This window comes from Papio anubis, chromosome 13 (assembly GCF_008728515.1).
Source record: "Papio anubis isolate 15944 chromosome 13, Panubis1.0, whole genome shotgun sequence".
NCBI classification, from domain to species: Eukaryota; Metazoa; Chordata; class Mammalia; order Primates; family Cercopithecidae; genus Papio; species Papio anubis.
Window position 1 is genome coordinate 32,530,755 of NC_044988.1, and position 912,646 is coordinate 33,443,400.

The window sequence follows — 912,646 nt, forward strand, 5'->3', positions numbered from 1 at the left end:
CTTGTTCTTTACTGTCCTTCAATTGTCCACGTGACCTCATTCTTCTTGGACACCAGACAAGAGCTCAGGACCCACTGATTGTAGGTACCCAGAAAGGCTGTCACACTAGCCCTTTGCCCTCACCAGCAGAGGGAAGCCACCCCCTGTGGTAAAGCGAGGGGTCAACTGATCTGCTAGCATGCTGCTGTCCATGGACAGTGGAACTAAAGGACCACTGTAACACCCCCTCTGGAGCTTCGTGGTCGTGGGCACCCTCACCTGGGCACCACCACGTTCCCCTTGAGGTGACACACCAGACATAGCCCATATCTGGCCATGGGCCCCACATGGAGCTTGCTCCTGTGTCAGCGCCTGGAAAGGCTGACAGGATTCTGCACACACTCACTCACTCACGTGCTTCCTCCCACAAGGGGCTAAGCATGGCAGATTGAGTAGATGGGCTACCCCTTCCACAAGTCCAGTGAAGGAGCCAAGAAAAATCCTGTGTCACCAGGCTCATGATGCTTTTTTATATTTTTAAATATTTCTAAAAATCAACATCAGATATGTTATTATTTTTAATCATATCTGTTATTTTGGCAAAAATGTTAACTGTATAATAATATACTTACAAAATTAGAGATAAAAGTATAACACAGAAGGAAGGTGAGACAACAAACTCAGAGTTCAATATAGTACGTCCCAGATAACCTTCAGTTTAAGAATGGAAAAAAGTTTATCTGTTTCCTCATTCATCCACTGAACCAATTAAAGTTATTAGGTAAAGTACACAAAAAGAAAATGAATGTCTAGGAGTTGAATTGCTAGGTCATGTGCTAACTTCGTTTAATCATTTGAGGAACTGCCAGACTGTTTTCCAACATGATGCACCATTTTATATTTATCAATTATTATAAGCCAAAGTATTTTCCACCTTAGTCCCAGAAGGTTTTTCCTATGGTCTACATATTCTTCCAGATACAGATTAGTCATCTCTCTTAGATGGTTCTGTGCAGAGTCCTCACCAAGGGAAAGACTAGGGAGCCTCAGAATAATTTGGTTGGTTCCCAAGACTTTATACAAATGGTAAGAATGAATCAGCCATATTAGTTCTTCTTAGAGCCCAAGGCTCTTGGAGCATTTCCATCACTATTCCTGTCCACCCACTTAAGGCATGTATTCATTGGCCCAACCCCCTCAGGAATCACTACATCAAAGGTAGGAACTTTTCTGATTGATATTTCTCTCCGAGACCTTCTCAAAGGATGAGAGCCTAATTCTTATCTGCTTAATTGTTTTGTGTTGTGTAGGAAGCCAAATTTTAACTAAAACCAGAAATTATACAAATTGCCGTCCGGTAAAAGATTGTTTTGTTTGCTTTTTTTTTTTTTTTCCTAAAGAAAATCATGCATCCTCAATTTGATAAACAGGTAATACATGCCTTTCTTGATTCCTCTCTAAGGCTAGATCATCCCAACATTTATAAGAAAATTTGCCGTATAGTATGGTTGAACATAATATTCCATCCCAAGTTTCTCAGCAGTAATTCTCATCTGCCAAAAGGAAGCATACATTTCTTAAAAACCTTTTCTGGTACAAAAATTTTAATGGAGAAATTATAACTTATACAAGTAGCATGTATATTAAGGAGCTCAATAATCACAACGTCTTTAACAGTTTCACAGAAAATGCAGAAGCGTTCTCAAGTGAGGTTTCTTAATCAACTCTAAATAAAGCCAAATGAATAACATCAAAATATATTTTTCTGTGAAGCTCTTTTACGAGGAGGTTCAAATTCTGTTCAAGAGTGATGTAGCTACATTTCATGTGATTTTGAACTTCACTAGTTTTAAGTGTTGTGGTATAAAACATTATTACACTATCTATATATTTTAAAATAATTGATTTCCCCTTTACGAAATTGTTCAAGGATTATATAATATAAAGCTGAGTAGCTGAATAAATTATAAGCTGTGTTTTTGCTATTTCTATTAAGAGGTGGCAATACTAATGGCAAATTGATGTATCATCCTTTGTCAGATCTATTGTAACTGAGTTTTGAACTGTACAGTTTAGAAGTAAGTGAAGTTTTCAGGAATGTATCATTCACAATAATGCAACAGCCCTGTATCTAGCTTTCTGTTGCTCTGTCTTCATAGGAGAAAAAAATTCTTAAACTCTGACATGTGGGTATGTTATATACTATATAACATAATAAAAACACAATCACATAATATGTAAATGTGCACATATTATCACATTAATATGTTGCATATTACATATTTCTTGCCCAACAGTATTTAAATTCCTGGATGAATATTAGAGTCACCTGGACAGTTAGTTAAAAGCCATATTTTGTCATAAGTATAATAGAGATTATATTTTATTTAGTAATTTTTGAATATATAAATTTTTTAATTGGCTTAAATTTGAAAAGGTACAGTTTATGCTGGGAAAAATCTGTCTCCCACTCCTATCTGCCAACACCTAGTTATTCCCTTCAGAGGCAAAACCAATATTATCAACCACTTGAGTAATCTTCCAGAAATATTTCATGCATATATAAGCAAATATGTATGTTCATCCTTCTTTTTCAACAGCACTTGTAAAGTATAATACCTCTTGCATTTTTCGCTTAATAAATGTCTTGAAGATTGGCCTCTATCCATACGTATCCAAAGAGAAGTTCCTCATTCCTTTCTGCATACGTATGTATGGATGTTTATATTGTATGGATGCATCCTATATTGTTTAGTTTACCTGAAAAGTTTTTAAAAATACATGTCCCTGGGACCTCTCACAGACCTACGGAATCAAAATCTATGGGTCACAGTCTGGGCATATGAATTTTTAACAAGTTCCCAGGTGACTGTTATCCAGCCAGTTCTGCATCTTCCAGCAGATTGGTTTTGGGGACTCACCTTTCTAGCTTATCTATTCTGAATATCACTATTTTCAGCTGAGTGGTTCAGAAGCTAGAAAGCACACAGGTTACATTTTCTGGGAGGAACCTGACTCATTAGTACATATTTCTGACTGAGAAGGGCATAATCTTTATTGTTTGATTTATAGAACTTTTTTAAGAGAAAAATAATAATTCTTCCTGTAGCTTGCTGCCACTGTAGTTAAGCAATGTATTGATTTACCCTGAATCACACTCAGCTGAAATGATTCTCAGCAAGCCTCAACCTCTGCCTTACAGAACTCCCCCAAGCAGCCTCATCTCCCCTGACACTTGGCAGTTCTCAAAGTGGTACCGGAGCATGGGAATAATAATGGCTGAACTTTCTGTAATATGGAAAGGCCACCGTGGAGATTCTGATCAGATCCTCATTGGAAGTGCACCCACACAACCTTTGGAGAAAAACTGATTTTGATTCTCCAAGAAGGCTGTGAAAATCTCCTAGGTCATCAGTATATTCATTCAGTCAAGAGAAAAAATGACTTATTTTTATCAAATGGAAGAATCAAAAGTCAAATGCTGATACAGCTGTATCTTCTCTCACTTTTGCTTTTACCAGTATATAACATTTTTCCCCCTCCTAGAAGATTGTGGTATAGGACAGAGATTATCTCATGCAGTTTTCTTTAAAGGCCCTAACCTTTGAATTTAGTAATAATGACAGTGTATTTTTGGTCAGTATTTTGAGTAGATATGGATTTGGGACTATGCACGTTGCCTAAGAAAATGTAAAAATAGTTAAAACAAAAATATATACATATGGGCATTTTGATTTGGGGTAAGTTTAAAATGTGATTCTGATTACATAACCCCCTCTTCTTCCTATCTAACCCTAAACTGAAACATTTATTCTTTAATTTGCTTCCTTTCTGATTTTATCAGGCAAATTATCAACGAAAAGGTTAAAGTAAAATGATTCAAAAGCTGAATTTTCCTGAAAACCTTGCAAAAAGATTTAGAGCTCTGCTCTAACTGATACACTGTTTTTGAGCAATTTGAAAAAATAGATCAAATGCTTAAAACAACTGCAATAAAAGATGTGGTGTTCCTCGTTGCTTTGGATGCTAATGGCCCCGGATTCTCAGCATCTTAGCCAATGATAGTGACCTTTGAGATGGATCTTATGGAAGCAGGAAAGGAACTAACGTGTATTGATTACATTCTACATAAATTACTTAGACTAATTATGTAAGATGTAATTGTATGTCTCCATTTTAAAGATGAAGGGATTGAGGCAAAATAACCGTAAGATGAAATTAACTTATCGAAATCACACATTTGGTGAATGGCATAGCTAGGGCTGGAAACTAGTTCTAATTCTAAATACTGTGCTTCTTCCACTAAGTCATGTTCACCATCTAGACAAATTATATGATTCAGAGGCATATTTACAAGAGAAAATAGTCAACATATTTAAACAAAAACTTTTCAATATTTTATTATGAATCCCCAAACTAGGTAATTGAGGTGATTCAGTTTCCTGGGGAAGTATTTCCATGGCTGAATGGGTAATTATGAAACCAATTGTGCTCTCAGATCATTCAAGTCACATGTAATTGAGGAGAGGGGCTATTCTGGTATAGTAATGTACATAAATTGTGCATCATTGAGTTTAATTTTTGAATAGTTTGAGTTATAACCGAGTATTACAGCCTCTTGAAGGAGATTCCAAATGAAAAAGGGATTTATACTTTTGTTGCTGTTAATATGTAATTAGTCCTGTAGTACATTTAATCAAGCATTTATAAGTGTATAGATTTAAATCTTAGGTTAAAATATAGGTCACTGACATACCATACAGTGCTATGGTGCTTCTATAACAACACTGTACAGAAAGAAATCAGCTTCAATAAAATTCCATTTTTTTTAAGAAGACTACTTACCTGTATTGGACCTCTCCAAGTTTTGGAAAGTCAATGGAGAGTTTACCCGGGTTAGGTGTCTATACCAAACCAAACATTAGACTTTTATAAAAACAAGAAAGGAAATTGTTTTTGAAGGATTGAAGTCACATTATTTAATGAGAGTAATCTATGTTTTACCTTAGTTACAAATGTATTTATACACTTACATGTACATATGCATGCATATATATGTATATATACATGTATTACACTATAGGTATTGATATCATCTTCCAGCTCTTAGTTAGGCCAATGAAACATCTATGCTGTGGTCTGCTCTGGATTATTCTTCTATATTTTGCCTACCCTTTTTTTTAATATCTCACCTTCTTGTCTTAACTGGATGAGATGTCAGGGTCCTTATTTGTATTACCTACTAATGCATTTATAAAAAGTTCCCTCTGAATACAGTGTTTTTTTGGGAATATTTTAATATACTTAAATTTATAGAGTCTAATATAAACACTCATGTATCTAACTTATGGCTTCCTCAAATTGAATATTTTGCTTCATTTTCTTTCATTTTAAAATTACACATTACAGATATATTTGATGTTGCAGCTCCCTTAACCCCCATCAATCCCATTCTCCTTCCTCTTCCTGCATATGACAGCCACGATCCTGAATTTGGTGTCTCTCATTATCAAACATGTTTTAATTTGCGTACTTAAAATGTTTATAGACAATATATAGGGCTCCAGATAAACATGTCAGGTTGAACACATGCACTTATTTTCAACTTCTTCTGAAACTTGATGTAAAATGCTATATGGGCATAATCACACAGAGAAACAAAACAATTCATGCTTTGTGCTCACTTGAAGGTGGGAGTATGTGGCGGGGAGGTTAATATTCTATCAAGATAGGAAAAAGGAGGCTAATATATCCCTTTAATCAAGAATGCAAAAACTTTCCCAAATTTCCAGCTGACTTTTGCCTTTGTGTTATTGGCGAAAGCTCAGCCACATGACCACCACAAGCTGCAACAGTACTAGGATAGTAAGTATTTTGCCTTTCCACCTTCAAAGCAGAGTGAGTGAGGGAGACAGGGGTTGTGCCTATGTGTTGATGAGCCAAACAGTTGGGTTTTCTATAAGGCCCGAACATCCTGTTTGGCTGGGAGGAGGGATTGGAAATATCAATTGGGTTTTAGCAGAGCTACCTTAGGTAAGTTACATAAAGTGCAATGTGCCTGGTTTGCTTTTTAACATCATCTTTAGTTCAGATTTCCCCAAAGTGTTCTGCTTAGAATAAGGATTCAGTGGGATGTTTTTATTTGACCACAGCATAATATGGTCAAATAAGCTTGAAAAATTAGAGTTCACTTACTACACTGTTAAAATATAATTATACAATATTAAGCTATATATAAATTCTCTCTGTCTCAAAATTCCAGCTTCCAGTGTATTCCTTGGCAGACAGTTATGGCTCCTTATTGATTTTTTTTCTGTTTTTTACAGTTAGTGAATGTTAAATTAAATTTTATATGAAATTATAGTATTCAGGCCTCTAAACCCCAATTTCTGTCCTTTTATTCCAATTCCTTCCAGTAATATACATATAAAATATGATTTTATTATTTGAGATTAAAATTATAGGACAGTTTCATCTTCTTTTCTTTCAGCTATTTTTTATTTATTTTTGACATTTAAATTTTATTTTTAATTTATCAAAGTAATACATGCACTTAGTTTATGAAATCAAATAGTCCTAAAATGTTTACAACAAAACCAATAACTCTGTGGCTCTCATTATCAAACATTATCCCCCACCTCCAGGAGCACTATTCCCATGTTTATTCATCTCTCTATTGATCAATGATAGGTGTAGGGGCCAACTGAAAACTTCCATTCACCCTTTAAAGGCTTGCTGAAATATCAGCTTGAAAAGGCAGATTAATCAGAGAAAAGGCATACAAATCTATTTAATGTATATACATGAGAGCCTTCAGAATGAAGACCCAAAAATAAAGGAGGAAATTGTCCATTTTATACTTAGGTTCAATAAAGTATGGACAGTGTTTAGAAATATGATTGTACAAAAAGGGTGTGATCTAATGCAAATAAGCTAAGTGGAGAAACCCAGCAAGGCCTGTTCATCTAGGTTCTTCTCTGCCTCTCTGAGCATGTGTTCCTTTTCTGGGTACAGGGCAGGACCCTCTCTGGAATAGGGATCTTATGACCTACAGTCAAACAAGGCAGGTTAGATAATTTCTTTATGGCCAGTTTTTACACAGAAAGGCAGAGGGAAAGTTCAAGTAATATTTTTAAATTTTATGGCTGGCTTTGGTGAAGAGGGATTCTGGTTTCTATGACCACCTTGGGTAAGAAGGATTCTAGCTTCCATAGCTAGCCTCAGGGGAGAGTGGGGCAGAGAGACAGGAGGGTAGGAGGTTAGAGAAAAACTTTTGCTTCTGAGGCTGCTTTTGAAGCCTTCATTTTGGCGTATTGTTTTCTGAGCCCCACCATTGGCATGTATCATTATCTTTTCCCCTTCTTTTCTTAAAAGCTTATCTTTATCTTATATTTCAGAAAGTTTAAACATTTATAGCAGTAACAGAAATAATAAAATTAACCCTCATGCACTTGTCACCAAAATTTCACAATTACTAACACTTGGCCAATTTTGTTGCATTGACATCCTCACCCATTTTCTCCTCTTCAGGCTTATTTATTTTTCCACTTTAAAAAATGTAATTAAAGTAGAATATACATAAGGAAATGTGCACATGTCAAAGTGTACTGCTCACTGAACTTTCATAGAGAGAACACAACTGTGAAATCAGTCCCTAGATCAAGAACTGGAACATTAGGGGCCGCTGAGTCCTCACTCATGACCCATTCCAGTCACTCTCCCTCCAAAAGGAACCACTTTCCTGACTTCTAATAGCATAGATTAATTCCCTCTGGTTGTGTATATTATATAAATGGAATTAAACAGTTAGTACTTTTTTGGTCCAAATTCTTTCATTCTGTATTATTTTCTTTTCTCTTCTTTTCTTTTTTTTTTTTTTTTTTGAGACGGACTTTCATTCTTGTTGCTCAGGCTGGAGTGCAATAGCATGAACTCAGCTCACTGCAACCTCTGCCTCCCGGGTTCAAGCGATTCTCCTGCCTTAGCCTCCCAAGTAGCTGGGATTACAGGCACATGCCACCATGCCCAGCTAATCTTGTATTTTTAGAGAGACCGGTTTCTCCATGTTGGTCAGGCTGATCTTGAACTCCCGACCTCAGGTGATCCGCCAGTCTTGGCCTCCCAAAGTGCTGGGATTACAGGCACGAGTCACTGTACCTGGCCTCTATTTCTTAATATCTATATTGAATGTAAATTTTCTATAAATATTCAGTCTTTTGGTTGTCTGCTGGAAGTTGTTCTTTCTCATTACTGTTTAGTATTGCATTATGTAAATACACCACTATTTATTTACTCATTCTACTGTTGGGCATTTCAATAAGGTCCACTTTGTAGCTATTTCAAATTGCATGGCTATGAACAAGGTAAAACATGTTTTTGGTGATCATATGTTTACATTTCTAATGGGTATATCCCTATAAGGGAAATTGCTGGGTCATAAAGTATGTATACGTTCAGCTACAGTACATACTTCCAAAACATTTTCTAAAGTTGGTTGTCTAAATATATATTTCCACCAGTGGTATACAGAAGTTCAACATTCTGGTATTTTCTTCCGTCCATTTTAGCTACTGTGATAGGATTGCAGTTTATCTTATGGTTTTAATTTGAAATTTGTAAACTAATGAAGTCGAACACCTTTTCATGTTGTGTATGGGCCATTTGGATACTTATTTTTTTTGTTAAATTTCTGGTAAAGTCTTTTGTCAAGATTCCATTGTCTTCTAGATATTCGTTAATTACTGTGAATATGAGTTCATTTTGAGATATATGTATTGCAAATATCTACCCCCAAAGTGTAGGTTGCCTTTTTATCGCCATAATGATAGCTTTTGATGAACAGAAGTTTAAAATTTTAAAACAGTACCATTATTCATTTTTTAAAAATTGGCGAGTGTTTTCCATATGCTGTTTAAGAAATCTTTGCCTACTTTAGTGTCATCCATGTGATCCACTATGTTTTATTCTAAACTGTTTATTGTTTTACCTTTCACATTTAGAACTTCAGTCTATCCAGAATTGAGTTTTGTTCATGGTGTGTGCCAGGTACGTGTGAAGATTCACTTTTTTCATATATATATCAAAGGGATCCAGCATTATTTATTGAAAAATTTTATCTCTCTACTCTATTATTAAGAATCACCTTTGTCATAAGCCAGCTGACTATATGTATATGTGTTTCTTTCTGAAATTGTCTCTTTTCTGTTGGTTCGTTCTTATTCAAATACCACAGTCTTAGTCACTGTGGCTTTATATAGGTATCTGGAATTGTAAGCCCTCCAGCTTTCTCCTTTTTAAAGATTGCCTTAGCTTTTTTGGTTCAAAGCATTTTCATATTAACTTTATAATTAGCTTTCAGTTGTCTAAAAATAATAATAATAACCTATTGAAATTTTGATTAGGATTGAATTGAGTATATAATTTGGAAAGAATAGACCTCTTTACAAGATTGAGTCTTCTGCTCTATGAACATCTGTATCACTGTTTAAGTCATTTTTTAACATACTAAAATGTGACAGTGTTCTTACCCTTTATGGCAGGAGCTTTTTGAGCCCTGTTTTAGAAGTCTTTCACTACCTTTAAATCATGAAGATATATCTTTCTTAAAGCTTAACTGTTTTGCCTCTCATATTTTGTTTTAGAGAACACCTGAAATTGACTTTTGTGAACAGTGTGAGATTTGGGGCTATGGGTTTTTTCATTAATTTTGTTGGACACTCAAATGTGGGATATGCTTTTATAGTGTTTCTTTTATCATGCATTTCCCCTTGTTTCCTTTGCTACTGAGAACTCCTATTAATTGAATGTTGGATCTCCTAAACGAATCCACTAATTTGCTTATTCCTTTTAATATTCTCTGTCTTGGTGGTTTTTTTTGGATTATTTTTATGTATTTTTTTCTTTTTTCTAACTTTGTATATATTTTTTTAACTTTTATTTTAGGTTCAAGGGCACATGTGAAGGTTTGTTATACAGGTAAATTGTGTGTAACCAGGGTTTGGTGTGCAGAATATTTTGTCACCCAGGTAATAAGCATAATACCCTATAGGTAGTTTTCTGTTCCTCTCCCTCCTCCCAAACTCCACGATCAAGAAGGCCCTAGGGTCTATTGTTCCCTTCTTTGTGTCCATGTGTACTTACTGTTTATCTCCTGCTTATAAATGAGAACATGTGGTATTTGGTTTTCTGTTCCTGAGTTCTCTCTCATAGGATAATGACCTGCAGCTCCATCCATGTTTCCGCAAAAGACACGATCTTGTTCTTTTTAACAGTTGTGTAATATTCCATGGTGTATATGTACCACATTTTCTTTATCCAATCTATTATTGATGGGCATTTAGGTTCATTCCATGATTTTGCTGTTGTGAATAGTGTTGCGATGACCATACATGTGCATGTGTTTTTACAGTAGAACGATTTACATTCCTTTGAGTATATACCCAATAATAGTATTGCTGGGTTAAATGGTACTTCTGTTTTTACTTCTTTGAGAAACCACCACACTGCTTTCCACAATGGCTTCATTAATTTACATTTCTACCAGCAGGGTATAAGTGTTCCTTTTTTCTGCAAACTCACCTGCATATGTTATTTTTTGACATTTTAATAATAGCAATTCTGACCAGTGTGACATGGTAATCTCATTGTGGTTTCAATTTACATTTCTCTTATGATTAGTGATGCACATTTTTTCATATGCTTGTTGGCAACATGTATGCCTTCTTTTGTAAAGTATCTGTTCATATCCCTTGCCCACTTTTTAATGTAGTTGTTTGTTGTTTGCTTGTTAGTTTGTTTAAGTTCCTTGTAGATTCTGGGTATTAGCTCTTTGTCAAATACATAGTTTGCAAATATTTTCTCCCATTCTGCAGGTTGTCTGTTTACTCTGTCGACAGTTTCTTTTGCTGTATAGAAATTCTTTAGTTTAATTAGGACCCATTTGTCAACCTTCGTTTTTGTTGCAATTGCTTTTGGCATCTTCATCATAAAATGTTTTCCAGGGCCTGTGTCCAGAATGGTATATTCCCTAGGTTATCTTCCACAGTTTCTATAGTTGTAGGTTTTACATTTAAGTCTTTAATCCATCTTGAGTTGATTTTTGTGTATGGCGGAAGGAAAGGGTCCAGCTTCAATCTTCTGTATATGATAAACCAATTATCCCGTGACCATTTACTGAGTAGGGAGTCCTTTCCCCGTTGCTTGTTTTTGTTGACTTTGTCAAAGATCAAATTTCTGGGCTCTCTATTCTGTTCCATTCAGCTTTGTTCTTTTTCTTAGCATTACCTTGGCTATTAGAGCTCCTTTTTGTTTCCATCTGAATTTTAAGTAGATTTTTCTAATTCTGTGAAGAATGTCATTGGTAGTTTAATAGGAATAGCAGTGAATCTGCAAATTGCTTCAGACAGTATGGCCATTTTAATAATACTGCTTATTCGTATCCATGAGCGTGGAATGTTTTTTCATTTGTTTCTGTCATCTCTGATTTCTTTAAGCAGTGTGTTGTACTTCTCATAGAAATCTTTCGCCTCCCTCATTAGCTATATTTCTAGGTATTTTTTTCTCTTTTTTTGGTGGCTATTGTGAATGAGATTACATTCTTGATTTGGCTATCAGCTTGGACATTGTTGGTATATGAAAAGGTTACTAATTTTTGTATACTGATTTTGTATCCTTGAAGCTTTGCTGACGTTGTTTATCAGATCTAGGAGCTTTTGGGCAAAGACTATGGGGTTTTCTAGGTATAGAATGGTGTTATCTATAAATGGATAACTTGGCTTCCTCTCTTCCTATTTGTCCTTTTCTTTCTTTCTCTTGCCTGATTGCTCTGGCTAGGACTTCCAGTAGTATGTTGAAAAGGAGTAGTGAGAGTGAACATCCTTGCCTTATTCTGGTTTTCAAGTGGAATGCTTCCAGCTTTTGCCTATTCAGTATGAAGTTTGCTGTTGGTGTGTCATAGATGGCTCTTATTATTTTGAAGTGTGTTCCTTCAATGACTAGTTTGCTGAAGGTTTTTAACATGAAAGAATGTTGAATTTTATCAAAAACCATTTCTGCATCTATTGAGATGATCGTATGGTTTTTGTTTTTAATTCTGTTTATGTGATGAATCACATTTATTGATTGATGTATGTTGGATCAACCTTGCATCCCAGGGATAAGGCCTACTTGATATGGTGGATTAGTTTTTTGATGTGCTGCTGGATTCAGTTTTCTTGTATTCTGTTGAAGATTTTTGCATCTATGTTCATCAAGGATATTGGCTTGAGTTTTCTTTGTGTTTTTGTTTACTTTATGGGATATATATCAACTTTGTCTTCCAATCCTTCTACTAAATTTTAAAAATTCTCTACCATATCTTTAACTCCAAAAGTTCTTTTTTTGGTTCCCAAATGTTTCTTTCTTTATAGCCTCCTATTCTTGTTTCATTTATGTCCTATATTTTCTTAAGCCTATGAAGCTATTTACAATAGTCATTTAAAAAATAATTTATTTTAATTGACAAATACAAATTATATATATTTATCATACACAATATGTTGTTTTGAAATATGTATGCATTATGGAATGGCTAAATTGAGCTAATTAACATTATTTAGTTTTTTTAGAAATATTTTTGCAGATTTTTTGGTCAATGTTGTATACTTCTTGATTAGACTTATTCCTAGATTTGACATTTTTCATACTGTTGTAAATTATATATTTTAAAAAGATTTATTTTCTCTCTTTATGTTGCTGGCATACAGAATTACAATTGGAATTTGTATATTGACCTTGAATTCAGCAATCTTGCTAAATTTACTAATCATTTAGATTTTTCTAGATGTTTTAGGTACACAATTATAGTATCTGCAAATAATAACAGATTTTTTTCTTTCTTTCCAATTTCTTTACATTTTCCCTACTCCCCCCAGTTTTACTGTCTAGGACTCCAGTATAGTGCTGAACAGAAATTGTGATAATAGGTATCCTTGTCTTTTTTCCAACTTCATAGAAAAAATTTTCAATATTTCATGATGAGTACTAGTTATAAATTTTGTAGATTTTTAAAGTCACATTAAAGAAGTTACTTCTATTTTCAGTTTACTAAGATTTACTTTTAAACCACGTATCACAAATATATCTATTCAGATCATGAGTCAGCAAACTACAGCACATGAGCTGGTTGCCTCTTTTTGTAACTAAAGTTTTATTGGAACACAGCTATGTCTATTCATTTGTGTATTATCTATGACTGCTTTTGCAATACAATGGCAGAATTGAGTAGGTATAACAGAGATCCATGTGTCCTTCAAGCCTAAAATATTAACATCCAATTCTTTAATAAGAGCTTGATAAGTGCTAATCTAGATGATCATGTAATTTTTCTCCTTTCTCTATTAATGGTAAATCTATTAATTAATTTGAGTGATAAACCAATCTTGCATATCTTAAATGAACTCTGGTCATTTTTATTTCTTTTATATTTTTCTGGATTAGATTTACTACTTTTTACATATTTATATTTCCCTCTTTATCTCAGATGTAAATTTTATAGAGTGAAATGCAGCTTTCTTAAGCAGACATTTTGGTGAACTTTGACAAATACATACACACGTGTAATCTACACACTTAACAAGATATAAAATATTTCCATTATCCTAAAGTATTCCCTCATGCAACTCCCCAGTTTTTACTTTCCTCACAGTTCTGCCAGATGCAGGCTATACTCTGAATTATTTTATTTTATTTTTTCACTATTTTATTTTTTTTTTTTTATTTTTTAAATTACTATTATTATACTTTACGTTCCAGGGTACATGTGCACAATGTGCGAGTTTGTTACGTATGTACACATGTGCCGTGTTGGTGTGCTGAACCCATTAACTCATCATTTACATTGGGTATATCTCCTAATGCTATCCCTACCCTCTCCCCTGACCGCACAACAGGCCCTGGTATGTGATGTTCCCCAACCTGTGTCCAAGTGTTTTCATTGTTCGATTCCCACCTATGAGTGAGAACATGTGGTGTCTGGTTTTCTGTCCTTGCAATAGTTTGCTCAGAATGATGGTTTCCAGCTTCATCCACGTCCCTACAAAGGACATGGACTCATCCTTTTTTATGGCTGCATAGTATTCCATGGTGTATATGTGCCACATTTTCTTAATCCAGTCTATCACTGATGGACATTTGGGTTGGTTCCAAGTCTGCTATTGTGAATAGTGCTGCAATAGACATGCATGTGCATGTGTCTTTATAGCAGCATGATTTATAATCCTCTGGGTATATACCCAGTAATGGGATGGCTGGGTCAAATGGTATTTCTAGTGATAGATCCTTGAAGAATCACCACAGTGTCTTCCACAATGGTTGAACTAGTTTACACTCCCACCAACAGTGTAAAAGTGTTCCTTTTTCTTCACATCCTCTCCAGCACCTGTTGTTTCCTGACTTTTTAATGATCGCCATTCTAACAGATGTGAGATAATATCTGATTGTGGTTTTGATTTGCATTTCTCTGATGGCGAGTGATGATGAGCATATTTTCATGTGTCTGTTGGCTGTATAAATGTCTTCTTTTGAGAAGTGTCTGTTCATATCTTTTGCCCACTTTTTGATGGGGTTGGTTTTTTCTTGTAAATTTGATTGAGTTCTTTGTAGGTTCTGGATATTAGCCCTTTGTCAGATGAGTAGATTGCAAAAATTTTCTCCCATTCTGTAGGTTGCCTGTTCATTCTGATGGTAGTTTCTTTTGCCGTGCAGAATCTCTTTAGTTTAATTAGATCCCATTTGTCTATTTTGACTTTTGTTGCCATTGCTTTTGGTGTTTTAGTCATGAAGTCCTTGCCCATGCCTATGGCCTGAATGGTATTGCATAGGTTTCCTTCTAGGGTTTTTATGGTTTTAGGTCTAACATTTAAGTCTTTAGTCTATCTTGAATTAATTTTTGTATAGGTGTAAGGAAGGGATCCAGTTTCAGCTTTCTACATATGACTAGCCAGTTTTCCCAGCACCATTTATTAAATAAGGAATCCTTTCCCCATTTCTTGTTTTTGTCAGGTTTGTCAAAGATCAGATGGTTGTAGATGTGTGGTATTATTTCCAGGGGCTGTATTCTGTTCCAATAGTCTGTATCTCTGTTTTGGTACCAGTCCATGCTGTTTTGGTTACTGTAGCCTTGTAGTATATCTTGAAGTCAGGTAGCGTGATACCTCCAGCTTTGTTCTTTTGGCTTAGGATTCTCTTGGGAATGCAGGCTCTTTTTTGGTTCCATATGAACTTTAAAGTAGTTTTTTCCAATAATGTGAAGAAAGTCATTGGTAGCTTGATGGGGAAGGCATTGAATCTATAAATTACCTTGGGCAGTATGGCCATTTTTACAATATTGATTCTTCCTATTCATGAGCATGGAATGTTCTTCTGTATGTTTGTGTCCTTTTTATTTCATTGAGCAGTGGTTTGTAGTTCTCCTTGAAGAGGTCCTTCACACCCCTTGTAAGTTGGATTCCTAGGTATTTTATTCTCTTTGAAACAATTGTGAATGGGAGTTCACTCATGATTTGGCTCTCTGTTTGTCTGTTATTGGTGTATAGGAATGTGATTTTTGCACATTGATTTTGTATCCTGAGACTTTGCTGAAGTTGCTTATCAGCTTAAGGATCTTTTGGGCTAAGATGATGGGATTTTCTAAATATACAATCATGTCATCTGCAAACAGGGACAATTTGACTTCCTCTTTTCCTAATTGAATATCCTTTATTTCTTTCTCTTGCCTGATTGCCCTAGGAAGAACTTCCAACACTATGTTGAATAGGATTGGTGAGAGAGGGCATCCCTGTCTTGTGCCAGTTTTCAAAGGGAATGCTTCCACCTTTTGCCCATTCAGGATGATATTGACTGTGGGTTTGTCATGAATAGCTCTTATTATTTTGAGATACATCCCATCAATACCTAGTTTATTGAGAATTTTTAGCATGAAGGGCTGGTTGAATTTTGTCAAAGGGCTTTTCTGCATCTATTGAGATAATCATGTGGTTTTTGTCTTTGGTTCTGTTTATTCAATGCTGGATTACATTTATTGATTTGCATATGTTGAACCAGACTTGCATCTCACGGATGAAGCCAACTTATCATGGTGGATAAGGTTTTTGATGTCCAGCTGGATTCAGTTTGCCAGTATTTTACTGAGGATTTTTGCATTGATGTTCATCAGGGATATTTATCTAAAATTCTCTTTTTTTGTTGTGTCTCTGCTAGGCTTTGGTATCCGCATGATGTTGGCCTCATAAAATGAATTAGGGGGGTTTCCTTCTTTTTCTATTGATTGGAAAAGTTTCAGAAGGAATGATATCAGCTCCTCTTTGTACCTCTGGTAGAATTTGGCTGTGAATCCGTCTGGTCCTGGACTTTTTTTGGTTGGTAGCCTATTAATTACTGCCTCAATTTCAGCACCTGTTATTGGTCTATTCAGAGATTCAACTTCTTCCTGGTTTAGTCTTGGGAGGGTGTATGTGTCCAGGAATTTATCATTTCTTCTAGATTTTCTAGTTTATTTGTTTAGAGGTGTTTATAGTATTCTCTGATGGTGGTTTGTATTTCTGTGGGATCGGTGTTGATATCCCCTTTATCATTTTTATCCATCTATCTGATTCTTCTCTTGTCTTCTTTATCAGTCTTGCTAGTGGTCTATCAATTTTGTTGATCTTTTCAAAAAACCAGCTCCTGGATTCATTGATTTTTTGAAGGAGTTTTTGTGTCTCTATCTCCTTCAGTTCTGCTCTGATCTTAGTTATTTCTTGCCTTCTGCTAGATTTTGAATGTGTTTGCTCTTGTTTCTCTAGTTCTTTTCATTGTGATGTTAGAGTGTCAATTTTAGATCATTTTTTCTCTCTCTTGTGGGCATTTAGTGCTATGATTTCCCTCTACACACCGCTTTCAATGTGTCCCAGAAATTCTGGTATGTTGTGTCTTTGTTCTCATTGGTTTCAAAGAACATCTTTATTTCTGCCTTCATTTCGTCATGTACCCAGTAGTCATTCAGGAGAAGATCGTTCAGTTTCCATGTAGTTGAGCAGTTTTGAGTGAGTTTCTTAATCCTGAGTCCTAATTTGATTGCACTGTGGTCTGAGAGACAGTTTGTTACAAATTCTGTTCTTTTACATTTGCTGAGGACCACATATTTACTTCCAAATATGTGGTCAGTTTTGGAATAAGTATGATGTGGTGCTGAGAAGAATGTATATTCTGTTGATTTGGGGTGGAGAGTTCTGTAGATGTCTATTAGGTCCACTTGGTTCAGAGCTGAGTTCAATTCCTGTTTATCCTTGTTAACTTTCTGTCTCGTTGATCTGTCTAATGTTGACAGTGGGGTGTTAAAGTCTCCCATTATTATTGTATGGGAGTCTAAGTCTCTTTGTAGATCTCTAAGGACTTGCTTTATGAATCTGGGTTCTCCTGTATTGGGTGCACATATATTTAGGATAGTTAGCTCTTCTTGTTGAATTGATCCCTTTACCATTATGTAATGGCCTTCTCTGTCTCTTTTGATCTTTGTTGGTTTAAAGTCTGTTTTATCAGAGACTGGGATTGCAACCCCTGCTTTTTCTTTTGTTTTCCATTTGCTTGGTAAATCTTCCTCTGTACCTTTATTTTGAGCCTATGTGTCTCTCTGCATGTGAGATGGGTCTCCTGAATACAGCAAACTGATGGGTCTTGACTCTTTATCCAATTTGCCAGTCTGTGTCTTTTAATTGGAGCATAGTTGATGCAGTTTCTTCCTAGCATCGATGGTCTTTACAATTTGCCATGTTTTTGCAGTGGCTGGTACTGCTTGTTCCTTTCCATGTTTAGTGCTTCCTTCAGGAGCTCTTGTAAGGCAGTCCTGGTGGTGACAAAATCTCTCAGCGTTTGTCTGTAAAGGATTTTATTTCTCCTTCACTTATGAAGCTTGGTTTGGCTGGATATGAAATTCTGGGTTGAAAATTATTTTCTTTAAGCATGTTGAATATTGGCCCCCACTCTCTTCTGGCTTGTAGAGTTTCTGCCGAAAGATCTGCTGTTAGTCTGATGGATTTCCCTTTGTGGGTAACCCCATCTTTCTTCTGGCTGTCCTTAACACTTTTTCATTCATTTCAACTTTGGTGATACTGATAATTATGTATCTTGGAGTTTCTCTTCTCAAGGATTATCTTTGTGGCATTCTCTGTATTTCCTGAATTTGAATGCTGGCTTGCCTTGCTAGGTTGGGGAAGTTCTCCTGGATAATATCCTGAAGAGTGTTTTTCAACTTGGTTCCATTCTCCCTGTCACTTTCAGGTATACCAATCAGGCATAGATTTGGTCTTTTCACATAGTCCCATATTTCTTGGAGGCTTTGTTCGTTTCTTTTTACTCTTTTTTCTCTAAACTTCTCGCTTCATTTCATTCATTTGGTCTTCAGTCACTGATACCCTTTGTTCCACTGATCAAATCGGCTACTGATGCTTCTGCATGCATCATGTCGTTCTTGTGCCATGGTTTTCAGCTTCTTCAGGTCATTTAAGGACATTTCTACACTGTTTATTCTAGTTAGTCATTCGTCTAATCTTTCAAGGTTTTTAGCTTCTTTGTGATGAGTTCGAACATCCTCCTTTAGCTCAGAGAAGTTTGTTAATATCGTTCATCTGAAGCCTTCTTCTCTCAACTCATCAAAGTCATTCTCCATCCAGCTTTGTTCCATTGCTGGCAAGGAGCTGCATTCCCTTAGAGAAGAGGCACTCTGATTTTTAGGATTTTCAGCTTTTCTGCTCTGGTTTCTCCCCATCTTTGTGGTTTTATCTACCTTTGGTCTTTGATGATGGTGACGTACAGATGGGGTTTTGGTGTGGATGTCTTTTCTGTTTGTTAGTTTTTCTTTTAACAGTCAGGACCCTCAACTGGAGGTCTTTTGGAGTTTGCTGGAGGTCCACTCCAGACCCTGTTTGTCTGGGTATCACCAGCAGAGGCTGCAGAACAGCAAATATTGCAGAACAGCAAATGTTGCTGCCTGAATCTTCCTCTGGAAGCTTCGTCTCAGAGGGGCACCTGGCTGTATGAGGTGTCAGTTGGCCCCTACTGGGAGGTGTCTCCCAGTTAGGCTACTCTGAGGTCAGGGACCCACTTGAGGAGGCAGTCTGTCTATTCTCAGCTCTCAAACTCCGTGCTGGGAGAAGCACTACTCTCTTCGAAGCTGTCATACAGGGACGTTTAAGTCTGCAGAAGTTTCTGCTGCCTTTTGTTCAGCTATGCCCTGCCCCCAGAGGTGGAGTCTACAGAGGCTAGCAGGCCTCTTTGAGCTGTGGTGGGCTCCACCCAGTTCTAGCTTCCTTACTGCTTTGTTTACCTACTCAACCCTCAGCAATGGCAGATGCCCCTCCCCCAGCCTTGCTGCCACCTTGCAGTTCGATCTCAGACTGCTGTGCTAGGAATGAGCGAGGCTCCGTGGGTGTGATACCCTCTGAGTCAGGTGTGGGATATAATCTCCTGGTGTGCCGTTTGCTAAAGCTGTTGGAAAAGTGCCGTATTAAGGTGGGAGTATCCCTATTTTCCAGGTACTGTCTGTCATGGCTTCCCTTTGCTAGGAAAGGGAACTCTCCGACCCCTTGCGCTTCCCAGGTGAGGTGATGCCCTGCCCTGCTCCATGGGCTCCACCCACTGTCTGACAAACCCCAGTGAGATGAACCCGGTACATCAGTTGGAAATGCAGAAATCACCTGTCTTCTGCGTCGCTCATGCTGGGAGCTGCAGACTGGAGCTGTTCCTATTTGGCCATCTTGGAACCTCCCCATACTCTGAATTCTTTTACCATGAATTAGTTTTGTATATCTGAGGGCTTCATTATCAATGGTATCACTCAATATGTATTCATTTGAGTCTTATTTCACTCATCGTATTTTTTTGTGGTTCATCCATGTTATTGTGTCTAAAAGTAATTCATTGTTTTTATTGTTAAGTTGTATTCCACTGAGTAAATATAGTACTATACTTAAAAATTGTATTTTTGGTTGACAAATAATAATTGTATATATTTATGTGGTACAATGTGATGTTTTGATATGTTTACAATATAGAGTGATTAAATTAGGCTAATTAACAAATTTTTGCCTTGCATACTTTTTTTTTTTTTTTTTGGTGAAAACATTTAAAATAGGCTCTTCTAGTAATTTTGAATAAATAATTATTTATTATAGTCACCATTCTGTGCAATAGATAACTAAAGTTTATTCCTTCTGTCTAACTGAAATTTTGTAGTCTTTGATCAACATCTCCTCTTTTCCCATCTACCCCAACCTAGCATCTGATAACCATTTTTCTATTCTCCACTTCTGTAAGTTCAACTTTTTCAGATTCCACATATAAGTGAGATAATGCAGCATTTGTCTTTCTGTGCTTTGCTTATTTTGTTTAATATATATAATGTCCTTCAAGTTTATTCATGTTGTCTATTGCATATATATACTACATTTTCATTCTCCACTCGTCTGATGATGGACACTTAGGTTGTTTCCATATTTCAGCTTTTGTAAATAATTCTGCAATGAACATGGGAGTGCAGATATTTTATTGACATAATGATTTCAACTCCTTTGGATATATACCCAGAGGTGTGATTACTGGATCATATGGTAATTGAATGTTTAGTTTTGTGAGGAAACTCCAGACTGTTTTCCATAATGGCTGTATTAATATACATTTCTGCCAACATTGCACAAGAGTTCTCTTTTCTCCACACCCCCATCCACACTTCTTATCTTTCATGTTTTAATAATAGCTATTCTAGCAAGTGTGAGTTGATATCTCATTAGGGCTTTAATTTATATTTCCTTGATGGTGAGTGGTGATGAGCAGTTTTTCATATATCTGTTGGCAATTGGTATGTCTTCTTTGAGAAGTGTCTGTTTAGATCCTTGGCCCATTTTTTGATTGGGCTATTTGTCATCTATCTGAGTTCCTTATATATTTGGATATCAATCTCTTATCAGATGTATGGTTTCTAAATATTTTCTCCCAATTCAAAGTTGTCTCTTCATTCTATTAATTGTTTCCTTTGCTGTGTACAAGCTTTTTAGTTGGTGCAACCCCATTTGTTTGTTTATTTATTTATTTATTTATTTTTGCTTGTGCTATGAGGGTTATAGCCAAGAAATCTTTCTTTTTTTTTTTTTTATTTTTTATTTTTTTGAAATCTTTCCCAGACCAATGCTATGGACTATTTTTGCTGTTTTCTTCTAGTATTTTTATAAATCAGGTCTTCTGTTTAAGTCTGAAATCCATTTTGAGTTGATTTTTGTATGTGATGTGAGATAAGGATCAAATTTCATTTTTCTTCAGGTAGATATCCAGTTTTCACAATGCCAAATATTAAAGAAATTATTCTTTCTTCATTATGTTTCCTTTGAAATGTTTTCAAGTATCAATTGACCATAAATGCATGAATTTATTTCTGGGCTTTCTAGTCTGTCCCATTGGTTAATAATGTGTCTGTTTTTATGCCACTATCATACTATACCTTTTGATTTTGATGTTTTGATTTTTGATTACTATAGCTTTATAATACATTTTGAAGTCAGATAGTATGATGCCTCCAGCTTTGTTCTTTCTGCTCAAGATTGCTTTGGCTATTTGAGGCCTTTTGGGGCTCTATGCAAATTTTAGGATTTTTTTTTTCTATTTCCATAAAAAAATGACATTGGAATTTTGATAGGATTTTATTGAATCTGTAGACCTCTTTGATCTTTAAATATGGAAATTTTAAATAATATTAATCCTTCTAATCCATGAACAAAAGATACATTTCCATTTATTTGTGTCATCTACAATTTCTTTTGTCAATATTTTGTAGCATTTATTGTACATATCTTTCACCTCCTTGATTAAATTTACTTCAAATTATTTTTGTGATATTGTGAATGATATTTCTTTTTTTAGATAGATTCTTTTTTAGATAGAACCTAAAAATTAACGGATTTTTTAAGATAGCTTGTTAGTGTAAAGAAATGCTACTGATTTTTGTGTGTTGGTTGTTTTACTCTGTAACTTTACTGAATTCATTTATCAGCTCAAGTAGGTTTTTGGTGGATTCTTAGGCTTTTCTCTAGGTAAGATTATATCATTAGCAAACAGGGACAGTTTCACTTCTTCCTTTCCTATTTGTATGTCTCGTATTTTTTTTCCTTATCTAATTGCAGTGGCTAGAACTCCCACTATTATGTTGAATAGATACGGTGAGAGTGGGCATCTTTGTCTTGTTCCTGACCTTAGAGAAAAAACTTTCAATTTTTCACAGTTGAGTATGATGTTAGCTGTGGGCTTTTGATATATGGCCTTTATTGTGTTGAGATACATTCTTTATATGCCTAATTTCTTGAGTTTTTTTAATCATGAAAAGATGTTGAATTTTTTCAAATGCTTTTTCTGCTCCTATTGACATTGTCACATAATTGTATTAGTCCATTTTCATGTTCCTGGTAAAGACATACCTGAGACTGGTAATTTATAAAGAAGAAAAAAAGGTTTAATGGACTCACATTTCCATGTGGCTTGAAAGGCCTCACAATCATGGCAGAAGGTGAAAGGCATGTCTTATGCAGTGGCAGACAAGAGAGAATGAGAGCCAAGTGAAAGGGGAAACCACTTATAAAACCATCAGATCTTGTGAGACTTATTCACTACCATGAGAACAGTATGGGAGAAATCACCCTTATGATTCAATTATCTCCCACTGGGTCCCTCCCACAACACATAGGAATTATGGGAGCTACAATTCAAGATGAGGTTTGGGTGAGGACACAGCCAAACCATATCAATGATTTTGTCCTTCATTCTATTAATATGGTGTTTTGCATTTACTGATTTCATGTATTGAAACATCCTTGCATCCCAGGGTTAAATCCTATTTGATTCTTTTAATGTGTTGGCAAATTCTTTGCTAGCATATTTTGAGGATCTGTGTATGTTTCTTTTAATGTGTTGGCAAATTCTTTGCTAACATATTTTGAGGATCTTTGGGACAATGTTCATCAAGAATATTGTCCTGTAATTTTCTTGTCCTTGTCTGGCTTTGGTAGCAGAGTAATGCTGGCTTTGTAAAACAAATTCAGAAGTATGCCCTCCACTTTGATTTTTTGGAATAGTTTGAGAAAAATTAATATTAGTTATTCCTCAAATGTTTAATAAGATTCCACCATAAAGCCATCTGGTTCTGAGCTTTTCTTTGATGAGAGATTTTTAAACTATTGATTCAAATTCCTTACTCATGATTGGTTGGTTCAGATTTCCTATTCTTGTTTCAGCCTCGGTAAGTTAGATGTTTCTAGGAATTTACATGTCTCCCAGGTTACCAATTTGTTGGTGTATAATTATTCATAATAATCTCTTATGATCCTTTGTATTTCCGTGAGTTGTAATTTATCCTCTTTTATTTCTTATTGAAGTCTTTTGTCTATTTTTCTTACTCTGAAGGTTTATCAATTTTATGTCTTCAAAAACCAACTTTTAGTTTCATTGATCTTTTCTATTCTGTATTTTATTTATTTCTGCTCTGATCTTTATTATTTCCTTCCTTCTACTAATTTTGGAAGTCATTTGTTCTTTTTTCTAGTTCCTTGAGGCATAATGTTGTCTATTTGAATTATTTCTTCTTTTTTGATGTAGGCATTTATTGTCACAAATGTTCTTCTTAAAACTGCTTCGACTGCATCTCATAAGTTTTTGTATGTTATGCCTTCATTTTTATTTATCTCAAGGTAATTTAAATTTTTTAGATTTAGTTTTTGAACCATTGGTCATTCAAGAACATACCATTAAGTTTAAAAGTTTAATGCATTTGTGAATTTTTCAAAATTCCTCCTATTTTTGATTTCTAGTTTCATTCCATTATGATTAGAAAAGATCATTGATATTATTTCAGGTTTCTTAAATTTGTTAAGACTTATTTTGTGACCAAAAATATGATCCATCCTGGAGAATGTTCCATATGCACTTTGGAAGAATATATATTCTGCTGCCATTGGATGGAATGTTCTATATATGTGGGTTAGGTCCATTTGGTCTAAAGTGTTGTTCAAGTAAATTATTTCCCTATTGATTTTATGTCTGGATGACCTGTACATTGTTGAAAGTTGAATATTGAAATTCCCAGAATTATTGAATTACAGTCTGTCTCAACCTTTAGATCTACTAATATTTGCTTTATAAATGTAGGTGCTCCAATGTTGTATGTGTATATATTTAAATTTGCTATATCCTATTGATGAATTGACTCCTTTATCATAATATAGTGACATTCTTTGTTTCTTTTTACTATTTTGACTTAAAGTCTATTTTGTCTGATGTAATTATAGCCACCCCTGCTTTCTTTTGGTTACCATTTTCCTGGATTTATCCATCCCTTCATTCTCATTCTGTATGTGTACTGAAGGCTAAAGTGAGTCTCTTGTAGGCAGCACATTGTTGGATCTTGTTTCTTTGTCAATTCAACTGCTATGTGTCTTTTGAATGGAGAATTAATCCATTTAATTTAAAGTAATTATTGATAAGTAAGGACTTACAACTGGCATTTTGTCAATTTTTTAAATGATTGTTTTGTATTACCTTTGTTCCTTTCTTTCAATCTTACTGTCTTTCTTTGTGATTTATTGTATTACTATAGTGGTATGCTTTGATTCTTTTCCTTTTTCTTTTGTGTATCTACTAGAGGTTTTATCTTTGTAGTTACAATGAAGCTTATGTAAAACATCTTAAAGTTATAATATCCTAATTTAAACTGATAGTACCTTAACCTCAATCACATACAAAGATTACAATTTTACTTCTACTTCCCACATATTATGCTATTGATGTCATAATTTATATCTATTTATATTGTATGTCTGTCAGCCAATTTTTTTCAACCAGTTGGTTTTCAATACATTTGTCTCTCAACTCTTATACTAGAATTAAGAGTAATTTACATACCACCTTTAAAATATTAGATTATTCTGAATTTGACTACATGTTTACATTTACCAGTGAGTTTTATAGTTTCATATATGTTCATATTGTTGCTTATCATCCTTTTGTTTCAACTTGAAGAACTAGTTTTAGCATTCTTGTAAACCTAGTCCCTTACAAGATGATTAACTCCTTCAGCTTTTGTTTGTCTTGGAATGTCTTTGTCTCTCCCTCATTTCTGAAAAACAACTTTGAAGATTATAATATTCTTGGTTGACATTTTTTTTCTTTTAATACTTTGAATATATCATCCCTCTTCTTCCTGGCTTGTAAGGTTTCTGTTGAGAGGTCTGCTGATAACTTTATGAGAGATCCTTTATATGTGACAAGTTTCTTCTTTCTTGCTGCTTTCAAGATTCTCTCGTTGAATTTTAATAATTTGGTTATAATATGTCTTAGAATATTCTTTATTATTTATTTATTATTTGATGGAATCTAGCTCTGTCACCCAGGCTGGAGTGCAATGGTGCGATCTTGGTTCACAGCAACCTCTGCCTCCCAGGTTCAAGTGATTCTCCTGCCACAGCCTCCTGAGTAGCTGGGATTACAGGCATGCACCACCACACCTGGCTAATTTTTCTATTTTTAGTAGAGATGGGGTTTCTCCATGTTGGTCAGGCTGGTCTCGAACTCCCGACCTCAAGTGATCTGCCCACCTCCGTCTCCCAAAGTGCTGGGATTACAGGTGTAAGCCACCACGCCTGGCCATGTAGTCTTTTTTGAATTGATCTTACTTGAGGTTCATTGAGACTATTCCTCTGAAGATTTGGAAAACCTTCAAACAGTATATATATATATATGTGTGTGTGTGTGTGTGTGTGTATATATAAATGTGTATATATGTATATATAAATGTGTATGTATACATAAAATAAAAACAAAACATATATATGTTTTGCTTTCGTTTTTGTTTTTGTTTTGAGACAGAGTCTCACTTTGTCACCCAGACTGGAGTGCAGTGGTGTGATCATGGCTCACTGCAGCCTTGACATCCCAGGCATAATTGATCCACTGGCCTCAACCTCCCAAGTAGCTGGGAATACAGGTATGTGCCACCACACTCAGCTAATTTTTGTGTTTTTTGCGGAGACAGGATCTCACTATATTGCCCAGGCTGGTCTTGAACTCCTAGACTGAAGCAGTCTGCCCACATTGACCTCCTAAAGTGCTAGGATTACAGATGTAAGCCACTGCACCTGGCCAGTATTTCTTTAAATAAGGTTTCTACCCCATTGTCATTCTCTATTCTTTGGGTACTCTCATAATTTATATATTTGTGTGCTTAATGGTTGATTTCTTATGTTTTGTTCACTTTCTTTCATTGTTTTTATTTTTGGTCCTCTATTGGCTAATTTCAAATAACCTGTCTTTGAATTCACAAATTCTTTCTTCTGCCTGATTGACTCTACTGTTAAAACTCTTTTATATATTTCATTTCTATCACTGGATTTTTCAACTTCAGGATATCTCTTTTATTCTTTTTAAAAAATTCTATTTCTTTATTAAACCTCTAGTTTTCCTAATTTTATTTAGTTGTCTATCTATATTTCCTTGCATCTTTGCATCTCATTGAACTTCTTCTTTTAGAGATGGGTTATCACTCTGTTACAAAGGCTGCAGAGAAGTGGCACAATCATAACTCACTGCAGTCTTGACCTCCTGGTCCCAAGTGAGTCTATTTAGTAGCTGGGACTACAAGTGCATACCACCACACCCAGCAAATTTTTATATGTTTTGTAGAGATGGGTTCTCACTATGTTTCCCAGCCTGGTCTCAAACTCCTGGCCTCAAGCAATTCTCCAACTTCAGCCTCCCATAGTGCCAGGATTACAGGCATGAGCCACCATGCCCAGCTTCATTGAGTTTCTTTAAAATGATTATTTTTAATTCTTTTTAAGCAATCTATATATCTCCACTTCTTTGGTGTTGGTTATCGGAACTTTATGAGTTTTCTTTGGTGGTGTCATGTTTGCCTGATTCTTTGTTCTCCATGTAGCCTTGCATTAGCATTTGTGCATTTGAAGGAAGAAACCCCTCTTTCAGTTTATATTATGGTTCTGACACATAAAAGTATTTTCCTGTTAGGTCTCTGGGCTGATGGGATTACCTCTGGGATTATAGTTGAGCAGGGTTGGATCTGGGTCATGTAGTTGATGCTGGGTGCTCGATGGAAACCACAGTTAGCATGCCTATCCTCAAGGGCTCTAGATGCTGTGGGTTCTATCTAGTTACTTAGTAGACTGAACTGTCTCCATAATCTTGTTTTACGGGGCTGGCACTGGGATCAGAGTCTGTTTCTGTAGCCTTGTTACCAGGTATGCTATTGAATGTGACTTTCTCCAGGTCTCTAGGTGGGCTCCTGTTGGATTACTGGATGGGTCCCTTGGTTGGCTGGCTGTACTGCCCTAGTCTGTGAGTGAGATGAGCTGGTCCTGAGACAAGGACTCTTTTTAGGTCTGCAACTGAGACCAAGATCTTTAGGCCTCTCTTCAGGGTCATGAATAGTCATGTCTCTTGGTGGCTTCCTTTGTGAGCAGGTCTTCTCTCAGATTGAAGTTGAGAAGCATTGAAGCCAATCTATAGTGTTGTTTCAAAATCCACAGTGTGACAGAAGTCATATTGTCAGACTTCAAGGGCACTATTGGATGTCCCTCCATCCAAGTCCCCAGAAGGCAGAACTGCTCTTAGTTGGCCAAGAAGAGGGTCTAGGACTGACTGCAGGTACATTTGAGGATCCACTGAGGGACAGAGATTGGCAGGCCTCCCACAGGGGTTCAGATGGTGCATCTTCACAGGACCCTGGCTGGCTCTCAGACTACATCTGGGAAGAGCTGAAGTGAAGCTTCAGAGATAATTCAGAGTATGCTATAGGACTGATATTAGCAAGCCCAACCCAGTGACGCAGGTGGGCAAGTCTCCATGAAGTTCTCAATCTGGCAGGATTGCTTGTAGACCACAGCTGAGAGGAGCTGGAGTTGACATTTAGGGCCCTTTCTGGAACTGTTATGGGACAGAGGCTGGCAAGACTGTACAAAAGCATCTCCTAAAGGTTTCATGCACAGGCAAGATAACTCTGGGACTGCAGTAGAGACGGGCTGGAACCCTTCAGAACCTGCTGTGGAAAGGAGTCTGGCATGCTTGTCCAGTTGGCACAGATTGGCACATCTCCTAGTTGTTTCCTGTACAGAAGGGATAGCTACTGAGCTACTGAGAGGGGCTGGAGCTAAGACAGAGTCCCTGCAGGATCTGTTATGAGGTGGAAGTCAGCAAGCCTGTCCCACTGGTTGAGACAGACAAATCTGTCAGCAGATCTCTATGTCTTTGGGATAGCTCCCTGACTGCACTGAGAGGGGCTTGATCTGATACTGTGCCCTGAGATGAAGGCTGGAAAGCTTCTCATAAAGGCTGAGATGGGCAAGTCTTCCAGAATTTCTATGTATGGACCAGATAACTCCCAGGCTGCAACAGAGAAGGGCTGGAGTCAAGACTGGGCCCCTTCAGAATCTACTGTGGGACACAGTCCAGCAAGCTGGTCCCAGTGGCACAGACGGGTGAGTTTCTTTCAGGGTCCTCATGTGAGCAGTAGTAATCTAGGACCACAGCTGAAGGGGACTGGAGCTGAGTTACAGGGTAACTTTTGGATTCACTGACAAGACCAATGTTGGCAGGCTAATAAGCCTGTCTGCCAAAGAATAGTGTGTGTGATTCCTCCTGGGTCCCTCAGCAGATGGCTTTGGTAGCAGGCTCAAGGCCAAATGGGATTGTAACAAAGCCATTTGGGTAATGAGACCATTTCTGGGTTTGAACCTGGGAGCACAATCAGTGGGTCTTCCACCTGGGTGCAAATCTGCACTCTCAGAACAATTCTCCTAGGTCTTGAGCACCACTGCGGTTTCATGATCACATGAATTACAAAGCTCTCATAGAGACTTTTGTCTGTGGATGGGTGCGGAATTCTTGTTGTGAAGGGCTATGAGTAGATGACCTCCTTTTTTTTTCTTCATTTCTTCTAAAAGAAAAAAAAATACTGGGATATATGTGCAGAACATGCAGGTTTGTTACATAGATACACGTGTGCCATTGTGGTTTGCTGCACTTATTGACCCATTCTCTTAAGTCCCCTCCCCTCATCTTCCACCCTCCAACAGGCCCTGGTGTGTGTTGTTCCCCTCTCTGTGTCCATGTGTGGCCTTTTATTTTGATATCCTGTTGATGTCACCTCCTAGCACTCTTTTTGTTATCCAGTCTTCTGTTGACAAGTATTTGATTATCATGAATAAATCTGTTCTAAACATTCTCATGTGTCTTTTTGTATACACACAGTTTCATTACTTTTCAGTAAATACTAAAACACGTACTTGTTGTTTCATAGTGTTGCTGTGTGCTTAACTTCATGAGAAACTGCCAGAATAATTTCAAAAATGATCATACAATGTTTTACTCCCACCAACAAAAAATAATTCAGTTTAGTTCACATACTCACCAACAATGGGAACAGTCAGTTTATTTAATTTTAGCCATTTTATTGTGATGGTTAATTTTATATGCCAATTTGACTAGGCCATGGAGTGCCCAGATATTTGGTTAATGTTATTTTTATGTATGTCTGTGAGGGTATTTCTAGATGAGATTAACATTTGAATTGGTGGACTGAGTAAGAGATTTCCGTCCCTCAAAAAGACCCCAATGGGTCTTTATATGATTTGAATATCCTGTCCAAATATTATGTTGAATTATAATTCCCAATGTTGGAGGAAGGGCCTGGTGGGAAGTGTTTGGATCATGGGGGCAAATCTGTCATGAATGACTTGAGCCATTCATCCCTTTGATGATAAGTGAGCTCCCACTCTAAGTTCACAAAAGATCTGGTTGTTTAAATGTGTGTGACACTCACCCACCCCAACTCTCACTCTCCCTGTCTTGCTTCTACTCCCACCATGTGAGATACCTGTTCCCTTTATGTCTTCTGCCATGACTGTAAGTTTCCTGAGGTCTCCCCAGAAGCCAATGCTGGTTATGTGCTTCCTGTACAGCCTATAGAACCATGAGCCAATTAAACCTCTTCTCTTATAAATTACCCAGTCCTAGGTATTTCTTTATGGCAATGCAAAAATGGCTAATACAGAAAATTGGTACTGGGAGTGGGCCATTGATATAAAGAAACCTAAAAATTCAGAAGCAGTTTTGGAACTACATAATGGGAAGAGGTTGGAAGAGTTTGAAAGACTCAGAAGAAGAAAGGAGGATAAGGGAATGCTTGCAACTTCTTAGAGACTGGTTAAATCATTGTGACCAAAATGCTAATAATAGAACAGCTAATGAAGGATAGGCTGACAAGGTCTCCAATGGAAATCAGGAACTTACTGAAAATGCAAGCAAAGGTCACACATGTTATGCCTTAGCAAAGAGCTTGGCTGAATTGTGTCCATGCCCTAGGTATATATGGAAGTTTGAACTACAGAGTAATGACCTAGGGTATCTGATGAAAGAAATTACTAAGCAGCAAAGTGTTCAAGATGTGGCATGGCTGCTTCTAACAGCCTACACCCAGATGGGGGAGCAAAGAAATCATTTGGAACTTATATTTACAAGTGAAGCAGAGTGTAAAAATTTGGAATATTTGCAGCCTGGTCATGTGGAAGTAAAGAAAAGCCCATTTTCAGGAGAAGAAATTCAAGTAGGCTGCTGAGCAGCCCCTTGCTAAAGTAATTTGAATAAATAAAAAGGAAGCAAATGCTGATAGCCACGACAATGGAAAAAAGAGCCTCAAAGGCATTTCACAGTTCTAAAAGGCAGCCCCTCCCATCACAGGAGCTGAAGCCTAGGAGGACAGAATGGTTTTGTGGGCCAGGTCCAGGCCGCACTGCCCTTAGCAGCCTTGGGACACTGCTCCTTACATCTAGGACCCTGCCCCCTACATTTTGGCAACTCCAGTTCCAGCCATGACAAAAAGGGGCCCAGGTACTGCTTAGCTATCATTTTGGAGAATGTAAGCTGTAAGTCTTGATGGCTTTCATGTGGTGTTGAGCCTTTGGGTGTGCAAAGTGAAAGAATTAAGGAGGCTTGGCCTCTACCTAGATTTCAGAAGATGAACAAGAAAGCCTGGGTATCCAGGCAGAAGCCTGCTGCAGAAGCAGTGCTCCTGCAGAGAACCCCTACCAGAGCAGTGCAGTTGAGAAATGTGAGGTTGGAGCCTCTACACTGAGTCCCCACTGGGGGACTGTAAGTGGACCTGTGAGAAGGGGGCCATCATCTTCCAAATTCAAGAATGATAGTTTTACCAGCAGCTTGCACCCTGGTCCTGAAAAAGCCCCAGGCACTGAACTCCAGCCAATGAGAGCAGCTGTGGGAGCTATACCCTGCAAAGCCACAGAAGCAGAGCTGCTCAAGGCCTTGGGAGCTCACCCCTTGTTCCAGTGGTGCCCTGAATGTGGGACGTTGAGTCAAAGGATATTATTTTGAGCTTTAAAATTTTTAATGACTGCCCTGCTGGGTTTTGAACTTGCATGAGGCCTGTAGCCCCTTTCTTTTGGCTGATTTCTCCCTTTGGGAATGAAAATATTTACCCAATGCCTATATCCCCATTATATCTTGGAAGTAATTAATTTGTTTTTATCTTACAAGCTTATAGGTGGAAAGGACATGCCTTGTCTCAGAGGTGACTTTGTACATTGGATTTTTGAGTTAATGCTGGAATGAGTTAAGACTTTGGAGGACTGTGGGGAAGGCATGATTTATAGCTATGGTCTTTCTTAGTAACCATTCTGCTCTATCCCATAGGTTTCAGTATGTGATGTTTTCATATAAAATTGTTTCAGGAAAAATTTAAACTTTCTTCTTAATTTCTTCATTGACCCACTGGTCATTCAGGAGTATATTGCTTACTTTCCATGTGTTTCCATAATTTCCAAAATTCCTTTTTTTATTGATTTCTAGTTTTCTTCCATTGTGATCAGAGAAGATGCTTGATATTATTTCCATTTTTCTGAACTTATTAAGACTTGTTTTGTGTCCTAACATTGGTCTCTCTTTGATAAATGTGTGTATTATGCAGCTGTTGGATGAAATGTTCTGTAAATATCTATGAGATCCATTTGGTCTCTAGTGCTGATTAACTCAGATGTTTCTTTTCTGTCTGGATGATCTATCCAATACTGAAAATGGAATGTTGAAGTCTCCAACTATTTTATTGTATTGGAGTCTATTTCTCTCCTTATTTCTAATAATATTTGCTTTTTATATCTGCTGTGCTCCCATGTTGTGTGCATATTTAACTGTTATATCCTCTTGTTGAATTGACCCATTTATCATTATGTAATGAAATTATTTTGTCTCTTTTTGTAGTTCTTGTTTTGAAATCTATTTTGCCTAATATAAGTATAGCTACTCCTGCTCTTTTTTGGTTTCCATTGGCATAACGTATCTTTTTTCATCCCTTTATTTTTAATCTATGTAAGTCTTTATAGATGAAATGGGTTTCCTGTGGGCAACAGATTGTTAGGTCTTATTTTTGATTAGAGAGTTTAGTACATTTACATTAATGTTATTGATAAATAAGGACTCACTCCTGCCATTTTTTTACTTGTTTTATGGTTGTTTTGTGGTCTTCTCCTCCTTCTTTCCTTTCTTTCTGTCTTCTTTTTACTGAAGATAATTTTCTCTGGTGGTATGTTTTTATTTTTTGCTTCTTTGGTGTGTGTATCTGTGTATCTGTTGTATTTTTTTATTTGACGTTACCATGAGGATTGCAAGTAATATCTTATAACCCATTATTTTAAACTGATTGCATAAACAAACCAACAAGCAGAGATAAAATGAATAACAACTCTGCATTTTAATTCCATTCCCTCACTTTTTAACTTTTTGTTTCTATATATATCTTATTATACTGTCTATGTCTTGAACAGTTACTTGTAGTTATTATTTTTTCATGTATTTTTATTTTTATTCTTTTAGGTAGGGTCTCGCTTTGTCATCCAAACTGGAGTGCAGGGGCATGAACATGGCTCACTGCAACCTTAACCTCCCAGGCTCAAGTGATCCTCCTGCCTCAGCTTCCTGAGTAGCTAGGACCACAGGTGTCCACCACCTTGCCTGGCTAATTTTTGTATTTTCTGTAGAAACAGGGTTTCACCATATTGCCCATGCTGGTTTTGACCTCCTGAGCTCAAGTGATCCACCAGCCTCAGCTTCCCACAGTGCTGCCTGGGATTACAGGCATGAGCCACCACTCCTAGCCTGTAGTTGCTCTTTTGGTTAAGTGTATCTTTTTGTCTTTCTATTCAAGATATGTATAATTATACCCCACAATTATAGTGTTATAATATTCTGTGATTTTCTGTGTGCTCACTATTACCACTGAGTTTTCTACCTTCAGATGATTTCATATTGCTCATTAGCACCCTAACACCCTTTTCTTTAGGATTGAAAAACTCCCTTTAGAATTTCTTGTAGGACAGGTATGGTGTTGGTGAAATCCCTCAGCTTTTGTTTGTCTGGGAAAGTCTTTTTTTCTCCTTCATATTTGATGGATATTTTCACTGGCTGTACTGTTCTAGGTTAAAAGGTTTTTTTCCTGCAGCACTTTAAATATGTCATGCCACTCTCTCCTAGACTGTAAGGTTTCCAGTAAGAAGTCTGCTGCTAGATGCATTGGAGATGTATTGTATGTTATTTATTTCTTTTCTCTTGCTGCTTTTAGAATCCTTCCTTTATCCTTGATGTTTGAGAGTTTGATTATGAAATGTCTTGAAGTAGTCTTATTTTGTTAAATCTGCTTTGTGCTCTATAACCTTCTTGTACTTGAATATTGATATCTTTCTCTAGATTTAGGAAATTCTCTGTTTATATCCCTTTGAATAAACTTTCTGCCCTGACCTCCCTCTCTACCTTTGCTTTAAGGGCAATAGCTTTTAGATTTCCCCTTTTGGGGCTATTTTCTAGATCTTGTCAGTGTGCTTCATTGTTTCTTATTTTTGTTTCTTTTTTCTCCTCTGACCATGTATTTTCAAATAGCCTGTCTTCAAGCTCACTAATTCTTTCTTCTGCTTGATCAATTCTGCTGTCAGAAGACACTGATGCATTCTTCATTATGTGAATTGCATTTTAAAGTCCTGAATTTCTGCTTATTTCATTTGAATTATTTCAATCTCTTTGTCAAATTTAGCTGATAGGATTCTGAATTCCTTCTCTGTGTTATCTTGAATTTAATTGAACTTCCTCAAAACAGCTATTTTGAATGATTTGTCTGAAAGGTCATGTATCTCTGTCTCCCTGAGGTTGGTCCCTGGTCCCTTATTTTATGCATTTGGTGAGGTCATATTTTCCTGTATAGGCCTGATGCTTGTGAACATTCATCAGTGTCTGGGCATTGAAGAGTTAGGTATTTATTGTAGTCTTCACGGTCTAGGCTTGTTTGTACTCATTCTTCTTGGAAAGGTTTTTCAGGTATTTGAAGGGACTTAGGTGTTGTGATTTAAATATTTGGTCACTGAAGCTACATCTGCTTTAGGGGCACCCCAAGCCCAGTAATGCTGTGGCTCTTGCAGACTCATAGAGGTACCCACTTCTTGGTCTTGTGTAAGATCTTAGAAAATTCCCTAGACCAGAACAGAGACTTGTTCTCTTCCCTTACTTTCCCCCAAACAAATGGGATTTCTTCCTCTCCCTCTCTTTCTCCCAAGGGCTCTGTAATCAGTAGGTGGTAAATCAAGTCAAACTTGTGTCCTTCCCTTCAGGAAAATGGGATCCCCTCAGCCCCACATGGCTCTGAAGATGCCATCCAGGAGCCAGGGCCTGGAGTCCAGAACCTCAGGAATATATTTGGAGTTATATTCTACTGTGACTGAGCTGGTACCAAAGCCACAAATCAAAGTCCTTCTCATTCTTCTCTTCCCTTTCCTCAAGCAGAGGAGTCTTTCTCCATGACCACCACCACCATAAGCCTGTGGCAGTACTGTCTGGCTATCACTGATGTTCACTGAAGGCCCAAGGACTCTTCAATCACCTTGTAGTGAATGCTATCAATGCCTAGCTCTCCCTTCAGGAAAGCGGGTTCCCCTCTGGCCCAGGGCAGCCCCAGAAATACCACCCAAAAGCCAAGGCCTGGAATCAGGGACCCGAGTAACCCACTTGATGTTCTACTCCATTGTGGCTGACCTGGTACCTAAGTGGCAAGAGAAAGTCTCCTTTACTCTTCCCTCTCCTTTCCTCATTCAGAAGGATTCTTGCTCTGCAGCCACCACAGCTGGGAATGTGCTGGGTTACACTTGAAGCCAGCATGGCTCTGAGGCTCAGAGTGAGTATTGCCTGGCTACTAGTACTAATTATTAAGGGCTTAACAGCTCTTTAATTAGCAGGTGATGATTTCTTTCAGGAATGGGTCTTTCCCTTCAAGCCAGCAGGTTTCATTTTGGCCTAGGGTGTGTTTAGAAATGTTCAGGAGCTAGGACTCAGAATGTGAGCCACAGGATTCTTCTTTTTCTTCTATTCTACTGTGACTGTGCTGGTATCCAAGTTGCAAGAGACAATCCTTTATACTCTCCCCTTTCCTCTCCTCAAGCAGAAGGAAGGGGTTTCTCCTGGAGCTGCAAACTATGCTTCCTGGGATTGGGGAAGGGGTGATATAAGTGTTCCTTTGGCTTCCCCAGCTAGTGTCTCACTAGGTCACATTCACCCCAAGTCCACGGTCTCCAAGCCCAGCCCAGCAATAAGACTTGCCCAGGAGTTGCAGTTCTTATGGCCTAGACCACCATTCAAGTTTATTTAGGACCCCAGAGTGCTTTAGTTCATGATGGTAGCACTTGTTGGAACTCAAGCTCTGACTGCTGGGATAGATGATTCAGCTCTGGCTAGGACTGGTCTAAATGCTCCCTCCATGGGTACGGCTGAGATCAGCCTTGTGTTGCTTTCTTCTGTCACAGGGCAGCACTGAGTTCCAATGCAAAGTTCCACAGTCACTGCACTTTCCCTCCCTCAAGTGCGCTGATTCTCTTTCCATGCCATGTAGCCACTGCCACAAGATGGGGGAAGGGTGGGGTAGGTAATTCAAGACTGTCGTTCCTACCATTTTAGAGCCTCTTTCTTTAATATGTTGTTAAAACCAGGTACTGTTGTCACTCACCTGATTTTTCATTTTTATGAAGGTATTCTTTTGTGTGGATAGTTGTTCAATTTGGTGTTCCTGTGTGTGTGTGGGGCGGGGGGCGGGGGGTGGTTTGCTGGAGGCTTTTATTTGGCCATATTACTCTGCCTTCTCTGTAAACCTTTCCTGGGCTGTATTTTTGGTTGAGTTAGAGGAATTATTTTTATATTCTACATACATGTTCTTTGTTAGAAGTTATATCTTGCCAGTTAATTTATTTTTTCTTCAACTTTTATTTTAAACTCAGGGATACATATACAGGATGTGCAGGTTTGTTACATAGGTAAACCTGCACCATGGTGGTTTGCTGTACAGATCAACCCATCACCTAGGTATTAAACCCAGCAACCATTAACTATACTTCCTGATGCTTTCCCTCCCCCGACCATTCCCCTCTGACAGGCCCTAGTGTGTGTTGTTCCCCTGCTGTGCCATGTGTTCTCATCATTCAGCTCCCACTTGTGAGAACATGTGGTTTTTGGTTTTCTGTTCCTGCTTTGGTTTACTGAGGACAATGGCTTCCCATTCCATCCATGTCCCTGTTAAAGGACATGATCTCATTCCTTTTTATGGATGCATAGTATTCCATGGTGTATACATACCACATTTTCCTTATCCAGTCTACCACTGATGGGCATTTAGGTTGACTATGTGACTTTGTTATTGTGAATAGTTCTTTAATAATGAACATACATATGCATGTATCTTCATAACAGAATGATTCATATTCCTTTGGATAGATATATACCCAGTAGTGGAGTTGCTGGGTCAAATGTAATTTCTGCCTTTAGCTCTTTGAGGAATTGCCACACTGACTTTTACAGTGGTTGAACTAATTTATACTCCCACCAACAGTGTAAAAGCGATTCCTTTCTCCACAATGTCACTAGCATCTGTTGTTTTTTGACCTTTTAATAATAGCCATTCTGACTGGCATGAGATGGTATCTCATTGTGGTTTTGGTTTACATTTCTCTAATAATCAGTGATGTTGAGCTTTTTCTTATGTATATCTATTGACAGCATATATGTTTTCTTTTGAGGAGTGTCTGTTTATGTCCTTTGCCCACTTTTTAATGGAGTTGTTTGTCTTTTTTCTTGTAAATTTGTTTAAGCTCCTTGTGTGCTCTGGATATTAGATCTTTGTCAGATGAATAGATTGCATAAATTTTCTCCCATTTTATAGGTTGTCTGTTCACTCTGATGATAGTTTCTTTTGCTATGCAGAACCTCTTTAGTTTAATTAGAACCCATTTGTTAATTTTTGCTTTTGTTACAATTGCTTTTAGCATTTTCATCATGAAATTTTTGCCCGTGCCTATGGCCTGAATGGTATTGCCTAGATTTCCTTCTAAAGTTTTTATAGTTTTGGGTTTTACATTTAAGTCTTTAATTAATCTTGAGTTAATTTTTTATATGGTATAAGTAACGGGTCCAGTTTTAATATTTTGCATATGGCTAGCCAGTTCTCACAGCACCATTTATTATATAGGGAATCCTTTCCCCATTGTTTGTTTTTGTCAGGTTTGTTGAATGTCAGATGGTTGGAGGTGTGTGGTCTTATTTCTGAGTCCTCTATTCTGTTCCTTTGGTCTATGTGTACAAGTACAATGCTGTTTTGGTTTCTGTAGCCTTGTAGTATAGTTTGAAATTGGGTAGTGCAATGACTCCAGCTTTGTTCTTTTTGCTTAGGATTGTCTTGGCTATTTGGGCTCTTTTTTGATTCCATATGAATTCTAAAATAGTTTTATTTTTCTAAGTCTGTGAAGAATTTCAACGGTTGCTAAATGGGAATAGCATTGAATATATAAATTACTTTGGGCAGTATGGCCATTTTCATGCTTATTGATTCTTTCTACCCACAAGCATGGAATGTTTTCCCATTTGTTTGTGTCCTCTCTAATTTCTTTGTGTAGTGGTTGGTAGTTCTCCTTGAAGAGGTCCTTCACTTCCCTTATTACCTGTATTCAGATGTATTTTATTCTCTTTGTAGCAATTGTGAATGGGAGTTCATTCATGATTTGGCTCTCTGATTGCCTGTTGTTGGTGTATAGGAATGCTAGCCAATTTTGCACATTGATTTTGTATCCTGAGACTACTGAAGTTGCTTATTAGCTTAAGAAACTTTTGGGCTGAGATGATGAGGTTTTCTAGATATAGAATCAAGTCATCTGTGAAAAAAGAAAATTTGACTTCCTCTCTTCCTATTTGAATACAGCATATTTCTTTCTCTTGCCTTATTGCCCCAGCCAGAATTTTCAATACTATGTTGAATATGAGTGGTGAGACAGGGCATTCTTGTCTTGTGCCAGTTTTCAAGGGGAATGCTTCCAGCTTTTGCCCACTCACTATGATACTAGCTGTGAGTTTGTCATGTATGACTCTTATTATTTTGAGGTATGTTCTTTCAATACCTAGTTTATTGAAAGTTTTTAACATGAAGGGATGTTGAACGTTATCAAAGACCTTTTCTGCATCTTTTGAGAGAATCATCTGGTTTTTGTCTTTAGTTCTGTTTATGTGATGAATCACATTTATTGGTTTGCATATGTTGAACCAACATTGCATCCCAAGGATGAAACCAACTTGATCATGTTGGATAAACTTTTGATATGCTGCTGGATTCAGTTTGACAGTATTTTGTTGAGGATTATTGCATCTATGTTCATCAAAGATATTGGCTTGAAGTTGTTGTATTTCTGCCAGGTTTTGGTATAAGGATGATGCTGGCCTCATAGAATGAGTTAAGGAGGAGTTCCTCCTTTTTCTTTTTTAATTTTGTTTATTATTATTATACTTTAAGTTGTAGGGTACATGTGCATAGCGATGCAGGTTTGTTACATATGTATGCTTGTGCCATGTTGGTCTGCTGCACCCATCAACTTCGTCATTTTACATCAGTGTAACTCCCAATGCAATCCCTCCCCCCTCCCCCTCCCCCATGATAGGCCCGATTGTGTGTGATGTTCCACGTTCCTGGAGTCCAGTAGAATCTCATTGTTCAGTTCCCACCTATGATTGAGAACATCACGGTGTTTGGTTTCTGTTCTTGTGATGGTTGCTAAGAATGATGGTTTCCAGCTGCATCCATGTCCCTACAAAGGGCCTTAAAACTCATCCCCTTTTTATGGCTGCATAGTATTCATGGTGTATGTGCCACATTTTCTAATCCAATCTGTCACTGATGGACATTTGGGTTGATTCCAAGTCTTTGTATTGTGAATAGTGCTGCAATAAACATGCGTGTGCATGTGTCTTTTATAGCAGCATAATTTATAATCCTTTGGGTATATCCCCAGTAATGGGATGGCTGGGTCATATGGTTGCATCTAGTTCTAGATCATGAGGAATGCATACATACTGTTTTTCCATAATGGTTGAACTAGTTTACAATCCGCAACAGTGTAAAGTGTTCCTATTTCTCCACATCCTCTCCAGCACCTGTTGTTTCCTGACCTTTTTAATGGTAAGCCATTCTAACTGGTGTGAGATGGTATCTCATTGGTGGTTTCCAGTTGCATTTCTCTGATGGCCAGTGATGATGAGCATTTTTCATATGTCTGTTGGCTGTATGAATGTCTTCTTTTGAGAAATGTCTGTTCATATCCTTTTGCCCACTTTTGATGGGGCTGTTTGTTTTTTTTCTTGTAAATTTGTTTGAGTTCTTTGTAGGTTCTGGATATTAGCCCTTTGTCAGATGAGTAGATTGCAAAATTTTCTCCCATTCTGTAGGTTTCCTGTTCACTCTGATGAGTGAACAACATTGCAGAAGCTCTTTAGTTTAATGAGATCCCATTTGTCAATTTTAGCTTTGCTGCGTTGCTTTTGGTGTTTTTAGACGCCAAAGTCTTTGCCCATGCCTATGTGTCCTGAATGGTACCTACCTGGGTTTCCTCTAGGATTTTTTATGGTATTAGGTCTAACATTTAAGTCTCTAATCCATCTTGAATTAATAATTTCATTATAAGGAGTAAGGAAAGGATCCAGTTTCAGCTTTTTCTACTTATGGCTAGCCAATTTTCCCAGCACCATTTATTGAAATAGGGAATCCTTTCCCCATTTCTTGCTTATTTTTTTCTCAGGTTTGTCAAGACCAGTTGGCTGTAGATGTGTGGTATTATTTCTGAGGACTCTGTTCTGTTCCATTGGTCTATATCTCTGTTTGGTACCAGTACCATGCTGTTTTGGTTACTGCTTAGCCTTGGTGGTATAGTTTGAAGTCAGGTGGCGTGATGCGCCAGCTTTGTTCTTTTGACTTAGGATTGTCTTGGAGATCTGAGGGCTCTTTTTGGTTTCCATATATGAACTTTAAAGCAGTTTTTCCAATTCATGAAGAAACTCATTGAGTAGCTTGATGGGATGGCCTTGAATCTATAAATTACCTTGGGCAGTATGGCCATTTTCCGCGATATTGATTCTTCCTATCCATGAGCATGGTATGTTCTTCCATTTGTTTGTGTCTCTTTTATTTCACTTTTGGGCATTAGTTTGTGATTCTCCTTGAAGAGGTCCTTCACATCCCTTGTAAGTTGGATTCCTCCTTTTCAATTGTTTGATATAGTTTCAGTAGAAATGTTATCAGTTCTTCTTTGTACTGTGGTAGAATTCAGCTGTATATTCATCTGGTGCTGGGCTTCTTTTGGTTGGTAGGCTATTTATTACTGCCTCTAATTCAGAACTCATTATTGGTCTATTCAGGGATTCAGTTTCTTCCTAGTTCAGTCTTGGGAGAGTGTAGCGGTCCAGGAATTTATCCATTTCTTCTAGATTTTCTAGTTTATGTGCATAGAGGTGTTTATAATATTCTCTGATGGTTGTTTGCATTTCCATGGGGTCAGTGGTGATGTCCTTCTTATTTCTGATTGTGTTTCTTTTAATTAGTCTAGCTAGTGGTCTATCTATTTTATTATTTTTTTCAAAAAACTATCTTCTGGATTTGTTAGTTTTTTGAAGGGTTTTTCATGTCATCTCTTTCAGTTCAGCTCTGATCTTGGTAATTTCTTGTCTACTGTTAGCTTTGGGATTTGTTTCCTCTCGGTTCTCTGGTTCTGTTAGTTGTGATGTTAAGTTGTCAACTTGAGATCTTTCTATCTTTTCAATGTGGGCATTTAGTGCTATAAATTTTCCTCTTAATGCTGCTTTAGCTGCATTCCAAGAATTCTAGTATGTTGTCTCTTGGTTCTCATTGGTTTCAAAGAACTTCTTGATTTCTGCCTTAATTTCATTATTTACCCAAGAGTCATTCTAGAGCAGGTTGTTCAATTTCCATGTAGTTGTGTGATTTTGAGTGAATTTCTTTCTTTTTTTTTTTTTTTTTTTTTGAGATGAACTCTCACTCTGTCATCTAGGCCGGAGTGTGGTGGTGTGATCTTGGCTCACTGCAACCTCCACCTCCCAGGTTCAAGCGATTTTCCTGCCTCAGCCTCCTGAGTAGCTGGGACTACAGGCATATGCCACCACGCCCAGGTAATTTTTTGTGTTTTACTAGTAGAGACGGGGTTTCACCATATTGACCAGGCTGGTCTCGAACTCCTGACCTCGTGATCTGCCTGCCTTGGTTTCCCAAAGTGCTGGAATTACAGGCGTGAGCCACTGTGCCCAGCCAGTTTTGAGTGAATTTCTTAATCTTGAGTTCTAATTTGTTTGTGCTGTGGTCTGAACGACTGTTATGATTTCAGTTATTTCTTTTACACTTGCTGAAAAGAGTTTTACTTCAAATTATGTTATCAATTTTAGAATAAGTGCTGCATGGCAATGAGAAAAATGTATAGTCTGTTGTTTTGGAGTAGACAGTTCTGTAGGTATCTACTAGGTGCATTTGGTCCAGATCTGAATTCAGGCCCTGTATATTTTTGTTAATTTTCTGTCTTGATAGTCTAATATTGTTAATGGGGTGCTAAAGTCTCCCACAATTATTGTGTGAGAGTCTAAGTCTCTTTATAGGTCTCTAACAGCTTGCTTTATGAATATGGGTGCTCTTGTATTGGGGGCATTTATATTTAGGATAGTTAGCTCTACCAGTTGAATTGAGCCCTTAACCATTATGTAATATCCTTCTTTGTTTTTTTTAAAAAAATCTGTGTTGGTTTAAAGTCTGCTTTGTCAGAAACTAGGATTGCAACATCTGCTTTTTTCTGTTTTTCATTTGCTTGGTAAATTTTCCTCTATTCCTTTATTTTGATCCTAATGTTTGTCTTTGCATGTTAGATGGATCTCTTGAAGACAGCACAGCAACGGGTCTTCACTCTTTATCCAGCTTTCCATTCTGTATCTTTTATTTGGGGCATTTAGCTCATTTACATTTAAGGTTACTGTATATATATATATATATATACTTTAAGTTCTGGAATACATGAGCTGAACATGCAGGTTTGTTACATAGGTATACATGTGCCATGATGGTTTGCTACACCCATCAACCTGTCATCTACTAGGTATTTCTCCTAATGCTATCCCTCCTCTTGCCCCTGACCCCCTGAAAGGCCCTGGTGAGGGATGTTGCCCTCCCTGTGCCCATATATTTTCATTGTTCATCTCCCACTGATGAGTGAGAACATGCGGTGTTTGGTTTTCTGTTCCTGTGTTAGTTTGCTGAGAATGATGGTTTTCAGCTTCATCCATGTCCCTGTAAAGGAGATGAACTCATTCATTTTTATGACTGCATACTATTCCATGGTATATATGTGCCACATTTTCTTTATCCAGTCTAACATTAATGGGCATTTGGGTTGGTTCCAAGTCTTTGCTATTGTGCATAGTGCGGCAATAAACATATGTGTGCATGTGTCTTTATAGTAGAATGATTTATAATCCTTTGGGTATATACCTAGTAATGGGATGACTGGATCAAATGGTATTTCTAGTTCTAGGTCCTTGAAGAATTGCCACATTGTCTTTCACAATGGTTGAACTAATTTACATTCCCACCAACGGTGTAAAAGTGTTCCTATTTCTCCACATCCTCTCCAGCATCTGTTGTTTCCTGACTTGTTAATGATCACCATTCTAACAGATGTGAGATAATATCTGATTGTGATTTTGGTTTACATTTCTCTAATGATCGGTGATGATGAGCTTTTTTTCATATGTATGTTGCCGGCATATGGTGGCATAAATATCTTTTGAGAAGTGTCTGTTCATATCCTTTGCCCACTTTTTGATGTTTTTTGTTTTTGTTTTTTTTTTTTCCTTGTAAATTTGTTGAAGTTCCCTGTGGATTCTGGATATTAGGCCTTTATCAGATGGATAGATTGCAAAAATTTTCTCCCATTCTGTAGGTTGCCTATTCATTCTGGTGATAGTTTCTTTTGCTGTGCAGAAGCTCTTTAGTTTACTCAGTTCCCATTTGTAAATTTTGACTTTTGTTACCATTGTTTTTGATATTTTGGTCGTGAAGTCTTTGCCCATGCCTGCATCCTGATTGATATTGGCTAGATTTTCTTCTAAGATTTTTATGGTTTTAGGTCTTATGTTTAAATCTTTAATCCACCTTGAGTTAATTTTCGTATAAGGTGTAAGGAAGGGATTCATTTTCAGTTTTCTGCATATGGCTAGCCAGTTTTCTCAACACCACTTATTAGATAGGGAATCCTATCCCCATGGCTTGTTTCTGTTAGGTTTATCAAAGATCAGATTGTTGTGGATGTGTGGTGTTATTTGTGAGGCCTCTGTTCTGTTGCATTGGTCTATATATCTGTTTAGGTACAAATACCATGCTGTTTTGGTGAGATGAAGCCAAGTTGATCTTGGTGGATAAGCTTTTTGATGTATTGCTGGATTTGGTTTACCAGTATTTTTTTGAGGATATTCACATCAATGTTCACCAGGGATATTGACCTGAAATTTTCTTTTTTGTTGTGTCTCTGTCAGGTTTTGGTATCAGGATGATGCTGGCCTTATAAAAGGAGTTAGGGAGGAGTCCCTCTATGTCTAATGTTTGGAATAGTTTCAGAAGGAATGGCACCAGCTCCTGTTTGTATCTCTGGTAGAATTTGGCTGTGAATCTGTCTGGTCCTGGGCTTTTTTTGGTTGGTAAGCTATCCTGCCTCAATTTCAGATCTTGTTATTGGTCTATTCAGGGATTTTACTTTTTCCTGGTTTAGTCTTGGGAGGGTGTATGTGTCTGGGAATTTATCCATTTCTTCAAGATTTCCTTGCTTATTTGCATAGAGGTGTTTATAGTATTATCTGATGGTCGTTTGTTTTTCTGTGGGATCAGTGGTGATCTCCCCTTTATCATTTTTTATTGCATCTATTTGATTCTTCTCTCTTTTCTTCTTTGTTAGTCTGGTTAGTGGTCTATCTATTTTGTTAACCTTTTCAAAAAAAACAGTTCCTGAATTCATTGATTTTTTTGAAGGGTTTTTTGTGTTTCTACCTCCTTCAGTTCTGCTCTGATCTTAGTTATTTCTTGTCTTCTGCTACCTTTTGAATTTGTTTGCCTTTGCTTCTCTTGTTCTTTTAATTGTGATGTTAGGGGGTTGATTTTAGATCTTTCCTGCTTTCTCCTGTGGGCATCTAGTGCTATAAATTTCCTTCTAAACACTGCTTTGGCTGTGTCCCAGAGATTCTGGTATGTTATGTCTTTGTTCTCATTGGTTTCAAAGAACTTATTTATTTCTGCCTTAATTTCATTATTTACCCAGTAGTCATTCAGGAGCAGGTTGTTTGGTTTCCATGTAGTTGTGCAGTTTAGAGTGAGTTTCTTAATCCTGAGTTCTAATTTGGTTACACTGTGGTCTGAGAGACTGTTATGATTTCCATTCTTTTGCATTTGGTGAGGAGTGTTTTACTTCCAATTATGTGGTTGATTTTAGAATAAGTGGTATTTGCTGCTGAGAAGAATGTATATTCTGTTGATTTGGAGCAGGGAGTTCTGTCGATGTCTATTAGGTCCACTTGGTCCAGGGCTGAGTTCAAGTCCTGAATATCCTTATTAATTTTCTGTCTCTTTGATCTGTCTAATATTGACACTTGGGTGGTAAAGTCTCCCACTATTATTGTGTGGGAGTCTAAGTCTCTTTGTAGGTCTCTAAGAACTTGGTTTATGAATCTGGGTGCTCCTGTATTGGGTGCATATATATTTAGGATAGTTACCACTTCTTGTTGCATTGATCCCTTTACCATTATGTAATGCCCTTCTTTGTCTTTTTTGACCTTTGTTGGTTTAAATTCTGTTTTATCAGAGGCTAGGATTGCAATCCCTGTTTCTTTTCGCTTTCTATTTGTTTGGTAAACATTCCTCTGTCCTTTATTTTGAGCCTGTGTGTCTTTGCACGTCAGATGGATGGGTCTCCTGAATACAGCACACCTATAGGTCTTGACTCTTAATCCAATTTGCCAGTCTCTGTCTTTTAATTGGGGGATTTAGCCCATTTACATATAAGGGTAATACTGTTATGTGTGAATCTGATCCCGTCATTATGATGCTAGTGCATTATTTTACCCATGAGTTGTTGCAGTTTCTTCATAGTGTTGATGTTCTTTACATTTTGGTTTGTTTTTTCAGTGGCTAGTACTGGTTTTTCCTTTCCATATTTAATGCTTCCTTCAGGAGCTCTTGTAAGCCAAGCCTGGTGGTGACAAAATTCCTCAGCATTCTGGAAAGGATTTTATTTCTCCTACACTTATGAAGCTACGTTTGGCTAGGTATGAAATTCTGGGTTGAAAATTCTTTTCTTTAAGAATGTTGAATATTGTCCCCCGCTCTCTTCTGGCTTAGGGTTTTGGCAGAGAGATCCGCTGTTAGTCTGATGGGCTTCCTTTTGTGGGTAACCTACCCTTTCTCTCTGGCTGCTCTTAACATTTTTTCCTTCATTTCAACCTTGGTGAATCTGATGATTATGTGTCTTGGGGTTGCTCTTCTTGAGGAGTATCTCTGTGGTATTCTCTGTATTTCTTGCATTTGAATGTTGGCCTTTCTTGCTAGGTTGGGGAAGTTCTCCTGGATAATATGGTGAAGTGTCTTTTCCAATAGGGTTCCATTCTCACCATCACTTTCAGTTATACCAATCAAATGTAGGTTTGGTCTTTTCAGATAGTCCCATATTTCTTGGAGACTGTGTTCATTCCTTTTTATTCTTTTTTCTCTAATCTTATCTCCATGCTGTATTTCATTAAGTTGATCTTCAATCTCTGATATCATTTCTTCCACTTGATCAATTCAGCTATTGATAATCATGTATGCTTCACAAAGTTCTCATGCTGTGTTTTTCAGCTCCATCAGGTCATTTATGTTCTTCTCTAAACGGTTATTCTAGTTAGCAGTTCCTCTAACCTTTTATCAAAGTTCTTAGCTTCCTTGCATTGTGTTAGAACATGCTCCTTTAGCTTGGAGGAGTTTGTTATTGAGCACCTTCTGAAGCCTACTTCTGTCAATTCATCAAACTCATTCTTCATCCAGTTTTGTACCCTTGCTGGTGAGGAGTTGTGATCCTTTGGAGGAGTAGAAGCATTCTGTTTTTTGGAACTTTCGGCCTGTTTGCGCTGGCTGTTCCTAATCTTCTTCAATTGATCTATCTTTGGTCTTTGCTTTTGGTGACCTTCAGATGGAGTTTTTGCGTGGTCATCCTTTTTGTTGATGTTGATGTTATTTCTTTCTGTTTGCTAGTTTTTCTTCTAACAGTCAGGCCCCTCTTCTGCAGGTCTGCTGGAGTTTTCTGGGGGTCGACTTCAGATTCTGTTAGCCTGGGTATCACCAGCAGAGACTGCAGAACAGCAAAGATTCCTGCCTGCTCCTTCTTCTGGAAGCTTTGTTCCAGAGGGACACCTGCTAGATGCCAGCTGGATCTCTCCTGTATGAGGTGTCTGTTGACCCCTGCTGGGAGGTGTCTCCTTGTCAGGAGGTACTGGGGTCAGGGACTTTCTTGAGGAGGCATTCTGTTCCTTAGCAGTGCTCAAGCGCTGTCCTGGGCTATCCATTGCTCTCTTCAGAGTTGGCAGGCAGGAATGTTTAAGTCTGCTGAAGCTGCACCCATAGCTGCCCCTTCCCCCAGGTGCTCTGTCTCAGGGAGGTGATAGTTTTGTCTATAAGCCCCTGACAGGGGCTGCTGCCTTTCTTTCAGAGATGCCGGATCCAGAGAGGAGGAATCTAGAGAGGCAGTCTGGCTATAGTGGCTTTGCTGAACTACGGTGGGCTCTGCCTAGTCCAAACTTCCAGGTGGCTTTGTTTACACTGTGAGGGGAAGACCACCTACTCAAGCCTCAGTAATGGCAGATGCCCTTACCCCCACCAAACTTGAGCATCCCAGGTCCACTTCAGATTGCTGTGCTGGCAGCAAGAATTTCAAGCCAGTGGATTTTAGCTTGCTGGGCTCCATGGCAGTGGGATCTGCTGAGCAAGACCACTTGGCTCCCTGGCTTCAGCCCCCTTTGCACAGGAGTGAACGGGTCTATCTCGCTGGTGTTCCAGGAGCCATTGGAATATGAAAAACAAAAACAAAAAAAACTCCTGCAGCTAGCTCTGTGTCTGCCCAAATAGCCACCCAGTTTTATGCTTGAAACCAGGGCCCTCATGGTGTAGGCACCTGAAGGAATCTCCTGGTCTGCAGGTTGTGAAGACTGTGGGAAAAGTGTAGTATCTGGGCTGGATAGCACCATCCCTGACAGCACAGTTCCTCACGGCTTCCCTTGGCGAGGGGTGGGATTTCCCTGACTTCTTGCACTTCCTGGGTGAGGCGACACCCCACCTTGCTTCTCCCCCACTTTGTGGGCTGTACTCACTGTCTAACCAGCCCCAATTAGATGAACCAGTTTCCTCAGTTGGAAATGCAGAAATCACCTGCCTTCTGCATTGGTCTCACTGGGAGCTGCAGACTGGAGCTGTTGCTATTAGGCCATCTTGTCCAGGAAACCAAGGTTAGTATTGTTATGTGTGAATTTGATCCTTTCATCATGGTGTTAGCTGGTTATTTTGCACACTTGCTAATGTAGGTGCTTCATAGTGTCACCGGTCTGTGTACTTCCAGTGTGTTTTTATAGTGGCGGGTAACAGGTTTTCCTTTTCATATTTTGTGCTTCCTCCAGGAGCTCTTGCAAGGCAGGACTGTTGGTGACAAATTCCTTCAGCATTTGCTTGTCTGAAAAGGATCTTATTTCTTTGCTTAGGAGGCTTAGTTTGGCTAGATATAAAATTCTGGGTTGAAAATTACTTTCTTTAAGAGTATTTGAATATTGGCTCCTAATCTCTTCTGGCTTGTAGGGTTTCCACTGAGACATCTGCTGTTAGTCTGATGGACTTCCCTTTGTAGGTGATCTGGCCTTTCTCTCTGGCTGCCCTTAGCATTTTTTCTTTTATTTCGACCTTAGAGAATCTAATGATTATGTGTCTTGGGGTTGATCTTTTTGTGGAGTATCTTACTGGGGTTCTCTGCATTTCTTGTATTTGAATGTTGGCCTGTCTTGCTAGGTTGGGGAAGTTCTCCTGGATAATATCCTGAGGTAACTTGGTTCCATTCTCCCCATCTGTTTCAGGTACCCCAATCAGTTGTAGGTTCATTCTCTTCACATAATCCCATATTTCTTGCAGGTTTTGTTCATTCCTTTTCATTCATTTTTCCCCATTCTTGTCTGCCTGTCTTATTTCAGAAAGGTAGACTTCCAGCTCTGATGTTCTTTCCTCTGCTTAGTCTGTTCTGCTATTGATACTTGTGACTGCATTGTACTCATGTTAAGTTTTTCAGCTCCATCAAATTGGTTACATTCCTCTCTAAACCAGCTATTCCGGGTATTTGTTCATGTATTGCTTTATCATGATTCTTGGCTTCTTTGCATTGGGTTAGAACACGCTCCTTTAGCTCTCAGTGAAGTTCATTATTACTCATCGTCTGAGGCTTACTTCTGTCAATTCAGCCATCTCAGCCTCAGCCCAGTTCTGTGCCCTTGTTGGGAAGGTGTTGTGGTCATTTAGATGAGAAGAGGAACTCTGGTTTTTTGAGTTTTCAGCATTTTTTGATTGATTCTCATCTTTGTGGGCTTATCTACTTTTGATATTTGAGGTTGCTGACCTTTGAATGGCATTTTGTGGGATCTTTTTTTGTGGGTATTGTTGGTTTTTTTTGTTTGTTTTTCTTTTAATAGTCAGGCCACTCTTCCATAGGGCTGCTGTGGTTTGCTGGCAGTCTGCTCCAGGCCCTAGTTGCCTTGGTTTTTCCCATACCTGGAGGTATTACCAGTGAAGGCTATGAAACTGCAAAGATGGCAGCCTGCTGCTTCCTCTGGAAGCTCTGTCCCAGGGGGTATTGACCTGTTGCTGGTTTGAGCAGGCTTCTGTAGTAGGTGGCTGGAGACACCTACTGGGAGGTCTCACCCTGTCAGGAGGAACAGGATCAGGAACATGCTTAAAGAATCAGTCTGGCTGCTTTTTGGTAGAGCAGGTGTGCTGCATTGAGGGGGACCCTTACTCATCCAGACCATTTGGGTTCTCCACAGCTAGCAGGCTGGAACTGCTGAGTCTACCAAACTGCAGAGATGGCAGCTGCCCCCTACCCCATGATCTCCATCCCAAGGAGTGATCAGAGCTGTCTGTATAACCCTGGTGAAGTGGCTGAAGCCCTGGCAGGGAGGTCCCTCCAAGTGAGGAGGAATGGATCGGGGTCCTGCTTAAAGAAGCAGTCTGGCTAACAGCTGACAAGGCAGTTATGCTGTGTTGTGGGGGACCCTTCCGTGTCTGGACAGCTAGTATTCTCCAGTGCTGGCAGGCTGAAACGACTGAGTCTACTCACCTACAGAGATGGCAGTCCCTCCCCTGGGAACTTGATCCTGCCTCAAGCAGACTCCAGCCTGTTGCCATTGGCTGGCTGGAATTCCAAGCCAGTGGGTCTTAATTTGTGAGGTGCTGTGAAAGTGGGACCCACAGAACAATACTGCTTGGCTCCCTGGATTCAGCCCTCTTCCTAGGGATATGAAAAGACCGATCTCCCATCTTGCTGGGGATCCTGGGGCCGAAATATGTAAAATTCCTGGGTTTCTGTGTGTGCCTGAACAGCTGCTCTGCCAGACTCCATACAACTCTGTGTATCCGATCCAAGGCCCTGAGGGCATGGGCTCATGAGGGGATTTCCTGATCCACAGGTTGCAAGGATCCATGGGAGAAGAATGGTTTCCTGGGCAGGGTCACACAATCACTCACTGCTTTCCCTGGCTGGGGGTGGGGGTTCCTTTGCCCCTATGCTGCTCCCAAGTAGGCTGTCTGTCGCCCCACTCTGCTTTTCTTCATTCTTCGTGGGTTGTTTGCCTAGTCAGTCCTAATGCAAGAAACTGGGTATTTCAGTTGAAGGTGCTGAATGAATTCATTTGCTCCTTTCATTCCTCTCTGTAAGTGCCTTGGACCACAGTGGCATCTAATCCGCCATCTTGGCCCTGACCCACTAATTTTCTTAGTGTGTTTTTTGTTGAACAGAGATTTTTATTTTGATGAAGTCCAGCTTATCAGGTTTTATGTTTTTGTTTGTTTGTTTCTTGGCTAGTTCTTTTTCTGTCCTGTAAAAAATCTTGGCCTATCTCGAGGTTAAACTTATTTTTTTCCTATCTTCTTCTAGTCTCATAACTTACATTTCAGATTATTATCTATTTTGATCTTTTTCTTGTAAAAAGGAAAAAATATGGATGAAGGTTCAATTTTTTTTTTTCCATAGAGGTATTCAATTGCTTTAGCACTGTTTGTTGAAAAGACTATTCTTTCCCTTATTGAATTGCTTTGCTACCCTTGGAGAAAATCAGTTAACTCTTTCAGTGTGGATCTACATCTTAGCTCTATTCTCTTATGCATTAAACCATTTGCTATGTTCCACAAGTTTCTGAACTTCTATTTATTTTTCAGCAATTGTCTTTGTGTCTTTTCTTCAGACTGGACATTTTAAAATTAATCTGTCTTAAAGTCCCATAATATTTTCTTCTTTGGTGTCTAGTCTGCTTTCAAGTGCATCCAGTGAATTTTTAATTTCAGATACTGTATTTTTCCATTCCAAAGTCTTCATTTGTTTGTTCTAAATAGTTTCAATTTCTCTATTGAGATTTCCTAGTGGTTCCTTTCATTATGTTTATGTTTTACTTTGTATTCTTAAAGATATATGCCTTAACACTCCATTCTAATACATACTTTCTGTGATTTGTAAGTCTCATTATTATGGATAGATTTTCCTCTCAATTGTAGGCCACCTTTTCCTGCTTATTTATATATGTAGTAATTTTTTATTGAATGCTGTCAATTTTGTTCTCTTTTGTAAAGAGGATTGAACTTTGTTATGGCAGGTAGCTAATTTACTTGTGCATCAGCTTAATCCTTTAGAGTACTATTTATAAGCTTTAATATGGCAGGTCTAGTCGGTGACTGGAATAGCCTACTCATTAGATTTGGCCTTTCTTGTGTGTCAATTGAATGTCTGCGGGTTTATTTAAGTGTCTCACTTGAGTTAGGCAGAAACCCAACATCTCCAAGCCCTGTGCAAGCTCTGGAATCCCCTTTCAACTCATAGCTTTTCTTGGCCTTCCAGTGCCTTATTTTGTGCTTGCATTGCTTAATTTTTGGCCAAAGACTCAAGGGAACCAAATTCAGATTTCTAGATTTTCTTCTTTTTACAGTTCTTTCCTTTTCCCCATGCTTCATATTTCAGCCACTTCAGCAGCTATTATTTTTCTCTTTATTTTATTTTGTCTTATAATAAAATTGTGTGGAATCTATTATGATCCTTCTCCATTGCTTAATTTAAGTAAAAATATTTTTTCTATATATTCTGAATGTAGGAATGGATTAGGTTAACTTTTTTGCTGGTGTGATCTAGGGCTCTATTTGCTATTTTTTTTGGAAGTGATAAAATATATATTCTCTTACTTTTCAAAGTCTGCTGCCTCTTGTCCTCCTTCCCATTTTATCCAGACCTTCTCTTTTCCCCACCCCTTACTGTCCCTGTCTTGCCCAATGTGGGTTCTATTCCAAGCAGTTTCTCCTAAGTGTGATCTTGTCCCAATAGGAGCCTTAGATGTCTTAGTTTTTAAAGTCCTTATGGCCATACAATCCTAACATTTCAGAACTTACAAAAACTGTCTTATCCTGTCCCTGTGAATTGGACTCTAAAAGTGTATGTTTTAGATTCTGTTCTCAGATTGTCCCCTGGCAATTTCCAGTGAGTACCTGTTGGTGATTTTGAGGTTCTTCTGTTCTCAGGGACATCCTGTTGCCTTTCCTCGGCTTTTGGCCACACAGACACTGACGGATCTTATAAATGTGGATTATTTATCACCACTTGTTAATATTTTAGGTTCTTCAGAATATTTTATTACCTAGTTTAGTTGTAGATATTGTGCTTGAGTTTTTGCTTTTACTATCCTACTTGTTCTTTCTGTTTTATTAATGATTCAGGGAGATTCACTGCTAATACTCCCAGCCTAAAATATTCCTTTATTTCTTACTAAAAGTTACATAATCTTTGTCATGAAGAAGTGGAAGATATACTTCATGCATTTCTTAAGCTTTAAAAATCACTAATGTAGCATTGATTGATTTAAAAATTCTACACAGGATTAGGGAGAAAAATTGTTTACTTAGAGTGCTGACGAAAAATAATAAATGCACATTCTGTAAAAGGACTTGGATTTGTATAGTGAAGAAAGGACCTGGGTTTGTATAGTGAAGAAGTAACTTTACCCAAAGAGAGCTCTGGCTTTTGCTTTTGGCTACTGGGAGGAGATCTCTAGGCCCCAGGAATGTCCTGCTTGATGTGAATGTTTTTGTTTGCCTGGGAGCTTTTACCAGTGAACAGTCCAATGGTGTGATTTATGATGAAGATTTTGGAACATACTACTTCAGCCCTAACACCCAGAGGAACTAGAGGCTAAAGGCATTAGCCCAAGCCTCCAGGATGGGCTGGAGCCTAAAGATCAGCCTCATGAGCAGTACATGCTCAAGCTCCAGTAAAACTCTGGACACCGAAGGCTCAAATGAGATTTCCTGATGACAATACTCTGTGTATTGTCAGGTATCAATTGGCTGCGAGGGTAATGCATCCCTGAAGATGATGGAAGTTGTGTGTTTGGATCCTTTCAGACCTTGCTCTGTGTGACTCTATATGACTCTCCCTTTGGCTGGTTCTGATGTGTATCTTTTGGCTATAACAAAATTGTCCTCACAAGTATAGCGCCTTCTGGAGTTCTATGAGTTTTTCTAGTGAACTATCAAAACTGAAGGGGTAGTGGGAAACCCTGACTTTGTAGCCAGCTGATCAGAAGTAAAGGAGGCTTGGTGCTATGGTTTGAATGTGTCCCCTCCAAAACTCAGATGTTGGCAATGTGATGTGGTAGTATTAATAGGTAATAGTGTAATCGTATTAATAGGTAGAGTCTTTAAGAGGTGATTAGGCCACGAAGACTCCTCCCTTGTGAATGGGATTAAGGCCCCTATAAAAGCAGCTTCACTCATTGTTCAGTTGGTTTGCCTGTTCACCTCTGCCATGTGAGGACGGTGTTTCTCCTTTCCACAGGATGTAGCAATGAGGCGCCATCTTGAAAGCAGAAGAGTAACCCATACCAGACAACTAAAACAGCCCAAACCTTGAGGTTGAACTTCCCAGAGCCCAGTGAAAATAAATTTCTATTTTTTATAAACTACCTAGTCTCAGATATTTTGTTAGAGCAGCACAGAATGGACTACAACAATTGGGGACCAGACTTGTGGCTGGTGTATAAAGTGAAGGCATGCTTGTGGAGGACTGTGCCCTTTACCTATGAAGTTTGGCCCAACTCTCCCAGGCAGGAGGAATCATGGCATTTCATGAAACGGCTGGGTATCAATATACTATATAAATAAGCACAGATTTATTACAGAGCAACACAACTGATTAAGAAAGTGCACATTAAAATGATATAGTATGATTGGGAATAGAAATATGCAAGAATGAGAGAGAATTAAAAACACATAGGAATTGAGGTAGGATTTATTGCTAGTTTGATGACATTGGTGCTATGACACTAGACTGTTCAAATTCTTCCCTGCCACTTATTCCAGCAGGATTCATTGTATCTCTAACAATAAGGAACAGTAGAAAATGCGGAATCAAATAATAATCAACTGCTACCCTAATGCAGATCTGAGGTAAATAAGAGGGTCATTAGGTCACCAAGTACATAGCTACCTAGAAACAGGATGAGAGGGGAGGAGGCAGGTCTTGTTTACTCTATTTAGCATGTGGAAAAAAGAAAGAAGAAAGTACAATAGTAAAAGGAGAGCCTGGGCACACTGATGTGTGCCTGTAATCCCAGCTACTTGGGAGGTTGAGGTGGGAAGATTGTTTGAGCCCAGGAATTGGGGTCCAGCCTGGTCAACATAATGAGACCCCATCTCTCAAAAAAAGTGAAGAGATACAATTGGATTCAAGAGAAGGGCTTACATTTCATCACAGAGGTGGGTGATTATTGTTCTATTTCCTATTAAACTGAACAAAGGAAAAAAATTCTCCCCTTTGTGCTGGCAGATATCTAGCAGATAACAATTTTATGACAGGCAGTGAAGCAAAGCTGAGACATAGAAAGAACCTGAATCCTTGGTGACATGATTGAGTTGCTGACTCAACCAGTTCTGAAGCCCATTCGTCTCTGGACTTCTTGTTATGTGAATTAAGAAATGTTCTGTTGTTTACAATCAAAGTCCAGGAATATATATCCTGTACCCATGCATTTTAAGTTATTACTAACCCACCCCCTAGTAATCATAGCCAGTCTTTTTCTTGGTCCACTGAGTTATGTTATCTTCTAGAGTTCTTTTTTCCCTCTTTGGCAAGGTGGCAGGTCACAGCCAGACCTACTGTACTAAAAACTCAAGTAGACCCAATGATATAATAAGAGCTAGGATATGGAAGCATATATGCTGTGGCACAGCACAGATTTTCTTTTTCTTTTTTCTTTCTTTCTTTTTTTTCTTTTTTTTTTGAGACAGAGTCTCACTCTGTTGCCCAGGCTGGAGTGCAGTGGTGCGATCTCAGCTTACTGCAACCTCCACTTCCCAGGATCAAGCAGTTCTCCTGCCTCAGCCTCCCAAGTAGCTGGGACTACAGGGGCGTGCCACCATGCCCAGCTAATTTTTTTGTATTTTTAGTAAAGACGGGGTTTCACCATGTTGGCTAGGCTGGTCTCAAACTCCTGACCTCAGCTGATCCACCCACCTTGGCCTCCCAAAGCACAAATTTTCCCATTTGAAAATAATGTGCCTGTTAACCAGCCCAAGTAGCATAAAAGATACCAACTGGTGGGTCCATGTCTACCAGCCTGGAAGATTTTATTTCATTTGGAGTCACACTCATCACTAAACTTCAGGTGTACTGCCATAAAACAAAAGATACCAACTGATGGGTCCACATCTACCAGCCTGGAAGATTTTATTTCATTTGGAGCCACACTCGTCACTAAACTTCAGGTGTACTGCCATAAAAAATATTAGGAGGTACGAGAGAGGCATCTACTAACTTGCATTCTTCATCTCATATAATTTTGCTGGTTTGGTAATTTACAAAGTGAAAGTCACTTTGGACTAAATCCAAGTTGTCATTCTTATCAATATTTGAACTTGGAACATGTGTTCTGGTTTAGAGCTTTGTTGTTTTACTAATGAAGTTAGTGGCTGTGGGTGTGGAAGATGGCTGCATGATTCTCAAGGCAGGTATTCTTTTTGCTTTGATATACTTCAGAAGACACATGGCTTATCTTTGTACCATATCCAACACTGTTTTAGTCTTCAGTTTTAGGATTGGTTATATTCTACCTAAAGGAATGGGACTGAGCACAAGGATAGAAATAAAAGAAATAGGAAGCAGGGATGAGCAGTAAGAGATGTTCCAATGGTGTACTTCTTTACCAGAACTCTTCTAATATTTTGTTGAATATGCTATACCAGGATTCAATCCACCTAACTGGGGGATGTAAACTGTTCCTGGGTGGAGGAAAAAAGCTGAAGTCCATAATTCAATGACTAGTCCTAAAACCTTTAATTCCCTCACAGAGAATCAGACCCATATTTACTTCTCCATTTCCTCCAGAAGGTATTTCTATTGATCCCAATATGAAGATTGCAAAGGTAAGGACCCTCATTCAGTTTGCATCTCTTGGACTTTGGCTACATTACTGAGATTTATTGGGATTTTTTTTTTTTACTTACTAGTATGCTTTCTGAAGGTTTATAAGATCAGGCACTGTTTCTGTTGACTTTTCCATTCTCCTGCAGATCTTTGTATTTTCTCATAATTCTAACATTTCAATTAAGGAGGATGGACTTAAAGACCAATAACCATGACAGGTTCAGCCTCCGATATTTCTAGAGGCAAATATTTCCTTATTACTTTGTGAGGAAAAACCTTTCATTAATGGGTGTCTTTAATTATAAGAAACTTACTCCCTGTGTTGCGTTAATAGTTGCCTTCCCAAAACTTCCCTCTGGAACAATGCATAATAAACCTACTTCCTTTTCCAGAGGACTAGATTTAAATGTATAAAGAATTATGTATTCTTCTTTCTGGGAATTATGAACATATCTAGTAACTTTATGTGTTCCTTTGAATACTTCTAGGATTTAAAAGTTTATAGACATCATCTAGATAACTTCATAATCATACAAGGAGGTAAGTGAGGCTCAAAACAGTTGATGAGGGAAAGCTCTACTTTAAATGCCAATTAATTAATGTGGGAGAAATGACAGAATTAGGACAATAACATTTCACAAATTCTAGTTAGCTTATTGATTCAGACAAGATTTATCAAGGTTAAAATCCTTAGGTAACTGGATGTTGGGACACTGGACCTTCATTTTGTGCCAAGCTGACATTACACAGAATAATTTTTAATCGCAAGAGATAAAATAAAATTGCACAATAGCAATTAGATTGTCGTTACTCCAGAGAATGTCAATCTTATCAAATTAATGGTAAATGTACTAGAAGTTCTGTGTCTTCTGATGTGATAAAACATGAAGTACACCATATTATCTATGATATTTTTTTCACAGTGTTTCACCTGAATCCATCAAGACTTTAAAATCACTTCCACAGGAGATGAAGTAAGAGGATACAATTGTACAAATTCTTAAAAGATAGAATATTCCAGGGACCAACTGGTCTTTGATTTTCAAAAGTCATTTTTTGAAAAAGTCTATTCCAGATTAAACAACATAGGCGTACACACACACAATTCAAAAGATATGCACTAAGGTGTTAACAATGGCAATCTCTGGATGTTGGTATGTGACATTCTTTTTTTCTTTTTTCTATATTTTTTATTTTTCTACAATGCACATGTATTGTTTATCTAAATATCATTAAGAAAATTAATAGTCAACCTGGCAGAATAATTTGCCCAATCTGTATGAGATGTTTTTCAGACTCCCGCCATATTTGATGTGTTCTCATGGTTGAACTCTTGTTTGCTATTGTCCTCCCTGAATTGTTAAGCCTACTATTTGGCAGTATGCTTCAGATATAATCTTACTTGCCTGAGGTAAAATTTCTGACCTGACCATTTTAAAGATTCTTAATAATGTTCAATTATGGATATTAGCCCTTTGCCAGATGAGTAGATTGCAAAAATGTTCTCCCATTCTGTAGGTTGCCTGTTCACTCTGATGGTAGTTTCTTTTGCTGTGCAGAAGCTCTTTAGTTTAATTAGATCCCATTTGTCAATTTTGGCTTTTGCTGCCATTGCTTTTGGTGTTTTAGGATATTAAGGCCTCTTGCCTGTGCCTATGTCCTGAATGGTACTACCTAGGCTTCCTCTAGGATTTTATGGTATTAGGGTCTAACATTTAAGTCTCTAATCCATCTTGAATACCTCGTATAAGGAGGGCGGAAAGGATCCAGTTTCTAGCTTCTACTATGGCCAGCCAATTCTCAGCACCATTTATTAAATAGGGAATCCTTTCCCCATTCCCTTTGCAGTTCTCCTAGGCTTTGTCAAAGAATGGGATGGCTGTAGATGTGGTATTATTTCTGAGGACTTCTGTTCCTGCCCCATTGGTCTGTATCTCTGCTCGGGTACAGCACCATGTTGTCGTATACGCAGCCCTGCAGTATAGCCTGGTCAGGTAAGTGATGCTTCCAGCTTTGTTCTTTGACTCTAGGGATTGTCCGAGATGCGGCTCTTTTGGTTCCATGATCCTTTAAAGCAGCTTTTTCCCAATTCTGTGAAGAAACTCAATAGCTTGATGGGATGCATTGAATCTATAACCTAGTATGGCCATTTCTACCAAGGCCATTCTTTCCATCCATGAGTATATGGTATGTTCTTCCATTTCCAGACTGGCTCAACTGATGGAACCGATCAAACCGGATCAGACTCGATCGTCCAGATGGGATGATCAAACTAATCAGACTGATCAAACTGATCAAACCAGATGGAACTGATCAAACCCGATGGAACGGATCGGAAACCGATCAATCGCTAAACTGGATCAACTGGATCAACCGGATGGGAATCTGGACCAAATCGATCAACCGGCTCCAACCAGCTCAAACTGATCAGATCACCGAACCGATAACCATCGCACGGCCCAAACCGTTCAAACCGGATCAAACCAGATGGAACCGGATCAAACCGGATGCAAACGGACCAGACCGGCTCAAACCGCATGGAATCAGATCAAACCGGGTGGAAACGGATCAGACCGGATCAAACCGGATCAGACCGGCTCAAACCGGATGGAACCGGCTCAAACCGGATGGAACTGGTTCAAACCGGATGGAAACGGATCAGACCGGCTCAAACCGGATGGGACCGGATCAAACCGGATGGGACCAGATCAGACCGGATCAAACCAGATGGAACCGGATCAGACCGGCTCAAAACGGTTCAAAACGGATCGAACTGGTTCGAACCGGATCATACCGGTTGAAACCGGATGGAAACGGATCAGACCGGATCAAACCGGATCAGACCGGCTCAAACCGGATGGAACCGGCTCAAACCGGGAGGAACCAGATCAAACCGGATCAGACCGGTTCAAACTGGCTGAAACCGGTTCGAACCGGATCAGACCGGTTCAAACTGGATGGAAACGGATCAGACCGGCTCAAACCGGATGGAACCGGATCAAACCGGATCAAACCGGATGGGACCGGATCAAACCGGATCAGACCGGATCAAACCGGATCGGACCGGAGCGAACCAGTACAAACCGGATCAAACTGGATCGGACCGGCTCAAACCGGATGGAACCGGCTCAAACCGGATCAAACTGAATGAGACCGGCTCCAACCGGATGGAACCGGCTCAAACCAGATGGCACTGGATCAAATCGGATCAGACCGGATCAAACCGGATCGGACCGGCTCAAACAGGATGGAACCGGATTAAACCGGATCAGACCGACTCAAACCGGATGGAACCGGCTCAAACCGGATGGAACCGGCTCAAACCAGATGGCACCGGATCAAACCGGATCAGACCGGATCAAACCGGATCGGACCGGCTCAAACCGGATGGAACCGGATCAAACCGGATCAAACCGGATCAGACCGACTCAAACCGGATGGAACCGGATCAAACCGGATCAGACCGGCTCAAACCGGATCAGACCGGACCAAACCGGATGGGACCGGATCAAACCAGATCAAGCCGGATCAGAGCTGCTGAAACCGGATGGAACCGGGTCAAACCAGATGGAACCGGATGAAACCGGATTACACTGGATGAGACCGGCTCAAACCGGATGGAACCGGATCAAACCGGATCAGACCGGATCAGACCGGCCCAAACCGGATCAGACCGGATCAAACCGGTTCGAACTGGATCAGACCGGCTCAAACCGGTTCGAACGGGATCATACCGGTTCAAACCGGATGGAACCGGATCAGACCGGATCAGACCGGATCAAACCGGATCGGACCGGCGCGAACCAGTTCAAACCGGGTCAAACTGGATCGGACCGGCTCAAACCGGATGGAACCGGCTCAAACCGGAAGGAACGGGATCAAACCGGATCAAACCGGATGAGACCGGCTCCAACCGGATGGAACCGGCTCAAACCAGATGGCACCGGATCGGACCAGATCAAACCGGATCGGACCGGCTCAAACTGGATGGAACCAGATCAAACTGGATCAAACCGGATCAGACCGGATCAGACCGGATGAAACCATATAAGACCGGATCAGACCGGATCAAACCGGATCAGACCGGCTCAAACCGGCTGGAACCGGCTCAAATAGGATGGAACCGGATCAAACCGGATCAGACCGGCTCCAACCGGATGGAACCGGCTCAAACCGGATGGAACCGAATCAAACCGGATCAAACTGGCTCAAACCAGTTCAAATCGGATCAGACCGGTTCAAACCGGATGGAACCATATCAGACCGGAACAGAGCGGATCAAACCGGATCGGACCGGCTCGAACCCGTTCAATCCGGATCAAACTGGATCGGACCGGCTCAAATCGGATCAGACCGACTCAAACTGGATGGGACCGGATCAAACCTGATCAGACCGGATCAAACCGGATCAGACCGGATGAAACCAGTTCGAACCGGATCACACCGGTTCAAACCGGATGGAACCGGATCAGACCGGATCAAACCGGATCATACCGGCTCAAACCAGATCAGAACGGATCAAACCGGTTCGAACAGGATCAGACCGGTTCCAAACGGATGGGACCGGATGGAACCGGATCGGACCGGTGCGAACCAGTTCAAACCGGATCAAGCTTCATCGGACCGGCTAAAACCGGATCAGACCGGCTGAAACCGGATGGAACCGGATCAAACCGGATCAGACCGGCTCAAACCGGATGGAACCGATCAAACCGATCAGACTGATCAAACCGATCAGACCGACTAAATCGAGGAACTGGCTCGAACCGATGGAACTCTACTCAAACCAGATGGAACGGGATCGTCCGATCAAACCGATCAGATCGTCAAATCCATGTTCCACCAAACCAGTTGGCAACGGATCGTCCACCAAACTGATGGAATCGATCAAACCGATCAGACCGGCTCAAACCGGTTCAACTGATCATACCGTTCAAACCGATGGAACCGGATCAGACCGATCAGACTGGATCAAACTGATCGGACCGTCATAACCAGTTCAAACCGATCAAACTGGATCGGACTGCTCAAACCGGATGGAACCGATCAAATCCGATCAACCGATCAGACCGATCAGACCGATGAATCATAATACCCGACCAGACCAGATCAAACCGATCAGATCATCGAAACTGCTGGAATCGTTCCGATGGAATCGATCAAACCGATCGACGTCAACGATGGAATCGATGGAATCGCTCAAACCATATAATCGATCAAACCGATCAAACCGATGGAATCGATCAAACCGAATCAGATCATCGAATCGTCAACTGATCATACCGTTCGAACGATGGAACCGATCAGACCGATTCGACCGGATCAAACCGATTGGACCGAATCCAGTTCAAACCGATCAACTGGATCGACCGTCGAAACCGATGTTCCGATCAAACCGATCAACCGATCAGACCGATCAGATCGATGAAACCATATAACACCGACCAGACCAGATCAAACCGATCAGACTGGCTCAAATGTCTGAACCGGCTCAAACCGATGGAACCGATCAAACCGATCAGACTGCCCAACCGGATGGAACCGCTCAAACCAGATGGAACCGATCAACTGATCAGACCGCTCCAACCAGATGGAACTGCTCAAACCGAATGGAACCGAATCAAACCGATCATCTGATCACAAACCAGTTCATCGATCAGACCGTTCAAACTCGATGGAACTAATGTGGACCGAACAGATCCGCCAGGATCAAACCAGATCAGACTGGCTCAACCAGTTCAATCCGGATCAACTGGATCGAACGGCTCAAATCGATCAGACCACTAAACCGGACATCAAATCGATGAAAACGGTTCTAACTGATTGACCGATGAAACCGGTTCGGACCGGATCAGACCAACAAACCGATGGAACCGACTGTACCAGATCAAACCGATCACAGCAGCTCAAACCAGATCAGACCGGGATCAACCGTTCAACCCAGATCAGACTGGTTCAAACCGATGGACCGATGGAATCGATCGACCGGTGCTTAACCAGTTCAAACCGACTTTCTCCGGACCGTCAAACCGATCAGACCGCTCAACCGATGGTCCGATCAAACCGATCAGACCGCTCAACCGATGACTGGATCAAGTTTCTTCGATCGCTCAAACCGATCGACCGCTCAAACCGATGGAACCGATCAAAACTGATCAGACCGCTCAAACCGATGGAACCGATCAAACCGATCAGACCGATCAAACCGGATCAGACCGCTTCAAACGGAATGGAACCGATCAAACCGATCAGACCGATCAAACTGATAACCGATTAGACCGATCAACCGATCAGACCCCGAGCTAACCAGTTCAAACCGATCAAACCGATCGGACCGGTGCAATCCAGTTCAAACCGATGAACTGATCAACCGATCGTGACCGATGAAACCGAGTCAGACCGATCAAACCGATCAGACCGAGCCAACCAGTTCAAACCGATCAAACCGATCGACCGGAAGTAAATCCAGTTCAAACCGGATGGAACCGGATCAAACCGGATCAGACCGGCTCAAACCGGATGGAACCGGATCAAACCGGATCAAACCGGATCAGACCGGAGCGAACCAGTTCAAACCGGATCAAACTGGATCGGACCGGCTCAAACTGGAAGGAACCGGCTCCAACCGGATGGAACGGGATCAAACCGGATCAAACTGAATGAGACTGGCTCCAACGGGATGGAACCGGCTCCAACCGCATGCAACCGGCTCAAACCGGATGGAACCGGATCAAACCGGATCAGACCGGATCAAACCGGATCGGACCGGCTCCAACCAGTTCAAACCGGATCAAACTGGATTGGCCAGGATCAAACCGGATAAGACCGGTTCAGACCGGATCAAACCAGATCGGACCGGTGCGAACCAGTTCAAACCGGATCAAGCTTCATCGGACCGGCTCAAACCGGATCAGACCGATCAGACCGGCTCAACCCGGATGGGACCGGATCAAACCGGATCAAACCGGATCTGACCGGATCAAACCGGATGGAACCAGCTCAAACTGGATGGAACCGGATCAAACCGGATCAGACCGGATCAAACTGGATCAAACCGGTTTGAACCGGATCAGACTGGTACCAACCGGATCAGACCGGATCAGACCGGATCAAACTGGCTCAAACCGGTTCGAATCGGATCTAACTGGCTCAAGCCGAATCAGACCAGCTCAAACCTGATAGGACCGGATCAAACCGGATCGGACCGGCGCGAACCAGTTCAAACTGGGTCAAACTGGATCGGACAGGATCAAACCAGATCAGACCGGCTCAAACCGGATGGAACCGGCCCAAACCAGATGGCACCGGATCAAACCAGATCGGACCGGCTCAAACCGGATGGAACCGGATCACACCGGATCAAACCGGATCAGACCGTCAACCAGATCATCGGACCGATGAAACCGTCAACTGGATCAGACCGGTTCAACCGATGGAACCGATCGACACCGATCAAACCGATCAGACCGGCTCAACCAGATCAGATCGATGAAACCGCCTCGAACCGATCAGACCGCTTTAAACCAGATGGAACCGATGAGACCGATCAAACCGATTACACCGCTCAAACCAGACAGACCGGATCAAACCGGATTACACTGGCTCAAACCAGATCAGACCGATCAACCGGATGTTCGCTCAAACCAGATCAGACCGATCAAACCGATCGACCGCACGATCAAACCGGATCGGACCGCCCAGGAATCCAGTTCAAACCGGATCAAATCCGATCGGATGATCAAACCGGTCAGACCGCCTAAAGTGCGGATGGAATCGATCAAACCGATCAGACCGATCAAACCGATCGACCGGTGCGTAACCAGTTCAAACTGGATCAAGTTGATCGACCGCTCAAACCGATCAGATTCGCTCAAACCAGATGGGACCGATCAACCGATCGAATCGATTCGACCGCTCAAACCGATGGACCGACCAACCGATCAAACCGCTCAAACCGATGGAAATCCATCAAACCGATGGAACCGATCAAACCGGATGAAACCAGCTCAAACCGATGGAACCGATCAAACCGATCAAACTGGTCAAAACCGGTTCGAACCGATCGTATTGCGTTCCATCGATGGAATCGATCAGACCGATCAGACCGATCAAACTGGCTCAAACCGGTTCGAATCGATCGCACTGGTTTAAACCGATGAGATCGTCAACCGATGGAACCGCTCAAACCAGATGGCACCGATCAAACCGGATCAGACCGGTTCAAACCGGATCGGACCGGTCAAACCGATGGAACCTGATCAAACGACGAAAATCCACTAAACCGGATGGAACCGCTCAAACCGATGGAACGGATCAACCGATCAAACTGCATGAGACCGCCAAACCGATGGAACCGTCAACCAGCGGCACCGCGATCAAACCGATGAGACTGCTCAAACCGATGGAACTGCTCAAACCAGATGGTAGAGACCGCGATCAAAACGGACTTGTTCCGATCAAATCGACCTAACCGGGCCGAAACCGATTCAGACCGACTTCCAAACCGATGGAACCGGGCTCGCAAACCAGATGGAACCGGATCAAACCGATCAGATCGATCAGATCGATCAAACCGTTCGAACCGATCGACCAGTTCAATCGGATGGAATCAAGTTAACCGGTCAGGACCGATCGACCGAATCGTCGGAACCGATCAACAGTTCAAATCGGATGGAACCGGCTCAAACCGGGTCAGACCGGATCAAACCGGTTCGAACCGGATCAGACCGGTTCAAACCGGATGGAACCGGATCAGACCGGTTTGGAACCGGATCAGACCGGATCAAACCGGATGGGACGGGATCAAACCGGATCAGACCGGCTCAAACCGGATCAGACCGGTTCCAACCGGATGGAACCGGATCAGACCGGATCAAACCGGATCCGACCGGCTCGAACCAGTTCAAACTGGATCAAACTGGATTGGACCAGCTCAAACAAGATCAGATCGGCTCAAACCAGATGGGACCGGATCAAACCGGATCAGATCGGCTCAAACCAGATGGGACCGGATCAAACCGGATCAAAACCGGATCAAACCGGATCAGACCGGCTCAAATCGGATGGAACCGGCTCATACCGGATGGAACCGGATCAAACCGGATCAGACCGGATCAAACTGGATCGAACTGGATCAGACCGGTTCAAACCGGAAGGAACCGGATCAGACCGAATCAAACCTTATCAGACCGGCCCCAAACGAATGGAACCGGCTCAAACCGGATGGAACCGGATCAAACCGGATCAGACCGGATCAAACCAGATCAGACCGGATCAAACTGCCTCAAACTGGTTCGAACCGGATCAGACCGTTTCAAACCGGATGGAACCAGATCAGACCGGATCAGACCGGATCAAACCAGATCAGACCGGCGCGAACCAGTTCAAACCGGATCAAACTGGTTCGGACCGGCTCAAACCGGATGGAACCGGCTCAAACCGGATGGAACGGGACCAAACCGGATCAAACCGGATGAGACCGGCTCAAACCGGATGGAACCGGCTCAAACCAGATGGCACCGCATCAAACCGGATCAGACCGGATCAAACCGGATCGGACCGGCTCAAACCGGATGGAACCGGATCAAACCGGATCAAACCGGATCAGACCGACTCAAACCGGATGGAACCGGATCAGACCGGATCAGACCGGATCAAACCGATTCGAACCAGATCAGACCGGCTCAAACTGGATCAGACCGGCTCAAACTGGTTCAAACCGGATGAAACCGGATCAGACCAGATCAAACCGGATCGGACCGGCTCGAACCCGTTCAAACCGGATCAAACTGGATCGGACCGGCTCAAACCGGATGGAACCGGATCAAACCGGATCGGACCGGATTAAACCGGATCAGACTGGCTCAAAGCGGATCAGACCGGCTCGAACCGATTCAAACCGGATCAAACTGGCTCCAACCGGCTCAAACCGGTTCGAACCAGATCAGACCGGATGGAACTGGATCAAACCGGATCGAACCGGATGGGACCGGATCGAACCGGATGGGACCGGATTAAACCGGACCGAACCGGCTCTAAGCGGTTCGAACTGGATCAGACCGGTTCAAACTGGATCAGATCGGATCAAATGGGATCTACAAAGAACTCAAACAAATTTACAGGAAAAAAACAAACAACCCCATCAAAAAGTGGGCAAAGGATATGAACAGACATTTCTCAAAAGAAGACATTCATACAGCCAACAGACACATGAAAATATGCTCATCGTCACTCACCATCAGAGAAATGCAAATCAAAACCACAATGAGATACCACCACCAGGTAGAATGGCTATCATTAAGTCAGGAACAACAGGTGCTGGAGAGAATGTGGGAGAAATAGCAACACTTTTACACTGGTGGGATTGTAAACTAGTTCAACCATTATGGAAAAACAGTACATTTCTCAAGGATCTAAACTAGATGTACCGATGGCGACCCAGCCATCCCTACTACTTGGCATGTTCCTGGGTAAAGGATTATAACCATGCTGCTATAAAGACACATGCACACGATGTTATTGTGGCACTATTCACTAGCAAAATGAATCAACCCAAATGTCCATCAGTGACAGACTGATTAAGAAAATGTGGCACATATACAATTCATGGAATACTATGCAGCCATAAAAGGATGAGTTTGTGTCCTTTGTAGGGACATGGATGCAGCTGGAAACCATCACCTGGCAAACCATCACAAGAACAGAAAACCAAACACCGTGATGTTCTCACTCATAGGTGGGAACTGAACAATGAGATCACTTGGACTCGGGAGTGAACATCACAACACCAGGGCCTAATGGGGGAGGCGGGGGGGAGGGGAGGATCATTGGGAGTTATACCTGATGTAAATGACGAGTTGATGGGTGCTGGATTTGAAGTTGATGGGTGCAGCACACCAACATGGCACAAGTATACATATGTAACAAACCTGCACGTTATCCACATGTACCCTAGAACTTAAAGTATAATAATAATAATAAATTAATTAATTTAAAAAAATGTTCAATTATGAAGGCAATTAAAGACTACACTGCCTTTTTGGAAGTTCAATAACATTGTTAGCTGTTTAGAATATAGTCTATTGACTATTTAGAAAAGACGTTAAGAACATGGGCTCTAGAGATCTTAGGAAAATTGCTGAAACTTATTTAAGCCTTAATTTTCCTATCTGCAAAGTGAAGAAAATACCAGAACCTATTTCAAAGGGTTGTTGTAAAGGTTGCATGAGATAACACAGCAAAATACTTGAGTATAATGCTTAACTCACAGTATATAAAAATAAATTTGAGCAATTATAATAATTATTATCATGTTCATATAAAATATAAAAATAAACATTGCATCATTCATACTCCCTTCAATACCTCAAAATTAATTTGAGCAAAAGTGGTGTATTTAGCCAGCTTCTTGGTGAAAATATCTTTTAATCAAAAGAATAGGACTAAATAAGTAATTTTCTTAATCTGGTAACTATACCACTGTATCTCTTTTTTAATTCTGTAATGAATTATTTAAGGAATTCATTCACATTAGATCTTTCAAGTGTTTAGGACATGTGGGGTCCCAAAAAGCACCCACTTAAGTGGAATAACCCCAAGAATTCAGGATAAAGTTTCTGGAATTTTCACAGTACACTGACGTTCCTTGAGAATATACAACATTTCTTGAGGTGCCTGAATAACTAAAGGTCCCGAGGAGCTAATCAGAACCACACAATTTACTCTGTGTAGGGTGAATGTGTTCCCTACTAGCTAGTGGAATCATGGTCCTCAAATTCAGAAGGCAATAATATCAGAATTTTATGAGAACATCCATTAAACTGAACACATAGATAGTTATCTATGTGAGAAGTAAAGTGATGGAGACTAAGTTTAAAATATTTGATGTCCCTCCACATCCCCCATTAGCCCAAGAACTGAAAAATAGAAGCTGAATAACTTTAGGGGCCTATATGCTTCTGCTGTGCCACTCTGCAGCAGAACTTTAAAGCAAAACATTTCTTAGAGTTTTACACTGGATATATTAATGAAATCACTAATTTTGCTGCATACTAAACAAGATTCCTTCCACTGCAAGTACAGAAACTCAAGAAATTTAAACAATAATGAAATGTATTGACTCGACACTGAGTCTAGAAGTATAACAGATTTCAGAGTTGGCCTAGTCTGGCAAGCACTAGCTTTCTTCCCCAAAGCTGGTTCTTAGGTTCTGTTCTCCTCTGTTGGCTTCACAAAACGGCAGTCCCAGCTTCACTAGTGCATAACTTCTTCCAACAGCTCTCACTTAAAGGTAAAGAAACATTTTCCAGAAACTCTCAACAAGTTCTCTTTGACCTTACTAGCCAGTACTATGTCTTATCCCTCTTTCCTGAACCAATCATTAGCAAAGGAATAAGATTATTCCTAAGACACATTGCTTCTAGTAAGGGAGCTGTGGATGTATAAATGAAAATTGGGGTGCTCTTGGGAAGAGAGAAATAAATATTGGGTGGGTAATCAACAAGGCATCATCAAAAAACTTCCTGGGGGTTGAATGGAGCAGGAAATTTTTTTTTTTCAGAAAATTAGTTTTTCATAAAATACTTGGCTTTTAAACAGTTAAGACATAAAATAATCCACATCTTTTCTCATTTGATTTTCCCCTTGCTGAAATTGCAATAAAAAAAACATATATATATATATATATATATATATATATATATATATATATATATACACACACACTTTTTTTTTTTTTTTTTTTTTGAGATGGAGTCTCTGTCACCCAGGCTGGAGTGCAGTGGCACAATCTCGGCTCACCGCAACCTCTGCCTCCAGAGTTCAAGCAATTCTCCTGCCTCAACCTCCCCAGTAGTTGGGATTACAAGCACCTGCCATCATGCCTGGCTAACTTTTGTATTTTTAGTACAGATGGGGTTTCACCATATTGTCCAGGTTGGTCTCAAACTCCTGACCTCAGGCTATCTGCCCACCTTGGCCTCCCAAAATGCTGGGATTACAGGTGTGAGCCACTGCACCCAGCCTACAGTAATAATTTTGAGTGAGAATAACAGTGTTTTGTGTATACTATCTCCAGCCAGGTTGTATAATTCTCAAACAGCTCTGAACACTTTCAGGTTGTTTGGAATTTGGAAAAACCTAAGTGGTGATTTTCCCTGAATTTTTAGGATGTGAAAATTTTTTTTAAGTGGAAATGTAATCTGTATATAATTACCTAGACTTCAAAATGTTATTATGTAACAGCTGTTTGATGTTTGACAAGTTTTTGACACTCTTTAATTAGTCGGTTTACATGTTTAATCTTATAAATAAATTTACCAAGTACGAATCTGAGCACTAAGTATGGTAAGTTTGGCATTTTATCCTTAAAGGAGAGGAATGGCATCTAAATTCCGAAAACCACTTAATTTTCTTAAAGTGAAAACATTTCCACACACCTTAGTGATTTCAGTCTCAGTATTTTTCCTTTGACTTTCATTGTTTTTTTTTAAAAACCAATTTAACAACCATTTTTTTTCCTATTATTAGGGATTTCTAAGTTATTGTTTATAGAGAAATGACTTGAGCTCAGGAGAGCTGGATACAAGTCTTAAGCTAGTGATGAGGTCTTAGGAAAGCCACTTTGCCTCTCCAAATTATAGTTTTCTTTTCTGCTTGTTAGACTCAATGTATCATTTATTCGTTCATTTAATGAACATCTACTGATTGCCTATTGTGGTTTGGAGAATTAAATAATAATAATAACACGTTGTCCTTGCTTTCAAGGAGTTCATAGTAAAGTGACACAGGTGGTACATATAGCACAAGGGATTTTTCTGAGTTAAGTAGAGCGATGGAAATGTGAATGGGGTCTTTTGGAAATATCTAGAAGGGATATTTAAGTCAACTTCAGGTTGGAGATGAATGAAGGGAAAGTTTCCCTAGAGATCATGATATTTCAGCTGAGGAGCTGAGGATGAATAGGCATTAGCTAGAGAAAGGCTGGTTGGGGAGGAGTTAAAAAACTTAACAAAGGGAAGATAGTATGAACAAAGGTATGAAGACACAGCCTGGTATAAAGGGATATTGTAAACAATTCATGTTATTGAAGAAAAAATTGTGAAGCAGAGAGTCGGAAAGAAGAATGTTGGAGAGGGTGCAGGAACCAGAAGGCTTTGTGAGACTTTTTTTCTCAGTAGGTAATAATTCAATAAAAGATGTTACTTAAGGGTCAGAGGGAAACACATCAACTTTTCCTGACATCTCATTCTAGGCTTCTTTAATTTTACTTATTTTATCTTTAGCATTTAAAACAATATGAAGGAAGTGGTCTATAGGGTTTATCCTATAATATTCTAGCTTGCCAACCTCACTACCACAAAATCATTTTTAGTATGGTGCTAGGATATTTATTGAATCTGGGCTTTTTTTTTCTTTACTTAACTGAATCAAAAAGAGTCGTGAAGCTTTTTTTGTTTCAAGGAAACCCAATATGTTTGAATTAGTAAAGTGTTTGTCAAAGGAGTTCAGCAAAGCCCCACTATTACTCTGGAGTATGTAACTCTCAGTATAGTTTTCTTTCTATTTTCATAAGGTTAACTGTTTCTCCATATAAAACAAACTTAATAACTAGCAGGGTGATCCTTTGCCTTTGCATCCTCTGTCTATTACATATAACACTTTTGATATTAAAAATGATTTTTCTCCTCCATCATTTCCTTCTCCTCCTTCCCTTCCTCCCTTTCTTCGTTCTTTCACTTATAAAAGTCTCCTCTTAAGATAAAAATTCTAGAAATGAGATTCATTAAGCTATTGCTAGATAATGGGAGCATAAGTTATCTGACTATTAGATGCCCATTGAAAAGGGAAATGTGCTTATAGTCCAAGGTCAAGTGACCAGAGGTGGAGAAGGGTCTGGATGTCTGAGAAGGAAGGGCCAAATACACAATCTGCCTCTCCACTGGAGAGAGCCACTTTCAACCAGTATGGTTTTTTTCTGGTAAAGTAAGCCAATGTTCAGAAGTACATAATGCTTAACGAAATAATTGAATGGTCTATTATTCAAAAGGCAGAAAGACTAAAGTCACTAAATAGAAGAACATTTCCTCAATATGACTGCAGGCAATATTCTCCTAGAAAATAATGAAATATTTGTCTTGGTGATATGCTTACCTTTCTTAAGTGAACAGGAAAAGTATTTTGCATCTCTCTGTGGTGGGGAAACTGACCTGAAATTGAAGCATCCATAGTCATCTTCATCCTTGATTATGGGATGAGTGTCCACATCCCAACTCTTTCTCTCTTTTTCTTGAATGAACAGATAAGAGATTCCATAAGTCCTGGCAAAGAGGGGAACATATCTCTCTCAGAACTCCCCAGGAGGGGAGGTGGAGTCACTGAGGAACTTGAAGGTTTGAGTATGGAGGTTTGAACAAAGAGAGAGACGGGTGAGGGCTGTTTATAAGGTAGTGAGGGAGAAATCATACGTTAGGAGCATCTTTCTTATGAGGCTTAAGTCTGGAAGTGCTTTCCCAGGTGCTCTATAAATGAATGGTGAAGTCACAGAGAATTACTTTAACTTCTATTCCTCCTCATACCCTACAAGGCTGGCTTCATGGATGTGCAACCTATAAAGTTGCACAGAACACATTATCAGAAAGGTCCTGCACTTGGTTTAATACTCTACTCTTACCGTCTTGAAATTGTTACTTTTTTCTTTGAGTTTATGTTTTTTAAGTGAAATGCAACAGGATGATGGAGCCTGAACACAGGATACGGCAATAAGCATCTGTGCTGCCATTATTTGCCACCCCACTCACACATAATGTTCAGTATGCCCCATAAGCACATAATTTCTCTGACCCCATGATGAGTGGGAATTCAGTCAGACTCAAAGTAAGTACAAGGTAAGTCTGTTACATCTATGTCTGACTAAGCAGAAGCTGACAGCTGCAAGAGGCCAGGCTTTCTGTTTGAACTAGAACATACTTTGAATGCAGAAAGAAGGCAGTGGTAAAGAGACAACCTACGGAATAGGAAAAAGTATTTGCAAACCATACAATTGATAAGGGATTAATATCAAAAATATATAAGGAACTCAAACAATTCAATAGCAAAATACAAATAACCCAATTTAAAAATGGGGAAAGGATCTGAATAAACATTTTTAAAAACCATACATATGGCCAACAGGTATATGCAAAAAGCTCAATGTCACTAATCGTCAGAGAAATGCAAATTAAAATCACAATGAGATATCCCCTCATACCTATTAGAACAGCTGCTATCAAAAAGATGAAAGACAAATGTTGGTAAGGATGTGCAGAAAAGGGAACCTTTGTACACTGTTGGGAATGTAAGTTAGTACAGTCGTTATGGAAAACAGTCTAGAAATCTCTTAAAAAATTATAAATAGAATTGCCTAAACCCACTACTGGATATACATCCAAAAATTGAAATCAGTATATTGAAGAGATGTCTACATGCCCATGTGCATTGCAGCTTTATTCACAATAGCCAATATGTGGAATCAACCTAAGTGTCCATCAACAGATAAATGGATAAAGAAAACCTGGCATATATACACAATGGAATACTATTCAGCCCTTAAAAAGAAGGAAATCCTGCCATTTGTGACAACATGGATGAATCTGAAGGACATTATGTTAAGTAAAAAAAGCCAGGCACAGAAAGACCAATACTGCATGATCTCACACGTGGAATACAAAAACGTCAAACTCATAGAAGCAGAGAGTAGAAAGGTGGTTACCAGGTGCTAGGAGTATGGGGGATGGTGTGAGATGTTGGTCAAAGAATATACCCATTTCAGTTAGACAGGAGGAATAAGTTCAATACATCTATTGCACAACATGGTGACTATAGTTAATAACAACATATTGTATATTTCAAAATTGCTAATACAGCAGATCTTAAGTGTTCTCACCATTAATAACTAGTAACTATTTTATATGTTTGTTGGCTGCATAAATGTCTTCTTTTGAGAAGTGTCTGTTCATATCCTTTGCCCACTTTTTGATGGGGTTGTTTTTTTCTTGTTAATTTGTCGAAGTTCCTCCTAGATTCTGGATATTAGCCCTTTGTCAGATGGATAGATTGCAAAAATTCTCTCACATTCTGTAGGTTGCCTGTTCACTCTGATTATAGTTTCTTTTGCTTCACAGAAGTTCTTTAGTTTAATTAGATCCCATTTGTCAATTTTGGCTTTTTTTGCAATTGCTATTGGTGTTTTAGTCATGAAGTCGTTGCCCATGCCTATGTCCTGAATTGTATTGCCTATGTTTTCTTCTACGGTTTTTATGGTTTTAGGTTTTACATTTAAGTCTTTAATCCATCTTGAGTTAATTTTTGTATAAGGTGTAAGAAAGGGGTCCAGTTTTAGTTTCCTGCATATGGCTAGTCTGTTTCCCAGCACTGTTTATTAAATAGGGAATCCTTTCCCCATTGCTTGTTTTTGTCAGGTGTGTTGAAGATCAGATAGTTGCAAATGTGTGATGTTTTTCCTGAGGTCTCCATTCTGTTCCATTGGTGTATATATCTATTTTGGTACCAGTACCATGCTGTTTTGGTTACTGTAACCTTGTAGTATAGTTTGAAGTCAGGTAGCATGATGCCTCCAGCTTTGTTGTTTTTGCTTGTGATTATCTAGGCTATATGGACTCTTTTTTGGTTCCATATGAAATTTAAAGTAGTTTTTTCTAATTCTGCAAAGAAAGTCAGCAGTAGCTTCATGGGTATAGCATTGAATCTATAAATTACTTTGGGCAGTATGGCCATTTTCACAATATTGATTCTTCCTATCCATGAGGATGGAATGTTTTTCCATTTGTTTGTGTCCTTTCTTATTTCCTTAGCAGTGGTTTGTAGTTCTCCTTGAAGAGGTCCTCATCACTGGTCATTAGAGAAATGCAAATCAAAACCACAGTGAGACACCATCTCATGCCATTTAGAATGGTGATTATTAAAAAGTCTGGAAACAACAGATGCTGGCGAGGCTACCAAGAAATAGGAATGCTTTTACACTGTTGGTGGGAGTGTAAATTAGTTTAACCATTGTGGAAGACAGTGTGGCGATTCCTCAAGGATTAGAACCAGAGATACCATTTGACCCAACAATCCTATTACTGGATCTGTACTCAAAGGATTATAAATTATTCTACTATAAAGACACATGCACACTTATGTTTATTGCAATACTATTTACAATAGTCAAGAATTGGAACCAACTCAATGCCCATCAATGATAGACTGGGTACTGGAAACCATCATTCTCAGCAAACTGCAAACTAACACAGGAACAGAAAACTAGACACCGCATGTTCTCACTCATAAGTGGGAGTTGAATAATGAGTACACCTGGACACAGGGAGGGGAACATCACTCACCAGGGCCTGTTGGGGGGTGTGGGGCAATGGGAGGGAGAGTATTAGGATAAATACCTAATGCATGTGGGGCTTAAAACCTAGATAATGGGTTGATAGGTGCAGTAAACCACCATAGCACATGTGTACTTATGTAACAAACCTGCACGTTCTGCACAGGTACCCCAGAACTTGAAATTAAACAAAAAAAAAGGCCAGGCATGGTGGCTCACGCCTGTAATCCCAGCACTTTGGGAGGCTGAGGTGGGCAGATCATAAGGTCAGGAGATCAAGACCATCCTGGCCAACATGGTGAAAACCCGTTTCTACTAAAAAATACAAAAATAAGCTGGGCATGGTGGCACACACCTGTGGTCCCAGCTACTCGAGAGGCTGAGGCAGGAGAATCACTTGAAACTGGGAGGCAGAAGTTGTAGTGAGTGCCACTGCACTCCAGCCTGGCAACAGAGCGAGACTCCATCTCAAAAAAAAAAAAAAAAAAAAAAAAAAAATTAAACTAAATTAAATAAAAATAAGAAAATAAATAAATAGTAACTATTTTAGGTAATACATTTGTTAATTAACTTGATTTAGTCATTCTACAATGTATACACATTTCAAAACATGCTGTTGCACACTACAAATACATACAATTTGTCAATAAAATAAAATAAATGAATAAAAGAAAAAAATGCTAATCAGAGAAAATAATTTTTTTTTTAAAGATGGCATTGGTGTTGAGAAACATGAACAACTCAAGTACACTTTCACATCCTTTCTTACTCATATTATTTCCGTGTACTAGCTAACAACTTACACTAAAACAATGATAATAAGTCCTTCCTTACTCATCAGCAACTTTAAGGTAGAGAAGGTTGATAGAATGTGTGCAGATCAAGAAGTAAAATAAAAACAGTTGAGTTAATTTTATGTAGTTATTCTGCCATTCTGGCCAGAACAATATACACATGTAGGTATGAGCTATGAAGTATGAATTATGGAATTTCAATGATTCCACATACAAGGTCAATGATCTTATATTTGCATTTAAAACTGCCATTGCACAATATAAAGATGAATGGTAAAATTCATGCTAAAAATTTTAAACTAATTTTTTTTACTTAGAACAATATTAAATAGCAATGAAAGTGCACCACGACAATTTGAGAGAGCCACTACCAAAAAAAGAAAAGAGGCTTTATGTTTTAATAGCTTTAATGTCACCCTTTTCCTGCTTTTTGAACAAGGGGCCCATATTTTCTTTTTTTTTATGGGTTAACTAATATTATTATTATTACTTTTTAAAATTATACTTTAAGTTCTGGGGTACATGTGTAGAACGTGCAGATTTGTTACATAAGTATACATGTGCCATGGTGGTTTGCTGCACCCATCGACCTGTCATCTACATTAGGTATTTCTCCTAATGTAGGGGCCCCATATTTTCATTTTGCATTGGACTCCACAAATTATGTAGCTCTCCCAAAATATGCCCTACCTCTTGAAACCTATCTGAATGTTCAATAATAATTGTCCTATCTTTATGTCTTAACAGAACATGTTTGGTATAGTGGGGTCTTTCTTTCCAGCTTGGCTCACCTCACCCATCCCAGTCATCAGAAATAGACTACGGAATAAAGAAGAATAAAATCATGTTTGGCCGGGCTCAAGCCTGTAATCCCAGCACTTTGGGAGGCCGAGGTGGGTGGATCACGAGGCCAGGAGATCGAGACCATCCTGACCAATATGGTGAAACCCCATCTCTACTAAAAATAAAAAAATTAGCCAGGCATGGTAGTGGGCGCCTGTAGTCCCAGCTACTCGGGAGGCTGAGGCAGGAGAATGGAATGAACCCAGGAGGCGGAGCTTGCAGTGAGCAGAGATCACACCACTGCACTCCAGCCTGGGCAACAGCAAGACTCCGAGACTCCATCTCAAAAAAAACAAAAAACAAACAAAAAAAAATCATGTTCTTCACAGCTACCTGGATAAAACTGGAGGCCATTATTCTGAGTAACTCTGAAACAGAAAAATGAAATACTGCATGTTCTCACTTATAAGTGGGAGCTAAACAGTGAGTATACATAGACAGAAAGATGGAAAAAATAGGCACTAGGGACTCTAAAAGGAGATAGGGTAAGAAGAAGGTGAGGGTTGAAAAATTACCTGTTGGGTACAGTGTTAACTATTTGGGCAATGAGTCCACTAGAAGCCCAAACCTCACCATTACACAATATATGCTTGTACCAAATCTGCTCATATATCCCCTGAATATAAAATAAAACAAAATAAAATAACAACAAAAGAACTAGGGCAGGGAGAACATTACACTTCAACTCCAATTTATAGGCATTATTAAGTTAAGCTTCTTCTCATATTAATAAAACTATAGGAAGTCCATTTGACTTGAGAGACAATAAATTGAATTTATTTATGGCCTCTATACATAAATCTAGCACTGTGCCTGAAACATAATATAGGAGGTAATCAATGAAAGTTGCTCAATTGGTTCATAAATTGTGATCATCTATATTTATATAATTTCCTAATTCTTCTAATATGTACTAATTTTCATTGGTAACCCAAGAGCAGATAACAAAATATAATTAATATGTGATTTTTTTGTTTGTTTGTTTTTGTTTGTTTGTTTGTTTTAGAAATGGAGTCTCGCTCTGTCGCCCAGGTTGGAGTGCAGTGAGGCAATCTTGGCTCACTGCAACCTCCGCCTCCTGGGTTCTAGCAATTCTCCTGCCTCAGCCTCCTGAGTAGCGGGGACTACAGGCACTCGCTGCTACGCCTGGCTAATTTTTTGTATTTTAGTAGAGACAGGGTTTCATCGTGTTGCCCAGGCTGGTCTTGAACTCCTGAGCTCAGGCAATCCACCTGCCTTGGCCTCCCAAAGTGCTGGGATTACAGGCATGAGCCACTGCGCCAGGTCAAAATATTTTTTAAAATAATCACAGTCTATGTTTTCTGTCTTAGAAACTAAATTTATTTTCTGATGTCAGATGATGTGCTTAAAGTATATTATATCTTAAAATGATAGACACACGAGTGTACATAGATAATCTTTTGAGGTGCTTTTTAGAAGACTGATTTCTAAATTATATCCACAAAGATTTGAATTCAGAAAGTCTGGGGTTGGGCTCGGTAATCTGAGAGAGAGAGAGAGAGAGTTGAGGGAAACTGAGATGCCAACCAAGGCTGACTTCCAAGTCTCTTGACTGTAGGAAAGACTATAGGAAAAGGAAAAAGAACATACCTCGGTAAATACAATTGGGAACTTATTCCATTTGAAGTGCCTAAGGAATATCTTGAGTGGCAATCAGCTATGTGGGCCTATGGTTCTAATACTCAACACAGAGAGAGAGAGAGAGTGGATGACTGCTGCCTGTTAATCTTAGGATCATCTCACATCAGAATGTTCCAGTAAAAACCTTTCTGATAAAGTGTGTCTAATAATGAATCAATACAAATGTGAAACTGATCTTTTATTTTGGTATTGTGGCTTAATTCCAAATAATTTGCTTCATGCTCCATCTTCACAAAAGGGTTTAGTCTAAATACTTGGAGGATTATTCGTAACAGTTCTAGTTTCAGGCTCCTCTGTTTGGCATTGGTTGGTAGTCCAGTTTCTTCCATCTGACCAAGATGTTACAGCCTACTCCAAAAACTATGCCAGGGAGTGTTCTGAGACATAATTCCTATTCTGAGATTGAGATGGGCCTGTTTGGATGGGGTGCTAAAATGAAGAAATCCCAAATGCACAGTAAATTCATTTTTCCTGTACCCTAGTTATTGCATTTGCAGAAACTCTTGATTTTGCAGTTTTAAAGAGTGGAATGTTTTTAAAGCAACAGTAAGATCTAGAAGTCCCTTTACGGAGAGGCCAAATACATTACAGTGGGAAACAGTGTGCCATGCCTGTGAAGCTTGCAATTATACTTGGCTTTGCCTGGTGTTGAAAGTGACCAAAACTAATCAGGTCCAGAAGAGCATTCGGTAAAGCTGCTTTTCTGACTCTCTGCCTCTGCCCTTCCTGCTTCTGCTGCTGAGCAGATTGCAAGAGACTGGTGCCAACTCTACATTGCTTAATAATAATTCTCATTAGCATGCTGCCTTGGATGTGTACTGCAGAGCAAAATTTAGCTTCTCCTTGGTGTGAATCAAGAGAAGAGCATGAAATTCTCAGAATGTGCAAAAGGTTTGAAGATCTTAGTATAGGGAACACCTTTGAATGTGCTTAGCACTCTCTTTTTTCTCTTCAACCAGGGTAGGATACACAAAGAGGAATTTTAATACCAAATGGAGAACTTTGCGTTCTTTCTGCTTCTCCACGTGCAGCCCCTGAGATTTCAATTCTTTGTGCCTTATTGAACACTCTGATACATTCCAAATGTCCATGGCCTGTCCAAGCTCAGGGCCCCTGTGGAGTGAATGCTACTAGCTTTGGTCTGTGCATTTGACCACAGGGCAACAGGCCGCATGTACCTGCAGCTCCATGACTTTCCTGAGGTTGTTCACATTAGCTTTTGTTATGAAAGTGAATGAGATGCTGTTTACTCTCCTGCAGATGCCAGGGTGACTGAATGGCACTCTAAGGAGACATGCACAACCTTGCACATTCACAGCCTATTTAACAGGGGCCATATTTCCCACAACGGCTTTCACATGCCATCTGCTGTCACATGATACCACGTGCCAGGTCCTTATAAGAAATGTATTCGATCACCCAGTTTCTCACTACTCCTTTAGAAATGGCAAATTGAACAAGACAGTAAGTAGGTTTCACACTAAAGGAATTATGTGCATATCAAATGTAGTGAATTAAAAGGGTATTTTTATTGTCATTGCTGCCTGCAAAATGGCAATCACACACTCTCATGAAAAATTTAGAGAAGTTATCAGACTTAGTGGTTAACGGGAAAGATACTTAAATTTTTCGTGAATTTACTTGCCAACAGAATAACTACAAAACAAAATTTGAAGAGGAGTCCAAGGCATTTTCTGGTTCCATACTTTTTTCATTCTCCTGTTGGATACCATTTCTCCTGACTGATCCAATGCTGAGTTCAGTGGTAATGAAGTGCCACATTGTGAAAGGGTGAGAGAACTGGTACAAAGTGTACCAGGGAACAAATGAATTAGTACACCTGTCACGTCTCACTCTTGAAGGATGGCACCTTCTTTGTTAATTGAAAAGAAATATAAAATGGGAGAAATAGCAAAAAATAAAATAAAATAAAAATTAAATTAAATAAAAGATTTCTGGCTCTTCTTTCCTTCTTCTCCTTTATGACCTACGACAGCATACTGTAATGTCTCCGAGTCTTGCATTTTCATGTATTATTCTGATACTGTCTGTAGGGAGCCTAGAACAGGGCTGCCAGAGAGACAGTCTGTAATTGGAAATTCTTTCAAGAGAAGGACTTCTATCAGGACTGCCGAGGGAATAGGAGCTCCACCTGCTGACTTTTTTATGTTTGCCGACTCTGAAAGAATGCAAAACATGAAGAAATTGAATGGTGGTTTTTTTTTTATATATAATTTCTCAGTGGAAATATAGTTTTCAAAATTATTGATAAGATGTACCAGTCTAATCAGGGCTTTCAAGAAGAAAATGCAATCTATAGCTTGTTTTAAGAGTGGGGATTATGTTGTCTTCCCTGGGCCAGTCTAAATAATTACTTTAATCTGGAGCAACATATAAATTCATAAATTGTTGCCACCATGGCTCTTAGGGAATCCTCAACTTTTTAAACATTGCCTCTCTCAGCCATAAATTTACAGTACACTACTCGCCCATGTGTGTTTTGTTTTAAAAAGCTGTAGTCTTTTGTTACATGTAGTTTGGAAGAAATGCTAGATGTTTTTGATCTAAAGAAGAAAGATCAAATCCTAGTCAAACATCAGTATTGTAAAGAGCATAGACATTATTTGAGTATTTGTCCTCTGCATTTCACAAAGAAGCTATGCGGTTTTGTATAAAAGCCACATAAAACCATAAACTTGTCGTTTGTCTTTTCCTTGATGGAATTTGCCACGAGGAAGTGTGGAATACATTATCAACATGCTTGATTGCTTAACTCCTGGGCCAATGGGATCATGAGGGCAGGTACACCTCCTTGCTCCTTACAACCTCAGTATTGTGGGTTTCATTTCTTATCTAGATTTTGTTCACTGACAACTGATAAGCTACATGACTGGCTGGATTCTACTGAAAAAAAAAAAAGAGGGAACCTTTATTTATGGCTTGGGTTTTATGCTTAGAAAGACTCCTTTCCATTGTTTTATATATTAGCATTGTAAGTCGTTTTCTGTATTCATGTAAACCACTAGAATTGGATACAGAAATCTCCTTTCAGGCCCTATGACAGAACTGACCGTACCCAGATAATTCTTGTGGAGGGATTCGTTAGTTAGTTAGCCAGCTAGTTTTTCGGAATTCCTAACAAGCTTCCCCCAGATCTTTCTTCTGGTGACACACTATGTACTCCAGGAGCTGCCCCCTACTCATTCTTCAGGAGTGGTGACATGACCCAGAACTGTACCTGTACTCCTGGTCCAATCAGAGTTCTTCCCTGGGATCCATATATGCACAGTGAGAAAAAGATGCCATCTCCTTCCTCAAATGTTGTTAAACTGCAGCTGCTTGTGGCCATGTTCTCTGCCACGTGGTGATAACCTGGCTGGAGTAGGAGAAACAAGCTAGTGCTCAAAGCAAAGTGAAAGACTGACAGAGATGAGAGCTGCAGTAGGAGAGAAAAAGGCAAGGCAGTGTTGACTCTCTTATTCCAGAGCCCAAGGCCCTGCTTCTTACAGCCCCTCCTTTGTTTCTGTGGGTTACCCTCATTCTCTCCCCATTTCTGGATTACACAAGTCTGTGATGGATTTCTGCTATTCACAACCTAAAGAGGCCTTACTATCATTGCCTCGTAAAACAGAAGTGAGAGTGATGCAACCGACAATTAAATACTTACAGGTAAGGGAAGAGGCCTCATTTTCTCTATTGAGACTAGAATTATAAAGGATGGAGAAATAGAAACAGAAAACAATTCTCAAGAGTATTAGAATACAACAAAAACTAGCATCTGTGTAGTGCTCTACAGTTTTAAAAGTGATTCCATAATCATTTCTTTCATTTGACCCTCACAATAATTCTGCAAAGTGGAGAGAGTACAGTGTATAATTATCCACATGTTGCCAACATAACAGAATGGTGAGTGGAAGTGTTTTCTGTGGTTCTGGAATTATAGTGAAAGTTCATGGCTGACGACGAAGGATTCTGCAGTGTTTTACATTTTGAGTCCAAGGGACCCCCAATTTGGGGGCCTAGCCACTTTCTCTACAGTTTTACTGGGAAGGGCCAGTTCAGAGAATCCACGCAATAAACTCCAAACCCAAAGGGAGTCAAGAAAATCTCATGTGAATATTGGGGCATCTACAAGAAGTGGAAGCTGGCATATCGTTGCCCAGCTGGACATTAGTTTCACCAGCAGACCTGCCTTCTTGACTCTAAGCAGTCAGAGTACAGGAAAGGAAAATGGAGAGAGAGAATGTGGAGTGGGAAACTAATGCTCAGAGAGGTTACTTTTTCAGGGCCACAAATAGAGTTAGCAGCTGATCTGAGGTTTGAAAATAACCACTGATGCTCACACAGCATGTGTCAGATCCATGGGGTAGCAGTCGGCCAGAGACTTGGTAACAGACAGATTGCTGGATCCCACCCCTAGACTCTCTGATTCAGTTAGTTTGGGGTAAGGCACAAGACTGAATTTTTCACAAGTTTCCAAGTGGTGCTGATACTTCTGGTCCAGGAACTTACTGGGAGAGAATGACTAATCTAGACCATTTCACTTCAAATTCTGAACTTCTTGTATGCTACCACACTGCATCCTTTTAACAATGCATTCCCTGTCCTATTGCAATGCTGACATCTCATCAATATTTTAAAACGTGTGTTTGCAGAAATAATATTTTATATCAAATACTCACTTTTAGTAATATTTCTGCAATTTTGCGCTATGGATCTGAAATGTAACAAATACTATTCTGGACATGGGCTACAACAGTTGAGGCTGGAAGTAAAATTTTAAACCCTACTGACCATGCTATTTTAAAGTGTATTTTAATTAAGAATAATATGGCTTAGGAGCAGGACTAAACAGTAGCAGTATACATGGGGAATGATAACTTTCGTTTTGCACATAAAATGTACATCAAGGGAAAAAATAAAGCAGAAAATAAACAAGATGAACTGAAAATACTGTAACAAATGTTGGGCTGAAATACTGCCAGGTGTGGAGGTGTAGGAAAATGAACACACATTTTGGTGGCAAGGCACAAAACTGTTTAAATCCTTTTGCAGAAGTTTCTGAAAACTATAATTTTGGCATGGATCTATGAGCAGAGTTATTGGACTTATAATGTAGGCAAACCAACAATATCTGTAAGAATTTCTTTGTCCAGCCTTGGATGTTGCATAACTCCTCTAAAATATCACCTTCACATATGCCAAAGAATGGAACACAGTGACATAAATTCAGAAATTTTCTCTATACAATAAAGAGATACCAGAAGGTGTGAATTCTCAATAAATGATAGCTGGCTTATGCTCTCTTAAAAAAGTAATATTCCCACAAAGAACTAAGATTGATGTATTTGGGTATATATATTATTTTTTATTAAAATATTTTATTAAGTTTAGTTTACTATAAAATCTAAAACTGATAACTTCTGCTCAGTGTTGATGACAGAGTAGGTTTGGAGTGTGAGAAGCTAGGGTGCCCATGTCTGGTAGTGACAAGCAATTTTAAAATAATGACAACCAAAATCTGAAACTTATTACTTAAAGGGCAGGGGTGCAGGCAAGGGCCCCAAATACAGTTGTCCTGCAAAGAAATTAATGAAGTGATTGCTACACTGGAGAATGTTCATATCAGCTTCACACTTCTGATGATAGCACTGACGGATGATCAGGGTGAGGGAGTGCTGAGGGCTGTGCTCTCCCCAACACATACTTCATGCCTGCTACCTGAAATGGTTTGACTCTGTGAACCCACCCAATTCTCATTTCGTGTCAAGGGAGGGAACAGGTGGGAGGTGACTGGATCATGAGGGCAGTTTCCCCCCTGCTGTTCTCATGATAGTGAGGGAATTCTCATGAGACATGATGGTTTTATTTTTTATTTTTTTATTTTTTACTTATTTTTATTATACTTTAAGTTCTAGGGTACATGTGCACAACATGCAGGTTTGTTACACATGTATACATGTGCCATGTTGGTGTGTTGCACCCATTAACTTGTCATTTACATTAGGTATATCTCCTAATGCTATCCCTCCCCCCTGCCCCCTCCCCACAATAGGCCCTGGTGTGTGATGTTCCCCTTCCTGTGTCCAAGTGATCTCATTGTTCAATTCCCACCTATGAGTGAGAACATGCGGCGTTTGGTTTTCTGTTCTTGTGATAGTTTGCTGAGAATGATGGTTTCCAGCTGCATCCATGTCCCTACAAAGGACATGAACTCATCCTGTTTTATGGCTGCATAGTATTCCATGGTGTATATGTGCCACATTTTCTTAATCCAGTCTGTCACTGATGGACATTTGGGTTGATTCCAAGTCTTTGCTATTGTGAATAGTGCCACAATAAACATATGTGTGCATGTGTCCTTAGAGTAGCATGATTTATAATCCTTTGGGTATATACCCAGTAATGGGATGGCTGGGTCAAATGGTATTTCTAGTTCTAGATCCTTAAGGAATCACCACACTGTTTTCCACAATGGTTGAACTAGTTTACACTCCCACCAACAGTGTAAAAGTGTTCCTATTTCTCCACATCCTCTCTAGCACCTGTTGTTTCCTGACTTTTTAATGATCGCCATTCTAACTGGTGTGAGATGGTATCTCATTGTGGTTTTGATTTGCATTTCTCTGATGGTGAGTGACGATGAGCATATTTTCATGTGTCTGTTGGCTGTATAAATGTCTTCTTTTGAGAAGTGTCTGTTCATATCCTTTGCCCACTTTTTGATGGGGTTGTTTTTTTCTTGTAAATTTGTTTGAGCTCTTTGTAGGTTCTGGATATTAGCCCTTTGTCAGATGAGTAGATTGCAAAAATTTTCTCCCATTCTGTAGGTTGCCCGTTCACTCTGATGGTAGTTTCTTTTGCTGTGCAGAAGCTCTTTAGTTTAATGAGATCCCATTTGTCAATTTTGCCTTTGGTTGCTGTTGCTTTTGGTGTTTTAGACATGAAGTCCTTGCCCATGCCTATGTCGTGAATTGTATTACCTAGGTTTTCTTCTAGGGTTTTTATGGTTTTAGGTCTAACATTTAAGTCTCTAATCCATCTTGAATTAATTTTCATATAAGGAGTAAGGAAAGGATCCAGTTTCAGCTTTCTACTTATGGCTAGCCAATTTTCCCAGCACCATTTATTAAATAGGGAATCCTTTCCCCATTTCTTGTTTTTGTCAGGTTTGTCAAAGATCAGATGGCTGTAGATGTGTGGTGTTATTTCTGAGGGCTCTGTTCTGTTCCATTGGTCTATATCTCTGTTTTGGTACCAGTACCATGCTGTTTTGGTTACTATAGCCTGGTAGTACAGTTTGAAGTCAGGTAGCGTGATGCCTCCAGCTTTGTTCTTTTGGCTTAGGATTGTCTTGGCAATGTGGGCTCTTTTTTGGTTCCATATGAACTTTAAAGCAGTTTTTTCCAATTCTGTGAAGAAACTCATTGGTAGCTTAATGGGGATGGCATTGAATCTATCAATTACCTTGGGCAGTATGGCCATTTTCATGATACTGATTCTTCCTATCCATGAGCATAGTATTTCTTCCATTTGTTTGTGTCCTCTTTTATTTCACTGAGCAGTGGTTTGTAGTTCTCCTTGAAGAGGTCCTTCACATCCCTTGTAAGTTGGATTCCTAGGTATTTTATTCTCTTTGAAGCAATTGTGAATGGGAGTTCATTCATGATATGGCTCTCTGTCTGTTACTGGTGTATAAGAATGCTTGTGATTTTTGCACATTGATTTTGAATCCTGAGACTTTGCTGAAGTTGGTTATCAGCTTAAGGAGATTTTGGGCTGAGACGGTGGGGTTTTCTTTTTTTTTTTTCTTTTTTTTTTTTTTGAGACGGAGTCTCACTCTGTTGCCCAGGCTGGAGTGCAGTGACTGGATCTCAGCTCACTGCAAGCTCTGCTTCCCAGGTTTACACCATTCTCCTGCCTCAGCCTCCCGAGTAGCTGGAACTACAGGCGCCCACCACCTCGCCTGGCTAGTTTTTTGTATTTTTTAGTAGAGACGAGGTTTCACCGGGTTAGCCAGGATGGTCTTGATCTCCTGACCTCGTGATCCGCCCATCTCGGTCTCCCAAAGTGCTGGGATTACAGGCTTGAGCCACCGTGCCAGCCGGGGTTTTCTAAATATACAATCATGTCATCTGCAAACAGGGACAATTTGACTTCTTTTCCTAATTGAATACCCTTTATTTCTTTCTCCTGCCTGATTGCCCTGGCCAGAACTTCCAACACTATGTTGAATAGGAGTGGTGACAGAGGGCATCCCTGTCTTGTGCCAGTTTTCAAAGGGAATGCTTCCAGTTTTTGCCCATTCAGTATGATATTGGCTGTGGGTTTGTCTTAGATAGCTCTTATTATTTTGAGGTACGTTCCATCAATACCGAATTTATTGAGCGTTTTTAGCATGAAGGGCTGTTGAATTTTGTCAAAAGCCTTTTCTGCATCTATTGAGATAATCATGTGGTTTTTGTCTTTGGTACTGTTTATATGCTGGATTACATTTATTGATTTGCATATGTTGAACCAGCCTTGCATCCCAGGGATGAAGCCCACTTGATCATGGTGGATAAGCTTTTTTATGTCCTGCTGGATTCAGTTTGCCAGGATTTTATTAAGGATTTTTGCATCAATGTTTATCAGGGAGACCCATAGGCTCAAAACAAAGGCATAGTGGAAGATCTACCAAGCAATGGAAAACAAAAAAAGGCAGGGGTTGCAATTCTAGTCTCTGATAAAACAGACTATAAACCAACAAAGATCAAAAGAGACAGAGAAGGCCATTACATAATGGTAAAGGGATCAATTCAACAAGAAGAGCTAACTACCCTAAATATATATGCACCCAATACAGGAGCACCCAGATTCATAAAGCAAGTCCTTAGAGACTTACAAAGAGACTTAGACTCCCATACAATAATAATGGGAGACTTTAGCACCGCACTGTCAACATTAGACAGATCAAGGAGACAGAAGGTTAACAAGGATATCCAGGAATTGAACTCAACTCTGCACCAAGCAGACCTAATAGACATCTACAGAACTCTCCACCCCAAATCAACAGAATATACATCCTTCTCAGCACCACATCGCACTTATTCCAAAACTGACCACATAGTTGGAAGTAAAGCACTCCTCAGCAAATGTAAAAGAACAGAAATTGTAACAAACTGTCTCTCAGACCACAGTGCAATCAAACTAGAACTAAGGACTAAGAAACTCAATCAAAACCGCTCAACTACATGGAAACTGAGCAACCTGCTCCTGAATGACTACTGGGTACATAACGAAATGAAGGCAGAAATAAAGACGTTCTTTGAAACCAATGAGAACAAAGATACAACATACCAGAATCTCTGGGACACATTTAAAGCAGTGTGTAGAGGGAAATTTGTAGCACTAAATGCCCACAAGAGAAAGCAGGAAAGATCTAAAATTGATACCCTAACATCACAATGAAAAAGAACTAGAGAAGCAAGAGCAAACACATTCAAAATCTAGCAGAAGGCAAGAAATAACTAAGATCAGAGCAGAACTGAAGGAGACAGAGGCATAAAAAACCCTTCAAAAAATCACTGAATCCAGGAGCTGATTTTTTGAAAAGATCAACAAAATTGATAGACCACTAGCAAGACTAATAAAGAAGAAAAGAGAGAAGAATGAAATAGATGCAATAAAAAAATGATAAAGGGGATATCACCAGGGACCCCACAGAAATACAAATTATCATCAAAGAATACTATAAACACCTCTACGCAAATAAACTAGAAAACCTAGAAGAAATGGATAAATTCCTGGACACTTACACTCTCCCAAGACTAAACCAGGAAGAAGTTGAATCCCTGAATAGACCAATAGCAAGCTCTGACATTGAGGCAATAATTAATAGCCTACCAACCAAAAAATGTCCAGTACCAGACAGATTCACAGCCGAGTTCTACCAGAGGTACAAGGAGGAGCTGGTACTATTCCTTCTGAAACTATTCCAATCAATAGAAAAAGAGTGAATCCTCCCTAACTCATTTTATGAGGCCAACATCATCCTGATACCAAAGCCTGGCAGAGACACAACAAAAAAAGACCTGATGGTTTTAAAGTGGCAGTTTCCCCGGCTCACTCTGTCTTCTGCCACCTTGTGATAAAGGCTTCGCCTTTCACAATGATTGTAAGTTTCCTGAAACCTCCCAACTATGCAGAATTGTAAGTCAATTAAACCTCTGTCCTTTCTAAATTACCCCATCTCAGGCAGTTCTTTATAGCAGTGTGAAAATGGACTAATACACTACCTTTCTGACTGTAGGGCCAAGACCCAGCTTTACACGGAAGTGGAGAAGAAAGCCCCCTAACCCAGTGACAGATCTTTTCGTCTCTAAACCCTATCTGCAAAGTGAATTTCATAAGGTAGAATTTCTAAACATTGAGTCATTTTTGGGGAGAAAAATAGAAAAAGAAATATAAGATTGTAGGAAAAGAAAATGAAGAAAGAAAGTATGTGAAAGTTGTGTACTGGTGACAGAATTTAAGTAATGCCTTTGATTCTCCAAAGTTTTCTCCTTTATCTGTGCCTAAGATGGAATATATATATTTCTTAATAACTTTTAATCATCTCTATAGTGCCAATAAATAGGTGTTATCATAATCTGATAGATGAGAAATTTTAAGGGTAGGGGCTCGCACACAATTAATAAATGAACGAGCTTGGATTTAAAACCAGCTCTCTCAGATTCCAGAGCACTTGATGTTTCTACTGTACCATATTGCTTTTATGTATTGGGGAATTTTATTCTTTTATTTATACATAATATTTTACATATTTATGGGGCACATGTGAGTATTTCTTACATGTATAGAATGTGTAATGATCAAGTCAGGGTGTTTAGAGTATCCACCACCTTGAGTATTTATCATTTCTATGTGTTGGTATCCTTTCAAGTCCTCTCAGTTACTCTGAAACATACAAAACAGTGTTGCTAAGTACAGTCACCCTTGTTGGCTATCAGACATTAGAACTTTTTTTTTCTTCTGTGTAACTATATGTTTGTACCCATTAATCAACCTCTCTTTATTCTCCCTCTCATCCACCCACTCTTCCCAGTCTCTGGTATCTATCATTCTATTCTCTGTGTCCATGAAATAAAAATTTTTTAACTTTCATAAATGAGTGAGAATGTGGGGTATTTGTCTTCCTGTGCCTTAGCTATTTCACTCAAAATAATGACCTCCAGTTCTATTCGTGCTGGTGCAAATGACATGATTTTATTCTTTTTAATGGCCAAATAGTATTCCATTATGTATACACACATTTTTAAAATTCACTTGTCCATTGTTGGACTTGTAGATTGATTCCATATCTTTACTGTGTGAATAGTGCTGTGATAAATGTACGAGTATAGGTATCCCTTTGATATGCTGACTTCTTTCCCTGTGGATAAATAGTAATGGGATTGGTGGGTCATATGGTAGTTCTATTTCCAGTTGTTGTTTTTTTTTAATCTCCTTACTTCTTTCCATAGAAGTTGTACTAATTTACATTCCAGCCAACAGTGTAGAAGAATTCCTTTTATTCCACATCCTCATCAGTGTCTCTTGTTTTTTGTCTTTTTAATAATAGCCATTCTAACTGCAGTGTAATGATGTCTCATTGTGGTTTTGATTTGCATTTCCCTGATAATTAGTGATGTTGAACATTTTGTCATATACCTGGTGGCCACATATGTGTCTTATTTTGAGAAATGTCTATTTTTGTCCTTTTCCCATTTTTAGTTGGATTATTTATTGTCATGTTTTTTGTTTTGTTTTGTTTTGTTTATTTTTTTTTTTACTGTTGAGTTTCTTGTATGTTCTGAATATTAGTTACATAAAGGAGTTTACAAACATTTTCTCCCTTTCAAGATATTCTCTCCTCACTCTATTGACTGTTTCTTTTGCTGTGCAGAAGCTTTTTAGTGTAATATATTCCCATTTGTCTATTTTTGTTTTTGCTGCCTATGCTTTTGAGTTCTAGCCATAAAATCATTGCCTAGACTCATGTACTGAACAGCCCTATGTTTTCTTCTAGTAGTTTTACAGGTTCAGGTCTTACAGTTCAATCTTTAATCAATCTTGAGTTGACTTTTGTATATGGTGAGAGATAGATGTCCAGTTTCATCTTTCTGCATAAGATTATCCGGTTTTCCCAGCACCATTTATTGAAGAGAATGTCTTTTCCTTAATGTATATTCTTAATGGCTTTGTCAAAGATCAGTTGGCTATAAATATGTGGATTTATTTGAGTTCTCTATTCTGTCTCATTGGTTTATGTGTCTATTTTTACACCAATACTATGCTGTTTTGGTTACTGTAGCCTTGTGATATGTTTTCAGGTAACATGATACTTCCAGGTTCTTTCTTTCTTTCTTTCTTTTTTTAACTCAGGATTGCTTTTGTATTTGCTCTTTTTTTGGTTCCGTGTAAATTTTAGAATTTTTTTTTCTATTTCTGTGAAAAATTTAGTTGGTACTTTGATAGGGATTGCATAGAATCTGTAGATTGTTTTTTGGCAGTGTTTATCATATTAATGATAATTATTCTTCTGATTCATAAACATGGAATGTCTTTCCATTGCTTGTCTCTTTGGTTTTTTTAATCAGTGTTTTGTAGTTTTCCTTGTAGATATATTTTATGTCCTTGGTTAAATTTATTCCTAGGTATTTCATTTTATTTTATTTTTGTAGTTATTGTAAATATGATTGCCTTTTAAATTTCTTTTTTGGCTCTTTCATTATTGGTGCATAGATACACTACTGATTGTTATGTGTTGATTTTGTATCCTACAACTTTACCAAATTTCTCAGTTCTAAGAGGCTTTTGCTGGAAACTTTTGTTTTTTCTAAATATAAGCTCATGTCATCTGCAAAGAAGAACAATTTGCCTTTTTCTTTTCCAATTTGGATGCCTTTTGTTTCTTTTTATTGACTGATTACTCTGGCTAGAACTTCCAGTACTATGTTAAACACAAGTGGTGAAAGTCTGCATCTTTGACTTGTTCTAATTCTTAGAGCAGAGGCTTTCAACTTTTCCTCATTCAGTATGTTGTTAGCTTCATGTTTGTCATATATGGCCTTTATTATTTTGAGTTATGTTCATTCTATGCCTAGTTTGTTGACAGTTTTTATAATGAAGGGGTATTGAATTTTATCAGATCCTTTTTCTGTGTGTATTGAGATGATCGTATGGTTTTTGTCCTTCATTCTGTTGCTGTGATATATCATGTTTATTGATTTGTATATGTTGAACCATCCTTGCATCCTTGATATGCACTTGATTATGGTATATAATCTTTTTGATGTGCTGTTGGGTTCAGTTTGCTAGTATTTTCTTGAGGACTTTTGCATCTATATTCATCAGGGATATTGGCCTATAGTTTTCTCTATCGTGTTCTTGTCTAGTTTTGATATCAGGATGATGCTGGCATTGTCAAATGACTTAGGGCGAATTCTCCCCTCTTCAATGTTTTAGAATAGTTTCAGGAGGATTGGTATTAATTCTTCTTTATATATTTGGTGGAATTATGCAGTGAATCCATCCAGTCTTGGGCTTTTCTTTTTTGGGAGACTATTAATGCTGCAATCTCACCACTCATTAGTCTGTTCAGATTTCCTAGTTTCTAGGAATTTATCTATTTTCTCTAGGTTTTCCAGTTTGTTAGTATTCACAATAGTCTCTGATGATCTTTTTCATTTCTGTGATATCAACTTTAATGTCTCTTTTCTCATTTCTGATTTTGTTTATTTGGGTCTTGGTTAGTCTACCTAGTGGTTTATCAATTTTGCTTACCTTTTCAAAGAACCAATTTTTCACTTACTTCATCATTCTTTTTAGCCTCTATTTGGTTTAGTTCTGCTCTGATCTTTACTATTTTTATTCTTTTGCTAATTTTGAGTTAGGTTTCTTCTGGTTTTTCTCATTCCTTGAGGTGCATTGTTAGATAATTTGAAATATTTACCTTTTTTTTTTTTTTTTTGGATGTAGGTATTTGTTGCTGTAAAATTTTGTCTTAGTGCTGCTTTTACTGTATCACGCAGGTTTTAGTATGGCGTGTTATGTTTCTATTGTCATTTGTTTCAAGAGATTTTTAAATTACTTTAATTTCTTTATTGAACCAATAGCCATTTAGAAGCATGTTCTTTAATTTTTATGTATTTGTATAGTTTCCAAAGTTTCTCTTGGTATTGATATCTAATTTTATTCCACTAGGGTCTAAGAAGATACTTGACATGATCTAAATTTAGTAAAATTTGTTGAAACTTGTTTTGTCACCAACATTGGGTTTATTTTGAAGAATGTTTTATGCACTGATGAGAAGAATTGTATTCTGCTGCTGTTGAATAAAATGTCTGTAAGTCCATGTGGTCTAAGGTTCAATTTCAATCCCAAATGTCCTTATGGATTTTCTCTCTAGATAATCTGTCTAATGCTGAGAGTGGGGTGTTAAGATCCCCCACTATCATTGTGCTGGAGTCTGTCTCTCTCTTTAGATCTAATGATATTTGATATATAAATCTGGGCACTCCAGTGTATTGGGAGCATACATATTTAGAACATTATACCCTCTTGCTGGATTGATCCCTTTAGCATTATATAATGATATTCTTTGTCTTTTTTTTTTTCTTTTTTTACTGTTTTTGACTTAAAATATCTTTATCTGATATAAGTATAGCTACCCCTGCTTGCTTTTGGTTTCTATGTGGAATAGCTTTTTCCATCCCTTTATTTTCAGTGTATACGTGTCTTTACAGGTAAAGTGTATTTCTTGAAGGCAGCACATAGTTAAATCATGTTTTTTTATCCATCCAATTAGCCTACATCTTTTAAGTGGCAAATTTAATCCATGTACATTCAAAATTATTGTCAATGTGTAAAGTTTTGTTCCTGTCATATTGTCAATTGTTTTCTGGTTGTTAGTATGTTGTTTGTTCTTTTCTTTTTCTCTTATTGTTTGTCCTTGTGGTTTGGTGATTTCTGTAGTGGTATCATTTGAGTCTTTTCTCTTCCTCATATATACGTTTGCTTTACCAGTGCATTTTAGACTTTTGTGTGTTTTTGTGATGGTAACTTTCATCTTTTCAATTCTAGATTTAGGACTCTTTTCAGCATTTCTCATAGGGCTAGTTTAGTGGTAATGAATTCCCTCAGCATTTACTTGTCTGGGAAAGACTTTATTTCTCATTAATTTATGCATAATTTTTCTGTCCATAGTATCCTTGGGTGGCAGTTTTCTTCTTTCAGCACTTTGAATCTATCATCCCATTCTTTTGGCCTGTAAAGTTATTACAGAAAAGTCTACTGTTAGTCTGATGGGAGTTCGTTTATAGGTGATCTTTGTAATCTTTGTAGATGTTTTCATTTGCTGTTTGTAGAATGCTCTCCTTTTTTTGTTTGTTTGTTTTTGACAAAGTCTCACTCTTGTTGCCCAGGCTGGAGTGCAATGGCGCAATATCAGCTCACCACAACTTCCGCCTCCCAGGTTCAAGCAATTCGCCTGCCTCAGCCTCCCGACCAGCTAGGATTGCAGGTATGTACCACCATGCCCAGCTAATTGCTTTGACTTTAGACAATTTGACTATAATGTGCTCTGGAGAAGACCTTTTATATTGTATTTGTTTGGGGATTGCTTGGTGTCTTGTATCTAAAAATCAATTTCTGTTGCTAGACTTGGGAAGTTTTCATCTGTTATTTTGTTAAATAGGATTTTGAACCCTTTTGTTCTCTTTTCGCCTTCTGGAATATTGGTAATTCATATATTTGGTAGCTTTACAGTGTTCCATATTTCCATATATCATGAAAGCTTTATTTATTACCTTTTCTTTATTTTTGTCTGACTGAGTTATTTCAAAAGACCTGTCTTCAAGTTCTGAGATTCTTTCTTTTGCTTGATCTAGTGTATTGTGTAAGTTTTCAAATATATTTTGTATTTCATTTAATGAGTTCTTCAGTTTTAGAATTTCTATTTAGTTCTTTTTAATGATATCTATTTATTTCATAAATTTCATATTCATATCCTGAATTGTTTTTCTGATTTCTTTGTATTGTTCTTTGGAATTCTCTTATATCTCACTGAGCTTCCTTACTGTCAAAATTTTGAATTCCTTTTCTGGGATTTTGTGAATTTTTTTTTGATTGATATCTGTTACTGGAGAATTACTGGATTCCTTTAGAGGTGTCATATTTACTTGCTTTTACAAGTTTCCTATGTCCTTACATTGATACCTTCATATTTGCCATTATTGTCACTTCTTCCAATTTTTTATATTTGCTTTCATAGGGGAGAAATTTTTCTGAAGATGTTTTAATGGTGTTGGTCAGGTATGGCCCTTTCGCTTTTATTTTAGGTACACACTATAGTGTAGTCTCTCTGTACAATTTATTTGACTGTAAACAACATCAGTGGTATTCATGATTTCCTTCATGGCTTAGGGTATGATTATTGGTGGACGCTCTGGTGAACTTTTGCTAGAAACAGAGATGCCAGATGGGCCAGTCTTCAGCCTCCAGTGGTGGCAGTGGAGGGCCAAGCATCCTTGTTCTTGGACCCCAGGATGGTATACACTGTCACCAGTGTCAGCAGGTCCAGGCAGACTGATTCTTGGGCTTCCAGGGTGGCTTGTTCAGATGCTAGTAGTGGCAGCAGTAGGTTGGGCAGGTTCTTCAGTCCCTGGGAAGAAAGTATGGTGTTTGTGATGGCAGTAGTAGTGGCAGATGACCCTCTGAGTCCTGAGAGGTGTATATTTGTATTGGTGATGGCTTGATGGGCTGGGCAGGACAGGCCCCAGGCTTCTAGGTAGTGCATGTGGGTGGGTGCTGGCAGTGGTGTTGGTGGCAGGCTGGGTGGGCCCATCTTCAGGTTGGGCCCACAACCTGAAGGGACTACACAGATGCCAGAGGTGGTAGAATGGGTATAGTGATCCCCAGGTCCTAAGGCACCATGCTTGGGCTCTGGGGACTAGGGTAGGAGGAAGTGCCAGGCTAGATGGGTCTGACCTCAGGCCTCAGATGGTGTGTAGGGGTATAGGATATAGTAGGCAGGGTGGGGAGATCTGCTGTGGTGGGTCTGGGTAACCTGACCTCAGGGCTCATGCTAGAGCACAGTGGTCCTGCTGTTGGTATGGGTGAGGTCGCTATTAGCAATCTCCTGCAGGCAGCTCTAAGGCTCTTGGGAGTGTACACTTCATCTCTGGCAGCAGCAGTGGCTGCATTGGTGTGTAGGGGCAGCCTGTATTTAGAACATGCACTAGAGCCCAGAGGCCTTGCTCCTAGTGTGGGCAGAATTAGCATCCACACCCCTAAATAGGGAGCTCTCAGGTTCTGGGTAGCATTTGCTTTGGCTCCTGGCTATAGCAGTAACTGCAGTGTTGAGTGGAGTTGGGGAGGGACCACAGCCTCTCTGTGTGGGCCTGAGCCCAGAGACCTTGCTGCCAGCAGGGTTGGGGTTGCCACTCACAGCCCCAGACATGCAGCTCTCAGGTTTGCCTGCTCTTGGCAGCAGCAGTGAAGATAGAGCCATCCAGAGAGGGGAAGGGATTCCTCCTTCCATATGTGAGCCTGAGAGTTGAGGCCATACCACTAGTGAGGGGTGCAGTAGCCACTCACAGCCTCAGACAAGCAACCCACTGACTTGCCTGTCTCAGTTCCCAGTGGCAGCAACAGCACCTGTGGCTGCAGTGATGTGCAGAGAAAGGGTCTCACTCTCTGTGTACAAGCCTGAGTACAGAGGCCACTCTGCCAGTTGTGGGAGAATTGCGGCCCCCAGTCCCAGACAGTCTGCTCTCAGGCTTGCCTACCTGGGTTTGGTGGCAGCAACTGCTGGGGCAGCATGCAGAGTCAGAGAAGGGATTACACTCTCCAAATTTTGTCCTCACAGCCCCATGCAGGAAGCTCTCAGGGTCTGGAAAGTGCATACTCTGGTTTCCTTTGTTCCAGGTTCATCTCCTTGGTTTGCTATATTGTCCTTTTCCTGGGGAGTAGTATTCCATGTGGGATAGAGTACTGGAAACCCTGCAATACCTTTGGGTCAGCAAGCACTGTGCCACAGCAGTCCTCTGGGTGGATACTGGGGGATGTCAACTGGGGGTCCCAAAATGTGGAAATATGGGGGCTGTGGTCCTCAAGGCAGGATGCAGTCCAGTGACAGAGTGTTTTCACAATGGTGCCATGGTGTAGCTACTTAGGTCGCGGGGTTGTGAGTGACCCAGCATGAGTCTGGTGCTGTGCCCTTGCAAGGGTGCAAATCTACTGCCCACACTTGTCTCCAAGTTCATATGGGTGGAGGAGCTCTCCCATGGTTTAGAAGTGCAGCAATCTATGGTGGAGATATGGACTGCTGAGGATCTCTTACTTACCCTTTCGCCACAATAGGGAGCTCCTTCCATCTCCCAGGTGATCTCAGCAGGCCTGACTGCTTGCTTCCTAATCCTTCAGTGTCTTAGGCGTTTCCTGTGACTTCTCTGTCAAATGCCAGTGTTCTCTTTTAGATGTTATATTTGAAGTGTGATTATCTAGTCACAATTTTGGTTCTTGTTTCTGGAAGGGCCTGTGTCCAGTGTCTCTAAACAGCCTTCTTGAAACTCTATTCCTATTTGGGGAAATTTAATGAGACCTTAAAAGTGAAGAAAATTCTTGGTGGTTAACATCTTGCGATGGATTTAGTGATAATTACCGGACAGTTGGGAAATAGCACAAATCTGGGATAAGAGAAGGAGAGAAAGTTGAGGGAATTCTTAACAATGACTAGAGATGACCCTCTTGAGAATATGGAACTAGTAAAATGTTATTAGCTTTTCAACTTGGTCTAGGACCATCCCTGGCTATACTGTCCAGGACATATAGTAATTAATCAATTCAGCACCTACTTATTGAGTGCTTGTTAAACATTAAGCACCATATGTGGGTCATAAGATATAGTCCCTGCTTTTTTGGTGCTTATGCAGCGATTCTCAAGCTATTATGATTAGAATATTCTAAGAACTTAAAAGTTCTAATGCCAGAGCACGTTTCCCCTACCCCCACCGCCACCAGCAAAGCTGTTTGGATTCACTTGCTCTGGGGCAAAGCCTAAGTATTATTTCTTTTAAAAAAAACTCTCCAGGTGATTCTAATGTAGTCAGAAATATTAACCTGCCTAATGGGTGAGATTGCTTCCCAATGATAGGATGGGAATGAGTTTTACAGGTACACTGGGATTATGTGCCCCTTAGCCTTTGCCATGACTATACAAATATTATCAATGTCTGTGTCTACTGTGATATACAAAAGGTTGAGAAACACTGACAAATACTTAGCATTTTAGCAAAATAGGTCATTTTGCTAATTTTGATGTGGCATACTTTACAGCTTATGGGTGGGGGTATATGTGCCTGGTGTGTGCGTGTGTGGGCACATACGCACATGCATGCACACATGTGTCTCTATAGAGGGGCAGTGGTGAACAATCTGACCTACAGTCTTAGGCAAGTGCTCTAGGCAGTCTTTTGCAGATCTCCCTTAGTAAGGCAAAACAAATAAAATCAGAAAACCAAGAGGATTTTAGAAGTGATCTTCTAGCCCAACCCCTTTGTCTCAGAGATAAGGAAGCTACTTTAAATCACAGAGCAAGTCACAGTTGGAGCTCAGCCATGGACTTCATTCTTTCAAACCCTGTACAAATAGCTTAATGTTAAATCTAACCCCTGTATAAGATGCAGTGGTTAATTGCATAAAGTGGAAAATTAAATGCCTTGGCTAACTCATTTATAATGAGGCATCAGCCTATGAAGGACTTCTATTCTGCCTTTGTTCCATACACTGCATACCAAGTAAAATGACAGTCCAAGAGATAGACACTCAAGTAAAAGATCTCCAGAGAGGCTGATTATTTCCTTATGCCTCACAAGAAAAAGAAAAAAAATGACACAAAACTTTTTCCCCAGGTAGGTAAAATGCCAAGTTCCTGCCAAGCCTACTTTCCTCTCTCCGGGTTGCCTCTCCAGTCCTCTGCCTGCCGCTGTTTTCATTGCTATCATTATTTCTATTTCTCTGAAGGTAGAGAATGCTGCCAACCTGCTCTGTCCTCCTCAGACTCTCTTGTCTGACTGTTCTCTAAAGGCCTCTCCACCCAGCCTCTAGCCCATTTCTTTCTCTGGCTTTTGCAGGATTCCTCATTCTCCCTGAGGTCTTAACTATCACATCATGCACATTCTGCAACTGCTGTTATCACTTGCGGCTGCTGCTGTCAGCTGGCTTTGTGACTTTCAGCACCCCCATTTCCAGCAGAAATTCTAGCTGCCCTGATAGTGAGAGTCTGAACACCGGTCTTCCATCCCTGATGATGTTTGGTAGATCTCTGCTCAAATGGGTTCAGAAAACACACAGGGTGGAAACACTCTTGTCCTCTGCCAAAGGTGTGCCTGCTTCCACCAGTCCTAGGGGTTCTGTTCTCAAGACTACACCCTGGCACTCTGACCCTTGTCTTCCTTTTAATTCTTTTCCTCACAGTATCTTCTTCCACGTCTGACATTCTTAGCTCTTTAGAGTCCCCAAAACTATCTGATTGTTACCATATTACATTATTGTTGACTCTAAAGATTTTGGCATCAAACACCCTGCATTTGAATGCCAGCTGTGTCACACATCAGATGCTTGACTTTGACAAATCATAGAACTTTCTGTCAATAGAGATAATAATTGTATATTATCCCTATATTGAAATGTTGTGAGTATTACTGGGATAATAAAATACATAGCACAGTATTTGGCACATAGTAATTGCTCAACAATACCAACTGTTATTATTATTAGACTGTGCCCTCTAAATTATTTGTCTACAGATTATGATCTGTATAAATGACTTATCAATTAAGAACATCACAGGTATGCAGAGTCTCATTGCTCATACAAGACTGATGTCAATTAACTAAGAGAAGTTTTGGCACTAACCAGGAGTTTCACATCATAGTTCCACACTTTGCTTCTACTCCCAATGTGGCTTGGTGACTCTTCACTCTCTTTACCCTGTTTTCTTTGTATGGTTCCCAGGGCTGTCACTTTTCTTTATTTTGGTTAACACATATAGCTGTACACTGACCCAGATCTCCATGAAAAATACTGTCATATACTCCCTTCTTTCCCTCTTTCCCTAATATCATCATCTCATAGAGATCAAACTCACATTTTCTGGCACTATGATTCTTTTTATAAAATACTTTACTTTTAAATTTTTACCCAACTACGTCTATGTTATTTTAGCTAGCAAAGCTGCTGTAACAAAGAGATCTAAATACAGTGGCTTAAATATAACAGAAGCATATTTTTCTCTCATGTAACAGCTAGAGGAATGTGTGTAGTCCAGAGCATACAAACCACAAGTCATTCATGACCCAGAATTCTTTCTGTCTTGTTATTCTGTCATCTCCTAGGGTGTTTATCTGCATAACTGAAGCTGTTTCTTCTTGATGTCTCAATTCCAGAAGGTGGGAAAAGGGAAAGTCCAGGTTAAATGGTTTTATTCTTAAAGAAGGGACCTGAAGGAAGTTTCATTAATAATCACACCCTTTGGCCAAACTGAGCCGCTACCTAGCTGGCCACACCTTTCCAAAAGCCTAGAAAACAGAGTCTGTAGCTGCATTGCGCTCTATGACTAAAAGGAAAAGGGGAGAATAGGTACTGGGGATATTCAGTGACCTCCACCACACATACGGCATGATTGAACGTTCAACTAGGACATGGGGTGTATCATGGAAATGACAGTCATCTGCTATAACCTTTCTCACACTCTATACTGATCCCTATAGGAAACCACTAGTAGAATCCAAATCTCCTTCTTTCTTTTTTTTCTTTTTTTTTTTTGAGACAGAGTCTCGCTCTGTCGCCAGGCTGGAGTGCAGCGGCGCGATCTCGGCTCACTGCAGTCTCCGCTCCTGGGTTCAAGTGATTCTCCTGCCTCAGCTTCCCGAATAGCTGGGATTACAAGTGTACCACCATACCTGGATAATTTTTGTATTTTTAGTAGAGATGGGGTTTCACCGTGTTGGCCAGGATAGTCTTGATCTCCCGATCTCGTGATCAGCCACCTCAGCCCCCCAAAGTGCTGGGATTATAGGCGTGAGCCACTGCATCTGGCCATCTCTTTCTTTTTAGCTATTTTGATGATTACCTATTTATATAATAATACATATATTATTTTAAATTATATCTTAGAGACTCTAAATAGCCTATCTAAATTATGTATCTTGACATAATATCTTATTGCTTTCTACCTCCTATAAGGCTAACATGGTATTTTGGATCAATCCCCTTGCTGAGGACAACCAAAAAGGTTGGATGAAGTACAAACAGCACTTACTTTAAAGCATCAAAGACTTCCAAGATAGTGAGGAAGTTTAAAGTCAAGATCTAGGAAAAGACAAGAAACTAGAGAAATAAACCCAGCCGTTAAAATCACTTTTTTCCCCCTGAGGGCTTCTGCCAAGTCTGGGGAAGCAGCTGCAAAGCAAAACCATATTTCTGATGATTTCTCAGAGCCGGACAAACAGAAATCAGAAACTAAAACCTGCCAGGAATAGGGATTCAGGAATACGGATTTAATAACTCAAGCCCCCTTTGAGCTGAGAATCTGAAAGGCCACACTCTCAATATGAGGAGTAGCTGCTAGGAAACCAGCCCTTGCATAGAATTGCAGTCAGTTTTGCATCATTTAATGGTACAAGTAAACTTCAACTCTGACATTATATTAAGATATTTCTGGAATGATAACACACACTGCTATTTGCAGGAGCAAATGAATATCCTCTCAAGAGAAAGACATCATCATAACAAGCCTCAACACTTCCTCCATATGATTTATAAAATATAATTTCCATCATAAAATGAAAAATAAGGATTTACAAGGCAACAAGATCACTGAATGAGTAACAGAAGACAGAGAAGCAACAAAAAAGCCTCCAATACATGAATTATTGAAATGATCAGATACGGTTCACAAAGAACTATGCTTTTTACATTTATGAAATAAATTCCAGGCTTTAAAACATCGGTGAAATGGAAACTGTAAAATTTAATGTGACATATTAAGAAAAAAATCCAAAATACAATACGCAAAATGAAGATGGGCTTAAGAGCAAATGAAATGTAGCTAAATAAAAATAATTTTAAATGGAAGACAAGAAGAAAACATCCTCCAGAATGCAGCACACATAAATAAAAGGGAGGAATTGGAAAAGAGTGGATAAGAGGCGTAAGTGGTCAGTGACAAGTTCTAGCCCAGAAAGTGTGAAGGGAATGGGACAGATGTAAAATTGGAAGAAATAACAGCTCTGAATTTTTCAAAAGTAAAAACGATATCAATCCACAACTTTAAGAATCTCCATATATCCTAAGCAAAATAAATTATAAGAAACCCACGCCCAGGCCGGGCGCGGTGGCTCAAGCCTGTAATCCCAGCACTTTGGGAGGCCGAGACGGGAGGATCGAGACCATCCTGGCTAACAGGGTGAAACCCCGTCTCTACTAAAAAATACAAAAAACTAGCCGGGCGAGGTGGCCGGCGCCTGTAGTCCCAGCTATTCTGGAGGCTGAGTCAGGAGAAGGGCGTAAACCCGGGAGGCAGAGCTTGCAGTGAGCTGAGATCCAGCCACTGGGCGACGGAGCGAGACTTCGTCTTGAAAAAAAAAAAAAAGAAACTCACGCCCAGACATTGTAGTAAAACTTCAGACAACAATAGACAGAGACAAAAATCTTAAAGCATCAGAAAAGAAGCAAGTTACTTTCAAAGGAAGAACAGTTAGACTAAGAACTGACTTCTCAATAGTAACAAAGGAAGCCAGCGAGCAATGGAAGGGTTTTCAATTAACACCGAAGTTTGATATGGCAAAAACAAAAAAAAACAAAAAAAAAACCAAACAAACAAACAAACAAACAAAAAAAATGTTATTACTTGCAGTTAAATTACTTTAAAAATTGAAAAATTACAACTGTGAAGATAGTACAGACAAAAATTGGAATGATAAAAAAATCCAAATAGAACAACTGGAATAAGTAGCACAAAATAAGATGATAAATTTAACTCAAATGTATCGGTAATTACATTGAATATAAAAGGATCAAAAACTCAATTTGAAAGCAAAAAGTGCAAATTGGATTGAAAACAAAAGAAAACACAATTATGTACTGTTTATAAAAACTTATCTAAAATATAAGGATATAGAAAATTTGAGAGTAAAAAGAAAAAAATAATCCTTTAAACACCAATCCAAAGAAATCAGCTATAGCTATACTAATACACTCTTTTTATATAATAAATATAGTATAATAAGCTCTATAGATATGCATCTCTACATAACGATAAAATGTCCTATTTACCATGAGGAAATAACAGTTTAAAATTTTCACACACCTAATAACAGGGCCTCAAAATATGTGAGGGAAACATTGACATAATTAAATGAAAAATAGACAAATCCACAATCATAGTGAGATATTTTTATTATGACTGAGTAATTTATAGAAAAATAAAACAAAAAAGAAGGAACATACAAGATTTAAATAACATGATTAACAAAATTGACCTAATAGAGACAGCTGCAGAAAACTTACTCTTTTCAAGCTTGCACAGTCACAAAGTTCTCAGTAGAATATGTTTTCTAATCCAATGAAGTTATACTAGATATTAATACAAATTAATCTAGAAATGAAGAAATTTACTTCTAAATAACTAATGGGTAAAATAAATCACAATGGAGATTAGAAATAATTTGAACTAAATGGTGATAAAAATACAACAAATCAAAGCTTGTGGACAGCAGCTAATGCAGTACTGTACTTAATTATGTTAGAGAGAAGAAAGGCTAAAAAAAAATCAATGATCTAAGCATCCTTGTAGAGATATTATTAAAGAACAGCAAACCAAACCCAGAGAAATTAGAAATAAAAATGAATAATGATTTGGGCAGACATTAAAAAATTTAAATAAACATACAATAGAGAGGATCAACAAAGCCAAAAGTTAGTTCCTTGGAAAAGTTGATAGAAGAGATAAAGCCTTAGCAGAATTGATCCAGAAAAGGAGAAAGAAGGCCCATTAATCAATATCAAGAATGAAAAAACAGATATTGCTACAGATTCTACAGATATTAAAAAGACATGAAAAGAGGATGCGATGAGTGAATTTATGTCAACAAATTTAAACATTTAGATGAAATGGAGAAATTCTTAGGCAAATTAACTTATTTAAGAAATGGAGACTGTGAACAGGCCCATAAAATTGACTCGATGATTGAAATCCTCTCCACAAATAGAACTCTAAACCCACCCAGATGGTTTCAATGGTAAGTTCTATCACCTTTAAGGAAGAAATTATTACAGGTTTAAAAACTTTAAAAAACGGGGTGCAGTCCTAAAATCACTTTGTAAGACTAGCATAATCTTGATAAGAAATGCTAACAAATGCAATAACAGAAGGAAAAGCTACCAGTCACTTTCATTCATGAATATAGATGTAAAAGTTTTAAATAAAATATAAGAAAGCATTATGACCAGGTTATATCTTCCCGGGAATATAAGGTACAATATCATCAAATTTAAATGAGCCTCTGATTGGTTACTATTCATAATAAAAATTTGTAAAAAAAAAAAAAAAAAGAAGCAGAAAGAAAAGAAATCCTTATAACATCCTTAGAATAAACAATTGAAAGTGTGTCCTCTATGATCAACAAGAGGGCAAACATACTCTCTTTTCAACATTATGCTTTTTAACATAACTTGCTGGTGTAGCAAAGCAACAAAGAAAATAAAGGATTGGATAAGTGCCCATCAACTAATGAGTGGGTAAAGAAAATGTGGTATATATACACCATGGAATACTACTCAGCAATAAAAAGGAATAAAATGTCTTTTGCAGCAACTTGGGTAGAGTTGGAGGCTATTATCATAAGTGAAGTAACTCAGGAATGGAAAACAAAGATGGTATGTTCTCACTTATAAATGGGAACTAAGTTAAGAGAACACAAAGGCATAAGAATGATGCAATGGACTTTGAGGCCTTGGGGGTGAAGGTTGGGAGAGGGGTGAGGGATAAAAAAAACTATATATTGGGTAACTGGAGAGGTATCTTATGAACATATATATTGGAAACTGAAAATGTAATTATTCAAATTATAATTCTTTCAAAATTTATATATAGATTCAATGGAATCTCAGTGAAAATCTCAACAGATTGGTTAATAGAACTAGATAAGCTGATTCTAAAATTTTATTTTTAAATATAAAAGGCTAAAAATGGCCAAGATTTTCTTAAAGATGCATAACAAAGTCAGGGGACTCATTCTACATGATATCCAATGAGTATGGCATTGGCATAAGTCTAGACAAACAGACTGAGGGCAGGACAGAGGGAGTCAATGAACAGACACACATATATTTGGACACTTGAATTTGGATAAAAGAGGCAATGTAGGAAGGAAGGGAAAAGATAGTCTTTTCAATAGAAGGAACTGGATCAAAGAGATATTCAATGGAAAAAAAGAATAAAATTTTACCTCTTCCTTACAACATAAGTAAGTTAATTATTATAGACAAATTATAGACCTAAATGTCAAAGGCAAGACAACATTGTTTCCAGATAATAATATAGGAGATTGTCCTCATGACTTTGCATTAGTGGAAATGTTATAAACCTACACCCAGATGCCTGTGCTGATACCAACATGACTTTAATTGTGTGGGAATTTGCCCAGTCTGCACTCAATGCCTGTCTCATCCAACCATCTTTAATAATTACTTACCATGTGGCTACCTTTAAGGAGCAACCAGAACCACTAAGACCAAAAGAGAATCCTGACATCTGGTGAAGTGAAGAAGGAGGGCCCTAGTACCTTTATTTGTGGGTAGAACTGGGCTTCTGTGGCCTGAAAATCTAAGGACCAAACATCAACTTTACAATAAAGAACCTGAGCTCTGGTAGAAGGGAGACAATGGTTACTTCTTTTCATGGATTCTAAATTCTGTCTGCCAGTCACTTTTCGTGTGTGCATTCATTGGTGTACAGAATGGAATTACAGAGGCAGAAGAAAATGAGGTGTCTGCCAAATTGATAGTTTAAAAAACATTTTAGTGGCCTACTTAACTGTAATTTGTTTCCGTTTTAAACAAGAAAAACCTCAGCATGTAAGCAAAGCAGACTGGACTTGAACAGATATGGAATGCAAAGCACACAGGAGAGTCATGGGGGTCCTGAAGAGGGATTAGAAGTTGTTATGCGATGAACAACATTGCATTGGTAAGATATAAGAGCATCATAATATATTCCTTTCCCTTTCTTCTTCCCCCACCTCCCATCCCTAAAATTTCCTAGACCTTTTCCCTGATGTTTGAAATTCCATCTTGGAGGAGTCTCTGTAGCCAAAGGTTTGATTCCTTTTATAAATGTGAGGCAAAGCAATGTCATTGTGTGCATTTTGACATAAATAACTTAATATGGAAAATAAGGTCTGATGGGAAGAAAGCATGAAGCACTAACAGGAGTGAAGGAATGGTTTCCATGGGGCAAAAGGGCAGGAAAAGGGGCAAGGAGCAGGACCTGAAGGACAGGTGCTTCGACAAAAAGTGGGGCAGATACATCTCGCCTTGGAATTATGCAGACAGATGTGGTTTAGGATTGTGGGTGTCTTGGGGTAGTAACCAATCAGAGGCTCATTTTTCTCACCTGTAAAATGGGAATATATACTACCTGCCTTTGCTTAAGGACTAAATAAAATAATTATGTTACAGCACTTGATGGAATGTTAGGCCCAGAGTAGGAGTTAATTAGGCATTAGCTCCTATATAGCCCAATTGTTTTGTTTTCTTTTTTAACCAAGACCAGTCTCTTTCTGAGTCAATTCCTTTGCCAATATCTTACATCTATCTATGCACTTAAATGCTTTCATTGATCTACAGCTATTGGATGACTTAGAAAAATTTCTTTTTTCTTTTTTTTTGAGACAGAGTCTTACTCTGTCTCCCATGCTGGAGTGCAGTGGCGCGATCTCGGCTCACTGCAAACCTCCACCTCTTGGGTTCAAACAGTTCTCTCCCTCAGCCTCCAGAGTAGCTGTGATTACAGGTGCACCACATCTGGCTAATTTTTGTATTTTTAGTACAGATGGGGTTTCACCATCTTGACCAGGCTGGTCTTGAACTGACCTCATGATCCACCCGGCTCAGTCTCCCAAAATGCTGGAATTACAGGTGTGAGCCACTGCGCCCGGCAGAAAACATTCTTTAGAAAAAAGCAGAGTGAGTTTATCTGGTATTTCCTGTCTCATAATATTTTTTTGTTACTATCTTTCGGAGTAGCTATCAGGAATCTGAAGAAAATAAAAATATCCTTTTACATTTTTTCTTACTTCAACTTGATAATATTTCGTATATATTTTCCTGATGAAATATGTGGAAATATTGACAAAAGTACATCATGATCTGAAATAATGTGAATCGTTTGGAGATGACTCAAGGACAAGAATCTTGAGATAGAAGTCTACATCCCCTAAAAGCAATGACACCATGTCTTTGAACAAGGCCAAGAGAGATTCTAATTTATTGAAAACGAACATAGCTATTTCTTTCCCTTTTGAACAGTGGCTTTTAAATATTTTTTTTTCCTTACAACCCACAGTAAGAAATAACTTTTACATTGTGACCTGATACACACACATGCATGGTATGTGTGTGTATCTGAAATAATAGTTTCATGGAATAAAGCTTACCCTTATTCGATTTGATGCACTCTGAAATGTTCCATTCTACTCTATTTAACTTTTTAAAACGCTGTTTGAGACCATTATATTGATTTTATGTTCCACACTTCAAACATCACTGCTTTAGGGTTTTACTTATTTTGCTTTTCTGAATGACAAGCCTTCTCAAGACGGTCTTAAATGCACTTAATTTCGTCCTGTTTTCTTTTCTGGGATATTCTGTATCTCTAAATACAAATATGAAAAGGAGTTTATTAGCTACAATGGAAGGATATTGAGAAAAATCAATTTATAATTGCCCCACAATTTAAGGAAATTTTACCATCTTTTACATTTCTGGCCCATTCAAATTCTTTCATTCCTCTCTGTTCCTTTCATATTTTTACCAAAGACTGATTTCCAGTTGTTATTAGGCACAACAGGCTTATTAAAGGGAAGGGAGGAGACTGACATTTAATAAGCACAAATTATATACAAGGTACTTTGCATACATTATTTCTTCCTAATAACTAATCATTGTATTTTTTTATTCGTACTTTTATTGCCTATATTATTTCTTACCAATAACTACTCATGGTATTTTTTAATTCACACTTTTAAGCTTACAAGAAAACAGGGATTTAGAGAGATAAAATAACTTACCCAGGGTCAAAAAGTTCAAAAAGCTGGTTTGTGGTAGAGCTGGCCCCCAAACTGAGGCCTGCGTAGCACCAAAATCACTGCAATGTATTTTCCTGATGTCAACATAAAAACCACACAAAAGAAAAAAAAAAAAAAGAACAATTAGATCTTATGTTTTTAATCTGCTAACTTTAGGAAGGCATGTATATATGTTTTTCTTTGAATTGTTGTTGCTGTTGTTGTTGTTGTTAGAGTCTTATATATTTACCAATCATTATACAGAACATATGTGAACTTCCCGACATGTATTATGTGTATACAGTCTCCCCAGCACACTATTTATTCATTTAGAGTACTCCAGAGCTCATAACCTACTTGTGTAATTTTCCCCACAAGGATTCCATGTTTTCTGTTGGCTTTACAAAGACACTCAGGATTCTAATTTATTTGCATCACAACATTTACCTTTATTAGCCCCCTCAATATTGAAGAGAAAATCAAAATAAAATGCTTTCCTTTGTAACCTTTAGTTCTAAGCAGGGCCCATTAGGGACTTTAAAATATTCACTTTTGGAGCTGATTCCTGCATTGGTAAACACTTTGCATGGCATTAAATAAGCTTTGCCTGTTCTAGGAGACAGAATGGATTAAATTAAACAGTAGTGCATATCACTTGGCTGAAGTGACAGGAGTAAAGAACAGAATGCATCCACTCCTCCAGTCTCATTAAGCTACCTCTTTCTCCTGAAATTGGATTGGGATTCCAGGACACCTCTCAACCTACAGGAAACACTGGATCTAAAGCTGAAACAGGTACCCAGTGCCTTTTGAAAAATTAACTGCTCTATTGAAATATAATTTACATATCATAACCCAGTACAGTTTCCACCCACAACAAAATCCCTGATTCTGGAACTTAAAAGGAAAAAAATAATAAACATAAATTTCATGCTTTCACCAGTTTGCACTCAATCCGTCTCGCTCATAATTTTGCTCTCTCCCTCTTTCCCATTCCCCCCTCCCACCCCACTGCCCTTCTACCAGGTGCTCCTCATATACTATATCAATACGTCTACTCTGCTATTTCCACTTACCGGCTTTCAAGAATTCCTTACTGATTATGTTTTATTTCAAGGTAGGGGCAACTGTAAAATAGCATCATTATGCTTGAACACACAGCTATCCCTGTGTTAGGACAGAATTAGAGGTACATCTGGTGCTTTCTCTCCAGAGGAAAGCAAAGTGGTAAGAAGAATTAAATTTCAGGTACAGTCTTGCACATCGCCATTAACAGTGAATATCAAGTGTTTCCTCATAAAGTTTTGAATGGTCATGTGGATGGAGATGAACTCCAGTGCAGTGACTAGGTGAAAGGTGAGATTACCAATGTACACAGGATGCCACAATGTCACCGTGGAATCATCAGTGTTATTTTCTGAGTAATGTCTTCAATGGTGGTGATGTCTTTCTTAAGTTTCGATAGTCCTTCCACTACCTCTCTAGCTCATCCCAGGCTGGCAGACATATAAACACAGTTTAGGATCCAAAAGATCCTGTGAAAAATAAGAACAGTTTAACTGTGGTTTCCTCACATTAATTGTGAGCCTATGTGATTCTCAGGTTAGAGTGGGAGATCACATATAATAGAATGCTCTCCTAGAGATGAACTGATTTGTGTTTTTGACTCTATATGAGAAGGGACATGCCAGATAACCAACTTTGGAACTCATATTTGGGAAGAAGGGAGAAGAAGAAGTCCTGGCACCATTGAAGTGAACTCTACTTCCAGATGTAGGTGCAGGACACGGTAATGGTAAGATGGAAGCCAGTGTACCTAGCGATTACGGAGGACAGGTGACATAGAAGCTGCCTCTTGAAACAAGTTGTCTTTCACCCTGAAAAGGAGGTATCATCAGGCAGCTTATATTTTAGATTAGAAAAGTGAAAGTTACATAAATCGTGACTAGATTCCTGAAAGGAAGAGAGGCCGCTGGAAAATCTGAGAAAGAAAAACTGTAGGGAACTTTTGGCTGAGATTAAAATGGAAGGAGCTATATCTCTGAAAGGACTGCAGAGGCCTGAATGGGAATCTGGATAGTGAGGCAGTATTTCAGAGTGACCAAGAATCTTCCATGGGACCGCAAAGGGCATATTCACAGTAGCAACATGGGAGGAGCGTGAAAAACATCTTAGATGTTTAAGTTGTACTGATGTTTTTGGACTACATAAGACCCAGGATTTGGGGGATAATTTATGGAGACAAGGTATATCTGTTTTCTCTTGCTGCTTTGATTACCACAAACTTAGTGGCTTAAAACAATACAAATTTATTATCTTACAGTTCTGTAGGTTTGAAGATTGAACTGGGTCTCACAGGGCAAAAATAGAGGTGTAGTTAGGGCCACATCCCTCTGGAGACTCTAGAGGCGAATCTGTTTCTTTCCCTTTCCAGCAACTGAGGACTGCCCACATATTTTGGCTCACAATCCCTTCCTTCAGCAGTGAGGCTGAGTCCTTCTTACACTGCTGCCTCTCCAGTTCTTTTTCTTCTGCCTCTCTCTTCCACTCATAAGAACCCTTGTGATTATATTGAGCTCACTTGGATATTTCTCCCATTTTTAGGTCAGCTGGTTACCAACCTTAAAGCCATGTGCAACCTTAATTCACCTTTGCCATGAAACCTAACATTCACAGGTTCCAGGGATTAGGAAACACATCTACTGGGAGGGCCTCTATTCTGCCTACCACACAAAGGAATCCAAACAGGGAGATACTGAATTTCCTGATAATACTGTAGGTAGGTAAGAGTGCAAGCAGGCTAAGGGATGGATTCAGCCCTGGTTCCCAACACTGGCTGCAAATATAATCATGTGAAAGCCTTAAAAATGCAAATGACCAGATTACACCTGCAGACATCCTAATGTAATAGATTTGGTATGGGTTCCAGACATTGTAATATTGGGATACATAGATCTGGATAAGCCAGGTGATTTTTATGTGCAGGCAGGATAGAGAATCACTAATTTAGGATGAGAAAGTCTATACCTTAACTCTAGAAGGTGAGAACAGAAATCCAGAGCATGTCCTAGAATTCTGTTCTTTTCTAATTTCCATCAGGTATTTTAGTTACATATCCTGTCCTACTTCTTTAATTTACCTCTAGCTATCAAATTTAATATATGAGCTTTAAGTATTCTTAGAAGTAAAGAAATAAATGCTTAGAAAAAATATTATTCTTAATTACACTTTATACATTTTAATTTACTCTTCCGATCTGTAAACTTGTTTTCCAAAAATTATTTTAACTAAAAAACTATATCATTAAGAGTTCATCAATAATAGTTTATTTCATAATATATACCTCACTCACTTGTAATAAAGAGTTAAACTATGTTTCATTTACCTTAATGAAATCTATTTTCATGCAGCTTCACTCTACAGTGTTTACTTCATAAACACTTCATGGTATTTGAATTGGTTTATGCATTTTCTATTTTGTTACTTTTCTTATTTTATTTCGTTCTTGCATATAAAATTGTTGGTAGTTGCCATGGCAATTCTAATTGATTTCTTTCTGCTGTTTTGTAGGCTTTTAAAAAGATTTGCACAATACATCCTTCATATTGTTATTTTTATCTCTGTAAGTTTGTAATGGCCTCTAAAAAAAAAAAGCTGTGTAACAAGAGCATCAGATGTTACTTTGCTCACTGTTGAAGGCTGTGAAGAACAGAAGAAAACTAGGAAGAAAACCAAGCTGGGAAGGGCAATGAAGGAATGAGTTAGAGTTCAAAAGTAAAAGTATGTTCCATATAAAAGAAAGAGTTCAGGTACGTGAGTCAGTGGCAATGCAAGGGTGAGAGATGTGCTTTTAGAAAGAATTGAACTTGTCAATATGACTCAGCTCTGGAAGACCAAAAAATTATGGAGGGAGAGGCAGGAGAGGGAAGCCAGGTGAAATGTCACCATTTTCTTTGTTTATCTCCTGGTAGATCTCAAAATCTTCTGTTATTCACACACACACACACACACATACACACACACGCACACATACACGAGCATGCACTCATGGAATGTGTCAGTATATCTATTGTCAAAATCAGTTCACTTCAGTAAAACAGAGTTGTGATCCCTCACAAGATGCTGTGTTGCTGATTAGCTGCCTTCTTCTAGGAGATGAGGTACAGTGTCATTTTCAGTCCTAGAGATCATGAGAAAAAGAAGAAAGTCTCTTGTGGATCTGAAATGAATTAGATTTGGTTTTACATTTACTGTAAAACTCCAGAAAATTTACATTTGTTTTACTTACACCATATATTTTTTCCAAAAGCTAATTGCTATGGACTGCAAACAAACACATTAAGGTAAAATAACAACTCTTCTAGAGTAGAATATGGGTAAATTTTAGACACAGACATGTGCGCTAAGATGTCTGCACAATGATTAAAGCTGAGTTGTGAGTTTGCCTCTGAGACTCCCACTGGCCAACGTGAAGAGAAAAGCATGATCAGAATCAAGACTCAAAGTGCCTGGAAGGAAGCATTTATCAGGTATGCTGGGAAAACACAATATTTCCAAGAATTGAGATGGAAAAAATTTCTCCAAGGAGGGGATATTTTAATATAATAGACAATGGCCTCAATAATATCCCTGCAATATGAAACAGTATGTTTCACACAGCCACTTCTAAATATTTTTCATCAAGTGAAGTGAAGGGCATAATGTTGGCACACAACTGAGAAACAGCTATTAAATGAGGGTGAAAAGTTCTGAAGACGAAATATTCTACTCTTGGATTACCTTGGTGATCAGAAAGTGACTCTATGTGGACAGGACTAGGTAGACAGCATACCTATTTTATAGAACACTTGTGCCCCATCCTATTGCATGGCAAAATCAAGAGATTTGATGATGACGTGCCCTATAAACCATTTCAGATCCTCAACTTTACAACAAAGAAACATCACCTCATCCTCATTCACTCAGATGAAAAAAGATCTTGGTGATAGTAAAAATGATTTATCTGAGGAACCATTATAAAAATTACATTACACAGGCTTATGTGAAATATGCAAAAGCTTTGAAAAATAAATGCCTAAATAATCTCCCATAAAACTTTTAGATAGATTATTATGACCCTATTCTTCTGGTACAAACATAAATGTGTTTCCGATAAATGTATTTTATTATGTTTTGCTTCGTATGACCACCCTATTATAAATTCAGGATGGTTAAAAGCAAACTTTAAGACCCCTCTCTTCCTCTTGCAGTCAGGACAAGGTTTTTTAAACCAAAAACATACGTTTACATTTAGCTCCACATGTGCCAGCTAGCTATTGACTGAACACTGACATGTGTTTGAGCTTTAGGGATCTCAAATCTCTCTGCTTCTCTCCTCAGTTGTCTTACGCCACACATTTCTCTATCTCTCTCTCTCTCTCTCTCTCTCTCTCTCTCTCTCTCTCTCTCTCACACACACACACACACACACACACACCACATATTGGGAATTCAGAAATTTAGCAGGTAATAGGGACCTAGTATTCAGAGCAAACACTGTCCTTGTTAAAAAAAAAACAGTATGGAATACTGTATGCCGCACTTTACCTGTGGGGGCACTAATGAATGATTCTTGGCAAATTCTGAATACCCCTTGAGCTTGTCTTGTTCATTAGCAAATTATTTTCCTTTGACTGTTTCTCAGTTATGTACATGACATACTAAAAATGGTGAATTTCTCAATCAGTTGCTTCCTAGGTAAGTAAACATTCCACTGGTGGAGTACTGTTAGCAAATTACAGTGGAAATACAGCTTTGAAAACAATCTAGCTTTGTTTCTCTTGGTTACTAAATCCTGGGTCAGGTGGCCTTGGTAATGTGCTTTGCAGGCCCCAATGACAGGGAGCTATTTGACAAAGGGTCCCAGCTGGGACATTCTGAAATTCAACCCCACACCTGTGAGTTGTGCCTGGACACACTTCCCAGGGTTATTCCAGCCATTGGCTTCATGGGGCAGGGATACTGAGGCAGGCCCATTCCTGGGAGATATAGGACTCCCTGACAGTCTTGCTACCTAGATGTTTCTACTCAACCTGTCCTTTTTCTTTCCCCTACACTCAGTGCCACACTTGCATATGGTCTCCCATTTTCTCTCACACAGACGGTTCTGCCAATAAAACCTTTGCTTGTTTACGTGTGTCTTAGCAGCTATGTCCTGAAGGACCAAGAGTGACATAATACACTCTGCTTAGTTTTAAAGGTAAATTGTTTACCTACACTTAAGGAACTACATCTCCACACACTCAATATGGTTCTAAATTAGTCTCCTGCTGAAAATGCCTAACATTGCCACTCAGATTTGGACTCTAGATTGCGACAGATTAAAATTTCTTATAAATGATTTTTTTTTCAAAATAAATTCCTAACTCATTCTCTTCTTCAAGAAGCCACAGTGCTTCCTCTAATCCTGAAGTCATCAATAGACAATCTATCCTTCCCAATAATGCTGAGATTTTGTTTTCTAGAACCCTACAGTCAGATAAATTATACCTATAAATTGTACCAATTAGAATACATTTTGTGGCCTAAACCTCAACCTTTCACTTGATTGGCAATACTGGCAATATATAGCCTTATCTTGTTGCCTAAGTGAGAGATCCATCCTGAACTAATGTGGACATATCAGTATAAGTTGAAGACCACTCAAGGAAATGCAGCCTTTTTGGGCTTTCTGAAGTAAGTAGTAGTCAAACTCTTTTCTCTCTCCTAATTTGGAACCACCTAAAAACAGACAACTGAGTCAGATAGAGGCCAAAAGATCAGCTTTTACATATTCACTAGACCTTGCATCTAGGCCATGGGTAACTATTTACCCATCCAATACAAAGCAGTGCAAACAGAAGACCTCTGGCCTAGAGCGCTAGGCCAGAGCATGGCGGAGAATGGTCTATGCATGGAGAGAATGCTATATGTGTTTAATGGCCAAATTCCAGAGAAAAGGGCAAGTACCATATGAGAACAGAACAGCTTAAAAATGAAAGCACAGAAAAGGTTTCATTTGTTCTTGACCTCACAACTGAGATGTTACTATTCCTTTATTGGGAAGCAAGAGAGAGGCAGAAAGATGCTTCTTAATTCTTTTAAAACCACAGCAATTTTATTTTGTGGGCCACGGTGAAAAGTCAGAGAGAGGGAAATAGCTTATCCTACAAAACCTCAAGCCCTGATCTACCCATGGGGAAGTCAGTGGCATTAACATTTCATGTAAAGGACAGAACATCACCAGGCCACGTTAACCATGGGGACAGTCAGGATCGTCATTGCACAGAAAACAAAGTGAATTCTCTTCTTTCCTTCATTTTATTACTATTCACATGTTTCAGAACAATTCATTCAAGATTCACATAAAGTTAGCTATGGGCTTTTCTAAATAGAGCTCTTACATCTTAAAAATAAATCCAAGGCTTTTAAAGCTCTGTAATTATCTTGTCTATTATCTCATCTGCTGCTTCATCTTTCATTCCCTCCCTTGATCTTTTTTATCTGTATGGGGTGTTACCATTTTTGCATAGCTTTTAAAGCAAATTCTGGATATTTTCAGAGATGGGGGGAGGGGTAGGAGAATAGATATGTCACAATTCATGCTACTTACTCATTTTTCTGGAAATTAACTCCTCAAGCACCTGATGAGTTATAGGCATCTGGGCATTAGATTTGGAATAAGAATTTTAATTGTATTATTTCATCACTGTGATCATACTTAACAATGAAAATTCTTATAGTTCCCTGAACTATGCTATTTATGCCTTCACTTAAAAAACATTTTAAAACTGCATAATCTTAGGGAGTCCATCCTTAATGATTTTTATAACTATCTTAGAGTTTAGTGACCTCTGTAAAGTAAATGTACTTTTCTGATGGGGGAAAATGTATTAAAAAAGTGGCATGTCTCTGAAAGGAAATCATTTTTGACTAAAATACTATTTAAGTAGATGTAAATTTATGCATAGTTTTCTGATTTAAAAAGTATTATATACTTATGCAAAATTTAGAAATTACAAAAAATATAAGATAGAAGAAAAATATAAAGTAGAGTAAGAACAGTCTTTAAAATAATCATTTGAGGCAAGCATTATTAATATTTTGGTATATTTCTAGTATTTTACACCCCCTACACACATACAACATTTATAAATTTTGAATCATATTAAACAGTTTTATTTTTTTCTCACAATGTTATGTTGTGAGCATTTTTCTATGTCATTATGTAGACATTAAAATATGTTTTTAATGACAGCATATATAAGAATGAGTCAAGTGTTTTACTAAACCACTCTTAGATATATAACATTTGTTATTCCAAAAATTTTGCCATTATAAATGATGCTGTTATAAACATTTTTATGCAAATTGTTTTTTTTTACCGTATTATTAGTGTCATAGGAAATAAAATTACTGTGTTAAAAGGAATAAATATTTTAAAAGCAAAGATCATATGACCAATTATTAACTTACGTTGGGGGACAGTCACACTTCCTTTCTGGTTTCAGAATACTTGGGAAGCCAAATTAGTAGCCAGAAGGTTCCTTAGGGGAACATAGAATCAGGGAAGAAGTGGCAGGCAGTCTTGAAGGATCTTTCATCCTAGTCATGGTGAGGCCTGATAGCTATGACTTCTTCAGTTAAACTGATGTCTTCATACTAAAACATTTTGTCATCATCAACCTATTTATATTGCAATCTAGATAGCTGTTGACTTGCAATATTTACCATATTATGAAGCACGTGAAAACTCTGCATGTGCCCAGATGACTCTGCACAATCCGCAAAGGCCTTCATTTGTCCCAGCTTCAGTGCCAGCAAAAGGGTCACTGCTTGGCCTTAGGCTTTCAGGAAGAGAGCACACTGCCATAAACCACTAAGAGAGGTGATCTAGAGCAAGGTACATGGGAGAATTAAGTGTTCATTTGGGAGAACTGAGCATCTAGCCTTCAAGGAGACAGGTTCCCGTGACAAAAATTGAAGATGAGGAGATAGTGATTGCTTAGATGTAGTTATGATAGCTATCTCTATTGGTTTAAGATAGTTATTTTTATTTTTCCACATGTGACATACATAAATGATTTAATATATACTCTTGACTATTCTTCTTCTGACAGTTTCAGTATGTTTTCATCTCTCTTGGGAGTTGGGGGAGTAGATGTGTATTTCTCACTCTATCTTTGACTCCAACCCTCACCTAAAGAATCAGATGTGAAACCCAATTCAGATTTATGTGGAGATTGAACAAGAAACTAGCAGGGAAGAGAGTCTAGAGCTGTTGAGATATGAGACCTTCACTACTGTCTTTATAGTCACATGGATATGTTTGCCTGTCTAAAACGGACACGAAAAAGTCAGGCACCCTGATGTGCAGCTCTTTGGAGGCTAAATTAGATTAATTGGCTCCTTCAGTCATTGCCTTCTGGGAGTTTACAGACTGTGGGAGTATCATTCAACTAGACAGATCTAAAAAATGCAGACAATGAAACAAAATAGTCCACAAATTCCAAAGGGAGCAGATACTTGATGAAGTGAAGACCGTTCAAAATTCACTCAGTTGAAAACTGGGTGACTCATTCCTTCAGAAAATATTGGTTGAACATCTAATATATGGTCATAGTAAACTAGACACTCTGAATATTGGGATGAATAACACAGATAGAACCCCTTGTTCTATTCCTTGTTCTTACATTATGATAGGGAGGATAGAAAATAAGCATATAAAAAGGCAGTACAATTTGGAGGAATCATAAGTGCTAGAGGGAAAAATGAAGCCTTGTAAAAGAGTTGAGAGTGATGGGGGTGCTATAATAACTGGGGAGTCAGAACTGAAGGAAGTGATACAGCAAAGCCATTAGGGGGCCCAGAGAAGAGTTTTCCAGGTGGAGGGGACCTCAAGGTCAAAGGTTCCAAGACAGGAAGAAGCTTGGTATGTTTGAGTTGCAGCACAAAGGCCATGTGCATGGACAGAGCAGAGAGAGCAAGGAGAGAATGATTAGAAATTAGATCAAAGACATGGAGGAAAACAGGGCCTTCCAAGTGACGGGAGGAAGTCTAGATTTTATCCTCATTGCCCTATGGGATGTCTCTGGAGGGTGTGATCTGAAGAGTAACATAATCTGATACACAATTGGAAAGTATTACTCTGGCTGCTCTGTGGAGGAACAGGAATAGACACAGGAAGACCACTGGTACTCCTAGTAAGGATGGAGGGTGACCAGGACTGTAGGGATGCAAGGAGAGATGGAGAGTAGTCAGGTAGATGATAGGTTTTGAGGCAGTCAATTAAAGTTGCTTAAGATTGGATATGGGTTGTGAAGAAAAGTGAGAACTAACAGGATGACACGTAGTATTTGAACTAGCAACTGAGAATGGGGGCACTAGGGAAGAAAAAGTAAAGGATGGAGGGAAAATAAAAGTTCTGTTTTAGACGTGTTAAAGTTTAGATCCCTGTTAGATATACAAGTGGAACTCTCCAATAGGCAGAATAAGTCTGGAGTTTAGAGAAGAGATCATAGACGAAGGCACAAATTCATGAATTATTAGAATACAGATGGTGCCCAAAGCCACAGGACTGGGTGCGATAACTTACAGAGAGAGTGTGGTAGACAAGAGAGGAGAGGAGAGAAGAGAGCTGAGTTGGAAGCCTGGCAGTATGCCAACATTTAAAGGTCCACAAGGACTTCAGGGAGATTAAGAAAGAGAAGTACAGAGAAGTGACAGTCTGATTTGCAAGATGGAGGTCATTGGTTGGATGATTTATTATCCACGTAATTTATACTCCAACCCATGGTTTTTTAAGAGTAAGAGAAAAGTTATTAATAATTTTGCCAAGACAATAGGTGTAAGCTGGGACTGTCGTGGGCAAACAAGAACATATGGTCACCTTAGGCTTTGGCGACCTTGTTAAGACTGGTTTCAGCAGAGCTGTCATGATGGCAATCTAATTTGTGTGGGCTGAGAAGAGAATAAAAGGTGAAGAAAACAGGAAGCACAGATGACCTTTTGGAAGGAATTTCACAAAAGAAGGGAGCAGAAAAATAAGACATGACTGGAGAGGATATGAAATAAAAGTTTGTTTTTAAATGGGAGAGATAAGCTCTATGTATGCTAATATGAAGGGTCCAGTAGAGATAAAAAATTTGATAGTGCAGGGGAAAAGGAATAGCTACAGAAGGAGAGCTGGGGAATAAGAAAGGGATTCTGCACACAAGTGGAATGGCTGACATTAGATGTGAGTGGATTCAGCCTGTCCATTGTAACGAGGGGAGGCAGAATATGTGGATACAAGTGTACATCGTTGCTAAGTTTGGCAGTGGGAAATGAGCTGACATCTTAGCCAAAGCAAGAGACATTCCACTTTTTGTGAAATCCTCCTTTCCTTCCTATAAGAAGTCACAGTCTACCATCTGGGGGCAATTTTCTTCATAGGCATTAAGAAGAGATATGTGAGCTATTTCTTCTCTCAGGAAAATGCCCCAATATGGAGCCTTTAATAGTTTACCAGCAAATGTGGAAATTCTCCCAGGTCCAATTTAGATCTGGCAGAGAAGATGAATATTACTAGTCAGTCAGTAACTGCCTGTAACAGATGTTTTTGTTGAATGTTAACATGAACAGTTCTATTTGGCCTTTTCAGAACTGGAATTAAGAAATAAAAAAAATAGCTAAGGGTACATTGAAACCCAGTTGGGAAAAATCCTTTGACCGAAGCCACAAAATAGAACATCTACTAAAAGCTTTAGCACCCAAGAACTGTGTGACCCTGGGGAAATTACTGTGCCTTAATTGTTTGATCTGTAAGAGGGAGAAAAAGAGTGAATATCAAGCAGAGGGCAGGTGTTTGTGGATATATGGACTTTCTGACAAACTATTAATAGGTATTTTAGGAAAATGTAAGCTTTTTGTGGGGACAGCATAAAACAAACCAAGCAAATGAGTATTTCCAACGATTTGATGCCTAAGATTAACTTAGTTCAGATAACTTAGAAAAGAAAACCAGAATTAAATGATTCAAAATACAAATTACATTTTTTTACAGAGTCAAACCCCCTTGAAAGCAAAGCCTATTTTCTCTCTTTGAATTAAACTTCCATTTCCCTAGTCAGCCAGTACAATTGCTTAAAGAAAATTTACTCATCTGAAAAATGGTATATAAATAGCTATTTCCAGAAGTGACTTTAGTTACTACAGACAAAGGCTCACTGCAGTGGAATTACAGTGCAGGTCACCTTTGGTGTTCTCCAGTGTAACAATCACACCTGCTGAGGTTCCGTAGGTAGGACCCAGGCCTTCGCCAATGAGACACTGCTGCTCCCGGCACTTCATGCCACCTATACATGCCACTGTCACAGTGAGAATTCAACTGGACTTGAACAAGATCAGTGCTCTGTAAATTGATTGTTTGCATTGTTTAAGACAAAGTCCCTAGGAACAGGCTTTTCAAAATGGCACAGGAGCAGCAATTTGTGGATGCTACACAACAAGACAGTTTAAAGAACTGGTTAATGTTCTTAGTTATTGATCTTATGGACAATTCTGATAGTCAGTGACTAAGCTCAGCCTAGGTATACCTCCCATCCATTGTATCCAAATCCAGTTTCCCCATTCTTGGCAGGGTAAAAGCAAAGGATGCATTGCATAAGCACTTGTAGATAAATTCAGCTCATCCTCTTGTGCTGAAAATGCCAATTACTGAGAAACATTTACTATGTGATTATTTACCATCAATAGCATTTGTTTGCTTGTTTACATTGAAACATACTTTTTTTTTTTTTTTTTTTTTTTTTTTGAGACAGAGTCTCCCTCTGTCACCCAGGCTGGAGTGCAGTGGCGTGAGCTTGGCTCACTGCAACCTCCACTTCCCAGGTTCGATCGATTCTCCTGCCCCAGCCTCTCGAGTAGCTGGGACTACAAGCACATGCCACCATTCCCGGCTAATTTTTGTGTTTTCAGTAGAGACAGGGTTTCGCCATGTTGGCCAGGCTGGTCTTGAACTCCTGACCTCAAGTGATCTGCCCACCTCGGCCTCTTAGAGTGCTGGGGTTACAGGCATGAGCCACTGTGCCCAGCCTGAAACATACACTTTAAACTTTGCTTTCTAAAATTAACACAATATAAACTTTGAAAAAATAGAACGAGGAATACAGTATTTCATTTTACATTCTCATTTAGGGTTCAGGTTAAGATGCTTAGAAAACAGTATAGACAATTGGAGCCATTTCCTATGGACATCGACCCACCATTCAGAATCCACCTGTGAGGTACAGAGATAATGATCATTGTGATAAGAACCATCATGGAGTGTAGACAAGGTTGTTTTGATAGTTCATAGGCTCTATGAACTCTCACTTTTGGAGACTTTCTTATCTTTTATTACACATATTAAAATGCTCTCATTCCACATTAAATGTAATATATACATGGGCTGAGTGGAGTTGCCCTCAACTAGTTTCCCTAGTGTCATAATCCAGAGACATTTAATTTAACACTTGTTAATTTCAATGTTGCTGTCTCCCTTGCAATATTGTGTGGCCAATAAAATATTTTTAATGTTTCAAACATTTCCGTGGAGGTTGAATCAAACACTTGTTCATTTCAACTTTGCAATTTTCTTTTCCTGTTTTTTTGGAGTCAATGATTATTTTTTTGTTTGTAATGTCTTAAACACTTTTATGGGTCCATGAAAAACTTACGGAACTATGTATGGCATGGTGCCTTAGGGCTTAAAAGACAAAATGGCCCTAGATGTTGATAAGGACCTTGGCCTTGAACAATGCCTGAAGCTTTAGCTATGTCATATTTCAGAACAAATTGTACTGTGATGTAAATATTTCTTATGGCATTCCACCTTCTCTTTACCAAATCCAATGAAATAATTCTTCATAACTTTTCATCCAGATTTTGCTTTTGCTTTCTTCTTCCACCACCTTTTTATAGACCCTTATCACGTCAGACACAAGCTATTACAATAGACTTTTACTTTGTCTCCCTGCCTGAAGTTCTTTCGTCCTTCAATAGAGGGTGAACAGATTAGCCTTGCCAAATAATTAAGTATATTTAATTAACCAACTAATTAAATTGACATGTCTATTTTGTAGTAATTTACTATGAATTTTTGCAGTTTAAACATAAATGTTTGGCTTTATCTAAAATAGCTTCTACATTTCCAGCAAATCTTTTCTACTTACTTTTCTGTGACTATATTTATCACTTTTTCACCCGTTTGTCCGTTAATCCAGGCATTCAACAAATATTGTTAAGCACCTACTGAGTCTCAGACATCATACTAGTCACCAAGGATTCCATGATGAATAAGAGCAATACTTGGGTTTTTTATTTATTTATTTTAAATTTAATCTTATTTTATTTTAAGTTCCAGGATACAGGTGCAGGACGTGTAGGTTTGTTACAGAGGTAAACGTGTGCCATGGTGATTTGCTGCACCTATCAACCTATCACCTAGGTATTAAGCCCCACATGCATTAGCTCTTTATCCTGATGCTCTCTCTCCTCCATCCCCAACCCCTGTGACAGGCCCCAGTGTGTGTTGTTCCCCTCCCTGGGTCCATGTGTTCTCACTGTTCAGTTCCCACTTATAAGTTAGAACATGTGGTGTTTGGTTTTCTATTCTTTTGTCAGTTTGCTGAGGATAATGGCTTCCAGCTCCATCCATGTCCCTGCAAAGGACATAATCTCATTCCTTTTTATGCCTGCATAGTATATAAGCAGGTGTATATAAGGTAGTCCTATTTTAGAAAAGGCAAATAATAAAATATATATGTTTGAAATGCCACTGGTTCTTTGATAGAGGTAAGTACAGACTACAGTGAAAACCACAAGGGAAAATGGTCTATTCTGCCTGATTTGGGGAATAAAGGGTAAGGGAGGGTGGTTCAGGAAAAGCTTATTTCTGGAAAATGTATAATCATCTGCCTGATGTACATTTGGGCAAGGGCACTCCAGGCAGAAGTAGTACTATGAGCAAAGGCATCAAGACAAGAAAGACATTTAAAAAATATTGTTGGCTGGGCACAGTGGCTCACACCTGTAATCCTTGCACTTTGGGAGGCCAAGGCGGGCAGATCACGAGGTCAGGAGTTTGAGACCAACCTGACCAACATGGTGAAACCCCATCTCTACTAAAAATACGAAAATTAGTCTGGCGTGGTGGCACCCACCTGTAATCCCAGCTACTCGGGAGGCTGAGGCAGGAGAATCGCTTGAACCCAGGAGGCAGAAGTTGCAGTGAGTCAAGATTGCACCACTGCACTCCAGCCTGGGTGTCAAAGCAAGACTCTGTCTCAAAAAAAAAAAAAAATGTTGAATTGATGGCTTTCTTTTTATTAAAACCAAAGCATTAAAATTACAATAATGTTTTTGATTAAAAATAGAATGTTTGGATAAAATAATGTTGAGTTCTAATACACTTATTTTTCAACTTTTCAATATTTTTTCAGTTACTTTAATATTCTGGAAAACAACCATTTTAAAAACAGATAAAAACATGGCTCTAGGAACATACATTTTTGCTTTTGTCTCAGGCTCCAGTATGGCTTGGCACAGCACTGTCAGATCTTATTTTTATTTAAAATTTTGACATTTTCATCATGGATCTTTTGCATTAATTTTGATTTTTTAAAAATGTTTCATTAAAAAGTTAGTCATCTTGATTACCAAGTTTTCTAAGGCCACTTAATTTTATACTCAAGGCAAGTGCTTCCTTTGTTTTCCCCTAATCCCAGGCCTGGAAAAAGCCATCAGATCAATATTTTAAAGATTACTTTCTTATAGTGATGAGTATGGGTTGCTAAAGACTTTTGTAGTTAAAACCTGAGAAACTGAGGCAAATTCAACATCTATCAAAATAGTTTAGGTGGAAAATCACAGAGGCTTGAACTAAGGCAAGAAAGGAGACCAAAAGTAAGTAGGGGTAAGAGAGGTGCCAGGGATGAGAGTCAGGGAGAACTTGATAAGAATTGGATGCATGGGAATGTTCTCTCTCCTGAGATTCATGCTCCAAATTCTGATTACTAAAGCCCAACAGAGTCACCCTCCTTCAGGATTTCTTTTTAGGTCATTTCATACCTTTGTGGCAAATTCTTCCTTCTTCCTGTTTTATCTCTTCAACTCCCTTATAATCTCTTTGCCGTGAAAGACCATATCTCATTCTCTTACTATGTTATAAACACAGTAGATGCTCAATAAATACCTGTTGAAAGAATTGCATCATCAGTGTTTTTTTAACATCGCTCCAAGGCAGTGCCTATAATAATTAAGCCAGCAGAAGAAGAGTTTGAAACTTCTTCCTTGGATATATTTTTAAGGTTAGAATACTCATTTATCTACCCAAGATGGCATAAATGACTTCTTGGGGCCCTTTCCAATGACATGATTAACAGCCCTTTTCTGAGAAGAGTTTTATATATGTTACTGCTAATAGCAAGAGAACTTCTCCTGGGGACATTTTCCCTTTTATGTGATTACATTGATATTTTAGAGAAAATGAAATTACTGCATCCCAGCTGGGCAGTTCTTTTTGAATTTATAAAATGCAGAAATTGCTATAAGACCATAAAGTTGAATCAGGTCTCTTATCCAATCATCAATAGATAATTTTGGTTTTTATAACCCATCTTATAAAAGTTCTACTGTGGTTACCAAAGTCAAGAATTTGACATTAGTGTTGCCCTTGGCAACAGAATACAGAGATTTCTCTGGAAATTATTCCAGTTACAGTAAAAAGATAATTAACATTTAGTTACAGAAAAATCTGAACTTAATGTATCTGAGTGTAGCTTTATCAGATTTCCTCTTACGGTGATATCTTGATACATTTTACCAGAAATTACAATTTTTATTATTCATTATTATCACTATTATTTTGGATGAGGGGCTTTCAGTAATGCTCCTACAGGGACTAGGTCAGTTCGCGTGTACCCCTCGTAGTCTGCCTTTCACCTTCTGAACGATGGACATAATACTGGAGATGGAGCAAGCGCTTGGCGCAGCGGTGAAGTGCTGCACCATCGTGGATGATCTGAATCTAGGCTTCTGATTTTGTGAAAAAAACAAAATCATTAATATGTTCAAACTACTGTTTTTCCATTTTCTACCTTTCAGAGCCAAATATAATGTGAAACTGATAACAAAATTTGATATCTAGAAATGGGATGCTTTCAGTAATCCTAAAATGTGAAACTAAAATTGTGGGAGAAGTAGAAATGGGGCTTTGGGTAATAAGCACCTAGAGACTTTAAGTCAGAAAGCTGGTGATACTTGTTAGGTAGTGGCAGAACTTTTGATTTAATTGTTGCCTGCTTTACTGGCAATGCACCTAATCGGCTAAATGAGGCTATATGATAAGGAGAAATGATGGCAAAGATTTTTATATGGACATGTAGTAGCTCTACCACCTTCAGCCAGATCTGACTGAAGAGATGACACCAGACTAGAACTGCTTGAGCTGCAAGCAGAGAAGAAACACCCTTGTCTTTATTTTTATTTATTTATTTATTTTTGAGATGGAATCTCACTCTCTCTCCCAGACTGGAGTGCAGTGGCATGATCTCGGCTCACTGCAACCTCTGCCTCGCGGGTTCCAGCAATTCTCCTGCTTCAGCCTCCCAAGTAGCTGGGATTACAGGCACCCGCCACCATGCCCGAGCTAATTTTTGTATTTGTAGTAGAGACAGGGTTTCATCATGTTGTTCAGGCTAGTCTCGAACTCCTGACCTCAAGTGATCCGCCTCCCTCAGCCTCCCAAAGTGCTGGGATTACAGGCGTGAGCCACCGTGCCCAGCAGAAACACCTTTATCTTCTAAGGAATCTTTTTCCCTGACTTTGGTCTACAAGTTACAGTGAAAAGAGTCCTGAAGGCAATTGGTTCCATCCTTCAAACGTGAAGCAATTATAAACAGTGATTGACAAACAGTCTACATACTGGTGCTCCACTGGAAGAAGGCACAAAGCCTGCCAGTAGTGATGGGATCTGGGATGTTGTTTCCCCACCACCACCCCCAACCCGGGAACTGACTGTTTCTAACTAATTCTAGACAACAGCCATTGAATCCAGGGCAAGAAAGAAGGGCAGAGCACGGAGTCGTGAACATGAAAGAAAGAGGAGGTTCCTCAGGCTTGAAATCCACATCTGGATAACATTTTTGACTGTTATTATTTACTGTTTGAGTTTTTTTTTTTTTTTTTTTTTTTTTTTTTGAGATGGAGTTCCGCTCTTGTTGCCCAGGCTGGAGTGCAGTGGTGCAGTCTCTGCTCATTGTAACCTCCACCGCCCGGGTTCAAGTGATTCTCCTGCCTCAGCCTCCCAAGTAGCTGGGATTATTACAGACGCCCACCACCATGCCTGGCTAATTTTGGTATTTTTAGTAGAGATGGGGTTTCACCATGTTGACAAGGCTGATCTCGAACTCCTGACCTCAAATGATCCACCTGCCTTGGCTTCCCAAAGTGCTGGGATTACCGGCATGAGCCACTGTGCCTAGCCAACTGTTATTTTTAAATGCGGACTTTACTAGGAGCAAATAAAACAAAACTGTTCTAAGTTTAAAGGGAACTGTATTTGCAAGGAACTTTCTTCCTAAGACTGGCCCCAGATTCTCTATGATTAGTAAACCCCTAAAATAGTCCCTGGTTACTAAAAGTACACCAATAGCAAGTTGGCTTTGAATGCTCTATAGCCCTAGGGAGAGCATCTTTACCAAGCCACATCGGAGGGGAGAGTCAGAAGGGGAGGCGAAAAGCGACTCTGGTAAATCCTTCCAGAGAGAATAAGCAAATTCAGCCAGATCGGCCAACCAAGGAACTTACCCATGGCAAGACAGGAAATCTTTGCTACTCTTGTCAAGCAGAATTGCCTAATTTCTATGATGACTGTGTGCTTTAATAACTGATGACTGTGCACTTTCCAGCCTCTCTTTTCCAAATGGGCGCTTATTTTGGTAGTCTTGCTTCTCCACTACTGTACATGGAGGGCAGACCAATTGTCCTTTGGTTTATAGGCTAGCAGACCCATAACAAACCAAACAAACAAACAACTTTCCATTTGTATCTGACAGAAAGACTGTATATCTCCCACAGCACCTACATTTTAAGCTGGATGCAAGAAATGCAAAGAGCCTTTGAGGTTATCTCACTTGGAATGTTCTTTGGAAAGAAACTTGGGCTCTGATAAATGTCAACAACCAGCTGAGATAGGATTGTGTATATCACACACACACACACACACACACACACACGCTATATATTATAAATTTTACTGATATAAAGGATATGTATCTCATAACTTACAAATAATAATAGCAATATATACAATACTCTTTATTGTAAACTCCTTATGACCAATTGATTCTTACAGAATGTGTTTTTTGACAAAACAATTGCAAATAAGCCTAATTCCCACATGAATGATGGTTGATATGTTTATGTTTTTGTATTTTTAGTAGAGTCGGGATTTTACCATGTTGGCCAGGCTGGTCTCGAACTCCTGACCTCAGGTGATTCACCCACCTCGGCCTCCCAAAGTGCTGCGATTACAGGCATGAGCCACCGCGCCTGGCCCACATGACATTTTAAAGAAAGGAACAGGAGAAACAAAAGATTATTTGAGGACATAAACATTTTTTTCCCCCCAGAGAAACTAAGCTTTGCCTCAAGGGACAATTTAAATTTTGGGGTTGAACTAAATTTAATCTAGATCAAATTATTTAGTTAATTTATCTTCCTACTAACCAACAAATTTATATTCATCTTTAGGAGAAGTATGAAGTCTGACTACATAACTATACACAAATTAAAAGAACTAGCTATTTTCAGAGGTGGTGTTCATTAAATTTTGTGACCTCACCACAGAATATTTCTGCTGTCAGCCTCTCTCAATAAGCATATTTTGCAAGGTAGGCTGCTGATGCCATGAGGGTATCAAATAAGCAGATTTGCTCCCAGTGTAGGGACTGGTAAGTCACTGGCAGATGTGTTCTGTTGTTCCTCATACATAGGTTCAGTACCATCTCTCCATTCATTCACTCAAATTATCTGGTGAATTACCTGGGATACACCAGTAAACAGGTACAGTTTTGCCTTCAAGTAGTAAATAGTATAGGAACTCTTCCTACTCCGAACACACCTGTATTCAGTGTCTCTGTGTGTTTGTGTGTGTGTGAATGCGTGCGTGTGTGCATGTATGTGTAGGACTGGCTGCATCATTCTCAGGGCCTAGTGCAAAATAAAAATGCAGGATTCCTTGTTCAAAAATTATAAAGAATTTCAAGACGGCTACAGCAGAGCTTTAAACTATGTTTGGGGGTCCTTCTAAGTGCAGGACCCTGTGAGACTGCACAGACCTATGAAGTCAGCCCTATATGTGCATTTGTGAGTTTGTATGTGTGTGTTGTTGAGGACATGTGTGATTCTTCTTGGAGGACTGCATAGTGTAAATATACCATTGTCTTTTATTCTTCCACCTCATTTTTAGAGTCTAGATAAATCTGCATATGAGGGCCTGACTCCTTTTTAGTAGTTTTCAGCCTTGGATAGTGGTGGAAAACATGTGAATCATAGTTCAAATTTCCTCTCACTCTTTGTAGGGCTGTGAGCCCATTACATATGTTTTCTGTGCCTCATCTTTTCAACTCAAAAATGGGGACATAAGGTACACTTAGTCATGGAGTTATTAAGGAGATTAAAATAAATCCATTAATATTAGTGAAGTGTCTGGAGTAAGTCTTGCCATAGCTCTAGGTAAGCAGCTGTTAAAGTAAAAATTTTGAAGCCTTTATTATGTGAGAACTTAAACCTAAATCCCATCCTGTGTTAAGTAAGGACTACGGAACTATTAACCTTCCCCCTAAGAGAACCATTTATGACCACAGCCCTATCTGGGTCAGGAAGGGCATGTTGATTTGAAAGTCCTGTAAGGTGTTAATGGATGCTAACAAAAGACTTCCTATTCAGGAAGCAAAGGACACCTGGGGCTGACCACCCTCGCTCTTCACTGATGTTTCCTGCTTTTGTTAAATATAAAGTAAATAAATCAAAATAAACAAAAAGAAAACCAATAACAACCACCACCAAACATCAGTATATCCTTTTAGTTGCTATGGCTCCTTAAACAACTGGAGAATTGTCTGGAAGCAAAATCAGTTGACTCCTAAACTCTTAAGAGATTTTATTGCTATCATGGTGCAGAAGAAGGGCTAAAGAGCCATACCGCCTAGCTCAACAGCGTGGAAATTGGAAACACTGTCTTGTAATGTCTGGATAGGGAAGACAAGAGTCTATGACCTGAAAGAGAGGGGGACAAAGAATATCTTACCATTTGCCAATTATACACACACGTCCAGTGCAGGTGACTGCCTTTATGTTTTCTAATTTGGACTATCAAACATCCTTTCATTCCACATAGTCGTCCTCAGATTAGCATCTGGTGTCCTTGTTTTGTGTCCTCTCTTCACCTTGCCTTGAGTCTTCAAAGCCAACTTTAAGTGGACTGTTTTTCCTGAGCCTTCCCCTTAATCATAATAATTTAAAAGTCCATGAAATTATGGTTTTGATAACTTTTTTCTAAAAATCATACTAAAACAAATATATAACTATTTAATTTTTTAAAAGTGTGTCCTCATCTCTCCTAAAATCTCTTGAACTACCAGGGTTCTGATCTAAGAGAAGCTAGAATCTGCAGATGTTAACACAACTCCATGGAGGCCTGAAGCAAGAAGCTTCATAAGGTGTGAAGGGGCAGGTGGGCCAGGCAGCAGGTGAAGGCCATGCTCTAGAAGTGAGATGCTGGGCAGATCTCTCCTTTCTCCATGCATAAAGCAGATGGGCAAATGAAGGGGTGCGAATTCACTTAGGGCTATGAATTGCTGGGAGGTGTTTTGGGTAGCAATGAAAAACAAGTAATAGCAACAAAGAAGGCTGGACAAAATCATGTATACTATTGAACTGAAATCTCCGCAGTAATAACTTGAGGACCTGGGAAACTGTCAAGTCCTCAAAAGCCTTGACTTTCAGAGCCCTTGCCGGAGTAGCAATAGGAGTGGTGGGAAATCAAGAAAGTCAGACATTTCAGAGTGTCCTAAAAAGAGTGTCATCAAAAACATCTGAGCATGGGATCCATGCTGGGCAAAAGGACTATGGAATCCACAAGGAGCTGAGGGACAGGAGAAGCAGGAGGACGTAGTGATCAGTATGGGCTGAGGAAGGTGTTCAGTGAGTACAGGTGTGTGAGAAGATCAGATAGACAAAGTAACACACACACATGCCCACATACAGCCATACAGAGACACACACCTTTCTTTCCATCTAAGATTTTTTTTTAAGTCTATAGACCTTTGAATTGATTTGAAATCCCCTATTTAAATAAGAGGGGGCATTCCATCTTTTGATATAAGCTCTGAAATGCATAAGAAATTCCTTGTAAAATTTATAGTCTTTTTGAATGGATGTTGTTTAATATTTTCAATTACAGATTTATGGCAGAATTTTTCATAGGCCTGAATTGTCTGTTTAATATTAAAATGATTTTTGTAGGGAGCCATCTGTTATATGATCAGGCATGGAAATTCTTTACAGGGCTTTACATCAGCACTCCTCCAAAGTTTGTCATGCTTCAAATATCCCCAGGCACTTGTGTTTCCATTTAGAGGAGCAAGGTGAAGGACTCAGAGGCAGGACATGATGTCTCCTCGATTGTTCAGCGGCTGTTACTGAAAACACTGTTTCAGCATATGGTTTTTCCCTAACCTAGCCTCAATGTTTTCCTTTACTATGACAGAACAATATCCTGAGTAAAAGGACAGTTTATGAATCTTTGAATCTCCTATCAGAACAAACTTTGCTCATTGGCTCATTGCATTAATCGACTCACGTTTTTCTTCAAAGCTGTTTTATCCTTTAAAAATGGTAAAACTATGGCTCATTTTCCCTATGAGTACTATTCCCCTGAGTGCAATTTCATTGAAGCTAACTCTATTTTACCAAGTAGATTTCATCTCAAGTGCTCCCTTTGAATCACTGGGCTGGGAGCTACCTGAAAAAGAATGTGGGAAGGATTTCGAGGCTGTGTTCAGGGTCAGTGGGGAGTACTACAATTGATTACTTATGTCTGCTTTGGGTGTAGAAGTAGTGAGCATGGGACACATGTGCCCTTTATTTGCTGTCTGTGGCCTTTACTTTTTCTGTGTCCCTCACTTACTGTGCTCATTAATAAGCTTGTGAAGCGGCTGGCCTTGAGGCAAACATACACAGAAAAATCAACTTCTCTATCTGGGAAACAAGCTTGACCCTGACCTCACAATAATGTTAACAACAACAATAATAACAGCCACATTTGTTGATCATTTGCTGTAAGCCCCACTGTAGGTAATTTACAAACATTAAACCATTTCATGTATTCCCCACAAACTACCACAATATACATATTATTCACCCAGCTTTTTGACTAAGGCTCAAAAAATGAAGTAACTTTACTGAGTTCACCCTTTTGTTCAAAGCATCCACATAAATTCATATTGTTCTGGATACCTAGAACCATGACTCCCTTCCATACCCACTCAGTCATTTTCATCTTTACATTCAAATCCTAGCAGTCTCTCCCTCTATCCACAGCTCCTCGTCCTGGGAGACTCCTTGATAAAGCAGAGAGAAAGGCTGGCCTCAGATCAGCTAAGTTGGACATTCTCTGAGCCATGACGAATTCTTCTCTGTGGCTATGATATATTATTTCACATGACCCATTCTTAATAATTCAGCCTAACCATCCGTTTGTTCAATTCCATTTAAGAATTTTTCTTTGTAATGGTTTTGTCAATTGTCTGCATTTTTAATTTAATTAAATTGTTATATATCTCAATTAAGTAGTCAATTCAAAACACTTAGTGGATACAATCTGAGCTTTTCAATAGCTGGTCAAAATACATAATCAGTGCCATCTACCTAATGGTCCTTCCATGAAAATTAGCTGTGACCTTAGTGATAAAAATATGATAAAGTGATTTACGGTCATATCCCTCTATTTAAGAGAGAAGTAGACAATCATAATTTTTAAACGGTGTCTGTGTCCAGTTCCCTGGTGTACTTCTTAATGCCAAGAGAGTCAAAAGCCCCCTGTTGATCATGACTTTAAAATTCTAGTGTGAGTTAGCCAATCATATCGTCCCATCTCATTTGCCTGGTGATGTATAGACTTGACTTTAGTTCCCATTTACACCTTGCAGAAGCCAATAATAGTTCTCTTCCTCTTGAAAAAAAATAAACAGAAATATCAAAAGGAAATACCTTTATAGGGTGGAGACAGGATTGGATAAGTTGTGTATCATTGTTTACATCCAAATCAAATAACAGGAAAGAAAACAATTAGTCAAGTTCATACTCTAGGTTCTGTTTAATGTGTCTGTTTTCAAGCCTGTTCATGCTATTTTGCCTAAGCAAAGCTTTTGTTTGCCTTGTTAAGGTTTACTTTGTTTTGAAACCTTAACACATGAAAGGGTTTGGCAAACTTTCTCTGAGGCAAAACTTGAAAAGTGAGACATTCAAACACTTGTAAAATGTGAAGATTTTTGCTTTTACCAAAGTCCATTCCAGGTCTAATCTAGGTTCACTCTCTTTTACCCAACAGTTCCCCAGACAGAAATGTGATCCTAGCCCATTCACAATCTGTCTCTTCCATTTCCCAGGATAGATATTATCTAATGTTTGAGCTTCAATGCTGATTTACCATTACCAGTAAGAAGATCAGTTTTCTATCATCACCTTTTTTGTGAAAAGAAGGAAATTAACGTAAAGAGGTTTGCATTAATGCTTTTCTCTATTTCTCTGTTTTCCTCAGGATAATATATTTTATCCTGTGGATATAATATTTTTTGGTCTATCACTTTAGTGGTGAGTTCAAACTTTACTATCACAATGACTTGGACTACTTGGACTTGAAATCTCCAGCTCTGACTGAACAGCATCTTTTCTTAACTTCCCATTATTTAGCTTAGCATAATTTTAAAGCCCTTCCTATTTCTTATCATGCCAGTTCAAAGAATACATAATTCTCCTTCCAGGTCCAAAACAGAGATGCTTACCACTTTCTTTTACCTTTCTGTTGATATATCACATATTTAGATCCTTAGCAAGTATGGGTCTTATTTTTGGATCCAACTAAGATGCCCTTTTCCTCTCTGCTCTGCCCACAGACTCATTTTCTACTTATCAATGAGCAGGTTCAAGTCTTTTCACCTCTTCTGCTCACATTCTGCTTCTATGTCCTGTACACTCAAAGTATGTTAAAACAAGATTTCCCATCTTTCCTGCCACTTGGATTGTGTCATCATTCTTTTAAGATATTGGTGATGTCACCAATTGTTTCCACATGAAAGTCAAACTCGCCACTTCAAAGTTCTCAATATTACCTCTTTCCCCTCCATGTGCCATTCCAAGTCCCTCTGCCTGCTTTCATTTCTATTTGAATTCCATAACCACACTGTTTTGCTGCACAGGGAGGAGGGCATCATTGCCTCAAAATCACCTTGACCTCTTCTGGTAGTCACTACCCCAAAACAGACTTAAAATCCTTTACCTTATTTTTATCCCTAATTATTTTCCATTCAAACCACTGTATAATGTATTAGTATACTTATTACATTCTCTTTATTTAGGAACTAATTATAAAAGTCAGAAATCAGTTTTGGGTTATGCTGCTTATGTCTGGTGGTATATAGCCATAGGGGGACAATATGTCCTTGAATGAAGGAAGAGTCTAATTTTTTTGTGTCCTCTACATTATGCACCTGAAAGAGACATATACACAAAAGTGGAGCTCTCCGTAGTTCCACAGAGGAATGTACCCTGTGTAATTAGTTCACATTCGTGGCCTTTAAATTAGAGAACAAAATATTAGTCCAGTGTCTACTTTTTGCTTCCTCCCTGATCACCACAATTGAAATCAGAATTATTTCAAAGCTTCCAATTCAGTTTATATTCTGTCTAATCAACTTGATAACTCTCCTTGCTAATGCTGATAAAATATCTTTCTTAACTTATCTTCAGTAATTTTTCCTGTGGAAGGGTAGAGTCCAAGAGAAGGGATTTAAAAAATACTTTTGAATGTGATTTTTTTAAGCAGCTTTAGGAAAAGGTTTGGTGATCCCAGTTTCACTCAAAAAAATTATCTATGTGCAAAACATTTCCCTACTGGCTGTTTTCAGCTAATCCATTTAAGCTTTGTATGGACATTTATCTATAGATTTTTTAAAATCTCTTGTTTATCTGTATTTTCAGAGACATTAGTTAGATAGCAAGACACCCTTTTTATTTCAAAGTAAGTTACCTTCTAAGAGTAAAATTAGAGTCAAATAATGTGAAATAATATTTCAAGGCACAGTTTGCTATTCATTCTATATTCAGTGAAAAATGTTATAAAGCAACTTGTATGGAACAATCTCATTTTCAATCTATCTCTCTATTATCTATCTATCTGTCTATCTATCCATCTATCTATAGAGAAAGCTATGTAAGGCAATATGCCAACATCTTAGTAAGAAGTAGGATTATTATGGCTGATCTTCAGTTTTTTTTCTAAAGATTCATTTGCAGAAAGGATGTACTGTTGTTATTAAAAGTATTTTTAAAGTAAATGGTATGTTTATGCTCCTTAATAGCTTGCTGTGGATGTGTCTAGCAAAAAGATATTAGGAAGCTTCCACTGCTAATGACTTTGAACTATTACAACAATCCTTCATTGTCTCCATTTTTTTTTAAATTTTAACTGGTAGTTTACCAAAATCAACAAGAAACATAGGCTAACAGAAGGAGAAGAGAGTCATTTCACTTTTCAAACAATTTGAGAACACATAGCTCTCTGCCAGCTGTCTGCTCTGGCAAGTGGTAGAGAGATCGCTGTTCTGTTTCTGACATGAAGAGAAGGTACATTAGGGTTGGAAAGGACTTAGAAGCCTCGTCCTCCATTATTCTGGAGTCCCTGCCCCAGAAATTCAATAACATGCTAACACTTATTGAGCTTGCTATGTGTATGCACTGTTCTAATAACTTTTTATATGTTAACTCATTTAATCCTCCCCAAACCTTATATGGTGGTATTACTACCCCCATTTTACAGATAAGGAAACTGAGGCACAAAGACATAATAATTTGCCCAGCCTCTCATCCGGTAAGCAGCAAACCTGAGGTTTGAATCAGCCACTATGGCTCCAGAGCTTGCTCCCATAAAGGTTGCTCCTTATTGTCTCTCATTTGTTCTTGCTGAAATGTGGTCCTGTTGCTATTTCAACGTCTCTAATAATAATAAATGCCTCACCTTCAGTGACAGCCAATTCCCCTTGAGACTCTGTCCTACTTAGAGTTGTATCAAGATATATGGATGCCCGGGCAATGGAATAAGTAGAAAGGTGGCTCTATTGAAATCCGCCCCCCTTTCCCAAAGGAGATCCTGGTTGGAGGACTTTGGTGTAGGTACTTTATTTGCAGGTGATCTTGGAAAGCAGGAGTGAGGGAGAGGGGAAAGTGAGACAAGAAGGGAGAAAAAAACAATAAAAGGAGTATTGAGTTTCTTGTGGGCAACTGCAACTTGATCATCTGAAGTATTACAAAGAAAACAGCCTCAGAACTGTTCTACTCAGGGGTAGGGAAGCTTGGGTATTTATCCACCAACAGCCATCCCTTGTTAGTGGAGGGTTTTCATTGGAAGCCACCAATCCCTAGCCCTTCCAGGCTGCCATACAGGCAGGCTGAGCAAGATGCCCTGGTGCTAGAGAAAGCCCTCAGGCAGAGAAATAGAGAAACTCATGGACTTGGGTGGGAATCTGTCAGCATGTGTAGAAACTGTCCACTGGAGCTACAGGAGAACTCACAGGTGATCCAAAAGTTATGGGGTAGAGCCTCAATATCTCCTACAGTGGCCCTTCAAATCAGGGTTGGCAAAATATTTCTCTAATGCGTTGTTAGAGGAAAGTCAGAGGATTTCAAAGAGTGGTCCCTGGACCAGCAGCCTCAGCACTACTTGGGAGTTTGTTAGAAATGCATATTCTCAGGCCCTCCCCAGAATTCCTGAATCAGAAACTCAGAGAGTGTTGCCCAAAAATCTGTGTTTTAAAAAGCCCTCAAGATGATTGTGATACAGATGAAAACTCTGCAAACAACAGAGTTTTAAAGATAGCAAGGGCCCCATCCACAAATCAATTTATCTTCCCAGGGAAGACTGAGATAGAACTTTTCCAATGTCAGATATATAGAACCCAGATCTCCAAACCCTAAATCCCCAAGGCAATGATTCAGACATTTCCCCACAGTAGGTTTGGGCAAATGCTAAGATGCTGTGACAAAAAGAACCCAAAAGATAGTCACTTGAATGAGAGACAGTTATTTCTCACTCAAGTAACAGTCTAGGCAATATAGGCTGGTGGGGACAACTCTGCTCTACAAAATCATTCAGGGACCCATGTTTTTTTCATATTGGGCTTCTGCCTTCTCCTGAGTTGTGTCTTCACCTGTGTAGCCAAAACTAGGGTGATGTCATATCAAAATGCTGACCATGGGATGTGAGGGATAGAGACAAAGTCCAAAACCAGAATCTTATCTGAATTTGCAAGTGACACGGTATTTGAGCACATCATATACTCTAATAGTCTATTGTTCCCAACTTAATCATATGACCACATGTAACTGCAAGAAAGGCTGAGAAATATCATCTTGGCAACTTTGTGCCCAGAAAAAAAGTCTCTAGAACACAACCAACAAATAGTTGTAGCATGTACCACAATATCAGATTTTCCTAATGCGATAAGCATTATCGCTGTTGTTATTTTTTGATTTGCTTTGTTTTATATTTACTCACATCATACCTTGTTCCAGCAAGGTATTAAGGCACCTTCAGTATGTGAGTCAGAAGATCTCAGTCAAGTGGCTTATTAAGATGCACATGTTACCTCGAGTGGGAGAAGTATAATCTACTAGTATCTTTTAAAGAAATCCATGCTCAGGTTTAACAGACCAGACACATGAAATCCAGCAAAAAGTAAGTTACGGTGAGAATGGGATATAGATCAGAGCTTTTCGGAAAGAAATAAAGGTGGACAACATCAACAAAATTTCTAGATACATGTGGGAAGGAAAGAGGCAAAGAAAGGATAAACCCAAAAGGAGATGATAGTAGAAGCCAACCCTGTTCCAATCGCATATTTTTCCAGGCTTGGTAGAATCAAGGGATAGATATGTCTGCCTTTCGTCGAGGGGTTCCAAATATACCCAGCCAAGGCACTTGCCCAGCAGATTAATTCCAAGGTTTGGCTCTCAAGCAGGTAAAATCGAGTGATCAAGTTATGCAATCCACGGCAAGATCAGGAGGAGACACTGGGTCAACACTGAATTGCTACAGGACTCCAAGGGTCCTTGGACAAAAAATGTTAAAGAAGTGCAAGTCCAAAGAGTAGAAATTCAGATAAAAACAAGACAGGCAAAAACCAAGTAAAAGTCTAGGTGGAAATGGAGCAGAATAAAATAAGGTGGAAAGTAAAGTGAGATGGGTGATTTCTGAGAACAGAGCTGAATGAACACCTTTCCTGATTAATGCACAAGTCCTGTTGGTGGCTTGAAATATCAAAATAAGTCAGGGTTGGTGCAGGAAAAGAAAGCATATAAACAATGTTTTTCTGAACAGTGTAACTTTCAGAGCTAAAGGCAGAGAACCAAATCCCTATTATTTCTCAAGTAATACATTACCTCAACACAATCTCTGGGCATTGATTTAAAATAACAATTTAGAATAAAATCATAATTAGGAAGCTAATTAACTGAGGCAATGCACAATAAAAGACAGAGGCTCTGAATTGTGCCCCAGAAGCCAGCTGACTTGTGCTTTTGTATTTCTTTCTTCTAGGAGGAGGAGCTATAGATTATATCTAAATATATCTCAGTAAACCTGCAAATAAGCATGAGCATAATTAATCCACTCTACATAAAGCAAAAATCCTCACCAATGTCAGCAAGCAGCAGTGTCCTCTTAAATTTAAAGCTTCTATAAAGCCTAAAAGGAAATACCAATCAGCAACCCTTTATCCTTTTAATGAGGGCCAGCAGCTCTCATATTTTTATCTCTTTGCTTTACAGTACACTGAAATAGCCTCTGAGTATGTTGTTTTCTCTCTGCTCAGAATTAGCAGAAAATTGTATAGCCAAAACTATTACTCTCTATTTCTTAGTCTTTTCTTTCAATAGATGAGAAATCTTCATCACTATTTAATTGTGCTCACCTGCAGAGCCATGACACATTGGATTTCAGATATGCAAAGAAATAGACTTCTGTAGATATTTTAAAGTTCCTAGCACATTTTCATGTTATACTACTATGCATAGTTTTGGCAAAAAAAGCAAGCAAGATAGAGGTCATCTTTTGTACCTCTCCTCTTCTTCCATGTTCTCTGCGTTTTCCACCTTCTGCCCAAGTTCTCCATGCTTTCTGATGATGTATGATGTATGTGATCTAGAAGCTTAGACTCCAGAACTACACTGCCTTGAGGTCACACTGTAGCTCTGCCACTAATAAATTGGGTTGAGCAAGGTACGTAAGCTTTCTGAATTCCAGTTTCTTCATCTATAAAATGAGCACAAACCTTTATAGATTTGTTGTGAAGTTTACATCAGTTAATATTGCAAAGCTCTTTAGAATAGTACCTGGCACATAGGAGGTACTCAGTGTGTAAGATGTGTTTCATCAATACCTCTCATTACGCAATACATACACCATGGCACCCCAACCTTGCCTGAACCATGAGAGAAGTACTTCAAGCTTTCACATTATCCTGCCTAACTTAAGTCTTAAGGCTCAACTTCCTTTAATGTTTTTCTCTCAACCAGCGGACAGGGAGAACAGGTTGAGCATGGATCGGAGCAAGACTTCTGAAATTTGACTGTCCAGGTAAATCATGCAGAATCCTTATTAAAATGCAGGTCTGGATTCAGTAGGTCTAGAGTAGAGCCTGAAGCTGTGCTACTGTTGCTGGTCTGTGGACTACACTTTGAAAAGCAAGAGGTTGGCATCTTCTAAGTCTAGGTTCTAATGCACTCAAGAGCTCTCAGACCTTGGGCAAGTTTCTCAACTTCTTCCAGTCTATTTAAGCTACAAAGGTACCTGAGTGGATTAATGTGAAGATTCAGCGAATGAATGGACACAAAATGTTCACGAAAGTGGCTGACATATACCAGGAAATTTCCAATAATCAGTAGCTCTTAACTTGTTAGAAGGTTACTAGTCATTAATTCCCAAGGATTTTGCATTTTAAAAGAAGTGAGTTGGGCCAGGAGTGGTGGCTCATGTCTGTAATCCCTGCATTTTGGGAGGCCGGAGCAGGTGGATCACTTGAGGTCAAGAGTTCGAATCCAGCGTGGCCAACATGGTAAAACCCCATCTCTCCTAAAAATACAAAAAAATTAGCCAAGCATGGTGGCTGGCGCCTGCTACTTGGGAAGCTGAGGCAGGAGAATCGCTTGAACCTGAGAGCCGAGATCATGCCACTGCATTCCAGCCTGGGTGACAGAAGGAGACTCCATCTCAAATAAATAAATAAATAAATAAATAAATAAATAAATAAATAAGTGACTTGTATCAACTGAGTTTAACCACTGTAATTTATAGTTGTAATATCAAATAAGGAAACCATAAGGTACCCCTGGCCACTGGTGTAACTTCAAGCATCTTCCAGGCCAAAGGCAAAAATATTCAAAGCAAGCTCTGTGATTTCTAAACAAAATTTCAGCTTTGCTACCAATAGCACAGAATCTATAACGTTTGAATCTCCTTTCAGCCAGCACTTTAAAACTTCACCAGGGATTGCTGCTTCTGGCCGAAATGAAGTAACCCAGACAATTATTTTCCAACTGAAACATTCAAACAAACAAAAAGACAAAATATATAAAACAATAAGACACTAGCCTCAGGCAACGAAAGACAGTGATTCTTGAGAGAAGGGAAACAAAGGTGAGACCTATGATTGCTGAGCTTACTGATTGCCTTGAGAAAATTTTAAGGCCACAGTGCAAGAAGCAAAAATCCAGGTGGAGCCCAGGAAACTTCCTCTTTAAGTTGAGAAGACAGAGCTAAGGATCCGGGGAGACCTTAGTGGCTAGAGATTTCAGAACAGAGGACCATAGAGGAGAGAGCTGCACAAAAACATTCTCTGGAAATCTGTAAAAAGTCCCTCGGGAGGCCAGGCACAGTGGCTCACACCTGTAATGCCAGCACTTTTGGAGGCCAAGGAGGGTGGATCACCTGAGGTCAGGAGCTTGAGACCAGCCTGGCCAACATGGTGAAACCCTGCCTCTACTAAAAATACAAAAATTAGCTGGGCGTGGTGGCATGTGCCTGTAATCCCGACTACCCAGGAGGCTGAGGCAGGAGAATTGCTGGAACCTGGGAGGCAGAGGCTGCAGTGAGCTGAGATTGCGCCATTACACTCAAGCCTGGGCAACAGAGGAAGAATTAGTCTCAAAAAAAAAAAAAAAAAAAAGTACCTCTGGGGAATTCAGTGAATTCAGTGGAATACTGATTGGTGCATGTTGTTCATAAGGAAACTACCCAATACTGGGAAAATAACCAAATAAGAGGATTGAGCTGTGCATGGTGGCATACACCTGTAGCTCCAGCTACTTGGGAGGCTGAAGAGGAGAAATCTCTTGATCCTAAGAATTCAAGGCTGCAATGAGCTATGATTATGTCACTGCACTTCAGCCTGGGTGACAGAGTGAGACCCTGTCTCAAAAAACAAAACGAGTTGGAGGGCACAAGGCTGGTACTGTTACAGGATCAGGAATAGTGACTATTCTCACAAGCCCGACAACTTATGAGGCATTGGGCAGAATGCCCAGAAGGTCTTGCCTCAGTAGTGGAGAACAATGGTCCCTGAACTAAATACTGCTTTAGTCTCACTAACACATCTTAAAAAGCAAATCTCCAGAGGATCAAACTGTTTCCAAGTAACTTGACTGTAACACAGGTCAAAAATATCCAGTAACCAACAAGGTAGAAATTACATCTGGCATAGAATCAGAAAATATGAAGCAAGAAAATATGACCTGTAATAGGGAAAAATTAATCAATCAAAACCAATTTAAAACTGACATAAATATTAGAATTAAAAGAGAAGAACAGTTATTATAATTGTATACTAGATGTTCTAAAATTTAACTACATAGAAGATATAAAAAGACCCAAAGTGAACTTCTAGAGATGAAAACTATAAATATCTCAGATGAAAACTATACTGAATAGAATTAAGAGCAAATTAGACTTTACAAAAAAGAGATAAGAAAACCTAGCCTATCGATAGAAACTTTTCACTTTAAACACAAAGAAAAAAAGAATTTTAAAAAATGAATATAGCATAAGTAAATTGTAATACATTTTCAAGTGGCTGAATAAATGTATAACTGGAGTTTAGATCACACAAATGAATGAAGAACACCAAATATGGAAACAATATGGGTAATTATCAAAGATACTTTCTTCTCTTTTCTGTTTCCTTCTTTCTTTTTCTTTCTTTTTTTTTTTTTTTTTTCTTTTGAGACAGGGTCTCGGTCTCACTCTGTCGCCCAGGCTGGAGAGCAATGGCATATTACAGCTCACACAGCCTAGACCTCCAGGGCTCATGTGATTCTCCGACCTCAGCCTCCCGAGTAGCTAGGACTACTGGCATGTGCCACCATGCCCAGCCAATTTTTTTTATTTTTTGTAGAGGCAAGATTTTGCCATGTTTCCCAGGCTCGTCTTGAACACCTAGGCTCAAGTGATCCACCTGCCTTGGTCTCCCAAAGTGCTGGGATTTCAGGTGTGTGCCATCACACACATAGCCAAGATACTTTCTTACTATTTAAATCTTTTTAAAAGATAATTGACTATAAAAGCAAAATAATAATAATGTGTTGTGGAGTCATAATGTGTACAAATAAATTATGACAGCAATTTAGGTCTGGAAGGCAGAATGAAAATATATTGTAAAGTTTTTTGGTTTTTTGTTTGTTTGTTTTTGAAACAGAATCTCACTCTGTCACCCAAGGTGGAGTGCAGTGGCACAATCTTGGCTCACTGCAACCTCTGCCTCCTAGGCTCAAGTGATCCTCCTGCCTCAGCCTCCTAGGTAGCTGGGTCTACATGTGTGCATCATCATGCCTGGCTAATTTTTGTATTTTTTGTAGAGACAGCTTTTCGCAGTGTCACTCGGGGTGGTCTAGAACTCCTGAACTCAAGAGATCTGTCTGCCTTGGCCTCCCAAAGTGCTGGGATTACTGGCGTGAGCCACCATGCCCAGCCTATTATAAGGTTTTTATATGTAAATGATATAACATAACTGGAACATAGACTATAACAACTTAAAAACATATATTGTAAGCCCTAAAGCAATCACTAAAATCATCAGTGTTATAGCTAATAAGCCACAAAGGAGATCAAATGGAATGATGAAAAATATTTAATTACTCCAAAAGAAGCCAGAAAAAGAAGAATCAATAACAGACGGGACAACTAGAAGACACATAGCAAGATGATAGACTTAAATCTAAACATATTGAAAATTCCACAAATGTAAATGGGCTAAACCCTGCAAATAAAATGTAGAGATTATCAAATTGGATAAGAAGCAGAACTCAACAAGAAATCAAAGGGAAATTAGAAACTATTTTTAACTGAGTGAAAATAAAAATGCAGCATTACAAAATGCACAGCTGTCACTAAATCAGAAGTTAGAATAAATATTATAGAATTTAACACCTACAATAGGAAAGAAGGTTCTCCCTTAAGCCTAGAAAAAGTAGAACAAATTAAACCCAAATAAATTAGAAAAAAGAAAATAATAAGTACCAATATGGTAATCAATGAAATAGAAAACAGAAAAGTAATGAAGAAAATCCATGAAAAAAACACTAATTATTTGAAAAGATCTATAAAATCAATAAACCTTGTCAGGTTGACGAGAGAGAGACAAACGGAGAGAGAGAGAGAGAGAGAGAGAGAGAGAGAAACAGAATGACAAGATGAAGTCAGGGATACAAACTACTATTACTAAGAATAAAACAGGGTACATTACTACTAAGCTACTAAACTCATATTAAAATTATTAAAAGATACCTAGGAAGTAAGAAGGGAGTATGATGAACAACTTTATGCTACGAAATTTGACAACATGAGTCAAATGGACACATTTTTAAAAAGATACACTACCAAAGCTCATTCAAGAAAAGTAGGTAATTAGAATTGCCCTGTGTTTATTATAAAAAATTGAATTTATAGTTAAAGATCTTCTCACAGAAAAGAACTCTAGATGGGTTAAGTAAATTCTATCAAAAATTTAAGGAAGAAATAGTACTAATTCTACACAAATACCCAGAAGCTAACATGAGCGGGAACAATTCACAACTCATTTTATGAGTTCAGCATTACCTTGATACCAAAATCAAAGTAAGACATTATAAAAGAAGAAAACTACAGATTAATATTTATCATGAATATGGATGCAAAAAATCAATAGTTTACCAAATCAAATTCAATAATGTACAAAAGGAACAATACATCATGACCAAATGAGGTTTAGCTCATGAATGTAGAATTTCAAATGGTTTAACATTTTAAAATCAAGAAATGTGACTCACTATATTAGCAAACTAAAAAGGAAAACCTATATAATCATCTCAATAAACATAGAAAAGCATTCTTGAACATTCCTGAACATGAATTGAACATTCATTCCTGATTAGAAAAAGAAAACTCCCAGCAAAATTGAAACAGAAGTGAACGTTCTCAACCAGTTAAAGAGCATCTATGAAAAACCTACTAACATCATACTTGATGGGAAAGCCTGCACACATTCCCTCTAACTTTTAGGATCATGACATAGATATCTTCTCTCACCTTTTCTTTTCAACAATGTACTGGAGGTTCTAACCAAAGCAATAAGGCAATGAAAATAAATGCAAGGCATCTAGAGTGGTAATAAAGAAGTAAAACTCTCATTTATAAGTGGGAGCTGAACAATGAGAACACATGGACACAGGGAGTGGAGCAAAACACACAGGGCCCTGTCAGGGGAGGATAGTGGAAAGAACATTAGGAAAAAGAGCTAATGCATGCCGGGCTTAGTACCTAGGTGATGGGTTGACCGGTGCAGCAAACCACTATGGCATATATTTACCTATGTTACAAACCTGCACATCCCACACATGTACCCCAGAACTTAAAAAATAAAATAATAAAAAAGAAAGAAGTAAAACTATCTTTATTCACAGAAGCAATGACAGTCCATAAAATTATAAGGATTCTACAAAAAAAAATTACTAGAACTACTGAGCTTAACACAGTTGTAGGTACCTGAAAAATATAATTGATTATATGTTAGCAATAAGTAATCAGAAATGGAAATTTAGAAACAAAAGCATCAACAAATACAAGATACTTGGGGATAAATCTAAAAAATAATAGGTAAGTTCTGTACACTGAAACTATAAAACATTGCTAAAAGATATTAAAGACCTAAATAATTATTTATTGGTTAAAATTTAATATTAAGATATCAATCCTCTACAAATTGTTTTGTAACTTAAATGCAATTCTTGAGCAGGCAAAGCAAGATGGTAGAATCAAAGTCTACATTGTACACCCCCTTAGCTCCCCAACTGGAACACCAAATTTTAACTACTATCTGCACACAGCAAAGCACTGTCTCAAGAACAATCAGGTGAGCAATCACAGTACCTGGTTTTAACTTCATATTGTGGAAAGTGGCATTGAGGAGGGCAGGAGAGGCAGTCTTGAATCACCAACACCATCCCTTCCCCATCCCCTGGCAGTGGCCATGCTGCAAGGAGAGAGAATCTATGCACTTTGGGGTGGAAGAGTGCAGTGACTGGGGGACTTTACATTGAGCACAGTGCTGTTCTGTCACAGTGGAAAATAAAGCTGTGCTGGGCTCAGCCAGCTCCAGCACACAGAGGGAGCATTTGGACCAACCCTAGCCAGACGAGGGTCATCCATCCTATCAATCAGAACTTGAGTTTCTTGGCAAGCCTCACCACTGCAAGCCAAAGTGCTCTGGGGTCCCAGGTAAACTTTAAAGACAGTCTAGGACACAAGGACTACAATTCCTGGGCAGCCCCTAGTGGTAGGCTGGGCTTAGAGCCAGTGAACTAGTGTGGCACATGACCTAGGGAGACATCAGCTGATGGCTAAGCCATCCCTCCCCCCACCTCAGGCAGTGCAGCTCATAGCAAGGAAGAAAGTCATAGTTGTAGAAGGAAGATGTCATAGAAGGAAGACGTGATGTCTTCCTTCTGCTTAAGGAGAGGAGCATGAAGAATAAAGAGGGCTTTGTCTTTCATCTTGGATACCAGCTCAGCCACAGTAAGATAGGACACTGGGCAGTACACAGTACATTCAACAATGTACTGGAGGTTCTAACCAAAGCAATAAGGCAATGAAAATAAATACAAGGCATCTAGAGTGGTAACAAAGAAGTAAAACTCTCACTTATAAGTGGGAGCTGAACAATGAGAACATATGGACACAAGGAGGGAAGCAAAACACACAGGGGCCTGTCAGGGGAGGATAGTGGAAAGAACATTAAGAAAAAGAGCTAATGCATGCTGGGCTTAGTACCTAGGTGATGGGTTGACAAGGCTCACATTTCAGGCCTTAGCTCCTGGATGATATTTCTAGACACACCTTGGGCCAAAAGGGAACCTGCTGCCTTGAAGGGAAGGATCAAGTCTTGGCAGGATTCATCATCTGCTGACTAAAGAGCCTTGGGCCCTGAATAACCATCAGTAATAACCAGAAACTACACCCTGGACCTTGGGCTCTGAAACATGCTGACTTCAGGAGAGACCCAGCACATTCCTAGCTATAGTGGCTATAGTGAAAGACTCCTGTTTGAGAAAAGCAGAGGTAAAAGTAAAGGGGACTTTGTCTTGCACCCTACATACCAGCTTGGCTACAGTAAGGTAGAGCAATAAGAAAGCTCTTGAGGTCCCCAAGTCCAGGCCTAGGCTCTTGAACAGCATTTCCGGACCTGCCCTAGGCCAGAGGGGAGCCCACTGCCCTGAAGGGTGAGTCCCAAGCCTGGCAGCATTCACCAAAACCTGACATAAGAGTCCTTGGGCTTTAAGCAAACATCAGTGGTGGCCTGGCAGAACTCATGGTAGATTACTGCTGGTGGTGGCCACAGGAAAAGGGTTCTCTGTGGTAAGAGTAGAGAAGAGTGAAAATGTCTTTGTATGGTGGTTTGAGTGTCAGCCACAGTAGAATAGAACATCAGGTAAATTGCTAAGGTTTTTGACTCCAATCCCTTGTTCCCAGGCAGCATCTCTGGACATACCTGGGGCCTGGGGGAACTCACCACGCTAAAAAGAAGGGCCTTTGGCAAGACCCAGTACTAGGCCGGCTTCAGGTCTGACCCAGCACAGTCCCAGAGGTGGTGGCAAGAGGAGTGCTTGCATCACCACACCCCCAGTTCCAGGTAGTTCAGCACTGAGAGAGAGAGACTCTGTATATTTGGCAGTAAGTAAGGAAAAAGAACAAGAGTCTTTGCCTAGTAATTCAGAGAATTTTTCAGGATCTTATCCAAGACCACCAATGTGGTACTTCCATGAGTCCGCAAAAACCACAGTATTATTGGGCTTGGGGCCCAAGTCCCTTTGGATCTAGAAAGCCTTCCCAAGAACAGACACAAACATGCCCAGACTGTGAAGATTACAATAAATGCCAAACTCTTAAATGCCCAGACACCAAAGAATATCTACAAGCATTAACACCATCCAGAAAAACATGACCTCACCAAATGAACTTAGTAAGGCACCAGGGACCAATCATGGAGACACAGAGATATATGACCTTTCAGACACAGAATTAAAAATAGCTGTAGGAACTCAAAGAAATTCAGGATAACGCAGAGAAGGAATTCAGAATTCTATCAGATAAATTTAACAAAGAGATTGAAATAAAAAGAATCAAGCAGAAATTCTAGAGTTGAAAAATGCAATTGACATGCTGAAGACTGCATCAGATTATCTTCATAGCAGAATTAATCAGAATTAGTGAGCTTGGAGACAGGATATTTAAAAATATACAGTCAGAGGAGACAAAAGAAAAAAAATAAAAAACAATGAAGCATGTGTATGGATCTAGACAACAGCCTCAAAAGGACAAATCTAAGAGTTTTTGACCTTAAAGAGGAGATAAAGATGATAGACATAGAGATAGAGATAAAGATAGATATAGGGGTAGAAAGTTTATTTAAAGGGATAATATCAGAGAACTTCCCAAACCTAGAGAAAAATATCAACATTCAAGTACAAGAAGGTTATAGAACACCAAGCAGATTTAACCCAAATAAGACAACCTCAAGGCATTCAATCTCCAAACTCCCAAATGTCAAGGATAAATAAAAGGATCCTAAAAGCAGCAAGAGAAAAAAATAACAAATAACATACAATGGAGCTCCAATACATCTGGCAGACTTTTCGGTGGAAACATTACAGGCCAGGAGAGAGTAGTGTGACATATTTAGAGTGCTGAAGGGGAAAAACCTTTTAATCTAAAATAGTATATCTGGTAAAAATACCCTTTCAGCATGAAGGAGAAATAAAGACCTTCCCAGCTAAACAAAAGCTGAGCGATTTCATCACCACCAAACCTGTCCTACAGAAATGCTAAAGGGAGTTCTTCAATCTGAAAGAAAAGGATGTTCATGAGCAAGAAGAAATAATCTAAAGGTACAAACCTCACTGGTAATAGCACACAGAAAAGCACAGATTAGTATAACACTGTAATTGCAGTGTATAAACATCTCTTGACTTAAGTAGAAAGACTAAATGATGAACCGATAAAAAATAACTATAACAAATTTTGAAGACATAGTACAATAAGGCATAAGGAGAAATAGCAAAAGGTTACAAAGCAGCGGGATGAAGTGAAAGTGTAGTTTTTAATCAGTTTTATTTTTGCATGTTTGTTTGTTTATGCAGTCAGCGTTAAGTTGTCATCAGTTTAAAATAATGAGTTATAAAGTACTACTTGCAAGTCTCATGGTAACGTCAAATAAAAAGACATAAAACAGGTACACAAAAAAATAAACAGCAAGAAGTTAAAGCATACCACCAGAGAAAATTACCTTCATTAAAAGAACACAGGAAAGAAGGAAAGAAGGATAGATAACAAGACCACAAAGCAACCAGAAAACAAGTAACAAAATGGCAGGAGTAAGTCCCTACTTATCATTAACATTAACATTGATTGTAAATTGACCAAACTCTCCAATCAAAAGTCACAGAGTGGCTGAATGGTTGAAAAAACAAAATCCAATCATTTGCCTACAAGAAACACACTTCACCTGTAAAGGTACATGTAGACTAAAAATAAAGGGATGGCAAAAGATATTCCATGCCAATGGAAACCCGAAAAAAGAGAAGGAATAGCTATACTTAAATCAGAAAAAGTAGAGTTCAAGACAAAAATCATAAGAACAAAGAAGGTCATTATGTAATGATACAGAGGTCAATTCAGCAAGAGGATATTATGATTGTAAATATAGATACACCTAACACTGAAACATTCAGCTATATAAAACAAATATCATTAGAGCTAAAGAGAGAAATAGACCCCAATACAATAATAGCTAGAGATTTCAACATCTCTCTTTCAGCACTGGACAGATCTCCCAGACAGAAAATCAACAAATATTGGACATAATCTGCATTATCGAACAAATAGAGATTTACAGGATCTAATAGATATTTACAGAACATTTCACCCAACAGCTACAGAATACACATTTTTCTCCTCAGCACATGGATTTTTCTCTAGAATAGACCATATGTTAGGTCACAGAACAAGTCTTAAAAGATTCGAAAAAATTGAAATAACACCAAGCATGTTCTCTGACCAGAATGGAATAAAACTAGTATGTCAACAACAAAAGGAATTTGGGAAACCATACAAACACAGGGAAATTAAACAATGTGCTCCTGAATTACCAGTGGATCAAGGAAGAAATTAAGAAGGAAATTGAAACCTTTCTTGAAAGAAAAGATAATGGAAACACAACATACTAAAACCTATGGGCACAGTGAAAACAGTACTAAGAGGGAAATTTATACCTATGTTTGTCTACTTCAAAAAGAAGAAAAACTTTAAAGAAATAACACAATGATGTATCTTAAAGAACTAGAAAAGCAAGAGAAAACTGAACCCCAAATTAGTAGAAGAAAAAAATAATAAAGAAATAATAAAGATCAGAGCAGAAATAAATGAATTTGAAATGAAAAAATAAAAAATATCAGTGGAAACAAAAAGTTTTTATTTTGTGTGTGTGAAAAGATGAACAAATTTGACAAAGCTTTAGCTGGATTTACTAAGGAAAAAAAGAGAGAAATCTCAAATAAATAAAATCAGAGATGAAAAAGGAGACATTACAACTGATACTGCAAAAATTTAAAGGCTTATTAGAGGCTACTATGGGCCACTATATGCCAATGAATTGGAAAATCTAGAAGAAATGGATAAATTCCTAGACACTTAAAACCTACCAAGATTGAACCATGAAGAAATACAAAACCTGAACAGATCAGTAATGAATAACAAGATCGAAGCCATAATAAAAAGTCTCCCAGTAAAGTCAAGTCCATGATCTGATAACTTCATGGCTGAATTCTACCAAACATTTAAAGAACTAATATCAATCCTAATAAAACTGCTTCAAAAATTAAAGGAAGAGGGAATACTTTCAAACTCATTCTATGAGGCCAGTGCTACCCTGATACCAAAACCAGACAAAGACACATTTAAAAAAAAAAAAAAGAAAGAAAACTACAGGCTAATATCACTGATGAATATTGATGTAAAAATCCTCAACAAAATACTAGCAAACCAAATCCATCATGACCAAGTGGGATTTATCCCAGGGATGACAGGATGGTTCAACATATGCAAATCAATCATCAGATTGATACATCATATCAACAGAATGAGGAACAAAAAAACATATTATCATTTTAATTGATGCTAAAAAAGCATTTGATAAAGTTCAACATCCCTTCCTCAAAAACCTGGGTAGAGAGGGAACATACCTGAACATAATAAAAGCCATATGTGACAGACCCACAGGTAGTATTGTACTGAATGGGAGAAACTGACAGCCTTTCCTCTAAGATGTAAAACAAGACATCACTGTTATTCAACGTAGTACTGAAAGTCGTAACTAAAGCAATCAGACAAGAGAAAGAAAGAAAGCGCATCCAAATTGGAAAGTAAGAAGTTGCATTATCCTGGTTTGCAGATGATATGCTCTTATATTTGGAAAAAACTGAAGAGCCCCCCCTAAAAACTATGAGAACTGATAAGCAAATTCAGGAAAATTGCAGGATATAAAATCAACATACAGAAATCAGTAGCATTTCCATATGCTAGCAAAAACAAGAAAGGAATCAGAAAATGAAATTGAGAAAGTAATCCCATGTACAACAGCTAAAATTAAAATAAGATACCTACGAATAAACTTAACCAAAGAAATGAAAGATGTCTGCAATGAAATCTTTAAAAAGCTAATGAAATAAATTGAAGAGGACACCAAAAATATGAAAAGATATTCTATGTTCATGGATTAGAAGAATCAATATCCAAAAAATGCCCCTACTGCCCAAAGCAACCTACAGATTTAATGTAATCCCTGTCAACATACCAATGACATTCTTCATGGAAATAGGACAACTAATCATAAAATTTATATGGAAACATAAAAGACCCAGAATAGTCAAAGTTATCCTAAGCCAAAAGAACAAAACTTGAGAAATCACATTACCTGACTTCAGATAATACCACAGATTATACTACAGATAATACTTCAGATAATACTACAGAGCTGTGGTAACCAAAACAGCATGGTTTTTGCCATAAAAGCGGACACACAGACCGATGGAACAGTATAGAGAACTCAGAAAGAAATTCACACACCTACAGTGAACTCATTTTCAACAAAGGTACCAAGGACATATATTGGGTAAAGGACAGTATCTTCAATAAATTGGGCTAGGAAAACTGGATATCCATATGCAGAAGAATAAAGATAGACCCCAATGTCTCACCATATACAAAAGTAAAATCAAAATGGATCAAAGACTTAAATCTAAGACCTCAAACTATGAAACTACCACAAGAAAACATGGGGGAAACTCTCCAGGACGTTGGTTTGAGCAAAAAATTTCTTGAGTAATACCCCACAGGCACAGGCAACCAAAGCAAAAATGGACATTTGGGATTACATCAAGTTAAAAAGCTTCTGCACAGCAAAGGATACTGTCAACAAAGTGAAGGGACAACCCACAGAATGAGAGAAAATATTTGCAAACTATCCATCTGACAATGGATTAATAACTATAGGTAAAATCTAGTAATCTGATCAAGAAATGGGCAAAAGATTTGAACATTTCTCAAAAGAAGACACACATATGGCAAAGAGGCATATGAAAAAGTGGTCCACATCATTGATCCTCAGAGAAATGCAAATCAAAACTACAATGAGATATTATCTTACCCCAGTTACAATGGCTTCTATCCAAAAGTCAGACAACAACAAATGCTGGAGAGGATGTGGAGAAAAAAGAACCCTCGTACACTGTTGTTAGGAATGTAAATTAGTGCAACCACTATGGAGGAGAGTTGTAGACTCTACTGTCCTGACCCGGAATCCCAGTTTCTTCTAATTGCTTTTCTTGTAGTTCCAGGATGCTGCCAAGATCATTCAGAGGTGGGATGACCACACAGCCTGGACATGAGTCACTGCTTCCCCCTATTCGCTAAGTTCTATTCTTGAGTCAAACCTTTGACTTTATCACTTGAAAGTAACTTTATAATTACAATTTCACTTTATGTCTTCGTCTTTAACAAGAAGGATGTCTAGCATTTTTAAAGTAACTATCAATGAAGAACCCCCATGGAGCCCTGAAAGTGGCCCTGGTTCTGGTAAAAAAAAAAAAAAAATCTGGCATCCCAGCAAGGCCAGACTGTCTAAATGGTTTTAAACAAAATTTGTATTGATATGCCATATAGCCACGCAGTATAGCCAAGTCCTGGAATTTCTTCTGGACTCTTGGGTCCTTGTAAGTACTCATTCCACTCATGCTCCCATCAGCCCTAAAGATACTTCCCATTATATTGTTCCCTGAATTCCACAGAAAGCCATACAAGATAACTCACTCCATAGTAATTCACAAGGTCATTTACATGTTGGATAAAGCTTACGTTTAGATGAAAAAGTAAACATCTTGATATTTGATATTGAGAATTAGGGAGCTAAATTTTTTTCTTTTTTTTTTTTTTGCTTCTTCTTACTGCAAGCATCTGATCCAGTTACATTTATTTTTATATTCCACCGTTTTCACCCTGATCCAAGCAACCATCACCATTCACCTGATTACCGCAGTAGCTTCTTAACTAGTCTCCCTGCTTCTACCTTGCTCCCCTTCAGTCTATTCACAACACAGCTGTCAGAGCCCTCTTTTAAAAATGTAAGTCAGAGCATGTCATTCCTCTCTATTCATGCTCCTTGGATCCTATTTAACTTTAGGGTAAAATCCAAATTCTTCAGTGATTTCAAGGCCCTTCATGACCTGGTCATCATTACTTCTGACCTTATGTCTTACCATTTTCCTCAATCTCACTCTTAGTTCTGCCAGCCTGTGCTCCATTCCTGGGACTTACTAGGCACATAGCTGCCATAGGGTCTTTGCATTTTCTATTCTTTCTGCCTGTAAAGCTCTTCCTGCAATCAGTAGCACAGCTGACTCCATCGCCCTCTTTAAGTGTTTGCTTAAATGGCTCAGTCTCAGCGAGGTCCATCTTTACTGTCCTATTTTAAATTGCAAACCATGCTCCATTTAGCTTATTATTTATTTATTTATTATCTGTCCATAAGGACAGGAATTTTAGTGTGTTTTGTTCTCTGATATATCTCAAACTCCGTGAAAAGTGCCTGGCATATAGTAGAAGCTTGATAAATATCTGTTGAAAGAGTGACTACTTATGTATTCCTTGTTTTAGATGTAAATTGAAACTTGGATGACCTTGGCCTGCCTATATGTAAATAGACCAAGGTGATCTTTCACTAGAATGAAAGAATCTGAATTCTGATTTTAGGAAGGTTAGAGTGAGTTTAGGTCACCTCTGGCCATATTTCTAGCAAGTTGGGGCAGTCCAGCTCTTAGTATTTAAACCATTCTCCTTGAATTGTTTTTACAGTTTTATTATTATGGCAATATTGCTTGTTCTGAGAGAGGCCCATCTGTCTCATATCTCTTCCCCACTCCATCTGTCTTCTCATTGTTTGCTCTCTCTCCCACTTTCTCTCTCTTAGACCTTATGATTTGAATAAGTGCAAAATGTCTTTGGCACTATCCAGAGTGAATTAAAAGCTGAAGGCTCTCTCTGTTGGTACAACAAAGGGAAGCCAAGTAAATCAATTAGAGGAATGGGGTGGAAGGAAGTATGGGGTGAGAAGTTTGCTTGCTTGTTTACTTATGTGTATGTTTGTTTAAACTTCACTTCATTTTCAAAAAAGAATTTAAGCTGAGCCAAAGACAAGGTTTGTTTTTTTCTTCTTACTTCAGTGTAAGGAAGGGAACTAACATTTTTAAACCCCTACTATTTGTGATAGATATTCTGTGCACATACAGCTTAAAATATATGTTGCATATAGAATATAAATTTAAAAATATTTTTAAACTCAAAATTTTTACATTATTAAAAATCTCAAATGTACAGAAAAGTAGAAGAAATAGTAAAATGAAAACCCATACTTGCAATTTTTAACAATTGGCCATATTTGTTTTATCTATCTAGATAGCTTTTTGTTGAGCTATTTAAAATAAGTTATCGACATCATGACACATCATTCATAAACGATTTAACATCCATTTTTAAAAATTAAAGGTATTCTCCCACAAAACCACAATACTATTATCACACTTAAACATAATTCCCTAATATCCAATCCATATTTAAATTTCCCTAAAAGACCCCAAAATGTATCAAACCAAGATCTAACCAGGAATTATACATTTATTTAATTATTGTATGTCTTATATCTCTTATCATATCAGAATACTTCCTTCAATTTTTTTCCTTATGACATTAGCTCTTTAAAGAATTCAGACCAGCTCTCTTGCAGAATTGTTCCCATGTAAGTTGTTAAACATTTTCCTGCAACTCTTGTATTCTCTGTATACCAGAATTTGGATCTAAAGGCTTGATTGGATTCAGATAGAACATGCGGGCAAGATTTCCTGAAAGTTACTCTATATTATATCCCACCAGGAAGCACATACTACCTAGTTGTCCCGTTTTCAGTGATGCTGTGTTTGATTAGTGGATTAAGGTGGTAACAGCCAAATCTCTCCATCGTAAAGATATGGTCCTCCCTTTGCAACTGGCTAGCAAATATCCACTTTTCTATAAACCTTTTAGTTAATGGTTTTGTAATAATTGATGACTTTTATGTAAACCAATTATTGTATTAGGGTTGCAAAAATGATATTTTGTCTAATGCTATCATTCTTTCTACATTTATCAGCTGGCATGTGTGTGTCTGTGTGTGTGTGTGTGTGTGTAAAGAAGCAATTACTCTCATCAAGAGCAGGATAAATGGTTAATTCTCTCTCTTTAATAACCAATTTTCAAATTAAGGAGTGGTATAATAGTCATCCCAGGGGTGTCAAATGAAGTTCATTACTCTTTTTTTTCTCTGTTTGAATATCACATAGACTCATAAGGTTTTACATATTCACTGTGCTTCACTTGGTTATAGTAATTATTCTTTTTGATGTTCAGGTTGTCCCAAATTTGGCCTGTGGGAGCCCCTTAAGTCTGTCTACTTTTATCATTCTCCCACTAATCTTTAAATACTTCTTAGCTTTCTGACCCCAAAAATGTCCTTGCTCACCTTGTACAACTGCTGCCTCAGACCAAAAATCACATATTCACATATTATTCCCCCCCGTTTTTTGAGACGGTCTCATTCTGTCCCCCAAGCTGGAGTGCAGTGGCATGATATCAGCTCATTGCAGCCTCTGCCTCCTGGGTTCAAGCATTTCTCCTGCATCGGCTTCCCAAGTAGCTGGGATTACAAGTGCACGCCAACATGCCCATCTAATTGTTGTATCTTTAGTAGAGATGGGGGTTCACCATGTTGTCCAGACTGTTCTCAAACTCCTGACCTCAAGTGATCCACCAATCTTGGCCTCCCAAAGTGCTGGGATTACAGGCATGAGCCACCATGCCTAGCCAAATCACATATTTCTTAAAGGAGCTCTGAGTCCTTTTAGTAGGAAATAGTATTTAGAAACCAAAATCAAGGAACCAGGAATGTTTATTACTACCGTGATGTCATTGTTCTAGGTCCTTTCAGTGGGCAGATCTAGGAAATGTATTTTTTAATAGCAGAAATTAATAATAATATTTTCAATTCTCATTTGACAGTCTAGAGTTTTTGCTGAACTTATTTGGTTTTATATCTGTTTTCTTGTATCTAGAATATCTTGATTTCTAATAACTGACTTGCCATATTTTATAATATTCATAACATGGTTTCAAACTAGTATTGCCAATATTACTATGAACAATGAAATTACTGAATAAAGCTGAAGATTTACTAGCAGTATTTTTATGGTCTGTAGAGATGAGAATACAGTATAGCAGGAAATTAAGTAATTTGCTGAGACATTAATCAAAGTGGCAGAGTTGATTTATTTGGCTACAACTCTTTCATCTCTGTCCACTCTACCAAACTATAGGCAGAGCTGGAGGGAAATAGAATGACAACAGGAGTCAACAAAAAAAGCCAGAAAGGGACTTAGAATGTACAAAAATCTATAGCATTTATATACATCAATAATATGCAAGCTGAGAACCAAATCAAGAACACAATCTTATTTACAATAGCACAAAAAGAATAAAATACCTAAGAATAAAGCTAACCAGGGAGGTGAAGATTTCTACAATGAGAATTGCAGAGCACTGCTCAAAGAAATCAGAAATGACACAAACGAATGGAAAAATAGTCAATGCTCGTGGATAAGAAGACTCAATATTGTTAAAATGGCCATACTCCCCAAAGCAATTTACAGATTCAAAGCTATTCCTATCAAACTACCAATAATATTTTTCACAGAACTGGAAAAAACTATTATAAAATTTATATGGAACCAAAAGAGAGCCCAAACAACCAAAGCAATAGTAAGCAAAAAGAACAAAGCCAGAGGCATTACGTTACCCAACTTCAAACTATACTACACGGCCACATTAACCAAAACAGCATGGTACTGATAAAAAAACAGACATATTGACCAATGGAACAGGTTAAAGAACCCAGAAATGAAACTACATACCTACAACCATCTGATCTTTGACAAAGTCAACAATAACGAATAATGGAGAAAGGACTCCCTATTCAATAAATGCTGCTGGGATAACTGGCTAGCCATATGCAAAATATTTAAACCGGATCCCTTCCTTTCACCATATACAAAAAAGGTGAAAGACATTTTTGTATTAAAGACTTAGATGTAAAATCCAAAACTATAAAAACCTTAGAAGAAAACCCAGGAAATACCATTCTGGACACAGGCCCTGGCAAAGATTTCGTGATGAAAACTCCAAAAACAATAGCAACAAAAACAAAAATTGACAAATTAACAAGCAAAAAAAAAAAAGAACCATTACAAAATGGGCAAAGGACATGAACAGATTCTTCTCAAAAGAAGACATACATGTGGCCAAGAAGCATACGAGAAAGATGTTCAACATCACTATCATTAGAGAAATGCAAATCAAAACCACACTGAGATGTCATGTCATACCAGTCAGGATGGCTATTATTGAAAAGTCAAAAAAATAACAGATGCTGGCAAGGTAGCATAGAAAAGGCAATGCTTATGCACTGCTGGTGGGAATGTAAATTAGTTTAGTCACTGGAAAGCCATTTGGAGATTTCTCAAAGAGCTTAAAACAGGACTACCATTTGACCTAGCAGTCCCATTACTGGGTACATACCCAAAGGAATATAAATTGTTCCACCATAAAGATACATGCATGTGTATGTTTATTGCAGCACTATTCAAAGCAAAGACATAGAAGCAACCTAGATGCCTATCAGTGGTGAATTGGATAAAGAAAATGTAGTGCATATACACTATGGAATACTATGCAGCCATAAAAGAACAAAATCATGTCCTTTGCTGCAATATGGATGTAGCTGGAGGCCTTGTCCTAAGTGAATTAATGCAGAAACAGAAAACCAAATACCACACGTTCTCATGTAAGTGGGAACTAAACATTGAGTACACCTGGACACTAAGAAGGGGACAATAGACAATGGAGCCAACTTGAGGGTGAGGATGGGAGGAGGGTGAGAATTGAAAAACTACCCATCAGGGTAGTATGTTTATAACCTGGGTGACAAAATAATTGGTACACCAAACCCCCAAAGTACACAATTTACCCATGTAACAAATCTGCACATATACCAGTGAACCTAAAATACAAATTGGAAGGAAATAAGATAAATTTTGTGTTTGTTTCAAAGGAAAAAAAGTTTGGTGACAGTTGGTAAATTTGAAAAAGTCCTGTGAATTACATGCCCATCCCTTAGGCTTTCCTTTCCTCCTATGCCTACATCTCCCAAAGTGTGGTCCCAGATCAGCAGAATCAGCATTGCCCAGCAACTTGTTAGAAATGTAAATTCTCGGGCATATCCCAGACTTACTGAATAGGAAACTCTGGCAGGGGACCCAGTAATCTGTGTTTTCAGAAACCCTCAGGAGCTTCTGATTCATGCTCAAGTTTGACAACCAGTTCTCTACACCTGAAGATGCCTTCACTGGAAAGTAGAATTTCCAAAAGCCTCCTAGGAGACAGAAGAGAGGTTTTAATATTCTTGTTCCTCTACCCTACACACATATAAACTTACCCATAAATAACACATAGATTTTTCTACAAGTATATTATAAATTCCACACATTCATTCTGCGCCTTTTTTCACTCTATATTACATACAATATATATGAGAGTATGTGCCTATTGTGGCAATAAAAAGAATTAGAAATGGAGAATGAGATATGAAGAACAGAAAAATAAAAGAGTAACTTGCATGGATCAATAATGACCACATGCAACGAATTAAGAAAGATGATCATTCTAAAGCATCTAGTTATATTTCAGTTTTTAAAGTTCAGCTGCACAGAAGTTTCCTTTCAATATCATGATCAGGTCATGATGCCTCCAACTCAATTTTTATGTCTGTAAAATGGGAATAAATACAACCTATCTTATGAAGTTACTGAGAAAATCTGATGAGTGTTTTACGAGCTGCAAAGAGCTATACAATTATAAAGTATTATAAGGTATAACCATTTAAAAACAATTGTTGTGAAGTGAAAGCTGTGAGACACATCATTAAAAGTCAGTTTCCATGCAATATCAGAATCAAGAGACAACAACAAAAAAAGCTTTCTCCTAATGAAGAAGCATTTCCCTAATTTGAAGTATGTCAATGATCAGGTTAGAATTACACTAAGGGGCACTATGGTGAAATCTTAGCATGCTTACATTGCCCTTTTAGAGCACTCATATTTTGTTAAAATAAGAAGGTTATTGATTAAGTTGTCTCAGCTTATACATATGTATGTTGCCTTGCCCTGTGTTCTGATTTTCCTGCACACAACATCCACTGGTACCCAAAATAGCATGACAAGCAAGAAAGGAAGACACTCTGCAACTCTCAAGGATTATCAGACAAAAGGTCAGATTGCTGCTAAAAATTGGTGGTCACCAATTTTCTGCCCTCAGCACTCTTCTTCCTCTACACTTGCATGGTGTCAATGATCACCTCTATGGTGATGATTCACAAAATTTGTATCTCTCTTCTATTCCTCTTTCTTGGACCTCAGACCCACACATCTACTGGGTCGGTAGACATTTTTTAATCCCAAGATCCATCCAGCTCAACATATCCAACACACACATTACCTGCCTTCCAGACCACCCAATCCTCTGGTTTCATTGTTTTTATACCACCACTCTTTTATATGGCAAGGCTAAATTGCTCTAGGATCACCAATTGGTGGTCAAGTTACCTCCATTCTACCTTTAAAATGTCATTTGAATATAATCTTTTCCTTTTCATGCCTACAACCTCTGTCTAGATTTAGAAATTTGTTATCTTTTATCTGAACTATTGCTATAGCTTATATTTTTTTCTTGACTTCAATCTCTTCCCACATTATTTCTTCTTCCAGAAAATATCTGACTATAATAACAAAAATGCATGAGTTACTCACTATGTACAAACCACTATTCCAAGCACTTTCTATACATTAGCTCATTTAATCCTTATTCAACACAGGTATTTATAGCTCATTTAACTCCTCTGCTCTAAAACCTTCAACAGCTCCTCACTGCTTTTCCCATAAAATCCAAGGCTTTCATAGTACTTGCAATGCAGATCTTCAGACAAATCTCTTAACATCCCTTCCTATATTCAGTATGTTCTAACCAACTGGATTGCTTTTCATTTCCCCAACACATCATGTTTTTATGATTCTGCTTTTACCAGCACTACTGCTCAATCTTTGCAATCTTTTCCACTGCTCAGTGGTAAATATTTTAAACCTCAACTTAAATATTGTCTCCTCCACCAAGTATTTACTGTTTATCCATTACAATAACTCTCTCATCATTGTCCTTTGTTACTTATTCAATAAATGTTTATTTTATTCATTATTCTTTCAACAAAACTTTTACCGTTAGGCTCACATGCTCCTACAGCACTTCATATCTTCAGGACAAGCCTTGGAAATCTGTCTTTGAGTGAAGATTGGATTAAGATGTTCATTTCCTATCTGTGATTATAACCTTCTTTAGGTTAAAGGCCATGTCTTCATTGTTGTAGCTCAACCTACCACCTCTTCGACGCAATGCTTAGAATTTATGCCTGTGTCTATTCATTCATTCAAAAATGGTGCTTAAAGACTATGTTCCAGGAATTGGGGAAGAATGACGAATAACACAGTCATTGCTCTTTGGAGTTTATAGTCTGGATGGTTAAAATACTTGCTTACAAATAATTAGAATACAATGTGACACATGCAGGGAAAACAGCAATTAATTGTGCCTACTCATGGCAAAGGCAGGTGACAAAAGGCATTTGAACCAGGTCTTTAAGAGTGAGTAGGAATTCACTAGGGGAGGAAGACAATCCAGAAAAAAAGAAACAGTATGTCAAGGAGTAGAGGCATGGAACAGCATAATGTTTTCAAACAAAGGTTAAAAATTCTGAATTACTGTAACTCAAGAAGCCAGTGAAAGGAGATCAAGCAGACAGATAGATCACAAATCATTAAAGGCCTTAGATGCCATGAGGCATCATTGCAGGAAATTTAAGGTAACATAGAATAAATAATTGTTGGATTGAATAACACTTTTCTAGATAGCTGAAAAATATTTTCTTTCATTTGTGCAGTTCTAGAACCTTATGCCACATCATAAATCGATTCCTTTTTATCTACTTGCCCTTGTGGCTAAATACAAATTTTGCAACTGCTTTTCTGGCTCCATACTTGTTTACATGTACAACTCACATCCATTAATAAATACTGTTGTGAAATTAAACAGTCATTCTAAGAGGGAAAGGGACATGTGACATGTATGAAATCAGAAAAATTGTCTTCCTGGCTGGGAGTGGTGGCTTACGCCCGTAATCCAAGCACTTTGGGAGGCCAAGTGGGTGGATCACCTGAGTTCAGGAGTTCAAGACCAGCCTGAGCAGCATGATGAAACTCTGTCTCTACCAAAAATACAAAAATTAGCCAGGCATGGTGGTGCATGATGGTAGTCCCAGCTAGTCGGGAGGCTGAGGTGGGAGAATGGCTTGAGTCCGGGAGGTGGAGGTTGCAGTGAGTTGAGATCAGGCCACTGCACTCCAGTCTGGGTGACAAAGCAAGACCCTGTCGCAAAATAAAGAAAAAAGAAAAGAAAAGAAAAGAAAAAGTGACTTCCTCTCAACCAGGCTGGAGTGCAGTGGCAGGATCTCCGCTTGCAATGTTCACCTCCTGGGTTCAAGTGACTCTCCCACCTCAGCCCTCCAGGTAGCTGTGATTACAGGTGCACGCCACCACACCCTGCTAATTTCTGTATTTTTAGTAGAGACAGGGTTTCACCGTGTTGGCCAGGCTGGTCTCAAACTCCTGACTTCAAGTAATCCACCTGCCTCGGCCTCCCACAGTGCTTGGATTACAGGCATGAGCCACCACACCTGGCCATCAACCTGGGAGATTGTAACGCCATCCTCTAGGACAGATTGTACTATGGTGAACAGCGTAAATCGTATCACTTTTCTACATTTAAGGTTTTTTATTTGTTTTGCTTTTGTTTTCAATGCAGGAAGAGCTTGTTCTTCAAAATTGTTTGAATTGTCAGTAAAATTATTAATTTTCCTTAGCAGCACGATGTGCAAGAAATCTAAACTTCAAGTGAAACTGCTCATGCTTGCATTATTTTTTGCAATTAATTGCTTGAGTCTGAACCTGCCATTTAAAGAAGAAAATCTAGGATACATCATTTGATACATACCTACTCCCCTCCTCTGCCACACACCCGTGCACAAAAAGTCAAACCACCTATATTTAGATGAAGAAGAAGCTTGATAGTTCTTCAGTTTATAGGTGCCAAACTTCAGCCAGAGCTGTGGCCATTGAACACTGGTCTTGCCCAGTCCAGGGGATGCTTGATTACTCCTGTGGAGATATTCTTGTGTGGATGTTATAGCAGGCTCTACAATCAGTCTAGCTCATACTACTCCTGTGCTATGGCTCCCCAAATTACTACCCTACAACCAGGTCCAGAAGAACTTCAGGTTGCAGCCACGTATGTCAGAGTTAATTTTCCTTAACCTCCATTATTGAGTTCATTCATTAAGAAAGGCTAAAGAATTTGCCCAAAGTTACACAGCTATAGAGGGTAGAGATGGGTTGCAAAGTCAAGTCTTCAGATTCCCAGTGCTTTTTCCATTAAACCTTGCTACTTTTCCATTAAATTTGTTGGTTTCTACAGATTCAAAACTGGGAAACAAACCTTGATCAGGTTACTAAGAACCTCATATCATGCCCAGCTGATCTTTTGAAAGGAAAGATTCATTGAACAGTCCCATATTGTATTTGGTGGCTTAGAGCACATGACTTTTAGTTTGAAGGCATTTGGACATATCTTCCAACACTTTATACACAGATACTTTTCTGCCTCAGTGACCTACTGGAGAGCCTTTTATTTTCTTTTAGAGACAGTCTCACTGTTGCTTAGGCCAGAATGCTGTGGTATAATTATGGCTCACTGTAACCTTGAACTCCTGGGCTCAAGAAATTCTCTGTCTCAGCCTCCTGAGTATCTAGGACTACAGGTGCATGCCACCATATCTGGCTAATTTTTAAATTTTTTGTAGAGATGGGGTCTTGCTCTGTTACACAGGGTGGTCTTGAACACTGGCTTCAAGCAATCTTCCTGCCTCAAACTCCAAAAGCACTGGGATTGCGGACGTGACCACTGCACCCAGCCCCAAGAGCCTTTTTAGTGCTATACTTACTCAAATGTGCTATGTACTTCATATAGAAATGAAAGATGAGCGAACTTCAAACGTGAGATAAAGATTTCAAAATGCATCATATCCGGGTTAAAAGTCTCAGAAAATACTTGTAGCAATGAGACACACCGTGCATAAATTCTTAGTAATTTGTTTGTCCTTCAACCACATGGTGGGACACATACCTAATCACACCAATAATAGTCTCATGACATACTTTTCACACTATAATGTGCTATATATAATGCTATAACTTGTCATTAAAACATGCAATGAAGTAATAAACATAAATGGATTTTGTGGTTAAAATCAAAACTACTTTTTCTAATTTGAAAAAGAAATTGAAAATTATATAAATGTTCCTCCAAATCGAGTTGTTTCTTAAATTCATATTAATGTTTCATTATATCCCCTCTTCACCTCATTTTTTTATTTAACAATTTACTCAGTACTCCCAAGGATGGCATGACTGTCCTCTATAAAGACACAGAATGTTCAACATGCCCCAAGGAAGGCAGAGTGATGGAAAGGACAGACAGCTACACTGGGAAGAAGATCTCTGTGTTTAGTTGTGCTGTATTAGAAACATCACCCAATTCTAGGTTTCAGTTTTCTCATGTTCAAACTAATTGGAGGAACTAAACTAAACAATTTCTAAGATTCTTTCCACCTTTGAAATTTTAGACCTCTGGCTTTTGATTAAATTTCCTGAATGCCAACCTCCTCATCCAGAAGAATATGCTGAAGGTCACAAAAGAAAGTGATGACTTATGTTTACTTGAGCCCCTGTAATCCCAGTGGAGAGACTGAGATGCCTATCCATGAAGCTGAAGCACATATTTGGAATATGTAATGCTTTGTATTTAAAAAAAATTTAACTTAGTTCATTTTTAAAGAGATTTTATTAGTCCATTTATCTGCTGTTTTAACATAATATCACAGGCTGGGTAATTCATTTAAAAAAAGAAGTTGACTTGGCTCTGGAGGCTAGAAAGTCCAGTAGCATGGCCCCAGCATCTGGTGAGGGCCTTCCCGTGCGTCATCCATGGCAGAAGGCCTCAAGTGGTGAGCAAGTGCATGAGGCAGAGAGAAAATAGGGGCCAAACTTACCCTTTGATCAGGACCCCACTTCTGAGATAACTAACCCACTCCTGTAATAGCCATTCACCAGGCAGAGCCCTCATGACCGCATCACTTCTCAAAGGCCCTACTCCCCAATACCATTTTATTGGAAATTAAGTGTCATCATGGGTTTTGGAGGGAACATTCAAACCATAGCAGAGAAAAAGGGCATTCCTTAGTCTGTGGTGATTAAAAAGGGTGAAGGGAGAGGGAATAAATTTAACAATTCAGCACCCTGTGTGCACCAATCTGAGAGATATAAAAAATAATTCCTGTTCAGGCAACAAAAACTTAAAAACCAATAGTTATGGTATGCAAATGACTAATAAACTAAACTGTATTAACAGTATAAACTGTTTCGTATTCCATTCTATATAACTCTATCAGGTAGGTTCCATTCTGGATTATCACAAATAGGGATTTGGCATTTCTTTTATAATTGGATGCCTGGGGTGTACAATAAAAATATTTCATTCTCTGCACCTCCCCTCTCTGCTTCCTTCTTTTACAATGGCAAATTTCCCTTCTCTTCTACAAGCTGACAAAATACAGCCTGCTTTCTGGCTCGCATGTACCACATGCTGGTCACATACAGCTGTTTATAAAAATGCAGACTTTTGCTGCCTAGAAGAGTATTTTACCTGGTACTCAGCAGTTATAGACAAGTGATTACCTTTAAACTCTGATCTTAAATTTGAGTTATGTAAGATGGTTGATTTATTCTTCATAATTATTCCATAAAAATACTAAATATATACCTAATCTGAAAGAAAGTTACAGATCTTGCTTTATGGAGGTCACTGAATTCTTCAGTGTTCCGTGAATAACAATGTTCGGGTCTAAGAGGTCACAGCACAAAGAGAAAATAGTGTTGGATACACATTTCTTAGTCTCTACCAACAGAGATCACCAACATGAGAATTGTTCAGAAGGATAAAGATGCCTCAAGTATGTAAGGTATGTCTGTAATACAAATGAAACAGGCACTTGGGGGAGAAAAAACCTTTTGCCTTACTTGAGAGAGGAGCCATTTCGGAGGCTTGCCTGCAAGGGAAGTCTGTGGCTCTAGCTGCATTTCAATGCAGTGCTTAGTTTATTCACCAGGGGTCATCAAAGGTCTGGATTTTCTTTGTCTACTTGTTGACTCATATGTACACTGTATACTCAAGAACCACTGGATTCTTTAGAATTGTGCATCAGGAGATGTGGCTTGCTTTCCTTCTCCCCACCACTCCAGGCCCACCCCCAGCACTTACTCTTTATAGATTTCTACCAGTACACTGCAGCAAACAAGTCCATTAGATGCATCACAGAAATGCCTTTTCTAACTAAACTAACTTATTTTAAAAAGGAGGGACTGGAAACATGGTATCTAATGAAGTTTTTAAAAAATAATCATTTTTCAAAGTTAGAAAGTGAAAGACTTTTCACACTATTGTTTTCTAGATTCATGAACCAAATTGCATGCTTGGAAAGCAAATGGGTCATGGTTCACTTTTGTTAGATTTCACTTAGTAACTGGGGTCACAGAGGGTCAGATCAGGTCACCAGATGAACCAGTTAACACTAGGCTGGGACTTTTTAGTGCCTGTTGAACAAGTAAATAATGAAAGTTTTCAATGAAGATTTTGTCTCTGGCATGGGTAGGATCTCATGGGCCTTGGTGATCCTGATGTCTGGATTGAATACCACCTTTTGTGCAGCTCACAGTACCTATCTCAGTTTTCTGTGAAGCACCCTTAAATATCTTTAGTACAAAGCTATTGCAAGTAGTTTGATACTTTCTTACCTCTACCTTCTGAATAAACCAGATTGAATCCTTCAAAAGCTCAAAAGTGAGACACACTTCAGCCACAATGAGGAGTGGATTCAGCTTATAGCTTCTTCCCAGGGTGACATAGCTTGTATTCATGAATCAGTGGTATCTCCCCATACCCTTCTTCCTTCCCCAAAGTTGGCAGAAAAACAGCCCTGTTATTCAGGTGGAAACCTTGGATCTACATTCCTTTTAGACTCTATTTTAAAATGCACGATTAGAGCCCCAAAGTCACCTGGTCAGAGAATGTGAGAGCTAGAAGTGGCCTCAACATTCAGTTGAACCCTCTTATTTTATATGTTTGGAAACTGAGCACTAGAAAGGTAAGTACTGCTTCAAGTTCATTGCTGACAAAATGGATGTAGTCTCTTTATTTCTATTGTACCCTGCCAGTTTCCAAATAAGATGTGGAGAAATCTTAACAATACAAAATACATAAGGTAATATTATAGAAAAAGGCAAATAAGATTATGGAATGAGGAGGGAGTCAGCTATGACAGATGGCACAGCTGATAAATTTAGCTCTGAGCATTCTTGAGATAACCCAGGGCACATGGTAGCACTTAGGACTCCTCTCTCCAAAGATTACTGGTCATTTTCTTATAGGCTTGTTAGGGATGCTATAAAAATACCACGGGACACATGGGGACCATGGTTGTGTTAACAAAAGAAGAGATTTACTAAGGCTTTTTTCTTTTTTTTTTTTTTCTGAGATGGAGTTTCGTTCTTGTTGCCCAGGCCAGAGTGTGCGATCTCAGCTCACTGCAACCTCCACCTCCTGGGTTCAAGCGATTCTCCTGCCTCAGCCTCCAGAGTAGATGGAATTACAGGCGTGCACCAACATGCCCGGCTAATTTTGTATTTTTAGTAGAGACGGGGTTTCACCATATTGGTCAGGTTGGTCTCGAACTCCTGACCTCAGGTGATCCACCCACCTTGGTCTCCCAAAGTGCTGGGATTACAGGCATGAGCCACCGTGCCTGGCCAAGGCTTGTTATTAAGAGAGGGTTGTGAGAGCTGATAGAAGGTGGGGGAACAGTTAGGCAAGGCCTTCTAAGAATCATGAAGCATCAGAAATCTCCACTCCACACCAGTATGGAACAAACATTTTGGCAAAATGTACAACAGTGGAGGACACTAATTTTTAGTTAAAAAAAATCCCACTACCTATGACCTGTTAGTCTCCTGACATAATATGGATGTTATAATCATGAAAAAAGGAGGGGTGGCCCAAGGTAGGGTCAGTTACTTTTTATTTTCTCTTGGCATAAAATCTTTCTTAAAAGGTGAACTAGAAAACCCTTGAAAAGCAGAACTTGCCCACTGACCACGTTCTGTTTTATGTGAAATAATATAACCCAACATCAACTTCTGCAAAAGCACTACTTTTTCAAGCATCCTCAAAGCAAGTCACAGGGACAGTTATTTCAAAGTGACATTTACATTGTCAATGGGGAACTGAATAGCTGAAGGGTGAGATAGTGATCAAGAGAAGATTTAATCCCAGGACCAAGAGGAGGCAGATGTCTGTGAGAGAGATAAGAGAGCCTGGAGCTGCTCATAGCTTCGTATATTTAGATGATTGGGAAACACCACAAGTTGCAAAAGGCTTTACTAGTTGCTGCTGGTGTGTGTGTGCATGTGTGCGTGTGTGCGTGTGTGTGTGTATGTTCAGTAGAAACTATTGGGAACATGATCTATTTGCATATGTCTTAATTCATTTTAATTTGGGGGGCTTACATACTTTGGAATATATTTCAAAATTCTGTTCTCTCTACTAACTTATCGTGTGTTTGCTTGTTTGTTTTTATATTGGAGGGTGTTTCTGCACCTCCTATTTGAAAGAGATTAAATGTTTTTTAAGGGGCTTTAAGGAACTATAAGGAAAATACGTAAGTTTCTGTTTTGTGAGAAGAACAGAAGGTTGCAGAGGGCAGAGATCATAGCCATCGACTATAAAAGTGTAATGATAGCAGATGATGTGCCTCTGCTTTCTGTGAGACACAGAATAACAAAATTTATTTTAGCCAAGAAGACTGTTGACAATCTAAAATGTGTCAACGAGCAATAGAGAGATCTAGGAACTACCTGAAAAGAAGAATAATTGAAAGAACTGGGAGTGGTTAGCCTAAAGCTGAGAAGACGTTAAGGCAACATACTATTATAGCTTTCTTAAATAGCCACAGGAGCTATTGAGAGGAAGTTCTGCTCTGCAGAACCATAACCTGGTGGATGGAAGTTTTGAATAGGCAGGTGCAGCATCAGCACAAGGAAGTCCTTCCTATCAATGGATTGGGTGTCTTAGACCTTAAATATTTTCTTACCAATGTCGTTTAGCAGAGGGTGGATAGCGCAACAGGGATGTTGTAGAGAAGATTCCTGAAGTAGACAGATATTGCCTTGGATAATCACAAAGGCTCTTCTAACTTGATCAAACATTGTGGACTACAGATAACAAAATTGGCCGGGCGTGGTGGCTCAAGCCTGTAATCCCAGCACTTTGGGAGGCCGAGACGGGTGGATCACGAGGTCAGGAGATCGAGACCATCCTGGATAACATGGTGAAACCCCGTCTTTACTAAAAAATACAAAAAACTAGCGGGGTGTGGTGGCAGGCGCCTGTAGTCCCAGCTACTCGGGAGGCTGAGGCAGAATGGCGTGAACCAGGGAGGCGGAGCTTGCAGTAAGCTGAGATCCGGCCACTGCACTCCAGCCTGGGCGACAGAGTGAGACTCCGTCTCAAAATAAATAAATAAATAAATAAAGATAACAAAATAAGATGCAAATAATCTACAAAAGCAACCTATTGAGTACATTTATACTCAAAGCTAAATCAGGTGACTAAATATGACTGCCTTGCTTTTTGCAAGTCTACTTAGAATCAAACCTGAGACTTTTCCTTCCCCACCCCCACACATCGTTACTCCACTTCCCCTACCCTAATAGTCCAAAGCAATGTGTGAACATGCACTTCAAAAATTAGTAATATATTTTCAGCACAACGTAAAGGGTATGTGAGATAGAATTGTGCTGTATATACCAGAAAGCCCCCACATATCAGGAGTTTGATAGAATAATTATTTGTTATATAACAAAATCCAAAAGTAGGTATTTGGGGACTGGTATGAAAGCTCCATGGTGATTTCAAGGTTACAGATGTTTACTTTTCCTTTTCACCATCCTCAGTATGTGGTTTTCCCATCATGGTCCAAGATGACTGCTGGAGCTCCTGCCTACTCCAGGATGGCAGGAAGAAGGATGGAAAAAAAAAGGCACACCTTCCCACTTTTAAGTAGCTTTACTAGAATTCTCAGAAAACAGTTTTATTACATCTCATCAGACTATAAATTCAAAGAAGACCAGAAAATTTAGCCATTATCCTGGACAACACTGGCCCAGCTAAAACTCAGCTTTCTGTTACTATTGGAGAAGAAAAGACTAGATATTGGGAGGTAACTGGAAGTTTCTCCTGAACAGGATTTAGGTATTATACAAAACAACAAACATAATGCTACTCTCTTGATATCTGTTTCCCTCAATATTTTAAAGCAAACCTACTTAAAGCAGAGACCAAGTTTTTATAGTAAATGGTAAGGGGGAAGTTTTGAGTGGAATTTTACCATGAAAAATGATACTAAAATTGTGGAAGCATATTTTATTTTATATTTAATATAATTTAGGTTTTAATATCAATTATTTATTAGGTTTTTGGGCCAAGAATGAGTTAAGTGCTGATTATTTAATTTGATGACATTGAAATGAGAATATAATATGATTTAATAATAGGACATTCTTTGTTTCTATTTGTCTTTGGCTATGTGATCATGGAGAGGTTCTTTGAAAATATGCATCACTTTTACTAAGAGCTTCTCTTAGGCCTTTGGTATCCACATCATTCTCTTAAAGACCTGATCCTAGCATCAAAATTCCAGATGTTTCACTTCAAAATTTTCACTGGTCTACTTCTGCCAGACCCTCATTTGTCAGGGACATTGAGTGTGATATGATTAATTTTCTGACAGCACTTTAATTAACCTCATGAAATCTTGTACCAAGTGCAAGATTTGCAACCTCAATTTGCAATCAAGTTCACTACCAGATGTTTACATTTTACTATCTATAGAGACTCATCTAGAAATATTATGACAGATGTATAGAAATAGATACTACTTTTTAAGAGGGAAGGATGTTTAAATGGGTACTAATAAGTGGGCAATTCATTAATAAATATTTTTGCATTAGGAAGACTCTTGTTTCCATATAAAACCTTTTAAGTACAGGATTTTAGATAACAAAGTTTCAGATAATGAGGATTTTTACCCTATATGTTATCTTTCAGTTAGGAAGTTAGAAAAATAAATGAAAATGGGATATGTGTACTGAGCACCTACCCTATATCAGGTGCTATGTTAGAAGCATTTTGCATGCTATTTCATTTGATCCCCCCCTCTCCCCGCCAGTAGGTCTATAGAACAAGTTCTTAATTTTCATGTATAAATAGAAAACCTGGACAATCCAAGTAATTTACAAGTAAAGTCAGCATTGTAGAGCTCTCATTTAAGTCCAAGACTGACTCCAACTCCTGTGTTCTTTACTCTAGAAATATGTTATGTTTCAAGGTTTTGATCAATGTGTTTTCACGGAGTGTCATCATTAATGGAAAGGAAAGGCAGGATAGAATGTTTCTTCCTGGTTAGCTTAACATAAATCAGCCTTGAAACATCCCAGAAGGCAGTAGGCTTTTACATCTTTATGTGTTTCACAGCACCTAGGCATATAAATTAGCATGCTTTCAGCTGCAAGTAATTGAAACTTGACTCAATTGACTTGTGGACCAGTGATTATCAAAGTATAACCCCTGGACCAGCAACATTGGCATCACCTGAGACCTTGTTAGAAATGCAAATTCTCCACTCCTACCCTGGATCTACTGAATCAGAAACTCCGGAGGTGTAGCCCAGTGCTCTGTGGTTTAACCAGCCCTCCAGGTGATTCTAATGAATGCTAAACTTTGAAAACCAGTGATTCAGACAATAAGGAAATTCACTTTCTCACTAAGCAGGAAGTATAAAGACAGGGTATTTCTGGGTACAGCAGGATCAGGGCCGAGTTCTGTTCCCCATAACTCTCTTACTCTGTTCTTCTCCACATGTTCACTTTTCCTTGGACTGACTCTCCTTGTAGTCCCACACCCAGAAGCAGAAAATGAGCCATCTCTTTGTCTTTTTCAAAGATTGGAGATACCTTTCCCAGAAATCCTCCCAACAGCCTTGCCCTCATGTTTCAAAGGCCAGAATCCTGTTACCTGATCAGGTCTTCAGCCAGTTACTGCCAAGTTGGATAAGATTGATGTGATTAGCTGACACTAATCAAGACCTACCCACTGCCATATGGCCATACCCAGGAGGAAGCACACCTGAATAAAAACAATATTCTTTTTGGAAGAAGAAAGCAGAGAAAGGAGGTGGTATTGGGGTATAGGTATTGCATAGGCTACCAGCAGTACCACCTACAAACATGAAGATGGTGGATCCATGCTGCAGCAAAATCTTTGCCCCATAAGGACTTCAACTTGAAGTCTGTAAATTTGTTTCAATAATCTTATCATTCTCACTTCCTAGCCTTTTAAAATTTCAGGTCAAAGGCAGCCTAAAGATCACCACATTTTAAAGTTTTGGCGATTATTGTCTGACATTTAAAACCAGCTAGACATAATATATTAAATTACAGAGTTTTTAGTAGCATCATTTAGATCTGTTCATCTATTTTAGTGAAACATTCTATCTTTTCATACCAGAGCTCTGAGATAATTATAATTAAAAGGACACAAAACTATGACTAAAAATATGTATTTTCCTTCTACGGTCTTTGTGCTTCTTCAAATGACAGGTGCTTCTTAAGAAAGGAAATTCTATTCATTGCTATCTTTGCTATCTTTTCTATAGCAAAAAAATAAATTTTAAATAATGACTTTTTAAAAGAGAAAATCTGAAATGATGAACAGATTGCTTTGATCACTGCTTTGCTGAACAACTCAGACAGTTGTTTGGAGACGGGTAGGAATACAGCAAATATTTAATTTTTGCTTGATTCACACATGAAGGTATTAGTTAGGAAGATTAGTAATTACCAAATCCTCTACTAGTCAGACATAGATGCCACATAACTCTGCAATTGTTTAGCTGTAATATGAACCAATCTCGGCAGAGGTAGTAAACTGTAGTTCCTAGCCATAACAGCTTGAAAAATATTCATGCAGCCTGCATTTCATTGTTGTTCTGTATCAGAGGACTCCTCAGCCTTCCCACTTCTTGAGTTTTTCAATTACGTGCTTGCCTCATTTATATTCTACATCTGATCAAATACCAAAGAATGTGGATTAGTCACATTCCTACATAAATTTAAACATTATGTAACAAGTGTCCCAGCGGTTTGAGAATGAACTTCAACATCGCATATTGGGAAGAGCCCTAGGTTGGAATATAGACACTCTCTCTGGCTTCTAACCCTATCTCTGCCTCCCATCTGCCTGGTAATTTGGAGTAATTCACTTTACACATCTAGGCCTTAGATTTCGGTGTCCAAAATTAGGAGATTGGCATTTGTCTCTGAATTCTCCGCCAAATCTAGTGTCCTGATCAAAGAAAGATCAGAGGAGAGGCGGCTCAGCATAGTGTGAAAAACCTTTAGATTCACATCTCAGGTCAGCTACTTATTAACCGTATGACCTTGGGCGAATTATTTAAAATATCTGAGACAGTTTTCTCATGGGTAGAATAGAGATAATATCAACCTCCCTCTCAGGTTGTTATGAGACTTGGAGAAAAATATACTGGAAGTAGCTAGCATTGTTAATGTTATAGTTGTTCTACAATAATTAAATGGAGAGGAAGAATTCCACCTTATGTTTTTCCATACTCTTCACTACTACAGTTCTTGGGGCAAGGGGAAGGAAAAAAAAATGGTTAAAAGGTTGTGTCAATATCTCATGTCTCCACTTTTCTGTCACCTATTTATTCATTAACTCCCTTACTGCCAAGATGACAGTTGACGACAGACATTTTTCTACTCTGCACCTGTCCAGTGGTTCTCAAACTTAATGTGCTTCAGAGTCATCTGCAGGGCTTGTTAAAACACAGATTGCTGGTCCCCAGTCCCACAGCTTCTGCTGCAGTAGGTCTGAGAGCCTGGATTTCCTAAATGCACACAGGAGCTGCCGCTGGTGGTCTAAGGACCACACTTGGTTGATGAGTAGAATTTCTTTGAGAAGTTTATAAAAGAATACAAGTTTCTAGACCTACTCTTGGAGGTTATGATTCAGTAAGGCTGGCTGGGTGCTAGGAATCTCTATTTTTAAAGCTCCCCAGGTGATCCTCATGTTTAGCCGGTTTGGGAACAGCAACTCTATTTCTAATTCCACTGGTGAATGTGTTCCCAAAGCCTCCTGGTGGTTTTGTTGATGCAGCAATTTCCTCCTGTAATTCTTAATCCTTCTGGGTCTCTCCTCCAATTCCACTTTCAAATACCATCATTCAGAGTCACCTCAACTTTTCTTTATTTCTAGATAAATGAGATTTCTTCCTGTTTTTGATCCTTGCTATTAGCAGAAGCTGGAAGTCCTAATGCCTTATAAATATTGTGTTTCTGCCTCTCAAGACATTTATCTTTCTGTATGTTTTATTTGTGTTGTTCATTCTTCCTCACCTCAACTCTTCTCCCCAGCACTACTAATAAGGCCCTTCAGGGCAAAGACTGGATTCTATTCAAAGAATGCCCTAGTACAGAGACTTGTAAATAGTAGGTGATCAAAACAAAGATGTTGAAACTAAATTTGATCACACAAGAAAGCTATTTATCACCATGTCTGCCACCATTGTCATAGACCTATGTCTTTTCTCAAAGGTTTTGGTAGTAATAGATAACACTTATTAAGCTAACTTTATGGACGTTTTGCATGTGAGGCACTATTCCAAGCATTTAGCCTATATCAACTAGTGTAATGTCAACTAGTGTAATTCATGTAATTAGCTTAAGGCATCTTGCAATCAAGTCATTTTTCCTCCTTAACCGCTGTAAACTCAGAGCAGCCCCAACCATTTCCAGCAGGTAAGCAAAAACGAAGAGACCAGATGAAGAAAAGCCAGAAGTCATAGCTGGACAGAGAACTACATCCCTGCTCTGTGAGTCAGCAAACCCTAACCTCTGCAGTGCTGACTCTGCAGCCCTTAATATAGTCCCTCAACACCGTTTGAAAAGACTCCCACACTGATGGAAACAGGCCTTCTTCTTCTTCTTTTTCTAAATAACCTTTATTTTTCAGAGGAGTTTTAGGTTCACAGCAAAATTGAGAGGAAGGTACAGAGATTTCCCATATCTCCCCTGCTCCCACAAAACCACAGCCTCCCCAGTTATTAACATCCCTCACCAGAGTGGTACATTTGCTACAATTGATGAACCTACATTGATGCATCATAACCAACCCAAATCCATAGTTTACATTAGGATTGATTCTTGGCATTCTTACCTTCTATGGGTTTGGAAAATGTATAATGACATGTATCCATTATTACAGTATCATACAGAGTAGTTTTACTGCCCTAAACATCCTCTGTTCTCCACCTACTCATTTCTTCCTCCCCCAACCTTCATGTTCACATAAAACGTGAGCATGAGGGCAAATCCTAAATCAAGTACAATATATATGGGTCAACACTATTGTTTACAATATGTGGGGAGCCATTTAACCTCTGTGAGCCTCTATCCTTATTGACAAAAGTTGAAAATAATTGTATCTCTCATTGTGATGATCCAATGAGACAATATCACTTAAGAGGGAGCCATTTTAGAAACTGACCATACAAAATTTGACGATTTCAACCTGTGCAGCACTGATACGGATGGTTACAATGCTGATATAGTTTGGCTCTGTGTCCCAAACCAAATATCACCTTGAATTGTAATAATCTCCATGTTTCATGGGAGGGACCTGGTGGGAGGAAATTGAATCATGGGGGTAGGTTTTTCCCATGATCATGCTGTTCTTGTAATGGTGAATACATCTCATGAGATCCAATGGTTTTATAAAGGGGAGTTCCCCTCTATATACTCTCTTGCCTGCTGCCATGTAAGACTTGCCATTGCTTCTCCTTTGCCTTCCACCATGATTTTGAGGTCTCCCCAGCCATGTGGAATCGTAAGTCCATTAAACCTCTTTCCTTTATAAATTACCCAGTCTAAGGTATGTCCTTATTAGCAGAGTGAGAACAGACTAATACAAATGCTTTTGGACACCCATGGTTTAGGGAGCATTCCATTGGTGGGGATAAGAGGTGCTCTACACCTTGCAAGGGGCAGACAATCCTGTATGATGAAGAATTGTCCTGCCTCAAGTGAATTTTCTAAAGTCAAGGATATTTCAATTTGAGAAGCTAGGCATTCTGATAAGTGAAGAACTTGTTTCTAATAATCCAAGCATAGACTATTACTTGGTTTAACATATAAACAGCAAATAGTTTTGCATGACTGTAACATGCACTGAGTTTTCCAGATGAAAATTCCCATGTAAATTGAAAGAATACAGAATTTAGTTTTGTTCAGAACTTTTCCAAGGATTATTTGTCATTTTGTAATTTACATCATTGATGCTTCTTGTGGTATCTGAGTCACAAATGTAACACACCTGTTTCAATTTTTGTTTGTAACTAGTATTCACAGTGATTTATGAACTTGTTTATTTATATATAAACATACACATATTCATATCTACACATATCTATGTATTTACATACATGCATAAATACACACATATATGTATTTATATTACCCTTATTTTAAGCACATGAAAAATTTAAATAGAGTGATACTGGTTGAATATTACCTTAATTTCAAACTTTACAAATTTTAAGTACATGTAAGCATTTGACTACTTTATTATTCTCTTTAGTGTAGTTGTACCTACATACATATTGAAACACGTTATTTGATTATAGATCACCTTTCTCTTCATTGTCTTTATAGTACATTTAAAGCATTATATGGGTGTTTTTGAACTTATGCTTATAGATAAACTATTTTATCTATGAAGTAAATTTCAGAGTAGTGAAAGGGCCAACACAAAATATATACTCTCTGGAGGGAGAGCTCGGACTGAGAATGTTGAGAACTACTACACTACAGAAATGTGAGTAATTGCTATTTGTCCTCAGTTTTGTGCAGGAGATTGACTGAAAATTAGTCAGGGAGAGATGGCTCTCTGCTCTTTGTGATGCGAAGGCCATTATATTAAGCATCTGCCTATTTCCTTCTTTTGTCCTCTAGTGCATGTTCATTAGTTATGGTTTGCTAGGGTAATCTATGGACAGATCATAGACAGTTTTCTGAAAGATATGTCAGCCATGGACATGAGAGCTACTCCTAAAAAACAATGACCGCTGGCACAACTGGACCCTTAATTTGATATCCATATGTGCATTCATGCCTGAGGGCTTAATGAGAATGCCGCAGTGTCTTTCCTCAGCATCTCTGCTAAGTGCCAATTACACCATTTATTTCTAATGTGATTATATCCTGGGTTGTGTTTAAAATATTATTCTACTCTTAACCACTTACTGAGAAAGCTTTTTCCCTCAAATGTGTCAAAAACCATGTTGAAATGTGTCTGAACATTTAAGGAGAACAGAGAGGACTTAAGCAAAAGTTGAGAACAAGACTCATTCCCCCAACCTTGCCGCATGGATGAGGCACTTCTACAAACAATAACTTGTTTACTGTTAACAATCCCTTTATGAGCTGTGTAGCATCACCTCTATTTACACTTGAGGAAATAGAAATAAAAAGTAAAAGCACTTTTAAAGCTCATAGATATATGCAAAATTTGGGAATTAGACCCACATCATCTGATTCCAAAGTCAATGCTCTCTGCAAGATATTCCCCCACTTTCTGTCCCCAGTTTATACAAATCTGTTTGTTTATCCAAATAGTCTTTGAGACCCTACTGTTGGCAGGACACTGCAAAGGATACGACTTTGACTTTGCCTTTTGAGAAGCTCACAGAATGATAGTGTAGGCTGACAAATAATAAGAGAATATTAGGAACAAGAGTATCACAGAGACACAAAAGAAGTTGTAGTGGGCTGTCAGCAAAGATGGCCACTAACAATTTATTTTTCCCCATCTGGGCATGGCACTCCTTCCATCAAGATGTCATATCCATTTCTCCTCTCTTTGAATCTAGGCTGCCCATGTGACTTGTTTTGGCCCATAGGATGCCATGGAAGTGCCACCATGTCAGTTCAGTACCTACTTCTTAAGAGACCTAAGAACTTCCAGTTTTACTCTGTTGGGGTCTTGAGTTACTCTCAAAAGAAGTTGAACTACCCTTCTAGAAAGTGATTCTTTGCCATCCTCCAAAGATCACAGCCTCTCCAGCTGAGGCACCAGACATAGGATCAACTAAAAATGCAAATAATTAGCCGGATGTGGTGGCGGGCGCCTGTAGTCCCAGCTACTCGGGAGACTGAGGCAGGAGAATGGCCTGGACCCAGGAGGCAGAGATTGCAGTGAGCCAAGATCACGTCACTGCACTCCAGCCTGGGTGACAGAGCAAGATTCCGTCACAAAAAAAAAAAAAAAAAAAAAGATATCTTGGATCCTCCAATCCCAGTGGAGCCACTCCCACCCGTTACCTTGCAGAGCAGAAATAAGCCGTCCCTGCTGAGCCCTGCTTAAATTCCTGACACACAGAATAATGAGCAAGAAAATGTTTTTCCTTTAAGCCATCAACTTGGGGATGGCTATTGTATGACAATAAACATCAGAGATTTAAAAAAACACCATGGGAATACCTGTAGGAAAGAGAGACTTTTTGGAGTAATCTGAGAGATATTCAAAAAATAAGTAGAATTTGAGATGAACCTTAAAGAGATGAGTGAACCCTGAGGAAAAAGTTTCCATAATCCTGCCTCTACCCCTACTGGGAACACATGTCCTATCTTAGAAGCAAAACACAACAGACAATAAGTTATCAAAATTATGAGAAAACAGATCAATGACCAGAATTGTTGCCTTTGAGATGAGGAAGAATGCCTTCATTCTGCAGCACCCTGAAAGAGACCAGTGAGGAGCAAACATCCTTATTCCATCTCCATGTTCTTTTTTAATTAATTAGTTAATCTATTTATTTGAGATGGAATCTCACTTTGTTGCCCAGGCTGGAGTGCAATGGCACCATCTCGGCTCACTGCAACCTCTGCCTCCTGGGTTCAAATGATTCTCCCACCTCTAATGTTGCCCTCATATTATTAATTACCAGAGAGGTAGGACTTATCAAAAACATTTTCAACCGTGTGCAGTGTGCAGTTTCCCAGCCTCCCAAGTAGCTGGGACTACAGGCGCACACCACCACAACCAGCTAAATTTTGTATCTTTTTAGTAGAGACGGGTTTTACCATGTTGGCCAGACTGGTCTTGAACTCCTGACCTCAGGTGATCCACTTCCCTCGGCCTCCCAAAGTGCTGGGATTACAGGCCAGGTATGAGCCATCACACCCAGCCCTCCATCTCCATGTTCTAAGAAGTACCTGCCATTCTTCACTCCCCAGCTCAATGTTCATTTGCAAGATTTCCTCTACATGGAAGTCTGTCCCTTATTTTTCTTCAAAGGTCTCCCTCATTCTTACCAAATTCCTGTATTTGTAGCCATAAAAATCTGCTAAGATTTTCCCCCTAGTTTCTTAATTTTTATGACTTCCAAAGGAAGCACTTCCCTTTGCCTTTTTCCTAGTAGGTGCTCTTAAAACGGGTGTGGAATTGTATGGCACCCAGCATGCAAATTAATGTGTTATAAAGAAAAAAAACTTTTCTGCAAAGGAAGCAATAAAAGCCAATGACTTTTGCTAAATTTCTTCTCACAATTTCTAATGAGTCAACATGTGCTGAGAAGAAGAAATTAGTCAGAGAAGAATGTGTCCTATTATACAGTTCTACTTTTGTGAGGATGAGTCAGACATTCCCATGTTGTGGTGTTCTGGCACCTGGCTAAGATGAGTAGGGCTGGGGGTGAAAGAGAACCTCTTTCTTGAAAACTTAAAAAAGGAAACACTAGCAGAGAATCTTTCAAACAGAGTCCAATTGAGAAAAATTATGGCCAGACCAGCTTTATTACTAGGAGAAAATGTATGACATTGTTTTACCCTACCCGGTAAATCATCTCAACTTCTAATGGGTCTGGGCAAAGCTACTGCCCCACTACACCAGGCAAACAGAAGCAAGAAGCATTCAGCATGAAGCTGTCATAGCAGACCAGACCAGATAAACAATTGTTTTTCCAGTCTATTCCCCCACGTGCTTTGTCTGAGTAACTCCCATGCAAAACACTTAACTGGAGTAAGGGACCCCAAAATGAGCAGAGCTCAGCCTTCCATCTAGGGGATTCATAGGTCAATGTAGGGGACAAACATACAGATAATACAATAATGGGAAAGAGGATAGGGTGGGAGGTGGCATGAATTCATGGAATGCAGTCTGAGGATTGAATTTGTCAGGCTCAAAATACTTTCAAATTGGAATGAGACGTGTTTTGTTGGAGATGCCTTTAGAATGTAACTTGAGGGCCAGAAAAAAGAATGCAAGCTACCTTATATTTGGACACCTACATTTATACCAAGCATATTTCCAGAATCAAAAATGGGAACCCATTATCTAACATAATATGACAAGAAGACAAAATCTTTGAAGTATGAGACTGACAGAGGATTGCAGAAGCCCCAGCACAATGAGGCTGCAAAGCGTGTTCACTGCAAGGCTAAGTTAAGGACCCTTGCCAGTCTATGTGCCACTGCACATGGTTGAAAATGCTTTTGATAAATCCTACCTTTCTGATAATTAATAACATTAGGGCAAGAATGACAATGTGTTTGAATGGTGCTTTTATTTTTCAAAATCTTAATTATTTTTTCAAAAAATTGCATTAGGAACTAGAAGGAGACCATATGGGAGGGCACAGAAGTGGTAAGCAATTATTTTTAAGTTGGAGCTATTCAAGCCTCACTTCGGCAAGGACCCAACCAGTAAATATCACTGTGGGAATGCTAACATGGAAACTGGTTTCATCTTTGTTTATTTTGTATTTGATAAACATTTATGGGGAAACTGTGTACAGGGTATTGTGCCTCCTACAGACCTGCTCATCCATCTGCCTGGTCAGCCTTTCCACAGAGATAGATTTCCAGGGCTACAAACTCAGCAAACAAAACTCATCTGGCCCCCAAACCTGTTCCTCTGCCTGTGTTTCTTATCTCAGAAAATTACATCATCATCCTCCCTAATGTTCCGGCCTTCACCCTTGAAATCATCTTAAGCCTTCTTGTCCTTTCTCATGGCTCCCCACATATCACATCAATTGTCAAATCTGATCATATTTGCTATTCATCCCCTTCTTTTCATTTAATTTTTCTAGCACCTTCTTGCCCCATCTGTTTAATCACCTCCTAAATGATCTCCCCATTGTAAAGGGGCAACTCTTGTTTGGCAGCCCATCTTCTAAGTATTTACACTCTGGTAAACCAGTAGCAGTTTAGCTGTTTGGAAAAGAAACTCTTTCTTTTCTCAAGGATTCAAAGATAAGAGGATGGAAGATCTAGAGTTAATACAGGAGTCTTACAACTGGAGAGCCATGTCTGAAAATGGAGCCAGCACAGACAAAGTACACTTGATCCTAATCCCCTAGTAGAAACTCACATATAGTAGGATTCCTTTTATCTTTTCCCCTTCCAAGCTACTATATATATGATGACTTATTACTCTGTCATAAAGTTCTAGGCTACTTCTCTGATTAAAACCTCTAGCGAGGCCAGGTGCAATAGCTCGCGCCTGTAATCCCAGCATTTTGGGAGGCCGAGGTGAGTGGATCACCTAAGGTCAGGAGTTTGAGATCAGCCCAGCCAAAATGGTGAAACCCCATCTCTACTAAAAATACAAAAATTAACTGGGCGTGGTAGTGCACCTCTGTAGTCCCAGCTACTTGGGAAACTGAGGCACAAGAATGTCTTGAACCCGGGAGGCAGAGGTTGCAGTTAGCTGGGATGGTGCCACTGCACTCCAGCCTGAAGGACAGAGTGAGACACCTTCAAAAAACCCCCCTAAAACAAAAAACAAACAAACAAACAACAACAAAACCACCTCTAGCAACTCCCTATCAGGTAAAGAATAACTTACAAACTTTTTAACATTACACAGAATCCCTTTACAATCTAAACTTAGTCTAATTTTCTTCCACTTTCTAATTCTTTTATTTTTATTTTTTTAAGACAGTGTCTTGCTATGTTGCCCAGGATGGACTTGAACTCCTGGGTTCAGGGGATCCTCCTGCCTCTGCCTCTGGAGTAGCTGGGACTATAGGCATGTGCTGTGGTGCCTCGCTTCTAACTTTTAAAAAAGATAGGCTCTTTACTATCATGCCTCTGTAGTTTTGTCCTCAGGCTTTTACTGCATTTTAGAATGTTCTTTCCCCCATATTTCTATTTGCTGAATTCCTATTCAAACTGTGAAGACCATCTCAGTTGCTATAACTAATATAAAGTCTTCTTTGTTCCAACTCCTTGTTCCCAAGCTTCAATAATAGTTTTCCCTTCCATGTATATAAAACTATTATAGTACCATTTTGAGTTTGTTGGTACTTGTTTGAATATCTTCCTGTCCCCCTAAATTATGAGACTTCCGAGGGGCAAACTACATCTCTTATCAATTTCATACCCCATAGTTCTTTAATATTTGTTAATTAATAAATGAATGAATGAATAAATAACCACTTTTTCCTTCCAATACATCAGCATACTATTCTTTAGCAACACCTGATCCTAGACATTCTTTTGCTTTTACCATAATAATAACAATGACAAAGACATATATAGTACTCATTATGTGCCAAGCATTGTTCTAAATGTTTTAGGTTTCTTAAATCACTTAATCTTTACAATAACTCTATGAGGTTTGGCATTATTATTATCCAATTTGACAGATGTGAGAAATGAAACACAAAGAGGTTAGGTAACTTACCTGTGGTCAGACAGCTAAGCAGTAAACTGGGATTTCAACTCAAACAGACTAAATCAAAGACAACTCTCCTACCACTACACTACCCTCTACTTGTGAGATTGTGAGGAAAGTATTCTAACTCACTTTCATTTCATGCCAATCAGATGGTTACAAATGTAGGAATCATATGATACTATTAAAAATAATACAACTATTTCAAGTATTGGTGAGGATATGCAATGATGGGAATACGCATTTGCTGCTGGTGGTAGTGTTAATTGGAACAACTGCTTTGGAAAACACTGGCATCACATGGTAAGGTTAAATATATGTAAAACTTATGATCCATTGATTCCATTCTTGGCCATAGATACCTTAGATAAATTTGTGTCCATGGGCATCAAGATAAAATGTATAAGACTGTTTGTACCAGCATTGTTTATAACAGCCTAAATACCCCAGATAACATTCAGTAGTAGAATAGATGAACAGATTGTGTTAGACTCATTCAATAGAATACTACTTAGCAATGAAAATAAATGAACTGTGGGTTTACCCAACCACACAGATAAAATTCGCAAATAAAGGCTGAGTGAAAGAAGCCAGACACAAAAGAATACACAGTGTCTGATTTCATTCCAAATTTGACAAAACTAAACCATACTGTTTGTGGATTCATATTTGGATGATAAAATTAAAAGTCAGCAAGAGAGTGATTACTACACATCAGATTAATGGTTACCCTGGGGAAGGAGGACATTGCAGACTGGAAGGGGTATAACATGAACCTCTGGGGGCTGGCAAAGCATTATTTCTTGACTGGGATAGTGGTTATATGTGTGTTTGCTTTAAAATATTTGGTTAAACTTAAAAAAATTTTTTTTGAGACAGTCTCACTGTCGCTCAGGTTGAGTGCAGTGGCGTGATCATGGCAGCCTTGACCTCCCCAGGTTCAGGTGATCCTCCCACCTCAGCCTCCCTAGTAGCTGGGACCACAGGAGCATGCCATCACGCTTGGCTAATTTTTGCATTTTTTTGTAGAGATGGGGTTTCATCATGTTGCCCAGGCTGGTCTCGAACTCCTGGGCTCAAGTGATCCACCCACCTTGGCCTACCAAAGTGTTGGGATTACAGGCATGAGCCGCTGTGCCTGGTCAGGTTAAACTTTAAATATAGCACTTCTCTGCATGTCAATGAATGTTCACTATAAGTAATGAATTTTTTAAAAAGTCCAATGAAAGAGGACCCAGACAGAGAGAGAGACAGAATGAAAAGAGAGGAATTGGGGACAATTGTCTTTGGGTCACACTCAAGATACAACGTCCCAGGAGACAGCATCCTACTGGGGGAGACTACTCCATGTGCCTATAACTGTACCAGTGCAGAGAGAGGGAGGATATTAACCATAGTTTGGGGCCTCCCAGAGGCAGACCAAGTAAAAGGAAGGGGGATCTGGATGCCAGAAGGGCCCAAGCAACAATATCCTATAGAAGTTCTAGAACCTCCAGGGTTTTTTTCACCTGTTAAATGAAGGGTAGCAACATTCATGTCCTCATTATCTCATCTTAGTGAGACAGAAGACCTAAAATTTCTCTGAAAATCAGAAAACTCTGCATAAAACACGGAAGGCTTCATTCATAACAGCAACCCAGAGAGGCCAGCCAAAGATGTGCTACGTTCTATTTTATGGTAAGCCCTTGAGAGAGCTAACCCCATTTCTAGAAACAAGGGTATGTTGTGGCCAAGTTGGAAGAACACACTGACTGGAAAATAACTGTGAAAACAAGCAAGGGGATTTCAAAAAGCTCACTTCATTCTTTCAGTCCCTCCTTAGCACAGAACAATGAAGCCACAGGCTGGTGAGTTTTGGCAACTTCGCCACAGACCAAACCGCAGGAGCACACTGCCTTACGGTGGTGGTTGTTTTGAAAGTTGGAACCTGTTCCAATATTCATTTCAAAGAGATTTTAGGGCTTTTGCTTGTTTTGCTCTCTCTTTCAACAAGAAAATCAGGGAACAACAAAATTCCACAAATTCTTTCATATAAATTAGTTACCAGCTTCTAGGGTAACCTTTGTTATGCTACAGCCATCTAGTACAAATGCACTTCCTGGAAGCAAAAGAGAAAAAAATTGAATTCCTATAGTCACAACTTTGGTATAGGCATGGTCCTGTAGGTAGGGGGAGAGTGGAGGCTTCTCTTTCCATGTATTCTGTTAAAAGGCAAAGGATAACACTGATTCGGTAGCCCTCAAATGAGATCAAGATTTGTCTGTAACATTTAAAAAGTTTTTACTTGCTTTAAATTTTCTTTATTTCCACTTTACTCTTTTTGTTCTCTTGTCTTGGGTAAATTACTCATCCTGGCAGTATGAAAGAACTAGCACCAAGACAAGGTCACTACTCCATGCAGAAGAAATGCAATAAGGAAAAACATAAAAAGTTGGCAGTTTATGAGGCTTATGTTTTTCAGATTGTATCACAGTATACATAAAACAATTTTCCAACAAATAATATTCCCCATTGAGCAAACAGATGCAGTTTAAGCATAGAATAATATAATAACCTTTAAATGATGGCAAGTATTAAGTTGGTACAAAAGTAATTGTGGTTTTTGCCTTCCTTTCAATGGCAAAAACCGCAATTACTTTTGCACTGTCCTAACAATACAGGAAAAATATAGATGTGCTGCAGTGCTGTGGGTTAGTTAGTTTTTAAATTTTTAAAACAATTTTTTGCTTGTATTATAAAATGTATGCACATTGAGGAATCTCAAAAAAAAAAACACATAGGAAAAGAGAAAAGCACATATGACAAAAAGTCACTCCTAATCTTAGTATCCAGATAACCACTTAATACTATCGTGTACTTTGCCTCCATAATATTTATTATTTTCTATTTCAAATTATGGTCATTTATTTTATTCAACATATTTCACTAAAAGTCTCAAAATACACCTAAATAAAGCACATTAAATTTGGACACATTAACTCATCCCATTATAAAATTCACAGAGTCCTATAAATAAAGTCTTCAGTCTAGTTTACATCAATAACAAATCAATCAGACTGTACTCCTCCTCCTCCTCAATTTCTCATTGTAGTCAGTCTCAGCTAGTGAGTTCTCCTTTTTGGCCCAGTAGGATCAGATCTTCATCAGACAGTATCCTAGTATGTCTCTGTCTTCCACTGGAAAAGGCAAAGCTCTCTAGTACCTCCCAATTTTCAAGGTCTCTGGATTCATGTGCTCAGAAAATGAAGGCCAATCCCCAGTCATTCCAGCAATTAACCAAAACAAACAGCCTCCCACACCAGCATCCCTGTTGTCAGTCTGAATTCTAGCAGATACTTCATGCCATCTGGGGATACGAAGGTAGAGCGGTTGCAATTATTTCCCCCCATTATACTGTGTGCCTTTTAATCTGGTTAATATTATTGGTGGAAGCAGAGAGTTTTTGTTTGTTTGTTTTTAAGGTATATATAGATATTTTCCTCTGTGATTTATTCATTGCTTAAGGTTTTTCTTATTTAACGTTTGCATAAGTTAGAAAACGCACGTCAGAGGTGTTGCTAACCATAACCCAGCCCAGTTCTTTCCAGCTACTCAATTTGGCATGCTCATCACCACCAATGTAGGAATTCAGTCCTCCCAAGCCCTCACACACAATTTCTGAGCTGAAAAGTATCTTGGATATTGTAGACGGGGGTGTCATATCAAGCACTGGGACAGGAACAGGCACAACTCCCGATGGTCAGATAACTGGGGAGGTTCCGAGCAACCAGCTTCCCACCCAGAGAATCTGCTAGCATGAGGCCCCTTGTTTTGGTAACAGAAGATGCCACTCTATGGGTCTGGGCACTTTGTTGGGAAATACTGGGCTCTCATAGACATTTGAATAGTGTTCCTGTGAGTGGCCATTCTCCAGGTCCACTTGGCTTCTCCCATTTTTGGGGCTGCCTTCCCAGGATCAACTCCCAGAGTCATGGGAATCTGTCAAGGACTTTCCTGCTTGCTCCTTCTTACCTGGTCCCTCATTTCCAAATTCTCATCTCACATTTGGAGCATTATTCACTACACTCATTATTCACTATGCTCATATGCCGATTATTTCACTATGATTGTAGCAGAATCGCTAGCAATAAGAAAACCCTAGGGCTTCATCTTTATCCTCCTTTGCGGGAAGGCATTTGTAGGCCAGCCTCTGGGGTGTGCTATTCCTGCCTCTCAATTTTAGCCTTCAAATGTTACAAATTAGAAAAAAGAAGAAGAAAAGCAAAGTAGGTTTTTTTTTTTTTTTTTTTCCACATTAAAATACATTTTTTGTTGTTGTTGTTTTGTTTTGTTTTTGTTTTTCTTTTGAGACAGAGCCTTGCTCTTTGCCCAGGCTGGAGTAAAGTGACTTGATCTCAGCTCACTGCAACCTCTGCCTCCTGGGTTCAAGTGATTCTCCTACCTCAGCTTCCTGAGTAGCTGGGATTACAGACATGCACCACCATGATCAGCTAACTTTTGTATTTTTAGTAGAGATGGGGTTTCACCATGTTGTCCAGGCTGGTCTCGAACTCCTGACCTCATTTGATCCAACTGCCTCAACCTCCCAAGGTGCTGGGATAACAGGCATGAGAGACTGTGCTCAGCCTAAAATAATTGTTTTTTAAAAAAGCAAGAAAACTCACCTATACAGTGGAGCTGCATATATGTAGGATTTGTTTCTAAAGTCAACTCACAAAATATTTTAAATCACCCATAGTAAATTAAACATTAATCACACCAGAATTTGAAATTCATTTTGCAGAATAAATGAAGGAATTTAAGAATAACCCATATGCAGTTGTCTAGTCGCTCCAACTATTCTGCCTTTAAAATAACAATGAAATCCCTAGCAATAAATTGAGGAAGGAGTAGAAAATTCTAAGTGTTTTCTGCTTCCCTTCAGAGTTCATTCTACTCTATTTTCGTGCTTGTTGCTCCAAAAATTAAATGAGATAGTGGAGTCGTCATTTACCAGGAGTTAAATTATCAAATAAACAAGTAAACGAAATATATATGTCTCAATACATAGATAGACACAGTCTACTGTAATTCTACTAACAGAATATAACCACTGTTAATATATTGATGTTTCTCTTCTACATTTTTATACATACATGCACATATCTATGTCTATACCTAGAAATACACACACACATTGTATATATTGCAATGAACCTCTTATAGCTAAATACTTTCACACTTCTGAATTAGTTTTTAGATTCTTTGTATTTGGAATATGTATGATCTCTTTGGACAAACCAACAAATTAATTTTTTGTGTGATAAAACTTTAAAAAATTTTAATTTATGGCATTTTATTTTGAGCACTGTTTTAAAAAATACTTTTTGAACTCCAAAATAAATATTAACCTGTACTCTTTTATTAATTTATTGTGTCATGTGTTTTTTAAAATCCATAACCCTGATAAGATATTGTGATATAAGGTATGTAATAGGGAACCAAACTTTCCCCCCCAAAATGTTACATGGTTTTGTCATACTAATCTGTTTTTTCTCCATTATTTGAAATGCTTCTTATGTTATAAATTAAATTCTTATTCTATTCTTAGAGGTTTGTGACATTCCAATTATCTGTTGATTCCTGCACCAGGATCATATTGCTTCAACTGTTAGGGTTTTGAAAAATATTTTATTATCTAGAAACTCTATTATTTCCCATGTAAATATTTTTCTCTAGTTGTAAACATCTTAACAACAGAACTTGTGTCATTTAAATATTATATTTATTGATTCTGTACATGGGCCTGACACAATATTAGCCAATAAAAATACATTTATACGTGTAGCATTTTCTTTTTCAAAGCTTTCTTTATGTACTTTTTTAATGAGTTCTTCACATCCCAATTCCATTACCAGTGTAATACAGGTTAGGCTAACTGGTCAAAAGCTCCTTTACGCCTCAGTTGCCAACACATAGTAGGTCCTCAGATAATTCTCATTGGTTGGTTCACATTGCCTTTTGTCCTAAAGTAGGACAAGCTGAAAAACGATGAGAACCACTATTTATAGCCAGTGATTGAACATTTTGATGAAGGGAAGTGTAAAATAAAGTTCCACTTTAAGCCTTCACAAAATTTGAAACGTCCTCATTAAGACAGCTAGGTGTGTTATCTTGAACTATGACTGCCTGAACAAATGCACACTGAGTATGATGTCTATGAAGTAACACCAAAGTAATGTGGTGAGTGTATTAGCTTCCTATAGCCACTGTAACAAATTAGTGATGACTACCAATTGTGGCTTAAAACAACACACATTTATTCTCTTACAGCTCTGGAGATCAGAAGCTCAGGGCCACGCACACTGCTGAGGCTCTAGGGGAAAATCCATTTCCTTCTCTTCCTTCCGTTCTCTAGAGCTGCATTCTTTGCATTTCTTAGCACCTGGCCTCTTCCTCCATCCTCAAAGCCGGCGATGTAGCATCTTGCTTCCGTCATCACATTGGCTTCTTCTTTTATAGTCAAATCTCCTACTTCCCCCTTGTAAGAACACTTGTGATTTCATTTAGAGTCCACCCCAGATAATCTAGCATAATCTCCTTATCTCAAAAATCTTTAATTTACATCTGCAAAGTCCTTTTTGCCTATAAGGTAACATTCACATTTTCCAGAGTTTGGAACCTGGATACCTTGAGGGGCCATCATTTGGTCTATCAGAGTGAATAATCCCAAACTCTCTGAGCCATGGTGTCAATTAATGAGCCGGGAGAATGTGTTTCTCTCCCATGGAGACATCTCCATCTAGGGAGATGCTGCTTCTTCATTCACTCATAGAATAGGATATGAGTAGGTACTGAGGTTACAAAAATTGGTATACTCTCTGCCTTCAAGTGGCTCCACAGTTTTTGCTGTTGTTATTTAAAAGTAAACTATATATCAGAGGCAGTGGAATCCATTGGTGTTTTATTAATACAGATATTCCAAGTCTTTCAGCCTTGAAGACTTGTTCTTTCCTATTATTCTTATCTATCTAAGCCCTGCCTTCTTAATCCATTCTAGTTGTTGGAGAATAATAACACACAAACATATATATACACACACACACACCCTTAACCAAATAAATATACACATAAAATATTTATTAACAAGAACTAATTTTTAAGTATGATAAGGGAAATGGAAAGTAGCAGAGCAGAGATAGTGATACTATTTCATATAGGGTGGTCAGACAAGGCCTCACTGATCAGATTGCATTTCAACAGGCCAGGCCAGGCGCAGTGGCACACATCTGTAATCCCAGCACTTTGGGAGGCTGAGGTGGGCAGATCACTTCAGGTCAGGAGTTTGAGACCAGCCTGGCTAACACGGTGAAACCCTGTCTCTACTGAAAATACAAAAATTATCCAGATGTGGTAGCGGGCGCTTGTAATCCCAGCTACTTGGGAGGTTGAGGCATGAGAATTACTTGAACCCAGGCGGTGGAGGTTGCAATGAGCCAAGATCATGCCATTGCACTCCAGCCTGGGCAACAGAGTAAGAATGTGATTCAGGAAAAAAAAAAAAAAAAAGATTGCATCTAATTTCAACAAAGGCCAGAAGGAAATATAAAGGAGCAAGTCAGATGGCCAGCTAAAGAAGGAGCATTCTAGGCCAGGGAATTAGCTTATGCAAAGGCCCTGGCACTTCAATGTCTTCCTGTGTTTAAGGAATAGTATAGAGGTCAATGCAGCTTCACCCTTCCAAATATCCAACAACAATTTTTTCTTCCAGGTTCTCTTCCTCTACCTTCATGTTCCAGTCACTTAAGTCATTTATACGTGAAAGGGACCAGGATATAATACCCCCAAATATGCAACTTTGGCATATTGATTATTTTTACTCTAGACAATTAGAATAAACACATAAAGGAAAAGTTTTCTTCCTAGAAGCAAGGCCTAATTTTCCCATTGTGAAGATAGCATGAATACTCCTGATTTTTCTGTACCACAATGAGGAAAATGACCCTCGTCACCAGAGGTGGAAAGTCAGCACTGAGAAGAGTGTCCATTAATAGATCTTCCTAAAATAACCCTTACCTTTTGTCACTCCTCCCAATATATTTCCTAGTCACTTTCCCACAATTTATTGGCCCTAGAAGCCCAACCCCTTTTCCTTTGTCTAGTTACTTTTCCACAATTTATCACCCTTTGTAAAAATGGTATAGAAACCCCTAAGTCAAACCACTTCTTTGGATTTTTACTTCTGTTCTATGAAGCCTCTGTTTATGCAAACATATTAACATCAATAAAGAGTGTAGGTCTTTTCTCCTATTATTCTGTCTTTTGTCAGTTTACTTCACAGACCTTAGGAACTGAACCTAAGAGAGTGACAGAAAAGTATTTTTTCTCCTCTACACATGCCATTGTTATTACTTTTTGAGTTATTTCCTATTAATTACCTGTTGTTCATAAAGTAACATAACCACAGTAATAAATCTAATTCCCTTCAACAAATGGGTGAACTGAAGCAGGAAGAGGTTAAAGCAAGGCTGAGCTGAGATTTGAATTCAGGTAGCTTGCTTCTGGAGCCTGTCCACACTACATCTTTGCCTGTCATTTCCCCTGTTATTAGAGCTTTTGTCTTTCCCTAGAATGTTCTCCTCTACCCATAGGGCTATCCTTAAGATGCAGTTTGTATTGTTCCTCTAAATTACTCTCTTGAGATTTTCTCCCAACTCCCACCTCTGCTTTCTCTGCAGTCTCATGGCATTCAGTTTTGTTCATTATATTTGGGCGGCTATTTGTCTTTTAGGTCCATGTGTGATAGTCTTATCTCCTCATACTTTCCCTGACACCAGGGCCATGTCTCATATTTCCACTGTAGCATCCAAGGGGCAGGCACACAAACTGCTCAGGAAATAATTGTAGACTAATTACGACTTTTCTTCAATTCAAAGATACACACTTTGTTACATTCAACAGTGAAATCAGTCATTCAATTGATGGGGCATCAGAATTAATTGGCAGTTTTTTTTCTTGTTTAGCAGCCTCATAGATAAAATATAGTAATTAACAATCTTGATCCTGAGCCTTCATTTGCTGAGTCGGTGTTATGAGAATTTACTCAGCATGGTGGAGTGGAGAGGAAGTTATCTAGCTCTCTCCTGACCATACTGGTGTTGCAGCAGAAAGCAGTACTACTCAACATATACCCAGTAAAATTCCATTTATTAGATTATTTCTTTCACTTCTGAAATAAAGGAAGAAAAATCACTTATAGAAACTGGTGGTGAGAAACTCAGGACTTTTTTAAACATTCAAAACCTACATTACAGACTGTAAAAAGAGGAGCTCACTGCCCAACGGAGAATGTTTTTGAAGTCCACAGATAATATTGTCTACAATTTATTTTCTCTGCTGAAAAAAGAAACTCATGCAGGAAACATTTTAAAACCAAGTAAATAAAACAGAGATGCCCGCAATTTCCTGCAAGTCTGACTAAAAATAGGAAACTCTGCAATCATGAAAGTCGCTCATCTGGCAGCTGCAAGACCATACCTTGGGAAGCTGAAATCACTGGCAGCTGCAGAAAGCAGCGTGTGACAGGTGTTCATCCATGCCCTTTTGGGGAAAAAAGGCTACATTTCAGAGGCATATATGAACAAACATATAAGTGGCTTCTTAATAATAAAAGTTAGATGTCAAACATTATTTACTTTCTCTTCTTCTCATTTCTATCCCCACCCTAGTCTTCCAGTTCTGCCCAATCCACGCTCTCCAAAGTAAATTCTAATTCCTTTCACCCAAGAGATACACTGATATTCTCCCCAAAAAGGGGGCTGCAAAAAAACCTCAGAGTTTTACTCTCCTATTTTTTCCATCCCCAAAATACCACAAACCAGTGCAGATGTTAGCTCTGTTGCAAATATTTATGGCTGTCTTTTTTTTTTCTCCCCTCCTGAATTATGGGCACATGAATTGGATCTTCAAAGCAATGTACAGAGTTTAAGCTGAGCAGTTCTCATCCAAGTCTATGGGAGGTACACAGCAAGAACCCTGTAATATCTCAGAGGTTTCTTTCCTTTTTAAGTTCTTTTATAAGAAGACTTTGCTAAGGGATTTACAAGAACTAAAGATTATTTAGTGATAATGGATGAGAAATGTTGCTGGAAGAGTAAAAGGCAGCTACATTCCCACCAAAAGAATTTCTTATAAATAATGTCATTATGGCGCAAAGAATACCAAATGAATTTAATCATTAGCTTCTAATTGAAGAGCTCTGCCAAATTTGCTTCTCCTTGCTACTTTAGCTATTTTCTGTTCAGTGGGACTCTGTCAAATGCAAACAAAGGGTAGGTGAAGGAGCATGATTAATCACAAAGCTTGTGAGACAAGCCTGGGCCGGCGAATTGGTGGTGGGAACTGGATATTGCATCCTTTATTTTCCTTTTGCCCCCACACTTGCCCCATTAACTCCCAGAGGGGCCTCTAATCAATGGATTTTGGCCAGTGGAAGTCAAATGCGGGTTTATTGAGGGATGCCAAGGCAGGATTCTCTCAAACAAAGCAAGGGCTAAATAATGTTTCCAGATTAAAACACGGCACTATCTTTGAATGAATGTTTTCGCTGAAAAAAAAAAAAAAAAGTAACTTAATTATATACCATATTTTTAGGGCAAGGTCTTTATAGTCAAATAAATGTTTCTAGGAATTCTTAAAGAGGGCATGTATGTACACAGCTTTATGTATAAATCCTCATTAAATCTTAATTACTCAGAAAGTTTGTGGCCCAAATCAACTGAATTGGATAATTAATTAAACATTAACCCCCAATTTTCTCATTTAAACCACTATCACTGAATAGTTTTTATAAATGCATTAACCATCTTTCATGTCTTACTCAGTAGAGTAGTAGAATGACCACATTTGAAGTCTTTCTTTTGATCACTGGGAATCCTCTAGTTAGTTAGGTTTATCTTTTTGAACATCAGGCTCAAAAGATCTATTTCTGAGATAGAGATCTAGAAGGTAAACTGATCCCAAGAAATACTCGGGAAATTGTTTAAAGTTCTTCGATACGAGTTCTTAAAATTTTGCTCCCTCTCCTAAAGGAGGGAAGTTCCTGTTGGTTGAAGGCCCTCGTTAAAACTGATGGTGAATGCTTGAAATTCCACTCTCTTCCACTCACCCAATTCTCGTCCACCCAAAATGACAGTAGAAAATTTTACTTCAGAAAAATAGAATAGACTGAATTCCTATAATCACGAAAATGTGGCTGGGCCCGGGGGTGCATGGCTGTAATCTCAGTACTTTGGGAGGCCAAGGCAGGCAGATTACTTGAGGTCAGGAGTTCAAGACCAGCCTGGCCAACAGGGTAAAACCCCTGTCTCTACTAAAAATCCAAAAAAAAAAAAAAAATTAACCAGGCATGGTGGTGGGTGCCTGTAGTCCCAGCTACTCAGGAAGCTGAGGCAAGAGAATAACTTGAACCCAGGAGGGAGAGGTTGCAGTGAGCCAAGGTGGCACCACTGCACTCCAGCCTGGGCAACAGAGTCAGACTCTGTCTCAAAAAAAAAAAAAAAGGTTACTTGAAAACAAAATCACTCAAATCAACTTATAGGAAAATACAGCACCTCCTAGGTGATCACTATTATGTGAAAGGAAAAATGCTTTCTGTTTTTTTCACAACTGAAGCCAATGCTGAATGAAGACCCTCAGTTGTTCCACATCTTGCAAGGACTGGAATGTTGGTGTAATCGAGACAAGATGGCTGGTTCACTGACGGTTTAGGTGAGAGAAATGCGCACCAAAGCCATCTGTTTTGTTACCTCGCCACAAGGAGAAGGGACACACTCTTATGAGGAATACTCACCGCTTGATATACCTTAACATGAATACAAATCTTTTAAGGGCTTCATGCAGAATTAGACAATAGACCTCACTGTGTTACCTGGCAATCAAGAATTACTCACTTTCAGAGTGAATTCACTCCGGCCTATGCATAAATAGGCTTCTCAGGGCAAACAACAACAACGAACAATCAAACATGCAGAGGAAGATGTGAAAGACCAATATTTCTAATGGAATTATCGTCAAGCTCGTCAGTATGCAGGAAAAATATATATAATACTTTATTCTAGACATTTCCATTTGAAGCCACAGCTCTGAGTTCCCCGCCACTCCTGCATAGTCTGACCTTGCTAAGGAAGACTGAGAATCTGTAGAGCTGGTCCAGAAAAAGGATGGGCAGGGGCGGATAAGCAGCCCTGCTATTCCTACTTTTTCCTTTTACTAAGAACACAGGATGGGTGAATGCAAGGCCCCTTTTTATTCTGAAGACTGAAAAAGTTCAGGGCTTTCCCAGGCGATTTCACCCACACTACCTATCTCATTTGGTTTTATCTGTGTTTGGCTCTAGATTCACTAAAGATAGAAAAGTCGCATATAACCTTTATCTCTTCCTTTTGTGTGGTACAGTGATGTAAAATCACCCTATGGGATCCTAAAGAATTTGGAATTCAAATGGAGTTGTTTTCAGAGAGAGAAGAGGCAGAGAAAAGGATATCAGAATGTAAGCAGATCTTGTGAAATTATTCACATTTATGTTGAACTTTCTGTTTTCAGAGTGAACAAGAGTTCAAATGTGTAGAGTGCATACGGAAAGTGAGTCACCAAAGGGGCAGATTTTTCCATTGATCAATTTAGTATCATGTCTCTTCTTCAAATCTAGGCCTCTGTGAAACTGGAGCTTACCCTTTCTATAAATATTTTTTCCTTTGCTAGATGGCAAAATGTTTTTTGTTTGTGTGCGTGTGTGTTTTTTTTTAATTATTAGGTGAAACTTAACCTAAAGTTTACTATTTTAAAATATGAAATTCTGCAACTTATTCAGTATATTCACAAAGTTGTGTAACCATTATCACTATCTAATTCCATAACATTTCCATCACCCAATAGAAACCCCGTAACTGTTCACAATTACTCCCAATTGCCCCCTCCTTCACCTATCCCCTGGCAACCACTAGTCTACTTTCTGTCTGTGTAGATTTGACTCTTCATACAATATGTCACCTTTTGTTGTATCTGGCTTCTTTCACTTTGTAAAATGTTTTCAAGGTTTATCCATGCTGTAGCAAATATTAGTACTTCATTCCTTTTCTTGGCTGAATAATATTCCATGGTATGGATGTGCCATATTTTGTCTATCTATATTTTTAATTATTCAGTTGATGGACATTTGGGTTGTTTCTACTTTTTGGCTATTATAGATAATAATGCTATGAAGATTCATGCACATGTTTTGGTGTCAATGTTTGTTTTCAGTTATCTTGGGTATATAACCTGGAGAGGAATTTCTGGGTCATATAGTAATTCTATGTTTAACTTTTTGAGAAACTGTCAAACTGTTTTCTATAAGCAGTTACACCATTTCATATTCCCGCCAGCAATGTATGAGGGCTCATGTTTTAGTCAGTTTGGCCTGTTATAACAAGTTACTATAAACTGAGTGGCTTAAATAATAAATATTTATAGCAGTTCTGGAGGCTGCAAGCCCAAGGTCAGAGTGCCAACATGGTGGAGTTCTGGTGAGGGCCCTCTCCCAGACTGCAAACTGCTGACTTCTCCTTATATACTCACGTGGCAGAAAGAGAGAAGTACAGAGAGATCCATACGTATTTGGGTCAAATGTTGAACTTTCTATTCCATTCTACTGACTATAGTATTTGTCTATTCATGTCCCAGTACCACACTATTTTAATTACAGGAGCTTTATATTATGTTTTCATGTCTGTTAGTGCTAATCCCCCCTTGTAGGTGTTCTTTTTCAATGTTTCCTAGTGATTCTTGCATGTTTGTTTTGCCGTATGACCTTTAGTACAACTTGTCTATAAAATAGCTTGATATTTTTATTGGAATTGCATTGCATTTAGAAATTAACTTAGGGAGAACTGATATCTCTTAATCTTGTTATCCTAGCCAAGAACAGGAAATGAATTTCCAGTTGTTCAAGTCTGCTTTTGTGTCTTTCATGAGTGCTTACAAATTGTCCAGATATAGGTTTTGCCCATTTCTGGTTAAATGTATTCCTAAGCACTTAATCTCCTTTGCTGCTAATATAAATGGGCATTCCTTACTTTTACTCCTTCTAACTGTTGTTTTATATATGAAGTCTACTGATTTGGTATGTTAATTTTATAACCTACTACTTCACTGAATTACTTTATTGAGTTGGTTTTATTATTGATTCTCTGGTTTTTTCAAAGTATACTATTGTATCACCTACAAATACAAGCAGTTTTACTACTTCTTTTCCCATTCTTATGCCTCTAATTGATCTCTCATCTAAGTGCATTGGCCAACACATTCAGTACAATGTTTAAATCCTGCATGTTGCTGATTACAATAAAAATACCTCTAGTGTTTCCTCATTAAATAAAATACTAACTTTAGGACTGAGATATACATACTTTATAATGTTGAGGAAGTAGCCCTCAATTCCTATTTCCTTGAGGGTTTTTATTATGAATGGGTAATGAATTTTGTCAAAGGCATTCTCAGGATCTATAGAAATAGACATATACATTTTCCTTAGATTTATCAATATAGTGTATTTTATAAATAGATTTCCTAATATTGAGCCAACTTGTATTCTTTAAATATATGCTATTTGGTCATGTATTATTATTATTATTATTATTATTTTGAGGCAGAATCTCACTCTGTTGCCAGGCTGGAGTATAGTGGTGCCATCTCGGGTCACTGCAATCTCTGCTTCCCGGGTTCAAGTGATTCCCTAGCATCAGCCTCCCGAGTAGCTGGGACTACAGTCGCGCACCACCACGCCCAGCTAATATTTTTTTTGTATTTTAGTAGAGACGGGGTTTCACCCTGTTGGCCAGGATGGTCTCGATTTCCTGACTTCATGATCCGCTCGCCTCAGCCTCCCAAAGTACTGGGATTACAGGCATGAGCCACCTCATCGGGCCTGTATTATTCTTTTTAATGTGGTAATGGATTCTATTTCCTAATATTTTGTTTGTTGATTCCCTTAACTTTTGCCATACATTTAAAAAGACTCCATTCCAATTTTTTTTTTTTTTCAAAATCCCAACTGGGTTGGGAATTTTTCATTCAGAATTTTTACAAGAATGTTCACAAATGATATTTTTCTGTAGTTTTCTTTCTTGATACTTTTTATCTAATATATGTATCAGTTTTATGCTTGCTCATAAAGGAATTATGAATTTTTTCTTTCTTTTCAATGTTTTAAAACAATTACTAGAACAATCTGGTCTTTGAAGATTTGGTAGAAATCACTCATGAAATCAAGAGGGCATGGTAACGTTTTTGGTGTAGGCTACTTCCTTATTAATTTTACATGTTTTAGAAATTAGTCTGTTTAAGCTTTTACTCTAATGGTGTCAAATTTGGTAATCTTCATTTACCCAAGAAATTATCCACCTTATCTAGGCTTTCAAATTTTTTGCCTTAGAAACCTGTGAAGTGGCTTTTTATTATATTTTAAATTTATTCTGCTTTTATAGTTTTATCTCCCTTGCCACTTCTTAGTTGATATGTTTGTGCCTACTCCTTGTTTTCTTGATCAAGCTAACTAGTAGTTTGTCTATTTTGTTAACTTTTAAAATTATGATTTTTCTTTTTAATTAGATCTGTCATTTTCCTTTTCTTTGGGCAATCTTTCTGAGTTTTAGGGGGTATATGTGATCTTTGTACATGCTATCCTTATATTCTTTTGAATTCTCTTTACTAGCCAATTCTTCGTTACCACAATCTCTTTTTATAGATAATTATATTAAACTTTTCCATTCAAATTACTATGTGGCTTCTGTCTCCTGATGAGACCCTGGCTGTCACTTGGATTTGTTGTTGCATTTGACATCTCTTGGATTTTTTCCCTTCTTTCCACCTGCTTAGCTACCAGCTTCCTCCAACTGACATCATATCCATCATATCGGGTTTGGACTGCTACAATATTCTTGTAACATCTTGTTGGTCTCCAAGTGTCCAGTTACAGTTCTCCTTTAATATAACCTTCATAATAACCTCAGATTACTCTATCTCAAATCCTATCAATACCATCATGCCACTTTCCAATGGAAATGCCCTCAGTTGATACACTAACCTAAATAAGAAGTCTAAACTCCTAAGCATCAAATATAAGACCTGTTATGCTCTGGTCCTTTCTTAATTCTGCAATCAAATCTCTTATTTTGTCCCCTTCTTCTCTCTTCTGTTTGCACCTTAGGAGCAATAGTAGATATTCTGAAGTACCTTGAACAAATTGGGTCATTTCAATCTCTTTATTCCATCATTGTTAAACTGCTCCCTCCCTTGGGAATTTCATAGAATTCTGTCTCTGATCCTATCTATCTGATGATTACCTACCTAATCCTCAAGACTCAATTCAAGGATACCTCCCCATTTTTTAGATCAACTTCCATATTTTAGAATGGAAAAGTTCCTCAAAGACAGGAGCCATGTCTTGTCTTACATCTCCAAATTCTGCCCCAAGGTAGGCACTACATAAATGTTATGTTGGATGTTAGATGAATGGATGAATTTTTACAAATGTATTCGGTCTTGGTACAACCACATAAGGGTGAGACCCTTTCAATGATATAAGAAATGGGTGTGTTCTATAGGACACAGAGAGCATTGTAATCTGGAGACAATTTCTATTGTCCATAAAGTGACATGTTGAGGGTATTGAGTTTGAAGTCTTGAGGTCAGTTCCTGTATTTTCTATATTCTAAGTTGGATGTTCTTGTGCAAGACATTCTGAGCATGACACTTTAACTACAAAACAGATATAATGTTATAATTATCTATAGGATTTAGGATCCCAACAAAAAACAGAAGCTGTACTCAGCTTGGATATTGAAAAAAATTAATTACTGGGGAGTCTTTATACAGGTATGGGAAAGATTTAAGAAACCAACAAAAAATGTCAGGGAATTTAGTGGCTTTCAACAGAGAGAAGCCATTACCCCCTAGCCCTAAAGGAGCAAGTGAGAAAAGTGTTTCTGGAGCCTGATGAGAATTGAGGCTGTAAAGAGAGGGTTCCTTAGAGAAGGTATAGACTTACAGATGCAGTTACTGCCAGAACAAAGAGCAGAGCAGCAAGGCAGTAAAGGAAAAAATACCCTGACTCTTCTCTCTTGCCCTATAATCTCTTGCTGGTGCTTTCCTTTGGCTGAGAACAACCGGAAGCTAGGGCTTAGGGAGCCTGGGAGATACAGTCTGGAGAGTCCACTCCATCCTTCTCTAAGCACAGAGTAGGATGCAGAGGGGCAGAGAGCAGATGGGAGGCTGCAAGTGAAAAACAACCAGCAATCCACCCCGTTTATTTTTGTGGGGCATAAAATGCATAGAAGAGTAATATAAAATATGTAAGTTATAACTTTTATACCCCCCAAAAATTCCCATATTCAACATCAGGAGAAAACACCAAATATTCAATATTTGGCTTTTTTTTTTTTTTTTTCAAAAAGGGACACTGTGACAAACCTGGAACTCTGATTATTTGTCTCCAGTCTGTGGGTGGGTAGCTCTTTTGGTCAGAGCCTGGAGGGTGATGAGGACAAATTAGGAGGTTCAGGCACATGGGCACCAGAGTTATATGGGCACAGACTACATAGTCCAGGCTTTGGTGTCCTGCCATTATTACAAGGAGGCCTGAGCACATCCATTGCCACTGCCCCCAAAATAATTTTGCAGTGTGTGTACTAGGTATATGTTAGAGGCGAGATACTCAGGCATTCGAATATATCTTTCCACAAGTTGTTTTAAAGCCTTATAAGTCATTCCTAGTAATTATTCAATAATTATCCAACCACCAATTTCTATACTTCCTAGAATAAGCAATGCTTCATAGAGGGTGTGGGAGTACAATGTCAGGGTATGATTTGAAGAACACCCATCTGAGAATTACCTCTCCCAAAAGGATTTGCCCTACTCATTGCCCCACAATTCTAATATGAGAATTCTCACAATTCTCACATTAGTGATCCTCCTTTGGGTTATTTGCCAGTGTCAGTAGTCTCATCCTAAAACATACCCAAGGTGCTTAGAGTTAATAAGAAATTTGCATGCTGTTCCATCATTTCTCTTATTAGGTCAGATTACTTGTTCACTCACTCAACAAATATTTACCAAGAACCTACTCCGTGCCAGGCACTATGCTTTTTGCATTTATACAAACCAAGAATGGCACAGTGGCATCAGCTACTTGGAGGTGGGGGAAGGGTGAAGACTGCTCATAAAATGCAGCACTAGGAGCCTGATCAGAGAGGACACAGCATTGGGTTCCCTGTTAATCTAATGAGGGAGTGAAGGGAGAAAGCTATGGGTCTGGGGCAGAGAGAAATACTGTGAGCGCACTTTAGTTTGGCAAAGAGGCATGTCTGAGGATATTGAGTAAATAATAATATTCATAATTATGCGATCACTTAATATGTGCCTAATAGACTGTTTATCTATTCTTTATCTCGATGTCTTCCCTTACATAGCCAATACTGTGATGGTCATTCTTTTGACGAGAAAATTAAAGTTCAGAAAGGATGTGATTCACTCATATCCAAGCAGCTGATGATGGCAGATTCAGGAATCAGATCCAATTCTGCCTTCAGAGTATGAACTCCTTCCTCTTGGAAACATCATCCTTCTGTGGGATTGAGTTAGTAAAACATCTTCCTCACCTGAAATTTAGCTGTTCTTAAAAATTGCTCAGATTTTAGTGAAACTGATTTTCTCTTTCTTGAAAAGAAAAAATATCGAAGGGGATCTCTCATCTTTACCAAAGGTTTATCATGGTTTTGCCCACATCAGTTTTGTTTTCTGAGGAAAAACCAAGAAGACTCACTAACAGATTACTCAACAAATGTTTGGTGAATGAATGGCTCCATAATTAAGCAGTTAGAAGTCACGCAACCCTTTGTAACATGTAAAACACAAGAAGATGTCTCAGTTCCTCCCTGAGAGTCATTTCCCATTAAATCCCAATTTTCCACTTGATGAACTGCAGGCCCTCCCAATATCAACAAAGATTAGGCAGTATTTCCTTGCCAGGCTGAGGCTGTTCCTTGCTTGCTGTTGAGAAGCAAACTATAACAAATTGGGGCTGGACCAAATAAAGAACCCATAAATGAGTAACTTTGCTCAATGACCTTCTAGCTCTCTTGGCTTGGCACATCCCATGGAGAAATAAAACAAGGCAGAGAAGATGACCAAAGAGTTTCAGGAAGTTCTGTCTCCTTTCTTGGAATTTGTCGATGGGGTTATTTCCCATGGATGGCCTGTCTTTTAATTACACTTTGGCAGGCTCAGAACTATGAAGTTATAGGGATGGGTGGGCCTATAGCCAAATGCTGATCTCCTCAGCTGGCTTAATGAAAATTACCAGGACTTTGTCCACAATGGGCGAGAAACAAAAGGCCTAGGTCAGCTGCTTCGGGAGATGTGGTTGTTCCCAACTACCCTGCATGTTTCCAGGACATGGCTGATATAACTCAGTAGCAAGTGTTTGCTCGGTGTGAAAGCGATAGAAAAGAAAAGAGAACACAGTTTTCCCAAACAAAAACTAGCAAAGACTGAAGAAGCCTCCAAATCATGGAGAAAGACCTTGTACTTCTCTGACCTGGTTGAAACATCATTTCCACTTCAACTCTGAAATGCAGCAAATAGATCAAGGGCCATCAAAAAAATCCCACCTGTGAATTTCTACCAAAGACATATCATGGTGAACATGTCTTGGTTCTTGTTTGCCCAAAGATAGCAGGGGAAGAGAAGCCACCCAAGATACTTCCCTTACCTGCCTTCTGTCTGCATCTACATGGTCTCCAGTGGTGGCTGAGTGTTCTTCTTATCTCTGATTCTCCAGTATCACCACTCCCTCCTTTTGCCCTTGCAGTCCCAGGAGTGGTAGGTAGGTGCTTCCTATTGTTGCTAATCTCAGGGTTGTCTCACCACCTCATTTGGTTTCTCAGCTCCTCTATCATTTGTGTAAACAATTCTCTGAATAAATCTACTCTGGTTCAACCCTTGAAGTGGTTTCTGTTACCTGATTAGACTTTGACTGATACATATGTATTCTTCCCTTTATTGTAATGTTGCTACTCAGGAAGGCAAGACATCAAACACAATCACAACTCATCTAGCTGAAAAGTCAATACTTTTCCTGCTCTATCTGGCTACCTCCTGGACTACAGGATCACATCAAGTGTGCGAGAAATGGCAATGACACTTAGAGGGCTCTCAAAGAATATCTTTTGGACACATGAGTTTCTCTGGCATGTTGTGACATCCTAGGTTTCATGTGCCCTTGTAGCCAACTTTTATACAAGAAGGAGGTGATACCATCCAGGGATGAGGGAGGGTGGCTCCACCCACCTCTATGACCTGGAGCAATGGAAAAGCTTGGTAAAGTATATGATACTTTATATATAAAAGTAACTTTAGAATACATGTTAATCAGGACAATGTTGCAACAAATGATAGAAACTGAATCAAATAAATTTAAGCAAAAAAAAAAAAAAATGTGTTGACTTACATTATTGAAAAACCCAGAGATAGCACAAACTTTCCACATGGGCGGGTCTGAGAGTTTAAACAATGCCGTCAGGAATCTGCCACATCTCTCTCCACCATTCTGATTTGCTCTCTTTTATGTTGGTGTCAATCTCAGACAAATGCGTACCTGTGATTGCAACAGAGCCTACAACAGCTCCAGGTTACCCTCAGTCTCAGAAGGACATCTTCTCCCTCCCTGGACCAATCACTGTGTCTTTGCTGATTGGGATCAGAGGCTCTGGGAGGTCAGCCTGAGTGAAGTTCATGACTCCTCAGCCTCCTGTGGTAGGGGAAACAGAGTTCTTGACTGAGAAAAAGGGAATTCTGGGCAAGTGACAACAGATATAAAATACCACGAGGCAGCCAGGTACCAAAGGAAAAGTATTGGCTTTGAATTAGAAGAGATGAAATTGAATTCTAACTCTATTATCAGTTTGCTGTGAAAGTCCAGGCAAAGTATTTCACCTCTCTCAGCCTTGGTTTCCTCATTTGTAAAACATGTGGATTGGGCTTGGGATAGTAATTTGTAAGCATTTTTAACTACAAAACTCTCTATTCAAGTAAACTCTTATGCAAAACAGACAAAACCTCGCCAAATTTGCTTAGGGGGTGATGAGGGTACTGGAGCCCTATCTCTCTGATGGGGCTACTTGAAACTCCTTTAGTTCCTTGGAACACAATTTGAGAAACCTTGAAGTAGCTGATCTCAAGGGCCTCTTCCAGCTTGAACTTTGGGGAATGTTATGTAGATTGTCCAACCCTCTTTAATCTAATTTTTCTCACTTTCCCTCTATTTATTTTTTGGCTAACATCATGAACTTTGGCTATGTGTGAGAGGCCACTTAGGAAAAATAATCATTTATTCAAATGCTCAGCCAATTTACTTTGGCCTATTTGGAGCTTGTTTTTCCTGACGGAGAGGGAATAAATTTATAAAACACACTTTCAAGTTGGGGCTAGAAAAGGTGAGTGTACAAGTGAGGAAAAGTAGACAACAGAAGTTGCCAAAGCTGAGCTGAGCTGGAAGCTGTGAATTCAGGAAACCTCCTTCTCCCCATTGCTGCACTCCCTTGGCATCCGGGGCCAAGTGTACGCTCTGGAACGGATGGCAGAGGAGGATGTTGTGGGTTTTGGCTTCACTACTTGTGAAAACTTGCTCTTGGGAAGCCACCTCCAGCTCCAATACGAGTGTCTGATTGAAATCGAGCATCAGGGAAGATGGGGAAAGCGGTGGGGGATTTGGTCTTCCGATAGCCAGAAGACAAGGTGAAAGGACGGACACTTTGACTCAGAAAGTGCCAAGAGCGAGAAATTTGTGCTGAGGTGACTTCAAATGAGGCCAGGACCTTTGCTTCTCTTTTTCATGTAATTGTTTATTCAGATATATGAATAAAGAGAGGCTAATAGGTGGCAGACACTCCTTGGGGGTGCAGAGATAAATAAGTGGTGTTCTCTAGCCTGTGAGACCTTGGAATGAAACAGGCGAGGCAGGCAGATCAATGCAAAATGCTGTGTGGGAAGGCTGATGTTTCTCTGGTGCACACAGGCTGGTGATGGCGGATGTCTGCTCTGACTGGCTGGTGTCTGGGCTATACCAACCGTTAAATATTTTAATATCATCCCTGCTCTGTGATGTGTAGGAAGTATAACCAGATAGATGTGTACACTCCACAGTACTAGTACAGAGAAGGAAAAATAACTGGTGGAGTTAAAGAGTGTTTGTAGAGGTGGTAGCATTTGGTCCGTGTACTAAAGGAAGAGTAGGACATCATTCGGAGGTGGAAGAGGAGACAGGAAGGGGGCATTCTAGAGGACAGAGGGAGTGGGACCATGTTCTGCAGTCTGAATATGTATGCAGAGGCTGGGAAGACAAACAAGTTGTTTGGTGTGAATTGAGCATAAGTTGTTAGGGAGTTCATCAAAAAGTGTGAGCTCACTATCTTCAAAATATCCAGAATTCAACCACTTCTTTCCCTTTACTACTGCCAGCCTGGCCCAGCCCATTCTATTCTCTCCCCTATTCCAGTCACAGCCTTGGAAGAGGCATCTGCTTCTCTCCTGCCCCCTACAGACTATTCTCTACACAGAAGCCTGGAAGATCCCTTTACAAACCAGGTCGAATCTCCTAATGGCTTTGCTCAAAATAGTGCAATGACTCCCCACATCACTAAAGTTGACGTTCTTACATTTGACTTCACTGAGCAAGCTAATTCCACATCTACAGTATTTCATGACCTCCTCTTTTACTCCTCTCCACACTATTGACTTTGATCTGGCCACACTGGCCTCCTACTTCATCCTCAAACTTGGCAGACACACTCATCCCTCAAGACCTTTGCTCCAGCTGTTCCCAGTGCCTGGAGCTTCCACTCTTTTTCCAAGTATCCCTCGTCTACGTTTCTCATCTACAGATCTTTGCTCTTGAAGGTTGTGTTGACTGCCCTATTTCATTTCACAACCTGGTGACCCATCAACCTGTGAATCTACCCTCCTTGGCCTATTCTGTTTTTTTCTTAGCAATTTTCACTTTTTAATATAGTATATTTTTCTTATTAATTATGTTTATTGTTTGTCTTTTCTTGCTAGAATGTAAGTTCCATGAGGGTGACTATCCTTGTCTGTTGCTTTGAAAAAAATTCCAAGTGGTCAGATCAGTGCTGGGTATAGATGAGGTGCTTGATAACTACTTATCAAGTGGTAGGGAGTGAGGATTTGGTAGACTATCCAAATACATGGTAAAGCCAGCATTTGGACTCAAGTTTGCCCAGTGGCTCGTGCCATCACTCCTGAGTGGGAAAGGAAAACCAGTTGAAGTATTGATGCTGGTAGCACTGGTGGTGGGATTTTTATACCACTCATGCTGATACTGGACAGCATAGACAATGCTGCAGTGAAGGAGAGAGCAAGCTATCCTTGCTCAATTTGTTGTTGCAGACTCTTTTCTTCTTTTAAATAATAAAATTCATGACTGAAAAGACATCCTGTATGCGTGCGTGTGTGCATGTGTATGTAGATGCATTGGCCTCCATCCTAGAGCCTTACCTCATTTGGCAGGCATTTAACAAAGGCAGGATTATTGAATACCAGTGAATTATCTGGCAACAGAGGAAGAGACCAAGAGATGCATCGGTATGGAGCGCACCTGATAGGATGAAATGTTGGTCATTCACAGATGTCTTTCAGAAGGAGTCACCAACAAGTGCTGCATTATGTTTGTCTTGAAGAAACTATTTCCTATAAGGTTTCTGACCTTGAGAGGCAAGGCTGACATTGCAGACAAGAACCTCAAGATTAGGCAGTTCTGCCTGGACTTCTCTGGAATTGCTGCTCAGGACCTGTGCCTGCTGCTACCACCTGCCATTGGGATTTGGCGCAGGGATCCAGTTAGCTGTTTCTTCATGCTCCAGGCTTCCACTGGTTAATGCTGAGGACTGCCAGCTAGTATTGAGAGATTGCCACTACCACAGAAACACTGTCTAGAAAGAAGGCTGGGTTGCGAGGAGATGGGACAAACACAGAAAAGTCAAGACCAGGCCTCATCCTGGCCGGTAGTTAGATTTTTTACTTAAATTTAGGCTTACTCTACATGTTAAGACTCCAAAGAATACTAGGGAAAGAATGCTTTCCTAAAATGCATGGGCTCCACTGAATGCCGTATTTAGAAAGGAATCATTCCTTCTAGTTGTGCTGATGTGTTAAATGAGTAAGGCCACCAAGCACTCTTAATGACCAAAAGGGATAAAAAGTTTCCTCCTGGTTTTCTTCAAATCACAGGCATCACTATAAGGGAGGAGGCTATTGGATAAGCTCCTGCTTATCCAAAAGAAACTAAATTTATTTTGCACAGAAATCAAATTATTAACCCCCAAGCTTTCAAAGTTGCTAGATTGACAACCACCTAAGATGATACCAAAATGTGGTTGTCTGGGAAATTTATTTTCGTATTACATACAATGCTACAATGGTATCTTCCACAGAAGGAACATTTAAGTCCCGCACTCCAACCCTCATTACCACACACACAATACACACACCTTTTATTTTTACCCCCAGTTCACCTGTATTGGTGTTTAGAATAGCACAAGGGTCTATTAAATCTGAAAGCTGTTTTGGTCTCCAGACTTGCCAAGTGTCATATTTGACCTACTTCACCATTTGAAATTCCCATCCTCCATCAAAAAACATTTCTAACAAGATACCACCCTGGTCTTACTATGGCTTTTTCCAATTTCTTCATTATAAATGCCAATCATGCCTGCCCCATAGTATACAATGATTTTGGACACCCTCTATGCCACCTGTCCTCAAGCTTCAGTTAGTGTCTGAATCTCCTAAAGGGCTGGTTAAAGTACAGATCACTCTGCCACCCCCAGAGTTTCTAATTCAAGAAGACTGGGGTAGGGCTGGAAAGTTTGCATTCCTGACAAGTTCCCAGGTAAAGCTGACACTGCTGGCTCTGGGATCTTACTTTGAGAATGTCTGTTCTATGCTTTCAATTTTGATTGCTCCTTGAAGAAAAAGAAAACCAAAACCAGTTGATTTAGAACTGAACTGGGTAGAATTAGCAAAGTCAACAGCTATGAAATTAAACAGCAGCAGAAGAATGAGCTGGTATCAAGTGAGGTCTGGGTGTGGAGGAGAATGTGCTATAGTTCATGTTCCTTAGGGTTCCTTAAAAGATCTTTCTTCATCAAGAAAGAACCCAAAGAGTGAAATGATCAATATCAAAATTCTTTCAGTTGCAAGTGATAAAAATAATAATACAAATAAATATCAACTCAAACAGGCCAATTCAAAGAGGATATTTATTGGCTCATATCAATGAAAAGTATAAGGATGGTCTAACTTCAGGCATGGTATGAACCAGAAGCTCAAAAAAGTTTCTTTCTATAACTCTGGCCTCTGTATCCTCTCTATTTGAACCATTCTGAAACAGATTCTTAGATCCTGGTGGCAAAATAAACAAGAACCACTTTCTCTCACTGGCCAAAGTCTTTAGAAAGCATGCTGTTATAGTTTCTCAAAGAACACAGTCTGCGGGGGTCACCTACTGTGATCCAGAATAGAGAAGAAAAAGGGCAAGAAGAGGACCGATTGATAGTATATTAACCATAATGGCCATTATTCCTTGGACACTGAGGCAAGTTTGTGACAGTATAAAAATAACACGGAAGTATGTTTATGATCATAGCTTCCCATTACCCAACTAAGAAAATGCCACTAAGACAATTTACCTTGGGGATTGTCACACAACTTTTTATCTCTTTTGTCACCATTAAATGTGATGTTTTTACTGGTGAGCTTCATGGCAGAGCCTGTCATTGTAGTGAGATAATTTGCTACAGAGAGTGGTGTAGGCAAAGGGAAATGGTAGCTACCTGTTTCCCCAGATCCACAGTAACTTTTTAAAAGTCTTTCTTTCTGCTGAAAAATGCCTGCCTGGCTACAGAGTCGAATAGGAGACTCTGAAGGGACAAGATGTTATTTTAAGTGCGATTTTCAGTCTTATAGAGTTTTCATTTAGTTCTTCATGTAATAGGCACATGTACAAAAGCAATTAAGCTAGAACAAAGCAGAAAATAACAGCAGGCAACTCGCTGCCTTCGGTTACAGTGCTCCCAATCTGGAACACTGTCAGTCATTGGTGGGGCTTGCAGAATTAAACTAGCTGGGAGAAAGAAAAAAATATTTTTTTTTGGCTGAGTCAGCATCCAAATATAGGAATCCTTCTGAAGGATTGCAGGTTTCTCAGAGGGCTATGCTAGAGGCAAGGAGTAGGTTGATTTTTTAAAGTCCATACAGGAAGAAAGAATTATTGCAAAATGTGTGTGTTTCCTGAGTTGTGGTCTGGAAAAACCATATCTGGGCCTAGGACACTCGCCTCCCTCTTTGAGACCCTGGAATGAATCTTTATTTCATTGTGCTTAACCATCACAGCAATTATGTTCCTAGAATGATATCAGCTAAAGGATGTGTTGGGGTTTTATTTTAGTTAAGTTAGATTGTAATTAGCAGGAAGTCACGTATTAAAGGGATATATGAGAAACGGAGTGGAGGCTAATGGAATTAAAGGGAGGGAAATGTCTGGGCTTTAGGGCTTTGCCACTGCCAAGGCCCACTCACTCACATTCATTCCCTCCATCCATCTCACCCTATCTCCATTCTTCATTGTCTTCTGCTAAACACAGATTTTTAAATATGGCAGAAGATGGCCACCAGCAGCTCCCGATTCATGCCCTTCAATTTCTATGACTCAAAAGGCAACATACTCTGTCCTTCTCCAGTTGAGGAAAAACCCCAGGGAAAGAGGACTGCATAAATGAGATGAGAGAAGAGTGATCTGGAAGTAGGAGAGGGAGGGCTATGGCCACAGAAACCAGAGAAGGATGGAATTTCAAGGAAAAGACAATGGTCAATGGACACTACAGAAGGATGAAGTAGAGTGTGATGGAAGCATTCCTGACAAGGTTTGCAACACACAAAAAGTTAATGTCACATTTATCAGCTCACATAGTGTGTGGATATTAAACAAGCATATCACAGTGCTTTTCTTGAATATTAGTGTCCTAATGCCGTCACTGGACACATCAATTTGGGCAACTGCCCATAAATTTATGGTTCCTTGTAAAGCTGCTTTTACGTAGTTAAAAAGTATTAATTAACATAAAAACAAGCTTTGATAAAAGACTGCCGAACAACAATGAAATAAACCCAGAAGGGCAGTGGTGGGCCTAGCCTGGGTATTGTGCTCATAATCCCCACTTGCTTTGTCACTGGGGAAGGAGGACAAGGTACAACAGTTGGCCAGGTTGAGTCACATCATGGCTATTCCTGTGGGGAGGGACCAAGTACTATGAATGACTGACAGCCCCACCAAGATTACACAACTAGAGGCAGGGAGAAACTATTTCCCAAAGAGGAGGAGGGAGAAAGGTACATACTTTTCTGTGTACAACTAGCAAAATGGTTACAGGAGTCCAGCCAAGTGTAAAAGTATCCCCAGTCCTCCAGTAGCACCAATTATTAGTTATTCCTATCAACATATATTTTGTACCTACTACATGTCATATCTGTGTTAGATCTTGGATATACAAAGATAAATGGGACAAGATCCCAGCCTTTCAGAGTTTGAGTTATTGCTAAATAGACATGCAAAAATAAACTGGGTGTTATGGAACAAGAATTGTAGTAGAATTTGAAAAGTAGTATGGGAGAAGGAGAGGGAAAAGGATGCATTCTGTTGGGAAGGAGGGATGAGAGTAAGATTCATAGGAATCAAGGTTCAGAGGAGGGCTTTAAAGGAGGAATAGGAGGTTTCCAAGTAGACAACGCAGATTTCCAGAGATTTCCCAATTTATATACTCACTTAGCTTAGTTGTATTAGAGAATATTATAGGTTTGTATCACATAGGGCAGCACTTAGGAAATACAGATCTCAAGCTAATTTTAAACATAGAAATTAAAGTTTACAGAAGTTAGATTTGATCAAAGTAATATAGCTAGAGAGTGGCAGGGCTACCATAAGAAGTCAGACTTCTTCATCACCAGAATAGTGCTCTTTTAATTTCCCCACATAAAATCCTGAGGCTCAAGGGTCAAAGAGAAACAGTGAGCCTTGTCCTGGTTTTTAGTAGGTACTATCTAGAGTCATGAATCTAACTATAACTATTATGTGACCAGGACATTACCAACTCATTAGCCTTGAAGAATGGTGAGTAGCAAGTGTTCACAGTGAATTTTACATTCATGTACAAATTATTGGGAAAAATCTGTTTCAGAAAAACACAACTGGCCACCATAGATAGCCCCCATATGTTACATCCAATAATTAATGGACCTTTAATTACATTTTAATAAATTGATGAGGACTGAGTTTTAAGACAGGTTATTTCCTTACTGGAGCTATGACTCATAAGGAGAGGACAGCCCCCCGGTTTTTATCAGAAAATAAAGAAGTTAAGGGGAGAAGCCCTCTGTTTTACTCACACGGACTGGTAGGGCAGATGTGCATAGCTGACAGATACCCAAGATCTAGAAAAACAATTGCTTGGAAGTCACTGGGCTGAGACAGCCGGAATGGTTAGTTTTTTTCCTATGGGCTTCTGAGCTAAAGGCTCTTTCAAATTCCTGAGCAGAGGCACGGAAGGCCCTGTGCAAAGCCAGCACAGGAAGGGCTAGTCTGGGTTGGTCTGGTGGGTTAGGTGGGCAAGAGTCATGGTCTAAAAGGCAGTGGGAGCTGGAGAGGGCAGCAGCACAAGCCATTCAGAGTAGAACAGCTGCGGAAGTCACTGTCCCTTTGTATACTGCTTTCTTGGTACAGGCAGCCCTGGTTCCACAGCTATAATTATAATGATTGACAAGAAACTGACAGAGGGCCCTATTTTTGAGAGGAGCAAAGGTATGGCCTTGTGTGTGGGAATGTAGTCTGAGCAGGAGAGTCAGGAATTGCATAGCCGTCATCTTCCAAAATGAAGAGGCTATTAGAGAAATACAGACAAGCATTGTGCATTTGTGGATGGCTAGCGCAAAAGAACACATCATCTCCCAATCTCAGTATAATATCCATCACTCCGGAGAAAAGGTCAATATCAGCAATTATCAAAAATGGGGGAAAAACTGCCAAAAGGACTGTAAGCCAGCCATGTTAAACATGAAATGAATTACCACTCCCTCCAGTGGGATAAAATTTCTAAATCGTCAACACAATAGAAAATAAACACAAAGTCTACACATTTCCTTGTAGGCTTTCCGCCAGCCTCTTAGAGAGACCAAGCTCACTCAAGAGTCAAGTTCAAGGTTTCTGCCTGCCTCTCCTTCTTGTCTGTTTTGACTATATATATATATGCTACAACTATGTTATTGGTATACAAGAGGTTGGAGAACTCAAGGCCATTTCCTGTAAGGGACTGGGTTATCCGTAACACTTGCTTGGTTATCTTTTATGATTTAATAGGGAGACTTTCCATAGCATGAAATCTGGCTCTGCCATTTATAGGCTGTGAGACCTTGGGCAAGTTACTTAACCTCTGTGAAACACAACTCAGGAGTCTTGGAAAACGATGATTGTATGAGACAATATCTATAAATAGATATAGAGCACAGCACTGGAACATGTCATGTTCTTAAAATGGTAGCTACTCAAATTGTTATTATTATTAAATCACTGTGCCTGCCTTTGAAGAGCTCACAGTCTAATGCGAAAACCAGACATGGGTATGATTCATGCAGATAGAACAATATGGGTTGTGGTTACAAGTATGGGTTGTGGTTATTTTCATGTTTAAGATTGCCTTTGTATAGTCTGTTTCCTCTGGTGGTTTCTGTCCAGATAGTGACACTATTTGCATAAATTCTAGGGAAAAATCACAGTCTCTCATCAGGCTAGAAGTATTCTGGATTCTAGAACATTATCAAGATCCTCACCTAATACGAAAAGGCAGAAAAGACCTATGGATGCTAACATCTTCAGGCATCTTGAATCTCAACGTTGGCTGCACTAGGAGAGCTTTTAAAATTCCAGTGCCCATTCAACAAAGATGACAAGACGATTTAATGAAAAGACAATCTTTTCAACAAATGGTTCTGGAACAAGTATCCATATGCAAAACCTCACAAGACACACAAAAATGAAAGTGGATTATAGATATCAAAATAATAGCTAAAACTATAACACTTCTGGAAGAAAGCATAGGAGAAAGCCTTCATGACGTTGGTTGACCAAAGAGTTTTTAGATATAATAGAAAAGCACAATCCATAAAATGAAAAATAAATATTTTATACTTCACAATTTAAAATGTTTGTATTTTTCAAAAAATAAGAAAACGAAAAGTTCAGTCACAGACTGGAGAAAATATTTGCTAGTCATATATCTAATAAAGTACTTGTTAATATATAAAATAACTCTTACATCTCAGTAATAAGAAGACAATTCAATTTTAAAAGGGGCAAAAGATTTGAATAGAAGTTTCGCCAAAGAAGATATACAAATGGCTAATACGCACTTGAAAAAATATTCAGTGTAATGAGGAATCCAAAGAATATAAGGAATACAAATTAACACTACAATTACATATAACTACACAGTCATTAGAATGGCCAAAATTAGAAATCCAAACAACACCAAGTGTGGTAAGGGTATAGAGAAAATGGAACCATCAATCATTGCTGGTGGGAATGTAAAATGGGAAAAGTCAGTTTTTTAAAATAAGTCAGTCGAAAGCTTACTATACAACCCAGCAATTCTGCTCCTAGAAATATACGCAAGAGAAATTTAAACATATTTCCATACAAAAGCATGTTGTGCTAATGTTCATAGCAGCATTTTTCACAATTGCACCAAACTGGAAACAACCCAGATGCCCACCAACTGCTGAAAAGTCAAACAAAATGTAATATGTTCGTACCATGAAATAGTGTTCAACCATAAAAAGGAGCATGCTACAGCATAGATACACCTCAACAATATTATGAGACATGAAAGGAACCAGATGCAAAAGACAACATATGTTATGATTTTATTTATGTGAGTGTCCACACAAGAGAAATTGACAGCGATAGAAAGCAGATCAGTGGCAGTCTGAGGCCACAGGTAGGAGCAGGGATTGACCGCAAACTGGCAAGAGGGAACTTTTTTGGGTGATGGAAATGTTCTAATACTAGATTGTGTGGATATCTGCACTCCCATGTTCATTGCAGCACTATTCACAATAACCAAAATGTGGATGCTGTGGATCTACGTCCATCAACAGATGAACAGGTAAAGAAAATGTGTGTGTACACAACAGAATGCTATTCAGTTGTAACAGGAACGAAATCCTGTCATTTGCAGCAATATGGATGGAACTGGAGGTCATTATGTTAAGTGAAATAAGCCAGGCACAAAAGAACAAATACTGCGTGTTTGCACTTATGTGTGGGAGCTAAAAAAGTGGCCTTCATGGAGATAAAAAGTTGGTGGTTACCAGAGGCAGAAAACGAAAGGGGGAAGGAAGATAAGAGTGAGGTCAGTTAATGGTTACAAAATGTAATTAGATAGAAGGAATAAGATCTAGTGTTTGATAATACAGTAGATTATTATAGTTAACAATAATGTATTTTATGTCGTTCAAAATAGCTAGTAGAGAAGAATTAAAATGTTCCCAACATAAAGAAGAGATAAATGTTTGAGGCGATATGTATCCCAGTTACACTAATTTGATCATTACACATGGTGTGCATGTATCAAAATATCAAATGTGCCCCCAAAATATGTGCAACTATTATGTACCAATAAAAAAACACTAGATTGTGGTGATGCCTGCACAATTCTTTAAATATATATATTTTAAATAATATAATTTACCATTATAATGGGTGAATTTTATACTGTGTAAAGTAGACCTCAATAAAGCTGTTTAAGAAATCCTGTTGTCCAGGCTTCCCTCCAGACCCATAACATTGGAATCTTTGGGGCTGGGACCCGGGCATCAGCATCTTGTAAAGCTTCTCCAGCTATTTTAATGGGCAGCCCATGAGAACCAAGGTAGAGAAAAACCTGTGGATTTGAACTGCATCTCCACAACTCACCAGCTGTGTTACTTAGAAGTATTATTTAATCTCTCTGAACATTATTTTCCATGTCTATAAGAAAATATAATACCTACCTCATCAGCTTGTTTTGAGGCTAAAAAAAGATGAATGTAGAAGAATGCTGAATAACGTCAAGCTGAACAATTGTCTAGAAACTAGAATAGCGATAACAGTCATATAATGTGTGTTCAAGACCTGAAAGTCAGCCACAGTTTTGTCAAGAGACCCCGAGCACAAGACATTCTTATACCAGACAGCCCTATCAGTCTAAATTCCAGAGTATGTAAGATTACTTTGATCTCTGTCAGTTTGGGACAATTTAATAATCTCCCAAAGAGCACTTCAATGAGATCAGGCTTCCAACAACAACAGACTGAACTATCCAAAAGCTTCCTTTAGATTAAAAATACCTTAATGTCAGCCAGGCATGGTGACAATACTTTGGGAGGCCAAGGCAGGCAGATCACTTGAGGCCAGGAGTTTGAGACCAGCCTGGCCAACGTGGCAAATCCCTGTTTCTACTAAAAATACAGAAATTAGCCAGGCATGGTGGTGGGTGCCTGTAATCCCAGCTACTCAGGAGGCTGAGGTGAAAGAATCACTTGAACCCAGAAGGTCAAGGTTGCAGTGAGCCATGATCCAGCCATTGCACTCCAGCCTGGGTGACACAGCAAGATCCCCCACCTCAAAATAAATAAATAAATAAATAAAATACAAATATTTTTATATTATCAGTAATTTGTGGTTGTTTTGCAGTTGGAGTTAGGGTCAGACAGTAGAGGGGTTTTTTTTCTTCTTTTTGAGATGGAGTCTCGCTGATCACCTGGGCTGGAGAGCAGTGGCAGGATCTCGGCTCACTGCAAGCTCCATCTTCTGGGTTCACACCATTCTCCTGCCTCAGCCTCCCAAGTAGCTGGGACTACAGGCACTCGCCACCATGCCTGGCTAATTTTTTGTATTTTTAGTAGAGACGGGGTTCCACCGGGTTAGCCAGGATGGTCTCGATCTCCTGACCTCATGATTCACCCGCCTTGGCCTCACAAAGCGCTGGGATTACAGGCGTGAGCCACTGCGCCCGGCCAAGGTTTTAAAACCTCTAAACCCAGCCTCTTTCAGCTACTATAAAGATATAAAAAATGTCTTGTACCAATTAAAGTGTGTTCAGCTGGAAGTAGCAAAGTACCTGATTTTTAATGTCTTAAGTTGCAATTATTTTAAATTTTAACAGATGATCTGGAAGTAGGCATTCCAAGTTTGCTTTGGAAATTCTGTGATATTATAAAATATCCAGACTCTTTAGAATCTTGAGCTTTGTCAAAGGCAGCATCTCTCCTCATGATCAGAAAACAGCTGCCAGATTTTCAAGAAACTCAATCGCATATGACAGCATCTCAAATAGAAAGCTGGAGGCAGCTACAAAGAAAGGCTTTTTCTTCACATGCCTCTTTGTTATTAGGAAGGAATGAAAACTTTTCCCCAGAAGTCCCAAGAAGACTTTTCCCTTTATCACCTTAGATGAATTGGGTCAAATACTTACCCTGTTAGCAAGGAGGGAGGAGGAATGGTCGTCAGGAAAGCATCCAAAAGCATCTGCCACATTGCTTATTTTCATACAGTGTTTTGCAGCTATGCATATGCAGCAGTGTTCTTCATTATAGGCAACAGAAAATGTCCCTGTCTAATTTAACCAGAAAATGACTTTATTCACAGATTTTGAGTACTTCAGAGCTGTCAGGATTTCTGAAGAGTGAAACTTGAGGTTAAGCTGCAGAAACGATGCCCAAAACCATGCTTGAAAACTGTTCTAATGAAGAAGCCCCTACTTCTGTCAGTTACCACACACTCCATGGACAGTTTGCACCATTGCTGTTCTCCTGATGAGAACTTGATCTTGCTTTCACCATTACTGCCAAGGCTGCCAAAGAGAGAGGGTGAGTGTGCTCCTTGACCCTTGGTTGTTGCATAGCTAGCTTCCAAATCTAAGTGTGCTGTGAGCGCATCTGATTGGTGGAGCCTTGGTCATGTGAGCTTTCCCAGCTGCAAGGGAGTCTGGGAAGGGGAGTAGCTGGTATTTTTGGTACTTCTGAAGACTCATAAGAGAATAATTCTCAACTTAGGTAGAGGTTTAGATACTGAAAAACTAGAGTGAATGACACAGTCACTACAATGTTAATTATCTCATTTAATTCTCACAACCTTTTGCAAGTTATCCTCATTTTATGGAAAAGGAAACTGAGGCTCAGAGATACTTTACCATGTCCAAAAATCTAAGCTCTACAGACAAGTAAGCAAAACTAGATGTCCAGGGATGTATATTGTGCATTATTATAGGAAATTAATTGAAGACATACCAGATATTCATCATTAGGAATTTGTTAAATAAATTATGCTATATTTATACAATGGAACACTGCATAACCTTTTACAAACCTTGAGCTAGATTTATATGTTCTGATAGGAAAATATGTTTAGAATATATTGAGTGAGAAAAACACAAGTTCCAAAATGGTATAGATAGTACAACTTCAAAACAGTTTTAAGAGACTCCAATTTTATATAGATAGAGATATATTATATATATTGTATATACAGGTAGTCCTATGATTAGTAAGATTTAACTTAGGATTTTTCAATTTTATGATGGTTCCCATACAACCATTTTGACTTTCACTTTCAGTACAGTATTCAATAAATTGCATGAGCTATTCAACACTTTAATATACAATAGGCTTTGTTTTAGATGATTTTGCCCAACTGTGGGATAATGCAAATATTCTGAGCACATTTAAGGTAGACTAGGCTAAGCTGTAATGTTTGATAGTTTAGGTGTATTGAATGTATTTTCAACTTATGATATTTTCAACTTATGATGGGCTTATCTGGCTGTAACTCCATTGTAAGTTGAGAACATTTATATATTTTACACACACACACACAGAGCCATGTATAGCAAACTGTTAACAGTAGTTGTCTCATGTGGATGTTAATAAGAATTCTCACATTTTTCTGTTATATATACTTGCAATTTTTGAATTTTCTACAGTAAGTATGTAGTGTTTTATAAGCAGCAAAACACCCAATAAATCCAATTTTAATTGAACCAGATTAATCATCCATAAAGATAAGGTTCCTGTTGTTTAGAGAATGGAAATGGGGGAGGCGGGCCTGTCCAACTTGAGGGCATTTTTGCCTCTAGGACTTAGATATTGAAATAAACATTAATGAGTCACTCAAAAATACGGGATCAATGGGAGAGAAAAAAGGCAGGGAGCTTGACTCCCCTTCAGAGGCAGGGCTAGCAGCAACTGGGGCAACAAGGGTCACTTTATGTTTAAGTTGAGGGAGGATAAAATAATAAGAGAGTTCCAGAGAGTAGGAGAGTCAAGAACAAATGCTTCATCCCAGATTAGGAAAGGATCCAGTAGCCTGAGATATGGATGGGTGGAGAAAGCAAGACCAGTGAAATGGGTCAAAGAGATTAAACCCTAGTTGGAAATTGAGCAAGAAAAGCCTGGGAGGCTGAAACAGGCCAGGCCTGAGGCAGTGCCAGGCTTTGTTCTCAGGCCTAACTGCTAGGATAGGAAGCTGTAAGTTACACTGTGGAATGCTTTAGTGTTTTGTTTTTTATTTTTTTAATAGTAAATTTTTCTGACACAGCTTATTGATGAAAACTGTTTTTAGCTATAGGAATCCTATATTCCAATACCACAGAGGGTACAATTAAATATACAAATGCTGAAAGAGAGGCAGTATAGCTTAGTGGAGAAGAGCATAGACTTCGACTTGGTGACTCAGGTGGTATAGACAGAGAGATGACTGTGGATGCCACCAGAGAAGAGTCACTAATCCAATAGTTTGGGTTTTGGCCAGTCACCATAGGAGAAGTGACTTTAGTATTGATGGGGACATCCCAACCCAGGCTTTACTCTGATTTGTGGATGACCTGGGCTTCAGTTGTGGGACTTGTGGTGGTGGGAATCCACATGCTCTAACTTTGAAATTCTCAGCCTTTTGCTATAACATAACAAAGAAAGAATGGCTACAATGAGCCAGACTCTAGTTGGTGCTGAAAGTCCTGTTGATGTGCCTGAATGGAGAAACTAAAAGTCACCAACACGGCTCATTAGTGAACCTCTGACTCATACTGAACATGGGAGGACAATTAAGGAAGAAGACCCTAGTAGAAGGATCCCCACCAAATTGTCGTCTTTCCCTTTTATGTGACGAGGTTTGATGTTGGCAGTTCATTCTTTGCACTCCCTGCTGCATATTTGATGCCTGTCAATGCAGGTATCACAAATAACTGGAGAGGCATTGGAATTACACATGCAGAGGTCTAGAAAGACCATTTGAGCCAATTAAGCAGGAGTGTTTCTTCTGGAACAATCTTTCAACATCCATGTGTATATTTGACTAAATCTTTTTGGTTGGTTCCCATGCTGAAGACATTACTTTGGTGCACAGCTTGCAGAACAACCTAGCACATGCCACATGTGTTTTGTTTTGTTTTGTTTCTTTGCCATTTTGTTCTGCTTTGCTTTTCAATATCAAAGCAACTCTAAGCCACTAGACATAGCTTCTCCAAAGACTTCAGATCAATGATTTCCAGATGTGCTATTTGTAGTCATTCATAGAGCCAAGATATAAATGTCATCAATCCCTGGACGCATTGTAGTGTAACACTCTAGAATGCAAGTTTACGAGCCAGATTACGTGGGAGTGAATCTTGTCTCCACCACTGGGGCAAGCTATTTAACTTCTTTGTGCCTCAGTTTTGTCATCTGTAGAATGGTAATAATTATAGTACCTATCTCACACTGGTGTTGTGGGAATAAATTAATTTTCTTTTTTTATAAAAGGGTGTGTAGAATAGTGCCTGGTATATAAGCGATAAATGATAAGTGTTGTTACTATTCTAGAATCCTGTCAGCCACTCCTGTAGGACTTCAGATGGTGGAAGTGGATGAAGTCATCATGACCCTTGAGCATCCTGGTAAGATACACAGCTTTGTAGTTTTAAAAATGTGATGTACTCAGTGCATGAATAGCTAAATGAGTTCAAGAGACTACTCCATACAGACCAAGCTCAGAAACTGACAGAAGAGTTAATTGTGCCTATGCCAATTTTTTTAATTTATAGTAAGATTAGAACAGGCAAAGGGGCACCAGATATTCGTGTTAGCATGTCAGTGTATCCTTCCCTAGTATGCAAACCTACATCAGATGTCAAGTTTCCATTTGAAAATTATTTGGTGAGCATAGTAGTAGAGCTGGTATCCTCATGTTACCTGGTTACCACATATGAGAGAGGTAAGCAGAAAAATAAACTTGTTGGATGCAGATGTTTGAGATTATTTGTCATGGTGGGCAGTGGGGATATGAAGTCAAAATATCTATTTAGAATGTGCAATCTTCAGTGAAGCCTGACCTCCAATCATAAAATGTGTCAGATGACCCTGGAAAGGGACAAAGAAATTGATGTCTGCTGAGGCATGCCAAAGCCTACACAGATGAGAGGACTGCCATCAATCTAGGCTCTACATGGAAGAAGCAATGGGGTTTAAATTTCTCCTTTCCTTGAAGCTTCCTCAGAAGTCCTCTCTTTTGGTTTTGTTTTGCTTTTCCTTCCCTCCTGCCCTGGTTCATTTTCTGATGCTATAGCAGAATACCATAGAGTGGGACACTCATAAAGAAAAGAGATGGCCGGGCGCGGTGGCTCAAGCCTGTAATCCCAGCACTTTGGGAGGCCGAGACGGGTGGATCACGAGGTCAGGAGATCGAGACCATCCTGGCTAATACGGTGAAACCCCGTCTCTACTAAAAAATACAAAAAACTAGCCGGGCACGGTGGCGGGCGCCTGTAGTCCCAGCTACTCGGGAGGCTGAGGCAGGAGAATGGCGGGAACCCGGGAGGCGGAGCTTGCAGTGAGCTGAGATCCGGCCACTGCACTCCAGCCTGGGCGACAGAGCGAGACTCCGTCTCAAAAAAAAAAAAAAGAAAAGAGATTTACTTGGCTCACATTTCTTTTTTTCTTTTTGAGACGGACTCTCGCTGTGTCGCCCAGGCTGGAGTGCAGTGGCGCAATCTTGGCTCATGGCAAACTCCGCCTCCCGGGTTGACGCCATTCTCCTGCCTTAGCCTCCCGAGTAGCTAGGACTACAGGCGCCCGGCTCACCACGCCCGGCTAGTAGAGACGGGGTTTCACCGTGTTAGCCAGGATGGTGTTGATCTCCTGACCTCATGATCCACCTGCCTCGGCCTCCCAAAGAGCTGGGATTACAGGTGTGAGCCACCACGCCTGGCTGGCTCACATTTCTATAGGCTTGGAAATCCAGGACCGAGGGGCCTCACCTGTTGTGAGATGTACTGCTGCATCCTAACATGGAGGATGCCTTATGTGGTGAGGAGGGTGAGAGCAGGTGAGTGCATATGAGACAGAGAAAAAGGGGGTCCAACTCCTGAGATAACGAGCCCATTCCCTTGAAAACAACCTTAATCCATTATGAGGACAGAGCCTTCATGACCTAATAACCTCTTAAAGACCCCACCTCTTAATACCATCACAATGGCATTAAATTTCAACATGACTGTTGGAAGGGACACTTAAATCATAGCACCTGCCATCCTTCCCTCTATATTTCCTCCTTCCTTCCATCCCCTCCTGTCTCCTTCCCTTTCTTTTTCTTCTATTCCGATTCCTTTTTTTAAATTTCCCTTTCTCTTCCCTTTCTAGTTTCCCTTCTCCATTTCTACTTTCCCTTTGCTCCCCTCCCCTCCATCCCCTCCCCTCCATCCCCTCCCCTCTCCTCCATCCCCTTCCCTCCATCTCCTCCCCTCCTCTCTCCTTCTCTCCCCTCCTCTTCCCTCCCCTCCCCTCCCCTTCCTTCCCCTCTTCTTCCTTCTCCTCCCCTTCCTTTCCATTCCCTTCTTTCCTATTTGGTTGGTGCAATAGGTGGACTGAATGTCTCCTCTAATCTGGGTAGGTGTCTCTCCTTATCCCTTTCTGGGAAGAACAGATGAAACTAAAGTGGACTCCAAGAGAAAAATCATGGAGCTCACTGTTTATGCCTGCTTCTGGTCTAAATATTTAGCTAGAGGGACAGAAGGAGTCCTTGAGCTCCCGTGTGTTTTATTTTCTAAGGGAAAAAATTTATAGAGGATTCATTCACCTGTCAGGCTTTCTGATGTTATATATTTCCCCTGGGAGCTAGGTAAAAATGATGATGAAATAAAAATTGTTTGGAGATTCAGTGGTTTAGAGTTTTAGCACACTTTCCTTTTCTATCCTTAATAGCTCTGTGAACACAAACATCTCTGGAGCTACAATTTCTCCAAAAACGACACTTTTCTGTTGGAAGTTACATATGATAGTGTACTAGTCTGTTCTCATGCTGCTACTAAAGACATACCCGAGACTGGGTAACTTATAAAGGAAAGAGGTTTAATTGGCTCACAGTTCAGCATGGCTGGGGAGGCCTCAGAAAACTTATACTCATGGCGGAAGGGGAGGAAAGCATGTCCTTTTCACATGGTGGCAGGAAGGAGAAGAATGAGAGCCAAGTGAAGGGGGAAGCCCCTTGTGAAATGATCAGATCTCATGAGAACTTACTCACTTATCACAAGGATAGCATGGGGAGACTGCCCCCATGACTCATTTGCCACCCACCAGGTCCCTCCTACCACATGTGGAGATTATGGGAACTACAATTCAAGATGAGATTTTGGTGGAGACACAGCCAAACCATACCATTCTGACCCTGGCCCTTCTCAAATCTTATGTCCTCACATTTCAAAACCAATCATGCCTTCCCAACAGTTCCCCCAAAGTCTTAATTCATTTCAGCATTAACTCAAAAGTCCAGTCCAAAGTCTCATCTGAGACAAGGCAAGTCCCTTCCACATATGATCCTGTAAAGTCAGAAGCAAGTTAGTTACTTCCTAGATACAATGGCAGTGCAGGCATTGGGTAAATACGCCCATTCCAAATGGGAGAATTTGGCCAAAACAAAGGGGCTACAGGCCCCATGCAAGTCCAGAATCGAAAAGGGAAGTCATTAAACCTTAAAGTTCTAAGATGATCTCCTTTGACTTCATGTCTCACATCGAGGTCACGCTAATGCAAGAGGTGGGCTCCCACGAACTTGGACAGCTCCACCCCTGTGGCTTTGCAAGGTATAGCTCTCCTCCTGGCTGCTTTCACAGGCTGGCATTGAGTGTCTGTGACTTTTCCAGGTGTGCAGTGCAAGCTGTCTGTGGATCTACCATTTTGGGGACTGGAGGATGGTGACCCTCTTCTCACAGCTCCACTAGGCAGTGCCCCGGTGGGGACTCTGCATAGGGGCTCTGACCCCACATTTTCCTACTGCAGTGCCCTAACAGAGGTTCTCCAGGAGGGATCCACCTCTGCAGCAGACTTCTGCCTTGACATCCAGGCATTTCCATACGTTCTCTGAAATATAGGTGGAGGTTCCCAAACCTCAATTCTTGTCTTCTGTGCATTCGTAGGACCAACACTGCATGAAAGCTTCCAAAGCTGGGTGCTTGCATGCTCTGAAGCAACGTCCTGAAATGTACCTTGGCCTCTTCTAGCCATGGCTGGGACACAGTTCCGGCCAAGCACCAGTGCAGGAAACATTTTTCCCTCCTAGGCCTCTGGGCCTGTGATGGGAGACTCTGTGAAGGTTTCTGACATGCCTTGGAGACATTTTCCCTGTTGTCTTTGTGAATAACGTTTGGCTTCTCATTACTTATGCAAATTTCTGTAGCCAGCTTGAAAGTTTGAATTCCTCCCCAGAAAATGGGTTTTTCTTTTATATCACATCTTCAGGCTACAAATTTTCCAAATTTTTATGCTCTGCTTCCTCTTGAACCCTTTGCCGCTTAGAAATTTCTTCCTGCAGATACCATATATCATCTCTTTCAAGGTCAAAGAACCACAGATTTCTAGGGTGGGGGCAAAAGGCCACCAGTCTTTTTGCTAAAGCACAGCAAGAGTCCCCTTTGCTCCATGATATGGTTCGGCTGTGTCCCCACCCAAATCTCATCTTGAATTCCCATGTGTTGTGGGAGGGACTCAGTGGGAGGTAATTGAATCATAGGGGCAGGTCTTTCTCATGCTGTTCTCATGATAGTGAATAATTCTCTTGAAATCTGATGGTTATATAAGGAAAAGTTTCCCTGCCCAAGGTCTCTCTTTACCTGTTGCCATCCATGTAAGACATGACTTGCTCCTCCTTACCTCCTACCATGATTGTGAAGCCTCCCCAGTCACATGGAACTGTAAGTCCATTAAACGTCTTTCCTATATAAATTATTCAGTCTCAGGTATGTCTTCATCAGCAGTGTGAGCACAGACTAATACAGTAAATTGGAACAAGAAGTGGGGCACTGCTGAAAAGATACCTGAAAATGTGGAAGCAACTTTGGAACTGGGTAACAGGCAGAAGTTGGAATAGTTTGGTGGGCTCAGAAGAAGACAGGAAAATGTGGGAAAGTTTGGAACTCCCTAGAAACTTGTTGAATGGGTTTGGCCAAAATGCTGATAATGATATAGACAATTAAACCCAGGCTGAGGTGGTCTCAGATGGAGATGAGGAACTTGTTGGGAACTGAAGCAAGGGTAACTCTTGTTATGTTTTAGCAAAGATACTGGTGGCATTTTACCCCTGTCCTAGAGATTTGTGGAACTTCAAACTTGAGACAGACGATTTAGAGTATCTGGCAGAAGAAATTTTAAGCAGCAAAGCATTCAAGAGGTGACTTGGGTGCTGTTAAAAGCATTCAATTTTAAAAGGGTAACAGAGCATAAAAGTTCAGAAAATTTGCAGCTTGACAATGTGATAGAAAAGAAAATCCTATTTTCTGAGGAGAAATTCAAGCCAGCTGCAGAAAATTGCATAAGTAATGAGGAGCTGAATGCTAATCATCAAGACAATGGGGAAAATGTCTCCAGGGTATGTCAGAGGTCTTCACTGCAGGCCCTCCTATCACAGGCACAGAGGCCTAGGAGGAAAATATGGTTACATAGGCTGGGCCCAGGGCCCCCATGCTGTGTTCAGCCCGGGGACTTGGTGCCCTGTGATCCAGCTGCTCCAACCATGGCTGAAAGGGGCCAACATAGAGCTTGGGCTGTGGCTTCAGAGGGTGCAAGCCCCAGGCCTTGGCAGCTTCCATGTGGTGTTGAGCCTGCAGGTACACAGAAGTCAAGAATTGGGGTTTGGGAACCTCTGCCTAGATTTCAAAGGATGTATGGAAATGCCTGGATGCCCAGGCAGAAGTTTGCTTTAGGGGCAGAATCCTCATGGACAACCTCTGCTAGAGCACTGCAGAAGGGAAATCTGGGGTGGGAGCCCTGACACAGAGTCCCTACTGGGGCACTGCCTAGTGGAGCTGTGAGAAGAGGGCCACCGTCCTCCAGACTCCAGAATGGTAGATCCACTGACATCTTACACCATGTGCCTGGAAAAGCCACAGACACTCAACGCCAGCCCATGATAGCAGCCAGGAGGGAGGCTATACCCTATAAAGCCACAGGGGTGGAGTTGCGTAAGACCATGGGAACCTACCTCTTACATCAGCATTACCTGGACGTGAGACATGGAATCAAAGGATATCATTTTGGAGCTTTACGATTTGACTGCCCCACTAGATATTGGACTTCCACGGGGCCTCTAGTCCCTTTATTTTGGCCATTTTCTCCCATTTGGAACTGCTGTATTTACCCAATGCCTGTACCCCCATTGTATCTGGGAAGTAACTAACTTGTTTTTGATGTTACAGGCTCATAGGCAGAAGGGACTTGCCTTATCTCAGATGAGACTTTGCACTGTGGACTTCTGAATTAATGCTGAAATGAGTTAAAATTTTGGGGGACTTTTGGGAAGGCATGATTGTTTTTGAAAAGTGAGGACATGAGATTTGGGAGGGGCCATGGGCAGAATGATATGGTTTGGCTGCGTCCCCACCCAAACCTCATCTTGAATTCCCACATGTGGTGGGAGAGACCCAGTGGGACATAACTGAATCATGGGAACAGGTCTTTCCCATGCTGCTCTTGTGATCATGAATAAGTCTCATGAGATCTGATGGTTATAGAAGGAGGAGTTTTCCTGCACAAGCTCTCTCTTTGCCTGCTGTCATCCATGTAAGATGCGACTTACTCTTCCTTGCCTTCCACCATCATTGCAAGGCCTCCCTAGCCACGTGGAACTGTAAGTCTGTTAAACCTACTCTTCTATAAATTACCCAGTCTTGGGTATATCTTTGTTAGCATTATGAAAACGAATTAATACACTCTAGTTCCCAAGAAGTTCCTCATGTCTATTTGAGACCACCTCAGCCTGGACTTTATTGTCCATATCCCTATCAGCATTTTGGTCAAAGCCATTGAACAAGTCTCTAGGAAGTTCCAAACTTTCTCTCACATCTTCTTGTCTTCTGAGCCCTCCAAGCCTCTAGGAAGTTCCAAACTGTCTCACATTTTTCTGTGATCTTCTGAGCCCTCCAAACTTTTCTAACTTCTTCCTGTTACCCAGTTCCAAAGTTGCTTCCACATTTTCAGGTATTTTTACAGCAGCACCCCACTACCTGGTACCAATTTACTCTATTAGTCTGTTCTCACACTGTTAATAAAAACATACCCAAGACTGGGTAATTTATAAAGGAAAGAGGTTTAATTGACTTAGTTCAGCATGACTGGGGAGGCCTCAGGAAACTTACAATCATGGCAGAAGGAGAAGCAAACACATCCTTATTCACATGGTGGCAGGAAGAAGATGATTGAGAGCTGAGTGAAGGGGGAAACCCTCTATAAAACCATCAGATCTTGTGAGAACTCATTCACTATCATGAGAATAGCATGGAGGCAGCCACCCCCATGATTCAATTACCTCTCACCAGGTCTCTCCCACCACACGTGAGGATTATGGGAACTACAATTCAAGATGAGATTTGGGTGGGCACATAGCCAAATAATATCAGATAGTTATGTATACCTTTAATTTCTAGATCATTTCTCTGCCAACCATCCTTCTTCAACAGGAATAAGGCCACCATGCTACTTCAATTCTTTTTGATTTTTCCATAATCCCAATGTCTCTCTCTCTCTGTCTGTTGATATCTACAGTGGATATTTATTGTTTGTGGGCAAAGAATGATCTAAACACCTATCCTATTTCAGAGAAATCCCAGCAAAGCCCCGCAACCCCCAGTAAAAAGACCCCAGCAAGTAGCACTCTTCCTGGGCCCTTAGCAGGAAAAGAATTATGCAAAGCTGCAGAGAAGACAGGGCTAAGCTGCGATGTCTTTTCTGACTGTTCCTGTGACTGGGCATGCCTGCAGTGCCAATTGCCTAGCTTCTCTGGAATACTGCCTATTTTTTAAATCCTCATTCCCACTCTTCCCAATAATTTTGTGAGCTAAACTAATAGCTTCCCATAAATTCCTTTTTTAATTAATTAATTAATTTGTATGGAAGTTAATTAGAATTGGTTTCTGTGTTTGCAGCCAAGAACATTGAATGATATTCTCATTTTCTCTGCGATTTAAAAGAAATCTGCTCTCTTTCTCTCTGCCTGTCTTTCAGAGTTATTTACACAAACACACAATCTCAATAAGGAATAAGTGAGAAAATCATCACAAAGGGTAGGAAGTGTAGGATAAAACCAGAGCTGGGTTTAGTATGTAAAATTCATACCAATTTAATAAATAAAATACATTTCCATGGCTTTTGTTACAGGTGTGTAACTAATCTGTATTGAAGCTTTCTAGTAGCCAAAGCAATGATCAGTACACAATTTGTTACACAATTCTGCACCTACAAGAATTAAAATAAACCAGTAGTTCCAGGAAGGCATAGCTGATGCTGCACCAAAGAACTATTTCTTCCATGGGTACTTCTAAAGAGGGCACAATATGAGAAAGTAAACAACATTCTGAAAAATATCTACACAGCAAATACAATACGGTTTCATAAATCCACAGATGAGTAAGACTAAAGCTAAGTGCAACTCTTTTACCAAGGCAGGATGCAGATCACTTGTATGAAGACTTAATCAATAGCTGCCAGTTACTGAGCTCCATGGTTGTCTGGCTTAATTTAGGACTAAATTGGAAAGAGTAAACCTTCAAGCAGCTCTCATTTAATAAGGTGTGTGTTTCTCAACAAGTCTTTTGAAGGGTACTGAGGTGCATTAAATTTCGGATTATACTCTCTGACAAGTACCTGGTGTGCAGCTATTAGGTTTTTTTTTTTCTTAATTGCAAATTCATATGCTTTAACAGCTGACTGAGCTAGGGTTAGGACTGACATTTTTGTAAGATGTTAAGAACCTGAGGAGGCAATCTGCTTGAAGAGAAAACCAACCCAGCAATTATCAGATATGAATCAAGAGAGCACCTATGAACTGAAACAAATACTTTTCCTTAAAAGATAAAATTCGGGTTACTACCATGTTCATAATGGCATTATCACAATAGCCAAAATGTAGAAGCAGTCCAAGTGTCTATTGAAAGATAAATGGATAAAAACACTGTGGTATACACACATGGAGAATGAAATATTATTCAGCCTTAAAAAGGAAGGAAATTTTGACACATGCCTCATCACGGATAAACCTTGAAGACATTAAGTGAAATTAGCCAGTCGTCCCACCTGTCCCCTATTCACCCCCCCCCAGAAAAAAACACAAATATTGTGTGATTCCTCTTATATGAGGTTCCTAGAGTAGTCAAATTCACAGAGACAGAAAGTAGAATGGGGGTGACCATGGGCTGGCAGGAGTGGGGAGTGGAGAATTCATGTTTAATGGATACAGAGTTTCAGCTGGGGAAGATAAAATGCTTCTGGAGGTGGATGGTGGTGATGGTTGCACAACAATGTGAGTGGACTTAATGCCACTGGCTGTGCACTTAAAAATGACTAAAATGGTACATTTTATGCTATGTATGTTTTATCACAATTTACAAAATGAGAAAAGTACATTAAGAACATTCCAAAAAAGGATGATTGGCTCCAAAATTTGATGCCATTAATGCTTACCCACAATAATTTTAATTTGAAAACCTTTAAAAGTAGGCATTGCCAAACACCCACCTTGGCCATAAAAAAACCCCAATAAATCTCCCAGGTTTAGAACGTTTAATTTTCAGCAGTGCAGTTTCCTGGTGAACCCTCCAAGATAAACTGACTCTAAAGCACATGTTTGGGTAAATGAATGTATTAGCCTGTTGCCTCATGTTGTTCAGAAATGCCAGTTGGGGCCATCGTCTTATTAATCCCTACAATAATCCAGGATGATTCGGGCCCATTTTGCAGATGAGCAAACCAAGACTCAGAAAGATCAAATAGCTTTCTTAAGTTTGCATAGCTAGTGAGCAGAGGATCTTGGATTTGAACCAACCCTCCCCAATACATGTTCCCATAGGCTATAGGGGGGCCTCTCTCCTTTATCTTCTATTGCACCTCACGAATCCTCAAGCAATGAAAACATCACTCTGGTTTCCCTTTGCTGGGTTTTACAGTCTATGTGGAACTAGTACAAAACAACTAGAAAGGCTTTATTTTTAACTAAAGGCCGCCTGCCCTACCTCTGCCAAAACCTTCACAACTTGTACAGAGGGTGAGTTTAGGGACAGGAAATGTGTGCATCTCCTTTATCACTTCATTTCATTACATGTCCTCATTGGTAAATATTACTGAAAATCTGCCATCAGACTGGCCTGAGAATTGGGGGCTTAAAACAATTAACAGAGAAAATATTTAGTAAACTTGGGTAAGAACATCACCTTTGATTTTCCAGTATCTATCCTCAAGCTTGTGAGCACACAGCCCAAGGCCGGCTCAGTTCAGAAAAGCCCTAAGCAGTCCACCTCCCACAATTCTTAGGGGAAGTGTAACGGGATCAGCCAGTTATACATCCTATCCCTGCTCCTCTCTAGTCCTCGCTAATTGCTCCTAATTATATACTTCAAGAATTCCTTTCTGTCTGGGATGTGTGTTCAGAAAACACATTGTGTTTTGTCTTCTCATGGGCTCATTAGCATTTGCTGAAGGAAGCAGCAGAGCTTGGAGCCCTCTGATCTCCTAGAAAGGCCCGGCCCTCATTTGTTTGCCTCACCGAATTTCCTCTACTCTGTTTGCTTTCTCTGTTTGGACACCTTAACTTCATCAGGAGCTAGGGGCAGCCATCCTAGGGTTGGATAAAAAGTATTTCTTTTCTCTTTGTTCAGGTACCTTGTACTTTGGCAGCCTGAAAGAGTGCTTGCTGAGTGTGCTAAAAGCTCAATTTATGTTGCTTTTTCCTTTTTGCATTGCTTCAGTGCAAGCTGTATTTTATGACGTTTCAGTGGCATTTTCCAAAGTAGAAAGTAAGCGCTCTCCCTGTATTCTTTATATATGTAATCCAAGCACCTCTGAATTTTTAACACAGTCTTCTGCCCCATTGGTGCATGCAATATTTATTAACCAACTGCAAGTTTCTATTTCACCAACTTTTTGATTGATTTCTTGATGGTCACTAGAGACATAAATAACTATGTGATTCAAGTTTTTTGTGTGTCCATATCTTTTTTCTTAGACATGTCTTTTTGTTTTTGCCCTGCTGCTCTTTCTGCAACAATACCGTACAGCTCAGTGCTGTTAAGAGTTGCTGGGCTGGATCACATTTGAGGGGAGGGTACTGCCCCCAGGAATGTTTCAGAGACCTTTGGAAAAACAGTATGGTGTGTTGGCAAGAATAATAATGAGCAGAAAGTCAGGAACCCAAGGTGCATGCATGATTCCCCCATCAGTATCCTTGGGGAGGTTACTTCCCTTCTCTGCCTCTCAGTTGTGCCAGCTCTAAAATGAAAATATTTTACCAGATCACATCCTGTAATTCTTTCCTCATTTTGTCTCATCAACTGTTTGTTGGTTTGGAGCTACAGAGATGGGATGAATTTTGTTGATATACAAATTGAAGAAAGCTGGATTTGATCTTCATTTACCCTTGCTCTCCTCCCGCCACCCCCAACAAATGGTTGCCTGGAACCACCTCCTCCAACTCAGCCAACATTTTTATTGACCACAAATGAAAAGTCCTTTGAGCTCCACCTGGATTTGTGACTTCCCCTCTCCACCCTCCACCTCCTAGACGCTCCTGGCTCTGGATCACTGCCCTTTCTCTTGTAAGACATATCCTCTGCTTTTCCTCCTGTGGAAATTAGTCTTACTCCTTCTGCAGTGTTAATTTTACCCTATTCAATAGCAAAAATCTTACCCATGTTTCTCTGAAAAATCTTTACAATTCAGAGAGTAGGATATAAAGATAAAACTTAAAGTAAATTCTCATGAGCATATGATATCAGTCACGTGACTCCAGAAATAGACTCTCTTTTTAGAGAAAAGTGGACCTGCCATAATTGCACCACTTGCCTTGGCTTGGAGGTTGCCATTTTGGACAGCAATGTGAGTTTCCTTTCTTCTTTTTTCCGCCTATGTGAATAAGGAAATGCCAGAGACCTTCCCACCCCCTCAGTCAACCTAGTACTCCCTGTTCAGGTGCTTCTGCCAACTAATTAACACCTCCTTTGCAAGCTGTAAATTGGACGGCAGATGCGCATAAGTGCAGAGCCCAGTGGGGAGTCTCATGCTTTCTATATACATATATTTCACGAAAGGCAGGAAATGAAATCAAGTAGGCTGATGGGAAATGCATTTTGCCAAAATGGCCACCCCCATATTCTTACATATATTTATGTTATTTTAACACAAAATAAATTTCTCATGTCTTTGGAGGAGAGGCCCATTTTTTGTTGTTTTCAGACATAATCCAATAGGCTCTCAAAACTCTGGGAAAATGAACATCTTTGGGTAGCACTAGGATGGTACTAGAGATGCAGGCACATTTGCATGTTTACCCCAGGTCTATTAAACATTATCCTTCCAACCCTCCAAGGACCAGGGTCTTGATTATTAAATCCCTGCCTCTAGTCTCAATCTGCTCCAACTATCCTTAATTTTACTGCCAGTGTTCTGTCTATAAACAAAATAGCATCAAGCTGCTTACACTTTAAATTTATGCTTCTCCAGATCGCATAGGATATATTCAAAATAATTTAGTGGGGGTCCATAGCCCCCGAGGCTCCACTTCCTACCTACCTTTCTCTCCTCCCACCCACGCACATCGTTCATACCAGCAAGACTGAATAACTTGACATTCCCTGCACAGGTGATCTTTCATAGCTCTACATTCTAGATCTGATCCTGCCCCATTCTCACTTTAGAAGCTACAATTCTTATTTTCTACAAAGAACTTGAAAACAGTTTTTTCTTTAACCTGCAATTCAATTCATTTAATTCAATTTAACAAAGTCTACCGAGTACCTTTTCTGTGCCAAACACTGCTATGCTCAGGAGATATGATGATAAATAAGTCATAAAGTCTCTCTCTGAGGAGTTCACAACATAGTGGAGTAGGGGAGACATCAGTAAATAACTACAATAAATTTCAGCAGGTTCTCCCCGAGGACATGCTTGAAGACCTGTGGCAGCAAAAAGTAACTTATTCTTTAGGAACGGTGGCTGGGGTTGGGGAAGGCAAAGGTGCCAGGGAAAGCTTTCAGAGGGGAGACGCACACTGGAATGAGTCTACTGATCTATTTGCTTTGGTTTCATGCTTCCTGGTGTCTGGTAGGCATCTCTGCCTAAAACAGAAGGAAAACAACACAGAGCTGGATAAACCAAGTCACATAGGATGGACCCTGAACGCAGAGGATATTAAGTATCATGAATATTTAAAGATATGAAAAAATAATCTCCATATTATGTCAAAAATTGGTCAACTTTAGTACTCGTCTTCCTCTCTGAGGGGGCAATGTGGGGGGATTTTTGTACATACCCACAGCAATAGCTATAGTAAATTGTTCAACATGGCCTGTTGTGTGTGTAAGCAAAAGTGTAGAGATTTGAAACCCATTGATGAAAGAATTTTAGCCAAAATTTCAGAAAATTTTGGACTTCTAAGTAGTATGTGAATGATAGAATAGGTAGGGGACAGCAAGTCTAAAGGGGGGTACGTTTAAGTCTACTTTCTTGTTACTCAGAAGCAAGTGATGAGCTTAACCGCAGTGTCCAAGGGAATCGCCTCTCTGTGGTGTGCTCAGTATCTCTGTAGTGTAGGCGGGTTGGTTACTGCTGTGATGTCCACTTATTGACTCAGGTGCTGGTCTTTTTCTCTACATGTCATCCCCAATGGTTCCAGATCAGCAGTGTCAGCATGGCCTGGGAGCTTGTTAGAAATGCAGAACCTCAGGTCCCACCCCAGACCTACCGAATTGGAATGTGTGTTTTATTAGGATCCTTCTCTAATTCAATGCACATTAAAGTTTGATAATCACTGTGTTAACCGCATTCAAACTTCACAACATCCCTATGGGATTCTCAAGTCTTAACCTCAGGTTTCAAGTACATAAGAAATGCCTGATAAAATCTCTTGCAGTGTGCATATTCATGTGTGTAAAGCATGATAGTTAAAAGAGGTGCCCCAGATTGTATTCACTGGCATTCCCTCCCCATCACGTATGTGTAATGCACACACTTCGAGAAGTAAATCAATAAAAAACATTTTCCCCATGAAAACTTCTTCCCTTCTTTTCTGATTCTTCCCCAACACGCACACGAGCACACGCATGTGAGCGCATGCACACACACACGCACAACTTATTGCCAGCTTTTAAATGACAATTATTAAGTCAGTGGCAGGGAAAGGGACATCTGTCAAAAGGGTCCAGGATTTGTCTTGGAGAAATAAAGAAAAATTAAATTACTGTACATGAGTTACACTGAGTAAAGAAGCCTAGTTAGCCCTCACTCTTTTATTGTTACTTCTTTTTTCTTTTAAATGTTACCTGACCAACAGGATGAAATTGCAAGGCTACTGCTTACTACACTGATCAAAGCAAGCAGTGACCAGGACAGGAGCAGTAGCCACCAAATACTTCTTCCTTAAGTCCAGTGATACTTGGATTCTAAACTCTATTTAGATAGAAAAGGTAATACAGTATATATAGAATGTAAACAGCCTAACCCATTAGCAGCAAATGTTATTCCTTCTCTGTCTCAAAATCTCTCTCCCTGTCTTTAATTCTTAAAGCACTTTATTTTTCATTCATTCATTCATTCATTCCTTTTGAAGGGGAGAACTAAATACTGGGGAACTACTGGGAGAAGGAAGACTATAATCTGTGCTTAGGAAAGTGAAAAGTGCCTGTTCTATAGATACTCAGTAAGTGTTAAATTTTGAATGAAATAATTAAACAGCAATACCCTGGAAGGTTGCCTAAGCAGTACTGACTCTACCCCAATCAATGACAGTCCTCAGATCAGATTGTTCTTCAAGGAATGTTGACCTCACAAAGGGATTTTCGTTGACCACCAAAAGAACACAGACCTGCAGTGTTCAGGGTAGAGTTAGATTACTGCAGTACAACTTGAACAAAGCCAAAACTTTCAGAGCTATTTGAGGGAATTAGAAGCTTCCATAAAGATCTTCAGATAAAGACTGAGATCTTTAAAAATTTATTTAAAAAAATTCAGAGACAACAGTCAATACCTGAATCAAGAAGTAGACACCACAGTACAAACCAAACGGCATGATGACAAAGATATTGACCACATTGACAGCAAGTCTGTTTCCTTACCTCCCTGGTGACAGTCATCAGTTGCTTCTTAGTAGGGGGAAAGACTTAACTGTATCTCCCTTTCTATTGGTTGCCACCTGTGCATACCAATATATGACAAATTGCATAGAATTATTATCATAGGTTGTAGGCTCACTGTTTCTTAAAATGTCTGCTTTCTCATTTGTCATAAAGTCCCGAGTCAAAAAACCCTGTCGGGTATTGTGTAGAGAAATTCAGCCTGTGTGGACCCTGTGTGAGTTACACTTCTGAGACCCACAATGTGTCAAAGAGGCATCCAGTCTTTCACTACCTGTAAGTATCTGTCCTGAAGAAACCTATTTTTGTTTGGCCATGCTACCTGTTAACTAAATATAGACAGTCTTTGAATTGAACTTTTCCCAGATGCAAAATTCCATTTTTGATTAAAATCAGCTAAGGAAAAATACATTGAAAAAAACAGAAAGAATTCTGTCATAGGCAAATTTGAGAATAACCCATTGACAATTGTAGGGATAAAAGATACAGGAAATGGAAAGTAAACCACAAAGGCTAAAACACATATACATATTTTATAATGATATAACAAGACCTTGCCCATTATTCAATATATTTTGCAGCCTCTTCTGTGTACCTCCCCAAGGTACCCACAAGCCCCCATATTCTTCCCATTCTCCCCAAGGTACCCACAAGCCTTTCATGAGTATTATCCCTTTGCTTTCCCTATCCCTTTACCACATTTGTATCCTCAAATAGGATTGTATTAAAAAGACAGTCCCCAACTTACAATAGTTCAACTTGGGAATTTTCAACTTCATGAAGGTGCTTTCTGCTGTGTATATTAATCATGAGTACCCATACAATCATTCTGTTTTTCACTTTCAGCACAGCGTTTAATATGTTACATGAATATTTAACACTTTGTCATAAAATAGGCCTAGTGTTAGATGACTTTGCTCAACTATAGGCTAATGTAAGTGTTCTGAGTGTGTTTAAGGCAGGCTAGGCTAAGCTAAGATGTTTGGTAGGTTAGGTGTACTAAATGAATTTTTGATTTATATTTTCAGCTTACAATGGATTTATCAGAGTGTAATCCTATCATAAGCTGAGGAGCATTTCTATATTCATTGTGATTGACTTGGTTTTTCAATAAAGTGTATTCCTGAGGCCAACTTCTGTTGTGTGCAATCATAACTCATCCCTTGATGCTACATAATATTCCTTTATATGAATATTTTCCAATGAATGTACAGGTTGAACACTTCTAATATGAAATCCAAAGTTTGAAATGCACCAAATTCCAAAACATTTTGAGCACAATACAATGATACAAGTGGAAAATTCCACATATGACCTCATGTGATTGGCCACAGCCTTTATCCAGGTGCACAAAACACAATTTATTCCACATTCCTAAGGGAATAAAGATTCTCCCTTCCTATTTCAGCTGCAAAATATCTTTTCTGCACATGCCCAGATTCCCCTATGTGAGCACACTCACAAAGGCTAATAAAATGGCACATACACATATGCAGGTGGGACATGCCGATGCTAGGTTCCACATGATGCCCTATATGGGGCCAAGAACTATGTGCATTACTCACTTTTTTGTTGTTGTTGTTGTTGTTGTTATTGTTTTTGCTTATTTTCTGCTCTCTGTTGTAAAGATGTTGTGGAAAATGTCAAAAATATCTGCAGATATCCCTGTGGGTAACAGTGATAAGAAAAAGAGAAAGTGTTTATGTTTATCTACAGCACAGAAAGTCAAGTTGCTGGAGAAAATATGCAGCAGTGTAAGCCTGAAACATCTTACAGAAGAGTATGGTTTTGGAATGACCACTATATATGATCTGAAGAAACAGAAGAATAAACTGTTGAAGTTCTATGCTGAAAGTGACATATGAAGGTCAGTGAAAAATAAATACTGCATAAAGCTGAAACTGAAGATCTTGGTCATATATTAAAATAATGGATCAGTGTCACAATGAACATATGCCATTTAATAGTATGTTGATTATGAAGTAAGCATATATCTATCACAATGAACTGAAAATTGAAGGGAACTGTGAGTATTCAACAGGCTGGTTGCAGAAATTTAAGAAAAGACATAGCATTAAATCTGTAAAGACTTGTGATGAAGCAACTGCTGATCACAAAGTGGACAAATTCATTGATGGGTTTGTCAAGATTGTCGTTGATGAAAATGATGCCAGAACAAGTACATAATGTGAATGAAACATCGCTCTGTTGTTGCAACTGCCCCAGAAAGGCATGGACTATATCTGATGAGACAGCCCCTACATGAATTAATGATACCAAAGATAGAATGATTGTGCTGGGGTGTGCTAATGCTACAGGCACACCTAAGTGTAAACTTGCTGTGACAGGCAAAAGCTTGCATCCTCACTGTTTTCAAAGAGTGAATTTCATACCAGTTCATTATTGTATTATGCTAACAAAAAGGCATATACCTCCAAGAACATCGTTTCTGTTTGGTTTCACAAACATTTTGTACCATTGGCTCATGTTCACTGCAGGGAAGCCAGACTAGATGACAACTGCAAGCTTTTGTTATTACTGGACAACCATTCTGTTCATCCTTCAGCTGAAATTCTCATCAAAAATAATGTTAATGCCATGTACTTTCGCTCAAATATGATTTCATTAATTCAGCCATGTGTCCAGGTTCTCTTAGATCAATGAAGTAAATATAAAAACACTTTCCTCAACAGTATGCTAACAGCAGTGAACAGAGAAACATGGGTGTGAAAGTTTTTCAATAGGAGTTTGACATGAAGGATGCTTTATATGCTGTTGTCAGGGCCTGGAACACAGTGATTAAAGACACAGTTGGACATGCCTGGCACAAGTTCTGGCCTGGAACCATATTCAGTGATGATGATCAAGATGGTAACTTTGAAGGATTTCATATGTCAAGTGAGAAAAAAAATGATGTGTGACTTCCTTGCATATGCAAAAAAAAAAAAAAAAATACCTTCAGAGTTCATCAGTAAACTGGGAGAAGGAAATATTGGGGAAGTGTTTAATATCAACAATGAAGCTCCAGTTGTTCATTGACCAATGGTGAAAGAGCTGAAATGGTTCTGAATCAAGGAGATTGTGGTAATAGTGATGATGTGATGATAAAGACTACATTGTCAGCAGTAAAAGTGCCTGTAGATGACATGGTGAAAATGTGTGATGGGGCTTTTGAAGGACTAGGGCAGAATGCACTCATAACAAAACAAGAAATCATGTCAGTTTATAAAATCTAAGAAAAAACTTCTAAGATAAAGCCTTGTTAATGAGGCAGGTGACTTTGGAGGAAATTGTTTAAAAAGCCATTTGCTGGAATGCCTTGTCATCCCTAGGTATTTATTTCCTGGTCCCTCAACTGCTTCTGATGTTTTTTTCTCACCTAAAAAAAAATAAAATACAATGTACAATAACCTTATATTCAAAACACAGCATCATAGGTGGAGACTGAAAGCCTGTCACTGTTGTTAGCATTGTTTAGCAGTTCATACAGGTATTCTGGTGATGTTTCTAGGCTGCTTAGTTACCCTGAACACATTATTTTTTCACTGTATTAATGGCATGTCATACCTTTGCTGTTAAATACTTATGCGTGAAGAAGTATGAAAAATGATCACTTATTGGTAGCATATAAATGGAGAGTCAGCCATGATGGAGATGTGAGATATTGACACTATGATTTCTGATGGTCCAATATACACAAGCTTTGTAATATGCACAAAATTATTTAAGATATTTTATAAAATTACCTTCAGGTTATGTGTATAAGGAGTATGTGAAACATAAATGAATTTTGTGTTTAAATTTGGATCTAATTTCCAAACTATCTTGTTATGTATATGCAAATATTCTAAAATCTGAAAAGAATCTGAAATCTAAAACACATCTGGTTCCAAGCATTTCAGATAAAGAATACTCAACCTGTATCAGTTTTGATTGTGATGATCAGATGGTTTGTTTCTGAGTCTTTTATTATTACAAAAATATTGCTCTGAGTATTCTTTATCTCTTGGCCATATGTGAAAGAGTTTCTCTAGGACATAAAATGAGTAGAATTGCTGGGTAATGTTGTGTGTGCATATTTAATTTTACTAGGCACTGCCAATTGTACCTATTTACACTGCTACCAGCAAAGTATAAGTGTTCTGGTTGCTTCATATTTTCACCAACATGATATTACAGTTGATCCTCTGTATCCATGGGTTCTGTATTTATGGATTCAACCAACCATGGATTCAGAAAAAATAACAATATAGTAATAAAAATAATACAAAGTAAAAACAATATGATACAGCAACAAGTTACATAGCATTTACATAGTCTTAGATATTATAAGTAATCTAGAAATGATTTAAAGTGTACAGGAGAGGACGGGTGCACTGACTCACATCTGTAATCCCAGCACTTTGGGAGGCCGAGGTGGGTGGATCACCTGAGGTCAGGAGTTCGAGAGCAGCCTGGCCAACATGGTGAAACCCCATCTCCATTGTGGTAGTATGTGCCTGTGGTCCCAGGTACTCAGGAGGCTAAGGCAGGAGAATTACTTGAACCTGGGAGGCAGAGGTTGCAGTGAGCTGAGGCAGTGCCACTGCACTCCAGCCTGGGTGACAGAGCAAGACTCCATCTCAAAAACTAAACTAAACTAAAATACAAACGTATACAAGAGGATGTGCATAGGTTATAAACAAATACTATGGCAGTTTATAGAAGGAACTTGAGCATCCTCAGATTTTGGTATCTGTGGTGGGTCCTGGAACCAGTTTCTTGCAGATACTAAGGGATAACTGTAGTACATATACATTTTTTAAATCAATCTGACATCTGTGAAATATCCTGGTTTTGATTAATTTACTTGAATATAACACATTGTTTACTGAAACACTTTGTTCTGAACACTTTGATTTATTTTTAGATGGGCTGATATATGGTTTATTTGAATCATTTGTTTTAAATACCATGTTGATTCATGCTTTCTCTGTGAGCTGGAAATATACATAGTATTAAATTGAATGAAGTCAGATTTATCTTCTTTATGGTTTGTACTATTTCATTTTGTTTAAGAAACTCTTAAATATCTTAATGTCACAAAGACACTCCCCTTTATTTAAGGATTTGCCCTTCACACTTAAAAGACTTGTTGGCATTTTAAAATTCAGATTGTGTTAAATATATAGATCAATTTAGTAATAACAGGCAGCTTTTTTTTTTTTTTTTTTTTGAGACGTGAATTTCTCTGCTGCCCAGGCTGGAGTGCAGTACGATCTCAGCCTCCCGGTTTACGCCCATTCTCCTGCCTCAGCCTCCCCGGTAGCTGGGACTACAGGCTCTCATCAGTCACCTCGCTAGTTTTTTTGTATTTTTTAGTAGAGACGAGGCCACCGTTAGCCAGGATGGTCTCGATCTTCGACCTCAGGACTACCTGCCTCGCCTCCCAAAGTGCTGGGATTACAGGCTTGAGCCACCGCGCCCGGCCATAACAGGCAGCTTTATGATTTTGAGTGCTCCAATAAAATTAGCATTTTTCTTCATTAAAATCTTTTCCATATTCGGTTAGATTTATTTTTAGGCCCTTAAAGTTTTTTAAACATATCGTTGCAAACAATCTTTTATAAAATTACATTTTCTAACTAATCATGCCAGTTAGTACAAATGCAACAAATTTATTTACATTGATTTTGAATCCAAGAACACTGATATACTTATTAATTTTAAAAATTTCTATGTATGTTCTTTTAGGTTTTCTAGGAATATTATAATGTCATCTGAAAATAATGAAGTCGATTTATTCTTTTCTAAGCTGAACCCTATGCCTTAAAACAACAACAACAGCAATTCAGCATCAGAGGGTAGAGTTAATCATGCTCTTCTGTTCATAGCATGCTACTATCATTGGTCTCACAAAGCCCTTCTGTTATTTATTGACTTATTTATTCTCTTTATCTTTATCCCATACTCTACTGCTATTTGCCTTTTCCCTATAGATACCATTTAAAATATTTTTAAATATGTATGTATTTTCAATATATGCATGAATTTTATATTTATGTAAATAATATTGTGTTTTGTAGCTTATTTTCTTTGTTTTCTAATTTTTTTAGTCAGAGCTGTTTCTTAAGGTTTCTCAATATTGCTACATGCATATTTAAATCTTGTAGATTTTCACCTTCATTAAAATTGCCCCTAGTAGACATTGCTGTTGTCACTCATATCTAGTTTCCATTTCTTCCAGGATATAGGAGAATTCTATTTTCCTGCCTCTTGAAGTTAAGCATAACCTTGTTAATTTCCTTAGCCAATATATGTAAGTGAAGGGATGTGTGTCATTTCCAGATGAAAGCATGTAAAAGCCCAAGTGCAATTTCCACACTCTTTCCTCAGTCATGGCAGTTGTGAAAAAAAGTGTTAATGTAAAGGTTTCATAATACTGAAGCAGCCTTGAAATGCCAAGCCAATTTGGCATCATAAAGGTTTATTTTTGTAAAATTCTTCTGTATAAACTCAAAGAATTCTATGGATTTTATGTTTGTGTGTTGCATAATTCTTTACATATCTTTGATAAATCTACATATGTTTCTTTGGTTGATCTATAAATTTCAGTTTCTGAAAGTGGTGGGTTAAAATTGGTAACTTACATTACTTCACTTATCTCTCTTTGGTTTTGTTAGTTGTTACTTGGTATGTTTTGAGTCTGTATAATTAGGTGTGTATATGTATATAATAAATATGTCTTTTTATTACTTCCTTTTATTTGTATATGAGATCTTTTTTGTTTTTTTAAGACATATTTTTCTTAAATAATCTGATCAAATATTAGGATTGTTACTGCAGCCTTTCTGCGGCTAATATTTTCTTGTTATATATTTCCATCTATTTAAGTCTTTTTGTATCTTTTTGTTTTCAGTGAGCTCCTCTAGTAACTATATTTGAAGCCTCTTTTATTAATCAAATTTGAGAATCTGTGTCTTTTAAATGGTGAGTTTAATACATTTATATTTATTATTATTATTGTTATGTTAGAACATATTTTTGTCATCTTTCTTAATATTTTCCAGCCATTATACTTACTTTGGCTTTTTCTCTTTATTCTTCCTCCTTTCCTTTATTACTTTAAAAGTGCTATGCCATTTTGCTGTTATCTTCTTGCATTCAGTGTTGCTGTTGAGAAGTCTGATGTTATTTTGATGTTTATTCTTCTGTGGTTGAGCTGTTCTTTCTAAAAGTATTGGTAATTGTTCTTGCTTTTGATGTCTTTAAATTTTACTACATTTAGGTGTCAATTTTTCCTAATCTCTTATATTTGACAATGTATGGGCTATTTTAATCTATGTCATTTGTATTAAATTCTGAGAAATATATCTTCATTTTTTTCTCCAAGTATTTTTCTTCATTTTTATTTTCCTCTCCTTCTAGAGTTTCTAGCTTCTGGGTGTTGGCATCTTGACTTATACTATCCATTTATTTTAGCTTTTATTTCATATTTTCTTTCTTTTATTCATCATCTTTTATGAAACCTCAATATGATCTTATATTTTATTAATTCATTTTTAGCCACATCTATCATACTGTATTCTTTTTTCCAACCATTCTATTTGTTATAGCTAATACTTCCACTTGATTATTTTCATTATTATTTTGGTTCTTATTTCATATTGGTAATATTTTTTCTCATTTCCTTAAATATCTTAGCAGGCTTTACTGAAAGCTTTGTCCTCTGTTCTAATAGGTCTGCTTTGAATGATATATGTTGCAGTCTGTGGTATTAAACAGGAGTCTGTTTATTTTAGCCCGTGAGCTCATGACCCATTCAGTGGTCATGGACTCTGTCAGGTGGTATGTACTTAAAAAGGTCTATTCACAGTCCTCGTCTTTGTCAGTGCTGGAAACTTTAAGAAAGAGAGTGGGTTTAGTTCCAAGGTACAGTGTCACAGAAACAACCATAGCACCACTGCTGACTATTAATATTTCTTTGCCACTCTACCGGGCAACTATCCACAGGGTTTTGACTTTAGACCATTAGGCCAAAACAGTATTTGGAGAAAGTAGTTATCTCCTAAGTCTGTACTAAAAAGTTTTAGGCGTAGTGAGGTAAAAGCGAACAGATAAATGAAAGTTTAGGGAGGCTGGTCTCTCCCTATCAGTTTTCATTAATTTCTTATCTTAAAAGAACTTTCCTATTACTCTCATACTCCCTGGCATTGGTGTACTGGGTTGTGTCAGCTGATTTCTAAGTGAAAAGGCAGCCAATGTAGGGTCTAAGGCAATTCAAGGGAGAGGCAAGAATGCAACCTGGAATCTTAATTGCCTTCTTACCATCTCTGGTCATCCTTTCTCAGGGCTTTAGTTACCTTCCTCCCACATTGTTCCACACTCCACCTCTCACTCTAGTTTAACACTGACTTCAGCATCCTCAGGAGTTTCTCAGTATTCCAGATTTTGTTGCTGTTTCTGTAATCCAAATTTTCCTCTCACTTTTATGGTTCCCATGGATTTGATTTTGAAGAGTGAAGCAGCAGCCCATAGTCGTTCACCATCATCACAGGAATAGAAGCCTTTAGTTCTTTTTCCTGACCTTACTGTGCTGAACAGAATCTCCAGCACAGTATCAACTGCATTGATAGTGGGTACTCTTCTTGTTCCCACTGTGACAGAGGATGCTAAGACATTGCCCCCAGTTCATTATGAAAACGTTTTCTAAAGTGATTTTGGATTTTCAGAAAGAACTATTAATGATTAGAGGGACAATGTTGTCTTTGATTTAACTCAACAACTTGGGAGATCATAGAGATAAACTTCAGAAGGACATCAGATCTTCCTAGAAATCAAGTGCAGAAGTTCAGTGGAATGCTGTTGGACATAGTAGGCACAATGGATGAGAATGAAAAAGGTCAATGAAGAATGTATGTTAAATTCTTGATATGTTAATAAGTAGTTCTTTGTTTAAGGTGGTGCTGAGGTAGTTACATGGTTAAGAAGTGTTTAGTAAAGAGTTTTTTTTTACTTTAAGTTCTGGGGTACATGTGCGGAACATGTAGGTTTGTTACATATGTGCCATGGTGTTTTTCTTCACCCATTAACCCATCATCTAGGTTTTAAGCCTCGCATGCATTAGGTATTTGTCCTAATGCTCTCCATTCCCATAAAGGATTTTTAAATTGGAAGTTTTAGATAGAGAAAAGTATACACAAATGGCAATCTGTTGCTCCTACTTTTGACACCCAAAGTATTTTAAGCTCCTCCTTTCAGTGCTCCTCAGAATAATGATTCTTCGGAAAGAATGCAGCTTCTAGAGAGAGTACAAGTCACACAGGGTGCTCAGGTTAGGGAGAGAGGGTGAGCTGTGGCACTGTGTAGACAGTCTTTTGTGGCAGCTCACAAAAGATGAAGACCTAAGTCTGAATTACTGACAGTCTGAACTCAGAGTAAATGCTGCAGCAAAAATTCATGATAATAAGGGCCCAGAAGCAGGTGTCCATGATGATAGCTTAATCAAGGCAGGCTTTCCTGTTGGCTAAGGTTCACTATTTATTCACTATTGGTATGTGGCAATCCTGTAACTATTGGGCTCCCTTTGACTGTTAGAATCATGATTCTAGCCCTCATAGTGGCCCAACTCATTAGGTTGCTGTGAACACCTTTTGAATCATATGCCAGGCTCACCTACTTCTTGCCCCCTCAGTCATTGTGGGGATTCTTGTTAATAAATATGCCAAATGTTGGAGGTTATTGATCAGAAGAGGGGTGAGTACCTGAACCAAGATGGATGCCTCAGAACCTCCTCTTTGTGGATTTGAAATCCAGATTGATATGTATCCATATTTATGTCTACGTCTGTATCTACATCTACACCTGCCTATTTATCCATGCATATGGAGAGACTGGCTGACTTATTCCCTTTTCCCTCCTCAGGATGGTGAAGTGTAAACCTGAGAATGTGAGATAGGCATCATTTGTACTTACGTGAATCAGAAAAGAAGAGGAGGCAGGTCTGCAGAGGGAGGAGAATAGAACAACCAGGTCAAAATAAGTAAAGACGAAAGATGAAGAGAGAGGGAGCTGGATTAACATTTCAGTTCCATTCTGATGTCTCATTGCATTTGTACCCTATGTTTTTCAAGATCTTTCCCTTCTCAACTGAAGCAAACGCAGATTGGTTTTTGTTATTTGTAAACAAAAGAGTTGCTGGCTTTCAGTCTGGTGGTATAGAATTTCTCTTTCACTCTCTGATAGCTTAGCATTACCCCTTAGTACCCTGCTCTATGCACCAGTCCTGAGGTTGAAGCCCAGGGGAAGTAATACTAAGAGATGAAGACTTGGCATTGCTCTGTGCAGCTGCAGCCTCCTTGAATGGAGCTTCCCCTGCGTGCGTGATCACTGTGGTTCCTATGCCTCAGGATGGCATGCCCATTGACTTCTAAGCCCTACTGGAACCTCTCTCAAACCACACAGAAAGTATTCTTGTCATAAGTCACTTCCTGGATCCATCTTCTTGGTGAATCATTAATAGCGCCAACTGCCAGGTGGACTAGCCCAGGCTGCAAACTTTTCAATGAACACAGCTGGGTTGAGGAGGAAAATGGCCCAAGAGGAGAATATATCATGGATCCTGGAGAAAATTTTGGAATATGAAGCCAAGGGACATCATAAAGGCATGTCAGAGCTGTATAGATCAACTGATTCAACTCCTTGAATTTTAAAAGTGAAGGGGAATCAATATTTATTAATGACCAGCTTTGTTTTAAACACATGAATCCCCCAAGAACTTTGTAACTCAGGTATGATTCTTGTTGAATAGATGAAGAAACTGAGGTTCAGAGTGGTCAGGTAATTTGCTTATGTGGTGGAGATGGAGTGGATTCTGAAGGCTCCTCACTTCAGAGCACAAGCTCTAGTCAGAATTGACTTGGCTTAGTCACCAAATTAGAGCCTGGTCTCTAGATTCCCAGATCAGTACTCACTGTATCTTGCCATACTGCCTCTGTCATGATACAGCTTGTATGCCTGGAGCAGCACTAATCCTAGGCCAGCTGGCCAGAGCACAACCAGCATCTTGGTATCTACAGCAAAGGCTAAAATGGATCAAGAGCCCAGGATTTCCCATGGCAGCTTTGCCTCCACTGAGGGTTATGAGTAAGTATGCCTATTAATAGTTCAGCACAGCCAGGTCAAGTTTTAATACAAGCTAAGGTCCTAGAACAGGCAGGGTTAAAGGAAGTAATCACAGAGCAAAAACAAGAACCCAGGCTTCTTTTCCTGGTTGTCTCATTTGCTAGCTCTTCCCCTGAATAAGCCACTACCTTAGCATCTCAGTTACTGTGCAGTATCAAAGGAGGCACCTGGACTGGATAGCATTTTCTGACTGGGCTCTGAATTTCCTTGGTAGTCAGGGGAGGCTGGGGCACAAATAGGCCGCTTCCACCATGGGCCCTTGGCCTCACACATAAACCCTTTCTGTGGACAGGAATTTGGCCTTTTAAAAATCTAGGCAGAAGAGAGTACTGGCTACATGCAGGGGGGAGAGAGATGATTTGGAGTTGATGGTGAAAGACGCAGCTGTGTGGTTGGGCAATACAGCTATGCCCAACAGTACCCCAAGGAGACTGTTAGCTTAATGTGCCTTACAGATTTCCAGTAGGGGAAAGGGGGTCATTCCATAAAGCCACTCTTCAGTATAATGGGTCATGCTGTATAGATGGGCAACACAAAGGACTGTGTTGTACAGATGGTCCATATACGGGGACATGGTCTACAGATGTTCACTGTTGGCTATAGAGCACAGCCAAGTCAGGAAGCACTTGGATTAGAAATAAAAATGCTTTATTTTGTTTTAAAATGTATTAGACTACAACAAATGTTTGCATGGTGCACCATTTGCTGTCTGGCAACTGTCAAGGTATTCATTGAGTCCCGATGCACTAATACTCCTTAATGATTTCTCATGGATTTTAGAATCTGCACTGCACATCTTCTCTCCTGGTATTTGAGGTCTACTGACTCTAAGGCTGTGAGTATTCTCCCAGGCCTGCCTCTAGTATTTACAGAGCCTGGGGCAAGATTGCAAATGGAGACCAATAAACGCATAGATCTAAATATTTAAAAATTCCAAAGCTAGCTAACAAAACCTGTTAAATAAAAATGTGTTTTCATCTCTTGTCTTAACAAATATACTATCACAGCAACCTGGAAGGCCAGGTTTGATTTAAAATGATCAGAGACTCCTTGAATATCTCGGCTAGAATGTGCTGGCACAAGGAGAGCAGTCCTTAGCCTCCTGCCTGTGACCCAATCCCCTTCTCTTCAAACCCCTGTTCCACCTTCAACCATGAGCATCTCCACATCTAGCTTCATCCACAGTTCCACAAATAGCCACCCCATGGCCACTCCTCAAGCCTCAGGATGCACACACTGGAGACTTGATCCACTCTTGGGGGGACAATCCCAAATCCATTTGAGAAAGAAGTCCATGCTGGCCCCAGAAGTAGCACAGCCCATTTGGACAGGGAGTTCTGGGGTTCCAGATACCTGGAGTGAATCCACAAGGAGAAGAAGAGTGGGTTTTTGATGGTGACATCACTTCGGCCACATGGACTAACCACTGTGTGGGGTTGGGCATGGCTGGAGAATGGTCAGAGTGGAGCCCTTTGAAACACGGGGCCCAGTACAAGAGGTCCTCTTGTTGCTTCTAAAAGTGGTACCACCTTTTTGATGGCTCCAGGAAGGTACCAAAGAGACATCTGTGTGAACCATAGGTTGCACTGAGTTTAAGATAAAGACAGACTCTTTAGGCAATATCGTTGGATGATTTTACAACTTGGGTGCATGCTGAGCTAGTGCATTTCCTTTGTGCCTCTGTACACTAATCTCAGAACTATGGTCCTTGCTATGGTCTTCTCACAATTATTCCACACAGGGTGCAGTATCAGTGCTTTTTAAAAGATGCCAGTGACCCTTTAGTGAGTACTTAACATACACCTGGAACTGTGCCACATCATCTGTGCCTTTATCTCGTTGCATATGAGATGAGATGCCTGCTGCAAGATGAAGAAATGGGCTCAGAGCAGTGGAGTTTAGGGACTTGCTTTGGGGACTCCAAAGTACAAAGTAGAGAACAAGGTCTGCCTGATGCTAAAGCTTGTGCCCTTTCTTGGTGCCTCCTGGGAGAAAAGAAAAAGCAACAGGTCACCACCCTTCACTAAAACACACAAACACACACACCACTATTCTCCAAGGAGGAATAGTACTCTAGATCTGAGAAAGAACAGTCTTGAGAGGTTTTGAAATCCCAGTGACTGTGTGTGTGTGTGTGTGTGTGTGTGTGTGTGTGTGAGAGAGAGAGAGAGAGAGAGAGATAAAGCCAACAGGAGAAGAGCTGAGGCAGAAATCCACTTTCAAAAGTGTATGTGCCCAATTCATGCTTTATTACAAACTGGGAAATAATGATAGGGGACCTATGGTTTCCCCCAATGTCTTGTGCAGACACAGAGCTCTGCTGCTCAGATCTCCAGCTACATGGATTGTGGTTCATTGATGGTGTTAATTCTTTCAGGGTCCACCTCAGCTTTCCAGCTCCCGGGAAGGACCCTACTCAATGAATGAGCAAGACAGTGATAGCAAAGACACACTCCTCTCAGGGTGGGCTTCTGCAGGGAGTGGTATGACAGCCTAGCTGTTTCTACCCAGCATGGAACTCTTCTACTGCGTGACAGCAATGTTTGCTCTACAGCATCCCAGTGGGCTGGCCTCTGTTTGGATGGCATCACAGTCTGATAGCGCCCTCTGCCTAATCCAGCTTTTGCTCTGTTCTTTTTGGTGGTGTAACTCTCCAATGAACCTTTTACACTCCCAACTCTGTCTCAGCATCTGCTTTCTGGCTAACCCAACCTTCTGCAGAGTCTTGTACTTCACAGATAACCAAAATAAAACACTAATGCCAAGCCACTAGAATATAATATGTATGGGTTTTTTTCTGAATAGTCTCCAGCACCTAGAATGGTCATTGACACATGTTGGGTATGGAGTTCACTAAACAATTGTCAAATGAATGAATGAAATCCAAACAAATGTTGGCATTTGCTCATGTTGGGATCAGCTGAGTCTAAATAGTTCTTCTTCCATCACCCTCTATTTCATTACCACCTTCTCCTGTCACACCAACATCCAGTCCCCTTTTTATCCTCTTTCCTTTCTTTCCCTTCCTCAATTCCTGAGAATTTATATCAGGCACAGTGCTACGTGCTCAGAACACCTTCTGCAGTTCTTCCAAACCACCATCTCATCTCCTTTTCAGCTTCTCTTTTTTCTTTTTCTCAGGAAGCGAGGGGCCATTTACAGCCACCATTTCCACCCATCAGGAGCAAATACTGACTCATCCTCTACTCCCATCCTTTTCAGAGTAGGAGATGGGCTCTACTCCCATCCTCCTGGGAGTAGGGGAAGTTCCCAAAGAGCATCCTAAGTAATTCTAAAGAGCACTGCTGGCCTAACAAGGTGCTTTAAACCTTTAAAATTGTCTGCTAGGTATCAGGCATCCTATTAGGTACTCTGCCCACATTCTCTTTTTAAAAAATTGCAGTAAAATAAACATACCATAACATTTACCATTTTAACCATTTTGAATAGCACAATTCAGTGCTTCTACGTATATTCATAATTTTGTGCACATATCGCTACTATCCATCTCCAGAACTTTTTCATCTTCTCACACACTGTGTTTATTTTCAATAACAACTTTCTATTCCTCTTTCCCCACAGCCCCTGCTAATCACTGTTCTTCTTTCTGTCTCTATGTACTTGACTATCCTAGTTACCTCATATAAGAGGAATCATGCTCTGTCCTTTTGAATATCTCTTTTGTGTCTGACTTATTTCAGCACAATATCTTTGAGGTTTATCCATGTGTTAGCATGTGTCAGAATTTCCCTCTTTTTAAAGGCTGAATACTATTCCATTTTATGTATATATCCTATTTTTTTATGCGCTCATCTGTTCCTTGGCATTTAGGTTATTTCCACTTTTTGGATATTGTGAATAATGCTCCTATGAACACTGATGTACTTGTATCTGAGTCCTTCCTTTCAATTCTTTAGAATTAAGAGTAGAATTGCTGAATCATATTGTAATTATGTTTAACTATTTTTAGGAATTGCTCAACTCTTTCCATGTTACTAACAAGGTGCTTTTTGGAAATAGGGCTCCCTGGTCAACACACAGCATCCTCTGATTCCCTCTTGGAGAGTTACAATGCACATTGGCACAGTAAAGGATATGAGAGGTCCTGAAGCAAAGACACCTATGTAACTTTAACCGGCCATTTCCCAAATTAATGTGATTGTGAAACCCTTTGTGCAGAGTAACTGGTAATATACAAGTCCCTGCTGGTTTGGGAAACAATGCTTTAAGCTCAGCAGGCCTACATAGGAAGGACTGTGACCTAGGGCCAGTGGGTCGTGGAAATATTACTCAGAGGAGACAGAGATGGGATTACCTCCAACCCTCCAACTAGCCTGCTGGGTGGCTTTCCTTCTCTTGGCAGCTCTGCACATGCTGTGTTCTCTACCTGTTCTACCTTTCCTCTGCTTCTTTGCTTCTTGAAGTTCCACTTACGTTTCAGGACAAGCTCAGGCATTCTTGCTCCCCTTCCTTCAGGGAACTCTGACCCTGCTCTCCTATCTCCCCAGACAGGAATTAGGAGCTCCTCTTCTACTGAACCCTTATTATACAGTGTGGCCCTGTTAAATTGCCTGCTTCTTCTGCTGTATCAAATGTGGTCAGCCTCAGTTTGCAACTTTAGTTCGTATAAATAATCACCTGGAGAGTTTATTAAAAATGCAGATGACTCCATTTCACTGAAATTCCAACTCAGTATCTTGGTGGTGCGCATTCAGTAGCAGCTCCAGAATGTGCATTTTTAACAAGCCTCAGGCAATATTCTCAGGCGGATGATTCTTGTGATCCCCTTTAGCTCTGTGAGGATAACAGTCAATTCTCCCCTGTTTGTCTGACACATAGTAGGCATGAAACAATGGTGAATGAGTGAGCAAAGGAACAAATGAATGATGAGTGAATGAATGAAATAATCTATTTCCTCCTCTGAAAAATGATGAGCTTGGACCAGATGTCCTCCAAGCTTTTATTGGCTTAAACTTCATGTGATTTAGGTTATTTTTACCAAAAATTCTACACTCTTGGCAGCTTTAATAACAGAACCATATACAATACACAAACTCAAGCACATGAAACAACCAGGGAGACATGCTGAAGAGGATTTAGTCTAAGCTAATATCCAATCAATGACCCAGGACTCATGAATAACCATTATTTTTGAAACTAGTAATGTCATCACAGGCTAGAGACACAAAGAGGGGCATACACTCGTGCCATGTGAATTCAGTCTCATTCTCTCCTGTGTGAGTAGCCAACGGGCATGCCATCAGGGATGAAAAATCCCTAGGTTTGGGAATTAGAGAGCTATGCATTATGGGAAACCAGGGTCCAGGGAGCGGTTTAGGGTGTTTAACTGCCTTCCTGTGGCTTGGAGGGGACACACTGTTAGCACCGTCAGGGCCCCCTGACTCTTCTATGGTCACTTGTCAGTGGAGTCATTGAATATAAAACCCTTGACTCTTTTCCGTGAGAACCCTGCAGGTTTTGAGAGGCAGCTTTGGCTTCTCACAAGAGCTGTGGCCCAAGAAAAATGAAGTCTCCCATTACTTACAACCTCTCAGCATTTCTGAGGAAAAAGGTTGGCGGTGGCTGCCAAGATCCAGCAAATATTTGGTTAGCTTGGAAAGAATGGGTGCTCATTTTCCAATTCTCACAGATTTCTTTATGCCCAGTTCTTTTTATTAAAAACTTTAAATCCAGAGATAAAGTCGAATGGCACTGCAGGCTCTAAGCATTCATCTGTATCCCAGGGAGCAGAACCCAGGATCTAAACAAAGAAAAGTTTAATCAATAGAATTCATGAATTCCCTCTAGGAATAGGACCCAACGTAGCAGAAGAATAAGCACAGGGGCTCCTATCCATGGTTTTCTATTAGTGGATATTTCTGGGAAGGACTTTGGAGAATACCCTTTCAACTGACCAGGGTCAGCAAACTATGGCCCATGGGCCAAATCCTGCCTGCTGCCTTTTTAGTTTTGTATTTTTGTACAGCCTGTTGAGAATTTTTTTTTCACTTTTGTATAGAGTTGAAAAAAATCAAAAGAGTATTTCACAAATATCTGAAAATTAGATGAAATTCAAATTTGTGTTTGTAAATAAAGTTTTATTGGAACACAGCCACATCCATTTGTTTGCATAATATATACGGCTGTTCTTGAACTACAGTGGCAGAGTTGAGTAGCTGAGACACGAGACCACATAGCCCTCAAAGCCTAAAATGTGTGCTATCTGGCCCTTTGTAGAAAAAGTTTGCAGAGCCCTCGAATAGGAAATGTAAGAGTTGCCTCTCACTATTATTTGAACTAAAAACTGTAAGATATATATGCACAGTTAACTAATCATAAATCAAACACTTGTATAAACTCACACTTGAGTCAAGAAATAAAACATTGTCCATCAATCAGCACCCAGAAGTCTTCCATGTGTTCTTTCTCCTCCACTAGAGCTATGAGCCTTTGTGACATTTTCCTTGCTGTTCTTTGTACTTCTACCACCTAAACTCTGTGAGTTTTGCCTGTTTTCAAACTGTATATAAACAGAATAACACTGTATATTTGCCTTTGCATCTGTTTCTTTCTCTCAAATTTGTGAGACTCGACTCTGAGTTGTGTGTGGCTATCGTCCTGTCATTTCCTCTGTTGTCACTTCCATGGCATTTCACTATGTTACTTAGGCAAGTTTCGTTTGTTCATTTTACTGTTAGTGGACAGTTGGATCATTTCTTGTTTGGGGCTATGGTGAATAACACTGCCATAAACATCTCGTACTTGGGCCATCATTGATTTAAGAGTCTTTCAAAAGTAGTGGAATTGCGGGGCTGTAGGCTATGCAGACTTTCAACTCTACCACTTAATGCCAAATTTTTCTTGGAAGAGGCTGAACAAAATCACATTCCCACCAGCCACCTCCTTTTAGGAAGCTGAGGAGCTCTTTGTATGTTATCAGCACTATTTCTACCTCCACAACCCTGGACCTAATGGTGCCTGCTCTCTGACCTTCAGGGACCAGACATGACCTTCGTCCCTTCCACTTTGTATCTTCTCTTAAAATAATTCTGAAGTCTTAAAAAAAAAAAGTAGCAAGGAAACAGTCACCTTTCTAAGATTGGTCCTTGAAATGTGATCTCTTCTGGATTCACATGCTTGGCTAGCAGGTAAACCAGGTGTGAGAAAATTCTGACACCATCCCCCGACAGATGGGAGCTGAGAAAGCTAGCTCATCACAGTCAATGGGGCAGGTGGTATTATAAAGCATGCACAGTGGACAGGATGAGGAAACCAAGGAAATGGTACCTGCCCCTTTCTCCAGGGAATCAGATTATATGATCAGGGTATCAGATCATGGGAAGCTGATGCTTGTGTCTTTCTCTGAACGGTTTTGGGAAAACAGGGCTGAAAAGACCCCCTCCTCCAAATGTCAGTTTGCTGAAACCCCAGCACTGGGAGTACCAAGCACTAGAGGCATTTCTGAAGCATGATGTAGCGCTACTTTGAAAAGGCACAAATAAACCCCAAATCCTAGCACACATTTATCCAGTTTGTGAAGCGGATTAATAGAATAACCAATAAAACATGTATAAAAGCTTTAATTAAATCTGATGAAATAAAACTTCATGTTTTATTTATGGACACTCCCAACATGTAAAGGATTCAGGGAGACATTCATTTTTACTGCCATTTCGTCCTCATATCTATAATTAAATCCAGGCTGCAGCTCTGGCCCAAAGCAATGCGGCATTTTAAAGCTGGACTTGAACATTCCCTCCCCCATCATCTGCCTTTAATTTTAATTACCATTCCCAGTATGTAGGAGGCTGATGGTAAAACAAAACAAAATAATCAAACAAACAAACAAACAATGATGGTTGCCATCGTGTTTTAAAGCGACAGGCTGAAGGAGGCTTTTAGGCAGGAGGGTGTCTCCTCTATTTCCAGTTTTATTCTGTACCAAGTGCACAATCCCTTCATTTTACTTTTGACATAAAAAAAGGACTTCATGAACAAGACAAAATAACTTATGATTATATGAAACATAACTGTGACAAATCACAAAACTATACATATTAATAGAAAAAAGTGTACCTAATTCTTTAAAAGATTTATGACAATAAGCACCAGATGTGCCTCTAGAGTAAAATCGGCCCCATATCCAGTATGATATATGCAGTTCATTTCTCTACGTGAGTGTATATAACCATGTACAAGAGTCTGTGTGATTTATGGAAAACAGATTTCCACTTTTTTCCCCCAAAGTGCTTTATGTCAGCAACATTACACAGGATACTTTGCTGTCTGTACAAAATAAATCTCTTCTTTTTTACACTCACTATTTCTCCAATGAGTTTTTTTTTTTTTTTTTTTTTTGCTTCATCTGTTGCACAAAAAAAAAAAAAAGTTACCGCAGAAATTCCATACCACTAACAAAAAGTGCTATTTAAAAATGCTTCTATAAAATGACATGGCCAACAGAGTCAAATAAAATACCGAATAATTAAACTGAACATGTACAGTCGCTATTCCCAATACTTCAAGGCAACCGGAAAGTCAGGGTTCTCGGATGAGGGAGTTGAATTTATCCTTGCTCAAAATTGGTTTTAGGGTGCTACTGTGCTTGATGGCTGGTAATTTAGAAACAACTGAACAAAGCCAACACTCTGTTATCAGTGGTAACTCTGCTGTGATCTACTAAAGACCTTATTTTTTTCTACTTTATTATTGCTTATGTAATTTGAGGGAGACGTGGGTACTGGGAGATACCCCACAGGACCAGTAAATATTTAAATAATATTTAACAGCTGATCAGAGGCTAAATTATAACTGACACTTTGATGCAGTTTCGTTAGGGAATTAAGACAATGCAGCCAGTGAACTATCTCTAGGCAGACTGATTTTTTTTAATGCAATAGGATAATTGTCTTTGTGCTGTGTGTTTTCACAAGCACTAGTTTTTTGTTTTGTTTCTGTTTTTAAGGGGAATGACAATCTCTGTTTGGATGTTTATGAAAATGGCTGCATATCAAGACTTAAAAAACCAGGACATGAAAGGGAATGATTTTTTCTAAGCTTCCACTTGTACTACTGCAAAAATACTGATGAAAGTATATATAAATCTTCTGCAGTGTGAAAGTAAGCAAGGGACAAATTTTAAGGTCAGGAAAGACTCTAGAATCTAAGCATAGTGTGTAGTCTGGAAGGCATCTGAACGTGTCCTATCCTGAGGCCACAATCTCAAGCCTGCAACTATCAGGAAAGACCCACGGTGCAGGAAGCAGGGCTGCACTGGGTCCTGCTGCCTGCACGCTCTCTCTGAGATGCAAATGTCCCTCAGGGGCTCCACAATGATTTCCTGCTGAGGAAGGAGGGCTGCAGGTGCCTCTACTGCTTAGGCCCTCTATAGAGTCCCTCTAGCCCCCGTGAGGTAAGAAAGGGGCAGGGCTACTGTGAGAGGCCACCGGAAGACTGGAGCCTGGTTCACAAGCAGCTCCTCTTAAAGAGGGAGGTAATGTCCATGGTTTCTAAAGTTCAGTTTCTGTTTTGTCCTCCTTCCCCCTTTCTACTTTAAATTACATAAAGCCAAAAGGCAGGACTGACAATGTCAACTGCAATAACAACCTTGCCTTTTCATCTTTTTTCTCATTGTACAAATGAAATGAAATGTATTTTGCGTTCCTTGTAAAGGCTTCCCTATTTAAGTATGAATAGATGGTCTCTCTGAAGATAGCAGAGTTTTTCTTTCTTTCCAGAGTATGACAAAGGACGCATGAGGGATGCTACCAGCTGTGAGCATGCATACGTTAGGCCACTTGCTTAGGCCAAGTGACACGACCCACAAAGCTGCAAGAAGGGTGGTACTTTACAAGCAGCCTTGGAGTTCACTTGTAAAGGAAGCCTGATGTGCATCTTTTGTAAAGCAGAGCTGGTTTTTCTAAAGTGGCTAACTCACCTCTTTTGCAGACTTTGACGTCTACATGAAAGCTTTTCTTAGAATATAGTCCACTACTCAGAGAAACTAGATTGACCAAGTGCACTGTGAAAACGAAACCCATATTTGGTTCCTCATTCACCTCATTCTACTACATGCTGGAATGAACTCTGGAATCAGGTAGAATACTTCTGATTGTGGGACTGTGGAGGGAGACTGGAAGGACCTGTCAATATACAAACTGTCACAGAATCCCATCTAACATCAAGCTGTTTTAGTTGTCTTGTTGAAGATTGTAATGATCTCAGTTTGACAAATGGCATTGTTTCACTTTTGTTCAGAAAAACATTTTTAAAAAGTGAGAAAAAATACTTGAAATATGATTGTACCAGAATGTTAGAACTTACTGTATCTTTGGGACTGGCCAATTTTTATAGCTGATGCCCTAGGACTTGGGATCTGCAAGAGGTGTCACAGAAAATGACTTCCTATTTAGGCTTGATATTTTCGACCAAATGCTCTGGGAAAGTTCCAGGCCTTCAAACCTGGAACTCAGAAAAAGAATTGCTTCTTTCTGTAGACTTTTTGAGAACTGTCACCTCTTCCTTCCCAAGATGATCAGACAATGGCGGCTGGGAGGGGTACCTGAATGACAGTCAGGAAGAGGGTAAGAGGGATGCAAAAGGAGGGTGGAGAGAAGTATAGGGAAGAGACAGACAGATGAGTGGATATCCTGAAAAACGTTAGTAAAATCTGTGCACTGGAAGTCAAGCATCACTAGGTTTGGTTTTCCAAGGGAAGCCGGCACACGACTCAGTCTGTCCCGGTTCTCACATCTGGCACTTCTCTGGGCACAGCACCAGAGTGGAGGCAATGGGTAAACCAGTCAAACAGTGTTTTTCTTTGAACAAAGTCTTTGAGGTGGAGTCACTAAACAGTCAACCCAGGAAGGTTCCAGCTACAGGACTGTTGGTGCAGGAGGTGCCCACTCCATTTCCCTCAGGTAGCCTTTGCTAACTGCAAAACTAACATGCCAGAGGTGGGGCCAGGCGGAACCACAGGTGTGCAAAATGTCTATAGCTGGGGTGATTACAATAATAATGATTTCCATCCAAAGAACAGACATTTACATATTTTTTTTCATTTTAAAGTATGTATAAATAACAAGTCTTTAAAATGCAAAAACAAAGATAGGCTGCTGGCATATAAAACCTTACTCTGCTACTGAAGAAACACCGAGAAGCAACTGGTTAGCATGCGGCTAAGAGAAAAGGGAAACCCAGGGAGTTTCTAAGAGTTGAGACCACACTATGCTTTGGACATGGATTTCCCTTGTTGTGCCTGGCTTTGCATCAGGAGCAGTGAGGGCGAGGATTAGGTGAGGCAGGTCACTATGCCTCTGGTAATTGAGGTCTTTTTCCCTGTTTGGAGTTTTCAGACAGGGTCATCCCCATACTACATTTTCACATGCACATCATTTCATTGGTGTCCTTTAAGTGTTGACAGCCAGGAAGTAACAGGTATCCAGTAGAGTGAGGCTCTAAATTCCCTTTGAAAAGATAGTCCTGCTGGTCACCTAGTCCAGGAAACCCAGAGAGAAAAAGGAGCAACTGCAATGATTCCTGCAAAGCTAACTCTGCCATTCAGTCCTGCCTTCCGAAAGAACATCAGTAACTCTGCAGGTCCCGCTGATTGGGCTGACATCCTTCCTCATGCAGTCTGTGAGAGTACGAAAACAAAAGGTAGCAAGCAACATCAAGGTCCTGGGTGTGCAGGAGTGGCCAAGAGAGCTTTTAGCCTTCGGTGTAGACAGAGGAGAGCTGGCTGGGACAGCGGTCCACAGCGCTGATCTGCAAGAAGGTGGCGTCTTCAGCCCCACCGCGGAGAGACTCCCCAAAAAGGCTCGAGGAACTCGAAGGTAAATCATACACTGGAAGAGAAAGAACACAGTAAGTCAGCAACTCCTGCCCCATGCCACACCCACTGGAAGTGCATTCCAGTAATGCAGCTCAGCAAGTGAGGACTGGGAGCTAAGGAGGCAACCACGCCACCCTGGGCCCTACAGTGAGTCTCTGTTTTCCACGACCTTAGTGAGGGAGGAGGCCGACTTGCAGGCAGCTGGCTAAAATATGACCACACAAAAGACAGGCTGAGAAGAAGTAAAAGAAAAGTGTTCCAGGGAAGGCTGGGGGTGGCCTCAGAAAAGAGATGGTGTTAAAGTTGAGTCATAAAGAGAATGGAATTCTCACAGATGAAGAAATATGGAAAGAACATTCCAGAAGGAGGAAACAAAGAGCAAAGACAGAGAGGGAGAGGCATGTGGGGTCAAGGGTGCTGGCAAAGCTCAGGTGAAGAGTATGTAGGGAAAAATGTGTGTGGGCAGGTGTGGAGAGCTGGATCAGGCCTAACTCATGGGGGCTTTGAATGCAATGCTGGAGAATCGAATTTATTCTCTAGGCAATTGGAAACTATTTAATATATTTGAGCAGAAAAGAGGCATATTTTATCCTTCATTTTGGGGAGGCAATGTTCATAGTAGTAGGGAGGGAAGAATGGTAAAGATAAGGAATCAGGTCAGGGAGACTTACTAGAAGGTTATGGCCATAGTCTGGGAGAGACATGATGGCTCCTGCACCAGGGCGGTGGAAGAAGAGGGGCTGAAGGAGGGCTGAAGAGGAAGGTGAAGATATGAGACATTTCAGGGGTCATTCAACAGGATTTGATGCAGTCACGTGCTTGGTCAAGTCCAGCCCAGGTCAGTCACAGGCAGCCCACCTGGTCTCTCCTGTCAGTTCACAGGATTTTCTAAGTCACAGACAACCAACACACCTGTAATGCCCGAGTGAGTCGAGAAGGCTCTGTGGAAAACATCAAAACCGGACTGGCCCATGGATGTAGGGACCAGGCAGTCCTCAAAGGAAGGCACCACACTGCAGGAGCTGACAGGCGGCACAGTTCTCTGGGAATCGGGATAATGTGGGGGGCAGAACGTCTGCAGCTGCCCATAAAATCCTGAAATACAAGCATGGCATTGAGCTCCTATAGGCACAAGTTCCACAGATCATTCCAACCCAGCTAGAACCTCACTCAGCCTGGCTTCATATGACAAATGCCTTTAACTCTTAAGGCCACTTGTAAAATCTTCCAAGCAAACATTTGGAATGCACTGTTGGGCTGAAGCTCTTCTACCTTAGAGGGATTTCCAAGCTGGTTAGTGTGTAACATTTTTATTATGTGCTTTAGTATCTGAAGTGGGAAGCCTTCTTACCTTCCCTAGACTCTCTGAAGAGTCCTGGACATTGAAGGCCTGACCTTCAGGGGAGGTTTCTACCCCAGATTCTCCCACTGACATTTAAATGCATCTTCTTTAACTTCCTTTATCCTATATTTTCTTCTGTTTACACACTGGTTAAAATCTTGCAGAATGCTCTTAAAAAGACCCACTTAAAAATGCATCCATCTATCTGTCTTTCCAATAGAGAAATACATGCACATTTAGATCTTATTATCCTGGCTAGGTAGACAGTATTCCATAGTTGGATGTACTTAACTATTACTATTGTTGATCTTTGCAGTAAATGGAAAAACTGGAAGTGAATAATGTTATGAAAATGTTAGAAAATAAAAATGAAATACAAATAAAACTCCAAAAAAGGAAAAATATGAGAAAAGAGTAATATTTGAAAATAATCATCAACCTTTTGATAATTTTATTTCATCTATTCCTTTCAATTTTTTTCCATTCAATGTAGTTTTCCTTGGGGTCCTATGTGGTTCTTTTCTATGATCCTCCATTCCTTTCATGATGGCTGGCTTACTTTTTTCTTCTTTCTCCTTGCCTCATAATACATTTAAGTCAACAGATTATTTTCTTGGAGCGTAATATGCTTTTGAAAATATAATAATGAAATCCTAGTTCCATACTTTATTGGAGGGAGAGTTGTGGCTCTGCTGTTAACTCTCTACATTTCATTGTGTCTGTCTCCTCAACTGTAAAATGTGAATGTCATTGTCTACTTCAGCAGGCTATTGTGAAGATTAAGTGAGTCATTGGATAAGGAAGTCCATCTGTAACATTTTAAAGTACTTTATAAATGTCAGTTATTATTGATATCACTATTCTGGTTTTGATGAAAAAAAGGGATTAATAGAGAAAGTACCCCGGGATTTTTTCCACAAACACTAAATAATGGAGAACGCAGAACAAACCCATGGACTTTGGACCCTTAATCCTGTGTGCCTTCCTCTACTAGAACTGCTTCTTCTTGAGACTGGAAAGCTTCATCCCTTATTAAAGAAATGAACCACCTATCAAAAGAGAGGGGAGGTGCTATTTGAGTTTCTTCTTAGCTCTCTTTAAGTAAAACCAGGGTGAACTGATACATCCAACGTACTATGCTCTCAACCCTTCTCATTTCCCATTAGGACCCACAATGTAGACTGTGTAACTGCTCAGATCACCCTTGCTGGGACGCTGGGAGGCCTATTCTATGGTTGTTATGAATATTGCCAAAGAATGTGTGCTTAACCGTCCATAAAGACACATACTGGCCTTCTAGGAGTCTGTGATCCAAGATAGATCAAATGCAGATTTATGGATAGGGCACATTCATAGTGGAAAACAAAATGATAATATCCTTTATAAGCAGACTAGAGTGCACTTTATATAGAATCAACAGAAAAATCCACATAAGGTTTGGAAGAAGATTAAATGCTTGTTGTTAGTATAGACAAGGAAAATACCTAAGGAAATTCCACATCAGGCCAGAAGAAGAAAGAATGGAAAACTATTGTCTCTTTTCCTTTTGATCCCCAAAGGCATGGTTTCAATAGACAGGCAGGCAAAGGACCCAAACAGACCACTCATAAATACTCATATAATTGATCATCCAACATGAGCAAACTGTAAACTCTCAAGCCCACAAAGAAACACAAATGAAAACAATGATAAAATGTCACATTCTACCTATCACATTGGCAAAGATTTCTAAAAATCATTCTCAATGCTGAAGTGTCAATGAAGAAGGCATTTCTATGTAGTGTTGTTGACACTGCAAGAGTGTACAAGCCTTTTGGAAAACAGTTTGACAACCTGTATTTAGAACCCTAAAAGTGTTCAGGCTATTAGATTAAGGAAATTCACTTCTGATAAAGTATCCTGAAAATATATTCTGAAGAACATTAAGAAATTCTGCACAGGGACAGTGGTTGCAGTGCTAGTGATCAAAATAGAAAACTGAAGAGTCAAAATGGCCAACCACAAGGCAATGTCTAAGCAAACAGTGGTACATTTATGTGATGGGAATTTTAAATAGGTATTAAAACAATATTTATAATGAGCTTTTAACAACATGGAAAGACCATTATAAGGTTTATGTTTCAAAAAGCAAGATACAAAATTGAATATGAAGCCTAGGATCAGTTGTATGGATGCCTATGTTACAGAATAAAGATGGCAAGTTACCATATCTATAGTTGTCTTTGGGTACTTTTTTTTTTTTGGCCTTTATATTTTTTCTGAATTTTAGCAATAGTGAAGAGCAAGTACTCTGGATCCTGGGGTTCAAATCCTAGCTCAACTAGTTACCAACTGTGTAGTCTTGGCAAATTACTTAGCTTCTCGGTGCCTCAGTTTTCCAATTTATAAAATGAGGTTAATGATAGTAATTACATCATACTGAGTTATAAAGATTAAATGAGTTAATATTTACATATTATGTAATATAATTTTATAATTAACATTTATGTAATATATAATTTAATAATATAAATTACATAGTATATATGTTCGCTAAATAAAAAATAAAATTATTTTATAATGACAATGTAGTTCTTAAAAATAAAAGTTTATTGAGGGAAATAAAATTTCCAAAAATAACAAGGAAGTTATTTAACAATAACCAATCTAAGAAAGGACAAAGCAGCAGGTATGTGGCACACCCCCTGTTTCCAGGGGGAATCTTGAACAGTTTTGGCCTTTTGAACACCTAAGCTGTATACCTCTTCTTGCTCATGGCTCCTCAATCCTGTGCTAATTGACACACAGACTAATTTCTTCATTCACCCTACTGGGGGCTCCAAACAGCAACATGTCTGAGTGGTTTGAGGGAACTTGGAATGTGGAGATGTATGGTTTCGGTAGTTCCTTGGCCTGATCTTGACTTTGGTACCTGGAGGCCAGGTAACGGCAAATATGGCATACCCATGAGGAGGAAAACGTTATCATAAACCACCATGGCTGGTCTACTAGAATGTAATGTCTCCTGAGCAAAAGAGACAATATTTGCTATCTATACCCTTATGCAAGCTCTCCTCATATTTGTCACCCATAAATTTCCTGATAGCCCTCCTCAGTATAATATCACCCTTCCAAGAAAAGAAGATATTTTTTCACTAAACTCCCACAACTTCACAAATAGGGACATTAATCATTCAGGGACAATGATAGAGACTTTCACTGACCTTTTGTGAAAACCAATTTATTCTCCCTTTCCTATCTTCTCTCCTATTTCTAAGAGGGAACAGAAGTGTCACATGCTTCAGTCTATATTCAAGTGTTGTGATATATATGAGTATAAAAGGTTTGTGATGTGGCAAAATACACCTGGGAAAGTTAAGTATCAAATCCAACATTCTGGGCTTCATCTCCTAGTCTGGATCTGAGTGAGGAGGGCAGAGTAGACTCTCATTCCTGCCTGTGGGTGTCTTGGCTGACACAGGAAACTGTCAAAACCAGAATGGCCCCACAAGCATGTTTTATCACTCTAACAGCCAACTCAAGAAAAGAAAATCCTCTTTATTAAATCTCTCCCTCCAAGTAGCCAGTTACTAGAGATGCCAAATACACTGGTGTGGATGGTTGCGGTCACTCAAAGAGTTTTCACATATTCTCTTCCCAGTGCTATTTTCACAAAACTAACAATTTTTTTTTTTTTTTTTAATTCCGTTAGGGTCTTACCACACACACAAACCCAGAGAAGGCCTAACTCATTTTCTGATGAATGGCTCTTGTATTCCAGTGGTTGGATTTCATGTAGCATATTTGGAAAGAACACTACTTCTCGGACCCAAAGCAAAATGAGGCAAGATGTTAACACATTTTGTGGGCATAAAACCCGAGAGTGGTGGCAAGGTCAGCCAATCTGTCCGTCAGTCAAAAGTGGCTATCAAGTGCTGGTTAGGGTGCTATTGCTGAAACCAAAGAAATAGAAGACAACATCCTTGTCTTTGAGGACTGATAATATAGTTGGAGTGAGAACACATGCATTTGTAATAGCATAAGAACATATACATAAATATAAGTTGGCAATAAATATTAGTTTTTATTATACATTTAATTACAGAATCACCCCTCTACTTTAAAAGTTATTTTGCCTTCATGGAGGAGGGGAGGAACTTGCAGATAAATGTATTCTACCTAAACTGCAGTTTCCAAAGGTCAAGGAGAATCATTCTTCCTCCTCTAAGTTTTGGGAAGTTTTTTTTTTCCCCCTTCTAAAAACAAACTTTTTTTTAAATTATAAGAATATTTGAGGCTAATTATAAAGTAGAACGTGCAGACTAGTATAAACAAAGAAGGCAAAAATTATTTTTTATTTCCATGATTCAGAATATACACACAAAACTGAAATGTTCTATATATTTATCTTCTGTTTTTGCCTCTAATATCATGTATGAATTTCTTCACATGCATTCATTCTTAGAAAGCTTTTTCTTTTTCTTTTAGTCACGGAGTAACCAGTGTCTCTGTGATGATAGGTTAAAGAGTTCACAGTCCCTTTTGCTAATGATGATAAAGCAGCCCCATGAAGCTTTGGATTTCCTTCCCAAAGTAGAAAGGGAGTGGGGAAGTTAGAGGAGAAAGGCATTACATGACTAAATATGATAATAGAAGGATACCCTCTAGGGCCATGCTGTCCAAGAGAACTTTCCATGATGATGAAAATGCTCTTTATCTGTGCTGTCCAGTGCAGTAGCTACATGTGGTTATCACATCACATTTCAGCCACTTGAAATGTGGCTAGTGTGACTGAAGAACTGACTTTAAAATTTTATTGAATTTTAATTAATTCAAATTTAAATAGCCACTCATGGCTACTGTACCTGACAGCACAGCTCTAGGGCAATCTGAATTCCCAGGTCTAGCCAACTTTGTTTCAAGAGTAATTCTGATTAAATTCTTGAAAGAAAAACACATGACCCACCCCAAGTTTAAATAAAGCAACATAACTAATCTTAGGCTCCTGGCCTTCAAGATAGAAAGTATATTAGATTTTTTAATACATCTATCTCTTCCTTGCAAATTTGTCACTTCAATCTTTGTGGAAGGAACCAGAATATAAATACATTAATAAGTAAAGAATGGTCCCTCAACTCTCAACCCCTCAAGAAGCTGAGGAATGTTTTAGGCTAAACTGCGAGGGCACTCCAACCCTCCTAGAGGTACTGTGTTCCCTTCTGGAAGCAGCAGGAGGAGAAAGAAATGTGTCACCCACTTTCTTCACTTCAGATTGCAGGCCTAGCTCTCCATGCGCACCAGGGTGGCGATGTGCCCTTGTGGTCTCCATTTTCCTACCATCTGATGGTGGAGTATCAACACAGAAGGCTCTACCCAACTGTTGAGGAACATGGATGGTGATTAATACCATCAGCGTACACCTCGTCAAGGGGATAAGTCATGATCTGTGTACTTAGTGGGTTTGTCTATGCAGCAGATGGCCTTGCAAAACAAAATGCTTGTTTTCCTTTACAGTGAGGCTGGGGAACCACCACCAAACTGTGGGCACTAGGAAAAGTGCTACATGGATAACACTCAGAATCGAGACGGCCCCTTCCCTGCTGTAGGCTCAGCCTGGACCATGATGACAACTCATAGGTCCAAAAGGTCCACATACGACAACAGGAACCCCTCAAAAACATCAGGAAGGTTCCCCAGAACTTCCCCCGCCAGAGTGTGACCTAATCAGTCTTGGCAGGATCCTCTAGGAGACTCCTTGGAAACAATGCTGGGGGGTTCCAAGACCCCTTGATATGTCAGTTGGGAAAACCCTTTAACTCCATGTGATGCAGACTGTATCAATTCAGGGATCCAGGCCATGCTATAGTTTTTCAGCCACTACCCAAATCTCAGGAGTCATCTATTCCTTTGACTTTTCAGAAGAAACAGTGACTAATGTGTGTGCTTGCCTTTGCTGCAATCATTGTAATTTTGCAAAATGAGGGTGTTAACAGTATCTACTTGCAAGGTAACCACAAAGACTACAGAGGATTAACATAGACCATCCAGTGTAAAGTGCTGGGCATGTGCCTGACACATAGTTCACATTCTATAACTGTTACTTTTACTTTTTGCTTTTTCTGTTCTAATAACATAAGCATTTCAATTTCTACGTATTCATTTACTTGACAACTATTTACCAAGCACTTATTCAAGTGTTGGGGATATAGTGGTACATAAACCACATTCCATGCCTTTTTGGAGCCTGCATTTTAATGAGAAAGAAAGAAAAACATATAAATGAGAAATCAGGTAACATAATTTCATACTACATATGACAACAAAAAGAAAATTTTCTTTAATGGATACATAGAGATGCAATTCTCTTTTCCAGAATGCATTCAAGATAGGAAGAATGAAACGGAACAAATAAGGAAGTTTTGACTGTGGTTCCCTTTGTTTGGCCCTGTCTGTTGATGGCAGGTATAGTCAGGAGGTCACCCCACAGCTCTGCTGAGAACCAGCCCTGGCAGAGCAGATTTCCTGCCATTGGTGCTAAGCAGTTTGTGCCTGGGTAGAAGAATAAGCAGATATCAGTGGCAGAGGCAGAGTTGGCAGTCCCTCAGTTTCTTGGTCGTATGGCTGTTTGCTAGCCAAGTGGAAGGAAGGATGTATATTTATGAGCTTTACAGCTCTAATTATTTTTCCGCACAGACTATAATTTTGTGGGTTACTACTTTAGGAAGTGTAGCGATTTTGGCCCCAGTCATATGGTGGCTGCATATGCAAGGACATGGAGAAGTGTAAGTGATAAATAGGTGGGCTCAAACCAGGACCCCAAGGACAGGGACACAGAAGATGCATGACCTCACTCTCCTTGGCCTCCAGATTTCTTCTTTTCCAGCACTCTTTGTGGATTCTCCTACTCTTTTGGGGCCCTTGGCCTACTACCTTTGAATAATTCCTATAAACCAAGTCCAGGGAAAGAAGAGAGGAAAAGATAGTACATAATCAGTGAAGCCCCTAGGACAACTCATTCCTTGGTTTAGGGACAGTGGTGACATCCCCTAAGACCCAGCAAGACAAGAGCCATATGCTGATGGCCACACCAGGGTTGCTGTTTCCCCCAAATACTAGTGGCTCCACACTTCTACAACCAACTGCCAACATCTCACCACTGCTCATCACCATCCGCTTCCATACTTCTGCTGTTCCTCTTCTTCTTCCTCTCTGTGACCCTATGTTAAAGGACCATCTCAGCATTCTGCTTGTTAGTTAAGCCAGAGCAAATGAAGGACAACAAATCTGGATCTGGAGGACCCCAGCCTAATGTGCAAGTCTAGAAGTTCTGGTCACCTGGAAAAGAATTCACCCTATGCCTCTGGGCTGCTTTACAAGTTGGAATATTTGCACAGAAGAAGGATATTGTTGCTCAATTCACTTCAGGGTCACCAAGTCTCATATGTCACATCCACTGTAACCAAAGGCACTGACCTATGACAGGTCTGAAAAGGTGGCCATTTTCAAGAAGCACTGACTTACACTATAAGGCCCTTCACACTACTAAGAGGAATTGGACCATCTTTGGTTACACACCTATTGTAATGGTGAAAACTGAAAGTGGTAACACCAAATGCTGGCAAGGATGTGGAGCAATGGGAACTCTTTTGCTGCAAAATGGTACAACCACTTTAGAAGACAGGTTCGCAGTATCTTGCAAACCTAACCATATGCTTACCATAGGATTCAGCAATTGTGTCCTCTTGTATTTACCCAAAGGTTTTGAAAACTTATGTCCATACAAAACCCTCTGTATGGACGTTTATAGTAGCATTATTCATCACTGCCAAAACTTGGAAGCAACCGAGATTTCCTTCAGTAGGCAAAATGAATGAATAAACTGTAGTACATGCAGGCAATGGAATATTATTCGGCACTAAAAAGAAATGACCTATTAAGCCATGAAAAGACAAGGGGGAATTTAAATTTAAATGCATATTGCTAAGTGAAAGAAGCCAATCTGAAAAGGCTACATACTGCATGACTCCAACTATACAACATTCTGGAAAAGGCGAAACTATAGAGACAGTGTAAGTCCATGGTTTCCACAGTTTGTGGGGAGGGAGGGATGAGCACAGAGGTAGCGAAACTATTCTGTATGATGCTATCATGGTGGATAGATGCCATTATACATTTGTTAAAACTCATAGGCTGGTGGAGCTTGCAGTGAGCTGAGATCCAGCCACTGCACTCCAGCCTGGGCGACAGAGCGGGACTCTGTCTCAAAAAAAAGAAAAAAAAAAAAAACAACTCATAGGCTGTACAATACTAAGACTGACCCCTAATATAAGCTATGGACTTTGAGTGAAACTGATGTGTCACTGTAGGTTTATTGATTGTAACAAATGCACCACTCTGGTGTGGGATGTTGGTAGTGGCAGAGGTTGTGTGTGGAGGGGGCGGGGGGAGGAGTGTATATGGGAACTCCCTGTACGTTCCACTACATTTTGCTGTGAACCCAAAACTGCTCTAAAATAGTCTATTAAATAAGTGAGTGGGCATGTATCCCTTTATATTATGTATCTCTGTATTAGATGCTTTCCCCACCAAAATATGTATTCTATGAAGGCAGACACCTTGTCCAGTTTGTTAATTATTGTATCCATGGCACTGAGACTGGTACCTGGCATGTAGTAAGCATTCAATATATATTTGTTGACTGAATAAATGTAATTAAATCTTAGTTACTTTAATAAGAATTAAAATACAGGTGTTTTACTGATATGATATCTTTCTTCTTTCCATACACCCTAGTACTTAAGAGAGACCTACAGTTCTCAGCTCTCTGTGGAGCTGGCTCATCCCTGGCCAACCCACACTTTCTTCCTGCTGAGAAGATTCTTTGGTTTCACTCAGCCTTGGAGTGCAAAGTCAGAGGGTAGAATAAAGGAAGGTTTGCTGAATCCAGGGATTCTGCTTCCTGGTGAATGGAATGGGCATGGGAAAGCAGATGACAAAGACAACAGAAAGTATAAGAAGAACCCCTGCTAAAAATACACTTCCACACAGCCTAGGAGTGGGAGATTTACTTGGGTCAGTTAGGTGTTTCCCAGGGATTCAATGCTCCCTGTCCAGGTTAAAGCTCTCAATCACTCAATCATGGCAGTTATAAATTCCCCCAACCAACCACACTAAACAGTCTCTGAAAATACAAATTTTGATAGGAAAGAAAAAGATAAGGGACAGAGGATAAAGAAGATAAATGTCCTCACTCCCCTTGGCTCCCTTCATTTCTTCTCCAATGCTCGGGATGTTTGTGGAGCCCTTGCTCTCTGCGGACCCTTGACCTGATGCCTTGGAAAACCTTCTTTAATCCACGACAGAGCCAATGAGAAAAAAAGAACACATAGGTAAGTTTCTGAAAAAGCTCCTAGAGGCCATAAGAATACAGTCTTTGTGGTCGCATCTGCTCAGCCTAATTCTATACATTCAACCTTTGAATTCAGAGAAAGGCCCAGGGAATCATACACTCACTACCTACATGGTACCTTAATATTAGACTACCTTAAAAATTTCTTCTTAAGTAGCCTCCTGACATTTCTGTCCTGTAAGCAGGTACTTCAAACAAATGTTCCCATTTTAGACAATGAGATGGAAGCAGAGGAAATATTGAGTACCTTGCCTTTATAACCAATACTTTGTTTATATGATATCATGTCAAAAGGTGCAAAATTCATCCAATTATTCTAATATTTCTAAATATACAGATATTTGGAATTATTTGTGGATATAGCCTTTGTATTAAAACAAATGGGCAGCAGAATGAAAACAGCAATCATACAGTCTCCTACTAAGTCCAGAGCTTTCTCACTGGCAGGTTCCTTGCTTTGGCATTTTGGAAAAATATTTTGGTCACTGTTACACCAACCACTCAGAATTCTGTCATAAGGAAGGAAAGAAATTAATATTTATTTACTCAGAGACAAGCATTGCCCCAGGTGTTTTACATAGAAAATCTTCATCATTAAAACAACTTTTTGGTTAAGTAATATAGCCAAAAAAAAAAAAGAGGGAGAAGTTAAAATAACTAAATTTATCCAAATCCTCATAGCTATGACGTTTCAGAACCAGGACTCAAATCTGTATCTATTCAGGGACATAGTTCATGTCAGATTACTGGGGCTCAGGCTTCTGACCAAATCAATTTAAATACAATCTTGCCACTTTTGTTGAGGTGTCTCACTGCCAGATTGCAGGCAAAGTTACCCAGACTGCATCAACATTTTGGAAAGTACAAATATTCTCATTAGGAAGAAAAGTATTTAATTAATTAGTAAAACTGATCAAATCACCTAATAACTGAAAAATTCTACAAACCCTCGAGTGTAGAAACAGAGACATTTCAGAAGTTTCTCAAGGCCGATTTTCTGATTTAGCCCCTATTTTATTTCCATCCATTGCATGAACAACTTGGATTTGGGTCTGAATCCCAGATGACTTATTAACCAATTGTGCGTCTTTGGATGAATGATTTTTTCTTGAGCCCCATTTTCTTTGAAATTTTATAGGGTTGTGGAAAATATTATGTACAATAGTGTTTATAAAAGCATTTAATGCATTCTCTGGCACATAGTAGGCCTTCAGTTCAATTATGTAACCATGAAACAAGCTTAGAAATATGTAGAGGTTCTGTGTAACACATAAGTAGTTCTTAAGCAATTTTTATCACACAACCTACTACCATTAAGTATAAAATCATGCTGCTCTTAAAAGCGAAATTGCCACAATTTGGTTATCATTTTTGCCTTGGCTGCTTGTCTTGGCCATCAGTACCATCCAGGTCTTCATCTGAGGTAGGACTCTACTAAGCATCCTCCTGGAAGAGGTATAAAAACTGACTCTTCATTTTAATACAGAATCTATAAATGGGGAAGCTGCAGGAACAGCTCACAGACTGCGTTAGGAAGACAGATTTTTCTTCAGGCTGAGAACTGAACCAGCTTGCAAAGCACTCGAGCTATTTACGACTGACATTTAAGCAACTACTCTACTAAGAAAGAGGAAGACAATGGATATAATAACCCTGAAAATTCCATTTAGGCACATTTCTTTTGAAGGAACCCATGACAGTGGTTCAAAAGTTGACCACTGGAGCAACTGCCTGGTCCCTTTGTCCTTGGAGAGAGAGATAGGTTGTAGCATGAAGCCTTCTAATTAGAAAAGTCCACGTGGTCCAAGAAGCAAGGCCATTTTCACCTATAGCTCTTGCTGCCAACTTGCAGGCCACTGTGAGATGCACTTTGAACATGCTGGGTACTTTCTCCACTTGTGCCCCTCACAGCACCTCATCTGGTCTGTAGCAAGCTGGGAACAGCATTTATCACTGCGAACACATTTTGGCCCTTAGGCTTATATACTCATTTCCAGGGACTAGGTAGCAGAGAAGGAGGAGGTTCTGCTACTCACATCTGCAAAAGGTTCAAACAAGGGGATGGGAATGGGCAGAGCAGGTGGCTAAAAGGGACAATAGGGAAATAGGGGGAAAAAACAGAGTGAGAAGGCAGCATGCTTAAAACACTCTTGATTAAAAGATGTAATCAATTTTCATTTAAATATCCCCAAACCACCCAAAACCCTAGCGCGTGGTGGCCTATGGCTTCCAAATTCTCAAAATGATAAGCTGCCAAAATAAACTAATTGCAATGTGTCTCAGTAATTGCCATGTGTGGATATATGCAGTTATAGCAAAATGGTTCAGTGAGTCCTGATGGTGATAACGCACATTCGGAAATTACATAAAATAGAGATTCTCAAAACCAAGAAATCCTGAGGGATCCAAGATGGATCTGAAAGCCACCTCTGCCATGTACTAGCTGTGTGACTTTGAGGGAACTCTAGCCTCTCTGAGCCTATGATCCTTATTTATAAAAATAGATAATAACACTCATGTGGCATCAGAATCCTCAACGTGGGAAGGAGAAGCAGCACAGGGAACAAAGGATTCAGTGCCCAGTTGCCCATGAGTAGCCACCCACACTTCATCACCTGCCAACTACTCCCTATAACTCAAAAATCCTGGATACAAGTAAGGATCAAAATGAAGGGTGGAGGATTTGGATATTCTGTATCTGATGCAGTGTGGAGCTAACACTTCGCCAAGGTTAATAAGGAGTTGGGAATTTTTCTATGAGGGGGACTGCTCGCTGCTAGTATACATGTATCCCTACTGGGTGGCTGCAAGGATCAACTGAAATAATAAACATGAAATTATTTTGCCAACAGTAAAACCCACTAAAAATTCTAGCTCCTACTGTCTCATTATAAGCCTGGTGTGACCTGTCATCCTCCCTTCTCTGAGTAGAAAGGTAAATCTGCCCATGGTTGCATTAGTCATTTTCCCATAAACGCACAAGCAATCTTTTGACCAGGGCTACCTGGACCCAAAACAGAAAAAGGGAAGTATGGTGAAGAATGAAGATTTAATTTTAAATGCCCTTGTCTTTCCAACTAAGCTTTGCTGTAAGAAAGGTCTGGCAGAGAAGAAGATTCCAAACAGAGATTTCATGGATTACTAAAAGGAAGTGCTGCTGCATCTCAATTCCCTTCGGCCTCCCCTGAAATCTATGTGAGCCAGCCTGGTTCTCCACAGCTTTTTAAAAGACTTCCCCAGCCAGGCATGGTGGCTCACATCTGTAATCCCAGCACGTTGGGAGGCCGAGGTGGGTGGATCACGAGGTCATGAGTTTGAGACCAGCCTGGTCAAGATGGTGAAACCTTGTCTCTACTAAAACTACAAAAATTAATCTGGCATGGTGGCGGGTGCCTGTAATCCCAGCTACTTAGCAGACTGAGGCAGGAGACTTGCTTGAACCTGGGAGGTGGAGGTTGCAGTGAGCCAAGATCACGCCACTGCAGTCTAGCCTGGGGTACAAAGCAAGACTCTGTCTCAAAAAAAAAAAAAAAAAAAGGCGTCCCCAAGAGATAAAGGGAGGAGGAAGCGGGAGAGTTCTAACCTCTTGAGTCACAGGCAGATTGTTTCCTTTGGGTTATCTCTGACTGGGAAGCCACGGTGAGAGGGCATTGAGCCCTACAGTTGGTGTCTAGGCCAGTGATTCTTACCAGGGTTGGGGCATCAGCTCCACCTTAGCATGTGTGTTGAACATGCACATTCCTGAGCTCGATGGCCGACTCTGGAAGAAGGGTCTGGAATTCTGTATATTTAATAAGGTATTTCTTAAAGTTCGAGAGGCTCTAAGAGAACATATTTAGATGATTTACAAGCATTTGAAAGATTTCCAAGTGAAATACCAATTTAAAACAACAACAGAACGGCTCTAATTTCATTTGAAATGGAAAGAAGGAGTTCTTCCCATGGGCATCTCTTCCCCTTCGGCAGGCTCCCAGCCCTTTCCGCTGGTAGACGAGGCTCTTGGGGATAAGGTGGTGATGATTGCTCCTAAAGGGCTTTGAATTACACTCTCAGCAGATATAGATCCAGATGACTTGCCTGGCTCTTTCTCTCAATGCCTGTCTCTCACATGTCAGTTCTTGGTCAAGGTGCAATCATGGGACCTAATTTGAATGACTCAGAAGTCTTGGTCTCACTGTTGGTCCCATACTGATCTTGTGGCTTAGACTTCTGTTGTCCAGCTGTAACCAAACTCCCACGTTACATCCGCTTTACTAACTAGGTGATTTTTTGCTTCTTCGAATCCAAGTCTGTTATTACACAAATTTCCAGCACTCTAATCTAAAAGTGGGTCCCTACCTCATCCTTGCCAGTGATCCAATGACTCAATTATTTTTCCCTCCGAACCTCTGCTTCATAACTGAGTCTCTGTTATACATGGTTAGGCTTCCCCAAAACCTATTCCCTAGAACATTATGTTAAGATTACATTTGGGCTCAAAGTAAGAGTACAGAAACCTATATAAGTGACTTTGAGATAGGAGAGTGGATGTTGTATTTGGGAAACCTGACATACATCACTGGATCCCGGGATCTCTGTTACCTCCATCTGGCTACCAGGAAGCTTGCCTTTGTATCTTGTCAGGCACTCATCCAACAAGTATTTATTGGGCAATTTCTATATAACCATAGTTACTAGGCACTGATAAAAATTATGTATGTAAGAGTGATTTATAAAACATATATTGATATATGAATGTAGGTACTGCCCCGGACCTCACTGGTATTGACAAAAATACCGCATCAGCCCAGATCCACAGATGCAAAGAACCTTGGGTAATTATTTGGCTAATTCAGATTCCCTGAATGATTTTGCTACAATGGCAAGGAAATTTAAGAACTTGTTTTGGGATGTGTGAGATGAGGTTGGGTTTGGTGATGAACATAAGAAGGGAGGGTTTGGTAGTTATACTTAAGTGATCTGGAAAAATACCAGAATGTTTTTATTTCAATAGACTTACATCTTGTAAGGTATAGTTCTCAAAGACCTCACAAAAGAATGAAATAAAGAGTTTAGTCTGAACAATCTGGTTAGAGAGGGGAAATTCCTGTAATCAGAAAGAGCACTCACAATTCTAAGTAAACCAACAAGAAATTCTAAGGGAATTGGGATTGTTTTGTAACATGTTGCTGAGCTCAGTGGATGTGAATGGGGACAGATCAAGCCAGTTCCAGTATTCTGTTGTTTTGGTTGTTCTGTTTTATGAAGACAGTGGCCTCGCTACCAGCAACCCAGATGTTTACTGATGTATTTTAAGGAAGCTCCACCTACAACTGTTACCTTTTTTTTCTTCTTCTAAACCATCAATTGTTTACCATATTTATAAGGGTATTCCAGTTTAAAATACAGGAATTATAAGACATAGATTGCCATTGACATGTTTAGCCCTGAAGAGTCCAACAGAGGAACACCTAGAATGGTGTTATCAGAAAAATAATTAATTCATATTAAGAGTGCCTTCATTAGAGGCCAACTTCATGAGTTTTAGATATAAGAACATTTGCTTCTAGAAAGATGTCATTCTTTCCCCCAAAGAAAGAAAAAGTGCTAAATCTATAATAATATTAATTAAATACTGTCTATAGGCATTTTTAAGTTGACTGACGAAGTCATGATGGTCAATGAGGTAGAGATTTTTCTGGATATTTCTTCCTCATCAACAAATTTCTGAGTTCCAGTCAGGAAAACAAACTGTCTTGCTGCAAATGACACAGCTTGACCGACAGGGTGAAAGATACTTAAATAATGTAAAACACCCCGGTCGTAGCTCTTGTTATTTAATCCCTGTTACTATTAATACTGTCTTTAAGTGTTCAATGAAAATATGAAAAGATGCTCAATTACATTACTAGCTAAAGGAAAAATTAAAATAAGTCACCAATCTTAGCTTTACAAATCGGCAAAAATTAAAATACTAACATCCAGTGTGAGGAAATGGGGGCCCTGTAATGTGCTGCTGATGAGAGTCTAAATTAGTATAGCCTTTCTAAAAGAATATATGTCAGCACCTATCCGACTTTACAATGTGCATACTCAGTAATCCAGCATTTTCTCTTTTACAAATATTTCCTAAGAAACTGTGCAAAGATATATATATACACACACACACACACATATACACATATACATATGTGTGTGTGTGTGTATAGGAGTGTTTGTATAAATATGTATATATGAAGAGATTTAACATAGCATTGCTAGAAAATGTAAAAAATGAAAAAAGTGTTCATCAATAGGGGAATGATTTAAAAAATGATGACCTATTCTTATGAGAGTTATACAATTAAGAAGACTCTATATGCAATGACCTGGAAAGAAAAAGCATATATTTTGCTAAGTTTTAAAAAAAATCAAGTCATAAAACAAAATGTAGAATGTGAGGTGCAGAACGTGAGGCCATTTTTATAACAGGGCATATGGGCATATACATAGACACAGATATGTCTCCTTCTATGAGCATTTAAAAAGGTCTAAAAGAATACTTGCTTATCTTTTAATAGTCGTTACCTTTGGGCAGCGGAATTGGGACAAACATAAGGCTGGGAGGGGACTTAAACTCTCTATAATATAGTTTCAGTACTGTAAGGACTTTAAAAAAATGGACAGGTAAAATTTTTCTTTTATAATATAAGAAGTCAGTAAGAATTTGTAAATTGTATGTAAGGACTGTACTAAAAGCCCAGGAACCCACGTATGTTGATTTATTATAGTAATTAGGCTACCAAAGTTTCCCCCAGCATACCTGTACTTGAGCAAGCACAGTGCATAAGGGCATGTACACATACACACATGCGCACGTGCACACGCGCGCGCACACACACACACAGTGGGGTAATCCCAATGGGAGCCGTTAGATAGGGAGCTCTCCGCTCCTAACAGGGACAACCCCCAATCAAAGGCTTAATAGCAGCATCACGGAATGGCTAAAAGCACAGATCTGGAGTCAGATGGTCCTGGGCGCAATATCCAGCTCCACTGTTTTAAGATTTAAACACTCTGGGCACTACAGTGATTCAGATTCCCCACCTGTAAAATGGGAGTAAACAATGCCTTCTTCACATATACACCATGGAATACTATGCAGCCATAAAAAAGGATGAGTTTGTGTCCTTTGTAGGGACATGGATGCAGCTGGAAACCATCATTCTTAGCAAACTATCACAAGAACAGAAAACCAAACACCTCATGTTCTCACTCATAGGTGGGAACTGAACAATGAGATCACTTGGACTCGGGAAGGGGAACATCACACACCGGGGCCTATCATGGGGAGGGGGGAGTGGGGAGGGATTGCATTGGGAGTTATACCTGATGTAAATGACGAGTTGATGGGTGCTGACGAGTTGATGGGTGCAGCACAGCAACATGGCACAAGTATACATATGTAACAAACCTGCACGTTATACACATGTACCCTAGAACTTAAAAGTATAATAATAAAAAATAATTTAAAAAAAACAAAAAAAAACAATGCCTTCTTTACAGTGTTGTTATGAGGACTAGTGAGCAAGGGCATGACAGGCATTCACTACACTGCCTCACCCAGAAAAAAGTGATTTTTCAGCTATCGGTGTCCAAAGACATGCAGTCAAGCAGTTGGTGGGAAATTACTTTATCTTGCAAATCACAGCACCTCTATTGACAGCAGAATGTTAACCCTATAAGGAACCGCATATTTATGGTTCCATACTTAACCTTCATGCAAAAACAATTCCCAAGTAACTAAAACTTTCCATAATACTGTTTTTCTTTTCAACAGGCACCATCACAAAGTATGACTGTGGGCTTTAGGGTCAGACTGGGTTTATAAAACCACCTCTGATACTCAGTAGGTATATGAATTAGGGCATGGTGCTTAAGCTCTTCCATAGTCTCACCTGGGAGGTTGCTCTGGACTTGCTTAGAGCACCAAGTATCTGATACACAGTAGAAAAATAACAATAACAGCTGCAATGAAGTGAGCATCTACTGTAGTCCAGGCATTCTCTCATTCTTGTGCCAACTCTGAAACAGGGGTGTCAGTATCATCTACTAAACTTGAGAACCTCAGAATCAGGGCATTGCATGACCTGCTCATAGGATTCCAGTTAGTAACTGCCATCTTCCTGCCTCCAAACTGAAAATGCTTTCTTAAGCAAAGGACTGGTATCTATGGGCACTGTGAATTCCTCACAATTCCTCTTCCACAGGGCTGCCATGGCCCAGTGCTTCACTACTACACACTCAGTACCAGCTGTGTCTCAGTATCCTCTTTTATTATTCAGATACTCACAAGAAGCAGTAATATATTAAATTTACCTCAACGTGTAAGTGAATCATTCATCCTATTTCCTCTGGGAAGAGGTCTCAGGCAGTTGGTCAGCACTGGGTGTTTAAAGATGGGGGCAGGGCCTGGTGAGGTGGCTCATGGCTGTAATCCCAGCACTTTAGGAGGCCGAGGTGGGTGGATCACCTGAAGTCAGGAGCTCAAGACCAGTCTGGCCAACATGGCAAAACCCTGTCTCTACTGAAAATACAAAAATTAGCCAGGCGCGGTGGCAAGTGCCTGTAATCTCAGGTACTTGGAAGGCTGAGGCAGGAGAATCGCTTGAGCCCGGGAGGCAGAGGTTGCAGTGAGCCAAGGTCGTGTCTGCACTCCAGCCTGGGCGACAGAACGAGACTCTGTTTCAGAAAAAATAAAAATAAATAAATAAGTAAGTAAATAAAAATAAAATAAAATAAAAAGAGGGGCAGAGAAACAGGCAGGAAGTGCCCAGAGAAAAGAGGGGCCCAAATAAACTTGACTGTAAGTCACAATTTTGCCAATGGCTGACTCTGCCAATCAGTCTAAGATGCCATGCGCAAAAATCCCTTTATTCTTGTCTTTTCTTTCTGTTCATTAATATTATTTAATGAGCAGTTATTAAGCACTTGCAGTGTGCAAATATTGTGGGACAATGCAGTCCCTGTCCTGAGACAATTTAGCGAGAGTTGATTCAATCATTTAATACTCCTAATGATCAAACATAGCACATTAACATAGTGAGTTTAATCTGTGTGGGTGCACACGCTCTCATGCTTGCGTGTGCAGATGCTTAGTTATATATGTAGATTATTCACAGTTCAGTCATTTCCATAATCCATCATTCCAACATCTTTTCTGGTTCAGATGACCATCTCACACCCCTCCCACAAAACTCAGCATGTTGAAATGCTCACTGCACTCGGCGTATACACCTAAAATTAACTTTTGTTTTTTAGAATTAGAACACAGTCAGATTTTCCCAAGTATTACTTATGTAAAACTGTTCTTGGGGTAATTTTGTAGTAATTAAGTATATGAGAGTAATTAAGGACTTCTCCGAATCTAATCATCAATCCCTGTTACTATGTAAGCATTAATAACATCATGGCTGATATGGAAAATTATTCCTGATTATGACTGCTGATTATAACATCGGAATAACATTAAGTGCACTCATCGGCTCATTTCTTTTGTGAATATGTCACAACTTTCTCCATGAAATCTATTACACTGTTGATTTATAATCAATTATATTTGTCTTTCTGGGATTTCAAGACGTAACACAATGCTTAAGTTCTAAGCAATGCAATTTCTTGACTTACTGCTTTATTATTTCATAACCTCATATATGTAGTTGTGATGAAATTTTCTGTGGGAGTATGTTTATTGTCTTTAAAATCAGCCTTTAAAAATAACCTTTAAGCAGGGCACGGTGGCTCACGCCTGTAATCCCAGCACTTTGGGAGGCCAAGGCAAGTGGATCACCTGAGGTCGGGAGTTCGAGAGCAGCCTGGCCAACGTGGTTAAACCCCGTCTCTACTAAAGATACAAAAAATTAGCTGGGTGTGGTGGCGCATGCCTGTAATCCCAGCTACTCTGGAGGCTGAGGCAGGGGCATCTCTTGAACCCTGGAGGCGGAGGTTGCAGTGAGCTGAGATCGCACCACTGCACTCCAGCCTGGGCGACAAGAGCGAAACTTTGTCTCAAAAAATAAATAAATAAAATTAAAATTAAAATAACCTTTAAATATTTAACACAATAAATCGGCAGTGATGAAATCAGTCTTGGCTACAGCCCATTGGAATCTTGTTGGAAAGTACCATTGCACAATCACCGTGAGTAAACAGCCAACTGAGGAAGAAGTTAGCTAAACTTGTATTTGCCACCTCACTGCCATTTAAATATCAATGCTCTGATATTTCTACAGTTTGAAAGATGCTTTGGCTCCTTGGTGGGACAAGCCGTTTACAATATGTTTTGTTCTTGGAGTCCTGTTGGTGTCTGGAAACCCTTTGTTTCTTGTTGCACTCAATTTGAACTGGACTGACAAGCTTACAGCTCCATACTGAGGTAAGAAAATGCCACCATTGTCTGGGAGCTGACTGGCCTGCTTTAGGGAGCCTACAGGCAGGGCATGCTTTAAATCATGGGAAAGATAGCTCAGGAACCATAGAAGCCATGACCAACAGGGAGGGCGCCCCCTTCCCACTGCTGCTGCATTGATTTCAAACAGCCCAGGCTGAGGAGGTAGCTTCAAGGTGTTTTCCTAACGAAATCTAATAAATGGTACGTGGATGACAGAAATCTCTGTGTTGGCGACTGGAAACTCCAGAGGGATGCAAAATAAGAGCACACAGTGGAAAGTATGGAAACCTAAGAGAATGGAAGAGATGGGAAAACATAGGGTAGAACCCTCAGAAAGAGGCCTGTGAGCTCCACCCTGACTTCCAAGGGAGGATATGAATGAATCTGTCTGTGAGACAGGTCATATTAGTCCCATTTTACAGATTAGAAAACAATCCTAGAGTGTGTTTGGCAGCCCCTTCAGTGTGTCTATCCAGTAAACACTGTTAATGGAATCTCCGTTTTGTTAACTATGGCAATGCACTAAAATATCCATCTTCCCAGACCCCCTTGCTGTGTGACTAAGGGTACACAATGTAGAATATCAGCATTCATGCTGTGATCAGGAGGATGGAAGCCACCTGTTAACAATGAGAAAGCACAAAGTTGGGAGGAGGCATGGGCACTGTGGACTCTGTGAGGCTCCTTCTCCACCTTGCACTGTTTCCTATTAGACATCTTGTCATGAGAGAAGGCTGAGGGCGGTGGCTCATGCCTGTAATCCCAGCACTTTGGGAGGCTGAGAAGGGTGGATCACTTGAGGTCAGGAGTTCAAGAGCAGCCTGGCCCACATGGTGAAACCCCGTCTCTACTAAAAATACAAAAAATTAGCCAGGCATGGTGGTGTGCATCTATAGTCCCAGCTACTCAGGAGGCTGAGGCAGGAGAATAGCTGCAACCCAGGAGGCAGAGGTTGCAGTGAACATAGATCGTTCAGGGTGAGACTCCATCTCAAAAAAAAAAAAGACATCTTGTCATGAGAGAAGAGTAAATTGGACACTGGGGTTGTTGGTGTTGTTGCTATAATATGATAAATAAACCCTGAAAAATCTTGTCCTCTGCACAAATGTGTATTAAAAATAAGGTCTTTGAGAAATCTACAATTGGGTCAGACCACTGAAAATCTTCGATACCTTCTAATTACTGCAGTAACAAAATAGTCAAGAGGAAATTTAGATGGGCAGTTCAGTGTGGCTATAGGCTCCTGGGTGGTTATTAAAAATCACATAAAATAGACTGGAAAGGCTGGCTGACAGGTACTGAGACAACAACTGATAGCAGGGCCCAGTGCACAGGAAGGTGTGTGGTCTGCCATGAGCTGAGGACCATGCAAGGCTGGATGTGCACCTATCTGGGAGGGAGCCCCCCGGGATTGTGCTCATTTCAAATGTTATTAAAATAGAGCTGAAAGGGCTCCTGTCTGGACAGCAGCTAGGCAGAGGACGTTTTTGTTCTCTTCTCTTACTATTCCAGCTTTTGTCTAGGAAAGACTGTGTGTGAACTAACACAATTACACATTAATCTGACATCATTCCCCTATTTACCAGTTGCATCTGAGTGAACGGAACTCTTTAATAAGTCACTGTTGTTTGGGTGTTCTGTACATGTGGCCCAACATAATCCCAACAGTTAGAGCTTAATGCTCCTACCTCTCTCATTCCAGTCTCTACACAGCACTCTACTTGATTGTCCTAAAATACTGGGCTGACTTCTTCATTCGGTAGGTTACATTTAGCATGGCACAAAACCCTTCATGAGCTGGCCTTGTGAGTTCTCCATCCTCTTCCTCCTCTACTCCATGGCTTAACCTGTGTACTCTAGCCATCCCGTTGGCTCTTCCCTCTGTGCACACACACACCACACTGTCATTTGTGTTCTCACCTGTGCTCTTTGCTTCCCCTCTGCCTGGAATGCCTGCCCAATAAGGTATTTATCTCCAAAACCCTCTTCAAGCATCACCTCTACAGACCCTTCTTTGACATCTTCTTCTGAATAAATCAGGTGCCTTTTGTACCTTCTCTTATTGCATATGTCACAGTGTATTGATTAAATGACATTCATGTTTGCCTGGCACATAGTGGGTGACCAATGAACACTTGCTGAACTGAACTTGGTGCCTCCTTGATGGGCCCAGAAGCAGGAAGATTGGGAAAATGCTGTTGTAGGAATTCTCATGGCATGCTAATAATCCTGGAGTGATTAGGGCATTTAGAAAGAAATGATCCATTAGTCCAATAACAAAACGTACAAATATCAACTCTCGGGCAACTAATCCAGGCAACATTCTGAAGCTTGTCTGGGCAAGAGAAGTGTCCTAAGGAAAAAGAAAAGACCAAAGAACAAGTTTACATGATTGCAGAGTGTCCTTATGTTTACATCTAAAATAAAGGACTAAAGTGTACTAAGAAGTTGTCTTGGAGATCTCACCCGAACAGAGACCCATAAATGCTACCAAGATTCAAACATTAAAGGAAATGATACCTCATTCCCTGTACTAATGAAAGCAAAATGAATGAATGAGATGGATGCAGAGTCAACAAACCTGAGCAATGGTCCTGGGTCATTCACTAGGTGAGAAAACTTGAAAAAGCAGTGCTAGTAATCTTTCAAAGTATGTCTTTTACAAAATGCCTCAATAAAAATATAGAGAGAGCACACAATGTCTAGGCTCAGTATCATTTAGTATTACAGCATGATTAACAAAACCCGATGGGCCTCATCTTCATTTGGAAGACCAAAGCCCGTCTGACTTGTAACCTTTCACAGCTCTCTGTAATGCAACAACATCTACACCCAGGAGTCTACATTTCCCCACGGAAAAATATAAATGTATATTATAATATTAATAAGTCACTGTTGTTTGGGGGTTCTGTACATGTGGCCCAACATAATCCCAACAGTTAGAGCTTAATGTTCCTACCTCTCTCATTCCAGTGTGCCTTTGTATATTTATTTCAGTGTGCCTTTGACTTAGAAACATGTTGTTGATTAAGAATACGGCTTGGGGCCGGGAGTGGTGGCTCACGCCTGTAATCCCAGCACTTTGGGAGGCCAAAGTGGGTGGACTGCCTGAGGTCAGGAGTTTGAGAGCAGTCTAGCCAACTTGGTGAAACCCCATCTCTACTAAAAACACAAAAAAATAAGCCGGATGTGGGGGCGTGCGCCTGTAATCCCAGTTACTCAGGAGACTGAGGCAGGGGAATTGCTTGAACCAGGGAGGGGGAGGTTGCAGTGAGCCAAGATTGTGCCACTGTACTCCAGTCTCAGTGACAGAGTGAGACTACGTTCCAAACAAACAAACAAACAAACAAACAAAGAATATGGCTTGGAAATTTAGACCTCTTGATAAAAGCACCTGCATAGTTTGCTAAGGCAGCAATGCCTAGACATTTTATAATCTTATTTGTCTCAGTTGTTGTCTCTAAAAATACAGTGATGGTATTTCTCCCTGACCTCTACCTACTGCAAGGAGTACAGAAGAAATGGGGGTGACTACACTCATTAAAACCACGAACTTTTTGAAAGAGAGAACAAACACTCACTTGAACTATTGCATTAGCAACCCTGACACTGCTTTGGGCTTTAAAAATCAAGTTTTATTAGGGGACGGTGTTCCCTGTTACCAAGATGCTATATAACTCCCGCAAACTCATCCAACAAAAGCTGAAATGCAAGACCAATAAATGCAACTCATTAAGAAGGTCTCATTTTTACTCTTAGCATTGTACTGCCCACTTGAAAAACAGTAAGATACATTTTGTCCTTACTATAAAGAGTAGTTGATGAGAACTGCTAGAAATGTTGCCTAGAAAGTTCCAGAAAAACAAATTCAGAAAGTGCTTGGAGAATGAAGTAAGGCTACATCTGGATACCTACCAATTAACTACTAGCAGTGGACCAATGGCTAATACAGGGGCATGCCCTTTGCAACCTCATCGCAACAGTCACTTGCCCATCTTCCTGGAGAAAGTCATGATTTCTCAATTTGCCTAACCACATTTTAAACTTATTTTTAGGGCTGATATTAGTTTTTCTCATTGGCCATGGGAACTTTTTTAACAATTAGAATGTGAAAGTTTGGGCCTAGCACAGGTGACTGACACCTATAATCCCAACACTTTGAAAGGCTGAGGCAGGAGGATCACTTGAGCCCAAGAGTTCAAGACCAGCCTGGGCAACATAGTGAGACCCCATTTCTACAAAAACAATAAACGAAATTAGCCAGGTGTGGTGGTGTGTGCCTGCAGTCTCAGCAGCTCGGGAGGCTAAAATAAGACTGTCTCAACCCAGGAGTTTGAGGCTGCAGTGAGCTATGATTGTGCCACTGCACTCCAGCCTTGGGGACAGAGTGAGACCCTGTCTCTAAAAATAAATTGTTTTTAATGTGAAAGTTAAAAAAATCCCAACAATTTCAAGCTGACAATATATTCATTATTTAACTAAAAAAAAAAAAAGAAAATAAAAGAAATGTGGAAGAAGAGTATTTTGTCAAGAGGTGCAGGAAAATAATAGGGTAGATCCCATTTTCTGTCTCCTCTTGTTCATTATTCACTTGTTGAATGAGGGAGTGTCAATCACTTAGTCAGTAAATATTTACTAAATGCTTACTTTGCACCAAGTATTATGCCTGCCCTAGGGCTACAAACATTATCCCTATTCTCAAAGAGTCTAATTTTAAAAATAGAAGGGGATAGAAGGAAGAGCATTAAATTAATTAAGCTCCTACTCTGTGCCAGGTGCTTTTCCTGTCAAATCTTCCTAACAACCGAAGAGAGAAGATAGATGAAATGCCCCCAACTTAACGAATGTGAACTAAGACTCCATAATTTGCCCAGAGTCACACAGTTCAGGGTAGACTAGTGTTTGCATTCAAATTGGTCTAATTTCAAAACCCTTTTTGAAGATTTCTTTAGAGAAAAAAGAAGAAATCACCGATTATCCTACCATCCTGATATAAAACCGTCAATATTTTAGAGAACTTCCTTCCAATTTTTCTTCTACACATAGGTCAATTTTTAAATTTTTAAAAATGTGTTTCACAGTTGTAATCAAAATGTGTTACACTGCATTTTCTTGGAACTTTGATACCATCAATTGTGAAATGCTCCATTACTCTAGATAGCACCAGAAAGAAAAATCACTGCCAATTACATGGTACCACCATGAGCTATGTCCAGATTTCAGTGATGTTAAAATGTGAAGGTGAAAAATTTGTGTCTTGGAATCAATGGCCTACTCTACATTTCACACAGCCCACACTCAGGCTGTGCACCTCCTGCCTGGAGTGGTGAGGACGGCTTCATGGCGCAGGGGACCCGGGTCTCTTTCGCAGTAGATAAACTCCTTGACTGGACTGGCAGGCCCTCCTCAGAGGGAAGAGGGCTCAATTTGCCTGTCTTTTGCATGCCTTGATGCCTTGCCTTGTACACAGTAGATACTCAAGAAGTATTTCTTGGTTGAATAAATACATAACTAAAGCTTGAGAAACAATGTATAGCCAGCAGAAGGTAAAAATGACCATAGGCCTACAGAATGGTACAAATGCAAATTTTGATGGGGGTTTGTGTGGCTACACCGGGCAAGTGGGGAGATGAGATGGATAGAACTTTGAGGCAGAACCAATAGCTCTGGTGTTTTAAGGTCTCTTCCTTCCTACAGCTGGCTGCTGTTTTTGTATCACCTCCTCTTTGCTGTTCAGGCCTTTACTTTGATGTTCTTGTCCAAGTCTAGCTCCATACTGCTGGTTGATTTTGCCATCTTGGAAAATTGTTCACGCTCAGTTTGCATATTGATTTAGATTTGTTTGGGAACATCACCTATTAATTTCAAGTAATAACTCATATGGAGAAAATTCAGGCATCAGCAAGAGGCAGGTAGAGGAGAGTTGTATTTTTTAGTAATTGAAACATTCAGCCTAAAAGGACAGTATCTCTTCTGCTTATACAAATCTGACTGCCCTAGGAAGTAAAAGCCTGTGACAGTTCAAATCTATATGATTTGGCAATTCAGCTTTCTATGGATGCTCATTAAGATAGGTGCCTGAAATGGCAAAATGAGTTTAAATAAAGAAAAGAAACTAAGACTTAGTTCTCTATGCATATTCCCCATTAAACACAAGATCTGCACATTTAGAAAATCATTATGATTTCTCTTGCTTTCCTTTTTCTCCGTTTCATCCTCCATTCACCTAACAAGTATCCGTCTCTTTGACACTTGTAAAGAGCTGTGTTAAGTTTCTTAAAAGATACAGTTTTCTGATGGGTCAGTCAATGCTCACAGAGAAGTTTGCACATTCATAGTGAAAGCATGTTTTATTCACAGATAAGTAAATCACAAGGTGGAGGAAGCATAAATACTACCAGAGAAAGGCGAAACAGAATCAGAGTTTAGAGCCTGGAGAGATGACGTTGGCTGGGAGATCGGGAAAGGCTTCAGAGAGGAGGTGTCATTCCGCCTGCGCCTTGAAGGTTAGCGAGGATGTGAACCTATGAGAACGAGAGCAAAAACCTAGCACAGCAGAAGCACGCCTGGGCACAAGAACTCCTGTCATGTCTTTCTCCATGGGCTGTCTATTGTTTAGAAACAGGATGCTATTGCTGGTGTTAGAGCCCTGGTCAATGAAAAAACCAACAACTTGAGCTGACCAGTGTGAGGTATAATAAATTATATCATCATCAGGCCAAAGTCAGGAAAATACCATAGGATTTCATGCCTACCAAGTGTGAAAGTTTAGAGGCAAATGAAAGCCTAAGCCTCGTGCAGAACAGAACATCTGAAATCCACGACAGGTAACTAAGATGAAAAGCAACAGCACAATGTCACTTTTCAAAACTCAAGGGACTGCCAGCTTCTTGCTTACCATGGACATGGATACCATTTGGTTGAAAAGAAGAGTTTGTTTCTGGCTGATAGGACTTCAGGTGTGAACCCGATGGCTGCTGGGTATGGGGAGGCTGGGTTCTTTGCAGTATTGAAGAAGGAGCCGGAACTCTCCGGGGGCTGATATGGTGAGGAGATGGAGCAGAAGGTGCAAACCTGAGAAAACAATTATAAAAGGAAACATGAGGGACATAAAACAGCAGGAACAAAGACAAACTCTCCAAAGCCAAATTCTCACCTCCCATTCTGGCTAAACAAGAGCGTGACAACAAGCTTTTTAAAAAAAAATCCTTCAGGATTTTTCTCTACCCTCTCCCTCCCCACTGCCATTTCCCATTTAACCACTGAATTCTCAACTGAGATACAGAGGGAATAAACAAGAACAATAAAGGGAAAACCTACTCACAGTTTGGGTTTCTCAAGATTTCTAAGCTGCATTTCAAGTACACTATGTTTGGTGAAATTCAAAGTACATCTTTTGCCAAGCCCTTTTTCTGCTAATTTTTTAAAATTCATTTGCATTTTAGGGGGAAATTTGATCCATATGTTTCTGAATCATTTACACTTAGCTCATAAACATTTTGTTTTGTAAGATATATCTGAGGTCCAAGAAGTGTTGTTACAAGTCTTTATTACGAGCCTCTCTAATCCTATTCTCTTTAAACAATGCATTTTCTTTTGCCAAGAATGAATTAACTTAAACTTCAAAGGTCAAGTGTGGCTTGAAATCCAGAACCCACGAGATCTGCGTGGGCTCCGTGCCTGGCAAAGAGTATTCTTAAGGGTGTGATAGGAACATGATGTAGGAGTCACATACGCCAATCACAGTAAGACTATTGGTGGTTTCTGGGGTGGGGGACATATTGGTGTTTAAATAAGGTGATGTTGTCAAGAAACCTGGGATATGAAATGGATGATTGTACATTGATCTTCCAATTGTAAAGGAAAATTGGAAAGACCTGACTCACTATGTTTAAAATGACAGTTTATGCTTTCTACCATTGAAGGCAAGATGGAATTGTGAGAACAATGTTACAGTTTGGCAATGTCTATCAAATATCAAAATGATCTTCCGGGTGCCAGTTCAGTAGGGGACTGGCACAAGTGTAAGGGAGAAAGGAGCAAGGAGTCTGTCAGTGCAGTAAAATGAAGCAGCAAAATAACTTTGGGGAAAACTACATTAGCAATGAATTGTTTAGTTTCCTCAAAAAGTCCCAGTAAGCTGAAAACTTTTAATCAGCTGTTCCTTACAGTGTGTAGAAAGACAGGCTTTGTTTTGCACTAACACGTATAGGTCACCATCTGCTTACATTGCTTATTTCACAGGAACAAATCACTTTAACTTTGCTGGGCTTTCGTGGAGGGCCATAGATGATAAAAAGGGAAGATGAACCAGTCAAGTTTATAAAGTGATTGGAAACATTCTGAACCAGAATGTTTAATAAGGGCAGAGTTTCTATGTTTGTACTATAGCAGTAAGAAAGCATGGGACAAAAATCTCATGTTCCTTTTGCTTTTCCCATGTGAGGTGTGATAAGACTATAGAAGGTGAATCTAAGAACCAAGAAAGGAAGAGTTGGACTTGCTAACCTCTAGGGAAAAGAGGTCAAGGCGAGGAGCTTAAACAAACCAGCTGGGCTGGGATGCCTGTTTAATTGATCATTTACATCTTCATTCCACTGAAAGAGAATAGTAACTGACTGTCCCATGCTGGGTAAGTACACATTGTCTGAGCATATCATCTTAATTGGGATGACCCTGAAAAGATGTGCTGAATAGCTGGAGAGAAAACACAGCAAGCAAACCCTGGCACTGCCCTGAGAACATCTAGTAAAACTCATTTGCCAGGATTCCTCATATGGAGGCTATTTTCTGGGGGAACATGTCTTTAACGTTTCTCGCAAGTTGCTCTGAGGTTGTGGGAGAGGGATGAGGAATTGTGAGATCACAGACTTTAGGGGTAGAAGGAATCCAGGTTACCACCTAATCCTGAATCCCCTGGTACTTAAAGATCCCCAGGGTTGGAGGGAGGAAGGATCTGAATTTCAAGGCAACCTATGGTGCTATTTAACAGTCATTGCTGGTGTCCCAATTTTGGTTTTTTTTTTTTTTTTTTTGGGCAAAGGAGTAAGATCCTTTGATTGGCTCCCTAATTCTGTTTCCTCAGTTGTAAAGAAAAGATGCAACTTGCTCTAGATGGTTTTACAGTCACTTCTTCTGGAATGTCTGTTATCCTCTTTCTGTTGAGGACTGATGGGACACACAGCTGTGTGAATGGGCAAGTCAGCAAGTAGATCTATATCTAGATCCTACATATATATGATTCTATATAATTATATGCTAATTAAATCATTCTTATGTACTCATTCAGGGAAGCTCCAAACCAGGGCCATGCTCTCTTGGCTATCAAATATTACCCAGTATAATAACATCATTGAATAAAGAAAAAAATATGATAGGTACAAATCATGGTTTTAGCACTGCTATCTCAATGACATGCAGGAATAAAATATTATGGCTTCAATTGACTCAAGATTTTGCTTTTTCCTAATTCAGGCTGAATTTTCCTCTATGTTATTCAAATAAATAAATTTATATAATATAAAGTTAATATAATTTCAAAACACAGTATGCCACCCCATATAAAGTATTAATGAAAATTTAAATATAAACTATTCTAAGTAAAATACACATTTAAAGTAGCCTTGATTTGAAAAGGAAAGAAATAATACAGAAATGTTAACTTTTAAACATGTAGAGCAAAAAAAAAAAGGACAAAAAGTGATCACAATTATCCAGACAATTACTAGGAACAAGGAAGTAGATAGGAAGCCACCATTAAAAAGTCCAGCATAAGAAGTGAGTGTATATATAGGATTGATTTTCAAGTACAGCAGACAGAATCAATTTTGTTGCTGTATAAAAACACCACATAGTACCATACTTAAAATATTTCAAAATTTATTAATTTAAATTTAATGTTTATAAAGTTAGTTACTTGCTAACTAGCTCATAGTAGAGTAGAAATAGTAAAGTAAAATCAGGGGTGAGAGGGCAGGAGAGGCGTGGGGAAGATGAAGAGAGAGTCTACCTGTTCGAGGTAAAGTCCCTGGGAATGTCAAAACACAAAAATGGACAACTCTTCCCTTAGCAAGAGAGATGCCAGGAGAGTGATTCAACAAGCTAACAAGTAGTCTGAGGTTATTTGGTGCAAAAGCAAACAACAAACAAACAGAAAACACACATGCTTAGATGCTCACTAAGCAAAAATAAACTGTTTTCACTATTGCTGAAGGCAAGGTACGGGCCTCAGAATCCCATCTTCTAGGTGTCTGCACCTACTTTACCCTGTTTCTTCAAAGCGCGCGCACACACACACACACACACACATCAAAATGAATATGCCCTGAATATTCTGCCCCCAAAAGTTAAGTGAGACTTTATTTTAAATCAAATGAAGGTGAATTAAAATTTTTTGATGCTAAAATAAAACATGGTGATGCCGAGGATAAATTGTAGTTTTTCACCATTTTCCCTCTTACGGAGTATCTTATTCCCCAATTATGTCAGACCAAGATGACATCACTCTCATTCATCTTGAGTTACAGTGTGTCCAAGAGCCAGAAGAGACACCTTCTGACATCTTTTCTAGGTCCAACCCTGTTCTCTGGTTGCTGATCTGCAGTTGACATTTCAGAGCTTTCATTGGACATGGCTTACTAGTCTCTTCTTTAGCGTTTTAAACTTCTTTGAAACAATAGATGATTGTTCTGTAAATGGGCTCATAACAGCCTAAAAAAAAAATTACTGCTTAACAGAAACAGATCGCACAAAAGCTAACCAAAGAACTGAGTCAAACATTTCCACTCATTTGGTAGAGGAGTTTGTATAACCCTACCAAGAGCAATGGTATGCAAAAGAAAAAAAGAAAGGGAAGGGGAAGGATTTTAAAACCTCATAAAAAATCCTCTGTGGGGAGCCGGGCACGGTGGCTCAAGCCAGTAATCCCAGCACTTTGGGAGGCCGAGGTGGGCGGATCCTGAGGTCAGGAGATCGAGACTATCCTGGCTAACACAGTGAAACCCCATCTCTACTCAAAGTACAAAAAATTAGCCAGGTGTGGTGGCGGGCGCCTGTAGTCCCAGCTATTCGGGAGGCTGAGGCAGGAGAATGGCATGAACCCAGGAGGCGGAGCTTGCAGTGAGCCGAGATTATACCACTGCATTCCAGCCTGGGTGACAGAGCAAGACTCCGTCAAAAAAAAAAAAAAAAAAAAAAATCCTCTGGGGGTTGAGGAAACATTTAAAACATTTCTGCAAATACGTATCTCTACCTATCTCAAAGAATGTCTGATTATTTGTGGGTATTTACTTGGCCACTCTCTTTCCCTTCTACGCCCTTCTCCTCTGCTTTCTCAGCCACAACCCCCTGTTATCATTGAGCTCCCCAGCCATGCAGCGGCGTGGCCCAACAGCATTCAATCTTAGACTGTTTCTCAGATCAGTTGCTCCCAACTGAGATGCGTAGACACTGAGACACTGAGACACTGAGAACTGTTTAGGTTCATGTGCAGAAAAAGTGGGAATGGCAGGAAGCAGATGGACAAAGGAGAAGACAGACAGGCCAGAAGTCACACCCACCTAGGCTTGGATCCTGGGTCTGTCTGTTACTAGCTGGGTAAACAAGTAAATTCCCCACTTTCTCCCAGGATCAATTTTAAGCATAAAACAAAGGTAATCTCAACTTTCACTGAAGGTTGTAAAGTCCGTGGTGACATTTATTCATTCAAGGGGTCTGTGTTGAACACTACATGTGTGGCATTGTTCTATGCACTAGGGATAGAGCAACAAAAGACACATATCTCTGTCTTTGTGGAACTTACATTTTAGTAAGGGGAGGCAGGCAGTGAAGAAATTTAAGTAAGCAACATATCTACTGGGCTAGAGAAAATGAGTGCTATGGAGAAACTCATGGAGACAGCAAAGGGTAGGGTGGATTAGGAATAATTTTAAATTGGGAAGTCAGGAATATCAAAGTACTTAATACAATAAATGTCTGATGCCTTCTGGGTGGCCAATACATGTTTATGGAATGACTGATTGAATGTACATTTAAGGCATCCCTGACATTAACATGTACCCCAGTGTTTGAGAGCTGTGTAAGACTGTGGTCCCAGCAATGTATTAGAACATCTATAGAGTTCTTAGAAAATCTTAAGACTCTTTCCTTTTTTGACTATTCAGATATAAACACTAAGGCTCAAAAGAAAGTGAGGCATACTGTTGGTGGGAATGTAAATTAGTTCAAACATTGTGGAAGCCAGTGTGATGATTCCTCAAAGACCTAGAACCAGAAATAGCATTTGACCCAGAAATCCCATTATATACCCAAATCCCATTACTTTGGGTATATAATCATATAGAGATACATGCACATGTATGTTCACTGCAGCACTATTCACAATAGCAAAAACATGGAATCAACCCAAATGCCCATCAATGATAGACTGGATAAAGAATATGTTGTACATATACACCATGGAATACTATGCGCCCATAAAAATGAATGAGGTCATGTCATTTGCAGGGACATGGATGGAGCTGGAAGCCATTATCCTCAGCAAACTAATGCAGGAACATAAAACCAAACACCGAATGTTCTCACTTATAAGTGGGAGCTGAACAATGAGAACACATGGACACAGGGAGGGGAACATCACACACTGAGGCCTGTTAGGGGGTGTGGGGGAGGGAGAGTATCAGGAAAAATAGCTAATGCATGCGGAGTTTAATACTTAGGTGATGGGTTGATAGGTGCAGCAAACCACCATGGCACAAATTTACCTCTGTAACAAACATGCACATCCTGCAAATGTATCCCAGAGCTTAAAATAAAATTAAATTGAATTAAAAAAAAGAAAGTGGAGCATTTACTCATGGGGCTGATTTTCTGGTTCTAGAAGTAGTTAATCTTGGTCTTGTGTGTAGGTCTCTTGTGTTGGTGCTGAGTTTCCCAATGGAATATCCTGAGTCCATATATTTATACAATTATAGAATGTTTTAGCTGGAAAGGGCACTGGAGCACCATCTTATTTGGACGAAATAAAAAATGCCCAACGAGGTAAAATACTTTGCTTAAAGTCACAAAGGTGAGAAAGACTTCTCTAGTGGAGATATAAAGCAAGCAAGAGTGGTGGGGTGAGGGAGGAACGAGGAAGATTCCTGAGGGCATCTGAAATGTTCATCTTTATCACGGGCTGGTGGGAGGGCGTGTCAGCATCATACTACCTTTAAAAAATCGAGCAATGGCAAGTGTAGCTCAGTGTGCTTTGGTGAACTTGCTCAGTCCCGAACTGGAGTTCTTCATGCACAACATAGAATATACCTTTAGTCTTTCTAACTAGGTAATTCCTTTCAGGTAGGGCTCTTTCCCCTGTGTATAAGTTCAAAGTAATTCTTTGTCAATGTCCACATTTATTTCTTTAACAAAATTTACTAATAGATTGTGTTGCAAGTCAAGCATGTCATAAATATTTCTTATTTTTCTTCATTTATGCTGTACCCACAAGCAGTTCTAGCCAGCAACATAGGACTGTGTGTTTTACCACTGCTTTGGGGGTTAACACTTTGAAAAGAAGGAATTTATGTGTTTACATGATCAACTAGATTAAAAGTTGGTATGTGTTCTGGATAGTTTCTTTCCCCCCGTCTCTTCCACGGCAGCTACAGACCTCCTAAAGAAGGAAGGATTCATTAGAACAGCTTGTTTCATTGTATTCACACGAAAAATATTATTGACTTGCTGCCAGGGAGTAGAAATAATGGATATAAACTAGTCTACGATGGATTTGGGGAGGTATTTTTTATTTCCCCAAAGAATTGCAGGGTATCATCTGTGGTGGTTTTAAAATTCATCTGTGAAAACCAATCAATGAAAAATGGCTGTAGCAGTTGGCCAACTGCAGAGGGGGAAGAAAGGAATCCTTTTCAAAAGTTAAAAAGAAAAGCCCAGTTTTAAGGATTTCACATCTGATTTAACATCTAAAAAAACCCCGCAATGATAATACCCCACTTTGTATAGCCAGACAGCACTCCATTTTAGTAGACTTTAGTGGTCTTTATAACGATTTATGAATCACTTCATGAATTCCTGGCTGACTCATCTGGGTGACTATAGTATCTACTTATACTTCCCTTCTGTCTCACAAAAGAGACACTTGGACTCAGTTCAATCCAGATTTGTCCCCAAATGAATCACAGCACGTTACTGGGGGAACTGCAAATTGAATTCGGCTTCTGAGACAATCAAGACCAGCTTTCAGTAAAGAAGGAACAGCCGCTGGGAAGTGTGGGTAATTGCAACACTGTCCACTGGGGCAGGACCGGGGCAGGGCAAGAGCTGTGTGTCCGTCTGAGGACTCTGTCCCCAAATAGTCCAAGAACTGAATCCGTCCCCTGGAAGAGCTTGGTGCTCCTTATGAGAGGCTGGGTCAATATTAACTGCAAATAATTCATTCGGTTGGAAAAGACCAGGACTCAAAAATGATTGCCTGAACCTACATTGAGCATGACAAAATGAAGTCTGTGAAGTTGGTTGTAGGTGAAATGATCACAAATGCTTTTTGAATTTATATATCATGAGTGAGTGAGTGTGAGAAACAGAAAGGACAGAGTGTTCTAGAGGAAAGTTTCTCCTCTTGGGTATAGGGAGCAAGCTGTAAGTCAAAAAACAAAGTAATCAATGCCCAAGGCAGATAAATGTTATTTTTTTTTCTTTGAAATGCTGAAATAGGACCCAGAGCATTGCAATGTTTCTCCTCTGTGGAAAAAAAAGGGAGGAGGGGAGAACGTCTCGAGTATGTCAGAAAAATGAATTATGCAGGACCAAGAGAGGAGTTTTCTGGAATATCCTGACTGCAGAATTGGCTGTGACTCAGTTGTTTGTCTATTTCAGAATCTGACATGGGGAGAGAGGGAAGAAAGGCTGATTCTGCCAAATCCTCTCTTTAAAAAAGCACCAAACTGAAGAAAATGTATCCAGTGTGGTCCTAGACATTTGATGTAAAAAATTCTACTATGAAAAAAAAAATCTGCAATGATATCATCTCTTGGGTTTCTCTGAGTAGGTCAGAGCAAGGGGATTAACTCATAGTCCTGTAGCAAAGGCAAGAATCTTTCTCTTGTTCAGCATGGTGTCACACATAGCGTTCAATCTACTTTACAATAGAATGCATTAGATGAAAGAAAAACATTCAGAAGAGAGTGTAATGAGAATGTCAGATGAGAAATAAGACAAAAAATCAGTGTTATTTTTGTCTAAGCATGAGAAAGGGAGGCATAAGCTTACAAAAAATGGACTATCCAGTATCCTTCTCATGGTTTCAAAATGCAAACATGAGTCTTTTGAACACAACAGAAGAACTTCAAGAACCAACTTTAAATGCAGTACTCCTGCCAAGTGTGGTCAGGTGCCTTTGGAAGCCACAACCATAGAAGACTTCAAAAGTCAATGTAATCCATACATTTGAAAAGAAACTGGCTGGGTGATGCTTCAGTCATTAATAACATGTGCTGTTTATATGTGCTTTTTTTTCCCCCCATATATTGAATGTCAGGTGCAGGAATTTTCTGCACCTTCTCTTAAAGATAAGACTCAACATTTGACTAGAGAAATGAATGGAAGGAAACAGCATATATTTTTTAAATTCACAATTAGTGAAGGGCTTTTGGCTCTTATAGATGGAAAAAGAATAAACCCTCAGCTACTTGCTACTAATGTGTATCTCCAACAATCTTACCTAGTTCTCTAAGAAGGTAAGTATTTAACAAATGTAGGTCATTGCAGATGAAGAATTACTCTGCTGAACATGGTTCCACAGACCTGGTTCTCAACTTGGTGCCAATTCTTGTGCCCAGGTAGATGATACATTTGCCCAACTGGTGCAAATGTCCAGCTGGATATTATATTTGCCCAGCCTCTGGCTCTGAGGGGAGAATATCTATTCAAGAGAATGAGCCTAATCATTTTCTCTGAGGGGAAGGATGAGTAAAACAGATTTTTTCTCCTTCTAACTAAACAGAAAAGCAACCAAAGACTATTTCTCCAAAAAGGACACAAACACAAAAGGCTCATCCAATGAACTTTGCCTCTTGGTTTCTGCTCACCTCAACACTCTCCTGACCACCAATCAACACAGTTCTTCACTTGCACAAAGATAATCTCTTAGCAGCTAGGTCTCCTGACTGTCGCTACTTAGGAAAGGAAAAAACCATGAAGATTTCTGGAGCATACCTTTAAAAGATTAAGTAGAGGCAATCCTTTGACCAGCCTATTCTATGTCAGAGAGGAAGCACTTTGGAATATGTGGATGTCTTGACTCAGGCTAGAATGGCTTATGGGCTTTTGCTTTGAGAATTCTGACTACATATGACATGCTGTTTCAGAAACAGCAGATAACAAGAACACACTAACAAGCTGGAATAACACCATGAGTTAGTGTGACCTCCCTTGTTGCTTCATGCTAATGCAATGAAGTAGAGGTTGCAAGAAGAGAAATTTTATTTCACCTAAGCCTTTCTTGTTACTGTCATGACTCACTTTCCTGACTGAAAATCCAAGGGGACTAAGAAAACATCATCTTGTGCTTAACATGAGGTGGATTTGTTTGGAATATGGAAACAAAATAAAGATGGTTGATTTGGCTTTTGGAGGTCAAATGACTTCCTTGGCACTTCAAAAATGGTTTCTTTTACAGGCATCCTAATAGTTGGTTTTTGATATGTGATTATAATTAATCTAAAATGAAGAACTAGTGCATTTCAAAATAAAACATACATGGATCAGAATCTGATATAACAAACGCTGAAACCACAAGTGGAGCTGTTTGCTTGGGAGACTGTCCCACAGAGGCTCCCGTCAGTGTCTCCTGTCTTCCCAGGAAGTGGCCTGGAGGAGAGTGTGGAGGTGGAAGAACAACAATCCCCTGCTCTGGGATACTGTAACCACTCTCAGAAATAACAAAGGAATGAGAGTAGTATTCTTGTTTCCATCCACATTCATTCATTTTACAAAACTCCTTAGGTTTCTCCTATCAGCACTGAGCGGTAAGCATTCTGCACAAGGTAGCCGTCAACCTGACATAGTCTCTGTGCTCAGGGAGACTGGGACCCCTGTAGGGTAATAGAAGCAATTGGTAAGCAAATAGTGCAACTTCAGGGAGCGAGAAGTCAATGAAGGAAAATTAAAGCAGAGTTAAAGAGGAAAGGGAGGTGGGAAAGGAAAGTTTTAGATAGTCAGGAAGGGCCTTTCTGAGGAGGTACTATTTGAGCAGACACCAGAAAGGAAGGCACAAGTCATGTGAGGTTCTGATGAGAGTGGCTTTCAGGTCTCAGGAACAGCAAGTGCAAAGTCCCCAAGGCAAGATTAGTGAGTGTTTTTTAGAAACTCCAACAAGGCCAGTGTGGCTGGAACAGATTAAACAAGGGAATTGACAATGTGTGAATTTAGCAGAGGCCAGACCACAGAGGGTCATGTACACTACAAAATGGAGTTTGAATTTTATTCCAAGTATTAGCCAGGGAGAGGTGTGAACAGAAAAGAGATTATTCCATTTACATTTTAAAGGGCAACTCTCGTGGTATAGAGCGATGTCATGTGTGTGCTGGTGGGATGAGGGTAGATGATCATATGTAGGCAAGATTTGATGCAGAGAGACCAGTTAGAGGTATTTTGCTTAAGATGGGAGGGGACAGTGGCTTGAACTAGGGTGGAGGAGTGGAGTTGATTAGTCTTGAAATGTATTTTGAAGATAGAGCCAACAGGACCTACAGATGAATTAGATATGAGAGTGTTTGGGCAAAGGGAGGAATCCGAGTTGACTCCTGGGTTTTTTAGGTTGTTAACAGTAAGTTGAAGATAACTATATAGACTTAGCTCTTGATTTTCCTCCATTATCGAGAAACACATTGGACTGAAAATTATGTTCATAGAAGTTTTGAGGAACACATGGACATTTAAATCAGAGATAGGTCAGAGAAGACTGGGGAAGCCAGTTCAGCTATGTTTTTTTGTTGTTGTTGTTGCTGTTGTTATTTTATCTTTTTCTTTTCCTCTGGAGCCATTCACAATCACTAGACTGGTAAAAAGAAAGTAACCAATGTGATCTATTTCCTTGTAAGTGTATGTGTGACTTCCAGGAGTATATCAGGGGAGTGTATTTAAGAAGTTATTAGTAAGAGAAGAAAGTTCATTCAAAAGACCAAAGACCTAACTGATATTTGCCACAGAGGATGAAGCATGGCTTTGGCCATAGATCCTCAATAGTTAGGAAGCTTAAAGACTGGCTGGCCATTCTACACTGGAAGAAACATTGAGAAGTACCAGGAACTTTCCATAGATTTAAAGAAAACAAAATAGGGACAGGCCACCAACATTTTCTAGTCTAAAACCCAAAGCTCTCATCTCCATTTTCAAAAATAGGATATCAGAATTTTCTGCCTCTGTACTGCTCACAACATTGAGATCAGGAGCAACTTTTATTACATTCAACAATTCTTGTGTGTGCGTGGGCATGTGCATGCAAATGTGTTGGGTAGGGAATGGATTTTGGACCCCACCTCTCTTAATCTTGAATATCTGTGGAAGTTACCTTTCTGTAGAGAGAAACTGGTCCCCTCATGCGATGCTAAATGAGGATAACAGCTTGACTTCTACATAAAAGTGCTGTGGCCCAAAGAGAAAGAATGATGTTCATGATGACATGGCACAAGGTGAGCCCCAGAGTGACAGACTCTACCAGAGGATGATGTATGTGGATGTCAACATGCAGGTTGACAAAAATGGTTATTTGAGGCTTATATTTGTCTTTTAACTATGACTTTTCTCAACTATTCCAATGATCAAGATTGTCAAACTTAATTGCCTATGTTTATCTGTTACCCTCTAAGTTAGATGTGTTTCTATATGTGTCAGAAAGTCTCTGTGATACGCATCAATGACCACAGAGCAGTGCTCACTGGACAAATTGCAACTATAAGATGACACACAGTCATGCAGTGAACTCTTAGTCATATCCAAGTTTTCTCAGATATAATGGAGACAAGTGGGACAAAATTACTGCTGGATTAGATCTCTAATTTTCAAATGTTCATCACTTTGCCTTTAAAATGGAAGTAATTTTTTTTGTGACACTCAGTGACTCTTCAAAACCCTGGTAGTTCATGACTACATAAAATACAAGCTTCAAATTGCAAGAGACAAAACTGTCTTTACAAATGGTATTAAAAAGGAAAATAACACAATCCCTACTGTGCTGCTTCACTAGTCCAGGTGGTGCAAAACAATGCCTTTGGCTATTTGAGAACAAGATGAACCATTTTTCAATTCCTTGTCCTTTTTCTTCTATCAGGCAGAGAATGCATTCTGAACTCTTTGTGGGTGGGTAATAGACAAGGGAGGAATTTGGAATGTATGCAAGAGCCACTACATCCCCCTTATTGACCCAACACACAACTTCTTGTCCTCAAGTTAAAGCCCAAACCTCTAAATGTGGCTGATAAGGTTACTCCCTAATTTCTACACTACATTCCACCCTTGCTGGCTCTCTTCCTCCTTAGCTTTTGTATACAACACTTGTTGTACATAGTCTTCTTGCCTGTAGGTTATCAGCTCTCAGGAAAAAATTTCTTTCTCTAGTCCTTTCTCCCCAATTTTGGGTTATGTGCTCTTTCTGTATGCATCCACAGGCCCCTATATCACCCCTTCATAATACTCTAAACTATGATTGCCTATTGGCTTGGTGTCTTCCATTAGACTGGATACTCTGAGAGGGCAGGGCTTCTGACAATGACCTCTTGCTTCGTAGGCATTCCCCTCATTGGTCTTTTTCCTTTCTCAAACCTTCCTTGGACCCTGTCACTGTATTACTCAGTACATGGCAGTATAGAGGTCACTAGGAAACTTAAGGTTCCTGTTCACCAAGTTAACAATTCGGTTAGCATGGTGACATCTGGTAAATAGTACATACACGAAACAGATGATAAGATCCAAGGGATTCATCAGGGGAACTTGATTTTGTGAACTGTGAGAGGCAGAGGAGAGGTTTCCTGCATTAAGAACTAAAACTGAGCACCAAAGGATGAGTAACACTTAGTTAAGGATAGGAAGAAAAAGGAAGTTTTTATATAGAAACAAAGCCCAAATTGAGACACAGAAAAAAGGAAACTAAGTCAGAAGTCAGACTGGTTTGAGTAGAGCTAAAGAACTTTACAGAATTGCGAAGCCATTGACTTCAAAACAGTTGCTGTCTTTGACTCTTTAGCACCCAGGCAATCAACATTACATTCCCCATGATTAATTAGAAAATGATACCTGTGAGACTACAAAATGAGTCTCAACAAATTTTTAAAATTGTAACCATATCAAGTATCTTCTCAGGCTATGATAGAATAAAACAAGAATTCAATACCAGAAAGAACTTTGGAAACCAAGCAAATACATGGAAATTAAACAGCGTGCTCCTGGATGACCATTGGGCCAAAGAGAAAGTTAAGATGAAAATTAAAAAATGTCTTGAAACAAATGAAAATGAAAATACAACATCCCTATATTAGTCCGTTTTCATGCTGCTGTTAAAGACATACCTGAGACTGGGCAATTTACAAAAGAAAGAGGTTTAATTGTACTTACAGTTCTATGTGGCTGGGGAAGCCTCACAATCATGGCGGAAGGTAAGGAGGAACAAGTCCCATCTTACATGGATGGCAGAAGGCAAAGAGAGAATGAGGAAGATGCAAAAGCAGAAACCTGATAAAACCATCAGGTCTCGTGAGACTTATTCACTACCATGAGAACAGTATGACGGGAAACTACCCCCATGATTCAGTTATCTCCCAACAGGTCCCTCCCACAACACGTGGGAATTATGGGAATACAATTCAAGATGAGATTTGGGTGAGGACACAAAGCCAAACCATATCATTCCACCCCTGGCCCCTGCCAAATCTCATCTCCTCACATTTCAAAACCAATCATGCTTTCCTATCGTTCCCCAAAGTCTTAACTCATTTCAGCATTAACTCAAAAGTCCACCGTCCAAAGTCTCATCTGAGATAAGGCAGGTCCCTCCCACCTATGAGCCTATAAAATCAAAACAAAGCTACTTATTTCCTGGATACAATGGGGATACAGACACTGGGTAAATACAACCATTCAAAATAGGAGGAATTGGCCAAAACAAAGAGGCTACAGGGCACACGCAATTTCCCCAGTTGGGCAGTCAAATCTTAAAGCTCCAAAATGATCTCCTTGGACTCCATGTCTCATATCTGGGTCATGCTGATGCAAGAGGTGGGTTCCCATGGTCTTGGGTAGCTCTGCTCCTGTGACTTTGCAGGGTGCAGCCTCCCTCCTGGCTGCTTTCACGGGCTGGCATTGAGCATCTGTGGCTTTTCCAGGCGCACAGTGCAAGCTATCGGTGGATCTACCATTCTGGGGTCTGGACCCTCTTCTCACAGCTCCACTAGACAGCATCCCAGTAGAGATTCTGTGTGGGCTCTCCGACCCCACATTTCCCTTTTGCATTGCTCTAGCAGAGGTTCTCCATGAGAGTCACGCCCCTGCAGCAAACTTCTGCCTGGGCATCCAGGCATTTCCACACATCTTCTGAAATCTAGGCAGACGTTTCCAAACCTCAATTCTTGACTTCTGTGTACCTGCAGGCTCAACACGACGTGGAAGGTGCCAAGGCTTAGGGCTTGCACCATCTGAAGCCACGGTCAGAACTTCAGGCCCCTTTCAGGCATTGCTTGAGCGGCTGGGATGCAGGACACCAAGTCCCTAGGCTGCACACAGCACAGGGACCCTGGGCCAGGCCCTGGAGACCACTTTTTCCTTCTAGGCCTTAGGGCCTCTGACTGGAGGGGCTGCTGTGAAGACCCCTGGCATGCCCTGGAGACATTTTCCCCATTGTCTTGGGAATTAACATTTGGCTCCTCGTTACTTATGCAAATTTCTGCAGCCAGCTTGAATTTCTCCCCAGAAAATGGGATTTTCTCTTCTAATGCATTGCCAGGCTATAAATTTTTCAAACTTTTATGCTGTTTCCCTTTCAAAACTGAATGCTTTTAACAGCACCCAAGTCACTTCCTGAATGCTTTGCTGCTTTGAAATTTCTTCTGCTAGATACCCTGAATCATCACTCTCAAGTTCAAAGTTCCACAAATCTCTAGAGCAGAGGCAAAATGCCACCACTCCCTTTGCTAAAACATAACAAGAGTCACCTTTGTTCCAGTTCCCAACGAGTTCCTCATTTCCATCTGAGACCACCTCAGCCTTGACTTTACTGTCCATATTGCTATCAGCATTTTGGGCAAAGCCATTCAACAAGTCTCTAGGAAATTCCAAATGTTTCCACATTTTCCTATCTTCTTCTGAAACCTCCAAACTGTTCCAACCCCTGTCTGTTACCCAGTCCCAAAGTTGCTTCCACATTTTCAGGTATCTACAGCAGCACCCGACTCTACTGGTACCGATTTACTGTTATTAGTCTGTTTTCATGCTGCTGTTAAAGACATACCCAAGACTGGGCAATTTATAAAAGAAAGAGGTTTAATTGGACTTACAGTTCCACGTGGCTGGGGAAGCCTTATAATCATGGCGGAATGTAAGGAGGAGCAACTCCCATTTTACATGGATGGCAGCAGGCAAAGAGAATGAAGAAGATGCAAAAGTGGAAACCCCTGATAAAACCCTCAGATATCATGAGACTTATTCACTACCAAAAGAACAGTATGGCAGAAACCATCCCCATGATTCAATTATCTCCCAACAGGTCCCTCCTACAACACATGGGAATTATGGGAATACAATTCAAGATGAGATTTGGGTGGGGACACAGAGCCAAACTATTATCAGTCCCCAAACCTGTGGAATACAGCAAAAGCAGTGCTAAAAGGGAAGTTTGTAGCAATAAATGCTTATATCAAAAAAGTAGAAAGATTACAAATAAACAATCTAAAAACATACCTCAAATTGGAACTAGAAAAGGAGGAACAAACCAAACCCCAGATTAGCAGAAAAAAACAAGTAATAAAGATATGAGCAGAATAATATGAAATAGAAACTAAAAAATATACAAAGAAGCAACAAAACAAAAGCTGGTTATTTGAACATATAAATAAAATTGATAAACATACAATCTACCAAGACTGAATAAGGAAGATATAAAACACCTGAACAGACCAATAATGCATAATGAGATGGAATCAGTATTAGGAAGTCTCCCCAGAAGAAAAGCCCAGGAGCAGATAGATTCACAGCAAAATTCTACCAAATGTACAGAGAACTAATACCGATCCTCTGGAAACTATTCCAAAAAATTAAAGAGGGAATTCTCCCACAGGCATTCCATGAGGCCAGCATCACCCTGATACCCACACCAGACAAAGTCACAACAACAACAACAACAACAAAAATAAAACTGCAGGCCAATATCCCTGATGAACACAGACACAAAAATCCTCAATAAAATGCCAGCAAACCAAATTCAACAGCACAAGTGCGATTTATACTAGGGAAGCAAGGAAGGTTCAACATATACAAATCAATAAATGGGATATATAACATCAAGAGAATGGGGGCAAAAAACCATATGATCATCAGTTAAAAAGAAGGAATAAATTCAATGCCTGGTAACAGAATAAGGTGACTATAGTTAAACCAAAAACATATTGTACTTGGGTGTTGGACATCCTAAATTACCTTAACTTGATCACTATGCATTATATACATGTAACAAAATTTCGCATCATATGGCCATAAATTTGCATAAAAATAAACTAAAATAAAGATAAAAAATAAAGAAAGTAAAGTAAAAAAAAACAAAAGAAATGTCAAAGTTACTCATGCAAATTACTGAAAGGCCTAGAAAGATTATACATGTATAAAAGTACCTAGAATTCCAGCAATGCCATATCTGAAATACTACATTATGGGTGAAAAGAATAAGCCTTTCCAATACTCCACAGAGACTAAAAAAAATTGTCATTCCTTATTTGGTAAAGGTGCTTTGACTACTTCTCAAAAATAATTATTCCTCACATTTGCTGCTGCTGATTGAATACTCTCTGAAGGGACTACACATCCCTTCTTTCTGTGATATTATGAAATATATATTTGGTTTTCGTCCTCATTCCTGGCATACAACTTCTAAAATTCTTGGAATCTTCGAAATGATAGTGTCTTTTTGTATGCTAATTAGTTGACTGATGGCTGGCAGCCTCTGGCTGCCTGAAAGAATGACACTGGCCACTGGAGAGACCAAGACAGGATTAGAGTGTTGACTTTCAGCCTCAACCCCCAACCTCTGAGGGAAGAGGGGCCAAAGAGTAAACTGATTACCAATGGCCAATGATTTAATCAATCATGCCTATGTAATGAAGTCTCCATAAAAATCCAAAAGGACTGGGTTCAGAGAACTTCTGGATAGCTGAACACATGGAGGTTCCTAGAGGGAGGCAGGCCTGGAGAGGGAATGGAGGTTCTGTGCCCCTTCCCATATGCCTTGACCTATACATATTTTCATTGGTATCCTTTATAATGTCCTTTATAATAAACCAGTAAATGTAAGTGTTTCCCTAAGTTCTGTGAACTGCTCCAGCAAACTAATAGAACCCGAGGAAGGGGCTGTGGAAACCCTGATTTATAGTCAGTCAGTCAGATGTACAGGCAAAATAACCCAGGTCTTGCAACTGGCATCAGAAGTAGGGGGCAGTCTTGTGGAACTGTGTCCTCAACCTGTGGAATCTGACACTCTCTCCAAGTAGAGACTGTCAGGATAGATTGCAATGAGAGGACACCAGCTGGTGTCTACTGCAGAACTGACTGCATGCTCAGTGGGTTCGGGAAAAACCCCCATACATTTGGTCACAGAAGCATTTTGTGTTGATTATTGTTAAGTGAGAGAACAGAAAAAACACTTTGGTTTTTTTCCTTATATTTACACTTTCTTTTCAGTCTTTTCTGGCTCAGCCATGGGCTCATAGGAAGCTCTTCATAAGCCTCTCCACTGTGGTCAATCCACAGGCCTCCTTCAGCTCTATTACACGACAAAGCACACCATGTTTGTGGCCGTCTTCAGAATGAAGAGAGGCAGCTGACATTTTCTTGTAAAAGATGAGCAACACAAACTCAGAGGATTTATTCTTGGAATTGTAAGATTTCTGCATTTCAAAAAGAAGCTCCCATCAATATTTTTGTTTTCTCTGGTCTAACAGACATACTATGAAACTCAATGAATTAACATTTCCAAAGATGCTGAGTTCCTCTCATGGGAAGCCACTGTCATAAAGTACCACTGGCTCATTCAACATGACATAGTAAAACACCACTTCCTGTAATAAGTTAAATCAACATTAGGTGATGTGGTGTGTAGCTTAAATCACTGAAATAATGTGTCATTCAGATAATATTTCAAAATAAAAATGGAACCTTGTCAGATTGAGAGAACTTGCATTAATTTTATTTTATGATGGTAAGGATCAAAGAACTCGATGCTAACTGGGTAGATTTGGTGGACCTTTCCTGACTTCTGACAGTGACTCAGCCCATTTTTTTTACCATGTTAAAGCTAAGTAAATGATGAATCAATGCCCGCAAAGCAGGAAAAGATGCCAGTTTCCCACTAAAAATCGCAGAGTGTGATAAACCTATTTCCGTTAAGAAAACTGCTGGAGTTTTTACTGGGGGATTTCCCAGGCAAACAGAGGCAAAGATATACAAACCAAAAGCGGAAGGTAAGCACATTTCCTCTTAGTGTTTTTATGCTGGACACTAATGCAAACCTGGTGAATAAGTCAGGGCTGTTTCATGTCATCCTCCTTTCCAAAGCTGATCGGAAGAAAGAACCTGTCACACTCACACTTGCCCACTCCAGCTGGGAAGGCAAGGGATGGGGCACACATCCAAGTACGGGAGAATACAGCAGCAAGGCAAAGCCACAAAGTGCAAATGTCCATTTCATTCTCCCATCATATAAAGTACCTCCTTCCTCTTCATTTCCCCTTTCATGATTATTTACATTATCAAACCCTATGATCATTTAACAACATCCTCTGACTTCCAAACTGAATCACTCAGCTATGCCAAAGCTGCCCGTCTTTATGTTAGTACCCACAGCTATGAAAGCCTGCTTCATGCCATATAACTTGCGAGGCACTTTATCTACTTTGGTTTATTTAATCCTAATTCTCCATAAGGTGCAATCTAAATCTCAAAAACGCTAAGAAACACCACATCATCTATGTGGTATTCCCGCCAAAAATATTTACAATGAATCTGCTTAGGGATAAAACAGTTACACAAATCCACACCATGGAACACTGTGTAAAATAAATGTCCCAAGTTCTTCAAAAATTGTCAATGTCCTGAAAGACAATAATAATAACAACAAAAAGCTGGAGAACTTCATTAGATTCAAGAAGGTGAAAAAGAAATAAAAATTAAATGCACTGGGAGATCCTTATTAGATCCCCGAATCACAAAAAGGAAAACAAACAAAAATCTCCAGCTATAGAAAACATTATTCACACAATTGGGGAAATCTGAATAGCGAGTAACTATTAGAGAATAGTATTATATCAGTGTTAAATTTCCTGAGTATGATTATTATATTGGGTTTATGTAGGAGAATGTCCTTCTTAGGAGATTGCTACTGAAGTAATTAGGGGTAATTAGGGTTGCTCAGTTATCTGCAACCATCTGTCAAATGGTTCTGCAACAATAGGCAAGAAAACAAAGAATTCTCAAAGTCAGAGAGAGAAGGAGAGAGAGAGAGAGAAAGAGAGAAAGAGACAAAGAGAGAAAGAAAGAGAAAGAGAGAGAGAAAGAAAGAAAAAGAAAGAAAAGAAAGAAAGAAAGAAAAGAAAAGAAAAAAGAAAGGAAGGAAGGATGGGAGGGAGGGAAAGAAGAAAGAAAAAAGAAAGAAAGAAAAAGAGAGAGAGAGAAAGAAAGAGAAAGAAAGAAAGAAAGAGAAAAAAAGAGGGGGGAGGGAGGGAAGGAAGGAAGAGAAAGAAAGGAAAGAAAGAAAGAAAAGAAAGAAAGAAAGAAAAAGGAAGGCAGGCAAAAATATTGACAATGGGTGAATATGAATGCAGGGTATATGCATGGGTATTCATTGTACTATTCTTGCCATTTTTTAAAATATGTTACACACTTTCAAAAGGAGCAATAAAAAATACAAAATAAAATATTTAAAAAAGACAAACACACAAACTCAAGCAGCAGGAGCAGCTAAGGAACTTGCCCACAGCCAGTTAGCAACTGTCAGAACTGGGATGCAAACTTCAGGCATTTGGGTTGTGATAGTCGTTGTCTTTGACTCTGATAATAGTTAAAATCTTTTTTCTACATGTATTCTTTTAAAGGCTGTGTACAAAAAGGAGACTCAAAGATTGTTTCTGTCTTATATTCTCGTTAAAAGTCCTTATGACTATAGATAAGGAGGTGCAGCGAATGGAGGTCCCGTCTGATCATTCCTGAGCATCTCGATGCTGTGGTGTAAGAATCTCAGCCAGGCAGAATGAAATGAGACGATGAAAAGTCTATGGTTAATATCATTTAGAACCCAACAGAAAACTACAGCAAATGTGTTTTTTTTTTTAAAAATCTTAATTTATAGGAATATATCAGATAAATGAAAGGAAAGATTTCCTGTCTCCAATGTCTGTGAACTTAATGGATGGTTATCATTTGCGCTGCTTTGCTGATAGATCCTGTGGGAGGAGGCTAATGATTTGTTTACACTTTACTTTGTGCATAGAACTGTTTTACAAAAGTCCAACATCTTCTGATTCATATTTCTAACTGCCAATCAGACATATACACATGGATCTTTTATAAATCACCTAGAATTCAAACTCCTAAAGTCAGTTTCTTATTCCCTCTTCTTCCCATTCTCCTCCACTGAATATTGTTTTATCCTCCACACTACCACACTCTTTTTGTATTTTTCAGTTTCTATTAATGACACAATCTTGGTGTCTGGGGGTAAAACTCATAAATGAATTTTGGTCCCTCCTCTTTGCTCCACATATATATTAATGATTGGTAATTCTGCCTCCTAAATAATTGCTCTTGAATAAATTCTCCATACTCACTGCTTTGCCTTCCTTCAAGTAACCATATTGCTTACAAGGACTCCTGCAATATTCTTCTCCTTGTTTTTCCTGTCTCTCCTTCCAAGTTCAGTTACTCAACTATCTTGTCACCTGAATTCTTTTGCTGTAATGTCAATCTGATTGTGTTTCTCTCTTAACAACGAAGCTATAATGGTTCTTCACTCCTAGCAGGATAAGAGACAAATTCCTTAGCATCAAATACACAATTCCACATGAGCCAACCTACTATTATCTGACTTCATCAGCCATGTACGCCTGGATGCTGTCATCCCAAGCTACTGAGACCTTCCCTGACGGTGTCCTCTCTGTTCCCTCTGTTCCTCACATCCTGCATACATTCTTCTTGCTGCCTGGGATGCTGTGCCCTATTGAGGCATCCAGAAAAGACTTAGTCTTCCTTCAATGCCTACATCACTGTGTCTTTCTCTCCCTCGCTCCCTGAGACAGATTTAGAGATATCCTCTTTAGGCTCCTGTGGTATCTCTATTACATCATTTAACCAAACAGCCTTATGATACTTCATTTGAATGCCTGTCCTCACCATTCAAACCTGTAAAGACAGGAGCATGTTTTAATAACTTTTTGGACTCCAACATCCAACACAGAGTCTGACACATAGAAGGTATTCAACAGACGTTCATTAAACAAAATAATATTAATAAAGGGAGAAAGGCATAAACAATAAAATATATGGTTTATCAGTATTAAAACCACAGATTACCAAACTCATAGGTCAGGTCAACAATGATGGAACCAGAGATTGCTGGTGAAATGAAAGATTCAAAACTTTTATTCCTGCTGCCTACTCAACCCATTATTTTGTTCAACAATTGCCCACTACTCCAAGCTTGCACAGAGTTCCTACAAGAACTTCTTTTTCCTCTGGATGTCTGGGAGTAACCAGGTAGGTTAACTCAAGCCAGACGACAAGTGGAGAGAGGTGACAAGAGGTGTGTTGGGCACCTCGGAGAGGACTGAAGCGTCCAACCTTCTTCCAAAGCTACCTGTACTGATGCAGCTGTACACTTGCCCTTGAGCAAAAGAAGTTCATTAGAGCCTGGTCCACAAAAGGGGAAGGAGATGGAGAAGCGAGAGATGCAGACTCTTGTTTTGGTTTGTGGTCCACAGAAACACACAACAGATTGGGAAACAGAAGTATGAAGGGCTTTGAAAGGTCTCTGGGGCCAATAAAGCATTCAGGAGTAAAAATATCATGAAGATGATGGTTGTTTAAAAATTTTCTCCCAGAAGTCCTTTATGAGACTGATATTAACACTAAGTATTCAATGAGCAGCCTATATAAAATCCTGTGCCCTAACAATACTGATTTATGTGGCAAGGGCACCATCTGATATCGGGAAGTGTTTCGTCCTGCACATACATTACCTTAAAACTGGGTTTCTGAAACAGACCGAGGAAAGGTAGAAAGGGAAATTCTGGTGTGTTTCCAGCATCTGAAACTTCGGCGGGCTATTGCCAATATCATTTCATTTGTTTTCCCATAGAAAAATGAAACAGATAATGAGATATTTGGTCCACGTGCTTTGTGTATGTACTTTTAAAATGTCACCTTTGGGTAACTCAACCCACCAACAGATTATTAATAAAATTCAGCAACTGTCAAAGCACTTCTCTGTGGAGGGAGGTTTGGCGGCGACACCTATTAGGAGAGAGAGACAGATGGCCTTACCTCTCAGCTCCTGCGTCCACAGCTGTGAGTGGAGGTAACTGGGAGGAGGGGTTGTGGGGGCTCCCCTGTACACTATGTCCTGGAGAAGGGTGACTGACAGGATGTGGGGGTGGCACGGCCCCAGCAGCTGTTCCACTTCGGCTTGAATAATTGCTGGAGAAAATGGGAGCTGAAATCAAGGGAGAACAAACATGAGACCGTGCCCCGAAGGAAGCCCACATTTTTTAAATACCAAAGGCTGACAGCAAGCATATTTGAGGGGCTTGTTTGTTTTTCTCTCTGTGGTTTTCAGGGAACAGTTCTCCCCTTCTTGGGTACACACAGCTTTTATTTTCGTGATGGAACAGGTTCCTCCAGAGCTCACGTTTGACTCACTTCAGGCTGACGTTCACGGCCTGTCTCCTAAGTGTTGCCATGCCCTGCCAGTTCCCTGTCTGGACACTGTATAATTAGTCAATCTTGTACTGTTTGCATCTGTGCCAAGGTCTCTGTATTAGCACTTTTCAGTCACAGGGGATGAGAGTCAGGTAACAGAGTATTTGGTCAGCTCACCGAGAAGGGCACAGCACAGGCCTTCTTCCTCTTCTCACTGCTGCAGTGAGCCACAGTGGGTCAGCTGGGGTTCCTCTCTGTCACTGCTAAATCAATGTAATGAGAACTGGAGCTTCCCTGATCCTAGTGTGAACATAGGATCCTACACCCTTTTAACTTAAGAAAGCAACTAACCCAGGGAATTTTCCTGATGGTGTGATGAATATACTTGGCCTTCATCAAAGAGGAGTCTCTCAAACTACGAAAAAACAGCTCTGGGATCTTCCCCCACTGTTGCCCGTTATGACACAGAGAGTGAGTTACAGCCCCATTCACAGGGGCAGCCTACCTTTCGAGAACTGTATTCGACCTCAAATGTGAATATGTGCCCATTTAGATCAGCTAATTGGTACGATGTCACAGAAGAAACTGGGGCTTGTCACTTTCAGAGTCTATCAGAAAGGTTCCCTCAGTGTCTGGGACCTACTCCGTAGACATCTCATTATGCTGCAATCATGGCAGCAGCATTAGGCTGATTCTCTTCAACTTCCTTCTTTGTACAAAGTTATGCTGAGCTCCATACCCATTTCTGTTCTTTTTGAACTTACTCTACTAATATCAAAGAATAAATGGATTTTTTAAAAAAAATAAATCAGGTTCAGGATTAAGAAAGAGAAGCCACATTATCAAAAAGATTTGAGGGTTTAAAAGTTCAGGGAGTTGTATTTTTATACCAGTACCACTTTTCCCCAACCTCTCCAGGATAGAATGAGTACCCCAGATGACCTAGCCCCCAAAAGCTTAATCCAAAGGAACAAGAGTTCAAGTATTTCAAGGAACATGTAAAGAGGCAGAATTACCATCTTCCCGCTCAAAAAGCTACTGACAAGGGTGTGATCTGATTTGAAGGGTTTATTTCTGGTAAATCAGCATTCTGTCAGGTTAACTCTTGTCCTCAGAAGCCTGTACCCACCACAGTCCTCCAAAGAGGTGGTGAGGCCTGAAAATGCTTACCAGCTCAGAAAGGCAAGGCTGAGCTTCTGTTGTGTGCGTCAGCTTCCGTACAAGTTGCATATTTGCAAACTCGCTAGAGTCACCTTATGAATCACTAACCTCATTTATGCTCAGCTAGCTCAGGGAACCACAATTCTGCTTGTATTCCAAATAATAATTTTACCCAGGGGAGAAGGCTGTTTGGATTGACTGTGGCAATAGTTTCAAAACTGGTGTTTGTCAGCATGGAGCTCGGTGTTTTATATACTATTCCAAAATCTGATGGAATAATAAAGGTCACAGAGATACTGTGAAAACACAGCTAACTTCTTTTTTCTGCTTCAGTGTAGAAATGTGAGCTCTCCTATTTATTTTGTTGTAGCTGCTGAATGCACCCGGTATTTATTTTTCCCCGGAGGTTTTTTTGTATGTATGTGCCTGTGTTTATCACAAGGGAAGCCTTGCCCCTGCTGTTTACAACCCAATGGGCAACAAGGAAACTTGGTGTGCACACTCTGTGCTCTACTCTACGGTCCAACAGAAAGTGTGCTGCTTCTCAGAGGTCTATATTAGTTACACTTGGCATTAGCTACAATGACACAGGCTGGGAAATTGGGGATTGTTTGTAGCCTGCCACTTGCTCAGAGTTAAGCCTGGTTTAGGACCTCTCTTTCATCCCATTTAACAGCCAGGAACAACCATCCATCATCTGCCTGTCCATCATCCATCTGTTCACCCATCTATCATTCAGCCATTATTTTAATATTCAATATTGATTAAGTGTCTATTACGTGCTTGATACTCTACTATATGTGGGTCCCTGTCCTTGTAATTTAGTGAAGCGAGTAGACCTCCCTATATCGGTTTTACTAAAATACCAAGACCTATTAGTGTAAATCATTGGACAATGTTAAAAGCACTTTAACGCACTGTCTTATTTGTGACCCCACAATGTATCTGGCCAAACCAGACAACTGACCACACTCATGTATTATGACAATTTATACTACTGAGCTTTTTTCTGTGATGCCCTCTACCTTTTTCTACTCACTTTATTATGTTTGCTCTATATACAGAGTTAACAGTGTTCTTTTTATTCTTCTCTTAGCAGGCAATTATTCCACAAATATGTATGGGGTACCTATCGTGTGGCAGACATGAAGCTGGGTCCTGGGACAGGAAACAAGACATCCTTGGTGCCTAGTATCTCCAAACAGCATCAGTTCATGTTCATTGAGTAAACAATGATGAAAAGATATAAATGCCAATGGAATGTTGGGGCTCAGTGACTAGGACAGGGACAGAAAGGAACATTTATCCACCAACTCCTATTCCTCATCTGTCGACAGTTGCCCCATCGGTCAAGATTAATTTGCTCACACTTTCAGGGGCACATGTACCAGAGTGGCTAAATGTTCTCACAGACGCCCGACATCAGGGTATCAGAGAAGCCTCAGGGCAGAAATCCAGAGGGACATGGTGCAATTGAGGAAAGGTGCTACCAAGCTATGGCTGGTGCATCAGCTGGCTGCCTTAACAAAGGCCACTAGAAACAGGTGGTGAAGGGGATGCTAGGTGGGGCACACAAGGTGTCTGGTATAGGGCTGAAGGCTCCAGAATGTGCCTTCCAGCTGTGCTGGTGTTGACTGACTGCCAATCAAGCCCACGTCAACTGGTGTTGACTGACCAGCAGTCAAGCCCACATCCATAGCCCTTCCCTTGAATGCTATGGCTGGTGAAGGGGACAGAAAAGGGCAGTGGTCCTCTTTTAGGGCCCCATGAGAATAAGAAAGGGAGGGCTTTAGGGTTCGATTTAAAATCTCGATTTGGAAAATGTACTGAATAGTTTCTTATCTAGGGTGTAGGGAATCACTTCTCTGGAAAACAAGGTCTATGCCTTGCCTTTGTTTTCTATATTATAGGAAAATCTTACTTCTGGTGAGATTACAACCTAGTAGAAGCCTGTACGTCAGTGTCTACTTGAGAGCACTTTGCATGCCAAGTTCATGCCATGACTGCTCATTGTAGACATCGCTTGTGACCAAGATGATGACCAGAAATTTGGAGGAAGTAACAACAGACACAAGCATGCTTTCCAACATTTATCCAATCCCCATCTCACATACCCTTCAAAAAAAAATGGACAACACTCTGGAGTCAGAGAGCTGTGGCTTCAACAGAATTGTCCTTTGTCTCTGCCAATGATCCACTGTGGCACAGGAAATGCCTCTTTTACTTACCCTGACTAATAGGAATTTCTGACCATATCACAGTCACGCATCCAGAATTCAATCTTTATTACTACAGTGTAGGAATATTCTTTTATTCATTCATCCTTTCAAACACAATTTTTCAGCACCTACTCCGCACCAGGCAGGTGCTAATGTCTATTAATGTTCTAAGTCTGAATACCTGCCGACTTCATACAGACTTTCCCACCACAACATATGGTTCCAGACAAATGTTCAGGTTTTGCCAAGTGATTTTTAACCTCAGGAAGAAAATCTCCACCTTAGAGTAAAACTGCAATGCCATTTGCAAAAGGAAAAACCTCCTTCCATACACATTCAAAATAATTTTCCAAACTCAACCAATAGAGCACACAATGTGGCCTATCGACCAAAACATAAGGAAGAGAGCTGATCCCTCCAGAATACCGGGCAATATTAACAAAACTGTTGTGATCAAATCAGTTGACACACACAGGCTGCCCCGCAGGAGCAGCCTTCATTGTCTGTGTCAACTCAGGGGTCATTACTGCTTTTAAGGCTGGAAGAGGGCTTGTAAGTGAACTTCCAGACATAGCTGATGACTGGCAGCTGGAACAACTGATTAAGCACAGCAGAGGAACATATTGGAAATTCTTATTGCTTTTGTGATTAAGAGATGGTAGTCTCCCTAAGGAAATAAAAGCCTGTTCTTGAGATGAATATGTGAGACCTGTCTTCATCAGACGGCCAGGAATTGGCCTCCCTGCTGCCATGGGCTTTCTCTCTCTTAGTGACCTGGCTCACTGCAGTCTCTCATCCATCTACAGTAGAGGTAGGTGGAAGTAACTCAGTTGAGCTTTATAATTTTAACAAAGCAGCATCTGTTGATCTATGTGGTTCTCAGGTGTCATCTCATCAGCTACCAGGGCATTCTAGGTGGCACCTATAGCTCAGGTTAATTTGGTTAGTATGCAGTTCTCTCTTTGTCCAAATGAAAACTACTAATCTGTATTTCTAATGGATACAAACAGGGCATCCTTGGGGTTACTTCAGCTGTAATATATTTATTGTGTGGATGGATGGAGGCCAAGAGTGTTAGTAGCATCCCCAAATAAAGATTACTTGTCTCAGGCCATCGCCAGAGCGGAGGAAGGCTACCATAGGCATTGCTTGGTAACAGTGTTTTCATCATTTTAGAGGGAAAAGGTGAAGACCTGGGCTAAGGCATATTAAAAACAGCCAATATGAATTCTTGTTTAAAACTATGTGAGCAGCAACAGTCCTGCTTCTCAAGCTTTAATGTGCAAATAAATCATCAAGGTAAAATATAGATTCTGACTCACTAAGTCTTGGGGGTGCTGACATTCTGAACTTCTAACAAACTATCAAAGTCCCTGGTGGTGCTGAGGCTGCTGGTATGGAAACTACACTTTGAGTAGTAGGTGCTGGGGATCCTGTCTCAGCTTCATTTCATCTTCTTGCTGCCCCTTGATACCTTGGAATCAATAGTTAAGATTTATTGAGCATTTATAATGTGCAAAGTTCTTTATAAACATTTTCCTAGTTTACTGATGAGGAACTTGAGGCCTATTCTGGTTCCTGGTTAAGTTACCTGGCCTAGGTCACATGGCGGGCAAATAGTGGAGCTGGAATTCAAACCCGGGAAGCCTGATTTTATTAATAGATCCCATGACCCTGCCCACCACCCTACATTGCCTCCCAAAGGCAAGAAAGATTCAAGAAAAGGCATAGAAGTATTGTATCAGGGCCCCTGAACACTCTGTTTGCAAAGGCTGCTTGTTGCCAATGGCCACTAATCCCCCACCACAAACAACACATGAGTAGCTTTAGCCATCAAACTGTGGGTTAGAATGCAAAAAGGATATTCCCATTTCTGTTTCCGCCCATCCTGAAAGCAATTTAACATTGAAGAGAGAAGTTTTCCAGCTCCTAAAATTATTTCAGGCAAGAAATTAACTGAATTATTTGGTTTAGAAAACAAACAGCTGGTAGGAAATGTGCTTTTTCCCAAATAAAGATTTCAGATACTTGCCAGAGGCATATTGATCCACTGTTGGGAAAAGAAGAAAGGCAGGGAAGGGTTATTCATGAGCAATTAGTTATATGCATCCTTTACCACAAGCAAGAATGATGTTCTGGGCTGAAAGGCCACCAATTGTCAATAATGCACCAAGGGGAGGTTTACTGTGCGGATCTGCAACCACTGAGCTGCTTTGTAAATCTGCACTGGAGTCACTCATGGTTGCATTATGGCCATGGTGCTGCTCCTCATGAAGGCTTGCTCTCATAGAAAAGGGGGAACTGGTATTATCCACAGACTGTGAATTCACATGTAAGTAGTGACAGAGTAATGTTGAGATCCTGACAAATGACATTAGTTGCTTGGTGGCTGGAACATGGGAAGAGGTACTGGCTCACCATTCATCTCTTGGGCAGTATTTCCAGGGTCAAGGCACAGAAGATAAGCTAATCAATGACATCAGGGTAAATGAGTGTTCACAGAGGCACTAAAATGAACGGGAAGCCCCATGTGAATGGTGAGGTGAATCTTGTCTCTTTGTCTCTCTCCCTGGAGAATTTGAGAGCTGGGAAAAGTTCAGGAACAACTGGACAATAGAAATTCTGATTCCCCCTGCCTCATCCGAAATCAGGCACTCTATAGAGATAGTGTCAGCATGGTTATTAACAGAACAAAGCATACACAATGTGAGACAGACCTGAATTTGAATCCTAGCCTTAGCAATGTGTCCTAGGCAAATCACTTAGCCTAAGGTTTCAATTTCTTCATCTTAAATAAGGATAATACCTCACTGGACTGTGAGGAGGATTATAGCAGGAGCAGAAAACACTTAGCATACACCTGAACGCCAGTCAAGTGCTCAAGAAACCATTGTTGCTATTATTTGGCTACTTATATTATTGTAATTATTACCATTATTAATAGAACTAGGGAAAGATAAGGGTACCTGTTGCTCCCAAATGGTAAATCTTGAATAAAGTATGACCTCCTATATAAACTACAGATGGAAGAATTCACACAAATATAAACTGTGGTGTTATTTTAAAAATGCAGAAGACTTTACACATCATACTCAAATAAGCTTTTTGTTGTTCCATTTTTTTTTATACGAGTTGCTATAAAGTGGGGCCTATGAAAGAATCCTCAAGGGTTAAAATGTACTTTATTTTGCAGGAGTAGAGTAGTACACACCTTTGAGTTACAACCCATAATGCATTTCAGTTTAAAAGATAACAAGTCATTTTCATGCATGACTGTACTTCGTTAAGGAGTGAAAATGGGCTGTTACTAAAATGTCAACACAATTGTCCCTCTTGAAGCTTAGTTTATCTTGAAGTATTTTTACACTTTCAGCACTTCTTTTTGTTTGTTTCTCCAAGAGCATAAAGATTCAGAATTTTCAGGATTCAAGAAAGACTTTCCCTTCAGGCATTCTGAAGAAAATTACCAATACTGGGGGTGACTCAGGTTTTGGCCCCCAATAGTGAAAATATAGGGTCTGATATCTTCTGTTTTCTTTTTTTTTTTTTCATTTCACCTTGGAGCAATTTAATTGTGTTGTCCTTCAATGAAAAATGCTCTCTGAACCTAAATTCACAAACCAGAAGCAGATTTCTAGCAAGGAAAATAAACTGTCAGGGTCACTTGGAAGGCTGCATTTGGTATTGAAGTTAATTGGAGAACAGGAGAGAGGCCTCAGCTAATCTTAGCCTTGCTGACAATGAGTAGAAGGAACTAGTTTTCTTTTTTCTTTCTTCTTAATGTCTGAGCATTTCCCCCCTTCCCCTGCCTCTGCATCAGGAAGGGCATCATTCCATATTCTACCTGTATTAGGAAAAAGTAGCTTCTTAAGGGTTTGCACAGTCATCTCTCTAATCTTTCCCTTCTCCTTCTGGCATGAATACTTTCAATATTGCCAATCCCTAAAAATCTATTATTTCTGCCTGTCTTTTTTTTCCTTCCCACTTTGCGGGATAGAGTATCATTATCCAGCAGCCCTGATAAGAGGATAATGAAACAATCCCTTCTCAACTGGATCGGGCGACTGTCAGACTAAAATGACACCACCCGTACATCCTTGACATGCTACCCTAAGCTAATTGATGGCAAACATTGGCAACTGTCTCCGGTACACGAAGACAAAGAAAACATACTCATGTCACCTGATGGGAGAGCTACCTGGCAACGGATAAACAAGTGTGTTAGGGAGGCATTCTATTAAGGTAAGTGAGGGCACGGCTCTGTAGAACATGCCTATTAACTTTGAGCTTAAGCGTGCTGCTATTCTCTAGGGAACAGAAATAAATAAAGCAAAATGAGAATTTATTGATGTCTGGACAGCTACATGAATATTCAGGTTCTCTTACAAATAGATATTCCCCCATGAGCCCCAAACTTCTGTGTAGGCTGCCCAATTACATTTCCACATCATGCAGCTGGATTTATAGCCAGGGAAGGGGTGTTAGTGTTTGGAAGAGGATACAGGCTTATATGCTTTTCTGGAGTTCCCTACAATACAACTAGAAGATAATGGCTGATGCCATCCACATAAATGTCAAAAGGTACCATCAAGCATTCCTAAATACCAGGTCTAATTAACTTCATGTTAGGAAAAGCTCTGGAAACATCTGCATTTCAGAACAAAGACATTTTGTTACCAGTAGAATGGCATCATCTGGCAGCTCTATCAACTTCTCTGGGACGAACCTTTCATACAGCCCTCTTAGATCTTTCCAAACAATGCATGACACAGCTAACCTCAAATCTCCTACCTTTTCTGTCTTTTCTCCACCTCCCAACCTACCAGCTACTCACCCTCAAAGGATTCATTACACAGAAAGTCAATAAAACAACTAGAACGAGCACACGATTCAGACTACCCTGTGGGAAATCTGTCATTTCTTCCTGGTCTGTGTGTTATGTTAACTCTCATTAGGGTAGAGTGGGAAGGCAGAAAAAAAGGAGAAAGATGGGGCAGACATGGCCAATCACTCCTGGAAGTTCTCACAGAAAGATCCCTCACCTTTTTTTGGAAATAAAAGTTTTACTTGGCCACAAAAAACAAAGTTGCAGTACAAAATACTGGGTTTCCAATCTCCTCATTACTCATCCCTCAGCTATCTCCTACCTGTACCATGTTAACCACAAAAGATATTTCCTCCCTTTCAGAGCGTGCTGGGACAATCCCACCCACTCTACTTTCACGTGACTTCTAAAATCACTTCACAGTGAAGGCTTCTTGGAAATAGATTTTTAGCATAGACAGCCAATCTGATTTTTAATGCACTATTATTCTAGCCAAAGTCAAGGGTTGACCTACCAACTCTGAACTCTCTCAGAGAGCCTCTCCCTTTCCTAGATGTGTAAAATGAAGTGACAACAGCCCTTCTGGAGAATTATGGTATAGTGAGGAACTCACAGCTTTGATTATCATGAGCCCTGGGGGAAATGGCATCTATAAGCTGGTTTTATTATGACTCTAGAGAACCCCCTTTCCTCCTTTTTTCACACTCTGACCACATTTCCATTTGGCCATCAGGTACTTCATGTCACCTCCTAGCTTACTTTACTCTGAAGATAGATGCTAGAAGGCACTTACATGCTGTCATGAATTTATGCCCATATACAACATTTTTTTCAAATCATTTTTATTTAAAGGCTTTTATCTGTATCTGGAATGGAGGGTTCAGCCTCCAGTTATATCTATTTCAAACATCCTTGTTGCTGGTAGAAAATATATTTTGAGGAAGCAAGCGATATCCCTGTTAGAATGTGACTAGCTGGGTCCCTAAAGTTCAATATTTCAATTACTTGCTTTACTTCAGGATTTAATTTATATGTCTAGGAGAGGCTTAGATTTTTGAAAACATAATCCTTGATATTCAAGAATTTGAGATACTTTCCTTTCTAGGAAAAAAATCTTGGGCAGAATAAAACCAGGACTGCTCCTGCCTCTGATCTCTCTGCCAGCCTTTAGCACCTCGTAACTAGAATGGAGCCCCACCCATCCTGCGGCAGCTTCTTCCTAAGTGAGAGCCACATTAGTCAGTGCTGCCACAATGGCCCAGGCTGCTTCTGCAGGTGTCTCCTTGCAATTTGTTGACTTTAACCAGTAATAGTTCCATTTGAGGGCCACTACTTTTGCGGTTCCATACAGTGCCCTGGGAGAACTACGAGTATTGGGTGGTACATGTGTTCTGGATGCCTTCAATGGAAACAGCTCTGCCATTATCTGTTTTAAATATTGGGCCTTAAAAAGTCTCCAAAAACGCCGGGCGCGGTGGCTCAAGCCTGTAATCCCAGCACTTTGGGAGGCCGAGACGGGCGGATCACGAGGTCAGAGATCGGTGACCTCATCCCATAACACTGTGAAACCCTGTCTCTACTGGGGGTGGCCGCCAAAAAACTAGCCGGGCGAGGTGGCGGGCGCTCTGTAGTCCCAGCTACTCTGGGAGGCTGAGGCAGGAGAATGGCACAAACCCGGGAGGCGAGCCAGCAGCCGGAGATCCCGGGTCAGTGCACTCCAGCCTGGCTACAGCCAGCGACTCGTCCCCAAAAAAAAAAAAAAAAAAGTCTCCAAAAACCCATGGACTAGAAGACTACTGAAGTATTTGCTAAATCTAAAATATTATGGGGATCAATAAAATGATAAAACCTGCATGTATTACATGATCCTAAACTGTCTTATAATACATTCTCCTCTTTAATTCATTCAATTAATCAACTTGATGCCTTGATTTCACTCAGTCATTCTGATGAATGTCTCAGATGTAAGTATAAAACAGGACTTGGCAAACCTTTGTTTTAAAGGAGCAGACAGTAAATATTTTAGGCTTTGCAGGCAAGAGGCAATGTTCATATTCTTCAGGCAACCGTTCTCACCTAAAGGCTAATAACTTAAAAAAATTTTTTACATTAAAAACTCCTAAAACCATCCTTAGTTCTCAGGTCATGCAAAAACATGGGGCAGGCCAGATTTGGCCTGTGGGCCATAGTTTGCTGATTCTCAGTGTAATAACTGTTGCATGCTAACTACTAAGAACCATCATGAAAAGACTAGGGAACTGTTTTTGAAATATGAAAACTAAATTTGAGGTAAGCAACAGTCAAGAACAGCTTTTTTAGACACCTTAGAGTATATTTTGAGATAAATGACATGGACTGGAAGAGCCTATTTACAAAATGACCTCAGGACAGGGGCCACACCCCAGCAATACCAAAACAAGGAGTGTGTAAAGTTGCACTGGCCAAGGCCATCAATCCCATTTCTCCTTTTCTCCACCTGCCTAACTGTCACAAATTCACTGTTCATTAAATTCATTTTTCAAGCAGGCAATGGCACTCTGTACAACCAGTATAAGCATACTTCTACTCTTCATGGCAACAAAAAAAAAAGTCTCATTTGCAGATCAGAAAATGGGCCTTAGAATACAGAGGCGCCAGTCCTCACCTTGACTTAAATTCTTCTTGGAAGGAACACTTTATGTCAGCACATCTGTTACTGACTACCAAGTAGTAGCACCCAGCATAAAAGACACGGATAGAAGGGGTTCTATTCACTGCCACAGACATTGACTTGGTTCACAAGTAATTATCTAAGATTTTAAGCAAAGGGGAAAGAAAAAAAGAGAAAAGAACATGAGCATCTGCCAACTGCCGGGCAGTGTCCTAAACTCTTTTACGCTATCTCATTTAGTTCTCGTAACAGTCCTATGAAGTCAGTATTATTATCATTATAGAAAAGGAAACATAACCTCCCCAAACTGAATATCTAGGGACTGGAGATCCGGAATTGGAGTTTAGATTTAGCTCCATGTTCTTTCTGGCATAGCATGCTGTCTCTAATAAAACAAACCAACAAAACAAAACAAAACAACAACAACAACAACACTATTTTTGAATGACCAAACCCTAGTAACCATCAATATACAATTTTGACATTGTGAGTATGGAGGCATTGCCACCCCAGTGATGGGTTTGTAATCCCAATTTGTTTTTCTTTAGAGAGCTGCAGTAGATTTCTTTAATTAAAAAATGCCATGTGAACTACTGGCAAAGTAGTGGAATACGAAATGTAAAGAAACATATTACAGTTTTCTTTTATTCTACTGAATGATGTTGATTATATTCCCAAAATTTTAGGCTTCCACTTTTCCAGAAGAAGAAGGAGGAGGAGGAGGAAGGAGGAAAAAAGAAGGAAGAAGGAAGAAGGAGGAAGAAGGAGAAGAAGAAGAAAGTAGAAGGAGGAGGAAGAAGAGGAGGACAAGAAGGTAGGTAATCGGTAATCTGTGGCACCTGTTCTCTAATTTTCAGAACTATAGCATGTATTTTTATAGTATTTAGATAAAAGCAACAATAATTACAACTACTAGACGCTGAACACTTACTATGTTTCAAGAACTCTTTATGTAATTTAATCCAGCAATTGATCGCACTAAGAGGAAAAGTTAGGTTACAGGAAGAAGTATCATTTCCATTTATAAATGTTACATTTGAGCATAGATTGGCTAAACCTATGATCACAGGGATTGTACAAAACATAGTCAGTAATGCAATTTAAGAAAAAAAAAGCCGCTGCCATGGTGCATGCTTGTAATCTCAGAACTTTGGGAGACCAAGGCAGGAAGATAACTTGAGGCCAGAAGTTTGACATAAGCCTGGGTAAGACCTTGTCTCTACACAAAATAATTTTTAAAATAAATTAGCCAGGTGGGGTGGCACACACCTGAAGTCTCAGCTACTCAGAAGGTTGAGGCAGGAGGATCACTTGAGCCCAGGGGTTCAAGGTTACAGTGAGCTATGATCATACCACTGCACTCTAGCCTGAGTGGCAAAGTGAGATCCTGTCTCAAAAGAAAAGACACAAAATACTGTCCATTCTTGCTTTTTGTACAGCTATGACTCTGAACCGCGTTAGTCCTCCAGAACTATGAATCCTAGATCATTACTTTCCCAACTGCAAAATCTTCTAGGGTAGCTGATGCGTCGCATCTTTCATGAAGTACATCCACTTCTCAGAAACGTTTGATAGGTATCCCTGTTAACCAGCTTGAGGAGCAAATTCCTATGCGCGTTGATGAGGCTACATCCCATTTTCTTCTTAATCATGAAGAGTTCCCTTTTCTGAAGCCACTCACTCCTAGAAGGTAGAAATAAGGACTTTCTCTTTGTCCCCACGGAAAAGGTTCCAGTGAAGCTTACAGACCCTTCACTTCCTAAGGTGGGGCTAGGTGTTAGTAGAAACTCCAGGGTAAGACTCAACTCTGAAATCCAGAGCTGATGGGTAGTGAGTGTAGAAGCAGGACATGAGCAGCTAAGTTCACTAGAGAGAACAGGACTGGAGTCTCAGGAGCAAACCCAGGTCACAGCTAGAACCAGGGAGTTCTGGAAGCAAAGCAAAAGCAGCGTGGAAATTTAGGTAGAAAAACTAAGACTCCAAGAAGGCAGCTGCAACTTCTGATGAATCAATGCCTGCTGTGAAGGCAGCGTTAATGGTTTGAGTCATGGCCAGGGCACCTGAGCAGGGCAGATCAGCCCATGACAATATTGAGGAAGATACCATAAAAGCCAGTCTTCTGGGACAGTGCTGATAGCTGTGTGGAATGAATAAATTCCACAATACTGTCTCTATTCAGTGCCTGCAATATTCTCTCTTATTACTGTAAAATATGGCAAGTAATATCCAAGTTATAATTCATTAATGTCCCTTAATTTAGAGTCTTTGCTATTCTTAACATTGTCAGTACCCATGCAAGTATAAAAAAGATGAAATTTCACTGTGGCTACAAACACCCTGAATATGAACAGTTTTTTTTTTTCTTTACTCTTCACATGAAAGAGACATAACCATCTATGTTTTTCTTTCCTTGGAAGGTAAATTCAGTTGAAGCAGAAAGTCAGAACTTTAGACTCAGCAGTCTGGTCTATAACTTCTTAACCATAAAAAGTATTAGCTTCTCATTTCAGAAATTCTATCCTGAATTCTCTGTTTTGCCACCCTTAAGACCTGCTTCAGGAACACCTCAAAGTATAATAGACCCAACCTTCTCTTCTCATATTCCAGTTGATTACTGGTGAAATTATACTCACTTAACTTTTATTTTAAGTTCAAGGGTACATGTGCAGGTTTGTTATATAGATAAGTTTGTGTCATGGGGGTTTGCTGTACAGATTATTTCATTGCCCAGGTATTAAGTCTAGTTGTTTTTCCTGATCCTCTCCCTCCTCTCACCCTCCACCTTCCGATAGAAATAATAATATAAAAATAATCAATACTTTTCCCAATAAGGATAAAGCTACAATTGCCCAGCCTCACTACTTGCCTCTCCTCCTCAGTGAGGTATGGAATTGTTTTTGCTCACCCACAAAAATATTTTTACAGCAAAACTTGCACATATTGTAAAACTGGGTAATTCAGCTTAATCTTGCATGAAAAACTAACATGAATACAAGGGAATAAGTGGGTATGAAAAATTGAAGCACCAAATTAAGCAGCCTGCAAACATATAAAGGCATTAACATTAGCTGCATACATGCAAATGTGCCCTGTGCTGGCTGGGAATCAGAATCTTCATTGTCTTCAGCTGAGTGGTTATGAGATCTCATTCTTAATCAAAATATGAGCAGTGCCATTATAACGCTGCTGTGGGGTGACAAGCAAAATATCCACCTATAGGTTTTATGTAGTGAGAAACAGAAATAGACACTACAGTGCAATTCTAATTCTAACTCCTCCCAGTCAAGATTCAGGTCATGTTTTCCCAGAAGTCATATGCCTACATTTTATGATCCAGAGCAATGGCTTTCAAAGGGTGAAAAACATTTGACCAGCAGCAGCACCTGGACCAGCAACACCTGGTGGTGTCACCTGGGAACTTGTTAGAAATGTCTGGCAGAAATTCAGATTCTTGGGACTCACTCAGACCTTCTGAATCAGAAACGCTGGGGGTGGGGCCCAGCAAACTGTATTTTCACAAGATTTCCAGGCGATTTGATGCATACTGAAGGACTGGCTCAGGACTGGGGGGGGGGGCACAATTAACAGGTTAAAACAACCAGTGCCTACAACAGAGAAGTATGAGGCTTGCTCCTGACCTCAGCATTCTCCAATCTTGCTCAGTGGACCATCCACAGATGCAAGAGAGGTTACAAAAACTGCAAGGTTTTGATAGCAGTTCAAAGGAATGCTTCACACAGACTTTGCCAAATGTTTACCTTTAAATCCCTTTTGTGCCCCAAGTTTCCACCTCCTTCTGACCAATTCCAAAACTGTTCTGCTGCTTTTTCACCTTTGTAAATTCCAAGCAAAGCAGTGCTTTTGAAGTTAATGCAAGTAATAACTATGCATTTTTATAATGCTCTATGTCTTTTTAAAGACTTTTACATAGTTATGTTGTTTAATCTTCACAACTCTCCTATAAAGTTTAACCTACTGGGAAATGTGTGTGGTAGTTTAGAACCCTCTAATAAATCTCTAACTTAATAACCATTTTTTGAGAACAGACTATATGAGGCACTTTTACAGAAAATTATTTCTAACACAACTCTGCAAGCCGTCCCATGACAGCAAATATACCCAATTTAAGAATGTAGAAAACGTACTAAAACATATACCATAAAATTACATTAAAATGAAATATTAACTATTTCACAAATTTATGTTAAATCCTGTATAGATTTTTATATGGTGCTATTTATTATAAAAAGTAATAATATTGTAAGAGAGAAGCCATGACCTCCCAGTCAGGAGGGTAGAGGGAAGAGAACAACACGTGACTTCAAATAATCCTCCTCCCAAAAAAGTCTTTTTCCTTCTACATTTCCCTATATTATCTGAAAAAAAACACCTATTTTTTTTCCGGAAAAATCTAAGGTTACATTCAAAATTTGGATAATTCAACAGGACTTGTAAGCTCTAAACATAACAATTGTTTTATAACCCAATACAATTGGAATTAATAAAATTCCCTTCTTCTTGTAGATTTCTCTTGTTCCAGCTGTGTTAGCTCATCCTTGATGAGTAGTTTCTGTGGGACTCAAACATCTCAACCACACTGGCCTCTATGATGTCTTCATGGCTTAGGTCATCTGCTAAGGTCATGTTTTACTGAATCTGTAGTACAGCTTCTGTTTGAAAGGAGCCATAATTTTTGTGATCACTCATGGGACAGATGATCTTCCATACAGCATTCACTGTTAATAAATGGACTCCCTGCCAAGACCAGGCACTGGTCCACACTGTCCATGATATCTCAGACTCACCAAGTGTGGGCTTCTAGATACCATTAGTTCATCACAGGTGTTCACAAGAAGATCTATACAAGTACTAAGCCTTGAAAGTGGCATTCACACTTCGATCTACAGGCTATGAAATAGTCCCTCTTAGATTATCAGATAAATCACCTAAATTTACAGGCCTGGCCTGGGGCATTATTATATGGAACACAGAACCTTTGAACGAAAGGGCAAAGAAATATAAATGAGCCATCCTTGAGGCCTGCTCTTTGCTGCCTTGGCCTTCCTGTTAGGTTACAACATTGCTCTCAGGTTAGCTCAGCAGCAGGCGTGGAGAGCCCTGGGATTTTCAGAATAGTAGACAAGTAAACACTTTAATTTTATTAAAGTCATCCTCAGCATGGCCTCAAGTGATATTTGGCTACTTTAACCTGGGACACTATTATCTTTCACAGAAATAAAAGTATTTTCAGGCAATCCTTTCCAATCAAGCTCTGTATTTTGAACCTGACAAATTTGTTTCAATGAGGGAAGGCAACACTTCAGGAGATGTGCAAGACTGGTATCTTCCAGAACTGCTATCTTCCCTGTTCATCTTCATGCTATGCAAACTCTCCTTCTCTTAGAATGTTATCAAGCATCATATACTTGACAAGAATTTCCATTGCAAAACCATGACTTCTTCACATCACAAGTCCTCAATCAGTGTGGCTTCTGAAAGATTATGGTGTTCAAAGGCAAATTTTACTGCCTCCTATTCTATGCCCATACATACTCAATGGGTTTCCATCAAAATATTTTTGTGATAAATTAATTTACTAGCACTTAAAGGTAGAAGTGACTGACAATCATTAAACAAATGTTTTCTTGATTTTGTATAATAGAACATAAAAGGGAATAACTCCAAGTACTTTTGCTATTTAGCCAAGTCTTAATCTTCATCAAATTGTCTTAACACTTCAGACTTTACATTTAACTAACTGATGAAGTTTCCTTTTGCACCTTTGGCATTTTCATGGTTTGGCTTCTTTCCATAGATCTAGGGCAAAGATTTGCAGCGGATGTTAATATGTACTCCCGACAAGCACATTTCTAGAACTTTAAAAGAAAGGCTTACAAATTTTGTTTTGTAATATTTTCCCCTGCCTGGTTCTGCCTCTTGGTTTGTTGACTGCTCTCCAAAACAAAAGGCATAATTCATTTTTTTAAAAGGAAGAAAGTGAGAAAGCAAAATCATACCTGAGGGAAGGAGGAATAGGGAAAGAAGTAGGGCTCGGGCGCGGTGGCTCATGCCTGTAATCCTAGCACTTTGGGAGGCCGAGGTGGGTGGATCACCTGAGGTCAGGAGTTCGAGATCAGCCTGGCCAACATGGTGAAACCAAGTGTCTACTGAAAAAATACAAAAAATTACCCAGGTGTGGTGGTTGCACATCTGTAATCCCAGCTACTAGGCAGGCTGAGGCAGGAGAATTGCTTGAACCTGGGAGGTAGAGGTTGCAGTGAGCTGAGATCATGCCACTGCACTCCAGCCTGGTTGACAGAGCGAGACTCCATCTCAATTAAAAAAAAAAAGGAAAGAAGTAGAGAGGGGTAAACTTTCACAGTGATAAGCTACCTGGAGAAGTAAAATTCTGGGAACAAAGTTGAGCAAGATGGTCATCTGAGTGTTTCAAGTGCTCTCAGAGTTACAGAAAATGTGGGTCAACCTGAAGACGCTCCACTGATGGCTGGAGCAACTTAGGTATCCTTGCCCCTTAGGAGGCAAACCTACCACAGCCGGAGGCTCAAATTCCAGAGCTCAACATCTTTTTGAGGACCAAATATAGAAAAGAGTCATGGACAAAAAGTGGACATTTGCTTGGAATGACAAAAACATTTCAAGCTGAACCTTAAAATATTTAAAACTCTAAAACTTTAAAAACACTACCAGACATATAAAAACAGACACCAAGACAAATGTGACGGTTTGGAAAATGAGCCATATGCTGTATGCTACATACAACAAAGGTGCTAATGTTTTCCATAGATATGGATAGCATTGCTTCCCAAACCCATTGCCGAGAGGTTTCAATATAGCCAGACCAGCCCATCACTAGAAACCGTTTATATTGGATGTTAGACCATTTTTCAGTCATTTCTGGTTAGCGTTGACTGTTGACTACTGGGTTCCAGGTCTTAGTAAGATCATAGATTTATGAACTAAAGTAGTAGGGGAATGCTTTACAGGCTGCTTAAAATTGTTTGTTAATTTAATGTGCTGAAATAAATGTTTATATATCAAATATTGAACAAATCAGACATACAAAAACAAAAGCTAGTCATGCTTTTTCATATACATATATATCTAATACAAAATATTTATGTATGTGTTGGTAACACTGCACATTGATATATTTGATGTGTGTATATGCACCCGTACCTGAAACCTCTGTAAGACTGGTCAACGCTTCTTAATCTCATCTCCCTGTGTCTCAAAAAGCAGAGGCTATGTTGTCCCTAACAGTAAGTGCTTAAAGCAACTGATAAAGGTCCAATGGGCCATTATTAAGGCCCAGTTTTGATGACTGATGCTCTCGAAATATTTGCTTACTGCCTTTTCTCCTTGCATCTGAATCAACTGGGAACTGTCAAGTTTAAAACATTATACAAGGATGTCTTTCTCCCATTCCACTGCAATGCATCTGTAAATTTTAAATTATAATGGCTTATTCATACTTTTCAAAAGAAAAAAACAGTCTGCTGCCAAACCTGGCTCTGGAATCAGATGGGGGTGGGGGTGGTATCTGCAACCCACAGAAAATAGAAAATTCTCATTGTCTGGAATGTGAAGCTGGTAAATCTTGTTTTTCATCTTCATAGCATGACTGTAAGAGCGTTCCATATGTAAGGACAATCACTAATTATGTTTGCATAAGTATATCACCATTACAGAGAGTAGAAAATGCATAAAAATCCAGGCTGACTAAAAGAAAAATAACTTCCTTATGGCATATTAATCTCTTCTTCTTTTTTTTTTTTTTTTTTTTTTTTACTACATACATGTAATTTTCCAAATATAGTCACCTATTATTCAAACCTAGGCAGATGGAAGCTGGTCTGGGAGTGTCATCCCATCTCCTTTCCCACAACGGTTGGCAAACATAAATGAACATTCTTACAAGTTGGTCTGCTGTTGTGAAAATTTCCTTAGAGACCTGGGGCTTCCTTTTAAAACATAAAGATGACAACTGTTTCATTAAGAAATCCACATGCAGCCTGCTACCTGCTTAAGGAGGAAACATTTCCTTCGACTCTAAATCAAGTGAGTAAATTTAACATACCTGTGAGGGTTGGGTGCACTGAATTTCTGGCAGAAGTCCACAACTAAAAGAGGTAATGCATTATTTTATTTTATTTCTTTATGAGAAAAAACAATCTGCTGCCACACCTAGCTCAGGAATCAGAAGGGGTGGAGAGCAATTTGCAGCCCATTGATAAAGAACAACACAGATGATCTTAGGAAAATTTTTTCTCACGGGAGCATTCCTTTCAACCAGAATAAAAGGCCTAAAGAAGGGTAGCTGTGGTTGGCTCTGCCTTTGCTGTCTTTACCTGAATAGAGGTCAGGCCCAGGTCCTGGGGAGCGTCCCACGGTCCCTTCAGCAGTAGCATCTCTAGGGGAAGTGGCCGGCTGCAGGGGCTGCACGCTGAGGCAATCCGTGAGCAGGTCTGGATGGAGCTCTGTGCTGGACCGCAACTAAGAGGAGAAAACGGAAGAGACATTGATAAGGAAAGCTAGTCCTTGGAATATTTTCCTGGGAAGGCATCATGCTCTATCAGTGGAACTCAACCCACAAAAATTTATCAAGTAGCAACTACGGGTAAGGCACAGAGTCTTAACAGAGTGTCAATAAAAGGGTCAGTTCTCCAATCCTAACACCTGGCAAGAGCTTCTGGAAAAATGTGGCTAGAGGCGGATTTGACTTCAGTCCTTGATATTTCCACTTACGGGAACTCAACTTCCTATTATACTTCCTTTTATTTGTTCTATATCTTATCAGAACTTGTAGCGATAACAACAACAAACTCAAGTAGACTTAATTCATCTTGGAAAGTGCTTTTAAAATAGAAACACTGTCATGAAAACATCCTGGAGATGATTAAGAAATGCCCATCGAGATTTAACTCCTATAGATTTTCCATGAAGGGAAAATACTCGGGTTAAATTTTAAAATATTATGGAACATGATTCAAAGATAAAACAGTGTGATTAACAGCAACAAAACTCCAACAGTAAGTTACATAAAAATAGAACAATTTAAGTCTTAGATATTAAAGAGTTACATGTAAAAAAAGTCAAACAATAAAAAATGCTAAAATAAACTGTAGGTGAAAAGTTGTCTGATCTTTTAATGAATAAGAATTTTTTAAGTGTAATTGAAATGGAAAAAAAACACAATGTAAGATTTAGTGACATAAAAATATTAACGTCCTGCTTGTACAAAAACATAATACCTTAAAAGCAATCTAGAAATATATTTGTTACAAATATTGCAAATGGTAATCATCTTTGGTATTTAAAGAGTGCGTGTATAAATTGATTTTATAAAAAGACTAAACCTTTAGATACAGAGCTAGAGTATGCTTATGCAGTCAACAAACATTTATTGAGTGTTTGCTACATACTTCTCTAGACCCTAGGAATGCTGACTGCTTTTGTCAAAGTTAGACTCTAGATGGGGAAGCAGATGATGAACAAATAAAATATATACAACCTCAGATGGTGATAAATGCTATGGAGAAAAGTGATGCAGAGAAGTGAGACAGTGAGTAGGAGTAAGGGATGGTGACTTTAGATAGGGGATATAGGAAAGCCTCTTAGAGATGGCATTCATAAAAAGCTTTGAAAGAAGTGAGGATAAGCTGTGCAGACCTATGGGGGAAGACCCTGCCTACCCTGCGGTGTGTCTGGATGTTGTGCGGAGAAGTAAGAGTCAAGTAGGGTGAGCGTGGGGCCTGGGGCCTGGGGAAGAGAAATAGATGAAACCAGGGATGAAAGGTGGGGAGGTGGAAATGGGAAGGAGACGTTGGATAAAGCTTTGACATGAACAGAAACGGTTAAAAAAGAAAAAAAGGAGAAACAGAAATGACAATAAATGTGAAAAATGTTTGGCACACTTGCAAAGAAGTGCAATGTTAAAATGTCTTTTTACTTGCTGAATTATCAAAAACATCAAAAAAAAAAAAACAGTAGTAGTGAAGGTACAGTGAGAGAGGCATTGTTCACACTGTTCATAGGAGTGAATATTGCTACAGTCTAGATGGTATGTGGGAATATGTTTTTCAAGGTCCAGAATTGAAATAATTTGATTCTAGAACTTGTCTTAAGGAAATAGCCAGAAATTTTAAAGAAGATTTTTACCCCCCCCCAAAATACACACATATATATAATAATAAATAGCATTATATATAGCAATACCTAATCAGAAAATGTAACTTAAAATGTCTTAAATGTCTACAAGTAGGGCTAATCAATTATTTTACCTCAATTTGATGGAATATTATGTAACCGTTAAAATGATATTTATGAACATAAAAGCAAAACTCAAAGTTTTATATATATATACACAAAATGATAATTACATAAAAATATGTAGATAAAATATCAGAAAGTAATGTAATTGAACATTAAAACTGAGTTTTGCTTTCAGTAGCACTATTACAAACTTATTTCCTTCCCTTTTTTAAAATCCTTTCTTCTGCCTTCTGTAAGGTCCTCTGAATGGGCTACACCATGGTGGAGCCATTGTGACCCCTGTGACCCACATGTACAGGCCTCCTGGAGTCACAAAGGCTGGAGCAACAGGAGAACCACTAAAGAAGAAGAAACAGCTAGTTCCTGCCTTCACTGATTAACAGACCCTGCAACATTCCACCATTCAGATATGTTCCCGCCCTACCCTAAAGAATCAATCGACCTTTGATACTATGCCTTGCGACCTCCCTCCACCTCGTGACTATGCACCTTGTGACATTCTTCCCCTGCCTGAAAAAACTGCCCCTAACTGTAACTTTCCACTACCTATCCCAAACCTATAAAACCAGTTCCACTCCCACTACCCCTCGCTGACTCCCTTTACAGACAGCCCGCTCGCACCCGAGTGAAGAAACAGCCTTACTGCTCACACTTAGCCTGATTGGGTAGTCTCTTCAATTAGGCACGCGCATAACACTTTCCAAATTTTCTATATTCCAATGATGTACCAAAGCTGGCTTGCACCAATCTGAGGTGTTAATTTTGTGCATCTTTTCCAAACCTTCCATGCAATGATGACAGACTGACAGCTTGAAATCAGTCATAGTGAAAGTATTTATACCATGGAAATTGGTAATTCTACAAATAGGCTTTTTCATCTAAAGAGCTGGTTGCTAAACATTACCAGCACACCGCTGGCAATGACAATGACCAAATTCTGATCAGAAAGAAAGACAAACACACACATACACCAGTAAGTTACTGTTTAGAAAGAAGTATTTCCTGGGTCTCAGAAAGCTTCATAAAGAGACAAACACATGCCCAGATCTTAGCCCAAGAATATGAAAGTGGCACAGTGACCCTAAACGTAAGGAAGGGACATTTAACACAGGTAGTGACTGAGACATAACTTTGTTGTAACTTCCTCAGCTGTGGCACATTGCAATCTCTGACCAGGACTGTCTGTATTAGTGCCTAACTCTTTCAGGACCTTTGGAAGGTATGTTTGTTATTTTGGTACTAACCTAACACATGGCATGTAAGAAAAACTGGAAAAATAATTTCAAGGTTTGGAATGAGTTCTGGTGATCACTTTTAATTTATCTTCCATCATTAAAATATGATCTGGGGTCCATATGTTTTACTAAGGGCAGACATGGATGCTTCTCTGCTTTCTATTACCAACTACTCTAGGGTTTTACAGTTATCAGTACCAATGAGGTCTTTGCAAGGAATTTCACGGCTAGGGTTACTCCTGGCATCAAAGGCAGGCAATTCTTTCTTAGCTTCACTAAATATTCATGTTTTCCAACAGTGTGAGTCCATACAACTTTGTGATGAGAGTTAATTTGGTTTTCTCTGGGATTAGGCATGGTTCTAGAAAGTACTTCTCAAATTGAACAAGCTTAGGAACCTTAAGTTAAATTTCCAAAGGACAGCCATATGCATAGAAATGCAGTCATGATATGGAAGTGTAGTATCCCTCCCAGATCTTCAGACCAGGAAAGGGGCTTTCAGATCCCTTAAGATTTTTAAGCATTCTCTAGTACAGGAATGATCTAAAGGGTGAGGCAGGAGGCACACAGCAGAATCTCTTGGGAGGGGTGTCTTTCAATGTAACATAGTTTTATATTTGGAATAAGAAGCCCAACTATTTATTTAAAAAAAAAATTGCATAATGTATATTTTACCAACATCTTTTTTTTTTTTTTTTTTTTGAGACAGAGTCTTGCTCTGTTGCCACCAACATCTTCTTAGCTGTTAGGAATAAAGAAGATAGAGGGAAATTTTTCAAGGACAGGAGGGAGGGTCTTCACCTGTGGTTCCCAATCTTGGGGATGTATCAGAATCACCTGCAGTGTCCCAACCCAGAGCTGCTGATTCAGTAGGTCTGCGATGCAGTTCTAAGTTCCCAGGTGATGATGCTTCTATTGGTCTGGGAATTACAATTTTGGAGCCACTAGTCTCTAAGAAATTTTATGAGGAGAAAGTAAGATTTTTCTGGTTATGGAAAGAGGAAATGAACTGTGGAAACAGCGAATTATAAAAACCTAGCATTTTTTAATGTACGAACAGAAACCTTGTTATCTCATCTTCCTTGATTAGCTGTGACTAATAAAGATCTTTCTGAAGTAGTGACTTTGGGCCTCTATAGTTAGCAGATACTAGGAAAAGTCACGGGAGGAGAGGATACCTACAAATCCTAGGAATGTCTGCAAGTCATTGGACTTGGAGATACTGGGAAGGTAAGTTCCAACTTATGCATGGATGAATGTGTCATGTTTTGTAGCTTGTTATCATCATAAAATATCTTGGCAATTTTCTAAGATGCCTCCTTGGGACATCTGGACCTTAAAAGTTTAGTGTTATCTCCTGTGAGAAGTAACCATTAAGCCTAGGGCCATACACACAAAAAAACTATTAAATTTCCTATATAACACATCTGACTTTCTTCAGACTTCATAATAAAAAATGGTTAAATGAGGCTCATTTCTTAACAACTTGGATTGTATTTTCTTTCACAGGCATAAAAAAGGTTAAAAAATTGCAATCTAGTTTATTACCTGCTCTTAGCAGAGAGCAGAGGACTTGCCCTTTACAAAGTCTTGACTGCTCTTTGGAGAAAAAAATGGAATTTGAAACCACTGATTGTCAATTCACCTATTTCAAAGGACTGCTGTGTTGCATGACACCAAGGACCTTTGTTCACATCGTAATCTATGTGAACGGCATTCCTGGAATCATTTAGCTCAGCTGCCCTAACCACACTCCATTGGTTCCAAAGCAGCTCTGCCCTGATTTATCCTTCTCATTCATTTGTCGAACAAATATTTCTTGGGCCTCAACCATATGCCAGGCACTGTTCTAGGAGCCGGAAATACAACAGCAATCAAAACAAAGACTCATTCAGAGACGTTTACATTCTAGAGAAGTCAGATAATAAGCAGTAAATTAAGTAAATTGTAGAGAAGGTGGCAAGTGCTATGGAAAAAACAAAAAGAAGATAAAGGTAGATGAGATTGGGAGTGATGGGGAGAATTTTGACCTTTTTGAGAAGAGATATTTGAGGAAAGACTTGAGGAGTTGGAGAAATTAGCTAAGGATGAAGAGGAAGAGAGTTCCAGAAGGAGGGAATTTCAAGGAGGTCAGCATGGCCGGGTGGTGTACAACACTGAGACAGAAGTAAGAAATGAGGTCTGAGGTCACCCTGCAGCCCCCAGTAAGGCTCTTGGTCTTGGTGCAATAGGAAACTCTTACAGGGGCTCCACCATAAATGCCCACAGTCTCATAGGCACTTCGTCTCCCCTTCTTTGAGAGCCCATATGAGCTGTGAGGTGTGACTACTGTGATGGTTGGTTTTAGGTGTGAACGTGCTAGACTTTAGTATCCAGTTATTCAATCACTCATCTAGGTGTGTGACTGCTGTACTGTGAAGGAATTCTGTTGATGGGCTTAACATCTACAGTCAGTTGACTTCAAAAACAGAAGATTATCCCCTACAATCTGGGCAGGCTTCATCCAATCAGTGAAAGGCCTGAAGAGCAAAAGAAACTAAAGTTTCACTTAAAAAAAGAATAAATTCTGCCTCTGGAATGCAGCATCAGTTCCTGCCCAAGAGTTTTTGGCCTGCCCTACAAATTTCTGACTTGTCAGCCCCCATAATCTCAGAAGCCAATTTCTTGAAATTATTCTCTCCCCACTCCCACACACATAATATATAGATATTTATCTTGGTGAGTCTCTTTTTCTGGAGAACCCCGACTGATACAGATACTATTACAATGCACTTTAAAACCACTACCATATGATGGTTTGTTTCAGGTCAGGAAGGAGAGAGCATCGTGCAGCTGAATCCCACAGAAAAGGGCTGGATGTGCACAGTCAACAGGAAACACTTTTAAAGACTGCATTTCAATTAAATAAATATACACCAATTTCTACAGTGTGTTGGATACTGTGTACCTCACAACTCTGTAGGGTACATACTATTGTGACTTCCATTGTAGAGATGAGAAATCTAAAATAAATTACACAGCTACTAAATGTCAGGCTTGGATTTCAGTGTGTTAGAATCCCAAATCATGCTCTCAGATATTACATTACACTGGCTCATAAAATAGCCCATCCTCAACTTTTTCCTTGTGTCCACACCACACTACACTGCACAGGCTAACACACTTCTCTCCGTCTTATGACTTTTTTTTTTTTTTTTTTGAGATGGAGTCTTGCTCTGTCTCCCAGGCTAGAGTGCAGTGATGCGATCTTGGCTCACTGCAAGCGCCACCTCCTGGGTTCACGCCATTCTCCTGCCTCAGCCTCCTGAGTAGCTGGGACTACAGACGCCCACCACCACACCCGCCTAATTTTTTTTTTTTTTTTTTTTTTTTTTTACTTTTAGTAGAGACAGGGTTTCACCGTGTTAGCTAGGACAGTCTCGATCTCCTGACCTCGTGATCCACCCGCCTTGGCCTCCCAAAGTGCTGGGATTACAGACGTGAGCCACCGTGCCTGGCCTGACTCTTTTATATTCTAGCCCGAAGCCTGTCATTCAGAGCTTGTTGTAGGAGGGAAAGAACCTGGGTAGCCAAGTTCTCTGGAAAAGTCTCTAGCATACCTTGTCACCACTGTGTATATTCTGACACCACGCCCTTTAGGGAAAGTGGTCTTTGTTGGAGTAGAGATTGAAGCAATAAAACGGAATGGACCACTTCTGTTTGGTTTTCACTGTCCCCTCCCCTGCAGGTTTGTCACCTGGTTCCATCCTGGCCTAGTAACATGAATGTCTGCAGTTGACAAAAATAAAGCATGGTGCTCATCATTCTTCACCATCTGCATCCTAAGCACACACACAGTGGTCCCAGGGCCCTGTCTCCATTCCCTTGATGATCACCACTGGTTCTCAGAATGGGGGCACTGTCATGGTAACTTTCTGATCCTGAATGAGATGATCTTGACCCAGGGAGTCCCTGAACTCAGTATCCCTTGCTAAGAGAGGATACCTCCCTTTGCTCTTTCTCCTGATTCTGACTTCCTTCCCTGGTTTCTCTTCCTCTTCCCATTCTTCCACTGTCATTTTTTCGGTCCTCACTCTTTCCAGAGAGTTCAGTCAGACTCTGTAGGAATGATGCACACCTCTATCTACATGCTCCCCACATGCTATTTTAGATGTGGAGGTCAGGGAAGGCCTCTGTAGACTGGACATTCTGGGCTGAAACCTGAATGAAGTGATGGAGCAAGATATGCAGAAAGACATGAAATCTACCAAGGAAACAAACTGATGGGTTCTGAAAATAGTCATTGGAGAGGAGTAAGCAAGGGAGCAAGAGGAAGGGTACGGGATGTGGGGCTGGAGAAACTGCCAGAGGTCAGGCCGTGTGAGGCCTTCAAGCACATGAAGATTCCGGATTTGCTTTTCTCGCAATGGTGAACCACTGGAAGTGTGTGAGCAGGAAAGCAAGTGGTTTATCTTATAAAAGATTCACTCTGATTACTGTGCAGAAAACAGGAGGAGGACAGATGTGTCTGGTTAGGGGCTATTACAACAATCTGGATGAGAGATGCCAACGGCTTAGGGGAAACAGAGGGGGTGAGATGTGGTCAGTTTCTCTTTTGAAGGTCAAGCTGAATTCACTGTGTAATATGAGAGAAACACAGGAGCCAAACATGGCCTTAAGTTTTGGCCCAAGGAACAGCAAAGGAGAACAGAAAAGGAGCAGGTTGGAGGTAAATCAGCAATTTGGTTTTGAATGTGTTAACACTGAGATGACTCCTAGACTTCCAGGTGGAGAAAACCTGCAGGCACCTGCACACAGAGGGTGGGTTCACAGAGCACGATGGGGCCGGACCACGAATACCAACTCCTTGCTGCATTTCTGCCTCAGGCTCTTCTCTCACCAGTTCATCCTGTGATATCAAATGGACTCTCCTAAAATTAAGTTTATCATGCTATACCCAAGGTACAAATATCCTCATGTATTGCTTAGCACACAAGTCTCAAAAGGCTAAGACATTAAGCACCTCCATACTGTGACCGCACCATGTCCCACGAATGCATATTTCCCCGGGTCCTGAGAAGAGCCTATCCTCACTGTCTGCAAACATCCCACGTAGTATGCTGCTCATTCGTCCTGCCCGGAACGGACTCCCTCCTCCTAATGTAACTCCTCCAAGATCCTGTTTATGACTCACCTCCTGAGTGAAGCCTCCCCTGACCAAACCCGTCCACGCTGGGCCTCTCAGGGTACAGGAAGAACTGCAGAATCCACTTTCAACACTCCTGTGATTGGACACATGCACTGGGACTTTGTTTCTTGTTATAAATTTAATCTGTACAACTATGTTGGTCAGTCCACAAGGACCAGGCTGACTGCCTCTTAAGCTTTTAAAACTCCACAGCAGCCAGCGGTATGGGACCAGCATCATGGTAAATCATTTAATCACTAACTGCCAATTGGATTTGTAAGAAGGAGTCACAGTTCTTTATGGAAAGGAAGCTACAATCTCTTGGTGAGTGAATATGTCTAAAATAGACAACATGGTCCTTTCGTAATTTACCTTCCTAATAGAGAATTTTCAAAGATTACAGGTGATATAGATGTGGCAGAAATTACTGATGCCCTGCCCAGCACCCCTCTGATCCCTTCGACTGGCAATGTGCTGCCACGCCTCAGCTTTGGTGTGTCCAAGCCCCATATTCTGTGTACTTCAGAGTCAATGGCTAGCATCCCCCACCCCCACAACACACACACACACACACACACACACACACACACACACACCCCAATTACTAAACAGTGCTCCTTTGCCTCAAAGTGAGACAAATGCTGAGATGTTATGTTCCACAGCTCCTTGTGGGATTGGGCTAGGCTAAGACCACCTGAATTGGCACCCGTGCCTTGCTTTTTCCTCTTTCCCCATCCTCTCCTGAGTTCTCTTGCAAGTGCTTGCTTCATAAATCACATGCCCCTGAATCCTGGGCTCACAGTGGGCTTGTGGGGCAGCCAACTTGGCAAACATTCTAAACTCACTTTGATTTGGTTCAAGAATGTCGAGAAGCAATCAGTAGCACTTAAAAGGATGCTCTCATCACATTCATTCATTTCTCTTCTGTACCTGCTTTGCCAGCTTTGTACACCAGGAGTGTGGAAACTAGATGTTTAATGAAAGTGGGGTGAACCATCCTGGATAATACCAAAAGCCTTATTGGGGAGACCAAATTAAAAATAAGACCTTCATTTGCCAGACAATAAGGAGTGAAAGGGGTTTCAGATGTCACTGTGTCCAAACCTCCACCTTACGCCCAACTTCCCTGACAGCAACCTGTAAGTGGCTTGTCAGTCTTTGCTGCTTGATACTGTATAGTAAGGGGCAACGCCCTCATCTCAGTTGTTAGCCTCAACTTTAGACAGTTCCAATTGTCAAAAAGACTTTTTTGTATATTGAGTCCTAATCTGACCCTCAGAAACTTAGAATTGCTTGAATCCTTTTATTCATACACCTGCAGGAAGGCTCATGGACATAGACTTGTGACAACTCTGAGTCTCGGAAAACAATTTGTGAGCCTCTGAGTGTTGGTGATTCTGATCTTCAAAGAACTATTTTAGGGCTTAATTGCCCAACCTATCCAGGTGCAAGTAAACAAATTGGCTCCTTCGTTTTTACACAATCTCCCATTATGAAATATTTGTTTAAAATGAAAGTTTTTCAACCTTAATAGTGAAATCACCTATCAAGGTTTGACAAGGTTCCTGCATGCTGAAATTTGAGCTGCTTCCCTAACAATGCGGGGATTTTCTTCTAATATATGAAAAAAGGCACCATCAATTGTGATTTGTATTTGTTTTTTTTTTTTTTTTTGTACAGGATTATTCTGTTGATGTTTATAAGCTCTTGTAACAAGAGACGGAAATTTTACTCCCATCATTTTCTCATTTCAGATATGATTGAATAATCGTTCAAGATTAAGTGAGTCAAGTGGAAATAATTAGGAAAGGGAAAAAGGCCCAGATTCTTCAATTTTCAGTTCCATTACATTTTATTCTAGGAGCAAAGGAATTCTGTTAGTCTGAAGCAAGCCATACTTCCAAAGAAAAACGAGGCACAATCAAAGACCTTTTGTTTTCCCTTTCTCCAATGAGCACAGTCCATCTGGGTCATGCATGTTTATGCATCACCTTGTAGGGATCCCTTTGTTCTCCAGAAATCAAATGCCACCAAAATATGTTTCTGAAGAAATGAAGCCAGAAGGAAAGAGAGTAGGATTTTTTTTCCCAGAGGGTTAAGGTTTATTACTAGAACATTCTCATCAAGTGTTCTCTGTGACACTTCAAGCAATGTGGATCTTGGGGAATTAACTCGTTGCCAAAAGGCTTAAAAATAATTACAATGAATTAACCTATTATATTAATTACAATTAATTTTCAGTTGAATCTAAGAATTCCATCTTTAGGGGATTCCATAGCACTGGCATGTAGGAAGTGGCTTTGGCATATGATAGGTAATTAATCTCTAACAATCTGCTATCAAATTCATTTCCTTTAGGAATGACCAATTTGCAAAGAGGACCAATTTGCAAAGAGAAATGAGAGTAAAGACTTAGAGAAATGGCATTGGAAGAATCTCTTTGGGAACATAAGTGTCCAGTTGGGTGTTCTGAACATCTGTATAGGGGATACCTATTTGGTTAGCAGTGACTCCAAAGGCCCCAAATTTTATCCATAGGTGATTAATGAACATTCCAAAATATGTGAATGGGTACATATGCTGGGGCATATCTCAATAAGATCATGAAAAATCAGTGTCAGTATGGACACAACAAAACTAATGATTATTTAGTAAAAAATGATGATTTATGGAAATTGTTCAAGGAAACATAGAATTTCAGAGCAAAAAGGAACTAAGGTCCAAAAGCCTCTCCTGCCAACTCTGTAGCAACACTATCCAGCTGAAATTTCTGTGATGATGGAAAGGTTCTTCACTGCACTAATTGGTAGCCACTAGCCACATGTGATTAATGAGCATTTGAAATGTGGCTAATGCAACTGAGGAACTTTTAATTTTATTTAATTTTAATTAATTTTAATTTAAACTTATAGTAATGAAGTGCACAGCACTACTACATACGATGGTAGCAGTCCAGCCTTTGTCTAAATCCTCTTGATGACAGAGAACTTCCTTCCTTACCATTAAGCACCCTCCATTGCTAAACAGAGTTCATCATATAAAAAGTTTTGCCTGAAGTTGAACTATAATCTGTCAACTATAGATCCATCCTCCTGGGGTTTATTCCTCCCCTCCTCCCCCAGACCACACAGAATAACTGCTCACAGTCTTTTACTGTTTTTCAGTATTTGAGAAGCTTCAAAATGCTGTAGTATTATAGAATTTCAGCCATGGAAGGGGCATGGTTTAGCTTCTTTGTTGACCCTCCCCCCTTAGCAGGTTTTTCTTCAGGCTGAAAAAATTTTGTTTTGTTATTTATTTATTTATTTTGAGATGGTCTTGTTCTGTCACCCAGGAAGGCGTGCTGTGGCATGAACATGACTCACTGCAGCCTCAACTTCCTGGGTTCAAGAAATCCTCTTGCTTCAGCCTCCTAAGTAGCTGAGACCACAGGCATGGGCCACCACATCCAGCTAATTTTCAATAATTTTTTTAGAGACAGGGTCTCACCATGTTGCCCAGGCTAATCTTGAATTCCGGGGCTCAATCAATCTTCCCACTTTGGCTTCCCAAGGTGCTGAGATTACAGGCAGGCCAAGTTTTTTACACAGATAAGAGGACACTTAGGTAGAAAGAGCTTGAGGCTTTTAGTTCAACTACTGTGTGATACTGGGCAAGTATATTCACTTTCCTGAGCAGCGTTTTCCCTTCTGTAAAATAAGGATAAAATACCATTTAGTGATCTTGGCTGCTTTGAGAACTAAATCAGATAAGATAGAGAACACATCTACCACTATGCTTGGACACAGAAGTCACTTACTAAAATGTCAGTCCCTGCTCTCTCATATAACACGTTATTCCATTCAGCACCTTAATTACTCTCAATACTGAAGCTCAATGGCCTACGCGTAAATGACATCCAAATATTAATACAGTTAACCAGCTGTCTGACCAGGACAGGATAAATACAACAGAACAAACATACCCTTTATTCTAGGCTTTCTGTCTCTATTCATACAACCTAAATAGTCAATAGCTTTTTAAAATTCATGTTTCTTCCTTCCTTCATTCATTCAGCACATATTTCTTGGTTCTGTACCATGTACCCCAAACTATGCTACGCCTAGGAGATAAAGTGGTGCATAAGACAACTGAAGTTCCCTGCTCTAACATAGTTTACAGTGTGGCATGAATAAAGGTCATCATCAAGTAAAATCCTTAGATCTTTTTCCATATGTTATGCTCTTTGTTTCTGATGGCACTGTATCCTGGGAGGCTACCTTTGTTTTTTTTTTGTTTTTTGTTTTTTGTTTTTACACAGATTCTCACTCTGTTGCCCAGGCTGGAATGCAGTGGCCAGATCTCGGCTCACTACAACCTTCGCCTCCCGGGTTCAAGTGATTCTCCTGCCTCAACTTCCTGAGTAGCTGGGATTACAGGCATGCGTCACCATGCCCGGCTAATTTTTGTATTTTTAGTAGAGATGGGGTTTCACCATGTTGGTCAGGCTGGTCTCGAACTCCTGACCTTGTGATCTGCCCGTCTCTGCCTCCCAAAGTGCTGGGAATACAGTTGTGAGTTATTGCACCCGGCCAGGAGGCTACCTTTCTAAAGCTGCATTGCTGTTGAGTGGTACAGAACCTCTTCTTGGCTACGTATCATTCAACTCAAGCACTCAGCTGGCTACCGTGTACCCTTCTTCAGTGCCTTGTGAAAATTTGATTAAAACATTCTCTGGCATTAAGACCGATGTTAAATGGCCACCCCAAAGTGAGTTATCTACAAAAATTGTCTCTACCCTATGAATTACACTACAACATTAGTAACCACTTACAATAGCCTCTCCACAATATGGATCATAAAATATAAGACCCAGACTACATGGAGTTGAATTTTTATATCCTTACTAATGAAATGTTAGACAACTACAAGAAAGTTGTTTAACATTTCTTTACCTTAGTCTTCTTTGTAATATGTGGATAATAATGGCACCTAATTTATAAGGCTGTTGTTAGGGATAACATGAGATAAGAAAGCATTTCACCAATACATGGTATATAATCAATGTGAAACACGTGCTGCCATTTCTATTATTATTTTTATTAATATTCAGTGTAGAAGCACTGTTACCACTCCATAACATGCACTCCTGTTTTCCTTTTTCTCCCACCCATTTTTGGGGACATATTTTCTCTTTCTTTATCAGCTTCTTCCTTTTGTGTACCACAGTGTGGCAACATGGCAAGGGGAAAAGGATGGAGACTTTGGGGTCAAATAGACACAGGTTCATATCTCAGCTCTGCCCCTACTGCTATGTGGCCTTTGGCAAGATAACCTCTCAAGACTTCAGAACCTTCCTCTGTACAATGGAGTGATAACATTAACTCCGTAGGCTTATAACATAATTACATCAGGTGACCTAAGGATAATGGCTCTTGTTGCATACAATTGATTTTCTTTTTTACTCAAGAAGAGGCTATTGTGTACGTTAAGAGTGAGACCTTTGTTAGTAACACACTGGGGTCTTGCTTATTAGCCTAAGAACTAGCGTCCTGGGCCAGTGTCCTAATCAAGATATGAGCACAGTTTTCAAGGATGCATAGCGCCCTGGAATTATTCTATCTCAGGAGAATGTAGCCAGTGTTCACCCTCTTGGAAGAGATTAAAACATATTAGAAACCAGAACCAACAACAAAACATTTTTAGAGCACTCTGAGAATGTTAACACTTCATTTAGATGTCCTTTTACCAAAATCTGTCCCACTATCTAGCTATGCTGGACAGAGCTGGGGAGCTGAGGTTCAAAAGGATGTTGAAATCAGAAAGGCATGCAACTTGTAATTTTTGTATTGTTACATTTGTAAAAACATAATTTCCTTCCTAAGTCAATATTTTTCTAAAACTGACACTGAGAATCTTACATTTTTTTCTAACTGGAAAATGATACACAAATGACACAGTCAAAGGTGAATTCAAGCTTCATTCAGAAGTACATCTTAAAAGCAGAAGACTAAACTGAAGAATGTATTCTTCTTTTTTTATAAAAACAGAGAAATGTTAATATGGAATTTCACTTTGCCATGAAAAACATCCCCCTTCACCCTTTGGGGCCTGGTTATCGGGTTGTGAAGACTCAAAGCAAAATGAAGGGTTTACTTTTATCACAGCTTCATAAATTCCTCTGACACTGGTTCATTGCACTAATGTGACCACACACATTCCATCCCATCCATTCAAGTGTAGCATTTTTCTTTCTATTCAAGTATTCTCAAGGTTTAATTAAAGCAGCCAGCTATCTAGTAATTACTTCCCCCGTCCATCTTACCAGCTCCGTATTGTCTTCCCTTGAATTGATTTCTGACTACAGTCCCTGCCTATGTTACAGCTTAGGAAGTGTGGGGAGGGACTCAATGTAAAAGTCAGTGGATCTCATTTTCTTTTGCCTTTCATTTCATTAAAACAGATTGAGTGAAGAAGATTTAAGGCTGATTTTCATGTGCTTGAGTGTTTGGACAATTTTAAAAATACCTACTTCTAAAAGTTGAAGGCTGTCGTTTCAGTGGAGAGCACTTGCTTTTTGCTCTCCCATCCATTCTATACTCAACAGTCAGTTTAGCTTTTCTCCTCGTTCAAAGCCCTTTAGTGACTCTCCCCTAAACATTACCTATAGCCCAAATTCATGGGCTTTAACACACTGGCTCTCACCTAGCTTCGTGTCCCATGATTGAGGTCATGCAGAGTCAGGACATTCCTGTAATCTTTGTTTATTCCCATTGATGTCTAATGCTGTACTTCTGGCCACAAACCTCCCTCATCTAGAGTCCCCTTTTCTCTGGACTCTACATATCTACAATAAATTCTGCACATTCTCCAGGGTCCAATTCAATGTCACTTGTCCCTTGAAGTTTTCCCAGGCCTTTCCATTCCAAAATAATTTTATTCTTTTTCATATTCTAAGAACAATTTCTCTTCTTCTTGCTGTTGGCACTCATGGTTTTGTACATTTTATAATAGCTATTTAGAAATTGTATCAATATGTGTGCACATCGTAAAAGACAAAAAAAGGCTTTATAAACAACCCTTGAGTGTTTGATCATGCCACCTAAAATAGTCCTTCTTTTTACATGAAAGGTACTCTATAAATGTTTAGGGAATGTGTGAACAAGTAAATGAATGAATGACAAATGAGTCAATGGCTGCTGAGTATTTATTAATCCATGCTTAACCTTTGGGTTAGGTCCCAAAGACAAATGAAATCATCACATGCAACATCAGGGGAAGAAAAGAATGGGGCAGTTTAAATATGCCTAATTAAATGGTAAACAGCTAGGTGAAATTGAACAGAAGTTTTTTAAAAAGACACTTGGGCAGTTTCTTTCTTTCCTTCTTTTTTCTTTCTTTCTTTCTTTTTCTCTCTTTCTCTCTCTCTCTCTCTTTCTCTCTTTCTTTCTTTCTTTCTTTCCTTCTTTCTCTTTTTTTAGAGATAGTGTGTTTGCTTTGTCACCCAGGCTGGAATGCAATGGTGTGATCATAACTCACTGTATCCTTGAATTCCCGGGCCCAAGCTATCCTCCTGCCTCAGCCTCCTGAGTAGCTGGGACTACAACTGTACACCACCAAATCTGGCTAAGTTTTTTTTTTTTTTTTTTTTTTTTTTTTTAACGGAGAGACAAGGTCTCACTATGCTGCTCAGGCTGGTCTCGAACTCCTGGGCTCAAGTGATCTTCTGGCCTCAGCCTCCCAAAGTGCTGGGATTATAGGCATGAGCCTCTGCGCCCAGCCAAAGTTTATTTCTTTATAATATTCAGCCCACATTCATGCCAAATTTCACTATATAACACTATCCACATTTATACGTTGCCTCTTGGAATATGCAAATGAGCAATCCTTCCAACAGGAAATGCTAATTCACTACATTATACTTCATATCTCTCATTCATCTGGAAGGGCTGGGAACAAATCCAATTTTCCACCTTTCTTCTAAAGATTCAATGTCTAGTGTAAATTTGATAAGTAGAAAACAGATATTTCAAGCTGATTGGGTCCCAAATTATACATCCCAGCCCCCTGTTTGACGGACTACACAGCCAAGATGAGAACCTTCATCTTCTGACCAGGGATTGAGTAAGTGATCAGCTGGTAAACCTGATCACACTGGCCCTGCTCCACATCCAGTCTTTAACACTGCCCCAAAGCCTTTTTCCCCTGATGTAATGCCACCAAAGTAAGAGCTTGCCTGTGGTGTTATTTTCGTCAATGCACAGAATTACTGTCAGTAATTTCCCTCTTCTTGTCTGAGGACTGTGTGTCTTAGAGCAATGCATGAATCACATGACCTTTTGATGCTTTGGTGAAATAAAGCTCCTCTCCTTGGTCATCAGAAAGGAGGCCTGGCTTGGAGAAGTGCCTCAGGGTGAAGCCCAAGACAGGGACTAGACTCTCCTACAGCCTTCCTGTAGCCTGTGTAGACTCTGCCAAAGTCATCTTCATGTTCATCATCTACCATTCCTCCTTTAGGTACTGACACCATTCTGTCTTTCTTCTTATCATCCACCCCCTCCAATTATCCCAATCCCCTCTCAAAAAAAAACAAAATTCCATACCAGAAATTCAGACTAGAAAGTCAAAAATCTAAGAAAAGTGTGGTAAGGGTGAAGAGGACTGCTAGTGGCTGCTCACGGTATACAGATCTCCGAAGCACTGTCCAGGATCGTATTAGTCTTGCTGGTTCTGACAGAATGGGGAGTAACAAGACCGGGTCAAGACGAGGAATCAGGAACAGGTATTATCAACCTTGCACGTTGTCCTCTAAGCTAGAGGACAGGATAGTATTTTTCTTGTCCAGATGCCCTGTTGTCTGCAGGTTTTAGCTTGTAAACTTTTGCTCTCGAGGTCTACAAGAAACTCCAAACTCAGCGGTCTGCTATGTCTAACTCCATTTGCAAATGCTCCAGCTTTCATGATGTTACCTGTCTGTCATAATTATCAGCAGCCCCCTGGAAAGATGCTATTACTGGAAGTAATTTCACATTCTGACATGGCAGGAAGCTAGTACAAGTTGTAGGTACCTCAGATCTCTGCAAAGAGCCATGTATGCTGGTAACTTTTAGTTCACTAAAAATAAATTTATCAAAGAAATACTCTCACATATATATGCTGAAGGAAGGAAAAATGCCATTAAAAGGCATATCTCTCTTTCTTCCCCAACCATCCTCCAAAGAACTAGGGAAGACAAGTCAGTGTGGGGGCCATATTTTTTTTATCTGACTTAAAAGAAAGAAAATCAGATTTTTTAAAAATCAGAAATTAACAAGTAGAACAAGTCTTCTAGTCCATGTAGAAGAAAATCTTAGAAACAAAGAGTAGAAACGTTAAGAAATAATCAGTCCTTCTGAGAATGCTGTTTTACTGTCCACAGAAACTAAAGCCTGTGCTTTTTAGCAGAAACCCAAGAGTCTATTGACAATAGAAAGCACAAGCCTTTGTGAAACTCCTATAGTAATCGAACATCAAGGAAAGGTAGTATGTGAAATACGGGCGACTTAATTTTTCCCTGGCATCACGAAGATCAAAAGAATATCTCTATTCTACCAAGGAGACACCCCAAGTCTTCTACCTCCCCACTGGGGGACCAAGCAAATTCCTTGATTTCTCATGTCATTACCACAGCCTGAAATGATGTAACAATAACAGCAAACAGGGGTGTCCCCCTGCGCCAACTCTCTAATCAGGTTCAAAGTATGTTTTGTTGGTTCTCATTGACGCCACTCAAAGGAACTGGTCACTCGTGGTCTCCAAAGTTTTACAACAAATTGTGTGATTAAATTCCTTAAACACGTCTGTCCATTGCTAATCCTCTTTTGCCAACATCCCTTTCAGAGAAAAATTGCAGCGCTGCATGGTGCCTGATTTATATTTCATTTTGAGAACAGGAAGTAAAAGGATTAAAGTTAAGGATTAAAACACTTACTCTTTACTGCATTTTTTTTTTCTCCTCCCGAATGGCTTCCTGGTTGCCATGGCTACTGTTCAGTGGTCCTTAGCCCTGAATGCACATCTCTTTGCATTAATAAAATATTTTAAATGAGACTTCACGGAAAACAATAGGAAAAGTAGCTTTAAGTTCAATTGCTGTTGAAAAAAGCAGCTAAAATCTTTTTAAAATCCTTTTTCTTTGTCCTTTTATTAGTATATTCAAGAGGGAAACTTGAACTAAAAGACAGCACGGGGACTCTAAAGACGTACAATGCAAAATCAGAATTATTCAGCAAGGGCACAAAGAGATAACTCTGAGATAGTGAGCTGGTACCTTAGCTTACAAACCAGGGTTTGTAGGAAGATTAAGGGTCCCTGGGAATTTCTCAAATGTTGCAATACCACAGAACATTTAAAAGGCAAAAATGCATGTAAATTCAGTGTTGCAATTCCAAATTGGAATTAGTAGCCAGGAAATGAAAAACTGAGGTTTTCACTACCACAAAGTTAACTTAACCATAACAATGTTTTGTATCCAAGTTGCTAGTGTTCCTGGTACCAGCATGTCATAGGAGTGTGGCCAAAGGGGCAATACCATGAACAGCATGTGCTGTCAGAGCTGAAGATGTTTGCATGAACAGTGCACTCAGCTGAGGCTGAGTTAGGCACCCAGAAGAAAGGGTGACATTGACAAGTGAGCAAACACAACTCCATTTGAATTGTTCCTCTAAAAGCACTCCATTGAAATTCATTTTAGAATATACTGCCTACATTCCTTTAAAAAGCCAAGGAAAACTGAGGAGATGGAATATAATAAAACTCCTTTTTAACTTCTATTCTTAAAGCCCAATAGCAGGATGAGCTCCAGTATAAATTGCGAAGTGACTTCTAAATCACTACTCTATCTTTTTTTTTTTTTTTCAATGCTTTCTACTTCCGAGTTTTTCACTGCCTTGTCATCTACTGGTTTCAAGTTATTCCTTTATTCTCTGGGGCCCCACACTGAAATGACCTCACCCAGGTCCAAGTATACTCTATTTCCGACTTCTTTCAAACCCATATCCCTATTGAAACCATCGTTCCTGTATAGTAGCCATAGAAAATAGACATAGTTGCTCCTTGAAAATTGGTAATTGAACCCACATTGAGATATTAATGGGAGCGAAGGGACTGTTGCACTGCCTTTGCTATACAATGAAAAAATAACTAATAGGGATCTTCTGGAGATAATCCTATAACTGAAAAAGAATGATTGTAATGGCGGTAATTTTATGCTTTGTAGAAGGCTAGTGGTAAGAATAATTTCAGGTGGGGGCAGTGAGGAACATCTATCAACTCATGAGATAACTGATGGCATTCACGGGCAGGACTGTAGAATCTCAAACGAATGTGGATGAAAATGTTTAGGGCTAAATGTAGACTGGCAAGAGAGAGAGTCATGTCTTTCAAATATCCATGTTCCCTCCTTCCTGGTTTCAGTCTTTTCTTTTGGAAACTACTTTTATTTCAGGACTATCCTGAATATTTAGGGTCATTTGAGGGCAGGCTGGGATTACTGTTTGGCTGTCCTTGCACATTTGCAATTAAGAAGGACCAACAGGAACTTCACATTGAGAGGTAATTCTCCATGATGTGTCTTGTGAGCAGGGAGGGACACTGGCAATCTTTCTGAACTATCTTTGCAAAGATGCTTTGAAAAACCATGACAGTGCCTCCCTCCTGATCAAAAGGCAAGCATGTTTATGTCCATTATAAAAGATTCAAATTCCCTAAACTCAGAATTTCCCTCTTATAATACAACTTAGTGCCTGGCCCTCTTCATGGTACCTTATGGGAACTAGGACTTAAAAAACTGGCATAAGAAAATGATGATACTCTAGCTACCACTATTACTATAAATAATACACTGTCCTTTGAGACTCTGACCCAGGAGTCTCATGTCTTCTGCCAGTATCCATGAAACTGTGGCAGGCTAACTTGCTAGCGTGTAACCTAGGGTAAAATCTCAGACTCTTTGCAATTCTTGCCCTCTAAAGGGCCACCCCTAGGATACACATGGCATTGAAAACAAAAAACAAAAACTGTGGGGTTCTTATCCATATCATCAATTTGAGTCACTCCCAATCAGTATGCCAGAACCACTGTAGAGGTCCAATTTTCAACCAATTCAGCTAAAGAAATGCCTCAATGACCAATGTTCACCAACCAACACCTTGGAATTAGGGTCTGCCTACAAGACCCCAGGAGGACCCCATAGGTGTGAGTTCTAGAGCTCCTTGGGGTACTTAGCTGACCCTACATATAGGGAAGAGGGTGGGAAAGTGCCCTGAAGGATGGAATGGGGGCCAGTGATCACGTGGATCTCACTGTAGGATCAGGTTGCCCCACCTGGATGGTACTGCTGACCTAGCCACCAAGAGGAGAGCTTACACAATTTTGAATTAGGTACTCCAAAGCATGGGGAAAATCTACCACCATCTCTAACAGAGGCCACAATAGAATTCATGCCAAGAACTAGTTGGTAAGTTATAAAATCTTCAATGTTGGGAAATCAGAGAGTCATAGTCAGAATGGTAAAGCCAAAAGAGCACTGGATGTTGAGTTAGAAAAATGTAGCCTGAGTACAGTTCTACTGCTTACTGAATGTGCTTTGTAAGTCATTTAACTTCTCTGAACCTGAGGTCTTTCATCTCTAAAATGAAATGAAATAGGATCAGGATACCCCAACTGGATGGTACTATTGGCCCAGTTACCAAGAAAGGGGCTTGAAGAATTTCGGAAAAGATACTTCAAAGCATGGAGGCTCTACCATCTCTAACAGAAGGCCACAAGAATAACTGTAATACTCGCCTGGTAGAATTGTTTTGAAGACTGAAAAAGTAAACACACATGAAAATACCCTGCAAACTGGTATTTGGTGATTATTATTGTTGGCCTTCCCATTTCTTTTAAACTATTATTTCGTAAGTAAAGAGAATAAAAATAGCTAATGGCATCCATTATGTTATTACTGACTGTTTTAAATATCAAATCACCCTTTCTTGCTTTCGCTGATGGTTGAAGAGATAAAAGTGGTACTGAGTTTGTGAGTGTTTTTGCTACGTTAAAAGTCTCTAATCAATTTCATGCTTAACATTCTATGGGGAAGGGAAATCATCATGAGGGTAGAGATGGGAGATGGGTAAAATATTATGAAGCATCAGGTTCCTCAGTTCATTTATGCTATGATTTAGGGCTCCCTATGTGTCTGAGTCTTTGTGACTCAGAAATTCAGGAACTTACTCTTGACATATTTTTGAATATAAAAGAAGAGGATTTTTTTTTTTTTTTTTTTTTTTTTAAAGAAGAGGTGGGGGATCATCTTTGGATCCTTGGTTGCTATTTTGAGTACACAGAAATGAAATCCAATTTCTGTATTTGCTTATGTACACATGAGGAAATGAAATGTCAAGGATGTCCTTTGCACTATTATCTCAAAATACAGTTTCTATTCAAAGGCTATGATGGGTAAACATTATCTAAATTCCTATAGCCTAGCTGGTGACTGTGTGCTAGGCTAGCCCAAAGCACTATTGTGAAACAGAGCTTCTTGTCTTCTTGCCCTGCCAGCTCTCTACCTATATTTTTCCTTTTGAGTCTCCTTTTTCAAAGCTCCGTGATGTCCTTAGAGATTTGAAATGAGGAAAACTTCTCATTACAGTAATTTATCTTTTTTACCACCAAACTTAATGATCCTGCATCACAACCCTACAGGACTTTGCAGTATCGTTGTTACTGAATCTGAACGCAAATTGGAACTAAAGTTTTGATTATGCACAGTGGTGTCGTGCATTATTCCTTCAAGACAAGGTGTACAGTTCAACAGCTGCCTGCAATGTGTATCTCAAAATGAGGACAGTTAAAATTGTATTCAGATTACCCACAAGAAACCCTTCTCATTTAACTAAGTTGTGTCCAGGAGAAAAGAAAAAAGCTATGTGCGGAGCACTCCTATATTCTGCAGTTTGGGTTTTTCACTAAGTCCATCCACATGCACGGTCTTATTTGAAGCACACAATCACCCTGTGGAGGTAGGTTGTTTTAGCATGGGAACCTGAAGCTCAGAGAAGGTAAGTAATTTCTCCCAGAGTCAGAGCTAAGATTCACACTCAGTCAGGCACAGTTCCAAAGCCTTACTTGTTCTTTACAAAAAACAAGAACTACCCCATCAGAAGAGCAGTTTCACTAAAATGGGAGAAAGCTGGAGTTTAAAGAAATAGCGGAATAATGAGTTGGCCTTTGTAAAAGTGACATCAAAACAGAAACCTTTAGATGGGGGAGAAAAATCAAAAAATATATAAAAATATACCTATAGTAGATTTTCTATGATTAAAAAATTCTTTACACAGCAAATCAAGTTTCACAAATGGCAAACTACTAAAATATTTGCAATATATATGACAATTAACTAGTTAATATCTGTTATATGTAGTTGCTTCAAATCAATATAAAAATTATCCATAAAATGAGAAAAGACAACAGATAATATAACATTGAAATATAAATGGTTAATAAATTTTGAAGAAATCAAATCTACCAGCAATCTAAGAATGTATATCAATAGTTCATCTATTATTCAACCATCATACTGTGTACACACACACACACACACACTCTCTCTCTCTCTCTCACGTCACATTGGTAAAGTGTAAGAAAAAAGTTGGTTTTATATAGTCCTAACAGAAATTCAAATAAACTGTTACAAATTTTGGGGAAGTCATTTTGGCAATATGTTGTAAGGAATTTATTTGAAGCACTTTAGGATGTGTACTAAGATCTATATACTAGCATATGTGCTATAGAATTGTTCATGATAGTACAATCTTTAAAATAATCTAATTGTCTGAAAACAGAAAATTGGTTAAGTGACATGCAGTGTATCTTTAAAATGCAGCCATTAAAAATACAGTTACTGTCAAGGCAATATATTCTCTATATACCGCTTAGAAGAATCAAAACAGAGGGACCTATAATATGATTGCATATGATAGGAGAAAATATATAGAAAGATAGGCACCAAAGTTAAGCCACTGTGATTCATTGATTGGAAAATACATTTTAACATCTCTGAAATCAAGACAAGTCTCACAATCAATGGTGTCTTGGTTTCAATGAAAGTTTGCATATGTCCTCATTTTTTTTTTTTTTAACACAGATAGGCATCACTTATGTAATTTTAAAAAGAAGAATGGACTCTGAGCATGATATCACAACACTGCTACTACCTGGCTTATGTGTACTTTTTCCACAGGAGGGAGTGGTGAAGGGGAAATGTGCAAAAATAATTACTGGGGGTAAGGTGGGGAAGGATAGGAAAGAAGTTAACAAGAGAGCTCATCTAGTTAGTCAGGGAATTCAAGGTTCTAAGTCTTCACAAACTGCTACTAAAAACACTTGTAAATGTGATTATAAAATTATGCTTTGAAAAAATACAGAGAGATAAAGCCAAAAAATGGAGAAAGAGATGCATATCCCAAATTTCAATGAGGTAAAAAAGATAGAGGCTAAAAATGTATCTAATGACCAGAAAGCTTCAACTTTATGGTTGGAAAGATTCTAGGAAGAATAATGGGTTGCCAAGCAGTAAAGAAGGAAGGAAGTCAGTTGGAGTTAGGATGGGGTTATTGGGAACAACGAGGGAATCCTCCTTTCCTTTTTAGATACCATTAGCGGAAAGCCACTCCTAGAATTCCAAGATAATTAGCAGTCTCTCATGACAGCATTTTGAAAAAGACTGAGAAACCTAGAACTGATGACACCATGGCTGGGTACAGTCATAGGTGGATGAGCCACTGTATCCAAAGACTCTTGATTAATGGAAATATGCCAACTAAACTAATTGCCTTGTCTCCTTTCACTGTAAATACCTAATTCATTTCCCACATTACCACTATAATTATCTTTCTAAATCACAGATCTGACCACTGTATATGTTTAACACCTTAGCAGGGCATATAAGGCCCTTTAGCACTGGTTCCTTTGTCGACCTTTTTACCTCAATGCCTATCTCAATAGACAATAAATGACACTGCAAGCCTCATGTGACCCTTGCTGACACTGTACTCTACACCATGAATGAAATATAGAGCATAGAGACGAATGTAATCCATATGCCAAAAAATCTGGAACCTGGGTAATACGAAAAAATTGTGGGAAACTAGAGATACTAAGGGAGAATTTCACAGACATCAGCAAAGTCACCATGGAAAAGCAGCAGCACATTTGGAAGACAGAAGTAAAGCCCATGTGCAGGTGTTTCAGAAGCATGTTGTGTTTTTTCTTTATAGCACAAGGATGTTTGAACATATTAGAGTTGCTAAATAACAGGAATACCCAAAAAGACTGTCACAAAAGTCAGAAAGTTTAAGATGACATGAAGAAGCTTTATGAGTATCTTTTGGGACTTCCTAAATGTGACTCCCATACTAGGCTGCAGGATGGATGAGGTGACATTTAAGGATGCATATAGTGCTGATGGGCTATAGCCTAGACCTCATGTAGTGGCAGTGTGGCAAGTAACCATCCTAAAAGCCATGCCTTTCTATTATAGTTAAAAGAATAGCCGTGGGCCAGGTGCAGTGGCTCATGTCCATAATCCCATCACTTTGGGAGGCCAAGGCAGGTGGATCACTTGAGGTCAGTAAAATCTATGGAGCCTCTCCTCAGAAAAATACATTTTGCATATAATTTCTGGGAGTTCGTGAGCTTCCTGAAACACAGCCATCCATGGGCCTTTGCCCATGGTCTATGAGCCCCAAGTCAAAAACCCCTGAATATAATTAGATTTCACAGGTTCAAATTTGATTTAAATTCCCTCTAGTTTGGATTCCAGCTTGCTTTCCTTTGTCTGGATCTTCTGTTGTGCTATCGTCTGAGTATCTATATGACCCAGAAAGGCTGGCTCTAGTAATCACTGAAAGAATATTCAGTTCTTAGGAAGGAAAATATTTCCAAGGATACTACTGGTCTGTTGTCAGTCACAGTAGACTGCCATGGATTTGCAGGTATGTGGCATAACAATGCTTTCTACTGAACTAGCTCCCCTTTCACTTCTGGGGCCCCATGTTGCCTTTTAAGCTAGTTGCAAAGAAGGGAAAACGGAAAAACCAGGGGAATGTAACTTAAGCTAAGTCCTGAAGCAATTCATGGCACTGCTTAAAAGAAGTCCACACCTTCTGATGTCCAATCCAAACACCACTCTAAGACAAGGCCATCTGCCTGGTATGCACCATGAAAAATTTTCGTATTAGGCTTATCCACGCCCTTGTGTGAAGTCACCCTGAAAACAAATCTTCACAGATCAGAGAGCCAGGATACAAACAAATGGGAAGATACTGCCCATGGATATCAATGACACAGCTCAACTGAAGCTGAAAAGGAAAGACAAGAGAGAATTACCAGAGGGAGCAGTACTTGCACAAGGGACACGAATACTTTGATGGGGATGGAGAGGGAGTGCCTGAGAAGGGCAATAGTGAGCTGTGTTATGAGATTTTAGGACACTATATTTAGGTAGCAGAGAGCCTGAGCTAAATTAGTTTTTATTCCAAAATGATTTTCATCAAGAATGCATAAAATTTAATAAGAGACAGGGAATAAGAAGCTTAGAAGGCTTCTGTCAGTCAGTCAATCAGAAAAACAATTATCTAGGAACTCTTTCCATAAGATAGCTGTGCTAGGCACTGTACAGCCTGAATAGCTCATTAAAGCACCTGTCAGAGGGTTCTCATTCCTTACATAGTTGGCCAGAACTGTGCCCCAAAAACCTATTTTTGGTCCCAATTACCCATTTTCAGGGGGAATAGAAATAAAACTACTTTGTTATATTTGACAAAATATTGTAATGTAATAAAGAATAATATTGATCTCCTTATTGCTTTCGGACAGTAAATACAAGACTACTCCTTAACAATCTCTATCGTTTGCCAAGGAACTCCCAAGTACCATGTTCCAGAAGCTCTCTCTGTGTGACTTTATCATAGCATTTCCCCCAGTGTACTGAAAGCAGGCATCTACTGGTGTCTCTTGGTAGAATGTAATCTTCAGGAGGGCAGGGCCAGGTCTTGTTTCTAAATCCTCAGAGCTGGCATGGGGCCTTGCCTGTACTGAGTACAGCAGGTCCTGGAATAACGTGGTGTCTTTATAGTGCTGATGAGAAAAAAAATTGATTCCTGACTGGAGCCGCTGTCTGTGTGAAGTGTTCTCCCCATGTCTATATGGGTTTTCTCCAGGTACTCTGGTTTCCTCCCATGTACCAAAGATGTTACCATTAGGTGAAAGGATGTGTCTACATGGTCCGTGCGTGTGCACGCACTGTGATAAGATGGAATCCTCTCCAGGCTTTGAGCTGTTGGGGTAGGATCCAGCCACCCTCAACCTTGAACTTAAACAATTGGGAAACTAATTTTGGTATTTGCTTTTAATAATCTTTCTTAAATGTACATAAGCTCACATTCACTTCAATGTTTAATGTTAAAAGTGTTTGAGATCTTTATTTGGAAGTTTGATGATGTTTTTCTGACCAGAAATATGCCCTAGGAACTTAATTCTTGTTTTATCAATTAGCCTTTGGTAAAATTGGTTTTGTTATACATCATGTCGCTTAGAGTTGCAGTTTCCAAGAACCTATCAAGGCCATTAAGTGAGGACAGAGTGTACTCAGAGAATCACAAATGCTGACCATCTGAGTCATTTTCTTAGACGGGAGCACTAAGCTATGCTTTTTACTGTCTAGCATGCAGTCCTTCAATTGAGTGCCATCTCATTTAAGAAAGACAGGCTGCAGAAAGGTGCAATTAAAACAAATTAAGATGATCCTAACATCTATTGCTGTAGTGTTAGTAGTATCAGGTTCTTTTTTTTAAAGCTCAAACAGGAAGGTACAGTGTTGTGACTAAAGCAGTGTTTTTTGTTTTGTTTTGTTTTGTTTTTTTACAGAGTCTCGCTCTGTAGCCCAGGCTGGAATGCACTGGCACAATCTCTGCTCACTGCAAGCTCCGCCTCTCGGGTTCATGCCATTCTCCTGCCTCAGACTCCTGAGTAGCTGGGACTACAGGCACTTGCCACCATGCCCGGCTAATTTTTTTATTTTTAGTAGAGACGGGGTTTCACCATGTTAGCCAGGATAGTCTCGATCTCCTGACCTCGTGATCCGCCCATCTCAGTCTCCCAAAGGGCTGGGATTACAGGCATGAGCCACCGTGCCCAGCCCGCAATGCTTTTTAAAAATTTGCAACCAATCTGTATTTTTTTCATTTATTTCTTCCTTTCCTCCCTTCCTTCCTTTCTCTCTCTCTCTCTCTCTCTTTCTTTTTTTTTTCTCACTCTGTCACAAAGGCTGGAATGTAGTGGCGTGACTACAGTTCAGGTCACTGCAACCTCTGCCTCCCAGGTTCAAGGATTTATCCTGCCTCAGCCTTCCAAGTAGCTGGGATTACAGGTGCACATCACCATGCCTGGCTAATTTTTTTGTATTTTTACTAGAAAAGGGGATTCATCATGTTGGCCAGGCTGGTCTTGAGCTCCTGGCCTCAAGTGATCCACCCACCTCGACCTCCCAAAGTGCTGGGATTACAGGTGTGAGCCACTGAGGGACTGGCCTTGTTTCTAAATTCGTCATTTGAATGTGTTCCCACTAAAAATATGCTCAGCTCCTCAGAGAGGCCTTTCCTGCCCATCTCACCTCAATAGGCCACCCTCTGTTAATATCCATATCAGTACCCTAATTGTTTCCCTGTCTGTATTTATGTTGCTGATTTTCCGTTTATTTTTTTACTGTTGTTGGACTTTCATCAAGAGAATGTAAATCTATGAGGGCACAGAACATGTCTGTCTTATACACATTTGTATCTCTGGATCTAACCTAGCGCCTGACACACAATAAGTACTCAATAAATATCTGTTGAGTAGAATAAATGGAATTCTTTGAGATTGTACTTCGCAAATAATTTAGTAGAAGAGTAGTTTGTTGAGATCCTACAGAAAAACAAAGATGGTTTAGTTGGCCAAGTAATTTTGAGCAACGCCTAACACTATCTTCCTTCTGGAATACTTGTATATCCAAGGCTCTAAGAACTCTTGCAAGAAAGAAACCATTGAATAGTACTTAGCTTAGTGTGTCCTAAACTTATATGACCAAAAAATCTTTTTAAAAGAAATATCTAATAACATTCTGTGGAATGTATTCTAAAGAGCACACCTTGGGAAAAAGCTTTAAGCACGAAATAAGATCCTGGACCATTACCCCAGAGATGGTGGTAGACATCTTTTGATATTTTTCTATATTTACTGAAAGGCCAAAGACAGCTTCTCTGATCACTCAAGAAAGGAAGAGAAGCTTATTCTCACTAAGTGGTCACTTTCATTCACAACCTCTCCCAATTCCTACAAATTATGGATTCTTACCTCTTGTTAAATAGCTCCCATCACCATGTAGCATCAAAATGCTCTGGAAAGCATAGCTGGCATCATATTGGGTCTACTTAAAAGGGAAGCCTCCAAGCAACTGGTTTCAACTTCAAATCAGTCCTATTGGCACAGCGTTAAATTTAAGATGGCTTATTTTTTCATTTGAGTTTAATTATTAATTAGCATAAAAATTTCTAACCAAAAGCACCTGTTTTACAAAAGCATCTCCCAGAGCCTTTATTGAAGTAAGTTACTTTCAAATGAGAGCATCAGGATATTCAGGTATGTTTCACCATCATTTTGAGGTGTGAGGTAAGTAATGCATCATCAACAATTATTAAAGTACAGAAGTTTGTGACTCGCTTTTAAAAATCAGTGCTATTTGAATGTCATCCCTATAACAGCATCACTCTCCCTCACCTGCATTCCAATATAGTTTCTAAAATGTGAGAGGAAGAGGTGGACTAGTTCATCTTGAGATGATATGTCTGTGATATGTGCCTATTACTAATATTCTATTAATAGTATAACTGATTTTTAATTTATTCCTGAGCAGAAACAAGAAAGGAAAAAAATGAAAAGGGATTACAAAATCTGGGGCGGCCCCTGGTCATGTATCCTACTTGTGCATAAACCATCTGCTGTCTAGACCATGACTGAAAGCAACTGACAGAAAAAGTGAGCCTTATTAGTCCACTTAATATATGCTTCAATTTAAAGGAAAATATATATTTTCACATAGCTCTTAAAGATCCAAAGAACTGTACAAAGCAAAGTGAGCTTATGTGGTACTTAATGAAAATTTTCTGGTTTTGAGTATATAGCGGGGAGAGGTGGTGGTGGCTCTGAACCGATTCCCAAAAGTTACCAGTTCTCTATTAAGAGTTACAGTAAATAGACTGCCCTAATTTTGCCAGAAAGCAATACAGAGCTGTTCTCTATGTAGGAAATATAAATGTGTGTTGCATTTGCACCCATTTCAAATGCTATGCTTGGTTTATAACAGCCTGTTTTGAGGTCACAAAAGTGAAAGCCATCAACCACAGCGGATCATAGGTCAATGTTTAACAAACATTTAACAAATCACAAATAAAGTTTGAATCTTTGTGGAAGTGTGAAATGGATGAAAGATTCATGTAACCTCTAACTTCTGGTCAGGCATTCTTTGCATGCACTTTTAAAAAGTCCATTTCAATATCAGGCTAGAGTTAAAGGAAACCCTCCCGCTTATGGCACTTCCAAGGTGAAAATGAAACATTCTGATAAAGCTCATAGCCTTGAGGAAAATTTCAAGTGGCTTATTGCCTTAGTTTTCTCTTATTTCACTTACTCATTATCAGACGGAGTTGAAGGACAGATTCTGCCTTTTGCTCTATAGGCTAACTTCTTCTATTCTCTGTGGAGACCATAGTTGGTGACTTGAGTATTTTGCTACCCATTTTTCTGTGTAACCCTTGATTTAATGGACTCGAGATCTGCAAAGCACATTCCATGAAAGAAGTCTGTACATCGGATGATGGGATGTGTGGGTGTGCACGAATTATGCAAAGAGAAAAGTTACTCTTCTGCATGCAATGAACCAAATTATCCCCATTCCTTTGCAGAAGAGTTTTTTTTTTCTTCTTCTTCTTTTTCTTTCTCTTCACAGCTTGAATAATGTTTAGTTGGGATTTCAGGTTTTTCTGGTTTTCAGTAGGATCTGACAGGTGTGGGAAAGGGCCATATGCCCACAGTCAGGGCATCACTTATGAGATCCCTGCCTCTCCTCACATGCATTTATCTATGGCTATGGGTGTCTTGTCACTGGCCCTGATTCCACAGTAGGACTCATAAAACTGGCAACGTTAAGACCAAAATAATGTCATTTAGTGTCTAGGGGGAGGTTACAAAGAGGATTAGAGGCAGGCAGGCAAGCAGGGTATATTAAATAAGTCCATGACTAACAGAGTGTGACAGAAAAGGGTTTTATTCTTTTCAACAAAACAATTCCCTAGGACTAGGACCATTACTCCACTGTGCCTTTATCACCTTGGAATTTTTATGGTTATTTTTGATTAATTCACATTTTTGTAAAGGCTTTTTTGAAATGATGCCAGTTTTCAATTTTTAATTAAAGTCGTAAATAATCTTAATTCTGCCTTAAAAGGTTTATTGTTTCTTTTTTTTTATTGCTGCCAGGAAATATTTCAAATACCAAGTCCTGATGTGAGTGAGCAATTAGAATCTCTCCAAGGTCTAGTAACAACATTGTACCATGTAAATATTACACACTGGTATATCAGCACAAGATTTGGAAATATGGATTGACTAGTTTCAGGTTTATTAGCAACTGCTTCTCCTGGGAGTGACATTTCCTTTTTTTGTTGGATGGAGCAACTTTCATCATTTCAATTTCCACAAATTAATCCACCATGGATTCATAAAGAATTTTTAAAATCTTTGGATAAAAAGGCAGGCTAAAATCGGAAAGTAAACACTGCAAACTTATCACTAAGGGCTGCGCATTGCAAGTCAACAAGTCAATGAAATCCAATTCAACCACTTGCAGAAAACAGTGAACATCAAAAGCTAAGCCATTTGAGAGACAGGGCCTTCTTTTACGTAAGACAAAATTAAGATAACACTGCAATATTTGACATGAGATTACAATACTGCTCCTTGAAAGTACACCCTTGTTTATTTAGATTGCTTGTTAAATGGTGCCTGCAAATTGTCAGTAAAATAATATTTTGTAGTCTCAAGATCTGGTTTTCTTTTTTCATTTAGTGCTTCAACAATCTCTCACACAATCGAAACTACTCTTTCTTTATACAGAGGCTGAAACACATCAAGTTTGAACAGGAGAAACCATTAATAATTCCTGAAAATATCCCGTTACATTTCCAAATCTGTCAACCTAGGTTACCTTCTTAACTTGAACATTACAGTGTTGCTTATTTGTCTAGATAGGGGACCGATACTCTTTCATGTCCATGACAATTGTTAATCTCTACAAGGGTACTTTCCGATGTTAATGATAGATTCACTATTACAATAAAACCTTACACATTTGGACAACTTGGAGGCAGAAAATGATCAGATTCAGGGGGAAGAAAACCCCCTCATCTAGAAGGTGTGTGTGTTTTTTTTTTTTTTTTTTTTTTTTTTTTTACTAATTCAAATTTATAAGGTATATATAGATGATAACAAAACAATGGACAGTGGTCCTGCTGAAAGTAGTTAATACCATGCAAAAAGGGTGTGTTATTTTAAGAAGATTAAGCACATGCTTTCTCACTTTATTTACATTCTTAATTAACTTAGCAGTTCCTTTGCTTTTCTGAAACACAAGAGCAAATCCAGTGTCTGTCTAATGATCACAGATATCAATTTACTGGGATTCCAATTAAAGAAATTTAACTATATTTCTAGGGGAAAATGATTTTAACAATTAACTTACAAGAGTGGGTTTGTATGCAATTAAGACTATCTATCAAATCCCCCTGACTGAGCATTTTTCTAACTCACAGGGAAAAGGTCAAATTCTTTCCATATACGCACCCTTGGCTGGCACTGTGCTAACACTTCTCAAGGAAGAAAAAAAAATCTCAAGTAACAAGAAGACTACAGAGCATTTCCCAACATAAAAGTGTTAAATCCCTATAAACCATGAAAGAATGCAAAATTTCTCAGTAGAAGCCACGGTGACCTGAAAACCCTTGCCATGGGGTTCAATCACTTGAAATACATTGAGTCTTAAACTGCCCTTAAATTTGTTATAAAGGGCCCTTAAATGAATCAAGAACCCATCTCAATACCAATGAAACACTCGAAAAGCCAAGGTCAGCTCAACATGTTTTCTGCCATGAATAGAAGATACTCATTGATCCAAAAATGTAAAAACTTAGTTACTAGGAAATGCCTTGAAAGGTAGTAAGCTCTCTGTCTCTGGAGGGGTTGAAGCAAAGTACAGTCAACCACTTGCTAGACATCTTATGGAGTTAGGAGAGCAAGCCAGGTGGACTGGCTGGTTGGTCTCTAACATTTCTTCCAAATCTGAGATATTACGATTTTTATGAACTTTGAAAATGCATTAACCCCTCATTAATGTCAAAGTGATTTTAAGTTCAATTCCTTTTTCAGATTTTCATACAAATTCAGAAATCTGCTTTTTCTCTAAGCGTAAAGAATGCTCTCTACTTGTCCTACAGACTTACTTATCTTCTTCATTAGAGCTTCACGATTTTGGCTAATTGATATTTTATGAAAAAGCATTTCTTTCCAGAAAGATTTCTGTGGTGGTGGTTTCCCCAATTCAATTATCTTTAGCTATATGAACTTAACTTCCACAAAAGCTTTTTGTTGCTTTCCAGTTTAATGGACCTTCCTTACTTTTCTCTGATTCCTATTATACAAGCCTTCCCCAGAAATTTGCATAGCTATATCAGCTATGCAAACCATAGCCTCGCTGTTACTTCATGGGAGACTTACCTCCTCAAACGGTCTAGAGCAGGTTACACTATGAGAAGTATAAGAATTTCAAGTGCCCTGCAGAAGTTTCGTGTACTACAAGAATAATTTGAACATGCTTTTCCCGACTGGAAGATTCTCTTTTAAAATTACCTTTTTCCTTGCTTGTTGATCTTTGGAAGAATGTGCCTTCACATGCTTTCTTAGGGAACTTGGGTCTGTGTAGCGTTTGGTACATCCTGGAATTTGACAAGCATAAGGTTTCTAAATGAGAAAGAAAGAAAGAAACAGCTGTGGTTAAATCATAAAGGTAACGGGGGAATGTTTCACTCAAAGACTATTGACTTCAGAGCATGAACTGTTACCAATTGACTGATGTGAAATGCTAGCTAATACTCATGTATTTTAATTACAAAGTCTAGTAACTTCGCATGATGGTTAAGATAAGGGTAAACTTTCAAGAAACAAAGAGATGCCCTATCCTTGATGATTTCTAAGAGATTGCTTTAGTGTACACTCTAACCACAAAACCACTTGTGGCACTTTTTAATGTGGAAATTATTAGTAAGCATCTCTAGTCATACTTACAGTTATGTTTCCCTGAGAATAATCTTTGGTACTGTCAGAAACTAGTAAACACATATTCTTTAAGGGTTCAGGTAAAGAAGCTGTAGTAAAGTCCAGAAAAAAACTGGGTATTTTTCAGAAGAAACCTGATTCAGAAGAGAAAGGGAGAGAATTAAGAAGAGAAAATTAGTGTAAAGTGAGTAAGAGACAGTAGGTTTCAAACAGACATGTGAAAAATCATCCAGAGAAGCATTAATAATATTAGTTGCAGAGGTGTCCTAGTGTTGAGCCTGAGTTAAGTGAATAAGCTCTTGGCTGAGTGCAATCAGAACACACATTTTGGCTATTTCAATTCCCCCATGCTCCTAGAAGATGTGAGGTATGGTGCTTAAGGCTGAGTCTAGGCTTTTATATATATATATATATGTGTGTGTGTGTGTGTGTGTGTGTGTGTGTGTGTGTGTGTGTGTGTGTGTTGTTTTGTTCTTGTCGCTCAGGCTGGAGTACAGTGATGAAATCTCGGGTCACTGCAACCTCTGCCTCCTGGGTTCAAGTGATTCCCCTGCCTCAGCCTCCTGAGTAGCAGGGATTAAAGGTGTGCACCACCATGCCTGGCATTTTTTAATTTTTGTACCCCTCGTGCTTGGTACATAATAGGAATGAATGAATAACAGCAGCTCACATCCATTCACATTTTAGCACTTATTCCTACTGTTATGACCCTTAAACTTACCAAAGGTTGGAGGCTATGACTCTTCAGTTGTGAGATAAATCAAAATCTTCTGCTTTTTCAAGAAATGAATAATTTAAAAATCACAGGATTAACTGTGTTTATAACATATATTAATAGTAACTGATCTGCTTACAGTCTCATCAAGTAAGGTATTAGAGCTGTGCTTGTATGATGTGAAATGTAAGGACCAGACCTGAAACCCTGTCTTGGGATTCTTGCTCTAGTAACTTGTTATAGTAAAATAATAATCATCATCATCATCATCTGACTAATCTGATTTTATTGTTGCTTCTGTTTTTATGTGCATGTGTGTCATTCTGTGAGCCAACAAATAAGTGGATTACAGTATTTGACCTGCTAGAAGCCATATTTATGGTTCACTCCTTTTTTGTGTGTCATTTTTGATTCCAAGAACAAGGTTAAATCATGAATATATAATTTAATTTGACATACCAAACTTGAATTCTATGTTTGATATCTGCTGTGTTCATTGACTGACTGACTGTTTGTCTGGTTGGTTGAATCACTCAAAAGTATGCTTCTGGGATGTGCTCGGCACTGTGTTTCAGATTAGGGATCTAAAAGTGAACAACAGATGAACCAGGTTCTCGATACCTCATGGTTTCTACAAAACAGTGAGATTATTGGCTAAAGTCACTTGCCAGTTAGTTTCTACTGAGTAAGCAAAGATTTTCTTTAACCTGGGAATCTTTTCTGAATTCGCATAGCCTTCTTGCACTAGCCTTCCCCACCCTGCCCTGGCTTCAGGAGCGCAACTAGCTAAGATCTTTACTGGCAATCCCATTGTAAAAGCTTATGCTTTGAGCATTAGAGGAGATGTTACATGTACAAAAGGCTTGATGACTATTAACAAATTATATACATTGATGCCATTATTATTACCACGGTCACTACAATTTAGGTTGGTAATGTCATTTTCTATTTGATTTTTTTTTTTTTTTTTTTTTTGAGACAAAGTCTCACTCTGTCGTCTAGGCTGGAGTGCAATGGCACGATCTCAGCTCACTGCAACCTCCACCTCCCGGGTTCAAGAGATTCTCCTGCCTCAGCCTCCCAGGTAGCTGGGATTACAGGCATGCGCCACCATGCCTAGCTAATTTTGTGTTTTTAGTAGAGATGGGGTTTCGCCATGTTGGCCAGGCTGGTCTTGAACTCCTGACCTCAGGTGATCCACCCACGTCGGCCTTCCAAAGTGCTGGGATTATAGACGTGAGCCACCGTGCCCGGCTTTCTATTTGATTTTGAGATGTTCTTGGAGAAAGCTTGACTACACACTCACTGTTCCTCTCAGCTGACCTTCACTTTCTTCTCTTGTTGTCAGCCACCAGGGAGGGACTGGTATGCCAAAATAGCAATGTCAGGGACTGATCTAAGTAGTACTGCTGCACCCGTCATTTTATCTCACGTTACCTAAGCTTTAACTAGCATGCTACACTTCATCTAACTATGTATTTTGTTATTTTCCACCTGTACTGTACAATTACTTTCCCTGTCTAGATATTAAGATGCTAATAGAGAAATTAATTAATACAACTATTAAGGGTTAGAATTAGGAACTCAGTAATCTTTATGGGAAAACCATTTTTTCTACAAATAAGGAATCCACTTAGTTGAAGAAAGATACTTTATCCAAAATTCTGACAGTATTAGCATAAGGAGTGCTTAATGAAAGGGAACAAGGACCTAAATTTAAATAATAAATTCGTCAAGCAAGTGCAGTTTGTTTTTAAAATCAAGTGTGTGGTTTCTATAGGATTTTAAAAGAGCTTACTAATTTGTTAAATGTAGTAAAAGTTTAAACAGGAGCTAGTTTGGAGCTTAAAGGAAAAAATGATGCTTTAAAAATATTTAATAGAGAAATAATTTTTCCGAAAAAACAAAAATAGCTGAGTTTTAAAAGCTATTGCATTAACAAAAATTGGGAAATCACTGTATTAGGTAGTTTTCCTCAAATGTTTTTTAAAAAGATATATATTTTTATTCCAAAATGATTTCTGAAAATGCTCTTAGTTTGGTTAGCTAAAATTAGCTCCAAGCAAAGGAGGCCAGTGCGAAACCGTTAACACTTAGCCTCACAATAGTTCTTTCTAACTACCGATAACTAGGTGGAGTAGAAGCAATTTCTCAAGACAATCTTGTCTCATAAATGTTCATTCTTCCATGATAAAGATTAATGACAAATTGGAAAATTTGTTTGATCCCACCAAGAGCATTTTAGGCACAACAAAATAGGGCATTTTAACACAATTTATTCTTTTTTTTTTTTCTTTTTCTACTTAGAAAAATCCCACTATTCACCACATTTATTCATAGTATTCTATTTATTGGCCCTAAAATCACTGAATTCAGGTAGAGTAGAAACTGGGTCCATCCTACACCCATGCTGCTCTAACTATATTTGAGATATTTACTAGGCAAACCATCACATTTATGCATATTCGGGGATAATTCTGTTTAGAAAGGTTATGTGACATATAGCTAAAATGACTTCTATGAATATGACTAATAGAGACTAATATAAAATTTAATAAATATGTCAACTATAACATCAGAAGGATCTTAAATATGTATGAGAAGGTGTGTAGAAATAACAGTATCTTTTCAAAATTCAAACTCTAGTGTAGTTTAATAATAGACATCAGAATGTTAACACCGAAAAAGTACTGTCATGAATACATTATTTGCAAGAATGTGGGATAAGAGATCTATGATGTGTATAATACACTTATCCTGATGGCTTTGTTAAGCAAAGTGAAATTACATAGAGTCTATCTGGCCTAGTGTAAGGAAAATGGCATCAAAACCTGGGAAATGCAAAGGAGGGCTATCAACGTAATTGAGAAAATAAAAGACAAGAATCATAGAAAAGGCATTTGGGAACGAGCAAAATGTTGTAGCATTAAGGGAGTTAAGCATGTAATAATGAAAATCAATTGTTCTCATAGGGTTGATGTCAAAGAATATGCGGCTGTTAACAGATAGAAAGCATGAGGAAACTGAACTCTTGGGAAAGATTTGCTGTTTCTTCTTAGATCAGTTGAAGGTGAAAATACCAGGTGGTTTCTAAAGCAAAGGGCCAAATTCACTCTTGAAAATCATTCCAGCCGCAAAGTTCTATGTCAAGAGGAAAAGAACCAGGGTAGAAAAAAAACAAAGAAAAACAAACAAAAACTGCTTGATATTCCTAGCAATAGCATACATTACCAACTTGATATCTGAATACTGATTTTAATGCCGTCTCTACTGATCACTCTCTGTACTAAAATCCACTACAGGACAGCCCCTAAACTGCTTTTGCTTTGTACACAGCGGTGACCAAGTCACCCTTTTGTCCCAGGAGGTTGTAATATTTAGAATAACCTGCTACTACAGAAAACTGAAACAGCCAAATAGGGCCCCATCTGGCCTTTTACCAGGCTCCACTGCTGCCCTTGGCATTGTCCCTGTAACCTGCAGACCATAAAGCAAACACTTCACCAGCCTACTATCAAGCAGGCACTTCCTCACACCAGGTTCTGGGTTGGAAACTAGAAAGCTCCTGCCATTCTTACAGTGTCCAGATGCGTCCGCTGGTGTTTGGCGCGGTCGCTGGAGTTACTGAAGGCCTTCTGACAACCCGGATGCTGGCACAAATACGGCTTCTCGCCTGTGTGGCTCCGCAAGTGGATCTTGAGATTTTCAAGCCTTGAAAAGGCCTTCTTGCAACCTTCAAACTGCAAAAAGAAAACAATTTTTGGTTGTTGAGAAGAGCCCTGGATGTTTGAGTCTGGGGGACAGGAAAAAGAAAATGTCCTTAGTTTGTACTTTGCTGAAAATGATAAAATAAAATCAAATCCAAACATTAATAAATATTGCTCCTAAAAATATCCAAATGTTTACGTGAACTGCATTTTTCCACTGAATATACATGCCACTTTCTGTACCAGATTTGGGTCCCAAACCGATTTCTGTGATTACTTATGTCAGAGAAAATTCACTGTGAGCCATCTGGCTCTGTTAATAAAAATACAGTAATGTGTGTCTTAAAGATTTATTAAAAATTAACACACTTTTCCATTTCCAAATTGGTCTAAATTGAAGGAACTGGAAAAGAAGAAACTTTCTGACAACTAATAAACTAATAAGAAAAAAACATCAGAGTGATATATGAGAAAAAGGAGAATTGAAGATCTGAGAGCCCAGGATGAAAAAGACATGCATCCACTAGATCAATATGATCACACATTTCCTTAACTAAATTTGTAAGTTTTTCCAACCCTCAAAAGAGTGACCATGTTAATGTATATGGTAATGACAAGGCTAATGAGATAAAGTTTTTAACACACTTTTATAAAGGAAGCTAAAAGACAATTCATTTAGTGCGAAATCATTTTCCAAATAAAGTACTGTAATACTTTAATCTTTTTTTACTTTTTAGACATTTTGTTATCTAATTCATGAGGAAAAGAAGAGAAAAGACTTAAGATTTCAATAAATGTGTCACTGGTTTGTCAATAGTATTTATTGACAGTAATATTTACTCAATGTCTTCTGAGGGCAAAATATCAGCTACTATTAATAGGGTTAAAGTGATTCCAATCCTTGAAGTAACAATCTAATAAAGAAAATGTGTTAGAGAAAGCCTATAAATGAAGCATAAAGGTAAGATGGGGATTTATCTTTTAACTCTCCCTTTGGTCCTAAGCCCCAGAATATTTATGTTACTTAGACAGTTTTAATCCCATTTGAGTTCTCACTGGAAGGGAAATGGAGAAATATGGAAAACCGACTGGAACGAAGCAAAATACATTTAAAGCAATTAAGAAGCCTCACTTCTTACAGAGAAATGCAGTGGGGTGAGGGTGTGTACAAAAGGAAGGTAAGTTCCAGATGGTTCCCATTCAAAATTAGCAGGTATAACTTAACCTTGCTGCAAGAAATTTTATAAAACTCTTTGGCTCTCTTACTTACTATAATAGATGGTAGAGGACATTGTTCACAACAGAATGATCTAGAGCCAGCCAGGTTTTGGTTATTGGAATTTTCATCTTTAAGTAAAGGATGAACTAAGTAAAAAAAAAAAATTAAACATGTCATAACTCCATCTATTTAAGTTGTCCAGATTTTGCATGCTGGAGTATTTTAAGAAATTTATGAAAGTTGTACTTATTTTTGATTGAGAGTTATACATGTTTCACAGACATATGTTGGTTTATTTCAATTTTGATATTTTGCTTAAAATAATTTTGGTGTTTTCCTGATTTCTATTTCACATAAAAATAAATTTAGCCTGAGCAGAAGATGAATGCTGACGAAGCCAACTACTTTCTCAGCAGAGTGAAAGGAAACGTCACTAGAGGGAGAGAGGAGTTAAGGGGCTCATTTCTGCAGCTTTTCAAGTGACTCTCAAATTTAAGAATAAAGGGGCTCAAAATTAAACCCCAACTCATAGCTAAGAGGCCTCTGCTGACCAAACCTCTGTTTTTAGGGTTCTCTTTGAATGACGACTCAGAGAAAACTCTTGGAGCTCAGTTTATTTGACTTGGAATCACCTGGTGGACCACACTTAGGTCTGAAATGAGCTTGTGGTTTTAGACACACCAAGTCTGTAGCCTAGTACCTAGCAAGGCTCTTTTGTAGGGTGGATTCCATTTTGGGGCCAGCTCCAGGGGCACATACCCAAACCTGAGTAGGCCCCATATCCACTCTGTTCCACAGTCGCCTCAGATCTTGGTCTGAGAGAAAGCTGCATTGTTTCAGCACCAGGATGAGAGTGGAGAACTACTTTAGAATAAGATTAATGAGGTTTCTGTGAGTACAGGATAAAACAACATTGCTAGTTCTACCATAGAGGGATTAGAAGGATCCAAGACATGTCCCTGACTAATTCAAACTGTTCACTTGATAAGACATAAACTATATGTAAGAATACCATTTCCAAGTCTTTCCAGTTAAATGTCCACTTAAATATTCAGTTAAAACTCAATTAATTGCTGTTATTACTCTTAACAGAAGCAATAATCAAAGACCAAAGGGCTTACTGGATTCCAAACAAATCAGTGCAAAATGAACAGTATCTCAGAATATCCTGACCATTTTCAAACAGCAAGGACAGAGGAAAATATAGGCACCCAGACTGAAAATGACAACAAAAAGATTATCTGTAAAATAATCAAAATCCAGTTGATATCAGATGATGTTTCCTCTGTAACAAGAAAGGGCAGAAGACAATGGAATAGCATTACAGTATTCTCAAGGGAAAAGTTTATGAATGAAGGGTTTGACCTCATTATGTTGTATGAATAAAGGCAGAAGAAGAAAGGCAATTTCATGTAGTCAGGGGCTCATAACATACACCTGTAACTCACTCTTGTTGAAGAATTCACTTGCAGGAACCATAGAACCCAAGACCAGTAAAATCACGCACTAAAGGATTAATAAATGCCTTGGTGAGGCACAAAATATCCAGCTCCTCACAGGAGTGTGCAGGGCACCACACCTGAATGAACTTGTCACATTGACAATTCTGCCAAAAGAGAAAGGAGGTGCTATTCATTTCTCTAATGGCATCTGGATGAAACTTGAAAGCAAACAATTTTATCCTGAATCATTATCATTTATTATGGGAACAACCCTGTAATTCATCACAAGAATTTCCCCTCCCTCAGGCAGTTTTACCCCTAGATTTGTAAGTTCAAGTAAATGCAAATGCATTAAAAATAAAACAACATTTAGGTAGGCTTATAAAAGACGGTTTATAAAATATACCAAAATTAGATTCTTTGACTGTTTGGGCAAATGGATGCCTTTTATCCTTCTTATTTTTTTCATGTTTTCCACATCTTTAATGAGGAAGCAAGTCTCACCTTATAAACTGACATCTACACTTAGGGAAGCACGGAACATTAGGAGTGTTTCCCTGGGTCTGGCCAGATGCTTTCTCTTCGAGGTTCCTAAAGTTCAAGCCCTTCCTGAGATCCAAGGTCCAAATTGTTAACTGACTGCTTGTGTCACTGCCACTGGACAGCTCCTACCCAAATTGAACAATATCCTATTTTCAGATCTTCTGCTTCCTGGACTAACTGTAGAACCATGAGCCCAGGACTCAGTGACACATGACTGAATGATCAGGCCAGAGTTTGCCCGAGGTTCAAAAACAGACTACGAACAGGAAAACAAGAGAAACACTAACCAACAAGCAAACTCTCAGAATCCAAGGGGGAAACAAAAGGTGACTGAATAGAGCACAAGGAAGACAAATGCAGGGTGACAGTGTGGGGAGCAGCAGTGGTGGAAAAGAGGCCTGGTGTCCATTCGGCATACCAAGCTCCTTGCTAGAAAATCTCCCCTATGTTAGTAATTTTATCTAAATAGCATTATTTTTTCCCAGCAAATACTGAGTAAGCCCTATGTGCATGAAAGCAAGGTCAATGTGTACGACTGGGCAGGTTACATACTGATGCACCCCTGAGGAGTGTTTCTAAGACGGGGTCCCTAGACCAGCAACACTGGCAGCGCCTGGGAACCTGTCAGATATACACATTCTCTGACCCCAGACCTAGAGAATCAGAATGCTGGGAGTGAGGTCCAGCCATCTGACTGTTAACAAGCCCTCCAGAAGATTCTGATATTCTGATGAACACTACTACACTGTGAGCAGGTGAGTCAGGGAATGCCATTCATACTGTGATCACTGTCCATTTATTGATGAAAATCTTGTGATAAAAGTAAAGCATTTTGCAGAATTTACCCATTTCTAATTCAGACAAGGGTCATAGGGACTAGTGTAGTAGCGACCATCCTAGGATGGAAAAGGCATCTCCATTCCAGAGCGGGGCAAAAAGGACAAAATCTCAGAATCTCCATCTCTTACTGGAGACTCTTTAAATTCCCAACTTTTTAATTTGCCACTAGGCAGATACCTGGTTCTGAAATAGGTGTGCCCACTAGTTCCCTCGGTGGCCTCCTGACCAATAAAACATCCCATACTTCTGCCCATTACATTCTCTTGTTGAGAAAAAGCACAGAAGGAGAGCCATCATTTTCTGTTTGCACATTTCAGTGGCTTTGCGGACACATATGGGAACGGTGCATGAAACTGTTAAGTGATAGAACTTACACTCATGGGTCTTGAAAATACTGCATTGCATGAAGCCTCACTCTGAGAAGGATTTCTTTAACTCTGAGGCTGTTTTCAAGCAACAAACTTTAATTAGAAAGTTTAAGTTATTGCAAACCTAAAGAACCTTAGCTTGTATCACTTTGCTAATTTAGATTATTTTATATTTAAAGAATTGTAACTGGACTGTAATCACCATCTATATATATTGGCTTGATTACGGATTGTTGACATTAAGTGGCATTAAGATGACCTTTGAAATATTACTTTCCCTTTCTATTAGAGGCTTTTGTGTAAGGTTCTAAAAATGAAAGGCTCATTAGACACCATTAAAATAGGATTTATTCCATATGTGTAACCAATAATTAAGTAGAATATTACTCCCTCCCCTAATCAGCTACTTAGAGTGCTGAGAAGCATAAGTTCATATTCAAAGCAGTAATAACAGCAAACCTTTCCTGATCAGGTTTCCATACCATTGCTAATGTCAACTAAACCCAAACAGAAAGGAGTCTATGATGCCGGACATGCTTTTTAAAATATACATTTGATTTGAATTAAGGCTTAGTGTTTATGACCCTGGGAGGTACACACTTTCACAATTCCGTCAATTAAGACCAATTAATCCAATTAGTGATGGCTGATGCTAAGATACACAGCAAGAATTGACTGATGAAGTATATGCCAGTTCACATCTCCACATACAGCCCAAAGATAACAGAGAAGAAAGGCATGGGCAGGAGGATCAGCAAATATTTCTAATCCTGCAGGTACTGTCAAAGTGACTTCCACAATAAGTCCAAGAGTTCAAGTCCACTTGAATCAAGCATGTACCTTCAAAAGCTGTAAATGAAAGATGACTTCTGTGACTCAGACAAAGATGGTCAAAGGGCCACCTTACACACTTGAGGAGAGGTGAGAAATTTGACGCATAAATTCAGCTGGGATTTAGTTCTGGAAGCTTCTTTCTAGACCACTGCTTCCCAGCTTCACCTGGGAGACTTGTTAAAACACAGACTCTGCCTCACTAGGGCTAGGTCAGACCTGAGATCCTGCATTTCTAACAATCTCCCAGGTGATACTTCTAAATGGTGAATGTTTGAAGGTTACACTTTGAGGAGCAACATTCTAGGGATCATTAGGTCACTCTAATCTCAAAAAGGCACAGTTTGGTGGGATTTTAAAAAGAAGAAGTAAAATAAACAAAAGAACTAGAAAATAAATAAAAGAAGAAAAGAAAGAACCAAACAGTGGCAGTTTCACACCTTAGGTTGTGAAACAGTTAAATCTAATTTTAAAATTTAAGTGGGAAGATAACAGGGAAAAAAAAAACGTAGAAGAAAAGTCAGAAAAGAAGGACCAAGAATCACAAGAAAGACTGCAGAAGCACACTGGGGCCATCGGATTTTGTTTCTCCTTCCACGGACTTCACATTTGGACATACAGGTCACCTCATGCCACTCTGGTTTCTGTTTCCGGTGCATTCTTAATAGTACTAGATGCTCTAGCAAATCTTAATATTTACATCAGTTTGTAGAAAGTGCTACATAAGGGAGAAAAAGAAAATCATTCAAATGTTTTGAGACTTTTAAAAAGTATCTAATTCATGAATCGATTTTGTGGAATAATAGGGAATTCCTCCTGCTCCTTGTTTTGTTCAGACTAATAACTCCACAATGGGGACAGAGAACATGTCTCTATATATTCTTGCTTTGTGATTTTACTCATGTTGCAGTCAAATCACCCTCTTGCTCTGAACAGAGCATTGTACTCAGGAGTTACTGGGTTTCCCTTTGGTTTGGTAAAAGGTAATACCTGATTTTATAACATTTCAAAGATTCTACCCAGAGTAATAACAGCCTCACTGGAAATTTATTTAAAGTTGTGATAAGGTTGTCCCTGGTTAATTTGAGAGTCCTCTTAACTTCAGGGGAATCAGTGTAACCCAAACTGAGTTTCCAAAGTTTCCAAGTATCTAAACAGATTTGCACTTGCATTTCCTACAACAATCTTCAAAGTTTCCCTGACCCTGGGTTTGGCTAGGGCAGAAGGAGGGGAGAAAAGGCTGCGACACTTTGTCTCAATGAGTCAATCACTCACTGAGTGCATGCCAGTCATCTGGCATCTGGCATTCTGAAGTGGCCTACAGTCCTCATTTACCCAGATTATCTGGAATTATTAAAATTTTTGTAGAATTAATATCAAACTCTTTCTGTAGTGTTTTCCTAAACTGTAATAAAGAGATTCAAATTACTACATTTTTCCTTATTATTCTGGTGTACAAAATGGGCCTATTAACTAGCTCATAAATGTAACTTCCTGGCTTCTTGTGCTGCTTATTTTTGATGAAGAAATCTGTATAAAACAAGGTTTACTGAAATGGACAGTACATACACGTTTCTTATTGGTTTAAAGGAATATGTGGTTTTTTAACATTTGGGTCATGAGTAAGCAGCTGATTCCTAAAAGGGTCTTTGAAATGAGGTAGCAAATTTAATGAGAGTTCAACTTAAAAAACGAAAATGAAAAAAACATTTCAAGAAGCCACAAGACACAAGACAATGTAGAGAGAAATATGTTATTTCTGTTGCAACATTTGAACCATATTAAATTTTTATGGAAATTATCAAGTGTCTGGTTTGTAACAATTGAAAGGATCTGAGCACAAATGGAACCTCATCGTGGGTATTATACCATGACTGGAAAAAGAATATTCACAGTGCAACATTGATACTTAAGATATATCATATGGCCCTCTCTAGCTATTCTACACATATAAGGTATCATATATTATTGACGTTATACCAATACAATGCCAGAAAACTACAATTTCAAGTGAATAATTATTTCTGTGAGTGGGTAAATAATGAAAACTGGTTGTCTGGAGGTTATGTAAACACAACAATAAGTTTTTATTGCTGCTGTTGTTTATTAGCATTGATTTCATTCAATCTGTGAATACATATCCACAAGAGCACGTATACTTCAGGGGTTGACAGACAACAAAAAATTCATTTGATAACATGCCAGTAGAGCAAATGTTTTATGGCTATGTAATTAGCTCTGCTAAACATACCTGTCTTAGTCCATCTTCTGTTGCTAGAACTGAATACCACAGACTAGGTAATTTATAAAAAATAGAGGTTTATTTAACTCACAGTTCAGAAGACTGAGAAGTCCAAGGGCATGGCAGCAGCATTTGCTGAGGGCTTTCATACTGTGTCATATCATGGCAGAGAAGCCAAAGGGGAAGCTGGCATGTGGGAAAAGGGGGCGAAACACAAGAGGTGACCTCACTTTACAACAGCCTGCTTTGGAGACAACTAATGCAGTCCTACTAGAGTGAGAACTCACTCACTCCTGTGACAATTAGCCCAGGCTCACGGGAGCAGCATTAATTCCTCTTAACAATCCAACCACTTTTTAAGGCCCACCTCTCAGCACTGACACATAGAGGGGACCAAATTTTCAACATATGAACTCCAGGTATCATACTCAAACCGTAGAAACAGCTAAAAGCAACCAAAGTATTTAATTTTCTGTGTACCTGTGTTTCTGATCACCATGTAGCCACGTATAATCCATGTACATGTATCTATAATATATAAGCATAATACTTCTATGAAGTATAAAGCATACAAATAAAAGCAGTGCTCAGCTGTTTTACTACTCTATATTAAAGAAAAGAATTACTTCAAACTCTAAGTACAGCAGTATACCAAGTGACCTCCTCCATGAAGACCATGCACATATTGAGTTTCTCGCACAATGAGTATTTCATTAGGCTCTGCAAAAGTAACATTGGTTTTCATCTTACCTTTCCTGCGCTCATAATGTGTTGCAGGAGATAGACATACACGCAGAATAAATTTGGAATCTGACCCTGCTTGCTCCAATACCCCCATATTATTTTATATATATGTAAAAATGAGATGACTATTGCAGAGGTGAGGAAACCAAGAGAAGTTTGGATAATTCATCCTTTCAATTTTAGGCAATATTTTTGTATTAAAAAAAAGTCAGAAACATTCTCTGTAACTTCAGTTTCTCCAAATCATCTGCCTCAAAAATATACTTTCAACTTTCAGAAGTCAGATAGGGAAAGATGAAGTAAAAGACAACTAATTAAGCAAAATGAAATAAGAAGTATAAAAACAAAAAACAGAGAGAAAGAGACACTACAGGTCAAAGAAGGGAAGGGGGAGGAAGAAAGTATGAGACCTATGGCTTAGCATATATGTGATCAGGCCTGTCCCCTCTTACCTATCCCCCTACATCTCCTACCTGGGCTCCAGGCCAGCCAAGCTGCAGTTCCCTAATTAAGCAGCATGTTGCTCTTTGCCTCTTACCTTTGCATATACTACTTCCTGTGCCTGGTAACATCCTACTGACCCTTTAGCTTGGTGCCACCTCCTCTGGGAAGCCTTCCTTTAGGCTTCTGCCAAGGCACAACAGATCAGTGCGCACACATACCCACCATGCTTTGCCTACTGCCTTGCTAACACTTGGAAATATAGTAATTGGATTGTTTGTTTCCCCAACTAGGCTGTGAGCTTTATAAGGACAAGGTACTGAGTCTTATTAATACTTTCATTGCCAGCACTAGGTACAGGGCTTGGCATATACTTGGCAAGTGATTATAGATTATTTGCTAAATAAATGCTAAGGAAAATGGAGAGAATGAACTCTTTGTAAGAAAGCATATTGATTTCCTAGACTTCCTGTGCAGTAAGCTCATTAAGGCCTTTTAATTAGGTAGGGTTAGTTACTGCTCATGATGACATCAAATGGTCAACACTGCAAAAGCTTTTATAAAATGTATTTATAGGTTTTAGATGCTGAATTTTAATGTCCTATAGAACTACTGTAAAATGTATCTTTAATTATTTTAATATTTAACCATGTGAGGAAAAATACTAATAACAACATATGGTTGTGTTTTTTGTGAATGTGAAGCATTTACTTCTTTATTGATATTCTGAGAAATTTGCAGCAACACTGGTGAAGTAAGTGAGCTGTTTTCCTACCACTCCCTTTTCCAAATCTGAGCTAAACACACAGATCTATTGGGAACATGTTATTAGCAATAATTCAAGGCACACAAATGTGTGCCTTCTTCATACATAAAGGAAAAGAAACTGTTTTAAATTGCCCTTTAAAAGCTGAGCTAATATGCTGTCAAATATGCCAGGAAAGAGCCTCTCATCAGAGTTTCTCATGCAAAGAAAAAAGATCTTTTGACCTTGCCCTGAATTACCCTGAGTCAAGTGTCCCCACACAGCAGGTCAAGCAGTTTCCCATGATGCCATGCCTCTGTCAACCATCCTATAGCCAACCTCTCAGAATGGGAGGCAGAGACTCCAATCCTGTGTCCCAGGTTATAACTATGCTTGGCTACAGGGTTTGTGTTCAAAGCACATGGGCTGAAGCAAAGCCTTGGCTCTGTCTTCCCTGTTGGCAATGGACTTGGCTGCCCAGTAATTAATTGTCTTTGACTGCAAAGATGAGAATTGCCACTGCTTGCCTTCAGTTTTATTAAGAATTGGCATGCTTGGTTTAACAGAACTAAGCAATATATTTATTTACTATGGTGTTTCCCAAAATGATTGCTGAATTCTGTCATCTCTTGACTGAGAAACTGTTTGCGGGTTGCAACAGAATGTATGCTAACATACATACAGCAACACAAACCTCCAAGACAAACTGTTTAAGTCAATTTGCTTATCATATAGGCATATAGGTGCAAATATGTGCATATGCATTTGTGGGTACAGCCATGGGCACACACTTTAACACTTGCACACATATCCCACACAGATTCTGTAATAAATGTGTGTGTTTAAGATCTGTGTGCAGGGGTGTAGAAGCAAGTATGAATTTGCCAAGAGAGAAAAGGAAATTCACACACGAAGAGAATAATTTACCATAAATTGGCCCACACTGAGTTTATTCCAAAAAACGGAGTGCAAGATGCCAAATTTTTAATGGCTCTTGCTATTCCAGATCTGGCCCTGACAAGCTTTGGAAGAGATGCAAGTGGGCAGGAAAGATGGGATTAAAAAATTATATCTTAAGCCTTTTCACTTTCAAATGTAAAATTTCCACCACTGTGACAGGGGGAAAGAGAGTGGCAGGGATATTTTCCTGACACCGTGCTTTTCTCAACAAAAAGCCATCGATTTCCACTATGCACTTCTTAAATATAAATCCTGTACTTCTTGTTAAAAATCATCTGTGACTGGCTGCCTAAAAAGAAAGAGATATGAAAATAATGGAACTCAAAACCTTGCATTAGCCCTGGCAGCCATTACAAAGGGGTGATCTCAGAGTGATGCCTTCACTGCAGCTCCATCGTCCTAGGATTGACAATCTTTTGTGACAACCCACACTGGTTCATCAAAACCACTCACTTGCTTCTAAAATGCATCACCTCCAGTTTCTTTTCTTTCAAGGTGCAACTTTTCTGCATAGCTTTCCCATCACAAGCCTAGCTGGCACACAGCAGGGACTCAGAAAACCCTTCATTCTTTCCACTTGCTCTTCTCTTTTCTTGTCCTGATTTTAAACTACTCTATCCCATTTCTGAATGTCTTTCTCTTTTGGTTGATGAGGAAATCTCTCTCACATTTTACCCCTTCTTCCTACATGCCCTTCATCCTATATGTTCACTCATGGTTAAGAAACTGTCATTAAATCCATTAACTCTTTCTATTGATGACCTTTTAAGTCTTAAGACCCACACTCACAGTTATTCAATCACTGTTATGCATGCACTGCACTTTGATCCCTGTAATTCTTACGAAAAATACCTTGGCTCAGAATTGTAACCTCAATCCCCCTGACTGTTCTACTTAATACACCTTCCATCCCCTCTCTCTGGAACTTGACTCCAATGATCACAAGAATAACAGGTCTATGAAAAATTCTGCTTAAAATTATAAAGTCTAGGGTAGATGAAAACATTTCATCTCAGTTTAAATTTGATGAGAATATGGGTCTAATTATTTAGAGCAGTTGGCCTTTGCATTGAATTTAAAGTACTATTGTTTATTATTTCCATAAAAAGTAAAAGAATTAGTAAAATGAGTTGTTTCCATGATACGTTTCTTCCTTTATTTCATCTCTTCGCCATCTTACAGAGCCAACAATTTTGGCTGGAAAGTATTTAGCACATAGTAAATTCTCAATAAATGTGAGCCATTATCATCAACATCCATATGTATTCAAATTATCTACTATTTTATTGTTCCCATTTTACAAGTGAAGGAAATTGAGACATAGAGAGGTTAAGTGACTTGCCAAAGTCACACAGCTAGTAAGTGAAGAGCCTCAACTAGGGTCATGGCCTTTTGGCTCAGTTATTTAACCAAGTATTCCCTTCGTGTAATTCCAAAGGAATGTTATTTTTCAAGAGGTCAAGGAGATAAGAAAAGAAACATGTCTTAGAAGGAATCCAGTTGCTCTCTTTTTTTCTCTTACAAAGTAAAATATATTAATAATTTAAATTCACAAAGACCAACTATCCTAAATTACACTAATCATTCTCATCAAAATCTGAGCACAGAGTTAAACCATTAGCAATGACGAGAAAGTACTGTGAGGCTTATGTTCTTGGCACAATCTTCCTTTTTAACTAACTATACTTCTCAAATAAAAACAAATGTGGTATGCATCTGTGAGCCACTCAGAAGCCTGGGCTGCTGAGAAAAAAATGCAAAGTGATACCTGGCATAAAAGAGTCAACATGGCAATTCTAGAAGAACCTACAAGATTGTACATTCAGCCAAACAATGAAATATCTTACAGAAAGATCCCTTTTCATTTTATCAAATACAGGATCCTAAGAATTACTACCAATTTACCAACAGCAACAAAACTTGGCCCTTCTTAGGTGTATATTTAGCTTAGTTTTTCTTCAAAGTAACTTTACTGATGGAAAAAAGAAAGATGTTTTAGAAGTTCCCATAATCTAACAGGTGCCTAATACATATTAGGTGCTCAACAAACTGTCTTTTCCTGGAAAAATGATAAATCAATGGAATATTTGCCTAAATATTTGTTGTAGCACTTTCAATTCTCTTTGAGGCAAAATTCCTCGAGAAAGAGAAAAATAGTTCATTTTGCTATTTTCCATTGGTGGATATAAGAATCCAATCTGCATCATATCAGAAGACACATGGCTATTGACTGTTCCATTGTTAAACTTGGCCTAGACCTCTCCTCTGAACCCCAAGCCTTACTGCCTATTCAATATCTCTATACTGAGGGCTCGCAGGCATCTCAAAGGTACATATTCCAACACTTAACAATGACCTTTTCCCCCAGAGTCTTCACTGCCTGCTCTTTATTCACCCAGCAGTTCAGCCCCAAAGCCTACAAGTCATTCTTTACACTTCCCTCTCCCACATACCTGCCTCTAATCTCCAAGTCTGCAACCATCTCTCAAACATGAATACTTCTCTCCATCAATATCTGACTTTCCCCAGGCTAAGCCACTATGGCATCCCACCTGGTCTACTTCAATGATCTCCTAATAGGTCTCCCCCATCCACTCTTGTCCTTACCCACCATCTAGTGTCACACTGAAGCTGGAGTCACTTTCGAAAACTAGAAATCTAATAATGTTCCTCTTTTGTGCAGAATTCTTCAAAGATTTCCCACTGGTTTTCAGATAAAGTCCAAAGCCTCGCCATGCTTCATAAGTCTTGCTTGATGTGGCCCCGCCTACTTCTCCAACCTCATCCTCACCTCTCCTCCCTTTCCCTTTGCTCCCTCAGCTCAGTTTCTCAAGGGTGCCATGCCCCTTCTCACCTCAGGGCATTTGCACATGCTATTTCCTTTGCCTAGAAAAATATTTTCCTCTTATTTGCCTGGTTAAATCCTAGGCATAATTTACAGCTTAGTTGAAATATTTCTTTTTCAGAAAAGCATTCTCTGTCCCAGTGGTTATATTCGGTATCTCACATATACACCCTTAAAGCATCCTCATGGGACGTGAGTCCATTACGACAGGAACCAGGCTTGTCCCTTTTCATGATGCAGCAGCTTGTGCAGTAAGCATCCAATGCAGATGTGTTGACTAATGGACAAGTCACTTGTCCATTAAAATGCAAGTTATTCGTATTAAAATGCTTTCTTCTTTACTTCTCCCTTCCTCTCTTTCTTTCTCTTTTTGAAACTATGCTTCTAGGGCTTAAAATCTGCTCAGAATAACCATAAATTCATAGGAACAGTGCTTGGTCTAACAATGGGGAATAATAAAAGATGAGACAAACTTACAGAACAGACCCTCAGGTCTGGAGACAAAAAAAAAAAAAAATGTTTGTGAAGCCCTCTATAATTTCTAAGTTCTACACGAAATGCATGTTTTCTAGATTCTAACTGCACACACAGAAATATCTCAACTCATTTTGACAGAGTTATCCACCAGGGAGATGAATAAATAGCTTCACTAAATACATATGGTGCAATTACACCCAGCAATAAGTGACAATAGGTCTTGCTTTATAGTAATCTAAAAATTCAAAGCCCAATTATTTCAGCTTCTCAGTAAATAATACTGAAAAGACGTGGTAGTAAAGCAACTTAAGAACATACTGTATTAGTAAACGCTAACGATCTCTTTATGATCCACAGAGCCACTTCTTTTTCTTCTGAAGGAAAGAAAGCTTTTTGTAAATTAAGAAAGCAAAAAAAAAAAGCAAGCCATCCATGAGCTACAGCCAAGAACAAAATGAAAGCAGGGAGTACTCCTTTTGATCTTTCAAGAGTAGTATTTAGTTAAAGAATGTATGCTGGACTACAGAAAAACATGACCAGAAACATGAGCATTTGAGACCTGAAAAATAGACCACTGGCAGCTGGTCTTTTGAAAAATATATTTATAAGAAAAAATAAAAAATAAAAAAAGGGACCTGTACTCTATAGTTCTAAATTTCAGGGTGAGCTGACACTGACTTTAATAAGAGGGGTCAGTTTCAGACTTCTTTTTGGAATGCAGAAGCACTGCAAGTAATTGGCATAATTAGCAGTTTAGAAATGCAAATCAAATTCGAACTTGAAATGACTGAGATGGAAAAGCAACCTCAACAGGGAAAAGAGGAGAGAGAGAAAGAGAGGAAGAAGCATGAACACACACACACGCACGCATGCACACACACACTGGCCTTTCTGGATGATCTGAGGTTAGCTGAAGACACAGTAAAGACAGATCTGGGATCCAGCTGATCACTGGCACACTGACTGAACTTTTAGACAACCGTGGTGAGAGAGAGAGGGGAAACCAGAAACTGCCTAGCCACAGGTTCCCCCAGGCCAAGATAATTTGAAGAATGACAATTCACAAGGCAGATCTGGGAAAAAAATGCCTATTTACGCTTCTGTTTGCATACTCCCTGGACTTCTGGTGTTTGTTATTTTTCTAATTTGAGCAAACCATGTAAGCTTTTGATATCTCAAAAATAAAATCATATGGCTAATAAAGTATTTGTTGAGGGAGAAAAAAGTTAGTTCACTGACATAGGTTTACTTTTTGGTCACCTTACTACTGGGAAATCGTAATCCACCTCTCTGCTCTTCTGCTTACTTGTGACCCATTTGAACCAGAAGCCGCCCAGAGGCACCACCACCCAGGGGAACCCTGGCACTCTCTGATGCTCCAGACTGGACCTGACCAGGCTCACTCAATTTGCACCTTCTTTGCACACTGTATTTTTCCTTTCTAATTCTTTACCTATCTGCCATTAAGTACAAATTTCAGTAATCATCTGCTTAACAGCACTCCTGAGTTCTGCATCTATTTTGTTCATCTATTTCCAGAGCCTGTCGCAGTGCCTGGAACTTGCCAGGTGCTCAATGCACGAAAATCACAAATTCTGGGATTGGTGAGTAATAATGGGTCAGATTATCCAAATGTCAAAGCTACCCTTTGGATCTTCACTTATTCAATGATCAAAAGTCAATTACTGAGACTTTATCAGGTAAATTTTGTCTGGAAACAACACATAACATCTGAAACAATAAGATACCAAATGGTATCCTAGCGCAGTGCTTCTTGGACTTTAATCTCCTTGGGAGTTCCTTATAAAGCAGACTCCGATTCAGTACGTCTGGGATGGGGTCTGGATGCTACATGTCTAAAAACACTCCCAACCGATGCTGATGCAGCTGGTCTTCAGGCCACACTTTGTTTGGCAAGACCCTGGGGAAGCTAATTGACAACCCCAACCCAGCTTTCCCCTTATGCAAATCTTATTTATTTTTCATTAAAAAAAATCATATTGTGATTGCAACCTAGGCAGTTCCTGGTTCAGATATTCATAAAGATGTATTCTTGAGCTGTTGAAGAGCCAAGTCACCACTTCTTGTTTTTTTCTGAGATTTGAGGGATCTGCACTACACATATTGTCTGATAAATTCTGCCTCTCACCAGAAAATTTAGCCATATCTTTAGTACCCCAATGAAAGATTCACTTCTATCAAGGGAATCAGGCGCGGAAAAAAAATGAACTTGGATTTTCCATAGGGTATTCTTTTTATGGTAGAATCTTTTGAGAATATTTGCCTTGTTTTGTTGGCTTTTTGAGAAATTGTTACATATGCAGCACTTAAGTATTTATAATGTACAGAAGGTCTCCTTTATCTCTTAGGATTTCTTTCCACTTATGTGATCAATATTGTACAGATCATTCTTTCCAACAGTTTCTAAGCTATTGTGGATAGACTAAAATGGGCGATGGATATCAATATTTTGATCTTTACACTGACTTCCATATCTCTTAATATTCAATGATTCCCCCTTGTAAAGTGAGGGTTTGAGTTGTTTCTTCAAACAATGACACAGTAATATAGATGTTTTCTGCAGGCAATATCTGAATATTTCTTTGTACAAATGGTCTTGCCTCATATCACAATGCAAAGAGCTGATAATGTAGGTTTAATGACTTTTCAATGGATTAAAAGTAAGTCGTTGAAAACATATTTTTGATAACAATTCTTTTGTTAGTACTTGTTGTTGGCTCTCCTGGAGGAATATTGCCAATGATAATTAGATTTGCGCGCTCTCTCTCTCTCTCTCTCTCTCTCTCTATATATATATATATATAAAAATATATCTTCTCCATCTCACATACACACAGACACAGACACACACACAAACGCACACACACACATGCATTTGCTAAAAAAGTAAACATGTGGCTTTATGTCTGTAGTATACCAATCAACATATCAAAATCCAAATTTAGAATCCTAATTCACAATACCACTTTTTTTTCCCTTTTTTCTCCCCCTCACTTGGAGTAAATTAAATTCAGCCTTTGTTGGAAGGAAATGTAAAATGTGTTTCACACATATATTTAACACTAATCTGTTCTCCCTACCTTAATTATGCTTTGAATTTCTGTGGGATCTTATATTCCAGGGTCTCAATTTACTTTTATAAATATTCATTGATTTTTTCCATCTCTATTAATGGTGCTAAAAATTACCTTTCTTTTTGCATTTGGAGAAACTGAGGCACCAGGGAGAAATCTATGGTTTGTCACTTAACACAACTGTAGAGCTGCAAATGTGACCTAGAAGCTCCTCGATAAAGAGGCAACCCTCCTACCAAAGCTTAGAAATAATGGTACAATGTTCACTGGAGGATTAAATCAGAGCCAGTCTGCTCACATTCTAGGCACAGCTACATTCTCTATGTTGTCTTTTCCTTAGTACAAAGTGCAGTAACAGAATAGCTGCCCCGTGGTTAAAGAGAAATGATTACAGAAAAGAACAGTTGGAGAAAACAAGGCAAAAGTACTTGGATTTTACTCAGTGGGAGTCCATCACAGTAACTAATGGGCTGAGAATGTTTCTATTTTTTCACCAAGTAATCCATATGCAAATTTCCTGCAGTATTCAATATGCACTTCCAAGCTCAGTAAATGTTTTCTATTCTTTTCTGCTTAGCTCTCTCAGCTTTTTCCAATTAGGCCCTGTTTATTTAGAAAAAAAGAAAATGTCTAAAGGAAGGATTAAGCTCTGTATCTTATGGAGAAAGAACGAATATTAGAAATTCTTTCAGGATCTAGAGGATGCATTCTTTACTCATCCTCCCCGCTGGGATGGGTAATGAGAATAAAGTAAAAGAGGATGAAGCTTTTTACTTCATTTGGTTTGTTCAGCTGAAAACATGCCTTTGACGATCTGGAATTAAATCCAAAATGCGTGACAATTCAGACAATGGTGCACATGGAATAAGCTGGTGGGTAAAAATAAATAAATAAAAGAGAGATGCGAAAGCTCAAAAGGCCCCACCTGGTGAGCAGAAGTTCTGCAAAAGCAAGGGAATTCACGACGTAGAGAGGACAAGGGGACAGGCTGCGGAGAGACAGCACAGGCTGGAGTTAGTGGCTGTGCCAAATGAAGACAACCTGGGGAACAGAGCTGTAAATCAGAGAGATGTTGCAAACGCATGGCCTCCCAGAGTAGTAGTCAGGGAAGACGGCCAGCATGAGTCAGGCCTTCCCATCTTTAGTCACTGCACCCGTGAAGACACGTGGTGTTCTGCCTATCTCTGTTAGGTTTTAAATTGAAAGTTGAAGGTCAAATTGTGCTTAAAGTAAGACAGTTTCTCAACTCAGCTTCAGATCTTTTCTATCTATTTGTTTATTTATTGAAAGAGAGAAAGAGAAATAAAAGATCCCTGAACTTGAGTTCCTTGGCAGACAGGATGGAGGTGTCATGGTGCCTGAGAAGGAATTTCTGACCCTGAGGATGGCCTGCTTCAAGAGGCTGCTGTGACACCACAAGAGATATTATAGATGATATTTTACAAACCTAAAAACATCATACCGATGAAAAAGGGGTCAGGAGCAGTAGTTATGGTTGGCGTTGGATTAAAGAACAGGAAATAGCCAAGATGCTTCCAGGATCTTGGAACAGATTCTTACCAAACAGGGTTGTAAAGAACTAAGCATGACAAGTAGCAAAATGTCAGATAAATTTTCTCTCCTAAATTAATTAATTTAGGGATTCAAAAGCCATAGAGAGTAATAATTGAGAAATTATAGTTAAGAATAGACTGTTCACCTAGTGACTGAATAACACAAAAAGCTCTTCAGAAATCTTCATGATAAGTTGACTTGCCTAAAAGACCATAAATAGGAAAAATCTGGGGAAAAAAGTGTCAGTATAATCAGCAATGAGAAGTCTCCCTTTAATGACAGCTATGGGGAAAGATGGGCACCTGAAAGAAGTAGTATATACATACAAGTGATTGACTAGGATCATACCATAGGCTGCTCCCATAAGTATTTCCTACCACAATTGACATTCTCCAGATTCAGAAAAAAAAAAAAGAAAAGAGAAGAAAAACGAAAAGAATTCTTCATCTGTGGTCAAACTACCTGCTTACATTGTCCATGAGAAAAAACTGTTGTGGCTACTACATTACCTACTGGTCATTTATAAAAGCTGACTTTCATTCTTTAGCGTACCAGTTGAAAGAAAAAAAAAATCACCTCCAATAGGTTTTATATTTTCAGTTCCAAGACACGGCAATGCTCTCAAATTTCAGTTTCTCAAGTCTCAAGCTTCGAGAAAAATAAACTAAACAAAAGCCTGCCAAAAACCCAGACTGGCTATTAAAATGTTACAACCAACCGCCATGAGTTTGAGACTATAGATGGTATCCAAATTAACAGAAATGTCCTGGACAGAAGCCTTCAGATCACCATGCAACGGGCTTTGATGCTCTTTGTCTAATTCTGTGGAGACCCAATCCTCAAGCAGAATATTTTTGGCCCATCAAATAAAGGCCTTTCCCAGGAAGCCAAAGGGCTTGGAGACATCGCTCTGATTCTCAGCCCATTCTTAAGTAACTCAACACACTGGATCTAACCCCTAGCTTTAGAGTACACCAAAAGACATTGCATGGAGGGTTGTTTTTTTTTGTTTTTTTTTTTTTGTTTGTTTGTTTTCCGTTTTGATCTCACAGACCAGTTGTATTTTCTTCCTCCTTTCATTACTGAAGTAACTCCTTCCATGTGCCAACTTTGAATAATCCTCAAACAGTAATTTCATTACAGAAACGATCTCAGTTGATCAGGCTGTAATGACTTTGGATGTTTTGTCTTTATCTGGCTTTTTTCTTTTGCAGCTTCACTGACATGATGAGAGCTCCCCAAAAAGGGCAGGCTTCTGCCTCAACTCTCAGGCACATCAATAATAAGAACAATCTACACTTGCAGTCACAAGCTGATTAAGCCCCCGTATCTTCCCTGGCAAATCGTCTAAGAGCTCCATCCTTGAGAACTTGCCCTGGAACTCACAGCATGGCATAAGCAGTTGGAACTAAAACCTGAAAAATCTCTACTAGGCCTCTAAGCCACCTGCCTCCCACAGTGCGGCGGAATGGGAAGAAAATCTCAAAGTGGCTCCCTATCTACAGTATATATCTGTTATTTCTTTGAAGGTGTGGCCTAGGGGTCTCAAATGGAAAAGCAGGATAAAATAATCACCAAGCAGTGGGTTTGGAGCCCTTTCCTGAGAGTGTTTTACACTGCCTACACATTAAACCTGTTCTTGTTTATGCAGTAATCAATGTATTTGGATTGAATAACACTTCCCCAGTTTGGCTGCCTAGCCAATTAATGTCTTTGCTTTCACCTTTATAATTAGCACATTTAAAAGAAGATTTAAAAAGTTGCTATTGAGGTGGCAGTGAGGAGAAGGCACTGAGCCTGCGTGTGCAGGAGGAACAAAGACTCAAACTACAGGGAGTTGCAAGACGAACCACGAGATGGGATTTGCATATTGCAGACTTGTCAACCAAGGGACTTATCAAGCAGCCCTAAGGATATACCACCAGGGCAGTACTGACATAGAAAATTAGATCCTCACCCCAGAGGCAACACTAGAGAATAGCGATTTTAAATAGAAGCCACATTTAAAACCTTGCTATTAGGCACATACGTATACCATGACTCTGGAAAACAGACAAAGAAATGTTAGCATCAACAGACTTCTTGGTGAGGTTTCTTTCATTGTCATTCCCAGTCCATCTCAGATGCACAAAGGAAAGGGCCTTTTCATGTTTTTCCTTTTGTCTGAAAAAATTAGGCATTTATATCACCTGCTCAGATTCACACAAAGACACACACCATAGATATTGCAAGGCTGTGCAAAATGCTCTGCCTGAAATGCCCATGTTGCAAATCAGAGAGCTTCGTGGGACTGGCAAACAAGACCCCAAACAAAGAGATTATCATGGTTAATAAATCACATCTTCAGTGAGGGAATTTAGCGGCAGCAAACGTCACACTCTTAAAGTTCTTTAGGAAAAGCTGATTGGTAATGGAAAGCTGCGGCTCCTTTGGTAATCCTAACCCCTGATTGACTTTCCACCAGAATGTTCCAACATTGCCTTCCACTCTCTCAGTTCCCTGGAAACATATTTTGGAGGTAAATGTCTGCCATATATGACTACCAAGCCCTTAAGTGAACAACTGCACAATTCAGAGTTTTCATGAGTATTCAGGAGCTTTTCCTCCCACATGTATAATAACAATAAGGCTTTTTGAAGATGAGAGGAAGAGAAAAATGCACAATTTTTTATTGAGCGTCTAGTGTGCATGTGCTATGCCGTGGGCCAGACACTTTCATAAAAGTTTCCTAAGTCAATTCTTTTTCCAAAAAAAGTCATGAATCATTAGAGTTATTTTACTAATAAAGAGATCAAGACTCAAAGAAGTTAAGCAATAATGCCCACAAGTAATGCTAGTTGAGGTTGGAGTCAGACTGATGTACCTATAAATCTCCTCATTCTCCCCACTCTATTCTGCTATTCCAAGATTCTTAATAGGCTTCTCTTTTTAAGTGCAGGGCCCTGTCTTATACTTCATTTAATAAACAGGTGTTGGGCTTCTACTCTGGGCTGGACGCTGTGTAGGATCTCAGCACACGAAGATAAATGGGATAGAGTCTTTGCTCTCAGGAAACTCGCCCAGTATTTGGCCAGATGGCCATGTAAACAAACAAATGCAATAGAATGAGATATAATAAAAGACACAAGTAAATAGAAAGAGACCATGTAAATCTGGGATACTATACAGGTGGGTGTCAAAGTATAAACAGGAGTTCAATGTGCAGAGTGGGTGCTTAGAGAAACACAGACAGAAGAAATAATACTGGCTAAAGCTCAGAGGTGGAAAAATAGACAACATGCTGTTGGAAGAAGCCATAAGAGAATAGCAAGAACTTCTTGCTGGTTAAATATGAGGTGAGAAGTCTGAGTTAGTCTTCAATAAAGACTATAGGAAAGCCTTGGGATCTACTCTGTACTTGCCACATTGCTTTGTGTTCAGTAGGCACTCTATGAATATGCGCTTTTGCTGTGGTCTGAATGTTTGCATCCCTACAAAATGCATATGTTGAAACCCCATCCTCTAAGGTGATGGTATTAGGAAGTGGGTCCTTTGGGAGGCCACAAGGGCATTCTGCAAGGATTAATGGGCAGAGCCCTCTTGAATGGGATTAATGCCCTTATAAAAAGAGACTCCAGAAAGCTAGCTAGCTAGCTCCTTCTACCACGTGAGGACACAGGGAGTGGGTGCTGTCCATCAGCCAGGAAGTAGGCTCTCACCAGACACTGCAATTGCTGGCACCTTGATCTTAGATTTCCCAGCCTCCAAAACTGTAAGAAATACATTTCTGTTGTTATAAGCCCCCCAGTCTATGATATTTTTGTTATAGCAGCCTGAGAGGACTAAGACAGCTTTAAAATGACAATCAGAAAATGTAACTCCTCTGACTAGAATGCTCCACTGGCTTCCTACAGTACTCACAAGAAACCCCAAATTCCTCTTTGCAGTTGCCCAGCAAGGCCCATGTGATCTGGTTTCTGCCACATCTGTGAGAAAATCCCTTCCCTCATCCTCGCAAGCCCTGTAACTTCTCTTCCTAAAAGGCATAAAGCCCTTCCCTCCTCAGGGCCTTTCACATGCCATTCCCTGCCCCAACACTTTACCTCTGACTCTTCTCAGGAGTATTTCTTCTCCTAGAGTCTCAACTTTATTATCACTGCCTCCCAAATAGAGTATAGTGACTATTTGGAGATAGGGTCTTTCCAGAGGTAACCAAATTAAAATGAGGTCATTAGGGTGGATCCTAATCCAATATGTGTGGTCTCCTTACAGAAAGAGGACATTTGGGCCAGGAGCCTTGGCTCAAGCCTGTGATCCTGGGACTTTGGGAGCCCGAGGCAGGCGGATCACCTGAGGTCAGGAGTTCGAGACCAACCTGGTCAACATGGTGAAACCTCGTCTCTACTAAAAATACAAAAATTAGCCGGGCATGGTGGCGTGTGCCTATAATCTCAGTTGCAGGAAAATTGCTTGAACCCAGGGGGCAGAGGTTGCAGTGAGCCGAGATGGAGCCACTGCGCTCTAGCCTGGGCGATAGAGCAAGACTCCACCTAAAAAAAAGAAAGGAAATTTGAACACAGTGACAAACACAGAGGGAAGATGACGTGAAAATACAGGGAGAACACTGTGTGAATACAAAGATGGCCATCTACAAGCCAAAGAGAGAAGAGCCTGGAGAAGATCCTCTTCTCACAGCCCTCAGAAGAATCCCACCCTGCCGACTTTCAGTCTCCAGAACTGTGAGACAATAAATTTCTGTTACTTAAGGCACCCAGTTTGTGGTAGTTTGTTATGGCAGCCCCAGCAACCTAATTCATCTGCCACATTTTCCATTTATTTCTTCTACAGCATTTGCCACCATCTGGAATTGTCTGGTTTATTTATTACTTGTCTCTTACTATACCTATCCATTAGAGTGCTGTCTCCATGCAGGCAGGGGTCTTCTCTTGCTTTGTTCATCATTCTCTGACACTCACGATGATCCCGGCACATAGTGGGTCCACAGTATGTCGAATAAATTAATGAAAAGACTGTGTTTTGGTGGACCAATAATTGGTAGTTATTTATTTGTCATGTACTCTAATGAACCTACACTTGGTCACAGGGCCTACCCACCCTGGGCAGATGAGAGAAAACTAGCACTTGGTGAATCAACAGAATTCACCCGTAGTGAGGTCAGCACTACCCACTGGTGCCTTACAAAAATGTAGCTCTTTGCCCAAGTTCTTCATATGAACATAGTTTGAAAGATCCAGTTGTTTCTTTCAATATCCTGATGTTCTGCCCAACCAAATTCAATTGATTGAAATATAGCCTGCTGATGCTTTCGTAAGGCTAAAGAAGTGGATGGCAACCTTCCACCTCTTTGCTGAATGGTGTAATTGGCCTGCCATAAAGAATTGGGGAATTTTAACACATTCCTCATTTGGCTGAGCTCACTAATTATTCCCCAGTTGCTATCAGAGCCACAGACTTTTCTTCTTTGGGGTCATTAAGCTTGTCAAAACTAATCTGTCACCACAACTGCTGACCCTCATTGCTCTGACAGCAGCACAAGGATCACCCTGAATAGGCTCTTGCATTATAAGAAAGTAAATGGCTCATCAGAACCCACTGTGCTCTTGCTGTTGCCTTAGAATGGCCTTCTGACCCCAGAAGACGTGGAAACAGTATCCCATAAGTGACACAGGTCACAAAACCCCTTCACTAATCATTGTGGTGTTATTAAAAATAAACAAACAGGTAGAATGAATAAATGCTTGGAATACAGGCTTGAATCTGATATGTGACAAAAATATACTATTCTCCAGCTTTGACAAAATTCGAATATATTACATGTTCTCTCCATGCAACCATCCAATGGAAGTCAGGTGGAATTAAACATGCCATAAATCATGGGTCTCTAATAAACCAGTCAGAATAACATTCTTTGAAAGTTTCTTGATTGTAAATGCAAAAATATTCCAAAATCAAGGTTGCCAACATTCAATAGGAAGAAGGAAACTTGCTGTGAGGAAATAGCATCCCGTTTTGAAACAGTACTTTGTGGGCTCTCCCATATTGAGAATAGTTACACACCATTTGCTAAAGTTGGCAGGTTTAGTGAGTCTACACACAAGTCTCTGCACAATTAGACAAAGGTAAGAACAAATCTATTATAAATTTCAAAAAGATGAGGGGATCTTCAGTGACTGCCAATCAAGCATCATGAAAAGTTGCATTAACTCTTTTCAGACTGAAGGGTACCATTTAATATAAAAACTAATGAAACCTTCAAGAAAATTAGTTATGATCTCAAAGTATCTTGATATAAACATGGAATATGAAAACAGCATTTACTGGTCCAGTATGGTGGCTCATGCCTGTGATCCTAGCACTTTGGGAGGCCGAGGCAGGAGGATTGCTTGGGGTCAGGAGTTTGAAACCATCCTGGGCAAAATAGTGAGATCCTGTCTCTACAAATAATAATAATAATAATAATAATAATTTTAAAAATTAGTCAAGTGTGGTGGTGCATACCTGTAGTCCTAGCTACCTGGGAGGCTAAGGTAGGAGGATGTCTTGAGCCCAGGAGTTTGAGGCTGCAGTGAACCATGCTGGTGTCACTGCACCTCAGCCTGGGAAACAGAGAGAGCTTTGTTTTGAAAAAAAAAGAAGAAGAAGAAGAAGAAGAAAGAGGAAAATAGCAGTATCAAAGAACTTTTGTTCTTTTCTTCTTAAAAAGATGCAACCCTAAATAGAACTGAGTTTAGAATAATTGGCTGCAACTAAATTTTCTTGGTGGCAGTATAGATTAGACACAATAATACTTTCTTTAAATAATAAAGAGAGGCTAGAAATACCTGGTGCCCACACTCATGCCTCACTAGTTTCTTCCCCAGCAATCTTAATTTTCTCTTTTTAAAGGGGATACCAGTTCCCTAATGAAAATTAACACTGTAAGTGTATAACTGGCAAAAGGATTAAATCTCTTGACAAAAAGCCAAGTCTTTGGTTGTTTACTTATATTTATTCAAACAAATCTGTAGGCTCATAGTTTGTCACTGATGTCATGCCTTTGAGCAGTTTTTTGTTTGCTTTTTGTTTGAGAAGAGATTACAGGATGGGTTGAGGAGCAGCAAATAGGGAGAAACAAGAGAAAGGGGGGAATGTGAAGGCCAGAATTCCATGGGAGTCACAGATTCAGCTGAGTGCTAATGATGTCATTTGGTCTTCACTCTAGCAACAGGGATCCCACACCCCCACACCCTGCACTTTCAGGAGGAGTAAGCTAAAAACTTGGCAAATGGCATAGTAACAAAGTCCTGAATTGGCAGCCAAGATCTGGATGTGAATTTTAAGTTGTTTTCTCCCCAAATGTCCAACAAGATCTGCTGTGATTTAAGAAGGGGGGAAAGAGATTTATTGAGGTATAAAAAGCCACATTTCAGAGTTGCCAGTGCTAATCAATAACTGGAATTTGACAAAAGACCATGTTAAGCTCAATAATGAAAAGGACACACATATAAAGGCAAGTATAATTACATGGTATAAATAAGGGAGAGGTTGCCAAAGACTGCATGTTGCCAAGTGCCTCAAATATTCATGTTCTTTGAAAGACTTATTTTTGTGTCTACAGAGGATGAATAAACCTCACTTAAAAAAATAAGGCTCTTCCCAAACCTTTGCTCATTTCTGGAATTGAACCCTTTTGCAGGTTCTGAAATGTTTAACTTTGTTTTTCATTAATTCGACATGTTCACACATCCCCTGCACTTCTGGAGCTCTGAACAAAACTGGCAGCGAGAGTATGCTGGAATACTGAAGTGAGGACTGCTCCCCCAGTATCACTGGCCCTGCTGGAGATGTGCCGCTTGTTCTCATAAGACGTTAGGGCAAACCCTGCACCCTTCTGAAGTCTGAGTTATCACAGGAAACTGAAAACCTCTGGTGCTTAGCCAAGTGGCTTCCCATCTCCAAACTGTTAGTGACTCAGCCAGAGTAAAAGTCAGCTCTATGTACACTGGGACCATCCTCTAACGCAGAGACCAAACGAGAGGAAAACTAATTGCTGAATGATAGAAGTTTCCTCTTTGACTCTCCAAGCAGGGGGGTCATTTAAGAGTTAACTTCTGCTTTGTTCTTCAGCTTTAGAAATGCAGGTAAAGCACAGATTGGGTTCATTGCCAATTCAGATTGATAATCTGATTGTGAGGCTGAAGTGGCATCAGGCCTCACTGAGACACCAAGGATGATGGTCCCTGGTACGGAAACTGTAAAAGAACTAGCCCTTCGGAGACAGTGCTTGGAAGGGCTTTCCATATGACTTGAGTCGGTTTCATGTTTCCTTTCTGAATCTAATTGCCATGAAACTATAATGAACCAAACGCTATATTCCACTGGTTGAACTGGACACTTTTTCCAATCTGTGATGGTGCATGCACTGCTTCAGGCTGCCATGCATGTTCCAAGTAAACAACTGCATCAGCACACTAACTGACAGAAGCTCCTGGTAGCTAGAGGTATTTTCCAAGCAGACACCGAGAGAGTGCTGGGCAGCAAAGTATCAGCTGGCCCAAGCCATTAGCTTCAGGGAAAGGATGTATTATGTTTACCACAGATTGATGGGACTAATTTACAGAATCATCAGTAAATGTTATGTATCTCCTCAGTCTCTCACATAGCCTTTTGTAGACAGAAAGATAAATCTGAAGCTCAGAGCAAGCTCATTTAATTTTCTCCTGACAGCTAGTAATAACAGAAGCATCTTATAAAGGTTATGTTTCAATGAAAAAATCTATTACTGGGTGTACAAAACACACTTGCATTAATTACATTTTCTTTGCACTGCATTTGACAAAAGGTCAAGAAGTTACCCCCCAAAAAAGGAACAAATGAAGAGAATTCTACCTATCTGAAATTTTATTTTTCTAATTTTCTAGGAATTCAATCACACACTCTCTCCTTTAATTAGTTACTACATTTAATTAAATCTGATGTTCTGAAGATGACTAGCCAGAAATATGATCAGACATGTAACAAGGATCAATTATTCTCCAGCAGATAATGTTTCTGTATTTCTAAAGTTGCCTGTGTCTAGAACATATCTTGCCTGTCATGCTGGAATATTGGAAAAGAACAAGACACAGGGATAGAGTTTTTTCATATTTTGTCTTCACAATAGGTATCAGGTGAAATGATTTATAATAGCAAAAGTCAACACCTTTTATTTTCAGTGTTTCTGGGCAGTAGTAGGACATGAGTGTGAGGCAACGCTTTTTAAGGATATTATGGTGCTCAAAAGTTGTAAATAGTGAAGGTTATCTTAAAGAGAAAAGAAATGTTCCTGAACTAAGAAAATCTCTAGCAGGATATAGAGCTAAGGGTATTGTTGCCTGTTTGAAGTCAGATACAAATAATTCTATTCTAAACTTAGTTAACTACCAATTGTGTGATCTTGGACAAACAAAAAGAAAATTAGCAAAATGAGATAAAATACTCTGAGGGTCACAGTTTCACAACTGTAATGCTTGAAAATGAAAATAATAAATCTCTCCTAAGGTTTCTGTGGTGCTTAAATGCACACAGTAGGCTGTCAAACAATAGGAATTTCCTTCACCCTGCCTCTTTCCTATTTCTATTTTCTTTTCTTTTTTTTTTTTTTTTTTTTTTTTTTTTTTGAGACAAAGTCTTGCTCAGTGCCCAGGCTGGAGTGCAGTGGTGCTATCTTGGCTCACTGCAACCTTTGCTTCCCAGGTTCAAGCAATTCTCCTGCCTCAGCCTCCCGCGTAGCTGGGACTACAGGCGTGAGCCACCACTCCTGGCTAATTTTTGTATTTTTAGTAGAGAGGGGGTTTCACTATGTTAGTCAGGCTGATATCGAACTCTTGACCTCAGGTGATCCGCCTGCCTCAGCCTCCCAAAGTGCTGGGATTACAGATGTGAGCCACTGCGCCCGATCTCTCTTTCCTAATTCTATCACTCTAATCCACTGGTTCATAACTTTGAATCAAATCCTATGTCTTTATCATCAACAGTCTAAAGAAGAGTTGTAAAAGATTTGTAGGAAGATTTAAACACTCTAACCTCCTGAAGAAACATGTGCATGGGGAAGGCCAGTGCAGCAGAAGGATTGGAAGGCATGCTTCCAAACCCAGCTATGTTCCTAGTATTTGCAGCAGGCAGTGATCTCTCATTCAGCAAAGACAAGCTGCAGATGTACCAGGTGATGACCCAGAGCTACTTACTTACCAACTCCTCTCTCATTCTGTGCTGCTTATTTGGACCCCAGGAAATGAAGAGAGTTGGAGAAAACAAAAGGTAAGAGATACACTACAACCTCACATAACTAAAACCACTATGTATGCACATGTCATTGCATGTTAAAACCTTGTTCTTCACTGTGTGGCCTTCAAATCAGCTTCAGCACCAGTGTCACCTGAAGCTTGGCAGAATTTCAGAATTCCAGACCCAATTCCTAAAGAATGATAATTTTCATTTCAACAGAAAAGTCCAGTTTAAAATGTGAAATTATGGTCTTTTGTTCATTCTTAAACTTTAAGCTACAGTATAAGCTCCAAGAGGGAAGATATCTTCACCTTATTGGAAACTGGTATGTTCCTAATGACTAGAACACATGCCTGGCACATACTGAAGGCTCACTATATAACTGTTGAATGAATGACTGAATGGGACTGATGAAATCCATGACTGTTGCAACAAAATCCTGGCTTCTTTGGATGCCATTATGGGACATGACTATTGTAATCAGCAGGAGCACTAAAGTGTATCCTATTAAATGCAGAAAATATTTATTGAGCAAATTCTAAGAATTATGACACTGTAATAAATCAAACAGGTGTTGATAGGTTAAACTTGACTTCAATGATGCAAAGCTTTTTTTTTTCAGATAATGCTAATTGATGATATAAAAAAATATGTCACATGAACTGCTTTAAAATTTTACCTCTTTAGGCCAGGCACGGTGACTGACACCTGTAATCCCAGCACTCTGGGAGGCTGAGGCAGGCCAATCGCCTGAGGTCAGGAGTTTGAGACCAGCCTGGCCAACATGGTGAAACCCTGTCTCTACTAAAACTACAAAATTAGCCAGGCATGGTGGCGCACGCCTGTAATCCCAGCTACTCAGGAGGCTGAGGCAGGAGAATCACTTAGAACCTGGGAGGTGGAGTGAGCTGAGATGGCACCACTGCACTCCAGCCTGGGCGACAGAAAAAAATAAATAAATAACCTCTTTAAACAACTTTTTTAAGGTGTAAATTAAATACCACAAAATTCACCCAATATAAAAGTGAAATTCAATGATATTTTCAGTAAATTTACTAAGGTCTGCAACTCTCATCACAATCCAGTTTTAGAACATTCTCATCACCCCAGTGAGATTCCTCACATCCATTTACAGTTAATCCTTATTCCCATCCTCAACTCCAGACAACTTCTTCCTGGGGAAAAAAAAAAACAAAAAACGACACTTTGAGGATTTCTCAATCAGGTACATGATTGATACAGTACATGCAATTCTTCTTGGGCATTTAGTAAAGAAGTCCAGCAAGGATCTCTATCTGCCAACACCTGGCCAATTCATTTTCAGTTACTGTGTACCTGAAAATCATTTTGAAATCAATTTTTCTTTAAAAATTATCTATCCTGATGGGCGTGGTGGCTCATGACTGTAATCCTAGCACTTTAGGAGACTGAGGTGGACGAATCACCTAAGGTCAGGAGTTCAAGACCAGCCTGACTAACATGGTAAAAACCCTGTCTCTACTAAAAATAGAAATTAGCCAGGTGTGGTTGCACGCGCCTGTAGTCCCAGCTACTCAGGAGGCTGAGGCAGGAGAATCACTTGAATCCAGGAGGCAGAGGTTGTAGTGAGCCAAGATGGTGCCACTGCACTCCAGCCTGGGCAACAGAGCTGGACCCCACCTCAAAAAAAAAAAAAAAAAAAAAGAAAGAAAGAAAGGTATTAGTATATGAGGATAAGTATACCAGCATATTTACTGCTTAATTTGTTATAGGGGCAGAAACAGGACACATGCCTGAATCCTTGGGTTACAATACATCAATACTACGGACTGTGATGCAGCTATTAAGAGGAATGTGTTAGAGTTACATGAAGTGACCTGGAGAGAGATCCATATTATGATGCTAAGAGACAAATGCAATGTCATGAGAAAGATGCATAATATGATCCCATTTTCTGTAAGGAAAATCATGTATGTGTGTATATTTGTATATTTCTACAACCATAAAGAATGTGCAGAAGGACAGACACCAAGCTCTTCACACTTACTATTTTAAGCGGGAGAGTGATGGAGGCTCAGGAGGTGAGGAAAATACTTTGTGCATTGTTGTGAGCAAATAATGCTTTGTTGTTTGAAAAGAAAGACCCCATAAATCATATCCTCAAAAACTGTAATTACACTTTCCATTAACTCAGGTTAACTTTCTCATCCCTTCCTTTTTGCCATAAATCTAAATTCACACAATCTGTCCTAAGGTGTGGGCTAAAATATGATGTGGATTCTTGAGATCTCTGGGTTATAATTTTAGAGTTTTCAAAACTGGATTTTAAATTTATTGTCACTAGTATAAGAGGGTGAAGACTTCGGCAGCATGATTTTATCATGTAGCAGGAGCACCATCATTGTCAGCAGGAAGCCTCGCCTTTAATGGCTTTCAAAGTTCTTCTAACTGAATGGGACAGTGGAGATACGGTTCATGCTTACACTCCCAGTGCTGATCATAGGGAGTTTAACAGCACTTGTCTCAATACTCATGGTAGCCTAATTAAATCATACAGAAAGCATATCAGTTAAGCAACAAACAAAAATTTTTTTACAGGAGGTAGCATTTTCAGTATCACCAAATGAAATGCTGACTATATGCATACAAAAAATACATATTTGTATGATAATCCACCTATACAAATGCTTAATAGCGACATATTAAGGAAAATGTTTAATTAAATTATACAAATTATATCAGAAAGCTAACTAAGGTACTGTATTTTTATTTCTTCCATAGGTAAGGTTTTTTTCACCTTTATAATGTTATTCTTGTCAATTTCATCATTTTTAACAGTAAATCTTTTAATTTAAAGTATTATATCCAGGAAGCTACATAAATGATAGTGTACAATTCAGTTAATTGTTATAAATTGAAGAACTCATGTAACCACCATAGATCAAGAAATAGCACATTTCATTATTACTCCTAAAGGAAATTCAATCTTTAATTCCAGGAAAGAAAGTCTAAATTACCAAATACATTTGGTACATTGAGGTAGTTACTCCATCCACTGGGGTTTAGACTGGACTGTCTGGGTAAAAATCTAAATATAAGTGAGTGAGCAAATTTAAATATGACTCTACAGAGTCTAGGACAAAACATCCTTTGGAAAAGGCTGCATCAACAAGGCTTGGCATTTTTTTTTCCATTGTGTCACAGGAGCAATTGTCAGGACCAATGACTTGTCCATGTTTGAATCACAGAGAGCTAAAGCCAAACCCTTGACTCATCTCTAGGTTCATTTTTACCCTTGTTTCCTTTGTCACCAAGGTGTAGTGTAATGAAATGCATATGACCTGGCAAACAGAACAATGAGCCTCACTGTTCGAAGAAGGTAAAACAGACGATTAATTTGTCAGCACAAAGTGAAGATTCAGAAGGCTGAAATATCAATCTCTTTTTCAGTCTATTATTCTTTCTTTGAATAAAAGGTTGCTTATAATTCACATTAGGTTAGAAATGCAGAAGTTCAAAAGCGAGCAAATCTTGTGCTATATACTCCCTACACCTCGCATGAAATATCTCCAGAGAAGAAGAGGTCTGCAGAAAGGATTTATTAAAGCCCAGTGTTTCCACCCAAAGTAGACCTTCTTTTGGTCTTGCACATATCAGATACATAGCTATTTGCTGACTTGATCAGAACTGATATAAGGTAATCAAGATCAATTTCATGAAAGCACAGATCTCAGGAATATGGACCATGAAGTGATTGCTGCTTACGGTACACAGCACTTTTAGCTGGGCTCAAGCTTCCAAAAGCCCAGGATAGCTCTTTGATTCTTCCGGAGATCTTTTTTTCCCAACCAAATAGAGCCACTGTGAAGAACTCAGCTTGCTGTGTATGAAGAAACCAAAATAACTTGGGTCCCTTGTTTCTGAGTTCCATGCCCAGTTTGTCAGAAGCCCCAGAGGGTTGCTTTCAGACATTCCTAATGGCAGGAAAGCTAGGCAATCCAGCATCTCTGTCCAGAAACTGAGTAAAATTCAAAAAGTGGCATTTTTACAGTATACTTTCAGGCAAGGAAGCTAGGTGAGGGGCTTTAGATCAATTCTGTTATTTCCTGTTTCAGGGGCCAATCTTGCAACTTGGTGGACAAATGCTACCTATGTTAAAATATTTTATTTAGAATTGTACAGTCATTTCATGTTCCAAGTGAATAACTTTACTGCATTCACACACAACCAGGAAGTCAGTAATTCAGTGTTAGCTTTCGTCTCTGCCTAAATGCAAAAATCTGGCACATAAGGTAATTTGAAAACAATTATTAAGGGTGGTTTTCAGAGCTGGTACACACATATAACCACCAAATATCTGGCACAGATCCTTCTACTTTAGCTCAGAGATTTCCTAAAGAGGAGAGTAAACAAGATCCTCTCTGTTTCACTGATGCTAGTAAAGGGATTAAAATAGTCATAAACAAGATTTTTTAATGGTGGAAAAACTCAAAAGCAATGTAATCTTACAGTCCTTATATTATAAGAAGATGAATCATGTTGATTCTTTTTTGACAGAAAACTCCTGGTATCATGGAACAGGAAGTCCAAAATGCAATTTCTTTCCTAGACAATCTGGGCAAACAAATGCGTTACTTGTAGAAGAAATTTGTATTTTTATCAACCTAAAACTTTGCCATAGACATCTTCTTTAAAAATACAGAAATAAGAGACAATGAGTGTTACCTTGCCCCGAATGAGGCCCAGGATGCTGCTAAACCATCCTGCAATGCACAGGACAGCCCTCACAACAAAGGACTATCTGGCTGAAAATATTAGTAATGTAGAGGTTGAGAAGCCCTGTCCTATAGCATGGAGTTGCAGGATTACTCAGGGGAGCAGAAACTGAGATCAAGTTGATCATACACACAAACCTCTCACTCAACCAATTCAGTTTCTTCTAAACTTTGGAGAACAATTTACCAAGTAAATATCCTAGTGTGAAGTTGGCAATTGAAGAGAGAAGGATGAGAAGACTAGTTTTCCCAAAGTTAAACAATGAATTCAAAGCAGGTTCAGAGGCACAACATTGACTGTATTTGTCCTGCTATATGACTTTAGTCTTCTGTGGGGAAATAAAAAAAAAGGATGGGGAAGAAGAAAGGGAAGGGAGGGAGGGAGAAAGGGATGGAATGGAGAAAGGGAGGGAGAGAGGGAGAGAAGGAAGGAAAGAAGGAAGGAAGGAAGGAAGGAAGGAAGGAAGGAAGGAAGGAAGGAAGGAAGGAAGGAAGGAAGGAAGGAAGGAGGGAGGGAAGGAGGGAAGGAGGGAGGGAGGGAGGGAAGGGAGGGAAGGAGGTGGGGGAGGGGAGGGAGCCTTACGGTTTCCATCACCATCAAAGAATAGAGCAATGGCAAGATAGCCATGTCACCCACCCCTCTCAAAGTGGAGAACATCTGGAGCTCATTCCAGATTTCCTGTCCACATGAAGACACTGCACACTTTCTGGCTATGTCACATCAGAAGGAGCTTGAGGCTGAATTCTATTTTATGTTTTAATGGTGTCACTGGCACAAAGCAGCCCTTACTGGGTTGAGGGAAAAGTAACCCAGCCTTAAAAGAAAAAGTCATTATCTGATCCCTATGCAGTCATCCCCTACACCTAAAAATGGTATTTTTCAGAAATAAGAAAATTCTAAATAAGCCATTGGGGGAAACTAACAACAGGTTTGTGAGAAGAAGAGAGAAAGGGAAATGAAAAGAGATCTATTGCACAACAAAGACACAGACACAACTGACATGCAAGGGCTCTGTTGGCACATGACTGCCAGGATGCAAAGCTGGGTCTAAGCACAACAAACTAATCCATGGTACACCCAGTAGCATGACAGGCCTATCTGATTGGCACACCGTAACTGCTCTATTTCACGTATTTACACTTAAGCCTTTAATAATAGTTCTTTGACAAGCATTGTCATGTATTTAACTGATGATTGGCTCCAGCAATTAAATCCTACTACACTTTAGAATGCTGGACTATTCTGCTGCTTCCCAGAGTTAGAAAGAAAGGAGCTGACCCACATCTCACCCATCTCACTCCAGGTCAGCAATGGCACTGGAGGCAGTGCTGGGGATACTGAGGATATTGCTGTTTTGAGTGCCATGTGTTTGCTATGGAGAAAACAGTGAGTAACAGGCAAGATCCTGCTATTTGTGGTCCAAGATGGGGCTTTTGTTTAGAAAGGTGTTTTGGGACACTTTATTGTTCACATAACACACTAGTGTGTTAGCATTTCATATCTCTACTAGTTTTTTTTTTGTTTGTTTGTTTGTTTTTTTTTTTTTTTTTGAGACGGAGTCTTGCTCTATCCCCCCAGGCTGGAGTGCAGTGGCGCGATCTTGGCTCACTGCAAGCTTCGCCTCCTGGGTTTACGCCATTCTCCTGCCTCAGCCTCCCAAGTAGCTGGGACTACAGGCGCCCGCCACCTCGCCTGGCTAGTTTTTTGTTTTTTTTAGTAGAGACGGGGTTTCACCGTGTTAGCCAGGATGGTCTCCATCTCCTGCCCTTGTGATCCGCCCGCCTCGGCCTCCCAAAATGCTGGGATTACAGGCTTGAGCCACGGCGCCTGGCCATCTCTACTAGTTTTTATGTCTAGATCAGAATGCCATATAAGGGTATGCTTTCCTATGGAAGAGTAAAAGTCTATGTTGTTTACAAAAAACTGCTTTGATGAGTACTGCTTGATTTGGGGAAGATGAAACTGATATAGGTCTTTTTTTCCCCCTCCAGTAAGGCTTAAGATGGTTCTTCTCTTTTTAGGATGACATCTGTGCATATGACAAATCATCCCAGTTCTTTATTCCTCTACCTAATGTAACTTCAGACTTCTCTCATTCTATACTCTGATTATTGGTTACCTCTGGATCCTATAAATGGGAAGGGAGAGTATGATCACTGCTTAGTTTTGGAGGGCATGTTAGCCTTTTCCAGCTGCAAAGGCCCTGTGTTACAAATAATGGGGTCCTGAAGGGGAGCCTCCCAAAGGAAGCCTGAGCTTCTCCTTTAGTATTTGGGCTGGCAAGTTTCCACCCTATTTCTGGTTTCTTGACTGTAGTTTCAAAAGGCTTTTTTTTTTTTTTTTTTGGTTTGGTTTCTGATAGATTATCATAGGGTCACATTTCAGATAAACTGTCTTTAAGCACTTTTCTCCTTGTAAAATACCACTATGAAGTGTAGTGGGCACAAAAGCTTTGGGACTTGAGGTTATAGTGCTATTTGAAAACTCTTTCTACCTGCGTGTTTAGTTTATATATTTACTTTCCTGGTATTAGTAAGTATATATGTTTTAATTTATTCCTCAAATTGTTTTAAAAATGACTTAAAAGAGACTTCACTTACAGAAAAGCATATGTTGATCTTTGCATTGTAATACTTCTCCCCAAAACACATGTTAGAATGAGTCACGGTAGTTCTAGTGAATCTCTCTTCTGACGCTGATTACAAGAGTTAAGCAAACTGCAAAGTTTGAGGGCATATTCCTCCACATTTCTGACACCACCTGTAAGTCTGTGGTGGGGGGTGTCCTCAAAATACCTTCAGATGCAATAATTCATGAGAAGGACGCACAGAACGCACTGAAGTTATCATATTCATGGCTATGGTTTATTACAGAGAAAAGATACATATTAAAATCAACCAAAGAAAGAGATGCGTAGGACAAGTCTGGGGTTCCAAATGCAAATGCTGCCATTGTTCTCAGAGTGTGTTATCCTCCTGGGATCAACATATGACAATATACACGGAGTACTGCCATCCAGGGAAGGTCACCTGAGCTTTCGTGTCTAGAGTTTTTACTAGGGCTCCATTGCATCATTGTTCAATTGCTCATGTGGTAGATCTCAGTCTCCAAGTTGACTGATATTGTGTGTCCCAAAGCCTCCACTCTAAATTACCCTGTTGGTCTTCCTGGCATGGCCTGTCCCACCTTAACACTGTTGGGTGTGGCTGGTCCAACCTAATATCTGGTGTGGCCAGCTCCCAAATTAAACAAAGACACTCCTATCAGATATGAATATGAATTACCTCCCAGAAGTTGAGGGCAAGGAGAACTGTCTTTGGGCAAGGTCAAGTTCTTTATTACACAAAAAATATACCTGTTATTACTAATCATGCTAATCCTAGCTTATTCCTAACTATGATACTTTACTATAAAAATCATTTTCACACAAAATTGTTGGGAAATTCTTAAATGAGAAGCAAATTAAATCTAAGAATAAATATCTCTAATAACATAAAATTAAGACTATCAAAACCAGAAGGCAACATCCAAATAGTAGTTAAAAATAAAATGAGAGCTTGAAAAATATACACCACTTCAAACCACAAAAGTAAGAAGGGAAACCATTAAAATTTTCAACATTTTATTTTTGTAAAACTTTTACATGTTTACTAAATGTTGCTGCTGAAAGCTAACCAAATTTTGTATTGTAATCTCAAGCCTCACAGATCTATGTTAGATTTCTTAAAAGAAAATTCTTATAAAAATCAAACATTTATGAGCTCAGATCACTTATGATTCCTGTAAGTACAAAAAATAAATGGACATATGGTACAAATTCTCACTCATTTCTACTTTATTTTGCAACTGAGATGTGTAAAGCTCTTCAAGACCTTCCCTACCATACATGAAAACAGAGGAAAGAGTTCGGGATTTACACCTTTTTTTTTCCTTTCCCAACATGAAATTTTATGAATTACATACAGTGACAGGTCAAGAACTGAGTTTGAATAAATTAATGAATGGTTTCTACTGCAATCAACAAATTCAGTGAATACAAAGAGACTAGGGTTTAGTTTTTACCTTTTTCCTTCTTTTCTAATTAAATTCTAGATACAGAGCCTCCCTCGAATGAAGTTAACAGTGGGGTTGTGCTTCTGATCAACCGAAGCTGCTGCATTACCTTGTCCACACATATAAAAAAGTAGTAAGTTCCATAAAGAATCTCTGTCCCTATTTGAAATCTCTATTGCTTAGTGCTTTTAATGCAATCGAGGCACTGACTGGGAGCAGAAAACTATCCCATTGACAGACATATGGGGCCTCTGCTATTTTCTAAAAGTCAATCAGCACCATTTGTGCCCGCAGAAAAACCAATTGCTCCCTAATGCAGAGGACAGAGAGTACATGGGGAATTTACAATGAAACTATTACAAGTTTAAAAGAACAGCATTCATGTTTTTTTCCACCTAGGAAGTGTTAAAGACTATGAATTGCAGCTGAGGGAGAATTAAAGTCTCTATTTACACATTTCACTGTGCCTGCAACGCTGCAAAAGAAATGAACTCAGTTGCAAAAGTATGCAGTTCGCTCAGGCAATTTCATTGTCTTAGTGTACGAGAAAATGTCCTTTGATGTCATTGGCTAGGAAAAGGTGAATATTCAGGAATCAAAAAGCACCAGAAATGTTAACATTAGAAAGAAAAAGAAAGGCGATAGGACTAAAAACGTGATAAGGCACATGGAGATGTGTGGGATTTGGAGGAAGAGGCATGCGGAGAAGGGAGAGAAGCCTCCTAAATCAGGGATTTGCAGCTGGGATGGGAAAAGATTAGAATTTCCTGGGGTTGCAGTGTAGTTTGTAAAAGGACATTAAACAATATAATCTTATATTGTGAAATACAGAAAAATACCTTTCAGTTTTGTAACACAAACCTTGGTTGAGTCTAGCCCTATGAAATCTTCTTGGCTGATGGAGATAAGCCCATTCTAAACTAGCAGCCAAGAAGATTCTCAACAGGAGAGGGAGTGGGCAGTTGGAAGAGTACTGTACAAAACAAGTATACCCCCAGGGGGGCACAGGAATAGGCAAAGGACTGAGATTTGGTTTGTGCTTATCGGAAGAGGGCATAGTGTTTTAAAAGATTGAATAACACTGTCCAAAGTCATCCTAAAAGTATTACTAACACCTTCAGAACCATGTTTAGTAAGAGCCATTACTGCTGTATCTGTCAAAGTAACCTTGGGCCATTTGACTTTTTGGAATACAACCTCTGGCACTTTTCTGGAACCTAGCTGACCTCTGGATAGGGTGCTTTATTGTGTTTCTGCATTTGCATAGCATCTTTTTTTTTTTTTTTTTTGAGAAGCACAAAGTACCTTATAGGTGCTAACTTTTAAATAAAAAAAAATGTCTAAAATAGGCTAGAAACCAGTAACATGCCTCAAGGTTTTACTTGCATTCTTCCAAATAAACATATTTGGCTCTTTTTTATGTCACTGGTTTTTGTCCATCTTGACAAGTCTCACAGATTCATTAGGGGGAAAAAATATCAAGCTATCATCATATAAAGACCCCACAGAAAACATCAAGAAATTCAAAACCTCTCTCTGCTTCCACAGCCCTCATTAAAAAATTGCACCTGTCAATAAAACACAGATAAATTAGGTGACTGTAAGTGAAAACTGCTAAGGTAAATCAGTAATTAAAAAAACTAAACCCCACGTAGGTGAAACACCATAAATCTGTCACTGTCTCATCAGATCAGGAGCCAATCAGGTCCTGGCGGGCCATATGTGTATTTATAAATATATCTGCTAATGTAAAGGTCGCACTGCTCACTGCTCAGGGAAATCAGGCACATTTGGAACCATCCCTAGAAGATTTTGGTTTCTTTAAAAAAATATTTTGACAATTTGTGACAAATGCAATCCTGCCCCCATATGTTTTGTACTATTTAAAGGAAAATGACACCCAGTTGCCTACACATCAACACGTGAATTTTTTTTTCTTTTAATAATGAAGTTAGAAGATGAGAGAGGAGGCTGGTTATCTTCCATACATTGTTAAAAGATGTAAATATCTTTCCAAACTTCATATTTCCACACTTGTCCAAGAGGACAGAGCTTCCAAAATCTGTGTTACTGCTCATGACATAGGAAATCACAGAAATGTTTCTTCCAAATTGGAGGCTGAAGTGGAAAAATAACTGGAATGACAAGAAAGTGATGGCAGATTCTTGCCGCCAAATGCAGTCTTCTGCCCCACTGCCTTTTTTTTTTTTCTGCTCAGTAACTCCTTCCCCTTTCTAAATATGGGAAGGAAAAGGACTCTTTTGAAATGCTCCCCTCTGACGCCTTCTGAAGAAACCTCTAATTGATTAATTTAGAACATCTGGATGAATTCAGAACCTCTTAATCAGGACCAAGAGTAACATCATCATGAGGCTGCAAGAGCCAGAAGTGAAGAATAAGCTTCAAACACGACACACCCATTTACTTGCATCTCACCCCATTCCTTAGTGCCAACACAGTGACAAGGTTTCTCTGTGGCATGTGAGACAGAAATCCTCCCCCGCCAAAAAAAAAAAAAAAAAATCCCACAATTGGATGACATCTTTGGTGGAAAAAAAAAGCTTCTGACAAGACAGAAAGGTATGAAAATATTTTGAGAGAACTTGTTTAATCGCCCAGCAATGCCTTCCGTTCAATTTAGCCCTTGAATCAGAATAATCATGACAGATGGCTCCTGCTAGTTAAAAAAAAATTAGCTAAAATTTCAGATAACGCAGCCTTCTGTCATGTTCTCCTACTCTGAGGTTTATGCAGTTTGTTTAGCAGGCTCTGAACCGCATACTGCTAGTTGATGACCAGTTTTCATTTAGGATCTGGAGAATTCACACCACTTGATACCGTATGCTCAGAACTCCAAGTGGGGAGAAATATTATCAGTGCAGATGACAAAAGACCTTGCTAGGCCACCCCTCCTCCACCCAGATATTAGATCTACATTTTATACACCAAGCAATGTTTAAAATGTAAGGACCGAGAGGAAAGCTCTTGGCTCTATCAGCCTTGCCATCTCTTTGTAGCAGAATAAACTCATATCTGATGCTATAATTACAACCCTAATGGACACACTTAATTTATTTTGGAGAACTGAGGTTGATATCCACTAGTGCTATTATTAAAAAGACTAATGAGAGCTGTTCGGTAAGAAAAGAAAAGATTTATTGAATTCCTTTTGGCACCCGGCACAGCTTAGCAATTTTGAGAGCCCATCAAAACAGCAGATATATACCCTGCTCCGATGTGCTGTATGGGATGTGAGCTGGGTTTCAGATTTTCAATAACAAATCTGTCACTCCGATTTTAATTAGACGGCTTAAAGCAGCCACATCAATAATGGCAGAATGACGGCTTAGTTCAAAGATCATAGAGATGTTACTTTACTTTAATAGTTCTTTTATACAAGTACATATTTCAGAAGTTTGCAAGGCATTCATCCTGACTACCCCTTTCACCAAAGAGGAGAAAAAAATATTCTTAATTGAATTGAACCAGGAACACTAGCAGTCATCACCGTTTCTACAGCAGGCTGTTGTATCCAGCTGGTGAGGAGGTCTAATTTCACACCACGCAGCAATGAAGTGCTGCTAACTTTTATTTGTGAGTGTGAAACGGTAATATTTCATGACAACGAAAGGCCAGTTGACACCGCTGGGTGCACCCTCCGCTGCTCCAAACCTGAGAGACAAATGAGAGGTCTTGGTTGAGTACTGACAAACAAACGGATCTTTCTCATTAAAAGCTCCCAGAGAATGAAGGGAGGACTCAATTTGGGATGAAGGGTGAAGCCCCCTAGAGAAGTTCCCATTTAACTGTGAACACGCCTCCGCTCAGATGGTACAGGAAAGTGGATGGTAATCTCAGAGTGAAAAACTGGCCAAAGTCCAACCTTTTTTTTTTTTTTAATCTGGGTGGGGATAATGAAGAGTTGTCATTTTACTTCTTTCCATTGTCTCTTGTTACGTGAATAAAAACACTGGCTGAATAAATATTACATAAATAAACACTATTAGTATAGAGAAGCTATTACTATATTGGTATACATCTTCCACACTTTGATGGGAATATGTATGTACACTTTTCTTTAAAAAATAAAACCATTCTATACATACTGTAAAGATTTCTGCTTAATATTTCTGCTTAATAATATGGTTATTATTTTCCAAGTCAATAAATATATATCAATGTCATCATTTTAACAATTATATACTATTCCATTGTACAAATAATCCATACATTATTTAATCAATCCCCTCTTGCTGAACATTTAGATGACCTCAAATTATTTTGCAATGGCATGTGTATATGTGTATATATATAAATACTAATATAGAGTACATGAACATGTACTCTCTATATGTGAATGTGTATTATGCACACACATTATATAATTTGATTATTATATTAGAATAAATTATCTTAGGATAAATTATTAGAGCTGGCACTCCCAGGTCGAAGTATCTGCATTTTTATAGAAGATTTCATATGCGGTCCGCCCTCTATATCCTTGAGTTCCACATGTGCACAAAATCAACCAACCTCAGAATAAAAATATCTTTTAAAAATACAACAATAAAAATAATACAAATAAAAAATACAGTAGAGCAACTATTTACATTATATTAGGTATTATAAATAATCTAGAGATTGTATAATGTATACAGGATGTGTGTGGTTGTATGCAAATCCTATACCATTTTATATCATGCATTTGAGCACCCATGGATTTTGGTATCCTCATGGGACCCTGGAACCTATTTTGCATGGATACTGAGGGAAAACCATATATTATTTCACTATTTTAATGGGCACAGAATGTGTTTTTTAGAAGCATCTTCTCCTGGATCAGATCCTGAAAAAACACTCTAAACCTGTTACTATCACTTTCACAGCATCATTCAAATCCACAATTCTATCTCCACTTCCTCTGCAATGCTATTCATCACTCCCCAGAATAATCTGAACATTCTCCGGACCCAGTCCCTGCAAGTCTCCCTCACTGTTCTGGTCAACCTTCAATGGTGTAGCCAAAGTTGTACTGACTCCTCATAGACATGACTAACATTCTTCATGTTGTCTTAACACTGACTTCTGCAATATCTAAATAGCACACGCTTCGAGTGAAGACCACAGCCCATGTGCCAATGCCATTTCATTGCTCTGCAACAGCTCTGCCTTGTTTCAGGCTATGTGACTTTGGAACAGTGACATCCTCTCTGTACCTCAGTTTCTTAACTGTTCTGAGTACTTCCTTTTGGGAAGCCTTCTTGGACCTCTTATGTCTAGGTTAGGGCCTTTCTCTGTGTCCCCATGACACTCCATACTTCACCCAGCACAACACTTACCACACAGTTTTATGGATGCCTGGTACCTGTTTTCCCCAACACTAGACTAACACAGTAGGATCCACAGGCATCAATCTTGGTCACTACTTATGTGCCATTCACTGAAAAAGATAATTATTGAGTACCTACTTTAAAAAGATAATTATTAAGTTCCAGATGGTATCTCTGGAGGAACTAGGGATACAACAGAGAACACAACAGATAAAAGTCCCCACTCTCATGTGGCATATATTCCAGTGGGGAGGAGCAGACCGACAGCAGAATAGGTCAATGTAAGGAACGGCAGATAATGGTAACTACCATGGAGGCAGGCAAAAGAGAGGGTGGAGCGGACTTGCTGTTTAAGAGTGTGGGGTCAGAGGTCTCCCCCAAAAAATGACCTCAGGAGAAAGACCTGTTGGTAGGTCTAGAGTTGGGAGAGACCAGTTTCCTTTGAGCAGCTGACTTCTTCCTGTTGGTTTCAGAAACGCAAGCCCTATATCATATTTTGTTTAATATAAGAGGTCTGCTGCTTAAAAAGAAAAAAAAAAAAAATCCAAACGTAGCCTCTAGCGTAAATGGCTTTGTGTTAGGCACTATATAGTGTGACTTTAAAGCTGGCATAATTCCCCAAACAATGAAAGCTTCTGGTGAGAAGCACGTAAGTGTTGACAGAACTGATACACTGAGAGGAGGCCCAAGTTCACACTAGACGTAAGTGGCAGAGCTGGGATTAAACTCCTTGTCTGCTACCTCCAGAGTCCACATCTCTCTCCTCTACCCTGAAATGTAAGCCAGCCAGACCAGCAGGCTGCCAAGTCATTTTAATTCAAATTTGATGGAGCTGCTACAGCACTGGTATTGCTTTGTTCGAGTTTGCTTCCCAGATGACCTTGCTGTGTGTTTAGACACCTTTGACAGTCCATATTGAACATACCTAAAATGGTCTTCACCGTAAGAGTTCATTGATTGTGCCTCTGTATGTTCAGAGTAGTAATGTTTTTTAATCAGAAGGCATTTTATTTGGAATTTCATTTCAAAAAATGCAGGTAGTTCTAAACAGTAAATATAAGGTAAAGGTTTTTTAAGAATGTGCCTAGAAAGTATTGCTCTTGGCCCAATTTCTACATCAGATCACTGTCCAGTTCTGCCTTCTGCTTCTCACCGACTTTTTTCTTCTTCTTTTCTGCTTGCTTCCCTACTTCCAGCTGCCAGCAAGTCAGATAATTAAATGCCAAAGTAGTGACACTTGGCATTTCAATGAGCGCTCTGTATTTACTACACGGTCTCTCTCGACAGCCCTCCTGCTCAGCATGCGTGCAAGCTCTATGCTGCTCTGTTGAACTGCAGCGCTCCTTTGTTGCAGGGCTGGAGAAACTGAAGAAAGATGAACTCGGGCAGCAGCCCTGACCTGAGAGGAGGGAGTCAGCAGATTCCTAACTTCTCTCCTCACCACCTCTTGGAAAACAGACACCTCACCAAAGATATACGGATGGCAAATAAGCATATGAAAAGATGCTCCATGTCATATGATATCAAAAAATGCAAATTAAAACAACAATAAGACACTGCTACACACACCTATTAGAATGACCAAAATCCAGAACACTGACAACACCAAATGCAGGTGAAGCGGTAGAACAACAAAAGCTCACTTTCTCATTTCAATTAAACAAGGATTTGTTAAAACCTTAGCCTTCTGTGCTCAGCCCTCTACTGGGACATTTTAAAAATGAATTTTGTATTAAAGGGGATAGGACTTTAGGTCTTTTCACTTCAACCAGGTACTGCCAGAATATTGCACTACACATGAATTAGAAAGTGAGTTCACCTTGATAAGCTTACCCAATTTTATACAAAAGCTATTTGTCAGACAGAAGTAGACACTGGATGCAAAAGTCTGACTCCAGCTTCCAAGGCTGTAATTTAGACCTTGGAAGAACTGTCTAATTCAAAATGTGCCTCTTCACCATAAGGATGATGTGTTCAGGCTGCAGCTTAGCCATCACCTCCTCCTGGAAGCCCTTCCTGACCCCAATGAGTCCGCGTTAAGTGCCCTCCTAGGTGGTTCTGATGCAGCCAGTCCTAGACCATAAACGTAGAGGACAGTAACCCTGTCTTACTCACTGAGACTGTCCCATGCCAAACACAGTACCTGAAACATATCGGGGTGTGATACATAGTTCCAATTAAACTGCTTTGCAGTGAGATGATAAAGCCTTTTCAAATTCCTTTAAGCCACACTGAGCTACATATGGTCTTAAAATCAATATGATTATTAAATTCATAGGTAACATTTTATTAATTCATCCATTCAAATAACACATATTTACTGAGTACCTAGTGTTTTACCAGGCATTGTCCAAAGGACCCACTATTCAAATATTCTCTTTCTTCCTCCCATAAGAGTCTTTACTTTCTCCAATCAAAAAAGCAACCCATGGGCTACATGCAAGAAATTGGGTTATGAGTGCTTTGGGGTAAATTTCCAATCAATGACCACATCATGGCTAGTCTGAGGCAGGAACCATCACATCACAGAGCTGCCAATGCCTCACAGAGTATATGGCATCTAGTAGACATTCAATCAGTATTTGTGAAAATGTGAATAAGCAAGCAACTCAGTTTCACTATTCTGCCCATGCTAAGGCACTACTGCATTTTACGGAGAAAAAAAAGGAAAGAAAAGAGTACTAACCATGAAAATAATTTACTATGGGAATTTTATCTGGAGTGAAATCAATAACTAACATGCAAGGACGCTGCATGTTCCTGAGTGGGATGCTACCTCCTCCGTATGCCTCCTCGCTTCCCATTAATATACAAATTGCTTCCATCCAAGATGGTCACAGGGACTGGATTTACTTTTTGATCTAAAATGCACACACATACACACACAATCCAAAATAGATAAAACAACGTTTTTCAAAACACTAGACACTGGTCAATGAAAGAAAGTGATTCCCAAAAGAAAAATAATAATTTTTAAAAAATGAAATGAGACCCACTATTCCCATGGTTTACTTTCTGAGAAAGTTTCCATGCAGCAGCACAAGGAAGAAGGAGCCAGGCAGAATGCAGCACATCCCCTAAGCTGAGGAAGAAGAGCAAGGGGATGTGTCAAGGAAACTAGAGCTCACAGGACAGAAGAACAAAACTGAGATCCCCCCAGAGAGAGAAGATTTACAGAGGATCCCCCTCAAGTATTCAGCAGAGAACTGGTAGGTATGTGCATGTGAGTAAAATGAGTGTGAAGAACAAACTAAGCAATTGGAGGGAAAAATGCTGGACACTCAGACAGGGTCCCTGTTACTCCTACCAGCCAGACTGGAAACACTTAATTCACAGGGATTGACTAGAGTTCACAGGACAGTCTTGCCTCAGGAGGGAATAATTAGCCTTAGAATGATTACTGCCCCAGAGCTGCCTAACAAATCATAAAAACAAGACGTTGAAAGGATCAAACTAGTTTCACATAACTTACCTCATGCCAGAGCAAAGTCCAAGAGTATTTATAGGAATGTCCCTAACAATATCAAGTACCCAAAAAGATAAAATTCACATTGTCTGGCATTCAATCAAAAGCTACCAAGCAACAGACACCTCACCAAAGATATACAGATGGCAAATAAGCATATGAAAAGATGCTCCATGTCATATGATTTCAAAAAAATACAAATTAAAACAACAATAAGACACCGCTACACACACCTATTAGAATGACCAAAACCCAGAACACTGACAGCACCAAATGCGGGTGAAGCTGTAGAACAATGGAAACTCACTTTCTGCTGATGGGAAGGCAAAGTGGTACAACCACTTTGGAAGGCAATTTAACAGTTTCTAATAAAACTAAACATACTTACTAACTCTCAAACACATTCATACTACAAAACTAAACATATAATCTAGTAATCGTGCTCCTTGGTTTTTACCCAAAGGAGTTGAAAATGTATGTCCACACAAAAACCTGCACAGGGATGTTTATTACAGTTTTATTCATAACTGCCCAAACTTGGAAGCAACCAAGATGTCTTTCAGTAGGTAAATGGATAAATTGTGGTATATTGAGGCAATGAAATATTATTTGATGCTAAAAAGGAATAAACTATCAGGCCATGAAAGGGCACGGAGGAACCTCAGATGCATAGTGCTAACTTAAAAAGTCATTTTGAAAAGGCTTCTTGGCCAGGCATGGTGGTTCACGCCTGTAATCCCAGCACTTTGGAAAACCGAGGCAGGTGGATCATGAGGTCAGGAAATCGAGACCATCCTGGCTAACACAGTGAAACCTTGTCTCTACCAAAAATACAAAAAATTAGCTGGGTGTGGTGGCGGGCTCCTGCAATCCCAGCTACTCGGGAGGCTGAGGAAGGAGAATGGCATGAACCTGGGAAACGGAGCTTGCAGTGAGCCAAGATCACGCCACTGCACTCTGGCCTGGGCAACAGAGCAAGACTCCGTCTCAAAAAAAAAAAAAAAAAAAAAAAAAAAGAAAGAAAGAAAAGGTTTCTTTTATTCATAACTGTCCAAGCTCGGAAGCAACCAAGATGTCTTTCAGTGGGTAAATGGATAAATTGTGGTATATCTAGGCAATGAAATATTATTTGATGCTAAAAAGGAATAAACTATCAAGCCATGAAAAGGCGTGGAGGAACCTCAACCTCAGATTCATAGTGCTAACTTGAATCAGTTTGAAAAGGCTACAAACTGTAAAATTCCAACCATATAGCATTCTGGAAAAGGCAAAACTATGGAGATGGTGACAATATCAGTGGTTGCCAGGGTTTTGGGGAGGGAGAGATAAACAAATGGAGCACAGAGGATTTTTAGGCAGTAAATGACTCTGTATGGGACTATAATGATGGATACATGTCATTATATATTTGTCTAAACTCACAGAATGTTCACCATCAAGAGTGAACTCTAACATATGCTGTGGACTATTCTGGGCAATTACGATGTGTCAGTGTATGTTCATCAATTGTGACAAGTGTACCTCTCTGATGGGGGATGGTGATAATAAAGAAGGCTCCACATGCGTGGGAGCAGGGAGACATGGGAAATATCTGTACCTTCCTCTCAATTTTGCTGTGAACCTAAAACTGCTCTAAAAATCTAAAATCTTTTTTTTTTTTTTTTTTTTTGGAGACGGAGTCTCGCTCAGCCGTGGCGCGATCTCGGCTCACTGCAAGCACCTCCTCCCGGGTTCGCGTCATTCTCCTGCCTCAGCCTCCCAAGTAGCTGGGACTACAGGCGCCCACCACTACGTCCGGCTAATTTGTTTGTATTTTTAGTAGAGACAGGGTTTCACCATGTTAGCCAGGATGGTCTCTATCTCCTGACCTTGTGATCCACTCGTCTTGGCCTCCCAAAGTGCTAGGATTACAGGCGTGAGCCACCTCGCCCAGCCAAAAAACTAAAATCTTTAAAAATAATTTTAAAATCTCAGAAACGAACAGGCATGGAATGCAGCAGGAAAAAATGACCCCCAATGTGAAGAACCAAACCAGCTTTGGTGGATGTGATGACTGACACAGATGTTACAGTGAGCAGACAATGCCATTAAATTAGTTGTTATAACTGTATTCCTTATATATTCAAACAGTTAATAAGAGACATAACAGATATATTTCAAAAAATCAAACTTGTCGAGATGAAAATCGCAATGTCTGATAGGAAAATTACACTGGAAGACATTATCAGCAGAGCTGACACTGAAGAAGCAAAGATTAGTCACATTGAAGACAAAGCAATAGGAAATACTAAAAATGAAACATAAAGAGAAGAGAGAAATTTTAAAGAGAATTGTGTTTTAAAAAGAAACACAAAGAGAAAAGAGAATTTTATGATCAGAGCATCTGCGAGCCAGCCCGGTTATGTGTGGCTTCAAAGCTTGTGTTCTTCCTACCCTGGCATGCTACTTCAGCTCCATGGTGGTTAATCCACGCCTTCACTGCCACCATCTGACTGCCTCGTTGAGGTGGCTACTTTGGGTGATGTTTACTGTGGAGCCCTAAACAGGGAGGGGAGTGTGTGTGTGTGTGTGTGTGTGTGTGTGTGTGTGTGTGTGAGAGAGAGAGAGAGAGAAAGAAGTCTATATTGACGATATAAATATCGGATCTGGGCTGAAATACATGACTAGATGTGGGGTTGTGTCCTGAGTACAAAACTCAGTCCCCAGCATGTTGGCTGTGGTTAAAGTGATCAGGCATTAGGAAAAATTATAGGGGAGCAAGGAGCTGCTCTTATACAAAAAATCCTTGTAAAAACCCAGTAAGTTCTGAATTTACTCTTGACAGATTAGTATGACCCAAAGCATCTGAAAAACCAGCATCTAATTAAAGATAAAAATAAAATTTCTACTATGGCCCACTATCACAACGCATATAATTCTTTCTCCAAGAATAATGAAAATAGCTTACATTAATATGGCAATTAGCTCAAGTTTTTTTTTTTTCTAAGGAAAATAGGCTTTGCTTCCTATCTCCTTCCAAGACCATGTGGTGGCGTCTTGGGGCCCTGGGTCTGGATGCAGCAACAGTTCCAGTTGCTGGCACCAGACTTCTGGTATAGACTCAATCACTATTGATTCATTCAATTTTTCAATCAAGAGATGGCATCAAATCACCAAGTCAAAATTTCCATGGCTGGAAGAGACAGCAACAGACCATCAGTCCATTTATCATTTTTAGCTGCCCAACATTCGTTCTGCCTTACTAATTTACCACAATTTCTTTTGGGAGAATTAGCTCTTCTCCAGTAAGTACAGTATGAGTCCAAGGATAAATCCAGGAGCTGGTCACTCTCTATAGCAACCAAAGAGACAAGTTCAGCCAGGGGTTGGACATAATATCTATTAAAAGTTGGGCCACTGTAGGATGGATAATTTCCCCTGGGCACTGCATTTTGAATAAGTAATTCAACTGTTAATGAATCGGTTGGAGGTTGTTCATCATAGGGAAGGTGTGCTGAACACCTTCACAGACCCATTCACAAACTCTGCAAACTGCCTTGGGTTCCACTCAATCCCACGCATGGTCCTCAAGACCCCCATTGATCCTGTCACCCCACCACCCTTTAGTCACTTCACCTTTGAACTAGGGTTAATAATAGTTCCTACCTCAGAAGGACATTATGAAGGAGAGTTAATACCTGGAAAATGCTCGGGGCAGTGCTTGGCAAATGGCAAATAATAAATGTTAACAACAATATATAATAATGAGTGTAATACTATTATTATTACCATTATTATGTTGTATCATTTCACATCTATTAAATGGGAGAAATGCATGTACCATACGAATACATTCGTGATCAAATGCTATACTGTATGTCAAAGGGATCATTACAATGTAGTGCTATACAAATTTAGGTGGTATTGATTATAAGTTTGAAAACTCTAGCTTAGAGAGCCTGATTCTTATACTCCATAGATGGCATTCAGAAAATCCATAGACCCTCTGAAATAGCATGCAAACTGTGTGAATGTAGGTGTGTGCATGATTCTCTATATATGGGGCTGGGGCAGGAGGAGCGGTCCAGAGTCTGTCTTGGATTCACAAAGCCATCCATCCCCCGCAAAAGATGCAGATGCATGCCACTGCTCTAGATCTTGCAGGGAAAGATGTCAAGTTGTTTTCAACCTTATCTAGTGCTCTTCTAAGATTCTGGGACAGCACTTAAAATGGAAATAGCCCCCAGGGCAGCTGCAGCTCACAGCAATTCCTTGAGCTTGCCCACATCTGAAGAACTTTCGGGATCACAAGGTCAACCTGGTAGCCAGCCTAGTGAGCTGGTGGCTCAACCAAAGGCTTACTGTACAAGAAGGAAGCAGTCTGCTTACAGGCTGCACCATCAGCCATGAAGGAGAGGGGACCACACAGGTTTGTCCTCTCTGTCTGTTCAACTGGAAGTGATGACTTAAGGTTGTCTTTGAAGACAAAAAACAGAAAAGTCTGCATTTCCAGTATACTGAAGGTTCCAAGAGTATGTGTGGCTTGATTAAAGCTCCACTGGCACATAAGGATAACTGCACAGTTAGAATAATGTGAGATGGGAGAGGGGTGAGAAAATGATGGAAAAGAAAGCCTTGCTTACATCAGCACAGGGTTCAACATGAGAACAATTTAGGACTTAACAAAAAGGTATTTCCTTTGTACATAGTATTATGGGGTCTGAGGCTAGAGGTCCAGAACTTGGCTACTCTCAAGCATTCTTCCATCCTCTGTACTTCTGTTTCTTCATCTGTCAGCTAAGGTATCAGTGAAGAAGGCTTATGTTCCTTCAGCTCTACCATTCTGAAAATTACTGGAAAAAATGACAATTTTATATATTAAAGGCCAAACATTCTACTCAAAGTCAGTTACACTTGCCAGGCCCAAATTATCACAAATCTAAAGCAATGTAATTCAAGTTAATGAGTTTTTACAGCACGAAAATCTTCAGCATTGGCCACAGTTCTAATGATTGAGCAGAATGTTGTTAGCCCTTGCCAAGGGACACTAAAGTAGAAGTTAAAAAAAAAATGACAGAGAAAATGAAAATGGAGATCATGTGATAGATTTTAGATGATCATTAAATACAGAATAGAAAAGCTGAGAAAATTAAATTTTCACTTGTAAATAAAATGGAGCTATTTCATTATGAAAATAATGCTTGCAAATTTTAAAGTAATTTATTATGAAACTCATTTTTCTTCTTAATTAAAAATGCAAACAACGTCACATATAACTTTCAAAGGCCAAGTGGATGGACAATGTGAGAGAAAAAAGAGAACAGATCCTCTTTTTGAGTAATGTCTGGTAATGCAACTTATGTCCCCTGAAGTTGGGACATGTCTGCACTCTTGTCTGAGCACTCCAGTACTTCATACCTCATGCTAAGCCTTGAAACTGCCTAAGACCTGAGCCACATATGAAGTCCAAATATTTTTTTCCAAGTCCTCCCTGTAGAAATCTCCCCTTTTGAGAGGTCTGGGAACCAATCTTTGGCTCTATGTCCAACCCATTGATTGCATCTGCTGTTCTGTACTTAAAACTCATACAAAACCTTCTGGTCATTCTGCAGCACACACACCCACAACTACACTCCCAATTTGGATGAACTCTAAATGCATAAATAGTAAACCATGATAAAAGTTTCATTATAAAGAGCTCCCTTGACTAAATCAATCAGTAAAATATTTTAAGCTTCTACTGTTGCTATGACAGAGTGAATTAGTTAGAGGCCACAAGACATATAAAATACGCACATAAAACACAGTCTCTACCTTTAAGGAGTTTATAATCCAACAGCGAAGGTAAGACAGAAGTAATTCATGGACTGTGCCAATCACCTATGAAGGACAGAGGGGTTGAGAAGAGAGATTGGTTCTTAGTGAAGTAATACCTATGTGAAGTATCACCTATGTGAAGTATCTAGGAGCAGAAAGAGTTCAGATTTGGTGACTAACTGATGATACACAAGGAGGAAGAGGAGACAGAGGAGGAGTCAGGACTTTCATGTTCTCTAGTTTTAGTAACTAAGAAAAGGGTGTTGGTCATTATGAAGGCAAGGAGAAAAAGGAGAAGGACAGTAATATGGTTTGGCTGTGTCCCCACCCAAATCTCACTTTGAATTGTAGCTCCCATAATTCCCACATGTTGTGAGAAGGAGCTGGTGGGAGACAACTGAATCATGGAGACAGTTTTCCCCATACTGTTCTCATGGTAGTGAATAAGTCTCATGAGATCTGATGGTTTTATATGGGGAAACCCCTTTCACTTGGCTGTCATTCTCTCTCTTGCCTGCTGCCATGTAAGATGTGCCTTTCACCTTCCACCATGATTGTGAAACTTCCCCAGCCACATGGAACTGTGAGTTCATTAAACCTCTTTTTCTTTATAAATTATCAAGTCTCAAGTATGCCTTTATCAGCAGTGTGAAAACAGACTAATACAGAGAGAGATGCAATGATGACACAGAAGGTTCTGTCTGAGACTTTCTCTTTTTTATATTCCTGTGGAGAAACAAAGAAATGTTTCCATTGGGCAGTGGGTGTAAGGGCAAAGAGGTTGAGCTCTAGGTTCTGACACCCAATCTTGAAGCAAATACTCTTAAGAAAGGTATTTTGTAGATTAGAACATTGAGGTCTAAAAGCCTAAATAATTTACCTAAGAGAAGATAATTTACCTAAGAGAAGATCTGAGATAACTTACCTAAGCTGCATAACCAAGGCTGCATAAGCGAGGCTGGATTTTGTTGATCTTTTCTTCATAGTCTTCATTTTTATATTCTGATTGAGGTTTCATTATGTTAATAATATCACTCTCCTGCAGCACAATATATCTCAACTCTTTTTTTATGTGAACATTTCTGGATAAATTATCTAGCCTCTTAAGACCTCAATGTTCTCATCTACAAAATGGAGAGCACATGAATACTTATATTATAGGGTCATTTTGTGGTAAGGATTCAATTAGATAATACCAGTAGGGTGCTTATGCTTAGCACAGTGCCAGTTGTCTAATAAACCTTAAACAACTTCTCTCATTGTCAGTCTTGGAACTCAAAAGAAAAATCTCCAGATCCCAGGTACCCAGGTCTAAAAGGGCATGAAAGTCATAGCTGGTTACATCTCTTGCAATAATTCTCCCTATCTGGCCTCCTACAATGGACGTGCCATGCCTTCCTAGAGCATTTGTTTCCTCTTCTGAAGAAGGTTCTGACCAAGACCTCTCCTAAGCGGTTCTTCCCTCTGTTCCCGCCTCCATTCTCCACTACCACAAAGGCCTTAGGTTTTTAGCACCTCCTACCTTACCCTCATCATAACTCTTACTGTAAGTTTTTTTCACTTGCCACCACACTTCTCTGAAAAACTAATGGGATTCTATCATTTGGCTGCTGAAAAAGGTTGCATGCATCTTCATTGCTTCCAGGAGAAAGTCTTGAGGCCAGCATAGGAAGGTGTCAAATACCAACACTCAACCTCTTCTTGCCATGATCTTACCTGTAGGCACCCCTAGCTATAAGATGTTTCCTATATATGTTGTACCCATGTGCTTTAGTACACAGTGCTCCCCTGTAAAGGACACTCTTCTGTCCACCTCTGTGCTCTGAGCATAACCTTCATATCCTCAAAATGCAGCTCAAATGTCACCTCCGTAGAGAAGCTTCCCCTGACCCACCAAGGCAGTCCCACCCTCCTAATTCCAGGTCTCACAATGGTTATGATTCAAAGTTCTATTCAATTGTGCTGGATCCAGGTTTCAGACACTCGACAAAGAAAGCCCAAAGAAAGCTCCATTCCTTTGAACAGAAGATCTGAGATGGCTTAAAGCACAGCTGTATGAATATAGTTTCCTCTCTACACAGATCAAACTGGGATTGGGCTTATAGATGGGCTATAAGCTACTTGTGATTTTTTCATAAACAACATTATATGATTTCTTATTCTGAGCTCTCCTATATGTCATTGTGCACAAAGTCTAGTCACCTTAATTACTAGTGAGAGCTAATTCAACTTAGTCCATGGTGGAGCCTTTTTGGGTGGATTCCTAAGCCACGGTAGCTGTGTAACCAAGGCTGGTTTTTTGTTGATCTTTTCTTCATAGTCTTCAAATTTATATTCTGTTTGAGGTTTCATTTTGTGAATAATGTAATTCTCCTGCAACATAATATGTCTCAACTATTTTTATGTGCACATTTCTGTAACATGAAGCACTCCAATAACATTAAGCATCACTGCACTCCTCAAAATTAGACTCAATACACTATCATGCAGCAAAAATTCTAACAATCTACCCTTGGAGGTGTATTCAGAGTTCAAAAAATTGAATGTCATCATCACCATTCAAAAAACAAATGAGACCATAGAATTAAGCCTCTTGATCAGTTACCAACATCTAGTTCCAAGGTCTAGAGGTTTACATATGATACCAGTTGTCCAAATAAGTACCTCTGGACTCTAGGGAATCAGAACTCCTATTGTCTTTTGACTCGCTCAGGACAATTGTGCTAACAATATGCTACAGGCAGATTAACTCCCAGCATTCCCTGCTATGCTGAAACGGAGACCACAGAATGTCTGGCTTCAATGTCACCACAGCCTTCAACAAGCATGAGATGCGTCTAGGGAGCAGGCTGTGTTAAAGATGCTGTTTGACAAGTTGACGTAAAAGGGGCTATAAATATGCCATTGGTTCCTGATGCTGGAAAATTCTTCCTGACATGAGAATGGTGCTTCTCCCTGACACTGAGAAAAAACATTTCAGATTAGTTTCAGGCCAGCTGAATCTTGATGGATCTCTCAGTGAAACTCTGGTAGAAGCCTCCCTCCCTTTATATGGCTTCAAAGCACCCTGTTATTTTTCATTTGTGGCTCTTAACCCATCATAAGCAAATAATTCTGTACTATCAGTCTTTCTCACAAGGCAGCAAGCACCATGAGGACAGAGACCTTGTTTTTGTTGTGTATAGCTGTATTCTCAGGTGAAGTAAATAATTCTGTACTATCAATCTTTCTCATAGGGTAGCAAGTGACATGAAGGCAGAGATCTTGTTTATGTTGTTCATAGCTGTACTCTCAGGTTACTAGAAGTTTCTGACACATGGGAGGCAATAACTATCTATATAATGAAAAAATTTGCAAAATACCTTTGCTTTCCTCACCCCAAACTTCTTCCACTGCCTCTATCCCCATCTCCTCTCTAGCTACCTCATGGATGGAATATAATTAGCTCCAGACACCTACGGCTGTATCTGAAGTTGAGAAATGCAATTAGGACACTCACCTTGATGGCATTTTAAATACAAAATCATCAGAATTAGTGACACAGAGATACCAGACCCTAAATATTTGTTTTCATATAGGAAATATAGGAAGAGTATAGGAAGAGTAATGGAAGAGTTTTTTTCTGTTTTGGCGAGAAAAGTTTTGATGAAGAAAAGAGTTTGAAACTATCTGTTGGCTAAAATCAAGTGAGCAGACATGTAGTATCTTTGCTAGACTTGGCCCTTCTAACTGGCCAGAAACAGAAAGGATCTTATAAATTGTATTAGTTTTCACTTATTTCGATATTAAATATATAGCAAATTTTTTCCTGCATTCATGAAGTGATCCAGCTTTTGTCAACAAGAAAAAAAGAAGTTTCTCCTTTGTTTTCTGTCATGGGCTACTTGTTAAAGAGGAATGCAGTCATTCATATAAACACTGTAGTATGTAGCAAAACATTTGATCTTTACAATTCCAGATGACTAGAGTTGTAATAAGCTGTGCACAGCCTCGTGAGAGTAAGTAGGACTGTACTGGGGTAGGAGAAATGTGGGAGAGATAGGGTCTTCCTGCCAAGATTGCCTTGGATAGGAGCTATGTTTAATACAAAGGAGTGAATAAAGAGACGACAAGAGGCAGTGTAGTCAGATGATCTCTTTTTAAAATTTATGTAGCTATGTAGGAAAAAAATTAAAACACACAGAGGTAAAGATACCTCATGCTGGTAGAGGAAGGGCAAATCATGGGAAAGAATACATTTTAGAATGTCATGTTCTTTTCTGTTCTCTGCATTATCAAGTAAATACAATAGCACTATGCAGAAACAGCAAAGGAATTAAAATGTGCCATTCTTTAAAGGTATAATAAAATTAGGCCAATCCAGCACTTTTTTTTTAAGTGTAAGCAATTACTTTGCAGGTGGAATAAGATTAAAACTGTTAACATGACTCCCTCTCTCCCTCCCTCCCTCTGTGGTAGATATTACACTGGAGCTCAGAGCCTGCCAAAGCTCTCCAGAAACTTTTGAAATAGCTCTCAGGGTTTGGAATGTCCTGTGAAAGCAATTTGCCAGAAAGTGGCTAGGCATCCACCTGGGGAGGTTCTAGTCTTCTGGATATGCTTGGCAAGGTTATATGATACAAGAGGTCTCATGAAAAGTATTAGCTATGATGTCTTCCAAAGCCCCAGAAAACCAGCCACATCATAGCCCCAACTTAGTCAGAGTTCTTAGGTTGGATTTAGATTTATCATAAACTATGGAGTCTAAACTTAGTCAAAAAACTAAGATTCTTTTGTGGAGTCTCTAGTGAGATAACTTTCAAGAAATGTGGATATGTTAGCACAAAGGATGAATATACTAGCTTCGATCTGTCTACTTATCCATCCATCCATGCAATGGGCTTTGAATTTTTTATTTGTTCAGAGTGTTGAGAGATGTACCAGCTTTATTAAGTCATCAAGGGGCCACAGACCGCCTTGTATTTTAGTGTGTTTTGTCACCTCTGTTGCAGTGCTGTGTTAATAACCCAAGAAAGAGTTAACTCCCTCCCTCCCACAAAAAGTGTCCCACATAACTATTTATTAATAAGACATATTTTTAAGAGAGTATGGAAAAGTTAGCTTCTAAGTGCTTCTTGATTTCCAGAATAACAGATACCATGGTAAACTGACAACATTATGAGTAATGTGGCTGTAAACCAGCCCTCAAATGAATAAACAACTTCTTCACACATCGTGGGAAGCAGGGCTGCACCCAGGTTAACAGGATAAAAGTCCCCCTGGCTTCACTCTGTTGAAGGGAGCCTGGGAAAAATATCAAGCCTTCAGAGTGTGACTAGTGGATTCCTGATGCCTTTTTGTTGCGTTTTACCTCAGAGATTGAATTTTGGTGCCTGCTGTTGCTCCTTCTCTCTTCTTAGCCAATGCCTTTCAGTTTTATTTGCGCCTTGCCAGTTCCCTGACTCTGACATCAGCCCTTGGGCCTCCTTGACTGCTGAACATTTAGTATGCATAGGTTTCCATATCTCGCCTCCTACTTCTTGCATTTTAATCTTATTCTTTCAAGTACGGATGAAAGTCAAGGCCTAGGGGACACTGGGAGGGGGATTTCTTCAAGAAATGATTCCACAGTGGGCCAACTTTCCCTGCTGAGCCTAGAAGTTTCCCATGGTCTGTGGATAGGAATTTCTGCTCTCTATATTCAACCCATGTCTTCCTATCCCTTCTTAGCAGCCAGGCCTCTCCCCTGTACCCCAGCCCCTCCCATACAGTTCCAAGTGCCTCCCCCACCTTTCCCAGGGTCTCCTTCTCAATGAAGGTGAACTTTATCCTTTATCCTAACAGACTGTTTAAGGCTTCCTCAGTCTTAACTCCCCCATGATCCTTCTGATCCTCCTGACTTGTGAACTCCCTTCTCTCAATTTTCACTGCCTTCACCTTAATCTCCCAAAACTCTTAACATTGAATTATTCTCTCTGTGTTTCTTATGCTCTCAATGTCTCCTCAACAACAATGGTAAGCTGTTTCGAAGAAAGGAATGAGGTTCTTCTTGTTTTCTTCATTTTTTTAGCTGAAAAAATTGTGCCTATTTGTCATGTACAACATGTTTTTTCTTAACATGTATGCATTGTGGAATGGTTAAATCAAGCCTGTTAATGTGACGGTATTCTTCAGGATGACTCACAGTGGTAGCACAACTTTGCCCAGCAGTCAGGTATCCAACTTGATGAGCACTGACCGTACCTGTGGGGAGACCCGGTTCTCCAAAAAGCCTGTGATGAGGGACCACGAACAAACATGTTAATTTGGCCCCATCTCCCTAATCTCTGTGGAGACCTGTTTTAGACTATTTTGTGATGCTGTCACAACCTTCCTGAAACTGGGTAATTTATAAAGAACAGAAATTTATTCTTCACAAGCTGGGAAAGTCCAAGATCAAGGCACCCACAGGTTTGGTGTCTGGTGAGGGCTCTGTCTCTGCCTCCAAGATGGCACCTTGAATGCTACATCCTCCTGAGGGGAAGAGTGCTGTGTCCTCACATGACGGAAGTGCAGAAGAAAGTGAGACCACTCTCTTCAGGCCTGTAATTCGAGCACTGTGGGAGACTGAAGCAGGTGGATCAGTTCGAGAACAGCCTGGCCAACATGGTGAAATCCCAAGTCTGCTTTAAAAAATACAAAAATTAGCCAGGTGTAGTGGTGCACACCTGTAGTCCCAGCTACTTGGGAGGCTGAGGCAAGAGAATTGCTTGTACCTGGGAGACAGAGGCTGAATCTAGATAAGATCCCACCACTGCACTCCAGCCTGGGCGACAGAGCAAGACTCAGTCTCAACAAAAAAAAAAAAAAGAAAGAAAGAAAGTGAACCCACTATCACAAGCCCTTGATAGCATTAATCCAGTCCTGAGGGCTCCCCACCTTTCATTAGCTCCCATCTCCCAACACTGTTGCATTGAAGGTTTAGTTTCAACAGGAATTTTGGAGGGGACAAAAACATTCAGACCATAGCAAGTCCTGGGAAAGAAATAAGAAAAATTTGTTTAAAGTAGCAAGGAAGAAAAAAATTCCTGGATCCTGCTTGAAATTTGAGATTGGGATTAGTGATGGACTTGTACTTTACTCATCTGAATCAATTTTGAGCCCTTTAAATCATGAAAATGTAAAATACCCTTAAGCCAGGCAAATTTTAATAAGATACACCCAGACCAATAATTGTTATCTCTTATATCTCTGTTTCCTTGAGATGTTCCTTTTTGCTACATCATTTAAGTACTTTCCATGTGTGACCATATCAACTGATTATAATTTTTCAGGTTCATCTTTCTTATTAAGCTGTAAATTCTCTAAGAGTAATGACCATGCCTCTAATACTACTCATTACTTTTCCTATATATGAAGAGTAGACCCCATCTCTCCCACATTTCTCCTACCCCAGTACAGTCCTGCCTCTCACCAGGCCAATGCACAGCTTATTACAGCCTAGTCATCTGGAATTGTAAAGATCAAATGTTTTGCTACATGCCACAGTGTTTATATGAATGGCTGTTCCTCTTTAACAAGTAGCCCATGACCAGAAAACAAAGGAGAAACTTTGACAAAGGCTGGATCCTTTGGTGGGAAAAATTTTGCTATATATTTGGCTTCATGAGCCGGTGGGGCTGCCAGGTCACTTCCTGTTCTGCGGCCGATTCAGTTAGCGATCAGCAAAGAACCACTACGTATATTCCTTGGGTTACCATCCAACAGACTCAGTTTCAATTCTTCTTCATCCGAAACACCATGAAGTAACGTTGGCTAACATCTCAACCTATTTTCCTCTCATCTATGGAAGGCTTCGACGACTACCAGAGAGGGTAGGGATGATTGAGGACTAAATTACCGCCGGAGGTCGCTGAATATAGCACAAATGAACCAACCCTTAGTATTCCTAAATTGAAGAAACTGGTGAAAATCAATTAGAAGACATTGACTGGTCTCTGGCCAGGCTTTTAACATTCTCTTGCACTTGGTATATTTCCTGTACATTGGAGCTTGATCCATGGTTTGGCTGTCACCATAAAAATCTCATCTTGAATAACTCCCACAACTCCAAGTAATCATGGGAAGAACCAGGTGGTGAAACTGGTCGCGGGGAATCTTTCCTGTGCTGTTCTCTTGATAGTGAATGAGTCTCACAAGATCCGATGATTTTAAAACAGAGTTTCCCTGCAAAAGCCCTCTCTTTGCTGCTGCCATCCATGTAAGACATGACTTGCTCTTCCTTGCCTTCTGCCATGTTTGTGAGGCCTCCCAGCCATGTGGAATTGTAGGTCCATTAAACCTCTTCTGTAAATTGCCCAGTCTCAGATATGTCTTTATCAGCACCATGTACAGTAAATTGGTACCAGTAGAGGGGGCGCTTCTGTACATACTTGAAAATGTGGAAGCAGCTCTGAGACTGGTTAACAGGCAGGGATTGGAACAGTTTGGAGGGCTCAGAAGAAGACAAAAAACTGTGGGAAATTTTGAAACTTCCTAAAAACTTGTTGAATGGCTTTAACAAAAATGCTGAGAGTGGCGTGGACAATAAAGTCCAGGCTGAGGTGGTCTCAGATGGAAATGAGAAACTTGTTGGGAACTGGAACAAAGGTGACACTTGTTATGTTTTAGCAAAGAGAGTGGTGGCATTTTTCCCCTGCCATAGAGATGTGTGGAACTTTGAACTTGAGGGAGATGATTTAGGGTATCTGGCAAATGAAATTTCTAAGCAACAAAGCATTCAAGAGGTGACTTGGGTACTGTTAAGGGCATTCAGTTTTCTAAGGGAAGCAAAGCATAAAAGTTTGGAAAATTTGCAGCCTGACAATGAGATAGAAAAGAAAATCCCATTTTCTAAGGAGAAATTCAAGCTGGCTGAAGAAATTTTCATAAGTAATGTAGATTCAAATGTTAACCCCCAAGACAACGGGGAAAATGTCTCCAGGTCATGTCAGAGGTCTTCAAGGCAGCTTCTCCCATCACAGGCCCCATGGCCTGTGTGGAAAAAGTGGTTTTATGGGTTGGGCCCAGGATCCCCATGCTGTGTGCAGCCTAGGGACTGCTATGACAGTGCAGAAGGGAAATGTGAGGTTGGAGCCCCCACACAGAGTGCCTCCTAGGGCACCACTTAGTGGATCTGTGATAAGATGGTCATCATTCTCCAGACCCCGGAACGGTAAATCCACTGACAGCTTGCACTGTGCACCTAGAAAAGTCGCAGACACTCAACGTCAGCCTATGAAGGCTGCCGGGAGGGAGGCTATACCTTGCAAAGCCACAGGGGCGGAGCTGTCCAAGACCATGGGAACCCACCTCTTGCATCAACATGACCTAGAGGTGAGACATGGAATGAAAAGGGATCATTTTGGAGCTTTAAGATTTGACTGTCCCGCTGGATTTTGGACTTGCATGGGCCCTGTAGCCCCTTTGTTTCAGCCAATTTCTCCCATTTGGAATGGCTGTATTTACCCAATTCCTGTACCCCTATTGTATCTAGGAAGTAAGTAACTTGCTTTTGATTTTACACGCTCACAGGTGGAAGGGACTTGCCTTGTCTCAGATGAGACTTTGGACTGTAGATTTTTGAGTTAATGCTGAAATGAGTTAAGACTTGGGGGGACTCTTGGGAAGGCATGATTGATTTTGAAATGTGAAGACATAAAATTTTGGAGGGGCCAGGGACAGAATGATATGGTTTGGTTGTGTCTCCACCCAAATCTCATCTTGCATTGTAACTCCCACAATTCCCACATGTTGTAGGAGGAACCCAGTGGGAAGTGACTGAATTGTGGGGGGTGTGTTTCCTGCATTGTTCTCGTAATAGTGAATGAGTCTCACGAGATCTGATGGTTTTCAAAATGGGAGTTTCTCTGCACAAGATCTCTTTGCCTGTTGCCATCCATGTAAGATGTGACTTGCTCCTCCTTGCCTTCTGCCATGATTGTGAGGTCTCCCCAGCCATGTGGAACTGTAAGTCCATTAAACCTCTTTCTTTCGTAAATTGTCCAGTCTCAGGTATGTCTTCATCAGCAGTGTAAGAACAGACTAGTACAGAGCTTAATTCACAAAAAAGAAAAAAAATGATTTCCTCACCATTTTAGTCAAAATTATTATTATTATTAATTATTACTGAGACAGGGTCTTGCTCTGTTGTCCAGGCTGGAGTGCAGTGAAGATCTTGTCTCACTGCAACCTCCATCTCCAAGTCTCAAGCAATCCTCCCATCTCAGTCTCCTGAATAGCTAGAACCACAGGTGTGTGCTACCACACCTGGCTAATTGTTTTTTGTATTTTTTTGTAGAGACAGGGTTTCACCATGTTGCCCAGGCTGGTCTCAAACTCCCCAGCTCAGGCAATCTGCCTGCCTCAGCCTCCCAAGGTGCTGGGATTACAGGTGTGAGCCACTGCACCCAGCCCCAGTCAAAATTAAAGTATCCTGTCAGAATGAAACTTCTACAGTTTGAGGAATCATTAATTACAAAGCATTGCTTCTTCATACATGAATATTTGGGACCAGAAGGCAGATGTATGCTCCTCTCTAGAATGCCATCTTCTACCACAGATTGTGTGGATATACAACAGCTACTACTAGATTCACTATTTTCTAAGAAACAATGTCGATTAGTAATAGGAAGAGATTTTTCAATAAAAAATTTTAGCAAAGGAAGCAAAGTTTTAGCTCATGTGAGAAATCTAAGATAGGGAAAGAAACGTTTTCCTCACATGCAACATTCAACAGAAGCAGAGGTCATCCGTGTTAGGAGCATTTTGTACAAACTCAAACAATTTCATGACAGAACAACCTACTTTTGTAAAAGTTATTTTCCCTCTAGTTCCTGCCATTCTCAGTTAAAATGAAAACTTTATGATATTGCTAAACTATAAACTATGTAGTTTGTTCTACCCACATCAATTATAAATTCATTTGTGGAGAAAAAGAAAAGAAATAAATCAGCCATGCTAATTAAAAAGAAAATTAAGCAAGAAACAGTCAAGAAGGAATTTCCTGAAGAAAAAGGAAGTCTTCTTTAGTTAAATTATAGAATAATTTACAGAAAATTAAAACTACAAAATGCATTTTCAATATCTTAGAGCCACTGGGTTTGGTGAACAATGGTGTTTTGCACATCTACATTGCAGGCACGCACTTCCTTCAACAAGATACCCTCTGTCTTCTGCTAATACCTCTCAGGAGCAGAGCAGATGTAAATGTGTTCACTCAGCAGTTTAGGAGCCCATCATAACTAAAAAATAAAGGTACGGATACAACTGTAGATAATTTTGCTTGGCTTTGATGATCACTATGAATTAAATTCTAAATACGGACTGAAGCTTCCTTGTGTCATAGTAATTCACAGAATTCCACTCCCTTCTCACCACCCTCATTGTGATCTCTCAAGCAGATTTATGAAAACTGTGTACAATTAGGAATACTTTTCTATCACCATTAATTCTGTCCTCTGATCTTTCTTCCCCAGTTCCATTGGTACCAATGAGTTCCCAATTCATATAAGCTATTCTCCAGAGGCACAAGACTGTTCTCCTAATTAAATGTTAAATGTCTTGAGAGCAGGTCCAATGTTGAGTAATACGTGATAACTGGCCAACAAAATAATGGCACTTGCATAGACCAGGAAGAAGCTTCATATTAGTGGGATTTTTGCTGATATGAGGCCATCCACATGGAAGGGCCATGAGCCTCATGCCAGCTGCACTGTGGCCTAGGAAATGGGGGAATGGAGGAAATGGAAGGTTATAGGGACAAGCAAACAGGACCAGATCCAATAACACACACACACACGATCAAAAGCACAGGGGCTGACTTCACAGATGATTACAAATCAACCTGGATAAGATCCTGTAGGCCTAATGCCACTTAAACCAATATGCCACTGACTTTAATGGAACTTTTGCCTCAATAGGGGAGGATGGAATGAGGCTCACAAATGTATCAATAATTGTGACATAAATACTTATAATAAAGGTACAAAAAAGAAAAACCTTTAAGAAAGCGACTACATGCTTTTAAGCAGATACTCAGGGTGGGCAAGTGGAACCAGCGATAAGGACCCAGACACAGCAAGTCTTCCAATCAGGGATCCTTTCACCCCTGGAGCCGGATGCTCTCCTCCCCTACTGGGGGCACTGGCAGGGAAATCTCACCACACGCCTCCTCCACTGAAAGTCATCTGGTGGCCTGACTGTGAAGCCCTTTTGCCCTCTCAGGCGGTACCAGTAGGGACCAGTGGAAGGCCCAGCAGCATCCAATAAACTGAGCCAACCAAAAATAGCAAATGCTTTGAAAATCACTGCCCTTGGAAGCACAGCCCACTAAAATAGGCAAAGACCCATGTGCTAAACTTAACAGGGTGTCTGCCTGTTAAAGTAAGTTTGGAATGCAACCCAGAGTTTCCAAACATATGAAATGTGCAGGATATAATTTAAAATCACCCATCAACTAAGAACCAAAAACTCACAACTTGAGTAAAAAAAGACAATCAACTAATGCCAATACCAAAATGGATCAGATGAATTAGATCTTGAAATGATCTGAAAAGGATTTTAAAGCAGCTGTCATAAAAACGCTTCAATGACAAATTATAAATTCTTTTGAAACAAAGGGAAAAAATTAGAAAATTCCAGAAAAGAAATGGAAGCTATAAAAAAATGAAAAGCATAAACTATAATAATAAAATAATAGTAACAGAGATTGTAAAACTTGCTGGAAGGGCTCAACAGTAGAGGTGAGAGAGGACAAAATTAGTGGACTTGAGGGCAGGACAATAAAATTTATCCAATTTCAATAAAAAAGGGAAACATATTGAGAAAAAAATTAACAGCACCTCAGGGACTTGTGGGACACTAGCAAAAGACCCACCATTTGTATCATCAGAGTTCCAGAAGAGAAGAAAGAGAGTAGAACCAAAAGAGTATATAAAGAAATAATGGGCTGGGTACAGTGACTCACGCCTTTAATCCTAACACTTTGGGAGGTCGAGGTGGGTGGATCACCTGAGGTCAGGAGTTCGAGACCAGCCTGGCCAACACGGTGAAACCCTGTCTCTATTAAAAATACAAAAATTAGCTGGGCGTTGTGGTGGGCCCCTGTAATCCCAGCTACTCAGGAGGCTAAGGCAGGCACTTGAACCCAGGAGGCAAAGGTTGTAGTGAGCCAACATAGCACCATTGCACTGCAGTCTGGGCGACAGGAGTGAAACAACAACTAAAAAAGAAAAGAAAATAAATAATGGCTGAAAACTCCCCAGATTTGGCCAAAAAAACACATAAACCTACAGATTCAGAAAACAGTAAATCCAAACCAGATAAACTCAGGAAAATATACACTAAAACACATCATAATTAAAAATTTTAAATCTAAAGAGAAAGAAAATCTTGAAATAATCCAGAGAAAAAGGATAAATGAACATCAATTCAAACGACAGCACATTTTCCCTCCAGGTTTACTGAGGTATAGTGACGATTAAAATTGTATACATTTAAGGTCTACAACTTGATCATTTGGTATATATATACACTATGAAATATTCACCACAATCAAGCTAATGACTGGGCTTTTTAATATGTAACCATGTAGTCCAGAATCAAGTGCTTTCAAGTGGGGAAACGAGAGACTTGTCAACTGTGAAGTTTATATTCAGAGAAACTATCCTTCAGAAATGAAAAAAAAAAAAAAAATTCTCAATGAAGAAAAAGACTCTGTCACTAGCAGACTCACCCTTAATGACTGACTAAAGAAAGATCTTCCAACACAAAGGAAATGATAAAAGAAGGAATCCTGGTGCACCAAGAAGGAAGAAGATTCAATGAATAAAGCAAACTTACTGTTATGTTGATGACTGAAATAAAAATTGTAATACCCCTTGATACTCAAGATGATGACAATTAAAAATGGGAAAGGTAAAGAAACCTAAATGGAAGTGAGGTTCCCATAATTCACTCAAAATTTATATGAAAAGGCACAGCCCTATATTAATGTATAGCTATAGTAAGCAAGACAATGTGGTATTGATGAATGAATACATAGATCGATTGAACAGAATAGACAACCCAGACAGGTCCACATAAATATGCTCAACTTGTATTTGACAAAGATGCATAATCAATTCAGTGAAGGAAGAATAGTCTTTACAACAATTGGTGCTGGAGCCATCAAGCATGCATAGACAAAAAGAAAAGAAAAGAAAAGAAAAAGAATCTTGACCTAAACCTCATACCTTATACGAAGATGAACTTTAAATGGAATATAGACCTAAATGTAAAAAATAGCACCATACAACTTTTAGGAAAAAAAAAAAACAGAAACACATTTGTTGGGATTTAGAGTTAGGCAAAGACTTCTTGGACTTGATATCAAAAGCATGATCCATAATATTTATAAATTTTTTCTCATCAAAATTAAAAAACTTTTGTTTGGTGAAACCTCATGGGAAGAAGATGAAAATACAAAGAGACAGGAGAAAACATTTGCAAACCACATAGCCAGCTAAGGACCAGTAAATAAAGTATATTATTAAAAAATCTCAAAATTCAATAGTAATAAAACAAGCAATCCAAATAGAAAATGGGAAAAGACATTTTACTAAAGAGGATATACAGATGGTAAATAAGCATATGAGAAGATGTTCAACATCACTAACCATCAGGAGAAGGCAAATTAAAACTACAATGAAATATTACTACATGCCTATCAGAATGGCTAAAAATTAAAAAGAGTGACAATACCAAATACTGGCAAACATGTGAAGAAACTGGATCACTCATACATTGCTGATAGAAATGTAAAAAGGTACAGGCATTCTGGAAAACAGTTTTCTTATAAAACTAATCATAAAATTACCACATGACCCAGCAATTGTAGTGGTGGGTAATTATCCAGAGAAATGAAAATTTGTGTTATGACAAAAAACTGTTTGCAAATATTCATAGCAGCTTTATTTGTAATAGCTTAAACTACAATCAGCCCAGATGTCTCTCACCAGGTAGACAGTTAACCAAAATGTCAACTACTGTGGAATAAACATATACCATGGAATATTACTCAGCAATAAAAAGGAATACAATACATGGAAACTTGGATGAATTGCCAATGAATTCAGTTGAGTGAAAAAGCCAATCCAAAGAAGTTACATACTGTATAATTCCATGTATGCAACAGTTCTTAAATGAAAAAAATTAGTACTAGAGGACAGATGAGTGGTTGCCAGGAAGGTTAGGGATGGCGTGGATAGGCAGTAAGTGGATGTAGTTATGACAGGGAAATAGGATAGATATTAGTGGTGTTGGAAATGCTTACTGTCTCAACTGTGATGGTGAACACAAGAAATTGCACTAGCAACACACTGTATAGAACTTACACACACACACACACACACACACACACACACACACAAGTACAAAAGTGAGGAAGCCTGACTAGGTCATGATTTGTATCAAGCTCAATATTCAGGCTAATATCATACCGTAGAGTTTTGCAAAATACTAACACTGGGGGAAACTAGGCAATGTGTCCAAGGGCTCTCTCTGTATTACTTTTCACAAGTGCATGTGAATATACAATTATCTCAACAAACACTTGAAGGCTATCACAATGTGAATGATGAAACCAGGATATATTTCTACCATGAAGTTCATTTTCAAATATGGCATGTGACCACCAAGGCCTGCTGTACAATGTGGGAAGAGCCATGGGCAAACTGCTTTTTAGCATAATTCTTCATCATTCTGTTAATCATCACCAAAAAGCCACCATTTCCTAAGAGCAAGGGGAGGGAATGTTACATTAACATAATACTAGAATCATTCCAGAGGAAGGTAGATGCTAGCAAACATCTTACCAATCAATTGGCAATTACTGATACCAACAGGTCTTAAGTTCCACACGGCAGTGGCACATCTGTTTGCTTCACCAAAGATAGTTCTGCACCTGGCATAGTCCTTGGCTCATGATGGAAAGAAACCCAGGAGTGTTGATCAGTGAATGAGGAACAAACTCATACCTCATTCATCCATAACCTTTCTGACAATCTAATCTGTGGCATGCGAAAGACGTTTCCATTAAGTAGGAGTTTACAATATTCTGGTTCTGTAGGATGAACAGAAATTTTATGGCACCCTGAGGATTGTCTGAATCTCTACTTCTTAAAGGTTCCCTCCAAAATAGCACTTGTCTTCTACTATACAAAAGAGGGAAGGAGTATCTGACACTAGACAGCCGAGGTGTAACTAACCTGAAACTGTGCAGCCATAACATTGAAATTAGTTTTCAAATAGCCAAATGTATGCATGTTTATTTTAGTATTTAAAAATGTTAAATTTTCTACAAATTAAATTTCATGCAAATTTAATGACAGAACTTTCTCCTTCTCTTCCAAAGTATACAGGATCATCCCTGGCATCAAGCATGTCCTCAATTTTCAAAAACAGGCCTAACCAACCAAGGGGTTCTTTGAAATATGGAATGTCAAAGTGAAGCAGTTTTGTTTAGCCAGGAGTCAGATTGATGTTTCTGATGTCAAAAATTAGGGCTAAGGAACTTGACAAGCACCTTAGAGTCTCTTTATCCCTACTAGTTCTCAAGCAAAAGGTTGCTCTCAGCATAGCAGCAGAAACACCCAGCTCCTGAAACCACTTGTAGGGAGAGAATGTTAGGTAAAAAGGAGTCATCTCAGACATATTGTAGGAGGAAGCTGTGTTTGCATTTAAAATGGGAAGGCATTTTATTGAGATGTCTTGGAGATGAGTGTACAAATGGGTACACCAGTAGCCATCACTAAGACAAATGTCCATTTTGACTTTGACTTTGACTTTCCCCTCAAAGCCTCTTTAATTAAGATGAAAAAAAACAAACAAAAAAAAAAAAAAAAACAAGGTTCAGCAGATGTCATTGGGTGCAAGTCTGAAGAGACAGTAGTTAAGTACAGCAGACAGCAGAAATAAAACAAAATGAATCAATTAAAAAACCTGGACATAACAGCTGAAGTTGTGACTTCATTTGGAGGTTTAATATGCTGGGAAACTCAGAAAAATTAAACACGTCTTGGAGTCTTAACTTCCTATATCTTAACTTGCCATACTTCACATGGTGATCAATGGAACTACTGATATTTTCATTTTTGTTTTAATTATACTTTCGTATTTTAACTGTTGCTTATCTTGGGGTTACCGTTATATTATGTAGTTCAAAATTTCATTAAGTAGGCTGAAATTTTAAATGAGACACTGTATCTTAAGGCTAACTACTTTTAGACAATTTGAAGTCAGATTTTATAATATACAGTAAATAAGAAAATAAGATTTCCCATTTAAAACTCTGCTTTGGGGCAGCTCTGTCTGTTCATGTCACAGTCACAATGAATGTTAGAATGTAACATTTGGAGGACAGGAGTAGTGGCATTTATTTTCACGTTATATGGTACCTAGACCAATGCTTAGTGTAAAAAAATATGTTTTCCAGAAGTAATTTTTTGGGGAAAAAGTGATTCATTTCAGTTATACGAAACGTGAAAGAAAACTAACGAAAGCAAATACAAGGAAATAATAAAAATGAGTTGTCTATGTAATGATAGTTGCTTCTCTTAGGAATGAGGGAAATAAAGGTGTTTGCTTGTTAAAGGTTCTGCTGAGAAGAGTTCAAAAAAACTGCATTTCTCTCCTTCCTCATGGGTAAACAGTGAATGCACAGAGGTACTAAACCAAATCCTTCTCAGTGTAAAGTAGGAGATGGTTGTTTATGGGATAGAGTTGGTACAGCTATTCCCAGAAACTCGATATGAACAACTGTATTTATTTCCATTATTAAGGAGTAAACAGTGTTAAAGCTAGATGATGGACATATCCCACATAACTGTTTTTTCAACTTTTGACCATTTTTTGTATATTTTCATTGTAAAAGTAAAAACAAAAAATGAACAGTGTCTTCACTACCTTTGTAAAGGTATTCCTCTCTCAATATTTCTCCAGTTTTAATCTGGCTGGTGGAACACAAAAGATCAGACAGTGTGACCTCTAATAATCTCTACCATGACCAATTCTGATAAGGTCAAACACTTTTATCCCCCAGGAGGTGTCACACAAAATTTTCTTTAGTTTAGTTTGAGGTGTATGAAGTTTTTCCACCTGTGAATAAAATCCTCAGCAAATCCTTGTCGAGTGTTTTCCTTGTGTGACATGGAGCCAACCAGCTAAGGCTCTCAGTAAGGCTGGCTGCCAGGGTAAATCATATCTTTCCTGGCTTTACACGTGAGCCAGATGTTGGGGATTTTCTGAGCTACAGGATCGTGGGGAAAAAGGTTTTTGCATTTCCTGTGTTCTCACTCCAGCTCTCAAGCTTTCAAGATTCATGGCCAGTCAACAGTGTCATGAACTGGCCTGAAAATATCCCAGATTAAAACCCACTGACAACACACCTGACTCTGCCATCGCCTCATACCATTTGTCAGATCAGGATCTCTTTGTACTGCTGCTTCCCCTGACAGTTCTGAGGGAAGCCAGAGAGGCAGGTGTAATCTTTAATCTTCTGAAGCCTGAAATTCAGTGGAATTCAACTACCACTGTAAAAGTAGCTTATTTTCTTGTTAATATTAGTAGCATTTTAAAATACTATGAATACTAAGTCAAATATGACAAACTTTTTTATCATATAGACAATTTAGAAATATGTAAAAATATGAATGTATGTGTACATTTCAGGTATATGTAAAAATCCACAATAAACCCACTGTCTGAGGAAAACTAACATACATCATTTTCCTATATTTCCAAGGACAAGTAAGGAATTTCCTAGGGTCCTAATGAATGTCCATATATGCCTATATATGCCACCAGAGGCATGTTTGTTTATTTGTATATATCAACATTCATTTAAACATTCTATCATAAGTATTTTCCTCATTACTAAATACTATTAAATAACTTTTATGATTGCATGATTTCAGCAAATGACTATACCATAATTCATTTAATATTGGCCTACTGCTGGATTACTATTGGCCTACTGTTGTATTACTGCTAGTGTCACAAAAATTGTCATTTTTTCTCTGTTATAAACAATTTGCACCCTGCATTTTAAAAGTATTTTGACAAAGGAAATATTGCCTTATCTTTTCTGAACACTCACTTCCTTTCTGTTCTAACGCAGCCTTCCTAGGAGCAGTTGTTTCTAAACTCTAATATGCATCAGAATCATCCAGAGGGCTTGTTAAAACACAGATTTCTGGGTCCCACCCTCAGAGTTTGTTGACTGAGAAGGTCTGGGTTGGACCCAAGAATTTGCATTTTTAAAAAGTTCCATGGTCTAGGACCACACTTTGAGAACCACTGTTCCAAAGAATCACCTGCTTTATACTCTGGTTTCTCTTCAGATCATACAAATCTGCCTTTTAAAAAAGCACCCGTTGGATCTATGAAACTGATGCAGCCAGCAGTTTCTCATTATGGTCTCATTTTCCTTTACATTGAAAAATAAAAAGCTACTTCAATTGCCATTTCACAGTACAGCCCATGGCCTGGAATGGGCACAGGTGCCCTCTTTAGGTTGAAAATATTTGGCAAATAAGGAATGCTGGCAAGAGAGATGCAGTTTTGACACCTACACCTTGATTTGGGATTCATTTTTCTCACTCAGGGTTTGGCAAGTCTATGTCTTCTTTAAAGTGAGGCTGAAAATAGCTCTGACTCACAAACCTAGCTTAAAACACCACAAGGAGTAAACAACTATTTCCGTAGCTAATAATTATTAAAATATATTTTTGAGCTTTTACACAATTTGCCTGTATAATGAGATCTAAGTATTTACATGGAATTTCTACATTATTGTGTGAATAAATTATCGTAACTAAAACCTGTCTCCTGACCTCCAGCCTCCCCCTGATGTCAGCCTGTGCTCAACTCTGCCACCAACATTGTCTTTTTAAAAATCAAAACTTATTCCTTATTTACTTCTGTCCCCTGCAATATGGCAAACGAAACATTCAGAGAAACCACTTCTGACACAGCACGTCTAAAAATGGCAGCTAAAGTGTTTAAAAGAATATCTTTTTTAATGCATGGCTGACCTAGAGATAAAGTGAGGGAATGCCTCAGAGGCCAGAAACAAGCAAACAAACAAAAAAGCCCAGCAATCAGGAGTAGAGAGCAAGAGTTGGAGCTATTCTAACAATTCCAGGTACCCGAGAGCTTGGCTTCTAAGGGTCCAGTTGAGAAGAAGAATCAAAGCATGGGTCTAGAATTGGATCTGAGTTTAAACAGACACCCACATTCACAAAGCAAGAACTTCTACATGGCAACACAGTCAGCAAATAAACTGGGAGAAACAAAACAAAACCTGACCTACAGAGTGAGGCAGTTGGCAAAGACATCTTGGCTGTTGGTGGAGAAGGGAAAAATTAGTCTCTTAAGATTTTTTCACCACAAAACCTGGGTTTGAATCCTGAATTCTGTTTTTTATCATGTGCTCCCAAACACTCAAAAGCTGACATTTTAGTATAAGTTTATATAGCATTAATATAGTCTCTGTGCTTCAGGTAGCAACAATGACAACTACTCCGTGGAAGCATGCATCTAAACCTAGGTCTCAAGGAATTCCCACAGATAAAGTTCTAAAGAATGGCAGCTTATACTAATAACTACCACCGTGAATAATAGCAGAAACAGCCAGTAGAAAACACAGTATAGAAAATAACTGAAAAGATGATCAACTATGTAAGTACGGAATTATCAGATACATAAGTATAAATAAATTTTTTAAAAAAAGAAAAAGGAAAAATGAATATATAACAAAGAAACAAGAAGCTGTAAAAATTGACCAAGAAGTTTTAAAAAATAAAATCTACTTCTAAAAATAAAAACGTAATTATTTTTAAAAAGCTTAATTTATGAATTAAACAGTGGAGAAGACACAGCTAAAGAGAGACTTAACAACTTTGAAAATGGTTGTGTGTAAATTAAACACTAAACCTCAGTGTTTTCATCTAGTGCATGGAGACGACAGTGCTCCGTTCATAAGATTGGTCTGAATACTTAATGCATATAAAGGGCTAGGTGGGCCGGGCGCGGTGGCTCACGCCTGTAATCCCAGCACTTTGGGAGGCCGAGGCGGGCAGATCACTTGAGATCGGGAGTTCAAGAGCAGCCTGACCAACATGGAAAAACCCCATCTCTACTAAATATACAAAATTAGCTGGGTGTGGTGGTGCATGCCTGTAATCCCAGCTACTCGGGAGACTGAGGTCGGAGAATCGCTGGAACCCAGGAGGCGGAGGTTGAGGTGAGCCGAGATCGCTGCATTGCACCCCAGCCTGGGCGAGAAGAGCAAAACTCAAAATTCTATCTCAAGAAAAAAAGAAAAAAAAAGAAAAGAAAAGTTGAGCTGTAACATTCAATAAACAGAAAAGCTCAAATTTACATAAAATCTATCAGAAAATAGAAATGGGACAAGAAATGAACATTTTATGTGATCCCCATTCATGACCATACTGCCAAAATCTTAAGAAAAATATTGGCAAATTAACTCATTCAATATATATGCTAAAAATATATACATCATGACCAAGGTGAATGTTTTTCTAGGCAAGTAAGGTTCATTGATCATGCCACTGAGAAATCAGGGAGAAAATCATATTACTATCTCTACAGGGGGAAAAAAAAAAAAGCTTAATAAAATGCAGCAAGTATTCAGGGTAAAAACTCACAGCAAACTAAGCATATAAAGGAACTTGTTAACCTGTTAAAAATATGTAACAAACATCAAAGTTAGTGGGGAAATATTTCTTTAAATGTCTTTAAAGGAAATAGGAATAAGAAAAAGTTATGCTATGAGTATTTCTATTCAGCATCACCTTGGGAAGTTCTACTTTATATAATAAGATAAGGAAAAGAAATAAAATATATCAGGATTAGAAAAAAGCCATAAAAATAAATGTATATAGATTATATAATTTTATACATAAACCCCTACAGAAAATGCAAATTATCAGAATTAAGAGTTCGAAGAAGCTTCATTCATTTTTATCATTATGTGATAATCCATTATTGTCACTGTTCTTTTTGGTGCTTAAATTACCTAACATGCCTGTGGAAATCCCTTTAGGCCAGCTCAAGCATCTTTATGACATGGTTCCCATCACTCTTTGAGCATCTCCTTGCTTTTTGGTCCAAAAAGATGATCCAGACTCATCTTAGTCTTTCCTTAATCCAGATCTGGAATCAGCCATTTCTATTAAAAGTACTGTTTCTTTTGGGTAGAAAATGGTACTTAGAAATCAAGACATTAGTGCTGAATGTGTATATTGCTAATGAGGTGTCATTCTCCAGGCACCTTCAATGCACAGAGCTGGGAAATACATTATTTAAAATCATCAATTCATTTAATAGAGTCAATTCAAATACATCACAGAGTTTTTCTTACCTTTATATTTATATCTCTTTTGTAGTAAAAACTGTGGTTTAGAATTACATTAATGTACTTACCTACTTTATACTACTGTATATATTTTTAGTAATTACAATATAAATACTAACACTAACAATAAACCCAGTAAGTAAGAGTTTAAGATTTCTTTGCAGATTTTTTGTCATTAAAATTTGTCCCATAAAAATATATATTCAGAGCACTATGCTTAAAAATAGTGTGAATTAATTAATTACTCTGTGGCTATGTAATCTATTTGGTATATAGTTAGAATTATTTTCTTTCTTTTCCATTCAGTTTTAAAGTTTACTAATTTTTATCCTTTATAGTTTTAATTTTATTTTTATTAGAAATAATATTAAATATTAATATTTTGTTAATAGAAAAGTATTTTATTAAAATATGTATTGGTTCAAAAGTCAAAACTATATAAGTAGGTATTCTGCAATCATTATCACTTCCAATACAATTACCACTGACACCATCTAGTCCACCTTTTTATTATGTTTTGGCTTATCTATCCTGTACTTCTTTTTGCAAAATTAAGCAAATAAATACCAGGACATACACACACGCATATGTAGAGTTACTTCCCTTTCTTTCTTTAAAAAAAAAAAAAGTGATATAAAATACATTCTCTTTTGTACCTTGCTTATTTCCATTTAACAATTATCCTAGATATCACACCATATCAGCTTATAGAAATATTCCTCATAATTTTACAGCTTCATAGTATTCAACTGTATGGCTATGCTATGGTTATTGAACCTATCTCTATAATTGCAGATTTGGGTTTCAATATGTTGCTATTACAAAGACTACTACAACAAATAACTGATACTGCTGTTGTTTCACATTTGTAGAGGTGTTTCATCACGGTAAACCTTTAAAAGTGAAATTGTTAGCTGGAAAGACGTAGATTTGTATGCAATTCCCCTCCATGGAGGTTGTAATTATTTTGCATTCTCACTAACAATGAGTCTGAATGCTTGTTTTTCTAGAGTCTCCAAAAGTTTTTTTTTTTTTTAAAGGAAAGGGTGCATTTCTATGCACCAGCAATGAAGAGTTTAATATTTAATTTTTTAATATTACCATGTACAAAAAAATAATGAAAATTTATAATATACCATGGGGGGAAAACTAACAAAAATTGTATGAGATTTTTAAATAATAAATGTATAAATGTTTATTGAAAGAAATTAACAAAGATAACAATTAAGAGACGAAGCATATTCACGGACAGCATATTCAATAGGAAGAGTCACTACTGTAAACATGTCAATGATTCTATAATTGATCTACATATTTAATAAATTCTAGCCAAAATCTTAACAGGATTTTTCAAGTACCTTAATGAACTTATCCTGAAATGAATCTGGAAGAATTAACAGCTAAGAACAGCCAAGTCAGGTTTAAAGAAGAACAGGGTGGGGAACTTGCCCCATCAAATAATAAAACATAGTCATTACACAATGCAATATTTAAGTGTGGCAATAGAAAAACAGAGAAATGGAAAAGAATAGGGGGTCCCATAAACAGGACTATTAACATATGAAAAAGGTACAAAAGCGTGATTTCTCTCCAAGGGAAACTCTTGTACATATGCTTCCTGTAAACAAGTTTAGAAATGATCAGAGCAATGTTACTCAGAGTAAGAAAAAACTTGAAAAAATCCAAAGATCAATGATAGTTAAATGAATAATAAAATCTGGTATAATTACTTGATAAATAGTCCATAGGTATAAAAAAATCAATGATCCATAGATTCACACATCAACATGGGTAACTCTTGAAAACAATGCTGAGTGATGAAAGGAAATCACAGAAGAAATATATTTAGTAGGATCCTATTATATACACTTGAAAAGCAGGCAAAACCAAACAATGTATTTTTAAGGATGCCTATATATGTGGTAAAACTTTAAGGAAAAGTAAGAAAATTGTTAATACAAAATGAAAATTAAAGTAGTAATGTCTTCTGATGAGAGGAGGGAGAGGATTTGCAAAAGAGACACAGAGATTCTAAGAGATCAAGAATCATCTGTCTCTGAAGTTGGATGTTGGATTCATCAGTGTTATTTTATTTATTATTCTTACTTAAAATATACATATGTTATATTCACTCTGGTAGGTAAAATACATTTATCTACCAGAGGGTAGAAAATGTATCTACACCCAAAGTTTGTTTAAAGAAAAAGAAAACGTTATTTTCTCAGTCCTCTGCCTAAAAGCTTCCAGTGGCCCCCTGCTGCTTACAGGACAAAATCTAACTTCTAGCAAGGCAAACTAGAATCTTCCCCATCAGCCCTCCAGTTACCTTTGCAGCTTCCTCCCTGCCACTCACCTGCATTCTAGTGACACGCCGAATTATCAGATGCCCAAGCCCGTAGCTGAGCTATATACCTGCAGCTCCCTCTGCCAGGCATGTGCTCCTCATGTCTCAATCTGGCCAGTTCCTACACTTCCAAAATCAGCAAATGCCAGCTCCTCAGTGGAGTCTTCCCTGATCATTCTGATGGTCACTCTGTCCTCCGTACTTTCACAAAGCTATATGTCAAGTTTTTCTGTTTATATGTCTCTCCTCCTTTGCCTGTGACATTTTTGTAGCCAAGAGCTGTGTTTTTAGCTCAGTTAAGCCAACATTTTCTGTGTGTTAATTTTATGTCATGCACTGTGGCAAGCACTGAATTTATCACAAGTAAGCCCTACTTCCTAGCCTCAGACAGCTTGCAATCTAGTCATAGTCATGTCAGTGTTCTTCATGCTGATTACAATCCCTGGCATGTTGCATATCCTTAAATTATGTCTGACGAATAAATGAACAAATTAAGAGAGAAAGAATAATTACCCCTTTCTTATTCAAAAAAAATCTTTTGGCAATGAATCACGCTTTCAATGGCATTTATCCATTATTTTTTAAGGCTGTAAATTGTATATGCCTGTCAAAGACTAAAGTTTACCTAAGGAAAAAACACCAAATGTTTATCTTAATGGGTGTATTTTAATTATTCTCATAGAAATTCCAGAAACAAATAAATTTAGCCAACCAATTAAAACTCAGATTCATTATAGCACACAATACCAAACAATAACACAAGACAAGTTGTATGAATGGAAAATGTTAATGAAAGTATTCCGTTTTGGTCTCTCCCACGTAAAGCTGTGTTTGTAAACATGTTTACTTACTGTTCATTTTCTTTAAAAGGAAAAAAATTCCCAAGGAAAATTTCAAATTAAGCCTTCTCTTAAAATTTTTAATTTCTAAATAGCTTCAGTCATCTAAGTAAGCAGTCATCATATCTACCATTTATGAATATTACATGCCAAGGAATACTTTCAATGATGCATTTTGCAGATACCAGCTTTCAATAAACCAAATACAGGAAAGCAAGTAATGATCATCTGTATAATGTGGTTATGCCATCTGGATACATCTTCATTCTTCCCAAACTGGTTTCTATTCTTTGGCGAGACAAATGTATTAATACATCATTCTGCCATATACATCCTATTCTGGCCTGCCTGGGTGGTTCTTACTAGTCCCACTGTGATACTATAAACAGTGGTCCCTCTAATAATGTCCACTTCCTATCCCCAGACTCTGTGAATATGTTGCATTACATGGTAAAAAGGACTTGGCAGCTGTGATTAAACTAAGGATTTCTGATATGGACAGATTATCATTATCCCGGATCATTTGGGTGAGCCCAATGCAACACAAGGGTCTTTATAAGAGGAAGATAGGAAGATCAGTGAGTAGTAGTAGATGTGACAATGGAAGCAAGAGGATGGAGTGACATGAGTAAGAGGTCACAAGCCAAGGAATGCAGGTGGCCTCTAGAAGCTGAAAAAGTCAAGGAAACAGATTCTTCCTTCAGAGCGTCCAGAAGGAAACAGCCCTTCCGACTTTCATCCAGTAAGTCCAGTAAAATTCATTTCAGACTCCTGATCTCCAGACATGTGAAGACAATAAATTTGTGTTATTTGAAGCAACTAAATGTGTGATAAGCTGTTACAACAGCAATAGAAAACTAATTCACCCACTGAGTAGGCTTCACCCCTGCTTGCATTATCTTGCCCCAGCATTGTTCTGGGCCCTACATAATACTCAGTTCTCTCATATTTGAAACTGTTTTCATGCCTCATTGGTAATCTTTTATACTCTGATTTGTATTAACCTGATACTTGTTTTTCACCTGTGACAGAGGCTATTGATTGGTCACCTGACGTCACTCCCCACTCATTCTCTCTTGCTGCCTCATTCTGCAGTGGCTGGAAAGGCAAACACTCTTTCCAATCCCTCCTTGCAACTGGGGATGGCAATATGACCCAGTTCTGGAAAAGCGAGGCATATATGGATGTCTGCTGGGAGAAAGAAAATGTCTAAGGAGAACTTTTGTTTCCCTGGTAAAAGGGAAGATATTACCAATGTTACCATTTATCTGTCTTCCTGCCTTAAATGCCAGCGTGCTGGTTGGAACTGCAATAGCTGTCACAACCATGAGCCAAAGGTCAAGAGATCCACAATGACATGGCTCTGATTTTGCTAAGTCACTGAGCTAAAGCCATAGTTGCATACTTCTGGAAACATCTGGTTTTGTGAGAACAATATTTGTTTAATCCACTTTAGTATGGTTTGGTGTTACCTGAAGCTGAAAGTATTTCTAATTTAATATACTACTTTAAAAAAAGTTTTACATATAGGCTGATCAAGTGGCTCATGCCTGTAATCCCAGTACTTTAGGAGACTGGGGCAGGAGGATCACTTGGGCCCAGGAGTTTGAGACCAGCCTGGGCAACAGAGCAAGACTCCATCTCTATTTACAGAGCAAGACACCATCTCTATTTTAAAAATTTAGCATACTATCTTTCTCTGGTAGCCCCCATTATACTACAAGAAACTGGACCATTGAGGCTTAGGAAAGTATATAACAGATTTCTCTGTAGCACATAGTTATAAATATTGCTATATATATTTTTAAAAGAGAAAGAGGACAGAGATAGAGGTAGGAGACAGAATAGGGAGAGAAGGAAGGAAAAAAATTAAACCTGAACTTGAGTCACTGCTACCAAACCACAAATTGAAAAAGAAATCCTTAAGAATAGAGTGGCATCCCCCTTAATTGTCTCAATCTCACAGAATTGCATGCTATAAATACACACTGAAGAACCATGATGAGAATCAGGTTGAGAGTTCCAAACTTCCAACGATCCCTTCTAACATCTTGTTCAATGTACTGAGTGTCTCTAAGTCTCTTCATCACCATTCTGCACATTTGAATACCAAAGTAACTCAAAGAATTGCTAAAAGGAGTTTCATTCACTGGTTCCAAATAAGGTGCTCCAGAGAGCTGGAGAATAATAAAGTTCCAAGGACAGTCATCTGGATGATGGTGAGCTGTCTCATGGAAATTAGTGTCTATGAAGACAGATGCTTACTCTTGCAACTTTTGAAAATTCTCTCTTTGATGCTTGTATCATGGATTACCCTATGAGATTTGAGATTTGTTAAAGGTATTCGGTAAATCTTACGTGGTTAAGGCAGAGATCTTAAAAGGGCTTTGTCATTAGTACATTCCACTTATGATAACTATTATTATGATGCCCCAGTGCACCAAAACATTCAGAAGCTGAAATAAACAACCTGTATCAAGTACTTACTCCATGTCAGGTAAAGTGTTAGAAACTGGGGCAAAAGGAAACCACAGTTCTTGTCCTTGTGAATTTCAGATTCTTATTGAAGTAACAGACATGAACAAATAAATATGATATGTTAAAGGTTATGAAAAAGGAACTGCAAGTTATTTTGGAGGAACAAGGGAATAAATTAAAAATATGAGGAAAACAACTCCTTTTTATCAATTGACCAATTGATGACCAGACCAAGGGAGGTAAACAAGAAAAAGACTCCTTGATATTTGGTAGGTCAATAGAGAAGGACTGTTCTGAGTAAAGAAAATAACAGACTGGATGGAAGTGATGGGGCCAGGGAAGGACTTTAATACATGAATCACCTAAATCCCTCTACAAATACCAAAAAAAAATGTTTTTGATGATGAGGCTGGGGCATGAGTTAACAGCTAGCAGCAAAGTCATCCAAAAGGTGAAGGGATGAAAGGAGGATCCAGCCACTGTTGTGTGAAGTCAACTCAAACAGCTGGCAAGCGACTGGGAATGTTGATCTACAAGAAAAAAGAAAAGGGCAACTTGGAGAAGTTTGGCATCACTGAGCATCTCTACGGCATATCCAGGAGAAGGCCACTGAGCAGTTCTCTTGGTTTAGGGGACACAATGGAAATGGGGGTACCGCCTATTAGCCCCGAAGTTTCATAGAACACTGAAACAGATGGACACTAACATTTACTGAGAAGATATACTGTGTGGTCCTTACAGAAGTTAACCTATTTAATCCTTTCAATGACCCTGTGAGATACTTATTAGTGACCGCGATTTAGTAGACTCTAGAATATGGACTTTTAAATATACTTATATTTGAATCTTGGCTCTTTCATATATTGTTTTAACAATGACATACACTTAAAAATGTAATTGAATAAAGAAGTAACCTTCCCAGTGAAGCATAGCAAAGCCAAAGTAGGATTAAATTCTACAGCTCCTCAATTCACAGGCAGGAATCTAGGCCCCTGAGTCCTGATGCCCCCAGTGGTGAATTCTCCACTCTGTTCTGAAACTGTCATCAAAAACATTCAAACTACAGCTCCTACTTTCACATGTTTGTGTCATTTCTGCGTTTGGTATTCTTTGTGGCACCCAAAATGTCTTGAAATAACTGTTGTAAGAGAGTAAGTTGGTGCATTCTGTTTTGGAGGGTGGGGTAGGGCAGGCAATTTGGCAATGCTTACCAAAATTTCAAATGTGCATACTCTAACAATCCCACTGTTATAAACTTAACCTGTTATTAGACAATAAGAGCATGTCCTGCCATTCATTCATTCATTCATTCATGTGTGCATGGATGCATATACACAGATATGTTTATATATATACATCATGCATACATCCACAGATACATACATATTCATACTCACAAGAGGCTAATAGGAGGCAGAGTAGCACACAGCTAAGAACATGGCCCTAGGAGCTAAACTGCATGAGTTCAGATTCTGATTCTACCACTTTCTAATTGTGACCTTGGGCCTCTTGGACCTCTAGTCTCAGTCTGATCATCAACAAAGTGGGGATAAGAATAGTACTTACTTCATAAGTTTGTTGAAAGGACCAAATTAATTGTACATGTAAAGGAGTTGGGCCAACCACTATTAAGTACTATACACATGGTAGCTGTTGTCGTGAATATCAAACATTGTAATAGCAAAAGAATCTGAAAATAACCTAAACATCTGCCAAGAATAGAATGAATTCATGATGGTATATCCATATAAAAGAAAATGATAATGCCATCAAAGATACTTAAATTATCTACATGAGTGGCTTGCCCAGAAGAGAATAAAAAAACATTTTTTAGGCAAATAATTCTATTCTGGGGTTCTCTAGAGATTTTCTTCCCTTCAGTTGTCTGCTAGTCATTTGTTGAATTAGTATAGTACTACTGTAGTCTGAAGTGGTTCAGCATGGACAGAAATGTGAGTGTATTTGCACATGGACATAACATCTTTACAGACCCACACAGGTCCTTCCTACCTGCTGTTTCACTCTGAAATTCATAGCTACTATGGGAAGAAAACTTGTGAACCACTTTCCTCTCTCCTCCACTTTCAACGGACTTTCCACAAAGGCTGCCAAAATAATTTGGTAGAATGCATGTTTTCCTGCCTGGATCTATAATGTTAGGCCCTTTGCTGTAAATTCTCTTTTTCACACTCCTTGCCTGACAGGTAAACAGCATGAGAGCTCCTTTTACAGATTATTCTGAACACTGCTTTTAACTAAAGTTACTCATATGTCTCAAAAAAAAAAAAAAAAAAAACTGGAGTATTTCTAAATCGCAAACAGCCATACATATGAAATTTTAAAAAATAAAGTAAATGGGTAAACCAGTCAATAATATAATTTAGCTGCAGGCCAGATTATAAAAACATGCCATTATTTAATTGAAGTTGTGCCCTGAGCACATCACTGAGATGAGGAACATTTGAGGACCTAGGAAGGTTTGCTGGTGAGGGGTGCAGGAAAGGACAGGGAACGCAGGTATGTTCCTTGACGACCAAACACCCAGCCATTTATTTATTTTTTTCTTTTTCTTTTTTCTTTTTCTTTTTTCTTTTTTTGAGACAGAGTATCGCTGTGTCGCCCAGGCTGGAGTGCAGTGGCGTGATCTCGGCTCACTGCAAGCTCCTCCTCCCGAGTTCCCGCCATTCTCCTGCCTCAGCCTCCCGAGTAGCCTGGACTACAGGTGCCCGCCACCACACCCAGCTAATTTTTTTTTTTTTTTTTTTTTTTTGTATTTTCAGTAGAGACAGGGTTTCACCACGTTAGCCAGAATGGTCTCGATCTCCTGACCTCATGATCCGCTCATCTCGGCCTCCCAAAGTGCTGGGATTACAGGCGTGAGCCACCGCACCTGACACACCTAGCCCTTTATATGCATTAAGTACTCAGACCAATCTTATGAATGGAGCATTGTCATCTCCATGCACTAGATGAAAACACTGAGGTTTAGTGGTCTTAAACACTTGCCTATGTTTATTGAACACGAAATGGATACAGCTTGGATTTAAAATCCAAGCTGGCTTGTTCTAAAACTACCCTGCTCTTTCTTCTAAAGACCAATATGTCCAGGTAAGAGTTTATTATTAGATTTCCATAATGGTAAAAGTTAAAGGTAAGGATGAAGGAACAGTTCTATCAAAAACTCCTATGGTGCTGCTGTACTCAGCAATGCTACAAGGTAACAGATGTTTCATAAAGTCCTGGATGCAAGCTGTCTAGGAAAGAAGCAAAGGTTATAGCCAAGGCCCAATGTCATTGAGTTATTTTACTGTTGGCCAAAATGAAGTGATGATATATTGGTGATCTAAGCATTACTGAAACTGACACAGAAATTCTTGTTTACAAGGAATAAGCCTTGAGACCAAGAATCCAATTCATCTTTCTAGAGGAAAAGACTAATAGGAGAGAAGCCCAGGATACCCACTGCACATCCAAACACCCAACAGGGTCACAGTGCTTGGTTCAGCCCTGCTTGAGCCTTCTTGGTGCTGCCTGGCCTCAGAAGCCCCTAAAATAGGGGGGACATCAGGATTAGGAACAGTAGCAAAAAGCCCTAGCTGCCTTCCTTCTGATTGGACAGTAGAGATCTGAGCTTTTACCCCATCTTTCTCTGCCCCCTGACCTCAGGCTGAAGAGGGAAGTGAAGTCCAAAGCCCTCTTTATCCCTCTCCCTCTTCCTGATTCAAGGTCCCCTTCCTTACCCTGGTACCAGATATATCCTTCTTTCTGAATGTCTTTCTCTCCATTTTCTGCCACGGGGAAGAGATGTATCAATCTTTGCTAAAATGTCAGCTAAAAAAGAAATATGGTACTAACAGTCTCAGGGATAGCTGGAATTTCAGTGGGGATTCATCAACAACTTGAGAAAAAAGCCTAAAGACACTAAAATAATGCATATCTGATGGTAGAATTTCAGATACTCTGAAAAAGAAACATGAAATATATAAATTTTTGTAGGCACACATGGGCACACATACACACATGAGAAATACGTAAAAGAAAGATAACACACACAAATGTAATTATAAAAGAAAGTGTATCTGGAGCACATAAATCAAGAAGTACATATGTGCTCTCCTGCTTTGTAAGGATCAGGACTTGGGTAGCAACCACAGACATACTTAAGGCTATTGCTTACCTCCAAATACCCATGGCAGGTGCAGAGGGCAGGGGTCACTCCAGCCTCTGTCACTCCAGATAGCTTGCACCCTTAAGCCCAAAGACCAGTCTTCTGTCAGTGTGCTTCTCTGTGTACACCAGGGTTGCATATCCACACTCCCTCTGCACCTAAGATCCCCCTGGCTTGAAGAAAGGCCTTAATTCCACAGTTTCTTAGATTCTATCTAAACTTATCTAACAAATGCTCCCAGTACCTGAAATGTTTGTTGACCATAAAAGGCCTGAGAGTGGCTGAGAGAGGGCTTGGCCTAGTTTTTACACAGCTCAGAAGGATGCTATAAGATCCCTGAGGTTCATTTCCACAGGCCCAGCAATGCATCCTGCTTAGCTCAGAGTAGGCCCTAAAATTATATTTGTTTAGTGGCCCTGAACCGCTTGGCCATGACAAGTCTAGCATCTTAAGCAGGCTCAGAAATATCCATCAGCCCCCAATAAGAACACTGGTCCCAGAGTGGCCAGTGCCATTCCCTGCCCTCATTCTGCACCAAGGTGAAGAGGGGGACAGAATGTGTTTGTTCAAAATGTTCCCCGTGTACATTCAAAATCCAGCCCCTACTAAGACCCCTAGATAAAAGAAGTGGGGCTTGTAGAATTCTCTGTAGGTGACATACCTCCAGGTGTTCCCTTATCCTTAGCTTGACATCTTTTAACAGAGGGGCAAGAGTTGATTTCTGTGGCCAGCTGGTGACTCTCAGAAGACTCTGTATTCTTCTCCCCACCTAGACTGTGAGCAATTCACAAAGTACATGCTCCGTGTGCTTGATTATGTGAATTCTGTGACATAAAAAGAGCCACGGGCTGGGAATCTGGAGGCTTCTGACCCTGATCTAAATGCCACCAACTGAACTCTAAAGCCAGTGACATTTAGAATTGAAAGAAATTTTAGAGATGACTCGGTTCCAACATCCACTTTTTATAGGTGAGGAAATGGAGATGAGGAGAAATGAGGTAATTTAACATGGTCATGCACTTGACCCAGCAGAGTCAGAAGTAAAATTCAGGTCCCCTAACTCACAGCCTAGGACTCTTTCCACTATAGCATCTGTTCTTCACAGGTTGGCATTCTGCAGTGCATGAGATAGATACGTTCCTGAACTGGAGTTACACATGCAACTCGTTCACTTGACCCTCCGATATTCCTTCTCTTCTCTTACTCACAAGAAAATGATGAATTTATAGATTAATGTCATAGAATCTAAGTTCAAACACTGAGTCAGTCTTGCTCGCTTTCTCTCTCCTTCCACAGCCGTTCCAGAACACCATGTGCAAGAGAAAACAACAGAATGAAAATTGCTCACATGGAGCATGAGGAGGCTGCCCACCTCCCTCGCACAGCCCGTGTGCAAAGACAGCCCCTCAGCTGTGCTGCAGACACAAGGTGGTTCATGCTTATTGTTTATTGTGACAGCTGACAAGCCAGCTGGCACAGATCACTCCTCATTTCCAACAGAGACACCACCAAGACACGTGTGACAGGCACCAGCTGCCACTCAAGAAGATGGGCGGCATCCCTGCTGGCCATCAAGGTACAGCCATGGCCCCAGCCCTGAGACCTGCAGCCCTCCACATAACTTCCCACCAGAGAGCAGAATTCGGACCAGCTTTGTACTGGGGACTGGGGGAAGGAGGCAGCAGCACACTCCTGCTGGCCAGGTGGTTGGGGCAATGGTTAGAGCCAAAGGTTGTTCTAATGCTCCCCAAGGCTCTGTGTTACATTTGGCAGAAGAATGGCAGTTCCAGAAGAGCAAAGAGGAGAAATAAGAGGCAAAGAGTTGAATCTGAAACACACGTCAGGCACCACCAGAGCAGTGGGCTGAACATTCAGGGATCTGACAGCCTCAGGTGCAGGAGGAGCCTCCTGCCCTCCAACCTGGACAGGTACACCTGGATTCACCAACATGGAGAAGTGGCCCCTTGCGCAGCTAGAGGTGGGGTCTGAGGAGGGGTCTGGCCGCCCTGGTCATAGGACACAAAGGAGGCTCTCAAGTAGTAGGGGCTTTCAGTAGCCCCTGCTGCTCCCAAGTTTTCCTCTGCCAAACTGCTCAGCAGAGCGTGCAGCATGGGGTCTCTATGTCAGCACTGCTGACATTTTGGGTTAAATAATTATTCATTGTGGTGAGGGGCCAATATCCCTGGCCTCTCCCCACTAGACTCCGAAGCACCCTCCAAGTTGTGGCAATCAAAAATACCTCCAGGGATCCCCCCTGGGGTGGGATGAGGGCAGGGGTAACAAGATGGATAGAATAGCTGTCAATGGAAAGCCACAGGTATAGAGGTCAAGAGCACAGGCTTGGGTCCCAGATGGCATGGACTCTTAATCCCAACTCTGCCACTTACTAGACATATAACCTCCACCAAGTTCTTCAATCTGATGTGCTTCAGTGTTTTCAGTTATAATATGGGAAGATGATAACATCAATCACTTTATAGGACAGTTGCAAATATTAATTTATTTCCTGCAGGCAAAGCCCTCAGACTGGCCCAGAGTTAGCATTCCTCTCCCCTTTAGAAGCTCAGGAATACTTCATTTCTCCAAGTCCCTTACCGCAGGGCTCCAGGTTACGGTCTACCACTGAGAGGCGTCTGTGTACAACTTGGAAAGCAGAAGTGAAGAAGCAGCCACAATTCCTCTCCAGTAATAGCAGGCAGGACCGTGTGAAAGAACAGACAATAATTTGCCTCAGCTTCCAGACTTTCTCGTGAAAATCACCTGCTTTGGTGTCATAAGTGACTGAGATCATCTGTGGCTCTTTCCTTTGATTTCTGTAGCCTCCTAATCTTCAGAAAGCCAGATACAGTTTTCCCTGTCCTCCTCCACCAGCCCTTCTAATAGTTCTGTAAGGCATAATTTTACTAAATCTCTTCATGCATCAAATTTTACTAAATCTCTTCATACCTACAGTGGGTCCCGTGTTCTAGACCAAACTCTGACTTGTGAACCCATTAACTTGATGGAGGTTCCAAAGTCCTACCATTAGGAAAATGTTCCTGGGAGTAATCATGCACTGGTATGTACGCAGATATGCATGCATGTGTATGGATGTACTTAGAGTAGAACCTTTATTTTTAAAAAATCACAAAATAGAAAATAGGTCAACGCTGAGCTACTCAAGATGGATAGGAGCCCAGTGGGGAGTGGAGGTAGATGGACTGACCACAAACTTACATTTTATTCCCCACATCTGTAGAATGCCAAGGTTCTGAAACACCCTATTTGCAAATCCCTTTAGCAAGAGCAGGGTCCAAAATGCATGCCAGTTTTATGCATAGGAAGCGCTACAAAAGTTCAAATAAATAAAGCATGCCCAGAGCACAAAGAGGGTGGCAAGGAGCTGCTGAGGTGTGGCACTGTAGAATCAGGTTTGTAAGAGTGCTCTGCCCAGCCCTGGGAAGAGAACAGGGTGAGTAAGAAGCACAGTCTCTGTCCTCAAGGAGTGTGTGGTCAAATGGCAGATGAAAACAGAAGCAAATGACCAGAAAACAAAGAGAATATAGAAATGTGTTTTGTTATGAGGCACTCGGCATTCAGTGGCCTAAGTGTCTTAGGTCCTATTAGCAAGGCCTTGGGGAACAGATGTTGGGCTGTGTGGTGTGCATGGTACTCTCATTGATTCACAGAGATGTACGGGCAGCCCATTCACAAAGGGTCTAGAATACAAAGCTGCCCAAGCTAAGACCTGGTAGCCCATCTACCTGCTGAATAGTGGCTGAACTGCCCTGGACCCTCCATCTCTAGTCCAGCTGACCTCACTGAATAGGAGGGAGTTGCCCTATGATCTTTATTTTCTAACTGATTTTTGGTAAATTACTTTCATCTGGCCAGTTTGCTTTGGGTAGGCCAGACACCTTACTCTCACACTTCATTTTCATTTGCTTGTACCTTTCCTGAAATTCTAGGTATTCATGGGAAACTGGGCATATCTTCTCTTCACACTTTTTTTTTTTTATTGTTTTGACATACCCGCCAAGAGATTGGTCTCTCTTTCCAGCACTGCTTTCAAAAGTCAGATTTTTATGGTTGAGAATTCTCATTAAAAATGATTACTTTTGGCAGCAGAAGTCAGAAAGGTGACAGGGGAGGGGGAGGTATTAGAGGCTCTGAGATCTTTCTTCCATTTGCAGAAAGCCTTCCTGTAAAACAAACATCATGGGAAGAAAGACAAAAATGTAAAACATACAAAACTCCTCCTAACTTTTCTATGTGCTATTCAGAGAAATTTTTTAAGTATAGGGACTAAACCACCATCCCATTACCTCTTCATACCTACTCATTAGGCTGCAAACACTGCAAGTATGGGGCAGTGTTTTCCATAGCTCAGATGTCTCTACAGCAGGCACCAAAATGCCTGGCATGAGCAACATCGATAAATGCCTGGTGAATAAACAAACCAATGAATTTCTATTAGGTATTAGAAGAGTGTGGTTAAAAGTAGTCAATGTATATTTTGAAGAACCAATATAGAACATCTAGCAAATCAAATTCTTTTTAGTGATGGTTATATGTCTTCTTTTACTTGTATCGGGGTGGGGGGGAAACACACACACGCACACACACACATACCCACACAAAAAAACAGTCAACGATCATTTCTAACTTCCTTCCAATAATTCTCTAAAGGACATTGGGCACATAAACTTTTCTTGGTGCTTTTTAGATATTCAAGCAATTTCTTGAGGACACTGTGATTCATGTTTCTGTTGGACTAGTGTGTAAAAATATTCTTCCATACATTTTTGTGAAAACCACTATGTTCTTTTAAGAGTTACCAGGAAGTGGGGGTGGGGGGGTGCTGGTGGAGCCTAGTCACCATCTCTCCTGATCTTTGTCTTCTATTTGTTCACATCTTAGATCTTCACATATCTCCTGTTTCTTTTTTCTTTTCTTTTTTTTTTAGACAGTGTTTTGCTCTTATTATTCAGGCTGGAGTGCAATGGCACAATCTCAGCTCACTGTAACCTCAACCTCCTTGGTTCAAGCAATTCTCCTTCCTCAGCCTCCAGAGTAGCTGGGATTACAGGCACCTACCACCACACCCAGCTATTTTTCATATTTTAAGTAGAGACAGGGTTTTGCCATGTTGGCCAGGCTGGTCTCGAACTCCTGACCTCATGTGATCCTCCCACCTCAGCCTCCCAAAGTGCTGGGATTACAGGTGCCTCTGGTTTTTTATATGGAAATAGGGCAAAAATTTGGTGTCCTTTGGGCATCTTGAGCTCTCTATGACAGTGTCGTTGTTGGTGACGCCTGTAAGTAAATTTGGGTTCTCTGGTGGCCTGTGACATCCCACATCCCCAACCTCCCAAAAACCAGTGCATGCACTTCCCAGAGGAAGAGCCACTACAGACTTTAAGCAGCTTAAAGACTTACATGACAGACTTTTAGACAGCCTATGAGCTTAAATACTGCTTCCATAGCAAACTCTCTTCCTTGTATATTTTCTTTTTTAAAGGTTGTTGCGACTTTTATTCCCAATATCCAAGGAAGCTGTAATAATTATGTGAAGATTCAAGGTATACTCTCTTATGATATAATCAATTGTCTGTCCTTGGAGATTCATTGTTTCATTCTATACGACTGTAGCATTTAAATAAGTTAATATGAATAAAAGACTAATTTGTGTACACATCTATACATTTATAGCCTGCATACAGGGCCTGGCACAGAGCAGGACTTCAGTAAGTGTTCATCTGGCTTCTCTATCAAATGCAGAACACAGGAGGGCTCAAGAACTACTATTATTGGCTTAAGTTATTCTCCGGGTAGAAAGTACTAGGCCACCTTTTCTTCACTTTTCCAGTCAGTGCTTGATCTTTCAGTGGCAAGAGGAAGTCTTGAGTCAAAAGAGTCTGAGGGCCAGAACTCCTCCATGAATTAGTATTGTCACAGGCAGGCTAGGTAGGAGATAAAATCTGGATGACCTAACTGTGAAGGGACAAGGCAAAGCACATGAACATTAAGTCCAGGTAGCGCTTGTTAAGAATTTAGAGAGGCTAGTGCCTTTATGTACAATTGGGCAGGTTGTATTCAGCACAAGAATGCTCAAATCACAAAGACAGGGGAGTGCCTTTTACTTCTTCATGTAATGGTACTATCTGGCTCACCGTGATTCTGAGAGAGCCTTGAAAGACAAAACACAGACAAATTGTGGAAAAGGTTTCACATGTGGCCCAGGAATCAAGAAGACCCCCATGAACTCAACATTTTCTCCCAGCCAGTAAGCTTTGATACGTGCCTTTCTGGTGGCAAAACCAATGCCTGGATTTGGCCTCAATGAAACCTATGAGGTTTCTAAAACCAGTGTGGAGAGAATGGGGCCTTGAATATTGGAGAAAATAACTGTAGAAGGCTAAGTCACAGAATCAGAAAACTGAGAAGTGACCTTAGAAATTGTACTGGGTTAAATGGTGCCCACCCCCTCTCCACCACTACAAAGTGCATGTCTACCAGGGACATCAGAATTTGACCCTATTTAGAAATAGAGTCTCTGCAGATGTAATTAGTTAAGATGAGGTCATATTAAAGTAGCGAGGGCCCTTAATGCAAAATGAATGGTGTTTTTATAAGAAGAGGAGAGACACAAAGACACACAGAGGAAAGATAGCCTTGTGAAAATGGAGGCAGAAATTGGAATGATGTAGCTACAAGCCAAGAAATGCCAAGAATTGCCAGCAATGATTAGAAGCTAGGAAGAGGCAAGGAAAGATTTTTCCTTAGAGCCATCAATGTAAGCATGGCCCTGTCCATGAACTTGATTGAAAACTTTTAGCCTGTAGAACTGAAAGAGAATAGATTTGTTTTAAGCCACCTAATTTGGGGTACTTTGTTAGGGCAGCCACAGGAAACTAATACAGAAATCACCTCGTCCAATGCCTTCAAAGTGCAGATGTACACACTCAGACCTGGAGAGACTTGAATGGCTTACGCAATGTCACAGGGCTGAATGCTGGCAAAGCTAGGACGATTCAACCATTCACTCACTGGTTCTTTCATTACTTTCGACATTCACTGAGCTCTTTCTGAGATCACCGTGCCAGACTCTGGGAATGATTAAAGAACACTAAGACCCTTCCCTTCATGGAACTTTCATTCTAAAAGAATTGATAGATAATAAACCAATATTTACACAATCAAATATTTAATTGCCAGTTAAGTGAAAGCTATAGAGAAAACCTAGTTCCAATAAGAGCACATGGCGATTTGACCTAACCTGGGGATTAGATAAAGTGTCCACGAGAGGCTGGACACGGTGGCTCACGCCTGTAATCCCAGTACTTTGGGAGGCCGAGGCAGGCAGATCACAAGGTCAGGAGATTGAGACCATCCTGGCTAACACAGTGAAACCCCGTCTCTACTAAAAAAAATAGAAAAAATTAGCTGGGCGTGGTGGCAGGCACCTGTAGTCCCAGCTGCTCGCAAGGCTGAGCCAGGAGAATGGCGTGAACCCAGGAGGAGGAGCTTGTAGTGAGCCAAGATCGTGCCACTGCACTCCAGCCTGGGCGACAGAGCGAGACTCCGTCTCAAAAAAAAAAAAAAAAAAAAAGTATCCACGAGAAAGTGACATATGAAAAGAAATCTAAAAGATATATTAGAATTAGCTGACCATGGCATGGAAGGCTATGTGTGCAGGCATGTGAGGAAGGAGGTTTCTGAGGGGGTAGATAGGTAGTATTAGAGAACAGCCCAGGTAAAGAGTCTAACCTTCCCCTCAATCTTCTTTCTTCTACACTGCCTTTCCTGGAAACTCATACCAAAGTAAGGTAATGTCATTGTTCTTTCAAAAAATGTTAATGAGATGTTAACTATAAAATATTTACAACCTAAAAAAGACAGAGGAAACTCTTATTTGCAGAATGCACTGAACTATGTCTACCCTAGAAATATCATAACATGCTATCTGAAAATTTTCACCTTTTGCAAAGCTGAGAACACCCTCTCCCATCCTCCCATACCATATATGAAGTTAAATCTATCCTGTCTGCAAAAGAAGTTCAACAACAATAATAAGGATTTTCCAGCCAAGCGTGGTGGCTCACGCCTGTAATCCCAGCACTTTGGGAGGCTGTGGCAGGTGGATCACCTGAGGTCAGGAGTCTGAGACCAGCCTGGCCAACATGGTGAAACCCCATCTCTACTAAAAATACAAATTATTAGTCGGGAGTGGTGGCGGGTGCCTGTAATCCCAGCTACTTGAGAGGCTGAAGCAGGAGAACTGCTTGAACCCAGGAGACAGAGGTTGCAGTGAGTCGAGATTATGCCATTGCACTCCAGCCTGGGCAACAGAGCAAGACTCTGTCTCAAAAAAAAAAAAAAAGATTTTCCTCCACAATGACCGTCATAAACCAACCTGGCCGTCATAAATAGGAATTTGGTAAATACTGTATAGCTAATAAATCATCGCAATTACACATGACTGTGGAATTCAAAGGTTGTTTGTGGAAGGCTATTAAATGTATGGTACTATTACAACTGTCCTACACACAGAATTTTTTCTCTGAATAAGTCACCAAATGGTAATTCAAAATGGGTCATGTTTTCCACTTCAAGTTCATTACATTCAAAGTAAACTGAGTGAGTGAATGACTGGCTAACCCCAAACACTCCTCACCCAGAAAGTCAATGGCCACACAGCACTGTCATCTCATAAAAATCCTTGCATATCTGAAGCTCTTTTATATGGAATCTAATCAAGAAGTCAGGAAGACTCAAAAACTACTGAAATTCCCTTTGTTTCTTAAATGAGCTCCTGGCCAAGCTGTCTTTTCTTTCTATAGTGGGACCTTAAGTTTTGTGATTCCTTTACTTTCTCATTTCTATTCTACATTAAGTAAATAAGAAGAATTATACATTCCTAAACAGAACAAAGAGACTGGATGAGCTCAACATAATACATCAGTTCAGAAATGCCAAAGGGGCATTTCAGAAGATTTCATGTGAAGTGACAGAGAGGTTCCCCAATGCTGAAAAACAATGCAACTCCTCTGTCTTGAGATTTCTGAGCTTGTTTGCAATAATTGCCTTTGCCCACCCAACCCATCTCGTTCAGGGAAGGCTCTGATGTCTTTCCACAATTGCTCTGCTCTGATGTGGACTTGAAAAAAATTCCTCCACATGGATGCACTCAATCACCCAGCATTAAATGAGACATCTAAGGATTCTGCCACTCACCATATCTGTCAGGTTTTCTCAGCCCTTTTAGGACTCCATTGTGCAAAGTCACTACAATCCCATTACTAGCTGGCATATGATCAGATGATAACTAAAGTGAACACAAACACTTAAACGGCACAAGGAACTGCTGAGGTCTCACTCTTGGGTAACGCAGCCCAAGAGATTTTCTGACACCCGATCCACAAGCCGAACAATCACATTGCAAAATGCTTTCAATGTCCAGGAACAACCATTCAATTGGCCATCATGTGCCTGTCATCTGGTCCTGAGTGCTTCTGAGAAGGGCAGTTTGCCCTTTATTCTCTGCAAACCTTTCTCTTTCAGAAACCACTACGTTTTTCTAGACTTCTTCCCACAACACTGCCACCCAGATATCTGCAAAAGTCAGTTCTTACTACAGACTGGCTTTGTATATGACTCTGTACATTAGCTGGGCATTTTCTTAGGTGAAGAGAGATGCCGGTTTAGTTCTAGAGAAATAACTATAATTAGTCAGAGTGGTTTAACTGTTCATTGACTGGTCTACACTCTGCAGCAGGAATAGCAAGCAGCATGTCCTTCTTCAACCAACACAAGATGTAATTTGGGTGCTGAATGCCAAAGATACAAAGTAGACAAAAGATACACTGTCCAAGAAGTTGGCAATCTATTTGTGGAAGCTTGCACACGCACACGTGCACACACCCACACACACACACACAGGTAATACAAGGCAGTATACAAATGTCACGTGAGGGACAGAAAGCAGGGAAACATAAGCAGTTGGAGAAGGGAGACAACTCTCTTTGAGCAGAAGTAGTCTTAGAAGTCTTCCCAGAGTAGAGATGATCAGAGAGAGGCTGTGAAAGGTGGCGAGGGTTTAGATACACAGTTAAGTTTGGGATTCTCAGGAGGGGAAGAGTCACAGACAAAGATAGAACCCAGGATGCATAGCCTGATATCACAGTGCTGGTAGAGAAACCCAAGAATGTGCAGGGGAAATATCCCTCCTAAAAATACATGTTTCCAAAGTGGTAGTTTTTCAACAATATTGAAGGATGGGCAGTAAGTCGCTGATGAAAAGAATTCAGCAGAAGCTGTGTGATTGCAAAGGTCAGTCAGTTCAGTATGTAATTGGAACATGGGCAGTAGGACTGTGAGATGAATTGACCATGCTGAATGAAACTAATGTCTTTTTAACCTGGCAGCTTCCCCACCAGCCAAGGGGGCAGGCCTTGTACCAAGGCCCAGCCCCATACTGGGGAACCTACTTCTAATAAAACACAACCACATCTCAGTGCTGTGATAATCCTCATAAACATGTGCATTTTTGAATCTTGGATTGAAAGAGAGACAAAACTCTTCTGATAAAGGAATCACAATTATAAAGTACATCCCAAGAGGAAGACAGGAAGAAAGGAAAGGAGGTAGGAAAACTGAAATCAACTTGACTGCTTGCTAGGACTTTGTCACATCCTCATAGGAGGAAGACTGAATATAAAATGAGCAATTAGGATGAGGTTTAGAAATAACTTCTAGGCTCTGCTTCTTTATCTAAACTCTCTCCTTGGTTACATGGAGCTGGCTCTGGCAGCCCTGGGGCAGGGATGCACATATTTGTCCCCAGAACCCACAGCTGAAAGAGAAGTCACTGAGGAAGGAAGCAAGATGAATTACTTCTCTTGCTGGTTGTTTCCCATAAACTAAAGGAACACTTGGGGTGTATTTTTCAAGTCATTGTTTATCATCTTTGAATTAAATTAGGCCTGTTAAACAGAAGAAAATATAAGGGGCTTCACAGGTTCTTAGCTATCATTGGGATCTTGACTGGGGTTAGTGGGTTTCAAGAAGGGAAAAGCTGAGGAAGATGACAGAGAGTAGTTTCCAAATCAAAGATGCAATGGCTCTCAACTGTTCTACCTAAACTCTGGGATTGGACAGTCCCTTGGGAACAACTTTGTCAGTGACACCCAATCCCCTGGGAGGCAGGTATACACACGTGGAAAAAGAAAGTTTCCCCAGAGATGCTGATCCATGCCCCTTGGGAATCACTGCAATGGAGGGAAAGAATATAAATGGGGACAAGCTAATGAGACCAGTTTTCCCTGACTAGAAAAGAAAGACCCTGTGTTCTCACTTAGAAAAGCAAGTGTGAATAATCTTTGAATGTGACAGTCTGAGGTTCAAATTCCAGGAGTTTTACTTACTGAGTGTGCCCCCTCTGGGTCTCGAATTCCTATTAAAGAACGAGGTAATAGCAGTTACTTCACACAGGGGTGGTGAGGGGCAAGGAGGTGATGTGAGTCAAGCACCCGGCACAGTGTCATTGAGCAGGCAGTTGATGAACACTAGGTGAATCCATTTGATGCAGGATGAAGGATGGGGTTAGGAATTAGATGAAAATATAAAGGATGTTCACTCTTTGGAACATTAAAGCTTGATAACAAAAGATGGAAGTTCTTATGGAATGGTGTTTAAAGTTTAAATGGTGCTCTCATCTTTGTGACTCCTTTGTCCCTCACAATCATCCTCGAGGATCATTAGAAGGTAATGGTGGCCCAGAAGGTTGTCATTTGCCTGACATCACAAAGCCAGCAAAGAAATACAGAGGTAGGAATAGACGCCACATGCAGATCTCTGCTTATATCACACAGCCTCACTGTCTGGCAGCTGTACCACCTACTATGTATATTTTTTCAGCACTCACACCATAAATATGCTCACTTAGCAAATATGTATTGAGTGCCTACTATGTGCCACATGCATCTGTCAGTGAACAATGCAGCAAAGACCTCTCCTCTCAGAGACAGTGGTGGAGAGGAAAGGCGGGGGAAATCAACAACAGGCGGGAGACATAGTAAGTAAGTAAAGTCGATAGCATGCTACACATTGCTAAGTGCTATGGAGGAAAAGAAAAGAAAAATTAGAGTAAGGGAGATCGACAACGTGAGGGTCAAGGGAAGGTGCCAGCTGCAATTTTATTTTTATTTATTTACTTTTAGAGACAGGGTCTCACTCTGTCGCCCAGGCTAGAGTGCAGTGGGGCAATCACAGCTCACTGTAACCTCAAAATCCTGGGTTCAAGCAATCCTCCACCTCAGGCCACCACTAGTCGCTCACAAGTAGCAAGGACTACAGATGCACGCCACTTAAAAAATTAGCATCTGGCTAATTTTTAAAAGTTTTTGTAGAGATGCGGTTTTGTTATACTGCCCAGGCTGGTCCTGAACTCCTGGCCTCAAGTGATCCACCTCCTCCCAAAGCACTGGGATTACAGGCATGAACCACTGCACCTAGCCTACAATTTTAAATACAATAGTAACAGTAGACCTTACGGAGAAGGTGATGTCTGAGCAAAGCCTTGAAGGAGGTGAGAGAGTTAGAAAGCGGGTAACAGGAGAAGAGAGTACAAAGCAAAGGGAACAGCCCATGCAAGGATGCTAAGTCAGGGGCATTCCTCCTGGTGTGCAGCAGGAAGAGCTGCCCTTGTGGTAGGAATGGCTGTAAAAGGGGAGGGTAACTTAACGGAAAGTTCTGGTTTTTGTTGTTGTTGTTGTTGTTGTTTTGTTTTTTGTTTTTCTTAAGACTGGTGCAAAAAAGGCTTGGGTGCTATGGGCACACTGCCATTCTTTCTGGCAGAGATTTGGGTTGTCAAGACCCTTCTCAAACCAAGCATGCTGTTCATTGAGTGCTTACGTTTACATCATACCCAAACACCTGGTCAATTTGAAGAAATTTCACCAACCCTTTTGTTTAGTATAAGAGCATAGTGTGTTTTTCATGCTTGAAACCAATTAGGTTGGCTTTATGTGCAATCTAAGAGTCACAAACCACATTCTTATGCAGTGACATGGATTCTGTCACCAGGCTTTTCACCTTTGTTCTAATCTTAAGATGTAATAGATTTTGCAGTAAAAGCCTGAGCTTCCAGCTATGAGATGCATTTTAGGCTTCTCCCAATTATTTACATAGTGTCAGATTATAAATGTCTCATATTATAAGAATTAGTATCGAGCTGCAAGAACAAAGCAAATAATTACCAGCACCACACATGGAGGGCTGTGTTTCAAATTCTCTCTTGCTGCCACACCGATGTAAGCAAATGATACTAGTCGTGTATCTCCTGATCACAGCCACAGTAACACTCACCACAAATCAACTTCCACCTGCTCGCAGTTCCAAAAATAGAGCAGCACAGAGATTTCTGTGTGCTAGAGAAAGCAGTCAGTCTTAGGGATTGAAAAAGACACAGTTCAGATGCAGGACTTGTTAAAGAGTAACAGGAACTGAGCATCTGCAGTTCTGGGACAAGTCCCCAAAAGAGCTCACAAAGTCTCTGAGACTGTCACCTTAGCATTTTACTACATCATACAAAGTGCATATACTATAGTATGCTATAATATCTGTACATGTATATGTATATGTGTATACACACTATATGACACTACATTAGAGATAAAAACCAACTTTGGAGGATGGTTCAAACTACATAATGTGGGCTATCAAAGAACAAACCTGAATCAATAATTCATATTCATTTTTAAATGATTTATAACATTTTATATGTGGTTTTGATACAACTGAATAAGAGATTTCTCATGGTCCTTTGCAAAAACTATCCTAACCAAACTACCAAACTTAGCTAACTCATGTTTAGTTTAATAAGTTAATGCCACCATCAGGTAGAGACAAGATGGTATCCTATACACGGCAAATCATCACAGAATATGGCAATCTGTAGCTTCATATCTGCTTGATATGTGGTGACTTCAAGGCTTGGGTAAATTCTCATTCTTTATTTTATGCTTTAAAATGTAAGCATCCACTGTACATTAGTCAGATTTCCTGTTCAACAGTTGAACACTGGTAGAATCTCATTCTCAATTAATATAGCATTGCACTTAGCAATATGAGGTTATTGCCACATTCCTTCTGGGATACCTTAGGGCTTAGAGACTTTCCTCGAGCTAGCTCTAAGAAGTCTCCAGGTATTCTGTCAGAAACAAGCTGCAAAACACTTGCCAACCTTTCTGAACTTTTTCCAGCATGTGACCAGCTGGGCTTCACCTGGGTAATTCACAAAGCAATAGTTTTTTCAGTTTATCAGGAACAACATATCTAAAATTTGAAGCTCCCACAGCAGTTATTTGGGTGCCCTCCTTAGCCAAAGAGTAGAAACCAGATACATACAGTCACAAAGAAAACATATTAAATAGTGGCTTGGTTATTGTGTTTGTTTGTTTTGTTTTTAGTCTCCAAAGCACTTAAGCACTTCTCAGATGACAGGTGGTGACAACTTAATGTCTGAAGACTTGCTATGCCTAGGCACTGTGTTAGGACCATTAGATAGAATTTCTCATTTAATTCTTACAGCAGCCTGCTCAAATGTCAGTCCACTAATATCATCCCTATTTCACAGATAAGCAAAAAGAGGCCTTAGAGAGATTAAGCAGCTGATGCACATTGCATGGCTAGGAAATGCTACAGCTTACATCTCAGGTCCTGTGCTTGGTTTGATACCTCGATGATTATAATTCACTCCATTCATATCTTAGGCTTCTCCCCTTTTTGAGAGCATATTTTATAAGAGCACATTTTCAGCATGCATTTTTAGGAAAAAATCCTTATCCATTCCCCAAACTGGTTCTATCCATTTATGCAAAAAAATTAAACTTTCTAAACTGCAAATACGTATGCACTGCTTGGTGGCTGGATTTAGCAAAAATGCCCTGTCCTGATTCCTTAAAAAGTTAAACGCATGCCTACCCTATGACCCAGCCATCTCATTCTTAGTAATTTGCCCAAAAGAAATGCAAACATCTGTCCACAATGCGACCTGTAAACAAGTGTTCATCGACTCCTTATTCACAATAGCCAAAAACTGGAAATGGTCCCATAAGGAAGTGGGTAAACAAAATATGATATGTATCCACCCAGTGAAATAGTATTCCACAAGGTAAAGAAATAAGCTACTGATACAGGCAACAATATGGATGAATATCTCAAGGTGATTACAGTAGTGAAAGAAACCAGACACAAGAAAGTATACACTATATGATACCATTTATTCTAGAAAATGCAAACTAATCTACAGTGACAAAACCCAGATCAGTGGCTGTCTGGGGCCAGGGGCTGAAAGAAGAAGGGATAAAAAAGAGACATGAGGCAACTTTGGAGGTGATAAAAATGCTCTCTCTATTGTCTTGTTTATGGTGGTGATTTCATGGAGGTACACAGCCGCAAACCCCATTGCATTCTCTCTCTAAAAGAATGTAATGTATTATACACAGATAAAACTCCAAATATTTGAAAACAAATTATATAGGTTTGTAAAGGAAAGCATTTATATATTGAACTCCAGTGATCAAATCTTTTTTTAAAACATACTTAAATATTTTTTTAAAGTGCCCAGTCCTTATCCAGTGCTACACATGGTTTGAGCTATCTGCATTATTTGTTTTAGATTCTAAGTTCCTGGTACTTAAGAACAAATTTTCCTTTTTAGTTTAAGTCCTGTGCAGTACCCAACATAGCATTAGGCAGGGAAAGTATTCAGAAAATTTAAACAAAACTCCATCCTGCTATTTTTTATTGTTTTCCAAAGAAATCCTGGGAACAGAACCTAGAGTGAGCTGCCAGTTTGGCCAACAGACCCTTAAAAAGTGTCATCAAGGAAATGTTTGCTTTTGTTCCTAAACATATAAAGATTGCCAAAAACTCCAGACGGTGGGTGAAAAATCACCTGCAAGAAAGTCTCAGAACTTTTCCAAAATCCTTTTTATGTTAAGAGACATGTTAGATTTTGTGGCCCACAGAGCGAGCATTGCCCCTGAAAGCCAAGTGCAATCTCGTGTGCTTGAACTTTCAGGTTTTCTATACGACAAAGGATAAGGGGAAGGAAGGTGACAATACAGAGCTCATCCCACAAGAGGTCAGAGACCAGAAAGTATTCGCAGCTCTGGGTTTGCTCCCATCTCCTCTCCTTCCTGTTGTAATGAGACAGAAGCCTTTATCCATGTGACTGAAGGTGCTGGTTCACAAACTTTGTTACTGACCCTCAATTAGGTAAGTACAGAAACTGAGAGAGTGTTTAGAAACTCATACAGCATTTTGACTTTGCTGTGATCAGTGGCCTCAATGCTCATTAAACAGGGTATAGGCTGGATCCAGTGTTGTCAAACAAGGGTGGTGAATCTAGTCATGAAGAGTAAGGCCATGTTTCATTCATAGAGGATAAAATTAAGAAGGAAAAAAAAAAAAGTGGTCCTCCTCCAAAGATGGTTTGAGAGGCAGAGTTGCATAGTGCTGCTTAGTCCATGAAAGTTAATTTTTCCCAAAGTGATGATGGCAAGAGGCAGAGAGAGGCAATTCTCTAATAGCCAGTCAAATCCATGCAACCCCCAGTCTGTCTGCAGGTGTTCAGATTGAGACTGTACAGTGAATTAAATAAACCTTCTCAAAAAGGAAGTTTATCCAAAGTGCTATGTTTCCATTCTAATTAGCATCACGGCTGTACAAGCTGCAAATACGGTTGTCATCACATCAAGAATCAAAATGAAGGTCATGATAATGACTGTGTGGATAGAATTAATTAATTTTTTTGCATCCCTGTAGGAACACACTTATTCTTGAATCAGCCCCATTAGTTTTTGGAGCAGCCAACTTAGCAGACACAGATGGGGCTACTCCATGTGGCCACTGCTTAAACCTAATTAGGGCAGAACTAAATGAAGCCCAGGAAACTCGGTCTCTTCATTCCTCCTGTTTTCCACAATGATTTACTGGTGGGGAGCTCAGAGTGTATGACAGATAGGTTGTCTCGCATAACACAGGGAGTGCATGGGAGGAGGTCTGCTCTTCCTAATTGCTGATAAAACGGCACCGATTCACATGGACAAAGATAGAGGCCAGGACTTTTAAGATTACAGGCAAGATTTACTTAATTCTTCAACTTTTGTATCTCAGCTCAATTGTCACAGTCTTTCCCAAGTTCACAGATTAGACTGCTTCCTCCTGTTTATCACAGATATATCAATTTAGTTCTGTGATTCTTAGATTGGTATCCATCTCCCCTACAGTTCAGTAATCTCCACAGGGCAGTAATCATGCCTGTCCTGTTCATCGCTCGATCCCTAGCGCTTAAGCACAGTGATGAGTAATAGAACATACTTAAGTCCGGGTGCGGTGGCTCATGCCTGTAATACCAGCACTTTGGGAGGCCGAAGCAGGCGGATCACCTTGAGGTCAGGAGTTTGAGACCAGCCTGGCCAAAATGGCAAAACCCCGTCTCCACTAAAAATACAAAAAATTAGCGAGCATGGTGGTGCACACCTGTAATCCTTGTTACTCGGGAGGCTGAGGCAGGAGAATCACTTGAATCCAGGAGGCAGAGGTTGCACTGAGCCAAGATGGTGCCACCGCACTCCAGCCTGGGCAACAGAGTGAGACTCCATCTCAAAAAAAAAAAAAAAAAGAAAGAAAGAAAAGAAAAGAAAGGACTCAAATAAACATGTGCTGAAATAAAGGATGAGTAAATGGATGGATGGAAAAATAAAGCCTCTAGATATCAGACCATATATACAACACTTTGACCCTTGGTTGTTTTTCTGTTTGTTTGTTTTTTGAGACTGAGTCTCGCTCTGTGGCCAGGCTGGAGTGCAGTGGCACAATCTCGGCTCACTGCAACCTCCAACTCCCTGGTTCAAGTGATTCTCCTGCCTCAGCCTCCCAAGTAGCTGGGATTACAGGCACCCACCACCACGCCTGGCTAATTTTTGTATTTTTAGTAGAGGTGGGGTTTCACCATGTTGGCCAGGAGGGTTTCGATCTCCTTGTGATCCGCCTGCCTGGGCCTCCCAAATTGCTGGGATTACAGATGTGAGCCACTGTGCCCAGCCTGGTAAATGTTTTAGATCAAATGATAGAACTAATCATGAGTCTCACATAATTATTAAAATTTTTAAGAAGAGAGAATAGGCCACAGAGGTCTTATTATCAACTCAAAAGAAAATATTCCTAAGAATTCAGGGGTAAGAAATATACTAAGAGTATTTAAATCGTGGTTCTTGCCCATGGGGAGTTTTATAAATGAAATAGCTCTCTTTTCTGGAATAATCAATAGATTACTGAGAAATAATAAAGAGACCTGGATTATTCTGTATTACAATTAGGACAAAATGCCACAGGTAATGTTTAAAAGTAAAAGTCATGATAGAGAACAACAAATTTGCCAACATAATCTATGCTTTGAGTCTAATCATAATCCCTAGAACATTAACATTATCAATTACAAATAATAAAAACCTGCGACTATATGACTTGTCTACAAAGGCTTTCTTCCAACATCAAGATTATAAATGCACAGGTATTTTACCAAATAGGCCCTCAACACTCCAGTGGCTATCTCAATTTTAGTTGAAGAGAGTGGATTTACCCACTTAGTATTTACTGAGAAATAGTGTCATTAGATAGACTACAGACCAGACTAATTATCAAGTTACATAAACATAAATCCATTAATTTTTTCCTAGCAAACACAAATTATTTTTATCATTGTACTATCTGAATAATAATGCTTTTCTGTTATTATGAAGCAACAATGCCTACAATGAGTTTCATTAACATGCACTGAAGTATGAAAGCTCAACAAAAGCATAAAAATCTATGTACTTTAAATTTTATTGTTCTCCATTTTCCAAAAAGCATTTGAGATGACCCAAAAAGAGGAAAAAGTCTGTCTATCTATCTATCTATCTATCTATCTATCTATCTATCTATCTATCTATAGATATATGAGACAGAAGGAAAAAAAATTCATCTGCATACATAATATAGTTTAAAATAAAGCAATTCAATAAAGATCATTTTGTGATAAATAATATGCTTCTAAACCTAACTAGTAGATATTTTGACATTTCTTTTCTTTAAGCATATTTATTGGACTATTTTTAAGATATGCATTAAAGCACTTTTACCAATATCATTTTGTCCACTCAAATTATCAGGAGGAAAGGAGGTAAAAGTGATGAAATTAACTTTTATGGGCCAAACACTGTAAATATGATCCATTTAATCCTCACACTATCCTTTCAAGAAGGTCGTGTTACTCTCTTATAGATGAAAAGAGAGAAACAAAGATAAAACTTATAAAGCTGAGAAGAGGTGGGGCTGGAGTCAAACCTAGGACTGTCTGACACTGAATTCCATGGAGTCTCACGATTTAAAGGCACATGTGGGAGAGGGAGAGGGAGATAGCAATGGGGATTCTTTACATTTCAACCCTGCCCCATCTTTCTCTCAGCAATAAATGTGAGCCAAACCTTTGGACACAAACACAACCTGACTGACTGCACTGTAATCAGTTCCACTCACACAGTAGTTAACAATCCACTGGGATGCAATGTTAGTAACCTGGTTAAAAGTATACACTTATTTAACTGAACAATGCTTAGCCATTTCAGAGTCACTACAATGATTCCAGAAGATTTTGAAAGATCCATCCAACCAGGTCTTTAAGCCACAAGAAGACAATGTAATTCACAAACATTGTAATTTAGCAGTTACTCACAGCAGGAGTTTTGCTAAAACAGTTCACAATCGGATACGCTAGGATGCTTTTCTCATTCCCAGATTTGGTAAAGGACAACCAGTTCATTTGAGGATTGAAACATTTTCAAAGTGCACTGTAAAATTAGACATATTCCCCCCCTCACCCCAAAAGGTTTGAGGCTCTTTTTTTCTCCCAAATCTATTGTTCAGTTAATCTGCGCATGCATTCCAGAATATTCTAATTTAAATCTGAGCCTGGAACATGCTATATTTTGTTTCTAGCTGCAAGAGTGTGAATGCCATAAATAACATGTACTGTGCTTGTTCTCTGTTCCTAAACAGTCTGATAAGCTCATATTGAAATCATTTCAGCAATCACATTTGACAGCTCTCTAGAATCCTGTTCTCTCCAGCCTCCTAACCAGTCCATTATTTCTGCCAGTTTCTAGGCAGATGAGGCATTCAGACACCTGTCTCTAAATGAGAACAGACAGCCCTGGCAGAACCCTCGTAGGAGAGGTATGCTCCAACTAATAGGCCATCAATCTGTCAGTGGCTCTTAAGCCCCCTTAGTCTTGTCCAACTGAAGGCCAGCTCAGAGCCTTGATCAAGGGAGAACACAGTGGGTGAGAGTCCTGTCAAGTCCATTCCAAGGGACCTGTATGCAAGGATGTATGCCAGACCAAATCAGCGCAACCCGGATCCACTACAGTGGCAGCATAGTACTTATCTTCCTGTAACTCATTCATCCTTTAAATAAATAGTAATTAAACATCAACCAGGTCACAAAGACACCATGTGTCATAGAGAATTTTGAAGCTAGAAAATTTCTAGGGTTCATTCCTGACTCCAATGCACATATAGGAGCCTAAGTATCTTAAATTTTCTGGGCCTCAGTTTCTCCATCTGCACCATGGTAATAACATACATCACTTCACAGGATTTCTGTGAAGATCAAATGAGATCATTCATTTTGTAAGACATCTAGCATAATGCATTACTTCATAAAGAGCTACTTAATAAAACACCAATCCTCTTGTTTCCTTCTCTTCTTGGGACCAAAGGATTTCCCATTTTCTCAAATCATGCAGCCTTTATATTAAAATCAAGAGCATATAGGACACTGAGAAGGAAACAGGGCTTTTCTCTTTTTATTTTTCAGTAAAATGGTTATTGACGTATAACATTCATATAGAAAAGAGTATAAATCATCAAGGTAAAGCTCACTGAATTTTCACAAAGTGACATACCTGTGTAGCCTAGATCAAAATTGGGCACAGGGGGCAGCCTTCCAGGAGCCCCCTGTGCCCAATTCCAGCCATTTTTTTCCAACCCTAATTCCTTAAATGAATCCCAACACTATAGATCACTTTTGCCTGCTTTTGAGTTAAGTAAGATTTTAATTAGATCTGCTCATACAAATGGCAAATGGAAACACAGAACATTTTATATGAATTTGCAGCTAATTAGCTAAGTCAAAGACATAATAAATTATAGAAAGAAATATATACATTGATAGCAAAGAAGATAATAAAGGTAATAAATATTGCCAGGACTGTTAGGTTCCCTCCTTTCTCTTACTCCTTATGTAAACACTGTCGAACAAGCAGAGAAATCTTACACATTCAGATGGTAAGATGCATCATATGTGCTGTCTGTGTGGTCCTTGATTGAGAAGTAGACATATTACTCCAAGATGATGATGAAGAAGGAAGTGTATTTTGTAGAAAAAAGAAAAAAAGATCTCATTCTAAAAGTAGTTTCCATTGCCCAAGCTTAAAATACAAACCAGTAATTTCCCCCCAAATACATCTAAGTCTTAAACCTCACTGATAGCCTCCTCAATAACTTAAAAACTACCTTTGAAACCCTTGGAACCCTTAGAAAACTAACTTTGGAAATTCTCATCTAGTCAAATGTAACAATATTTGCCCTTCAGGATTAGAAATTCCATCAGACCTTTTCCTCCCCCTAGACAAAAATGGGTGCTCCCCACTATTTTTTAAACATTTTTGTGGGTTCATGGTAGGTGTATATATTTATGGGGTACATGAGGTGCATTGATACAGGGATGTAATATGAAACAAGCACATCATGGAGAATGTGTTATCCAACCCCTTGAGCATTTATCTTCCAGCTAGAAATAATCCAATTAAACTTTAAGTTATTTAAAAATGTACAATTAAGTTATTATTGACTATGGTGACACCGTGGTGCCATCGAATAGTAGGTCTTATGCATTCTTTCTATTTTTTTGTACCCATTAACCATCCCTGCCTGTCCCCCTCCCAAGCCCCCAACCACCCTTCTCAGCCTATGGTAACCATCCTTCTGTTCTCCGTTTCCATGGGCTCAATTGTATTGATTTTTAGATCCTACAAATAAGTGAGAACATGTGGTGTTTGTCTTTCTGTGCCTGGCTTATTTCACTTAGCATAATGGTCTCCAGTTCCATCTATGGTGATGCAAATGACTGGATCTCATTCTTTTTTATGGCTGAATAGTATCCCATTGTGTATATACACCACATTTTCTTTACCCATTCATCTACTGATGGACACTTAGGTTGCTTCCAAATCTTAGCTGTTGTAAACAGTGCTGCAACAAACATAGCAGTGCAGGTATCTCTTCAATATACTGATTTCCTTTCTTTTGGGTATATCCAGCAGTGGCATTGATAGCTGGATCTTGCAGTGGCTCAATTTTTGTTTTTTTGAGGAATCTCCAAACTGTTCTCCATAGCGGCTGTACTAATTTACATTTCCACCGACAGTGTATGATGGGTCCTTTTTCTCCACATCCTCACCAGAATTTGTTATTGCCTGTCTTTTGGATATAAGCCATTTTAACTAGGGTGAGATGATATCTCATTGTAGTTTTCATTTGCATTTCTCTGCTGATCAATGATGTTGAGTACCTTTTCATATGCCTGTTTGCCATTTGTATGTCTTCTTTTGAGAACTGTCTATTCAAATCTTTTGCCCATTTTTTGACTGGATTATTATATTTTTTTCCTAGAGAGTTATTTGAGTTCCTTATATATTCTGGTAGTTAATCCCTTGTCAGATGGGTAGTTTAAAATATTTTCTCCCATTCTGTGAGTTGTCTCTTCACTTGTTGGTTGCTGTACAGAAGCTTTTTAACTTGATATGATCTCATTTGTCCATCTTTGCTTCGGTTGCCTGTGTTTTGTGGGGTACTGCTCAAGAAATCTCTGCCCAGACCAGTGTCCTGGAGATTTTCCCCCATGTTTTCTTGTAGTGGTTTCATAGTTTAAGGTCTTAGATTTAAGTCGTTAAGCCATTTTGATTTGAATTTCATACATGGTGAGAGATAAGGGTCAAGTTTCATTCTTCTGCATATGGGTATCCAGTTTTCCCAGCACCATTTATTGAAGAGACTGTCTGTTCCCCAGTGTGTTCTTGGCACCTTTGACCCCATCATTCTTGATGGCATGACTGCAACTTCACATTACTCGCTGAGAGGTCAACAAAGAGTACAGGACACTAAGATGAAGACAGAAATGCTGAGTTGTCTGCTTTTCAAATATTCTACAATGTAATGAATCTTAGTCACTGACATCATAGCATCATGTGCTGACATTATCAAAAGCTGCTCAAAAAGATGCTCAGCATCATTAGTCATTAGGGAAATCCAAAGCGAAACCACAATAGATAACACAACCACCAGGAGGACTACCAAAAAATTGGAAAATAACAAGTGTTGGCCAGGAAATAGAGAAATTTGAACATTAGTGCACTGCTGGTAGGAATGTAAAATGGTGCGGCTACTATGGAAAACATTTTGGAAGTTCTTCAAAAAGTTAAATAGAATTACTATATGACCCAACAATTCTGCTCCTAGATATTACACCCAAAAGAAGTGAAAATGGTACTCAAACAAATACTTTACAGAAGTACTATTTACAATAGTCAAAATGTGGAAATAACCCAAATTTCTATCAACAGATTAATGAATAGGTAAACAAAATGTGATATGTACATGCAATGGAATATTATTCAGTTATAAAAAAGGAATGAGGCACTGATACATACTGCAATGTGGATGAACCTTGAATACATGCTAAGTGGAAGAAGCCAGACACAAAAGGTTACATAATACATGATTCCATTTATATGAAATGCCCATAATATGCAAGTACATAGAGACAAAAAGCAGATTGGTGGTTGCCTGGGGGCTGAGAGGCGGTAAGAAGGGAGAACTACTGATTGATGGTAGATTTATTTTAGGGTGATTATAATGTTTTAAAACATGATATAAGTGACGGTTGCACAACATTGCAAATGTACTGAATGCCACCAAACTACAGACTTAAAAACGATTAATTTTATGCCATGTGCATTTCACTTCCATTCTTAAAATGTCAAGAAAGATAAATAAAAACCAAAAAGATGGGGAAAAAGACACTGCTTATAGGTACCAAGGGAAAAATATACTCCTAAAAGTATAAAGGTGATGACAGAACAGTCAAGCAATGCAACTGAGAGGTCAATTAGAAATTGTTCCAATGGTTCCAGTCCCTCTCTCTTTGGCAATACGATAAGGGTTCTTTTAAACCCTTGTCTTTAAATCATTCTTTTCAAACCCTCATTTTTTCATGCCAATATATACAGGTCAAGGAGCCTAGACTCTGGCTAGCCAGGAAAAACCTAGCAGATAGCAAGAGTCTAGACAGATAGGAGGTTAGGCTGAGCAAAATCAAAGGCGCCCAGGAGGTCCTTTTAGCCTAGGCAGGTAGGGTACAGGGATCAGGAGGTCAGACAAAGGCAGCCTGAGCAGCCCTGCACAACAAGGGACACCAGGTGAGACACACCGTCCGGCAGATCTAAGTGCCTTCAGTCCTGTGCAGCCTGCCTGATGTATGGATGTGAAAACCCTGAAACCACAGAAGAACGTTCACTACACACAGGAGGAGGTTTCAAAAATGCAGGTGAACACTTAAGGCAAAGCAAGAGGGGCTGGTTTCAGCAGAAGACCCTTCACTCCTTCCCAAGTTTCTTAGAATTGGCTCTAAAATCTGCATTTCAGCTAGGAACTTCGGTCCTTAGCAGTGTAATCACCAAGAACCAACTTTCACACAAGTCTACAAAAATTACAAAATGCAAAAGCGTATCATCTCACTTTCTTCTTCATAGAATGCTTTTTTCAAAATTTTATATTGTTTTATGTATTTTTTTAAATATTATTTTTAAAAGAAGCTGTCAGCTGACGAATATATTTAGAAATGGCAGAATGGCTAATAAAACAAACTGAAAGTGTAGAGCTGTATATCATGTAGCAGCCTAACAAATTTGAGTATTTTTAATGTGCATCAAGGAAAATATATGCAAAGTGTCAAGTGACAAAGGAATACAAGATTTCACTCAGACATGCTTCAACATTTTCAAGACAGTGGCGCGATCTAGGCTCACTGCAAGCTCTGCCTCCTGGGTTCACGCTATTCTCCTGCCTCAGCCTCCCAAATAGCTGGGACTACAGGTGCCCGCCACCACGCCTGGCTAATTTTTTTTGTTTTTTAGTAGAGATGGGGTTTCACCAGGTTAGCCAGGATGGTCTCAATCTCCTGACCTCGTGATCCGCCCGCCTCAGCCTCCCAAAGTACTGGGATTACAGGTGTGAGCCACCGTGCCCAGCCGGAATTGAGAATTCTTGAACTTCTGAGTTCTGCACCAGAATGGCACAGTGCTGGGAAACCTTCCCATACCTGACTTGACCCTTTCTCTTTCCACCCTAAAATCTATCTTATAGCATGAAGGGTGTTGCTTCGTCACCCAAAACAGCTGTCCCTTGGTCATCCCTTAAGGCTGCGGCGCACCCACTTCAGGAAGATGGAACTAAAGAAAAAGCCAGAGAAGACCCTAGAAGAAGGCTCCAGGCCATTTGGGCAGAGAATTTTAAGGCCCCAAATATCCACAGAAAGGTCTAGAAGGAGGAAGCACAGGCTGAAGGAGCCACACCTCCTTGGACTTGCAGACTCCTGGTCTCATGGGAAAAGGAGAATAGGGCCCTTCAAAGCTATGCTCCTTAAAGTGTTTTCCAAATAGGAACATGGACTCCCCCTTGGGAGCTTCCTGGAAATGGAGAATCCCAGGCTCCACCCTGGACCTATTCAATCAAAATCTCTAGGTGATTCCTATGCACATTCAAGTTCAAGGGCAGGTACTAAAATAGGCATCCATTTTGTCCAAATCAAAGGGTGACACTGTATCCAGAGACTACTAACTCCTTAAATGAATGTCAGCTATTTAAGATGAACTAAAATCCCACTCATGCACATGGCAACACAAGGATTTGTTAAAGTGCCCCAAAAACATAGGCGAAGGATAAAAAAAAACTAGAATGAGATAGGTCCTATCTGCATTTCTGGGTTCAGATTAAGCCATAAGGTTTTTAAAAACTGTAATACTATAATTCTAGCACTTTGGGAGGCTGAGGCAGGACGATTCCTTGAGCTCAGAAATTCAAGAACAGCCTAGGCAACATTGTGAGACCACATCTCTATTAGAAAAAAAAAGTAAAAAAGTTGCCTGGACATGGTGCTGCATGTCTGCAGTCCCAATTATTCAGGAGGTTGATGTAAGAGGATTGCTTGAGCCCAGGAGGTCAAGTCTTAGTGAGCTGTGATCACACCAGTTGTGCTCCAACCTAGGCAACAGAGTAGCACCTTGTCTCAAAAAAAGTCGTAACAGATCCCCAGAAACTTTATTAATTCTATCAAAGCATAATACCAACAGAAAACAAGTTAGAAACAGAAAAAAAAAGTCTGTTTCTATAATCAAAAGCAGGATTCCATAACCTAATTATTATATTTTCAATTAAACCAGAGCTCTTGGTATGTTTTCCCCCTTGTTTCTTGAATTAGCAGAGACCTGTAAGCATGTTCAGAGAAGGGACATGTTAACTAAGGAGAGAATTTCCCAATAAGAAGCTCAGCCCACAACATCTGATAATTAGGAATGTTATAACAATTCACTGACCCTTCAGGGACCCTTTTGTGTTGGCTGTCCTCGGGGATTCACAGAAAGCGGTATCACAATTTTTCCCAGTTGTCACTTTTACTGCTGCTTTTGCAGACTGTCACATTTACAAGTCTTCAAGAAATTGTTTGGGGAGCCACATGACGCCAGGATCATAGGAACTCTCTTTTTCTACAGTATCTGCCTTTCTGCCCTTAGGAGTCCTTTAACCTCAACCTGAGCACTTCTTGGGGGAAGAGTTCAACAGCACAATTCCTCACATTCTAGAGTATGGAATCTTGCCTTCAGAACTTGAATGTCACTTGGTGTCTTAGAATTACCTTCCTCTTCAGAGGGTGAGTGGTGAGGGGAACCAAAACACAAGTGTGTGTGTGTGTGTGTGTGTGTGTGTGTGTGTGTGTGTGTGTGGCGGGGGGAATCTTCGTTACTTCACCTACTCTTGTAGTAGCAAGAGGGTGCCTGACTTCACCACGCTATGTGTACTATTATTGCTAGGTGAGCCAGGACATGGAGTTTCTGAATATGTTTGCTCCTGATAGAAGAATTGCAGATGAGACAATAAAGCAGAAACACGAAAAGAAGCAGCAACACTAGCCTAAAAGTACTAGGAGTAGAAATAATCTCAACAAGACCACTTACCACAGCTGTACAGAGTGCTAAGCAGTTTCCAAACGTGCACGTTTTCATTTCATCTCCACTATAACATTTATGGCAGATGTTATCTCCATTTTATAGGTGAAAGCATTAAGACTTGGATTACTTGTTAGAAGATCCTACAGAGAGTGAGCCATGACTCAAAACCAGGTCTAGTTAACTAAAGTAAAACTCTTGACCAGTGTATGATACTGCAGCAAAAACAGAAGGCTCTGGAAGGTCCAACTGGATCCCTGCATGTTTGACAACCCCATAATATTCCAAAGCTACCTCTTACCTATCTTCTATTCCACCTTCTATCTGTCTCCTACTTAAATTTCCACATCTGGCCAAATTCTTTAACTTTAGCTCCCATGGATTCTCCATTTTCTGCTTTCCCTTCCCCCTGCCAGTAGCCTAGTTGAGGCTCTAGCCACTTCTCTTCTCTGTTACTGCAGCAGTGCCCTAACTCATCTCCTCCATATAACTCTCGTTTCTGTTATACATCCTCCACCTGGTGCCAGAATAAGCTTCCGAAAGCACAGGTCAGGGATGGCCCCTCCTCAGAAACTATCCAGCTTTCTAGAAGGCACAGACTCATACTAACCTTCCTTCCTGTCTTGCCTTCCACCACATCGGTCTTCCTGTACTTGACCCAAATGATTGGATCCCTGCCCCACGCAAATGCAAGCCCACAACTTTGACCATTGCTCCTTCATCTCCTGGGACTGGAATGCTCACGTCTTCACTCTTTCAGTCAAAATCTATCCATTCACTCCAGGCTCACTCAGGTGGAACCTCTTGCTGCCTGCCCAGATCCCTCTGTCAGAATGAATCCTTCTTTCCTACATGCTCCTATATCAGCTGATTTGGCCTTGAGCTGCCTGGAGTTTATTCTACAGGTTTCAATTTGCCTGATTCCTTGCTACGCTGAAAGATTCAAGGTCATCTTTAAGACCTCAGTGCTTTTCACAGGGAATTACCATCTGAAAAAAGTCCCAAGTGAGGATTTTCCTTCAGAGTTTGAAGACTTTTTTAACTCCTCAGCGGCAACAAAAATTCTGGGCTGCACTGCATTTTACATTTGGTTTTTGTTGTTTCTTTGTTTTGTTTTTTCTGGCTAAGAAAACAGAAATCAAATCTTTTTTTTTTTTCTCTCAGGCCTTGCCCTACTCTAATTTCAATCCTCTCTAATCTTTATTTTCTACTTTATACTTGTAGTTTCACTTTTCTCTGCTTCCCTTAATTTCTGTAGAACAAGATAGGATATGAATAAACAGATGTATAAATAAAGAGTGGGTTTTTGAAAAATGATTGACAACTTGAATTGAAAGCAAGACTCCTGTTGGGAAAGAAGTAGAGAACTCAGCCCAAATTGGTAACAGTTTCTATCAATAGCCAAAATGGGAGGATATAAGACTCAAACCAGAAAACAGTTTGCTCCCTGAGACTCCAAGAGTGCTAGAGGAAACCAGAGAGGCTACTGTGAAGACCTGCAGCCTTAAGCACTGAGACTCACATACTAAATAGGCGCCCAGCAAACGGCGCATTACCTGAGAATTTTTTCCTTGAACTTTGACTCCCAAATTCATTCCCACCATAGTGATTACTAGTTGTTCATAGGACAGAGGTGGGAGAAAAAACTGTGGGTGATCTACCAGGAGGAACTTCAGGAAAGCCGGTGTTTGGAGGACTCATTGATACCAAAATCCCTCCCTACTCCTTGCGTTTGAGTATAACTACTGATCTCCAGGAGAAATAAAGACCAGTAGAGGGTCTAAAAACAAAAGGGGCAGACTGCAGAGGATTCTTAGTCCTATCAAAGTTACTACCCCACTGCAGCTATGGCAAAAAGAGAGCCAGAGCTGAAGACAGGGGTGTCCATGTTCTAACCTTTGCCGTATAATTTACAAGGGAAGGTGACTTGAGCAAAATCACCCCACTCTCTGAGCACCAGTTTTCCCCATCTGAAAATGGGAATAGCTTTACCTTCCTTACTGAATACTATGAAGACTAAATGAAATGACATGTGAACTTGCTTTATAAACTCTTCATAGACAAAGCTGTTAACTTCATTTCAAGAAAGATTTCTTGAGAGAGGCATCATAGCACAGGAGCCTAGATCACGGATACCTAAACCAAAGCTTAGGACTTGCATTCTAATTCTGTCACTTCCTAGCTTTGTGACCACAGGCAAGTTACTAACCCCTCCGTGACTCAGTTTTCTCATCTGTAAAATAGGATGGTAAAAGTGAATATCTGATAGGTTATCATGAGATTAAATTAGCTACGTTTTTACCTGAACAAGGATTGGCATATAATAAACATTATACACATGTTTTATAAATACATCAGTTGAGAATACCCCACAAGCCAAGTTCCATGCTGAGTGCTGCAGTGGGCACACGTGTGTGCACACCACACACACACACACACACACACACACACAGAATAAATCCTGGGGGAACTTTCACAGGCCCAGGCATCATTTTAATCCATGATCTAAGCACTAGGAGATAAACTTCTCAGGAACAGAAAAATAGATACTAACCTTGCCAACAGACTCGTAGTCACAATTCTCTTGAATTTCAAACCTCAGATTGTCATCGTGCCCTTATGGTCACTTCATTAATTTGCAGTATCTCTCCAAGAGTTACTTATGAAATGTTCAAGTGTTTTTTTTAATACACCATTTTATTTAATGAACTATTATTATGACAGCTGTGGAGAAATTTCACTTTGGTGTTTTCCTGAAGGAATATTTTATACACACTTTTCAGCTGCCCACATTCAGGGGAGATACAAAATCCAGGAAGGGCAAAAAAAAAAAAAAAAAAAAAAAAAGTCACTTCATTGGATAAAATGTTTTACAAGATAGCCCATCTGTCTTTGTGAGTTCAGAGTGTTTTTGTTTTTATTTATTTAAGTGGAACTTTAATGAGGAAGAATAACATCTTTCCCCTCTTCCTGTTCACCTGGCTTGGAGGAAGCAACCTGGTAAAACTTCAGTGAGGCCCAAGTAAATTTTGTCACTCTTGGATTAATTTGTTTGTAATTAATCAAGGGTTTTATTCGTGGATGATTAGCAGCCAGCCATATTCCAGTTTTGACATTCTAAAAATATTATCCCATGATTGACTACTTCTTTTGAAGTGTGGTAGGAAAGTTGTCCAACTTGTTACCAGGTTCCAAAAATCCTCTCTGTTGACACAGAGGGAAACCTCTAATTATATGAGTCACTGTAGTTTTACAACTGAATAAACTGTTAACGAAACTGGAAAAATTGTCATCAAGATGATAAAGGCCGTTCTGGAACTCAATGCCAAATAGTCCCAGCTTGTACCTTTCAGAGAAATGACCACTTGTAAAGAGACTGACGTATGGGAGATCAAAGGTGAAATCCAATACACTTTCCCAGGCCTCAACAGGCCGCTTTATCCTGATTAAAAGGAAAAGGAATTTCCTGGGCATGTCTCTTTAATGTTTTTATCCTGAAAGTGGGCATGAGAATACATTCTGCAAACCACCATGCTAGCATGTTATAAAAGATGATGACCGGCCCTTTGGTGAGTGACATAGTTTGGCCACATGCATTCAATTCTCCAGTATTCTTTCTTCATTGTTTTCTTCAAAGTTTACAACTGTGCAGCTTCTTTAATCCTGATTTCTTAAATGTGTGAATCCAGCCTTTAAATGCATTCAACACTATGCATTCAAGTATCTCTGTCTGCAGAAACATCATGAAGATCACAGACTGGGCTCCTCATAACTCTGATCACCTTTGCCCCCAGTGACCTCCAAGGAAGCCTAATTTCCCCAACTGAGGAACTGCCTGCCCACTCCATGTCTTCTTTCACTGTGAACCATAGGGTAAAGCTGAACAGCTTGCCACAACAATAGGAATCATCCATCTCTTACAAACTTGAGGAGGGAGAATAAAAAAAGAAAACCAATGTAATAAGCTTGGGCACCATACGTTGCTATAAGCCTGCCCTTTGGGAACACTTTAAGGACTCTTTTCATACCTAGGGTGGTTCCACACTCTACCCACTTCATATGGAATTTAATAGGACATCTGGTTATTCTCTGGAGAGGGTCCCACATATTTATTCATAAAGGTATGTCTGCATATATTACGTAATTGGTGCCGAGGACCAAAATTTGAAGACTTCACTGAAAAAAAATTATTCTTCCCTGCTGCCCAATGTAGTATTATCTAGCCACTGAAGAGCAAAACAGAGAAGCCACCAAACATTCTCTATAGGTATCCAAGCACCTCTCTCTCTCTCTTCCAGACAATGTATTCCCTGTGAGCTATGTGGAAAAGGCCTGTGCTTCTCAGAAACAGGATGCTCTGGTGGGTCTCCAGCCCACAAAATACAAAACTTCACAGCCACAGGATGGCAGCCTCAAAAAGGAGCTTACAGACCACCTCGTCTAACTCCCTCAATTTTCTAGGCCAGAAAAATAGAGGCCAGGTGAGAGAAGTGACTTGTCCAAGGAAGCACCACTATTTAGTGCCAGAGCCTGACCCAGAGCCTGCCTGGCTCCCAGCCCAGTGCTCTTTCCCATGATATTTTCTAAGATCCATGTGTTTTCCTTTACAATCTGTCCAGATTCTGTTAGGGTCATAGAAATGTCTGGGAGATGTTGAGTGTTTTTCAGTGACTACTATAATATAATGTCACAATGGTCAAGTATTACAGGAGTTAGGGCACTCAAGTTAGGAGCAGATGGAGCAAAAGTATCATTTTAGAATTTAAGTGCACAGTATAAATTGGAGGATCGACAAGGCTAATGGGTGAATGCCAAGCCCAGGGCCAGTGCATCACAAATGTGGAGGCCAAAACTGGAAGATTTGAGTCTTAAAAGGAGAGCCAAGGGAAGCCCTGCTTCAGTGGATTCCAAACAGAGGGTAACTGAGACCTACCGTTTAATGAAATTCCATCTTCTGCTCATCTGCAGGAAAGCCTCCTACATAGTCCTGGTACTTAACTGGCCAAATATTTACCCATTAAGACCCTGATTTATGGAGGGGTGGTGATTTTAATAGAAATATAAATGGGGACATGTGAATCACAGCCTTGGTCTTCAAAGGGTTTTGCAAACGTCAAAGGGTTTTAAATAATATGTCTAAATTACAAAACATTTTACCTCACAAGGTTAAAAAAAAAAAAAAAACCTGCTACATTGTCCCCTAGTTACAAAGGTTTTCTGTCAAAAATTATTAATTCATTGCTTGAAAATGGTTGTTAGGTTTTTAAATGAACTCCCAAAGTCTATTTCAATAACAAACTATTACAGCATGCTACATTTACAATAGAAAAGGAAGAAATCCTCACTGATGGTATATCACCAAATAAGGACAATCTGAACAACAAAACCAGATTTTAGATCTTTCCCTAAAATATTTAATGCTAGCAAATGAAGAAAAATATTCAATCAATAAGGACATGGAAGGAATGGAAAAAATCTGAACAGGAACCCCCAGCACTTTGGAGAACGATTAAAGTGGACGATAAAGACAGAGTTCCTTCAGTGGAACTAAGTGGGCAGTGAGTTACAAAAGATGGAGAAAAGGAGAAAACACTCCAAAAAGATGAAAACAGGCGACGGAAAGAGGTGTTCAGTAGATCGTTCTACCACAGTCTTTGAGTGGTGCTGTCAACTGGGTCAATTGGGTCATTGTTCTTTAGGTAAGAGTTGAAGTGAAGGTCATCAACAGTGGTTCTCAAAGGTGGTCTCCTGGTCCAGCAGCATCAGCACCGCTTGGAAACTTTTTGGAAATGCAAAACGTCAGGACCCACCCCAAACCTAGTGAATGAGAAAGATTTCTTTCTCAGCATTCTAACCCTGCCCCACCCCATGATTCTGATGCATGCTAAACTTTAAAAGTGACAGATAGTTATGTGGAGTGAGTACCATCAAGAAGCTGTTCATTACACAGGACATCTGCAAGGCAGGTATTTTGGCCATGTCCAGTAGTGACTGTACTTCTTTAAAACACTGTTTCTCAAATATGACTGCACATGGGAATCCCTGGGAAGCTCATTAAAAGCCCCGGGGGATGTCTAGCAATGACTGGGGATATCTTTGGTTGTTAAAACAAGGGGGTGTGAGTGGGAGTTTGCTACTGGCCTCTAGTTCCCTCTACCAACTAGAGATAACGGAAACTGCCAAACGTCCTGCAGTGCACAGAACAGCCGCTGCTTCAAAGAACTATCTTGCCCCCAGTGTTACTAATGCTGCTTTTGAGAAACCTTGCTTTAGGCAAATCAACTATCTCAATTTGTTTTAGTTTTTGCACCTTAGACTTGGTGGAAAAAAGCTTGGGTTAACTTCATGGGCACCACCAATGAGACTCAATTCTGCCTCACTGGAGCTCCCTTTTTAGTGTGTGTGTGTCTCCGTGATGTTACCATATGCCTGCTCAATGGTGCTTCGTTTCCTAGTCAGTACGGTTCTTGTTTGCCTATGCTCTTGTGAGACAAAGTAACAAATGTAAGATGCCATGTTTCATTTCTGCTCCTCTGGAACCTAATGTCACAAAGTCCCTGACTCTCTGACAATGTGAAGCTCTCCAGAAAGATGTTCTGAGGACAAAACCAGATAGAGCACATAACCCCCCATGTCTCTTGCTTGAGTCACTATTTCCTTAAAACATAAATGACCCTAGTCCTTGCCTTTTTCTACACATAAGATAATATCTGACAGTCTTAGTGATTATGCTTCTGTAATCTATATCTAGGTATACTCTTATGCCCAAACCTTGATATGACTCTGCTTTAGCGTAATTCTGGGCAAGTTTGATGTGATTTTGCACGTCCTGAACCTCCACCACCTGTATATATGCAGTGGGCTGAAACTGTGCTGACAGAACCTCTCAAGAGAGCTATTCTCAAGGTACAGGCCTCATCTACAATCCTCAATAAGACTTCTGAATAGAACTAATGTTAGTCATTTCAAAAGCTTTTTTTTTTTTTCTTTAGTCAACATTCTCTTGGTCAGGAGATTCCTGAAGGAAAGAAGGATGAGTGGAGAGATTTGGATACCAAAATTTCACTCTGACACCCTAGTCATTCCCACGGCCAGCCTTGATTCTTCATTTGCAAGTATACAAGATATAAATATTATGAAGCCCAAGGGTCAGCAGAATAGAGAGGTGAAATGGGAACAGGGTTAACTGTCAGCCAAACATAGACTAAACCTAAACTATCTTCATTAAAATGGATTCTGAGAACTGCTTCCGGTTAACCCATGAGTATATAAAACACGCCTATTGCTGCTGGTAATCAACTGTCCCAAAGAGGCTGACACTTACTCGTCTGTTTTTATTTTGCCTAAAGAATGAGTAGAGCATAAAACCCCTCACCATCTAGTACCTGTTTTACCCCAAATCTTCTACATCCACTGTTCCAAAGATTTCCACACTGATTCTGAGCAATTTATGTAAGCCCAGGTGTTCAAAGTTCCAGGTTGAAACATTTGGTTAATTAACATCATGCTGCAAACACTCAAAATCACTTCAGCTGCCACTAGAACAAAACAAAACTCCCAAAAACAAAAACTGTGGGGAAATATAAACAAATGGCGGTATTCTTTGGAAAACAATATATGATTTTAGTGACAATAAAAGCAGCAAGGGCTTTCTTGATTTAATACTGTGTTTCTCAAAAACGTTTTTCTAAAGGAAATTATATTGAGTTTGAGTAAAAACTTGAAAGTACACATTATTATGAGCAGAATGCAGCTATGTGTCAGGACGCCAAGTCATTAGGGCTTACTTGAAAAGAAAAAAAAAAAGGTACAGTGAAAAACAGCGCAAACCCCAAGAGTGGCAATCTTGGAAATATCAAAAGAAATGGCTATTCTTCTACTAAGAACCCAAAATGGTTTTTCTTCCCCGGAGCCACAATGCTCTCAGCTGCGGTTCTCTCTGCATTCACAGCTTCCCAGCCCCTCCCCTTCCCATAGCCCCACTCAAGGTCCCAATTTAACTTCTGCATTTTAATCCTTTTAAACATTCATTTGTTCCTTTCCTCCCAATCACTTTCAGTGAGACTTTACGTCTTTGGAAAGGGGCCAGGGGTGGTTCTGTCAGAATTAATTTTTTTTCAAGTATGAACTGTAGAGTGTTGAGCAAGAAATCCAGTTTTCTTAGTTTTGAGGTGGGAGATTAGGGTGAGGTACACTGAGTTTTTTATGTATTTTCTAAGAATTAAGGCAGGTGGGGTGAGGGTGGGGAGCAGTTCTGGCTTGAGTTGTGGTTGAATTCCCAGGAGATACTCAGGTACAGCTGGTTTGGGGTGACTGGCAGGCTCAAGGCTCCATCAGTCAGTCTGCAGGAAGGGCTGGGAAGGGGCCTTTAAATCATATCCTAAAGAAGGAGAAGGTCAGCACCACGAGTTTGGTCCCAAACAATGCCTCAGTTATTGGAGGGCTGGGGAGGTGGCTTTGAGTACACTATTCTATTGCTGAGTTTGCTCCCAGGAAAACCTTCTTCTCTACAAGTCCCAAAAGTCATGGACATGTGAATAAGCCTGAAAACATAACAGAAATATCTGTTTTCACACCATCTTTGAGCTGGTGGGAACTGACCCAGTACCTCTTCGGAATAATGTGACAGAGTAACACAAAAGAGAGAAATTATTTCCTATGAAGACAAGAACAGGATGCATCTTCAGTTCACTTGTAGTTCTGGAGAACACAATGCAAGCTGTGGGTTGGGGGCTCCCAGATATATCAGCTGCCAGAGCAGCAGACCCTGATACCTGGAGCACTGACCAGCACCCACAGTCGGGTGTTGTCACCAACAATGGAAGGCAATATGATGGGCCTTGTCAAGAGCACAGGTAAGGGCCAAGAGGGCAGAGCACGCAAACATCACCAACAGGGTCCGGTACAGAAGAGAAAAACTGGCAGACACCTTCAGTGTCCCAGAGAAGCTGAGCAACCTTCTGAGGATGCCCAAGAGAAAGGACATGGGGGAGGGAGTCTGTTCAAGAGGAGAATGAAGTTCTTACAACAAAAGAAAGATCAAAGTCTTAGGAACAGTGTGTGGCTCTTAACTCTACCTGCGAAACCAGACACCCTCCATCTCCTAGTGCCAAGGTCGACTAAACAGGCATAAAGCATTTATGCATATGATTATACAGATCTGTACCAAGACTGTAGGAGATATTAAGAAATTTCCCAAAGCCCCTTAGAATATCAACATTTGTTTTCCTGATTGTTCCTTTCCTTTAGGAAAATAACACATAGTCTCTCTCCAGTCTCTCATAGTCTCTCATTTCTCTCTCATTTTCTGTTCCTGCTACCCCATGCCTGGTCCTATTCCCGGTTTTCAGTGAAAATCATTCACAGAGAAGGAATCCAATGGGTGCATCTTATCCTATGTGGGAAAGAGCTTTTTGCTGGCCAGCACATGCATTGATTGTCTTTGGGTCAGGCGCACATCTGCAGTCCAGGTTGGGTACAGTAGACCTGGTGGTCTACAAGGTGAACCATTACCTCAGAAAGAGGTCGTGGGTGTGACTGAGGGTGACTGCTCACAGTACTGTCACAGAGTTAGAGACACTAGCAAGCTTTCTCATATTTCTTTGAAAAGAAAAGCAAAAACCTGGGACTAACATAGACTCTTCACTTTCTTTCTATCTTTGGGCAGATCCATTCCTAAATTTTTCCAGACACCATCTTAAAAGTCCCCCAGAATAACAGAATGAGTAAGAAACAGACTACAAAATGCAACGGGTGAGGAAATATTTTTGATCAAGCCAAAAGCAAGGGTAGATGTAAATTCTGAGGAAGCAAAGACTCAGAAAGCCGTTTGGTAGTGCAGGAATAAAAAACAAGGCAGAGAACAGAGCAGAGTCTGTTTTTAGCATAGGACTAGGGTGGAAGTCACTGAACGGTGGCCAACAGTGTGGCCAGATAACCTTGCACCTAGAGTTGCCTTAGATCTTCGAATTCCAAGTCCTGACATTTATTGATTCAATTTTGTGTTTCCAAGTGGCCATTTTGGCCATATTGATACTGCATCCTTATCGTAAGCTCTGTTACTTGAAGAAGGTCCCCTTGCAAATGAAGGAAACTGATGCATACACTGGACCTTGTGGATTTCACATAACTAGAAAGCTGCAGGAAGATGAAGTGTTCTGAACTTTTTGCTATAAAAATGATTTTTTTTTTTTTTTTTGAGCCGGAGTCTCAATCTGTCACCCAGGTTAGAGTGCAGTGGTGCAATCTTGACTGCATCCTCCACCTCCCAGGTTCAAGCAATTCTCCTACCTCAGCCTCCCGAGTAGCTGGGATTACAGGCACACACCACCACGCCTGGCTAATTTTTGTATTTTTTTTTTTAAGTAGAGATGGGGTTTCACCACATTGGCCAGGCTGATCTTGAACTCCTGACCTCGTGATCCTCCCGCCTCAGCCTCCCAAAGTGCTGAGATTACAGGGTGAGCCACCGCACCAGGCTGAATTTTTTCTTTTGTACATGCAATGTAACAACTTGGAAAAAGAAGTCCTGGCCCAAACAGCAGATGCCTGGAAAGAATCAGACAATAGGCTGAAGGTGAAATTAAACAGTCTTGCAATCACAGCTCTAGATATTATGAGTCCTTGCAACAGAGATCACTAATGTTCCGCCTTGTCAGAAATCTTCGAGTAATCTTGGAAAATGAAGGATGTGCCAAAAGCTGGAGGACTGGCAAATGTCATTCATATTTTTAAACTGAAGAAGAAAGATTCTAAAAATCATATAGAGGTCACCTTGGGAGATCTGGAGGGAAGTCATAAATGGTTTATTAGGATGCTCATGACAAGACAGAAAAAAAAGTGCAATTGCCAGGAGGCAGCAAAATTTTAATTTTACTCAGAATTGGCCACATCAGCCTAAGCTCATTCTTCCCTTCATTTATATTGCTGTACCAAAATATGGACTTCAACAATGTGTTTTATAAGGTCTCTTATGGTAGTCTTATAAATTATGGAGGGGGTATAAAACTTGTTATAAACTGTTTTCACAGTTGATACTCACCTTAAGAGAGGATTCTAGTAGCTTACCACAGGGCTCTATTCTTGACCTGCCCAGTTGAACATTTTCATCATGCACCTATTTGAAGACAGTAACGGCAACCCTACCAAATCTTCAGAGGCACAGTGCTGAGAAAAATAGTAAAGACCCTGAACGGTACAGTATGGATCCACAGAGAGGTTTGGCAGGCATGAGAGATGGGTTGGATCTAGCAGGAGATAACATTTTGGGGCCCAAATAAACAACCATATAAGTAGGGGCTGAGAGATACATGACTTAAGCAGCAGCATAAAGAAATGCTATGTTTTCATCAACAGAAAGCTGAACATGAGTCAAAGGTGGGGCCAGGCAATCAATGAAGCTAATAAGATAAGTTGTACCTAATGCACACGTGATTTTTAGAATTAAGTAGGTAATAAATCTTTTCTACTCTGTGCCATACTTGAAATATCATCTTCACTTCTAGCGTTACATTTTTTGAGGGATGTACATTCACTGGAATATATTTAGAGTTCCCCTACCAGGATAATGCAGGAACTCTAAATTGTATTATATGAAGAATGGCTGAATGAACTAGGTATGTTTACTTGGTAAGTATGGGTTGGGGGACATGGCAATTCTTCTTTAAATACATGAAAAGTGAAGAGAGGCAATACTTCATCTAGGTATTGCCAGAGGGCACAATTAGGAATGAAAGTTGTAAAGGATATTTTGCCTCAGTGTGAAAACAGTGTAAGCCCTGGCAGATGCTCAAAGGCCCAACAACCACTAATGGGAAAGTTGTCAGAGTAGACTTTAAAATGGGTTGCTGAATTGGTGATATTCTTTGGCTCTGTGTCCCCACCCAAGGATCACCTAGAACTGTAATCCCCATGTGTTGAGGGAGAAACCTGCTGGGAGGTGACTGGATCATGGGGGCTGTTTCCCCATGCTGTTCTTGTGATAGTGAGTGAGTTCTCATGAGAGCTGATGGTTTTATAAGGGGCTCTTCCCCCTTTGCTCTGTCTCTCACCTGCCACCACCTAAGACGTGACTACTTTCCCTTCTGCCATGATTGTAAGTTTCCTGAGGCCACCCCACCCATGCAGAACGTGAGTCAATTAAATCTCTTTCCTTTATAAATTACCCAGTCTCAGGTAGTATCTTAATAGTAGTGTGAAAATGGACTAATATAATTGGGTAATCTTTTAAGGTCCTTTTAAATCTTAAGAGTCTTTATTTTTATATTACTTTTTAAGACTAGTTCTGATCATTTCACTAATCTCAGAAACCTGTTACTGCTCCAAATTACGAACAAACTTAAATCCACACCTTGTGACCTACCCTTTCTGGTTCATTTACTTTGCATTTTAGCTTCACATATAATAAAGTACCTATTAGGCCAGGAGTCAGAGATACGTAAATGACTTACACATGGTTCCTAACCTCAAGATGCTCACAGTCTAGGGAAAGAAAAAAATCGTAATATAACGATGTCAGTATGAAAAGAGGTGGGAGTTGGCTCAGTGCTACCCCATGCCAGCACAGAAAAGGGGACCCTAGTTGATTCAGGAATGTTCTGGAAAACACATGAACCTGGGTGTTATGGCTCCAGAGCCAGCGTTCCTGACCTCTCTGTCTGCTTTTCCGGTTACACAGAAAAATAATTCCAATTAGTGTAGGCAAGGCCAGTGAACTTCTGTGAGATGAACTCTGTTGGGACAGCAGAAATCTACTTCACTAGCTGGTAGGCCCAAGGAGGTCTTTGATCTCTGGTTCTAACTTTTCCAACAATCTCTGGGTAAGAAGTGGGGACAAGACTCAGGACTCAGGCAGTGAGGAAAGGGGCCTCACTGTGTTCTCCAATTGAACCCATGATTGGAGAGCCCTAAATAAAACTGGTACTTTGCCCCCATTTACTGCAGTTCTGTGTGTTCACACTGAATTTATCCAGTCCCCGAAGAAGAGTGAGGGGTAACAACCTTTCAGAAAATTCTATTATGTAGGGCTGGCTAGAGTTAAACATAATGCAACATTTAAATGAAACAAAGGAAAGTAAACGGTATTTTTAGATTCAGAATGATATGCGTGAGGATCAAGAGAAGAAAACATGTTTAGCAGAAGATGGAAGGGTAAAAATCAAGCTGTTAGATGGTTCATGCTCTGTAAGGGATCCTGCTGGAAACTTATTACCATGTGGATCTTTCTAAATAGTCCACCTTAAATGCTGATATTATATGGGGCTATCATATAGCCATGCCATGGCTCAGTATGTGCATAATATAATATAAGCCGTTCTCATAAATAGAAAAAAAAAGTAACTAGCACAGTCAGAAACAGCTGGCTTAAACACATTACGGTATTCAACTGTGTGCTTATTTTTAAATTGCTTCAAATCGCTCTGAAGCCAATGACCTAATGAAGAGAGACGCATCTCTTTAAAGAGAGCACAAAAGCATCTTTTAAGACCATGATCAATAGATGGCAGTGTCTCTTCCAGCACTGAAGTCCTCTCTGTGGGGCTCAGATGAAGCAAACTTTCTCAGTAATTTCACCCCTCTCAAGGGTTGTCTTTCCAGCCACCAATGAGGTGACTAGGCCTACCCTGTGTACCTGTTAGGATTCCTGCACAAATATGTGACCAACAACTTTGTCACTTCCAACATTTGAACCCTTTTCTGGAAACAGGCAATGTAGACCTCCTAACCACCATCTCTGGAATGCCAGTGACCCTACTGCATGCTTTCACTTTGAAATAGTCACCAACATGTGGCAGGACAGGAAATTATTTGGGGATCCAACCAAGTCAGCAGACTTCAATCTGCACTGAACACCATGGGCATACAGAGAAGGCTAAGAACAAATGTTGGGGTTCTAACCAAATAGCAGTTCAGATACACACCAATGATGTCTGAGCAAACTCTCACACAAGCACACAATGCAACAAACACACACACATCTAGATAACAACAACAGCTGCACCTTGATAGGAACTACTCCAGAAGTCTAGGATACAGAGAGATTTCCAGAGCTTCAGCCAGTGTACTGCTTGTCAAAATACTCAAATACAACCATACTGGTTGGTAAATAACCTCTGTCTTAATACCTAAGATCCCCCTGCTACTGACCTGGCCATCTGGACTCTTTCTGCAGGGCCCCTTCCTCACCTCCCTACAACATGACTGCTAAAAGATAAAAGCCTAGCATGAAATGGGCCATCCAGGACCTTGCTCCATTAGTTGATGCCCATTCCAATTGGTCAGTGCTGATGCCAGGCTGGCTGTTAAAGGCTGCAACTACTGCCAATGCCCACAGCCCACAGATGCTGGCAAGAGTGTCCTGTACTGAGCTATTCATAGTCTGATTCTTTCTTCATTCTCTTTCATACATACATCCCCACCTCCAACACACTTGCACACACATAGGAATAAACTTCCTGCATTAAGAATCTTACGAGGAGCAACCATCAGAGTGAACAGGCAACCTACAGAATGGGAGAAAATTTTTGCAATCTACCCATCTGACAAAGGGCTAATATCCAGAATCTACAAAGAACTCAAAGAAATTTACAAGGAAAAAACAACCCTATCAAAAAGTGGGTGAAGGATATGAGCAGACACTTCTCAAAAGAAGACATTTATGCAGCCAACAGATACATGAAAAAATGTTCATCATCACTGATCATCAGATAAATACAAATCAAAACCACAACTAGATACCATCTCATGCCAGTTAGAATGGCGATCATTAAAAAGTCAGGAAACAACAGATGCTGGAGAGGACGTGGAGAAATAGGAATGCTTTTACACTGTTGGTGGGACTGTAAACTAGTTCAACCATTGTGGAAGGCAGTGTGGTGATTCCTCAAGGATCTAGAACTAGAAATACCATTTGACCCAGCCATCCCATTACTGGGTACATACCAAAGGATTATAAATCATGCTACTATAAAGACACATGCATATGTATGTTTATTGCCGCACTATTCACAATAGCAAAGACTTGGAACCAACCCAAATGTCCATCAATGATAGACTAGATTAAGAAAATGTGGCATATACACCCCATGGAATACTATGCAGCCATAGAAAAGGATGAGTTCATGTCCTTTGCAGGGACATGGTTGAAGCTGGAAATCATCATTCTCAGCAAACTATCACAAGGACAGAAAACCAAACACTGCATGTTCTCACTCATATATGGGAACTGAACAATGAGAACACTTGGACACAGGGTGGTGAACATCACATATCAGGGCCTGACGGGGGATGGGGGAAGGGGGGAGGGATAGCATTAGGAGAAATACCTAATGTACATGACGATTTGATGGTATACATGTGCCATGGTATACATGTGCCTAGGTATACATGTGCCATGTTGGTTTGCTGCACCTATCAAATCGTCATGTACCCTAGAACTTAAAGTATAATAATAAAAATAAAAATAAATTTAAAAAAGAATCTTCCAAGGATGTCTCAAGAATGTGGAGTATATATATCTATACAGAACACGCTATGTCATGTTAGGGGCCTTTATTGTTTTTATACCTTTCCTGTGGGATTCTGATATTTCAGTGCTAACTTTTTAAAGCCTTCAAACACTGGAGTCCACTGAAAGTCACTGGCATCACTTTTACAAGACTGGTTAGGCTCTAACCCCTCCCCATCAGAGATGGGCCTCCATGTAAGAGGAGATAAAAACTGTAAGCCTTCACACCTGCAGCTGAAATCCTAAACCTGATAGTCAGGGTCCTTGCAGTTGGGGGAAGCTGAAGGTTTCACAATAAACTACAAAGATTTATTTTTCCTCCTGTTAGAGAACAATAAACTCCTTCTGAAGAATGTAGGATCCTAGGCAAATAATTACCACTAAGGCACATGTTTCAGAGGACTGTCTGAAAGCATCCATTGATAAACTCCCGTGATGCCTAAAATTGCCCTTGTTCTCCCAGCCCCTAAAGAAACTGGGTCAAAATGGAAGCAGACAATGAGCCTCAAACAAACAGCAGACTGAGCCTCTCTTCTCTCACGTGTGTGTTTATCAGGAAATTCAAACATGGCTTAAACAAGACATAGAATTATTTATTTCTAATGTGGAATGTGGTAGAAAAGTATCTGAAGGAAAAAGAAAGGTGTGTGCAGCAGGGGTGGGGATCGGGGGTTACCACTTACAAGTGGTTAGGTAGACAGAAGCTATCGGGATCATTCTGGACTGCTGGAAATGGCTATAGTCTCAACATTTTCTAGGACAGTCTGGTATAGAGCTTTGTATCTAAGCCTAAATACATCAAAATCTACCCCTTGAAAAATGTAGCCAAACATATCTCCACCTCCTAATAACTATGTGGATCAGAGGAACTGGAAGAAAAAAACAAAAAGGTCAAAGAGGCCTAACTAGTATTTTATTCATGTAATTCAAAGAAAGAACAGGGTCATAAAGACTTGACAAACTAAATGTGTATTATTTGAAAACTGAGTTTTGTTTGCTTGTTTTTAAAAGAGAACATAGCATTAATTTTTACCAGAAGTTTGAAAACTCTTCAGATGTCATCAAACACGTTTCTAGGCTGCAGGATTTTCACCAATTTCTCCCATATGTCAGATGCATGACACACCAAACTCCATTAACAAATAGGGCACAACTGCTGTGGCTAATATTTTAATGTTCAGTCAAAGATGGACTTTTTGCCATTTGTATTTATTTTAGGTGCTGGACCAGCGGAAGGTACTAATGTTTATAGATGATACATACAAGTCGAATGTATATGTATCACGCATATATACAGGGGCTGAATCTGTCTCATTGCTCATTTGTAGAACACAATTACAGATTAGAGTGCACTAGGAGAGGCCCAGGTATAAAACACATCCTGTTCACTTCTAAATAATTTTGGGCTTAAAAGAATCATTGGAGAGATGTGCACACCTGAATATTTGCGTACCTGTGTTTAGGTTCACTTACATTTTGATAAGTCCATGAAAGCCTTCTTTCAGAGGGATTGGCCTAAATAAATACCAAATAAAACTTTCTCCCCATCCTCCTGAAATAAAAAACTAAGACAGATAGGTATGTTTCATTTGCAGGATATTTTTCAAGTACATATAAATGTCGCTTCATAAAGACTGGTGTCAAACATCACAACTGGGTTTAATTTTTTTTAGCTGTGGTAAAATTCACGTTAACATTTACCATTTTAGCCATTTAAAAGTATATACTTTATATTAAATGCATTCATAATGGTGTACAACTCTCACCACCATCTAGTTCCAGAACATTTTCATTACCCTGAAAGAAAGTCCTATAGCCATTTAGCCATTCCTAATTCCCACCCACACCCTGGCCCCTAGTCAACCACTAGTTGGATTTCTGTCTCTATAGATTTACCTGTTCTGGACATGTCATAGAAACTGAATGATACAATATGTGGCCTTTTGTGTCTACATTTTTCACTTTGTACAGTGTTTTCAAGGTTCATCAATGTTGCAGCATGTATCAGAACTTCATTCTAAAATTTCATTGTATGGATATGCCACATTTTGTTTATCCATTCATCCACTGATGGACATTTGAGTTGTTTCCATCTTTTGCCTATTATGAGTAGTGCTACTAAAAACATCATGTACACGTTTTTGCTTAAATGTCTGTTTTTAATTATTTTAGGTGTATAGACCTAGGAGTAGAATTGCTGGGTCACATAGTAATTCAGTTTAACCTATGGAGGAACTGCCAAATGGTGTTTCACAGCATTTATGCCATTTTGCATTCATGTTTAACTTAATTATTTTTTAATTTTTATTTTTTTGAAAGAGTCTCACTCTGTTGCCCAGCCTTAAGTGCAGTGGCACTATCTCAGCTCACGGCAATCTCTGCCTCCTAAGTTCAAACAATTCTCCTGCCTCAGCTTCCTGAGTAGGTGGGATCACAGGCACACACCCCCACATCCAGCTAATTTTTGTATATTTTGGTAGAGACAGTATTTCGCCATGTTGGCCCAGCTGGTCTCGAACCCTTGGCCTCAAGCAATCCACTTGTCTTGGCCTTCTAAAGTGCTAGGATTACAGGCGTGGTTCACAGCGCCTGGCCTCATGTTTAATTTTATAACTGGTATTAACTACCATGAGGGGCCATTGTGGGATCAAACAATAGCTTCTCCTTATCATCCAGGCCCAGCTCACCAAACACCTCCTGAGACAGAACCTTTTGGTCAAGCAAGTTACAAAGCTCCTCCTCCCCACCCCAGGCACTTTGCTGACATCATTGGTTCAATCTCTTCACAGCACTTTCAGATTCCCCCAAATCATTTATTTATTCACTAGTTAACTGTCTACCTCTCTTACTTTCCAGACTTAAACTCCATGAGGGCAGAACTCTTCCTGTCTTGTTCGACACAGTATCTCCCAAGCCTAAAACAGTCCCAGGCACATAGCAGTTCTTTCTCTAGTGGATAAATGTCTCAATGGTGCTCAAGGCTAAAACAAACAAACAAACAAAAAATCTACAAGACAGAGGAAGAGCCAGACTCAGTGCCTATTTGTTTTCTTTCTTCATTTGAAAAAAGAAAAAAACAATTCTGGATAGCAACTGGCAGCAAAGCCCCATGAAGAGAAAGGAATATGGCCCCAGAGGCCACCCAATTAGTGACACAACTGGCAAACTGTAGACTGCTGATATCTCCAATGTTCTTCTAAAGTTCTGCCTTTCTTTACGTTGCACAGACCATCAAACATGGCAATCTGTTGTTTTTGTTCCTGAGGTAAAGACAGTTTGCTTCAGGCTTTGAGATTTTGTTTTGTTCTGTTTTGTTTATCAAATAAAAGCCTCCAATATCTTACTTCAAGGTCAAAACGAAAAGTCAGGTTACTCTTTGAATAGCTTCTTGCTATTTGAATGAGAAAGGAGAACAAAGAAAAAACGTATGAGTTAAACACAAAGCCTTCAAAAGGTCTAACTTCTTCAAAGATGAAGAGCTGAAGATGAAGACACAATAGCTTGGAGAGGCTAAAAACCCACCCAAAGTCACAGGGCTCTCTGGTGGCACAGCAGGAAGCCTGTTCACACTCACCAGCAGAACATCAGCTCTGTGAGGGCAGAGACCTCACCCTTCATGGTCACTGCTCTATTCTCAGCACAGACCAGAGCCTGCAAACAACGTACTCTATAGATGTTTCCTACAACTCCACAAGACTTCCACCTTTCCGAGCTCTCAAAGGCACAGATCAATAACACATATTTTCCCAAGCTCGGAGGAACCACCTGAATTAAACGGTTGGTTATAAACATGTTGGCGAGAGTCACAGGAGGATGTGCTCTGGAGTGAATTCTTCAGTCAGGGCCTATGGGTTCTGCAGGTACAGAAATAGCAGTCTACAGAGAAGGAGGCGAACATAGGTCTCATCAGAGACCACTGGTCACACTGGTCACAAAGTTTCCTCCATGACAATTCAGAGCTTAAAGATCTAATTGTCATTCTTCCTGAAATTTGACTTATTTAATTATTTCCCCTATAAAACTGTGCTGTTTCTCAACAACAAAAAAAAGTAACAGCACATTGCAGTTGGTCAAACTAGAACGTTTTGAAGCCGGAGTGGATTTTTTTTTTGTTATGTCTTGTTTGATGGTCTCTCTCTGTGTGTGCATGTGTGTTCTTGAGCAAAACATTTGAGAAACTGTCAGTTTTCCACATTTTGCCCCTTGATATGCTTGACCACAATGGGTTTTCAGGGCTCAGAAGATTCCATTTGTTAAAATGAAGATATTGGTCCAAATAATGGTCTCCCAAGTCTTGCCACAGGAGCTACAAATGAGCCTTCCTGGGATTTAACAAGGATCTGGCTAATGTTGATATCTACAGTTTTTAAAAAATCATGATTATGGTACTTGATTTTTAAAACTGTATTTTCCTCTTTTTGTGGTCCAGTGAGTAAGGGGAGAATGAGAGAAGGCAAGGCCTTTTTCATCTTTCTCCTTTCCATTACTTCTGCATCCTGAACCAAGAATGAACAGTACAACTGGGGCTCCTTGCTTCTCAGCATATGGAGTTGTCATTCTTGACATCAATAGAGTTGGCAAGAGCCTCTGTTTTCTCTTTCCTGGGCTATTCTGAGAAATGTAGCTACAGATGTCGAGTCTGACTAAGCAGAATCTGGCCTCAGATTACTCTAAATTCCAGGTGCAACTAAATCAAGGGTGCCTCTGTGCATCCCTGTTCCTGATCCTATTTTTTCTATGTCCCTCAGCATCACTGGCAAGCCCCTTTACTGAGCTCTTTCCATATGCCAAGTTCAGGGCCTGACCATGGGAGTTCCAAGATGATCAACACTGAGTAAGTTCTCAGGAGCTTGCAATCTTGAGATGTATAAAAGCTTAAAATATATCATTACACTATAGAGAATCTGTGACATTAAACCTCGTAAGAAGGCTTACAGGACCTTCCTACGGAAGGTTCAACTTGAAATGTGAAGCAAATATGTTGCTCTGCTGCATGTTCAAAGGCCTGCAGAGGAAACAAGGAATGGTGGTGTTATCACTTTCAAAGGCAGGCCTCTGTGATCAGATCCAAAACAAAACACACAAAGGCTTTTGTTTTCCATGGATCAACCACAGCAAGCTGGCTCAAGTTCAACAACAGCCAACTTCCAGCTTCACTGGAGGGATGTAAAGGAGCCCTATCAATGGTCTGCCTTTCAGAACAGGACTTCTCTTCCTTTCTTAGAACATTTCTTTTGCAGGTAAAATTGGGTTGAATGAACATTGATGGCAGCGACAGAGGAAGGAAGGAAGTCTATATTCTGAACAGGGTAAGCAGGCAAAGGAAACTCTCTTCCTCCTTTGCCAAAGTGATGGGGAGAATGGTGAAAGGTCGATAGGATGATCATGTGCAATTAATACTAGACCCTGTTTAGTTCCACACATCAGCTACGTCTGTCCCTATTGTAGGCATCATCCAGCCCCCATTTGGCCCTGATTATATGGAGCCTAGATACGATTCATCCTAGCGTATAAGAATAGCACCAAACAGGGTTTGCAATAGCAATTCTAATAGCAGGGTGTCCTGCAAAGTAGAATTTCTAATTTATCTCTAACATCCCTTCCAGCTCACAGAGCCTACATTTGAGGACCAACCTTGAAGACATGGGAATAAAACTGTCCTCTTGGGGATTTTATTCTTATTTCACTGTCATAATGTAAACTCTCTGTGGATGCAGCCTCAAATACAAGACTCCTTTTTAAGCTACTAGTTTTAAGAGTGGCTGAGATGGGCACCATCTGCTCACAGGGTTTCCTTTAAGTTGTTAAAATCTTCCTTTTCCTATTTAGAATTCAGAATTTCAAATGGAATACCCTTGGGAGAGGTAACAAATGAAATGAAATTCAACCTAAGATTCAAATGCCAGTTTTGCAGGAGACTTTCTACGAAGCCAGACTTTGGGAAGAAAGTAAAGGTTGAAGAGAGAAGAGAGGAAAAAGCAAAGGGAAGAAAACAGAGAGGAGGTGAGAGACAGGATATGAAAGAAAGGAGAAAAGAGAGACAAATCCAGACAAACACACACGTGTGCATATATACACACAGTGACGCACACATCCCCACCATGCACACACAAACTGTGAGGTCAAATGGCACTTAGTAAAAAAGTGGAATCGATCTATAAGGAAAAGAGAAAATATTAATGCATAGGGAAAAGAGTTGGCAAAAGCAGCCGACTAATTGCCCAAATAAGATCATCTTTGGGTAATAGAAAAAGCTGCTCCTCTTCAAGACACATTTTTTGCCATCTGTCAGGGAAAAAAGCCACAATAATCATCTAAATTTATGATGACTAAGAATGTGAATCGTGCTCCCTGGAATTATCCAGTGCATTATCTGCATGGCTGTACATACTGGCCATGCATCCCCCACTACAACTAGGCTCCTAAATTTCATCTCATTCAAGACCATGATTCTAGAACACCTGGATGCGCAGGTTCATGAAGAGTCAACAGTGCCCTAAGGAACCAGAAGTAGAGATAATACTCATTCCAGGGTTGGCTTCATGGGCATCAAAGGCTGTGCAATCCCATCAGCCCCTACCCTTAGAAAGGCTCCTCACTAGGTCTAATGCTCTGCTGTCATCATTTTAAAATTCTTAATCATTTCTCAACAAGGGGACCCACATTTTCATTTTGCATTTGATCCTGAAATTATGAAACTCATTCTCCCTTATTTAGGACTAAATTCTCTCTGGTTGGATCTATCCCTAAAAAACATTTCTAATAAAGATATCAAAACATTTTTATGCTAAAGAGCTTGATAGGAAAGCACAAAAACAGGTAACAATGCACAATTTTTAAATGGATAATCACAGAAAAATTAAAAGCAGTACTTTTTTCATTTCCTGGAAAAAGCTTGAGTTCAGCAAGCATTTGGGGTTTGTTTCAGAATCATTATTTGTCCTTGAATAAAAAGCACAATGTAAAGTCACATTTTGTGTGAACCAGTTTACTCCTCTTCAAATGAAAAAAATTGAAAAAGAAATAAAAAAGAAAGAAAGGTCAAATCGACTTCCTAGGAAACAGAAGAATGCAACTAGAAAAAAAAAATAGTTTACTCAACTTTTTCAATGGTACCAAAAGGAACCTTTGACACTTCTTGGCAAAGACATGATAATACTTTTAATGCTAAAAGAGAAAAAGGATCTTCACTGAGAAAACTTCAGAAAAGAGGCCTTGATGATGGGCTTATGCAAAATGTACACGGCTTTGCTATGAACCTTGATCTTTTTCACAGGTAAAAAAACAAAAAGCCCACACTGTAAAGAAAATACAATATTCTAAAAATACGTATAGGTGTTTATCTTTATTCTGGGTTTTGGAACTCAAACATTTTCTTCCAGCACACCTGGTCTTTTGAATGAGTGACCTCTCCAAACAAAGCTAAGAACAAAAGACAAAGAGAACATCCCCTGATGCACGGATTGTACTGAATCACAAATGTACCTATATCACAAGCCTTGTTTCTAGAGAAAAGGAAAAGGAAGTAAATCCAGGATTTAGCTATGAGCCTAGCTTCTTGGGTCACTGATTTCTCCAGCCAGTGATTGTCTGCAGGCCTTGTATTTTTTCCTTGTTTTGTTTTGGCTTTGCTTTTTATTTGCTTGTCTAAAATTAACAACTATGAGCCACACATACACAATAGGGCATAAAAAAAGCATGGCAGACAGTAAGAAGATACTGCCCTGGGTTCAGAAATCATAGCTCTATTCAACAGTATCTTTCTTTGCCTACTGATCTCTTTGACTTTCCAGACTCCCAAGACATATTTTCTTTCCCATATTTATAGTTCCCATCTCTTTGCTCAAATTTCCCATCTATTCTTGCATTTTATCTATTTTTTCCAATAGATCCTGGAATGTACTTAGCATAATAATTTTAAACTCTCCCTAATAATTCCAAAATTGGGCCATCTCTGTGTCTTCTTCTATTGACTATTTCCTCTCTTGGCCAAGAGCGACATTTGCTTGCTCCTTCTTATGTCTTATAACTGCCTTTGTGCCAAACATTTTGTGTAAAAGAACCACAGAGATTAAGTTAACATTTATTTACAGAAAAGGCCTCACACCTTCTTCTATCAAGCCACTAGTTGAGGAAGGGGGCCCTAAGTCATCTAATCTACAGTTGATCTAGGTCTGAGTGTTATTGCAGCTTTAATTAGATTCAAATCACCACTTGCTTAAATATTTTGAGGGTGGGATCAGGCCTTGACCTTTTGGCAGCTCTTGAGACCTGAGCACAGACAAGATTTCAGAGATTTTTTCTCTATGCTTTATGGCTAAGCTGTCAGTTTTCCAAACTAGGGAATATTTATCTCAGCTTTAAAGTGCAGGAGGCTGCTTTTTAAGTCATTAAAAAATTATCTTCATTCTCCATTACACTCCTGACTTTCTGCACCTCTGGAGATCTCTGCACTGCTGCTCTGCCTTCATCCTTCAGATAGTGACTACAGAAAACTGCCAGAGTGCCATGATGGGATTTCTCTCAGCTCTCCTGCCCTGTTCTCAGCCTATACCAGGCCATTGCCTTGCTTTGTGGAAAAACCACACATACCTTACAGAGAAGTTCTATTGGCTTTTCTAGCCTATTCTTGGCCTTCTGCCTACCACCCTTCTGCACTTGAACATCCATGGGAATAACTTGGAGAATGATGCAGGGATTGCTCTGTGGTTGGAGATCCTTAGGATTCTAAACAGCCAACATGTGGCCATTCAAAATTAGTTAAGTTGGGCTACTTTCTTCTTACCCTGAAAATGACAGATTCCTCCTCTTGCCAGTACTTTGCCAGGGATGAAAGCAGGCCTCAGCTCGTTCTCTCCTCAAAGGGTTTGTCACTTTCTCAAATTTATTTGTGTGTGTGTGCGTGCGTGTGTGTGTGTGTGTGTGTGTGAGAGAGAGAGAGAGAGAGAGAGAGAGAGACAGAGAGAGAGACTGGCTCTCCTACTAGCTCAAAAAAAATCAAAAATCTATGATTTTGTTGTTTACTCTCACTTTTAAGGCAGGTGTGAAAGTTCCTTGCAACTTTCTACACATGTTGAATCAGAACCTTACCCCTACTTTTAAGACATGTTGAATTCTGAATACATCCTTCCTCCTGGAACCCAAGGTTCCTGGCCAAACTGGTCAACTCATGTGAGCCCATTTGGTAGCCCTGGTAGCACATATCAGGCATTTTACTGAAAGATGTCTCAGCCAAGCTATGAGTTTGGACATCCCAACCTACTCTGAACCTCTCAATGGAATTCCCATATCTTACTTAATACTACTCTCAGTTATCCAAGACTAATGGCCTATTTAATTGACTAACCCTCCCATTTATGTCTTTACTTCAACTTTCCAATTCAACAAACATCGTCTTTTGAACCTCAAATCTGGTTTCTGATTCTCCTCCTAGCCGGCCTGTTTCTCATCATCTTCAGTGGTCATGCCTCTCAACTGAACCTAACTTTGCTCCTTCCCAGCTCACTAATAGGTGGTGCTATGATTTAATATCTGTCCCCATGTTGAAACTTAATCCCCAGTGTGGCAGTATTAAGAGGTAGAGCCTTAAGAGATGACTGCGTCATGACAGCTCTGCCCTCATGAATGATGGGTTAATGTATTAATGGATGATTATGAGAGTGGAACTTTTAGATTTATGAAAAGAGAAGAAAGACCTGAGTTAGTTCGTTCAGACCCCTGGCCAGGTGATATCCTGTGTGCCTCAGAACTCTTTAGGGAGTCCCCACCAACAAGAAGGCCTTCACTGGATGCAGCCTCTCAACCTTGAATTCCTCAGCTTCCACAAGTGTAAGACAGAATTTCCTTTTCTTGTTAAATTACCCAGTTTTGGGGGTTATTTTAATAAACAACAGAAGAATGGACTAAGACATGTGACATATTAATTTATTCTTCTCTGTAGGTCATGCAGCCTCTGCCCAGGAATCAAAATTCTCAATTCTGCTCACAGGTACCATTTGAATGTGCCACCTCTCCCACTTTGCCCATGGATTTTCTAGACTAAGAACCTACCTGCTAGTTCCTACTTTCTGGCCTATCTCTTGCATGCTTCCGATACCCCGTTCTTCTGGTTCAGTTACACTTACACATCCTCTGCCCATTCTTCTTGTTCAGTTACACTTGCACAACCTCTGCCTCATAATGGCTGCTGATCAATTGTTAGCATTACATCACAACATAAGAAGAGAATAAAAAGAAGGACTTTCCATTCTAGACTTGGAACCTCACGTAAATAGCCATAGAATGGTTTAATTGGACACTTATAAAGACTGAACTACAAAGGATATATATTAACAAGTTTAGTGTAAAAATGAGATGTTGATACTTTTTTAGAGTCTCGGGTATACATGAAAGTTCAGCAAGATATTTGAATTATCAAAAGCTTCATGATGGCCAACAACATGATGCCCTGAAATGTTTCTAAAGAAAAAAAGCAGTATGATATCCTTTCTGCAAGCTTGTACTGCACATAGTCCATGAAGAATTATGCTAGAATGTCACAAGTGAGAAATAAGAACTGTCAATGCACATGTTACTCTGCTCCTCCTGGTTTATCAGTGTTCAGGGTGTCCTGAGACAGCTTCCTCTGCCTAGGAGATCTGAGCTTCTTTAAGTCACGTGGCAAAAGGGAGCATGAAAAATGGGGAAGGTGGCAGGACTCCTCATCCTCCTTGTCCTCACTTCATTTACCCAAGGTTTCAGGCTGTCCCAACATCTTTTCTGGACGTAATTTCATTACCACAGTAGGAAGATTGAATTACTTTCTTGCCAATCACACGAAGTACATAGGTTGTGAAAGTTAATGTCTGCAAAGGGCTGTGTGTTCTTTGATGCAAAGGAGCTCAACGAATGCAGAATCATATTAAAATGATACATTACCCCTGTGCCTTAGTGACTAATTCAGGAGAGAAAGGCATTTCATAATGAAAATCTTCATGATGTTGTATAAGGTGTTCCCTGAGGACTGACTGCCAATTTCTCATATTGAAAATACTAGTGGAATTGGGAGAGAGAAGGAAGGAAAAGAAAGAAAGGGTTCTAAACTTGTTTTGCTTCTGTGCCAGTTTCGGCTACATATAAGGCCTAGCTGTAATCATACAAAATATCCAAGGCAGAGATAGAATGAATACTGGTTTAGGATTTCGAGGCTGAGGGACTACTGTCAACTATATCACATATTTGCTGTTTGATCTAGGTTAAGGCACTTACTTTCCCTAAGCCTCAGTTTCATACCTATAAAATTGGGGTTATAACTCTTCTGCCTACCCCATCATTGCTGTGAAGATGAAATAGCATATGTAAGAATGTGAAGTACACAGGAAGTGCTGTATGCAAATGATACAAATTCTTATTGCTGTTATATGAACCAAACACTTTGGAATAAACTCTCTTGACTCTTTATCTCACCAGACTAATATACAGATGGCAAACTGGGTTCCATTTCTGCAAAAAAAACAATGCACAAAGAAAAATATATATCTGAGTCAACACCACCTTATGTCTGCCTAGGGATTTGATTTGCACATTTCACAATATTCCAGAAGCAAAATGTATGAGATGTGTCCTTTCTTACCTATTACTCATATATGTTTTTATCCCTCACTTAAGTGAAATTTAACTTTTATAAAACATGTAATATGATGGATAACTCAATATAGAAGAGACTTTCATGGGCATGTAACAAACTATACTGGAAAGGGGATGATATGCTTGGCCTGCCGGTTCAGGAAAGCATAACATGATTGAAACCACATCCTACCACCAAGAGTGGCTTACCCCAGGAATGAATGATGATTAAACATCTGAAAAATTTATTCATGTAATTTAGCACATTAAAAGAATAAGAAAACCAACCAGGTGATTGTCTCAATAGAGCTTTTAAAAGCTCTTGGTAAAAGCCATGCAAGTTCATGATTAAAAAAAAAAAAAATGGTGTTGTATTAAAAGCATATTCACTAAAATCAGAAGTACTGCATATTCACTATTAACTCACTACTAGAACTCAATAATGTATAAAAGGTCCTGAATAAGACAAACAAGAAAACGAATGAGACATAAATATTAGAAAGAATTACCTAGAACATTTTAGAAAATACATTGAGAAAAATTAAAGCAAACGAGAGTTCAGTAGGTTAGTCAGACACAAAATCATCATAGAAAAATAACTCCTTCACACTCCCAACTAATTAAAAAGTGAAGGTATAATGGGATCTCATCTCAGTGTACGTGTGTGAGTTCCCAATATTCAATAATACACGTACTGAAAAAAGTGAAATACATAAGTAAAGAAGAACAAATCGCAAAATTTCCTGTTTAGTGAAACAGAAAAGGTCCTGTTTCAGATGTCAAATATATTTTAAAGACCTTTTTTTTCCAACTCTGAAATGTAGAAGCTCAATAATTGACAACTAGACCACTGAAATAGAGGAAAGAATCAAGTTATAGAATAAGGCAACATTAAAATATAGTTTATGCTAAAGGTATCATATTGTCTCAATAGGAAAATGATAGACCTTATTTAATTATGCTGAGAAAACCTATTTACTGAGAAAAAAACTAGATTCATACCTTGTATTATACAGTACATAAATTCTACAAGGAATAAAGAGAGATGAAGAAAAGTTATAAAAGTATTAGAAAACACAGATTTTTTTAAAATAGTAGGCTAAAGAAAACCTTCTTAAATAAGATAAAAATACACAAATCATAGAAGTTATTGATAGCTATGACTACCAAAAATTTAAAGCTTTTATACAACAAAGCACAGAAATGACACTTACATAAAATGCATGCATTAGTTCAAGATTTTCATTGATTGTCTGATTTTCTATGGGGTTCTGAAATTTTCATTTCAGAAAATATACCTACTGGATTTATAATAATGGTTATGCAAGATTCACATCCTAAGGCCGAGGCAGGCGGATCACTTGTGGTCAGGAGCTCGAGACCAGCCTGGCCAACATGGTGAACCCTTGTCTCTACTAAAAATACAAAACAAAAAAAACAAACAAAAAAACGCCTGGTGTGGTGGCGCACGCCTGTAATCCCAGTTACTTGGAAGGCTGAGGCAGGAGAATCACTTGAAGCTGGGAGGTGGAGGTTGAAATGAGCTGAGACTGTGCCAGTCAGAGAGCAAACTACTTAAATCCTATTTCATTTCCATTTTCTCATATAGGGAAGTAGGCTTCAAACTGAAATTGAGGACTAATTCAGAAGGAAAAAAATAGCAAGAGAGCATGTTAACTAGGTCCCAATGTCCTGATACAGAGGGATCCTGAATCCCCAGGGAGCTGTGAGGATTTGTAGATGTGACTGGAGCACCACCATTCATCCTCTGGGGGCAAGGCAAAGAGGTTTGAAGATTAAAGCTGGCACTGTTACTAATTTTTTAGAAAAGGGAAAATGTTGGATTCTAGAAACTACAAAAGGTCAATGACTAGTCCCATTCCCAGTCAAGAGTATAAAGCTGGCTATTTTTTCTTCTGTAGGCCTAGATTTCTGATTTTTCCCAGAACTCTCCCATTCTGTAGAGTTTACAAACCAGCCCTTCCTAGGGGCAAAAACACCTCTGGGAGCCCCTTCTCAGGCTTTCCCGAACTCACAGCCACCCTCCACAGAGTTCTGCTGTGGTAGCAACACAGCCCAAGGCAGAAAAAGGAGCATTCGAGAATCTGAACAAAGGATGATTCAAGAGCAAGAGGAATGAGTTATTTTTTAAGTACTACAATATTTGTTTTATTTTCACACACTGTATAAAGCCCTTTGCTTTTTATTTTACCTCTTTTTAGTCTTCTCATACTAATGCTGTAAAACAGCCAAAGTGAGAAATTTTCTGTCATTATTCAAAATTTAATATCAAATTTGCTTGTTTTATACAAATTCCCAACTCTTCTGCCTTAATGTATTAAGTAACACAAATGTCATGTTTTACCAATTAGCAAACAGGCTTATGAAAACAGAACTCTATGTATTAACTGTGTAAGTTTCCTTTGGGCCAGAAAAAAAATTAAGTAGCAAGTTCCAAATGTTTCTAAATCCATAAAGCAGTGTGATATTAATTAACTAAACTGACAAGCATAGAATGTTCCAGGTGAAGAGGTCTAAGATGCCAGTGTTTGGCTACACTTTTATGGATGTATAGATGACATCCATAAAAATTATGAATTACAGCATACAGTATAATTTTAAGCGCAGTTATCCATGTAGTTCTTTAATTAGAAAGGACAAAGGAAATACAGGCTAAGAAGACTGTAATTTTAAATATAAGATTAAAACAAGGATAGGAAAATACATTTTTGGCACATAAAAAATATGAGACTTCCTGTGAGTGAAAGATTGGGTATAACTATACATATATCAATATAAGCTATCTCATTAGAATGACCCAAAGAATATTAAAAAAAAAAAAAAAAAAAATTAGTTCTCATTAAAATCCTTTAATGTAGATTTGTAAAGGGAAAAAGAATGCATTTTCCAAAATTTCAGGCTTTTTTTTTTTTTTTTCAAGGCAGTCTTGCTCTGGCACTGGGCGAGTGCAGTGACCTGATCTGGCTCCTACAAGCTCAGCCCAATTCATGCCATTCTCCTGCCTCAGCCTCCCGGTAGCTTTCCTGGGTTGGCCATGCCACCCCAGCTAGTTTTGGTTTTGGAGGTTTTGTATTTTTTAGTGAGATGGGGTTCCTGGTGGTAGATCAGGATGGTCTCAATCTCCCTGGCCCGTGATCCGCCAGCCTCGGCCCTCCTAAAGTGCTGGGATTACAAGAGCAGGCCACATTTACGGCCGACATTTCTAATTCAATAAAGAGCAAATAGTACTTGTTTGTAGGTAGGGCTAACCCTATCCACAATGCCCGGCACAGGGGCCAAGGGCTCAGCAGATCATTGCCTCAAGTGCAGATGGGGGGCCTATCACAGAACCTCACTGAGTGTTCCACAAGCATCAGGCAGGGCACCCTGCGTGGGAAATCCTCTGGAGTGCATATTCCTGTCTTTGATGCTGATAGGTACACCTTCTGCAGAGCACATGCATTTTTTCAAGCCACTCACCGTTTGCTTTGAGAACAAGATTGTAGAAACCAACACCAGCCCAGAGGTGAAGCTCCCTACCACTGCTGCTGCAACCCCACTTCTCTCCCTACTACTCTAGGCTGCTGGATTTCTGACTGGGTAATGTAAAGCGGCATAAAATGCCATGTAAATGCAGGCCTTAGGAGCCATCTGTATTAGGTTGTCAAATTGTGGCTAAATAGGTTTCAATTCCACCTTAACATGTATCTTATACTACAGCTGGACCCTGTAACATTTATCAGCACCCGGCTGGGAGAGCATCAGGCTTTGCCAATAAAGGAAGCTAGAGGGACACTGCAAGGTGAAGTGGAAGAAGGGATTCTCATCCTTGTTCTAATGTGCTTTTCTGCTTGTTTTCATTGCACTGCAGCAGCAGCGTATGGGGCCTTGATGGTACTTACTCTGCGGCAAAGATTTCTCCAGTACCCAGTGGTATGCTCCGCGGATCGGCCCCAGCCCACTGGCACTGGGCAGGGAGCTTCATTCAGCCAGCTCTGGCCCCGCAGCAACTCACAAACCTGTCCACCACACAGTGACATGCAGCCAGACCCTCCCCAATGGGATCTAATTCTCAACTTTGTTTGAACACAGGAAGTTATCCTTCTTCCAAATTCCCAGTTCCTTCCTTACACAGTCCCCTTCTGCCCTGGAGAAAAAACTGCTCCCTGCATTTGCCATTCATGTAGACTTAGAATCTTCTTTTATTTTTTTAATACTTAACACCTTTGACTGGCTAATACGTTATATTAAAATTCTTTATATTGCTTTAAAGTATAATATAAAGTATCATAATACTTTAAAGAATCATTTTATATTAAAATTCTTTAATATAAAGTATTATATTCCTTATAATTCTTAATAATACTTTATTTTAAAATTATTCTCTCCAAATGACTGATGAAGTTTGTCTCCTGATTGGAACCTGACTGATACACTGTCTTAACACTTAATTTTGCATAAGCAGAGAAGCTCCTTTATAGGAGTGAACAAGGAGAGAAAGAGCACAGAACATACAAAAAGATGCTGTACATCAAAAGAATGCAACAGCCATGAAGAATTATTGTAAAAACATCCCTATGAAATAATTCTACTGCAAAAAAAAGGAGAATATTTTTTAGAATTTCCAATTTATCTCCTCAAATTCAGTAAGATTCAAGCAGGCACTTTATGTATGAAACTAGAGCAAACACTCACAAAGGGGGAACTCCCAAAGACAGTATAGAGATGAAAAACAGATTTGCCAAATTTAAAACACGATAAAGACATGAATTGCAGATTAGATTATAGGAGAGACAACAAATTAATAATATCTCATTTCAAGAAAAAAAACCATAAACATTAGAGCAAGAAAAAAAATATGGTTACCAGCAAAGAATAGATTGAACCTAGACTTCTCCTCCATAACAATAATAGTTAGAAATAGAAATGAGGCAATAACCACTGACCTGTAAAATAAAAAGATTATGATGCAATTATTCAATATCCAGTACTGCCATCATTCTTGGGTAAAGATAATAGAAAAAGTCCTCAGAATATATGAAGTCAAAGAGCATTATGCTATGTACCTTTCCTGAAAAAAATCCTCAAAAACCCTGCAACTAGTAGAGAAAAGACTCAAAATTAAGAGCTTAGAAAATGGAGAAGTGTTACTATAAAAAGGCTGGTAGTAAGCCTGAATTTAAATGTTCTAATTAAAATTTAATGTCATTTGCAAGACTGTAAAAACTTAAGGCAAATTTTAAAAACCGTTTTTTAATTTAAAATGCAAAATGTAATAAAAACAATAATTTTTAAATCATTGTAATAATCAAATCCTAAAGCTTCAGTGCAAGAAAGTTATAGAAAAGATGCTACATTTCTTATCTTACAGAGAATCAATCGTATTTTATTCATGATTTTGAAAACTAGAGAAAAATAAGCAAAATATTTAATTAGAAAATTAATCTGAACCAAAAAACAAGATTTATAACTTTCAAGTTGCAAAAGGCAAAAAGGGCAAAGAAATATTTTATGTAGGCAAAGGAAAAAGGCTAATGATATTTTTAAAATGTGTTTCAGCAGTGAATTTATATCCTTTATAGCTATTTTCTATTTTGTTTACAATGACCAAGTATAACCTGTATAATCAGAAACCAAAAATAAATATTAGAGAAAATCCTGGGGCTCAAAGAGCAAGAATTTCAGAAGAGACATTCCCATTTGTCATCTACTTGCAAAGTCAGTCAGTCAACATGTACCTACAAATGGCCTCAGAAGACCAAGTAAGGAGACAGAGCCTAATCACACAGTGAAAACCTTGAAAAAGAGTGCTGTCAAGGGATTTTTTTCTTTCTTGACTACAGGTTTTTGTTATTTTGTGTGTGTGTGTGTGTGTGTGTGTGTGTGTGTGTGTAGTATGTCTATTCAATTTCTCGCAATGCACACTTGGGTAATAAATCGTGGTCTGTCCACTGATTAAAGGGTCTCACAAAAATAAGGGATTTAAAAAATCAACCATAATGTAACCCCCTTGCCCTACCCATGGAGAACTAAGGCCCAGAAAAGTAAGTGGCTTGTTCATGTCAGGCCAATAGAGTTAGTTCCAATAAATGTATGGGATTAGCAGGAATACTATAAAACTCATAGTTTTATGAAGCCTTGAGGGCCTTGGATAAGGCTCAATAAAAATGCCCTGTTGAATATGTAGGAACCTGCTGAGCAGAGATTTCTAAGATACTGGCCAGCTCTAAAACTTTATGGTTGGGGGAATTAATTGGCTACTTTGTCTTCCAGATTTTGAGACTTACAGGTTGCTCTTCTGGGTCTCCTTCAGATTCTGGCCTGAAACCATTGGAAAGCCTGCCTGGCTGGCAGCTGAGCTATTGGATTGGCTTCTCAGCCATTCCAAACCTCAGGCTCAGAAATCTTCCAGTTGCTATCTCCAGGAGAGAGCAAGATTGGAAATAAGATATCTATACATAAAATCATTTCTATATTTAAAATGTACATGAGCCTCAACACACACTAAAAGACCGGTCCCCAAGTCTGAAACAGCTAGCAGTGACTTTCACAGATTCTTATTATCTGTGAAACTAAGGTTTCTTTTTAACCTGTCAAATACTAGCTTGTTGTTGTTTTTTTCAAGAATATAAAACAGCTTCTTTTTTTCAACTGCATACCTATCTCCAGATTGAGGTGAGAAGTGCCTTGAAATGAAAGTAAATGTGGAGAGGTGCTTTTTTGGTCTACAGTGCATACTTACAGGGAAATTAAGCCATTAAATTTAGTCAAGAGCCTTTTACAGCTGTTTTGCTATTTTGCCAAAGCTCTTTTATGAAAGATTTGGGAATCATTCTAAGATACCATGGTGGATTTTAGAAGAAAAACTAACTCCAAGGACACTATGCCTTCTCCAGCTTGAGGTGTAACTCTGAGGATTTCCATCTGCAAGTGGAAGCCTGCAGATGTCAGGAAGAGAAGCTTTGGACATTCTCCAGCTGTCCTTGACATGACTGTCAGAGGCCAGGAGAGACCCAGGGAACATGGTCTACGGTATCAAGGCACGGGGCAGCCATTTCAGCCACAGTTCATTTGGTCCAGCTCACTTTTATCTGTAATTAAAATACTCAAGTGATTCTGACTATATATATATAGTTTATGTGTATACATATATAGTTTAAATATATAGTCTGATATATATACTATATATATATGTAATATGACTCTTCCATATTGGATCTTAATTCTGTTCTCACTACCTCTGCTTAAGTTGAGATTTTGTGGTTGAGTCAGCTTTATAGAATAGTATTTCTGATTCTTCAATTAGTTCACCCCCTCCTTATCAGAAAGTTCCATACAGATCCATTCTGAGCTGAATTCCCCTCTCTTGGGGATAATGATTTAATGGATAACGACTTAGGGTAAGTTCAGGTTTGCACCAAGGAAAACTAGTAAGCAACCTGACAAAGACTGCTTACTAGGAAGTTTTGTTTGTTAAAGAAGGTATCTCAGACATCTGAGACTATGTCCCTAGACACAGTATTGTCTCTCTATACGCTGTGACCAAAAAGTCTCCAAAGGAAGTGGTGGTTACTCTGTGTGTGTACGTGTGCATGTTTGTGTGTGTGTGAGAGAGAGATGGAGAGCAAGTGAGAGAGAAAGGAGGGTGTATATGTGGGTAGTGGGTATGTGTGTGTGTGTGTACATGTAAGCTGTACATAATTCTCTCTCTTACATATCCAGGTGAAAGACTTTGTGTTATTATTCTGTTATTACTCTGCCCCAAATATTCAAATTGTTATATCCCAAAGCAAGTAATCAGCACTCAAATATTTAAATAATTATACAATCAACTAATCAATTAAGACATCTGTTGCCAGCAAGTCTCCAATTATTTACAAGAATGCTTTTTACAGTTCTTTTATGGGCTAGGTACAAGACCCTAGGTAAGATAAAAAAGAGCTTCTCAACACAGTAGCAAAATTAAAGCACCCTGCTTTATGTACCTGTATGTTAGCACTCAGAAATATGCACTCATAGGAACAGCTCTGTCATTACTTTTTCCTTTCACCACTGAAGTCTTTTTTCTTCCTTTAAAACTTGTTTATGATGCTTTGACCAATGTTATGCAAAGAGGTCTGTAAGATCTTTCGGTTTGAACTAATACACTAGAAGTTACCACTCAGGAATTAGCAATTGTCACAAAGTAGTCCTTGAATTTAAATAAGGAGACAATGCAATGTTGGGAGGTATGGGCTTCAAATGCCTATAGAAACGTTTCAGAGGTACAATGTATGGGAAATGTTCCCAGCAGATAACTGTTATGTAACCATTGGGCCAATGTGAATAAGGAAATAACTCATAAGTAGATGTCCTTAATCAAAACCTTGCAGTTTCTCTCTCTCTCTCTCTCTCTCTCTCTCACATGCTCTCTCTCTCTCTCCCGCCCCCCGACTTTTCAAGGTACAGAGGAACACTTTCCACAATCCAAAATGATCCTAGAGAAACAGAAAATACTATCAATTAACTCTCCTGAAGCCAAACTAAACACTAACTTTGCCAATGAGATACAATGGGGTTAGATTAGAATAAGGATTTGAAATAAACTAATTTCTGATTCATCCATGACCTTGAAAACTCCATCAATGTTTATTTTTCTATCCTGGATATCAGATTTTGAGTTTTAAAAGGAGTGCATGAATATCTGCTACATGCTAAGGAAAAGAATACTATGCAAAAGCTTAAATGGTAGCTGCCAATATTGGTACCCTTTAGGAGATCTTACTATTATATGCCTGTTCCCAGAACTGCTAAAATCAGAGGAAAGAAGGACAAAATTCACTTTTCCATTTGCCATCTTCCTTGAAACCCACAATTTCTAATTTGCCATTTTTGTTCTTTGGGAGAAAAATTATTAAGGTGGTTTTATAATTTTAAAGTATTTTCCTAATATATCTTTTTAAAAGTCACCCTGAGAATTTCAAAAGAGCCACAAGAATGTATCCATAACAATGCAAAAGATAAACAATAGAATACCAAGAAACACACCAGAAGATGCAAAGCAATAGGTAACACTGACCTACATTTGTAGCACCCACTTTGGCCAGAGAATGAAGCAGACAGACAGCTCTGTACAACATAAAGGATTCAGCTCAACATATGCTAGGTCTTCCTGTTGTCTTAGCCACTGAAGAAGTCCAGGCAAAGCTGTGCAGGGATGTCTTCTTAAATCATGAAAATCAACCCCTCATCCTTTACTTCCAGTTCTGTATTTTGTCTTAGGGGTCTTTCCTTTATGGGATGGACTGCTTTCAAATTACTCATCTCCTTTCTTAGAGGTCACCTTGATAATATTATTTAGGCTTGACCATTTTCTAAGTATAGGCTCACATACAACTCAAACCCATCGAAGATGGGCTCTCTATGCCATTCACAATCATTGCAGTTTGAAATATTGTGAAAATATTCAAACTATGAAGCCCTTGGTTGACAAGTACAGAGTATACAATGTTCCCATGTGGTGGGTGGGTACAGTCTCACGGCAGGTCAACTCTCCCATGACAATGGAATCAGAATATCTTTAATCTATCCATAACACTTGGGCAGTAATGGGTTATTATTTTTTTTTTTTTGAGGAGGGTGTTTCTTTAAAACTTCCAGTGACATTTAAAAATAGTCATTATTGAGCTATCAGGATTTGATTCCCATGTATAAAATGCATTCACTGTAAATAAAATATGACATTTTTCCTCTTTATAATTCACTGAAAAGTTTAGCCAAGCATGAACTTTTTTTTAATGACATCCTGCTTATTACCAAGATTTCTGCACATGACAGAGTATTGGCTTTCTAAAGAGAACTGTGGTTTTTTTGTTATTGTTATATCACTGTGCTGCTGTTGTTGTTTAGTTTCTTCTATATAAGTAGAATGAATTAAAAAGAGAACCTTGTAATACACATGAACAGCCTAACCAAGTCATACTTATCATTTCATAGTTCATGTGCAGCCCCAAATAGAACTGAAAGCCCAAATTAAGAGTAAAGCAACTCTTAAATAAAAGCATACGCTTTAACCATACAACATGATGTTTGTATTTATAACTCTTTTTCACTTTGGGTTTACTGCTTTGTTTTTTAAAAAATATATTGGTCCCTTAAGTAATTATACACCCCTTTTCGGTAAAAAATGGCTCTCTATCTCAAATTGGAAAGCAGGTTTATAACCTTTCAACCATTTGAGTTGCACACCTGTTCCTCAAACACTCACCAACTGAAATCTATAACAGAGTAGAGACAGAGATACATTCGTCTGCCACAATTTACAAACGTGATCACTACAGCTGGGCCAGCACAGAGCACTGACGGCAACATTCATCTAAATACAGGATGCTTCAAGTAATGCATCTCAAACCTCAGTGCACAATCAAATCACCTGGGGATTTGTTGTAGCTTCCAATCACCAGGTCTCACAGCATACCTTTTGGACTCAGAAGAAAATCTTGGATGGGGCCTAGAATTTTGAATGAACACCCAGGTCATTCTAAAGCAATCATGGGCTCCCACATTCTGAGTCACTCATAAGTGGATCCTGCATCTCCACGCCCAGGCTTACAGAGCTGGTAGACAGACACTCGGAGTGAGACACATAGGCAAAGCTAGCTAAGAAATACAACGCACAGCTGCAAAGCAGAAACTCAGGATTGCCCCTACTGGTGGTTCATGAAAGGGTGGATGTTGCTGTCATATCACATTTCTCTCCCTCGAAGCACTCCTCCCTAACCCTGACCAGGACATACCACCTCTGCAGCAGTCGGATTACCTGAATTCACATCCTCACTCCCCAAATAGCTTAACTTCTCTCTGCCTCTGTTTCTTCACCTCTCATATGGGCATAATAATGAGTTATTAGAAATTGTTTAAATAAATTATTTAAGTGAAATAGCGCATGAAAGTGTATATAGAGCAGCACCTGACATACAGGAGGTGCTCAGTAATTGTTCTGCGTGTGTCTGATGTGTGTAAGTACACAAACTCCTGCTTACAATGCAGAATAGAAAAGAGTAACTGAAGAAGTAAGCTGTAGAACGCCATCATACGAACTGAGAGCCAAGGTGCAAGTCTGAAGTTTTATTCATTCAAATTTGTACAAGGCATGCACTCCAAGCATTTCCTCCCACTCTCTGGTATTTCTATTTCTCAAGGTCCCTTCCACCTGGCTGGTTCCTCATCCCAATCCAAGTCACAAGTTAGTCTTCTTGCTAATTTATTGTCGAGCTAGCTGTAGTCTAGGGATGGTCAATATCATGAACCAGGGGTTTCAGGGGAGCAGGGTCATTTCAGTGTGGGTCCCCAAACCACAGTTTGGGTTCAGGTTGAAACAGCACCCCACCTAAGCCATGACTTGGTGTCCTCATCATGTGGGCTTTGTCAGAGAAATTCTAGGAATTTAGTTCTCCTCTTTTCTGATTACTTGTTTTGTATGCCCTTTGTGGCTCACATATCTGTAAACACACTCACTTACTCCTCCTGTTAGTAATTTATGGAAGGATGATGTCATCAAGCCCCACAGTCTTGAGAGATTCAGACAAATTTCCATCCCGGTTCTCCATCTCTTCTGTGGTCAATGTCCTAAGCTGGTTTCCTCCCTTGTCAGATACAAAGATTCTACCCAATTGTATTATATTTTCTTATGGCTCTATATTTTATAACTGAATCATCTACTGTATCATAGGAGACGTGCTTTCCCTATTCCAGTGATTTGGAAACTCCATCACATTGAAGCCAAGTTTGGGGCCCCACCCCTCTACCCGAAACTTTTCTGGATAACATTAGCTTAAAGCAACATCATAGGACTTAATTTCATTTCAGCCTCCTGGTCTCAGCCATCTCTGTCACTTCCAAAGCCACCATGATCTTGGTAACAAGATCTTGCCTCCATTTGGTCACTAGGCATTTTTAGCAAACTATAGAATTTTAGAGCCTGATGCCAATTCAAGAGGATCATCTACCATGACCTTCTTTATTCTCCAAATACAGAAACCGAAGTTCTCCTTTAAGAGACTTGCTCACCGTCACGTAGTTAGGGAGTAGCATATAGTTTTCTGACCTCATGATGAAGATAACAGATGTACTCATCAAATAAGTAGCCATAGGAAGAAAAGGATGAGAAAATTATTCAGTAATAGAATTCAGCCTTTAAAAGACTGAGATGAACAACAACAACAACAACAACAACAACGGAAATTTTGGGAGGAGATGAATATGTTTAGTACATTTACTGTGGTGATGGTATCACGAGTGTATGCATATGTCCAAATTCATCAAAATGTATACATTAAACATGTGCAACTTTTATCAATTAGATGTCAGTAAGACTTATTGAAAACTTAAAAAGATATTCAAGTCAGGCACAATGGCTCATGCCTGAAATCCCAACACTGGGAGGCTGAGTGGAGTGGATCAGCGAGTCAGGAATCAAGACCATCCTGGCTATGCAGTGAAACCCCTGTCACTACTAAAAATACAAAAAAAAAAAAAAAAAAACTCAATAAATTTGCAGGGCATAGTGGCGAGAGCCTGTAGTCCCAGCAGCTACTACAGGAGGCTGAGGCAGTGAATGCCATGAAACCAGGAGGTAGAGCTTGCAGTGAGCCAAGATTGTGCCACTGCACTCTAGCATGGGTGACAGAACAAGACTCCATCTCAAAAAATAAATATATATATATTCAATAGGGGTCAATATATAGCCTAGATATAGGTGCTAAAAATAGTTTCTAGGATATTTGCAAAAGATTTATTCAAAATAGCTCAAAACTAGAAACAACCCAAGTGCCCACCAAGAAGTGTATCCACAGGCAAACTGTGACACAGTCACACAACGGAACACTAATCATCAATGAAAGGGAGCTACTTAACCGTGCAGCAACAGATGAATCTCAAGAACACTGTACTGAGGAAAAGAAGCGAGAAACAAAAGTGTACACACAGGATTATTCCATTTATGTACAATTCTTTGAAAGGCAAATCTAATCTATAGGAATATAAAGCAGAGAAGTGGCTGCTTAGACCCAGAGCCAACAGAAGGATCGACTGCAAAGGGGCACAAGGGTACTTTGTGAGGTGATGGAAACGTTCCATGCATTGACTGTGGTGGTGGTTTCACAAGTGTACACATTGGTCAAATTTCATGGAACTTTATATTTAAAATGTAAAATATTTACATTCTATTTAATGTAAATTATAGCCCCATAAGTTGATTAAATAATACATTTTAAATCTGTAGAGGGTAGGAAGACTTCATTAATGAGTTCCATCTACTATCCCATAAGAACTATAATCTCCATGTGAAAAAATATATTAAATTTTAAACGATTATAAATTTACCAGGGAGCAATATAATTGCAAAAGAAAAAGAAAGAAAGAGAAAGAATGCCATCTTAGGTTGTCTTACTAGAACTATGTTTCTCAGATGAAGGGAAACTGTGATCCTATTATACTATGCATTCATCAACGCATACCTATAGTGTTATCTCCTATGACAGATTCCTATGCTCCTATACCTAAAGTTTTGTATTGAGTACCACATTAATTTTTCTTTCTTACAAAAGGAAAATGTACTATTATTAGTATATTTCAATGAACTGTAAATTGTAAACTATGTTTAAATAGTTTAAAATACAAATAAGTAGAAAAAAAAGAACACTGACCACTACCTCTCTACCTCAAAATAGCCACCAATCATACGTTGGATATTTATCTGTAGTACATATCCTCCAGTCTTCCTTTAAAAATGTGAATTTAAATATGTAAAAAAAAAAAAAGAATGTTTCTGTGATGCCACTTCATAGCCTGTCTTATTTTTCTTAAAAATATAACGTGACTTTCTTTTCATAATGTTAAATTTTTTGGCTGGGCACAGTGGCTTATGCCTGCAATCTCAGCATTTTGGGAGGTCAAAGCGAGGGAACGGCTTGAACCTAGCAGTTTGAGACGAGCTTGGGCAACATGGCAAAAACCCTGTCTCTACCAAGGAAATGCAAAAATTAGCCAGGCATGGAAGCACATGCCTGTAGTCCCAGCTACTTGGGAGGCTGAGGTGGGAGGATGGCTTGAGCCAGGGAGGTGGAGGTTGCAGTGAGCTGAGATCACGTCACTGCACTCCAGCCTGGGTGACAGACCGAGACCTTGTCTAAAAAAACAATAACTACAATGATGTTCAATTTTCTTATTTGTCATTGATATCTGCTGAGTACTCCAAAGTCTAAAGCAATCCCCTATTATTGAACATTTATTATTTCTCCATGTTTTTTAAAAAAAAAAAATCAGCAACTTTGAAATTAATAACCTTATAGCTTAATTTCTAGGCAGACAAAAATTTATAAGGATAAATTCCTAGAAGTGTAATTGTTAATACAGAAAGTATGCACATTCTTAAGGCTTTCAATTGGCACTGACAAATTGAGACCCACATTTAAAAGAGATGTTGACAAATTGGCATGTACCCAAAGGATGGCAACCAAAACATCCATGCAGCATGTTTTTGAGACATGAGAGGGACTGGGCATAGTTGTCCTGGAGAAAAGAAAACTTAAAAAGGAAAGATACTTTTCCTCAAAAAAAGGAAAGAGATTTTGTTTTTCTGTCGGCTTCTTTGTTTCTCATTTAAAGCTGATTCAACAACAGAACAGGAAACATAATTGGCTGGGTTGGCTGTCAAGCTATTGGCTGTTAAGCTATTGCATCTCAGCTTAAAAAATATCCTTCTATGTTGTTCTTTGTGACACTGGAAATCTACAATATTTCTCCTTTGCCAGGGGATTCCCTGTCGGCCTCTACCAACAGGGGGAGCTGGGGGGTAACTGAAGGAAGGAGAAAGGGCTGACTCATCCTGTTCTCTTGTCAGCATCCCTCCACTAATGGTTCTTCATCTTGGCCGCAGCAGTGGATTCCAGTTTGTCATTTTTCCAACACTTCCGGAACCAGCCTCCTTAGCAGTCTCTTCCTCAGAAATCTGGTTCCCAGCTCCACACCTTCCTCTGAGCTAAGGTTTAATAATTCCAACCTCTTTCCTTTGTTTCTATCTCAAGAGGGAACAGCTACTTTATGCAGCACTTTCTTCCCTTTTTTACTGTCCCAGTTTTCTGATACCTAGTTCACAATTCTTTATAGTATAGTGAGTTCTCTGTTAAAATGACTGGTGTGATTCCAGTCTCTTCATTGGACCCTGAATGATATGGTCCCCCATTGCGGGAGCTAAGTAAATTAAGAATGAATTACCTCTGGCCTAAGAATTTGTAAAAGAAATTCCTGGACCAAAAGTAAGTTGCACCAGACCAGTGGTTTTAAAATCATTTTTTTCAATACAATCATTTTTGCAAATATAATATTACGTCAAACCCTATATGTATAAAAGCAGCGGTGCTTTGACTAAAATGAAGATAAGGAATATCCTGCCCCTACCTGCCTGCCCCATTACACCAGATGCTTCTGCAAAGTCCTGCTCCTGCCCCATTCTTCTGGGAAACCCTGGATTCAGTAGGGGTTTGTCTGACAATTTCTGATCTCGACAACTCAAGTACACTTCCAAATCTTCTGATTCTGTAACAATGTAATTCTTCTTGCATGGCCTCAAGGCTCTCTGGAGATCTATGTGGCCCCTTAACAGCTCAAGCAAAACACAGGAACTGCCACAGGCTGCCTGGTATTCACCAGCTGTCCCATCTACAGATCAGGCCACAAAAGGAAGCCAAGAGATCTTTGCCAGTCAGGCAGGGTAACGCAGTGGAGAAACCATTACAGTTGTGGTGCTGCCATTCCTGCTGTTAGGTTAAGGACAGGTCAGCATTTTTCACTATAATCCCCCTTCTTTCAGAGGTTTCTAACATGGCTATAGAAATCTGCCCTAGCTTAAAGTTTGGCATGAAAGTTTTGGCTCCAGGCTGTCCTTTCTTTTAGTGAAGCTACTAAGAATGTGTTTAGCTACTTTAGAACTCAGAGAGGGCACTGGAAGATCAGAATAAGAGAAATCTATGCTTTGAAATACCTCCCCTCTGCACGCCCCCCACCCCCAACATCAGAAAAATGATTAAGCTACCTTTCTTAAAAACAAATGTTTTCCAGGTCTTTGGCTGAAAATATAGCCTTTCTTCTTTAGGAAATTGCTACATAGAACCAAACTCTTCCAAGGTAAAACATCTTAATGCAAACAAGGTATTTCATATTAAAGGTCGGTTTCCTGCATTTACGTTCTACTGTGGTTTGGTTTCAGCTTATATCACCATTACTTTCTCTGATTCCCTGAAATAGGGTCCCATTGCTTTTGGAGTAAATTCTAAACATTTAAATTTTGCACAGATTACATTTATGCCTTGCAAATACTAAACAATAGTCAAAAGGTATTAGAATTATTCCCTCTTTGCAAACTAAACGATTGAAGCCCAAAGAGTCTGACTGGCTTAAGATCCTAGTCAAAGGCAAACTAGGAAAAAGACTGCCTTGTACTTCCTCTGAGAGGTATGCTGCTCCTTAAACTCCTGCAGTTGCAAGCTATAGTGAAGAAAGCAAAAAGGGAGCCCACCACCTGAAAGCTTCTGCAAGTCTGGAGCAGTTCATCCCACTGATAAGATTCTCATCTGCCTGTCCAGGAATGTTCCTGTAATCAGCGGAGGTCACGGCAGTTTCAAAGTCCGCATTCTGTTCCTCTGCCTTTGGGACACCGTTAAAGTCACAATAAGAGGAATGCCTTTATCCCCAAGCATGTCCTCAGCGCTGGGAAGAGCATGGCTATGGAGCCAGAGAAACCTGGCTTAAAATTCTAGCTTTAAATTCACTCAAAATAAGGAAAGTCCTCCTTTTCTACCTTTGAAAGATGGATGTGAAAAAAAAAAAAAGAAAAGAAAACCTACCTGAAACAGGTTGCTGTAATCATTCAAAGCACCCAACACCCAACATGTAAGAGAAATTCAATGAATCGGAGCTACTGATAAGCAAATATCAACATTGCTCTCCGAAAATAAAAAAAAAAAAAGGAAGAAAATAGAAGAAATAAGAAAAAGGTAGTTATTTAACAGATACTTGTTGAAAACAGAAAGGACACTCTGAATACTCTCTTCCTTAAGGATGGAAAATATGCACAATGATTTAAGAAGGTGACACACAGGATCCATTCGTAAAAGTGTGCAGCAATCTGCCTGCTTGTCAAATTCAATGACTGACTATATTGGAGCCCCCCCTGCAGCCAGGCTTCATGATTGGGTTGAAAATTGTGTGCTGTGGTTCCTATACTATCCTTGCTTCCAATTCCAAGACACCTCATATATTAGTTTTCCCATTTATTTTTCCAGCATTCTTGCATTTGTAAGCAAGAATTTCCTGAGCACCCACCATGTCTCAGGCATTGTACTAGGCACTAGAGACACAGAGTTAAGTGCCAGAGCTCAGATTAGGGTGAGGCATGATGTATTCCCCATAGGTGAATCACTTAAGGGGGCTCAAAAAACTCAGTTATCAGGATAAAAAACAGTTTGATGCAATATTTAAAATAATCAACATTAGTACAAAAAAATACATGATGAACAAAATATCAAAATTTTAAATAAAGACAAGATGATTTAATACTGCTCTGTTGAGCCATACTGGAGTTGAGCGAAAGGACAAATCACTAATGTGTAGTCTATCCTATTTAAAATGTTGATATTTTGTTCACCGTGGATTTTAAAAATTAATACTGATTAAATATTACATTAAAATATTATTTATCTTCATTATTGAGCTTTTGGCGCCCCCTTAGATTTCTGACACTAACCCTGGCCCTGAATAGGACATATTTTGTAGTTGGCTGAAACCTGAAATACTAACGTCAACAAAAGAGAGAAGTCTAGGGGCATTAAAATACATTACATATATCAAAGAAAGATAAAGTGAGGGGGCAGATATCACAAGGCTCTTCAGTGGCAATACTTGCAGCCAGGCCTTCCACTGGATCATCCTGACCCCTGGGCATACATCATACAACCTTCTCACCCCCTCCACCTCTCAAGGAAACGGTGTTTGAGGTGGGTCTGCTCACCACAGTTCTTGTACACTTGCAGCAACACAGGGCAACTGATTTTCATGAGCAGGGTTTCTACCCCACAGGGCGTTTTTCCAGTCTTGCCTGGCTGGTCCTTGATTACAGCAGTAGAGGGTAGAATCTGCTCCAGAACTGTTTGGCATTCGCTATTCCTAGGTTACACAATGAGCTTCATATTCAATGCAGGCCAGGCACTCAATTTCTTGCACATCACTGAGGAATACTGTGCTAGAGGGGAGCATGACTACCAGACATAGCTGGTACAAAAATGACCCACTTACCTTCTACACAAAGTATTCTTAAGCATCTGGACCCTCCCAGCCAGGCCTCTGCAGTCCTTTGTCTTTACCACATTAACCCTTTTTATCCTGTTGCATATAATTACTGCAATGGCAGAGGCTGTCAGCTGTGTAGTAAATTAGACTACATTTCCCAGCCTCCCTTGCACCTATACTTGGCCATGTACCTGGGTTTTGGCCAATGGGATGTGAGGAGAGCGACTTACCCATTGTCAGTCCTCTCATGAGGAATCCTCATTTTCTTTGCTCTTTATCTGGCTAAATGGAGAAAACACTGTGGATCCCCATGATAGCAGAATCTAAGGTGGATGGAGCCTTGGTTCCTAGATAAACACGTGTAAAGCCCTCCCAACTGGTTGGAAATATACTTTGATTGTGCTAAGCCACTGTGATTTGGGGGGGACTGTAATAGCAACCAGCCTATCGTGACTAATACATTTCCCCAACTAGACTATAAACTCCTCACTGCCAGACTCTGAATCGGATGCATCTCTGTTTTCTCAACAGTGAGCTGCATTGCAGTACAATTCTATCATAAATTAGCCACCATAATTTCCCTCCAGAAGCTCTTATATACAAGCACCTCTATCACCATTACCAAGAAAATGACTAATAATAAATTGTTCTCCTTTTTGTACTCTCAAACTTGAAAATGAAGGCAAAATATTCCTAGAAGCCACTGTTAATTATGATCACTAAATAGAAAAATTCATGCTTCTTAAATGCTACTTGATATGCATAATCAGCTAATAATCTAAACATAAACAAACATCCAAAGACAGAGGATGGAATCAGAATGGGAGCCCCCCAGACACATAACTTGAGTTTTCCTCTGGAAAGATTTCTAAATGCACCATGGTGTCTTAGGATATGTTTGTGCTCTGTGCATATCACAGTTGACATCTTGTCAAAACCAAGGGAAATAATTGCATCTCCGAGTAAGAGTTTCATGCAGGCAGCAATTTAAATGTGGCACTGCTTATCAGCACCAATTTACTAACATCTTACTGTATATAACTACGTGTGGTAGAAGAAAAACTTCTACATCCTTACCAAGATTCAGGCATAAAAACAAAATCTGTTACACTTCCAGTTCAAAAGAAGATAGAACAAAGGAAAGGGAAATAAAATAAGAAGCTGTGTTTCTTCCCCTTAGAAATAAACTTTTAAAGAAATTTAAGTCCTAAACATTACATCTTCATTTGAAATGAGGTGGGCAAGATATAAGCCATTTTGCTCAGGTCTTGAGGGAGAAGAAAAACAACCTATCTTATGAGACTATTAAGCTAACACCTCAGCAAGCTGCAGGCACGCTTCTCATTTATTACACGAAGCTGAAATCTTCTGACAGTCCATAATTATGTGCTGAGAACTCTAATGAATAACTCTGCATCAGAAGGATTCACGAAACTTTGATCAGTGTCCCGGGAGGCAGTGGGTCAAGATGAACCCTGAAATCTGATTAACTTCACCATCTCATCTAACATTCTACAAACACTGTTTTGTAACTCTCCACTCTTTATTTGGATATTCTGGAAGCACAATTTTGTCAGACATACTAAAGCAGTTCTAAAAACTGTTCATATTCACTTTCGAAAAAGACTTAAGATGGAGTTTGTATCATTTCCCATACGTATTTTTTGACACTTCCTTTTGTTCCAAGGCCCATGGTCATAAAAAAAGTTATGTTTTGGGGTTCAATGCTATTTTAGATGGGTAACTAGCTGTAATTTAGTACCTTGTTCTCTGCAAGTGCCAAAGATTTTAGAAGACCTAGGTCTGAAGTAGTGATGTGTTTAAACTGAGTTATCCACAAACCCTTTTCTCTGTTTAGGTTTAAGATATATAAATAAGGGAACAGAAATTTGATTTAATTGAAGCTGAATCATCTGAAAATGGAATAGAACTCATGCCTGTGGTTTCATCCACAATTTGGTTCAAGTGGTGGGTGTGTTTATGTGTGTTTAATGAAAATACAATTGTCTTATGGACCCTCTTACTAGCATTTGGGCAGGAATAGAGCACAAAACATGTGCCACTACTCCTCCTCGTTGCACCAAAGCAGACATCACTAATCAATACCCTACTCTTTCAACTGAGCCTGGCAGTCCATAATCCTTACTATAGCCCTCTAGGTAGCTGCTACTAGACACATGGAATTCAAATACTAGGTGAAATGCAGTTCCCAGCCTTGAATTTGTCCTGTTACTAATGAATGTTTGAAATGGAGAAGATGTTGGCATTTATGTTGTTCACTCCCATTCTATGGGCAAAAAAACCTGAGAAATTTAGACATTAATTTACTTTCCATAGATCATACAGTCAATCTGTAGGGACTTTTTCGTTAAACTCTTTGAGTCATTTTTTTATGTTCCTTCTTGGTATGATTTATACCACTGAAGATGTGTAGGACAAAGTTTGAGAGTAAGTAATGAGGTCAAGAAAAATATCTCAGGTGTGTTTTATAAACCAAGCCAAAAACACAAGAAAAAATCCACTGCAGAAAGTGCAAGGAGAGCTATAAAATTACCCTCTACCTTGGAATCTATGCAAAATGGCCAGCAAAGCTTACAGTTCTTGCCCTATGTACCATTTGCTTACATCAATAATTTCTGATTTCACTTGTTACATCACGCCAGAATAAAAGCCAACACATGTAGAAATCACCTCTAGAGAAAGAAACTGCCTCTGTTTAACTACTCTGGGTTCATCACCATTTACACTATTGCAGATGACTTCCTGCCTCTCTCCAGTACTTCAGATGGAGCTGCTCAAGGCTCCGTTACCATTCAGAGTCTGAGGTCAGAATTTTTAGAACAAAACACAGCAACGTTTCCAGGTCTGTTTTTAAAAATCCCATTATGTGTTTTTGGCTTGGTAGCATTAAAAAGACAGCAAGAACTCCTTTGGGAGGGGAGAAAAAGACTACGAAGCCCTCAAACCAACAGCAGAGTGATATGATGCCAGCAATGTGTAATCTTTCTCTCCTTCCTTCCTCTCTCTCTCTCTCAAACACACACACACACACACACACACACACACCCTCTATTCCTACTCTCCCCTTAAACTTAGAGGGGCCTGTGGGATATCTCTTATCTTGTCGTTCTCTACATTTGAAGAACCTTTGGTAGAAATGCATGTGCAAGGACAGGAAAAAATAATGGCAAATTGCTAATGCTATCAAGCCAAGAGCCTCCAGCAGGTTCGCGTGGTGGAGAAGAAACAGCCACGGGAAAGGACTTCACACAAGGAGACGAGGAGGAGCAGCTGGGGAGGAGGTGGAAGTGGGTGACGGAGACATGGAGCCAGAAACAGAGCTGTGAGGAAGAAGGGGAAAAAAGGCTGAGCAGCCGAAGGATGGTGGTTAAAATAACTTGTGGTAACAGAGTGTTCTTTGTTACCACACACTGCTCTTTGTTATCACACATTACAGAAAGTTATAAACAACAGAAGCATGCTGTACAGTAAAGCTGCGCTTCAAGCTCCGGGCTCTGGTGACCTAACAAACTCCTTGGCTTCCTTCTCGTGTGGACTGACGCTGTTTCTAGAACATCACGTTAGGATTGTGGCCATTAATCTGTACATCTCAATCCATGCACAGGAATCTTCCAAAATGCTTGGCACCGTGTTCTTAAAGAAGCCTCTTGCATTCACATTGATGCAGGTCAAAAAGACGCAGATAAGAGTGACTCCATCCTGGATGAAAAGTGACTATCAAGTTTTACAAACAAAGCAATGCAAAAACTTTTTGGGGGAATAAAAAAAAAGGACATAGAAAATGATCTTGTTCGTGTTTATACATAAAATTATATACTCAACAGAAACAACAAAACAGCTTGCAAATGAAGGAATGGATAAATAAAAAGCTCTCTCTCAATCTTGTAAATTCAAGTTAAGTAAAGCAATGGTCAGACACTAAGGAACACTCCTTGCTCAAACCCCCACCACTGTGCTATTCTCTACTATCATTCTGCCTTTATAATCAATCGGTTTGCCTCTATCACGGATGGCTTTTTTTATCTTTCCTCCATTTAAACAGTGATATTTTCTCAGGGTTCTTTTTTCTCCTCATTTCTTTTTTTTTTTTTTTTTTTTTGAGACGGAGTCTCGCTCTGTCGCCCAGGCTGGAGTGCAGTGGCCGGATCTCAGCTCACTGCAAGCTCCGCCTCCCGGGTTCCCGCCATTCTCCTGCCTCAGCCTCCCGAGTAGCTGGGACTACAGGCGCCCACAACCGCGCCCGGCTAATTTTTTGTATTTTTAGTAGAGACGAGGTTTCACCATGGTCTCGATCTCCTGACCTTGTGATCCGCCCGCCTCGGCCTCCCAAAGTGCTGGGATTACAGGCGTGAGCCACCGCGCCCGGCCTTTTCTCCTCATTTCTTACTCTGCATTTTGAAGGTGCTTTGTTTCTCTCCAGTTTGCTGGTATCTTCCTGTACCAGCAGAGCTCACCACTTCTCCTTCTGTAGTCTCTCTCGGACCTCACTTTTCTTCACAGCCACTGCCACCTTCTCATTTTATCCTGTCCACGTGATAGCCAGAGATAAAATCCCCACTGATCTCTACACTGACCCTTTCTCCCCTGCCCATTCTATCCTTCTGAGAACCATCATAATTACTGATATATTATAAATATTTGTCCCTGCCCAAATATCATGTTGAAGTGTAATCCCCAGTGTTCGAGGTGGGGCCTGGTGGGAGGTGACTGGCTTTATCATGGGGGTGGATTTCTCATGAATGGTTTAGCGCCATCCCCTTGGTGCTGTCCTCACAATAGTGAGTGAATTCTCATGAGATCTGGTTGTTTAAAAATGGTGGCACCTCACTCTCTTGCTCCTACTTTTGCTAAGTGATGTTCATGTTGCCTGCTTCCCCTTCACCTTCTGCCATGAGTAGAAGCTTCCTGAGGCCTCCCCAGAAGCACATGCCACTATGCTTCCTGTAAAGCCTGCAGAACTGTGAACCAATTAAACCTCTTCTCTCATAAATTTCCCAGTCTTGGGTATTTCTTTATAGCAATGCAAGAATTGCATTTATCTAATACAATTATCCTTCTAAAAGACAGCTATGCTCAAGTGCCTCCCATGTGCACATGCTTTTAACCATTTCTTTGTCCTTACACGAGTTGTCCAAACTTCACAGGATCAGAAATTCAGTATCTCTGACAATCTGACCTCAATCACTGGATGTAACTACCACTGCACATATCCTACTCAGACAGGTATTTTCAGTATTCTATTTCTTTGAACATATCACTCTTTTGGCCTAGAATTTACTTGTCTCCACCTCAGTCTAGTGAAATCCTCATCCCCCAAGTCCCAACTGAAGAATCATGACCTCTGTGAAACTTCCCCAACCCCACCCTGGGGCAATGAGTCATTCATTCCCTCCTCTGAGTTATCACAGCACTTCCCCATATCTCCATCATATCACTGAACATGTCATATTCCAAGCTATATCTTTATGTGTATCATACTGTTAGCTCTCAGAGACCAGAATCCTAACACAGCACCTGGCACATATGCAGAATGTTTATTACGTTGGGTTGAATTCAATAAAATTGAAAAAGGATCTTCCAGAAAACAAATCTTTAACAATCAGTCAGACACAGGAAATTGTGAAAAGAGTGTGTCTCCAGAGAGGAAGGATGACGGAATGTGTTAGGAGACTGACTTTCCACTGTATGTCCTTTTGGAGAGTTTTAGATTTTTTTTACCATGTAAGTGTACCACTTGTCAAAACAGTGCTGAGGAGGCTCTACAGCATGTGCCTGGCACTGTGCACAGGGGGGACTTTCGGTGTCATGAACAACTTCACTAACTAGAGAGATCCGTGAACCTGAATAACCCCTGTGGAGATTAATCTCTTTTTCGCCTCAAGTCCCACAGAGTCTCGCTGTTCTTGAGTTGTAGCATTCTCCACAGTCTAACTGATAACGGCATGATTTAGAGACATGTCCTCCACATTGGACCTTGAACCAACCCCTAGACGGCAGAGGCTCCCTACTCTTCACCTCTGCATCCTCTGCAAAATCCTAGTTTAGTGCTATGTGTACATGTGGCAGTCAGCTTGTAATTGTTTAGCTGAGTTGGACTGGCCCTGAAAAAATGGCAAAGTCTGAAATGAAAATAGAAAGAATAACTATACTTGCTTGCAGCCAATAAATCATGTTAAGTGGAGGCAAAGAAGATAAAACCTAAAATATTACTAATAATTAATAATAATAAATACTAGGTTTACTATGGTCAGATGAGTACAGAGGTAGAATAGCTATAAAAATGTATCAGCTATTTTTTCATCCCTTATTTAGGTCATGGATAAATATTTATTATTTCTTCTCCACTTGTGGTGGCAAAACATACTTTCAAGTGAGAGCCTTAAATATATGCACGTCCAAAACAATACAGAACCACTATTGAGTGAAGATGAAAAAAGTTTTGAAATGAAAGAAGAAAAGGAAAATGGATTCTGAAATGATAGCCTCATAAACAAAGCAGGAAAACAATCAGCAATTTCCAGATAGATCTAAGGCCTCCCTCCTCCAGTGAAAATATCCCAACTAAATTCTTTAGTGCCAGGGAACAGTTTGAAAGTCCCATGATATGGAGAAAAGCAAAACATACAGGATGTGGGCTCTGTCCTCATTGAGCTTAAAATAGAGTTGTATTAACATCCACATGAAAAGTTAAAAAACAACAGATTTAAGGGGGAAAGGTACATCATCATAGAATTCATATAGGTAAAAAAAACATTCATTGAGTACCTAATACTGAAATTTTTAGTATTTATATTCCTATATGAACTAAGGGTGAGGTACCAATCCTGCTACAGTCCAGGCCTGACCGCTTCCTCCATGAAGCCTTCAGTTTCTTCCCATCCACACCCACAAGGAACTATTCTCTTTGGCCCCTCAACACAAGAATTTATCCATACCTTGGTTACCTTACTTACTATTGTCCATCTTGCTTTATGGCTAGTTATGTACATGGACTGGCCCCCAAATGAACTTTAGACTGCCCTAGACAGACTCCACATGTCATTCATGCACTAACAACTCCTCAATGCCTTTGACACAGTCGAACTCAGCTCACTGGCTAGACAAGGTGTGAGCACAGCCACGGCAGATCAGGATTTGTCTTCAACCCCAACATAACATACAAGAATTCAGCTTCCAAAAGGGAGAAAGAATAAAGAAGAAGGGAAAGAAAGGAGATGAAAAAAGAGAGGTTAGTATCATGTACATCAATCCTTCTATCGGGGCACCTGCCACACTTAATTTAATTTACTGACCTGCCTCCTTTTGGGAGAAGGCGTTGGTTTTTATTTACCTTTGCAGTCCTGTGGGTCTAGCCCAATCCTTGGCATAAAACATATGCTTAGGCTAATGATTAGTTGGTGAAACAAATAATTAAAGAAGAGAGAAGGTAGGAAAAATAAATGTTCTCATTTATTAGTGCCCACTGAAAGGAGAGATGAATGATAGTCAAAAGAAGTACAATCCTCCCTTATTTTCCTTATCCTAAGTTGGTCCTAAGTGATTTGCTCTTGTGCCTGTCCTTTAAACCAACTTTGAAAGATTACAAGTCAAAATTCACAGCAAAATTATCTTATTTCTTAAAACTGGCTATTCCCCGTTGCAGATGGAATTCGCTTCAATAAATATTTACAGAGCACCAACTATATATAGGATATATTCCTAATGCCAGAGAGTAAAGCAATAAATGTGACCTTGTCCCTTCTCCTCAAGGATCCTACAGTCTAGCGTGGCATTCCTTGTGAATTTTAGTGCCTCTTACTATGACAGAAATAAAATCATGTAGTTTCACATTTATGAAGTCCCACATTTTAAAGCCAAGGCCAAAATGGATATTTCTTTTCAAAGGTTGAGACACTTCACAGCCAAAATTCTACATGGCAGGTTGCCAGTCCAAAGGGCTTCACCCCAAAAGGCCTGTCTCCATTCCTCGAGAAGAAAATGAAATAACTCCTCAAATGGAGTTACCAGTGACTTAATTTTGACAGAAACATCTATATCCACGAGCTGTGTTAAAACAAAGCTGGTAGAAAGACTTTCCCCAACAACTTGCTTTAAAACAAACTGTAAATGTTTGATTTACTTTTATTTTTTATGAATTAGTCCCAAATATTTTGATCTGGCCTAGTTTTTTATGTTTCCTAATAATCCAAATATTCATGTCCGTCTCAACTGCAGTGTGGAAGTTTAAACTCAGGTTTTGTGGGGATGCATTGATCCACTGTATAAATGGAACAGTACTAACAAGACACATACCACCTCTGAAAATTGCTGTTTAATGCTGGTGTATCTCAAAAATGAAAAATGAAGATGTCTAAACAGTCTAATCTTGAAGAGTGGATACTTTTTTTTCCTTCACAAACATTTTAAGAGAAAAATGTACATGTGTGTGCATAAGTTAATAAAAAACTGTGTCTTTACATACACGACCTTACAAATTCAATCAACATAAATATGAAAAAGGGAAAACATTATAATAAAATTTCTGAGGAATTATTAATGAAGAACATTGCAAAAATGTTAAAAACATAAAAAACTGGCCATGTGTGGTGGCTCACACCTGTAATCCCAGCACTCTTGAGGCCAGGAACTTGAAACCAACCTGGGCAAACCCCATCTCAACAATTTTTGTTTTTTAATTAGCCAGGCATGGTGGTGTACACTTGTAGTCTCAGCTACTTGGGAGGCTGAGGTGGGAGGATCGCTTGAGTCCAGGAGTTCGAGGTTATGGTGAGCTACGATCATGCCACTTCTAGCCTGGGCAACAAACAAGACCCTGACAAAAACAAACAAACAAACAAACAAAAAACATAAACATTGAATTCTCAGGTGTCTCCACTAATTAGTCAGTGACGAGGGGAAAAATCCACATTTCCGGGTGATCATAAAGAGGAGTATTTATTTTTGTTCAGACAAAATGGTGCCTCCCGCTGTGTGCCATGCCCTCAGCAGAGGGGTGCAATGTCCAAGAACTCTGCTCTTTGCTTGCTCCCTTCTCCCCTGTGTCAGTGGGTTGTCCTGCCTGGGCTCACAGGGACTGCAGGGGGTATGATTCCTATTCCCATACCAGCTTTGTCGAAGCACTTGTCCCAGAAGTGGATCCCATCCCTAAAACCCATTTTAGGCAGAGCTGTGACACAGGTGACTGGCATTGCCCCTTCCCTTCTACACAGGCCCACTGTCCTCATTATCTTTTGGGAAACACTAGACTTCTCCTTAGTGCTGCCTTCCTGCCTACAGCCCCGACAGATTCAAACTGTGGTCCTGGCTCAATAAATATTTGATTTCAGTTTAAGAAAAGCCCTTGAATTCATTCACCTAGAGGATCTAAAAGTGATTCACACTCAATAAGAACAAAATAAGACTTGGTTACAGTACCCAGGATGTGACACAGAATTTGTAGTTTGCCTTCCTTGGGACTTAAAGTTTAAAAAAAAATTAATGAGGCTCTCCAGGCAGAATCAAGTGAGACAAAGCTAAGGGCGGAAAGAAAAGGGAAAGCCTCCAAGTCCATTGAACATGTAGCAGTTGGACCACCTGGTCCAAGACACAGAATCCCAACTGGAAGCACTCAGGGTGTATTCAGGGCAATGACACTGGAATCAGACAGGTTTAGACTCAAATTATGGCTCCACCACTTGGCGGCCAAGGCATCCAGTGTTCCTCAGTTTCCCCCAATAGTAGCTCCCTCATAAGGCCCTGGGAAGAAGAGATGAGCTGAGGCATGTGAAGTGGTGAACATAGCACAAAACACACCCTCTATTAACTGCTACTGCTGAGGCTGCGACTATTAATATTGCTGGTATGCTGGAGTCACTAGACAGCACATTCTGCAAGAGAAGTTTCATGCATAGCACAGTGGTTACAACTGCATGTTCTAGAATCTGACTGAAAACCCCAGCTCAGCCATTTTCTAACTTAGGTAAGTTCCTTGAGCAATTTATTTAGCCTCTTTGTGCCTTAGTGTCCATATATAAAAAAGGGGATGATCCATTAAGTTGTTGCAAGCAAAGTTAGTATGTATAAAATGTTTGAGGCTGGGCATGGTGGCTCACGCCTGTAATCCCAACACTTTGGGAGGCTCAGGTGGGAAGATCGCTTGAGTCCAGGAGGTGACCAGCCTGGTAAGTATAGTGAGATCCCATCTCTACAAAAATAATTTTTAAAATGTTAAACATTAGCCAGATGTGGTGGTGTACATCTGTAGTCCCAGCTACTTGGGGGGCTGAGGTGGGAGGATCTCTTGAGCCTGGGAGTTCGAGGCTGAAGTGGGCGATGATCAGACCATCACACTCCAGCCTGGGCAACAGAGTGAAACCCTGTCTCAAAAAAATTAAGTTAAAAAAATAATTAAACATTTGTAAGATCAGTACACAGTAAACATTTTTCCATTTATCCTTAGTGGAAATAAAAATACAAAAAATAATAACAAACACAGATCACTTACTATAAGCCAGGCACTTCATTAGACTACACGCATGCACACACACACACATACACACAACATAAGTATGAATGTGCAGTCATGTGTCACTTAATGACAGGGATATGTTCTGAGAAACGTGTTAGGTGATTTTGTTGTATAAACAGCAAGTGAACTTATGGCTTATGGCAAACATCCCCCTTCGCTCAACTCTCACTTCTCCTTCCTGCCACCATGTGAAGAAGGATGTGTTTGCTTTCCCTTCCGCCATGATTGTAAGTTTCCCAAGGCTTCCCCAGCCCTGCAGAATCTCTTTTCTTTATAAATTACCCAGTCTTGGGCAGTGTCTTTATAGCAGCATGAGAACAGCATAATACAGTAAGTATCTGTGTATCTAAACGTATCCAAACATACTATGGTATGGTATCCAAACATAGAAAAGGTACAGTAAAAATACCATATAAAAGATAAAAAATGGTACACTTGTATAGAGCACTTACCAGGAATGGAGTCTGTGGGACTGAAAGTTGCTCTGGGTGAGCAAGTGCTAAGAAAAGTGAGACCCTAGGATATTCCTGTACACAACTGTAGGCTTTACAAACACTGTACACTTAGGCTACTCTAAATCTATTAAAAAATTTTTTTCTTTAATAATAAATTTATCTTACTGTAACTTTTTTACTTTATAATTTTTTTTTTTTTTTTTTTTTTTGAGTCTCGCCCTGTCACCCAGGCTGGAGTGCAGAGGCACGGTCTCAGCTCACTGCAAGCCTTGCCTCCTGGGTTCATGCCATTCTCCTGCCTCAGCCTCCCGAGTAGCTGGGACTACAGGTGCCTACCACCATGCCCGGCTAATTTTTTTGCATTTTTTGTAGAAACGGGGTTTTACCGTGTTAACCAGGATGGTCTCGATCTCCTGACCTCATGATCCATCTGCCTCAGCCTCCCAATAAACTTTATTTTTTGTTTGATTCTTTTGTAAAAGCACTCAGTTTACAACACAAACACACTGTGCAGCTGCGCCACAATATTTCCTTTATTTCCTTATTGCATAAGCTTTTTTCTTTAATTTGTTTAAACTTTTTAAATTTTTTGTTGAAAAGACATGAACACACACATTATCCTAGGCCTACACAGGGTCATGATCATCAATATCACCATCTTCCTCACATCTTGTCCACTGGAGGTCTTCAGGACAATGCTTACTGGGCTATGTCTCCTATAATAACTTTCATCACTTTCTTGCGATACCTCCTGAAGGGAAGGCGACCTGGATGTTTTATTAGCTTTCTTTTCCCAGCAAATAGAGGAAAGCACTCTAAAATAATAACAAAACGTATAGTATAGTATAGTATAGTATAGTATAGTATAGTATAGTATAGTAAATACATAAACCAGTAACACAGAATTTTATTATCAAGTATTATGTGCTGTGCATAACTATATGTGCTTTATTTTCATACAACTGGCAGTGAAATAGGTTTGTTCACATCAGAATCACCCCCATGCACGTGAATAATGAATTGCTCCATGATGTGACATTAGCAATGACGTCAGTAGGTGACAGGAATTTTTCAGCTCCTTTATAATCTTGTGGAGCCACTGTTGTATGTGTACATAGCCACTCTTTGACCAACATGTTGTTATGTGGCACATGCCTGCATGTATATTAAATTATCCTCATTTACAGATGAGAAAAATGAGGCACTAAGTGGAAAAGTAACATGCTGGCCTCACAGCCTGTAAGTGGCAGAGTCATGATTTAAATCCAGGCAGTCTGGCTCCAGAGTCCATGCTCTTAATCACTATGCTATGCTGTCTGGGAAAAAAAAAAAAAAAAGTTAATATAATGAATGAATGTTCCTGCTGGAAAAATACTGAAAAGAGCCAGTCACTTTGCCTCCAAAGTTTTCACTGAGTAAGGCCAGCTTTTGCCAAGCGTGCATAAGGGAAGAACCAAGGCATGTGGAGGACAGAGGACAGCAGACTCAAGAGACTCGGTGCTTCCTCCCTAGGGTGGCAGGGGCTATTCAGCCAAAGCCTGAAGAGAAGGGTAGCCTGGAGGCTTAAAAATAACTCAGGGTGCTGGCCCTAAATCCAAAGTCACTTGGTTTTCTAGCATGTTTTAAACTGGCAAGGATCAAATGAGTATTATGGGCTTAGCCTTCTAGTGGTATGATAAGGGGCTATAAATACTCAGAAGACTGGATACTGGTCTTGAGGAAGCTTATCACAGGACAAGATACCTTCAGCTTCCTTGCTAACCCACTGGCTGTGTTTGATTTGTATGTCTGCAACTCTTCTAGATTGCAGCTATGTGTGTTGGGTTTCACGCTGCTTAATATATATATTTTTAAATTTTAGGCCATTTAAGGCCAAACATGTATTCTTTGGTTATGACAAGACAAGTTGACCAGAAGTCCTTATCAATACTTCAGAAACCCTGAGATCTCACCTTATAATATTGCATCTCAGAAACTGTGGAATTTTAGGTCAACTGTGTACTGAATCAATAGTTTGCTGCTGACTAGTTCTTAAGAGTGATTCATTTTTTTTTTCATCCTCGTTGAATTCAGTTTCCTGCAAATATCTGAACTCTGGGTTCTTCCAGATCATCTGTTCAGTGGATGTTTCCCAATAAATGGCTTTAAGCAATTGAAAATCTCAACCAAAAATACCTGAGATAGACAGAAAGAGATGGGAATGGAACATGGAACAGAAGAGGAAAGGAGGAACAAGAAGAACCGAGGAACACAAGCTGGGTCATCAAATTATTAAAAAGACAAACATTTCTTACCTACCAGATTAGTAAATATCAGAATCTTGCTAATATACTTTGTTGGTGAGACGTAGGAGAAATTGATACGCTCATATATGGCTAGTGAGAGTGCAAATCAGTACAATATCCTTTGTAAGTGAAATCTGCCAACATCTACTCCATTTTAATTTTTATTTTTTTACTCTAAATAAAATATTCTTACTAGTTCCTATTTCTAGAGACAGGTTACATGCCAGCGCTATAAAGGTCAAAGTGGGATAGTATGATCCTGAACAATTTAGATTAGTAACATTTTACAATCCTCAGCCTATAACAGGAATGTTCCATTACTACCATGGCAAATACAATTGAACATTCATAAATAACTGAATGAAAGTCATAAAACCTATAAGGGTATTTATGTGCACATATCAAAATCCAAATACTCTAATTTCTCAACTAGCCAGTGTTAAAGGACCATGCCTGTACATTTCTTCTATTCTAAAGGCAATATGTTCTCATTTAACATTCCTAAAATTAGGAGGTCTTAAAATTAATGATCTTAGATCTGATGGCTTATTTTAATGTAGCCACTTGAAGTTATTTTGCTCACAAACTAAGACAAAATTTTAAAATCACAGTGCAAAGATATTTTCTACATATCAAATGAAGTATTTTTAATTGCTTAATTTTATTTTTATTTAACATAGTAATTGTACATATTCATGGAGCACATAGTGATGTTCCAATACATGTAATACATAGTGATGAGATCACAGTAATTAGCATATCCATCATTTCAAACATTCATCATTTCTTCGTGTTGGGAACATTCAATATCCTCCTTTTAGCTATTTGAAACTATACACTATGTTATTATTAACTATTGCCATCCTGCAGATGAATGAAACACTAGAACTTATTCCTCCTATCTAGCCGTAATTTTGTATCCTTTAACAAATGTCTCCCTATCTCCGCCTTTCCCCTACCCTTCCTAGCCTCTAGTATTCTCTGTTCTATGTACACATCCTTTGAACTAGCTTTTTTTTTTGAGACGGAGGCTTGCTCTGTGCCCGAGGCTGCAGTGCAGTGGCGCCATCTTGGCTCACTGCAAGCTCCGCCTCCCGGGTTCACGCCATTCTCCTGCCTCAGCCTCCCGAGTAGCTGGGACTACAGGCGCCCGCCACTGCACCCGATTAATTTTTTGTATTTTTAGTAGAGACGGGGTTTCACCGTGTTAGCCAGGATGGTCTCGATCTCCTGACCTCGTGATCCTCTCGTCTCGGCCTCCCAAAGTGCTGGGATTACAGGCGTGAGCCACTGCACCTGGCCATGGACATAAATGTTTTAACTGGGTGTCAACTCATGCTATACTAAAAAGCTATCCAAATTCTGAGTATTTCTAAATTTCAGGAGAGAGAGTAATGAAGGGGTTTCATAACAACCACAGGACCTACAAATTATATGTACTATAACTTTGCCTTCACTAGCAAATAGATGGAGATTGTAGTTGCTCATAACTCTAAATCTTTTGGTGAGACTAGATTGGGAGGTTTGCCGAAGCGGCTGCTATGTTTTATAGAATTCATCAGTAAGGATTACTGAGTGATGGGTCAAGCTATATTAGAAGAGGAAGAGTCTGGGCCTAAGAAAGGGACATAGGAGTTCTACTGTTTCCTCTACCAACAATTCTTTCCTCTTGAACAAGACACCACTACTCATCCGTGAATGATGAAAGTAAATGAGCTATAAATTTGCTTCATGTTTAAGGACCCATCTATACTACAGCTAAACTGAGTTAAACCCACACAAAAGGAAAAAGGAATTAACATGTAAGAAGTGAGTTCCTACTAATTGTTTGCCATTGTAGTTCTCCATTATGTCTCTTAACCCTGCCAACAACTCCACAAGGTAAGTATGATTATCCTCTTTTTACAGGCTAGGAAACAGACATTCAGAGAAGTCACTGTCCTGGTTTCAAAGCCAACAAGTTACAGAGCAAGGAATCAAACCTAAATGGTTCTGCCTACAAAAATGGGCTCCTTGCTCTTTGGTGTATTTTCTTTACACCCAGTAACCTATACAAAAAACAAAAGTCTCTATCACATATTTTGTCACAATAAAAACACATCTAAATGCAAAGAAGAGAGATATATTTTTAAAGGAAAATAAGGAGAAAAAACAAAGATAAATTCATTAACCAAAGGATTAAACAATTCACATTAAAAAAAAAAAAAAAAAAAAAAAACAAAAAAAAAAACACCAAACCTCTGAATCACCAAAAGTGACTTAAAATCTATGTTTCTACATAGTGTTAAAATAACCAGACGATGTGCGGTTAGTTAACTCTGTTTAGACTAAGGTAAATTTGGGTGTTTGGTTCTTTTTTCCTACCACTTGTGTTACAAGGACATACAGTGAATCACTCCTACATAGTCCAGGAATAGTTTTCAACTGAAAGGTCATTTGTATTGTTAACTCATACAAAAAACAAAAGTAACACATTCATCCTGCAAATAACTCCAGAACTCTAAGTTCTCAATGGCCCTTTCTTTAATTCAGTAATCATTTATAATTTCTAAAGGTGGGGTTGGAGCTGGGGGTGGTGGAGTACTTATTGAATTTACTTAAAGTTAGTGACTGAAGGACTAAATTACAATTACGTTTAATCTGAATTTACTCCTAGTGTGGACGATTCCCTCCCTGAGTTCAGGAGAGTTATCTGTGATGTGATCCAGTGTTCTAAACAAGGCTGGAGGGAGAGGAGAAGGGAGAGGCAGAAATGAAGGGGGCGGAGAACAGCTTATAAACTAAAAGAGGTTGGCCAGACGTGGTGGCTCACGCCTGTAATCCCAACACTTTGGGAGGCCAAGGCAGGTGGATTGTTTGAACCCTGGAGTTCAAGACCAGCCTGGGCAACAGGGCAAAACTCCGTCGCTACTAAAAATACAGGAATTAGCCAGCCACGGTGGCGGGCACCTGTAATTCCAGCTACTCAGGAGACTGAGGCAGGAGAATCTCTTGGACCCAGGAGGCAGAGGTGGTGGTGAGCCAAGATCATGCCACTGCACTCCAGCCTGGGTAAGAGAGCACAACTGTGTCTCAAATAAATAAATAAATAAATAAATAAATAAATAAATAAAGGAGGAAAGGAAACAAAGGGTGAGATATGCTGGACGCAAGTCACTCCTCACTCCATGGGGAGGGCTTCTGTTTGCAGACATCTTCCTCCCATTAGGGCCCTAAAGGTTTGGCGAGCTGCAAATCTCCAACTTGTAGGGGCAGGACCATCCTTTCTTCCATCTGCCTGTCACCTGAAGCCACAGAGAACTGATATTGCCTCTACCATAAATTAAGAGTCAAAAGGAAAATATTCTTCCAGGATTCAAAGTAAAAGAAAGTATGAGTGAGTCTCTGCTTGAGTGAAGGTCTATAACATAATGGGATGTCTACCCTAGAAGAAGGAATAGGGAAACACGCAGGCCCAGATGAAATCCTGGGCCTCAGTGCCCACCTGGGCAAGAAAGGGTGGGCTCAGCTGATGGTCTTGTCACTCTCTCCTAGAAGTCACCAGCACACCCTTCAGTGAGAAGGCACAGGAAGGGAGGAGGCATCTCCTAGGACAACCTCCGCCAGCTTCCTCCCTCTTTTTTGATTAAAGACCTCAGGAATTTATGGGTAATTCAATGCAAAATGCCAGAGATTTTACCAGCTTCACATACTGACCAAAATATTTTGCCAGGATAAAATATTTTAGAATAAAAACAACCATCGGTATGTGCAGTGCTATTGCTGTTGAATGTGAAGCACACTGAATTGCTCAGTATCAAAAATATCTCCTGGTTAAATCCTGACTCTGATAAACAGAGGCAGTTTACTGAGATCATATCCTAAGAACCCCATTGGTGCCAGATTTGCATCATCCACAAAAGCAGTGGGAAGGCCCACTAACCAATTAAGACACACACAAAAAAACCCCACAAAACAAAAAAGTCTGAATTCTAAAATATTAAGTTTCAATTTATTTTGTGGGCCATTTCTGGGTTCCATTCTGTTCCATCAGTCTATTTTGGTATTTGTCATATTACTCTTACAGCTTTATGTATATCAGAAATAGTTCATAACTTTTTAAAATCAGGGTCTCAGCATCACACTGAAAGGCCCATAGAGTCTTCCACACGGCAGGGCACTGGATGATTAAAGAAAGAAGAGCTGGTGCAGTTGAGACATATGAAAATAAAAACGAATTTCCATCTCTCAGGATCTCACTGAAGCTACGGAAGAATTCACTTTCAAAACTTTGTAACACTTTCTGACTTAAATGCTAATTCCCTTTTGTGATTCTGAGTAATGACTGCTTTTTAAAAAAATCTTGCAGCAACACAACTCCATGTCATTCACTGACCTTGGTATATTCCTAATGAGATGTCCCTCTGTGACACAAGAATTACTAATGGGGGGCTGGAAATAATGAATGGAGGAGTGAAAGATGAATGACATAGAAGGGGCGCCACTAACATTTTCCATGAGCAAGATCCATATGCTGTGTAACAGAAACATAATAAACGGCTACATAACAAACGGCTTCATCAACTAACCCTCACCCCTGAAGAAAGCAACCCATAGGTTTGGCAGCAGAATCCAGTAAACATATTACCCTGAGAGATTAACTGGATGTGAACTAAGGCCTCTGCAGCATTTCTTTCTCCCAACCATGTATCCAACAACTGTGCCTTAAAACCATCAGTGTAGTTCTAAAAACGTAATCTCAAATTGATCGAAATATTCTGCCTCATCCTTTGCTGTAATGTCATACTTCTTTACCTTTTTACTTTCTGTTTATAGTACAAAGTTATGATCAAAATGGAGATGTAAAATTCCAAGGATCATGATTTAAATAAAAATATACTCTTGAATTAATTTTCCCTAGAAACTTACTCATTTGTTCACCCCAAATTAGTTCTCACGTACTGCCAACAGACAAAAACCTGCATGCAGAGCTCAAAGTAAGAGATACTCACATCCAGGTCTCAATGTGTTGATCCCAAAATTCCCAGTAGTCAGCTTCAGAAAACACATACTACAAGTAAGTCTGAAGCCCTGATGCATAACAGACCAGAATGTGTCCCGAACACACATCTGGTTGACCCTTCCCACTGCCCGCAAGACAAAGTGCAATGTCCCACAGCATGGCTTACTGCAGTCATGACGGCAAGAAGGAATAAGAGGCGGGGGCACCTGCATCAGCCTGCAGGTGGCCGGCACAGAGGGAAGTCTGAATTAGATTCCTAGGGCTGCGGTGACAAAGCATCATAACCTTAAAATAACAGAAATGTGTCGTCTTTAATGGGTAGCTTAAAATAACAGAAATGTATCATCTCACAGGTCTGGAGGCTCGAAGTCTGAAATCAAGGTGTGGGTCTGAAGACTCTGAAGGAAAATCGGTTCTATGCCTCTCTGCTAGCTTCTGGTGGTTTGCTGGCAATCTTTGGCTTGTAGATGCCTCACTCCAATCCTTGCCTTCACCTTCACTTGGAGTTGTCCCCCACGCCTCTGTTTTTTCACATCACCTTCCCCCAATGCACACCTGTCTTTGTGTCCAACTTTCTCCTTTTTATAAGAATACCAGTTGCACTGAACTAGGGCCTACCCTAATGCACGCATTTCAACTTGATTCCCTCTGTAAAGACCGTGTTTTCACATAAAATCACATTCTGAGGTACTGGGGCGATGACTTCAACATACCTCTTTTAGGGGAATGTAATTCAACCCATAACAAAGTCCTCCTCCAAAATGGGGTTTGATTCTAAGTCCCTTCCAAACCTAATTTCTATTGGTTTCTGTTTTGCAGGATACAATAAGTTGCATATTAAGTAGGAAGAGAAATATCATATTTTAAAATGTCTGCATCGTACTCATACCTCACCTCATTCCACAGAGAATTGAAATTGATTAAGATTTGTTTTCACCTTCAAATTCCTAATATTATTTTGGGTGAAAATGAAAAGATTTACATCATAACATAAAGATTTTGTCATCTGTTTAATAATTTTTTAACTTGGGCAATTCTCTCACATAATTTCTCTAACTCTGAGTTTCCCAGCCTGTAAACTGGAAACAATTAGACCACCCATTCCGCCTCCCATACTGGATTTTGTAAGAATAAAATGACACATACTATAGAAGAATGTTTTGAAACGTAAAATTGTGTAACAATAAAAGGTCATGGTATTCTCAATCTGACATAGTTTTCTTTCTGTTATATATTGGTAAAAGAGTTCCTAGAACAGAAACCAGAACAGGTGGTGTAGTATGCAGGTACTAGGTTTACACTGGGAAGTCATTTCCCTTCCATCTTAATTGGCCCTGCTCCCTGCCAGGGCTGAACTGTTAAGCCACACACTATCCTAGTCATTAACCTTATACCCTTTCATGCATTTTAGTCCCAAGGAAAGAAGACAAATAACTTCTGGAAACATGAGAGAGAGTATTTGTATTTTTTAAATGGGGGTGTACAATAACATAGGATAAAAGACACCTGGATAATCAGGGAAAACAAAGGGGAAAAAAGCTCACTTCTCATAATCCTTGAAAATATGATTGAGAGATGTACAGTTTCTTGTATTAAGTAAAACTATACATTTTCTAGAATAACTGAATTCAAAAGGACGAAATTACATAATCTTAAACAGGATCAAACGATTCTGTGTCAAATTCTGAGGCCTTTTTTTAACCAAAGGAATAAACCAGTGGTATCCCTTTCTTTTTAATTTAGCAGGACTCAGTTGGCTGTTTTTACAAGTAGTATTATAGAATTATTTAGTGTTCTAAGTGGTATAATATTGAGGTGGGGGACAAAGGAGAAAAACTAATTCTTGTAAGTCTCCCAAGCATAGAAGCCATTTTACTCATCTGTGCTACCACTCTACAGTTTTAACTAACACTGGGGTAGAAACTGCCCCCACAGATGGGATTCTATGTAATCTATGTGCATGGCATCCCTCCTGGAATATTGTACAATATCAGGGAACACACAAAATAAATGGCACCACTGGAGTTATGTAATGTAATAGCCAACCCTGGTGGGAATGGAGGAAGGAACTGGGATGGGGGGCCCTGGAAAACAGCAGAGTATCAAATGAAGGAAACATAAATCACAGCAACTTCATGGAAGGCTGTGGTGGAACAGAAAAAAGTACTGGCCAAGGAACCCAACAACCCTGCGTCCTGGTTCACAACCCAGTACGTACTGGTGTGTAACCTTACATAAAATCACTTGAGCTGTTTCCTCGCCTTAAAATGGAAATAAAAATTGCAACTATCTTTTCTACTGCAAAGGATTACTGTGAGAGTCCAGTGAGATTATGTATGGGACAGTGCTTTGTAAACTTGACTTCAATGGAAGATGTTACTATCTGGGGTATAGTACAGCTTCCCAACAGTCTGTCTCAAACTACGAAACTCTTTTCTCTCTGGGGTCCAAAAGTAAATGTCGAAATGCAGCTGCTCTTACTTAATTTTTGTTCTTTCATGAGCATAGTGGGATATTTGTTATTCTGTATAAACCATATAAAGCTGTTATCATTTGTCAGTGTCGATTATTGCTACTAGTTGTTCTAAACAAAATATCCCCAAACTCAGTCTAGATCCAAGCCTCCTGGGTGGAACACGTTAGCTAAACAATCTTATAATTTAGAAATTATTTTTCTAGGGTAATACATGTAACTACCAATAATTATACCTACTATTTTCCCGATTAAGTTTCCAATTAGCTGGTTTCAAAAAAAAACTTTAATCTTATAAGCACTGCCGGCTTGACACAGTTGTAGATCTCAAGCTTCTTTTTGGCTTTTCTTATCAAAGTTGGGTCATGATGGAAAGATAACTCTTTCCTGTTAATGAGTCACTATATCTCATGCCATCTTGCACCAAAAGCGCACCCTTTCCACAACTTATTCCAATCAGAAGAATGAACTGGGTTTCACTTCTAGAACAAAGTGGCAGAGCATCCAAGGACACAGATGCTGTAAAACTGCAAACTTAGACCACGAATTTTCTGTATATTTTCAGTATATTACTGTTTTAATATCAATGTTGAAATGGATGAGCAATTGATCATTTATAAGGATTATTCTCCATCTAAGCCTAGAAATCTGGCTTAAAATACTGCACTATTTCCGCCCCAGGGTTTCTCCACCAGAAGAAGATAAATTCTAGACACAACAATTATTCTAAGACAATTCTCCATTTATATCAGTATTTCTATAAGAAAACCTCAGTGTCAACTAAGTACTTGGAACAGTTCACATTCCTTCCTACTACAATTCTGGAAGCATAAAAGATTACTTCCCCCATCAACTGGTCATCAGAAGCTGCAGAGGTCATAACCAGGGTCCCTGTGAGGCTAGGGAAGTGGCTAAGCGAAGTTGTTTCTTAAGCCAAGTATCTGTATTTCAGGCACTGATTGAAATCTCAGAATAACGGCCCTGTCTCTACAATAAATAAGGCTTATAAATTCTCATTCCTGTCACCCAGTGGTTCTCAACCAGGGGCAGTTTTTCTCCATAGGAGACATATAGCAATGCCTGAAGACATGTTTGTTACTACTGAGGGTACAGAAGTAGTGGCATCTGGTAGTTAGAGGCCCGGGATGCAGCTAAACAACTGACAATACCCAACATAGCCCTTCATCAACAAAAACCCAGTCCAAATGTCCAAAATGTCAATAGTGTTGAGCTTACAAAGCACTGCCCTAACTAGTAGGATAGTATATCTTACTAGAGAATATAAGACAGTCCTCAAATAAATCTCTAGTCCCTCAGATATAGTCTTAAATACTAAATGTCACTGTTTTTAAGCACTGAATATGCTTTTTTTCATAGTCACTGGATGGAAAACACACACAAACAAACACACACACATAAGCCTTTCAAGCACTGTTGCAACCTCCATTTTCTTTTCTATGTCATCCTTAAGAGCTTTACATAGAAGGAAAAGACAGAGGAATAAGGAGATGTTGGAAAGACAGGACACAATAGAAAGGACAAATACATGTAAAATGAAAAAAAAATCCCTATCCTTTCTCTGTGTTTGGACATGACATAACACTCCGGTCAAATAAAAGAGGCATCCCGCTGGAGCCAATGAAGTTTTATTGCCATAGACATGAACATCATAAAATTTTCCAAAAGCTAAAACACAAAGTTTTGTTCCCTAGCTATCATAATCACAGTAAACAAATTCAACACATAGTACACAAAAGGTTTTTCATTTAGCTGTTTCTATAGTAAGAAGAAATATAATTGTGTGATCTTGAAATTAAAATTATTTTTACAGACTCATTAGGCTTCACTGGTCAAGAACAGCACATGAGCCTTGAACATTTAGAATGTGAACCTGAGTACAACCCATAAGACCTTTCAGCCAGTAGCCATTTCATATTGTTTCTCATCAACACCATGGAGACATTACCAGAGCAGGCACTCTAAGGAGAAGTCAGCCAGGCAACTAAGAAGATGCATTCAGGGAATGCAAGATACCACCAAATTCACTGACAGATTAACTTATTAAAAGATATAATCTTAGAATCTCACTGTTGGAAAAACAGAAAAAAACTACCAATTGCTGTTTGAATCCTCTCAACACACACTGACCAAAAAGTCTTCCAGTCTGTTCCTGGACTCTGTCATCATCATGTCACCTGCACGGTAGAACTAACATAATACCGTTTCTCAGAGTGTCTGCTTACACACTGTTGAGGTCTGTAGGAACTAAGATGTATGGATACTGTTGTTAATGCTCACCAATTTTAAGAGCATAAGACCATGAGGGTGGAAATCAACATATTCTCTTGGAAGAGGTCCCCCTTGTTTTTTGTTTGCCTATATTCTGGCTTGGAAGCATAAACACAGGGATTTCAATGGCAGGCTAACTTGGAACAACCGCTTCCATTCCACCTTGTTGCTTTCAATGGCCCCTTGCAATTCTCCTTGATACACCCAAGGTGGGGTCAGGGCAACACAACAATGCAGGACGAAGGAGATACATGGTGTTTGGGTGTTTGGTAAAGAGAAATTCACTCGTTCTTCTACTCCTCTCACCTTCCACCAACCTGCCCCTCAACCATGGAATACAAGGTAGGCACCAATGTTGTCATGACTCTACTTCTCATCTCACTTTATATTAGGTAAGTCAGTCTCATAATTTTAAATGTTATCTAGAAATAGGTGGTCCCAAAAATGGCATCGGTCTAGACTTCTCATCTGATCTCCAGATTCACCATTTGAATGTCTAAAAGGCTCCTCAAACTTAACAAGTACAAAATCACCCTATCTGCTTCCTCCCTAAATCCCCTACGATCATCCCTATCTCAGTTAAAGATAACCCGCCTCCTTCCAGGTGCATGAACCAGACCTTAAAGTCACCTCTAACACTTCTGTCTCTACACCTCATATGCAATTCAGGTCTAGCTACATATGTTTATATAGCTAAAATCCAACCAGCTATTCCAACTTCTACCACCGGATATTAAGAAGAAAGACCAGACAGAAGGCTACCACAGTGCTCCCAATCCTAAGAGGTTTGGTCTTCCAACTTCTACTCCTTGTTCCCCGTCAATCTATTCTCCACACAGCATTTAGGGATTCTATTAAAACGTAAGTCAGACCCTATCACTCCTCTACTCAAAAGCATCGTTTCAGTGGGCTCCAAGGTCCTAAACAATCTAGCCCCCATGTTTCCGTCACCGTCACCGTCTCTTCTCTTCTTCCCCTTCACTCCTCTCCATCCACCCTGGACTCCTTGATGTTTCTAGAACACAATTGGCCAACACTCCTGCCTTGAGGAGTTTGTACTTGCTATTCTCTCTGCCTGGAACTTTCTTCCCCCAGGTATCTGCATTATTTATTATCTTCCCCCTCCAGAGTGTAAGCTCCAGGAGGATGGGAGTTAGGGGTCTGATCTGTTCCCTGCTGTATCCTCAGAGCTTAGAAGAGAGACTGGCATGAAATAGTTGCTTAATAAATAGTTAAATGAGTGAAATAGAGATAGTTGTCAGAGGACTTGCTGTTTTGCACCTGAAAGTCACATCTGGAGACCAAGAGAAAATGCACACCTATAATTAGAGGAACAACTCAGTATTAAAATGTAAGCCAAATATTTAAAGATCTAAAATATCTATAAATGAAACAATTATGTTAATAACCTTAGAATTTTTCCATGTAAAGACAATTTTCTTTTATTTCCTTTCCTCTTTTAAATTTTGTATCATTCCTATCTGAGTGAAAATGAAGGCAGAGACAAAACAAAGTGATTTAGAGATGGTCAGTAGAATGGTTTTTAGAAATGCATGAATTCTGTACTTAAGAATTTGAAATTGTCCCCCATTGCAGACACCTTCAATTAAGCCTATTCTAATCTTGGCTAAGTGAGAATCCAACTTCATAATTTCACTCCCAGGCACAGCTGTTTGACAAGTGCAGCAGGAGCCTGTCAAAGACACTTGGCAGCATCATTCCTTTGGAACACAATGGACTTTTTTTTTCCTTTTTGGCAACCCCTATTACTCACTGATGGTAATTAGCAAACCATCTTTGGAGGAAATGTATAATCAGGCAACTAAAAATGCCTTTTATGAAACTCCTCCTTGAAAATAAATCATTGACACTGCAAATGGTCAATATGTGCTCTTAATTTTAAACTAAATTGCCCATTGATTTACCAAGATCTATTTTCCTGACTCTGTGGTCTAGTGACATTCATTTTTTCCAAGGTTCTGAATTCATGAAAAGTGACAGTGACACAGTTGTTTATTTTGATTTACTATCTCAATAGAGTAAGCAATTAGAGTGATTTCTCCCTTATTCAGATTATATAGCTCTTTTCTTGACTGGTTCCATCATAAAGCCTCATTCTACGGGCACAGCACAAAACCAGAGTCACAATCTAAAGCTGGTCTTCCCAGGACACACAAGAGAACAGGATCGGGGTGATCCAAGCCATAAGAAGCTGGAGTCCTCACCAGCAGTGGGTCAATGCACTAGGCTGCCGGGGGAAATACTTGCTACAGGGAGGGACAACTAGAGATAATTACAATAAACTCAATCCACGCCTCAAGAACCTGAATTCTTCCCACCTCAATGTATGATGCAGTTTGGGACTTTCAGAAACAAACGGCACCTGTCCCACTGTCACACCTTTATAACAACTTGTATCCCAGCACACCTTCCACCAACACCTTAGACAAGTTTCGACAAGTGCTGCTGAATCACTTGAGATGGGCCAAAAGGTCAGGGCCCTGAAACTTTGTCAGCGTGATTATCTAAAGCCACTGGAAAGCACTCCATGTGTTTCAGGGAACAGGTAGACTTTTCATTACACAAAAGCAGCTTTGTTTCTGTATACGTGACGCCTCCTAATTAGAATCAATGATTTTTTTTATTGTCGCTCCCGATAAGCTTGTTTGCCTAGCTTCATTTTCCTAAAACACTTTAAACGTTTCTAAGAAGGGCGAATGTCGGTAGAACACTGAGACAGGCCTTGACCCAGGGCTGTGGTATTGCATGATGTTTACAATTTGTCATCCTTGGGGGTAATTTTGCAAGCTTAAACACACTAAAGGACATATTATAAAGAGCCAGGCAATTTCATTTTGTTTGAATATATTTATGGAAATGGACCAAAAGTGTCCATAGAGGCACATTGTCATTTTTTCCTTGAGTGTGTGCCAGTTCATGACCAAAAGCAAGCATTCAGAGAATAGAAGAGCATTTATGACCACATTGTGTGTATCAAATAAGCTACTTTATGAACAGATGGGGAGTATTGTGTTTCAGGGTCTTAGTAAAACAGCCCTTCACACCAAATTTCTGTGCACAATGGTAGAACTCTCAGTGATTCATTTATAACCTTGCCCTTGATAATGAGCAGATCTCCCTTGAGGGTAAGTGCCTGTGGGACAAGAAGACATCACACATACTCATGGCTTAGAAAGATGACGAGCAGGGGGGAACTGTGCCCCCAAAAACATGTAATTTGGACAAGGTGGGAAAATCTGAGTAATCCACTTGAGATAAGGAGCATTTCCCCAGCAGTGGTGATTGTATGGCAATGGACTCCTTGGAGAGTCAATAAGAAAAAAAAATGGTTGGGCTGGGAAAGATTTAATAAGTTGAAAAGCAAGTTATAGGAGCCAGCACTGGAAAGAAAAAAAAAATAAATGGTCTTTAAAGCTCTTTGATGAGACCAGGTCGCCACTCACAGAAAGCTCCAAGATCAAGATTGAAATGTGTTTTCTTTTCAAGGAGATACAGAAAACAGGGGTAAGTCAGAGAAGAAGCAGGGGGCACTTCTAGTTCCTTGTGTTAGATACTATACTCTGTGTTCACCAATACTCTGTGTTTAAGTGTCCTCCTAGACACACAGGAAGACCACTCTTTCCAACTGTGTTTGCAGTTAGCTGAGGTCATGTGACTGAGTGCTACCGAATGGGATAAGAAAAGTCAAGCCTGTCACTTCCATGCCTGGCTCCTAAAACCTCTCCACAATCCTCAACAACATCTCTTTCACCCTAGACTCAGATTGCAGAGCCATTAGATTGAAGGATCCTGAGTCACTATACAATCATAAAGAGTTAGCCATATTAGAACAAAAACAAGAAATAAACTCCTATCATAGCAAGCCACTGAGATTTGGGTTAAATTATTTTAATGTATTCCAATAGTACTCCCTTCTTATCATTTGCCTTTTTAAATATCATATTACTGCCCAAGAGTATCTTTCATCTCATTCCTAAGCAGAGTGATCTCAGAGACCATCAAGAGCAATGGAAAAATTAATTTGTTTTCAGATCATAAGAACACAGGTTACCTAAAGAAAACACGTGGCCGGCATCATTTTCTGAGGAGCCAGAGAGAATAAACTGTTCTTTTCTTTCCTATGAATTCACACAAAATCATTTTATTTCTTTATTTTTAAATTTTTTATGGGAAATTTCAAATCTTCACACAGTGCAAATAACAGAATAATAAACCTCTATGTATCCATCACCTAGCTTCAAGTGTGTGTGTGTGTGTGTGTGTGTGCATGCATGTGTGCACATTTGAGGTCTACAGTAGGTTAATCATTGGGCCACGTGCTGTGGGTAGGATTCAAAGGTGAATAATTAATGATCTTTGAATATGTAGTAGGAAGAAGAGAGTCTGAATCTCAAATCCCAGAAATTACTTAGCTCTGAGGGTGATAGTGCGAATTAAAGTAACATAGTAGCTCAGAATTCGTGTAACATAGTCATTTTCTTTCACCTCCATTTCTCTGAACAAGTCTTTGGTCTAAGGAAGAGGTTTAATACTTTGCTTCTCGTTAAAATGTAGATACCCTTGGGAGAGCCAGCACACTGAATCTTTTCTCAGCTGTTCACCATTATATGTATGAATTTCTCTTTCCTGCAGTTCTTTCCCAAAAGCAAGCCTAAATTCTATGGAGAGGAAAAATAAGGAGCAAGGCATGGGGCCTGTGAAGCAGCATGGAAACTCTGAGGGAAGAAGGCAGTAGGGTTCACCACAAATGAGATGAAAGACAAATTTCTATTTCAGAATTTTCTTTAAGGCCAAGTCCTCCATTTTTGCTTCATTACAACTGTTCTCCCAACCCCAAATCCATTCTCTTGGCTAATAAATCACCATTTGCTCTTCGGGGCAATTTTCATACTAGACACTGGGACTAGGGATGGGGAAAGACAGTGACAAAAGAGAGTCAGTAGTAACAATATGTCTCGGCCGGGCGCGGTGGCTCAAGCCTGTAATCCCAGCACTTTGGGAGGCCGAGATGGGCGGATCACGAGGTCAGGAGATCGAGACCATCCTGGCTAACACGGTGAAACCCCGACTCTACTAAAAATACAAAAAACTAGCCGGGCAAGGTGGCAGGCGCCTGTAGTCCCAGCTACTTGGGAGGCTGAGGCAGGAGAATGGCGTGAACCCGGGAGGCAGAGCTTGCAGTGAGCTGAGATCCGGCCACTGTACTCCAGCCTGGGCGGCAGAGCAAGACTCCGTCTCAAAAAAAAAAAAAAAAAAAAAAAAAAAACAATATGTCTCATCAAAAATACATGCAACAGGCCCAATACCCAGGCCCCTATTTAAAAATGAAAGCACTTTCAAACAAACATTCTAAAACACAGAAAAGAAAACTGTCTGGTGAGAGAAGCCTGAGAATCTGCCTCATCAATTTTAAAAGCAAGGATCCAGGACCAATCAGATGCCCTCTCTAGAACATTCTGAATGCCTGAGTCCACTGACCTGGGCCTTTGGCTGTGCTCTCCGGTCAACAGGCAAATGACTCTACAAACTTGGGTGGCTCAAACCCAGGGGAGGGCTCGTGCTGCCAGAGAAAGAAGCTCAAGTAACAAAAGGCAAGTCTTCCTTTCAAGCTGCCTTCCCCAGTCTAGAGAGACATGGGGTTCTATGGTGTTCAGGACTGAGTCACTGGGAACGGGTGCCATTTTGATGGGAATTGATTTAATTTGTTCTCCTCTAAACAGCTCAAGCATTTCACTCTGTTCTGTATTAATTCAGTCTGAGCAGAAAAAAAAATTCCAAAGTAAATCTCAGCAGTGAAGGAAAAAAATCTTGAAAAGGCTGACAAACTCAGCATAATGAGCACCAGTCCAAACCTTTGTTTAACAGTACAATACTTCACTCTCTTTACAGATTATAAAAGGAAATATTTAACTAATGGAAAGCTACTCATACTTAGGATAATGCATGCAGCCTCTGTCCACATCTTAATCATTCTACATAATTGATCAAATAACTCTGGTCTCTAGTCTTCCCCAGATTTTTAATTGTTTTCTTTAAAGTCCACAACAGAAAATGCTTTCATGCTAGACTGCATTGACGTGTTTCCCTAGCTGATCACTTGGCGTAAGATAAACGTGTGTTTCATATGATAGCTGCCAAGGGATATGTTTTAATGAGGAATTAAACTATAAACTTTAAGAGATAATGGAGAAGGCCTGGGGAAGTCAAAGTTTCATTTCGCATCCACTGAAACACAGTGCTTGCTACCTAAGTGATGCTACCCTCCTAAGATATTTTTTATTGACTACATTTGCATTTATATTAACTAGGTTTCCAATTCTTAAAAATGATCCCTATTTGGTAGTATAAGTCCTTCATGACTTCTTCCAGCCTCACTTCCACTACTACCTAGTCTTGGACCATCAAACTACTTGAGAATTGTTTCTCCCTCTGTGCTCTTTCATACTCCTGTGCTATTTCATATGGTGATGTGCAGGCTTAAATGGCCTCCTTTCCTTTCTCTGTAAGAATTACTGTCTTCTTTCAGGATGCAGTTACCTCCTCTAACAAGCCTGCCCAATCTCTACAGGCATACTTGGGAGCTTCTTCCCCTAGTTTTCCCATTAAAAGTTTGCATAGCCATATATCACAGCCCTTGTTTTACTGTTTACACAATTGTCACCCCAATAGATTGTCAGCTCCCAAAGAGAATGTCTCATTTATTTCTGTACCCCCCAGATAAGGTACATGGTTTGCACTCAGTGATCAAATGAATGAATGAACACACAATGAGTGAACACATCAGGACACATACTATTTGGGTAAGGTAACTATACACCCTAATTTTTTTCAGGACAATCCTGATTTAGACTGACGTTCTAGTGAGACAAACCCACTTTCACTCTCAAAAGTGTGCTGATTTGAAAAATAAAGTATATGCTCACCCTAATTTTACAGCATTAGGGTATATATTTACCCAAGCATATTGCTCCTGCCTGCCCAGAAGCTGGTCATATCATGTTCCAATTTCTCAACAACTTTTTAAACTAATCATTTAAAAAATTATTCAAAATTCTCCTTCTAACAAATTAAGCATTCTCCCTACTCAAGCTCTGTACCTGTGGCCCAAGAAAAGGAAAATAAATACTGTGTTGTAAAATGAAAACACACAGGTTTCATTCTACTTTCTCACCAAGTTCCTATCTACACCAACCTCCTATATGAGCGATGACACCTATTGGACAGATTGGTCTCCCCTCTGGATGAAGGACACAGGCTTCCCAGAGTTAGAGCAGACGTAAAATCAAGCCTTCCCTACGCAGGCTCTGGGTTAACCAACCACAGATCCACCGTCCAGGGTTACAACAAGCATTGTTGTATTGACAGCTTAGAAGCCCTGACTCAGCAATTACAGTAGAAACTAATAAATTTGCCTGGAAAAAAAAAAAAAAAAAAAAAACATCTCTTTTCCAAATCATTCTACCCAGAACTTGAAGAAAACATTTCTGAAAGATCAAAGAGAATCAGATGACCTCTTCTTTTTGGAAAAATAAATGTGTTTGGTCTTTCACTCTACACATTCAAATTCCATCTGGACCCAAAAATGACAACACGACCAATCAAAGAAAAGGCAATCAAGAAATACTCCAAAGGTCACAAAGGGTGTTTCTAATATATTGCCAAACTAATTTTCCACACTGGTGCAGTCTGAAAGAACCGAGAAAAACACATTTTAGAATCTATATATGAACAAATCTCCAAAGGTTTGAGATACATTCCCTTAATCAGATCATTTATGAAAAGATTTACATAATTCTTTCTAATTTTAAAGACATTATTTCAAGGCATGAAATTAGAGAAAAACCACAAAACAAATATGAACTAAAAGGAATATTAACCATCATGTAGTTAATGATTTTGTTTAATGAGGATAAAGCCTCAAATATTTAACCTCTTAGGGTTGCTCTCATTATCTATTGTTTTTCATTAATCCTAGAATCACAGGGCAAAGAAACATAAACCACGATTAGCTTTGAAATGTTTGCCCAAATCTGCTATGAATTTATTTTCAGGACAAAGTTCATGAAAGGTCAGTTCCCCAGGTAAACTGAATTAAATGCTTTCTAAAGGGAAACCAAATTAAACCTTTAACCAAATGGCAGGTTTCTAAACTGTGTTTTGGGATATGAAATCCAGTTTGACAGATGCCTTATAGACTGTGGTCAATGCCCCATCTAATGAGGATTTCTGTGGTTTCGTTTTTACCTATACTAAGGGATTTGTAATTTATGGTGACATATATGTGTCTACAGTATGTTGAACATGTGCTTACATAGATAAATATGTTTGTATCTCTTACATAAAATTGCTGGGAAAGAAATCTTAAGATTTGGTTTTATTTTTTAAATCATGGAGTTTGCTTTTAATATCTGACAGACCGATGCCTTGTGGGATATGACTTGGAAGCTACACTCACTCTGATCTTTACCAGATGTTCACTGGTGGTGTTTCAGCCTCAAGAGACAAAGAGGATATTAATGTTAATTTTATTTATTTAATCACATCAGGCAGATTTGATAAAAGAGAAAATTCAATATTTTGGTAATTTACCAACTCTTCAGAAATGTCCATAGTAGCAAAAGTGTTTTGAAGATCATTTTCTATTAAAAGCTGAAAGTCTGCATTGTGTTTGGAAGAGAGAACACTCTATCTTACCTTTAAAAATGGGAACAGTGTGACAAATTTTCCAGCTCCACTGCTAAATGAAGGAGGCAAGGAGGTGGTGACAACGTATACATGGTTCAGTGCAAGACTCCTCCCAAACTTTGACTAATAATTGTAAAGAAAGAGACTCTGAACGTGAAATGGACACTCAGTTGAAAGCCTTCTGACACTACCAATCACTCTAATATCTTATCTTGTCTCTGAATTTTATTACAAGAGAACATTAAACTACCCTAATCACTGTCAGGCCATTGCTAATAATGTAGAGATTACTGTCAGGCCATTGAGAATAAGTAGACACATACTCTCTACTAAACACTGCATCCCTGCATCTTAACAGAAGTAACCGGGTAGGCTTTTATTTATCTAGCACTAATGTCAAAACTGGAAAACTTTTGCAATACTGGTTATCAACCTTGAGTGCTCATTAGAATCACCTTGGAAGCTGCATCCCAGGTCAATTACATCACAAATTTTGAAGATGGGACCCAGGTAGGGGTACTTTGTAAAACTCCCCAGATGATTCCAGTGTTAGCCAGGGTTAAGAACTGCAGCCTCAGAAGCTCTAAGTATGGAACAGCTAAATAACTTAACAGTCTTGGAAAAATCAATTTCTCTGGGCTTTGTTCTCATCTAAAAAAAATGATATGGGTGGAAAGAAATTGGAATGTGATAGTAATTGGCTTTCATTTATTTTTAGATAAAAATATATCCTTATAGCTATGAAATATTTCAAATAGGCAGTAAAGCATACCAAATATTACAACAGACACCTATGACACCTATATTACCACCATCAAGTTAAAATAACAGTATTTTGCCATATCTGTTTCAATTCTCTCTCTGGAAAAAAAGAAAGTAAAATCCTCACATCCCATCTCTTTCTATTTCTTTCCTTTTAAGAGGTATCCACTATCCTAAAGTTACTAATTACCCTGCCCACATGATTTTACTGTTTAATCACATAATTATTTATCTATTGTATAATATTGCCCGGTTTGTGTTTAAATATACATAAATTGTATTAATACCATATACACCCTTGTGCACATATTTTTTTCACTCAACATTGTTCTTTGAAATGTATCCATGTTAATAGATATATATGTAATATATGTATGCATATTTTAATTTTAAACTCCTTTATAATATTTCATTAGGAATAAGCCACAGTTTATTGACTTATCTATGGACAGTTATGTTATTTACACTTTTTTGAGAAACAAAAGCAATAAACACCTTTTTTCATGTCTCCCTGCCACCATATACAAAAGCTTCTCTAGGGTAGGCACCTTGACACAGTTTTATTGGATAGACTCATCTTCAACGTGACTAGGTATTACCAAATTGATCTCCAAAGTGGTTACACCAATTTACTCTCTCCAACAATGTTAAAGTATATCCACTTCTCCATACCCTTATTGATACTTGGTATTATGATAATTTATCCATTGTTGCCAATATGAGGATTATGAAGTGGCGATTAAGAATTATGCTTAGATGATATCTTCCTAAGGTCCTTCTGGTCATAGACCACATCAACACCAAGTCTTATCAAAATAAAAGTGAACGTGAAAAAGCTCTTCCACAGCTTACAATGAATTTACATTTCCTCAAGACATGTCTTAGGAGGCCAAAGCTGGCCTGTGAAGCCATACATCAGGCCATAAAAGAGGAATGGGGACATGGTTCCAGCTCTGTATTTATTTTCTTGAAATCATAATCCAATGTTACTTAAAAAGCACCACTGCCCAATATTCAAGCCAAAGCAAATACTCTGGATTTTGCCAGGCAAAATGCCTGTGGAGAAATGAGTCAATTCATACAAAATTCAAAACTGGTCTTTGGTCAGTGACATTTTCATGAAAATCCGTGGGTGGGTAAAAGTTTTGAAAAATTCCTTTTTGCCATTGGATAAAATTCATCCAGGAAAAATAAAATTTAAGTGGAGACCCACATTCCCCCTAATTCCCTTATCAGCACTTCCTAACCTGCTAGCACAACTGCTTTCAATCACATGTGAAGGCAAGTCATCCGTGTTTCTGATCCTAGCAACAGAACCCTGTGTCCCTCTACTCACTCTGCCCCAGATAGGCAGACAGGCTTTCTCATGAGAAGGACCAACAGACAGAGCATGCCTAAGCTCATTCAGAACACACTCACTGGGCATGTTACCCAGCCACCTCATGCTCTTCAACTTAATAGCAAAAAGATCTACAGTAAAAACATTCTCAGGGTGCACTCTGTTGGAACCATTTACTATGGATACTGTTAGGGATGATTAGTGTACATTTATGGTTTGGGGTTACACTTCATGTTGTCCTTTTAGGAACATGAAACAGGGATTTGGGAAAGGGACAAATTCAGAGACTCCATGACTTGTTCTGACCTGTGACCTTACCATCTCAGAAAAACTTAATAGAATTCCACAGTTATAGCTAACAATGCTCAAATAATTTGATAATTCTGAGATATACCAAGGTTGCAGTTGGTCTAAGCTCAGGAAGATCCAAATAGAGAGATTTAGCACCTAGAAATTACTATAGTTAATAGCAGTGAATGGAGTCAGGTATTTTTAAATGTAATATTGGCATATCCTGGTTTCTGACTAGCTGAGGTCTGCCTGCCTGTCTACAGAGGCCTTTACTTCTCAAGCCCTTTGCCACTGGATAGGAATGTCTCTGCAATCAAGACCAAGCCTGGAAAGAGAGCAGCTGGTTGGGTTTTCCACCGAAGCAGTAAGAAAGAGATCTATAGAAGGGTGGAGTTGGGGGGGAAAAGGAAAAGAACCCATTCTCTTCTTCCAGTAAGTTAACCAAATAATAAATTCACAGCCCTCCCCCAGTTCTGCCACCCAGAATCCTGAATGATGTGAATCCCAGGGTTCTGATAAGTCCAGGGAGTCATGGTCAGAGATTCTGAGAATGCGTTCTCTCATGCATGACATGGAATTTGGCATGAGGGAGGATACCAGTGGCAGCCGCTTACTGTAAGCAAGCTGTCACTGAGTTAGCCCTCTCACACACCCCTATTTTACCATAACTTCCAGAAGCTCTTTGTGCTGCTTGTAGTCATGGTCACCAAACACAATGTGGTCATCATTTCTTTCTTGGGTCAATAAGCTAAGCAAGTGAAAATGACTAACTCTAACTATAATACACAGAAAATAGCAGTTAAATATACGTAAAACAAAAAATGGCCTGGGTCTTACAATTTAGACTGCTCCGAGCCCTGCACTGTATGACAAGCCACAAAAACCAAAGATCACTTCGCATTTCCAAAAGAAGAATGTGGCCATTTTACTTGGCCAAGATCTTGAGCTTTGAGTCAACTACCATCAGATTTTAAATCAGTAGGAGATGAAACATTTTAGTTGTAACAGTTGTATGTGTCTGGACTCCAAGACTATAAATATGCATTTTGCAAAAGGCAGAAAAATACATTTTTTCCAGGTGTATATCTACTTTAAAAACCAGGGTATTCTATCCTTGGATTACAACTTAAAAAGACTGCTAAACTTTCACAGCAAAATTAATTACTGCCAGTTGGCTATCACCCTACAAATCAAGTAGATGACATGTAGCAACATAACAGTTTTCAGAAGACATACTGCCCATAATATGTATGTTTTAGAAGAAAATGAAGGCTTCCTGCTAAAAATATATAGCCCCAGAACTAGAATTGCAGCATTAGTCAGCTCCTAAGAAACCCTGTTTATTATCTGCACTATTACATGTGTAAATAAATGCTTTGTGGTCCTAGATTCGATACACTGTTAAATCACCAATCTGAATTTTATAAAGATTCCATCTAGAAGTGGGGAGTGGGCAGATCAGAGGGAGAGAAATTATCTCCCATACATCCTTAACAATACAATGAGAAGCTATGCATAAGCCTGCAAACATTAACCTATCAGCTTATTATTTCACTGAACTATTTCTATTTTTGATATTCATCATGCACTTCAGCAAAAGTCAACTTTATAAAGTTATATGTCTTTGCAAAGCCTGGGAACAGTAGGAAAATGGGGAAATCCTATTGCACAAAAATTAATTTTGCAATGCAAAAAATATTTTTCTGGATAATTCGAGCCTTTATGTTTATTTCAGTAAAGCCAAATCCAGTAAACTATTTTCAGCCAGGATTAGTCAGAACTAAAAGGTTGGACTGTTTTCCTTCAGAGGCTGAATGTCTTTCCTGCCTGCAATAGGCCGGTGTGTTCCAGAGTAAATGGATTCGCCTTCAATTGCTTGTCTCTTTCTGGCATTTTTAATGCAGAACCCTAGTGACAGAGCAAGGTTTTGCTGTCTGGAAAGTAATTATTCTTTTCACTCATATAACCTGGCATTCTCGCAAGGTATCAGCTTCAGGTTTTCCTTGAGAAAAATCACAATGTGGTGCATAATGTAGTGACAAGAAATGCAATTCCATTCCACAAGAAATTCTTAAAACTCTTTCAAAAATACCTACTGGGCAGTGAAAAAGTGCTTTGAATACTTGCATTATAGCTATCACCTGTTTGGTTTGCTTTTACATGAATCAGAAACCTTGGCCAATCTATAATCAAACATACACATAGTCCAGATTCTTTTTCATCACTGACATACTACAGAAAGAAGGAACTCGGGCTGGGGAACCACAGTACAAATAAATTTCTGTTCAAATTGATTTATATATTTCACATATTTAGTGACCTGCACCATATTCAATATCCAGGGAATACATAGAAATCTTAGACTTCAACTCTAAATGAAATATTTCTGTCCATCTAAACTAATATAAAACATATGTTCTTCTTTTTCCAAGACTTAAGTGAGCTGTCTGAGATTGTGCAAAGCCATCTCATGATCCCAAGGGTGATGCCCTGCTTATAAACCCTGAGGGTTTCTGTGAGGTGTGAAATTGTTGTGAAATCATTTAAGAATCATATTATTCAAAAATAGTACATTTTGCCAAGAAACAGAGAGAGTTCCAGGATGGATGTTGTGAAAGGCAGAGGCGAGGAAGAAAGAGACATCAGGCCCACTTCCCTCAGCACCAAAGGCTTCCCTGCTCTTTCTCCTCATACCGCTCTACAAAATTGCCTCTTAAAATTAGTCAAGATCCTGCGAGATTCTGCTCCTGTGTATCCCCTGGGTGATTTTATGCTGACTATAAATCATTAGCTAGTCTCTCAACCCTGGAAGGTACAGAGTGCAGGCATGTGGATGCATGCCGGAACACTTTTACTAGCCAAGTTGCTAAATGGTGAGTTCCTTTTCAAATACCAAAACCACTCTTCTCCCCATCCCAGTTCTAGCCGGTTATTGGAGGGAAGGAAAAGTCACTGAATATTTGCTTTGGAAAAGAACTAAAGCTTGCTGACGTGCAATCTGTGTCCTTCTGCTCTTGCACATCCATTCACATTAAGGAAATTCATAGTTGGTACCTGGCTGGCATCTCCTTTCCAAGATCACCTGCTGGGATGGATCATGTACCTTTGCAGGAGGAAATATAGAAATGGAGAGCCACTAATCATGGAATAAACCTTCCCCTTCCTCAAGCTGAAGAGGAACCCCATCTCATGGATACCTAGACCACCACGCATGCAAACTCCATACAAGAAGAAAAGGTCCTCTTGTCCCATGGGCCGAGTTGGGAAAAAACACACGTATGCAAAGTAAGCCGGGCCTTCAAGAAAGGCCACCCCTTGCACTTCGGAAACTCACCGTACACTTGTTGGGCTTCTCCCCGGAGTGGACTCTCATGTGGATCAGCAGTTTATAGCGGGCGTTGAAGGGCTTGTATCTTCGAGGGCAACCAGCCCAGAAGCAAGTGAAGTCCTCCCCTTTGCGCTGGTCGATGTGGACCTTCTCGATGTGCCGCACGAGCTCCTCCTGCTGGTCGTACAGGGCGCTGCAGTCGATCCACCGGCAGCAATGCTTGCCCCCGACGTCGTCCATCTCCCCGTCGTCGTCCAGGGCGGCCTGGGGCAAGGCCAGCTGCTGGGCGTGGGGCCCGAGCTCCGGGTGGTGAAGGTGCGGGTGGGCATGGTAAGGGGGTGGAGGACCTTGGGGCGGCGGCAGAGGACGGAGAGGAGGCGCGGGGGGCAGGTCTAGGGCGCTGCCCGGGAACTCCTCTAGGCGTTCGGTCTTGAACAGGCCGGCCGGCTGGCTGTCGGGACCCGGCAGGCCGTGCTGCACCACCATGTTGTTGACCAGGCCTGGCTGGAGGCCGCCGTGCTCCAGCTGTTGCATGCGCTCGTACTCCAGGGCCCCGTCCTCGCCGTAGGCCGGCAGCGCCAGGCCTCCAGGGGTCACCAGCACGCCCTTCTGGCTGCTGGGCACCGGGCACGGCTGGGGAATGCAGCTGCCGCGCACGCCCAGGAAATGCCCGTAGACCTCTGGCTGCGGGGACATGTTGGCCGGGGAAGCCCTCGACCCGTTGATGTAGGCCACCAAGGACGTGGGCGACGTGCGGATGATGGTATTGAAATCTATCCCGATGCCATCCGACAGCGGGGACAGGGACAGTGCTCTCTTCTTAGAGCGGGCCGAGTGGGACCTGGTGGATGAGTGCCGAGGACTAGGGTAAGGAGAGTGGCTATTTTCCATGCCAAAAAGGTAGGATGGCAATGAGTTAGAGACACTATTGCTGGACATGGATGTCCCGGGAGGAAGGCTAAGGAGGTCCCCTAGATCAATGCCATTCTGAGAGCTGTGGTTGGCGGAAAGCGAAGGGAGGGCCCTGTAGCCGTGAGACCACTCCTGCTTCACGCTCGAGGCCGACTGACTTTCCGTCAGACTCAAAGTCGTGGACGCCAAAGACTCACGCGAAATAAGGGACCTGGAACAGCAGCCAGAAAGGAAGGGAAAAAAAAAGATAAACATTTTAGCAGGATATGGATTGCTTAAGAGCTAAAAGAACACTGCATTGACAATCCCTTAAGTATTTCCCCTAATTACGTTCTGTGCTAAACACACATTCTTGGGCTAAGATAAAATCCAAGGCTTCTAGTTCCAGGTAAATAACATCTTACCAAGAAGAACAATAAAACCTAATGCTCACTGAAATAATGTAACAAAAGATCTATTGTTATAAATAATCTTAATACTTTAGTAATAAATAGTCCTTGCTTTATTTTTAAATAACTTTTTCAATATGGGGGAAAAATTAGAGACCAGGGAAAAATTACTGATACCTGTTAAAGCCAACCAAATAAGTACTTGTTAAGCACCTACTGTGTGCAGCACGTTATGACAGGCTTTTCGGGCAATACAAATCTAAATAGAATCCCAGCCTTCAAGTAAAATCTATTTGGGAAAGTAACATATAAACTCATGCTTTATTTGAAAAAAAGTAAACCCTCAAAGTCAAAGGGTTGTCCAGGGGACTTAATAATTTCACAATTTAGTTTCACTGATATTAAGGAATTATCCGGATTTTTTTAAAGATAGTAATTCACATTGCCAGTACTTAGTCACATCAAATCACCCCAAGAAAGGAAAAAAATATAAAAAGCAGCTATAATATATAAAGGAGTAACAAACTGATAACAAGTCATATCTGGAATTAATGCATTGGAGCCATGCAAGATTTAATCACATTTGCTAGCTGGGTTTTTTGTGAACTCTCGTCCTTAAATCCAAGCAGCTTTGGGCCAAGAGCAGATCATTCACTTTCTGTAGTTCACTTTTGCAACAATTCCTCTCCTATTCTTCTTACCCTTTAAAAAACACACCCTATGTCTCACAATATATTATCTGCATATCAAAATGGTTCATAATGTAGCTCTGGTCACTTTAAAATTCATTTTGTTTTACTGTGACATTGTTGCCTTGAAAATAAAAATCACTTCTCAATCTTTTGGCTAATATCAAGTGTGAAAATAATTGAGGAGAAAAGATATGTCCCTTGGATGAAAACTTGCCACAGAGGCAAGACATAACACACTGTATTTCTTGACCGAGACATGTTGTATATCAGAAGAACCTGGCTTATTATATGTACCTGCCTTGACTCTCTACTGAGATCTTTTTTTCTAACAAAAAAGTTAATCACAACAAAACGTTATATAAAACGTGTGTCTTCTCAAAATGAACACATTATTTCCAGCTCTTAAACATCAACCTGTCGCAAAGGAACTGAGGGAAAAGAGAAGCATTTTCATCCCACCTGTTCATCTTACTCCGTTTCACAAAATGGAAGCCACAAACACCATTTCCTACAAGCATGTGATATAGCAAGAAAAACATCTCAGCTCCAAAATGCACAGTACAAGGTGATAACACCATGATCAACGAGATGTTACCATCAAGTGAAGTGATGTTTACCAATGACAAACACAGCAGGAATTTACATCCAGTTGCCCTTGACATAGATTTTCCTCTTGGTCCACATCCTTAAATTCAGGTTGTAGTCTTTTTGCAAGCCCCAAAGTGGTTTGGGAATCATCTAGTTTTTAATTCCCCAAGGACACTTTTCAATTATTTTCCCAGCATACTTAGCAGCATGTGGCTCTTCCTGCAGAGCTCAGCTGAAGGATCCTGGTGATTGGATGTCAAGGGCCTTTTGGTCTCTTCCCCAGCAAGATCCAGGAATTGCTTTCGGACCCAAACTAAATTAGTAGTCCTGCCATATATAAGGCAGAGACAACTGACTGCTTCACACCCGGAGGTTGAGAAGGTTCATAGAACATAAAGAACCAGAGCTTTGGCAGAGCTACATGCCTGAATGGATGCACATTCTCAGGTGCTACAATTGCCTGTCACTGTCATACTGGAGCATATTAGATTGTTAAGTCATGACTAACAGAGAGAAGTATGTTATCCACCTATATATACTTTGCTTATAAAATTGTATTATTTGGTTTCAGGGTAGCCTATAGTGAAACGTTCATTTGCTCCATTGTTGAGAGATGATTCTCATTTCTCTCAAATTATACCTAAATATGGCTCAATTTAAATCTGAGCATAAAGCCATGCAGGCACATTCTATAACTTCTTGGACATCTGAGTTTTCTAAGACAATTATCATATATTTTTCAGAAAGCAAATTCTATATTCTATTCATTAAAGTATTAATATGAACAGAGAACTCTCTCCTATCTCAAACACCTAATAAGAACAAAACTTCCCCAAATGGCCTTTGCCTAGCAGCCAGTCTCCCTCCTGTGTGATTACTCACATCTTTTAATCTTTCAAAGCTCTAATCCTTGACATCTCTCCCCAATACACTAGCTCCCAGTGAGAGTTCTCTTCCCAAAGAAGTTATATACTGTCTGCAACATGTCTTAAATGTAGCTAACTTCAGGCATCTGTGGGTGTTATATTCTTCAATAAATTTCAAAGTCTTTTAACAGAAGGGATCGTTTTTATCTTCCCAGTGCCTACTAGAATGTTAAGTACTCAAAAAACTGTTGATTAGGAAAGTAAATAAATAATCAATATAATGACAATGGAACATTATTTATAGCACTCACAAAGCGTTTTCGCTATATATGATCTCATTTGATACAACCTGTCAGGTAAGTAAACTGGATTTTAAAAATAACTTCTATTTTACGAAGAATAAAACAGGGTTTGGGAAATTTCTCCCAGTAACACACACACACATACATACATACATACATACATACATACACCCCAAAGTTCTTAGAGAAATACAAGTGAAGCTGTGCTTGATAGGCAGTGACCTACTGGATGATACATATTCTCTGTTGTTTTCTTTACACTGTATCCCACATGTGACCCACAGTGCTCTGCTTAATTGAAAGACCTGGTATAACAGGCTTAAAGTCACACAAGCTACGATGGGCACCCAAGTTTTCTGTTCTTTCTGCAATAATATGTTGAATGAATGTGAATGGTTCCAAAGGGTTCTCGCCTATAACTCCTGCTGCTACCCACACCAGGCCCATGGCAAAGAAAGTGACAGCTGTATCATCATTTGAGAGCAATCTCCATTTCCATATGCTCATCTGATCCTAATGATATTACTTCTGGTGATTGGTTAATTTGGAACTATATGTAAAAGGAAAGAAGATATATCTTGAACAAAATAAAACTAATAGGAGAACTCAGAAACCATCAGCAAAAATGATTAGGGTGGCTGGTCAAGCAAGAACTCAGTAACTTGTATGGGGCCATAAGAGCATGAGAGGCCTGATGACCATGTTAGATGTTTGCTTCAATGCCAAGCTCAAAATAAGTTCTAATAGATCACATGGAGAATTCCTCAAAAGAAAAGATGTATTTCCTATATATGTAGATCATGAAAAAGATGGCCAGTCGTAGTCTATCTGGAAATTCATGTCTATGTGCCTCAGCAAATTCCCCAAAAGAATTAGTACTGTATTTAAAGACAGGATGGCTTTATAAACTGTTACGATTTACAGAGAGCCTGGAGTGCATCCTCAGCCCCCTTAGCCTTCTCTCACCTTTGTGGATATACTCTCAAAGGAAACCATCCCCAAGAATTTCTGATTTAGGAAATAAAAATCTAAATACAGTGCCCTTTTGGATCTGGAATGACATTCTGTGATGGCTGAACTTTGTCACTGACAAGCTAAGCACCTGGACTTTCTGTGTCCTGGTTCCATTGGGTCTTAAACAGAAATATTTGCAGGTAGTTTATGAATATTTAATCATAAAATGCAGGATTACGATGCATGTGAAAACACTAGAAAAGCTAAGTATGCTACAAAACCCATGCAGGTAGCATCTGATCTCTTCTACTACTCAATGTTTGTTAAGACTGCTCTATGAAACTGCTGTATGATGTCATTGTACCAGCACCTCAGCCTTGTCATTTTAGGGGAAATATATACAATGACCTCCGTATTCAAGTTTTGGCGATGCCTAAATCAAGAATGTCTCCTGGATCTTCAAGATGTTAAGATATAGTTTGCATTTATCATTAAGCACAGGTAATCAGAAATGGTTAGGAGATTAATCTAGGCAAATATACAGCATTAAGGCATGATTCTTATCATTGGATTAAATAGAATCCAACAAAGCTAAGGAAAAAGAGCTTTTCCCAAGATGAGCACACCCAAAAAACATACCCAAAGGAGGTCAAAAGAAAAAATACAAACAGCCAATAAATCTATGAAACTTCATAGATTTATTTATGAAAACTTCAATATTGTCAATAATTAAGACTGCAAATTAAGATAAAATAACATTTTACAGATCAAACTGGCAAAGTTTCTAAACTAGCAAAAGTCCTAAAAATAATAATACCTACTAATGAATGGTGTCTTAGAAAACAGGCACTCTCTTATACTGCTGGTTAGTTTATAAATTGCTAGTGAGTTCCCACAGTACAATTTGATAATATGTATAAAAAGCCTCAAAACTCTTTTAACACATTTTACTTTTAAGAATTTATTCTAATAATCAGAATTGTGCACAGAAGATGTACAGAGCTGATCCACTAAAGCATTATTTATAATATTTAAAGAATGGGAAACAAGTAAGTGCCAACTAACAAAAGACTGATTTTTTAAATTATAATTTTATTTATAAACTTTCTTTATAAAGTGGAATCCGGGACAGGAAGAAGCCATTATATGATGCTGAAAGAGGATTTTATTATAAAAGCTTATAATTGTTAACTAGAAAAAGGTAATTAAAAACTATGTAGATTACTATATCAATTTAGTGGAAAGGAAAGCCTATGTTTATTGTATATGTTTGAATATAGCTAGAAGGATGTATATCAAAATTCCACCCATGGTTGTCTCTGCGGATAGAATTCAGGATGACTGTCATTCAGTGCTTGGTACTTTTCCATGTTTTCTGCATTTTCTGCAGTGAATAAGAATTATATAATCAGGAAAAACAATACATTTTGCAGCTTTTCATAGGGCAGCATCTCTCAAACTGGACAGTTCATGCTTCCTTTTCCACTTCCATCCACTCCCAGCGTGCCCCCAATGTATAAAACACTAAGCTGATTCTCTCTCCATCTTCTCTTTATCTCCAGTAAAATGTTGAACTTTGCCTCTTATTGAACTGTTGCCCCTTATTCTTTCTCTCCATTGATGAAATACACAAACCAAGGCTCACAAATAAATGCAACCATTCCAAATTGCTAAAAGTAAGTTCCATATTTCACCAAGCCAATTCCCAATTCCTGTTTCTTTGCTCATCCTGAAAAAAAAAAAAATTCCATAGAAGGACTCAAATAATAAATATATAGTCAAAAACACTTATCAGTGAACCATTAAGGTGCTGTCTTTTAAGGTTATAAAATTATGCTGAGGAATCAAATATGCCAGAAAACAATGAGATAATGACCCCTCTCTGGCTGACCCATAAAAGGGACTGCATAAGATACATGGCTTAAGCAGTCTGTGCCCTGACTACTGTCAGTTTCACCATTAATTATGACTTCTGCCTTCAAGGCATGGGCTGGACTTGCCACAAAAAGGAAGCTGAAGGCTTCCCAATGACACCCACTGCATGAGCACAGTTCATTTTACATGCAGCACTCAGCAAGTCTGAGGAGTCCCTTAAGGCATAATCATCAATGGGAAAATGACAGCAGCTTCCCATCATAAAAAGTCTCAGGTGAAAAACAAGTTTCTATCTCATGAAAAAATAGGCATAAATAAATGATTCAGGAACTATGATTTCAGAGTCTCAAATAGTGACTAGGAGGGACAGCACAGAGATACAAGAGGGGAGAACGGGGTTGGAAGGAAGGAAAGGAAGAAAACACAAGATCCCAGAACCACAAGGCACATAGCAGGTTACCGATCCCAAAGAAGAGGAAGCAGGGGCTTAGAGAGTAAAATTCCTTTGCAAGACCATAGTTATGGCAGAACCAGAACTAAGAAGCAGAAACTATAGATTGTGTTTTTCCAAGAAAATAACTTCCAGACGATAAAATAATTTATTTCAAACATAAAAATAGACCTTAAACACTGCACAGTATTTTAGTTTTATGCCCCTCCCACCTAATATCAACCTTGAGAGCGGTAAAACTTTGTCTGAGGGGTGATTTCCCTTTTCTATTCAATTCCCTCCTTTGGAGATAGATACATGGCATTTATAGTACCTACTTACTCTGGAACCTAATCGACATTGTGTTGAAATGTTATGTAACTCAAACACGAAAGTATGCCTTTCCAGACACATCAGAAAGTCTTAAAATGTATGCTTTGTATCATTACTCTCTCTACTAGGCCCCTAAACTTCAACTATTATATTACACAGACAGTAGGTACTTAACAAATATTTAAGTAGATGGGTAGCTAGATGGATGCACAGGTGGACAAAACAGATTGTAGAGCTCCCTGGAAACTATGCATCATATTCATAGAAAACCTGGCAGGTAAGATAGGTGTACATGGACCATGCAAATTTGCTAGGCCATGATATGACTGCTTCACCAGAAACTGACAAATTTACACACCGTGTTTCAGTCACTGAGGCCCCACAATCTCAAATTAGGTATTCATTTCACTCACACCACAAGACAGTAGGTATTAAACCATTCCTCCCAATTAAGATGATATGATGGCACATTCTTAGTTTTAGACATATTCCCCTACAAACCTCAAATAGAGAGAGTTGCTTGAGTGTGTAAGTGTATGAGTGTGTGTATTTGTGTGTGCGTTTTTGTGTGTGTGCATTTGTGTGTGTGTGTGTGTGTGTGTGTGTGTTCAGAAAGAGAGGGAAAACACTCATGGGGTGTGTTTATACCATAAAGAAAGGGGAAAAAAAAGTTAACTTGAGACCTGGTATCTGAAGGAGGTATATTCAGGTTGGCTGCATTCATTGCCCTCTGTAAGCTAGGACTGATCTGGTTGCATGCTGTAGAGACCTGGCTTGCTGGAGGTGAAATGGGTCCCAGTCGCTGAACCATCATGGGACTGCTGGTGACCACTAGATTGTTGCAGCTGCCTTTTCCAATGGACTTGCACTGAGGCCCAAAGCCAAGAGCCCCTAAAAACAAATGAATCAGGTTAGCTTTCATGTCCCTTACATCAGAAATCAGTAAACACAGACATGTGCATGCTTATATCAGGACCCATCTTTAGAGACAGTCCTCAGATCATTTCTTTATTTTTTTTTAATATTGGTGATAGCAAAAAGCTTTCTCCAATTCTAATGACAAAGCCATAATGCTATAAGAGAAAACTTCCCATAATCAGCACTCATACAAAATGTGCTTAAATTTTACTCCTTCTATGTATAAGTGTCCAGTTATACTAAAAATCATATTTTATAATATCCTTCCCTAAAGGATTAAGGTGGTAAGTAGATGGGATTGCCTGTATCAAACCAAGTTTTTTCCTAGAATAGCTAATATCTTGAATCACCCAGCAAGGAAAGTTGACACTACTGGAAAAAACCTGTTTAACTGGTTTACTTCATTCCAAATCTGTACTTCGAAAAAGTCTCTTTACAAGGATGTAGTCTGGCTGTGTCTCTCTGCTCTTGACTTTTTCTCCTCATCTCAACACATTGTCATTGGACATCTACCCAATTTTTAAAAAAATCAGGATGACAGAATTGTAAACAAAATGCTCATTTGAAAAACAGCATGGTAACCAAATTGGACATAGATTTTTCATTTTCATTAGTAACAATCAGTGTAGTAAAAGCTGATACATACCCAAAGGGGAAAGAAAAAAAGGAACCCACAAGAGTCTCTGTCGTTATGGAAAAGTGAAAAGCAAAGACTTTGAGAAAGGCAAACACTGCCATGACTCATTTATTAAAAAATCATAATGAGTTGAATCATTCTAGACATTCTTTTTACATGGATGCATTTTTTCAAACTTTTTTTTGTCAACTACCTGGTCAAGTCTCAGTAACTATACAGTCTGTTTTCATCTCTAGCAAACAAAAATATATACGATCTCAGTCTTTAACAAATTAAGCTTTACATTTTTCTCAGCATATTTCCCATCTTTTTCACTGATATATTTGGGATCGAAGTAGGAAGAAAAGTGTCACTGTCACTTTTCTTAGCTGTAGGGGTTCATAATTTCCTGTTTTGTTTTCCCCAAAATTAAATCTATTGATTTAGTGCCTTTACTTGTCATCTTTTGTAACATTCTTCCCAAGAGCCCTCCAAACAACAGAACAAACAAGACATTGGAGCAATCACTGTTTCCATCAATGCAGCCCTATCTCAGAAATGCTGGGGAGTCACAGCATTATTAGCTGCCAGGAATCCTGGTCTAGTGCAGACTTATGGGACACTAAAATCCAAGTGGCAATTGACCTGCACAAAATCACACAGGGATTCAGAGAACAGAAACTGATTCTACTAGAGTGTATTTTGCTGACACCTGTGTGCTTAAATTTAGGCTCTGATATGCCTAGTTTCTTCCTTGTACACTTTCCAAGATTATTTTCTCCAAAAGAAATTTCTCTGATTTTCTTTCCCAGATACATAAACCAGAACCTCTCCTTTACCCCTCCCATTGCAGTTTATATCTGATCCATCTTCTGTGCCTTAAAAGATGAGTTACAGATATTCCGTTTTCATAAGTCATAAAGCACTGTTTTATCAGGGCTTCATCTTGACACCAAGAATAGTAGGTACGCTTTTATGTAATGCATCATAAATTCAATATCTTTAAAAATCTCAATAAGCTACATGCATTAGCTTTTCAAACTCCCTTTTTACCTTGAAAAAAAAGGCAATGTGATGGTTCATAGCCTAGTCCAGTATATAAGACTGAATGAATGAATTCTCTATATGAATTCTCTCCCCGGGTCCCATTGCTACTAGCCACTACTATTAAAAGCAACATCAAATATCAAGTATTCTGTCAAATTTCATGTCACATGTTTATCTAAGGAATTCAGTCGTTCCATGCCTATTTCCTCTTCAGTTAAAAGGTATTAATACCTATCTACCTCTAAAACAAAGACATAGCAGCTGGAACAGCATCCAAGAAATACTACTTGATGGCAAAACATACTAATAGATAATTTCATAAAACTAAAATGGCACATATTGTAAGGTGTACCATTACTTTATGTACCAGTAAGAACATGAACTGCCAGTCCAACTAGTGCATGATGTCCAGATTTCAGAGATGTTGTAATGTAAAAACATGCACACCTTAGAGCCAATACAAACTAATGTGATCGCTGAAACATTTATTTTAACCCTTATCTTGTTCATGCTCTTCTGTCTACCTGGAATGCCCTTACCCTAACTTATCCACCTAGTGAGCACCTCTGCATCTTTAAGGTCTCAATTCAAGGGTCACCTCCTATATGACCTCCTCCTCCACTACCTGATAGGCAGATCTGACCACTGCTTCTTTCATTTGTCCACATCTGCCATCACACATGTGCCTCAGCACCCACAGCACTTCAGGGAACTGGACTCTGTATGTGCCTGCCATCCTCTCATTTTTATACTTCACTGCTGTTTAAAGACAAAGTCCTTGTTTGAGGCATCTCTACTTCCTTAGCACCTAACCTAGGGTCTAACGCACATTACATAATAAAGTCTATCCAGTGAAATTAGAATGAATGAATGAAAATAAAAGATCCATATAAGTGAATATTAAATACTGACAAGTTATTCTACTGAAACTCTCCTGGTTATCTTTTTTGATACACAGTGCCATTTTTCAAAAAGCAAAAACAAAAAAACTCCAAGTCAATCCTTTGATGCCTCACCACAGAATTGCTAACTAGATCTGAATGGAATATGAAGTCAGTGGGGGTAGTAATTATAAATCTATCTTTCTGGGCCAGAATTTTACACTGGTCAAGGCTGCCTCTGTAACTCTCTACTCTGGATTCATACATTCACATTGTTTCTTGCTTTGTAGTGAAGAAATGCTAATTATCTCCCTAATATCTCCACATTCTTACTATACCATCTCCTACTCCCAAATTCAGTGGTTAGCTTTACACTTGATCTTAGCCAAAAGGCCAAGAAGCAATCACTGGTCAACTTTAACCCCATCTAAGCACAAATGGTATCACAAATGGTATCCTTGAAGCATGAAAATTAATGGTGAACTTCTTGGGAACACATAAATGTTTGTGGTACAACTATGAGGATGTTCTGGTAAATGGAAAATAGCATCATCTGTCTCACACATGCAGGCAAACAAGTGTGACCAAGAGCCACTGTGCTCAATACAGCCATCTAAATTTTTTCATAATGCCAGAAGCAAATGAACACCTATACCTCCAGACTACTCAGAATTGTGCAGTGTCTTGGAGTGTGGGCTCTGGAGACAGCTTGCCCGGGATCTGCTATTTGGGGATTTAGGCAAATTACTTAACATTTTTGTGCTATATTTCTCCATGTCTATGTCTTCTCATCTGCAAAACAGGAATAAAGTTAACCCTCCCTCTGATACAGTTTGGATCTGTGTCCCCACCCAAAACTCACATTCAACTGTAATGCCCAGTTTTGGAGGTGGGGTCTGGTAGAAGGTGATTGGATCATGGGGGTGGATCCTTCAGAAATGGTTTAGCACCATCCCTTTGGTGCTGTTTTCATGATAGAGTTCTCATGAGATCTGGATGTTTCAAAGTGTGTGGCACCTCCCCCTCTCTCTCTTCCTCCTGCTCCAGCCATGTAACACATGCCTGTTTCCCCTTCGCCTTCCACTATGATTGAAAGTTTCCTGAGGACTCCCAGAAGCTTCTATGCTTCCTGTTAGGCCTTAAGAACCATAAGCCAATTAAACCACTTTTCTTTATAAATTAGCCAGGCTCGGGTATTTTTTTATAGCAATGCGAGAACATACTAATACCAAGGAGTGGGGCATTGCCATGATACCTGAAAATGTGGAAGAAGTTTTGGAACTGGGTAATGAACAGAAGTTGAAAGAGTGTGGAGGACTCAGAAGAAGACAGGAAGATGTGGAAAATATTGGAACTTCCTAGAGACTGCCTGAATTGTGACCAAAATGCTGATAATGATACAGACAGTGAAGTCCAGGCTGAGGAGGTCTCAGATGGAGATGAGGAACTTGCTGGGAACTGGAGCAAAGGTCACTTTTGTTATGCATTAGCAATGAGGTTGTAGGCATTGTGCCCTTGCTCTAGTGATCTATGGAACTTTGAATTTGAGAGTGATTTAGTGTATCTGAAGGAAGAAATTTCTAAGCAGCAAAGAGTTCAAGATGTGGCCTGGCTGTTTCTAACAACCTGTGTTTATATATGTGAGCAAAGAAATGAACTGAAACTGGAAATTATATTTAAAAGGGAAGCAGAGTGTAAAAGTTTGGAAAATTTACAGCCTGGCCATGTGGTAGAAAAGAAAAAAGCATTTTCAGGAGAGGAATTCAAGCAGGCTGCAGAAATTTGCATAAGCAAAGACAAGGCAAGTACTGACAGCCAAGACAATGGGGGAAGGCCCCAAAAGCATTTCAGAGAACTTTCTGGCAGCACCTCTCATCACAGGCCCAAAGGCCTAGGGAGGCAAGAATGATTTTATGGTCCAGGCCCTGCTGCACTGCACAGCCTCTGAAGAGTGCTCCCTGCATCCCAGCTGCTCTAGCTCCAGTCTTGGCTCAAAGGGGCCCAGGTACAGCTCAAGCCTCTGCTTCAGAGGGTGCAAACCATAGACCTGGTGGCTTCCACATGGTGTTAAGCCTGTAGGTGCACAAAATGCAAGAGTTGAGGCTTGGGAGCTTCTGCCTAGATTTCAGAGGATGTATGGGAAAGCCTGGATGTCCAGGCATAAGCCTGCTGCAGGGGTAGAGGCCACATGGAGAACCTCTACTAGGGAGGTGTGGAGGTGAAATGTGGGGTTGGAGCCTCCGCACAGAGTCCCCACTGCAGTACTGCATAATAGAGCTGTGACAAGAGAGCCACCATCTTCCAGACCCCAAAATGGTAGATGCACTGTCAGCTTGCACCCTGCACCTGGAAAAGCCACAGGTACTTAATGCCAGCCCATGAAAACAGCTGCCAGGGCTGCACCCTGCAAAGCCTCAGAAGCAGAGCTGCCCAAGGCCTTAGGAGCCCACCTCTTGCACCAGTGTGGCCTGGATGTGAAACAAGGAATTAAAGGGGATTAGTTGGGAGTTTTAAGATTTAATGACTGCCCTATGGGGTTTGAGGCTTGCATAGGACCTATAGTCCCTTTATTTTGGCCAATTTCTCCCTTTTGGAATGGGAATGTTTACCCAATGCCTGTACCTCCATTGTATCTTAGCAGTAACTAACTTGCTTTTTGATTTTACAGGCTCATAGGTGGAAGAACTAGCCTTGTCTCAGATCTGAGTCTTTGGACTTTGGACTTTTGAGTTAATGCTGTAATGAGTTAAGACTTTGGGGACTGTTGAGAAGGGATGATTGTATTTTGCAATGTGAGGACATGAGATTTGGGAGGGGTCAGGGTATGATAATATGCTTTGGATCTGTGTCCCCACCCAAATCTCATGTTCCATTGTAATGCCCAATTTTGGAGGTGGGGCCTGGTGGGAGGTGATTGGATCATCGAGATAGAGCCTTCATGAATGGTTTTGCACTGTCCCTTTGGTACTATTCTCGTGTTAAGAGTTCCCATGAGGGCCGGGCGCGGTGGCTCAAGCTTGTAATCCCAGCACTTTGGGAGGCCGAGACGGGCGGATCACGAGGTCAGGCGATCGAGACCATCCTGGCTAACACGATGAAACCCCGTCTCTACTAAAAGATACAAAAAACTAGCCGGGCGTGGTGGCAGGCGCCTGTAGTCCCAGCTACTCCGGAGGCTGAGGCAGGAGAATGGCGTGAACCCGGGAGGCGGAGCTTGCAGTGAGCCGAGATCGGGCCACTGCAATCCAGCCTGGGCGACAGAGCGAGACTCCATCTCAAAAAAAAAAAAAAAAGAGTTCCCATGAGATCTGGTTGTATAAAAGTGCATGGCACTGCCCACGGCTCTCCCTTCCTCCTGCTCCGGCCATGTAAGATGTGACTGCTTCACCTTCACCTTCTGCCATCACTGAAAGTTTCCTGAGGCCACCCCAAATGCTGTTATGCTTCCTGTTAAGCCTGCAGAACTGTGAGCCAATTAAACCTCTTTTCTTTATAAATTACCCTGTGTCGGGTATTTCTTTACAGCAATGTGAGAGCAGACTAATACAACTTCATAAGGTTGTTATGCCTCTAGTATTAACAACATACATAGAGGACTCAGCACACTATCAAGCACATAGTAGGTACTTAATGGATGTTAACTACTATTGTTATTATTGATACTATGATTGTTACATGCCTGTCATTGCTTTTTTGCTCCATTCTCTTTCTAAAGAAAACATTCCTTTACAATTCCTTGCACAAAACAAGATAGTAAATGATGCTGTTTAATTCTCTTCTCATTTCCAATATTCTTTCTGTTTTAAGTCTACAGCCAATTTTTTTAAAAAACACCACGTGTCATCACAGAAGAAAAGTTTTCAATTGGCCAAGTTTGAATGTTCCTTAGCTTGTTATTCCTGAAAACAAACCATACAACTTTTCTGACTACCAGATGTGCCAACGACTTGTGCACTGGTTTTCATTTTGAAACACTGCTTATTTTTAGAGACTACACGATGTATTTTAAAACTGTGTTTACTGCTCAAATGAGGGCCTAAGTGGATGGCATTCTGAGTACCACATACATTCTAGCCAAAATCAGTGTATGCTAGTAGGGAATGCAAACGTTTTGCATTTTCAAATTTCTGAACCTACAGTTCATCTTAGCAGGGCATGTTTTTAATTAATGTCTTCATTAGTTAAAAGGGTTCTCTTGAAGTCAAATGGCTGATTATGTCACAATTATCACTACTGAGGCTGCATCATTCAGAATTATTTATGTGTATCCACTGGTTCTAAAAATGACATGGATACAGGGGGAACAAAAATGAAATATATTTGGGAAGAGCACAGAGAAGTAACCAACAGTAACATTGTTATTGTTCATTTATCTGACTCTTATCAAATGCCAACCACTAGCCAGGCAGTCCACAGAGAAAATGGTGAGCAAGATTAACCCAGTCCCCCATGGAGCCCACAGTCTAGCCATGAAGATGCACACCAAACCAACCATTCATTATAAAAGAGGTGATCCCTGCTACTAGGCTGGGTCATATAAAAAGATATTCTTAATAGGTCTAAAATGATCATATAAGAGCAATTTCTATATGGTTCAACCTAACACACACGCAAGGTGTTACAGAAACAGAAATATATGTATTAGGGTTTGAGTCCTGCCTCCCACCCTTACTGGCTGGAAGGTCCTTAAGGTCTTTAAGGTCTCTGTGCCTCAGCGTACTGTTCTAAAATGGGGACAGTAATAATACCTAACTCATAAGGTTGTTCTGAGGACTAAAAGGGTTAGTAAATATTAATATATGCCCCACTGCCTCTAAGCAGCAGGGTTTGCTTTTCTTCCCTAACTTTTCCTTGAAAATATTTTTAAAGCTACAGAAAAGTCACAAGAATAGTAAGATGAGCTTCAATTTATCTAATGTTCTATCTATCCATCTCTCTATATAAACTTATTTTGTATTAGGAGTATTAATTTTTGAAACATTTAAGAATAAGTTGCAGATTTCATGTCTTTCATTGCTAAATATATACCCATAATACAATCATTGAATTCAAGACACTTAGTAATGATACAGTAGTAGTAATATACCATCTATACTCAAATGTTACTTATAGAACAATTGTTTTCCAATTCAGGATCATGCATTGGAAACACAGGTTTTGAGACTCACATTCAGGTGGGCATTCAAGAATGGGATATCACCAACTAGGGTTGGGATATCACTCGACACTTGGGCACTAAAAGCAGACAGAAAAGTGGAAAAGATGGTGGAAGGAAAGAAGTGAGAGGTTAACAGTACATAGCGCAGTAGTTAAGAGCCATAGATTTCCATCCTGGCTCCACCACTGCCTAGCTGTGTGACCTTAGACAAGTTACTTAAGCTCTCTGTGCCTCAGTGTCCTGATCTCTCAATGAGATTAACACTAGCAGTTACCTCAGTTTAGAGGATTAAAAAGTCTAATATATGTAATAGTGCCTGGCACTTAATAAATTCACTGTTAGTTCTATTTATATTTTATTAAAGAACTTGTCTCTCGTATGGTACCTTTCTGATATTGTTTCTAGCATCTCTTCTCCTGAGTGCCCAGAAACAGCATGCTGATGCCTTCCAGCCCAAGACCTTCTACACACACATACACACACAGACACACACACACACACACATACACACACATACAGCGCACATCTGTCCTCGCCTGAATGGGCTCCAGACTTTATTTAGGCCATTCTTGTTCCTCATATCCATTTTCTCTTTTTTCTCAGCTATTTTAGAAAAGAATGATTACTTCAAACTAAGGTGGCAGTGACTAGCAAAATACCTCAAGAACATTTTACTACAAAACAATAATACAATAGAAAATAAGTAAAATTTCAAAACGTGGCAAGAAAGACTGAAAGGAATATTTTTTAAAACCTTTCAACCATACCCTTTTACTGTGCAAACCTGTTTTATATAAGCCTGGCCCTTTTATTTCCTAGCAAGCACAAATTCAACATACAGTTGAAGTAGAGTTGAAAGCCAATTTAGATTATTTGCAAATGAAGTTTTTGCAACTTTGAGGCTCAAAGTTTCCCATTATTTCCAGTTCTAAGCACCTAACTATCCCTAACTGGCAAGGCTTCCTTTAATAATGAAATTAATGCCTAATACAAAATAATGAGTCTTACACCTCCTTCAAAAGCAAGTAAGTCCCAGATGCTATTGGAAAATATTTTGATTTTGCATGGGAAATGGGGGCTGGCCTCCACAGCCAGCTTGTGGATGTAACTTTGGTCATTTAGCAGAGTAATTTTACCTCTTAGTCTTAGTTTCTTCCATCTCTAAAAGACAAATAATACTATACACCCTACATGGTTGCTTCAAGGATTAGTGAGACCCAACATATATGATGTGCCTGCTCAGTAAAGAGTAGTTATAATTTTTGTTAATGTTATTGTCATTATTACATTATGGAATGATATTTTTAGTAATGCAAATTGAGCCATAATGGGGAGAATGAATACCTAACTTAGGTGTGCAAAATGGTGGGAACACTTCTTTCTAGCCATCTTTTAAGAAAGGAATTGTCTCTCGGTACGCCCTAGCTCTTCTCTGCCAACGTAGAAAGACTAAGTGGGGATGAGTAGTTCAGAGAACCCTTCTTGTTTTCCTCTGGGGACTAAGCTTACCTACCATGAAGCTTACCTACCACATGGTATATGCCTTACCTAGGAGGCTTGTCCTGAAAGAGCTGCCCTGGACTAGGGAGATAAGATGGCCTAATCCTACGGTCCAGTCAGCAGGTCCACTGGACTCTCACACAAAGTTATGCCCTCCAACACATCCTCTATCAGAAAAAAAGAGAGATTCTGGTGGGAAAGAAATGTATTATTTATTGTGGGTCTCCTCATAGACCCCAAATTATGTGAGGAATTATGGCATACACATTTCATCCCTGAGGTTTATGAGCTTAGCACATGTCAAAGCATTGTCTAGAATTGTCTATTTAGATAGCATTATCTCTCTTGTATTTGGGATTACCTTTATTGCTATTTTAAATTTAAAAATAATATGTATTTGTATATGTGTGCATGTGCTTTAAAAGGCAAATAATGCAAAGTTATAAAAAGAAAAAGCTCATATTCCACCCCCCCCCCCCACATATATCATTCCCTTAAGGTAATGAACTCTAACAGCCGAATGTGTATCCTCCCACGTTCTTCTCTAAATTCATTCAAATATGAGTATGTATGTTCTAATTCTAAAGGCAATGTGAGTTAGGCACACATTGACCCCTATATTCTTGAGAGAAGTCATCAAACTATGACGGTTTTAACAAAGAATAATGTCTCTAAACTAATACTGAAATAACATATCTAATTTCTTTTTATAAGAATTCTATTATAATACATATATAAAGAATATACATTCTTATAACACATTTATTCTTATAATGAAACATAGGTGCCCACCAATAAAGAAAGAATAGAATCTTAGGCAAGGCATAGTATCAATCCAAGACTTTCCTCTTTTCTCAAATGGGAGAAACATCAAGTACATGAAAGAACTTTGAAAAGTATATTCTTTCACCACAGAAAGAAACAGGTACCCTTCTCTCCCATCTGCTATGCAAAAACAGGTCAGTGAAGGTAAGCACAGGTCATCAAATTCCCTCACCTTTCATGAATACTCCTCCCTAGAGCTAGAAACATCCTGCATACAAACACCCTGGGCTTGTTATGTAGTGTTTTGTCAAATTCGTAATATTTCACTGCTGAGATACATCAGTAACAATTTAATGAATATATGTGAATGTGTGGTGTATTACTCTGAAATACAGTAAGGCATGGCTAAATGGCTGTGAACACCAAAGGATGACATTTAGAATGAAATAACAGGCTCCTACATTCAGGGACAAAGCAATCCAATTTGGCAATTGTGACAAATGCTCAAAACTGTGCAAAACCTATGGGAGGTAAGGAATGCTGGATATAACATCCTGCCTCCATGGCGTTCACAGTCTCTGAAGAGATAAGATACGCTCGCCTAGGAACAATTGGATAATGTCGCTAGACTGTACAGAATTAAGCATGAAGCTAAATCACAGAGACAGGAGCTCAGAGGAGCAGGCCAATTCCTTTGTACTAGGTAATTTATGAAAGAAGAAGAGTATGAACTACAAACACATTTCCCAAAGTCCTTCAGGATGTCCAAAGACGTTAAATGACTATTAAGGCAGCCTCATGGAGATGTCCAGGGTCCAGTAACTTTGGGAACCCCTAATACAACAAAGTTAAACTTTTTACTGTAAGTCTTCTCAGAGCCTTTACAAATGTAAATGTATGTGATAAATCTCCCAGAAGACCAAATAATATTTAAAGTACATTTGTTTAGGGAGGTTCTCCCAAGAGACTCACCTAAGACTGGCATTCTAAGGAATACCCTTTAGAAAACAATAAGCTAAAACATGAAGGAAGAATGAGCACACAAATGAGAAGGAAGTAGTAGGGTGTAGACACAGAAATGAAAGGGAGGAGGCACAATGCATCCTGGAGAAATAAAGATGAGCTAGGGCTGCCTACAAGAGGAGAAAGGGAGGAGACAGAGCTTAGAGGGTTGGTTCAGTCACCCCTGAAGAACTGATTTAAAAACTGGACATTACTTATCCAACAGTGGTTCAAACCTGGCTACATATTAGCATCACCAGGGAAGCTTCTCAAATGCAAATCCCTAAGCTCCACTGCAAACCAACTAAAGCAAATGATGCTGATATAACTAGTCAGCTGATGTGCATCTGGGACCTTGTGCTGTAGGTAGAGGCGCATCCCATTAGAAGCAGAGTTCACCCAAGATTAATCTGGAAGAGATGGGGAGAAAGGCTGGAGGAGCACATGAACCAGCTGCACAGCCAGCAGAGCAGCCACAGAGTGGTAAATGACAAAATAAGAAAGCAATGGTTATGAAGCAAGTTAGAGTAAGGATCTTATAACTAGTTGCTAAAGATTTAGGTGAGCACATTTAAATGGGAGAGGGGGGTCTATTTGGTGACGTCATTACAAAGACAGCCAATAAATAGGTCAAGTCTGAACCCAGGGAGATTCACATGAATCATGCAATCTCCCACCACCTTGTCTGCAGGAGTTCAGCTTGAATCTTCCATGTTTATCCCACAAAGAATGTAACTTTCATACCAGCATTCTTCCAACCTTAGTCAGCATTCAGGAATGCTGTCCACCAAGTATGGAATCACCAGCATTACTCACTGCAATTTATCCCTGTATTAAATGGAATCACATTTATACCCCAGAGATTAAAATGTATCATATTCCTTTCTGTACCACTTAGTGCCCTGGAGTCCTGTGCATGAAGCCTCAATCTTGCTCCCCACCACTGGGCACTCCCAATAAGATGATATTAAGAACCCACAGTTCTGAGCCACTTCATAAGGATGCAAAGATAAATTAAGCAATATTCCCAGAGTTTATATTCTAAAGTCCCATCCGTCAGCTATTGTACATCAATTATCAACTAATTAGTAGAGAGTGCTTATGCTGACCCTTCTGTTCTCTCTTGTAATGATTTGCCAAGTTAACTGAAAGCTGCTCTGCTCCATAGAGACTCTTAGTATATAGCAAGAGTGTTAAATAAAGTTCACCAACAATTAGCCTGGAAAACCAAAGAGGAAATGTAAGCACATTTTACTGCTTCACCCTGGACAAATTTTCTAGCAATCCCAGGGGAAGAAAGCAGATACATTTGTTAACTAAGCAAACAAATACTCTGAAAAACTGAAACACCAGCAGAGGCACAACTTAGTAATCTATTGCTCACAGATCAGGTATTTGTTTACTGTGTCCCTGCTCTGTGCTACACTATATACTCTAGGGACTGTGGACATACAGATGGGTCAAATCATTCTTGTCTACCATCTAATTGAATAGGCTTAGATCAAGCCTCATCTGGTGGACTCATCTGTGAAAATACATAAAAGTGGAATTACTTTACTTACTGTGGAAAAAGAGGACTTCCACAAATATAAGGAAGAATGAATGGAAGGAAGGGAGAATGCATATTGTCATGGGAGAAAATTGCCTCAGTTTCCCAAAGACATATTTACTGGGTGTTAGGCTTGGCCCTAGGCCATACAGCTAGCCCTTGGTCAAAGATCTTCCAACCAACTGGAGAGTGTTAACTAACACAGGAAACAACTGGGAAACAACTAATCTTAAACTGAGTTACTTCGCGGCTGAGTACAAAAAGAGCTCAAATGATTGAATAAACTGGAGGAGGCTTAGTAGAGGAGTGAGACTTCATCTGAGCCTTTCAACAGCAGGAGAACAGGGGGCAATATGAAGAGTTGGACAGCCAAAATGAAGGGAGGGGCATGTGCTGAGAAAGTATTACGGAGATAGCATGGGGAAAGCAGGAAAGAAAGAGACACTAGGGCCAGAAAAGCATCACTTAGCAGCTGTGTGACCTTGGGCAAATGCCTTAAGCTCTCTGTGCCTCTATTTCCTTGTCTGGGAAATGGGAACGATAATTGCTCCCACCTTCATAAGGCCATTTGGAGTACTAAATAAGTCATGTATGTAGACCACTTAGAACAGTTTCCAGCACACAGTAAGTACTGTATCAGCTGTAGGAATGCATATTCTTACTAAGGTGTTATCAGATTGCACACAGCCTCCAAAATCAGGCACCCCAAAGAGCTACAGTAGGTTTGTAAGCATGGGTATGTTGTGAGGAGGAAGAAAGAAAAGAACAGTCTAACTATTACCAGTACATTTGGAAGCAGAGCAAAGGCTGAAGGTAGGAAACCAAGCTGGGAAGATGTTGCCATAATCTCAGGATGAGACCAGGCCGGGAGGAGCAAACAGAGCAAACAGGGTAAGCCCAACTTATCTCATTAAGCAAACAAGTAAGATGGTTGCTGAAGTGCCTTTAAGAAGTACCAGATTTAGAATCTTTCTTCCATGAATCAAGGTTGTATATTTCCCAACCTGCTTTTCCCTGCCCCAAGCCAAACAAAAGCAGAGGTTGGGTGAGAAATGGCAAAGCTGCTTCTGGGTGAGACGCCCTCACTGTCTGGAGCAATGACTGGGTATCCCCCAGACAGCAAGTGCTCACTGAATATCTGTTGGATTAATAGGCAATGAATACAACTTTTAAGAACAATTCATAAGTCAAGTATAGTTAAAGGCCATGAATCAAATTGAGCAGTTCCTCTGAAATGTGAGTCATGATACTGAAGAACACTGAGGTCCCTGATGGACACAACTGTTTATATGTCTCTAAATTACTGAACAGCCAGAAATATTACTCGTTCGCCTCCTCTGTCCATATTCCCTCCTGTTACATACAGATACACACGAACACATTCAGTGTGAAGAGAGGGTAGTCTAAGCCAGCAGTCCCCAGTCTTTTTGGCACCAGGGACTGGTTTCATGGTTCATGGTTTCATGGAAAGCATGGAAGGGATAAAGAGGGTTGGGTAGGGTTCAGGATGAAACTATTCCACCTCAGATCATCAGGCATTATTAGTTAGATTCTCGTAAGGAGCACGCCACCTAGATCCCTCACTTGCGTAGTTCACTATGGGGTTTCTGCCTCTATGAGAATCTAATCCCACTGCTGATCTGACAGGAGGCAAAGCTTGGGCTGTAATGCCTGCTGCTCACCTGCTGCTGTGTGGCTTGTTTCCTAACAGGCCACTGACCCATACAGGTCCACAGCCCGGCAGTTGGGGACCCCTGGTCTAAGCCACTCGATATAAATCAATGGGACTTTTTTTTCAGTATGTAAGAGCTGGTTCAGAGGCAAAACCCCAACCAATTCTTCATATTAGATGTAACTTAGTCTGTAAAAGGTGCATCTTACATAGTCGCAATAGCCGCCAGACCAGGCAGATCGCTTGAGCTCTGGAGTCTGAGACCAGCCTGGACAACATGGTGAAACGCTGTCTCCACAAAAAATACAAAAATTAGCCAGGCATGGTGGCATGTGCCTATAATCCCAGCTACTTGTGGGGCTAAGGTGGGAGAATTGCTTGAACCTGGGAGGTCAAGGCTGCAGTGAGCCAGGATGGCACCACTGCACTCCAGCCTGGGTGACAAAGTGAGACCCTGTCCCAAAAAAACAAAAACAGAACAAAAAAGCCACCAGACTACCTTTGTTTTTCCCTGAGCAGTAATTTCCCATTACTGTCCAAAAAGACACATTCTCTATCATAAATCGTTTCTGTTCCATCTTCTGCATGGGCTTGCAAGTCCAAATGGGATGCCCAGAAGCCTCAGACCCAGAAGGAAGGAAAATAGTAATGAAGATTACATTATTTTGCATTAAAATTAAGTCACCCATATTTCCAAGAAATGGAAAGTACCCAGCTTCCTCCCAGAAGTCCCCCAGAACTGCTCAACTATCTCATAGGCCAGATACCCTTTCCTCCTCTAGACTGTAATTCTTAACTCCGAGCTCCAAAGCCCATTCAGCAGCTCATGCTTATAGCAAGAAAATTCAGTGAGCTATTATTTGTATTTTGTGCTCCTTTGTCTCAAGAGAGATTATTATAAAAGAGCCAAGAGTAGACACTGCTTGAATTCTTTTTTTTTTTTTTTTTTTTTGGCAGAGTTTTGCTCTTGTTGCCCAGGCTGGAGTGCAGTGGTGCAATCTCAGCTCACTGCAACCTCTGCCTCCCGGGTTCAAGTGATTCTCCTGCCTCAGCCTCCTGAGTAGCTGGGATTATTGGCGTGTGCCACCACGCTCGGCTAATTTTTTGTATTTTTAGTAGAGACAGGGTTTCAACATGTTGGCCAGGCTGGTCTCAAACTCCTGACCTCAGGTGATGCACCCTCCTTGGCCTCCCAAAGTTCAGAGATTAGAGGCATGAGCCAGCGCACCTGGGCAAGTTCATCCTCTCTTACAGTCTTGTGTAGAATTCTAAATTCACTGAGATTATTCCAGGTGTTCTGAAGGTGGCAGAGCCGTCTGAAAGAGGAGAGTGCCTCTAGGAGGGAGACAGGAGAAGGAAAGAGAGAGATGGGATTGCCCAAAGTCTGGGAAGAACAACAGTTTGATGGTCCCTGAGTAGCAAGGTAGCTCCCAAGGAAGGCAGTGGGGGTAAAAGGTATGGCTGCATGACCAAAATACAAAGGCCAGACCCAGCAAAACTTCCTGTGTCCAAGCAATGCACAGAGCAGCAGACTGCTAGAGGCCATGGGGGGCTTGGTCAAAGGGCATCTCAGCAGTAACCTGAAGAAGCAAGAACAGAAAAGCTCCTGGAATATTCTGCTCTCTACAAATACCCTGGGATTCTGTGTCACCTTGGTAGCGTATCAGGCCACCCCAACTAGCAATGACTGAGATTAAATTTCCCACTAATAAGTAAGATGAGATCTTGGCATCTGATTTATTGTGATTTAAAGAAAATAATTTAAAGAACCACTTCTTGTATACATAAATTGGTAGAATAAGTCATACTCACTACAGATTCGCTGAAAATTGGAGAGGTAGGAAGGCTGAAATATCTACCTTTTGGCTCAGAAAACTTGTCATTGTATAAAATCACATAACTTTAACTAAAATAACAAAATATAAAAATAAAATTTTAACATCACAAATCTCAACACACAGGCAATCTGGCTGAGGCCTACATAATGTAATTCCCTTCTGTTTCTTTTATTTAATGCTATTTTTTAACTTATAAGAGAACTAGAGTAATGTTTCTGTAAACATGATTGGAACATGAGTTAGTATCAAAGTAAATGTGACATTTTATCTCTGCACCTTGTAGATGCGAATCCAGATACTGTACCACCAATAACTCCCAACTAATCATATCTGAAATTAGGTCAAAAAATGAGGAAGAACAGAGTAGGTGCTCACTTCCAACCTAAATTCTTTCCCATCAAAATGAAAAAGCAACCATAATACATATTGATGCCAGTATGAAAAAAATCTAAATTAAGAGTTGTGCTTATGTTCTCCCTAAAATAATACGATTTTAAAAGTAGTGGTAGTTATTTATCTGAATTTGAATGCTAAAGCTGAGAATAAACATGAATAAAAGTTAAATGCTAATCAAGTTGATAGCTTATACCCTGAATAATATACAAAGTCTTAGAAGAGAGTAAATAACACATAATAAACAACATAAGATCCTATGGTTTTCAATGTTAATGAGAAGAGAAACAAAATCCTTTCCTAATTATCAAAGGGTCAATTAAGTAGAGGCCTTAGCTTGGGGGTTAGAGTGACTCCTCATTCAACTGTTCCAGGTGAATCAAATTATAAACTCTGCCAGGATGTGGTCTCCTGTGTTCTAAACATTCCATAGCAAAACAAAAATAACAAAACTACAGGCAGAAATCTCACTTTGATCTTCCTGTACAATGAGTGGAATACAAACCTTGAAACAAATCCACAGTTTGAAATAAAATATTATAATAAATCCCCAAAAGTCATTGGGTAATATTAGCACCTTACAATGGGCAGAAAAATTATGAAGAGATCTCCAAAATATTTCCAAGAAGGAAGACTGTCAGACATTAATCTCAGCAAGCTAGTACTAACTCTAAATTCTCAAAATGGAATCAATACAATTTCCTTCCAAACCTAACCCATCTAAGTGTAAGAAATTTTCACACTTAAGGATATGCATGTTTCAGAGAAATTTTGAGAAATCAAATTATGTTTTAAGGCTGAAAGATCAGTGAGGAAATAAATCATTTTGGCAAAAATTCACAGGTATCCACTTCCCTTTCTTCTCTCTTATAGCTATTGAGTACTAGTTAGCCAAACCTACTCTCTGACATACTCACCTTGTAAAATATCCAGAAAAAAAGAATAAAGATATGTTTCTATTTTCAGCTTTACTGGCGCATAAATGACAAGCAGAAACTGTGTAAATGTAAGATGTATAATGTGATGATTTGACATATGTGCACATTGTGAAACAATTACCACAATCCATAGTTTACATACCCATAACCTTACATGGTTACCTTTGCGTGTGCACGTGTATTTGTGTGTGTGTGTGTGTGTGTGTGTGTGTGTGTGTGTGTGTGTGTCTCTCTAGTGAGAAGTTAAGATCTACTCTCTTAGGTGGGCACAGTGGCTCACACCGGTAATCCCAGCACTTTGGGAGGCCGAGGTGAGCAGATCACCTGAGATCAGGAGTGCGAGACCAGCTTGCCCAACATGGTGAAACCCTGTCTCTACTAAAAATACAAAAATTAGCTGGGCATGGTGGCGGGTGCCTGCAACCCCAGCTATTCAGGAAGCTGAGGCAAGAGAATTGCTTGAACTGAGGAGGTCGAGGTTGCAGTGAGCCGAGATTGCACCACTGCACTCCAGCCTGGGTGACAGAGCAAGACTCTGTCTCAAAAAAAAAAATAAAATAAAAATCTACTCTCTTAATAAATTTCAGGTAAACAATACAGTACTGTCAACTATGGTCACCACATTGTGCATGAGCAATCTCCAGAACTTATTCATCTTTCATACACTGAAACTTTGTACTCTTTGACCAATAGCTCCCATTTCACCCACCTCCCAACCTCTGACAACCACTATTCTACCCTCTGCTGCTATGAGTTTCCAGTATTTTGGATTCTACACCTAAGTGAGATCAGCCAGTATTTGTCTTTCTGTAGTATCTTTTGTCTTTTTCTATCAAGCACACTGAACTATCTATGGTGAAACCATCTAAATGTTCGAAAGAAATTTTCCACCATCTTCAGAATTCTAGGATCAAGCCAGTGAGAAAGAAAAGAGAATAGACGACTTCTCCCTTCCTGTTTAAACATAGTGAGCACCTTTGTATGGAAAGATTTTCCCATTATCTTCTTTCAAAAATGTGTCAGCATGGTTTGGGGGATGGTGGGATGACAGGGCAAGTGGGAGAGTTGTTATTGGACCTCAGGGGAGAAGGCAAGGGAACAAAGATTGAGAAACCTTGCCCCATAAATGTTGTCCTGTCATCTGACACCACAACACAAAGAATGCGAGTAACACCTCGGTCCAAAGGAGGAAAGAATAGAGTCTGAAAGAAATCTGAAAGGAAGGCGGATAATTCAGCTCAACTGACTTGTTTTTTGACACGTAGCCTTGAAAAGAACAGTTTTACCTCAGAAACTTGGCGAATGCAAAGTGATATTTTTTGATAGGTTATAACACGCATTTTACTAAATGCATGAAGAGAGAGTGAGGGAGAAAAAGGCCAGGTATCTGAAGACAGGAAAGTTGTCAGGTTTCTCGTTTCTGTGTCATTTTTGTTTAGTCGGTCAAATGAAAATTCAAAACCATATAATTAGATGGTTGTTTATACATGATTAAGCATGAGCTCATTGGACTCTACATGCCAAAAAGTCAGAGATGTGGTTAAGGGCAAGAAGGAACTATTAATAAAAGGAAATAAAGCTGTAATACATTTTTCACTTATGAATAAAAATAATTCAAAGGTCTCTAGATGGAAAAAGAGAAACAAAATCAACCATGAGTAGGGGCAAGAAATCAGATAATTTTATAAATGGTTAGAATTCAAAAAAACATAAGCCACTGGTATGAAAAGACTTTTTTTCCTCCTCTATGATTCTAATCCTATTTTTTTGCTTCTCGTAAACATAACTCACAATGAGAACATAACAAAACTTACCTGTATTATATTTCTTTAGAATTGTTCTGGGAAATATTTAAGCAAGAACATGTTGTTCATTTACAAGAGTTACTTGTTCTTCATAACTGTCTTCACCAGTAATCCTCTCTGGAAAAACCAATAGCTGTCAGCTCCCTTTGAAAAGGCAGTGTCCTTTCGTTTTTAACAACTACAGAATTTTCTTCCAATAGTGAAGTGAGCCCATTGAAAGCAAGATTTAACTGACCATAACCTTCATAAAGGTAAGGCAGATGTTCCCAGATCCCCCACAGAATCTGTGATTTTAGACTTGAGCTCTGAAAACTGGTGAATCAACTGCTCATAGACCAAACACCACGCTATGGATGAGGTCAGTGGGCAAGTCTTTTGGATGACAGAGAAAATAAACTGATCCAGGATCAGCCTACTTACTCCTTGTTAGGTAAGGTTTTGAAGCCAATACTACAACCTCCCACTATTGGGAAAATACACCAATGCAGGGTACCTCTGGAGAACACCCTGGCATATGAAAAACTACACCCAAAGGTGGTTCAATTGTGTGTGTTATTTTCTGTAACCAAACATACCTTTAGGTTGCCAAGGCTAGCACCTTCGCACACAACTGCTGTGATACATAGTACAGCCAATTGATTGGAACACGATTTAAAACTAAAAAGGACCAAAGCCCATAGGATATCCAACACGCAGTTCTTAAGAATTAGGCTAAAATGAATCTAAGAACATTCAAAAAGCCCATAATGCCTAAGAAGCATGAACACTGACTTTTACAGCCTGACTCTGAGAGCAGTCTCCAAGTCACATCAGTTCCCTCAGTCAGAGGGATCTAACATCTCAAACTTCCCTCTCTTTCCTCTCCCTTCCTCCTCTTCTCTTCCTGCCAGCTTCCCTCCTCCCTTTTGCCCCCCTCCCTCCCTTTCTCCTTCTCTCTCCATCTCTCTCCTTTAGTATCAGCCAGTTCTGACTCCCAGAGAGAGTAATCTTCTCTGGAAAGTGCATACCCGCTCAGTAGAATTTAAACAACATACTTCATTTAAGCCTGTATGGCAAAATACAAAATATAGAAATTCCTAAAAAGGTCATTTCCAAGAAACTAACATGACTATAAAGTACAAATCTGAAAAGGCATGGAGAATTGAGACAAAGCACAACATTCATAACTAATTTGGCAATTTTGACCTACAAAACCTATATATTATCTACATGTCTTACATGAGATAGGTACTTTGCTCTAAGACACTTTTTAAATTATTGACCTGATTTTGTCCAATTCAGTTCTTAACATATTCATTTAGCGCAAGAAGCTACCCAAAGCTGGGAAGAAAGTGCACTTTCATGAAACAAAGTATTTATGCACCAGAACTTGACGGATTTGTGTTTTTAATGTTGAAGGAAGGGGCAACATCTTACTAAATTAATAAATATAGATTATTTGAAACAGTTGAATATCTACTATAGTTCTAGATAAGAAATTTGATAATTTATTCCTAAACAATGTGTGGCATGTAACTCAAAACTATTTTTCATCAATAATTAGTATTAATAATTAACAAGGGTAAACAACAAAAATACCTTTTGGAAATATTTCAACCTGGCCCTTTCCTCATTCCACAGGCCGCCTGTTGCCAGTCTTTACCCTCAATTTAGGGTTAATGACTAAACTGTCCTCATCTCTGACATGCAACACTACCCAGCAGCAATCTTCCCAAGAATGTGTTCACCAATACATAAGATTGAAAAGAATAAAAGTCTTATCAAAGTCACTGGAATCTGGCGAACTGACTTTTAAATTAGCAACTGCAGTTACGATCCACTCCATGGTGAATTAGATTTTTCAGCAGTATGGATAGAACCCTGAATAATCTTCATCTCAAATGCCTATTCTCCTACCTAAATACGCAATTTCTTATGTCTTTAATGCAAGAATTAGCCTACTAATAAAAATTAAACAGTTCTCTAGATAAACACAGCAAAGAGGGAGGATGCTACAAGAGCTACTCATTTAAAACAGGCCAGAAGCAATGTATCAGGATTTTATTTGGCACTCATTCTGAAAAGCACTACATTCGACTTTTAAAAACTATCTTGCTATTGTTTCTCAATTCGATTGTCCCAAAGCATCTTTAGAATCAAATGCACTAGATCTTATACCAAATTAAAGGCATTTCACCATATGCCTCTAATTTTCTAGCCACCCTGCCATAGCACCTGACATTTAGAATTTTAAGCCTACTGCAATTAATCTCCTCTGGCCATTCATTTCTTCCCCAAATTGAACATTATGCAAGCAATATCCTAAGAAGTTCTGAAAGTTGAATGTCATACTATATTTTAATTTCTTACAGCAAATACAAATTCTACAATTCCTAGTCCTCTTCCTTCACATACCTCCATTCCATACATTACTATTATTCTTCCTGAATAATGATCAAAATCATCAGCAAATGCATCTCATGCTTAAATTATTCATGTTCCCGGGATGCTTGGCCACTGACATTTTAAAGTGTTAGAAGTAAGAAGTCCTTGCACTGCGGGGCTTCCATATGCAGTGTCTGCTTGTGTACCTGTGTGGGTATAGAGTTGTTTACATCTTGCCCTTTGCTGGAGGCCTCAGACAGCTGTGCAGAGTACTGTGCATACATTTCCAGGGCTACTTGCTCTGTGGTTTTATAAAATGCAGGCAGCAGGAACATTCAGGGACTGCTAGGACATTCAGCAAAGGCTAGTGTGCAGAGAGGAAAGCATCTGACAAATGCAGAGTAAGAAACAATGACTCCCTTCAAATGGAACTGCTGGTGAAGTCAGCCAGTGCTGGCCAGCGCGAACAATACTTGGGCAGGTCATTAACTTGCCTGGGTCAGAGCAGGTGGGTGAGCTCACCCACCCACCTTTCTGGAAGCAAAATTTCACTTGCTGAGTTTATACCAAAAAAAAAAAAAAACTATAATATTCTAATGGCTAAACTAGGAATGTGTCTGAAAATAGCTAACTCTCTGCAAACCCTGCATAAGACATCCAGGGAATTCACAAAGGTAAGTCAACTTACTGTCTGCTGTTTCAGTTTGCACACATCTCTATAATAGCTACATATGTATTATATTGAAAATAAGCAACCACATATGCAAACCAGGATTTTGTGAAGTGAGGTGGTTACCACTGTATTACGTTTCTCCCTCTCCTTTTTTTCTTTTGCATAGGAAAGAGTAAGTTACTGGTTAACTACACAAAGGAGTTAACATTTAACTTGAACACTGGGAATGCTTGAGCTCTTAATCCCTCCCCCCTTTTTTCTTATTATAGCAAAAATAGCTTCAGGAAAACTCTTACTAATTATTACTGATTCTAGATGAGATCTGGCTACATCAGTTTCCTTGCTGCACTCACAGGAGGTTAGATTTCAGCCTGAATTCACCACTACCGTTCTTTTAGTCATAGTCCACTCCAGGCAGCCTGAAATCCCTGGTCACCATACCCCACGTCCCCATATTCCCCATATTTCCATTCTCAAAAGATCAGTTCAAATGCTGCCTCCTTGAAACAAACCTTCCAGATTCCTTCCTCTGATGCCAGGTTTACAGCGCTCTATCCCTCCTCTAAACTCCCACATAGTTATTTGTTTGTCTTTTATGCTGTGGATCAATTCTACCTTGTTTATCTATATCTCACCTTTCTCCCTAAATTGGCAGGTCCATGAGGACAGGGACTATATCTTACCCACCTGGACCCCTCCCCATCACCCCCAGAATATCAGGCCTCAGCTTCCTGCAGAGGCCAGACACTCACTAAATGCCTATGAACAGGTAATGCCCACACCATACCTGTAGCAAGTTTTAGTAAAGAACTTCTTTCCACAGGTAAGTGGAGAGAGGGCTACAAGGAGGATGGGATTGTATAATTCAAAATAGGGGGAAAAATAAAAATAAAATAAACAGAGAAATTGCTGAGAAGCCTGGAGTGGGGGTAATGTGGCCAGAGCTGCCACTTTGTTGTCCTGGCCATTCCTAACCCATTCTCCTCTCTCCTCCCCAGGCTGACTCCACACCTCATTGCACACAAAGCTCCTCCCTATCAACACAGCCTTTTCCAAACTGTTTGACTTGTCACCTTTCCCGTGAAGCCCTCCGTGGAAACAAGATTATAACAAACCTCTGTCTCCTCTCCCCTTTCTTAGCTATTCATAAATACTACAAAGGAGGTGCAGAGTTTACCTAGTTATCAACGTGGTGATCATACTTCCTCAACAAGAACTTGTATTATTACAGCTGCTGCTACTACTACTACTACTAACAATAATAATGATAGTGACTCATCTATACATTTAAAATGAAGTGGAAGTTAAAGTAAGCTTAATGGAAGGCTTACTTGGTGCCAGAGGAGGATGCCTGGCTGTATTCCTGGATTAACTCATTTAGCTCCCACAACAACCTTGATTATTACCATCCCATTTCACAGGGGAGGAAAACTAAGGTTCAAAGACAATATTAACTTGCTAAGAGTCAGTATTCAAATACCAGCTAGCCCAACTCAAAACACACACACAGGTGGCTATGAGTTCATTCATATTCCCTTAACCATCACCTTCCACATAACTGGACAAATACTCCTAGATGGAGAGAACACAGGACAATTGCCATTCTTCTCCCAAAGCTGGAACTCACACTCACCCAGAGCCTCCAACCTCTTGGTTTCCATATATAAGCAATAGTCAGGCATGACACTTTAATTTATTCTGTGTAGGTACCATAAATGGTGTCAGGCATGCAAGTATAAATAGATGACACTAGTCTAACCTTTAAAGTAGTGGTTAAGTGTCTATTATATAACCCTTCTTACTTTCAGGAATTTTTGATGCATAACATGAAATTCATTTGTTCTTTCACTCATTCAGGAGTTAAAAACTGCATGGTAAGAGCAGGTGAAACAGAGATCAAGAGAATCACAGCACAAAATAATGTCTGGTGAAATAAGGTAGGATAAAAAAGCTACTGAGACACAGAGAAGGAGATGATGATGATGATAATAATGATGGTGATATTTAGAAACAAGATATGAAATATCTTATCTGTACTTGCATATATCTTACTACAAAAGGGATTTACTAACTTTTTATTCAAGAATAGTCTTGAGTGCGCACAGTTCATACGGATATATGTTAGAGTTATAAGAACATGCACATGCGGGTGCACGCATGCACACATAAACACAAACACACACACACACACACACTTAGATGAGCACAAAGACAATTTCACAATGAATCTGGTACAATAAAAGGTAAACAGGAGGTTCCCCAGAGAAGCAACCTCCCATACAGACCCAAAACTTTTATAGGACCCCCTTCTACTAGAAACCAACCTACCTTAAAAACAATATAAATAAAGTTGAAAGGGGGTCTTTTCTAAAATTCTGCCTCAGTAGCCCAAATTTTGATCTTATAAAACTGAACTGACCTAAAAGCAGAGTCCAACCAGCCACTGACTGTCCTCCGCTTTCATTAACCAATAAAAATATTCATATAAGGAGGAGGAAAACATAAATATGTAGGTAGATGGGGCCAGCTATATGGAAGCAAGAGAAATCTATGCCAGGGCAAAGTCGCAGGCCAGAAGGCCAAGTTCAGTCTGTGGCAGAGTCAGCCAAATCACGACATTCAGCCTCGTAAATGCACATACTATGGCACAAACCAGATGCTCAGTAAATATCGATTCCTCTTCCCATCTGCAAATCACATCAGAAAACCTTTACTCTCTCCTATCTTAAAAGACTATCTTTAAATCAGAATAGATGATGAAACAATTTCAAGGGTTTCCGTCATAAGAAAAAGATGTATCTCTGCCCCCACCATGCTTTGAATTCATAGATTTAGAGGCCAAGAAAGAAGATTAGCAATCATGTGTCCAACCTCCTTATTGTATAAATTGTAAAATTCAAGTCCAGAGATGTAAAGTGACTTTCACCCAGTAACAAAGCTAGTTAATGGCAGCATCAGGACAAAAATCCAAGTACTTGGGCACCCAACTAAACCCACTTTCTAACGTATCCTACTACTTTTTGGGGGCTGTCAGTTATAAATGGTGCTTAATGATGCAAATACCTCTGAGGCAGTTAAAAATGTCTTTTGCCTTCAAAATAGAGTGAAGATGGCAGATGATCGACTCCTACACAATGAGCATTGGGTTGGGGACAGGAGCGTCCATAAAGAGATAAAGAGTTGAAGGGAAAAAGGGGTAAGCACAGAGGAGGAGATCAGGATGAAAAGTGACACAGAGATGCCTATTTAACAACTGTGCCTAGAGATCTACTCTGTTTCAGTCCACAAGTTGAATCTGAAAACCCCGCCAGAGACTTCTGTCTTCCATGTGTCTTTGATACAAAAGCCTGCACTCTCCCAGATCAGACAAAATGTACCATTCTTCAGGAGAAAAAAGAAATGAGATTGTTACATTTTTAAAAAGAGGTTCAGTCTCAGTTTGCCTCTATCTCCTTAAACCATAGGTTTAAGTAGAAGCACAGCTAAACCACAGGTTCTATTAGAACTGGTGCCTGCTTATTCATCCACCAAATGTGAATTTGCCACTGGACCAACATTCAGACTGCTCAGGGAGAGCAAGCACCTTGCTTAGAAAGGGGGAAAGTCTAATTTAAGCATATGGAACTTGACAGCATAATTTTTTCAAAGATTCTCATCTCAAAGAAAGTCTACCAGCAGCAAGTGAGGCTCTAAGGCTATTATTTCCTGGCAAAATAATTGCAGAACAATTGTCCAGTTCACAGTTGTGCACTGAGGGGATTTCTTTGGATTGTGGACTTACTTTCTTCATCTTTGTTCTAAAGAAAAATTCTGCCTTCAGGAGTCCTGAACAATGAAAGGGCTCTTCATTATGTCTATGAGTTTGGATAAAGTCCTGTGGCACAGAGACCATGCCTGGTAATGAAGCATAATAATCATCTGTTCCTTCCACAGCAGGAGAGAACCTTTCGAAGGTGACAGAATGAGGGGCATTTGAGGTTAAGACCCTCAGTCTTCCTTGGGCTCAACTCTTACCCAAAGGACTCTCTTAAAAAAGAATAAGAAGACATACAAACATCATGTAAAATTCAATGTTATTCAACAAATATTTATAGCATCTCCAGTTTGCGCAGGTCTTGTATGAAGAAACCAGAACCTCAAACCCTCCCAGTCTCATATCTCACCTAGACAACCAACAAGTAACACAATATTTTTCTACGGCCACTCAAATCTCTATTAGTTGCCACTTCAGCAGCTGATGAAAGCTCTGCTTCCTCCAACACCATTTAACCATAAAGGATGTGTGAGCCTCAGGAAGGAACCAAAGGAAGAACTTTCTAGAAATCAGAAGTGACCGGGAACCTTTGTGAGGCAGAGTTCTTGTCCAAGGAAGAATACAGGGCGGGGTTGCCAGGATATTGTAGAGAATGTAGGGGGAGGGGAATGGAAGAGAAAAATCCCTAAGGCCATTCCCAACTCTATAACATCTCAAAGGCTTTAAACACAATGCCAAGGTTTGTGCTACTTTCCATTCTAGGATCATACACAAATTATGTGACATGAAGCAGAGTATTTAACTTCTCTAGGCCTCAGATTTATCACCACTAAAATTCAGGCAAGGAATTAAGTAATCTCTCAAATCCTTTCCAACCCATTTTCTAAGTAAACAGATTCACTCTCTCCCCTTTTCACCAAGTTAAATTTCAGAAATTCTTTCTACCTCTAGAATTCAACAGAATCCACGAAAAATTGCTATAAACGAAAATTCAATAAGGTGACAAGACACAATGTAAATTTTACAAAGGCAATAGGTTTCTTATATACCATCAATTATGAATTTTAAAATATAATGGAAAAAAAGAATTAAAAATTCTTAAGAATGGCATATAATATGAAGAAAACTACCTGCTTCTGAAGACCTAAATAAACATAGATATGTAAATGTTTCTGGCCAAGAAAGCTATATATAATATGTTCATGCTTCCAAACTTTTTTATAAGTTGAATGCAACGCTTCTTAGTCTCTGCATTACTGGCATTTTGTGTTCCATAGTCTTTTGTTGCAAGAACAGGGGTGTTCTGTGCATTGTAGGACGTTGAGCAGCATCTCTAGCCTCTACCCACTAGATGCCAGTAGCACCCCTAGTGGTGACAACCAAAATTAAACTCTGTCTAGACATTGCCAAATGTCCCCAAGGAGCAATATCATGCAGAGAGAAAACCACTGAATTAATGCAAAGTCCTAATGGGCCTTTCCTTATTCGCTACCTTGACAATGGGATTCTAACTTGGAAGAATAAAATAGTACTAATAGTCAAAAATATGAAAATAAAAATTGTGAGTTGTGCACGGTGGCTCACACCTGCAATTCCAGTACTTGGGAAGGCTGAGGCAGGCAGATCATTTGAGGTCAGGAGTTCGAGACCAGCCTGGTCAACATGCTGAAACCCTGTCTCTACTAAAAATACAAAAATTAGCCGAGTGTGGTAGTGCACTCCTGTAATCACAGCTACTCAGGAGGCTGAGGAAGGAGAATCACTTGAGCCCAGGAGGCGGAGGTTGCAGTGAGCTCAGATCATGCCACTACACTCCAGCCTGGGCAACACAGTGAGACTCTGTCTCAAAAGATATATATATTTTGTGGAACACAGAAGGAAGACTAATTAAACAAAGAAAGAATAGAAGCATAAAATAATGACCCCAAATATATAGTAAAGTTTGCATATTATTGCATTACAAATGAGTGGGGAAAAGGAGATCAACAAATGGTAGTGGGTCAAGAGTTTACTATAGTTTGGAAGGAAAAATCAAAGCTAGATGCTTACTCACATTACTTGTATAGATGTTCTGATTATCTACTGCTACATAGCAAACCACTTGATAACTCAGCATCCTTAAAACAACAATTTATTATCTCTTGTGGTTCTAGGGGTTGACTGGGCTCATCAGGATGCTTCTCATTTGGGCTCTCTCATGCACTGCAGTCAGATGGCACCTAGGACAGCAGTCATTTGAAGGGTGGGCTGGATGGACATCTAAGTGGCACACTACCATGCTGCCAGGTGATGCTGGCTATCAGCTAGGAGCTACACTGGGGCTGTCAATAAGAACACCAACACATGGCCTCTGCACATGACTTGAGCTTCCCGCAGCATGGTGGCTGATTTCCCAGAGGCAGAAAGAGGGGGCTTTCGGGCCATGTAGAAACATGCCTCCAACAGATGCAGCATCACTTCTTCTGTATATCATTGGCCCAAACAGCCTTGGGGCCCATGCAAATTCAAGGGGGTAGAGAAATGAGAAATAGACTCCATCTGTTGACATGAGAGTGGCAGTGTCATACCACAGAAGAGAATATAGAATGGGAGCTATGGCTTCAGTCATCATTGGAAAATACAATCAGCCAAAATATGTCATAAGAAATTCCAGGGAAATAAAGAGCTAAATATTAAAATAAAATGTAAAACAACTTAAAGCAAATGTATTTGAATTTTTTACTTCATTTTAGGATGCAGAAGGCAAAGATAAACAGATATAACTACAAAAATACTTTAGCTCAAAAAGCACCACAAACAAAATGAAAAAGCAAACAGAAGACCAGGAAATATATTAGCATTCTATATCACAAAGAGTTAAAGACTTAAATGAAGAGTCCTTATGAATCAATGATCAAGATAAACATTCACGTAGGGGGAAAAACAAAGGGCCTAACCAGTTCACAAAATAATCTAGTAGATGAGACATAAAATGGACACAATATTCTGCCAGTAGATTGAGTTGAGAGTGTAATATGTTATATAAACCTTTGGGAAAGGAACTTGCTAACACAGTCAGAGGCATTTAAAATGTTCATTTGACCAAATAATCTACCATATGAAAATATTTAGACTTTAGACCATCATTTTTAAAGATATTTGTTACAATATAATTTTAATAAAAAAGAAAGCAAACTTGATTAAACAAATTATAGTACACTTTCTGTATACATAAAAAATTTCTGCTGCACTTAAAAATTATATTTTCAAAGAATACTGAACTACATGGGGAAAGACTGTAACACAATGTGGAAAAAAGAACATGAAACTTTAGAATAAAGGCACAAGATACACACATGTCTTTGCTTACTAAAATATTAACAATTGATATCTGCATCTACAAAGTACTTGTAGACAACTTTATTTTATTCTTTTTTTCAGTATTTAAAAAATGTTCTGCAGTAAATATACATGATTTTTCTACACTGAAAAAAATGTTATTTAAAGAAAAAAATACTAGTGTTAATGGGTAAAATACTAAAAAGGTCATGTTACTGGATCACTGCCAAAAGACTTTTAAAAAGCAAGTTAAAAAGCAGGAGAATAAGCATGATTGTGCAGCAAATGACATCAGCAGTGGATTACACCTGGAACCACTGACCCATTACATGGCGCATTTTGTCCATAATCAAGTAACTTTCCCAAGCTCGTGACCTGGCCATGGCGTAGATTCTTAGGCAGCTGTGCGTTGTGACTGCTTCCTAAACTTTTCTCTTACCCCTTTCAATATTTGGCATATTTGTTTTCTTTGCTAAACTCAAAACGCTTCTGTCTTCATAGGCCTTTTAAATGATGAAATATTTAGCAATAATTTGTACTCACACATAGGACACTAGTCACCAGTTATCTTTTAACCAAAAGCCCTCCTGAATTTCAGAGGGTCTGAGTCAGGTACAGTCTCTACTTCTCCTTCAAATTAAGTCGAGCAACTCCCCAGGCCCACAGCTTTCCAACTTAAGTGTGCATCAGAATTTCACGGAGGGCTGTACAAGCATAGTTGCTAGGCCCACCCCAGAGTTTCTGATTCAGTGGGTGTAGGGTGGGACCTGAGATTTTGCATTTCTAACAAGTTCCCGGGTGATGCTGATGCTGATGCTGCAGGTCCCCTGCTGTGGGAACCACTGCTCAAGAAGATCATAGGAACAGCTAAGCATCTTCCCACTACATGCTACTGTGATTCATTTATCCCCTATTATTCACATTAACAGTATATTATTTGGTATCTGTTAACACATTCAATCATCCATAACCCAAATAAATCCCTGAACTCCTCATACCAGTTTCGGGTATGGAAGTACATTCAAACCCCAACTCCAGCAATGGATTAAAAAAAAAAAATCACCTCCTGTGTGGCCATTCCTCTTGATTGACAACTCTTATACCCTTGAGCAACCCTGAAGCCTTCCTTCACTCTTCCATTCTCTCACATGACAAAACAAACTCTCCTCACATTCACATAGAAATAAGGTTATTCCCTCCCTTCTTCCTCCATTATCTTCATTCTTCCTTTAATGCAGTCTCTGCCCTTTCCTACACAAATTTCTCTACTTCCTTTCCTCTCCTTCCCTTACTAATTAGCTGATTAAACCTCAGGAGAGAAGCACTAAATCACACAAGTTTTTGTCCCCGTACGCATTCATCCATTCATCCTCCCCATCCACCCAATACACACTTAGCAGGTGCCAGCTGTAAACAATTCCTGTGTTAAGCACTACAGACAGAATGTGGAAGCAAAGGTGGGATCATCTAGAGGTAACTAGGCACACAGATGCTTCATGGTCAAAGCGTATTTGGTCTGAATGGTGGGTTCAGGCCTAAATTTTATGTTTCCCAAAACACTTCAACCCACTGGAAGATAAAACATCTTCTTCAGAGTTTCATTCCTTTGATTTCACCCCATTAAAATTTACATATCCTTGTGAAGGGTAGCCCTTTAAGGGTCATTATGCTTACGTGTCAGTAAGTTTCATACCCTTATCTGATGAGGAGGACCCTGGATATCCTGAAGAACAGAAACAACCCTTAGGGAACAAAAGGGTATATGATAAGAGTGTCCCTGAAAAAAAAAATGCCCTCTCCTAGCTTGGCTTGCAGTGGTTCTCAAAGTGTGGTGCCTGGACCAACAGCATCAGCATCATCCTGGAGCTTGTCAGAAATGCAAAGTTTCTGTCCTCACTCCATATCTACTGAATCAGAAACCTGGGAGTAGGGTCACCCCATTGGCATTTTCAACACTTAAGTTTAAAAAGCACTGCTCTAACATCTGTCACAGTCCCTGTATCTCTTCCATTAACATATATGATTACTACAGGTCCTAATAATTTGTCAAACTCCTTCATTAGTGTATGAATATTATTTTCAGAAAGGTGCATGCAGTAATTATAAGCTATTTGTTAAGAGCTAGGCTCTGTGGCAATGGGGTAGAGGTAGGTGCCTGTGGCTAAGAATAAGGAGACACCAGATGAAAGGAAGATGGCCATTGATAAAGGTGAACATTAACAGTTTTGTTAGGGTTAGTCATCTGCCTCCCAAATTGGTGTGACTTACAGTGAACACCAAAGCAGGACTGATTTTGCCTGCTTTTGAAAATTCTCAGAGCTGTCAACAGGGCACGACTTTGCATGTAGTTGAAAAAGGCCCATATGAATCCCTGTTGCAGAATGAAATGTTCATCTCATGTTATTTAGCATCCTTGGTCTCTCTTTGGGGTGGGGAGCAGAGAGGAGGGAGGAAGATGCATATTTTTAGTCACAGGGAACGATTTATCATTCAGTGAAACAGCATACATAGAGCCTTAAATCAAGTATGTGGAAATAATATGTTATTATTACTAGTCCTAACTCTGCTAAATTATAACCTATAAACCCTCAGTGCTTGACTTAAATATTCAATCCATATTTGCAGGAAATCTAAATGGTTATTTCCTCCTTTAGTGCATGCATTACAGGAGGATTTACTAGTGCTTCCACAAAGCATATATGAGGAGCGTGTTATCCAAGATGTCACTGTAACCAGGCACAATTGATAAGCACACAGCCCACATCACGTATGCATTCTGGGAGGCTTTATGTGTAGTTAATTAGTTTAGCTATTGCTTTCATGGTTCATTTAGAAACTTCATGCTTCATTAAATATCAATAAATTTTATCCTCAAAAAACCTTTTCAGTAAAAATATGATTGTCTCTTCAACTGATAATCTTGTTAATGGATGTATATATTGCAAGCATGCCTATCAGGACCGACAAAACTCTGAATTGCCATGGTTGCAGCACCCTGAAGTAACATGCAAATTTTATTCTGTAGTTTAACACACATGCCTCATCCACACATATTTTCTTACAGTAGAGGGGAAAAAAATCTTTTTTTTTCCTTTCCAAAATGATGCCTCTTTTAAGCTTCTATTTTTATTCTGTCGAGAATTCCTACTTATGTTTCATAAGCTCCTTTCTCCATTACATCAATTCTGAGTTTCTCTTTATTGGAAAGACGCGCTTTTAGCAACTTTCTGTAGCAAGAAAGAGACGTTTTCAGTAAACACATGTTTGCCATATCCCTGATACATGTGTCCAAAGAGGGCAGAGGTCACAGTTACTGGACTGTTACTATCCCCTCTGTCAGGGAATTATCTGGGTTGTTCACTGAATACCAGGATGAAGTGAGTCAGGCAGGAAGGGTCAAGATCAAGAAAGAAGAGCTGCATTTACCTAAGCAGAAGAGTGCCTTCTGCTATACTGCCTCCTGTATTCCAGATCCAGCTCACATGTCTTTTCTGTAGAGATGTCCCCAACATGCTCAGACACAGAAGTTGTCACACTTTTCTTCATTTTCCTATAGCACTTTGTTAAGGTTTTTCACTACTAAATGTATTATATGAGAGCATTCATTTGCATTCATTCATGTGTTCATCCAGTAATTCAATAAAACATATTAACCAAGGATACAATGGTAAGTAAGACAAGTAACATTCCCCCATTTTCATAAAGTGCACATTGTAGTGGTGAGAGAATACACAGCAATATGAGTGAATGAATAAGTGAACAGGATAATTTCAAACAAGGATAAGTGCCATGAAAGACATAAAATAGATAGATGGGATGGAGGGCTACTCTGAACTGAGTGGCAGAAAAGGCCTGTGGAAGAGGTGGCTCATAAGCTGGGATGCAAATAGTGAGAAGAAACCAGCCATGCAACAATATGGGGTGGAGTCCCAGGCAGAAAAAAATGGCAAGTACAAAGACCTGAAGGCCGAACCAGCTTGGTATGCTAGAGAAAGGAAAAAAACAAAACAAAACAAAACAACAAAAAAAAGCCAGGCTAGCTGGAATGTACTCGGCAAGGGAGAGTGTGGTACCAGATAAATTTGCAGATGGCTCACCAGTCTCCACTTTAGACTACAAGCTCCTAGAGAACAGGGGCTGTATATTACTTGAATTTGCATCACTAGTCCCCATCCCATATATGGCTCTCATGGTTAACAAATGTGGGTGGAATGAATGAACCAGATGAACCATGTCCAGGTCATATGTGAAATACTGGAGAGTTTTCTAGCATTTTGTACAATCTCTGCCTTGTCTTGGCCCCTTCTTTCATCACAGATGATCATGTTCTACCCTTTCTGTGCAAATAGACCATAGGTTCCCAATGCTAGAGAAGGTACTTAATAGTTATTTTTCCATAAGAGACAATAAATCTGTGGCCAGGAGCAGTGGCTCACGCCTGTAATCCCACCACTTTAGGAGCCCGAGGCGGGTGGATCACTTGAGGTCAGGAGCTCGAGACAAGACTGGCCAACATGGTGAAACCCCATCTCCATTAAAAATACAAAAACTAACGAGGCGTGGTGGCACATGCCTGTAATTCCAGCTACTGGGGAGACCGAGGCAAGGGAATCGCTTGAACCCGGGAGGCAGAGGTTGCAGCAAGCCGAGACTGTGCCATTGCACTCCAGCCTGGGTGAAGAAGTGAGACTCCATCTCAAAAAAAAAAAAGAAAAAAGAAAAGAGATAATAAATCTGTGCTTGGGGGTTGGCCCACGTAGTTCCACAGATGTCTCTTGTGACCAACAATGAAATACATTCAGGAGACAAGAGCCAGGAGTTAAGACGGCAAGCCAATAAGGTTTCCAAAGTAGCTCAGAAGAGTTCAGACTCATGTCCTCAGACTTGTTTATTTATACAGTATTTCAAATCAGCCAGTAACAGACAACCAAGAATGAATGTTAGTATTAGTATCATCATTGTGATCATCATCACCATTATTATCTCTTTGAACACAAAATAATGCAAACGAACTTTTCCAGTGAACTTTATTATCATAAAGGATGAGGAGAAAGAGGAAAAAGAGACAGCCTGCTAGAAATGCTTTCCACTCCACAAAATATTTTCAGTCCTTCCAAAATTGGTCTATCTATTTTGCCTCCGCTATTTCTTCCTCACTACAGGCATAGTAGGTGGGAGACAAATTTTAAATAATGGATGAACGAATACCTGGTTTCATTTCTTCAGAATAACCTCCAGTGGTGATAAGGAACTGACCACGCTGGCACTGACAGGCTTCAAGACCACCATAAATCCGCAATGCCAAGTGTGACTGCATTGGATATGTGTGGGAAATAGAAACTCGCCGGGTTTATGCAAACCAGTAAAAATTCCAATAGGGTCTGATGCCAGGAAAATGCCTTATTTTGTCAGAAAGTACATCTCCCGCACAGCGGCAGGCCTGGCATAGCTTGAACCACATGTTAAAAACAAAGCAAAGTGACATGCGATACAGGCCTTACTGCCTGATGACAGAATTCACGAGCTGTCTTCACTCTGAGCTTTTCTGGAACCAACTGAGTCCACATTAACCCCAGCTTGTTTGACAGTTTTGTCTTATCATGTGATTTTCTTCAAAGTCCTTGTATTTTAGGTAAGACTTATTTTCTCATTAGAACTTCAAGATTTATCCCAGATTACAAATAATAATGTAATTCTAACAAACTCTGTACTTTCCAACCTATTCTATAGCCAAGTTAGGGTTTCAGATATATTCTTTTTTAACTTCTGGAGGCATGTAGATGACTTCAAAAGAATATTTAAATCAGCTGGTAAACCAGGTAGTGGCACCTGTCTCAATACTCATTGTGCGTGCAACACTTCCATATCTGTATTGGTAATCACTGAAGTCTAGAGGATATTACTTTTATGAAAGTCAAATTTTAAAAAGTAATGTTGGCTGGGCGTGGTGGTTCATGGCTATAATCCCAGCACTTAAGAAGGCCAAGGTGGAAGGATTGCTTGAACCCAGGAGTTCAAGATCAGCCTGGGAAATGTAGTGAGACCCCATCTCTTAAAAAATAAAAAACGAAAAAAAATTTTTTAATTGGTCAGGCATGGTGGTAGTCCCAGCTACTCAGGAGACAGAGGCAGGAAGATTGCTTAATCCCAGGAGACCAAGGCTGCAGTGAGCCATGATCATGTTACTGCACTCCAGCCTGGGAAACAAAGCAAGAGACCCTGTCTCAAAAATAAATAAACAAATAAGAATTTTAAAAATTTTAATAATAATATTAGCCTCAAATTTTAATCAATTTGAAAATTTCTGTTTTAGCATTGCCACAACACCTGTTCTGATCATGGTCAATAAGAATAAAAAGAATGCTTATACACATGGGGAAGAGGAGCCCCATGACAAATAAAGGGTTTCAAAAACACCTCTTCTTGGATGCATTGGACTTGCTTTTCCCCTTTAGTCAGTGTCTACTTGTCTCTCTCCAACTCATCTAGCCCCAGTTATTATGGTGAAAAGCAGATACTTCATTGCTGTGTTAGTTTTCTAGGGCTGCCATAAGAAAAGTACAACAAACTGAATGGCTTGAAACAAAAGGATTTTCTTCTCTAAGTTCTGGATGCTAGAAGTCTTTTTTTTTCTTTTTTTTTTTTTTTTTTTTTTTTTTTTTTTGAGACAGAGTTTTGCTCTGTCGCCCAGGCTGGAGGGCAGTGGTGCGATTCTTGGCCCACTGTAGCCTCTGCCTCCCAGGTTCAAGCAATTCTCCCCACTCAGCCTCCCAAGTAGCTGGGATTACAGGTGCATGCCACGCCTGGCTAATTTTTGTTTTTTTAGTAGAGATGATGGTTTCACCATGTTGGTTCTGCTGGTCTCAAACTCCTGACCTCAAGTGATCCACCTGCCTCGGCCTCCCAAAGTGCTGGGATTACAGGCGTGAGCCACTGCACCCAGGCTGAGGCTAGAAGTCTGAAATCAAGGTGTTGGCAAGCCCAAGCTCTCTCTGAAGCCTCTAGGAAAGGATCCTTCCTTGCTCCTTCCCAGCTTTTGGTGGTTGCCAGCAACTCTGAGCATCCCTCAGTTTATAGACATGCGATCTCCCATCCCCTCCTCTGTCATCACGTGGTGTTCTCCCTGTGTGTCTTCTGTGTTCACCCTGCATTCTCGTCTCTGTGTCCAAATTTCCTTCTTTTTATAAGAACATCAATTATTGGACTAGGTCCCACTCTAATCCAGTATAACCTCATTTTTTTTCACTTGATTACATCTACAAAAGCTCTATTTCCAAAAAAACAAAAGTCATATTCTGAGGTTCCAGGTGGGCATTAATTTGGGGGCATATTTTTCAAGCGAGTGTGATTTGCAGCCAGTATCCTTTCAATTATCACTTGGTCCAAGGAATTTGAAGAACATTTGCAGACAAAGTAATTACCCAAGCAAGAACAATGGAAGGAAGGTGATACAATTCAATGAAGAAGTCTATCAGGAAAACCTGCCAGAAGCTTGATGGTTTCAGAATGGAAGATTCTCATCTGTAAGATCAACCACCGGCCAGGCGCGGTGGCTCACGCCTGTAATCCCAGCACTTTGGGAGGCTGAGGCAGGCAGATCACGAGGTCAGGAGATCGAGACCATCCTGGCTAACATGGTAAAATCCCATCTCTACTAAAAATACAAAAAAGCAGCTGGGCGTGGTGGCACGCACCTGTAATCCCAGCTACTCTGGAGGCTGAGGTAGGAGAATGGCCTACACCCAGGAGGCAGAGCTTGCAGTGAGCCAAGATTGCACCGCTGCACTCCAGCCTGGGCGACAGAGCAAACTCTGTCTAAAAAATAAAAAAAAAAAAAAAATGAAAAAATCAATCACCAACAGATACATCGATGCAAAAATACCTACACAGCCACCTCTTCAAGAAAATGTTCTTTTTAACTGAACTAATCTCTTCTCTGGACCCAGTTCTCTAAGTAGGGTACTTTCTACCCTCTCATCATCCACATGAGGATAGAGAAGGGAAGTAGCAACAATGCCTGGGCATCATGCTAGGGACTCTACACATATAATACATCACCTCCACTAGGAAAGAAAGAAACTCAAGTTCAAAGAGATAAAGCAATCAGCTCTAAGTCATACAGGAGAGTTAGGGTCTGAACACAGATCTGCCTGGGTCCATAGCTGCTGCCTCATTTTTTATGTCTGAGCATGCACGTGCATGTGCACACGCACACACACACACATACACACGTGCACACACACGCACACACACATGCATACACACACACACCGTTTCTCAAACATGCCCCTTTAATTTACCTATGTCTGAAATTCATCATTTTCACAATCCATGGAATATTAAGAGCTGAAGAATACATCATTCAACATAACAATTTCATCTTACAGATGAACAAGAAATGATAAGCAAGTGATTTGTCCAAGACCATGGGAATAATTTGTGACCAAACTGAGAATAAGTCCTCAGACTTTCTGGCTTCTAGTCCAGCCTGACCACACACAGCCTCTCAAGTGGTATTTCTGCCCACGCAGTAAGACCACATTTCACAGACAGGACAGCATGGCAATTTGGAGTGTGAACACTGAAATTAGACTGCACAGATTCACATCTAGGCCCATTGCTTATATATGTGTCATTGTCATATGACATATATGTGTCATATATCAGTCATTGAGTAGCTGCACTTCAGTATTCTGAAATATTAAATGGAGGTAATAAAAGCATCAACCACATAGTATTTAGTGTCTCATAGGATTGTTGAGAAAATTAGATGTGCTCAGAATAGTGCTTAGTGTACAGTAAACGCTCAGTATGTTAGTTGGTGGTGGTGGTTTTCTTGTGCTTATTACACTATTATTACTGTTAATAATAACAACATACAATGAAAAGGCTACAAATGAGAGAGGCCAGTGCTTTTCATCACCATGCATTTCTAGCAGCCACACTGGCTATAAGCCCTCATTCATGGATACCATGGTACAGTTATTTCCTGGTCCTTCATGAGAATTAACTTTAACCTTATTTCATAATCTACTTTATGCCCATCCAATTATCACTTCGGAATTCCTCTAAACACAAAATATGCAAAGGTCTATATGCTGGTTTTAATTTCCCGGATGGTATGAGTCCACATTTAATTGCCTCCTTCAAATGACAGTGGGTCATTTAGTGTCCTTAAAAGCCAACAATGTTATTACATCCTGACTCTGACAAATCCTTGCTCTTGTCTCTCTCGGCTTATCTCTGTCTCAGGAAGGCAAACCCTGGGAAAATTATACAAACAGCCCCAAATATTTGAAATCAGCATTGTCCTCCCGTACTTACGCCTCTCTGAAAGCTTAGAGGACTTCGCTTTCAGTTTGATTCTTTCATTAGCCCAAGGCTTGCTAATTAATTGGAATTTTCCAGAGCTTTTGTTGTTGTGACAAAGAAGAACAATGCAAAAGCTCATTTCTTCATGTTAAAGAGGGTCTGTCCACCCTCCAGAGAGTAGCATGGTGACGACAGGGATAAGAGGCAGGATTAACTCGACTTTGAAAGGGTCAGACTTCGTGAGTTCCTGCTCCTCTCGCTTCTCCCCACAGCTGCCTTCATCTTCACCAAAACTGATTTATGGGAAGTGACATCTTAACCATGGCTTTTATCCCTCCAAACGAAAGGCTGCTTAGAGGGCATTGTGTATGATCTAAAATTAGATGGCAAAGGACATCCCATAAGCATGGAACAAACAATATTGGAAAGCAAAAGATATTGTATAAAGTGAGAGGCTTACTGAAGAACGAAAATGAATAGATCAGGGAGGAAGGCAGTAAAACTCAGATGAACACTCCCAACCAAAGCAAAGACCAGACTTAAAAGAAACAAAAAGATGCTTAATCTTGACAAAAATAGCAATGTTTAAACCAAAGATAGCAGAGCAGCTGGAGTCTAGGGGAAGTGAAGGGAAGTGAAGATAGATTGATTCTGAATTTTGTTCTTGGTTTCCTTTTTAAGGTATCATGCTTTGCTTTGTACACTGGGTTACTGGGACTTGTGGAAACCCACGTATGCTGTGTTTCATCCACACTGTGAGAGGCTCTAACATACTTTGAGGGTCCACAGACGCAGGAGAACAGAGGCTGGAGGGGCCCTCAAACATGGCAAATAGACCATTCCCAACATCATCTCTGCAGAGATGATATGAACACCTCCTTGACTACCCAAGGCAAAAAACAAATCAGCCTATTCTTTTTAAAACTACATTCCTAGCCGAGCGCAGTGGCTCACACCTGTAAACCCAGCACTTTGGGAGGCTGAGATGGGCGGATCACCTAAGGTCAGGAGTTCAAGACCAGCCTGGCCAATATGGTGAAACCCCATCTGTCCTAAAAATACAAAAATTAGCCAGGTGTGGTGGCACATGCCTGTAATCCCAGCTACTCGGGAGGCTAAGGCAGGAGAATCGCTTGAGCCCAGGAGGCGGAGGTTGCAGTGAGCTGAGACCATGCCACTGCACTCCAGCCTGGGCAACAGGAGCAAAACTTCGTCTCAAAAACAAAACAAAACAAAATCCTACGTTATTTTCCAGAGGGGGAAAAAAGATCTTCTAAGTTATTTGTTTATAGATAAATGCTTATGAAAAATAGTTTCTACTATCCAGACCCATACAGTCTGAAATAAAGCTACACTCCGAGTTTCACTGCAGCAGAATCAGGAAGGTTTCCAAAATTCCTGCTCCGGGCTGATGCCTGATGGGTGTCACTCCAGTCACCTACGATGCCACGTGGTTTTGACAAAGTTTAGTATGATGTGCCTATGCAGATATCCAGATAGAACTACAAATATAGAGTTGGAAAGGAGAGCCTGGAAATGGGGCTAGAACCAGTTTCTGGAGATAACGTAAGATAGAGTCTTCAACGTGGGTGAGATGGCTCAGGCATCATGCATACAGGGGATGAAGAACAGGGACAAGGATAGAACTCTGGAAATCTCCAATGTTTGGGGAGGCAGGAAAAAAGGAATCTGCAAACAAGGGAGAGAAAGTCTGTTGTGCTTGGGGACGGGGAGTAGGAGGGAGCTGGGTGGAAGGGGAACAGAGCACAATATTTAACAGCGCAGGTTCTGAGGTGAGACCAGGTGCCTTCAAAGCCTGGGCTACTGCTTACTAGACTTGGAACCTCAGGCAAAGTGGGGGAACTTCTCTGTACCTCAATTACTCCCTCTGGCAAATGTAGAAAACAATAGCACATCACACAATTGTTCTGAGGGAAAGTACTTGACACAGTGTCAGGCTCATATTAAGCATCCAAAAACTGTTTATTAAGAGGCAAATAGGAACTGAAGAGATCTATAGGGTTAACAGTGACTAGGAGCAACTCAGATCCTTTCCCAGGATACATTTTGATACAGTGAAGGGTGGAAAGGAAAGCTGCAGCCCAGGAGACAAGGGCAAGAACCTGTAAGGACAAGAAAAACCACAGAACAAGGCAGATGGGGGCCTCGGGCTAATCTTTACTATAAAAAGAGGCACATGGTATTTGATCACTTAAGGGGTGATGGGAAGAATAAACCAAAAAAATAACCATTCTTACAGCAAAGTGCAGAGTGAAAGAGAACCGCACTAATGATATAAGTTCAAGTGCTGGCCTGAGTACTAACCAACTGCCCAATCTTGGAAAGGCCCCTTCTCCTTCCAGGAGTTCAGTTTTATGTATTCCCAAATGGCCACTAAAGTCCCTTCCAGTTCGCACCATTTATGATTTTTGGTGTTCTATAACTTCACTTAAGGATTCTGTGGCTACACATGAAAGCAGTTACTCTGATGAAGACATAAGGGAACAGAAGGTCTTCAGCCGCATGTGTTCTCAGCATGAAACAGAGGACTCAAGAATCACCTAAGGGTAATTAAGAGGGCAGATGGTAAGATGTAGAGACAGCCAAGTCTTCCTCCTCTTTCCTCTTCCATTTGCCCCAAAACCAGACATGAGAGGAAGGGGATAAAAGCAGCTAAATCAAGGTTGAAAACAAAAAGTCATGTGTGTTCCTGTTTGCCAACAATTCCAAAACGCTTTTTGAGTGTGAGGGCCAGGAGAAGGTGGATATAAGAACGACAGACAAGTGAACAAAACACTGATGCAAGTGGAGAATCAAAAGTAAAATCAGCTCATTTGGATTCGAAGGGATAAAGATAATGCCTAATTAATCCCAAACCCTCATTGTACCATTGACAGAAATGACGTCCAAAGAGGATAAGGGAATTGCCCAAGAGCAAAGCTGCAACAGGAGCTCCTGTTTGCTGACTCAGTCCAGTACAGATTCCATAGAAGTATGTATCTCATTGGTCAAATTCCAAATTATGACAATTCCTGCTAAGAGATCCTGTGTGGGAGGTAACTCACTGAAATTGCTAAATTCCTGGGAATTTTTTTTATTTCCCCATGTTCATGAAAGGCTCAGAGGACAAACAGGAAAGAAAAATAAATGTATTAAGCCACTACTATGTGCCAAATATTATGCTAGGTGATTTCACATATATCCTCACATAAGCTTGCTACTCTGTGAGTCTAGCAGGCTCTGAGCCACTTGAAGAGAGGGAAGTGTCATACCCATCAATACATTCTCCATGCCTGACAGAGTGCTGGTACACAATAGGTGCCCCATATATGCTTGCTGAATGAATGTAAAATTTTCCTGGTGCATAAAGGGAGGATTAGAGAGATTAAAAAACTTATTCAAGGTGTACATGTTGGTAGCACAAGTGGCAGTATCAAGATTGGAATTTGGGATTGCCTGATACCACCGCTCATTCATGTTCCTTTCACTGAACAGGCTGCCTTTCATATACTTTTCTGCAAATCCAACAGTAATACTTATTTTCTAACAGATGGACTGATGGGTTTCCAAGGCACCTATGGCTTCCAGGTCCTCTTCGTGAGTGTTTCCTCTTTCAAAGTGTTTGTTTCAAGGTGCCACTTTTGGTCTGGCTACTCCTCTACACTGGCCAAGCCTGATCAGAATCTCCAAAGGCTCTGACCAGGACGCATTCTAAGCGCCAGCAGCAAGGAGGCAAGGAACCACAGGAGGAGCACCCTGGCCTAGGGCTTTAGTTGGAGTCTGTTCCTATCAAGTGGAGATAACATACCTGGCCTGGTTAAATGCAATCTTTTCCTCACCTCCTTGACAGCAAAGGCTTTCAACTGAAAACTCAGCAAGCAAATGAGACCAGTTGTTGCCTTTCTTATCTTCTCTCTCTTCTCTCTCTCTCTCTCTCTCTCACACACACACACACACACACACACACACACACACACAGGAAAGCTTCGGATTATCTCTCTGTCGTAAATCAGTCTAAAGTATATTCAAAAATAAGGGTTTTTTTTTTTTCCTAATTATACATTTAAGACAAGTCATGTCTTTAAGATATTTTTGACTTGAGACTGTTAACGGGACTCTATTTGTTCCATCCAAGAAAGCCCAAAGAAATGGATAATGATCCAAAGCAGACTACATCTGAGTGGTTCTGTATATTATATGCAAAGAAATGTTCCCACAACAAAGTCACTAAATGAACGTCACTATGCTTGAATAGAAGAATGAAATTGAATTGTGATAAAAGCAAGTTGTTTAAAGACTCTTTAGCTCATGTCTACTAAATTATCCTGAACATTATGTGCTAAACAAAGGCTCTGATACTCGTATTATTAAGTAATAAAAACACTTTGAGAAATAAGCCAACATTTTTACTTTAAAAAAGATTTATTTATCATTTTCTGGTTTTATGAGTGCTGTAATTGTCCTCCAAAAAACCTTTCAACAATGCCAAATACTTTTCCAGTCGAACATTCTGCTATAGTATTTTCTCTTTAACGCTGAAGGCCACAATGGGATGCCTATGGTGAATTAAACAACAGACTCTATAAAAATAGACAGAAGCCTTGGTCCCTCGTTAGGCCTAATTGTCGAAACATCAATCTGTTTACTCTAGATTCTGTAACTGTTAGATAACGAGAAAATTTCGTTATGCAAATCGTGGCAGCAATGTAGAAAAAATATGAGTTATTTAATTTATAAGTGACGAGCTTTTAAAACTAAGTCTCAGGTAGTATTTTGACATTTTTTCCTATGGGTCACAGATCATCACCACCACCTTTAATGAGGAAGATAGGAGAGCTGATGGTCCTGTCTCTACATTTTAGAAGTCTCCAACCCTAGTTAATTGTTGGTCAAGCTTTCTGCAGCTGTCCAACTATCAACTGGTACTCCTCTGACTTTTTATCTCATAAATGAGACCTCTACTGCTTGGCAGACACAAAGAAAGCATGAGGAAAGTCATCAGGATTTCTACTTTGTATTCACTGACCTTTAAAAAAAAATAACATCATTACTAGCCTCAGATTCTGGAAGTTACTAATCAGTTTGAACACCCTAAGAAGTTTACCAAAGCTTTCAGATAACTCCAGGGTGTTGTCAGAGGTGAGGTCGACAGATGTCATTTTAATTTAATGAGGCAGAAAGAACACAGGAGAATGAGTTGGAAGATCTGGGTGCCAGTCTCACAGCTACCACTTAATGTGCCGTGTGGCTTTAAACACTGTGCTTGTGATCCAGTATTTTCTTTTGCTACAAAGGACACTGGGAAAATTGGTGAAATCACCAGGGTCTATACAGACCTTGTGTATAGACAAGGTATATTAGGTAATAGTATTTATCAATGTTAGTTTCCAGATTTTGACAATTGTACTGTAGTTAAGAGAATAACTTGCATAAGAAAATGTGTATGTTTGTAGAAACTGCACAGTAACGCATTTAGAGGTAAAAGGACATCAAGCCTGTAACCGACTCTAAATGGTTCAGGAAAAAAACACAGGGAGGGGATGATGAAGCAAATGTGGCAAAAAGTTAACATCTGGGAAATCTGAGTAAAGAGTATAGGAGATTTCAGTGTATTGTTCTTGCAATTTTTTTCTATTGTCTGAAATTATGTCAAAATTAAAACTTAAAACATAATGATGCATGGGAATATAATTAGCGATCGGTAAATATTCACCAAATGTCACTTTAATTTCTCTTAGACACAAGTATCCTCACATGCAAAACAAAAAAGGGATATGCCAAAGAATTGTTTAAAACCTGGCTAGCCCAAACTGTCTCTGATTCTGTGATAAGTAGTAAATCATGGATATAGTAATTGCCCTATACCATATGGAGAAAACAATAACAACAATAGACATGCTTTCTGCCTTCAAAAAGGCTGAAGTGATAAAATAGAAATCAGTGTCCAGGATGAGTTAAAGTGATCTGAAGAAACTTTTTCTGAAAATACGAGTTTCAAATGGGCTCTCAAAGGCTGTGAAGACAGGAATTAACAATAAAATTAGAGAAAAATTTATGAAAAGGCGACTCTTTTGGACAGAGAAATGGAAATAGGCTGGAGGAAGTCTCTTGCCAGAATGCCCAAGCAAGTATGTATGGATGGCTAGGATGAGTGAAGCTGGGCTGGCCAACAGATCTGCACTGTTCCAGTCAATTTTCCAAAACCACACATGAGTCAGCAACTAAGGCATGGGACATGGTGTCAGAATGCCCTCCCAGCTCTATGGGAAATCTCCAATTCCACATGCCATGTACAGTGTACGGAAGTCTCTGAGACAGTCATCTAGGAGCACACTTCAATCTTGTTCTCCAAGCACATACCCAACACAACATGCCAAAGATCAAGCACGTGTGCAGTCAACAAACACTGTTCTGACCCTAAAACAGTAAGCTTCCATCAGGAGGCTTACACCCAATGTACAGTGGAACTCCTTTCTCCATTTTGGAAAGACTTTGAAAGGCAAGGCTATCCATATACCATCTGACTTTTCCTACATGTTCAGGGTGTGTGTTTTATTAAAAACTATCTAAATCCACATAGGCGGAAGGAACATTCAAAAGACTTCCACTGTAAATACTAGTAAAAAATGTTCATGAAATCCTCATGAATTCTCATAACTGGGAATCCTAAATAGAGACAGGCGGGAAACACAATGAAGTAGAAAATGTTGTCATTTCATTTCAATTAACAATTATTTAATTAAGAAATCATATACTTAGAACTGTGTCATGGTAGCACATGCAGATCACACAAAGGGAATCATAGGAAAACAATCAAGCTTCTCTAAAAAGATGAGATTTTTTGATACCCACATATATGGTGAATGCACTTTAATGAGTATCACCTGTAAGTCATATTTAGGATACCAGATATTCACTTCTGAAATACTATGAGTGTCCATCATTGAAGGGCTATTACCATTCAATTTTTCAGGGATGGGCATGGCAATATACACATACATATGAGTACACTATTCACCATAACAGTATAAAGATAAAAGGGTTCTATGTATTCACTAACAGAGAGTCTAGGGAATAGCTTAAGTTAAGCCTTCAAAAATGAAATGTGTTTTACCCAAGCCTAGTAATAAGAAAGATTCTGTACATACTGCTTAGAGAGAGATTAGATTGAAATTTAACCTATTACATTCTGTTCTCCAACTTGAAAAAAAAAAAATGTTAAACTCTGTCTTTGGGCTTCCATTTTTAGTGTCAAAAGAAAGAAAGAAAGGAACACAGATGGAATAAACCTCATTCACTTAATTTGAAAATCAGATGCAGACTTCAAAATTTGGAATAAGGAAAGATTCTTGCTGGTTGATTTCGTTAAAGAATTTATCTTTAGCTATCTGAGGGGAGAACTGCTTACATCATTTAGTGTGACCTTTAGTGGATTGATAAGTCATCACATGATATACAATTTTATGACAAAAGCAATCATATAGAAGCAATCTAAGATGGCTTGAACTGTTTTTCTTTTGATATAGATTAAGCTTAGAACTTGGTCTACAGTGGTTAGACATTGCAGATTTATAATGAGTGTAATTTGGAACTACAGTACCATACGCAGAACAAATACTTAAATGTCAAATTGGCTGATGATTAAACAACTGAAGAGGGCTGGCTGCTAAGGAATACATTTAAAAAGTCATTTAAAGGGAAACCAACAACCAAAGGTCGAAAACTGGCAGAATATCTTTTTATTCTGTTTTATTTTACTTGAGGTGATAATAACCAAAAGGGTTTTTTGTGGTAGATTTTTTTTTAATTCCAACAATTAACATATCTGCTAAATATTTCTCTTTTTGTAAAATGCCTCTTTTATACCAAATTCTTGTATTTAAAGGTATATGAGAAATGAAGTTTAGCTCTGCCTCCAAATGCTAAGATCTGAGGAAAAAATATGTGCCCCCAAAATGAATCACATTCAGGCTTGGAATAAATTCACATGAATATGTATTTTCTTATTTACTTGGAAAGTCTTGTATTTGCATCTGTCTTTCTTACTATCAGTGAGCTTTCTTTTCCAGGGTAGTGGCTCAGCTCCAGTCCTCAATATGTGCAACCCCTTACCTACAACTCCATTCCTAAGGGCAAGCAGGGCACTGACACAGGTATAGGATGCTCCACTCCACCAAAGTCACTAGGTCCCCATACTGAGTAAGATACACGCAAGCAGTTTCTCCTTGTTTTGTACAGTACATTAATTGGGAATCTAGAGTTGATTCTCAACATCTGAGATTATTCCAAATCCAAACGTACAGTATTTTTAAAGTCCCCTTTTATATAGGGTATTCGGCACTTTCAGAAATACCAACTATAGACAGTTATCTGGACCTGGGTTTTGATAGCAAGTATGATATAAATATTTTTTAATGAATGATAAATGAATAAATGAGTGAATTAATACTAAATGAGGATGTGTCATCTGAAATGAATCATGGTACAAAAGGGCTTTGCGTGTCCTCTCCACAGGCTAGGGCGAGGAAAGTCTATAAGAAGGCAAAAATCATTAAATCGTTAGGAAATAAACTCAAGCTATGCAATACCAATCACTGTTAGAAAGACTGCAAGCTCCCTGCAAGCAAGGGCTTCTTAATCAGGGGCCATACTCACAAATGCTCTCCAAGGCCAGGCGGATGGAAATAGTACAGGCTCCATCTAAAGATCAGGCTATCATGTAGGCAAGCAGGACAGATGGCTGGTTGCTCTTTCGATTTTCCGAGAAAAGCCAAATTCTAAATTGTTTTGTAAAATCCTCTCCTTTCTAGATGTTCACTCTGTATTTATTTTTTTTTAACACTATGTGAACTTAACAAAGCACAGCTGTGGGCCACATTCCACCCATGGAATTGGAACCTTGCCTCTAAATCTTTCTACATATCAATAACTCATTGTTTATTTTTACCTTATCTTTAAATCTGGCAAAGGGTGGGAAGTGGTGGTGTCATACTAATATCACCAAAGAAATTCGCCAAAACAGGAATACAAGTAGGAAAAACAAGCAGAGCTTTTAAGTGGCTACATTTCAGTAAAAGCTCGTATTATATTAAGACTTTAATGCCCTCAATCTCAGCAATTATGCTCAAGCTTCAGGTGGCAATATGTTTTCTCCTATTTTTTTCACCCTTATTCTCATCCCCTAATTCATCCCTGACTCGTCCTATTTATTAACCATGCCACATATGTCTTCTTCTCGTCTTGTAAATAGCTTCAAATTCTTGGAACAAGGTGGGGCATAAGTAAATTCCAACAAATAAAGTATTTCAGATGTTCACATTCTAATTAAAGGCAAGTGTATTACTATACATATAGAATATGTATATATGTGTGTGTGTGTATATGTATATATTTGTTTTTGAAACAAGGTCTTGTTCTGTCACCTAGACCAGGATGCGTCACACAAACACGGCTCACTGCAGCCTTAAACTCCTGGGATCAAACGATTCTCCCACCTCAGCCTCCAGAGTAGCTGGAACTACAGGCATGTGCCACCATGCCCAGCTAAAGAACTACGTATTTTTAAAACAAGATGTGATCCCTGAGGGGTAAGATTTTTCTGAAGCAATACATGTTACTGAAAAGTTCTATATCCAAAATTTAACACTGGAAAATACTGGAAAATCTTTTTTTGAAATGATTTATGTTCTTGGGCCTTTAGCTAAAGAAGACATGAATCCTAGTCCGAGTACCCAGTTAAAACACACACATGCACACACACACACACTCAAACACAAGCATTTCTACATAGAAAAGTAACCTAAATACTCCTATAAATAATTTTTGTTAGAAAAACTTAATTTCCACATTTCTATCTCAGTTTTTACTCTCATGTTTCAGTATATTTAGACCTCTTTAGGAAAGTCTAGTTAAGTAGGTCAGTCCGTAAAAACCTTTTGCAGCAGAGACATCACTCTAGGAGAAAAAGAAATTAAAATAATAGTCTACCCCCAAAGAATAAAGGTAACTATAAATATGCAAAAGGTAAAACAATAACATGAATTTCTTCATATTAAAATAAACAGCATTTAAGTCCTTGTTATCAGCAAAGTAAACAGGTTTCATGTATTATACCTACTTAAAACATAACCTGTGAACTTCAGCTAAAAAATATTGCTTGGACATGCCAAGGAAAATATACAAATAGATATTTTCCAATTCACCAATTTTTTTAAAAAGTTCCAGAAATCCAGTGACAAATGTGGTATACAAAAAATATATAAATTATTTCAACTTAGAATAATTAAATCATAAAATACATAGGGTACAAATACCACATTCTGTTCTAAATTGTTATCTTAGGATCATCAAAAGAAAAAGAGGATTTGGATTATGCAAAAAATGATTCCTATATATATAATCAATTATCTAACTGACATTTTTACAAATCTACCACTACTTCGCCTTTTATTGCATATGCTAAACAAGCAGATGCTAAGTCTGTAAACTGTGAATTAACCTCCTTTTTAATTAATTGTTCCTTTGGAAATACTGGCTTTTAAATCCCATGCTGCAGTTGCTTCATCTTGGAGACGTGTGCCAATCTCATATTCAGGTTCTTGGGCTATATTCCAGGAGGCAGTACACATTGATTCCACTTTTAATTATTTAATGATTCATTTGCATTTTATTTATACATTGGCATCTGACCTGGTTTAATTTTAGTTTATTCCAACAATAGGCCTGCAAGAATCTAGATCTGACCATCTTCACAGCAAATATGACTGATGATGCTGGAAGGAGTGACATAGCTCAGAAATAGGTCAAGGGTGCAAAGGGAAGGGATCAGAGTGCACTTAATTGACAGGGGCAGGCCCTCCTCAAGCACACGGTTTTCTGAGCTCAGCACTTCTTCCTTCTTTTAAAGAGCAGGCATTTTAAGCAGGGAGTTTCCTCAATAGTTCTTTCCAGGACTTTCTGGATGTCTCTCTACATCCAAAATTCTCCCTTGCTAACTGGACCTGAGAATTCCTCCATTAGAACCTCATACTCTCAGCCCCAAGCCTCCTTATTAAAAGCAAGTGCACTGAAGAAAGGTAACATCAAAATCTGTTGATAATGTTATTTTGTCAGAATGAAAGATCTGACAGCAGTTTTCTGAAAGGACAAAGAAGGGAGACAGAGCTTTAGGGAGCTGGGCACTGGGTGAATGGAGGCAGAGAAAGAGGTCTGAAAAGAAATGTCTCCTCCACAGTTCTGGAACTTATCCCATGCTAGGCCTTCTCCTAGTCATGAATGCATAATAAAAAGCTGGACCTCCAGCTACTGAAGACAAATAACTTTAACTTTTATATATTCCTTTGAGACACACACATAAACACACACAAGGTTCTTAACGTGGTGGTCCACAGACCCTGAAAATCAGAAATTGCCATTCATTACTCTCCTGGCAATGCTGGAACGGTTTATCCTTCTGGAACTAAACTTCTGATTCTACCCAAGTCCCCACTGTACTGGATAAGAAATAAATTTTCAAAGTCCAAGTACTTTCCCCCATGCATAACTACCATAACGCTGGGAGAAGGCCCAGAGGAAGTGAAGCAATGTAACAAACAGGGATTGAATATTTCTTTTACATTATTTCTTTTACATCAATTCATGCACCGTATTATGCATATTATGTGTCTTTTTTTGGTTCAGTAACCCCATAAAAGAAGTATCATCATCCTCATTCGACAGATGAAAAAACTGAGGCTAGAGGTTTCCCAATTTGGCCCAAGTATCATAGATAGGAGACGACATAGCCAGAATTGAAATCCAGGGCTTCTCCTTTTTCTGAGCTAATGAAAGTGTCTTTATGTTGTTGAGTCCTGACTGAGCTCCAACCCTGCACACAGAGACCTGCAAGTGTGGCAAATGACACAAGAAAATCTCTTCTGTTCACAGAACCAAAACCATGCAGTGAAAGGCAGGCTCTAGCTCCCTCCTCATTCCTGGATTCTATCAGAAAATAACCCAGAATCAAGATCTGGTGGCACTTTTGGTGGACTTGTCAGGAAGAGAAAAAACTCATTTCCCCCTCTCTTACAAAAGTAACACAAAACAATGTAAAAAATTGGGAAAATATGTTTAAAGTCAAAGGAGAAATAACAACGATTTGTAATACAACTGCCCAGAGATAATCATAACATTTTAGGCTATTTCTCTCTAGTCTGTCCTCTCCACCTATACATGTTTGGAAACATTCAGCTTATATTTTATAGGCAATTTTGCATGAAGTTCTGTCCATTTAATTGTACTTTAAAATTATTTTAATACTTCTTGAAAACTATTTGTAGACTTAATTTTAATATTTTACCATTCAGCATTAAGTTTACTTAACTATTTCTTTATTATTGCACTTTTAGGGTAGGAGGACATTTTTTCACTATTAAAAAAAAATACTGCGAAGAACATCTCTATGCACATTTCTTTCACCATATTTCTTTTTTTCTTTTTTCTTTTTTTTATCTTGAGATGTCTTGTCTCCCAGGCTAGAGTGTAATAGTGCCATCTCAACTCACTACAATCTCCGCCTCCTGGGTTCAAACGATTCTCCTAACTCAACCTCCTGAGTAATTGGAATAAAAGGCGCCCATCACCACACCCGGCTAATTTTTGTATTTTTAGTAGAGACGGGGTTTTACCACATTGGCAAGGCCGGTTTCACACTCCTGGCCTCAGGTGATCTGCCCGCCTTGGCCGTCCAAAGTGTTGGGATTACACGCATGAGCCACCACACCTGACCTCTTTTACTGTATTTCAAGTGGTTTTTTCAGGATCAATTAGTAGAAATGCAGTTATTGGGTTATGTGTTAGAGCAACATCAATACATTTAACCCCTGACAGTATGGGTATCCCCTGAAATTTACACCATCATTACCAATGTATGGGAACCCTAGTCTCAAGGTGTGCTACTTACCTACTGAGTGTTATCTTGTCAATTTGATGAGCAAAAACAAAACAAAACAAAACAACAAAATCACCATTGCTTTAATTTATATTACTGAGTTCAGTTTTCTCCAAAGGATTATTTCCCCTTTATGAGTGGTCTCTTCATGACTCTGCCCATTTATCTATTGGTTGGCAACATATGACCTTGAATTATCTTTTTGTAAGGTGCACCAGTATAGCAAAACAGCAGGTTCACAGAATCAGGAGACCTAGGCCTTGCCATTAACTAGTTGAAACACTTGGGGCTAATCACTTCTAGATCAGCCCCAAATTTTGGTTGACACGGTCAATGGAAATTGTACACAGAGCCCAATGTCTGAAACAGATACAGATGAAGTTGCTGGAGCTGAAGCGAGACACCCCACCTTCTCCTCATTCACTCAACTCCTCGCATAGCTTCTGAGACACCACAGAGGAACCCTAGAGTTTCAAATAATAAAATAAAATCCTACTGAGCTTGTTGATTTCTAAGATCTATTTTAGCTTCTATGAAACCAACCTTTCCCAGGTGTAAAAAGAAACTTTAGAAAACTACACTAAGATTGGATGAGGTTGGAAAGCCAGCATCCAAGAGACATAGTAAGAAATCTTCATATGGAAAGTATTCCTGGTGGGTTTGGAGGTATTTTTTTTCCTTTCTGAAAATGCAGTTGGTGCCAATAAAGAAAGCAGTACTGAGTAAGCTATGCGACAGAAAGACAGTATTCACAATGCTGAATGTTTCCAGCAGATGTATCAACCATTATTCAGAATTCACTAACTCCCATCACAGCTTGGGTCCTGGATGAGATGAATCCACGTGAAATATTTCTTCCTTGATTCTTCCAGCTGAAACTGAGCGTCAAAGCACATTGATTATCACTACCTTTGGGGAAATACAGTAATTTATGGAGTGAAGCTAGCAATTATTATATCCTTTCTCAAAAGCCCCACATTTCAGCACATCTTTACACAGGACTGTTTCTTATTCTTAAAGATATGTACCTATTTCCAAGTGAACTAGAATGACTGTGGTCAGTTGCACAATGCAGGATGGGTAGATGGACTAGGCATTTACACAAAGAGATCTTAGAGTTGCTGAGTAAGACAGCCCTGCTCCAAAAATTTCTGCCCCCACAATTTACTCTGCCACCATGCCTGAGATACCTACTTACTCTTCTAGGTCACTTTTCTAAAAGATATCCTGCAAAGGAGGGTGGAAGAGGTTGGATAGGAGATCATATTACCTATTATCACTTATGAACAGTCTTTAGGTTGAGTACAGATGCAACTCTTATGGCAATGAGATAGGAGAAGGAGGGGAAGGGAGGGAAGATACTAGAAAAATCCGCAGCTAGGAACATCCAGTGTCTAGACTGCTGCTGAATACAAATAAATAGTTAATAGAGTTTTGCTGAGCTTTGCCTGTTTCATGGTTTTGCCTAGGGCTTGACCCACATATACCTTAGCTATTCCAAACATGTGAGTGCAAATATAACCCCTGACATAGGAACCACTGTTTACCATAAACACATGAAAATAAAAACCCAAATTTTCTACAGAAATTCAGAATGACTATGCCATTTTAGAGTGTATAGAATTTTTCCTGATGTATATACGTTGATCAGAAGTATTTCACTAAAGACATTTTTTGGTAACCTACCCCACGCCCATCATTCATTAATAATATTTCACAAAAATCACTAAGAAAAGAAACAAACATCTTTGAGGGTATCTAGCATAAACATTAGTTATTTAAATATTAATAAATTTAAAAATTTGACAAGAGGTTTTACTATTTGGGTTTTATTTTACAGTTTCTACTAACTTATAAATAGATAGTAGTTTAAAGATAATGTGAATTATTTAGGGCTGTAATTACCCAAGTTTTGTTATACAACTTGGCAGACAGCCATTCTGCAATCACAAAAAGTCACACTTCAGCCTCAGTTTTGGATGGTGCAATAATTCACACCTTGGACATTGTTTCGCCTCAGTATCTTACTGCTTCATTAAAGATGCTTACATTTGGATAGTTTGCAAATGTTCAGTAGGAAAGACTGAATCCAAATGTGTGAACCAAACAAGAGAAACTTATTGGCAATTTGAGAGCACAGGGGCTATTAATAATGAGCAAGTCAAAAAGTTACTCTTCTTTCCCTGTGTCAAGGTTTGCCCTGGAGACACGCATGCATTTTTCTTTAAAATTATTAAGACACCATCTAAAACAACTAGCAGTCAAATTACAAAATATATGCAAGTAATCCCCAGCTTTCAAAGGTCTTCTAAGATTCCCTTATGTAGGTAGCTATATGTCCCTATTTGTTTGGGATAGTCCTGGAGTGTTATTAATAGCATCCCTTTAACCCTCAAAAGCGCCCCGTTTAGATGATACATTATTTGGAAACCCTATTTATTAAGTCTCTCTAGTTTTTAACCCAGGACACACTCTCCCATAGAGAGAAGAAATATAAGCCTTTAAAGATCACCATGTAAAAGTTAATTTCTAGGCCAGGTGCGGTGGTTCACCTAGCACTTTGGGAGGCAGATCACCTGAGGTTAGGAGCTCGAGACCAGCCTGACCAACATGGTGAAACCCCATCTCTACTTAAAATTCAAAAATTAGCCAGGTTTCGTGGTGCGTGCCTGTAATCCCAGCTACCCAGGAGGCTGAGGCAGGAGAATTGCTGGGACCCAGGAGGCAGAGGCTGCAGTGAGGCAAGATTGTGCCACTGCACTCCAGCCTGGGTGACAGAGCAAGACTCCGTCTCAAAAAATAATAATAATAATAATTTCTAGCCGTGTAACAGCATTTTTATGAAAAAGTAGGCTTGAAATTAAAACTTGATATTTCTCCATGGGCCTGGTTCACTTTCTTGGATATCCCACACGTTGTTTATGCCATTTGATGGATACCTGATTTTAGAGACTCCACCACCTCTAAGTTCTCAATGGTTGCCCATGTCAAGGCTGAGCTGGGGACAGTCAGTGAGGGGCAGTGACAGAGGTCCTGGGATAGAGAACAGGATGAGAGTTACAAGGGGGCCATGCACAAGGAGAGGATGGGGACTAGAGAGACTTGGGAACAAAGAGTATGGGACACAGTTTCCTACTGGCATGATCTCCAAAGCTACTCTGGTCCTAGGTCAGCAATGACCCTACCCCATTCACATTTTTCCAACCCTGCTCACCAATGTAGCTGCAGGAGGAAGTACGCCACAACAGGAAGAACAAAGCCTCTCTGCCTCTTCCTACCTCAGTAAGGCAGGCCTGGGCTGTTTAGCTGCTCTGGGCATCTGTTTCTTCATCAACAAGGATGCCCCCACCTAAATTTTTATGGCTATTTTGGGATCAAATGAAACCTCCTTTGTGACATACTGCCCAGTATTGCACATAGCTAGCACTCACCAAGTATCAGGCCTATCATCAGAAGTATTTAGGTTCTGTAAACTTTCTCTTTCCAATTTTAATCTGAGGATTCTGTCCTTCCTGCTCCATGGAAGAATAGTAGATTTTAAAAGGAGATAGCATAAAATCCTTCTATCTTATATGCAAGCCAAACCCCCAGTTCTTGTGCATTGATTTTATTTTACATATATAAGAGTTATAAATTGGACAGTCACAAACTAGAGGTAAGTTCACCACTGTCCCAAACTGAGGAGTGGCAGGATAGCAGAGGGCAAAATACCAGTGAGTAAAATTTCCAACTGGTTTTGTTCTGATCTACCCAAGCACAGGTGCTGGTCCCAAGTACAGGTCCCACCCAAGTGCAGGTCCCTTTTACTCCATGACTGCCACCATCTCCCTGGGCATCCTGAATGTCACTCTATTTTGGAGGTGGGGAACAAGGGGCTAACAAGTGCCCTTGGATGTTGAAGCAAGATGTCCACCTCAGACAGGTAAGATGAGCTGAGTCAAACTTCCAGGCACAGGCATATCATTCCTAATCTAAGATGAGCAGATGCCTGGCAGCCAGCCAGCTCCTCAGAATGCTTTTCCCTGATGGTAATGAGAAGGGCTTCAGGCATAGCTCCTTTCTGCAAGCATCATTAAAAGATGCTCCTTCGGCCGGGCGCGGTGGCTCAAGCCTGTAATCCCAGCACTTTGGGAGGCCGAGACGGGTGGATCACGAGGTCAGGAGATCGAGACCATCCTGGCCGACATGGTGAAACCCCGTCTCTACTAAAAAATACAGAAAAACTAGCCGGGCGAGGTGGCGGGCGCCTGTAGTCCCAGCTACTCGGGAGGCTGAGGCAGGAGAATGGCGTGAACCCGGGAGGCGGAGCTTGCAGTGAGCTGAGATCCGGCCACTGCACTCCAGCCTGGGCAGCAGAGCGAGACTCTGTCTCAAAAAAAAAAATAAATAAAAGATGCTCCTTTAAAGATCCACAGGTATTGGCCAGGCCCTACCCATCTCCTGGACACTAGGGCTGACCATGGACAGCACTTACCTTATGCAGACACTCTTTTATTTCTGGTCTTCCATCGTTCACCCATCCTTACACCCATTCCAGCCACTTGGCTCCCTTGCCTACTCCTCCTGATCTCTCTGAGCTCTGCTTCGCTACTGATAACAGCCAGGTACTCCAGCATGACTGTGCTCCATGGCATCTAGGCTACTACTGCCCTGCTGGCTTACACAGAGGGGTGAGACCCAAAGGCACTATAGTGGACATCTGTCCTTCTTGCTTGACCATCATCATCATCTCCTTTCTATATTTAGAAATTTTCCCACCAAGCACAGCCCTCTTTCCTTATAGAAGCTAAAAGTACTGTACAGTCTGCAATGCACATTCAAGTGACTTTGCTATTCCTCCCATTGAGAGGTGGAATCTATCTATGTACTCTTTGAAGCTGTACTTCGCCATGAGTCTTGCTTTGGTTAATGATGCAGAGGAAGGGACTTGAAAAATGCTTGAGCATTGGAGCTTATTGCTGCTGGGAGTCCTGTGATCACCAGGCAAAGAAGTCTAGGTTAGCATCCTTGAGACTGAGTAGTCACATGGAGACAGACCCTGTTCCAATTATCCAAGCTAAGGGCCCAGATAGATGAAGCTATCCTATGCCATCCAGCCCCAAATGAGTTAGCCCAGACCACAAGAAGCACTCAGCCAACCCACAGAATTGTGAGAAATAATAAACATGTATTAGCCACAAAGTTTCGGAGTGGACGTTAAGCAACAATAGATAACTGATAAAGCAAGTATAGCTTTTTGAAGATGCAAATGCATCCACTCTTTAAGTATATTTATGTTGAGCTATTACATGCCAACCAGAAAACAAGCAGAGAATAAAAAGGTTCCTGTAAGGACCGTTTTTTCCTTTGGGGTTTGTTAATGTTGTTGTTCATTTTGATCTGAGTTTTCAAATTGGTGCCATCTGGCTGAATTCTATAGACAAATAGTTTAACTGAGCAGTAGTGTGTTAAAAATTTTTTGGAATGTGAATCCCTTTAGAAGGGGCATGTATTCTTCAGTTCTGCCACAGTCCTCATCATTCTACAGTGGTATAGTCCGTACTCCTTCAACACTCTTAAATTACCTGCATGGCTTTGAGAAATACCTGATTTTCCCCTAATCTTAACCAGGTAGGGTAATAAATTATGGAACACTAGGTATAGAAAACCTGAATCTTCTCCACACTGTTGGGGATATTTTATCATTGGTGACAGTATAGGGCAGAGGTTGAATTGAAAAATGGATTAAAATCTGAGAAAAGATGATGAGAAGGCATGGGGAGTTGGAGGTATCACCACAAACATCTTGGAGAATGTTCACAGGGAAAGAGATTCAATTGCACTCACTCTTCATCTTCCTCTTCTATATGGGCAAGGTCTCCATGAGTCATGGTTCTCCCAACAAAGGAATAAAACACAAGATAATATATGAGATAACCGGGGACTATCTTGGAGACTAGCTACCACTGATGTCTTTAAAATGCAATAGAAATGATGATCAGGGTCACTCAAGGGTGATGACAACTGCTACCACTTATTGAACACCTACCATGTATAAAAGCATCTGAGTGCTCTGTATGCATCACCCTGTCTGATTCTCCCAACAACTCCTAGTTTACTAATAGGGGAATTGAGAAGCAGAAATATATGGAACTTGCCAAAGGACACATGAAAGCTCGTAAATGGCACCCCACTGCTCACACTCTAATCCCCCTTTCTCAGTCACAGTGGAGGGTGGTTATGGGTAGTCGACACAGATAGTGGTGAAGCCCATGTGCTGTCTGGAAGTCATTTCCTGTGATGCTATTTGGCCTGGAGAGGACTGAAAAGACAGCTATCTTTGGGTTGTTAAGGCACTGCCACAATGAAAGAACAGTACATGACTTCCATGTTACTTCTGAGAAACAGGCTGAAACCAGGTGTTAGATATCATAGGAACAAAAATTTAAATTCAACATAAAACTTTTTTTTTTTTTTTCCCAAGACAGAGTCTCACTCTGTCGCCCAGAGTGGGGGGGCGGTGGTGCGATCTCGGCTCACTGCAAGCTCCGCCTCCCAGGTTCACACCATTCTCCTGCCTCAGCCTCCCAAGTAGCTGGGACTACAGGTGCCTGCCACCATGCCCAGCTAATTTTTTGTATTTTTAGTAGAGACAGGGTTTCACCATATAGCCAGGATGGTCTCGATCTCCTGACCTCGTGATCTGCCTGCCTCAGCCTCCCAAAGTGCTCGGATAACAGGTGTGAGCCACTGCGCCCAGCCAATTCAGCATACAACTTTAAGGAGAAATTCAGTGACTGCTGGGGTCACTTCAGCCATAAGAGTCCATGGTTTTATGAAAGCAACATTAGCCATAAGCTCAAGAGTTCTGAGAGGAACCCATGTTCCTACACCCAGATGTTTCCATGCCATTCATTACTCATATAATAGATATCCTGAGCAAAGACTCCATGCCTTTTTCATTAATTAGCCTCATTTTCATTAACTTAATCTAGCTTCAATTGCATAGTCCAGCACACTATACTGCAGGAAGTAGCGATCCTGAAAGTCTACGAATTTCTTTCTGAGCCCTAGTTCTTTGACTCCAAGCTGTGTGACCTTATAAAGTCCCTCTCCCAGTCAAGACCTCTGTTTCTCCATTTGTTACCTAAGGACACTGATTAGATTTACTTCAAAGGTCTCTTTCAGCTTCATCTTCTTAATGTTAGTTACCTCTTACAAAAATTTAAAAAATAATAATACTTCCTAAATTACTTTCAACTAGACTAGCTTTACATGACAACTGATTAAAGAGTTCCTTCTATTTCTTACTGCCTGGTCATGATTCTGAATGTTTATTTGAATCTTTCGCAGGTTAGCTGTTTACATGTCTGACTTTCAATTAGCCTTTCAGATCCTTAAGGGCAGAGAACTATAAATGATCCTTCTAATATACTGCTGCTGTCTAGCGTAGTAGGCATTTTAATTAAACTAAGTAGTTAAATTAGCTGTAGTTGCAATTTAAATTCATGTGACAAATTTCAATGCGTTTTATTTTTATTTCCATAGGAAATCAATGAGGAACACGAAAAATGATCTTATGGTTATAAAAGAAACAAGCACTGAAAAAATATTTTAACTAGGCCATTTATACTGAAAACACCAATTAACAGGAAATAATATTTACATATAATTAATCACACATTCCAAAATCAAGGGTATAAGCAATTATGGCCAACTCTTGATTATCCTTGGCAATGTGGAGGGCATGGCTTAAGCACAATTGTGGATAAACACTAAATCTAACCTAAATTCAACAATAGGGAGCTCTTGTGTCCTTGTATGAAGATATGTGACTGCACAAGAATATTAAGGAGAAAACTTGATTAAAAGTTTATTTTATCTATAAAAGAAAATATCATGCAGCAACCAAATAAAGAATATAGTAATATAATGTTACTTTTCCTAACAGCTGTATTTGAATACCCCGACTCGAAAGAGGGAGACTTGCTTTTGTTGGGCAAATGCTTGGATAAGTCCCCTTGGTGGGCATCTCAGACTGAGGGAGCCACTCGAATCTGGGACTAAGAGATACAGGTAGAACTGGTCTGCAATAAGCATGGTCAATGTGTTTGCTTAAAAGAGAGAGAGGAAAAAAGAGCACCCAGCCCAGGTTGGCACTTCATGCTGGTGAAGAGTTCCTACTGGGGGATCCCCTGGGGAGATCTAGAGAGACTTAAACAGCAGATTTCTCTGTGTGAATACTAACTCTCCCCTGTACAACATTTGATAAAGTCTACAATACATTTAGTGCTTTTATGTAAGTAGATTATTGTAGAGTGGAGGATGGAGTGAAAAGGAACTGAGGTTGTGCATCCATCAACATTACATAGCAAAAAAACAATGATTTATATACAAAAGCATTAAACATATGGGTTACATTAGAGCCACAGTTGCTGACATAAAAAGATAGTCAATGTGTACTTCTTCAAAAACAACAACTTTATTGAGGTACATTTTACACACCATAAAATTCACCTTTGGTTATGAGTAAACTTACCAAGTTGTGTAACTGTCACTGTAACCTAAGATTAGACCAATGCCATCATCCCAATAGGATCCATGATACCTATACACAGTTAATCCCTGTTCCCATCTCCAACCCTAGGCAAGAACATATCAACTTTCTGTCCCTATCAATTTGACTTTTTGAACATTTTGTACCAATGAAAAATGCAAATCACAATATGTGGTCTTTTGTGCCTGGTTTCTTTCACTTAGCATAATTTTTTTGAAGTTTGTATGATGCACAAAGTTTGAAGTATGATGTAAGATGTTTTAGAATTCATTATTTTTTATTGCTGAATAGTATTCCATTATATGGCTAAACCATATTTTGTTTATCCATTCACCAGCTGATGGACATTTGGGTTGTTTCTATTCTGGGCTATTATAAATAATGCTGCCATGAACATTCACATGCATGTCTTTGTGCTAACATATTAATATATACTTTTTTGTAGGGGAAAAAAGTTGTAGAATATCAACAATTCTAAGAGCTTTATATTTTAACTTCCTGGAAATTAGAGTGTGCCTTACAGTTGATGGTTTACGTATCCATCAGCATCACATAAGGAAGCAGATAGCACACTCAAATTACAATGCTTTAAGGAAGATTTAATAAGGGGACTAAATATAAAGGTAATGGCCAGTCTGAAGAAGAAGGGAGTCAGTCAGTCATGTGGATAACAGTCTGCGCCTTGAGAAGAAAGTGCTCTTCTAGCTAGGACCACGTTCAGCACAAGGCATCAGTTAGGGACAAAGCTACAGGAATGAATCGCCATCCCTCACTCTTCTCCTTTCCTTTGGCCTCTTGCAAAAGTTCCCCATTGGCCAGATCCAACTGAAAGCTGGAGGACAAGGGAGCCCAATGACATGGTCCACACAAACTAGCCTTTCAGGGAAGAGGGCAAGGTGGAGAATGGATATGGAAGGACAATCAGAATACATATCTGGCGCACTGTGTCAAAGCTAAACTGGCAGAGCTTTCTTCTTTCTTAGTGATACACAAAACAATGGCGTATTTTCAATTGAGCATTCCAGATTTGATGAAAAAAGGAAAGATTCCAGTTTCATAAAAATCGTTATCATCAATGCATAATAATGTCCATATATGCATGAAATAAAATCTGGACATAAATGCCTCATCTGCAAGAGGGGGATTTAAGATGGAATTTACTTGTCTACATTAAACAGTTCTGTAATTTTAGGATTTTTTACAATGAGCATATCCTATTACCAAGAAAGACCTAGATCTTTGTGGTTTCTGAATACCACGTCTTGTTCTTCCTCTTCAAACTTCCTTTCATTCCTATTAACTTCTTTCTGTTTTTCCAAACCCTTTTCCCTAACTGATAGACAGCCTGGCCTTCTGCCTTACATTTAGAAAGCATTTTAATAAATATGTGTTAAATAGAGGGAAGATTTAACAAACAAGTCAATTAGTAAATGAAAATAAATTGAGGAACGTGGTTTAATCATTGGCCCTACTGGTACCTACCTGATCCTCTACAAGGTCCAAGGAAACTGAAGACCACATGAAAAATACTGATGAATCAGAAAGGAAAATGAAGAGAAAAAGAAAAAGAAAATTATTATTAAATATTAATATTTCTAAAGCAAGAGAAACAAATTAGATAAAATAAAATTTTGCTAAAGAAGGTAGGAAGTGAGTGGTTAAGAAGATTTTTTTTTGGAGGAGGTCTCTAAAATGTGTCTATATATCTTTATATTTGATTCGCAAAACAGGGCCATAATCTTTCCAATGATCTCAGAAGGAGTTCTTGTGATAAACATTGAGTATGGCAAAGAAAACCACAATTTCTGAAGTAGAACAAAAATAGTAAAGAATTGATTCTCTTAAAAACACTCAGTTTCCCATAAAAATTTCAGAATCTCTTTATCTCCCTGCTTTACCCACACTAAGCCTTTACCAGCATTCAGTTTTGTTTCATTTATAACGTTACACTGTGCCAGAAAAAGTCTTTCAGAGTTTCTTGAGATGAAAAGTGGGCTTAAAATATTTTAATAAAATTTAAAAGGTGATACCTTAGTTATTATTTTCTAATTTTATTTCAGTGACATGATGCCTCAAATAATATTTTTGTGGACTAAGCTGAATAGTTAAGCATAGTTTATAACATCATTTATATGGGAAAACATGTTCCAAGTTTTGAACAACCAATTTACAAACAAACTTTTGGAACTCAACCCATTCCTATGTTAAGAACTGCCTGTACTGGTTTCAACCTGTGAACTCACCAACAGCTTGGTCAGGGTTGTTAGCAAAATAGCAAAATTGGCTCATTTAACTATTCCATTCCACTTATTCATTTGTCCATTCATTCATGCATGCATGCACATATACATGCATTCAGCAAATATTTATGAAGAGCCTACTTTAGCAGGGCCCTGGGCAGGAGGTGAAATGATAGGAACACAGAATAGAATGAGACATGGTTGTTCCATGAGAGAAAGAAAGAGAAAAAGAAATGTAAATGGGAGACACTCCAGGAAGGGAGGCCAAGGCCTCAAAAAGAAGGATCTCAGTGTGGGCAGGATACTGCAAGGAGGTCGGCATTCTGAACAGTGCAGTGCAAGCTATGAACTGGCAAGCTATGATGCTGGACCTGTGATCATGAGGGACTCAATAAGCCATTTTAAGTAAGATAAGCCTTATTATTTTAGTCCCTGTTGGCAAACCTTTATGGGTTTAAGCATTCAAATGAAATGTTCAGACTTATATTTTACTTAGCTAATTCTGGTAACCAGGTAGAACTTGAGTCAGCAAACCTATAGCCTGTGAGACTTTTATATGGCCCTATGGGCTAAGAATTTCTTTACATTTTAAAATGGCTTTTAAAAATCAAAAGAAAAATCATATTTTGTGGCACATGAAAATTACATGAAATTCAAATCTTGGTGCCCATAAATAAAGTTTTACTGAAACACAGACAATATTTGTCCATTTACATAGTATCAATGGCTGCCATCACAAAGGCAGAGTTGGATAGTTACAACAGAAACCATATGGCCTAAGAAGTCTATAATTTTGCTATCTGGCCTGTTACAGAAAAGGTTTGCAGACCCCTATTATAGAAGATGGATAAAAGAAGAAAGATCAGTAAGATGGCTTCTGTAACTCAATAGACAGCTGAAAAAATGACACAGGACTTAACTAGGTTAGTGGTAACAGGAATGGAAAGGGCAGGGCAGTTTCAATGACAAAGGTACAAAATCTCCAAGGTGTGGGAACAGAGGTGATGTCAGAGATAATTTCAGGTTTCTGTTCTGAATAACTAGGAAAGATGGTGGTATCTCCACCTGAGCTGGAGGGAGGCTGGGAGGAATGAGGTGCTCTTGAGGACATGTCTGTGCAGATGTCTTAGAGGCAAATGAAAATACATCGACTAAAAATGCAGGCTACAACGAACCCCCATTCATTTCACCTCTGCACATTATACACTAAAATCCATAAATCACTTTTCATAAGCCAAATATGGACTTTGTTTCCCTGGCTGACGAATGAACATTTTGACCAATCATGTAGTGAAGCATGCTTAGCAACCAGATGTTGTGGTTCTGGCAGTAACAGCAACCTCTTTACCTAACAATGTTTATGTAATTTTGTGGTTGCTGGTATTTATTACATTTTGGCCTTGCTGCTTTATTTTTATTTTTTTATTTTTATTTATTCATTTATTTATTTATTTATTTTTTTTTGTAGAGACGGAGTCTTGCTCTGTTGCCCAGGATGGAGTGCAGTGGTGCAATCTCAGTTGTCTGCAACCTCCGCCTCCTGGGTTCAAGCAATTCTCCTGCCTCAGCCTCCCGAGTAGCTGGGATTACAGGCACACACTGCCATACTCAGCTAATTTCTTTTGTATTTTAGTAGAGATGGGGTTTCACCATGTTGCCCAGGCTGCTCTCAAACTCCTGAACTCAGGCAATCTGCCCACTTCGGCCTCCCAAAGTGCTAGGATTACAGGCATGAGCCACCGTACCCAGCCTGCCACTTTATTTTTTTAAAAGACAGAGAGAGGTAAAAAATAAGAATAAAATTAAAATGTTGAAACTAGTAACAAATATAAGCTTCATAAATGTCAAAAATTATTTAAAAATTTTTCCAAGATGGTGGATTCTCTCATCCAGATGCCTGGAAATCTGCCTATGTGAGAGGATTTTAGCATGCCTCAGCCACTTGGAAATAGCAAAATAGTGCATAAAGATGAACTCTGTGAGCTTTAATTCAAGAAAGAAAATGGAAATCCACCAGAAATATATAGACACCCCAAATCCAAGGGAGGAGAATATAAACAAACAGCCCACCATGGCAGCATTTGGTTGATAAAAGTGAGTGAAGTCCCAGTACGTGAGAGAGGAAGGGAGTCTCCCTCTGTGACAGACCTTTCCACTGGGGGTCCAGGCAACCCTGGCTGAGGGAGTACACTTTGTTTTTCCCAAGCCCTGGAGCTAACTTAGGGAGAGGCTTGAAGATACTGTGAGGGAAAAACACTGGGAAAAGCTGCAGATGTTTTCCCAGACCAAGAGCAGGAGGCCATTTTTAATCCAAGTACATACAAAGTCAGTCATTCTGTGGTAACCTGGCAGTGTAACCACAAAGTCATTTTAGTCTCAGCCCAGAGATTGTAGTGCCTTCTCTGGAGCAGCCAGAACTGTGAAAAGTGTCTCAGCAGTAGGGCTAGAATTGTGCTCTCCCCCATTGCAAGCCAGGGGCAGGAGAAGTGCTCCTACAACTGCAGTCTCTCCTAGACAATGAGATGTGCTGCCAAGTCCAGCTTGGCAACCTGGAACCAATCTGCATGTGTCATTGCTGAGTGCCCCAGCCTGTTCCCCTGAGATCATGGTGCAGTAGGGCCCTCTCCGCTCCACTCCTAGGCAGAACTCCAGGCATTTGGAGCATCTGCTTGCCTGGACCAGCAGCCTAAGCCACCCCACCCTTCGTGGATATAGATCATGGTGTAGTGGGGCTCTGCTCTATGCCCAGGCAGATCTCCAAGTATTCAGAGCCCCTCCTCGCCTAGATCAGCAGCCTGAGCACTCCACCCTTCCTATGCATAGATTGTGGTGCAGTGAGGCTATCTCTGCTCCACACACAGGCAGTAGGCAGATCTCTAGGCCTTTGGAGCACTCCCTCACATGAACTAGTAGTCTGAGTTGCCCACCTTCCCTATGCAGAGATGCTGTGCAAGGGGGCCCTCTCCACTCCATGCCCAAGCAGATCTCCAGACATTTGGAGCACCCACTTGCCTGAATCAGCAGCCTGAACTGCCCTACCCTTCCTGTGTAGAGATCATGGTATAGGGAGGCATTCTCTGCTCCATATACAGGCAGATCTTTGAGCATCTAGAGCATTCACTCTCCTGGATTAGAAGTTTAGGCCACCCCCCTGCCCCCACCCCCCACTCCATCACCTTGCAGAGAACTTAAGGCCAAGGAGGCTTCTCAGCTCCATGCCTAGGCACATGTCTGGGCATTTGGTGGCCGCCCACTGGATTCTCCCTTGGTGCTGGTGCTTGTGCCTGCTGTTGGGGGAAGTGTAGGCAAACCTGCCCAGTCCTGCCCTGCCCATCTTGCCAACTACTCCATCGGGGCTGAGAAGGGAGCTCAGACCACTATGCACTCCATGAATTAGCCTGCTGTCTGAGGCAGCAAAGAGTTTCTCCTAGTGAACAAGGATCAAATATATACCAAGCCACAAAGGCCACAGCCAGCACTTACTCATCTGCGCCATCTACTGGCTGGTAGGTCAAACTGCACAGCCCAATATAAAACCTGACAACCAAAGTGCACAGGGCCATAGAAGTAAAGCCAAAAGACCCTACCCGGCATTCTCTACAGTCACACCCCCTAGGAAGGGAAAGGGAAAGGGAGAGGGAAAGAGAATGAGACAAAAAGAAAGAACAAAAATATATATGGAAAGAAAAAGAAAAAATCCTACCTGCATGAAACTAATTACAAAAATTAGAAGTGCCAGCATTTCCAGATGAGAAGGAACCAGTGCAGGAATTCCAGCACCAAGAAAAATCTGAATGTAGTAACGCCACCAAAGAATAACACTAACTATCCAGCAATGGCCCCTAACCAAAATGGAAACTCAGTTATGACAGATAAAAGAATTCAAAGCATGGATTGCAAGCAAGCTCAACAAGATTCAAGACAAGGTTGAAAAATCAACACAAAGAAACTCTGTAAAGCAATCCAGGAAATGAAAGAAAAGACAAACATCTTAAAAAGAAATTAATCATTAATCTAATTCTAAAAATTTTATTTTCAAATTCCTCACGTGAGATTCTAATTCTAATGCTAGAATTAGAATCTCACGTGAGGAATTTGAAAATACAACTGAAAATTTCATCAATATGACTGAACCAAGCAAAAGAAGGAATTTCAGAGCTTAGAAACCAGTCTTTCAAACTAACTCCATCAGACAAAAATAAAGAAAAAAAGAATTTTAAAAATTCTTTGAGACATATGGGATTATGTAAATAAAGTGACAAATCTTACAAATTATTGGCATTCCTGAGAGAAGTGGAGAAAAAGAAAATACCTTGGAAAACATATTTGAGAGAATAATTCATGAAAATTTCCCCAATCTTGCTAGAGAGGTAGACACTTAGATACAAGAAATCCAGAGAACACCTATGAGATACTATACAAAACGAACATCACCAAGACATATAGTCACCAGACTGTCCAAGGTCAATGCTAAAGAAAAAATCTTAAAGACAGCTAGGGAAAAAGGTCAGATCACACACAATGGGAACCCCATTAGTTTAATGGCAAACTTCTCAGCAGAAACCTTACAAGCCAGGAGAGATTAGATGCCAATTTTCAGCATTCTTAAAGAAAAGAAATTCCAGTCAAGAAATTCATATCCCACCAAACTAAGCTTCATAAGCAAAGGAGAAATAAAATCTTTTCCAAACAAGCAAGCCCTAAGGGGAATTCACCACCACTAGACCAATCTTAGAAGATAACCATAAGAGAGTTCCAAACATGGAAAGGAAAGAACTATACCTGTTACCACAAAAACACACTTAAGCACACAGCCCACAAATCCTACAAAGCAACCACCCAATAGAAACTACAAAGCAACCAGCCAGCAACTTCATAACAGGGTCAAAATCTCATGTCTCAGTATTAACCCAGAATGAAATGGCCTAAATCCCCCCACTTAAAAGACACAGAGTGGCAAATTGGATAAAAAATAAGACCAATCTATCTCCTGTCTTCAGGAGACCCACCTCACATATAATGACAACCATAGGCTGAAAGTAAAGGTTTAGAGAAGATCTGTCACACAAATGCAACACAAAAAAGAGCATAGGTAACTATCCTTATATAATATAAAGCAGACTTTTATAACATCTATAAGTTATATATGATAAGTTTATATATATGTTACATATGGTAAGTTTATATGATATAACTTATATCATATAAAACAGACTTTTCCAGCAAGAGTAAAACAGGACAAAAAAAAGGTAATACATAATTTTAAAAAGGGGGCTCAATTCAACAAGAAGACTTAACTATCCTAAATACATATGCACCCAACATTGGAGCACTCATATTCATCAAACAAGTACTTTTAGACCTACAAAAAAGACTTAGAGAGCAATATAATAAGAGTGGGGGACTTCAACACCCCCACTGACAGCAATAGACAGATCACTGAGGCAGAAAACAAACAAAGAAAATCTGTAGTTAAATGCAACACTTGACCAATTGGACCTAATAGATATGTACAGAATACTCTACCTTCAACCAAAGAATATATATTCTTTGCATCTACACAAGGAACATACTCCAAAGCCAACCACATGCTCAGCTATAAAGCAAGTCACAATAAATTCAAAACAATCGAAATCATACCAATTATACTCTTGGATCACAGTGGAATAAAAATAGAAATCAATACCAAGAAGATCTTTCAAACCCACACAATTACATGGAAATCAAACAACTTGCTTCAAAGTGACTTTGGAGTAAACAATAAAATTAAGGCAGAAATGTTTTACAAACTTCAAAATAAATGAAAGCAGAGATGCAAAATACCAAAATCTCTGGGACGCAGAAAAAGCAGTGTTAACAGGAGTTTTTAGTGCTAAACACCTACCTTGAAAAATTATAAATCTCAAATTAATGAACTAACCTCAAACCTAGAGGAACTAGAGAAACAAGAATAAACTAACTCCAAAGCTAGCAGAAGAAAAAAATAACTAAAATCAGAGCAGAACTGAAAAAAAATTGAGACCTTAAAAAAAATTGAGACCCAGAAATCCATACAAAGAATCAGCAAAATCAAAAGTTGGTTTTTGAGAGAATACATCAGAGTGATAGACTACTAGCTAGATTATTCAAAGAAAAAAAAAACAGAGAAGATCCAAATAAGCACAAATAGAAATGATAAAGGCAACATTACAACCAATCCCTTAGAAACACAAAGGATCCTCAGAGACGATTATGAACACCTCTATGCACACAAACTAGAAAGTCTGAAGGAAACAGACAAATTCCTGGAAACACACAATCTGCCAAAATGGAAACAGGAAGAAATTAAAACCCTGAAGAGACCAATATCGAGTTCCAAAATTGAATCAGAAAAACAAACAAACAAAAAAAAAAACAAACAAAAAAAAACTACCAACCAAAATAAACCCCAGGCCAGATGGACTCACAGGACTCACAGCCAAATTCTACCAGACATACAAAGAAGAGCTGATACTAATCCTACTGAAACTATCCAAAAAAATCAAAGTGGAACAACTCCTGCCTAACTCACTCTGTGAAGCAAGGATCACCTTGAGACCAAAACATGGAAAAAAACCACACTGAAAAAAGAAAACTATAGGCCAATATCCCTGATGAACACAGATGCAAAAATCCTCAACAAAATCTAGCAAACCAAATTCAGCATCACATCAAAAATTAATTCACCATAATCAGTTAGGCTTCATTCCTGGGATGCAAGATTGGTTCATGCAATCAATAGATGTGATTTACCACATAAACAGAATTAAAAACAAAACCATTTGATCATCTCAATAGATGCAGAAAAAAATTCTTTATAAAATCCAACATCCCTTCATGATAAAAACCCTCAAGAAACTAGGTATCAAAGGAACATACCTCAAAATAATAAGATCATCTATTACAAACTCACAGCCAATATCATACTAAACGGACAAAACCTGAAAGCATTCCCTTGAAAACTGGAACAAGACAAGGATGACCACTTTCACCACTCTTAATTCAACACAGTACTGGAAGTCCTTGCCAAAGCAATCAGACAAGAGAAAGAGAAGGCATGCACATAGAAAAAGAAGAAGTCAAACTGTCTGTCTTTGTGGACAATCTGATTCTATACCTAGAAAACTCTAAAGACTCTACCAAAGGCTCCTAGAACTGATAAACAACTTCAGTGAAGTTTCAGGATTCAAAAATCACTGTACAAAAATCCATAGTGTTTCTACACACCAATAACATTCAAGCTGAGAGCCTAATCAAGAACAAAATCCCATTCACAATAGCCACACAAAAAATAAAATACCTAGGAATAGAGTTAACCGGGGAGATAAAAAATATCTACAACAAGAACTATAAAATACTGCTGAAAAAAATCATAGGTGACACAAACAAATGAAAAAACATTCTATGCTCATGGGTTGGAAGAATCAATATCATGACAATGACCATACTGGCCAAAGCAATCTACAGATTCAATGCTATTCCTATTAAGCTAATAACTTCATTTTTCACAGAACTAGAAAAAGCTATTCTAAAATTCACATGAGGCTAGGCATGGTGGCTCACGCCTGTAATCCCAGGAGTTTGAGAGGCCAAGGAGGGCAGATCACCTGAGGACAGGCATTTGAGACCAGCCTGGTCAATATATAGTGAAACCCCATCTCTACTAAAAATACAAAAAATTAGCCAGGTGTGGTGGGATGCACCTGTAATCCCAGCCACTAGGGAAGCTGAGGCAGGAAAATTGCTTGAACCTGGGAGGTGCAGGTTGCAGTAAGCCAAGATCGTGCCACTACACTCCAGCCTGGGTGGCAGAGCAAGACTCTGTCTCAAAAAATAAAATAAAATAAAATATAAATAAATAAATAAATAAATAAAATAAAATTCACGTGAAACCAAAACAGAGCCCAAACAGCCAAAGCAATCCTAAGCAAAAAGAACAAAGATGGAGGCATCCTATTGCCCAACTTCAAACCTCACTATAGGCTATGGCAAACAAAATCGCTCGGTGGAAGTACAAAAACAGACACACAGACCAGCGGAACAGAATAGAGAACCCAGAAATAAAATCTCAAACCTATAACCATCTGATCTTTGCCAAAGTCAACAAAAATAAGCAATGGGGAAAGGAATCCCTATTAAACAAATGATACTGAGATAGCTGGCTAGCCAAACGAAGAAGAATGAAACAGGACTCTTACTGTTCACCATATACAAAAATTAAGTCAAGATGGATTAAAGATTTAAATTTAAGACCTCAAATTGTAAGAATCCTAGAAGAAAAGCTAGGAAACACCATTCTGGACATTGCCTTGGGAAAGAATTTATGACTAAGATCTAAACTCAAAGGCAATTGCAACAAAAACAAAACTTGACAAGTAGGACCTAATTAAACTAAAGAACTTCTATACAGCAAAAGAAATTATCAACAGAGTAAACAGACAACCTGCAGAATAGGAGAAAATATTAGCAAACTATGTCTATGTATCTGACAAAGATCTAATATCCAGAATCTATAAAGAATTTAAACAATTGAACAAGTAAAAACCAACCCCATTTACCAAAAAAAAAAAAAAAAAAAAAAAGGTACAAAACATGAATAGACACTTCTCAAAGGAAGACATACAAGTGGCCAACAGACATGAAGAACTGCTCTGCAGCACTAGTCATCAGATAAACGCAAATCCAAACTACAATGAGGTACCATCTCACACCAATCAGAATAGCTGTTATTAAAAAGTGAAAAAAACAACAGATGCTGGTGAGGCTGTGGAGAAAAGGGAATGCTTATATGCTGTCGGTGGGAATGCAAATTAGTTCAGCCACTGTGAAAAGCAGTTCAGAGATTTCTAAAGGAACTTAAAAGAGAACACACATTTACCTATGTAACATGCCTGCACATCCTGCACATGTAGCCTGGAACTTAAAATTAAATTTAATTTAATTTAAAATATAAGTGAATAAAAATTTAAAAAGAAAAGAAAACGGAACTATTAATACTATTTCACCCAACAATCCCATTACTGGATCTGGACATATATCCAAAAGAAAACAAATTTTTCATCCAAAAAGACATAATGCACTTGTATGTTCACTGCAGCACTCCTCACAATAGCAAAGACATGGAATCAACCTAGGTGCCCGTCGTTGGTGGATGGGATAAAGAAAATGTGTTACATATACACCATGGAATACTACACAGCCATAAAAAAGAACAAAATCATGTCTTTTGCAGCAACATGGATGCAGCTGGAGGCCATTATCCTAAGTGAATTAACACAAGAACAGAAAGCCAAATACTGCATGTTCTCATTTATAAGTAGGAGCCAAACAGTGGGTACTCATGGACATAAAGATGGCTACAACAGAAACTGAGGACTACTAGAGTGGGGAAGGAGAAATGGGGCAAGGGTTGAAAAACTGTTGGGTACTAGACTAGGTACCTGGGTGACATGATCCGTCCTCAGCATCACACAATATACCCAGGTAACAAACCTGCATGTGTCCTCTGACTCTAAAATAAAAGTTGAAATTACTTAAAAAAGAGATTACTAAAATGTCAGATAGCCAATGAATGTAAGCTGATCAAAGAATGATCTACTATGAAGGAAAAAGCACTAAATGAAACAAAACATGTACACGACTTTGAAAATATCTTCTGACTGAAGATAATATGTTAAAAGAGGAGTATAGTTAGAGATTTTATAACGATTCTTTCACACACACATGCCAATGACTTCTAGAATATATTTGGCTTTGGTTTTTGTACATATAACCATCTGATAGACTTTCAGGAACTCATTGGGTCTGAGAGTAAGAGACTCCATGCATACATCTGCAAGCAGAAGCTGAGAAGATACAGAATATGAAAGGAACCAGTGAAAGCAAGAGGAGGAAGAAAAGGCTGCATCCTAGGGAAACCAATACTTATTAACAAGCACAGTAAGAGAAGCCCACAAAGGAACTAAAGTATGACAGTCCGAGAAAAATGCAGAGATTCAGGGAGGTCAGACATACCAAGATGGAAGGAAGTTTATACCAAGAGAGTCAAGTATCAAGAAGGAATCAGGCTGGGCACAGTGGCTCACACTTGCAATCCTGGCACTTTGGGAGGCCAAAGCGGGCAGCCTGCCTGAGCTCAGGAGTTTGAGACCGGCCTGGACAACACAAACCATGTCTCTAGTAAAATACAAAAAATTAGCTGGGCATGGTGGTGGGCACCTGTAATCCCAGCTACTTGGGAGGCTGAGGCAGGAGAATTGCTTGAACCCAGAAGGCAGAGGTTGCAGTGAACTGAGATTACACCACTGCACTCCTGCCTGGGCGACAAAGCAAAACTCCATCTCAATAAAAAGGAGGAGTCAGTTGGGAGGCTGAGGTGGGCAGATCACCTCAGGTCAAGAGTTTCTAGCCAACATGGTGAAACCCCATCTCTACTAAACACAAAAATTAGCTGGGCGTGGTGTGCATGCCTGTAATCCCAGCTACTTGGGAGGCTGAGGCAGGAGAATTACTTGAACCCAGGAGGCGCTTGAACCCGGGAGGCGGAGAATGCAGTGAGTTGAGATGACCCCACTGCACTCCAGTCCCTGGGTGACAGAATGAGATTCTGCCAAAAAAAAAAGAAGAAGAAGAAGGAATCAGTTATGACTATTTCAAGACAGGAAGCCACTATTATTGCTGCTCAAAACCCTCTCTCTCTCCCCTTATGTACAGGACCCCAATTCAACTCTTTCCCCACTTGTAGTCACATGATCTGGATTTACAGCTCCAAGGATAAGCCATGACTGGTTTCAGTCAATCCTCATATTCCAAAGCCAGAGTTACAAATTGCTTCAGGGATAGGCAGGACCTCAAGCAGAGACAATAGGATACAAGGAGATATGTGCTGGGGATTCTGAGAAAAAGACATGCTATCTCCCTTCCCTGGAAGATTTGATGTGAGAATGTGATGTCTGGAGCTGTTTGCAGGCCTAGTGCTATAAGAGAGGAAAGTTTAGAGGTGGGGGCTTGGAAGGTGAGTGAGTAACATGGAGGAGCTGAAGGATGAAGCCAAAACATGGATGTGGAGAGAATCCAGGACCTTGGTGAATCATTCCAGGCACTGGATCAAACCTCACCTAAGGCCAGCACCCACTTTAGGATGTTTCAGTTACCTGAGCCAAGAATTCTCCATGATTGTTTAAGCCAGTTAAAACTGTTCCAACAAGACAAGACAAAGAATCCAGGCTGACAGAGAGGGTCAGCAGTGACCTCAATGAAAGCAGTTTCAATGGATAGGTGGACATATTAAATACAGATGACTTTTCCTTTAAGAAATATGAATAAAAGGAAACTGTTTAGGCTGCACTCAAAGGATCAGGTGTGGTCAACAGGATTTCTTTTTTTAGTTTGTTTTTGTTCATTGTTTGTTTGCTTGCTTGCTTGGTTGTTCCAAGATGCAAGATACCTGAATCTGATTTAGAAACTGACAGAACTGATCTAGAAGAGAGAAGAGTTGAAGGTAAGGAAGGGAAAATGTATAACTGGTACAAGATCCTCCCATTTTCAAATTATGAAGGCAAAGTCTACATGCTTTCTGCTCACTAGATCTAAGAAAATCTATAACAGAACTATCTAGAAAGGCAATCTTAATAGTGACCAAGGGATACTGCAAGTGAGTTTTATCTTCTATATATTTATTGAAGACATTTTAAAAAGAGGTCGAAATGTTTCACTGTGGAAAGAAAAAAGCTCAGAGAGGCTGTAATGAGAGTGTTCTAAAAAATTACTAAAAGACTGGCTTACACAGGATCTCTTCCACCAAATTGTAGTGTATGAAGACTGCCTGACATCTAACCTTGAAAGAGGCTTATTTTCTATTACTATTTCCAACTGAAATTGGAATTACGTTTTCCAACTGAAAGTCATGATAATATAAAACTCAGACTGCCTATCAGCAGAAAATAGAGGCATAGCTTTATGAACTGCTTTGGAAAATCCCAGACAGCCTACGTGCAGTGGACATTTAAATAAACTACCATATTCCCTGACCTCTGAGGTCAATGAAACAAGAGAATACTTTATAATCTCTCCCAAAGCATGTTGCTGGACTGGAAGAACTATAGGCCTCACACCTTAAATTTTCAGGTCTAATAAGGGGTGTGAATCATCCACAAATGAAATGATATATTGGTGAAAAATGCAGAATTGTGGTAACAGCTTGAATGAAAATCTTTGATAGATAGGAACTCTGGGTCAGTTTACCAAGAGCTGAACTGTTTAACTGTCTATTGAAATGCGACCTGTCAAATCTGAGTACAACTGAAAGATTAACATAGTTTTCACATTTCAATGTAGATACTTGGCATATCCCACAGGGAAGAAGAGGGGAGGACGAAGTCCGCGATACTGACAAACAACAACTGCTTAATATCCTTATTTGGACATTCACACTCACCGACGCCAAATACATATTTTGTGGAGCCAGAAGGGATGAAAGCCAACAAAGACAACTTGCCCTTTTAAAATAACAGAATCCCTAGACCAGAGGGCCCCTACCAAAGGCAACACATTCATCCCTACCTCTGGGCTACACTTCCCCATCCATAATGGTATGTGGAGAATAATCCATAACATCTTTCACAACCCAGTCCAATTTTATCATCAACCCCAACTCCCCTCCTGACACAGAGCAGCCACGTGCTGAAGTTGCCCACTTTGTCCCCACACTGTGCAGAGGGAAGGTGGCTCCTGCCGACCCCACCTAAACGTAAGGATGCACACAAAACATTTACAACAGCCAGCATGAGAAGAGGAGCACCCTTAACTTAGGAATTTCCATTCAGCCCAAGGCAAATAATCGTTGGTGATTTATGCCCCTCCACTGGATCTTTCATTACGCCTTTACCTCAAAATGATGCTTATGGAACAATTTAGAGACAGGTTACAAATCTGGGAGAATTCATGACTATTCCTGTTTAAAGTTGATAATAACAGCTAAACCAATAGCTAACATATTATTACGTGCCTCATACATAGTAAGATCTTCACAGACATTATTGTCTTTAATCTCCACAGTCTATACTATGTGTGACATAAGCATAATCGTTCTCACTGTTCCTGCATCGCAGATGAGAAAAAAGCAAGAAAGGGAGGATATACTGGTTGCCCAAAGCCACACAGCTCATGAGTAGCAGAGGGGGAACCCAGAACAGGCAGCCAGGCCCACGGCTTGCGTCCTTAACTATTATACCTTACTTCCTCCAAACAGGGTATGAGGCAAAAAAGCAAAGGGAATGATTTTTTTAAGATCACTTTTGGGTCACTGATTCTAAAATTCTAACTTCGCTTTCTTTGTCTGGCTAAAATACTTCCACTTCAGCTGCCACAAGAATGCTATATGTCCCTTGAACCACGCTGGGGGCAACAGTGTACTTAAAACAGTACAGTTAGTGTGTGTAACTCAATAACCATTCTATACACCACCAGGAAAGTTACTTTTATTCCACTAACGTCACATTAACCTCCTTGCCTGCCAAGAGCAGGCCTAACCAGGCCTGCAGTTTTCATTTGAGTTCAGTCCCCTGGGAGAAAAGCTTTTATTTGACAAAGCAGATTCTTGCCACACACAAGTAATCTAAGAAACTGATTTCTAAAATATGGCTTCTTTATATGACAACAAGTACACATTCTCCCCAAGTTAAATGACAAAGGAGATCTGATAATTAAGAGGTTTGGGCATGGGGGATGGAGAGGATTTCTGTTTTAAATCTCGAGCCTGCAATGGCCACGAACAAGTTCTGATCTTCAGTGGGCACATCTCCCTGCAGCTCAGCCTGACGTCAATGGCAAGGGGACTGAGCAAGGATCATGCCTCTGAACAGCTTCCAGAGAGTGGTCTTAAGAATATAAAGTCATGCTAAGTTGCTCAACATGGTGTAACATGAGTGTTTGAAAACAAGTGTGCTCTTCTGCCAGTGCTAGAGTGGGCAGGATTGGAAGAGCCGTTTCTACTGAGGGCCCGTTTGGGAGAGGGGATTTTACAATTTAACTATGTCCCCATGCTCTCTGTAAAGTGTGACTGAAATTGTCTATTAGGGAATATTATGTTCCACACTTGGGTAGAGAATAATTTGAAAAACCCCGGATGGTTGCTAGTTTTTAAAGATTCTGACTCTATGTGACAAAGATACATGTCCCTTTTTGCCCAAAGCCTTATGCCACCCTCTAAATGCCTGGAGATGGAACTCAATGGGTGGCTGGCTCTTGGTGACACCAGTGACCAACACCTTGCCTGCCCTTCAGAGGAGGTGAATCTGTGGCTAGAAAGCCTCCAGCTTTCATGATATTCCTTTTCATAATGCAGGCTGTCTGGATGGGAGGAGGTCTGGGTCCCCAATTTCTCTGATGGTGCACTTCTTCAGTAAAGCATTCTTGAGAACACTTCTCATAAATGTACATTTTCATATAAAGTTGCACCCATGCTACTGCTCATGCCAGGTGTATCATAAGATATATATAAGTGTCACTTTTAAAGATGACATATAAATTACATAAGTCCTAAGATTTTCTTCCTGCATCAAAATGGACGCTCATGCATCACTCTGGATCCAACCCAAACCCCTCATCTTATAAATGAAGATGCTCATTCAAAGAGGTAAAATTACCCTTAGTTCATTTAGAACACACACATCCTGACCCATAGACCGGTGCTCCTTCCTGAAGATTTTCAGCAGGTGCTTGTGCTACCTGCTTTCTGGGGCATTTTGATGCACCAGGGTATCTGGATTTCTCATAATGTCAGGGCATGTTACTGGCATTCATGGGTGTGGACCAGGGATACTAAACATCTTGGAATCTGTAGAACAGTCCCACACACAAAGAACCCTCCTACTCCAGGTGGCAAGAGCTGGTTTGAAGAAACTTTCTCAAGATGGACTACTTTTCCCAATAGAAACTTCATCAGCAACAAGTCTGTGCTATTCTCATTGTGCCTGCCATCCTCTTGGATTCTTGTAAATCACATTAATTCAATTTCATTTTTCTCTTCAATGTTAATGACAGTAGTTGTCAGGAAGAGGTTCACTGCTAGAGCCTTCATAGAATTCCTATCATGTTCCTCTCTGCCAGAGTTTCTTAACATCACTCCTATTGACATTCTGGGCTAGCTAATTCTTTGTTGTGGGGGTTATACTGTGCATCTCTGGATGTTTAACAGCATCTCTGTCCACTATTCACCACCAGAATCCAGTAGCATTCCCCCACCCCCAGTTGTGACCATCAAAATGTCTCCAAGCATTGCCAAAATCACCCCAAGTTGAGAACCACTGCTCTAGGCCAAGACTGTCAAGAGGATCTGTATACAAACATAAAGGGGCCTAAACATCCCATCCCCTCATTCTTAATGTTTTCCATCAAGATCAGTCTATGGCTTAACATCAAGATTGGCTGCACATTTCAGGAAATGTAGGGATGATATTTTGTTCAGCTTGGTGTCCACAGTGCTGGTATAATACCTGGCAGAGAGTGGGCACCCCATTGAGTATTTACTGAATGAAAGAAGCTTTCTTCAGAACAATAGATACCTTAGTTAAATCAAGCCTTAGTAAACGAGCCTAATTCCAGTAATAGAAGCCCCAAAGACCTTCTTGAGAAAACATCAGAAAGTACCTATTATGACAGCTTTGCAATATGTAAAGGATTTGTGGTATGGTTAATCATTCCATCTTTGAACAATCCAACCAGAAAGTAACCATCAGATTATCATGCCTCTTGTTATCAGCAAAGTTCGGCATCCAATTGCCTTTTCTATTTTGTGGTGGCCCCAGTTTATCTTAACATCCCTCTGCATTATCTGGGAAAGCATTTGAATTGCCAATCCGAAAACAGGGCTGTGCAACATGCTCTGAATTAGAATAGAATATAATTTCAAATGTGGCCTGCTTAAATTCATATCCAGCAAGCTATTTATGACTGCTAAGCAGTGATTTTTTTTAAGAGCAAATTTTAGTGAGTTGCCCTGGGACTCTTTTCTTATGTGGGAATTCTACAATGCAGAAAACTTAAGTCTTCAGTTTAAAAATAAGCAAGACTCTCTGGGCAATGACAGAGCTTCAAATAAGGAAAGAAATACAATGCTTATCCTGCTAGTCCAAGGAAGCAGGGTACCTGCAGGCCCCACTGGCTGTACGCTTCCATGCAGCTTCACCTGCTAGAGCCAGTCTCCTCATGGTCTCACCAATAAGCAAGTCATGGGCCTGCCCACCTCTGAGCTTTCTCTTGTGTTGTCCCCTGACTTGGAATGTCTGTCATTTTTCTTCTTCCAAGGTAAATTCCACATACACCTACCCTCCCTTATCTAGGAAGCTTCTCTGACAGCTTTAGCACCATGGGCCATTCTCCGTGCAGAGTTTCCACTATATTGATAAGTTTGGAATCTGTACCATACCCTTCTCCACTTAAGTAAATCCTGTCTTGCGAGGTTAGGCTGTGATTTCCTATGAATTCAACAGGCCCCCTCAACAAGGCTAAATTTCTTGAGCATCTGCACCATCCACACTCCACCAGCGTCTAGCTCCATCCTGGCCACATGGTAAGTAACCAGTAATAATTTGTTGGCTGGACTATTCCAGATTGTGCTCAATATATGAACTTGTTTCCTAATCTTTAGGTGCATTTCCATGGATTCCATGTGTTTGTGTAAGTTTAAGGTCCACTTGGCTCTACTTTAATAAAATCCAAACAATATAATTATCAGATGGCTGTCAACAGTGGGTTTTCCAGCAGGCTGCTAAGACAGTATCACTGAGAAGGTCCTAAATTCATTCACACTCAGTGCGATCTATCAAGCCTTGCCACCATCTCACCTCATCCTGCATACACCTTTTTCTGTGAGGAAAGAGACACCGTGTTACTAATTACCAGCACACAACACCAGACGGAGGGATGAAAGGGCATATAGCCTTGGTTAAAGTTAGCCCTGAGGCAAAGGGCTGCCCCATGTATTGTTGGTAGACATGTAAAATGGTGAAGCAACTTTGCAAAACAGGTCGTTTCTTAAAACATTAAATTTAAATTTACCCAGAAATCCCACTTGTAAATATTTATTCAGAAGAAATGGAGTCATCCTTCTACTGAAAGACTTCTATGTGAATGTTCATAGCAGCATTGTTCATAATAGCCAAAAGGGGGGGACAACCCAAATTTCCATCAACCAATGAATGGAGAAGTAAAATGTAATATACTCATTCAATAAAATGTTATTTGACAATAAAAAGGAATGAAATACTGATACATGGTACAGCATGGATTGACCCTGAAAACATTTTGCTAAGTGAAAGAAGCCAGACACAAAGACCATAAATTGTGTGATTCCAATTGTATGAAATGCCCAGAAAAGGCAAATCCATAGAGACAGAAAGTAGATTAGTAGTTGCCTGGGGCTGGGAGTGGGAAAGAGGATTAACTATAAATGTGCAGAGGAATCTTACTGGGATTCTAGAACTGGATTATGGTCATGATTGCACAATTTGGTAAATTTACCAAAAAGTCATGATCATATAAATCAAGTGGGTGAATGATATATGTAAATTATACCTCAATTTTTAAAAATTAAATATAAGAACAAATAACAAGGGTCATTGATCTGCTTTCTTCAAGGACTGAGTTTCATCTCTTTTTCCCCAATGGTTGAGTTTTAGGGGCTTCCTCTAATGATCCACAGTGATGTCTGCAGCTTCATTTCACAGCCACACTTGTGGTGGATCACACCTTAACAACGGAACGATCACGGAACCCATTCATTCATTCATTCATTCATTCAGAAAAGATTTGCTGAGATGTTTGTATGAGCCAGGCACTGTGCTGGATACTTAGGACAAAAGAGGAAACAAGGCAAATGTGGTCCCTTGCAGTCCCAGGGCTGAGGGTTACAGACATAAGCAGGCAAAACAATACAGCACAGTGTGTGCTACAACGGGGGCGGGGATGGTGGGGAGGACACACAGGGCACACAGGTGGGGCCTCTCACCTTGATTTTGATATCAGAGATTCCTGAAAAACTAACTTTTAGCTGAGGTCTAAAAGGCAAGTATGGAAACAAGGATGAGGCAGGAGAAGAAAAGAGTTTTCCATGCAGAGGAAACAGCAGGTGCAGAAGCCTAAAGGCAAGAGAGACAGAACATGTGAGGAATGGAAGCTACTCCATTTAAATGGGTCACAGTGTTAGAGGTGATGAGTAAAAGAGAAGTTTCAGAAAACTTAATGGGGGTGAGATGACAAAGAGCTTCATAGGCACATTAAGGAGTTGGGGCTGTAGCCCTCAGGGGGAGGCAATGTACCCCTATGGGGAGGCAATGCACTGTTCTCGGCAAGTGAATAACATAATCAGATTTGGGGTTTGCTGGAGATGAATGGAAGAAGCCAAAACTAGAAGCAGGAAGACCCATTCATTAGGAGGCTGTTGGAGATTGTGACCTAGGCTGGAGAAGGGGCAGAAACTGCTCTGGAAAAAAACTATTTCCCTTATGAGAAGCGGCTTGTTCCTACGTGGCATCTATTCACCCCTCCTTAGACCCTGGTATAAAATACCAGGGCCTCCTAGAGTTGACTAGATAAAACATCTATTATTCTAGCCCTTTCTACACCAGCTGTTTCCTTGATGTAGATATTCTCTTTCCTTTGTCTCCCTTAGCCTGTCGAATCCCTACGCATCTTTGTCTCAGTTTAGAAGTCCTCCAGGAAGCCATCCCTGACAACCCAGCCACACCCTAATCTGGGCTAGTAGCCTCTCCTAGATGCTCCCTTTAAAACCTGTACATGTTCTTTACATAGCATATACTTTATCCCTTTGCAATGGAAGTATCCCCATGTTGATATTCTCTGTCTTATCACTAAACAAGGACTGTCCAATAGAACTTTTGATGATGATGGAGATGTTCTACATTTGCACTCTCCACTATGGTAGCCACTAGCTACGTGAAGCACTTGAAATGTGGTTAGTATAATTAAGAAATTGAATTTTTAATTTTATTTAATTTTAATTACATAGCCACATGTGGTTAGAGACTACAATATTGAACAGCACAACACTACACACTACATTTTGTAAGCACAGGTTGTGTATCTTATTCACTGCTGAAACCCCAGTATGCGGAAAAGCACTAGGCACATAATAGAAACTTGATAAATATTTGGGAATCAATGCATAATATACACGGGCTCTGAGTGCACATATTTTTATTCATTCATTCATCCAACAAACATTAATCAAGCATCTATAATGGGCCCAGTAGTGTTCTAGATATCAGGGTCACAGATCAAGTGTCCTGCCTTTGTGGAGGTTATGCTTTAATAGGGAAGGCAGAAAATAAACACAGAAGCAAAAAAACAAAAACAAAAAACAAATAACAGAAACTAAAACTGAACAAAAATTAAAAAAAAAACATTTCAGAGAGAGACAGGTGTTATCAAAAAAGTAAGTAAGGCAAAGTTAAGAGACAGTGCTAGAGAGAGTATGTGTGGTCTTAGTGACACCTCATCTCACTAATAGCCTTTGCCAGAGCCTCTGCTGCCCAGCACAGGTTGCATTTTAACACATATCAAACAAAACTCACGATGAAAGTTAATGGAACAAACTTTAACAGAAAGTAGGATAATTGCTCAAAAATAAATTCTGCTCTCTGATCATCTTGTCATAAAAGCTTTCAAGTGCACATTTTTGTGGAATGGAGGCAGTGGCAAAATTGACCCATATTCTGTTTCAAAGCTATTAATGTGTCAAATGGTTGGCCCCAGCAGGCGGAGAATTTCTGCAAACTTTAAGGAAAAACATCTTCTGGATTACTTAGTGTCACAACATGTGTCGAAATCAGCAGCCAATCAATATCTCCATCTGTACATATGTCTTCTGTGTGCAATAACATTCACCCCACATTTACTGAGACTCTCCCTAAGTGCCAGGGCTATGCTAAGTCCCAAGATAGAAACCTTTTGGTGTCTGCCCTCCCCAAGCTCCCATACCAGGAAGAACAACAGAAACCACACATAAAATACGAAAGACAATGTGGGCGCAGCTTAGTGTCACTTTTTTTCTTTTGGTTTTCATTTAACTTCCTTAATGTTCTTCATCCCCATCATAAAGTCTCTAAGGATGCTGTATTCTTTCCTAAGACCAAGGTTATTTCACAATTTCACTTCTTAAATAAAATGAAATTTTCCTTAGCTACTGTGGCTTATACCCACTAAGATAACAAATTGCATAGCTGGGAAACACGTCAGAATATAAAATGCATTTCATAGGCTGGAAAAAAATTAGCTTTGCAAGGCTGGTCAATGGCATATAACTTGAACTAATCATTTATCCAAGAGGGGATTCACAGACAGGCTCACCTGGACTTTAAAATTACTTGCTCACCTCACCTGTTTGTGAGAGTTAAGTGAGAGAGGGTGAGACAGCTCTCCTGGTACTTTGAAAAGCCCTATACAGTGATTAGGACAAAAATGATGGCTCTACCCTTACAGCATTAGTTGATGGTGCACAGATTCACAAAGAGTGGAGCAAAAACGAGAGACTGGAAATGCAGTCTCATGAAGGTAACGACAAAACTCTAAGACCACTTCCAACCTCCTCCTTGAAGAAGTGGATTAATATACAGGCAAATACATTTACATCAAAGCCTTCCAACCTCCCCCTCTGAAAGTCTCCAATTAAAACTGGTCTAAACATCCACATGCATGGTTACTGGCCATAGTTTTGCCTGTGAAGGGAGAGATAAGAGGAGTGTGTGTGTGTGTGTGTGTGTGTGTGTGTGTACGCACACATGCATATAAATACATATGCATATGTTACATATACACTAAACTTACAGTTGGAGAGGAAGTTCACCTCTTTTTAAATCATGATTGCAAGTGTTGTGGGGGATGCCACACAGCCTATCATTTATGGTGAAGAAAAAAATCTGTTTGGCCTTATTACAACTCTACTAAGAAAAGATTCCTGAATTTCCCAATGCTCTGCTTTCATTTTCCAAGTGTCCATCAAAAACCCTGGAGCTTCACTATAATGCCATCGCTTGGGTCTATTCCACAGAATCATCTTTCTATGATTCAATTTCTATGAAATGAATGTTTCCATCATCAGCTTCCATTTCCAATACCTACGGAAAGCTGTAGATTCTGAAAACATGTCCATAGAATTTAACCACTTCAAAGTTTCTTCATAACATTGTGGTACTACAAAGTCATGTTCCAGTTTTCAATGTTTGTCTTCTTCAATAGCATGACAATACTTGGTTGGTATTTGCCTGCCTTTAAAAGAAAGGCACACTCGGTTGTTTTCAAAATCCTTTTCAAAAATGGTTCAAGCAATATCAGGATAGACATATAAGAATTTAAAACTAAAAAAGCTGATTCTAATGAAATTACTAATTCAAATATAACTCTTATTTTGATGCTGGACTCCATGTTGCTTGGGGTGATGGTCTAGTTGTGGCCTTCCTAATGTTTGAGAAAATTAGGTCCACATAAATTGACTACATATACACAGAGATTGTTTACAAAAAAACTTTGACTTTTTCTTCCATTTAAATAGATGCCAGGGTAGTTTTTATTCCTTAGTTCTAAATTAATTCCATGCAAGAAGAAAATGTGGGTTAAATTGGAAAATTCATTGGACTTAGAGAGCCCCAGCCAGGGTTCTGAAGGAAGGTTGGGGAAAGCCAATGTTCAGCTGCCGTTTATGAGTTCATGGTGATGCACACCTAGTTGTTTCTTGTTTTAAGCTCTATCCCAATATGCCTACGCTTTCCAGTGCACTCAAAGTCCAATGTGGCCTAGGATTCAGATTTCGAAACTCTCAACACTTTACTAGTAAACTTATTCTTACTATAGCTGTTCATTCTGAGCAGGATGTGGGGGAGGGGCTATCATAACAAACAGAGATGAAGCAGACAAGGAATGTCATGTGCATTACATTAAAAATCAAAACCTCCTCTCTTGAACAGCAAATTGAAATTGATCTGATTTGCACAATAGCCTAAGAGCATGAAGACCTCAATACATTAACAAGCGAACATTCAAAGGAGAATGAGCCACATTAAGGGGATTCAGCTGCTACCAGGAATGGTGGTTCTGTAAAATCCAAGAGTGAAGTGAACAAAAGAGATGGTCATGGTTCCAAGGTTAACTCCAGTTTGCATTTATTGGCCCCTTCTGATCTCTCCCATGATCACGGAACAATTAAATGGGATCTGGAAACATGAAGTAGAGAACCAAGGTGACAGGCTCATGAACATAGTCATGAACCCAAAACCCTAGTACCCAAAGAGGACTTTCATGCTTCAGAAGAATGTGTGCTGGGAAGAACATAGGGTATACATGTGGACTCATTCACTCAGCTCAGGCTCTATATCTGGTTAGAAACCACTTGCCCTAAAAGCATTGTGGTATTTAAAAATAAAAATTTAAAAAACTTGTTTATTCTTCATCCCATGTCTATCAGAATCCAGCCTCTAACCCAACTAAGAGCGGTCACAACAAAGGCAACTGACTCCTTCCAAGCAGGGACATCATGGTCATATATTTCTAAGAGTGAAGTGCACTTATATATAGTACACAGCATGGACTAGTGTCCATTTATCTCAGGGATCATCTGTCTATAAAGAGATCAAGAAATGTCATTGTGTTTTAAGGCAGGCTACTTGCAGTACCCTTGTCTCTCCACAGTTATTCCTTTAAAAGAATGCCTTATGTATATATTTTAGAGTGCTGAACTCCAAAAAGATAAAGCCGGTATGGTTTAATTTACCTGTCACAGGCCCAGGGCAGGATTCTATAACCTGTGGTCTCTTAATAAGTAAGCCGTGAGCAAAAATAACTCCTCATTTTCAGGTCACTTTCAGCTGGCATCCCAAATCACAATTCAAACAAAATTAAAATAAACAAAGGGATTTCTGTGGAATTAAATTCTGCAGCAGCATGAAATAGTATTTAATAAAACAACCAACAGACAATAATAGCCTCTTTAAAATTAATGCAAGATGAGGACTTACAAACATATGGGACTTATTTAGCATCTGCTATGAGATTGAAAAGCTCATCAAAATGGACTTTTCCTTCTCCCTCCACTCCCATTAAGATTTATTTGGATTCTGCTACAAAAGAGATAGCATAATATGTCCAAGTGGATCTCCTTATTCACAAACCCAATCCTGTTCCTCCACAATCTTATCCATCTACCCAATTGCTCCAGCTGAAAAGCCACATGCCATCCTTAATTTGTCTCCTCCCTTCTACTAACACATCATATAAAGCAGCAAGTCTTTGACGATATTTCACAAATCTATCCCAAATCCATTTACTTCTCCCCGTCTCCACTGCAACCACCATAGTCTAAACCAGAGCTGCTCAGTTGAACTTTTTACAATAATGGAGATGTTCTATATGTTACTGTCCAATCTGGCAGATACCACCCACATGTTCCTATTGAGCATGTGAGATGTGGCTAGTGCAATTGGGGAAAAAACTGATTTTTTATGCTTATTAATTTTGAATTAAATTTAAATAGCCACATGTGGCTAATGGCTACCATACTGGACTGCCAACTCTCAGTCATCATCACCATCTTTCTCCTAGTCTCTCACAACCACTCTTCACTTCCCAAAGCCCAGCTGATCTTTTAAAAATGTAAATCACAGCTCCCAACTTTAAAACACTTTCATGGCTTTATCTTCCACAGAGCACTCATAACTATCAATAATTGCCTTTTCTCTTCCTTTATTCTTTCTCCTCTTCTACAATGTGAGCCTCATGAAAGATAAAATTGGTCATTACTGTATCCCTATTATCTCCAACATTGCCTGGCATATAAGTAAGAGCCCAGTGAATAAATGTTAAATGAATAAATGAATTGAGAACAGAAATAAATGATTGATTTGCCACAATCCTCCACTAATGGAGGTGATTAGTGAATCCTCCAGTAATATAGCCAAGTGCTTTGAGCTTCTGAACCTGACATGCCAGTAGGTTGTCCTGAGACATCCATGTCCTCTTCCACGGTCTCCCTTGTGACCACTGACACAATGAGACCTGACCAACATGAAGTACATAGGCTAGAGACACAAGATTTATGTCTTCAAACAATCTTAGCATCTTAGGAGTGCCATGTATTAACTTAGAACTTTTTAAACACTGTATTCTTACTGTGTTATGACAAGACAAGGGTAATCTGGACACCCACAGCCCCCAGGCCCACTGACTGCATCCTCTACAAATTATATCCATTTAACTTAGTATAGTATACAAATATCACTATTTCCTATGCACATCAGGATACAAAAAGGGTTAAGAAGCACTCTAAACCACTGCGCCTACCCTCAATAAATGTGACCAAACCCAGCAATTTCAAACTATCATTCAAATATTTGGAACACAGTCACATCTCTCATACCCATTGTGAACAGAAAGAAAGATAAAATACCTCCAGTTCCTAATCTGATGTTAGTTAAGGCAGTCACTGTTCTGAGCATCTTTCAATGAAAAAAACATGAATACCTTTTTTTAAAAAACCCACAAATAGTGCAACTGAGATGAGAGGAAGTGGGGAGCTTTGGCTGGTATAGGCAGCACGTTCAGCAGGCCCAAGCAGAGCAAAGTGGGGGTGGGAGTCTGTCCAGCTGCTACATATTTCCTGGGTCTCCCTGCTGAGAGATCCTAGAAGCAATGATACCTTAGTAGCAATAAGCACACCTAGCACTCAGATCTTGGTTTCTAAATACCACTGTCCACTAAAAGGAACCAGAGCTCTTTGTGGAAATGGTTGATTCCAGAGCTAAGGCAAGAAAGCAGTGGATGAGCTCAGAAAATCTTTTTGTACCAATAAGTAAGGAATTCATCAAAGAATAATAGGGACATTTTTATAGGACTCAAGAGGCTGCGTAAAAGGGCTCCCACTGACTAAATCAGGACTTTCTAACATCAAAATAACTACTGATAACAATGGACTATAACGCAATGAAGTAACAGTAAAAATCCATGGCATATTATATAACTAAATAATCTTTTTAAAATATTGTAATAGTACAACTAATAAATTTAGAAAGAATGATGGAGTTAGAAAATGATTAGCTTTTACCCTAAAAGCAGAGGGTAAAAGTTTGATGAGCAATAAGATATTTAAATAATCTCAAAATAGCTTCACATCAAAAACTTATTAATCACTTATAAATTCATGGGCATGAAATCTTTATTAATTAACTTCACAGTAGAGAAAACTGGCACACAGTATCTTAACCAAGGGATAGAAGTTAACACCACCAGCATTAGACAGATCAATGCCCACTGATGTAATGCACTGAGAACACACATCATGTCTGTGGTATTCCTGCCCAAAGAATATAGCCTGGGCCTCCCCATGAGGCAACATCAACAAAGTAAGTGGCAAGTCTTCAAAAATGCCAAGTCAAACTGGGCACACTGATACATGTCTGGAGTCCCAGCTACTCAGGAGGCTGAGGCAGTAGAGTTGAGCCAGGAGCCAGGAGTTCAAGGCCAGCCAGTGCAACATAAGTGAGACCCCATTTCAAAGAAAAAGAAAAGATGTCATCAAAATAAAAAATAAAAAGACTGAGGAACCATTCCTCATTAAAGGAGCCTAAAGAGACATGACAGCAACAATATGTGTCTCAAATTAACCAGGCATGGAGGTGGGGACCTGTAATCCCAGCTACTCAGGAGGCTGAGGTGGGAGGACTGCTTAAGTCCAGGAGGTGGAGGTTGCAGTGAGCCATGATCGCACCACTGCACTGCAGCCTGGGTGACACAGCAAGACCCTGTCTCGAATAAATAAATAAATTAATTAATAGGTGTTTCTCTGGGTTGGATCTTAGTGCAAAAAGGAAAGGGAAAAATAGAGGATGTCTTTTTTCTTTTCTTTTCTTTTTTCATTTTCTAGGACCTACACACTGAAGTATTTTGAGGTTGAAAGACAAAATGCCTACAACTCACTCTCGAATGATTCAGCAAAGAAACATACATACATAGACGCATAGGTAAAAACTTCTGTCATTTTTGAAGAGTAGAAAGAGAAAATGATAAGGTAGAAATGAGGTAAAATATTAAAATTCAGGAAATCTGGGTGAAGGGCATATAGGAATTCTTTATATTATTCTTAAACCTTTTCAGTAAGTTTGAAATTATTTAAAAATTTAAAATATATTGGTAACAAATGAAAAGAAAAAGAAATAAATTATTTTTTATTTGGCATTTTCTTGGAAACTTCAAACATGTGCAAAACACATGTATCATGCAAGGTCCATGAATTAGCTGGAACATATTCTTCTCCCATTCTCCTTAGATGAATGGAAATGTAAAGATCAATTAGTGAAGCAAGAGGCTTTGAAATTTCTCTAAATTTAATTCAGATACCTGACTTCATTTTTTTTCAAGACCCCCCTTTAATATCAAAGAATGTCTGAATAAAGAACTACCAGTACATGGAATGGAAAATCTTATACTTGCCTTTGGTTACCATGGGGTTATACCATAAAAGAAAGGGGCAAAGACAACATACGGAAACGCATTACAAAGGAGAAGAAATGGTGGAGAAAAGCACTGTGTGCCTCCAATGAAAGAAAGAGGCCACAACTTGTCCCCAGTCTGAGACAAGAACCCAGAACTCTTGCCTTTCAGGCCACCATATCTCCATCTTCTATGCAAAATAGTTATTTCGGGATCCATCTGTGTGGCAAATCCAAGAAGACTTCATGCCACTTATTTAAGAGTCTGGGCTCCATCCTAGGTACCATTCTGCAAAGCACGCTGGGACCCAATCAGTTGCCTGTGCACAGAACCAGAAAGGGAAGAAGGGGAAGCTACTTTGGCTCTTGAGTTGAAGTTTAGCCACAGGCCTCAAGGGAGCATCCAGATTTATCTGTTTTTGACCATTCATGCTGCCAGTAACACCTCTGGGCTCCTTTCCTCCCTCCCTCTTCTCCACCAGCGTCAGTGAGATGATGACTGTTCCATCACTTTGTAAGCTCTAAGTGCTGTACAGCTATAGGCCATTATGTACCACAGTTTCTTCACTAAACACTGTAGCAAAGTACACTTTCCTCCTTCTCTTCTCCTGTTGCAACCCCAAACAAAATACTATTCTCTCTACCAAACTTCCTCCCACTACCTGCTTATTTAACAAATTCTCTCTGCATCACATTTCTCATGACTCAGTTCTCCCAGAAAGCCATATGCTGATTCATCTTAGGACCTAGAAAATGGACAGGCAGGAATGAGATGCTTAGAATCGGACTACCCTATCCCCCTGTGTTTACCTGACCCTTTCTTTTGTGAATCACTTAACACTCACCACCTACAATAAACATAAATAGACCCAGCCAAGACTTTGCTTAACCCCATAGCACTGGAGTTGCCAAATGTTTCAAGTCACAGTGTCATTATCTAATGTCAAGTGCATGCACAGATCACTAATTCTGCAGGCAAGTGTTTGGATGTGAAGGTCAAAGAACAGTGCTACTTCAAAAGAAAGAATAAAAACATCACCCAGGCTAGATATGGGCAGCACCAAGTCCAGAGGAATGCATTATACTTTAACTGTGAGCTCGTAATTTGAGTTAAAAATGTGGTATACATTTTGTATCTTAACAAATTTGTTTAGCAAGTGCGTATGTTTGAGATAAAAGACATCAGATTCATTTTGCTGTCAGTAAGATTTTAGCATTCCATTTCTCAGGCTGAAATGTTCATTTATAAGGCTGCACTGAGCAGAGGGGATGGGGAATAATGGATTATGCTCTGTTCTGTTTATCTCAGTAGCCTTCAGGTTTACTCCTTTAACTGTTGTTCCTTAGGGAATTAGGGAAACAAACAGCACTACTTAGGTAGGCTGGGATCATTCCAAGAAAGAGAAAGATCACTTTTTGAGTACAGACATCTCCCACATCTACACTTCACAAGCAGAAACCTTTTCATATTTATGAAGTGTCTATGAGATAATCTGGTCCAAATTTTTCATTTTACAACTTAGAAATCGAAATGACAGCTGGAAAAAAGGCATTTCACATCTGCACTGCCTCTTCTTCCTCTCTACCCCAGCACATTCCCACATACTTTGAAGTTGGAGTAAGAAGACTCAAGACTTACTACAACTTCTACTGTGTCACTTTGGACATGTTATTTAATCTGGTGGGTGAGAAGGATACACAGCCTATCACTGCTTCTAATATTTACATTCTACGATTTACTCCCCTGAGATTAAAAACCTGTAAGTGTGCCTCCCTCAAAGACTCAATTGGACTGCCTCACAAACAAATCATACAGAGCCAAGTTTCCCTAATATTTCTCAAGCCCACTGCCTCCTCCTTTTAGAGACCCACCCTTATTTTCTCTAGAACCTGGGTCCCCTGTTTATTCTCAGGGTTGATCTAAGTTCCTTGATGAAAGAAGTTTGTTTTAATTGGCCTCTAAAACACCACGTGAACAACCACTACTCACATTCGAAGTCACTTCCCATGAATGTGAGCAAACAAGTTTGCTAGAAAAGCTAACCTAAAACTCCCTTAGGCTTCTGGCCAATATTTTTAAATTCCACCTATGTTTCAAAATTAAGGTTTTGGATTTTTGTATTTGCTTAAAATACTGCTTTTTTCTACATTTTCTGGTTTTGAGTACTAAGGATATTTTCTGAGAAGGAGCATCCCAGGCAGTATAATTACAAATGTTGGGAATTCTACATGTGAAGACCTGTTGTCTAATAAATTTCTGATCCAATTTCACTGTCGTTCCTACAGTGAAAACAAAACAAATAAACAATATGGGGAAAATGCCATCAAATTCAATAGATTCTACACTTCTACAATAAACATCCAGAAAAAAAAAAAAAAAAAAAAAAAACCCACCAGAGTAAACTGCTAAATTCACAATTAGAAACATGTTGAAAGTGCCAAATGGTATTTATACTGAGTCAAGGAAAGCTCCCAAATCACACACAGTGGGCTCAAAGCAAACTGCACACTCTCATCTGGAGCCCCTTGCACTCCGATTCAAACCCACATTATAACCCTGAGCCTTCACTCAACTCCTGTAGGGCTCAGTTTCCTAATCTAGAAAGGAAAGGGACTGACCAAGGTGAAGAGAGTATTTCCAGTTTTAAAAAAATATTCAATCATGATGATAACCAAGTAAATAACAGGTTGCTAACAAACTGTGAATATTTCAATGATTTCTCATCTGGCCATCTCACTGGTGACAGCTCCCAAAGGTGTATGAATGTTTACCATTGAGATGTTCTGTGAGATGTTGTTCATCATACACCATTCTCTTTATGAGGACTCCCTGGGAAAATCACTATCTTTTGTCTCATTACTAGGAAGAGTTCTGTGCGTCACTATTTAACCTTATGGACACTAAGATTCTACACAGCTGATTATGTTTTCTCACCACATTGGCTACAGGAAAACCAAGAACCAAATCTCTGGCACACCTCTAGTAAATGGAACAGGGCTTATGCGATGCATTTTGAGTCCTAACTTCACCCTTTGTTACATCCCACTTTCCCTTCTCCTATTCCCTCACTTACCTGTTTTTCACCTTTTTCTGTTTTTTTTTTTTTTCTCTATCTTTGAAAGCCACTCTTAACTCTTTTTGAAACGAAGGAAGTACTTCAAGCTATTTTCATTTACTGACATCAATGTTGAACAGCCAAATCATTCTTTCAGTGACTTGCATTTTTCAAACATTGTCAATATGCCACCAATGTAATGCTCTGGTGTACATAATTCTATGCCAAGATTTAATCACAATTATCACTATGAGTATCATTATCATTACTACAATATTTTAAAACTATAATAATATACTATTTATATAGATCTTCCTAGTATTTTTCTGGTAAGCCTTCACATTTGCAATCTCATTTGACTTGCGCAATAATCACACAAGATAGTTAAAGCAGGCATTATTATGGCTGTCTTCATCTCTACAGATAAGGAAAATGAGCCTCAGAGACGGTAAGGAGCTTGCCTATATATACAAAGTTGGTAAGTTAATGAGACCAGTTTTTTTCTTCTAAGTCTTGCATTTTCCCCTACAGCTACAAAAGGTTGACTCTCATATACTTCATTCTTTAAAATTTTGGCCTAAGACCTATGACTCAAATGTTTTATTTGGTTGATTTTCTAAGTAGTATAGACCTGCTAGTCAAAATTATACAATTACTCTTTGGTAATGGAACCTCTGCATGATGAGAACTAGACAGCCAAGACACTGGAAAATTTTTTAACCATTAGAAAATGCATGAGTAATTTCTTTCCTCCATTGGAATTCAGTGATGGCATTAAGAAAACTCATTCCTGCAACCTAACAAGGAACATAAATGCTTTAATGTGGTCTGCTAAAGTAGTCACACAGAGTAAAACTGCCTCTTGAGTCACTAGAACTAGTAAAACCATTTAGTAGTAGAAGATGAAATTTAGACAAGGCAGGCTAAAGAGAAAAGCTAACTAACTGCTTCTTAATGATGAGCTCACAGTACTTCAACCACATCTAAGGGAAGGAATCATGAAGTTCAAATCATATTAATTTCCAAGTCATTGACATTGCTAATGTATGAGAGGGTGAAATGTTGACAACTTGAACTCTTGAGACCTTGAATAAACCAGAGTCTATTCATCCTACGAGTCATGAATTTGAGAAGTAAGGGAAAGACTGCATATGCAATTTTTCTGAGTTATAATTTCTTCAGGGAAAATGAGGAAGGAGAAGGTCAAAGCAACCCACAACATTTTCTAACTCAACATTCTATGAGTGCAAGAACACTTATTGGCGCCACCTACCTGAAATGTTATCATTTTAACACTGGCCAGATTTTTAAAATATTGCTCTGTAATGTGTGGGTAATAGGTAATGTTCCAGCACATTTAAATCATTATTCAGGAATTTGAATATTTTCCTTTAATCAACTTCAAACATATGCTGGTTTAAATTACTAATCCCTGCCTCTGAGACAGTCACATTCACATAAGTGGCTCTTCTCAACAGATTACGTATTGGATACTCAAATTAATTCTGCTTTCCAATATCTTGACAGTAAGAACGAACAGAAGTAAACTGACCTCTTGCTTGGTTAATTATTTTTTTCTTATTTAGATACAGCATGCATTCTTCCCAACTAATCTATAAAACTCCACGAAGAGGCCGGGCGCGGTGGCTCAAGCCTGTAATCCCAGCACTTTGGGAGGCCGAGACGGGCGGATCATGAGGTCAGGAGATCGAGACCATCCTGGCTAACACAGTGAAACCCCGTCTCTACTAAAAAATACAAAAAACTAGCTGGGCGAGGTGGCAGGCGCCTGTAGTCCCAGCTACCCGGGAGGCTGAGGCAGGAGAATGGCGCAAACCCGGGAGGCGGAGCTTGCAGTGAGCTGAGATCCGGCCACTGCACTCCAGCCCGGGCGACAGCACAAGACTCCGTCTCAAAAAAAAAAAAAAAAAAAAACTCCACGAAGATAGATCCGTATACATCTTTTTAACAACTTTATACTCAGTATTTTGCATATAGTCATTATACTAAGTATATGTTGAATAAATGAAGAAACTACCAACAGAGAAAACATCTGAAACTCAAACAGAAAGATGAGCTCCTCCCGAGGGAAAGTTAAAGTGTGCTATGCTTTGGCTCAAACTCTGCCTCACAGAAACAATCCGACTATGCCTAAGGGAGAGGGAATGGTAAGGTGGAGCTAAGCAGAGGTCAAGATAAGAAAATGACATGGCTTCCTGCTTCCTTCTGAAGTAGAACTTTATAGCATTGCTTCAAAGTTTGGAGATAGCGAAGTCTCAAGAGAAAAGCCAAGTCTCCTTAGTTGGCTACTCCTTATCTGTGTGACCTTAGGCAAGTTACTTTGTTCTCCTGAATCTTGGTTTCCTCTACTGAAAAATGAGTAAGGAGTAACAATATTTATCACATAAGAGCTATTGGTGAGGACAAAAAAGACAGTGGATGCGAAGTATCTGATTTACATCATGGCCTCAGTAAGTGGTAGCAATTATTATTAATTAGTTTGAAGTAAATTCCTGGAAAACCGACCCATCCAGTTTTAAAGGGAATCAGAATTATTCATGCTTAAGAGGTGCACAGCTGACCTCAGCCATATAGAGATGAATTCTGGTGAGAACTAGCAATAGGAGCATCCTAGGAAGGAAAACAAGAGTTCTAGCATGTAAGGAGGAAGTCCGGTGCGGGGAGAGGTCTGTGGAAGAATGATAACAGCAGTTCTGGGCCTTTGCTTTGCAGATGGGGACTGGCACAGAAGGAGGCACTGGAGCCTCAGGTCTTGCTGCAGCAACTGGCAACCTCAGCAAGCACCCCTAGTTTTCTCTTCCTCCCTGGGTTGGGTGTTCCACCCTGAGGCAGGTTATCTTATCCCGTCCTAGAAAGACAAGACTGAATTTGCCACACTCCTAAAGATGGTTCTGGGTCACGCTATGTTACAAAGAAAAAAAAGAAAGAAAGAAAGGCCTACACAATGATAGCCTTGAAAGGAAAATTAAGAAAAGCTACTGAAGGTTTTAAAGCAGGACTTATGGAAGAGGCAGTGACTTTCAGATTGTATTGGCCTCTCTGATATGGAGCTCCATCCTAGCACAATGGCAAAATATGGGGCCAATCAGTCAGAAGCTTTGGGCACAAAGAATACTCATAATTCTCTATGTGTGCTGTAGTGTTTCCATGTGAGCATCCTCCTATTGACTGCAAGAGTGACTTGAATCCTGGAAAAGCCAGTAATTGCAAGAGCTTTCAGGAACTCTGGAATGTATAAAGTCTTGGGATCAAGATACACAGCAGATCTATCTGGGACTTCTATAAGACCAAAGGTTCTATTAAGACAGAAACCCAACATACTATCATGGGATGAAACCGTTGCATAAAGCCAGGTGAAGCCAAGGAGCTCTGAACTCCCTTGAGGAAGGAAAAGCAAGGGAGAAGCAATACTGATTCAATTAAAAAACAATGCTGCTAAGGGTCATAGAACGAAACCTTCTTCACTTCATTTCCGAGGTCTGTCCAGGGACCCGAGGGACACAGGCAAAGAGTGGTGACATCAGCATGTACTTTGTGTCGAAATTGTTTGGGATCACATAATCTGTCGGGATCAGTACATGTTTAACTTAGAAAACTTTGATGAGGACCACTGTATTCATTTCTCATCCTCAAACCAGGAGAATTTTTTTCCCCATACTTATAAGAACAAAAGGGAAGTGGCCAGGAGAATCACACGGTTATCAAGTGATCAGGGCCTTGTTGTCAGGAAATAGAAATAAAGCAAATTTTTTGAAAGACAAAAGGGTAAAGTAGAAATTCATAAAGAGAAGTCTAAAGTGGCAAAAAAAAAAAAAAAAAAAAAAAGAAGGAGAAGAAGAAGAAGAAGGGAACCGCTCTCAAGAACTATGAATTTAGTTTGAAAATGCTGTTTTAAATGCTGATGGGACCTCTAGACACAACCGACAGGGAGCATGAGGGAGGAGTCAGGGCTGAGCTAGAGATGGACTGTCCATGCGAATGTAACAGGTGAAGCTCTGAGAGTACATAACCCTCCAGTACATTCTCATGTGTGTGGCCAACACCAAATTTCTACCACGATAAATCTCAAAAGGATGCACCTGCAAAGATCTCCTATGTATATAAAATCATATTCATCATTATAAAATCTCATGTGTTAACTAAGTGTCTGGTCTCACTAGATGAAGCTGCAACTACGGCCAGGGCAAGGGAAGAGCTGTAGCATCGTAGTACAGGTACCTTTCTACAAGGTGCTTCTTAATCCCTACGTATGCATGTATCCATGTGCAAGCCTCTAGGCTTTCAGATAAACACATCTTTGCTCTTAATAATCTGTGAACACAATATGAAATGAAAAATTATCAAAATGATGATGCTTCCTCTCTACATACAGCCCAAATACAGAAATTGCTGGTGCCACCTATTGTTGAAAACACAGAACTGAAGAGCCACACAGTGGAACTCTGCTCTGTGATCTTTCTGAGTATGAAGTTTAAAAATCTACCCACCAGGAGGGGCAGAGAAAGAGGGTTCACCCTACTTTAAAATAAAACAAACATGTCATGGACATTAACAACTCCTACATAACGCTTTGTTAAGTACAGCAAGATTCTAGCAATAGTTAACTGTTTTAATGTAAAAAATCATGAGACAGCTTTGTATATACGGATGGGGAATGAGCTCCAAAATTAGTTGTTACGTGTAAAAAACAAGGTTCCTAATAGTGCGTATGATATGCTAACCACTGATGAAAAAGGTAATATCCATGCATAAAAGATGCGAGGAAGGATGCACGAGGGAACAGCAACACTGGCTATCTCTGAGGAGGAAGCCTGAAGGCATGGGCTGGAATTAGAGAGATTTGCTTTTACTGAATTCGCTTTCACTTTGTGCAAAAATTTTACCATGCGCACATACTTTCAAATGATTTTAAGAATAATTGTTTTAAAAATAAATACTAATTTTGAAAACAATAGTCAATATTAAACTATTGTACATAAAGAAAGAATTGCAAGTTGTCTAACTTTGGTTGGTTAGCATGACCAGAGTTCTGGATCTGAGCAAAAGAGCAAACCTACTGGAATGACCGAAAAGTTATAGTGGGTCTTTAAAAGATTTTCGAGGAGGGCTGGAGAAGTGTCTCCAGCACAATACTATCCTTAAGCCTAAAGTATTCAGGGTACATTTAAAAGTGCCCTGAAGCATGGGTATTTTCTGGTTCTCTGGATTTATTAAGATGAAGAAAAAAGTATTTCCAGTTTTATTAACATTTGCTTTTTAAAGAGCTTTGATACAAAGAAGGTTTTTATTACAATATTATTTCTTATTCAAAAGGAAAAGAAAGAGAACTCTAACAACACATGAAGCTCTTTCAGCTATTTTATAACACACATGAAAGCTAAGTGGAAGTTTATACTTGAATACACATCATATCAAATGTCACATCTCCTGAAAATTGGTTCTTGAGAATAATTTCTGTAAACTTACTCATTTCTTAATATTATTCTCCCTAGCTTGGGATAACACTGATATTTACATTGAAGGTGGAGCTTTGAAATTTATTCTGAACATTGCCCAATCAAGGTAACACTAGGAAGAAAGTAAATCCCTTAATTTCTTAAGAAACTTTGTAAGAGAAGGAGGAAAGGACAGGAGACAGTAATAAAATAGTTTCTTGGCATTCCTGGGGAAAGGACTTTAAAGAAAGGCAGGCAGGCCAAGTGAAATGGTATAGTTCAGGTCAAGTCAGTCCTGTAACTTCAAGCTCCAAAACAGCCCCTCTGATCTAAACACATACTTTATATTTGAAAATTTAATTTTAAAAAGTGAAAACCAGTAAGCGTCATCAGCCTTAAAGGCCAGATAAATCTCCACCAACTAAGAAAGAAACAGAAATAAAGAAAGTGGGGCTAAGGTCAATGAAATGCCTAACTCAAACTGCAGGCCAGAAGCAGGCAGGGGCAGTAGAGAACTGGAATTCTGAGGGGTATGAGAATCCAAACTGCCATGGAGTAGATGGGAAGGGAGTCTGGCTCACTCTTTCAAGCCAAAGACTGAGGTAGGGCCTCCTCCCTTCTCTGAAAATACCCAGATAGCCACACATTTATAAAAGAAAGCTGTACAAAATGATGGAGGACCTACTCTCTGGGGCCCCAGGGGTATCAGCAGCTATGGACCTAGAAAAGAAGGAAAGATGTCTTAGGAAAAGAATTGAGTCAGGTTTTCTGCTTACTCGATGCATCTGTGATATTGCCCAAGTCATCACAGAGCAGGGAAACATGAAACACCATTATAATGCCTAATTATGGAATGGGCATGGGGAACCAGGTGAAAGTAACTGTGAAACTACAAAAGCATCCGTCAAAGAGGGAGAATAAAAGAAATAACATAAAAAGCAAAAATCTCTTAAGTTCAAAATGAACCTGCAAACTAAAATTCCAAAACACATAAAAGAATCTAATTCTAAGAAAGCCAAATCCCCCATCCAATTATAAACTCAGCCCAAATGAAATTAATTGCATAGAACAGTCATACAAAGACTTTAAAATAAAAATGTTTAGAACCAGGTGCAGTGGCTCACATCTATAATCTTAGTAACTTGGGAGACTGGAGTTGGATGATCACTTGAGCCAAGGAGTTTGAGGCTGTAGTGAGATATGATTGTGACACTGCACTCCAGCCTAGGCAAGAGAATGAGACTGTCTGTAAAAAAAAAAATAAAAACTAAAATAAGATAAATATGTTTAGGATAATTAATGAGATGAATAAAGAAACATCCATTTAAATAATTACAAATTTATGAACATTAAAAAGCAGAGTAAGAACAGGTAGATATAAAAAACAATTAAGAATCTTAGAAAATAAAAGTATAAGTCAACTGAACTAGAAAAGTTCAACAGATGAGTTCAAATATATATGTGACATATTAAAAAAGAACAGTAAATTTGAAGATAATGCCAAGAAGCTGTTATCTTACTTTATCTAAGAGGAAGCATAGGAGAGAAGAGTCTGTTCTTTAAAATTAAGGTTCAGTTGAAAGGGCTGTAAGATAGATTGGCCAGCTCCAATATATATCTAATATCAATTTCTGAAAAGAATGGAAAAAAATTATGAAGATAGAATATTTGGAGAGATCCTCCAGAATTAGAGAAAGAAGTCCTTAGATAGAAAGCATGATCAGGAGAAAGATAAATCCACATCTGGATACATTATGATGGAACAGAAAAACATCAGAATAAAACAAAACTCTTAAAGGAACAATAATTAGATGCTTAGGAAACATCTTAAAAATAAACGTCAAGACCAACTAAGTCAAAATTTTCGAAGTTCTGAGGAAAATAGCTGTAAATCAATAATTTTATGCCCAACTAAGTATTATTCAATCATTAAGGCAAAATAAGATATTTTCAGGCATTCAAAGATAGAAATTTTTACCACTCACTTTTCTCCTGTAGGAAGTACAAGTACATGGTTCTACTACTCACAGGCCCATATGGGGAATATTAAAGGATATACTTCAAATGAACTTAATGGACGGCCTGCAACAAAGGCAATCAACAAAGCCCTGTGGTTGTCATTATGTTCCTTTTAAAGCCCTTCCCTCTGATCTACAATAGGCAATTTGCCCAACCAATACTTTTTTTGGGTAACCAGAAATCAAGAAAAATAATTTCGCTAAACATTTAGCTTTGTGTAGGATTTGTATAAATCTAACTTGCTGTTTCAAAACTCAAAAAAATATTTTAAAAAATGAAACAGGGCTGGGCATGGTGACACACACCTTTAATGCCAGCACTTTGGGAGGCTGAATGGGAGGATTGCTTGAGGCCAGGAATTCAAGACCATCCTAAGCAACATAGCAAGATTCTGTCTCTACAAAAAAATTCAAAAATCAGCCAGGCATGATGGCATGCACCCCTGTAGTACCAGCTATTTGAGATGCCAAGGCGGGGGATCACTTGAGCCCATGAGTTCAAGGCTGCAGTGAGCTATGATCGCGCCTCTGTACTCAAGCCTGGGTGACAGAGGCAGACCTTGTCTCTAAAAAAAAAAAAAAAAGAAAGAAAAAGAAACAAAGAAACAAAGATACCTACCTTTAGCACAACACTTCTTCAAGTCCTATGTTTACTCTGCCATTTCCTGGCTGTTTGACTTTGAGCAATATGATAACTACTCTGAATTTCAAAGTGTTATTGAAAATATAGATAATAATCTCTAACTTACTGGTTTGTTTGGAAGTCAATATACAAGAAATTTCCTAAACATTATACCAGTACTAGTAACAGGTAGGCTACTACAAAATAATAGTAGTTATTATTACCATTATCAATAGAGGCTTCTGGAAGTACCCATAATAAAGATGAGGAAGCCTGGAGGAGACAGAAAAATTATCTAATATTAAGAGACAATCTGTATCATTCCTATTCTTTGTTTTTCCTCCTAAAATGTCCATCCACTAAGTAATATTTAAACAATTGGCACTAAGATCTAAATAGTGGTAAGTTAAAAATACTCAGGGAACTTTGACCATCCCAATGAGTAGACTGTTAATATTATTATACCTCCAGTGGTAGAATCAGTGTATAGACAAAATGTTTTTGTATTTGAGCCAGGTTCTTCTCTGTTTCTAGAATATCATCTGCTACTCCATTTCCAAAACCATTAATACCACCACATGACAGCAATTCTTATATTAATAAGGAGGATGAGCTCTAATGGCCAATTACATAATTTTGATACCAATGATACAAACACAAAGGTGACATCTTTTCCAAAGAGAGAGTGTTCCCAGACTGTCTTTGATCTTCAGACCTGACAGATGAGGTGACACCCTGATGCTCTTGGTTAACTATTGCTTCTCTTGTGATCATCTCCATTCAAGCACCCAAAGTTATAGCTGGTCACTGTCACCACAGAAACCCTCAATCTAGGCACTATCCAGGCCCCCTCCAAGTAGGCTTGTACTTTATACTAGGATCAAATTGAAAGTTGAAATTACTCCTTGATTCATGGGCTGCAGAAGGGATGTATCAATCATGAAAACAACATTAATCTCCTTGTAAATCTCCATCAGAGCTCCTCCGTAACCAGGTGCATTGTTAATGAGCAGTAATATTTTAAAGGAAATCTTTCTTTTTTGAGTAGAAGGTCTCAACAGAGGACTTAAAATACTCAGTAAACGATGATGTAAAGAGATGTGCTCTCATCCAGGCTTTGTTGTTCCATTTACATATCACAGGCAGAATAGATTAGCATAATTCTTAAGGGCCCTAGGATTTTCAAAATGGTAAATGAATATTGGCTTCAACTTAAAAGTTACCAGCTGCATTAGCCCCTAACAAGAGAGCCAGTCTGTCCTTTGAAGCTTTGAAGCCAGGCATTGACTTCTCCTCTGTAGCTATGAAAGTCCTAGATGTCACCTTCTTCCAATAGAAGGCTGTTTTATCTACATTGAAAGTCTGTTTAGTGTAGCCATCATCATCAATGATTTCAGTTAGATCTCCTGGAGAACTCACTGCAGCTTCTATATCACCACTTGCTGCTTCACCTTGCCCTTTTATCTTATGGAGACAGCTTTTTTCCTTAAACTTCATAAGCCAACTTCTGCTAGCTTCCAACGTTTCTTCTGAAGCTCCCTCACTTCTCTCAGCCTTCATAACATTGAAGAAAGTTAGGGCTTACTCCGGACTAGGCTTTGGCTTAAGGGAATTTTGTGATCAGTATGACTGTCCATCCAGACCACTCAAACTTTCTCCATATCAGCAATGAGGATATTTTGCTTCCATATCCTTCTTGTGTTCATGGGAGGAGCACTTCTAATTTCTTTCAAGAACTTTTCCTTTGCATTCACAACTTGGCTAAACGTTTGACACAAGAAGCCTAGTTTCAGGCCTATCTTGGTTTTTGACATGCCTTCCTCAATAGGCTTAATCATTTCTAGCTTTTGAGTTAAAGTGAGATATATGCAACTCCTCCTTTCAGATGAATACATAAAGGACATTCTAGGGTTATCCATTGGCTTAATTTCAACACTGTTGTGTTTCAAGGAACACAAGAGCACAAGGAGAGAGAGAGACAGGGAACGGACACTCTGTGGAACAGTCAGAATACACACAACACTTATTGGTTAAGTTTGTCATTTTAGTCTTATATGGGCCAGTTCATGACACCCTAAAACAATTACAATAGTAACATGAAACATCACTGATCATGGATCTTCATAACAGGTATTATAATAACAATGGAAAAGTTTGAAATATTACTAGAATTATTGAAATGTGACACAGAGACATGAAGTGAGCACAGGCTGTTTGGAAAAAATGGTGCCAATGCACTTACTTGATGCAGGTTTGCTACAAACCTTCAATTTGTCAAAAACACAGTATCTGCAAAGTGCAATAAACTAAAGCAAAACAAAATGAGGTATGCTTGTATTTGTATGTTTATTGTTAATATTAAGAGCTTAAGTGACCTGCTCAAGGTTATGCAACTATTTCAGAAAACAGGTTTATCTGACTATGGACCTCTCAGTCCAAGCTCTTTGCTCCCTAAGAGTCCCTAGAGTTGGAAGGACTCAAAAAGGCATCGCCACATACACTCCATGGCATCAGTCCTGCCTCAGTTAGACAAGAAAAGGTGCACCTCACTGGACTTAATAAAAATGTGATGGGGGGGCCAGGCGTGGTGGTTCACACCTGTAATCCCAGCACTTTGGGAGGCTGAGTGGGGGTGGATCACAAGGTCAGGAGATCGAGACCATCCTGGCTAACACAGTGAAACCCTGTCTCTACTAAAAATTAAAAAAAAAAAAAATAGCCAGGCGTGGTGACACGTGCCTGTAGTCCCAGCTACTCAGGAGGCTGAGGCAGGAGAATCGCTTGAACCTGGGAGGCGGAGGTTGCAGTGATTCGAGATTGCACCACTGCACTCCATCCTGGGTGACAGAATGAGACTGTGTCTCCAAAAAAAAAAAAAAAAGTGATGGGGGGAGTCATTGAGTGGGTAAAGTTGGGGAGGGTCTCCTGAAATATGTGTACAGAAGGCTCATGCATGTGCCACTGCTTAAGGCTCAAAATGCAACTTTTATCAACTTTAAGTTTTTAACAACTTGATCTCAGTTATTCAGCCATGCTGGAATTATGCTCAGAAGGCTTCTTACAGTGATTTAGTTCTTTTGGTAAGTGCTAAACAGAGCAGAAGAATTCATTTACCCCCAGTTACTCCTGCAGGCTCTAGACTAGCACCCTTTCCAATAGCCAGCAGTCCTCCTGTCTGTCCTCTTTGGAACCAAGGTCTTCTGTGACTGTGAATGTATAAATGCGAGTGTGAGTGTGTAAAAACTCCATCGGGGCACTGAAGTATTCCCCAAGCTAGAAAAAAAAATCTGCTATCTTGGATGAAAACCAAGATCATTATCATTTAACCACTTTGCTGTACTTAAACATCAATAATAACAGGGCTGTGCTCTGGTGAAAACTGATTAAAGAGAACCAAAAGAAAGAAACAGAGGACTGAGTCAATCTCGCTATGCAGAAAGCATCCCGGCATACTGATGAACTTCTTTTTCAAATGGTGCCAATTGACAGAAACAATGATCACCTCTAAAGAACAAAATAACTATGTAAAAGAGATTCTGAGTATGGCTCAAGCTGCTTACTGATTAACGCTTTTGCACACAACACTCTACACAAACCTGTGTAGTCATTGTTCCTAGTAAAACAAGCCTTTGTTGACAACTGGAGACAAATGATCCTTGGTGACCAAGTTCACTGTTCTCACACAGCTTAATAGCTGGAGTACTGCTCCTTGGCCACAGCTAGGAAAACTTGACGTGGTTGTCAAAAAAAAAAAAAAAAAAAGGAAAGAAAGAAAGAAAAAAAAAGAAAAACTAGAGAAGAGGGGAAACCTTTGTTCTGAAGGTGAGAAGGAGCCTGAATGATCTCATGCCCTGAACATGTTTGTGGTTTACATCAGTATGTTTCCTTCACTTATTAAAGTTGTGAGTTTTTAAATAGTTTCTGCTCCAAACAAACAGATTATAGTATTTAAGAATTCCCACTTTTTAAAAGTATTTCCCTTTTCCTCCCTTTTCCACATGGGTTGGGATGTGAAGGATTTAATATTTGTTTTTAAGTTAAACAGATTTTTTGTTACAGTATTTGCAAATATCGGCTATAACTGTGAGCTGTAGAGGCATATATCATTTTAAGAAAACCTGAGTGGAAAAAATATCTGAAACTTAAAGCACAGCAGTCTAATTTCCACCACATGACCAAAAATAATTCACTTCAGGGTTACTGTCAATGACAAGGTTCCCACAGTGCCTCATTTACTCATAAATATTATTGAGCCCCCACTATCTGTAAGGCAATGTTAGGTGCTGTTTACATAAAACAAGATTAATTTTATTAAAGTTTCATTTAATCCCTAAGTTTTTAGGCCCCAAATCTATTACATAAGACAATGCAAACTGGAAAAACAAATCCTTCCAGCTGAGGCTAAAACTTCTCTTCTGATTGGCAGATGCCTTTCTGACTTTTTTCCGTAACAATTCATTAAAAATATTTTTTTGAAACCAGGATGGGCTTAGCATTCTCAGGTAAGAATCATTTCCAGTTGCACTAAATCTAGGGAATCCTTCACTCTGTAGCCTCATTAGGCACACGTGGCCACTCTTACTTTGCCATGTGGAAATCACAGAAATGTTTTAGAATGCAATTTAGCAATAAGTATAAAGAATCACCAACATGTTCACTTCCTTCACTGATTTCATTTCAAAAATAATCCTAAGGAAATAATCCAAAATAAGGGAAAAGCATATTCCATATTTTAGCAGGTTATTTAGAATAAAGAAAATATCCTTCAAAATAACCTAAAACGCCCTTTGAAATAATTTAAATATTAAAGGCATAGCCAGTTAAGTACAGTACAGTCTCTAGATGGAATATTACACAGCCACAAAAATTATGACACAACATGAAGAATGAATAACCACTCATGGCAACTTTACATTAACTGGGAAAAAAATCAGAATGCAGAATTAAGTCTATAATATAACTACAAGTATTTTAACATAAATATTGCAAAAAATAAGAAAGTAGTCGTTTTACATGAAAGATAGATGAAATCTCTACTTCAGTCTCAGTCTACTGAGCCCTGAGGCATCGCTGAAAACCTACAAAACCTATCATCATTATCATTCAAGATGATAGTACTTTTTTAAACCAGCTATTTCAATGTAGTACTTTCATTTACCAAATTCTGTTACCATTTTTACCCCTAATTCCATAAATGTACATTTAGAAGTACAGTTTGTCAAACTGTTGATTCTCATGACCTGATTAACCCTCTCATTAATCAGGCATGCCTTTTGTTTAGAAGTATTTTCCCCACTGTTTCATTTGAGATTAAATTGAGAAAATAACTACTGACAGGTTCATTTCTCTCTTCCTGTTTTGGGACACACTGTAAGCACATTTTGTCTTTCCCTATTCTCTCCAGTTTCAGCATTTTATTCAGTTTGTTGTGGCTTTAAACAACTTTCCCTTCCCTAGTTAATTCACTAGCCCAGCAGCTTCAAGGGACAGGATGAATCCTTTCCATGTTCCCTTTATTCTACCTTTGAGCAGGGACTGTCCAGAACTTCCTCAGAATTTCTACCTAAGAATGTTCTAGAGCAAAAATGTTCCTCAGGAATTTCCTGTTGTCACCTGTCCTGCTTCTATACCAATGAGCACAATGTCAGGAGTAAGCCTTGAGGACCACTCCCTAAAAAAGTGACTGTGACTTCTCATTCCTACTTCACATAAAGTTTATTCCCCGCCCCCTCCTGCCCCGCAAAGAGCTTCTTGAGAGACTGAAACAATGTGGCTAAAAGGAAGGCCAAAAGGAGGGAGATGATCTCTTAATAGAACTCAGTATTTAATCCTCCCCCACCCCTAACCTCTGCCCAGAATAGATGACACAGAAGGATTGGGAATTGTTGTGGTAGAGAAGAGGAATATGACCGTGAATATACTCCATTCTATTTGAGAATGAGAGAGCCTACCCACATAAAAGAAAATGTAAATCATCCCCCAACATTCTAACTTCCTTCCTGAAATACACCTAGACCTACCAGTTTACAATAATTTTTTAAAAGTGCCAAATATGCCCCCAACTTACAGTGCTAAAACCACTGTGGCTACCTGAACTCAGAAGGCCCCTGTGAAGCAACCAAAGAAAGTTTAACCCTTTCTTGGAAGTAGAATAAAAGTTCTGCCAGCGTTCTCTCAGTTCTTCATAACCAAAAAAAAAAAAATTTACTGAGCACATGTTCTCTCTGTGTGTCATTCCTCATGAGTCAGACACCTTCTATCCACTATACTGTGTGCCCACTTGACATCTTTCCTCCAGAATTGGCTTTCTTTAATTAAATCCTTCAGCACTAATGTCCCAAAGCATTCTGTGAGTCAGGCTTTCCTAGGGTTAAGACTTTTGAAATGACCAGCAGAGAGATGGACTCTAACTAAGACTACTACAGCTGCAGCAGCTACTGCAGTGACTTTTTCACCAAGAGGAGGCCAATTCAAAACAAACGTTGTTCTCTTAACCCATAGAAGTTCACGACTTCTTTTTTTTTCTCTGCAATGAGGAAGATGAAGTTCTCAGACTTCTGTATTCATATTCCAGTGAACGAACCTAGATTACAAAAAGGCTTTTTTCTGACAAAGGGTTGGGGCTATTCCTAGAGACTCTACTTCATCATTAATGAGAAAACATTTGTGACAACCATCCCAACACATCAGTCATTGAGATCTTGGTATCACGGTTGAGAACCACCATACTGATGCACTCTAGCTTTCTATAAATTCAATGTAACAGAAGGTCTAGGCTTTGGAGGCTGTACTGGACCTGAATAAGTGATCTAAAGATTGTTTCTGACTTTTCCATTACCTACTTCCCTCCCATATTAGATTGCATCTAGAACACTAAATAGGTTTTCATTTAAATATACCAACAGCTGATTACAAAGTATTTTGAGGCTATGTCTCAGTGCAGTAGATAAAAGGACTGCGGTTGATTTGTATCATCTACCATGGTCATTAGATTTCAGGAGTGTTTGCAAATGGTACTGTGTATTTCCTGACTCTGTATCATTAGACCTTTACAGGAGCAAAGGGTAACAGCCCCATCTCAAACTCATCTGCCTTATTTTAATCATTATTAAGTTACTTTTTTCTGACTTCACTTTTTTTATGTTGAATTATTTCTTCAACCATTTAACTTGATCTTTTTCAGTTCCAACTGAAGATAGATAAAATTATAGTATGTAAGTAGTGGACACATATTTTATCCTTCTTACAATTAATTCACCATCTAAAGCAGCGGTCTCCAACCTTTTTGGCATCAGGGACCAATTTTGTGGAAGACAATTTTTCCACAGATGTGGGGGAGGTGCGGAGGGATGGATTCAGGATGAAACTGTTCCACCTCAGATCATCAGACATTAGTTAGATTCGCATAAGGAACACGCAACCTAGATCCTCACATGCACAGTTCACAATAGGGTTTGTGCTCTTATGAGAATCTAATGCCAGTGCTGATATGACAGGAGGCAGAGCTCAGGCAGTCATGCTCACTCACCCAACACTCACTTCCTGCTGTGGGGCCCGGTTCCTAACACGCTACGGACCAGTAGCAGTTCACGGTGTGGGGACTGGGGACCCCTGATCTAAAGCATAACTTCAACGGTCTATTCCTGAGATTTTATCTCAAAAAAAAACTAGTAATAATTATAAACAAGATTACAAGGGAAGATTACAAGGGGGTACTAATATTATACTTTATCTTCTTCACATAATCAATATGCATTAGCCTTAAAATCACAGAAAAGTTAAAAAGTTAGAAAAAATTCAAATACAAGTTGGAATCCTAAAAGGAATGAGACAACTATCTAAAATAGTCCTGTTCATCAAATCACAGTAAAAGCAATATTCAAATAAAAATGGATACTAGGCTTAATAGCTGGGTGATGAAATAATCTGTACAACAAACCCTCATGATGTAAGTTTACCTGTGTAACAAACCTGCACGTGTACCCCTGAACTTAAAATAAAAGTTAAAAAGTAAAATAAATTAAAACTCCATATAAATAAAAATTAATGACATAGGAGAAAAAAAGAGAACTTTGGATACTCTTAAGAAAATATGTATGGGGGTGTGTGTGTGTGTGTGTACATGTGTGTACATATTTTAAACTATTTTTCTATTGAAATGAATCTTAACGTGCATTTATTATCCTGTTCTTTCAAAATGCTGATTTCAAATAAACATCCCTCCCCGACTGGACAAACCACCTTTATGATTATGACCTTACCAGAACTTCCTTGCTTGTTTGTGCACACTCTGAAATCTAAAGGTACGTTCAACTCCAGACTGGATGAAGTGTGATGGAGTAGATGGGAAAGGAAAGGAATAACTTGCATAAGCAAGAGCAAAAGAAAATGCCCTCCAAGCCTGAGGCAAAAGATGGTGTGTCCCAAAGCAATTCACTGTCAGCTCAACTCTTTTTTTTGCAAGACTTGTATTTTATGTTTTAAAATACAAGGGAGAGAGGTTGATTAATGAGTACAGATACACAGTTTGATAGAAGAAATAAGACCCAGTGTTTGATACATCAGTAAGTTGACTATAGTTTACAATAATTTATTGTATTTTCAAAAGAGCTAGAAGAGAATAATTCAAACATTTCTAGCTTAAAGAGAAAACAATACTTGAGGTGATGTACAACCCAACTACACTGATTTGATCTTTATAAATTACCTAAATGTATTAAGTTATCACATATATCCCCAAAATATGTACAGCTATTATCAATTTTTTAAAAAAATTTAATGCAAGGGAATTTTATATCATACTCACAGCACATTTGTGCTTTCTTTGTGTTTTTTGTTTTGTTTTGTTTTTTTGAGATAGAGTCTCGCTCTGTCTGGAATGTCCAGGCTGGAATGCAGCGATGTGATGATGGCTCACTGCAACCCCTGCCTCCTGGGTTCAAGCGATTCTCGTGCCTCAACCTCCCAAGTAGCTGTGATTACAGGCACGCACTACCACGCCCAGCTAGTGGTTTTATTTTTAAGTAGAGATAGGGTTTTGCCATGTTGGCCAGGCTGTTCTCAAACTCCTGGCCTCAAATGATCTGCTTGCCTCGGCCTCCCAAAGTGCTGGGATTACAGGCATGGACCACCGCTCCTGGCCCCATAGCACATTTGCTTTAATACAAAAGTCATATTACTATTCTCTTCTTACATGTTGGAGTAAAATTATGCCATTTTTATCCTGCTGCTTTGGGTCTCTCAGCAATGAAAAGGAGCGCACAGGGTGCCCCAGGAGTCTGAGCAGTAAGGGAAAGCCGGCTTGCTGCTGTGTATACTTTCTGATCCAACCTGGACCCCATGAAACAGTTTCCACCTTGGTCAGTTTGGGGTAAACGCAGTAACACAGGACTGTCTTTCATCTTCTAATTCTAGGACATCTCCAGGAAGTGGAGGAAAAAATGTGCCAACCAATCTATAGAAAACCTGCCCAGGTTTGGCTGTTAGCCAGGAAATCCTATACTTGTTGCTCAACAACTTGCTTTCTGAGGAACAATTCCCTTTATTCAGAGCTCTGTAGGAATCCAGCTGCTCTCTCTGAGGTGAAACCAAGCACAGTGGCATTCCAAAGCCCCACGTTCCACCAAACACTGATTCCGGCTAGCTGCTGGGCATGACCAATGCATACCATGGAACCACCCTGGCTGATGGAGGCTGTCTCACAACAGACTCCCCATACCCAGTGGGTTCCAAGATTTAAAAGGTAACATGCTCCCTATCCTCATCATGGGACATTCTATATCTGTGCATATCCAATAGGAAGCCACTAACCGTATGTGGCCACTGGGCACTTGAAATATAGCTAGTAGAACAGAGGTGTGCTGTATAATATACACCCCAGATTCAGAAGAGTTCGCAAAAATAATGTAAAATATCTCACTGACAAATTTTTACATTGATTATGGGCTGAAATAATATTTTATATAACAATGAATTAAATAAAATATATTATTAATATTAACTTTTCGTTTTACTTTTTTGATGTGGCTACTAAAATTTTTAAATTATGTATGCCATTCATATGTGTAGCTTACATTATATTTCTATTAGACAGTACTACTCTTGATAAGCCTTAAACACAGAAAATCCCAGCCTTGTATATACATCAATGAGATTTTAGTATATTCCAGATAATCTACCATGATTAATCCTTCAACCACTTGGTTCTACATTAGAGATTCCAGCCTTGGGTCTTCAAGGCCTTCCATCACCAAGAATCCTCTCTTGAGAAACAATCCTAGGGAAACTGACATCTTAATCCATTTTTGGTATCAAATCCACTTAATAACTAAGAGAGCTTAGCAAGCTGATATGAGGGTCAGATCTTGTTTAACCTGTGACAGAGTACAGTACAGGAAGGAGGAAGAGGAAGTGGCCAGAAAGGATCAGTCAGAGTGATTGAGGTGAGAGGGTATCAAAAAATCAACTTTCCCTGGCAGTCAGGTGATCCCAGTAGACAGAACCTCAATATACATTATGTTTACACATGCATATGTACATGCACACATACACACATACACACAGAGTACTAACACAGGTATACACATTTAGCACTAACACCAGGGTAATCTTGAAAACTGCCAATGAGAAATGGTTCTAAGCACTTTAATTTCTCATTCTTTCTACTTAGTGATTTAGAATAAAGAATACATGAAAAGATGGTTATTTTGCTTTGGGATAATACAGCCTAGACATTGGAAGAAAGATTTAATAACCATTTTCAAATATGTGAAGGGTTACTACAGAGTGTCAGTACATCAGAGTGGATCACTAAGGAAAATCGAAATACCTCCGTGGCAGCTTTCTTAAAATAGTGTAGCCTCTCATCTGCCTGGAATGGATTAGGTGTAATCCACACTGAAGGTGAAAGGCTAAACAGCTGTCGAGTTTGTAACTACCACAATGATTTACATTAGGAAGTAAATCAAAATCCCCACCTAACCCAGCTGGTACAGGAAGATTTCCTTCATGAGGTGGAGCTTAGAAGAGGATGTGGAATAGAGGAGGGTCTACATGACTGTTCCACTTTGTTGTATTACAAGAAAATGAACCTATCCCTTGCTGAGAACATCTGGCCATTTCCTGCCTACTCCTTACTCTCGCCTCAACCCCCCATGCAGATACATGCACACACACACACTAAAATTTCCCTTCCTGAATCCCACTCATCTTTCCAGCCCCAACTAACATTCCAAGCCTTCTATAAATCCTTCAGGACCACCTCAGCTCATCCATACTCTGGACCTCTTTAGTGTTATATGCACCTGTAGATTACATTGCAGCTAAATCTCTCAACCAGCTTGCCAGAATAGCTCATGTCCTTCATTCCCTGTGTGAAACGTACATGGCACAGTAAATACACTTGGCTAGGAAGTTACTTTCTAATATGCCAGTGTACTTCAGCTCCTAACAGTTGAGCTGGATACTTACCAAGAGTCACTGTGTTTGTTTGTTCCCAAACCTGTTAATGTCAGACATAGACATGCTAATGACAGGTGTATGCTGTTAGTATTTACATAATTTAATTAAATAGTACATAAAATGAGTACAAAAAGAAAGCAGGTTGCTTTATTCTGAAAACTACATTGGAAAGAGTTTTTTAAAGGTGAACTGCTTTTTAAAAACTGCTGCTGTTAACGATCTCAGGGAATTTTTTTTTTTTTTTTTTTTTTTTGAGATGGTGTTTTGCTCTTGTCACCCAGGCTAGAATGCAATGGTACAATCTCGGCTCAATGCCTCTACCTCCTGGGTTCAAGTGATTCTCCTGACTTACCCTCCTGAGTTGCTGGGATTACAGGTGCCCGCCACCACACCCAGCTAATTTTTGTATTTTAGTAGAGACAGGGTTTCAACCATGCTGGCAAGGATGGTCTTGAACTCCCGGCCTTAGGTGATCCACCTGCCTCAGCCTCCCAAAGTGCTGAGATTACAGGTGTGAGCCACCATGCCTGACCACAAGGAATTTTTAAATCTAAAATGATTCTACACTCAAGAGTAGTTTACAAGTATTTTTAAGTTCTCATTCTACATTAAAGCAATCAATACCTTTAAATTATAGAAGAGTTATCCAAGAAAAAATGATGTAGATCCCAAGAAGATCCTTAATCAAATAAAAGATCTTTGTTCTACATCAAAAGACTGGTAAATAAATACACATCTAGATGCTTTAAGTTGCTGTAACATGTTTAGGGATGTATGTATCACAGACTTATGACCTCCCACTTGAACCATGTTTTCTTAATGATCTGAGCAACAATCAGTCCAGATCATGTTGGTTTAGAGGGATTCTGTTGTTTTTGTAGGTATGTGGCCTCAAACCCACAATGATTATTATTACCTCTTTCAGAGAAGAGACTGTTTTGGTCCACAGCCCTCAGCATTCCACACAGGATCAAGTGTTTTACAAAAGGTAAAAGTCACAGTTGCCTAGAAATTGGAAGACCAATTGAAGACCAAATGCGGGTGCAAACTCACCACTTTGCCAAATTTCAATTATAAGCAATTTTCAGGTTCTACATGTTATAAAACAGGAGCCATAACACTAGACTTACTTACTTCATGGTGTATGTACAGGAAACAACATAGACAATATTAGAAAGGCAATTTGAAAAGTGCAAAGAGCTATATACATGTAAGGATGTGCAGTGGATGCTAAATACGTTTTTCTTAAATGAGTGAGTAAAGAACGATGGAAACAAACAAGCAACTCCCTAAGACTCCAATGGCATGGAGAAAGGATTGTTTTGAAAGTTGACATAATTTTCAGTGTCTGAGGTGATGGATGTTTGAGGTGATGGATATGCTAATTATCCTGATTTGATCATTACACATTATATACGGGTATATAAATACCACTATACCCCATAAATATGTAGTTATTATGTGTCCATTAAAAATAATAATAGTAATAATAAAGTGCCCCGTATTGATGCAAGGTTGGCCTGAACACATAATTTCAACTGACCAGCAAAGTAGGTAAATCTCATAAGTTTTGTTGGCTTTCATATCTTCTATTCCTTGCTCTGGTATTTATTTTTCTTTTTTCAGACTATCTTAGCAAACTACATAAAGAATAATCAGAGAAAAGTAATTCTTGGCTGTGTTTCTACCTCCTCTACCTGCCAGAAAAGGAAACATCCATTGTTGAGTAGGACCCATTTCATTCATGAGTCTAAGAAGCAATAAGCCCTCTTAAAATACCTATTTCAGGCCAGGCATGGTGGTTCACACCTGCAAACCCAGCACTTCGGGAGGCTAAAGTGAGTGGACTGCTCGAGGCCAGTAGTTCAGGGCCAGCCTGGACAGCATGATGAAACCCTGTCTCTACCAAAAATACAAAAATTAGCCAGTCTCATACACCGGTCTCAAAAGAAAAAAAATTAAATAAAACACAAATTTAAATAACTATTTCATTTAAATGGTTAGTGATGCTTTCGCTGATCAGCAATGAAGAGCCTTTGCATACACAAACCAACTTATATGAAGTTAGCCACTGCCCAGAGGAAGAAATAGGCCACTGATGTTCCCAAGAATGTAAAGAGGAAGTGGACTTCTCAGGATCTTGTTTAAGGTCAGATATTTTCATAACTCAAGAGAAATGGTCTTACATGGCTACCATTTCCATGCATTTTCTCTAAGTGCCATCTGCGGTTGTTTCAGGATGTCTAACGTCTCCCTTAAAACGTAAACTGTGAGTAATCACTTAAGAAGCCATAGCCCATCACTGCAGCAAGGCATTTTCCAAACTGAGACTGCAGTTCAGTATCCCCGCTGACTGCTGCTGACTCAAGGCAGCTACCTGGTATGAAATGTGCTAAAGTTATAGGTAAGAGCTGGTCTCATCCTTTTCCTCCTATCGTTTCCTAAAACAAAACTGCTTGTGGCCTGTTGTAGTAGCTATTTGGAGCTCTTAAACGGGTTTTTCAACTTCTGTTCTTTTGGACCCCTGACATAAACTGTAAATTGTGTTTCATTGGTTTTTATGAATATTATTTAATGAATACTGTTCAATGAGATAATGTCTTATTTTCTCCAGGCTTTTTCACATGTTTACCCAAACACTGGCAATAAAGGAGATAAAGTCAGCTCACAGCTAGTTTGATTTAAGCATAATACATTTGTGAAAAGTGGTTGAATTCTCTGTTCCACATTTTTTCACTAGAACAACTGAGTTTTTAAACCACCTCGGGTTTTAAAAGTCATGGATGGCTTTTGTCAGCCCTCCTTGCCTTGGTCTTCCTGAGTTCGGTGCATACCAAAGTGTGATGAAAACAGATGCCATTTGTAAGTATCTCAAGCCTCCACAAAGTTTAAATTTCACAACTACTTGGATTCTCTTAATAGCTGTTTTCCCTATGCTAACAGACTCATCAAACAGTTGTTTTAAGGGGATATAGCCTTAAAGCTGAAAACAGTTGTTTTAAAACAAAAGTAAAGGTGAACTCAAATAAAGAATAATAATCTCATGGTAAAAAGAAGTACAGGAATAAAAAAATTTATTATTTACATGGTTAAAATTAGAAGCCTAATATAAAGTATATAAAGTATGCAAAAATAATTATAAGAATAGATCTATAAATATGCCCTCTCATGCACCCTGTCTCATCAAATCAAATTTGCGCATACGTTCTGGGGGTTAACAGACTGTCTCTAAAGCCCATCCATAGATTCCCTAGGAATGTTCATTCCTGTACCAGAAATGTCCTATTAAAATCAGGGACAAGAATGCCTACTACCACCATTACAAATTACCATTCGGGGAAAGAGAGAGACAATTCAGTAAGAAAAAAAGCAAATATTTAAATAGTAAAAGAAGTAATAGAGCTATTATTACTTGTAGAATATGATGCTATACTGAGAAAATCCCAACATTATAAACTGAAAAACTAAATTAAGTATGAGCAGTGTTTTCATAATTATTTTACTGTTATATAGTACAATGTGATGTTTTTATGTATGTCTACAATTTAGAGTGATTAAATCAAGCTTATTAACATATCCATCACTTCACTTCATTGATACTTCTGTGGTGATACATTTGAAATTACTCTCAGTTATTTTGAAATATACAACATATTATTGATTACAGTCATCCTGCTATGCAGTAGATCTCAACTATTCTTGTCTAGCTGAAACTCTGTGCCCTTGGACCAGTAATTCCCCATTCCTTCACTCTTCTCCTACCCACTGCCTCTGAGAACCATTATTCTTCTATGAATTCAACTTTTTTCTTAGTATACTTTAAGTTCTGGGATACATGTGCAGAACATGCACACTTGTTACATAGGTATACACGTGCCATAATGGTTTGCTGCACCCATCAACCTGTCATCTACATTAGGTATTTCTCCTAATGTTATCCTTCCCCCAGCCCTCCACCCTGCAACAGGCCCCAGTGTGTGATGTTCCCATCCCTGTTTCCCTGTGCTCTCATTGTTCAACTCCCATTTAGGAGTGACAACATGTGGTGTTTGGTTTTCTGTCCTTGTGATAGTTTGCTGAGAATGATGGTTTCCAGCTTCAACCATGTCCCTGCAAAGGACACAAACTCATCCTCTCTTATGGATGCATAGTATTCCATGGTGGATATGTGCCACATTTTCTTTATCCAGTCTATCATTGATGGGCATTTCAGTTGGTTCCAACTCTTTGCTGTTGTAAATAGTGCTGCAATAAATATACATGTGCATGTGTCCTTATGGTAGCACGATTTATAATCCTTTGGGTATATACCCAGTAATGCGATTGCTGGGTCAAATTGTATTTCTGGTTCTAGATCCTTGAGGAATCACCATACTGTCTTCCACATGGTTGAACTAATTTACACTCCCACCAACAGTGTAAAAGCATTCCTATTTCTCCACATCCTCTCCAGCATCTGTTGTTTCCTGACTTTTTAATGACCATCATTCTAACTGGCGTGAGATGGTATCTCATTGTGGTTTTGATCTGCATTTCTCTAATGACCAGTGATGACGAGATTTTTTTCATACGTTTGTTGGCCACAGAAATGTCTTCTTTTGAAAAGTGTCTGTTCACACACTTCACCCACTTTTAGATGGAGTTGTTTTGTTTTTTTCTTGCAAATTTGTTTAAGTTCCTTGTAGATTCTGGATATTAGCACTTTGTCAGATGGATAGACTGCAAACATTTTCTCCCATTCTGTAGGTGATCTGGTCACTCTGATGATAGTTTCTTTTGCTGTGCAGAAGCTCTTTAGTTTAATTAGATCCCATTTGTCAATTTTGGCTTTTGTTGTCATTGCTTTTGGTGTCTGAGTGATGAAGTCTTTGCCCATGCCTATGTCCATGCCTACGGTATTGCCTAGGTTTTCTTCTAGGGTTTTTATGGTTTCAGGTCTTATGTTTAAGTCTTTAAACCAACCTGAGTTAATTTTTGTATAAGGTGTAAGGAAGGGATCCAGTTTCAGTTTTCTGCATATGGCTAGCCAGTCTTCCCAACACCATTTATTAAAAAGGGAATCCTTTCCCCATTGCTTGTTTTTGTCAGGTTTGTCAAAGATCAGATGGTTATAGATGTGTGGCATTATTTCTGAGGCCTCTGTTCTGTTCCACTGGCCTATATATCTATTTTGGTACCAGTACCATGCTGTTTTGGTTACTGCAGCCTTGTAGTATGTTTGAAGTCAGGTAGCGTGATGCCTCCAGCTTTGTTCTTTTTGCTTAGGGTTGTCTTGGCTATACAGGCTCTTTTTTGGTTCCATATGAAATTTAAAGCAGCTTTTTCTAATTCTGTAAACAAAGCCAATGGTAGCTTGATGGGGATAGCATTGAATCTATAAATTACTTTGGACAGTATGGCCATCTTTACTATATTGATTCTTCCTATCCACGAACATGGAATGTTTTTCCATTTGTTTGTGTCCTCTCTTATTTCCTTGAGCAGTGGTTTGTAGCTCTCCTCGGAGAGGTCCTTCACATCTCTTGTAAGTTGTATTCCTAGGTATTTTATCCTCTTTGTAGCAATTGTGAATGGGAGTTCACTCATGATTTGGCTCTCTGTCTGTTATTGGTGTATAGGAATGCTTGTGATTTTGCACATTGATTTTGTATCCTGAGACTTTGCTGAAGTTGTTTATCAGCTTAAGGAGATTTGGGGCTGAGACAATGGGGTTTTCTAAATACACAATCATGTCATCTGCAAACAGAGACAATCTGACTTCCTCTCTTCCTATTTGAATTCTCTCTCTCTCTCTTTCTTTCTATCTTTTGCCTGATGGCCCTGGCCAGAACTTCCAATACTATGTTGAATAAGGGGGTGAGAGAGGACATCCTCGTCTTGTGCCAGTTTTCCAAGGGAATGCTTCCAGCTTTTGCCCATTCAGTATGATAATGGCTATGGGTTTGTCATAAATAGCTCTTATTATTTTGAGATACATTCCATCAATACCTAGTTTATTGAGAGTTTTTAGCATGAAGGTGTGTTGAATTTTATCAAAGGACTTTTCTGCATCTACTGAGATAATCATGTGTTTTTTGTCATTGGTTCTGTTTATGTGACGGATTATGTTTATTGATTTGCATATGTTGAAGCAGCCTTGCATCCCAGAGATGAAGCTGACTTGATCGTGGTGGATAAGCTTTTTGATGTGCTGCTGGATTCAGTTTGCCAGTATTTTACTGAGGATCTTCGCATCGATGTTCATCAGGGATATTGGCCTGAAATTTTCTTTTTTTTGTTGTGTCTCTGCCAGGTTTCGGTATTAGGATGATGCTGACCTCATAAAATGAGTTACGGTGGAGTCCTTCTTTTTCTACTGTTTGGAATAGTTTCAGAAGGAATGGTACCAGCTCTTCTTTGTACTTCTGGTAGAATTCAGCTGTGAATCCATCTGGTCCTGGGCTTTTTTGGGTTAGTAGGCTATTAATTACTGCCTCAATTTCAGAACTTGTTATTGATCTACTCAGGTATTCAACTTCTTCCTGGTTTAGTCTTGAGAGGGTGTATGTGTCCAGGAATTTATCCATTTCTTCTAGATTCTCTACTTTATTAGCATAGAAGTGTTTATAGTATTCTCTGATGATAGTCTGTACTTCTGTGGGATCAGTGGTGATATACCCTTTATTTTTTATTGTGTCTATTTGATTCTTCTCTCTTTTCTTCTTTATTAGTCTTGCTAGCACTCTATCTATTTTGTTGATCTTTTTGAAAACCCAGCTCCTGTATTCATTGATGTTTTGAAGGGTTTTTGTGTCTCTATCTCCAGTTCTGCTCTGATCTTAGTTATTTCTTGTCTTCTGATAGTTTTTGAGTGTGTTTGCTCTTGCTTCTCTAGTTCTTTTAATTGTGATGTTAGGGTGTCAATTTTAAATCTTTCTCACTTTCTTCTGTGGGCATTTGGTGCTATAAATTTCCCTCTAAACACTGCTTTAGCTGTGTCCCAGAGATTCTGGTACAGTGTGTCTTTGTTCTCACTGGTTTCAAAGAAATGATTTATTTCTGCCTTAATTTCGTTATTTACACAGTAGTCATTCAGGAGCAGGTTGTTCAGTTTCATGTAGTTGTGCGGTTTTGAGTGAGTTTCTTAATCCTGAGTTCTAATTTGATTGCACTGTGGTCTGAGAGACAGTTTGTTATGATTCCTGTTCTTTTGCATTTGCTGATGAGTGTTTTACTTCCAATTATGTGGTCAATTTTAGAATAAATGTGATGTGGTGCTGAGAAGAGTGTTTATTCTGTTGATTTGGGTTGGAAAGTTCTGTAGATGTCTATTAGGTCTACTTGGTCCAGGGCTGAGTTCAAGTTCTGAATATCCTTGTTAATTTTCTGTCTCATTGATCTGTTTAATATTGACAGTGTGCTGTTAAAAGTCTCCCACTACTATTATTTGGGACTCTATGTCTCTTTGTAGGTCTCTAAGAACTTGCTTTATGAATCTGGGTCCTCCTGTATTGCGTGCATATATATTTAGGATAGTTTACTCTTCTTGTTGCCTTGATCCCTTTACCATTATGTAATGCCCTTCTTTGTCTTTTTTGATCTTTGTTGGTTTAAAGTCTGTTTTATCAGAGACTAGGATTGCAATCCTTGCTTTTTTTTTTCTTTCCATTTGCTTGGCAAATATTCCTCCATCCCTTTATTTTGAGCCTATGTGTATCTTTGCATGTGAGATGAGTCTCCTGAATACAGCACACCAATGAGTCTTGACTCCTTATCCAATTTGCCAGTCTGCGTCTAATTGGGGCATTTAGCCCATTTACATTTAAGGTTACTATTGTCATGTGTGAATTTGATCCTGTCATTATGATGCTAGCTGGTTATTTTTGCCCATTAGTTGATGCAGTTTCTTCAGTGTCGATGGTCTTTACAATTTGGTATGTTTTTGCAGTGGCTGGTACCAGTTTTCCCTTTCCATGTTTAGTGCTTCCTTCAGGAGCTTTTGTAAGGCAGGCCTGGCAGTGACAAAATCTCTCATCATTTGCTTGTCTGTAAAGGATTTTATTTCTCCTTCGCTTATGAAGCTTAGTTTGGTTGGATATGAAATTCTGGGTTGAAAATTCTTTAAGAATGTTGAATATTAGTCCCCACTCTTTTCTGGCTTGTAGGGTTTCTGCAGAGAGATCCGCTGTTAGTCTGATGGGCTTCCCTTTGTGGGTAACCCGACCTTTCTCTCTGGCTGCCCTTAACATTTTCCTTCATTTCAACCTTGGTGAATCTGATGATTATATCTTGGAGTTGCTCTTCTCGGGGAGTATCTTTGTGCTGTTCTCTGTATTTCCAGAATTTGAATGTTGGCCTCTCTTGCTATCAGTTCTCCTGGATAATATCCTGAGGAGTGCTTTCCAACTTGGTTCCATTCTACCCGTCACTTTCAGGTACACCAATCAAACGTAGCTTTGGTCTTTTCGCACAATTCCATATTTCTTGGAGGCTTTATTCGTTCCTTTTCATTCTTTTTTCTGTAAACTTGTCTTCACACTTTATTTCATTAAGTTGATCTTCAATCTCTGATATCCTTTCTTCCACTTGATCAATTCAGCTATTGATACTTGTGTATGCTTCACGAAGTCCTTGTGCTGTTTTCCAGTTCCATCAGGTCACTTATGTTCTTCTCTAAACTGATTATTACTCTAACCTTTTTTCAAGGTTCTTAAATTCCTTGCATTGGGTTAGAACATGCCCTTTCAGCTCAGAGGAGTTTGTTATTAGCCACCTTCTGAAGCCTACTTCTGTCAATCCATCAAACTCATTCTCTGTCCAGTTTTGTTCCCTTGCTGGTCAGGAGTTGTGATCCTTTGGAGGAGAAGAGGTGTTCTGGGTTTTGGAATTTTCAGCCCTTTTGTGCTGGTTTTTCCTCATCTTCGTGGATTTATCTACCTTTGGTCTTTGATGTTGGTGACCTTTGGATGGGGTTTTTGTGTGGACGTCCTTTTTGTTGATGTTGATGCTATTCCTTCCTGTTTGTTAGTTTTCCTTCTAACAGGCCCCTCTTCTGCAGGTCTGCTTGAGTTTTGCTGGAGGTCCCCTCCAGACCCTGTTTGCCTGGGTATCACCAGCGGAGGCTGCAGAACAGCAAAAATTGCTGCCTGTTCCTTCCTCTGGAAGCTTCATCTCAGGGGGGCACCTGCCAGATGCCAGTCAAAGCTCTCCTGTATGAAGTGTCTGTCAACCCCTGATGGGACGTGTCTCCCCATTAGGAGTCACAGGGGTCAGGGACCCACTTGAGGAGGCAGTCTGTCCCTTAGCAGAGCTCAAGCACTGTGCTGGGAGATCTGCTGCTCTTTTCAGAGCTGGCAGGTAGGAACATTAAAGTCTGCTGAAGCTGCGCCCACAGCCACCCCTTCCCCCAGGTGCTCTGTCCCAGGGAGATGGGAGTTTTATCTATAAGCCCCTGACTGGGGCTGCTGCCTTTCTTCAGAGATGCCCAGAGAGGAGGAATCTAGAGAGGCAGTCTAGCTACATTGGCTTTGCTGAGGTGCAGTGGGCTCTGCCCAGTTTGAAATTCCCCGTGACTTTGTTTACACTACGAGGGGAAAACCACCTATTCAAGCCTCAGTAATGATGGATGTCCCTCCCCCCACCAATCTCAAGCATCCCAGGTCAACTTCAGACTGCTGTGCTGGCAGTGAGAATTTCAAGCCAGTGGATCTTGGCTTGCTCGGTTCTGTGGGAGTGGGATCCGCTGAGCTAGACCACTTGGTTCCCTGGCTTCAGCCCCCTTTCCAGGTGAGTGAATGATTCTGTCTCACTGGTGTTCCAGGCGCCACTGGGGTACGAAAAAAAACTCCTGCAGCTAGCTGGGTGTCTGCCCACACGGCCACCCAGCTTTGTGCTTGAAATTCAGGGCCCTGGTGGTGTAGGCACCCGAGGGAATGTCCCGGTCTGCAGGTTGTGAAGACCATGGGAAAAGCGTAGTATCTGGGCTGGAACAGTGGCACCGTTCCTCACAGCACAGTCCCTCACAGCTTCCCTTGGCTAGGGGAGGGAGTTCCCCGACCCCTTGTGCTTCCCAGGTGAGGCGATGCCCCATCCTGCTTCGACTCGCCCTCCATGGGCTGCACTCACTGTCTAACCAGTCCCAATGAGATGAGCCGAGTACCTCAGTTGGAAATGCAAAAATCACCTGCGTTCTGCATTGATCTCATTGGGAGCTGCAGACCTGAGTTGTTCCTATTTGGCCATCTTGCCAGTCACCTCAAGGAAGAGAATTTAATAATGACTGGATAACCAGACAAATTTCCTAAAACTGGTTGTTCATTTCAACAAACATTTATTTAACATTTACTGCATGTCAAGTAACAGGGTAGGCACTAGGGGTACAAACATAGATAAGATTAAAGCCCTGTGTAATAACCTCTATTAGTAAAACCAATCAGAAGATATGTGAGAATAAAGAGTCCATTCATGATATCAACAACATCAAGAACAACCAAACACAAAGCAACTCTACCAAGAAACATGTTGGATCTGTCTGAAGAAAATTACAAATCATCTTGAGAAATACAGAATTTTTTTAAAGATTGAATAGAGACATATACTATACTACTGATGGAGAAGACTAGCCATCATAAAGCAATTCCAATGAAAGTCCTGACAGTAAATACTTCCTTTACGGAAACTGACAAAATGTGCCAAAGTTCATCTGGAAGGGTTAGAAGAGCTAAAACATTTTGGGAATAAAAAGATAAGAAACGGCCCAGCATGGTGGCTCCTGTCTGTAAGCCCAGCACTTTGGGAGGTCGAGGCAGGTGGATTACCTGACGTCAGGAGTTTGAGACTGGCCTGGCCAACATGGTGAAACCCTTCTCTACTAAAAATACAAAAATTAGCAGGGCATGGTGGCACATGCCTGTGATCCCAGCTACTCGGGAGGCTGAAGCACGAGAATAGCTTGAGCCCAGGAGGCACAGGTTGCAGTCAGCTGAGATCATGCCACTGCACTCCAGCCTGGCCGACAGAGCAAGACTCTGTCTAAAAAAAAAAAACAAAAAAGATAAGAAACTGCTTTGTGATGGATACCTTCAAGGGAATATAGAACCCACAGACTGGGAGAAAATATTTGCAAAAAATACATCTGTTAAAGGACTGTTTATATGCAGTATATTTAAATATCCAAAATATATAAGGAACTCCTAAAACTCAACAATGAGAAAACAACCATCCCTATTAAGAAATAGGCTAAAGACCTTAGCAGACATCTCACCAAAGATATACAGATGTCAAATAAGCATATGAAAAGATCTGCAACATCATACATCATCAGAGAAAGGCAAATGAAAATAATAGTGAGATACCTTTACAAACCTATCACGATGACCTAAATTCAGAACACTGACAACATCAAATGCTGACAAGAATGTGAAGCAACAGGAACTCTCATTCAGTGCTGGTGGGTATGCAAAATGGTACAGCCACTTTGGAAGACAGTATGGTGGTTTCCTGCCAAACTAAATATACCCTTACCATATGTTCCAGTGACTGTGCTCCTTGGTATTATCCAAAGGAGTCGAAAACTTAGGTCCACACACAAAAAATAACCTGTACATAGATGTTTATAGCAGCTTTATTCACAATTGGCAGAACTTAGAAGTAACCGAGATGCCCATCAGTGGGTGAATGGATAAACAGTGGTATATCCAGACGATGGAATATTATGCAATGTTAAAAGAAATGAGCTATCAAGCCATGACAAGATATGTAGAAAACTTAAATGCATATTACTAAGTGAAATAAGTCAGTCTGAAAAGGCTACATACTGTATAATTCCAACTATATGATATTTTGGAAAAGACAAAACTGTAGAGAGTAAAAAGATCGTAGTTGCCAGGGGCTAGGGGAAAGGGAGGGATGAACAGACAGGGCACAGAGGATGTTTAGGGCAGTGAAACTATTCTATATCATACTATAATAGTAGATACATGTCACTATAAATTTGCCCAAACTCACAGAATGTACAAGAGCGAACCCTAAGGTAAGCTATGGACTCTGGGTGATCGTGATATGTCAATGCAGGTTCATCCACTGTAACAAGTGTACTACTCTGTGTGGATGTTGATAATGACGAATGCTATGTATATGTGAGTGCACGGAGTATATGGGAAATCTTTGTAACTGTTGCTCAATTTTGCTGTGAACCTAAAACTATTCTAAAAACTAAATCTATTTTTTTTTAAAAAAAAGGATAACAAACTTGCCCAAGCCCTTATTTAAAAGAGTTATAAAGGTAAAATAACAATGATATTGACTGAAGATACAGAAAAGTCACTGGAACAGATGAGTGACCCCAGGTAACGCACTTCTACTAAAAAGAGCCTCACAGTTCAATGAGAACAAGAGAGCCAATATTTAATTATAATTTGGGGGAAAACTGCAAAAAAAGAGTGCTTTTAGATCTTTGTATCATACCATTCAGCAAATTAAATTAGTGATGGTTTTACGTTAAGTATGAAATGTTAATGTTTTAACGTTAAGTATGAAATGTTAATTTGCGTAAGCTTAGAAAATATCTGGACAACTTTAGTAATGATCAATGAAACACAATTTAAAATAATAAAGACATCTAATTTTTCACCTCTTAAATTGTGAAAGATTAAAAATTATGATGTTGAATGCTGGTAAAATTGAAGTTTGGTGAATATCCTAAAGGACACTTTGGAAATAGAAATTGGTATAATCTTTCTGAATGGTAACTTGGCAACATATATGAAACACCAGGCCTAATGACCCAGTAATTCTACTTCTAGAACATCATCAAAGAGGTAGTAAGAGGTCTACGTAACACAATTCACATTAAAATTCACTTTATTGTAGACAAATGTAGAAAGAGCCTAAGGGCTGTTTAACAACAGGAGAATGAGTAATTACACAGTAGAATATGACTTTTCAAAAATTACACATTCACAAAAGAGTATGGAAGCTTATTAAAAAATTTAAAAGAGAACTACCGCATGATCCTGCAATATCTCATCTGAATATACACCCAAAGGAAAGGAAATCACTGTCTTGTAAAGATATCTGCACTCCCATGTTCACTGCAGCATTATTCACAATAGCCAGGATATTGAAACAACTGAAATGTCCCTCAACAGATGAATGGATAAAGAAGTTATGGTACACATACATATTAATACATATACAGTACATATATATGTGTTAATATTAATGTACATATGTACATATATTAATTTAATATGTGTACATATTTATACATATTTGTACATATTTATAATAATATTTATTATGTGTACATATGTATGTATACATGTATGTATACCACAACTTCTTTATCCATTCATCTGTTGATATGTACATATATGTACAATAGAGTATTACTAAGCCTTTAAAAAAAGGGGATACTGCCATTTATGACAACATGGATGAACCTAGAGAATAGTATGCTAAGTATAAGCCACACAGAGAAAGAAAAATAGTGCATGATCTCAAACATGGAATCTAAAATTTTTAAAAATTGAATACAGTACATAGAAGCAGAGAGTAGATGAGCGGGGTGGGGATGGGAGATGCAGGTCAAAGGGCACAAAGTTGCAGTTATGTAGGATAAACAAGTCTAGAGTCTAACACACAGCATAAGGACTAAAGTTAATAATATTGTATTGTGTATTGGTAATTTGGCAAGGGAAAAGATTTTAGGTACTCTCATCATAAAAAGCAAGCCAAAAGAGAAAAAGGTAACTATATGAGATGATGGACATGTTAATTTGTCAAGCAACTTAACATGTATATGTTTAATATGTATATTAAAACATCATGTTCTATACTTTAAGTACATACAATAAAAAATATACATTTATATCTAATTTGAAGATTTTTTATCAAATTTCTACCAAGCTAATATTATATAGAAAACACACAATTCAAAACAACACTGTAGGCATAATGAACTTCATTTGCTAATGTATACCTATGTACACACAACAGAAAACTAGAACAGCAATAGGGCTAGAGTTAATTTTACTTTATTCTTTATATTTTCAGTACTTTCCTAATTCTACAATGAAAATAAATATATATATTTATATATTTTGTTTTCAGAGGGAGGAAAACAGCATTATTTAAATAAAGAGTTACTACAGACAATATCAGAATTCAAAAAAGGACTTAAATTCATAGATAAAAGATCCATAAAGAATAGTGAAATCTGAATAAAGCCTACAGTTTTAGTTTACAGTAATATATATACCAATGCTGGTTTTTTAATTCTGATAAATGTAATATAAGGTAATTTAGGTAATATTGGTGAGTAACACAGTATTGGGAAATACCTTAAAGTTCAGTTACCTTAGTCAGAGAACTGGCCTGCTAGGAAGTGTTGGGAATTTGTCTTTGGGGCTTTGTCTCTCTATTATCTTTGCAACTTTGCTGTAAATCTAAAATTATCCTAAAAGAAAAAGTTACTTTAACAAAAGAAGATTCATAATGGGTAAAGAATTCTCATATCTAGAAGACGGGCTTTGCTTCTGAGGACATCATCACCAAGGGGAACCATGTTCACTTGTAAATCACCCCTTAGAAACCTCAGAAACATCAGTTAGTTTTGAGTGGCAGAACTGGGGGTGATTTGATGTTCTCATCTATTGATTTGTTTTATTAATTGATAGCTACATGGGTCAATGTAAATATATTTAATACTTTGAAGGTATCTGGAAACAAAATACCGCACTACCCCAGTAGGATATTACTTGCATTCTTTTCTTTCTTTTCTCATTTATCCAAGCAACCTTCCACATTCCTAACATGTGGTAATAATTCAACCTCTGTACTTTTCCAATCTTATTTATAAACACAGTTTTTCAGACTTTACTATCACAAAGCCCCAGAAATAACCTACCAAACCATTTTATTCCAGAAACGCCAATGGACCCTCATGGGTTTGCCATCTGCTGCCTGCTGCTGCCTCCCTGCATAACTCCTCCCCAAACATTCCAGATACTTCTCTAATTAATGAAGACCTCACCACTTGGATCCTATCTCTTCGTTGCAAGAGCACAGTTGAACATTTTTAGTATTCTGCAAGACTCAGAAACCTAGAAACTGATACTATGGAGAAACTTCAGATTTCGTGAGATCCAAGGGTCAGGGTCTCTAGTTGCTTATTTCTAAGAGGAGTTAATTGATTGCAGAACCAAGAGCCCCCAATCCACCACTAGCACAGTCAGATCCCCTCTACCTTCCCCTTCACATATGGGGTACTGAAAACAGATCCTCCCCATGAAAAACACTGGTGAGTGCTCATCTAATTCAAACTCCTCATTTCATAGGGAAGAAAATACAAGAAAGTTAGGAGTGGGGGAACTAAGGTGGGAGGAGTTAAAGTTGACTATATTCTTATTTTATTTACCAGGCTATTGACAACTTACTAACTCCCCAACGTCCGCATAATCCTATCCCTTCGTCCTCAGGGCAAACTCAGACCAAAGTTAAATGGGGGTGCTTTCAGTTTTTGCTTGCGATGGTGTTACACAAGAGTAACCCAAAGACCACAAGATAATGCTTAACCTAGCGAAGGAAGCAGGGCCTGTTCAAACTTGCTCTATTCACAGATGGGGGTGGGGTGGGCAGCACCCTCTTGTCACTGTGACAAGTGAGCTAAGAAAATGTATCCCAATTGCTGGCTTTTGAGCCTTTCTGGAATTAGATGCCATTTTGCAATTTCAAGGAAAAAAAGTAAATCTCCTTCTTTGCCATGTGAACTAAGGTGTAAAAGGGAGAAAATGTGTTTTCAGGATTTAAAGGACCTACTTATGCTCTTAACTGCTGAGTTATTTTCACCAGCAGACCTTGACTTCCAAGAAGTGGGGAAATGTCAGCAAGGGAGGTGGAAACACAGAGGGAGAAAGGAAAGAGAATTAGGTGTCTCTGTGGAAGGAATGATAGTGACCTCTGATCTACACACTTCAGGCCAAATCCCCATACCCCTCAGCTGACCAGCTGTCTGATTAAGGTTCTTAAAAGACTGACATTGGGACAGGCCCAGTGATGCATGCCTGTAATCTTAGCACTTTGGGAGGCGGAGGCAGGTGGATCACGAGGTAAAGAGATTGAGACCATCCTGCCCAACATGGTGAAACCTCATCTCTACTAAAAATATAAAAATCAGGCTGGGCGTGGTGGCTCACATCTGTAATCCCAGCACTTTGGGAGGCCATGGTGGGTGGATCATGAGGTCAGGAGTTCAAGACCAGCCTGGCCAACATGGAGAAACTCCATCTCTACTAAAAAAACTACAAAAATTAGCTGGGCGTGGTGGCAGACACCTGTAATCCCAGCTACTACGGAGGCTGAGGCAGGAGAATTGCTTGAACTTGGGGGGCGGAGGTTACAGTTAGCAAAGATTGCACCACTGTACTCCAGCCTGGACAACAGAGTGAGACTCCATCTCAAAAAAAAAAAAAAAAAAAAAAAAAAAAGGACTGACATTGAACTTTAAGGTGTCTCCCAGGCCCATTTACTTGTGAAACACTTGCTCTGTTCACCCAAGAAATACTTCCAGTTCATTACTGGCCTGAAACCTCTCTCTCTTTCTCTCCATGTCTTACTGCCTAAGGCTGTACTGTCCAATACTGTAGCCACTAGCACATGTAGCTTTTGAGCAACAGAAATGTGGCTGCTTCAAATTGAGATGTGTATACTAAAGAAATTAAAATTACATCTACGGCTCACATTTGTGGCTATAATTACATTTCTACAGGTCAACACTGCTCTAAAGATAATGTAGTACTAGAATTAGAGATATTTAAGCCCAAGCAGCAAGTACAAGCTAATCTTCCTAAATTTTATGGCATTCTAGAAAACTGATTGGGGAACTGAGTCTTGATTAACTCATCCCAAGGTAAAATTCATTCATGGGATCATCTGACTCTTATCCATGAGTTCAACACAGAAAATATTGCAAAGCTCTGATGCTCCATTCAGGTCCAGAATAAATGCTCCCAATTCAATGTGAGCAGCTCTTTCCTCTGGGGATACATGAGAGTGAGAAGTGAGACTTGAGGATTCCACCATAATGGAAGCAAAGAGAGGAAAACAGGGATGGAAGAGGACGCAAGAAAGGGAGAGAGGGGAGGGTATAGATTAAGATAAAAAGAGAATAGAAGGGATAATGAAAGTATGCATGGAAACATGGAGATTAGGAAGAAACAGAGGTAGGGAAGAATATCTCTATGGTAGAATAAAACCTAGCATTCTTCTTACTGCTCAGAGTAATTCTGAAGGCTAAAACTGAGAAGGCCAGTATCAAAAATGAAGTGACAATGGCCCAGAGAGAGAACTCAAGAGGGTTACTCCACTCAGCAAAGAAAGGCAGCCCTTAGAATGCCCCTGAGCAAATGGATGCAGTCACATTATGTAACTCACTCACTTCTCTGCCTTTCATCTTTGTCAATGGCCATATACCCACAATTTCACTAAGTGCAATTCCCATTTCAGAGAGTCTTTAAAGCAAGCAGCACTGCCTCACAAACCCATGAAAATAGGTCCTTTTCACTCTCTTATCTTGAATCTCAAAAAAAGCATACTCTTGCTCTGAACAGATATGGACTTCTTTGAGTTTTTAAGAGCCAATTATAGCACATCGCAACTACTGTACCCTATAATACTGTCTCCAGAGAGGGCTCTCCAGCAGATGCAGGGGGTCCCCATGATACAAAGGGCTGTGTTCTAAAAGTTCCTGTGTAAGGTGGTTGCCTAGTGCTTAGAACATATTTTCATGGAGAGGAAAATAAAACAGCAATGAATGGCTAGAAAGAGACCCAGTCTAGTCCAAAAAGTCTCCTTAACCATGTGTCTGAACTATGCAACTGAAGAGTGCTCTTGGATCTGGGAGCCATGGTGCAGTGCAAGGGGGAGAAAAAGGAAAAGGAGACTGAAAACTCTCTGGCTACCTCCTGGATGGGAGGTGTCACTAGCCATTTCTTGAGGTCCCCAACAAGCTATAAGGTAAAAATCCTCATTTGAGAGAACCTGCACTGCTCACTGATACCCGCTATTTTTGCAAATTCACTCAGTGGCTCACAGAAACACTTGACAGAGTGCTGAGTGGCATGGATTTGGGAAGGATGCAGGGCAGCAAACAAGCAAGCTGGAGAGGGCAGCGGGATGGGGGCCTAAGAGGCTAAATCAGAGGTTCTCAAATGTTCTTAGTCCATGTCACTCTGGCGTCTCAGGTATTTTTTTCATGATATTTCTAGGCAAAGAGGAATATCTAACAGTTCCATGAGTTAAACAGGTAGATCCAAACAACTCAATAAATACTTATGTCCTAACAACTTAGTAACTATTTGAAAAGAAAAAGATATAAATTGATGAGAAGGTGATATTTTTATTTCATTCTTATATAGCCATAATTTTTAATGAGACCTACATGCTGCTGGGCACTATGCAGCTTTTCTAGCTTTGGAATTAGATGGGATTCTGCCACCCCATTTCCTGCTTCACATTGATTTTTATACCACACTGGCTATTTATCACAGCAACCCCTGAAAGCCCAGCTTTTCAAAGATATGACTTCATTGAAAGGAATGTAGTGATCTAATGTTAAAACTATGAACTACCTTAAGCCCGTAGTTCACATGGTAGCTGACAGATGCTGATTGTTTCAGTGTTTGCCTAAAAAAAAAAAAAAAAAAAATCCCACAGCCTCTCCACGAATTCACTGTGACACCCCAGGGTGCCTTCAGAGAATAGTTTGGAAAAAGGCAAGGCTAGAATCTTCCCAATGCAACCAATTAAGAGTATCCTTTCTGGTTTACATTTCACAGTAAGAAAAATGTAACCCACACTGAAATGGCCATGGGCTTGACCTCTGAACTAACCTCTGCCCTGCCCTTTTAAAAGTGTTCCACATTCAATTCACAGCATCCTTTGGGTAAGTGATTTACCCAAAAAGTGTTTTTCATTAATTGACATGTGAGATAAATGTTGAAGTAAATACAGACTAACAGAAAGAAGGTGCCATGTGTATGTTTTATTGATAATCATATAATTTTGCCCCTGGTAAGACTAAAAGAAAAATAAAGTCTAAGACAAGCAAAGATTACATTGAGGCCAAAAAAAGGAGGAAATTCAGGTTTGTCAATTCATTCACTCATTCATTCATCCATTCATTCTACAGATGTTATAAAGTTTCTGTCATGTTCCAAATACTGTATGTCACCAGAAACACAGAAGTGAAAAAGTCAGCCACAACATGGCCTTTGAACTCCTGTCAAGGGCAGTAGTGACCTTCATCTTCCCCAATGCAAAGGAGTATTTTCTGACTTCATCTTATCTGACCTCTCAGCAACATTTGGCCTAGTTGATCACTCCTTCCTTCCTTTCACTTGTTCACTTGGTTTCTAAGACACCCTCTACCCTGGTTTTCTTCCTGCCTCATTGCCTGCATCTTCTTAGTTTCTTCCTTTTTCTAGCCTCCAATGTTGATTTCCTCATGGCTCAGTTCATTTTCTCCATCCTCACTCTCTCCTTTGGGTGATCCCTTGTAGTCTTATGACATCAAATACCATCTCTATGCTATTAAGTCCTATATTTCTATCTCTATCTCCCACTTCACTCCAGAGCTCCGGATTTGTATATCCAACCATGTACTCAACATCCCCACTTGAAGAACTAACAGGTATTTCAAATACAATATTTTCAGAACAGAAACCTGATCTCTGACCCCCAATCCCAGATTTCTCCATCTCAGGAAATGGTATTGCCATTCACTACGTGTTCAAACCAAACACCTAGAGGTATTCACTGATTCTCCTGTTTCTTATTGCTGTACAACCAATCCTCAGCAAGTCCCATTGACTCTACCTTCAAAACCTACTCTGAATCTAAACCCACCATCACCACCATGATGCTAGTCCCAGCAACCATCTCTCTCCCCAGGGCTGCTACAGTAACCTAACTGGTTTTCTTGTTTTCATTCTTGCTTTCCCATCCTGACTATTCTCAACACAGTGACAAGATGTCCTTTTTTAAAATGTAAGTTACATCATGTTAATTCTTTACTTAAAACCCTTGGAAGAGTCTGTATCACATTTGAAATCTCTGAACTTCCTATCTCAGTCTATAAAAACCAAAATGACCTAGCTGTACCTGAATCAAATCAGGACATACTGCACTTGCTTTTTTTCTCTTCTGGGAACACTATTCCTTAGGTCTGCAGATGCCACACTCTTCACTCAAATCAGAGAAGCTTTCCCTAAATGTCCTTTCTACAATATTCTCCTCATCCCTCTGAAACCCATTATTCTGCTTTGTTTCTCCCTATAGCACTTATTAATCCCCAAGAAATTACATCATAGGTATTTACTCACTTTTGCTATTTTAATTAGAACATAAGATGAGTGCAGTTACTTTGCCTTACTATTCACACAGCAAGCAGTAGACTCTGAAATACTCGATGAAATAATCTTCATCCAGGCGTGGTGGCTCACACCTGTAATCCCAGCACTTTGGGAGGCTGAGGCAGGTGGATCACGAGGTCAGGAGATTGAGATCATCCTGGCTAACACGGTGAAACCCCGTCTCTACTAAAACTACCAAAAAAAAAAAAAAAAAAATTAGCCGGGCATGGTGGCGGGCGCCGGTAACTCCAGCTACTTGGGAGGCTGAGACAGGAGAATGGCATGAACCCGGGACGCAGAGCTTGCAGTGAGTCGGGATCGCGTATCTGCACACTCCAGCCTGGGCGACAGAGTGAGACTCTGTCTCAAAAAAAAAAAAAAAAAAAAAAAAGAAAAAGAAAAGAAAAAAAGAAATAACAACCTTCTGCCTTCACAGGGTCTACATCTGGTGAAATGTGATAGGAAAAGATCTGGTTTACCGTCTGTGCTAATCTCATAATATGCTACTTAACATAGTAGCATTTCTCATGTACCAGGCATTATACTAAAATTCTAGCATAATGTATTGCCTTACTTAATTTTTTCAGGTTTCTATGAGGTAGGTATAGATATTATCCCTTAGAAAGGGTAAGTCACTTGCTCAAGGTCCCAGAGCTGGTCAGGAAGAACTGGGATTCCATATCACATCCGTCACACTCTCTACCCTTAGTCACTATGCTGTGCTATATACTGCCTCTATCCGTCATTTCCAGAAAGTGGGATGATCAAGCTAGAATTACCTCTAATGCTTCGATTCTACCTCCTAAAACAAACAAACAAAAATGCTGTCACCTGTGTTGCTTGAAATTTAATTTCTATGTTAAGTCACAAGAACTCTTTTATCCAAATACACTTCAACAAAGACAGCTGGCCACAGACTAACGCAGAAGCACACACGCAGAGACCAAGTGCCACGTTAGGGTGCTGAGGCATCAAATGGAACTTCTGTCATGCCATTTCATCATCATATTACCCACAGTATGAGTTTTCCCCTTTAAAATGATAAACAAGAACTACCAAGGGTGACAACCTCACAACTAAGTGTCAACCAAAAGCAGAATGTTTTAGTAAAATGCACTCACGCTGGTTTTTTTTTTTTTTTTTTTTTTGAGACAGAGTCTCACTCTGTCACTCAGGCTGGAGTGCAGTGGTGCGATCTCGGCCCACTGCAAGCTCTGCCTCCCAGGTTCACACCATTCTCCTGCCTCAGCCTCCCGAGTAGCTGGACTACAGGTGCTCAACACCACGCCGGCTAATTTTTTGTATTTTTAGTAGAGGCGGGGTTTCACCATGTTATCCTGGATGGTCTCCATCTCCTGACCTCATGATCCGTCCGCCTCAGCCTCCCAAAGTGTTGGGATTACAGGCGTGAGCCACCACGCCTGGCCCGCACTCACCCTGCTTCTTAACTTTTTGTGTCATCAGGAAAATAAGCCACCTGGCTCATGAAGAAAAAAAACAAAATTATTTGCCTCAAACTTCCAGTATCTGACTGTGCAGGATGGATGAAGTGCCTCCAATGGACCCCTCTCAGTTTGACATGGCTCTAAGAAAATTTTCTGAGACCCTACAGCTGAATTCAAAACCAGCTCCAGACAAAAGAACCATCACCACAAGTTCAGAGATGCAATAGTGACTTTGTCTCTTTCTTCTCCTGTAATTAGGAACAAACCATCTGTGCTCCCTCTTAAGGTACCACTGGTTCTTACTGCCCATCCTCTTTAGCATACACAAATATAGGCCTACAGTTTACACATGCATGCGCATGCACATACACACACACACACACACACACTCGCCTTAGCAACCTCATGCTTCTTGACTGTGTACAGAATGAATACCATCCACCATGACAATGATACATAGTTATTTTACTGCAAAATATGATAAATAGTAAAAGCTATCCTGATGCAATTCAAAGATTAGAAGTTACTTGGAAAACAAACTATGCATCTGCATTCAACTTTACTGCTGAACAGGAGCCAAAGCTATTCTTTTCTTCTAAATTTACCAAAGAAAACATCAAATATGACATTTGGCAATTCTCAGAACCTAATTTGAAATCCAATTTGACTCTAAATAAACCCATAAATTTTACAGACCTTCTGATAAGTGCTACATGCTGTGATATAACCCGTTTATGGAAAGACTTCATGGACTCAATTCTTTCCTAAAAATCAAGACTTGGAAAATGTTGGTTTGAGAAAAGAATCAGGAAGCAAAATGGAGAATGCATGAGTGTAAAGGTGAGTGTCATTGCTTGGAGAATAAAAGAAAAGCTGTTTCCACTGCAGACACCCACTCCCACACACGCCCATGTCCCCTTCCTTAACCTCACAGGGTTTCCTAAGCCATCACATCTTCCATCTTCTAATTTGGGAGTGTTTTTGCTGGACTATTCTGGGCAATTTCTGGTATCTGGACTCCAGGTCTCCAGTCTTCAGATCAAAGATGAGTTTATAGACAGATCATCTATAAATTGAGAGTAGATAGCCCTTTAGGGTAAAGTGAAGATACCAGAAAAGACTATCCTCTCATGGCTAAATCTTGAGATGAAATGGCTTCTAAGTAGTGCTTTGCCAGTTCCTCAAAAGATTAATTTCTGGATGCAGAAAAAAGTGATAATACAGCAAAAATGGAAATTGAAATTGCCAACCCCACAGTACCCAAATATCTGAATAAAACAAGTCTTTAATCTCTTTGTCCCTAACAGTCTCTAGCTACTTAGCTACCGATAGCACCACCACTACCAAGTCTATGTCTGGCATATGTTAGGAAAGTTTGCTAACTCATTATGAAAATCAGGTTTCATCACTAGCTCCCAGTTCCTAAAAGGTGACCAGGATCCTCACAAATCATAAAACAATGATAAGTAGAAAGAAATATCTTAAGTCATTTCATTCAACTTCCTCACTTTACAAAGAGTCAAGATTCAAATGTTAGTCTCTTAAAATGTCAAAGTTAGTGCCAAGATTGAGTTTTTTAAGCCTCATTCTCCTAATCCCCAAGACAACATTTCTACTAGGTACATCATTGCTAAAGAAATAAATAGATTTGCTATCCAGTCATCCATCCACAGATAAGAAACAGATTATAAAAATACGTGTGTGTGTGTATACATATATGTGTGTGTGCGTGTGTGTGTATATGTGTGTATATATACATAGATGTCTATATATATATATGCATACACACACACACACACACACACACACACACAAAGAGCCAGTATGGCTTAGTGATTAAAAGCATGTACTCTAGAGCCAAAGTGGCTGGTTCAAATCCTGGCTGTGCCACTTACAGGCTGTATGACCTTGTGAAAATTTTTCAATTATACCTTAGTTTTTCCTCTGTAAAACGGGGGGAATCATAATAATAACAACAACTACTAGCATAATGTTACCCACTCCACTGGGTTTTTGGACAGCTTAAATGAGATGTCTCATTAAAAAAATTAAAATTTCAAGTACTTAAAATAGCATCTACCATATCATAAGTGTTTTATCTAAGTATTACCTACCATTATTCTTTCAAATATAATTGAGACTATAAAGAAATTCTGAAAAGGAGGTCATGGTCTTGCTTTGCATTATTTCTCTGGGAATGTTCTAAACACTTTTCAAATATACCAGCTTCATTTGATATAGAGCATTCTGAAAGGAATTCAATATATGGTTTAGCGTACTCTGCCTAGACTTAAGTAGTCCCATCATTCTAGGCAATGTAAGAGCAAGAATAAAAGGTAGGAAAGGTATTATTATTCAAAGGTATAATCCCTGACTTCTGTTTTAAGAATCATTATTGATTGACACCCATATAGAGTACTCCAACACCACAGACAGTAGGAACCCACACTTGTTGATTTGATTCTCGAAGTTACTAGAAGAGTGGTTTATTCCAGATCTCCAAGGTTCCAATACCAGCTGGGCAGCACCTCCTCAGCTCTGGGTCCCAGCTCCAAGCCTCTAGGTTCTGGTATCTCCCAACCCCCTCCTTTTGATCCTCCAGCACTAGAGCAGTAGCTGTTTGCTGCAGCTACTATCTACACATTTCCTCACAGTTCTCTTTTTCTTCCTGTTCAGTACTTCAACAGCTGTTTAACAAAGCTCTGGTATTAAATTCACTATGTTAAAAATAATCATAGTAGCCTCTTTTCTGACTGGATGCTGGCTAACATACCATCACACAGACATTTAATCCAAGCTTTCTCATACGACTCCTTTTTTTATTATTATTATACTTTAAGTTCTAGGGTACATGTGCACAACATGCAGGTTTGTTACATATGTATACATGTGCCATGCTGGTGTGCTGCACCCATCAACTCATCAGCACCCATCAACTCGTCATTTACATCAGTTATAACTCCCAATGCCATCCCTCCCCCCTCCCCCCTCCCCACAATAGGCCCCGGTGTGTGATGTTCCCCTAACCATGTCCAAGAGAATCACTCCTTATTAAAATCGACAGACAAAGCAACTCCAATCCTTCACGTGAAACATGTTAAATGTCTCTGCATCACTCTAAGGGAGCTCCTCTCAATGTCTAAGTTCAATTCTTCCACTTGAGATTTGTGATCTTCTTTTCTCAGCCTGTCATCAATGTAAACCATAGACATACCCTCCCTGCCCGCAGATATTATATACCATCTGCACAAATCATGTGACAAGACCTGTCCCACCAGTCTTGATCCAAGTTTAAAACCTATGTCCATTTTATTTCGTGATTCTTATTTAGGATTAGTAGTATTGGTAAATAATACTGTCTATTAATTTTGTTTAAGAATAATAAAGAGGGTTTAAAAATAGTGTTGTGAAGCACAGGTTTAGATGGAGGGCAGGACGGGAGAAACAAACAAATATCTGGTGGGAACACACAACGAGGTGGGTGGAAAGTGAGACCTGGAAACAAGCCCAAACAAAGTACATATAAATGCTTAAAGATCAACTGTCTTTGTTTAGTCCTTTTCTCTAGGCAAAAATGCCACACAGGTGTTTGTAATGGTTCATGGGAATTAGCCAAACGTGTGGAAGAAACCAGCGCTCTGCAGTAAGACAGACATGCATTCCCACCCTGGCTCTAGACGCCTCTTATCAGCCATGTGATCTTAAACAAGTAATTTCGCTTCTCTGAATACTGGTTTCCACATTTCTAAAATGGAGATAATAGAGAAAACCTTGCCAGTTGGCACTGCTGACTCTTAGAGCCTATCACCATGTCTGGTGTATCACAGGCCCTTAACAGAAGTTACTTCCCGCCTTCCTGCTCCTACATTTTGCCTAATTTTCTAGTATATCTTAAAAGAGGAAAGCCCAGACAATAACTGTACTAATTATCTATTGCTACATCACAAATTAGCATCAACTTAGTGGCTTAAAACAATACACATTTATCATCTCGGTCTCCATGGTCAGCAATCTGAGCAAGGCTTGGTTGGGTCCTCTGCTTCAGGGTCTCCCTAGGATGTAATTGAGTTGTCAGCTAGAGCCCCATCTGAAGGTTCAAATGGGGAAGCATCTGCTTCCAAGCTCACAGGGTTGTTGACAGAATGCAGTTTCTCAAAGGTAGCTGGACTGAGCCCCCAATTATTCTGTCTGTTGGCCAGAGGTCACACAGGCCTTTCCAGCATGGCAGCTTGCTTCATGAAGCACACAAACCAAGAAGACAATAGAGTCAGATAATAAACAGAAATCAAACTTTTTGCAGCCTAATGAATTCACTCTCCCTGATGATCTCTGAGCCAGACCACTGGTCTCCTTCTGCCTTCAGCCTATACCCGTGGCTCTCCTGGGTCTCCAGCTTGCTGACTGCAGATGGTAAGACTTCTCTGCCTTCTTTATTGCATGAGCCTATTACTCATAATAAATCAATCTCTCTCTCAATCTGTGTGTGTGTGTGTATATATACACAACTGACCCTTGAACAACACAGGTTTGAACCGCACAGATCCACTTAAATATAAATTATTCTGCCTCAGCCACCCCTGAGACAGCAAAACCAACCCTTCCTCTTCCTCCTCCTCCTCAGCCTGCTCAATGTGAAGATAATGAGAATGAAGACTTTTATGATGATCCACTTCTACTTAATGAACAGTAGATATATTTTTCTTATTAATAATAATATTAGAAAATAGGCAAAATATAGGAGCGGGAAGGCAGGAAGTAACTTCTGTTTCTCAGTAACATTTTCTTTTCTCTGGCTTACTTTATTGTCAGCATACAGTATACAATACATACAATAACATACAAAATACATGTTAATCAACTATGTTATCAGCAAGGCTTCTGGTCAACAGTAGGCTACTAGTAGTTATGTTTTGGGGGTATCAGAAGTTACACACAAATTTCAACTGCATGGGGTATGAGCACCCCTAACCTCCATATTGTTCAAAGGTCAATGGTATATATCCTATTGGTTCTGTTCCCCTGTAGAACTCTGACTAACACAGACACTAAAAAAACAGAAAAGTTATCTCCAGGGAGAAGAATGAAATGATGTATAAAGAGAACCACAGAAAAGATCATGTTGCCTAGGAAGAAGGAGCATAAGGAAGTGGCATATTCTTATAGTCTCTCAAAATATCTGGCTGTACGTCCTCCTCTTAGGTGCCATGAGACACCCCCTGGGTTTGTATAATTAAATCCCCTTTTACATAAGGGAGCACCGTGGGTTTCAGGTACCTGCAAGACCAAAAGTCTTGAATAAGGTACTTGGGGAATCAATGCGTTGCAGTAGAAAGCACTGATCTCCCGCTCTGCTCACCATAATGCTACCAGAAACAAGGCTCTCTGACATCCCAACAGTACACAGTAAAATGTTTAAGATACAAGACCGTGGGGTCAGAGCAAACCTGGATTCAGTTCCCAGCTTTGCCACATACTGGCCATGTGACCGTGGCTAAGTTACTTCATCTCTTCAACACTTCATTTTCTTAATCTAATAATGCAGGGGATCTCATAACATTCTCATTTATGAGAATTAAGGAGAAAATGAGCTCCAGGGCCATCATAGAAGGCCTTGCCGATTGTGCCCTCATCACGCAGCCAAGCAACTGAGCTCAGTGCAATGGCTAACCCAGAGTAAGCGCTCAGAAATTTGGCCATTACTCTATTTTTCCCTTTCAGTTCTAATTGCCTACCTGACTGCACCAAAACCACTATTTTAAGCAAGTTGCGAGTGGCACTTTTAACTCAAATAGACACAAACACCTGCAACAATTTAATTGGCAGTGGTTTCTCTGCTTCAGCTTGCTGTTCTTTTCAAAATAAATATATACCAGACACTACACCACCACACATAGTAGAAATTCTGGTAGACATAATGTATCTTTCAGGAAATCATTCCCAATTGCCAAGAACCTAACCTTTTGAGGCAATCTCTGCCAAAAAACAAACCAACATCCTATGGAAATATTTAGGGCTGTGAAGTCAGCGCAACATGGGGTAAAAAATACCCACGTCCTGCTGGGTGTGCTTGGACAAGTTTCTTAATCTTCTCAAGCCTCTCTGTTCTCTTATTTTCAACAGGAATACCTCACAGGGTTATAGGGGATTAAATTAAGATATATAAAGCTAAGCACAGTTCTAGAATATATAAAATGCTAAATAATTGCTAGCTGTTTTATTTTCAACTCTAGAATAACCAAAAACTTGTGTGTTTTATGTAATACACTAATAATCACTCACTGGCCCCAAGAAGTAATTTTACTATTAACTTACATGAGCCTAATCCTTTCAAGTAGGTTGAATGACTTGACCTGAAGGCCGTTAAGATTCTGAATCTAAATGTAATGAAACTTTCCCCAAATGTCAGGTGACCTGACATTCTGGTTCAGCCAGGATAGTCCCATGCATAATTATTAATAGGGCCTCGTTTAAGTCCTGACAGTGTCCTAGTTTGTATAACAAATTATATGATCACCCTACCTAAATAAAGTAAAATCTTTAGATGGGAGATACAGGTTTAAAATACTTTATTTCACCTCAGTGCATGGGTACTGTGGTTTATATTTTTTTCTCTTAGTTTTTGAAGTAAACTGAAAATATAGAGCTTTTAGGATTCTAAATTCATATATCAAGTAGCTTTTCATACTGCCTAGACTGGGGAGTTATGACTAAGCTGTAGGCCTTTATTTCAAAAGACAAGTCACAAGACTGAAGATGGAAGTGGAGCAAGGCGTTCTTGTGCAGCGCAGTTGCTGTGGTTTTTAGAGATCTATACTACCTCACAGGGATGTATAATCAAGAAATGACAACACTTTACCTGCCCTACCAGTCTGCCACTTAAAATGCATTTTCCCACCAGGCCTGGTGGCTCATGCCTGTAATTCCAGCATTTTGGGAGGCTGAGGCAGGAGGGTCACTTAAGCCCAGGAATTTGAGACCAGCCTGGGCAACACAGGGAGAACCCATCTCTACAGAAAAATAAAATAATTAGCTGGGCATGGTGGCTCATGCCTGTCGTCCCCACTACTCGGGAGGCTGAGGTGGAATCATCACTTGAGCTCAGGAGTTCAAGGCTGCAGTGAGCTATGATGGTGCCAATGCACTCCATCCTGGGTGACAGAGCAAGACCTTGTCATAAATAAATAAATAAATGTATTTTTGTATTTATCATCTAATTTCAACCTCAAAAGCAAACGCCATTTTCTGTTCCACCATCTCACGTGTGCCAGAGATTTCCACGCAAGTGGGTGACTACTTGACAAGTCAATCCACCTAACTTGAAGGTTCTCTGATGCTCACTCTCCTCCCTACTTAAGATCCCCAATGTCTGTCTTTCTCAGCTTCTTGACTCCAAATTTCCAAATGCTCCCATGAATCTGAAAAACCGGGTGCTTGGCCTTCTTGTCCCATTTCGTACCCTGCCCTGCACCTCCGTTCCACCTTCAGGCCATAATGTGCAGCTTTGTTCATCAGCCTCATGAAACCAAAGAAAAGAGCATGTCCTTGCACAGGACTTTCTCCTACTCCAGGACATGTGGCCGAGTCTGCCTTTTGCCTAGACTCTGCCCATTTGTGAATGAGGATAATACATTATCCCCCATCTTCCAGATGAGAAAACTGAGGCAGGAGGCCTGGTACCTTGTAAAGGTCACCATAGTGGTAAAGCCTGAACTGGACAGTGGGTCTTGGCTCCAATGTCTATGTTGTTTCCCTATAGCAGTGCTTCTTGAATGTCAATGTGCACTTGCAAAGTCAGTCACATAATTTGTGGGGACCAGTGCAAAATAAAAATGCTGCGTCCCTTGATCAAAAAGCAAGAAAGCAGCTTTTTCCTTTCTTCTTAGGTCTCTCTCTCTGGACTTGTTGGGGTGTTTTTTCATTTGCTACTGAACATTGATTGGGTTCCTTCTGCACAGGGATACTCTCAGGGCAAGTGCAGACCCCCAAAGGTGCCCAGAGCCTCACTGGCAATTGGGCACATGGGGCACACACACCCCACTACACCTTCCTCATACCCTCCTGCAAGGCCCCATCCCTGCCAGAAGCAGAGGGTGGCAGTGAATATTGAGTGGAAGTGGAAGAGTCAGTGGTCATCCTGGCATGGGATGAGACCACGCATTAACCGCTCCAGTGTCCCATGGGACTTCACTTGCGAAAAACAGATTCAAAAACAAAATTATTAAGAATGTCAAGAAGGTGACCACAGAACACTAAACCCTAAGCACAGGGCACCCCTTCTGAGTGCAGGACCCTGTGAAGTGACTACTCACACATCCATGAAGCCAGCCCTGTGCACACGAATCACTTGGGAATCTTGTTAAAATGCACATTCTGATTCAGGAGGTCTGGAGTGGCCCTGTGTATTTCTAACCAGGTCCTGGAGGAGGCTAAAACTGCTGGTCCTCAGATTATACTTGAGTAGCAAGCTCCTATACCACAAGTTGCATTTTGTAGCTTGTTTATTATGTCAGATCCAATTACAAACTTTTTACGACTTTCATTATTCAAATAAGGCAGCCATGAAAATAAGCACTAAATACAAGTCACCATCCATTGTGTCTTTAAAACGTGACAAGTCAGAAGTAGCAAATCTATTCACATTCATAGTATCTGCCTGCCTGGGTTTACAGACTTCATATAAAGGTATGGAAAGGTGCTTATGCATATACCAGTGTCACTCAGGTGGCCACACAAAAACAGCTGCCTAACTCCTCCCGAGTAGACAACGCTCTCCATGCTCAGAGGGGCCAATTGTTGAAAACTGTCAAGAAAAATTTTCAAAAACAGGAGTAAGTGCCCATTTCCTCAGCTCATGGATGGAAACGACAGCTAAATGGTTTGAGTTTTTAAAAGTATACTTTTTAAGGAATGGCAGCACCCTCTATTCCAATAGAGAGAAGGAGAAAGATTTCTCCGAACTCCTATAGCAAAAGATCTAAGATCGTTGGGTCCTACTCAATGTAAAACCACACAGCACACAAAGAATGAGATTGGGCAGGGCATGGTGGCTCACACCTGTAATCCCAGCACTTTGGGAGGCCAAGGTGGAAGGATCGTTTGAACCTAGGAATTTGAGACCATCCTGGGCAACACAGGAAGATCCCTTCTCTACAAAAATTTTTATATATATATATATTTATCCAGGTGTGGTGATACACCCCTATGGTCTCAGCTACATGGGAAGCTGAGGTGGGAGGATCACTTGAGCCCAGCAGTTCAAGGCTGCAGTGAGCTATGATCGTGCCACTGCACTCTGGCCTGGGAGACAGAGCAAGACCCAGTCTCTATAAATAAGTAAGTAAATAAATAAACAAATATTTTTAAAAAGAATGAGATCACCAGCAACCTGAGCCTTGGTGTCTTCATCCCTAAAATGTGGCCAGTTACACTTGCCCCATCTCACAGGATGCTGCCTTTAATCAAATCACATGAGATAATCAACATGAAAGTTTGTGAACTACAAAGTACTCTATAAGTCCAAGTCCTTTAACCGCCTTAGAAAATGCTACAGGTTGGCCAGGAACAGTGGTTCATGCCTGTAATCCTAGCACTTTGGAAGGCCAAGCCAGATGGATCACTTTGAGCTCAGGAGTTCAAGCCCACCCTGAGCAACATGGAGAAACCCCATCTTTACAAAAAATACAAAAATTAGCCGGTGGTAGCACGAGCCTGTGGTCCCAGCTACTTGGGAGGCTGAGGCTGGAAAATCGCCTGAACCCGGGAGGTGGAGGTTGCAGTGAGCCCAGATAGTGCCACTGCACTGGGCAACAGAGTAAGACTGAAAGAAAAGAGAAGAGAAGAAAAGGTAAGGGAAGGGGGAAGGGAAGGGGAAGGGGAAAAAGAAAATGCTATAGGTGACTCATGAAAGTTACATTTCAGCTTCATATCCTGTAGCATTTCAAGTGGGGAAGGGTATTAACGGAGTAGATTATTTTAAAGATGTAGTTACAAGACTGACAAATCCCCTTTTATAATTGGAACAAATCATGCCTGCGATTGAGTATCACTTGGAAATCCATCATCAATTTGATTGGTACACGGCATCAATAAATCATACAAAGTGGATCCTGTGTAGCTCAGAGAGCAAACAAAAGTAAACATTGTGTTTCACCTGACTTGTTGGCGAGACAAAATGAAAACTCTGGCTACTTCAACTGGAATAATGCCTTTGGTCTTTGCTGTTTGGTTATTTTTGGAACCTTTTATGGAATATTAACTTTATTTGCTCTAATTCTGCAGGAAGCCACATTGGAAGTGCAAGAAAATATAAATGATTAAAAAGCAGAAGTGAAAAAAAATAACCAAGGATTTTGCCCCAACTTTCTTTAGGTGATACATTAACCGCATCTCTTCAAAACTGCGGGACCCCAATTGTCACTCTTATCCCAGTTCTAACCGTGTTGCATTCAACACGGTACACACACCAGTGTTGGCAGACTTTTTTCATTGTCTGTTGTTTTCCCAGGGATAAATCTAAGTAAAGGAAATACTTTTCCTAAGTATAGGAAAGTAACATTTTAAATCAGTGTCAGTATTGTAAAATGTATGATGTGGCAGTGAGAAAAACACACAGCTAGCTAACCCACTGACCAAGCAAGCTCTAACCTAAGCTCTAGATTAAAACCAGTTGAAATAGCCAACCACAAGCAGTAAAAAATAAACATGAAATTTGATGTATTATTTAAAGTGCATTAATTTTTCGACTTCCCAGGTTCTCACGATACATTATCTTTCTTAAACCAGGTCTTTACAAGAGACACCAACCTTAAGTGACACAAAAGAGTTTTTTAATCCCAATTAGTTTGGTGTCCTCTGTTGATATTATTCTGTCTTTTTTTCCTGACCAACAATAATGAGTAACCCACAGACGCTAATGAATAACTAACTCTCTTTGTCTCCAAGGACAGCAGAGCCCAGCAAGAAATGTCAGAAGCCCTGAAGTAAAATAAAACACTCTTCTAATGAAAATCTTCCCAATTATATACTCCTCCGGGTACTACAGATGTAAAATTGTCTTAAATATTTAAATAGTTGTGTCAAATGTGCTTCAAGTGGGGATCATAAAACTGATTTCCCAGATGCTTTGAAAAACGCATTTCTACCAGTCTAATTACAGCGAGTAACTGTTGGAGCAGGAAGTAGGGGAAATAACAATATAACCAAGATCCTTCACACACAAATCCTAGCGAAGCTAGTAAGTTGCCAACTGCACCCTGTCCTCCCTGCTCACCCAGTGGCTCAGATAAATAAGAACACATTCACCTCCCCTCATTAAAAATTTACATGTAGTAAGTGATCAATTTTAAAACTAATTTCTATTATCTTAGAAACATAAAACTAAAAGTAACTCTTCTTTGTCATAGAGCAAATAAAAATACACGATGTTTCTGAAAACACTGACAAGTGTGCAATAAGAGAGTGTGAGGAAGAACTCGGTAACATATTTTAATTGGAACTCACTATCTTTCTCTAATATATTTCCTAACTCTGTCCGTGGAAAGGGCTTACAAGCAACGACATCCCACAGTCAACAAGAACACCCTTTCCACCAGTTTTCCAAATATTCCCCACTAAGAGGGACTTGAGCTTCTTGGGAAAATGCATGATTCCAGGTCTGGGGCATGCAAGTTCACGTGAGCCTAGAACATCTTGTTATGCCTGTAAGCATGGAAGTACTTAATGGGACCATGTCATAAAGACACAATAATTTACTTCAAGGGGTTCCTACTGGTCAAATTTGGGACAATTTGAGCATCACAAACAATAATGATGGTAATGAATTATAGCACACTAATTTTAAAAAAAATTCATGAGTGATTCCGTAGTGATTCACAAAAAGAGAAGGGAGAGAAGATCCTCTCTCCAGAAGAATACCAGTTAATAAACATAGCAGGAATAAAAGAATCAGAAAATCCCCACTATGCAACCAACCATGTAAAAACTGATTCTGACAAGTATCATCAATGGATGCTATGAAAGATTGTTGGAGGACAAGATATTTGCACAAGATTACTTACACATTTTGAAAGAAAATTGTCCTTCACAATGCAGAGATCTGGTGACACCACCTTAACCAGGTGATCAAATATACCATCACAAATACTAGAAGGAAGCAAAATTCAGTACTTCTGGGTATAATGCAATGGGTGGTACACAAATCACCTACATGGTATTCTTGTCAAAAATGTTTAACCTGAATCCAATCATGAAGAAATGATCAGACAAACCAGAGTGTGGAAAAAGACAACTCACCTGAACTCTTTAAAAATATCAGCGTGGGGCCGGGCGCGGTGGCTCAAGCCTGTAATCCCAGCACTTTGGGAGGCCGAGACGGGTGGATCACGAGGTCAGGAGATCGAGACCATCCTGGCTGACACGGTGAAACCCCGTCTCTACTAAAAAATACAAAAAACTAGCCGGGCGAGGTGGTGGGCGCCTGTGGTCCCAGCTACTCGGGAGGCTGAGGCAGGAGAATGGCGTAAGCCCGGGAGGCGGAGTTTGCAGTGAGCCGAGATCGCGCCACTGCACTCCAGCCTGGGCGACAGAGCGAGACTCCGTCTCAAAAAAAAAAAAAAAATATCAGCGTGGCTGGGCACGGTGGCTCACACCTGTAATCCCAGCACTTTGGGAGGCCGAGGCGGGTGAATCACGAGGTCAGGAGTTCAAGACCAGCCTGGCCAAGATGGTGAAACCCCGTCTCTACTAAAAATACAAAAGTTGCCGGGCGTGGTGGCAGGCACCTGTAATCCAGCTACTCAGGAGGATGAGGCAGAGAACTGCTTGAACCCGGGAGGCAGAGGTTGCAGTGAGCTGAGATTGCGCCACTGCACTCCAGCCTGGGCGACTGTGCAGCCATCTCAAAAAATATATATATATTTATATATAGTTATATATTTTTGTATTATATATTATATACATATATAATATATACATATATATCAGTGTATTTTTTCATGAAACACAAAGAAAGGTAGAGGAACTGGAAGAAAAAAAAGAATAATATCAACAAAGGACACCAAACTAATTGGGATTAAAAAACTCTTTTGTGTCACTTAAGGTTGGTGTCTCTTGTAAAGACCTGGTTTAAGAAAGATAATGTATTGTGAGAACCTGGGCGGTTGAAAAATTAATGCACTTTAAATAATACATCAAGTTTCATGTTTATATTTTACTGTTTGTGGTTGGCTATTTCAACTGGTGTTAATCTAGAGCTTAGATTAGAGCTTGCTTGGTCAGTGGGTTAGCTAGCTGTGTGTTTTTCTCACTGCCACATCATACATTTTACAATACTGACACTGATTTAAAATGTTATTTTCCTCTATCATTCCTTTACTTAGATTTATCCCTGGGAAAACAACAGACAATGAAAAAAGTCTGTTGAAGTAGGCTAAAGAGATATGACAACCAAAGGTAATATATGATCTTTGATTAGAAAAAAAAAAACAGCTATGAAGGACATTTGGATAATAAGTGGGGAAAGAAAATAATAATTTATATCATAATATTAATAATACAAGTAGAATGAAATAAATAATATAAAATTTAAATATGGATTATAATTTATTTATATTTGAGGCATAAACATAAATATATATTATATATGTATTATATATTATATATGTATTTTATATATTATATTACATATGTATTTTATATATATTATATATTACATATGTATTATATATATGTTTTATATATATATATATATCAGCATATTTTTTCATGAAACACAAAGAAAGGTAGAGGAACCAGAAGAAAAAAAACCAGAATAATATCAAACAAAGGACACCAAACTAATTGGGATTAAAAAACTATTTTGTGTCACTTAAGGTTGGTGTCTCTTGTCTCACTCTGTCACCCAGGCTTGAAAGCAGTGGCACAATCATGGCTCACCACAGCCTCAAACTCCCGGGCTCAAGTGATCCTTCCACCTCAGCCTCCCACACAGCTGGGTCTACAGGCACATGCCAACACACCCAGCAAATTATTTTATTTTTTGTAGAGAGAGGGGTCTCACTTTAGTGCCCAGGCTGGTCTTGAGCTCCTGGCCTCAAGCCATCCTCCCACCGTGGCATCCCAAAGTGCTGGGACTAGAGGTGTGAACCACATGCCAGCCTGGACTGTATTTTAAAATGTAACTATATACAAATAATACTTTGAAAGTTAAATTCTTTGGTTATGATTAATATATTTTGGTTATATTACATGAAAGACACTGGCTTAGGAATTTGGAGGTGAAATGTCACAATGTCTGCAACTTACTTTCAAGTGGTTCACCTTACTTGAGAGAGATAAAAGAGGCAAAATGCAAAAACAAAAAAAAAAAACAAAAAACAAAACAAAACAAAAAGCTAAATACAGTATAATACAACACAAAACAGCACAAGGCCAGATCAAACTTCAAAAAATGATGAATTCAGCATCAAAGAATGAATTGTATTTAAGAAATAAGTTATGCGATGATTGGTTAATTTAAATGGGAATAGCTGGGCAGGGCATCTGGGAAAGGTGTTTGAAGAGGAACAGATCTAGGAGGAGTCCTTCTTTTTGTCTTTTGCCTTTTGTCCTCTTCCTTCCTCCTCACTCTTCTCAGAAGGCAGACTAGATAGCTGGATCTGGAATGAGGCAGATGTTGTGCAATCTAGAGGAAGACTAGAGAAAGCTCCATGACCTTGGAACAGAGACAGCGGAGTGGCCAACCAATAGCAGCAAGCACCTACTCCAGCCTTCTCTGTGTAATAAAAATAAACTCCTACAACAAAAGTTCCCAAATGTTCTCAGTTCATGGCATGCTCAGTGTTTCAGTAAGTTTTTCATGGTACCCCTAGGCCAAAAGAAACACCTACACTTGCATTTATCAAGTAGTTAGGTATAAACAACTCAATAACACGTATGTACTAACAGCTTACTAGTTGTTTGAAAAAATAATACAAATAAATTAAAAGAAAAACAGTATTTTTATTTCATTCTTAAATAACCCCAAATACTAATGGGATGTGTGTTAAACTGTGCACTCTAATGTTTCTCAAACTTTGGAGTAAGATTGGACACCATCACCCGTTCCACGATGATTTCACTTAGTATTTGCTTTTTTAAAATTGTGGTAAAATATATACAGCATAAAAGTGATCATCTTAGTCATTTCTAAATGCACAGTTCGGTGGCATTAAGTATATTCACATTATTGTGCGACCATCACCATTACCCATCTCCAAAACTTTTTCATCTTCACCAACTGAAACTCCGTACCCATCAAACGCTAACTCCTCATGTCCCCTTTCCCCCAACTCCCAGCAACCACCATTCTTTCTGACTCAATGAATTTGACCATTCCAGGAACTTCATACAAGAGGAATCATACAATACGTGTCCTTTTGTGACTGGTGCATTTCATTTAGCATAATTTCCTCAAAGATCATCCATGTTGTAGCATGTGTCAGAACTTCCTTTCTTTTTCAGGCTGAATAATATTCCATTGTATGTATATACCACATTGGGTTGCTTCTTCCTTTTGGCTATCATAAATAATGCCGCCGTGGACATGGGTGTAAAAAGTACTCGCTTCTTCTAAATTACAATTCCTGAAAATGGAGCTTCTCAAAGATATGATGTCACCAAAAGGAACATAGTGCAATTTACTGTTGAAACTGTCAACCTCCTCAACCTAGTAGTCTGACCGGTGTCCAAAGGATACCACATATCCCTGTTTCCTTCTAAATTTAAAATACCCTGTGACTCCCCAAGTTCACAGTGGCACTCCAGTGACCTTAATACACTGTTTGGGAACCACAATCCATGATGTTAAAGCCACTGCTATTTGAGTTTTCAACTGAGCAGAACTCAATTTTTAAATAATATAAACATTAATATCAAATGTATACTTCTCATGAGCTTTCCATCAAAGATTCTTCAGTCTTCAAGTCAGATGCTTGTCTGTGTAGCAATTCTTAGGTAACTTAAATTCTCCGTATACAGCTCTACGGCTTCCCTAAGAGTTGCTATAATCATTTTTAAAGCTTAGAAAACGCCTTTTCTTAGCTACCATGTAAACTGTACCTTGCCCCAAAGCAATGATACTGCTTTGGTTAAAATTTATGTGTCAAATTGACTGGGCCACTTGGTGCCCCTATATTAGGTCCAACACTACTCTGGGCATTTCTATGAGAGTGTTTTTGGGTGAGATTAACATTTAGTTAGTACACTGAGTAAAGCATATTGCACTCCCTAATGTGGGTGATTCTCAGCCAATCAGTTGAAGTCCTGAATAGAACAAGGTTGACCCTTGCCCCCGACAAGAGAAAATTCTTCCTGCCTGATTGCCTTCCAACTGGGACACTGGTTTTTTTCTTGCCTTTGAATTCAAATTGAAACATCAGCTCTTCCTGGATCTTGAGCCTGCCAGCCTTCAGACAGGGACTACATCATGGGTTCTGCTGGTTCTCAGGCCTTCAGACTCAGACTGCAATGAAACCATTGGCTCCCCTGGGTCTCCAACTGACTGACTCTCCCTGTAGATCGTGGAACTTACCACTCTCCATAATCCCAAGGGCCAATTTCTTATAACAAATTTCTTTATATATACATATACACACACACACACACACAAATATACACATGTAGATATGTATCCTATTCGTCTATTTCTCTGGAAAACCCTAACTAATAAACCCACAAGAGTCCCATGTTCCATCAGTGTCCTCAAAATGGATCCAAACTCCTTGGCACATCATTCATGGCCCTTCCTCTGGCTTCTGCTGATTCCTCTCCAGCTTCATCTCTTACCACGGTTTTCTGTACCCCTGTCCATGTGGAACCAAGTGGAAGTCCATGAAATGCACCAGGATTTCTCCCCTCCAGGTTTTGAGTGCATTTTTCTCCCTTCCCAGAATAAGTTCCAGACAACCCCCCCCCAATTCACACATATGCGTGCTCACACACACACACATACACATACACATACACACACACACACACACAGGACATGCACTTTGCATGATTGCAAAGCTAGCTCTTCCCCTTCCAGTTATCTGCCTATATAGCACAGGCCAGAAACCCTTCTATGTGGCCATATCAATCTGAGTGTATCCCTACTGGAGTCCTTACTGTGCTGTTTTGTTTGTTTTTGTTTTTGTTTTGAGATGGAGTCTTGCTCTGTTGCCTGGGCTGGAGTACAATCTCTGCTCACTGCAACCTCCGCCTCCCGGGCTCAAGCAATTCTCCTGCCTCAGCCTCCCGAATAGCTGGAATTACAGGTACCCACCACCACAGCCGGCTCATTTTTGTATTTTTAGTAGAGGTGGGGTTTCACTATGTTGGCCAGGCTGGCTTCAAACTCCTGACTTCAAATGATCTGCCTGCCTCAGCCTCCCAAACTGCTGGGATTACAAGCGTGAGCCATCGCACCCACCTACTGTGCTATATTTTAACTGGCCATTTATTTGTATGAATTATCCAACTCCTTGAGGGAAAGGACTATGCTTTATTGGCTATTGCATCTCCAGAACAGTGGCTCACCCACAATATATGCTCAATAATTATTTGTAGAGTAAATGATCAAAATTCAAACAATCCTAGATCATCACCCTCAACCAGTTATTGGCTTAGTATAGGAATTGTCAACCAAGACCTGGAAGAAATGATACATTCAGACACTTCTCGTACCATCTAGACCACCAATGGTATCTAAGCTCCAAAGCTAGAGGTGATAATAATACAGCTGTCCTCCACCCATCATTTGTGCCTAGGCATGTCCCAACCATGCAGATCCTGTAAGCTAGGAAGCTGAGCAAGGAAACAAAAAGCAACAGGGAAAGGAATCAGGAAGCAGCACTACTTCTGACAGGCATTTCAAGGTATATCGACCCTGAGAATTCACTAGCCCTTAAGCACGTGAGTTTTTTTTAAAAACATGGCTTTAATTACAGCCACTTCTGACTGCCATCAAAGTTAGTATTCCCAAGCTCCTTACTGGCTGGTGCCTCTGAAGTTACTTACTCTTTCTAGACCTTAGTTTGCTTATCAGTTAAATAGCCATAGCATACAACTCAGTGCTGTTTGAGGAATAACTGAGACTATGTATTGGAAAGCACTTAACACGGTGCCTGACATATGCTGTTATGATACAATAAAGGCAAGTTATTAATATTATCACCATTATTATTGTCAGTCAGGATTGCAAACACAAGTACATATAAAAGCAAGCTACAGTTCACTAGTCAAGCATGAGCTAAAAGGTTTTACCGGGCCTCAGCCCCTGAAAATCTAAACATCTAAATTTAACATGAGGGAACTTAGCTTGCCACACCATGGACATAGCAACCCGACAATGAGAAACCTATTTTGGATGTAGCCCCAGGAAAACTTTTTCCCATACTTATACTAAATATCAGTACCTCTAAGAAATAAAATGATTCAAAACTAATCTAGACCAAAAAAAAAAAAAAAAGAAGAAGAAGAAGAAAAATAAATAAATTAAGGCTGGGCACAGTGGCTCACGCCTGTAACCCTAGCACTTTGGGAGGCCAAAGCGGGCAGATCACTTGAGCTCAGGAGTTGGAGACCAGCCTGGGCAATATAATGAAATCCTGTCTCTAAAAAACAAAAAAAATTAGCCAGGCGTGGTGGGATGCACCTGTGGTCCCAGCTACTTGGGGGACTGAAGCAGGAGGATCACTTGAACCCAGGAGGATGAGGCTGCAGTGAGGCCATGATCATGCCACTGTACTCCAGCCTGGGTGACAAAGTGAGATCCTATCTCAAAAAATTAATTAACTTAAAAGGCGCATGTATGTTTAGTGCTATTGTTTTTTTAAAACCTGCCCATTTACACCAATTTCTCCAAACACAGAAATACAATGACACTAAAACAAACAACTTTTTGGCTACTTGCCTGATAGGAATCATTATTCATCTTAATTAACTGAATGAGTGGCTATTCTGAAGGTTGCTAGTAATTCTATTTGGTGGTGTAAGCATTTTTAACATAAACATTTAAGACGGAATGCTAAAACTACCTTACGGAATATATAATTGTGCAATTTTAGACAGCAAAGCTATATTTCACGTGGGGTACATGCTCTTTCTCTAAATACATACGTCATCTACAATATAACCTCATTAATTCAACATCAATTTCTAGAAATAGTGTGTCATTCAAATAACTTGCTATTCACCAACAATTATTCTTTAATTTAAAATATATGGTAATTCAAACGCTACTGAATTAAAAGCACATTCTCTCTGCACTTCAAATTGACCAGGTTTTCTAGTTCTCCACAAGCACAAAATACATCTTTTCATTATTCCCTTCTAGCTTGCTTCCCTCTTGCTGTATTATAAAAGTTATAGGTTTTGCTCTTAAAGTAATTTTTCTTATCACTGATATGTACTGATTCTTCATTTTATTGGCTATGAAAATTTCTCCCTTTTTTATCATTTTCCTTCTACACTGAACTTTTAGCACTGGCATAAAGACAGTTCCAGTCACTCTTCTTGTCCATGGCCTGGAGCATTCAGCCCCCAGGGAACCAGGACAGAGCTACATGTATCTGGAGGGCAGAATCTTGCTAAACCAGCATTTACCCTTCCACCACAACCACCCAGCCTGCCTCCCTATTTCTTATCTTTCTATCTTACTGTTACTCTGTTTCACAGTCCCAGGAGATGTCTCATACTCAGCATTTACCACTGTGGTCCCTTCCCCTTCAATACATACACACCCACTCCCTTACTGAGCAAGCTATATATCATTATGAGACCATCAACTTTGACCCTGACACTGAATCATGTATTTTTCCATAGGATTTGCTGGCAGAAAATGGGATGGGGGAGAAAAAAATTGTTTCCATTTTTAAAAGGTCCCAGAAAAACAATCCTACCTTTCCCAGGATTTGGAGGAAAAGGGCTTCCAAACTCCTGCTGCTTTGGCTTTAAAGTATGTGACCCTGACATGCCTCCAGCCTGGGTGACCTGGAATCGCAGCTTCTCATTGGTGAGCATTTGTCTCCTGGGGCTTAAGGCAGGCAGATGAATGGGGCTCTCAGCCACGTTGTTCTGAGGAGCCATCCCTCCTCCTGAGGGCATCTTGAGATGGAGGTTGTTAGCAAGGCTTCCCATAGTGGGGCTTGATGTGCTGCCACAGGGTGAGGGGCCAGGAGTCCCGGAGTGGGCTCGGATGGCAGGAATGTGGTGGCCACTGACCATCCTAGGCCCCTGTGGGGTTCCCGATGTCCGGTGGAGACTCATGCTGCATGATCTTCCATTCATTCTGAAAAACCTGTGGCCAAGATGGTCAAATATCCAATGTCACTAATGACTCCTTTCAGGCAAAGTCCAATAAGTTATCCATGGTGTGGGTTATAAGCCTGTTTAAAAAAATAAATGCAGGCATTTTTAAAAGCAAAAATGAAAATAAGATACGGTGAGTTTTTCAACCTGTATATCATTCATATCAGGAAGAAAAGAAGCACTCTTAGCAAGATGGCCTTTTATGTAGAACAGGGTCCTCAAATACATGGCTCATTGGCAGGCACTCTCCCCTTCTGCATTCACGGTGGACATGGATTATGGACCACTGCATTGTTTTGTTTGCCACTGAGCCCTTCTCAATACAGCGCTCTTGGCAACTACAACAATCTACTGGTGCCAGCTTGCAAAACAAAATTTATTTTGCTCCCTGGAGGATCTTTCCATACTAGTTCATTTTTGCTACAGCAGGTCTTGGGAAACCCAAAAGCACCACCTACATGAGCTGTGAGACCAATGCTTCAAAGTTCCAGTAAACAACCACAAAGCAGACATGGCTTCTAAATGAGACTATGGGGACACTAAACCATCTCTGATTTTCACTTTAAAAGCTATCTTTTCATAGTCCCTAGATTCGAAAAAGATAAACACCTAGGCCTGGGAATACCACAAAATTTTCATATATCCATATATTCAAATATACATGGCAGCATTAGGGTATTGGTTCTATAATGATCCTGAGATATGGAGATTGGAAGAGAATCAACACCACGATACTGTAACCTTCTACTAAAATCCTAGAAAAGAGAAGGGGTGTGCAAAATGCCATACGGGGAGCATAAGGAGAGAATGTCCCTTCTAAAAGCGACCTGTCCAGTATGTACATGATGCATGACACTCAGTAAATCTACCATAGTTCCATAAAGCTTCCTAACATTAAGGAAGCAGAACGAGAACCAAGAGAAGTACTGAACATGATAGCAGGATGTCATCACCCACCCACGTGATGACGCCGGGTTGTAAATTACTGAAGAAGGCCCTTCCCTCCCTTGACCAATAGCTCCCCAAAATGTATGCAATGAGGTGGTAAAGTGCCATGGTTGTGCCACTACACCAAATATATTATAGACACTGTCACAATCTGTCTTTTAGAGATGACAGTCATGGAAAGAAGCCAAAGCTCGACAAACACAGGAAATAAGGACTGAGTACAAAGCAGGAGTGACCAGATATCCTCAAACGGATGATTCTTATTTTTTGTGTATGATCCACTCAAAGTGTTGAACAAACATTTTTCAACTCAACTTCCAAATAAATTACTCCATAAATAATCAAGAAAAGGCTATCAAGGAGAAAAACTTTTTGTGAAGAGTTTATTTTTCTTTTTATTTTTAGAAAATCAAAAATATCTAATTTTAACTCAAGCACTATGCCTTCTGCAAAGTTTCCTGTGTGTGTCTATGTTGAGGAAATTCAAAAGTAATTAACAATACAAAATTTAGAATGTTTTCTTCATTCTTAGTAATTCTCTATTTTCACTAAGAATTACATCAGTTTGTGACATTTAATACTATCATACCATCTAGTCCTGGAAAACACTCAACCATATTCCTCTAGGTCAGGTCTCACTCCTGCCCTCTTTTCCCATGAGTACAAAGCAGGAGTGACCAGATAACCTCAATTCTTACACTGGAAAAATTCCAATGCTTTTTATGGTACATTTATGTAGGAGAACTCCTGTGTGTCACCAGTCAGTATGCTGATCCATTCATTGGTAGATCATGAGCAATAGTCATTTAATGTCTCTGTACTTTGCCAGATAAAATTGGCCATCTATTTTCCTCTCATTGATAAAACAGTGTTTTCTGAGCACTCTGAACCCTGCAGAAGAAAGCACTTATTCAGCAGAAACCCCCCCGCCAAAAAAAGGCAAAAGAAATATGTCATATTAGCCAATTTTTTTAAATAAAGAATTGTTCAACATGACTGGAAATATGAGTCAGTAAGACCACGGTCCAAGTGACAAGTGTCTGCAGATTTTCAGACTGTGCCCATTTCCAGGTTTTTAAAAATAAGGGAGTCATTTTTTGGCAGCAAGATCATATACGAGCAGGAATTCTCATCAAAAACCTGGATAAAAACACATAAGGAGGTACTTAGCATTAGGCATGATCATTAAGAAGGTGAGTTTGCAAGAAGGAAAAATAATTAGAGCACTGAGAACTTAATTAAGTATCAGGCATTCACACCTGCCTGTCTTGCAATGAATATTTATTTCATTTTTTTTTATAAAATACACTCCTGTTTTAAATAGTTTTAGTTTGAAAGTAAGAACAACAACAAAATGTACTTAAATTTTATTACTAAGAAAGCAACAGCCAGAAAGTAAAGTGATTAATACCATAAAGAAAAACCAACAGGCCAATGGCATGTGAGCTGAGCAAAACCAGCCTCAAGACAAAAATAAAAGAAACTAAACATGAAAATATGGCTAATATTCCACTTTTCACATTAATTATGCCAACAGATTTCTCAAACATTAGATATTAGAATGTAAAAATAAATTTCATCTATTTATATAATATTTTGCATACTTTTTAGCTAGGCCATATGATCAAGATATAATTCTAAGGCACTTGGTAAGAAAAAAGGGATAAAATGCTATTATAACTTTTAAGAAAAGCCCTCATAGAGTCTGAAATGGCACTCAAAAAGTCAAGATACCCGGGTTCTACTTCTGACAAATCATTTATAACTTCTCTGGACTTACAGTTTTTCATCCATAAAAGTTTGAGGAATTTGGATCTATTCACTATGGTCTCTTGAAATTCTGTTATTCCAGGCAATTTAGAAAAGACTATCAAGAACACCCATTTGCTATACTCAAGAATAAATATGTAGATTTTATACTTATGGCATTTAAATCTGGAGGGTAGACATGGAAGCAAAAAACAATAGCATTCTCTACTACCCCCATCAAAGTGAAAGCTGATACAAAGGCTTGCCCATCAGCAATGCGTCTATGGTAATGCTAACCATGAAGAACACATTTTGTCAAAAAGGTAAAATCACAACTAATCAGTGTCAAAAACTTAACTGATGGGATTCCATTGGAAGAGCACCTTTCTAGTTAAAAATCCAATCACAATATTCTAGTCAGCATTTTCTCCTCTGTTCTCCATCCAACTACTCTCCCTCAGGCTACCAACAACAAAAACAAAAGAAACAAGAAGAAGAAAAAGCAAGGAGCATCCAGAGGTAAAAATTTAGGGTATTTCGGATCTGACATAGTGACATATTTAGAGTTTTAACACTACATTGGTTCCTACAATGAAAATGTTAATTCTGCTAATATGAGTCAGCATGAAAGTTAATAAATCTTTCCTTTTGACCACTTTCAAACTCTTCGAACACACTTCTGTAAATCAGGTCAGAGAGAAAATTACTTAACCCCTAAGGAAACTAAGGCACAAAACCATTTAGTAATTCCACGAGTTTTCTGAAAAAGCATGACTTCAATCAAAATATAAAATCATGACTCTACCTTCTACCCAAGGCTCCAGGCACTGCTTGTCATGGATTAAAAGATTAAACAAACGAAAAGCAATGTTAACTCATCCATTCCAGAAAATTTCAAGAACATGACTTCCATAATGCCTATTTACAGCCAAAGGCCCTTTCTTAGTAAATATCATTAATAGACTCATCTAGAGTCATAATTCATCTGATGAGCCAGTTAATTATTAATTTTCATACATCATTTCATTTCCTTAGGCTACATTTAGCCTTTGTTACATTTTCCATTTCTTATGCCACAAGCACTTCTTACTCTGCATAGAAAACCCGATAATGAGGCACAAAATACTGGCCAGCAAACAAACTGCTTCTGACTCTACTTCTTATATATCTGTCTAAGCTATCTACAATAAGAGTTTTTATTGATCCTTTTTATTTTTTCCCTTCGGGTTCATGACTGTATAATTTCATTAATGCCGCCTTTTCAACATCGCTGCCTTGATTGTTAATAGGCCCGTGCTATTCCCATGGGCTTCTCTTGTTACAGCTTTTGTAGCCAGAAGAATATAGAAATGAAAAGCCTATTGATAGATAATATAAGTTATTCTCATGCACGGCTGCAGTGTGAAGCACATTTTGCAATTCAATCAAGGACAGATAGAGCTGAATGTTCTTAGATCCTAGGAGTTCATTTAAATAAGCAGAATGTACCTTGTCCTAACACAGGTGACTGACTCCTCAGAAAAGATTGTATAAACAAAAACCAATCATGTAAGTCATTTTATTGGCAACAATATAAACACAGCTATATTAGATGTCACCAATAAATCAAAATTATTCTTGTCTGCAATTTTAACAAGAGGAAAGTGCAAACATGTGCCTGTGAAACTGGAGGATATTATAGAGGAAATATATTGGATGTGTACAATATTATTTCTCCAAATTGAAACTGGAGGATACTATATCATGATATGATAACCCATAACAAGGTACAGTTTGATCATTTCTGTGGTTCCATAACTTTATTCATGAAACTAACAAATTCATAGAATTTACAACGGAAGTTACACAGAAACATAACTGAGATAATTCCTCATTATTGAAATGTGGAGGAGAAAGTTAGGGAGGTTACACCTAATAACTAGTATGTGCAGACCTATTCACTTGGGTACTCCCAAGGCCTAACGTTGTAATTCTAAGAAAATAAATATATTTATTCTGAACACCAAGATGTACAAATGTTACTTAAGCAATATAATCACCAACAAGATGAAATAAAAGAGGTTTCACTTATGAGTTATACCAATTGAAAAATATGAATACAATTTAGTGTCCTCTGCAGAGATTCTTCAAGACCATTCTTCCAAAGACCATTCAGAAAAGATAATGTAATGAACATGAGGGAGCTCACCTAATAGAAACTCTGACTTTGTTTTATCTGTGAATTCAAACCCTTTGCTATCTAATTAGAGATATACATGTCTTAACTTTTCATTTTTATATTTTATAAAATGTTCTCAAAAATTAAAATAATATTTTCTAAGTTTATAGAGTGAAAGGACTGGCCATATCACTTTAAATTTAAATTAATGGCTATGACATTCAAAATATGAGTAGTAAATATGAACAGGACACAGAGGAAAGAAAGAAAGGAGAGAAAAGGAAGGGAGTAGGAAAAACAGAATGACCACATCCAATTCAGGAATTTATACTCTTAGTCAATTCTCATTTAAAAATCAGAAGCAGCACTGAGAGCCTTCCATACAATGATAGCGGCTACAGATTGCTGAAGGAAATTCAGGACCTTCAGGAATATACTGCTGGAGGGCAGTATTAAAAGTTCAATAACCTCTCTTAGAATCTACTTTCCACTCTTCAGTGCATCTATATAACTTTCATATCCTCCTAGTTTACTAAATGTCACTACTTTCAGTAGTAATTACTTAGAAGTGTTTCATTTACTTTGCCCCAGTCATTAACTCATCAATGAGTACAGAAAGGTCTAGAGAGCCATGGTCCTACCAAAAATGGCAAGGGAGAAGAGGAAAATTAGGGATTTTCTCGGTCAGCTATAAGAAATCACACAAAATGAAAATGAACTTGGAACCAAAAAGATTTTTAAGAAAAACATAAATAGGTTCAGAAAGTACCATGTCTTGGGCCCATAGACTATAAGTTCCTACATCTATGTTCAATGAAGTATTCATTTTAAAGTAGGGTTTTTCAAACGGCATTGCAATTCACTGGTGGTCCATGAAATTAATTATTCAACAGAGAAAGCATTATTTAATGAAATAGGACAACTAGAATAAAATAGAAGCTATTGGAGTACATCAAATGTATTAATGGTGAAGTATCTGTTTTACTTCAGTTATTTGTAGGTATACCTATCTGCCCATTTGTATGCATACACGTCTTCTGGGCAAGACAAAAAATAAATTGTAGGGTGAGTCACAGTCAAAACAGCATAAAAGTCACTGTTAAAAAGCAGTGGACTATTTGGACTATTTGTCTACCCAAGTACTTACCAAGAACAGCTGGAGGTAGAGACAGAGTTGAACAGTCAAAGTAAAATAAATAATAAAATATAGCTGGAATGAAGAACAGAAAAGATTTAAGGGTTTGACATTTTTGGCTTTATAAAACATAAGGATTCAATGATACAAACCTTCATTCCTACCACTGCTATCTTTCACTGTGCAGTAAATATCAATTGATCAATTGTGCTCAATAAGTAATAATTGATCAACCAACTGACAGAATCAGGATCAAAATTACCAAAAATTTTGGATCTTCTTCATTGCAGTGGACAGGTAACTTTCCCTGGAATAAAAACCCCCTCTTACACTACTAAAGTGGGTAAAGTTTAAATTAACACACAATGTCTTTGAGAACTGAGTCTTTCAAAATGTGTTCTTAATATGAGTTAGCCATGAGATTCTGAAAAGAGGAATGTGAAATGGAAAAATGAACACATTCCCGATGATGTCACTGCTGAATTAATTACCTGAATTGCAAAGAGTGAACAGCACATGGCCAGGGTTTGAGACACAAAGGCTTCTTCTTCAGAAATATAAAAGTAAAATAACTGGCTGGAGATTTTTCTTTCAAGAAAAAAAAAAAAAAAAAAGCCCATCCTCACACAAGAGGGTACATAGGGAATAAAATGTGGCAAATGAAAAGGGCATTCATTATCCTTTAGTCTGTATAACTAACTACTCAGTCCACATGACTAGGTATTCGCAAGGCTAAAGATCACAATCCTTTAAAAAGGGTAACAAACATTTATCTATGGAAGATTCTAGAAATAAAATTTATCACTCCCTAAACCAAATACTCAGGCATCTTATTGTGTTCCCATCACATATGTAACTGAGTGATTTTTTTCCTTCAGCATAGTTATTGCTTAAAAGTGACCGATGTAACTATTTCTGGCTGTTGGTAGACAGCAGTTTTACAGAAGTTAAATTATGTTCACTGACATCACTGCGGAAGTATGAACGTCCACAACAATGACTAGGCCCTTAACCAACATGACAACATATTTATTAAAAAGATTTTTTGAAAACCTCTGTGAATGACTCAGCCAAGTTACAGACAGAAGTGGAATCTATCGGTCATGCTGAAAAGGTTGGGAAAACATTAATCCATTTCTTCACACACAAGAATAACAAGAATTCATAACTAGCCCTAGCATCTGGTTGGTTTTCTGTGTACAATATTCAGCAGGCCTACAAAAGAAATTTGATGGAGCTGGCTTAGAACTTTAGAAATCACTGATATTCAGAAAGTCTGATCTCATTATTATGGAGCATAGGACAGGTTATGATCTTGCACTGTGACATCATCTGCCCATCTGCAGTTCAGCAAGGCTTGCTGCACCTGAAGGAACGTGTAGTCATTCTTGTTCCTGGCTTTGAAGAGATCACGTCAGACAAGGCTGGCCCCACCAGCTTTCCTTGACTCAAGTCTGCCCTCAGCTACTGAGAACCTCATAATTCAAGTTTTACAAATTCCTTGATTTTCTTCCCAAAGTGGAACATGATTGCATCTTTGTTTCTGTTAATTCTACAAATTGCCTTAGAGTCCAGCTAGATGGTCTTTCCCCTCCTCCTTTATTTTGCTCTCTTTTCCCCCAAATCCAGATCCTACTTACCCTCTAAGCCCACTCCAAATACCCACTTTAGGCCCTCCTGGATCCTTTTTTAGTCTCTACAAATCTGACCTGTAAAATGGGGATAATGTAATGCTACTGTGCATAGTTCATAACATTACAGAATAGCAGGCCAGGCACGGTGGCTCACACCTGTAATCCCAGTACTTTGGGAGGCCAAGGGAGGTGGATCACCTGAGGTCAGGAGTTCCAGACCAGCCTGACCAACATGGTGAAATCCCCATCTCTACTAAAAATACAAAATTAGCCGGGCGTGGTGGCACATGGCTGTAATCCCAACTACTTGGGAGGCTGGGGCAGGAGAATCACTTGAACCCGGGAGGGGGAGGTTGCAGTAAGCCGAGATTGTGCCATTGTACTACAGCCTGGGCAGCAAGAGTGAAACTATGTCTCAAAAAAAAAAAAAATTACAGAATAATAAATGAGAATCCACATCACATGCTTAGCACACTGTTCAGTACATGAAAGGACCCAATAAATGTTATTTTACTCTACACACCTCTCTTTCAACATTCATAACTTTCTACACTGCATTGCAGTTATTTGCCCGTGTTTCATTTCCCTGTCTAAATTCTAATTTTATTGAGTTCTGGGGTTACAGATAGTTTATCTTTGAACTTTCCCCAGCCCTTACATGTACATAGATTGTTTTACACCTATATATTTCTATTTTTCACCATACATTTATCATATATTTATGCTACATCTATATATTCACATACATTTATTCTATTTACATTGTTCATTCTGTACACTGATGTTTCATACTGAAAAACGTGGCATAAGTGAAATACACAATTATACCCCACATCTATAATTTATTGCCTGAATAAATACAAGTGAGGTGTGACCATAATCATGAATCCCATGGCTTATGGAACCAGTTTAATTACAGTTGCAAGTTTCCTAGTCTATTCCTTTCTCTACTAGGAAAAAGTAGCACAAAAATTCTATTCCACTTTTCTGGGTAGGCATTTTATTCTTGCCTTTATCTTGGCCTACTGGTGAACAATGAAAAATCCCAGCTAAAAGTTGCAAATGAACAGTTCAGTACTGAAACCAGGCACTTTTTTTTTTTTTTTTATTATGGGGGTTTCTGCCCCTCACCAAGGGACTGTGAAATACACTCTGGGTTGCCTTAGTGGAAGGAACTCCTCTGAATTTTCCTGCTCACCTACACTGGTGTCACATTAGACATTTCACTTGTGTCTGTTTGGTCTCCCTAACCAGACTGTCATCAGAATATAAATATGGCTTCAGTTTGGTTAGTGTTTTCCCTTAATTCTATCATATTAAGTAATGCCTCACTAATTTCTGCAAGCCAGACTGTTTCCATCATCTTTAAAGGGGGAGTCCAAATTATTTGACCTAATAAAAGGTTGTTGTGTTGAGCGAAAGAAGCCAGACCCAAGAGTGCATATTGAATTATTCCATTTACATAAGATATTTTTTAAAAAACAGACAAAACTAATCTATCTGTTAGAAACCAGGGCAGTGGTTACCTTAGGCAGAGGTGGTAACTGGAATGGAGTGTGAGAGATGTTTCTGGTGTGTTGATAATGCTCTGTTTCTTGATCTGGAGGCTAGTTATGTGGGTGTGTTCCACTTGCAAAAAAATGCATCAAGCTTAAGATAAGTGTGCTTTTCCATAAGGATATCTTATTTTATCTCAATAGAAAATTTGGCTTTTGTGTCAACTCTGCCTCAAGTAAGTGGGAAACTACAAAAGCTGGGGACTTGGGCATCTTTTAATCAAACTATGTATCAATGTCATTTCAAAGGTTTTGTTATGTGTGATCTTCCTTGAATGAGAATGGCAACAAGTTTTTTTATCACACAGATTTCCTGTGTCTTTTTTCTGCAGTCCTGATACAGTCTATGAACCAACCAAACTTAGGGAAAAGTAAAACAGTTAAGTCCTGTATTTCCACCTTATTTACAATATAATGCCCCCTACAGAAAATAATAATCACAGAAACACAGAAAATGACTTCTCCAGAGATGAGAAATGTGCACGTGATGCCACTTTCTCAGTTATCTCCTTCCAGAAGTACATCTTCTATAATCTGGGAGAAGAGTAAATTAACACTCCAACTCCAAAGATCAATAATTATGATATGAGAGCGACAACAGTGGAAACAATAAACGTCCTTGGGCTTAATGCACTAGGAGGAAAGAACAGTCAGAGAAAAAAAAAAAAAAAAAAGAAAAAAAGACCGAGAACACTGAGCTCTCTTCTGAAATGGCAGAAAGACCACTTTCTCCTGCATAAATGAAGGCAGGGCTGATACAAAACATTTTCTGGCTATTATTTAACCTCCCCTACCCAGCCTATTTTAGCTCAGTAGGAATTTCACCCACTAGGTGGACCTTGGAGTTCATCCACCACCCCAATAAAGATTGCATTATTTGAAGCAATGATCACTTCTTCCAAGCAAACCAACAAACCCTAGGTATTCAACCTCTGATAACCTACCTACTACTAAGGAACTTCAGTGGAATTAGGGGATTAAAGATGCTGTCCCCAAACTGGCCTAAGGTGACCCAAGGGGAGAAGTTAACAGCAGCAGTTAAATTGATCTACTCATACTCAAGGATTACTCAGTCTTCTGGGCAAGAAAAGAAAGAAATTAACAAACTACCAATAAGGAAAGGTATTTTGAAAATAGTGGAAAAAATGCCCCCTACCTTTCCTCTCAAAAGTAACGTCAGAGCTAGTCTGGCTTCACAGACAACTAGTGAAAATATATGAAAACTGCAGTACGGTTATAGATGATCCTTACACTTTAGCTTGTTCTCAATTGAAAAAAAAAAATGCACATAATGTAACACTCTCCTGTCTAAATTGCTTCAAACTTTCTCAAAACGACCTTCATCGTGGTGGATTCTTTTTCTGCAAACCTTTGCAGGTTGCACCTGCTTCGCACAGAACCACTGGAAGCAAACTAGGAGGAGACAGAAGAAATAGGAAGGTTTAAACCAACACAAATCGATTTTGTACCAAAAAAAAAAAAAAGGTTTAGTCTAAAAAGGGAGGGCCAGTGAGAAACAAGACAGAGGGGGAAACAGACACGTCTGGCTAACTCCCAAGGTAGAAATCATGACTCATCAAAGCTTTCAGAAGGGACAGAACCAGACTTTGCATTTGTCTTGAGTTCATCTTCGAGCCAAGAAATGGTCTCTTAACTGGTAACAGAACTTTAAGGGTTCGTCCTGGGTCTGTAACAGCTGGCTGTGAGGTCTTGGGCAAAACCTTTAACGTCTCTGAGGCTCGGTTTCCTCATCAGTAGGTGACTGCAAGGTCCACTCTAGCTTTAATAGTCTATCCTTGAGATTCCGGGTCCCATACTAACGGGAACTGGTCCACTGGGGGGAGCTGCAGAACTTCCTTCTCACAAACTCCAGGGCCCCGGGGCCCCAGCTCTCCGGAGATGCTGAAGTCCTCGAGGAAGGTGGTTCTGCCGGCCTCTCCGTGAAACGGGGCCGCGACTGCACGAGTCCTGTCTCTACGGACCCTGCTCCTTGCGATTCCGGAAGTAGCTCCCTACCCCTGCCCCGGGTTTAGATGCTCCAGAAATGAGGGCCAAGCTTATACCAGGGCAGACTAGCGGGGGGCTCAAGGAGGCACACAGAGCAGGGGGACGGAGACCTCAGTCCTCGAGACCGCTCCTGCCAAGAGGAGGGCAGGAGAAGTCGGGAGAGGTGCCGGGAGCCCGCCAGGCGGGGGAGAGGCGCGTGGGACAAGGCAGGAGGAGGGCAGCCCTTATCGGTTCCCTATCCCACTAGCTTCGCTGCCGGGGTCGGAAATCCAGGTTCCTTGGCGCGGAACTAGGGGCGGGTCCGGAGGCGGAGGCGACAGCGCCCGGCGGGGTGCGCGCGGCTGCGACCCCGTCACTCCCCCGCCGCCTCCGCCCCTAACCCTCGGCCCTGTGCGCGAGCGAGCGAGCGAACGCAGCAAAACAAAACAAACTAGTGCCGGCTTCCTGTTGTGCAACCCGCTCCTGAGTAAGTCGGGGGCCGAAAGGGCGCAGCGGCTGGGAAGCCCGGGCGGCCGGGACCCGCGCGCGCTGCCCGGCCCGGCTGGAGCCTGTAGCCCGGAGTAGCCATGGCCGGGCTCACAGCCCCCGCACGCTGGCCACCGGCCCCCGCCAAGCCAGTGTCCTAAGCCTGTGGTTTCCCTTCGCTTCTCGCCTCCCAAACACCTCCAACAAGTCGGAGGGCGCGAACGCGGAGCCAGAAACCCTTCCCCAAAGTTTCTCCCGCCAGGTACCTAATTGAATCATCCATAGGATGACAAATCAGCCAGGGCCAAGATTTCCAGACACTTGGGTGACTTCCTTGTCCCCGAGGTGACTTGTCAGCTCCAGTGAGTAACTTGGAACTGTCGCTCGGGGCAAGGTGTGTGTCTAGGAGAGAGCCGGCAGCTCACTCACGCTTTCCAGAGAGCGACCCGGGCCGACTTCAAAATACACACAGGGTCATTTATAGGGACTGGAGCCGTGCGCAGGACAAAGTCTCCGAGACTGAGACATTTTCCAAACAGTGCTGACATTTTGTCGGGCCCCATAAAATGTAAACGCGAGGTGACGAACCCGGCGGGGGGGGTTTCGTGTCTGGCTGTGTCTGCGCACTGGCGGCGTGGGAGGTTATAGTTATAGACCCGGCGGCTGCGGGTCGCCGGGCCGGTACCGGCGAGGAGTGTAGGTACCCTCAACCCGACCACCTCTTGCAATCATAGGGACACCGGCTTGGATGAGACACAGGCGTGGACAACAGTCTTCGTGAAGCTCCACAAACACGTGGAACTTGAAAATACAACTACTGCCCCGTGTGTGCGCGAGAGACCTCACGTCACCCCATCAATTCCCACTTCGCCAAAGTTTCCCTTCAGTGGGGGCTCTGGAGTGGCGTGCCCCACGCCCGTCCGTCCTGCAACTTGCCCTGATTGTGTACCCCTCTGCCCCCTCTACTTAAAATGAAAAAACAAAAACTGTTCCTAATTAGCGAAACTTTAAAACCCTGTTGATCTTTCTGTCTTCTACATTGGGCGCTCTTAGGCCACTGACAGGAACACTGAACCCTAATTGTTGCTATCAGTCTCCGTAAGCGCAGGTCTCTCAGTGACCTATGACTCTGGGGATTGGGGTGCGCGTATCCTTAAACCCGCGCGAACGCCACCGGCTCAGCGTGGAAAACTATTTCTAATCCCTAGTTTGCGTCTCTGAGCTTTAACTCCCCCACACTCTCAAGCGCCCGGTTTCTCCCCGTCTCTCGCCTGCGAGCAAAGTTCCTATGGCATCCACTTACCAGGTAACCGGGATTTCCACAACAAAGCCCGGTGTGCGGGTCCCTTCCGCCGGCCAGCCAGCGCGAGTGACAGCGGGCGGCCAGCCCTGGCGAGGAGTAACTTGGGGCTCCAGCCCTTCAGCGCGCTCCGCGGGCTTTGCCTCCTTCGGAAATGAAAACCCCCATCCAAGCCGGGGGACGGAGCGCGGAAACCCGGCCCAAGTGCCGTGTGTGCGCGCGCGTCTGCGAGGGCAGCGGCGGCAGGGGGAGGAGGAGGCAGAGGCGGGGCGGCTGGACCCTCGGCATCAGCTCATTCTCCCCTGCTACACACATACACACGCAAATAATGTTTCTAAAAAGTTGAGTTGCGACTTTGTGCCTCGCCTGTCCTGTTCATCCTTGTCCTGGGCCGGGGAATGCTTCTGGGGGCCGACCCCGGGATGCTGGCTAATTGCTGCAGGCGGCTTCCGTCGCCGGTGCGACCCTGGACGGCCGCGGACGGCTTACAAGGGGTCCCGGGAGGGGCAGTGGCCGCAGCACTCGGCGCCGGTGCCTGTGCGCGCCGCGCTCTGGGCTGCCCGGGCGGCGCAGTGTGGACGCGGCTGCAGGGAGAGGGGAAGGGGGAAGAGGGAGGGAGGAAGGCGGCCCGGCGAGGAGTGTGGATGTGTGTGCGGCCGCAAGGGCCGGCCTGCAGCCAGCTGCTTCCTGAGTGTGAGCGCCGGAGGGGGAGGGGGAAGAGTGGGGGCGGGCTCGCTGGTCACTAGGCTGGCCAATTCGAAGGCTGAGCTTGTGTCTCCCTCTTGACGCGTACACACACACACACACACACACACACACACAAACTCACACTCCCAGTAAGCCAGAAGTCGAGGAATTCCAGAATTCCAGAACAGGGTAATAGCAGGGAGACACTTTGCCTTCTTCCTGGCCTTATTTGTTAAACTGACTTTTATTTTAACATGAAAAGATGTTAGTGTTTAGCCAGGATTTGATGTCAGGTCATAAAAAAATAAATAAACAACAACAACAAAAAATCCGGTAGTAACACAGAGAGAATAACACAGTGAAAAATGGCAAAAGAGTTGCTTTGAAATTTGGGATCGGATGCACATAACAACTTCGAAACTGGATAGGTAAAGCACTAAGGAAGCGTTTGGCATCTTTTCCAAGCATAGGCAGGGAAGAGAGGAAGGTGATGGAAGTGTTGGAAGGGTATAAAATTCCTAACACAGGCAGTTAGGAATGGAGGTATATTCCCTGCATATGTGGCACTTTATGAATTCAACATCCTCAGCCTTAAACCCCACCTAAGCTCTGACCCACCATCCCTTCTGCTTGTGTTGATCAGAGCCCTCAAAAGGTTGTTACAAGAAAGTCTACTTTTAGTAGTTCATCACATGTGTTGCCACAGATGCAAGGACTTCCATCTTGGGAATCTAGGTATGTAATGCACACAATAGTTGAGAGTATTTTTCACCCTCATGAATTAAATGAGTGAGGATGCCACCAGACACTTTTAGAATTTCACAAGTCCTTATATTCTATTCTATTGTTCCTACTCCAATATAAATTAGCAATCAGGTAGTAGATGCTTTGATCAAGATAGAAGTCCTCAAGGACACAAATGACTTACCCCAGAAAGCCAAAACTAAAAGACTGTTGGCAGTTTTCATTTATCTAATTTCAGTGGGAATATTACTAGGTTTGGTCTATATCCATGATATTAACATAACCAAAAGAAGCCTGGTTTCCACAGTACTTTTTCTTTTCTTTTCCTTCTCCTCGGGACACAAACTCATCAGAATATTAATCACCAGAATATTTGTCAGCAGAAGTAGGGGAAGAAAAATAATAAGAGTTTAGGATATGTCATTCTGTCAATTTTCCAGTTTCTCTCTGTTCATCTCTTTTAAATACAAGTATCCAGGCCCAAGATTGGCAATAGATGGGCTCAACCACACATAAGAAAAGAAAATACTCATAAAATGAAGCATGCAGCAACATCACAAAAACAAAGAAACCAAGTGGTGGAAATTGCCATGACTATTCCATTGTGGCTAGTTATTGCAACATGCCTGACATTCACATAAAAACTCTTCCTCATTAACTCCAGCCTTCAGGAACAGAGCAAGATGGGAACACTAACCCTTCAATGCATCATGGGAACTTCTGTTCATCAGATTCTCGTGCTGTACAACAACTGCTCCCCAGGAACAAGACAAGCCTGGGTGGAGGCTGCAGAAAACCTTTCCAATGTCCCTTAAATATCATTTCAAATACAATGGTTTTGATGCATAGACTGGTATCCTAGGGGCTTGCAGAGCTTCTAAAACTTCCCAAATGATGGGAACAGCTTAGCTGGAAAAGAAAAAATATATAGTGCTACACCCAACTTTAATCAATGGCTCATGGAAAAAAACACTGGGAAAGTTATGAGTCATTGACCTGGAGATCCCCAAAATCTCTTCATTTATAAGAGCCCAAGAGTGGGAATGTCATTTTATTTAGGTGTGATTTTCATGAACATGTAACATTCCTAAAATATTTACCACTAAAGAGGTATAGTGCTTTGGTTGGATTTTTTTCTTTTCTTTTCTTTTCTTTTCTGGCCAAGAATGTAGACCTGCAATGTTCTTATATTCCATGGGTTATAGTAAAAATGCAGTTGTTGTTGTACCAATACAACCCTGGAGTGACTCAGAATGAGATCTGTACCTCTTCTGGGCTGAATTGGTCAGCAGGGGTGAGGGAGAGTGGTAATGAGAGACAGTGAGAAAGGAAATCGTGTAGTTCGGAAATGATACTCTCCCCTACCCATGAGCTCTCCATTGTGCTTAGGAATCATACTCTGGCAGCCCTTCAGCCAGATAGGTGGGAACTGCAGCCCAGTCTGTATCTTCCCTCTCTAGAGACCTGTGTTGTATGTGCCTCAACCGCTGACTCAGAGCAGCTGACTCAGCAGACAGGCCCCTGCTGCCAGCTCCAGTCCAGTTCTCATTCATTTGAGAAATATTCAGTGAGTACATACTCTGTCCAAGTATTGGGACTAAAGGAATTAACACGTGTATGCATTCTACATGTGAGGATATTATGGAAAACTTTTTGCCCAGTGTCTCAGTTATAGCAAACCCTCAAGAAATGAGGACTCTCTCCATATATTACCTTGTCTAATCCTCAAAACAATTGTATGAGGTGGATATGGATAATCTCCTATTTAGAAGCCAAGAAGTTGAAGCTCAGTAAACAGTTAAAGAGAGTCAGAGACAGAGCCAGATATGCCAGTTTAGAAGCCCCAAGTTCAATCAACATTACTGTACTACAAAATAATTGTGCATGCCCTTTGAATGTGTATAAAACATATTGCAGGTGTATAAAGTGCAAAGCATCTTGTGATCAATGTTGGATGAGCACAGTGAAGTTGGTAGGGAGTGTGGAGGAGGCACGAATAATTTCCTGCAATATGACATGGTAGCTTGGCTGTTTGAGCTGGACTTCAAAGAATGAGTAGCGAACTGATAAGCAGAGGAGACCATTTCAAGTAGAAGAATCAGCATCAGAAGGGGCACAGAAGGCATAAGTCCTGCATGGCAAGCAGCTCACTCAAAGCTAGAGTACAAAATAGAAACATCCACAGTCTCATGGCAATGAAACCCTCCAGAAGGAACATCCTAACAGCAAAACTTCAGAACTGTTATTTGAGTCACTTTGAGTGCTCTGACAGTAAACTACTTACAAACTTGCAAAGAACTATGATCAGAGTCCTACTCCCATAAAGTGTCCATGAAAAGAAACAAGTTTGAACCCCAAAATGCAGAGAAATTGAGCTAATAGCACCAGTGATAGTATGCCTAGCTATTAAAACACAGACGCATACACATACACACACACACACACACACACACACACAAGCTGGCAAGAGTCCAGTTACGTAGAAATGCAGCGGAAAAAGTTAGTGTTTGCCAACTTTAAGAGGGGGAACTAAATGTGTAAAATGGAAAATTTCCATTTTCCTTTCCTGTGTGAGTAGTACAAATAGTGGAATGCAGCAAATTTCACATTATGTTATCAGTGTGTGATATATTAAGAAAACTTAAGCTGATTTTTCTACTAATTTGTCACAAATATGTTCAGCCCAGACTCTTTGCCTCACATACACATCAGTGATATAATTTTTATTAAAAAATTGTTATTTACACCTATCACATTCACAACATCATACCTCTTTTCCTTTCTAAAGTCAAAGCTATAAATATTTTATTCCATACAATATCTCTCAATCTTGTCTAATTGGTGAAATGTTTCTTCCTTTTTTATACAAACCAAGCTGAGATGTACCTAAAATTCAGAGAAAGGTTGATGAAGTATTCCTTGACATATTACTTAGGTATATCTACAAAGAGCTTACCATAACAAACATAAATTCATAGATATATACAATATTCCACAGGCAGCCAGTTATTCTTTCACAATTTAACATCTATGCTGGCCAACTATATGTGATGTTGTAAAATTAATTACCTAATCCCAATGCTATCTTATCTATAACTGCCTTCTATAAGTGCCTCTTAATGACCATAACTTACTTTTCTTCATATGCCTTTCATGGCCTCGAAATAGTACTGGGCACTAGTAAGTAACTAATGCTAATCTAATAAATGGATTAATTAATGAGAGAATGAAAGAATGGTTTCTTTACCTTCAGAGATGATAAATAATACAACTAATTATTACATATGTGTATAATCATTTCAGTGTTCCAAAAGAGGCTAACAGATGCTCTTTGAATGTGTGCAAAGCACATTACAAGTATACAAAGTACAAGGCCTCTTGTTATCAATGTCAGATGAGCACAGTTAGTGTGTAGGGAGTATGAAAGAGGCAGGAATGATTTCTTACACTGTGATATGAAGTAGCTTTCTGTACCCCTAGGCTTTTTATTATAAACTGAAGATTTAAATATTACCTCCTATTTCTTGAAGAAAATTCAATTTCTTTGAAGAAAATTCAAAGACTTTATGCAATGCTTAGAATAAGGAGGAGAGCTGGTCTGTGCCCTGCTCCAGTGACCCTTTCCTGTCTGACACCCACTACTAAACCAGGTCATTTGCATCATACCCTGAATTCTAGCCTCAAAATAAAAATATATACTTAAATAATGGGGAGAAAAGGGAAGAAAAGAAATGGAAAATAGGGAATTAGGGTGCAGAGAAGGCGAATTATTTAAAAACTAGTGGAAGTGAAGAAGGCAGCACAGCACTGGTACATCAGGATAATTGAGAGCAACGAGTTAGTTTGGGGCAGAATTAAGCTCTGGAACAAAAGTAATTCAGTGGCTTTTCAGACTCCTCCCCAACTTACCTCGAGTCTTAGATATACCTGCAAAGGGGGTTGAAGAAACTCAGAGATTTTCCACAAATCCTAACTTCTCACAATGTTAAAAGCACACAGGAGATTTTCACATGTATACACATTTCTTTTCTTGTTTAACTCTATACAGCAGGGAAGAGTGTCATTTTATTGTCCATGGAACAAATGACCAGTTGCCCCCAAAGCAGACCTGCCCCGGGTAAGAGTGTTGACTTCCTTCAGGCTGGAGGCACTGCTCTAAGTTCATGATCTACATTTTTTTCACTTCATTCTCACAACATCCGAATCAGGTAAGATCTAGCACAACTTCCATTTTACAGATGAGAAAACAGAGGCAGAGAGAGGTGGAATATCTGCCCACTGTCACCCAACTCATGTGGGACTAGCCAAACTTCTACCTATTAGCCATTGCTCTATTATCTTTTCAGGGTGGGAAACCCTGCTTCCACCAGACAATTATTTGTTTATTCACTCAGGCAGGTGGTATGTTGGAAGAAGAGTGGACTTTGGAATCACAAATCCTGGAATCCCAACTTCACCACTAACCGAGAGACCTTGAGCTGGTTCCTAAACCACGGGGAACTTCAATTCCACTACATCAGTTATTGCAAAGGTTGAATGGGAATTGTGACACTGGCCAGCACACATGTAAAACCAGGGGCATCCCCTATTGATAAGGAGCCCAGCCCAAGATCTTCAGGGGAAATTGATCCCAGCTCCAGCTCCACTGATGGGCTTGGTGATTCAGAGAGGAATCTCACTCCCTTGGTCAAAGTGAATGGCTCATAAATCTGGGCCTAAGTCAATCCGTGCAAGACATTCTCCTGGCTATAGGGATTGGTTAAAAAATGGGCATGTAACCCAGTTTGGGCTAAATGAGATGTGAGCAGGAAAGTTATTTGATAGCTTCTGAAGAAGGTAACTTCTCTTCTTTCTAGAGAGCTGCTGGAGAGGTAGCCTTTTCTCCTCTATGTGTTGTGGAGAGAAAAAAAAAAAAAAAAGTGAAACTGATTTCCTCTCAGCCTACACAGAAGGCTCGCACTTGGTGAAGGGAAGGATGGAGAAGATTACAGAGAATAGCCCTGATGGAACCACACTTAATTTCTACCTGACCTCTTAACTTTTTCATTTGTACGAGTTACTAAATGCCTTTTAATTTCTAAACAAATAATTACAGCAACTTATAGAAGTACCTAAGGTATTAAGGCACCATCATGAATACAAAGATAAGCAAGACAAACTTCAAGGGGCTCACCACCTAATAAATATTATATTTAGCTTTTATGACATCATTTTAGTCTTTTTTTGTTGTTTTTTGGTTTTGTTTCTAAATAGGGTCTTGCTTTGTCACCCAAGCTGTAATGCAGTAGTGTGATCATAGCTCACTACAACCTCGACCCCCTGGGCTCAAGTGATCCTCTTGCCTCAGCCTCCTAAGGAGCTGGGACTACAGGTGCATGCCCTCATTTTGTTTATTTTTGTAGAGGCAGGGGGGTCTCGCTATGTTGCCCAGGTTGTGGGTTTTTCAAGTAAAGTTATGGCTCATACTCTCTTCAGGACCCTCCTACCATTTGGTCAGTTTGATATTATGCAAGAGAAATTCCATTTCCCCAGTAGTTACACAATGCCCCCTTTCAGACCAGCTAGTCAACCCTGTGAGGGTCAGATAGAGTAGTTTATCCATTTGGTTGTCAGACAACTGCCTCGAACATCCAGGCCATTTCTACATGTTCTCAGTTACTGGTTAACAAATATTGCCCCAGAATTCAGCATCTAATAGGAAATACATTCATTTCCAAATTCCTACTGAAATTGGATTTTTCTCATTCCTAGATAAAATGGAGACACCCAGATTTTCCTGGAATGGCATTCAGAAATAGAGAAGGAATCATAGAGACATGTCTGCCCAGCCATCTCTGAGTCTCATGCCTTTTTGCTGTTGCTGCTGTTATTACTCCTACCTTGGAAAGTTTCAGTTCATCCTTGAATATCCTCCCCACCCCCATGCTTTTCTGTCTTCTGTTTCATAACTAAATGCCATTTGAAACTCTAGCTATAGATACTCCTGCTGATATAAGCAACAGGGGCAGAGAGTCCTTAGATTCTAGACTGAATTTAGGCCCCAGCAGTTAGACAATGGGAACTTGATAATAACGATGTTATCTCAGCAGATTGCATAAGTCAGAAATGTTCTCCCTGTCACTGCTTTCTTTTTCCTTCCAGCAAGAAGTGGACATTAAGGAGAAAGTGAAGGTGGCAAGTTATGAGTGATCAGTTTAAGACACAGTTTAGTTATGGCAATGATAACAACTCAGATTTATTAGGGGCTTATTATGTGCCAGGCTGAGCAAAGTATTTAAGACTCTTGATCTCATTTAATTCTCACAGTATAGGGGCTAATGAGTGGTAGAGGTGACAGTAGGACCCAGCCTCACTTGGCTCAAGGGCACACACTCTTAGCTGTAATACTCTACTGCCTCCATAAAGTATGCTTATTGTAATACATGTTGATGAGATAGGTGATAAACATAATTTATGTAAAAATTAAGAACAAGATATATGGTATAAATTATATATGTAATGACCTGTTTATATGACACTCCTGTGATACTGAACTTCTTATAGTTCCTCAAAGCCTGCTTTGCAAACTTTCCAGAGCCTCCGAGCCTGCTGTTTTATCTACACAGAATGACCTTTACTATCCACCTCCTCTTACTCTGAAGCTTTCTCTGATAGGGAGAATAATGTCCCCCACCTGTGCCCCAACAACAACAAAAAAATCCACATCCTAACTCCTGGAACCTATGAATATGTTAGATTACATGGCAAAAGGGACTTAAGGCTGCAGACAGAATTAAGCTTGCTAATTAGTTGCCCTTAAAGTAGGGAGACTATCCCGGACTATGCAAGTGAGCCCTGGATTAGGGATGTGGTAGTCAGGGAAGCAGAACCATAGAGAGACTATGTTACTGGGTTTGAAGGTGTAGGAAGGAGCTATTAACCAAGGAATGTGGGCACCTCTAGAAGCTGGAAAAGGCAATGGAATAATTCCTTCCTAGAGCCTCCAGAAAGGCATGCAGCCCTGCCACACCTTGATCTTAACCCAAGGAAACCTGTGTTAGACTTGTATACTACAAAACTGTAAGATACAATTGCGGGTTGTTTAGGATGCTATTTAGGGTAATTTGTGACAGCAGCAATGCACTTTCTCAACTTTCCTCTCTCCCTTCTCCCCCAGACCCAAACACTGCTAGCTCTCAGCTCCCACAGAACACTGTCCTTATAGTATTTAATGCTATTGATACTATCTGGGGCCTGGCCATGTATATCCCATCCTTCCCTTAGCTTCTTCAGGAGCATTGTGGCTTGGTATCACCACCCACCTGAGAGCCTTAACCCTGCCACCACCCACTTTCTACTGCAAGGACAGGCACTGTGAAGTGAAAGGACCCACAGCCCTTGAACTGGAAGGAACAGAAAAGGCAGGAGAAAGAGGATGTAAGAGGAGAGCAGCAGGGGGATGCAGGAAGGAGGAGGATAAAGGGATTACCAGAGGAGAGGAGGTGAGAAAACACAGAGAGGGAAGGAATGAAGGGGGAAGACATGGTCAAAGAAGAGGAGAAAGAAGGAAGGGCGCTGGAGGAGGACACAGAAGTTAGGGTGGCAACGAAGAGGAGAAGGGAGAATGAAGAAAAGGGACCTTGTTCTGCTCCCACCCATCTCCCACCTGAACACCCTCTCCTCCCTCCTCCCTGAAATATCCCCCAGCCGTGAGTATCCAGTCCTAGTGCCTCTTCCTTGCAGTGGCTGTCAGTGCTGGGTACTCTTTAGAATACCCGGAGAAACTTGCCAGGCCCCACCCCCCCCCCCCCACCCCCACCCCCGCCAGAGATTCTTACTTAATCAGCCTGGATAGGATCTAGGCATCAGGACTTTTTATAAGCTTCCTAGGAGACAAATGGGCAGCCAGGGTGAAGAACCATTGTCATAAAGCCCTTTTTGATCTCTTTGTCCCACCTGGGATGGCTCCTACAGTCAAACTCAGAGCCCTCATGTAGGTCTCACACTTGTCAGCTGGAGAGACTGAAGTGATACAATTTTAGAACCCAGACCCCAGAACCAAACTGCTGGGATTTAGTCCTGACTCCACCTTTAATAGCTGAGCAACTTTAGGGCAGTCACTTAAGCTCTTTGTGCCTGTCTCTCTATCTGCAAAAGGAGAATGAATATAGTCAGGTATTTGCCTTACAGCATTGTTTTGGAGACTGAGTTAATATTTGTTAAGTGCTTAGAACAGTGGCTGCCACACATAATGTATGATTAAAGCATTTTTTTAGATAAAACAAAATCAGCCTGCATCATCTCCGAATTGTTACTCTATCTTGTCAAGCTGTTTAACCTTTTGTGTACATGCCCGTGCCCGGTTTACAACTGCCCACTTCTGTCATTCCCACCACACCAAAGCCATTGCTGTCTGCATCATAGGCACTCACAGTCTGTTAAGTGAACAAAGAAGAAGCAAGAAATAATTCCAAAATATATATAACCTGTTCATTAAAATTAAGACTTGGCTGTGAGTTAATACTTTAAAAAAAAAAAAAAGTCGTTTAAACAATTTCAACTTATGAACAAAGGTCTTAGGCAGTGGTTGGGATGGGGGGAGCACAGTATAAGTAACAGGAGATGTGTGGCACAAGGAAGAGTCCTGAGTGGTTCTCAAATTGGACAATTCTGATATCTAACTGAGGTTACAGAAGGTCATAAAGTAGGCTGAAGAAAGAAGAGAGGTAGAAGTTCTGAAAAAATACCCAGGTCAGAGGAATAAAAGGCCACAAAAGGCAAACTTACTACTTTATCATTGTGCCTAAGGCAGGCCCAGTCTACATTTCTATTTTGATGACTGATTTGCATACACACTCATATACATTTTAACTCTGAAAGTAGAAGTTCCATATGTGTTTTATTTACTCTCATTTATTTTTTATCTTTACCAGTTGGCCTATTTTTTTTTCTTCGCATGACATCAGGAGATCATCATTGCAACAAGCAACTCAGCTTAGAAGCGCTGGGATAACTCCGAAAGAGACATTTGAGACAAGATGTAGAACTTTGTATTAGAGTACAAGAAAATTTGTAATGCACAAATTCGGCGGCCAAAAGATTTCTCTCAAAGGTATGAAAAGATGTCTGTGCTTTATTTTCAAAGAAACCAAGTAAGACGTGGTCCCTGAATCACTGTCTGAACGCAAACAGCATTTGGCTTTGATCTGAGTTGTTGAAAACTATGACCAATTTATCCTGAGGATGCCAAACCATCAGAGAATGTTTTTAAGTCTGGATTTCCATATCAGGATTCTGCTACACACTTTTTCTCTTCATTTCACATTACACAGGGCCAACCCAAAATAGTACTTCCAACAATGGATGTAGTTGGTATGATAATTTCACATCTAGTTATGGGCAAGGGGTAGATGGGCCTTTTTCTTACTGACATGCTCATGTGGCCCACGAAATATATATAAAAATATAATTAAACAGTAAATGGAATTATTTGATATAATCCCCCTTCTATACTGTATTGATAGACTTCTTAGGCAGACTCAGCCAGTTTCCAAGTGAATGGGGAATACGGAAAATTTCATAAACTCGCTTGTCAAATGAACGTGCCCCAGTGTGCCTCTCCAATCTACCCGAGTCACACCTGCTGCCGGCCTTCTTCCTGCTCTCCACCTGGTCCAAGAAGAGTCACTGCCGATTTTTTGAACTTCATTTGCAAACCTAAACCCCAAATATATCCGTTAGTTTCAATGCCGAATCACATTTGCAGTGCCCCTTCCTGCCTCCAAAGCTAAACTATATGTGTGTGAAGGTGCAGACACAGGGGCAGCAGATCCAGTCCCATGAGGACATGCACCAGCCATCTTGCAAGCATGTGCGACACACCAAGGACCTCCTACAATGAGCCAATCACCCAGGATTATCCGCTTTTGGGTCTCAGTAGGATTTTTTAGGAAGGTGATGAGGACTTGATCAGCACATACAGTCTCTGAAGCACTTTCCACTCTGCCCACATCCTTCTGAAATAAGTAAATGGGGGTGGTGATGTTGATGTTTTACACTTCTCTACAATTTAGGGCATCTAAATCACCCAAAGGTAGGTATTTGTCTAAAATCATAGTCTGAAGCTAGAGATTTGGACCCATTCTGCATTCAGGGTGCATCTTCAGATTTCAATACAGACAAGGTGTAGAGGATTTGGAGGGCAGTGCGCAACTTCTAAGGATGGAAACTTTATAGAAGTGCCTAATCCTAAAGCTAGAGTGTCTTTGCAGGAGTTCTTAATGCTAAGGAGTCTGTGGATAGAAGTGGATACCTTTTGGCCAGGCCTGGTGGCTGATGCCTGTAATCCCAACATTTTGGGAGGCCGAGGCAGGCGGATCACTTGAGCCCCAGAGTTCAAGACCAGCCTGGCCAAGATGGCAAAACCCCGTCTCTACTAAAAATACAAAAATTAGCCAGGCGTTGTGGCACGTGCTTGTAATCCCAGCAACTTGGGAGGCTGAGGCAAAAGAATCACTTGAACTGGAGAGGTGGAGGTTGCAGTGAGCGGAGATAGCACCACTACACTCCAGCCTGGGTGGCAGAGCAAGACTCTGTCTCAAAAAAGTAACTAAATAAATATAAAGTGTTTACCTTTTGTAATCCCATGTATTTCATTTTAGACCTTATTATGAGAAGCAGTCCACAAGCTTCACCAGACTCCCAAAGGAATCCATTCCACGGTAAGTTACTGACCCCTGAAACTGTCAGGGCCCACTCCCCCTCCCTCCCAAGCCAGAATAACTCCACACCCAGACACCAGATCTGCATCCCCCCAACTCCTACCCCTACCCTGACTTCCACCGTCTGTATTCCCTAACAGCAACATGGTGGCCCTGACCCTCCTGCATCAGACTTATCACTGCCCCCGTCTTTTAGAGTCACCTCCCCTGCCTTCTATAAAACACTGTCTTGTCCTGGGAGTTTGGGTTGTATGTTTAAAGACTGTCAGCCGTGGTCGTCTGACAGGGGAGCAGGGGAGGTGGTTAGGTGACAGGAATTTGGTTCCATGATGTCTTCATTTTTAGAGTAAGCCCATTTTACTTAAATGATCAAGAAAACAGAAAAGATCTTTTAAAAATCTATTCTTCTTGTAAGTGGAAACTACATGATGAGAACACACGTACACAAAGAGAAGAACCACAGACACTGGGGTCTACTTGAGGGTGGAGAGTGGGAGTAGGGAGAGGAGCAGAGAAAAATAACTATTGGGTACGAGGTTTAGTATCTGGATCACAAAATAATCTGTACAACAAACCTGCATGACATGAGTTTACCTGTATAACAAACCTGCACATGTACATCTGAACCTAAAATAAATGTTAAAAAAAAAAAAAAAAAAAGAAAGAAAGAAAGAAAGAAACAAACAAACAAACAAACAAACTTTACATGCTGGGCGTGGTGGCTCACACCTGTAATCCCAGCACTTTGGGAGGCCAAGGCTGGCAGATCACTTGAGGTCAGGAGTTCAAGACCATCCTGGCCAACACGGCAAAACTCCATCTCTACTAAAAATACAAAGAAGAGCCAGGTGGTGGTGCGCACCTGGAATCCCAGCTACTGGGGAGGCTGGGGCAGGAGAACCACTTGAACCGGGGAGTGGGAGGTTGCAGTGAGCTGAGATCGCACCACTGCACTCCAGCCTGGGTGACTGAGTGAGACTTTGTCTCAAAAAAAAAAAAAGGAAAAAAAAAAGAAACTTTCCAGTTGTACACATACACAGGCACCCATATGAGCATGCATGTCCATACATGCAAATTTTGCCAATAAATTATTTGCAGTGTAGTTATACATATGAAAAACAGATCTGCTCTTCCTCCCAATTTCTTCTTGATTGTGCTTGCATTCCTTGTCCTCCTCTCTTCAGCTGACCGTGCTGTTACCTTAGGCCTCTTCTATTCTTTCCCTCTCTGTTTTATGGCTCTGCTCACTTCACTGTGGCTTAGTGGAACTGAAGGAGGCCTTGGGGCAGGTGGAGCTGGGTATGCCAGCCCTGAGGGCTGTGTCTCCAGCCAGATCATTTAATCTCTGCTTCTCAGTTTACTCATCCATAGGAAGAGCTAACATTTTGCAGGTGCTTACTCAGGCCAGGCATGTTACATATATTAGTTCATTTAATCCTCACAATAACACTATGAGGTTGGTAACATTAGCCCACATGCACACACTGAGGTACAGAAAAATTAAATCACTTCCCCAGGATACACAATGATAGTAGCTCCTCTACTTTTTCTAGTCTTCTGGCTTCAGAGTCTGTCCTTTTAGCACTATGCTATGCTGCTTCTTTGGGGAAGAAAAAAAAAAGTCTCAAACTGAATTCCACATACCTGTGTAACAGTACTCTTTTGTTGATTAGAGATAACATGGGAGGTGGAGGTTGGACATACAGAATGCCCGGCACATAGTAGGTCTAGCTGTCATCACACTCCTCTAATGAGCATCACCCTAAGCTTCCTCCGCACAACTCCATTAACTCTGGCAAGTGTGTCTGCTTCCATAGCCCACAGGAATCTTAGTTTGAGCAGCTGTCTTCTTTCTGAGCCATTGCTGCTCCCTTTTCAGCCATTCTTCTCACTGTGCCACCTCCCCCCTCCATCTCACCCTGCCTGCTTTCTGGATGTTTCTGGCATCAGCTCCCATTGTTCAGAACCCATCTCCTCCCACCACCCAACTTGAGGTCCTCAGTTCTCTCAGCCAGACCAGTTCGCTAACCTCCTCATGGGTCTGCTGGCCTCCAGTCTCTCCCCACACAAATTTGGCTGACATGCAGTTGTCAGATTAGTGGTCCTGGATGTGACTCTTTGATCTTGGACCTTGATTTTTCTCTCTGGCAGTGTCCCCTGCCCAATACTCTGTTCTTGAGTCAAAATGGACTAGTTACTAGAGTCTTCAAACACACCTTGAGTTTTACCTCTGCTGAGATGCCCTTCCTAGGCCAATCTCCCACCTTAAGATCAAGTTCCAATGCCAGCTCCTCCCGCAGCCTTCCCTGGGAGTCTCAAGTGCACTTGGACTTCCTCTCCCTTGCATTTTGCACTGGGTGTGTGTTGTGGGAGGTAGGGGATCAGTGAGCATGGTCTTTTCCACCTCTAACTGATTTATAAGGTCTTACACAGGCTTGGGCCTCAATATTTATTAAAAATATAAATGTGTAAATGGGAAAAACTGAAGTCCAGAAAGATTCACTGACAAAATCAATAAATCAGGTAGTTGAGAGATGGCATTACATAAAAATGTAGTTAGCCATATTGCCTGAGTTTAAGCCAACTCTAGCATTTATTGCTGGTGTTACCTGGGGCAAGTAACTTAACCTTTGTGTGCCTCAGTTTTCTCAGCAGCAATGTGGGAATAATAATAGTACTTATCTCATAGGATGGTCATGAGGATTAAGTGAATTAATACTTATAAAATGTTCAAAATGGTACTTAATACATTGTAAGCACTCAAATGTTAGCTAGTTTTTTTTTTTTTCATTAATGGCAGACCCGAATTAGAATCAAGAACCCTTGACTTTCAGTCCAGTGCTCTTTCTCCCAGGCTCCATGTCTTGGCACTGTGTAGCTACCTGCCACTCAATGCTCTCTGTTTCCTCAGTGTCCTTACTCTTTGTTCAACTTCCCTACTCCATGCAAAAAAGATGCATGCACATGATATATGTTTGCATATGCATATACATTCAAGTCAATAGGTAAATACTGCTTTTTCCATTTAAGGTAGTCTAGAACTTTGATGATGCTATGTGGTCTTCAGTCAAAAAAAAAAAAAAGAAAGAAAGTAGGGGATTCTCTGTCACCCACAGTGCAGGATAAGCCTCTTACAAGAAAAGAAACAGCTATGGAAGCTTTCATATCTTCTCTAGTTCCAAGATACTTCCACTAGCAGTTTCTGAAAAGCCACCATGACAGGTCAGAACTCACATGGAAAAGAACACTGATTTTTCTGGAGCCAGGCAGAACTGGGTTTAGATGTCAACTTTCTCATTCATTAGCTCTGGGGGTTTGGGCAAGTTCCTTTAACCTCTGTCCCTGAGCCTTCATAGGGCTGTGGGCAGAATGGATGAACCAATTTTCAAAAGGCATTAAGCTCAGTACCAGGCACCCAGCAAACCCTGCTGTTAGCTCGATTTCTTTGGGATGAGTAGTGCTGGAACTCTCAGGGATTCAGTGCTGCTGAGGGTGAAAATGGGAAGCCTCAAAAGCCAGTTTGCCAAGACCATAGCTTGTGGAGCCATTCCCTAGCCCAGCTGCTGAAGGAATATTTCCTCTCTACCCTTGTGGTCCTTCCACTCTCTCCTGCTGCTCTGTGTACTGACTCAACCAGAGTGTCTTTTCTTGGAGATACAACTCCCACCAAAGAGAAGAGAAAGAAGTCTAATTTCGGATCTCAGTTAATTTGGGAAATGGACTTTCTCACACTCAAAATCATGTGTCCCAGATGCATTTCCTAGTGAAAGAAACAAAGCTCGTCATCTTGTCAGTCTCTAGTGCACTTTTCAAGTTGACCCAACATGATATTGAGAGGACAAGCGATCATGCCTATCTCCTACACAAGAAGCCTGAGACTGAATGGTTTGCCAGGAGACTCTGGGGTCCTTACTGTTAGTATCTCAGGGCTTGATCACTCAGTCCATGTTCTAAAACTCGATATGCGATGACACTTTTCTAAATGCTCTCCATTTAATAATAAGTTTAAGTTTTATTTTTAAATAAAATGAACCTCTATTTTTTTAAAGCCTTTAAATTGATTCAAACCCTTCTAAAGCAGAGTTAATTCCTAAACTTCACCCTCTGCCGCCTACATGCCTTAGAAATACAACTGTCTTTAGATCTCATGTTGCAGAACCATAATTTTACATAACAGCATTCAACCAAATATTGGTTCTGTTATTTTCCACAACAAGCCTGTTGATACTTTGTGCAATGAAAGAGTTTTCAATGGAAAACTTTTCATGGAAGACATACACTCAGAACACCTCTCTCTGTGTGGCTACATTCTCATGAACTTCCCCGTGAAACACAGTGGGGACTGCAGACAACCTCCCTGGGTCTTCTGGGGCCAACCTCTGTGAGATACCTGCTCTTAGCCAAACCAAGAGGGAGGTTCCTGGAAGGAGAAAGGTTGACTTGGGCTGTCAGTAGGTGGCGCGCGTTCCCCAGCATTAGCCCTGACCCTAGCTCAGAGGTACCTGGACATGTTCTTCCAGGTATGGGCTTCTAGAATGCAGACCTCTTAGACCAGAAATCTCATGTTACCTCTTGGGATGCTGTTGCCCTGAAACACCAAGTTGTTCACAAAACTCTGCTACTCTAAATTTTAGAAAGGAAGCAGGATATTACGTATTGTATTTTTAAAATAAAACACGTTCTTATCTGGGATGATCACAATGGAAATTTTAAATACATACATATATATGTATGTATGTATATGCCATTCCCCTTTATGAAGCATACATCACACCTCCCCTAATGCCACTGTCAGTCTATCCTCAACAAAAAAGATTTCTCCAACTTTTTCTGGTTTTGGAAGAGAGGGTAGGATTCCTACAAGCTAAATTCTAAAGAATAATCATTAAACTCATATAGCTACCTTTGCAAATCCGATGATTGCTCACATAACCCCTTCGCAGATTCTCCGATAAGGTCCCACAACTTGTTTTTTGTTTAAAATACATCTTCATTTTTTGTGGGTCCTTAACTGGACTGACTTTATTGCAAGTCAACAGATATTTTAGCAGGTCCTACTACTTGCTAGGGACAGAGTAGTACAGTAGGTCCTTAAATATCGCCATTTCATTCAACATCATTTTGTGATAACATTGATGAGAAAAACAAAATCAGTTCCTGGCCAGATCCACTGTGTGGAGTGTGTATGTTCTCCACATGTTTATATGGGTTTTCTCTGGGTACTCTGGTTTCCATCCACACCCCAAAGTGTGCATGCTAGGTGAATCAGCATGTCTAAATGGTCCCAGTGCGAGTAAGTATGGGCATGTGTGTGAGTGTGCACTGAGATGGGACGGCAGCCTGCCCAGAGTTGGTTCCTGCCTTGCACCCTGAGCTGCTGGGATAGGCTTCGACCATCTGCAGCCCTGAACTGGAATAAGCAGGTAAATAATTATCTTATTTATTTTTATTAATCTTTTAAAAATGTATGCATAGCTCACATTTATTTCAGTGTTTAATATAAGAAGTGTTTGTGGTCTTTATTTAGAAGTTTTTGTGACCAGAAAACCATCGTAGGAACTTAACTCTTGTTTATATCCATTAGCCGTTGGTAACATTGGTTTTTTAATATGTTGTTTTGCTTAAAGTCACAGTATCTAAGAACCTATTGACAATGTTAAGTGAAGACTTGCTGTCCCTTCAAGGAGATTAATCTAGTTGAAAGATGAGGATGCTCGAGCAGGGCACTTAGAATAAAGAAAAGATAGTCTTTGATATCATATTGGCTAAGAAAAAAGAGAATGTATTCTGTGCCTTTCAACGACAAGGTTAAGCTCAAAATATATTCTTGCGTACTTTAAGTACTGGTCTTTACATCAGAAATGAGGTAGAGATCAAGTTCTCTTGTACTTAACGTGTGACCCAAGCACCCTCATCAGTCCTTGGCACAGCCTTTCCTTACCCATGCAGTGGCTTCTCAGTGAAATCTTCCCAATAGTTTTTTACAGTACTGATGCCTATCCTAAAGATTCTGATTTAATCACTGTGGGATGCAGCCCCCACACACATTTCCCCGAGACATTCTTCTTGCAGCCACACTTGAGAACCACTGCTTTAAAGGCATTTGTAATTGTTATGTCTTTAGGAAGCAGATGTCTTTTTAAAAATATCAGTCTAAAGAAGACACAAAATCCCTATGAAATAACAATGGCAAAAAAATGCTACAGTGAGTATAAAACATTTTAGATTACCTATTGCTTAAGATTATTCATCCTTTTATATGATACCTATTTTCATTAGTCACAGATTCTAAATGGATCTTTTTTTAAAATCAGCAGGTTGATCACAGAGGTGGTCTACAGAAAAAATTAAGAGAAAAAATGAGCAGGCATTATTCAAGTTCCTACTATGTGAAACATTTATGAAGCTCAGAATTTATTTATTGTTCATTTTGTCTAGGACCTGAAGAATTGAAACCATTGAGAGTGAATGAAGTAGCACATGTAAAAAAGTACTTTGTAAACTTTAAGCTGCCAAGCAGATGGAAGTTATTATCAATAACCTTCTTCAGCCTTACTCAAGCCAAGGGAATTGTTCCTTGTGTGATTGATGATAAATAATATTAAAATAGCACATCTACACAGTAAAATCTTTGTGAAGATATACTTAGAAAGAACATGTGTATAATGTGAGAAAAGTAACTAGAAAAATTATAGAAACTGGGGAATGTCAAAATAAGTTATTTCAGCAGCTGGGAAAGGAGGAAGCATGTTTTAAAATGCATGCTTTGAACAAATGTACTGGTATTCTTGGGAGCCGGGGTACTCTCTGCGGGAGAGGTGGTAGGTGGAGGGCAGTTACAATGATGGAAAGTGGGGAGGTAAGGAAGAGTTCTCTTATGTTTGATTGGAATTCGAGGGGCCAGGATGAACCCACAAATTTAAAGAAATGTATATCTCCCAGTTCTATTCACTAAAAGCACCTAGAATCAATGACATCTCAGTAGTCATGAGCATACCTAGGGCCCAGAGTTTCATTTCTGAATACATCCCCCACTGAAAGGAAGCAGGGCCCCTTGGATAAATGGCTTATTCCAGGGCTAGGGCAGGGAAAGTACAAAGTGAGCCGTACGCATCTTGTGACAGAAAGCAAACCCTCAAAAATATAAGGGGCAGTGTCAAAATAACATAGGAGCCAGCTTGAAAGAGCTCCCTCTGGCCAATTATGGGCAATTTTTAGCATCAAAATAACAATGATAAGTTATAAAACATTGGCAGCAAAAAGAGTCCAGATGTTCAGAGATAAAAAATATATATAAATAAGTAAATAATGGGGAAGATAAACCTCTTTTTTACAGCGAAATGCTAACAAACATAGAAGAAATATTTGTTTTAAAAATCACAAACTTGCAGCCTCTGCAGTAATAACAGATTAAGATGACAGTCTTCAATAGATGCTAAAACTATTAGGTGAAAGTTTGTTGGTGAACAGGATATTTTCGGAGCCTCAAAATATCTCCCCACAGATTACTTGCTGATTGCAAAGGGGGGAAGTTCCTGTACAGTGGGTTCATCAAAGTGACATCGTGTGCCTCCCGGAGTGAGCTGCTGAGGACACAACAGTACTTACATGGTATTCCTGCCAAAAATGCACAACCTGAATCTAATCATAAGGAAACGATCAAGCAAACTCAATTGGAAGGGCATTCTGTAAAACAGCTGGCCTGTACTCTTCAAAAATGTCAATGTCATGAAGGACATGAGGAACCATTCTAGGGTAAAGGAGACAAAATATACATGACAACAAAATGAAATGAGTGATCTCAGCTGGATTCTGAATGAGAAAAAAAAATCACAAAATTGAATATTAACTGTATATTAGGTAATGGTATTGTATTGATCCTGAATTTGATGATCATATTGTGGTTATGTTAGAAAATATCACTGTACGTAGGGGCAAAATACTAAAGTTTTATGGTCATTATATCCATTTCTCCCTCTCAAATGATCCAGATGGGGGAGCAGGAAGAAACAGAACCCAAATGTGGCAAAATGCTAACAATTGGTGAATCTGGGTGAAGGTACATGGAAGCTCATTATTCTATTCTTGCAACTTTTCTTAGAACTTGACGTTTTTCTAAGAAATGATTTTAAACATTTTTAAATGATGTTTTAAAATTTATTATGTTTTGGTAAAATCCAAATACTAAAACTTTTTTTTCCCCTAGAAACAGGTTCTTCCTCTGTCACCAAGGCTGGAATGCAGTGGCATGATCACAGCTCACTGTCACCTCAAACTCCTGGGCTCAAGTGATCCTCCTGCCTCACCCTCTTAAGTAGCTAGGACTACAGATGTTCACCACCACACCTGGCTAATTTTATTTTGGGGGGTAGAGACAGGGTCTCACTATGTTGCCCAGGATGGTTTTGAACTCTGCCCTCAAGCTATCCTCTGCCTCAGTCTCCCACTAGTACCTCTTAAAATGTTATCAGAAAATTTCTACCCCAATAACATTATTGAAATATGCTTGATCAGTCATATGAGTAAACTAAATATTAATGAATGATTTAGAACCAGAATTCTAATCTGGCTATGCATGGCTCACAGATTTGGTTTTTTTTTTTTTTGGCCTATAGAATGGTCCTTATAGTAGGTTAGTAGGGGTAGGGTGTGTGTGTGTGTGCGTGTGTGTGTGTGTGTGCATAAGAGTCAAATTAGTTGTTAAGTAAGAAACATAAAAATCATGATTTTCAGCTTCTTTTGAAAAATCAAAAGCTGCCAACCTTTGGCTTCCCAATGGGCTTATCTGAGTCACAGCCACCCTGCTTTTGACATGTCATGTTTTTTATAGGTCACCAAATTCCTTTCCATTCTGAATGTCTCTGAATGTCCCCCTGACCCTGCATGCTTCATTCACTCCAGTTACCTGCCTAGCCCCTAAAAGAGTTTGAGTTTGTGAGCTGACTTTTAGATAATAAAGAATAAAGAGGAAAGTAAGACCATCACCTCTGGAAGGGAGTTGAGAAGGAGGTGGGACTGAAAAGGCATCTTCAGTTCACTAGGCCTCAGACTGAACACTTAGTTTCCCCTTCCTGACCCATCCCCACTTTATTGCCAAGCGAGAAACCTAGGAATTTATCCTTGACATCTTTCTCTCTGTCAATACATCTATCAAATCTATTTCTAAATTCTGTATATTTTACTTCTTAAATATTCTCAAATCTGTCTATTTATCTCTATTTCCAACACAAAACCCATCATCACCCATCATTACTATTGCCACCATCACTACCTCCATCATCATCACCACCATCACCACCACTACTACTATCTCTACTATCACTACCAGCACCACAGGAACCATCACCATCATTATCACTACTATTAGTTTCAGCACCATCACCACACTATTCCAAGCACCCAGTATTATATTATGTCTAAGAAGGCTTCCTAAGTGGTCCATCCATATTCATTCTGGTCTCTCTTCAATCTGATCATTACATTGAAGGCAGATAAGTTTTTTCAAAATGCAAGTTTTGAAAGTCTGCCTCTTGCTTGAGCATTTTTCAAAGGCTCCCACAGCTCTCAAGATAAAAGGAACATTGCTTGAAAAGGCTGCAAGTCTCTGCTTGGTCTGTACCCCAGCCATCTCCGCAGCCTTATTTCCCACCTTTCCCTACTCTGCTCTTCTATTCCAGCCATCCTGCTAGTCTTTAAGTCCCCAGTACTCAGCATGGTCTCTCCTTTTTTAAAAATCTCAGGTGCCTAGAATTGGATTAATCATAATCCTTGGTTTATGAAATGCTATTAAATTACCCAATGCATGGTCTTCTCTATTTATGTAATTAACATAAGACAATGAATATTTCAGAACTCCCCACCCACCCACCCCAGTATCTAGAGCATTACCAATAATTTACATGTCACTTTGTGAACCTCCCATTTCTTCTCTGCTATCCCTCCTCCAAAGGTAACTACCATCCCTGCATTTTGTGTTTAGTTTTATTGGCAGTTTTGTTTTGTTTTGTTTTAGACAAAGTCTCACTGTCCAGGCTGGAGTGCAGTGGCATGATATCATCTCACTGCAGCCTCCACCTCCCGAATTCAAGTGATTCTCATGCCTCACCCTCCCGAGTAGCTGGGATTATAGGTGTGGACCACCACATCCAGTATATTTTTTTTTCACATTTTTTTTATTATGCTTTAAGTTCTAGGGTACATGTGTACAATGTGCAGGTTGGTTACATATGCATACATGTGCCGTGTTGGTGTGCTGCACCCATTAACTCATCATTTACATGAGGTATTTCTCCTAATGCTATCCCTCTGCCATCCCCCCACCCCATGACAGGCCTCCATGTATGATGTTCCCCGCCCTGTGTCCAAGAGTTCTCATTCTTCAATGCCCACCTATGAGTGAGAACATGTGGTGTTTAGTTTTCTGTCCTTGCAATAGTTTGCTCAGAATGATGATTTTCAGTTTCATCCATGTTGCTACAAAGGACATGAACTCATCCTTTTTTATAACTGCATAGTATTCCATTGTATATATGTGCCATATTTTCTTAATCCAGTCTATCATCGATGGACATTTGGGTTGGTTCCAAGTCTGTGATGTTGCAAATAGTGCCACAATAAACATATGTGTGCATGTGTATTTATAGTAGCATGATTTATAATCCTTTCGGTATATACCCAGTAATGGGATGGCTGGGTCAAATGGTATTTCTAGTTCTAGATCCCTCAGGAATTGCGACACTGTCTTCCACAATGGTTGAACTAGTTTACACTCCCACCAACAGAGTAAAAGCATTCCTATTTCTCCACATCCTCTCCAGGATGTTTCCTGACTTTTTAATGATCGCCATTCTAACTGGTATGAGATGGTATCTCATTGTGGTTTTGATTTGCATTTCTCTGATGACCAGTGATGATGAACATTTTTTCATGTGTCCGTTGGCTGCATATATATCTTCTTTTGAAAGTGTCTGTTCATATCCTTTGCCTACTTTTTGATGGGGTTGTTTGATTTTTTCTTGTAAATTTGTTTAAGTTCTTTGTAGATTCTGGATATTAGCCCTCTGTCTGATGGGTAGATTGCAAAAATTTTCTCCCATTCTGTAGATTGCCTGTTCACTCTGATGGTAGTTTTTTTGCTCTGCAGAAGCTCTTTAGTTTAATTAGATCCCATTTGTCTACTTTGGCTTTTGTTGCCATTGCTTTTGATGTTTTAGTCATGAAGGCATTGCCCATGCCTATGTCCTGAATAGTATTGCCTAGGTTTTCTTCTAGAGTTTTTATGGTTTTAGGTCTAACATTTAAGTCTTTAATCCATCTTGAATTAATTTTTGTATAAGGTGTAAGGAAGGGATCCAGTTTCAGCTTTCTACATATGGCTAGCCAGTTTTCCCAGCACCATTTATTAAATAGGGAATCCTTTCCCCATTGCTTGTTTTTGTCAGGTTTGTCAAAGATCACATGGTTGTAGATGTGAGGTGTTATTTCTGAGGCCTCTGGTCTGTTCCAGTGGTCTACATCTCTGTTTTGGTACCAGTACCATGCTGTTTTGGTTACTGTAGCCTTGTAGTGTAGTTTGAAGTCAGGTAGCATGATGCCTCCAGCTTTGTTCTTTTGGCTTAGGATTGTCTTGGCAATGCAGGCTCTTTTTTGGTTCCATATGAACTTTAAAGTAGTTTTTCCAATTATGTGAAGAAAGTCATTGGTAGCCTGATGGGAATGGCATTGAATCTATAAATTACCTTGGGCTGTATGGCCATTTTCACAATATTGATTCTTCCTATCCATGAGCATGGAATGCTCTTCCATTTGTTTGTGTCCTCTTTTATTTCGTGGAGCAGTGGTTTGTAGTTCTCCTTGAAGAGGTCCTTCACATCCCTTATAAGTTTTATTCCTAGGTATTTTATTCTCTTTGTAGCAATTGTGAATGGGATCTCACTCATGATTTGGCTCTCTGTTTGTCTGTCATTGGTGTATAAGAATGCTTGTGATTTTTGCACATTGATTTTGTATATTGAGACTTTGCTGAAGTTGCTTATCAGCTTAAGGAGATTTTGGGCTGAGACGATGGGGTTTTCTAAATATACAATCATGTCATCTGCAAACAGGGACAATTTGACTTCTTTTCCTAATTGAATACTCTTTATTTATTTCTCTTGCCTGATTTCCCTGGCCAGAAGTTCCAACACTATGTGGAATAGGAGTGGTGAGAGAGGGCATCCCTGTCTTGTGCCAGTTTTCAAAGGGAATGCTTCCAGTTTTTGCCCATTCAGTATGATATTGGCTGTGGGTTTGTCATAAATAGCTCTTATTATTTTGAGATACATTCCATCAATACCTACTTTATTGAGAGTTTTTAGCATGAAGCGCTGTTGAATTTTGTTGAAGGCCCTTGCTGCATCTATTGAGATAATCATGTGGTTTTTGTCTTCAGTTCTGTTTATGTGATGGATTACGTTTATTGATTTGTGAATGTTGAACAAGCCTTGCATCCCAGGAATGAAGCCAATTTGATCTTGGTAGATAAGCTTTTTGGTGTGCTGCTGGATTCGGTTTGCCAGTATTTTATTGAGGATTTTCGCAGCAATGTTCATCAGGGATATTGGCCTACAATTCTCTTTTTTTGTTGTTTCTCTGCCAGACTTTGGTATCAGGATGATGCTGGCCTCATAAAATGAGTTAAGGAGGATTCCCTCTTTTTCTATTGATTGGAATAGTTTCAGAAGGAATGGTAGCAGCTCCTCTTTGTACCTCTGGGATAATTCAGCTGTGAATCCATCTGGTCCTGAACTTGTTTTGGCTGGTAGGCTATTAATTATTGCCTCAATTTCAGAGCCTGTTATTGGTCTATTTAGAGATTCAACTTCTTCCTGGTTTAGTCTTGAAAGGGTGTATGTGTCCAGGAATTTATCCATCTCTTCTAGATTTTCTAGTTTATTTGCATAGAGGTGTTTATAGCATTATCTGATGGTAGTTTGTATTTCTGTGGGGTCAGTGGTGATATTCCCTTTATCATTTTTTATTGCGTCCATTTGATTCTTCTCTCTTTTATTCTTTATTAGTCTTGCTAGCAGTCAATAATTTTGTTGATCTTTTCAAAAAAACAGCTCCTGGATTCACTGATTTTTTGAAGGGTTTTATGTGTCTCTATCTCCTTCAGTTCTGCTCTGATCTTAGTTATTTCTTGACTTCTGCTAGTTTTTGAATGTGTTTGCTCTTGCTTCTCTAGTTCTTTTAACTGTGATGTTAGGGTGTTGATTTTAGATCATTCCTGCTTTCTCTTGAGGGCATTTAGTGCTACACATTTCCCTCTACACACTGCTTTAAATGTGTCCCAGAGATTCTGATACGTTGTGTCTTTGTTCTCATTGGTTTCAAAGAACACCTTTTTTTCTGCCTTTATTTGGTTATTTACCCAGTAATCATCCAGGAGCAGGTTGTTCAGTTTCCATATAGTTATGCAGTTTTGAGTGCGTTTCTTAATCCTGAGTTCTAATTTGATTGCACTGTGGTCTGAGGGACAGTTTGTTATGATTCCTGTTCTTTTACATTTGCTGAGTACTGCTTTACTTCCAACTATGTGGTCAATTTTGGAATAAGTGCAACGTGGTGCTGAGAAGAATGTATATTCTGTTGATTTTGGGTGGAGAGTTCTGTAGATGTCTATTAGGTCTGCTTGGTTCAGAACTGAGTTCAAGTCCTGGATATCCTTGTTAACCTTCTGTCTCATTGATCTGTCTAATATTGACAGTGGGGTGTTAAAGTCTCCCATTATTATTGTGTAGGAGTCTAAGTCTCTTTTTAGGTCTCTCAGGACTTGCTTCATGAATCTGGGTGCTCCTGTATTGGGTGCACATATATTTAGGATAGTTAGCTCTTCTTGTTGAATTGATCCCTTTACCATTATGTAATGGCCTTCTTTGTCTCTTTCGATCTTTGATGGTTTAAAGTCTGTTATATCAGAGACTAGGATTGCAACCCCTGCTTTTTTTTGTTTTCCATTTGCTTGGTAGATCTTCCTCCATCCCTTTATTTTGAGCCTATGCGTGTCTCAGCACATGAGTTGGGTCTCCTGAATACAGCACACTGATGGGTCTTGACTCTTTATCCAATTTGCCAGTCTGTGTCTTTCAACTGGGGCATTTAACCCATTTACATTTAAGGTTAATATTGTTATGTGTGAATTTGATCCTGTCATTATGATGTTAGCTGGTGATTTTGCCCATTTGTTGATGCAGTTTCTTCCTAGCATCGATGGTCTTTACAATTTGGCATGCTTTTTGCAGTGGCTGGTACGAGTTGTTCCTTTCCATGTTCAGTCCTTCCTTCCGGAGCTCTTGTCAGGCAGGCCTGGTTGTGACAAAATCTCTCAGCATTTGCTTGTCTGTAAAGGATTTTATTTGTCCTTCACTTATGAAGCTTAGTTTGGCTGGATATGAAATCCTGGGTTGAAAATTATTTTCTTGAAGAATGTTGAATATTGGCCCTCACTCTCTTCTGGCCTGTAGAGTTTCTGCTGAGAGATCTGCTGTTGGTCTGATGGGCTTCCCTTTGTGGGTAACCCAACATTTCTCTCTGGCTGCCCTTAGCATTTTTTCCTTCATTTCAACCTTGGTGAATATGACAATTATGTGTCTTGGGGTTGCTCTTCTCGAGGAGTATCTTTGTGGTGTTCTCTGTATGTCCCGAATTTGAATGTTGGCTTGCCTTTCTAGGTTGGAGAAGTTCTCCTGGTTAATATCCTGAAGAGTGTTTTCCAGCTTGGTTCCATTCTTCCTGTCACTTTCAGGTACACCAATCAAATGTAGATTTGGTCTTTTCACATAATCCCATATTTCTTGGAGGCTTTGTTCATTTATTTTTACTCTCTTTTCTCTAAACTTCTCTTCTCATGTCATTTCATTAATTTGATCCTCAATCACTGATACCCTTTCTTCCACTTGATTGAATCAGCTATTGAAGCCTGTGCATGTGTCATGAAGTTCTCATGCTATGGTTTTCAGCTCCATCAGGTCATTTAAGGTCTTCTCTACACTGTTTATTCTTATTAGCCATTCGTCTTATCTTTTCTCAGAGTTTTTAGCTTCCTTGCGATGGGTTCAAACATCCTCCTTTAGCTCATAGAACTTTGTTATTACTGACTTTATGAAGCCTACTTCTGTCTACTCGTCAAAGACATTCTCCGTCCTGCTTTGTTCTGTTGCTGGCGAAGAGCTGCAATCCTTTGGAGGAGAAGGGGCACTCTGGTTTTTAGAATTTTCAGCTTTTCAGCTCTGATTTCTCCCCATTTTTGTAGTTTTATCTACCTTTGGTCTTTATGATGGTGACCTACAGTTGGGGTTTTGGTGTGGATGTCCTTTTTCTTGATGGTGATGTTATTCCTTTCTGTTGTCAGTTTTCCTTCTAAGAGCCAGGTCTGTCAGCTGCAGGTCTGCTGGAGTTTGCTGGAGGTCCACTCCAGACCCCTTTTGCCTGGTTATCACCAGCAGAGGCTGCAGAACAGCAAATATTGCAGAACAGTAAATATTGCTGCCTGATCCTCCCTCTGGAAGCTTCGTCTCAGAGGGGCAGCCGGCTGGATGACATGTCAGTCGGCCCCTACTGGGAGGTGTCTTCAAGTTAAGCTACATAGGGGTCAGGGACCCACTTGAGGGGGCAGTATGTCCATTTTCAGAACTCAAACACCAAGCTGGGAGAACCACTGCTCTCTTCAGAGCTGTCAGACAGGGATGTTTAAGTCTGCAGAAGTTTCTGCTGCCTTTTGTTCAGCTATGCCCTGCCCCCAGAGGTGGAGTCTACAGAGGCAGGCGGGCCTGCTGAGCTGCAGTGGGCTCCACCCAGTTCGAGCTCCCCTGCTGCTTTGTTTGCCTACTCAAGCCTCAGCAATGGCGGACTCCCCTCCCCTAGCCAGGCTTGCTGCCTCACAGTTCAATCTCAGACTTGCAGTGAGCAAGGCTCCGTGGGTGTGGGACCCTCTGAGCCAGGCGTGGGATATAATCTCCTGGTGTGCCGTTTGCTAAGACCGTTGGAAAAGCGTAGCGTTTAGGTGGCAGTGTCCTGAATTTCCTAGTACAGTCTGTCACAGCTTCCCTTGGCTAGGAAAGGGAAATTCCCTGACCCCTTGCACTTCCCGGGACAGGCAACACCCCGCCCTGCATTGCTACACCCACTTTCCAACCAGTCCCAATGAGATAAACCAGGTACCTCAGTTGGAAATGCAGAAATCACCCATCTTCTGCGTCAATCACACTGGGAGCTGCAGACCAAAGCTGTTCCTATTTGGCCATCTTGAGATTATGATCCACACCTGGTAAATTTTTGTATTTGTAGTACAGATATTTGTAGTACAGCAATTTTGCCATGTTGGTCAGGCTGGTCTCAAACTCCTGAACTCAGGTGATTTGCCTGCCTCGGCCTCCCAAAGTGCTGTTTTATTTTATCACATATATTTATATATGTAAACAACATATTGTTCCATTTTCCTTGCTTTTAAACTTCATAAGAAGAGTATTATGCTGTGTATAGTCTCTAGAACTTGCTTTTTTCCACCCAATGTTATGTTGTCCATATTCATCCATTTAGCTGTGTATAGCAGGGATTCATTCACTTATATTACTGTGTAATATTCCATTATGTGAATGCCTTCCTGCCTGCAATGCTTTCTGTCTTCTTAACCTATTTAACTCCTACTTACCTCTCAGATCTCAGCTTGGGTGTCATTTCTTCAGGAGATATTTTCTGACCTTCATAACTAGGTCAAACTCCCTTATTCATTATAGACCTTCAAAGCATCATGTGTGTCCCCTCTGTGGTCATTACCACCAGAGCAGCCTCACATTTGCATGATTGTATGATTGGGACCTATCTCCTCCACTTGACTGGAAGCTCCTTAAAGGCAGAACCATGTCTATGTTTGATTGCTATTAACTCCTCAGCCTTTAGCACATCATAGGGGCTCAGCAGAAGTTGTTTGAATGAATCATGAAAAGAAGCATTTATCTCTACTATTCAGTACATCTAACTAAACATATTAAGAAATAAGTAACTGTGAAACCACTCTCTCTGCATGACTTTCTTATATTTTTAGCACCATCGTCATTCTTTCATTTACTCAATCTCAAAAATTTTGATATTAGGTCTGTTTCTGGTCTTTTTGTGACCCTTCACATCTGTTCATTTGCTCACCTTTGTTAATTCTTCTTTGAAAATGGTGCTTTTCTCAATATGCCATCTCAACCCTACGTAACTCCTGCACACATAACTCATATTTAGAAGAGCTGCATTTTATGTTTCCTAAACTGTGCATGATAATTTCCCATCACTTTATCTTTATTTATGCTGTGCCCTCTTCTGAAAATGGCTACATAAAGCTTGGTGTTTTTATTTTAAAGATCACTTCATAGTGATGCTGAGAGCTTAGGATGTTGACTTCTCCTATAGGCTGAGGATGTGGAGTCATGACCCTTGCCACTTATTTTCAGTGTCATCTTAGATAAGTTACTTAACTTCTTTCGACCTCAGTATTTTCATCAGTAAAATGGAATTGACAATAACATCTGCCCTAGACACCTCACAGGATTGTTTTGAGAACCATATGAGATAAAACAGGTGAAAAGTTCTTTGTCAACAGTAAGAGACAATACACATTAGTTATATTATGGTAGTTATTATTATGATTCGTATTCTTCCTTGATGATTTCAAACTCTTTCTCCTCCTCTTGCACATAAGTTTGGCAGCAGATTTGGATTCTGAAATATCTTCTTATAAAGAGACTGAGGTCAATGTGAACACATAGTCCAGGATTCAAATAAATCACTAAGAAAAATGCAAGGAAGCGGGAAGTCTGCCAATGACTCAGCAAGCACCATTTTCTGTAAATCACTTGATTTGCTTTGTACTATTTTCTGTAAGTCATTTGATTTGCTTTGGCTCTGAGTGACTTGTTTCAAGTTTCCAAAAATAGAATAAAATAAAATAATCACTTCTATCATCATTTTCTCTTACCTTGCTTTAAAAACTAAAAGTTGTACCCCTACAACCTTGGGTAGATTCTTTATATGCTAAATGGCAGCTAACATTTACTGAGAACTTACTCTGTGCTGGATAATATGTCAAATACTTTCATTTAATCCTCAACAACAGCCTGATGCTGTAGGTACTATTTTTGTCCACAGTTAATTGCTAGGACCACAGAATCACTCAGAAATTAAATAATTTTTCCAGGACACACAGCTGGTAAGTCCTCAAACTAGGACCTGAACCCACCTGGTATTTCTATAAAGCCCATAGCTGCACCCAACTCTCTACCCTTGAATGCATAAATGTGAGTTTTCCAAGCTGCAAATACAATCACATTTTTTCTCCTGTATGTTTTACATTTGAGGCTAGCACAGGACCTATTCTCGGGCTGTTTATGTGTTCTTGATGAGTGACAAGTTCCCCCTGAAACCACTTAAAAAGGGTAGAGTACCCCTTAATGTGGTGACTAGAACCCTGAAAAATGTGCTAGGGCATAATGTTTGGACAAACATGAAAGAAATAAAGGTCTAAGGAACAACATACAGTTCATCTTTAAATCAGCATTTGTGACAGACTTTCAGAGCCCACTGAAATTTTTCACTAAGCCCACTTCCCTCAAAACCATCCCTACTTCACCTTCCAGTTGTTCTCGATTCCCCTATGATTCTTCCCTTTCCTGCAAAATATCCACATTTCTACTAATAACCTCCAGGATTCCTTTTCTACTTTCTTTTAACCTTCACTAGCACTAGAACCAGACAAGGTACACTTGGGATTCACGTCCACCTAGAGTTTGAGCCAAAATCAACTCCCTTTTTTAAAGATACATATCATGTTTGGTTTTATTTTTTCATCTATCAAAGTAATCTTGCTCATGATGTGAAGCTTGAGAAATAAAGGATAAAAAGATACATGAAATCAACCTAAATGTCCATCAATGATAGACTGGATAAAGAAGATGTGGTAAATGTGCACCATGGAATACTATGCTGCCAAAAAAAGAACAAGATCGTATCCTTTGCAGGGGCATGGATGGTGCTGGGAGCCATTATCTTTACCCAACCAACACAGAAACAGAAAACCAAATATTGCATGTTCTTACTTATAGGTGGCAGCTAAATAATGAGAACACATGCACACATACAGGGAATAACACATCCTGGGACCTACCAGAGGGTGGAAGGTGGGAGGAGGGAGAGGATCAGGAAAAATAACTAATGGGTACCAGGCTTAATGCCTGGGTGACAAAATAATCTGTACAGCAAACCCCCAAGACACAAGTTTACCTACGTAACAAACCTGCACTTGTACCTCTGACCTTAAGATCAAAGTTTTTTTTTTTCTTTTTTAAAAAAAAAGAATAAAAAGATGCTCTAGACATAGGGGCTATGTCCCAGTTACCTGTGTCCACAGAGCTTAACAGAGTGCCCAGCACTTGCAGAAGCTTTATAAATGTTTCTGAGGAATGAATTTGTCACAGACTTGTGAGCATTCATTGCCAATGTTCTCCATTGCTGCTGTGCTCTCAGGGATCAGGGGATTTCCCACTTGTCAGAAATAATTGCTGGGCACTTTCAGGATACAGAACACTCAAGCAGGTGCAATGAGGGGAGTCTAGGTTCACAGTGGACCTTGGGCACATGTTCATTGAATCCTATATAAGAGGAGGAGGATCCTGCAAAGCCTACTGTCTAGTTGGGGGCAGACTCCACAGCGCACATCCTAATCCCCAGAATGTGTGAACATATTACTTTATATGGAAAAAGGGATTTTGCAGATGTGACTAAGTCAAAGGTCTTGAGGTAGGTGATTATCTTGGATTATCCAGCGGGCCCTGTGTAATCATGGTCCTTATAAGAGGGAGGTGGGAGGAGCTATAGTCAGAGGAGAATGCAATATGATGATGAAAGCAAAGACTGGATTGCTGCACTTTGAAGACGCAGGAAGGGACCACAAGCCAAGGAATACAGGAGACCACTACAAGTTGAAAAGGGCAAGGAAATGATTCTCCCCTCAAAGCCTCCAGAAGGGACCAGCCCTGCTGATACCTTGACTTTAACCCCGTGAAACTTGATTTAAGACTTCTGGCATCCATAATAATGATAATGAATTTGTGTTATTTTACAACACTGTTTGTGGTAATTTGCTACAGCAACCATAGGAAACTAACACACCTTCTCTAACACTCAGGTCCATGTCAATCTCTCCTTCTCTGAATTTCGATTGAATTTGAAAATACAACATAGCATTCAAAACTCCACAAAGTCTGTTTCCTCATCCAAGTGTAAGACTCTTAGGGCATGGACTTTCCCTGTGCTTGTTTGGTTTCTCAGTGGGGACAGTGTCTAACTTGGAGCCAGCTAGGTGAAAGGGTTAGCAGGTACTTGTTGGAAGGAAGTAAATAGTCAGTTCAAGACTCAGTTATACAACTAAGCATGGATGTACATACCTGCAGTCCCAGTTACTCAGGAGGCTGAGACAGGAGGAACCCTTGAGCCCAGGAGTTTGAGACCAGCCTGGGCAACACAGCAAGACCTCATATCAAAAAAAAATTTTTTAAGGCTCAGTTATATGAAGAGGAGGGAGATATCCTTTGATCTCATAATTATTGCACGTCATTAAAAATAGTCTGTTCACTATCCACAATAGCAAAGACATGGAATCAACCTAAATGCCCATCAATGATAGGCTGGATAAAGAAAATGTGGTCCATATATACCATGGAACACTATACGGCCATGAAAAGGAATAAGATCATGTCCTTTGCTGGGACACGAATGGAGTTGGAGGCCATTATCCTCAGCAAACTAACGCAAGAACAGAAAACCAAACACCACCCGTTCTCACTTATAAGTGGGAGCTGAATGATGTGAACACATGTACACACTGGGGGGAACAACACACAATGGGGCCTGTCAGGGGTTGGCGGGGAGGTAGAGCTTCAGGAAGAACAGCTAGTGGATGCTGGGCTTAATATCTAGGTGATGGGTTGATCTGTGCATCAAACCACCATGGCACGCATTTACCTATGTAACAAATCTGCACATCTTGCACATGTGCCCTGGAACTTAAAATAAAAGTTGAAGAAAAAATAGTCTATTGAAGAAATATATATACACCAATGTTCACAGTAGCATCATTCACAATAGTGAAAAAGGTAGAAACAATCTAAATGTCCATCAGTGGATAAATAGATAAACAAAATGTGGTATATACGTGCAATGGAATATTATTCAGCCTTAAAAAGCAAGGAAATGCTGACACATGCTACAAGATGGATACATCTTGAAGACATTATGCTAAGTGAAATAGCTGAGTCACAAAAAGATACTGTAAGACTCCACTTACATGAAGTATTTTCAGTAGTAAAATTCTTAGAGACAAAAAATGGAGTAGTGGCTACCAGAGGGAGGGAGGAATGGGGGTTAATTTTAATAGGTAGAGTTCCAGTTTAGGATGATGAAAAATTCTCGAGGGTGGATGGTGGTAATGACAGCACAGCAATGTGAATGTTCTTAATGTCATGGAACTACACACCAAAAAGTAGTTCGAATGGTAAATTTTATGTTATATGTATTTTATCACAATAAAAAATGGAATCTACAGCAACAGTAAGAAGAAAAAAATAAGACAGAATTGGAAACATAGGCTGGAAGTACCTGCAAAGGAGAAAGGTTTGGGGCTAGGTTTAGAAGAACAAGTACATAGGGACTGGAACAGGCTTCCCTAACTGCTTCTCATAAGCTCCAGTGACCACAGCTCTTGAGGCCAGTGTAAGGGCACCAAACAGCATTTGTTACAAAAGGCTTAGAATGATTAATAAGATTCTCTCAAATCTTGCCTGCTTGCCAGGCTATCGTTTTAACACTTAAAGAAACAGCCTAGACCTTTTTCAATCCACTAATATACTGCCAACTTGGGCAACTGTGTGAGATCAAAAAATGTTCTACCTTTGTGGGCCTCCATTTCCTTGAACCAAAAGCTCTCTGAAGCCCACTCCCGAGATAATGTTCTGAGTCCACGACCCCCAGGCCTGCATGTTGACCAGTTAGGGGAAACCTCGCATGTGTGTGTGTGCAGTGCCATTTTTTCCCATTCATACTCTCAGATTTTTCTCTGTTAGCTTGTTTCTGATAATTAATGTTTTCATTTTGACATTAGGGTAATTCTACAAATTTACAAATATTGACAACTGAAAAAAACAGATACCTCCGAATGGTAAAATGACCCTTAATGGTATTTCAAATGCCTTTCATTTGTCCTAGAACTAGAGGGTATCTGGGGGTCTATAATAAAACCACCATAACCCCATCTACCTCACCCTCACTGGAGAAGTCAACAGGCTAGAAAGCATTTATTAACAAGAATGTGCTACACACAGTGCCAATTACAGCACAACCCCACCCTCTATCTCTACAGGGTTCTATAACAAAGGATCACAGCATTCCAGGATGAGAGAGAACTTTAAAATTCATCTAGTCTGCCCACCCACCTGATATGCGAACTTCCTCCAGCACGTCCATGCCAGTAGCATCTAGCCAGTGTTTACATACCTCTAGCAATGGGGAACTCACAATCTTTATAACATATTAATACTGTCATTTCTTCAAGTGTCGAGGCCTACTTCAGGTGCTGGTAATACAATGGCAAATTAGACTGAAACAGTTCCTGCCCTCAGAAAGCTTCTAAGTCTAGATGGGGACATAGGTGAATAAATGAATGCAGGGTGATATTATGTTTATTTTAGTATATCAATTAATTTCAATTAATCTTTGTGTTTTTCTCTCCCATATTTCCTTGAACAGGGCCCTTCCCAAATCAGCTGGAGGTTTTCACATATCCTTAATGAAAATTAACACTTAATCAGGAATGCAAATACACAGAAATGGCCAAAACTTACTTTTAGGAAATGCAATGTATACTCCCAAAACCCACATCATAAACGTTTTGAAAGCCAAATCATTTTTGATTTGTGATGTCTGCATTTTGCCAATAGAAGGAAAGGAAAATCAAAAAGCAGGGATCCCAAGACAGCAAGGTGTAGACAAATGGTTCCCATAATCTGGTGCACATGCAAATCATCTGGAAGGCCTATTAAAACACAGATTGCTGGTACCCATCCAGAGTTTCTGATTCAGTAGGTCTGGCATAGGCCCTGCGAGTTGGCACTGTTAAAACCTTTCCAGGTATTGCTGATGCTATTGGTCCAAGGATCACACTTTGAAAACCACTGGGGTAGTGTTTACGCCTTGATAGGTTGAGATTGAAAAGATGAAGGACCCAGGTCAGTCATAAAGGTCCCAGATGGAGATGAAGAGAGGTGGAGATGAAGGTTGAGATGGAGATGAAGAGAGGTGGAGATGAAGGTTGAGATGGAGATGAAGAGAGGTGGAGATGAAGGTTGAGATGGAGATGAAGAGAGGTGGAGATTAAGTCGGAGGCAATACCTGGGAGGGAATGGGAGCCTGCTGAGAAGAGGGACTGAACTCAGGGAATAACTTAGAAAAAATGGAATCGATGCTGAGAGACTTTTCAGGATCATCCACCACCAGCACCAGGGGAGCCAGGAGTGGATTAAGCTGATGCCTGCAGATCACCTTTGCCATTTGAGCAAGCACTGTGTGTCACCATGCTGAAGGATCGCGTTAGCTGTGCTTCGCATTGCTGTGTGTGGTTAGGACCCTTTACTGGCAGCTACATGCATGTCACCATAAGACTGTCCAGGAGCAAAGAGGCCCATCTTGCCCTGAGCCACCTGTATTTGTTTCCTAAGGCTGCATAACACATTAGCATAAACTGCATGACTTAAAACAACAGAAATGTATTCTGTTACAGTTCTAGAAGTTGTAAGTCTCAAGTTGTCAGCAGGCCCACACTCCCTCTGAAAGTTCTAGAGATGAATCCTTTGTTCTTCCAGCTTCCAAAGGCCACAGGCATTCCTTGGCTTGTGGCAGCATAATTCTCATCTCTGCCTACATCTTCACAGGGCCTTCTTTTGTGTGTGTGTGTCTCTGCGTCCTCTCCTTGTCTCATGACATCAATCATTGGTTTTAGGGCACACCTTTATCCACTATGACCTCATCTTAACTAATTCCATCTAGACCCTATTTCCAAATAAGGTCACATTCTAAGGTTCTGGGTACACATGAATTTTGGGGGGACACTATTCAACCCACTGTACCACCCAAGCTACCATCACTGACCTTTCTCTCCCATTTCAACAGCTCATGACACTGATTGGTCCCTTGAAACAGAAGTTGCAGTTCTTGACAACCAGAGAAATAATGGAGCTGCAGGGAAATCTGTGGAGTCTGTACTTGAGTGACAGTGGTCAGTGGTAAATTCACCCGATTACACAATGATGATAGAGTGTGATGGGTTACGATGAAGAAATATGGAAGACAGGCACTGGTCAAAGACTTGGGTGTGAGCCAAAGTTTCCCAAAGTTCAGAATGTCTAAGGTGAGACCTGAAAGATTAGCAGGAAATAACCAGATGAACATCTGGGTGGGAAGAGAGAAATTGGGAGTGGTTCAGAGAGAACACATGGACAAAGGCCCAGAAACAAGAGAAAATATGATTTATTACAGGAACAAAAAGAAATTCACAATGCCCAGGTTGTCGACTGGTGCAAGGGGTGGAGTGGAAAGATACTAGGGAGACTAAAGCACGAGCCCTTCCTAGCTCTTCTTCAACTTGGGAGTCCTTATGTACTTAAAGACAGAAACCTGTTACCCCTAAATCTTCTCTCTTTTAGATTAAAAAGACTTAATTCCTCCAAGGATTTCTCATATCCTTTGGATTCCCATTCCATCACTAACTATTCTGGTTGTAGTTCTGCAAATCCACTTCAGCTTATCTAAATCTCTTGAAGTGGAAATCCCAACATAGAAGAAAATACCCCAATTCAATGCTATAGGATCGACATGCTGACCCTAATAGTCAACATTCACTGACAGTGCCTTTCCTTTCCAGATCCAGGTGTAGAACTGGGCTAGGTTTTGGAGGCAGGGGCTGTTAACTGGCTCTCGTTACCCACTATCACCTTCTTCCTCTCAGTGATAGAAGCACCCAAGCTTTATCTGGGCACACAGCTGCTCAGCTGGAGACTAACATCCCTGCCTTCCTTATAGCTGAATGTGGCCATGTGACTAAGTTCTAGTGCACAGAATCTTTTTAACAAAACCACTTACTTCCATCTTCCTCTCTCCCCTGTCTTGCTGGCTGAAACAGTGACAACTGTAGCAGCCTTGCACCCAGATGGAAGCTCCACATTGAAGACAGCAAAACAGACCAGCTCACCTGGGGCTCTGGATGCCTTCTGAGGGCAGAGAGCAGTATACTCACTCTAAACTACCAACCTACCTCTGGACTATTAGATGAGATAGAAAGTTCTCTAATCTTTGAACTATTGTAGCTAATACGTGGGAGTCAGCCTCATGTGCTCTCTATTTATACAGATTGAATTTGATACAAATGGAGACAGGTGTTCCTCTACCCATCTATTCAGTAAGTATATCAAAATATCTAATGGTTTGTAGACACTATGTATTCTGAACCTTATACATGATAGTATCAATATTTCTGGGATGGGCAGTATTATTGTTCTTTGTTTACAATCTTTATTATGGTCACTAACAGGACTGACATTAATCTTGGTTCAGTGTTAACGTTTTCAGCTCCCTAATTTTTATAACATTGAGCACTTACTCTGTGACAGCTGCTTTATCTAAGTCATCTCCTTCAATCTTCAGAACAACCTTATAAGACAGGTTATTACTCCAATTTTACAAATTAAGAAGCTAAACCTTAGCCAGGTGCTGCACTCTTACAGTCCCAGCTACTCAGAAGGCTGAAGCAGGAGGATCACTTGAGTTTGAGTCCAGCCTGGGCAACACAGTGAGACAAGAATGAAAAGGGAAGGGAAGGAAAGGAAAGGAAAAAGAAAAGGAAAAAGGGAAGGAAAGGAAAGGAAAATGGGAAGGGGAAGGGGAATGGGAGGGGCAGGGGAAGGGAAAAAGGAAATGGAAGGGAAGGGGAAGGGAAGGAAAGGAAAGAAAGAAAAAAAGGAAGGAAGGAAAAAGGAAGAAAGGAAGGGAGGGAGGGAAAGAAAGAAAGAAACTAAGCCTTTTTAAAAAATTGACTTTAATTTGCTTAAGAATAAGCAAATAATCTAATCTTAAAACAGAAGGAGAGATTTCTAGTTTTCTGAGCTGTTAAAAGTGACAGAACAAGATTTTGCTCAATGACCTTTCAACATGGCTCTGGGCTAGTTTCCCAAATTTGATACATGAAACAATAGTTCAGAAAAGGGATCTATTCAATTTGTTTTAACCCAATGTTTCCCTAACATACTTGGCTATGAGGCCCCTTTGTCAAATAATGCTATTAGCTTCCCATGGGACTTTGTGAAGGGTGGCTCTAGAAGTAATTGTAAAGCAAGTGATTCCCCCCTCACCCCCCACGATTTCATCTGTTTTGATTCCCCATCACTTCCAGATGTTACACCTGATTGGAAATATCCTCCCAAGAGAAACTATATTATCATAAAGCTCCCAACAATGCTTTAGAAAAAGGTGGAATTGCAGGCAATGCCAGGGAAAACCATTTTGCATTGGAAATTTCTTGGATTCCTTAAATCCTACCTGGAATGGTGCCACCTTGTCTGCTCTGATGACCTCTGTAGGAGAGGAAAGGACTAGGGTTCCTATTAGGAGCTTAAGTGCTTGGAAACAAAAGTGACCTTTTCATGAGGCAGACAATATGCTAGTCTCATAATTCAGAAGGCTTGAATTTGAGTATCAAGACAAACAGTTACAGCAAGTGTGACTGAGCAGTGTGATCTCATATAAATTCACCCAAATTTAGGTAATAGGAATTGATGCTATTACAGGTAAAGAAACTGTCAGGGGGACAGTGAAAGACCATCTGATAGTGTAAATTCCAGGCAGGTTCTAAATCTGTTTTTCAATGAGCTTTCTGGATATAACATTTGGTCCTTCTACAAATTACAGAGAGATCATAGAACCTCTCAAAACAAGCAACAATTAAAAAAACGGTAGCTCCAGAGTATGCAGGTGGACAGAAAAGGTTGGCTGTCAAGGAGCTGGTGGCTGGAGAGGCAAGGAAGCTGGTCAGTGCCCTCTGTCCCCTCCACCCTTCCTGAAACAATTGTAGCACAAATGCATGTTCATTAATCAGCAAGTTCAAGCTAGGGCAGACTTTTCTGGCTCTGTTTGCAGTGCCAGGGATCTTGCTCCAGTGTTGTCATGGGGAAGTTATTGTTGTCCTCCTGGCAACAGGTTACCTAGGTGAACACCAAACAGCCCAACCTGGCCCAATGAGCAATAGGCCTGTTCAGCCACTGTCCCCATGCTGCTTTGCCTGTCTTCTCCTTATACTCCCTCACTCCCTCAATCCACACTATTGCCCTTATGAGTGACAGCATTCATTCTCACACACAAAGGTGCTACAAAAGGCCACTTGCAGAAGGGGGCTTGTCCAGGACCATTTTGTATTTCTGACCTTCAAAAGCATGGCCAGTCATGGGCAGTCATGCCTGCTCTCTTCAGCCCACAACTAAAATAAGAGCAGCTCTCAGAAGAGAAATCATTTCTGCCCTTTTTTTTTGAGTCTCGCTCTGTTGCTCAGGCTGGAGTGCAGTGGCGCGATCTTGGCTCACTGCAAGCTCCGCCTCCCGGGTTCAGCCATTCTCCTGCCTCAGCCTTCGAGCAGCTGGGACTACAGGCACCCGCCACCATGCCCAGCTAATTTTTTGTATTTTTAGTGGAGACGAGGTTTCACTGTGTTAGCCAGGATGGTCTCAATCTCCTGACCTCGTGATCCGCCCGCCTCGGTGTCCCAAAGTGCTGGGATTACAGGCGTGAGCTACCACGCCTGGCCTCATTACCACCCATTTTTACTGAGCATCTTAGTGCCATAATTGAAACAAATTAGAAGCATAAGAAATAACTCTGGTGGCGATCAAAGTCTATACCACAAAGTGAAATGAAGCCCTAAGCCAATTAACCTGTGAAATTGATCAATTAATTGTCGACAGCTAAACCAAACGGTTCAGTTAAAGTAAATCCTCAGTTGCTCATAAACTTGCCAGATATAGCAAATAAAAATATCTGGTAATGCTACTCCGTAAAGGGCTTCTGCTCTAATTATCTGAAATGTCACTTCTGCTCCACGTGCTCTCCTATGCAGACAAAGCCTTCAAGTGTGAAAAACAGAGAGGCAGAATTCAGTGGTTCTGGTGACTATTCCCCTCACCAGCCCTGGGGATGGCGTTAACCTAGCTTACACCTGGCATCTCACCTGTAGTACCCTAGATAGCCCTGGGTTAAACAAGGGCACTTTCAACATGACTTAGGGTTTTAGTTTAAACCTGAAACATCAGGATCTATTAGACCTCTCTTAGAGGCATCCAACCCTTTCAAGAAGCCTCAGAACCCAGTTGACCTCCCCTGGGTCCCTTGCCCTACTCTGAATGGCCCCAGGGTCCTTCCACCATTGAACCAGATTTAAGAGGATACGGTGATTCTTCCCTCATTCCAGCCTTGGTGTTTGTATCCAGTTCCAATAAATTCAATTAGTTAACAGAGCTATGACAAACTAAGGTAAAAATTTGCTGACTTGGGTAAATTTACTTTGTGACAGGTGATGAAGAAGAAAGGTCAGGGAGCAAGCAGTTAGAAAACCTGAGTTTGGAGATGATGTGCTGCGAGATCTTGAGCAAGTCATTACACCTCTGTGGGCCTCCATTTCCCAATCTGTTTGTTACCCATAAGCCACATGGCATGATGTTAAAGCAGGGTCACAATAGCAGTAGAAAGCAATAGTTCTCTGGCTCTAGCTCACTGCAAAATCCTCTCCCTGCCCTAATTTTTGGAGTCTCCAAAAAGCATCTCATGTGGATTTGAAATCAGTCCTCTCCATGGCCACATGAGAGATATGGGTTTCCTCTTCTTTAGCTCTGAATACTTTCAGAGATCTCCATGGCTAAGGTATCTGCTGTCCACTAAGCCTCTGGTGCTGGCATAACTAGCATTAAAGTTGCTCCACAGGGCCAAAGCCACCAGGCCAGGCCAGGTCACCAATACCCTGGGTGGCAGTTCTGGGCCAGGGACCTGGATTCCTTAAGATCATTGCTACAGTTTCTGGTGCCAGACCCTGAAGGCACTGATATATGTGTCGGGGTGTTGATATCAGCCCTATCTCTTGGAATCCTCACATGAGTCCTGAAACTGAACATATAATTTCCATTTTGTGGAAAAGGAAAGTAAGACACAGGAATATAAAACAACAAAACCAAGACTGCAAAACCAGTAAGCAACAAAACTAGGATTTAGATCTAGATCCACCTAACTCAAAACCTTGTCATTCCACCAAACTATCACTTACGGGAAACGTGGGATGTTCACTGCTCCAGAGCTAATGTCCCAAGTCCTGTACAATTTGTATATTAATTCCTTTAGTTGGCAAACTTTTATGATAGTAGAGAGATGTACATACTAATTACACTATAGATTTGCTAAAAAGATCTATGAAAAGAGGTCTACAAAGTTATCTGTCAATTCTACATGAATACTTGTATAATATGATAAGGAAGATACTAACTCACTGAATTCCAAGAGAAAAATACGTCAAGTAAATGGACAATTTCCAGGGGACAAAATATAAATGACTAATAAATATTTTAAAAATCTAATATTACTAGTAAGTGTTTTTATTTTTTTTATTTTTTATTTTTATTTTTTTTTTTTTTGAGACGGAGTCTCGCTCTGTCACCCAGGCTGGAGTGCAGTGGCCGGATCTCGGCTCACTGCAAGCTCCGCCTCCTGGGTTCACGCCATTCTCCTGCCTCAGCCTCCGGAGTAGCTGGGACTACAGGCGCCCGCCACCTCGCCCGGCTAGTTTTTTGTATTTTTTAGTAGAGACGGGGTTTCACCGTGTTAGCCAGGATGGTCTCGATCTCCTGACCTCGTGATCCGCCCGTCTCGGCCTCCCAAAGTGCTGGGATTACAGGCTTGAGCCACCGCGCCCGGCCGTAAGTGTTTTTAAATGCACTAAAATGAGATACTACTTTTAACCCAAGAAATTAGAAAAAGAAAATACTCAAAGTTGGTAGTGTCATTGGCTTCTAGAGCACAAACAAATTGATACAACTTTTCCAGAAAGTAATTTGGCAACACATAGAAAGAATCATTAAAAGTGCAAATCATTTAACTCCAAAACTCTCATTGTGGGACTCAGTCCTGAGGAAATAATCAGAAGCTCAGAAAAATACTTTATCTACAAAGACCTTCATCAAAGTGTTAATTATTGTAACAAAGCTGGAAATAATGTAAGTGTCTAACAATCAGAAAATAGTTAATTAAATACAGCAATATGATTAGATATTATGCAGCTATTAAAGTGATATTGTCAAAAAATTAATGACATAGGAAATGTTAATTTGAAAATAAAGATACAAAATTATATGGATAGTATTATCATACTTTTGATTTAAAAGAATGAAAGCAATATTTTGCAATGATACTGAACATTTCTATGTACTCTACAATGATGTGTATTTCCTTTATAATAAAAAAATGTATCTAACAAACAAAAAGCTTCAGCCTCATTCAGGTCATTTTTTCTGACATGCTGAGTTGGACAAGGGCCTCAAGCATCACTAAACTAAAAGAACATGCAGGATCCCTTTGTGCCAACATCTGACTCCTTCTACCGTATCATAAGGTCAGACAAAAGCTGATTAACATTAATAATAATGATCATAATAGAAGTGGTAGCAACCAGTTTTGTTTACTCAGTACCAGGCTCCACTATCCACCTTTTAGATATGTTGTATCATTTAATCCTCACAAAACTCTATGAGGCAACTATTACCCCCATTCGAAAGATGAAGAAACTGGGGTTCAAAGAGATGAAAATATTTGCCCCAAACCACACAGCTTATGTGACCAAACAGGAGCTAGGTCCTAGATCTGATTTCCCAGGATGCTTTGCTCTTTCTCTAATGTCTGACTGGTAAGACTGGCAAGTACATTCATTGACTGTGTGGTTTTTTTGTTTGTTTGTTTAAGTTTTGAAATGCAAACTGTATTTGTCCACAGCATGACTTCTTTTCACAGAAGTCAGGACACCTGATTCTAATCCTATCTCTTCTCCTGACTAGCCAAGTTTCCTTGAACAAGGCATATCCCATTGAGATCTTGCTACTGCTATGTGTTGGCAGTGTTGGACTAGATCAGTTTCCTTTAAGCTTAGCTTGTTAAAACACAGCTTTCAGGTCTTTCTGTAGACCTACTGAATGAGACTTTCCGGTAATGAAATTATGTGTGTATATATATATATATATATATGGATTTCTATTATATATATGTATACACACACACACAATTTTTTAAACAAGCTCCCTGGATTATTCTTATTCAGGATGGGAATTTGTCTCAGGACTGGCATTTGGGAGCCACCATACTAGACAACCTATGAGGTACTGTTCATATCTACCAGTCAATGACTGTGTAGGGCCCCAAACTTGAAGTCAAGATGTGGCTACCATTGAATTTCAGTTAGGTCTGGACAGAATCTCAAAGGCATGTGACTTGTTCACAGGCATTGTTCTGCATGAAGTTTGGGGACAGACCCAAGGTGAAAAAGGAACTGGGGAAAGCAGTGTAAGTATTGGAGACTGGTTCCTGTAGCCAGCCCCATGGGAGAAGGAGGGGCAAGTAGAAAGTAGAGGAACCAAAAAGATGGCCTCATATTATATCACGTAAGGAGCTTGGAAAAAGAACTGTTGCCTGGGTCCCAGCTCCAGAGATCCTTATTTAATTGGTTTAGGGTATGTGCCTGAGCCTTGGGATTTTTTTTAAAGCTCCCCAGGTGATTCTATTTCGAAGCTAAGACTGTGATTCTGCATTAACACACAAGGACACAAAGCCCTCAAAATGAGATGGCTTTATGTGTTACAGACTTACCCTTAAAACTGTGTTGAAAAGTGGCATTTCAAGGACCCTCCTGGTGAGTTCATGAAGCAAAATAATCATGTTCAAAACAATTGAGACTGTCCATACAAAACTTCCTCGATATGTTTGGGAGGATAAACTCAACACCTCAGTCATAGTTTAGTGGCTTGGCTTACGTATTTGGTGGCATAGATAGAATTCTGTCCCCAGGTATATGAGTCACATGAAGCCGGTCCTCACTGACTGGATTTGTCTTCTTCACTGAAGTCAATTGATCTGTTGTTTTGTCACTATGTAGCTAGAGCCAGTGGGAGGGTGCCAGTTATTCGGAGAAAATGTATCATTTTGAAGTACCAAAGACAGCCGATGAATTGTGCTCATGAAATACAAGCTTCACTCTACTTTTTAATTTGCTCCTGTTTAAGTTAACTGAGAGTTTCGTCTTTATTTTTAAAGAATGACATTTATATAGACGTTCAAACTGCCAATCTGTTACATAAACAGCCTTGTTTTTTGAAGGGCTGGCGCCGCCTAGAGGCCAAATACGTGCAGAAGTTTGGATTGCTAACCGGAAAGAGCCTCTCCAACCTGTTGCTTCCGGTCCTCCTGTGATCCGTCTCTGCCCGTTGCATTTACGTTCAGATAAAGCTAATGAGACTTTTCATTCAGCAAAGTTTCCCAAGCAAGGGTGGAGATGCCACAGTGGCATTTCAAAGCCAGATAGCAATGCAGTGATGGGATTTGGGAAGTTTGGTACAAAAGAAGCTTCTCACTGGGATCAAAACGAGCCCAGAGAACCAGAAACCGTAGGTGTGGGGCTCAGGAAGGTGAATTTTAACAGGCCACTGCAAGTGGTGGCTAGTGGTTATTCTCACGAAAGCCTAGGAGCAGCTGTGGAAAGCCCTTGGGTTGCCCTGAATGGTGGGTTGGGCTCCCTTTTTGCGGAGCAGAACAGCTTTCAGCTGAAGAAGAGTCAGTTGTTCAGGGCAGAGATCAGAGCTCTTCATAAACCCTGAGGCTGACCTCTCTGGCCAAACCGCATCGTACTGGGCACCTCTCATAGAGGGGTGTGTCCTGCCAGCCTTCCCTAACCCCCCACTGAAATTGACTGGGCTGAGACTCGAAAGTGCCCACCAGCTAATCTGATCCATTCACTCTTCCTAGCTGATTAGTGCTAATTGGCTAGGTCTAATCTCCTGGTTCTCAAACCTTACTGCATATCAGAATCACCTGGGGGGTTTGTTAAAACACAGATTGCTGGGCTCCACTCCTAGAGTTTTCAATTCAGTAGGTTTGGAGTGGGGCCTCAGAATTTGCATTTCTACAAATTCTCAAAAGATAATGCTGATGCTACTAGTGCAGTTACCACTGGCTCTCAGCATTGTTGGACATTAAAGAGCTTTAAAAATCTTAATGAGCAGGCCACACCCCATCCCAATTCAGTCAGAATATCTAGGGGTGGGATCAGGCTATAAGTACTCTTTAAATTATCTCAGTGCTTCCAGCATGCAACCAAGTTTGAGCATTATTGTCTTGAACCGTGGTTGTCAGAATTGTTCATATGAACCTGTACACTTTGCTAGAATGCAGATTCTTGGACTTCCACTCAAAGAGATCTGACTCAATATGGCATCAGTAGGGCCTGGGCATGGGCATTTTTGACAAGCACCTCAGATAATGATGGTATGAATCAAAGTATAGAAACTTTAGTGGCACGTTAGAATCCCATGAGGCTCTTTAAAGACCATTGTCTGCATGCCCAGAGATTCTGTAGGTTTTATAAGCTCCCTGGTTATTTTAATAATTTAATATGCAGCAAAAGTTGAGAGCCACTGGTTTGTACAAAATTCCTATGTTGAAGCCTGATCCTTAATATGAGATATTTGGAGTTGGGAACTTTGGGAGGTCATTAGGGCAGAACCCTCATGAATGGAATTAGTGCCCTTATAAAAGAGGACCTGGAGAAACCTCTTGCCCCTTCTACCATGTGAGAACACAGCAAGAAAGTATCTTGTATGAACCAAAAAATGAGCCCTTTCCAGAAACCGTATCTGCTGTCTCCTTGATCTTGGGCTTCCCAGGCTTTAGAACGATGAGAAATAAAATTCTGTTGTTTACAAGCTACTTAGTTGAGGGTATTATTTAATAGTAGCCTAAATGGAGTAAGACAGCATGAAAAATAGCAGATTTGTCCAAATCCAGATGCCATTTAACATAAAACAGCTCCAGTTCCAAGGAGGAACATTCTGTCATGCTGAGCCCCTGGTGAAAGTAAAGATGTGACCCAAGATAGTTCTGGATGACCCATTTTCTCAAGTAGTATTGCCTTGCATTCCACAGGGAAGCCTCCTCAATGCCCTTTTCTTCCCACTGGATTACTGGATAAATACACAACTTTGAACTCTGCTAGAGCCCTTGGTGAAACCACTTTGCCCTTATTTCCCCTCCAATTTTCAGTACACAGTTCCCCTGAGCTGCAATGGCCTTTGGCTCAGATTGACTAAAGGCAAAATTCTCAAACAGTTGTGGCAGTATCAACGCACAGGACACTGCACTATCAGGCCTTGGTGACAGACATCTGGGATGCATCCCAACAGCTGATGAGTCGTGGGGGGGGGGGATCATTAATGCACGCCAGGGTCAAAGTTCAAAATTGGAAATCTCATTAATGTATATGATGCTCCGAAGTCTGTGGCAGTTTTTGCCAGAAAGAGAGAGAGAGAGAGAGAGAGAGAGAGAGAGAGAGAGAGACAGAAAGAAAGAAAGAAAGAGAAAGAAAGAAAGAAAGAAAGAAAGAAAGAAAGAAAGAAAGAAAGAAAGAAAGAAAGAAAGAAAGAAAGAAAGAAAGAAAGACAAAGAAAGAAAGAAAGAAGGAAAGAAAGGAGGGAGGGAGGGAGGGAGAGAGGGAGGGAGGGAAAGAAAGGAGGGAGGTAGAAAGAGAGAGAGGGAGAGAGAGAGAAACAAAAAGAAAGAAAGAAAAGAAAGAAAAAGAGAAAGAAAGAGAGAGAGGGAGGGAGGGAACAAAGGAAGGAAGGAAGGAAGGAAGGGAGGAAGGGAGGAAAGAAAGAAAAGTAAAGCAAAGCATGTTTTTGGCGGATACTTTCCTAGAGAGAACTTAAGAGCAAACATTTTCACATTTGGTATTGACCAAGACACAAAGACTAGAGAGAAGTCAACATTTAATACCAGCTGACAAGAGGCTTTGCTTCTTGCTCATCAGTGAATTCACCATGTCTTCATGGCTTGGCTTAGCATGAGGTTGATATTCCCCTAGAATCTCTGGATCTATTCCCTTTTTCTACAGGCTTCTCCATACTTTTAATATTTTCTTACATGGCCAACTTTTAATTACCACAGGGGAACAGAAGTAATATGTATGTTTTAAATCTCTGAATAATCCAAAACATCTGTACCCAGATAGAAGTTTCGGAATTACAAATCAAATGAGAAAAAAAAAAAAAAAAAAGTATGTCATTTTCCTTTATTTCCCATGACTGATGTCATCTGACTTTTGAGCTGAATAGAAGTGAGGGGGTAGGGGAAAACTTCAACTTCCCAATTAAAAGGCAACTCAATTCCAGGATGAAACATTCTTTTATTTTGTCTCACCCAGTGTCTTTGGGGTAAATTCCCCATCTTTCAGGATGCATCCTCTATCCCTGTTCTCCTTGCCCAGATGGTTCCTGGGTCTAGAGATAAGCTTCTATGTATATGTGGTGGCAGGACAGCAGGAGTGAGGGAGTGAGGGTGATGGTCCATGTGCTCATCACCACATCCATGCTATTGACCACCATGGACACTTGAACCACTTGAACCTGGAGACCATTGTCGGAACCCGATCCCACCTGATTGTTGTTTGGTTTTGTTGTTGTTGTTTTTAATTTTTTTGGAGACAGAGTCTCGCTCTGTCACCTGTCACCCAGGTTAGAGTCCAGTGGCACTATCTCAACTCACTGCAACCTCTGCCTCCTGGGTTCAAGCAATTCTCCCTGCCTCAGCCACCCGAGTAGCTAGGATTACAGGTGCACATGACCACGCCCGGGTAATTTTTGTATTTTTAGTATAGGTGGGGTTTTGCCATGTTGGCCAGGCTGGTCTCGAACTCCTGACCTCAGGTGATCTGCCCATCTCGGCCTCCCAAAGTGCAGGATTATAGGTGTGAGCCACTGTGCCTGGCCCCACCTAATTCTTTTAGAAACTCTGCAAACACCCACAATTGGCATCTGACATCCTTGAGGTAGCCTCTGGGATGCAAGTCTTTCTTATCTGTAATCCAAATGATCTCTTACCTCTTCTGGTCCATTGGTATCCTTAGAACTTCTGTGTTGCTTTTTGGGGACAGACTTTCCTAGTTGCACTATCTGATCCACAGGTATGTGCAACATTCTGTAGGACAAAACAAGACTGCTCTCTATCCATCCACTTCCACTTCTTCAGCCATTTCCAATGTATCTGGCATCACTGGAGCTTAAAGCTCTCCTGGCTTGCACTCACACAAGTGAAAGATAAACTCTATTACCCGGGGATTACACACTTGTAGTTATCTGGCAACATCTGACCCTGCTCAAATCAACTCTCCTTCTTCTCTAGGCTGATGTCCACACAGCTCACTGTGTGCTGGAGAAAAACTCACCATTGTGAAGACTTGCCTCATTTCATATTCAAGGTCACTGACCTCCAGTAGACCCTTAATGCTGCCCTTTGTCATTTTTTCTCCCACTCTCCTCCATGACTTATTTTCCTCATTCTCTTCTTTCCTCAGACCCCTTGCACTTCCTCACTTATACTCACTTCCATCCAATTTATTGATAATTTCAAAACCAATAGAAAAAAACCACAGTCTTGCATCAGTGCCATTGCCCAGCTCTGATAACTGTGCCCAGGTACTCTGCCTTCCCTCCTATGAACAAGCAATCAATTCTCCTAAGGAAAATTTCTCCACTTCAGCATTAGATTCCATGGCCAACAAATGGGATCTCCCCTTTTTTCTCTGTCGTTACCTTTTTTTCACATTACTGATTAGATCTCATAACAGTTAAACATACTACATGCTTGTTGGCCACATATATGTCTTCTTTTGAGAAGTATCTGTTCATCCTTTGCCCATCTTTTAATGGGGATGTTTGTTTTTGCTTGTTAATTTGTTTAAGTTCCTTGTAGATTCTGGATATTAGACCTTTGTTGGATGCATAGTTCGCAAATATTTTCTCCCATTCTGTAGGTTGTCTGTTTAATCTGTTGATAGTTTCTTATGCTGTGCAGAGGCTCTTTAGTTTAATTAGGTCCCATTTGTCAATTTTTATTATTGCTGCAATTGCTTTTGGCACCTTTGTCATAAAATCTTTTGGCAAGGCCTATGTCCAGAATGGCATTTCCTAGGTTACTTTCAGGGTTTTTATAGTTTTGGGTTTTACATTTAGGTCTTTAACCCATCTGGAGTTAATTTTTGTCTATGATGAAAGGAAGGGATCCAGGTTCAATCTTCTGCATGTGGCTAGCCAGTTATCCCAGCACCATTTATGGCCTGGTGCTTTCATCCCTTTCCCCGTTGCCTGTTTTTATTGACCTTGTCAAAGATTGGGTGACTGTAGGTGTGTGGCTTTATTTCTGGGTTCTCGGTTCTCTATTCTGTTCCATTGGTCTATGTGTCTGTGTGCCACTACCATGCTGTTTGGGTTACTGTGGTCTTGTAGTATAGTTTAAAGTTCGGTAACATAATGTCTCCGGTTTTATACTTTTTACTTAGAATTGCTGTGGCTATTTGGGCTCTTTTTTGGTTCCATATGAATACTAGAATAGTTTTTTCTAATTCTGTGAAGAATGTCATTGTTGGTTTAAAAGGAATAACATTAAATCTCTCAATTGCTTTGGGCAGTATGGCCATTTTAACAATATTGATTCTTCTAATCCATGAGCATGGAATGTTTTTCCATTTGTTTGTGTCATCTCTAATTTCAGCAGTGTTTTGTAATTCTCATTGTAGAGATCTTTTACCTTCCTGGTTAGCTGTATTCATAGGTATTTTATTTTTTGTGTGTAGCTATCGTGAATGAGATTGTGTTCTTGATTTGGCCCTCAGCTTGGGCATTGTTGGTTATAGGAATGCTACTAATTTTTGTACACTGGTTTTGTATCCTCAAACTTTGCTGAAGTTGTTTCTCAGATCTAGGAGCTTTTGGGCATATGAAAAAATGTTTAACATTGTTAATCACTAGAGAAATGCAAATCAAAACCACAATGAGGCCGAGGTATGGTGGCTCATGCCTATAATCCCAGCACTGTGGGAGGCCAAGGCAGGAGGATCACTTGAGCCCATGAATTTGAGACCAGCCTGAGCAACACAGCAAGACCTTTCTCTTCAAAAAATTAAAAAATTAGCCAGGCATAGTGGCACATACCTGTGATCCCAGCTACTTGAAAGGCTGAGATGGGAAGATCGGTTAAGCCCAGGAGTTCGAGGCTTCAGTAAGCTCTGATTTTGCCACTGCACTCCAGCATGGGCAACAGAGCTATCACCTGTCTCAAAAACAAAACAAAACAAAACAATGAGATACTATCTCACACCAGTCAGAATGGCTATTATGAAAGGTGAAAAAACAACATGCTGGGAGAGTTGTGGATAAAAAGGAACACTTATACACTGCTGGTAGAAATGTAAACTAGTTCAGCCTCAGTGGAAAGCAGTTTGGCAATTTCTCAAAGAACTTAAAACTGAACTACCATTCAACCCAGCAATCCCATTACTTGGTATATACCTAAAGGAATATAAATCATTCTACCATAAAGACACATGCACATGTATGTTTATCACAGCACTAGTCATAATAATAAAGACATGGAATCAGCCTAAATGCCCACCAATGGTGGACTGGATAAAGAAAATATAGTACATACGCACCACGGAATACTATGCAGCCATAAAAGAGAATGAGATCATGCCCTTTGCAGCAACATGGATGCAACTGGAGGTCATTATCCTAAGTGAATTAACTCAGGAACAAAAAACCAAATACCACATGTTCTCACTTATAAGTGGGAGCTAACTATTGAGTACACATGGGCTCAAAGAAGGAAACAACAGACACGAGGGGCCTACCTGAGAGTGGAGGGTGGGAGGAGGGTGAGGACTGAAAATCTACCTATTGGGTACTATGCTTAGTACCTGCGTAACAAAATAATCTGTACTCCAAACCCCAGCAACATACAATGTACTCATATAACAAACCCTGCACATGTACTCCCTAAACCTAAAATAAGAGTCAGAAAGAAAAATAATAATAATAAATAAACACACAGAATTCCATTTCCTACCTTAACATACATCCTCTTCCATCCCTTTCCATCTACCACCCCACTTCTCTGGTCCCCTTTACAGCAAATCCCCTGATAAAATTTATATTCACCATTTTTATTTCCCCCAGGGTTTCCTCTCCTCCCTCCCACCCCCACTACCATTTCATTGAAACAGCTCTCTTCAAGTCTACTAATGACCTCCATATTGGTAAATCCAGCAGTCAATAGGATCAGTCCTCATCCTATGTCACGTATCAGCAGCATTTGACAAAGTTGTGTTTTCTCCTTGAAATACTCTTTACTTGGCCTCCTGGAAATCCTAGTTTTCTTCTGACTTCATTATCAAGTCTTCTCTGCCTCCTCCTCTGACCTCTAAGTGTGAAGTAACCCAGAGCTCAGTCCTTAGGCCTCCTTCTCTTCTTTTTCATACTCGCTCACTCCCTGGGTGTTCTCATCCAGTCTTCTGGCTTTAAATACCATCTATGCTAATAACTCCCAAATTTCATTTTCAGTCTAAACTTTCCAGTGAATTTTAGATTTAAATATCCAACTGTCTAGTTCGCCATTTCACTTGGATGACCAAGAGGCATCTCAAACATGACATATCCGCAGCTGAATTTTCTCCTCCTAAAATAGGTTCCTAACCACAATCTTCCCAATTGCAGGAAGCAGCACTTCTATTCTTCCAGTTCCTTAGGCCAGAATTCCTTGTCTGTTCTTTTCCTCTCAGATTGCCACGGCTCACCCATCAGCGAATCTTATTGGCTCTACCTTCAAAATATATCCAGAATTCATACTTCTCACCATCTTCCCCACTGAACTCCAGTCCAAGTTGTACTTATCTCTCACTTGAATTATGGCATTACTTACCTGGCTGGTCTCCAGCTTCCACACTTTGTGTCTCCTTTCAGTCTATTGTTAATACAACTGGGAAAGTGATTCCTTTAAACTTAAGTTAAATCAGATCACTCCTGTATTCAAAAGTCTCCAGAAGTTTCCCTCTCAGAGTAAAAGTCTAAGTACTGACAAGATCTACACAATCTGACTCTCATCCTTTCCTGCAACTGGGCCCCTGCATTGCCTCTGTGACCTCATTTCCTACCTTTGCCCTTCCTTCATTCTGCTCTTCTCAGAACACACTTAGCCAGTTTTCTCACCTACTTCAGGCATTTTTGCTCAGATGCCACCTTCTTAGTCAGGCCTTCTATAATGACCCTACTTAACGCCTCCCCCATCCTATCTACCTTATTTTATTTTCTTCATAGCATTTTCTTTTTTATACCAATTGACATATATTTTCCATATCTGTTTATTTTCTGGCTCTCTCATTAGAATGCAAGTTCATGAGGTCATTTTTAGTAGAATGGTAAGTGCTCAATAAATATTTTTAAATGTATCACAATTTTGAATACTCATCAAACCTGCAACCGGGATTTTGGCCTGGGGAGGAAGAAACAGGTTCCACGTCTCTTACCAATTGCTCTTGTTCCTCTTTCCCCCATCCTTAAAAACTTTAAATGTAGCAGATTGGATACAGGAATTTGTTTTCTTTTCCCTCCAAACTCATTTTCCAAAGTAGAATGTTGATAGGTAATATTTAAAATTTAAAAGCCAAAGATACATGGAATTTTGAAATATATAGGTAACCACAAGAAGATAAAGCAAAAAGAGCTGAAAGTGATTGCTTCTGGGGAGTGATAATTTGGGGAAGTGGGAGTAAGGCCAGGAATGACACGCCTTTTTTTCTTGTTGCTTTAAGCGTCATAGCACAATTTGACTGCAAAAGAATATTGCTTTGATAAAAATGAAATTAAATTCAAAAAGAATATTCAATATTCAAAAAGAACAAATAAAATACAGTTAGAGTGGGAGATTCCAATACACTTCTTTCAAATCAGTGAGATCTAGGAGACAAAAAATAAATACAGACACAGAAGAACTGAAATTATTATCAACTCACTTGTTTTAGTAACTAAAGAATTTGACATCCATTGAAAGAAAGACATATTGCAAAAATCGATCATGTACTTGCCTGTAAAATAAACCTCAAGAAAGTATGAAAAGTAGAGATTTTACAGACCTCATTCTCTAATAGGAATCCAATAAGATTAGAAATAAATGATACATAAAGGGAGCTTTGGAAATTTAGAAATTCCTTTCTCTCTTGATGCAGCCTAGCTTTCAACAGCACTTTCTCCCTGGGGATACAATACATAAAAAGCTTCATTTGACAGTCAAAGCTGAGCAATGACTTTGGTGTTCTAGCCAGTGACTGCCCTGCCCCTGAAGCATTAAAATTCATTGATTAAAAGGATGAAGAGCCATATGACATCTCGATTTAGGGAGAATAAAAAATACATTAAATAATTTCTAAAGTATTATATCCATTATTCATAAGTGTGGCCATTGCTTTACATCCAGAGCCACAAAATGTCAATCAACTGATAGAAAAGAGCAGAACTGCCGGTCTCAGTTGCACCTTTATGCCCATCCTTGGTCAGCTTCTCTAGAAGGACTAACAAGCAGTGGCAACAAGATTTACTAATGGATGGAATTTCAGGCAATAGCTGTATCTTAGTCCATTTTGTGTTGCTATAAAGAAATATCTAAGGCTAGGTAATTTATAAGGAAAAGAGGTTTATTTGGCTCACGGTTCTGCAGGCTATACAAGAAGCACGCTGCTGGCATCTGCTTGGCTTCAGGTGAGGGCCTTAGGCTGCTTCCACTTATGGCAGAAGGTAAAGTGGAGCTGGCCTGTGCAGAAATCACATGACAAGAGGAAGCAAGAGAGAGAGGGGAAGTGTCAGTCTCTTTTTAACAACCAGCTTTCATGGGAACTAATAGAGCAAGAACTCACTCACTACCCCTCCTAAGCGAGGGCATTAATCTACTCATGAGGGATCTGCCCCCATGACCTAGACACCTCTCATTAGGCTCCACCTCTAACATATGGGATCACATTTCAATGTGAGGTTTAGGAGGACAAACATCCAAACTATAACAAGCTGAAAAACTCTTTAACTTATCTGGATCAGGGCTACTCTCAGTGATGTGCCTGTTAAAATGCATATTCCTGCACCCCCTCCAGATCAATTGAATCAGAAGACCTGGAAGTGGAGCTCAGGAATCTGCATTTTCTGATGAGCTTTAGATGAAGTTTTATATGTGCTGAAGTTTGAGAACTATTGACTCACATAACTCACCAATAATAATCATCTTTCAAATAATCCAGAGCAAACTAAAATCAGGGAAAGAAATAAACCTCACATGGTAGCTTTCTGTTTGTTTTTGGTTTGGTTTTTTTTTTGAGATTTTTGGTGGGGGGTGGGAAGTCTATCGCTTTACAATTTAATTCAGACGAAAATCTTAAGAATAACTACCTGACAGGCTTGAAACACAACTATTTTACTGGGTAATTTTTTTAGCCTTTTGACTGTGGCTCATTAGCCATTCTAGTAAAGGGAACAATAGAGTGGAGTTTTAGCCGCACATTTAGGATGTGTGTATTCTTACTCATTTCTTCATTGCCCAGGAGTACCCTCATTAAAAATCCCTTCCCAAATTAGACAAGATATGCCAAAAATCAATTTAAAATGTTCATAAAACTTTTAATTTATGATTCAACTTCTAGAAATACATTTTCAAATTTCTCAGACAAATGCACAGAGACCTTTGAACAAGTATGTTAATTACAGCATAACTTATAACAGCAAAAATCGGAATCAGTCTAAGTATCTGTGTAGGAATTAGGTCTGTCTGCGTATAAGAGAACATTTAAATAAAATATAAATATATTTCTTTCTCACCTGAAAGAAATTCAGAAATAGGCCATCCATGCTAATATGGTGTCTTCACAATATCATCAAGGACTAGGGTTTCTTTCTTGCCAGTTCAGCATCTTCAGGAAACAGCTTTCTGAGGTTATTTCGTGATCCAAGATGCCTGTTGGAACTCCAGCCATCGCCTCCTCATCCCATGCAGTGGGAAGTTGATAGGAGGCAAAAGCAAAAGAATGCTGCTTTCAACTGAGTCAGCCCCCCTTTTTTTCTTTAAATTGCTGATAACTATTCTCCTTACATATCATTGGCCAGAACTTGGTCAATGGCCACACCTAGTCCAAGGAGGCTGGGAGATGTGCTTTTAACTGGACATAATATAGTCCCATTGAAATAAGGGTTCTCTTATTATGAAAGAAGGTGAGAATGAAATTTGAGGACTCAACTACCTGACTTTCTCCCAGTGACTCACAATATGGTATTGTTAAACAAATATGATAAATATACAGTCATTAAAATTTACGTTTTAGAGGAATCTTATTCAAAAAGGAAAATGCTCATAAGTGAAAAAAAATGGATTAAAGAGATATAAGCTCAATATGATTTAACTTTTATTCAACACAAATGTGCATATAAAATACTGAAATTATAAATCAAAATTATGTCTGTTGGCTTTGTAGAGTAAAATTATGGATGGTGCTTTATTCTTCTTTATAATTTTTCATATTTTCCACAGGAAACATGTATTAATTTGTATTCAGCAAATATCCAGTAAACACTATTTCTAATTGGAAAAGAAGCCTAAGGAGGAAAACATTCATGAAACTCAGTAATAATAAAATAATAAGAGAATGCAGCATAAAAATAGGAGAATGCAACACTACTCCTTATCTAAGCTTACTAAACATCAGTTGATCTCTCAACTTTCAACTTAAAATAAGCCTTTGCCATGAGGGCTTCACTGAACACCCCAGTTGATAACAATCTCTCCTTTCCACAAAAGTTTACAATAGGTGGTGTTAGTGGCACTGGTATGCACACTTGCTGAATTGCAGACTAATGTTATTTAAATATTTTATGCAACCATATTTCTCCAAGTATGGAGAAATATGATCCATAAAGTTCAGGCATTTGACTCTTCTAAATGCTTTATAATAGTAAATATTTCTATATTTACTTACTTAATAATTAATTGGAATTATTTTATTTGTGTCCTGGCACGTACATTGTATACAATATCCTCTCATAGAGTCTAATTGGTGTTGAGGATTTATATTGATGCGTAGAAAAAAAGAATGGAAATAGTCAGTGCACAGAAAAAATATTCCTGTATGCTAGATGACCAAAAAGGAAAAAAATGCCTAACAAAACTTAGTTAACTCAGATTGCATTTACTTAGAGAATGAACTGAAGTACTTACCCTGACCTCTGGAAAAGAGGGTTTTTAAAGCAAATTACTAGCAAAAATAATATTCTAGGACTTCCAGACAAGATGACACACAAAGCATCACTCTAAGCACACAGAAAGACTGAAAAAAAGAGAAAAAAAAATATTTTAAGCAGGGCTTGACAGCAAAAAGGAAAAATATCTAAGTACCAGAAATGAAGAAGAAACCTAAACTCGCAGTGGCAAGAGGAAATGAAGCCATGAAGCCTTCAGGGTGTCCTGAATTGGTCATTAGCCTTCAGTTTATCTGGAAGCCAGTTGAACTAGAAATCGGTGAACCTTCTGTGGGGCCTGTCCTGGCAAGAGTGAGACAATCTGCTGCAGAGGCTGTGGGTGAGCAGCCCAGGCCAGCTGGCTTAGGGAATGTGAAAGAGATTTAGAGGGGCCAAGAGCAGTGGGGCAAAACTGACTTTGACCAAACTGAGAGAGTCAGAATGCAAGTTACACCAGCTCAGAGACAACTGATAGCAGCATAGTGAAAAGGGATCAGGCATAGGAGTTCTATCACTGCAGAGGTCAAGGAAGACCCAGAGCCATCACAAGGCCCAGTGGAGATGGGAGACTCCCTTCCTCCACCACTGCATGGCCATGTTTGCTATACCCACAGGCACCCATTCAACAGCACCTTGGAGAGCAAAGAGGGAATAGGTGGAAACGTGAGGAACTGGGCACGTTTAAATCAAAAGACTGAAAATTAACTTAAAGGGACTATTTCAGTTATTGCACTGGGCCATATTTACTGGATTTGACTTAAAATTTATATTTTTTCCTCCCACCTTTATATGGATAGAAACAATTGATACAAATTGAATCAAGCAACAGCAAATTTCTTTAAACTGCATTTTCACCATTCACCTGTGCACAGTGTAAATTTATTATCCTACTGTACTATACCTCTTTGAAATTTTTAAAAATATTTTTATTTTAAAGTCGCTTTCAGAACTGCTTTATTATCTCTGTTTTGGGGTGGGGACAAGGGAGACTGAACTCTTCTTCCAGAATCCAAAATGTTAAATTGGACAAAAGGACCCCACCTTTGGTATTTCTCTCAAATCAAGCAATATCCTCTGTCATTCTGGGCCAAGGAAGAGTTGGGATTGATGTGTCTCTGCTGCCTCTATGTCTCTTCTACTCAAAACGCCTTGGGGGTCAAAAACATCAGGGTGTTTTTGTTTTTGTTTTTGTTCTTTTTCTTTTCTTCCTCTTTCTGTCTTCTCAGGACTTTCCCTAGTACCACTAGTACCAGAACCAGCTACGTAATTTTGGGGCCCAGTTCAAAATGAACGAGGGTCTCTTTGATCAATAAACCATTTGTGGCTCTTCTAAGCCTGGGGCCCTGTGTGTCTGTGTAGGTCACACCCCCATGAAGCTTGTCCTATTATATGCAAGGCCTTGAAGTGCTGGGCTCTGGGCTTCACTTCTCTATATAATAACCTATTTCTTTCTGATTCTGGCCTCTTTCTTAGACATTAAGTCTGGTTGGGATAGCTTCTCTACACTTACAGGGACCTGGACTTTAAGCTTATTTTTTGTTTTTAGTGCAGAGTCAAACAAAATCCAATTTGATGATAAAAGCTGTTAATGTATTTTTTTTCAAAAAATAAATAAAAATACGTGTTTCTCTGCCTCTTTCTAGAAGCCCTCTAGTCACCACAATGTGATGTGAAGATATTCAGGATAGGAAAATAAAATAATACATCTGGAAGTAGTTTAAAAATAATATCCTTTGTACAAAGGGAAAGAATCCAAATTAGTGATCTAAGATTAGGAGATTTTGAAACAAGAGCAATTACATTTGAAAAATAATTTAGTAGAAATCTAAGAAATGAAATTAAAATTTTCATTTAATTCATTGAAAATTGAATGAATTAAATTTTCATTTAATTCATCATATCATTTAATTCATTCAAAAATGAAACCCATGAAAATTTAGCTGGGCACAGTGGCTTATGCCTGTAACCCCAGCACTTTGGGAGGCTGAGGCCAGCAGATCACAAGGTCAGGAGTTCAAGACCAGCCTGAACAACATGTTGAAACCCTGACTCTACTAAAAATACAAAAATTAGCCAGGCATGGTGGCGTGCACCTGTAATCCCAGCTACTCAGGAGGCTGAGATAGGAGAATCGCTTGAAACTGGATGGCAGAGTTTGCAGTGAGCTGAGGGTGCCACTGCACTCCAGCCTGGGCAACAAGAGCAAAACTCTGTCAAAAAAAAAAAAAAAAAAAAGAAGTAGAAGAAGAAAAAAGAAAATATATCCATTAAAATTAAAAAAAAAAAAAAAAAAAAAGAAGCAACTGAAAAGATAATTAGTGAATTGAAAGTTGCAAAAATAAAAAGCAAACATAGCACAGAGAAATCAAGAAATTAAGAACAGGAACATGACACTAAGAGACATGGAGGTTAGAAAGAGACCGTTCTGGAATTTCTACTAGAATTTCTACTAGAAATTCCAGAAGAATAGAATAGAGATAATGGTGAGAATTTCTCAGAACAAAAGAAATTGCACTGAGTCATGAGCAGGATAAATTAAAATTTTCAAACACTGACACATTACAGTGAAACTATAAAATATTAAGAGAAAATTTTAGATGCAAACAGAAAAGAGAAGGCAAAATATCTCCAAATGAACAATCACACATCTAGACTGACAACAAACTTCTCCTCAGAAGCAGCAGGTACCAGAAGAGAATGAATTCTATCTTCACAGTCGTCAGGGAGGAAAACTGACACAATAGAATTCTATCCCAAAGTAAGTGATCATTCAAGAGTAAAAATAGCATTACATTTTTCTTTTCTTTTCCTTTATTTTTTTAAGGGTCTTGCTGTATTGCCCAGGCTGGAGTGCAGTGGCACAATCTCAGCTCGCTGCAACCTCTGCCTCCTGGCCCAAGCAATTCATTCATTTCAGCCTCCTGAGTAGCTGAAGGTATACATACTAGCACTACAGGTATGTGCCAGCACACCTGGCTAATTCTTTTAAACATATGTTTTTTGGTAGAGATGGGGTTTCACCATGTTGCCCAGGCTGGTCTCGAACTCTTGACGCCAAGTGATCCGCCTGCCTTGGCCTCCCAAAGTGCTGGGATGACAGGCGTGAATCACCATGCATGACCAGCATATGTTTTGAATACATCCAAAGTCCAAGAGAGTTAGTTAACTGACTCTCACCAAAAAGCTACCAAAAGTAAGATTTTAACAAAAAAGAAAAAGCCAGGATGAAAGATGGAATTCAAGAACAATGGTGAGAAAAGGGGGGGAAATCTGGTGAAAATACGTGAATCATCCGGGCGCGGTGGCTCACACCTGTAATCTCAGCACTTTGGGAGGCCGAGGCGGGCAGATCAGGAGGTCAGGAGATCGTGACCATCCTGCCTAACATGGTGAAACCCCATCTGTACTAAAAAATAGAAAAAATTAGCCAGGTGGGGTGGCCCTGGCGCCTGTAGTCCCAGCTAGTCGGGAGGCTGAGGCAGGAGAATGGCGTGAACCTTGGAGGGGGAGCTTGCAGTGAGCCAAGATCATGCCACTGCACTCTAGCCTGGGTGACAGAGCAAGACTCCATCTCAAAAAAAAGAAAAAAAAAGAAAAGAAAATACGTGAACTACCACTAATAAACAACTGACCAACTGTGGTGGCTCATGCCTGTAATCCCAGCACTTTGGGCGGCCGAGGCAGGCATATCACCTGAGTTTGGGAGTTCGAGACCAGCCTGACCAACATGGAGAAACCTTGTCTCTACTGAAAATACAAAAATTAGCTGTGTGTGGTGGTGCATGCCTGTAATCCCAGCTACTCGGGAGGCTGAGGCAGGAGAATCGCTTGAACCTGGGAGGCAGAGGTTGCGGTAAACTGAGATTGCACCATTGCACTCCAGTCTGGGCAACCAGAGCGAAACTCCATCTCAAAAAAACCCCACAAAAACGAACAACCAAAAAAAACAAGGTAGAACTAAAACACTAGACAATAGTTAACATAGGAGCCAGAAGGAGATTGTTTAGAGTAAAATACAAATGTGTTCAATTCCTTCTTTGTTTAGGAGAATATACACAAACTTTAGTATTTATTTTAAAATAATGTGAATTAGCCAGGTGTGGTGACACAAGCCTGTGCTGCCAGTTACTGGGGAGGTTGAGGTGGGAGGATCGCTTGAGCCCAGGAGGTAAAGGCTGCAGTGAGCTATAATTGCACCACTGCACTCAGCCTGGGTGACAGGGAGATTCTATCTCAGAAAAATAAAAACAAAAATAATGTGAATTGTGTATAATAACATTTTAATGGTACCTATTGAAGGACCAGAAGTAGAATGTGTAACTTTTAATCTAGAAGAGGAAATAAAGAAGAATTGACCAATTCAATAGAAGATGAGAAGAGCAGTAAAAAGCAAACAAAGCCCACCAAACTAAAATGGCATAAGTGAGTCCAAATATGTCAGATATCACAAATAATGCAAACAAATAAGACTCACTCACTAATAGAGATATCCATGGATCAATCAATGTTACATTTTTAAAAAGGAACTTCTAAAATGATATATACAAAAAACTATGTAGGATAAACTGTTCCTTACGTGCATTTAAAACACACACACACACTAGCATATATTGTTCTTGGATACATAACAATGCATGTAAAAAGTATTCAAAAATATTTTAACAATGCACCTTAAATTCGTAACATTAACTGTCTCTGGGAAGAAGATGAGACAGAATGGGAAACAAAGAGGACTTTAATCTGTAATGTTTTATTTTTTAGTTAAAAAAGACTAAAAACAAAAATAATAAAATATTAATGAGTAGTCGGTACATATGTTGTTTATCATTCTTTTTTTTTTATACTTTAAGTTCTAGGGTACATGTGCACAACGTGCAGGTTTGTTTCATACTGTTCTGTATTTTTTTATTTTCCAAAATAAAAAGATTAAACAAAAAAAAAGAATCAAGATTTTGGAGGATAGCTGGGCGTCGTGGCTCATGCTTGTAATCCCAGCACTTTGGGAGGCCGAGGCAAGCGAATTGCTTGAGCTCAGGAGTTCTAGACCAACCTTGGCAACATGGTGAAACCCCATCTCTACAAAAAGTACAAAAATGGCCAGGCACAGGGGCTCACGTCTGTAATCCCAGAACTTTCGGAGGCCAGGGCAGGCAGAAGGAGCATGAGAACAGCCTGGGCAACATGGTGAAACCACAGCTCTTCTAAAAATACAAAAATTAGCCAGGCTTCTTGTTGCGCGCCTGTAGCCCCAGCTACTCAGGAGGCTGAGGCAGGAGAATTACTTGAACCCGGGAGGTGGAGGTTGCAGTGAGCCAAGATCAGGCCACTGCACTCCAGCCTGGGAGACAGAGTGAGACTCTGTCTGGAAACAAACAAGCAAACAAACAAACAATTAACTGGGTGTGGTTATAGTCTCAACAATCTGGGAGGCTGAGGAGGGAGGATCACTTGAGCCTGGGAGGTTGAAGCTTCAGTGAACTATGATCACACCACTGCACTCAAGTGTGGGCAACAGAGTGTCTCACAAAAAACAAAAACAAAAACAAAAACAAAACAAAACAAAAAAAATTGGAGGGTGAGGAGAAATCTTTTACATATCTCATAAAATATTTAGTGCTTGAGTTCATTACAAAATTTTAGAATATATACTTAAAAACACAAAAATATCTTTCTCTAAGAGTTCTTTATTACTCAGTTTATCACACTAATTGAAAATGAACTTTCCATTTAATTGTTTAGAATTATTGAAATTTTCATGGGCAAAAAGAGATAAAAGTATATAATTTGGTAATGATGAACATCAAATGATAAGGAAAGATTTCATTTAAAAAAAAAAATGTTGTTGTTCCTTGAACTAGGGAGCATAAAATGATACCCAAAGGACTCTCTGTCACTTACTGATGGGCCTTAGATTTTTAAAATTAGTTTCTGAGCCTCTTCAAAGAATCCAATTTTATCTTTAAGCTAGAAAACTGGAGCACAAAGAAGTCATTTTCAGAGAAAATGAATGCACAGTTTTCTTTTTAAAAAAAAAAAGGCACACAGGATTCTGAATCTGGAGAAAAATATAAAACTAGTAGTGCTTCTATTTGAGTTGCATTTTGGATCTAAAGAATTTGATGTAACTCCTAGAGGGTTAATAGCTGCTCTTGGTTAAAAAGTAAATAAGCAAGATCAATTTTCTAAAATCTCTTTTCATGAAGTAAACATCAGTGTAAGTCCAAGCTATAGTGTTCATGAAGACAGACTCACAACTATGATGGAAAAGGAGATTTTTGTTATTATAGAGAAAGTTTGTCTCAATCCACTCTTTGTCTCCTTTACATAAAAAAAATACAGTCTTTGTATTAAACTTTGCCAACATCAGTAAAACTCAGGCAACACCCAGTTGTGTTCTCTTTGTGGAGGCTAAGTGATTTTCTCAAAGTCATGCAGGAACATGGCTCAGGAACAAGAGAGCCACCTGAGGTTGGCCTATGACTACTAAAATTACACTGGGCCCTTTGTGTTGGGTCCCTTGGTCATTTATCTCCAAATTAAAATAGTTCACAATTCACCTTGGGTCCTTTTGGCCTGTGAGGGTATGGGGACATAGAAATACAGAGGACTAAGGCATGGTGGGGCATCCCCTGATTCCCAGGATCGGAGAGCACAGAAGGGAAACCAAACAACCATGCCGTTTAGAGATGGCCATTTAAGTGAACTCTGTCTTGGGTTAGGCTAATTCTATAGAGGGAGGTTTCTTCCTTTGGCCACCACCAGCTTTTGTGGGCACAGACCTGGTTAGTGGGGAGACGATCAAGACCAACTCAGGCCTGAAGGGCTATGTGTGGCCATGGGCCGTTCAGCTGGCCCTTGTGCCTTTGTACTGCTGGCTCTTGGAAACAATACTTGGATAGAGAGATCAAAATACAGAATTGGTCATAAATAAATTTTCTTGGACATTGGCCAAAAATGAATCTTCATAGTTAGGTAAACCATGAAGAGAATTTGTGAACTTTAAAAGAAAACCATGTCCTGTGGTGCATGGAAAAAATCCAGTTTTCTACACATTTAGCAGGTGTAAGTAGCCAGTTGTCAGGCTGAGATATGGGGTCCTCTCACTCCTTCAGGGTTCCAACCCTCAGGGGTTTGTTGGCTCATTGGTTTGGTTAGGAGGTCAGTTAGCTCTCTGGAAAGTTATTTCAGCCTGGGGTGTGGTAGCCACCTCTCAAGACTCAGCCTTGTCTTTGGATTCCTGGGTGAACAATACAACTTGACCCAAATCTCTGTTTCTCTCAGACTCTGAGAAGTTCCCTCTCTTGACATCCCTGTGTCGTTAAAGGCTAAAACTTGAGGCAAAGTGAGCAGACTTCTGTGCCCTACCAGCCAGGCAAAACCACAGTCTGGGTACAGATGTTTGTAGCCCAGCAACCCCTCAAACACTCCACTGTCTTTTTGTGCATGAAATTGCTTGCTATATGATCTGCTTTTGTGAAGTCTCAGTCCTTTGATTTCAGGCAGCTTTCTTTAAACTATGAGAAGGAGGTGTGGGAGTTAACCAGCAGCAAAACTAATCAAGTCCATTGAGTATCAGGATTCCAAAGTTCAGGGCCACGGATTGTCTCTGGACTCAGCCCAGCCAAGAAATGAGTAAGGCATTTCCAGAACTGCCTCTGGGCACTGGCATGTGTACCTGTGTGTTGCCAACAAAACTAAGGACTGCACTCTGATCCCTTCCTGAAGGGTATCTCTCAGCAGGTCCAAAGTCAAGAAGTTACCCAAAAAGGGCCATAATCTTGAGTAAGCTAAAGTCTAAGATGATCTGGAGATAAAGCCAGATCCCTCCCCTAAACCACACAGCAGAATAGTCTGTCGTTTTTCTGGGGGCCTGCTTATCCACTGCACAAAGATGTGTGTTCTGAATTATATGTGTTGAACTTAATTTGGTGCCTGTAGCTGTTGATTTGCTTTTGTTTCCCACAGTCTCCTCTGAACAACTGCAGGAAATCTGTCACCCAGGCTGGAGTGCAGTGGCACAATTTCGGCTCACTGCACGCTCAGTCTCCCGGGTTCACGCCATTCTCCTGCCTCAGCCTCCCCAGTAGCTGGGACCACAGGCACACACTGCCACACCCGGCTAATTTTTTGGTATTTTTAGTAAAGATGGGGTTTCACCGTGTTAGCGAGGATGGTCTTGATCTCCTGACCTCGTGATCCACTCATGATCCACTCGCCTCAGCCTCCCAAAGAGTTAGGATTACAGGCGTGAGCCACCGCGCCCAGCCAACTGCAGGAAAACTCTTAAATAGCCAAGAGGGCTTTTAAAAAAAGAGTGTTATGCTAAACTTGCAAATCAAACAATGGCAAGCGAAGGCACGTGGAATTAGACTCCCCATCTGAAACTGAGTACTTTCTCCAGCCAAACTTCCTGAGACCTTTTTGTGTGTTTGAATGAGATTTAGCTCGCACTCTTTAAACAGGACACCTCTCTTCACGCCATATGGAGGAGGGTATAAGCACCCTGTTAGCAGGCATGGGGTCCCTAACCAGAGTCACCTCCTTGAGTGAGTGGGTGATTATTTCTTTGCTTTTGCTATATTTAACCAAGAATTATACACTACATCCCAGGATCTCACTTTCCATAGACTATATTCCCTATAATAACTGTTTATCCTCCAGAATCCATGTCACCCATCTTATTCAAGTCAAAACCTCAGTTCACAAGATTGTCCCAGGCACAGTTAAGCACAATCACACTCACATGGAACAGTGCACTATTCAAGGGGCTTTCTCAGGTCTCTCACTGTGGTCCTGGGATCAGGAGAGTAACCCCACTGGCAGCACTGGAGTGATGCATAAGTGTCCCTGAGCTCCTTGATCAGATGACACTCTCCCTCTAGGAAGACATGCTACCTCAAATTCCACTTTCAAACAGTTATTCCTTTGGGACAAGCTACTGTCACCTTTAAGGGTTCCCTGAATAGCCGGGCAAGGTGGTTCACGTCTGTAATCCCAACACTTTGGGAGGCCGAGTTGGGCGCATCATGAGGTCAGGAGATCGAGACCATCCTGTCTAACACGGTGAAACCCTGTCTCTACTAAAAATACCAAAAATTAGCCAGGCGTGGTGGCACGTGCCTGTAGTCCCAGCTACTTGGGAGGCTGAAGTGGGAGAATCGCTTGAACCCTGGAAGCTTGAACCTGGGAGGCGGAGGTTGCAGTGAACTGAGATCGCGCCACTGCACTACAGCCTGGGCGACAGAGCGAGACTCCATTTTGAAAAAGAAAAAGAAAAAAAAAAGAAAAAAAGTTCCCTGAGTCAAAGTAGTAGAGTTGGAAAGTGTCCTGGATTTGGAGTTGGGCACATCTGGGTCCCAAAGCAAACTCTGCCACTTACCAGCTGTTTGACTATCTGCAAGCAACTTAACCTCCTTGAGCCTCAGGTAGGCTTTGTATAAACTTACAGGGCTCCTGTAAGGCAGGGCTCATTTAGGCAATGCATATAGAGGGGTAAGCACATGGCTGATACCTTACAGGTGCCCAATAAACTATAGGTATCACTATGATTATTAAATACAAGCACTTCTAGGAACAATAACTTGGCATGAAATAGACAAGTTTCCTTTGACATGATACCCAGCTAGCTCAAAATCAGGTAAAGAATGAAATGGGTGCTACAGTCCTAGTGACACCTCAGTGACACCTTACAGGAACTGTAAGAAGTATCTCAGAAAAGAGGGGAAGGAGGAGTCAAAGACAAACTTTATCACCTTTTACAATCTGGTTTCTCACTCATACCCTATCTTCTAACAGCTAGGGACACTAACTCAGCAAACCTCTTGCCTAATGTCACATAGTTAATTGAGCAGCTAGAATGAGAGCCTATACACCCTGTTTCCAGCCATGGACGCTTTTCACCAACTGACCATTGCACCTATACAATGATGAAAGAGTCAGTGGTGGCAAAACACTGGATCAGGAATCAAACACCTGCTTTCTAATTAGAAAGGGGCATGTGGGAAAGTCCTGGGAGCAATGAAATGTTCTATATCTTGATTAGCACGTATTGGGTATGGTTACACAGATATACATATTTATCAAAATGCATCAACTGGGCACTTCAGTTCCATGCATTCTATGGTACACAAATTATACATCAGTAAAATTAGTTAGTCAAAAAATATGTTTTCCGGCCCCAGCTCTGACACTAATGAGCTGAGTGGTCTTGGCCAAGTCAATCCAAGTCAACTCTCTTGGCTTTACCTTTCTTTTCCTTATAATGATGTGTTATAATTAGACAAAGTTCCTTCTAGCTCAACAATATGATTTGGTAAACAGGACCTCTTTCTTTCATTTCAGTCGCTATTGTATTCACACTGAGTTCAGCAACAGAGCCGGAGAGACTGGCACACAATTTAGGGGGACTGGGGACTGGTATGTGCAAGTGATCCAGTGTCTTTCTTTTGTATCACTAACTCTCCAGCTACACTTTAAAGAGCATGATTGGTTTTCCACAGGGATCCGACAAAGCAATATGATTGAGCCATGGGATGAGAATGATCTGGCTTCAGAAAAGTTGTATCTGCCACCAGAGATAACAACTTTCACATGGAGAGCAGAGAAAATGTTTCCTGGACAATGGGAATGACTGACAGATATTAGATGGGAGGAAATTGAAGGCTCTGCCAAGTTTCATGATAAAATGCTATTTCTCACGGTAAGGTCAAGCTGTCTCTATTGCAGCTATTGCTTTTAAAATACAAAGGGAACACAGCAGATTCAACAGAGTGCATCAGATTTTACAAAAAGTATGTGATCAAAGACCACTTGTTTCATTTATAAATGAAATTGCATGACTATTAGAGCAACAAAGATCATCAAGAATGAATTTGGAATTTGCTGATGAACCAAAAGCTGAAAAACATCAGTAAGAAAATCTCTGAAGGTTTGATTACAAAGTCTTTTGGATGTAAAATGCCCACCAATGTTTGCAAGATTACACATGCAAAAAGGTTCAATTGGACTTTCAAGGAAGAGCATTATACCAGGAGCTGGAATTGGCATTTTCATAATATTTAATAAGTGTTTCAAAAGGTGGAATATATTGACTGGTACTAAATCTTATTATTTCCAAAGACTAGAAATCTGAAACGAAATCTAGCATGTACAAATCATTGAATATTAGTGAGTTTACTTATGCAAACAGAACTGAAACAAAAGTTCTATTTTAGTTTCAAGTTGCATTTAAAAATGAGTGGAATTTGTTCTTATTTAAAATCTTTGGGGAATAACCCTGTGGTCGTTAATTTTGTGTCAACTTGACTGGGTCACAAGGTGCCTAGATGTTTGGTTAAACCTTATTCTGGTTGTGTCTGTGAGGGTGTTTCTGGATGAAATTAACATTTGAATCAGTAGATTGAGTAAAGCAGATTGCTCCTCCCAAGTGTGGGTGGGCCTCATCCAATCCCTTGGAAGCTTTAATAGAACTACTGCCTGAGTAAGGAAGAATTCCCTCTCTGACTATTTTCAAGCTGGGAAATCAGTCTTCTCCTACTGTCAGTTTGGACTGGATTTTACACTATGGCTCTCTTGCTTCTCAGGCCTCCAGACTCAGACTTTATCCCATAAACTCTCCTGGGTTTCCAGCTTGCTGACTGCAGATCTTGGGACTTCTCAGTCTCCAGAATCATGTGAACGAATTCCTGTGTGTGTGTGTGTGTATGTGCGTGCATGTGTAGGTGTCTTCCATTGGTTCTATTTCTCTAGAAAACTCCTTAAATGACTCATTGACTCATGTGAATATCATTCAACTTTCAACTTTTTGGGGATTAGGTATCAAAATTTACATTGAGCATAGCCTTTGATCCAACTAGTGGCCTTCTAGGAATTTATCCTACAGAAATCTAGGAATTTATCCTACAGAAATACCTGGACATGGTCAAAGAACTGAATACAGGGATCAGGGCCACCACATTGCGTAGTGTCAGGAGGCACCATTCCCAGTGAGTCTGTGTCAATGGTGCCTCTGAAGCAGGACAAAGATGTTTGCTGTTAAATTGTTTGAAATGGCAAACAAACAATGCAAATTTCCACCATTGGAGGATGATTAAATAAGTTATATTACTTCTACATTATAGGATACTGTGGATATTATGCCTTTGTTTTTTAAAAAATAAGATAGGTCTATATGATCTGATAAGAACAGATGCCCAAAATGAGAAAAGCGAGGACAAGGGCAGAATAGTGTGTACAGTATGTTCCCATTTGTGTGTTTGTGTGTATATATATATGTGCATGTGTGTACATATCCATATGTATATATGTGTATGTGTGTACATATGCAAAGAAAATTTCCAGAAGCCTGCATAAACTGTAAATACTAGTTGCTGCTAGAAAGTGAGACTGGTGGCCAGAGTAACAAGGAATTCTACTTTTTGTTGTATACTCGTTTCATGTTCTTTTTTTTTTTTTTTTTTTTTTACCATGGCCTATTATCACTTTTGTAATTAAAAAAAAAAAACTAGACTAACACAAAGTTGATAAATTTATTCAATAATTATCAGGTACCAAGCAATGTACCGGGAATTGAAATGTTCATTGTCCAGTGAAATTTTCTCATTTGTTGGTATAGTTTTTGCTGGTAGTATAATTGGTGTTGATGTTACGAGTGGTGAATTAAACAAACATTTTTGTGCACCTGCTATGTTCCAGCACGTTTCTTATTGCTGGGGATACACCAGTGCCCAAGAAAAGAAAACCCTGGACTTCGTAATTCTTACCATCTCCCTATTTAGATGGGAATTTTACAGTCTGTGCACCACATTCACATGGCCTTGGCATGCCTTGTGCAGTAGTCTTTCTACAAGTGCTCCAGAGGAATGGGCACACACGTGTGTACGTGTGCACATATGTGTTTGTGTGTACATGATATGTGTCCAGGTTACAGTCTGACTGGCATTCAACAGATAACCTATATGGTAAGCAGATGAGGCGTGTAAAATGTCCCTGTAAGATATAAAATCTTACTAATGACCAGAGTCATCTTATAGAACTCAGTGTGGGCTACCACTGCTGCTGCCTCCACTCTTCCACTCCAAGACTTTCAGGCTGGCTGCAGTTCAAGACATGGCTAGGTTCCTAATCCCTTAACATTCCTCACTAGTCCCATCCTCAACATTCCCAACTGGTAGGACCATGGTGGCTTGTAGAGGCAGAAGCTTGCAAAGATTCCTGAAAGGGAGGTTTCAAGTACCTCATTCTGGCTTGTTGGTCATCCAGGTTTACTACTCTACTGGGGTTGAAAGTGGTTTCTTCCAGTTAAGTCAATTGCTGCAGTTGTTCCAGCATGTCCCAAACCCGAAAGGCCCAGGAATGCCCACCGCTGTGCATACACCAAGATGTGCATGTGTGAATCTCCCTGAGCACCTCCTGCTTCCTGGCTCCATTGCTTGAGTGGCTGGAACTGGCATATGACTTATTAGATCTTTTCTCTTTACTGTACCTGCCTTCACCTAGTGGATTCACCCAAACTACTTTTGGAACCACTGGCCTTAGAAATAGCTGCTTACCTTCCTTCACAGAAAAGAGCAGGACAGCCTTCTGAATGCTATTTCTACTATAATGAGACTAAGTCCAACAATCTTTCAGCTGACCCCTTTGTGAGCTACTAGCCCACCTCCTACCACCTTTAAGTGATTCCCTCTCCTCTGCAGAGGAATGATAGCTTCTGACTGTGGACAGGGGCAACAGACCCAGTAAATGTTTTATTTAATATTTTGTAGAAAGAACTTGGGAGCATATAGTACCCGTGAGAACCAAGACCTGGATTTTAATTTAATTTTAGAACTAAAATATATTTAAAATGGTAACATTGCCTGCATTGGCTCTTGGGAGTAAATAAACAGACATTGATTTCTGCTGAAGTTAACATCAAGAATTATTGAACTGAGAGGTACACACTGCCCTGGTCTCCACTTTAGTTAATATTTACCTTGAAAAATAATTAATCTTGATGTTAAATAAAAGTGGGCACCAATATATGTATTCTTCCTTTGTTCTGTGCTGAGATGAATGTTAAGTATATAACATATAAATTTATTTTCTTTATATATTTATGTGTGTTTATATATACATATATTTTAAGCATTTTACTGGAATGTCAGGATCTGCAAAAAAAAAATTACACAGGTTGAAGCCCACCTAAGGTACTCCCCATCTCCTAATGAAGTCATCATTTCCCTCAGCTGTTTTTACTCAAATGAGGGCACAGGTTTTATGCAAACCGTGCTATTTGTTCCAGTGAGGCAGCAGGCTGAGAAGGACTGGAATCATCACCTAACTGCCTGACCCACCTGTGGTTTTTAGTCAGTTTAACATCAAAGTGCTCTGTGTCTCAGCACGTTTTCCACATGTGAAGAGAAGCAGCAACAAAAGAGCATGCAACAGACTATGTTTGGTCGTTATGAGAAAAACGTGATCCATCTCAGAGATTGCAGCGCTCCCAGCCAAAGTCCACCTGCTTTCTGCACCCGGAAAATCATCCCCACCAGCTCAGACAGATGTGACTCATGGCCAGTAATGCTAATACAAATATTACTAGTAATATTAATTTGCTGTCATTTCAATAACTGCTAACATACATTAAGCTCTTTGCATTTACTTCACCACTTTAGCCTTTTCCAAGGATTATCTCATTTATTCCTCACCTTAACTCCATGAGGTCGATATTATTGGACCCATTTTATAAAAGAAAAAATTGAGGATGAGAGATGTCCAGTCCTTTGCTCATGGCCATCGTTAATAAGTTTCAGGGTTGACGTTTGAATCAATGTTTTTTTATTCCAAAGCTTATGTTCTTAAAATTGTGTTAGGTTGCCTTTTCCTGACACAGAAAGAGTTGTGTTGAGTGTGTTGAGGCACAGACACCTTGAAGGGTGCTGCTGAAGGAGGTGTTCACTTGGGAGTAGGCATTTCCTAGCCATGTGTATTTGGGAATGATGCCACTGAGGTGGAGGAGCTGGCTGCTCAGGGAGGCACATGACAAAAGGAAACAGAGGAACATCTGATGGCATTATTTCCACAATAGCCAGCCTCCAAATAGCCTTGACCTCATTCTCCCATTGTCCCAGTGCCTTTATTCTAGCCTTGACATTTTCTTTCTGAAACAGGCCCCACTTAAGCATCAATCAAGAGTACACATGAAACTCAACACTTGTTATTGGATGCTGTGGAACACCTTTGGTCCCTACGTTAGGGCCGATGCACTCATTCCTGGGAGTGTTGCTGCTGCCAGCTGCCAGCTGAACCTCTTTGGAAACTGTCCTCTGTACAAAGGAGCAGTTTCACTTTTTCCTCTAGGCGGCCTTAATGTAATGACTGGTGGATGTAAGGCAGTACCAAAGACTGACCTCCTTGTCTCAAGAAGGGACTCCTCTGAGGGGTCATCTCAGCTCCAAAGGTCCCTGTGAGATTAGCTGAAATCTCTCTTGCAATCGCATTAAACTTCTCCTTCTCCTTCTGACCAGTCTTGCTTCTCTTACTCCTCTAAAGATGCTGTTCCCTTTCCTGTGGAACCCAATCTAAGACAACAGTTCGTATAAATACAATAGTGTTGGTCCCTTTCCCTTCCATTCTCTAATCAGTAATGCTCTGCATGCAAGGAGATTTAGATTTACAAGGCTGTGGTGTATGAACCACTTCTGTCTGTCACTCACCTGAGATACCAAGATCAATCCTGGAACACAATCTAAGTAGAAGCCCAAGCTTTCAGGTCCCCACATTTCTACCCTAGCCAGTCCATAAGCAGTTGTGATTTGACCTTGCTCTGATCTTGCAAACATAATGGGAAGATTCAGCATTAAAAGTCAGTGAGGGCTCCTAACCATGTTTCCTGACATTTTTGTAACACGATGATTTTATTACATCTTAAAACCCTAAATTTGGTTGCAGATCAGTAGAAAATCTACAGCCTAATTTGAAGCTCTTTCCCCAATGGTAAAGGGAAGGACCTTGCAATCTTTGAAGATTGTATGTTGTTTTTGCAAGTTTGGAATGTTATCTCTCTTCTCCTCGTCCAAAAGAAATGCAATGTGCAAGCAGTTTAATGAGAAAAAGCTAAGTGAAATTCCAACAATCAACTGATATCCTTTCCCTAGGTTAGCAAACAATAAATGGTGAGCAAGGGGGGATAAATCTATTTACAAAATGTTGGATCACTAAAGGGTGCTCACCAGTTCCCCTCAAGAGCCACACATTTCTGGGGAGGCAACTGTCAAGACAAAACCCAGGACTGGCCGTTGTATGTCTCTTCCCTGAAACCAGTGGAAAGCGGGGAGATTTTTTAAATGCATTTGTTGCTATGGATTTTTTTCCTTAATTCTTTCTTTCCTTCTTTCTTTTTACCTACTTCCTTTCTTTTAAAAGAATATTCTCTCAGCTAGGAAGGAAACTCTCATTCTTTTTGCTGACTGGCTTGTGCACAACTGGAAATTATAAAAGAAATTGCTGTATCATTGATGTAGTAAGAAAACAGGAAGACAATTTTCATCCCAAAATGAGCCATCTCAGCTGAAGCTCCCTTTGTAGTTGATGACCACACGCTTTCCATCTTGGCATGGGGCCAGTTTTATTAAACTCCTATAGCAACGGCTTATTTATCAAAGAGCACTCAAAAACAGGCATTTTATGATGAATTTCCCTCAAAGTTGCTCATGGTCATGTGTTTGCTGCCTTCAAGGACTTCAGTGGGAAAGGGATCTTACCTTATGCGTCAATGCCTGGATATTATTCTTGTGGTCAAAAACATTTTTGCACCCTCAGGTAATGCCCCATCAAAGAGGAGGATGCATGGAAAAGCACAAAGGAACTAGGGGCCCAGCTTTTGCTGCGTCACTTCATTCCGCAAATAGAGCAAACTCTGCAGGACCTAGAGAGCTTGTCAGAAAACCCCGCTATCATGTTGGAGAACAATGGAGAGGCATCCAAAATGCCAAATTTTAAGGAGCCTGGATCAGAATGAGGTAGAATTTGAGGAGTTAGAGGGAGGAAGGAGAGAGATGAAGAAGGTAGCAAAGGAGAAATGCTGGCAATCAAAGAGAAGATAGAGGCAGAAAAAAAAGACAGGAAAGGGTAAGAGAGGAGAGAAGAGAACACTGGTCCATTATTTACTCTGTGAATTGGAGATCAGTTCCATTAGGCCCAAGAGACAGCTTTGACTTAGGAAACCACCAAAAATAGAAGTGATCAAAAATCAATAATTAAGAATAAGGTGGCTGGTTGCAGTGGCTCACACATGTAATCTCAGCACTTTGGGAGGCCCAGATGGGTGGATCACTTGAAGTCAGGAGTTCAAGACCAGCCTGGCCAACATGGTGAAACCCCATTTCTACTAAAAATACAAAAATTAGTCAGTGTAGTGGCACATGCCTGTAGTCCCAGCTACTTGGGAGGCTGAGGTAGTAGAATTGCTTGCACCTGGGAGGCAGAGGTTGCAGTGAGCCGAGATGGCACCACTGCACTCCTGGGTGACAGAATGAGACCCAGAAGAAGCAAAGAAGGTTTTCAATAACTTGGTTAACACCAAAAAACTGGGAATCATTAGGATAAGTGATTAAAATTAACTTGCTTTTTTTAAAAAAGCAATTAAACTTCAAACATATTTAAGATACTTATAAATTAAACACAAATTTCAGTGTAGAAATTCTGCAATACATATTGCAGCAGCAAGAGTCCTGTCCAAGAGATGTTTCCTAGAATCTGAGTAGTTAGCATCCAGAACTAGATTCTCCCCACCTCTATCAATTTTCAACAGATAGGCACTCAGCAACATTTCTAAGTACACTGGTTTTCCATTCACGTCTTTGCTCTACCCATAGAAATTTCATTTCATTCGTCTTCTCCGAAAATACATGCATACAAATATGCAACGATCATTGATCAACCCTTAGTACCAGCTAAATAATCACACAAGAGCTGGATGGCTGTTGAGGTTAATGAGCTGGGTTACAACCTCTTGGAACAATTAACGCTAGGCTCCAAGAGTGTTTCCAGTTATGAGGAAGCAGGGCAGGACTATATGTAGTCCAATATTACAAAAGAGGTTTCAAGAGTTCACAATCTTTGGCTTAAATTTCCCTTTGGTAGCCTTGGTTCAACAGCAGGTAGCATATAATCCCTATAGAGACTTATCTAATACATATTAAAAGCATATACCATTGATGCAAAATGTGTGGTCAAGTCACAAAGTCTGTCCTTTAGCTGAATAAAATATCCAAGGGTCTCATTCTAAAAGTGGAAATACTTAATAATTTTCATTTGATCTTCAGATATATCCCTGAGTCTACTGAAGAACTATTAACAAACAGAACAACTAATCCCTCCTGAAATCTCTGTAGACCTTTGGTCGTCTCTTTGAAATTAATTCTGAAAAACTGGATATTCTTAGTTTATATTAAAAAATTCCTTCTTCAGAAACAGTGTGTAGCACACCTTGGGTAAGGATAAGTCTTAGGGTACAATATTTGGCCATTTTTAAGTGTGAACAGTTTCATTAATAGGAAATTGGTTAAATTGCCTAAATAAATGATAATATTTTCAGTTAAAGGAATCGTATGCTACCAATTAAAATCATGGTATAAATGATGCTCACAATATGTAAGTAGTGAATAAAGTCAGGTTACAAAACAATATCCATAATGCAATATTGCTGAGGCTCAAAATATCTATGTAGGCATAGAAAAATATCTCAAACATTATGTTCCAAAATGTTAATACTTTAACAGTGATTATTTTCTAAAGATGGGATCACGCTTATCTTTTTATTTTCTTTATATTTTTATTACACTTTATATATATATTATGTATTCATGCTGTCATCATGTATTGCTTTTTTTTAAGACAGGGTCTCGCTATGTTGCCCTATTGCCCAGGCTGAAGCACAGTGGCTATTCACAGGGACAATCATAGCACACTGCAGCCTTCAACTCCTGGGCTCAAGCAATCCTTTTGCCTCAGCCTCCCAAGTAGCCAGAACTACAGGTGTGTGCTACTGCACCTGGCATTTATTGCTTTTAAAATAAGAAAACTATACAGTGATTTTTATTTTGGAGTGAAAAGAAATTGGATATTTTTAACTTATGAAAAAAGTCCATGCTCTTTCAAGACAATTTCTTTATAAGAGAGAAATATCTTTGTTCAGAGGATCCTGTGCCTGGTGTAGGTCATCAGATATTATCAGCAAGCAGTACTTCCAGTTTCCACATACTGCAAAGTGTTATGTGTGGGTGGAGAAAGGTAGTTGGAATAGAGATGGATTATGCAAAAGATCACATGCATGGTGTAAGATACGAGAAAGGTCATATGAAAATTAGAAAGATCAAATAAGGCCGGGTGCAGTGGCTAATGCCTGTAATCACTTTGGGAGGTGGAGGCAGGTAGATCACAAGATCAGGAGTTTGAGACTAGCCTGGCCATTTTGGTAAAACCCTGACTCTACTAAAAGTATAAAAAATTAGCCTGGCATGGTGGCAGGTGCTGACAGTCCCAGTTACTCGGGACGCCAAGGCAGGAGAATCGCTTGAACCTGGGAGGTGGAGGTTGCAGTGAGCCAAGATCGCACCACTGCACTCCAGCCTGGGTGACGGAGTGAGACTCCATCTCAAAACAACAACAACAAAGAAAGAAAGATGAAATCAAACGTAATAAAAACCTTGCATTGCATCTTATCACCCTGACTTGCTCACTTGGATGGACAAAAGTTGAGACTCCAAAAACGTCATCTGAAAAACTGGATGACTACTTGCTTGCAGTGCTGCAAAGCTCTGCTCCAACTGACCCTACTCCACTGACTGCCAAAGTTTTTCTTTTACATAATATAGTGGAAAAATCACGTTATGCTTCAAATCTAAAATGTCACCACCAAGTATTCATTTGAGGTATCAATATCTTCTTTTAAAATACAACATCCCTCCACCCCAAAGGGTCAAGGAGCTACGAGAGTGTGATGAGTGTTCCTATATTCACACTCTAGAGTCTGTTAAAATCTGTTTAACCAAATTCTTTGTTTCAAACTCACATTCTAAGGTGCTATTGAAAAGTGTAGGAGGGAGAGCTAGCAGGGAAGGAAAGGCTATTGAAAATGCTTCGGTGGGCCGGTCACGGTGGCTCACGCCTGTAATCCCAGCTCTTTGGGAGGCCGAGGCAGGCGGATCAGGAGGTCAGGAGATTGAGACCATCCTGGCTAACACAGTGAATCCCTGTCACTACTAAAAAAGTACAAAAAATTAGCTGGGCATGGTGGTGGGTGCCTGTAGTCCCAGCTATGTGGGAGGCTGAGGCAGGAGAATGGCATGAACCCAGGAGGCAGAGCTTGCAGTGAGCAGAGATGCGCCACTGCACTCCAGCCTGGGTGACAGAGCGAGACTCCATCTTAAAAAAAAAAAAAATTTTCGGTGGGGAACTGAGGATTGATTTTTGAGCATAAGGGTATGGGGAACCCAGAAGACAGGAAGAAATGGGCCCAATGAGATAAGACAGAGGATATAAAGGGAAATGTGGAGTTAGCTTTAACCATCCTTAATTTGGTCTATCCTATCCTCATGGCTGTATTTAAACCAACCAAAGCAAAGCAGTTCACCTGAATCTTTTAGTTAGATTTTTCTTTGATCATATACCCAGCCAGAATCATTGTCTTCAAATAATTTTAAATAGACAAGAGTAGATTTCTTTAGCTAATTGCCTAAGCCTGAGTACTTTCAAGTGAATCCAAGGCAACGACTTAAAATGTGAAAAAAAAAAAAAAAACCTAACAACCTTTTCCTGGGATGGGAGGAAAAGAGGCACACACCATGCCAAATAATTGGCTTGACTAGATTTTTCCCGCCTGAGATGACCCACAGCTTGGGTGTCATAAAGACACTGCCTCTCTGTTTCTTTCCTGTACTCAGAGAAGGAACGTTCCATTCCACGCAATTCATGAATTTTAAAAACCATGAACCTTCCTTCACATTCTGGAGGAACACAAACGTTTTCCTGTAAGAGAGCTGTTTTGAGCATAAATGCTCAAGTGATTGCGATGGCGACGAGGAGAGGCCTTTTCAGACTGTCTTTGTTCTGAGCTGGCTGGAGGCTCCAGGCCTAGGAGTGCCAGTAAGGTCTGGACATATGGTTGGGCACAGAGAGCAGGGACTGAATTTACCAACCACCAACTGCCATAACGGTCTTGTCACTGGAAAATGGCCAAACATTTGAGCCAACTGCCAGTGCCACCATGTTGTCAGGAAACAATGGGCCAGAAGAAAATTACAGACTCGTGGAAGACCACTAGCTCCCTCTTGTGGTCGAGCACAATGGCTAAATTTCTGCCACTTTCCAGCAGAAAGACATCCATCCCTGAATTCCATGAATTAAGAATGAGGATACTTCCTAAAGCAATCCTATCAGCCTGTTTGAATAGTAGCTTTTATCTACACCTTTCCAGAGAGCTAATATTAAAACCTTTCTAATTTCAATGACAAAAATCATATTAGTCAAAACTCTCCAATGATCCTCCATTGCCCTTGAAATCAACTTCCAAAATCATTATCATGGCTTGTAAGTGGCCAACGGTATATCCCCTGCCCACTCTCCAGCTTCATCAGTCACCACTCTCCTTCTCGCTTTACATTTGTTGAACTCTCTCCCTTCAGCATTTTCACACTTGATTGCTGCCTCTGTTCGGGATAATTGTGACTTCCCTTCCCCACTTTCACCCCATCTAATTTGGCTAAGTCTTATATATCCTTTAGGATTCAACTGAAACACCATCACCTTCCAGAGGCCTTCCTTGATCCCCTAAACTAGGTCTTCCTGCTTGATCCCCCCGGGCCTCCTGAATTTCCTTAGCTAACCACTCATAACATTCCATCGTAATTGCTTATTTGATGCTTATCTTCCCTGTTTAAAAATGTTCTCTGTCGTTTGAACCCGGAATGCGGAGGTTGCAGTGAGCCAAGATCGCACCACTGCACTCCGGCCTGGGCAACAGAGAGAGACTCCATCTCAAAAAAAAAAAAAAAAAATGTTCTCTATGAGAGCAGATACTCTATCATTTACCTCCTTAGCCACACCTAACACAAGTACTATACATATTTATTGAGAGAATACATTTGAAGAAGTAGCAAATTCTAGAATGGAAAAAAAAGAAGAGACATTTATTATATGCCAAATATGGGCCAGGTTTTAGGCTAGGTACTCAAACATTTATCAATTCATTTAATCTTCATTTAATACAACTAGTTAAATTTTATAGTAAGGAAAATTTTTTCAATTTTATAGTAAGGAAAGTTAAGTTCAGAGGGGTTTGCGTAGCTTGGCCAAACCTATAAGAAAGAACATGTCAAATCCAGAATTTGCAACCAAGTGTAATTCCAAAGCCCCTGGACTTTCTACTGTATGCTGTTTCCTCTTAGGTAACCCAAGTTAACCAGTCAATTCTTGCTTATTCATGTCAATGAACGTATCACATGGTATGACTATTCTCAAATAATGAATAACCCTAAAATCACTTATATCAGCTTTTAAGTGGTGTTTTTATCCTTACGTTTTCAAAAGGACTTATTTTAATGTTCTCAGTATCTCCAAAGAAAATAACTAAGTCATCCTGGAAAGCCCTTACTATAGAGCTTTCTCAGCCAGAAGGCAGTAGAGCATCATGAGGCAGAGAAATGAAAGAGCACTGGGTAGGGAGTGCACAAGACCCCTATTCTTTTTTTTTTTTTTTTTTTTTTTTTGAGACAGTCTCGCTCTGTGCCCAGGCTGGAGTGCAGTGGCGCGATCTCGGCACACTGCAAGCTCCGCCTCCCGGGTTCACGCCATTCTCCTGCCTAAGTCTCCCGAGTAACTGGGACTACAGGCGCCCGCCGCCACGCCTGGCTAATTTTGTTTTTATGTTTTTAGTAGAGATGGGGTTTCACCGTGTTAGCCAGGATGGTCTCGATCTCCTGACCTCATGATCCGCCCGCCTCGGCGCCCCAAAGTGCTGGGATTACAGGCGTGAGCCACCGTGCCCGGCCTGCACAAGACCCCTATTCTTAAGCCAAGCACTGGCCAAAGCCTAATGGATGACTTTGACGAAGCCACTTCATGCCTCTGAACCTCGGCTCCTCAGCTTTAAGAAGAGGAGGATAGTAGCATGGCCTGGAGTCGGTTTTGAAGGACCCCTCTTGCTCTTAAATTCTGTTGTTCTAATTCAAAGTGGAATTGGTCTCTAAGAACTTGCTGGTTTATACTTGAAGCAAGGTGGCAATTTTGGTATTCAAAGACCTCTTCAAAGCTCTTCAGTGAGAATAATCTAAACCTGGTTTATGCTAATGAAGGGCTTAATTAAACAGAACAAATAATGGGCAAAAGAATGATGTCTTTTTTCCTGAAAATTTTCTCCATTTCTCTATTTCTAAATGTAGAGAACTAGACTCAGAATTCTAATCAGACCACAAGTACTTAGATGCTTTCTTATGTGTCTCTCTGAAAATCAACTTCATCTTGGAATTTTTGCACATTGTTAAGACTAGTATCTCCACCAGTCAGACCTTGAGGTCCTCCCATTTTAATAATGCCTGATGGATTACTCAGCCGCTTTTTTTTTTTTTTTTTTTTTTTTTTTTGAGACGGAGTCTCGCTCTGTTGCCCAGGCTGGACTGGCGCGATCGGCTCACTGCAAGCTCCGCCTCCCGGGTTCACACCATTCTCCTGCCTCAGCCTCCCGAGTAGCTGGGACTACAGGCGCCGCCACCTCGCCCGGCTAATGATTTTTGTATTTTTAGTAGAGACGAGGTTTCACCGTGTTAGCCAGGATGGTCTCGATCTCCTGACCTCGTGATCCGCCCGTCTCGGCCTCCCAAAGTGCTGGGATTACAGGCTTGAGCCACCACGCCCGGCCTCAGCCGCCTTTCTAGATCTTCTGAAGAAGCATTCCCGAAGATATTTTAAGAATCTTTCTAATCTAATTGTTTTCTGGATATGAGCATCCACTTTGCTCTCTGACATGGAATAAAAATATTTAACCTTCCTGATTCTCTCATCTGTAAAATAAGAACAATAATACCAATTCTAGTGCTGTCAGAAGAATTGATTGCAAAATGTTGATGCATGCACTACTCCAAGGGCAGGTTTCGGTTATACTGTTTCTAGGACTTCTACCTGTAAGTTCTACCATATGATCAAAATTGTCTTGAGAGAGCATGGTGCCATAGGAAGAACATTAGCCTGACAGTCAGAAGACTCAGGTGTAGTCCTGGCTCTGATACACCCTCACTGGGCTGTAGGGCTTCGTACAAGCAGTTATCCCTTTTGGCCCTCCATTCTTCACATGCACATGGAGGATTATGATATAACAATGGCTTGATGGTCAAATGTGCTTTTTATTGGAAGACTTGGCTTTGAGGCTCACTGACTTTCAGAATCCCAAAGGACCTTGACAAGTTGGAACCATGAACTAGATCTAAAAAGAGACTATCTAATAGAGATAAAATCCTATATTAATGGCCAAAAAAATAAACAGTTAAAAATGAAGCCTGCAATTGCAGGAGGACATGAATGGAGAGATAGCAAAAGGAATTCAAGAGAATCGCGCTGGGCATGGTCGCTCATGCCTGTAATCCCAGCATTTTGGGAGGCCAAGGCAGGCAGATCATTTGAAGTCAGAAGTTCGAGACCAGCCTGGCCAACATGGTAAAACCCTGTCACTACTAAAAATACAAAAATTAGCCGGATGTGGTTGTGCATGCCTGTTATCCCAGCTACTCGGGAGGCTGAGGCAGGAGAATCACTTGAACCCAGAAGGCAGAGGTTGCAGTGATCCAAGACTGCACTCCAGCCTAGGCAACAGAGCAAGACTCCACCTAAAAAAAAAAAAAAAAATCAGTATAACTGAAAGTTCATATTGTCCTGGGTTTCTGGATCAGTGTGGCTCTCCCTTCCACGTGACAGTCTTCAGATGAGTGAGCAGCATCACTTCCTCAGACTCCTCCAGAACAGATCAGTGGGGCTCTCCCTTCCACGTGACAGTCTTCAGATGAGTGGGCAGCATTACTTCCTCAGACTCCTCCAGGACAGCAGCCCTGCTCCTCCCACCCTTCCCTCAGAGCCATGGGGTGTTGCCTTGTCTCTAGCCCAGTGTTGCGTGCCTCTTGGGTTCTCGTTAGATTTTCAGCTGTAAATATAGGACTTCATCTCACTTAGTTAAATCTCTTTAAGTCTGGTTCCTTTCCTTCATTATTCCAAATTGTCAAGACCTTTGAGGATTTTGATTTGATCACAGCCTCTTTTCCTCTGGAGCATGATGAATCTGAAACTGTGGCTCGTGTGGAAGGACAGAAGAACAGAAGCTGCATAATATAAGTATTTCTAAATATCAAATATGCTATATTTAATATGTATTTAATATACATAACAGAGTGTATTTTATATACTGTAATATATAAACAAAATATATTATTTTTAATTAATTAAATTTAGTGTAATATTATATCTTTTCATTAAACTGAAGTATAAAGTTCACCCATATTCAATGTACACTGGAAATTCAAAAGGAAACAGCAGACTTGCTCCTGCTTCCAGAAAGACTCAAAATAAACATATATGAATATATAGGAACCACAAATTAGTGAAACCTCAAAAGGTAAAAGATATCATAATCCCTTCAAAATAGCAAACAAGACTCCTATTTTTGTAAATCAAGAAGGAAAATTGCAAAGATGAAGCTACTGAAGATGCGAGCCCTCAAATGTTAACAGTGACCTGGGATGGGTAGAATTATACTTTCCTTGGCTTTTTCATTGTATTCACTTGTATTGTCTAAAATTCAAGTAATAAAATTTTTGTAATAAGAAAAAAATATAGTTTTTTGGTTTTTTTTAAAAAGCATGCATAAACCATTTGGTCAGGCCTGGCTCCTAGGCTTGGCAGCTCCTCTGTTCCTGACAAGGGGAAACACAATTTCCATTGGCTGATTCAGCACATGCTCAGGACAAATCCCGGCTGATGAGGACAGGAGGCATTGAAGTAGCCACAGTGCATTGTTGGGAACTAGGCATGGCAGAGTCAGTGCCTTTTATGGGCTGTCCCTGAAGGCCCACTCCACTTCTTCCACCGGATATGACCTCAGTCCTAAGCCCCAGGCTCCTCCTCCCCATAAGTGCTAATCCTTTCCTTTGAGCTTCTGTATGTGGCCTGTGTTGCTCTGCAAACTCCTTTACTCAAAGGTTGGAGTCTTGTTCATAAATCCTGGCCCAGTAAGAGCAGTTCTGATGGTTTTCCCTACCTAGCCTTGCCAATGGGGACACCCTTCCACCCCCAACCCCGAGCCTGTGCCCCTCCTTGCTGATCTCTCACTGGGATCCACTAGGTATGGGACTACCACTACAACCTTTCAACTGGCCTCTGCCCCCTGCGTTGTCTCTCTCACTACTCACTACTCCATTGTGGCAAAGTCATCTTTCCAAAACATAGAAATCACACCACGTTACTTCTCTTATGCTTTAAAGTGGGTCCCCATCTCCTACAAAATGAATTTAAAATCCTTAGCCTGGCTCCAGTCGCCCTGAAGATCTGAACTTTTGTTTCAAACATAGAGGCCACTTCTTAGTTCTTTTGAGTATCACACAATAAACGCATCGAGAATTGAACTGTGTCCTCCCAGCCACTTGGATGCTCAGCTCTGCCTGTCTGCTTACCCCTTCTCTGGCCATAATTGCACCTGAGTCTTTGTCAGCCCCGTTCTGGTCCAGCCTCCATGAATAGGTCTGGTCTTGGGTCTTGTCCCCTCCTCTCCTGTGGGATCCCTGTTATTTTGAAGATGTGACTGTGTAACTTCTATTGAACCAGCTCTGCTTATGCTATGAAGGGTGGCTGAAGTGTCCTGAGGCAGGAGGAATTAGTCTAGAAAGAATTTCATCATGTATGTACCACCCATTCAGTCGCCAGGACCCTGTGCTCAGATGGGCTTGGTTTAATGCTTTGCTGTTGCCATCTTGAAACTTTTAATAACTTTATTTTTTTAACCAGGTTGTATTAATCATTTATTTTATTTTCTGTGTTTTATGGTGCTTTGACATCTTGGGGCTTTGTGGACCTGGGATGGGACTGCCCCTCCCATGGTTAGCTAATTCCTAGATATAGCAAACATCAATTTGCCTGTGAGCATGTCATCAACATGCAAACCACCCAGTCCAGAATCGATACTTCAAATCACCTCCTCTGTGTGGCTTTTACACTTCAGGAGGTGATATTCCTCTGCACAGTGACCCTCCAATAAAAAAAATCACACAGCATGTGCACCTAAGTTCTAATTTGCTTCAAATTCAAGACTTTCTAAATTTAACTAATCTTAGGGACTGATGACTAAAAGGAGAAAGTCTTATGGCTTGGGGAGATCCAGATCTGCTTAAATACATTATTTTCCTAGAGACTTCTAAAAATAGAATCAAGGGAAGATGCTGTAAAGTTATGACAGCTCATCTAACTTTTGAAGGAATCTTGTGCTATTATCCTTATTTCACCTATGTTCTTCCCACCTCCTGCCACTTTGGCAGGTATTACCCTACACAATGGTAGGGACTCCACCATTCTTCCCTAGCCTCTAATGGGCAGTGACTTCTCAGGAACAAGGAGAATGGCTGATATTTCTATCTACCTCAGAGCCTTGTGCAGTGATTGGTACTAGCAGGTACTGCACAAAAGTTTGCAGAAAGCAAAAATGTACCTGAAAGAAAAACACAAGTTGGAATATTAAATGGCATATCTCAGAACTAGGGATAACCACTAGAAAAGTGGCTTCCCTGTTTCCTAAGTTCCAAGCACAGAAAAATATGGGGTTTTGTGATTTCCACATCTCAAAATGATGCTTACTTATATAAAACTAAACTTTCCTGGCACCGTCATAGCACCTGGGGTACCCAGAATGCCATTCTCAGACATCGCTGATCATGCATGCATTAAGGCGGAGTATGAGCAGTTAACAGCTTCCAGGTCCCCGTCACCTAAATCAGTAGTTTCCCATCCTGGCTGTGTTTCAGAATCACCTGGGGGAAATTGGGGAATCTCAAGATTCACTGAAGAACTACTAATTCAGAATCTGAGAGTGGTAGGGGGTGGGGGTGGGAGGTTAAATCCTTTCCACATGATTCTGATCGAGTTGATCCACATCCAGCATTGGGGTACAGACTGCTCTGTGGTGACAAACTGTTGAAGCAGCACATATTTCTGGGACCACTCAATTTGCACCAGGAATCAATTTGAATTATATAAATGTGGTACAAACTCCCTGGCCAAATTAGCTAAAAAATACTTTCTAACACTTAGAAATTAATGAGTTTTTGCTATCTAAGGGAAAACATAATTTTCTTTTCTTTTTCTTTTTCTTTTTTTTTTTTTTTTTTTTGAGACAGAGTCTTGCTCTTGTTGCCCAGGCTGGAGTGCAAAGGCACGATCTCGGCTCACTGCAACCTCTGCCTCCTGGGTTCAAGCAATCCTCCTGCCTCAGCTTCCCGAGTAGCTGGGATTACAGATGCACACAACCATGCCCAGCTAATTTTTGTATTTTTAGTAGAGACAGGGTTTCACCATGTTGGCCAAGATGGTCTCAAACTTCTGACCTCGTGATCTGCCTGCCTCAGCCTCCCAAAGTGCTGGGATTACAGGTGTGAGCCACCGTGCCTGGCCAAAAATGTAATTTTCAAACTGTGACTATTGAACAATTTACTTCATACATGTGCACCTTTTAAACAGTTACATTTCACATCTTGAAATGAATGGAATAGGTAATGGTGATGCTTTGGGGGCATCACAAAATCTCTGTCCCCCTGTATTCCTCGATTTAATTTTGCTACTTGAAGTGCAGAGAAGGACCTGCTTGTTGAAACTGCTTCAGTGATACTGCCTTCTAATTGGATGCCAGCACCGTCAGGTATTTTTCCTCCAAGAGAAGTTACAGAATGAATTAGAGCAACTCCCCTTCTCTGAAGCAATGGCTGTTATGGGCTAAATCCTCTATATCTTACCCCCTGCTTTATCTATCCCTGTAAAGCAAAAAGATGGAAAGGGCTGGTGTGGATACTTTTGACTATTCTCTGGGCTCCTTGCTATCTTGAAACTTCCACCTTATAGCATATTTCAAAAGAATCAATATTGGGTCTAATATGGATAGGATTTCCAACTAATTATTGGCCAGTCTCTAAAAGAGCCCCTCACACAGGCCCAGCCTGAAGCCCTTAAATGCCCTTAAGCCTGTCCAGGCAAAGATCACACATGGTGGCTGTCTCTCTCACATCCCTTTCTTGGGGAACTATTCCCCCTTCCTCCTCTGTGTGGTTCTGACAAGGCTATCAATCAGGGCATCTTGTCTTCCCCACCGGGAAGAGAATGAGACCTAAGTTGGCAGCAGAGCCCTCTCATCTTCTAGACGAATTATCACATACATAAAGCAGGCTTATAATAAAAAATGTAGACAAGACTCAAAGGTCCAAGAAAGTCAATTAGCTGCACTCAGAGAGAACCACTGTCACTCATTTATTGCACATGTCTGCCATCAACACACATGCACATACGTGCCCACAATTGAATATACTGTTTTGCCATCCATTTTTTCCACCTAACAATTCATCTCGAGTATTTTTCTATGTGGTGAAATATTATTGTTACTTACAATCTGCAAAGTTTGCCTCTAGATGATTGTTTCACTCCCTCTATTGTTGGACATTTGTGTTGTTTCTAACTTTTCACTATTATAATAAAATGATGCTTTGATTGCTCTCTGCTTGATCTTAAATGCAAATCCTATCTTATCCTGACACAACCCACTGTTCTTAGTCATTTCCCATTTTGCAAAAATGAATTTGGAATTCTTTCAGGAGTGCTGACCTCCTATAACCAGCCTCGTTCAAAAGAGGTTTGAAGGGAAGGGGAGTTACAATCAAGTCTAATGAACTCCCAACATCAGAATGACAAATATCTCCTTCAGTAGACGTAAAGGAGATCACAGTGTTCTCGTGGAGCAAACAGAACTTTGGCTTTTTTCAGATTGAGAGTGTGGGTGTAGAGAGAAAAGTGATATATCAAATTATAGCATATACAAGTTTCCTTTATACCTTTAATAAAGGAAGAAAACAATTTGGGGCTGTTTTATAATATAAATGTAAAGTTTCTTCTGTGTTTGTGCTACATTGAACATTAATCTTTCTGAAGATGTTTTCGGCTGACTGATGCTCTCTCTAGATTGTGCAATGGTACCATCTTGTGGCTGACATAAAAGATAATCCACAGACATATGGCTTTCTAATGAGCAAGGATGTAAAAAGTAACAACTAAGTAGAACTACAAGCCCCTCCTTATGGGAATGTTTGCTTCTATAGTAATAAAACATGCTCATCATTGTCTAGTGACTTTTAAAAAGATGTGCACATAAAACAAATGTTAAGAGTATTTCCTGTTGCCAACCAATAACAGTTCGGTGTGAGTGGGAAAGTTTTAGAACCTTCTAAAACACTAGTACTTGACAGAAAACGTGATTGTGTGAGGATTTAGCTCTCCTGTTGTGATAGTAAGTCATTCCTAAGAAACTTTGGAATAGTACAAAGATCACAAGGGCAGGCATTAGAATAACCAGTTTCTAGTGTCAGCTACACGTTTCATTGGCTGGGTTAACTTCTCAGTCTTTGTTCATCTGTAAAAGAAAGAGAGTCCCTGAGCTGTGAGCTTCTCAGGAATGCTGAGATCACATATGAGACATATGCTGAATTCTGCTAAAACACCAGACAAAATAAAAAGCCTTATGATCATTCAGAACAGTTGGGTTAGCAATCTGGATTGAAAAAAAGTAGGGGTGGGGTTTGGTGTGCACTCCTTCAAAGTTCTCAGGCATGACCCTGGTGGAGAGATTGTCCCTGAAGCAGAGATAAAGGGCTTCTCTCAGGAGAAGATGTTAGGAAGGAAACAGGTTGGTGGGGAAAGCTTACAAAAGAAAAATTAATTCATCTTTTCAGGTGTCAAGAATTTAAAGCATTAAGATTATCCAAGGAGAGATTTCAGAGGCTGAAGATTGTTTTTCCTGGGGAGAGCCTTTGAAAAAACAATGGAAGACAATATTCAGTTTAAAAAGTAGAATCTGTATGCTGTCTTTCCAAACACAAGAGCAACAGAAGAAATCACAAAAGAAAAGAGTGACATAGTTCTCTCTATTTATGTTTAAACTTTATAAGCCAAATGTCCAAACACAAAGCTAAAAGACAAGCAAACCTGACTTTTGCAAGTCATTAGCAAGTCATGAAAATCGAAGTCACGTAGGTGGTTGGTTCTTTCCTAATATGCCAGAGGGTACTAATGTAAATATACATCTTATAAAAGAAGAAATATAACTTTTTCAACCCGATGAAAAAGAAAGCTCAACTTATTGTAATCAAATAAATGTAACAAAAACTATTAGATACTATTTTTAACCTATCAAACATGAGAAAAAAGTTGTAATGAGAATACTCAGTGCTGGAAAGGCTGCACTGAGACCCTCATGTGTTCTGGTGGAAGAATATACAGGCGCAGTCTTTCCGGAAGGTGACTTAGCAATATGCATCAGGATGTTTGCAATGTGCGTGTTCTTTGAGCCACTGATTCCACTGCTGGAGGCTGAACAGTACAATGGCAAAGGATGCAGGCTTTGAGCCAGACCACTTGAGATTGCCTCCCAGCCCCACCACTTACTAGCCCAATAACTGGGCAGAAAATTCCCTAACCTCTTTGTGCCTCAAAGTCCTGATCTGTAAAATGGGGTGTGTGATGGTTAATATCAGGTGTCAACTTGATTGAAGGATGCCTAGATAGCTGGTAAAGCATTGTTTCTGGGTGTGTCTATGAGGGTGTTGCCAGAAGAGACTGACATTTGAGTCAGTGGACTGGGAGAGGAAGACCCATCCTCGATGTGGGTGGGCACCATCCAATTGGATGCCAGCGCATCTAGAACAAAACAGGAGGAAGAAGGTGGGATAAGCTGGCTTGCTGAGTGTCCTGGCTTTCATCTTTCTCCCGAGCTGGATGCTTCCTTTCATTCCTCCCGCCCTAGGACATCAGTCTCCAGGTTCTTTGACTTTTGGACTCTTGGAGTTACACCAGTTGTTTGTTGGGGGTTCTCAGGCCTTTGGCCACAGACTGAAGGCTGCACTGTTGCCTTCCCTGCTTTGGACTGAGCCACTACTGGCTTCTTTCTTCCTCAGCTTACAGACGGCCTATCGTGGGATTTTACCTTGTGATCCTGTGAGCCAATTCTCCCTAATGAACTCCCTTTCATATATACATATATCCTACTAGTTTTGTCCCTCTGGAGAACCCTAATACAGGGTAATAATGCTATCTTATTTCACAGAGTAGTGTGAAGATTCTATTACGAAATGTAGGCCATCTAGAATATGGCTGGCTTTACAGTATTACAAGATGCTATTAATATTATTGTTATATAGTATTACAAGATGTTATTAATTTTATTTTTTCATTATTAGACAGAGCTAGCAATAATCTAAAGTTGCATTTGTTTAGGCAATATTTACTGAGTATTACTTTTAGGTGGGCAATGGAGGAAAAAACGGTCTTGATCTCTAACCTAAGTTTTTAACGTAGTTGTAAAAAGCATGCTCTTAGATGTTCATTTAATAATATTTATAATAGCAACCAATATTTAATCAATATTCAAACATACATGTCAATAAAGTAAAAGATTGTAAAACATACCATGGATTACTCTGCAGCCAGTAAAACTTATGTGTATGAGGCTTAATTTCTTCATCTGGTAAATGGGGATACCACAGAACCATTAAAAGATCAGAATGATCGTGAACATGAGAGGACTTTGGAGATGGTAAAGTAATATACAAATGCTAATCATACCACTTATTAGGGTGTGTAGAAACTCAATTATAAAAATAATTTTAATGAACATTTACTATGTGCCAGATACTATATATATATTATTTAATCCTCAGTCTGGGCTGCCAGGTTTAGAAAATAAAATTACATAATGGCAGTTACATTTGAGTTTCAGATAAACAATGAATGATTTTTTAGTATAAGTATATCCCAGGAGCAATTATTCAATGTTCATCAGAAATAGTTCAGATACACTAAAAATGTATTCACTGTTTCTCTGAAATATTTAAAACATATTTTTGTTTTTTTCTTTCACCCTCTCAGTCCAGCTTTTCCTGACTCTGGGAAAAACCAGGAAGAGAAGGCCTTAAAATATGTTTATAGCAAAAATTTATTCATTTATTTGAAATCAGAATTTGACTAGGCACCCTGTATTTTCTCTGGCACCCCTACATCAATCCTATGAAATAGGTACAATAACTATATATATATAATGAAAACAGAGAGAAATATTCCATTTTGGTTGGTGCGATGGGAAATCACCCACTATTCCTAATATGGACTATGTAGAGGAGGAAATCCTAAATCCAGAGGCAGAATGAGAAAGGCACATATTATTTCTTGGTTCTTAATAGCATGTGTAGGGTAAACTTCCCTGAGAGCAATAACTTAAACCTTTAGAATGACTTTGTATGGCAGAAGCACCTGAATATGTGTTCCAAGTTAGGGAGTCCGGGCATGGCCAACCTGGAGACTGATTCTTCCTCTATGAGGTACATCTGAGCCCCCATCAAGCCAAGTGTTTGGGTTAAATGAAGGGGATTGAGGCCAAGTGTTTTGGGTTAAATGAAGGCTGACAGGTGGAGATTGTTAAGGGAAGAGTGTTACGTGAAAATGCTATATAAGCTGCATGCTGTTTGCAAGTGCTTGTGGTTTTCCTGCCTAGTCTGCAGCCTCTGGGCTGTGTGGTTATGTTATCCATCCCACCACCACTGGACTGTAGGAAGGCGGATATATTGTCCAGCCCACCACCACTGTACCATTTCTGTCCATAAGGCAGTTCTCCTGTCCAGCCCACCACCACTGCATTCTCTCCCCTCTATATAAGCTCCTGATAAAACCCCATGTCTCGTTTGCTGGCTATGGGTCTCTTCTTCAGCCTCTTGAACGTGGTGCTTTCCCTACTGAGGTTAATAAGGGTTTGGCAAAACACCATGCTATTGTTATTTAAAATGTTATAATTTCTCAAAATATATTAATCCCAAATTCAAATGCTAAAGATAACATGTTGCAAAGCTGACTCTAAATGACTCGGGATTTTTCAGCCATTTTGGAAGATTGACAATGTTAGTCCCTTCTCTTAGCGCAAATTATCTAGAAGTGGGAGATCAAATGTGGAAACGCTTATAAGCTGTTTTGAGTTGATGAGATTTCGGGATCTGGGAGCTAAACCTCGAGTTGCTTCATTTCTTTTGGGGGGTGGCAGTTGACTTGTTTTCTGCTGTTTCAGTGGACCTTGAAATTATCATGACTATTTGCTTCACTTCAGTGTACACCATCCCACTCCATTTGCAGTCAGCACCACTCAGGGAATAAAACATATTCATTCACAGTGTCTCTAGCAATGACAGAGGTATGTTCAAATATCTTTTTGCTCTTGAAGAAAGGAGCTCACTTTGCTTTTGCAAAAGATAGGTGCAAAAAGGATCAATATTTGACACACGTTATATTACATTGCGAAGAATAGGAGCAAGTGTGTGTGTATGCATCTGTATGTGTTTCAGCACAGACATCAAACCAAAAAAAAGGAGGTCTGTCTTAGAGACAGACAGAGTGAAAGACCCCCAGGAGGACTGGATTCCAACCTTGGCTTTGCAAGTAACTAGTTATGTGACCATCCACAAGTCCCCTACTCTTTCTGAGCCTCATTTTCACTATCTGTAGTGCATCAATATCTGCAGTATTCCACAGGAATATTTTGAGACAAGGTTTCAAACCTAGAAGGCATCTTGGCTGTATACAGCTAGGAGAAGGAATTATAATTGGTTCATTATTGATTCTTCCTTAAGAAGTTCTAACAGAATAAATCTGCCTTCTTGCCTGCTAATTAGACACGTATTTAACTCTGTTTCTTTTTTTAATAAGTCTCTGCTGTTATTTGAAATCTTCTATTATATGTAATGAAAACCTCTGTCACACACATATACACAAAGATAGCAATTGGCTCTGAGCAAAATGATTTCAGAAATAAGGGGGCAAACTTCAAATTATTACTGCCCATCAAGGAAGTCAGAGTATTCTGTTAACAACAAAAATATTTTCAAAAGCACCCAAGGAGATAAAAATTTAAATGTCAGAGCTGAAGACAAAGATTTCTATCAGTACATCTCACACTTTTGCATAATCGGAATCACATAGGAGAACTTATTAACTCTGCAGATTTCTGGGCCCCACACCAGAGATTCTGAGTCAATAGGACTGAAGTTGTCCAAGAAATCTGGATATTTAGCAAGCTACCTGGTTTATTCAGAGGCAAGTAGTTCTTTGAGAATACTTTGAGAAACATTGGTCATTACCAATCAAATATGAACATATAGTTAAGATTTTTAAATAAAGTAAGAAAGAAACTGGTAGAAAGGAGAATGTGGATTTAATTCAATATAAAGTTTTGGGATGGGAGAGGCAAGACCCTCCAAAGAATGGAGCGAGAAGAGAAGGACTCCATGCAATGTCTTATCTCTCAAAATGTCTCCAAGGTGGATCTACAAGAGCTAGTTAGTGAAAACAATGGAGGAAAACGTACCAACCCAAGAGGAAAAGAAGCCATATAAAATTAGAAGAAGAATGTGGGAGGACAGGCAGAAATGGCCACAGGATAACTAGTCTCAGGGATGGTTGAATTGTTGATAGGTAAAAAGATGGGAAAAATTCAGCAAAGTCACTGGTCAGAGGGGAAATCTTACTCATCAAAAAGGAGAGGAAGAACCAAGTGAGAAAACAGCAAAAATGTGAATGACTTTACATTTTTAAGAAAATGACATGCAATCTTCACGGAAAATTTGTTGGTGGGGAAATAAAATGAGCTCAACATGAAAATATCTTTAAAAACATCTTACAGGAATTTTAGGATAGAAGATGAGAAAGTACTTTGAAAAGTATAAATAATGAATTACATGATTATTACTTGCAGTATTTTCTGTGATTATCAAATTTGTTCACTGTCTGCCTGGCTCATAAGGTAGTTAAAGAGGGCTGCATGGCATTATCTTTGGAGCCTAACAGTGTCTGATATACAATAGGCACCAACCGGATGGACAAATGGACGGGTAAATCCAGTTAACACAGGAAAAGATGAGACAAGAATTGAATGGTCACATAGTACTCACAAAACCTCACAGGTTTCATTCTCTGATTTTATGGACACAGCACTCAGGCATATTTTGGTACTAATATCTGCATGCGTGAACCTCCAACTGGGGCATGCCCGTTTGTCTTCCTGAAGGAAGTACTTCTTGATTCATTGTACGTGGTGCATCAGTTGTCTACCTGTTGCCTCTCAGCTCCACTTTCACTTTATTCCATCCTGTCTGTATTGCTGGGGCTGTGGGGATCCACAAACTACATTTTCCAGACGCCTTTACTACCTGTCTTTCTGTTATGTCTGGCAAGAGGAAGAGCCATTATTTCTTTCCTATACTCTCTTGTTTCTGCTGTTGTTCCTGGAAACAGCTGTGTCCCTTCAGTGACCCAAGGTTCTGCTGGAACTGCCCTTCTTTATTGGTCCCAGCCGTGGCTAGGGAGACCATCCTTGGCAGTCCCAGCACAGGCTGGGTGGAATCCCTTAAAGCTTGCTCCTGGACTTTGACAACTCCTCTTCAGTTTTATTCCCCCAGTTCCTAAGGCTGGTAACTGCTTTCTACAGATACTAATCTCTGAATGTCACCCTTTCCCCTTTTTGCTTCTTTAACTCCCTTGCTTATCTGTTTCAATGCCCATAACACCAAAATCTGTAGTAAATCCCTTCTATTTGAAACATCTAGAGTGGTTTCTGTTTTTCTGGCCAGACACTGAATGACACACCTGGAAAAATCAGGGTAAATATGATTACACTAGGTATTGAAAGTACAGATTGGAGAACATTTTGTTTGTTCCAGAAGAATCCAGAGTGAAAACTGAAATTCAATTGGAGAGTTAGAGCATTATTAAACAGTATGTGTAGGGAATAAAATGCCTTTCCCCCATTCTGGAATACCTCCCTGATTATATTACCTTATTACTGTGATTGTTTTTTAACTTCTCTGCTTTTTCTCACAAATCTACAAGAATCTCCTCCTCCTGGAAGCCTCTTTGATTACCTCACACAAACATGATCTTGCTTACTGTGAATTCCTATGGTTATTTCGTTCTCTGATTTCTAGAGTATTTATTCAGGTATGTTAGCAATCAGTTTTTCTCTTGATCACTCCCCAAACCTGAGTGATCATCAGAATCCTCAGAAAAATATAGATACCAGGACCTTCTCCTTGTCCTAACCTCCTGAGACAAAATTCTAGAGTGAGGGATGGGTAGTATAGGGTTGAGACAGCATCTATATATATTTTTATACCTCTCAGATGATAAACCCTTCAAGATCAGGGCCTTTTCTTTTCTTATGTAGCTTTTACTGTACCTAATACAGTTTAAGCAGACCACAGCAATCTGTTCATTTTCTAATGAATTACATGAGGGAGGATTCCCAGGAAGACCAGCTGGTGTCACTACTGCCTAATTAATATTTCTGGCCCAGGGAAGGGCATTTCACAAAGCAAAATTTGACCTTCCCTGGATGCAGTGATTGTGTGCTTCAATCCACCTTCCCATCTGTCTATTTTCTAAGAGGGAGTTGCAGAAATCTTGCCAAGAAAATAGACAGTAAAACTTCAACTGTACCAATAACCTGGATTTTCTGAAAGGAAATGATGGCATGGCCTGAGGCTGCCAGACTTCATGTGAGAAAGCAAGAACTAAAACCAGTAGAAGTAGGCCTCCCACTGGCCCAAGGCCTAAGATTTCATTGCACTAGCTTCTTGGCATTAACATTCTATAGAACAAGTTTAGAAATAAATGCTTAACGAATTTGCAAGCAAAACCAAATTCCAACCAGATTGCATTTTTTATTCACCTTTTACAATCTCATTCATTTTCCATAACATTTGGAGCTGTTGTTTGAAAGTTTAATTTTCCTTTTTATCTACTACTTTCTTATTATTGACTTAAATTATTCTTGAACCATGGATAAGCGAACTAATGTGGGTTTACCATGAGTCATTTATTATGCATCATCTAAGATAACATAGAACCCTTCACCTCTAGCAGAAGCTGTTTAGTAATTACTTCCAATTACTAACAAATTAAGAACAGCATGTGCTCCAAAAGCAGTTTCTAAACAAGCTCAAATCTGGCTATATTTCAACACTTTCAAATTTTAATTCTCTGGATGCATTAAAAATCTATTAAGATGGTTAAAAGGAAATCAAATCTAGATGTATAAGTCCAAAAGAAGTCTCCAAATGTCCCCTATAGCCTTTCTTAGGTAATATTATGACTTGATCATCTCCATTTGAACACTTACTTCCAGAAAAGTCGATTTTTGGGATAATCAACCTCTTTGTGTTGATTGACCACAAACTTCTATGTTCAGAAGTTTACATTTTAATTAAGAGTGAGGTATTGAATGGTAACTGGATCTCCAGTAGTTGAAATGGGCTTCTTCTTGTCTAAAATAAAGGCCTTTGTTAGCTAGATGGCCCTGGAGAGAGCAGGAACCCCTAAATTCCTCTCTTCAAGACTTACAGCCTTAAATATCCATGGAAATATCCCAATTTCTCAGTGATCTGCTGGGGGAGTTTGTATGCCATTGGCTGCTGATCAGGCATTTCATTTACAGGGCAGATGAGAGTGGTCTCCTTTATTTCCCACTTGGCACTGAAGAAGTTGTGGCCTTTGGGAGTTAACTAGTTACTGCCCAGCACACTGTACACAGATTGTGCCAATGAGGTGTACACGTTTTCCTCCTACTCACTTTGTGGAGCACACTGGTGGTGAACACAGGGTGCTGGACCTTATAAGGGGTTTCCATCATGGAGGGATCTTTTGAAACAATAGCAATGCTGCCAGAGGGGGGGAAATGGAACTACTTTTTAGATAATACTGTTCCGTTAGCCAGGACTCACCTTCATTGGAAAAAAACTTTCTAGAAATTCCAAATGAAGATAAAAGTTTATTTTCTAAGTTGTCAATATCAGCTTTGCGTTCTCAACAAGTACTATTACTCATGGTCGAGTGTTTGCCAATGGCATTGAAATTGTTTCTTTTCCTCTTTCTTTGTCTGTCTGTCTTCCTTCCTTCCTTCCTTCCTTCCTTCCTTCCTTCCTTCCTTCCTTTCTTTCTTTCTTTCTTCCTTCCTTCCTTTCTTTCTTTCTTTCTTCCTTCCTTCCTTCCATTTTCTGCCTTACTTCTTTCCTTAATATATATATTCTATACATATAACTTCTTTCCTTTTTATATATAATATATATACATGTAAATATATTTATGACTCTCTAATTTCTTCCCTGGACAGCAAGATGTCACCCACTGCCTTACCCCTAACCTAAATCATGGTCTCCCAGCTTACTGCTTATTCAAGGGCTAGGTAATAAATTCCATTTCCTTTTAAAAAATTTCCTTCACCAGCTGGTTAATATCCACAGAGTCGTGTGTCTTCCTCTTCCTACCGTCCCATGTCTCCCACTCCCACCCACTCAACCTCCAGCCCCTGAACACATCCAAAACATATCAGATGAAAGACTTTCCTTTCCTTGAGATCCAAACTGGGAACCTGGAGCCAGACGCTGTTGCACAACATTGGCTCCTAACTGTCATTGTCACAGTTTCAACTCACCTGTCAGCATTCAGCTATACAAGCTTCATAATGTTGCCCAACAGAGGAGCAGAAACCAAGGGCAGATGCCTCAGCCTTTTAGAAGTTGCTTGTAAAACAATAATGGAGCAATATACTTTGAAGTGTGTTTTGAATTTCTTAAAAAAGGAAAAATCTCCTAACACTCATCAGAACAGTTTACTATATACTGTGAATTGTTAGTGGCTAGGATCTCATGGGTTGCAGCTTGCCTGCAGGACTGTTTCTGTAATCCCTTGGATTTCCCACATTCTGTTTCTTCATGGATTCCCTCTGCAGCTAAAAATTTCAAGGATTTTCCCAACCCCAAAGATAGAAGTTGATACCTAAAACCTAAAAGCTGCATTTTCCAAGCAATATAGATGTTAGACTCCTTCATGAACCTGGGCTTCTAGAAAATGCAGTTCTTGGCCGGGCGCAGTGGCTCACACCTATAATCCCAACACTTTGGGAGGCTGAGGCAGGTGGATCACCTGAGGTCAGGAGTTCGAGACCAGCCTGGCCAACATGGCACAACCCGGTCTCTACTAAAAAATACAAAAATTAGCTGGGTGTGGTGGTGAGCACCTATAATCCCAGCTACTCGGGAGGCCGAGGCAGGAGAAATACTTGAACCCAGGAGACAGAGGTTGCAGTGAGCCAAGATTGTGCCATTGTGCTCCAGCCTGGGCAACAAGACCGAAACTCTATCTCAAAAAAAATAAAAAATAAAAAATAAAAGAAAAAGGAAAAAGAAAAAAAGAAAATGTAGTTCTTTTTCCTGGTCCACAAGGCTCACCCCAACCCTGAGCCCATGCAGAGAGAGATTCTAATCTCCTGTACCACTTACCATCTGTACCAATCATGAAACACTTAGCAGAGAATGCTTCAGGACACAAATATATTGAGATCCCTATTCCCATCTATTGATGATATCTTTGCTGCCTCATCACTCACAGCCAACCAGTGACAAACTACCTCTGGGGTGAGGAATTTATCCCTTCTTTAAATGCCTTATTTGGATTATTCTCTTACTGTAACAGCACATGTCCACAGTAGAAATTAAGGGAGAAAAACAATAGAGAGAGAATAAAAATAGAATCTCCTCTAACCACCCTACTCAGAAGGAGCTTTGGTTACTAAGCTATATTACAGTTACCTCACTATAATAATAAAAATTGTGTCTACAAGTGTGTATTATAGGGCTGCAATGAACATTTTCATAGCCAAATCTTTTGTGTGTAGCCAGGAATATTTTTATCTTTGTTTTTATTTTTATTAGTTTTTCTTCATTTTCTTCTTCCTTTTTAAAAAAAAATATAATTTTTTAAAATGAAACACTTCACAAATTTGCATGTTATCCTTGTGCAAGGAGCATGTTAATCTTCTCTGTATCATTCCAATTTTAGTATATGTGTTAATGGTGTAAGGTGTCCGGATTCTTGGCGTGTTGAACAAAGAATTGGACAAAACGCATAAACAAAGAAGGGTTTTATTGAAACTGAAAGTACACTCCATGGTGTGGGAGCCGGCCTGAGCATAGGAGCTAAAAGCTCCCATTACAGAACTTTTGGAAGTTGAAATAACCTCTAGAGGATGCCATTTGGTACTTGGGGTATGCCCTATGTAAATGGAAAGGACGAAATAAAGTTACAAAGTCATTTACTTGACCCTACGCCCAATGGAGAGGATATTTCCTGTCATAGTTAAAGTGTGCATTGGCCTCATGTTCCCTGCCTCCAGACCCTGTTTTCCTGCCTCATTTCCCCACTGAGAGACATGATGCCCATAAATTTTATGGGAGGCAGAGGGACCGATGGCCTTTTTTCTGTAACTGCTTCATGCTGGCTTGGGACGTAGTCCCTTCCTATTGAGGATCACAGAACTCTCACCCTACTCTGTCTAGTGGAGGCAGGGTAGCTCCTTAATGATCAGAGGTGGTGTCTTCACCTAGAACTGGCTGGAACCTTTGTTGCATGATCATCTGAAGCTTGATGGTCTCTAGGCAACAGGAAATGAAGTTGGTTAAAAGATTTAATGGGAACTTCAGGGGGTGGATACCTATACTGTCAGAAATGTTTGTTATAGAGATTTGCAGGAGGGAAAAAACAAAACCTGGTCTGTTCTAGAATCTATGTGTTTCCTTAAAGTCTTAGCATGAGCAATTCCATTTTGGTTTGGTTTGGTTTGATTTGTGGGGGCCTAATGTATGAGCTTAATCCAAAACAATGGCCTGCCAGAATTATTTTTTTTAATTCCCCCCTTTTTTGGTCAGGTTCTTACTTAGGTGAGAGTGTGACCAAAACTTGTGGCCTTAGCGCCACTCTCAGTTACCATCATTTTGGGTTTCCGATTTCAGCATATCATTCATAGGTCATGGTGTCCTCATGGTTGCACATTTCTTTCAGCTCTTGTCATTCAAATTGGAGGGAGACTATATGACATTCTAGAGAGGGCTGCATGCAAGTATTTAAAATCTTTGAGAGAATACAGTGCAGCAGGGAGACTATTACTGTGACTATTGGGAGGATAATACCAAGAGTTTGGAGTAGGCTCCTTATCCAGGGTCCCCATAAACCAAACCTCCTAAAATTAAATAGATCAAAGAATGAGCTAGGTAAAGAGTTTATTCACTTGACTAAGCAATTTCTTTGTTAGTCCCCTACCACTGAATTTCTATAATCTTCATTTGATGTATTTCCCCATAGGCCACAATTGCCAGCAGCTGCACAGGTACTTTTCTGTTTAGCTAATTCTATTATTTAGCATAACTTTCACAAGAGAATTTAAAAGTCTGTTGTGTAACTGTAGCCTTTACAGCAGAATTTGCTCTAGAACCTATCATGAGGGATACATTTCTAATCATTACTCTTTTTATTTTAAACTGTGGAAAAAGGACCTAACAAATGATGCCCTTTTAGAAGAGTGAAGGCCTTCTGGCAATGTTCTCTTTAACCCATGATGCGGGTTAAGAGGAGTAAACCAATGTTTTGTTTTTGACTGATTATGAGGCAACACGTGTACCATTAAAGTTTCTTACCTGCATTGGGCCTTTGTCTTTTATCTATCAAAGTATAAGGTTATCCATGTATAATACTGACTGCAAACCCCTTCACAAGTAAAAGTATACCCCATAAGTGCACATAACAGACCCCTTTCCCACTTCTATGTTCATAAAGGCATAAGCAAGAAAAAATATTCAAAGATAAGTTTCATGATAGAAGTCTTAATCTGTGAACTTGGGAAAAGCTGTTCACATCAAGGATGCCATCCTCTTTTGGGAGAAATTTCCCTGGTTAGCTTTACTTCCAGGGTTTATCTTAAGAGTAGAGAGGCAGGGTCGGGCGCGGTGGCTAAAGCCTGTAATCCCAGCACTTTGGGAGGCCAAGGTGGGCGGATCACAAGGTCAGGAGTTGGAGACCAGCTTGACCAACTGGTGAAACCCCGTCTCTACTGAAAATACAAAAATTAGCCGGGCATGGTGGCATGCACCTGTAAACCCAGCTATTCAGGAGGCTGAGGCAGGAGAATCACTTTAATCTGGGAGGCAGAGGTTGCAGTGAGCTGAGATGAAACCACTGCATTCCAGCTTGGGTGACAGAGTGAGACTCTGTCTCAAAATAATAATAATAATAAAAAAATAAAAATAGCAGAGAGGCAAAAAAAAAGTTGACAAAAGATAAAACAGCCTCCAGAATTCATAGTACAATATAAAATCACCTAACATATATGTAATTGGAGTCCCAGAAGAAAGAGAGTAAGAATAAAGTATTTGAAATAATAATGGCCAAAAATGTTCCAAATGACTTTAGATAGCTTTGGGGTTATAAGCTGCTCCTAGAACAGAAGAGGTGCTCCAGATCACACATTTGGAAAAGCTAAGCTCTTAGGTTTTTCAAGAAGTCAGAAAATGAAGAAAAGGGGATAGGGTGGGGGTACCAACGATTGTTTATTTTAAGGGGATTCTATATACAAAATCAAAGTAAGCGCACTTAAGCCGACTGAGGTGCCAAAGCCTCCGTAAGCGTGAATTGGATGAATGACCCAGCAGCTAGTGAGTACGTACTCTGAGCTGCATGTTTGATGTGCATTAACTCACTGAATCATTAGGAAAACCCTGTGACATAGGTATTATTTGAGGCTAAGAGCAGTTCAGTAACTTGTCCAAAGTTGCACATCTGACAAGGGGAAAAGATGAGATTCAACCCGAGGGCTAATTTCAAAATCAATTCTCCTAACAGTTCTGCTATCCTGCCTTCATCTAGGTTGCTCATTCATGAATATCTCTTCCCCTTCAAGGAAGTACTAGATTTCTCTCCTGTACAAATGTAGGGAGTGACATGACTCACAGCCCAGAACTTGTAGGTTGTGAGGGAAGGGGATTCATTTTGCCTGGACATCCCACAGTGCATAGAGCCATGTAGGACTTCCAAAGGCTGCTGGAACTCAAAAGCCCATGTTTGTGAAATATGGTCCTTTAGAGTCTGCATTTCCAAAGGTCTTGGATCTTGAACTAACTAAAAATTTGGAGTTCAAGAGAAGAATCTAAATCAAAATAACCAGCTAAATATACTTCTTAGTCCTAGACACTGGAAGTATGCTGACTTCTGCCCAGGACAATCACATCATGTCAAGCCAGAAAGCCATATTATAAAAACACCTGCATTTGAGGAAAGACACACAGACTACAACACACACAGACATACAGGTGTCCAAGTGCAGTGAATAAGCAGATGTCCAAGAGTGAGTGAACAATTCAGATCAATTCAACAATAATTGGTTGAACATCTGCTATATTTCAAGCACTCTTCTATTGGTTTATCCTCCCAGGCAACAGTGCTAGCCATCAAGAATCTGTGGCAGATAAGTAAGAGGCAACACAGTGTGATAAGTAAAATGAGTGACACATACAGAAGGTTCTAAGACAGTGGAGAAGGGAATTATTCATTCATTCTTTCTGTCATTCCATCAACACTTCCTGAACAAATACTATGTGCTGCAATGGGCTAAAACCCAGATTAATAAAAAATTTCTGGCAGAGGAGAAAAGAGAGACATTTGAGGTAAAGGGAACCACAGACATGTATAGAAGCCTGAAGGATCATGACATGTTTGAAGATCTCTGAAACATTCCAAATTGTGGAGAATAAAATTGGAGGGGGAAAGCAGCAGCTGCAGCTGAAATATGCAATCATTTCTACGTACTGAGAGCAATCATGCATAATATGCATAGGGCGCAATACTTTGGACTATGTGCAGGAAACAGCACAAGTAGACTTTGTGGCAGTCCAAACCCAGACATTGTTTTTATACATTAGGTACTTGATAAAAGTTGTTTGTTTTTTTTTAAACAGGGTCTCACTCAGCCTTCCAAGCTATAGTGCAGTGGCACATTCATATCTCATTGCAGCCTCAAACTTCTAAGCTCAAGTGATACGCCTGCCTTTGCCTCCTGAGTAGCTGAGACTATGGGCACACACCATCATATCCAGTGGTGCTTGATAAACTTCTTAAACTGCAAGTAGCGTTTATATGCTTATACCCATGGGAGTGCCCAGTCTCTCTGGCCTCATACAGATATCTGTGGTGACCCATGAGAAGTCAAGGGAGTTAGGAAATCACATTTCTCTCAGGCTGGAGGATCCAGAGTTGGTGGTGGCTCTTCCCCACCCAGTAGTCCACTGTGGGACAGGACAGATACCCATTCTATACAATGAGGCTACCTCTCCTTATCCCAACTTTCTACCTTCCTTGGACTCCACTGGGAGAGGGTTTAGATCATGGTCTTTCTGAAAAATTCATGTATGACCCAAAGCAGTAGAGAGCTGGAGGCAGAAACTGGAATTGTACCTTTTTTAAAAAGTTAATGCCCTTTCTTACGTCTCAAAAAGGAAACAAGTTCTCCACATTTGGTGCCTTTCAGAAAGTATCTCCACAAAGTCTTGCTTCCCGCCTATTTCTCTGTCTCCTTATCCTCCTGTCTTCTTCTCTTCTGTTTGGATGTCATTCCTCTCCATCTCGCTCTCCCTTTCTATCTCTGCTCACTGTCCCTGCCAGGATAGAAAGCCCTAGACCCAGTCACCTCTTCAGTCTGTAATATTCTGCTGCCTCTGGCTTTACCTGGAGGCCAGCGAAGCTTCCTCTGATCCCCCTTTCATAGATACACTCATCTCCGGTGGAAGGGACAGTGGGGACACGGGGGGTACTTCACCTCCAGAAGAGCCTGCCCCCAGATTTCCTTCAGAAATTCCTTAGAGACAATCAAATTTATCTGTGAGAAAAGCAATTTCTTCCAAAGGTTGCTTTGTCTAGTCTATGTAGGGGGTGTGTTCTCTTATTGGTAGAGCTTTAACTCTACTTCTTTTGAATTAATAACAATAGACTTTTTTTCTGATCCTGTTTTCATTGTTTTACCCAATAGCTGAAAAATCACTCTGCCTGTGTCACCTGGCACCAGGTTCAAGTAGTTTCTTCCTCATTGCTAGATTTCTTCCATTCTAAGAGGGGTGTGTGTGTGTGTGTGTGTGTGTGTGTGTGTGTGTGTGTGTGTTGGGCTGGGGTGGGTTGAGATGTTCAGTTTATTCTACCAGATGTGTAAATATTTAATTGAAATTTGGGGAAAAATCACATTTTAAAAATCTCCATTAAGAGTAGGAAACTCAGATAGAGGTTTGTACTGTCAATAGAGTTTTGGTACAGCACTTAGTACAATGAAACACACATCTAGTACCTGGTACTGTTAATATTCTTACAAATATACACATTTTTGGGGGGAATGTAAATTAGTTCAACCATTGTGGAAGACAGTGTGGCGATTCCTCAAAGACCTAGAACCAGAAATGCCATTTGACCTAGCAATACCATTACTGGGTATATACCCAAAGGAATATAAATCATTCTATTATGAAGATATATGCATGCGTATGTTCATTCCAGCACTATTCACAATAGCAAAGACATAGAATCAATGTAAATGCCCATCAGTGATAGACTGGATAAAGAAAATGTGGTACATATACATCATGGAATACTATACAGCCCAAGGAATGAGATCATGTCCTTTGCAGGGACATGGATGAACCTGAAAGCAATTAACCTCAGCAAACTAACACAGGAACAGAAAACCAAACACCGCAGGTTCTCACTCGTAAGTGGGAGCTGAATGATAAGAGCACATAGACTCAGGGAGGGGAACAACACACACTAGGGCCTGTCGGGGGGATCAGAGGAGGGAGAACATCAGGATAAATAGCTAATTCATGCTGGGTTTAATATCTAGGTGATGGGTTGATAGGTGCTGCAAACCACCATGGCACACGTTTGCTTATGTAACCTGCACATCCTGCACATGTATCCTGGAACTTAAAATAAAATTAAATTTTAAAAAATAATAACAAATGTATATCTTTCCCAGGGGATCTTAGGGATGCACTAGTCTGAGTAGAACCTGCCTCCTCTCCACCTCGCTGGTATCTGTAACCCCTTCTGGGGAAGGTAGATTGAAGTCAATTACCTTTCAGTATGGCCCCAAACCTTAGATTCTGACAGGGGACAGTTCCAGCTTTTTCTTTTGTATCTTGTCCCAGACTTTAATGTTTTCTTCTTTCTCCCAAATTACCTGGTAAATGCAGCATCTTTTGAAGTATTAAAACTACGGGAGAAGGGACACCCTATTCATGACATTCTTATGTTTCTGAATGAATTAATTATTTGCTTCTGCTATCTCCCAAGGGAGCACCTCAGTATAGCCCCATTCTCTGAGTCAATCCTACAGGTACTTATAATGATAAGTAGAAACACACAAGAGTACGTTACGCATAGATGCCCTTTGCCAGAATGAAATAACTGGAAAAAAATCCAGAACTACTTCTTTAGATCACTATTCTTCCTGAATTACCACACGTTGGATCTTAACTTATTTTTAAAAGTGAGGGAGTTTTACCTGATCCACCAATCCCACTGTGGAAGATCTGATAGAAAAAAAATGACTTGCATAATGGTGTACAAAAATGTTTATTGTAATCAATGGCAGTCCTTTTTATTTTTTTATTTTTATTTATTTATTTATTTTGAGACAGAGTCTCGCCCTGTCACCCAGGCTGGAGTGCAGTGGCGCGATCTAGGCTCACTGCAAGCTCGCCTCCCAGGTTTACTCATGCCATTCTCCTGCCTCAGCCTCCTGAGTAGCTGGGACTACAGGCACCCGCCACCACGCCCAGCTAATTTTTTATATTTTTAGTACAGATGGGGTTTCACTGTGTCAGCCAGGATGCTCTCGATATCCTGACTTCGTGATCCACCTGCCTCGGCCTCCCAAAGTGCTGGGATTACAGGCGTGAGCCACCGCGCCTGGCGTCTTTTTTATATTATAAATTAATTTGTATGTTTTGCAGTAATAGTAGAAGGAACTCTGTATCTCTTTTACACAGGTTCACTGGTTGCTTACGTTTTCTGTTTTCTCCATTTGCTATACATACCTGTCTGTCTCTCTATACACACACATTTGTGTTTCTATTTCTATAACTATTTCTATTTCTAGCTCTAACTCTAGTTATGGCTTTTGAGAGTAAGTTGTTTGAGAGTAAGTTTGGAGACACTCTGCCCCTTACTAAATATTCAGTGTATATTTTACTTTTTTAAAAAAATGATATCCTCTTATATAACTACACTGTGATTATCAAGACCAGGAAATTTAACATTGATACAGTATCATTAGCTAACCCACATTCCATATTCTCTCTTCATCCATTGCCTTATAATATCTTTTCTAACCATTAGATCTCAGCCCAAGATCTAATCCCATATTGCATTAGTTGTCATGTTTTGTTAGTCCCCTTTAGTCTGAAACAGTTTCTCAGTCATTCTTTCTGTTTCTGACCTTGATATTTATGAAGATTAAAAGGCAGTTATTTTGTAAAATGTCCCCCACATTGAATTTGGCTGATGTTTCCTTGTGATTAGATTAAGGTTATGCATTTTTAGCAGGAAAACTAAAGAAGTAATTGCTGTCCTCCATACATCATATCAGGAGGTACATTATGTTAGTTTCTCCATTTTTAGTAATGTTAACTTTGATTAGTTAAGAGATGATCTTTTTCTTTTACTGTTGTTAAACATGTAAGAAGGGCTCTGTTTTAATCTGATTCACTTTTTACTGCCAATGATATAATTATCTTTTCTACGACCTTTATGACCCAGTGGGCCTGAGTTTGAATTTATTACCCTAATTACAGAGCTGCCAAAACTGAAACAGAAAACGGTTTTTCTGAGTGAGCCAGTAGGGGGCAGAATTTGGATTTGCTGAACCCAGTTCCATTAAAGGCCCAATCCCAGGAAAATTTGTCTATTTAAAAAAAAGAAAAAAGAGTTTTTGACTGAATTTATTTCTAAATTTATTATGACCCCCTTGATTGCTAACTTTGAGGACCCAGAATTCTTCTCAAGGAGTGCATAAAGCCCAGGATGGCTTGAAGATTTTTAGATTTTCATTTAGGAGATCTTGATTCAATTTTTAAAAATTATTTATCTCAGAGCCCCTAGCTCAAGGATTAAAGGAGCAATGTGGGGTCGTGGTGAGTCTTCATTCTCTCAGGAAACATGGCATTAGGCTTTGGGATCTGTGCGTCAAATATAGAAGAATTCTTTATGGTCGCAGTTCTTGAACAACAAGCACAGGAAACCTGTAACTGTCAAGCTTTAATTTGGTGATGCCATGTATTGTTGAGTGGGTGGAAGGAAGATTTACCTTTAAGTCAGTTTAAATATATCTGAGAAACAATTCATAGCCATTCAAAAGGTCAGCTTCATATCTTATACCAAAATCTTTCAGAAAAGGAAGCCCACTGCATTCATTTCATTGTTCTGAAGAAAACCTAATTTTGCATATCTGACTCTACATTTGCTTTTACTGAGTACAGACTTATGTAAGCACATTTTCCATTCCTTTCACCACTAATGAGAAAAATTATAACCTCATATAGCTCTCCCTGTATTATAGCAATAACAAAACACTGCCAAATATAGCCATGTCTAACTATTATGAATATCTTTATACTTGGAGACCACAGCCGCAATAGCTAGCACTATAATTAGCTACCTAATCAGTCTGGCTAGGGAAAATACACTATTATTTATGAGTGCTATTCTTGCACTGAATATCACGTAGATGACTAATTGCTGACTTAAAAATTCGGAACCATGAATCTAGAGTGTCTATAATGGTATAAAATGTTTTCTAATTATTCATTAAGAAGTAAAGGGGCATTTATTGCATGTCTCCAACATACTTAAAGGTTAATGTTAAGGGTTTTATGCAGACTATGTTCATGCATTTACAAATTGTGCCCATGAATTTAAGTCTTAGTAATTCAGCATATTAAACTCTAGTCACATCTTCTCCCTTAAAAGGCACTTTTTTACAAGTTGAATATAAATGTATTCATTGACTCATAATTATTTACATGACCTCCAAAATGAGGTGAGTCTTGCGTGCGGTCTGGGTATTTTGTTGAGGTGCTGACGTGATTTTCTTTTTCCCCTTCTCATTTACTGCAGTGTTTTAGTGTGAATGTTTGATCCTTACAGAGATTTCAATCCACCTGCCTTCTTAGGCCTCCAGTAAGCAGCCTGAGATACCTGGTGGTGGCTGCTACCGAAATCCAGCTCTGGTGCTCTAGCTAAAGAAGAACAATCTCCTGTAACTCCTCAGTCATTTTGGTACTGGTGCCTGGGAAGGTGATACCTCTTCTTCATCCCTGGCCTCTACCCACTTGTAGGTACAAAGCCCTAGTTAAGGCAACCAAAATATCTCCAGACTTTGCCAAGTGCTCTTTGGGGGGCAAAACTAACTGTTCTAACTTGAATTTATTTTATGTCTGATGTCAAGCTTTTGTTGTCGTTTACTATGGACATTGAGAATAATTGGTCACCATTTTATTTTATTTTATTTTATTTTTTTGAGATGGAGTCTCGCTCTGTCGCCAGGCTGGAGTGCAATGGTGCAATCTTGGCTCACTGCAACCTTCGACTCCCTAGTTCAAGCAATTCTCCTGCCTCAGCCTCCCGAACAGCTGGGATTGCAGGCATGTACCACCACGCCCAGCTAATTTTTGTATTTTTTGTAGAGACAGGGTTTCACCATGTTGGCTAGGATGGTGTCGATCTCCTGACCTTGTGATCCACCTGCCTCAGCCTCCCAAGGTGCTGGGATTACAGGAGTGAGCCACTGTGCCCAGCCTGGTCACCATTTTCTATTGAATAGCATCAAGGGAGGCCATTTTTTCCTTTTCTTTTTACTTTTTTTTTTTTTTTTTTGAAATGGAGTCTGACTCTGTCGCCCAGGTTATGGTGCATTGGCATGATCTCAGCTCATTGCAACCTCTACCTCCTGGGTTTAAGCAATTCTCCTGCCTCAGTCTCCCAAGTATTCCCAAGTAGCTGGGATTATAGGCACCCACCACCATGCCTAGCTAAGTTGTTGTTGTTTTTTTGGTTTTTTTTGTGTATGTGTGTATTTTTAGTAGAGACAGAGTTTCACCATGTTGGCCAGGCTGATCGTGAACTCTTGACTCAAGTGATCTGCCCACCTTGGCTTCCAAAGTGCTGGGATTGCAGGCGTGAGCCACCATGCCCAGCCCATTTTTACTTTTCTAAGCAGATATAAACATTTCATCATCCTCTAGCTGGACTTCACTACTTTAAAATAATGACAATGTAACTCTGGACTGATTACTTTGATTTCTTAGTGACAAAATTTCTAGTTTCCTGTCATTTCCACTTTTTCATTGTTTTCATAGACAAGATTATTGAAGATGGACTTCTAGCTAGCTTTAATTTTGAAGTCAGTGATTCTTAACCATTTTAATATCACCATTGGATATGCAATTTGATGAGAGATAAGTAGCCTCTCCCTAGAATGATATGTATATGTACAGACATAAATTTCACATATGATTTCAGGAGATTCCAGGACACACCTCTTTAGTCCTTTCATGGAACCCAGGTTATAACTCTGTTTTAAAATTAGTGCCAGTCCCTTGAGTCATGGGCTTGTGAAGTTCTGAAATAAAGCAAGCCTGAATATGTCTGATCGAGTTTGATTTTATGAGAGTGTTACTCCTTCACCTCCTGTTTTCTGGGAAAATGCCCAGGCACTGTTAACCTTTTCTTAAGCAGCCTCTTCTCTTGTCTCCCATGTCATTGTCTTCCCCTCTGTTTTTGTCAATCCTTTCCTTTTTTTTTTTTTTTTTTTTTTTTTTTTTTTTTTTTTTTTGGAATAGAATGCTGCTCTGTAGGGTCCCAGGCTGGAGTGCAGTGGCACAATCTTGGCTCTTTGCGGCCCTCCACCTCCTGTGCATGTCCTCACCTCAGAAGCCTCCCGAGTGAAGCTGGGACTATAGGTGCCCACCACCATGCCTGGCTAATTTTTTTGTATTTTTTTTAGTGACGGGGTTTCACTGTATTGCCAGGATGCTCTCGATCTCCTGACCTCAGTGATCTGCTTACCTCAGCCTCCGTGAAGTGCTGGGATTGCGAAGCGTGAGCACTTTACGCCTGACCATTTGGTTTTTAACCTATTGCAAGTTTGAAGATATTTTCCAATACATTATTGTTCTTTGCTTCAGTTACTGATTTTGATAACAGTACAGTCAGAATACTCAACAATAGAAGGTGGGATGCATCCCACTGTTTCCTCCTGATTCCCTACCACCCAGAAACTGTTCAAGAAAACCAAGCGGAGGAGCCTTCTAAGGCTAGGAATGTAAATCCTGCTGTACTGCTCCCAGGTGGTGAACGGGATCGGACCGACCGCCAGACGAACAGACAAAGCACTGCTGAACAATCCAAAGTATTCCTTGGATGGGATGAAGAAAAATGAGCATACTGTCAAGCAAACGAGTTCTGAATATCTCTATAGACATTCCTCCAATGTGGGTCCCTGCATCCAGTTCCCCATTCACACTGTTCCCCGTCTCCTACAGATAGCCATTCTGCTCTGCCCTCAAACCCAGATGCCCCTCTCATTCTGAAGCAGAGACAAAAAGACCTTGAGTCAATGGGCCCCTTCCTGAGAAAGTAGTTTAAGATCTTCAGTTACTATTTCAATGCATGCTTTGGTGAGTCATCCCACCTACACCTCAATACCAAGTGATTTATCAGAATATTTTTTCCAAACACACGGAATATTCTTCCCCAATGGAATCCTCACAAAATTGCTAAGAGGTGAATGGGTTTTTTAAAAATATCATTACACAATAAGAAATAGCATAAGTGGTTATTTTCTACATCCTTGATACTCAAAATATGATCCCTGAATTAGCAGCATTAGCATGACCTGGAAGCTTATTAGGAATGCAGAGTCTCAGATTCCACCCCACATCTATGGAATCAGAATCTGCATTTTAAACAGCATTCCCAGGTGATTCAAGTGCACATTAAAGTGTCCTCTACCACTATTCTCATACCCTTACCACCCATGCTGGAGTTGCCTTGGGGTCCTGGACATTACATTGAGGGGGTGGGGGCCTGGAGAACATTGCCTCCTTCTTCTTTCTTCTTCCACCCTCTGCTCCAGCTCAATTTAAGGCCTACGTCAGTAGCTCTCTCTTTAGCTAAAAGTGGCTCCTCACTCACCCTCTTCCCCTGCCCCCCATCCACTATCATTCTCTGGACTTTGAAGCAGTTGCTTAAGCACTTTGTTTGTTTGTTTGTTTTTGTTTGAGACAGAGTTTCACTCTGTCACTCAGGCTGGAGTCCAGTGGCACGATCTTGGCTCACTGCAACTTCTGCCTCCCTGTTCAAGCAATTCTCCGCCTCAGTCTCCCAATTAGCTGGGATTACAGGTTCCCACCACCACGCCAGGCTAATTTTTGTATTTTTAGTAGAGACTGGGTTTCACCATATTGGCCATGGTGGTCTTGAACTCCTGACGTCGTGATCCACCTGCCCTGGCCTCCCAACGTGCTAGGATTACAGGCGTAAGCCACCATACCCAGCCTGTTCAAGTTCTCAGATTCCTTTGTCTTCTGTTCTGCTTTCATATATTTCATGCTTGGGGTGAGGCAGATCATAACATTTTACGATAACAACCACTTCTTAGTGTTCTATGCCATTGTAGGATGATTATAGTTAACACTTACATGTATTTTCAAATAGCTAGAAGGAGGATATTGACTGCTGCCAACACAAAGAAATGATAAATCTTTGGGATGATGGATATGCTAACTACCCTGATCTGATCACTATAGATTATATGTATCAAAATGTCACTATGTACCCCATGTACATATTATTTATCAACATGGGGTACATAGTGATTTAAAAAAAAAAAAATTGCCTCTTCTGAGTATTCTAATACGTGCCAAGCATTGTGCTAAGCTCTTTTATATGTATCATCAAACTGACTCTTTTACGATAGCCCTGAAAGTAGATAGTTTCATCCCCATTTACAGATGAGGAAACTAAGGCTTAGGAATATGAAATAATTTTCCCAAGGTCTCATAGTTGGCCAGGAGGCAGAGGCAAGATCAAGTCCTGGTCTGCCATTTCCCCTATACCATGCTGCCTTTCTTTTATAACCATAATGCCAGGTGTAATTTTGTGATTTGTTATTCAGTGCTCTATCTAAATCTATATATCAAAGAGTTATTTTTTTCCTCAAGACTTTGTCCCTTTCCTCAAGCATCCCACATCTGGAGGCTGTTACTAACAAGCAAAGTAAAATAAAATGTGATACATGCTACAGTGGTGCAATGTGTGGGATGCTATGAGCAGCCAAGAAGAGGCATCTAACCTAGCCTGGGGCATGAGGTTAAGTTTACTTTGAGGCATGATGCTGTAGCTGATACCTGAAGGAAAAGATGGAGAGAAGAATACTTAAGCAGAGGAAATAGTGTGAGGGCCAGAGGTGAGACACTACGTGGTCTTTTCAAGGAACAGAGAGCAATACAGCATGGTTGGAGCAGAAATAGGAGGTGGGAGTGAGATGGAGAGTGAGGAAGATGGGCAATGGGATGAGACAAGGCCCCAGGACAAGCAGGATTCAGATTATGAAGAACCTTGGAAGCCATGTAAGGAGTTCACTCCTAATCCCAAGGACTGGGAATATCATGGACGTTTTCAACACAGGAGGTACATGTGTTTGAGAAAGATGACTCTTCCCCTATCGCTTCTCGGCCTTTTGGCTAAGATCAAGTGGAGAAAGATCACTCTTCCATGTGATCATGAATTGAAGGGAGGGCATGTAAAGAAAGATGGAGAAGAGTTAGGAGGCAGTTGAAATACTATAGACAAGAAATGATGGTGACCTGAACTGGAATAAAAGCAGGCAGGCTAGAGAAGCAAAGGGTAGAGCTCTTTAGGTGGTTGTAAAAATAAGTAATTCAAAATCAAAGCTGTTGGAACTTAACTTATTTTGAGCCTTAAAAGAATGTGATTATGAGACATGAGTTATGTGACAGCCAGCTATAACCTACACAGCTGTAACCTTTGTTCCTCTGATTATAGATTAGCCATTTCTTTACCTATACTGTTTTGTCAAATGTTGTAAAAGACCAAAGGGCACCAGAGAAGACTCCTTTCCTCTTCACTCTTTATCTTCATTGTAGATTAACTTCCCTTACTTCTCTTACACAAAAACCTCATAACTATCACATTATCTAAAATGGAATGTTAAATATACTCTTTTAGAGGACTTCATCTTGCATCTTGGATACCAGCTTAGCCACAGTAGGATAGGACACTGGGCAGAACTGTGAGGACCCCACTCCAGGCCCTAGCTCCTGGATGACATTTCTAGGTGCACCCTGGGCCAAAAGGGTATCTACTGCATTGAAGGCAGTGACTCAGTCTTGGCAGGATTCATCACCTGCTGACTAAAGAGCCCTTGGTCCCTGAATAACCAGCAGCATTACCGAGGGAGTATGCCTTAGGCCTCGGGCTCTGAGATGTGCTGGCCTCAGGGGAAACCTAACACATTCTTAGCTATTGTTGCTATGATGAAACATTTCTTCTGTTTGAGAAAAGCAGAGGGAAAAGTAAAGAGACTTTGTCTTGCACCTTAGGTACCAGCTCAGCCACAGTAGGACAGAGCAACAAGCAGGCACTTAGGGTCGCTAAGTCCAGACCCAGGCTCTTAGACAGCATTTCTGTACCTGTCCTGGGGCAGTGGAGAGCCCACTTCCCTCAATGGTGAGTCCCAGGTCTGGCAGCATTAACCATGAGCTGACAAAAGAGATCTTGTGTTTGGTTTTTTGTTTTGTTTTGTTTTTTGAGACAGAGTTTCACTCTTGTTGCCCAGGCTGGAGTGCAATGGCATGATCTGGGCCCACGGCAACCTCTGTCTCCCAAATTCAAGTGATCCTCCTGCCTCAGCCTCCTGAGTAGCTGGGGTTACAGGCATGAGCCACCACGTCCAGCTAATTTTGTATTTTTTTTTTAGTAGAGATGGGGTTTCTCCATGTTGGTCAGGCCGGTCTCGAAATCCAGACCTCAGGTTATCCACCTGCCTTGGCCTCCCAAAGTGCTTGGATTACAGGTGTGAGCCACCGTGCCTGTCTTTTTTTTTTTTTTTTTTTGACAGAGTCTCACTTTGTCGCCCAGGCTGGAGTGCAACTGTGCAATCTTAGCGGCTCACTGCAACCTCTGCCTCCTGAGTTCAAGCAATTCTCATGCCTCAGTCTCAAGTGATTCTCATGCCTTAGCCTCCCAAGTAGCTGGGACTACAGGTGCATGCCACCATGCCCAGCTAATTTTTTTTTTTTTTTCTAGTAGAGACAGTATTTCACCATGTTGCCTAGGCTGGTGTCCTTGGGATTTAAGTGAGCATTGGTGGTGGTCTGGCAGAACTCGCGTGGACCAGTGGTGGTGATGGCCCCAGGGAGAGGCCCCTCTGCCTGTGGAAATGGGAGGAAAGAGCAGGAAGCACTTTGTATTGTGGTGTGAGCACCAGCTTAGCTATAGTAGAATAGAACAACAGATAAACTGCTAAGTTTTTTCACTCCAATCCCTGGCTCCCAGACAACATCTATGGACATGCCCAGGGCCTAGGGGACCTCAGCATCCTGAAAGGAAAGGCTCTGGGCAAGACCCAGTGCTATTTGGCTTCAGGTGGTGGTGGCCACAGGGGTGTTTGCATCACCACATTCCCAAATCCAGGCAATTTTAGCAGAGAGTAAGGGAAAAGAACAAGTCTCCAGAAAATTCTTCCAAATCTCATCCAAGACCACCAAGGTGGTACCTCTACATATCTGCAAAAACCACAGCATTACTGGGCCTGAGGCCCAAGTCCTTCAAATACCTGGAAAGCCTTCCCAAGAAGAACAGGCACAAACAGGTCCAGACTATGAAGATTACAATAAGTACCAAACTCTTCAATGTCCAGACAGTGATGAACATCTACAAGGATCAACACCATCCAGGAAAACATGACCTCATCAAATGAACTAAATAAGACAATAGGGAACAATCCTGGAGAAACGGAGATATGTGACCTAGCAGACAGAGAATTCAAAACAGATATTTTGAGGAAACTTGAGAAAATTTAAGATAACACAAAAAAGGAATTCAGAATTATATCAGATAAATTTAACAAAAAGATTGAAACAATTAAAAAGAACCAAGCAGCAATTCTAGAGTTGGAAAATGCAACTGACATGCTGAAAAATGCATCAGAGTCTCTTAATAGTAGAATTGATTAAGCAGAAGAAAGACTTATTGAGCTTGAAGACAGGCTATTTGAAAACACACAGAGGGGGAAAAAGGATAAAAAACAGGGAAGCATGCCTATAAGATCTAGAAAATAGTCTCACAAATTTAAGAGTTATTGGCTTTAAAGAAGAGATGGAGCTAGAGATAGGGGTAGAAAGTTTATTCAAAGGGATAATAACAGAGAATTTCCCAAACCTAGAGAAAGATATCAACATTCAAGTATGAGAAGGTTATAGAACACCAAGCAGATTTAACCCAAAGAAGACTACTTCAAAGCATTTATTAACCAAACTCTCAAAGGTCAAGGATAAAGAAAGGATCCTAAAAGCAGCAAGAGAAAAGACACAAATAACATACAATGGAACTCCAACATGCCTGGCAGCAAGCTTTTCAGTGGAAACCTTATAGACTAGGAAAGAATGGCATGACGTATTTAAAATGCTGAAGGAACGTAACTTTTACCCTATCTAGTGAAAACATCCTTCAAGCAGTAAGGAGAAATAAAGACCTTCCCAGAAAAACAAAAACTGAGGAATTTTATCAACACCAGACCTCTCCTGCACAAAATGCTAAAGGGAGTTCTTCAGTCTGAAAGAAAGGGATGTTAATGACCAAGAGGAAATCATCTGAAGGTAAAAAACTCACTGGTAATAGTAAGCACACAGAAAAACACAGAATAATATGACACTGTAATGGTGGTGTGTAAACTACTCTTGTTTTAAGTAGAAAGACTAAATTAAGAACCACTCAAAAATAATAACCACGATAACTTTTCAAGACGTAGATAGCACAATAAAACATAAAGAGAAACAACAAAAAGTCAAAAAGTAGGGGAACAAAGTTATAAAGAGTAGAGTTTTTATTAGTTTTCTTTTTGCACATTTGTTTGTTTGGATATACAGTGTTAAGTTGTCATCAGTTTAAAATAATGGATTATAAAATAGTATTTGCAAGACTGCTGGTAACCTCAAAACAAAAACATAACAAATACACAAAAAATAAAAAGTAGGAAATTAAACCATACCACCAGAGAAAATCACCTTCATTAAAAAGAAGACAGGAAGGAAAGAAGGAAGAGAATACTGCAAAACAACCAGAAAACAAATAATACAATGGCAGGAGTAAGTCTTTACTTATCACTAATAATATTGAATGAAAATTAACTAAATGCTCCAGTCAAAAGACAGAGTCTGGCTGAATGGATGAGAAAATAAGGTCCAATGATCTGTTGCCTACAAGAAATATACTTCACCTATAAAGGCACACATAGGTTGAAAATAAAGGGATGGAAAAAGATAATACGTGACAATAGAAACCAAAGAAGAGTAGGAGTAGTTATACTTATGAGAAAAAATAGATTTCAAGACAAAAACTGTAAGAAGAGACAAATAAGGTCATTAAATAATGACAAAGTGGACAATCCACAAGAGGATTCAATTATAAATATACATGCACCCAACACTGGAGCAACCAGATATATAAAGCAAATATTATTAGAGCTAAAGAGAGAAATAGGCCCAAATACAATAATAACTGGAGACTTCAACACCCCACTTTCAGCATTGGACAGATCTGCCAGACAGGAAATCAACAAATAAACATTGGACTTAATCTGCACTGTAGAACAAATTAATCTAATGAATAGTCACAAAACACGTCATCCAACAGCTGCAGAATATACATTCTTCTCAGTACATGGATTGTTCTCAAGAATAGACCATATATTAGGTCACAAAACAAGTCTTAAAGCATTCAAAAAAATTAAAATAATATCAAGCATCTTCTCCAATCACATTGGAATAAAACTAGAAATCAATAACAAAAGGAATTTTGGAAACTATATAAACACATGATAATTAAACAATATGTTCCTGAATGACCTGTGAGTCCGTGAAGAAATTAAGAAGGAAACTAAAAAGTTTCTTGAAACAAATGATAATGGAAACACAGTATACAAAAACATAGGGGACACAGTGAGAGCAGTACTAAGAGGGAAATCTATAGCTATAATGCCTACATCAAAAAGGAAGAAGAGCTTCAAATAAATAACCTAATGATACATCTTAAAGAACTAGACAGGCAGGAACAAACTGAACCTAAAATTAGTAGAAGAAAAGAAATAATAATAAAGATCAGAGCAGGAATAACTGAAACTAAAATGAAGAAGACAATATAAAAGACCAACAAAATAAAAAGTTAATATTTTGAAAAGATAAACAAAATTGATGAACCAGAGGGAAGACACAAATGAATAAAATCAGAGATGAAAAAGGAGACATTAGAACTGATACCACAGAAATTCAAATTATCCTGCCTGGTGTGGTGGCTCATGCCTGTAGTCCCAGCATTTTGGGAGGCCGAGGAGGGCAGATCACCTGAGGCCGGGAGATCGGGACCAACCTGACCAACATGGAGAAATCCCATCTCCACTGAAAATACAAAATTAGCCGGCATGGTGGTGCATGCCTATAATCCCAGCTACTCGGGAGGCTGAGGCAGGAGAATCGCTGGAACCCAAGAGGCATTTTTTTAAATGTTGTTGTTGTTGTTGTTTGAGACAGAGTTTTGCTCTTGTCTCTTGTTGCCTGGGGCGGAGTGCAATGGTGCTATCTTGGCTCGCCGCAACCTCCACCTCCCAGGTTCAAGCGATTCTCCTGCTTCAGCCTTCCAAGTAGCTGGGATTACAGGCATCCACCACCAGGCCTGGCTAATTTTGTATTTTTAGTAGAGAATGGGATTTCTCCATATTGGTCAGATATGATCTTATACTTGGAAAAACACTAAAGAGTCCATCAAAAAACTATTTGAACTGATAAACAAATTCAGTAAAGTTGCAGGATACAAAATCAACAAACAAAAACCAGTAGCATTTCTATATGAAAGCCAATAGTGAAAAATCTAAAAAGGAAAATTAAAAAGTAATCCCATTTACAATACCCATACATAAACTTAAGTACCTATGAATTAACCAAATAAGTGAAAGATCTCTTCAATAAAAACTATAAAACACTCATGAAAGAAATTGAAGAGGACACACACAGAAATGGAAAGATACTCCATGTTCATGGATTGGAAGAGTCAATATTTTAAAATGTTTATACTAGCCAAAGTAATCTACAGATTCAATACAATTCCTATCAAAATAACAATGACATTCTTCACAGAAATAGAAAAACAATTCTAAAATTTATATAGAATTACAAAAGACCCAGAATAGCCAAAGCTATCCTGAGCAAAAAGAACAAAACTAGAAGAATCATATTACCTGACTTCAAATTATACTACAGAGCTACTGTAACTAAAATAGCATGGTAATGGTATAAAAATAGACACATAGATCAATGGAACAGAATGGAGAACCCAGAAACAAATCCACAAATCTACGGTAAACTCATTTTCAACCAAGGTGCCAAGAACATATAATGGGAAAAGATAATCTCTTCAATAAGTGATACTGGGAAAACTGGATATCCTGATGCATAAAAATGAAACTAGACCTTATCTCTCACCATATACAAAAATCAAATCAAAATAAATTGAAGACTTAAATCTAAGCCCTCAAACTGTGAAACTACTGCAACAAAACATTAGAAAAACTGACTGGGTGCAGTGGCTCACACCTGTAATCCCAGCACTTTGGGAGACTGAGGCAGGTGGATCACGAGGTCAGGAGATCAAGACCATCCTGGCTAACACAGTGAAACCCCGTTTCTACTAAAAATACAAAAAAAATTAGCTGGGCGTGGTGGTGGGTGCCTGTGGTCCCAGCTGCTCGGGAGGCTGAGGCAGGAGAATGGTGTGAACCCGGGAGGCGGAGCTTGCAGCGAGCCGAGATCTCACCACTGCACTCCAGCCTGGCAGACAGAGCGAGACTCTGTCTCAAAAAAAAAAAAAAAGAAAAGAAAAAGAAAACATTGGAAAAACTGTCCAAAACATTGGTCTGGGCAAAAATTTATTGAATAATACCCTGCAAGCGCAGACAAAGTAAAAATGTACACCTAGAATCACATCAAGTTAAAAAGCTTCTGCACAACAAAGAAAACAATCAACAAAGTGAAGAGACAACCCACAGAATGGGAGGAAGTATTTGAAAACTACCCATTTGACAAAGTATTAATAACCAGAATACATAAGGAGCTCAAACAACTCTGCTAATCTAATAATCAAATTTTAAAATGGGCAAAAGACCTGAATAGACATTTCTCAGAAGATGACATACAAATGGCCAATGTATATAAAAAACTGCTCAACATTACTAATCATCAGAGAAATACAAATCAAAACCACAAGGAGATATCATCTGACTCCAGTAAAAGTGGCTTTTATCTAAAAGTCAGGCAATAACAAATGCTAGCAAGAATGTGGAGAAAAGGGAACCCTCGTACACTGTCGGTGGGAATGTAAATTAGTACAACCACTGTGGAGAACAGTGTGGAGGGTTCCTAGAAAACTAAAAATAGATCTACCATATGACCCAGCAATCCCACTGCTGAGTATATACCCAAAAGAAAGGAAATCAGTAGATTGAGGAGATATCTGCACTCCCATGTTTGTTGCAGTACTGTTCACAAGAGCCAAGATTTGGACTGTTCTCTATAGAGAATAGAATGATGGTTACCTTGGGCCGTAGGGAGGAAGGTGTTGGTGGTTAATGAGTATTAAAAAAAAAATAATAGAGAGAACGAATAGGACCTAGTATTTGATGTCATAACAGGGGGATTATAGCCAATAATAATTTAATCGTACATCTTAAAATAACTAAAAGTATAATCGGATTGTTTGTAACATGGGATAAATGCTTGAGGAGATGGATACCCAATTTTCCATGATGGGATTACTACACACTGCACACCTGTGCCAAAATATCTCACATACCCCATACATATATAAACCCACTATGTACCCACAAAAAATAAAAATTAAATTAAATATATATGTATATATGTATACACACACTCTTTTAAATTGGAAAAGAAAAAAACAAGATGTAACTTGTCAAATTTCTGTAACTTATAAACTTGTATGGGAAATGTAATCCTGTTAAATTTCTTTCTTTTCTGCTTACATAAGCAAGACCTTAACTTCTCCTCTTGGGACACTGAGACCATTCTTTTGGAGTCTGTTGTTACCAGAATGGCTATTATCAGCTTTGCCCTCGAATGAACTCTTTTAAACTGGATTCTGATCCTTTAAATTATTTCAGGTTGACAAGGTAAACTTTAACAAGGCTTAACTGATGAGATGTGAGTGAGGGAGATGGGACGTCAGAATGATGTTCTCCATTTTTTACTTAGGGATGTGGATATTACTATAATATACTTAGGTATATTATCTAAAATATTCTAACAATGATCTCCAAATATCACTTTACTAATATACTTATGGCTCAATTTGCCCTTGTCATAATTACAGGCAGTCTCCTATGTCAATCATTATCAGATGAACATGCTTACTAGTATAATGATTACTATGGAACATACATAATGAGAATTATTGTCACAGTGTGATGTGACAATACAAAGATAATTAGAGAAAATATTGAAGATTCTAGTAATATCAAACAAATCATGCTTCTAGATGCAAATAGTCATTTGGTTGGGGAATTATTAAATATGGGTTGAAGAAGCAAGGAACAAGTTAAATCACAAACTATCAATGTGAAGAAAAGGGAATTTCTCATAAAACAAAGACTGTCAAAGAAAAAATATATTGGCCACAAGAAAAACAAACCTGGACTTGCTTGTTACTGGCTAGTTCCAATTTCAGACAAGGCTACTGGAAGATCCCCCATCTCTCCAAATGCCTATAAGTTATTTTTACTATCTTTTTTGACAGTATACATAAACACAGAAATAATGTGGTTTTAAAACTAGGTTTGGGGAGGTTTGTGGGGGTTTCTTTGAGACAGGGCCTCACTCTGTCACCCAGGCTGGAGTGTAGTGGCAAGATCTCAGCTCACTGCAAACTCTGCCTCCCAGATTCAAGCAATCCTAGTGCCTCAGCCTCTTAAGTTCCTGGTATTACAGGCGTGCACCACCACGCCCAGCTTTTTTTTTTTTTTTTTTCCAGCAGAATGTTTTGCTATGTTGGCCAGGCTGGTCTCAAACTCCTGGCCTCAAGCGATCCTCCTGCCTTGGCTTCCCAAAGAGCTGAGATTACAGGCATGAGCCACCACACCCGGCCCTGAAAAATTCAGTTATTTATCAGGGTTCGAATATTAAGAAAAAGCTAGAACAACAGAGAAGCCGTTACTTTTTCTCTTTAGCATAGAGCTGTGGAGAAAAACCATCCTTATTTCTTTAGTTACAGTTGTAGGCCAAAAAGGAAAAAATGAATTTTGAAAGTAAAATATTAGGATTTTAAGTACATATAAAGAATTCATGCATCTATTGAAACTCCAATTGAAAAAATTCATAAGAATTTCGTATAAATCAGCTAAAATTTTACTGAATTTATTAAAAACTGAAAAAGGTCAGATGGTTGTACGTTTGCTTTGATCCAGCACAAAGTTATTTTAATTGCCACGTAGCTTCCATTGTTTTGCATAAAACGATGCTATAGAAATAGCAGCTTTAAATTCACTGTTTTAGTGATCTTGGGATGTTGTCAAGGATACTCAACTTTGCATTCATCAGCATCTCTCTGATAGGTACTCTTTGGCAAAATTTAGCTCATATTTAACTGCCAGCCAAAGTTGTCCTTCTGAGCAAATGGGATATTTTAATCTTACCAATAAGATTAATCTTTAGCTGATCAAGTTTCTTTTTTAGTTTTAGCCACCAGGAAGGTCAATGCAGATTTCTGTGGCCCACCTTTAGTCACTGTGAGAAACGTAATTCTCACAAACTCTTGGATTTTTTCTTAAATTGTGTATAAGCCTAAAAAGGGTTATAATTCCTTATGTATACAACTTTTACACATTTGTAAGAACCAAAACAAGTATGTAAAATTTAATGCAAACAAAATTATAAAACTAGTACAATTCATTTAAATAATATTAGTAAACACAACAGATGAAGTGATATTGTCAAAACTGGTTACCACTCACAATGTCTTCTTGAATTTTGGGCCTAATTTTACATGTGTGATGTGGTAACTTAATTCACTCACACTTTTTCTCAATTTAAATTACTGTGAAAATTTCACTTCTGCAATGTGTTATAATGACTTCTGTCCCTCACTTGGTGCAAACATACCGTTTAGATCTTAGGTCTATCTCTACACCTTTTTCATTAGTCCACCCGACCTTCCAACTGTAAACAGAAACACAACCTCAGGCACAAAATGTCGCAGCAGTACTGGGTTATGAGGTCGTGATACAGATGACTGATAATATTCTTGTACATATTTTTTAGTTGTCATGAAAATCAATATGCAAACGTATTAAATACTCACAGAAAACTAGTAATCCCTCAGAATTTATCTGTGTATCCCAGTTTGGGAACCACTAATTTGGGAGATAGTGACATATCCATTTTCCCTTTGGTCCCATCTTCACATTCTGCTTTTATCTTCCATTTGACCTTATTTTTAGAAAATCCGTATTTTTGATTTATGGTGCTGTATGCTGTATGGTAAACAAGCTTAACTTCTCTTCTGAAACTACAGAATACAAACTCACAGCTCATGCTCCCAGAGAAATAACCCATGGACAATTGGCATACAATACCGTCCACCACAGTCTTATGCTGAAGTTTTTGCATTTTTCCCTGCAATCCTCCTCTCCTACAAGCTTTCAATGTGTGGTGTCAAAGTCAGAGAAAGCTAATAAAATAATGTTTAAAAACACTTTTGGTTAAAAAGTGCCATTTAACATTTTGGCTCATTTATTTATGGTCCTAACTAGTTTAGATAAAATAATCTGGCCTAGTACTAAATGAGCTTCTAACATAGAAAATATTTAAGAGTTAGTACACAATCTTAACATGGGTATCAAGAGAGAAGGCTTTCAAATCCTCTAACAAAACTGTCTAAGTCTCTAAACAGCATCTCTGTCCTCAGTGAGTTTCTGAAAATGCCTTACTCGTCCTACCACCCACACAGCCCAACAGCCAACCTGAAGGTTAGGTGGCGCTCTTCCAAGAAGGCGTACCTTCAGGCCTAGCAAGGTGGAGGGTTTATCCTGCTATGATAGCTTAATGGTGTAATATGGAATTAAGTTGTGAGAGGTGAACAATGTGACTTTGTTACTTTTGGGGGTGTCTACAAATGCGTTTAACCAAAGTTTTTTAGTGGACTAAAAGTTACCTTAGACTGGCGCCTAAATTCAGATCTTGAAGCAGACACTTCTTGGGACTAAAAGCATTCAAATAATTCTGAACAAGAGAGTATTCCATCATACCTGGTGTAACGTAAGACACAAGTGGTCTAGAACAGTTAATCAAGGTAAGAATGGATATCACTCTTGCATTTGTATCTCTGTCTATTCCCCTGCTAGACTTAGGGACATGGATTTCGGCTTATTCACTTGTATATATATCCCCAGAAACTAGGATGGTATTTGGCACTTGGTGAAGGGCAATATTTATTTATTATACTTAAATTCTGATCATTGTAAAAAAGCACAAATGTGGTAGAGACTGGCTGTTTACCAAACCCTTATCCCTTTCTTCCTGGGACCATAACTAGTCTACATTTCCCAGACTCCCTTCCAGTTAAATTTAGCCATAAAATTGAACCTGACTTGTAGATTATGGTCAAAAATGAATGTGCCATTTCCAGGCCTGGCCCATAAAAACTTACCTTATGAACCATCCCTATCTCTCTTCCTCCATCTGCCTCTTGTTGTTGGCATCCAGAGTTACCTTAGAAACTAGTGTCAAAGATGACCGACCTATGTCAGCTTGGATACTGGGGTGACCATGTGGAGCACAGTCTCTTTTGCCAGCCCTTGCAATTACACTTAATATGAATAAGAAATAAACTTCTGTCTTGTTAGGCTACTGAGATTTAGAGTTTGTCTGTTTCAACATCTAGCACTACCCTAACTAATACGACATGCTCAATAGATGATGCTTTTTGGCTTATTAAAGGTAGGTAATCATAATGTTAAGTGTGCCAAATAGAATAAGACCTGGTCTTGAGTTCTGGATCCAATACCCACTAACTCAGAGACTTTGGATATACGTTTAATACCACAATCCCAAATCAGGGTTGTTGAGGAGAATTAAATGAGATTACATATGGACATACCCTTGCATAGTGCCGAGCACATTAAATCACACCATTGTGTTTACTATGACTGTAAGAAGTATCGTCTTCTCTGTTTAATAACACATTCTTGGTCTCTTCCAATCTCACGGCCATACTCTTAATCCCTGTTCTAATCAACAGAAGGGTTTCCATAAGACTTGGACTTGGCTTCTAAGCCTGCACATTTTGAACTCTGGTTATTTTTCAAATACGTATTTTCTCAAAGCTGTGCAAGCTCCAGTTTCCACCTCTAAAGAATCATCTTCTCCAGTATATCCTGCTTGTGGGCAATCATTAGCTTGCCAAACTCTTCAGTGCTCTGACTTGAAAAGTTCTGTAAAGGGCCCAGATTTGACTCCATGACTTAGGAAGGAACCCTAGTAGCATCCTGAACATTGCCACCCAGACGTCATATGGCTGCCTAACATGGGGGACTCATTTGAGACCCATGTTCCCTAAGTCTTATACCAGGTAGGGAATGCTTTCCACTGCCCATTTTAACCACTATGTAAAAACCCCAAAAGAGCCAGTTTCATTTTTCAAATTATTAACTAAAACCCTATAAAATTTAATCCAACTGAAAACTTGGATTTTGCTAAATGAGGTTCTGGCTATCCAAATATGGCTTAACTTCACCAGATTATAGAATTTAACTCTACCCAAGGTTGTCACTTGCCTTTACAGACCTGTGGTCAGATGTTTCTTATTTTCAGGCTTAGAAGCCTCAGCCAAGTCAGTGAAAGCCAGAACCATGCCATATTTCTAGGGAAAACACTAGAGACTCATGCACATTTCCTCTGAATCAATTGGAATGTGAAGTTGGCAAAAGCGAGATGATCCCCAGCCACAGAGACCATGTGAAAGAAACACAAAAGGGTAGAATTGAGAGTCAAAAGGATTAAATACTCAAAATGGCAAGCACCAGGTCAGCCCAGTTCAGAGCAATGTAGCAGGGAAGGACAGATTTTAGATTAGATCATGCAGCATGAGCAAGATTTCTGATAAATGGAAGACATGGCAAAACATGTATGGCTGAGAGGCATTTTTCAAGCACTTCAGAGAAACCATAACTCAGTGTGAATATTCAGAACTTCAGAAATTAAACTTCAAATTCTAGGCCCACCACTTACCACCTATGTGACAATGGACAAGTTACTTAACCTTAAACCTCGGTTGAACCTCAGTTGTCTTAGTGATATTGGGGTGGTCAAACAATTATAGGATTGTTTTAAGGGTTAAACAATATTATGCCTATATAATGCTGGTGGATAGCTTTCATCCTGCCTGCTTCAGGATTGCCTGGTCATTCCTGACCACTGACTGGTCTTTTCAGAACTTTTTTGGGTAACAAGGATTCACTGTTTGACCAATCTGTAGTCAGGCTGCTCAACCTCCTCCTAGGCCCATCTGTGCACCTCCTTGAAAATTCCAGTTTTAGCAAGAACCCTGCTAAATTGTTTTAGCCAGATTCTCCCATCCTGCATATCTGATCATCCTCAATGTCCAATTTGGTTTCTCATCTTCCACTGTATTCCAGATGTTGTCTGATCACCGTGGCTTGTCTTCACCAAGAATTCTCTTAGGTCAGTTGAGCTAAAATCCTCCTTACTCCTGATGTTTCCTTTTAGTAATTTTCTATCCACTGATCCCCACCCTGCTCCTTAGCTGTAAATTCCCACTTGTTCTTGTATTTAGAATTGAGCCTAGTTCTACACAGAGGCCTCTTTTCTCCTATTCCAATAGTTCTAAATAAACTCTGTTTGAACTGCTTCAACTACTATTCAACTTTGGTTTTCTTTGACACTGGTTAAAATAAGCTTACATTCTCTGAAGGATCTCCTCATCTATCCAGGAGACCTTAGAGACTATGATAGAAGGTGGAAATGCACTGTGTAAGTGGATTAGGGATCTGTGAGGATCTTTCACCCCACTGACTCCCTTAAAGTCTCGGTTGCCCATCCCGGATCAGTGGTTAAGTTCTCAGCCTCATCCACTTGGTACCCTTCACTTGCTCACTATCTAAGTCCAGGCAGGGTAAATATATCAGAAACCTCAACATTATTTTTCTGAATGCTCATCACCATGCATTTGACATTTGGTTTGCCAACCAGTAAATTTTCAGAGTTATGCACAAGGTCATACTTTGCTTCAGTCTTTCTGGCTTCTAAACAGATGAATGTTAGTCACCAGACACTGCAGAGGCATTTTGTTTAGGGCATCTGTTTGCAAATTGCACTTGAACATCACCATCAGCTGGTCTTGTTCTCAGGCCAGTTCTCCCATACACAAATGAAATTAACAGCTCAGATCACATGCAAGCCTGAAAAAATTGCATATTTTGCAATCTTTCTGCTAGGAAACAGTGTAAATGTGACCTTACAACAATGGATTTTGACCTTTTTGATGTCAAATTCTTTTGAAATTCTTGATCAAATCTTCGGATTATGTCCCCAGAAAACAGAAACAAAAACAAAAAATCACAGATCATATACACATTTAAAAAAATTTTTTAACCTTTCTCTTTTCTTTCAATTAATTAGGTTTTGTACCAAAAAGAAATACATACTAATGGAACAGTCAGACAGTTCAGAAGGGTATAAAATGAAAATAAAATTTCCCTTTGTCTTTCCTCTCCCTGAGCCCCACTCCTCAGAAGTAACCACTATTAACAATTCTTTGAATATACACTGCCATTTTAAAAAATACAAATATACTATATACATCTATATATTTACATACATAAACAATGTATATAATATATTTGTATTTTACATATATAAGCAGACCTCACTTTGCAGAGCACAGGATCAAATGACTGCACTAACTAAAACCATGCAAAGTGGCCAGGTGCAGTGGCTCACACCTATAATCCCAGCACTTCAGGAGATCAAGGCAAGAGGACTGCTTGAGCCCAGGAGGTTGAGGCTGCAGTGAGCTAAGATTGAGCCACTGTACTCCAGTCTGGTTGAGAGAGTGAGACCCTGTCACCAAAACAAACAAACAAACAAACAAAAACCAAAAGGCATGCGAATTGATCTTAATATTCAATGAAAAAATCACAACTGTTCCATCTCCTTTACAATTTTTTGTCAAAATATTAAAACCTCTTTTACTGTTGGTTATAAATGTAAGGGAAAACAAAAAAACAGTAATATTGCTGTGTAGTACACTGTAATGTAAAACGTTAGGAACATTGAGAAGTAAAATATCTTATTCTAAAAGGTTTATAAAGATTAATTTAAACAGTGCTTGCCTTCTTTTTGCCATATAAATTAATAATATGAACTGTATTTTTTATGCCTTGCTAAATTAACATATTTCTTTCTAAATTTGGATCCGCTTCCAATATTTTATTCCTCATACTTTCAGTGCTACAAAGTGACTCCCAGAGTTCCTTAAATATGAAGTATTTGGCTGTTTGGCTGGTGTGACTTCCTCTGGGACACCTTCCTCCTTTTCATCACAACCATTTTTCTTATTAAGGTTGACAGACTCACCTCCACTAAGTTCCTGTGACTGCATATCTAGAGTCTCTCAAATGGCAGCATGGTCAACATTTCCATGGTCAGTGATTTCTTTTTTGTTTTTGTTTTTGTTTTTGTTTTTCTTATAATGGAGTTTCACTCTTGTTGCCCAGGCTGGAGTGCAGTGGTGCGATCTTGGCTCACTGCAACCTCTGCCTCCCGGGTTCAAGCGATTCTCCTGCCTCAGCCTAGTGATTTCTTCTATAACCCCACTTACATTCGCTGTGAATTTATCTGCCAGTGTTATCTCTGTTCCGTTCTTTGTTGGGCTTAATTCCTTCTCTCAATTATGCATTTTTGTAAAACATCACACGAGTTTATCACTGGAGACAGGCGACACAATTACACACTTTTCCGTCTATTGGTAAACTGAATAAAAAATACTTGATGATCAATCAAGGGTAGACTTTGAAGGGTATCAATTATTTATAGAGTGATTTGTGGACTGAAGAACCAGAAGTGAAGTTTATGACTTATCTAATGACTCACGGTTAACATGCTGTGGTGACTGAATTTGAACTGTGTTGTAGGGGACTGATATTATTTAACTAAAACATGGTAACTGAATTTTGTTCATATCAAACCATGAAAAGCAAGGACTGTCTCTGTATATATGTACACTTATATACTTTGAAGATAAATCAATCATATTTTGTATATCATGCTTCACTTTTTTCCACTTAATGTATCTTGGCAGTCTTTTCATACAGTCATATACCATTGTTTGGATGTACCAACACTGATACATAGTTTTCTTTTTGATAGATATATAGTTTGTTCTTGCTGTTTTATAATGTCAACCAATGTTGTAATGAACATTCCTGTAAATGTAATTTGGGGCCCTTGTGTAAATACATCTGTAGGTCGAACATCTTGCAGTGAAATTGCTAGGTCAAAAAAATGTGCATTTTAAATATCAATAAATTTTGTTGTCCTCAAAAAGGTTATCTAATGTTACATTCTCACTTACATTATGTGAGAATTCCTGTTTCACCAACCAGGTATCATTGAACTTTGTAATCTTTGCCTATCTATTAACAAGCCCAGGACATTTTGCTTATGACTTTAAAGTGAGTTTTAGGAACTTCCCCCTTTTCTCCAAATCAAGGGTTTTTTTTTTTTTTTTTTTTAAGTTATTTTGTAATGTGGATTGGTATATCTGTCAATATAGGTATAGGGGTTAGGGAACAATTGATATTTTCAATGTGACAACTCTTTTTGTGAGGAAACTTTGCAAAATATTTAGCATTCCTGGCTCGTGTCCACTAAAACCCAGTCACACCTCCAGTCATTGTGATAATCAAAAAACATTCCACACATATCCATCTTAGGAATGCACTGCCTAATTGAGAAGCACTGGGTTAGAGGTCTCAATCTTTTTACTAACACATAACAGTCACTCGTGAGCCATCCTGAACAAGTGTACTGGATATAGCCAGATGTCCTTTGAAGAAGCTATTCTGAAACCTAAACTCTGCTACAGATGACTGAGGCAATTTTTAATTCCACAAATACGTATTGCAAAAAAAGAGACTGGGCTTTAACTATTGAGGTCATTGGCCTCAGGAGGGAAAGATAGACATGCAGATCGTAGCCTTATGCAAGTCACAACATTGCCCAAATGGGTAGGTTAAAATGAGGATGTTACCAGATTTGCTCTATCTGTAAAACCTCTGAACTAAGTATTGGAAACGACTTTGTAAGAATTTGCAAAGACTAGAACAGAAATAAAAGTGGTATAAAAACATATTGGACCAGCCTGACCAACACAGTGAAACCCCGTGTCTACTAAAAATACAAAAATCAGCTGGGCATGGTCGTGGGTGCCTATAATCCCAGCTACTTAGGAGGCTGAGGCAGGAGAATCACTTGAACCTCTGAGGCAGAGGTTGCAGTGAGCTGGGATCGCACCACTGCACGCCAGCCTGGGTGACAGAGCCAGAGTCCATCTCAAATAAATAAATAAATAAATATTGGAGAAAGATGTTGATTCCAAGTGGAGGAGGAAAAAGCATTCATGAGAAAAAGTAGTATTTGAGTTGGGTGCTTTTTAGAAAGTGCAGAGTTCAAGTGGTAGGGTGTGGAAGAAAAATGTAACATGTGGAGAACAATGTGAGCCAGGACAGGGGATGGGAACATTCCATTGCTGCTTTCAGATTCTTTTTGAATGGTAGAAATGTAGAGTGTGAAGTGCAATCAACTCAAGATAAGGCTAGAAAGGGTGATGGAAACTGAATTCCTGAATCTTTTGGAAATACCATTTTAAAGCTTTGCAATCTGTCAAACTTAAACGTCAAATTAAGAAATCAATAATTACAAAATACATACCATTTACTTTAAGACTGGAATTTTTAAAATCTCTTAGAAGTAGTTCATGAGTTTTGCTTTCTGACCTCAAATATGAGAACCTCGTGCTCTTTCTCTCAGATGACTTTTAATCACTGTGCTGGTGCATCAGGGAGAAAGAGTCCACTAGGTGCTCATCTGGGTTGAACAGCTGCTAATCTCTTTTGAACAAAAAGCATGGGCCACAGTGTACTAGTTTGTTCTTGTATTGCTCCAAAGAAATACCTGAGACTGGGTAACTTATAAAGAAAAGAGGTTTAATTGGCTCACGGTTCTGCAGGCTGTAGAAGCATAATTTGATTTCTGGAGAGGCCTCAGGAAACCTACCAAGAAGGCAGAAGGCAAAGTGGGAGTAGAAGCAAGAGAGAAGGAGGGGAGGCACTACATACTTTAAAACAACCAGATCTGGCCTGGTGCAGTGGCTTATGCCTGTAATCCCAGCATTCTGGGAGGCCGAGGCTGGTGGATCACTTGAGGTCAGGAGTTGGAGACCATCCTGGCCAATATTGTGAAACCCCATCTCTACTAAAAATACAAAAATTAGCCGGGCGTGGTGGTGCACGCCTGTAGTCCCAGCTACTTGGGAGGCCGAGGCAGGAGAATCATTTGAACCCAGGAGGCAGAGGTTGCAGTGAGCTGAGATCATGCCTCTGCACTCCAGCCTGGGCAACAGAATGAGGCTGTTTCTCAAAAACAAACAAACAAAAACATAAACAAAAAACAACCAGATCTCATGAGAACTCACTCACTATCTCGATGACAGTACCAAGGGAGAAATCTGCCCCTATGATCAAATCATCTCCCACCAGGCCTCATCTACCACATTAGGAATTACAATTGAACATGAGATTTGAGCAGGGACACAGAATTAAGCCATATCACCCAGGTTGAGAACCATCTACAGGGATCTGAACAGAAATACACTGAGAGTAGTTACGGGGGATTTAGAGCAATGTCCTGAAGCCTAGCTGTTCAAGGCTATCACCTGTGGTGCTCACTCCCGGAGAGGGGTCCAGGCATGTGTGGTTCAAAAACAAATCTCTCCCAGGTAATTCTAATGGGCAACCAAAACAGAAAACCACAGATTCTCAAAGAATCACTGAAGAGGGGGCCACATGGAGAGGAAGATGCAATTTGAGAATCCGCAAGTCCACTGAGTGCCACATTTGCAGAATAGGCCAGGAGTTTTAAGGAGTTTAAAAAGAGGGGACATCATTTTCTTCCATCACTGAAGCAGTATTCTATTACCTTGAGTATCTTATCTGAGACCGTATATATCCCACTAACCTAATGAGAAGAAGGATAATTAGATGATTATACAGCTAGACAAGCATCTTGAACCTCAAACCATTACTCATAAGGTGCTGTGATCCAAGGAAAGTATAATTAGTCACCACTTAGTATCATGTTAAGCAAGTCAATAAACTCAGGGGTAAGGCAGGTGGGAAATACCAGAGCATGTTTACCATTTGATCTGCTCGTTTTCTCTCTGAAATGTTTAATCCTTCTGATTACATCAGGGAGAAAGAATCCACTAGGTGCTCATCTGGTTGAACAGCTGCTAATCTCTTTTGAACAAGAAGCACGGGGCCCCAGTGTACTAATCCGTTTTTGCATTGTTACAAAGAAATACCTGAGACTGGGTAAATTACAAAGAAAAGAGATGATATTACATAGGTTGACTATATAACATAGAAAGATGGATTGTACCTTACAATTACAATAAAGCTAGTCCATGTATAACATCTAGTTATAACAGCCACCTGAAATTGTTATATATTTTCCCCAAGCTACTTATATCTCCCCCATTAAGAAATAGAGCCTTCATTTTTGTAGCACTTGCATGAATGTTTATTTAGTCTTGTCTTAAAAAGCATTCCAAAATTTTTAAAAAGTGTCTGCTACCAAGAGTTTCATGTTTGCTTCTGCACTGCTGACATATTAAGAGTTTTTCTGAGACATTGAATAGTGAATTTGACATCTTCACTAGCACTGAGTTTCCCTTTAAGTACTGTCAGTGACTGCTGACTTGTAAAGCACTGTGAAAGCAATAATCTACATAGCAGTGGTCTTTCCAGTTGATATTCATCAAAGGCTGAAATAATCTCTGTCACATGACAGGGCCAGCTTCCTAGTGAGCCTGCTATCCCACAGGACTCTCTCTTCCCACAGGACAGGAAAGGGGGTCCATCCAAGACAGTTCACCAAGGGCAGGTGGTGAAGGCAAGTCTGGTTCCAACTGAAAGATGCTGTCAAGTAAAAGACATTGGCTAATAAAAGCTGCTGATGCTGCTGATGAGAAAGGAAACCAAAGGCAGCCCAAAGAGAAAGCTGGCTGGTCTGATGGAAGTCCCAATGCACTGATCCATCATACCTGATCAATTACAGGTGGTGCTTGTCTTGCCCAAGTTTAGTGGCATTTCATCATTCAAATACTTATTCAGTGTTAGTTGTGGGTGAGGCACCCAATGGATTTCACTAGAATAAAAAGGACCTCATCCAAGATACAGTTATCATTGGAACTGGCAGGGGAAGAGGGCACTCTCATTTATTACTGAATAGCTCACTGCCTTTTCTGCAGAATTCACTCATTCATTCAGCAAACTTGTTCTGAGAATAGTGTTAGACATAGAAAAGTCCCTTCCTTTCTTCCATTCACAAATATGTAAAGAGTACCAGCTATGTCCTAGGTGCTAGTGTTAAAATAGTGAACTAAACCTAAGTGATATATTCTAGTGCAGGAATTCTTAACCTGGGGCTCAGGGATGCCCCCTAGAATGCATGGATCGGCTTCAGGGAGTCATTAAACATGAGTAGGAAAACAATCAGATTTTTATTTTCACTCATCTCTAACTGACATTGAGCATTTTACTCAGTTGTGAATGTAGGCAACAAACCACAGCAGTGAAAAAGGTCCAGTGCCTCTGACACCAGTAGAAACCACAGACATGTTCATATCAAGTTACAGTGTTTGCAGATTTCTCAAAAAGTCAATTGTGCTCATCACCACTCAAGAATTATGGTAGGTTTAAATCTTCCACCAGATTTTGTGTTAATGCAAAAACACATATGTAACCATATCATAAATTTGTATTTCAACACTTTGATGATTGTATTTCAGTATAACTGGTTTTCTTTATAATCCTATGTGTTTTATTTTATTCATTGTTCTGAGAAAGAGTCCATAAGCCTCATCAGATAACAAAGCTAACCTTGGCACAAAATGATTATGAATCCTTGTCCTAGAAAGAGAGACAGGCCTTAAAGAAATAATCTTACAAATACATACTGACAGACAGTTCTAAGATCTCTAAAGAAAAAGTCCATGTATGTGAGATAATAAAAAGAAGACATGGTTCCCCCAGGATCTGGGGTTAGTAGGCTACCCCCAGGTGGGCAGAGATCCTTCCAGAGAGCTACCACCAGGAGTCTAGTGGGATCCACCTGGATTCTGTTTCCCCAGGAAAATATCATATTCTGCTGCAGTCAACAAGTCCATCAAAAATATCAGTTACATATCTCTCCTACGTCAGGTCCTGTATGGGCACTGGGGATACATCTCTGCCTAACAATCTACTGGGGGAAGTCAGAGCAAACCACACATGAGGAAATACAAATCTCAGATAAGTTCAGTTAGAGATGAGAGCCCTGAAGAAAGTAAAGCAGGATAATGACATAAAGAGTAATGTCAGGGGGTGCTGGGGGCAGCACAGGGAAGGTCTGTTGCAGAGGTGACATTTGCACTGAGACCTAGAGGAAGAGATTTGGAGGATGCATTTAAGACACAAGACAAAGACCCTGAGATGGAAAAAGTAAACCCTCAGTTCCTTTGAACCCTAGGACCCAGACTTCTTTTTTTTTTTTTTTTTTTTTTTTTTTTTTGAGGCGGAGGCTTGCTCTGTTGCGCAGCCTGGAGTGCAACGGCGCTATCTCGGCTCACTGCAAGCTCCACCTCCAGGGTTTATGCCATTCTCCTGGCTCAGCCTTCTGAGTAGCTGGGACTACAGGCGCCTACCACCACGCCCAGCTAATTTTTTTGTTTTTTGTATTTTTAGTAGAGACAGGGTTTCACTGTGTTAGCCAGAATGACCTCGATCTCCTGACCTTGTGATCCACCCGCCTCAGCCTCCCAAAATGCTGGGATTACAGGCATGAGCCACGCCCGGCCCCCCAGACTTCTTAAATAGTGGTCATTGTTGCCTTGCTATGCCCTGGTTTTGGAGAAAGAAGCACATCACAGGAGTCAGAAGAGAAAACTAGGTGTAGTCTAAGGGTCAGGTGGACACAAGGGGCCAGAAGCAGCAGTGGGGACATGGATTGAGTGCTCGAGTATATGCCTCCATGGGCGGGGTCCGCTGAAGAAGGTCAGGGGCCCTTCCCTACCTCTGGACAACTCCGAGTCTTTCCTAGCCCGGTTCATCACCATCTGCCTTTTAAACAACAACTTCCGATTATCAGAGGACCCTCCTCAGGCCTGGAGAGGGTCCACAAATATTTGTCACCTGACATCACAGACCCCAAGTCCCCTAATTTTCAGGGAGCTGAAGTTGAAACTAAACTTTACCACACAGAAGGGCAGCTATTTCCCTCTGAGTTGCATCTTAGTCTTAGCTCCCAAGGCCTCCTGGTGGGCACAGGGGTTCGACCCAGCTGGATCCAGAGAAAGCTACTCATTCCCCCACCTTCCCGCACCCCTCCCCCAGATCTTTAGAAAAACCACTCTCTTTCCCAATAAAAAATGACACCAAAGCTCCTATCTGGCAGCAGCCTACAGGGCATCACTTATACCTTATTAAAACCCACAAAAACCCTACCTAGCAGCTATTAAACAAGCTCGTATAAGGGATTTATTTTTGAAAAACCAATAATTTCTAGAGGATATCACAAGGTCACAGAACATTCAGCCCAATGCCCTATAATAAATATTGGCTAAGTTATTGCACAAATGCCATAAGGGGTACATGGAATCATTTTTATTAAAAATGAGCCAACTGCTTCTATCAGGCTATCTTTCCTGGTATTTCTAGACCTTCGGCTGCTTTATTCTTGTTCATAACATCCACACATACACACACACACATACTTAAAATGTCAGAAGAAAAATCAGTGAAGATTTTGCATCTCTTAGAAAACATTGCTAATCTTTAATCTGTAGTGAGGCGGGAAATGTGAGCTGATGATCAAACAATGACCCTAATCCACCACAAAATAGTGTAAACTTAAAAGACAAATTCCATCTATCACACTTAACTTGAATGAGGACAGGAAAAAGAATTGGTAGATGTTAGAAATATTCTCTAAAATCAATTGAGGCAAAGAGACTTTTGAAAGAAAGTTCAATTACAAGAAAACTCCCAATATCCTTGAATTTCTAGTGAACCATCAATGTAAACATTTTTCTTTTTTAAGTGATGTTTCAAAAGAAGTCTATGAGGTAGCAGGAAGAACTTTGGACTTAAAATCAGTTGATGTAGCTTCCAGAGCTAGCTCTGCCACTGATTTTCTTCATCACCCCAACCTGCTTTCACTCTGTATTTTTAAGTCTCTATGGACCTCTCTTTCCCTGTCTATGAAATTAGGCAGTTAGAAGGAATACCTTTTAAGCCCTCTTGAAGCTGTAAACCACTATGAATCTCTGCCTCTTTAATTAGAATAGGCCTGTAAGTACCAGGCAACAGATTCTAGCCTAGATCCCTAACAGGAGTGTGACCCTAGAAAATAATCTTTAAAGGCCTAATGTGGTCTCTTAGAGAATACTTGATTATTGCCACATTCACTGGGAAACTGTAGCAGATCGTGGATTTTTTTTTTTTTGCAGAATTTTGCTCTGTCATCTAGGCTGGAGTACAGAGGCATGATCACACCTCACTAAAGCCTGAAACTCCTGGGCTCAAGGGATCCTCCCACCTCAGTCTCCTAAGTAGCTGTGACTACAGGCGCTTGCCCTCATGCCTGGCTGTTTTTTATTTTATTTATTGCAGAGACGGGATTTTGCCATGTTGCCCAGGCTGGTCTTCAACTCCTGGGCTCAAGCGATCTTCCTTTCAAAGCACTAGGATTAAAGGTGTGAGCCACTGTGCCTGACCTTTTTTTTTTTTTTAATCAGAGATTTTCTGATGAAAAGAACACACTGGGCGTTATATTTGTGGCCAACATGTTCTGGACAATGAAATGTAAACAGGCTGAAACTTGAGGCTTCTGGGGAAGTGTCCTTAAAAGGAAGGGAGCTCCGGTATTCCCCTCTTCTTCCTTCCTCTGGGCTGGCATATGAACACATGACTGGAAGTTGAGGAGTCATCCTGGATCATGAAGCAGCCCCCGAAGTTTGGAAGAAGAAGCCAGAAGGAGCCTGGGTCCCTGCTCATCATGGAATCAGCTGCCAAAACAGCCCTGATTGCCCAACTCCAGATCTGATTTACATGAGAGCGATATAAATTTTTATCATGTTTAAGGCACTGCTGTCTTGAATTTACTGTCACATGCAGAGAGTCTTAATCCTAAGTAATTTACACAAGACTGTTTCTCTTTATCAAAGATATCATTATGCAAAATATGCCACTAATGACCAAACCAGCCTCTACCGCAACTATTTCCGTGAATCAAAGGATTTGCCTGGAGACCTTGTTTTCATCTCTGGCATATCTGCCTTCCTGCCCTCAGTCACCTCAGCTGGTATTAGGAATAGCAAGGCCTGCCGCGCAAGTTTTGAAATGATGTGACAAAGAGAAGGAAATGAAGGATTTTCTCATAGGCTTTTCCCACAGATTGCCTCATTCTCAAGACTGCTTCCTTGCTGAGTGATGCCAGTGGATTGGGTTTGCAATGCAGAGATCCTTGTAGAGATCCTTCCAGAGACCTGTCATCTGCCTGGAAACTTCAGCTTCCTAATACTCTTGTAAACCTCCTGGGACAGAAGCTCCAGTTCTTCTGACACCTCATATGAGATGTTGCTTTACCCAGTACCACCTGCTCGGGACTGCCCAGCAGGGTAGCCTACAATCCCAGGGCAAAGGTGAACTCAAGTCTCCACTGATGCACAGCAGTGGTATTTCCCTTGAAAGGTTTACTTGTGAATCTGGAACTTAAACTCTCAGTTCTGACTTTTGCAGAACGTTGGTCCCAGTTCCTTAGTCCAAGGAAGGCCCCAGAAAGATGGGTGCTGACTCTGTGCTCAGAGCAGTGGTTTGCAATATTTATATGATCAAGTACCCTTAGAGAAAGTGATGCATCTTATGAACCATCTTCCTTGACAAAAAGCACATATGTTCATGCAACGCAAAACTTGGCCTGGAATTTCCTGAGGTGCCAAGTGCCCTGACAGCCATCCATGAGTCCAGAGCCCCCAGGTTAAGAAGCCTTGCCTTTGAACTCCAGAAAAGATTTTGAAACCTCTAAAGTCATCTGATTTCCTCCTTGGGATAAATGCCCCATTACTGCTCCCAAACAGAGAGTAGACTGAGTCGATTTTAGAAGCTTCAGTTGTTCGCAGGATTTACTGTTTTTATGACCAACAGTGAGAGAAATGCCACTTGCCTCTTCCCCACTTCCTGCTCCACAATTCTTCACCTGAAACTTAAGTCCCAACCAACTCTTCTTTCCTCCCTTATCTCACACTCAGCCACGCTGAACTGTTTATTTTCAGTTTCCCAAACCTGCAGTGATGCCTTCATCTGCCCTCTGTCTCTGCTCAGGCAATTCCCTATTCCTAGGACACCTCTTTGCCCATCACTATTTGTCAGAATATTACTCATTCTTTAAGATTGTGGAAAAACAGATTTCTCTATAAAGCTTTTCCTGAGACTTCCTTTGTGCACACAGCCTGAGCTTGAACATTTGTTCCAGAACATATCACCGTCCACCATGGATTATTTGGGCAACCATATAGCAAAATATTTGAACCTTTGAGGTCCGAAACCAGAATGACTGGGTTTCAGTCCTGGCTCTGTCTCTTTCTTGCTGTGTGACCTTGTGGATGTTTCTTAACTTTTCTATGCTTCAGTTCCCTCACTGATAAAATGGAGACAACAACAGTTCCCACTTCACAGAGTTTGTAAGGATTAAATGAGCTGATCCAAGAAAAAGTCTTAGCACATTTCCTGGCACATTGAAAGCATCTGATAAGGAATTATTACTTTGACTTCAGTTACTTATACACTTTTGCCCACACCCACTACAGTTAAACTGTAGAGTGGAAGAGGACAGAGAGTAGAGCCCATGTCTTAGTCACCATTTTGTACCTGATAGAACCTAGCAAACAAATTTTGCACATAGTAAATAATCAGTGTATGACATGTGAATGAAAGTGAATTATCCATAAAAGTTTTATCTAAGAACTTCAGACAGTACTGTTGCCATCTATATTTTATGCATGGGTGAGAGGTGATGGAACAGCAAGTTGGATGCTCCATTGAGAATACAAATCATTCTGGGGTTTGGAAAAACCATCCTGATTGCAATTCTCTATTCCAATCACAGGATTTTTATATCATCGTGAAGCATATGCCAAGAATTCCCCTCTTCTCCACTTATAATTGTTTCAATGACACAGACATTTATTTAGCAACTATTAGATGCCAGACACTGTGGTAAGGGGTGGGAATCAGAGATGTCCTTCTGAAGGTCTTGCAAAGCAACTTCCATCTCACATCAAACTTCAAGTTCAGCACCCAGGATGTATACACACTTTTATATTCCTTGAGCCTGAAGCCCAGTCCCAGATAACAACTGGTCTGCAGGATTTCCCTGCCATGTGACAAGAGATGCATACTTATGTCAAATGGCAGACAGTGGCTGGGCGCAGTGGTTCACACCTGTAATCCCAGCACTTTGGGAGGCTGAGGCAGGGGGATCACTTGAAGCCAGGAGTTTGAGACAAACCAGGCCAACATGGTGAAACCCTGTCTCTACTAAAAGTACAAAAAGTAGCTGGGTGTGGTGGTGTGCACCTGTAATCCCAGCTACTCAGGAGGCTGAGGCACGAGAATCACTTGAATCCGGCAGGCGGAGGTTGCAGTGAGCCACGATTGTGCAACTGCAGTCCAGCCTACGTGATGGAGCAAGAGACTCCATCTAAACAAAAAGAGGCATAATTAGAAAATAATTGTACTAATCTATGTAGAAAATGTACTAGACTGCTTCTGACCACCCAGCCCACTGAGTTGACATAAACAGGCCCCTTACTATACAGAAATCCTGAACAAAATATAGCAAAAATATTTTCCACATAACCAAGTTCAATCAGAAAAAAAGAAATTTCCAGTGCCAGGAATAGCATGAAATCAAGTCAGATGAATAAACATGAACTGATAACAGGAGGCCATGGGAGTTTCATATGGCAATATGGACCCCCTAGGGCAAGGGAGCTACGTTTCTCACGCCTACCAAAATAATAATAATAATAATAATAATAAAAAATAAGGCCAGGCGTGGTGGCTCATGTCTGTAATCCCAGCCTTTTGGGAGGTCGAGGTGGGTGGATCACTTGAGGCCAGGAGTTCAAGACCAGCCTGGCCAACATGGCAAAACCCCATGTCTATTAAAAATACAAAACTTAGCCAAGTTTGGTGGCATGCACCTGTAGTCCCAGCTACCTGGGAGGCTAAGGCACAAAAATTGCTTGAACCTGGGAGGCAGAGGTTACAGGGAGCCAACATTGTATCACTGTGCTCCAGCCTGGGTGACAGAGAGAGACTCTGTCTCAAAACAAAAACAAAAAAAAAATTAGTTCAGGCCTAAAGGAGGGAAAAAATGAAATTGAGCTATCTGCATAAACAAGCTATTATGTGTGGTTTCAGAGGGCTAAAAAAAATTCACCAATGAAAACCAAACTCTGAGCTTATACTACCCACAAGTCTGGGGCCTTAATTGATAAAACTTTCATGGTGTGGAACCTTAAACTGATAATTTAACATAGTATATGGTGTCATTCAAAGCCCTAAGAATCGAGCAAAAGCCAAGGCAAGATATTTCTATAGAGACACTGAGAGACCATCTTCTCTTGGTTGTTGCAAAGGCACTTTTAGCTTAAGGGAAATCATTCATGCCTACCAAGCCCGTTCATGTGCCAATGTACCCTACTCACAAATGACCCCATTAGGGCACAGGAGTTGTCCTTGACACCCCATACCAATTCATCACTAAGGCTCATTAATTTTACCTTCTAAATATCTGTCCAATCTGCCCATTTCCAAAACCTCATCCTAGTTCAAACCACTATCATCTCTCATCAGTCTCCTAACTGGTCTACCCTGCATCCGCTCTATCAGCTGGTCCCATATAAAATTGCTATCTTGTAAGTCAAAACCAGCCTGAAAGTGGCAATTTCATAGGATTCAACATAATATTTCTTCCCATCTGATTTCCACACTCCAGATTGAGTTACCTTTTCACAAAGGAAATTTTATCCTGTTGCACCTACCCCTCACTGAAATCTTTTGTGGCTTTCCTGCTATTCTTAAGATGATAAAGTTCCTGAGCATCACCTGCAATGCCATTTGGCCCCTACCTCCCTCTCTCTCCAGCCTCATGCCCCCCAACTTTCCCTTATTCCGCCTCCTCTTGACCCACCGGATTTCTTCTAGTGCCTTGTTTTCCATGTTTTCTCTTCCCACAGAGCCTTTGCACATGTGGTTCCCACTGCCTAGAATATTCTTCTCACTCCTCTTCAACTGAAAAATTTCTTCTCACCTTCAGATCTCAACTTAGCAATGCTCCCCACAAGAGCCTTGTCTGACCCCCTGGCCTTGTCAAGAACCTTGTCACATGTTCTTTTAATGCTAAGGTCATCCACTTCATAGTGCTTGACCCCATGACAATTTTACATCTATGTGCGTGACTATTTGATTAGTTCTGCCTCCCCCAGTAGCACTGTAAGGTTCATGAGGATAGAGACTGAGTGTGTTTTCACCAAACATTGAATCCTCACCTCTGTGTCAGACACAGAGTAAGTGCTCAACATATTTTTGAATAAATAAAATATTTAAAATTATGGAATGGAAGAGTGACGAAACTGTAGGCAGGGTGACCAAGGTGGAGACTGATGCAGTAGCCCTACAGGAGAAGATGAGGGCCTGAAACTAAAGCAGGTTTTCCATGCATTACCTTGGATAATCTTCTGAACACTTCATCTTTTGTTTTAGGCATTTTATAAACAAGGAAACTACAGACACCAAATAACTTGTGTTCAGGGTCACATAATGATAGATCTAAGATGCCAATCCAGATTATCTGAATCCGAAATCTGTCCTCTTTCTATTAAAAAAAAACAAACAAACAAACTTCAAGGCAAGCAGAGGAGACAAAAACGAGACCGGGAATGAGATCCAGGAACTCCGATGCCTACAGATGCCAGAAAGGTAATGTGAAAACTAGCAGGTCAGGGCTAAGATAAGAGAGGGCACTGGAAACCACACCAAGCTAGAAGGTGCATGCATGCCCGTCTAACTCTAGCTCCAACTTATGCATGAGACTATGGGTCCAGTATTTTTAGGTCATCCTATTTTTTTTTAGAGAAGATCAAAGCTGCATTTTTGTGTGAAATCTTTCTGATTTTGAAACACTATGTGGATCACACATAACATATCTGCAGGAGGAATGTGATACTACTTTGCAGCTCCCAGTCTAGATGAATGGGAGATCAGCAGAGAAGCTGCATTGCTGCCAGTAGTCACCTATGCGTATGTGTTTCACGGAAAATATTTGGGCAGGGCCCTCATAAATAATCTTAGCAATCGTTATCCAACTTGAACTTTGATGATTCCATGAAACTGAGAAGCTAGGATCAGTTAATTTATAACTGGCTTTATGGTTTCAAGATCACTGTGTTCTGATAAATCAAAGAACAACTAGCAAGAGGATAAATATCTTCATTCTGTTATCCCTAAGGAAGGCAAAGGGTTAGGAGTCCCAATGGCCACTGGAGAATGTGTAAATTACTGACAACGCTATTCTCCTTTCAAAAAAATACAATCCAGAGATAAGCAGATAAAGGCTGTTAACTTAATTCAAATTCCCTTTAGGACATTCAGTCACTTTCAACATGCCAGAAATTAGGGGAAAGTTCATATTTACCTCTGGGTTCATTTCCCCAACATTTCTCATTAAAGAAATAAAAGGATGTCACAAACTGCTCTTCCAAGAGAGAAGCCGTGAGAAGTGAATACCTGCTCCTCAGTTTCAGTTCCTCTAACTCTGGAGGATCCTGGCATACAGAAGAGCTTCACACATTTTCTCAATCTTTCCTTCCTCAATTGAATCCCAACCAAGTACCTGGATCAGAAATTGTTGGGCCTTTTTTCCTACAGTTTTTACTGACTCAGTTAAATCACAAGCAACTCAATCACCACACCCTTCATGAAAGTTATTTTGTGGAGCACATTCCTGTTTTGAGTCTTAGAATTTCCCTTATCCGCCTCTAATTTTAAAAGGCATTTGATGCCAATAGAATAATTTAGCAACAAACTTTAGATATTCGTGAATCATGGAAAAAGGAATTGTTTGGTTGCCATCCAGATAGTTAGCATTCTTACTTTGCTCTTGTATTAGTGAAGCCAGGTTACCTACTGGAAAAAATAACTAGGAGGTTTTGGTGTATTAACAGAATAAAAACTTGTTTCTCACTTCTATTACATTTCAGCGTAGATTGACAGGATTGGGGAGGACGAGGAGTTTTGCTCTATGTAGTCATTCAGCGAGTCAGGATCTTTTCATTCTGTGGTTCCACCATACTCTTAGTCCAGAGGTTGGCAAATGTTTTCTGTAAAAGGCCATATAAGGCCAGGCATGGTGCCTCATGCCTGATATCCCAGCACTTTGGGAGGCCGAGGCAGGTGGATCACTTGAGGTCAGGAGTTCGAGACCAACCTGACCAACATAGTGAAACCCCATCTCTACTAAAAATAAAAAATTATCTGGGCGTGGTGGCAGATGTCTGTAACTCAAGCTACTCAGGAAGCTGAGGCAGGAGAATCGGTTGAACCTGGGAGATGGAGGATGTAGTGAGCCTAGATGGCACCATTGTACTCTAGCCTGGGCAACAAGAGCAAAAAGTCATCTGGAAAAAAACAAACAAACAAACAAACATATAGTATTTTAGGTTTTGTGTGCCCTATGGTTTCTGTCACAACTATTTAACTCTGCCACTGTAGCACAAAAGTAGCCATAGACAATATGTACATGAATAGGCATGGCTGCGTTCCAGTAAAACTTGTTTCACAAAAACAGGCAGCAGGATCGATTTGGCCCGTGAGCTGTAGTTTGCTGACTTCTGCTCTCAAACCTTGTCCTCCTGTGCATTTGGCCAGTCAGTAGAGAAAGGGAGAGCACCGTTGAAGAAACACATCTGAAATTCATGCCTTTCTCCATATAATGTCATGATGATTATGATAAGCAATGTTTCTAAAGTGCCTTGTACAAAGGTCAGTGTATAGGAGTTGCCAATAAATGACAACTGTCATCATTTTTAAATGAAAAAGTAACTTTAGTACTTACAGGAAGAAGTGATCATGTTTAAGTGATCAGGAAAGGCCACAGTTGATTCTTAAAGCTAGGGTAGGATTTTGACAAACAGAAGTGGGGGGACAGCATGAGCAAATGTATAGCAGCAAGAGAGTGTTGTAGGCTGAGTAAGCACATGTAGTTCAGTTTGGCCATAACACAGCTATGCGGAGCAAGGTGAGAGATAAGTCTGGAAAGGTAAGAAGGCCTCAAATACCATGTTTAAAGATGTTCAGCAGCAATAGGGAGCCATGTAAATTTGTTGAGAAGTATTACACAAGCCTTGTATTCCAAAAATCTGTTTGTAAATTCATTGTTTGAAAAACAGACTATATTTTTTTTCTTTCCTTTTTCTTTTTTTTTTTTTTTTTTTTTAGATGGAGTTTTGCTCTGTTGCCTAGGCTGGAGTACAGTGGTACAATCTTGGCTCACTGCAAACTCCGCCCCGTGGGCTCAAGCGATTCTCCTGCCTCAGCCTCCCGAGTAGCTAGGATTATAGGCGCCGGCCACCATGCCTAGCTAATTTTTGTATTTTTAGTAGAGATGGGGTTTCATCATGTTGACCAGGCTGGTCTCGAACTCCTATCTCCAGGTAAGCCACCCACCTCATCCTCCCATCACTCCCTGTGCTGGGATCACAGGTGTGAGCTACCACATCTGGCAACACAGACTATGTTTTCTAACACAGTGTAAGCAATGGGAGTTCAAGTCACAGAAACCTGCCTCCCAGGTGTTTATAACCCTTACCTATCAGCAAAGGAGAACTGTTTTACTCAACCAGCATACCCAGAAAATATTTCAGTTATCAGGCTATAAAAATGTTGCTCGATTATCATAATCTTAATCTAAAATGGCCAGGTGCGATGGCCCATGCCTTAATCCCAACATTTTGGGAGGCTGAGGCAGGCAGATCATCTGAGGTCAGGAGTTTGAGACCAGCCTGGCCAATATGTTGAAACCCTGTCTCTACTAAAAATACAAAAATTAGCTGGGCATGGTAGTGCACGCCTGTTGTCCCAGCTACTCGGGAGGCTGAGGTGGGAGAATCACTTGAACCTGGGAGGCGAAAGTTGCAGGAAGCAGAGATCACACCACTTCACTCCAGCCTAGGTGACAGAGTGAGACTCTGTCTCAGAAAATAAAATATAAATAAATCAATAAAATGAGCTTTCATAGGAGAAATTTCTCAGTTAGCACATACAGAGATTTATAGCCAACTATTAAAATTCCTGGAAGGGTGTGCCATGATAAAATATGGACTCCATTTTTTGCCAACTCATTTGGATACTGAGAAATGATTTGCATAAGGTGAAATATGAAGTCAGAAATATGTGTAGCTAAGCCTTCATTTCTAGATCCCTAAAAAGAACTACTTATCTCTAAGTGATGCAAACCTGTTGGGCTTCTTTGTCAGAGCCCATCTGTGTTGAAAGCTTGACTTTGGCTGGCTTTTGCACAGAAATCCCTGCTTCCACTTGCTAGTGGTGCAATTTATTCTGATATTCAAGAGTGGTTGGCCAGGCGCTGCTGCTCATGCCTGTAATCCCAGCACTTTGGGAGGCCAGGGCAGGTGGATCACGAGGTCAAGAGACAGAGACCATCCTGGCCAACATGGTGAAACCCTGTCTCTGCTAAAAATACAAAAAATTAGCTGGGCGTGGTGGCGCAAGCCTGTAATCCCAGCTACTCGGGAGGCTGAGGAAACCTGGGAGGTGGAGGTTGCAGTGAGCTGAGATCACGCCACCACACTCCAGCCTGGTGACAGAGTGAGACTCTGTCTCAAAAAAAAAAAAAAAAGAAAGAAAGAAAGAGTGGTCTACCTAAATTGCAATTGTGTAGAAAGCCTCAGGTTTGGGTACTCAGGCCAATGCCACATTCTAACATTTAATGTATATAGTTATTTGTCCATGTATTTATTCCACATATGTTTTATATATTTCCAAGCACCTGCTGTATGCCAGGTACTCTACTGGTATTAGTGGTAGTAGAAGTAGTCTGTGGGAGTCAGATCTGAAACAAGCATTAACATGACAATATTATAATTTATTTTATGGGAGTATGTCCAGATCAAAGTGGTATGTAAGAAAAGAAGCACCTAAAACTGTCTATGGGCTCAAAAAATATTTCCTAAGAGATAATATCTGAGTTGAGACATTAAAAATAATAGAAGCTTTGGGGAGAATGAAAGAACAGCATCTCAGGCAGGGAAACCAGCAGATACCCAAAGCACGTGATTATGGAGTGTTGTGTATATTCAATTAATGTTTACTGAGGGGGTGGATAGGTGGGTGAGTGGATGGATGGATGGATTGATGGATGGATGGATGAATGGATGGATACATGGAGGTGAAGAAACCTTCTCTAGAGGTTGTGTATTTTCCAAGACTCCCCTCAACCCAGATGTAAGACAGTTCTTCTTCCTTACGGATCTCCAGTGTGTCTTGAAGTTTGATTCCAGCTTCCCCAGAAGACATTTAATTTTTCTCACTCCATTAAGTTAAAACTTAAGAATCCTGACATTGAGGAGGTTTCATTCTAATGCCCATTTTAAGCAAGTGGGATGCTGACTACCACCCATGTGAGACCAGTGCTGAGCTGGGTGCTAGAGAGATTCAAAGAAGATGTGATCCGGCCACCAATAAATTATCACCTCACTAGAGAATCAAGAGTTATACTCAAGAAATAAAACAAAGCTGTCAGGTACCAAATTATATGATTTGGACTCAAAGTTGTACAAGAATTTGGGTTGTTCACAACCATTAATACAGCAGAAGCTTCAGCGTTTGTCTCTCAAAGACAATTCTCTGGGACAACATAGAGATAAGATTCTTTGAGCTGGTTGACAGGGTATGAATATGGTCAATCTGAAGAACTCCGGATTCTTCCTCTCAATGACTACATGCTTGGTCTGGAAGACACTTTCTTTGCTTGCTTTTTCCCTTCTCCTTTTCCCACTCCCCAAATATCTGTTTCATACTCAGAATTATAATGGATAGTGTAAATTGAATGGGATTATAGTGTAGATTGAATGGGATTATGAAACTTAGCAGCAACAGACACAAGGAAGGTTGGGTAAAGTCCCAGGATGACTAATCAAGAGGCAGAGTTTCCGGGAGCTTAACAGATCCTCGCTTCTTCACTTGCATGTGGAGTGCATTCCTCAGCCTGCCAGACCAATTCCCTTTACCTTCTCCCCATCTCCTGACCCTTGTCACAAGATCATCAAAAGGCATCGTTTTACAAAGTTCCTTTGATGTTAATTTTGTACCATCCTGGATCTGCCTAGTACTTAAAGACAGATTTGTCACTCCACTGAAAAGACTCTTATATTTAAATCTCTGCCAAGAAAGCTGAGACAATAGCTGATGACAAAAATCTTCCCCTAGACTGGGCGCGGTAGCTCACGCCTGTAATCCCAGCACTTTGGGAGGCCGAGGCGGGTGGATCACGAGGTCAGGAGATCAAGACCATCCTGGCTAATACAATGAAACCCCGTCTCTACTAAAAATACAAAACATTAGTTGGGCGTGGTGGGGGGCTCCTGTAGTCCCAGCTACTCGGGAGGCTGAGGCAGGAGAATGGCGTGAACCCAAGAGGCGGAGCTTGCAGTGAGCCGAATCGCGCCACTGCACTCCAGCCTGGGTGACAGAGCGAGACTCCGTCTCAAAAAACAAACAAAAATAAACAAACAAAAATCTTCCCTTAAATTATCTGTGATTTGTAATATATGAAGGATATTAGCTGTAAATGTTAATATTTGAAAAAGGCGCATTTGTGGCTCACAGCACTGATGCCGAAATATTTTAGACATTTGCTATATCCTTGGACTCAACAGTACTTCTTCTAAGAATTTATGTATGACCATAGTTACAGATATGAAGATGATCACAAAGCTTTGTAATAAAGAATTGGAAACAACTATAGGGAAACGTTCAATACATATTGCGGGATATTATGCAAAGAAACATGATGTTATAGAAAAATATTACAGACAAGGGCAATATTTGTAATACATTAAAAGTTGGTTGTAAATTAATATAAACAATATTAACTTATGTTAATAGGAAATAAGATAAAATTGTAACACGGTAATATTAACATTCTTCCTTCTACCTCCAAAGTGAATTCAATCTTTATCTGCTCCGGTTCCTCATGTGTGCCACCATGATCCCCAAGCTACCTTCACCATCCCCATCAATGACATTTTACTATAAGAGAAGGCAAGGGCCGGGCCCGGTGGCTCAGCCTGTAATCCCAGCACTTTGGGAGGCCAAGGCAGGTGGATCACCTGAGGTCAGGAGTTCGAGACCAGCCGGCCAACATGGTGAAATCCCGTCTCTACTAAAAACACAAAAAATTAACTGGGCGTTGTGGCAGGCACCTATAATCCCAACTACTCTGCAGGCTGAGGCAGGAGAATTGCTTGAACCTGGGGGGCAGAGGTTGCAGTTAGCTGAGATTGTGCCATTGGTCATTGCACTCCAGCCTGGGCAACAGAGTGAGACTGCATTTCAGAAAAAAAAAAAAAAAAGAGAGAGAGAGAGAGAAAACAAGAATTTGCCTGGTTTTCTGTTTTCTCAGACAAATTATTTAAGTTATTGTGATGTATAATCAGAATAATGGAGAGAGAACAGGAACTAAAGAGGAAGAAAAAGGAGCAAGACTTCCACCAAAAGAGCAACTAAATCTACATAACAAAGTGCTGCAGTAGAAGTATAGAGAGAAGGTATCTTGAGCTGGAGAAGAGGAAGAATTTTCTAGAAGATGTGCAACAGCATTAGCATATGAGGAAATAGGATAGAAGAGGAGGAGAGTCTTGAAACGTTATTACGAAAGTGTATTTGAATCTTTTCATGGTTTTGGAGAAGTGGCAATGAAGAATTTGAGTTATTTAAATACTACTTTTGATTGCTGGACCCCCAACTGCATGAGGTTCTTGGATTTATTATATTTATATGCAAAATCACAAGGAAATAAAAGACAGCAGTTTTAACCATCAAAATATTTGTATGATTTGAATGAGATTGTTTTATTCTTTTTACATATTCATATTTTCTAAATTTTCTAGATATTTGACTGTATGTATCTATCTATCTATCTATCTATCTATCTATCTATCTTTCATTTAATCCTCAAATACCTCCAAGAATTGGCACCATAATGACATTCATTTTACAGATGATGAAACTCAGGCATAGAGAGAGATTTGGAAGCTGGCCTAAAGTCACAAAACTATTTTAGTTGACCTCTGAACGACATGGGCTTGAAGTGTCTTGGTCTACTTATACACAGATTTTTTTCAATAAAAGTTATACTAATTGTGCCTGCCTTCCCTTCCACCTCCTCCACTTCTTCTGCCTCTGCCACCTCTGAAATAGCAAGACCAAACCCACTTCTTCCTCCTCATCCTCAGCCTACTCGCTGTGAAGACAATGAGGATAAGGACCTTTAAGATGATCCACTTCTTAATGAATAGTAAATACATTTTCTCTTTCTTATGATTTTCTTATTAATATTTTCTTAGTTGCTTTATTGAAGGATACAGCATGTAATACATATAACACGGAAAATATGTGTTGACTGTTTATGTTACTAACAAGGCTTCTGTTCAACAGTGGGCTATTCGTAGTTAAGTTCTCAAGGAGTCAAGAGTTATACGTGGATTTTCGACCGTATAAGGGTTGGTGCCCCTAACTTCCTATGTTGTTCAATGGTCAACTGTAGTTGAGAAGTTAGGAACTAACCCCAAGAAACCTAACGCCAGAACCAGTGCTCTGAATACTTAGGCTAACTAAATGGCTTCTTTTGTATTTCGGAAATTTGTTTTCAAATAAAATATTTCTTTTCTACAAAAAAGTATAAGAATGAGGCTAAAGTGATGAATGCTCAGGTGCCCCTCATGCCACCCTAATGAATCTTAATGTTTTGTGATATTTTGTTTACATATGTAATATCTAAAGAAAAAATTGCAGATATAGTTTAAATGTTTTAGTAATGAAGGTTATATTAATTAAAAGCAATTAAAGGCAAAATGACGAATAGACTTCATTTGTTCATGTCGCAGAGAAGCTTCCCCGCCCCATAATCATTTACCTAAGGAGGGTGGGATGAGTCAAAGGGATGATGAGACGGTGGCAGTGTGAAGATTTTCTCCCCTGCACTCTCATCCCACATTAGAAGAAATAGCTTATCCTGAATCTGGTGTTCTTCATTACTTTGCATATTGACATGGTTTGACTGTGTCCACACCCAAATCTCACCTTTAATTGTAATAATCCCCACTTGTCAAAGGCAGGGCCAGGTGGAGACAGCTAAATCATGCAAGCAGGTTCCCCATACTGTTCTCATGGTAGTAAATAAGTCTCACGAGATCTGATTGTTCTACAAATGAGAGTTCTGCACAAGCTCTATCTTGCCTGCCACCATGTAAGACATATCTTGCTTCCCCTTCCCTTTCTGACATGATTGTGAGAACTCCCCAGCCACATGGAACTGAGTCTATTAACCCTCTTTCCTTTATAAATTATCCAGTCCTAGATATGCCTTTATTAGCAGCATGAGAACAGACTAATACACATGTTTTGTATAATCCTACTCTATATGTCAATTTTCTTCAAATATAGCACTGTTTGATCAGCTTTTAAGAATTACATACATGGGGTTATAATGTACTATCAAAATATAATGGCCAATGTTGATTCCTCACCACCTAGCACCTGTTGTCTCTTCAATGCGCTTTCATGTTTTACCCCTTTCTCTCTCTGTGCTGCATGCTGAGGGCATTCTTCATTACCACCTTCCAATTCCCTAATCATCCCGGTAAGTATAAAATTTTTGTATTCCAAAAGCCATAATTTTTTCTATTTTTCAAGATTTCTATTTTTAAAATGGTTCGTTGAGATATAATTCACATATCATACAATTCACACATTTAAAATGCACACTCCAATGTTTTTAGTATGTTCACAGAGCTATGCAACCATCACCATAATAAATTTTAGAACATTTTCCTCATCCAGTAAACTCCACAACCATTAGCAGTAATTTCCCCATTTCTCTTCTTCTCCTCCTGTCTTCTCCCCAGTACCTCCTGGCCATAGGCACTCCCTTGTCTAGTTTCTGTTTCTATATGTTTGCCTATTCTGGGCAAAAATTTTTTCCTCCTCCCTTCTATCTGTGATTGATTGTATATCCTTTGACCAACATTTCCTCATCCTCTCTTTTTCATAACCACCCCCGTTTCTGGTAAACACCATTCTACTCTCTCCTTTTATGAGATCAGCTTCTTTGGATTTCACATGAGAGATTATGTGGTTGTTTTTGGTTTTTGGTCTTTTTGAGACGGAGTCTCACTCTGTTGCCCAGGCTGGAGTGCAGTGGTGTAATTACAGCTCACTGCAGCCGCGACCTCCCCAACTCAGGTGATCCTCCTACCTCAGCCTCTCAAACAGCTGAGACTACAGGAACACACTACCACACCAGGTTAATTTTTGTGGGTTTTGTTGTTGTTGTTGTTGTTGTTGTTGTTTTGTAGAGACAAAGTTCCACAATGTTGCCCAGGCTGGTCTTGAACTCCTGTGCTCAAGCAATCTGCCTACCTCAGCCTCTCAAAATGCCGGAATGACAGGCATGAGCCACCCTGCCCAGCCTACCTGTCTTCTTTTGAGAAGTGTCTATTCAAGTCTTTTGCCCATTTTTTAATACGGTTGTTTTCTTGCTATTGAGTTGTTTGAGTTCCTTTTATATTTCAGATATCAACCTCTTGTCAGATGTGCAGTTTTCAAATATTTTCTTCCAGTCTATAAGTTGTCTCTTTACTCTGCTAATTGTTTCTTTGCTGTGCAGAAGTTTTTTAGCTTGCTGTAATCCCATTTTTCCAATATTGCTTTTGTTGCCTGTGATTTTGAGGTCTTATCCAAAAAAGTATTTGCCCATACCCATGTCATGAAGCATTTCTCCAATGTTTTCTTATAGTAGCTTCATCATTTGGGGTCTTAGATTTAAGTCTATAATCCATTTTTAGTTCATTTTTTATATAAGGGTCTAGTTCGTTTCTTCTGCATGTGGATATACTGCTTTCTCAACACAATTTATTGAAAAGACTGACCTTTCCCAAAATGTGCTCGTAGCACCTTTGACGAATATCAGTTGGTTGTAAATTGTGGATTTATTTCTGGGCTCTCTATTCTGTTCCATTAGTTTGTCTGTTTTTATTGGTTATTTTAGCCTTGTTGTATATTTTTAAATTAGGTAGTGTTATACTTTCAGCTTTGTTCTTTTTGGTCAGAATTGCTCTGACTCTTCAAGGTTTTTGTGGTTCCATTAAAATTTTAGGATTTTCTGTTTCCATGAAAAATGTCATTGGTATTTTGACAAGGGTTGCACTGATTTTGTAGATCACTTTGGGTAATATGGACATTTTAACAATACTAATTCTTCCAATTCATGCACACAGGATATCTTTTCATTTACTTGTATCTTCTTCAATTTCTTTCATCAGTTTTTTGTAGTTTTCATTGTAAAGATCTCTCCCTTCCTTGGTTAAATTTATTTCTAGGTATTTTTGGTAGCTATTATAAATGGAACTGTTTTCTTAATTTTTTTTTCAGATAGTTTGCTATCAGCATACAGGAATGCTCCTGATTTTTGTGTGTTGATTTTGTATCCTGCGACTTTACTGAATTCATTTATTAGTTCCAACAGTTTTTTGGTGCAGTCTTTAGCATTTTCTATATGTAAGATTACGTTATCTGCCAACAGGAATAATTTTACTTCCTCCTTTCCAATTTGGATACCTTTTATTTTTCTCTCTTGCCTAGCTACTCTGGCTAAGACGTCTAGTACTATGTTGAATAAAAGTGGTAAAAATGGGCATCCTTTCCTTAGCCAAATCTTACCATAAAAGCTTTCAGCTTTTCCCTATTCCATATGATGTTAGTTGTGGATCTGTCATGCATGGCCTTTATTGTGTTGAGGCACATTCCTTCTATACCTAATTTATTGTTAGTTTTTACGATTAAGTGATATTGAATTTTGCCAAATGCTTTTTCTACATCTTTTGAAATGATCATATGGTTTTTGTCCTTCATTTTGTTAATGAATCACATTTATTGATTTGCATATATTGAACCACCCTCTTTTGCCTGGAGTAGATTCATCTTGATCTCCCTTGATGATGGTAAATAATCTTCTAAAAGTGTTCTTAAATTTGATTTGCTAGTGTTTTGTTGAGGATTTCTGTGTCTAAGTTCATCAGATATATTGACTAGTAGTTTTCTTTCTTCTTCTTCTTTTTTTTTTTTTTTTTTTTTTTGAGACAAGGTCTGGCTCTATCACCCAGGCTGGAGTGCAGTGGTGTGATTTCAGCTTACTACAACCTCCACCTCTTGGACTCAAGCCATCCTTCCACCTCTGCCTCCAAAGTAGCTGGGATTACAGGTGCTCACCATCAAACCCAGCTCATTTTTTGTGTTTTTTTGTAGAGATGAGGTTTTGCCATTTGCCCAGGATGTTCTGGAACTCCTGGGCTCAAGTGATCTGCCCACCTCGGCCTCCCAAAGTGCTGGCATTACAGGCATGAGCCACCCACTGCACCTGGCCATCTTTTTTTGTTGTTGTCTTTGTTAGGTTTGGGTGTCAAGGTAATGTTGGCCTTACAGAAAGAGTTAGGAAAAATTTCCTGTTCTTCAGTTTTTTGGAATAGTTAAGAGCTGTTATTAGTTCTTCTTTAAATGTTTGGTAGAATTCACAGTGAAACCATCAGGTTCCAGGCTTTTCTTAGATGGGAGACATTTTACTCCTGACTCAATCTCCTTACTCACTATTGGGCTGTTCAGATTTTCTATTTCTTCACATTTCAGTATTGGTAGGTTACATGTGCCCAGGAATTTATCTATTTCTTGTAGATTTTCCGATTTGTTGGTGTATAATTGTTCATAATTGTCTGTTATGATCCTTTGTATTTTTCTGGCATCAGTTGTCATGTCTCCTTTTTCATTTCTAATTTTATTTGTTTGGGTCCTCTCTTTTCTTTCTTAATCTAGATAAAGATTGATTGATTTCGTTTATCTTTTTGAAAGTTCTCTGCCTTCTCTTCCCTCCCCACGCCCCAAAGAAGTTCAACTGGTAATCATCCAGTGGCAAGTTTACCACCCTAAGTATTCCAGAACTTGGGAGTGAAAACACGATCAGATAATAAGGGACACTGCTCTATTTTCCAAAATTTCTAACTCATTCCTTTTCAGTTCAGAGTTCACTTTTGTTGCTTTTGTTTTATGATTTCTTATTTTTCATAAATTTTATGCCTCCTTTTTTCTCCTTAAATACCTTAAACATACATAGTTCAAAGTCTTGGTTAGACTAAGTTAATAAAATAAAATTAATAAATTAATCTTACCTGTTATTAATCCATTCTTTTTTGCTATTAGATTCCTTTACATATTTACAGATATTAAAATGAAGGCTTATTTTAAATTGAATGGATTTTGTTTTCATTTTTTTTCCTCCCTCTTTGCTTTCCCTCTCTACAGGAGTTTTGAAGTTGTCTCCATGTAGTTTCCCAGACCCCAATCCAGAACACAAGTTTGTAAGAATAGTTTAGAGATTCCCTAGGGTGATAATTGAGTGTTACAAATCAAGGCACTGAGTCAGCAGGCAGCTTGGTTCAGCTGCTGGTCATGCTGTGGAGTCTGTGTCCTCCCACCTCCCAAGTCAAGCATTTGCCAGGATGTAGAGTCTCCAGCATTGATTGGTAGCAATTTCCCCGCCCCAGTCTTCCTTTATGAAACATTGAGTCCCATTCCAGTACTAGCTTCAAGTAACAAATTTGTGTCCAGGCCTCCAACTCTCATGGAGCGTTCTAGAGTCCCTGTTTCCAGTAACAAGCTACTGTCTGCTTCTAGACCCAGAGCCCAGCAAGCTTGTAATTCCAGCCCCACTCACCACTTACACTGTTTATTTCTGATAAATAAGGACTTTCTTTAATTTTTTCTGTCCATGTCTGCATTACAGAGCAGCGAGAAAGTGTTAAAATATAAATTTACTTTTCCAATTTGACTGGAAATCTCTTCTCTCCCTTGAATGAATGAATGAGAACAGAAAATGAATGAATGAATGAGAAAATAAAATTCTAATTCATAATAAATTAGAAGTTGACTAGCAGAAAAATAAACATTGAAGATGCATGTTCTTAAGATCAGAGAGAACAACCAAGGGAAAGCAGTGTCACCCGTTTAAGGAGACTAACATAGGAGGGAGCAATGATGGAAGAGAAAGTAACCAGGGTTGAAAAGGAAAGCAAGATGAGATTAAAGGAAGCAAAAGCACACTGTTAGAGAAATCACTTGCAATGCATGTTTCTAGAGGCCAGTTCAAGAAGTGGCTGTGGGGAACAGGAAAAGGAATAATAGGCTTATATGTCAAGTGATTGCAAACAAAACAGCTTTTACCTAAATTCTAGATTGCCCCAGGAACTTAGAAAGGTCCTTGTTTTCCCCAAATGCAAGAAGAAATAGCTTAGCGGGCCTGGTGTCAGAAAGGTTGGCTCAAAGAAGTAAAAATTATGTTAATCTGTCTCAGGTTGACACTCTACAAATTCCACTGTGTGTGTCTCTATCTACTGACCTGGTGTAGAGAGGTTATATCCCATGCTTCTCTACAATACAGTCAAAGAGTCTCAATTAAAGTTGTGTAATGTGTTGGTAATTCACCACAGACGAGGCATCCCAGAAAAAAATAAGGAGTGGGACCATGGTCAAAAGAATAGTAACCTCTTGATCTGGTGGTCAGTTATAGAAGTGATGATGAGGACAAAGTGATGGGAGCTATTTGTTTGAAATGTGATCCAGTTTTCATTCAGTTCAGAATGCCCTTCTACCAACCAGCATACAAAGACATACAAAGGCTTTTCTGCAAAATAAGATATACCACTTATCTTAATTCACAAGAACAGCATAATAATTAGTATGCTTCTCATATACAATAATAAAGACATCTAAACAATGTCCTTCTGTCCTCCCCATCAGAGATATTATGTAATCACATGCTAAGCTTATGTTTTCCCCTAAACTTCCTGTCTGCATTAGTTAACATCATTAGCTCAATTATCTTTCAGTACACACAGTTTTTGAATGAACAGAATGATAAGCTCCTGGCTCTAATCTGTCTGTCCTATGCGAATCATTAAGCCAGACTCCTGTAATTCTTTTGTATTTAACAACTTCAAACTCACCCACATATGAAGTAAAACACCTGGCTGCTGACATGACTTTGCAGGTCTGATAATCTGATAACTTTGTTGATTATCATGAAGAAAGCAAGCTATCCCATCGTTAGAAGTCTGGCCTCCACTCCCTTCAGATGAACACATACGAAGAGCCAAAGCCCCTGGGGTATATGGAACCAGTGGCATTTGCATTCCTTACACACACCCACTCTCTCTAACTACCACAGGCTTTGCTGCATCTGGGGGTTGAAATTTTGTTTTCAGACTTGATTACAAAATTGCTTCAAAGATTTCATGCTTGGATAAATTGTCTGAAAGGAGGTAAGTGAAAAAATCTCCATAGAGGCTCGGTTTAGCTCATTCTTGCCTAAGATGTCAAAACATCTTACAATAAACACGAGGGTTAAAAAATATATGACTATTTTTTTTCACATGGAACCTCTCCTGTTGCCTTGGAGTTATATCTCATACATTTTATCTCATATATGCTAGTTGGTTGTATTTCATTATTTTAATCATTATGCATCAGCTCTGAGGAATATTAGAAAGAGAGAAATTCAAGCATGGCACAGTGATGCAATGAGGTGTGGGACAAAAGGCACAGGGTTTGTTTCTTTGCCTCTCTGGACCTCAGTTTATTCATGTGCTCGATCAGGAACATACTATTTATCTCACAAAGACTGTGAAAAATGTATATGAAACCTTTGAAAACTGTAAAGTGCTGTAGCATTTTTCATCACTATTTTTATTATATAAAGTCATAGAGTGATGAAGTAGGAAGTAACAATAGAAAAAAAATTCATCTAGGCCAGGTGTGGTGGTTCATGCCTGTAATCCCAGCATTTGGGGAGGCTGAGGCTGGCAGATTGCTTGAGGCCAGGAGTTCAAGATCAGCCTGGGCAACACAGTGGGACCTTGTCTCTACAATAAATACAAATAAAAATAATTAGCCAGGCATGGTGGCACATGCCTGTAGTCCCAGTTACTTGGGAAGCTGAGGGAGGAGGATTGCTTGAGCCCAGCAATTCAAGCTTATAGTGAGCTATGATTGCACCACTGCACTCCAACCTGGGTGACAGAGCAAGACTCTAACTCTAAAAATAAAAATAAGAAATAAAAATAAACTAGTCTAGATTTAAGGACTGAGAAAACTGAGGACAAGAGGGACTAAATGACCTATTCATGGACACAGCATGTTAGGGGCAACTCAAACTTTCCAGGCAGATGTCTGAATCCTTCTTAAGTATACATTTCACTATGAGGGACATGCAGATAAAAAGAGAAGCTGGCTGCCAGTTGAGGAATAAACAGCATGTAGAGAACTGGAAATGGACCTGTCCCATCCAGGAGGACAGCTAATATTTGTCTCCAGGTAGTTTTCACCATATCAGAGTATAGGCCCAGGATTGCCAGACTTTCTCATTTTCCCTAGAAATACCAAAATTTTAGATTTTTTAATATATGAAATCTCCCAATTTTTAAATTATATTTTAATTTTTAAGATAATGTTGTGTTGCCAAACAAAAGATCTGAGGGTCAAAACCAGCCCCTGGTTTACCAGATTGTAATCTCTGATTTACAGATGTTCTGGTCTGAATGTGTCCCTCCAAAATTCATGTCAAAATTCTATGGCGGTGATATTAAGAGGTGGGGTCTTTGGGAAATAATTAAGCCATGAGGGCTTTTCCCTAATGAATACGATTATTTCCCTTATGAAAGAGGTTAAAGGGGACACCCTTGCCTGCTTCCATTATGTGAGGATGCAGCCAGAGGCACCATCAATAAAGTAGGAAGCTATGCGTTCACCAGACACTGAATCTGCTGATGCCTTGATCTTGGACTTCTCAGCCTCCAGAACCATGAGAAATATATTTCTGTTATCTATAAATTACCCAGTGTATGTCAGTTTGTTGTAGCTGTCCGAGTGGACTAAGACAGCAGGAAAATATCCAATTTTTTTTTTTTTTTTTGAGATGGAGTCTTGCTCTGTCACCCAGGCTTGAGTGCAGTGGCATGATTTTTGTTCACTGCAACCTCTGCCTCCTGGGTTCAAGCGATTTTCCTGCCTCAGCCTCCTAAGTAGCGGGATTACAGACACACACCACCAGGCCCGGCTAATTGTTTTTTTTTTTTTTTAAGTAGAGATGGGGTTTCACCAAGTTGGCCAGGCTGGTCTCAAACTCCTGAACTCAGGTGATTCACCCGTCTCAGCCTCCCAAGGGGCTGGGATTACAACCGTGAGCCACTGCATCTGGTCTCAAATTCTTTCTTATGATGTGAAAATGCTTTCATTGCGTGACCTCTGCTTCCTTCTTTAGCTCACTTCCTACCTCTCCTTGCCTGTACTTAGGTTCCAGCTGCACTGAATGGCTTGTGGTTCAACGAACACATCCACCAACTTTTGCAAACATGCCAAATTATTCTCACTCCGCTACTCTTGCTCTGTGTTCATGATGTACCCTATGCCTGTAATGGACCTCTATGCCATAACGCTTAATTTTTTTTTTTAAATAGAGACAGGGTCTTACTCTGTTGCCTAGTCTGAAATTCAGTGGCACAATCGCAGCTCACCGCGGCATCAAACTCCTGGGCTCAAATGATTCTCCCACCTCAGCCTCCCGAGTAGCTGGGACTATAGGCATGTGCCACCATGCCTGGCTAATCATTTTATTTTTTATAGAGATGGGGTCTCACTATGTTTCTCAGGCTGGTCTCAAACTCCTGATCTAATCAATCCTCCTACCTTGGCCTCCCAAAGTGCTAGGATTGAGCCAGTTGTGAGCCACCATGCCTGATACAGGAGTGAGCCACCATGCCTGGCCTTAAATTTCTTTTAAGATAGTTCAAATCTTATTTGTACCAGGAAGTAGTCCCTGAACAATCTCCCAACCACAACACCACCACCGACATGTTCACCCATTATATTCTCATGATGTCCTGCTATGTCTTATTTCATTTACCCCATAGTACTACAGGTACTTGTTTTGTACCTATTGTCCCAAGTGGAATCTCAGTGAATGTTAAATTGAAATTAAACTCTTCATGCTTACTTAGAAGTGACCACTAATCTCCCTTCCTGAACCTCAGTCTGCTTCCAGACTGATTTTTGCCTCTAAGTACTGCTGATCTGCTGAAAGAGGTGCTGAATTTTTTTTCTCCATTAGACGGCTTCATGGAAGACAACTTCCCCAAGGACTCAGATGACTTCACCTCTTCTTTTGCCAAGAGGTTATGGAAAGCAGCCAGCCTCTTGAGCCCAGTCCTCTGTTCAACACCTAAGACTGGTCTGTTCCATGTTCTGGCCCTTTTTTTCTGGTTCCCTTTTACATTTTTCACTGTTTGTTTCTGTCCCTTTTAAATTTATTTCTATTTTTATTTTTTGTAAAAATTAGCTCTCAATATGTTGCCCAGACTGACCTCAAACTCTTGGGTTCAAGAGATCCTCCCACGTCAGCTTCCCAAAGGGTTGAGATTGTAGTCATGAGCCACTGCAACCTACCTGTTTCTATTTGTACTCTGATAGAGCCCAGCTTTCTTTGACTGGTAACAGTCAGCTCCTTAAAGCTCTCATATGATTTCTTTCCTGTCCCAACTAAGGTTGATTGTCTTCTAAGACAGTCTCCTTAGCTGCAGGTATAATCTGGTTCTTTGCTAACTCCCCATTCCCATTTATCTATTCATCTATCAGGGATCATGTCATCCAGTGTTTTCCTAGAATTTGAGAATCTAGGGGCAAATCCATTCCCAACAAACCCACACAACTAGAGTTGGCCAGCCTAGCTACTCAGGCAGCCAGAACCCATCCATGCTTGTGAGCACAGAGGCTGAAAGTGCCTCAGCAGCTCCAGTATCTCCTGATGGCAGAGAAGTTGAGCCACTTCTCAAAGCTGAGCCAACTAGCAAAGTGGCTTATAGACAGTCGGGTCTTTAAGTGATCTCCCCACTTCAGCCTCATGTTCTTTCTTTTGCACATTGTGGTTGTCATTAGAGATAATTACAGATATTTGCATCTTTTTGTGGGCATGCTGTGGGATGTATTTCTCCTCCTGCTTTGAAGTAGGTGTGACCATATAACTTGTTCCGGAAAATAAACTATAAGTCAAAGTAACTTACATCACTTCTGGGCAGAAACTCTAAGAGCCTGTGTGAGAATCATCATGTCCTTTTGATCCCTGGAACCATGCTGAATTGAAGTTTACAGTAGCCTGGATGGCTATGCTAAATTTTGTTACCAGCTTACCTTGTGGTTTGTTTGTTTGTTTAAAAAAAGAAAAAAACTGATAATCCATTCCAAGATGGCCAAATAGGAACAGCTCCGGTCTGCAGCTCCCAGCGTGATGGACGCAGAAGACAGTGATTTCTGCATTTCCAACTGAGGTACCTGGTTCATCTCATTGGGACTGGTTGGACAGTGGGTGCAACCCACAGAGGGCAAACAGAAGCAGGGTGGGGTGTCACCTTACCCTGGAAGCACAAGGGGTTGGGGGATTTCCCTTTCCTAGCCAAGGGAAGCCATGACACATGGCACCTGGAAAATCAGTACACTCCTGCACAAATACTGTGCTTTTCTAATGGTCTTAGCAAATGGCACACCAGGATACTATACCCCATGCCTGGCTCGGGGGATCCCAAGCCCACAGAGCCTTGCTTACTGCTAGTGCAGCAGTCTGACATCGACCTGTGAGTCAGCAGCTTGGCAGGGGGAGCGGTGTCTGCCATTGCTGAGGCTTGAGTAGGTAAACAAAGTGGCTGAGGAAGCTCGAACTGGGCAGAGCCCACAATAGCTCTGCAAGGCCTGCTACCTCTGTAGACCCCACCTCTGGCAGCAGGGCATAGCTGAACAAAAGGCAGCAGAAACATCTGCAGACTTAATCCTCTCGGTCTGACATCTCTAGAGAGAGCAGTGGTTCTCCTAGCATGGTGTTTGAACTCTGAGAACGGACAGATAGCTTCCTCAAGTGGGTCCCTGATCCCTGTGTAGCCTAACTGGGAGACACCTCACAGTAGGGGCCGACTGATACATCATACAGGTGGGTACTCCTTTGGGATGAAGCTTCCAGAGGAAGGATCAGGCAGCACTATTTGCTGTTCTGCAATATTTGCTGTTCTGCAGCCTCCGCTGGTGATACCCAGACAAACAGGGTCTGGAGTGGACCTCTAGCAAACTCCAACAGACCTGCAGCTGAGGGACCTGACTCTTAGAAGGAAAAATAACAAACAGAAAGGAATAGCATCAACATCAACAAAAAGAACATCCGCACCAAAACCCTATCTGTAGTTCACCAGCATCAAAGACCAAAGGTAGATAAAACTACAAAGATGGGGAGAAACCAAAGCAGAAAAGCTGAAAATTCTAAAAATCAGAGTGCCTCTTCTCCTCCAAAGGATCACAGCTCCTTGCCTGCAACGGAACAAAGCTGGTGGGAGAATGACTTTGATGAGCTAACAGAAGTATGCTTCAGAAGGTCAGTAATAGCAAACTTCTCCGAGCTAAAGGAGAATGTTCAAACCCATCACAAGGAAGCTAAAAACCTTGAAAAAAGATAAGACAAATGGCAAACTAGAATAAACACTGTAGAGAAGACCTTAAATGACCTGATGGAGCTGAAAACCATGGCACGAGAACTATGTGACACATACACAAACTTCAATAGCCGATTCGATAAAGTGAAAGAAAGGGTATCAGTAACTGAAGATCAAATTAATGAAATAAAGTGAGAGGAGAAGTTTGGAGAAAAAAGAGTAATAAGAAATGAATAAAACCTCAAGGAAATATGGGAATATGTGAAAAGACGAAATCTACATTTGATTGGTGTACCTGAAAGTGATGGGGAGAATGGAATCAAGTTGGAAAACATTCTTCAGGATATTATCCAGGAGTAATTCCCCAACCTAGCAAGGCAGGCCAACATTCAAATTCAGGAAATACAGAGAACACCACAAAGATACTCCTCGAGAAGAACAACCCGAAGACAGATCCACCAAGGTTAAAATGAAGAAAAAATGTTAAGGGCAGCCAGAGAGAAAGGTCGGTTACCCACAAAGGGAGCCCCATCAGTCTAACAAGGGATCTCTCAGCTGAAACTCTACAAGCCAGAAGAGAGTGGGGGCCAATATTCAACATTCTTAAAGAAAAGAATTTTCAACCCAGAATTTCATATCCAGCCAAACTAAGCTTCATAAGTGAAGGAGAAACAAAATCCTTTACAGACAAGCAAATGCTGAGAGATTTGTCACCACCAGGCCTGCCTGACAAGAGCTCCTGAAGGAAGCACTAAACATGGAAAGGAACAACAGGTACCAGCCACTGCAAAAACATGCCAAATTGTAAAGACCATCAATGCTAGGAAGAAACTGCCTCAACTAACAAGCAAAGTAACCAGCTAATATCATGATTACAGGATCAAATTCACACACAATATTAACCTTAAATGTAAATGGGCTAAATGCTCCCATTAAAAGGCAAGGACTGGCAAATTGGATAAAGAGTCAAGACCCATCAGTGTGCTGTATTCAGGAGACCCATCTCACGTACAGAGACACACATAGGCTCAAAATAAAGGGACGAAGGAAGATCTACAAAGCAAATGGAAAGCAAAAAGAAAAGCAGAGGTTGCAATCCTAGTCTCTGATAAAACAGACTTTAAACCAACAAAGATCAAAAGAGACAAAGAAGGCCATTACATAATGGTAAAGGGATCAATTCAATAAGAAGAGCTAACTATCCTAAATATATATGCACCCAATACAGGAGCAACCAGATTCATAAGGCAGGTCCTTAGAGACCTACAAAGAGAAGAGACTTAGACTCCCACACAATAATAATGGGAGTCTTTACCACCCCACTGTCAATATTAGACAGATCAACGAGACAAAAGGTTAATAAGGATATCCAGGAATTGAACTCAGCTCTGCACCAAGTGGACCAGTAGAAGTCTACGGATCTCTCCACCCCCACATCAACAGAATATACATTCTTCTCAGCACTACATCACACTTACACCAAAATTGACCACATAGTTGGAAGTAAAGCACTCCGCAGCAAATGTTAAAGAAAAGAAATCACAACAAACTGTCTCTCAGACCACAGTGCAATCAAACTAGAACTCAGGATTAAGAAACTCACTCAAAACTGCACAACTACATGGAAACTGAACAACCTGCTTGTGAATAACTACTGGGTACATAAGGAAATGAAGGCAGAAATAAAGATGTTCTTTGAAACCAATTAGAACAAAGACATAACGTACCAGAATCTCTGGGAAACATTTAAAGCAATGTGTAGAGGGAAATTGATAGCACTAAATGCCCACAAGAGAAAGCAGGAAAGATCTAAAATTGACACCCTAACATCACAATTAAAAGAACTGGAGAAGCAAGAGCAAACACATTCAAAGGCTAGCAGAAGGCAAGAAATAACTAAGATCAGAGCAGAACTGAAGGAGATAGAGACACAAAAAAACCTTCAAAGAATCAATGAATCCAGGAGCTGGTTTTTGAAAAGATCAACAAAATTGATAGGCCACTAGCAAGACTAATAAAGAAGAAAAGAGAGAAGAATCAAATAGACGCAATAAAAAGTGACAAAGGGCATATCACCACCAATCCCACAGACATACAATCATCAGAGAATAAACACCTCTATGTAAATAAACTAGAAAACCTAGAAGAAAAGGATAAATTTCTGGATAAACACACCCTCCCAAGACTAAACCAGAAAGAGTTGAATCTCTGAATAGACCAATAACAGGCTCTGAAATTGAGGCAATAATTAATAGCCTACCAACCAAAAAAAGTCCAAGACAAGACAGATTCACAGTCAAATTCTACCAGAGGTACAAAGAGGAGCTGGTACCATTCCTTCTGAAACCATACCAATCAATGGAAAAAGAGGGAATCCTCCCTAACTCACTTTATGAGGCCAGCATCATCCTGATACCAAAGCCTGGCAGAGATACAACAAAAAAAGAGAATTTTAGACCAATATCCCTGATGAATATCAATGTGAAAATCTTCAATTAAATACTGGCAAACTGAATCCAGCAGCACATCAAAAATCTTGTCCACCACGATCAAGTCAGCTTCATCCTTGCGATGCAAGGCTGGTTCAACATTTGCAAATCAATAAATGTAATCCATCACATAAACAGAACCAATGACAAAAACCACATGATTATCTCAATAGATGCAAAGAAGGCCTTTGACAAAATTCAACACCCCTTCATGCTAAAAATTATCAATAAAGTAGGTACTGATGGAACGTATCTCAAAATAATAAGAGCTATTTATGACAGACCCACAGCCAATATCATACTGAATGGACAAAAACTGGAAGCATTCCCTTTGAAAACTGGCATAAGACAGGGATGCCATCTCTCACCACTCCTCTTCAACATAGTGTTGGAAGTTCTGGCTGGGGCAATCAGCAAGAGAAAGAAATAAAGGGCATTCAATTAGGAAAAGAGGAAGTCAAATTGTCCCTGTTTGCAGATGACATGATTGTATATTTAGAATTGTCTCAGCCCAAAATCTCCTTAAGCTGATAAGCAACTTCAGCAAAGTCTCAATATACAAAATCAATGTGCAAAAATTACAAGATTTCCTATACACCAATAACAGACAAACAGAGAGCCAAGTCATGAGTGAACTCCCATTCACAATTGCTACAAAGATAATAAAATACCTAGGAATCCAACTTACAAGGGATGTGAAGGCCCTCTTCAAGGAGAACTACAAACCACTGCTCAACGAAGTAAAAGAGGACACAAACAAATGGAAGAGCATTCCATGCTCATGGATAGGAAGAATCAATATTGTGAAAATGGCCATACTGCCCAAGGTAATTTATAGATTCAATGTCATCTCCATCAAACTACCAATGACTTTCTTCACAGAATTGGAAGAAACTACTTTAAAGTTCATATGGAACCAAAAAAGAGCCCACATTGCCAAGACAATCCGAAACAAAAAGAACAAAGCTGGAGGCATCATGCTACCTGACTTCAAACTATACTACAAGGCTAAAACAGCATGGTACGGGTACCAAAACAGAGAGATAGACTAATGGAACAGAACAGAGGCCTCAGAAATAACACCACACATCTACAACCATCTGATTTTTGACAAACCTGACAAAAACAAGAAATGGGGAAAGGATTCCCTTTCCCCATTAATAAATGGTGCTGGGAAAACTGGCTAGTCATATGTAGAAAGCTGAAACTAGATCCCTTCTTTACACCTTATACAAAAATTAATTCAAGATGGATCAAAGACTTAAATGTTAGACCTAAAACCATAAAAACTCTAGAGTAAAACCCAGGTAATATCATTCAGGACATAGGCATAGGCAAGGACTTCATGACTAAAACACCAAAAGCAACGACAACAAAAGCCAAAATTGACAAACAGGATCTAATTAAACTAAAGAGCTTCTGCACAGCAAAAGAAACTACCATCGGAGTGAACAGGCAACCTACAGAATGGGAGAAAAATTTTGCAATCTACCCATCTGACAGAGGGCTAATATCCAGAATCTACAAGAACTTAAACAAATTTACAAGAAAAAAAAAACCCCATCAAAACGTGGGCAAACAATATGAACAGACACTTCTCAAAAGAAGACATTTATGCAGCCAACAAACATGAACAAATGCTCATCATCACTGGTCATCAGAGAAATGCAAATCAAAACCACAACGAGCTACCATTTATACCAGTTAGAATGGCAATCCTTAAAAAGTCAGGAAACAACAGATGCTGAAGCAGACGTGGAGAGGTAGGAACGCTTTTACACATTGGTGGGAGTGTAAACTAGTTCAACTATTGTGGAAGACAGTGTGGCGATTCCTCAAGGATCTAGAACTAGAAATACCATTTGACACAGCAATCCCATTACTGGGTATATACCCAAAGGATACTATAAAGACACATGCACATGTTATGTTTGTTGCAGCACTATTCACAATAGCAAAAACTTGGAACCAACCCAAATATCCATCAATGATAGACTGGATTAAGAAAATGTGGCACATATATACTATGGAATACTATGCAGCCATAAAAAAGGATGAGTTCATGTCCTTTGCAGGGACATGGATGGAGCTCGAAACCATCATTCTGAGCAATCACAAGGTCAGAAAACCAAACACTGTATGTTCTCACTTATAGGTGGGAACTGAACAATGAGAACACTTGGACACAGGGTGGGGAACATCACACACAGGGGCCTGTCATGGGGTGGGAGGAAGGGGAGGGATAGCATTAGGAGAAATACCTAATGTAAATGATGAGTTAATGAGTACAGCAAACCTACATGGCACGTGTGTACCTATGTAACAAACCTGCACGTTGTACACATGTACCCTAGAACTTAAAGTATAATAAAAATAAAATAAATTTTTAAAAAAAAAGAAAAGAAAGAAAACATCTTTACTTTTTCTTTTAAAACTCAGCTTTATTGAGGTATATTCCACATCTAATAAAAGCCACCAGTTTAAAATGTTCAGTTTGATGAGTTTTGACAAATGTATATGATGATTTAAAAAAAGAAGGAAAAAAAAGAAAAAATCTAGACACAGGGTATCCCTGTGTTGCCCATGCTGGTCTCAAATGCTTAGGCTCAAGGGATCCTACTGTCTTGGCCTTCCAATATACTAGGATTATAGGCATGAGCCACCACAACTGGCCACCAGACTACTTTGGATATATGCCTTGATGTAGAAGTAACCTCTTGTTCCATAAAGAAACAAATATTTTGGAATTGTTTGTAATTGAGTCTAGCCTATCTTGGTTATACACACATAAATTATTATAAAGTCTTATAGCTTCTATATGGGACCTCACCACAAGAGTTCATTTTTTCCACGATCATTCAAGAATTATTGGCCTGGTGCAGTGGCTCGTGCCTGTAATCCCTACACTTGGGAGGCCAAGGCAGGAGGATCACTTGAGCTCAGGAGTTTGAGACAAGTCTGGGCATCATGGTAAGACCCTATCTCTATTATTTTTAATTAAAAATATTTTTTAAAATGTATAAAAGAATTATTTGGAAAATTTTTGGTTTTATTGTATTTTTAAATCCCAAGTGGCTACTTTTTTTTAAAGTATCTTTCTATCACAATTTGCAATTTAAGAAATATAGCCTGAAGGTTTCTACATTTGAGATGTTAATGAGTCTTCCTTTTTGACATAAAGCTTAATCAATTTTATAACTGCTCATACAGTGGAAGACATGTCTCGTTAGCAGCATCTACACTTATATCAGTATAACTTTCCAACCTTTGTAACAACTCTGCTTTAATCAAGAAGTACATGCTTCATTTTTAATAGTAAAATTCTTCCTTTCTTTGTCATAATGTCCAAAAGTTCAGAATCAGGAGATCATACAGCTTCTACATGAGGTATATATTCTGTCTGAAAGGAAAGGAAATTCTGAAAAAAAAAAATCTGGAACTAGAAATACCTCAACTAGTTCATAATTCACAAAGTTTGCAGAGTAGTTTGCAGTATAGTTTAAATTTCATGTTTACTGAGAGGCTAATCTTCAAATAACTCAAGCCAAGAGTTCAGTTGCTTTGCCTGATCTCTGGTTTGTTGGTGAGGAAGAGGAATGTGATTGTTTTTTCCTTGGTACCTCCACCATCCTGTGCCAGAAGCCCTGCAAGTTAAATATTGTCATTCTCAACCCATGGGAAGAAAATGAGGCTCTCCATAGTTAAGTAATTGTATGGGTGGTAAGTGGTAGAACTGGGGTGTTAACCCAGAGTGGAAGTTCTGCCCAGACTCTCTCCTTGCATTTTATCTCATCTGCTCCTGCCCACTGGCCAGAGCCTCTGTCAAGGCAACAGGAGGAGTTATGGAAACTTTGTGACCATGGGTTTAGACAGAAACAATAGCCAATAGGCAATGCCCTGTGCTAGTGATGGCAAAGGCTGACAGGTACAGAGATTAACGCAACTTTGTCCCTTATCTCTAAAAGCTTCATGCTGGAGAAATGAAGAGTAGCAACATATGTCTACAGAAAAGGTGATAGAAAAGATAGAGCCAACCTGGTAAGGAAGAATCTTGAGTTCACTTCATGCAGTAAACAGTGGAGAGCAGGTGAGTGATCCATCCTGAGTTGTACAAAGATTACACTGGCAGAAGTTTGGAGGTTGTATCAGGGTGAGCAGACACTAGACAGATAGCAATGAAACCATTTGGGAGGCTGTTACAGTAACCATGGTGTATGCACTTAGGGTTCTTTAATTTTGCATGAACCAAGAAGCCCACCCTAGCTAACTTATACCAAGGAAAAATGTTGGAAGGATACTGGGTATCTACTTTGTATAAAGTAAACTATGTTGTGGTAACAAATCAACTCCATAATCTCATGGTTTAAGACCACAAGTATTTATATTTTCATTTCTGCAATGTCTGAGATTATGATGCTAACTCTTTAGAACAACTGTTCTGCATTTCACACCACTGCACTCCAGTCTCATGCCTTTAATACCAGCACTTTGGGAGGCTGAGGTGGGTGGATCACTTGAGGTCAGGAGTTCGAGACCAGCCTGGCCAACATGGTGAAACCCTATCTCTACTAAAAATATGGAAATTAGCCAGGCGTGGTGGTGGGTGCCTGTAATACAAGCTACTCAGGAGGCTGAGGCAAGAGAATTGCTTGAACCCAGGAGGTGGAATTTGCAGTGAGCCAGGATAATGTGACTGCATTCCAGCCTGGGTGACAGAGTGAGATCCTGTCTCAAAAAAAAAAGGACATTTTGTCTATATCTTACTATCAAATGATTCAAAAAACTAGATAGATAGATGTAGATGCAGACTAGATGATAGATATAAATAGATACATAAATAATTGATAAGTAGATAGATACAGAGAGACAGAGAGAGAAAGAGAAACGGAGATAAAAAGAAAAGTGGTATAATGTTTTCATTTGGGAAATCTGGGTGAAAGGTATTTGAGAATTTTTATCCTATTCTTGTAAATCTTCTGCAAGTCTATAATTATTTCAAAATAAAGTTTTAAAATGTGTTCACAATACACTATAAATAAAGAAGGAATCAGCTACAGCTGTTTTTCAACCTTTTATCACTCAAGACTCACATTCCCCCCCAAAGTTTTGACCAGTTGGAGGCGGGTGGTGGGATGCCTTGATTGACGGTCTTAGCAAGACCACACGAAATGGGAAACAAACTATTCCTCAAAGAAAAAGTAGGCAGCTCTACCATAACAGGGAATATGGGATTCTGGGTTAACACAAATTTATACCAATCTAAATTAATGACTACTTGATCAAGGCAGTAGAAGGTCACAAATTTCTGACAGGCCAGAATCCCTAATTTCACTTCATTCAAGCTCTTGAACCATTAGCAGAGACTGGGATTATCCTGGGATTCAAATTTTACCTCAGTGTTGGCACCTGCATTTTTATCTCTAAGGGTAATTACCTGCATCTATCAATGGAATCTCTCCAAAAAATATCTTTAAATAATTGTATTTCATTGAAAGAAGACTTTTGAGAAAGTATACTGGTTCAATGAAGAACTAAAGAATTGCAGAATTGATTATTCTATTATTTTCCAGGTGACTGGGTGGAAGTTCAGAGAAAGTAAATGACCTAGACACTATTCTAGATGTACTTTGGCATAATTATGTTAGTTTCAATAATTAAAACCAAATTTATACTGCCTTAACAAAAAAAAAGAGTAAAAATCAGGAGGAGGAGGAGGAGGAAGAGGAGGAGAAAAATTGTTATTATTTATCGGTTCATAAAACTGAAATAGCCAGGTATGAGTTATAGGTTCCAGGCCTAACTTGATCCAGATGCTTCAAGACTGTTATTTCTTTCCATTTCTCATGTTTGATTTTTTTTCTATGTTGTGTTTACTCTCATGAAATTTCTTCCCAAGTAGGTCCAAGATAACATGTTACTAGTTTATCAACCTCAGTTGAAATAGAATTTAAAATTATTTCAGTTGAAATCCCAGGACTGTCTTTAGCTTAAGTCATTCCAGGGTTGGAATTGTGTACACAACTACAATCCCTCAATGTGACAATGAGGGATAGAGGGTGGTGGGAGAGATGGGAAGGAGATCGACCCTACCTGAATCACATGGATTAATAGATGACTGATCAAAGGAAAATTGTGGTGCTATTAACTGAGGAAGGGCAAATGAATTCCACAAAGACAAAAGCACAGATGAGCATTGCACTACACCTCCTAATTCCTGGACCAGGACTGATATGATACGATCCACTCATGATAACTTGTTTAGTGACAGGACTGGAACTAGAACCTAGTTCCACAGCTTTCAGTCACCTCAAAATGAGTAGCTATTTGACTCCCTGCCTTCAGAATCTTACTGCTTGTTTTTGTTGTTGTTATTGTTGTTGTTGTTTGTTTGATCTGCCCTGCACCAGAATCTTGCTGTTTAACCCTGATAAATTCTAGTCTTTGAAGCACATTTACCGAATTTCACTGTAAGTTGGCAGAACCATGGACAGCACCAAAGTGTGCATGATAGACTCATCATCTGCAGAAGAATGATATCTTTGCAATAATATGCTAAAGACCTCTAATTTTACAGATGAGAAAAATAAAGCCCATAAAGGTTATATATGTCTTATCTAAAGTTATAGAGAGCCGAAGGTCAAATCCAAGTCCAGGTCCCTTTGCCCTACATCTTGCTGTTTCCCAACACATTATGATAGTATGGGAAGGAGGATGAAAGGGCAAATCTAGGAGATACTAGTGGACACTTGTTATTTCACCCTTTCCAGCATGTATCTCCTCTTATTTTAGTAAATGCATCTCCATTTCTGTTTTGAGGAGCTACTCTCCTCTATTTCAGGGAATATATTTTGCCCTCCTCTGGTCTGTGGGTTTGATGTGTTCCAGGCTGGGACAGTTAGGTTCTCTCTCTCATAATTTCACAATGAGGGGGGTTATTCAAGAAAAAGCATATAGTTAGAGGTGATACATTTCTTTACTGGCACCCTAAAGTAGGGGACCTCACAAATTTGAAGAAATTTTTATTTCATATAATCTAGAATTATACACACACTCACATGTGCCTTTAATTCTATGTTTTTCCTTAATTTTTCTTAATAACTCTTTTTTATTCTTATACCATTTACCTCCTCAAAACTATTAAGAATTAAGAAGTGCTTAGTGTTTTTCCACTTTACTAGGTAATTTATACCTTTTTCCAGAGTCCTGGATGCATAGGGCAAAATAGAATTTAGCTCCAAGATAATAATCAATTTCTCATTCTAAAATAGAAATATAAAAAGAGTACTCATGAAGAGCTTTAAGCCTACCTTTGTGGCATATTCTAAAGTTATTATTTTTTCACATGGGTGAGTCCATAAATTGCTGACTTTGCATTGATTTATATTTAATTCATGGCTAGTGTGAGATTGCCTTCCATCTTACGGTCTTCAGTTATTCTCAGTTCATTTAAAATGTGTCACCACACTCTTTGTAGACAACTAAATAGCATTATCCACAAGTTATTAATGTAGAGATTATTAATAGAGTTTATGTGGTTGCAGCCTCCAAAAACAGGATGGAAGTGGAAGGACAAGAAAAAATCAGGCATCTTGTATAGTAAAAAGAGCCGGTACTGAGGATCAAACAGACATAGGATCTTAGATTCTAGTTCCAGCCCTGTCACTAAACAAGTTACCCTGGGTGGATCATATCATTTGTTTGGGTGAATGAAGTTGCCTCTAACATTCTTTCCAAACCTAACATTGTAGGATTTCTCCAGTCACTTATGCAATTAATTTTTTAAAACACTCTATTTTTAATATCTCCATGAAGTGATCAATAATGGGACATTCAAAGATAATGTGTTGGTTGTTTCTTTCCAGATCCTGAAAGGCATACTGCAGAGATATTGCAGGTTCGGTCCCAGAATAAAAAGAATATTGCAATAAAGTGATTCACATGATTTTTTTCATTTCCTAGTACATATAAAAGTTATGTTTAGGCCAGGTGTGGTGGCTGATGCCTGTAATCCTAACACTTTGGAAGACCAAGTCATGCGAATTGCTTGAAATTAGGAGTTCAAGACCAGCCTGGCCAACATGGTGAAGCCCCATCTCTACTAAAAATACAAAAAATTAGCCAGGTGTGGTGGTGCATGCTCCTAGCTACTACTCAGGAGGTTGGGGCAGGAGAATGGCTCGAACCTCGGAGGGAGAGGTTGCAGTGAGCCGAGATCATGCCACTGCACTCCAGCCTGGGCGACAGAGTGAGACTCCGTCTAGAAAAAAAAAAAAATGTTATGTTTACACTATACTGTAGTCTATTGTACTTGCAATAGCATTATGTCTTAAAAAGCAATGCACATAACTTAATTTTAAAATATTGCTTAAAAATGTTAATGATCATGTGAGCCCTCAGAAAGTTGTAAATTTTGGGTGGTAGAGTGTCTTGTCTCCATATTGATGGCTGCTGACAGATCAGATTAAGGGTTGCTGAATGTTGGGGTGGCTATGGCAATTTCTTAAAATAAAAAATAAAACAGTGAAGTTTGCTGCATGGATGGTCTCTTCCTTTCACAAAAGCTTTCTCTGTAGCATGTGATGCTATTTGGCTTAAGGAAGTGCTGTGAGTGATGTGATCATCTATCTAGACTACTAAAACTTTCTCGCTATCAGCAATATGGCTGTTCTGCTTTCTTATCACTTGTGTGTTCACTGCAGTAGCACTTCTAATTTCTTCCAATAACTTTTCCTTTACATTCACAGTTGTTTGGTGCAAGAGGCCTAGCTTTCAGCCTATCTTGGCTTTCAACATGTCTTCCTCACTAGGATTAATCTTTTCTACCTTTTAATTTAAAGCAACTCTTCCTTTGATTTGAATACTTAGAGGCCATTGTAGCATTATTAATTGGCCTAATTTCAATACTGCTATGTTTCAGGGAATCGGAAGGCCTGAGGAGAGGGAGAGAGATGGAGGAACAGCTGACCAGTTGAGCAGTCAGAACATACACAATATTTATCAATTAAGTTTGCTGTTGTATATGGGCATGGTTCATGGCGCCCCAAAACAACTTTAATAGTAACATCAAAGATCACTGATCACAGATCACCATAACAGATTAAATAATTAAAACCTTTGAAATATTGCAAAAATTACCAAAATGTGACACAGACATGACATGAACACATGCTGCTAAAAATAGTGACACCAGTAGACTTGCTTTACTCAGGGTTGCCACAAACCTTCAATTTATAAGAAATGTAATATTTGAACTGGGTGCAATAGCTCACAGCTATAATCCCAGAACTTTGGGAGGCTGAGGTGGGAGGATTGCTTGAGGCCAGGAGTTTGAGACCAGCTGGGCCAATATAGTGAGACCCTGTCTCTATAAAAATAAAAAATTAGCCTGGCTTGGTGGCACACAGTTGTAGTCCCAGCTACTTAGGAGGTTGAGGCAGGAGGATCATTTGAGCCCAGCAAGTCAAGGCTTCAATAAGCTATGATCACACCACTGCACTCCAGCCTAGGTGACAGAGCGAGACCTTGTCTCAAAAAAAAAAAAAAAAAAAACAAAAGCAAGATTTGTCTGCATCTATAAGGGAATTGATTGCATTGATTGCACCCTCTGAAAGGAGGAAAACAGATATTTAGTGAGCTCTAGCTGAGCATTATTCACTCTTAACACCCTCTGTGGCCTTGTTTTGGGTGGGTTTGGGCACATATATCTTTGGGCTCTGTAATCAAATAACGACTTAAAATGCAGAAACTGGCCAGGCACAGTGGCTCACACCTGTAATCTCAGCACTTTGGGAGGCCAAGGCAGGTAGATCATGAGGTCAGGAGATCGAGACCATCCTGGTCAACATGGTGAAACCCCATCTGTACTAAAAATACAAAAAAATGAGCTGGTCATGGTGCTGCGTGTCTGTAGTCCCAGCTACTCGGGAGGCTGAGGCAGGAGAATCACTTGAACCCGGGAGGCAGAGGTTATAGTGAGCTGAGATTGCACCACTTCACTCTAGCCTGGCCACAGAACGAGACTCTGTCAAGAAAGAAAGAAAGAGAGAAAGAGAGAAAAAAAGAGAGAAAGAGAGAGAGAGAAAGAGAGAGAGAGAAAGAAATCGCAGAAACTGCAGTATGATACTAGGTTAAAAATCCAAGACCTAAGTTCTGACCCTAAGTATAGCTCCTTCTATATACTTTGTGTACTTGAACTTTGTGTACTTGTTGGGACCATGCTGGTTTCACAAATCCCACTAAAAGCTGCTAAACACAAAGCCCCATTAACTCCATGGAAGGACTGAACCACCAACCCATAGGAGAGCAGGTATGCACCTGAGCACCAGGAAAAACTGGAGACTCAAGCTCAGCCAGAACTCATCTTCCCTACCAGATCTCCACCCTCCTGTCATGCCAACTTTGTTCTCTCTTATTGCAGACTATCTTGCTCTACTTGGGAGAAAACACAGCCTCCCATAGCTCTAGAAGGTTACATTAATTTATTCACTCAATCAGCTATTGTTTGGGGGCCCAACTGCATGGCATGCATTGTTCTAGGCACTGGGGACATGGTAGTGACAAGGAAAGGACTCCCCTCAAGGAGCTCATGTGTTGTGGAGAGAGTCAAATAATAAACAAATGCACAAATAACATGCCAGGTAGTGGTAATTGCTATGGAAAAAATAACAAGCATAAAGTTAGGGAGTGTCAAGTAGTGATGGTGATGGTGGTAGAAGTAGAGTGTGTTACTTTATTAAAGGTGGCCAGGGGCCAGGTGTGGTGGCTCACACCTGTAATCCCAGCAATTTGGGAGGCCAAGGCAGGTAGATCATGAGGTCAGGAGTTCGAGACCAGCCTGGCCAACACAGTGAAATCCCATCTCTACCAGAAATACAAAAATTAGCTGAGCATGGTGGTGTGTGCCTGTAGTCCCAGTTACTCGGGAGGCTGAGGCAAGAGAATCACTTGAACTCAGGAGGCGGAGGTTGTGGTGAGCTGAGATCGCACCACTGCACTCCAGCCTCGGCAACAGAGTGAGACTTGATTACATCTGAACAAGTGGAAAATGTTTGGGAGGAAGTAATAAGTATATTTGATGAAACAGCAAATACAAAGACCCTAAAGTGGGAAAGTGATTGACATGTTCAAAGATAAGCAAGGGAACTAGTGTGCTAGAGCAGAAGTGGGTGACAGGAAGAGTGCTAAGAGGCAAGAGCAGAAAGGTAGCAATGGCCTTGCCACATGGATCCAAGATTATCGTTAGGATTTGGGCTTTTACTCTGGGATGGCAAGTCAGTGGAAAATAATGAGCTGAAAAGTAACATGATCTGATTTGTTTTAGCAGAACTACTCTGGCTGCCATGTGTAGGGGGCAAGAGTGGAGACAGAGACTATTTAGGAGATCATTTGAATAATCCTTGTAAGAGATGGTGAAACTTGAACCAGGTGATAAAGCTGATGAGAAGTGACCATATACTGAATATACATGAAGGTTGTCAGCATTGTATGCTGAAGTACTGGATGTGGTGTTATAGGACAAAGAGAAAAGCAAAGACAGCTCAAGGCAGACAGAGGACACAGGAGGTCTCAAGACCCAGCCCTGGGGCTCTCCAATCTTTAGAGACTAGGAATCAGGGAACAAACCTGAAAAGGCGACTGAAAAGGAATAGCCAGTGAGGTAGGAGGGAAAACAAGAGTGGTATCCCAGAAAGCAGATGCAGAAAGTAGAAGAGGCAGCCAAGAGCAATGGCTCATGCCTGTAATCCTGGCACTTTGGGAGGCCAAGGTGGGAGGATCACTTAAGCCTAGGAGTTCGTGACCAGACTGGGCAACATAGTGAGGCCTCATTCCTAGAAAAAATTTTTAAAAATTAGCTGAGCATGGTGGCACATGCTTGTGGTCCCAGCTACTTGGGAGTCTGAGGCAGAAGGGCTGCTTGAGCCCAGGAGGTCAAGGCTGCAGTGAGCCATGTTCACACCACTGCACTCTAGACTGGGCAACAGAGCAAGATCCTGTCTCAAAAAAAAAAAAAATTGTGGGGGGAGAAAAAGAAAGTGGAGGAGGAAGTGATTAACCATGCTAAATGCTGCTGAATGATGGAGAAAAATGAAGCCTGAGAATTGATCCCTAGATATCACCGTGGTAGGGGAGAGGGAATGACACAGATGACCTTAATAAGAGCTGTTTCAGTAGAATGATAGAGGCACGCTCTAAAAGTTTGTGCCACTAAAGGGGTGCTGAATTTTCCATTCCAATCTTTATTTTTATTTTTATTTTTGAGACGGAGTCTCGCTCTGTCGCCCAGTCTGGCAGGCTGGAGTGCAGTGGCCGGATCTCAGCTCACTGCAAGCTCAGCCTCCCAGGTTTACGCCATTCTCCTGCCTCAGCCTCCCGAGCAGCTGGGACTACAGGCGCCCGCCACCTTGCCCGGCTAGTTTTTTGTATGTTTTAGTGGAGACGGGGTTTCACCGTGTTAGCCAGGATGGTCTCGATCTCCTGACCTCGTGATCCACCTGTCTCGGCCTCCCAAAGTGCTGGGATTACAGGCTTGAGCCACCGCGCCCGGCCCATTCCAATCTTTAAAATCCTAAAGACAGTTCTTGATTAACTTGGTTCAGGTCAGGTACCCATCTGTAGATCAAGCAATTATGGCCATGAGGAAAGGCAATTTGGTGACTCAGTGGTGGACCAGTCAACAGTGGGGAATCTCATGCTGTCCTGGAAGATCATGGGCATTCTTGAGATATAAATGTGGATAGAGAAAGGAGGCAATTCCTGGAAAAGAAAGATGACATCTGCATGGATCCCCTCCATTGGTTCTATCACTTAATCTTTGATTATAAAATGGGGTTGAAAGTTCCAGTTTCACAGAACTGATGTCAAAATCAGATCAAAGAAGAAAATGTGGTGAATGAACTCTGCAAATACTGTAACTTCTACACAAGCATAATGGGTTACCATTAGGTTGCCATAATGGAAGTCCACACCATGTGGCACTTCTCCAGCCACATTCCTGTGACCCATGAAGAAGCTGTAGGTATATATACTCCAAGTTTAGCTTGATGTCCTGGCTAGTGCAGGAAAAACACAATTTCCCCCACCGCCCCGAGTTTAAATATGAGGAGCTCTTAGAAAAATGTGCTGTTAACATCTCACTAAACAGAAGCAGAAGAAGCCATCCCAAGAGGAGCTTAAAAGAGTAGTAATGTAAGGCTCCAAAGAAAAATAAGAAATCATGGGCAAAGAGGGAAAGAAAAGAAGCAAATAAAGGAGTACTCTTTCCTTTTTTCTTCTACATGTCTGCATGCTGTGGGGATTTGTCCTTGTTCTTTCTTTCTAGTTCTGACAAAGCATTTCAAATCTGGAGTGTTTTTAATATAAAAAGAGACCTTGAAGAGCTCTAACATCAAATGAGCCCAATTACTCCTTGGTTGTACGTTTGGTACTTAAGGAGGCTTATTAATTCTTTGACACTAAAATGAGTCCTATTTGAAGAAAGATGGGAGAAAATTTTGTTCTCATCCATAGAGAATTAAGAATATTTAAAGACTACTAAGACCAGTCTTACTTCTTCTCTGGGAGTTGGAGACGTTCTCTTATTTTACCAAATGAGGAATTCTCTAACAAGTCTCAGAGAATGAATATGTCACTCTTTTTCTGTGATACTCTCACCTTTTAAATGAACCATGGAAATCAAAAGAAAAGATCTTAAACTTTTGAAACCTCAGGCACAAATTAACTTTGTATCAGGTGGGACTACATTCTCATTTGTGTTTACTTCATGTATATTTGTACGTCAGCCTTATATACTCCAGAAAGATGGATCAATGCCCATGATGGTTTTCTTTTTAATATGAATCATCTGTAATTCTTACAGAGAATACATTTTTCAATGATGCACTTAAATAACCAATTCTTCTCACAGAGCCTTAAAATCAGAGTAAAATGTTCTCATATTGGTATTAAAATTAGTAAAAGTAATTTTATCTTCCTTGTTTATGGGATAGATTTTTCACATTCTGAAATGCCTCTACTCTTTCCTCAACTCTCACTCAAATTTTCAAAATGATTGCAATAGGTGTTACTAGGGTTTGGATTCTTTGCTGCCCCTCCCTCCAAGATCCTTCCTCTGGGAGTTTGTTCATCCTTGCCTCCTTCAGGCTTGGTCATATGACTTGCTTTGGCCAATGAGATATGAGAGATGAGAGAAAATAATATGGACATTTTGGGGTAAAGCCTTGAGAACTATCACATGGCCACCATCTTCTCTTTTCCCTCACCCAATACCAGCAGCCATGTCCCAACTAGCACTACACCTTCAGCATAGGTCCTAAAATGAAGATCAAGTGGAGCTGGCTCAGACTGACCCTTGATGGAAATATAGCATGAATAAGAAATGAAAGATTTATTGTTGTCAAGCTCTGAGATTTCAGAGATCCTTTGTTACTGCAGCAAAACTTAATCTGACAGTGAGAAAGTGCTTTGCAGATTGTTTTACATATTATGTTTATGTACTTAGTTAGCAATATAATAATTGGTAAAAACTATACAATCTCCAAATTATCTGGTACAGTTCATAGGAGTGGAAGTAGCAAGAAGAGCACACCAAGTGAGTTGGCAAGTCTGTGTTACAGACCAATAATTCTCAGGTTATTTTTGTCCATGGGCCACACCATTAGATTACATCTACTCTAGGTCAATGAAAGGACTCCCCAGGGCTGCAGGGGTCTTGTCATTTTATAAGAAGGACTCTCAGAGCACACCTACAAGATCAATGTATGATCTGTAAACCTTTTCACCATTCTGCAATAAGATAAGCTCAGAAATTAGGAATTAGTGTGTAGAAACTCTTATAGCAACTTGACATTGCCAGAACATCCAAGCTCAAGATTGGTGAAATTGTCTTGTTGAATGAAGTAAGAGACCAGTGGGGGTGTTTTCAGACTTGTATGCTGAGTCACATGTGGCACAAACTGCATTCTAGGATTCCACCACGGATCAAAGAGTTAAAAAAATGAGGTGGCCAGGAGCAGTAGCTCATGCCTGTAATCCCAGCACTTTGGGAGGCAGAGGCAGGAACATTGCTTGAAGCCAGGAGTTCAAGATCAGCCTGGGCAACAAAGCAAGATTCCATCTCTATAACACACACACAGACACACACACACACACATTAGCTGGGTGTGGTGTGTGTATGTAGTCCCAGCTACACAGGAGGCTGAGGAAGGAAGATTGCTTCAGCCCAGAAGGTTGAGGCTGCAGTGAACCATGGCTGTTCCCACGTGCTCCAATCTGAGCAACACAGCAAGATCCAGAAGAAGAAAAAGTCTGGTCCTTCATCACAGATAGTTTGAAAAGCACTGGCCTAGAACCTGCTTGAAAGTCATCAATAGAACTATTGCACTTAACGTGATGGGAAACCTAATATAGGACTTAAAGGGCACAGGAACACTTTATGTAAAATTGAACCATTCTCTTGGGGAAGTCCATGTCTGTACCAATCTTCCTGGCATTTTTCTGTTCCGCTGGAGATTTACAAAGGCAGAGAGATAAATAGTATTTCTTAGTTACTGACTGTATGCAGAATCAATACAGATAGTTCTCAGGTTACCAAATACTGTGTAATAGAACGCAGTGAATATGTTGGTTGTCACAAACACAAAATACATTTTTCCTTAGAAGCAATTTTACTAATGGTGGGGAAAGTCCTAGCCTATAAAAGTTGACTTTAAGAAGTAACTTAAGTGTCATTTTCTATACTCACCTGACTTCTGGGTCTGTATGACAGGAATTAAGCTGATAGAGCAAGAAAATGGGGAAAGAGAGAAAGCATTAAACTATTCTTAAACTTTTATTTGGGACTCTCTGACCTTCCATTATGGTTTCTCTTCTATCTCTTCATGCTCTTTCATCCAACCCTCTCTCCTCTTATGCTCCCCCAGGCCCTGAAAATATACTACTCATCAAAATTATTTCTTTCTGTTTCTTTTAATGTTGGCAATCTCAGACATCAAGGAAATAACCAAACCGATTAGATTAATTTATACTAAGGTGTGGGTAGCTGATGGTCTCTTAATCCTCCTAGAGATATCTGC

The 912,646-nt window shown here is 39.7% G+C and overlaps 2 protein-coding genes, 2 long non-coding RNA genes and 1 other non-coding gene across 13 annotated transcripts; 2 read left to right on the forward strand and 3 right to left on the reverse strand.

Annotated features, from left to right (window-relative positions):
- Positions 1-80,085: 80,085 nt before the first annotated feature.
- Positions 80,086-99,864, reverse strand: LOC116270012. The gene is made up of 3 exons (XR_004177860.1): positions 99,824-99,864; positions 96,206-96,438; positions 80,086-81,213 (listed from the first exon to the last, which is right to left on the reverse strand). It is a non-coding gene; the product is annotated as an uncharacterized LOC116270012 (long non-coding RNA).
- Positions 99,865-103,528: 3,664 nt separating this feature from the next.
- LOC103878376 lies at positions 103,529-112,368 on the forward strand. Its single transcript, XR_638548.3, has 2 exons — positions 103,529-105,111; positions 107,826-112,368. It is a non-coding gene; the product is annotated as an uncharacterized LOC103878376 (long non-coding RNA).
- Positions 112,369-251,439: 139,071 nt separating this feature from the next.
- Positions 251,440-734,341, reverse strand: GLIS3 (GLIS family zinc finger 3). Of its 9 annotated transcripts, none has more exons than XM_009188825.4 (11): positions 733,668-734,341; positions 720,304-720,789; positions 566,907-567,114; positions 558,889-560,005; positions 364,255-364,416; positions 359,536-359,646; positions 326,208-326,352; positions 306,609-306,777; positions 283,726-283,901; positions 256,602-256,784; positions 251,440-255,702 (listed from the first exon to the last, which is right to left on the reverse strand). In XM_009188825.4, the coding sequence occupies exons 2-11, from the start codon at positions 720,689-720,691 to the stop codon at positions 255,566-255,568; spliced, it is 2,796 nt and encodes a 931-aa protein (XP_009187089.3). In that variant the 5' UTR covers positions 720,692-720,789; positions 733,668-734,341; the 3' UTR covers positions 251,440-255,565. The 9 variants fall into 9 exon arrangements, 8 of the variants coding, with proteins under 8 accessions (XP_009187089.3, XP_031510063.1, XP_031510062.1 ...); XM_031654203.1 differs by lacking the exon at positions 733,668-734,341 and adding an exon at positions 726,715-728,564; XR_004177861.1 differs by having other exon boundaries at positions 255,623-255,702; positions 255,859-256,784; positions 733,668-733,764.
- Positions 732,394-734,450, forward strand: LOC103878374. The gene is made up of 2 exons (XM_009188838.4): positions 732,394-732,726; positions 733,099-734,450. The coding sequence occupies exon 2, from the start codon at positions 733,653-733,655 to the stop codon at positions 734,448-734,450; it is 798 nt and encodes a 265-aa protein (XP_009187102.1). The 5' UTR covers positions 732,394-732,726; positions 733,099-733,652.
- Positions 734,451-831,406: 96,956 nt separating this feature from the next.
- On the reverse strand, positions 831,407-831,511 carry LOC116270219. Its single transcript, XR_004178134.1, has one exon. It is a non-coding gene; the product is annotated as a U6 spliceosomal RNA (small nuclear RNA).
- Positions 831,512-912,646: the final 81,135 nt, after the last annotated feature.

Excerpts from the sequence above, each read along its gene's own strand:
- LOC103878374 (XM_009188838.4), top strand. The coding sequence starts at position 733,653 with ATGGCATCCACTTACCAGGTAACCGGGATTTCCACAACAAAGCCCGGT.
- GLIS3 (XM_009188825.4), bottom strand. The coding sequence starts at position 720,691 with ATGAATGGAAGATCATGCAGCATGAGTCTCCACCGGACATCGGGAACC. Across the intron at positions 560,006-566,906 it reads ATACCTCCTTCAGATACCAG|GTCCCTTATTTCGCGTGAGT; the intron begins GTCTCAAGTTAA and ends CTGCTGTTCCAG. Across the intron at positions 364,417-558,888 it reads AGAAGCCCAACAAGTGTACG|TTTGAAGGTTGCAAGAAGGC; the intron begins GTGAGTTTCCGA and ends TTCTTTTTGCAG.